General features: G+C 45.4%; 2 protein-coding genes and 2 pseudogenes across 10 annotated transcripts; 3 read left to right on the top strand and 1 right to left on the bottom strand.

Annotated features, from left to right (window-relative positions):
• Positions 1–13,456: 13,456 nt before the first annotated feature.
• Positions 13,457–16,008, top strand: LOC130272584 (uncharacterized). Its single transcript, XM_056518425.1, has 2 exons — positions 13,457–14,324; positions 14,983–16,008. Exons 1-2 carry the CDS (start codon positions 13,922–13,924, stop codon positions 15,294–15,296), a joined length of 717 nt encoding a protein of 238 aa, XP_056374400.1. The 5' UTR covers positions 13,457–13,921; the 3' UTR covers positions 15,297–16,008.
• A 17,735-nt stretch (positions 16,009–33,743) lies between these two features.
• LOC130274720 (U2 spliceosomal RNA) lies at positions 33,744–33,909 on the top strand (annotated as a pseudogene).
• An 18,427-nt stretch (positions 33,910–52,336) lies between these two features.
• Positions 52,337–52,445, top strand: LOC130274612 (U2 spliceosomal RNA; annotated as a pseudogene).
• A 53,934-nt stretch (positions 52,446–106,379) lies between these two features.
• VWC2 (von Willebrand factor C domain containing 2) lies at positions 106,380–971,648 on the bottom strand. 9 transcript variants are annotated; one of them, XM_056520236.1, is made up of 8 exons: positions 971,584–971,648; positions 970,520–970,582; positions 598,338–598,396; positions 538,279–538,515; positions 476,153–476,918; positions 249,608–249,700; positions 227,100–227,229; positions 106,380–107,378 (listed from the first exon to the last, which is right to left on the bottom strand). In XM_056520236.1, exons 5-8 carry the CDS (start codon positions 476,849–476,851, stop codon positions 107,227–107,229), a joined length of 1,074 nt encoding a protein of 357 aa, XP_056376211.1. In that variant the 5' UTR covers positions 476,852–476,918; positions 538,279–538,515; positions 598,338–598,396; positions 970,520–970,582; positions 971,584–971,648; the 3' UTR covers positions 106,380–107,226. The 9 variants fall into 9 exon arrangements, with proteins under 9 accessions (XP_056376211.1, XP_056376213.1, XP_056376209.1 ...); XM_056520238.1 differs by lacking the exons at positions 970,520–970,582; positions 971,584–971,648 and adding exons at positions 668,600–668,675; positions 764,065–765,318; XM_056520234.1 differs by lacking the exon at positions 538,279–538,515.
• Between the last annotated feature and the right edge of the window lie 110,852 nt (positions 971,649–1,082,500).

The raw sequence follows: 1,082,500 nt of genomic DNA on the forward strand, positions 1-1,082,500 counted from the left end.
CGTTCTCTAACGTCCCCGCTACCTGGGCTTTAATGCCCAAGGACGTTAGAGAACTTCCTGTTGTATTTCCGGTCTCTGCCGCTAGCCGGGCAGAGATCGGAAGCTGATGCCTGCTGAAATCCTTCAGCAGGCATCCAGGGCAAACGCCGAGGGGGGGCCATGTGATCTTGCGCTCTGCGACGATACAGGGCTGATCGGGTCTCTGGGACCCGACCGCCCGTTAATTTTGCATGATCCCGGTTGTCACAGACAGCCAGGACCATGCTGGAGGCTAGGAGCGAGGTGGCAAGCCTGCCACCTCCTCCTATCCCCTGCGATCCGTCGATTAGCTAACCGACCAATCGCAGAGCCCCTTGAAGTCCGGAGAGGATGGGAGAAAGACCGGAGGACGCGGCGGGGACTGGGGGAGTGCTGGGGCCCTGGAGACACCCTGGTTGGGAAACACTGTTTTAGGCCAGTGTTTCCCAACCAGGGTGCCTCCAGATGTTGCAAAACTACAAGCCCCAGCATGCCTGGACAGTCAAAGGCTGTCCAGGCATGCTGGGAGTTGTAGTCTTGTAACATCTGTAGGCAACCTGGTTGGGAAACAGTGTTTCCCAACCAAGGTGCCTCCAGATGTTGCAAAACTACAAGCCCCAGCATGCCTGGACAGTCAAAGGCTGTCCAGGCATGCTGGGAGTTGTAGTCTTGCAACATCTGTAGGCAACCTGGTTGGGAAACACTGACCTAAAACAGTGTTTCCCAACCAAGGTGCCTCCAGATGTTGCAAAACTACAAGTCCCAGCATGCCTGGACAGTCAAAGGCTGTCTAGGCATGCTGGGAGTTGTAGTTTTGCAACATCTGGAGGCAACCTGGCTGGGAAACACTGACCTTTGACTGTCCAGACATGCTGGGGCTTGTAGTTTTGCAACATCTGGAGGCACCCTGGTTGGGAAACACTGTTTTAGGCCAGTGTTTCCCAGCCAGGTTGCCTCCAGATGTTGCAAAACTACAACTCCCAGCATGCCTAGACAGCCTTTGACTGTCCAGGCATGCTGGGACTTATAGTTTTGCAACATCTGGAGGCACCCTGGTTGGGAAACACGGTTTTAGGCCAGTGTTTCCCAACCAGGGTGCCTCCAGATGTTGCAAAACTACAACTCCCAGCATGCCTGGACAGCCAAAGGCTGTCCAGGCATGCTGGGAGTTGTAGTCTTGCAACATCTGGAGGCACCCTGGTTGGGAAGCTTGCGCAACTTACCGGCTTCCGTTGGATCCAGCGCTGCACGACACTGCCGCGCAACGATCTCTAAAAGCGATCGTCGCTGGAGCCTCGGAAGGGTAAGTGAACGTCTTCGCCGGTCCCCTTCAGCTGTTTAGTTTTGCAACAGCTGGAGGACTACAGTTTACAGACCACAAACCAGTGGTCTGCAAACTGTGGCCCTCCAGCTGTTGCAAAACTACAACTCCCAGCATGCCTGGACAGCCAATGGCTGTCCAGGCATGCTGGGAGTTGTAGTCTTGCAACATCTGGAGGCACCCTGGTTGGGAAACACTGTTTTAGGCCAGTGTTTCCCAACAAGGGTGCCTCCAGCTGTTGCAAAACTACAACTCCCAGCATGCCTGGACAGCCAAAGGGTGTCCAGGCATGCTGGGATTTGTAGTCTTGCAACATTTGGAGGCACCCTGGTTGGGAAGCTTGCGCAACTTACCGGCTTCCGTAGGATCCAGCGCTGCACGACACTGCCGCGCGACGATCTCCGTCAGGGATCGTCGCTGGAGCCTCGGAAGGGTAAGTGAACGTTTTCGCCGGTCCCCTTCAGCTGTTTAGTTTTGCAACAGCTGGAGGACTACAGTTTACAGACCACACACCAGTGGTCTGCAAACTGTGGCCCTCCAGCTGTTGCAAAACTACAACACCCAGCATGCCCTGACAGCCAAAGCCTATGGCTCTCAGGGCAGGAGCCCGGGCTGACATTACAGTGCAGCCGCCCGGGCTCCTCATACGGTCTCCCCGCTACCCCCCCCCCCTTGTCTCCTGCCCGGGCTCCTCATACGGTCTCCCCGCTACACCCCCCCCCCCCCCTTGTCTCCCGCCCGGGCTCCTCATACGGCCTCCCCGCTACCCCCCCTCCTTGTCTCCCGCCCGCGCCGCTCAGCTCCCGCTGCTACAAGACTACAACTCCCAGCGTGTCCTCACTGTAAGGGCATGCTGGGACTTGTAGTCTTGCAACAGCAGACAGATGGGAGTTGTGTGGCGCTGGCAGGTGAGAGGGGTGCGATGTAAATCACTGTAGTGTCCCGGAGCGCAGTGAGGGTAGCAGGGAGAAAGTATGTCGGAGCCCGGGCGGCAGTAGCTTTTCTTGCTCCATGTTGGAGCTGGAGTAAATTTAGTCAATTTTTACGGCCGTTGCGACAGTTTATTGCGCAACTGCGACTGTCTCAGTTAATAAATTCCTGACCACTGCAAGTAAAAACTGAAAACTTGCGTAAATTAAGCGGGAATTTTTTTTTTGACTTTCTAGCTCTTGCTAGGGAAAGTCGCACAATTTATAGGGTAGGCGCAATTGCGACAATTTTGCGCCAAAAATAGTCAGAAAAAAATGACTAAACCCCTTAGTAAATGCCCCTCCATGTGAATCTGCAAGGAAATACTGCTGGGAGTGATCTTATATACTGGTCGTGCCAGCAAGTTTCCACTAGTTGCTAGGGAGGTTGCTAACCTCTGACAACTGTGGTTGCAGAACTATCATTGGCTCAGAGGCATAAGAAGGGCGTGGAAAATATTCACGAATATTCGCAATACGAATATTCGCATACACAAACTTATCGCCTTAGATTCTCCCCCCATGGTCTCTAATCATACCAGCAATGCAATTATCCATCAATGGAGATCACTATAATGTGATCTGTGTTTAAACAAGTTTGGGGAAAAAAAACGAATATTCGTAATCGCGAATATTATTCGCAATATTCTAAATATTCGCAAATTTGCGAATATGCTATTCGTGAGCAACACTAGCTGGGAGTTGCAGTTTTGCAACATCTGGAGGTCCTCAGTTTGGAGACCACTGTGCCCCTCCAGATGTTGCAAAACTACACATCCTCAGCATGCCCTTACTGTCCAGGCATGCTGGGAGTTGTAGTTCTGTAACATCTGGCCCTTCAGATGTTGCAGAACTACAACTCCCAGCATGCCTGGACAGTTTTGGGATACTGGGAGTTGTAGTTTTGCAACATCTGGAAGGGCACAGATTGGGAACCACTATATTAGTGTTCTGCAAACTGTAGTCCTCCAGATGTTGCAAAACTACTAGTTGTAGTTCGGCAACAGCTGGCTCTAAAGATGTTGCCGAACTACTACTTCCAGCATGCCTGAGAAGTTTGGAAGTAGTGGTTTTGCAACAACTGGAGGCACACTGGTTGGGAAACATTGTCTGTTTCCTAACTCAGTGTTTCCCAACCCGTGTGCCTCCAGCTGTTGCAAAACTATAACTACCAGCATGCTCTGATAGACTGTGCATGCTGGGAGTTGTAGTTTTGCAACACCTGGAGGTTCCCCCCCCCCTGTGAATGTACAGGGTACATTCACATGGGCAGGGGGCTTACAGTGAGTATCAGGCTTGCAAGTTTGCGATGCAGCAAACTTTGCGCGGCAGCTCAAACTCGCAGCGGGAAACTCGCTGTAATCCCCCGCCTGTGTGACTGTACCCTAAAAACACTACACTACACTAACACAAAATAAAATAAAAAGTAAAAAATACTACATATACACATACCCCTACACAGCCCCCCTCCCCTCCCCAATAAAAATGAAAAACATCTGGTACGCCACTGTTTCCAAAATGGAGCCTCCAGCTGTTGCAAAACAACAACTCCCAGTATTGCCGGACAGCCGTTGACTGTCCAAGCATGCTGGAAGTTTTGCAACAGCTGGAGGCACCCTGTTAAGGGTATTCTACGCCAGTGATTCCCAATGTCCAACCCTATGCAAATCCCTAATTCAGGCCTCAAATGCACATGGCGCTCTCACTTTGGAGCCCTGTCGTATTTCAAGGCAGTTTAGGGTCACATATGGGGTATCGCCATACTCGGGAGAAATTGTGTTACAAATTTTGGGGGGCTTTTTCTCCTTTAACCCCTTATGAAAAGGTGAAATTGGGGTCTACAACAGCATGTTAGTGTAAAAAAAAAATTTGTAATGCAACTTCTCCTGACTACGGAGATACCCCATATGTGGGCGCAAAGTGCTCTGGGGGTGCACAACAAGGCCCAGAAGGGAGAGTGCACCATCTACATTTGACGTGATTTGCACAGGAGTGGCTGACAAACGCAAAAAAAAAAGAAAAACACATGTGACCCCATTTTGGAAACTACACCCCTCACAGAATATAATGAAAAATGTTGTACAGCCCACTGTTCCAAAGATCTGACAAGTACCAGTGGGGGGTAAATGCTCACTGTACCACTTGTTACGTTCCTCAAGGGGTCTAGTTTCCAAAATGGTACGCCATGTGGGGGTTATTTTGCTGTCCTGGCACCATAGTGGCTTCCTAAATGTGACATGCCCCCCGAGCAAAATTTGCTCTTCAAAAGCCAAATATGACTCCTTCTCTTCTGAGCATTGTAGTTCGCCCATAGTGCACTTCAGGTCCACTTATGGGATACCTTCATACTCAGAAGAGATGGGGTTACACATTTTGGGGGTCTTTTCTGCTATTAACCCTTACAAAAATGTGAAATTTGGGGGGGAAACACACATTTTAGTGAAATATTTATTTATTTATTTTTTACATATGAAAAAGTCGTGAAACCCCTGTGGGGTATTAAGGCTTACTTTATTCCTTGTTAAGTTCTTCAAGGGGTCTAGTTTCCAAAATGGTATACCGTGTGTTTTTTTTTTGCTGTTCTGGCACCATAGGGGCTTCCTAAATGAGACATGCCCCCCGACCAAAATTTGCTCTCAAAAAGCCAAATATGACTCCTTCTCTTCTGAGCATTGTAGTTCGCCCGTAGTGCACTTCAGGTCAACTTATAGGGTACCTTCATACTCAGAAGAGATGGGGTTACAAAGTTTGGAGGTTATTTTCTGCTATTAACCCTTGCAAAAATGTGAAATTTGGGGGGAAACACACATTTTAGTGAAATCTTATTTTATTTTTTTACATATGCAAAAGTCGTGAAACACCTGTGGGGTATTAAGCTTCACTTTACCCCTTGTTACGTTCCCCAAGGGGTCTAGTTTCCAAAATGGTATGCCATGTGGGGATTTTTTGCTTTTCTGGTACCATAGGGGCTTCCTAAATGCAACATGCCCCCCAAAAACCATTTCAGAAAAACATACTCTCCAAAATCCCCTTGTCGCTCCTTCGCTTCTAAGCCCTCTACTCCACCCGCCAAACAATTTACATAGGCATATGAGAAATGTGCTTACTCGAGAGAAATTGGTCTACAAATACAAGTATAAATTTTCTCCTTCTACCCCTTGTAAAAATAAAAAAAATTGGGTCTACAAGAACATGCGAGTGCAAAAAATGAAGATTATGAATTTTCTCTTTCACTTTGCTGCTAGTGAGTTTGAAAATTTTGTGAAATATTGGAAAATTGCTGCTGAACTTTGAAGCCCTCTGGTGTCTTCCAAAAGTAAAATCACGTCCATTTTATGATGCAAACATAAAGTATACATATTGTATATGTGAATACAATTTTTTTTTATTTGGAATATCCATTTTGCTTACAAGCAGAGAGCTTCAAAGTTATACAAATTCAAAATTTTAAATTTTTTCATCAAATTTTGAAATTTTTAACTAAGAAACGATGTAAGTATCGACAAAATTTTACCAATAACATAAAGTAGAATATGTCACGAAAAAACGATCTCGGAATCAGAATGATAGGTAAAAGCTTCCCAGAGTTATTAATGTTTAAAGTGACAGTGGTCAGATGTTCAAAAAACGCTCTGGTCCTAAGGTGTAAAATGGCCTGGTCCTTAAGAGGTTAAAGAGCCGAGGCAAGTGCTCTCTATCACCCAAAGTGCAAGAAAAAGTGCAAACGTGTCACACAAAGGATGCGGTCTATCACTAAGCCCTTCTCCAACAGGAGAGAGGCCCCCCCAACAAACCTATCCTTCACCTCCTGGCCAAAAGGCACCTGCAAGGATCCAGGTTCGATGCCCCTTTTTGCTGAAGATACTAAGGGGCCGAAAATGCACCTGGCTTCAACCTAGGCATTAGCAAAGGTATCTGCTGAGGAGCCGTATACTGATGGCCTCTTGTCCTAAGCCAAGATGCCCAGGGGTTGCAGGGAGGTGAGGAACCTAATTGCCACACACAACTCCCCTAGACCGCCAGGAGGGACACCCAGAAGGGCTACCGCATCCTGCCAATCCTATGTACAAAACATCACGTAAAAGTGGCACAGTGACAAAACACAAAAAATAAATAAGTGAATAAGTGAAGATATACTGTGATAAGTGAAGATATCCAGTTGGATCTATAAAAATTTCCCAAATCCTAGCCAGTAGGCCGGGATACCAAGGGTGAGTGCCAAAGGTGAAGAGTAATGGTGCAGTGCTTTCACTCATTGAGTTATAACACCCAGTGAGTTTTGGCACCTCAGGGTCCCCACTCCCCGAGGCACAGAAGTACCTCGGCTCTACACCCCCCAACCTCATGGCGAGACCCGGAGGAAACAGGTCACATCCGAGCAGCTGTCGAGCTGATTCCTCAGAACCAGCACTGGAACGCCCCGGTACCCCTGCCCCCTCCATGCCCTCTTTATGCCCCTTTCATGCCCCCTCCATGCCGCACCCATCCCCACTAGCATCATTCGGGCACCGGCATGAAACTGATAAGAACAGATACTACACTTGATCTTAGCCAAAAGGTCAAGGTGCTTCCTTTTTTTTTTTTTTAGAGCCAAGGCAAGTGCTCTCTATCACCCAAAGTGCAAGAAAAAGTGCAAACGTGTCACATACACAAAGGATGCGGTCTATCGCTAAGCCCTTCTCCAACAGGAGAGAGGCCCCCCAACAAACCTACCCTTCACCTCCGGGTCAGAAGGCACCTGCAAGGATCCAGGTTCGATGCCCCTTTTCGATGAAGCTACTAAGGGGCCGAAAATGCACCTGGCTTCAACCTAGGCGTTAACCGAGGTATCAGCCTTGGAGCCGTATAATAATGGCATCTTGACCAAAGCCAAGATGCCCAGGGGTTGCAGGGAGGTGAAGAACCAAAAGGCCACACACACACACACACACACACACACACACACACACACACACACACCTCCCCTAGACCGCCAGGAGGGACACCCAGAAGAGCTACGGCATCCTGACAATCCTGTGTACAAATAAAGACACAAACATGGCACAGTGACAAAACATAAAAATAATAAATAAGTGGACGAGTGCAGATACACTGCCCGGTCATCCGGCCGGATCTATAAAAATTCTAGCCAGAAGGCCGGAATACAAAGGGTGAGTGCCAAAGGTGAAGAGTATGGTGCAGTGCGTTCATTCAGTGAGTTAACGCACCTCAGGGTCACCACTCCGCGAGGCACAGAAGTACCTCGGCTCTACATTCCTCTACCTCATGGCGAGACCCGGAGGAAGCAGGTCACATTGGGGCAGTCGTCAAGCTGATTCCTCAGAACCAGCCCTGGTACACCCATTCCCACCAGCTCCATACTGGTGTCAAGGCGCTTGCCCCCTCATTAGTGCAGAGCAGGGTGTTCTGGCTTGGCTGAGGATGAGAAACTTGTAGTGACTAGGGAGAGGCACCGCTTCAGGTGTAAAACGGAGATTCAAAAAGGCCATTAGCACTCCGCAGGCTTTCTGGGTAAGAAGTATGCAAAGTAAGTGTCTCATCACACCACCATATAAGGTATTGTGCCCTCTGATCAGCACTGGCTCTGGTTACAAAGTCTCAGAAGCTGATTGGGATTAATGCCAAGTCAGAGATCTCCCTGCTCTGTACTGACGAGGGGCAAGCACCCCGAAACAGCTGTCTGCAGATGGGTTCTCTTCGCTTCTCGTACTTTTGGCTAAGATCAAGTGTAGTATCTGTTCTTATTAGTTTCATGCTGGTGGCAGGCGACGCCAGTGTGGGGCTGGTGGGGATGGGTGCTGCATGGTAGGGAGCAGGTGTACCGGGGCGTTTCGGGGCTGGTTCTGAGGAATCAGCTCGACAGCTGCCCTGATGTGACTTGCTTCCTCCGGGTCTCGCCTTGAGGCTGAGAGTGTCTAGAGCCGAGGTACTTTAGTGCCTCAGGGAGTGGTGACCCTGAGGTGCCGAAACTCACTGGGAGGATAGACTCACTGAGTTGAAGCACGGGCACCATGATCTTTGTGGCACTCACCTCTTCATTCCCAGCCTTCTGGCTAGGATCAGATAGATTTTTATAGATCCAGCCGGATGTCCGGGCAGTATATCTGCAAACATTCTTTTATTTATTTATTTTAGTCTCACTGTGTCACTTTTTGCATGTTGTGTGTCCACAGGATTTGTCAGGATGCGGTAGCCCTCCTGGTGGTCTAGGGGAGGTGTGTGTGGCCATTAGGTTCCACACCTCCCTGCAAACACCCCGGGTACTCGGCTCTGCGAGCAGATACCTTGGCTTACGACTAGGTGGATGCCGGGAGCATTTGTGGTCCCTTAGTAGCTTCGGCGAAAAGGGACATTGAACCTGGAACCTCGCAGGTACCTTTTGGTCCGAAGGCGAAGGGTAAGGTTTGTTGGGGGGCCTCTCTCCTATTGGAGAAGGGCTTGTGATAGACCGCATCCTCTGTGCATGTTTTTATTTAGTGTAACACGTTTGCACTTTGGGTGATTCGAGAGCACGTTCCTCGGCTCTTAGATATAAAAAAAAAAAAAAAAAAAAAAACATGCACTGCACCATACTCTTCACCTTTAGCACTCACCCTTGGTATCACGGCCTTCTGGCTAGGATCCAGGAAATTTTTATAGAACCGGCTGGATGACCGAACAGTATATCTGCACTTATCCACTTCTTTATTTTTTGTGTTTTGTCACTGTGCCACTTTTACGTGTTGTTTTGTACACAGGATTGGCAGGATGCGGTAGGCCTTCTGGGTGTCCCTCCTGGCAGTCTAGGGGAGGTGTGTGTGTGTGTCCATTAGGTTCCTCACCTCCCTGCAACCCTTGTGCATCTTGGCTTTGGTCAAGATGCCATCAGTATACGGCTCCTCGGCTGATACCTTGGTTAACTCCTAGGTTGAAGCCAGGTGCATTTTTGGCCCCTTAGTAGCTTCGGTGAAAAGGGGCACTGAACCGGGATCCTTGCAGGTGCCTTTTGGCCCGGAGCTGAAGGGTAGGTTTGTTGGGGGGCCTCTCTCCTGTTGGAGAAGGGCTTAGCGATAGACCGCATCCTTTATGCACGTTTTTTTAGTGTGACACGTTTGCACTTTGGGTGACAGAGAGCACTTGCCTCGGCTCTCAAAAAAAAAAAAAAAAAAATCTTACCTGGCAGGGGAGATACCATGATCACCAAGGCGATCTGAAAAACTTCCAGCATTGTGGTAGAGATTTTGCATAGTACGATGGCAGTACTTTTCGTTCTTATTAGAACCGCAATTCTCGAGAGCATACCAAGATAATTTCCTGCCTACCTTGGAACATCTGAAGAAGGAGAAGATCTTGAAGACTGCAGCCCCGGAAGAAGCCGACGAAGAAGTTGGAAGAAGGGAATCGGCGGTGAATTCCGGAACTTCGTCAAAGACGAAGGCGGCGCAGAATCTTTACAAAGAAACTCGCTGCCTCTGGAGAAGATTTGCATAGCTCCTCCCACTGGGTCCAGATCTACATAGCTCCTCCCACCCGGGAAAGAAGACTTTGCGACGACTCTCCACAAGCAAGGAAGCGGAAAAGAGCATGCTGGAAGAAGCCATGGCCTCAACAAGCAAGTCAACCCAGGAGGCTGCAGGGCAAGGCCTGGAGTTCCAGCCCCAACCACAGCAAGGCAGGGCTTTGCGCAGGCTAGGTCTGGGGAAGATGTTTTGCTCTTTTGTTAACGTCATGTATTTTCATATTTACAGCACGGTGTTGGGGAACGGCTGGAAGACTAACCCCTTTTCCATCTTTTCAGGGGTTAGACAAGGCTGCCCTCTTTCACCTCTTCTTTTTGTTTGTGTTATAGAGCTCTTCGCTGAGACTATCCGACAGAATGGAGAGATCAGATGGATCACCACACCAGGACCAGATTGCTACGAGGTCAAGTGCTCGCTCTACATGGATGACGTGACCGTCTTCTGCGCTGACCAGCGTTCAGTGACTGCACTCGTCCAGACCTGCGAGGACTTCGGCAGAGCTTCGGGGGCAAAAGTCAATTGCAGGAAGTCGGAAGCCATGCTCTTCGGGGAATGGCACCTGGCTTCTTCCGCCCCCTTCCCCTTTACTGTTAAAGACAGTCTGGAGACAGTTGGGCTGGGACAGGTGGGACAGCTCCATCCCTTACAACTGGAACGCTCCCTGGTTCTATGGAGATGTTGTCCGGTTTGTGAGAGAGCACCAGCTGGAAGTACAGAAACCTGACCTATGGAAGCCGAAGACAATCCACAAGCACATCCGAGCTAAGGACTTGACTGAGCTGGTTCCGGGACTCCCCACAGCCACTGCAGAGACAGTTTAGACTAATGTTGCCTCAAAGCGGCTAACCAATGGACACAAGGACTTGTCGTGGATGGCCGTCAAGGGAGGACTCTCTCTCAGGTCGTTCATGCATGCCTGCGACCTGTGCAGAACCCAGTACTGCCCCCGGTGCCCCTATGTGGAGGAAACATCTTTGCATGTGTTTTGGCAGTGCCCCTTTGCACAGGGTCTGTTGGATGCCCTGGAACAAGAACTCAGAGACTCTGTACCCAGGAACTGCCTATTGTACCATTGGGTGCTTTACGGTCTGTTCGCTGGGACCCACAACATGGAGGCCATCCAGGAGGCTTGGCACCTTATGAACTGTTTTATGGACACAGTGTGGCTTGCCAGGAACCGCCTCGTGATCAACAGGGAGAAGATGTCTGTCCGGGTCTGCCGCAGGTTCATCAAGAGCCTGCTTAGAGACTATTCCATCTTTGACAGCCTGGCCGTCGATGAGGAAGAAAAGGAGTGAAGACCCCTCTCCTTCTCCAATGTCTCCTTGAAGATACAGCCCAGCAGTTTGGCCCTGTGATCCGCCCCCCTCCCCACCCCCACATAGTTGCCCATACCCCCCATGCCCCCGCCTCGTGATCAACAGGGAGAAAATGTCCGTCCGGGACTGCCGCATGTTCATCAAGAGCCTGCTTAGAGACTATTCCATCTTTGACAGCCTGGCCGTCGATGAGAAAGAAAAGGAGTGAAGACCCCTCTCCTTCTCCCATGTCTCCTTGAAGATACAGCCCAGCAGTTTGGCCCTGTGATCCGCCCCCGCCCCGATCACAGATTGTGTTGTTTTGTTATTCCATCTCTTGTGCTTTTCTATTACAGGATTGAGCGGAGTGTTAGAGTAGCATGATGTGCGATGTATAGCTTAAGGAACCTTTGCTGTGTATTGTACTGTCATGCTTTGTGTGATTGTAATTTATTGTATGACTTGTAATGACTGAACAGACAATAAAGCTATTTCAATAAACCCAACCACAGCAAGGCAGAAGGGCGTCAGAATCCCCAACCTAGAAGCTCGAGCCCTGGATGAGGCAGACTGTTGCCTTGAAGCTAAAGCCTGTGGATGGAAGGGTGCCAGACATGTCCCACGATGTGTTCTGCAAGAAGATGCTGGTGGATCAAGGCTTCTCCTTGGCTGACACCCTCGGAATTGCAACATTCATGTCTGGAATCCTCTACATCACCTTTGCCACCATTGGAGCCTGTAGAAGATACTGGGTGGTGGTAAAAGCGGTGAGTCCCTAATCCCCTTTCTCTCACTTTGTGGGCAACTGCCCTATTCAAAGAGATGAGAGGCCGGTGACGGTCTCAATGCGGAACCCACAAACCCCAGGCAAGGACATCTCGACCTTCCTGAAGCGCTTCTGCACCGTGGCGAGGGAGCCCACCCGAATCCTGAACTCTCTCGGATACTGGACCTGCAAGTGGTCTGTGGTCGTCAGACTGAACAAGAACCTTGCCTCTCCAGATGGATTACAGCACCTGCCACCGACATTCTCCTTGGGCAACTGCACAGGACTTATCTTGTACCCAGACATGCTACAGACCTGCAGGAGATGTGGCAAGATGGGCCACGAGGGCAAGGACTGTAAGGAAGATGCCTGCAGGTTTTTCTGAGTGACAAGTCACACGACCAAGGATTGCCCCAAGAGCAAGACCTGCAACCTCTGCGGACTGGTGGCCCACAGCTACAAGGACTGCCCCCAGAGGGAGAGAACATGGGCATCTGTGGCAGCGAAAGCACCGAAGCCAGCCCCAGCTCTGGAGCCAGCAGCAAAGATGACTAAGCCGACCAAGGAGGGTAAGAAGGCGAAAGCCACCACCCCTGCCCCTTCCCGTCCCTCCCATGTCCCTCCCACCTGATTCGGCCCCATCCCGGCCCACTGCTGCCCCGTCCTCTCCTACCCGGCCACCGTTTCCCGCCCCCTGCCCCACCCAGCCTCCTTTCTCTCCTGGCCCAGCAGCACCTAACCCCCATCCAGCTGCTGGTGCCCGCTCTTCGGAGGATTTTCCTGTGCTTCCTCCCCCAGGTACCATACAAAGGAAGAGAAAAGGAAGGGACAATGCATTAGCTGAGTCCTACAAGAGAAAGATCATTCAGACCAGCGAGACCCCTCAAGCTTCAGATGAAGAAGAGGAGATGGAGCAGGTCTGCGAGAGCCTTCAAGCTTCAGATGGAGAGGAGGAGATAGAGCAGGCCCAAGTGGAGCAGGTCCCAGTGGAGCAAATCCAAGCACAGTCTATGGACGAGCTGCTGCAGGACCCAGAGGTCAAGGAAATCTTGAACACACCAGCCAATCCGGTCTACTACATGTTCTTGGAAGGGGGCTATGAGAAGCCACAGGAGCTGACAGTCGCCAGAGAAGAGGACCCGCCCGACTGGAGTGGTAACTAGTATCTGAACTAACCTCTCTTTTTATTTCCATGGCTGATCTTAACATCTTTCGTATTAATGTGAGGAGTATAAGAGATAGGTTTAGATTTCAGACTGTTCTTACGTTCTTAGATTCTCCGAGGTGTGATGTTTACATGCTGCAGGAATGTGCTTGGTCTTCTTCTAGGTCTCACAACCATTTGGCCAGGTGGTGGTCTCACGGCCCTTCCTACTGGTCTGCTGGGGGTGACTGTAGGTCTGCGGGGATGGCCATCCTGATCAGGGGAGGTAACTTTGCACTAGATTCTGTCCGGGAGCTCGACCGTGGCAGACTTCTCGTCGCAGACGCTTCCTTGGCGGGTGAGCCCGTGCGGCTCATCAACGTGTATGCCTCCCCTGAGAAGAATGTCCAACTGAAGGTTCTCCAGGCCTTGTGGGCTCAGCTCACCACCACTAGGGCAGTCATGTTGGGTTGTGACTTCAACTGCCCCATTGAGGTGGACGGACGCAGTTCTGGCACATCCGCCAATCTTGACGTAATGTCTAAGCTGCTGATTGAGATAGTGACAGAGGCATCCTTGCAGGACGTTGTTGGGTCCATCGGGAATGGATCCGTAAACTATACGTGGAGCCGCCCCGATGGCTCGCTCCGTTCTCGGATAGACTTCATCTTCACTTCGAGGGCAGTCAGTAAGGTGTCGTACTCTATGGTCCCCTGCTTCTTCTCTGACCACAGGGCCATTCGATTCCGGGGGACTCTGGGCCATGGTTTCCCTCCTGCCCCAAGCTCCTGGAAGTTGAATTGTGTCCTGTTGGAGCAGAGGGAGGTCATGGAGGAACTTAGGGATGCGTACCTTGTATGGCATAATGACAAATGTATGTATAACTGCATGAGCGATTGGTGGAAATATGTTAAAGTTGAGTTTCGTTGTTTCTTTCAGGCAAAAGGCAGACAACAGGCGTGTGCGAAGAAGTGGGACTTCAGGAAGCTGCAGCGACCTGCTCCAGTGCAGTTGGGACGTCAGGGAGGAGCTGAAGGAGACCAAAAAGAGCTTGAAAAGGCACTTTGAGGAGGAATCCAAGCAAATAGTCTTTCGTTCCAAGGTGGAGAACCTGGAGAAGGGTGATAAGTGTAACTCTTTCTTTTTCAGGAAGCTCCATGCTGGCCACACGCCCCTGACTGAGCTACGAGATGAGACAGGACACATGAGGAGGGGCAAGGAGGAGGTGATGGGGGTCAACTCCGACTTCTACAGTAACCTCTATGCCCCCAAGTCATCCGACCCCGAAGCCGCCGAGAGATTCCTGTCAGGTATCACTAACATTGTTGATCCCGCAGGTGTGGTGGCTATGGACGATCCCTTGACGGTGGGGGAGCTGCTCTCTGCCGCTAAATCCTTTAAGCCCTGCAGGACCTCGGGCAGTGACGGTCTCCCGGCCGAGCTCTATGTAGCACTGGGTGACCTGATCTGTCCGGACCTGTTGGAGGTGTACGAGGAGATGGTGGTGGGGGGGCAGAATGCCTCAGTCGTTGAGGGAAGGGATGATCACGATCTTGTATAAGCGGAAGGGGGAGAGATGTGACCAGAAAAATTGGTGTCCCATCTCTCTCCTGAACGTGGACTACAAGATTCTTGCCACGGTGCTGGCCAACAGGCTGAAATCTGTCATCGGGCAGATCGTCTATCCAGACCAGACCTGCGGCATTCCTGGTCGCAGGATTCCTGACAGCCTTGCCCTTGTGAGAGACATGGTCTATTACATCCAGGACCATCGTGCCCGCGCCGCCCTTGTCAGTTTGGATCAGGTGAAGGCATTTGACCATGTCTCCCACGCATTCATGGATAGGGCTTTGCGCAGGCTAGGTCTGGGGAAGATGTTTTGCTCTTTTGTTAACATCATGTACTTTGATATTTACAGCACGGTGTTGGTGAACAGCTGGTAGACTAACCCCCTTTCTATCTTTTCAGGGGTTAGACAAGGCTGCCCTCTTTCATCTCTTCAGCTCTTCGCTAAGACTATCCGGCAGAATGGAGAGATCAGAGGGATCACCGCACCAGGACCAGATCACTACGAGGTCAAGTGCTCGCTCTACATGAACGACGAGACCGTCTTCTGCGCTGACCAGCGTTCGGTGACTGCACTCGTCCAGACCTGCGAGGACTTCGGCAGAGCTTCGGGGGAAAAAGTCAACTGCGGGAAGTCAGAGGCTATGCTCTTCGGGGAATGGCACCTGGCTTCTTCCGCCCCCTTCCCCTTTACAGTTAAACCAGATTTCATCTAAATCCTTGGAGTCTGGTTCGGGAAGGAAGGAGCGACCCTTAAGTCTTGGCAAGACCAACTAGGAAAGATGAACTCTATGATCGGACTGTGGAGCTCCAGAAAGCTCTTGTTTGAGGGCAAAACACTTGTCCTGCGGAGTGAAGTTTTGCCTGTGCTCCAATATACCGCAAAGGACTGGCCTCCCCATACCACCGTTTGAAAGGACATTACCCGGACATTGTTTCGCTTCATCTGGGGCAAAATGGAGTCAAGTGGATTGTGATGTATAAGGAGCCCCGCAACGGAGGGAAGGGAATACTTGATATCCCCACTCAGCGGGCAGGTTCGTGTCTCGCTTGTTCCTTATGCCCCCCTGGAGACAATTGGGCTGGGACAGGTGGGACAGCTCCATCCCTTACAACTGGAACACTTCCTGGTTCTATGGGGATGTTGTCCGGTTTGTGAGGGAGCACCAGCTGGAAGGACTGAAACCTGACCTATGGAAGCCGAAGACAATCCACAAGCACATCCGAGCTAAGGACTTGTACAAACAAGTAGAGCGCTCCTAGTGTGATACCGTAATGCAAAGAGAACATGAACAAACAAGAAAACTTGCTCACCAAGTATAGTTGTACTGCGACCAAGTACAACTATGGTGAAGGAGTGAAATGACCATGCAACGGGCGAAGAACGGCAGCTGCTCCTGGACAAACAGGTGAAGCACTTCAACGGATCCCTCCAAGGAACAGCCCAAGATAGAGGCAGCGCACAAGACTTCAAAGGTAAAATGGTTTATTTACCCGGACATGCCGGGTAAATAAACCATTTTACCTTTGAAGTCTTGTGCGCTGCCTCTATCCTGGGCTGTTCCTTGGAGGGATCCGTTTAAGAGCTAAGGACTTGTTAGAGACTATTCCGGGGCTCCCCAGAGCCACGGCAGAGACAGTTTGGACAAATGGGGCTTCAAAGTGGCTTACAAGGACACAAGGACTTGCCGTGGATGGCCATCAAGGGAGGATTGTCTCTCAGGTCATTCATGCATGCCTGTGACCTGTGCAGAACCCTGTACTGCCCCCGGTGCCCCAACAAGGAGGAAGCATCTTTGCACGTGTTTTGGCAGTGCCCCTTTGCACAGGGTCTGTTGGACACCCTGGAACATGGACTCCGAGACTCTGTACCCAGGAACTGCCTATTGTGCCATTGGGTGCTTTACGGTCTGTTCCTTGGGACCCACGACATGGAGGCTATCCAGGAGGCTTGGCGCCTTATGAACTGTTTTAAGGACGCAGTGTGGCTTGCCAGGAACCGCCTCGTGATCAACAGGGAGAACATGTCCGTCCGGAACTGCCGCAGGTTTATCAAGAGCCTGCTCATAGACTATTCCATCTTGGACAGCCCGGCCCTGTGATCCGTTCCCTCCCTACCCCCACATAGTCGCCCATGCCTCCACCCCGATTACAGATTGTATTGTTTTGTTATTCGATTTATTTTGCTTTTCTATTACAGAATTGAGCGAAGTGTTAGAGTAGCATGATGTGCGATGTATAGCTTAGGGAACCATTGCTGTGTATTGTACTGTCATGCTTTGTTACATAGTTATATAGTTAGTACGGTTGAAAAAAGACAGACGTTCATCAAGTTCAACCAGGGAATTGAAGTCTAGGGGTGTGGCGCGATATTGGGGAAGGGATGGGATTTTATATTTCTTCATAAGCATTCATGTTATTTTGTTCCAGGAATGTATCTAACCCTGTTTTAAAGCTGCAAATTTTTCCTGCTGTGACCAGTTCCTGAGGTAGACTGTTCCATAAGTTCACAGTTCTGATGGTAAAGAAGGCGTGTCGCCCCTTGAGACTAAACCTTTTCTTCTCCAGACGGAGGGAGTGCCCCCTCGTCCTTTGGGGGGGTTTAACCTGGAACAGTTTTTCTCTATATTTTTTGTGTGGCCATGAATATACTTATATACATGTATCATATCCCCCCTTATTTAAACATCTCTTCTCAAGACTAAACAATTGTAACTCCTTTAATCGCTCCTCATAGCTAAGATGTTCCATGCCCCATATTAGTTTAGACACGCGTCTCTGCACCCTTTCCAGCTCCACAGTGTCCCTTTTATGGACTGGTGCCCAAAACTAAACAGCATATTCCAGGTGAGGCCGTACCAATGCTTTATAAAGGGGGAGTATTATGTCCCTGTCCCTCGAGTCCATGCCTCTTTTTATTCATGACTATATCCTGCCGGCCTTGGAGGCAGCAGCCTGACATTGCATGCTATTCTGTAGTCTGTGATCTACAAGTAAACCCAGATCCTTCTCTACCAGTGACTCTGCCAGTTTAATCCCCCCTAAGGCATACGATGCATGCATGTTATTAGTACCCAGATGCATAACTTTTCATTTATCCACATTGAACCTCATTTGCCAAGTGGATGCCCAAACACTTAGTCTATCCAAGTCATCTTGTAACCTATACTCATCCTCTATAGTATGTACAATGTTACAAAGCTTGGTGTCATCTGCAAAGATAGAAACAGAGCTGTTAATGCCATCCTCTATATCATTGATAAATAAATTAAACAACAGCGGGCCCAGTACTGAACCTTGGGGTACACCACTAATAACCGGGGACCAATCAGAGTACGAATCATTGACCATCACTCTCTGGGTACGATCCATGAGCCAGTGTTCAATCCAGTTACAAACTAAAGTTTCCAAACCCAAAGACCTTAACTTACCTGTCAGACGTCTTTGAGGGACAGTATGAAACGCTTTAGCAAAATCCAGAAACACTATATCCACAGTGAATAATGCAGAGAAATAATAGATGTCAGCAAACGTGGAGGGATTTATTGGAGGACAAAAGTGCAGTACATCACACGGGGGGAACGAAAAGACACAGCTCCATGAGCTGCGGGAGGATCGGCGACGGCTCCGTTTCGCAGTCAAACACACCGCTTGGTCACGCCTCATGAGGCGTGACCAAGCGGTGTGTTTGACTGCGAAACGGAGCCGTCGACGCTCCTCCCGCAGCTCAAGGAGCTGTGTCTTTGCGTTCCCCCGTGTGATGTACTGCACTTTTGTCCTCCAATAAATCCTTCCACGTTTACTGACATCGAAGGGTGAGTGCGTCTCTATTATTTCTCTGCATTATTCATGTTGGACTTTTTCTTTGATGACTTCACCTCCTGCATCAGCTCCATACAAACGCCCACATCGCATCTGCTCCTAGCGACCCCATGCTCCGGTGCCGAGTCTTTGTTTTCTACAATTTAAGTCAAAAGTAACTATATTGTTGTTGCTATTACCAAGGTTTTCCCGCACAGTTACATTACCAACCACCTCTACGTTGTTGGAAATGATCAGATACAACAAGGCATCACTTCTTGTTGGGTCCTCCACAAACTGGCCCATAAAATTATCCTGCAATAAATTTAGGAATTGTCGCCCCTTTGTAGTTTTAGCCAACCCCGGACCCCAATCTATATCTGGATAGTTAACATCTCCCATTATTACCACTGTACCTGCCCGGGCAGCCCTCTCTATTTGTTTATGCAGCCGACCTTCTATCTCTTCAGTGATATTAGGGGGTCTGTAGATTACACCAAATATAATTTTTTGAGTATTTCCCTCCTTTTGTAATTCTACCCACAATGATTCCACCTCCTCAGAATCATCACACACTATGGCATCGTTCACACTGACTTTCATACCACTTCTTACATACAGACATACTCCACCACCTTTTCTGTTCATTCTATCTTTGCGAAACAATGTAAACCCCTGCAGATTGACAGCCCAGTCATGCGAGGAGTTCAGCCATGTCTCAGTGACCCCAACTATATCAATATGTTCCTCCAGTATCAAGGCCTCAAGCTCCCCAATTTTATTTGTTAGGCTTCTGGCATTTGGGAAAATACACTTTACTTTTCCATCTTTTATGTTATTGGGCTTAATGGAATTCAAGGGTGTAAGTTTTATTTTCCTATGAAGCCTATTTCTATTAACTATTCTAACCCCTCCCTCTGCTCCAGGTACTTTATTAAGTCTCTATCTACACTATCTTCCCCCTCTTTGCTGTAGGTTCCCTCCCCCCAAGTCCCTACTTTAAACACTCCTCTACCCTTCTAGCCATCTTCGCTCCAAGCACAACTGCACCCTCCCCATTGAGGTTCAGCCCATCGGTAGAGCCGGTAGCCAACAGTGAAGTCGGCCCAGTTCTCCATGAACCCAAACCCTCCTTCCTACACCAGCTTCTGAGCCACTTGTTTACCTCCCTAATCTCCCGCTGCCTCTCTGGTGTGGCTCCTGGTACTGGCAGTATTTCAGAAAATACTACCTTGGAGGTCCTTGCCTTAAGTTTGCGGCCTAAGTCCCTGAAAAAATTTTTAAGGACACTCCACCTACCTCTTACTTTGTCATTGGTGCCAATATGTACCATGACTGCTGGGTCCTCTCCAGCCCCGCGTGTCATTGAAATTTATCGTATGATTTGTAATAACTAAACGGACAATAAAGCTCTTTCAATAAAAAAAAAAAAGCACCCCGAAACAGCTGTCTGCAGATGGGTTCTCTTCCCTTCTAGGGAGATCTCTGACTTGGCATGAATTCCAATCAGCTTCTGAGACTTTTTAACCAGAGCCAATGCTGATCAGAGGGCACTCTATCTTATATGGTGGTGTGATGAGACACTTATTTTCCATACTTCTTACCCAGAAAGCTTGTGGAGTGCTAATGGCCTTTTTGAATCTCCGTTTTAAACCGGAAGCGGTGCCTCTCCCTGAGGAAAATACTCGTCCCTTTTAGCTATATGTGTATCTCTATCATCTCTATCTCTATCTATGTAGATATATATATATATATATATATATATATATGTATATGTATATGTATATCTATGTATGTATGTGTGTGTGTGTGTGTATATATATATATATATATATATATATATACACACCGTATTTATCGGCGTATAACACGCACCCCCCATTTTAACAGGGAAATTTAAGTAAAAAAAATAAAATGTAAAATAAATGACTTGGACTAAATGCCACATCATCCCCCCAACTTTGTTTTCTTCTGCACCTCAGTTTGGTCCTGTCCCCTCCAGTGCCACATCATTCCTTCCCTTTTATCAGTCCCTGTGCCACATTTACCCCTCTCATCACCACCCCCCATGTCTCATCATCCCTCCATGTCTCATCATTTCCCCCTGTCATACACCCCCACTAGCCATACAGACATTAAGCATTTAGTGCCTCCCCCACCATCATTTCCCCCTGTCTCATCATGCCCCCCATCATTCCCCCTCATCATTTCCCCCTGTCTCATCATCCCCCACCCTGTCTCATCATGTCCCCCCATCATTCCCCCCTCATCATGTCCCCCCCTCATTATCCCCCATCCTGTCTCATCATGTCCCACCCCATCATTCCCCCCTCATTATCCCCCATCCTGTCTCATCATCCCCCACCCTGTCTCATCATGTCCCCCATCATCCCCCCTCATCATCCCCCCACTTGTCTCATCATGTCCCCCATCATTCCCCCCTCATCATCCCCCACCCTGTCTCATCATGTGCCCCCCATAATTCCCCCCTCATCATCCCCCCCATCCTGTCTGATCATGTCCCCCCATCATTCTCCCCCATCATCATCCCCCCAACCTGTCTCATCATGTCCCCCATCATTCTCCCCTCATCATCCCCCCACCCTGTCTCATCCTGTCCCCCATCATTCCCCCCTCATTATCCTCCCACCCTGTCTCCTCATGTCCCCCATCATTCCCCCCTCATCATCCCCCCACCCTTTCTCATCATGTCCGCCCATCATTCACCCCTCATCATCCCACCAACCTGTCTCATCATGTCCCCCCATCATTCACCCCTCATCATCCCCCCCAACCTGTCTCATCATGTCCCCCATCATTTCCCCCTCATCATCCCCCGACCCTGTCCCCCATATTTCCCCCCTCATCATCCCCCACCCTGTCTCATCATGGCCCCCCATCATTCCCCCCTCATCATCCTCCCAACCTGTCTCATCATGTCCCCCATCATTCCCCCCTCATCATCCCCCCACCCTGTCTCATTATTGCCCCCCATCATTCCCCCCTCATCATCCTCCCAACCTGTCTCATCATGTCCCCCATCATTCCCCCCTCATCATCCCCCCACCCGGTCTCATCATGCCCCCCCATCATTCCCCTACCCCCTCATCATTTCCCCCTGTCTCATCATCCCAATCATGTTCCAGTGGTCTTCAACCTGCGGACCTCCAGATGTTGCAAAACTACAACTCCCAGCATGCCCGGACAGCCAACAGCTGTCCAGGCATGCTGGGAGTTGTAGTTTTGCAACATCTTGGGGTCCACAGGTTGAAGACCACTGTATGCTATTCTTCCCCTCCCTAATCATTCCCCCTTTTCCCTGCTCTTCATAGTCTTTTTTATTTTCCTTACCTGGCTGCGCTTTGGCTGTCTTGTGGGCTGCGGTCAGTGAAGCAGATGAGTGACGTCCTCTGCCGGCTTCTCTGCGTGGCATCAGGGATGTCACTTTTCGGCGGCGACTACAGGAAATGAAAAGGGACGTCACTGATGCCGCGCAAAGTAGCCAGCAATGGACGTCACTCATCTATTTCACTGACCGCAGCCCGCATGATCTGACCTGCCAAAGTGCAGCCAGGTAAGGAAAATAAAAAAACTATAAAAATCTGGGAAAAAAGGGAATGATGAGGGAGGGGGAGGTAGGGAAAATGAAAAGTAAAACTGTCACATGTTTTCTCCCGCACTATCCACAGGTACTGGTGGATAGTGCGGGAGACGCTGATTAAAACGTAGGGCAGATCCAGACAAGGTAGGGCTCATTTTAATCAGCATCTCCCGCACTATCCACCAGTACCTGTGGATAGTGTGGGAGAACAAAAGTGACAGTTTTCCAGAGCGGGGAGGAGACGCCGCTGGTCACTGATTTAAAGTGGGCGCGGCCGTGCTGCTAACACTTAACAAGCAGCCGCTGCTGCAGCCGCTTTAAATCAGTGACCAGAAGATTTATTGGCGTATAACAAACAGGCAGGCTTTTTGCCTTAAATGTAAGTTTTAAAAGTGCGTGTTATATGCCGATAAATATGGTATATGTATATATATATATGTATATGTGTATATGTATATATATATATATATATATATATGTAGAAACTAATCATGCAGAGGAAGGAGAGAACTTCCAAGGAAAAAAAGGGGGAACTTTAACCAGGGTGCAGGACTCATGTAAAATTTATTTTAAAGGTTTATTGGAAATGGATGCAATGCCAATTCAATAAAAGAAGCGTTTCCAGCCCGTATCGGGCTCCAGTACGGGCTGGAAATGCTCCTTTCATTGAATTGGCGTTGCATCCATTTCCAATAAATCTTTAAAATACATTTTGCATAAGTCCTGCGCCCTGGTTAAAGTTCCCCCTTTTTTTCTTTCCTTCCTCCATGATTAGTTTCTACACACCGGCTTCAAGATCTAGGAATCCCGGAGGGACACAGTGGCAGCATTCTCAAACCTATTCATACACGCTTTCAGATATTATGCTCTCATCCTCACGGACACCGCCCGATTTGTTTTCACTCATCCTCTTGTAAATTGGTAATCTGCACACCTTTTCTCTCCTTTTTGCTTTCTATATATATATATATATATATATATATATATATATATATATATATATATATGTAGGAAATTTGTTCCTTACCTGAAATTTCCTTTTCCTGCAGTCCATAGGCGGCACACCATGGGTTAACTCTCCTTCTAACCCCAGAACAGAAGAGTTAGTAAGCAGTATGCTAATACAGAAACAAGGTAATTAGACATAATTAGTAATTAGACAACTCCTAGCTAGGGTACAAAAGACCCCACAAAACAGGGAACACTCGTATAGTATGCAGCAATAAAGACATTTATTTATGGAGGGATAAAGTTGTGCCGCCTATGGACTCCAGGAAAAGGAAATTTAAGGTAAGGAACAAATTTCCTACTTCCTGATCGTCCTACAGCGGCACACCATGGGACTTGTAAAGCAGTCCAGGTAACAAAAACATAACAGAGGGGGACTAAATACTACCAGCTCCTTGAATCACACTTGCACCAAAAGCTGACCCCTCAGAGGCAGAGATGTTCAGCCGATAGTGCTTGACGAAGGTTGTCGGTGACGCCCAGGTTGCCGCCCGGCAAATTTGGTCTAAGGGAATGTGGAACTTCTCCACCCAGGAGGTTGCCGTTAAGCGTGTTGAGTGAGCTCTTAGACAAAGAGGTGACATTGACCCTTCAAACTCGTAGCAACACCGAATCGTGTCTTTGACCCATCTGGCCAAGGAGGCTTTGCTAGCTTTCCTTCCTTTCTTCTCACCTTGATATAGGACAAAGAAGGCTTCGGATGATCTAAATGACAAGGTCCTTTCTAGGTACATCAGAACCGCTCTTCTCACATCTAGGCGGCATAGATCTTCACCATCCTTCTCCAACAATGCTGGTAGGACCAATTCCTGGTTCAGGTTTTGGACTGATGGAACTTTGGGAAGAAACCCTGGCATTGTTCTGAGGATTACCGCATTGGGTAGGACTCTCAAGTATGGCTCTTTACACGATAAGCCTTGTAGTTCGCCAATCCGCCTGGCTGAGGTGATTGCAATCAAAAAAAGTGTTTTCAGGGTAAGCCATTTCAGGGATGTGGAATGTAGTGGTTCAAACGGATCTTTACACAGTCTTCACCCAAGATGGTAATGGGTGACAATATGGTGGTTGTAATTTCCTCAGAGCCCTGAAGAATCTGGAGACGATGCTGGAGCTTGAGAAGAGACCATTCAGATACGCATTGATCGCTGTTACCTGCACCTTTAGGGTGTTGGGCTTCAGACCTTTTTCAAATCCTTCAGGAAGGAAGAGTAAAAGAGTGGTCGTTTCGGAAGGATTCAGCTCTTTCATAGAACACCAACCTGAATAGAGGTGCCATATTCTTGCATAGATTTTAACCGTAGACGGTTTTCTGGAAGCCATCAATGTATCGATCACACTGGAGGCAAAGCCTTGTTCTTCTAACCCAAGCCGTTCAAATTCCATGCCGTCAGGTCTAAGCTGTCTGGGTCTGGGTGAAGGAGGCCTCCTTGCAGGAGGAGATCTTCTATTGGAGGGAGCTTGAGGAAGTCTCCTTTCAATGTTTCCCAGGCGAGTTGAAACCATGCCCGCCATGGCCAGAAGGGCATGATCACTATTGTATGGACTTGCTCGTCGAGGATTTTCCTTTACACCCGAGGGATTAACGGAAGGGGAGGGAAGGCATAGATGAACATCCCCCTCCACGGGCCGTCTACTGCGAAGGGGTGAACCGCTGGAGAGGGAGCAGAACTGCGGCAGTTTCCTGTTCTCTTGAGAGGCAAAGACATCCATCATCAGTAGTCTCCATTTCTTCACCTGCGTTCGGAAAACTTTCGGGATGAGACCCCATTCTCCTGGGAAGATATTCTTCCTGCTCAGCCAATCGGCCCTGGAGTTCTGTACACCTCTTATGTGGACCGCTGAGATGGAGAGCAGATTCTTCTCTGCCCAGCTCATTATTCGTGCAAATAAATTCTGAAGTTCTCTGCTCCTGGTGCCACCTTGCTTGTTTATATAGAAAACAGCTGGAAGATTGTCTGACTGAACTTGCACATGGTGGTTCTTCATGGTGTCTTTGAAGTGTTTCAGTGCCCTGAAGACTGCTTTCATCTCCTTGAAATTGGAGGATTTCGCTGCTTCTTTCCTTCTTCAGACTTTTTGCACCGACAGGCTTCTGACATGGGCACCCCAACCATAGGCGGAGGCATCTGTAGTGAGGACTATCGGTTGGGGACATATCAGACTTCTGCCCTGGAGGAAACGGAGAGGATTCAGCCACCACAGAAGATCTTTCTTGAGTCTCCTCGGAAGATGAATAGTAGAATCCAGGGACGATTGAGACTTGTCCCACTTGGACAGGATGTGTGACTGGAGACTCCTGATGTGTGACTTCGCCCACAAGACAGCCTCTATTAATGATGTTAAGAGTCCCACTATCTTCATGGCATGACGAATTGTACATGTCCGGAGACTTAACAGAGCTTGGAGATTCTGGAAAATGTTGGTCGACCTCTCTTCCGATAAAAACAACCTCATCCGGCTGGAGTCCACTAAAAATCCCAGAAAGGTAATTGTCTGAGTTGGCATTAAGTGTGACTTGTTGTAGTTTATGAGAAACCCATGGTTGTTCAGGACTTTTATCACTTCTTGGAGATGGCTGATGAGGAGTGGTTTCGACCGGGCTTTGATAAGCCAGTCGTCCAGGTACGGTGTCAATGAATGCACAATAGCCTTAGATGGGCTACCAGGACCACAACAACTTTCGTGAAGAATCTGGGTGCTGACGTTATCCCAAAGGGAATACAGGTAAACTGGAGGTGCCTGATGTGACCTTGACTCTTCACTGCTATGCGAAGAAACCTGCGGTGAGATGGTCGGACTGGAATATGCAGGTATGCATCCTGGAGGTCCAGTGATGCCATATAGTCCCCTTTTTGGATGTCTAGGACCGCCGACTTTATCGATTCCATTTTGAACCGCTTCTTCACAATGAATTTGTTGAGATCTGACAAGTCTATGACTAATCTCCAGTCGCGGCTGGACTTGGGTACCGCAAACATGGGGGAGTAGAACCCCGTTCCTTGCTCTGCTACTGGAACATCTTCTAATGCTCTTTTGAGAAAAAATTGATGGATTAAATCTGAGACTATTGGAGGAGCTCGATTTACCATAAACTTGTCTGGAGGGATTGACTGAAGTTCTAGGGTATATCCGTTTGCAACTGTATCTGACACCCAGGCATCTGAGGAGGTTTGGGACCAGGTATTCGCAGGCTTGAAGTCTGCCTCCCACTGGATGCAGTTGTATCCTGGCGTCATTGGTCCTTGTCTTTCCGCAGAAATGGCTTCTTCTTTGAAGCTGCGGACTCCTGTTTATTGGGGTACTGACGTCTTGCACCAGTCTGGCGAAAATTCCCCCTTTTCCTAAATGGACTCGAGTACCGACTCCTTCTACCTGGATTACCATATTTACCAGATCTTTTATCTTCATCTGGAAAATATTCTCCCTTTTCTTTTCTCAGGGACTTTAATATGCCCTTTAATTGGGGACCAAATAAAGAGCAAGGGTGAAAAGGAAGCTTCACAAAGCGGTTTTTGAAAGACATGTCTCCCCCCCAGTTCTTGATCCAGAGGGCTCTTCTTGTCGCGTTGGACAATGCTAAGGTCCTAGAAGAGAACTTCATGACGTCCAGCGGGGCGTCACATAGAAACTCCATCGCAGACTTAATCAGTGGGAAGCTTTTCAGGAGGTCTTTTCGGGACACCCCATCCTTAATAACCTGGGCCAGATCTGACACCCAGATTCGTAGGGCTCTGGTGACTGGTAGTGATGACGCTGCTACCTAGCTGCTGCGGCTGCTGATCCATATGATTTCTTGCATAGGAGGTCTGCCTTTCTCTTCATTGGATCCGACAGTAAGGTCGATTCCTCGGATGGAAAGATGGCTTTCTTTGTCAAGCGGGCTGCCGCTAGGTCCACTTTGGGTGGATTTTCCCATTCTTCATAAGCCGCTGGAGAGAGTCTATAAGTGGTGCGTAGTCTTGAACCATGATCAGTATGTTTTTCTGGTTTTGACCAGTCTTTCTGAAACCAGTCTTTAATAATGGGGTGTGATGGTAACAACCTATCATAAGACGGAGGAAAAGAATATAGCTGGTTTCTCTGTAATTTTTGAGAGACATCCTCACTGCTTTCAAGGACCTCTTTGGTCGCCGCTATCAGTGTGTGCACCTTATCCTTGTCCAACAGGTAAAGGTCTCCTGGAATCTCAACCTCCTTGACTTCTATCAGCTCAGAGCTGCTTGAATCATTGGAGTCAGATGATGATGATGATGATGATGATGATGAGGATGAGGAGGGAGACAGCTCCTTATGAGATGCTTTGTGCTTTTTTACACCCATAGACGCTTTAACTTCCGAAAAGGTGGAGAACAACTCTGTTCTAAACCACCCAAGAAAGGCTTTAGGATCCACTGGGGCTGAAGTGTGCGGGGGTGTAGCGCACAATGAACAGATGTCATCCTGCCACTCATCAGGTAAGGGCTGTTTGCACTTTGTACATTCTCCATGGCGGGATTTTCTGGACCTTTTCTTCCTAGATTGGGACACCTAAGGGAGGAAATACGTTTATTAGATATAAGAACACTGTATGGGGCACTCAGGGAGCTTTTGGGGAAAGCTTTGAAGTGTCCTTACCTCTGCCAACTGAGAAGTCTGCTGCTTAGGTTAAGCGCAGCTTCTCAGTGGCAGGGTTACTCTTTTATGCACTGATGAGACCGCGCATGCGCACTGCGCACCGCCGCCATGAGCTGCGGCTGTGCACTGACAGCATCTCGGCAACTGCAGCCGGAAGTTCCCCCTGCGTGCGCACGTCCCACATAGAAGACTAGCAGGGAAGACACGTGGGACGCGCTGCTGGCATGAATCTTTCAGCAGGTGAGAATGGCGGCACTTACTTGTGAATCACTGGGTGACCGGAGACCACAGACTCAACCCCACCGGCGGGCAACGGTCCTGGAACGTCCAGCGCTGGCCTGCTTCATCACAACCAAGGAGGCAGGTACCGGTGGAGGGGGGAGGTAGTCGGAGATCTAGGGAAGCCCCTAGTGCACCACCCTAATTCACCCCAGGGACCCCAGAAGCCTGAGGGTTTGGGGCCTTGCTTCTGTAGGCTCTTTTGTCTTCTTTCAGAAGAAAATTAAATACCAGTGTTCCCTGTTTTGTGGGGTCTTTTGTACCCTAGCTAGGAGTTGTCTAATTACTAATTATATCTAATTACCTTGTTTCTGTATTAGCATACTGCTTACTAACTCTTCTGTTCTGGGGTTAGAAGGAGAGTTAACCCATGGTGTGCCGTATATAAATATATGTTGGCATGGCTGATTAAGTCTGCCTGCATTTGTGGGAGGAGCGGAGGCTCGGCTTAAAAGCTGTCAGCCAGCCTCTGCTACCTCTCGGGAATTTTTTGTGTGTACCTGGGCGTCATTTCCGGCACACTCTACACCGTCTCGTGCAGCTAGCAGGCTTCGGTCCGCACGTGAATATCTGGAAGGCTTGAAGGCGGCAGTACGGCGTTCCCGGTGCCAGCCTCGCCTCCCCTCCTTTACTCCTTCAATGCTAAAAGTCCGGCGGCGTCTCACTAATGCTCCCCGGAGGTAGTTTAATTCCCTCACTCAGCAGCGCACGCCAGCGTTCTGGTGGCTTACCATTCATTCCGGCCTGCTCTGTCTTCCCCATGCCTTTCTCCACCTCCCCCCTCCTCCCTTATCTCTCTCAATCTGTTCGGCACATGCTGCAAGTTACTTCCTGGCCGCACGCCAGGAGCTTGCACACACATGCATGATTTCTGGTATGCTTGCTCAGGACAGGGTTTAGACAGCGCTGCACTGTTTTTCCCCTTTGTACTAGTCAAGTGCTCTTTTGTTCATTGCTTAGATAAGGTACCATTATTGTCATTAACATTCACTATATCGGTGTCCGGGCACATGTTTCCCCTCCCCCTCTTTCATCATGAACGCACCTCACCCCCCCCCCCCCCCCCCCACTTAAAAAAAAAAAAAAAAAAAAAACACAAATATATATAGATGTGTATATGTATGTATATAGATATGCAATATATGAATATATAGGGTTGTGTGTGTATATGGGTTTACATGGGTATATGTGTGTGCACGCACAGGCATACGTGTATATTTATGTATATATGCTCATAAAAAAATAAAAATAAAAAAAGAGGTGATTTTCTTTGGCGTGCAGGCTCGTGTGTGCATGTGTAGGGGTGCGCGCGCGCCTATGTACGTACACACACACACACATATATATATATATATATATAGATATATATATTTAAAAAAAAATCCCCTCTCCCAAACAACCGCTGGTCATCCTGCAGGGTTAGGGGTGCCAGCAGCCGGTTGCGTTACTGCAGCCCGTCTTGCCAGGACAAGGTCATACATCTAATACTTTCCTTCATGCCTCTCACAGGTAAAAAAAAAAAAAAAAAGAGGGGGCTTTAAATATGTTCCTTTATTTTTCTTTATTTATTTTTTCATAGTTTTCTCAAAACTGGTTAAAACTACCTGTGATCCCATCTTCCCAGGATTGATCCAGCATTTACGCACCATCAGTGGTTTCAGTACAATCAATACCAGTTTCTTTTTCCTGAAAGCCTTTAAGGGTAAGTAGTTGCCTTCATACGGTTGTCATTCTTCAATCTAGGCACTGGTTTGATCACCTTGTGGTCGGACCCTCACACTCAAACCTTCCGCACCTATCGAGGTCAGGACATCCACATAACAGGCACGTGGTGAACAGGGGTTCGATTTCACCAAGCTCCTCCCGCTATTGGAGTCTATTAATTCAGCGTTTTTTCTTCAAACTACAGCAAGTGTTTTTTTGCATTGCCATTTTTCTTCCCTCTTTTTTCAGCTACTTTATCGCAACTCAATATCTCTTTCCTCCAGGACCACGGTACTTCCGTCTTTCAGTCCACAAGCATTGCTCTTTAGTAGGAGCTTTCCATGGTCAGTTAATTTACATCATGACAGCTCAGCTAAAAAAAAAAAAGAAAAGAAAAAGGAGCATTAACATGTTCTTCTTAGTTTTCCTCCATAAAAGTTGCTAGCAATCTCATCCTCACAAGGATTGATCCAGCATCAAGCACCACCGGTTGTAGCAGTACATCAACATCAGTTCTTGTTACGAAAGCATTTAGGGGTAAGTACTTGCCTGAATATGGTTGTCACCTTTCAATCTAGGCAAGGCTTGGTCACTGTTCAGTCGGACCCTCACTCTCAAACCTTCCGCACCTTTCGAGGTTAGAACATCTACATAATGGTCACACTTGGTGCACGGCGCACTCTCGTTTAGTCGGTCACTACGTAGGCGGGCCCTCATGCGCTTGCATCAGCCACGGGTCGGTGCCACTGTCTCAGTTTTTGGGTGTTGGCTTCTCAGCTTTTCGTGCTTGGTCACTCAAATAAGTCGGACCCACTCATGCACACCTTCTTTTTTCTGTGAAGTTCTCACTCCGGTGTCAGTCGCTCGCTAAGCACCTGGCACTCCCATTAATTGGCCACTATGTTAGTCGGACCCTCACCTCCTTCAGTTTTTTTTTCTCGTCTTATGGAAACACGCCACATGGCTACCCTCACGTTCCCTTCTCGGCTTCTTAGTTTCACTCTTACGTAGACGCCTCTTTTTCTCTCTTCAAACCGTCGTATAATTAATCTTTTCATCGACAGCACCTAATCCACGTGCCTCGAACGTCAAGTCAATTGGTCGTCTTCAGAGCTTCAGAACAGGTACTTATACGTCTCTACCTCAGCTCGGCCCAAAGCATTAGGCCCGTTTCTTATCACATTATCTGCACATGGCCCCGCCACATTGATGTTGGTTTTCTTCTCCCACAGTTAAAACATGTCACACGTTTCCGACATTCAGGATGATCTGTCCGTCCCAGAATCCTTACCTTCTCTCAGAAATTGGACCATCCCCAAATTAATAGCCGAATTGACCAAAAGGGGAATCCATTACCCAGCATCTCCAAGAAAAGCGGAGCGTTATAGACTCTTAATGTCCGATCCCGCGGGTTCATCTTCTTATCAAGTTCCGATGTCTACTATTCAACTATCACTGTCCCAGTTGCATGTCATGATGAATAGTATCTCATCCTCCATACTAGATGTACAAACCAGACTCCAAACACTTGAAGCCAGGGGTCCTGCAAATGTCCCACCCGTACCAGTGGCTACGGCAGTCTCCGGCCCCACGGTTACCACAGGTAGGGGCCTAGTCACACCCGACATTGCATCCGCCCATTTCATTCTCCTCAATATCAGGAAGGACATATTAGAGGGAAAAGATGTGAATTTGGCTGCACTTCTTATAGCCACGCATGACACCGTAGAAAAAAAACCCATAGCCTGCAGAGATGTATCCGTAGTGCTAAAAACCAAAGACAGCCTCCTAAACAAAAAACTTTCCATCGCAGAATTTGTACTAGCTTTCAGTTTATACAGAGATGTAATCTGTTCCGCACACCCTGAGAGGAGAGAAGAGCTGGATACTTATCTATACCACGTCACAGACCTAGGGCTCAAGTACGGCGGATCCGCCTTCTACGACTATCACAGGTCTCTTCCCGGCAGCGGAAGCCTTTATGCAGCTCCAGCATGTCACTCACTGGGCCGCTCTACATATGGAACTGTTCTGCCGCCATTTCGCGGGTCTCAGGTCACCAGGCTGCACCTCCTGCCAGTCAATGTTACACACTACTGAATGGTGTCCCAATCTCAGCTCCTCCTTCTCCTCTCAGGATAAAGCGTCAACTTACAGCACGCCCCCTCAAAAAAACGGTCAAATCAATGATAAGCTGGGTCGCCCAATCACCTTTCTAGGGAAAAATCAGGTATGCAATAACTTTAACCTGGCCACATGCCACTACAACAAATGTAGAGCTCTGCACGTTTGCTCCATTTGTTTTAGGGCGCACCCCTGATGTCCTCAAAAAACAAAATCAGCATGACTAGACGTGGTCAACATCAAAACACTGTCCTTCCTTCTCCGTAGGCATCACAATCCCCAGTTTGTCCAGTTTCTGGTGTATGGTTTCACGGATGGTCTGGTGTATGGTTTCACGGATGGTTTCTGGTGTATGGTTTCACGGATGGTCACCCTGCCTCAGCACACCTGGGACGGATCTAACCTTCTCTCCGCGAACAGCGACCCAGAGGCGGTCAGCACTCTCTTACATTCAGAGTAACATAAAGGGTTTCTATTAGGTCCATTCAAGTCTTCACCTTTTTCCATCTGGAGAGTCAATCCCATAGGTATTGTTACCAAAAAAATTTCAAATAAAAAACATCTCATCTACGACTTGTCCGCACCTCATGATTCCACCACCCCAAGCCTCAGTTCGCTAATTCCCTCTGAGGAGTTCTCAATGAGGTACTCCTCAGTAGAAGAAGCGACTCAATTGATCTTGCAGGTCGGCCGAGGCGCATGGTTATCAAAGGTTGACATAGCAGATGCGTTCAAACTACTTCCCATTCATCCAGGTTTGTGGAAATTTTAAGGTACAAAGTGGCAGGATCTCTACTATTTCACCAACCGCATGAAGTTCGGGTCGAAGAGCAGTCCTTGGCTTTTCAATCAGTTCGCTCAAGCACTCCGTTGGATTATTACCAATCATTGTCACTGTCCCGTGGATCATTTTAGATTCAAGCAGGATGGAAGCTAATCTTCCTCAGGATAAGTTACTCAAAATTAGAGAGGTCCTCCGCCAAGTGGCCGATTTGTTCTAAGGTGGAGCTGCAGTCACTTCTGGGGATGCTAAACTTCGCCACCAGAATCATGCCTCAAGGCAAAACCTTTACTTCAAGGTTACTACAGCTGTTATCCTCGGCTCCAGCACAGGACAGTCCCATTCATCTAGATGCCCAGGCCATGTCTGACTTGTCCATGTGGTATCTGTTCCTTTCCAGCTGGAACGGAATTTCCCTATTCGTCCCCCGGGCTTCAGCTTCTTCCCCCATGGTCCATTCAGAAGCAGCCGCTTCAGTAGGCTATGCAGCAATATTTAGGAACCAATGGTTCGCAAGTGCATGGCCTACTCACTGTCCATTGATAGAGGATAATTTGTCGTCATCCCCTCTGTTAGAGATTTATCCCATAGTAGCTGCAGCTCAAATCTGGGGGCCTTCATGGGCAAATTCATCAGTCCTGTTCATCATGGACAATCTAGCAGTGGTAGATATAATTAATAAGGGCCGTTCCAAATCCCCTCGTGTCATGTCCTTCCTCCGTAGATTGGTATGGCTGTCTCTGGTAAACAATTTTCACTTCACCTGCAAACACATTCAGGGTTCTTTAAACACAGCAGCAGACGCTCTGTCACGTTTTTATTTCCGTCTTTTCTTTCAGATAATGCCAGAGGCAGAACCCGCAGTACTAACTCCCCCACCATTCCAAACCCTAGTCTTGGATTAAAGGCACACATATTCACAGCCAACATCCTAATCAAGGAATCTTTGTCACCAAACACCTCCAGGAACTATACCACTGCATGGAAAATATTCACTAAGTTTCAGCTATGTTATCCCCAAGGTACTACCCACGTACATAATGGCTTTCATTGCTTACTGTAGCTCCACTCTTCATCTTTCCTATAATACTATTAGATTATATCTGGCGGGGGTCCAACATTTTCTCATGCTCAAAAATCCAGATAACGTTTCAGTTATCTCCTCTCAAGCAGTCAAAGCGGTACTCCATGGGATACAGAAGGGTCACCCGAGTCAGACTCCCAGCAGACAGCCTGTGTTGGGTGAGCTTTTCAGAGTCTTGGCCTTTTGGCTCAGATCAAGTGTAGTATCTGTTCATATCAATTTAATGCTGGTGGAGAGCAGGTGTACTGGGGCGTTCCAGGGCTGGTTCTGAGGAATCAGCTTGATGGCTGCCCCGATGTGAAGCTGAGAGGGTCTAGAGCCGAGGTACTTTAGTGCCTCGGGAAGTGGTGACCCTGAGGTGCTGAAACTCACTGGGTGTATTGGCTCACAGGAAGCACGGGCACCATGATCTCTTCACCTTTGTGGCACTCACCTCTTGATTTCTGCGGCCTTCTGGCTAGGATCAGAGAAAATTTTATAGATCCGGCTGGATGTCCGGGCAGTATATCTGCACACATTCACTTACTTATTTATTTTTGTCTCACTGTGTCACTCTTTGCGTGTTGTGTGTCCACAGGATTTGTCAGGATGCAGTAGCCCTTCTGGGTGTCCCTCCTGGCGGTCTAGGGGAGGTGTGTGTGGCCATTAGGTTCCGCACCTCCCTGCAAACACCCTGGGTACTCCTGCTTTGGCAGGGTACCAACCGTTATCGGCTCTGAGGGAGATACCTTGGCTAACGCCAAGGGGGATGCCGGGAGCATTTGTGGTCCCTTAGTAGCTTTGACGAAAAGGAACCACGAACCTGGAACCTCGCAGGTGCCTTTTGGTCAATTGGTAAGGTTTGTTGGGAGCCCTCTCTCCTATCGGAGAAGGGCTTGCGATAGACCGCATCCTTTGTGCACGTTTTTTTTTAGTGTAACACGTTTGCACTTTTTCTTGCACTCTGGGTGATTCGAGAACACGTTCCTCGGCTCTCTGAGTCTTTGGATCTTTTTCCTTTGGGCTACCATCTCAGTCTTATCATCAACGCTCCCATGTAAGTTTCTACAGCTTCCTAAGTCCGAGTGAGTTTTCTAGAAGTTCACCCCTAGACAAAGAGTTAACAAAAGGTCAGTTGGTCTGGTACAGGGATCATTTCAAACGACATCTGCACGTGTCCAATACTTCTCAGGTTGGGCCTCCTGTCGAAGTTAGGCATTTCTGTACCTGCAAGGAGTGGTGTCCAGTGAGGGTCTTGGACAACCTTATTTCCCTGCTAAGAAATGCACCTGATGCCAGCCCTCTGCTTCCTTTTCCTGTAAAGGCTATGACCTCTGCTCAGTTTATCAGTCACGTACGTTCATTGGTCACGGGCATGGGTATTAACCCTGTGTCTATTACAGATTATTCATTTCGGATTGGCGCCGCTTCAGCTGCTTCAAAGCACAAAGCCATATCATAAGGAAGCTGGGGCGCTGGCGGTCATCATGTTTTTCTCGATACATACCCAAACCCTTTTTCGAAATGTCAAAAGCCTTTTGTAAACTGGTAATGTAAATAAAATGCGTTGTTATCATTTTAGATTTCTTCCTTTGCCTCTTTATAGCTTTTACCCTCGACGATGGTTTGGGCACATCTTCTGCCATCTTTAAGTAGGTTATCAGTATTCATGGTCAGCTAGGTTCATCCGTTCATCCTCTGTTTTAGCCTTAGCCTGACCACAAGTTGGCATGGCTGATTAAGTCAGCCTGCATTTATGGGAGGAGCGGAGGCTCGGCTTATAAGCTGTCAGCCAGCCTCTGCTACCTCTCGGGACTTTTTTCGTGTCCCACCCTTCTTCCCTCCCTTATTTTTCATTTAATCCTCTACTAGGGTATGCCTCCTTATAGCTTTTACCCACGACGATGGTTTCTTCAGCCATCTTTAAGTAGGTTATCAGTATTCACTGTCAGCTAGGTTCATCCGTTCATCCTCTGTTTTAGCCTTAGCCTGACCACAAATATATATGTATATGTATATATGTGTATATATATGTGTATATATATATATATATATATATATATGTGTGTGTGTATATATGTGTATATATTTGTGTGTATATATATAGATGCAAATATATATGCAAATGAGGAAAGTACTGACCCCGTATATATAAATATATATAAATATATATACATACATATATACACACACACATGTGTTAGGCTAATTTATTAGCCGTATTTGTGGGAGGAGCGGGAGGTACATAAGGACCCGCGGCTCACCTCCCCTGCACGCCGTGGATTCTTCGCTTCCGATCAGCTGACCAGGCGTGTCAGCTGACTGTCTTCGCGGGCTTCGGCGCACACGGAGTACGAGCAGGTTAGTGGCTAGTGGAGGTAAGCTAGAGGCATGAGGGATCCCCCGTCCAGCCCAGCCAGGGCTCTTGTCAAGTTGTTACATGCTGGCCGGCTCGGTCCACGCTACAAGGGGGAGTTTATTGCAGGTCAGCTCGGTCACGCTACACACAGGTCTGTGGAGCAGTTAGCAGGTTCAGTCATGCATCATGTGGTGCCTGCGCCTTAGCAGCACGGCTCGATCTTTGCTTTATTAGGAGAGTTGTGGCGCATTCCGTACACAGTCCAGAGCCATGCTGCAGGTCAGCTTGGTCCACGCCACCCCAGGGTTTATACGCTTGTCAATGTTTTCATTCAGCCTTTCACCTAGTAGCTTACACGTCTTATTTAATGCCGGGGGGTGGGGAGAGGGGGTAGGGGGGTTGCCAGAGGCAGGGGGGTTCTCAGCGAGTCCATCTTGACTTCAGCTGGTCGTGCCCCCCCTCCCCTCACACTTACTTCTTTGAGATAGATATGTCAATTTTAAGGGTTCAATTATGTGTATAGATATGTATTGTGCTTCCTATTTAGCATATGTGTATACACGTGTGATCTATACATGAGTTTTGTGGGGAAGGAGGGATAGTAAAAGAGGTTTAATTTAGTCATGTTTTTACAGGTTCAAGCTCATTTTTCACTATCTACGTCTGGGGTCATCCTTAGATAACATTCGGTACGTTTTATAATTTAGCATAGTTGATTAAGTCGTCTGGCATGTGTTGTTAATATATGTTTTAATAGGTATAGCCTGTCGGGGTTAATCGATCAGCGACCAGTTGTAGTCCTTGTTTAGCACACGCTCACCATTTAATTCGGTACGTGCAGCTCGATCGTATACTGTACCGCGTAAGTCAGCGCAAAAGTTTTTCATCGTGTCTGTCCTTGTTGTGTAGGTACTCTTATCCTTACAAGTGTTAAGCTATTGGTTGGTCACTGGTGGGTGCACTGTAGGTAGTAAAAATGGCTTGTTTGGTATGTGGAATGAATACCTGGTTTGTTTTTCAGAGATCTATGGTTTCGGCACTTGGCTGTTTCAGTTCTGCTATCGATACTAGTGTTATTTTGCCTTAGGTAGGTATTATGTTGGTGGTCCTCTAAAAAAAAAAAAAAATATGTATATAGATATGAAGTTTATATATATATATATACATACATATTTTGTTTGCTTTCTTATCCTCAGGATTACAGTTTGGTTATCTGCACAAGGATCTATTTTCCGCTTCTTATGGTTGGCTCCTGTTGCTGGTACGTGGGGAGGTCTGCCCTTGTAATCGCCTCATGAACCTGACACGCCTTCAGGTTGCGGTTACCTCAGGGATTTCGGTTCTCGATTTTTACAGTCATAGATTCGGGGTTTCTTGTCTTTCAGGTTGTTCAGTTAAATTAGTTAGGGGTCAGTAACGTCTGGAGCTGGTGGGGTCATCATATTTCTACAGTCGACTCGTCTTTAATTGGTCTGTGTCATCGGTCATGTTTTCTTTCTGATCACCTTTATGTAATTTTGTGGTTCGGGTTGTATTTCTAATATCAAGCCTGTTGTTGTCTTGTCCTCAGGAAGCTCTACTCCATCTATTTCAGGTAAGATTCTTGTTTGTCTTGGTAATCGCCTCATGAACCCAACACGCCTTTGGGTTGCGGTTACTTCGGTGTATTTCTCCCACGGTTACAGTCACCACTGATTATAAGGTATGGCCTGGGGGCGTTCACAAGCATGCGTGGTTACCAGCGACACTCAGTTACTTCACGGGTTGTGTTATAGTATTTTTTTGGTAGTCGCCTTGTCTTAGGTGGGTCGGCAGGTGAGTACTTCAGATAAGGGTAGCGTTTTTTATGGTGATGGTCACTAATCTGCGTAAATTTGTCTAGGAATAGTTTTCTTACAGTTTCGGGGGTTATTTTACAGTATGTCACATGCTTCTGACATAGAGGAATCAGCGTCGATCATGGAGAAAGTGGCTAGATCTTCTGGGCATGCTAGTGTGTCATCTCTGCGTAATTGGACTATTCCGAAGATCACAGCCGAACTTGTCAAGAGGGGGATCCCCTTCCCAGCGACTGCCAGAAAGGCAGAACTTTACAGACTGATGATGGCTGACACTGCTGGCCCCTCTAATGAAGAGGTCTCCATGAACAAGCTTCATACGTCATTAACACAGCTTCATGTGCTTATTAACAATATGTCCAACAACATGTCTGATATGCAAACTAGAGTCGAGGCGTTAGAAAGCAGGAATGTTTCGAATCCTACAATTCCTCCCACTTCTCAGGTGTCAGCGCAGCAAGTTAACCGTCCAGGTACAGTGGCTGTCATTCCTAATATAGCTCCAGCCCATTTTATACCGGCACATATCAAGAAAGATATTATTGAGGGTAAAGATGTAAACCTTGCTTCCCTGCTGATCTGCCACACATGATTTGTCTGAGAACAAAACTATAGCCTGTGGTGAGGTCTCGGTGATTCTAAAATCCAAGGATGTGAGGCTCAACAGGAAGCTAACGTTGTCTGAGTTTATAATGTCTTTCAGTATTTATAGAGACATTATCTGCACTGTTAAACCGGGTAGGAGGGAGGAGCTAGACCAGTATCTGTACAAGATTACAGAATTCTATCATAAGTACGGGGGTCACACGTTCTATGATTATCATAAATCTTTTTCTGCCAAAGCGGCAGCTGCCTTGAATGAGTTTAATTATGAAGTCAATTGGGCGGTGGTAGATACTGAGATCTATTGCAACCATTTTGCGTGTCTTAAAGCCCCGGCATGCGCCAGATGCCAATCTACCACCCATTCCTCCGAATGGTGTCATCTGGCGAATTCCGATGCTACAGAAAATAAGCCTGGTACTTCAGGTTCCTACTCTAAGGGTAATAGAGTGTCAGGTTTGACTGATAAACTGGGAAGGCCTATCTGTTTTTTGGGTAAGTCACAAATATGTAATAACTTTAATTACACATCATGTAACTTCGGTCAGTGCAGGTTATTACATATTTGTACAATCTGTTTTCGTGCTCATCCTAAGATATCTTGCTCCCAAAAATCGGAGAAGTCCTGACTAGGCGTGGTGAACACTGAGTTTCTTGGTTTGTTCTTAGCAGATCACCCCGACCAGCGCTTTGTCCAATTCCTGCTCAATGGGTTCCGTGCTGGATTCCATGTAGGGTTCGTGACGCTTCCCCAGGCTACTTATGAGTGTGATAATCTGTTATCAACTTTAGCGGATCCAGACACTGTTTCGCTTCTCATACAGGCAGAATTGGACAAAGGATTTATCATAGGCCCCTTTTCCCAACCTCCTTTTGACATGTGAAGAGTGAGTCCCATTGGTTTGGTTACGGGTAAATTTTCCAATAAAAAAAGGTTGATTTATGATTTGTCCGCGCCATATTCTAAGTCTACTCCTAGTCTTAACTCCCTCATACCGGCAGAGAAATTTCGTTGAAACATGCCTCCGTTGATTGCCATCATCCTCAACATGGGTCGGGGGCTTGGCTTGCTAAAGCGGACATATCCGATGCATTCAAGCTCCTGCCCATCCAGCCTCAGTTGTGGAAATGGCATGGTATCAAATGGATGAGCAATTATTATTTTGCAGTCAAGCTGACTTTTGGTGCGAGGAGTAGCCCATGGTTATTTAACATGGTTTGCAGATGCGCTTCATTGGAATCTAGAGAATAGATTTTCGTGTGGTCATGTAATACATTATTTAGACGACTTTTTGCTTGTTGAGCCTCCGCATAGAACGCCACAAGATTTAGACATATTGTTAGCGGTTTTTGAACAGTTAGCAGTCCCAGTTTCCCCTAAGAAAGTAGAGGGCCCATTGAAGGTTATCACCTTTTTGGGGATTGTACTCGATTCTCAAAATATGGAAGCCAGGTTACCTCAGGAGAAGTTGCAGAGAGTCAAAGCAGTTATTTCCAGATTCAAAGAAAGTCCCCACATTTCAAAGGTAGAGTTACAGTCACTTTTAGGAATGTTAAATTTTGCTATGCGGATTATTCCGCAAGGCCGCACTTTCATTTCCCATCTCTTAGAACTTTTGCCTTAAGTCCCAGAACAACACAGCATTATCCAGCTAGACCAGCAAGCGATATCTGATTTATGCATGTGGGAATTATTTTTACGTGACTGGAATGGTGTGTCTTTTTTAATTCTAAAAGTCAGCGATCAGTCACCCATAGTTTTTTCCGATGCTGCTGCCATCTCAGGTTCTGCTGCTATCTGCGGTAAAAAATGGTTGGCGAGCTCTTGGCCTCCTGAAGTCAGCATGCTGCCTGGGTTTCAGCGCAATTCCGCACTCTTTGAGTTATATCCTATAGTGGCAGCAGCGCAAGCTTGGGGTCAGTATTGGAGGAAGACCACGGTGTTGTTCGTATCTGACAATTCAGCAATAGTAGAAGTGCTTCTGAAAGGCAGGTCAAACTGTTCTTTAATTATGTCTTTTGCTAGAAGGTTAGTGTGGTTATCGTTACAGCATGGATTCAATTATACTTGCGCTCACATAAGTGGTATTCAGAATGTGGCTGCCGATGCTCTCTCTAGAAGAAATTTCTCACTTTTCTTTCAGGTGATGCCAGAGGCAGAGAAAACGGGGGCTCAGATCCCACCGCTACATACACCGATGTTCGATTAGAGGGACACTGGCAAGTAGCCAAGCAACTTATCATTAATTCGCTGTCTGCCAATACTCGTAGGGTTTATGACATTGCCTGGAGAGCATTCTCCAAATTTCATGCTGATTTTCCAGAAGGGGGCGTTAGATCAGTGTCTTTTATTTTAGCTTTCATTGGGTTTTGCCACACTGACCTACACTTAATCCATAATACTATTAAGCTGTATCTGTCAGGTATTCAACACCATCTGTCCTTGACTGACCCAGACAGGGCGTCATTGTTTTCCTCCCGTTTAGTTAAGGCAGCGTTGAAGGGCGTTGCTAAAAGAGAGGCGCCTATTGCACCCATTAGGCAGCCCATTTCTGGTGATGTTTTTAGGAAACTTTCGGACATGTTAGATAATGCCCCTTTGGTTTAGTTAATAGTCTATCTTTGAAAGCAGCCATGTATCTGGGGTATTATGGATTTCTTAGACCAGAGGAATTTACTAGCCGCAATTCAGTTAGTGCTTATCTTAAGTTTAGTCAGCTAGTACGAGAGGGGGAGCATTTTGTATTGTCTTTGACGATGACTAAGACGTCTCTTCCAGGCCAAGTGATAGAGGTCCGGTATTTCCCAACCACTCATAAATGGTGCCCGGTGAAAGTTCTTGACACGCTGTTGAGTCTATGTCTTTTTAGAAGGCCCGACACTCCTTTGTTGTTGTTTAATAATGATTCCTTAACCACTTCTATTTTTATTAAATATTTACGTGTTTTGATCAAGTCTATGGGAGGTGATCCTTCCTCTCTATCGGGTCATTCATTTCGTATTGGAGCAGCTACCGCTGCGTCTCGTAACGAAGTTCCGGCGCATGTCATTAACCCCTTAAGGACTCAGGGTTTTTCCGTTTTTGCACTTTCGTTTTTTCCTCCTTACCTTTTAAAAATCATAACCCTTTCAATTTTCCACCTAAAAATCCATATTATGGCTTATTTTTTGCGTCGCCAATTCTACTTTGCAGTGACATTAGTCATTTTACCCAAAAATGCACGGCGAAACGGAAAAAAAAATCATTGTGCGACAAAATCGAAAAAAAAACGCCATTTTGTAACTTTTGGGGGCTTTCGTTTCTACGCAGTGCATATTTCGGTAAAAATTACACCTTATCTTTATTTTGTAGGTCCATACGGTTAAAATGATACCCTACTTATATAGGTTTGATTTTGTCATACTTCTGGAAAAAATCATAACTACATGCAGGAAAATTTATACGTTTAAAAATGTCATCTTCCGACCCCTATAACTTTTTTATTTTTCCACGTACAGGGCGGTATGAGGACTCATTTTTTGCGCCGTGATCTGAAGTTTTTATCGGTATGATTTTTGTTTTGATCGGACTTTTTGATCACTTTTTATTCATTTTTTAATGATATAAAAAGTGACCAAAATACGCTTTTTTGGACTTTGGAATTTTTTTGCGCGTACGCCATTGACCGTACGGCTTAATTAATGATATATTTTTATAGTTCGGACATTTACGCACGCGGCGATACCACATATGTTTATTTTTTATTTTTTTTTACACTGTTTTATTTTTTTTATGGGAAAAGGGGGGTGATTCAAACTTTTATTAGGGAAGGGGTTAAATGACCTTTATTAACACTTTTTTTTTTACATTTTATTTGCAGTGTTATAGTTCCCATAGGGACCTATAACACTGCACACACTGATCTCTAATGCTGATCACTGGCGTGCATTAACACGCCTGTGATCAGCATTATCGGCGCTTGACTGCTCCTGCCTGGATCTCAGGCACGGAGCAGTCATTCGTCGATCGGACACCGGGGAGGCAGGTAAGGGCCCTCCCGGTGTCCGATCAGCTGTTCGGGACGCCGCGATTTCACCGCGGCGGTCCCGAACAGCCCGACTGAGCAGCCGGGTCACTTTCACTTTCACTTTAGAAGCGGCGGTCAGCTTTGACCGCCGCTTCTAAAGGGTTAATACCGCACATCGCCGCGATCGGCGATGTGTGGTATTAGCCACGGGTCCCGGCCGTTGATTAGCGCCGGGACCGACGCGATATGATGCGGGATCGCGGCGCGATCCCGCTTCATATCGCGGGAGCCGGCGCAGGACGTAAATATACGTCCTGCGTCGTTAAGGGGTTAAACAACTTGGTCGCTGGAAATCCGCTAGCTACATGAGATACATACCTTATCCTCGCAAGGAGATGGTGTCCGCTTTTCAGTCTCTTGTCATGTAATTGTTATGTAAATAAAGTTTTGTGATTGCATTTCCTGAGTTTTGCCCTCTTATTCAGGCCTACTCTATACGCTGCAGTATGGGCACATTTCAGACTGCTTAGGTTCCAGTTAGGTAGGGGTTGTTATCTAGGTACCTAAGTACGTTCACGGTTTCGGTGAGCTCTGACCACAAGTGTTAGGCTAATTTATTAGCCATATTTGTGGGAGCAGCAGGAGGTACATAAGGACCCGTGGCTCACCTCCCCTGCACGCCGTGGATTCTTCGCTCCCACCCTCCCTCCCTTAGTTACACACATTTACTACAGGGTATGCCCTCTTATTCAGGCCTACTCTATACGCTGCAGTATGGGCACATTTCAGACTGCTTAGGTTCCAGTTAGGTAGGGGTTGTTATCTAGGTACCTAAGTACGTTCACGGTTTCGGGGAGATCTGACCACAAATATATTTATAAATGTTTTTAAGAGCTGAGGAACGTGCTCACAAATCACCCAAAGTGCAAGAAAAAGTGCACAGAGGGTGTGGTCTATCGCAAGCCCTTCTCCGATAGGAGAGAGGCCCCCCAACAAACCTCACCCTTCGCCTCCAGACCGAAAGGTACCTGCGAGGTTCCAGGTTTGATGTCCCTTTTCGCTCCCGGCATCCCCCTTGGCGTTAGCCAAGGTATCTGCCCACAGATATGAGATTAAGAGGTATAGTAAAAGATACGGTAGATAAGGGGAAGAAAGTAGAAATAGTAAAAGGTAGTTTTTTTGATAAGATGGTGAATACAGAGATGGGAAAAAAAGAGGACTTAATAAATTTTCTATATTAAAGAGAAATCATCACAGTAGAAAAATATGGCAAAAAGAATTGGGTGAGATAGAAGAAGCACAGTAGCAAAGGTATCTGCCCGCAGAGCTGATAACAGTCGGTACCCTGCCAAAGCAGAAGTACCCGGGGTGTTTGCAGGGAGGTGCGGAACCTAATGACCACACACACACACCTCCCCTAGACTGCCAGGAGGGACATCCAGAAAGGCTACCGCATCCTGACAAATCCTGTGGACACTCAACATGCAAAAAGTGACACAGTGAGACAAAAATAAATAAATAAGTGAATGTGTGCATATATACTGCCCGGATCTATAAAAATTCAGTACTTTCTTCAGGGAGAGGACACCCTGGATCCATATATACATGGATCAGTATTTTCCTCAGGGAGAGGATGCCACTTCTGGCGTAGGAAGGAGATTTAAGTAGGCCATTTAGCACTCCACGGGCTCCTGGGTAAAAAAAAAATATATGCAAATTAGCTCACCCCACCACCTACACAGGTATTGTATCCTGCAAAACAGTTCAGGCTTCTCTTAAGAAGCCTCAGAACTGATTGGGATTTATGCCAAGCCAGAACTCTCTCTCCAGAAGAAAACAGGACCCATCTGCAGACAGCTGTTTCTTTTTTTTTCAGAGCTGAGGCAAGTGCTCTCTATCACCCAAAGTGCAAGAAAAAGTGCAAACGTGTCACACTAAAAAAACATGCACAAAGGATGCGGTCTATCGCTAAGCCCTTCTCCAACAGGAGAGAGGCCCCCCAACAAACCTACCCTTCACCTCCGGGCCAGAAGGCACCTACAAGGATCCAGGTTCGATGCCCCTTTTTCGCCAAAGCTACTAAGGGGCCAAAAATGCTCCTGGCTTCAACCTAGGCGTTAACCAAGGTATCAGCCAAGGAACCGTATACTGATGGCATCTTGACCGAAGCCAAGATGCCCATTGGTTGCAGGGAGGTGGGGAACCAAAAGGCCACACACACACACACCTCCCCTAGACCGCCAGGTGGGACACCCAGACAGGCTAGCACATCCTGACAATCCTGTGTACAAATAAAGACACAAACGTGGCACAATGACAAGACATAAAAATAATAAATAAGTGGACGAGTGCAGATATACTGCCCCGATCTATAATAATTTCCCCGATCCTAGCCAGAAGGCCAGGATACAAAGGGTGAGAGCCAAAGGTGAAGAGTATGGTGCAGTGCGTTCACTCAGTGAGTTAACACCCAGTGAGTTTCGGCACCTCAGGGTCATCACTCCCCGAGGCACAGAAGTACCTCGGCTCTACACCCCTCTACCTCATGTCGAGACCCGGAGGAAACAGGTCACATCAGGGCAGCCGTTGAGCTGATTCCTCAGAACCAGCCCCGGAATACCTGCCCCTCCATGCAGCACCCATCCCCACACCGGTGGGACTTCTCCATCAGTATGAAACTGATAAGAACAGATTTTTATTTTATTTTTTTAAACCTTCAGGCTTGGACATTAAAACATCAAAATTCAACTCCATACTTCGTCATTTAGACTTTCTGAAGTAAAGTCCATCTCCTCATTAGGTCTTTCGTTTTAATTTCAATTTCAAACAAACATAAATACCATCACCAATTACAAACTTACAACATGTCTCCATTTCAAAAACTTCCATATCCCCTCAGCATCCTTCTCCCCCAAATTCTTCCTATCACACAAATAAACAACATATAACCTATCTAGAATCATCCTCATACAACCCTCCACCGACACGTTTTTTCTTTTGAATACACATAAATTCCTAACATTTCAAAGTACTTAATAATGGCAAGCAACACAAAAAAAAACCCTTTCCTTATCTCTCCCTACCATACTAAGTCCAAACATAACCACATCATACGACATATACCTTATACCAGTCAATTCTTTAAACAGCAAACTCATCTCTTTCCACACACCTTGCGCCATTTCACAATTCCAAAATACATGCATCACACTCTCAATCCCATCACACCCGTCTCTTGGACACCTCTCATACCTCAAAATCCCTCTATTTCTTTGAAATTCTCTTACCGGTAACGCACCATGCAAACTCTGCCATACAATCTCACATTGTCTATTTGTTACTCCAACAGTCATTATACTCTTCCACACTCTCCCCACATCTACAGCTCTCACCATATTAATTGAACATTCAACTTCGTCTTTTTTTAATGTACCCAATCATACTCTTTTTACTCACAAACACTTCTGGACCCACACCAATTAACCTATAATTCTCCAAAAATTTCACCACATATACATACCAACCAGGACACACAAAAGCATAAGGCACTCTCAAATCTCATTCCAACCAACCCAATTTACATAACACACTGCCACCCAAATATCTCACCATAATGCACAACTCTTTTCACCTCCCATCATCCTTTTCAAAGCAAAAACAATATTCACACCCAGATACACATCAACATTCGGAAAGTCCATTCCTCCATTTTTACCATCTTTCATTACAATCTCTCTCTTAACTCTTTTCATCTTTGTACCCCACAAAAACACAAATAACATTCTTTTCACCTTTCGCAAAACCATATAACTTGGCGGAAACACAACAGCAACGTATAACAGTATTGGCAAAATCACACTCTTCACTATCATAACCTTACCAACCATTGACAACTCTCTCAACCTCCAAAAATTCAATTTCTTTTTCACTCTCTTCCCCACATCCTCCCAACTATCTCTACCATCCAACCGTTCATCCATCTTCACCCCCAACACCTGAATAGGCCCTTCCACCCCTTCCATACCAACATCCTCACTCTGAGTCACACCACCAAAACGTTTATATTCACTCTTTCCCCAACTGACCTTAAAACCACAAAACACAATAACTTGGATCTTCTTACAGCCGCAACCGATTTACATACCATACATACATCATCCATATAAGCCAACACTTTAACCTCTTTACCACGACCCCCCGGAACTCTCACACCTCTCACACATTTATCCTTATGCAATAATTCTAATAATGGTTCCATAGCACAAATAAAAGCAATAGGTGACAAGGGACATCCCTGTCTCACCCCTGAACATACTTTAATCTCCTCAGTCATCCATCCATTAATCAGAATCTTACTATACACTTCCTTATACAACATTCTCACAATATTCACAAAATCACCCGGAAACCCCATTTTAACTAGCACCTTAAACAAAAACCCATGCGACAAACGGTCAAAAGCTTTTTCAAAATCAATTGACAACACACAAACCACCTGCTTCCTACACATACCATCCCACAATATATCTCTCAACAAACACAAATTCTCACTAATTCTTCTTCCTGGCACACCACACACTTGCTCCTCCCCAATCACTTGCTCTATCACGTCTCTCATTCTATTTGTAATCACCTTTGCAAATATTTTATAATCCACATTCAACAAAGTTATCGGCCTCCAATTCCTTACATCATTCACATCCCCTTTCTTATAAATCAAAACCACTATCCCACTCTTCATACTTTCCACCAATCTTCCATTAGCCCACATATACTTAAAGATACTCTCCATATCATCCTTCAGTACATCCCACAATTTCACATAAAACTCAGCCGGCAACCCATCCTCTCCAGGAGTCTTATTTTTAGCCATACTATCAACCGTCCTTTTAATTTCTGTCATTCCAATCTCTCTCATTAAACTCTCATACTCATTACAATCTACCTTCTTATCAATCACTTCCAGCACTTCCTCAGCCAAACCCCTATCACACTGTTTGACTGCATATAAGTCCTCATAAAACTCTTTTACCACATTCAGTACAGCTTTACCTCTGACCAAACCACCATCCTTATCATACACACTCACTAAATCATCCTTTCTCCCAATCACTTTCTTAAAAAAATATATTGAACACTTTTCATCCTTCTCCAATTTGTCCACTTTTGCTCAGTACATTAACTCTTTTACTCTTTCATTCAACCAATCCTTTATATCTCTTTTCACAGCATCAATCTTACCATCCACTCTCCATCCCTTCTTTTTCAACTTATTGAGAAACCCCAACCTTTTTATTCAGCCATTCATACTTCTTTCTTTCCCTAGCTTTCCTTTTATAACCTTCCCTCTTGAAAAAAACCTTAGTTCTTTCTTTAACCCACTCCCACCAACACAATAAATCCACAAATTCTTTTTTCTTCTCACACCATAACTTATACTTCTTAATATACCTATCATATGCCTTCTTTTCATCCAACAGTTTCACATTAAAGGGTACCTCTCATCAAAAAAACTTTTGATATATTATAGAATAATGTATGCAGAATAACTTTACAATTGCATGTTATTAAAAAATATGCTTCTTTCTATTTAATTTTCCACTTTGAAGAAATGACCACTAGGGGTCTCCCTACCAGTCCTGGCAGCAAGCATTTCAGACTCATGCTGGAGTCCTAAACACTACGAGCTGCCAGTCTGCTTTGTTCACAAAGGAGAACACTCAGAGCTGCCAGCCTGCTTTGTTCACAGCCTGTTTGGCTGTGAACAAAGCAGGCTGGCAGCTCTGAGTGTTTAGGACTTCAGCATGAGTCAGAAATGCTTGCTGACAGGACTGATCGGGAAAAATACAATAGAAAGAAGCATATTTTTCATTAACATGCTATTGGAAAGTTATTCAACATTCATTAATCTAAAATATATCAAAAGTTTATTTGATGAGAGGTACCCTTTAAGCTTCCAGTAACCCCTCCCACTTATACAATTCTCATCCAACACCAAATTACAACTCACACGCTCATGATCAGAATAAATCACTCTCTCTTGCTTATACCACATACATCCTATCATTTTGGACACAAAACACATCTCTAATCTAGACTCACTCCTTCCACTCTCAGCATGATATGTTGCTAACACAGGATTCACACCACACACTTCCACCACATCTCTTAACTTGAAATCATTCACCATACTCTTAAGCATATTCCCAGAAACATCCGCATCCCTCCCAATATCACAGTTGAAATCACCTACTAACAACACTGGTTCCTTCCCAGACAAAACCCCTTAATTATTTCAAACAAACCCACCCTCTCCTCCTTATGCACAGGTGCATAAACATGAATTAACTTAATGTATCCTAACCTCCACCAACACACACCTTCCTTCCCTTAACACCATTTGACTACAAACTTTAAACTTATTATTCCTAAACAAAATCCCAACACCATCATTTCTATTTACATTAGAACAAGACCACACTGCTGGTCCATATCTCCACTCCTCCTTTTTTGGAGGGAAATCCAATCCACATTCCTGTAGACAAATTATGTCATTATTAGTTCCCGCCAATTCCTCCAGAATGGCCGCTCTTCTATTCTTATTTTTAAAGACTCTAACATTTGACAAACTAAATGAAAAAGACATATCAAACGAAATAACAACCCATAGGAAGAAGAAAAACTTAGAAGAGAGTGTTACGCCGAGCGCTCCGAGTCCCTGCTCCTCCCCGGAGCGCTCGCGGCGTTCACCTTCTTGCAGCGCCCCGGTCAGACCCGCTGACCAGGAGCGCTGCATTGATGTTACCGGCGGGGATGCGACCCGCGTAGCGGGACGCGCCGGCTCGCGGCTCGCATCCCGGTCTCCTCACCCGTCCTGTTCCCCGACGGCTCAGTTCCGGCGCGCGGCCCCGCTCCCTAGGGCGCATGCGCGACGGCTCTCTGCGATTTAAAGGGCCAGTGCGCCACTGATTGGCGCCTGGCCCAATTAGTGCTCACACCTGTGCCCTCTCTATATTACCTCACTTCCCCTTCCCTGCATTGCCGGATCTTGTTGCCTTGTGCCAGTGAAAGCGTTTCCTTGCATGTCCCAAGCCAGTGTTCCAGACCCTCTGCCGTTGCCCCTGACTACGATTCTTGCTGCCTGCCCTGACCTTCTGCTACGTCCGACCTTGCTCTTGCCTAATCCCTTGTACCATGCCTGTCTCAGCCGTCAGTTGGGGTTGAGTCGCTATCGGGTGGAACGACCTGGGGTTACCTGCCGCTGCAAGTCCATCCCGCTTTGCGGCGGGCTCTGGTGAAAACCAGTAACCCCTTAGACTCCATTCCCCTGGTACGGCCCACGTCATCACCCCACTGACACAGAGGATCCACCACCAGTATCCTCACAGTATCCGGATCCTGACAGTAGATCCGGCCATGGATCCCGCTGAGGTCCCGCTGCCAGTTGTCGCTGACCTTACCATGGTGGTCGCCCAGCAATCTCAACAGATAGACCCAACTGACTGTCATGCTGCAACAACTCCTGCCACAGCTTCAGCAACCACCTCCTCCGCAGCGAGTGGCCGCTCCCAGCCTCTGCTTGTCCCTGCCGGACAAATTTGATGGGGACTCTAAACTATGCCATGGTTTCCTGTCTCAATGTTCCCTACACTTGGAGATGATGTCGGACCAATTTCCCACAGAACGGTCTAAGGTGGCTTTCCTGGTTAGTCTCCTGTCTGGAAAGGCCTTGTCATGGGCCACACCGCTTTGGGACCGCAATGATCCTGTCACTGCCACTGTCCAGTCCTTCTTCGCTGAGGTTCGTAGTGTCTTCGAGGAACCAGCCCGGGCCTCTTCTGCCGAGACTGCTTTGTTGAATCTTTACCAAGGAAGTTCTTCTGTAGGCGAATACACCATCCAATTTCGTACTCTCGCTTCTGAATTATCCTGAAACAATGAGGCCCTCTGCACGACCTTCAAGAAAGGCCTAGCCAGCAACATCAAGGATTTACTGGCCGCATGAGAAATTATCCATTTGGCCACCCGCATTGACATGCGTTTTTCTGAAAGACGCCAGGAGCTCCGACAAGAGAAGGACTTTGTTCGCACCAGGCGATTTCTCTCCCCGGCTCCTCTCTTCTCAAGTCCACTGCAATCTGTTCCTGTGCCTTCTGCCCTGGAGGCTATGCAAGTGGACCGGTCCCGCCTGACCCTACAAGAGAGGACTCGCCGCCGTAACGAGAATCTATGCCTGTACTGTGCTAGTACCGAACACTTCCTAAAAGACTGTCCTATCCGCCCTCCGCGTCAGGAAAAACGCACTCCAATTCTGCACAAAGGTGAGACAGCTCTTGGTGTGAATTCTGCTTCTCCACGTCTTACTGTGCCTGTGCGGATTTCTCCTTCTGCTAATTCCTCCTTCTCAGCTGTGGCCTTCTTGGATTCCGGATCTGCAGGAAATTTTATTTTGGCCTCTTTCGTTAATAGGTTCAACATCCCAGTGACCAGTCTCGTCAGACCACTCTACATCTCTTCAGTTAATGGAGAAAAATTGAACTGCACTGTGCGTTACCACACAGAACCCCTGTTAATGTGCATTGGACTGCATCACAAAAAAATTGAATTTCTTGTCCTACCCAACTGCACCTCTGAAATTCTCCTCGGCTTGCCATGGCTCCAACGTCACTCTCCTACCCTTGACTGCACCACCGGGGAGATCAAGAGCTGGGATTCTTCCTGTCTCAAGCAATGCCTCACGTCTGCTCCCGTCAGTCAAACCCCTGTGGCTCCACCTATACCAGGTCTTCCCAAGGCCTACCAGGACTATGCCGATGTTTTCTGTAAAAAACAAGCAGAGACTTTGCCACCTCATAGGCCTTATGGCTGCCCTATTGACCTCCTTCCTAGTACTATTCCACCCCGGGGCAGGATCTATCCTCTGTCCGCCCCTGAGACTCAAGCCATGTCAGACTGCATCCAGGAAAATTTAAAGATGGGATTCATTCTCAAGTCCTCATCCCCTGCCAGAGCGGGGTTCTTCTTTGTTTCGAAAAAAGATGGTACCCTACGGCCATGTATTGACTACCGGGGTTTAAATAAAATCACCATCAAAAACCGCTATCCCCTGCCTCTAATCTCGGAACTCTTTGACCACCTTCGTGGCGCCAACATCTTCACTAAATTGGATTTAAGAGGCGCATATAATCTCATTCGCATCAGAAAAGGGGATGAGTGGAAAACCGCATTTAATACCAGAGACGGACATTTTGAATATCTTGTTATGCCCTTTGGGCTCTGCAACGCCCCTGCAGTCTTCCAGGACTTCGTTAATGAAATATTTCGGGACTTGTTATATACCTGTGTTGTGGTTTACCTGGACGACATCTTGATTTTCTCCTCTAGTCTAGAGGAACACCGTCATCATGTCCGCCTAGTGCTCCAGAGACTCCGCGAAAATCAACTATATGCCAAAATGGAGAAATGTCTCTTTGAATGCCAATCTCTTCCCTTCCTAGGTTACCTAGTCTCTCGCCAGGGACTTCAAATGGACCCAGACAAACTGTCAGCGGTTTTAGATTGGCCTCGCCCTTCTGGACTCTGTGCTATCCAACGCTTCTTAGGATTTGCCAACTACTACCGACAGTTTATTCCCCATTTTTCCACCATTGTGGCTCCGTACAGTCTTCTCAATCGCAGGGAGGCATTCCTTTCCAGCCATTGTTCTTCTCTTGTCTGTCGATTCCACAGTAAGATCACCACTCCGGATTCCTGCTCAGCAGAACACCCGCACCCCTGACCCAGACCAAGTTTACACTTGATCGGAGCCAAAAGGCTGAAAAGCAGACAGCTGTTTTGGGGTGCTTGCCCCTCGTCAGTACAGAGCACGGTTATCTGGCTTGGCTGAGGAAGAGGCCTCTGACTAGTTAAACGGGATCAGTATTTTCCTCAGGGAGAGGACACCCCTTTTGGTGTAAAAATGGAGATCTACTTGAATCGCTTCTTGGCCTTTTGGCTAAGATCAAGTGTAGTATCTGTTCTTATCAGTTTTATGCCGGTGCCTGAATGACGCCGGTTTTGGACTGGTGGGGATGGGTGCTGCATGGAGAGGGCAGGGGTACTGGGGCGTTCCGGGGCTTGTTCTGAGGGATCAGCTTCGACGGCTGCTCTGATGTGACCTGTTTCCTCCGGGTCTCGCGCCGAGGTACTTCTGTGCCTCGGGGAGTAGTGACCCTGAGGTGCTGAAACTCACTGTGTGTTATAACTCACTGAGTGAAAGCACTGCACCATTATTTTTTTACCTTTGGCACTCACCCTTGGTATCCCGGCCTTCTGGCTAGGATCCGGGAATTTTTTATAGCTCCGGCTGGATGACTGGGCAGTATATCTGCACTTATTTATTTTTTTGTGTTTTGTCACTGTGCCACTTTTACGTGTTGTTTTGCTCACAGGATTGGCAGGATGTGGTACCCCTTCTGGGTGTTCCTCCTGGCAGTCTAGGGGAGCTGTGTGTGGCTATTAGGTTCCTCACCTCTCTGCAACCCCTGGGCATGTTTGCTTAGGTCAAGATGCCATCAGTATACGGCTCCTCGGCTGATACCTTGGCTAATGCCTAGGTTGAAGCCAGGAGCATTTTCGGCCCATTAGTAGCTTCGGCGAAAAGGGGCATCGCACCTGGATCCATGCAGGTGCCTTTTGGCCTGAAGGTGAAATCTAGGTTTGTTGGGGGGGCTCTCTCCTGGTGGAGAAGGGCTTAGTGACAGACCGCATCCTTTGTGCACGTTTTTTAGTGTGACACGTTTGCACTATGGGTGATAGAGAGCACTTGCCTCGGCTCTTAAAAAAAAAAAAAAAACAGCTGTCTGCAGAGAAGAGGAATGGAAGGAACAATGCATCAGCTGAGTCCTACAAGAGAAAGATCATTGAGACCTGCGAGACCCCTCAAGCTTCAGATGATGAAGAGGAGATGGAGCAGGGCTGCGAGAGACTCCCGGCTTCAGACAGAGAGGAGGAGATGGAGCAAGTCCAAGCACGGTCTATGAAGGAGCTGCTGCAGGACTCAAAGGTCAAGGAAATCTTGGACACACCCGGCCAATCTGGTCTACGACGAGTTCTTGAAAGGGCGCTATGAGAAGTCACAGGAGCTGACAGGTGCCAGAGAAGAGGACCCGCCTGACTGAAGTGGTAACTAGTATCTGAACCAACCTCTCTTTCCATTCCCATGGCTGATCTTAACATCTTTAGCATTAATGTGAGGAGTATTAGAGATAGGTTTAGATTTCAGACTGTTCTTGCTTTCTTACATTCTCAGAGGTGTGATGTTTAGATGCTGCAGGAATGTGCTTTGTCCTCTTCTAGGTCTTATAACCATCTGGCCAGGCGGTGGTCTCATGGCCCTTCCTACTGGTCTGGTAGGGGTGACAGTAGATCTGCGGGGGTGGCCATCCTGATCAGGGGAGGAAACTTTGCACTTGATTCCGTCCAGGAACTCATCTGTGGCAGACTTCTTGTCGCAGACGGTTCCTGGGCGGGTGAGCCTGTGTGGCTCATCAACGTGTATGCCTCCCCTTAGAAGGGTGCCCGACTGGAGGTTCTCCAGGCCCTGCTGGCTCAGCTCGCCACCACTAGGGCAGTGGTGCTGGGTTGTGACTTCAACTGCCCAACCTTGACATGACGTCCAAGCTGCTGATCGAGATGGTGACAGACGCATCCTTGCAGGACATTGTTGGGTCCATTGGGAACGGCTCTGTAAACTATATGTGGAGCCGCCCCGATGGCTCGCTCCATTCTCGGATAGACTTCATCTTTACTTCGAGAGCAGTTAGAAAGGTGTCGTACTCTATGGTCCCCTGCTTCTTCTCTGACCACAGGGCCATTCGATTTTGAGGAACTCTGGGCCATGGATTTCCACCTGGCCCAGGATCCTGGAAGTTGAATTGAGCCCTGTTGGAGCAGAAAGGTCATGGAGTAACTTTGGGAATGCGTACTTTGTATGGTGTAATTACAAATGTCTGTTTAACTGCATCACCGATTGGTGGGAATGAGAGATGAGCGAATAGAAGTTGACAAACCCAAATTCGTTACGAATTTCATGAAAAATTCGATTTGCAATGATTACGAATATCGCCGTGATTCTATCGCACAAATCGCTTCATTAAACTCAATTTTACAGCGTTCCAGGCTATTGGAGAGCTAAGATGGCAGATCCACATGTGAGTACATGGGGCAGGGGATTATGGGAGGGCGGTAAACAGCGGGGGGAATGAAGGTAGGCAGGCTGACCCTGAACCACATGTGAGATGCAGCTTATCACGTGTTCACAGACCCCTGTGATGTCACAGCCCCTATATAATCGGCGGCCATCTTGCCTCTCTTCATTTCATCTATGCACTCCGATGGAGAGGACGGGACTGCGTGTGTGTGAATAGCTCATACTGCTAGTCACATCAGCATTAGGGAAAGACAGGAGTGCAGAGTACTTTGCTGTAACACTGAGAAGGATCATTGATAGCTAAACCTCCTATTCAAGTTTTTGAGCATTGCAACAGAGAGTGGCAGATAGCTGTCAGCTGCCTCATACAGATCTCCAAGTTGCCTGAACTTTCTGAAGCATCTTATCTCCTCATTTTTCAGCCCAATTGAGTTTTTTTGCTCCACAAATCTTCTGCTGCTCAGAATTGTGTGACAGAGTGCAATTTAGGGTTTAATCCCTGGATTTTTTTTTTGTGGTGCTGCACTGTTGGGTCTTGCTGCTGTTCAGAAATAAGTCATATTAGTGTGGACTTTAGTGCCGTTTTAATATTTTCACCTGTTACTCTGTCTCTGTGCTAAATTCAGTGTTATACCACACGTTATACACATGCCGGTGTATTAAAGAAAAAAAAGTTTTTCCTGAGTACAAATACACTTTTTAAGTGGCCTTATCATTGCAAAGGGCCTACATACAAGCAAATAGCGTATCATATACCACCTTTTTTTCTGTCTCTGTGCTAAATTCAGTGTTATACCACACGTTATATCATAGGGACTTGGGGGGAGGGAACCTACAGCAAAGAGGGGGAAGATAGTGTAGATAGAGAGGTGGGAATTATAAATGTACCTGGGGGTGGAGCGGAGGGAGGGGTTAGAATAGTTAATAGGAATAGGCTTCATAGGAAAATAAAACTTACACCCTTGAATCCCATTGACCCCAATAACATAAAGGATGGAAATGTAAAGTGTATGTTCACAAATGCCAGAAGCCTAGCAAATAAAATTGGGGAGCTTGAGGCCTTGATACTGGAGGAACATATTGATATAGTTGGGGTCACTGAGACATGGCTGGACTCCTCGCATGACTGGGTTGTCAATCTGCAGGGGTTTACATTGTTTTGCAAGGATAGAATGAACAGAAAAGGTGGTGGAGTCTGTCTGTATGTAAGAAGTGGTATGAAAGTCAGTGTGAACGATGCCATAGTGTGTGATGATTCTGAGGAGGTGGAATCACTGTGGGTAGAATTATAAAAGGAGGGAAATACTGAAAAAATAATTCTTGGTGTAATCTACAGACCCCCTAATATCACTGAAGAGATAGAAGGTCGGCTTCATAAACAAATAGAGAGGGCCACCCAGGCAGGTACAGTGGTAATAATGGGAGATTTTAACTATCCAGATATAGATTGGGGTCCGGGGTTGGCTAAAACTACAAAGGGGCGACAATTCCTAAATTTATTGGAGGATAATTTTATGGGCCAGTTTGTGGAGGACCCAACAAGAAGTGATGCCTTGTTGGTTCTGATCATTTCCAACAACGCAGAGCTGGTTGGTAATGTAACTGTGCGGGAAAACCTTGGTAATAGTGACCACAATATAGTTACTTTTGACTTAAAATGTAGAAAACAAAGACAGACGGGGAAGGCAAAAACATATAACTTTAAAAAGGCAAACTTCCCTGGGCTGAGGGCTGCACTACAGGACATAGACTGGGGGGAGGTGTTCTCAAATACTGATACAGAAGGTAAATGGGACATCTTTAAATCAACTCTAAATAACTATACAGCTAAATATATACCAAAGGGGAACAAATATAAACGATTAAAACTAAATCCTACATGGTTGACAAATGATGTTAAAAGAGCAACAAACAACAAAAAAATTTGCCTTAAAAAAATTCAGTACAAAGAGCTTAATAAAATCTGTAAAAATGTAATAAAAACAGCAAAAATTCAAAACGAGAGACAGGTGGCCAAAGAAAGCAAAACTAATCCTAAATATTTTTTTAGATATATAAATGCAAAAAAACCAAGGACAGAGCATGTAGGACCCCTAAATAATGATAATGGGGAGGTTGTCACGGGCGATCAAGAGAAGGCGGAGCTACTGAATGGGTTCTTTAGTTCTGTGTACACTATGGAAGAAGGAGCTGACATTGGCCAGGTCAGTGCTGGTAACACATCATGTAATGTACTGAACTGGCTTAATGTAGAGATGGTACAAGGTAAGTTAAGTAATATAAATGTAAGCAAATCTCCAGGGCCAGATGGATTGCACCCAAGAGTTCTTAGAGAGGTAAGTTCAGTAATATCTGTACCGCTGTTCATGATATTTAGAGATTCACTGGTGTCTGGTATTGTGCCAAGGGACTGGCGTAAGGCGAATGTGGTGCCAATCTTCAAAAAGGGCTCTAGGTCTTCCCCAGGAAACTATAGACCGGTAAGTTTAACGTGCATTGTGGGTAAATTGTTTGAAGGACTTATAAGGGATTACATACAGGAATACATAGGGGATAATTGTATTATAAGTGATAGCCAGCATGGGTTTACTAAGGATAGAAGTTGTCAAACCAATCTAATTTGCTTTCATGAAGAGGTGAGTAGAAGCCTTGACAGAGGAATGGCTGTGGATATAGTGTTTCTGGATTTTGCTAAAGCATTTGATACTGTCCCTCATAGACGTCTGACAGGTAAGTTAAGGTCTTTGGGTTTGGAAATTTTAGTTTGTAACTGGATTGAACACTGGCTCATGGATCATACCCAGAGAGTGGTGGTCAATGATTCGTACTCTGATTGGTCCCCAGTAATTAGTGGTGTACCCCAAGGTTCAGTACTGGGCCCGCTGTTGTTTAATTTATTTATCAATGATATAGAGGATGGTATTAACAGCTCTGTTTCTATCTTTGCAGATGACACCAAGCTTTGTAGCACGGTACAGTCTATAGAGGATGTGCATAAGTTACAAGATGACTTGGATAGACTAAGTGTCTGGGCATCCACTTGGCAAATGAGGTTCAATGTGGATAAATGTAAAGTTATGCATCTGGGTACTAATAACCTGCATGCATCGTATGTCATAGGGGGGATTAAACTGGCAGAGTCACTGGTAGAGAAGGATCTGGGTGTACTTGTAGATCACAGACTACAGAATAGCATGCAATGTCAGGCTGCCGCTTCCAAAGCCAGCAGGATATTGTCATGTATCAAAAGAGGCATGGACTCAAGGGACAGGACATAATACTCCCCATTGGTACGGCCTCACCTGGAATATGCTGTTCAGTTTTGGTCGCCTGTACATAAAAGGGACACTGTGGAGCTGGAAAGGGTGCAGAGACGAGCGACTAAACTAATACGGGGCATGGAACATCTTAGCTATGAGGAGCGATTAAAGGAGTTACAATTGTTTAGTATTGAGAAGAGACGTTTAAGGGGGGATATGATAAATGTATATAAGTATATTAATGGCCCATACAAAAAATATGGAGAAAAACTGTTCCAGGTTAAACCCCCCCAAAGGACGAGGGGGCACTCCCTCCGTCTGGAGAAGAAAAAGTTTAGTCTCAAGGGGCGACACGCCTTCTTTACCATGAGAACTGTGAACTTATGGAACAGTCTACCTCAGGACCTGGTCACAGCAGGAAAAATTAACAGCTTTAAAAGAGGATTAGATACATTCCTGGAACAAAATAACATTAATGCTTATGAAGAAATATAAAATCCCATCCCTTCCCCAATATCGCGCCACACCCCTACCCCTTAATTCCCTGGTTGATGTCTTTTTTCGACCGTACTAACTATGTAACTATGTTATGCACCTGCAGGTGTATTAAAGAAAAAAAAAAAAGGTTTTCCTGCATAAAAATACACTTAACAGTGGTCTTATCATTGCAAAGGGCCTAAATTCAAGCAAATAGCATACCATATACCACCTTTTTTTCTGTCTCTGTGCTAAATTAAATGTTATACCACACGTTATACACCTGCCGGTGTATTAAAGAAAAAAAAAGGATTTCCTGCGTAAAAATACGCTTAACAGTGGACTTATCATTGCAAAGGGCCTAAATTCAAGCAAATAGCGTACCATATACCACCTTTTTTTCTGTCTCTGTGCTAAATTAAGTGTTATACCACACGTTATACACCTGCGGGTGTCTTAAAGAAAAAAAAAGTTTTTTTCTGCGTATAAATACGCTTAACAGTGCGCTCATCATTGCAAAGGGCATACATGGAACCAAATAGTGTACTATTTACTACCTTTTATTCTGTCTCTGTGCTAAATTCAGTACTATTCCACACATTAGTATACACCTGCTGGTGTATTTTTAAAAAAAGTGTTTTTTCTGCGTAGAAATATGCATACCAGTGCGCTCATCATTGCAAAGGGCATACATACAACAAAGGAGTGTATTATTTAGTAACTGTTATTCTGTCTAGGGCCTATATACTTTGAAAGGACAGCCGTAAGAAATCGACTGCTGCTATTCTATACCCTCATAAACGCACTAAGTATGTCAGGCAGGGAAGTGCCAGGACGTGCACAGAGAAGGGGCAGAGGCCTACATACGTCAGTCAGAGTTGGCAGCAGACTTGGGGCGAGTGGCAGCAGGAGTCGCAGCAATAGGCCTGAGCTCCCGTTAACACCCAGCGGTCGTGTCTTTGACCCATCTCTCCTCGTCAATTGGTTTGCACACTCATCCCCATCATCACAAGCGACATCTGACAACCCCATTCAAGAGTCGGTCTCCTCAGACACAACCCTCAGTTGGCATGGCCCGGGAGCAGTCCCCGTAATCCCATTGCCTTTGTCCTATGCTGTTCCCTCTCCCAAAGAAGTATCTCATGCTTTGGGTTCAGCTCCACTATTCAGTGAGGACGATGTAATAGAGGACAGTCAGCATCTAATGGGCAGCCAAGAATGTGAGGAGATATGCGTTCCTTGCTCCGCAAGGCGGCCAAGTAGTGATGCGGAGAGTGACGTGGGAGGCGGTGTTTGAATAGTTCAGGGTCCTGAGGCAGACACTGTTGTGGAACACGAGGAGGACATCAGTGACGTGCACACATCTTTTGATGATGATGAAGCCGATTGCAATTGGGAGCCGGGTGCAGAAGCCGGGGCTTCATGATTAGACACACATGTATAGGGCGCAACTCCAGCTGACACGCCGGCAACAGGATTTTAGGTGAGTATACACATGAATGTTCTGACTCACGGTTTAGTGGAAAGTTTCTTTCAGGTTTATTCAAGTATATTCAGGTATTGTCTCGCAGGACATCAGGTTAGCAGCATGATATGCAAGCAGCAAAGGTGGATACAAGCTCCGTGCTCCCTTCAGTCATGGCCCAACGTTTCAGGGGCAAGCCGCTCTACACATTGAGATAACTCGGTTATTATTGTGTATACTAGAAGCCGGGGCTTCATCATCATCAGGAGAAGAGATTTGCTCTTTGTCTATGAGGCGGTAGCACGGTTGGCAATCAGCGTGGTGGTGGCAGTAGTGGAAATTCAGGAGCCAAACGTGCCAGGGGGAGACCACCTGCTTCGCGGCAAGCTACCATTCAGGGAGGTAGTGGAACAGGGGTTCCTGGAGACGACGCCAATAGCAGTGAAATAGTGCGAACTGCGGGTGGTAAAATCAGCTAATCTGCGGTGTGGTTATTCTTCATAAAGAATCCGGAGGACCTTAGCGTAGTCACATGCAAAATCTGTGTGCAGAAAGTGAAGCGTGGCCAGGGTTCCAATCTCGGCACCACGGCCATGCGTCAACACATGATTCGCCACCATAAAGCGGCCTGGGATAACCATGGCTCCGAGGTAGTGGTCCAGCCTGCCGCATCACCCAGTGGCCATCCGCTCCCTCCGTCATCCAGCCAAGGCTCCACCACCTCAGCCAAAGGGAGCATTGTGTCAAACCCTCCTTCTTGCACTCCTGCTTCTTCCGCTCGTAGTCAGTCATTCCGCCAACAATCGATCGGCGAAGCCATGTTCAAGAGACAACAGTATGCGCCCACTCATCCAACGGCGCAGAAGTTGAATGTGCTCCTGTCCAAGTTGCTGGTGTTGCAGTCCCTCCCTTTCCAACTGGTGGACTCTGCAGCTTTCAGGGAATTGATGGCTTTTGCCGAGCCGAGGTGGAGAGTCCCAAGCCGTCATTTCTTTGCGAAGAAGGCAGTAACAGCCCTGCATAAGTTTGTACAAGAGAAGGTGGGCCAGTCCTTGAGCCTGTCGGTGTTTTCAAAAGTACACGGCAGCGCAGGGACAATACATGTCTTTCACGGCCCACTGGGTAAATGTTGTTCCTGCACAGCAACAACAGCAACTTGGACAGGTCAAACCACTTCCTCCTCCACGCTCTGGCTCCCAGGCAGTTGGTCCTTTTACAGTGTGCGCCTCCTCCTCCTCCCCCGTTTCCTCGGCCTCCACTGCACGTCCAAATCTCGGTGGCCCTTCATCGTACCACGTGTGTAGGGTACAGCAGTGTCAAGCCGTCCTTCACATGATTTGCATTGGCGAATGGAGTCACACAGGGGAGGAACTTCTAAAGTTCATTAGGGTAGAAATCCGAGTATGGCTTACTCCACGAAATCTGGAAATGGGAACCATGGTGACCGACAATGGGAATAACATTGTGGCCGCGCTGCAACAAGGAAGTGTGAACCATTCGCCCTGCATGGCACACGTGTTAAATCTGGTTGTCAAGAAGTTCATCAAGTCTTCACCCCATTTGCAAGACATCCTGACAATGGCAAGGAAACTGTGCATGCACTTCAGCCACTCGTACACCGCCAAGCACACTTTGCTTCAGCTGCATCGTCAGAACGGTATCCCACAACATAGTCTCATTTGTGACGTTGCCACACTTTGGAATTCCACCCTCCATATGTTGGACAGACTATACGAACAAAGAAAAGCCATCACAGATTTTTTGATGATACAAGCAGATAGGAGTACTCCCCTGTGTAACTTCAATGTGAACGAGTGGCAGCTCATACGTGACACCTGCCGTTTGCTGAGGCCCTTTGAGGAAGCCAGATTTTTTGTTAATCGCTCGAATTACGCCATGAACGACGTAATTCCACTCCTACATTTACTCCAAAAAAGGGGGAGGGGAGGGGTGGCAGGAGCAGTACCGGCTCAATCAGCAGCAGCCTGAGTCTACAGTCGCTGATGAGTAGCTTCCTTCAACCGCATAGTGAAGCTACTCACATCAGCAGCAGGTGGACATGGAGCAGGACCTGAACCAGCAGGTGGTGGCTTACCTCGACATGACCCTGCCAACAACCGTTGAAGATCCGCTGGACTTCTGGGCAGCCAAACTCGATTTTTGGGCGCAACTAGTGGAGTTTGCCCTGGAAAAGCTGTCCTGCCCGGCCAGTAGTGTGCCATCAGAGCGGGTGTTTAGTGCGGCCGGGGCCATAGTCACCCCAAAGCGAACTCGTCTGTCCACTAAAAATGTGGAGAGACTGACGTTTGTCAAGATGAATCAGGGATGGATCAGCCAGGATTTCCAGCCACCAATGACAAATGGGTCTAAGTAGATTGACCATGCTCCTACAACAAAATTTTCTCTATTGTGATTGGTTATGAAACCCTCTGGGGCAGACCTGGGCATTGTACGGCCTGCTTGCCACATACAGCCTCAGATGATTGGCTCTGACCGGTCCGCGCTGATTGGGGGACAACTATGCTGCCTAATCTGGGGGACATCTATGCTGCCTAATCTGGGGGACAACTATGCTCCTTATCTGGGGGACAACTATACTCCTAATCTGGGGGACAACTATGCTCCTAATCTGGTGGACAACTATGCTCCTAATCTGGTGGACATCTATGATGCCTAATCTGGGGGACAAGTATGCTCCTAATCTGGGGGACATCTATGCTGCCTAATCTGGGTGACATCTATGCTGCCTAATCTGGGGGACAACTATGCTCCTAATCTTGGGGACATCTATGCTGCCTAATCTGGGGGACAAGTATGCTCCTAATCTGGGGGACATCTATGCTGCCTAATCTGGGTGATATCTATGCTGCCTAATCTGGGGGACAACTATGCTCCTAATCTGGTGGACATCTATGCTGCCTAATCTGGGTGACATCTATGCTGCCTAATTTGGGGGACAAGTATGCTCCTAATCTTGGGGACATCTATGCTGCCTAATCTGGGTAACATCTATGCTGTCTAATCTGGGGGACAAGTATGCTCCTAATCTGGGGGACATCTATGCTGCCTAATCTGGGGGACAAGTATGCTCCTAATCTGGGGGACATCTATGCTGCCTATTCTGGGGGACAAGTATGCTCCTAATCTGGGGGACAACTAAACTCCTAATCTGGTGGACATCTATGCTGCCTAATCTGGGGGACATCTATGCTGCCTTATCTGGATGACATCTATGCTGCCTACTCTTGGGGACAAGTATGCTCCTAATCTGGGGGACATCTATGTTGCCTAATCTGGGTGACATCTATGCTGCCTAATCTGGGGGACAAGTATGCTCCTAATCTGGGGGACATCTATGCTGCCTAATTTGGGGGACAAGTATGCTCCTAATCTGGGTGACATCTATGCTGCCTACTCTGGGGGACAAGTATGCTCCTAATCTGGGGGACATCTATGCTGCCTAATCTGGGTGACATCTATGCTGCCTAATCTGGGGGACAACTATGCTCCTAATCTTGGGGACATCTATGCTGCCTAATCTGGGGGACAAGTATGCTCCTAATCTGGGGGACATCTATGCTGCCTAATCTGGGTGATATCTATGCTGCCTAATATGGGGGACAACTATGCTCCTAATCTGGGGAACATCTATGCTGCCTAATCTGGGTGACATCTATGATGCCTAATCTGGGGGACAACTATGCTCCTAATCTTGGGGACATCTATGCTGCCTAATCTGGGGGACAAGTATGCTCCTAATCTGGGGGACATCTATGCTGCCTAATCTGGGTGACAGCTATGCTGCCTAATCTGGGGGACAACTATGCTCCTAATCTTGGGGACATCTATGCTGCCTAATCTGGGTGACATCTATGCTGTCTAATCTGGGGGAAAACTATGCTCCTAATCTGGGGGACATCTATGCTGCCTAATCTGGGGGACAAGTATGCTCCTAATCTGGGGGACATCTTTGCTGCCTACTCTGGGGGACAAGTATGCTCCTAATCTGGGGGACAACTAAACTCCTAATCTGGTGGACATCTATGCTGCCTAATCTGGGGGACATCTATGCTGCCTAATCTGGGGGACATCTATGCTGCCTACTCTGGGGGACAAGTATGATCCTAATCTGGGGGACATCTATGCTGCCTAATCTGGGTGACATCTATGCTGCCTAATCTGGGGGACAAGTATGCTCATAATCTGGGGTGCATCTATGCTGCCTAATTTGGGGGACAAGTATGCTCCTAATCTGGGTGACATCTATGCTGCCTACTCTGGGGGACAAGTATGCTCCTGATCTGGTGGACATCTTTGCTGCCTAATCTGGGTGACATCTATGCTGCCTAATCTGGAGGAAAACTATGCTCCTAATCTTGGGGACATCTATGCTACCTAATCTGGGTGACATCTATGCTGTCTAATCTGGGGGACAACTATGCTCCTAATCTGGGGGACATCTATGCTGCCTAATCTGGGGGACAAGTATGCTCCTAATCTGGGGGACATCTATGCTGCCTAATCTTGGTGACATCTATGCTGCCTACTCTGGGGTACAAGTATGATCCTGATCTGGGGGACATCTATGCTGCCTAATCTGGGGGACAAGTATGCTCATAATCTGGGGTGCATCTATGCTGCCTAATTTGGGGGACAAGTATGCTCCTAATCTGGGTGACATCTATGCTGCCTACTCTGGGGGACAAGTATGCTCCTAATCTGGGGGACATCTTTGCTGCCTACTCTGGGGGACAAGTATGCTCCTAATCTGGGGGACAACTAAACTCCTAATCTGGTGGACATCTATGCTGCCTAATCTGGGGGACATCTATGCTGCCTAATCTGGGTGACATCTATGCTGCCTACTCTGGGGGACAAGTGTGATCCTAATCTGGGGGACATCTATGCTGCCTAATCTGGGTGACATCTATGCTGCCTAATCTGGGGGACAAGTATGCTCATAATCTGGGGTGCATCTATGCTGCCTAATTTGGGGGACAAGTATGCTCCTAATCTGGGTGACATCTATGCTGCCTACTCTGGGGGACAAGTATGCTCCTAATCTGGGGGACATCTATGCTGCCTAATCTGGGGGACAACTATGCTGCCTAATCTGGTGGACATCTATGCTGCCTAATCTGGGGGACATCTATGCTGGCTAATCTGGGGGACATCTATGCTGTCTAATCTGGGGGACATCTATGCTGCCTAATCTGGGGGACAACTATGATCCTAATATGAGCAAAACTGATGCTTCTGGCCTCGGGCCTATAATTTTTTGAAGTTTAGCAGTAGCTAAATACATACTTAATGCAAATGTCAACATTGATCTTCAATTGTAAGGGGTTATGAAACCCTCTTGGGTACTGCGAATGACTGCTCCAGACTCATTCTGTGTCTTTCACAAACTACTTGCCTCCCTGGTGCCTCAGGTCTATAATTTTTTTAAGTTTAGCAGTAGCTAAATACATGCTTAATTCAAATGTAAACATTGATCTTTAAATGTAAGGTGTTATGAAAACCTCTTGGGTACTGCAAATGCTTGCTCCAGACTCATTCTGTGTCTTTCAGGAAATACTTGCCCCTCTGGTGCCTCTGGCCTTGGGCCTTAAATTTTTGGATGTTTAGCAGTAGCTAAATACATGCTTAATGCCAATTTCAACAATGATCGTTAAATTCTCGGCGCTCTGCCACGGCCTTCTCCTACCCCGCCTGGGCCGATCCGAGGACCTCACTAACTAACTCACTAACTAATCCAATCGCGTATAGCGACGGGCGGTGTGTACAAAGGGCAGGGACTTAATCAACGCCAGCTTATGACCCTCACTTATTGGTAATTCCACGTTTTAAGGTTAAATAATTGCAATCACAGATCCCTATCACGAACTGGTTTCAGCGTGCAACACTCACCTGTCCTTGAAAAATAGAGACACGCTAATCCATTCAGTGGAGCGCTAGTGCGGCCCAGGACACCTGAGGCCATAACACACCTGTTATTGCTCGATCTCGCAATTGATCGGGCAAGGTAAGGGGTTACCTTGCACCTCCTGGTGCAATGTATGGGGTAATTAAACACTCTTGGGTAGTGTTATTGTTAAATTTACTGGTAATTTTATCAGTAATAAAATAGAATTTTGCAGAATGCTAACCGTTACACAACAGAACGCTTGTTGCGTGTGATTTTTTTATGAAAAAAAATAAATAAATAGATGGAGAGGGATTAACTCTTCCTAATCATTTTTGGTGATTAGAATCCTTTTGTCATCTGATTTTTTGGAGACAGATGCGCTTACACACATGTAATTATTTTTTTAACCAAATTTCAAACATTGTGTGGTTTATTATTTTTGAGAAGAATGTCTTTTGGTGGTCCACCATCCTGCATTATAGAGTCTTCTGAACTGCTGTATCTGCACTTGTTTCTAAAAAAAATGGTAGTTTGTCAGACAATTTCAATAAAATTTTGTGGTTTTTTGGGGTGGATTGTGAAGCCCGGGTGACGAATGTGTAGTGTGCACTCGTGCATCAGTCAACTCCAGTCTGTGTCCGTTAGGCAATATATGGGTTACTGATGCAGCAGAGGTGGGGTCAACAATTTTGTGGTTCATTATTTTTGAGAAGAAAATCTTTGGGTGTTCCACCATCCTGCCTTATAGAGTCTTCTGAAATGTTGCATATGCGCTTGTGCTTACACAAAGTTGTAAATGAAAAAAAAAAATTATACAATTTTGTTGCTTTTGGGGCAGATTGTGAAGCCCTGTGTGTACTGGTGCATCAGCCAACTCCAGGCTGTGTCCTTCAGGCAATAAATGGGTTCCTGATGCCGCAGAGGTGGGGCCTGGGTCTGGGAATTAAACATTTTTGGATTGCGGGTGCTACAAAAAAAGATGAACACACCCTAAGCCGTTCAGTGGAGCGCGCCTGCGGCCCCGGACATCTGAGGGCATAACACACCTGTTATTGCTCGATCTAAGGAGAAGGGGGATTCATCATCGGGAGAAGAGAGTTGCAGGTTGCCCTTGAGTCAGCAAGGCAGTAGCATGGTTGGCAGTCAGCGTGGTGTGGCAGTAGTGTTAATTCTGGAGCCAAACGTGCCCGGGGGGAGACCACCTGCTTCGCGGCAGCTTACCTTTCTGGGAGTTAGCGGGTTACCAGCAACGGTCGATGAAAGATAGAGACATGCTAATCCGTTCAGTGGAGCGCGCCTGCGGCCCCGGAAATAAGAGGGCATAACACAACTGGTATTGCTCGATCTCGCAATTGATCATGCAAAGGTAGGGGGTTATTAAAGCCTCTTGGGTACTGCTGAGGCCTACTCTTGACTGCTCCTGGTGCAATGTATGGGGTAATTAAACACTCTTGGGTAGTGTTTTTTTTTTTATTTACTGATAATTTTATCAGTAATAAAATTGAATTTTCCAGAATGCTAATCGTTACACAACGGAACGCTTGTTGAGTGTGATTTTTTTATGAAAAGTAAAAAAAAAAAAAAAAAAAACGGCCAGGGATTAACTCTGCTTCATCATTTCGGGTGAAAAAAGTCCTTTGGTGATCTGATCTTTTGGAGACAGATGCGCTTACACACATATTGAATTTGTTTTTGTAAAAAAATTTCAAACATTGTGTGGTTTATTATTTTTGAGAAGAATGTCTTTGGGTGGTCCACCGTCCTGCATTATAGAGTCTTGTGAACTGTTGGATATGCGCTTGTTCTTACACAAAGGTATTTCTTTAAAAAAAATTCTAAAATGTTGTTGTTTTTTGGAGGGGATTGTGAAGCCCGGTTGTGTACTGGTGCATCAGCCAACTCCAGGCTGTGTCCTTCAGGCAATATATGGGTTCCTGATGCCGCAGAGGTGGGGCCTGGGTCTGGAAATTTCTAATTTTTGGCTAGCGGGTGCTACCTATGAGAAATCTTTGTCAAAAATTTCATATATTGTGTTGTTTTTTGGGGGGATTGTGAAGCCCTGGTGTGTACTCTTGCATCAGCCAACTCCAGGCTGTGTCATGCAGGCAATATATGGGTTACTGATGCCGCAGGGGTGGGGCCTGGTTCTGGAAATTTCAAATTTTTGGAAAGCGGGTGCTACCAATGAGAAATCTTTGACAAAAATTTCTCAGTGTGTCGATTTTGGAGGGGGGATTGTGAAGCCCTGGTGTGTACTGGTGCATCAGCCAACTACAGGCTGTGTCCTTCAGGCAATATATGGGTTACTGATGCCGCAGAGGTGGGGCCTGGGTCTGTTAATTTCAAATTTTTGGATGGCGGGTGCTACCAATGAGAAATCTTTGTCAAAAATGTCATATATTGTGTTGTTTTTTTGGGGGGGATTGTGAAGCCCTGGTGTGTAGTGTACTAGTGCATCAGCCAACTCCATGCTATGTCATTCAGTCACTATATGGTCTCCTGACACGGATGCCACCACCAGGCTCTGCCATTGTGCTGCTGTGCGGCAGTGATTCTAAGAGCGATGCCGGTAATCTGCATGCTATTCTGAATAACAGTATTATTTCACTACCCCAGCACACTCCATATGCGTTTTAGGACACAGCAAAGTGTTCTATACCCCTATAGAGGCTGTATGTAGGCTAGAAATAGCCTTTTTTAATATCGATTCGCGGCGAACAAATTCGGATCGAAACAAACTTTTCGGGAAAATTAGGCGAATCGGCCGAATCAAATTTTTGAAAAGTTCGCTTTTCTCTAGTGGGAATATGTTAAAGTCGAGTTTCGTTGTTTCTTTCAGGCAAATGGCAGAAGACAGGCGTGTTAGAAGAAGTGGGACTTCAGGAAGCTGCAGCGTGAGCTACAGTCACTGCAAGACCTGCTCCAGTGCGGCTGGGACGTCAGGGAGGAGCTGAGGGAGACCAAAAAGAGCTTGAAAAGGCACTTTGAGGAGGAATCCAAGCGAATCGTCTTTCGTTCCAAGGTGGAGAACCTGGAAAAGGGTGAGAAGTGTAACGCTTTCTTTTTCAGGAAGCTCCATGCTGGCCACACGCCCCTGACTGAGCTACGAGATGAGACCGGACACATGAGGAGGGGCAAGGAGGAGGTGATGGGGGCATCTCAGATTTCTACAGCAACCTCTACGCCCCCAAGTCATCCGACCCCAAAGCCGCCGAGAGGTTTCTGTCAGGTATCACTAACTTTGTTGATCCCGCAGGTGCGGCGGCTATGGACGACCCCTTGACGGTGGGGGAGCTGCTCTCTGCCGCTACATCCTTTAAGCCCGGCAGGACCCCGGGCAGTGACGGTCTCCCGGCCGAGCTATATGTAGCGCTGGGCGATCTGATCTGTCCGGACCTGTTGGAGGTGTACGAGGAGATGGTGGGGGGGGGGGCAGAATGCCTCTGTCGTTGAGGGAAGGGATGATCACGATCTTGTACAAGCGGAAGAGATGTGACTTGAAAAATTGACGTCCCATCTCTTTCCTGAACGTGGACTACAAGATCCTCGCAAAGGTGCCAGCCAACAGGCTGAAATCTGTCATCAGGCAGATCATCCATCCGGACAAGACCTGCGGCATTCCTGGTCGCAGGATCGCCGACAGCCTTGCCCTAGTGAGAGACACGATATGTTACATCCAGGACCGTCGTGCCCGCGCCGCCCTGGTCAGTCAGGATGAGGAGAAGGCATTTGACCATGTCTCCCACGCATTTATGGGCAGGGCTTTGCGCAGGCTGGGTCTGGGGAAGATGTTTTGCTCTTTTGTTAACGTCATGTACTTTGATATTTGCAGCACAGTGTTGGTGAACGGCTGGAGGACTAACCCCTTCCATATTCTTTGAGGGGTTAGACAAGGCTGCCCTCTTTCACTTCTTTTTGTTTGTGTTATAGAGCTCTTTGCTGAGACTATCCGGCAGAATGGAGAGATCAGAGGGATCCCCGCAACAGGACCAGATTGCTATGAGGTCAAGTGCTTGCTCTACATGGACGACGTGACCGTCTTCTGCGTTGACCAGCGTTCGGTGACTGCACTCGTCTAGACCTGTGAGGACTTCGGCAAAGCTTCAAGGGCAAAAGTCAACTGCGGGAAGTCGGAAGCCATGCTCTTCGGGAAATGGCACCTGGTTTCTTCCGCCCCCTTCCCCTTTACTATTAAGCTGGACTTCATTCGCATTCTGGGAGTCTGATTTGGCAAGGAAGGATCGGCCCTCAAGTCTTGGCAAGACAGACTAGGAAAGATGAACTCTAAGATTGGACTGTGGAGCTCCAGAAAGCTCTCGATTGAGGGCAAAACACTTGTCTTGCGGAGTGAAGTTTTGCCTGTGCTTCAACATACCGCACAGGCCTGGCCTCCCCATACCACCGTTTGCAAGGCCATCACCCGGACAGTGTTTTGCTTCATCTGGGGCAAAATGGACAGAGTCAAGCGGACTGTGATGTATAAGGAGCCCCGCAAAGGTGGGAAGGGAATACCCAATATCCCCACTCTGCTGAGGGCCTCCTTTGCATGTGTCAGCGTACAGTGGACTCTTGTTGAGAAGACTGGCTCAGCGGGCAGGTCCATGTCTCGCTTGTTTCTCATGACCCTCTGGAGACAGCTGGGCTGGGACAAGTGGGACACTCCCTGGTTCTGTGGGGATGTTGTCCGGTTTGTGAGGGAGCACCAACTAGAAGGACTGAAACCTGACCTATGGAAGCCGAAGACAATCTACAAGCTCATGCGAGCTAAGGACTTGGCTGAGCTCGTTCCGGGACTCCCCACAGCCACTGCAGAGACAGTTTGGACTAATGTGGCCTCAAAGCGGCTTACCAATGGACACAAAGTCTTGTCGTGGATGGCCGTCAAGGAAGGACTCTCTCTCAGGTCGTTCATGCATACCCGCAACCTGTGCACAACCCGGTACTGCCCCCGGTGCCTCTATGTGGAGGAAACATCTTTGCACGTGTTTTGGCAGTGCCCCTTTGCACAGGGTCTGTTGGACGCCCTGGAACATGAACTCAGAGACTCTGTACCCAGGAACTGCCTATCGTACCATTCGGTGCTTTACGGTCTGTTGCCTGGGACCCACGACATGGAGGCTATCCAGGAGGCCTGGCGCCTTATGAACTGTTTTCAGGACGCAGTGTGGATTGCCAGGAACCACCTCGTGATCAACAGGGAGAACATGTCTGTCCGGGACTGCCGCAGGTTCATCAAGAGCCTGCTTAGAGAATATTCCATCTTGGACAGCCCGGCCGTCGAGGTGGAAGAAGAGGAGTGAAGAACCCTCTCCTTCTCCCAATGTTCCTTGAAGATACAGTCCAGCAGTTTGGCCCTGTGATCCGCCCCCTCCCCACCCCCACATAGTCGCCCATACCCCCCACGCCCCCACCCCACAGCCCACGCCCCTACCCCGATCACAGATTGTGATGTTTTGTTAATTGATCACTTGTGCTTTTCTATTACAGGATTGAGCGGAGTGTTAGAGTAGCATGATGTGCGATGTATAGCTTAAGGAACCTTTGCTGTGTATTGTACTGTCATGCTTTGTGTGATTGTAATTTATTGTATGACTTGTAATGACTGAACGGACAATAAAGCTCTTTCAATAAACACCCTGAAACAGCTGTCTGCAGATGGGTCCTCTTTCCTTCTGTAGAGAGAGTTCTGGCTTGGCATAAATCCCAATTAGTTCTGAGACTTCTTAAGTGGAGCCTGAGCTGTTTTGCAGGATGCACTACCTGTGTAGGTGGTGTGGTGAGCTAATTTGCATATATACATATATATATATATATATATATATATATATATATATATATATAACATTTATTGATCTGTAAGGATGAATAGCTACATATAATATTTAGTGTAGTTAAGTCATTACCGTGAAAAACACACATTTCTTCAGACAATTCTATAGATAAATTTTTTTTCCAAAACAATATCTTACATTTTATGAAAAAGAAATACAATAGAAGGAATAATTCTTTGTAATTTTGCTTTTTGTCATGTGTTGCTTCCAAAGAATAACAATAAATGGGTGCAGCTCACTAAACCCTCATATAACTAGTACTGTAGGGGTTCTCCTATACACCACAAGATAGATCAAAATACCAGAATAAAAGTCCTTAGGACACAGATATTCATTTATTAGTTGATAAAACCGGAGTATCAGATGAGACCTTTTGTCTAACTTAGGTACGTTTAGTATTATACAATTATAAAATAAAATAATAAATAGAACGATAGTATAAATGGATAATATAAGAGAATGAAATATAAAATATAATGGTTGCTACCCATATATGAAAGTCCCTAAATACACCACAGTATGATTAATGTACTGTAATGAAAAAATGATAGGATTTTTATCCATGAAAACTAATACTAGAAAATCGTCCCCCTGCACTCACTGCACAAAAGGCGACTTGAACCGCCCATCTGGAAAAGCCAGGACCCAGGTCTATCTTACATTTTATGAGGCACTCAGAGGTGACTGCCGGCAGTCTCGCACAGAGGTATGCGCTTCCAGGACTACTACAACTCCCATCATGGAACAGATTTTTTCCATGATGGGAGTAGTAGTTCCCTGGCTGCGGCAGTCAGCGGGTGGCTGGAGAGACTACATTAGTGCTTGTACTACTACCCCCATTATGGAACAGAGTCTGTTCCATGAAAAGGGTTGTAGTACAGGGGCTGAGGGATTGATCGGACCGGGTTTCACATGTGAGGCCTGATGCAATCAGAAGTTAAGCAGGGGAGCGGGCATCAAGCTCCACAACCCTGCAATGTATGGTGTGTTTTAACTTTCATTTTTAAATCCCCCATGGGGAACCCCGAATGGTCGGTGCTGAGGAGCCATTCAGAGCTCTCAGCAGGGTTTTTAAAATGAACATTGTGAGTGGCAGCTGAGGCTATATGTGTATTAAAAGCGCTGTTGGGGCAAGATATATAGCGCTGCAGGGGGGGCAGACATATAGCCTATATATCTAGCCCCCCAGTGCATTTGTAATATGCCCCCCACAGCGCATTAATAAAGATATGACCCCTGCCAGTGCATTACATATATACCCCACCAGCGCATTAATAAAGACATGCCCCCGCCAGTGCATTATATATATATATATATATATATATATATATATATATATATATATACACACCCCGCCGGCGCATTTATCATAAAATGCCACCGCAGCGTTATATGTGAAAAGTGTATCTATCAGCAGCGCATAGTGCCTGCAGCCAGGGACCCGATGCTGCTGCCAGATATACTTTTCATACATACGGTGCAGCATCATATGTATATAGATGCGCTGGGAGGGCAAATAACACTATGTGTCTACCGCAGCGCATCTATGTTGAAAGCCTAATTGGCTGCATTTGTGGGAGTGGCGTGGGGTATAAAACCACACCTCTCCCACAGGTAGGGGCGTGTTTATCGTTGGCAGTAGTTCTCTTGTAGGCTACTGTATTAGGTCTCACGTTCCTGGAGAGTTAGTTGGTGGTTTCTGTGTCGGTCCTATTCCCCGTCCTCTAGGAGGTTTTTCAAGGTAAGCGCCGATTCCCGGCCTCTATGTGTCCTTTTTATCCCCAACCCACTGCTCCCGGTCTACATTGTCCTGGGGCCGGGTACGGCTCTCCTCGCCAGGGCCGCCCTCCCCCCACGTTCCCGGGCCCTCCCGCCGGATTTGCTGCCGCTCCCGGGAGTCCGGGTTTCCCCGGTCAACAGCAGGGCTCCGCCCCTGCCTGGTTCTCCTTCGGCCTGGTGGCGCCTCCGGCCCGGGGCGGGGAGGCGTCCTCGTGCTGGTCCCGCTGCTCCGTTCCCTCACGCCGCTCGCTGGCCCCGGTCAGCGGCGTGGCTGGGGGGGGGGGGGGTTTCGCGGCGCCGGCGGATGGCGTCACTCCCCTGGCGCCGCCCCGCGTCACTCACCGAGGGGAGGCCGGCACGGGCGCCGATCGGTGTCTCCGTCCCGCCGGGCCTCGCGCTCCTTCCCCTCTCCGGTCTCCCGGCGTGTCCTGGACATGGGAGATGGGCGGGTCTCCGGGGTCACGGTGGGCGCCGTCGGCGCCGCCGCGGGCCGTTTCTCCCCTTAAACCTCCATGCCTGACCCCCCCCCCCCGCGGCTACACACTGCACGGGGGAGGGGGAGTCAGGGAGCAGCCCGGTCTTCAAGCCTGGCGGTGGCAGGTGTTCGTCGCCGGGCCCAGGGAAAAAATATATATATGTATATTGTACATAAAGGGGAGGAGTTTTTGTTTTGTTTTAGGTTATCGCTGCATATGGGGGTCTCCTCTGGGAGACAGGGTTTGTAAAAGACTATAAAACAAGAGGGTAAAAGGCATGCACGCGCTCTCCTGGGGCAACACATAAAAAATCCAGGGTGCCACTTCTCGCCTGGGCCACCTGCACAGGGCCTCAGTGAGTTCACGCCCACTCAAAACACTGGTCTCCATTGTCTCCGTAGCAACGGGCCCACAACTCATGCATTTTCCACGTTGTTGCTCGGTTCCCATGGCTACCAGACCTCACCAGTGGCTCCCTTCAGCTCAAGGCAGGGAGAGAATTGCATACTCACACTGTACCACTCGTAATTTTCACGGTCGCTACTGGAGACCGCACTATCTACTATGCTTCCAAAATGTCATTTCTGTGATTTCTTTCCCCCCCCCCTCAGGTTTGTCTAGTTGGTGGTCGGTGATTAGGTTCCCTTCTAAACCTTTCCTCTCAGCTTGCAGCTCGAGGTACAAAAAAAAAAAAATATATATATATAAAGGGGGGGGGGGGGAAATACATATTATATACACATACACACGTGCTAACCCACAAACTCACGTCCCGTGAACCACGTTTCTGACATCCACGGGTATACCCCCCGATGTCACGCATGACGCTGCTACTGACATTCCGTCACAGCCACGCACGTCCTCACACACACCTGCCACTCGGCTCTCGATCTGACTCTGCTTCAGTCGGGGCATGGCACTCATGTTGTACCTGACTCATTCAGCGCAACATGTCATTAAACTAGGCGGAGGATCACCTTTTGTCTGACACGTCTTCAGCGGGGTCCTCTGCGTGTGCCGTTTCTGACTCTTCTTCAGCGCAAACGGCATACACATAGTCACTACAGTAATTACTCTCTTCGTCACCCACACCCTCTAGTCTTTACTCAGTACACCACGCTAATTGTCTCATATAATATTCACAGCTGTATCAGGTCGTGCCGCCAAGGCTCTCGCGTTGTCCCTACAGCTCAGGACAGCAGCAGGTCAGTTCCCGTGTCTAGTAGCTAGGTGAAGTTGAGTTAGTTGCAAATTCATCAGTCATTTTTCTTTTCCCCACCGGCACCCTTCACTGGCCCGGATAGGTTCGGCTAGAGGCATGTCCCATCGCTCGGACATTGAGGATGCCCTCTCCGTTCCGGAGACCCCCGCCAGGGCTTCGGACCGAGGCAGCATACCGTCATACCGAGTATGGACCATTCCCAGGTTGATGGAGGAGTTAAGGAGAAGGGACATCCCCTTCCCAGCCTCTGCCAGGAAGGGCGAACTGTATAACCTGTTCACTGCCGACCAAGCCCCCAGGGGCAGTCAGGAAGCTGTCCAGGCTCAGGCGTCAAGCGCCTCGCTGTCCCAGCTTCATACTATGATGGCAGACGTCCTAGCGTCAGTCGCTGGCTTCCAGGCCAGACTGGACCGTATGGACACCTCCAAGAGTAGCGAATCTGCTCCCACTACGGCAGCTCCCACGGCTTCTACCTCACAGGCTACGCCTACAGGTACGCCACAACTCCCACCCAATATCACCCCGGCGCATCTCATCCCAGTGCCCATTAAAAAAGAGATCCTAGAGGGCAAGGATGTCAACCTTGCGTCCCTCCTGATCGCTACGACAGACATCAAGGACACCAAGACTGTCGCCTGTGGTGAGCTGGCGGTGACTTTCAAAAGCAAGGACGCCAGGCTCAACAGGTCCTTTAACGTCACTGAATTCGTCCTTGCATTCGGCCTCTTTAGGGACGTCATCTGCTCGGTCAGTCCTAGCCGCAGGGTTGAGTTAGACCTGTATCTGCACAGAGTTATCCAGATGGCTCATAAATACGGGGGCACTACTTTTTATGATTACCACAAATCCTTCTCGGCCAAAGCAGCGGCAGCTTATGCCGAATTCAACTACACAACTAACTGGGGGGTTGTTGATACGGAGCTCTATTGCGATCACTTCGCAGGCATGAAAGCTCCGTCCTGCGCTGTGTGCGGACTCACCTCCCACTCAGCCAACGGGTGTCCTAGGAGCAGCGACCCAGGGGAGCCTAGCTCCAGCAGGGGCCCCAGCCCCCACGCCTCTGCTCCTCAGAGGAACTCAGGCGCTCTAGACAGGCTGGGCAGGCCGGTGAGGTTCCTGGGCAAATCCCCGATCCGCAACAACTTCAATCACTCCTCCTGTCAATACAGCAACTGCAGACTCCTACACATATGTCTCACCTGTCACAGAGCTCATCCAAGCTCAATCTGCTCCCAGAGGGGCTCTCAGGCGTGACTAGGCGTGGTCCAGGTGCAGGTCCTGGCCGGGGTCCTCGCCTGTCACCCTGATCCCAACTGGGTCAGTTGGTTGGTGGCTGGGTTCTGTGACGGATTCCACACAGGCTTGGTCGCCCTCCCACAGTGTACTTATGAATGTCACAATTTGGTGTCAGCCCTCGCTGACTCAGAGGCGGTGTCCAGTCTGATCATGTCAGAGCTAGAAAAAGGATTCATGATCGGTCCTTTTGACACACCTCCTTTCCGCACTTGGAGAGTCAGCCCGCTGGGGCTCGCTACCGGGAAGTTCAATAATAAAAAGAGGTTAATATACGATCTCTCCGCTCCTTATTCGTCTGTCATACCCAGCATCAATGCTTTAATTCCGTCAGAGGAATTCTCAATGAAGTATTCATCCATTGACCAGGCCATACAAATCATCCTGCAGTTAGGGAGGAACACCTGGTTGTCAAAAGCAGACATAACCGATGCTTTTAAATTACTCCCTATTAGGCCAGACCTCTGGCAGTGGCATGGCGTTAAATGGCTAAACAAATATTACTTCACCACCAAACTCACTTTTGGCGCAAAGAGTAGCCCGTGGCTTTTCGATCAGTTGGCCACAGCCCTTCACTGGGCACTCCAAAACGTCACCAACTGCCAACACACCATACATTACTTGGACGATTTCTTGCTGCTTGAACACCCCAAACATACTCCAAGTAACCTTTCCTCACTGTTGGCTTTGTTCAAAGAGATTGGCGTCCCTGTCGCTCCACACAAAACAGAGGGTCCCTCCACCCAGCTTGTCTTCTTGGGTATCATCCTGGATACCGGGAACATGCAAGTGAGACTACCACAGGACAAACTGGCCAGAATCCGGGAGCGACTACACAGCCTCTCCAGGTGTCGTATGGTCTCCAGGGTCGAGCTTCAAAGCCTCCTGGGAATGATGGCTTTCGCCATGAGGATTATCCCTCAGGGGAGAGCATTCATTTCCAGGCTCCTGGACCTTCTCCCCTCAGTCTCTGGCCAGAGGCAGACTATCCACATTGACAATGAAGCCATGGCAGATCTACTTATGTGGGACCAGTTTTTAGACAAATGGAATGGGGTGTCTTTCTTTACTCCTCGAGCATCAGAACTATCCCCCACTGTGCGGTCCGATGCTTCTGCACTCGGGTTCGCAGCTATACACGAGAATCAGTGGCTGGCAGGTCCTTGGCCTCCAGAGATCGGCAACATTCCTGGTTTCAAAGAAACCTCTGCACTGTTCGAGATATATCCCATTGTAGCGGCCGCTGCAGTGTGGGGACGGTCTTGGAGTAACACGACTGTTCGTTTCATATGCGACAACACGGCCACGGTCGATATACTAAACAAAGGGCGCTCTAAGTCCCCCCACATCATGCGCTTCGTCAGGAAGTTCGTGTTGCTAGCCCTTGAGCACAACTTCCACTTCTCAGTCGAACATATTGAGGGCAGGTTAAATGTTGCAGCTGATGCATTGTCCCGAGCTAACCTGAGGCTGTTCTTTCAGGTACTACCAGGAGCAGATCAAACCGGAATCACGGTCCCCCCGCTCCAGCAACTGACGGCTTAGCCACCTACTCAGCAGTGGCTATCACTCTAATCCGAGGTTCCTTAGCACCCAGCACGATTCGGGCTTACGATTCTGCTCTGGCGTCTTTCACTACCTTCATGCACAACTTAGGTCTGCCTGCCACAATCTCGGTGCATTCTTCCCTAGCGTTCATTGGTTTTTGCCACTCCTCCTTACACTTGTCCCACAATACCATCAAACTGCACCTCACGGGTCTTCAGCACCACAGGTCCTTGTTGCACCCTAACGCACCGTCACTGCTTTCCGCACGTCCCATCAAGGCTGCTCTCAGAGGTGTGTCACTTTCTTCACTTCACAGGTCACCTTCCCGCGCACCGGTCACCGGGGACCTCTTCAGGGCCATGTGTACCCTGCTAGACACTCACCCTTTCGGTTACCACCTAAGTACGGTCATCAAAGCGGCCATTCACCTCGCTTTCTATGGCTTTCTCAGGCCCGGTGAGTTCACGCGTCACGGGCACAGATCACCGGGCCTGACCCTGGGCCAGCTGTCGCCTAGTGGCTCAGGTTTCACCCTCTCTCTGCTGGCCACCAAGACCTGCAGGTGGGGAGCGTCCGTCCGCTACTTTCCCACGTCACATCGTTGGTGCCCGGTAGCTGCCCTATCGGCCTTACTGGCCATGTTGTCGGGGCGAGCGGCGGACGGTCCTCTTCTACCTCTTGGTGGCCAGGCTTTAACGTCATCACAGTTCATCAAACACGTCCAGTCACTCATCACCATGTTGGGTAAAGACTCTGCAGGTATCACAAGGCACTCATTCAGAATTGGCGCGGCCTCGGCTGCTTCTAGACACAACGTTCCAGCTCACGTGATCAAGAAGCTGGGTCGTTGGAGTTCTGCTTGCTTTGACCGTTATGTGCCCGACCCGTCAATGGAAATGGCAAATGTATTTAAGATACTGGCTCTGTAAACGAAATAAAATCAAGTTGCACCCTATTTCTGACTTTTTGCCCTCTATAGGCGTACCCACGGTCGCGGTACTTTGGGCACACTTCAACCGCTGTTTCCTTACGTCTTCTTATGTTCCAGGTTCCATAGGAATTCAAGGTTAGGTCGGTAAGTCATCCTAATCATGTTTTCTCCTTAGGTTATTCATTCACGGCTCTTCGAGCCACGACCACAAATACATATACCCCTGCAGCACTATGAATGAAAGGTATATCTATCAGCAGCGCATAATGCCAGCAGCCGGCGGCCCGATGCTGCTGATAGATATACTTTTCATTCATAGCGCTGTAGTGGCATATGTGTGTATATATATATATATATATATATATATATATATATATATAAAAAATGCGCTGGCGGGGGTCATATCTTTATTAATGCACTGTGGGGGGTATATTATATATGCGCTGGGAGGCTAGATATATAGGCCACTAGCTGAGTACCTGGCGTTGCCCGGTTTTTCCTTCCAAATCCTTGTTGGTGAGGAAAATCAACAAAGGAAGAAGCTTTTGACTTCACATCCCATCCCCATATATTGTTGTCATGTCTCAACCCCATATCCCTTCCCCATATCCCGACCTCATATCCCGTCCTCATATCCCGTCCTCATATCCTGACCTCATATCCCGTCCTCATATCTCGGCCTCATATCCCGGCCTCATAGCCCGACCTCCTATCCTGTCCTCATATCCGTCCTCATATCCCGACCTCATATCCTGACCTTCTATCCCGTCCTCATACCTCAACCTCCGATCCCGTCCTCATATCCCATTCTTATATCCCATCCTCATATGCCATCCTCCTATCCCGACCTCCTATCCCATCCTCCTATCATGACCTCCTATCCCGACCTCCTATCCCGTCCTCATATTCCGTCCTCATATCTCAACCTCATATCCCGTCCTCATATCTCAACCTTATATCCCGTCCTTCTATCCCATCCTCATATCTCGTTCTCATATCCCATTCTCATATCCCGACCTCATATCCCGTCATCATATCCCGACCTCCTATCTCGACCTCATATCCGGTCCATATATGCGTCATCATATCCTGACCTCCTATCCCATCCTCCTATCCCGTCCTCATATCCTGACCTCCTATCCCGTCCTCCAAACTTGACCTCATATCCCGTCCTCATATCTCGACCTCCTATCCCGACCTCCTCTCTTTGTGAGATGGGGTGTGGCTTGCAAGCCAGATTGACACATTCACCAGGAGATACAGAGCGGGGCTTGTGGAGTAAGGTACTGGAAGTCCCATATACTCGCATGGGACTTAAAACAAAAACCCATCTTTTATATAATGGTGTAGGTAAGGGTTAATTTAACTATCATATCTTTTTGTTTGACATATAAGTAATAAGTGTACCAGGTATTATCGAAATATCTCAAGCCGTACGGAAGTTATGTGGGAACATACATTTCACTCAGTCATTCACTGCTATCGAAAAAGGGAACACGGCTCCCTGAAACGCGTCTAGCCCAAGAAGTCACCTACCATCACCCCCACTGTGGACACACGGACTTATACCCTAAGAGCCTCTGATTAGAGAAACACGCTCCATCAGGAACTCTTTCTGCTCCGCTGGCCAGCTGCAGCTAGGACGACTGCATCCAGCCCACGATCGGCATAGCCGGTAAGAGGCACACAGTGCCAAACTCACATTGCCCACTGAAGCGGAGGATTACAATAACTGAGGACAATCAGCTACAACCCACGCTGAGTTTGAAGCCACTCATACTGTAGCCCTGGGCAGTCAGGTTAGACTAGGCTCCAAACAGGGGGCATCCAGCGCTGCCAAACGCTGCGACAAAATATTATCTACGGCTAACTAACTTATTTTGGCACGGTGTTGTCCCTGCGAAGCTATTGACTATACACAATCCATCTCCAGTTGCGGAGGAAATATCCATATTTGCAGCACTTGTAGTGCTTAATATAGCGCAAAGACTTTCCTATTTCCGTGTCCAGTTCTAATTATATTTAATAGGGGTATTATTATCCAGTGTTGCTTTATATATATACCTTCAGTACAGTTTTCATAGTATATCCATATGTTATATTTTATATCCCGTGAATAGTCCGAAGCAAGGGCCCTGCTAAGGACCTCACTCCACTAAGTTTATTTAAATAAATGCTATTTTAATTTGGAAACTCTCTCTCTCTCTCTCATTCTCTTAGTTTTTTATTTATTTTATTACTCTTTGCATTTTTTTCTTCTGTTCTTTCTCCTATCTCTCACCCCTAGCCTAGTAGGACTGTTACCCATTTTTTGTCTCCACTTGCATTTTTTGGCACATTGGGTTTTTTGTGCAACACAGTATCCTGTTGAGCTCCCATTTATTTTTAACTAACATACATTTACTATTGATTTGCATGGTACTTTAAACAAAAACCCTGACCCTCACAAATGAGGGTTAAATTAACTATATTTTAAGTGGAAATATAAGTAACATGTGACCAAGTATTATCAAAATATCTCAGCCGCTTGGAAGTTATGCAGTAACATATATTTCCCATAGACTTTTATGGGACTTTAAACAAAAACCCAGACCCTAGCAAATGGGGGTGGGTAAGGGTTAAATCACCTATCCTATGTTTGTTGTTGACATATAAGTAACATGTGTGCCAAGTTTCATGGTAATATCTTCAGCCATTTGGATGTGATGCTGGAACATACACACACACACATACACACATTGGGACTCAAGAGTGTCGGTTTGTGTTTCTTTTTTTTAATGGTTTATACATTTTATTTAACTTGGTATTTGCTAATCTGTCGCACTTTTCCCGATATCTTTTGTCGCAGGGAAAAATTTTGTCGCACAGTAAATTCTGGCGCATGGTTCTGTCGCACAGTAATTTCTGTCGCATGATAAAATCTGTTGCATCCATGATGCTAAGTTTGGAGATACCTTTTTAAATAAAAATTTCATAGGGTACTATTAAAAAACTAAAATAAAAAAGATACAGTAGTGAAGGAAAAAATTGTATCTAATGAAATTTATAACAAAATTTTCATTAATTTTTAAAACAGGGATCAATTTTAGTGGGCGGGTGGGGACCTAAAAATGTAACCAACAATAATAAAAATGTAGTGTGTGTGTGTTTTTTCACTTTTTTTCTTTATTCTTTACATTTTTTTAGGTAGTCCTACTACTCCCAGTATGGAACACACTGCTCCATGATGGGAGTAGTTGTATTCTTGTCTGCCAGAGTCTTTGCATTTTTGCAGTGCTGGAGACCCTCTAGATCTGGCCCACCTTGCTGCGCATGGAGATTCCAATGCGCAGCAAGGTGGGACAGATCTAGAGGGTCTCCAGCACTGCAAAAAGGCAAAGACTCCGGCAGACAAGAATCAACAAACCAAGCAAACCGCAATACTCAAGCTAACCTGTAAGGTTTCCTCATATACCTACACCATGATCTAGGGAGACCCCATCGGAATGTATCTGAACTGGAGCTGTCTTCTCTTTTTTCAGACTTTAAGAGATCGCAATCCCCAATATACACAAGACAGGGATCGCGTTCCTCATTGTGCACAAATGTATCTGCAAACAGCTTGTTACAATGAAACAAAACTCCAGCACTTCTCTCAATTTGATTTGAACTAAATATAGATCTGGTACAGCAGAGTGGGCTCCAGAAGGAAGGACTCCAGAGCTGCAAAAGACCGAAGCATCCCCATACAACAAATTCACATCACTCATTCATATTTTCCACCCACAGTGGTGATTGGCCGGATGGTTGCAGCCAATCACAGCTCTGAGGGAAATATGAGTGAATGAGTGGCCGGCCGGAGTATAGTGCAGATAGGCAAGCGCTGTATACAGCCGCTCCACATTATACATTATACAGGACGATCGCAGTGGGTGTCCGGAGTGACATCCACTGTGATCTTTACTTAACTGCAAGTACTACTACACACTCTGCTCCATGCTGGGAGCTGTAGTACCTGCATTAATAGACAGATCGCAGCTAGTGTAACTTCTGACACCTGTTACGATCTGTCAATTAATGCAGATGTACATTTTTTTTAACAAAGCAAGAAGAAGAGAACACGGGGGCACTCACGGCACTTCGGTCAAAGCAAGCTTCTTTATTCAGGTAGCGACTGAACACAGTAGCGACTGTTCTGGTGGGGCACCAGGAGCGAGCGTGTGAGACGATAAATTAAAATAATTCCTCAGGTCACGCCTACCTGTGTGTGAGGGGTCAGTACGTCAGAAGGAAAGCGTATTTCCACAACTCACAAAATTAATCACATAACACCTTTAGTTAGAAACATTAAAAAATAAGTAAATACAATTCTTCACATACATATTCAATGAGCACAACCTTTGAGATGAAGGAAACACATAAGGCAAACATAAAAAAGGAAAAATATATTATTCTTATCAGAAAACGCTCATATCAGGCGATCGTTCAGACCGAGGTTGCCCTCTCCATCAGTCTGAATGATCCAGCTAGCTTCGCACTGGAGGAGCTGTTTACGGTTATCTATTACTGGGACAGAAAAGACTTTTTCAAGGACCAAGCATTTTAAACTTTTTGCTTCTCCCATACATGCAAGATTAATCTTGGGGAACCTTTCTTCGGGGTGATAGAGCGTGCATGTTCTCTAAACCTCACATTTACCGCTCTAATGGTGCAACCAATATAGAACCGCATCCACGGACAAAAAATGGCATAAATAACGCTGCTGGTTCTACACCAAACTGCGTTTTTTGGGGTACTATTTATACCTCCTAAAGACACATTTTGTCTATGCATGCCTGGTTGCACCAGTTACTTGTATTGCATCTATACATTCCTGGGCTTAACAATTTTTTTCAACCAATCCTCCTTTTTAATATTGTTTTTAAGTTCACTACTTACTAATATCCATATGGGGGGTTACATAGGCAACAAAGCTCCGTTTCGTGCAGCAGGTGCACTTCGTCTGGCTGGTTGCCTATGTAACCCCCCACGTCTGTTCCCTACCCCCCTCATATGTGAGTATAATAAAGAAGAATTTTAAGAAGACTGGTGAGTGCCGGCTATCATTTCATCTTTTACTTTGTTGGATATTCATGAACGCTTTCAACTAGCCAGAGCACCACTGTCACCACAGCACTATAAATGCGAGCGTTTGCCCAGAGAGACTGCACTAATTCTCCATATACACAGTGCTGTATGCATATCTATTACATGAACTTACTACTTACTAAGACGTCTTTTACATTTTTACTTTTTCTGAACGCAATAATTGTTTTTTGTCTTATGTCTTCAGCCAAATCGGCATCATTTTGTACCAAGAACCAGTTATTGTATATAGACTTTTTAATATGTTTCGCCATCGGAGTAAAGGAAAATGAAAAAGAAAAACGAAAGGTAGATTCAGGGGACGAGTGATTTTGATGGGTTATCCATTTATGCTGGACTGTACTGACCTGTCATTTGTGGCTACTTGAAGTGATGGGTAACATTCTTTTCTTTGTTTTTTTCTTTCAGTTTTTTTTTGTTTGTATTGCCTTTTAAGAGTGCCTTACTAGCTTGTTTTTTGGCCCTTTCTAGTGATTTACTTAGAACTGTTTTAGGGTAACCACTTGCCGATAGGTGTTTAAAGAGATCCTGTGCCTGAGAAAGAAAGTCTTCTTCTTTACTATTTATCCACTTCAGTCTTAACCCCTTGGGGATGGAGCCCATTATGACCCTAAGGAAGGGAGCATTTTTTGCAAATCTGACCACTGTCACTTTAAGCATTAATAACTCTGGGATGTGTTTACTTATAAATTTGATTCTGAGATTGTTTTTTCATGACATATTCTACTTTATGTTAGTGGTACATTTTCGTCGATACTTGCATCATTTCTTGGTGAAAAATTAAAAATTTAGCATTTTTCTAACTTTGAAGCTTTCTGCTTGTAAGGAAAATAGACATTACAAATAAATTATATATTGATTCCCATATACAATATGTCTACTTTATGTTTCCATCATAAAGTTGACATGTTTTTACTTTTTGAGGACATCATAGGGCTTCAAAGTTCAGCAGTAATTTTTTTATTTTTTGCAAAATTTTCAAAATCTGAATTTTTCAGGGACCAGTTCAGGTTTGAAGTAGATTTGAAGTGTCTTCTGGTTAGAAATACCCCACAAATGACCCCATTATAAAAACTGCACCCCTCAAAGTATTCAAAATGACATTCAGTAAGTGTGTTAACCCTTTAAGTGTTTCACAGGAATAGCAGTAAAGTGAAGGAGAAAATTCAAAATCTTTTACACTCGCATGTTCTTGTAGACCCAGTTTTAGATTTTTTACAAGGGGTAAAAGGAAAAAAATCCTCTCAAAATTTGTAACCCAATTTCTCTTGAGTAAGAAAATACCTCATATGTGTATGTCAAGTGTTCGGCGGGCGCAGTAGAGGGCTCAGAAGGGAAGGAGCAACAATGGTATTTTAGAGAGTGAGATTTTCTGAAATGGTTTTTGGGGGGCATGTCCCATTTAGGAAGCCCCTATGCAGGCCTGTCACTACAGGACAGGCAAACCAAGCAATTGCTTGGGGCTCCGAGCTGGCTGAGGGGCCCCGAGCAGAGCCAGTGCTTGCCCGTCCTGTAGCGACGGGGTAATTCTACCCATCACCAGGGCCGGACAAATGCCTGACATTTTTTTTAAAATAAACTCACTTGCAGCTTTGGCGTTCTTCTCACCTCACCACAATCACGCTCCCCCACCCCCGCTGCACTTGGTATCTTCCCTCAGCCCCGGACTCTTCTCTCAGCCTTCAGCCGTCTGAGCAGGAGGAGGGGGAGGGGGAGGAGGGAGGGGAGCACAGAGCTGTGAGGAAAAGAGACTGCAGAGGCTGTACAACATGGGGCCTGACTATAGTAGGTGTCACGGCTGTATATATAGATGTGTGTATAAGCGTGTGTGTGTGTGTTGATATATAGATATATATGTGTAGAAGCAGGTTTATGGATATATATATATATATGTGTGTGTGTGTGTACATATGTGTATGTCTATGTACAGTGCCTGTGTGTGTGTTACTTCTGTGGATGACTATATGTAAAGTGCATGTGTGTATCTATATCAGTGTTTCCCAACCAGGGGGCCTCCAGTTGCAAAACTACAACTCCCAGCATGCCCGGACAGCCAAAGGCTGTAGTTTTGCAACCTCTGTAGGCATCCTGGTTGGGAAATACTGATCTATTCAATCTGTGTGTGTATGAAGCATGTACAGTATGTAATGTGTACAGTATGTGTGTGTATGAAGCATGTACAGTATGCAATGTGTACAGTATGTGTGTGTATGAAGCATGCATGTACAGTATGTAATGTGTACAGTATGTGTGTGTGTTTGTTTGTGTGTGATGCATGTACAGTATGTAATGTGTACAGTGTGTTGTGTGTGTGATGCATGTACAGTATGTATTGTGTACAGTATGAGTTTGTGTGTGTGTGTGATGCATGTACAGTATGTAATGTGTACAGTATGTGTGTATGTTGTGTGTGTATGATGCATGTACAGTATGTAATATGTACAGTGTGTGTGATGCATTTACAGTATGTAATGTGTGCAGTGTGTTGTGTGTGTGTGTGTGATGCATGTACAGTATGTAATGTGAACAGTATGTGTGTGTGTGATGCCTGTACAGTATGTAATGTGAATAGTATGTGTGTGTGATGCCTGTACAGTATGTAATGTGTACAGTATGTGTGTGTATGAAGCATGTACAGTATGTAATGTGTACAGTATGTTGTGTGTGTATGATGCATGTACGGTATGTAATATGTACAGTGTGCGTGTGTGTATATGCATGTATAGTATGTAATGTGTACAGTATGTTGTGTGTGTATGATGCATGTACATTATGTAATATGTACAGTGTGTGTGTGTATGATGCATGTATACTATGTAATGTGTACAGTATGTGTGTGTGTGTGTGATGCATGTACAGTATGTAATGTGTACAGTATGTGTGTGTGTGTGTATGAAGCATGCATGTAGTAAGTAATATGTACAGTATCTGTGTGTGTGTGATGCATGTACAGTATGTAATGTATACAGTATATGCATGTACAGTATGTAATGTGTACAGTATGTGTGTGTATGAAGCATGCATGTACAGTATGTAATGTGTACAGTATGTGTATGATGCATGCATGTACAGTATGTAATATGTACAGTATGTTGTGTGTGTGTATGATGCATGTACAGTATGTAATATGTACAGTGTGTGTGTGTGTATAATGCAGGTACAGTATGTAATGTGTACAGTATGTGTGTGTATGATGCATGTACAGTATGTAATATGTACAGTGTGTGTACGATGCATGTACAATATGTAATGTGTACAGTATGTGGGTGTATGAAGCATGCATGTAGTAAGTAATGTGTACAGTATATGTGTGTGTGATGCATGTACAGTATGTATTGTGTACAGTATGTGTTTATATGTGTGTGTGTGTGTGTGTGTGATGCATGTACAGTATGTAATGTGTACAGTATGTGTGTATGTTGTGTGTGTATGATGCATGTACAGTATGTAATATGTACAGTGTGTGTGATGCATGTACAGTATGTAATGTGTGCAGTGTGTTGTGTGTGTGTGTGATGCATGTACAGTATGTAATGTGAACAGTATGTGTGTGTGATGCCTGTACAGTATGTAATGTGAACAGTATGTGTGTGTGATGCCTGTACAGTATGTAATGTGTACAGTATGTGTGCGTATGAAGCATGTACAGTATGTAATGTGTACAGTATGTTGTGTGTGTATGATGCATGTACGGTATGTAATATGTACAGTGTGTGTGTGTGTATGATGCATGTATAGTATGTTATGGGTACAGTATGTTGTGTGTGTATGATGCATGTACAGTATGTAATATGTACAGTGTGTGTGTATGATGTATGTATAGTATGTAATGTGTACAGTATGTGTGTGTGTGTGATGCATGTACAGTATGTAATGTGAACAGTATGTGTGTGTGATGCCTGTACAGTATGTAATGTGAACAGTATGTGTGTGTGATGCCTGTACAGTATGTAATGTGTACAGTATGTGTGTGTATGAAGCATGTACAGTATGTAATGTGTACAGTATGTTGTGTGTGTATGATGCATGTACGGTATGTAATGTGTACAGTATGTTGTGTGTGTATGATGCATGTACAGTATGTAATATGTACAGTGTGTGTGTGTATGATGTATGTATAGTATGTAATGTGTACAGTATGTGTGTGTGTGTGTGATGCATGTACAGTATGTAATGTGTACAGTATGTGTGTGTGTATGAAGCATGCATGTAGTAAGTAATGTGTACAGTATCTGTATGTGTGTGATGCATGTACAGTATGTAATGTATACAGTATATGTGTGTATGAAGCATGCATGTACAGTATGTAATGTGTACAGTATGTGTGTGTATGAAGCATGCATGTACAGTATGTAATGTGTACAGTATGTGTATGATGCATGCATGTACAGTATGTAATGTGTACAGTATGTTGTGTGTATGATGCATGTACAGTATGTAATATGTACCGTGTGTGTGTGTATAATGCATGTACAGTATGTAATGTGTACAGTATGTGTGTATGATGCATGTACAGTATGTAATATGTACAGCGTGTGTATGATGCATGTACAATATGTAATGTGTACAGTATGTGGGTGTATGAAGCATGCATGTAGTAAGTAATGTGTACAGTATATGTGTGTATATGATTCATGTACAGTATGTAATGTGTACAGTATATGTGTGTATGAAGCATGCATGTACAGTATGTAATGTGTACAGTATGTGTGTATGAAGCATGCATGTACAGTATGTAATGTGTACAGTATGTTGTGTGTGTGAAGCATGCATGTAGTAAGTAATGTGTACAGTATCTGTGTATATAATGCATGTACTGTATGTAATGTGTACAGCATATGTGTGTATGAAGCATGCATGTACAGTATGTAATGTGTACAGTATGTGTGTATGAAGCATGCATGTACAGTATGTAATATGTACAGTGTGTGTGTATGATGCATGTACAGTATGTAATGTGTACAGTATGTGTGTGTATTATACATGTACAGTATGTAATGTGTACAGTATGTGTGTGTGTATGAAGCATGCATGTACAGTATGTAATGTGTACAGTGTGTCGTGTGTATGATGCATGTACAGTATGTATTGTGCACAGTATGTGTGTGTGCATGAAGCATGCATGTACAGTATGTAATGTGTACAGTGTGTTGTGTGTGTATATAATGCAATTGCCCCCCCCCCCCAAATAAATTTCCAGATCACTATTAAGAACATCCCTATTAAGGACATACCATGCCCCTGTTAACCCTTTCGGCCCTCGCAGGGACCGCCACGAGGTAGCGCACGCCGGGACGTCACTGACGTCACGTCACTGGGTGCGCGCGCCCATTGGAAAGCAACGCGGGGGTGCGGGGGAGCGGAGCAGCGAACAGGACATGCGCTGGCCAGCATGGTAAGTGACCAGCGGCACATCAGCTTCAGTGCTCCGACCACCGCTCCTCCAGTCCCGGGACCTACTGCTATAGTGGCCGGACCAGAGGAGCAGTGGTCGGAGCACTGAAGTAGGGCAGTAATCAGGCATACAGCCTCCAGCCATACACTGTATGGCTGGAGGCTGTATGTCTGTGGGGGAACATACTACGCCTAATGTTGGGGAACTATATTGCACCTAATGTGGGGTAAACTATACTGCCAACCTAATGTGGAGAACTATACTGCACCTAATGTGGAGAACTAGATCCTGCATCTAGAGGGGCGACTGGCAACAATGAGAAGCATTAACAACATGGAGAGGAGTCTCCTGCTCACTGAGCAGGCACTCTCGGGAGTAGAGGTGGGGGAGGACAGTGGGACGGAGTTGCAGGACAGTCAGGCAGTTAGCTGGGTTACAGTTAGAAAGCGAGGTAGGGGAAAAAGTGTCAGGGAGGCTAGTCCTGAACTGGCAAACCCCAACAAGTTTGCCTGCTTGGCAGATGAGGGGGATGCCATTACAAAGCTTGCAGAACTGCAGCAGGATACTGCCTCTGACCGCAGGGGAGATGAGGGGGATGCCATTACAGAGCTTGCAGAACTGCAGCAGGATACTGCCTCTGACCGCCAGGGGGGTGTCTGCTCCAGTAAGGAGGGAGGGAGGAGTATAGGGCAGGCCAGGCAGGTACTAGTGGTGGGGGACTCAATTATTAGGGAGACAGACAGGGCGATCTGTCACAAAGACTGGGATCGCTGAACAGTGTGTTGTCTGCCTGGCGCACGAGTTCGGCACATCGCGGATCGGGTTGACAGGTTGCTGGGCGGGGCTGGAGAGGACCCAGCAGTCATGGTACATATTGGCACCAATGACAAAGTAAGAGGTAGGTGGAGTGTTCTTAAAAAGGATTTCAGGGACTTAGGCCGCAAGCTTAAGACAAGGACCTCCAAGGTAGTATTTTCTGAAATACTACCAGTACCACGAGCCGCACCAGAGAGGCAGCGGGAGATCAGGGAGGTAAACAAGTGGCTCAGAACTGGGCTGACTTCGCTGTCGGTTACCGGCTCTACCGTAGGGACGGGCTGCACCTCAATGGGGAGGGTGCAGCTGTGCTTGGGGAGAAGATGGCTAGCAGGGTGGAGGAGTGTTTAAACTAGGGACTTGGGGGGAGGGAACCTACAGCAAAGAGGGGGAAGATAGTGTAGATAGAGAGGTGGGAATTATAAATGTACCTGGGGGTGGAGCGGAGGGAGGGGTTAGAATAGTTAATAGGAATAGGCTTCATAGGAAAATAAAACTTACACCCTTGAATCCCATTAACCCCAATAACATAAAGGATGGAAATGTAAAGTGTATGTTCACAAATGCCAGAAGCCTAGCAAATAAAATTGGGGAGCTTGAGGCCTTGATACTGGAGGAACATATTGATATAGTTGGGGTCACTGAGACATGGCTGAACTCCTCGCATGACTGGGATGTTAATCTGCAGGGGTTTACATTGTTTCGCAAAGATAGAATGAACAGAAAAGGTGGTGGAGTCTGTCTGTATGTTAGAAGTGGTATGAAAGTCAGTGTGAACGATGCCATAGTGTGTGATGATTCTGAGGATGTGGAATCACTGTGGGTAGAATTACAAAAGGAGGGAAATACTGAAAAAATAATACTTGGTGTAATCTACAGACCCCCTAATATCACTGAAGAGATAGAAGGTCGGCTGCATAAACAAATAGAGAGGGCTGCCCGGGCAGGTACAGTGGTAATAATGGGAGATTTTAACTATCCAGATATAGATTGGGGTCCGGGGTTGGCTAAAACTACAAAGGGGCGACAATTCCTAAATTTATTGCAGGATAATTTTATGGGCCAGTTTGTGGAGGACCCAACAAGAAGTGATGCCTTGTTGGATCTGATCATTTCCAACAACGCAGAGCTGGTTGGTAATGTAACTGTGCGGGAAAACCTTGGTAATAGCGACCACAATATAGTTACTTTTGATTTAAAATGTAGAAAACAAAGACAGGCGGGGAAGGCAAAAACATATAACTTTAAAAAAGCAAATTTCCCTGGGCTGAGAGCTGCACTACAGGACATAGACTGGGGGGAGGTGTTGTCAAATACTGATACAGAAGGTAAATGGGACATCTTTAAATCAACTCTAAATAACTATACAGCTAAATATATACCAAAGGGGAACAAATATAAACGATTAAAACTAAATCCTACATGGCTGACAAATTATGTTAAAAGAGCAATAAACAACAAAAAAATAGCCTTCAAAAAATACAAATCTGATGGGTCAGCTATAACATTTAAACAGTACAAGGAGCTTAATAAAATCTGTAAAATGTAATAAAAACAGCAAAAATTCTAAATGAGAGACAGGTGGCCAAAGAAAGCAAAACTAATCCTAAATATTTTTTTAGATATATAAATGCAAAAAAAACAAGGACAGAGCATGTAGGACCCCTTAATAATGATAATAGGGAGGTTGTCACAGGCGATAAAGAGAAGGCGGAGCTACTGAATGGGTTCTTTTGTTCTGTATACACTATGGAAAAAGGAGCTGACTTTGGCCAGGTCAGTGCTGGTAACACATCATGTAATGTATTGAACTGGCTTAATGTAGAGATGGTACAAGGTAAGTTAAGTAATATAAATGTAAGCAAATCTCCAGGGCCAGATGGACTACACCCAAGAGTTCTTAGAGAGGTAAGTTCAGTGATATTTAGAGATTCACTGGTGTCTGGTATTGTGCCAAGGGACTGGCGCAAGGCGAATGTGGTGCAAATCTTCAAAAACGGCTCTAGGTCTTCCCCAGGAAACTATAGACCGGTAAGTTTAACGTGCATTGTGAGTAAATTGTTTGAAGGACTTATAAGGGATTACATACAGGAATACATAGGGGATAGTATTACTATAAGTGATAGGCAGCATGGATTTACTAAGGATAGAAGTTGTCAAACCAATCTAATTTGCTTTTATGAAGAGGTGAGTAGAAGCCTTGACAGAGGAATGGCTGTGGATATAGTGTTTCTGGATTTTGCTAAAGCATTTGATACTGTCCCTCATATACGTCTGACAGGTAAGTTAAGGTCTTTGGGTTTGGAAATTTTAGATTGCAACTGGATTGAACACTGGCTCATGGATCGTACCCAGAGAGTGGTGGTCAATGATTCGTACTCTGATTGGTCCCCGTTTATTAGTGGTGTACCCCAAGGTTCTGTACTGGGCCCGCTGTTGTTTAATTTATTTATCAATGATATAGAGGATGGCATTAACAGCTCTGTTTCTATCTTTGCAGATGACACCAAGCTTTGTAGCACGGTACAGTCTATAGAGGATGTGCATAAGTTACAAGATGACTTGGATAGACTAAGTGTCTGGGCATCCACTTGGCAAATGAGGTTCAATGTGGATTAATGTAAAGTTATGCATCTGGGTACTAATAACCTGCATGCGTCGTATGTCTTAGGGGGGGATTAAACCGGCAGAGTCACTGGTAGAGAAGGATCAGGGTGTACTTGTAAATCACAGACTACAGAATAGCATGCAATGTCAGGCTGCTGCTTCCAAAGCCGGCAGGATATTGTCATGTATAAAAAGAGGCATGGACTCACGGGACAGGGACATAATACTCCCCCTTTATAAAGCATTGATACGGCCTCACCTGGAATATGCTGTTCAGTTTTGGTCACCTGTCCATTGATGGTTCCTCTCTGCGCCAGACAAACTCCTGACTCCCTGGTCATTCGCCTTTGATTCTGTCCATAAAAGGGACACTGTGGAGCTGGAAAGGGCGCACGACTAAACTAATATGGGGCATGGAACATCTTAGCTATGAGGAGCGATTAAAGGAGTTACAATTGTTTAGTCTTGAGAAGAGATGTTTAAGGGGGGATATGATAAACGTATATAAGTAAATTAATGGCCCATACAAAAAATATGGAGAAAAACTGTTCCAGGTTAAACCCCCCCAAAGGACGAGGGGGCACTGTGAACTTATGGAACAGTCTACCTCAGGAACTGGTCACAGCAGGAAAAATTTACAGCTTTAAAACAGGATTAGATACATTCCTGGAACAAAATAACATTAATGCTTATGAAGAAATATAAAATCCCATCCCTTCCCCAATATCGCGCCACACCCCTACCCTTCAATTCCCTGGTTGAACTTGATGGACATATGTCTTTTTTCGACCGTACTAACTATGTAACTATACTGCACCTAATGTGGGGGAACTATAGCCTAATGTGGGGAGAACTATACTGCACCTAATGTGGGGGAACTATAGCCTAATGTGGGGAGAACTATACTGCACCTAATGTGGAGAACTATACTTCACCTAATGTGGGGAACTATACTGCACCTAATGTTGGGGGACTGTACTGCACCTAATGTGGGGGAACTACAGCCTAATGTGGGGGAAATGTACAGCACCTAATGTGGGGAACTATACTGCCTAATGTTGGGTGAACTATACTGCACCTAATGTGGAGAACTATACTGCACCTAATGTTGAGGGACTATACTGCACCTAATGTGGGGGTACTATAGCCTAATGTGGGGGAACTATACTGCACCTAATGTGGGGGAACTATAGCCTAATGTGGGGAGAACTATACTGCATCTAATGTGGAGAACTATACTGTACCTAATGTGGGGAACTATACTGCAACCTAATGTGGGGAGAACTATACTGCACCTAATGTGGAGAACTATACTGCACCTAATGTAGGGAACTATACTGCATCTAATGTGGAGAACTATACTGCACCTAATGTTGGGGGACTGTACTGCACCTACTGTGGGGGAACTACAGCCTAATTTGGGGAGCTATACTGCACCTAATGTGGGGAATTATACTGCACCTAATGTGGGGGTACTATACTGCAGTTAATGTGGGGGAACTATACTGCACCTAATGTGGGGGAACACTGCTAGCCTAATGTGGGGAGAACTCTGCTGCACCTAATTTGGGGGGGGGGACTCTGCTGCACCTAATGTGGGGGGAACTCTGCTGCACCAAACGTGGGGGGAACTGTGCCGCACCAAACGTGGGGGGAACTGTGCCGCACCTAACGTGGGGGGAACTGTGCCGCACGTAACGTGGGGGGAACTGTGCTGCACCTAATGTGGGGGCCTCGTATCAACATTTGCTCACGTCACACTCCCACGTTACTACGTCCTGATGCCGGCCCTAGAGCGTGACGTGCGTGAACATCAGGGGGGGGGGGGGCCTCCATGTCCATTTTGCTTGGGGCCCCCAAATTCCTTCAAACGGCCCTGCCCCTATGGTGCCAGGACAGCAAACCCTCCCCCACATCACACACTATTATGGAAACTACACCCCTCAAGGAGTACGGTGAGCCTTAACACCCCACAGGTGTTTGACAACTTTTTGTTAAAGTCGGATGTGTAAATGAAAAAAAAAAAAATTTCACTAAAATGCTGGTTTTTCCCCAAATTTTACTTTTTTTTACAAGGGGTAATAGGAGAAAATGCCCCCCAAAATTTGTAACCCCATTTCTTCTGAGTATGGAAATAACCCATGTTTGGACGTCAAGTGCACTGCGGGCGCACTACAATGCTCAGAAGAGAAGGAGCTTTTAGAGAGACAATTTGTTTGGAATGAAAAGTGGTGGATAAAATCCAGGAAAACAGGAATTACCATACGGCGCTTTTACTCCTTGGACAGATGCAGGCAACAGTCCATATGACAGGTTAGTTCTTTATTGTGCAACTTCAAGTTTCGAGCTCGCGCTGAGCTCTTCGTCAGGCATATGATCAATAACATTAAAAACAGGTGATTTAAAAGCCCGGGGAAGGAACATCTTCCGGGTCACCAGGTCATTACAATCAATTAATTCAATTCAATACCATGTTTAAACTTAATAGAATTTCACAAATATCAATGTACATGTGAAACATAGGTTAAACTTGATTACATGTGTACGGCAGATCTTAAAAAAGGGGGCTTTAAAAACACTATATAGCGCTGCTACCTCCGTATGTTGCCCACGCCAGCCACCTCTGGATGAATGAATTCCAGAGCGAGGCTGGGTAAACAAACTAGAGTAATGTTCCATTCGCTAGATTGTGGCTGCCGGCGGATGTAACAACTCTCATACTGTGTAGGTGTGAGATGAAAGACACGTGCAAACCTGTCAGGCAGCGCTAATACTGAAGGCAATAAGTATTGTAGTGTCTGATCAATGGTGTGCTCTGATTGACAAACATATTGTACGGGGATCACTGCTATTTGGCTGACACCTTTATAGTGTATCATAAAAAATATAATTAAAAAAAAAATATATATATATATATTATAATTTCCCTTTAAAAAATAGGTGTGTTATGCACCAATCAGCCGCCCTAAAGTCTGTAAGCTGTTTCTTCTGGCAGTCAAAACAAACAAGATGTGACGCTCACATCTAATACAGTAAAATGAATGGATGCAATTAAATCACATTACAAAATGTATTACAAAATGTACAGTGGCAAGGAATTGTATGACAGTTTCAAAAACTGGAACAATTAATGGACACAAAATATTGAACCATGATAGACTCTAATATTGTCAGGAACAATATATTACATTTAAAAAAAAAAAAAATATATATATATATATAAAAAAATATATATATAATATAATTAATAAGGGTTGAGGATATGGACCATGAATTATTCATTGTCACTCATGTTCTATCCAGAACTCAAATAATAGTTTCCACTACTTCATTCAGCCCTTTAGGAGAGATTGTGGACAACTTATACATCCAGTAGACCTCTTTCTTTTTTAAGGTTTCAAAACGGTTAACAATATGGCACAACACATGATCTATCGGTGTCACTGAAATTAAGTTTTGTCCTCCGGTATGTAGATTGGCACAATGTCTAGAAACACTTTGTAGCATGAAGCTGTTTCTAATGTTCTGTCTATGCTTATTTAGACGGTTCCTGAGCGGCTGAATGGTCCGACCTACGTATTGTAACCCGCAGACACAATCAAGCAAATAAATAACGAAGGAAGACTGACAGGTAAGCCTATGTTTTAATTTAAATTCTTCACCAGTACTATTAGAGTGGAATGTTTTGATCCCATTTCTTATCTCTTTGCAACACAGACATCTAACATGGTTGCATCGAAATGAACCTGGAGATGTTGTGGAAGGGGTGTTCAAGGTTTTATGTTGTTGTATAATACTGGGAGCAAGAATACTTTTCAGTGTAGGAGCCCACCTATATGTGACCTGTGGTGCACTCGGTAGCTTTGTGCACAGCAAGTCATCATTTTGCAGGATGTGCCAATGTTTTACCAAAATACTCTTAATTTCCGTAGCAGAGTTACAGTATGTGGTAATGAAATTTAATTTGCGTTTGTCATCCTGATCTTTGATGGTATTTTCACTCTGTTATATGCGTCTCTAATAATGGGCACAGGATAATTCTTCTCTTTAAACCGTTTGGACAATATTCCTGCTTGCTTCCTGAAGGTGTCATCATCAGTGCAATTCTTCCTGATTCTTTTATATTGCCCATACGGGACATTTTTGAGCCACTGTCTGTAGTGGGCACTATGGTAGTCTAGGTAGCTATTCACATCCACCTGTTTGAAAAAGGTGGATGTGATGTACATTTCTTCATTACGTGTGATAGTGAGATCCAGGAAGTGTACCTGTTGTTCACTTGCTTCCAAGGTGAAGCTGATACCCAATTGATTGCTGTTAAGTACCCCCAGGAATCTATCAATAGATTCTCTAGGTCCCTTCCACAGAAAGAAAAGGTCGTCAATGTAGCGACAAAATAGCTTAATGTGGGGTGAGAATTCTGTGTTATTAATAATGTGTTCCTTCTCAAACGCCCCCATAAAAAGGTTTGCATAAGCTGGGGCCACCTTGGACCCCATTGCGGTCCCTTTCCGTTGATGGTAGATTGTGCCATTGTATAAAAAATAATTATTTTCAAGAATAAACTGTAAACCCTTGAGTATGAATTCTCTGTGGGGTTGCGTAATAGTTAGGTCGGCTGCAAGAAATTCTTGGATGCATTTAAGCCCAATCTTGTGACCAATGTTGGTATATAAAGATGTTACGTCACAAGTGATGAGGAAAGTTCCTGGTTCCCATTTCATTGTCCTAAGTGTTTCTATTAATTGCGTAGAGTCACGTAAATAGCTGGATAACCGAATGACGTGCTCCTGGAGAAATAGATCGATATAATGTGAGAGATGGCAAGCAAGACAATTCGTATTTGAAATGATAGGATGACCAGGTGGGTTATGGATGGACTTGTGGATTTTTGGAAGGAAATAAAAATATGGTTTATTAGTGTGTTGAAATTGCAGATACTTCTGTTCGTTTTTGTCCAGAAGATTGTTTTGCATAGCTGATTCTATAATGATTTGGTATTTTAGTTGGATGTCTTTAAAAGGATCCTTGCCGCTTTTTTCATAAAAGGTTTCGTCCGTTAATATGTTCATGGCTTCTTGTTCATAATATTCGAGATCCATGACAACTACACCCCCTCCTTTATCCGCTGACCTCAATACAATATTTTTGTTCCTTTTCAGAGTCTGTAGAGCAAGTTTCTCTTTCTGTGTGAGATTACTTTTTTCACTTTTTTTGCCTTTATGTCTGGTTCTATTGAGGATTTTAAAGTCCTGAAAGACCAAATCTTGAAAAACTTTAATATGCGCTCCCTGTGCGTGTATTGGATAAAACGTGGAGGCAAGCTTAACTGGTTGGTGCTTTGATAAATCCGAAGAATCCTGAGAGATGTTTGTCAGGTCTATTGTTCCAGCTTGTTCTGGTTTCGTCAAAAAGAAACGTTGAAGGGTCAGTTTTCTTATAAACCGATTAAAATCAAGAAAGAGTTGGAAGTCGTCCACATTATTGGAGGGGCAAAACGAAAGTCCCTTTCCCAACAAGGTCATCTCATATGGGGTTAACTGATATTTTGAAATGTTAAATATTTTTATACGGTTACTTTTGTCTTCCAATGGTTGAGTGGTTCCATCTTTCAAACCTTCTGCATGCAGGCTAGTTTTGCTTTTTCTTTTCTTGCCGCCCCTGCATCCTCTACTTCCGTAATTTTTCTTTTTGTTCTGTGCGGGGTAAACATCTCTGGTATTTTGTGTAGTATCTTGGGGGGTGCCCCTAAAAAAACCTCAGAGGGGCTGGTATTACTTGCTATTTCTCCCAGTCTTCTGGGTGACAGGGGCGCATTAGCCGACCTCGGGCCACTGATCCCCGAGGGACCCTCGAAGGGGTCGCAGGGCAATTCTTCATGTGTAATGGACTGTACAGTCTCATTTTGAAATGAGACCAAGGTTATATTTTTCAAGTAGGGGGCTAGACATCCTTTATTATTAATATTATCCACAACAAGAACCTCTGATGCTGTAGTCTGTGACATTGTCAAATTATCTGGAGGTGTGATTGCCTCATGTATTGATAGATCAAAGTTGATAAGTTGTGTTAGTGAACTATCATCTGAAGCTTCATCACTTTTTCGGGCCAGTGGAGAGAACACTGGTTTATTAATGCTTTCATGAGATTTCTTATATTTATTAAATAAACTCTTGCTGGCTTGCAAGAACAACGAATTCGGTGTAATCGGAGGTTTCTTTTCTGCTGATGACATGTTCGTTTTTATAGGTGTAACAAGATTCCGTGGATCTACCGTCCTAATCTCCTTGTTCAGCCGACCAGGGGTTGCTATATCCGGCATTCCAGGAGTTGCTATATCCGGCATGCCAGGATTGATTGTCGTGTCCTTAATATTGATATTATCTGTTATGTTATTAGAGACCTTAGGTGTCTTATTAGTGGAGCCATGTCTTTTCTTATGGGTCCCTGGTTTGTATTTGCTATTAATGTATTGTCTCCCACTGTTCTTATCTTGGTTATCATTCCGTGGAGGCTGTGATACCTGATTCACCATGTCCACCTTAGCTCCTTTTTTCTGGTTGTTCCATGCCCACGGGTTTCCGGATGCATAATCTAGGCGATCTCTTGTCAGTTTGGAGGCTTTTTTCTCTATGAGTTCCCTTTCAATTTTTCTCAACCGATTATTGATGTTGCTATTAATTTTCTGATATTCAGGGTTACACATGAATTGCTTAAGTTGTTCAAGAATGTTAGTGATATTTTCATTCAACCAAAGACATAAACCATCACGTTTTTTGCATACAAATAACAACATCTTAAATGTACAAGAATCTATGAGGTCATACCACTCTCTGGTATACAAATTGTCATTTTTAAAGGTGGACCCAAATGGTATCCTGAGACCCCTAGGAGTAATGTTCTCTTTGATGTATATATTCAGAAACCTAATGTCTATCTGATGTTGCATTTCATCTTTGAGGTAATCTTCCAGTGATTTGAACAAATCGGTCATTTTTGTAAAATCCTCTTTGTTGATAGTCAATTGTTCATCTTTGTTATATACAGTACCTTGTATTGACACTGCCGTGTCAGTGGTGAGCTGATTAATCAAGTCATCACGTAATGACAGTCGGTTATGATAATATTCCATCGTGATACAGTAATGGTGTCCACACTAGATGCAGCAACCTCACGGATCTCCGATCCTTCTAAATGTACCAGATAAAGCTGAATGTGAAAAAGACAAAAAACAACAAGGTGCGCTCCTAGTGTGGACGGTATAGCAGAGTGGCTTCAATGTGCACAAAAATTGAAGGCTTACCACATCGTGTTGTGCTAAGAGCAACATACGGAGGTAGCAGCGCTATATAGCGTTTTTAAAGCCCCCTTTTTTAAGATCTGCCGTACACATGTAATCAAGTTTAACCTATGTTTCACATGTACATTGATATTTGTGAAATTCTATTAAGTTTAAACATGGTATTGAATTGAATTAATTGATTGTAATGACCTGGTGACCCGGAAGATGTTCCTTCCCCGGGCTTTTAAATCACCTGTTTTTAATGTTATTGATCATATGCCTGACGAAGAGCTCAGCGCGAGCTCGAAACTTGAAGTTGCACAATAAAGAACTAACCTGTCATATGGACTGTTGCCTGCATCTGTCCAAGGAGTAAAAGCGCCGTATGGTAATTCCTGTTTTCCTGGATTTTATCCACCACTTTTCATTGCCCATCCAAGACCGAGAGGAACCTGGAAAGGAAACCGTGGCTGCTGACCTCCATTTCTTCCTGCAAGTCTATATGCCTGCTGAGGTGTTGTGCTCTTAGCACAACACGATGTGGTAAGCCTTCAATTTTTGTGCACATTGAAGCCACTCTGCTATACCGTCCACACTAGGAGCGCACCTTGTTGTTTTTTGTCTTTTTCACATTCAATTTGTTTGGAATGGAAGTCGGGGGCCATGTGCATTTACAAAGCCCCCCGTGGTGCCAGAACAGTGGACCCCCCCACATGTGACCCCATTTTGGAAACTACACCCCTCACGGAATTTAATAAGGGGTACAGTCAGTATTTACAGCCCACTGGCGTTTGATAGATCTTTGGAACAGTGGGCTGTTCAAATGAAGAATTACATTTTTCATTTTCACTGACCACTGTTCCAAAAATCTGTCAGACACCTGTGGGGCGTAAATGCTCACTGTACCCCTTACATTCCGTGAGGGGTATAGTTTACAAAATGGGGGTCACATGTGGGTATTTATTTTTTTGGGTTTATGTCAGAACCACTGTAAAATCGGCCACCACTGTGCAAATCACCAATTTAGGCCTCAAATGTACATAGTGCGCTCTCACTCCTGAACCTTGTTGTGCGCTCGCAGAGCATTTTACGTCCACATATGGGTATTTCCATACTCAGGAGAAATTGCGTTACAAATTTTTGGGGTCTTTTTTTCCTTTTACCTCTTGTGAAAATAAAAAGTAAAGGGCAACACCAGCATGTTAGTGTAAAAAATTTTTTTTTACACTAACAGGCTGGTGTAGACCCCAACTTTTCCTTTTCATAAGGGGTAAAAGGAGAAAAAGCCCCCCAAAATTTGTAACGCAATTTCTCATACGAGATACCCCATATGTGGCCCTAAACTGTTTCCTTGAAATACGACAGGGCTCCGAAGTGAGAGAGCGCCATGCACATTTGAGGACTAAATTAGGGATTGCATAGGGGTATTCTACGACAGTGATTCCCAAACAGGGTGCCTCCAGCTGTTGCCAAAATCCCAGCATGCCTGGACAGTCAGTGACTGTCCAGAAATGCGTGGAGTTGTTGTTTTGCAACAGCTGGAGGCTCCGTTTTGAAAACACTGCCGTACAATACGTTTTTCATTTTTATTGGGGGGACAGTGTAAGGGGTTGTATATGTAGTGTTTTACTCTTTATTAGGTGTTAGTGTAGTGTAGCGTAGTGTTTTTAGAGTACATTCACACTGGCGGGTTACGGTGAATTTCCGCAGCTCATACTTGAAGCAGGAAACTTACTGTAAACCCGCCTTTGTGAATGTACCCTGTATGTTCACATGGGGGGCAAACCTCCAGCTGTTTCAAAACTGCAACTCCCAGCATGTACTGACAGACCGTGCATGCTGGGAGTTGTAGTTTTGCAACAGCTGGAGGCACACTGGTTGGAAAACCTTCAGTTAGGTTCTGTTACCTAACTCAGTATTGTCCAACCAGTGTGCCTCAAGCTGTTGCAAAAATACAATTCCCAGCATGTACTGATCACAGAAGGGCATTCTGGGAGATGTAGTTATGCAACAGCTGGAGGTACGCAACTGCAACTCCCAGCATGCCGAGACAGCTGTTTGCTGTTTGGGCATGCTGTGAATTGCAGTTTTGCAACATCTGGAGTGCTACAATTTAGAGACCACTGAACAGTAATCTCCCAACTGTGGACCTCCAAATGTTGCAAAACAGCAAACAGCTGTGTGGGCATGCTAGAAGTTGTAGTTTTGCAAGATCTAGAGGGCAGTATTGAAATCACTGTGCAGTGGTCTCTAAACTGTAGACCTCCAGCTGTTGCAAAACTACAAATTCCAGCATGCCCACACAGCAAACAGCTGTCTGGGCATGCTGGGAGTTGTAGTTTTGCAACATCTGGAGGGCTACAGTCTAGAGACCACTATGGACAACCGCGATCCCCCTTATATTCTGGGTTACCGGGTCACCATAGACCCGTAATGACCCGGAATCGGCGCAAATCGCAAGTGTGAATTCACTTGCGATTTGCGCCGATTGCCGACATGGGGGGGTCTAATGACCCCCCTGGGCATTTGCACGGGGTGCCTGCTGATAGACCTAAATTCCCACGGGCGTATGGGTACGCCCTTTGTCCCTAAGTACCAGGACGCAAGGGCATATGCATACGCCCTTCTTCCCCAACAGGTTAAAAATTGTCCGTACGGGACTGCTTTCTTGACGTGCCAGGGGGGGTAACTATGATAATGTAAAAGGGAATTACACTCTGTCGGTTTGCGGTAACCCTTAGTAACAATGTTATCATTTTCTACCACCACAAGCACGTCAAGAAATTCAAGACTATTGATCCCTATCTTAGATGTAAAATAAAGGTTCATTTCATTGGTTTTGTTTAATGTAAATACAAATTTTTAAAACTCTTCTATTGAGCCCGTCCAAACTATAAAAATATTGTCTACAAAACGAAAATAACTTGCAAAAAATTTCAAGTAGGGGTTCATGGCACGATCTGTACCTTCAATGTTCATTTTTCTTAGTTGCTAGGGGTAACAAATTATATTTATCTCCTATAGATGCACCTTATTTGCACATACTACCTCCTCCACGATTTTATCAGGGGAATTCCCCACATACAAACCAGCATAGCAGAAATAGGAGCGTATAGCCATCGGCTGTCCAGGCATGCTGGGAGTTGTAGTTTTGAAATCTCTGGAGCACCGCAGGTTGAATACCACTGTGGCCTTCGTCATCATCCAGCCCCCCCCCCCCCCCCTTTTGTTTTGTACTCACCTCCCCTCGGCGGGAAGTTAGGGTGAGCTGGTCCGGGCCATCTATGCTGCAGGGACCGTCCGGTGGGGATGGTTAGTCCGGTGGGGATGGTTAGTCCGGTGGGGATGCGGGCTGTCCATTTTCACTGGGGGGACCTCTTCTCGGCGCTTCGGGCCCGGACTAGTGACGTTGCCTTGATGATGACGCACAGGGACGTTGCGCATGAATGTCCCTGTGCGGCGCCAGCAAGGCAACGTCACTACTCCGGGGCCGGGCCCGAAGTGCGGAGAAGAGGCCCCCTGGAGAAAATGGACAGCCCGCAACGACTAACCATCCCCCCGGACGGTCCCTGCAGCATAGATGGCCTGGACCAGCTCACCCTGAGGTACAAAACAAAGTAGTGACGTTGCCTTGTTGACGCCGTACAGGGATGTTCATGCGTAACATCAAGGCAACATCACTAGTCCGGGCGCGAAGCGCGGTGACAGCCCACAACGACTAACCATCCCACCGGACGGTCCCTGCAGCATAGACTTGGGCTTGAGGAGTTGTAGTTTTGCAACATCTGGAGGTCCGCAGGTTGAAGACCACTGATGGGATTGACAGGCGGAGAGTTCACTCGAGTATAAGCTGAGGGGGGCGTTTTCGGCACGAAAAATCTTGCTGTAAAACTCGGCTTATACTCGAGTATATATGGTATATAACTTTCTTGGCTACACAGGAACTGTGGCAAAAGAATACAACATCCAGTTACTCACAGAGGGAAGATCCAATACCTGGGCTGTGTGCAATATTTTGTGTCATTTTTAAACAAGTAACCAAATAAATTCTAATAATTATTTTAACTATATCTGTTGAGCCAGTATATGTATTTATTTATTAAGTTTTTACTATTATATGGAAAACAGGGACCATTTATTATACAAGGTGGCAATCAGAATCATAGTTACGGATATATATTAATCTTTTCCCCTCACCATTTGAGCGCTAGTACAGTATATATAAACCTATTCATATATTTTGTTAAATACAATTTTTCCATCACTACTGTATCTTTTTTATTTTAATTTTTTTATTTTAATCAAAAAGGTTTCCCTAACACTTTTTTGGATCGCTAAAGTCCCCCCCCCCCCCCAAAAAAAAAAATGTTGAAAAGACTCGCTAAAGCTAAAACGTTGTTAATAATTTTATTGTGCAAAAAAGTAAGAATTGCTTCAAAAAGACGAGGCAGGCAAAGGAACAAACAGCCAGAGAATTTACTCCACTTTCTGAAACTTTATACATTCTTTAAAGTGTCGGGCTTTATTCCCAGAAAATTCCCATGATTTTCAGAGTGGTTTTCAGAAAAGACGAGTGATTATGGATGAAATGAAGGGAACACTCCCCTTTTCCAGAAAAAAACGCCCATTTTGTAATTTTTTTTTCCCACTCAGAGTGATTCAGATTCTGTCGGGTTTTTTTGTTGCACATTCTGTCGCATGGTCCCTGCGACAGAATTTAGGCGCAATACCCCGCAAAAAGAGTCGGAATCATGTTAGTAAATGAGGCCCAATGATGCCCCCCCACCGCAGCACTATATATCTTGCCCCCCACAGCGCTTTCAATATAGATATGGCCCCCGCTGCCACTCACAATGTTCATTTTAAAAACCCCGCTGAGAGCCCTGAATGGCTCCTCGGTACCAGCCATTCAGGGCTCCCCATGGGGATTTAAAAATGAAAGTTAAAACACACCATACATTGCAGGGTTGCGGAGCTTGCCACCCATTCCCCTGCTTAATAACTTCTGATTGCATCGGGTCTAAGAAGTGAGACCCGATTGCGATCAATCCCTCAGACCCTGAACAGACTCTGTTCCATGATGGGGGTAGTAGTACAAGCACTAATGTAGTCTCCCCAGCCACCCACAGACTCCTGCAGCCAGGAAACTACTACTCCAAACAAGGAAACAAGTCTGTTCCATGATGGGAGTAGTAGTAGTCCCTCAGCACTGCAGGACTCTGCTGATTTCACAATTTCACCTCTTCTGAGCATGCTCAGAAGAAATAACTGTTAGTATAAACCGAGGGCAAACGGATGACATTAAAGGTTCATCCATTTGCCATAGACTTCAATGTTAAATAAAAAAAAACGTTTTTCACCCGTTATTTTTGACAGCCAAATAAATTAAGCATGGAACGTCTTTTGGCCGTCAAAAATAACAGGTTATAAACAGAACGCGTGCAAACGGCTGATAAAGGACTGTAAAAAAATCTTATTGAGATCAATGGGATACGTTTACAGCCCTTTGCAACCCGTTTGCAAAATTAGTAAACGGGTTGTATAATGGGAATTTTTTTATGGGAGCAGGCAGCTGTGTGAACAAGCCCAAAGCTGCTGAGGGAATGACAGTATTCCTGAAAAGTGTCCAGATTCCTTTTATGATACATATTGCTATTGTTGTATAGAATGGTTGCTTTAGAAGAGAAAAAATACTTGCCCGTTTAATACCTGTCAATCAATTGCTGCCAGGCCGCCTCTGATCAACTGGATTCCTCCGTTTTCTGCCGCTAATCATTGCAGGCTAAACCCCTGCAAGCAGTCCTCTAGACTGTGAGGCTAACTATAGCAGCCGCTGGTTATTTTCTGCACATCGCAGCAAGGAGATCTCTGCATTCTGACAATACTATATCTTGAGAGGATCGTATGTTTTATATATAGAGATCTGGTGCATAACATCAACATCTATGATCTGGGGACAAACTTGATTAATTGTGGCTCCAGTATCAGAACAGTATGGGTGAGTGATCTGGAACACTGACCTAACTATTTATCATTTTAGTATGAAATACCCACCAATGAATGAACGTATACTGTACCAAGTGTCTATTTAATACTATTAATTTAAGCAAGCACTGTCTAAGAGTGGATGTATTGCTGAATCAAACATAGACATATGCATGTAACGCTGAACCAAATAGGAACATTGGTGCATAAATGAAACAATACACGATCTTGATCATTGGAAACATTGGAACCATATCCAGTGACTTGCATGTTTGGCTTTGATTCCCTCTTTTGACACCAATCTATAACAGCATCCACCACGCGGAGGTGGCCTCATATCGGATGGGACCCTAACATGATAACTCACTTCTGCTGTGCATATAGCCTCTGACTGCGTGACACAGTCAGAGGCTATATGCACAGCAGAAGTGAGTTATAATGTTAGGGTCCCATCCGATTTGAGGCCATCTCTGCGTGGTGGATGGGGGGAAACATTTTGATCAAAAAGTGCGCTAAGAGCCACAATTTTTTGACCTAGAGTGCTGCTGCAACTTTCTTTTTTGTACATTTTGTATTTGCCACAGCAGCGGGCACCTGTGTATTAGGTTGTTGTGCTGGCTATTTTTCCTTTTGCTTTTACTTTGTAAGTTGGGGGGTGTGGCACCCTCTTTAGCTGTGCACCCCACCGCTCTCAGACTGGAGGTGGTTTAGTCAATGGCTGATCCAACATGTCACACAGTCAGAGGCTATATGCACAGCAGAGGTGAGTTATCATGATAGGGTCCCATCCGATATGAGGCCACCTCCGCGTGGTGGATGAGGGACACATTTTGATCAAAAAGTGCGCTAAGAGCCTCCATTTTTTGACCTAGAGTGCTGTTGCAACAACATTTTTTGTACATTTTGCATTTGCCACAGCAGCGGGCACCTGTATATTAGGTTGTTGTGCTGGCTATTTTTCCTTTTGTTTTTACTTTAGACTTTATTCTCTTATACCTTTTATACTATCGTTCTATTTATAATTTTATTTTATAATTGTAATAAAATTATAAATAAAAGAATAGTATAATTGTATACCACTAAACGGAACTGAGTGAGACACAAGGTCCCTGTGTCTCACCTGATACACTGGTTTTATCAACTACTAAATGGATATCTGTATGCTAAATTTCATATAACCTTGAGGACTGTCATTCTGGTATTATGGCAACGAACAATCTGTAAGCAACACATAAGTCCATTGATACCATTGAGTTTTATCCTGTTTTTATACATTTATATCTGTTTGCATTCATGTCTAATGCATAATGCTTGTCTTTCAATTCTCCAGGTGCCTTCTTCATAAGTACAGTGGCATATCGTGCATTCATCAGTTTTTATTTCTCTTCCAGCAGGGATAACAACAGTCTCTACAAAGCAGTTTGGTCCTACAACAAAAGTAAAAATATGAAATTTGGTTATTTCTTTATTCTGTTACAAAATATAGTTTTCTTTAACATTGATTCATCAAATAAATAATTGGTTAGTTTAACTTATTAGATGCAATACTTTTTTTTAATTATTATACTGAATCCAATTACATGTTGCATTTTGGCAGTTTCCTCTATGGTTATTAGTCAATACTAATTACCATATAATAAAAAAAAAAAAAAGAAAATGAAATATAGCTGCAAGCAGCAATACAGGTGTCCAAGCAGCAGAGCCAGGCTATAACACACAATAACTTTGACCTCTTATGGTGGAGAAGGTGATCATGAACATGGGTGCTAATTTTCACATTGTTCTGAGCAGCAATTTCAGAGAAAACTATGTATGAAAATATTGCACAATCCAAGATGGCGGCCAATTGACTTGTAATAAACAAATAATAATCTTTCATAGTTCATAAGGTTGAAAGAAGTGGTTGCAGAGAAGCAGATATATGAAATAGGCGACACCTGTCAAAATGTAGCAAAGAATTAAAGGGGTATTCCAGGCCAAAACTTTTTTTTATATATATCAACTGGCTCTGGAAAGTTAAACAGATTTGTAAATTACTTCTGTTAAAAAATCTTAATCCTTCCAATAGTTATTAGCTTCTGAAGTTGAGTTGTTGTTTTCTGTCTAACTACTTTCTGATGACTCACGTCCCAGGAGCTGTGCAGCTCCTATGGGGATATTTTCCCATCATGCACAGCTCCCGGGACGTGACATCATCATTGAGCAGTCAGACAGAAAACTTCAGAAGCTAATAATTATTGGAAGGATTAAGATTTCTTAATAGAAGTAATTTGTTTAACTTTCCGGAGCCAGTTGATATATAAAAAAAAGTTTTTGCCTGGAATACCCCTTTAAAGTAAGGACAGCATATATAATGTGAATTCAAATAGAGAAAAAAAAACAGACATGGTCGCACATCAACAACATGCACAACGATCTTAGGCTTCTCAGAAACATCTATTAAACTAACAGGTCGATAGTGTACTTTCTGATCATGAAGTGCAAGATCGCTAGCCACGTCACGGCTACCTGTAAGTACCGGGTCCCTAACATCCCTAGCATAAAATGGCGCAGCACTCAGCGGCGACCACTACTGCTGAAACACCAGTCCCCCCAAGGGGGAACGATCCACTGGCAGAGCAGCCCCAATGCCACTCAAACCAGTCCATGGGCCACGCCTCCTCACAGACACGGCACTGTGGCAGCAATGGACGCCACACAGCACTGCACCAGTGTGAACAGGACTAAAAGCCCAGTTACCATGTGCTCCCAGTCAAAGACTGGTAGACTGCCAGAACGAATAGGGCCCTAAGCAGCTTCTGCCAATTTATATAGGCCTGGGCTGAGGGGGAGGGGCAGAATGCTGACCAAGTAAATACTAAAAAATAGGGAGATAGAAAACACAATGTGAATTCAAACAGAGAAAAAACAGACATGGTCACACATCCACAACATGCACAATGATCTAAGGCTTCTCAGCAACATCTATTAAACTAACAGGTCATTAGTGTACTTTATGATCAGGAAGTACAAGTCTGCATGTTGTGGATATGCGACCATGTCATTAAGCCAGTTCAGTACATTACATGATGTGTTGCCAGCACTGACCTGTCCAATGTCAGCTCCTTCTTCCTTAGTATATACAGAACTAAAGAACCCATTCAGTAGCTCTGCTTTCTCTATATCACCTGTGATGCAAGGGCGAAAGCTTCAGGGGTGCAGGAATACAGGCGCTGACCAAGAAGGGGACCAGTGAAGCCAGGTAGGTAACAAACAGCTTTAATCCAATGCGACACGTTTCACCGCGCTTGCGCGGTTTCATCAGACACAGCAAACACTTCGCCAGAAGGGGTTTATATACACACAGGTATTAACCCCTGCCTGACTTGGTGAGATTAACAGAATACAAAAAATTTTCATAATAAAAGACAACAAAAAATATATACATATAATAAAAATATACAACATTACAACATTAACAAATGTGCGGCCTTAAAAACAAGACAAAACATTCAATGAAAAAAACTAATTTATGACCAATTGGAATCACAGACTGCAAGCCATCGTATTACATGAGTCACCTGCGGCTGTAAAAGTAAAGTGCAACTGAGCCTAAGAAATGCCATATCGCATAATGTATATTGTGCCCAGGGGCAAACAAGTCCTATAAATACGGACCGTATCGATCCTGCACATCTCCCGTCTCACCTTAGTGAGAGGTGAGAGGCGCAAAACTGCACCTCCCCCGTCCTACCTTAGTGAGAGGTACAAAGCCGCACGGTGTGTATCTACACCTGTGATTATAAAAAATTCCCATCAAAACAGGGAAGAGATATATTATAGAAAATAAAATAAATAAAAAGTATGTATAGTAATGTATATAATAAAAAACCACATACTAAAATCTACCTAAAAAGGAGACTGATGATATAGATATATATCCAGGAGTAACTAATTAATCTCAGCAGTCTGAACGGGCACTATCCGAGAAATATATCCCGGAGAGGGGCAGAAAACGGGAAGTTATGTTATCAGGGAGATGGAAAAAAGAAAACTTATATATTTTTATATTATATATTTTTCTACAAAAATATATATATGTAACTAATGGACCAATATATGAAGAGTGAAGATAAATTTTCATAATTAATAAAGTGGTGGAGTCGCTAGCTGGAAAAATAGAAAAGTATATATATATAAAAAAGAGGGGGGAGGAAAAAAAATAATTATTTGACATTCTCTATGGTCTCATTAAGGCCATTCGGGACTAATGTAACGAGTTTGTGGATCCAATAGGATTCACGATTGATGAGACGTTGGTATCTATTAACACAATCTGGTAGATTGAATTATTAATTTAAAAAAATCTAAATTGTTATTATGCTTGAAAGTTAAATGTTTTAAAACACTATGTAGTAGATATTTGTGTTTAATATTCCAACGGTGTTTATTCATACGGGACCGCACTGTTTGTACAGTGCGGCCCACGTATTGGAGATCACAGCTACATGTTAATAGATATATTGCAAATGTCGTATTACATGTAACTTTCTCTTTAATCTTATATGATACTTGAGTAATAGAAGAAAGGAAAGAAGTAGTGGATTCTTTAATTAAACCACAACATAAACAACGAGGGCCTCCACAGGGAGCGCAAAAGCCATCATTATATGACCGCAATTGCGGTTTCCCTTTGAATCTACCTGGGGCCACCATATTTTGTAAGTTGCTTGCCCGTCTAAAAGTAATTCTACGGGTAGGGGGAATTAATTCCCCAAGAATAGGATCTCCAAGTATAATTGGCCAATGTTTATGTAATATTTGTTTAATTTTTAGTGCTTCTTTGTCATAATTGGTCACAAAATTAGTTTTAAATTCAAAGGAGTTATCAGTTTTACTAGTAATTTGTGCTTTTGGAATGACTAAATCAAATTGAAACGCGTCGCATTGGATTAAAGCTGTTTCTTACCTACCTGGCTTCACTGGTCCCCTCCTTGGTCAGCGCCTGTATTCCTGCACCCCTGAAGCTTTCGCCCATACATCTCTGCCGATTCCAGGAAGGCTGCAGACCTAGTTCATTATACCACAAACGTAGATCCTTGTTGTGTGGGAATTTGCACAACTTGGCAGGGTGAGCCTTCATTTTTACCCTCCCTTCTCACGCACCTGTGATCCCGTTGATTCTCCACAAGGGAGCGCCTGTTCTTCTTTTGTTTTACAGATTCTTTGGTCTATGCTTCGACCCTGATTTCCTGAGGAATCCCGATAAAACAGTGCTGCTCCCTAAAGGATTGGTAAGTACTTTTCCACATTAATTTTTTCAGAAGTATTGTGTCTGTGCAGAGACTGTATAATTTCCACTATGGAATTTTTACAGAACCGTGATTCCAAACTGGACATTCTTATCAATCAACTTATTGGAGTCTCTAACCAAATATTGATATCGGACACTACTATGCCATCTGATAATATCTCTGAAAGTGATTTTAAAACTATGTCTGATCTGTTTTATGAATATGAAAAACACTGTAAGATAGAGTTGCAGCATAGTATTGATGTATTATTTCTTTCACGGTATCTTTCTGACAAATTCACCCCTCGGGGGCTAAGGTTACCGTTCGAGTCCTCCTTTCCAGAGGACTCTGCGTTCTCCACATATTGGGATGAATACTGTGAGAAATCCTCTCAAGGTCTCATGGAATTACTTATTGTTAAACACAGATCTGCAGCAATGGAAGCCAAAAAATTGGCATGTGATATTAAGAATAATCTATTGGCATTTTCCATCTACCCTGAATATCAGAGAACCGATGGGATTATTCTTAATAGATTACAAAAATTAGAAATAGAAACTATAAATAAAAAGTTCACAAATTTAATCGTGACAGGAACGACTATGCTTGTGGCCAAATACATAAATGGCCCAAGCCAAATTTTCAAAAGAATTTATATGGTGAGACCAATTTTTCTTCTCCCAATCCTAATAATCAAAGAAATTCTAATGAAAATCGCTTCCACACCAAAAATTCCAATATGCCTCAAAATGTAACTAAATTCACGTCTGAACACAACCCTGAACACACACGGAAATTTGAACGCACTATCACCAATTCTGTATTTCACAAACCTAAAGATATCTCTTTAAAAAATTCTCCTATAGAGGTAAAAAGAAAGACCACAGTTAATACTCACAGAATTTTGGAAAAACCTTTGATTGCAAAAAAATCTATAAAAACGCATAATGTTTCTGGTCTTAGTTCAGACGGATCAGTTTTACATACTATGGACCGTCCGTCTCCAGATATGGTCTGTCCCCTCCTTCCCCCTCTAATACCATTGAGTCCAGCACATCACATGGATATTGAGGAACTTTTGAATTCTTCTATCATTACTGTACACGAAGGTTCTGAAATTGGGAATACTTCTGTTCTAACATCAATTTCAGTGAATCCAGATCACCTCCCAATCACACATTACTTTCCGATAGCACCTGTATTACCACAGAACAACAAAAAATCTGTAAAAAAGAAAAATAGATACAGAGGCTGCAGAGGTGGCCGGTCCACCTAAAAAAAAAAAACGACCTTGCTGCACAAAAAAAATCAATGATAATCAAATAAAGATCTTTAATTTATCTCAATATATCTTGACACAGGGAGAGATTGACCTGTTATCAATGGGTCTCTCCTTTTGTCCTGTTACCTGTCCCAGTGATTTTCAATTATTTTTAGATCTGAATAGTTATATACGTAAATTAACACTTAACCGACATTTTTCTATGATTGATAGAGTTAAAAATAATCAAGGGGACGGTTTGAATCCAGATAATGTATTTACAGAAAATATCTCTGATCCTCATCAGGACAATTCTATAATTAGACATGTAACTGTAAAACCACATTCCAACTTTTATCCTCTACATCATAGAGGCAATTTTTTAGATACCTTCTATTCTTTAGTCAATAAAGATTTTAATAAATTATGTGAAGAATCCTTTATAGGACAAGATGTAGATAATCTCAGCAAGTCTGAACGGGCGGCTATAAAAACCCTAAAAAATAATGAGAATATCATCATTCGTCCTGCAGATAAGGGGGGGGGGGGGGGGGGGGGGTATGGTTATTTTAGACCGTACTGCATATGTGGAGGAGTCGCTTCATATTCTATCAGATAAAAACTATTACGAAGTTTTGTCCACTAATCCATCCACTAGTTATTTTGAATCTTATTGCACTCTGATTAAAAATGCCACTGATCATTCTCTGTTAAATAAAAAAGAATTACATTTTTTGTCTATTAAGAATTATAACACACCACATTTTTATTATTTACCCAAACTACACAAAAATTCCATAAACCCCCCCGGACGTCCTATCATATCAGGGGTGGGATCTATAACAGCTAACCTCTCTCATTTTATAGATCTGTTTTTTGCAGCCATATGTAATTCATTTGCCATCTTATTTGAGAGATTCTACTCAACTTATACACGAGCTTAGTATAGCATCTTTACCATCAAATTTCTCTTTTCTAACATTAGACGTTTGTTCTCTTTATTCAAATATAGATACTGAACTTGGACTTGCCGCCATTCATGATACCTTCAGTAGTGACCCCCTTTTATCTAAAGATCAAGCCACAATTCTATTAAACTCCATTCGGTTTATTTTAGAACACAACATTTTTTCCTTTGATGACAATTTATATAGACAGACCCGGGGCTGTGCCATGGGGACTCGTTTCGCCCCAAGTTATGCAAATTTGTTCATGGGGCGATTCGAGTCGCTAATTATGGCACAGTCTCGGGCTTTTTCTAAGTTTGTATATTTTTTTCGGAGATTTATAGATGACCTTTTTTTCATTTGGGGGGCACTCTTTTGGAGGCAGAAAAGTTTGTTCAAGAGTTAAATCAGAATTCTTGGGGCATATAATTCACAATGCATTATTCTTCTGACTCCATCCAATTTTTGGATTTGGAGCTGTCTAAATCTAATACAGGTCAAATCATCACTAAAACACATTTTAAAAAAGTTGATATTAATAGTTTTCTCAACTTTGGCAGCACACATTATCCAGCATGGTTAAGGGGCGTCCCCTATGGACAGTACCTGCGCATCCGGAAGAACTGCACCTCTAACGAGGACTTTGTTGCTCAGGCTGCTGTCCTTAGGGGACGGTTCCTTGAAAAAGGCTATCCATAGAAACTTCTAACTAACTCTTATAACAAAATAAGAAATAAAAAACAATCTGATTTAGTAATTCCAAAAGCACAAATTACTAGTAAACCTGATAACTCATTTGAATTTAAAACTAATTTTGTGACCAATTATAACAAAGAAGCACTAAAAATTAAACAAATATTACATAAACATTGGCCAATTATACTTGGAGATCCTATTCTCGGGGAATTAATTCCCCCTACCCCTAGAATTACTTTTAGACGGGCAAGCAACTTACAAAATATGGGGGCCCCAGGTAGATTCAAAGGGAAACCGCAATTGCGGTCATATAATGATGGCTTTTGCGCTCCCTGTGGAGGCCCTCGTTGTTTATGTTGTGGTTTAATTAAAGAATCCACTACTTCTTTCCTTTCTTCTATTACTCAAGTATCATATAAGATTAAAGAGAAAGTTACATGTAATACGACATTTGCAATATATCTATTAACATGTAGCTGTGATCTCCAATACGTGGGCCGCACTGTGCAAACAGTGAGGTCCCGTATGAATAAACACCGTTGGAATATTAAACACAATTATCTACTACATAGTGTTTTAAAACATTTTACTTTCAAGCATAATAACAATTTAGATTTTTTTAAATGAATAATTCTTGAAACTATTCCACCAGATTGTGTTAATAGATACCAACGTCTCATCAATCGTGAATCCTATTGGATCCACAAACTCGTTACATTAGTCCCGAATGGCCTTAATGAGACCATAGAGAATGTCAAATAATTATTTTTCCCCCCTCTTTTTTTATATATATATACTTTTCTATTTTCCAGCTAGCGACTCCACCACTTTATTAATTATGAAAATTTATCTTCACTCTTCATATATTGGTCCATTAGTTACATATACAGTGGTCCCTCAACATACGATGGTGTTGAGGGATTCGTGCAATGTAAAGTATAGGAAGCTGTACTCACCTGTCCCCACCGCTCCGGATTGCGTCCTTGCCGCTCCCGATGGTGATCCCGGGCCTCCGCTGGGCTCTCCTGGTCTTCTCCGGTCCTCCACTGTCTTCTCCAGTCCTCTTCTGTCTTCCGCAAGGCCTTACTGGGCCTGCGTAGTGACGTCATTACGCCGCTGCGTACGCCATTCCTATTGGATGGCGTGCGCAGCAGCGTATTGACGTCATCGGAGAGGGCCGAGAAGACACCGGAAGACAGGTGCTGGACCCGGAGGGCACCCCGGAGCATCGTGGAGGGGTAAGTAATACTTACCGCACCACACGGGGAACATTAAGCTGCTATCCGGCAGCAGCTTAAGCATTTGGCGCTGCCGGATAGCACTTAATGCTATGGCCCCGACATAAAAAAGCATCGTATGTGGATGCTGACATCGACATGCGATGGCCTCGGAGAGGCCATCGTATGTCGATTTCATCATATGTCGGGGCCATCGTAGGTCGGGGGGTCACTGTATATATTTTTGTAGAAAAATATGTAATATAAAAATATATAAGTTTTCTTTTTTCCCTCTCCCTGATAACATAACTTCCCGTTTTCTGCCCTTCTCCGGGATATATTTCTCGGATAGTGCCCGTTCAGACTGCTGAGATTAATTAGTTACTCCTGGATATATATCTACATCATCAGTCTCCTTTTTAGGTAGATTTTAGTATGTGTTTTTTTTATTATATACATTACTATACATACTTTTTATTTATTTTCTATAATATATCTCTTCCCTGTTTTGATGGGAATTTTTTATAATCACAGGTGTAGATACACACCGTGCGGCTTTGTACCTCTCACTAAGGTGGGACGGGGGAGGTGCAGTTCTACGCCTCTCACCTCTCACTAAGGTGAGACGGGAGATGTGCAGGATCGATACGGTCCGTATTTATAGGACTTGTTTGCCCCTGGGCACAATATACATTATGCGATATGGCATTTCTTAGGCTCAGTTGCACTTTACTTTTACAGCCGCAGGTGACTCATGTAATACGATGGCTTGCAGTCTGTGATTCCAATTGGTCATAAATTAGTTTTTTTCATTGAATGTTTTGCCTTGTTTTTAAGGCCGCACATTTGTTAATGTTGTAATATTGTAATGTTGTATATTTTTATTATATGTATATATTTTTTGTTGTCTTTTATTATGAAAAAATGTTGCATTCTGTTAATCTCACCAAGTCAGGCAGGGGTTAATACCTGTGTGTATATAAACCCCTTCCGGCGAAGTGTTTGCTATGCCTGATGAAACCGCGCAAGCGCGGTGAAACGCGTCGTATTGGATTAAAGCTGTTTGTTACCTACCTGGCTTCACTGGTCCCCCTCTTGGTCAGCGCCTGTATTCCTGCACCCCTGAAGCTTTCGCCCTTGCATCTCTGCCGATTCCAGGAAGGCTGCAGACCTAGTTCATTATACCACAAACGCAGATCCTTGTTGTGTGGGAATTTGCACAACTTGGCAGGGTGAGCCTTCATTTTTACCCTCCCTTCTCACGCACCTGTGATCCCGTTGATTCTCCACAAGGGAGCGCCTGTTCTTCTTTTGTTTTACTATATCACCTGTGACAACATCCCCATTATCATTATTAAGGGGTCCTACATGCTCTGTCCTTTTTTTTTTTTGCATTTACCGGTATATATCTAAAAAAATATTTAGGGTTAGTTTTGCTTCCTTTGGCCACCTGTCTCTCATTTTGAATTTTTGTTGTTTTTATTACATTTTTACAGATTTTATTAAGCTCCTTGTACTGTTTAAATGTTATAGCTGACCCATCAGATTTGTATTTTTTGAAAGCTATTTTTTTTGTTGTTTATTGCTCTTTTAACATCATTTGTCAGCCATGTAGGATTTAGTTTTAATCGTTTGTATTTGTTCCCCTTTGGTATGTATTTAGCTGTATAGTTATTTAGAGTTGATTTAAAGATGTCCCATTTACCTTTTGTATCAGTATTTGGCAACACCTCCCCCCAGTCTATGTCCTGTAGTGCAGCTCTCAGCCCAGGGAAGTTTGTCTTTTTAAAGTTATATGTTTTTGCCTTCCCCGTCTGACATTTTAAGTCAAAAGTAACTATATTGTGGTCGCTATTAAAAAGGTTTTCCCGCACAGTTACATTACCAACCAGCTCTGCGTTGTTGGAAATAATCAGATCCAATAAGGCATCACTTCTTGTTGGGTCCTCCACAAACTGGCCCATAAAATTATCCTGCAATAAATTTAGGAATTGTTGCCCCTTTGTAGTTTTAGCCAACCCCGGACGCCAATCTATATCTGGATAGGTGTGTCCAATAAAACTGACGAACTGGAGTGGTTGATGTCTGAGGAAAATTATGACATAGCGGGTATAACTGAGACTTGGTTGGATGATGGCTGTGACTGGGCGGTCAACATACAGGGTTATAGTCTATTCAGGAAGGATCAGACAAAATGGAAAGGGGGAGGAGTTTGTCTGTATGTAAAATCAAGTCTGAAGGCTGCACTGCAGGAGACGATAATTTGGAGGCATTATGGGTAGAAATATTTGGATATAAAAATAAAAAAATTCTGATAGGGGTTTTTTATAAGCCACCGAACATAATGGAAGAGGCAGAAGATCAATTACTGAGGCAAATAAACCAAGCAGCAAATCAAAATGACGTGATAATAATGGGGGACTTTAACTATCCACATATAAACTGGGAGTCTGAGACCTGGGAATCTCATAAAGGAAACAGGTTTCTGACTATAACTAAAGACAATTATCTATCCCAAATTGTGCAGAGCCCGATCTGAGGGGGCGCCCTACTAGATTTAATATTAACCAACAGACCTGACAGAGTAACTAATGTGCAGGTAAAAGGACACCTGGGAAATAGTGATCATAATATAACACATTATAACTTATTCTTCAATAAGGGAATCTCTCGAGGGGCCACAAAAACAATGAACTTCAGGAAGGCAAAGTTTAATCAGCTCAGAGAAGCCCTTAACAATATAAAATGGAATGATGTCCTCAAAAATATGAATACTGACACTAAATGGGAGACTTTTAAAGATATCTTAAATATTAATTAATATTAATTAAATATATACCTTATGGGAATAAAAGGGTCAGAAATAAAAGAAAACCAATATGGATGAATAAAAACATTAAAGGGGCAATAAAGGACAAAAATAAAGCATGTAAAATACTGAAACAGGACAACAGTGAAGAAGCATTAAAAAGCTATAGAGAAAAATGTAAAATATGTAAAAAAAAAAAAAACAGATAAAAGCCGCAAAAATAGAGACAGAATGACTCATTGCCAAAGAGAGTAAAACTAACCCCAAAATCTTCTTTAAAGGACATCTGCAGTGCTGGGCAAAAAAAAACTTTTTTTTACCTCATTTAATAGGTCTTTGAAAGACCTTTCCAACGATGTCCCCCCATCAAAATTGTCCCAGTCTTTCTCCCGTTATCAGCACACAAATTACGGAGGAGAAGTGAAAATAAAACTACATCTCCCATCATGCCTTGTGCTTACTTCCTGTAAGCTGCTGCCCTCCCCCTGTTCTATCCCCCCGAGCAAATTATTATATTGTAACGCCCACATCTCCCTTCCCTATGCATACACCCTCCCCTTCTGCTCATCTCCCCCTCCCCATGCTGCTCCTGTCCAGTGATGAAGCCGCTGCCTCCGTGCTCACTGTAGTGTGGGCACTGGAGAGTGGAGAGTGAAAGGAAAAATGGTAAAAAAAAACAAAACATAATTGTTTGTCTATAAAACTGTCCTGATATTGGTCCCTCCATCTTTTTCACAACTACAACTCCAAGCATGCCCAGTTATTTTATATGCTGTTCGGGCATGCTGGGAATTCCAGTGGTGCCTCCAGCTGTTGCAAGACTACAAATCCCAGCATGCCCTGTCAGCTTTCTGCTGTATGTGCATGCTTGGAGTTGCAGAGGTGACTCCAGCTGTTGTAAGACTATACATCCAAGCATGCCGTGTCAGCTTTCTGCTGTTTGAGTGTATAAAGGAGTTGTAGTTCACCAACACGTCTCCCGGGAGTTGTAGTTCACCAACACCTATATTGTATCTCTGTAGTCTCCTGGGGGTTGTAGTTCACCAACACCTATATTGTATCTCTGTAGTCTCCTGGGGGTTGTAGTTCACCAACACCTATATTGTATCTCTGTAGTCTCCTGGGAGTTGTAGTTCACCAACACCTATATTGTATCTCTGTAGTCTCCTGGGAGTTGTAGTTCACCAACACCTATATTGTATCTCTGTAGTCTCCTGGGAGTTGTAGTTCACCAACACCTATATTGTATCTCTCCAGTCTCCTGGCTGGGAGTTGTAGTTCACCAACACCTGTATTGTATCTCTGTAGTCTCCTGGGAGTTGTAGTTCACAAACACCTCTATTGTATCTCTGTAGTCTCCTGGGAGTTGTAGTTCATACACCAGTGTTTCCCAACCAGGGTGCCTCCAGATGTTGCAAAACTACTACTCCCAGCATTCCCTGGTTGGGAAACACTGGCATACACACACATAACAGGGACTACAACTCCCAGCATGTGTCATTCAGTAGTCCCCCCCCCTCTCACACACAGAATCAGTATGATATTTATTCCTTGTAGTCTATACACCACCAGCCCGTGCAGTGTAATATGTCTCCTCCACACACACGTCCTCCCCCCTCCCTGCTCTGTGGTTTGCTCTGTGTTTTCCCCCATGAAAACTTGAATCCTCCCGGTGATAAGTGAGGTCCTATGTAGACAGAGCAGGGGAGGGGGGAGGAGCTGTGGACGTCCTCATTCTCCCCCTGCTTCAATCTTACAGATAGGGGCGTTTCTGAGGATGAGCCTATGGCTGCCTCAGAAAGCACCCGCTCATGCATATGCATAAGCAGGGAGGACCTGACAGAGGCTAGGGGGAGCACAAACACTGCTGGGAGGAAGAGATCTCCGTCCCCAAGATGGCGGCTGCAATGTAATGAATAGGGGACGGACGCAGGACTACTGGGCTATGCTGGCAACTCTAATATCTCAGAAATGGCTGCATATAGGTAAATAGAACTAATTTACTGAATTGTATAACTTTTGTTTGGGGAACATTTGGGCAGGGATTTTTGACCACTACAGTTGTCCTTTAACTATATAAATAGCAAAAAGGTCAAAAATGAAAGTGTGGGCCCCTTAAAAAATGATGAAGAAGAAATTATAAATGGGGAGCAGGAAAAAACAAATATATTAAACAAATTTATCTCCACTGTGTTCACCGAGGAAAATGAAATGCCAGGTGAAATACAGTGTGATAAGGTAAACTCCCCAGTACAGGTCACCTGTCTAGCCCAGGAAGAAGTACAGTGCCGCCTACAAAAAATCAAAACAGACAAATCACCAGGTCCAGATGGCATTCACCCCCTTGTTCTAAAGGAATTAAGTAATGTTATAGACAGACCCCTATTTTTAATATTCCGGGACTCTATAGTAACAGGGACTGTTCCCCAGGACTGGCACATAGCAAATGTGGTACCAATATTTAAAAAGGGAACAAAAGGTGACCCAGGGAATGATAGGCCTGTTAGTTTAACCTCCGTTGTATGTAAATTGTTTGAGGGTTTTCTAAGAGATGCTATTTTGGAGTACATTGATACAAATAAATGTATGACTCCATATCAGCATGGCTTTATGAGGGATCGGTCCTGTCAAACTAACCTGATCAGCTTTTATGAGGAGGTGAGCTCCAGACTGGACCAGGGGCAATCGCTGGATGTTGTATATCTGGATTTTTCCAAAGCATTTGATATGGTGCCTCATAAAAGGTTGGTGCATAAAATGAGAAGGATGGGGCTAGGGGAGAATGTGTGTAAGTGGATAAGTAACTGGCTCAGTGATAGGAAACAGAGGGTGGTTATTAATGGTACTTATTCTGATTGGGTGACTGTTACTAGTGGGGTATGCCAGGGGTCTGTCTTGGGTCCTGCTCTGTTTAATAAATGTATTAATGACCTTGTAGAGGGGTTGAATAGTAAAGTAACAATCTTTTCAAATGATACTAAACTCTGTAAAGTGGTAAACACTATAGAAGACCACTGTTACAAATGGATCTGGATAGGTTGGAGGTTTGGGCTGGGAAGTGGCAAATGAGGATCAACACCTCAGGAAAAATCCGGGCTGGGGTTACGCATTAAATGGGAGAACACTTGGGACAACTGACATGGAAAAGGACTTCGGAGTCTTAGTTAACAGTAAATTTAGCTGTAGTGACCAGTGTCAGGCAGCTGCTACCAAGGCTAATAAAATCAGGTACGCCCTGGGTCCTTAACAGGTTAAGATTTTGAAATGGAACTTTTAACTCACAAGTTTTAGTGTCCCGGGCCCCGGCGTGTGGGTACAAAGGACCAAATCTAACAAGGAGTCATATGTTACATGGCAGCACAATGACAGAGCCTGGAGGTTGCATCAGTAGGAGGAGACCATATAGTGGCTGAATGGCCCTAAGAAAAAAGGAAATTTGAACTGAAGATTTTGCGTAGCTAGTGCTACCATAACAAAAATTTTTATTCTCAGGCCCAGGCCCAGCAGCATCAGAAAACCATTTATTGGCTGAATGACACTGCCTGGAGTTGGCGGCAGATGAGGAGACAACAGGGCCTCACAATCTATAGATGAAGAATAACAGATGAATTTTGAAATTTCCATTGAAGATGTATGGTACCTAGTGCTCCCATAAACATATATAGGTAATGTCCTAGGCCCAGCAGCATCACTAAACCATGTAGTTGCTGAATGACAGAGACAGGAGCAGGCAGCAGCATGAGTACACAAGAGGGGTTCACAACCCCTAACATTAAAAGGTGAATGTTGAAATCTCTATTGGAGATGCATGATAACTAGTGCTACCATCCAAAAATGTAAGGCCCAAGCCCAGCAGCATCAGTAAGCCATGTAGTTGCTGAATGACACAGACAGGAGCAGTAACATAGTAACATAGTTCATAAGGTTGAAAAAAGACCAAAGTCCGTCAAGTTCAACCTATATCCCTAATGAGTCCCTACTGAGTTGATTTAGAGGAAGGCAAAAAACCCTTATACTAGAGGTAAAAATTCCTTCACAACTCCAATATGACAGTCAGAATAAATACCTGGATCAACGTTCTATCCCTATAGATCTAAAATCCATAACCCGTAATGTTATTACTATCCAAAAATGCATCCAGACCCCTTTTGAACTCTTTCACAGAGTTCCCCATGACCACCTCCTCAGGCAGAGAATTCTACAGTCTCACTGCTCTTACAGTAAAGATCCCCAGTCTGTGCTGGTGTAGAAACCTTCTTTCCTCTAAACCTAGAGGATGCCCCCTTGTTATAGATACAGTCCTGAGTATAAATAGATCATGGGAAAGATCCCTGTACGGTCCCCTGATATATGTATACATAGTTATTAGGTCTCCCCTAAGCCTTCTTTTTTCTAAACTAAATAACCCTAAATCTTTCTGGGTACTGTAGTCCTCCCATTCCCCGTATTACTCTGGTTGCCCGTCTTTGAACCCTCTCCAGCTCCACTATATCTTTCTTGTACACTGGTGCCCAGTACTGTACACAGTATTTCATGTGTGGTCTGACTAGTGATTTGTACAGCGGTAGAATTATTTCCATGTCGTTGGCGTCTATGCCCCTATTGATGCACCCCATGATTTTATTTGCCTTGGCAGCAGCTGCCCGGCACTGGTCACTACAGCTAAATTTACTATTAACTAAGACTCCCAAGTCCTTTTCCATGTGAGTTGTCCCAAGCGTTCTCCCATTTAATACATAATCCCAGCCCAGATTTTTCTTCCCCATGTGCATTACCTTACATTTATTAGTGTTGAACCTCATCTGCCAGCCCAAACCTCCAACCTATCCAGATCCATTTGTAACAGTGCACTGTCCTCTATAGTGTTTACCGCTTTACAGAGTTTAGTATTATCTGCAAAGATTGCTACTTTACTATTCAACCCCTCTACAAGGTCATTAATTAATATATTAAATAGAACAGGACCCAAGACGGACCCCTGTGGTACCCCACTAGTAACAGTCACCCAATCAGAATAAGTAACATTAATAACCGCCCTCTGTTTCCTATCACTGAGCCAGTTACTTACCCACTTACACACATTCTCCCCCAGCCCCATCCTTCTCATTTTATGCACCAACCTTTTATGTGGAACTGTATCAAATGCTTTGGAGGTCAAAATAACAGGTCTATAATTCCCAGGGTCACCTTTTGCTCTCTTTTTAAATATTGGTACCACATTTGCCATGCGCCAGTCCTGGGGAACAGTCCCTGTTACTATAGAGTCCCCGAATATTAAAAATAGGAGTTTGTCTATCACATTACTTAATTCCTTTAGAACACGGGGGTGAATGCCATCTGGACCTGGTGATTTGTCAATTTTGATATTTTGTAGGCGGAACTGTACTTCTTCCTGGATTAGACAGGTGACCTGTACTGGGGAGTTTACCTTATCTCTCTGTATTTCACCTGGCATTTCATCTTCCTCGGTGAACAGAGTGGAGAAGAATTTGTTTAATATATTTGCTTTTTCCTGATCCCCGTTTATAATTTCTTCTTCATCATTTTTTAAGTGGCCCACACATTCATTTTTGATCTTTTTGCTATTTATATAGTTAAAGAAGATTATTGGGTTAGTTTTACTCTCTTTGGCAATGAGTCTTTCAGTCAGCAGCAGGAGTACACAAGAGGGTTTCATAACCCCTAAGATTGAAAGATCAATGTTGAAATCTCAATTAAGCATGTATGTAAGCGAGTGCTAACATCCAAAAATTTAGTGCCCAAGCCCAGCAGCATCAGTAAGCCAGGTAGTTCCTGAAAGACACAGTCAGGAGCAGGCAGCAGCAGTACTCAAGAGGGTTTCATAACCCCCGAGATTGAAAGATCAATATTGAAATCTCTATTGGAGAGGTATGTTACCTTGTGCTATGATCAAAGAATTTAAGGTCCAAGTCCAGCAGCATCATTAAGCACAGTAGTTCCTGAAACACACAGCCTGGAGAAGGCATCAGCACAAGTTTACAACCCCTAACATTAAAATGTTAATGTTGAAATCTGCATAGAAGATGTATGTATGTATGTCAAAAATTTTTAGGCACAGGCCCAGCAGCATCACTAAACCATATAGTTACATAGTTACATAGTTAGTACGGTTGAAAAAAGACATACGTCCATCAAGTTCAACCAGGAAATTGAAGGGTAGGGGTGTGGCGCGATATTGGGGAAGGGATGGGATTTTATATTTCTTCATAAGCATTAATGTTATTTTGTTCCAGGAATGTATCTAATCCTGTTTTAAAGCTGTTAATTTTTCCTGCTGTGACCAGTCCCTGAGGTAGACTGTTCTATAAGTTCACAGTTCTGATGGTAAAGAAGGCGTGTCGCCCCTTGAGACTAAACCTTTTCTTCTCCAGATGGAGGGAGTGCACCCTCGTCCTTTGGGGGGGTTTAACCTGGAACAGTTTTTCTCCATATTTTTTGTATGGGCCATTAATATACTTATATACATTTGTCATATCCCCCCTTAAACGTCTCTTCTCAAGACTAAACAATTGAAACTCCTTTAATCGCTCCTCATAGCTAAGATGTTCCATGCCCCATATTAGTTTAGTTGCGCGTCTCTGCACCCTTTCCAGCTCCACAGTGTCCCTTTTATGGACAGGTGCCCAAAACTGAACAGCATATTCCAGGTGAGGCCGCACCAATGCTTTATAAAGGCGGAGTATTATGTCCCTGTCCCTTGCGTCCATGCCTCTTTTGATACATGACAATATCCTGCCGGCCTTGGAAGCAGCAGCCTTACATTGCATGCTATTCTGTAGTCTGTGATTTACAAGTACACCCAGATCCTTCTCTACCAGTGACTCTGCCAGTTTAATCCCCCCTAAGACATACGACGCACACATGTTATTAGTACCCAGATGCATAACTTTACATTTATCCACATTGAACCTCATTTGCCAAGTGGATGCCCAGACACTTATTCTATTATTATAAGTCATCTTGTAACCTATACACATCCTCTATAGACTGTACCATGCTACAAAGTGTCAGGGTCCGGGCTGGTGGCTGGTGAGGATACTGGAGGTTGATCCTCTATGCCAGAGAGGTGATGACGTGGGCTGTACCGGGGGATCGGTTCTAAGGAGTTACTGGTTTTCACCAGAGCCCGCCGCAAAGCGGGATGGACTTGCTGCGGCGGTAACTCCCAGGTCGTATCCCCTGAAAGCGACTCGACCTCTCTGGCAGCTGAGACTGGTACACGGTACACAAGGACAAGGCTAAAGCAAGGTCAGACGAAGCAGAAGGTCAGGGCAGGCGGCAATGGTTCGTAGTCAGGGGCAACAGCAAAGGGTCTGGATACAAAGGCTAGGGATTCACACAAAATGCTTTCTCAGGGCACTAGGGCAACAAGATCCGGCAAGGACAGGAAGGGGGAGTGGGTTTTTATAAGTTTTACACAGATTGGACCAGGCACCAATTAGTGGTGCACTGGCCCCTTAAATCGTGGTAAGCCGGCACGCGCGCGCCCTAGGGAGCGGGGCCGTGCGTGCCGGGAAGAAGCAGCAGCAGGCATGCGGTAAGTGACATGGGACGCGATCCGTGAGCGGGCACAGAGGAGCAGTGCTTGCGGTCAGTGGCGCTGACCGAAGTGCTGCATACAGAGGGACCTGGAGCGCTCGGCGTTACAGTAACCCCCCCCCCCCCCCCCCCACCTTGGGTCTCCCCCTCTTTTTGGAACCCAGAAATTTATGAATGAGTTCCTTGTCAAGGATATTGGCCTCGGGTTCCCAAGACCTTTCGTCGGGGCCACAACTCTCCCAATCAATAAGAAAAAATCTTTTACCTTGGATAAACTTGGAGGCGAGGATCTCTTTCACAGAGAAGACATCAGAGGATCCAGAGACAGGAGCAGAAACAGTGACCTTGGGAGATTAGCAGTTAAGTATGAGAGGTTTGAGAAGAGAAACATGGAAAGAGGTGGGAATACAAAGAGAAGAAGGAAGATGGAGCTTGTAGGAGACAGAATTGATTTGATTTTTGATTTTAAATGGCCCGAGGACTGAGGACCAAGCTTGTAGCTAGGGACACGGAAACAGATGTATTTGGCAGAGAACCACACTTTGTCACTGGGGGCAAAGACAGGAGGAATTCATCTCTTTTTATCAGCATGTCTCTTCATGCGAGATGAGGCCAGTGAGAGCGACTTTTGAGTTTCCTTCCAGATAGAGGAGAAGTCTTGTGTCAATTCATCTACGGTAGAAACTACAGATGAAGTGGGAATGGGGAGGGGGGGGGAAGCGGATGACGGCCGTACACCACAAAAAATTGAGATTTGGAGGAAGACTCAGAATTTTTGAAATTTGTACGAGAATTCCACCCAGGGCAGAAGGTCGACCCAATTATCTTGACGGGAGGAGACAAATTGTCGCAGGTAGTCACCAAGAATCTGATTCACTCTTTCCACTTGTCCATTGGATTGAGGATGATAAGCAGAAGAAAAATGTAATTTGATTTTTAATTGACTGCAGAGTGCTCTCCAAAATTTTGAGACAAATTGAACACCTCTATCAGAGACGATATGCGTGGGAAACCTGTGGAGACGAAAAATTTACAGAAAAAATTGTTTCGCCAATTGTGGCGCAGAAGGAAGACCTGGAAGCAGGACAAAATTAGCCATTTTGGAAAAACGATCAACGACCACCAAAATGACAGTGTTGCCATGAGATGAAGGTAGGTCAGTGATGAAGTCCATAGCTATATGGGACCATGGCTGTTCAGGCACAGGCAGAGGAAGGAGAAGACCAGCAGGCTTCTGGCATGGAGTTTTGTCACGTGCAAACACTGTATAGGCCTGTATGAAATCGGTCACATCTTTCTCCAGGGAAGACCACCAATAGTGTCTGGCAATTAACTATGGACTTTTTGATTCCAGCATGACCAGCCAGATGGGAGGAATGAACCCATTTGAGAGTCTGGAGACAAATACGTGGAGGAACATAAGTTTTTCCCGGAGGAATTGGCACCAGAGAAGCAAGAGCAGAGGAGATCAGACACTCTGGAGGTATGATGTGCTGAGGAAGAGCTTTGGATTCTGAGGCATCAGTGGAACGTGAGAGAGCATCAGCCCTGACATTCTTGTCCGCAAGATGAAAATTTATTTGAAAATTGAAACGGGCAAAAAACAACGACCATCTAGCCTGGCGGGGATTTAACCGCTGGGCGGATTTAAGATAAGACAAATTTTTATGGTCTGTGTAGATCGTGAAGGGATGAAGGGATCCTTCCAGAAGATGTCTCCACTCCTCAAGTGCCAACTTAATGGCCAATAGTTCACGGTCTCCTATAGAATAGTTTTTTTCAGGAGGAGAAAAAGTTTTGGAGAAAAATCCGCAAGTGACGTTTTTTCCCTTACGTTTTTTTTAAGAAGGACAGCTCCGGCTCCAACTGAGGAGGCGTCAACCTCAAGTAAAAAAGGCTTCAGAGGATCTGGCCTGGACAAGACTGGTGCAGAGGGGAAGGCGGAATTAAGGCGATTCAAAGCTTCATCCGCTTGGGGAGGCCAGGACCTCGGATTCGCGTTTTTCTTAGTCAGTGCCACAATAGGAGCAACGATGGTGGAGAAGTGAGGAATGAACTGACGATAGTAGTTGGCGAATCCGAGGAAGCGCTGGATAGCACGAAGTCCAGAAGGGCGAGGCCAATCCAACACCACGGAGAGTTTGTCAGGATCCATTTGAAGACCTTGACCGGAGACTAGGTATCCCAGGAAAGGAAGACAGCTGCGTTCAAAAAGACACTTTTCAAATTTGGCGTATAGATGATGTTCAATAAGGCGCTGGAGCACTTGACGGACATGGAGCCGGTGTTCCTCTAGGTTGGAGGAAAAAATTAGGATTTCATCTAAATAGACAACAACGCAGGTATACAGTAAGTCCCGAAAAATTTCATTAACAAAATCTTGAAAGACTGCAGGGGCGTTACAAAGTCCAAACGGCATGACAAGATATTCGAAGTGGCCATCTCTGGTGTTAAAAGCGGTTTTCCATTCATCACCTTCACAAATTCTGAAGCGCCCCTAAGGTCAAGTTTAGTAAAAATTTTTGCTCCACGCAGACGGTCAAAGAGTTCCGAGATGAGAGGCAGAGGATAGCGTTTTTTTTACTGTGATTTTATTAAGGCCACGATAGTCTATGCAAGGGCGTAGATATCTGTCTTTTTTGGCAGCGAAGAAGAATCCAGCTCTGGCTGGAGAAGATTTCCTGATGACACCTCTCTTTAGATTCTCCTGAATGTATTCGGTCATGGCCTGAGTCTCTGGAGCGGAGAGAGGATAGATTCTGCCACGGGGCAGTGTGGTACCAGGGAGCAAGTCAATAGGGCAGTTGTAGGGTCTGTGCAGTGATAAGACCTCCGCCTGCTTCTTACAAAAGACGTCAGAATAGTCCTGATAGACCTTTGGAAGGCCAGGCAATGGTGTAGTGATGGGGACTTGGCTGGTAGGTACAAACTTAAGACAGCATTTGTGGCAGGAAGAGCCCCAAGTTTTAATGTCACCAGTGGTCCAGTCGAGGGTAGGAGTGTGTCACTGGAGCCAGGGCAAGCCAAGAAGAATTTCAGAGGTACAGTTAGGCAATACAAAGAATTCAATTTTTTCTTGATGGAGAGCACCAACGGTCATGAGCAGGGGTTCAGTGCGGTAACGCACGGTGCAGGCCAGATTTTGTCAGTTTACAGACGAAATGAAGAAAGGTTTGATGAGATGGGTAACAGGAATATTGAATCTGTTGATGAGTGAGGCTTCGATAAAGTTTCCTGATGAACCTGAGTCCAGGAAGGCCACTTCAGAGAAGGAAGAATTAGCGGATAGAGAAATCCGCACTGGTATAGTCAGACGGGGAGAGAATGAATTCACACCTAGTAACGCCTCTCCCACGTTAACTAGGTGCGTGCGTTTCCCTGAAGCGGAGGACGAATAGGGCAGTCCTTTAGGAAATGTTCGGTACTAGCACAGTACAGGCACAAATTTTCATTTCTGCGGTGAATCCTCTCTTCTTGGGTCAGGCGAGACCGATCCACTTGCATAGCCTCCTTGGCGGGAGGCACAGGAATAGGTTGCAGAGGACTCTGGAAGAGAGGTGCCAAGCGATGAAACCACCTGGTGCGAACAAGATCCTTTTCCTGGTGGAGCTCCTGGCGTCTCTCAGAGAAACGCATATCAATGCGGGTGGCCAACTGGATAAGTTCAGACAAGGTAGCAGGAATTTCTCGTGCGGCCAGAACATCTTTGATGTGGCTTGATAAACCTTTCTTGAAGGTCGCGCAGAGGGCCTCATTGTTCCAGGCGAGCTCAGAGGCGAGGGTGCAGAACTGTATGGCATTTTCGCCCACTGAAGAGTTCCCTTGAACGAGATTCAGAAGAGCCGTCTCGGCTGAGGAAGCCCGGGCTGGCTCCTCAAAGACACTGCGTACTTTGGAGAAGAAGGACTGGATGGAAGCAGTGGCAGGATCGTTGTGGTCCCAAAGCGGTGTGGCCCAGGACAAGGCCTTTCCAGATAACAAACTGACCACCTTAGACCGTTCTGTGGGGAACTGGTCTGACATCATCTCAAGGTGCAGGGAACATTGGGACAGGAACCCACGGCACAGCTTAGAGTCCCCATCAATTTTCTCAGGAGGAGACAGGCGGACTCTAGAGATAGAAGTGGCAGCTCGCAGTGGAGGAGATGCTGGTGCTGGTGGAGGAGATGGTAGATGCTGTGGAGGCAGAAGCTGCTGGAGCATGGAAGCCAACTGGTGAGGATACTGGAGGTGGATCCTCTGTGCCAGAGAGGTGATGACGTTGGCCGTACCGGGGGATCGGTTCTAAGGAGTTACTGGTTTTCACCAGAGCCCGCCGCAAAGCGGGATGGACTTGCTGCGGCGGTAACTCCCAGGTCGTATCCCCTGATATCGACTCGACCTCTTTGGCAGCTGAGACTGGAGCGGTACACAAGGACAAGGCTAAGGCAAGGTCAGCCGAAGCAGAAGGTCAGGGCAGGCGGCAATGGTTCGTAGTCAGGGGCAACAGCAAAGGGTCTGGATACAAAGGCTAGGGATTCACACAAAACGCTTTCTCAGGGCACTAGGGCAACAAGATCCGGCAAGGACAGGAAGGGGAGTGGGTTTTTATATGTTTTAAACAGATTGGACCAGGCACCAATTAGTGGTGCACTGGCCCTTTAAATATTAGTAAGCCGGCGCGCGCGTGCCCTAGGGAGCAGGGCCGCGCATGCCGGGAAGAAGCAGCAGGCGTGCGGTAAGTGACATGGGATGCGATCCGTGAGCGGGCACGTCCCGTCCCGCGGATCGCGTCCCCTCCGGTGACAGAGGAGTCGCGCTGCATACAGAGGGACGCCGCGAGCGCTCCGGGGAGGCAGCGGAACCCGGAGCGCTCGACGTTACACAAAGCTTGGTGTCATCTGCAAAGATAGAAACAGAGCTGTTAATGCCATTCTCTATATCATTGATAAATAAATTAAACAACAGCGGGCCCAGTACTGAACCTTGGGGTACACCACTAATAACCGGGGACCAATCAGAGTACGAATCATTGACCACCACTCTCTGGGTACGATCCATGAGCCAGTGTTCAATCCAGTTACAAACTAAAGTTTCCAAACCCAAAGACCTTAACTTACCTGTCAGACGTCTATGAGGGACAGTATCAAACGCTTTAGAAAAATCCAGAAACACTATATCCACAGCCATTCCTCTGTCAAGGCTTCGACTCACATCTTCATAAAAGCAAATTAGATTGGTTTGACAACTTCTATCCTTAGTAAACCCATGCTGGCTATCACTTATAATACAATTATCCCCTATGTATTCCTGTATGCAATCCCTTATAAGTCCTTCAAACAATTTACCCACAATGCACATTAAACTTACCGGTCTATAGTTTCCTGGGTAAGACCTAGACCCCTTTTTGAAGATCGGCACCACATTGGCCTTGCGTCAGTCCCTTTGCACAATACCAGACACCAGTGAATCTCTAAATATCATGAACAGGGGTACAGATATTACTGAACTTAGTTCTCTATGAACTCTAGGGTGCAATCCATCTGGCCCTGGAGATTTGCTTACATTTATATTACTTAACTTACCTTGTACCATCTCTACGTTAAGCCAGTTCAGTAGATTACATGATGTGTTACCTGTCCAATGTCAGCTCCTCCTTCTTCCTTAGTATATACAGAACTAAAGAACCCATTCAGTAGCTCTGCTTTCTCTTTATCGCCTGTGACAACCTCCCCAATATTATTATTAAGGGGTCCTACATGCTCAGTCCTTGTTTTTTTTTGCATTTATATATCTAAAAAAATATTTAGGATTAGTTTTGCTTTCTTTGGCCACCTGTCTCTCATTTTGAATTTTTGCTGATTTTATTACATTTTTACAGATTTTATTAAGCTCCTTGTACTGTTTAAATGTTATAGCTGACCCATCAGATTTGTATTTTTTAAAGCAATTTTTTTGTTGTTTATTGCTCTTTTAACATAATTTGTCAGCCATGTAGGATTTAGTTTTAATCGTTTATATTTGTTCCCCTTTGGTATATATTTAGCTGTATAGTTATTTAGAGTGGATTTAAAGATGTCCCATTTACCTTCTGTATCAGTATTTGACAACACCTCCCCCCAGTCTATGTCCTGTAGTGCAACTCTCAGCCCAGGGAAATTTGCCTTTTTAAAGTTATATGTTTTTGCCTTCCCTGCCTGTCTTTGTTTTCTACATTTTAAGTTAAAAGCAACTATATTGTGGTCGCTATTACCAAGGTTTTCCCACACAGTTACATTACCAATCAGCTCTGCGTTGTTGGTAGTGTTGCTCTCGAATATTCGCAATTCGAAATTTATTCGCGAATATTGCATATTCGCGAATTTGTGAATATTTGCGAATATAGCACTATATATTCGAAATTACGAATATTTGCTTTTTTTTTCACAGTAACCATCACAGTGATCATCCCTCTCTGTTTCCAGCTTGTGTGGTCTAAAGAAAGCTCTAATACTACTGTGTGAGACCTCCGGGCGAATACTCGCATATGCGAATAGTCGCGAATATTGATCCCTCCCTTCTTTTAGCTTGTGGGCCAATAAGAATGATGCAAATACAGTTGTCGGAGATTAGCAACATACATATAAAGTTCATAAATTTTCACATATGCGAATTTTCGCCTATGCGGAAAAAAAAATGGTAATATTACGAACATGCGAATTTAGCGAATACATGTCGAATATTCGTCCATATATTCGCGAAATATCGCGATTTCGAGTATGGCCTATGCCGCTCAACACTAGTTGTTGGATATGATCAGATCCAACAAAGCATCACTTCTTGTTGGGTCCTCCACAAACTGGCCCATAAAATTATCCTGCAATAAATTTAGGAATTTTCTCCTCTTTGTAGTTTTAGCCAACCCCTGACCCCAATCTATATCTGGATAGTTAAAATCTCGCATTATTACCACTGTACCTGCCCGGGCAGCCCTCTCTATGGGGGGGGATTCATCAATCTATATAGAGTAATTTTAAGTGTATTCTTAAAATCTTGGGCAATGATATTTTCTGCATTCTTTTTGTGCGTCTTTTTTGGTGGAACTTTTTCTAAAGATTTCACCCTTCGGGTGTACCGTAGAACCATTTTTCCTGTAGACATCGATTTACTAACTGCGTTTTTTTTGTGGACGCACAAAGAGAATGCAAGTCTCATTTTTTTGCACAAATATACACCACCTCGGAGGACGAGTACCGAAGTGTGTATTTTCACATAGTAAGGACTGCAACTCCCATCATAAACAGACTCTGCCCATGATCGGAGTTTTAGTCCAGGGGCTGAGGTGCAGATCGTTCCGGATCATTATCCAGAGACTGGCTGGGATTCCGCATTTATTAACTGTAAAAGCCGGCGGTACATGCGACTACACTGCGCTGCCACCGGCTTCTATATACAGCTGTCATAATTCCCGCCGCCGGGAGAGGGGAGCTCTGATTGGTCAATAGCTATTCTCCAATCAGAGCTCCCCTCTCCCAGCAGGGATTATGAATCATTACAGTCTATATAGAAGCCGGTGGCAGCGCGATGTAGCTGCATGTACCACCGGCTTTTTAATTTAAATAGCAGTCATTCATGTCATAGAGTATACCCATGGGCTCTTCTGATCCCTTGTGACTGCTGCTTCTGGCAATGCTTAGGCTCTGTTCAGACAAGCAGCACACAGCCTGGTAGCAGCTGGCCATAGATCTCACGGGGCTGATGGCTTTCATGGTTGCTGTAATAGTAGTAGCTTCTCCGGGGAAGATAGTGAAGCTCAGGTGCTTAGGAGAGCTCCAAAGTAAAGCGCTGCTTTTGGGATTAAGAAAGTGTAGTGTCCAAGGTCCGTCCTCTAGCTGGGAGTGTGTGTTTGTTAATTTAAATGCGGATCGCAGCAGATCATTTTGGAGATCTGCTGCGATCCGCATTACATCAGTGGCCCCCCAATTTAACCCGTTCCCGCAGAATGACATATATAAATGTTATGATGTGCAGATAGGTCGCGCATCATGACATTTATATATGTCATGCAGTTAACCCAGCCATGCGTGGCATCGCACGGGTTAACTGGCAGAAGTCCCGCTGTTATCAGCGGGGGACAACTTCTGCAAGACCCCAGAACCATCTGTGGATGGTCCTGGTCAGCGATCATTATGGTTGGTCCGTGTGGACCAATCACAGTGATCGCTGACTGTGGGGGGTTAAAGTTCAGATCCCCCACTCTTCCCACCCCTAGAAGTCAGGCAGAGCGGGGGAAGAGGATCCCGGGAGCTGCGGGGGGCCGCGGCACATACCTGCTGTGGGACCGGCGGGGACGGCAAGGACCGAGGACCGTCTAGAAGGCAGCTGCACCTGTAAGTGGAAGCAGCAGTGAAGATCGCCGTAATGTGATCTTCACTGCTGCTTCTAGGAGCCTTCGGCTGTCTGGGCATGCTGGGAGTTGTAGCTTTGCAACATCTGGAGGGCCGCAGTTTGGACACCACTGTGCAGTGGTCTCCAATCTCTGGTCTTCCAGATGTTGCAAAACTACAACTCTCAGCATGCCCAGACAGTCCAGGCATGCTGGGAGCTGTAGTTCTGTAACATCTGGCCCTTCAGATGTTGCCGAACTACAACTTTCAGCATGCCTGGGCAGTCTGGGCATGCTTGAAGCTGAAGTTTTGCAACAGCTGGAGGCACATAGGTTGGGAAACACTGAGTTTCCCAACCAGTGTGCCTCCAGTGGTTGCAAAACTACAACTCCCAGCATGCTCAGACAGCCGAAGGGCATGCTGGGAGTTGTAGTTTTGCAACAACTGGAGGAGAACAGTTGGGAGACCGCTAAGTAGTGGTGTCCAAACTGCAGCCCTCCAGATGTTGCAAAACTTCAACTCCAAGCATGCCCAGACTGCCCAGGCATGGTGGGAGTTGTAGTTAGGCAACATCTGAAGGGCCAGATGTTACAAAACTACAACTCCCAGCATGTCTGGACTGCCTGGGCATGCCGGGAGTTGTAGTTTTGCAACAACTGGAGGCGCACTGGTTGGGAAACATTGTCTGTTTCCTAACTCAGTGTTTCCCTACCTGTGTGCCTCCAGCTGTTGCAAAACTATAACTCCCAGGCCAGCATGCACTGACAATCCGTACATGCTGGGAGTTGTAGTTTGGCAACAACTGGAGGCGCACGGGTTGGGAAACACTGAGTTAAGTAACAAACTCTCAGTGTTTTGCAACCAGTGTGCTTCCATCTGTTGCTTAACTACAGCCCCCTATGATGGGAGTTGTAGTTTAGCAACAATTGGAGGCTCCCTGTTTAGGAACACGCTGCATTATGTGCGCTCTTCCCAGGGGAGAGTAAAAAAAAATGACTAACCCATATTTCTTGGTTAAAGAGGGCTGTGGGGGAGTGATTTTTTTTAATACATTTTTTTTTCAATGTGTCCGTGTTTTTTATAATTAAATTTTCAGGGTTAGTAGTGGAAGCTGTCTTATAGACGGAATCCATTACTAGGCTGGGGCTTATCGTTAAGCCATAAAAACAGCTAGCGCTAACCCACAATTATTACCCCGGTACCCACCGCCACAGGGGTGCCGGGAAGAGCCAATACCAACAGGCCCGGAGCATCAAAAATGGCGCTTCTGGGCCTAGGCGGTAACAGGCTGGGGAGGGCGAGTAACAATGGTCATCGCCCACCCTGGTAACATCAGGCTGTTGCTGCTTGGTTGGTATCTGGCTGATACTGAAAATAGGGGGAACCCTATGCGTTTTTTTTTAATATATATATTTATATATATATATATATATAAAAAAAAGTGTGTGGTTCCCTAATTTTTTCAGTATGAGCCAGATACCAACCAAGCAGCAACAGCCTGACGTTACAGGGTGGGCGAGGATCATTGTGACTGACCCTCCCCAGCCTAAATAACACCAGCCTGTAACCGCCTAGGCCTAGGAGCGCCATTTTTGACGCTCCGGGCCTGTTGGTAGCGGCTCTTCCTGGAAACCCTGTGGCGGTGGGTACCGGGGTAATAATTGGGGGTTAGCGTTAGCTGTTTTGGGGGCCAACGCTAAGCCCCAGCTTAGTAATGGATTCTTTCTACAAGATGGCTTCCACTACTAAGCCTGAAAATTCAATTATAAAAAAACACACCACAATGAAAAAATAATTTTATTTAAATAAACACTCCACCACAGCCCTTGTTAACCCTTTTATTGACATTTAAAAAAATGTACATTTTGTTCATTTTTTTGTTTCCACACACCAAAAATGCAATAAAAAAACACAAGAAAAACTGACAAGGCGCAGGAAAAAGCTGGGACAGTTTTTCTGGCGTTTTTATGATGCATAAAAAACCTCAATGGGATCCTGGCGTCAAAGCAATAGAACAGAATCCCTGTGCCCACTTTTCCTGTGAGGTAAAGAAGGAGTGCACGGTAGAGCGAGGGGGGAGTTTCTATATTTGCACAAGATTTATCAAAGGAGTGCAACAGCCTTAGTAATTTCTGAGCTAGAGTGTAAAATAGACAAGAAGTGTAAAGGGGCAGAACTGTGTCTACAATAGACGCCTAATGATGAATCCCCCCTATTTGTTTATGCAGCCGACCTAGTCTTCAGTGATATTAGGGGGTCTGTAGATTACACCAAATATAATTTTTTCAGTATTTCCCTCCTTTTTGTAATTCTACCCACAGTGATTCCACATTCTCAGAATCATCACACACTATGGTATCTTTCACACTGACTTTCATACCACTTCTTACATACAGACAGACTCCACCACCTTTTCTGTTCATTCTATCTTTGCGAAACAATGTAAACCCCTGCAGATTGACAGCCCAGTCATGCGAGGAGCCCAGCCATGTCTCAGTGACCCCAACTATATCAATATGTTCCTCCAGTATCAAGGCCTCAAGCTCTGCAATTTTATTTTCTAGGCTTCTGGCATTTGTGAACATACACTTTACATTTCCATCCTTTATGTTATTGGGGTTAATGGGATTCAAGGGTGTAAGTTTTATTTTCCTATGAAGCCTATTCCTATTAACTATTCTAACCCCTCCCTCCGATCCACCCCCAGGTGTATTTATAATTCCCACCTCTCTATCTACACTATCTTCCCCTTCTTTACTGTAGGTTCCCTACCCCCAAGTCCCTAGTTGCTGAAACACACAGCCTGGATCAGGCAGCAGCAGAAGTACACAAGAGGGAATAATAACCCCTAACATTAAAAGGTGAATATTAGAATCTGTATAAAAGATGTATGTTAGCTAGTGCTAGCATCAGTAATCCAAGTAGTTCCTGAAACACACAGCCTTGATCAGGCAGCAGGATGCATACATAAGAGGGCTTCGACCCCCTAACATTAAAAGATCAATGTTGAAATCTCTATTGAGCCTGTATGTTTGCTAGTGCTACCATAAAAAAATTGTAGGTAATATCCAAGACAGTCTCATCAGAAAGCAATATAATGGCTGAATGACACAGCCTGGAGGTGGGGAAAGAATAAGGAGCCCATATAGTGACTGAATGGTAAAGCCTGGAGGTGGCTGAAGCATGTGGAGACCATATAGTGGATGAATGGCACAGCCTGAAGTTGGCAGAAGCATAAGAAGACAAAATAGTGGCTGAATGAAACAGCCTGGAGGTGGCAGTAGCAGCATCAGGAGTCCTGAAAGTGACCCGTTGACAGAATTGTGTGGTGGGTGGCAATACCAGTACCCAGTGATGAAGGTGGCTGGAATGTTTGTAACTGGGGAGCAGTGCCTTAAATCTGTTTGGCACTATCCATATTTTTGAAGTGTTGGTAGCACCATGGTTAATCTACTCTGATGCATCTGGCATTGGTGGATGAAAATCATGGCTGATCCGTGCCTGATTCATCTTCACAAAGGTCAGTCTCTCCACATTTTTCATGGACAGACGAGTTCTCCATGGGGTGACTATGGCCCCCGCTGCACTAAACACCCGCTCTGATGAAACACTACTGGCTGGGCAGGATAGCTTTTCCAGGGCAAACTCTGCTAGTTGTGGCTATAAATCAAGTTTGGCTGCCCAGAAGTCCAGCGGATCTTCAAGGTTTGTTGGCATGGCCATGTCAAGGTATGCCACTGTCAAGAATGCCTTAATGTGCGGCCTTAATCTGTGAGTGACTACCGCTATACTAATTTCCGACGTAAGAGAATTCACACCAGACCAGGTTGGTATGGGTTCCCTCCTCGGTACCCCGGGGAGTTCTGTTTATTAAAGGAAGTAGATTTGGTTTTTACATTGTACAAAGAAGGAGGGTGAATTATGACATCACAATTAGCATATTACATTCTGATTGGTTGTTTGAGCTTGGGGTAGCATAAATCATTATCTTGCAAGTCCTCTTAGCTTAAGATTTCAGCATCTTTCCACAAAGTTCAATGTTTAGACGTCTTGTATCCATAGCCTCCATCTCAAGGCTCTAGTCTTAGTTACAGGCAAAGCGAAAAGATTAAATGTTTTGCATTTAGCATTCTGATGTATCTGGGTTAAAGGGTAAGGGAACAGATATTTTTCCAGCAGCAATGGCATTTTAATATTAATATATTGATCAGTCATTAGAAACATAAGGGTCATCCCTGTCACCACCACCTGCTGGTTCAGGTCCTGCTCTATGTCTACCTGCTGCTGATGAGTTGCTTCACTATGCAGGTGATGAAAGGTACTCATCAACGACTGTAGACTCAGGCTGCTGCTGATGGAGCTGGTACTGCTCCTGCCACCCCACTCCTCCCCAGGAACCATGGCAGTGGAAGGTGAGTGCAGCGAGCCCCCCGAGTAAGACCTGAGAGTGGATGGACGATGGTGGCGATAGGCATCGGCCAACTGAATACGTAGGATCTCTCTGTAGTAGGTCAGTTTGTCCTCCCTCTCAGTGGGTGTAAAAAAGGCCCCCATTTTTTGCTGGTTGCAAAGGTCCAATAAGGTGGGGAACCAGAAGTCATCCCGCTGCCGAATGTTGACAATTGGGCAGTCACTACGCAAGCAACTGAGCATGCATTGTGCCATTTGTGCAAGTGACTCGGAGGAACTCCCTGCCTCCATCTCCACTGCATCCAGCCACGGTGTGTCTGGGTCCTCCTCATAACCCTCTAGCTCCTCTAGTACATCATGCTCCTCCTGTCAGATTACTAGAAACACCGCCCATCTCATCAAACCTAAACTGTGCTCCACTGTGCCCCACATTCTCCTCCATTTCAGCCCAGAGGGCTCATGTCGCTGTGAGGTGTAGGTGCCCCATCTCCATTGCCCTGACCAGCCATCGTTTCCAACACTTGTAGAAAATTAAGCTATGGAATGACATCATTCATCCTGTATTCCTGGCGACTAACTAATAATGTGGCTTCCTCAAAGGGCCTGAGCAAACGGCAGGTGTCACAAATGAGCTGCCACTGGTTTACATTGAAGTTACACAGGGGAGTACTCCTATCTGCTTGGATCATCAAGAAATCGGTGATGGCTTTTCTCTGTTCATACAGTCAGTCCAACATATGGAGGGGGGAATTCCAACGTTTGGCAATGTCTCAAATCAGACTATGTTGTGGGATACTGTTCCGATGCTGCAGCTCAAGGAGGTTGTGCTTTGCAGTGTACGAGTGGCTGAAGTGCATGCAAAGTTTCCTTTCCATTGTTAGGATGTTTTTCAAATGGGGGGAACACTTCAGGAACTGCATCACAACCAGATTGAACATGGGTGCCATGCAGGGCGCATTGCTCAGCCTTCCCAGTCACGGCGCATGCAAGATGTTTTTCCCGTTGTCAGTCACCATGGTTCCCATTTCCCGTTTTCGTGGAGTAAGTCATGATCCGATTTGTTTACAAATTACTTTTAGCAGTTCCTCCCCTGTGCAACTCTTTTTGCCAAGGCAAACCATACATACTGGGCATCATAGTTACATAGTTACATAGTTACATAGTTACATAGTTAGTACGGTCGAAAAAAGACATATGTCCATCAAGTTCAACCAGGGAATTAAGGGGTAGGGGTGTGGCGCGATATTGGGGAAGGGATGAGATTTTATATTTCTTCATAAGCATTAATCTTATTTTGTTCCAGGAATGTATCTAATCCTGTTTTAAAGCTGTTAATTGTTCCTGCTGTGACCAGTTCCTGAGGTAGACCGTTCCATAAATTCACAGTCCTCACGGTAAAGAAGGCGTGTCGCCCCTTGAGACTAAACTTTTTTTTCTCCAGACGGAGGGAGTGCCCCCTCGTCCTTTGGGGGGGTTTAACCTGGAACAGTTTTTCTCCATATTTTTTGTATGGGCCATTAATATACTTATATACGTTTATCATATCCCCCCTTAAACGTCTCTTCTCAAGACTAAACAATTGTAACTCCTTTAATCGCTCCTCATAGCTAAGATGTTCCATGCCCCATATTAGTTTAGTCGCGCGTCTCTGCACCCTTTCCAACTCCGCAGTGTCCCTTTTATGGACAGGTGACCAAAACTGAACAGCATATTCCAGGTGAGGCCGTACCAATGCTTTATAAAGGGGGAGTATTATGTCCCTGTCCCTTGAGTCCATGCCTCTTTTGATACATGACAATATCCTGCCGGCTTTGGAAGCAGCAGCCTGACATTGCATGCTATTCTGTAGTCTGTGATCCACTTGGCAAATGAGGTTCAATGTGGATAAAGGTAAAGTTATGCATCTGGGTACTAATAACATGCATGCGCCGTATGTCTTAGGGGTATTAAACTGGCAGAGTCACTGGTAGAGAAGGATCTGGGTGTACTTGTAGATCACAGACTTCAGAACAGCATGCAATTTCAGGCTGCTGCTTCCAAGGCCGGCAGGATATGGTCATGTATAAAAAGAGGCATGGACTCGAGGGACAGGGACATAATACTCCGCCTTTATAAAGCATTGGTACGGCCTAACCTGGAATATGCTGTTCAGTTTTGGGCACCAGTCCATAAAAGGGACACTGTGGAGCTGGAAAGGGTGCAGAGACGCGTGACTAAACTAATATGGGGCATGGAACATCTTAGCTATGAGGAGCGATTAAAGGAGTTACAATTGTTTACATAGTTACATAGTTACATAGTTAGTACGGTCGAAAAAAGACATATGTCCATCAAGTTCAACCAGGTAATTAAGGGGTAGGGGTGTGATTAAGGGGTAGGGGTGTGTTTAGTCTTGAGAAGAGAAGTTTAAGGGGGGATATGATAAATGTATATTAATGGCCCATACAAAAAATATGGAAAAAAACTGTTCCAGGTTAAACCACCCCAAAAGATGAGGGGGCACTCCCTCCGTCTGGAGAAGAAAAGGTTTAGTCTAAAGGGGTGACACGCCTTCTTTACCATAAGAACTGTGAACTTAAGGAACAGTCTACCTCAGGAACTTGTCACAGCAGGAAAAATTAATAGCTTTAAAACAAGGTTAGATACATTATACATGAACTTGATGGACGTATGTCTTTTTTCAACCGTACGAACTATGTAACTATGAAGAACAGCGCGACACCGCAGTGCCCTGCACACATGGAATGCTGAAGGGCCACTGAGACTTGTCTGGGCAGTGGAGACTGAGGACACGGTGGAGGATGAGGAGGCGGCGTCGCACACTGTCACAGGCTGAGAGCGTGAAGGAGGAAGCGGCGTGACCTGTCCAAGTTGGGGTTGTGGCTTTGCAGGAACCACATTCAGCCAGTGAGCCGTAAAGGACATGTATTGTCCCTGACCGTAGTTACAGCTCCAGATATTGGTGCTGCAGTGTACTTTGGTACACACCGACAGGCTCAAGGACTGGACCACCTTCTCTTCTACAAAATTGTGCAGGGCTGGTACTGCCTTCTTGCAAAGAAATGAGGGCTCTGCACTCTCAACCTCGGCTCGGCACAAGCCATCAGTTCTCTGAAAGGTGCAGAGCCCACCACTTGAAATGGGGGGGGGGGGGGGGGGGACTGCAGCACCAGCAACTTAGACAGGAACACATTCAGCTTCTGCGCCATTGGATGAGTGGGCGCATACAGTTGTCTCTTGGACATGGCTTTGCAGATGGATTATTAGCGGAATGGATGACTAAAAGTGGGAGGAGCAGGAGCATCTGGAGCGACAGAAGGAGGGTATGACACACAGCTCCCTTCGGCGGAGGTGGTGGATCCTTGGCTGGCTGAAAGAGGGAGCGGCGTGCCACTGAGTGATGCAGCAGGCTGGACCACTACCTCGGAGCCACGGTTCTCCCAGGCCGCTTTATGGTGGCGAAGCATATGTTGATGCAGGGCATTTTGCCAACATTGAGACCCTGGCCATGCTTCACCTTCTGCCAGCATATCTTTCATGTGGCTATGTGAACCTCCTCCAGATGCTTGATGAAAAACTGCCACACCGCCGAGTAGCTGATTTTCCCACCAACAGTCCGCACTAATTGACTGCTACTGCCGCTGTCTCCAAGAACACCTGTTCCACTCCCTCCTGGGAAGGTGGGCTGCCGCGAAACAGGTTGTCTCCCCCGGGCACGTTTGGCTCCAGAATTTCCACTTCTGCCACCACGCTAACTGCCAACCATGCTACCGCCTTGCTGGCTCAGCTGCTGCCTCAAGGGCAACCTGCAACTCTCTTCTCCTGATGATGATGATTAGGGATGAGCGAATCGAACTTGACGAACCCGAATTCGTTACGAATTTCATTAAAAATATGATTCGCAACGAATATGAATATCGCCGCGATTATATCGCACAAATCGCTTCATTAAACTCCATTTTACAGCGTTCCAGGCTATTGTAGAGCTAAGATGGCAGATGCACATCTGACCACTGTCCTTTTAAGCATTAATAACCCTGGGATGCTTTTACTTTTCATTCTGATTCCGAGATTGTTTTTTCATGACATATTCTACTTTATGTTAGTGGTAAATTTTTGTCAATACTTGCATCATTTCTTGGTGAAAAATTCCCCCCAAAATTTGAAAAAATTTAAAATGTTGCATTTTTCTAACTTTGAAGCTCTCTGCTTGTAAGGGAAATAGACATTCCAAATACATTATATATTGATTCACATATGCAATATGTCTACTTTATGTTTGCATCATAAAGTTGACATGTTTTTACTTTTGGAAGACATCAGAGGGCTTCAAAGTTCAGCATTAGAGATGAGCGAATCGAAGTTGACGAACCCGAATTCGTTACGAATTTCATGAAAAACCAATGAAAATGAAATGAATACGAATATCACCACGATTCTATCACGCGAATCGCTTCATTAAACTCCATTTTACAGCATTCCAGGCTATTGGGGACCTAAGATGGCAGATCCACATGTGAGTACATGGGGCAGGGAATTATGGGAGGGCGGGAAACAGCGGTGGGAATAAAGGTAGGTGGGCTGACCCTGAACCACATGTGAGATGCAGCCTATCAGTGTTCACTGACCCCTGTGATGTCACAGCCCCTATATAATCGGCGGCCATCTTGCCTCTCTTCATTTAGTTACATAGTTAGTATGGTCGAAAAAAGACATATGTCCATCAAGTTCAACCAGGGAATTAAGGGGTAGGGGTGTGGCGCGATATTGGGGAAGGGATGGGATTTTATATTTCTTCATAAGCATTAATGTTATTTTGTTCCAGGAATGTATCTAATCCTGTTTTAAAGCTGTTAATTTTTCCTGCTGTGACCAGTTCCTGAGGTAGACTGTTCCATAAGTAAACAGTTCTCATGGTAAAGAAGGCGTGTCGCCCCTTGAGACTAAACTTTTTCTTCTCCAGATGAAGGGAGTGCCCCCTCGTCCTTTGAGGAGGTTTAACCTGGAACAGTTTTTCTCCATATTTTTTGTATGGGCCATTAATATACTTATATACGTTTATCATATCCCCCCTTAAACGTCTCTTCTCAAGACTAAACAATTGTAACTCCTTTAATCGCTCCTCATAGCTAAGATGTTCCATGCCCCATATTAGTTTAGTCGCGCGTCTCTGCACCCTTTCCAGCTCCACAGTGTCCCTTTTATGTACAGGCGACCAAAACTGAACAGCATATTCCAGGTGAGGCCGTACCAATGCTTTATAAAGGGGGAGTTTTATGTCCCGGTCCCTCGAGTCCATGCCTCTTTTTATACATGACAATATCCTGCCGGCTTTGGAAGCAGCAGCCTGACATTGCATTCTAATTCTGTAGTCTGTGATCTACAAGTACACCCAGATCCTTCTCTACCAGTGACTCTGCCAGTTTAATCCCCCCTAAGACATACGACGCATGCAGGTTATTAGTACCCAGATGCATAACTTTACATTTATCCACATTGAACCTCATTTGCCAAGTGGATGCCCAGACACTTAGTCTATCCAAGTTATCTTGTAACTTATGCACATCCTCTATAGACTGTACCATGCTACAAAGCTTGGTGTCATCTGCAAAGATAGAAACAGAGCTGTTAATACCATCCTCTATATCAGTGATTCCCAACCGCGGTGCCGCGGCACACGTGTGTGATGTTCAGCACTGCCCGTGGTGCCGCGGGATTTTTTTATTTTTTACTATTATTATTTTTTTAAATGTCCCGCCCCGGCCTGATGGCGGAGGGGGGGGGGAGTCTGCGTGCGCACTGCGTGCACAGCGTCCCCCTGCATCTCCTGTGTTCCCCTCCTTACCCCTCTGTTCCCTGGGTCCCCCGCGTCCCCCTCCTTCACTCTCCGTCTCCTGCGTCCCCCTCTGTCCCCCTCTCCTTTGCGGCGCAGTGAGCCGGAAATGGTGCCCTGGGGCGGAACGAGCTGCACCTGCGCCGGACTCCAGTGCCTCCTGTGGAACTGCAAGCTGCGCGGGCCGGCTTGCTTAAGGTACCGTACCCTTTCCACCCCTCTGTTCACCTTCTCAACCCTGTCTAAATCCCCCCACCGTCACCCAAGTACACCCTCTACCCCTCCCCCCCGTCACTCATGTTCACCCCCCCCCCGTCAGCCATGTCTGCCTTGCCTACCTCCCTGTCCATCTCTATCACCCATGTCCACCCCCCCCTGTCACCCATGTAATCCCTCCGTCACCCATGTAATCCCTCCGTCACTCATGTCCACCCCCCCAGTCACCCATGTCCACCCCCCCCAGTCACCCATGTCCACCCCCCCCCTGTCACCCATGTCCACCCCCCCTGTCACCCATGTCCACCCCCCCTGTCAGCCATGTCCGCCTGGTCCACCTCCCTGTCACCCATGTCCACCCCCCCGTCACCCATGTAATCCCTCCCTGTCACCCATGTAATCCCTCCCCAGTCACCCATGTCCACTCCCCAGTCACCCATGTCCACCCCCCCAGTCACCCATGTCCACCCCCCAGTCACCCATGTCCACCCCCCTGTCAGCCATGTCCGCCTTTTCCACCTCGCTGTCCATCTCTATCACCCATGTCACCCCCCCCCGTTACCCATGTAATCCCTCCCTGTCACCCATGTAATCCCTCCCTGTCACCCATGTCCACCCTCCCTGTCACCCATGTCCACCCCCCCGTCAGCCATGTCCGCCTTGTCCACCTCCCTGTCCATCTCTATCACTCATGTCCACCCCCCCTGTCACCCATGTCAACCCCCCCCTGTCACCCATGTCCACCCTCCCTGTCACCCATGTCCACCCCCTCAGTCACCCATGTCCACCCCCCCTGTCAGCCATGTCCACCCTCCCTGTCACCCATGTCCACCTCCTCAGTCACCCATGTCCACCCCCCTCTGTCACCCATGTACACTCCTCTACACCCCTCTGTCACCCATGTACACTCCTCTACACCCCTCTGTCACCCATGTACACTCCTCTGTACCCCTCTGTCACCCATGTACACTCCTCTGTACCCCTCTGCCACCCATGTACACTCCTCTACACCCCTCTGTCGCCCATGTACACTCCTCTACACACCTCTGTCTCCCATGTACACCCATCTGTCACCCATGTAATCTCACTATACCCCTCTGTCACCCATGTAATCTCCCTATACCCCTCTGTCACCCATGTACACCCCTCTACACCCCTCTGTCACCCATGTACACCCATCTGTCACCCATGTACACTCCTCTACACCCCTCTGTCACTCATGTACACTCCTCTACTCCCCTGTCACCCAAGTACACTCCTCTCTACCCCTCTGTCACCCATGTACACTCCTCTCTACCCCTCTGTCACCCATGTACACTCCTCTACACCCCTCTGTCACCCATGTACACCCATCTATCACCCATGTACACTCCTCTACACCCCTCTGTCACCCATGTACACTCCTCTACACCCCTGTCACCCATGTACACTCCTCTACACCCCTGTCACCCATGTACACCCATCTATCACCCATGTACACTCCTCTACACCCCTTTGTCACCCATGTACACTCCTCTACACCCCTCTGTCACCCATGTACACCCATGTACACTCCTCTACACCCCTCTGTCACCCATGTACACTCCTCTGTACCCCTCTGTCACCCATGTACACTCCTCTGTACCCCTCTGCCACCCATGTACACTCCTCTACACCCCTCTGTCACCCATGTACACTCCTCTACACCCCTCTGTCACCCATGTACACTCCTCTACACCCCTCTGTCACCCATGTACACTCCTCTGTACCCCTCTGTCACCCATGTACACTCCTCTGTACCCCTCTGCCACCCATGTACACTCCTCTACACCTCTCTGTCACCCATGTACACTCCTCTACACCCCTCTGTCACCCATGCACACTCCTCTACTCCCCTGTCACCCAAGTACACTCCTCTCTACCCCTCTGTCACCCATGTACACTCCTCTCTACCCCTCTGTCACCCATGTACACTCCTCTACACCCCTCTGTCACCCATGTACACTCCTCTACACCCCTCTGTCACCCATGTACACCCATCTATCACCCATGTACACTCCTCTACACCCCTCTGTCACCCATATACACTCCTCTACACCCCTGTTACCCATGTACACTCCTCTACACCCTGTCACCCATGTACACCCATCTATCACCCATGTACACTCCTCTACACCCCTTTGTCACCCATGTACACTCCTCTACACCCCTCTGTCACCCATGTACACCCATCTATCACACATGTACACCCCTCTGTCACCCATGTACACTCCTCAATACCCCTCTGTCACCCATGTACACTCCTCTCTACCCCTCTGTCACCCATGTACACTCCTCTCTACCCCTCTGTCACCCATGTGCACTCCTCTACACCCCTGTCACCCATGTACACCCATCTATCACCCATGTACACTCCTCTACACCCCTCTGTCACCCATGTACACTCCTCTACACCCCTCTGTCACCCATGTACACTCCTCTACACCCCTCTGTCACCCATGTACACCCATCTATCACCCATGTACACTCCTCTACACCCCTTTGTCACCCATGTACACTCCTCTCTACCCCTCTGTCACCCATGTACACTCCTCTCTACCCCTCTGTCACACATGTACACCCATCTATTACCCATGTACACTCCTCTACACCCTTTTGTCACCCATGTACACTCCTCTACACCCCTTTGTCACCCATGTACACTCCTCTACACCCCTGTCACCCATGTATACTCCTCTACACCCCTGTCACCCATGTACGCTCCTATACACCCCTTTGTACATTCCTCTACACCCCTTTCACCCATGTACGATCCTCTACACCCCTGTCACCCATGTACACTCCTCTACACCCCTCTGTCACCCATGTACACTCCTCTACACCCCTGTCACCCATGTACACTCCTCTACACCCCTCTGTTACCCATGTACACCCATCTATCACCCATGTACACTCCTCTACACCCCTCTGTCACCCATGTACACTCCTCTACACCCCTCTGTCACCCATGTACACTCCTCTACACCCCTCTGTCACCCATGTACACCCATCTATCACCCATGTACACTCCTCTACACCCCTTTGTCACCCATGTACACTCCTCTGTACCCCTCTGCCACCCATGTACACTCCTCTACACCCCTCTGTCACCCATGTACACCCATCTATCACCCATGTACACTCCTCTACACCCCTCTGTCACCCATGTACACTCCTCTACACCCCTCTGTCACCCATGTACACTCCTCTACACCCCTCTGTCACCCATGTACACCCATCTATCACCCATGTACACTCCTCTACACCCCTTTGTCACCCATGTACACTCCTCTGTACCCCTCTGCCACCCATGTACACTCCTCTACACCCCTCTGTCACCCATGTACACTCCTCTACACCCCTCTGTCACCCATGTACACTCCTCTACACCCCTCTGTCACCCATGTACACTCCTCTGTACCCCTCTGTCACCCATGTACACTCCTCTGTACCCCTCTGCCACCCATGTACACTCCTCTACACCCCTCTGTCACCCATCTACTCCCCTGTCACCCAAGTACACTCCTCTCTACCCCTCTGTCACCCATGTACACTCCTCTCTACCCCTCTGTCACCCATGTACACTCCTCTACACCCCTCTGTCTCCCATGAACACGCCTCTACACCCCTCTGTCACCCATGTACACCCATCTATCACCCATGTACACTCCTCTACAGCCCTCTGTCACCCATGTACACTCCTCTACACCCCTGTCACCCATGTACACTCCTCTACACCCCTGTCACCCATGTACACCCATCTATCTCCCATGTACACTCCTCTACACCCCTTTGTCACCCATGTACACTCCTCTACACCCCTCTGTCATCCATGTACACCCATCTATCACACATGTACACCCCTCTGTCACCCATGTACACTCCTCAATACCCCTCTGTCACCCATGTACACTCCTCTCTACCCCTCTGTCATCCATGTACACTCCTCTCTACCCCTCTGTCACCCATGTACACTCCTCTACACCCCTCTGTCACCCATGTACACTTCTCTGTACCTCTCTGTCACCCATGTACACTCCTCTGTACCCCTCTGCCACCCATGTACACTCCTCTACATCCCTCTTTCACCCAAGTACACTCCTCTACACCCCTCTGTCACCCATGTACACTCCTCTGTACCCCTCTGCCACCCATGTACACTCCTCTACACCCCTCTGTCACCCATGTACACTCCTCAACACACCACTGTCACCCATGTACACCCATCTGTCACCCATGTAATCTCCTCTACACCCCTCTGTCACCCATGTACACCCTCTGTCACCCAGTTACACTCCTCTACACCCCTCTGTCACCCAGGTACACTCCTCTCTACCCCTCTGTCACCCATGTACACTCCTCTACACCCCTCTGTCACCCATGTACACTCCTCTATACCCCTCTGTCACCCATGTACACTCCTCTATACCCCTCTGTCACCCATGTACACTCCTCTACACCCCTCTGTCACCCATGTACACCCATCTATCACCCATGTACACTCCTCTACACCCCTCTGTCACCCATGTACACTCCTCTACACCCCTCTGTCACCCATGTACACTCCTCTCTACCCCTCTGTCACCCATGTACACTCCTCTCTACCCCTCTGTCACCCATGTACACTCCTCTACACCCCTCTGTCACCCATGTACACTTCTCTGTACCTCTCTGTCACCCATGTACACTCCTCTGTACCCCTCTGCCACCCATGTACACTCCTCTACACCCCTCTGTCACCCAAGTACACTCCTCTACACCCCTCTGTCACCCATGTACACTCCTCTGTACCCCTCTGCCACCCAGGTACACTCCTCTACACCCCTCTGTCACCCATGTACACTCCTCAACACACCACTGTCACTCATGTACACCCATCTGTCACCCATGTAATCTCCTCTACACCCCTCTGTCACCCATGTACACCCATCTGTCACCCATGTACACTCCTCTACACCCCTCTGTCACCCAGGTACACTCCTCTCTACCCCTCTGTCACCCATGTACACTCCTCTACACCCCTCTGTCACCCATGTACACTCCTCTACACCCCTCTGTCACCCATGTACACTCCTCTACACCCCTCTGTCACCCATGTACACCCATCTATCACCTATGTACACTCCTCTACACCCCTCTGTCACCCATGTACACTCCTCTACACCCCTCTGTCACCCATGTACACTCCTCTCTACCCCTCTGTCACCCATGTACACTCCTCTCTACCCCTCTGTCACCCATGTACACTCCTCTACACCCCTGTCACCCATGTACACCCATCTATCACCCATGTACACTCCTCTACACCCCTCTGTCACCCATGTACACTCCTCTACACCCCTCTGTCACCCATGTACACTCCTCTACACCCCTCTGTCACCCATGTACACCCATCTATCACCCATGTACACTCCTCTACACCCCTTTGTCACCCATGTACACTCCTCTCTACCCCTCTGTCACCCATGTACACTCCTCTCTACCCCTCTGTCACACATGTACACCCATCTATCACCCATGTACACTCCTCTACACCCCTTTGTCACCCATGTACACTCCTCTACACCCCTTTGTCACCCATGTACACTCCTCTACACCCCTGTCACCCATGTACACTCCTCTACACCCCTGTCACCCATGTACGCTCCTATACACCCCTTTGTACATTCCTCTACACCCCTTTCACCCATGTACGCTCCTCTACACCCCTGTCACCCATGTACACTCCTCTACACCCCTCTGTCACCCATGTACACTCCTCTCTACCCCTCTGTCACCCATGTACACTCCTCTACACCCCTGTCACCCATGTACACTCCTCTACACCCCTCTGTCACCCATGTACACCCATCTATCACCCATGTACACTCCTCTACACCCCTCTGTCACCCATGTACACTCCTCTACACCCCTCTGTCACCCATGTACACTCCTCTACACCCCTCTGTCACCCATGTACACCCATCTATCACCCATGTACACTCCTCTACACCCCTTTGTCACCCATGTACACTCCTCTGTACCCCTCTGTCACCCATGTACACTCCTCTGTACCCCTCTGCCACCCATGTACACTCCTCTACACCCCTCTGTCACCCATGTACACTCCTCTACACCCCTCTGTCACCCATGTACACTCCTCTACACCCCTCTGTCACCCATGTACACCCATCTATCACCCATGTACACTCCTCTACACCCCTTTGTCACCCATGTACACTCCTCTGTACCCCTCTGTCACCCATGTACACTCCTCTGTACCCCTCTGCCACCCATGTACACTCCTCTACACCCCTCTGTCACCCATGTACACTCCTCTACTCCCCTGTCACCCAAGTACACTCCTCTCTACCCCTCTGTCACCCATGTACACTCCTCTCTACCCCTCTGTCACCCATGTACACTCCTCTACACCCCTCTGTCACCCATGTACACGCCTCTACACCCCTCTGTCACCCATGTACACCCATCTATCACCCATGTTCACTCCTCTACACCCCTTTGTCACCCATGTACACTCCTCTGTACCCCTCTGTCACCCATGTACACTCCTCTGTACCCCTCTGCCACCCATGTACACTCCTCTACACCCCTCTGTCACCCATGTACACTCCTCTACACCCCTCTGTCACCCATGTACACTCCTCTACACCCCTCTGTCACCCATGTACACCCATCTATCACCCATGTACACTCCTCTACACCCCTTTGTCACCCATGTACACTCCTCTGTACCCCTCTGTCACCCATGTACACTCCTCTGTACCCCTCTGCCACCCATGTACACTCCTCTACACCCCTCTGTCACCCATGTACACTCCTCTACTCCCCTGTCACCCAAGTACACTCCTCTCTACCCCTCTGTCACCCATGTACACTCCTCTCTACCCCTCTGTCACCCATGTACACTCCTCTACACCCCTCTGTCACCCATGTACACTCCTCTACACCCCTCTGTCACCCATGTACACCCATCTGTCACCCATGTACACTCCTCTACACCCCTCTGTCACCCATGTACACTCCTCTACACCCCTGTCACCCATGTACACTCCTCTACACCCCTGTCACCCATGTACACCCATCTATCACCCATGTACACTCCTCTACACCCCTTTGTCACCCATGTACACTCCTCTACACCCCTCTGTCACCCATGTACACCCATCTATCACACATGTACACCCCTCTGTCACCCATGTACACTCCTCAATACCCCTCTGTCACCCATGTACACTCCTCTCTACCCCTCTGTCACCCATGTACACTCCTCTCTACCCCTCTGTCACCCATGTACACTCCTCTACACCCGTCTGTCACCCATGTACACTTCTCTGTACCTCTCTGTCACCCATGTACACTCCTCTGTACCCCTCTGCCACCCATGTACACTCCTCTACACCCCTCTGTCACCCAAGTACACTCCTCTACACCCCTCTGTCACCCATGTACACTCCTCTGTACCCCTCTGCCACCCATGTACACTCCTCTACACCCCTCTGTCACCCATGTACACTCCTCAACACACCACTGTCACCCATGTATACCCATCTGTCACCCATGTAATCTCCTCTACACCCCTCTGTCACCCATGTACACCCATCTGTCACCCATGTACACTCCTCTACACCCCTCTGTCACCCAGGTACACTCCTCTCTACCCCTCTGTCACCCATGTACACTCCTCTACACCCCTCTGTCACCCATGTACACTCCTCTACACCCCTCTGTCACCCATGTACACTCCTCTACACCCCTCTGTCACCCATGTACACCCATCTATCACCCATGTACACTCCTTTACACCCCTCTGTCACCCATGTACACTCCTCTACACCCCTCTGTCACCCATGTACACTCCTCTCTACCCCTCTGTCACCCATGTACACTCCTCTCTACCCCTCTGTCACCCATGTACACTCCTCTCTACCCCTCTGTCACCCATGTACACTCCTCTACACCCCTCTGTCACCCATGTACACCCATCTATCACCCATGTACACTCCTCTACACCCCTCTGTCACCCATGTACACTCCTCTACACCCCTCTGTCACCCATGTACACTCCTCTACACCCCTCTGTCACCCATGTACACCCATCTATCACCCATGTACACTCCTCTACACCCCTTTGTCACCCATGTACACTCCTCAACTCCCCTCTGTCACCCATGTACACCCATCTATCACACATGTACACCCCTCTGTCACCCATGTACACTCCTCAATACCCCTCTGTCACCCATGTACACTCCTCTCTACCCCTCTGTCACCCATGTACACTCCTCTACACCCCTCTGTCACCCATGTACACCCATCTATCACCCATGTACACTCCTCTACACCCCTTTGTCACCCATGTACACTCCTCTACACCCCTTTGTCACCCATGTACACTCCTCTACACCCCTGTCACCCATGTACACTCCTCTACACCCCTGTCACCCATGTACGCTCCTATACACCCCTTTGTACATTCCTCTACACCCCTTTCACCCATGTACGCTCCTCTACACCCCTGCCACCCATGTACACTCCTCTACACCCCTGTCACCCATGTACACTCTTCTGCACCCCTCTGTCACCCATGTACACTCCTCTATACCCCTCTGTCACCCATGTACACTCCTCTACACCCCTCTGTCACCCATGTACACCCATCTGTCACCCATGTACACTCCTCTACACCCATCTTTCACCCATGTACACCCATCTGTCACCCATGTACACTCCTCTACACCCTTCTTTTTTTTTTAACATGAGAATTTTATTAAGAAAGTTGTACAAATGAAAAGAAATCGTTCATAAAATTATAATAACAATCGTAAATTACATCAAGTCACAGTTGTTAAATAGACTAGGGAAAAGCCGAATCCAGGCTAATTGTATATAAAAGTTAGGTACACAACTCTGTACAATAGAATCGATATATTTTAAACATGAACAAAGAATAAAAAGAAAAAGAACTGGATATGAACCATATCAGGGTACTCATCACCACGGTAAGTAAAGGATATATTTGAAGAAAAGTACGGCATTGTACGGGATTGGTAATGGTCATAGCTGCACTGTGTTATGGGAACTATTCAACCATATATCCCATCTGGACAGGAAGATGCGGTCATTTCCCAAGGAACACGCTGTTTTATATTCATGCCAGCAGTTCGAGTTTATACTAAATATGATTTCCTTGACCGTGGGTATCTTTGCTGTTTTCCATTTCCTAGTGATATTATGTCTTGCTGCTATGAGTGCGTGAGCAACGATGGTCTTTTGAAAAAATGAGTAAGCATCAATGCCTATGTTGAGTAAAGCTAGGGCGGGGTTTAATATTATCGGCAGACCACAGATCTGAGAGAGGAATCTCCCCAATTTTCTCCAAAATATAATCAGTCGTTTGCAGTCCCACCAAACATGCAAGAAAGAGCCTGAGTTTGGGCATCTCCAGCATGTATCAGGGGAAGGGGTGAATTGGGCAAGGCGAGAAGGGGTTAAATACCACCTATATAGTAATTTTTTTGTATTTTCTAGGTGGCTAGCGCACTTGGAGAATTTAGGGACAATAGAGTGAGCCCTATTCCATTGATGATCTGTGAACTCACATTTTAGATCGGATTCCCGCTTACTCTTATAGGAGGTGGGAACTTCCAAAGTAGATCTCAAAAGGAAGGCATAGCCCCAAGAAATGTTGTGTCTCACTAGGGATGCATCCATCAACCAATTAATGAGCGTGGAATTATTGTTTTCTAAGGGCAGTGACACAGATCGCAGTGCATGCCGAATCTGGAGGAATTTGTAAAACTCCTTATAGGGAATATGAAATCTATCATGCAGCGAATCAAATGTCGCACAACCATCACTATCCCAGACCTCAGCAATAGAATGCACACCCTTCGAAATCCAGCTCCGGATGTCGAGATCAGGTATGTGAGCCATAAAAGTATACATGGATGATTGGAGTACATCAACAGCGCACAACTTGTGTTTAGTAATATAACAATTCCAACTATGAAGAGTGGCTCCTAAAGTGGGGTGTGTGTAGGAAAAACTAGTTTTAAATATGTGTGCCGCAACAAGAAAATGGTTAACAGGGACACCCCCAAGTAGTGATGTTTCCATCGTTACCCACAGTTTTGATGTGTCATGTATCCACAGACTTTTGAGTTGATCTAGGTGGACCGCCCTGTAGTAGTGAGAGATTGAGGGACAACCAACACCACCCTCTGTTACAGGGGGAAGAAGTGAGCTAATCTTTATCCTAGATTTTCTCCCAGCCCACACAAATCGCATTATGATAGATTGGATCTTTCTCAAATGGTGGGGAGGAAGGTAAATAGGAACATTTCTAAACGTATATAAAATTTTGGGTAAGATTATCATTTTAATGGCCGCTATTCTACCCAACCACGAGATGCCCATAGTTGGAAAATTCACTACCGTGTTATTCAGGTTTTTCAGCAAAGAAGAATAGTTGGCCTCAAATAGTTTACTACATGGGAATGTCAATTGGATACCTAGATAGGTAATAGAGTCTTTAGCCCAGGGGAACGAAAAGCGGGATTTAATAATTTGGGTTACCTTAGAGGGAATACCCAGGTTAAGAATCTGGAACTTGTTAGTATTTATTTTATAATAGGAAATATCCCCAAAATTTTTTAGGTCCTGTACTATATTAGGTAGGGAAGTTAAAGGATCCCTGCAGATGATGATGACATCGTCCGCAAAGAGACCAATGCGGTGTTCTCGGTTGCCCAATTCCACACCCGAAATCGAGGGATTCATTCTAATTGTTTAAGCCAAAGGTTCCATCACTAAGGCAAATATTAGTGGGGAGAGTGGGCACCCCTGGCGGGTTCCATTAGTAGTTTTGAAGGGATGTGAGAGAAAGCCAGAGGTGAACACCGAAGCAGAGGGTTGGGAGTATAAAGCCAATATGGCAGACTTAATATGGTTAGTAAGCCCAAATTTAGAGAGGACAGAGCCCAAATATCCCCAGTTCACCCTGTCGAACGCCTTTTCCGCGTCAAGTGTCAGCAGTAAGGAAGGCGTCCGACAGGTCTCCACATGGTGGATCAAATCAATAAAGCGTCTCGTACCGTCCACTGTTTGTCTCTGTTTAATGAATCCAACTTGATCATTTTTAACCAGGGAAGGAAGTATGTCGTTAAGTCTATTTGCAATAATTTTGGCGTAAATTTTTAAATCCACATTTAATAGTGATATGGGGCGGAAATTTTCTGGTTTGTCTGGGGACTTTCCTGGTTTGGGTAATGTGACTATTATGGCCTTTAGCATTTTGGGGGGAATATGGCCTGTGATAAACATTTCATTATACAGGGGGAGAAGGTGGATAGAGAGAATTGTTTGGAATCTTTTATAGTATTCTCCTGTGAATCCGTCGGGCCCAGGGGATTTATTTGGCTTTAAGGAGGAGATTACCGACGAAAGTTCAAGAAGGGTTATAGGACTATTAAGATCTGCTAAAGTTTCCGCCTCCACTGACGGAAGGTGAATAGCGTCTAGAAAAGATTTTATGGAGGGTATGTTGGGTTGAGGCGTATCTCCATCAGATTGTAGATTATATAATTTTTCGTAATATGCGGCCAAAGTGTCAGCTATTTTCTGCGGGTTAACCACCTTCTCCCCGTCGGAAGAGTAAATATATGGGATTTTAGTTTTAGCAGCCTTAGATTTAAAGCGATTCGCCATCAACCTTCCTGCCTTATTGCCCTGCCAGTAGTAATGGGTGTTTAGTCTTTTAAGATAGAAATCGAATTTATAGTGTAATAACTGGTATAATTGAAACCGGAGGGAAGATAACTCTTTTAATATATTGGGGTCTCTAGATATTTTATGGTTGTCTTCAAGGTTTTTAATAGCGTTAGTAAGATCTAGCGTCTTGGATAACCTAGATTTTTTCTGGTCAGAGGCCAGTTTGAGACAGATTCCCCTCAAGACTGCTTTATGTGCTCACCAATTGGTAAAGATCGAGGTGTCTGCTGGGTCATTAAGTTGGAAGAACTCATTAAGCTCTTTTTCAATCAGGCTGGAAGAGGCTACGTCTGATAGTAGGGAGTTATTAAGTCTCCACAGCGAGACAGTTGGTTAATTAAAATCCTCACTAATAGATATCGATATCGTAATACCTATAGCTGAAGAGGACACTTTTTGAAGGAGCCACTTACTAACTATTATTAGATCAATGCGTGAATATACATTGTGTGAGTGGGAGAAAAAGGTATAGTCCCGTTCGTTCGCATGTAAGGTCCTCCAGGAGTCGTAAAGATCCTCTTTAAATAGTAGGTTATTAATGTCTGTATTCCTTTCAGCGGGTTTTTGAGGATTTTTATCCAATTGCGGGGTTAAGACTTTGTTGAAATCCCCCACTATCAGGAGCGACCCATATTTGTTTTTATTAATAATATTTAAGACGTGGGCTAGAAATTTGCCTTGCTTTGTATTGGGGGCATATATCGTGACCAGGGTATATTTGGAGTTATTAATTTCACAATTCAACAGACTGTATCTACAATGTGGGTCAAGGATGACATTAATGAGCTTGAAGGCGACAGACTCCTTAATGGCTATTAGTACGCCTTTTTTTTGGTAGTGTTGGGGGGAAAAAAGATATGCGGAAATCTTTTATTTTTGAGTCTGTGTATATCAGATTCCAATAAATGGGTTTCTTGGGCACACATTATGTCACATTTTAATCTACGGCACTCTGACCAAAACAAGCTGCGTTTAAATGGGCTGTTAAGACCCTTGACATTTAAAGTGGAGACTTTAAGAACCATTAAGACATGTGTGTGAGTTTGCTGTAATATAGTCGCTTATGAATAATATATAGGTAATTCGGGATGATAAAAAGGCATTCCCTAGGTGTACAAAGTGACCTCACGCGTGGTGAAGAGTAGAAAGGATTATCCCTGAAAACAAATACATTCGAAACATAGAAAGAAAATAACAGTAGTAACCAATTAAAATCAAATTGACGTTCGACAAGAACTAGCCATAGCCTTGTGGCAACACTTGGCTTGGGGGGGGAGGTGAGTAATATAGTGAGGGGAAAGGAGTCCGACCCTGAAATACCACAAATACCACTAACCGCTTGCATCACATTATAGAAGTCGGGTTCAGGCTCCCCCCCCCCCCTCCCCACAGTCTCAAAATGTGGAGTCATTATCCATCAGCATGCTGTCTCTTGGTGCGTCATACCTGTAGGGGTAAAAAAAATAAGAGAGAACAGACTGACCAGAAGGAGCAGCAAAATAAGAGAGAAAAAGAGACCAGATAAGGAAGTAACAGTAGGGTTAGAGAGTCACAAATTAGTAGTGGAAAAGGTCAACTACCGCAGTGGATGGTCCACCACAATAGAAACAGCCATCTACAAAGGAAAAGGTCCGCGCACACATAGTGGACCCCCTAAGGTGGAGGATGATGGTTGTCTCGGGATCTTGGAGAGTCTCTGGATGAAGTCCCAGGGGAGATGTGCCCCACCACAGTCCATTCTTGGTGAAGTGGAGGAGGCTTCCTTGTTGGTGATTCTGTCATAGATTTTTTAACCAAGTCCGGGAACCATTTGCCAACTATTACAAGAGCTTCTTTCGGAGTGAGGAAGGAGTAAGTGGCCCCATTTCTACTGACCAAGAGTTTCATGGGGAACCCCCAACGATAGGGGATCCCCTCCTCCCTCAGGATCATGGTGGAGGTGGAGAAAGCCCTGCTGCGTTTAAGGGTGGCTGCAGAGAGATCAGCGTAAAGGGAGATCTTAGAGAAATGTTCTGGAATCGTTTTCGTTTTTTTGCCAGCATTCATGACCTCCTCCTTGTAATGGTAGAAATGGATCCTAGCTAGGACATCCCTTGGTATGTCTCGAGGCAGCTGCGGTGGTTTTGGGAGTCTATGCACCCTGTCTATAATCATGTCTCGTGCATCAGCACTCGGAGTCAGGATGCTAAAATAGTCCATGAAGAACTCTCTTAGTTCCGAGTTAGACACTTCCTCTGATATTCCTCTAAAGCGGATGTTATTCCGTCTTGACCTGTCCTCCAGGTCTGAGATTTTGAGTTGTAAGGCTTGCATATCATCAGTAGTTTCATTCTGTATATCGACTAAAGCATTGTGCGCGTCTGTAAATTTTTCCATTTTGTCTTCAAGATGGGCTGTGCGGTCACCCAGTTGGGACACTTTTTTGGTTAATGAGCTCAATGAGGACATAAAGTCTTTTTGCAAGGATTCCCTGAATTCCTGGAACAGGGAACGGATGGTATTTTCAATCCCCAGGGGAAGAACCGGATTATCCTTATTGTCCTTCGCTAATGTGTTGCCAGATGCCATTATGGGAGAAGGCAGGGATTTGATTTGCAGCGGTGCAGGTGAATGTTCAGAAGTAATCTTTAAGCACTCTGAGTAGGAGGAAAATTTAGATGGAGGTGTATTATTGAGCTGGGAGTCTGGTGTAACAAATGATGTCAAAGGTGACTCAAGTAGTTCAATAGCAGATGAAGCTGGAGTGGATGGTTTATTCCGAAGTGAATAGAATTCCATCAGCTTGAGAGGGGTTTGTTTCTTTGCCATTTTATTAGGCATACTTTGAAGTGCAAATATTAATAAGTGCTAATCCAGTATATAAATGAGGCATTTAGGGTCCACAGAGAGTAGATAAACTTCTTGCTGATAATGCAGGAGACAATATCATGGTGAACAGAACTGGTGTCACAGACTGGACAATGAGAAGTAATACAGTCAAGTATATAGCAAGATATCAGTGGCAGATACTGATGCACTAAGTGGGTAGTGGAGCATTGAATTTGAATAGCTCATAAACCATACAATACAGTTCAGGGGGTACAGATAGAAGACCAGGAGTATATATTTTCCCTGGCAATGCTGGCGGAGAGTTCTCTCAGTAAATGTAGAGGTGAAATGTCATAGCATGGAGTTTAGGCTCCCCCCGCTGGTGAGTTGTAAGTACTGCAGAAGAGTAGGAAGATTATATTCACAAGAGTCTGTGTGTAACTTAGAGATATGATACCTGCTGCGGGGAGTTTTCCCAACCGTGTGCAAGGTCAGCTCTGTTGGAGCAGGTAAGATATAGCAGAGTTAAGTTAGTGATCAGCTTCCTTAGGTTTATAGTTCCAAAATATAGATAGCTCTCAAGTGTAGGGAGATGGCTATTTAAATAACTGCTAGTAGTTAGAGTTCCTGCCTCACACCCCTCAGGGCAACGGCCGAGGGAGCTCAATTATATGTTGAAGGTGTCTGAGTTTGTGTTTCAGCTGCAGTCAGACATGAGCCCCTTACATGGGTCAGTGGGAGCGGGGAGTCTGTAATGGCGCCCAGTGTCTTTGTATGAGCGCCTCTCTGCAGGGGAGATTGCAGGTATGTGGCAGTGTAGTGCTGACGCCCTCCGGGAGTGTTATTAAGCCTCGGGGCCTCAGGAGCAGAGCGGGAGATCACTGGTGTCTGAGACACTGTTAGACAGGGCAGCAGCAGTTGTGGTGGGGTTAACTGACCTCCGTTTATGCACTCCTTTATGTTGCTGGATCTGCACGTGGGGAGGGGAGGCCCTCCACTCCCGCAGGTCTCGCCAGAATCCGGGGCTCCGCTCGCTGTCTCCTCCGATGGGTCAGGAACAGGTAGGTGCTCCTGGACGTCCTCCGGTTATGCTTGTGCGCCTGGCCCTCGGTGCGTGCCGCCAGGAGTCTTCCCTCTCAGTCACTGACCGGAGTGGCGCAGGGCAGGATGTAAGATGGCGTCCGTCCCCGCCTCAGGGTTCCACAGCAGCTCAGCGCCTGGATATCTTTGCGGACGTAGCACTTCTCCAGCTGGAAATTGGCAGCGGAGGTCAGGGAGACCAGGGAAGGGGTTCAGCCCCTCGATTATTGCGGTTGTCCGCCGATTTGAGCCGCTTTATACAGGGTACAGAGGAGAGAGACTAAGAGCACATCTTCTCTCTTCAGCGATTAGCTCCGTCCCCTACACCCTTCTGTCACTCCTCTACACCCATCTGTCACCCATGTACACTCCTCTACACCCATCTGTCACCCATGTACGCTCCTCTACACCCCTGTCACCCATGTATGCTCCTCTATACCCCTGTCACCTATGTATGCTCCTCTATACCCCTGTCACCCATGTATGCTCCTCTATACCCCTGTCACCCATGTATGCTCCTCTATACCCCTGTCACCCATGTACGCTCCTCTATACCCCTGTCACCCATGTACGCTCCTCTACACCCCTGTCACCCATGTACGCTCCTCTACACCCCTGTCACCCATGTACGCTCCTCTACACCACTCACCCATGTACGCTCCTCTACACCCCTCTGTATACTCCTCTACACCCCTCTGTCACCCATGTCCACTCTTCTATACCCCTCTGTCACCCATGTAAAAAAAAAAGAAAAAAAAAGTTTGGCGCCTAATAGGTTTGTTTTGCAGGTTTAACGGTGAAGAATTGTGTGTGGAAGAAATCGTGATGATGGCCCAGACCAGATGGAGAAGAGAAGGCAACGATGCAAATTAGAGAAGACGTCATTGGTGAGTTGCTGTATAAAGCAGCACTTTAAACTACATACCCACTGGTAAATAGATATAGTGCATTGCGTTTTTTACCATCTTTTCCTTATTTATTTATTTTATTTTACTTTTTCTTGCTCGTTAACCTCGGTAGCGGTGCCCCGTGGAAAAAAAAAATTCTGAGGTGTGCCCCGACCCGAAAAAGGTTGGGAAACACTGCTCTATATCATTGATAAATAAATTAAACAACAGCGGGCCCAGTACTGAACCTTGCGGTACACCACTAATTACCGGGGACCAATCAGAGTACGAATCATTGACCACCACTCTCTGGGTACGATCCATGAGCCAGTGTTCAATCCAGTTACAAACTAAAATTTCCAAACCCAAAGACCTTAACTTACCTGTCAGACGTCTATGAGGGACAGTATCAAATGCTTTAGCAAAATCCAGAAACACTATGAGGGGCATTTACTAATCTTTTACTATGTAGTCTGGTTTTTACCCTGTTTTTTTCTACCTCATTTTTGACTATGTGCGACAAATTTACTAAATTGTTGCACGGCATTAATAAATTTGGCACACATAGGCAAAAGTGGGAAATTTACTTCATGTAGTAGAAAAGATAGTCTGTTCCTTTTTCCTGCTGTCTGAATAGGTTTGGCTGCTAGGGTTCCTTCTGGATCTTTTGTTTTTGAGTTTTTTTTTAGCTTTTTCTCCACATCTAAATAATTCAATAACTACAGTGGTCCCTCAAGTTACAATATTAATTGGTTCCAGGACAACCATTGTAAGTTGAAACCATTGTATGTTGAGATCATAACTCTATGGAAACCTGGTAATTGGTTCTAAAGGCACCAAAATGTCATCCAAAATAGGAAAAAGTGACAAAGAAAAATAAGTAGATAACTAATATAGATAAAGCAAATCCTTACATATAAAAGTAATAAAGATCTGCTGGGAGATGTAAATCACTGTCTATGTCAGTGTTTCCCAAGCAGGGAGCCTCCAGCTGTTGCAAAACTATAACTCCCAGCATGCCTGGACAGCCAAAGGCTTCTTCAGGGGTCCTGTACAGTACAGGCAATGTCCCAAACAAGTAATGGAGTCGCCCTCACCTGGTGTCCAAAAGAGCAGCTAACCCTGATACAGGTAAAGTGTACAGAACATGTAATACCAGACACCAGTCAGTGCATACACTTCAGTAATACAGGGGTTTTACCAGTGAATGCCCATTTTGATTGGTTGGTTCTTCCGTCCATTGACACGTTTCACAGATCTGGACTGTCTGTAGCATTGTATGTTGAGTCTGGTTTCAACTTACGATGGTCCAGAAAAGACCATTGTATGTTGAAACTATTGTATGTTGAGGCCATTGTAAGTTGAGGGTTCACTGTAAATTGTAGTCATGGCTCAGAAGTGGTAAACGGCGTTTAGTGTGTCTGTGTGTGTGTGTTTATTACATTTTTTTAACACAGTTTTTTTCTCCCTAAATGTACTTACACTTTTTTTTTTTGGTTACTTCTTCTACAGATCTGTGTATCCTGTGGACTCCTTCGGATTCGGTGGACTACTTCGACGACCAGAGTTTTTCTTTGCTTGATGTTAATAAAATGGTTAACGAGGGCTTGTGGGGGAGTGTTTTTTTGTAATAAATTTTTTTTTAAACCTGTTGTGTTTTTTTTAATTTTACTTTACTAGACAGGCTTAGTAGTGGAAGCTGTCTTATAGACTGAATCCATTACTAAGCCGGGCTTAGCGTTAGCCAAAAAAACAGCTAGCGCTAACCCCCAATTATTACCCCGGTACCCAACACCACAGGGGTGCCGGGAAGAGCCGATACCAACAGGCCCGGAGCGTCAAAAATGGCGCTCCTGGGCCTAGGCGGTAACAGGCTGGCGTTATTTAGGTTGGGGAGGGCCAGTAACAATGGTCCTAGCCCACCCTGGTAACGTCAGGCTGTTACTGTTTGGTTTGTATTTGGCTGAGAATAAAAATAGGGGGACCCTATGTGTTTTTTTTAATATATTTAATTATTTATTTAAAAAAAAACCGCATAGGGTCCCCCCTATTTTCATTCTCAGCCAAATACCAACCAAACAGTAACAGCCAAGGGTGGGCGAGGACCATTGTTACTGGCCCTCCCCAGCCTAAATAACGCAAGCCTGTTACCGCCTAGGCCCAGGAGCGCCATTTTTGATGCTCCAGGCCTGTTGGTACCGGCTCTTCCCGGCACCCCTGTGGCGTTGGGTACCGGGGTAATAATAGGGGGTTAGCGCTAGCTGTTTTTGTGGCTAAGGCTAAGCCCAGGATAGTAATGGACTCTGTCTGTAAGACAGCTTCCACTACTAAGCCTGTCTAGTAAAGTAAGAAAAAAAACACTACAGGTTTTAAAAATTTTTTATTACAAAAAACACTCCCCCACAAGCCCTCGTTAACCATTTTATTAAAATCAAACAAAGAAAAACGCTGGTCATCGAAGTAGTCCACCGAATCCGAAGGAGTCCACAGGATACACGGATCTGAAATGAGAAGAAAACAAAAAAAATTGGTTAGTACATTTATTATCACCTGCTCACACATCTCCCGCCCCGCACGACTACAACTGCCAGCATGCCCTTACAGTAAGGACATGCTGGGAGTTGTAGTTGTGTGGTGCAGGAGATGTGTGGGCAAGTGACAAGCTTGTCCCCTGCCCCCAGCTGCAGGACTACAACTCCCAGCATGCCCTTACAGTAAGGTGGGGCGGAGGCCGGGCACAGTGTTTCCCAACCTGGGACTTGTAGTTTTGCAACATCTGGAGGCACCCTGGTTGGGAAACACTGTTTTAGGCCAGTGTTTACCAACCAGGGTGCCTCCAGATGTTGCAAAACTACAACTCCCAGCATGCCTGGACAGCCAAAGGCTGTCCAGGCATGCTGGGAGTTGTAGTCTTGCAACATCTGGAGGCACCCTGGTTGCGAAGCTTGGGCAACTTACTGGCTTCCGTAGGATCAAGCGCTGCACGACACTGCCGCGCGACAGTGCCGCACGACGATCTCCGACAGCGATCGTTGCTGGAGCCTCGGAAGGGTAAGTGAACGTCTTCGCCGGTCCCCTTCAGCTGTTTAGTTTTGCAACAGCTGGAGGACTACAGTTTACAGACCACAAACCAGTGGTCTGCAAACTGTGGCCCTCCAGCTGTTGCAAAACTACAACTCCCAGCGTGCCTGGACAGCCAATGGCTGTCCAGGCATGCTGGGAGTTGTAGTCTTGCAACATCTGGAGGCCAGACTGTTTTAGGCCAGTGTTTCCCAACAAGGGTGCCTCCAGCTGTTGCAAAACTACAACTCCCAGCATGCCTGGACAGCCAAAGGGTGTCCAGGCATGCTGGGAGTTGTAGTCTTGCAACATTTGGAGGCACCCTGGTTGGGAAGCTTGGGCAACTTACCGGCTTCCGTAGGATCCAGCGCTGCACGACACTGCCGCGCGACGATCTCCGTCAGCGATCGTCGCTGGAGCCTTGGAAGGGTAAGTGAACGTTTTCGCCGGTCCCCTTCAGCTGTTTAGTTTTGCAACAGCTGGAGGACTACAGTTTACAGACCACACACCAGTGGTCTGCAAACTGTGGCCCTCCAGCTGTTGCAAAACTACAACACCCAGCATGCCCTGACAGCCAAAGCCTATGGCTCTCAGGGCAGGAGCCCGGGCTCCTCATACGGCCTCCCCGCTACCCCCCCCCCCCCCTTGTCTCCCGCCCGCGCCGCTCAGCTCCCGCTGCTACAAGACTACAACTTCCAGCGTGTCCTCACTGTAAGGGCATGCTGGGACTTGTAGTCTTGCAACAGCAGACAGATGGGAGTTGTGTGGCACTGGCAGGTGAGAGGGGGGGGGGGGGATGTAAATCACTGCAGTGTCCCAGTAGCGCAGTGAGGGTAGCAGGGAGAAAGTATGTCGGAGCCCGGGCGGCAGTAGCTTTTCCTGCTCCATGTTGGAGCTGGAGTAAATTTAGTCAATTTTTACGGCCGTTGCGACAGTTTATTGCGCAACTGCGACTATCTCAGTTAATAAATTCCTGACCACTGCAAGTGAAAACTGAAAACTTGCGTAAATTAAGCGGGAATTTTTTTTTTTACTTTCTAGCTCTTGCTAGGGAAAGTCGCACAATTTAGGGTAGGCGCAATTGCGACAATTTTGCGCTAAAAATAGTCAGAAAAAAATGACTAAACCCCTTAGTAAATGCCCCTCTATATCCACAGCCATTCCTCTGTCAAGGCTTCTACTCACCTCTTCATAAAAGCAAATTAGATTGGTTTGACAACTTCTATCCTTAGTAAACCCATGCTGGTTATCACTTATAATACAGTTATCCCCTATGTATTCCTGTATGTAATCCCTTATAAGTCCTTCAAACAATTTACCCACAATGCACGTTAAACTTACCGGTCTATATTTTCCTGGGGAAGACCTTTTTGAAGATTGGCACCACATTCGCCTTGCGCCAGTCCCTTGGCACAATACCAGACACCAGAGAATCTCTAAATATCATGAACAGGGGTACAGATATTACTGAACTTACCTCTCTAAGAACTCTTGGGTGCAATCCATCTGGCCCTGGAGATTTGCTTACATTTATATTACTTAACTTACCTTGTACCATCTCTACATTAAGCCAGTTCAGTACATTACATGATGTGTTACCAGCACTGACCTGTCCAATGTCAGCTCCTTCTTCCTTAGTATATACAGAACTAAAGAACCCATTCAGTAGCTCCGCCTTCTCTTGATCGCCTGTGACAACCTCCCCATTATCATTATTAAGGGGTCCTACATGCTCTGTCCTTGTTTTTTTTGCATTTATATATCTAAAAAAATATTTAGGATTAGTTTTGCTTTCTTTGGCCACCTGTCTCTCGTTTTGAATTTTTGCTGTTTTTATTAAGTTTTTACAGATTTTATTAAGCTCCTTGTACTGTGTAAATGTACCTGACCCATCAGATTTGAATTTTTTGAAGGCTATTTTTTTGTTGTTTCTTGCTCTTTTAACATCATTTGTCAGCCATGTAGGATTTAGTTTTAGTCATTTATATTTGTTCCCCTTTGATATATATTTAGCTGTATAGTTATTTAGAGTTGATGTAAAGATGTCCCATTTACCTTCTGTATCAGTTTTTGAGAACACCTCCCCCAGTCTATGTCCTGTAGTGCAGCCCTCAGCCCAGGGAAGTTTGCCTTTTTAAAGTTATATGTTTTTGCCTTCCCCGCCTGTCTTTGTTTTCTACATTTTAAGTCAAAAGTAACTATATTGTGGTCGCTATTACCAAGGTTTTCCCGCACAGTTACATTACCAACCAGCTCTGCGTTGTTGGAAATGATCAGATCCAACAAGGCATCACTTCTTGATGGGTCCTCCACAAACTGGCCCATAAAATTATCCTGCAATAAATTTAGGAATTGTCGCCCCTTTGTAGTTTTAGCCAACCCCGGACCCCAATTTATATCTGGATAGTTAAAATCTCCCATTATTACCACTGTACCTGCCCGGGCGGCCCTCTCTATTTGTTTATGAAGCCGACCTTCTATCTCTTCAGTGATATTAGGGGGTCTGTAGATTACACCAAGTATTATTTTTTCAGTATTTCCCTCCTTTTGTAATTCTACCCACAGTGATTCCACCTCCTCAGAATCATCACACACTATGGCATCGTTCACACTGACTTTCATACCACTTCTTACATACAGACAGACTCCACCACCTTTTCTGTTCATTCTATCCTTGCGAAACAATGTAAACCCCTGCAGATTGACAGCCCAGTCATGCGAGGAGTCCAGCCATGTCTCAGTGACCCCAACTATATCAATATGTTCCTCCAGTATCAAGGCCTCAAGCTCCCCAATTTTATTTGCTAGGCTTCTGGCATTTGTGAACATACACTTTACATTTCCACCCTTTATGTTATTGGGGTTAATGGGATTCAAGGGTGTAAGTTTTATTTTCCTATGAAGCCTATTCCTATTAACTATTCTAACCCCTCCCTCCGCTCCACCCCCAGGTACATTTATAATTCCCACCTCTCTATCTACACTATCTTCCCCCTCTTTGCTGTAGGTTCCCTCCCCCCCAAGTCCCTAGTTTAAACACTCCTCCACCCTTCTAGCCATCTTCTCCCCAAGCAAAGCTGCACCCTCCCCATTGAGGTGCAGCCCGTCCCTACGGTAGAGCCGGTAACCGACAGCGAAGTCAGCCCAGTTCTCCATGAACCCAAACCCTTCCTTCCTACACCAGCTTCTGAGCCACTTGTTTACCTTCCTGATCTCCTGCTGCCTCTCTGGTGCGGCTCGTGGTACTGGTAGTATTTCAGAAAATACTACCTTGGAGGTCCTTGCCTTAAGCTTGCGGCCTAAGTCCCTGAAATAATTTTTAAGGACACTCCACCTACCTCTTACTTTGTCATTGGTGCCAATGTGTACCATGACTGCTGGGTCCTCTCCAGCCCCGCCCAGCAACCTGTCAACCCGATCCGCGATGTGCCGAACTCGTGCGCCAGGCAGACAACACACTGTTCGGCGATCCCGGTCTTTGTGACAGATTGCCCTGTCTGTCCCCCTAATAATTGAGTCCCCCACCACTAGTACCTGTCTGGCCTGCCCTGTACTCCTCCCTCCCTCCTTACTGGAGCAGACACCCCCCTGGCGGTCAGAGGCGGTATCCTGCTGCAGTTCTGCTAGCTCTGTAATGGCATCCCCCTCATCTGCCAAGAGGGCAAACTTGTTGGGGTGTGCCAGTTCAGGACTGACACTTTTTCCCCTACCCCTCTTTCTAACTGTAACCCAGCTAACTGCCTGACTGTCCTGCAACTCCGTCCCACTGTCCTCCCCCACCTCTATTCCCGAGAGTGCCTGCTCAGTGAGCAGGAGACTCCTCTCCATGTTGTTAATGCTTCTCATTGTTGCCAGTCGCCCCTCTAGATGCAGGATCTGGGCTTCCAAACGGACAACTAGCACACATCTCGCACAACAATATGCACCCTCAAACTGTTGTTCAAGGATTGCATACATTGAACAGGATGTACATTGGACTGCATTTTCCAACATGGAGGCCATCTAGTTATGGGGATTTCACAAATGTATAGGCAAAAACAGACAGTCAAAATTACACTTAAAATTTTTTGTAGACCTTGTGGGTTCAGAAATTAACACTCACAGCGATCTCAACCTCCTGCTTTCAAACTCCTGTTTTTGTAACTCCTCTTTCACGCCCCCTCTTACACAACAACACTCAGAAGAGCAAGCTCTCAATAAGAGTCCCAAGCTAAGATTTATACACCTGTGCCCAATCTACTCCTCCTCCCCCTAGAGGTGGAACAGAGAAAAAAAAATGAAAAAAGGTGTTTAAACTCTAACAGTTATCCCACTATGTGCAAGAGAGAAAGACTTACCCAAAATATGAATCTGGACTATAGGCAGTCGCACCCACTCCACAGATTCACTCCGCACAACAGATAATCACAGTTTTTGAAACTCCTCTTTCACGCCCCCTCTTACACAGCAACACTCAGAAGAGCAAGCTCGACACTCAGAAGAGCACTCAGATGGAGAGGACGGGACTGTGTGTGTGAATAGCTCATACCACAGCGTTACACTACAACTGCTAGTCACATCAGCATTAGGGAAAGGCAGGAGTGCAGAGTACTTTGCTGTTACACTGAGAAGGATCATTGATTGCTAAAACTCCTATTCACGTTATTGAGCATTGCAGCAGAGAGGGGCAGATAGCTGTCAGCTGCCTCATACAGATCTCCAAGCTGCCTGAACTTTCTGAAGCATCTTATCTGCTCATTTTTCAGCCAAATTGAGTTTTTTTTCTCCACAAATCTTCTGCTGCTCAGAATTGAGTGCAATTTAGGGTTTAATCCCTGGATTTTTTTTTTTGGTGGTGCTGCACTGTTGGGTCCTGCTGCTGTTCAGAAATAAGTCATATTAGTGTGGACTTTAGTGCCTTTTTACCATTTTTCCCCTGTTACTCTGTCTCTGTGCTAAATTCAGTGTTATACCACACGTTATACACCTACCGATGTATTAAAGAAAAAAAAGGTTTTCCTGAGTACAAATACGCTTTTTCAGTGGCCTTATCATTGCAAAGGGCCTAAATACAAGCAAATAGCATACCATATACCACCTTTTTTTCTGTCTCTGTGCAATTAAGTGTTATACCACACGTTATACACCTGCCAATGTATTAAAGAAAAAAAAAGTTTTCCTGCGTAAAAATACGCTTAACAGTGGCCTTATCATTGCAAAGGGCCTACATACAAGCAAATAGCGCACCATATACTACCTTTTTTTCTGTCTCTGTGCTAAATTAAGTGTTATACCACACGTTATACACCTGCCGATGTATTAAAGAAAAAAAAGTTTTACTGCGTAAAAACACACTTAACAGTGGCCTTATCATTGCAAAGGGCCTAAATTCAAGCAAATAGCGTACCATATACCACCTTTTTTTCTGTCTCTGTGCTAAATTAAGTGTTAAAATGAAATGAAATGAATACGAATATCACCACGATTCCATTGCGCAAATTGCTTCATTAATGAATCGCTTCATTCATTCAGCCCACCTAGCTGCCGGTGTATTAAAGAAATCTTTTTTTTCCTGAGTACAAATACGCTTTACAGTGGCCTTATCACTGCAAAGGGCCTAAATACAAGCAAATAGCATACCATATACTACCTTTTTTTCTGTCTCTATGCTAAATTAAGTGTAATACCATATGCTATACACCTGCCGGTGTATTAAAGAGAAAAAAGTTTTTCCTGAGTACAAATACGTTTTTTCAGTGGCCTTATCAAAGGACCTACATACAAGCAAATTGCGTACCATATACCACCTTTTTTTCTGTCTCTGTGCTAAATTAAGTGTTATACCACACGTTATACACCTGCTGGTGTATTAAAGAGAAAAAAGTTTTTCCTGAGTACAAATACGTTTTTTCAGTGGCCTTATCAAAGGGCCTACATACAAGCAAATAGCGTACCATATACCACCTTTTTTTCTGTCTCTGTGCTAAATTAAGTGTTATACCACACATTATACACCTGCCGGTGTATTAAAGAATTTTTTTTTTCCTGAGTACAAATACGCTTAACAGTGGCCTTATAATAGCAAAGGGCCTAAATACAAGCAAATAGCATACCATATACTATCTTTTTTTCTGTCTCTGTGCTAAAATCAGTGTTATACCACACGTTATACACCTGCCGGTGTATTAAAGAGAAAAGAGGTTTTCCTGCGTAAAAATACGCTTTTTCAGTGGCCTTATCATTGCAAAGGGCTTAAATTCAAGCAAATAGTGTACCATATACCACCTTTTTTTCTGTCTCTGTGCTAAATTAAGTGTTATACCACACGTTATACACCTGCCGGGGTATTAAAGAAAAAAAAAGTTTTTCCTGCGTACAAATACGCTTAACAGTGCGCTCATCATTGCAAAGGGCATACATACAACCAAGTAGTGTACTATTTAGTACCTGTATTTCTGTCTCGGTGCTAAATTCTGTGCTATTCCACACACTGGCTGGTGTATACAACAAAAAAAGATTTTTTTTTTCTGCGTATAAATACGCTTAACAGCTCATCATTGCAAAGGGCATACATACAACAAAGGAGTGTACTATTTAGTAACTGTTATTCTGTCTAGGGCCTATATACTTTGAAAGGACAGCCGTAAGTAATCGCCTGCTGCTGTTCTATACCCTCATAAACGCACTAAGTATGTCAGGCAGGGAAGTGCCAGGACGTGCACAGAGAAGGGGCAGAGGCCTACATACGTCAGGCAGAGTTGGCAGCAGACTTGGGGCGAGTGGCAGCAGGAGTCGCAGCAATAGGCCGGAGCTCCCATTAACACCCAGCGGTTGTGTCGTCGACCAATCTCTCCTCGTCAATTGGTTTGCACACTCATCCCCATCATCACAAGCGACATCTGCCAACCCCAGTCAAGAGTCAGTGGGTTCCTCAGACACAACCCTCAGTTGGCATGGCCCGGGAGCAGTCCCCGTAATCCCATTGCCTTTGTCCTATGCTGTTCCCTCTCCCAAAGTAGTATCTCATGCTTTGGGTTCAGCTCCACTATTTAGTAAGAACGATGTAATAGAGGACAGTCAGCAGCTAATGGGCAGCCAAGAAAGTGAGGAGACATGTGTCGCTTGCTCCGCAAGGCGGGCAAGTAGTGATGCGGAGAGTGACGTGGGAGGCGGTGTTTCAATTGTTCAGGGTCCTGAGGCAGACACTGTTGTGGAACACAAGGAGGACATCAGTGACGTGCACACATCTTTTGATGATGATGAAGCCGATCGCAATTGGGAGCCTTGTGCAGAAGCCGAGGCTTCATCATCATCAAGAGAAGAGATTTGCTCTTTGTCTATGAGGCAGCAAGGTGGTAGCACTGTTGGCAATCAGCGTGGCGGTGGCAGTAGTGGAAATTCAGGAGCCAAACGTGCCAGGGGGAGACCACCTGCTTCGCGGCAAGCTACCATTCAGGGAGGTAGTAGAACAGGGGTTCCTGGAGACGGCGCCAATAGCAGTGAAATAGTGCAGACTGCGGGTGGGAAAATCAGCTACTCTGCGGTGTGGTTGTTCTTCATAAAGAATCCGCAGGACCTTAGCGTAGTCACATGAAAAATCTGTCGGCAGAAAGTGAAGCATGGCCAGGGTCCCAATCTCGGCACCACGGCCCTGCGTCAACACATGATTCGCCACCATAAAGCGGCCTGGGATATCCGTGGCTGCGATGTAGTGATCCAGCCTGCCACATCACAAAGTGGCCATCCGCTCCCTCCGTCATCCAGCCAAGGCTCTACCACCTCAGCCAAAGGGAGCATTGTGTCAAACCCTCCTTCTGGCACTCTTGCTTCTTCCGCTTTTTGTCAGCCATTCCGCCAACAATCGATCGGCGAAGCCATGTCCAAGTGACAACAGTATGCGCCCACTCATCCAACAGCACAGAAGTTGAATGTGCTCCTTTCCAAGTTGCTGGTGTTGCAGTCTCTCCCTTTCCAACTGGTGGACTCTGCAGCTTTCAGGGAATTGATGGCTTGTACCAAGCCGAGGTGGAGAGTCCCAAGCCGTCATTTCTTTGCGAAGAAGGCAGTACCAGCCCTGCATAAGTTTGTACAAGAGAAGGTGGGTTAGTCCTTGAGCCTGGCGGTGTGTTCAAAAGTGCACGGCAGCGCCGACGTGTGGAGCTGTAACTACGGGCAGGGCAGGGACAATACATGTCTTTTACGGCCCACTGGGTAAATGTTGTTCCTGCACAGCCACAACAGCAACTTGGACATGTCACACCGCTTCCTAATCCACGCTCTGGCTGCGAGGCAGTTGGTCCTTTTACAGTGTGCGCCTCATCCTCCTCCCCCATGTCCTCAGCCTCGACTGCACGTCCAAATCTCGGTGGCCGTTCATCGTCCCACGTGTGTAGGGCACAGCGGTGTCAAGCTGTCCTTCACATGGTTTGCCTTGGCGAACGGAGTCACACAGGGGAGGAACTGCTAAAGTTCATTAGGGAAGAAATCCGAGTATGGCTTACTCCACGAAATCTGGAAATGGGAACCATGGTGACCGACAATGGGAAGAACATTGTGTCCGCGCTGCGACAAGGATGTGTGAACCATTCGCCCTGCATGGCACACGTGTTGAATCTGGTTGTCAAGAAGTTCATCAAGTCTTCACCCCATTTGCAAGACGTCCTGACAATGGCAAGAAAAGAAAGGTAGTACCCCCAGATTAACACCCTCCCCCCCAGTAGGAAGGTAGCACCCCCAGATTAACCCCCTCCTGGGGTACAGGGGGTACTACCTGCCTACTGGGGGGGGTTAATCTGGGGGTACTACCTGCCTACTGGGGGGAGGGGGTAATCTGGGGCCCCCCAGTAGATAGGTAGTAACCCCCAGATTAACCCCCTCCCAACCAGTAGGAAGGTAGTACCCCCAGATTAACCCCCACTCCCCCACCCTGTAGGAAGGTAGTAGCCCCAGATTAACCCCCTCTTCCCCCCAGTAGGAAGGTAGCACCTCCAGATGAACCCCCACCTGGGGTGCGGGGGGTACTACCTGCCTACTGGGGGGAGGGGGTTAATGTGGGGGTGCTACATGCATACAGGGGTTAATCTGGGGGTACTACCTGCCTGCTGGGGGGAGGGGGTTAATCTAGGGGTACTACCTTCCTACTGTGGGGAGGGGGTTAATCTGGGGGTACTATATTGTATCGAATATACATTAAACATTTGCAAAAAACACCACTGTACCACACAATTTGCATGGTACAGTGGTGTTTTTCTCAAATGTTCATTTATTGAAAATGTTCAAATTTCATGCACATTAAATGCAACAGCAGTATTTGCACAGTGCAAATACTGCTATTGCATTTAATGTGCATGGAAATTGCAATGTTAATCTCCTTTTTTATTTATATAAATTGTGGGTAAACTTAAACTGTATGGCTATGCTGTGGTTCCTGTAGGCTTTGCGTGGGGGGGAGGGCCTCCATGTCTATTTTGCTTGGGGCCCCCAAATTCCTTCAAACGGCCCTGGGGACAAGTATGCTCCTAATCTGGGGGACATCTATGCTGCCTAATCTGGGGAAAATAATGCTTGTAATCTGGGGGACAACTAAACTCCTAATCTGGTGGACATCTATGCTGCCTAATCTGGGTGACATCTATGCTGCCTAATCTGGGGGACAACTATGCTCCTAATCTGGGTGACATCTATGCTGCGTAATCTGGGGGACAACTATGCTCCTAATCTAGGGGACATCTATGCTGCCTAATCTGGGGGACAAGTATGCTCCTAATCTGGGGGACATCTATGCTGCCTACTCTGGGGGACAAGTATGCTCCTAATCTGGGGGACATCTATGCTGCCTAATCTGGGGGACAACTTTGCTTCTAATCTGGGGGACAACTAAACTCCTAATCTGGTGGACATCTATGCTGCCTAATCTGGGGGACATCTATGGTGCCTAATCTGGGTGACATCTATGCTGTCTAATCTGGGGGACAAGTATGTTCCCAATCTGGGGGACATCTATGCTGCCTAATCTGGGTGACATCTATGCTGCCTAATCTGGGGGGCAACTATGCTCCTAATCTGGGGGACATCTATGCTGCCTAATCTGGGTAACATCTATGCTGCCTAATCTGGGGGACAACTATGCTTCTAATCTGGGGGACAAGTATGTTCCCAATCTGGGGGACATCTATGCTGCCTAATCTGGGTGACATCTATGCTGCCTAATCTGGGGGGCAACTATGCTCCTAATCTGGGGGACATCTATGCTGCCTAATCTGGGTAACATCTATGCTGCCTAATCTGGGGGACAACTATGCTTCTAATCTGGGGGACATCTATGCTGCCTAATCTGGGGGACAAGTATGCTCCAAATCTGGGGGACATCTATGCTGCCTACTCTGGGGAACAAGTATGCTCCTAATCTGGGGGACAACTATGATCCTAATCTCGGGGACAACTAAACTCCTAATCTGGTGAACATCTATGCTGCCTAATCTGGGTGACATCTATGCTGCCTAATCTGGGGGACATCTATGCTGCCTAATCTGGGGGACATCTATGCTGCCTAATCTGGGGGACAAGTATGCTCCTAATATGGGGAAAACTGATGCTTCTGGCCTTGGGCCTATAATTTTTTGAAGTTTAGCAGTAGCTAAATACATGCTTAATGCAAATGTCAACATTGATCTTTAAATGTAAGGGGTTATGAAACCCTCTTGGGTACTGCGAATGACTGCTCCAGACTCATTCTGTGTCTTTCAGGAACTACTTGCCTCCTTAGCTCCTCTGGCCTTGGGCCTTAAATTTTTGTATGTTTAGCGGTAGCTAAATACATGCTTAATGCAAATTTCAACAATGATTGTTAAATTCTCGGCGCTCTGCCAGGGCTTTCTCCTACCCCTCCTGGGCCGATCCGAGGACCTCACTAATCAACTCACTAACTAATCCAATCGCTTATAGCGACGGGCGGTGTGTACAAAGGGCAGGGACTTAATCAATGCCAGTTTATGACCCTCACTTTCTGGTAATTCCTCGTTTTAAGGTTAAATAATTTCAATGCCAGATCCCTATCACGAACTGGTTTCAGTGTGCAACACGCACCTATCCTTGAAAGATAGACACGCTAATCCGTTCAGTGGAACGCTAGTGCGGCCCAGGACATCTGAGGCCATAACACACCTGTTACTGCTCGATCTCGCAATTGATCGGGCAAGGTAAGGGGTTATTAAAGCCTCTTGGGTACTGCTGAGGCCTACTCCTGACTGCTCCTGGGGCAATGTATGGGGTAATTAAACACTCTTGTGATAATCAGTAATAAAATTTATTACTAATAAAATGTATCAGTAATAAAATTGAATTTTGCAGAATGCTAACCGTTACACAACGGAACGCTTGTTGCGTGTGATTTTTTTATGAAAAAAAAAATAGATGGAGAGGGATTAACTCTGCTTTATAATTTTTGGCGATTAGAATCCTTTTGTCATCTGATTTTTTGGAGACAGATGCGCTTACACACATGTAATGATTTTTTTAACCAAATTTCAAACATTGTGTGGTTCCTTATTTTTAGAAGCATAGTTGTCCCCCAGATTAGGCAGCAAAACCCATATTTAAAATACCCCAGCACACTCCATATGCCTTTTAGGACACAGCAAAGTGTTCTATACCCCTCTAGAGGCTGTATGTAGGCTAGAAATAGCCTTTTTTAATATCGATTCGCCACGAACAAATTCGGATCAAAACAACATTTTCGGGAAAATTCGGCGAATCGGCCGAATCGAATTTTTGAAAAGTTCGCTCATCTCTAACTATAACGAATGGACTAGTATAACCAGCAGACCAGTTGTTGTGGAACAAAGACACAGATTTGCCCTAAAAAAAGATTTCTCCCTCCTCTGAAAACCTTTCTGCAGCTGAGGCAACACACTGCTTTCTGCCCCTCTCTGTCATACAATGCTGTTCACAGTGACTGAGGGGTTATTTGCTAACCGTTACACCGTTACACAACGGAACGCTTGTTGCGTGTGATTTTTTTATGAAAAAAAAAATAGATGGAGAGGGATTAACTCTGCTTTATAATTTTTGGCGATTAGAATCCTTTTGTCATCTGATTTTTTGGAGACAGATGCGCTTACACACATGTAATGATTTTTTTAACCAAATTTCAAACATTGTGTGGTTCCTTATTTTTAGAAGCATAGTTGTCCCCCAGATTAGGCAGCAAAACCCATATTTAAAATACCCCAGCACACTCCATATGCCTTTTAGGACACAGCAAAGTGTTCTATACCCCTCTAGAGGCTGTATGTAGGCTAGAAATAGCCTTTTTTAATATCGATTCGCCACGAACAAATTCGGATCAAAACAACATTTTCGGGAAAATTCGGCGAATCGGCCGAATCGAATTTTTGAAAAGTTCGCTCATCTCTAACTATAACGAATGGACTAGTATAACCAGCAGACCAGTTGTTGTGGAACAAAGACACAGATTTGCCCTAAAAAAAGATTTCTCCCTCCTCTGAAAACCTTTCTGCAGCTGAGGCAACACACTGCTTTCTGCCCCTCTCTGTCATACAATGCTGTTCACAGTGACTGAGGGGTTATTTGCTGCAGTAAGAATTAATATCCTTGCAAAAACGCTGTGTTCTTTGTCCAACAGAAGGCTGAGGTGACTAGGAGGTGAAACGCTGCTACAAAAAGCTTTTCTGTTTAACACACAAACACGAAAATATGCATATGCAAAAATTAGCATATGCAAAATGTGCATAAACAAAAATTTGCATGTGCGAAAATTAGCATATGCGGACATTAGCATAAGCAAAAATTCGCATATGCGAGAATTAGCATATGCAAATTTCCCCATATGCGAAAATTCGTACACAGTAGTATTAAAACCTTCTATAGACCACACAAGCTGGAAGCAGAGAGGGATGATCACTGTGATGTGTACTGTGGAAAAAAATATATATATTCGTAATTACGAATATATAGTGCTATACAAGAACTTTTTATATGATGTAGATAATATATATATATATATATATATATATATATATATATATATATATATAGGTATTATCTAAGGTATGTCCAAAGGTATGCCTAGATGTCTGGCTATACATTTTAATTAGTTATTTTCATGTCCAGATGTCCAGGTGAAGTATTCTGGCATTTCTGATATCCAGGTGGATAACTCCAGCAAAGAGTAATGATTTTTTTTTTTTAGGATACAGGATATATAAGGATTATAGTGGTGTGGTGATGTTATTATATATCTAGTAATCTTATGGTATCTGTAATACCCTGATAAATTGATCCAGTGGTCTTCTGTGAGATTTCCTGGTTGGAAACTGATATTTTTACTTCTAGATGGAAGCATTGATGTATTCCATATATATCACTTGATGGTATTTCATATGAAGAGTATGGATCCAAATACACAGGAACTATGGATCAGTGGGAGATATTACAGATACCCGAAAATTACTGGATACTGTATATAATAACATCACCATACCACTATAATCCTTATATATCCTGTATCTTAAAAAATGTGGTTACTCTCTGCTGGAGTTATCCACCTTGATATTAAAAAATGCCAGAAAGGACATCTGGACATTGAAGAAAAATGGCCAGAACAACTACCTAATACACGGGTGCACGCTGATGTGGCAAATACAAAGTATACAAAAAAGAAGGTTGCAGCAGCACTCTTGGTCAAAAAATTGAGGCTATTAGCGCACTTTTTGATCAAAACGTGTCTCCCATCCACCACGCGGTGGGGGCCTCTTGTCAGATGGGACACTAATATGCTTAATCCACTCACCTCTGCTGGGCATATGGCCTCTGACTGGGTGACATGCAGGATCCACTATCAATTTAAAAACCTCCTGTGAAACAGGGAGGGGTGCCACTCCCCCTAACTTGCATGGCAAAAAAAAATAAAAAATAGCTAGCACAACTACCTAATACACGGGTGCACGTTGCTGTGGCAAATACATAGTATATAAAAAAGAAGGTTGAAGCTCTTAGCGCACTTTTTGATCAAAACATGTCCCCCATCCACAACGTGGAGGTGGCCTCTTGTCGGATGGGACCCTAACATGCACCCTACATCTGGACATTGGGACACCAATATAACTAATTAAAATGTATAGCCAGACATCTAGGCATACCTTTTGGACATGGATAAGAATGTGTCCATAAATACAGAGTCCTCCGTTTAACCCCTTAAGGACCAAGGGCGTACAGGTACGCCTTTGCTCCCTGGTACTTAAGGACCAAGGGCGTACCTGTACGCCCGTGGGAATTTCGGTCCCCGCCGGGCGGGGATCGCGCCGGGGTGACTGCTGATATCTATCAGCAGGCACCCCGCGCAAATGCCCAGGGGGGTCATTAGACCCCCCCATGTCGGCGATCGGCGCAAATCGCAAGTGAATTCACACTTGCGATTTGCGCCGATTCCGGGTCATACGGGTCTATGGTGACCCGGTGACCCGGAATAGAAGGGGGATCGCGGGTGTCCTAGACACCCACGATCCCCCTGTAGCGATAGGAGTGAGGTGGCAGAGTTGCCACCCCTCCTATCTCTGCTATTGGTGGTCTAGACGCGACCACCAATAGCAGATCGGGGGAGGAGGGGTTTACTTTCGGTTTCCCCGTCCTGCCCACCCACAATAGGCGGGGCAGAACTGGGAAACCGACAGGGACCGGCGCCGAAGATCCACTTATCCATCGGCAACGGTAGCGGCGACGATCAGCGGCGGCAGCGGGCGACGATCGGCGGAAGAAGAGGACCGCGACGCAGCTCCCTGGATCCGACGGAAGCCGGTGAGTTACTTAGCAACATCTGGAGGGCTACAGTCTAAGACCACTATAGTGGTCTCTAAACTGTAACCCTCCAGATGTTGCAAAACTACAACTCCCAGCATGCCCAGAGAGCTGTTTAGGCTTGCTGGGAGTTGCAGTTTTGCAACAGCTGGAGGTCTACAGTTTGAGACCACTGCAAAGTGATCTCTATACTGTGCACCTCCAGATCTTGCAAAACTACAACTCCCAGCATGCCCAGACAGCAGTTTGCTGTCTGGGCATGCTGGGAGTTGTAGTTTTGCAACATCTGGAGGTCCACAGTTTGGAGATCACTTTGCAGTGGTCTCTAAACTATGGCTCTACAGATGTTGCAAAACTGCAACTCCCAGCAAGCCTAAACAGCTCTCTGGGTATGCTGGGAGTTGTAGTTGCGATCCCTCCAGCTGTTGCATAACTACATCTCCCAGCATGCCTTTTGGCGATCAGTACATGCTGGGAGTTGAAGTTTTGCAACAGCTGGAGGCACACTGGTTGGAAAATACTGAGTTAGGTAACAGAACCTAACTGAAGGTTTTCCAACCAGTGTGCCTCCAGCTGTTGCAAAAGTACAACTCCCAGCATGCACGGTCTGTCAGTACATGCTGGGAGTTGTAGTTTTGAAACAGCTGGAGGTTTGCCCCCCCATGTGAACGTACAGGGTACATTCACACTGGCGGGTTTACAGTAAGTTTTCTGCTTCAAGTTTGGGCTGTGGCAAATTTTTCACCGCAACGCAAACTCCTAGCGGTAAATTCACTGTAAACCCGCCAGTGTGAATGTACCCTAAAAACACTACACTTACACATAATAAAGGGTAAAACACAACATATACACCCCCTTACACTGTCCCCCTAATAAAAAATAAAAAACGTATTGTACGGCAGTGTTTCCAAAACAGAGCCTCCAGCTGCTGCAAAACAACAACTCCCAGCATTTCCGGACAGCCACTGACTGTCCAGGCATGCTGGGAGTTTAGCAACAGCTGGAGGCACCCTGTTTGGGAATCACTGGCGTAGAATACCCCTATGTCCACCCCTGTGCAATCCCTGATTTAGCCCTCAAATGCGCATGGCGCTCTCACTTCGGAGCCCTGTCGTATTTCAAGGAAACAGTTTAGGGCCACATATGGGGTATTTCCGTACTCGGGAGAAATTGCGTTACTAATTTTGGGGGCTTTTTTTCCTTTTACCCCTTATGAAAAAGAAAAGTTGGGTCTACACCAGCCTGTTAGTGTAAAAAAAAATTTTTTTTACATTAACATGCTGGCGTTGTCCTTTACTTTTTATTTTCACGGGAGGTAAAAAGGAAAAAAAGACCCCCAAAATTTGTAACGCAATTTCTCCTGAGTACGGAGATACCCCATATGTGGGCGTAAAATGCTCTGCGGACGCACAACAAGGCTCAGGAGTGAGAGCGCACCATGTACATTTGAGGCCTAAATTGGTGATTTGCACAGGGGTGGCTGATTTTACAGCGGTTCTGACATAAGCGCAAAACAATAAATACAGACATGTGACCCCATTTTGGAAACGACACCCCTCACGGAACGTAACAAGGGGTATAGTGAGCGTGAACACCCCACAGGTGTTTGACAAATTTTCATTAAAGTTGGATGGGAAAATGAAAAAAAAAATTTGTTTTCACTAAAATGCTGGTGTCACCCTAAATTTTTCATTTTCACAAGGGGAAATAAAAAAAAGCCCCCCAAAATTTGTAACCCAATTTCTTCTGAGTAAGAGCATACCCCATATGTGGATGTAGAGTGCTCTATGGGTGCACTACAATGCTCAGAAGAGAGGGAGCGCCATTGGGATTTTGAAGATAAAATTTGTCCGGAATTGAAGGCCACTTGTGTTTACAAAGCCCCCATGGTACCAGAACAATGGACCCCCCCCCATATGTGACCCCATTTTGGAAACTACACCCCTCATGTAATGTAATAAGGGGCGCAGTGAGCATTTACGCCCCACAGGTGTCTGACATATTTTTGGAACAGTGATCCGTGAAAATGAAAAATGTAATTTTCCATTTGCACAGCCCACTGTCCCAAAGATCTGTCAAACACCAGTGGGGTGTAAATGCTCACTGCTCCACTTATTAAATTCTGTGAGGGGTGTAGTTTCCAAAATGGGGTCACATGTGGGGGGGGGTCCACTGTTCTGGCACCACGGGGGGCTTTGTAAATGCACATGGCCCCTGACTACCATTCCAAACGAATTCTCTTTCCAAAAGCTCAATGGTGCTCCTCCTCTTCTGAGCATTGTAGTTCGCCCGTAGTACACTTCAGGTCCACTTATGGGGTACCTCCATACTCAGAAGAGATGGGGTTACAAATTTTGGGGGGTATTTTCTGCTATTAACCCTTGCAAAAATGTGAAATTTGGGGGGAAACACACATCTTAGTGAAAAAAAAATATTTTTTTTTACATATGCAAAAGTCGTGAAACCCGTGTGGGGTATTAAGGCTCACTTTATTCCTTGTTACGCTCCTCAAGGGGTCTAGTTTCCAAAATGGTATGCCATGTGTTTTTTTTTGCTTTTCTGGCACCATAGGGGCTTCCTAAATGCGACATGCCCCCCGAGCAAAATTTGCTCTCAAAAAGTCAAATATCACTCCTTCTCTTCGGAGCATTGTAGTTCGCCCGTAATGCACTTCATGCCAACTTATGGGGTGCCTCCATACTCAGAAGAGATGGGGTTACAAATTTTGGGGGTATTTTCTGCTATTAACCCTTGCAAAAATGCGAAATTTGGGGGGAAACAATTTTAGTGAAAAAAAAAATAATTTTTTTTACATATGCAAAAGTCGTGAAACACCTGTGGGGTATTAAGGCTCACTTTATTCCTTGTTACGTTCCCCAAGGGGTCTAGTTTCCAAAATGGTATGCCATGTGGGTTATTTTTGCTGTTCTGGCACCATAGGGGCCTCATAAATGCAACATGCCCCCCAAAAACCATTTCTGAAAAACGTACTCTCCAAAATCCCCTTGTCGCTCCTTCGCTTCTGAGCCCTCTACTGCGCCCGCCGAACACTTTACATAGACATATGTGGTATGTGCTTACTCGAGAGAAATTGGGCTACAAATACAAGTATACATTTTCTCCTTTTACCCCTTGTAAAAATTCAAAAATTGGGTTTACAAGAACATGCGAGTGTAAAAAATAAAGATTGTGAATTTTCTCCTTCACTTTGCTGCTATTCCTGTGAAACACCTAAATGGTTAAAACACTTACTGATTGTAATTTTGAATACTTTGGGGGGTGTAGTTTTTATAATGGGGTCATTTGTGGGGTATTTCTAATGGGAAGACCCTTTAAATCCACTGCAAACCTGAACTGGTCTCTGAAAAAAAGCGAGGTTCAAAATTTTGTGAAAAATTGGAAAAGTGCTGCTGAACTTTGAAGCCCTCTGGTGTCTTCCAAAAGTAAAAACACGTCAATTTTATGATGCAAACATAAAGTAGACATATTGGAAATGTGAATAAAATAAAAAAATATTTTGAATATCCATTTTCCTTACAAGCAGAGAGCTTCAAAGTTAGAAAAATGCAAAATTTTCAAATTTTTCATCAAATTTTGGGATTTTTCACCAAGAAAGGATGCAAGTTACCACAAAATGTTACCACTATCTTAAAGTAGAATATGTCACGAAAAAACAATCTCGGAATCAGATTGATAACTAAAAGCATTCCAGAGTTATTAATGTTTAAAGTGACAATGGTCAGATGTGCAAAAAACGCTCTGGTCCTAAGGTGTAAAATGGCCTGGTCCTTAAGGGGTTAAACAACCTACATTGACATTGTCATAATAACATTTTATATCGGTCTATGTGCATTGTGAGTAGATATATGACCTAGAATACCACCGAATTACTTCACACACATCTTCATCAGCAACCGAAATTTGCCATGTACAAGAGTAGGAATACTTGTGTGAAAATCAGCTCCCCTCCCCCAGCTCTCTGGACGGATCCGCCCAGACCAGGTGCGCAATGAATCAGAAAAATTGAAATGATCCAACAGAGTCTTGCGATTCCGGTTTATTAAATGTGAAATCACTACATCAAATAGGTGGTAGACCAATACTGGACACGTTTTGGATGGAGATCTGTCCTTTGTCACAGCTAACACATACACTTCACAGGGTCTATATAAATAGACAATCCAAATGGCAGAAACACAATACCCAGGTGAAATAAAACCAATTGATTAACACCATGTGAACAATGTAGGTGGTACAAATTATCAGAAACCAGAACCCACAGTGCAAGCGAGGAATCAATGATAACATAGACTGAAGTCTAGAAGAAAATATATACATACTCGTTCACACTGGGTTACTGGTTAACAAAAACAAAAAATAACAGAAAATAATCCGTAATAAATCAAAGGGACTCAAATGACATGGTAACCTGATAAATGTCATGATGACATGTATATTTATGATACATAAGGGCATCAATAAAAGTATTTAAATTGTTCACATGGTCTTAATCAATTGGTTTTATTTCACCTGTGTATTGTATTTCTGCCATTCGGATTGTCTATTTATATAGACCGTGTGCAGTGTATGTGTTAGCTGTGATAAAGGACGGATCTCCGTCCGAAACGTGTCCAGTATTTGTCTACCACCTATTTGATGTAGTGATTTTAAATTTAATAAACCGGAATCGCAAGACTCTGCTGGATCATTTCCATATTTGTAATTGTTCCTCGACCTGAACAAAGAAATCAACCACCCGCTGTACATTTTCTGCATCATTAAGGAATATCACATTATGCCGAAACATCTGCAGTCCGCCCGTATAATAATTCCTGCAGACGATTTTTCATTTAAAGAAATAAGTCACCCAAAACTTTTACGTTTTTCCCAGGAAATGCAGCATTTGGCATATTAATCTGTTAATCACTGTTTACTTTTTATAAAGGTTTTTAGAAATTGTCATTATTTATTATCTACTTGTACATTGCATATCTCACTTACGTGAATCATGTCACCATTCACTTATGTATATGTTTATATATACATTTTAACTCCTTAAGGACCACAGGTGTATGGGTACGCCCTTGGTTGCTAGCACTTAAAGGGGTACTCCACCCCAGGACATCTTTTCCCCTATCAAAAGGATAGGGGATAAGATGTCAGATCGCGTGGGTCCCGCCGCTGGGGACTCGCTCTGTGCGTAATGACGGGCAACACAGGGGCCGAAGCATAGTGACATCAAGGCCCTGTCCCCTCAATACAAGTCTATGGGAGGGGGCATGACAGCTGACATGCCCCCTCCCTTAGACTTGCATTAAGGGAGCGGGCCGTGATGTTGTGGTAGAACGACGATAGATATAGCATTAGAATATATTTAAAACATAATCATATATAATGTATAGAAATAGGAAAAGGAAAGATGCAGGCACTGCATGCTATTACTTATTAACAGTCTTAATATGGGAGTGCAGACGGCAGAAATACCAGCTTATCGGGTGGTGCTCATTCGTGGAAAATCGTAGTGTATGGGGGGAGGGGGGGGGAGGGGGGAGGAGAGAGCACAAAGCTGTGAGGAGAAGAGACCGCAGAGGCTGTACAACATGGGGCCTGACTATAGTAGGTGTCCCTGCTGTATATATATATGTGTATAAGCGTGTGTGTGTGTGTGGATATATAGATATATATGTGTACAAGCAGGTGTGTGGATATATAGATATATATATATGTGTATAAGCGTGTGTGTGGATATATATATGTGTGTACATATGTGTATGTCTATGTACTGTGCCTGTGTGTGTGTTACTACTGTGGATGACTATATGTAAAGTGCATGTGTGTATCTATACCAATGTTTCCCAACCAGGGTACCTCCAGTTGTTGCAAAACTACAACTCCCAGCCTGCCCGGACATCCAAAGGCTGTAGTTTTGCAACCTCTGTAGGCATCCGGGTTGGGAAACACTGATCTATTCTATTTGTGTGAATACCAGTAGCAACTTAGAACCGGTCCGCCGGCATGGTCCACGCCAATCCCTCTCTGACACAGAGGATCCACCTCCAGCTTGCCGAATCCTAACAGTGTACAGTATGTGTGTGTTTGAAGCATGCATGTACAGTATGTAATGCGTACAGTGTGTGTGTTGTGGGTGTACATGATGCATGCATAGTTAGTACGGTTGAAAAAAGACATATGTCCATCAAGTTCAACCAGGGAATTGAAGGGTAGGGGTGTGGCGCGATATTGGGGAAGGGTGGGGATTTTATATTTCTTCATTAGCATAAGTGTTTATTTTTTTTCACAGGAATGTATCTAATCCTGTTTTAAAGCTGTTAATTGTTCCTGCTGTGACCAGTTCCTGAGGTAGACTGTTCTATAAGTTCACAGTTCTCATGGTAAAGAAGGCGTGTCGCCCCTTGAGACTAAACTTTTTCTTCTCCAGACGGGGGGGTTTAACCTGGAACAGTTTTTCTCCATATTTTTTGTATGGGCCATTAATATACTTATTTACATTTATGATATCCCCCCTTAAACGTCTCTTCTCTAAACAATTGTAACTCCTTTAATCGCTCCTCATAGCTAAGATGTTCCATGCCATATTAGTTTAGTCGCGTGTCTCTGCACCCTTTCCAGCTCCACAGTGTCCCTTTTGTGGACTGGTTCCCAAAACTGAACAGCATATTTCAGGTGAGGCCGTACCAATGCTTTATTAAGGGGGAGTATTATGTCCCTGTCCCTCGAGTCCATGCCTCTTTTTATACATGACAATATCCTGCCAGCCTTGGAAGCAGCAGCCTGACATTGCATGCTATTCTGTAGTCTGTGATCTACAAGTACACCCAGATCCTTCTCTACCAGTGACTCTGCCAGTTTTATCCCCCTAAGACATACGATGCATGCAGGTACCCAGATGCATAACTTTACATTTATCCACATTGAACCTCATTTGCCAAGTGGATGCCCAGACACTTAGTCTATCCAAGTCATCTTGTAACCTATACACATCCTCTATAGACTGTACCGTGCTACAAAGCTTGGTGTCATCTGCAAAGATAGAAACAGAGCTGTTAATGCCATCCTCTATATCATTGATAAATAAATTAAACAACAGTGGTCTCAGTATAGAACCTTGGGGTACACCACTAATTACCGGGGACTAATCAGAGTACGAATCATTGACCACCACTCTCTGGCAAAATCCAGAAACACTGTATCCACAGCCATTCCTCTGTCAAGGCTTCTACTCACCTCTTCATAAAAGCAAATTAGATTGGTTTGACAACTTCTATCCTTAGTTAACCCATGCTGGCTATCACTTATAATACAATTATCCCCTATGTATTCCTGTATGTAATCCTTCAAACAATTTACCCACAATGCAAGTTAAACTTACCGGTCTATAGTTTCCTGGGGAAGACCTAGAGCCCTTCTTGAAGATTGGCACCACATTCGCCTTGCGCCAGCCCCTTGGCACAATACCAGACACCAGTGAATCTCTAAATATCATGAACAGGGGTACAGATATTACCGAACTTAGTTCTCTAAGAACTCTTGGGTGCAGTCCATCTGGCCCTGGAGATTTTCTTACATTTAAATTACTTAACTTACCTTGTACCATCTCTACATTAAGCCAGTTCAGTACATTACATGATGTGTTACCAGCACTGACCTGTCCAATGTCAGCGCCTTCTTCCATAGTATATACAGAACTAAAGAACCCATTCAGTAGCTCCGCTTTCTCTTTATCGCCTGTGACAACTCCCCATTATCATTATTAAGGGGTCCTACATGCTCTGTCCTTGGTTTTTTTGCATTTATATATCTAAAAAAATATTTAGGATTAGTTTTTCTTTCTTTGGCCACCTGTACAGTATGTACACATGTACAGTATATAATGTGTACAGTGTGTGTGTGTGTATGAAGCATTCATGTAGAGTATTTAATGTGCACAGTATGTGTGTGTGTTTGTGTGTGTGATGCATGTATAGTATGTAATGTGTACAGTATGTGTGTGTATGAAGCATGCATGTAGAGTATGTAATGTGTACAGTATGTGTGTGTGTTTGTGTGCGTGTGATGCATGTACAGTATGTAATGTGTACAGTGTGTGTGTGTATGATGCATGCGTGTACAGTATGTAATGTGTACAGTGTGTGTTGTGGGTGTATATAGTTACATAGTTAGTATGGTTGAAAAAAGACATACGTCCATCAAGTCCAACCAGAGAGTTGAAGGGAAGGGTGTAAGGGGATAAGGGAAAGGGATGTAGTTTTATAATTCTGCATAAGCAGGAATGTATCTAACCCTGTTTTAAAGCTGTTAACTGTTCCTGCTGTGACCAGTTCCTGAAGTAGACCGTTCCATAAATTCACAGTCCTCACGGTAAAGAAGGCGTGTCGCCCCTTTAGACTAAACCTTTTCTTCTCCAGACGGAGGGAATGCCCCCTCGTCCTTTGGGGGGATTTAACCTGGAACAGTTTTTCTCCATATTTTTTGTATGGGCCATTTATATACTTATATACATTTATCATATCCCCCCTTAAACGTCTCTTCTCAAGACTAAACAATTGTAACTCCTTTAATTGCTCCTCATAGCTAAGATGTTCCATGCCCCGTATTAGTTTAGTAGCACGTCTCTGCACCCTCTCCAGCTCCACAGTGTCCCTTTTATGAACAGGCGACCAAAACTGAACAGCATATTCCAGGTGAGACCGTACCAATGCTTTATAAAGGGGGAGTATTATGTCCCTGTCCCTTGAGTCCATGCCTTTTTTTATACATGACAATATCCTGCTGGCTTTGGAAGCAGCAGCCTGACATTGCATGCTATTCTGTAGTCTGTGATCTACAAGTACACCCAGATCCTTCTCTACCAGTGACTCTGCCAGTTTAATCCCCCCTAAGACATACGATGCATGCATGTTATTAGTACCCAGATGCATAACTTTACATTTATCCACATTGAACCTCATTTGCCAAGTGGATGCCCAGACACTTAGTCTATCCAAGTCATCTTGTAACTTATACACATCCTCTATAGACTGAACTGTGCTACAAAGCTTGGGGTCATCTGGAAAGATAGAAACAGAGCTGTTAATACCATCCTCTATATCATTGATAAATAAATTAAACAACAGCGGGCCCAGTACTGAACCTTGGGGTACACCACTAATAACCGGGGACCAGAGTATGAATCACTGACCACCACTCTCTGGGTATGATCCATGAGCCAGTGTTCAATCCAGCTACAAACTAAACTTTCCAAGCCCAAAGACCTTAACTTACCTGTCAGACGTCTATTAGGGACAGTATCAAATGCTTTTGCAAAATCCAGAAACACTATAGGGGAGATTTATCAAAACCTGTGCAAAGGAAAATTTGCCCAGTTGCCCATAGCAACCAGTCATATCTCTTCTTTCATTTGCAGAGGCCTTGTTTTCAATGAAAGAAGCGATCTGGTTGCTATGGAAAACTGGGCAAATTTTCCTTTGCACAGGTTTTGATAAATCTCCCCCTATATCCACAGCCATTCCTCTGTCAAGGCTTCTACTCACCTCTTCATAAAAGCAATCTAATATTGGTTTGACAACTTCTATCCTTAGTAAACCCATGCTGGCTTACACTTATAATACAATTATCCCCCATGTATTCCTGTATGTAATCCCGTATAAGTCCTTCAAACAATTTACCCACAATGCACGTTAAACTTACCGGTCTATAATTGACTGGCGAAGACCTAGAGCTCTTCTTGAAGATTGGTACCACATTCGCCTTGCGCCAGTCCCTTGGCACAATACCAGACACCAGAGAATCTCTAAATATCATGAACAAGGGTACAGATATTACTGAACTTACTTCTCTAAGAACTCTTGGGTGTAGTCCATCCGGTCGTGGAGATTTGCTTACATTTACTTTACTTAACTTACCTTGTACCATTTCTACATTAAGCCAGTTCAGTACATTACATGATGTGTTACCAGCACTGACATGTCCAATTTCAGCTCCTTCTTCCATAGTATAAACAGAACTAAAGAACCCATTCAGTAGCTCCGCCTTCTCTTGATCGCCCGTGACAACCTCCCCATTATCATTATCAAGGGGTCCTACATGCTCTGTCCTTTTTTTTTTTGTGTTTATATATCTAAAAAAAATATTTAGGATTAGTTTTGCTTTCTTTGGCCACCTGTCTCTCATTTAGAATTTTTGCTGTTTTTATTACATTTTTACAGATTTTATTAAGCTCCTTGTACTGTTTAAATGTTATAGCTGACTCATCAGATTTGTATTTTTTGAAGGCAATTTTTTTGTGGTTTATTGCTCTTTTAACATCATTTGTCAGCCATGTAGGATTTAGTTTTAATCGTTTATATTTGTTCCCCTTTGGTATATATTTAGCTGTATAGTTATTTAGAGTTGATTTAAAGATGTCCCATTTACCTTCTGTATCAGTATTTGAGAACACCTCCCCCCAGTCTATGTCCTGTAGTGCAGCTCTCAGCCCAGGGAAATTTGCCTTTTTAAAGTTATATGTTTTTGCCTTCCCCGTCTGTCTTTGTTTTCTACATTTTAAGTCAAAAGTAACTATATTGTGGTCGTTATTACTAGTGTTGAGCGGCATAGGCCATATTCGAATTCGCGATATTTCGCGAATATATGGACGAATATTCGTCATATATTCGCTAAATTCGCATATTCGCAATATTGGCGGCTTATTTTGGCATATGCGAAAAAATTTGCGTATGCGAAAATTTTCATATGCGGAAATTAGCATAAACCAAAATTAGCATAACCGAAAATTCGCAAATGCGAAAATTAGCATATGCACATTTTCGCATATGCGAAAAATCGCACGCCAGTCTCACACAGTAGTATTAGAGCCTTCTTTACACCACACAAGCTGGAAGCAGAGAGGGATGATCACTGATGTTTACTGTGAAAAAAAAAAATTAAAAAAAAATAAAAAAAAACAATATTCGTAATTACGAATATATAGTGCTATATTCGCGAATATTCGCGAATTCGCAAATATGCGATATTCGCGAATAAAATTCGCATTGCGAATATTCGCGAGCAACACTAGTTATTACCAAGGTTTTCCCCTCACAGTTACATTACCAACCAGCTCTGCGTTGTTGGAAATGATCAAATACAACAAGACATACCTTCTTGTTGGGTCCTCCACAAACTGGCCCATAAAATAATCCTGCAATAAATCTTAGGAATTGTCGCCCCTTTGTAGTTTTAGCCAACCCCGGATCCCAATCTATATCTGGATAGTTAAAATCTCCCATTATTACCACTGTACCTGCCCGGGCGGCCCTCTCTATTTGTTTATGCAGCCGACCTTCTATCTCTTCAGTGATATTAGGGGGTCTGTAGATTACACCAAGTATAATTTTTTCAGTATTTCCCTCCTTTTGTAATTATACCCACAATGATTCCACATCCTCAGAATCATCAAACACTATGGCATTGTTCACACTGACTTTCATACCACTTCTAACATACAGACAGACTCCACCACCTTTCCTGTTCATTCTATCCTTGCGAAACAATGTAAACCCCTGCAGATTAACAGCCCAGTCATGCGAGGAGTCCAGCCATGTCTCAGTGACCCCAACTATATCAATATGTTCCTCCAGTATCAAGGCCTCAAGCTCCCCCATTTTATTTGCTAGGCTTCTGGCATTTGTGAACATACACTTTACATTTCCATTAAGTTTTACACATATAGTCTCACTAATGGGATTTTCTGAGTTATTGGGGTTAATGTTATTAGTTGAGTTATAAGGGCTAATTGTACTATTTAAGTTATTGGGGATAATGGGATTTTTTGAGTTATTGGGTCTAACGTTATTATTTAAGTTATTGGGGCTAATGGGATTTTTTGAGTTAATGGGGCTTTATTGTAGTTATTGAGTTAGTGGGGCTAATGGAATTTTTGGAATTATTGGGATTACAATTTTTCGGGCTACATTTATTTTTACGGCTGGCTTGTAACCCTTCTTATCCACTGCTCTTAACCTCCCCCCACAGGACTCCTCTCCACTCACCATTATGTCCTGACCCCTCTCTAACCTATCCATCCCACTGTCTGCTTTCTTTGCTTTATTATCCTCCCCCCACTCACCTAGTTTAATTACTCTGCCACCTCTTCCAGGATTCTCTGCCCCAGCACAGCGGACCCCCATCCATTCAGGTGCAAATTATCCGTAGAATAGAGTTTGTACCCCAATGAAAAGTCAGCCCAGTGCTCTAAAAACCCAAACCCTTCCCCCTTACACCACGACTTAAGCCATGCATTTAACTCCCTAAGCTCCCGCTGTCTTTCCTGCGAAGCGCATGGCACAGGAAGTATTCCAGAGAACACAACCTTAGAGGTCCTTCCCTTCAGCGTGGCACCTAGTTCCTTATAAGTATTCTTCAAGGATCTCCACCTACCATGTATTCTGTCGTTGGTTCCCACATGGACCACGACAGCTGGGTCATCCCCAGCCCCCCCTAGTAATTTGTCCACCCTTTTCACCACATGCCGAACCCTGGCACCAGGGAGACAGCAAACCATTCGGTTGAGGTGGTCTTGGCGACAAATTATTCTATTCGTCTTCCTAATTATAGAATCCCCTACCACAGCTAAATGTCTTGGCCTACCTGCGTTACCATCCCCCACACTACTAGTTGAGCTGTTCACCCGGCTGTTAGGGAGACCAGTATCCACTAGGGTTTCCATCTCTGATACTGAGGCCCTCGCATCATCGCCCAACTTGGCAATTTTACTTGGGAGATCAGAAGCAGAAGTGGCCTTCCTTTTCCTTGCCCCCTTTCCAGTCCCTCTAACTACATTAACCCAGCTCCCTACTTGGGCCTCCTGGCTAGTTTCTCCAACCTCCATTTCTACCCCACTAACTGCTTGCTCTGTAAGATTGTCAATCGGCCTCAATGTTGCATTTTGCTCCTCTAGATCTCTAATACGAGCTTCCAGGTGGGCAACATGCTCACATTTGTCACAGCGGTATTCACCCTGAAGCTGCTGCTCCAGAGATGTATGCATGTGGCACGGCACAATGTGCACTGAAGAAAACCTCCAATCTTGCTGTCCATATCCTTGGTGACAAACAGCTGTTATTCACTATTAAGAAAAACTACTTTTATAAAGGGAGTGTAATACTTACAGTTACAAGTGGGTCCTGCTTACAACTCCTGCTTTTTAAACTTCTGTGTATAAAACTTCTCAGATGATAACACTTAAGAATACAAACCAAAGCTTCAGTGAGACTCAGCCAGAGCAAGGCTCACAGAGTATCCCAGTTAGTTTTAAACACCTGAGAGTAGTTAATCAATTAACCCCTCCCCCAGGTGTGCTACAGACCAGAGGGGAAAAATGCAAGGGTTATGCAACTGCTGGAGACACCCTGGTTGGAAAACAATGATCCACAGTATCTGCACCAACCCAAACTTGTTTTAGACTAAATTCAAACACTCCAAGCTTACAGACTTACACTCAGCACATGTACTTCTGCGTATAAAATGTCTCAGATGTTAACACTTAAGAATACAACACTTTAGAATACAAACCAAAGCTTCAGTGAGACTCAGCCTGAGCAAGGCTCACAGAGTATCCCAGTTAGTTTTAAACACCTGAGAGTAGTTAATCAATTAACCCCTCCCCCAGGTGTGCTACAGACCAGAGGGGGAAAAAATGCAAGGGTTATGCAACTGCTGGAGACACCCTGGTTGGAAAACAATGATCCATAGTATCTGCACCAACCCAAACTTGTTTTAGACTAAATTCAAACACTCCAAGCTTACAGACTTACACTCAGCACATGTACTTCTGCGTATAAAACTTCTCAGATGTTAACACTTAAGAATACAACACTTTAGAATACAAACCAAAGCTTCAGTGAGACTCAGCCAGAGCAAGGCTCACAGAGTATATGATGCATGCATGTACAGTATGTAATGTGTACAGTGTGTGTGTGTGTGTGTGTATGAAGCATGCATGTAGAGTATGTAATGTGTACAGTATGTGTTTGTGTGTGTGTGTGATGCATGTATAGTATGTAATGTGTACAGTGTGTGTGTGTATGAAGCATGTACAGTATGTAATGTGTACAGTGTGTTGTGTGTGTATGATGCATGTACACTATGTAATGTGTACAGTATGTGTGTGCGTGTGTGTGTGATGAATGTATAGTATGTAATGTGTACAGTATGTGTGTGTGTGTATGAAGCATGTACAGTATGTAATGTGTACAGTGTGTTGTGTGTATGATGCATGTACATTATTTAATGTGTACAGTATGTGTGTATGATGCATGTACAGTATGTAATGTGTACAGTGTGTTGTGTGTATGATGCATGTACAGTATGTAATGTGTACAGTATGTGTGTGTATGATGCATGTACAGTATTAATGTGTACAGTGTGTTGTGTGTGTATGATGCATGTACAGTATGTAATGTGTAGTGTATTGTGTGTATATGATACGTGTACAGTATGTAATATGTACAGTATGTGTGTGCGTTTGTGTGTGATGCATGTATAGTATGCAATGTGTACAGTATGTGTGTGTATGAAGCATGTACAGTATGTAATGTGTACAGTGTGTTGTGTGTGTATGATGCATGTACAGTATGTAATGTGTAGTGTATTGTGTGTATATGATATGTGTACAGTATGTAATGTGTACAGTATGTGTGTGCGTTTGTGTGTGATGCATGTATAGTATGTAATGTGTACAGTATGTGTGTGTGTATGAAGCATGTACAGTATGTAATGTGTACAGTGTGTTGTGTGTATGATGCATGTACATTATTTAATGTGTACAGTATGTGTGTGTATGAAGCATGTACAGTATGTAATGTGTACAATGTGTTGTGTGTGTATGATGCATGTACATTATTTAATGTGTACAGTATTTGTGTGTATGATACATGTACAGTATGTAATGTGTACAGTGTGTTGTGTGTGTATGATGCATGTACAGTATGTAATGTGTACAGTATGTTTGTGTATATGGTGCATGTACAGTATGTAATATGTACAGTGTGTTGTGTGTGTATGATGCATGTACAGTATGTAATGTGTACAGTGTGTGTGTGTATGATGCATGCATGTACAGAATGTAATGTGTACAGTGTGTGTGTGTTGTGGGTGTATATAATGCATGCATATACAGTATGTAATGTGTACAGTGTGTGTGTATGAAGCATGCATGTAGAGTATGTAATGTGTACAGTACGTGTGTGTGTGTTTGTGTGTGTGATGCATGTATAGTATGTAATGTGTACAGTATGTGTGTATGAAGCATGTACAGTATGTACAGTACCTCAGGAACTGGTCACAGCAGGAACAATTAACAGCTTTAAAACAGGATTAGATACATTCCTGGAACAAAATAAGATTAATGCTTATGAAGAAATGTAAAATCTCATCCCTTCCCCAATATCGCGCCACATCCCTACCCCTTAATTCCCTGGTTGAACTTGATGGACATATGTCTTTTTTCGACCGTACTAACTATGTAACTATGTAACTATGTGTGTATGATGCATGTACAGTATGTAATGTGTACAGTATGTGTGTGTATGATGCATGTACAGTATGTAATGTGTACAATGTGTTACAGTGTGTTGTGCGTGTATATAATGCATGCAGTGGCGGATCCGGGGGAGGGGGGGGGGGGACGGGGCAATTGCCACCCCCCAGATAAATTTCCCCATCACTATTAAATACATCCCTATTTAGGACATCCCATGCCCCTGTTACAATTAAAACCCTCTCGGCCCTCGCAGGGACCGCCGGGAGGTAGCGCACTGACGTCCCGTGCGTGCGCCCATTGGAAAGCAACGCGGAGGAGCGGAGCAGCGAACAGGACATGCACTGAAATTAACAGACCCAGGCCCCACCTCTGCGGCATCAGTAACCCATATATTGCCTGAAGGACACAGCCTGGAGTTGGCTGATGCACCAGTACACACCAGGGCTTCACAATCCCCCCTCCAAAAACAACACAATGAGAAATTTTTGTCAAAGATTTCTCATTGATAGCACCTGCTATCCAAAAATTTGAAATTTCCAGAACCAGGCCCCACCCCTGCGGCATCAGTAACCCATATATTGCCTGCATGACACAGCCTGGAGTTGGCTGACGCAAGAGTACACACCAGGGCTTCACAATCCCCCCCAAAAAATCAACACAATATATGACATTTTTGAAAGAAATACCTTTGTGTAAGAACAAGCGCATATCCAACAGTTCACAAGACTCTATAATGCAGGACGGTGGACCACCCAAAGACATTCTTCTCAAAAATAATAAACCACACAATGTTTGAATTTATTTTTACAAAAACTAATTCAATATGTGTGTAAGGGCATCTGTCTCCAAAAGATCAGCTCACCAAAGAACTTTTTTCTCACAAAATGATAAAGCAGAGTTAATCCCTGTTCCGTTGTTTAACGATTAGCATTCTGGAAAATTCAATTTTATTACTGATAAAATTATCAGTAAATAAAAAAAAAAACACTACCCAAGAGTGTTTAATTACCCCATACATTACACCAGGAGCAGTCAAGAGTAGGCCTCAGAAGTACCCAAGAGGCTTTAATAACCCCCTACCTTTGCACGATCAATTGCGAGATCGAGCAATACCAGGTGTGTTATGCCCTCTGATTTCCGGGGCCGCAGGCGCGATCCCCTGATCGGATTCGCGTGTCTCTATCTTTCATCGACCGGTGCTGGTAACCCGCTAACTCCCGGAAAGGTAAGCTGCCGTGAATCAGGTGGTCTCCCCCGGGCATGTTTGGCTCCAGAATTTCCACTACAGCCACACCACGCTGACTGCCAACCGTGCTACCGCCTTGCTGACTCAAGGGCAACCTGCAACTCTCTTCTCCTGATGATGAACCCCCCTTCTCCTGAGATCGAGCAATAACAGGTGTGTTAAGCCCTCAGAGGCCCGGGGCCGCAGGCGCGCTCCATTGAACGGATTAGGGTGTGTCCATCTTTTTTTGTAGCACCCGCAATCCAAAAATTTTAAATTCCGCGACCCAGGCCCCACCTCTGCGGCATCAGGAACCCATTGATTGCCTGAAGGACACAGCCTGGAGTTGGCTGATGCACCAGTACACACAGGGCTTCACAATCCGCCCCAAAATCAACAAAATTGTATAATTTTTTTTTTTTTTAATTTACAAATTTACAACTTTGTGTAAGCACAAGCGCAAATCCAACATTTCAGAAGACACTATAAGGCAGGACGGTGGACCACCCAAAGACTGATTTCTCAAAAATAATAAACCACACAATTGTTGAATTTAAAAAAAAAAATTGAAATTCCTAGACCCAGGCCCCACCTCAGCTGCATCAGTAACCCAGAGATTGCCTGAAAGACACAGCCTGGAGTTGGCTGATGCACGAGTACACACCCGGGCTTCACAATCCACCCCAAAAAAACACAATTTTTTTAAAAATTGTCTAACAAAATACCTTTTGCAAAATACGGAGTTGGAAAGGGTGCAGAGACGCGCGACTAAACTAATATGGGGAATGGAACATCTTAGCTATGAGGAGCGATTAAAGGAGTTACAATTGTTTAGTCTTGAGAAGAGACGTTTAAGGGGGGATATGATAAACGTATATAAGTATATTAATGGCCCATACAAAAAATATGGAGAAAAACTGTTCCAGGTTAAACCCCCCCAAAGGACGAGGGGGCACTCCCTCCGTCTGGAGAAGAAAAAGTTTAGTCTCAAGGGGCGACACGCCTTCTTTGCCATGAGAACTGTGAACTTATGGAACAGTCTACCTCAGGAACTGGTCACAGCAGGAACAATTAACAGCTTTAAAACAGGATTAGATACATTCCTGGAACAAAATAAGATTAATGCTTATGAAGAAATATAAAATCTCATCCCTTCCCCAATATCGCGCCACACCCCTACCCCTTAATTCCCTGGTTGAACTTGATGGACATATGTCTTTTTTCGACCGTACTAACTATGTAACTATGTAACTATGTAACCTTTTTGTTAAAACAAGCGCATATACAGCAGTTCAGAAAACTCTATGATGCAGGACGGTGGACCACCCAAAGACATTCTTCTATAATATAATAAACAACACAATATGTTCAATTTTTTAAAATAATTGAAATTCCAAGACCAAGGCCCCACCTCTGCTGCATCAGTAACCCATATATTGCCTAACGGACACAGACTGGAGTTGACAGATGCACGAGTACACACTACACACCTGTCACCCGGGCTTCACAATCCACCCCAAAAAAATGCAAAATTTTATCGAAATTGTCTGACAAAATACCTTTTTTTTTTTTTTTTTTTTAAACTAGCGCATATACAGCAGTTCAGAAGACTCTATAATGCAGGACGGTGGACCACCCAAAGATATTCTTCTATAATATAATAAACCACACAATATGTTCAATTTAAGCGCATCTGTCTCCAAAAAATCAGATGACAAAAGGATTCTAATCACCAAAAATGATTAAGCAGAGTTAATCCCTCTCTATCTATTTTTTTTTTTCATTAAAAAATCACACGCAACAAGCGTTCCGTTGTGTAATGGTTAGCATTCTGCAAAATTCAATTTTATTGCTGATAAAATTATCAGTAAATTTAACAATAACACTACCCAAGAGTGTTTAATTACCCCATACATTGCACCAGGAGCAGTCAGGAGTAGGCCTCAGCAGTACCCAAGAGACTTTAATAACCCCTTACCTTGCCCGATCAATTGCGAGATCAAGCAATGACAGGTGTGTTATGGCCTCAGATGTCCTGGGCCGCACTAGCGCTCCACTGAACGGATTAGCGTGTCTATATTTCAAGTACAGGTGCGTGTTGCACGCTGAAACCAGTTCGTGATAGGGATCTGTGATTGCAATTATTTAACCTTAAAACAAGGAATTACCAGTAAGTGAGGGTCATAAGCTGGCGTTTATTAAGTCCCTGCCCTTTGTACACACCGCCCATCGCTATGAGCGATTGGATTAGTTAGTGAGTTGGTTAGTGAGCTCCTCGGATCGGCCCAGGCAGGGTAGGAGAAGGCCCTGGCAGAGCGCCGAGAATTTAACGATCATTGTTGAAATTTGCATTAAGTATGTATTTAGCTACTGCTAAACATCCAAAAATTTAAGGCCCAAGGCCAGAGGCACCAGGGAAGCAAGTAGTTCCTTAAAGACACAGAGTGAGTCTGGAGCATGCATTTGCAGTACCCAAGAGGTTTTCATAACCCCTTACATTTAAAGATCAATGTTTACATTTGCATTAAGCATGTATTTAGCTACTGCTTAACTTCAAAAAATTATAGGCCCAAGGCCTGAGGCACCAGGGAAGCAAGTAGTTTGTGAAAGACACAGAATGAGTCTGGAGCAGTCATTCGCAGTACCCAAGAGGGTTTCATAACCCATTACATTTAAAGATCAATGTTGATATTTGCGTTAAGCATGTATTTAGCTACTGCTAAACTTCAAAAAATTATAGGCCCAAGGCCAGAAGCATCAGTTTTCCCCATATTAGAAACATAGTTGTCCCCCAGATTAGGCAGCATAGATGTCCCCCAGATTAGGAGCATACTTGTCCCCCAGAGTAGGCAGCATAGATGTCACCCAGATTAGGCAGCATAGATGTCCCCCAGATTAGGAGAATACTTGTCCCTCAGAGTAGGCAGCATAGATGTCACCCAGATTAGGAGCATACTTGTCCCCCAGATTAGGCAGCATAGATGTCCCCCAGATTAGGAGCATACTTGACCCCAGAGTAGGCAACATAGATGTCCCCCAGATTAGGCAGCATAGATGTCCACCAGATTAGGAGTTTAGTTGTCCCCCAGATTAGGAGCATAGTTGTCCCCCAGATTAGGCAGCATAGATGTCACCTAGATTAGGCAGCATAGATGTCTCCCAGATTACGAGCATACTTGTCCCCCAGAGTAGGCAGCATAGATGTCCCCCAGATTAGGAGCATACTTGTCCCCCAGATTAGGCAGCATAGATGTCCCCCAGATTAGGAGAATAGTTGTTCCCCAGATTAGGCAACATTGATGTCACCCAGATTAGGCAGCATAGATGTCCCCCAGATTAGGAGCATAGTTGTCCCCCAGATTAGGCAGCATATATGTCACCCAGATTAGGCAGCGTAGATGTCCCCCAGATTAGGAGCATACTTGTCCCCCAGAGTAGGCAGCATAGATGTCCCCAGATTAGGAGCATACTTGTCCCCCAGATTAGGCAGCATAGATGTCCACCAGATTAGGAGCATAGTTGTCCCCCAGATTCAGCAGCATAGATGTCACCCAGATTAGGCAGCATAGATGTCCCCCAGAGTAGGCAGCATAGATGTCCCCCAGAGTAGGCAGCATAGATGTCCCCCATATTAGGAGCTTAGTTGTCCCCCAGATTAGGAGCATAGTTGTCCCCCAAATTAAGCAGCATAGATGTCACCCAGATTAGGCAGCATAAATGTCCCCCAGATTAGGAGCATACTTGTCCCCCAGAGTAGGCAGCATAGATGTCACCCAGATTAGGAGCATACTTGTCCCCCAGATTAGGCAGCATAGATGTCCCCCATGTTAGGAGCATACTTGACCCCAGAGTAGGCAGCTTAGTTGTCCCCCAGATTAGGAGCATAGTTGTCCCCCAGATTAGGCAGCATAGATGTCACCTAGATTATGCAGCATAGATGTCTCCCAGATTAGGAGCATACTTGTCCCCCAGAGTAGGCAGCATAGATGTCCCCCAGATTAGGAGCATACTTGTCCCCCAGATTAGGCAGCATAGATGTCCCCCAGATTAGGAGAATAGTTGTTCCCCAGATTAGGCAACATTGATGTCACCCAGATTAGGCAGCATAGATGTCCCCCAGATTAGGAGAATACTTGTCCCCCAGATTAGGCAGCATATATGTCACCCAGATTAGGCAGCATAGATGTCCCCCAGATTAGGAGCATACTTGTCCCCCAGAGTAGGCAGCACAGATGTCACCCAGATTAGGCAGCATAGATGTCACCCAGATTAGGCAGCATAGATGTCCTCCAGATTAGGAGCATACTTGTCCCCTAGAGTAGGCAGCATAGATGTCCCCCAGATTAGGAGCATACTTGTCCCCCTGATTAGGAAGCATAGATGTCCACCAGATTAGGAGCATAGTTGTCCCCCAGCTTCAGCAGCATAGATGTCACCCAGATTAGGCAGCATAGATGTCTACCAGAGTAGGCAGCATAGATGTCCCCCAAAGTAGGCAGCATAGATGTCCACCAGATTAGGAGCTTAGTTGTCCCCCAGATTAGGAGCATAGTTGTCCCCCAGATTAAGCAGCATAGATGTACCCCAGATTAGGAGCATACTTGTCCCCCAGATAAGGCAGCATAGATGTCCCTCAGATTAGGCAGCATAGATGTCACCCAGATTAGGCAGCATAGAAGTCCCCCAGATTCGTTCACATTGAAGTAACACAGGGGAGTACTCCTATCTGCTTGTATCATCAAAAAATCTGTGATGGCTTTTCTTTGTTCATATAGTCTGCCCAACATATGGAGGGACTATGTTGTGGGATACCGTTCTGACTCAAGCAAAGTGTGCTTGGCGGTGTACGAGTGGCTGAAGTGCATGCACAGTTTCCTTGCCATTGTCAGGACGTCTTGCAAATTGGGTGAAGACTTGATGAACTTCTTGACAACCAGATTCAACACGTGTGCCATGCAGGGCGAAGGGTTCACACTTCCTTGTCGCAGCGCGGCCACAATGTTCTTCCCCTATGTCGGTCACCATGGTTCCCATTTCCAGATTTCATGGAGTAAGCCATACTTGGATTTGTTCCCTAATGAACTTTAGCAGTTCCTCCCCTATGTGACTCCGTTCGCCAAGGCAAACCATGTGAAGGACGGCTTGACACCGCTGTGCCCTACACACGTGGTACGATGAAGGGCCACCGAGATTTGGACGTGAAGTGGAGGCCGAGGACACGGGGGAGGAGGAGGAGGAGGTGCACACTGTAAAAGGACCAACTGCCTGGGAGCCAGAGCGTGGAGGAAGAAGCGGTGTGACATGTCCAAGTTGCTGTTGTGGCTGTGCAGGAACAACATTTACTCAGTGGGCCATAAAAGACATGTATTGTCCCTGCCCGTAGTTACAGCTCCACACGTCGGCGCTGTCGTGCTCTTTTGAACACACCGACAGGCTCAAGGACTGGCCCACCTTCTCTTGTATAAACTTATGCAGGGCTGGTACTGCCTTCTTCGCAAAGAAATTACGGCTTGGGACTCTCCACTTTAGCTCGGCACAAGCCATCAATTTCCTGAAAGCTGCAGAGTCCACCAGTTGGAAAGGGAGGGACTGCAACACCAGCAACTTGGACAGGAGCACATTCAACTTCTGCACCGTTGGATGAGTGGGCGCATACTGTTGCCTCTTGGACATGGCTTCGCCGATCGATTGTTGGCGGAATGGCTGACTACGAGCGGAAGAAGCAGGAGCGCACAATGCTCCCTTCGGTGGTGGAGCCTTGGATGGATGACGGAGGGAGCGGATGGCCAATGGGTGATGCAGCAGGCTGGACCACTACCTCGGAGCCACGGTTATCCCAGGCCGCTTTATGGTGGCGAATCATATGTTGACGCAGGGCCGTGGTGCCGAGATTGAGACCCTGGCCATGCTTCACTTTCTGCTCACAGATTTTGCATGTGACTACGCTAAGGTCCTCCGGATTCTTTATGAAGAACAACCACACCGCAGAGTAGCTGATTTTCCCACCCGCAGTCTGCACTATTTCACTGCTATTGGTGCCATCTCCAGGAACCGCTGTTCCACTACTTCCCTGAATGGTAGCTTGCCGCGAAGCAGGTGGTCTCCCCCTGGCACGTTTGGCTCCTGAATTTACATTACTGCCACCCCCACGCTGATTGCCAACCGTGCTACCGCCTTGTTGCCTCATAGACAAAGAGTAAATCTCTTCTCCTGATGATGATGAAGCCCCGGCTTCTGTACCCGGCTCCCAATTGCGATCGGCTTCATCATCATCAAAAGATGTGTGCACGTCACTGATGTCCTCCTCGTGTTCCACAACATTGTCTGCCTCAGGACCCTGAACTATTGAAACACCGCCTCCCACGTCACTCTCTGCATCAATACTTGCCCTATTTGCGGAGCAAGGGACGCATGTCTCCTCACATTCTTGGCTGCCCTCTATTACATCGTCCTCACTAAATAGTGGAGCTGAACCCGAAGCATGAGATACTTCTTTGGCAGAGGGAACAGTATAGGACAAAGGCAATGGGATTACGGGGACTGCTCCCGGGCCATGCCAATTGAGGGTTGTGTCTGAGGAACCCCAGACTCTTGACTGGGGTTGTCAGATGTCGCTTGTGATGATGGGGATGAGTGTGCAAACCAATTGACGAGGAGAGATGGGTCGACGACACGACCGCTGGGTGTTAACGGGAGCTCAGGCCTATTGCTGCGACTCCTGCAGCCACTCGACCCAAGTCTGCTGTCAACTCTGCCTGACGTATGTAGGCCTCTGCCCCTTCTCTGTGCACGTCCTGGCACTTCTCTGCCTGACATAGTTAGTGCGTTTATGAGGGTATAGAACAGCAGCAGGCGATTACTTACGGCTGTCCTTTCAAAGTATGTAGGCCCTAGACAGAATAACAGTTACTAAATAGTATACTCCTTTGTTGTATGTATGCCCTTTGCAATGATGAGCGCACTGTTAAGCGTATTTATACGCAGAAAAAAACTCTTTTTTTGTTGTATACACCGGTAGGTGTATAACGTGTGGTATAAAACTTAATTTAGCACAGAGACAGAAAAAAGGGTGGTATATGGTACGCTATTTGCTTGAATTTAGGCCCTTTGCAATGATAAGGCCACTGCTAAGCGTATTTTTACGCAGGAAAACCTTTTTTTTCTTTAATACACTGGCAGGTGTATAACGTGTGGTATAACACTTACTTTAGCACAGAGACAGAAAAAAAGGTGGTATATGGTACGCTATTTGCTTGAATTTAGGCCCTTTGCAATGATAAGGCCACTGAAAAAGCATATTTGTACTAAGGACAACCTTTTTTTTCTTTAATACACCGGCAGGTGTATAATGTGTGGCATAACACTTAATTTAGCACAGAGACAGAAAAAAAGGTAGTTTATGGTACGCTATTTGCTTGTATGTAGGCCCTTTGCAATGATAAGGCCACTGAAAAAGCATATTTGTACTCAGGAAAAACTTTTTTTCTTTAATACACCAGCAGGTGTATAACGTGTGGTATTACACTTAATTTAGCACAGAGACAGAAAAAAGGAGGTATATGGTACGCTATTTGCTTGAATTTAGGCCCTTTGCAATGCTAAGCGCATTTTTACGCAGGAAAACCTTTTTTTTCTTTAATACACTGGCAGGTGTATAACGTGTGGTATAACACTTAATTTAGCACAGAGACAGAAAAAAAGGTGGTATATGGTACGCTATGTGCTTGTATGTAGGCCCTTTGGAATGATAAGGCCACTGAAAAAGCGTATTTGTACTCAGGAAACAAAAAACATTTCTTTAATACACCGACAGGTGTATAACATGTGGTATAACACTGAATTTAGCACAGAGACAGAAAAAAAGGTGGTGTATATGGTACGCTATTTGCTTGAATTTAGGCCCTTTGCAATGATAAGGCCAATGTTAAGCGTATTTTTACGCAGGAAACCCTTTTTTTTCTTTAATACACCAGCAGGTGTATAACGTGTGGTATAACACTTAATTTAGCACAGAGACAGAAAAAAGGTGGTATATGGTACGCTATTTGCTTGAATTTAGGCCCTTTGCAATGATAAGGCCTCTGAAAAAGCGTATTTGTACTCAGGAAAACCTTTTTTTTCTTTAATACACCGGCAGGTGTATAACGTGTGGTATAACACTTAATTTGGCACAGTGACAGAAAAAAGGTAGTATATGGTACGCTATTTGCTTGTATGTAGACCCTTTGCAATGATAAAGCCACTGAAAAAGCGTATTTGTACTCAGGAAAAACTTTTTTTCTTTAATACACCAGCAGGTGTATAACGTGTGGTATTACACTTAATTTAGCACAGAGACAGAAAAAAAGGAGGTATATGGTACGCTATTTGCTTGAATTTAGGCCCTTTGCAATGATAAGCGCATTTTTATGCAGGAAAACCTTTTTTTTCTTTAATACACCGGCAGGTGTATAACGTGTGGTATAACACTGAATTTATCACAGAGACAGAAAAAAAGGTGGTATATGGTACGCTATTTGCTTGTATGTAGGCCCTTTGCAATGATAAGGCCACTGAAAAAGCGTATTTGTACTCAGGAAAACCTTTTTTTTCTTTAATACATCGGTAGGTGTATAACGTGTGGTATAACACTTAATTTAGCATAGAGACAGAAAAAAAGGTGGTATATGGTACGCTATTTGCTTGTATTTAGGCCCTTTGCAATGATAAGGCCACTGTTAAGCATATTTTTACACAGGAAAACCTTTTTTTTCTTTAATACACCGGCAGGTGTATAACGTGTGGTATAACACTGAATTTAGCACAGAGACAGTAAAAAAGGTGTTATATGGTACGCTATTTGCTTGTATGTAGGCCCTTTGCAATGATAATGTCACTGAAAAAGCGTATTTGTACTCAGGAAAAACTTTTTTTTCTTTAATACACCGGCAGGTGTATAACGTGTGGTATAACACTTATTTTAGCACAGAGACAGAAAAAAAGGTAGTATATGGTACTCTATTTGCTTGTATTTAGGCCCTTTGCAATGATGAGGCCACTGTTAAGCGTATTTGTACTCAGAAAAAAAAACATTTCTTTAATACACCGGCAGGTGTATAACGTGTGGTATAACACTGAATTTAGCACAGAGACAGAGTAACAGGTGAAAAATGGTAAGAAGGCACTAAAGTCCACACAAATATGACTTATTTCTGAACAGCAGCAGGACCCAATAGTGCAGCACCACCAAAAAAAAAAATCCAGGGATTAAACCCTAAATTGCACTCTGTCACACAATTCTGAGCAGCAGATTTGTGGAGAAAAAAAAACTCAATAGAGCTGAAAAATGAGGAGATAAGATGCTTCAGAAAGTTCAGGCAGCTTGGAGATCTGTATGAGGCAGCTGACAGCTATCTGCCCCTCTCTACTGCAATGCTCAATAACGTGAATAGGAGTTTTATCAATCAATGATCCTTCTCAGTGTAACAGCACAGCACTCTGCACTCCTGCCTTTCCCTAATGCTGATGTGACTAGCAGTTGCAGTGTAACGCTGTGGTATGGGCTATTCACACACACAGTCCCGTCCTCTCCATCTGAGTGCATAGATGAAATGAAGTGTGGCAAGATGGCCGCCGATTATATAGGGGCTATGACATCAAAGGGGTCAGTGAACACTGATAGGCTGCATCTCACATGTGGTTCTGGCTCAGCTCGCCTACCTTCATTCCCGCCGCTGTTTCCCGCCCTCCCATAATCCCCTGCCCCATGTACCCACATGTGGATCCACCATCTTAGCTCTACAATAGCCTGGAACGCTGAAAAATGGAGTTTAATGAAGCGATTCGTGCGATAGAATCTCGGCGATATTCGTATTCGTTGCAAATCGAATTTTTCATGAAATTCGTAATGAATTCGGGTTCGTCAAGTTCGATTCGCTCATCTCTAGAACTTACCTCTCTAAGAACTCTTGGGTGCAATCCATCTGGCCCTGGAGATTTGCTTACATTCAAATTACTTAACTTACCTTGTACCATCTCTACATTAAGCCAGTTCAGTACATTACATGATGTGTTACCAACACTGACCTGTCCAATGTCAGCTCCTCCTTCTTCCATAGTATATACAGAACTAAAGAGCCCATTCAGTAGCTCTGCTTTCTCTTTATCGCCTGTGACAACCTCCCCATTATCATTATTAAGGGGTCGTACATGCTCTGTCCTTGTTTTTTTTGCATTTATATATCTAAAAAAATATTTAGGATTAGTTTGGCTTGCTTTCTTTCTTTGGCCACCTGTCTCTCATTTAGAATTTTTGCTGTTTTTATTACATTTTTACAGATTTTATTAAGCACTTTGTACTGTTTAAAGGTTATAGCTGACCCATCAGATTTGAATTTTTTGAAGGCAATTTTTTTGTTGTTTATTGCTCTTTTAACATAATTTGTCAGCCATGTAGGATTTAGTTTTAATCGTTTATATTTGTTCCCCTTTGGTATATATTTAGCTGTATAGTTATTTAGTGTTGATTTAAAGATGTCCCATTTACCTTCTGTATCAGTATTTGACAACACCTCCCCCCAGTCTATGTCCTGTAGTGCAGCTCTCAGCCAAGGGAAGTTTGCCTTTTTAAAGTTATATGTTTTTGCCTTCCCCGCCTGTCTTTGTTTTCTACATTTAAAGTCAAAAGTAACTATATTGTGGTCGCTATTACCAAGGTTTTTCCGCACATTTACATTACCAGCCAGCTCTGCGTTGTTGGAAATGATCAGATCCAACAAGGCATCACTTCTTGATGGGTCCTCCACAAACTGGCCCATAAAATTATCCTGAAATAAATTTAAGAATTGTCGCCCCTTTGTAGTTTTAGCCAACCCCGGACCCCAATCTATATCTGGATAGTTAAAACCTCCCATTATTACCACTGTACCTGCCCTCTCTATTTGTTTATGCAGCCGACCTTCTATCTCTTCAGTGATATTAGGGGGTCTGTAGATTACACCAAGTATAATTTTTTCAGTATTTCCCCAGTTAGGGACAGGCACACATCACATTCCCAAAATGATGATTCAGAGCACAGGGTTTGGGGTGGGCATATTTTTTAATTTTGGCTATGCTCTGGGTCATCATTCTGGGAACATAACCTGTTTTATGATTTTACGTCCCACTGTACCCCATTTCAGTAATTGACCCCATGTAACGCTCCTTGAGGGGGGGTCCTGCTGTTCTGGCTCCATAGACAGCTATGTAAAAGCTCAAGGCCCCTGACTGCACTCCTGCTCTTCCAAGACCGGTGTGCACCCACAGGGCTGTTTACGCAAAGATTTGAGGTATGTCCTTACTCCAAATAAATGTATTTACAAATTTACAGTGACAATTTCTCCTGTTACCACTTGTGAAAATGAAAAATTTGGGGTAACCCCAGCATTTTAATGTAAAAAAATCAACTTTTCAAATCCCACTTTAATGAACATTTATCAAACACATGTGAAGTGTTAAGGCTCACTTTACCCCTTGTTACATTCCTTGAGGGGTATATTTTAATTTCCTAAATGGAACATGCCCCCCAAAAACCATTTCAGCAAAATTTGCTTTCCAACAGCCAGATGTGACTCCTTTTCTTCTGAGCATTGTAGTGTGCCCGCAGTGCACTTGACGTCCACACATGGGGTATTTTTATACTCAGATGAGACAGGGTTACAAATTTTGGGGGGCATTTTCTCCTATTAGCCCTTGTAAAAATTAAAAATTTTTGGGACAGCCAACATTTTAGTAAAAAAAAAAAAAAATTCATTTACACATCCAAAGTCGTCAAACACCTGTAGGGTATTAAGGCTCACTGTACCCCTTGTTATGTTCCTCGAGGGGAGTAGTTTCCAAAATAGTATGCCATGTGGTTTTTTTTTTTTCGCTCTCCTGGCACCATAGGGGCGTCTTAAATGGGACATGCCCCCCAAAAACCATTTCAGCAAAGTTTGCTTTCCAAAAGCCAGATGTGACTCCTTTTCTTCTGAGCATTGTAGTGTGCCCGCAGTGCACTTGATGTCCACACATGGGGTATTTTTATACTCAGATGAGACAGAGTTACAAATTTTGGGTGGCATTTTCCACTATTACCCCTTGTAAAAATGTAAAATTTTGGGGAAAACCAGCAGTTTAGTGAAAAAAAAAATTTATTTACACATCCAACTTTAACGAAAAGTCATTCAAACACCTGTGGGGTGTTCAGGCTCACTGTACCCCTTGTTATGTTTCTTTATGGGTGTAGTTTCCAAAATAGTATGCCATGTTTTTTTTTTGCTGTTCTGGCACCATAGAGGCTTCCTAAATGTGACATCCCCCCCAAAACCCATTTCAGAAAAACTCACTCTCCAAAATCCCATTGTCGCTTCTTGCCTTCTGAGCATTGTAGTGCACCTACAGAGCACTTGACATACACATATGTGGTATTGGCTCAAAGAAAGATAGATATATCAGCTCACCCATAAATCCACATAGACAGATATCGTTCCTCTCAGTACATCTCAGATTGGAAGCTTAATTATAGGCATGACTTTAGTTATATATATTGAGTAATATTCTCATATTTTGTATATTTATATTTATATATACAATTTATATGTATTTAAAATATATCCTGTTTCCTATTTGATTATCTAAGTATGCCCACACCTGAATAGTCACCTCCCCTCTGAATGGGGCTGGGCGTGCCCCGGCTCTCTCCATAGAACAGGTCATTTGTTATCCAGGTATAAAAGGTGCAACATGTATCATAATACTTATCTCCATGACTAAGACTTGTTAAGTCGAAACGCGTCGGATGTGTTTCCTTCTGTGCATATGTACTTTTAATCCATTTGTGTTTTTTGGATTTTAATATGGATCAATAAAAATATATTTTTTACTCCCATGGGAGCCGGACTTTTTCACCTTACCTTTTTCACATATGTGGTATTACCTTACTCGAGAGAAATTGGGTTACAAATTTTAGGAAGATTTCTTTCCTTTTACCCCTTGTAAAAATTCAAAAACGGGGTCAACAAGAACATGCAAGTTTAAAAAAATTTAGATTTTGAATTTTCTCCTTCACTTTGCTGCTATTCCTGTAAAACACCTAAAGGGTTAATACACTTACTGAATGTCATTTTGAATACTTTTAAGGGTGTAGTTTTTAAAATAGGGTCATTTGTGGGGCATTTCTAATATGAAGGCCCTTCAAATCCACTTCAAAACTGAACTGGTCCCTGAAAAATTCCGATTTTGAAAATTTTTGGAAAAATTGGAAAATTGATGCTGAATAGAGATGAGCCAACTTTCCAAAAATTCGATTCGGCCGATTCACTGCATTTTCTGAAAAAGTTTGTTTCGATCCTAATTGGTTCGCGGCGAATCAATATTAAATAAGGCTATTTCTAGCCTACATACAGCCTCTATAGGGGTATAGAACACTTTGCTGTGTCCTAAAACGCATATGGAGTGTGCTGGGGTAGTGAAATAATATTGTTATTCAGAATAGCATGCAGATTACCGGCATCGCCCTTCGAATCACTGCCGCACAGCAGCACAATGACAGAGCCTGGTGGTGGTATCACTGTCAGGAGACCACATAGTGACTGAATGACATAGCGTGGAGGTGTTGGCAGCATGAGGACACCATATAGTGGCAGAATGACACAGCGTGCAGGTGTTGGCAGCATGAGGAGACAATCTAGTGACTGAATGGCACAGCGTGGAGGTGTTGGCAGCATGAGGACACCATATAGTGGCTGAATGGCACAGCGAGGAGGTGTTGGCAGCATGAGGACACCATATAGTGGGTGAATGGCACAGCGTGGAGGTGTTGGCAGCATGAGGACATCATATAGTGGCAGAATGACACAGCGTGGAGGTGTTGGCAGCATGAGGACACCATATAGTGGCTGAATGGCACAGCGTAGAGGTGTTGGCAGCATGAGGAGACCATATAATGGCTGAATGACACAGCGTGGACATGTTGGCAGCAAGAGGAGACCATTTAGTGGCTGAATGGCACAGCGTGGAGTTGGCTGATGCACTAGTACAGTACACACCAGGGCTTCACAATCCCCCCCCCCCCCCAAAAAATAAAACACAATATGAGAAGTTTTTGACAAAGATTTCTCATAGGTAGCACCCGCTATCCAAAATTTTGAAATCCACAGACCCAGGCCCCACCTCTGCGGCATCAGTAACCCATATATTGCCTGAAGGACACAGCCTGGAATTGGCTGATGCACCAGTACACACCAGGAATTCACAATCCCCCCTCCAAAAAGAACACAATGAGAAATTTTTTCCCAAGATTTATCAATGGTAGCACCTGCTATCCAAAAATTTGAAATTTCCAGAACCAGGCCCCACCCCTGCGGCATCAGTAACCCATATATTGCCTGAATGACACAGCCTGGAGTTGGCTAATGCAAGAGTACACACCAGGGATTCACAATCCGCACCAAAAAACAACACAATTAGAAATTTATACCCAAGATTTCTTATAGGTAGCACCCGCTATCCCAAAAAATTTGAAATTCACAGACCCAGGCCCCACCACAGTGGCATCAGTAACCCATATATTGGCTCAAGGACACAACCTGGAGTTGGCTGATGCACCAGTACACACCAGGGCTTCACAACCCCCCCAAAAAAACAAGACCTTGAGAAATATTTCACAAAGATTTCTCATAGGTTGCATCCGCTATCCAAAATTTTGAAATTCACAGACCCAGTCCCCACCTCTGCGGCATCAGTAACCCATATATTGCATGAAGGACACAGCCTGGAGTTGGCTGATTCAAGAGTACCCACCAAGGCTTCACAACTCCCCCCCCAAGAAAAACATAATGAAAAAATAATCTCAAATGAATGAGTTGATGAGGCCCCAAAATTGAGGACGGTGGACCACCAAAAATCATAATTTTCACCAAAAAGGATGAAGAAGCAGAATTAATCCCTCTTTGTATTTTTTTAGTAAAATTTTACGTAATAACTCACACACAACAAGCGTTCCGTTGTGTATTGGTTATCCTTCTGGAAATTTCAAATTTATTACCCTGTTTCCTCAAATGTAGGACATCCTCGGAAGATAAAACTTACTATACCATACTAGGACAAGCTGGCTTGCAATGGCATCTTGCACGTTACCCTTTATTCTGAAACGTGCATCCCTGCAAAAAAGTTTCCAGAGAACGTTTGATGCCCGTCAGAAGATTGGCGTGAAGCTAGGCATGAAGGATGCCCGCGAGAAAATGGTCGCCAAAGATGCACGTTTCAGAATAAAGTGTAACGTGCAAGATGCCCGAGAGATGTTGAATTCTAAAAAGCAGCAGGTGGGTTTTGCAGTAAAACCGCCAAAATTGATGGACGCCCGGGAAAATATCAGCCTGAAGAGGAGCGCACCGGCCATCACTATGAACTCAGCCATGGCTCAATGGTCCCCATCCATAAACATTACCAAGACCATCCAGATTTCACAGCAGAAAACCATTACCCCAGGTCTTAGTATGAGTACACTACACCCCTGGGCTTCACAATCCCCCCCAAAAAACAACACAAAATGAGAAATGTTTGACAAAGATTTCTCATAGGTAGCACCCGCTATCCAAAAATTTTCAATTCCCAGACCCAGGCCCCACCTCTGCGGAATCAGGAACCCATATATTGCCTGAAGGATACAGCCTGGAGTTGGCTGATGCACCAGTACACACAGGGCTTCACAATCTGCCCCAAAATCAACAAAATTGTATTAATTTTTAAAAAAAATGTATACCTTTGTGTAAGAACAAGCGCATATCCAACATTTCAGAAGACTCTATAATGCAGGACGGTGGACCACCCAAAGACTTTCTTCTCAAAAATAATAAACCACACAATGTTTGAAATTACTTTTAAAAAATTATTACATATGTGTGTAAGCGCATCTGTCTCCAAAAGATCAGATCACCAAAGGATTTTTTTTGCCAAAAATGATTAAGCAGAGTTAATCCATCCCGTGTTTTTTTTTTTCATTAAAAAATCACACACAACAAGCGTTCCGTTGTGTAACGGTTAGCATTCTGCAAATTTCAATTTTATTACTGATAATATTATCAGTAAATTTAACAATAACACTACCCAAGAGTGTTTAATTACCCCATACATTGCACCAGGAACAGTTAGGAGTAGGCCTCAGCAGTACCCAAGAGGCTTTAATAACCCCTTACCTTGCCTGATCAATTGCGAGATCGAGCATTGACAGGTGTGTTATGGCCTCAGATGTCCTGGGCCGCACTAGCGCTCCACTGAATGGATTAGCGTCTCTCTATCTTTCAAGGACAGGTGCGTGTTACACGCTGAAACCAGTTTGTGATATAGATCTGGGATTGCAATTATTTACCCTTAAAACAAGGAATTACCAGTAAGTGAGGGTCATAAGCTCGCGTTGATTAAGTCCCTGCCCTTTGTACACACCGCCCCTCGCTAAAACCGATTGGATTGGTTAGTGAGGTCCTCGGATCGGCCCAGGCGGGGTAGGAGAAGGCAATGGCAGAGCGCCGAGAATTTAACGATCATTGTTGAAATTTGCATTAAGCATGTATTTAGCTACTGCTAAACATCCAAAAATTGAAGGCCCAAGACCAGAGGCACCAGGGAGGCAAGTAGTTTGTGAAAGACACAGAATGAGTCTGGAGCAGTCATTCGCAGTACCCAAGAGGGTTTCATAACCCCTTACATTTAAAGATCAATGTTTACATTTGCATTAAGCATGTATTTAGCTACTGCTAAACTTCAAAAAATTATAGGCCCAAGGCCTGAGGCACCAGTGAGGCAAGTACCGTATTTATCGGGGTATACCACGCACCGGCCTATAACACGCACCCTCATTTTACCAAGGATATTTGGGTAAAAAAAGTTTTTTACCCAAATATCCATGGTAAAATGAGGGTGCGTGTGTGCGCTTGTATACCCCGATACATCCCCAGGAAAGGCAGGGGGAGAGAGGCCGTCGCTGCCCGCTTCTCTCCCCCTGCCTTTCCTGGGGTCTAGAGCGCCGCTGCCAGCCCTTCTCTCCCCCTGGCTATCGGCGCCGCTGCCCGTTCTGTCCCCCTGACTATTGGCTAACGGCGCCCCATTGCCGGCACCGATAGCCAGTGGGAGAGAAGCGGCGCCGACAGACAGGGGGAGAGAAGGGGCAGCAGCCCCATTGCCGGCGCTGCTGCCCCGTTGCCTCCCCCCATTCCCGGTGGCATAATTACCTGGGTCGGGTCCGCGCTGCTGCAGGCCTCCGGCGTGCGTCCCCTGCGTCGTTGCTATGCGCGGCGCACTGACGTCATGCGCCGTGCCGTGCAGTGCATAGCAACGACGAAGGGGACGCACGCCGGAGGCCTGCAGCAGCGCGGACCCGACCCAGGTAATTATGCCAATGGGGATGGGGGGAGGCAATGGGTACCGCTGCCCCTTCTCTCCCCATGGCTATCGGCGCCGGTACCGATAGTCAGGGGGACAGAACGGGCAGCGGCGCCGATAGCCAGGGGGTGAGAAGGGCCGGCAGCAGGGCTCTAGACCCCAGGGAAGGCAGGGGGAGAGAAGCGGGCAGCGACGGCCTCTCTCCCCCTGTCTTTCCTGGGGCGGTATCAGCGTATAACACGCACATAGACTTTAGGCTAAAAATTTTTGCCTAAAAAGTGCGTGTTATACGCCGATAAATATGGTAGTTTGTGAAAGACACAGAATGAGTCTGGAGCAGTCATTCGCAGTACCCAAGAGGGTTTCATAACCCGTTACATTTAAAGATGAATGTTTACATTTGCATTAACCTCTTCAGGACATAGGGCGTATGGATACGCCCTGCATCCCGAGTCCTTAAGGACCGAGGGCGTATCCAAACGCCCGTACGAATTCCGGCCCCCACCGCTAGCCGGTTGGGGACCAGAGCCGGATGCCTGCTGAAATCGTTCAGCAGGCATCCCGGCATATCCCCCAGGGAGGTCATTATGCCCCCCCATGTCGGCGATCGCCGCAGATCGCTGGACAATTCAGTCCAGCGATCTGCGGCGATTCCGGGTCAATCGGGTCTCCAGTGACCCGGTGACCCGGAATTACTGGCTGTTCGGGGCCGTCTCTGACGGCCCCGAACAGCCAGAGCCTGCAGGGGTGAGGTGGCACTGGTGCCACCTCACGATCGCCCTGATTCGGGGCGCCTGCTGCGGGTGTCACTCCAACACCCGCACTGCCCCTCTTCCGGAGGGCGTGAGCGGGTGCGGGACGTGCACCCCGGTTGCTGGGGACCCCGATCCCCGGCGTCAATGTTGGGATCGGGGCCCCAGGAGCAGCAGCAGCGGCAGTGACGACGAGGGACTGACTCTCCGGCGAGGATCGTTGGAGGTGAGTGACAGCCTCCTGCTGTTGCTTAGCAACAGCTCCCAGCATGCAAAAAGGGCATGCTGGGAGCTGTAGTTATGCAACAGCAGGAGGCAGACCACCACAACTCCCAGCATTCCCTTATGGGCATGCTGGGACTTATGGTTTTGCAACAGCTGGAGGCACATTTTTTCTATGGAAAAGTGTACCTTCAGCTGTTGTATAACTACAACTCCCAGCTTGCACAAACAGCTAAAGTGCATGCTGGGAGTTGAAGTGGTGCATCTGCTGGTTGCATAACTACAACTCCCAGCATGCCCGTTGGCTGTCGGTGACTGCTGAGAGTTGTAGTTTTGCAACAGCTGAAGGCACACTGGTTGTGAAACTCAGAGTTTTTTTTTACCTAACTCAGTGTTTCACGACCGGTGTGCCTCCAGCTGTTGCAAACTACAACTCTCAGCAGTCACCGTACACCATGCACCGTACATGCTGGGAGTTGTAGTTTTGCAACAGCTGGAGGCACACTGGTTGTGAAACACTGAGTTAGGTCACAAACTCAGTGATACATAACCAGTGTGCCTACAGTTGTTGCAGAACTACAACTCTCAGCAGTCACCGACAGCCAACGGGCATGCTGGGAGTTGTAGTTATGCAACAGCTGGATGTCCCCCCCAATGTAAACGTACAGGGTACACTCACATGGGCGGAGGATTACAGTAAGTATCTGGCTGCAAGTTTGAGCTGCCGCAAACTTTCTGCTGCAGCTCAAACTGCCAGCGAGAAACTACTGTGAACCCCCGCCTGTGCGACTGTACCCTAAAAACACTACACTACACTAACACAAAAAATAAAATAAAAAGTAAAAAAACACTACGTATACACATACCCCTACACAGCTCCCCTCCCCTTCCCAATAAAAATGAAAAATGCCTGGTACGCCACCGTTTCCAGAACGGAGCCTCCCCCAGTATTGTCGGACAGCCGTTGACTGTCCAGGCATGCTGGGAGTTTTGCAACAGCTGGAGGCACCCTATTTAGGAATCACTGGCGTAGAATACCCCTATGTCCACCCCTATGCAAGTCCCTAATTTAGGCCTCAAATGCGCATGGCGCTCTCACTTTGGAGCCCTGTTGTATTTCAAGGCAACAGTTTAGGGCCACATATGGGGTATCGCCGTACTCGGGAGAAATTGTGTTACAAATTTTGGGGGGTATTTTCTGCTTTTACCCTTTTTAAAAATGTAAAATTTTTGGGAAAACAAGCATTTTAGGTAAAAAAAATAATTTTTTTTTACATATGCAAAAGTCGTGAAACACCGGTGGGGTATAAAGGTTCACTTAACCCCTTGTTACGTTCTCCGAGGGGTCTAGTTTCCAAAATGATATGCCATGTGGGGGGGGGGGGGTTTGCTGTCCTAAATGCGGCATGCCCCCAGAGCAAAATTTGCTTTCAAAAAGCCAAATGTGACTCCTTCTCTTCCGAGACCTGTAGTGCGCCAGCAGAGCACTTTTCACCCCCATATGGGGTGTTTTCTGAATCGGGAGAAATTGGGCTTCAAATTTTTAGGGGTATTTTCTGCTATGACCCTTTTTAAAAATTAAAAATTTTTGGGAAAACAAGCATTTTAGGTAAAAATATATATATTTTTTTAACATTTGCAAAAGTCGTGAAACACCTGTGGGGTATTAAGGTTCACTTTATCCCATGTTACATTCCCTGAGGGGTCTAGTTTCCAAAATGGTATGCCATGTGTTTTTTTTTTGCTGTTCTGGCACCATAAGGGCTTCCTAAAGGTGACATGCCCCCTCAAAAACCAGTTCAGAAAAACGTACTCTCCAAAATCCCCTTGTCACTCCTTCCCTTCTGAGCCCTCTACTGCGCCCGCCGAACACTTAACATAGACATATGAGGTATGTGCTTACTCGAGAGAAATTGGGCTACAAATACAAGTAAAAATTTTGTCCTTTTACCCCTTGTAAAAATTCAAAAATTGGGTCTACAAGAACATGTAAGTGTAAAAAATGAAGATTGTGAATTTTCTCCTTCACTTTGCTGCTATTCGTGTGAAACACCTAAAGGGTTAAAATGCTGACTGAATGTCATTTTGAATACTTTGGGGGGTGTAGTTTTCATAATGGGGTCATTTATGGGGTATTTCTAATATGAAGACCCTTCAAATCCACTTCAGACCTGAACTGGTCCCTGAAAAATACTGAGTTTGAAAATTTTGTGAAAAATCGGAAAATTGCTGCTGACCGTTGAAGCCCTCTGGTGTCTTCCAAAAGTAAAAACTCATCAATTTTATGATGCAAACATAAAGTAGACATATTTTATATGTGAACCAAAAATAAATTTTTATTCGTAATATCCATTTTCCTTACAAGCAGAGAGCTTCAAAGTTAGAAAAATGCAAAATTTTCAAATTTTTCATCAAATTTACGGATTTTTCATCAAGAAAGGATGCAAGTATCGACAAAAATTTACATAGTTACATAGTTACATAGTTAGTAAGGTCGAAAAAAGACATATGTCCATCAAGTTCAACCAGGGAATTAAGGGGTAGGGGTGTGGCGCGATATTGGGGAAGGGATGAGATTTTATATTTCTTCATAAGCATTAATCTTATTTTGTTCCAGGAATGTATCTAATCCTGTTTTAAAGCTGTTAATTGTTCCTGCTGTGACCAGTTCCTGAGGTAGACCGTTCCATAAATTCACAGTCCTCACGGTAAAGAAGGCGTGTCGCCCCTTGAGACTAAACTTTTTCTTCTCCAGATGGAGGGAGTGCCCCCTCGTCCTTTGGGGGGGTTTAACCTGGAACAGTTTTTCTCCATATTTTTTGTATGGGCCATTAATATACTTATATACGTTTATCATATCCCCCCTTAAACGTCTCTTCTCAAGACTAAACAATTGTAACTCCTTTAATCGCTCCTCGTAGCTAAAATGTTCCATGCCCCATATTAGTTTAGTCGCGCGTCTCTGCACCCTTTCCAACTCCGCAGTGTCCCTTTTATGGACAGGTGACCAAAACTGAACAGCATATTCCAGGTGATGCTTTAAAAAGGGGGAGTATTATGTCCCTGTCCCTTGAGTCCATGCCTCTTTTGATACATGACAATATCCTGCCGGCTTTGGAAGCAGCAGCCTGACATTGCATGCTATTCTGTAGTCTGTGATCTACAAGTACACCCAGATCCTTCTCTACCAGTGACTCTGCCAGTTTAATCCCCCCTAAGACATACGATGCATGCAGGTTATTAGTACCCAGATGCATAACTTTACATTTATCCACATTGAACCTCATTTGCCAAGTGGATGCCCAGACACTTAGTCTATCCAAGTCATCTTGTAACTTATGCACATCCTCTATAGACTGTACTGTGCTACAAAGCTTGGTGTCATCTGCAAAGATAGAAACAGAGCTGTTAAGGCCATCCTCTATATCATTGATAAATAAATTAAACAACAGCGGTCCCAGTACTGAACCTTGGGGTACACCACTAATAACCGGGGACCAATCAGAGTACGAATCATTGACCACCACTCTCTGGGTACGATCCATGAGCCAGTGTTCAATCCAGTTACAAACTAAAATTTCCAAACCCAAAGACCTTAACTTATCTGTCAGACGTCTATGAGGGACAGTATCAAATGCTTTAGCAAAATCCAGAAACACTATATCCACAGCCATTCCTCTGTCAAGGCTTCTACTCACCTCTTCATAAAAGCAAATTAGATTGGTTTGACAACTTCTATCCTTAGTAAACCCATGCTGGCTATCACTTATAATACAATTATCCCCTATGTATTCCTGTATGTAATCCCTTATAAGTCCTTCAAACAATTTACCCACAATGCACGTTAAACTTACCGGTCTATAGTTTCCTGGGGAAGACCTAGAGCCCTTTTTGAAGATTGGCACCACATTCGCCTTGCGCCAGTCCCTTGGCACAATACCAGACACCAGAGAATCTCTAAATATCATGAACAGGGGTACAGATATTACTAAACTTACCTCTCTAAGAACTCTTGGGTGTAGTCCATCCGGTCCTGGGGATTTGCTTACATTTATATCACTTAACTTACCTTGTACCATCTCTACATTAAGCCAGTTCAGTACATTACATGATGTGTTACCAGCACTGACCTGGCCAATGTCAGCTCCTTCTTCCATATTATATACAGAACTAAAGAACCCATTCAGTAGCTCCGCCTTCTCTTGATCGCCCACTATGTTAAAGTAGAATATGTCACGAAAAAACAATCTCGGAATCAGAATGATAACTAAAAGCATCCCAGAGTTATTAATGTTTAAAGTGACAGTGGTCAGATGTGCAAAAAACGCTCCGGTCCTTAAGGCCAAAATGGGCTCCGTCCTGAAGGGGTTAAGCATGTATTTAGCTACTGCTAAACTTCAAAAAATTATAGGCCCAAGGCCTGAGGCACCAGTGAGGCAAGTAGTTTGTGAAAGACACAGAATGAGTATGGAGCAGTCATTCGCAGTACACAAGAGCATTTCATAACCCCTTACATTTAAAGATCAATGTTTACATTTGCATTTAGCATGTATTTAGCTACTGCTAAACATCCAAAAATATAAGGCCTAAGGCCAGAGGCACCGGGGAGGCAAGATGTTCGTGAAAGACACAGAATGAGTCTGTAGCAGTCATTCGCAGTACCCAAGAGGGTTTCATAACCCCTTACATTTAAAGATGAATGTTTACATTTGCATTAAGCATGTATTTAGCTACTGCTAAACTTCAAAAAATTACAGGCCCAAGGCCAGAAGCATCGGTTTCCCCCATATTAGGAGCATAGTTGTCCCCCAGATTAGGAGCATAGATGTCCCCCAGATTAGGAGCATAGATGTCCCCCAGATTAGGCAGCATAGATGTCTCCCAGATTAGGAGCATACTTGTCCCCCAGATTAGGAGCATAATTGTCCCCCAGATTAGGCAGCATAGATGGCCCCCAGATTAGGCAGCATAGATGTCCCCCAGATTAGGAGCATAGTTGTCCCCCAGATTAGGAGCATAGTTGTACCCCAGATTAGGAGCATAGTTGTCCCCCAGATTAGGAGCGTAGTTGTCCCCCAGATTAGGAGCATAGTTGTCCCCCAGATTAGGTGGCATAGTTGTCCCCCAGTCAGCGCGGGCCGGTCAGAGCCAATCAAAGGGCTGTATGTGGCAAGAGGGCCGTACAATGCCCAGGTCTGCACCGGAGGGTTTCATAACCAACCATAATAGAGAAAATTTTGTTGTAGGAGCATGGTCAATCTACTCCCAAAGGCCCATCTGTCATTGGTGACTGGAAATCCTGGCTGATCCATACCTGATTCATCTTGACAAACGACAGTCTCTCCACATTTTTAGTGGACAGACGAGTTCGCCTTGGGGTGACTATGGCCCCGGCCGCACTAAACACCCGCTCTGATGGCACACTACTGGCCGGTCTGGACAGCTTTTCCAGGGCAAACTCTGCTAGTTGTGGCCTTAAATCAAGTTTGGCTGCCCAGAAGTCCAGCGAAACTTCAATGGTTGTTGGCATGGCCATGTCAAGGTATGCCACCAATTGCTGGTTCAGGTCCTGCTCCATGTCTACCTGCTGCTGATGAGTTGCTTCACTATGCGGGTAAAGAAAGCTACTCATCAGCGACTGTAGACTCAGGCTGCTGCTGATTAAGCTGGTACTGCTCCTCCCACCCCTCCCCTCCCCAGCAGCCATGGCAGTGGAAGGTGAGCGCAGAGGGCCCCCCGAGTCAGACCTGCGAGTGGATGGACCACGTGGCCGATAGGCATAGAATCTCTCTGTAGTAGGTCAGTTTGTCCTCCCTCTCAGTGGGTGTAAAAAAGGCCCCCATTTTGGGACGGTAGCGAGGGTCTAATAAGGTGGAGATCCAGAAGTCATCCTGCTGACGAATTTTGACAATTCGGGGGTCACTACGCAAGCAACTGAGCATGCATCGTGCCATTTGCGCCAGTGACTCGGAGGGACTACCTGCCTCCATCTCCACTGCATACTGCCACGGTGTGTCTGGGTCCTCTGTCTCAACTTCCTCATAACCCTCTAGCTCCTCTTGCTGCTCCTGCTTCTCCTCTCCTGTCCGAAGACTAGAAACACCGGCCATCTCATCCAACCTAAACTGTGCTCCGCTCTGCCCCTCATCATCCTCCTCCAGTTCAGCCCCCACAGGGCTCATGTAGCCTTGAGATGTAGGCACAACGTCTCCATTGCCGTGACCAGCCATGGTTTCAATCATTTGTTGTAGGAAATGTAGGAGTGGAATTACGTTGCTCATGGTGAAATCCAGGCGACTCACAAATAATGTGGCTTCCTCAAAGGGCCTCAGCAAACAGCAGGTGTCACGTATGAGCTGCCACTAGTTCACATTGAAGTTACACAAGGGAGTACTTCTATCTGCTTGGATCATCAAGAAATCGGTGATGGCTTTTCTTTGTTCGTATAGTCTGTCCAACATATGGAGGGTGAAATTCCAACGTGTGGCAACGTCAACAATAAGACTATGTTGTGGGATACCGTTCTGATGCTGCAGCTCAAGGAAGGTGTGCTTGGCGGTGTACGAGTGGCTGAAGTGCATGCACAGTTTCCTTGCCATTTTCCGGATGTTTTGCAAATGGGGTGAAGACTTGAGGAAGTGCTTGACAACCAGATTCAACACGTGTGCCATACAGGGCGCATGTTTCACACTTCCTTGTCGCAGCGCGGACACAATGTTCTTCCCGTTGTCTGTCACCATGGTTCCCATTTCCAGATTTCGTGGAGTAAGCCATACTCGGATTTCTTTACGAATGAACTTTAGCAGTTCCTCCCCTGTGTGACTTCGTTCGCCAAGGCAAACCATGTGAAGAACAGCTTGACACTGCCGTGCCCTACACACATGGTACAATGAATGGCCACCGAGATTTGGAAGTGCAGTGGAGGCCGAGGACACGGTGGAGCATGAGGAGGCGGCGTCGCACACTGTAACAGGACCAACTGCCTGGGAGCGAGAGCGTGGAGGAGGAAGCGGTGTGACCTGTCCAAGTTGCTGTTGTGGCTGTGCAGGAACCACATTCACCCAGTGAGCCGTAAAAGACAAGTATTGTCCCTGCCCGTAGTTACAGCCCCACACGTCGTGGCTGCGACGTGTGGGGCTGGGTGATGCAGCAGGCTGGACCACTACATCGGAGCAACGATTCTCCGAGGCTGTGTTGTGTTGACACAGGGCCGTGGTGCCGACATTGGGACCCTGGCCACGCTTCACCTTCTGCCGACAGATCTTGCATGTGGCTACGTGAACCTCCTCCGGATGCCTTACAAAAAACTTCCACAGCGGCGAGTAGCTGATTTTCCCACCCGCAATCCAGGAACCCCTGTTCCATTACCTCCCGGAAAGGTAGGCTGCCGCGAAGCAGGTGGTCTCCCCCGGGCACGTTTGGCTCCTGAATTTCCACTACTGCCACCACGCTGACTGCCAACCATGCTACCGCCTTGCTGCCTCAAGGGCAACTTGGAACTCTCTTCTCCTGATGATGATGAAGCCCCTTCTGCACCCGGCTCCCAATTGCGATCGGCTTCATCATCATCAACAGCCGGTGAATAGTATTGTTTGGACTTGCACAGTATGTAGCCAGCCCCTTGACAGATTAACAGGTACAAAATGGTACAAATGCACTACAGTCCACTGAACAATCACGTATTTCTGAACAACAGCAGGACCCAACAGTGCAGCACCACCACACAAAAAAAAATCCAGGGATTAAACCCTAAATTGCACTCTGTCACACAATTCTGAGCAGCAGAAGTTTTGTGGAGCAAATAAAAATAAACTCAATTGGGCTGAACAATGAGGAGATGAGATGCTTCAGAAAGTTCAGGCAGCTTGGAGATCTGTATGAGGCAGCTGACAGCTATCTGCCCCTCTCTGTTGCAATGCTCAATAACGTGAATAGGAGGTTTAGCAATCAATGATCCTTCTCAGTGTAACAGCACAGCACTCTGCACTCCTGTCTTTCCCTAATGCTGATGTGACTAGCAGTTGCAGTGTAATGCTGTGGTATGTGCTATTCACACACACGCAGTTCCGTCCTCTCCATCTGAGTGCATAGATTAAATGAAGAGAGGCAAGATGGCCGCCAATTATATAGGGGCTGTGACATCACAGGGGTAAGTGAACACTGATAGGCTGCATCTCACATGGGATTCAGGGTCAGCCCGCCTATCTTCATTCCCGCCACTGTTTCCCGCCCTCCCATAATCCCCTGCCCCATGTACTCACATGTGGATCTGCCATCTTAGGTCCCTAATAGCCTGGAACGCTGTAAAATGGAGTTTAATGAAGCGATTTGCACAATATAATCACGGCGCTATTCATATTCGTTGCGAATCAAATTTTTCATGAAATTCGTAACGATTTCGGGTTCGTCAACTTCGAATCGCTCATCTCTAATGCTGAACTTTGAAGCCCTCTGATGTCTCCCAAAAGTAAAAACATGTCAACTTTATGATGCAAACATAAAGTAGACATATTGCATATGTGAATCAATATATAATGTATTTGGAATGTCTATTTCCTTTACAAGCAGAGAGCTTCAAAGTTAGAAAAATGCAACATTTTAAATTTTTTCAAATTTTGGGGGGAATTTTTCACCAAGAAATGATGCAAGTATTGACGAAAATTTACCACGAACATAAAGTAGAATATGTCACGAAAAAAACATTCTCGGAATCAGAATGAAAAGTAAAAGCATCCCAGAGTTATTAATGCTTAAAGGGACAGTGGTCAGATGTGCAAAAAATGCTCTGGTCCTTAAGGTGAAAATAGGCTTGGTCATATCTAATCTCTGCTATGAGATTTAGTCATAACTCCACTCTTAATGCGCAGGTATTATGCATCCCGATCTGACAGCTACTGCGCAAGCATCAAGTATCCTGATCTGGCAGATACCTTATCTCTGTGCGTCTTTGAGAACCATGGCCAACCACGGAATGCACTTATGGACATATCACTTCCATCATGAAGTGATGTAACTATGACACGGAGTTCTCCAGCGCAGATTTGAAGCTGAAAACATTCCTCTGTCTATATAAACACAAGGGGGGAGATTTATCAAAACCTGTCCAGAGGAAAAGTAGCCCAGTTGCACTTAGCAACCAATCAGATAACTTCTTTCATTTTGCACAGGCCTTGTTAAAAATGAAAGAAGCGAGCTGATTGGTTGCTATGGGCAACTGGGCTACTTTTCTTTTGGACAGGTTTTGATAAATCTACCTCAAGATGTGCATGTTTTAACTATACAAACCTGACGAAGCGAGGGTCCCCTCATGAAATGCTTTGTTTTATCTGTTTCTAATTCTAAATAAACAAGTATCTGATATCCCGATATCCTCAGGCGCCGCAGAAGCAACCTGTTTTTCACCCTGGAAGATGCAGGAGCTGTCAATTCTGGGAATATCTAACCTATTGCAAGACCGACATTGCTGATGATCGGGTTTGGATGTTGGGCTGCCACAGGATCATATGAGAGTGCATTATCACTCAACAGACATGCTTATCAGTGTTGCGCCTGAAGCGAAACACTAATAGGTGAGTGCAATACCATCCCCCACCTCCTGCATTCAACATATGTATATCTTCTACTGTGCAGAAAGTTTTGAATTATTATCATCATTTTAAAACATTGCATATTTTTAAATCTTTATATAAAAAATAATTTATGGCACTTAGCGCCATTCTTTCTGTTCCTGCCTTTTTCTGCAGTGTGATGGCTAGTACACAGCCATCACACCTCCTTCCATAGACATGATTGGAGGTGGCGTGGCAGCTGTGATCACCAGTCATCTGGCATGGAGCAAAGTTCACTCTGTGCACTGGATGACTAGGGTACCACGGCGGAGATCACGAGGGTCCCCAGCGGCCGGACCCCCACAATCAGACATGTTATCCCCTATCAAGCAGTGGAGTACCCTTTTAAGTAAATCCTTGTATTACCTATAACAATTATGGAACACCTTTATATATATATATATATATATATATATATATATATATATATATATACAGTACAGACCAAAAGTTTGGACACAGCTTCTCATTCAAAGTTTTCTTTATTTTCATAACTTTGAAAATTGTAGATTCACACTGAAGGCATCAAAACTATGAATTAACACATGTGGAATTATATACATAACAAAAAAGTGTGAAGCAACTGAAAACATGTCATATTTTAGGTTCTTCAAAGTAGCCACCTTTTGCTTTGATTACTGCTTTGCACACTCATTCTCTTGATGAGCTTCAAGAGGTAGTCACCTGAAATAGTCTTCCAACAGTCTTGAAGGAGTTCCCAGAGATGCTTAGCACCTGTTGGCCCTTTTTGCCTTCACTCTGTGGTCCACCTCACCCCAAACCATCTCGATTGGGTTCAGGTCCGGTGACTGTGGAGGCCAGGTCATCTGGTGCAGCACCCCATCACTCTCCTTCTTGGTCAAATAGCCCTTACACAGCCTGGAGGTGTGTTTGGGGTCATTGAGGGAGATTTATCAAAACCTGTGCAGAGGAAAAGTTGCCCAGTTGCCCATAGCAACCAATCAGCTTGCTTCTTTCATTATTAACAAGGCCTCTGAAAAATGACAGAAGCAATCTGATTGGTTGCTATGGGTAACTGGGCAACTTTTCCTCTGCACAGGTTTTGTAAATCTCCTCCATTGTCTTGTTGAAAAATAAATGATGGTCCAACTAAACGCAAACCGGATGGAATAGCATGCCGCTGCAAGATGCTGTGGTAGCCATGCTGGTTCAGTATGCCTTAAATTTTGAATAAACCCCCAACAGTGTCACCAGCAAAGCACCCCCACACCATCACACCTCCTCCTCCACACCAGCACACCTGTGAAGTGAAAACCATTTCAGGTGACTACCTCATGAAGCTCAACAAGAGAATGCAGTGTGCAAAGCAGTAATCAAAGCAAAAAGGTGTCTACTTTGAAGAACCTAGAATATGACATATTTTCAGTTGTTTCACACTTTTTTGCTATGTATATAATTCCACATGTGTTAATTCATAGTTTTGATGCCTTCAGTGTGAATCTACAATTTTCATAGTCATGAAAATAAAGAAAACTTTGAATGAGAAGGTGTGTCCAAACTTTTGGTCTGTACTGTATATAACTAAATGTTACCAGTGGGGAAAGAGGGGAACATCCCTACTGTGACTGATTCTACCCAATAAAAGCGAACAGTCTGATACATTGTCGGGTCATACCCCCAACTGGTAATGCCTTATTGGTTATTAAGTTCTTTTTAGCAAAAATTAAAATACAGATAACAAAATGAGAATAATGTAAAACATTGTCAACTTTTTCACAGCTTTATAGTTCCTATTGTTTTAGAGGATTCACTTCAGATGGATAATTTCATAGTAGCATAGTAAGGGTTACAAACTCATCTTTTTTTCTGAATAGCCTTAATTTTGGCAATCTTTCTGGGCACTGCAGTCTACCATGTTCAGTTACTGCTTTGGTTGCCTTCCTTCGAATCTTTGTACAAAAATTGTACACAATATTTGTAATACAGCATTTTCTGATTCATTATTGGCACTTTAAATCAGCATTCTTATACAATAGCAGTCTTTGTATTGCTTGTATATATATATGAGAAATTAAGCATTTAAAGTATTACCGTATATACTCGAGTATAAGCCGACCTGAATATAAGCCGAGGCCTCTAATTTCACCCCAAAAACCTGGGAAAAACTCATTGACTCAAGTATAAGCCTAGGTTGGAAAATACATCCCCCCCCCTCATCCCCCCTGTCCTCATCTAGACCTTCGTCATCATATATACCCCCCTCTCTTGTTCTCTACTCACTTCCCCAGTTGTGTCCATCGTCGCCCATCTAAGCTGCGGGGACCGTTCGAATTCCAAGGGGAGAGTTGAGCCGGTCCGGGCTGTCCATCTTGACCGGGAGGCCCTCTTATTCTCTCTGGGCCTGCCCGTACTAGTGACACTGCATTGATGCACAGGGACACCCCTGACGTCACGGACGTCTGCTGCGCACCGACGTCCCTGTGAGGCTGCGACAATGCAGCATCACTAGTCCGGGGCTGGCTGGAGCGGTGAAGAGGGCCTTCCAGTCAAGATGGATGGCCCGGACTGGCTCACCCTCCCCACTGGAATTTGGTTGGTCCCTGCAGCATAGTTGGGTGCGATGGACGGCCTGGCCCATCCTCCTCGCCACCCCCACCAGTATGCCTGTGATTTTTTTTCTTCACTTGAGTATAAGCTGTGGGGGACGTTTTCAGCATGAAAAATTGTGCTGAAAAACTCAGCTTATACTCGAGTATATATGGTACTTATCATATTGGTTTATAAGTGATGGCAGTTTTATGGCTGATCCATAGATGTAATCCATAGATTTTCTATTGCACCTATCTTCTGAAAATAGTGTGGAAGAAGTAAATAAAATGCATGGCTAAAAATAAATAGAAAAAAAATTGTTCATAAATCTAAGTAAGATATAATAACCTTGACTTCCTAACAAATTACAGTTCAATGCAATGACTTTGTGGGGTACGGCAGGATCAAAACTGCGCTGACCAGGACAGGCATGAGAGATGGAGTAAGGAACGGTTTCTGGAAGTAAAACGCGATGTGTTTCACTCCGATGCGATCACTGATGAAACCGCATAAGCGTGCGGTGAAACGCGTCACATTTTACTTCAATAAATTCCTTACTCCGTCTCTCGTTCCTGTCCTGGTCAGCGTTGCTTTGATCCTGCCCTACCCCACAAAGTTTTCATTGAATTGTTCATTCGGTCATGAAGGCTCTAGACTGGACCTTGTTCTCAACTGGACCATTGTTGTGTGTGAGCTCACACAACCACCTGCAGTAAGAGCCCATACCACTTATCTTGTGGATTCCTCACTGGTGGTATTATGCTATGGAGTGCTCTTCCATTCAGTTTTAGATAAATTACAGGAGTTAACGTGCACAGAACATATCAAGTTATTTTTATATATAAATCAAGGGGCTGTCATAACCAATATAAAAGAATAACATTTTTACCATTTTTGCAGATGGGACAGCATTGATCTGGCTCATAGACTGGGTCGACACATTCTGTCTGAGGACATGCTGACACAGCGCACATGACTTCACCATTAGCTTCACAGCGACATTTCTCACAAGGAGAAACCTATATAAGATATAATTAAAGCATGATGTTACTGACAAAAATTTCAATATATACCGTAGCATCATCTATACAAGTCTGTAAAATATACACTACTCTATTATTCGCTAGCACCATTTTGCTCAGCTGATTATACAATTATACACATAATTATAAAATTTTTAACATACTGCAGTATATACCAATTAGTAAGATATAGGTCTCCATTAAAGTGCAATTATCTTCACGGGGTTTCTAAACACATGAGGGATATTGAGGGAGACTGAGGTAGGCAGTAAGAAAGATATTTGCTGGAGTACTCAAACTTAATTCAGAATATTACAAATAAGAAGTGTGTTATTATCATGTGGCCTCAAAACAAACACACACACACACACACACACAATATATCATATCATTGTGCTATATATACTTTATAACATTGTTTTCTCTCCTTGCATCTGTAAGATGAAGGTAGACTAAATCCCAAGGTTGTTTTATGTATAAAATCACATTCCCTTATATTATATGAAAAGGGGAGCTGGTATAATCGGAACTAGTGTTGAGCGGCATAGGACATATACGAATTTGCAATATTTCATGAATATATGGATGAATATTCTTCATATATTTGCTAAATTTGCATATTCGTAATATTTGCGTTTTATTTCCGCATCAGCGAAAATTTGCATATGCGAAAATTAGCATATGCAAAAATTTGCATAAACAAAAATCCGCATATGCGAAAATTAGCATAAGCAAAAATTTGCATATGCAAACATTTGCATATGCAAATTTTAACATATGCGAAAATTCGTACGCCAGTTTCACACAGTAGTATTAGAGCCTTCTTTACACCACACAAGCTGGAAGCAGAGAGGGATGATCACTGTTATGTGTACTGTGAAAAAAAATAAAAAATGAATATTCGTAATTGCGAATATATAGTGCTATATTCGCGAATAAAATTTGCATTGCGAATATTTGCGAGCAACACGTTTTGGAACTAGTGTTCGCATAATTACTAGTTTTACCAATTTAAAGTATATTGGTGTATTTCTTATCTGTTTAAGCAGCAATGTCCTTGATAAAAAAAACATGGCCAGTCTTTTGTCCCAAGGTGTTTTTAACATCTGCCAAGGATGGGCAGATTTCTTGTCATGTTTTCTAGCTACTTAGTGCATAAGTTTAGTATGTAACTACATACTAAACTTATCACTAAGTTAGTAACCCTCTGCTTTCCAATAAAGCTAAAATTGGTAACAAGCCTAATAACTTTTGTGTGCAATCTAGTGCATAGGTGAATGGTCATTAACCCCTTAAGGACCCAGCCATTTTACACCTTAGGACCCGGCCATTTTTTGCACATCTGACCACTGTCACTTTAACCCCTTAAGGACCAAGGACGTACCGGTACGTCCTTGGTCCTGCTCTCCTGATATAACGCGGGGTTACACAGTAACCCCGCGTCATATCACGGCGGGCCCAGCGTCATAGTGAAGCTGGGACCCGCCTCTAATAGCCTCTAATAGCGCTCAGAGCTTAGCCGTGCGGCTAAAAGTGAAAGTGAAAGTTGCCGGCTAGCTCAGTCGGGCTGTTCGGGATAGTCGCGGCTAATCGCGGCATCCCGAACAGCTGACAGGACAGCGGGAGGGCCCCTACCTGCCTCCTCGCTGTCCGATCGCCGAATGACTGCTCAGTGCCTGAGCTCCAGGCATGAGCAGTCATGCGGCAGAATCGTTGATCACTGTTTTTTTATGAGAAACCAGTGATCAATGATGAAGATCAGTGTGTGCAGTGTTATAGGACCCTATGGGACCTATAACACTGCAAAAAAAAATTGGAAAAAAAAGTGAATAAAGATCATTTAACTCCTCCCCTATTAAAAGTTTGAATCACCCCCCTTTTCCAATAAAAAAAAAACACAGTGTAAATAAAAATAAAAATAAACATATATGGTATCACCGCGTACGGAAATGTCCGAATTATAAAAATTTATCATTAATTAAACCGCTCGGTCAATGGCGTGCGCGCAAAAAAATTCCAAAGTCCAAAATAGTGCATTTTTGGTCACTTTTTATATCATTTAAAAATGAATAAAAAGCGATCAATAAGTCCTATCAATGCAAAACTTCAGATCACGGCACAAAAAATGAGCCCTCATACCGCCCCATACACGGAAAAATAAAAAAGTTATAGGGGTCAGAAGATGACAACTTTAAACGTATAAATTTTCCTGCATGTAGTTATGATTTTTTCCAGAAGTCCGACAAAATCAAACCTATATAAGTAGGGTATCATTTTAATTGTATGGACCTACAGAATAAAGAAAAGATGTCATTTTTACCGAAAAATGTACTACGTAGAAACGGAAGCCCCCAAAAGTTACAAAATGGCGTTTTTTTTCAAATTTTTGGCAAAATGCCTGAGGTCATTACAAAGTAGAATTGGTGGCGCAAAAAATAAGCTATCATATGGATTTTTAGGTGCAAAAGTGAAAGAGTTATGATTTTTTTATGGCAAGGAGCAAAAACCGAAAATGCAAAAACGGAAAAAACCCCGGTCCTTAAGGGGTTAAACATTAATAACTCTGGAATGCTCTTAGTTATAATTCTGATTCCGAGATAGTTTTTTCGTGACATATTCTACTTTAACACAGTGGTAACATTTTGTGGTAACTTGCATCCTTTCTTGGTGAAAAAGCCCAAAATTTGATGAAAAATTTGAAAATTTAGCATTTTTCTAACTTTGAAGCTCTCTGCTTGTAAGGAAAATGGATATTCCAAATAAATTTTTTTTATTCACATATACAATATGTCTACTTTATGTTTGCATCATAAAATTGACGAGTTTTTACTTTTGGAAGACACCAGAGGGCTTCAAAGTTCAGCAGCAATTTTCCAATTTTTCACAAAATTTCCAAAATCACAATTTTTCAGGGACCAGTTCAGGTTTGAAGTAAATTTGAAGGGTCTTCATCTTAGAAATATCCCACAAATGACCCCATTATAAAAACTGCACCCCCCAAAGTATTCAAAATTACATTCAGTCAGCATTTTAACCCTTTAGGTGTGTCACAGGAATAGCAGCAAAGTGGAGGAGAAAATTCACAATCTTCATTTTTTGCATTTTTTCGCATGTTCTTGTAGACCAAATTTTTGAATTTTTACAAGGGGTAAAAGGAGAAAATAGTTATATTTGTAGCCCAATTTCTCTCTAGTAAGCACATACCTCATATGTCTATGTAAAGTGTTCGGCGGGCGCAGTAGAGGGCTCAGAAGCGAAGGAGCGACAAGGGGATTTTGGAGAGTACGTTTTTCTGAAATGGTTTTTGGGGGGCATGTTGCATTTAGGAAGCCCCTATGGTGCCAGAACAGCAAAAAAAAAAACACATGGCATACCATTTTGGAAACTAGACCCCTTGAGGAACGTAACAAGGAATAAAGTGAGCCTTAATACCCCACAGGTGTTTCACGACTTTTGCATATGTAAAAAAAAAAAAAAAAAAATGTGTGTTTCCCCCCAAATTTCACATTTTTGCAAGGGTTAATAGCAGAAAATACTTGCCAAAATTTGTAAACCCATCTCTTCTGAGTATGGAGGTACCCCATAAGTTGACCTGAAGTGCACTACGGGTGAACTACAATGCGCAGAAGAGAAGGAGTCATATTTGGCTTTTTGAGAGCAAATTTTGCTCGGGGGGCATGTCGGATTTAGGAAGCCCCTATGGTGCCAGGACAGCAAAAAAAAAACCACATGGCATACCATTTTGGAAACTATACCCCTTGAGGAACGTAACAAGGAATAAAGTGAGCCTTAATACCCCACAGGGGTTTCACGACTTTTGCATATGTAAAAAAAAAAATTTTTCACTAAAATGTGAGTTTCCCCCCAAATTTCAAATTTTTGCAAGGGTTAATAGCAGAAAATACCCCCCAAAATGTGTAACCCCCATCTCTTCTGAGTTTGGAGGTACCCCATAAGTTGACCTGAAGTGCACTACGGCCGAACTACAATGCTCAGAAGAGAAGGAGTCATATTTGGCTTTTGGAGAGCAAATTTTGCTCGGGGGGCATGTCGCATTTAGGAAGCCCCTATGGTGCCAGGACAGCAAAATAACCGCCACATGGCATACCATTTTGGAAACTAGACCCCTTGAGGAACGTAACAAGGGGTACGGTGAGCATTTACCCCCCACTGGTGTCTGTCAGATCTTTGGAACAGTGGGCTGTACAAAAATGTTTATTTGCACAGCCCACTGTTCCAAAGCTCTGTCAGACACCAGTGGGGTGTAAATTCTCACTGCACCCCTCATTGCATTCCGTGAGGGGTGTAGTTTCCGAAATGGAGTCACATGTGTTTTTTTTCTTTGCGTTTGTCAAAACCGCTGTAACAATCAGCCACCCCTGTGCAAATCACCTCAAATGTACATGGTGCACTCATCCTTCTGGGCCTTGTTGTGCGCCCCCAGAGCACTTTGCGCCCACATATGGGGTATCTCCGTACTGGGGAGAAATTGCATAAAAAATTTGGGGGGGCTTTATTCCCCTTTTACTTCTTGTCAAAATGAAAAGTATAGGGCAATATTTTTTTACACTAACATGCTGGTGTAGACCCCAATTTCACCTTTTCATAAGGGGTGAAAGGAGAAAAAGCCCCCCAAAATTTGTTAGGCAATTTCTCCCGAGTACGGCGATACCCCATATGTGGCCCTAAACTGTTGCCTTGAAATACGACAGGGCTCCAAAGTGAGAGCGCCATGTGCATTTGAGGCCTGAATTAGGGATTTGCATAGGGGTGGACATAGGGGTATTCTACGCCAGTGATTCCCAAACAGGGTCCCTCCAGCTGTTGCAAAACTCCCAGCATGCTTGGACAGTCAACGACTGTCCGGCAATACTGTGAGCTGTTGTTTTGCAACAGCTGGAGGCTCCATTTTGGAAACAGTGGCATACCAGACGTTTTTCATTTTTATTGGGGAGGGGAGGGGGGCTGTGTAGGGGTATGTGTATATGTAGTGTTTTTTACTTTTTATTTTATTTTGTGTAAGTGTAGTGTAGTGCTTTTAGGGTACAGTCACACAGGCGGGGGATTACAGTGAGTTTCCTGCTGCGAGTTTGAGCTGCCACGCAAAATTTGCTGCATTGCAAACCTGCAGCCTGATACTCACTGTAAGCCCCCTGCCCATGTGAATGTACCCTGTACATTCACAGGGGGGGGGGGGTAACCTCCAGCTGTTGCAAAACTACAACTCCCAGCATGCACAGTCTATCAGTGCATGCTGGTAGTTATAGTTTTGCAACAGCTGGAGGCACACGGGTTGGGAAACACTGAGTTAGGAAACATACAATGTTTCCCAACCAGTGTGCCTCCAGTTGTTGCAAAACCACTACTCCCAAACATTCTCAGGCATGCTGGAAGTAGTAGTTCGGCAACATCTTTAGAGCCAGATGTTGCCGAACTACAACTCCCAGCATGCTTGGAGTTGTAGTTTTGCAACATCTGGAGGACTACAGTTTGCAGACCACTAATACAGTGGTTCCCAATCTGTGCCCTTCCAGATGTAGCAAAACTACACATCCTCAGCATTCCAAAACTGTAGCATCTGGCCCTTCAGACTCACCTGTCGCCGCCGCCGTCTTCATCGCCGGGATCCGTGTCTTCAGGGACGAGGTAAGTACCGGGGCTGGTCCCCAGCACTCCCCCGTCCCCCGCCGCGTCCTCCGGTCTTCCTCCCGTCCTCTCCGGACTTCAAGGGGCCGGGCAGGACGGGAGGAAGTAACCGCCCCCCCCTGGATTGGTCGGTTAACTAACCGACTGATCGCAGGGGATAGGAGGAGGTGGCAGGCTTGCCACCTCACTCTTATACTTCAGCATGGTCCTGGCTGTCTGTGACAACCGGGATCATGCAAATTTACCGGGCGGTCGTGACCCAGAGACCCGATCAGCCCAGTATCGCCGCAGATCGCAAGGGCGATTTCCCTTGCGATTTGCGGCGATCGCCGACATGGGGGGCCTACATGGCCCCCCTCGGTGTTTGCCCTGGATGCCTGCTGAAGCATTTCAGCAGGCATCCGCTTCTGATCCCCGCCTGGTGCGCGGCAGGGACCGGAAAATGCCAGGGCGTAAGTTTACGCCCTGGGTCCTGAACAGGTTAAAGGGGTACTCCGGTGAAAACCTTTTTTCTTTTAAATCAACTGGTGGCAGAAAGTTAAACATATTTGTAAATTACTTCTATTAAAAAATCTTAATCCTCCCTGTACTTATTAGCTGCTGAATACTACAGAGGAAATTATTTCCTTTTTGGGATGCTCTCTGATGACATCAAGAGCACAGTTCTCTCTGCTGAGGTTATTATAATAATAATAACGCTTTATTTATTGTTGTCCTTAGTGGGATTTGAACCCAAGTCCCCAGCACTGCAAGGCAGCAGTGCTAACCACTGAGCCACCATGCTGCTCTTAGCATACATCTGCTATCCACGGTTGCTAAAATGGACAGAGATGTCAGCAGAGAGCATTGTGCTCGTGATGTCATCAGTGTAGCATTCAGAAGCTAATAAGTACTGGAATGATTAAGATTTTTTAATAGAAGTAATTTACAAATATGTTTAACTTTCTGCCACCAGTTGATTTAAAAGAAAAAAGGTTTACACCGGAGTACCCCTTTAAACCAGAAGGTATATATGGGCAATGATAACTACAGATACCTATTTGCATCTGTACACACCTAGTATATGTTCATTAGTGTCGAGCGGTAATAACTCAATTATGAATTATGAATTCAACTATTTCACCTGAGTTCGACTATTTCCTCAGATATAAACAAATTATTTTATGATGGGATGACATTAATGCTAAGGATGTAGTTTTGCAATATACAATAATACACAATATTATAAAAGTATACAGGTTTATTGGTTATAAGTAGAGATGAGCGAATCGAAGCAGACGAACCTGAATTAGTTTAAAATTTCAGGATTTATTTGAATAGCTTCATTGAACTCCATTTTACAGGGTTCCAGCCTCCAGGACACTTATAATTGTGGATCCACATGTCAGTACATGGGGCAGGGGATGCTGGGAAGGCAAGGCGGGAAGGGAGGTAGGTGGGATGACCCTGAATAACATGCAGGATGCAGCCTATCAGCATTCATTGACCCCTGTGATGTCACAGCCCTAAATAATCGGCAGCCATTCTGCTCATTTCATGCCATACTCTGCAGAGGGATAGGACAGACTGTGTGTCTCTGTGTGTTACACAGACACGCTGAATTGATCATAGCGCAGCGTTCCACTTCCAACTGCTAGTCACATAAGCATAGTGGATAGAGAGCAGTGCTTGTTCTCACTGAGAAGGATTTTTTACGCCAGCCTTTAATCTCCCAGTCACTTTATTCAGCATTTTATCAGAGAGGGGCAGATGGCTTTTCGTTGCCTCATACATTTCAACAAGCTGCCTCAACTTCATGAACCTTATTACAGGAGGCAGGAATGATTTTTCAGGGCAATTCTGTGTATTTTTACACAAGAAATCATCTGCTGCTTATACAAGTCTGTAGATGGTATAATAACCAGCAGTTCACACCATTCTTAATACTCTGTGACAGAGTGCAATTTTGGGTTTAATACACATTTTTTTCTGCATTTTTCTGCCCTCATACATGCATACCACATACCTATATCAAAGCAGTGTACTATTTTGTATCTGTAAATCTGTAACAAGTCTGAATACTGGGAAAATCCAAGCAATAGTACTCACCGGCTGGTGTTTTACAAAAATACAGAGTTTTTTGGCGTATTGTAGTGCATTTTTCTGCCCCCATCAGTGCCTATGGCATATGTAAATCTAAGTAGTGTACCATTCTGTACCTGTTAATCTGTCAAGGGCCTACATACTGTGAAAGTCCAAGCAAAAGTAATCACCGGCTGGTGTTTTATGAAAATACGTTTTCCAAGTGTACTGTAGTGCATTTATTTGCCCTCATACATACATACCACATACCTACATCTAAGTAGTGCCCTTTTTTAATCTGTAACAAGCCTACATACAGTGAAAGGCCAGGGAAAACTAATCACTGGCTGTTGTTTCATGAAAATATATTTTCCAAGTGTACTGTAGTGCATTTTTTTTGCCCTCATATGTGCATACCACATACCTACATCTAAGTAGTGTACCATATTGTACCTGTTAATCTGTCAAGGGCCTACATAATGTGAAAGGACAGCCAAAAAGTACTCATCGGCTGGTGTTGTACTCAGATACTTTTTTAAGTGTACTGTAGAGCATTTTTCTGCCCTCATCAGTGCGTACCATGTGCCTACATCTAAGTAGTTATATGAACAAAAGATTGTCGTCCTAGAGTATAGTTACATAGTTACATAGTTAGTACGGTCGAAAAAAGACATATGTCCATCAAGTTCAACCAGGGAATTAAGGGGTAGGGGTATGGCGCTATATTGGGGAAGGGATGGGATTTTATATTTCTTCATAAGCATTAATGTTATTTTGTTCCAGGAATGTATCTAATCCTGTTTTAAAGCTGTTAATTTTTCCTGCTCTGACCAGTTCCTGAGGTAGACTGTTCCATAAGTTCACAGTTCTCATGGTAAAGAAGGCATGTCGCCCCTTGAGACTAAATCTTTTCTTCTCCAGACAGAGGGAGTACCCCCTCGTCCTTTGGGGGGGGGGGGGGGGGGTTTAACCTGGAACAGTTTTTCTCCATATTTTTTGTATGGGCCATTAATATACTTATATACGTTTATCATATCCCCCCTTAAACGTCTCTTCTCAAGACTAAACAATTGTAACTCCTTTAATCGCTCCTCATAGCTAAGATGTTCCATGCCCCATATTAGTTTAGTCGCGCGTCTCTGCACCCTTTCCAGCTTTGCAGTGTCCCTTTTATGTACAGGCGACCAAAACTGAACAGCATATTCCAGGTGAGGCCGTACCAATGCTTTATAAAGGGGGAGTATTATGTCCCTGTCCCTTGAGTCCATGCCTCTTTTGATACATGACAATATCCTGCTGGCTTTGGAAGCAGCAGCCTGACATTGCATGCTATTCTGTAGTCTGTGATCTACAAGTACACCCAGATCCTTCTCTACCAGTGACTCTGCCAGTTTAATCCCCCCTGAGACATACGACGCATGCAGGTTATTAGTACCCAGATGCATAACTTTACATTTATCCACATTGAACCTCATTTGCCAAGTGGATGCCCAGACACTTAGTCTATCCAAGTCATCTTGTAACTTATGCACATCCTCTATAGACTGTACCGTGCTACAAAGCTTAGTGTCATCTGCAAAGATAGAAACAGAGCTGTTAATGCCATCCTCTATATCATTGATAAATAAATTAAAGTCTACGATTAAGCACGTTCTGTGCGAAACGCGTCAGACGCGTCTATCTCTGTGTGTGTAACCTGTCTGATGGTCCTTGAATAAAGAAAGCTTCTTTTAACCGCACCTCGAGAGCTGGATGACAATCTTTTGTTCATATATCCATGTTTGGCCGAAGGCGGGACCAGCACGTCCGTGCTCAGGTGAAACGTGTTTCCCATTAAGTGGTGAGCGGAGCTAAACCTTTCACAATACATCTAAGTAGTGTACTATTTTGTTCCTGTTAATCTGTCCAGGGCCTACATACTGTGAAAGGCCAGCCAAAAGTGCACACCTGCTGCTGTTCTAGACAAAAACTGTTTTAAGAGTAGTGAACCGTATTGTACGCACTAAGTATGTAAGGCAGAGGAGATCCAGGACGTGCACAGAGGAGTAGAGATGTAAGGTGAACTTCAGAAACGATGGGAATATCGGCGCTGACCAAGGAGAGGACAATAAAGCCAGGTGTTTAGCGAACAGATTTAATCCAATGCGACGCGTTTCACCGCGCTTGCGCGGTTTCATCAGGCATAACAAACACTTCTCAGGGAGGGATTTATATACACGCAGGTATTAACCCCTACCTGACAAAGTAGATTTTCACAAAAAGTATATATATATATACACTCATAAACTACATTTAAATACTTAAGATAAGCATATATGCTCATAAAATGCATCAAGGAAATATAATAATGAATAAACAATTAGTAAGACAAAACAATAATAAAACCAAGAATTATAATAAAGAAGAGGGGATAATGAAAAATAGGGAAAGGACCAGGCACACATAATGCGTGGGACATAAACCATACATATACATAAAATATATATGTATATATACACATATGCGCACACACCCGCATGTGTGCCAACCCTACTGTATATGGTCAAGATATGACAATTAACAGACATATATACACACATGTATACATACACATACATATACATACACATGTACATGGACACATGCGCGCAAAGACGCATATGCACATGAATGCACCCACATGTATACATATTGAAACATAAGTAAAATAAAATTAAAATTAAAACAGAGATAATATTACTAATAATAATGATAATAATAACAACAATTGATAGAGGATCAGAAAAAATAAAATAAAAAACTTTTTTACATAAATATATATCTATGAAAGTATAACACATGGAACAAAATAATACATGACAGCAATCTTATACTGAAAAAAATCAGAACTACCCCAGTAGTCCGAACTGGCGTTACAGGATCTCTAATTATTGGAATAAAAAACGCTCAATGTGTACTACTACTTACTGATATTAAGCACTTAGTTAAAGTGCTACGGTGAAAAAGAGGGGGAGAAAGGGGGGGGGGGGGGGGAGAGAGAGGGGGGTGTAGGGGAAAACGATCGTTGGTATACAGTTGTAGAGGTGACCACATGGGAATAAGTGACCACAGAGTGTGTGGACTCTGTGGTCACTTATTCCCATGTGGTCACCTCTACAACTGTATACCAACGATCCTTTTCCCCTCCCCCCCCCCCTCTCTCCCCCCCCTTTCCCCCCCTCTTTTTCACCGTAGCACTTTAACTAAGTGCTTAATATCAGTAAGTAGTAGTAGACATTGAGCCTTTTTTATTCCAATAATTAGAGATCCTGTAACGCCAGTTCGGACTACTGGGGTAGTTCTGATTGTTTTCAGTATAAGATTGCTGTCATGTATTATTTTGTTCCATGTGTTATACTTTCATAGATATATATTTATGTAAAAAAGTTTTTTATTTTATTTTTTCTGATCCTCTATCAATTGTTGTTATTATTATCATTATTATTAGTAATATTATCTCTGTTTTAATTTTAATTTTATTTTACTTATGTTTCAATATGTATACATGTGGGTGCATTCATGTGCATATGCGTCTTTGCGCGCATGTGTCCATGTACATGTGTATGTATATGTATGTTTATGTATACATGTGTGTATATATGTCTGTTAATTGTCATATCTTGACCATATACAGTAGGGTTGGCACACATGCGGGTGTGTGCGCATATGTGTATATATACATATATATTTTATGTATATGTATGGTTTATGTCCCACTCATTATGTGTGCCTGGTCCTTTCCCTATTTTTCATTATCCCCTCTTCTTTATTATAATTCTTGGTTTTATTATTGTTTTGTCTTACTAATTGTTTATTCATTATTATATTTCCTTGATGCATTTTATGAGCATATATGCTTATCTTAAGTATTTAAATGTAGTTTATGAGTATATATATATACTTTTTGTGAAAATCTACTTTGTCAGGTAGGGGTTAATACCTGCGTGTATATAAATCCCTCCCTGAGAAGTGTTTGTTATGCCTGATGAAACCGCGCAAGCGCGGTGAAACGCGTCGCATTGGATTAAATCTGTTCGCTACACACCTGGCTTTATTGTCCTCTCCTTGGTCAGCGCCGATATTCCCATCGTTTCTGAAGTTCACCTTACATCTCTACGCCATCTCTGGGAAGGCTGCAGACCGAGATCATCATACTAAACGCACATCTTGGTTGTGTGGGAGTACGCACAACCTGGCAGGGTGAGCCTTACTTTTCCCTCCCCCTCCCACACACCTGTGATCCCGTTGGTTCTTCACAAGGGAGCGCCTGTTTTTCTCTTTGCTTTATAGTGCACAGAGGAGTGGCAGAGGCCTAAATCCTTCAGGCAGAGGTCGCAGCAGACTAGGGGCAAGTGGCAGCAGGAGTAGCAGCGAGAGGCCTGAGCTCCCATTGTCAGCTAGCGGTTTTGTCTTGACCAGTAACCCATCTGCCGTCGTTCATAGGTTAACACGGTCATCAACTTCATCACAAGGGACATCTGACTAGTGTTGAGCGGCATAGGCCATATTCGAATTCGCGAATATTCGCGAATATATGGATGAATATTCGTCATATATTCGCGAATATTCGCATATTCTTGGTTTATTTTCGCATATGCGAACATTTGCGCGTGCGAAAATTAACATATGCGAGAATGAGCAAATACAAAATTGGCATAAGCGCGTAAATTCGCACGCCAGTCTCACACAGTAGTATTAGAGCCTTCTTTACACCACACAAGCTGGAAGCAGAGAGGGGTGATCACTGTGATGTGTACTGTGAAAAAAAAAACAAAAAAAAAAAAAAACGAATATTCGTAATTACGAATATATAACGCTATATTCGCGAATATTCACGAATTCGCGAATATGCGATATTCGCAAATAAAATTCGCATTGCGAATATTCGCGAGCAACACTACATCTGACACCCCCAGTCAAAAGTCGGTGGGTTCCTCAGACACAACCCTCAGTTGGCATGGCCTGGGAGCAGTCCCTGTCCTTCCATTGCCTCTGTCCAATGCTGTTCCCTCTCCTTTTTTTTTTCTTCTGTTAAAGGGGTATTCCGGTGAAAACCTTTTTTCTTTTAAATCAACTGGTGGCAGAAAGTTAAACATATTTGTAAGTTACTTCTATTAAAACATCTTAATCATTCCAGTACTTATGAGCTGCTGAATGCTACAGAGGAAATTCCTTTCTTTTTGGAACACTGATGACATCACAAGCACAGTGCTCTCTGCTGACATCTCTGTCCATTTTAGCAACCGTGCATAGCAGATGTATGCTAAGGGCAGCATGGTGGCTCAGTGGTTAGCACTGCCGCCTTGTGCTGGGGACTTGGGTTCAAATCCCACTAAGGACAACAATAAATAAAGCGTTATTATTATTAGCAGAGAGAACTGTGCTCGTGATGACATCAGAGAGCATTCCAAAAAGAAAATAATTTCCTCTGTAGTATTCAGTACAGGAAGGATTAAGATTTTTTAATAGAAGTAATTTACAAATATGTTTAACTTTCTGCCACCAGTTGATTTAAAAGAAAAAAAGTTTTCACTGGAGTACCCCTTTAACCATAAAAGGTTTTTCATTAACTCTTTTATTAACTTTGATACTACTCATTTCAAATGTTGCAACCTGCAAAACATGTGATATCCAATACATCGGGTGTACTAACCGTAAGTTGAAAAGACGGATCTACGTGCACTTGCATCATTCAGACATTTGTGTCTTCTCGCTCTGTTTCCGGCTTGATAAGACACATTAAGGAGGTACACAATAGTGATTCCTCTAACATTGAAGTAGTTGGGATTGAACTTGTCCATCCCCCACTAAGAGGAGTGGATTGGTCTCTTACCCTCTTTTTGAGAGAGGCATTTTGTATTTTGTCTCGACACCCGCTATAAGGCGGGCATGAATTATTGAAGCGACCTATCATTTATTTGAGTGAATATTGTATATTTATACCTTATATATGTTAATATAGATCGCTCCCCAACAGATGTTATTTTTAGCATAGGCTATATTCGAATTCGCGATATTTCGAATATTCGTCATATATTAGCTAAATTTGCATATTCGTAATATTCGCGGTTATTTTCGCATAGGCGAAAATTCACACATGCGAAAATTAGCATAAATAAAAATTTGTATATGCGAATATTTGCACATGCAAATTTTCGTATATATGTGAAAATTTGTACGCCACTCTCACACAGTAGTATTAGAGCCTTCTTTACATCACACAAGCTGGAAGCAGAGAGGGATGATCACTGTGATGTGTACTGTGAAAAAATAGATATTAAAAAAATACGAATATTCGTAATTACAAATATATAGTGCTATATTCGCGAATATTCGTGAAATCGCGAATATGCGATATTCGCGAGCAACATTAGTTATTTTGTGTATACATCATTGTTTCACCATATGAGTGTGTTCAGATTACTTTTCTTGATATGTCCAGGTTTTCAGACAACACCCATTGCATTAGCCATTGCATTGGAAGTTCATTTCCCCTCCTCCATGATTTTGTTTCCGGTGTGAGGGGTTGGCGTTAAGTTTTTTACTGCACTTGTCACCATTTTTGTTTTCCATGTTTGAATTTTAAGATGAAACCTAAATAAAAAAATTTACATTTTAACCTGAGTTTTGTGGAGCTGGAGTACTCTGCATCGTTAACTGCTGGTAGTGCATGATACTTGCAGATAACAAGAAAAACAAAAAACAAAACAAATGTTACATGGCGAGCTTTCAACTTTGGGTTCTTTTTCTGGAGGCAGCTGCTCGAAACATTATCGGCGTCCATCACTGTTATGGTAGGTAAGAGTAGGTTCTAGTTCCCCAGTTGCTCAAGGGTGTTCCCCCACTTTGGACAACTCCTACTTGTAAGAAGGGTCCTGTAACAATAAGCTGATTACACACGGTCCCCAGTAATCTTCCATAATCTGTGAGAGAATGTGCCAGTAATTTATGTGTCCCTGCAGCTCCTCCACAGGGGAAATGAAGCATTACACAGTGCCCATTCAGACCAATGAGTTGTCGGGTAATATAGAAAAGGGACATATCCTCCACAGTAAGATACATTTTGTAACTTGTCTCCACTCCAGCCAAGAGATTAGGATCCTGAACAAAGGCCCCATCTATTAATTTAGAATACACTAATAGAATAAATGAAAATGTTTTTTTTTTTTCTTTTTAATTGAAGGACCCCTTAAAATGACTTGACGGCTATACATACTTATGCTTATTGCAGTTGCTCCTTGCTTCTAACTGACCAGCAGAGTACCAGGCATTGTCTGGTCTTCCTACCTTATTTATTTATTTTTTTTCTTTTTAAACTTTATTTGTTCATATTTGTCAATACATGATATCCAGCGTGATATAATACATGCTAAACAGAAGAAAAGAAAAAATATACTTGGTATACCAAATCAAATATAGTACATAAATATTAGTGATAGGGTATCTATCTATACGCACCCCTGACTTACTTACCGCACTTACTGATAAAAACATACCAAAAAAAAAACACCCTCTCCTGTATCAAGTCTTAAATTATAATCTATCCAGCCACATCTGCCATATAAGGTTAAACTTATTTCCCTGTCCTCTTTTGCAGTATATCGACTTTTCCCAGGACACTATCTTCTCCATTTTTCGAATAAATTGCTCCATTGTAGGAGCCCTTGGGTCTTTCCATAGCTGGGCTATCAATTTTCTAGCATTATACAATAATCTACCTAAAGCCAATTTACCTGTAGCAGAGAGATGTACATTATCCACATAGCCAAGTATACAAGTTTTAAATTTCCATAGGAAGCGCTACCTTCCAGATCTTCCCAATATATTCTAGAATACCTTCCCAGTATTCCTGAACCTGCGTGCACGTCCAGAACATATGAATTAAGTCCGCCCCCTCCCTTAAACATCGGGGGCACTTATCATCAGTACGATATCCATTTTTGTGCAAGAAGGATGGCGTTCTATAAGACCTAAATAATATGTATAGTTGGGTTAGTCTTGCTCCCTCTCCTAGAGCTTGCATTGGTACGTTTCCAAGAATAATCTTCCACTGTTCCCCAGAGGTCCCTCCCTCCCGTTGCCATTTAACAAAAGCTGGTATTACTTGGCTCGTCCATCACTTGATAGCTAAGAGACAATATAACTGAGAAATAAACCCTTTTTGCTTTTTTTGTTTTAGTATAAAATCTAGGGCTACATCCTTAGATATAGTGAGTGAACAATATCACCGCTGAGACATAATAGCATGTGATAACTGGAGGTACTGAAAAATACTTCTCGGGGTAGGTGAAAATCATTCTGGAGCTCTGCAAAAGTGCGGAGAGAGTCATTTAATGGAATATCCTTTGACCGGACTATGCCAAGTTTACTCCAGTTACCAAACCATTGCAGTTTTAATAATTCAGGTAAGGTATGATTCCCCCATATTGGGGTATATTCATTACACTTACCCACCCCTCTAATTTGTTTTACTTTGTTCCAGGATTTATGAATTAAGTTAAATGTTGGGAGATATAAATGTTTTTCCGTTTTAAATTCCCTTTTTCCCCTAATGCCGTTATTAAGTTGTTTGTTTCAAGGGCACTCATCATTATACGCATATTATCGGTGTGAGATTCCTCAAGATCCCAGCCCCTGATATGTTGGCATTGTGATCCAAGGAAATATATCCATGGACTCGACAATGCCAATCCTTCATCTGTCTTCTCCCTTTTTTAGATATTCTAATTAAATTTTTGGCTTTCTCCCGTTCCAAATCATATCACGTAGTTGAACATTTATCCTATGAAACAGGGAGAAAGGCAGCCAGATTGGGGAATTATGCAGGAAATACACGAGTTGCGGCATAACAATCATTTTAATTAAATTTACTCTACCAATTGGAGAGAGATTTATTTTACTCCAGGCTGACTTTTTCTTTTTAATACGGTTAAGCAACGGAAGGAGGTTTAGTTTTTCATATTCTTGTATCGAGGGGGAGAGTTCTGTACCTAAATATTTTATCTGTTTGGCGCATTCAATTGTGAGATCCTCATTGACCTGTATATTTGTAATGTGTCTCTCTAATGGAAGTAAGTATGATTTCTCCCAGTTTATAGTAATTCCGGAAAAACTGCCAAAGCGTCTAAACGCCTCGACGGTAGTAAGGAGCCCGGAGTGAAGAGCCCATGTCATTCAGAAAAAGTAAAGTATCGTCAGCATATAATTAAATCTTGTTGAAGTAATCCCCATACTGGAAGCCCACTATCTCTGATGAGGTATGAATATATTCCGCCAGTGGCTCCATTATAATAGCAAACAACAAAGGAGACAGTGGGCATCCTTGTCTTGTCCCCCGATATAATGGAAAACTTTCTGACTTTCATCCATTCTAATACGTGCTATCGGGTTCTTGTACAGCATCCTGATCCACTAAATAAATTTTGGCTCAAACCTCATGGCCTCCAGAGTCGCCCAAAGACAGGGCCACTCCACCGAATCAAAGGCTTTCTGCGCATCTAATGAAAAAATGGCCCTGTCTTCGGGGATGTCCGGAGGAACCTGAAGGCTCAAAAACACCCTCCTAATATTCATAGATGCTGATCTGGTTGGGATGAATCCAGTTATATCTGGATGGATCAGTTTTGCTATAACTTTATTTAGACGTAATGCCGGAACTTTTGCCAAAAGCTTTACATCACTAGACAATAACGATAAGAAGTGGGATTAAGCAGGTTTTTATCTTTTTTTAATATGACCACAATTATAGTTTCCTTCATTGAGGATGGTAAAAAACCATCTCCCAGTGAGTGATTGAAAACATCCAAAAGTTTTGGTAGAACATCCCCATACTTTTTCTATATCTCGACAGGTAGCCCATCACTACCAGATGATTTGTTATTTGCAGAAGCATTAACCGCTTGCTCTAATTCTCCCAGGGTTAATTCTCCCTCAAATAGATCATACTCCGCATCCGACAACTGAGGGAGATTAACCTGTCTGAGAAAATCCACCATATCTTTATCTGTACATGGGCTTTTATTAGTTGATTGATACAGCGTGGAATAAAAATCCACAAAGATCTTTAATATTTCAGCACTATCTGTAACCTGGGAACCATTTCTATCCTGAATAACTGATATGTGTGAAGGGGGATCCTGAGCCTTCACAATATTGGCCAGTATATGACCCGCCCCCTCCCCTTCAGCATAATCAGTTTGCTGTTAAAGCATTCCGCTATTGTTTGCCACTTCCAGGAGGTTTAATCTCAGCTCCATTTGAGCTTTCCTCAAACGTCCCCGCACCCTGGACCTTAAGGACCAAGGACGTTCCAGAACGTCCTGGTGTTTCTCCGGTCCCTGCCACGCGCCAGGCAGAGATCGGAAGCGGATCCCTGCTGAAATCCTTCAGCAGGGATCCAGGGCAAACGACGAGGTGGGCCATGTCGGCGATCGATTTGCGCCAGCGATTTGCGGCGATACCGGGCTGATCGGGTCTCTGGGACCCAACCACCCAGTAATTTTGTATGATCCCGGTTGTCACAGACAGCCAGGATCATGCTGGAGTATAGGAGCGAGGTGGCAAGCCTGCCACCTCCTCCTATCCCCTGCGATCCGTCGGTTAGCTAACCGACCAATTGCAGACGGGGGGGCCGTTACTTCCTCCCGCTCTGCCCGGCCCCTGAAAGTCCAGAGAGAACGAGAGGAAGACCTAGAGGACATGGCGGGGGACAGGTGAGTGCTGGGAACCGGCCTCGGTACTTACCTCGTCCCTGTAGACCCGGATCCCGGCGATGAAGATGGCGGCGGCGGCGACAGGGGAGTTCCTCTTCAGCCGCAGTCGGGCCCTTTACAGCAATGCATGTCCACAGTTTGGAGACCACTGTGCCCTTCCAGATGTTGCAAAACTACACATCCTCAGCATGCCCTTACTGTCCAGGCAATCTGGCCCTTCAGATGTTGCAGAACTACAACTCCCAGCATGCCTGGACAGTTTTGGCATACTGGGAGTTGTAGTTTTGCAACATCTGGAGGGCTACAGCTTGGACACCACTACACAGTGGTCCCCAAACTTTTTTCCTCCAGCTGTTGCGTAACCAATACTCTCAATATGCCCTTCGGCTGTCTGGGCATGCTGGGAGTTGTGGTTTTGCAACAACTGGAGGCACACTGGTTGGGAAACATTGTCTGTTTCCTAACTCAGTGTTTCCCAACCCGTGTGCCTCCAGCTGTTGCAAAACTATAACTACCAGCATGCACTGATAGACCGTGCATGCTGGGAGTTGTAGTTTTGCAACAGCTGGAGGTCCCGTCCCCCCTGTGAATGTACAGGGTACATTCACATGGACAGGGGCTTACAGTGAGTACCAGGCTGCAGGTTTGCGATGCAGCAAATTTTGCGCGGCAGCTCAAACTCGCAGCGGGAAACTCGCTGTAATCCCCCGCCCGTGTGACTGTACCCTAAAAACACTACACTACACTAACACAAAATAAAATAAAAAGTAAAAAACACTACATATACACATACCCCTACACAGCCCCCCTCCCCTCCCCAATAAAAATGAAAAACGTCTGGTACGCCACTGTTTCCAAAATGGAGCCTCCAGCTGTTGCAAAACAACAACTCCCAGTATTGCCAGACAGCGGTTGGCTGTCCAAGCATGCTGGGAGTTTTGCAACAGCTGGAGGCTCCCTGTTTGGGAATCACTGGCGTAGAATACCCCTATGTCCACCCCTATGCAAATCCCTAATTTAGGCCTCAAATGCACATGGTGCTCTCACTTCGGAGCCCTGTCGTATTTCATGGCAACAGTTTAGGGCCACATATGGGGTATCGCCGTACTCGGGAGAAATTGGCTAAAAAAATTTGGGGGGCTTTTTCTCCTTTCACCCCTTATGAAAAGGTGAAGTTGGGGTCTACATCAGCATGTTAGTGTAAAAAAAATTTTTTTTTACACTAACATGCTGGTGTTGCCCTATACTTTTCATTTTGACAAGAGGTAAAAGGGGAAAAAGCCCCCCAAAATTTGTAATTCAATTTCTCCTGAGTACGGAGATACCCCATATGTGGGCGCAAAGTGCTCTGGGGGCGCACAACAAGGCCCAGAAGTGAGAGTGCACCATGTACATTTGAGGTGATTTGCACAGGGGTGGCTGATTGTTACAGCGGTTTTGACAAACGCAAAAAAAAAAACCACATGTGACCCCATTTCGGAAACTACACCCCTCACGGAATGTAATGAGGGGTGCAGTGAGAATTTACACCCCACTGGTGTCTGACAGATCTTTGGAACAGTGGGCTGTGCAAATTAAAAATGTTGTACAGCCCACTGATCCAAAGATCTGACAGACACCAGTGGGGGGTAAATGCTCACTGTACCCCTTGTTACGTTCCTCAAGGGGTCTAGTTTCCAAAATGGTATGCCATGTGGGGGTTATTTTGCTGTCCTGGCACCATAGGGGCTTCCTAAATGCGACATGTCCCCCCATTTCAGCTAAGTTTGCAAATGTGACTCCTTCTCTTCTGAGCATTGTAGTTTGCTCGTAGTGCACTTGACGTCCACTTATGGGGTACCTCCATACTCAGAAGAGATGGGGTTACAAATTTTAGGGGGTCTTTTATGCTATTAACCCTTGCAAAAATGTGAAATTTGGGAGGGAAACACACATTTTAGTTACATTTTTTTTTTTACATATGCCAAAGTAGTGAAACCCCTGTGGGGTATTAAGGTTCACTTTACCCCTTGTTATGTTCCCAAAGGGGTCTAGTTTCCAAAATGGTATGCCATGTGTTTTTTTTGCTGTTCTGGCACCATAGGCGCTTCCTAAATGCGGCATGCCCCCATAGCAAAATTTGCTTCCAAAAAGCCAAAATGTGACTCCTTCTCTTCTGAGACCTGTAGTGTGCCAGCAGAGCACTTTTCACCCCCATATGGGGTGTTTTCTGAATCGGGAGAAATTTGGCTTTAAATTTTGGGGGGTAATTTCTACTTTAACCCTTTGTAAAAAAAAAATATTTTTTTAATCATATGCAAAAGTCGTGAAACCCCTGTGGGGTATTAAGGTTCACTTTACCCCTTGTTACATTCCCGAAGGGGTCTAGTTTCCAAAATATAATGCCATGTGGGGGGGGGGGGTTCTGTCCAGGCACCATAGGGGCTTCCTAAATGCGGCATGCCCCCAGAGCAAAATTTGCTTCCGAAAAGCCAAATGTGACTACTCCTCTTCTGAGACCTGTAGTGCGCCAGTAGAGCACTTTTGACCATCATATGGGGTGTTTTCTGAATCGGGAGAAATTGGGCTTCAAATTTTGGGGGGTATTTTCTGCTATTACCCTTTTTAAAAATGGAACATTTTGGGGAAAACAAGCAATTTTTGTAAAAAATATTTTTTTTTTTATACATTTGCAAAAGTCATGAAACACCTGTGGGGTATTAAGGCTGACTTAATTCCTTGTTACATTCCCCAAGGGGTCTAGTTTCCAAAATGGTATGCCATGTGTTTTCTTTTTTGCTGTTTTGGCACTCTAGGGGCTTCCTAAAGGTGACATACCACCCAAAAACCATTTCAGAAAAATGTTCTCTCCAAAATCCCCTTGTAGCTCCTTCTCTTCTGAGCCCTCTACTGCACCCGCCAAAAAATTTACATAGACATATGGGGTATGCAAAATTTTCATTTTTTTCATCAAATTTTGGGATTTTTCACCATGAAAGGATGCAAGTTACCATAGCATTTTACCACCATGTCAAAGTAGAATATGTCACAAAAAAACAGGAATCAGAATGATAACTAAAAGCATTCCAGAGTTATTAATGTTTAAAGTGACAGTTGTCAGATGTGCAAAAAACGCTCTGGTCCTAAGGTGTAAAATGGTCTGGTCCTTAAGGGGTTAAAGCTCCCGTGTCCGCACTAAATCCCTGCTCCACAGCTCGTGCAGCATCATATAAAGCGTCTGTCTTTCTAGCATTTCTACGTTTCTCGTTTATAATAGATTTTATAAGAATCCCTCTAAGAAATGCTTTCATGGCGTCCCACATTATTTGTATAGATGACCTATTAACATTAATGGTAAAATACTCTGCAATTAATCCCTTTATACTCTGAGTAGCATTAATAATACCCAGCCAATATGGATTTAATTTCCACAAATATTTTCCTCCACAATTCTTCGTCCATTCCATATCGACCTGCACTGGGGAATGGTCCGACAAAGTGTGTGTTGCATATATCACATCCTTTACATATGGTATAATCAGAGCATTCCCCAGTGCCAGGTCGATCCTCGACAGAGACGTGTAAGTAGATGAGCAGCACGAATACTGTCTACTCACAGGATATCTGAGCCGCCATAAATCGGACAACCCTGCTTCACTAAGCAGAGTCCCAAAAGGAGTTATTTTGCCTTCCCCTAGATTATCTGGGGAGGGGCATCTGTCCACTGCATTAACATTGTTATAGTCCTCAACCAGCAACACAGGGATATCTAAGTGTAAAAAAAAGATAGACAATATCTTCCGTAAAATATTGGATGAATATGGTGGCGGGATATATATATTTATACATGAAAACTTTTGCATAATAGTTTCACACACAATAGCCACAAATCTACCCCGGGCGTCTATATATTCTTTGATTACACTAAGCATCAATTTATGATGTATTAGTATACTCACTCCCCGTGAGAGGTTGGTGTAAGTAGAATGATATGCCATTCTTATCCATGGTTTCTTTACAATATGCAGGCGCTCCGGGGTAAGATGTGTCTCCTGCAAACAAAAGATTGACGCCTTTGATTTTAGTAGAGCCTGGAAGATTGCTTCCCTCTTATTATGGTCTAGCAATCCTCTTACATTCCAACTAAATACTGACACAGACATATCTATCTCTGAATATTCGCTAAATTCGCATATTCGTAATATTCGTGTTTTATTTTTGCAAATGTGAAAATTAGAACATGCGAAAATTAGTATATGCGAAAATTCGCATGCCAGTCTCACACAGTAGTATTAGAGCCTTCTTTACACCACACAAGCTGGAAGCAGAGATGTGTACTATGTAAAAAAAAAAAATGAATATTCGTAATTACGAATATATAGTGCTATATTCGCGAATATTCGTGAATTCGCGAATATGCGATATTCGCGAATAAAATTTGCATTGCGAATATTCACGAGCAACACTAATAAATAAATGAATCAATGAACTAATAAATAAATAAATTCATCCATGAATACAAAAAATAAATAAATTCATAGATATTTACAAATTTATAAATAAAAAGATAAATAAATAAATAAAATAGTTAAAAAACAACGGTATTATTGGAGGGAGAGCCAAGGAGAGGAATTGACAAAGGACCCATCAGCATCCAGGGGTCCAAGAAGTCATCACCGATCCAGGACTCTGTGGACAGACAGGTCGGTTGTCTGTGACCACCACACCTGCTGTGCTGATTGTCTGCTCAGACAGTACGCCGACAGTACGCAGACAGTAACTCCATTGCATACTGAGCGAGCTCGCGGCAGGTGTCCAGCCTGGCAACCCAGTACTCCATGGGGTCATTGGGGCTCAACGGACCCCATGTAGTCTACCACCATGCGGGCCAGCCGCTGGTGGTGACTGCTGCTGATGCTGCTACTGGGATGTACAGGCTGGTTGTTCTACCTCATCTCACCCAGAAGGTCACCTGCTCGTCTGGTGCTGCTGGGTCCAGCCACCTGCTGGGTGAGATGGGCGGGGAGAACTAGAGGCCAGGGAGTTGCCTACTCCAACCGGCTGATGAGACAGGACTGCAGTTCATGCATCCGGTCCTGCCTCTGGCTGGCTGGCATGAACTGCTCCAGTTTCCCCTTACAGCGAGGGTCTAAAAGGGTGGCCAACCAATAATCCTCCCTCTCCTTAATGTCAATGATCCGGGGGTCCCTCCTGAGCCATCGCAGCATGTGGGCAGCCATGGGGAAGAGGACAGCCCGCTGTGACTCTTCATGACTGCCCAGAACCATGACCTCTTGGTCCTCGTGCTGCTGTCACTGCTGCTCCCGGTGGGAGCTGTCCCAACCCTGGAATAACAGTGCCCACATCACCGGCTCTCCCTCCTGACAAAGCCCAGACTCCTGGATGTCCACAGACTTTTCCTCCTCTTTCTCCTCATCCCAGGCCTTGTCTTGGTGGAGCAGTGTTGCCTCCTCTTGCTCCACCAAGGCACTCTCTCCAGCCTCAAGCAGGCGATCTAGTGCCCTGTCCAGCAGGAACACTATAAGGGAGCACATCATTAAGGCCGACATGCTCCCCGCTGACCATCTTGGTCGCCTGCTCGAATGGGGCCAACATGTGGCAGACCTGCTGTATCAGCCCCCACTCGGCATTAGTGATGTAGGGAAGTTAGTGTGATGGACAACTACATTGACGTGGTCTGAAATGGCAGGAGGTGCTCAACCCCAAGTGCAGTTGTGCACCTACGCTGGGATAGAGGTCCTGCACTTGTGGTCCGTTGCTATGGGCGATCCCCAGCACAATGTGCATACAATGGAGGATGCCTGCAGACGGTCACAAGTACCACAATATAGGTTCACTGCTGTGGTAGATGTAAACAATGACATTAGCTAACCCTCAAAACTGATGTAAAATTTAGACATTAGCCAGTATATCCTTATATGAAGGACATCCCTGAGCCTGCACACCAATGCCAAGGAACTATATTAGCCACCCATGATGGGGCTTGTAGCCTGTTTCCCCCTCCCATTGTATGTGTGCTCAGCCAAACTGGAGGTAACCGGGGAACAGTCTGCAAGTAGGACCTAATGATGCTGTAATTTGGTTCCTGGTTTTGCTTATCCGGCACAGGTCGGTAAGTGTTAGGTCCCATACCACTTGAGAAACCTTGGCGCTGGTGTGTGGGCTCAGGTATGTCCTTCATATAAGGATATACTGGCTAATGTCTCAATTTTACATCAGTTTTGAGGGTTAGCTAATGTCATTGTTTATATCTAGCACAGCAGTTTCCCCAGGGTGCCTACCTTCCTTGTCACTGCTGCTGTGAACTGACAAGGGAAGTGGCACCCATTCTTGGTCAACCTCCTCTTCGCCCCTAGATCTGAGGATGTGGAATCACTGTGGGTAGAATTACAAAAGGAGGGAAATACTGAAAAAATAATATTTGATGTAATCTACAGACCCCCTAATATCACTGGAGAGATAGAAGGTCGGCTGCATAAACAAATAGAGAGGGCCGCCCGGGCAGGTACAGTGGTAATAATGGGAGATTTTAACTATCCAGATATAGATTGGGGTCCGGGGTTGGCTAAAACTACAAAGGGGCGACAATTCCTAAATTTATTGCAGGGTAATTTTATGGGCCAGTTTGTGGAGGACCCAACAAGAAGTGATGCCTTGTTGGATCTGATCATTTACAACAATGCAGAGCTGGTTGGTAATGTAACTGTGAGGGAAAACCTTGGTAATAGCGACCACAATATAGTTACATTTGACTTAAAATGTAGAAAACAAAGACAGGCGGGGAAGGCAAAAACATATAACTTTAAAAAGGCAAACTTCTCTGGGCTGAGAGCTGCACTACAGGACATAGACTGGGGGGAGGTGTTGTCAAATACTGATACAGAAGGTAAATGGGACATCTTTAAATCAACTCTAAATAACTATACAGCTAAATATATACCAAAGGGGAACAAATATAAACGATTAAAACTAAATCCTACATGGCTGACAAATGATGTTAAAAGAGCAATAAACAACAACAAAAAATAGCTTTCAAAAAATACAAATCTGATGGGTCAGCTATAACATTTAAACAGTACAAGGAGCTTAATAAAATCTGTAAAAATGTAATAAAAACAGCAAAAATTCAAAATGAGAGACAGGTGGCCAAAGAAAGCAAAACTAATCCTAAATATTTTTTTAGATATATAAATGCAAAAAAAACAAGGACAGAGCATGTAGGACCCCTTAATAATGATAATGGGGAGTTTGTCACAGGCGATAAAGAGAAAGCAGAGCAACTGAATAGGTTCTTTAGTTCTGTCTATACTAAGGAAGAAGGAGCTGACATTGGACAGGTTAGTGCTGGTAACACATCATGTAATGTACTGAACTGGCTTAATGTAGAAATGGTAAAAGTAATAAAAATGTAAGCAAATCTACAGGGCCAGATGGATTGCACCCAAGAGTTCTTAAAGAACTAAGTTCAGTAATATCTGTACCCCTGTTCATGATATTTAGAGATTCACTGGTGTCTGGTATTGTGCCAAGGGACTGGCGCAATCTTCAAAAAGGGCTCTAGGTCTTCCCCAGGAAACTATAGACCGGTAAGTTTAACGTGCATTTTGGGTAAATTGTTTGAAGGACTTATGCGGGATTACATACAGGAATACATAGGGGATAATTGTATTATAAGTGATAGTCAGCATGGGTTTACTAAGGATAGAAGTTGTCAAACCAATCTAATTTGCTTTTATGAAGATGTGAGTAGAAGCCTTGACAGAGGAATGGCTGTGGATATAGTGTTTCTGGATTTTGCTAAAGCGTTTGATACTGTCCCTCATAGACGTCTGACAGGTGAGTTAAGGTCTTTGGGTTTGGAAACTTTAGTTTGTAACTGGATTGAACACTGGCTCATGGATCGTACCCAGAGAGTGGTGGTCAATGATTCGTACTCTGATTGGTCCCCGGTTATTAGTGGTGTACCCCAAGGTTCAGTACTGGGCCCGCTGTTGTTTAATTTATTTATCAATGATATAGAGGATGGCATTAACAGCTCTGTTTCTGTCTTTGCAGATGACACCAAGCTTTGTAGCACGGTACAGTCTATAAAGGAGGTGTAAAGGTTAGAAGATGACTTGGATAGACTAAGTGTCTGGGCATCCACTTGGCAAATGAGGTTCAATGTGGATAAATGTAAAGTTATGCATCTGGGTACTAATATAATGCATGTGTCGTATGTCTTAGGGAGGATTAGACTGGCAGAGTCACTGGTAGAGAAGGATCTGGGTGTACTTGTAGATCACAGACTTCAGAATAGCATGCAATGTCAGGCTGCTGCTTCCAAGGCCGGCAGGATATTGTCATGTATAAAAAGAGGCATGGACTCAAGGGACAGGGACATAATACTCCCCCTTTCTAAAGCATTGGTACGGCCTCAAATGGAATATGCTGTTCAGTTTTGGGCACCAGTCCATAAAAGGGACACTGTGGAGCTGGAAAGGGTGCAGAGATGCGCGACTAAACTAATGTGGGGCATGGAACATCTTAGCTATGAAGAGCGATTAAAGGAGTTACAATTGTTTAGTCTTGAGAAGAGACGTTTTAGGGGGGATATGATAAATGTATATAAGTATATTAATGGCCCATACAAAAAATATGTAGAAAAACTGTTCAAGGTCAAGCCAGGTAAAATCCCATCCCTTCCCCAATATTGCGCCACACCCCTACCCTTCAATTCCCTGGTTGAACTTGATGGACGTATGTCTTTTTTCAACCATATTAACTAACTATATGTGTCAGATCCAGGGGCAAACTGTGGTGGACTGAGGGGAACAGCAGATGTGGAGCCCCTGACCTGGCTTCGCTGTCCCCTCGCTGATGCCTGGGTGTGACTAGGTGCGGGGGGATGTTGGCTAAAACCCCCCACACCAGTTGGAAGGGATGTCACTGGGGTACTGACAGCCATTACCCCCGCCTCCACCTCCATCATCCCTTCCAAAAGGTCCTGACCATCAGCACCGAGATGGAGATCAGCCTGATGCAGGAACTCCCCCAAGAGGTCCCTCTCACTGTGGCTGTCAAACAAGAGAAGGCTAGATTCTTGGGGGCTGGTCCTACAGGAACCGGAGTGCTCGGAGCCGGGGCAGAAGAATTTGTGGCACTGGCTTGTTCCATAAGATCCACTACTACCTCGGCATCCTGTGAGGAAATGGGGAAGCTGCCACCAACAAAAAAGTATTTTATGAGATGGACGCCTCTGCCACCTGACCCTCCAGAGGAGCTGCCCTGTGCTGGCAGTGGTCCAGCACTGGAAACAACTCCCTTACCCCTGCTGCCTGAACGGCCACGAGAACTACTCATTGTATCAGGGAAAAACTTTATTGGGATGGGAACTCTGGGGCAAAAATTACTTTACCTAACAAAAGACACAGACAGACACTGACGAAGAGACTAACACTTAAACCTAACTTTTTTTTTTTTTTACACACCAAAGACAAAGACAATCACGCAGACACGGACACAGACAGTACTAACTACACCAACTAAACAATAAAAAACTAACTAAAAACTGAAGCTAATAATCAAATGTTTTTGTTTTTTTTACACACCAAAGACAATCATGCAGACACTACTAACTACCCAAACCAAACAATAAAAAACTTACTAAAAACTATAGCTAATAAACTTTTAATTTTCTTTTTTTTACACACCAAAGATAGCAGACACTACTAACTACACAAACTAAACAATAAAAAAAAAACTAAAAACTAAAGCTAATAAACTTTTTTTTTTGTTTTTTTTACACACCAAAGACGATCACGCAGACACAGACACTGCTAAATACACAAATTGAACAATAAAAAAACTAAAGCTAATAAACTCTTTTTTTTAAACAGACACTAAGCTAAAACAATAAAGCACACCTAAATCCTACACTATACTATACCTAAACTAACTAACTCTACACTCTACACTAAAACTTATCTGCTAAACTAACCCACTCTAGATGATTTGATTTGCTTTTAAAAAAGCAAAGCACTAACTCTATACCCTACACTAGAAACTATCTGCTAAGATAACTTTATCTAACACTATAAATTCCCTAGATGAGTTGCTTATATATATACAGTGACCCCCCGACCTACGATGGCCCCGATGGCCTCTCAGAGGCCATCGCATGTCGATGTCAGCATCGACATACAATGCTTTTTTATGTCGGGGCCATCGCATTAAGTGCTATCCGGCAGCGCAAAATGCTTAAGCTGCTGCCGGATAGCAGCTTAATGTTCCCCGTGTGGTGCGGTAAGTATCACTTACCCCTCCACGATGCTCCGGGGTGCCCTCCGGGTCCAGCGCTGGTCTTCCGGTGTCTTCTTGGCCCTCTCCGATGACGTCAATACGCTGCTGTGCATGTCATCCAATAGGAATGGCGTACGCAGCAGCGTAATGACGTTGCTACGCAGGCCCAGCAGAGGACCGGAGAAGACAGTGGAGGACCGGAGAAGACCAGGAGAGCCCAGCGGAGGCCCGGGGTCACCATCGGGAGCGGCGGGGACACCATGCCGAGTGGCGGGGACAGATGAGTACAGCTTCCTATACTTTACATTGCACAAATCCCTCAACATTCGATGGATTCGAAAACGATGGCTTGTTTGGAACGAATTACCATCGTATGTTGAGGGACCACTGTATATGTTATAGTAATGTATAGTACTCACATTGTTCAGTGTCGCAGGATCTTCGGTCATGTTCTAATTCTAATAACTAGAGATGAGCGAATCGAAGTTGACGAACCCGAATTCGTTACGGATTTCATGAAAAATTTGATTTGCAACTAATGCAAATATCGCCGCGATTCTATCGCGCAAATCGCTTAATTAAACTCCATTTTACAGTGTTCCAGGCTATTGGAGAGCTAAGATGGCGGATCCACATGTAAGTACATGGGGCAGGGGATTATGGGAGGGTGGGAAACAGCGGCGGAAATGAAGGTAGACGGGCTGACCCTGAATCACATGTGAGATGCAGCCTATCAGTGTTCACTGACCCCTGTGATGTCACGGGCCCTATATAATCGGCGGCCATCTTACCTCTCTTCATTTCATCTATGCAGTCAGATAGAGAGGACGGGACTGCGTGTGTGTGAATAGCGTTACACTGCAACTGCTAGTCAGTGGTCACATCAGCATTAGGGAAAGGCAGGAGTGCAGAGTGCTTTCCTGTTACACTGAGAAGGATCATTGATAGCTAAACCTTCTATTCACGTTATTGAGCATTGTAGCAGAGCGGGGCAGATAGCTGTCAGCTGCCTCATACAGATCTCCTGCCTAAACTTTCTGAAGCATCTTATCTCCTCATTTTTCAGCCCAATTAAGTTTAATTTTATTTGCTCCACAAATCTTCTGCTGCTCAGAACTGTGTGACAGAGTGCAATTTAGGGTTTAATCCCAGGATTTTTTTTTGTGGTGCTGCACTGTTGGGTCCTGCTGCTGTTCAGAAATTTGTGATTATTCAGTGGACTGTAGTGCATTTGTACCATTTTGTACATGTTCATCTGTCAAGGGGCTGGCTACATACTGTGCAAGTCAAAACAATACTATTCACAGTTTTTTTTTTTTTTTTAATAGTTTTTTCTGCGTATAGTTTTGCATATATAACTGCCCTCATCAGTGCATAGCGCATAGGTACATCCAAGTATTGTACCATTTAGTACCTGTTAAGCTGTCAAGGTGCTCCATACCGTCAAAGTCCATACCATAATATCCACCGGCTGGTGTTTTTCAAAAATACAGAGTTTTTTCTGCTAATAGTTACGCATATTAGTGCCCTCATCAGTGCATACCGCATAGGTACATCCAAGTATTGTACCATCTAGTACCTGTTAATCTGTCAGGGGCCTACATACTGTTCAAGGACAGCCGTAAGTAATCACCTGCTGCTGTTCTAGACAAATACTGTTTAAAGAGTAGTGTAGCATATTGTAATACCCTCATAAACGCACTAAGTATGTCAGGCAGAGAAGTGCCAGGACGTGCACAGAGGAGTGGCAGAGGCCTAAATACTTACATAGTTACATAGTTAGTACGGTCGAAAAAAGACATATGTCCATCAAGTTCAACCAGGGAATTAAGGGGTAGGGGTGTGGCGCGATATTGGGGAAGGGATGAGATTTTATATTTCTTCATAAGCATTAATCTTATTTTGTTCCAGGAATGTATCTAATCCTGTTTTAAAGCTGTTAATTGTTCCTGCTGTGACCAGTTCCTGAGGTAGACCGTTCCATAAATTCACAGTCCTCACGGTAAAGAAGGCGTGTCGCCCCTTGAGACTAAACTTTTTTTTCTCCAGACGGAGGGAGTGCCCCCTCGTCCTTTGGGGGGGTTTAACCTGGAACAGTTTTTCTCCATATTTTTTGTATGGGCCATTAATATACTTATATACGTTTATCATATCCCCCCTTAAACGTCTCTTCTCAAGACTAAACAATTGTAACTCCTTTAATCGCTCCTCATAGCTAAGATGTTCCATGCCCCATATTAGTTTAGTCGCGCGTCTCTGCACCCTTTCCAACTCCGCAGTGTCCCTTTTATGGACAGGTGACCAAAACTGAACAGCATATTCCAGGTGAGGCCGTACCAATGCTTTATAAAGGGGGAGTATTATGTCCCTGTCCCTTGAGTCCATGCCTCTTTTGATACATGACAATATCCTGCCGGCTTTGGAAGCAGCAGCCTGACATTGCATGCTATTCTGTAGTCTGTGATCTACAAGTACACCCAGATCCTTCTCTACCAGTGACTCTGCCAGTTTAATCCCCCCTAAGACATACGATGCATGCAGGTTATTAGTACCCAGATGCATAACTTTACATTTATCCACATTGAACCTCATTTGCCAAGTGGATGCCCAGACACTTAGTCTATCCAAGTCATCTTGTAACTTATGCACATCCTCTATAGACTGTACCGTGCTACAAAGCTTGGTGCCATCTGCAAAGATAGAAACAGAGCTGTTAATACCATCCTCTATATCATTGATAAATAAATTAAACAACAGCGGTCCCAGTACTGAACCTTGGGGTACACCACTAATAACCGGGGACCAATCAGAGTACGAATCATTGACCACCACTCTCTGGGTACGATCCATGAGCCAGTGTTCAATCCAGTTACAAACTAAAATTTCCAAACCCAAAGACCTTAACTTACCTGTCAGACGTCTATGAGGGACAGTATCAAATGCTTTAGCAAAATCCAGAAACACTATATCCACAGCCATTCCTCTGTCAAGGCTTCTACTCACCTCTTCATAAAAGCAAATTAGATTGGTTTGACAACTTCTATCCTTAGTAAACCCATGCTGGCTATCACTTATAATACAATTATCCCCTATGTATTCCTGTATGTAATCCCTTATAAGTCCTTCAAACAATTTACCCAATTTACTTCAGGCTGAGTTGGCAGCAGACTTGGGGCGAATGGCAGCAGGAGTCGCAGCGAGAGGCCTGAGCTCCCTTTATCAGCCAGCGGTCGTGTCTCCACCAGCAACCCATCTGCTGTCGTGGATTGGTTAACACGCTCATCCACATCATCACAAGTGACATCTGACACCTCCAGTCAACAGTCGGTGGGTTCCTCAGACACAACCCTCAGTTGGCATGGCCTGGGAGCAGTCCCTGTCCTCCCATTGCCTTTGTCCTATGCTGTTCCCTCTCCTAAAGAAGTATCTTATGCTGTGGGTTCAGCTCCCCTATTTACTGAGGACGATCTAATAGAGCACAGTCAGCAGCTACTGGACAGCCAAGATGGGAAGGAGACATGCGCTGCTTGCTCCGCTAGGCGGCCAAGTAGTGATGCAGAGAGTGACGTGGGAGGCGTTGTTGCAAGTGTTCAGGGTCCTGAAGCAAACACTGTTGGGGAACTTGAGGAGGACATCAGTGACGTGCACACAACTGTTGATGATGATGAAGCCGATCACAATTGGGAGCCGGGTGCAGAAGGGGCTTCATCATCATCAGGAGAAGAGAGTTGCAGGTTGCCCTTAAGGCGGTAGGATGGTTGGCAGTCAGTGTGGTGGCAGTATTCAGGAGCCAAACGTGCCCGGGGGAGACAACCTGATTTGCGGAAGCCTACCTTTCTGGGAGGTAGTGGAACAGGGGTTCCTGGAGACGGCGCCAGTAGCAGTCCATTAGTGCGGACTGCGGGTGGGAAAATCAGCTACTCGGCGGTGTGGAAGTTTTTCATAAGGCATCCGGAGGAGATTCACGTAGCCACATGCAAGATCTGTCGGCAGAAGGTGAAGCGTGGCCAGGGTCCCAATGTCGGCACCACAGCCCTGTGTCAACACATGCTTCGCCACTAGCGATGAGCAAACTTTTCAAAAATTCGATTCGGCCGATTTGCCAAATTTTCCCGAAAAGTTTGTTTCGATCTGAATTTGTTCGCGGCGAATCGATATTAAAAAAGGCTATTTCTAGCCTACATACAGCCTCTATAGGGGTATAGAACACTTTGCTGTGTCATAAAACGCATATGGAGTGTGCTGGGGTAGTGAAATAATACTGTTATTCAGAATAGCATGCAGATTACTGGCATCGCTCTTAGAATCACTGCCGCACAGCAGCACAATGACAGAGCCTGGTGGTGGCATCAGTGTCAGGAGACCATATAGTAACTGAATGACATAGCGTGGACATGTTGGCAGCAAGAGGAGACCATTTAGTGGCTGAATGGCACAGCGTGGAGTTGGCTGATGCACTAGTACACTACACACCAGGGCTTCACAATCCCCCCCAAAAAACAACACAATATATGAAATTTTTGACAACAATTTCTCATTGGTAGCACCCGCTATCCAAAAACTAGAAATTTCCAGACCCAGGCCCCACCTCTGCGGCATCAGGAACCCATATATTGCCTGAAGGACACAGCCTGGAGTTGGCTGATGCACCAGTACACACCCGGGCTTCACAATCCCCTCCAAAAACAACAGAATTTTAGAAATTTTTTAAAGAAATACCTTTGTGTAAGAACAAGCGCATATCCAACAGTTGACAAGACTCTATAATGCAGGAAGGTGGACCACCCAAAGACATTCTTCTCAAAAATAATAAGCCACACAATGTTTGAAATTTTTTGACAAAAAATAATTCAATATGTGTGTAAGCGCATCTGTCTCCAAAAGATCAGATCACCAAAGGACTTTTTTCGCCCAAAATGATGAAGCAGAGTTAATCCCTGTCCGTATTTTTTATATTTTTTTTAATTTTCATAAAAAAATCACACGCAACAAGCGTTCCATTGTGTAACGATTAGCATTCTGGAAAATTCAATTTTATTACTGATAAAATTATCAGTAAATAAAAATAAAAAAACACTACCCAAGACTGTTTAATTACCCCATACATTGCACCAGGAGCAGTCAAGAGTAGGCCTCAGCAGTACCCAAGAGGCTTTAATAACCCCCTACCTTTGCACGATCAATTGCGAGATCGAGCAATACCCTCTGATTTCCGGGGCCACTGAACGGATTAGCGTGTCTCTATCTTTCATCGACCGGTGCTGGTAATCTGCTAAATCCCGGAAAAGTAAGCTGCCAAGAAGCAGGTGGTCTCCCCAGGCACGTTTGGCTCCAGAATTTCCATTACTGCCACGCCACGCTGACTGCCAACCGTGCTACCGCCTTGCTGACTCAAGGGCAACCTGCAACTCTCTTCTCCCGATGATGAACCCCCCTTCTCCTGAGATCGAACAATAACAGGTGTGTTATGCCCTCAGATGTTCGGGGCAGCAGGCACGCTCCACTGAACGGATTAGGGTGTGTCCATCTTTTTTTGTAGCACCCGCAATCCAAAAATATTAAATTCCGCGACCCAGGCCACACCTCTGCGGCATCAGGAACCCATTTATTGCCTGATGGACACAGCCTGGAGTTGGCTGATGCACCTGTACACACAGGGCTTCACAATCCGCCCCGAAATCAACAACATTGTATAATTTTTTTTTTTTTTACTATTTTGTTTAAGCACAAGTGAATATCCAACATTTCAGAAGACTCTATAAGGCAGGACGGTGGACCACCCAAAGACTTACTTCTCAAAAATAATGAACCACACAATTGTTGAATTTTTTTTTTTTTTAATTGAAATTCCTAGACCCAGGCCCCACCTCAGCTGCATCAGTAACCCATAGATTGCCTGAAAGACACAGCCTGGAGTTGGCTGATGCACGAGTACACACCCGGGCTTCACAATCCACCCATTAAAAATTCAATTTTTTTTTAAATTGTCTGACAAAATACCTTTTTGTTAAAACAAGCGCATATACCGCAGTTCAGAAGACTCTATAATGCAGGACGGTGGACCACCCAAAGACATTCTTCTCTAATATAATAAACCACACAATATGTTCAATTTTTTTAAATAATTGAAATTCCAAGACCAAGGCCCCACCTCTGCTGCATCAGTAACCCATATATTGCCTAACGGACACAGACTGGAGTTGACTGATGCACGAGTACACACTACACACCCGTCACCCGGGCTTCACAATAAACCCAAAAAAAACGCAAAATTTTATCAAAATTGTCTGACAAAATCCTTTTTTTTTTAAAATAAGCGCAAATACAGCAGTTCAGAAGACTCTATAATGCAGGATGGTGGACCACCAAAAGACATTTTTCTCAAAGATAATAAACCACGCAATGTTTGAAATTTGGTTAAAAAAAATTATTACATGTGTGTAAGTGCATCTGTCTCCAAAAGATCAGATCACAAAAGGATTCTAATCACCAAAAATGATTAAGCAGAGTTAATCCCTCTCCATATATATTTTTTTTCGTTAAAAAATCACACGCAACAAGCGTTCCGTTGTGTAACGGTTAGCATTCTGCAAAATTCAATTTTATTACTGATAAAATTACCAGTAAATTTAACAATAACACTACCCAAGAGTGTTTAATTACCCCACACATTGCACCAGGAACAGTCAGGAGTAGGCCTCAGCAGTACCCAAGAGGCTTTAATAACCCCTTACCTTGCCCGATCAATTGCAAGATGGAGTAATAACAGGTGTGTTATGACCTCAGATGTTCTGGGCCGCACTAGCGCTCCACTGAACGGATTAGCGTGTCTCTATCTTTCAAGGAAAAGTGCGTGTTGCATGCTGAAACCAGTTCGTGATAGGGATCTGTGATTGCAATTATTTAACCTTAAAACGAGGAATTACCAGTAAGTGAGGGTCATAAGATGGAGTTTATTAAGTCCCTGCCCTTTGTACACACCGCCCGTCGCTATAAGCGATTGGATTAGTTAGTGAGTTGGTTAGTGAGGTCCTCGGATCAGCCCTGGCGGGGTAGGAGAAGGCCCTGGCAGAGCGCTGAGAATTTAACGATTATTGTTGAAATTTGCATTAAGCATGTATTTAGCTACTGCTAAACATCCAAAAATTTAAGGCCCAAGGCAAGAGGCACCAGGGAGGCAAGTAGTTCCTGAAAGACACAGAATGAGTCTGGAGCATGCATTTGCAGTACCCAAGAGGTTTTCAGAACCCCTTACATTTAAAGATCAATGTTTACATTTGCATTAAGCATGTATTTAGCTACTGCTAAACTTCAAAAAATTATAGGCCCAAGGCCTGAGGCACCAGGGAGGCAAGTAGTTTGTGAAAGACACAGAATGAGTCTGGAGCAGTCATTCGCAGTACCCAAGAGGGTTTCATAATCCCTTACATCTAAATATCAATGTTGACATTTGCATTAAGCATGTATTTAGCTACTGTTAAACTTCAAAAAATTATAGGCCCAAGGCCAGAAGCATCAGTTTTCCCCATATTAGGAGCGTAGTTGTCCCCCAGATCAGGCAGCATAGATGTCCCCCAGATTAGGCAGCATAGATGTCCACCAGATTAGGCAGCATAGATGTCCCCCAGATTAGGCAGCATAGATGTCCCCCAGATTAGGAGCATACTTGTCCCCCAGAGTAGGCAGCATAGATGTCACCCAGATTAGGCAGCATAGATGTCACCCAGATTAGGAGCATACTTGTCCCCCAGAGTAGGCAGCATAGATGTCACCCAGATTAGGCAGCATAGATGTCCCCCAGATTAGGCAGCATAGATGTCCACCAGATTAGGAGTTTAGTTGTCCCCCAGATTAGGAGCATAGTTGTTCCCCAGATAAGGCAGCATAGATGTCACCCAGATTAGGCAGCATAGATGTCCCCCAGATTAGGAGCATAGTTGTCCCCCAGATTAGGCAGCATAGATGTCACCCAGATTAGGCAGCATAGATGTCCCCCAGATTAGGAGCATAGTTGTCCCCCAGATTAGGCAGCATAGATGTCACCCAGATTAGGCAGCATAAATGTCCCCCAGATTAGGAGCATACTTGTCCCCCAGAGTAGGCAGCATAGATGTCCCCCAGATTAGGAGCATACTTGTCCCCCAGATTAGGCATCATAGATGTCCACCAGATTAGGAGCATAGTTGTCCCCCAGATTAGGAGCATAGTTGTCCCCCAGATAAGGAGCATAGTTGTCCCCCAGATTAGGCAGCATAGATGTCACCCAGATTAGGCAGCATAGATGTCACCCAGATTAGGCAGCATAGATTTCCCCCAGATTAGGCAGCATAGATGTCCCCCAGATTAAGCAGCATAGTTGTCCCCCAATCAGCGCGGGCCGGTCAGAGCCAATCAAAGGGCCGTATGTGGCAAGCGGGCCATACAATTCCCAGGTCTGCCCCAGAGGGTTTCATAACCAACCACAATAGAGAAAATTTTGTTGTAGGAGCATGGTCAATCTACTAAGACCCATCTGTCATTGGTGGCTGGAAATCCTGGCTGATCCATCCCTGATTCATCTTGACAAACGTCAGTCTCTCCACATTTTTAGTGGACAGACGAGTTCGCCTTGAGGTGACTATGGCCCCGGCCGCACTAAACACCCGCTCTGATGGCACACTACTGGCCGGGCAGGACAGCTTTTCCAGGGCAAACTCCGCTAGTTGCGGCCATAAATCGAGTTTGGCTGCCCAGAAGTCCAGCGGATCTTCAACGGTTGTTGGCAGGGTCATGTCGAGGTAAGCCACCACCTGCTGGTTCAGGTCCTGCTCCATGTCCACCTGCTGCTGATGAGTAGCTTCACTATGCGGCTGAAGGAAGCTACTCATCACTGTATACTCAGGCTGCTGCTGATTGAGACGGTGCTGCTCCTGCCACCCCTCCCCTCCCCAGCAGCCGTGGCAGTGGAAGGTGAGCGCAGAGGGCCCCCCGAGTCAGACCTGCGAGTGGATGGACCATGTGGCCGATAGGCATCGGTCAACCGACTACGTAGAAGTTCCCTGAAGTAGGTCAGTTTGTCCTCCCTCTCAGTGGGTGTAAAAAAGGCCCCCATCCTGGGCCGGTAGCGAGGGTCTAATAAAGGTGGAGATCCAGAAGTCATCGCGCTGATGAATTTTGACAATTCGGGGGTCACTTCGCAAGCAACTCAGCATGCATCGTGCCATTTGTGACAGTGACTCGCTGGGACTACCTACCTCCATCTCCACTGCATACTGCCGCGGTGTGTCTGGGTCCTCTGTCTCGCCTCCCTCGTAATAACCCTCCAGCTCCTCTGGCTGCTCCTGCTCCTACTCTCCTGTCCAATGACCAGAAACACCGGCCATCTCATCCACTGTAAACTGTGCTCCGCTCTGCCCCTCATCATCCTCCTCCAGTTCATCTCCCACAGGACTCATGTAGCCTTCTGATGTAGGCGCAACATCTCCATTGCCGTGACCAGCCATGTTTTCAATCATTTTTTTGAGTAAATGTAGGAGTGAAATTATGTCGTTCATGGCGTAATTCGAGCGACAAAAAATGTGGCTTCCTCAAAGGGCCTCAGCAAATGGCAGATGTCACGTATGAGCTGCCACTCGTTCACATTGAAGTTAAACAGGGGAGTACTCCAATCTGCTTGTATCATCAAAAAATCTGTGATGGCTTTTCTTTGTTCATATAGTCTGTCCAACATATGGAGGGTGGATTTCCAACGTGTGGCAACGTCACAAATGAGACTATGTTGTGGGATACCGTTCTGACGCTGCAGCTCAAGCAAAGTGTGCTTGGCGGTGTACGAGTGGCTGAAGTGCATGCACAGTTTCCTTGCCATTGTCAGGACGTCTTGCGAATGGGGTGAAGACTTGATGAACTTCTTGACAACCAGATTCAACACGTGTGCCATGTAGGGCGAATGGTTCACACTTCCTTGTCGCAGCGCGGCCACAATGTTCTTCCCATTGTCGGTCACCATGGTTCCCATTTCCAGATTTCGTGGAGTAAGCCATACTCTGATTTCTTCCTTAATGAACTTTAGCAGTTCCTCCCCTGTGTGACTCCGTTAGCCAAGGCAAACCATGTGAAGGATGGCTTGACACCGCTGTGCCCTACACACGTGGTACGATGAAGGGCCACCGAGATTTGGACGTGCAGTGGAGGCCGAGGACACGGGGGAGGAGGAGGAGGCGCACACTGTAAAAGGACCAACTGCCTGGGAGCCAGAGCGTGGATGAGGAAGCGGTGTGACCTGTCCAAGTTGCTGTTGTGGCTGTCCAGGAACAACATTTACCCAGTGGGCCGTAAAAGACTAGTATTGTCCCTGCCCGTAGTTACAGCTCCCCACGTCAGCGCTGCCGTGCACTTTTGAACACACCGACAGGCTCAAGGACTGGCCCACCTTCTCTTGTACAAACTTATGCAGGGCTGGTACTGCCTTCTTCGCAAAGAAATGACGGCTTGGGACTCTCCACCTTGCCTCGGCACCAGCCATCAATTCCCTGAAAGCTGCAGAGTCCACCAGTTGGAAAGGGAGGGACTGCAACACCAGCAACTTGGACAGGAGCACATTCAACTTCTGCGCCGTTGGATGAATGGGCGCATACTGTTGTCTCTTGGACATGGCTTCGTTGATCGATTGTTGGCGGAATGGCTGACTACGAGCGGAAGAAGCAGGAGCGCACGAAGGAGGGTTTGACACAATGCTCCCTTGGGCTGAGGTGGTGGAGCCTTGGCTGGATGACGGAGGGAGCGGATGGCCACTGGGTGATGCGGCAGGCTGGACCACTACCTCGGAGCCACGGTTATCCCAGGCCGCTTTATGGTGGTGAATCATGTGTTGACACAGGGCCATGGTGCTGAGATTGGGACCCTGGCCATGCTTCACTTTCTGCCCACAGATTTTGCATGTGACTACGCTAAGGTCCTCCGGATTCTTTATGAAAAACAACCACACCACAGAGTAGCTGATTTTCTCACCCGCAGTTCGCCCTATTTCACTGCTATTGGCGCCGTCTCCAGGAACCCCTGTTCCACCACCTCCCTGAATGGTAGCTTGCCGCAAAGCAGGTGGTCTCCCCCTGGCACGTTTGGCTCCTGAATTTCCACTACTGCCACCATCACGCTGATTGCCAACAGTGCTACCGCCTTGCTGCCTCATAGACAAAGAGCAAATCTCTTCTCCTGATGATGATGAAGCCCCGGCTTCTGCACCCGGCTCCCAATTGCGATCGACTTCATCATCATCAAAAGATGTGTGCACGTCACTGATGTCCTCCTCGTGTTCCACAACAACGTCTGCCTGAGGACCCTGAACAATTGAAATACCGCCTCCCACGTCACTCTCCGCATCAATACTTGCCCGCCTTGCGGAGCAAGGGACGCATGTCTCCTCACATTCTTGGCTGCCCATTAGATGCTGACTGTCCTCTATTACATCGTCCTCACTAAATAGTGGAGCTGAAACCAAAGCATGAGATACTTCTTTGGGAGAGGGAACAGCATAGGACAAAGGCAATGGGATTACGGGGACTGCTCCCGGGCCATGCCAACTGAGGGTTGTGTCTGAGGAACCCACCGACTTTTGACTGGGGTTGTCAGATGTCGCTTGTGATGATGGGGATGAGTGTGCAAACCAATTGACGAGGAGAGATGGGTCGACGACACGACCGCTGGGTGTTAACGAGAGCTCAGGCCTATTGCTGCGACTCCTGCTGCCACTCGCCCCAAGTCTGCTGCCAACTCTGCCTGACGTATGTAGGCCTCTGCCCCTTCTCTGTGCATGTCCTGGCACTTCCCTGCCTGACATACTTAGTGCGTTTATAAGGGTATAGAACAGCAGCAGGCAATTACTTACGGCTGTCCTTTCAAAGTATATAGGCCCTAGACAGAATAACAGTTACTAAACAGTACACTCCTTTGTTGTATGTATCCCCTTTGCAATGATGAGCATTGTTAAGTTAAGTTAAGCGTATTTATACGCAGAAAAAAACTCTTTTTTTGTTGTATACACCAGCCAGTGTATACTAATGTGTGGAATAGCACTGAATTTAGCACCGAGACAGAAATACAGGTACTAAATAGCACACTACTTGGTTGTATGTATGCCCTTTGCAATGATGAGCGCATTGTTAAGCATATTTATACGCAGGAAAAACTTTTTATTTTCTTTAATACACCGGCAGGTGTATAACGTGTGGTATAACACTTAATTTAGCACAGAGACAGAAAAAAAGGTGGTATATGGTACGCTATTTGCTTGAATTTAGGCCCTTTGCAATGGTAAGGCCACTGTTAAGCGTATTTTTACGCAGGAAAACCTTTTTTTTCTTTAATACACTGTCAGGTGTATAACGTGTGGTATAACACTGAATTTAGCACAGAGACAGAAAAAAAGGTAGTATATGGTACGCTATTTGCTTGTATTTAGGCCCTTTGTAATGATAAGGCCACTGTTAAGCCTATTTGTACTCAGGAAAAAAATATGTTTTCTTTAATACACCGGCAGGTATATAACGTGTGGTATAACACTGAATTTAGCACAGAGACAGAAAAAAGTTGGTATATGGTACGCTATTTGCTTGTATGTAGGCCCTTTGCAATGATAAGGCCCCTGAAAAAGCGTATTTTTAGTTAGGAAAAACTTTATTTTCTTTAATACGCCGGCAGGTGTATAACGTGTGGTATAACACTGAATTTAGCACAGAGACAGAGTAACAGGTGACAAATGGTCAAAAGGAACTAAAGTCCACACTAATATGACTTATTTCTGAACAGCAGCAGGACCCAACAGTGCAGCACCACCAAAGAAAAATCCAGGGATTAAACCCTAAATTGCCCTCTGTCACACAATTCTGAGCAGCAGAAGATTTGTGGAGCAAAAAAAAACTCAATTGGGCTGAAAAATGAGGAGATAAGATGCTTCAGAAAGTTCAGGCAGCTTGGAGATCTGTATGAGGCAGCTGACAGCTATCTGCCACTCTCTGCTGCAATGTTCAATAACGTGAATAGGAGGTTTAGCTATCAATGATCCTTCTCAGTGTAACAGCACAGCACTCTGCACTCCTGTCTTTCCCTAATGCTGATGTGACTAGCACTTGCAGTGTAACGCTGTGGTATGAGCTATTCACACACACGCAGTCCTGTCCTCTCCATCTGAGTACATAGATGAAATGAAGAGAGGCAAGATGGCCGCCGATTATATAGGGGCTGTGACATCACAGGGGTCAGTGAACACTGATAGGCTGCATCTCACATGTGGTTCAGGGTCAGCCGCCTACCTTCATTCCCGCCGTTGTTTCCCGCCCTCCCATAATCCCCTGCCCCATGTACTCACATGTGGATCCGCCATTTTAGCTCTCCAATAGCCTGGAACGCTGTAAAATGGAGTTTAATGAAGCGATTCGTGCGATAGAATCGCGGTGATATTCATATTCATTGCAAATCAAATTTTTCATGAAATTCGTAACAAATTCGGGTTCGTCAACTTCGATTCGCTCATCTCTAGTAATCACCTTACTACTGGGGTGACACACTGTAAAAAACCTCCTCTTCATGCAATCAGCTTACTACTGGGGTGACACACAGTAACAAACCTCCTCCTCATGTAATCTCCTTACTACTGGGGTGACACACTGTAACAAACCTCCTCATCATGTAATCTCCTTACTACTGGGGTGACACACTGTAACAAACCCCCTCCTCATGTAATCTCCTCATGACTGGGGTGACAAACTGTAACAAATCTCCTCCTCATGTAATCTCCTTACTACTGGGTTTACACACTTTAGCAAACCCCCTTCTCACCAGACAATATCACACATAGAGGGATTAGATCAGTGTTTCCCAAACAGGGTGCCTCCAGCTGTTGCAAAACTACAACTCCCAGCATGGTCGGAGAGCCAAAGGCTGTCTGGGCATGCTGGGAGTTATAGTTTTGAAACATCTGGAGGCACCCTGGTTGGGAAAAACTAATATAGAGGTATATACCAGCTGTATACTGATCTGTATACCATATAAGTGATTAAAATTATATTTAGGGACTCACAATCTTTTCTGATCAGCGTCGTCCTCTTTCATTTTCTTCTCCATCTGGCTCAGACCGCCATGATGTCTTCTTCCAGCCAAAACTTCCTTTCTTCCGCATCTGTGGGACAAACATGTTAGACCCTGTATTTTTTCCCCTCCTCCCCCAGTGGCATTTCATTAACCCCCCCCACCACCACCTCCTCCCCCTGTACCATTTCATTAACCCATCCATCCCCCTCCCCTTGCAATTTCATTAACCTCCCCCCACCCCTCTCCTCTTTCCCCCCCATGCAATTTCATTAACCACCCCCCCATCCCCCCTGGGCAATTTCATTAACCCTCCACTCCCCTCCTCCCCCCTGTGCAATTTAATTCCCCCCTCCCACATCTCCTCTCCCCCCTATGCAATTTCATTAACCCTTCCCCCCTCCTCTCCTCCCCCCCCCCCTGTGCGATTCCCCCCACCCCCTCCCTGTACGATTAGCCCTCCCACCCCCCTAAGCTGTCGTCTCACCTGTCAGATTCCTCCGGGCAGGGCAGTCTTCTTTTCCCCAGCAGCTCCGGTGAGGACAAGTGGCGCGCGCTCCAGTGATGACGAGTGACGTCCCCCTGCGCAGCGTCAGGGGCATCACTCGTCATCCAGTGCCGGCCCGAGGCAGGCTGTTTTTGGTTGGAAGTCACTGCGGGTGGGCGATTAGAATGGTGAGCGCAGCCGCGCGGAGAAGTTGGATGCGGTCGGGGGTTGCGGGGTATGCGGGGAGGGGGGGGGGGCGGCCCTGCTGCTCTATCAACATGCTGACTGGGCAGGGGATATAATTAGATGGGGGGGTGTGGCTTTTCGCTTGTCGCGCTCCCCGGTGCTGGGCGGTTGCGACAACAGGCAGAGCGGCGCCCACCTCAAGAGGGCGCTATAGGCGGCCGCCTACTTTGTCTATAGGCAAAGCCGGCCCTAAGCAGATCTGGACATGTGGCAGCATTTTCTTGAATGGGAATGGGGTTTCATTTTTTTGTGCCAGTTGTCTTCCCGGAATCTCCCCATGTGTTTACCAATTGTTGGTTTTGCAGCCATTTTTGTCTCGCAATGGTTAGCAAGTAGGTTGACAGCATCCCCGGGTTTGTTGATAACTCTGCTACTTTTGAAATATGATGTTTTCTTTCAGGTAATGCCTGGGGCAGACAGGGTCGGCACTCCAGTTCCGCAATTCCACTTGCTAATGATGGATTAGGACAGTACAAGCAACTGGCACGTACATTTATGATGAATTCATTAGCACCCAGTACTGCCCGTTAATATAAATTAGCTCCGAGTATTTACAATTACTTTCTAGCAGCGTTTTACAATCCATCTGAAGATAACATATCTAACTTAATTTGTTTTGTGACTTTTTGCCATCATACGAAGAAATTATCTTATAACACGATTAAGGTATATCTGGTAGGCATACATTTCTTGTCTATGGAGCATCTGAGCCAACCTTCACTGTTCTCGGTTCATGCAGTTAAAATGATGCTGCGTGGTATACATAGTACATCAACTAGGTTAGGTTGCCGGTTTCGGGTGACACCTTTAGGAAACTATCTGCTCTGCTTGATTCGGCACTTTTGGTTATTTATGTAGTTTAACCCCTTAACCCCTTAAGGACACATGACGTTCTCATACGTCTCCATTTCCGAGTCCTTAAGGACACATGACGTATGAGAACGTCATGTGTTTTACCGGCCCCCCGCAACCATCTGGAGCGGAGCCGGTCCCCGATGCCTGCTGAAATCGTTCAGCAGGCATCAGGGCATATCGCCCAGGGGGGTCATTATGACCCCCCATGTCGGCGATGGCCACAGATCGCTGGACAATTCAGTCCAGCGATCTGCGGCGGATTCCGGGTCAATCGGGTCTCCAGTGACCCGGTGACCCGGAATTATTGGCTGATCGGGGCCGTCAGAGACGGCCCCGATCAGCCAGAGCCAGCAGGGGTGAGGTGGCACTGGTGCCACCTCACGATCGCCCTGATTCGTCGGCCGGATTACCGGCCGACCAATCAGGGCGCCTGCTGCGGGTGTCACTCCCGTAACCCGCTCCGCCCCTCTTCCGGAGGACGTGAGCGGGTGCGGGACGTGCACCCCGGGTGCTGGGGACCCCGATCCCCGGCGCCCCTGTTGGGATCGGGGCCCCAGGAGCAGCGGCGGCGGCGGAGACGACGAGGGACTGACCTGTGCGGCTGGATCGTTGGAGGTGAGTGACAGCCTCCTGCTGTTGCTTAGCAACAGCTCCCAGCATGCAACAAGGGCATGCTGGGAGCTGTAGTTATGCAACAGCAGGAGGCAGACCACCACAACTCCCAGCATGCCCTTATGGGCATGCTGGGACTTGTAGTTTTGCAACAGCTGGAGGCACATTCTTTCTATGGAAAAGTGTACCTTCAGCTGTTGTGTAACTACAACTCCCAGCTTGCACAATCAGCTAAAGTGCATGCTGGGAGTTGTAGTGGTGCATCTGCTGGTTGCATAACTACAACTCCCAGCATGCCCGTTGGCTGTCGGTGACTGCTGAGAGTTGTAGTTTTGCAACAGCTGAAGGCACACTGAGTTAAGTAGCAAACCAGTGTGTCTCCAGCTGTTGCATAACTACAATCTCCAGCATCCCCAGCCAAAGTAGTATGCCTCCAGCTGTTGCATAACTACAACACCCAGCATGCCATTCCGCTGTCCGTACATGCTGGGGGTTGTAGCTTTTGCACCAGCTGAAGGCACACTGGTTGCAAAACACTGAGTTTGTTACCAAACTCGGTGTTTCACAACCAGTGTGCCTCCAGCTGTTGCAAAACTACAACTCCCAGCATGCACTGATAGACCGTACATGCTGGGAATTGTAGTTTTGCAACAGCTGGATGTTCCCCCCCCCCCCCCAATGTGAACGTACAGGGTACACTCACATGGGCGGAGGATTACAGTAAGTATCCGGCTGCAAGTTTGAGGTGCGGCAAAATTTCTGCCGCAGCTCAAACTGCCAGCGAGAAACTACTGTGAACCCCCCGCCCGTGTGACTGTACCCTAAAAACACTACACTACACTAACACACAATAAAATAAAAAGTAAAAAACACTACATATACACATACCCCTACACAGCCCCCCTCCCCTCCCCAATAAAAATGAAAAACGTCTGGTACGCCACTGTTTCCAAAACGGAGCCTCCAGCGGTTGCAAAACTACAACTCCCAGCATGCACTGATAGACCGTACATGCTGGGAGTTGTAGTTTTGCAACAGCTGGATGTTCCCCCCCCCCAATGTGAACGTACAGGGTACACTCACATGGGCGGAGGATTACAGTAAGTATCCGGCTGCAAGTTTGAGCTGCGTCAAATTTTCTGCCGTAGCTCAAACTGCCAGCGAGAAACTACTGTGAACCCCCGCCCGTGCGACTGTACCCTAAAAACACTACACTACACTAACACAAAATAAAATAAAAAGTAAAAAACACTACATATACACATACCCCTATACAACCCCCCTCCCCAATAAAAATGAAAAACGTCTGGTACGCCACTGTTTCCAAAACGGAGCCTCCAGCTGTTGCAAAACAACTACTCCCAGTATTGCCAGATAGCCGTTGACTGTCCAGGCATGCTGGGAGTTTTACAACAGCTGGAGGCACCCTGTTTGGAAATCACTGGCGTAGAATACCCCTATGTCCACCCCTATGCAAGTCCCTAATTTAGGCCTCAAATGCGCATGGCGCTCTCACTTTGGAGCCCTGTCGTATTTCAAGGCAACAGTTTAGGGCCACATATGGGGTATCGCCGTACTCGGGAGAAATTGGGCTTCAAATTTTGGGGGGGTATTTTCTGCTATTACCCTTTTAAAAAATGTAAAATTTTTGGGAAAACAAGCATTTTAGGTAAAAAAAATATATATTTTTTTACATATGCAAAAGTCGTGAAACACCTGTAGGGTATTAAGGTTCAAATTACCCCTTGTTACGTTCCCCGAGGGGTCTAGTTTCCAAAATGGTATGCCATGTGTTTTTTTTTTGCTGTCCTGGCACCATATGGGCTTCCTAAATGCGGCATGCCCCCAGAGCAAAATTCGCTTTCAAAAAGCCAAATGTAACTCCTTCTCTTCTGAGACCTGTAGTGCGCCAGCAGAGCACTTTTCACACCCATATGGGGTGTTTTCTGAATCGGGAGAAATTGGGCTTCAAATTTTGGGGGGTATTTTCTGCTATTACCCTTTTTAAAATTGTAAAAATTTTGGGAAACCAAGCATTTTAGGTAAAAAAAATATATAATTTTTTACATATGCAAAAGTCGTGAAACACCTGTAGGGTATTAAGGTTCACATTACCCCTTGTTACGTTCCCCGAGGGGTCTAGTTTCCAAAATGGTATGCCATGTGTTTTTTTTTTGCTGTTCTGGCACCATAGGGGCTTCCTAAATGCGGCATGCCCCCAGAGCAAAATTTGCTTTCAAAAAGCCAAATGTTACTCCTTCTCTTCTGAGACCTGTAGTGCGCCAGCAGAGCACTTTTCACCCCCATATGGGGTGTTTTCTGAATCGGTAGAAATTGGGCTTCAAATTTTGGGGGGGATTTTCCGCTATTACCCTTTTTAAAAATGTAAACATTTTGGGAAAACAAGCATTTTAGGTAAAAATTTTTTTTTTTTTTACATATGCAAAAGTCGTGAAACACCTGTAGGGCATTAAGGTTCACGTTACCCCTTGTTACGTTCCCCGAGGGGTCTAGTTTCCAAAATGGTATGCCATGTGTTTTTTTTTTGCTGTTCTGGCACCATAGGGGCTTCCTAAATGCGGCATGCCCCCAGAGCAAAATTTGCTTTCAAAAAGCCAAATGTGACTCCTTCTCTTCTGAGACCTGTAGTGCACCAGCAGAGCACTTTTCACCCCCATGCGAGGTGTTTTCTGTATCGGGAGAAATTGGGCTTCAAATTTTTGGGGGTATTTTCTGCTATTACCCTTTTTAAAAATGTAAAATTTTTGGGAAACCAAGCATTTTAGGTAAAAAAAATATATATTTTTTTTACATATGCAAAAGTCGTGAATCACCTGTAAGGTATTAAGGTTCACTTTACCCCTTGTTACGTTCCCTGAGGGGTCTAGTTTCCAAAATGGTATGCCATGTGTTTTTTTTTGCTGTCCTGGCACCATAGGGGCTTCCTAAATGCGGCATGCCCCCCAAAAACCATTTGTCGCTCCTTCCCTTCTGAGCCCTCTACTGCGCCCGCCGAACAATTAACATAGACATATGAGGTATGTGCTTACTCGAGAGAAATTGGGTTTCAAATACAAGTAAAAATTTTTATCCCTTGCAAAAATTCAAAAATTGGGTCTACAAGAACATGCGAGTGTAAAAAATGAAGATTTTGAATTTTCTCCTTCACTTTGCTGCTATTCCTGTGAAACACCTAAAGGGTTAATACACTTACTGAATGTTTTTTTTGAATACTTTAGGGGGTGTAGTTTTTATAATGGGGTCTTTTATGGGGTATTTCTAATATGAAGACCCTTCAAATCCACTTCAAAACTGAACTGGTCCCTGAAAAATAGTGAGTTTGAAAATTTTGTGAAAAATTTCAAAATTGCTACTGAACTTTGAAGCCCTATGGTGTCTTCCAAAAGTAAAAACTCATACATTTTATGATGCAAACATAAAGTAGACATATTGTATATGTGAACCCAAAAAAAATATATTTTGAATATCCATTTTCCTTACAAGCAGAGAGCTTCAAATTTAGAAAAATGCAAAATTTTCATTTTTTTCATCAAATTTTGGGATTTTTCACCAAGAAAGGATGCAAGTTACCATAAAATTTTACCACTAAGTTAAAGTAGAATATGTCACGAAAAAACAATCTCGGAATCAGAATGATAACTAAAAGTATTCCAGAGTTATTAATGTTTAAAGTGACAGTGGTCAGAATTGCAAAAAACGCTCCGGTCCTTAAGGTATAAAATGGCCTGGTCCTTAAGGGGTTAAGGACCCTTGACGTACGCGTACGTCATGACACCCTGGTACTTAAGGACCCATGACGTACGCGTACGTCATGGAGAATTCCGGCCCCTGCCGCGCACCGGGTGGGGATCGGACTGGGATGCCTGCTGAAATCGTTCAGCAGGCATCCCGTGCAAACGCCCAGGGGGGTCATCAGACCCCCCCCATGTCGGCGATCGCGGCAAATCGCAAGTGAATTCACACTTGCAATTTGCGCGATTCCGGGTCATTACGGGTCTATGGTGACCCGGAATATAAGGGGGATCGTGGTTGTCTAAGACACCCAGGATCCCTCCTATCTCTGCTATTGGTGGTCTAGACGCGACCACCAATAGCAGATCGGGGGCGGGAGGGTTTAACTTTCGTTTTCCCCCTCCTGCCCACCCACAATATTGAATTCTGTCTATTGAATTCTGTGAAGGGTGTAGTTTCCAAAATAGGGTCACATGTGGGTATTTATTTTTTTGCGTTTATGTCAGCACCGCTGTAAAATCGACCACCCCTGTGCTAATCACCAATTTAGGCCTCAAATGTACATGGTGCGCTCTCACTCCTGTTCTGGCACCACGGGGGGCTTTGTAAACGCACATGGCCCCTGACTTCCATTCCAAAAAATTTTTTCCCAAAAGCTCAATGGCGCTCCTTCTCTTCTGAGCATTGTAGTGCAGAGCACTTGACGTCCACACATGGGGTATTTCCATACTCAGAAGAGATGGGGTTTCAAATTTTATGGGGCATTTTGTCCTATTACCCCTTGTAAAAATTTTAAATTCGAGGGAAAACTAGCATTTTAGTGGAAAAAAAAATGTAATTTACACATTCAACTTTCACGAAAAGTCGTCAAACACCTGTGGGGTGTTAAGGCTCACTGGACCCCTTGTTACTTGCCTTGAGAGGTGTAGTTTCCAAAATAGTATGCCATGTGTTTTTTTTTTTTGCTGTCCTGGTACCATAGTGGCTTCCTAAACGGGACATGCCCCCCAAAAATCATTTCAGCAAATTTTGCTTTTCAAAAGCTAAATGGGACTCCTTCCCTTCTGAGCATTGTAGTTTGCCCACAAAGCATTTTACATCCTAACATGTGGTATTTCCATACTCAGAAGAGATGGGGTTACAAATTTTGGGGGTCATTTTTTTCCTATTATCCCTTGTAAAAAAATTTTATTTGAGGGAAACCAGCATTTTAGTGAAAAAAATATATAATAATTTTCACATCCAACTTTAACTAAAAATGGTCAAACACCTGTGGGATGTTAAGGCTCACTGGACCCCTTGTTACGTGCCTTGAGGGGCGCAGTTTAAAAAATAGTTTGCCATGTTTTTTTTTTTTGCAATTCTGGCACCATAGGGGCTTCCTAAATGAGACATGTCCCCCATAAACCATTTCAGAAAAACTCACTCTCCAAAATCCCACTGTCGCTCCTTCCCTTTTGAGCCCTGTAGTGCGCCCGCCGAACACTTGACATACACATATGAGGTATTTTCTTACTCGAGAGAAATTGGGTTACACATTTTAGGAAGATTTCTCTCCTTTTAACCCTTGTAAAAATGCAATAACTGGGTCTACAAGAACATGCCAGGGTAAAAAATGAAGATTTTGAATTTTCTCCTTCAATTTGCTGCTATTCCTGTGAAACACCTAAAGGGTTAACAAACCTTTTGAATGTCATTTTGAATACTTTGAGGGGTGAAGTTTTTATAATGGGGTCATTTGTGGGATATTTCTAATAAGAAGGCCCTTCAAATCCACTTCAAAACAGAACTGGTCCCTGAAAAATTTCGATTTTGAAAATTTGGTGAAAAATTGGAAAATTGCTGCTATACTTTGAAGCCCTCTGATGTCTTCCAAAAGTAAAAACATGCCAACCTTATGATGCAAACATAAAGTAGACATATTGTATATGTGAATAAATATATAATTTATTTGGAATATTCATTTTCCTTATAAGCAGAGAGCTTCAAAGTTAAAAAAAAAAAATCTAAATTTGAAATTTTTTTCATCAAATTTTGGATTTTTTCACCAAGAAATTTTACCACTAACATAAAGTAGAATATGTCACGAAAAAACTGTCTCAGAATCAGAATGAAAGGTAAAAGCATCCCAGAGTTATTAATGTTTAAAGTGAAAGTGGTCAGATGTGCAAAAAATGGCCGTGTCCTACAGTGAAAATTGGCTGGGTCCTTAAGGGGTTAATAATTAAATCAGCTATATACTTAGCTCTTCATGGTTTTTTGAGGCCTGGGGAAATTTCTACCAATTCAGTTAAAGATAAAGCTGTGCTCATGTAGCAGTTGGCACGACTCGTGATAGATATGTTTTGACCCTTTTGGCTACTAAGATATCGAAATCTGAAGTGTTCCCACGGGACATAAGTGGTGTCCTGTCTGGCTATTTGATGAATTACTGATTAGTGTTGTTCGCGAATTTTCACTATTCGAATATTGCGAATAAAGTAGTATATATTCATAATTACAAAAATTCATAATTACGAATATTGAGCCCTCCCTTCTTTAATGGTATAGGGAACTATGACTAGTGCATTAACTCTGTGATTTTTTGCCCATTGAAACCAATAGGCCCATTGTGGTCTATGGGGATCTCATGGCATGTAAAACAGTAAGATAAGCAGGACCGTCTCAGCAGCACAGTGGAATGGGAGACCACCACTGGTTCGAATCCTTGCATGTGATACCACATGGTATTCCACATTTTAATTTTGCAATGTGCCACACATTACCATACACGCCTATGTTTCCAAGCATTTATCACGCATACGGCTCATACAGGATAACACGTATTCATTTCATCCAGGGTACTGACCTCATTTAGCTTCCTGAGTCACGGCTACATTCTACACAATTGCACCATGATTGTGTTTCCACTCAGTTGCAATAGCAGTTAACAAGCAAAACTGTGTACTGCCATATGTTCCCACACAGTATACCACGCTTATCGTCCACATTGTGTTCCGTGCTTACGTCCACACGGCATACCACGCTTATCTTCCACATAATGTTCTGTGCTCAGGTTCACACAGTATACCAAGCTTACCTTCCACATAGTGTTCCATGCTATGCCCCACAGTATACCACGCTTATCTTCCACATAGTGTTCTGTGCTCAGGTCCACACAGTATACCACACTTACCTTCCACATAGTGTTCCATGCTATGTCCCACAGAATACCACGCTAACCTTCTACATAGTGTTCCATGCTATGTCCCATAGAGTATACTATGCTTTACCTTCTGCACAGTGTTCCATGCTTATGTCCACACAGTATACCACGCTTGTGTGCAACACAGCATTACTCCAGGTTCCTACTCAGTGTACGTGCATATGCTTCCCTAGTGGTTTAACATGTACATCTTCCTTCAATATAACCCACATATGTTTCTTACAGTATTGTTTACATGGCTTGTGGTCATGTTTTTCATGATCAGCGCTGTTGTTTTTACTCTTATGTTTCTTATGTTTACTCTTATGAGTCATTTCACTCCCTAACGTTCACACTACGCAAATATTCCTATAGCAGGCACATTACATAAAATTATGTATACCTTTCTGGAGCTGTCACATGGTGCATACGTCACTGACATTTATGTTACATTGGTTCCCATGGCATGCGTTACCTGAGCTGATGCCGTGATTCACATTATTATATCGATATTCAGTACCAGGCATTGATACCATAGCATATATACTGTTCTCGTTTTGGTATTATTGATATACTGGGCTTTGTGTTAATATAATCGATACCGTGTTACATTCCATAGCTGTGATGTGGTGCATTTTTGTCCCTATAGTGCTCATACAGTGCTTATGTTACTGAAGCTGATAATTTGCATTACATAACTAGTAACTATATGCTATGTGTGGTTAATAACTGATATACGGTACACTAATGTTACTTGGGGCTCATGTTACTGTAGCAGACGTACTGGGCATTTAAAATTATTTTAGCTGACATTTGGGCCTATGTTTCTACTACTGGTAATTTGTGTTTGTTACTCTGGCTTACATATTCTGTGTATTAGTGGTTAAAGGACAACTGTAGTGGTCAAAAATCCCTGCCCAAATGTTCCCCAAACAAAAGTTATACAATTCAGTCAATTAGTCCTATTTACCTATATGCAGCAGTTTCTGAGATATTAGAGTTGCCAGCATAGCCCAGTAGTCCTGCGTCCGTCCCCTATTCATTACATTGCAGCCGCCATCTTGGGGACGGAGATCTCTTCCTCCCAGCAGTGTTTGTGCTCCCCCTAGCCTCTGTCAGGTCCTCCCTGCTTATGCATATTCATGAGCGGGTGCTTTCTGAGGCAGCCATAGGCTCATCCTCAGAAACGCCCCTATCTGTAAGATTCAAGCAGGGGGAGAATGAGGACGTCCACAGCTCCTCCCCCCTCCCCTGCTCTGTCTACATAGGACCTCACTTATCATGGGGAGGATTCAAGTTTTCATGGGGGAAACACAGAGCAAACCACAGAGCAGGGAGGGGAGGACGTGTGTGTGTGAAGGAGACATATTACACTGCACGGGCTGGTGGTGTATAGACTACAGGGAATAAATATCACACTGGGGGGGGGGACTACTGAATGACACATGCTGGGAGTTGTAGTCCCTGTTATGTGTGTGTGTATGCCAGTGTTTCCCAACCAGGGAATGCTGGGAGTAGTAGTTTTGCAACATCTGGAGGCACCCTGGTTGGGAAACACTGGTGTATGAACTACAACTCCCAGGATATTACAGAGATACAATAGAGGTGTTGGTGAACTACAACCCCCAGGAAACTACAGAGATACAATAGAGGTGTTGGTGAACTACAACCCCCAGGAAACTACAGAGATACAATAGAGGTGTTGGTGACATACAACTCCCAGGAGACTACAGAGATACAATACAGGTGTTGGTGAACTACAACTCCCAGCCAGGAGACTACAGAGATACAATATAGGTGTTGGTGAACTACAACCCCCAGGAGACTACAGAGATACAATAGAGGTGTTGATGAACTACAACTCCCAGGAGACTACAGAGATACAATATAGGTGTTGGTGAACTACAACTCCCAGGAGACTACAGAGATACAATATAGGTGTTGGTGAACTACAACCCCCAGGAGACTACAGAGATACAATATAGGTGTTGGTGAACTACAATACCCAGGAGACTACAGAGATACAATATAGGTGTTGGTGAACTACAACTCCCAGGAGACTACAGAGGTACAATAGAGGTGTTGGTGAACTACAACTCCCAGGAGACTACAGAGATACAATAGAGGTGTTGATGAACTACAACTCCCAGGAGACTACAGAGATACAATAGAGGTGTTGGTGAACTACAACTCCCAGGAGACTACAGAGGTACAATAGAGGTGTTGGTGAACTACAACTCCCAGGAGACTACAGAGATACAATAGAGGTGTTGATGAACTACAACTCCCAGGAGACTCCTGATACAGTAGAGGTGTTGGTGAACTACAACTCCTTTATACACTCAAACAGCAGAAAGCTGTCACGGCATGCTGGGATTTGTAGTCTTGCAACAGCTGGAGGCACCACTGGAATTCCCAGCATGCCCGAACAGCATATAAAATAACTGGGCATGCTTGGAGTTGTAGTTGTGAAAAAGATGGAGGGACCCCTATCAGGACAGTTTTATAGACAAGCAATTATGTTTTTTTTTTTTACCATTTTTACTTTCACTCTCCACTCTCCAGTGTCCACACTACAGTGAGCACGGAGGCAGCTGCTTCATCACTGGACAGGAGCAGCATGGGGAGGAGGAGATGAGCAGAAGGGGAGGGTGTATGCATAGGGAAGGGAGATGTGGGCATTACAATATAATAATTTGCTCGGGGGGGGGGATAGAACAGGGGGAGGGCAGCAGCTTACAGGAAGTAAGCACAAGGCATGATGGGAGATGTAGTTTTATTTTCACTTCTCCTCCGTAATTCGTGTGCTGATAACGGGAGAAAGACTGGGCCAATTTTGATGGGGGAGACATCGTTGGAAAGGTCTTTCAAAGACCTATTAAATGAGGTAAAAAAAAGTTTTTTTGCCCAGCACTGCAGATGTCCTTTAATTAGCTGTTATGTTGAACATTAATGTTGTTCAGGGCCTACGTCACTATAAGCTCATATACAGAGATTCCAGAGATGTTTTACGGTGCTTACGTTACTTGTAGTGATATACCATGCTTCAACGTTAATGGTTCCATACAGTATCATATACATACTGGTCCCTACAGGGTACTATGCATACGGTTCCCTACAGTGTGACATACATACCGCTCCCTACAGGGTACTATGCATACAGTTTCTTACAGTGTGACATACGTACGGTTACGATAGAGAAACAACAGTGCTTCAGCTCACCCCAGGTGCGCACGGACAGGGCGTGAACCTCACCCAAATGAACGACAGAAGAAAGATTTACATATGTGAGTGTATCGCGGAATTATGCTATCGCACTATAGATATAACAGCTAGAACCATAATAATCATTGGAGAACATCTAGACAAAAGGGGCAGTGACCCGGAGAAGAGGAAAAAAGAAGAAGAAAAAAACTCAAAAAATATATCAATAATGTAAAATCGTATCCATTCTTTTGTTCAAACCTCGTGGATATCTAGTCCCCAACTTCAGGATCCAAAAGATCTCACGGTCCAGAATCTTGTGTCTGAGATTACCGCCTCTAGCTGGAACCGTGACCCTTTCGATCCCCTGAAGCCGGAGACTAGAGGTATCCCCAGCATGTGCCTCCGCACAGTGCTTAGATACCATTGAAACGTTCCTAGATAGGAAATGTGGTACATCGGAAATATGCTTCCGAATCCTCATTTTCAGAGAACTCGGCCGAACTCGGAGAATGACCCGGCCGATTTCTCTGTCACTCCACAGACGCAAATCCAAAAAGTTGATCACTTCTTTCTCCACAGTCACAGTGAATTTTAAATTCAACTCATTCTGATTGAGATATTCCAAAAATTCCTGTATGGCCGCTACATCGGACCTCCAAATAAAGGGGAGATCGTCAATGTAGCGGCCATACCACACCAAGACGTGACTGTGGGGATTACTGGGGGCGAAGAGAATCCCCCTCTCCCACCAACACATATAAATGTTGGCGAGAGAGGGGGAGAACTTCGCCCCCATCGAAGCACCGGTGGTCTGCAGGAAGAACACGCCATTGAACATAAAAAAGTTATGTTTTAACAAATAATCTACTACCAATAGCATGTATTCCCGGAGACCACCGGGGTATTGAGAATAGGTTTCCAGAAACCAGGATAAGGCTGATAAGGCAAGATGATGTGGTATGACAGAGTACAGTGAGGTGACATCAGCTGTCACCCACTTATACTCATCATGCCATTGTATCAAGTCCAACATTTCTAACACGTGTTTTGTGTCCCTAATGTAGCCTGGGATAGTGGGAATGAGTGGCTGTAAAAGTGAATCAATCCACTCACACAACCGTTCATTGAGAGAAGATATCCCCGCCACAATTGGCCTAAGTGGAGGGGGAAATACCCCCTTGTGCACTTTGGGCAGCGAGTGGAATATCGGTATAAAAGGGCTATCAATGACTAAATATTTAGCAATGCTTTCTGTAATATGTCCATTCACTGCCCCCAGATGCACAAGGGACTCTAGGATCTTCTTGAATTTCGGAGTCGGGTCACTTGGAAGGGGTCTATATGTGTCAAGGTCATTTAACATCTCCATATTTAATTTGCTATAGAGCCCCCTATCCAATATGACCACCACTCCTCCTTTATCTGCTTGTCTTATGACTATGTTGTCCATGTTTTCCAATTCTTTAAGAGCATTCCTTTGTTTAAATGATAAATTATATTTAACAGAATGGTTTTGCATGGACAGCATAGTCAGATCAAACTCCACAGCATCTTGAAAATTATCCAGTGCTGGGGTACGGGACATAATAGGGTAAAAGTCCCTATTAGAAGTGGCAAAGTCAGGGATATCAGTTATAAAAACTGGTATCACACTGATCCTGTAAATTGGACGCCAAGGCAAGCTCAGAAAAGCTGAAACTAGCCGTGGAGCTCAATGGGGGTGTATGTGAGAACCCAGAGACATGAGATGAATGCAAAGAGATATTTATGTTGGACATATCCGATACAGCAGCATCACTAGTATGAGTATTAATAACATCAGATACAATGTTCTTCTCAATATTAACAAAATGCTTATGTAAAGTGATGTTACGAACAAAACGGTTTAAATCAAGTAAAATCCGGAATAAATCAAATCTACATGTGGGGGCAAAAGAAAGTCCATGGGACAAAACTTCCAATTGTGTGCAAGAAAGAATGGTGGCAGATAAATTAAAGATAGGAATGGAAGTCTTTACCTCTTCTGATTGTGCTTCATTAGCCTGGTTTGAACGATGTTTTCTGCCGACACTGCGTTTTTTGACGCTTTATTTTGGATCTTCATCCTATGCGGTGTCGGCAGAGGCGAAGAAGCAGCATTTGGGGTCACAGTCCCAGTTTGGGATCCCAAATCACTGGTATCATCCATTCCACTTGATTCAACAGAGGAAAAGCTGACTCTCAAGTCCTTTTTATTCGGTGATTTGTTTTGTTTTTTATATGCGTTTTTCTTCCATTGTTTCTTCAGGATGGACCTGGGAGTGGTGTTATTCCCAGTGTTGGGCCAGATGAAAACGGAGTTGGTTTTGTAGTCCTTCAAATCCTGCAGGAATTTTCTTTGTAATTTTAGTGTTATATTCCACATAAATAGGGTTCTGTTCATGCTGTTCCACGGAGGATTTAATGGTGGAGATTTTTTCATTCACCTCTGCAAGTGCTTTTTCTTTGTACTGTATTATCAGTTTAATAAACTTCAATGACGAATCAGCTAGCAGAAGTTCCCACTCTTGCTTAAACTGCTGGCAAAAGACGGTAGTGGGGAACTTTTTGATTCTTAGTCCCCTGGGAATCATTGTTTGATCCACATAATTTTTTAGCGTGGTCATATCCCACCAAATCTTGGTTTCAAACAGCATAGCTTCCTCCAGTTCTCGGAGTGCGATATTGAGGTCAAGTGTTTCCTCAGTGTCCGTACAGGTGGCATTGAAAATGCAATGCATGCGTTCCTCACGAGTTAAGTTCCCGTTTTGAAGAGCTTCACCTCCACCCGTGGCCATATTGAACAATGCAAGTCCAGTGCCGTATATCACCGGGGGATAGGTAAATCAAGCTTCGGGAGCTGGGGGAGCGCGACGCTGGTCCACACAGGTAAGATAGAGAAACAACAGTGCTTCAGCTCACCCCAGGTGCGCACGGACAGGGCGTGAACCTCACCCAAATGAACGACAGAAGAAAGAGGAGTCCAGCGTCCAGTAACTCGGAGGATAATATTTATTTCACCAGATGGTCATGGCAGGAACACAGGGTACAGTGACGCGTTTCGGCCTTACAACAAAGCCTTAGTCATACACAACATGTAGTACAAAAAGACCGGTTTTTATACATGTGGGTGGGCGGACATGACGCAGCGGCACACCTGCAATAACAGGTGGACGCGACGTCATAACCACACCTACACATGAAGGTATATCCACCCACATGTAGAAACTAATGGCAACCGCCACTGCAAAACATGCAAAACATTAATTAGAAATCTATAAAATTGTATATAATTTACCAAATATAGACGCTTTACATGAAAACAGTATTAAAAAATACATACATAGACATAGCAGTTTCTTTATTACAAAATATATTAAATATAAAAAGGGAGAAAGATGTCAGCATCATGTATAAGTTGCAGAAATCTGTCTCTCATAATAATAAAAGAAAGAAAAACTGCATTTCTTAGAAGCATTCACACTCATGATTTACATATGTGAGTGTATCGTGGAATTATGCTATCGCACTATAGATATAACAGCTAGAACCATAATAATCATTGGAGAACATCTAGACAAAAAGGGGCAGTGACCCGGAGAAGAGGAAAAAAGAAAAAAACTCAAAAAATATATCAATAATGTAAAATCGTATCCATTCTTTTGTTCAAACCTCGTGGATATCTAGTCCCCAACTTCATGATCCAAAAGAACTCACGGTCTTACCTGTGTGGACCAGCCTCGCGCTCCCCCAGCTCCCGAAGCTTGATTTACCTATTCCCCGGTGATATACGGCACTGGACTTGCATTGTTCAATATGGCCACAGGTGGAGCTGAAGCTCTTCAAAACGGGAACTTAACTCATGAGGAACGCATGCACTGCATTTTCAATGCCACCAGTACGGACACTCAGGAAACACTTGACCTCAATATTGCACTCCGAGAACTGGAGGAAGCTATGCTGTTTGAAACCAAGATTTGGTGGGATATGACCACGCTAAAAAATTATGTGGATCAAACAATGATTCCCAGGGGACTAAGAATCAAAAAGTTCCCCACTACCGTCTTTTGCCAGCAGTTTAAGCAAGAGTGGGAACTTCTGCTAGCTGATTCGTCATTGAAGTTTATTAAACTGATAATACAGTACGAAGAAAAAGCACTTGCAGAGGTGAATGATAAAATCTCCACCATTAAATCCTCCTTGGAACAGCATGAACAGAACCCTATTTATGTGGAATATAACACTAAAATGACAGAACAGATAAAGAAAGTGGAATCCTCAATTGCAGATGTAAAACAAAGAAAATTCCTGCGGGATTTGGAGGACTACAAAACCAACTCTGTTTTCATCTGGCCCAACACTGGGAATAACACCACTCCCAGGTCCATCCTGAAGAAACAATGGAAGAAAAACGCATATAAAAAACAAAACAAATCACCGAATAAAAAGGACTTGAGAGTCAGCTTTTCCTCTGTTGAATCAAGTGGAATGGATGATACCAGTGATTTGGGATCCCAAACTGGGACTGTGACCCCAAATGCTGCTTCTTCGCCTCTGCCGACACCGCATAGGATGAAGATCCAAAAGAAAGCGTCAAAAAACGCTGTGTCGGCAGAAAACATCGTTCAAACCAGGCTAATGAAGCACAATCAGAAGAGGTAAAGACTTCCATTCCTATCTTTAATTTATCTGCCACCATTCTTTCTTGCACACAATTGGAAGTTTTGTCCCATGGACTTTCTTTTGCCCCCACATGTAGATTTGATTTATTCCGGACTTTACTTGATTTAAACCGTTTTGTTCGTAACATCACTTTACGTAAGCATTTTGTTAATATTGAGAAGAATATTGTATCTGATGTTATTAATACTCATACTAGTGATGCTGCTGTATCGGATATGTCCAACATAAATATCTCTTTGCATTCATCTCATGTCTCTGGGTTCTCACATACACCCCCATTGAGCTCCACGGCTAGTTTCAGCTTTTCTGAGCTTGCCTTGGCGTCCAATTTACAGGATCAGTGTGATACCAGTTTTTATAACTGATATCCCTGACTTTGCCACTTCTAATAGGGACTTTTACCCTATTATGTCCCGTACCCCAGCACTGGATAATTTTCAAGATGCTGTGGAGTTAGATCTGACTATGCTGTCCATGCAAAACCATTCTGTTAAATATAATTTATCATTTAAACAAAGGAATGCTCTTAAAGAATTGGAAAACATGGACAACATAGTCATAAGACAAGCAGATAAAGGAGGAGTGGTGGTCATATTGGATAGGGGGCTCTATAGCAAATTAAATATGGAGATGTTAAATGACCTTGACACATATAGACCCCTTCCAAGTGACCCGACTCCGAAATTCAAGAAGATCCTAGAGTCCCTTGTGCATCTGGGGGCAGTGAATGGACATATTACAGAAAGCATTGCTAAATATTTAGTCATTGATAGCCCTGTTATACCGATATTCCACTCGCTGCCCAAAGTGCACAAGGGGGTATTTCCCCCTCCGCTTAGGCCAATTGTGGCGGGGATATCTTCTCTCAATGAACGGTTGTGTGAGTGGATTGATTCACTTTTACAGCCACTCATTCCCACTGTCCCAGGCTACATTAGGGACACAAAACACGAGTTAGAAATGTTGGACTTGATACAATGGCATGATGAGTATAAGTGGGTGACAGCTGATGTCACCTCACTGTACTCTGTCATACCACATCATCTTGCCTTATCAGCCTTATCCTGGTTTCTGGAAACCTATTCTCGATACCCCGGTGGTCTCCGGGAATACATGCTATTGGTAGTAGATTATTTGTTAAAACATAACTTTTTTATGTTCAATGGCGTGTTCTTCCTGCAGACCACCGGTGCTTCGATGGGGGCGAAGTTCTCCCCCTCTCTCGCCAACATTTATATGTGTTGGTGGGAGAGGGGGATTCTCTTCGCCCCCAGTAATCCCCACAGTCACGCCTTGGTGTGGTATGGCCGCTACATTGACGATCTCCTCTTTATTTGGAGGTCCGATGTAGCGGCCATACAGGATTTTTTGGAATATCTCAATCAGAATGAGTTGAATTTAAAATTCACTGTGACTGTGGAGAAAGAAGTGATCAACTTTTGGGATTTGCGTCTGTGGGGTGACAGAGAAATCGGCCGGGTCATAACATCTACCTATAGGAAAAATATTGCAGTGAATTCTATCCTGCATGCCGATTCCTGTCACCCCAGACACGTTATAGAGAACCTCCCAACTGGTGAGCTTAGTAGAGCTCGGCGTAATTGTACCCGAGAGGTTGATTTTAGTGGGGAGGCAGTCTCCATAGGCAACCGCCTTAGAGCAAGGAATTATCCACAGTGGACCATTGATAAAACTCTTGCGGTTGTCAATGGTAAAGACCCCAAGTCCTTAATGGGCATTACTTCTGACATGCATGGTGAAACACACAATGGTGATGATAGACATGTTACTCATAGTTATAGTGATAATAAAAATATTAAGTTGGATAATAGAAGTAATTCACCGGTAGTGTTTTCCACCCAGTATAGTATAGAGTTTCATAAAATCAAGAAGGTTATTAACAAGTATATGCCCATCTTAACTAGTGATATAGATTTTAAACAGGCTTTGATAGGGGGCCACAAATGTGTGTCTAAGAAAGCACCCACTATTGGCCAGCGTCTCTTTCTTAGCCTGTTCCAGGATAAGGCATCTACCAAACCCACTTGGCTGACGTACATTGGATCATTCAAGTGTGGGGCTAAAAGGTGCATTTGCTGTAGTTATATTTCTAATTCTACTACATTTGCTTCTACAGTTAACCATACTAGTTTTCCAATTAAACAGTATGTAAACTGTAATACTACTGGTGTCGTGTACTTGTTTACATGCACTAGCTGTCAGGTACAATACGTTGGGTGCACTACGAGTTCTCTGAAAATGAGGATTCGGAAGCATATTTCCGATGTACCACATTTCCTATCTAGGAACGTTTCAATGGTATCTAAGCACTGTGCAGAGGCACATGCTGGGGATACCTCTAGTCTCCGGCTTCAGGGGATCGAAAGGGTCACGGTTCCAGCTAGAGGCGGTAATCTCAGACACAAGATTCTGGACCGTGAGATCTTTTGGATCCTGAAGTTGGGGACTAGATATCCACGAGGTTTGAACAAAAGAATGGATACGATTTTACATTATTGATATATTTTTTGAGTTTTTTTCTTCTTCTTTTTTCCTCTTCTCTGGGTCACTGCCCCTTTTTGTCTAGATGTTCTCCAATGATTATTATGGTTCTAGCTGTTATATCTATAGTGTGATAGCATAATTCCGCGATACACTCACATATGTAAATCATGAGTGTGAATGCTTCTAAGATATGCGGTTTTTCTTTCTTTTATTATTATGAGAGACAGATTTCTGCAACATATACATGATGCTGACATCTTTCTCCCTTTTTATATTTAATATATTTTGTAATAAAGAAACTGCTATGTCTATGTATGTATTTTTTAATACTGTTTTCATGTAAAGCGTCTATATTTGGTAAATTATATACAATTTTATAGATTTCTAATTAATGTTTTGCAGTGGCGGTTGCCATTAGTTTCTACATGTGGGTGGATATACCTTCATGTGTAGGTGTGGTTATGACGTCGCGTCCACCTGTTAGTGCAGGTGTGCCGCTGCGTCATGTCCGCCCACCCACATGTATAAAAAACAGTCTTTTTGTACTACATGTTGTGTATGACTAAGGCTTTGTTGTGAGGCCGAAACGCGTCACTGCACCCTGCGTTCCTGCCATGACCATCTGGTGAAATAAATATTATCCTCCGAGTTACTGGACACTGGACTCCTCTTTCTTCATACGTACGGTTACATACAGTGTGATATACATGAATTTCCCTACAGGGTAATACGCATACAGTTCCTTACAGTGTATGTTTCATAGATATTGTCCCGGTTTTTAGTTCAGCTCTGTCATGTTATGCTTACGTCATGTACGCTAGGTTGTTTTACCTCTTAGCTATTTATGTTCGGTGTGGTTGGAGGCTGATTGCTGTTGTTAATCCTATAACTTCATCTTTATAGTTTCCTTTCTGGTCATTATACATGCCTTGTTACAGCCAGTTTGATCTCACCATTCCAGGTAAGCTTTAAGTCCTCACTTACATGCCTTTTGTACATCACACGCTCCCGTGAGAGAGAGGCTGCTCGACAATACTCGAGCCTTCATATTGTTGTCATTCCTTTGTACATTACAAACGGTCTTGTCTGGGGCAGATTGTATCGTCAATCTACGAGCCTCTTGTCGTCTTTTGTTTTGTTCGTCACATACGCCCCTGTTAGAGGCATTTCGCTTATGTTATACGGCATTACATTACTTCAAGTGATATACCATGCTTCAACATTAACGGTTCCCTATAGTAGGACATACATATGGTTCCCTACAGTGACACATACAATACATACGGTTACCTAGAGTGACATTGATACTGTTCCCTACAGGGTACTATGCATACAGTTCCTTGCAGTGTGACATACATACAATACATACAGTACCATACAGTGTGACATACGTATGATTCCTACAGTGTGACATACTTACATTTCCCTACAGGGTAATATGCATACAGTTCCTTACAGTGTATGTTCCAAAGTTATTGTCCCATTCTTTGATTTCAGCTCTGTCACTTTATGCTTACGTTATATGCGCTAGTCAAGTATATAAGGCTATGGTCATAGTATTACACTCACGTTTTCATGTGCTTAAGTCAGGCATATTAGGCTGTTATAGCGTCACATTGTTCTTGTAGGCAGGTCAGGTATGGTAAACATCACTATAGATGGCAACATTCCTAGGATACCCAAGCAGGTATGACCAGATTGGTTTTACCTCTTAGCCCTACACGTTCAGTGTGGTCGGAGGCTGATTGCTGTCGTCAATCCGTAAAGTCCCATCTTTATAGTTTCCTTTTTGGTCATTGGTCATTTTATACACCTTGTTACAGTCAGTTTGACCTCGCCATTCCAGGTAAGCTTTAAGTTGTCACTTTACATGCTTTCGTACGCCACATGCTCCCGGGAGAGATAGGCTACCCGACAATCCTCAAGCCTTCATATTGTTGTCATTCCTTTGTACATTACAAACTTTCTTGTTTCTTGTCTTTTGTTTTTTGTACGTCACATACGCCCCTGTTAGAGGCAGATTGCACTGTCAATCAACGAGCCTCATGTTGTTTCCGTTCCTGCGTTACATACGATTCTGTCTGAGGCAGATTGCACTGTCAGTCCACGAGCCTCATGTTGTTTCCGTTTCTGCATTACATACGATTCTGTCTGAGGCAGATTGCACTGTCAGTCCACAAGCCTCATGTCGTCGACATCTCTATCTTCCTCTTATATTTGTTACTATGCCTCTGATTGTGGTCTTAGCTGTACACGTCTTAGTGTTAAGTTCTTTGGTGTTGATGTAGCTTCTGGGCCTTTTGATGTATGTTTGTCATGTCAAACGTGTACATGTTGGAAGATTTGCCCATATTGGTCTTTGTAACCTGCTGGTCATGTATATTTTCTTTTGCGATAAGCCTCAGGGTGTAGCAGTAATTATCTTCTTTACGCCTGCAAGTATGAGGATACTGCCTTACTGGTACACAAAACCTCAGGTTAAGTATGTTATATTCTTTTATGTTTTGTCTATGGGGTCTTTCTTTTGTTGTCACTTATGTATAGCATGGTTCAATAGAAATACTTATATGTGTAGCAAGGGACACATGCAAATTATTATATTTTTTTTTCCTTTCTCTCCACGCACCACCTATCTAAATACCTACTGACGTCTGTGTTTTGGCCACTTCTCAATCTAACCGACTCATTGTACCTTCTGTCTATCTAGCAATTCTCCAACATTTCCTATCTCTTTCACTTGGGTCACCTTTATCCATGTGCACTCTGGTACTACCATTCTGGTAGGCGCTATGTGTCCAGTAGTGCCAAGAGGTATATTCAGAATTTCTTCTTGGTTTCGGCTCCATATCAGCTGAGCCAGCTTCTGGGTAGGGGCTTCTCTTTGTCAGTTATCACTTAGATGTTAAGTAAGTTAGGGCACTTTTATCGCTCTGTTCCATTGACACGTTCCAACCAACGGCTGTTAACTGGAGCATGTTGTCTATTTCGGGTTCATATGAAGTAGGTTATACTTAGCCATTAATTCATGCATTACCTAACTGATGTATTTTTGCCCCCTTTCTATAGGATACCCTTCACGGCCAGCCAGGCACACCCCAGGCTGAATTATCCATGCAAATGGTACCCTACTTACGGTACATATAAGAATCCGACCACAATTCAAAACATGGCATCATCGCACAGAAAATGAACTAATTTTACCACCCCCCGAAGAGAGGATGGCTGTTCGGATACTCGATGACCTCTTGCTAAAACAAGAAATACCATCTGATCATCAGGTACCTATGTGAATACGTAAGAAATCTAATAGATTCCCCCCTCTAGCAGCATGTCCATCGGTGGACTTATTTGTAAAACTAGTTACTAACAAATTTGAAACCTTTCCTGAGTACATCTATAATGACAACCTTTCTAAGGAAGAACAAAAAAGTCTTCATAAATTACAACATATTCCAGATATACTATTCAAGCCCACCGACAAAGGCGGCAATATTGTTGTCTGGCCGAAACACCTTTCTGAAGCTGAAGCATATCGACGTTTGAAAGATTCCATGTGCTACTGTAAGCTGACATTTAATCCTTTAACCCCTTAAGGACCAGGCCAATTTTATTTTTGCTGTCAGGATCCGGACTGGTATGCGGAGAGGAAACTGGAGGTGGATCCTCTGTGTCAGTGAGGTGATGGCGTGGGCTGTACCAGGGGAACGGAATCAAAGGGGTTACTGGTTTTCTCCAGAGCCCGCCGCAAAGCGGGATGGACTTGCAGCGGCAGGTAACCCCCAGGTCGTTCCACCCGATAGCGACTCAACCTCACTGGCAGCTGAGACAGGCACGGTACACAAGGACAAGGCAAAAGCAAGGTCAGACGAAGCAGAAGGTCTGGGCAGGCAGCAATGGTTCGTAGTCAGGGGCAATGGCAAGGGTCTGGATACACAGGCTAGGGATACACAAAATGCTTTCTCAGGGCACTAGGGCAACAAGATCCGGCAAGGACAGGAAGGGGAAGTGGGTTTTATATGTTTTTAACTGATTAACTTTAAACTTCATAGAGCCGGCGCGCGTGCGCCGGGAGGGCAGTGAAGGAGGATGTGGTGGGTGAGAGACACGGGGCGCGATTCGAGAGCGGGCACGTCCCACACCTCGGATCGCGTCTCCTCCGAGAACAAGGAAGCAGCGCTAGCGGTCAGCGGTGTCGGCCGGAGCGCTGCAAACAGAAGCACGCTGCGAGCGCTCAGGGGAAGCAGCGGGACCCGGAGCACTCGGCATGACAGTACCCCCCCCCTTGGGTCTCCCCCTCCTTTTGAAGCCCAGGAACCTATGGATGAGTGCTTTGTCGAGGATATTGTCCTCGGGCTCCCAAGACCTCTCTTCGGGGCCACAATTCTCCCAGTCAACAAGAATTTTTTTTTTTTTTACCTTGGAGGCGAGGATTTCTTTTACCGAGAAGACGTCAGAGGACCCAGTGACAGGAGCAGGAACGGTGACCTTGGGGGAAAAGCAGTTAAGAGTGAGAGGTTTGAGAAGGGATACATGAAAGGAGTTAGGAATACAAAGAGAAGGAGCAAGATGGAGCTTGTAGGAGACAGGGTTAATTTGACTTTTGACTCTGAATGGCCCGAGGTAACGAGGACCCAGCTTGTAGCTAGGGACACGAAACCGAATATATTTGGCAGAGAGCCACACTTTGTCACCAGGGGCAAAGACATGAGGAGTTCTTCTCTTCTTATTCGCATGTTTCTTCATGCGAGAAGAGGCCAGTGAGAGTGATTTTTGAGTCTCCTTCCAGGTAGTGGAGAAGTCCCGGGTCAATTCGTCTACAGCAGGAACTCCAGAAGAAGTGGGGATGGGGAGGGGGGAAGTGGGTGACGGCCGTACACCACAAAGAACAGAGACTTGGCAGAGGACTCAGAGTTTTTGAAATTGTACAAGAATTCAGCCCAGGGTAACAGGTGGACCCAATCATCTTGGCGGGAGGAGACAAAATGTAGCAGGTAGTCACCAAGGATCTGGTTCACTCTCTCCACTTGTCCATTGGACTGTGGGTGGTAGGAGGACGAGAAATTTAATTTGATCTTTAATTGATGACAGAGAACTCTCCAAAATTTTGACACAAATTGAACGCCTCTATCCAAGACGATATGCGTGGGAAGCCCGTGAAGACGAAAAATCTGCAGAAAAAATTGCTTCGCCAACTGTGGCGCAGAAGGAAGGCCTGGAAGCGGAATAAAGTGAGCCATTTTGGAAAAACGATCAACGACCACCCAGATGACAGTGTTGCCATGGGATACAGGAAGATCAGTGAAGAAGTCCATGGCTATGTGGGACCAAGGCTGTTCAGGCACCGGCAGCGGAAGACCTGAAGGTTTCTGACGAGGGGTCTTGTCACGTGCACATATTGTACAGGCTCGTACGAAATCGGTCACATCCTTTTCCAAGGAGGACCACCAATAGTGTTTGGCAATCAACTGTAAAGTCTTTTTTATTCCAGCGTGACCAGCCAGAAGGGAGGAATGGCCACATTTGAGGATCCGGAGGCGAAGAGGGGGAGGCACATAAGTCTTTCCTGGAGGGACAGGTACCAGAGAAGCATGAGCAGAAGAGATCAGGCACTCGGGGGAAATGATGTTCTGAGGAAGGGTCTCGGCTTCAGAGGCATCGATGGTACGACATAGAGCATCAGCTCTGACATTCTTGTCTGCGGGACGAAAATAGATCTGGAAGTTAAAACGGGCAAAAAACAACAACCACCTGGCCTGGCGAGGATTTAGCTGCTGGGCGGATTGGAGACAAGACAAGTTTTTGTGATCTGTAAAAATGGTGATGGGGTGAAGGGATCCTTCCAAAAAATGTTTCCATTCCTCAAGGGCCAACTTAATCGCCAACAGTTCACGGTCTCCGATGGAATAATTTTTTTTCTGGAGTTGAAAAGGTTTTGGAGAAAAATCCGCAGGTGACATTTTTTCCTTTGGCAGATTTTTGTAGGAGAACAGCTTCGGCTCCAACAGAGGAGGCGTCAACCTCGAGGAAGAAGGGCATCTGAGGATCAGGTCTGGACAAGACTGGAGCAGAGGAGAAGGCGGCTTTGAGGTGGTTAAAGTCTTCCTCCGCCTGTGGCGGCCAGGATTTCGGATTAGCATTTTTCTTAGTCAGTGCTACAATAGGAGCAACGATGGTGAAGAAGTGGGGAATGAATTGGCGGTAGTAATTTGCAAATCCGAGAAATCTTTGGATTGCTCGCATGCCAGTAGGACGAGGCCAATCCATTACCGCAGAAAGTTTAACATGGTCCATTTGAAGACCTTGTCCGGACACAATGTAACCCAAGAAGGGAAGACTGCTGCTTTCGAAAAGACACTTCTTGATTTTGTCGTAAAGTTGATTTTGGCGTAGTCGCTGGAGCACTTGACGAACATGAAGGCGATGTTCCTCTAGGTCGGAGGAAAAAATGAGGATGTCGTCAAGATAGACTACCACACAAGGGTACAGCATATCCCGAAAAATGTCATTAACAAAGTCCTGAAAGACTGCTGGGGCGTTGCATAGACCAATTGGCATAACTAGGTATTCAAAGTGACCATCTCTGGTATTGAAGGCGGTCTTCCATTCATCACCTGCTCGAATACAGATGAGGTTATATGCGCCCTTTAGATCTAGTTGGGTGAAAATCTTAGCACCTCACAGTCGGTCGAAGAGTTCGGAGATGAGAGGCAGAGGATAGCGATTTTTTACGATAATTTTATTGAGACCGCGGTAATCAATACAAGGGCAGAGAGATCCATCTTTTTTAGCGACAAAGAAAAATCCAGCTCCAGCCGGGGAAGATTTCCGGATAAAACCTCTTTTGAGGTTTTCTTGTATGTACTCAGACATAGCTTGGGTTTCCGGGGCAGAAAGTGGGTAAATCCTACCACAGGGCGGTGTGGTACCAGGTAGCAGGTCGATAGGACAGTCATAGGGTCTATGTGGTGGTAAGACCTCTGCCTGCTTTTTACAAAAGACGTCTGAAAAGTCCTGATAGGCCTTAGGAAGACCTGGCAAAGGAGTAGCCATGGAGACTTGGCAGGAAGAAACTGGGTGAAGACAACGCTTGTGGCAAGAAGATCCCAAGCTCTTAATGTCCCCGGTGACCCAGTCGAGGCTAGGCGAATTACGTTGGAGCCAGGGCAAGCCCAGAAGAATTTCAGGAGTGCACAAAAAATGTGAATATGTTCATGATGGTGAACTCCTACAGTCATGAGTAGCGGTTGAGTGCGGTAACGCACGGTACAGACCAGTCTCTCTCCATTGACGGATGAAATTAAGAGAGGCTTGATGAGACGGGTAACTGGAATGTTGAATCTGTTTACTAGGGAGGCTTCAATGAAATTTCCTGCTGAACCCGAGTCCAAGAAGGCCACAGCGGAGAAGGAAGTAGTATTAGCTGGTACAGCAATCCGCACAGGTAAAGTCAATCGTGGAGAGGTAGAATTCACTCCTAGCAACGACTCTCCTACATTGACTAGGTGAGTGGGTGCGTCTCTCAGACGCGGAGGACGAATAGGACAGTCCTTAAGCAAATGTTCGGTGCTTGCACAGTATAGGCACAGGTTTTCATTCCTACAGCGTAATCCTCTCTTGAAGGGTCAGGCGAGACCGATCCACTTGCATAGCCTCCTCGGCAGGAGGCACAGGAACAGATTGCAGAGGACGTTGGAGGAGAGGAGCCTGGGAGGAAAACCGCCTGATGTGAACAAGATCCTTTTTCTGACGAAGCTCCTAGCGTCTTTCCGAGAAACGCATGTCGATGCGGGTGGCCAAATGGAGTTCAGACAGGTTAGCAGGAATTTCTCGTGCGGCCAGGACATCTTTGATGTGACTGGATAAGCCTTTCTTGAAGGTCGCGCAGAGGGCCTCATTATTCCAGGAAAGCTCAGAGGCGAGGGTGCGGAACAGGATGGCGTATTCGCCCACTGAAGAACTCCCTTGGACAAGATTCAGCAAAGCAGTCTCGACTGAGGAAGCCCGGGCTGGCTCCTCAAAGACACTACGTACTTCTGAGAAGGAGGACTGGATTGTAGCTGTGGCAGGATCGTTGTGGTCCCAAAGCGTTGTGGCCCATGACAAGACCTTTCCAGACAGGAGGCTGACCACGAACGCCACCTTAGACCGTTCTGTAGGAAATTGGTCCGACATCATCTCCAGGTGTAGGGAACACTGGGACAGGAATCCACGGCATAGTTTAGAGTCCCCATCAAACTTGTCTGGAAGAGACAGGCGGAAACTGGGAGCAGCCACCCGCTGCGGAGGAGATGCAGGAGCTGGCGGAGGAGATGGTAGCTGTTGTTGCGGCAGTAGCTGTTGCAGCATAGCGGTCAACTGAGTCAGCTGTTTTCCTTGTTGCGCGATCTGCTGAGATTGCTGGGCGACCACGGAGGTTAGGTCAGCGACACTGGGCAGCGGGACCTCAGCGGGATCCATGGCCAGATCTACTGTCAGGATCCGGACTGGTATGCGGAGAGGACACTGGAGGTGGATCCTCTGTGTCAGTGAGGTGATGGCGTGGGCCGTACCAGGGGAACAGAATCTAAGGGGTTACTGGTTTTCACCAGAGCCCGCCGTAAAGGGGGATGGACTTGCAGCGGCAGGTAACCCCCAGGTTGTTCCACCCGATAGCGACTCAACCTCACTGACAGCTGAGACAGGCGCGGTACACAAGGACAAGGCAAGAGCAAAGTCAGACGTAGCAAAAGGTCTGGGCAGGCAGCAATGGTTCGTAGTCAGGGGCAATGGCAAGAGTCTGGATACACAGGTTAGGGATGCACAAAACGCTTTCTCAGGGCACTAGGGCAACAAGATCCGGCAAGGACAGGAAGGGGAAGTGGGTTTTATATGTTTTGAACTGATTGGGCCAGGCAACAATTAGTGGTGCACTGGCCCTTTAAATTTCATAGAGCTGGCACGCGCGCCCTAGAGAGCGGGGCCGCACGCGCCGGGAGAGCAGTGAAGGAGGACGTGGTGGGTGAGACACGGGGCACGATTCGAGAGCAGGCACGTCCCGCACCTCGGATCGCGTCCCCACCGAGAACAAGGAAGCAGCGCTCGCAGTCAGCGGTGCCAACCGGAGCGCTGCAAACAGAAGCACACCGCGAGCGCTCCGGGGAAGCAGCGGGACCCGGAGCGCTTGGCGTGACATTTGCATTTCCATGTTTTCCTCCTCGCCTTCTAAACTCTTTCATATTTCCATCTACAGACCCATATAAGGGCTTGTTTTTTGCGTGACCAATTGTACTTTGTAATGAAACCTCTGATTTTACCATAAAATCTACGGCGAACCCCAAAAAAATCTTTTTTTAATTAGGAAATGTAAATGAAAACCACAATTTTGCACATTTTGGAGGGTTTCGTTTTCACACTGTACAATTTACGGTAAAAATGACGTGTTCTTTTTTCTGTGGGTCAATACGATTAAAATGATAACCATGGCTAGATACTTTTATATTTTTGTACCGCTTAAAAAAGCTTTAATCTAAATCTTTTTGTGCAAAATCAGAACTGTAAAATCGCCCTATTTTGACCACCTATAACTTTTTCATTTTTCCGTATATAGGGCGGTATGAGGGCTCCTTTTTGTACCATCATCTAAATTTTTTATCGATACCCCATTTGCATATATAAAACTTTTATATCATTTTTTATTAATTGTTTTTAATAAAATGTGACAAAAAAGCTGCATTTTTGGACTTTTTTTTTCATTTTTTTCATTTACACCATTCACTGTACGGGATCATTAACATTATATTTTGAAAGTTTGGACATTTACGCACGTGGCAATACCAAATATGTTTATAAAAAAAAATTACGCTTTTTGGGGGTAAAATGGGAAAAACTGAAAATTTTTGTTTTTATTGGGGGAGGGGATTTTTCTTTTTTTTTTTTTTTACTTTTTTTTTAAATTTTTCAACTTTTTTTTAATACACTTTTTATGTCCCCATAGGGGACTATCTATAGCAATCCTTTGATTGCTAATACTGTTTAGTGCTATGTATAGGACATAGCAATGATCAGTATTATCGGCTATCTCCTGCTCTGGTCTGCTCGATCTCAGACCAGAGCAGGAGACAGATGGAGCAAGGTGAGGGGACCTCCGGTCGCCATGCTGGATGATCGGATCACCGTGGGCGATCCGATCATCCATTCAAAGTACCGCACTGCCACAGATGCTTTGATACAGATCACGGCATCTGTGGGGTTAATGGCAGACATCTGGACGATCACGGATGTTGGCCATTATGGTGGGTCCCCGGCTGCTGATAGCAGCTGGAACCTGCCGTGTATGACGCGAGCACCGCTTCGATGCTTGCGATCATACACAGGACGTAAATGTACGTCCTAGTGCGGGAAGTCCCACCCAACCAGGTCCTACATTTACGTCTGTGGTCGATAAGGGGTTATTTGCATTTCAGGCTGAACTGAAATCTCTTCTGGATTCTGCGGAGGCAACCTCAACTATCGATAAAGATTTGGCTGACGCCCTGTACATCCCAAATCCTACCATCTCTAGACTTTACTTATTACCTAAAGTGCACAAGCATCCGACACGTCCACCCGGAAGACCGATTATTTCCAGAACAGGTAACTTCTCTCAATCTCTTGCCAAATTTGTCGACTCAAAATTACAACCACTTGTTGAAAGTTTACCATCTTTCATCCAGGATACAACTAATTTGTTGAGACGTGTGAGATGTTGAATCGCTGTATACCAACATCAAACATGCAGATGGCCTGGCAGCATCTAAATTCTTTCTAGATACCAGTAATTACTCCCCGGAAATGTCTCAATTCATATTACACATTTTGCAATTCACCTTGTCTCATAACTTTATAACTGTATGATATCTTAGCTACTGAAGAAAATGTCCGTGACATTGAAACGAGTTTAGCTTGCCATGTATACGCTATTGCACATCAACCATAAAGACTATTATAAATAGCCATTTGAGATTTACCATTTGAAACTGCTGGATGCCCTTTATTTGGAGACCACTGCAGCCCGCTCGCACTTAGTGCCGTGTTCACACACGTGGAACGCTCTCTCACAGCCCCGGCTTATCTACGTGAGTCCCGGACATCATCTCCATAGGCCGGACGCCTGCCGTGCAAGCCTGGGACCTACGAACCGCCGGAGAACCACTCACCCATCACACAGACGGGCTCACACAGGACGCAGCCGTCCCCAGCACAGGATGCAGTCGTGACAGCCGTACCAGCCGTGCCAGCCTAAGCAGAAGTATATCCTGCGGAGGGTGAGTGGTGCTGTGCACCGATCTTCATTACAAGCGTTACACTAACAATACGCTTCCAAGACATACCAGCATCTACCACTACTACTATTACGCTTTTAAGATATCCCAACATCTAATAATTGTATCTATAAACTGCACCATCAATGAATTCAACATAGGAAGTATACAAAAGTATACAATCATATGAACTGTATCATTTATGGATCCAATGCATTATATACACTGAATGGACTAAGCGCAATAAGCGAATGAGATAGAGGACTTTTTGATTATTGATATTTTTATCTTTATTTTTTAACATTTTTAATACATTTTAATACCATTTTATATTCTACTGTTATCTACTAGTATTGCCGTCCACCCCACGCAAGGGCCCTGCTAAAGGTGACGACATACATTAATTGTAATAAATAATAAACTGTACATTCACATTCATCTATACTATCTGTTCTATTATTTACTTTTCTTCTACCCTATATCTGCAGTACTTTAGAGGACTGGTACTTATAAATATTTTTTATTTATTCTATCTATAGGCTTTTTTTTGGGTGAAGTAGTTAACCTCAAGTACTATCTCTATCCTAGGTGAGCTACACATACTACACAAGACTCAAAACCAGTCAAGGTTACAACTCCTGCAACCATCTCAGGTACGAACTGGGGATGATAGTGTCAGATTTGTTGCTAATTTTCACTCCCATTGGGCAAAAATGCGCGATTGTCTTGAAAAATATGGAATGGAAATACCCCATGTTAGGGCGTAAAATGCTCTGTAGGCGAACTACAATGCTCAGAAGAGAAGGAGTCACATTAGGCTTTTTGAAAGCAAATTTTGCTGAAATGGTTTTTGGGGGGCATGTCGCATTTAGGAAGCCCCTATAACCCCACATGGCATACTATTTTGGAAACTACACCCCTCAAGGCATGTAACAAGGGGTACAGAGAGCCTTAACACCCCACAGGTGATTGACGAACTTTCGTAAAGTGGGATGTGAAAATGAAAAATTTGATTTTTAGAACTAAAATGCTGGTGTTACCCCATACTTTTCATTTTCACAAGGAGTATGGTAATAGGAGAAAATGCCCCACAAAATTTGTAACCCCATTTCTCTTGAGTAAGGAAATACCTCATATGTGGATTAATTTTCATGTCTAACTTTAACGAAAATTTGTCAAAGACCTGTGGGATGTTAAGGCTCAATATACCCCTTGTTACATTCCGTGAGGGATGTAGTTTTCAAAATGGGGTCACATGTGGGTGTTCTTTTTTTTGCGTTCATGTCAGAACCGCTGTAATGTTCAGCCACCCCTGTGCAAATCACCAATTTAGGCCTCAAATGTACATGGCGCTCTCTCACTCCTGAGTCATGTAGTTCGATTGCAGAGCATTTTGGGGGTCTTTTTCTTCTTTTACCTCTTGTGAAAATGAAAAATGTTAATCTTTTTACACTAACAGGCTGGTGTAGGCCCCAACTTTACCTTTTCATAAGGGGTAAAAAGAGAAAAATCCCCCCAAAATTTGTAACACAATTGTTCCCAAGTACGGAAATACCCCATATGTGGCCCTAAACTGTTGACTTGAAATACGACAGGGCTCTGAAGTGAGAGAGCGCCATGCGCATTTGAGGCCTAAATAAGGAATTTGCAATAAGGATGGGGCTTGTCTCCACCAAAACCCTACAGTAGTGTTTCCCAAACAGGGTGCCTCCAGTGGTTGCAAGACTCCCAGCCTGCCAGGACAGTCTATGGCTGTCTGGCAATACTGGGAGTTGTGGTTTTGCAACAGCTGGAGGCTCTGTTTAGGAGACACTGCCGCATGAGACGTTTTTCATTTTTATTTGGGGGGGACGTGTAAGGGGGTGTATATGTAGTGTTTTACTTTTTATTATTTGTTAGTGCAGTGTAGTGTTTTTAGGGTACACTCACACAAGTGGGGGTTCAAAGTAAGTTTTCCGCTGGGAGTTTGAGCTGCGGTGGAAAATTTGTCGAAACTTGTAGAAGGAAACCCACTGTAAACCCCCGCCCATGTGAATGTACCCTGTACATTTACGTGTCTGTGTGTGTGTGTGTGGGGGGGGGGGGGAAACCTTCAGTTGTGGCAAAATGACAACTCCCAGAATGCACTGACAGACCGTACATGCTGGGAGTTTTACAACAGCTGTAGGCACACTGGTGGGGAACCACTGAGTTAGAAAAAGACTATAGTTCAGTGATTCTAACCAGTGTGCCTCCAGCTGTTGCAAAACTACAACTCCTGACGAAGCCCATACGCGAAACGTGCGTTGGGGTGTTGGTGCTTGGTGTTCCTGGCTTGTGGGTATATGACAGGTAGTCTCTTTAGGTATTACTCATCTTGGGTCCCTATTCATGTCTGTTATACTGCATTGCTGCTCCCCATGTTATACTGATGTATGTTAGATGTTATATCTATATTATACTATATTACGAGTTTGCAGCCGTGCCAGTTTTACATTGTGTATGCTCTTGACTGAATACCTACATCGCCCATACCAGGTTCACTGGAACTTGTTGTCTCCTGCCTAAGGGCATCCTCTGCCTTTTAATTATTTTTAATTGTTTGTTTTATATTGTCTAATAAAGATTGTTATACTTTTTGAAATAATATTAGTATTGTGGGTCTCTTTGTTTTTGGCTATATATTGGTACCCCCGGGACCTACATACGGCGCTTAATGTTTGCCGTGTTGTTGTTTGTCTAAATTAAAACTACAACTCCCAGCATGTACGGTCTGTCCGTGCATTCTGGGAGTTGTAGTTTTGCAACAGCTGGAGGCACACGGGTTGGAAACACGGAGTTAGGAAACAGACTCTAGCTCAGTGTTTCCCAACCAGTGTGCCTACAGCTGTTACAAAACTTCAATTCCCAGCATGGCCAGACAGTCAGGGATGCTGGGCATGTAGTTCTGCAATATCTGGCCCTTAATATGTTGCAGAACTACAACTCTCAGCCTGGACAGTCAGTGCATGCTAGGAGTTGTAGTTATGCAACATATGAAGGGCCAGATATTGCATAACTACATGCCCAGCATCCCTGATTGTCTGGCAATGCTGGGAATTGTACTTTTGCAACATCTGGAGGGCTACAGTTTGGAGACCACCGTATAGTGGTCTCCAAACTGTGTCACTACAGATGTTGCAAAACTACAACTCCCAGCATGCCCAGACAGCCTTTGGCTGTCTGGGCATGCTGGGAGTTGTAGTTTTGGAGCTTTTAGAAGGCCACAGTGAAGATCACTTACCGCGATCTTCGCTGCAGCCTTCTCCACGCCGCACTTTCCGGCCTGCGTCCTCCTGCTGCCGCAGCTCCTCCGTAATGCCGCCTCCGTCGGTCCGGTAAGCCAGGCCTAATAATAACTATTCTCTATATGTATTGACCATTTGGATATCTATATATATGTTTATATATATAGAGAAAATCTTTTTATTTAATCATGGTGGCTGATTCTACACATTATATATCTCTGCTCTTCACTCACTTTTCCCATATCACTGATTTCTGTTTTCTCTTTTCCTTTTTTTCACTTTGTGTCAGTGGCGGATCCAGGGGGGGGGGGGGGGGCAACGAGGCAATTGCCCCCCCGAGATTGCTGCCCCTCCCGATACTATATTAGTGATGAGCGGGAGCTGTCAGCCCCGGCTGCACTGTCCCCTCACCTGCAGCATTTGCAGCGTGTGAACCATTCTCTGCAGGACAGCATTCTCTGCAGGCAGGCCCGTCGCTACCGGACTGGCAAACCAAGCAATTGCTTGGGGCCCCGAGCTGGCTGGGGGCCCCGAGCACAGCCGGTGCACATCCAGTAGTGACGGGGCACTTTGGGGGGCCCGCACATTTCAATTAAATTACCTTTGTAGGGCGTGGGCCCCTTAAGAAACAAAGCGCAGGGCCGGCACCGGACAGGTCAGGGGCTGATGGGAGTAGAGACGTCACGTGCCCCGCGCAGGCACGCACGTCCACTCCGATCACCTGACCTGTCCTTGCTTACGTCCCTACGCGAACCTCCAGCATCCTCCTCATGCAGTGACAGGAGCAGCAGAAGACTCACGATCCACGGCAGGGTAAGTAAACTGGCCCGGAGGGGCGGGGGGGGGGGGGGGGTCGGGGGATTGTATGGTGGTTAGGGGAATACATTGGTGATGAGAGGTGTGTGTGTGTGTGGGGGGGGGGTTGTTATGGGAGTGATAAGAGGTGCAGGGGGGGTGTTATGGGGGTGATGAGAGGTGCAGGGGGGGTGTTATGGGGGTGATAAGAGGTGCAGGGAGGGTGTTATGAGGGTGATAAGAGGTGCAGGGGGGGTGTTAGGGGGGTGATAAGAGGTGCAGTAGGGGTGTTCTGGGGGTGATAAGAAGTACAGTAGGGGTGTTATGGGGGTGATAAGAGGTGCAGGGGGGGTGTTATGAGGGTGATAAGAGGTGCAGGGGGGTGCTATGGGGGTGATAAGAGGTGCAGTAGGGGTGTTATGGGGGTGATAAGAGGTGCAGTAGGGGTGTTATGGGGGTGATAAGAGGTGCAGTAGGGGTGTTATGGGGGTGATAAGAGGTGCAGTGAGGGTGTTATGAGGGTGATAAGAGGTGCAGGGGGGGTGTTAGGGGGGTGATAAGAGGTGCAGTAGGGGTGTTCTGGGGGTGATAAGAAGTACAGTAGGGGTGTTATGGGGGTGATAAGAGGTGCAGGGGGGGTGTTATGAGGGTGATAAGAGGTGCAGGGGGGTGCTATGGGGGTGATAAGAGGTGCAGTAGGGGTGTTATGGGGGTGATAAGAGGTGCAGTAGGGGTGTTATGGGGGTGATAAGAGGTGCAGTAGGGGTGTTATGGGGGTGATAAGAGGTGCAGTAGGGGTGTTATGGGGGTGATAAGAGGTGCAAGGGGGTGTTATGGGGGTGATAAGAGGTTCAGTAGGGGTGTTATGGGGGTGATAAGAGGTGCATTAGGGGTGTTATGAGGGTGATAAGAGGTGCAGGGGGTGTTATGGGGGTGATAAGAGGTGCAGGGGTGTTATGGGGGTGATGAGAGGTGCAGGGGGGAGTGTTATGGGGGTGATGAGAGGTGCAGGGGTGTTATGGGGGTCATGAGAGGTGCAGGGGGGTATTATGGGGGTCATGAGAGGTGCCCCCCTGCACCTCTCCTCATCACCCCTCCATAACCCCCCCTGGTTATAGTAGTATTTTATTCAGGGTACAGTGTATGGCAGTATTATATTCAGGGTACAGTGTGGGGCAGTATTTTATTTAGGGCACAGTGTGGGGCAGTATTTTATTTAGTGGGTACAGTGAATAGCAGTATTATATTCAGGGTACAGTGTGTGGCAGTATTATATTCAGGGTACAGTGTGGGGCAGTATTATATTTAGTGGGTACAGTGTATAGCAGTATCATATTCAGGGTACAGTGTATGGAAGTATTATATTCAGGGTACAGTGTATGGCAGTATTATATTCAGGGTACAGTGTGTGGCAGTATTATATTCAGGGTACAGTGTGTGGCAGTATTATATTCAGGGTACAGTGTGGGGCAGGATTATATTTAGTGGGTACAGTGTGTAGCAGTATTATATTCAAGGTACAGTGTATAGCAGTTTTATATTCAGGGTACAGTGTGTGGCAGTATTATGTTCAGGGTACAGTGTATGGCAGGATTATATTTAGTGGGTTAAGTGTATAGCAGTATTATATTCAGGGTACAGTGTGGGGCAGTATTTTATTTAGGGTACAGTGTGGGGCAGTATTATATTCAAGGTACAGTGTGGGGCAGTATTATATTCAGGGTACAGTGTGGGGCAGTATTATATTCAGGGTACAGTGTGGGGCAGTATTATATTCAGGGTACAGTGTGAGGCAGTATTATATTTAGTTGGTACAGTGTGTGGCAGTATTATATTCAGGGTACAGTATGTGGCAGTATTAATTTTATTTGGTACAGTGTGTGGCAGTATTATATTCAGGGTACAGTGTATAGCAGTATTATGTTCAGGGTACAGTGTGTGGCAGGATTATATTTAGTGGGTACAGTGTATGGCAGTATTGTATTCAGGGGTACAGTGTGTGGCAGTATTATATTCAGGGTACAGTGTATAGCAGTATTATGTTCAGGGTACATTGTGTGGCAGGATTATATTTAGTGGGTACAGTGTATAGCAGTATTATATTCAGGGTACAGTGTGGGGCAGGATTATATTTAGGGTTCACTTTCTGGCAAGGTTATGATTACTGTCTTCATGCAGAGGATGAGGATCTGCTGACATTGAGGAGCCAATGATGTCGGGATGCCAGACTCTGCAGAGAAGATGGAGCTGGGGGAAGACCTGGTCTCTGGACCCAATGAAGAAGAAAAGATAACAGAAAAGATGTCACTCAAGGCAGAAGACGTCACTCAGGTCACTGATATCATTGTGTATTCTCCTGACTGTCCCATCAGAGCTGTAGTCACTTGTAAGTTCTGCAGTGATGATGGGTAAAACTGTGTCCAATCTGTGTCTCTCCAGCTGTTACAAAACTTCAACTCCCATTGCCAGAGGCTCTCCAGACATGATGGGAGTTTTAGCTTTCCAACAGCTGGAGAACCACTTCAGCCGAGGTGATCGATGGGGGTCTCAGCAGTCAGACACTCACCCAAAAAAAAATGGCCCTGGGGGGGGTGGACAGGGGGTATGGGTAGGGAACACTGCTGCACCTAATGTGGGGGAACACTGCCTGCCTAATGTGGGGGGAACACTGCCTACCTACTAAGGGGGAACACTGCCTGCCTAATGTGGGGAACACTGCCAACCTAATGTGGGGAGAACTATGCTGCACCTAATGTGGGGGGAACTCTGCTGCACCTAATGTGCATAGTATCGACGTTTGCTCACATTGCGCTCCCAGAATTCAAGGGCCGACGTTACTATGTCCTGACGCCAGCCCTAGAGCGTGATGTGCGTGAACATCAAAGGGGGGGGGGGGGGGCCTCCATGTCCATTTTGCTTGGGGCCCCCAAATTCCTTCAAACGGCCCTGTCTGCAGGACACCATTCTCTGCAGGCCGCGCGGGCTGCCTGTCAGTGCTGAGAATGCTTCGGTCTCAGCATCATTCAGTCTGCAGGCATTACACTGTGCAGGGGCAGGGAAGAGATAAGCTCCTCCCCCTCTCACCCCTTTGTGTTTCCAGCAGGCCGGGCCCAGCTTACTGCCCTCCACCAAAGGCCCGGACACCCAACCAATGCCTCCAGACCCCCCTGCCCACCCTGATGCTGCCCTTCATGGTAAGTAACTTTGGGGGAGGAGGAGGAAGGGGGGAGGGGGGTTAGGCTCGGGAGACAGGTAAAGGGGAACTCTTATGAGTGTTTCCCAGCAGAAGCCTCTAACTATAGTAAAACTACAACTCCCAGCATGTATTTGGCTTTGTGGGCATACTGGGAGTTGTAGTTTTACAACAGCTGGAGGCACCCTGGTTGGGGAACACTGATCTATCTGTCTTTCTATCTCCTATCTATCGCTCACATCTATCTATCATCCATCTATCTCATATCTATCTATCATCTATCTATCTCATATCAATCTATCTATCTATCTCAAATCAATCTATCTATCTCATATCTATCTATCTATCTCATAACTATATATCATCTATCTATCTATCTATCTATCTCCTATATCTATCTATCTCTCATATCTATCTATATCATATCTATATATCATCTATCTATCTATCTCATATCTATCTATCTATCTATCTATCTATCTCATATCAATCTATCTATCTATCTATCTATCTATCTCCTATCTATCTATCTCAAATCAATCTATCTCCTATCTATCTATCTATCTATCTATCTATCTCATATCTATCTATCTATCTATCTATCTCATATCTATCTATGTCATATCTATCTATCTATCTAGACAAAGAATAAGTCAACCAGCACTTTAGTTGATACCAAACTCTTGTATGGACCTGGTCGCAGGTGCACGCTACTAGGCTAAATATACAGCAACAGAAGAATAGTTTGGTATCAACTAAAGTGCTGGCTGACTTATTCTTTGTCTGTATTACACATATGGGGGAGTGGCTACCTCCATGTTGGCCTTGCACCCCACCCACCTCTAAGTGCCTCACTATCTCATAGTTTCACATTTGCATCTATTACACCATAGCTGTATAGCTCTCCATGTTTTATCTGCATGTTCATGTTTCACCTATATCCTTGTGCTGGCAGTGTGCTGCTGCATTCTTCTGTTGCTGTATATTTAGCCGAGTAGCGTGCACCTGCAGGCCAGGTCCATATAATAGTTTGGTATCAACTAAAGTGCTGGCTGACTTATTCTTTGTCTGTATTACACATATGGGGGAGTGGCTACCTCCATGTTGGCCTTGCACCCCACCCACCTCTAAGTGCCTCACTATCTCATAGTTTCACATTTGCCTCTATTACACTATAGCTGTATAGCTCTCCATGTTTTATCAGCATCTATTTTTCATTTACTTACAGCCTATTTAGACGCCGAGACAGGGGATAAGTTATAGATTGTGGGGGATCCGAGCGCTAGAACCCCCTACAATCTCCTGAACAGGGCCCCTGCAGTCTGCTGGAAGGGGGTGCTGAACCCTGCACGGAGCTTCCTGCAGGGGACATTGGAATGGCCACTTCCGGCAGACTGACAGGACCCCGTTATGTGCCCCTCACTTATAATGCCCCCCTATCATGTGCCCCTCACTTATAATGGGGTGTTAAGGCTCTCTGTACCCCTTGTTACGTGCCTTGAGGAGTGTAGTTTCCAAAATAGTATGCCATGTGGGGTTATAGGGGCTTCCTAAATGCGACATGCCCCCCAAAAACCATTTCAGCAAAATTTGATTTCAAAAAGCCTAATGTGACTCCTTCTCTTCTGAGCATTGTAGTTCGCCTACAGAGCATTTTACGCCCTAACATGGGGTATTTTCATTCCATATTTTTCAAGACAATCGCGCATTTTTGCCCAATGGGAGTGAAAATTAGCAACAAATCTGACACTATCATCCCCAGTTCGTACCTGAGATGGTTGTAGGAGTTGTAACCTTGACTGGTTTTGAGTCGCTACCTCCATGTTGGCCTTGCATCCCACCCACCTCTATCAGGTGTGTATATAAGGTGTCTTGGATGTTCCAGATCCTGCCATGCTTACTGAACTGTTCACACAGAGGCATATTCACAGTGTAGGGTCCGTCCCAATGAGGCCACCTTATCGCGGTGGGACGGTCCAAGCTATTTGACCGCCGGCGGAGACAAATTTGCGAGCTAAGTGCCACACTATCTCATAGTTTCACATTTGCATCTATTACACCATAGCTGTATAGCTCTCCATGTTTTATCTGCATGTTCATGTTTCACCTATATCCTTGTGCTGGCAGTGTTCTGCTGCATTCTTCTGTTGCTATCTATATATCTATCTCATATCTATCTATCTCATATCTATCTATATATCTATATCATATCTATCCCACTGCTGCCAGCATCTATTTTTCATTTACTTACAGCCTATTTAGATGCCTTGACAGGGGATAAGTTATAGATTGTGGGGGATCCGAGCGCTAGAACCCCCTACAATCTCCTGAACAGGGCCCCTGCAGTCTGCTGGAAGGGGGTGCTGAACCTTGCACGGAGCTTCCTGCGGGGGACATTGGAATGGCCACTTCCAGCAGACTGACAGGACCCCGTTATGTGCCCCTCACTTATAATGCCCCCCTGTCATGTGCCCCTCACTTATAATGCCCCCCTGTCATGTGCCGATAACAAATAATGTGCTCTGATTTATAATGCCCTCCGTTTATATGCTCCTTACTTAAAATGCCCCCTGAGGGTGCAGGACAGGGGGCATTATATGTGAGGGGAACATAACGGGGCATTTTAAGTCGAAGCACATTATATATTAGCGGCCCAAGACAGGGGGGCATTATAAGTGAGGGGCACATGACAGGGGGCATTAAAAGTGAGGGGCACATGACAGGGGGACATTATAAGTGAGGGGCACATGACAGGGGGGCATTATAAGTGAGGGGCACATGACAGGGGGGCTCCTCACGTATAATGCCCCCCTGTCATGTGCCCCTCACATTTAATGCCCCCTGTCATGTGCCCCTCACATTTAATGTCCCCTGGCATGTGCCCCTTACTTAAAATGCCCCCTGAGGGTGCAGGACAGGGGGCATTATATGTGAGGGGAACATAACGGGGCCTTAAATGTGAGGGGCACATGAAGGGGGCATTATAAGTTAGGGGCACATAACAGGGGCATTAAATGTGAGGGGCACATGACAGGGGGCATTAAATGTGAGGGGCACATGACAGGCCCTCACTAATAATGCCCCCCCTGTTTTGGGCCCCTCACTTATAATGCCCCCTTCTTATAATGCCCCCCGCTAACAAATAATGTATTTCCACTTATAATGCCCCCTGTTATGTGCCCCTTACTTATAATGCACCCTGAAGGGTCAGGACAGGGGGCATTATATGTGAGGGGAACATTACAGGGGCATTATATGTGAGGGGCACACTATAGGGGGCATTATACGTGAGGAACTCCCTGTCATGTGCCCCTCACATATAATGTGCCCTGTCTTATAATGCCCCCCCTGTTATGTTCCCCTCACTTATAATGCCCCCTGAGGGAGCAGGATTGGGGGGCATTATATGTGAGGGGCACAGCACAGGGGGCATTATATGGTAGGGGCACAGGACAGAGGACATTATTATTATGAGGGGAACAGGACAGGTCATAGTTATATGTGGGGGCACAGGATGGGGCATTACTACCATATATGAGGGGCACAGAGTATAAGGAATTTCTGGGGTAGTACGCTTTTCATTAGCCACAATACATCACGGTATTGTATTCAGAGGGATAGTTAGAGCGTACAGTGTGTGGTAGTATTATATTCAGAGGGTACAGTGTGTGGCAGTATTATATTCTGAGGGTACAGTGTGTGGGCAGTATTTTATTCAGGGGTACAGTGTGTGGCAGTATTATATTCTGGGGTACAGTGTGTGGCAGTATTATATTCTGAGGGTACAGTGTGTGGTAGTATTATATTCAGAGGGTACAGTGTGTGGCAGTATTATATTCTGAGGGTACAGTGTGTGGGCAGTATTTTATTCAGGGGTACAGTGTGTGGCAGTATTATATTCTGGGGTACAGTGTGTGGCAGTATTATATTCTGAGGGTACAGTGTTTGGCATTATTATATTCTGAGGGTACAGTGTGTGGCAGTATTATTCAGTGGGTACAGTATGTGGGCAGTATTATATTCATTGGGTACAGTGTGTGGCAGTATTATTCAGTGGGTACAGTGTGTGGCAGTATTATATTCATTGGGTACAGTGTGTGGGCTGTATTATATTCAGTTGGTACAGTGTGTGGCAGTATTATATTCAGAGGGTACAGTGTGTGGCAGTATTATATTCAGTGGGTACAGTGTGTGGCAGTATTATATTCAGAGGGTACAGTGTGCTGCAGTATTATATTCAGTGGGTACAATGTGTGGCAGTATTATATTCAGTTGGTACAGTGTGTGGCAGTATTATATTCAGAGGGTACAGTGCGCGGCAATATTGTATTCAGTGGGTACAGTGTGTGGCAGTATTATATTCAGTGGGTACAGTGTGTGGCAGTATTATATTCAGTTGGTACAGTGTGTGGCAGTATTATAGTCAGTGGGTACAGTGTGTGGCAGTATTATATTCAGTGGGTACAATGTGTGGCAGTATTATATTCTGGGGTACAGTGTGTGGCAGTATTATATTCTGAGGGTACAGTGTGTGGTAGTATTATATTCAGAGGGTACAGTGTGTGGCAGTATTATATTCTGAGGGTACAGTGTGTGGGCAGTATTTTATTCAGGGGTACAGTGTGTGGCAGTATTATATTCTGGGGTACAGTGTGTGGCAGTATTATATTCTGAGGGTACAGTGTTTGGCATTATTATATTCTGAGGGTACAGTGTGTGGCAGTATTATTCAGTGGGTACAGTATGTGGGCAGTATTATATTCATTGGGTACAGTGTGTGGCAGTATTATTCAGTGGGTACAGTGTGTGGCAGTATTATATTCATTGGGTACAGTGTGTGGGCAGTATTATATTCAGTTGGTACAGTGTGTGGCAGTATTATATTCAGAGGGTACAGTGTGTGGCAGTATTATATTCAGTGGGTACAGTGTGTGGCAGTATTATATTCAGAGGGTACAGTGTGCTGCAGTATTATATTCAGTGGGTACAATGTGTGGCAGTATTATATTCAGTTGGTACAGTGTGTGGCAGTATTATATTCAGAGGGTACAGTGCGTGGCAATATTGTATTCAGTGGGTACAGTGTGTGGCAGTATTATATTCAGTGGGTACAGTGTGTGGCAGTATTATATTCAGTTGGTACAGTGTGTGGCAGTATTATAGTCAGTGGGTACAGTGTATGGCAGTATTATATTCAGTTGGTACAATGTGTGGCAGTATTATATTCAGTGGGTACAGTGTGTGGCAGTATTATACTCAAAGGGTAAAGTGAGTTGTAGTATATTCGGAGGGTACAGTGTGTCAGAATTATATTCAAAGGATATGGTGTTTGGCACTATTATAATAATACTTTTTTCATATAGAGGATCAGAATCCGCTGATACAGTGAGGAGCCGTCTGGACGTCAAGTTATGCAGCGAGAATATTTAGCTGGACCCGGTGGTATGTACCATCTGAATTAGATAAGTAAAGCCTATAGAGAAGACGTCACCTGTAGTCACTGATATCATTGTGTATCATCCTCACTATGTCCCATCAAAGCGGTAGTCACTTGTAAGTTTTGCAGTAATGATGGGTGAAACAACAACTCCCAGCATCTCCTCACCACTACTGGGAGCTGTAGTTTTAAATGGTAAAAACTTCTTTAGCGCTTTCCCATTCTGTGGCAATTGGTGTATTTGATTATTATACTGGATACATTTAATAATATTGTAAGTTCTTTAAGCAACACCTTTTTTTTTCGTTCCACCAACGCAAAATTCTCTATTAGTGCCCCTCCCGAGACTAGACTCTGCATCCCCCCTCTGCTTTGTGTGTCACTTTTTATTATGTTTGCATGCGACACTCTTTCACTTTTTTTGTGGTACTTGAGTGTACCTCTTATTATAATATTTCTTCATACACTTCTATTTGCACTTTAATATGCACTTTATTGCACGCTTTTACCTTGGTTGTAGATCAGCCCCCATATATATAATCATTGTTCAATATATATGTTACCACATTCAATGATTTTTACCCTAGTCATATATATTTTTTCTTTTCATCTTTGTTCTCATATGCACATGCATATGTCCCCATGAATTATTTAAAATTATTCAATTATTTATTGATTATTTTATGTTATTTATATTATTTATTATGCATAGTGTCTAATTTATTTTCCTATATATTAATTAGTGGAGTATCACTTCTACATATATATATTTTGTCACACATATTTATTTACACTTAATTATTTATTAATTAATTATTAATCATTATTTGCTGTATATGTTTGTTTCACCTCTATATATAAGCTACTAATATGTATAGCCAGTTGTCCCACATATGCTCCGTTTGGTTGCTGTTATTATATACCTTGTTATTTGTATGGCATTCTTTCAGTCTGCAGTATTCATTTTTACCACTAGATGTCACTCTTCTACACTTGTCGCTGGTGCGCGCACGGCTGCGGCCTCTCGCGAGCGTTCTGGGGTCGCGTCTTGGTGATTGCGGTCATGTGATGTTATCGTGTGTCCTGATCATGTGATGCGGCCCTTCCGAATGCCGTGGATGGTGTCGGCGGCTTGGCGAGCGCCATATATGGCCACTTGACAACTGACACAGGTGTGCAGTATATGTAATTGCGTTTGTGACGCTCCCATTGTGTCACCATTGATTTATAAGGTTTATAAGGAGTGGTGGCATCCCGGACCCTGCACTGTCATACTGACCACGTTGGTCTTCTTGTGGGTATTTGATTTGCTTACATGCACTTTATGGTTGATATGACCTAGTCATATATGCACATGGCACCTTATATCTACCTTGCACCTTATCTACATTTGCCCCTTACTTTTTGCAATGCTGTTTACATGTATTAATGTAGATTGATGTTTATATGTGCATTTACTGATTGCCTGTATATATTTTGACTACCATCTTGGGTGCAGGATGTCCGGAGTTGCCGCTTTCTTTTGATGTTCAGTCTTTCCTTAATGTTTGTTGTTATTTTAATAGAATATCAATAAAATACATTTTTATGCCTTTTCTAAGACTCCTTGTGGCTTTTGATTTTGGAGTCTATTATTAAACTGTGGGCATACCAGATAATACAGGGGGTGTTACAGTGGTATTATATTCACTTTTTACTACACACCTACTTTCCCTGATGTATTTGTCTGATTTATGTTTGTATCTCCCAGGATCTAGAAAAAATTACAAAAAATAATTCCTCCTACACGAATAATCTATCCTAACAAGAACAGCAGAGCATAAAAACACTGGCTAATAATAGTGAGATAATAATTCGACCAGCTGACAAGGGGTGTGGTTGTTTTAAATCCAAACGACTATATCACTAAAGCAAATAGGCTGTTATCTGACTTGAAATTCTATAGTATTTTACCATCTAACCCCACGAGAAAATATGTCAATAAACTAAAACACCTAATAACAGAGGGTGTCCAACTTGGTATACTGACCAAATCCGAGAGAGATTTTATACTTGTTAATGAACCAGCCCATATTTTATTACCTGCCAAAGGTACACAAAAATAGCATAATATCTGGGATAAATTTTGCATCCTCTAATCTGTCACACTACCTTGATTTTTTATTGCATAAGTATGTTTTTAACCTAGAGTCTTATTTTGACCCCTTAAGGATGCAGGGTTTTTCAGTTTTTGCATTTTCGTTTTTTCCTCCTTACCTTTTAAAAATCATAACTCTTTAAATTTTCCACCTAAAAATCCATATTATGGCTTATTTTTTGAGTAACCAATTCTACTTTGCAGTGACATGAGTCAATTTACCCAAAAATCCACAGCAAAACAGAAAAAAAAACTCATTGTGCAATAAAATCGAAGAAAAAAATGCCATTTTGTAAATATTGGGGGCTTCCGTTTCTATGCAGTGCATATTTCGCTAAAAATGACAACATTATCATTATTCTGGCGGTCCATACGGTTAAAATGATACCCTACTGATACAGGTTTAATTTTGTCGTACTTCTGGAAAAAAATCATAACTACATGCAGAAAAATTTATATGTTTAAAAATGTCCTCTTCTGACCCCTATAACTTTTTTATTTTTCCACGTACAGGATGGTATGGGGGCTCATTTTTGCGCCATGATCTGAAGTTTTTATTGGTACCATTTAAGTGACCAAAAATACGCTTTTTTGGACTTTGGAATTTGTTTACGTGTACGCCATTGACCGTGCGTTTTAATTAATGATATATTTTTATAGTTCGGACATTTACGCACGTGGCGATACCACATGTTTATTTTTATTTACACTGTTTTATTTTTTGAATGGGAAAAGGGGGGTGATTCAAACTTTTATTAGGGAAGGAGTTAAATGATCTTTATTAAAACTTTTTTCCCACTTTTTTTGCAGTGTTATAACTCCCATAGGGACCTATAACACTGCACACACTGATCTTTTACCCATCTTTTAACACGCCTGTGATCAGTGTTATTGGTGCTTGACTGCTCCTGCCTGGATCTCAGGCACGGAGCAGTCATTCGCCGATCGGACACCAAGGAGGCAGGTAAGGGCCCTCCCGGTGTCCTGTAAGCTGTTCAGGACGCCACGATTTCACTGTGGTGGTCCCGAACAGCCCGACTGAGCAGCCGGGATACTTTCCCTTTCGCTTCAGACCCGGCGGTCAGCTTTGATCGCCGCGTCTGAAGGGATAATACAGGGTATCACCCCGATTGGTGATGTCCTGCATTAGCCACGGTTCCCGGCCGCTGAGCGCCATCGGGACCCAACCGATATGAAGCAGGGTCATCGTGTGACCCCGCGGCATATCGCGGGACCCGACGGAGGACGTAAATATACGTCCTTCGTCGTTAAGGGGTTGAAGATACGTCCAATTTTATATCCTCTATTTTAAATGTGGACTGGAATGATGAATGCTTTTTAGTGACTATGAACATTACGTACCTCTACACTGTAATTAATCATGACCTAGGTATTAATGCTGTTGCCCATTTTTTTAAAGAATGACCCCGACATACCTGACATCCAGTGTGATTTTATCCTGAAGGGTCTGCGATTCATTTTAACACACAGTTACTTTCAATTTCAAAACAGAATCTATGCACAGCACACAGGCACCTCTATGGGGTCTCGTGTAGCACCGAGTTTTGCCAATCTCTTTGTAGGCTTATTTGAAGAAACCATCATCTACCCCATTCTCTATTCCAGAATTGTATATTTTTTAAGCGTTTTATGGATGATATATATTTTTTTCTTGAAGGGCACCTAGGTTCTACTCGATGAATTTTTATCCTTTCTTGATGATAATACATGGGGTCTTCATTTTATACAGAATGTCTGTAAAGACGACGTTGAGTTCCTGGATGTGATAGTCTTACACAATGGCCTGGGCAAACTTTTAACCAAAACTTTCTTTTTTTAAAGTTGATAGCAATAGCTATCTTGGTTTTAACAGCTGACACTACAAGAAGTGGCTCACAAATGTCCCGTATGGACAGTTTAAGCAGATCAGACACAACTATACATCTGATTAAGATTTTATAACCCTGAGCTAGATTTTAAAACATCGTTTTAAGGCTAAGAAATATCCCAGATCCATTGTGGAGGCCTCCTTTAAGAGAGCCAGAAGTGTATCCCAGGGTGACTGTTTAAGTATGGTAAGAAGACCGTCCACAGTTCTGATAATAGATGGACCACTAAATTTTATTACTACTTACACCCGGTAACACAGGCACATCCAGGAGATTTAACAGAAGCATTGGCCCATTGTTCTTAGTGACCCTTTCCTGCGGGATTCACTCCCTGCCAAACCTGGTATCACCTATAGGAGTGTGAGAACATTTTGCATTTAGAAATGAGCGAACTTTTCAAAAATGCGATTTGGCCGATTCGTAGAATTTTCCCCCCAAATTTTTTTGATCCGAATTTATTCGCGGTGAATCTATATAAAAAAATTGCTATTTCTGGCCTACAGAGAGCCTCAATGGAAAGACCATTGAAATACAAGTATAGAACACTTTGCTGTGTTCTAACACGAATATGGAGTGTGATGGGGTAGTGAAATAATACAGTTATTCAGAATAACATGCAGATTACCGGCATTGCTTTTAGAATCACTGTCACAGAGCGGCACAATGATACAGCCTGGAGGTGGCATCAGTATGAGGAGACCATATAGTGGCTGAATGACACAGCAGGGAGGTGTTGGCAGCATGAGTAGACCATATAGTGGCTGGATGACACAGTGTGGAGGTGTTGGCAGCATGAAGAGACCATATAGTGGCTGAATGACACAGCGTGGAGGTGTTGGCAGCATGAGAAGACCATATAGTGGCTTAATGACACAGCGTGGAAGTGGTGACAGCATGAGGAGACCATATAGTGGCTTAATGACACAGCATGGAAGTGGTGACAGCATGAGGAGACCATATAGTTGCTTGATGACACAGCTTGGATGAGGCTGAAGCATGAGGAGACCATATAGTGTCTGAGTGGCGGCAGATGAGGCGACAATAGGGCATCACAATCTCTAATAATAAAAGATGAATTTTGGGGGGCGTGGCCTGGCACGGCATGTGAGCCGCTGCAAGTTACCTGAGCTCTGCTGAGGATCCTTTATTTTATCCTATATTTGGCCACTTTTCACTTCTTATTCGCCTCCTGCTGCTGCATTACGGGTCCTGGAGCTGGTAGCTTCCCTCATAGCCTGGCGCAAAAGAAATAAGAAAACGCAGGGGCCGCCGGAGGACGGAGAGGCCGAGATACAGAGGGACTCGGCGCCATCTTGTGAGGAGACTGTCGGGATCGCGAGTGTCACTGAGCATCTGGCCAGGGCTCCGGTGCCGGCGTGGAGTGAGGGAGATCCGGAGGGAGCTAACTGGGCGGCCGCTGCTATGGGCTTCCCTGCTGCTGCGGACACCTCCTCTGTGAGTACTGGGCCTGGGAACTGTACTGCTGCTAGACAGTCTGTGCTGAAGTGTCCTCTGATCACTGTGGGGACTCCTGTACCATGTCTATACCCCTGTCCACTGGCTCTGCTGGGTCCCCCCTGCCACTGTCTTCTGCTACACTTATGTCTGCTGCTGCTACCCAATTAACCCCTCAAGTGCTGCCTGTTGACCCTTCCAGTGCTGGTTTGGTAGCTATATCTGTAGCTGTTCCTTCTCCACTTGCTGAGCCCACATTAAAGGATGTGTCCAAGGGCAACACTGATGTTAAGTTGTTGCTGGGCGGAATGCAACAAATAAATTTAAAAGAAACTTTCAGTGTCCCGGACCCCAGCGTGTGGGTACGAAGGACCAAATCCAACAAGCCCCCACAGGGCTCATGTGGCCATGAGATGTAGGCGCAAGGTCTCCATTGCCCTGACCGGCCATTGTTTCCAAGACTTTTCGCCAAGGCAAACCATGTGAAGAACAGCGTTACACCGCCAAACCCGGCACACATGGTATGCTGAAGGGCCACTGAGACTTGTCCAGGCAGTGGAGGCTTAAGACACAGTGGAGGCGGAGTAGCACACTGTCACAGGACAAATGGGCTGACAGAGTGTAGCAGGAAGCAGCATTGAGTAAACACCAGGGCTTCAATATCCCAAAAAAAAAACAACCATTTTTAAAGTTTTTGAAGAAGATTTAGGACAGCAGGTGCTACCTATTCATTGCCTTAATGACACAGCCTGGAGTTGGCTGATGCATGAGTACACAACAGGGCTTCACAATCCCCCCCAAAAAACACAACAATTGTAGAAATTTATGAAGAAGACTTTTGGATAGAGGGTGCTACCTATGAGAAAATTTGAAATGAACAGACCCAGGCCCAGCAGCACCATCAGTAAACCATATATTGCCTGAATGGCACAGCCTCGAGTTGTCTGATGCATGAGTAAGCACCAAAGCTTCACAATCCCTAATAAAAAAGATAAACAATTTTTTGATGAAAATTTTGACGAAAATTTAGGACAGCGGGTGCTCTCTATATATTACCTGAATGACGCAGCCTGGAGTTGGCTGCAGCATGAGGAGACCATTAAAATGTCTGATTTTTTTATTTGAAATTTAAATCAAAATTTTTGTCCTGGACCACGCCGTGAGGGTACAAAGGACCAAATCTCACAAGCACCCACAGGGCTCATGTGGCCGTGAGATGTAGGCGCAACGTCTCAATAGCCCTGACTGGCCTTTTTGGTTTTTGTACCTTGGTTTAAGAACAAGCGCATATCCAAGAGTCCAGAAGACTCTATAATGCAGGACGGTGGACATTCTTCTCTAAAATATTTTTTACGAAATAAAGAAGCAGAGTTCATCCCTCTCCGTATTTCTTTTGAAAATTTTAATAAAAAAATCCCACGCAACAAGCATTCAATGGAGTAATGGTTATTATTCTGGAAAATTAAAGTTTATTACTATAAAAATTATCTGAAAATTTGAAAAAAACACTACCCGAGTTTTTAATAACCCTATACATTGCACCATTAATGTTGAAATTTTAATTAAGCATGTATGTATGTATTTCAAAAATCCTAAAATTAAAGGCCCAAGCCCAGAAGCATCATGAAGTCAAGTAGTTCCTGAAAGACACAGGAGCAGTCAGGAGAAGGCATCAGCAGTACCCAAGAGGCTTTCATAACCCCTTACATTTCACGATCAATCGTGAGATCGAGCAATAACAGGTGTGTTATGCCCTCAGATGTCCGGGGCTGCACGCGCGCTACACTGAACGGACCAGCGTGTGTCTATCCTTCACCAACAGGTGCGGGTAACCTGCTGAACCCCGTTCGTGATAGGGAACAGGGTTTGCAATTATTTTCCAGAAAAGAAGAATCCTACCTAAGTGCGGGTCATAAGCTCGGGTTCATTACGTCCCTGCCCTTTGTACACACCGCATGTCTTTACTACCAATTGGATAGTTTAGTGAGGTCCTCGGATCTGCCCCGGCGGTGTAGGAGAAGGTCCTGGCAGAGCGCCGAGAATTTAAAGATCATTGTTGAAATTTGCATTAAGCATGTATTAGCTACTGCTAAACTTCCAAAAATTAAAGGCCCAAGGCCCGAGGCATCAGGGAGGCAAGTAGTTCTTGAAAGACACAGGATGAGTCAGGAGAAGTCATTCGCAGTACCCAAGAGTGTTTCATAACCCCTTACATTTAAAGATCAATGATGAAATTTGCATTAAGCATGTATTTAGCTACTGCTAAACATCCAAAAATGAAAGGCCCAAGGCCCGAGGCATCAGGGAGGCAAGTAGTTCCTGAAAGACACAGGATGAGTCAGGAGCAGTTATTCGCAGTACCCAAGAGGGTTTCATAAGATTTAAAGATCAATGTTGAAATTTGCATTAAAGGGGTTCTCCGGTGCTTAGACATCTTATCCCCTATCCTTTGGATAAGATGCCTGATCGCGGGAGTCCCGCCGCTGGGGACCCCCGGGATCTTGCATGCGGCACCCCGTTTGTAATCAGTCCCTGGAGCGTGTTCGCTCCGGGTCTGATTACCGACGAACACAAGGCCGTCGACGTGTGACGTCATGCCTCCGCCCCCGTGTGACGTCACGCTCCGCCCCTCAATGCAAGCCTACGGGAGGGGGCATGACAGCTGTCACACGTGACGTCATGCCTCCGCCCCCGTGTGACATCACGCTCCGCCCCTCAATGCAAGCCTACGGGAGGGGGCATGATAGCTGTCACGCCCCCTCCCATAGGCTTGCATAGAGGGGCGGAGCGTGACGTCACACGGGGGCGGAGGCGTGACGGCACACGCCGCCGGCCTTGTGGTCGTCGGTAATCAGACCCGGAGCGAACACGCTCCAGGACTGATTACAAACGGGGTGCAGCGTGCAAGATCCCGGGGGACCCCAGCGGCGGGACTCCCGCGATAAGGCATCTTATCCCCTATCCTTTGGATAGGGGATAAGATGTCTAAGCACCGGAGAACCCCTTTAAGCATGTATTTAGCTACTGCTAAACTTCCAAAAATTAAAGGCCCAAGGCCAGAAGCATCAGTGAGGTAAGTAGTTCCTGAAAGACACAGGATGAGCAAGAAGCAGGCATTCGCAGTACAAAAGAGGGTTTCATAACCCTAATTGATAACCCAAGAGGGTTTCATAACCAACCATAATTGGGAAGTGTTGGTGTAGCAGCATGGTCAATCTACTCTGAGACATCTGGCATTGGTGGCTGGAAATCCTGGCTGATCCATCCCTGATTCATCTTGACAAATGTCAGTCTCTCCACATTTTTAGCGGACAGACGAGTTCGCCTTGGGGTGACTATGGCCCCGGCCGCACTAAACACCCGCTCTGATGGCACACTACTGGCCGAGCAGGACAGCTTTTCCAGGGCAAACTCTGCTAGTTGCGGCCATAAATCAAGTTTGGCTGCCCAGAAGTCCAGCGGATCTTCAATGGTTGTTGGCATGGTCATGTCAAGGTATGCCACCACCTGCTGGTTCAGGTCCTGCTCCATGTCTACCTGCTGCTGATGAGTTGCTTCACTATGCAGGTGAAGAAAGCTATTCATCAGTGACTGTAGACTAAGGCTGCTGATTGAGCAGGTACTGCTCCTGCCACCCCTCCCCTCCCCAGCAGCCATGGCAGTGGAAGGTGAGCGCAGTAGGGCCCCCCAAGTCAGACCTGCGAGTGGACGGACCATGTGGCCGATAGCATCGTAGCAAGGGTCTAATAAGGTGGAGATCCAGAAGTCATCTCACTGAAGAACTATGACAATTCGGGGGTCACTACGCAAGCTACTGAGCATGCATCGTGCCATTTGCGCCAGTGATTTGGAGGGACTACCTGCCTCCATCTCCACTTCATATTGCCACGGTGTGTCTGGGTCCTCTATCTCACCTTCCTCGTAATAACACTCCAGCTCCTCTGGCTGCTCCTGCTCCTCCTCCTCCTCTCCTGTCCGATGACTAGAAACACAGGCCATCTTATCCAACCTAAACTGTGCTCCGCTCTGCCTCTCATCCTCCAGTTCAGCCCCCACAGGGCTCATGTAGCCTTGAGATGTAGGCGCAACGTCTCCATTGCCATGACCAGCCTTGGTTTCAATCATTTGTTGTAGGAAATGTAGGAGTGGAATTACAACGTTCATGGCGTAATCCAGGCGACTTACAAATAATGTGGCTTCCTCAAAGGGCCTCAGCAAACGGCAGGTGTCACGTATGAGCTGCCGCTGGTTCACATTGAATTTACACAGGGGAGTACTCCTATCTGCTTGGATCATCAAGAAATTGGTGATGGCTTTTCTTTGTTCATATAGTCTGTCCAACATATGGAGGGTGAAATTCCAACGTGTGTCAACGTAAAAAATAAGACTATGTTGTGGGATACCATTCTGACGCTGCAGCTCAAGGAAGGTGTGCTTGGCGGTGTACGAGTGGCTGAAGTGCCTGCACAGTTTCCTTGCAGGTTTCAGGATGTTTTGCAAATGGGGTGAAGACTTGAGGAAGTGCTTGACAACCAGATTCAACACGTGTGCCATGCAGGGCGCATGTTTCACACTTCCTTGTCGCAGCGCGGACACGATGTTCTTCCCATTGTCGGTCACCATGGTTCCCATTTCCTGATTTCGTGGAGTAAGCCATACTCGTATTTCTTTACAAATGAACTTTAGCAGTTCCTCCCCTGTGTGACTTTGTTCGCTAAGGCAAACCATGTGAAGAACAAACAGCTTGACACCGCTGTGCCCTACACACATGGTACGATGAAGGGCCACCGAGATTTGGACATGCAGTGGAGGCCGAGGACACGGTGGAGGATGAGGAGGTGGCGTCGCACACTGTAACAGGACAAACTGCCTGAGATCGAGAGCGTGGAGGAGGAAGAGGTGTGACCTGTCCAAGTTGCTGTTGTTGCTGTGCGGGAACCACATTTACCCAGTGGGCCGTAAAAGACAAGTATTGTCCCTCCCCGTAGTTACAGCTCCACAGGTCGGCTCTGCCGTGCACTTTTGAACACACCGAAAGGCTCAAGGACTGGCCCACCTTCTCTTGTACAAACTTATGCAGGGCTGGTACTGCCTTCTTCGCAAAGAAATGACGGCTTGGGACTCTACACCTCGGCTCGGCACAAGCCATTAATTCTCTGAAAGGTGCAGAGTCCACCACTTGAAAAGGGAGGGACTGCAACACCAGCAACTTAGACAGGAACACATTCAACTTCTGTGCCGTTGGATATACTGTTGTCTCTTGGACATGGCTTTGCTGATGGATTCTTGGCTGGATGAAGGAGGGAGCGGATGGCCACTGGGTGATGCAGCAGGCTGGACCACTACATCGGAGCCACGGTTCTCCCAGGCCGCTTTATGGTGGCGAAGCATGTGTTGACGCAGGGCTGTGGTGCCAACATTGAGACCCTGGCCACGCTTCACCTTCTGCCGACAGATCTTGCATGTGGCTACGTGAACCTCCTCCGGATGCTTTATGAAAAACTTCCACACCGCTGAGTAGCTGATTTTCCCACCTGCAGTTTGCACTAATTGACTGCTACTGGCGCCATCTCCAGGATCCCCTGTTCCACTACCTCCCGGAAAGTTAGGCTGCCGTGAAACAGGTGGTCTCCCCCGGGCATGTTTGGCTCCTGAATTTCCACTCCTGCCACCACGCTGACTGCCAACCGTGCTACCGCCTTGCTGCCTCAATGGCAACCTGCAACTCTCTTCTCCTGATGATGATGAAGCCCCTTCTGCACCCAGCTCCCAATTGCAATCGGCTTCATCATCATCAATAGGTGTGTGCACGTCACTGATGTCCTCCTCAGGTTCCCCAACAGTGTCTGCTTCAGGACCCTGAACCCTTGCAACACCGCCTTCCACGTCACTCTCCGCATCACTACTTGCCCTCCTAGCGGAGCAAGCGGCGCATGTCTCCTCCCCTTCTTGGCAGGGCAGTATCTGCTGACTGTCTTCTATTAGATCGTCCTCAGTAAATAGTGGAGCTGAACCCACAGCATAAGATACTTCTCTAGGAGAGGGAACAGCATAGGACAAAGGCAATGGGAGGACAGGGACTGCTCACGGGCCATGCCAACTGAGGGTTGTGTCTGAGGAACCCACCGACTGTTGACTGGGGGTGTCAGATGTCACTTGTGATGATGAGGATGAGAGTGTTAACCAATCGACGACGGCAGATGGGTTGCTGGTCGAGACACGACCGCTGGCTGATAACGGGAGCTAAGGCCTCTCGCTGCGACTCCTGCTGCCACTCGCCCCTAGTCTGCTGTCAACTCTGCCTGAAGTATTTAGGCCTCTGCCACTCCTCTGTGCACGTCGTGGCACTTCTCTGCTTGACATACTTAGTGCGTATATGAGGGTATTACAATACGCTACACTACTCTTTAAACAGTATTTGTCTAGAACAGCAGCAGGTGATTACTTATGGCTGTCCTTTCACAGTATGTAGGCCCTTTATAGATTAACCCCTTAAGGACAATGGACGTACTCCTACGCCCCCGTTTCCGAGTCCTTAAGGACCTAGGACGTAGGAGTACGTCCTGTCCATTCCCGGTCCCCCGCCGCTAGCCGGAGGGGAGCTGGTGCCCGATGCCTGCTGAAATCGTTCAGCAGGCATCGCGGCATATCGCCCAGGGGGGTCATTATGCCCCCCCATGTCGGCGATGGCCGCAGATCGCTGGACAATTCAGTCCAGCTATCTGCGGCGATTCCGGGTCAATCGGGTCTCCAGTGACCCGGTGACCCGGAATTACTGGCTGATCGGGGCCGTCAGAGACGGCCCCGAACAGCCAGAGCCTGCAGGAGTGAGGTGGCACTGGTGCCATCTCACGATCGCCCAGATTCGTCGGCCGGATTCCCGGCCGACCAATCAGGGCGCCTGCTGCGGGTATCACTCCCGCACCTGCTCCGCCCCTCTTCCGGAGGACGTGAGCGGGTGCGGGACGTGCACCCCGGGTGTTTGGGACCCCGATCCCCGGCGTTAATGTTGGGATCGGGGCCCCAGGAGCGACGACGGCGGCGGCGGCGGGACTGACCTGCAGCGTCGATCAGCAGCAGCAGGAGGTGAGTGACAGCCTCCTGCTGTTGCTTAGCAACAGCTCCCAGCATGCAAAAAGGGCATGCTGGGAGCTGTAGTTATGCAACAGGAGGAGGCAGAGCACCACAACTCCCTGCATTCCCTTATGGGCATGCTGGGACTTATGGTTCTGCAACAGCTGGAGGCACATTCTTTCTATGGAAAAGTGTACCTTCAGCTGTTGTGTAACTACAACTCCCAGCTTGCACAAACAGCTAAAGTGCATGCTGGGAGTTGTAGTGTTGCATCTGCTGGTTGCATAACTACAACTCCCAGCATGCCCGTTGGCTGTCGGTGACTGCTGAGAGTTGTAGTTTTGCAACAGCTGAAGGCACACTGAGTTAAGTAGCAAACCAGTGTGTCTCCAGCTGTTGCTTAACTACAATCCCCAGCATCCTCAGCCAAAGTAGTATGCCTCCCGCTGTTGCATAACTACAACACCCAGCATGCCCTTCCGCTGTCCGTACATGCTGGGGGTTGTAGCTTTTGCAACAGCTGAAGGCACACTGGTTGCAAAACACTGAGTTTGTTGCCAAACTCTGTGTTTCACAACCAGTGTGCCTCCAGCTGTTGCAAAGCTACAACTCCCAGCATGCACCGATAGACCGTACATGCTGGGAGTTGTAGTTTTGCAACAGCTGGATGTTCCCCCCCCCCCCCCCCCCCAATGTGAATGTACAGGGTACACTCACATGGGCAGAGGATTACAGTAAGTATCCGGCTGCAAGTTTGAGCTGCGGCAAATTTTCTGCTGCAGCTCAAACTGCCAGCGAGAAACTACTGTGAACCCCACGCCCGTGCGACTGTACCCTAAAAACACTACACTAACACAAAATAAAAAGAAAAAAACACTACATATACACATTCCCCTACACAGCCCCGCTCCCCAATAAAAATGAAAAATGTCTGGTACACCACTGTTTCCAAAACGGAGCCTCCAGCTGTTGCAAAACAACTACTCCCAGTATTACCAGACAGCCACTGACTGTCCAGGCATACTGGGACTTTTACAACAGCTGGAGGCACCCTATTTGGGAATCACTGGCGTAGAATACCCCTATGTCCACCCCTATGCAAGTCCCTAATTTAGGCCTCAAATGCGCATGGCGCTCTCACTTTGGAGCCCTGTCGTATTTCAAGGCAACAGTTTAGGGCCACATATGGGGTATCGCCGTACTCGGGAGAAATTGTGTTACAAATTTTGGGGGGTATTTTCTGCTATTACCCTTTTTAAAAATGTAAAATTTTTGGGAAACCAAGCATTTTAGGTAAAAAAAATATTTTTTTTTTTACATATGCAAAAGTTGTGAATCACCTGTGGGGTATTAAGGTTCACATTACCCCTTGTTACGTTCCCCGAGGGCTCTAGTTTCCAAAATGGTATGACATGTGTTTTTTTTTTTGCTGTTCTGGCACCATACTGGTTTCCTAAATGCGGCATGCCCCCAGAGCAAAATTTGCTTTCAAAAAGCCAAATGTGACTCCTTCTCTTCTGAGACCTCTAGTGCGCCAGCAGAGCACTTTTCACCCCCATATGGGGTGTTTTCTGAATCGGATGAAATTGGGCTTCAAATTTTGGGGGGTATTTTCTGCTATTATCCTTTTTAAAAATGTAAAATTTTTGGGAAACCAAGCATTTTAGGTAAAACATTTTTTTTTTTTACATATGCAAAAGTCGTGAATCACCTGTGGGGTATTGAGGTTCACTTTTCCCCTTGTTACGTTCCCCGAGGGGTCTAGTTTCCAAAATGGTATGCTATGTGGTTTTTTTTGTTGCTGTCCTGGCACCATAGGGGCTTCCTAAAGGTGACATGCCCCCCAAAAACCATTTGTCGCTCCTTCCCTTCTGAGCCCTCTACTGCACCCGCCGAACAATTAACATAGACATATGAGGTATGTGCTTACTCGAGAGTAATTGGGTTTCAAATACAAGTAAAAATTTTCTCCTTTCTACCAATTGCAAAAATTCAAAAATTGGGTCTACAAGAACATGCGAGTGTAAAAAATGAAGATTGTGAATTTTCTCCTTCACTTTTCTGCTATTCCTGTGAAACACCTAAAGGGTTAATACACTTATTGAATGTCATTTTGAATACTTTGGGGGGTGTAGTTTTTATAATGGGGTCATTTATGGGGTATTTCTAATATGAAGACCCTTCAAATCCACTTCAAACCTGAACTGGTCCATGAAAAATAGCGAGTTTGAAAATTTTGCGAAAAATTTCCAAATTGCTGCTGAACTTTGAAGCCCTCTGGTGTCTTCCAAAAGTAAAAACTCATTAATTTTATGATGCAAACATAAAGTAGACATATTGTATATGTGAACCCAAAAATGTTTTATTTTGAATATCCATTTTCCTTACAAGCAGAGAGCTTTAAAGTTAGAAAAATGCAAAATTTTAATTTTTTTCATCAAATTTTGGGATTTTTCACCAAGAAAGGATGCAAGTTACCATAAAATTTTACCACTAAGTTAAAGTAGAATATGTCACGAAAAAACAATCTCAGAATCAGAATGATAACTAAAAGCATTCCAGAGTTAATAATGTTTAAAGTGACAGTGGTCAGAATTGCAAAAAACGCTCCGGTCCTTAAGGTGTAAAATGGCCTGGTCCTTAAGGGGTTAACAGGTACAAGATGGTACACTACTTGGATGTACATATGCAGTATGCACTGATGAGGGCAGTAATATATGCAACTATACGCAGAAAAAAATCAGTATTTTTGTAAAACACCAGCCGTGAATACTATTGTTTGGACTTTGAAAGTATGGAGCACCTTGACAGATTAACAGGTACTAAATGGTACAATACTTGGATGTACCTATGCGGTATGCACTGATGAGGGCAGTAATACGAGCAACTATACGCAGAAAAAACTCTGTATTTTTTAAAAACACCAGCCGGTGAATACTATTGTTTGGAATTTCACAGTATGTAGGCCCTTTACAGATTAACAGGTACAAGATGGTACACTACTTGGATGTACGTATGCGGTATGCACTGATGAGGGCAGTAATATTCGCAACTATACGCAGAAAAAACTCTGTATTTTTTCAATACACCAGCCGGTGAATACTATTGTTTGGACTTTGACAGTATGTAGCCACTTGACAGATTAACAGGTAAAAAATGGTACAATACTTGGATTTACCTATGCGGTATGCACTGATGAGGGCAATAATGTACGCAACAATATGCAGAAAAAATAAGTATTTTTTAAAAACACCAGCAGGTGATTACTTTTGCCAGCAGTCAGGACTTTCTCTGTATCTAGACTTGTTACAGATACAGAATAGTAGACTGCTTTCATGTAGGCATGTGTTATGCACGTACATAGGCGTGCGCAGCCTATTGCATTAGGGTGGGCACCCTAAAGCCCAAACTCACGCCGTGCATGCGTGTGTGTTGTATGTATATATATATATATATATATATATATATATATACACACATATACATACATATACACACACACACACTCTTGCTTGCATGAACAGACCTACACTCATATAAATATCAATACAAACAAAATGAAAAACTTTATTAAAACTTAATTTTGGATTGGAGGCTTTTTTTTGATTGGAGGCTCCATTATACATACACTGTACAGCAATCATACCTCCATTATACATACACTGTGACTGTACAGCAATCATACATCCAATCCATTAATAATGGATTGGATGTATGATTGCTGTACAGTCACAGACACAGTGTATGTATAATGGAGGTATGATTGCTGTACCGTGTATGTATAATGAAGGTATGCTTGCTGTACAGTGTATGTATAATGGCGGTATGCTTGCTGTACAGTGTATGTATAATGGCGGTATGATTGCTGTACAGTGTATGTATAATGGCGGTATGCTTGCTGTACAGTGTATGTATAATGCTGGTATGTTTGCTGTACAGTGTATGTATAATGGCGGTATGATTGCTGTACAGTGTATGTATAATGGCGGTATGATTGCTGTACAGTGTATGTATAATGGAGGTATGCTTGCTGTACAGTGTATGTATAATGGATGTATGCTTGCTGTACAGTGTATGTATAATGGATGTATGCTTGCTGTACAGTGTATGTATAATGGATGTATGCTTGCTGTACAGTGTATGTATAATGGAGGTATGCTTGCTGTACAGTGTATGTATAATGGAGGTATGATTGCTGTACAGTGTATGTATAATGGAGGTATGATTGCTGTACAGTGTATGTATAATGGAGATATGATTGCTGTACAGTGTATGTATAATGGAGATATGATTGCTGTACAGTGTATGTATAATGGAGGTATGATTGCTGTACAGTGTATGTATAATGGTGGTATGCTTGCTGTAGAGTGCATGTATAATGGATGTATGATTGCTGTAGAGTGTATGTATAATGGATGTATGATTGCTGTACAGTGTATGTATAATGGATGTATGGTTGCTGTACAGTGTATGTATAATGGAGGTATGATTGCTGTACAGTGTATGTATAATGGAGGTATGTTTGTACAGTGTATGTATAATGGATGTATGATTGCTGTACAGTGTATGTATAATGGATGTATGATTGCTGTACAGTGTATGTATAATGGAGGTATGTTTGCTGTACAGTGTATGTATAATGGATGTATGATTGCTGTACAGTGTATGTATAATGGATGTATGATTGCTGTACAGTGTATGTATAATGGAGGTATGATTGCTGTACAGTGTATGTATAATGGAGGTATGTTTGCTGTACAGTGTATGTATAATGGATGTATGATTGCTGTACAGTGTATGTATAATGGAGGTATGATTGCTGTACAGTGTATGTATAATGGTGGTATGCTTGCTGTACAGTGTATGTATAATGGATGTATGATTGCTGTACAGTGTATGTATAATGGAGGTATGTTTGCTGTACAGTGTATGTATAATGGATGTATGATTGCTGTACAGTGTATGTATAATGGATGTATGATTGCTGTACAGTGTATGTATAATGGACAGGGCCATCTTGAATTTTGATTGGACCCTGGGCAAGCAAGTGATCAGTACAGGATCAGTAATGTAATGTATGTACACAGTGACCTCACCAGCAGAATAGTGAGTGCAGCTTTGGAGTATAATACAGGATATAACTCAGGATCAGTCCAGGATAAGTAATGTAATGTATGTACACAGTGACCCCACCAGCAGAATAGTGAGTGCAGCTCTGGGGTATAAAACAGGATATAACTCAGGTTCAGTACAGGATAAGTAATGTAATGTATGTACACAGTGACCTCACCAGCAGAATAGTGAGTACAGTTCTGGAGTATAATACAGGATATAACTCAGGATCAGTACAGGAGAAGTATTGTAATGTATGTACACAGTGATCTCACCAGCAGAATAGTGAGTACAGCTCTGGAGTATAATACAGGATATAACTCAGTACATAAGTAATGTAAAGTGACCCTACAATCATCGCAATAGTGACATCTTGTACAATGTGTGGCACCCATTGTGCAAAATCTAACTATTGCAATAAATGAAGGCTCACGTTACATTACTTATGGTGGAAGCAGCAGGTCACTCACCTCGTCTCCTAAGGAAACTTTTAGATTCGACTGTTGTGAGGCTCCTCAGGTTCTGTTATATGAATGGCGGCTCTGGAGTATAATAACTCAGGATCAGTACATGATAAGTAATGTAATGTATGTACACAGTGACCTCACCAGCAGAATAGTGAGTACAGCTCTGGAGTATAATACAGGATATAACTCAGGATCAGTACAGGATAAGTAATGTAATGTATGTACACAGTGACCTAACCAGCAGAATAGTGAGTGCAGCTCTGGAGTATAATACAGGATATAACTCAGGATCAGTACAGGATAAGTAATGTAATATATGTACATAGTGATCTCACCAGCAGAATAGTGAGTACAGCTCTGGAGTATAATACAGGATATAACTCAGGATCAGTACAGGATAAGTAATGTAATGTATGTACACAGTGACCTCACCAGCAGAATAGTGAGTACAGCTCTGGAGTGCTGACCAATTAGTTGCGGGTGTGGTCGTGCTTCAGCTGTGCTGTGTGTGTCTGCTGTGTCTCCTGAGCTCCAGGGAATTACCATCTGTTCCACCTGGGGCCTGCTTCCTCCTCCCCAGGGAGGGAGTGGGTTTCCAGGCATGAGTGAGGGAGGGGAGACCCAGGCTTCTGCTCCTCGGACTAGGCCGCAGGGGAGCAGTAGAAGCCAGCAAGCGGCCTGTACATCGGAGGATTTGGGGGTGAGGCGTTTTACTAGGAGTCGCAGCAATGCTGCTCCAACTCCCCCCACAGAGGTGAGAAGCTGCAAGGCTGGATCCTCCTCGGAAAAGCTGGGTGCAGCCAGCGGAAAGCTGGGTTTGTCTGGAAGAAGGCAGAGTGCTCACGGAGGTGAAGCCGACCTCATTGAGGAAGGCTGGGGAGTGCTGAGGACCCGGGAGTCTATTTCCACCTATACCTCCCGGGTAAAAAGTCACCTCCGTGAGTATGAAGACGCCTGTAAGGCCATCAGGAGGCTCCGAGAGGAACTGCGCTGTACCCGTGCCAGGGCTAAGGTAACTCCAAAAAAGAAAAAGACGGAGATCCAGGGGCAGATAAAGAGACTTATGGCTGAAATACAAGCTTTGGAGGAGAGGAGAGCCGAATTATTGGAGAAGAGTGGTCCATTTAAAGAGAAACTGGAAAATGAGGAGCGCTTCAGGGTGAAAGAAGAAGATAAAAATAAAAGGTTGATGGGGCTGCAACCTGAGAGCCAGGTGGATGATGTGGAGGAGATGGAGGAAGAACTACAGCCAGATCCACCTGGTGGCCTGCGGCAACAGCAGCAGGCCCCGTACAGTGGGCCCCCTGCACAGCAACCAGCAGTATCACCTGCCGACTCAGGGGAGGACAGTGACAGCAGCTACCAGGGAGGGGCGCTAATTGCCCAGATCCGCATGCTGGAATCCCCAGTGTGTCCTCAGAACCTGGTGTTTGGAGATGAGCTTCCAAATGAGGCACCTGGGGGTAAGAAGAAAAAGAAGATCAAGCCAAAGCAGCAAGAAGTGGTGAGTTACATCTACACCCCCCTCCCTGTAAATCCTGAGTCGGCCGCAGGGTCAGCTCATTGTGCAAGCCCCGTTACCCAGCCCAGCCCGTGTTCTGTGGTGGACTCGGTGCAAAGGTGCGGGGAGAGTACAGATACTAAAAGGGCGCAGAGCTCCCTGCCTGTTTGCAATAGCAGGGATGGAGCAGAGAAGGCATCGGCCGAAAGGCCGTACAGTGAGGGCGGCCCAGCGGTGGGCAGAGAGGCAGACTCCGGTGCTGTAGTTCGCTCCCCTGTGGGAGAGGGGGGTGACTCAGTGCCGGAGGTAGTAAAGGGCATAACGGACACTCCCAAAAGTGAAGAAAAACGTTTGTTTTGTATTGGTGCCGCTGATCCCATTGATCAGCGGCGCCATGAAAAGACTGGAGATGATGCTGATGAGGCGGAGGGCACTAATAAGAACAGGGCTAGGGCCTCCTCTAGACCGTGCAAGCATGCTGCCCGGTCCCTTAAAGGGCCAGCGGAGGTTGTCCCAGCCCTAGTGCCCCGTGATGCTGAGGCAAAACGGGAAAAAATGTCATCATCGTCATCGTTTACCGGATTATCTGTTTCTGGTCCAGCCAGTGTGAATGAGAAGGTAAATGGGGGTACGGGGTGTATGACTGGGGAGCGGATGGAGGTTAATGTTATTGGAGAAGGTGATTTTGCTGTTGCTGAAATTAGGGGTGGTGATGGGACTACAGATGATGTTATTGGAAACAATGTTGTTGGGGGAAGTGCTAATGTTGTTATTGAGGGTGGTGGGGATGTTGTCATTAGAAGTGGTGTAGGTGTAGGGTCTGGTCCGGTTGCCCCCCCCCCAGTGGTGACAGATCATAGGAGTTATGCCAATGTCACTGCTGGGGGAAGTAGAATACTTTCCTCGTCTCCTGACTCTAGGGACGGTTTATTGCAGCGACGTCTCCTGGAAGCTCTGAAAAAGGGGGAAAGGTCGATTAATGTAGAGGGTAGAGCAGTTGATCTGTCCTTCTGGATAGAGAGACACGGTCTCTCTGCCTTCCGAGAGGAAAGAGGGGGCGATACTGTGTGGTCCCTCCCAACAGCCGGGGCAGGTAGTAACCGTAGGAATGTGGTCCGTCTTCGGTGGCAGGGCGAAGATATGTGTCCTTCAAGGACCAAAGTGGTTGAGCTCTTGCTAAAGATGGGCTTCAAGGCAGTTGATATCTTTGCCTTGATACATCCCTACGGTGCTCCTGAATTCGATATCAGTTTTGTTCGGCCAGAGGGGCTTGAGCTTTTCTGGTCGAATTATGAATTGGTAAAGAATGAGCCAGGCTGGCGAGACTTTGCCGTACAGGCATTGTCTCGTCAAAACGAAATCAAGAGAGTGACCGTTTCGACCCGTAACGAATCACTCTCTTGTGTTGACATCATCACCTGGTTAGGACGGTATGGCGAGGTAATGGGGGTCCCGCAGAAGAACAGGGACGAGTTTGGCATCTGGTCAGGAGCCTGGACGTTTTTGGTAAAACTTAAACGTTCAGGAAATACAGTTACCCATATTCCATCCTCTGCCTTTCTCGGCAGGGATCGTATCCAGATTTTCTACCGGGGTCAGCCGAAGCTCTGTCACAGATGTGGTGACCCCACACACTTCAGTGCAAACTGTACGGTGCAGAAATGTGCCTTGTGTGGGGGTGTAGGCCATCTTGCCGCATCTTGTGCAGAGATTAGGTGTCACCTGTGTGGTGACTTAGGTCACCCATTCAGTCGTTGCCCTCGTTCTTTCGCTAATGCAGTCTTGTCCCCAGCGGGTGAAGATCACGAGCCGGAATCTGCTGGGGAGGGGACTAGCAGGGGTGGAGGAACTGAGGGGTCAGTGAGGAACAGCAAGAGAAAGACACCAGCCCAACTAAGACGTCTTGATAAACGCCAAAGGGATAGGGTGATGGGGAAAGCCCGGGTTACTGGGACGACCTCTCATTCTGTCCCAGAGGCCAACCTTGCTGCTGAGACCCTGAGGGATGGCGAGCTGAATGAGGAGGTCAGGAGGATCCAGAATGAGGAAGGTGCCATCTCCTCAAATAGCGTGGAGGAGGAGGATGTGGGATGGCAGAAGGAGACACGAAAGCGGGGTACAAGTAAAAAAAAAAGGGAGATTTGAGATCTTCTCCCACCCTGGTCCAGGTGCCAAAGGAAGGCAAAACTGACTCCCCTCTGGTTGGCCTTTCCAATCGATTCCGACCCCTCAGGGACATCTCCTCCTCTTCTTCGGAAGGGGAGGATGAGGGGGAGGTGGCAGAGGGGCTTCCAGGGGGTGCCGAGTCCTCTTCCCCTGGGGAGGTTATGTCCTCGGGGGAAGGGACTGGCCTAGAATCCGGAGACGGGGAAAGTAAAACGACGTCTGGTGAGATGGACACTTCCATTTCTCTAAAGAGGGTGAAGAGTTCTTCTGATGTGGAGGGTGAGAAGGGGAGTGGGAAAAAGAAAGCTGTCTAACTCAATCACCCTCGATGGCGGCACCCTCTCCGTTGACTCTGGCATCCATTAATGTTGCCAGCATTAAGTCAGATACAGCTCGATTTGCGGCCTATGATTTTTTTGCCCATATTAATGCTGATATTTTATTTTTGCAGGAGACCAGGCTAACAGATATGTCATCTATCTACAAGGCTAAAAGAGAGTGGAGGAATGGGCCCTCCTACTGGTCTCTTGGGGCCGAGCCGTATAGCGGAGTGGCGGTCCTTTTTACCGCAGCGGTAGAATGCCGACGGGTTATCGAGTTAGAAATGGGGAGGTGCCTGATCTTAGATGTCCTCATGAGGGGACAAGAACTTCGCCTTATTAACATCTACGGCCCACAGTCTAAGTGGGACCGGAAGTGCCTCTTTATGAGGATCAAGCCCTATCTTTTTACAAGTCGGCAGGTGGTCTTTGGAGGGGACTTTAATGCTGTCACGAGGCCCCAAGACAGGGGAGGTGCCAGAGACAAGCTGACTTATGATAGCGTTGCCCTTAATAGCATAGCGAGTGAGGCTCGCCTGGTGGATGTCCACATCCGGCACACCCCAGGCCACGCGGGATTCACCTATCATAGGGGTAGTTGTAGGTCTAGGATAGACAGGTTTTATTTAAAGGAGGAAGCCGTCTCTTCAGCAGTGTCTGTTGTTGAGGTGGAGTTCTCTGATCACTGTTTAATTTTGTTTTCTCTGAATGTCACAGAGACCCCCCGGATGGGCAGAGGCTATTGGAAGCTGAATTCGTCTCTCTTGGAAGAAGCGGAGATAAGACAGTCCTTTGAGGATTTTCTTCAGAGCCAGGTACCATTGCTGGGCCTTTGTAACAGTAAGTCAGAGTGGTGGGAGATCTTCAAGGAAAGGGTTGCGAGATTCTTCCGCCAGCTCTCGGGCCTCAGAAGCCTAAATAGGTACCGCTTGTACCAGGGCCTGAGGAAGAAATTTGAGAACCTTGTCTCGACTGGAGGTAGCCGAGAGGATATCTCCAGAGTGAAGTCCTTGCTGATGAAGTGCCAGTACGATAGGCATGCATCTTTGGTTTTTGAGAGGGATTACGGGAAGTACCGCTCGCCCGACCCTTACAGAAACTGCAAGATGTCAGTGAATAGTAAAATAGTCTCAGGACTGATTGATAGTACGGGATCCTTGAAAAGGTCCAGATCAGGGATCCTGGAGGTCGTCAGATCCTTCTACTCGCACCTCTTGGGAAGGAAGGATCTAGATCGAGATAAGGTATCAGCTTTCTTGGCTGAAACCATCCCTGAACCAGGAGTAGACCCCTCTCTTGACGTTTTGACAGAGATGATCCGGGAAGAGGAAGTCAGGATGGCTATTGATGGGCTTGCCCTCAAGAAGTCACCCGGTCCGGATGGCTTAACATCTGAGTTCTATAAGACCTTTAAGGACACTTTGGTTCCCCTCTTGACTGCGGTTATTAATGAGTGTCTATCCTCGGGCACTCTGCCAAAGTCAATGAGGAGGTCAGCGCTGATCATCCTGTCAAAGGGTAAAGACCCGTCCCACATTGAGAATTGGCGTCCCATAGCACTTCTCAATGCGGACAGAAAGATTCTGGCAAAAGTGCTGTTTAACCGGCTGGTGGAGTTTGCACCCCGGCTCCCTTCGGGGGCTCAGCATTGCTCTGTTCCGGGCCGCAGTACATTTAGTGCTGTGCTCAGTGTCCGAGAGGCTGTGGAGCAGGGTAGGGCTGGCCACTGGAAGGGGTACTTGCTGTCCTTGGATCAGGCAAAAGCGTTTGATCGGGTTAACCATGAGAACCTCTGGTCTGTCCTTCTGAGATATGGCCTGCCAGGGGGTTTTGTTGATTGGCTTAAGACCTTGTATGTAGGGGCAGAGAGTTTCCCGCTTGTGAATGGTTGGATTGGCCGCTCTTTTGAGGTTGGGTCTGGTGTCCGTCAGGGTTGTCCTTTGAGCCCTTTGCTGTACGTGTTTGCAATCGATCCTTTCCTTAGAAGGATTGGTTATGGACCGTTGGCGGGGGTGAGAATGGACCTGGCGGTGCCGGATTCGGCTCTGAGGGTGGTAGCGTACGCTGATGATATCACCGTGTTTGTCTCCTCACAAGAGGAGGGCAGATGGGTGGTGTCAGAGGTGGACCGCTACTCGGAGGTATCCGGGTCCAAGATCAATCAGGATAAGTGTGAGAGTCTCTGGCTGGGAGGGGGAGATCCTGATTTTAATCTCCCGGACGCCCTTCCAGAGCCCCAGGAATCCGCAAAAGTCCTCGGCATCGAATTTGGTCAAGGGGATTACCCCAAACAAAACTGGGACAGCAGGCTTAAGATCGCCGCTCAGAAGGTGGATCAGTGGAAGGGTTGGTCTTTGACCCTCCGGGAAAGGGTTAACCTGATGAAAACTTTCCTGCTCCCTTTGCTGATATATCTGGGCAGTGTATGCATGTTGCCAGAACCTCTTTGGACCCGGGTCTACAGTGTGTTCTTCCAAATGTTATGGGGGAATAGACTGAACCTAGTGAAGAGGGAGGTTACTTACCGTACGAGGAGACTAGGGGGGTTGTGTATGGTCAACCCTGTGGTGTTCCTAGTGAATACCTTTCTTAAGACCAATATAGCAAACCTCTGGTCAGAGAGGGCTCCTCCGTGGGTATCCTCCTGTAGGGGATGGTTTCGGCCTTTCTTCCAGGAATGGGAGACAGGAGGGCAAGTGAAGGATCTTCGCACACCACACGGGCATCTCCCGGCTTACGCTACCCCGGCTCTGAAGGTTATTCGTCGGTGGGGTCTGGGGATGTGGGAGATTAGGACTCTGTCGAGAAAATTCCTTGACAAGAGGGTCCTGTCTTCTCATTTCCAGAGGCCATTGGCGCTCAAGGACTGCCAAAGTCGGGATCTGGAGGTGGGTTTAGAGCTTTTGAATTCTATCAGGATCCCCTTGAAGTTTTGGGACTTGACTTGGCGCTGCTTCCATGGGAAACTGTGTGTGAGGGACAATCTGAAGTGCAGGAGCTCTGATGACCGGGGATGTCCCCACGAAGAGTGTGGAGGCATGCTGAAAAGCATGGAGCATTTTCTGCTTCATTGTCCCTTTAACACAGAGGTTTACAACAGGGTGGGCGCTTCCATTGGTTGGCCTCGGCTGGCCAGTCTCTCCTATGCGGAATGGGCCTATGGGGCATTCAGAAACCTTGGAGGCTGGGACCAGTGCACTTTATTCCTAGTCAGCTCAGTGGTCAGGTATTACACGTGGAACGCACAGTGTTTAGTGTCGACGCAGCGTAAAATCCTCCCTTTGGGTGAGGTGGTTAGGAACATTCTTGGTGACCTGGTGAAGGTGCGTTCTCTGGAGTACGAGAGGCTGGGTGCTGGCAGGGCCTCTCGTCTGTGGAGGGGCTCTGCCTTTAAAGTGCCTTAGCCTGTTGTCTCCCCCTGGTGGTGGGCTGATGCTGGCACATTAGTCTTTTTGTTTTGTGCTGTAGATATATGGTGATATAGGGCTTGCAGGCACTGAACTTGAGCTTTAGGGGTTTGTGTGATTGAAAAGCCTTATTGTTGTTTGTTGTTTGGTTTGTATAGTTTGTATTATTTTGTATATATTTGTTTTGTTTGTACATTTATGTATATGTGTATATATGTATATATATTGTTTTTTTTCTAGGGGTTGTGTTGTGTTGGGGTTTAGTGTTAGGTTGGGTGGTGGGTAGATGGGGGGAGGGGGGTTTCTATGTGGGACCTTTTTATTAAAAAAAAAAAAATCCTGGACTGGTTCATGGACGTCTGTTATCATGTACTGGGGGCATGGGATGCGGGACCAGCTCAGGGCCAAAAAATAAAATAAAAAATAAAAAACTTTGTATATTCTGTTTTTCTGTTTGCGGTGTTTGTTGGTGGTTTGACACATATTTATTATATTTATTATTTTGGGTGGGGAAATGCAACCGGACCATTTTTTAGTTATTATTGTTGTTATTATTATTACTGTAAGTATTATTATTATTGTAGAGTGTTTAGTAGTTGTTGTTATTATAGCGGTGTGTTTGGTGAGAATGAGGCTGGACCAGAAGATACTTGGTTGGACATTTTTGGACTAATATGGACTCATTTTTGTATATATTATACAGGTGTATGTTGTTTGTATTATTGTTATGGTGATGTTCGTTCTTTTTGTAATGTTTTATATTTTTTAATAAAAGATCTACAGTATATAACTCATGATCAGTACAGGATAAGTAATGTAATGTATGTACACAGTGACCTCACCAGCAGAATAGTGAGTACAGCTCTGGAGTCTGGCCACTAGAGGGAGCATCTTCCTGTTTGAGCTTCCTGTGAGCGTTTGGTGTGCTCGACCTTGAGAGTGATCCACCTCTCTCCCAGGGGCGACCTTCCTTTCCCCAGAGGGGGGGTTCGTTTCCTGGTATGAGCGAGGAGCGGAGAACCCCAACACCTGCCCCCCGAAGTAGGTCCGCGGGGGGCAGGGGGAGCCAGCGACCAGTTGCAGAGGGACCAGCATCAGGAACTGCACCAGAGGTCTCTGGGTTAAGGCGCTCTGCCAGGAGATGCAGCGATGTATCTCCAGCACCGCCTGAGCCCATGGAGACGAAGAGTAGCCGCAAGGCTGCTCCAACAAAAGGTACTACAGGTACTATGGACTGTGATACTCCTCCTGGAGCAAAGCCAAATGCCCATGGAGGTGTGGAGGAGGATTGGGCAATGCCCAGGGCCCAGGAGCCTGGAACCACCTATGGATCCCTTGTTGCAGAGATACTTCAGGGATATAAAGAAGCAAGGAGCAGCTTGTATAGGCTCCAGGAGGAGGTACAGGAGGCAAAAGCCTTAATGGAAACTGCGTCAAAACACCAGAAGGCTGAGCTGTCAGCAAGGATTAAACAGCTTAAAACCAGCATCAGCAATCTAAAGAAAAGGAAAACTTTTATTTTGGAGAACAGCGGGCCATTTAAAGAAAAGCTTCAGAATGAAGATCGCTTTGCAGAAAAGGAGAGGGAGAAGCAAAGAAAGCTGAGGGGGCTTCAGCCACGGGTGGAGGAGGAAGGAGACGTTGCGGAGGCCGATAATGTTGAGCCAAATCCACCCGGGGGTCTGCAACATCTCACCCCATACAGTGGGCTCCCTGCAGGGCAAGTGGCAATGTCATCTGGCTGCGGCCCTGGTGGTTCGGGGGATGAGAGTAGCACCAGTCACCAGGGAGGGGCGCTGATGGCCCAGATCCAGCTCCTGGAGTCCCCAGGTCACCTCCAGGACTTCACGTTTGGACATGAGTTACCAGAGGAGGCACCTGGGGGAAGGAAAAAGAAGAAGTCAAAGAAGACCAAGCTCCAGGAGCAGGTAACATTTGTATATACCCCCCTCCCTGAGCCCCCCGGACTGGCCGCAGGGTCAGCTCACTGTGTGAACCCCATTTCTCAGCCCAGCCTGAGTTCTGCTGTGGACTCAGTGCAGGAGAGTGGGGAGAGTATGGAGTCTAGTGTGGCGGTGAGCTCCATAGCTGTTTGCAGTAACAGTGGTGGAGCAGACAGTGTATCGGCTGTGAGGTCGGACAGTGATATTTGCCCAGCGATGGGCAGTAAGGGCTCTGGCACATTGGGTTGCTCCCTAACGGGAGGGGGGGGCGATTTTGTGCCAGAGTCGGCTGCGGGAGCTCCGGTGGCTCTGAGCGTTGGCACTGCTGTTCCTTTGGAGCAGCGGTGTCGTCGTGGAGGAGCTGCCGGGGCTAAGATGTCTTCGCCTCCCAGAAAGACTGGACTTAAACCCCTATTTTGTATTGGCGCCGCTGATCCAGATCAGCGGCGCCCAGGAGCAGGAAACTCCAGTACTGATGAGGCGGAGGGTACCAATAAAAACAGGGCTGGGGCCGCTAATAAGCAGGCTAGGCAGGCTTCCCGATCCTTGTATAAGGGACCGGTGACCTGTCCTGTGGTGGTGGCTCCAGCTCTGGTACCCAGTGATGCTGATGGTACAAAATCTGCACCAGAACACACCGGTCCAGCCAGTATGAGTGAGAAAGTTAATGTAAAAGTGAATGAAGGAGTGAATGTATCTGTTAATAATCTGTCTGGGGCTTTGAATGGTGGTTTGGGCTGTAGCACGGGTGGAGGTATGGGGGGCACATTAGCTAAAACATGTGACAATGGTTTGGGTATGGATTATGTGGAGGAGGGTGGTGAAGGGGCGCAGATTAGTGGTGGGGATGGAGGGCCTGGTCCAGTTGCACCCCCAGCGGTGGCAGCACCGGTACGCAGCTACGCAAATGTCACCGCTGGGGGGAGGGGGGCACCTTCCTCGTCCTCTGGCTCTGGGGAGAGCAGTTTGCAGCAGCGTCTCCTGGGGGCCTTAAGGAGAGGGGAGAGATCGATCAATGTAGAGGGTAGGGAGGTTGATCTATCCTTCTGGATAGAGAGACATGGTCTTTCAGCCTTCCGAGAGGAAAGAGGGGGGGATAATGTGTGGTCCCTCCCTACAGCCGGGCCAGGTGGTCTCCGTAGGAATGTGGTCCGGCTGAGATGGAGAGGCAGTGATACATGTCCTCCAAGATCTAAAGTTGTTGAGCTTCTGCTGAAGTTGGGCTTTAAGGCAGCTGACATCTACGCCTTAATACATCCTTATGGTACCCCTGAGTTCGATATCAGCTTTGTTCGGCCGGAGGGGCTTGAGCTCTTCTGGTCGAATTATGAGCTGATAAAGAACGAACCCGGCTGGCGAGACTTTGCCATTCAGGCGGTGTCTCGCCAAAATAATGTCAAGAAAGTGACCGTTTTAACCCGTAACGAATCACTCTCTTGTATTGACATCATGACGTGGCTAGGTCGGTATGGAGAGGTGGTGGAGGTCCCAAAAAAGAACAGGGATGAATATGGCATCTGGTCAGGGGCCTGGACGTTTATGGTCAAACTGAGGCGTTCAGGAAACACAGTTACCCATATACCATCTGCAACCTTCCTCGGAAGAGATCGTATCCAGATCTTCTACCAGGGTCAGCCGAAGCTCTGTCACAGATGTGGTGACCCCACACATTTTAGTGCCAATTGCACTGTGCAGAAGTGCACTCTGTGTGGGGAAATAGGTCATCTCGCTGCATCTTGTGCGGAGATTAGGTGTCACCTGTGTGGTGACTTAGGTCACCCATTTAGTCGCTGCCCTCGTTCCTTTGTCAACGCGGTTGTTGCCCCGGTGGGAGTAAGCCTTGAAGTGGATTCTGCTGGGGCGATGACCGTCGGGGATGAAGGGGTGCAGGGGCCAGGGAAGAAAAGTAAGCAGAAGACGCCTGCCCAACTGAGGCGTCTCAAGAAGCGCCAAAGGGATAGGGAGATTCAGGACTCACAGGAGCATCAACCAACTGGGGTGACTCCTGATCCTGTCCCTGCGGCCAGTCTTACTGCTGAGGCCCTGGGGGATAGTGAACTGGATGAGGAGATTGGGAGGATCCACAAAGAGGGGGATGCCGTCTCCTCACTGTCCTCCCATGGTGAGAGCGCGGATGAGGACAGTGGGGGATGGGCAGAAACAAAGCGGGGTACTCGGAGGAATAAAAAAAGAGGAGATGTAATATCTTCTCCCACCCGCCAGATGCCAAAGGAAGGTACAACTGATCTCCCTCTGATTGGTCTCTCCAACCGGTTCCGAGCCCTCCGCGACATTTCCTCTTCGGAGGGGGAGGAGGCGGGGGGGGAGGTTCCGGATGTTGCGGTGGGGCTCACAGGAGACGCTGAGTCCTCTCTCCCTGGGGAATCTTTGTCTTCAGGGGGGGAGACTGGCCCAGAGTCAGGGGACGAGGAAAATGTATATAATGGGAAAATGGACACATCCATCTCACTAAAAAGGGGTAAACCATCATCTGATGAGGAGGGTGGTGGGGTGGATGGGAAGGATGGTGGGAAAAAGAAAGCTGTCTAACTCAATCACCCTCGATGGCGGCACCCTCTCCGTTGACTCTGGCATCCATTAATGTTGCCAGCATTAAGTCAGATACAGCTCGATTTGCGGCCTATGATTTTTTTGCCCACATTAATGCTGATATTTTATTTTTGCAGGAGACCAGGCTAACAGATATGTCATCTATCTACAAGGCTAAAAGAGAGTGGAGGAATGGGCCCTCCTACTGGTCTCTTGGGGCCGAGCCGTATAGCGGAGTGGCGGTCCTTTTTACTTCAGCGGTAGAATGCCGACGGGTTATCGAGTTAGAAATGGGGAGGTGCCTGATCTTAGATGTCCTCATGAAGGGACAAGAACTTCGCCTTATTAACATCTACGGCCCACAGTCTAAGTGGGACCGGAAGTGTCTCTTTATGAGGATCAAGCCCTATCTTTTTACAAGTCGGCAGGTGGTCTTTGGAGGGGACTTCAATGCTGTCACGAGGCCCCAAGATAGGGGAGGTTCCAGAGACAAGCTGACTTATGATAGCGTCGCCCTTAATAGCATAGCAAGTGAGGCTCGCCTGGTGGATGTCCACATCCGGTACACCCCAGGCCACGCGGGATTCACCTATCATAGGGGTAGTTGTAGGTCTAGGATAGACAGGTTTTATTTGAAGGAGGAAGCCGTCTCTTCAGCAGTATCTGTTGTTGAGGTGGAGTTCTCCGATCACTGTTTAATTTTGTTTTCTCTGAATGTCACAGAGACCCCCCGGATGGGCAGAGGCTATTGGAAGCTGAATTCGTCTCTCTTGGAAGAAGCGGAGATAAGACAGTCCTTTGAGGATTTTCTTCAGAGCCAGGTACCATTGCTGGGCCTTTGTAGCAGTAAGTCAGAGTGGTGGGAGATCTTCAAGAAAAGGGTTGCGAGATTCTTCCGCCAGCTCTCGGGCCTCAGAAGCCTAAACAAGTACCGTTTGTACCAGGGCCTGAGGAAGAAACTTGAGAACCTTGTCTCGACTGGAGGTAGCCGAGAGGATATCTCCAGAGTGAAGTCCTTGCTGATGAAGTGCCAGTACGACAGACACGCATCTTTGGTTTTTGAGAGGGATTACGGGAAGTACCGCTCGCCCGACCCTTACAGAAACTGCAAGATGTCAGTGAATAGTAAAATAGTCTCAGGACTGATTGATAGTACGGGATCCTTGAAAAGGTCCAGATCAGGGATCCTGGAGGTCGTCAGATCCTTCTACTCGCACCTCTTGGGAAGGAAGGATCTAGATCGAGATAAGGTATCAGCTTTCTTGGCTGAAACCATCCCTGAACCAGGAGTAGACCCCTCTCTTGACGTTTTGACAGAGATGATCCGGGAAGAGGAAGTCAGGATGGCGATTGATGGGCTTGCCCTCAAGAAGTCACCCGGTCCGGATGGCTTAACATCTGAGTTCTACAAGACCTTTAAGGACACTTTGGTTCCCCTCTTGACTGCGGTTTTTAATGAGTGTCTATCCTCGGGCACTCTGCCAAAGACAATGAGGAGGTCAGCGCTGATCATCTTGTCAAAGGGTAAAGACCCGTCCCACATTGAGAATTGGCGTCCCATAGCTCTTCTCAATGCGGACAGAAAGATTCTGGCAAAAGTGCTGTTTAACCGGCTGGTGGAGTTTGCACCCCGGCTCCTTTCGGGGGCTCAGCATTGCTCTGTTCCGGGCCGCAGTACATTTAGTGCTGTGCTCGGTGTCCGGGAGGCTGTGGAGCAGGGTAGGGCTGGCCACTGGAAGGGGTACTTGCTGTCCTTGGATCAGGCAAAAGCGTTTGATCGGGTTAACCATGAGTACCTCTGGTCTGTTCTTCTGAGATATGGCCTGCCGGGGGGGTTTGTTGATTGGCTTAAGACCTTGTATGCAGGGGCAGAGAGTTTCCCGCTTGTGAATGGTTGGATTGGTCGCTCCTTTGAGGTTGGGTCTGGTGTCCGTCAGGGTTGTCCTTTAAGCCCTTTGCTGTACGTGTCTGCAATTGATCCTTTCCTTAGGAGGATTGATTGTGGACCGTTGGCGGGGGTGAGAATGGACCTGGCGGTGCCGGATTCGGCTCTGAGGGCGGTAGCATATGCTGATGATGTCACTGTGTTTGTCTCCTCACAAGAGGAGGTCAGATGGGTGATGTCAGAGGTGGACCGCTACTCGGAGGCATCCGGGTCCAAGATCAACCAGGATAAGTGTGAGAGTCTCTGGCTGGGAGGGGGAGATCCTAGTTTTGATCTCCCGGACGCCCTTCCAGAGCCCCAGGAATCTTCAAAAGTTCTCGGCATTGAATTTGGCCAAGGGGATTACCCCAAACAAAACTGGGACAGCAGGCTTAAGATCGCCGCTCAGAAAGTGGATCAGTGGAAGGGTTGGTCTTTGACCCTCCGGGAAAGGGTTAACCTGATCAAAACATTCCTGCTCCCTTTGTTGATATATCTGGGCAGTGTATGTATGTTGCCAGAACCTCTCTGGACCCGGGTCTACAGTGTGTTCTTCCAGATGTTATGGGGGAATAGACTGAACCTAGTGAAGAGGGAGGTTACTTACCGTACAAGGAGACTAGGGGGGTTGTGTATGGTCAACCCTGTGGTGTTCCTAGTGAATACCTTTCTTAAGACCAATATAGCAAACCTCTGGTCAGAGAGGGCTCCTCCGTGGGTATCCTCCTGTAGGGGATGGTTTCGGCCTTTCTTCCAGGAATGGGAGACAGGAGGGCAAGTGAAGGATCTTCGCACACCACACGGGCATCTCCCGGCTTACGCTACCCCGGTTCTGAAGATTATTCGTCGGTGGGGTCTGGGGATGGGGGAGATTAGGACTCTGTCGAGGAAATTCCTTGACAAGAGGGTCCTGTCTTCTCATTTCCAGAGGCCATTGGCGCTCAAGGACTGCCCAAGTCGGGATCTGGAGGTGGGTTTAGAGCTTTTGAATTCTATCAGGATCCCCTTGAAGTTTTGGGACTTGACTTGGCGCTGCTTCCATGGGAAACTGTGTGTGAGGGACAATCTGAAGTGCAGGAGCTCTGATGACCGGGGATGTCCCCGCGAAGAGTGTGGAAGCATGCTGGAAAGCATGGAGCATTTTCTGCTTCACTGTCCCTTTAACACAGAGGTTTACACCAGGGTGGGCGCTTCCATTGGTTGGCCTCGGCTGGCCAGTCTCTCCTATGCGGAATGGGCCTATGGGGCATTCAGAAACCTTGGAGGCTGGGACCAGTGCACTTTATTCCTAGTCAGCTCAGTGGTCAGGTACTACACGTGGAACGCACGGTGTTTAGTGTCGACGCAGCGTAAAATCCTCCCTGTGGATGTGGTGGTTAGGAACATTCTCGGTGACCTGGTGAAGGTGCGTTCTCTGGAGTACGAGAGGCTGGGTGCTGGCAGGGCCTCTCGTCTATGGAGAGGCTCTGCCTTTAAAGTGCCTTAGCCTGTTGTCTCCCCCTGGTGGTGGGCTGATGCTGGCACATTAGTCTTTTTGTTTTGAGCAGTTGGTTTATGGTAATATAGGGCTTGCAGGCGCTGAACTTGAGCTTTAGGGGTTTGTTGTTTGGCTTATATTGTTATATGTATTTGTTATTGTATTTATTGTTGTAGTCTATTTGTATACTTATGTATTGTATATATTGTTAGTCTGTGTATATTTTATGTAATGTATATATTGTATATATTGTGTGATGCCACCTGGGGTTTGGGTTTAGTTTAGGTTGGGTGGTGGGTTAAAAAGGGGGGAGGGGGTTTGTATGGGACTTTTATATATACAGAAAATCCTGGACTGGTTCATGGACGTCTGGTAACATGTACTGGGGGCATGGGATGCGGGACCAGCTCAGGGCCCAAAAAAAAAAAAAATGTGGTGTTATTTTGTTATTAGTGTATATAGTTTATTAGTATGGTATGGGTATTATGGGTATTATAGGAATATGTCTTTTGTAAATATTGTATATATTTATTTGTGTGCAGGAATGAGTGTGGAGTGGACCGGTGTTGTATTTTATGCTATGGTGATGGATTTATGATCGTTATATTGATTATGTTCTGTCGGATATGATATGTTTATGTTTTGTAATTTTTTTATTGTTATGTTTGAAATTTTAATAAAAGATCTACAGTATATAACTCAGGATCAGTACAGGATAAGTACGGGGGAGGGAATTATCAGATTATACATGTGAGGGGAGGATAATAATGATTATTATAATCCTCCCCTCACATATATGTAACATCTCCCCCTCACATGTATAATCTGATAATCCCCTCCTCACATTGATTATCCCTTCACATATATAATATCATACTCAGATTATATGTGAAGGGATAATCAATGTGAGGAGGGGGTTATCAGATTATTCATGTGAGGGGGAGATGTTACATATATGTGAGGGGAGGATTATAATAATCATTATTATCCTCCCCTCACATGTATAATTTCCTCCCTTCTCACATTATATAATAAATCCCCCCTCACATTACATAATAAATACCCCCTCACATTATATAATAAATCCCCCCACCCCCCACACTATATAATAAATACCCCCCAACACACACACACACACGCACACACACTATATAATAAATACCCCCCACCACACACACACTATATAATAAATACCCCCCCACACACACACACACACTATATAATAAATACCCCCCCCCTCACACACACACACTATATAATAAATACCCCCCCACACACACACACAATATAATAAATACCCCCCCCCACACACACACACTATATAATAAATACCCCCCCTCCACACACACACACAATATAATAAATACCCCCCACACACACACACACTATATAATAAATACCCCCCCTCACACACACACTATATAATAAATACCCCCCCACACACACACACTATATAATAAATATCCCCCCCCCCCACACACACACACACACTATATAATAAATACCCCCCCACACACACACACACTATATAATAAATATCCCCCCCACACACACACACTATATAATAAATATCCCCCCCCCCCACACACACACACACTATATAATAAATACCCCCCCACACACACACACACTATATAATAAATACCCCCCCCTCACACACACACACACACACACTATATAATAAATACCCCCCCCCCACACACACACACACACACGCACACTATATAATAAATACCCCCCCTCACACACTATATAATAAATACCCCCCCTCACACACACACACCCACACACTATATAATAAATACCCCACACACACACACTATATAATAATAAATACCCCCCCACACACACACTATATAATAAATACCCCCCACACACACACTATATAATAAATACCCCCCCCCTCACACACACACTATATAATAAATACCCCCCCCTCACACACACACTATATAATAAATACCCCCCCCCCCTCACACACTATATAATAAATACCCCCCCCACACACACTATATAATAAATACCCCCCCCCCACACACACACACACTATATAATAAATACCACCCCCCCTCACACACACACACACACACACTATATAATAAATACCCCCCACACACACACTATATAATAAATACCCCCCCCTCACACACACACACACACACACACTATATAATAAATACCACCCCCCCTCACACACACTATATAATAAATACCACCCCCCCTCACACACACACACACACACACACACTATATAATAAATACCCCCCACACACACACACACTATATAATAAATACCCCCCCCCCCTCACACACACACACACACACTATATAATAAATACCCCCCCCCACACACACTATATAATAAATACCCCCCCACACACACACACTATATAATAAATACCACCCCCCCTCACACACACACACACACACACACACTATATAATAAATACCCCCCCACACACACACTATATAATAAATACCCCCCCCTCACACACACACACACACACACACACACTATATAATAAATACCCCCCCACACACACACACTATATAATAAATACCACCCCCCCTCACACACACACACACACACACTATATAATAAATACCCCCCCACACACACACACTATATAATAAATACCCCCCCCCCTCACACACACACACACACTATATAATAAATACCCTCCCCCCCACACACACTATATAATAAATACCCCCCCCTCACACACACACACACACACACACTATATAATAAATACCACCCCCCCTCACACACACACACACACACTATATGATAAATACCCCCCCCCCCACACACACACACACTATATAATAAATACCCCCCCCCCCACACACACACACACACACTATATAATAAATACCCCCCCCCCACACACACACTATATAATAAATACCCCCCCCCACACACACACACACTATATAATAAATACCCAACCCCCCACCCCCCCACACACACACGCACACACGCACGCACACTATATAATAAATACCCACCACACACACATTATACATACTCACATATCCGGCGGTGGGTCCCCTGCTGCGGCCTGGATCCCGGAAGCGGCCGTGTGGGGACTGAGAGGAGCGGGAGACTCTCTCTGCTCCGCTCCTCTCTATGATGCCGCCCGTGACATCGCACGTCACGTCACGTGACCATCTCCCAGACAGCCATTGCGGTACTGGCTGCCTGGGGATGAGTGACGGCGGCGGCGAACATAAAAAGGTAGCGTGCGGCGCAAAACGCCCCCGGGCCCCCTCCCACTAACATGTTGGCCGGGCCCCTGATGCCTAGCCCGCCAGGCTTTATCAGGGCCCATGGGGCAAAAGGGGCGAGCTGCTTTTGGGCCCCCAGGAATTACAGGGCCCGGGGCAGCAGCCCCTTTTGCTCCGCGGCCGCGGTGATTAGCATGTGTCTGGGCACACCCGGCACACCCTGTGCGCACGCCTATGTGCACGTATGAGGGCAGACAAATGCACTACAGTCTGCTGAAAAAGAACGTATTTGTGAACAGCAGCAGGACCCAACAGTGCAGCACCACAATAAAAAAAAATACAGGCATTAAACCCTAAATTGGACTCTGTCACACAATTCTGAGCAGCAGATGATTTGTGGAGCAAAAAAAAATACTGAATTGCGCTGAAAAATGAGGTGGTAAGATGGTTGATAAAGTTCAGGCAGCTTGTTATTCTGTATGAGGCAGCTAACAGCTATCTGCCCCTCTCTTCTGCAATGCTCAATAACGTGAATAGGAGGTTTAGCTATCAATGATCCTTCTTAGTGTGAACAGCAAAGCACTGCACTCCTGTCTTTCTTTCCCCAATGCTGATGTGACTAGCAGTTGCAGTGTAACGCTGTGGTATAACCTAGTCAGACACACGCAGTCCCGTCCTCTCTATCTGAGGGCATAGACGAAATGAAGAGAGGAAAGATGGCTGCCGATTATATAGGGCTTTGACATTACAGGGGTCAATGAATGCTGTTAGGCTGCATCTCACATGTGATTCAGGGTCATGCCGCCTACCTTCATTCCCGCCGCTGTTTCCCGCCCTCCCATAATCCCCTGCCTCATGTACTCACACGTGGATCTGCCATTTTAGGTCTCCAATAGCCTGGAACGCTGTAAAATGAAGTTTAATGAATCGATTCGCGCAATCGAATCATGGCGATATTCGCATTAGTTGCGAATTGAATTTTTCATGAAATTCGTATTGAAATCGGGTTCGTCAACTTCGATTCGCTCATCTCTAATGTCGATGTTAAACGACGTCTGCGTGCTCTAAATGGGATGTACTCCCTGCTCTACCCTACATGCCTCCGTGTGGTTGCTTTTGGATTTACACACATGTTTGATACCTCTGTGGCGGCTGCGGAGTGGTTGGATATCCAAGAGGCGCAGATCAGACGTGCTGGACTTTGAGGGGTTCTCCTTGGACTTTTATATGTCTATGGGTAGTGCTGAAGTGTCCGGGTCTCTCAAAACTAGTACTTTCTGCGCCTTTTGGGCACTGCTGGCATTGTATCTCTACCCATGCTGGGCCTGTACTACTATTTGATATGTGCCTTCATTTTTTTGATTGCATTGGGTTGTTATTTTCTAGGTACCCATTCTTGCGGCCAAATGCCTTTTCTATATTGTATGTTGATTGACTCAGCTACGAGCTCGGTCTGTTGGTATTTTACCTCTTGATTTCATATGTTAACTGCTCACGCTACTTGGGCTGTTCATCTGCCTGTAGTGTCGCAAGTTGCGACTGTTTGGTTTTTTATTTGTCTGGGGTGTGTTTGTTCCGTGTCTTTCCGCCCATTTTTTCCTTCAGTGTTGTGTTCAATGTGTCTCTGTCTGGCGTATGTGTATGCCCTTCCATGCTGTCCTTTTCTGCAGGTCCCTTGACTATAGGGCTGGAGTCTTGCAAGTGGGATTTTCCTGATTTCAAGTGTCCAACTGCCTTCCGTGTATTTATACCGTGTTTTTTGTTCTCCTGTCGTTTGTGTGGTAGCTGTTCCTGACATCTGCTTTTCTATGTCACAATTTATCTTTTTCCGTTTATACTATGGGTAATACTCTGACCGTGGTGGCGTGGAATGTACATGGCCTCAATGGTCCCACTAAACGTCTAGCTGTCTTTCAGGAGCTCAAGCCCTATCAGCCAGTTATACTGTGTCTGTCTGAAACGCACTTAACTGATGATACTAAGCATGTGCTGAACAAACCGTGGTTTGGCCGCAACCTCCATGACACCTTTTCTTCCCATGCTAGAGGTGTCAGTATACTCATTCATAGAAGTATTTTGTTTTCTTGTACAGTGGTCCCTCAACATACGATGGTAATTCGTTCCAAACGACCCATCGTTTGTCAAATCCATCGTATGTTGAGGGATTCGTGCGATGTAAAAAGTGCATTTAATAATCACCTGTCCCCGCCGCTCCGGATTGCGTCCTTGCCGCTCCCGATGCTGTCCCAGGGGCTCCCGATGCTGTCCCGCTGCTCCGGCGTCATCTTCGGGATCCTCCGACTTCTTTCGCATCTTCTCCGGTGTCCAGTCCTCGCTTTCTGGTGATGTTATTACGTTGCTGCGCCATTCCTGTGCAGCGACGTAATAACGACGCCGGAAAGCGAGGCCCGGACCCCTGAGGAGATGCAGAAGACGCCGGAGGATCGCGAAGTGGACCCGGAGCAGCGGGGATAGGTAAGTGAACCTGTCCGGGATGCTTAAACTGCTATCCGACAACAGCTTAAGCATTTTGCGCTGTCGGATAGCAGTTAATGCGATGGCCCCGACATAGAAAAGCATCGTATGTCGATGCTGACATCGTATGTCGATTTGATCATATGTCGGAGCCATCGCATGTCGGGGGGGGGGGGGGGGGTTACTGTATTTCTAGCCTTATTGATTTGGAGGGTAGATTTGTGTGCCTTTATGGCCCCTTTAACCGTGTCCAGTGTCTCTTAGTGGCGCTCTATATTCCTCCCCCATACTCAGGTGATGCTTTGCGCAGAGTGTTATCATTTCTTTCCTCTCTGCCCGATGCTCAGCTCCTGGTGATCGGGGACCTTAATAATTTACTGAACCCAGCCCTTGATAGGTTTCCTACTAGGGGACAGTCTGGGGTTCTGGGTCCCACGGGTTTGGCTAGATTTGTAGAGGAGGTGGGATGGACCCTACCGAGTTACGCCAGTCCTGTTACTCTAGTTCTCACGGCACACTCTCCCGCATTGATCTTGCGTTGGGCAATGATTTAATTTTCTCCCTGATTGGGTCGGTGGAGTATCTCCCCCGTAATCTTTCTGATCATTCCCCCCTACTTGTACGTCTTACATTTGCCTCCCACCCTGGGATACGGGGTTCCTTGTGGCATCTGAATCCCTTTTGGCTTCAGGTCTCCTCAGTGTGCCGTACACTTTCATCTGATATTTCCGCCTTCCTTGAGATCAATGTGGGGACTGCCTCAATGGGAGTGGTTTGGGACTCCTTAAAAGCATATATCCGGGGCATTTTTATGAGGAATATTACTACCTGCAAATCTAAAAACAGGGCTATTCAAACATCATTGCAACAGAAAGTGCTATTGGCGGAGGGCCGGTTTCTTTGGGACCCCTCTGATTTGCACAGAAGTGATTGGCAATCACTGCAGGCCTTATTGGACTCCCATTTGTCAAAAATGGCAGACAATAAGCGCTTCTTTCAACAGCAGCGCTACTTTGAGAGCAGTGAGAGCATGAGACGCCTATTGGCTCGCACTATTAGGGCTCAGCAGGGTTTCACCTGCATTCCTTGTCTTTGTGACGATGCCGGGATGCTGGTTCAGGATGACAAGGCTAGTCTGGATGTTTTGGTGTCCTTTTAGAAGGAGACATATTCTTTTAAATATGACCAATTTGTTTTTGGCATCCCGCTCCCGACATTGTTGAAAGCTCAAAGAGACATTTTAGATGAACCTAATACCCTGGAGGAATTGGAGGACGCCCTAGGGGACTTACCCTCAGAGAAATTGCCGGGGGTTGATGGGCTCCCTCATGAATACCTTAAACAATTTAAGGACGTTCTCTTACCCAGGTTGTTAGAGGTTATGCGAGCTGCGACAGAGGGTGGGGACCTGCCAGGATCTATGCTAGAAGCTATTATAGTGCTACTGTTGAAGCCTGGTAAGGACCCGCGTTCTGCAGGCTCATGCAGGCCAATATCCCTGTTGTGCTCTGATGTAAAACTGTTGGCAAAAGTCTTGGCAAACCATCTCTTGAGGGTCATTACCACCTTAATCCACAGGGATCAGACGGGGTTTATGCCAGGGAAGTCGACAACTGATAATATTAGGAGGCTATATTTGAATCTACAGTGGCAGCCTGAGCATGCTGCTTGTAGGGCTGTGCTCTCCCTCGACGCTGCAAAGGCCTTTGACAGCGTTGAGTGGACTTTTCTTTGGAGTGTAATGAGACGCATGGGGTTTGGACCTATGTTTCTTAAATGGGTTAAATTATTATATACTGCTCCCTGAGTTTGGATCGGGCTAATGGCTTACTCTCCCATTCTTTCCTTCTAGGGCGTGGAACCCGCCAGGGGTGACCCCTCTCTCCCTTTCTGTTTGCTATCCCAATAGAACCCCTGGCGGTGCTGATTAGGACTTCTACAGATATCAAAGGCTTTTGTTATGGAATTTTAGAGGAACGCATTGCCCTTTATGCTGATGATATGCTCCTCTTTCTGGGGGATGCACCGCACTTTTTAGCGCCCATTATAGCTCTTATTGAATCCTACGGTAGTTACTCCGGCCTTGCTATTAATTGAGATAAGTCCACGCTTCTTCCTCTAGATCCCCTCCCACAGATGCCAGTGCTTGCTGGGTTGGCCTCCCATAGTATCTAGATTTAAGTACCTGGCTGTATTTGTTACTGCTCTCCCTTCAGAATATGTTACCCTTAATCTTATTTCGTTACTGGATCGCAGCTCTCAGAAGGTGGCTACGTGGCGGAAGCTCCCCCTCTCTATGGTAAGTAGGTCTAACCTAGTGAAAATGGTTCTTATGCCTCAGTTTTTGTATATTTTGCATGACTCCCAAAGAAATATTTTCTTAGGATTCAGGCCCTGTATAGAGAGCTTATTTGGAATGGTAGATCTGCTAGAATTTGTCTTGAAACGCTACAGCGTAGTAAGGCGGAGGGTGGTTTATATGTTCCGAACCCATGGTAATATTTTCTGGCGTCTCAGGTTCAGCAGTTGAAGGGTTGGGCGCAGTTTAACACTATGGGGCGTGCAGGTGATTTAGTTTCAAAACGCATTGGTAACGTGACTCCCATTTATCTGTTAGAACTGACTGCACAGACTTTTTCCCCTGACCTTCCTCCCACCTTCATCCTTATTCATAAGGTTTGGATGAAGTTTAAAGAACTTATGAGGTACCCTGTTTTTGTAACGTACTCACCATTGTGGCATAATCCTAATGTTCCTGAATTGTGCTCCCTGACAGATTCTACCCTTCGGGTGTCCTATGGAATACTTTCTTTCCCAGGTATATGATGGCCCGACGGTGAAGTCATTTGCCCAACTGCAGGAGGATTTTAATTTACCGTTACCTGCAGTTGAGACATGCTCTGGATGCGCAGTCCCGGGCATGTGACTTGACCGTCGGCGTATCTACAGTGGTAAATGATCTGTTTGCCCAGATCTCCACTAGGGGAGTGCTCTCAGCACTGTACAGGGAATTGTTGTCTACATATCACGAGGCCTACCCTTTGACAGTCAAAGTTAAGTGGGAAGTAGATGTGGGTCCCTTATCAGATGAGCAATGGCTTCAGATCCTGACCACGAACCCGCGGCTTGCCATATCGGAGGCTCAACTGGTGTCCCAAATTTTTGTACTGCATCGAGTGTTTCGTACTCCTGCATTCCTGCATAAGATTGGGGTACGGCCAGACTACTGCTGTCCCCGATGCTCCTTGCCCGACGCCCATTTGTTCCATGTGATGTGGGACTGTGCTACACTTACACGGTTTTGGGTAGATGTGGGGCAACTGATTAGGAAAGTGTATGGCTGCCCGTTTGAATTATCAGCCTTGACATGTATTTTAGGTTATCTAGAGGGGTTGGATGAAGATGGTGGAATATATATAGGTATTAGTAAAATCTTATACCAGGCTCGTAAGTTAATCACACAACACTGGCTGAGGGCCTCCCCTCCTACTATTTCTGAGCTTATCACTAAATTAAATCACGTCATCAGACTAGAGAAAGGGGTGTACATGAAGCGAAAAGCCATGCGTAAATTTGAACTTATCTGGGGCCCTTGGATTGATACTCCTGGTTTGCCATCCACATAGTTAAACAGGACTTCTTTAGAAGTGTTGCTGGGGCGCTCGGTCTACTAATGTAGTTTGCTGTCTCACCTCTGCGTTTTCTGTCTCTTGTCCCTCTCTCTGTGTTGCTGTGTTCTACGGTTTGACAGGTGATCCTTTGTATGAGAGATATTTCTGTACCTGATTTTTGTACTGCTTCTAGGCAAATGCCCTTTCTCTGCAGGTATTTGTTTATGTGGATCTTGTTTTTGGAATGTATTGCTTGTTTGTTAATGAGGTTGTATTCTCTGTCATTTATACATTTCGTGTATGCGGATGTTACGCCAAGCGCTCCGGGTCCCTGCTTCTCCCCGGAGCGCTCGCGGTGTTCTCCCCTCTGCAGCGCCCCGGTCAGACCCGATGACCGGGAGCTCTGCACTGTCTCATCCCAATCCACTCACCTGTCCCGTTCCCTGGCTGCCCTCTAGGGCACGCGCACGCCAGCTCTCTGGGATTTAAAGGGCCAGTGCACCACTAATTGGTGCCTGGCCCAATCAGTGTCTATCACTTCCATTGTTATAAAAACCCACTTCTCCTTCCTGTCCCTTGTTGATCTTGTTGCCTTAGTGCCCTGAGAAAGCGTTTTAGTGTGTTCCCAAGCCTGTGTACCCAGACCTTCTGCTGTTGCCCCAGACTACGACTCTTGCTGCCTGCCCTGACCTTCTGCTACGTCCGACCTTGCTCTTGCCTTGTCCCTGTGTACCGCGCCTGTCTCAACTGTCAGTGGGGTTGAGTCGCTATCAGGTGGAACGACCTGGGGGTTACCTGCCGCTGCCAGTCCATCCCGCTTTGCGGCGGGCTCTGGTGAAAACCAGTAAACCCTTCGATTCTGTTCCCCTGGTACGGCCCACGCCATCACCCCACTGACACAGAGGATCCACCTCCAGTGTCCTCGCTGCATACCAGTCCGGATCCTGACAGTAGATCCGGCCATGGATCCCGCTGCCTAGTGTCGCTGACCTAACCACGGTGGTCGCCCAGCAATCACAACAGATCGCGCAACAAGGATAGCAGCTGACTCAAATGACCGTTATGCTGCAACAGCTTCTGCCGCAACTACAGCAATCATCTCCTCCGCCAGCTCCTGCATCTCCTCCGCAGCGAGTGGCTGCTCCCAGCTTCCGCCTGTCTCTACCGGACAAGTTTGATGGGGACTCTAAACAGTGCTGTGGATTCCTGTCCCAGTGTTCCCTACACCTGGAGAGGATGTCGGACCAATTCCCTACTGAAAGGTCTAAGGTGGCTTTCGTGGTCAGCCTCCTGTCTGGAAAGGCCTTGTCATGGGCCACACCGCTCTGGGACCGCAACGATCCCGCCACCGCTACTATCCAGTCCTTCTTCTCAGAAGTACGTTGTGTTTTTGTGGAGCCAGCCCGGAACTCCTCAGCCGAGACTGCTTTGCTGAACCTCGTCCAAGGGAGTTCTTCTGTGGGCGAATATGCCATCCAGATCCGTACCCACGCCTCTGAGCTAACCTGGAACAATAAGGCCCTCTGCGCGACCTTCAAGAAAGGCTTATCCAGTAACATCAAAGATGTCCTGGCCGCACGAGAAATTCCTGCAAATCTGTCTGAACTAATCCATTTGGCCACCCGCATCGACATGCGTTTCTCGTAAAGACGCCAGGAACTTCGACAGGAAAAGGATCTTGTTCGCACCAGGCAGTTTCTCTCCCCGGCTCCTCTCTTCCAACGTCCTTTGCAATCTGTCCCTGTGCCTTCCGCCGAGGAGGCTATGCAAGTGGATCGTTCTCGCCTGACCCTACAAGAGAGGACTCGCCGCCGTAATGAGAATTTGTGCCTGTACTGTGCTAGTACCGAACACTTCCTAAAAGACTGTCCTATCCGCCCTCCGCGTCAGGAGAAACCCACGTACTTCACAAGGGTGAAACGACTCTTGGTGTGAATTCTGCCTATCCACAACTGACTGTACCTGTGTAGATTTCTCCTTCCGCCAACTCCTCCTTCTCAGCAGTGGCCTTCTTGGACTCTGGTTCTGTAAGAAACTTTATCTTGGCCTCTTTCGTTAATAGGTTCAGTATCCCAGTAACCCGTCTCGTCAAACCGCTCTTTATCTCTTCTGTTAACGGAGAGAAATTGGACTGTACTGTGCGCTACCGCACTGAACCCCATTGGACTTCACCATGGAAAAATTTCATTTTTCGTTCTGCCTAACTGCACCTCTGAAGTTCTTCTCAGCCTGCCGTGGCTCCAACGTCATGCTCCTACCCTCAACTGGACCACCGGGGAGATGAAAAGTTGGGGTCCTTCTTGTCACAAGCGATGCCTCACATCTGCTCCCACTTGTCAAACCCCTGAGGCTTCACCTTTACCGGGCCTTCCCAAGGCTTACCAGGACTTTTCAGATGTTTTCTGAAAAAAGCAAGCAGAGATCTTACCTCCTCATAGACCTTATGATTGTCCCATTGTCCTCCTTCCTGGTACCACTCCGCCCCGTGGCAGGATTTACCCTCTGTCAGCCCCAGAGACTAAAGCCATGTCAGAGTATATCCAGGAGAACCTAAAGAGAGGTTTTATTCAGAATTCCTCATCCCCTGCTGGAGCGGGGTTCTTCTTTGTTTCAAAAAAGGATGGATCCTTACGACCATGTATTGACTACAGCGGTTTAAATAAAATTACCATCAAAAACCGCTATTCCCTGCCTTTGATCTCCGAACTCTTTGACCGTCTACGCGGAGCAAGTATCTTCACCAAACTGGACTTAAGGGGCGCTTATTATCTTATTCGCATCCGGAAAGGTGATGAGTGGAAGACCGCTTTCAATACCAGAGATGGACATTTTGAATATCTAGTTATGCCCTTTGGGCTCTGCAACGCCCCTGCAGTCTTCCAGGACTTCGTTAATGAGATCTTTCGGGACTTATTGTATACCTGTGTTGTGGTTTACTTGGATGACATCTTGATTTTTTCCTCTAACTTAGAGGAACACCGTCGTCATGTCCGTCAAGTGCTCCAAAGACTTTGTGAAAACCACCTGTACGCTAAATTTGAAAAATGTCTCTTTGAATACAACAGTCTTCCTTTCCTAGGTTACCTAGTCTCTGGCCAAGGGCTTCAAATGGATCCAGATAAACTGTCGGCGGTTTTGGATTGGCCACGCCCTTCTGGACTCTGCGCTATCCAACGCTTCCTGGGATTTGCCAACTATTACCGACAGTTTATTCCCCACTTCTCCATCATAGTGGCCCCTATTGTGGCTCTGACCAGGAAGAATGCTAATCCTAAATCATGGCCTCCACAAGCGGATGAGGCCTTCAATCGTCTCAAAGCTGCCTTCGCCTCTGCACCAGTTCTGTCCAGAAATGATCCGTTGAAGCCATTCTTCCCGGAAGTTGGCGCTTCCTCAGTCGGAGCCGGAGCCATACTTCTTCAAAAAAACGCTACCGGACGTAACATTACTTGTGTTTTTTTCTCAAAAACTTTCTTTCCGGCAGAAAAGAATTACTCCATTGGAGATCGTGAACTTCTGGCATCAAGTTAGCACTCGAGGAGTGGAAACATCTATTGGAGGGTTCCAAACACCCCATTGTCATTTACACTGATCACAAGAATCTCTCGTATCTCCAGTCCGCTCAGCATCTGAATCCTCGCCAGGCTAGATGGTCGTTGTTTTTTGCCCGCTTAAACTTCGAGATACACTTCCGTCCCGCTGACAAGAATGTCAGAGCTGACGCCCTTTCTCGTTCCTCTGATGCCTCCGAATCTGAAGCCCCTCTGCAGCATATCATACCGCCTGAGTGCCTGGTCTCCTCTGCTCCAGCCTCATTGGGGCAAACCCTCCCCTGGAAAGACCTTTGTTCCACCACGCCTTCCCATCTGTATTGGTGGCCTACACTAGAGGGTGACGTTACTGATTTTGTTCGGGCCTGTACTATTTGTGCCCGGGATAAAACCCCTCGCCAGAAGCCTGCTGGACTCCTCCTTGCTTTGCCCATCCCTGAGCAACCATGGTCCCAAATTGCCATGGATTTCATTACTGATCTTCCCGTATCCCATGGCAATACCGTCATCTGGGTGGTCGTTGATCGTTTTTCCAAAATGGCTCACTTCATTCCGATACCAGGCCTTCCTTCTGCGCCACAGTTGGCGAAGCAATTTTTTCTGCACATTTTTCGTCTTCACGGGCTTCCCACGCATATCGTCTCGGATAGAGGCGTTCAATTTGTGTCAACATTTTGGAGAGCTCTCTGTAATCAATTAAAGATCAAATTAAATTTATCGTCCTCCTATCACCCCCAATCCAATGGATAAGTAGAGAGAGTAAACCAGATTCTTGGTGACTACTTGCGACATTTTGTCTCCTCCCACCCTGGGCTGAATTTTCGTCCAATTTCAAAAATTCTGAATCCTCCGCCAAATCCCCATTCTTTGTGGTGTACGGCCGTCACCCGCTGCCCCCTCCCCATTCCCACTTCTTCTGGAGTTCCTGCCATAGATGAAGTGACCCGGGACTTCTCTGTTATCTGGAAGGAGACTCAAAAGTCGCTCCTACTGGCCTCGTCTCGTATGAAGAGACATGCAGATAGAAAGAGAAGAACTCCTCCTGTCTTCGCTCCTGGTGACAAAGTGTGGCTCTCTGTCAAATATATCCGGTTTCGTGTTCCTAGCTACAAGCTGGGTCCACGTTACTTTGGACCATTTAAAGTCAAAAGTCAAATCAACTCTGTCTCCTACAAGCTTCATCTTCCTCCTTCTCTTCATATTCCTAACTCCTTTCATGCTTCCCTTCTCAAACCTCTCGTTCTTAACCGCTTTTCCCCCCAAGGTCACTGTTCCTACTCCTGTCTCTGGCTCCTCTGATGTCTTTGCGGTAAAAGAAATCCTCGCCTCCAAGTTTGTCAGAGGTAAAAAAAAAAAATTTCTTGTTGACTGGGAGAATTGTTGCCCCGAAGAGAGGTCTTGGGAGCCCGAGGACAATATCCTTGACAAGGAGCTCATCCATAGGTTCCTGGGCTCCAAAAAGAGGGGGAGACCAAAGGGGGGGTACTGTTTCGCCGAGCGCTCCGGGTCCCTGCTCCTCCTCCGGAGCGCTTGCGGCGTTCTCCTCTCTGAAGCTCCCCGGTCAGACCCGCTGACCGGGAGCGCTGCCCTGTCTCTGACGGCGGGGATGCGATCCGCGTAGCGGGACGCGCCCGCGGGTCGCATCCCAATCCACTCACCTGTCCCGTTCCCCGGCTGTCACGTCCCGGCACGCACGCGCCGGCTCTCTGAGATTGAAAGGGCCAGTGCACCATTAATTGGTGCCTGGCCCAATCAGTGTCTATCACTTCCATTGTTATAAAAACCCACTTCCCCTTCCTGTCCCTGCCGGATCTTGATGCCTTAGTGCCCTGAGAAAGCGTTTTAGTGTGTTCCCAAGCCTGTGTACCCAGACCTTCTGCTGTTTCCCCTGACTACGACTCTTGCTGCCTGCCCTGACCTTCTGCTATGTCCGACCTTACTCTTGACTTGTCCCTGTGTACCGCGCCTGTCTCAGCTGTCAGTGGGGTTGAGTCGCTATCGGGTGGAACGACCTGGGGGTTACCTGCCACTGCCAGTCCATTCCGCTTTGTGGCGGGCTCTGGTGAAAACCAGTAACCCCTTAGATTCCGTTCCCCTGGTACGGCCCACGCCATCACCTCACTGACACAGAGGATCCACCTCCAGTGTCCTCGCTGCATACCAGTCCGGATCCTGACAGCGGATAGGGGCCAGAGACTGTACTATTATTTTATCTATATTGCAGTCTTGGATTTGTTACGGGGGAAAGACATGGGGCGCGGGGTTGGGAGGTTGTTTTTGTGTGGGAGGGTCGGGAGGGGATTTATTGTTTCTTGTTTTTGTATGTTTTTTGTTTTAACGGAAAAAAAATGTGTTTAATGAAAAATTTCTGATTTAAAAAAAAAAGATGAATTTTGAAATTACAATTGAAGATGTATGGTACCAGAAGCATCAGTAAGCCAAGTAATTCTTGAAAGACACGGGAGCAGTCAGGAGCAGGCATCAGCAGTACACCCGAGGGTTTCAAAACCCCTTACATTGAAAGATGAATGTTGAAATTTCTATTAAGCATGCATTAAGCTTGTGCTAAACAACCAAACATTTAAGGCCCAAGTCAAGAAGCATCAATATGTCAAGTAGTTCCTGAAACACACAGTCAGGAGCAGGCATCAGCAGTACACCAGAGGGTTTCATCAATGTTGAAATTTCTATTATGCATGTATTTAGCTTGTGCTAAACATCCAAAAATTTAAGGTCCACGCCCAGAAGCAAGTAATTCCTGAAAGACACATGAACAGTCAGGCACAGGGATCAGCATAACCCCTTAAATTGAAAGATCAATGTTGAAATCTCAATTAAAATTAAGCATTTATGTTAGCTAGTGCTATCATAAAATATATTAAGTTAACATCCCAGTCCCAGCAGCATCAGAAAATGATATATTGGCTGAATAACACAGCCTGGAGGTGGAGAAAGCATAAGGAGCCCATATAGTGTCTGAATGGTACAACCTGAAGGTGGCTGAAGCATGAGGAAACCATATAGTGGCTGAATGACACAGCGTGGAGGTGTTGGCAGCATGAGGAGACCATATAGTGGCCGAATGGCAAAGCAAGGAGTTGGCAGCAGCATGAGTAGACCCTAGGATTTCACAATCCATAAGAATAAGCTATTTGATAGCTAGTGCTACCTGCCATAAAAAAAAATTATTCCCAGGCCCAGCAGCGTTATCAGTAAACCATATATTGCCTGAATGACACAGCCTGGAGTTGGCTGAGGCATGAGTACACACCAGGGCTTCACAATCCCCAAGAAAAAACACAAAGACATTTTTAAATTTTAAATGAAGATTTCGGATAGCTAGTGCTACCTACCATAACAACATTTTTATTCCTAGACACAGGCCCAGCAGCAGTTTCAGTATACATTGCCTGAATGACACAGCCTGGAGTTGGCTGAAACATGAGGAGACATTGAAATGTATGATTTTTTTTAATTTAAATTTAAGATTTTGAAATTTAAGTTAATGATTTTGAAATGTAACTTTTAAGTCCCAGGTTTTTGTGTCCTGGACCCCGGCGTGTGGGTACAAAGGGCCAAATCTAACAAGCCCCCACAGGGCTCATGTGGCCATGAGATGTAGGCGCCACATCTCCATTGCCCTGACCAGCCATTGTTTCCAACACTTATCGCCAGGCAAACCATGTGAAGAACAGCGCGACACCGCCGTGTCCTGCACACAAGGTATGCTGATGGGCCACTGAGACTTGTCCGAGGCTGAGATCAGGGTGGAGGATGAGGAGGCAGAGTTGCACACAATCATAGGACCAACGGGCTGATAGAGTGGAGCAGGAAGAAGCATGAGTACACAAGAGGGTTTCACAACTCCTAAAATTAAAAAGGTGAATGTTGAAATCTCTATTGAAGATGCATGTTAGGTAATGCTACCATCCAAAAATGTAAGGCCCAAGCCCAGAAGAATCAGTAAGCCAAGTAGTTCCTGAAAGTAACAGTCAGGAGCAGGCATCAGCAGTACCCAAGAGGGTTTCATAACCCCTTACATTGAAAGATCAATGTTGAAATTTCTAATAAGCATGTATTTAGCTAGTGCTAAACATCCACAAATTTAAGGCCCAAGCCCAGAAGCATCAATAAGCCAAGTAGTTCCTGAAACAAGTACATCAGAGGGTTTCATTGAAAGATCAATGTTGAAATTTCTATTAAGCATGTATATAACTCGTGCTAAACATCCAAAAATGTAAGGCCCAAGCCCAGAAGCATCAGCAAGCCAAGTAATTTCTGAAAGACACAGGAGCAGTCAGGAGCAGGCATCAGCGGTACACCAGAGGGTTTCATAACCCCTTACATTGAAAGATCAATCTTGAGATCTCAATTAAGTATTTATGTTAGCTAGTGCTACCAGAACATATTTGGAGTTAATATCCCAGTCCCAGTAGCATCAGAAAACTATATATATTGGCTGAATTTCAGCCTGGAGGTGGGGAAAGCATAAGGAGTCCATGTACTGTCTGAATATTACAGCCTGAACGTGGCTGAAGCATGAGGAGACCATTGAAATGCAAGAATTTTAAATAGAAATCTAAGATTTTGAAATTTAAATTGAGAATTTTGAAATGGAACTTTATTGGAGATTTATTGGCCCGGGCCCCGGCATGTGGGTACAAAGGACCTAATCTAACAAGGAGTCCAATGTCACATGTCAGCACAATGACAGAGCTTCGAGGTGGCATCATTAGGAGGAGACCATATAGTGTCTGAATGGCACAGCCTGGAGTTGGCTGGTTATCAGAATACCACCTGACATTCAAAATAATAAAATGATAGATATGTTGTCTGAAGAAAAGAATCCTTCATTAGTTGACAATGTGAGTATTGTGTGTTCCAGTGACATTAGCTCATCGGAGGAACAGGAAAACATGATACAACTTAATTCTGCAACTGATGACCCACAAAGAATGAATGACTTAAATCCTACTGGAACTGAGGAACTTCAAAATGGTAAATTTACCACCTGAGATAGTCAGTCAATTCCAACAGCCGGTGGTCAGTAGTGCCTGTCATTGGTATACTGCAGCACCATATATTCTATACATAAAACAGACAGGGGGCTCCTTGCTGTTACACTGAACATATTTATCTTGCACTACTGTGGCATTATTTTAAAGCACATTTGGGGTTTTGTTCTTTTTATTTTACTACAGACCAATAAAAGTTGATTTTTAGGGGGTTTATAAAGAAGGGCAGTTAGTGACTCCGGGCCATGGCCCAGGGATTATTGATTCACACACAAGACCATATGGTGACACAATGACAAAGCATGGAGGTGGTAGCATTAGCATGAGGAGACCATAGAGCAGCAGAATTAGAGAGTCTGGAGGTGGCAGCATCAGCATGAGGAGACCATATTGCGGCACAATGACAGATCCTGGAGGTGGTAGCAATAGCATGAGGGCCATGCCAACTGAGGGTTGAGTGTGAGGAACCCAGTGACTGTTGACTGGGGCTGTCGAATGCCACTTGAGATGAAGTGAACCGATCAATCACGGCTGTGGGTTGCTGGTGGGCACATGACTTCTTGCTGACACTGGGAGCTCAGACCTCTTGCTGCAACTCCAGCTGGCACACACCCCTACTCTGCTGCGACCTCTGCCTGTGCCTGAAGAATTTAGGACTCTGCCACTCCTCTGTGCATGTCCTGGTAATACTCTTCCTGACATACTTATTGCGTATATGAGGGGAGTACAATACGCTTCACTACACTTAAAACAGCATTTGTTGAGAACAGCAGCAGGTCTGTACTATTGGTTGTCCTTTCACATTATCTAGGCCCTTGGCAGATTAACAAGTACAAAATAGTACACTACTTAGATGTAGGTATGCAGTATGCACTGATTGTATGTCAGGAAGAGTATTGCCAGGACATGGAGGAGTGGCAGAGGCCTAAATTCATCAGGCGCAGGCAGAAAAATGCGCTAGAATACACCTAAAAACTGTGTATTTTTGTAAAACACCAGCCGGTGAGTGCTATTGCTTGGACTTTCACAGTCTGTAGGGCCTTGACAGATTAACAGGTACAAAATGTTACACTACTTAGATGTATGTGTTATGATTCGGCTAGCTGGATGTGGATCCATTGTGTCAGCGAGGGATTGGCGTGGACCGTGTCGGTGGACCGGTTCTAGGGATGCTACTGGTTTTCACCAGAGCCCGCCGCAAAGCGGGATGGTCTTGCTGCGGCGGTAGCAACCAGGTCGTATCCACCGGCAACGGCTCAACCTCGCTGACTGCTGAGAAGACGTGGGACAGAAGGACTAGACAGAGGCAAGGTCAGACGTAGCAGAAGGTCGGGGCAGGCGGCAAGGTTCGTAGTCAAAGTGGATAGCAGAAGATCTAGAACACAGGCTTTGGACAACACTAACGCTTTCTCTGGCACAAGGCAACAAGATCCGGCAAGGAAGTGCAGGGGAAGTGAGGTAGCAGGGAGCAGGTGGAAGCTAATTAGACTGATTGGGCAGGCACCAATCACTGGTGCACTGGCCCTTTAAATCTTAGAGCGCTGGCGCGCGCGCCCTGGAGAGCGGAGCCGCGCGCGCCAGAACATGACAGCCGGGGACCGGGTTGGGTAAGTGGCTTGGGATGCGATTCGCAAGCGGGCGCGTCCCGCTATGGAATCGCATCCCCATCGTGAATGTCAGTGCAGCGCTCCCAGTGCAGCGGGTCTGACCGGGGCGCTGCAGAGAGGAGAACGCCGCGAGCACTCCGGGGAGGAGCAGGGACCCGGAGCACTCGGCGTAACAGTACCCCCCCCCCTTAGGTCTCCCCCTCTCTTTGTCTCCTTGTCCCTTTAACTGAGAAGAGAACATAGGGGGCGTCTCTTGAGTTTCCTTCCGGAACAAAAAACAGTCCTGGGTAGCTACATCAACGGCCGGTAATCCGGAAGAAGTGGGAATGGGGAGGGGGGGCAGAGGGTGAAGCTTGTCACGGGGCAGAGTGTCACCAGGACGGGGGCTATGAGGAGGCACTGCACAGTCCTGATAGGCCTTGGGGAGACCAGGCACAGGAGTAGACACTGAGGCCCGACAGACAGGACTGGGAGCAGACGTGAGGCATTTCTTGCGGCAAGCAGGTCCCCAATTCTTGATCTCCCCGGTGGTCCAGTCAAGGGTGGGAGAATGATGCTGGAGCCATGGCAGACCGAGGAGGACTTCAGAGGTGCAGTTGGGAAGGACGAAAAATTCAATTTTCTCGTGATGCAGTCCAATGCTCATAAGCAAGGGCTCTGTGCAGTAACGCACAGTGCAGTCCAACTTCACTCCGTTGACCGAAGAAATGTAGAGCAGCTTGACGAGACGGGTCACCGGGATGCAGAACCTATTAACCAAAGAGGCCAGAATAAAATTTCCAGAAGAACCAGAGTCCAAGCAGGCCATAGCTGAGAAGGAGGAGTTGGCGGAAGGAGAAATCCGCCCGGGCACAGTGAGACGTGGAGAAGCAGACTTTGTACCAAGAGACGCCACACCCACGTGAGCTGGGTGCGTACGTGCGTTTCCCAGACGTGGAGGACGAATAGGGCAATCCACCAAGAAATGTTCGGTACTGGCGCAGTACAGTCATTTTTATCCCTACGGCGAGTCCTCTCTTCATGGGTCAGGCGAGACCGATCCACTTGCATAGCCTCCTCGGCGGGAGGCACAGGGGTAGATTGCAAAGGATACTGTGAGAGAGGTGCCCAGAGCGGTGTGGCCCAAGACAAGGCCTTTCCAGACAGAAGACTCACTACGAACGCCACCTTAGACCGTTCTGTAGGAAATTGGTCCGACAACATCTCCATATGTAGGGAACATTGAGACAAGAAGCCACGGCAGAGTCTAGAGTCCCCATCAAATTCGTCCGGCAGGGACAAGCGGAGGCTAGGAGCGGCCACTCGCTGCGGAGGAGGTGCAGGAGCTGGCGGAGGAGATGGTTGCTGTTGTAGCAGTGGCAGAAGTTGCTGTAACGTGGCGGTCAACTGCGACAGCTGCTGTCCTTGTTGGGCAATTTGCTGCGATTGCTGGGCGACCACCGTGGATAGGTCAGCGAGACTTGGCAGCGGCACCTCAGCGGGATCCATGGCCGGATCTACTGTTATGATTCGGCTGGCTGGATGTGGATCCACTGTGTCAGCGAGGGATTGGCGTGGACCGTGTCGGTGGACCGGTTCTAGAGATGCTGCTGGTTTTCACCAGAGCCCGCCGCAAAGCGGGATGGTCTTGCTGCGGCAGTAGCAACCAGGTCGTATCCACCGGCAGCGACTCAACTTCGCTGACTGCTGAGAAGACGTGGGACAGAAGGACTAGACAGAGGCAAGGTCAGACGTAGCAGAAGGTCGGGGCAGGTGGCAAGGTTCGTAGTCAAAGTGGATAGCATAAGATCTAGAACACAGGCTTTGGACAACACTAACGCTTTCTCTGGCACAAGGCAACAAGGTCCGGCAAGGAAGTGCATGGGAAGTGAGGTAATATACACAGGGAGCAGGTGGAAGCTAATTAGACTGATTGGGCCAGGCACCAATCACTGGTGCACTGGCCCTTGAAATCTAAGAGCGCTGGCGCGCGCGCCCTGGGGAGCGGAGCCGCGCGTGCCAGAACATGACAGCCGGGGACCGGGACGGGTAAGTGGCTTAGGATGCGATTCGCAAGCAGGCGCGTCCCGCTATGCGAATCGCATCCCCATCGTGAATGTCAGTGCAGCGCTCCCGGTCAGCGGGTCTGACGAGGGCGCTGCAGAGAGGAGAACGCTGCGAGCGCTCCGGGGAGGAGCAGGGACCCGGAGCGCTCGGCGTAACAGTATGTATGCGGTATGCACTGATGAGGGCAGAAAAATGCGCTACAATACACATTAAAAACTGTATTTTTGTAAAACACCAGCCGGTGAGTGCTAGTGCTTGAACTTTCACAGTATGTAGGCCCTTGACAGATTAACAGTACAAAATCGTGCACTACTTAGATTTAGGTATGCGGTATGGTACACCTGGAAGGAGTGTACTGGGTAGGAAAAATCCGGCCTGGGGTTATGTATTAAATGGGAGAACACTAAGGACCACTGACATGGAAAAGGACTTAGGAGTCTTAGTTAACAGTAAATTTAGCTTTAAAGACCAGTGTCGGGCAGCTGCTGCCAAGGCTAATAAAATCATGGGGTGCATCAATAGGGGCATAGATGTCCAGGACAAGGAAATAATTCTACCGCTGTACATATCACTAGTCAGACCACACATGGAATACTGTGTACAGTACTGGGTACCAGTGTACAAGAAAGATGTAGTGGAGCTGGAGAGGGTTCAAAGACGGCCAACCAGAGTAATACGGGGAATGGGAGGACTACAGTACCCAGAAAGATTATCAGAATTAGGGTTATTTAGTTTAGAAAAAAGAAGGCTTAGGGGAGACCTAATAACTATGTATAAATATATCAGGGGACAGTACAGAGATCTCTCCCATGATCTATTTATACCCAGGACTGTATCTATAACAAGGGGGCATCCTCTACGTTTAGAGGAAAGAAGGTTTCTACACCAGCACAGACGGGGGTTCTTTACTGTAAGAGCAGTGAGACTGTGGAATTCTCTGCCTGAGGAGGTGGTCTTGGTGAACTCTGTAAAAGAGATCAAAATGGGTCTGGATGCATTCTTGGAGAATAATAACATAGCTGGTTATGTATACTAGATTTATAGGGACAGAACATTGATCCAGGGATTTATCTGACTGACATATTAGAAGTCAGGAAGGAATTTTTACCTCTAGTATGAGGGTTTTTTGCCTTCCTCTGGATCAATTCAGTAGGGACTCATTAGGGATATCGGTTGAACTTGATGGACTCTGGTCATTTTTTCAACCTCATGAACTATGTATTTTCGTGAAAACACCAGCCGGTGATTACTTTTGCCTGGATTTTTCCAGTATCTAGGCTTGTTACAGATTTACAGATACAAATAGTAGACTGCTTTGATGTAGGTATGTGGTATGCACTTATGAGGGCAGAAAAATGCGCTACAATGAGCCTAAAATTGGAAACACACTGAAATGGCATCAGCACACCAACACACAAATGTAAAAGATCGGTGAGCCCTGCTTGGAACCACCTCGATGAAGATATCGGATGACAAGTTGAAGTTCATATCAACATACAATAATCAATGGAACCAAATACGCGACATACTGGAAAGCAATTGGGACATCCTCAGGGCGGATCCTAAAATACGCATAGCGATTCCGGACAGACCGGCTTTGGTCTCTAGACGGGCCCCCAATTTAAGGGAAATACTAACTCAAAGCCATTTCCAGAGACCAAGGTGGAACACTGGCAGAGGAACCAAATACTTAGGATCCTTTCCTTGTGGAAACTGCACAGTGTGTCAATTTATGAGCCCGACTCGTGTCTTCGTGAATCCTAAAAATGATAAAGAATACAGTCTCAAAAAATATGTGAACTGTAGGACTACACAAGTAATCTATGCCATTGTATGCCCTTGTTGAAAAGTGTATGTGGGCCAGACAGGCCCACAATTAAAGAAGAGAATGCAGAAACATATCTCGACTATTGCACTAGCCAAGAGGGACAAAGGCTGTGAAAAAATGCTTACCTCAATAGCAAGTCATTTCTTAGAACACTATCATGGACGTCCCAATGGCTTTAAAGTGATTGGATTGGGTAGGGTTCATAACAACATAAGAGTGGGCCCAATAACAAGCCATTTATTACGGGCAGAATCCAAGTGGATATATGAACTAGGTACAGTTTCACCAGATGGACTAAATGAAGGATTTCAGGATTTTTGGGTGAGTAAGATGGACTCTTGATTGAATGAGGATATGTAAGATTGCGTTTCCAAACCCTGTTGTATTTTTCAGAAACTGAAATAGTACATTAGTGGGATCTACAGAAACGGACCTCGTTTCCTGAACCTGATGACACATGGTAGGTTTTTCTGTTTTTTTTTTTTTACACATAATTGTTTTTTTTTTGGGGGGGGGGGGGCGCAACTTTTCATTGGTGCGTTGCAACACATTGCACACACACTCACATTTAATCATCTAGACTCACTCTTTGCCATGACACATGGTTTGTCCTGGATATATACGACCTTTAGGGCACATTCATTAACGTATGGAGTAGAGTCCCCGCCTTTTTATATCACGGTGGCCCCACACACCACGCAAATTCTAAATACACATGACCAACCACTGCAATACGGACAGTGAGGTACACATCTTCCGCCGTGGTTTATTTCGTGGAATAATGGGGGCAACTAATCAGGATATATGGGGACAAATGCAAGACGGTATATACACAAATTATAATTTTTTTTTTAGCTACACAGAGTTATCACTATTCATTATTTCACAAGTATCTCACTGACACACATTGACACCTACACACAGATTAACACGCACATTAGGGTGGGACGAGGGTTCTGGATGACCAGGCCAGTCGATAACTAGTATTCCTTAATGTGGCTCAATCAAAGTATTATAATATGTTTCTTTCTCTTCCTGAAAAGTACACATAGGTGATTTTACATCATAGTTACATAGTTAGTACGGTTGAAAAAAGACATACGTCCATCAAGTTCAACTACGTCCATCAAGTTCAACATCGACAAAGTTCCTCTGGCTACTGATGTTGCATATTGTGCCATCAGTAAAGATCGAGAAGGATTGAAACCATAGATGAGATTGCTCTACATCCCTTACTTGAAAAGACTATGGACATAATCTAATTGGTAACAAGATGAACTTTTTCATATGGTCCAATTCATGGACCCTTGCACACCAAATTAGGTGGGGCAACATGATGACAGGACATTATTTTCTGTTTGCTGGCCTATACTTACCCTTTGATGTTTGGTCATATATAGAGGAGTGGACGTAGATTGAAACCTGCCTGGTCTTGAACAGTGGTGACAATATCTGCACCTATACTTATTGTAGCAACATGCATTTAGTGTCACTACTCATATATAGGATTAATTGGAGTATTTATAAATTATTAAATTCTGATATATAACTTTGTTTTGCCAAAATTAAGTATCTTTTCTAGATGTTGTTTGCCTTGCGGATGGTGTGCGCCATGCTCAGACATTCCACCTTGAGGGATTGTGTGTTGTGGGTTGGGGTGACAATATGACTAGGAGACAACAACTTTTTATGCAAATACCGATATGTTTGTAATTGCCCCCCCTGGAATCATTCCGCTGCAACTTTGTGTGCGTTAATTATGCGCACACTGTGGATACTGAAGTGTTTGTAAATGTTCCTTGATATATTTTTCCTAACAGTGTGTGTCATATATGTGTGCCCCCGCATTACACATTGTACTGACCATGCAAACACTTCAGTGTCCACAATTGCCCCCACTGGATATTTTGTCGCAAATTTATGTGTGGGACATATATGCCATGGTGCTGTAATTGATGACTATCGTACTGGGAACCTAAATAAATCCCCTCACTTCCCCCCCCCCCCCTTCCAAGCCCCCTCCCCCCCCCTCTTTTTTAGTGATCAATAATTTTGTAGTAACCAAGAGTAACATGGTATTTAATCACTAGTATTTGGAGCATGCTATTGACAAATCAGATTAATAAAGATATATGTATGATATGTATTTAATCCTTTTCTATACAATTATTTATTTTTTACTAGTATGGGAATAATTATACTATATAGGATACAAAATTAATAATACAGCGGATGTGCATGAACGATATGTATGTGAGGCCATAATTATGTGTTGTGCCGGAGATGTGCTATTCTCTTATTCCACCTTAGTCACTCAGTATATGTTTTTCATCACCTATCTTTACACCTTTACTCACCTTAGTCACCCAGTATGTATATGTTTCTTACTACTTATGGAATAGTTTTCTTCCTTTTTTTCTCTCCATTCTCAGTATAATATTAGCTCATTGAAGATGCTGCATGATGCAGTGGTGAATGATGGTTGTATGTATGATGTGGTGGAAAAAATGGATAATGGGTTGGCATGTCATTTTAGTATGTCAATATATATATATATATATATATATATATATATATATTTATCATACAAATATGTAACACAGCATTTAGACTGAGAGAGTATTAAAATACCAAAAAGCAGGATTAGCCCACGTATGATGTACCGTTCTCATATGAAATGCAAATGCGGCTACAAACTGACTCTGGAGGTGTGCACGCGCGATATGTATACTTCACACGGTGCGCGCTCCAGAGCTGGATACCTGATGTTTGTATAGCGCATGCGCTAAATACGGAGGTCATGTGACACGTGCTCCCGATCATTAGCGTAGATCTGGAGGGACAAAAACGGCAGAGCTTCCTCATGGGACAAGTATCGTCTGATACATAAAATGTGTGTCAAGCAGATAGTGTGTGGTGAGTGTAGTTGTACCACTCACCTTGCTTAGTTGTGTATAATGACACAACTGCAATAGCGCTTTGGACAATCAAATGGGTGATGCAGCCTCCTGGTTCCGGGTTTTGGAGTACTCCAGGCCAGTCAATGGGATGAAAGATTGAGGAAAGAAGATTCCTGGTTCTTGGCGCAAATCACCGGCAATGGATACAAGTTTCTTCAAAAGGAATTTTATTGCCAAGAAAAACAACGCGTTTCAGAGCTTTGGAGCTCCTTCATCAGGTAAGTATGGCAGCATAACAATACAAGATACAAAGACGCTCTTTATGCTCAAAATTGGCGCCAGATTATGGCGGACCCCTCCCTGTGGGCGTGGCCGCCAACTCAGGGCCAATGGTGATCAAAAGAGTTAAACAGAGAGTGACATCTTAAATATGGATAAAATTACACATAACATTTATAAAATCGATGTAGTTACACATGTTAGATAGATGTCTTGCATTATATGTGTGTTTTGGATAGTAATAATGGGACGCTGGACACCGGCGACTTGAAGGGCACGCGTCCGTAGTGTGATGCGGGCACAGGTTGTGTGTATCCGCTGCTATGGTGACAAGCATATTAGGAAGTGGTGTGCATGTTCACATGCGTATACAATGGGGAGATCGCAATGAATGGATTTCAGAGGAAAACCCAGGCTGAGTATTTGCGCGTGCGTGTTGGTGAATGACAGGATAGTTCTAATTGCGCATGCGTTAGTGGCGCTTGTATGAATGATTCCATGGACGTTTTTTAAGTGGTGGGTATCTTTTTGCATACATATTGTTAGCGTTATGTAGATAAATAAATAGATACTGCCTCCCCTATCAATTATCTAAGGATGTAGTTAGAAAGAAGAAATGAGATTCTGAACGGAATGACACCCGTTCCCATGGATAATAATGAATATTGTAGTGTACACTTATAGGGCATCATTAGTGTGGTACTGTGTAGACTATATTGGTTTGGCAATAGGCAATGATGTAAATATTATTTTAAAATACGTGAAATAGATAGAAACAAACATACATTTTCATATACATATAAAATACATAAAATACATATTTGGACCATATTAGATCTGCTATGTAATAAATTGAACTTAAAAATATGAACACATGGGTACTTAACAGTTGCTACATGGCAACAATGGCATTTGACAGGTAATCAGCTTGTGTGCCTATATACTGCTTATGTAAAAACAAAGACCTGGAACTGATAGTAGGTGTTTGTAGGGATGTATCCTATGTACTGCTGATTTTATTAGTGATGTGAATGCTCATTGATTGGTATGGCATGGATGTATTATCGGATGATATCAATTGCCTCATTAAGGCCTGCCGGATATAGGCTGTTGAGCTTATTGATCCAGTATGACTCACGGCATTGGAGTCTCTCAAATCTGTTATGTACATCACTGGAAATATGTTCAATTGCTAGAAGGGAAAACACTGTGAAGTCTCTGTTGTGATGGGATGCCGCATGTCTAGAGACACTATGTTGGAGAAAACCTCTGGTGACATTGTACCTGTGGCTGTTCATGCGGGTTCTAAGTTGTTGGGAGGTTCTGCCCACGTATTGAAGTTTGCATGGGCATTCCAACAGATAAATGACATATGGTGTTGAGCAATCAATTTTATTCTTAATAGGGAAGGTTTCTCCTGTTACATTGCTCTTATAATCCACCTTCCCATGTGAGATGTTGATACAACATTTGCATGTCTTAATACCGCATTTATAGACTCCTTGGGTGGTTGTTTGTATTGGTAAAGGCGGGCCTCTTTTTTTGAGGCGGCTTGGTGCTAGAGCATTTTTGAGAGTTCTAGCTCTCCTATATGTGATGGCGGGTTTGTCTGGAAGATGTTCTTTCAGGAAAATATCTTGAGTAAGGATGTTCCAGTGTTTTTTTAGGATAGATAATACTTCTTTATGAGTATCGGAATATGTTGTAATGAAGTTATATTTGAAATTTTTCTCTGGTGGATCTGATATCTTTTTTCCATTTATTTCAAGGGGTGTAGCCTGTTTTGAACTTCTTTGGTTCTGTAAAGCTCTCTGATAAGCTGATTTGATTATATGGGATGGATAGCCTTTCTCTTTTAGTCTCCGCGAGATGATCTTGCTCTGTTGTTTGTAGTCTTGTATTTTGGTGCAGTTCCGACGGAGACGATGGAACTGACCATACGGTAGATTGACTTTCCACTTTTTATAGTGGCAACTGTCAAAGGATAGTAGGCTGTTGCAATCTACTGTTTTGAAGTAGGTTTTAGTGATCACTGTCTCTTGTTTGTTAGTTAGAAGTAAATCCAGGTACTCCATGCCCGCTTCTTTACATTGGCCACTGAGGCAGATGTTGTATGAATTGTTGTTCAAATATGTAGTGAAAGCTATGAACTCCGTCTCCGTGCCATTCCATACAAACAGCAGGTCATCGATATAGCGTTTGTACATAACTATATTTTGGGACCATTGGTGGTGGCTATAAATATATTTTTTCTCATAGGCACCCATATAAATATTTGCGAAAGCTGGCGCGAATCGAGTACCCATAGCGGTCCCCTGGGTCTGCAAATAAATCGTATTGTCAAAGCAAAAATAATTGTGCTTCAGGATGTGATCTATGCATTCACATATGAAGGACTTCTGTGCCGGGGGCATGGTGTCATCTAAGTCCAAAGTCTCTTTTACTGTTTCTAAGCCTTTTTTGTGGGGGATATTTGAATATAAAGATGAGACATCTAAAGTAGCCCATGGAGTTGATGCCTGAAATTATTGGCCTGCCCGGTGGGTTGATTGTGCATTTATGTACCTTAGGAAGGTGATAAAAAAGTGCATTCTGTGGGTTCTTTATTATCATAAATTCCTTTTCATTTTTGTGTATAATGCCCTCTTCGAAGGCTTTAGAGATCAAATTGTGGCATATTTTGGAAAATTCTTCTGTTGGAATGTGGGGAAGGATGATATAGTAATGTTCATCACTTAGGATTTTTTGTGCTTCTTCAATATATTTGTCATAGTCCTGGATGACAATACCCCCACCTTTGTCCGCATTATGGATGATGATGTCCCGATTTGAGGATAAAGTCTTTAGGGCTACTTTCTCCCGTCTAGTGAGGTTGGTTTTAGTAGTTGGTATACTATTGAGTTTTCTGAAATCTGCTGATACCATTTCGAAGAATGTCTCCACAAAGTGTCCCCTATGGTGAAGGGGATAGAAATTGGAGGCTGGTTTCAGAGAGGTGGTGATTGGAAGAGGATCTAGCGTGATGATTGGAGCTTCTGATGGTGTCCAATTATTGGTTTGTTTATCTTTCATTGCGAAATATCTTGTGAGTTTCCTTGCAAATCTGTTGAGGTCAACATAAAGGTCAAAATCATTGGCCCCACTTGATGGACAAAAAGACAATCCCCTACTGAGGAGGCTTCTTTCGGCCTCGTCCAAGGTATGTTTGGAGAGGTTAAATATTTTAATATTCTCTTGTTTGTCGTTGGGATGCGTTACTGTCGTTGTGATTTGTTCTTTTTCATTCTCGGAAGGAGTGAATCCTTTCTTCCTGCCCCTTCCTCCCCGACAGCCCCTCTTTGTTTTTCTTCTTCTAAGTTTTTCCTTTTCAGGGATTTCGGACTGAAATAGTTGGTTATGTAGTTTGACATCGGATCGATTTTTACTGAGTATGTCGGGGTTGGTGTCAGTGTAGTTGGTAGCTCTAAAAAAAAACATGGAGTGGTTGGATAGTCGCTCCGGTCGTGGGGTTGATGGAGGGTTTCCTTCATCCAAAAGAAATGTTCCGTTCTCATTAGAACATGGAGTGGGGCAAATCGTGATTAGAGAATCATTGAGTGATACCTCCTTAGATGGGTCTCTAGATGGAGCTTTGGATGGAGAAAGTAACTCCAATGGTAAGGTGTCTTTAAAAAAAGTGGGCGGGAGAGCAAGCGATGATCGGACTGACGCTAGTTGGAATAGTGGGGGACATTTAATAATCTAGTCTATTCTGGGTATGCTTATAGACCAGCGTATTTGGTAGTCTTCGGTCTATTGGGCTCCTAATTTATCAAAGGTCTCACAGCCCTTTCGACTTTCAGTGCGACAAATTTAGACTGGAAAAACCAGTCTAAATCCTTTGATAAATCTCCCCCAGTGTGTCTAGCTCTTCAGTGTCTAAAGTTCCCAGATTGTGTTGAACTGGATTGGGAATGACATCTATGGTGCTCATTTCTATATTTGTTGGTGGATTGTGAGTGTTCTCCTCTTCAGCAAGGTTGGTAATGGTTTCCAAGTTGTCCATAGTTGGTAATGAACTTTTGATGTTATTCAATTCATGTAGGATGCACGCCTGGTCGGATAATCTCTTTGATAGTAAAGGAAAATCTAGAAGTCCTCTTGGAGACACTGTGGTCTTTTGGTGGTTTTTAGAACGTATTGGACTGCACTCTTTTTTGTCCGTGGTAGATCTCTGTTCACGGTTGGATTTGTTTTGTGGGGCTTTGTTCTTATGGGTTTTTTTTTGGTGGAGTTTGCTGTTGGTAAAATGTCTTGTCCATTGTTCCCCGTGTGGTCCTTTCTGTTTTTCTGGAAAGTTCGAAGTTCGTAAGGGCTCACAAAATCTTCTATGATCTTCTTTGGAGGATTTCTGGTTGGTAGTATCACTCTTCTGTACTGTTGTGTTCTTGTCTTTTAACCAGTATTTGATATTGCCTGGGGAATAATCCTGCCTGTCTCTATTGAGTTTGTTCGATTTTTTTCTCCAGCATGTCTTTTTCAATGTTGAGAATCCTAAGTGTTAGGACTCTGTCTAGTCGTGCAAAGTCTTTATGGTGTTTGTGTGTTTTTAGAGTGTCTGTGAGGTTAGTGATGTCGTTGTTCAGTGATACACATAATTCCTCCCTTTTCTTACACAAACTATGCATGATGGATGATCAGGTGGATAATACACGTACGTATTATGTTCCTACTTCTTATTCTAATCTTTAACCGGAAGTTACACACATACCGGAACAGTACGCGGCGTGGAAACCGCACGAGGGGTCTTAGTATGGAGCACTTTACCACCTGCAAGGTATTTTCTAATCTCTCTGTAATATTGTTGTATATATAATGGGGAGGAAGCTGACAAGCACTTAAACCCTGAGGAAGTTGCCTTTTGGGAGCGACGGAATGGCTCCGTCCACAAACTGATCATTACATCTGGTCTAGTCCTCCATCTTCTGCACGCTTGTTTCATACATAGTGCACATTGCACGTATTACAGGCTTTGTTAGTGGTTATTATAGCTGCTTACTGTTGTTATAAATTATTGACTATGCTGCTATACAGCCTGTACATTAATTATCTATGACAGTCTTACATGTATGGTGTGACTAACTATTCAGGATAGTTGTACAGGTGCCTGATACTGGGAGAGGGGGTTCATGGCCCCTCCCTAAATGAGTGCTTGGGCTTACATCTTAGCCCATTATTTTAAATGGTTTTAATACTGTTTTCTTCTTCCTCTGTTTTGTATAGACATTAAGTTGGTATTATAATAATAAAATTGGTATATATTTTCTACATTTGTGTGTTGGTGTGCTGATGCCATTTCAGTGTGTTTCCCCTTTGCTTTTTTCTAATTGCATGTTCCTTGGTACACTTATCAGCACCCACAATAGATATGCACTGTTAGATTGAGCCCCCATTCTTTTGTATATTACAATCAGCCTAAAAACTCTGTATTTTTGTAAAACACCAGCCGGTGAGTACTATTGCTTGGACTTTCACAGTATTTAGGCCCTTGACAGATTAACATGAACAATATGGTACACTACTTAGATGTAGGTATGTGGTATGCACGTATGAGGGCAAAAAAATGCTCTACAGTACACTTGGAAAATGCTTTTTCATAAAACAGCAGCCAGTGTTTAGTTTTCACTAAATTACTTGTTACGCCGAGCGCTCCGGGTCCCCGCTCCTCCCTGGAGCGCTCGCAGCGTTCACCTTCTCGCACCTGGGAGCGCTGCATTAATGTCACCGGCGGGGACGCGACCCATGTAGCGTGACGCACCCGCTCGCAGCTCGCGTCCCAGTCACCTCACCTGTCCTGTTCCCGTTGGCTCAGTCCCGGCGTGCGCGGCCCCTCACCCTAGGGTGCGCGCGCGCCGGCTCTCTGCGATTTACCTCTCACCTGTGCCCTCATTATAAAACCTCACTTCCCCTTCCCAGAATTGCCGGATCTTGTTGCCCTTGTGCCAGTGAAAGCGTTTCCTGTGTATGTCCCAAGGCAGTGTTCCAGACCCTCTGCCGTTGCCCCTGACTACGATCCTTGCTGCCTGCCCTGACGTTCTGCTATGTCCGACCTTGCTCTTGCCTAATCCCTTGTACCGTGCCTATCTCAGCTGTCAGTTGGGGTTGAGTCGCTATCGGGTGGAACGACCTGGGGGTTACCTGCCGCTGCAAGTCCATCCCGCTTTGCGGCGGGCTCTAGTGAAAACCAGTAACCCCTTAGACTCCGTTCCCCTGGTACGGCCCACGTCATCACCCCACTGACACAGAGGATCCACCACCAGTATCCTCACAGTATCCGGATCCTGACAGTAGATCCGGCCATGGATCCCGCTGAGGTCCCGCTGCCAGTTGTCGCTAACCTTACCACGGTGGTCGCCCAGCAATCTCAACAGATAGCGCAACAGGGACATCAGCTGTTCCAACTGACTGTCATGCTGCAACAACTTCTGCCACAGCTTCAGCAACCATCTCCTCCGCCAGCTCCTGCACCTCTTCCGCAGCGAGTGGCCGCTTCCAGTCTCCGCTTGTCCCTGCCGGACAAATTTGATGGGGATTCTAAACAATGCCATGGTTTCCTGTCTCAATGTTCACTACACTTGGAGATGATGTCAGACCAGTTTCCCACAGAACGGTCTAAGGTGGCTTTCATGGTTAGTCTCCTGTCTGGAAAGGCCTTGTTATGGGCCACACTGCTCTGGGACCGCAATGATCCTGTCACTGCCACTGTCCAGTCCTTCTTCGCTGAGGTTCGTGGTGTCTTCGAGGAACCAGCCCGAGCCTCTTCTGCCGAGACTGCTTTGCTGAACTTTGTTCAAGGAAATTCTTCTGTGGGTGAATACGTCATCCAATTTCGTACTCTCGCTTCTGAATTATCCTGGAACAATGAGGCCCTCTGCGCGACCTTCAAGAAAGGCCTATCCAGCAAAATCAAGGATGTACTGGCCGCACGAGAAATTCCTGCTAACCTGCATGAACTTATCCATTTGGCCACCCGCATTGACATGCGTTTTTCTGAAAGACGCCAGGAGCTCCGTCAAGATATGGACTTTGTTCGCACCTGGCGATTTCTCTCCCCGGCTCCTCTCTTCTCAAGTCCACTGCAATCCGTTCCTGTGCCTTCTGCCATGGAGGCTATGCAAGTGGACCGGTCCTGCCTGACCCTACAAGAGAGGACTCGCCGCCGCAACGAGAATCTATGCCTGTACTGTACTAGTACCGAACACTTCCTAAAAGTTTGTCCTATCTGTCCTCCGCGTCAGGAAAGACGCACTCCGATTCCGCACAAAGGTGAGACAGCTCTAGGTGTGAACTCTGCTTCTCCACATCTTACTGTGCCTGTGCGGATTTCTTCTTCTGCTAACTCCTCCTTCTCAGCTGTGGCCTTCTTGGATTCCGGTTCTGCAGGAAATTTTATTTTGGCCTCTTTCGTTAATAGGTTCAACATCCCAGTGACCAGTCTCGTCAGACCACTGTACATCTCTTCAGTTAATGGAGAAAAATTGGACTGCACTGTGCGTTACCGCACAGAACCCCTGTTAATGTGCATTGGACTACATCACGAAAAAATTTAATTTCTTGTCCTACCCAACTGCACTTCTGAAATTCTCCTCGGCTTGCCATGGCTCCAACGTCACTCTCCTACCCTTGACTGGACCACCGGGGAGATCAAGAGCTGGGGTTCTCCTGGTCACAAAAAATGCCTCCCGTCTGCTCCCGTCAGTCAAACCCCTGTGGCTCCACCTATACCAGGCCTTCCCAAGGCCTACCAGGACTATGCCGATATTTTCTGTAAAAAACAAGCAGAGACTTTGCCACCTCATAGGCCTTATGACTGCCCTATTGACCTCCTTCCTGGTACTACTCCACCCCGGGGCAAGATCTATCCTTTACCGCCCCTGAGACTCAAGCCATGTCTGACTACATCCAGGAAAATTTAAAGAGGGGATTCATTCGCAAGTCCTCATCCCCTGCCGGAGCGGGGTTCTTCTTTGTTTCAAAAAAAGACGATACCCTACGGCCATGTATTGACTACCGCGGTTTAAATAAAATCACTATCAAAAACCGCTATCCCCTGCATCTAATCTCGGAACTCTTTGACCGCCTTTGTGGTGCCAACATCTTCACTAAATTGGACTTAAGAGGCGCATATAATCTCATTCGCATCAGGAAAGGGGATGAGTGGAAAACCGCATTTAATACCAGAGACTGACATTTTGAATATCTCGTTATGCCCTTTGGGCTCTGCAACGCCCCTGCAGTCTTCCAGGACTTCCTTAATGAAATATTTCGGGACTTGTTATATACCTGTGTTGTGGTTTACCTGGACGACATCTTGATTTTTTCCTCTAGTCTAGAGGAACACCGTCGTCATGTCCGCCTAGTGCTCCAGAGACTCTGCGAAAATCAACTATATGCCAAGATGGAGAAATGTCTCTTTGAATGCCAATCTCTTCCCTTCTTAGGTTACCTAGTCTCTGGCCAGGGACTTCAAATGGACCCAGACAAACTGTCAGCGGTTCTAGATTGGCCACGCCCTTCTGGACTCCGAGCTATCCAACGCTTTTTAGGATTTGCCAATTACTACCGACAGTTTATTCCTCATTTTTCCACCATTGTGGCTCCGATTGTGGCCCTAACCAGGAAGAATGCCAACCCTAAGTCCTGGCCTCCCCAAGCGGATGAGGCCTTCAATCGCCTCAAAACTGCCTTCACTTCTGCTCCAGTAGTGTCCAGACCTGACCCATCGAAACCCTTCTTGCTGGAAGTGGACGCCTCCTGAGTCGGAGCCGGAGCCATACTCCTTAAAAAAAAAAACTCTACCGGACATAATATTACTTGTGGTTTCTTTTCTAAAACCTTCTCTCCGGCGGAGAAAAATTACTCCATTGGTGATCATGAACTTCTGGCCATCAAACTAGCTCTCGAAGAATGGAGGCATCTACTGGAAGGTTCCAAACACCCCATTGTCATCTACACAGATCACAAGAATCTCTCGTATCTCCAGTCTGCCCAACGTCTGAACCCTCACCAGGCTAGGTGGTCGTTGTTTTTTGCCCGCTTTAAATTCGAGATTCACTTTCGTCCTGCTGACAAAAACGTCAGGGCTGACACGCTTTCACGTTCCTCTGATGCTACCGAATCTGAAGGCCCTCCTGCAACACATTGTACCTCCTGAATGCCTGGTCTCCTCTGCTCCAGCTTCTATTAGACAAACTCCTCCTGGAAAGACCTTTGTCCCTCCACGCCAGCGCCTCAATATTCTCAAATGGGGACACTCCTCGCACCTCGCTGGCCACGCTGGCGTCAAGAAGTCCATCCAACTCATCTCTCATTTATATTGGTGGCCTACCCTGGAGGGTGATGTCGCTGATTTCATTCGGGCCTGTACAGTTTGTGCCCGGGACAAGACGCCTCGCCAGAAGCCTGCTGGATTCCTCCTTCCTTTACCTGTTCCTGAGAAACCATGGTCTCAAATTGCCATGGATTTTATTACGGATCTGCCTTTATTCCATGCTAACACAGTCATCTGGGTGTTCGTTGATCGTTTCTCCAAGATGGCATATTTTATTCCGCTTCCAGGTCTTCCTTCTGCGCCACAGTTGGCGAAGCAATTTTTTATGCATATTTTTCGCCTTCACAGGCATCCCACGCATATCGTCTCGAATAGAGGCGTCCAGTTTGTATCGAAATTTTGGAGAGCTCTCTGTAATCAATTAAAAATAAAATAAAATTTCTCGTCCTCCTATCATCCCCAATCTAATGGGCAAGTAGAGAGAGTTAACCAGATCCTTGGTGACTAATTGCGACATTTTGTTTCCTCCCGCCAAGACGATTGGGTCGACCTTCTACCCTGGGCTGAATTCTCGTACAATTTCAAAAACTCTGAACCCTCCGCCAAATCCCCGTTCTTTGTGGTGTACGGCCGTCACCCTCTGCCCCCCCTCCCCATTCCCACTTCTTCTGGATTGCCTGCCGTTGATGAAGTTACCCGGGACTTCTCTATCATCTGGAAGGAAACTCAAAAGTCCCTCCTACTGGCCTCGTCTCGTATGAAGAAGCATGCCGATAAAAAGAGAACTCCTCCTGTCTTCGCTCCTGGGGACAAAGTGTGGCTCTCTGCCAAGTATATCCGCTTCCGTGTCCCCAGCTATAAGCTGGGACCACGTTATCTTGGACCTTTTAAAATCAAGAGTCAAATCAATCCTGTCTCCTACAAACTTCTTCCCCCTTTCGCCGTATTCCTAACTTTTTTCATGTTTCCCTTCTCAAACCTCGTCCTTAACCGCTTCTCTCCCAAGGTTGTCGCTCCAGCTCCTGTCTCTGGCTCCTCCGATGTCTTCGCTGTTAAAGAAATTCTCGCATCCAAAACAGTTAGAGGTAAAAAAAATATTTCTCATAGATTGGGAGAATTGGGGACCTGAAGAGAGGTCTTGGGAACCCGAGGATAACATCCTCGACAAGGAGCTCATTTGCAAGTTTTCAGGTTCCAAAAAGAGGGGGAGACCAAAGGGGGGGGTACTGTTACGCCGAGCGCTCCGGGTCCCCGCTCCTCCGCTCGCGGCGTTCACCTTCTCGCAGTGCCCCGGTTAGACCCGCTGACCGGGAGCGCTGCATTAATGTCACCGGCGGGGACGCGACCCGCATAGCGGAACGCGCCCGCTTGCGGCTCGCGTCCCAGCCACCTCACCTGTCCTGTTCCCCGTCGGCTCAGTCCCGGCCCGCGCGGCCCCACTCCCTAGGGCGCGCGCGCCGGCTCTCTGCGATTTAAAGGGCCAGTGCGCCACTGATTGGCGCCTGGCTCAATCAGTGCTCTCACCTGTGCCCTCATTATAAAACCTCACTTCCCCTTCCCAGCATTGCCGGATCTTGTTGCCCTTGTGCCAGTGAAAGCGTTTCCTGTGTATGTCCCAAGCCAGTCTTCCAGACCATCTGCCGTTGCCCCTGACTACGATCCTTGCTAACTGCCCTGACCTTCTGCTATGTCCGACCTTGCTCTTGCCTAATCCCTTATACCACGCCTATCTCAGCCATCAGTTGGGGTTGAGTCACTATTGGGTGGAATGACCTGGGGGTTACCTGCCGCTGCAAGTCCATCCCGCTTTGGGGCGGGCTCTGGTGAAAACCAGTAACCCTTTAGACTCCGTTCCCCTGGTACGGCCCACGTCATCACCCCACTGACACAGAGGATCCACCACCAGTATCCTCACAGTATCTGGATCCTGACACTACTTTTACACTACAGTCCGCTGAAAAAACTTATTTTTGCACAGCAGCAGGACACAACAGTGCAGCTACACACAAAAAAACAAAACTGTCTCAGAATATTAAGAATGGTGTGAACTGCTGGTTATTATACAGTCCACAGACTAGTATTAGCAGCTGATGATTTCTTGTGAAAAAAATACACAGAATTGTGCTGAAAAAAATCACTGATGCCTCCTGTGATATGGTTCATGAAGTTAAAGGGGTATTCCAGGGAAAAAAAATATTTTTTTATATCAACTGGCTCCAGAAAGTTAAACAGATTTGTAAATTAGTAGAATGAAGATAGAAATATGTCCGCACTCACCATGCCATTTCAAGTAGTTTGCTTTATTGGATTCTTCAAATTTCCATTAAAAAGCATGTAGCAAAAACACCAGAGTGCAGGGAGTAGGAGCTGCTCCGGGCAAGGAGACTAGGAGCATCTGTCAGTTGAATTATCCACCTGGCTTCACTTTGAATGAGCTTTAGGTGTCTGTCTACACCCTGCGGTTGTATCGGAATATGTTCTATACCCGCAAACTTCATACATTCAGATTTACCTTAGTGTACTTCATCTATGTGAGCAATTAAGCGTGTTGCTCCTATTTTAGATTCAAGTGAATAGATATGTTCCCTGAATCTTGTATTTAAATTTCTTTTAGTCTGACCTATATAGTAATGTCCGCAAGGACACACTATACAGTAGACTATAAATTGCGATTTACAAGAAATGAACTGGTTAACATTAATAATATGTCCACCTAACTGAAAGGACTTCTTTTTTAACATAAATGTGCAGAATTTGCAATGTCCACATGGAAAATTTCCATTAGGTGCTTGTTTATTTAGCCAGTTTGATTTATTTTCAGTCTCTTTTTTACCTTTTTTGATTGCATCTGATATTGTTTTATTTTTACGTAAAGTAACAATTGGTTTATTTTTTGCTATTTCTGCAATGAGTGGATCTTGTTCTAGCATGTACCAATTTGACCATATTGATTTTTTTATCGCAGTATTCATGGGACTATTTTGAAAAGAAAAAATGAATTTTTTTTGAATTGGGGTCACCATGCTTTTTCTTTTTTAATTTATTTGGGATCAGTAATTCTTTTCTATCTCTTGTTTCTGCTTTCATAAATGCTTTATTAATTATAGTTTCTGGATAGTTTCTTTCTATTAGTCTTTTTTTTTTTAGATCTTCTGCTTGTTGATAATATGTTATTGAACTATTGTTTATTCTTTTTAGTCTAATAAATTGGGAGTATGGAATATTGTTCTTAATGTAATGTGGATGTGAACTCTGATAGTCTAGCAATGAATTTTGACCACGACGCTGAAGCCCTTAGCCAGCTCAACAACAAAGATGTGTATGAAAAATTACAAGATAATCCTACCAACAAAATCATTAATAAATTACACTCTCTACTGAGAACAACTGTATAAAAAAATTTACTCAAAGAACATACTGCTGCCAAACTCCTACCCGATAATCCAAAACCGGCTGCATGGTACATACTCCCCAAAATTCACAAGTCACTGACCCGACCACCTGGCAGACCAATTGTGGAAGGGATTGGGTCAGCGACCTAGTACCTATCCAGCTATGTTGAATGGCTCATATCAACTCTGCTTCCCAGTATTCCTTCATATGTCAGAGATACCAGTGACCTACTTAGCATATTGGAAATATACACTTGGCAAGATTCATATAAACTAGTTTCGTTAGATGTCGAAAGTCTGTATACTAGAATTCCATGGGAAGCAGGGGTGAGAGCCATGACACATTTTCTATCTGACTCAGGCGAGTCACAAGACTTTATTGAATTTATAGCAGAATCCTTGAATTTTATATTGAGCAATAATAATAAAAAAGAAAAAGCATGGTGACCCCAATTCAAAAAAAATCATTTTTTTCTTTTGAAAATAGTCCCATGAATACTGCGATTAAAAAATCAATATGGTCGAATTGGTACATGCTAGAACAAGATCCACTTGTAGCAGAAATAGCAAAAAATAAACCAATTGTTACTTTCCGTAAAAATAAAACAATATCAGATGCAATCAAAAAAGGTAAAAAAGAGTCTGGAAATGAATCAAACTGGCTAAATAAACCAGCACCTAATGGAAATGTTCCATGTGGACATAGCAAATTCTGCACATTTATGTTACATAGTTAGTATGGTTGAAAAAAGACATACGTCCATCAAGTCCATCCAGGGAATTGAAGTGAAGGGTGTAAGGGGATAAGGGAAAGGGATGTAGTTTTATAATTCTGCATAAGCATTAATGTTATTTTGTTCCAGGAATGTATCTAACCCTGTTTTAAAGCTGTTAATTGTTCCTGCTGTGACCAGTTCCTGAGGTAGACCATTTCATAAATTCACAGTCCTCACGGTAAAGAAGGCGTGTCGCCCCTTTAGACTAAACCTTTTCTTCTCCAGACGAAGGGAGTGCCCCCTCGTCCTTTGGGGGGGGGGGGGGGGGTTTAACCTGAAACAGTTTTTCTCCATATTTTTTGTATGGGCCATTTATATACGTTTATCATATCCCCCCCTTAAACGTCTCTTCTCAAGACTAAACAATTGTAACTCCTTTAATCGCTCCTCATAGTTAAGATGTTCCATGCCCCATATTAGTTTAGTCGCGCGTCTCTGCACCCTTTCCAACTCTGCAGTGTCCCTTTTATGAACAGGCGACCAAAACTGAACAGCATATTCCAGGTGAGGCCGTACCAATGCTTTATAAAGGGGGAGTGTTATGTCCCTGTCCCTTGAGTCCATGCCTCTTTTTATACATGACAATATCCTGCCGGCTTTGGAAGCAGCAGCCTGACATTGCATGCTATTCTGTAGTCTGTGATCTACAAGTACATCCAGATCCCTCTCTACCAGTGACTCTGCCAGTTTAATCCCCCCTAAGACATACGATGCATGCATGTTATTAGTACCCAGATGCATAACTTTACATTTATCCACATTGAACCTCATTTGCCAAGTGGATGCCCAGACACTTAGTCTATCCAAGTCATTTTGTAACTTATGCACATCCTCTATAGACTGTACCGTGCTACAAAGCTTGGTGTCATCTGCAAAGATAGAAACAGAGCTGTTAATACCATCCTCTATATCATTGATAAATAAATTAAACAACAGCGGGCCCCGTACTGAACCTTGGGGTACACCACTAATTACCGGGGACCAATCAGAGTACGAATCATTGACCACCACTCTCTGGGTACGATCCATGAGCCAGTGTTCAATCCAGTTACAAACTAAAGTTTCCAAGCCCAAAGACCTTAACTTACCTGTCAGACGTCTGTGAGGGACAGTATCAAACGCTTTGGCAAAATCCAGAAACACTATATCCACAGCCATTCCTCTGTCAAGGCTTCTACTCACCTCTTCATAAAAGCAAATTAGATTGGTTTGACAACTTCTATCCTCAGTAAACCCATGCTGGCTATCACTTATAATACTATTAACCCCTATGTTTTCCTGTATGTAATCCCTTATAAGGCCTTCAAACAATTTACCCACAATGCACATTAGACTTACCGGTCTATAATTGCCTGGCGAAGACCTAGAGCCCTTCTTGAAGTTTGGTACCACATTAGCCTTGCGCCAGTCCCTTGGCACAATACCAGACACCAGAGAATCTCTAAATATCATGAACAAGGGTACAGATATTACTGAATTTACCTCTCTAAGAACTCTTGGGTGTAGTCCATCCGGCCCTGGAGATTTGCTTACATTTACTTTACTTAACTTACCTTTACCATCTCTACATTAAGCCAGTTCAGTACATTACATGATGTGTTACCAGCACTGACCTGTCCAATGTCAGCTCCTCCTTCCTTAGTATATACAGAACTAAAGAACCCATTCAGTAGCTCCGCCTTCTCTTGATCGCCCGTGACAACCTCCCCATTATCATTATTAAGGGGTCCTACATGCTCTGTCCTTGGTTTTTTTGTATTTATATATCTAAAAAAAATATTTAGGATTAGTTTTGCTTTCTTTGGCCACCTGTCTCTCATTTTGAATTTTTGCTGTTTTTATTACATTTTCACAGATTTTATTAAGCTCCTTGTACTGTTTAAATGTTATAGCTGACCCATCAGATTAGAATTTTTTGAAGGCAATTTTTTTGTTGTTTATTGCTCTTTTAACATCATTTGTCAGCCATGTAGGATTTAGTTTTAATTGTTTATATTTGTTCCCCTTTGGTATATATTTGTTAAAAGAATTCCTTTCAGTTAGGGGACATATTATTAATGTTAACCAGTTCATTTCTTGTAAATCGCAATTTATAGTCTACTGTATAGTGTGTCCTTGCTGACATTACTATATAGGTCAGACTAAAAGAAATTTAAATACAAGATTCAGGGAACATATCTATTCACTTAAATCTAAAATAGGAGCAACACGCTTAATTGCTCACATAGATGAAGTACACGAAGGTAACTCTGAATGTATGAAGTTTGCGGGTATAGAACATATTCCGATACAACCGCATGGTGTAGACAGACACCTAAAGCTCATTTAAAGTGAAGCCAGTGGATAATTAAACTAAAAGCTCTAGGGCCAATGGGCTTAAACGATCGAAATGACTTGAGTTCATTTTTATAAAATAAATCAAAAATTTCTAGATTATAGGTATCCTTGTATACAAGATATAATGCTGTCATCTCTGTTTTTACCTTTAGTGGATTATTTTCACTTTCATAGGATTTTATCATATTGGTGACGGGTGCACTTTTCCCCTCCCCCTTTCCAATATATACCTGTGAGGTATTCCAGAGAACCAGGAACCGGAAGATGCGTGAATAACGTGAAACGGTGCTGTTGTTCCTGACAGCCGCTCTTAGTCTCCTTGCCCGGAGCAGCTCCCCCTCCCTGCACTCGGGTGTTTTTTGCTACATGCTTTTTAATGGAAATTTGAAGAATCCAATAAAGCGAACTACTTGAAATGGCATGGTGAGTGCGGACATATTTCTATCTTCATTCTACTGCATCTGAAAGACTGTCTCTTTAATTGTCCAGCACCATATACCAGCCATACATCCGAACACATTGATTGCTACACCTGCATAGTGATTCTCTAGCAGTGCCCACCCATTTTTCTACCTCTACTCATATAGATTTGTAAATTACTTCTATTAAAAAATCTTAATCCTTCCAATAATTATCAGCTGCTCAAGTTGAATTGTTCTTTTCTGTCTGGAAACAGTGCTCTCTGCTGACATCTCTGCTTGTCTGGGGAACTGCACAGAGCAGAAGAGGTTTGCTATGGGGATTTGCTTCTACTCTGGACAGTTCCCGAGACAGGTGTCATCAGAGAGCACTTAGACAGAAAAGAAAAACTCAACTTCAGCAACTCATAAGTACTGAAAGGATTAAGATTTTTTAATAGAAGTAATTTACAAATCTCAAAGGAACAATTAAACTTGTGTATCAGCGCACATAAAAGGAACACCCATATGGGAATACACTTATTTAGTACAGTTGGCTTATTAGTTTCTGTGTAAGATCGGAAAATTCTGATGAGTGTGCTGATATTAGTTTCGTTCATTAGGTGTCTGGTTAAAGTTTGTCTATGGTGAAGGTTGATGCCGTCTCCCCACCGCACTGGACAGTGTTCACGGAGTAGTTCTATCTTCGTCACTGTAATTTTGATGCCGGTTTGCGCGATGTAGTCCACAGAGCGCTGTTTGTCCTGGGATACGGTGTAGGATGCCGGTTTACACGATGTAGTCCACACTGTTTGTTTGTGTTAGGATGCGGTGTGGGTACTAACCGGATCCCTCCAGGAGTTCCCAGGGAGAGGGTGAGAGACAGTCCGGATGCACAGTGGGTGTATGCTCCGGGAGATCTGCTCCGGCTGTGAGTGTCTCACCGGTGCGACCGTACTGTGATAGTTCGCACAGAGATCTGATTACTGAATGTGACGGTTACAGCAAGGCAAGGCACAGGAGCCAAAAATCATCTAACGCATTTCGGTCAGTACGCTGACCTTCGTCAGAGCTCTGAAGTTTTTAGCGGTACTTTTTTTGTATTGATCGGACTTGTTGATCACTTTTCATTCATTTTTTCATAATATAAATAGTGACCAAAATACACTATTTTGGACTTTGGAATTTTTTTGCGCGCACGCCATTGACCGTCCGGTTTAAATAATGATATATTTTTTAAATTCGGACATTTCCGCACTCGGCGATACCACATATCTTTATTTTTATTTACACAGTTTTATTTTGTTACTAGGAAATGCCGGGTGATTTAAACTTTTAATTCAGAAGGGAATACCTGAAAGGGTTAACTTTTTTTTTTATTTTTTACACTTTTTTTTGCGAGCTCATAGCTCCTATATTGACCTATGAGCTTGCAATGGCTGATTGCATACACAGATTGTTGCCTTGCCGTTGCATGGCAACAAGCTGTGTAATCGGCGGTTGATTGCTCCAGCCTGTAACTCAGGCATGGAGCAATCAATCAGAGCCCAGACGCCACCGAAAGAAGGTAGGGACCTTCTTCTCTCCGGGTAGCTGATTGGGGCATCGCGATTTTATCGCAATGACCCCGATCAGCCTGACTGAGCAGCCGGGAAGAATTTACTTTCACTTTCGATGCGGCGCTCAGCTTTGAGCGCCGCATCGGAAGGGTTAATAGCGCGTGGCCAAACGATCACGGCCGGGCGCTATCAGCCACGGGTCCAGACTTTGTATAGGCGCCGGGACAATCTCGCTATGATGCGGGGTCCCGCCAGGACCCCGCGTTATAGACAGGGACCGGACTTAGGACGTACTCATACGTCCTAAGTCCTTAAGGGGTTAAGGACCCAGCCCATTTATACCTTAAGGACCCGGACATTTTTTGAACATCTGACCACTGTCACTTTAACCCCTTAAGGACCAGGCCATTTTACACCTTAGGACCAGAGCGTTTTTTGCACATGTGACCACTGTCACTTTAAACATTAATAACTCTGGAATGCTTTTAGTTATCATTCTGATTCCGAGATTATTTTTTCGTGATATATTCTACTTTAACATAGTGGTAAAATTTTGTGGTAACTTGCATACTTTCTTGGTGAAAAATCCCATAATGTGATAAAAAAAATTGAAAATTTAGCATTTTTCTAACTTTGAAGCTCTCTGCTTGTAAGGAAAATGGATATTCCAAATAAAAAAAATTTTGATTCACATATACATTATGTCTACTTTATGTTTGCATCATAAAATTGACGTGTTTTTACTTTTGGAACACACCAGAGGGCTTCAAAGTTCAGAAGCAGTTTTCCAATTTTTCACAACATGTTCAAACTCACTATTTTTCAGGGACCAGTTCAGGTTTGAAGTGGATTTGAAGGGTCTTCATATTAGAAATACCCCACAAATGACCCCATTATAAAAACTGCACCCCCAAAGTACTCAAAATGACATTCAGTCAGTGTTTTAACCCTTTAGGTGTTTCACAGGAATAGCAGCAAAGTGAAGGAGAAAATTCACAATCTTAATTTTTTACACTCGCATGCTCTTGTAGACCCAATTTTTTAATTTTTACAAGGGGTAAAAGGAGAAAACGTATACTTATATTTGTAGCCCAATTTCTCTCGAGTAAGCACATACCTCATATGTCTATGTAAAGTGTTTGGCGGGCGCAGTAGAGGGCTCAGAAGCGAAGGAGCGACAACACAAAAAAACACATGCCATACCATTGTGGAAACTAGACCCCTTGAGGAACGTAACAAGGAATTAAGTGAGCCTTAATACCCCACAGGTGTTTCACGACTTTTGCATTTGTAAAAAAATATTTTTTTTCACTAAAATGTGTGTTTCCCCCCAAATTTCAAATTTTTGCAAGGGTTAATAGCAGAAAATACCCCCCAAAATTTGTAACCCCATCTCTTATGAGTATGAAGGTACCCCATAAGTTGACCTGAAGTGCACTACGGGCGAACTACAATGCTCAGAAGAGAAGGAGTCATATTTGGCTTTTTGAGAGCAAATTTTGCTCGGGGGGCATGTCGCATTTAGGAAGCTCCTATGGTGCCAGAACAGCAAAAAAAAAAAACCACATGGCATACCATTTTGGAAACTAGACCCCTTGAGGAACGTAACAAGGAATACAGCGAGCCTTAATACCCCACAGGGGTTTCACGACTTTTGCATATGTTAAAAAAATATATATTTTTTCACTAAAATGTGTGTTTCCCCCCAAATTTCACATTTTTGCAAGGGTTAATAGCAGACAAGACCCCCCAACATTTGTAACCCTATCTCTTCTGAGCATGGAAATACCCCATGTGTGGAATGGAAGTCAGGGGCCATGTGCGTTTACAAAGCCCCCCGTGGTGCCAGAACAGTGGACCCCCCACATGTGACCCTATTTTGGAAACTACACCCTTCACAGAATTTAATAATGGGTGCAGTGAGTATTTACACCCCACTGGCGTTTGACAGATCTTTGGAACAGTGGGCTGTGCAAATGAAAAATAAAATTTTTCATTTTCACGGACCACTGTTCCAAAAATCTATCAGACACCTGTGGGGCATAAATGCTCACTGTACCCCTTTATTACATTACGTGAGGGGTGTAGTTTCCAAAATGTGGTCACATGTGGGTATTTATTTTTTTGCATTTATGTCAGAACCGCTGTAAAATCAGCCACCCCTGTGCAAAGCACCAATTTAGGCCTCAAATGTACATGGTGCGCTCTCACTCCTGAGCCTTGTTGTGCGCCCGCAAGGCATTTTACGCCCACATATGGGGTATTCTTGTACTCAGTAGAAATCGCGTTACAAATTTTGGGGGTCTTTTTTTCCTTTTAATGCTTGTGAAAATAAAAAGTATAGGGCAACACCAGCATGTTAGTGTACATTTTTTTTTTTTTTTACACTAACAAGCTGGTGTAGCCCCAACTTTTCCTTTTCATAAGTGGTAAAAGGAGAAAAAGCCTCCCAAAATTTGTAGTGCAATTTCTCCCGAGTACAGAGATACCCCATATGTGGCCCTAAACTGTTTCCTTGAAGTACGACAGGGCTCCGAAGTGAGAGAGCTCCATGCATATTTGAGGACTAAATTAGGGATTGCATAGGGGTGGACATAGGGGTATTATCATACAATACGGTTTTCATTTTTATTGGGGGAGGGGACAGTGTAAGGGGTATATATGTAGTGTTTTACTCTTTATTATGTGTTAGTGTAGTGTTTTTAGGGTATATTCGCACTGACGTTTTACGGTGAGTTTCTCGCTAGGAGTTTGAGCTGCGGCAAAAAATTTGCCACAGCCCAAACTTGAAGCAGGAAACTTACTGTAAACCTGCCTGTGTGAATGTACCCTGTACGTTCACATGGGTGGGCAAACCTCCAGCTGTTTCAAAACTACAACTCCCAGCATGTACTGACAGACCGTGCATGCTGGGAGTTGTACTTTTGCAACAGCTGGAGACACACTGGTTGGAAAACCTTCAGTTAGGTTCTGTTACCTAACTCAGTATTTTCTAACCAGTGTGCCTCCAGCTGTTTCAAAACTACAACTCCCACCATGTACTGATCGCCGAAGGGCATGCTGGGAGATATAGTTATGCAATAGCTGGAGGTACGCAACTACAACTCCCAGCATGCCAAGACAGCTGATTGCTGTTTGGACCTGCTGGGATTTGCAGTTTTGCAACATCTGGAGGGCTACAGTTTTAGAGAACACTGCAAAGTGATTTCCAAACTGTGGTTCTCCAGCTGTTGCAAAACTACAATTACCAGCATGCCCTGACAGCAAACAGTTGTTTGGGCATGCTAGGAGTTGTAGTTTTGCAAGCTCTGGAGGGCTACAGTTTAGGGACCACTATATAGTGGTATCGAACTGTAGCACTCCAGCTGTTGCAAAACTACATATTCCAGCATGCCCAAACAGCTGTCTGGGCATGCTGGGATTTGTAGTTTTGCAACATCTGGAGGGCTACAGTTAGACACCACTGTATAATGGTCTCAAACTGTACCCTCCAGATGTTGCTAAGCAACTCACCTGCTTCCGTCGGATCCAGCCGCACGTCATCGCCGCCCGCCGATCTCCGTCGCCCGCCCGGATCGGTAAGTGGATCGTCGGCGCCGGTCCCCGTCGTTTCCCCGCCTATTGTGGGAGGACAGGACAGGGAAAACGAAAGTAAACCCCCCCGATCTGCTATTGGTGGTCGCGTCTAGACCACCAATAGCAGGGATAGGAGGGGTGGCACCCGTGCCCCCTCACTCCTATTGCTTCAGGGGGATCCTGGGTGTCTTAGACACCCGCGATCCCCCTTACATTCCGGGTCACTATAGACCCGTAATGACCCGGAATCGCGCAAATCGCAAGTGTGAATTCACTTGCGATTTGCCACGATCGCTGACATGATGGGGTCTGATGACCCCCCTGGGCATTTGCACGGGATGCCTGCTGAATGATTTCAGCAGGCATCCCGCTCCGATCCCTGCACGGCGGGGACCAGAACTGCCCATGACGTAACTGTACGTCCTTGGTCCTGAAGACCCAGGGTGTCGGGATGTACTGTTATGTCATGGGTTCTGTAGGGGCCAAACACTGATAACTGTGGGATGCTTTTACTTTTCATTCTGATTCCGAGATTGTTTTTTCCTAACATATTCTACTTTATGTTAGTTGTAAAATTTTGTCGATACTTGAATCATTTCTTGGTGAAAAATTCCAAAATTTTATGATAACATTGAAAATTTTGCATCTCTGCTTCACACATACAATATGTCTACTTTATGTTTGCATCATAAAGTTTACATGTTTTTACTTTTGGAAGACATCAGAGGGCAGCAATTTTCCAATTTTTCACAAAATATTAAAAATCAAAATTTCTATCGCGTCAGTCCCGGCACTTATCAACGGCCGGGACCCGCGGCTAATACCACACATCGCCGATCACGGCGATGTGCGGTATTAACCCTTTAGAAGCGGCGGTCAAAGCTGACCGCCGCTTCTAAAGTGAAAGTGACCCGGCTGCTCAGTCGGGCTGTTTGGGACCGCCGTGTTGAAATTGCGGCGTCCCGAACAGCTTGCAGGACCTCGGGAGGGCCCTTACCTGCCTCCTCGGTGTCCGATCGGCGAATGACTGCTCCGTGCCTGAGATCCAGGCAGGAGCATTCAAGCGCCGATAACGCTGATCACAGGCGTGTTAATACACGCCTGTGATCAGGATGAGAGATCAGTGTGTGCAGTGTTATAGGTCCCTATGGGACCTATAACACTGCAAAATAAAAGTTAAAAAAAGTGTTAATAAAGGTCATTTAACCCCTTCCCTAATAAAAGTTTGAATCACCCCCCTTTTCCCATAAAAAAAATAAAACAGTGTAAAAAAAATAAATAAATAAACATATGTGGTATCGCCACGTGCGTAAATGTCCAAACTATAAAAATATATAACTAATTAAACCACACGGTCAATGGCGTATGCACAAAAAAATTCCAAAGTAAAAAAAAGCTAATTTTTGGTCACTTTTTATACCATTAAAAATGAATAAAAAGTGATCAAAAAGTCCGATTAAAACAAAAATCATACCGATAAAAACTTCAGATCACGGCGCAAAAAATGAGTCCTCATACCACCCTGTATGTGGAAAAATAAAAAAGTTATAGGGGTCAGAAAATGACATTTTTAAACATATAAATTTTCCTGCATGTAATTATGATTTTTTCCAGAAGTGCGACAAAATCAAACCTATATAAGTAGGGTATCATTTTAACCATATGGACCTACAGAATAATGATAAGGTGTAATTTTTACCAAAATATGCACTGCGTAGAAACGGAAGCCCCCAAAAGTTACAAAATGGCGTTTTCTTCGATTTTGTCCACAATGATTTTTTTTTCCGTTTCGCCGTGCATTTTTGGGTAAAATTACTAATGTCACTGCAAAGTAGAATTGGCGACGCAAAAAATAAGCCATAATATGGATTTCTAGGTGGAAAATTTAAAGGGTTATGATTTTTAAAAGGTAAGGAGGAAAAAACGAAAGTGCAAAAACTGAAAAACTGAGTCCTTAAGGGGTTAAGAAGCCCCTATGGTGCCAGAACAGCAAAAAAAAAAAAAAAAAAAAAAAACACATGGCATGCTATTTTGGAAATGACACCCCTCAAAGAACTTAACAAGGGGTTCAGTGAGTCTTAGCACCTCACAGGTGTTTGACGACTTTATGTTAAATTTGGATGTGTACATTTTTTTTCCACTAAAATGCTAGTTTTCCCCCAAATTTTACATTTTTACAAGGGGTAATAGGAGAAAATTCCCCCCAAAATTTGTAACCCCATCTCTTCTGAGTATGGAAATACTCCATGTGTGGACGTCATGTGCACTACGGGTGAACTACAATGCTCAGAAGAGGAGGAGTCACATTTGGCTTTTGGAAAGCACTGTTTGATGAAATGGTTTTTGGGGGGCATGTCGCATTTAGGAAGCCCCTATGGTGCCAGAACAGCAAAAAATAAAAATAAAAAAAAACACATGGCCTACTATTTTTGGAAACTAGACCCCTCTAGGAATGTAATAAGGGGTCCAGTGAGCCTTACCACCCCACAGGTGCTTGCCGACTTTGGATGTGTAAATTATTTTTTTTTATTTTTTTTTACTAAAATGCAGTTTTTTCCCCAAATTTTACATTTTTACAAGGGGAAATAGGAGAAAATGCCCCCCAAAATGTGTAACCCCATCTCTTCTGAGTATGGAAATACCCCATGTGTGGACGTCAAGTGCACTGCGGGCGCACTACAATGCTCAGAAGAGAAGTCATATTTGCAAATTTTGCTGAAATGGGGGGCATGTCGCATTTAGTGCTAGAACAGCAAAAAAAAATTCATTTGTAAATACATTTCTTTGGAATAAGGACATACCTCATATCTGGACCTGTCACAGAAGAACAGGAGTGCAGTCAGGGGCCTTGAGCTTCGACATCGCTGCCTGTGGAGTCAGAACAGTGGGACCCCCCCCCCTCAAGGAGCGTTACATGGGGTAATTAATAAATGTTACATGGGGTTAGTTACTAAAATGGGGTACAGTGGGACGTAAAGTAATAAAATAGGTTATGTTCCCAGAATGATGACCCAGAGCATAGCCAAAAATAAAAAATATGCCCGTCCCAAACCCTATGCTCTTAATCATCATTCTGGGAATGTGATGTGTATGGCCGTCCCTAACCTGTTACCTCAAATGCGCACCCCGCTCAGGTGGAGAGAGCGCTGCGCATTTGAGGCAACATAAAAAGTCCCTGATGATAGTGACTCAGTGACCCATGACCCATTTTTTTGGAAAAATACCCCAAGAGGTCTTATCAGTTTTTTTTTTTTCATGAAAACTTTTTTTGCTAATTTTGTGGTTTTATGGGGTTAAAATTTGGAATGTACTCTGGACTTGGTACATTGGGGTCAAATTATGGAAAATTTAAAGGAAAAGGGAAAATTTAGTACCACATGGATGTGTGATACTCCCTGAAACTGTTTTTAATGCAGAGGCCCGGATGATCGGGGCAAGTGTCACATTGATAGGTGGTGTCCTTCCGAATCCCCCTCCTGTGACACACTCAGCAATTTTTCTGGGTTCATCCCCTCTTTCCAGTGTGGGGGACTTCACCTGGAAAGTGTTGGCCTGGGACGATCCTGGCACCCATATTTCCAGTTTCTTGGGAAGTCCGGCCTGCTCTTTTCCGGTCAGCAAAGAACAGGGCCTTTAGGACTTCTTGGAACTGGAGGAATGTCCATGTGCTGCCAGCGTTCTGGTACAGTACAAAAGAGTTGTACATGGCAACCTGTACCAAGTAGACCGCAACTTTCTTGTACCATACACGTGTTTTCCGCATGGCGTTATATGGCTTCAGGATTTGATCAGAAAGATGAAGTCCCCCCATATACTGATTGTAGTCCAGAATACAATCAGGCTTGAGGACCGTTGTTGTGGTACCTCGCACAGGGACATGTAAGCTGCCTTTGCCATGAATAGTGGTCAGCATAAGGACATCTCTCTTATGCGCAATGGCATGGGACTCACCCTTGGGCATAGGTGTCTGGAGGCCTCTCTGATTCTTCCGCACGGTCCCACAAGCGGACGTGGATCTGACGGCAAGGGATGTGATCAGGATGCTGGTATAAAAGGTGGAGAAAAAAAATGCAGACAAAAAAAAAAATGTGGGGGGGACAAATGCAGTATGAAATATTGAACAGCACCGTATACGATAATCTAATGCACGATCTAATCAGATCTATGTATGTACGATATTGCACTGTTATGGCACTTTATTTTTTATGACTATGTATAATAATTATGCAGTTGTGAAGTTATGATTATGTATATTGGATAATTTCCTATTGATATGTTACACTCTATATAATGTCACGCTGTACACCTGTTCACTATGCTTGATAAAGTTGGTGTGATACTATTGAAATGTTGCACTAACATGGGCCAATAAAGCTCTGTTTATTTCAACATATGCCGCCTGGGAGTGCTGCGGTTTCTCATATATATTATATATATATATAGATTGCATCTTGTGAATTTCCTTAATATTATTTTTAATTTTATTTTAGACATTACAATATTTTAAAACAATAAATGAACTTTGTACCAGCGATGTAATTCTCACAGTGACATATGAATGAATGAATAAGTGAAGAAGTTGAACAGGCAGGAAATCCCCTTAATTGAATAACTGAATAATGAGACTACAAACTATTAAGGTCAATGAGATACAATTGAACTTCAAAGAAACTAGGTCAGCGTGTCAATTGTTTCTCATTGACCAAATTAGATTGTGGTCTCATTATTCAATTAAGAGGATTGAAAAATTTTAGAGATAGGGAAACCTTATAGGTGATTGATGTCCTTAATTAAAACTATTCAGGCAATAGGGTATAAAAAAAAGAGGGAAATTTGTAATAAAGTAGAAGATATAGTATAGTAAAATTATACAAATCAGAATATTTTCTTGGGGGAGAGGGGCTCAGGAATTATATTAGTAAAATAGAATTCCCTAAAGTACCAGGAGAGGAATTAGAAGAATTAAATGGTCTGATAACAGTAAATGAATTAAACTTAGCTCTTGAGGTAATAAAGGGGAATACTTCTCCAGAAGGGTGGAGGATGGATTCCCCTTTGAATTATACCGCAGATACGGAGAACTCCTTCTACCAGCTCTGGTCAGAGTAGTGGATAGTTCATTGCAGGCAGGGGTATTACCGAATTCAATGTGCGAGGCCAATATTATATTATTGTTAAAACCAGAAAAAGAAAAAGAGGAAATAGAGTCATATAGACTGATATCACTTTTGAACACAGATACTAAAATTTTGGCCAAAGCATTAGCAAATAGAATACAGAGGGTCATAACCGGGTTGTTAAATGAAGATCAGTGCGGATTCATCCCTGAGAGAACAACAAAACACAATCTACAAAGAGTATGGTCTAACATACAAATAAGTGGAGGTAGGGGGCCCGTTCCATCCTGTCGCTAGATGCTGTTAATGCATTCGACAGGGTGGAATGTGACTTTCTTTGGGAGGTATTGAATAGGTATGGGATAGGGGGAGTCCTGATTAGATCAAATTATTGTATAAAGATGTATTTGCCAGGATAGTGGTGGATCGTAATAGATCCAGGGGATTTAATATGTCAAGAGGCACCAGGGTTGTCCCCTCTCCCCCCTACTGTAACAATCCTACAGGCTCACCTGAGTCAGAGGACCGCTGGCTGGAGGTAGGAGTGGAGCCCAGTGGCAAGGACCACAGGCAGGTAATAAGTGCAGGAAGTCTGGCAGAGGCGTAGTCAGTAGGCAGGCGGTGGGTCAGGGCAGGCAGCAGTAAGCGTGGTCAGACAATCCAGATGGCAACGGTGGTAGCAGTTCAGTAAGTAGGGACAAAGCAGAAAAGTATTCGGTAGGCAATTCCTGGTCAGCAGTGGACTTCAGTAGTAGCAAGAGCAGCAGATGAGGAGAAGCTTGATCAAGGCTCAGGAGCTCAATAATCAGCAAGCTAGAGTGCAAGGGGCTGGACTTATATAGGTAAGTACCAGGTGTGGGGAATCAAGGGTGATGAGCAAGGCTTGGCAAGACTAAGGTTACATGATAGGTTTCAGGAAGGAATATCCAGAGAAGACGGTAGCCTAGTAAGCAGGGCTACTGCCTGGGATGTGGCTGGTCACGGGTTCGAATCCCGACAGCACTCCCCCCCCCCCTTCCAAGGTGACCTCCGGGCACTGCTGGGGCAGGCTAACCGGGGTGCTGTTGGTGGAACTCTTTTACCAGTCTGGAGGCGTGGACATTTTCTTCTGGCTTCCAGGAGTTATTCTCGGGAGGGTAACCCTCCCACCCAATTAGGTATTGTAGTCTTCCCCAGTGAATCCTGGAGTCGGAGACCTTTGCAACCACGTATTCTTCACCCTGTACCCTCACGGGTGGTGGAGGGGGCGAGTGGCGGCCTGTGAAGGTGTTCTCCACGTATGGCTTGAGAAGTGAGCAATGGAAGACAGGGTGCACCCTAATGGAGTCCGGAAGGTCAATCCGGAACGTGACCTCGTTGATTTGTGCGGTGATCCGGAACAGACCCATGTATCTTTGGGCCAACTTTTTGGAGGGGATCTTCAATCTGAGGTTCCTGGTGGACAGCCACACCTTGTCTCCCACATGGAAGCCCGGGGTGGGTTTGCGACGTCTGTCTGCTCCCTGTTTAAAATGCCTCTGGGCGAGCTGGAGGTTGTCTATAATGTTCTTTTGTGCCTCCTGTAGGGTTGTTAGGCATTCGGCCAATGCTGGGAGGGTGGAGGCGACGGGCAGGTGGGGAATGAATACCGGGTGCAAGCCTGTGTTAGCAAAGAAGGGTCTGTGCTTGGTTGAGCTGTGCTCAGCATTGTTGTAGGCGAACTCGGCCGTGGGGAGATGGTCAAGCCAGTCGTCCTGCAGGTGGGAGCTGAAACAGCGTAGGTACTGCTCTAGGGTCTGATTAGTTCTCTCAGTCTGCCCGTTTGACTGAGGGTGGAAAGCGGAGGACAGGTTTACTTTAACCCCGAGCGCCAGGCAGAAGTTCTTCCAGAACTTTGAGGCAAATTGTACGCCTCGGTCGGAGACCACTTCGTCCGGGATCCCATGCAGCCTGAAGACCTCTCTGAGAATTAGATCGTCCGTCTGTTTGGCGGTGGGTATGCCTTTTTAGGGGATGAAATGGGCCATCTTGGTGAGACGGTCGACCACGACCAGGATGGTGTTCATCCCTTTTGAAGGAGGAAGGTCTACCACAAAGTCCATGGAGATCGAGCCCCAGGGGCGGGAGGGAATAGGGAGGGGTTGTAACAGACCCACGGGAGAGGAACGAGGAGTCTTATTGCGGGCACAAACCGCGCACGATGAGATGTACCTCTTGATGTCCTCCTTGTATGTTGGCCACCAGAAGGAGCGGGAGAGAAGCTCCTGGGTCTTTCTTGTGCCAAAATGGCCGGCCAGCTTGGAGTCATGGTTGAGTTTGAGCACTTCGAGCCGTGAGATTTCTGGTACATATAGTCGTAGGTCCTGATGAAACCAATGGCCGTTCTTAAACGTAAGGCTGATATTCCCTGTGGGGTGGGCAAGGAAGGGGTCATTTTCATATCCTTCTTTGATTGTGCCCAGGAGTTCTTTAGAATAGATGGCCCCTACGACCCTTCTCTCGGGTAAGATGTTATCTTGGCCCTTGTTACTCTGTGAGGGCTCGGAAAACATTCTGGAGAGGGCGTCAGCCTTGCCGTTTTTTGATCCGGGGCGATAGGTGATGAGAAAGTTGAAGCGGGAAAAGAATAGGCTCCATCTGGCCTGTCTGGCTGAGAGTCTCTTAGCGCTGCGGATGAACTTGAGGTTCTTGTGGTCAGTTAGTACGATTATGGGGTTGGTGGCCCCCTCCAGCAGGTGTCTCCACTCTGAGAAGGAATCCTTGATCACCAGTAGTTCTTTGTTCCCGATGTCATAGTTCTTCTCGGAGGGGGACATCTGGCGGGAGAAAAATGCACACGGGTGTAATAGCATCCTCTCCCCTGTCCGTTGTGACAAAACTGCCCCCACCGCAGAGTCTGATGCATCCACTTTGACTGTAAATGGGAGCTCGGGGTTCTGGTGGATTAGGATTGGGGCAGAAGTGAAGAGGAGTTTCAGCTTGGTGAAGGTCTCCTGGGCCTCGGGTGTCCAGGAGAAGGGGATTGCCTTCTTGGTGAGTTGGGTGATTGGTGCTATGACCTTGGAGAAGTTCCAGATAAACTTCCGATAGAAGTTGGCGAAGCCAATGAATCTTTGTATCTCCTTCTCGTTTTTCGGAACGGGCCAGTTCATCACAGCTTGGACCTTCCCAGGGTCCATACTTATGTCCTCTGGGGAGATGATGTATCCGAGGAACTGAGTGGTGGTTCGCTCAAACTCGCATTTCTCTAGCTTGATGTAGAGAGAGTTCTGTCGGAGTCTCTGCAGTACCCTGCAGACATGTTCTCGGTGCTGCTCGAGGTCTTCAGAGAAGATCAAGATGTCGTCCAGGTAAACGACTACAAACAGATCCAGCAGGTCCCTGAGGACGTCGTTAATGAAGTGCTGGAATGTGGCGGGAGCATTGCAGAGTCCGAAAGGCATGACCAGGTACACGAAATTACCATAGCGTGTCCGGAAAGCTGTCTTCCATTCGTCCCCAGGGCGGATTCGGACGAGGTTGTAGGCCCCTCGAAGGTCGAGTTTAGTGAAGATCTTCGCTGCCCGGAGTCTCTCAAGGAGTTCTGAAATCAGTGGGAGCGGGTACCGGTTTTTTACGGTTATGTCGTTAAGCTTTCTGTAGTCTATGCAGGGACGCAGGGAGGAGTCATTTTTCTCTACGAAGAAAAAGGGGGCTCCGGCAGGGGAGTTGGAGGGCCGGATGAACCCCTTCCTCAGGTCCTCGTCCAGGTACTCTTTCAGAGCCTTGAGTTCAGGCTCTGAGAGGGAGTAGATACTGCAAAAGGATATTTCGGCCCCGGGCAACAGTTCTATAGGGCAGTCGTAGGGTCGGTGTGGTGGCAGCTTGTCTGCGTTTTTTCTTTTCGCAGACATCCTGGAACTCGCGGTATTGAGGGGGTAGCAGATCCTTGACCGATAGTTTTGAGATGTTGGTGTCTTCGGGTGGAAGGACGGGTTTGTGGGAGCAATTTAGCGAGCAGAACTCGGACGGGAATCGTATGCAGCGGGTTTCCCAGTCCACCGAGGGGTTGTGGGTGGCCAACCATGGGATGCCCAAGATCACTGGGAACTTCAGGGAGGCGATCAGAGAGAAGTGGATCTTTTCACATTGATCTGGTTCTAAGAGGAGTTGTAGTTCGGTGGTCTCGTGAGTGGCCGACCCCGAGGAGAGTGGGGATCCGTCAACAGTTTCCAGGTCAACGGGGGCTGCCTTGATTGTCAGTGGAATGTTTTTTTCGCGGGCGAAGGTTAAATCCATGAAGTTGCCTCCCGCCCCGGAGTCTAACATTGCTGAACAGGGAAGTTGTCGCCCCTCAATGTCGATGAGGATGGGGACGATGAAGTGGGATCCATGAGCCGCCGTGTTGTTATTTTCGTGGGCTGCAGACTAAGTTGGAGTCTGTAGTTGCTCCTTTAGCTCCGTGACGGCAATAGTCTTTCGGATCTTATGAGGACATTTGATGGCAAAATGACCTGGCTCCCCACAGTAGAGGCAGAGGTTTTCGGCCAGCCTTCTCTCCTTCTCAGCTGTGGATAGAGACCTACGTAGAGCGTCGACCTGCATAGGTTCAGTTACTGACTGGGGGTCGCGCTGGGAGGTGGAAGAGAAGGAGTAAGTGGGTCTGTGGTCCGAGGACCAGAGTCTCTTTTTTCCTCTCGGAGAGTCTTTGATCTATCCGGATGCATAACTGAATGAAGTATCCAGATCGTCCGGGGCCTCAACTCTGGCAAGTTCGTCCTTTATTAATTCAGACAGGCCTCGCCGGAATTGGCTTCTCTGTGCTGCTGGGTTCCAGGTGGTGTCCGTGACCCAACGGCGAAACTCGGCGGTGTATTCGGCGACGGTGCGTTTCCCTTGCTGCAGACCATGTAGTCGCGCCTCGGCTGTCGCACAGCGGTTGGGGTCATCAAAGACTTGGCTCATGGCAGTGATGAAGTTGTTAAGGTTGTCCAGGAGGTGACTGTTAGTCTCTACGTATGGTGACGCCCATGCTAATGCTTCATCCGTCAGGAGATTGACCACAAATAGCACCTTCTTTTTCTCGGTGGTGAAGGGGTACATTTGAAAATAGATGCGGCATTGGTTTAGAAACCCCCGATACTGGCGTCTGTCGCCGCTGAATCTTGATGGGAGTGGCATGCGGATGTCTGCGGATGAGCCGCGGACGTCCAGGAGTTGCCTCTGTAGTTCAATAATCTCCCTCTGTTGGCTTTGGACTACGCCTTGGAGGTGGGCAAATTTCTCCTGATATGTAGTGCCAAATTCTTGAAGTTCGGAGACCTGCTTACGCAGAGTGGCCATTGCAGACTCCATAGTGTGGCTGATTATTCTGTAACAATCCTACAGGCTCACCTGAGTCAGAGAACCGCTGGCTGGAGGTAGGAGTGGAGCCCAGTTGCAAGGACCACAGGCAGGTAGTAAGTGCAGGAAGTCTGGCAGAGGCGTAGTCAGTAGGCAGGCGGTGGGTCAGGGCAGGCAGCAGTAAGCGTGGTCATACAATCCAGATGGCAACGGTGGTAGCAGTTCAGTAAGTAGGGACAAAGCAGAAGAGTAGTCGGTAGGCAATTCCTGGTCAGCAGTGGACTTCAGTAGTAGCAAGAGCAGCAGATGAGGAGACGCTTGATCAAGGCTCAGGAGCTCAATAATCAGCAAGCTAGAGTGCAAGGGGCTGGACTTATATAGGGAAGTACCAGGTGTGGGGAATCAAGGGTGATGAGCAAGGCTTGGCAAGACTAAGGTTACATGATAGGTTTCCGGAGGAAATGTCCGGAGAAGACGGTAGCCTAATAAGCAGGGCTACTGCCTGGGATGTGGCTGGTCACGGGTTCGAATCCCGACACCTACTATTTGCAATGGTCATAGAACCATAAGCAATGAAAATAAGAGCAGATCCAGTTATATCTGGGTTTGGATTTAGGGAGTAGAGGGGACAAAATATCCCTGTACACAGACGATAGTTTGATGTTTTTGGAAGAAAGAAAAAAAATCCCTCAATAGAGTTATGGAGACAATTGAGGAGTATGGGAAGTTTTCCGGCCTAGTGATAAATTCGACTAAGTCAGTTATCCTTTCGTTAGGAAAGGAAAGTATAGGACAAACCTATAGGCTGAGGGTTTTGAAAAAGGGGGAGAATTTTTGATATTTGGGAATTCAATTGGCAGGAGAAATAGGGGACTATCATCAATTAAATACCATGAAAGTATAGGGGACATAGAAAGAAAAGCTCAAATTTGGAATGATCTCAATTTCTCAAAGGCAGAGAAAGTGACACTGATTAAATCAGTGATGTTTCCAAAAATAATGTAGGTGCTTGAATCGGCACCAATTTGGTATGAAAAGAAGTTATTTAAAAAAAAAATAGCAATTTTTAATGCACTGCTATGGGGAAGATCAAGAATATGTATAACATTAAATTATTTCTGCCAACAAAGGTAAAATGGAAAAATGCAATTCCCAGATGTTAGTAAATACTTTTTGGCAGGTCAAATTAATTTTTTGAGTGAATGGAGAAAATTTGCTTTCTTTGGGTATCTACTGTCTAACAGCATTGGTGGTTTTGAAGACATATTCAATTTGTTGGAATCAGGGCATCTGGAGGAAGGAAAAAAAAATAATGGTGAAAAATCTGGTTAAAATTCGGAGGGTGTTTAAAGAAGAGATGAATGTAAAAGGGATAATAGAAATATCACTCCTGTGGAACAATTTAGACTTAAAGGGGTACTCCGCCACTAGACATCTTATCCCCTATCCAAAGGATAGGGAAGTAGATGTCGGATCGCGGGGGTCCCGCCTTCACGCTCCCTCCCATAGACTTGCATTGAGGGGGCGTGGTCATGATGTCACAAGCCTCTGGCGCTGCACTCGATACTCTAAGCAAACGCCAAGTGCAGCAGGGAGATCGGTCTCCAGCGGCGAGACCCCCGCGATCAGACATCTATTTTTACAGCATTCCAGGCTAAAGGAGACCTAAAATGGCGGATCCACATGTCACTATATGGGGCAGGGGATTATGGGAGGGCGGGAAAGTACGACGGGAAGGGAGGTAGGCTGGATTACCCTGAATCATATGCGAGCTGTAGCCTATCAGCATTCATTGACCCCTGTGATGTCACAGCCCTTTATAATCGGCAGCCATCTTGTGGATGCTTATTTCATGCCATATACACTGCAGAGATAGGATGGACTGCGTGTCTGTGTGTGTTACACAGACATGCTGAATTGCTTATACCACAGCGTTCCACTGCCAACTGCTAGTCACATCAGCATTGTGGACAGAGAGAAGTGCAGTGCTTTGTTTGTTCTGACTGAGAAGGATTTTACACGATAAACCTCCTATTCCCTTTATTGAACATTTCATCAGAGAAGGGCAGATAGCTTTTTGTTGCCTCATACATATCAACAAGCTGCTTGAACTTTACGAACCACATTATCACAGGAGGCAAGAAAGATTTTTCAGCGCAATTCATCTGCTGCTTATAATTGTGTGTAGATGGTATAAAAACCACTTCACAGCATTCTTAACACTCTGTGACAGAGTGAAATTTAGGGTTTAATCCCTGTTTTTTTTTTGGTGCTGCACTGTTGTGTGCTGCTGCTGTGCAAAAATACGTTTTTTCAGCCGATTATAGTGCATTTGTCTGCCCTCATACATGCATACCACATACCTACATCAAAGCAGTCTACTATTTTGTATCTGTAACAAGTCTAGATACAGGGAAAGTCCTGGCAAAAGTAATCACCAGCTGGTGTTTTACAGAAAGAGTTTTTTTGTGCATTGTTGCACATTTTTTTTGCCCTCATATGTGCATACCACATACGTACATCTAATAAGTGTACCATTTTGTACCTGTTAATCTGTCAAGGGCCTACATACTGTGAAGGTCCAAGCAAAATTACTCACCGGCTGGTGTTTTAAAAAAATACTGAGTTTTTAGGCATATTGTAGCGCATTTTTTTGCCCTGATACGTGCATACCACATACCTACATCTAAGTAGTGTACCATATTGTACCTATTAATCTGTTAAGGGCCTACATACTGTGAAAGTCCAAACAAGAGTACTCACCGGCTGGTGTTTTACAAAAATTACAGAGTTTTTAGGCTCATTGTAGCGCATTTTTCTGCCCTCATAATTGCATACCACATACCTACATCAAAGCAGTCTACTATTTTGTATCTGTAAATCTGTAACAAGTCTAGATAGTGGGAAAGTCCAGGCAAAAGTATTAATTGGCTGGTGTTTTACGAAAATACGTTATCCAAGTGTACTGTAGCGCATTTTTTCCCCCTCATACGTGCATACCACATACTTACATCTAAGTAGTGTACCATTTTGTACCTTTTATTCTGTCAAGGGTCTACATACTGTGAAAGGACAGCCAAAAGTAATCACCTGCTGCTGTTCTAGACAAATACTGTTTAAAGAGTAGTGAAGCGTATTGTAATATCCTCATATTCGCACTAAGTATGTCAGGCAGAGAAGCGCCAGGACATGCACAGAGGAGTGGCAGAGGCCTAAATACTTCAGGCAGAGGTCGCAGCAGACTAGGGGCGAGTGGTAGCAGGAGTCGCAGCGAGAGGCCTGAGCTCTGGTTATCAGCTAGCAGACGTGTCTCGTCCAGCAACCCATCTGCCGCTGTCGATTGGTTAATACGGTTATCCACTTCATCAAAAGTGACATCTGACGCCCCCAGTCAACAGTCGGTGGGTTCCTCAGACATAACCTTCAGTTGGCATGGCCCGGGAGCAGTACCTGTCCTCCCATTGCCTCTATCCTATGCTGTTCCCTCCTCTAAAGAAGTATCTTATGCTGTGGGTTCAGCTCCACTATTCACTGAGGACGATCTAATAGAGGACAGTCAGCAGCTACTGCCCAGCCAAGAAGGGGAGGAGACATGCGCCGCTTGCTCCGCTAGGTGGCCAAGTAGTGATGAGGAGAGTGACGTGGGAGGCAGTGTTGCTAGGGTTCAGGACCTGAACCAGACACTGTTGAGGAAACTGAGGAGGACATCAGTGACATGCAGACACTTCTTGATGATGATGAAGCAGATTGCAATTGGGAGCCGGGTGCAGAAGGGGCTTCATCATCATCAGGAGAAGAGAGTTGCAGGCTGCCCTTGAGGCAGCAGCTGAGCCAGCAAGGCGGTAACATGGTTGGCAGTCAGCATGGTGGCAGGAGTTGAAATTCTGGGGCCAAACGTGCCCGGGGGAGACCACCTGCTTCGCGGCAGCCTACCTTTCCGAGAGATAGTGGAACAGGGGTTCATGGAGATGGCGCCAGTAGCATTCAATTCGTGTGGACTGCAGGTGGGAAAATCAGCTACTCGGCGGTGTGGCAGTTTTCCATCAGGCATCTGGAGGAGGTTCACGTAGCCACATGCAAGATATGTCGGCAGAAGGTGAAGCATGGCCAGGGTCCTAATGTCAGCACCACGGCCCTGTGTCAACACATGCTTCGCCACCATAAAGCGGCCTGGGAGAACCGTGGCTCCGATGTAGTTGTCTAGCCTGCTGCCTCACCCAGTGGCCAGCTGCTCCCTCCTTCAGCAGGCCAAGGCTCCACCACCTCAGCCAAAGGGAACTGTGTGTCATACCCTCCTTCTGTTGCTGCAGATGCTCCTGCTTCTCACACTTTTAGTAAGCCATTCCCCCAACAATCCATTGGCGAAGCCATGTCCAAGAGACAACAGTATGCGCCCACTCATCCAACAGCGCGGAAATTGAATGTGCTCCTGTCTAAGTTGCTGGTGCTGCAGTCCCTCCCTTTTCAGGTGGTGGACTCTACACCTTTCAGAGAATTGATGGCTTGTGCCGAGCCGAGGTGGAGAGTCCCAAGCCGTCATTTCTTTGCGAAGAAGGCAGTACCAGCCCTGCATAAGTTTGTGCAAGAGAAGGTGGGCCAGTCCTTGAGCCTGTCGGTGTGTTCAAAAGTGCATGGCAACGCCGACGGGTGGAGCTTTAGCTACGGGCAGGGACAATACATGTCTTTTACGGCCCACTGGGTAAATGTGGTTCCTGCACAGCCACAACAGCAACTTGGACAGGTCACACCGCTTCCTCCTCCATGCTCTCGCTCTCAGGCAGTCGGTCCTGTGACAGTGTGCAACTCCGCCTCCTTATCCTCCATTGTGTTCTCGGCCTCCACTGTACGTACAAATCCCAGTGGCCCTTCATCGTACCATGTGTGTAGCGCACGTCAGTGTCACGCTGTTCTTCACATGGTTTGCCTTAGCGAACGGAGTAACACAGGGGATTAACTTCTAAAATTCATTCGTCAAGAAATCGGAGTATAGCTTACTTCGCAAAATCTGGAAATGGGAACCATTGTGAACGACAACGGGAAGAACATTGTGTCTGCACTGCGACAAGGAAGTGCGAAACATGTGCCCTGCATGGCACACGTGTTCAATCTGGTTGTCAAGCACTTCCTGAAGTCTTCACCCCATTTGCAAGACATCCTAACAATGGGAAGGAAACTGTGCCACTTGTACACCGCAAAGCATACCCTCCTTGATTTCCAGCGTCAGAACGGTATCCCACAATACAGTCTTATTTGTGACGTTGCCACACATTGGAATTCCACCCTCCATATGTTGAACAGAATATCCGAACAATGAAAAGCCATCACCGATTTCTGGATGATCCAAGCAGATAGGGGTACTCCCCTGTGTAACTTCAATGTGAACCAGTGGCAGCTCATACATGACACCTGCCGTTTGCTGAGGCCCTTTGAGGAAGCCACATTATTTGCAAATCGCCTGGATTACGGGATGAACTACGTAATTCCACTCCTACATTTCCTACAACAAATGATTGAAACAATGGCGGGTCACGGTAATGGAGACATTGCGCCTGCATCTCATGGCTACATGAGCCCTGTGGGGGCTGAAAAGGAGGAAGAAGATGAGGGGCAGAGTGGAGCACAGTTTAGGTTGGATGAGATGGGCAGTGTTTCTAGTCATTGGAAAGGAGAGGAGGAGCATGATCAGCGAGACAGAGGACCCAGACACACCGTGGCAATATGTAGTGGAGCTGGAGGCAAGGAGTCCCTCCGAGTCACTGGCACAAATGGCACGATGCATGCTCAGTTGCTTGCGAAGTTAGTGACTTCTCAAAAATTCGATTCGACCGATTCGCTGAATTTTCTGAAAAAGTTCATTTCAATCCGAATTTTTCAGCGGCGAATCTATATAAAAAATGGCTATTTCTAGCCTACAGACATCCTCAATAGGGGTATAGAAAACTTTGCTGTGTTCTAACATGCATATGGAGTGTGCTGGGGTAGTGATATAATACTATTATTCAGACTAACATGCAGATTACCGGCATCGCTTTTAGAATCACTGCCGCAGAGCGGCACAATGACAGAGCCTGGAGGTGGCATCAGTGATAGGAGACCATATAGTGGCTGAATGACACAGCGTGGAGGTGGTGGCAGCATGAAGAGACCATATAGTGGCTGACTGTCACAGCTTGGATGAGGTTGAAGCATGAGGACACCATATAGTGGCTGAATGACAAAGCATGGAGGCAGTGGCGTTGCGACCCGGGTGCGGGGGGGTGCGGCCCACACCGGGTGACACCAACCTAATGGGGTGACACCAAGACACTCCGCAGCACCCACCCCCATCTGTGCCCTACCGGCCTCCCATCCGTCAGCACCCCCCTACCCCCCCACCTGCGCTGTGTGTGCGGTGCGCCCCTCCGTCAGCAACCCCCCCTTTCACCTGCACTGTGCGCCCGTCCGTCATCACACCCCCCTCCCTCCCCTTCACCAGCACTGTGCCCGGCCTCCGCTCCCACGTTTGCGCCGGCCTGACGTCACACCGCATGGCCGCACAGGAGGACGTCAGTTACGTCACTCACAGGGCGCCCGGTGAGAAGGAGCGCTGCGCTGGATGGGTGAGTTTGTGTGTGTCTGTCTGTCTGTCTCTATCTATGTTTGTGTGTGTGACTCTCTGTGTGTGTGTGTGACTGTGTGTGTATGTGTGTGACTGTGTGTATGTGACTGTGTATGTATGTGACTGTGTGTGTGTGACTGTGTGTGTTTGTGTGACTCTCTGAGTGTGTGTGTGATGTGTGTGACTCTGTGCGTATGTGTTTGTGCGACTCTGTGTTTGTGTGACTGTGTGTGTGTGACTGTGTGACTGTGTTTTTTTGTGTGTGTGTGGGGGGGGGGGGGGGGGGAGACTTTGACCCATTGTGGGGAACCTGCAAGGGAACCTGCGGTCTAATGTGGGGAAACTACTACCAAATGTGCGGAGTCTATGCTACCTAATGTGGGGAGTCTATACTACCTAATGTGGGGAATCTGTGCTACCAAATGTGGGGAGTCTATGCTACCTTATGTGGGGAGTCTATGCTACCTTATGTGGGGAATCTGTGCTACCGAATGTGGGGAATCTATGCTACCCAATGTGGGGAATCTGTGCTACCTAAAGTGGGGAAATTGCTACCTAATGTGGGGAATCTGTGCTACCTAATGTGGGGAAATTGCTACCTAATGTGGGGGAACTGGTACCAAATGTGGGGAATCTGTGCTGCCTAATGTGGGGAAAAGATGTACCTAATGTGGGGAAACTGCTACCTACCTAATGTGGGGGAACTGCTGCCTACCTAATGCTCCCCCCTGGTAGTAGCACCCTCATTATCCACCAGCAACACCCCCCCCCCCCCCAGCAACAGTACCTCCATCAGCAGATCCTGATGGTGGATGATGGCGGTGCTCCTGCCAGGGGGATGATCCTGCCAATGGATGATGGGGTTGATACTGCCAGGGGGGATGGCCAGTAGCACCCTCATCATCCTCCAGCAACACCCCCCCAGTAGTAGCACCCCCATCATCCACTAGCAACACCACCAATACCCCCCTCCCGTGGTAATAGCATCAGCTAATGGATGTTGAGGGGTGTTACTGCGGTTGTGGTATTATATTCAGAGGGTGCACTGTATGGCAACGTTACATTCAGAGAGCGCAGTTTGTGGTAGTATTATATTCAGAGGGCGCAGTTTGTGGTAGTATTATATTCAGAGGGCGCAGTGGGTGGTAGTATTATATTCAGAGGGCGCAGTTTGTGGTAGTAATTTTAGAGATGAGCGAACTTACAGTAAATTTGATTTGTCACGAACTTCTCGGCTCGGCAGTTGATGACTTATCCTGCGTAAATTAGTTCAGCCTTCAGGTGCTCCGGTGGGCAGGAAAAGGTGGAGACAGTCCTAGGAAATAGTCTCCTAGGACTGTATCCACCTTTTCCAGCCCACGGGAGCACCTGAAAGCTGAACTCATTTATGCAGTAAAAGTCATCAACTGCCGAGCCGAGAAGTTTGTGATGAGTTGAATTTACTGTAGTTCGCTCATCTCTAAGTATTATATTCAGAGGGCGCAGTGGGTGGTAGTATTATATTCAGAGGCTACAGTATGTGTCGGTATTATATTCAGGGGTACAGTATGTGGCAGATTTATATTCAGGGGTACAGTATGTGGCAGATTTATATTCAGAGGGTACAGTAGTACAGTATGTGGCAGATTTATATTCAGAGGGTGCAGTTTGTGGTAGTATTATATTCAGAGGGTGCAGTGGGTGGTAGTATTATATTCAGAGGGTACAGTATGTGGTAGTATTATATTCAGTGGGTACAGTGTGTGGGGGTATTATATTCAGGGGTACAGTATGTTGCAGATTTATATTCAGGGGTACAGTATGTGGCAGATTTATATTCAGGTGTACAGTATGTGGCAGATTTATATTCAGAGGGTACAGTATGTGGCAGATTTATGTTCAGAGGGCACAGTGTGTGGTAGTGTTATATTCAGAGGGCACAGTGGGTGGTAGTATTATATTCAGTGGGTACAGTGTGTGGCGGTATTATATTCAGGGGTACAGTATGTGGCAGATTTATATTCAGAGTGTACAGTATGTGTTGGTATTATATTCAGAATGTACAGTGTGTGGTAGTATTATATTCAGTGGGTACGGTATGGAAGGTTTATAATCAAAGAGTATAGTGTATAGTAGTATTATATTTAGAGGATACAGTGTCTGGCAGGTTTATAATAATAATTGTTTTCATATACAGGATGAGAATGCGCTGACATACTGAGGAGTCATCTGGGCATGATGCGCTCACCGGTATCTGATGTTTAGGCAGTCCACGTTAATGTCCAAACAGGGGCAAGGGCTGTTTGCCGGTTCTCTGATGCACTCCAGTAGTCGGCCTCGTGGAGTTGGCGTGTGACGTCACTGGGAGCTCTGCTGGAACAACGGCCTCACCGGAGTGGAGATGGAAGAAAGGGTCGACATTTCAGTACCCTGAAACGCGTCTAGGAAGTAGATGCCATCCTTATGTGCGACCTTATACCTGGCAGTTGCAGTCTTATCTAAAACACCTTGCAGAGGATCTTTGCGGTCAACATCTACGGCTCCTATCCCATTTCCATCTCCACTCCGGTGAGGCCGTTGTTCCAGCAGAGCTCCCAGTGACATCACACGCCAACTCCACGAGACGGACTACTGGAGTGCATCAGAGAACCGGCAAACAGCCCTTGCCCCTCATCGGACATTAACGTGGACTGCCTAAACATCAGATACCGGTAAGCGCATCATTTCTACCCCTAAAGCGTTTTTACAATCCTTTGCATACAGACGGGCAGTTTAACATAACGGGTCCGGTGCTGTCCGGACCAGCTGCCACTACCACCGGGAATACCTCTAGTCAGCGCCTGCCAGCGCAGACTAATACGGGCATTCTAGTCCACAGACTTTTTACCACATCTAACTCTGCTGGAACTTTTAACATCTGAACTTTTAACATCTCTGCTTGGTGAATACCGCAATCCTGATATATTTTTATACCAGAAGGATAATATTGCAACATTGTTCCATAATAACTGCCATTCATACTAATTACCATTCATCCTCTTTGAAAGTACAGTTTTTTGTGATTTATTACACTCACACCCTTACAAGGAATCATATATTGCTAAGATATATTTTATCTGCTATATGAACGCACATTAGAGGCCTCAGGAATTATTTTAGTATATTTTATTTTATGGTTCGATCCCCCCATAGGGCCCTGTGAGGGGATCATCTTAATCTTTTTTTATATAATTGATGTGATATTATAATAAATATTACTGTTAATTGAAGCACGGTCTATTCCATTCATTATAATTTTATATACACTTTCCTTGAGGTTTTGGGTAAATATTTTTGCTATAGAAACTTTTCCTTTTGCACCTAGGGTATAGGTGCCTACCCAATCTAACCTCGGATTAGTGTATTAATTTGAGCTGCACTTATTCTTTTTCTTTAGATTTGTAAATTACTTCTATTTAAAAATCTTAATCCTTCCAGTACTTATTAGCTGCTGTATAAGCGATTCACAGGAAGTTATTTTCTTTTTTAATTTCTTTTCTGTCTGACCACAGTGCTCTGTGCTGACACCTCTGTCCATGTCAAGAACTGTCCATAGTAGGAGCAAATCCCCATAGCAAACCTTTCCTGCTCTGGACAGTTCCTGACATGGACAGAGGTGTCAGCAAATAGCACTGTGGTCAGACTGAAAAGAACTACACAACTTCCTGTGGAGCATACACCAGCTTATAAGTACTGTAAGGATTAAGATTTTAGATAGAAGTAATTTAAAAATCTGTTTAACTTTCTGGCACCAGTTGATATAAAAGTAAATGTTTTCCAGTGGAGTACCCCTATAAGTAATTTTGGGAGCTGTATATTTAAATGGTGAAAACTTCTTTAACACTTTCCCATTCTGTGGCAACTGGTATATCTGATTATTATACTGGAATTTCTCACAATGCGCTACAACAGTGGTGTCTGTCACAACAGGCTAAAAACTTACTGGGGGTAGGGGGTAGGTATGGAGGTGACACCATTTTCTACCGCACCGGGTGACACCAACCCTAGCAACGCCACTGCGTGGAGGTGTTGGCAGCATGAGGACACCATATAGTGGATGAATGGCACAGCCCGGAGTTGCCAGCAGCATGAGAAGGCACTAGGCATTCACAATCCCTAAGATTAAAAGATGAATTTAGAAATGTAAACCGAAGATTTTGGATAGCTGGTGCTACCTGCCATAACATAATTTTATTCCCAGACTCAGGCACAGCAGTGGCATCAGTAAACCATATATTGGCTGAATGACACAGCCTGGATTTGACTGAAGCATGAGTACACACCAGGGCTTCACAATCCCCAAGAAAAAAACACAAGAATTTTTGAAATTTAAAATGAAGATTTTGGATAGCTGGTGCTACCTATCATAACATTTTTATTCCCAGACCCATGGCCAGCAGCAGCATCAGTAAACCATATATTGCCTGACTGACACAGCCTGGAGATGGCTGATGCATGAGTACACACCAGGGCTTCACAATCCCTAAAAAAAAACACAACAATTTTTGACATTTCTGAAGAAGATTTTGGATAGCGGGTGCTACCTATGATAACTTTTTAATTTCCCACACCCAGGCCCAGCAGCGGCATCAGTAAACCATGTATTGCCTGAATGACACAGCCTGGAGTTGGCTGATGCATGAGTACACACCAGGGCTTCACGATCCCTAAGAAAAAACACAACAATTTTTGAAATTTTAGAAGAAGATTTTGGATAGCGGGTGCTACTTACATAGTTACATAGTTAGTACGGTTGAAAAAAAAACATACGTCCATCAAGTTCAACAAGGGAGACATACGTCCATCAAGTTCAACTTATCATAACATTTTAATTCCCAGACCCAGGGCCAGCAGCGGCATCAGTAAACCATATATTGCCTGAATGACACAGCCTGGAGTTGACTGAAGCATGAGGAGACAATTGAAATGTCAGATTTTTTTAATTTGAAATTTAAATCAAAGTTTGAGAGTCCCGGACCCTGGCGTGTGGGTACAAAGTACCAAATCTAACAAGCCCCCACAGGGCTCATGTGGCCGGGAGATGTAGGTGCAACGTCTCCATTGCCCTGACCGGCCATTGTTTCCAAGACTAACAATGTGAAGAAGGCAAACAATGAAGAACAGTGTGACACCGCCGTGCCCTGCACACATGGTATGCTTAAGGGCCACTGAGACTTGTCTGGGCAGTGAAGGCTTAGGACACAGTGGAGGATGTGGAGGCGGAGTCGCACACTGTCACAGGACCAACGGGCTGACAGAGTGGAGCAGGAACCTGCATGAGTACACAAGCCCTAAAATTAAAAGGTGAACATTGAAATCTTTATTGAAGATGCATGTTATGTAGTGCTACCATCCAAAAATTTAAGGCCCAAGCCCAGAAGCATGAGTAAGCCAAGTGATTCCTGAGACAAGACACAGGAGCAGTCAGGAGCAGTTATCAGCAGTACACCCGAGGGTTTCATAACCCCTTATATTTAAAGATCAATGTTGAAATTTGCATTAAGCATGTATTTAGCTACTGCTAAACATCGAAAAATGAAAGGCCCTAGGCCCGAATCATCAGTGAGGCAAGTAGTTCCAAAAAGACACAGGATAAGTCAGGAGCAGGCATTCGCAGTACCCAAGAGGGTTTCATAACCCAAGAGGGCTTCATAACCATAATTGTGAAGTGTTGGTGCAGCAGCATGGTCAATCTACTCTGAGGCATCTGGCATTGGTGGCTGGAAATGCTGGCTGATCCATCCCTGATTCATCTTCCCAAAGGTCAGTCTCTCCACATTTTTCGTGGACAGACGAGTTCACTTTGGGGTGACTATACCCCCTGCCGCACTAAACACCCGCTCTGATGGCACACTACTGGCAGGGCAGGACAGCTTTTCCAGGGGCAAACTCTGCTAGTTGCGGCCATATATCAAGTTTGGCTGCCCAAAACTCCAGTGGATCTTCAAGGTTTGTTGGCATGGCCATGTCAAGGTATGCCACCACCTGCTGGTTCAGGTCCTGCTCCATGTCTAACTGCTGCTGATGAGTTGCTTCACTATGCGGGTGAAGTAAGCTACTCATCACCGACTGTAGACTTAGGCTGTTGATAATGGAGCTGCTACTGCTCCTGCCACCCCTCCAGCAGCCATGGCAGTGGAAGGTGAGCACAGAGAACCCCCCGAGTCAGACCTGTGAGTGGATGGACCGTGTCGCCGATAGGCATCGGCCAACTGACTACGTAAGATCTCTCTGTAGTAGTTCAGTTTGTCCTCCCTCTCAGTTGGTGTAAAAAAGGCCCCCATTCTGGGACGGTAGCAAGGGTCCAATAAGGTGGAGAGCCAGAAGTCATCCCATTGACGAATTTTGACAATTCGGGGGTCACTACGCAAGCAACTGAGCATGAATCGTGCCATTTGCGCATGTGACTCGGAGGGACTACCTGCCTCCATCTAAACTGCATACTGCCATGGTGTGTCTTGGTCCTCTGTCTCGTCTTCTTCATAACCCTCTAGCTCCTCTGGCTGCTCCTCCTCTCCTGTCCGATGACTAGAAACACTGTCCATCTCATCCAACCTAAACTGTGCTCCACTCTGCCCCTAATCCTCCTCCTCCAGTTCAGCCCCCACAGGGCTCATGTAGCCACTACGTCTCCATTGCCGTGACCAGCCATCATTTCAATCATTTGTAGTTGGAAAATTAGGAGTGGAATTACGTTGTTCATCCAATAATCAAGGCCACTTACAAATAATGTGGCCCTACTCAAAGGGCCTCAGCAAACGGCAGGTGTCATGTATGAGCTGCAACTGGTTCACATTGAAGTTACACAGGGGGGTACTCCTATCTGCTTGGATTATCAAGAAATCGGTGAAGGCTTTTCTTTGTTAGTATAGTCTGTCCAACATATGGAGGATGGAATTCCAACATGTGGCAACGTCACAAATAAGACTATGTTGTGGGATACCATTCTGACGCTGCAGCTCAAGGAGGGTGTGCTTTGCGGTGTACGAGTGGCTGATGTGCATGCACAGTTTCCTTGCCATTGTCAGGATGTCTTGCAAATGGGGTGAAGACTTCAGAAAGTGCTTGACAACCAGATTCAACACTTGTGCCATGCAGGGCGCATGTTTCACACTTCCTTGTCGGATGTTTCAAACTTTCTTGTTCTTCCCGTTGTCGGTCACCATGGTTACCATTTCCAGATTTCGTGGAGTAAGCCATACTCCAATTTCTTGACAAATTAATTTTAGCAGTTCCACCCCTGTGTGACTCTGTTCGCCAAGGCAAACCATGTAAAGAACAGCGTGACACCTCCGTGCCCTACACTCATGGTACGATGAAGGGCCACTAAGATTTGTACGTGCAGTGGAGGACGAGGACACGGTGGAGGATGAGGAGGCGGAGTCTCACACTGTCACAGGGCCAACTGCCTGAGAGCGAGAACGTGGAGGAGGAAGCAGTGTGACTTGTCCAAGTTGCTGTTGTGGCTGTGCAGGAACCACATTTACCCAGTGGGCCGTAAAAGACATGTATTGTCCCTGCCCGTAGTTACAGCTCCACACAACTGCGCTGCCGTGCACTCTTGAACACACCGACAGGCTCAAGGACTGGCCTACCTTCTCTTGAACAAACTTATGCAGGGCGGGTACTGACTTCTTCACAAAGAAATGACGGCTTGGGACTCTCCACTTAGGCTCGGCACAAGCTATCAATTCTCTGAAAGGTGCAGAGTCCACCACTTGAAAAGGGTGGGACTGCAGCACCAGCAACTTAGACAGGAGCACATTCAACTTCTGCCCCATTGGATAAGTGGGCGCATACTGTTGTCTCTTGGACATGGCTTTGCCAATGGATTGTTGGCGGAAGGGCTGACTAAAAGCGGGAAAAGCAGGAGCATCTGGAGCGACAGAAGGAGGCTTTGACACACAGCTCCCTTCGGCTGAGTTGGTGAAGCCTTGGCTGGATGAAGGAGGGAGCAGCTGGCCACTGGGTGATGCAGCAGGTTGGACCACTACATCGGAGCCACAGTTCTCCCAGGCCACTTTATGGTGGCGAAGCATGTGTTGATACAGGGCCGTGGTGCCGACATTGGGACCCTGGCCACGCTTCACCTTCTGCCGACATATCTTGCATGTGGCTACGTGAACCTCCTCCGGATGCCTGAGGGTAAACTGCCACACCGCCGAGTAGCTGATTTTCCCATCTACAGTCTGTACTAATTGACTGCTACTGGCGCCGTCTCCAGGAACCCCTGTTCCACTATCTCTCGGAAAGGTAGGCTGCCGCGAAGCAGGTGGTCTCCTCCGGGCACGTTTGGCTCCAAAATTTTCACTCCTGCCACCATGCTGACTGCCAACCATGCTACCGCCTTGCTCGCTCAGCTGCTGCCTCAAGGGCAACCTGCAACTCTCTTCTGCTGATGATGATGAAGCCCCTTCTGCACCCGGCTCCTAATTGCGATCGGCTTCATCATCATCAAGAAGTGTCTGCATGTCACTGATGTCCTTCTCAGGTTCCTCAACAGTGTCTGGTTCAGGACCCTGAACCCTAGAAACACTGCCTCCCACGTCACTCTTCTCATCACTACTTGGTCGCCTAGCGGAGCAAGCGGCGCATGTCTCCTCCCCTTCTTGGCTGGGCAGTAGCTGCTGACTGTCTTCTATTAGATAGTGCTCAGTGAATAGTGGAGCTGAACCCACAGCATAAGATACTTCTTTAGAGGAGGGAACAGCATAGGACAGAGGTAATGGGAGGACAGGTACTGCTCCCGGGCCATGCCAACTGAAGGTTGTGTCTGAGGAACCCACCGACTGTTGACTGGGGGTGTCAGATGTCACTTGTGATGAAGTGGATAAGCATGTTAACCAATCGACGACGGCAGATGGGTTGCTGGTCGAGACACGACTGCTGGCTGATAACGGGAGCTCAGGCCTCTAGCTGCGACTCCTGCTACCACTCGCCCCTAGTCTGCTGCGACCTCTGCCTGAAGTATTTAGGCCTCTGCCACTCCTCTGTGCATGTCCTGGCACTTCTCTGCCTGACATACTTAGTGTGTATATGGGGGTATTACAATACGCTTCACTACTCTTTAACAGTATTTGTCTAGAACAGCAGCCGGTGATTACTTTTGACTTTCTTTTCACAGTATGTAGGCCCTTGACAGATTAACAGGTACAAAATGGTACACTAATTAGATGTACAAATGCGGTATGCACTGATGAGGGCAGAAAACTGTGCTACAATGAGCATAAAAAATCTGTAATTTTTGTAAAACACCAGCCGGTGAGTACTATTGTTTGGACTTTCACAGTATATAGGCCCCTGACAGATTAACAAGTACAAAATGGTACACTGCTTAGGTGTAAGTATGCGGTATGCACTGATGAGTGCAGAAAAATGAGGTACAATGAGCCTAAAAACTCTGTAATTTTTGTAAAACACCAGTGGGTGAGTACTATTGTTTGGACTTTCACAGTATGTAGGCCCTTGAAAGATTAACAGGTACAAAATGGTACACTCTTTGGATGTACGTATGCTGAATTGCCAGGATCCGGACTGGCAGGAGTTAGCAGGAGGTGGATCCGCTGTGCCAGAGAGGACATGACGTGGGCCGTACCAGGGGAACGGAGTCTAAGGAGTTACTGGTTTTCACCAGAGCCCGCCGCAAAGCGGGATGGTCTTGCTGCGGCAGGTAACCCCCAGGTCGTTCCATCCAGTAGCGACTCAACCTCTCTGGCTGCTGAGATGAGGCAAGGTACAAGAGGATCAGGCAGAGGTGAGGGCAGATGTAGCAAAAGGTCAGGGCAGGCAGCAACGGTTCTCAGGCAGTGGTCAATAGCAACAGGTTCAGCAACAGGCAGGGAATACACACAAACACTTTCTCTAGGGCACTAAGGCAACAAAGATCCGGCAGGAAGTTGTGGGAGGAGATGGTACTTATAGGCAGTGCACAGGTGCAGGCCTAATTAAGTCAAAGCAGAACCTTTAACCCTAGATTAACCACTTTGGATCAGGCACCAATCACTGGTGCACTGGCCCTTTAAATTTAAGAGTTCCGGCACGCGCGCCCTATAGAACGGGGACGCGTACGCCGAGACCTGGTGACCGGAGCGCTGCCTTGGGACACACGCTGTGAGCACCGAGGTAAGCAGGGTGCCCGGAGCGCTCAGCGTAACAGTACCCCCCCTTAGGTCTCCCCCTCTTTTTGGTACCCAAGAACTTGAAGATGAGACTGCGGTCCAGGTCCAGATGTTCTCCTCTGGCTCCCAAGATCTCTCCACAGGACCGCAGCCCTCCCAGTCAACCAGAAAAAATGTATTTCCCCTGACTGATCTAATGGCCAAGATTTCTTTAACGGAAAATACATTTGAGGTACCAGAGACTGGGGTAGGAGGAAGATCCTTGGGGGAGTAGCCATTAAATGTGGCAGGTTTCAGAAGAAACACATGGAAGCTGTTGGAAATCCGGAGAGATGGAGGGAGATGGAGTTGATAGGACACAGGATTGATCCTTTTCTTGACCTTGTAAGGACCCAAGTAGCAGGGGCCCAATTTATAACTTGGGATCTTAAAACGTACAAATTTGGCAGACAACCACACCTTGTCTCCTGGGAAGAAAACTGGAGGGGCCCGACATTCCTTGTCGGCGTGGATTTTCATGCGGGCGGAGGCCAGAAGAAGAGAGAGACGCGTCTCTCGCCAAATGGCAGAAAAGTCCCTTACTAATTCGTCCACAGCTGGAACTCCGGAGGAAGTAGACAGAGGCAAAGGCGGCAAAGGGTGGTGGCCATACACCACAAAGAAAGGAGACTTAGAAGTGGCAGAAGATTCTTTGGGGTTGTAGGAGAACTCTGCCCAAGGAAAGAAGATCCACCAAATCATCCTGGCGGGAAGAGACAAAGTGCCGTAGATAGTCTCCCAAAATCTGATTGATGCGTTCCACTTGTCCGTTGGACTGAGGATGGTAAGAAGATGGGAAGTCCAGCTTTATCTTTAGTTGTCCACAGAGGGCTCTCCAGAATTTTGAGATGAACTGAACACCTCTGTCAGATACAATATGAGTTGGTTGTCCATGGAGGCGAAAGATGTGGCTAAGGAACTGTCTTGCCAGCTTAGGCGCAGAAGGGAGAGACAAGGGAACAAAGTGTGCCATTTTGGAGAAACGGTCCACCACCACCCAAACAACAGTCTTGCCATGAGAGGGTGGCAGATCGGTGACAAAGTCCATGGCGATATGAGACCATGGAGTCTCAGGAACTGGGAGATGGTGGAGCAAACCGGCTGGTTTCAGGCGAGGAGTCTTATCCTGGGCGCAGACCGCACAAGCTTGGAGAAACTCAGTTGCGTCCCTCTCCATGGACGGCCACCAATACTGTTTGGAGATGAGAAGAAGGGTCTTCTGGATACCAGGATGTCCAGCTAGCAAGGAAGAATGTCCCCACTTTAGTACTTTCAGGCAACGATGGGGAGATATGTAGGTTTTCCCAGGAGGAAGGCAGCGTAGATCCACAGGAGCCACGGTGACCAAACGCTCAGGCGGGATGATGTGTTGTGGTGTGACCTTGACCCCCCGCGACATCAGAGGAATGGGAAAGGGCATCGGCACGGACGTTCTTACTTGCAGGCCTGAAGTGAATCTGGTAGTTAAACCGGGCAAAAAACAAAGACGTGCAAGCTTGGCGGGGGTTGAATCTCTGAGCAGATTGAAGATAGGAGAGGTTCTTGTGATCTCTGTAGATATTAATGGGGTGAGGAGCACCTTCCAGTAGGTGACTCCACTCCTCCAGAGCCAGCTTGATGGCCAAAAGTTCCCTGTCTCCAATGGAGTAATTCCTCTCTGCCGGGGAGAAGGTATTGGAGAAAAAAAAGCAGGAAATTGTTTTACCTTTAGAGATTTTCTGTGTGAGCACGGCTCCTGCTCCCACGAAGGAGGCGTCTACCTCCAAGTAGAAAAGTTTTGAGGGATCGGGTATGGATAGGACTAGAGCAGAGACAAAGGCAGATTTGAGAGCGCAGAAGGCCTGCTCGGCCTGTGGAGGCCACGACTTGGGATTAGCCCCCTTTTTGGTCAAGGCCACGATAGGGATGAGGCCAGTCCAGGACTGCAGAAAGCTTGTCAGGATCCATTTGAAGAACCTTGGAAGAAATGATGTACCCCAGAAAGGGAAGGCTGGTACGATCAAACTGGCACTTTTCAAATTTAGCATACAGATGATTCTTCCTCAGACAGGATAGTACAAGACGGACATGCGCATGGTGTTGATCCAGATTAGAGGAAAATATGAGGATGTCGTCCAAGTAAACTACCACACAGGTGTAGAGCAGGTCTCTGAAAAGGTAATTAACGAAGTCTTGGAAGACGGCAGGTGCATTGCAGAGTACGAAGGGCATGACCAGATACTCAAAATGACCATCTCTGGTATTAAAAGTGGTCTTCCATTCGTCACCTTCTCAAATCCGAATAAGATTGTAGGCCCATCTAAGATCCAACTTAGTGAAGAACTTGGCGCCTTGTAGACGGTCAAAGAGTTAAGCAATCAGGGGAAGAGGGTAACGGTTCTTGATGGTAATGCTGTTAAGTCCCCGATAATCAATGCACGGCGAAGAGTGCCGTCTTTCCTGGTAACAAAAAAGAATCCAGCTCCGGTTGGAGAGGAGGATATCCTGATAAACCCTCTATGTAAATTCTCCTGAATGTACTCAGACATGGCGAGAGTCTCTGGAGGAGAAAGAGGGTAGATCCTTCCCCTAAGCGGAGTGGTACCAGGCTGCAAGTCAATGGGGCAGTCATATGGCCTGTGTGGAGGCAACACCTCTGCTTGTTTCTTACAGAAAACATCCGAAAAGTCCATATTTGGTTCAGGCAGGCCTGGAGGAGGAGAGACAACTGGTGCAAACTTGGCTTCAACCGGCTTGAAACATATGCCGAAACAAGAAGAGCCCAACCTTCGGACCTCTCCGGAGTACCAATCCAGAATGGGACAATGGTGCTGGAACCAAGGCAGTCTTAAAATGGTTCAGAGGTGCAGTGAGGTAACACAATTTCTCTGAATGCAGGACTCCAATATCCATCTGGAGGGGCTCAGTACGAAACTGCACAGTGCCGTCAAGTCTCTCTCCATTGACAGTAGAGATGAAGAAGGACTTTTGCAGGCGAACCACAGGGATGTTGAACTTGCTGACCAGCGAGGCGTCTATGAAGTTACCAGCGGAGCCGGAATCCAGAAAGGCGGTGGCAGCAAAGGATGTCTTGGAAGATACTGAAATCCGCACGGATACAGTAAGCCATGGAGAGGTGGTATTCACACCTAGCAACGCCTCTCCAACGTTAACTAGGGTGTGCGCGTTTCCCTGGCGCAGTGGATGGAGAGAACAGTCTTTTAGGAAGTGCTCTGTACTAGCACAGTACAAACAGAGGTTCTCGTTTCTGCGGCGGTTCCTCTCTTGAGTGGTCAGGCGAGACCGATCCACCTGCATGTTTTCCTTGGCAGGAGGTCCAGTAGAGGGTTGCGGTGGATGCAGGAGGACAGGAGCCAAACGAGAATAGCGTCTGGGGCGAACCCTTTTCCTGAAGAAGTTCCTCACATCTCTCAGCGAAACGCAAATCAATCCTGGTGGCCAAGTGGATGAGGTCACCCAGGGAGGTAGGCATTTCTCGTGTGGCTAAGACATCCTTTATATCGCTGGATAAGCCTTTCTTGAACATGGCACAGAGCGCCTCATTATTCCAGGAGAGTTCAGAAGCAAGGGAACGGAAACGGATGGCGTAATCGCCCACTGAAGAACTCCCCTGGGTCAAGTTCAGTAATGCAGTCTCTGCAGAGGAAACCCGGGCTGGCTCCTCAAAGACACTCCGGATTTCCAGGAAGAAACCCTGGACACTTGCAGTGGCAGGATCGTTGCGGTCCCAAAGCGGTTTAGCCCAGGCCAGGGCCTTCCCAGAAAGCAGGCTGACTACAAACGCCACCTTGGCACGATCAGAGGAAAACTGGTCGTCCAACATCTCAAGATGGAGGGAGCATTGCGACAAAAATCTGCGGCACAGCTTGGGATCACCGTCAGACTTGGCTGGCATGGACAAGCGGACTCTTGAACTGGAGATGGCAGCTGGCAGTAGTGGTGAAGCAGGTGCAGGCGGAGGTGACAGTTGTTGCTGAGCTTGCAGGAGTTGCTGAAACATGGCGGTCAACTGAGCCAGCTGTTGACCTTGCTGGGTAATCTCCTGCGACTGCTGGGCCACAATGGATGTGAGATCTGAGAGGCTAGGTAGAGGCACCTCAGCGGGATCCATGGCCGGATCTTACTGGCAGGATCCAGACTGGCAGGAGCTAGCAGGAGCTGGAGGTGGATCCGCTGTGCCAGAGAGGAGATGACGTGGGCCGTACCAGGGGAACGGAGTCTAAGGAGTTACTGGTTTTCCACAGAGCCTGCCACAAAGTGGGATGGTCTTGCTGCGGCAGGTAACCCCCAGGTTGTTCCACCCAGTAGCGACTCAACCTCTCTGGCTGCTGAGACGAGGCAAGGTACAAGAGGATTAGGCAGAGGCGAGGTCAGACGTAGCAAAAGGTCAGGGCAGGCAGCAACGGTTCTCAGGCGGTAGTCAATAGCAACAGGTTCAGCAACAGGCAGGGAATACACACAAACGCTTTCTCTAGGGCACAAAGGCAACAAAGATCCGGCAGGAAGCTGTGGGAGGAGATGGTACTTATAGGCAGTGCACAGGTGCAGGCCTAATTAAGTCAAAGCAGAACCTATAACCCTAGATTACACACTTTGGACCAGGCACCAGTCACTGGTGCACTGGCCCTTTAAATTTAAGAGTCCCGGTACGCGCGCGCCCTATAGAGCGGGGACGTGTACGCCGAGACCGGGTGACTGAAGCGCTGCCTGGGGACACACGCTGTGAGCGCAGCGAGGTAAGCAGGGTGCCCGGAGCGCTCAGCGTAACAGGTATTCACTGATGAGGGCAGAAAAATGCGCTACAATGAGCTTAAAAACGCTGCAATTTTTGTATAACACCAGCCGGTGAGTACTATTGTTTGGACTTTCACAGTATGTAGGCCCTTGACAGATTAACAGGTACAAAATGGTACACTACTTGGATGTACGTATGTGGTATGCACGTATGAGGGCAAAAAAATGCGCAACAATAAGCAGAATAACTCTGTATTTTTGTAAAACACCAGCCAGTGAGTACTGTTGCTTGGACTTTCACATCATGTAGGCCCTTGACAGATTAACAGGTACAAAATGGTACACTAATTAGATGTATGTATGCGGTATGCACTGATGAGGGCAGAAAACAGGACAACAAGAAAAACTCAGTATTTTTGTAAAACACCAGCAGGTGATTACTTTTGCCAGGACTTTCCCTGTATCTAGACTTGTTACAGATACAAAATAGTAGAATGCTTTGATTTAGGTATGTGGTATGCAGGTATGAGGGTAGACAAATGCACTACAGTCGGCTGAAAAAACATATTTTTGAACAGCAGCAGGACACAATAGTGCAGCACCACCAAAAATAAAACAGGGATTAAACTCTAAATTGCACTCTGTCACAGATTGTTAAGAATGGTGTGCACTGGTTTTTATACAGTCTACACACAATTATAAGCAGCAGATGATTTCTGGAGGAAAAAAAAGCACAGAATTACGCTGAAAAATAAGGTGATAAGGTGGTTCATAAAGTTCAGGCAGCTTGTTGATATGTATGAGGCAACAAAAAGCTATCTGCCCTCTCTGATGAAATGCTCAATAACGTGAATAGGAGGTTTATATATCGTAAGATCCTTCTCAGTGAGAACACCAAAGCACTGCACTTCTGTCTATCCACGATGCTGATGTGACTAGCAGTTGCCAGTGGTACGCTGTGGTATAAGCAATTCACACACACACGCAGTCCGTCCTCTCTCTCTGTGCATGGATGAAATGAGCAGCAGCAAGATGGCTGCCAATTATATAGGGCTGTGACATCACAGGGGTCAATGAATGCTGGTAGGCTGCATCTCGCATGTGATTCAGGGTCATCCCACCTACCTCCCTTCCCACTGTACTTTCCCTCCCTCCCATAATCCCCTGCCCCATGTACTCACATGTGGGTCCGCCATTTTAGGTCTCCTTTAGCTGGGAATGCTGTAAAATGGAATTTAATGAAGTGATTCACGCAATAGAATCGTGGCGATATTCGCCTTCATTGCGAATCGAATATTTAATGAAATTCGTAACAAATTCGGGTTTGTCAGCTTCGATTAGCTCATCTCTAGTAGTGATCCCCGAATTGTAAAAATTAGTCAGTGGGATGACTTCTGGCTCTCCACCTTATTGGACCCTCGCTACAGGCACAGAATGGGGGCCTTTTTTACACCCACTCAGAGGGAGGACCAACTGAACTACTACAGAGAGATCCTACGTAGTCAGTTGGCCGATGCCTATCAGCGACATGGTCCATCCATTCACAGGTCTGACTCGGGGGGCCCTCTGCTCTCACTTTCCACTGCCATGGCTGCTAGGGAGGGGAGGGGTGGCAGGAGCAGTAGCAGCACCATTATCAACAGCCTAAGTCTACAGTCGGTGATGTGTACCTTTCTTCACCTGTATAGTGAAGCAACTCATATGCAGCAGGTAGACATGGAGCAGGACCTGAACCAGCAGATGGTGGCATACCTTGACATGGCCATGCCAACAAACCTTGAAGATCAGCTGGACTTCTGGGCAGCCAAACTTGATTTATGGCCTCAACTAGCAGAGTTTGCCCCTGAAAAGCTGTCCTGCCTGGCCAGTAGTGTGCCATCAGAGCGGGTGTTTAGTGCATCCGGGGCCATAGTCACCCCAAGGCGAACTCGTCTGTCCATGAAAAATGTGGAGAGACTGACCTTTGTGAAGATGAATAAGGCATGGATCAGCCAGGATTTCCAGCCACCAATGCCAGATGCCTCAGAGTAGATTGACCATGCTGCTACACCAACACTTCACAATTATGGTTATGAAACCCTCTTGGGTTATCAATTAGGGTTATCAAACCCTCTTGGGTACTGCAAATGCCTGCTCCTGACTCATCCTGTGTCTTTCATGAACTACTTGCCTCACTGATGCTTCTGGCCTTCGGCCTTTAACCCCTTAAGGACTTAGCCCTTTTTCACCTTAAGGACTCGGCCATTTTTTTCAATTCTGACCACTGTCACTTTAAACATTAATAACTCTGGGATGCTTTTAGTTATCATTCTGATTCCGAGAATGTTTTTTTGTGACATATTCTACTTTAACATAGTGGTCATTTTTTGTGGTAGCTTGCATCTTTTCATGGTGAAAAATCCCAATATTTGATGAAAAAATTGAAAATTTAGCATTTTTCTAACTTTGAAGCTCTCTGCTTGTAAGGAAAATGGATATTCAAAATAATTTATTTTTCTTGGTTCACATATGCAATATGTCTACTTTATGTTTGCATCATAAAATTTATGAGTTTTTACTTTTGGAAGACACCAGAGGGCTTCAAAGTTCAGCAGCAATTTTCAAATTTTTCACAAAATTTTCAAACTCACTATTTTTCAGTGACCAGTTCAGTTTTGAAGTGGATTTGAAGGGTCTTCATATTAGAAATACCCCACAAATCACCCCATAAAAACTGCACCCCCTAAAGTATTCAAAATGACATTCAGTCAGCGTAGTAATAGCAGAAAACACCCCCCAAAATTTGAAACCAAATTTCTCCCGATTCAGAAAACACCCCATATGGGGGTGAAAAGTGCTCTACTGGCGCACTACAGGTCTCAGAAGAGAAGGAGTCACATTTGGCTTTTTGAAAGCAAATTTTGCTCTGGGGGCATGCCGCATTTAGGAAGCCCCTATGGTACCAGAACAGCAAAAAAAAAAAACACATGGAATACTATTTTGAAAACTAGACCCCTCGGGGAACGTAATAAGGGGTAAAGTGAACCTTAATACCCCACAGGTGTTTCACGACCTTTGCATATGTAAAAAAAAAAAAATTCCTTAAATGCTTGTTTTCCCAAAAATGTTACATTTTAAAAAAGGGTAATAGCAGAAAATACCCTCCAAAATTTGTAACACAATTTCTCCCGAGTACGGCGATATCCCATATGTGACCCTAAACTGTTGCCTTGAAATACGACAGGGCTCCAAAGTGTAGCGCCATGCGCATTTGAGGCCTAAATTAGGGACTTGCATAGGGGTGAACATAGGGGTATTGTACGCCAGTGATTCCCAAACAGGGTGCCTCCAGCTGTTGTAAAACTCCCAGCATGCCTGGACAGTCAGTGGCTGTCTGGTAATACTGGGAGTAGTTGTTTTACAACAGCTGAAGGCTCCGCTTTGGAAACAGTGGCGTACCTGACATTTTTCATTTTTATTGGGGAGAGGAGGGGGGCTGTGTAGGGGTATGTGTATATGTAGTGTTTTTTACTTTTTATTTTATTTTGTGTTAGTGTAGTGTAGTGTAGTGTTTTTAGGGTACAGTCGCACGGGCAGGGGTTCACAGTAGTTTCTCGCTGGCAGTTTGAGCTGCGGCAGAAAATTAGCTGCAGCTCGAATTTGCAGCCGGATACTTACTGTAAACCTCCGCCCATGTGAGTGTACCCTGTACATTCACATTGGGGGGGGGGGGACATCCAGCTGTTGCAAAACTACAACTCCCAGCATGTGCTGACAGACTGTACATGCTGAGAGTTTTAGTTTTGCAACAGCTGTAGGCACACTGGTTATGTATCACTGAGTTTGTGACCTAACTCAGTGTTTCACAACCAGTGTGCCTTCAGCTGTTGCAAAACTACAGCTCCAAGCATGTACGGTCTATCAGTGCATGCTGGGAGTTGTAGTTTTGCAACAGCTGGAGGCACACTGGTTGTGAAACACCAGGTTTGGTAACAAACTCAGTGTTTTGCAACCAGTGTGCCTTCAGCTGTTGCAAAAGCTACAACCTCTAGCATGTATGGACAGCGGAAGGGCATGCTGGGACTTGTAATTATGCAACAGCTCGAGGCATACTTCTTTGGCTGGGGATGCTGGGGATTGTAGTTATGCAACAGCTGGAGACACACTAGTTTGCTACTTAACTCAGTGTTTCACAACCAGTGTGCCTCCAGTTGTTGCAAAACTACAACTCCCAGCATGTACAGTGCATGCTGGGAGTTGTAGTTTGCAACAGCTGGAGGCACAACGATCGTGAAACACTGAGTTAGGTAAAAAAAACTCTTTTGAGTTTCACAACCAGTGTGCCTTCAGCTGTTGCAAAACTACAACTCTCCGCAGTCACCGACAGCCAACAGGCATGCTGGGAGTTGTAGTTATGCAACCAGCAGATGCACCACTACAACTCCCAGCATGCACTTTGGCTGTTTGTGCAAGCTGGGAGTTGTAGTTATACAACAGCTGAAGGTACACTTTTCCATAGAAAAAATGTGCCTCCAGCTGTTACAAAACTATAAGTCCCAGCATGCCTATAAGGGAATGCTGGGAGTTGTGGTGGTCTGCATCCTGCTGTTGCATAACTACAGCTCCCAACATGCCCTTTTTGCATGCTGGGAGCTGTTGCTAAACAACAGCAGAAGGCTTTCACTCACCTCCTACTGCTGCAAGCCGCCGCTTCAGGTCAGTCTCTCGCCGCTGCCGCCGCAACTCCTGTGGCCCCGATCCCAACAGGGACGCCGGGGATCGGAGTCCCAAGCTGCCGGGGTCCACTTCCCGCACCCACTCACGTTCTCCGGAAGAGGGGTGGAGCGGGTTGTGGGAGTGACACCCGCAGCATGTGCCCTGATTAGCACGAATCAGGGTGATAGTGAGGTGGCACCAGTGCCACCTCACCCCTGCTGGCTATGGCTGTTCGGGTCCGTCAGAGGCAGCCTGTAATTCCGGGTCACCGGGTCACTGGAGACATGATTTACCCAGAATCCGCCGCAGATCGCTGGGCTGAATTGTCCAGCGATCTGCGGCCATCGCTGACATGGGGGGTCATCATGACCCCCTGGGTGATATGCCGCGATGCCTGCTGAGCGATTTCTGAACGTATCCATATGCCCTCAGTCCTTAAAGGAGTAGTCCAGTGGTGATTCAGTGGTGAGCAACTTATCCCCAATCCTAAGGATAGGGGATAAGTTGCAGATCGCGGGGGGTCCGACCGCTGGGGCCCCCTGCGATCTCCTGTACGGAGCCCCGACAGCCCGCGGGAAGGGGGCGTGTTGACCTCCGCATGAGGCGGCGGCCGACACGCCCCCTCAATACAACTCTATGGCAGAGCCGAAGCGCTGCCTTCGGCAATCTCCGGCTCTGCCATAGAGCTGTATTGAGGGGGCGTGTCGGCCGCCGCCTTGTGCGGGGGTCGACACCCGCTATCTCGGTGGAGAGCCGGGGCCCCGTACAGAGAGATCGCGGGGGGCCCCAGCGGTCGGACCCCCCGCGATCTCAAACTTATCCCCTATCCTTAGGATAGGGGATAAGTTTTTCACCACTGGACTACCCCTTTAAGGACTCGGGATGCAGGGCGTATGCATACGCCCTGCATCCTTAACAGGTAAATTTTTGGATGTTTAGAAGTAGCTAAATACATGCTTAATGCAAATTTCAATATTGATCTTTAAATGTAAGGGTGTATGAAACCCTCTTGGGTACTGCGAATGCCTGCTCCTGGCTGATCCTGTTTCTTTCAAGAACTACTTGCCTCACTGATGCTTCTGGCCTTGGGCCTTTAATTTTTGGATATTTGCACTAGCTATATACATGCTTAATTGAAATTTCTAAATTGATCGTGCAATGTAAGGGGTTATGAAAGCCTTTTGGGTACTGCTGATGCCTACTCCTGACTGTGTGTTTCAGGAACTACTTGGCTAATTGATGCTTCTGGGCTTGGGCCTTACATTTTTGGATGTTTAGCACGAGCTAAATATATGCTTGATAGAAACTTCAACATTGATATTTCAATGTAAGGGGTTATGAAACCCTCTTAGGTACTTCTGATGCCTGCTCCTGACTGCTCCTGTGTCTTTCAGGAACTACTTGGCTTACTGATGCTTCAGGGCTTGGGCCTTAAATTTATGGATATTTTGCACAAGCTTACATACATGCTTAATTGAGATTTCAACATTGATCTTTCAAGCTTAGGGGTTATGAAATCCTCTTGTGTTCTGCTGATGCCTTTTCCTGACTATCTTTCAGGAACTACTAGGCTTACTGATGCTTCTAGACTTGGGCCTTACAATTTGGATGGTAGCCCTACCTAACATGCATCTTCAATAGAGATTTCAGCGTTCACCTTTTACTTTTAGGGGTTGTGAACCCCTCTTGTGTACTCATGCTGCTTCCTGCTCCACTCTGTCAGCCCGTTGGTCCTGTGACAGTGTTCGACTCCACCTCCTCATCCTCCACCATGTCCTCAGCCTCCACTGGCCGGACAAGTCTCAGTCTCATGGCTGTGTCTCGTTGTTCTTCACATGGTTTGCCTTGGCGAAAAGTGTTGGAAACAATGGCTGGTCAGGGTAATGGTGAAATTGCGCCTACATCTACCGGCCACATGATAGATTTGGCCCTTTGTACCCACATGCCGGGGCCACATGTTAGATTTGGCCCTTTGTACCCACATGCCGGGGTCCGAGACACTAAACTTGGGAGTTAAAAGTTAAATTTCAGAATCATTAAATTTCAAATCATTAAATTAAATTTAAATAAACAAATCATACATTTCAATGGTCTCCTCATGCTTCAGCCAACTCCAGGCTGTGTCATTCAGGCAATATATGGTTTACTGATACCGCTGCTGGGCCTGGTTCTGGGAATAAAAATTTTGTTATGGTAGGTAGCACTAGCTATCCAAATTCTTCATTTAAAATTTCAAAAATTCTTGTGTTTTTTGCTGGGGATTGTGAAGCCCTGGGGTCTCCTCATGCTTCAGCCAACTCCAAGCTGTGTCATTCAGGCAATATATGGTTTACAAAAAAGATTGTATAAAGATTAATGTATAAAGATAAAAATATCACATCCATAAAAAAAAAGGTGAAAAGATTAAAAAAATATATAGAACGAAAAAATATATATATTGTGAAAAGTATATATATATATATATATATTAAAATTTATATATTTTACTTTGGGCCATCAAAAAATGTATTCCACACAATTGTCTTCACTGAGATGTTTCAGAAGAAACAACAGTTCCTAGAGGATGCAATAACCGCAGGTTGAAAACTCAGTAGCAAATCACACTTCAAGCATGTGATAATATTCCTTCAAAAATCCACAACACTTTTACCGGACAGTTCATATCCTGAGTTGACCATCAAACATCATTATCTTCATTCAGTAGCTGTAAGTGTAGCTGCAGGCAACAACCGCATAGAAAAGGTTCATAAAAAAAAACACAGCTCGGTAACTGAAAAATTCAGAACACCAGTATTGTCTCCTGCACCTAGTCCATGGATTTGTACATTAGCCATGTACCAAACTTCTCAATAATTAACGTAGTTAGTTACATAGTTACATAGTACGTACAGTCGAAAAAAGACATATGTCCATCAAGTTCAACCAGGGAATTAAGGGGTAGGGGTGTGGCGCGATATTGGGGAAGGGATGGGATTTTATATTTCTTCATAAGCATTAATGTTATTTTGTTCCAGGAATGTATCTAATCCTGTTTTAAAGCTGTTAATTGTTCCTGCTGTGACCAGTTCCTGAGGTAGACCGTTACATAAATTCACATTCCTCACGGTAAAGAAGGCGTGTCGCCCCTTGAGACTAAACTTTTTCTTCTCCAGACGGAGGGAGTGCCCCCTCGTCCTTTGGGGGGGTTTAACCTGGAACAGTTTTTCTCCCTATTTTTTGTATGGGCCATTAATATACTTATATACGTTTATCATATCCCCCCTTAAATGTCTCTTCTCAAGACTAAACAATTGTAACTTTTTTAATCGCTCCTCATAGCTAAGATGATCCATGCCCCATATTAGTTTAGTCGCGCGTCTCTGCACCCTTTCCAACTCCGCAGTGTCCCTTTTATGGACAGGTGCCCAAAACTGAACAGCATATTCCAGGTGAGGCCGTACCAATGCTTTATAAAGGGGGAGTATTATGTCCCTGTCCCTTGAGTCCATGCCTCTTTTGATACATGACAATATCCTGCTGGCTTTGGAAGCAGCAGCCTGACATTGCATGCTATTCTGTAGTCTGTGATCTACAAGTACACCCAGATCCTTCTCTATCAGTGACTCTGACAGTTTAATCTCCCCTAAGACATACGATGCATGCAGGTTATTAGTACCCAGATGCATAACTTTACATTTATCCACATTGAACCTCATTTGCCAAGTGGATGCCCAGACACTTAGTCTATTCAAGTCATCTTGTAACTTATGCACATCCTCTATAGACTGTACCGTGCTACAAAGCTTGGTGTCATCTGCAAAGATAGAAACAGAGCTGTTAATACCATCCTCTATATCATTGATAAATAAATTAAACAACAGCGGGCCCATTACTGAACCTTGGGGTACACCACTAATTACTGGGGACCAATCAGAGTACGAATCATTGACCACCACTCTCTGGGTACGATCCATGAGCCAGTGTTCAATCCAGTTACAAACTAAAATTTCCAAACCCAAAGACCTTAACTTATCTGTCAGACGTCTATGAGGGACAGTATCAAATGCTTTAGCAAAATCCAGAAACACAATATCCACAGCCATTCCTCTGTCAAGGCTTCTACTCACCTCTTCATAAAAGCAAATTAGATTGGTTTGACAACTTCTATCCTTAGTAAACCCATGCTGGCTATCACTTATAATACTATTATCCCCTATGTATTCCTGTATGTAATCCCTTATAAGTCCTTCAAACAATTTACCCACAATGCACGTTAAACTTACCGGTCTATAGTTTCCTGGGGAAGACCTAGAGCCCTTTTTGAAGATTGGCACCACATTGGCCTTGCGCCAGTCCCTTGGCACAATACCAGACACCAGAGAATCTCTAAATATCATGAACAGGGGTACAGATATTACTGAACTTACCTCTCTAAGAACTCTCGGGTGCAATCCATCTGGCCCTGGAGATTTGCTTACATTTATATCACTTAACTTACCTTGTACCATCTCTACATTAAGCCAGTTCAGTACATTACATGATGTGTTACCAGCACTGACCTGGCCAATGTCAGCTCCTTTTTCCATAGTGTATACAGAACTAAAGAACCCATTCAGTAGCTCCGCTTTCTCTTGATCGCCTGTGACAACCTCCCCATTATCATTATTAAGGGGTCCTACATGCTCTGTCCTTGTTTTTTTTTTTTGCATTTATATATCTAAAAAAATATTTAGGATTAGTTTTGCTTTCTTTGGCCACCTGTCTCTCGTTTTGAATTTTTGCTGTTTTTATTACATTTTTACAGATTTTATTAAGCTCTTTGTACTGTTTAAATGTTATCGCTGACCCATCAGATTTGTATTTTTTGAAGGCTATTTTTTTGTTGTTTATTGCTCTTTTAACATCATTTGTCAGCCATGTAGGATTTAGTTTTAATCGTTTATATTTGTTCCCCTTTGGTATGTATTTAGCTGTATAGTTATTTAGAGTTGATTTAAAGATGTCCCATTTACCTTCTGTATCAGTATTTGAGAACACCTCCCCCCAGTCTATGTCCTGTAGTGCAGCTCTCAGCCCAGGGAAATTTGCCTTTTTAAAGTTATATGTTTTTTGCCTTCCCCGCCTGTCTTTGTTTTCTACATTTTAAGTCAAAAGTAACTATATTGTGGTCGCTATTACCAAGGTTTTCCCGCACAGTTACATTACCAACCAGCTCTGCGTTGTTGGAAATGATCAGATCCAACAAGGCATCACTTCTTGTTGGGTCCTCCACAAACTGGCCCAGAAAATTATCCTGCAATAAATGTAGGAATTGTCGGCCCTTTGTAGTTTTAGCCAACCCCGAACCCCAATCTATATCTGGATAGTTAAAATCTCCCATTATTACCACTGTACCTGCCCGGGCGGCCCTCTCTATTTGTTTATGAAGCCGAACTTCTATCTCTTCAGTGATATTAGGGGGTCTGTAGATTACCCCAAATATTATTTTTTCAGTATTTCCCTCCTTTTGTAATTCTACAGTGACTCCACCTCCTCAAAATCATCACACACTATGGCATCGTTCACACTGACTTTCATACCACTTCTTACATACAGACAGACTCCACCACCTTTTCTGTTCATTCTATCCTTGCGAAACAATGTAAACCCCTGCAGATTGAAAGCCCAGTCATGCGAGGAGTCCAGCCATGTCTCAGTGACCCCAACTATATCAATATGTTCCTCCAGTATCAAGGCCTCAAGCTCCCCAATTTTATTTGCTAGGCTTCTGGCATTTGTGAACATACACTTTACATTTCCATCCTTTATGTTATTGGGGTTAATGGAATTCAAGGGTGTAAGTTTTATTTTCCTATGAAGCCTATTCCTATTAACTATTCTAACCCCTCCCTCCGCTCCACCCCCAGGTACATTTATAATTCCCATTTATAATTAAAGGGGTTCTCCCTTGTTTATAATGTTTTTTGTTATTATGTTTGTGTGTTATATGTGTATAAGTATGTGTTTTTTTATGTGTGTTGTGATTATGTATATATGTATTTTCTTACCTTTTGTGAAGATTCAGAAGCTGGCCCCTTTTTCTTCCAGTGGCTTGCTGTGTGTTCGGTAAGTGGGATGTCGGGGTGTGTGTTCTTGCTTCTGTCCTTCCTATCTTCTGACGTCCGAGGTGAATCTTTTCTTCCTGTTTCTTCCGTGGCTCAGCGACGAATCTTCAGCCGCTTCCGGCGCATGCGCACGTAGTTTTTTATTTTAAATTTTTTTTTACCAATAAAGATTTTTTTGTCTAATTTACAAACTGTCTGCGCTTGCGCGAAGCTACGCTATAAGCGTAGACCTGACGTACGCTACGCTGTTAGCGTAGCACTTGCGTACTCGCGCATGCGCAGACAGTTTGTCAATTAGACAAAAAAAACTTTATTGGTAAAAAAAAAAAACTACCTGCGCATGCGCCGGAAGAGGCCGCAGATTAGTCGCTGAGCCACGGAAGAAACAGGAAGAAAATATTTGCCTCGGACGTCAGATAGGAAGATAGGAAGGACAGAAGCAAGAACACACCCCCCGACATCCCACTTACCGAACACAACATGATGGAGGCCGAGGTGCACAGTAAGCCACTGGAAGAGAAAGGGGCCAGCTTCCGGATCTTCAAAAAAGGTAAGAAAATACATATATACATAATCACAACACACATAAAAAAACACATACTTATACACACATAACACACAAACATAATAACAAAAAAACAGTATAAACAAGGGAGAACCCCTTTAAAGGGGTACTCCGCCCTTAGACATCTTATCCCCTATCTAAAGGATAGGGGATAAGATGTCAGATCGCCACGGTGCTGCTGCTGGGGAGCCCCGGGATCCCCGCTGCGGCACTGCGCTATCATTACAGCACAGAGCGAGTTCGCTCTGCACGTAATGACGCGTAATACAGGGGCCGGAGCATCGTTACGTCATGGCTCCGCCCCTCGTGACATCACGGCCCGCCCCTTTCAATACAAGTCTATGGGAGGGGGCGCGGTGGTCATCACGCCACCTGCCATAGACTTGCATTAAGGGGACGGGCCGTGATGTCACGAGGGGCGGAGCCATGACGTCACGCGGCTCCGTCCCCTGTATGGCCCGTCATTACGCACAGAGCGAACTCGCTCTGTGCTGTAATGATAGCGCAGTGCCGCATCGGGGATCCCGGGGCTCCCCAGCAGCGGCACCGCGACGATCTGACATCTTATCCCCTATCCTTTGGATAGGGGATAAGATGTCTAGGGGCGGAGTACCCCTTTAAGTTTTCACTGTCCATTCTACTCCATATCACAGTTTCTATGCAGGAAAACATACTTCAACAAACTGCACACATATGTCAAAGCAACTGCTATTTGCGTTAGTACAATTGTCCACCATCCACTTGTAGCGGTAAGTGTGCAGACGGCTGCCAAATATACTAGAATGATTAGGCTTTGTCCACAAAATGCAGTAATGTTGCAGATAGTATTAAAATAAAGCTATACAGCAAATTAATTGCATTATAACACACAGCATACGGTTAGCTGCCGTTAGCATCTCAAGTTAGTGTAAAGATATAGTTTATAACTTGCAGCTTATCTATATATTATGATTGTAGATACTATATAGATGGAAGTGTTGCAACTTAAATATATATTGTGCTGTTGAATAATGGACAAGTGGTCAAGAATGTTGAGGGACATTTATCAATGTTTGCTTATGTATTCTTTTTCTTTGTAATTTTTTCCTTACTTTTTTTTTGCTTATGTGTGACTTATTTATCAACTGCTTTCAGCCTGTTGATAATTTTCTTTCACGTAAGCAATTTTTCCTTTTTTACTTTGGTAGTAGCTTTTTCTGCTCCATGTTTGAGCTGGAGTAAATTTAGTGAATTTATAACCCTGTTTTTTTGCGCAGTTGCGACTGTCGCAGTTTATAAATACCTGACTACCCGTAGTCCATTTTAAAATTATTACTACGTAGTTAATTTTTGGAAAACTTGCTTTTCTCGCTTTCCAGTCAAAATGTCGCACGAAAAATCGCGTAGTCGCAGTTGCGACAATTTTGCGACAATTATAGTAAAGAAAACATGACTAAACCCGTTGATAAATGTCCATAATAGTTTCCTTGATTGCTTAAATCCAGATATGTGTTGTGGAAACTCATTCAATGCTCTTTATAAATGTAGTATGCATACTAGTTAAATTAGATATATATCCACATCAATTGTATTGTGCTGTGGTCACACTTATCTGTTTTTTTTCTCTCCTTGCGGTTATCTCCTGTCTGTGTTTCCGGCTCTTCAGGCTTGACAGCTGTGGGCACTCAGCTTATAAGTGGATACTGCGCAGTCAACGGTGATAATTCCATTTTTAAAGAATGCAGTATGATGACTCTTTCATGCGGGGTCCATAACTCGACTCCGTCTCAACAGGGGTCCAACGCATTTCTTTAGCCATAAATCTTCAGGGACCTGTTAGGCTTGGTCTCCTTTGGTACAGAAAGCAGTGCATTTGCACTATGCGTGCGGTTCTGATGACGACCGTACTATAACTGAATACCTTGCTTTGTGATATACCTGTGGGCCCTGTTCCACATGACTCAGGGTATCCAATCACCACTGTTTACGTCACACAGGTGACGTATACTGCACTGTGATGACCAGGTGTAACCCGAGCCATGCGCATAACGGGCCAGGTAAATAATTCAGGAGGTGTGTATTACAAACCTCGTACTGGACTTTGCTGGCATCGGCTGGGTGAGCAGATCTATTATATCACATCAGCAGTCTCATGTGGGCTGCTATGGATGTGTTGAAGAGAGAAGTATTGAATGGAGTAAAAGATAGTCCACATAGAGGTTATACTATGAATAACTCCTATTACCATTCTACATGTATACAGAAAATAATACCAGGTATAGTAGAGATGAGCGAACTTTTCAAAAATTCGATTTGGCCGATTCGCCCTGATTTTTCCCAAAAAGTTTGTTTCGATCTGAATTTTTTTGCGGCGAATCTATATTAAAAAATTCTATTTCTAGCCTACATACAGCCTCTATAGGGGTATAGAACACTTTGCGGTCTTCTAAAACGCATATGGAGTGTGCTGGGGTAGTGAAATAATACTGTTATTCAGGATAACATGCAGATTACCGGCATCACTTTTAGAATCACTGCCGCACAGCAGCACAATGACAGAGCCTGGTGGTGGCATCAGTGTCAGGAGACCATATAGTGGCTGAATGGCACAGCGTGGAGGCGTTGGCAGCATGAGGACACCATATAGTGGCTGAATGACACAGCATGGAGGTGTTGGCAGCATGAGGAGACCATATAGTGGATGAATGGCACAGCCCAGAGTTGCCAGCAGCATGAGTAGGCACTAGGCCTTCACAATCCCTAAGATTAAAAGATGAATTAAGAAATTTAAACTGAAGATTTTGGATAGCGGGTGCTACCTATGAGAAAATTTAAAATTCCCAGACCCAGGCCCCACGGCGGCATCAGTAACCCATATATTGCCTGAATGACACAGTCTGGAGTTGGCTGATGCACGAGTACACAGCAGGGCTTCACAATCCCCCCCAAAGAACAACACAATTTTAGAAAAATTTTTAAAAGATTTTGGATAGCGGGTGATACCTCTGAGAAAATGTGAAATTACCACACCCCAGCAGCCCCTTCATTTTTTTATTTGAAAATTAAAACAAACTTTCAGTGTCCCAGGCCCCATCGTGTGGGTACGAAGGACCAAATCCAACAAGCCCCCACAGCAACATCAGTAAAGCATATATTGCCTGAAAGACACAGCCTGGAGTTGGCTGATTCACGAGTACACAGCAGGGCTTCACAATTCCCCGCAATAAACTACACAATTTTAGGAATTTTTGAAAGATTTTGGATAGTGGGTGCTACCTATGAGAAAATTTTAAATTCCCAGACTCAGGCCCCACAGCAACATCAGTAAAGCATATATTGCCCGAATGACACAGCCTGGAGTTGGCTGATTCACGAGTACACAGCATGGCTTCACAATTCCCCCCAAAAAACACCACAATTTTAGAAATTTTTGAAAAAGATTTTGGATAGCGGGTGCTACCTATGAGAAAATTTGAAATCCCCAGACCCAGGCCCAGCAGCGCCATCATTTTTAGATTTGAAATTTAAAACAACCTTTGCATGTCCCGGACCCCAGCGTGTGGGTACGAAGGACCAAATCCAATAAGCCCCCACAGGGCTCATGTGAGATGTAGGCGCAACGTCTCCATTGCCCTGACCAGCCATTGTTTCCAAGACTTCTCGCCAAGGCAAACCATGTGAAGAACAGCGTGACACCGCCGCGCCCTGCACACATGGTATGCTGAAGGGCCACTGATACTTGTCCAGGCAGTGGAGGCTTACGACACAGTGGAGGATGTGAAGGCGGAGTAGCACACTGTCACAGGACCAACGGGCTGACAGAGTGTAGCAGGAAGCAGCATTGAGTACACACCAGGGCTTCAGAATCCCAAATAAAAAACAACCATTTAAAAAAAAACATTAAGAATATTTAGGACAGCGGGTGCTACCTATATACAGTGGTCCTTCAACATACTATGGTAATTTGTTCCAAACGACCCATCGTTTGTCGAATCCATCGTATGTTGAGGGATTCGTGCAATGTAAAAAGTGCATTTAATACTCACCTGTCCCCGCTGCTCCGGACCGCGTCCTCACCGCTGCCGATGCTGTCCCAGGGGCTCCCGATGCTGTCCCGCTGTCTTCTTCGGGATCCTCTGGCTTCTTCCGCATCTTTTCCGGGGTCCGGGCCTCACTTTCTGGTGACGTTATTACGCACGGCGTGCGCAGCGACGTGATAACGACGCCGGAAAGCGAGGCCCAGACCCCAGAGAAGATACAGAAGACACCGGGGGATTGCGAAGAAGCAGAGTTCATCCCTCTCCGTATTTTGTTTTTATTTTTTTATTTTACTTAAAAAATCACACGCAACAAGCGTTCAATGGTGTAATGGTTATTATTCTGGAAAATTCAAGTTTATTTCTGTGATAATTATCAGAAAATTTGAAAAAAAACACTACCCAAGAGTGTTTAATAACCCCATACATTGCACCATAAATGTTGACATTTTAATTAAGCATGTATGTATGTATTTCAAAAATCCTAAAATTAAAGGCCCAAGCCCAGAAGCATCATGAACTCAAGTAGTTCCAGAAAGACACAGGAGCAGTCAGGAGTAGGCATCAGCAGTACCCAAGAGGCTTCAATAACCCCTTACATTGCCCGATCAATTGCGAGATCTAGCAATAACAGATGTGTTATGCCCTCAGATGTCCTGGGCTGCACGCGCAAAACACTGAACGGACCAGCGTGTGTCTATCTTTCACCGACAGGTGCTGGTAACCTGCTGAACCACGTTCGCAATAGGGATCAGTGATTGCAATTATTTGCCAGGAAAGAAGAATCACAACTAAGTGCGGGTCATAAGCTCGGGTTCATTAAGTCCCTGTCCTTTGTACACACCGCATGTCTCTACTACCGTTTGGATGGTTTAGTGAGGTCCTCGGATCGACCCCGGTGGGGTAGGAGAAGGCCCTGGCAGAGCGCAGAGAATTTAAAGATCATTGTTGAAATTTGCATTAAGCATGTATCAGCTACTGCTAAACTTCCAAAAATTAAAGGCCCAAGGTCAGAAGCGTCAGTGAGGTAAGTAGTTCCTGAAAGACACAGGATGAGTCAGGAGCAGGCATTTGCAGTACCCAAGAGGGTTTCATAACCCCTTACATTTAAAGATCAATGTTGAAATTTGCATTAAGCATGTATTTAGTTACTGCTAAACTTCCAAAAATTAAAGGCCCAAGGCCTGAAGCATCAGGGAGGCAATTAGTTCCTGAAAGACACAGGATGAGCCAGGAGCAGGCAAAGGCAGTACCAAAGAGGGTTTCATAACCCTAATTGATAACTCAAGAGGGTTTCATAACCAACCATAATTGGGAAATGTTGGTGTAGCAGCATGGTCAATCTACTCTGAGGCATCTGGCATTGGTGGCTGGGAATCCTGGCTGATCCATCCCTGATTCATCTTGACAAACGTCAGTCTCTCCACATTTTTAGTGGACAGACGAGTTCGCCTTGGGGTGACTATGGCCCCGGCCGCACTAAACACCCGCTCTGATGGCACACTACTGGCCGGGAAGGACAGCTTTTCCAGGGCAAACTCCGCTAGTTGCGGCCATAAATCAAGTTTGGCTGCCCAGAAGTCCAGCAGATCTTCAATGGCTGTTGGCATGGTCATGTCAAGGTATGCCACCACCTGCTGGTTCAGGTCCTGCTCCATGTCTACCTGCTACTGATGAGTTGCTTCACTATGCAGGTGAAGAAAGCTACTCATCAGCGACTGTAGACTCAGGCTGCTGACGATTGAGCTGGCACTGCTCCTGCCACCCCTCCCCTCCTCAGCAGCCATGGCAGTGGAAGGTGAGCACAGAGGGCCCCCCCGAGTCAGACCTGCGAGTGGATGGACCATGTGGCCGATAGGCATCAGCCAACTGAATATGTAGAATCTCTCTGTAGTATGTCAGTTTGTCCTCCCTCTCAGTGGGTGTAAAAAAGGCCCCCATTCTGGGACAGTAGCGAGGGTCTAATAAAGGTGGAGATCCAGAAGTCATCCCGCTGACGAATTTTGACAATTCGGGGGTCACTACGCAAGCAACTGAGCATGCATCGTACCATTTGTGTTTCTGGGTCCTCTGTCTCGCCTTCCTTATAACCCTCCAGCTCCTCCTGCTGCTTCTGCTCCTTCTCTCCTGTCCGATGACTAGAAACACCGGCCAACTGTGCTCCGCTCTGCCCCTCATCCTCCTCCTCCTCCAGTTCAGCCCCCACAGTGCTCATCTAGCCTTGAGATGTAGGTTCAACGTCTCCATTGCCGTGACCAGCCATGGCTTCAATCATTTGTTGTAGGAAATGTAGGAGTGGAATTATGTCGTTCATGGCGTAATCCAAGCTACTTACAAATAATGTGGCTTCCTCAAAGGGCCTCAGCAAATGGCAGGTGTCACGTATGAGCTGCCACTGGTTCACATTAAAGTTACACAGGGGAGTACTCCTATCTGCTTGAATCATCAAGAAATCGGTGATGGCTTTTCTTTGTTCGTATAGTTTGTCCAACATATGGAGGGTGAAAATCCAACGTGTGGCCACGTCACAAATAAGACTATGTTGTGGGATACCGTTTTGACGCTGCAGCTCAAGGAAGGTGTGCTTGGCGGTGTACGAGTGGCTGAAGTGCATACAAAGTTTCCTTGCCATTTTCAGGATGTTTTGCAAATGGGGTGAAGACTTGAGGAAGTGCTTGACAACCAGATTCAACACGTGTGCCATGCAGGGCGCATGTTTCACACTTCCTTGTCGCAGCGCGGACACAATGTTCTTCCCATTGACATCGCCGTGCTCTACACACATGATACGATGAAGGGCCACCGAGATTTGGACGTGCAGTGGAGGCCGAGGACACGGTGGAGGATGAGGAGGCGGTGTCGCACACTGTAACAGGACCAACTGCCTGGGAGCAAGAGCGGGGAGGAGGAAGCGGTGTGACCTGTCCAAGTTGCTGTTGTGACTGTACGGGAACCACATTTACCCAGTGGGCCTTAAAAGACAAGTATTGTCCCTGCCCGTAGTTACAGCTCCACACGTCGGCGCTGCCGTGCACTTTTGAACACACCGACAGGCTCAAGGACTGGCCCACCTTCTATTGTACAAACGTATGCAGGGCTGGTACTGCCTTCTTTGCAAAGAAATGACGGCTTGGGACTCTCTACCTCGGCTCGGCACAAGCCATCAATTCTCTGAAAGGTGCAGAGTCCACCACTTGAAAAGGGAGGGACTGCAACACCAGCAACTTGGACAGGAACACATTCAACTTCTGTGCCTTTGGATGAGTGGGCACATACTGTTGTCTCTTGGACATGGCTTCGCCGATGGATTGTTGGCGGAATGACTGACTAAAAGCGGGAGAAGCAGAAGCAACAGAAAGAGGGTTTGACACACAGCTACCTTCGGCTGAGGTGTTGGAGCCTTGGCTGGATGAAGGAGGGAGCGGATGGCCACTGGGGTGATGCAGCAGGCTGGACCACTACATCGGAGCCACGGTTCTCCCAGGCCGCTTTATGGTGGCGAAGCATGTGTTGACGCAGGGCCGTGGTGCCGACATTGGGACCCTGGCCACGCTTCACCTTCTGCCGACAGATCTTGCATGTGGCTACGTGAACCTCCTCCGGATACCTTATGAAAAACTTCCACACCGCTGAGTAGCTGATTTTCCCACCCGCAGTCCGCACTAATTGACTGCTACTGGCGCCGTCTCCAAGAACCCCTGTTCCACTACCTCCGTAAAGGTAGGCTGCCGCGAAGCAGGTGGTCTTCCCCGGGCACGTTTGGCTCCTGAATTTCCACTCCTGCCACCACGGTGACTGCCAACCGTGCTACCGCCTTGCTGCCTCAAGGGCAACCTGCAACTCTCTTCTCCTGATGATGATGAAGTCCCTTCTACACCCGTCTCCCAATTGCGATCGGCTTCATCATCATCAACAGGTGTGTGCACGTCTCTGATGTCCTCCTCAGGTTCCCCAACAGTGTCTGCTTCAGGACCCTGAACCCTTGCAACACCGCCTCCCACGTCACTCTCCGCATCACTACTTGGCCACCTAGCGGAGCAAGCGGCGCATGTCTCCTCCCCTTCTTGGCTGTCCAGTATCTGCTGACTGTCCTCTATTAGATCGTCCTTAGTAAATAGTGGAGTTGAACCCACAGCATAAGATGCTTCTTTAGGAGAGGGAATAGCATAGGACAAAGGCAATGGGAGGACAGGGACTGCTCCCGGGTCATGCCAACTGTGGGTTGTGTCTGAGGAACCCACCAACTGTTGACTGGGGGTGTCAGAGGTTAACCAATCGACGACGGCAGATGGGTTGCTGGTCGAGACACAACCGCTGGCTGATAACAGGAGATCAGGCCTCTCGCTGCGACTCCTGCTGCCACTCGCTGCTAGTCTGCTGCCAACTCTGCCTGAAGTATTTAGGCCTCTGCCACTCCTCTGTGCACGTCCTGGCACTTCTCTGCCTGACATAATTAGTGCGTTTATGAGGGTATTACAATACGCTACACTACTCTTTAAAAAGTATATGTCTAGAGCAGCAGCAGGTGATTACTTATGGCTGTCCTTTCACAGTATGTAGGCCCTTTACAGATTAACAGGAACAAGATGGTACACTACTTGGATGTACCTGTATGCGGTATGCACTGATGAGGGCAGTAATATGCGTAACTATACGCAGAAAAAACTCTGTATTTTTGTAAAACACCAGCCGGGGAATACTATTGTTTGGACTTGCACAGTATGAAGCCCCTTGACAGATTAACAGGTACAAAATGGTACAAATGCACTACAGTCCACTGAACAATCACGTATTTCTGAACAGCAGCAGGACCCAACAGTGCAGCACCACAAAAAAATAAAATAAAATACAGGGATTAAACCCTAAATTGCACTCTGTCACACAATTCTGAGCAGCAGAAGATTTGTGGAGCAAAAACAAAAAACTCAATTGGGCTGAAAAATGAGGAGATAAGATGCTTCAGAAAGTTCAGGCATCTTGGAGATCTGTATGAGGCAGCTGACAGCTATCTGCCGCTCTCTGCTGCAATGCTCAATAACGTGAATAGGAGGTTTAGCTATCACAGTGTGAACAGCAAAGCACTCTGCACTCCTGTCTTTCCCTAATGCTGATGTGACTAGCAGTTGCAGTGTAACGCTGTGGTATGAGCTATTCACACACACACACACACAGTCCCGTCCTCTCTATCTCAGTGCATAAATGAAAAGAAGAGAGGCAAGATGACCGCCGATTATATAGGGGCTCTGACGTCACAAATAGAAACACGCTACTCTAGGACAATCTAGAAACACGCTACTCTAGAAACTCTAGAAACACTCTACTCTAGGACTATCTGGTTTAAGACATTCAAATTCAGTTTTGCCTATCAATTTGCTGGATAGTGCCATGTTTAGAATGTCTGATAACTCATCACTAAATTTAATTGTGGGATCTGTGTTCATCAAGGAATAACACTGCCTGTCATTAAGAATTTTTAAGCACTTTGATCTATATTCCTCCCTGGTCATCAGAACAATATTTCCCCCTTTATCAGCGGGCTTGATGACCAGGGAGGAATCTTTTTCTAGACCCACAAGTGCCTTTCTTTCATCTAGGATCAGATTTTGACATGTCACTGGTCTGGAGTCTAGTGCTCTAAAAGCTTGCATCACGACATCTACAAACATATCAATGTTAGCATAATCCCCTAAAGGGGGAGTTTTTGTACTTTTTTTTTAACTTAGATTAGTGAAGGGTCCCAGCCCTTCCATCCTAGAACTCTCTCTCTCTCTCAAGATTTTGGAGATTTCTCAATAAGGACACATCCTCAGACTCAACCCCTTGTTTCATATCAAGCAGATGAAAATACTTCCTCCATTTTAATGTCCGAGCAAATAAATGTATGTCTTTAATCCATGTGAATGGATTGAATTTAGCAGTCGGAACATATGATAAACCTTTTGAAAGTAGATTCATTTCTGCTTGACTGAGTCTTTTATAGACTCAAATTTCAGTAATATTTTCGGTTTAATTTTTCGGATACATTCGGTATTCGGATTTTTATTTTCTTTTGGATACATTTGATATTTGGGTACATTCGGGTAAATCTTTTTATTCTTTTTTGGACTTTAGCGATCCTAAAAAATTATGGAGATACCTTTTTTTAATTCAAATTTCAAAAAAAGATACAGTAGTGATGGAAAAAATTGTATCTAACAAAATGTATCTTTTTTATTATGAAATGTTTATTAATTTTTTATTTATGTGAGCAGGTAAAGCACTAAAATTATGGCCGACAATAATAAAAATGTAGTATTTTAATTTTTTTAGGTAGTACTACTACTCCCAGCATGGAACACACTGTTTCATGATGGGAGTAGTAGTACCTGTACTAATTGACAGATCGCTGGGGTCCCTTGCGATCCTCTTGTATAATGTATAGATGCGGCGGCCGCTCTTCTATGGTCCCCTTCACTGACGTATATATACACATATTCATATTTCCCGCAGAGATGTGATTGGCCAGATGGTTCCAGCCAATCACAGCTCTCTGTGAGAAATCGGAATATGTGTATATAAAAGGCAGTGCAGCGGACCATAGGAGAGTGGCCGCTGCATCCATACATTATACAGGAGGATCACAGTGGGTGTCAGGAGTGTTACCCACAGTGATCTTTCCTTAACTACAAGTACTACTACTCCCAACATGGAGTACACTCTGCTCCATGCTGGCAGCTGTAGTACCTGCATTAATAGACAGATCGCAGCGGGTGTCAGAAGTTACACTCGCTACGATATGTCTATTAATGCAGGTACTACAGCTCCCAGCATGGAGCAGAGTGTACTCCATGTTGGGAGTAGTAGTACCTGCAGTAAGGGACAGATCCCAGCGGATGTCACTCCTCCGGACACCCGCTGCGATTCTCCTGATCGTATATCTACTGCCCAGCAAGAACCTACAGTGAGCCTGCAATGTATATACAGTATACACATTGCTGGCTCACTTAACCCCTTGCTGAGCTGTGCGCTATGTGCAAGCCCAGCAAATAAAGGGTTAACTTACAATGCTGGACAGTGTAGGTTAACCCTTTGGGCGGTATACACTATATACAGCTATCTATAGAAAGCTGTATATAGTGTATACAGAAGACGAAGTCCGCTTACTTCCCTCGAGTCCCGGGCAGGTCCGTGTAGCTCCGCCCCCTAGTGATGACATCATGAGGGGCGGAGCTACAGACAGGATTCAGGCTAGTCTAAAGCTCTGTTCACATTGTCCGTTTTGGATAATGGGAACAGACCCTTCTGCCAGTGTCTACCCAGACAGGGACACTCCAGCTGTTGCTAAACTACAACTCCCAGCATGCCCAAACACCAATTGGTGGCTCCCTGTTTGGGTAGACATTGCATCATGGGTGCTCTCCCCAACGGACAGTGCCAAAAATGTCATAACCAATTTTTTGTGTTTTTTTTCTTCTCATTTCAGATCCGTGTATGCAGAGGATTATGGCAGATTCAATGGATTACGGCGTATTAATGTTTTCTCTTTTAATAAAATTGTTAACGAGGGCTGTGGGGGAGTGTTTTTCAAAATAAAATAATTTTTCCAATGTGTTTTTTTTTTATTGAATTTTCAGGCTTAGTAGTGGAAGCCGGTCTTATTGACGGAATCCATTATTAAGCCAGGGCTTAGCGCTAACTCCCAATTATTACCCCGGTACCCACCGCCACAGGGGTGCGGGGAAGAGCCAGTACCAACAGGCCCAGAGGGTCAAAAATGGCGCTCCTGGGCCTAGGTGGTAACAGGCTGGCATTATTAAAGGCTGGGGAGGGCCAGTAACAATGGTTCTCGCCCACCCTGGTAATGTCAGGCTGTTGCTGTTTGGTTGGTATTGTGCTGAGAATGAAAATACGGGGAACCCTATAAATTTTTTTATTTAAATAAATAAAAATAAAAAATGCATAGGGTCCCCCGGATCTGATGAATGACGTCATCACTAGGGGGCGGAGCTACACGGACCTGCCCGGGACTCGAGGGAAGTAAGCGGACTTCGTCTTCTGTATACACTATATATAGCTATCTATAGATAGCTGTATATAGTGTTTACCACCCAAAGGGTTAACCTACACTGTCAAGCAGTGTAAGTTAACTCTTTCCTTGCTGGGCTTGCGCCTAGCGCACAGCTCAGCAAGGGGTTAAGTGAGCCAGCAATGTGTATACTGTATACACATTGCAGGCTCATTGTAAGTTCTTGCTGGGTAGATATACGATGTATACCTACGGCTCAGCGTCAGCTGATCTCCCGGCTCTGTAGCCTTGAGAACAGCTGATCCAGACATTCACATCAGGAGGATCGCAGCGGGTGTCAGGAGGAGTGACATCCGCTGTAATCTGTCCCTTACTGCAGGTACTACTACTCCCAACATGGAGCACACTCTGCTCCATGCTGAGAGCTGTAGTACCTGCATTAATAGACATATCGCAGCGAGTGTAACTTCTGACACATGATGCGATCTGTCTATTAATTCAGGTACTACAGCTCCCAGCATGGAGCAGAGTGTACTCCATGTTGGGAGTAGTAGTGCTTGTAGTTAAGGAAAGATCACTGCGGGTATCACTCCTGACACCTGCTGTGATGCTCCTGTATAATGTATGGATGCGGCGGCCGCTCTCCTATGGTCATAGGCGTGCGCACGGGGTGTGCCGGGTGTGCCTGGGCACACCCTAATCAAGCCCAGGCTCCCGTAACATTCGGGACATCAAGGGAGCGTAGGAACTGGGGGGGGGGGGGGGGGGGGGGGGACACATCCCACCCAGAAAATCATACAGGGGGACAGATCATGGGGGAAATCCCCCCCCCCCATTTCTGCCCGCAGACTTTGCTGTATTATATGCTCCCTGGGTTTATTTAACCCAGGGAGGCATTCATAGCTGGTCACTCACGGCCGGAGGTTCTGGAATGCGTGCGCACACAGTTCAGAGAAGGCCGTGACCTCTTCCCAGACGCAGGCGCCACACTGTGGAGAAGAGAGAACGTGGCCCGGCTCTTCTGGAGATCGCTGCGTGGGGGACTAGGTGAGATTTTTTGTTATTTTCTTCGGTACTCTCGGGGATGGGGAATCGCGTGGGGTGGTGACCGAGGGGGAGGGGGGGTGGTTTACGGCAAATGTGGCTTTTAATCACAATACACAGTGTTACTTCACACTTACTCTACTGGACCCTTTTCACATAGACACACTATAGTTACATAGTTACATAGTTAGTACGGTTGAAAAAAGACATATGTCCATCAAGTTCAACCAGGGAATTAAGGGGTAGGGGTGTGGCGCGATATTGGGGAAGGGATGGGATTTTATATTTCTTTATAAGCATTAATGTTATTTTGTTCCAGATGTTATTTTGTTCCAGCTCCATGTTATTTTGTTCCAGCTCCATGTTATTTTGTTCCAGCTATAATGCAGTTACTTCTGTGAATGTTTATTACTGCTCTTTATTTTGCAGTCCAATTATATGTTAATGTCCTTTGTATGTTTAGTTCACAAATAGAGCAACTGATGGAGTGCACTTCATACAATCATAGATCCATAGCCTCTAGTGCAGTGGTCTCCAACCTGCGGACCTTCAGATGTTGCAAAACTTCAACTCCCATCATGCCCTGACAGCCAACGGCTGTCCGGGCATGCTGGGAGTTATAGTTTTGCAACATCTGGAGGTCCATAGGTTGAAGACCACTGCTGTAGTGTTATTCAAATTGCATATTTAATTACGTTTTACTGTTTCACATTTTGTGTAAACTGCACATTCATAAACATAAGGTGCATAACTTTGCCTTGATGTCAGGACCCTTGTATAATTGCACAAAGTCCTGTGTATTACATCAGGTCCCTATATTAGCACCAGGTAATGTATTCACTGTTCACTTTATTGCAAATGTCCCAACACTGCGCTATTGCATTAGTGCCCGTCACTGGTGGCCCGTGAAGGGATATTAGAAGAATACAAGCTACAACGTGATCCCTGATTTATTGAAGCGGATGAAACACGTAGGATCGCCTATGGCAATGTGAACGGAGCCCAAATACTTGAAACCAGCTTCCACTACCTAGGAAACAGCGAAGTGCAATCGCATAGTATTATACAATCTGCAGCCAATGCATAACAAAGGAAGCTGTGTACATATGTGGATTAGGAAATGGAGTGACGGGCACTAGTGCAATAGCGCAGTGTTGGAACATTTGCAATAAAGTGAACAGTGAATACATTACCTGGTGCTAATATAGGGACCCGATGTAATACACAGGACTTTGTGCAATTATACAAGAAGGGTCCTGACATCAAGGCAAAGTTATGCATCTTATGTTTATGAATGCGCAGTTTAAAACAGTAACACCTAATTATATATGCACTTTGAATAACACTAGAGGCTCTGCATCTATGATTGTATGAAATGACTCTATCAATTGTTCTATTTGTGAACTAAACATACAAAGGACATTAATTCACATATAATTGGACTGCAAAATAAAAAGCAGTAATAAACATTCACAGAAGTAACTGCATAATAGCGTGTCTATGTGAAAAGGGTATAACACAACAAATACAACTTTTCTATAAGTATAGGGCATGTCTATCTGAGATCTAAACCTATGTACCTTACTGTGGTGTGTTGCTCTGATTTCTATCTGACTTATGAGGCGATATAAATGTTACCATCTGACATCTGAGTCGCTATGCTGTATATACCCCCTATTTACTATCATTAATATATATCATCTGTTATACCAGGGTTCTCTATCTATATATATATATATATATATATATATATATATATATAACCCTCATATGGTGATCCCCTATCTATATCTATATTTATATCTATCTGTATTGCGTTAAGTGAACAATTTGTCACTATATGATATACTTTGGGATCCATGCTTGATGAACCATCTTGGTTGCAGCAATGGCATACTAGACAATTAGGACTTATACTGTTATAACAATGTGTACCTAGTTATATTCCATTTAACTGACCTTGTATAGTGGAATTTTTATATCTGTAAGGGACATCAATCCCTCTGTAATTATTCATGATAATAGGTCTGACTGGTTCCCAGATGATGCCATGAGTAACGGATGGCTGAAACGCGTTGGACTAATTTACTGATATTAAAGATAATAATCTTAGAACCTATTTTTTTATGTAACACTAGATGTGTTGGTGTTATTTGGTTGTGATTTATTGCACGTTAATTTGGTATCAAAGTGGTTGTCTGGACAGCTGTGGACCGCCGAGCACATTCTCTCATCTTTGATGCATTGTTTGTTATTTTTGTCCCTCACTTATCTAAGTTAGGGAATGACACCGTGGTTGAGGACACCCTGTTAAGGAGGTGGGTCCCTCAAAAGGCAGGGACAGAGGGTCGGGTCATCTAGCATAGCATACACTTACCCCTGTTTTATCCATCTTCTAAGTAGTCCTTAGTCACTACACCCAACAGTGGCTACTATTATCTGACATTTCTAATTGGGAGAATCTTATTACATACTTACCCACCTTGCCCTGCCAAGTACTATATCTCTATATCTATTTTATTTCGTGCTCCGCGTTCCATGCCTGCCACCAGCCATTGTTACGCCGAGCACTCCGGGTCCCTGCTCCTCCCCGGAGCACTCGCGGCGTTCCTCTCTCTGCAGTGCCCCGGTCAGACCCGCTGACTGGGAGCGCTGCACTGACACTGCCGGCGGGGATGCGATTTGCATAGCGGGACGCGCCCGCTCGCGAATCGCATCCCAAGTCACTCACCTGTCCCGGTCCCCGGCTCTCACGTTCTGGCATGCGCGGCTCCGCTCCTTAGGCCGCGCGCGCGCCAGCTCTCTAAGATTTAAAGGGCCAGTGCACCAATGATTGGTGCCTGGCCCAATAAGTCTGATTAGCGTCCACTTGTGCACCTGTCTATATAACCTCAATTCCCCTTCCCCTCCTTGCCGGATCTTGTTGCCTTGTGCCAGAGAAAGCGTTTACAGTGTTTGCCTTACCAGTGTACCTGACCTCTTGCTATCTCCATTGACTACGAACCTTGCCGCCTGCCCCGACCTTCTGCTACGTCCGACCTTGCTCTTGCCTAATCCCTTGTACCGCGCCTATCTCAGCAGTCAGAGAAGTTGAGCCGTTGCCGGTGGATACGACCTGGTTGCTACCGCCGCTGCAAGACCATCCCGCTTTGCGGCGGGCTCTGGTGAATACCAGTAGCAACTTAGAACCGGTCCGCCGGCACGGTCCAAGCCAATCCCTCTCTGACACAGGATCCACCTCCAGCCTGCCGAATCCTAACAGTAGATCCGGCCATGGATCCCGCTGAGGTCCCGCTGCCAGTTGTCGCTGACCTTACCACGGTGGTCGCCCAGCAGTCTCATCAGATAGAGCAACTAGGACAACAGTTCGCCCAACAAGGACAGCAGCTGTCGCAGTTGACCGCCATGCTACAGCAACTTCTGCCACAGCTACAGCAGCAACCATCTCCTCCGCCAGCTCCTGCACCTCCTCCGCAGAGAGTGGCTGCTCCTAGCCTCCGCTTGGCCCTGATGGACAAATTTGATGAGGACTCTAGACTTTGCCGTGGTTTCCTGTCACAATGTTCCCTACATTTGGAGATGTTGTCGGACCAATTTCCTACAGAACGGTCGAAGGTGGCTTTCGTGGTTAGTCTCCTGTCTGGGAAGGCCTTGTCATGGGCCACACCGCTCTGAGACCGCAATGATCCTTTCACTGCCACTGTACAGTCCTTCGCTGAGGTTCGTAGTGTCTTCGAGGAACCAGCCCGAGCTTCTTCTGCCAAAACTGCCTTGCTGAACCTGGTCCAGGGAAATTCTTCTGTAGGCGAATACGCCATCCAATTTCGTACCCTCGCCTCTGAATTATCTTGGAACAACGAGGCCCTCTGCGCGACCTTTAAAAAAGGCCTATCCAGTAACATCAAGGATGTGCTGGCCGCACGAGAGATTCCTGCCAACCTGCATGAACTTATCCATTTGGCCACCTGCATTGACATGCGTTTTTCTGAAAGACACCAGGAGCTCCGCCAGGAAAAAGACCTTAATCTCTGGGCACCTCTCTCACAGTATCCTTTGCAATCTACCCCTGTGCCTCCTGCCAAGGAGGCTATGCAAGTGGATCGGTCTCGCCTGACCCATGAAGAGAGGACTCGCCGCAGAGATAAAAATTTATGTCTGTACTGCGCTAGTATCGAACATTTCTTGGTGGATTGCCCTATTCGTCCTCCACGTCTGGGAAACGCACGCACCCAGCTCTCTTGGTATGAAGTCTGCTTCTCCACGTCTCACTGTGCCCGTGCGGATTTCTCCTTCTGCCAACTACTCCTTCTCAGCTGTGGCCTTCTTGGACTCTGGTTCTGCGGGAAATTTCATTTTGGCCTCTTTTGTTAATAAGTTCAACATCCCTGTGACCCGTCTCATCAAGCCGCTCTACATTTCCTCGTTCAACGGAGTAAAATTGGACTGCACTGTGCGTTACCGCACAGAACCCCTGCTCATGAGCATTGGGCGGCATCACGAAAAAATAGAATTTTTTGTTTTGCACAACTGCACATCTGTAGTCCTCCTCGGCCTGCCATGGCTCCAACGCCACTCTCCTACCCTTGACTGGACCACCGGGGAGATCAAGAGCTGGGTTGCTTCTAAAAAATGCCTCACGTCTGCTCCCAGTCCCGTCAGTCAAACCTCAGTGTCTCCTCCTCATAGCCCCCGTCCTGGTAACACTCTGCCCCGTGCCAAGCTTCACTCTCTGCCCCCCCTCCCCATTCCCACTCCTTCTGAACTGCCAGCCGTTGATGAGTATACCCAGGATTTCTCTGTCTTCCAGAACTTAACTGCAAACATCCCTGTCTCTCTGAATTCTATCTTTAAGGACCTAAATAACCACTACAAAGACAACATTAAATAGTGGTGGGAGGTAAGATCTCTTGAAAGTTATATATCTAACAACATTGTACCACGTGGCCTTCGCATTAATACTGTTCCAGCAGAAAGGTCACGGACCCAGGAGTTAATGCAAAAGTGGGAACAGGAGGCCACCATTAGCTCCCTTCGTTTCATGAACCTCCTATTGGAGGAGGAGAAACACACCTTAGAAAACACCACTAAAAAACTACAAGAGACTATTGACCTGGCCCTGACTTTCAAGGGACAACAAGAGTTCATTAAGGAGGAACAGGAGCTCCAGGGTAAAATTGAAAAGTTCAAAGCGGTCCTTAAAGATAGAAAACACAGACAATATATAAAGGATTTATCAGAATTCAGAGAAAAGAGAGCATACTCTTTTCTTGACTCCAGACCACAACAAGGTGGGGACACTGATATTTCTACATCCGATACTGATACATCTGACCAAGAATATCTGGCGAGATCTAAGACACGATCACCATACGGTACCCGATATAGGGGACGAGGGGGATGGAACAATCAAGACAGATACAGATCACGGGGTCTAGGTGGCAGAGGGTATACAAGAACATACTCATCACAACAATATGGCTCCTCCTCCTCGTTACCACAGCATCAAAACAGTGTAACATCCCCCCCCCCCCCCCACCTCCTCGGGTTTTTTGGAGAGAGGTCCCGCCATGACTCAGAACCAAGGCTAAATGAAAGGGCGGGAGCCAAAACATCAGACACCGAGGGAGATAATCAAATTATTAATCTATCTACACGCCCCCTCTCAATGTCCGAGATCTCTCTTCTGAGGAAGGGACTATCCTATATCCCTACAAATCGTCCGGACACTTTCGGATGGATCAAAGATCTAAATTTGTTTGCCCGCTCTATGAGATGAAAATTTTTTTTCCAATCTCGTGACTTGAGAAAGTGCAACGAATTGGGCATTACTTCAGATGAATTGGGTGACACTCGCCTGTTGGCATCTCTTTTGGATGACAATGAAAGAACTTTGGGCCATGGTCCTTTCTCCACATGCCATCTTCGGAGTACAAAAATGCCCCCAATTGATGACGATGACAACATTGGTACGTTTGTCCGTGTGGTCACAAAAGCCATTGAGGACATAACATCTACCTGTAACGATCCTGTTGCAAATCTAAATTATGACGAGCTTATGGCCTTAAAGAAACTAGAAACGGACAAAACCATCGTAATAAAGTCATCAGATAAAGTGAGTAACCTGGTGGTGATGGACAGTGAGAAATACAGCTCCATGTGCCTTACAACTCTGAATGATCGGACATGCTATCGGATCTTGGATCGCATTCCTACATCTATTTTCCAAGACCAATTGAAAACCATACTAACAAGGGCCCAACAGGAGAGTGTCATAGATGAAAAAGAGTATAATTTTTTGTTCCCCCCTCACTCTACCATAGCCACATTATGTGGATTACCTAAAATCCACAAAGGGCTATCACCACTCAGATGTCGCCCTATTGTGTCCGGAATCAATAATCTAACGCAAAACCTAGGAGTGTACCTTGATCACATATTACGCCCCTTCGTTTTAGCCTTACCTTCATACATTCGTGACACCCGTGATTTATTGCTAAAATTAGAAGATGTTGTTCTGGATGAGTCATCATGGCTCTGTTCAATAGATGTCGAGGCACTGTACAGCTCCATCCCGCGCGATAAAGGGATGGAGGCTGTACGGTCGTTCCTCAGGAGTCGAAGCATCCACTTTGAATGTCATAGTGAGTTCATACTGCAGCTTCTTGAATTCAGGGGGACTGCCATGGGCAGTCCAGCGGCACCATCCTATGCCAATCTTTACCTGGGTTGGTGGGAGGAGTCCGTAGTATTTAGTGATGAGTTGTCTATGTATCAAGATTATATCTCCTTCTGGGGTAGATACATAGACAATGTCATCATCATTTGGACAGGCCAAAAGAACGAGTTTGAATGATTTATTGACATCCTTAATGTGAACCAACTTGGACTAAAGTTCATGCATGAAATACACCAGGAGGCTATAAATTTTCTTGATGTAACACTGAGAAGGGACACGACTGGACACATCACTACATGTGTGTATCGCAAATCCACGACAGGGAATAGTTTACTCCGATGGGAGAGCCATCACCTCGAACCCTTAAAATGAGGAATCCCCAAAGCACAATTTCTAAGGGTCAAAAGAAATTGCTCTGACATCACTAGCTTCCGCACGGAAGCAAGAAAACTAAGGGGGAGATTTCAGGATAGGGGTTATCCAGATAAAATTCTGCGCGAGGCCTATAAGGGGGCTATTAAACGACAAGTGTTGAGCGGCATAGGCCATATTCGAATTCGCGAATATTCGCGAATATATGGACGAATATTCGTCATATATTCGCGAATATTCGCATATTCGTTATATTCTCGTTTTATTTTCGCATATGCGTAAATTTGCGTATGCGAAAATTAACGTATGTGAATATTAGCATATACAAAATTAGCATACGCGAAAATGCGCATATGCGAAAATTAGCATATGCGAATTTTCGCACGCCAGTCTCACACATTAGTATTAAAGCCTTCTTTACACCACACAAGCTGGAAGCAGAGAGGGATGATCACTGTGATGTGTACTGTGAAAAAAATAAATAAATAAATAAATAAATAAAAAAACGAATATTCGTAATTACGAATATATAGCACTATATTCGCGAAATTCGCGAATTCGCGAATATGCGATATTCGCGAATAATATTCGAATTGCGAATATTCGTGAGCAACACTATAAACGACATCGTACCTCATTATTACCACCACAAACACACAAGGAGACTAATGACAAATTGAGAATCATAGGGACCTATGACACAGCCGCCAGGCAGATAAGAGGCATTCTCACGAAATTCTGGCCCATTCTAACTACTGACCCTAAAGTGGCAGTATTGGTAGGCGATCGACCTGCAATCACGTACAGATGAGGGAAAAATCTGGGTGATCGCCTTGTCAATAGCCACCCGCCTCGTGGCTCCCTCAAAAAACCAAGGGCACGTATCACTGTGGAGCATGCAAGGCATGTAATTTTATTGACACTTCAAAACATTTCGTGGGACCCAAAGAAGACAAAATCTATGAGTGTTGGCATTTTGCAAATTGTAGAACATCTAACCTGGTGTATTTGTGCACTTGTCCCTGCGGTAAAACAAAACGTGAATTTCGTCGCCGCATACTGGAACATCTTGGTGATATTAATCACCAACGGGACAAACCTCTAGCGAACCACATGAGACGGGTACACAGTGACAGCCCCACCAAAATATTGTTCCAAGGCATAGAAGTGGTATAATTGGGTATTCGAGGAGGAGATGTGGACCGACGTCTCCTTCAAAAAGAGACGCAGTGGATATACCGTTTGGGCACCCTCTCCCCGAGGGGCCTTAACGATTATATATCATTTACATCGTTTATATAAATCCCCTGGTTAAAATTAAACAAATAAAAGTATCTCTGTATTACTAAACATAAAATTATGGCCTAACTTTGGTTAAAAATAATTGGAACTTAATATTAAGTATAGAGTTAACATTGTTCAACCTCATAGTCTGACATCATTTTCCCATCGCTTGTTTTAAAGTATATCATGCACACAGTTGGGTATTTTTTCAAAATACTGTGTGCATTAACATGGATATACCTGGCCACACAGTATCACTATACACTTTTAACATCGAGTTTGTAATTGTCTAGTGCAGCTGTTCTACCTTTGAATTCATATTTTTTACTGGTGGCATATGTTTATCCTAACAGCCGAACACCATATTCTAAAAAAAAAATTTTTGCAAGCTTGGGCATATCTAGCCCTTTTTAGAGCTTTATTGTAGGGTGGAACACATTGTGACACGCACGCATTAGCACGCATGCCTCCAGGTTGCCTCCACCTACATATGCATAACTATGTAACTTCCGGCGTTTGACACGCACGCTATCTGACGAGCGATCCGATACCGGAAGCCAACCACACGTGGGACTATATACATCAATACCTGGGATTGGTATTTCCGGGGCCTGGCATTCACAATGGATCTAGGGGGCGTGCCGGGACCGGGAGCATGATATTTAAACAGACCAGGCATTATGGTAAGTTGCAGCTGCAACCAACCGTCCAGAGGGGGATACCTTCCATCACGGTTCCATCCCAGAATGACGCCAGCCACTTGGGGAGAAAAGTAGTGGAAGTTCTTCACCATCTTTTATGCTGTATCAACAGCTGCAGCCCACTCGGTAGTGCTCCTTTCTATAAGTATAGGGCATGTCTATCTGAGATCTAAATGTATGTATCTTACTGTGGTGTGTTGCTCTGACTTCTATCAGACTTATGAGGCGATATATATGTTACCATCTGACATCTGAGTCACTATGCTGTATATACCCCCTATTTACTATCATTAATATATATCATCTGTTATACCAGGGTTCTCTATCTATCTATCTATCTATCTATATATATATATATATATATATATATATATATATATAACCATCATATTGTGATCCCCTATCTATATCTATATTTATATCTATCTGTATTGCGTTAAGTGAACAATTTGTCACTATATGATATACTTTGGGATCCATGCTTGATGAACCATCTTGGTTGCTGCAATAGCATACTAGACAATTAGGACTTATACTGTTATAACAATGTGTACCTGTTGTATTCTATTTAACTGACCTTGTATAGTGGAATTTTTATATCTGTAAAGGACATCAATCCCTCTGTAATTATTCATGATAATAGGACTGGTTCCCTGATGATGCCATGAGTAACGGATGGCTGAAACGCGTTGGACTAATTTACTGATATTAAAGATAATAATCTTGGAACCTATTTTTTTTATGTAACACTACATGTGTTGGTGTTATTTGGTTGTGATTTATTGCACGTTAATTTGGTATCACAGTGGTTGTCTGGACAGCTGCTGACCGCCGAGCACATTCTCTCATCTTTGCTGCATTGTTTGTTATTTTTGTCCCTCACTTATCTAAGTTAGGGAACGACACCGTGGTTGAGGCCACCCTGTTAAGGAGGTGGGTCCCTCAAAAGGCAAGGACAGAGGGTCGGGTCATCTAGCATAGCATGCACTTACCCCTGTTTTATCTATCTTCTAAGTAGTCCTTAGTCACTACACCCAACAGTGACTACTATTATCTGACATTTCTAACAACTGTGGGAGAATCTATCTTATTACATACTTACCCACCTTGCCCTGCCAAGTACTATATCTATTTTATTTTGTGCTCCGCGTTCCGTGCCTGCCACCAGCCATCCACACACTTTGGTTGTATTTGTTGTGTTATACACTTTATTCATTTTTGGCGTATATTATTTTTGAAAAATAACTAGGACCAATTTTTTAATTGCCAATATTAAAGGCTATGTTTTATTACATAAAAACTTACAAAAAAGAGGCTTGTCTTAATCGGTGATTTCTACTTCTAAATACCTCTTTTGTAGTATCGTATGGGATTGGCATTCCCTCAGCATATACCAGCCTTTCGGTGATATGTATGTGAAAAGGGTCCAGTAGAGTAAGTGTGAAGTGACACTGTGTATTGTGATCTGACTTTGCCTACATGCTATCTACCTAGCTATCAACTACCAATCCACCTAGCTATCAACTGACCTACCTAGCTAGCTAAAAACCAACCTACATATCTTATAGACACTGATTTGAATAGGGACCTTCCATATGATAAGATATACCTTTTATTAAGTTCCATTTAAATATTGACTTACACTACAAAATAAACAGGCTGTCACCTATGGTTTAGCATGCATTTATCATATTGCACTTGAGTATAAGTAGTCTCTCAGGATAAACTCTATATGAAGTGGAAAAAACTGTGTATAAAAACACACAAGATATATACACAAAGAATTCCAATGGGAGGTATGGTCCAGGTTTATCTACTGTTCTCACTATCGGTCAGAGCTGAGTTTTTTTTTTGTTACATGACATAAATTCCTTTTATGCATCAATGTTCTCATTTATGCCACTGTTCACATGTAACTCTGTTTATTTACTGTATCTGACTACATTTATTCTGGGGATAAAGGAATTGATGTCATGTACAGAACAGAAGATAAACCTGGACCATACTTCCTGTTGGAATTTTTTGTGTGTATATTTTGTGTGTTTTTATACACAGTTTTTGCACTTTATATGGAGTTTATCCTGAGAGACTACTTATACTCAAGTGCAATAAGATAAATGTGTGCTAATCCATAAGTGGCAGCCTGTATATTTTGTAGTGTAAGTCGATATTTTATTGGAACGTAATAAAAGGTATATTTTATTGTATGGAAGGTCCCTATTCAAATCAGTGTCTATATTATTAATGTACTGGAAGACCCATGATTTTAACCTGAAAAGTGTTAATTCCTACCTGCCAATCTAGCTAACAACCTACCTACCTGGTTTCCTACTTCCCTGGCTATCTAACTACCTGGCTACCTACATAGCAAGCTGGCTACCTGCCTACCTACCTGGCTATCTAGCAACCTGAATATCTACCTACCTATCCATCTACCTAACTACCTGGCTACCTACCTAGCTAGCAGCCTAACTACATGGCTACCTAGCTAGCTAACAACCTACCTAGCTAATTGCCTGCCTGGCTACCTAGCTAGCTACCCACCTATGTTGCTAATAACCAACCTTGCTACCTACCTAGCTATCTACATAGCAATGTAACTACCTACCTGTATGGCTATCTACTTAGGTAGCTAACAATCTGCCTAGACACTTAACAAGCTATCTAGCTAACAACCAACCTAGCTATGAACATACCTAGCTACTGACATAGTTGCAACCTACCCATGTAGCTAGCTACCTACCTACCTACCTACCTATCTAGCTAGCTAACAACCTACCTACTTTCAGATGTATTTATCTAATGAGGGGGTCTATGGTGGGGGATAGGCCTATTTAATGGGGTACCTACTATTCCTCATTATGAGAGGGCATTGCACTGGAAAAATGCAGAGTCAAACATGTTTTTCCTACAGATGCTAAAGAGACGGTTTTTACCTGGAAGAAGTTGACATGTCAGTCTGATCCAGATGCACAAGAAAAGGAAAGAGGACATCGCTGATCAGAAATGATGCTACCTGTGAGTCCCTAGATGTAACTATAATCCCCTATATGGTATACAGATCCTTTGTACAGCTGGTATCTACCTTTATATGATCCTGGATACAATTACTTATATGGTATACAGGTCCTGCAACAAAGTCCAAGACCACAGCACCAAAAAATATAAACTGATACGTGCAAAAGAGCTGTAGTTTATTGGTTCCCCAAAAGTTTTTTTTTGAGGAACCAATAATAGCTCTTTTTTTTTCAATTTGGGTGCTGTGGTCTTGGACTTTCTTGCATGTTTGGTATCCGGATTGGCTATCTGGATGACTACGGGGACAATGGATTTATCTAGTGCTGTCTTATCTGTTTATGTATGTGTGCATGCAAGCAAGAGTGTATTTGTGTGTTTGTATATGTGTGTGTATGTATATATGTATATATATATATATATATATATATATATATATATATATATATATATATATATATATATATATACAAGAATATGGGTGCACTACTGTGGTAGATGTAAACAATACATTGGCTATCCCTCAACACTGATGTTAAAATTGAGACATTCGCCAGTGTATCCTTATATGAAGGACACACCAGAGCCCGCACACCAACGCCAAGGTTTCTCAATTTGGTGCGAGACCTAACGCTAGTCCTACCTGTGCTTGATAAACAGAACAGGGGCCAGTGGGCAATTACGGCAGCATTCGGCTGGCTCACAACTTCCTTCCAGATACCCTCCAGTGTTACTACGCACACATGCAATGGGAGGAGGGAGGCAAGCTGCAAGCCCCACCTGAGTTGGCTATTATGGGTGCCTGGCCTCACAGGTGCTACCTTAATGCTGCCTGGTAGATATTCAAGGCGCATTAATGTTGGAGTTTACACACCTCCAAATTTAAAATTTGTGTGCGTAGTAACACTGGAGGGTATCTGGAAGGAAGTTGTGAGCCAGCCGAATGCTGCCGTAATTGCCCACTGGCCCCTGTTCTGTTTATCAAGCACAGGTAGGACTAGCGTTAGGTCTCGCACCAAATTGAGAAACCTTGGCGTTGGTGTGCGGGCTCTGGTGTGTCCTTCATATAAGGATACACTGGCGAATGTCTCAATTTTAACATCAGTGTTGAGGGATAGCCAATGTATTGTTTACATCTACCACAGTAGTGCACCCATATTCTTGTATTGTATTCTAATTGTTACATATCCACACCGTTTATCTGGTGTAGGATTCTATTGTGGCACTTGTAGTCCGCTGCAGGCATCCTCCATTGTATGCATTTTTATGCTGGGGATCGCCCCTAGCAACGGACTACAAGGGCAGGATCTGCTCCCCCAGTATAAATGCACAACCGCATTTGGGGTTGAGCACTTCCAGCCATTTGAGACCACGTTTTTTGTTGTTTGTTTAAATTTTAAATTTGGAGGTGTGTAAACTCCAACATTAATGCGCCTTGAATATCTACCAGGCAGCATTAAGGTAGCACCTGTGAGGCCAGGCACCCATAATAGCCAACTCAGGTGGGGCTTGCAGCTTGCCTCCCTCCTCCCATTGCATGTGTGCGTAGTAACACTGGAGGGTATCTGGAAGGAAGTTGTGAGCCAGCCGAATGCTGCCGTAATTGCCCACTGGCCCCTGTTCTGTTTATCAAGCACAGGTAGGACTAGCGTTAGGTCTCGCACCAAATTGAGAAACCTTGGCGTTGGTGTGCGGGCTCTGGTGTGTCCTTCATATAAGGATACACTGGCGAATGTCTCAATTTTAACATCAGTGTTGAGGGATAGCCAATGTATTGTTTACATCTACCACAGTAGTGCACCCATATTCTTGTATTGTATTCTAATTGTTACATATCCACACCGTTTATCTGGTGTAGGATTCTATTGTGGCACTTGTAGTCCGCTGCAGGCATCCTCCATTGTATGCATTTTTATGCTGGGGATCGCCCCTAGCAACGGACTACAAGGGCAGGATCTGCTCCCCCAGTATAAACGCACAACCGCATTTGGGGTTGAGCACTTCCAGCCATTTGAGACCACGTTTTTTGTTGATATTATATATATATATATATATATATATATATATATATATATATATATATAATCAAGTAGAAGCGGCACACCAGTATACCAATGAAAGCGTGGGTTTATTCACACATCTGTGCAGAAAAGCTACGTTTCGGCTCAACAATAGAGCCTTTCTCAAGCATACTTGAGAAAGGCTCTATTGTTGAGCCGAAACGTAGCTTTTCTGCACAGATGTGTGAATAAACCCACGCTTTCATTGGTATACTGGTGTGCCACTTCTACTTGATTCTACATATTATTTGGGAGTTGGTCGGTTCCCGAAGCTTGGCACCCGGGCGGATCTGGAATCCTGGTGCACGGTGCTCCCCTTGATCTATTATTTCTACTATATATAAATATATATATATATATATATATATATATATATATATGCATGCGTGCGGCATGAGTTTGTGCTTTAGGGTGCACACCCTAATGCAATAGGCTGCGCACGCCTATGCCTATGGTCCCCTGCACGGCCGTATATATACACACATTCCTATTTCTCACAGAGAGCTGGGATTGGCTGGAACCATCTGGCCAATCACAGCTCTGCGGGAAATAAGAATAGGTGTATATATACATCAGTGCAGGGGACCATAGAAGAGCGGCCACCGCATCTATACATTATACAAGAGGATCGCAAGGGACCCCGGCGATCTCTCAATTAGTACAGGTAACTACTACTCCCATCATGGAACAGTGTGTTCCATGTTGGGAGTAGTAGTACTACCTAAAAAATGTACAAAAAAAAAAGTGAAAAACACGCACACACTACATTTTTATTATTGTCGGCTACATTTTTAGTGCTTTACCCGCTCACATAAATTGATCCCTGTTTAAAAATTAATAAACATTTCATAATAAAAAAAGATACATTTTGTTAGATACAATTTTTTTCCATCACTACTGTATCTTTTTTATTATAGTATAGTTCCCCACATTAGGTGCAGTATAGTTCCCCACATTAGGTGCAGTATAGTTCTCCACATTAGGTGCAGTATAGTTCTCCACATTAGGTGCAGTATAGTTCCCCACATTAGGTGCAGTATAGTTCTCCACATTAGGTGCAGTATAGTTCTCCACATTAGGTGCAGTATAGTTCTCCACATTAGGTGCAGTATAGTTCTCCACATTAGGTGCAGTATAGTTCCCCCACATTAAGTGCAGTATAGTTCCCCCACATTAGGTGCCATATAGTTCCCCCACATTAGGTGCCATATAGTTCTCCACATTAAGTGCAGTATAGTTCCCCACATTAGGTGCAGTATAATTCCCCACATTAGGTGCAGTATAATTCCCCACATTAGGTGCAGTATAATTCCCCACATTAGGTGCAGTATAATTCCCCACATTAGGTGCAGTATAATTCCCCACATTAGATGCAGTATAATTCCCCACATTAGATGCAGTATAGTTCCCCCACATTAGGTGCCATATAGTTCCCCACATTAGGTGCAGTATAGTTCTCCACATTAGGTGCAGTATAGTTCCCCACATTAGGTGCAGTATAGTTCCCCACATTAGGTGCAGTATAGTTCTCCACATTAGGTGCAGTATAGTTCCCCCACATTAGGTGCCATATAGTTCCCCACATTAAGTGCAGTATAGTTCCCCCACATTAGGTGCCATATAGTTCTCCACATTAGGTGCCATATAGTTCTCCACATTAGGTGCAGTATAGTTCCCCCACATTAGGTGCCATATAGTTCCCCCACATTAGGTGCCATATAGTTCCCCACATTAGGTGCAGTATAGTTCTCCACATTAGGTGCAGTATAGCTCTCCACATTAGGTGCAGTTTAGCTCTCCACGTTAGGTTGGCAGTATAGTTCTCCCCATTAGGTGCAGTATAGTTCTCCCCATTAGGTGCAGTATAGTTCTCCACACTAGGTGCAGTATAGTTCCCCACATTAGGTGCAGTATAGTTCTCCACATTAGGTGCAGTATAGTTCTCCACATTAGGTGCAGTATAGCTCTCCACATTAGGTGCAGTATAGCTCTCCACATTAGGTGCAGTATAGCTCTCCACATTAGGTTGGCAGTATAGCCCCCCCCCACATTAGGTGCAGAATAGTTCTCCCCATTAGGTGCAGTATAGTTCTCCACATTAGGTTGGAAGTATAGCTCTCCACATTAGGTTGGCAGTATAGTTCCCCACATTAGGTGCAGTATAGTTCCCCCACATTAGGTGCAGTACAGTTCCCCCACATTAGGTGCAGTACAGTTCCCCCACATTAGGTGCAGTACAGTTCCCCCACATTAGGTGCAGTACAGTTCCCCCACATTAGGTGCAGTACAGTTCCCCCACATTAGGTGCAGTACAGTTCCCCCACATTAGGTGCAGTATAGTTCCGCACATTAGGTGCAGTATAGTTCCCCACATTAGGTGCAGTATAGTTCCCCACATTAGGTGCAGTATAGTTCCCCACATTAGGTGCAGTATAGCTCCCCCACATTAGGTGCAGTATAGTTCCCCACATTAGGTGCGGTATAGCTTCCCACATTAGGTGCAGTATAGTCCCACATTAGGAAGAAGCAGGTTCCCCACATCAGGTAGTAGCAGGTTCCCCACATCAGGTAGTAGCAGGTTCCTCAAATTAGCTAGCATTGTCCTTCCCCCATCCCCCCCCCCCGACTCACACACACACACACACACACAAACAGGCAACCACACATGCATGCACACACACACACACACACACACACACATACACATAGACAACCTTCAGTCCCATGTCCCCCTTCACGAGTCCCCTGCCCCCTTAATCAGATGCAGTATAGTTTCCCCACATTAGGTGCAGTATAGCTCCCCCACATTAGGTGCAGTATAGTTCCCAACATTAGGTGCAGTATAGTTCCCCCACATTAGGTGCCATATAGTTCCCCACATTAGGTGCAGTATAGTTCTCCACATTAGGTGCAGTATAGCTCTCCACATTAGGTTGGCAGTACAGTTCCCCCACATTAGGTGCAGTATAGCTCTCCACATTAGGTTGGCAGTATAGTTCCCCACATTAGGTGCAGTATAGTTCTCCACATTAGGTGCAGTATAGCTCTCCACATTAGGTTGGCAGTACAGTTCCCCCACATTAGGTGCAGTATAGCTCTCCACATTAGGTTGGCAGTATAGTTCCCCACATTAGGTGCAGTATAGTTCCCCACATTAGGTGCAGTATAGTTCCCCACATTAGGTGCAGTATAGTTCCCCACATTAGGTGCAGTATAGTTCCCCACATTAGGTGCAGTATAGTTCCCCACATTCGGTGCAGTCTAGTTACCCACATTAAGTTGGCAGTACAGTTCCCCCACATTAGGTGCAGTATAGTTCTCCACATTAGGTGCAGTATAGTTCCCCCACATTAGGTGCCATATAGTTCCCCACATTAGGTGCAGTATAGTTCTCCACATTAAGTGCAGTATAGTTCTCCACATTAAGTGCAGTATAGTTCCCCACATTAGGTGCAGTATAGCTCCCCACATTAGGTGCAGTATAATTCCCCACATTAGGTGCAGTATAATTCCCCACATTAGATGCAGTATAGTTCCCCCACATTAGGTGCCATATAGTTCCCCCACATTAGGTGCCATATAGTTCCCCACATTAGGTGCAGTATAGTTCTCCACATTAAGTGCAGTATAGTTCCCCACATAAGGTGCAGTATAGTTCCCCACATTAGGTGCAGTATAGCTCCCCACATTAGGTGCAGTATAATTCCCCACATTAGATGCAGTATAATTCCCCACATTAGATGCAGTATAGTTCCCCCACACTAGGTGCCATATAGTTCCCCACATTAGGTGCAGTATAGTTCTCCACATTAGGTGCAGTATAGTTCTCCACATTAGGTGCAGTATATTTCACCACATTTGGTGCAGTATAGTTCCCCACATTAGGTGCAATATAGTTCCTCCACATTAGGTGCCATATAGTTCCCCCACATTAGGTGCCATATAGTTCCCCCACATTAGGTGCAGTATAGTTCTCCACATTAGGTGCAGTATAGCTCTCCACATTAGGTGCAGTTTAGCTCTCCACGTTAGGTTGGCAGTATAGTTCTCCCCATTAGGTGCAGTATAGTTCTCCCCATTAGGTGCAGTATAGTTCTCCACACTAGGTGCAGTATAGTTCCCCACATTAGGTGCAGTATGGTTCCCCACATTAGGTGCAGTATAGTTCTCCACATTAGGTGCAATATAGCTGTCCACATTAGGTTGGCAGTACTGTATAGCTCTCCACATTAGGTTGGCAGTACAGTTCCCCCACATTAAGTGCAGTATAGCTGTCCACATTAGGTGCAGTATAGCTCTCCACATTAGGTGCCATATAGTTCCCCACATTAGGTGCAGTATAGTTCTCCACATTAGGTGCAGTATAGCTCTCCACATTAGGTGCAGTATAGCTCTCCACATTAGGTTGGCAGTATAGCTCCCCCCCACATTAGGTGCAGAATAGTTCTCCCCATTAGGTGCAGTATAGTTCTCCACATTAGGTGCAGTATAGTTCCCCCACATTAGGTGCAGTATAGTTCCCCCACATTAGGTGCAGTATAGTTCTCCACATTAGGTGCAGTATAGCTCTCCACATTAGGTTGGAAGTATAGCTCTCCACATTAGGTTGGCAGTATAGTTCCCCACATTAGGTGAAGTACAGTTCCCCACATTAGGTGCAGTATAGTTCCCCACATTAGGTGCAGTATAGTTCCCCACATTAGGTGCAGTATAGTTCCCCACATTAGGTGCAGTATAGTTCCCCACATTAGTTGCAGTATAGCTCCCCCACATTAGTTGCAGCATAGCTCCCCCACATTAGGTGCAGTATAGTTCCCCACATTAGGTGCAGTATAGTTCCCCACATTAGGTGCAGTATAGTTCCCCACATTAGGTGCAGTATAGCTTCCCACATTAGGTGCAGTATAGTCCCACATTAGGAAGAAGCAGGTTCCCCACATCAGGTAGTAGCAGGTTCCCCACATCAGGTAGTAGCAGGTTCCTCAAATTAGCTAGCATTGTCCTTCCCCCATCCCCCCCCCCCCCCCCGACTCACACACACACACACACACACACACAAACAGGCAACCACACATGCACACACACACACACACACAGACAGACAGCCACACATGCACACACACCCACAGACAGACAGGCACACATACACATAGACAACCTTCAGTCCCATGTCCCCCTTCACGAGTCCCCTGCCCCCTTAATCAGATGCAGTATAGTTTCCCCACATTAGGTGCAGTATAGCTCCCCCACATTAGGTGCAGTATAGTTCCCAACATTAGGTGCAGTATAGTTCCCCCACATTAGGTGCCATATAGTTCCCCACATTAGGTGCAGTATAGTTCTCCACATTAGGTGCAGTATAGCTCTCCACATTAGGTTGGCAGTACAGTTCCCCCACATTAGGTGCAGTATAGCTCTCCACATTAGGTTGGCAGTATAGTTCCCCACATTAGGTGCAGTATAGTTCCCCACATTAGGTGCAGTATAGTTCTCCACATTAGGTGCAGTATAGTTCTCCACATTAGGTGCAGTATAGTTCCCCACATTCGGTGCAGTCTAGTTACCCACATTAAGTTGGCAGTACAGTTCCCCCACATTAGGTGCAGTATGGTTCCCCACATTAGGTGCAGTATAGTTCTCCACATTAGGTGCAATATAGCTGTCCACATTAGGTTGGCAGTACTGTATAGCTCTCCACATTAGGTTGGCAGTACAGTTCCCCCACATTAAGTGCAGTATAGCTGTCCACATTAGGTGCAGTATAGCTCTCCACATTAGGTGCCATATAGTTCCCCACATTAGGTGCAGTATAGTTCTCCACATTAGGTGCAGTATAGCTCTCCACATTAGGTGCAGTATAGCTCTCCACATTAGGTTGGCAGTATAGCTCCCCCCCACATTAGGTGCAGAATAGTTCTCCCCATTAGGTGCAGTATAGTTCTCCACATTAGGTGCAGTATAGTTCCCCCACATTAGGTGCAGTATAGTTCCCCCACATTAGGTGCAGTATAGTTCTCCACATTAGGTGCAGTATAGCTCTCCACATTAGGTTGGAAGTATAGCTCTCCACATTAGGTTGGCAGTATAGTTCCCCACATTAGGTGAAGTACAGTTCCCCCACATTAGGTGCAGTATAGTCCCCACATTAGGTGCAGTATAGTTCCCCACATTAGGTGCAGTATAGTTCCCCACATTAGGTGCAGTATAGTTCCCCACATTAGGTGCAGTATAGTTCCCCACATTAGTTGCAGTATAGCTCCCCCACATTAGTTGCAGTATAGCTCCCCCACATTAGGTGCAGTATAGTTCCCCACATTAGGTGCAGTATAGTTCCCCACATTAGGTGCAGTATAGCTTCCCACATTAGGTGCAGTATAGTCCCACATTAGGAAGAAGCAGGTTCCCCACATCAGGTAGTAGCAGGTTCCCCACATCAGGTAGTAGCAGGTTCCTCAAATTAGCTAGCATTGTCCTTCCCCCATCCCCCCCCCCCCCCCCGACTCACACACACACACACACACACACACACAAACAGGCAACCACACATGCACACACACACACACACAGACAGACAACCACACATGCACACACACCCACAGACAGACAGGCACACATACACATAGACAACCTTCAGTCCCATGTCCCCCTTCACGAGTCCCCTGCCCCCTTAATCAGATGCAGTATAGTTCCCCACATTAGGTGCAGTATAGCTCCCCCACATTAGGTGCAGTATAGTTCCCAACATTAGGTGCAGTATAGTTCCCCCACATTAGGTGCCATATAGTTCCCCACATTAGGTGCAGTATAGTTCTCCACATTAGGTGCAGTATAGCTCTCCACATTAGGTTGGCAGTACAGTTCCCCCACATTAGGTGCAGTATAGCTCTCCACATTAGGTTGGCAGTATAGTTCCCCACATTAGGTGCAGTATAGTTCCCCACATTAGGTGCAGTATAGTTCTCCACATTAGGTGCAGTATAGTTCTCCACATTAGGTGCAGTATAGTTCCCCACATTCGGTGCAGTCTAGTTACCCACATTAAGTTGGCAGTACAGTTCCCCCACATTAGGTGCAGTATAGTTCTCCACATTAGGTGCAGTATAGTTCCCCCACATTAGGTGCCATATAGTTCCCCACATTAGGTGCAGTATAGTTCCCCACATTAGGTGCAGTATAGCTCCCCACATTAGGTGCAGTATAATTCCCCACATTAGGTGCAGTATAATTCCCCACATTAGGTGCAGTATAGTTCCCCCACATTAGGTGCCATATAGTTCCCCACATTAGGTGCAGTGTAGTTCCCCACATTAGGTGCAGTATAGTTCTCCACATTAAGTGCAGTATAGTTCCCCACATTAGGTGCAGTATAGCTCCCCACATTAGGTGCAGTATAATTCCCCACATTAGATGCAGTATAATTCCCCACATTAGATGCAGTATAGTTCCCCCACACTAGGTGCCATATAGTTCCCCACATTAGGTGCAGTATAGTTCTCCACATTAGGTGCAGTATATTTCACCACATTTGGTGCAGTATAGTTCCCCACATTAGGTGCAATATAGTTCCTCCACATTAGGTGCCATATAGTTCCCGCACATTAGGTGCCATATAGTTCCCCACATTAGGTGCAGTATAGTTCTCCACATTAGGTGCAGTATAGCTCTCCACATTAGGTGCAGTTTAGCTCTCCACGTTAGGTTGGCAGTATAGTTCTCCCCATTAGGTGCAGTATAGTTCTCCCCATTAGGTGCAGTATAGTTCTCCACACTAGGTGCAGTATAGTTCCCCACATTAGGTGCAGTATGGTTCCCCACATTAGGTGCAGTATAGTTCTCCACATTAGGTGCAATATAGCTGTCCACATTAGGTTGGCAGTACTGTATAGCTGTCCACATTAGGTTGGCAGTACAGTTCCCCCACATTAAGTGCAGTATAGCTGTCCACATTAGGTGCAGTATAGCTCTCCACATTAGGTGCCATATAGTTCCCCACATTAGGTGCAGTATAGTTCTCCACATTAGGTGCAGTATAGCTCTCCACATTAGGTTGGCAGTATAGCTCCCCCCCACATTAGGTGCAGAATAGTTCTCCCCATTAGGTGCAGTATAGTTCTCCACATTAGGTGCAGTATAGTTCCCCCACATTAGGTGCAGTATAGTTCCCCCACATTAGGTGCAGTATAGTTCTCCACATTAGGTGCAGTATAGCTCTCCACATTAGGTTGGAAGTATAGCTCTCCACATTAGGTTGGCAGTATAGTTCCCCACATTAGGTGCAGTACAGTTCCCCCACATTAGGTGCAGTATAGTTCCCCACATTAGGTGCAGTATAGTTCCCCACATTAGGTGCAGTATAGTTCCCCACATTAGGTGCAGTATAATTCCCCACATTAGGTGCAGTATAATTCCCCACATTAGTTGCAGTATAGCTCCCCCACATTAGGTGCAGTATAGTTCCCCACATTAGGTGCAGTATAGTCCCACATTAGGAAGAAGCAGGTTCCCCACATCAGGTAGTAGCAGGTTCCCCACATTAGGTAGTAGCAGGTTCCTCAAATTAGCTAGCATTGTCCTTCCCCCATCCCTCCCCCCGACTCACACACACACACACACACACACACACCCAAACAGGCAACCACACATGCACACACACACACACACACAGACAACCACACATGCACACACACCCACAGACGGACAGGCACACATGCACACATACACATAGACAACCTTACCTGTCATGCGCTTATCTTCGGCGGCGGCCTGACGAGTGACGTCACTGACGTCCTGTGCGGGTCTGCGGAGGGACGTCACATGCGCGACGTCCCTCTTCAGACTCGACCCGGCCAGCCAACCAGAGACGCGGAGGAGGGCGGGGTAAGTGAAGCCTTCCGGGGTAATGAAGAAAACTGTGCCCTGAAGTGGAATGTGACCCTCTGCATAGGGACACAGTTGAGGGAGGGTAGTGGGAATGTAATGAGGGGGAGCGGCCTGCAAAGCAGAAAACTGTGTCCCTGTGCGGAGGGTCACATTCCGCATACAGTGCACAGTTTTCTTCATTACACCAGCATTTAGCGCTGCTTGCCCGAAGCAGGGCTAAATCCTGGGCGTAAGGCAATACAAATTATATATACTTGGTGCGAGCTGTGTCGGCCGCCCGACACCCCTGTTGCCGCACAGCTCGCACACCCCTAAGGCCGGCCCTGACGCTGTGTCATTCAGCCACTATATGGTCTCCTCATGCTTCAGCCTCATTCAAGCTGTGTCATTCAGCCATTATATGGTCTCCTCATGCTGCCAACACCTCCACGCTGTGTCATTCAGCCACTATACGATCTCCTCATGCTGCCAACACCTCCACGCTGTGTCATTCAGCCACTATGTGGTCTCCTCAAGCTGCCAACACCTCCACGCTGTGTCATTCAGCCACTATATGGTCTCCTCATACTGATGCCACCTCCAGGCTCAGTCATTGTGCCGCTCTGCGGCAGTGATTCTAAAAGCGATGCTGGTAATCTGCATGTTAGTCTGAATAACAGTATTATTTCACTACCCCAGCACACTCCATATGCGTTTTAGAACACAGCAAAGTGTTCTATACCCCTATTGAGGCTCTCTGTAGGCTAGAAATAGCATTTTTTTTATATAGATTCACCGCAAATAAATTTGGATCGAAACAAACTTTTTCGGAAAATTCAGGTCGAATCGGCCGAATCAAATTTTTGAAAAGTTCGCTCATCTTTACTCCTGACCTTCCTGAGGACTCCAGCGATGGGTGCGATTCAGGCAGCACCCCAGCTATTCACCCAGGAATTGGGTATTCAAGCTTCAATAGGTGTTTTGCTCTTAACATAACACCATCAGGTTAGCATAACCTTATCGTTGCTAGTGGCAACCCCTTATTTAAAGGAATAACGGCATGATTGCGCTTTTGTGTATTTTTTCTTTTGTTTCATATATTACAAGTATCAGAACAAAAATGGTACTGATAAAAACGACATACCATGGTGGAAAAAATAACCTCACATAGCCTCATACGCGGAAAAAATAAAAGTCATAGAGATCAGAAGATGACAATTTTAAACAGAGTAATTTTGGTGCATGTAGTGATAATTTTTTTAAAGTAGTAAAATAAATAAAACCTGGGTATCAAAACAAAAATTGGGTATCCTTGTAATCGTATGGACCTACAGAATATAGATAAGGAGTGATTTTTACCAAAAAGTGCACTGCATTGAAACAGAAGCCCTAAAAATTAGCAAAATTTAGTTTTTTTTCATTTCACGCCACAAATATTTTTTTTTGTTTTGCCGCAGATTATGTTATAAAATAAGTAATGTCATTACAAAGTACAATTGGTGACCCAAAAAAACAAGCCCTTATGTGGGTCCATAGGTGCAAAATTGAATGTGTTATGATTTTTAGAAGATGAGGAGGAAAAAATGAAAGTGCAAAAACGAAGATTGTTTTGAGTACTTAAGTTGAAAATGGTCTGAGTCCTTCAGGGGTTAAAGTAGTAAAATAAAATAAAAACCTAGAGTTTTTTATTGTATCACAGATTATGTTATAAAATAAGTGCTGTTATTACAAAGAAGAATTGGTGATGTAAAAAAAACAAGCCCTTATATGGGTCTGTAGCTGGAAAATTGAAAGCGTTATGATTTTTAGAAGGGGAGGAGGAAGAAATTAAAGTGCAAAAAAGGCTTCGTCCCCAGGGGGTTAAGGTATGATATTATAAGGCAACGTTAGAAATGAAAACAAACTTTATAAGAAGCTATATAACAGCCTATCCCTCAACAATACTATATCATGTAATTTAGTTATACAACTATAGCATTAAACTTTTTTAAGCAATATGACTTACCATAAATTCTTCTAAGGACTGATAGGTTTTTCCACGAAATTCACAATAATTCTTCTTTTCTTTACATTGAGGGCAGCACTGACTGTTGTCAACTTGAATACAACGTGGGTGCAGCCTTGGGCACTCTGGTTGAATGCAAAGAGGCCCCTCCTCTGTGCATCGACAAGGGCAAGCTGAAGGGCCAGGTGTAAACTTTTCCCCAATAGCATATACAAAACCACTTTCATCCACGCAACCTTTTCCCCGATAATCTGGGTAGGCATATTCCTCTGGAGTCTCTTGTTTTGTTTCTATATCAAGAAGGGATGTTTCCTCTAAGGTCTGGTCGTGCACAACATCTGATTTCATTTGTGTAACAGTCCTTGATTTGGTATTTATAGTTTGAGTAGTCAAAATCTGTTTTTGTCCAGTCAAAAAATCACTGTTTATAATAATTTTGTTAGCTGTATTTTTCCAGTCTTTCATAAATTCATCTTTTACTATTCTGTTCTCAAAAATTGAACCCCAATTTGTTTGGTTCTGATTATTCTGAGTTGTATGGTCCCTTTTTTCTTGACTTTTTGTCACTTGTTCATGACTTGGTACTTGTGTAAGATTTTGGACACGTAAAGTAGGGTTGCAAAGGGCAACCATCAGGCAACATGTTACAAGAAGTGAGCTTGAAAGAGCTCCTATTGCCATTACAGTGGAACTGGGCATTTCCTAGCACATCACCACGTCTGAGCTCCTTCCTTCAATGTTGATCAGTAGCTTCACATTCAAGCCTCTGCATGATATAAAAGTTTATGTTAGATCATTATTTTATTTTATATATATATATATATATATATATATATATATATATATCATTGGGAACAAATTCTGAAATTGTTAACAGTACTTTAAAACAAAGAAACTGTGCTATAACATGTCCATAACACACTCTAATAGCACTTCCATTCAACATGCATAATTGCCTTCTTTAATACAAAGCATTTTATAGATACTTCTCTGGGTCATTATGATATCTATTCATACCCTTTTTATTACATCAGTTCGGTAAATGCAAAATCTAAGTTAGTGAAGTAATACAATAAAATCTCGCTTAGCAGACACCTCCCAATAGGGGACAGTTTTTTTTAATTCCCTGGCAGAGAGCCATAGGATTTAATGTATTTGCACCCTTCGAATAGGAGATACTCCCAATAGGGGACATGGACACACCCAACAGGGGACAAAACACTCCCAATAGAGGACAACCAGGCTTATGTGCCAGTGCTACCTTGTACACAGGGCCACCATCGGGGGGTACAACTAATATCCCAGTAAGGGGCCCTGGCCCCCACTGCACCCCCCTGAAGCAGCAACAGCACAGAAACAGAAGACCACTGTTTAAAATTGATCTCCTGCTTTTGTACATCCACCCGCCACATCATTCATCCCCTTCCCCCCTGTGCTACTTTATTCCCCCTTATTACCCACTGTGACACATCATTTCCCCTGTGCCATTGCCTCTTTATTACCTTATGTGCAAATTCATCACCCCCTCTTTACCACTCCCTGTGCCATTTCTTTCCCCCCTTTATCCCACCTGTTCCATTTCATTCCCCCCTTTATCCCCCTGTGCGACTTCATTCCCCCTGGGCCCTGTGCCAAATCATCTCACCATACCCCTTGTGCCACATCACTTTTCCCATTCCCTCCTCCCCTTGTTGTTCTTACAAGACATTTTCCTGATTCAGAAGATGAGTACATGGCACAGGGGGAATACAGGGACACAGGAGAATTAAATGGCACAAGACATAAAGGGGGGAATGAAATGGTATACAGAGGGGGTGATGAATTTGTTCAGAGGGTTATAAAGGGGTAATGAAATGGCATGGATGATCAAGAGGAAATTATGTGGCTCATTGGGTAAGGGGGATGATTTGGCACAGGGGCAATAAGGTGGCACAGGGGCTTCAATTGGGGGAGAAATGAAGTGGCATTGAAGGGATCAAGAAGGTGAATAAAATGGCCGGGGCAGGGTGAAATGGTACAGGGGGGTGATGGGGGTGACTAAACTGCACTGGGAGATTCTACTGTAATATTGCTGTTTATCATGTTTTAGGGGTTATTACACTCTGGAGTGAGTACAGTGCAGCCTTTGTTCATTTAGAAAAAATGTTGAGCCTTTCTTTCCCCCAATAGGGGACATATCTCAATAGTAGACAGTTTTTTTATCCTCTTTAGTGTCCGCCATTGGAAGATTCTACAAAAATACTACATAAAAACTTAAAGCCCAGCTCAGGTAGTAAATTTATGATATAGAGTGCATGAGACATTAGGGTATAATCAAAGATGGCAAGTTTCTACTGCAGAACATTTTCAGTTGGCTAAATCCATTTCACTTAAATAGGGATTGCAGAAAAAAACACATTCAAATGTAAGGGAATAATTTCTGAATTTTTTTTTTTGAAGTAATATGTTTCATGTAAACTTACCCACTGATGCAGAAAGTATAGAGACGAGAAGTAAAAAAAGAAAAGCCATATACTGTACATTTTATTAAGATTCAGTATTATCTGGAATTTTTTTTCTCCCTCCACCTGGGGCATGTGAATGAGTGTAATAATTATATAGGAATCTATGTATTGCTGTTAAGACATTTAAACTTTTGATATGGGTGGTTTATGTTCTTCTGAGTACATGGATTACATTAACAGATATTTTATTGCTTAACTTATTCCTAAACTCAATATATTTTAGTTGCAAAATAGCGTTTTTTTCTTCAATTTTGTCACACAATGATTTTCCTTTTTGTTTTGCCATAGATTTTTGGGTAAAATGACTAATGTCATTACAAATTAGAATTGGTGGTGCAAAAAATAAGCCATCATATGGATTTTTAGGTGGAAAATTGGAAGGGTTATGATTTTTAAAAGGTAAGGAGGAAAAACGAAAATGTAAAAACTGAAAAACGCTGAGTCCTTAAGGGGTTAGATAAATATGAGAACAGCACAGAGAACAGCATACCTCCCGTCTGAAATTCCCTGTGAGAATTTCACTATGACTAGTGTCCAAAAAATATATAGAACAAACCTGTAACAAAAAGACATGTTAGAATGTAATAAGAAACACTACAACATTGTCTTGTTTTTAAACTTGGAATGGAGAAGATCCAGGAAATTCAAGTTCAGTCCTGTTCATCCTGCAGGAATGTTCTTGATGGGTAGTATCAGAATGAGTTTGTTATTGGCCTTGCGAACGTTTTAGGCTCACCCTTTCTGAAAATCTTCAACTCCACCTTCTGGACACTGCCACCTTTTCTAGGAAAAACCTTTGTAATTAGTCCCATAGACCAGTCAATGCGTTAGGTTTGTTGCTCCTTCATCAACATGAGGTCTCCTTCCTTCAAGTTTGGTTTGTGGGTTTGCCATTTTCTTCTTCCCTGAAGATACTCCTTTCGCCACCTGTTCCAGAAGTAATCCGCTATGTATTGTACACGTTTCCAGTGTTCCTGGTAGATGTTTGCATAAGTAAATTCTCCACTAGGTATTAGCATATTCTCAGTTTTTTTGGTAAGGAGAATAGCCAGAGTGAGTATGGCTGGTGTTTCAGGATGCATAGGCACTGACACAAAAGGTCTTGAATTGACTATGGCTGAAACTTCAGCCAGAAGGGTGACTGGAGTCTCATGTGTGAGTCTTGAAGAATTGACATCCATTAACATAGAATTAAAGATGCTGCGTGAGATCCTGATCAATCGATCTATGCGGTTACTGACGTACACATAAAATGGTTTAGTCCGATTATAGATTTAACCTAAAACATCCTTACTGTCCGTGTAATACTGAACCTCTCCTATGTCGACAGCCAGTTCTTGTTTTATGAAGTCTGTAATCTCCACTGCTAACACAGTCCCACAGAGTTCACGTCTGGGAATAACATGATCAGGCTTGGGGGCTAACTTAGCCCTACCAAAGACAAATCCAACTTGACTTTGATTGTTGGGTTCTGTCACCTTCAGAGCAGCAGCAACTGCGGCGTTGGCTTCAGTGGAGGTGTCTGAGAACATGTGAAGTTCCTTCTTTATGCTAGAGGTAAATGAGGTTGTGACATAGCATCTCGGGATGTGGATCTCATCCAAAGCACACAAACATTGTTTTCAGGCTTCCCATTTTTGCTCTTTATCAGAAGAAAATGGGGTATCCCAATCCTTGACAGTTTCAGAAAGCTGTCTCAGTAGGGATCTACCTTGTATGGTGATGGGCGGTACAAATGCCAGCGGATCAAAAGGGTGTTCACCACTGATAGGATACCGCATTTTGTAAATGGCTTGTCTACACAACTCATTTGAAAACCGAAGGAGTCGCATGAGATTTCTCACCTGAGGCACAAGCTCCTCTGCACAGGTGGACTGTCCAGTCCCAGGTTAATGTCCTTGAATCCAGGTGCATGATCATCTGACTCGAAGGCTCTCATTACGGCCAGGCTGTTTGAAGCAATTTTGTGAAGTCTAAGTTTAGCTTGTGAGATAAGGTGAAAGGGATGGTGATTAAAGGATGATATAAGGCTCCTGGTCTTGGTGGTGTAAAGCCGAATAGTTTTCCAGTGTTAGTGCTGTGGTGCAGCGTGATGATGTGATTTTAGTATAACTGGAAGGCTAACATGGGACGGCTTTACTGGGAATAACCAAGAGTAGAGTAAGGATCATTCCCCACAATCCAGGCCGACTTTTGCTGGCCTTATAGTGAGGCTGTTTTACCAGCTGGAGATTTGCAGTTTATTGGAGTGTGAATCAAACACTGGACTTTGCTTTAAAAACGCTGTCTCCGTACCTCTATACTGATAACTGCACCTCAATGCAAGAGCAAGTCATCACATTTGGTGGAGGATGCGGGCATCGATCCCGCTACCTCTCGCATTTTCTAGTAAAACTCCTCCGTTGTGGCAAGACTTGATGGCAGGACCATTGCCCCTAGCAACTTCTCCAACGGGTTATCCCAGGCTTAGTCCTTAATCAACAGTGTGCTGCACCTAGCTGCATTGCCCCTAGCAACCACTCCAGCAGCACTTGGCAACAGCATGGCAACTCCAAAGCAACTTATGGTGTTGCCCCTAGCAAAGACTCCAGTGGCTCTTAGCAACAGCACGGCAACTCCAATGCTGACCTCACGGCATTGCCGCTAGTACCGACTCCAGCGACTCTTGCCAGCAGCATACTGCATCTCCAATGCTGACCTCACGGCGTGGCCTCTAGCAACTACTCCAGCAGCTCTTGGGAGCAGCGTACTGTAGCTCCAATGCTGATTTCACTGTGCTGCCCCTAGCAACCACTCCAGCACTCTTGGAACAGTTACAGAAGCTTTTCAAGCCCAGCAACAAGCACAACAGTAGACCATGGCACAACACCAGGAGGCCATGGCGCACCAGCGGGAAACCAACAGAATCCAGCAGGACAATAAGCAGGAAAGGAAGGAATGCCGGCACATACGTAACTAAGCCACAATGAAAGCGGAGGATGACACACAGGACGAGATACATTGAAAAGCCTGTAGTGGAGGTGCATTGCTGAACAAGAAGCACAATGCAGGAACAAAGAATCCAGCAGGATTTCCCCAAGAGCGAGCAGGAGACCAACCAGCTACTTCTGCAGCAGTAGTCACGACCCGCACTACCCCTGATGCCTGGAAGTCTGTACGGATGGCAATGCCAAAGATGACAGCTGCAGACGATGTTGAGACCTATTTGGCAGTCTTCGAGAGAATGGGAGAGGTTACACCGCGACCAGTGGGCTGAGGTAGTGTCCCCCTTCCTGATGTCTGAATCCCAGCAGGCCTACTTTGATTTGCCGGATGACCAAGCGGCAGACTATGATACGGTGAAGGGTGAGATACTGGCTAGTCTGGGGGTTACTGTGTGGGTCTGGGCCTAGCCTGTGAGGGAGTGGGGATATAAGCCAGCTGAGCCGGCCCTGCCTCAATATTATGACTTGTTGCAGCAGCTCCAGAAGTGGCTACAGCCAAAGGTTCTGTCCCCCTCTGCCATGCTTGATCGACTCATGGCCGACATGTTCTGGAGGGCTTTGCCTACCCCCCTTCAGAGCTGGGTCAGTCAGGCGTCCCCTAGCAATGCCCACGATATGGTGGACATGGTAGAGAGGTATGACGACACTACCAGGTTGAGAGAGGAGGTACTGAAACCCTGGAGGTCCCCACCCTTACCAAAGAGGTCGCTGGTCCCAAGGGTTCCCCAGGAAGTGTACCCTAAAGTCCCCACCCTGTTGCTGTGTTGGGGTGTCAGGAGCAGGGAAATATCAGGGTCAATTGTCCCCATCTGGGGGAAGCTATGGATTTAAGCTATGCCTGGAGACTATGTGCCGCAGGCATTCCAAAAGCAGGAGATTCGGGACACCTGCACAGGGTGGTATTGGGAGGGCGAGAAGTGAAGGCATTGCTGGATTCGGGGAGCATGGTGAACCTGGTGAGGTCAGAGCTGGTATTCCACATAGACTACACAGGATAGCAAGTGGGGGTGTTATGCATACATGGGGGACCTAAGAGACCGCCCCACTGCCCTGGTGACTGTGACGACCCCAACCGGACAATGGATACATGAGATGGCCATGGCTACAAAACTCCCCTATATTATTCGGAGAGACATTCCAAGATTTGTGTCCTTGTGGTCCCAGTCAAGAGTTCCCCAGTCCTGTGAGGCAGGGGTGTCCCCAATGATGGTAGATATGGAGGAGCAATGGAGGGAAACAATGTTGCCCTTGGTTAGAGAACATGTGGAGGCAGCTCAGAGCAGAGTTTGTAATCGCCAGGCCTGGGTACGGAATTTTTACCTGGGAGATCGGGTTCTGGTACCAACAGGTGGTAGTAAGTTCCTTGCTAGGTGGCAGGATCCCTACGAAGTGATTGAAAAGGGAGGGGAAGTGACATACAGGGTACACCAGCCCGGGCGAAGAAAGCTGAAGCAAGTGTACTGTCACAAGTGGCACTTCGGCCGGACATTCCGGCCGTGAGCGCATCTTCCCCCCGTGACCTAGCCCCCGGCGGGGCTGGGATTCGTATGGCGGGAATTTCCCGCATGCGAGTCCCAGCACGTCACTCACCTCCGTCCCTGGCCTCTGTCCCTCAGCTCCGACGCGCACGCCCCCGCCGGAGCTGTGAAATTTAAAGGGCCAGTGCACCTGTAATTAGCAATTGCACCTGCACCTTTTTTTTATAAGTTCTAGCTCCTCCTTATCACCCCTGCCAGATCTTTGTTTACCCTGCGCCTTAGAGAAAGCACTTCTAGTTATTTCCTTGCCGTGTACCAGCCTATTGACCTTCTGCTACCCTACTGACTACCCTCCTGTGCTGCCTGCCCTGACCTCTTGTCTGCCCGCCAACATCTTGCCTATTCCTTTGGTAGCACGCTTCACCTCAGCCACCTGTGTAGTTGAGTCGTGCCAGGGGTAGCGACCAGGGTGTCGCCTGCCGCAGCAAGTCCAGCCTGCCTTGTGGCGGACTCAGCGGCACCTTAGACTAGCGTGGTATTATGGGTCATCTACTCCCTGGGTACCTGCCGTCTGCGGTGAGTCTTACAGTAAGATCTGGCCATGGATTCCGCTGAGGTACCCCTGCCTGAGGATTCGGATCTCTCCTCTGGAGTGGTCCGTCAGTCGCAGCAATTAAATCAACTATCCGCCATGGCGCAGTTACTTCTGTCTATGCAGCAGCAGTCTCTACCGGTCCCTTCAGTTCCTTCAGCTTCAAAGCTTAGTCTTCCCCTTCCCACGAAGTTTGACGGAGATTCTAAGCAATGTAGAGGCTTTGTGATGCAGTGCTCCTTGCACTTGGAGCTCATGGCGGATCAGTTTCCTATGGAGCGTGCTATGGTGGCCTTTGTGATCAGTCTCTTGTCTGGGAAGGGCCTGGGCAACTCCGCTCTGGGATCGTAGCAATCCAATTACCTTAAACCTCACGGCTTTCCTGGCTGAATTCCACAGTGTTAAGAAGCGAGTCTGCGCTTCTTAACCTGAGTCAAGGGACTTCTTCTGTGGCAGACTATGCAGTCCAGTTTCGTATCCTTGCTTCTGAATTGGCATGGAACAACGAGGCCTTGTGTGCTATATTTAAAAGAAGACTTTCTGGTAGCATAAAGGACGCTCTTACTGCTCGAGATCTTCCGTCTAACCTGTGTGAGCTGATCAATTTGGCTGCACAAATTGATGTACGTTTGTCCAAAAGACAGGAGGAGCTCCAAAAAGAAAGTGGATTTTCTGAAAAGGCTATGCCAGAGGATCATACTCGCCTCACCCAGGAGGAAAGATTCCGACGTCGCAGCAAGAATTTGTGCCTATACTGTGCCAGTCCGGAGCATTTCCTCAAAGACTGCCCTGCCGTTCTCAGAATCCAGGAAAATGTCCAAACTCAGGATGTGTAGGAGGGACTTCTTTGGGTGTGTGCACCGTCTCTTTCCATAAAAGTACACACTTCTGCTCAGACTTCTTTCATCGTTATTGCATTTTTGGACTCTGGTTCTGCTGGCAATTTTATTGATGCCTCACTCGTGCATGAACATCGCCTTCCAGTGAGTCACCTTGCCAAGCCTCTGTTCATCTCTTCTGTCACAGGACAAAATCTGGACTGTAGAGTACTATATTGCACGGAGTCTCTCCTTCTGCAAGTGGGGGTCTCACATAAGGAGATAATTGAATTATTTGTGCTACCACATTGTACTTCCCAGATACTTCTCGGTCTTCCTTGGCTCCAACTCCAGGAGAGGTAACTCGCTGGGGACAATGCTGCCATAATCGTTGTCTAGAGTCAGTCCAGCCTAAAATTCTTTCTGCAATTTCTCCCATGCCAAGTCTGCTTATGCCTTATCAAGATTTCTCTGATGTCTTCTGTGAAAGACAGGCAGAGACTTTGCCTCCACATCGTCCTTACGACTGCCCGATTGATTCACTGCCTGGGACTATGCCACCTCTGGGTACAATCTATCCTTTATCTGTCCCAGAGACTCAAGCCATGCAGGAGGTCTGAACAAGATCACGGTCAAGAATCGTTATCCTCTTCCTCTGATCTCAGAACTTTTTGATCGTCTTGAGGGGGCCAAAGTCTTCTCCAAACTGGATTTACGTGGTGCCTACAACCTGATTCGAATTCGAGAGGGAGACGAATGGAAAACGGCTTTCAACACCCGCGATGGACATTTTGAGTACCTAGTGATGCCTTTTGGCCTTTGCAATGCTGCAGCTGTTTTCCAAGAATTCGCCAATGATATCTTCCGTGACCTTCTCTATACCTGTGTAGTCGTTTATCTGGATGACATACTGATTTATTCTTCCAACTTGGAAGAGCATCGTATATGGTCCTACGATGCCTACGGAGGAATCTTCTCTATGCCAAACTGGAGAAATGCCTTTTTGAAAAATCCAGTCTTCCTTTTCTAGGATACATTGTCTCTCATGAAGGACTACAAATGGATCCAATAAAATTGTCTGCGGTTTTGGATTGGCCTCGCCCTACCGGTCTGCGGGCTATTCAACGTTTCCTGGGATTTGCAAACTACTACCACCAGTTCATCCCACTTTTTTCTTCTGTGGTTGCTCCAATCGTAGCTCTCACCAAGAAGGGCGTTATCCCTCCTGATCATCTGATTTCTGCAGCCCCAGTCGATCTTCTACAGCAACCTGCTGGTAAATCTTTTGTACCAGTCAGATTGAGACGCAAAGTTCTGGGTTATTCTTCCTTATTGGCTGGCCATCCTGGAATACGCAAGACACTTATCTCCCGACACGATGTCTCTGCATTTGTGTGTTCCTGTACCACTTGTGCTCGAGACAAGACCTCCCGCGGGACTTTTGCAGCCGTTGTCCATCCCTGAGATTCCATGGACTCACATTGCTATGGATTTTATTACCTACCTTCCATCATCACACAATAACACAGTCACCTGGGTTGTGGTAGACTGGTTTTCTAAAATGGCTCATTTCATTCCTCTTCCCGGACTCCCATCTGCTCCACAACTGGCCAAGCACTTCTTACTTCATATCTTCCGTCTTCATGGTCTTCCAGAAAACATCGTCTCGGACCGCGGAGTGCAGTTTGTGTCCAAATTCTGGCGAGCCCTCTGTTCCTATCTTGGCATCAGTTTGGATTTCTCCTCTGCCTACCACCCCCAGTCCAATGGTCAGGTGGGAAGGATAAATCAAATTTTGGAGACTTATTTACACCATTTTGTGTCTGCCCGTCAGGACGACTGGGTAGATCTTCTTCCCTCGGCCAAATTTTCCTACAATCAGAAGTCCACAAAGACATCTCCATTTTTTATTGTTTTTGGTCATCATCCTAGGTCTCCTCTTCCGGTCCCAGTCTCTTCCAGTCTCCCTGCTGTAGATGAACTTGTCAGAGATTTCTCCTCCATTTGGCAACAGACTCGGCAATCTTTATCTCTGGCATCCTCCCGAATGAAGACTCAGGCAGACAAAAAAAAGATCTCCTCCATCCTTCTCTCCTGGTGATAAACTTTGGTTATCTTCTAAATTCATCCGGTTTAAAATCCCAAGTTACAAACTTGGTCCTCGTTTCCTGGGTCCATTCGAGGTATTACAAAAAATCAATCCAGTTTCATACAAACTCCCCTTGCCACCTTCTTTACGCATTCCTAACTCATTTCATGTTTCTCTCCTCAAACCTCTGGTTATCAACCTTTATTCTCAAAGAAAAAATTCTGCTCCAACTCCTGTCTCCGGTTCCTCTGATATTTTCCAAGTTGAAGAAATCCTGGCCTCTAAAATTGTACGTAGCAAAACAATTTTTTTTTGTTGACTGGAGGGGTTTTGGTCCTGGGAACCTGAGGAAAACATCTTGGACCACATTCTCCTCAAAAATTTTTTGTCCCACAAGAAGAGGGGGGAGACCAAAGGGGGGGGTTTACTGTAACAAGCGGTGCTCCGGCCAGACATTCCGTCCGTGAGCGCATCTTCCCCCGTGTCCCGGCCCCCGGCGGGGCTGGGATTCGCATCGCGGGACGTGCCCGCATGTGGGTCCCAGCCTGTCACTCACCTCCGTTCCCGGCCTCTGTTCCTCAGCTCTGACGTGCCCACCCCGGCCTTCTAGCACGCGTCGGAGCTGTGAAATTTAAAGGGCCAGTGCGGCCGTACTTAGTAATTAGTAATTGCACCTGCACCTTTTTTATAAGTTCTAGCTCCTCCTTAGCACCCCTGCCGGATCTTTGTTTGCCCTGTGCCTTAGAGAAAGTACTTCTAGTTCCTTGCTGTGTACCAGACCTCTGTATTCCGTGACCCGACCGTGTTTCTAGCCGCCAGCCTATTGACCTTCTGCTACCCTACTGACTACGCTCCTGTGCCACCTGCCCTGACCACTAGCCTGCCCGACTACGTCTTGCCTATTACTTTGGTACCACGCTTCCTTAGCCACCTGTGTGGTCAATTCGTGCCAGGGGTAGTGACCTGGGTGTCGCCTGCCGCAGCAAGTACGACCCGCCTTGCGGCGGGCTCTGGTGAAAACCAGCGGCACCTTAGACTCCGCTCCCTGGCACGGCCCGCGTCATCTGCCACACAGGTCCAGTGGATCTACTACTTCACCTGCTCTTGACCACCGTGGTATTACAGGTCACCTACTCCCTGGGTACCTGCCGTCTGCGGTGAGTCTTACATGTACCATGTAAATCTTGGAAAGATAGGAAGACTGGTGGGAATGACAGCCCCCGGCCAGGTTTGTTAGGGGTGAAGAGTCCCATCTCTCAGACTAGTGCAAGGGAAACAGCAGCCACAGTAAAGATTGCTGACAGCCTTTCTACTGCACAGACTAAGGAGACTAGGGAATTAGTAGGAACACCCATGTTTCTCAGATCTCCCAGGACGTACTTCTATCATCTGCCATGACATTGTCACTGACCCCCAGGTAAAAAATACGGTTGAAACCGTCCTGAGTACCTGAGCCGTGGCGACAAGCCATTTTGGAAGGAGTGCAACAAAACTTTAAGGTTATAGTTGTCATAGGGATGACCCTTATGTTTCTGATGACTGATCAATATATTAATACTAATATGCCATTGCTGATAGAAAAATATATTTACCTACCCCTTAACCCATAAACCAGCTTGCAATCTGCTCGTGACTATGATGGAGGCCTTGTCATGACACTGGCACGGCCAAGATAAGAAGTGAAAGACAAAACATAAGACTGACAGAGAACTCTGGAAATTCCCTGTAGAGGAACTTTGGCAATGAAATTAATGGACACTAGATATGCTAATATATATGGATGCAATTGTCAAGTTGATTAAAATGATTCTGACTGTCGATCAATATATATATTAATACTTATATATTTATATGTCATTTCTAATGCTGAAAAAAAATATATCTGTTACCTACTCTTAAACAATGCACCATGTTCCTGAGTTTGCAAGTAACCTTGGAACAACACCAGAAGGCCCAAGATGAGACATTGGAAGTAAAAACATTTGAGGAAGATGCAGATTGTATGAGAAGGGCAAAGAACTGGAATTTTCCAGTATTAGAGAGAGAGGGCTGCATAAATGAACTTTGGCCAAGAAAAAACTTAATGGACATTAGATATGCTAATAAATACGGACAATAATCGAACAACCAATCAAAATGCAACATGCTAATTTTGATGTCATAATTAAACTTCCTTCTTTGTACAATGTAAAAACCAACTGTACTTCCTGGATTAAATCAGAACTCCTTGGGGCAGTTCCTTAGGGAGTATGCTGAGAGAAAGGAGATATTATACCAACATCCTGTCTGGTGTGATTCTCTTGCTGCAGCCATATGCAGCAGTGGTCACTCACATTTTAATGCCTCTCCTCGGTCAATCCTTGACACAATAATCAAACAACCAATCAAAATGTAACATGCTGATTTTGACGTAATAACTAAACCTCCTTCTTTGTCAAATGCAAAAACTAAATGTACTTCCTGGATTAAACAGAACTCCTTTGGGGCAGCTGCGAGTATGCTGAGAAAGAGTTTATACCAACAGGCCTGTTTGGTGTATAATTCTTGTGTCGACACTTAGCAGTACATACCAGCACAGTCAAACACACTTGAGAGCCTCTCCTCGAGCCTTCCTTGATAGTTGGTGCCGTGACTCGGATGGTGATGAGGATCAGATCTGTTCCCTGGACCACACTCAAGAGAAGAGCCAAGTCTGGGGGAGCAACAGCTTTAACCATCTAGAGGAATTTGGAGCCGCTCAAACAGAGAGCTTGATCAACCCTACAGAACGCGGTAAGTCTGCTGATTTCTTTATAAATCTGTAGCTTATCAAGAGCGGCTCTGGGAAGCCCAACAAATGGTCTTATCGAACCTCTAAGACAAACTCTAGCGGGCAGTTCTCCTTGCTCTGTTGACTAATCTTAGATTTTACCAACTACAATCAATCACTTTCGGCTAGAACTCCCCTGCAAATTAGACCACACAGCGGAAAGATACCCTGCAAATCTTTCCACTGTGTGATCTAATTTGCAGGGGAGTTCTAGCTGAAAGTAATTGATTGTAGTTGGTTAAATCTAAGATTAGTCGACAGAGCAAGGAGAACTGCCTGTCATTTTTTTGCAGCCACGTGTAAAACAAAACCCCCCTTTTTCTCCGGTCAATGTGAAGCTTATTAGCTCACAAAGCTGGCAATCTAAAGCAATGTGAAATACACTGTTTAATAAGATTCCTTTTTATTGAACTGCAGGGAAACCCTAACAAGACATTCTAGACTACAGAGAATGTTTTGCTAGAATTTTAATTTTAGATTTGTGACATTTTTAGATCTACTCAGTGGATATGGTCAAGGAAGTTAAGAATGCCATAGATTTTTGTGTTCTAGGTCCCTGATAACTTTGGTTGATTTTGATTGATTGTACAGCAGATGTCTTTTTGTGTATAAGAGTTTAATCTGATAGCTTGATCAGCCTATTGTCTTTTTCTGAATTAGGATTGCTTACTGATATCTTGGGTTGTACTTGAGCAAAAATTGTCTCTCGTGTCTTTTGTGGTGTATCAGTAATGTATCAGAGTAGAAGATAATAGTGGTATCATAGACACTTTGGTTGACACTAAATGCACACTCTTTTTGTTTAGTGCTGAACACCAATTTTTGTACAGCCAGTCCACTGAGAGATCTTGCTAATATGGTAATTTGCAACCCTCGCTCTACTTGACAATTTAAATGCTTTGAAACTGTTCAATTCCTGCACTGGTTAACTTTTAAGAGTAAAATATGAACCGTTTGCCCTCTGCATGTAAAAGTTCAACTTCCTACCTCCCTGGGTGTGAAGAGCCACGTGACATTGTGATGCACCGTGAGGGAAAGAAGTGTCTTGACAAAATGAAAAGATTCATTTCTATATACAATTTGCCTGAAAGGGGCAGGTTACACCCAGATTTATGGTCTGAGGCTCTTAAGCAACATAAAGGGATTTTAGAAGATAGTGATTTGTTGGCTTCTGCCCAAGCATGGCACAGTACATCATGCGCTATTGCTAAGGAAAGATAAGGGGAGGAGGAATTAAGAGATAAGAAGAGGAATGTGATTATGTATCTGTATTACAAAGTTGTATCACTGCTCGATAATGATGATGATGATCCTAGCTGTTGGTTGTGTCCCCATTGTGGTCAGCAAAACCTGCTTTCAGCCTGACCTGTAAATGCTCCACCATGTACTGCCACAGAATCTCCATATACTGCTAAAATGGCCCCCCCCCCAAAAAAAATGCACCCACCCCTCTATATGCAATTCTGCCTTCTTCTAGTAGTGTCCATGTTGCTGCATCCACTTCCTATGCTGTAAGCCATCTTGGAGTACCATGAAGTACTGCCATACCAACTTCCTGTGCTGTCAGCCATCTTGGTGTACCAGGAAGTACTGCCTCACCCATTTCCTCTGCTGTTAGCCATCTTGGCTTACCCAATCTAATTACTCCCTTTAATGGGCCATCATGCAGTACAGCCAAACAGGCCTTGCCAGTTGCTGGAAGGTTTCCAAACGGAACTTCCTCTAGCAGTCATCCTAGTGCTGAAGCACTTGATCTCGTTCCAGTTATGACTAAGGATGGGGGTTACTTTGTACCTAATGCCCAGATCACTGGCCTATACCCAAATCAAACCCACACACTCCCAGATAAGCCCTCACCAGAAAGCTCTGTATTTCATTCTGCTGATAATTGCTGTGCCTCACCAAGAAGTCATACCTCTCTACCCAGTGAAGACAGTCCTCCAGCCCAAGATGAACCCCATGCACAGTTTCAGTCTCCTATCAATGATCATCATCATCAGTCTCCTACCAATGATCATCATCATCAGTCCCCAGGAAAGATACCCCTTTCACCTGTTAATACAATCACACCTACTGTGTTGCAATTTCATGTGCCTCCTATACCTCTAACAGTAACATGTACCAAACCATTAGATCAAGTATGGTGTCTGAAAATTTTCAACCGGCCCTTGAAACAAAAATCTGGAGCAACACCCTACTCCGGGTTGACATGGGTTCCATGGAAACCAAGCGAGCGCAAGCTATAGTTAACCCTGCAATTTCACATCTTCAGCATAATGATGGCCTTGCTGATGCCTTAGTTCATGCAGGGGCGACTAATATGTAACATGACTGATCTGTTGGTACTCCAACAAGGGCCCATTTCAACCTCCCAACTGGCCATTTCAGGCTCTGGGAAATTGCCTTGCAACATGATAATACATGTTGCCCAACATGATGCAGCAATAAGGCAGCTTCAGTCTGCAATACACTGCATTCTTGATTTTGCTGGAAAGAAAGAAATTTCCACCCTGGCCATTCCATCCATCAGTTCTGGACTCTTTGGATTTCTTCCTGATATCTGTGCAAATGCAATAGTGTCCAGTATTAAGAATCACAAGCCAGTAACAAAATTGCAAGAAATCAGGCTTATATATATATGAAAGAGTCCAAGCTCTGGTGAATGCTGTCAACTTGTTCAAGAAACCTAACCTCTTGGGTAAACACCCCATGCCACATGATGATTCAGATAACCTACAACATAGATTACTCAGATCCATGCCATCTAAACTCTTGCCCATACAGCCTGATAATTCCAGAGATATCCTGCATAGTTTCAGTGAATCCAGTCCACTGCAAACTATGCCAATGCCACTTACTCATAGTGGTGGAAATAAAGGGTCTTAAAAACCTCTTTCAGAAACTCTTCTTAAAAATGTTCCACTTAGCCCGGGGCAAATAAATAATCTTGTAACCCAACTCCCTGACCCAGAGAAACAGACAATGCCTTTCTACAGAAGAATCAAGCAAATTCAACAAACCTATTCATCCTATTCAACCTATTTCTGGCCTATCATTTCCACCAGACTTGATAGTTCTCCTATTGTGGATGAGGAGACATACTCTTCTGGAATAGAATTCTGCTGACAACTGCAAGACTGGGCCAAAGACAGACTAGCTTCAAGCTCCACCAATTTCTCTGATGCCTCTTAGGATCAAGTAGTCTGAAGATAAACTTTTCAGCTGATTCCGTAATCAGCTGAAAAGTTTATCTTCAGGCTACTTGATCTGTTCCAGGATCAAGGTTATGACCTAGGAAGCAAATTCCATAAGAAACTGTTCATTAGCACCTTTGTTACTGGCCTCCATGATGCTACCAAGAAAAGCCTTACAGACACTAGGCCTGAATATGTGGCACTTGAACCAAAACAGCTTTTACTCATTGTCAAAGCTTTTAAAATACAAACTGGAGTTGCACCAACTAAGAAGAGCTCTGATGTGTCAATCTGTCAAGATGCACCGAGGATACTTAATGTTACAGCACAATACCCGGTTCAGAATTATGTCCCTCAGTTCCAAACCGTCCCTGCTCGGAACCGTGCTTTCAATTATGCCCCTCGAAGACCACCCGTCAGAACGATCATCTGCTATAGATTTGGTAAACTCGGACATGTGAAGCGAAACTGCAGAACCAGACTTCCTCCTACCAGCTACCGAATGGATTCGGCCACTGCAAGGCAAATTATGTCACAAAACCATCATAATATGGACTAACAACAATCTGGACCTCTCTCTGGACACCCAAACCATTCCAGGATGAATCAACATTGAAGCCCCGACAACAGAAAGACTCGAGAGACTCCAGCTAATCATGTCTCACATAGAAATTATCAAAAATCTGGATCTGAGATTTACTCCTGAAACTCAAAGCCACCAATAAATATGAGGATAATGGGATGCACCTTGAATTAGCCCAACCACTTAGACCTGAAGAACTTTGTGTCCTCCACTGATGGGCATGGACATCCCAACAAAGACTATACCCGATGTCTACCTGCCAGAAATTCCTGATCATGTCTGGTCCAAAGGCCCAGATGATATTGGACTCTTGCCTGTTCCACCTGTTAGACCCTTAAGGATGCCGGGCGTATCCATGCGCCCCCGTTTTAAAGTCCTTAAGGACTGAGGGCGTATGAATATGCCCATGGGAATTCCAGTTCCCGCCGATTGCCAGGCTTAGACTGGACCGGGGTGACTGCCCATATATATCAGCAGGCACCCCGTGCAAACCCCTGGGGTTTTCCGGGTCAATCGGGTCTCTGGTGACCCGGTGACCTGGAAAAAAAGGGTGAATGGGGCTGTCCGAGACAGCCCCATTCACCCTTACCCAGCAGGAGTGAGGTGGCACGGGTGCCGCCTCACGATCACGTGATTGATCGGTCGGAACGACTGACCGATCACGACCCTGCTGGGCGGCGATCAGGACGGCGAAGATGGCGGAGATTGGTGCCGGTGGGGGTCTCCTACCCTGCCCTTGTCCGGCAGGGGTCCACTTGGGATCGGTGGCGGTGACAGGAGCAGCAGGATCGGCGGCAGCAGCGGCAGTGGTCCAGGCGGCAGGATCCAGCAGGAGGTGAGGCCTGTTCACCTCCTGCTGTTGCTAAGCAACAACTCGCAGCATGCACAGCCAACGGGCATGCTGGGAGTCGTAGTTTTGCAACAGCTGGAGTTCCAACTAAAACTCCCAGCATGCCCTTTGGTAGTCTGTGCATGCTGGGGGTTGTAGTTATGCAACAGCTGTAGGCACATTTTTTCTATGAAAAAGTGTGCAGCCAGTTGTTGCATAACTAAAACTCCCAGCATGTACAGACTACCAAAGGGCATGCTGGGAGTTGTAGCGGTGTGCCTCCAGCTGTTGCAAAACTAAAACTCCCAGCATGCTCTTCGACTGTCAATGCATGCAGATTGTTGCAGTTTTACAACAGCTGGAGACACATTGGTTGTGAAACCGAGTTTGTTACCTAATTCAGTGTTTTGCAACCAGTGTGCTTCCAGCTGTTGCAAAAATACAACTCCCAACAAGCACTGAGAGGCTGAACGTGCTGAGAGTTCTAGTTTTGCAACAGCTGGAGGCACACTGGTTGCGAAACACTGAGTTAAGTAACAAACTCTGTGTTTCGCAACCAATGTGCCTCCAGTTGTTGCATAACTACAACTCCCAGCATGTATGGTCTGTCAGTGCCTGCTGGGAGTTGTAGTTTTGCAACAGCTGGAGGTTTCCCCCTCCCCCCATGTGAATGTACAGGGTACATTCACACGGGTGGGTTTACATCGAGTTCTGCTGCAATTTTGAGTTGCGGCAAATTTTCCGTCGCAGCTCAAACTCCCAGCGAGAAACTCCTTGTAAACCTCCGCCCATGTGAATGTACCCTAAAAACACTACACTACACTACCACATAATAAAGGGTAAAACACTACATATACACATACCCCTACACAGCCCCCCCCCCCCCAATAGAAAAAAACAAACGTATTGTACGGCAGTGTTTACAAAATGGAGCCTCCAGCTGTTGAAAAACAACAACTCACAGTATTGCCGGAAAGCCACTGACTGTCAAGACATGCTGGGTGTTTTGCAACAGCTGGAGACACCCTGTTTGGGAAACACTGCCGTAAGGTATTTTTGTGGCGGATTCAAATCCCAAATTTAGTCCTCAAATGCGCCTGGTGCTCTCACTTCTGAGCCCTGTCGTATTTCAAGGAAACAGTTTAGGGCCACATATGGGGTATCTCTGTAATCGGGAGAAATTGTGTTACAAATTTTGGGGGTCTTTTTCTTCTTTTACACCTTATGAAAAGGTAAAGTTGGGGTCTACACCAGCATGTTAGTGTAATAAAAATACATTTTTACACTAACATGCTGGTGTTGCCCCATACTTTTAATTTTCACAAGCGGTAAAAGGAAACAAAGACCCATGCCATGTACCTTTGAGGTCTAAATTGGTGATTTGCACAGGGGAGGCTGATTTTACAGCGGTTCTGACTTAAACAATAAATACCCAGATGTGACCCCATTTTGGAAACTACACCCCTCACGGAATGTAACAAGGGATATAGTGAGCCTTAACATTCCACAAGTGTTTGACAAATTTCCATTAAAGTTGGATGTGAAAATGAAAAAAAAGCCCCCCAAAATGTGTAACCCCATACCCCATATGTGGATATAAAGTGCTCTGCAGGTGCACTACAATGCTCAGAAGAGAAGGAGCGCCATCGGGCTTCTGGAGAAAGAATGTGTCCGAAATTGAAGGTGTGTTTACAAAGCCCCCATAGTGCCAGAACAGTGGACCCCCCCCCACATGTGACCCCATTTTGGAAACTACACCCCTCTCATATTGTTATAAGGCGTACAGTGAGAGCATGTACACCTCACAGGTGTCTGACAGATTTTTGGAACAGTGGTCCATGAAAATGAAAAATTAAATTTTTCATTTGCACAGCCCACTGTTCCAAAGATCTATCAAATGCCAGTGGGGTGTAAATGTTCACTGCACCCCTTATTAAATTCTGTGAGGGGAATAGTTTCCAAAATGGGGTCACAATTGGGGGGGGGGGTCCACTGTTCTGGCACCATGGGGGGCTTTGTAAACGCACATGTCCTCCCACTTCTATTCCAAGCAAATTCTCTCACCAGAAGCTCAATGGCGCTCCTTCCCTTCTGAGCATTGTAGTTCACCCGCAGAACACTTTAAATCCATTTGTGTTTGGGGCTCCATACGTGTACTAATAACAGGAAAGATTGCCTACATACCTATACAAGATCTTACCCTAGCATAGCGGTCTGAGTTGTGCCATAAACGCGCAATGAGGGCACGCCTATAGAGGGCATACCCTATAGTGAATGAATAAAATAAGGGAGGGTGTGGAAGGTTCCACAAACGACACGTGCTCCGCCCCTGTAGGAGAGGGGAGAGTTATATACACACGCCCCCACCTGTTCCCAATAAGTCCCACCTGGAAGTGCAGGGAGCGATAATTATTTCCGCCCCCTCGCACAAATACAGCCCTGCGGGCTTTATACTTGTGTTCGGGGCTCCATACGTGTACTAGTGACAGGAAAGATTGCCTACATACCTATACAAGATCTTACCCTAGCATAGCGGTCTGAGTTGTGCCATAACCGTGCAATGAGGACACGCCTATAGAGGGCAAAAAGAAACCATGCTAGGATAAATACAATTCCTGAAATAACACATCCTACAGCCAGCATCAATCTTCACATACCCGAAGTAGACTATACCTAGTGTGCTGAAACAGTAGCCTCGACCAACTAGTGACTACTAGAGGTGGTAACCATACCTTGGAAACTGTGGTAGTAACGTCCATCTGTAAAGAAACGACCTGAGAATCATAACATTATCTGCCAAATACTAACTGAACTATACCTATTACCATCCCTACTTGTGACATTAATTCAAATGGACACGGAAAGTCTAACTTCATGGCAGGTCTGAAAAGCACCAATCCCCTGCTATTTAACCCCTTAAGGATCGAGGGTTTTTCCATTTTCGTTTTTTCCTCCTTGCCTTTAAAAAATCATAACTCTTTCCATTTTGCACCTAAAAATCCATATGATGGCTTATTTTTTGCGCCACCAATTCTACTTTGTAATGATGTCAGTCATTTTGCCCAAAAATCTACGGCGAAACAGAAAAAAAATCATCGTGAGACAAAATTGAAGAAAAAAAACCCTGTTTTGTAACTTTTGGGGGCTTCCGTTTCTACGTAGTACATTTTTCGGTTAAAATGACACCTTATCTTTATTCTGTAGGTCCATAAGATTAAAATGATACCCTACTTATATAGGTTTGATTTTGTCGTACTTCTGGAAAAAATTGTAACTACATGCAGGAAAATTAATACGTTTAAAATTGTCATCTTCTGACCCCTATAACTTTTTTATTTTTGCGCGTATGGGGTGTTATGAGGGCTCATTTTTTGCGCCGTGACCTGAAGGACTGCATTGATAGGACTTATTGATCGCTTTTTATTCATTTTTTCATGATAAAAAAAGTGACCAAAAATGCACTATTTTGGACTTTTGAATTTTTTTGCGCGTACGCCATTGACCGTGCGGTTTAATTAACGACATATTTTTATAATTTGGACATTTCCGCACAAGGCGATACCATATATGTTTATTTTTATTGTTATTTACACTGTTTTTTTTTTTTATGGGAAAAGGGGGGTGATTCAAACTTTTAATAGGGAAGGGGTTAAATGATCTCTATTCACTTTTTTTTTTCCACTTTTTTTTTGCAGTGTTATAGCTCCCATAGGGACCTATAACTTTGAACGCCGCGTCTAAAGGGTTAATAGCGCGCGGCACCGCGATCAATGCCACGCGCTATTAGCCACGGTTCCCGGCCATTGTTAGAGGCCGGGTCCGACCCGCTATGACGCGTGGCCATGCGTTATAGATCGGGAGCGGACACATGACATTCAAGTACGTCATGTGTCCTTAAGGGGTTAAAAGGCAAAAACTAAACTGACAGGTAAATGACAAGAATCTACCTGATAGACTGTGTGGGTCATGTCGCCTGACAAGGTTCACAAAGGCACCTTACCTGATTGAGACTGTAACAGACATACCTAACTAGCCAATGTACTGACCCAACTGGACTTGGGAGTGATGACCCATTGCAGATGACAGCTCCCTGCGTGAGCAACGTACCTGTAGATGTGATCAGTGTTTAGGTGAACCATCATGCCTGTAGGCCTGACAGGTCTTTGTGACACCGTCGTGCCTGAACCCGTCACAGGTCCTGCGAAACCATCGAGCCTGTAGACATCACAGGTCTTTGTGAAATCATCATGCCTGTAAACGTAACAGGTCTTTGTAAACCACCTTTTTTTTTTCAAATACGTAAGTGTGAAATGCCATAGTGAGATTGTATGCAATCTGAAACGTGTCAGATTACCTACACAACCATGTCAAAATCAATTGCTCTGAAATGAGACAGCAGCAATCACGATTCAATCCCCGATCCTAAAGAAATGAGTCATGTAACTGCGCATTAAATACACAATATATCTGCAACTAAATGCCGGCCCTCATTAAAAGAGAACGTGCAACTATGCCGGATAGTTGAATCTGTGTACTATAACGAAATGATAACGTAATCGAGAAATATAACAGACAAGGTTGTATCTGACCTAAAAACGTGTCAGGTCATAACAAACGACAAAATTGCTCTGAAAACGAGTCAGTAGCAACTGACATTACCCCTTTAACCTAAAGAGGAGTCAGGCAACAGGGTAACATCATGAGTATTCCTGACAAGAAACCTGTATGAAACTGGCGTGTTGCTCTGAAGGAGTGTCAGTAACAAAAATAACCAGTTGTGTCCAATACCCTAACCAGATGACCTACATCCACTGTATGCACCAAACATGTTAACCGTATGTATGGCATAACCTGCTAACAGTATACCCAACTACATTCGCTACTCAATATGTTATGCTCTGAGACATGTCTGTAACAATAACCTATGTGGGGCATCCCCCCTGCAGATGGGGGAGGTTTAAGAATATGTGCTCGATATATCTGCTATGAATGTAAGCACAATATGAATACTATAATCGTGTATTGTAAATATATGTACAGCCAGAGGTGCAACTGCTATTCAACACTAGGAACGAATGCACATAAAAACCTACCCGCATACAACTTTGGTAGTATGCAACAAATGCTGTGTACTGGTGCATGTATCATACACAAGCTGGGAGCGTAAGTACCGTGAAAATGTAAGGAACGTTATGAATTTATGTACTATAACGAAATGATAACGTAATCGAGAAATATAACAGACGAGGTTGTATCTGACCTAAAAACTTGTCAGGTCATAACAAATATAACAAACGACAAAATTGCTCTGAAAACGAGTCAGTAGAAACAGACATTACCCCTTAACCTGAAGAGGAGTCAGGCAACAGGGTAACATTGTGATTATTCCTGAAATTGGTTGTTCTGAATGTGAGTCAGTAACAACCGCGATTCATCCTCTAATTCTGAAGGAACGAGTCAGGTGACAGGGTATTGAACAGCCGATTAGTGCCACTAAAATGATGACCACCCTTTGAACGAGTACCTATGCCGGATAGTTGAATATGTGTACTATAACTAACTGATAACATAGTCGTGAAATACAACCGAGGGGGTTGTATCTGACCTGAGAACGTGTCAGGTCATGACAATAAACAACAATGCGATTGCTCTGAACAAGTCAGTAGCAACCAACATTGAAGCCTTAACCTGAAGAGGAATCAGGCAATAGGGCAACATCCTGACAAACCTGAGTGAACTTTCTGTATAAAGACTATGCGCGAATACACAGAATGAATGCTATGAACATGTGCGTAGTGTAGAGCATGTGTGGAGCATGTGTGTAATGTAGAGGCTACGGATGATCATGCAGAATAAATACCATTACCCATGTGCAGTAAACGCTATGGATGTACATGAATAATGGTAGTACAGAGAACATATCAGAATGAATGCTACATGTACGCAGAATAAGTACTACAACTTGTCAGCATAATAATTACTACCATCGTATGTACAGAATGAATGCTATAATTGTCCGTGTAGTGTATTGCTACAATTATTTGTGCAATATACATGACGTGAACATGTCTGTGGTATGAATACAACGATTATGTGGTATAAATGCTATGAGCGTATAGTGGTATGATACTATGAGCAGTATAATGCTATTAGTATACTTGCGGTATCAATGCTAAGAGCGTATGTGCCTGATGTAGGCCATGTGTATGTGCAGTATAAACGCTACAAGTACATGTGCAGTATAACTGTAAAGCATATGTGCTATGAATTAATATGTGGTATGACGCTATGAGGTATGAGTAGTATGAGCAGTATAATGCTGTAAACATGCTAATGAGCACGTGGCCACAACCGCACTAAACAGCATGACATTATGTGTGAGAACCGTATGAAACCTGCGTGTATGAATGCGGTGAATGTGTGAACCTCAAAACAATGACCGTATAGACCAATATAACTGCCATGAGCGTATGAACCCTGTGTGTATGAATGCGGTGAACATGTGAACAACTTAAGAACTGTGAGCGTGTGACCACTATAACTGCCATGAGTGTATGAACCGTATAATTGCCATAGGCAGTATACTGCCGTAACCAGCATGAAATACCATTAACATATGAACCGAATGACACTTTGAACATATGAACCAGTGATAAGTACGGGGTGTTTGACTGCCATGAACGTAACATGGATAGAAAGAACGTAAGACCATGAACATGCCAAGAATATATGAACAGCATAAATGCCAAGTTTGTGGACCGTGTAAGACACCAGCGAGTAAGAGAATAACCATGAGGTGAACAGCATAAACGAGTTTGCACAGTATAAATGCTGTGAATATATCGTCAGTGAGTATATGTACCATATAATGATATTAGCACATGAAACTGCATACATACTATGCGCGTACGAGCAGTGTGCCATAAGCGTATGAATTAACCATGAGAGTACGGACGATAAGAAACTCATGGAGTTATCAAACCGTGAAGATGCTCTACTCGTGTGCACCTTGTACCAGTAATGCGTGTATGTCCATTATAAACCAAGCGCGTGAACCGTATGGATACCATGATTGTGCAAATAACGAGTATTACACTGTGCATACTATGATTTAATTAGATGTAGCCTATGTTATATGTCTACAGAGCACTGCACCCTACTGTATACAGTATGCCGTTTTGAAACAAGACACTCTGCAGAGCATTGCACCACCATACACAGCATATGCTACCCTGCAACGAGATCCACTGCAGAGTATTGCACCACACCAAACACAGTACATGCCACCCTGTGTTGCAACGAGACCCTTCGCAGAGTACTGCACATGCTAACTTTAACGACCCTCTGCAAAGCATTGAACTATACCCTATATAGTATGTTATATTGAAACCATCCCACCTGCAGAGCATTGCACTAACTGTATAAAGTTTGTTTGTAATGAGACCATCTGCAGAGTATTGCACTATACTGTATATAGTATATATTATATTGTAACAAGACCATCTGCAGAGCATAGCACCATAGCTGTATATCATGTATACTATATTGTAACGAGACCATCTGCAGAGCATTGCACCATAACTGTATATCATGTATACTATATTGTAACGAGACCATCTGCAGAGCATTGCACCATAACTGTATATCATGTATACTATATTGTAACAAGACCATCTGCAGAGCATTGCACCATAACTGTATATCATGTATACTATATTATAACGAGACCATCTGCAGAGCACTGCACTAAACAGTACATGTTATATTGTAACAAGACCCTTTGCAGAGCATTACACTGTACCGTATACTGCAAGGGCACCGTATACCCCGCAGAGCACCGCAGCACACAGCAAAAGTTATATTGAAACAACTCTTTGCAGAGCATTGCAACACACTGTATACAGTAAATGTTATATTGAAACAACCCTTCGCAGAGCATTGCACTACACTTAAGATTAACGATTGCAGACAAGCTGACAGGACCGCCTAATGAGCGGCCATGCAGAGAACTGGGCAGCTGCCGCAACCTGTCCCAAAGGCATAGACAATTGAAGCTGTGCGGGTGGCGGGCGGTCCACATGCCGCCATGAGGCAGCTAGCGGGTTGCGCGAGATGCTGAGGCCGCGCCACCCCCAGCACCAATTTAACTGACCTGCTTGCCGCTCCTGGACCCCACTACCGCTGCGAGCAGAGCCAGCCAGAACCATACCTGCCCTATATTACCTTATAATCAGAGTGAGACACAGCATCCCAAGATAAGACAGCCAGCGAAGCTGCCAGGGATGCCACGCCTGCACCCCCCAAGCCAGACTCATGAATAGCGAGGCCTCGGCACCGTGAGCAGCAGCTCTGAAGATTTTTGCGGGAGATTCAAACACCAGACTGCCACAGGCAGCAGAGGCTTCCACAAACGACAAGTGCTCCGCCCCTGTAGGAGAGGGGAGAGTTATATACACACGCCCCCACCTGTTCCCAATAAACCCCACCTGGAAGTGCAGGGAGCGATATTTACTTCCACCCCTCGCACAAATACAGCCCTGCGGGCTTTATACATATGGTGTATTCCCATACTCAGAAGAAATGGGGTTGCAAATTTTGGGAGGCTTTTTCTCCAATTATCCCTTTTGAAAAGGAAAAATTTGGGGTAAAACCAGCATTTTAGTGATAAAAAATCTAATTTTTCATTTTCACGTCCAACTTTAGAGGAAATTTGTCAAGCACCTGTAGAGTGTTAAGGCTCACTGTACCCCTTGTTACATTCCTTGAGGGGTGTAGTTTCCAAAATAGCATGCCATGTGTTTTTTTTTTTTGCTGTTCTGGCACCATAGGGGCTTCCTAAATGCGACATACCCCCCCAAAAATAATTTCAGCTAAATTTGCTTTCCAAAAGCCAAATGTGACTTCTTTTCTCAGCATTGTAGTTCACCCACAGAGCACTTGATGTCCACACATGTGGTATTTCCATACTCTAAAGAGATGGGGTTACAAATTTTGAGGGGCATTTCTCCTATAACCCCTTGTAAAAATGTAAAATTTGGGGGAAAACCAGTATTTTAGTGAAAAAAAAACAATAAATTCATTTACACATCCAACTTTAACGAAAAGTCATCAAACACCTGTGGGGTGTTGAGGCTCAGTGGACCCCTTGTTACATTCCTCGAGGGGTGTAGTTTCCAAAATGGTATGCCATTTTTTTTTGTTTTTTTTTGCTTTTCTGGCACCATAGGGGCTTCCTAAATGGGACATGCCCCCCAAAAAGCCATTTCAGAAAAACTCACTCTCCAAAATCCCATTGTCGCTCCTTCCCTTCCGAGGCCTCTAGTGCACCTACAGAGCACTTGACATACACATATGAGTGTCAGGATCCGGACTGGTATGCAGCGAGGACACTGGTGGTGGATCCTCTGTGTCAGTAGGGTGATGACGTGGGCCGTACCAGGGGAACGGAGTCTAAGGGGTTACTGGTTTTCACCAGAGCCCGCCGCAAAGCGGGGTGGACTTGCAGCGGCAGGTAACCCCCAGGTCGTTCCACCCGATAGCGACTCAACCCCAGCTGACAGCTGAGACAGGCGCGGTACACAGGGACAAGGCAAGAGCAAGGTCGGACGTAGCAGAAGGTCAGGGCAGGCAGCAAGAGTCATAGTCAGGGGCAACAGCAGAAGGTCTGGGTACACAGGCTTGGGAACACACTAAACGCTTACACAGGGCACAAGGCAACAAGATCCGGCAAGGACAGGAAGGGGAAGTGGGTTTTTATAAGCAAGGCACAGGTGCAGGTACTGATTGGGCCAGGCACCAATCAATGGCGCACTGGCCCTTTAAACCTCAGAGAGCCGGCATGCGGGCGCCCTAGAGAGCGGGGCCGCGTGCGCCGGGACTGAACTGACAGAGAACGGGGCAGGTGAGGAGATTGGGATGCGACCCGCGGGCGCGTCCCGCTACACGGATCGCATCCCCGCCGGCAATACTAGTGCAGTGCTCCCAGTCAGCGGGTCTGACCAGGGCGCTGCACAGAGACAAACGCCGTGAGCACTCCGGTGAGGAGCAGGGACCCGGAGCGCTCAGCGTAACAGTACCCCCCCCCCTTTGGTCTCCCCCTCTTTTTGGAGCCCAGGAACCTATAGATGAGTTCCTTGTAGAGGATATTATCCTCGGGTTCCCAAGACCTCTCTTCGGGGCCACAATTCTCCCAGTCAACGAGAATTTTTTTTTTTTACCTCTGACTACCTTGGAGGCGAGGATTTCCTTTACCGTGAAGACATCAGAGGAGCCAGAGACCGGAGCAGGAGCGGTGACCTTGGGGGAAAAGCGGTTAAGAACGAGAGGTTTGAGAAGGGAAACATGAAAGGAGTTAGGAATACGAAGAGAAGGAGGAAGAAAAAGTTTGTAGGAGACAGGATTGATTTGACTCTTGATTTTAAATGGTTCAAGGTAACGTGGACCCAGCTTGCAGCTAGGAACACGAAAGCGGATATAGTTAGCAGAGAGCCACACTTTGTCCCCAGGAGCGAAGACAGGAGGAGTTCTTCTCTTCTTATCTGCATGTCTCTTCATATGAGACGAGGCCAGTAGAAGCGACTTTTGAGTCTCCTTCCAAACAACAGAGAAGTCCCGGGCAACTTCATCCACAGCAGGCAGTCCAGAAGAAGTGGGAATGGGGAGGGGGGGCAGAGGGTGACGGCCGTACACCACAAAGAATGGGGATTTGGCAGAGGATTCCGAATTTTTGAAATTGTATGAGAATTCAGCCCAGGGCAGAAGGTCGACCCAATCGTCTTGGCAGGAGGAGACAAAATGTCGCAAATAGTCACCAAGAATCTGGTTTACTCTCTCTACTTGTCCATTGGATTGGGGGTGACAGGAGGACGAGAAATGTAATTTGAATTTTAATTGGTTACAGAGAGCTCTCCAAAATTTCGACACAAATTGAACGCCTCTATCCGAGACGATATGCGTGGGAAGCCCGTAAAGGCGAAAAATATGCAGAAAAAATTATTTCGCCAATTGTGGCGCTGAAGGAAGACTTGGAAGTGGAATGAAGTGTGCCATTTTGGAGAAACGATCAACGACCACCCAGATGACGGTGTTGCCATGGGATACGGGCAGATCTGTAATAAAATCCATGGCAATTTGGGACCATGGTTTGCTTGGGGATGGGTAAAGGAAGGAGGAGTCCAGCAGGCTTCTGGCGAGGGGTTTTATCCCGGGCACAAATAGTACAGGCCCGAACGAAATCAGTAACGTCACCCTCTATTGTAGGCCACCAATACAAACGGGAAATGAGCTGGATGGACTTTTTAATGCCAGCATGGCAAGCAAGGTGAGAGGAATGTCCCCATTTGAGGATCTTGAGGCAAAGGCATGGAGGAACAAAAGTCTTTCCAGGGGGAGTTTGTCCCAGTGAAGCTGGAGCAGAAGAGACCAGGCACTCAGGGGGTACGATATGCTGCAGAGGGGCTTCAGATTCGTGGCATCAGAGGAACGAGAAAGGGCATCAGCTCTGACATTTTTGTCTGCGGGACGGAAGTGTATCTCAAAGTTAAAGCGGGCAAAAAACAACGACCATCTAGCCTGGCAAAGATTCAGACGCTGAGCAGACTGGAGGTATGAGAGATTCTTGTGGTCAGTGTAAATGACTATGAGATGTTTGGAACCATCCAATAGATGCCTCCACTCTTCGAGTGCTAACTTGATGGCCAGAAGTTCACGATCTCCAATGGAGTAATTCTTTTCTGCCGGAGAGAAAGTTTTATAGAAGAAACCACATGTAAAGTTACGTCCGGTAGAGTTTTTTTGGAGAAGTATGGCTCCGGCTCCGACTGAGGAGGCGTCAACTTCCAGAAAGAAAGGTTTCGATGGATCAGGTCTGGACAGCACTGGTGCAGAAGCGAAGGCAGTTTTGAGACAATTGAAGGCCTCATCAGCTTGTGGAGGCCATAACTTAGGATTGGCATTCTTCCTGGTCAGGGCCACAATAGGGGCCACAATGGTGGAGAAATGGGAAATAAACTGTCGGTAATAGTTGGCAAATGCCAGAAAGCGTTGGATAGCATGGAGTCCAGAAGGGCGTGGCCAATCCAAAACCGCTGACAGTTTATCTGGATCCATTTGAAGCCCTTGGCCAGAGACTAGGTAACCTAGGAAAGGAAGACTGTTGCATTCAAAGAGACATTTTTCCATTTTAGCATACAGGTGGTTTTCACAAAGTCTTTGGAGCACTAGATGGACATGACGACGGTGTTCCTCCAAGTTAGAGGAGAAAATCAAGATGTCGTCCAGGTAAACCACAACACAGGTATATAGTAAGTCCCGAAATATCTCATTAACGTAGTCCTGGAAGACTGCAGGGGCGTTGCAGAGCCCAAAGGGCATAACTAGATATTCGAAATGTCCATCTCTAGTATTGAACGCGGTCTTCCACTCATCAGCTTTCCTGATGCAAATAAGATTATATGCGCCTCTTAAGTCCAATTTAGTGAAAATATTAGTGCCACGAAGACGGTCAAAGAGTTCAGAGATCAAAGGCAGGGGATAGTGGTTTTTGATGGTGATTTTATTTAAAACGCGGTAGTCAATGCATGGTCGTAAGGATCCATCCTTTTTAGAGACAAAGAAGAACCCCGCTCCAGCAGGGGATGAGGACTTCCAAATAAAACCTCTCTTTAGGTTCTCCTGGATATAGTCAGACATGGCTTGAGTCTCTGGGGCAGACAGAGGGTAAATCCTGCCCCGGGGTGGAGTGGTACCAGGAAGGAGGTCAATGGGGCAGTCATAAGGCCTATGAGTTGGTAAGATCTCAGCTTGCTTTTTGCAGAAAACATCAGCAAAATCCTGGTAGGCCTTGGGATGACCCGGTATAGGTGGAGCCACAGGGGTTTGACAAGTGGAAGCAGACGTGAGGCATCGTTTGAGACAAGAAGGACCCCAACTTTTGATCTCCCTGGTGGTCCAGTCAAGGGTAGGAGCATGACGTTGCAGCCATGGCAGACCGAGAAGAACTTCAGAGGTGCAGTTGGGCAGAACAAGAAATTCAATTTTTTCATGATGCAGTCCAATGCTCATAAGCAGGGGTTCTGTGCGGTAGCGCACAGTGCAGTCCAACTTTTCTCCGTTGACAGAAGAAATATAGAGCGGTTTGACGAGACTGGTCACTGGGATGCTGAACCTATTAACAAAAGAGGCCAACTCTGCAGAACCAGAGTCCATGAAGGCCACAGCTGAGAAGGAGGAGTTGGCGGAGGAAGAAATCCGCACAGGCACAGTGAGACGTGGAGAAGCAGAATTCACACCAAGAGTCGTCTCACCTTTGTGAGGTAACGGAGTGCGTCTCTCCTGACGCGGAGGGCGGATAAGACAGTCTTTTAGGAAATGTTCGGTACTAGCAAAGTACAGGCACAGATTCTCGTTACGGCGGCGAGCCCTCGCTTGTAGGGTCAGGCGGGACCAATCCACTTGCATAGCCTCCTCGGCGGAAGGCACAGGAACAGATTGGAAAGGACTTTGGAAGAGAGGAGCCGGGGAGAGAAATTGCCTGGTGCGAACAAGATCCTTTTCCTGTCGAAGTTCCTGGCGTCTTTCAGAGAAACGCATGTCGATGCGGGTGGCCAAATGGATAAGTTCAGACAGGTTAGCAGGAATTTCTCGTGCGGCCAGGACATCTTTGATGTTACTGGATAAGCCTTTCTTGAAGGTCGCGCAGAGGGCCTCATTGTTCCAGGATAGCTCTGAGGCGAGGGTACGAAACTGGATGGCGTATTCGCCTACGGATGAACTCCCTTGGACGAGGTTCAGCAAAGCAGTCTCGGCTGAGGAGGCCCGGGCTGGCTCCTCAAAGACACTACGAACTTCCGCGAAGAAGGACTGGATAGTAGCAGTGGCAGGATCGTTGCGGTCCCAGAGCGGTGTGGCCCATGACAATGCCTTTCCAGACAGGAGACTGACCACAAAAGCCACCTTAGACCCTTCAGTGGGGAATTGGTCCGACATCATCTCCAAGTGTAGGGAACACTGGGACAGGAATCCACAGCACTGTTTAGAGTCCCCATCAAACTTGTCCGGTAGAGACAGGCGGAGGCTGGGAGCGGCCACTCGCTGCGGAGGAGATGCAGGAGCTGGCGGAGGATATAATTGCTGAAACTGTGGCAAAAGTTGTTGCAGCATGACGGTCAGTTGAGTCAGCTGCTGTCCTTGTTGGGCGATCTGTTGGGATTGCTGGGCGACCACCGTGGTTAGGTCAGCGACACTAGGCAGCGGGACCTCAGCGGGATCCATGGCCGGATCTACTGTCAGGATCCGGACTGGTATGCAGCGAGGACACTGGTGGTGGATCCTCTGTGTCAGTAGGGTGATGACGTGGGCCGAACCAGGGGAACGGAGTCTAAGGGGTTACTGGTTTTCACCAGAGCCCACCGCAAAGCGGGATGGACTTGCAGCGGCAAGTAACCCCCAGGTCGTTCCATCCGATAGCGACTCAACCCCAGCTGACAGCTGAGACAGGCACGGTACACAGAGACAAGGCAAGCGAAGGTTGGACGTAGAAGAAGGTCAGGGCAGGCAGCAAGAGTCGTAGTCAGGGGCAACAGCAGGTCTGGGTACACAGGCTTGGGAACACACTAAACGCTTTCACAGGGCACAAGGCAACAAGATCCGTCAAGGACAGGAAGGTGAAGTGGGTTTTTATAAGCAAGGCACAGGTGCAGGTACTGATTGGGCCAGGCACCAATCAATGGCGCACTGGCCCTTTAAATCTCAGAGAGCCGGCGCGCGCGCCTTAGAGAGCAGGGCCACGTGCGCCGGGACTGAGCCAACAGAGAATGGGGCAGGTGAGGGGATTGGGATGCGACCCGCGGGCGGGTGCATCCAGCTACGCGGATCGCATCCCCGCTGGCGATACTAGTGCAGTGCTCCCAGTCAGCAGGTCTGACCGGGGTGCTGCACAGAGACGAACGCCGTGAGCGCTCCGGGGAGGAGCAGGGACCCGGAGCGCTCAGCGTAACAATGAGGTATTTCCTTACTCGAGAGAAATTGGGTTACAAATTGGGGGCCTTTTTCTCCTTTTACCCCTTGTAAATTTTCAAAAACTGGGTCTACAAGAACATGTGAGTGTAAAAAATGAAGATTTAGAATTTTCTCCTTTTACCTTACTGCTATTCCTGTGAAACACCTAAAGGGTTAACACACTTTCTGAATGTAATTTTGAATACTTGGGGGGTTGCAGTTTTTATAATGGAGTCATTTATGGGGTATTTCTAATATGAAGACCCCTCAAATTCACTTCAAAACTGAACTGGTCCCTGAAAAATTCAGATTTTGAAAATTTTTTGAAAAATTGGAAAATTGCTGCTGAACTTTAAAACCCTCTGATGACTTCCAAAAGTAAAAACATGTCAACTTTATGATGCACATATAAAGAAGACATATTGCATATGTGAATCAATATATAATTTATTTGGAATATCCATTTTCCTTACAAGCAGAGAGTTTCAGTTAGAAAAATGCTAAATTTTCAAAATTTTCATGACATTTTGGGATATTTCACCAAGAAAGGATGCAAGTAACACCAAAAATTTTCCACTAACATAAAGTAGAAAATGTCACGAAAAAACTAATCTCGGAATCAAAATAATTGGTAAAGTGGTCAGAATTGCAAAAAAGGGCTCAATTCTTAAGGTGAAAAAGGGCTCAGTGCTTGAGGGGTTAAGGTCTTTTTGAAACCTGGTACCAAGATTCCAGAAGTCCCCCAATAATCTCTAAGAGCCAATCAAGAAGCTTCTCTATCTGAACAAAATAACAACTGTTCTCAAGAATGGAGCATTAATCAAATGTGTTTCACCGGCAAACATCCCTTTGTTTCCGGTAAAGAAAAAGACCTCCAAAAGGAAAACCTGAGAAGTTCTGCATGGTACATGATCTTCGTGCCATTAATGCTGCCACAATTCTAGGTATTGCTCCCAATCTGCATACTCTGCTTAGCTCTATACCACCAGAGGCCAAGTTCTATACTGTTCTGGACTTGGCCAATGCTTTCTTTAGCATTCCATTGCATCCAAACTGCCAAAATCTTTTTGCCTTTACTCACCAAGGTGGGCAGTACACCTGGACCCGCTTGCCTCAAGGAGCTCAGAACTCCCCCAATCACTTTTCTCAAGCCTTATCCACCTGTCTGGATACATGGGTAGGAACCCATCATAATGTGACTTTACTTCAATACGTGGATGACCTTCTACTCCGTACCACATCGCAAGATGAGTGTGCCACCACTTCAGTTGATCTACTATCTTTAGAAATACAGAATAGAGAGGCTCACACTGCTAAATAATAAATTTATATACCGAGGCATCCTGTATTGCACATACCCGTCATGCCAGAGAAAATTGCAAATTAGAGAGAGAGAGAAAAAGTCCTCTAGGTATATAAATTATGATGGTTATATGAAATATGACCAATATAAATAGATATGACCAGTATGGGATGAATAGGAATTTAATAATAAAATAAAATACATATAACAGGAATGCCGACAGGGCCCCTTGCCGGGAATACCAAATGATTATAGAATAAAACAAATTATAAGAGCAAAAATGTAATAAAAAATTTAAAAATGTAGACCTCAAAACCACTAGTGACTATATGACAGTCCAAAGTTGAATAAAACTTCAGAATGAATGTCCCAAATATAAATGGGTGATTATAGTATTAAGATCGCTGGTTAATAGTATATAATGATCGTTGGCATCACAGGTATTATTATAAAGATGGATATTGTGCCGTTTAGCATATAATATTAATGAACCGGTGCACTGCACCACTCACCACCCGTGAATTAGGGCTGCAACTAACGATTATTTTAATAATCGATTAGTTCAGCTGATTCTACTTGAAAAACTATGTACAATGGCCATATTACAAGTTTCTAGCATGTGATGTGACCAAACAGCAGCAATTTTGGATTTTTGTTTTTGTTTTTTTACGTTAATGCTGTTTGCTATACAGGGTCATTATTAATGATCCTGTACAGAAACCAGCGTAAATTTGATACTGCCGCATGGGTAACTGTCTGAACTATGAAAAAAAAATGTAATGATTCACTAATATTTTAATAGTTCAGACAGTTACCAATGCGGTAGTATCAAATATGTAAAAGAAAAAATAATTTTACTTTTTTTTTGTATAGCAATAGGAAAAGGGGGAGCTAATTTTTATTGGGGAGCAGTAAATTTACATTTTTTTTCTTTCTTTCTTTTTTTCTTATTATTTTTTTTTTAAATATAGCACTCCTATACACATGTGTATGTACAGACTGCAGTACATTGCTTTTACAGACCCCTTTAGACAGCAGCCCCCCCCCCTTTTAGACAGTGGGGGCCCCCCTTTAGACAGCAGGCCCCCCCCCCTTTAGACAGCAGGGCCCCCCTTTAGACAGCAGGGCCCCCCCCTTTAGACAGCAGGCCCCCCCTTTAGACATCAGGCCCCCCCTTTAGACAGCAGGGCCCCCCTTTAGACAGCAGGGCCCTCCTTTAGACAGCAGGGCCCTCCTTTAGACAGCAGTGCCCTCCTTAAGACAGCAGGGCCCTCCTTTAGACAGCAGCGCCCTCGTTTAGACAGCAGGGCCCTCCTTTAGACTGCTGGGTCCCCCTTTAGACCGCAGCCCCACCCTTATAGACAGCAGGGCCCCCCTTTAGACAGCAGGGCCCTCCTTTAGACAGCAGGGCCCTCCTTTAGACAGCAGGGTCCTCCTTTAGACCGGAGGGCCCCCCTTTAGACCGCAGCCCCCACCCTTATAGACAGCAGGGCCCCCTTTAGAGAGCAGGGCCCCCTTTAGACCGCAGCCCCAACCCTTATAGACAGCAGGGCCCCCCTTTTGAGAGCAGGGCCCCCCTTTAGACCGGAGGGCCCCCTTTAGACCGCAGCCCCCACCCTTATAGACAGCAGGGCCCCCCTTTAGAGAGAAGGGCCCCCCTTTTGACTACAGCCCCCACCCTTGTAGACAGCTCACATGCAGCTGTCCTCTGTTGGGGCTGCCACTCCGCTGCACAGTTCTAGTGTCCGCATCATGTAGTCCTATGGAGGAGCATGTGACATACACGTCACTCTGCTTCCTCTGTAACGTTACACCGGGCGCAGGGGAGGAGTGGAGTGACGTGTATGTCACATGCTCCTTCATAGGACTACATGATGCGGATGCTAGAACTGTGCAGCGGAACGGCAGCTCCGACAGAGGACAGCTGTAGGTGAGCTGTCTACAAGGGTGGGGTCTGCGGTCTAAAGGGGGGGGGCCCTGCTGCCACCCCACATGTCCCCGCCGCTGCCTTGCTCCTAGCGCCCCTCCGGGACATGCCTATTTTCTGCTGCTCATCTCTCTACCCGACGGAGATGAGCAGCACGTCCCGGCGCTGCACTGATTGCAATAGGAGCAGGGCAGCGGCGGGGACATGTCGGGCGGCGGTGAATAAACAAATGAATGTATATGCGGGACATGTCGGCTTCATTCATTCACTGCCACCACTGATGGCAGACAACGAATCGGGCGATTATTCGATAACGGGATTCATCGACAACGAATCCCGTTATCGATTTTAATCGATTAATCCTTGCAGCCCTACCGTGAATGACTCCATTCCGAGGGTCGCGCGATGTTCCGGCAGTCTGGCACGGACCAGCGGCCGGCCTAGTTGGAGGACTGCATAGATGACAGTAGTCGCGTCCTGACATCCTCAGTTGATGTTCCTACGGGGTGGCACAGGTAGCCAGCTTGCCGAAGGTGACGGGGTGGTGGGGTGAGTGTTTGGAGTGTGGCGTCCTCGTGGATGGAATTGAGGAAAACGCGCGCTGCTGGAGTGGTCCAGAAATGAGGGTATTGAAGCTGTTGATAATGGATATTAGAGGAGATAGTCGAAATAAAGTCTATTTGCAGAGTCGTATGAGGTCAGGTAATCCTTATCAAGCTAAATGCATTTTGGGGTGTCCCCTTCACTATCTGGAAATAGTCTAGACCACGCAACATAAAAGAAAGGATTTTTTTGTTGTAAGCGGACCACCCGCAAAGATTGGGATGGAAATGGATACCGCATCAGAAAACGCTGGAAGCGAACATGAGGCTGAATCAAGCATAACAGCAGGACAGCATGACGCAGAGAGCTTCTTCGCTCAATGCAATGAAGCTGAAAGCTTACACCTGATAAGCACTAAAAGCCTGGAAAATAAAATCCAGCAGCTTGCTGGAAGGGAAATGCGATTGTACTGGACCATTAGTTCCCTTAAATCATACAAAGACTGTAATCGCATTCCAAGAGGCCTTAGAAATTATAAAGAGCCCAAACAATATTTGGAAGACACACAGTTCATCCAAAAATGGGAAGAAATCCACTTGGAATACTCCATGAACATGCTGACCTTGATCTTAGCACGTAATGAGGAGGAATACATTAAAGTTACCGAAACACTGGGACGAGCAAAAGTGGAGCATAGAACTCGAGTATCTGAGACGCAAAGATAGAATTTTCTTAAAAAATTGGAGAATAAATTATTAAACTTGCAACGAGACATAAAAGAACAGAAGCATGACAAGTTTTTAAGAGATAAGACCGATTTTGATGAAGGAAATGTTTTTTTGAAAAGAACCAATAAAAAAGCAAGTGATAATACTCGCAATTGGAAACCAAGAAAATACAGACAGAAAAATAGAAACACAGAAAGGAAGAAAAAAACTAGTGATTTTTGGACAACAGAATTCGAGTCGAGCTGCTCTGAAGACATAAATGGAAGAAAAAACGCAAAAGTAAAAAACACAGCAAAAAACTCAGCAAAAAACTTTTTTTCACAGGAGGAGAGAATGCCAAAGCTAAAAGCAAAAGTATAGGAGAAAAAAGCTGCAGTGGCGCTCCCAAGGAAGCAACCCAATTCGTGGGTATTGATGCAAATTAATTTATTATTACAGCATAAGAAAACAAAGAAAATAATAAATAAATAAATAAATAAAAAGCAAGACGCGTTTCGGGAGTCACAGCTCCCTTTTTCAATTGCAGGTGGTTGCTGTATACATACAGCAACCACCTGCAATTGAAAAAGGGAGCTGTGACTCCCGAAACGCGTCTTGATTTATATTTATTTATTATCTTCTTTGTTTTCTTATGCTGTAAGAATAAATTAATTTGCATCAATACCCACGACTTGGGCTACTTCCTTGGGAGCGCCACCGCAGCTTTTTTCTCCTATACTTCTGCATTTCTCTACGGACTCTCCTCTGGGCTCCGTCCTCACGCTGCTGGCCTGCATACCAAGCTACCATCACTGGCAAGGAATACGCTACCCCCACCTTGGTACCCACCTATACCGGCTAAAGACCTACAATGCACCCGGCGCTACCTCCGCTTTTTTCCTCCATTTACTGCAAATATAAAATAAAAGCAAGACAAGACGAGGACGCAAGAATAAAAATAGATACCGACAAAGGAGGAACAGCGAAAAGGAAAAAAGTAACGTGGCACCAAGACTAACAACAAAACATGGACAGAACAAGATAGCGGTTTACAATAGCAACCATGAGACTTCCACAATCATTAACCTTACCGATGTCCAATTGGATGAAGCAGCTCAATCTGTGCTGCTGAAAGGACTTAATTTTTGTTTTACCAAAGAATTTGATCAAGTCGGATTTGAAATTGAATTATTCAAAGGGATTTGCAAATTGAATTTAAAGAGACATTTTTCCAACAAGCAACCAATGCGAAATAAAGTAGAGGGCGAAACACAAGCTACTATCAGCCCACTGGGATTCAGCCCTCACCTGGATCCCAGTGGTGCTAATGAAGCTTGTCTCTTTATTCACTTTGGTGGAGCTGCTAGGAGGGAAACCTAGTGAAATGAAGGAAATAAGTACCATATCTGATGATGATTTTTTCATAGGATGGGTGAAGTCAACCTTCAACCCTCAAGTAGCTCAGGGCAGCAATTTAGATTTATTCTATCACAATGTGTTGGAAGATGTCAAAGCATTAAAATACCCCACAGATAGTTTACATTTTCCAGTCAAAGAAAAATGTGCTTTAGAATGGCTTAAATTTTTGAAAGGAGTAGTCATAAAAAAATCTGACAAAGGAGGTAATATTGTTCTGATGACGGAACAAGATTACTTCCAGGAAGCCTCACGTCAATTAGGAGACACGAATAACTATCAAGTATTGAAGGAAAATCCTATCCCCAGACTGTCCTCTAAATTGCAAATCTTACTCAGAAAATATGTAGAAATAGGTACCATCTCTCAAAATACAGCCATTAAATTGTTCCCAAAAAATCCCAGTTTTCCTTGCTGGTATTTTGTACCGAAAGTACATAAGAATCTGGAGACCCCACCCGGACGCCCCATCGTGTCCGGTGTGGGGTCTATTACAGAACCCATATCTCAGTATGCGGACTGGCTGTTACGACCGGTCCTCAAGGAGATATCCACATTGGTACGAGACACAAATGAGTTTCTCACTATAGTAAATGAGATCAACTGGCACGAAGGATGCATGTTGGTATCATTGGATATAGAGAGTCTTTTCATAAGTATTATTCAACAAACTGCTATTGTGTTCTTAAATTGCTTGAGAAAACAGAGAAAAGTTCAAATTTCATTGCATTTGTCTGCGAGATACTGCACTTGATCCTGTCCAATAATTTTTTTCAGTTTAATAATGTATGGTAAAGCCAAAAAAGCGGCGTCGCAATGTGGACACCAGTGGCTTGTTCCCTTGCGAACACTTATGTAGCCGCATTTGAGCAAAATTATATTTTGTCATCCAAGAATACATTTTTGAAATATATTAAAAATTACGTTAGATTTGTGGATGACGTGCTGATGATATGGACAGGATCAAGTGCAGAATTCTCGGATTTAGTAGAATACATAAACAGTACTAATAACTTAAACCTTAAAGGACAACTGCAGCGTTATACAACTTATCCCCTAAGCACAGGATGGGGAATAAGTGTTTGATCACAGGGGGTCTGACCGCTTGGAACCCCCCATGATCTCCTCAACAGGGGCCTGCATTAGCGCTCAGTGAGGTCGACGGCTATGCCCCATCCCCATACAGTTCTATGGGAGAGGCAGGGAGGCACGAACACTGCCTTCCCGCCTCTCCCATAGAACTACATGGAGGAGGCGTGTCAGCCGCGGAGTCATGCTGCAGCAACACGCCTCCTGCACGGGAGAGCCATGACAGAGCCGTGGCCCCGTGCAGGAGATTGCAGGGGGTCCCAGCGTTCGGACCCCCCGCAATCAAACACCTATCCCCTATTCTGCGGATGAATAAAGAAAATACATCTAGAAGAGTGGTGAGTGCTTGCCTTATATTCTATCTACATACCTATGTTTGTGTCAGGGTCCGGACTAGCGGCTGGAGGTGGATCCTCTGTACCTGAGAGGCGATGATGCGGGTCGTACTGGGGAATCGGTTCTAAGCAGTTACTGGTGTTCACCAGAGCCCGTCGCAAAGCGGGATGGACTTGCTGCGGCGGTAACTACCAGGTCGTGTTCCCCAGTAGCGGCTCGACCTCTCAGGCAGCTGAGACTGGCGCGGTACACAAGTACTAGACAGAGGCGAGGTCAGATATAGCAGAAGGTCAGGGCAGGCAGCGAGGTTCGTAGTCAGGGGCAACAGCAGAAGGTCTGGGTTCACAGGCTTGGGAACACACTATAACGCTTTCTCAGGGCACAAGGCAACAAGATCTGGCAAGGAAGGGAAGGGGAAGTGAGTATTTATGAGTAGGGAGGTCATTTTGCAACATTGGTTTGAGAGAGTGTCTTGGTTGCGTGACTTGGTCTGCTGGAAGTGGGGGTTCTGCTTCCTGCTCTTCATAATGATCAGTATCAGGTTGCATTTGCTTTGCTTTATCACTGGGGAACTGAGCGAGGTCCTTTTTGGCCATTTTGATTTAAATTGCGTTGCCTCTTTAAGAAAATGAACTCTTGAATAGGGGGCTGAAAATCACTGCACAGCTCTGATAGAGCAGCTTGATAAGATTGCTAAGGGGTTTTGAGGAAATTCTGGCCGCTGAGTTGGATGGCCGCATAACCGCGCTGGTTTCCACAGCCTGAGCTCTAATCCGCGAACATCAACATTGATTCGCTCTGCAAAATGGGTAAACCGGAACGGAAAAAAGTGGGGGACACCCCAGGACCCTCAAAAAGCCAATGGAATCAGTCTGACATGTCTAACTTCCTGAAAAAGAAGAAGACTCAGAGCCCGGCCCGGCAAAACAAGATGGCACCGGCGGCCCAGACCAGCGACGCGGAGGGAGATGTAGATTCCGAGGCAGACAGCATCCCGTGCAGCCACATGGACTCGGGTGGAGAGGACGCCCGCCTCACCCTGACCCGCACGTTCATAAGAAAAGTCGTGCAACAAGCAATCACCAAGTCGCTCCAGTCGGCAATTGAATCCAGTCCTCCAGGAGCTAGCGGAAATCAAGGCCGACGTACGCCAGGTGGGTCACCGCACAGAACATCTAGAGTCAGCCCTGACAGAGACTGTGACCTATTGTGACTCTACCTCGCACCTCGTGCAGGCTCATGAAACACATGTCAATAGGGAGTTCCTCCTATTGACCTGAAACATACGCAGCTGAATCCCTGCTTGCTGTGTCCCTGCAGATATTCGCCTCTCTGTTGGGGAAAGAAAGGGCCGACCTGATAGTTATTGAGCGGGTCCACAGGGCCGTTCGCCCTAAGCCTACAGCAGCTGAACCCCTGAGAGACGTAATTTGCGGTCTGCTAAGATATGTCGATGCTGCTGCCATCTTGAAGGCGAACCGGGAGACGGAAATGCTGCTTTTTGAGAATATACCTGTGAAGCTCTTCCAGGACATAGGGCCATCAACGCTGGCGAAACGCAGGGTGCTGAATCCTCTATTGCAAAAATTGAGAGAGATGAATTTACCGTACACTTGGCTTTACCCCTTTGGCCTATCTGTCCTGAAGGAGGGCAAGTGGTACGCGATCAGGGATCCGGAGGACTTACCTAAGTTGTGGCGCTTCTTGGGAATAGAACCGATGGACATTCCCTCATGGCTACCTGTTCAATTGGGCCACTTACTGCCTCCCCATCCAAAGATGGCCCCCTGGTCGAGAGTTGAAAAAACCAAGTCGCCTAAACAACAACGAAGGGCTGCGCAAAAATCACAGAATAAAGAAGACTTTGAGATGACCTGAAACCCCCTCGGCTGACGGGGTACCAGCTTTTCCAACATTCACACGGTTCCTCAGGAACGGACTGACTTCCCGGAGTTTCTGTTGTTACTTGGACTATTTTCCAGTTTTATTTCAAATGGACCTCCAACGTTTTATCATCTTCTGGTCATACTTCTCATCTGGATTTATACGCTGAGGGATACTGAAGTTCATCGTGGACCTCAGACTTGGGACTCTAGAATTTCCTTGTAGTAATTGCCATGCCCTCTCCCATCTCCTTTCCCTCCGCCCTTCTTTCCCTTCTCCCTCTCCCTGCCCATCCATCCCTCCCCCCCCCCGACTCTTCCCCAATCCCTTACCATTTCCCTCCCCTCCTAGTGTTCCTGTCTGTTTCATCCCCGGCCTGCACTTATCCCCTCGAGAAGGCACCCTCCTTGTTACCTTGTTAACGCGTTGTTCATTGAACTCTGTATCGATATCCACACCGCAACCTGTCTCCTTGTGCTGCATCGTCTCGAAGGGACACTTACAATGGAGGGAGAGCCTTTGTTTCCAGCAAGGGGATGCTTGCATCCTCAGCATCCCTTCTACGTCCAAGATCTTCCTGACAGTGATATGTATCTGCTGTTACTTAATTGTTTCAACACCATGTTTCCAACTGGCTGCAATGTTTATCTGTACTCTTTTGTTATTATGCCCTAGTCCGAGGAGCTTGAGGGAAAAAAAAAATGTATCTATATTTACAGCACGTTATGCTCCTTACAGGGTTACTATACTGGTACCCGAATATATCCTTTTCATCCCCCTGACAATGTAGCCTTCTATGCCCCGATCTTCCCTGTCTACCCCCCCCCCCCCCCCGAATTCTTCTGACCCTATGTCAATTCTTCCATTTAAAAGCCCAGGTCCTCACTGTCTGTATAGTTTCCACCAACCCCACTACGTGGGAGTGCCACCAATTACCCCCCCCCCCACCCCCTTGTCAATAGTCCTTGCCTTTCTTCGGTTTAGTCGTTAACTTACCCATTTGCGCTTGTTGTAATCTTTTTTGATGCTTTCATATGTGCCGAATATTTGTATTATTATTCTAATTGCACCACCACTTGCGGATGTGAGCCGGCTGCCGGTTCAGGTTAACCTCCGTTTCCCCACCTCCTACTCCCCTCCTTCCTTGGTTTTCCTAGAAATCGACACATTGTGGGTCTAGGCCACTGGCCTTGACCTCTTACTCCTCTTACCTCCTACTTCTTCTCTTTATACTCTCTTTCTCTGTCTTTTCCTCCTCCTTGCTGCGGCCACTACCCCCCCTCCTCCTACCCCCCTTCCTCATTCCCTAGAAAAGACTGCGTGCCATGGCTTCTCTTAGATTTCTCACCTACAATGTGAAAGGTTTCTTTACTTTACTTAGGAGAGAGAAAGTATCGGTATTGTTTCTACAGGAAACTCATTTTAAAGCAGGTAGAATTCCTTCCTTGCCTTCTAACTATTTTCTACATTGGTTTCACAGTGGAAGTTCAACTCGTCTTCTAGGGGAGTTACCATAGCGCTTCACAGAGAGGTACTGTTTGTTTTTGATTACGTCTACGATAGCGGCAATGGCAGAGCTTTATTTGTTAATGGTAAGATTGGAGGTGTGACGCACACCTTGGCCACCTTCTACGCTCCAAACAAACGACAGGTCCCGTGGCTTCTATGAACATTGGAGAAGCTGCGCTCCTTCGCGGAGGGCCCCATTATTTTTGGAGCCGACCTGAATTTGGCTTTGGACCCGGAGCTTGATTCCTCCACTGGGAGGTCCACCACATCCCATCTTGCACTGCGGACTTTGCGCAACAATTTACAGGAATTGGGACTGATTGACATATGGCGCACCTTTAACCCTGGGGACAGGTCATATTCTTTCTACTCTACCCCACACCACTCACACCATTGCATAGATTACCTCTTCTGCCATAATAGCATGGTCCTGTCAATAAAGAAATCAGATATTGGTATTAAAACGCTGTCTGATCACGCTCCCGTACATGCTGACATTTCAATGTCTCAACTACCAAGGAGAGACTGGACATGGAGGCTTAATGAGTCTCTTCTAGCCAACGAAATGAACCTCAGCAACATATCTACTCACTTGTCCACCTATTTCTCTACGAACACCACCCCTGACGTACAGACACCACATCAGGGGCGACCTCATTGCACTGGGATCCAAAGTTAAAAAGGAACGAGCCGGGGGGGGCGTCGCTAGCCATGTGAGGAAGCAGTTGCAGGGTCATAGAGCTCCGTCCTCACGGCCAGCAATTTAGGGGATTTCATTAGGTTTCATGGGATCCAGGTGCTCCAAAAAGAGGAGAAAGTCGGCGGGTACCTCGCAGCTTGCGGAGACCCCGATTTATAACTTTTTTAGCCCTCTGCAGTCCCTCTCAGAGCCGCTGAACCCTATGCCCGGCCATTCCAAAATGGCGAGGGAGCCGCCGGTGAGGCAAACTCCCGCCCTCTCACCTCCAGCTACCAGACGCAGGACTGCCAGGGACTGAGCAACGCAGCAACTGACACCCGCTTCCCAGCACAGAGCGACGCACAAGACCTCACTGCCCTCGCTGCCGGCGGGTTCCTCTCCTCCTGAGCCGCCGCACCACCGCTCTGCGGCACCGGGGGTGAACGCCGGGTCCTCAGCAGCGTGGCAGGGAGTGAGAGAGGAGCCGGAAGCAGAGCGGCGCCACTGCACTGTACTGGGCCCCAGATGTGCCCCACAGGACACAGACATGGACGGCGCCCTTCATCCGGACACTGTGGAGGTTAGTGACTGGGGTGCCCCCGCTCTCCAACAACCCGGGGCCCCAGCACAGCCGCTGTCCCCTGGAGCCATGAGTGACAGGGCACATTCTCCCTCCCAGAGCCTGCCATCTATATTTGGGAGTCCCCGGAGCCCACCCTCGCCGCTCAGTTAGCCCTCCCCTGACCGTCCCTGACCTGGGTGATGCCCACCTGGCCAGACATGGCTCCGCTTCCCAGGGGCTGTCCGGCTCTACCCTGCACTCGAGACCATGCCTCCTGATGCAGGGGCAAGTTCTCCAACCGGAGGGTGACACCTCAGGCCCCCAATTGCCTTTGAGACTCTCTAATATAGGGCCTGCTATCCATCCTAGTGGGTACTCTGTTCAGATGACTGACCATTTGACCTCTACTTTGCCTGCGCCGGCGCAAGAAGTGGCCCTGTTAAGAGGCCACCATGAACTACAGGCCTTTTTGGCTTTGCTCCCTGCTAAATCTGACATGTCAGCTATGGCCTCGGAATTGAAATTTGCATGGCGCCAAGACTTACAGCCAGTTAAAAAAGATGTGACTGACCTGCAGGAGAGGGTGAAAGTTCTGGAGGACTTCCAGGGGACTGCTTTGATCACCCTCAGGGAAATGCAGACTGCTATTAATGCTCAGACCTCCACTCATCATGCCCTTGCTGACCATCTAGATGATGTGGAGAAAAGAAGCCGCAGAAACAATGTGCGTATACGCGGCTTACCGGAGGCAACCAGAGCCCAAGACCTTTTGCCCACTGTGACAGGGATTTTTAATATGATCTTGGGTCGCCCACCGGACACTGCTATAGAAATTGACAGGGTACATAGAGCACTGCGGGCGCCCAGCACTGACCCAGCTCGCCTCCGTGACATGATATGCTGAATTCACCGCTATACGCTAAAAGAACAGATTATGCAGCAAGTACGTCAGAGGGGGGACATGGACTTTGACGGTGCAACTTTACAACTGTATCCTGACTTGTCCAGACGCACCTTGTGACAACGGGCTCTCCTGCGCCCGCTTCTTGGACTACTCCAGGACCGTCATATCCCTTACAGATTTGGCTTCCCGTTTGCCCTGCATGTCACTATGGGAGATACCTTTGCGTCCCTGCGCCACCCTGGGGACCTTCCTTCCTTCCTCTCTGCTCTGGGACTCCCTCCTTTGGCGCTCCCTGATTGGGTAGCATACCTCAGAGACCCATATGCTGCTCCACCGGGCCCTAGGGCCTCTCAGAGATCTAATGCCGGCCAACTCCTGCAAGGAGGCCCCCTCCCACAGAGGCAGAGGCGACCTCCCCCTGGGTCGCTAGCTGGGGATGTGGAGTCTTAATATTATGTGGTGCCTTGTTGGATATTACTGTAGTTATATGCAGTTAGGAATTGACTGTAGTCTCCATGCTTATGAGTATGTTGAGGCGTTGGAGGCTCCATTCACGGAGGTGGAGCTGTCGGAAGCTATAGCTAAATTGCATTCGGGCAAGAGCCTGGGCCCTGATGGGTTTACCGCTAAATTCTTCAAAACACTTAAAAGTGGATTGTTGCCCCTACCCTGTGGTGCCTTCAACGCCATCTCCCCTAGTTCGGGTTTTCCTACTGAATCCCTGAGTGGGCACATCACTGTGATTCCCAAGGAGGGGACCACAACCTTTGCTCCAGCTACCGCCCGATTTCGTTACTGAACGTTGACACCAAACTCTTCGCAAAGTTGCTGGTGGATCGTTTAACACGTGTTCTTGGCCCCCTAGTCCACCCGGATCAGTCTGGTTTCATTAAATTTAGGGAGACACGCGACAACACTGTTCGAGCTTTCTCCATTATTCACTTAGCCAAATTGTACAAACAATCACTGATGCTCCTGTCCCTTGATGCCGAAAAGGCATTTGATCGGGTGGACTGGGGGTTTCTGAGAGCTTTGTTAGAGCAAATAGGCTTGGGTTCCACTATGCTGGGGAGGGTGATGGCGCTTTACAGAGACCCGCAGGCTAGGGTGTGTCAATGGATCCCTCTCCGCTCCAGTCCCGATCCGGAATGGCACGAGGCAGGGGTGCCCTCTCTCCCCCCTGCTTTATGTTCTCTGCATGGAACACTTGTTAATTGGTCTTAGATCGGACCCTGATATTTTGGGTTTCCGTCAGGGGGAGGAGAGCCGCCTTTGTTCGGCCTTTGCGGACGACCTGCTCCTCTATGTGTCCTCGACCACCACTTCCCTTCCGGCTATCTCGAGAGTCATCCAACAATACTCCTACTTTAGCAACCATAAGGTTAACCTCTCTAAAAGTGTGGCCCTTAATGTCACTCTCTCGAGTACGGAAGTTGATCAGCTTAAACGGGATCATCCTTTCCGCTGGAACCCTACATCCATTAAGAACCTAGGAGTTCAGGTCCCCTCCAACCTTGACGATTGTTTCCGGCTTAATTTTCAGCCCCTGCTGACAACAATTGACTCCGACCTCACGAGATGGGCTGCTGGTGCTTTCTCATGGTTGGGGAAGACGAACATCCTCAAAATGAACGTTTTACCCAGACTCTTGTATCTCTTTCAAACGGTTTCAATCACTCTCCCTGTTTCCTTTTTCAAGAGACTGGACAGAATGTTTAGGAAGTTTATATGGGCAGGCGGGCAGGCGAGGATTGCTAGTCAGATCATGACGAGGCGAAAGGGGGAGGGGGGCTTGGCGGTCCCAGACTGTAGAGCCTACTATGTCGCTGCCGCACTGACACGTTTTCTTGACCTTCTACATGGGGGAGTTTCTAAGAGATGGGTGGGTGTAGAGAGGCCTAATATGACCCTGATGACTGTCCAGCTTCCTTGGTTGGCCACGCCGGCCCCTCGGCCGACTTTACCATGGGTCTCTAAAGAACTGACAAATACGTTCAGAAGGTATGTTCAGAGTTCGGGACTGATTGAGCCTCATGGCCCCCTGACCCCTGTTCTGGATAACCCCCTCTTCCCACCTGGAGTGGGTGGGTCGTCCTTTCTCGGGAGAGTGGGCACCCCACTGCTCACTCTTGCTGACTTCCTGGATGGCACGCAGCTGAAACCTTACCATGACATTGTCCCTGCCCATTTGCACACACCTCTTTTACACATGCAATACATGCAGTTGACCCATTTTATTCGTTCCAAAGAGATCTCTCCTTGGCCAGACCCTTTCTGTCCTTCGAGAAGATGTGCACTTCCGATTCCCCCCTGATCAAGCCAGTTTCACAGATTTATGGCCTGCTTCATGATGTGGCAGCGCAAACCCCTCCTCGTTTTGTGGGGGCGTGGGAATCGGAACTGCAGATCACTATCTCACCGCCTGACTGGTCAGCCGCGTTCACCATGTGTCATCGGTTGTCAATATCCTGTAGAGCCCAAGAGACCAAGTTGTTGTCAAGGTAGTACCGAGTTCCCTCACTCTTGCACAAGATGTTCCCGACTGTCCCTGACCAATGCTTCCCTGGTTGGACTTGATGGACGTATGTCTTTTTTCAACCATACTAACTATGTAACTATGTAATGCTGGAGGTGTGGGAGTACTGCGGGCATGGTTTCACACATATGGTGGTCCTGCCCCGCCCTGACAGACTTTTGGACAGTGGTTATGGATCGTATATCCTCCATCTCTGCAGTCTCCCTGCAGAACGGCCCCAAGTCACTCCTGTTGTCAGTACTGCCGATTTCCAGATGATCTCCCTCCAGGGCTCTGGCAAATTTTCTCCTAATGGCGGCTAGGACAGTGATCCCCAGACACTGGAGGGACCCCACCCCACTGTCCATTTCAGAATGGTACAAAGAGGTCTTATTCCTTTGTCGTATGGAGGAACTCATGGCGGATTCCTCCGGTAGACAGGAGAAATATTTGAAGGTTTGGCAGCCCTGGCTGGATTTTGTTGACTCCCCTCTTTTTAGAACGACTGACATCTCCTCTTCTTAGTGGACCTCTTCTCTGTTTCCCCCTGTTCATTTGTTTGCCTAGCTGATTGGGTGATATTGGTGCGGACTCTGGAGGCTCTGTACTTCACTTTTGGAGGGGGCAGGGTCACCGGAATAGTAAGTACCTGTTCATTAGTTCACTATCTTCCCTCCTCCCTTTCTTTTTTTCTATGCTCCATCCCTCCCCCCGTATGCTCCTCCCTTCCCACCGCTTTCCTTTCTACTTTTCTGGAGTTCTTTTTCGTTATGTTTGTCCTTACTCCATAATTCTTCAATTGCCAGAATTCTCATTTAGTAACATTGCTATGGCTATTGATAGGTAGCGAACGGCCTCATTCAGATATATCTACCTTTCCCATATGATTGCATTGTGATATGAGTATTAATGCCTTGGTTTCTAGGATAATGCCATTTTTTCATTTCAATAGTTTTTATTAAATGTTTTATCAAACATACAAGTATCAAACCAAAATAAAAGGTTTCAAGGTTGTTTCCTTAAAGTAACACATCAGTATTACATCAAAAGAACATTGAACATTAAACATTAAACCTGTTGAACGCAGGTACATCACCTCAGTTTTGAAATGTAAGTATATACATGTAAAGCACATATGACATAAATGACATAATTGACATATTTATCCCTTATGTCTCCCGGGTCTCCTCCTTAACATTGAGACAACAGTAAGTCAGCCCACAGGACACTAGATAGATGTCAAAGATCGCAATGACCACCATTTCCACACATCTATAGTACGCGTATCTAAGTCCCCTCCATGTTGTACAAGTAATGTTTCGTACCCACACGCCAAGTCCACTGCTGCCACCATCTCTTTTATTTCTGGAGGGTCTATCTCCTTCCAGTGTCTTGTAATTATCAATTTATCTATTGTGAGGATCTTACAAGCTAAAGTCCGTATCTCCAGCTGTATCTCATGCACTCCTATTAATAGCAAAGCTAATTTGGGAGAAAGATTAGGAAATAATGGATATATGTTTTTAAGGATCAACTCAACATTACTCCAATATGTATGTAGCTTCGGACAGAACCATAAAATATGTGACAATGTCCCTCTATGGCCACAATTCCTCCAACACAATGGAGATGCATCATGGTACATGGCGTGTAGGCGCACAGGGGGAAAATACCAACATAGTCGCGTTTTAGTCACTGCTTCAACTTGTGATACGCTTTTTAATGACTTATAGATCCATTTGGATGACTGTTCCCATTCTATGTGTGAAATATCACATGCAAGTTCTCTAGACCATCTAAGGTATGGCTTATCTTGAAACGGTGCATTAACATAGTCTAATAATGCGTAGATTGGTTTAAGTCCTTTATATTGTACTTGGAACAGCCTAAATAAGTCAATAGAGTATATCCAACCAGCTTGGTTGTGGGATTGAAGCAAATGTCTGACCTGTAAATATTTATAGAAGTCCGCTTTGGGCAAGTTATATGTGGAGCTCAGGTAGCGAAATTGATGTAAATGATCACCTTGGAATATAGAGGATATAGCCACCAAGCTATTATTCACCCAATTTAAGAGATATAAATCAGGTACGGCATAAGAAACAATATGGATTGGGGAGTGTGGAGGCGGGGAGGTGTGTGTTTGGGACGGCCTCCCATGAGCCATCCACTAACATTCGAGCCCTGCAAATGTAAATGGAGACGCCCCCTGGGCCAGTTTCTGGTTCCATATGTGTAGATAAAGTAGGGTTTTCACATCTACCAATCCAATGAGGATTAATTCTATATTGACCCAAGGTATCTCCACAGCACCTGACCAATATAATTTTAAATGAGATATAAGTATAGCCACGTAGTATCTGTGTAGGTCAGGAAGGTCTAGTCCTCCTTTCTGTCTATCCCTCATTAATAATTTATTAGAAACTCTAGGCTTCTTATGTTTCCAGATGTAAGTGGAAAGGGTAGATTGTGCTTGTTGAAAAAATGACCCTGGAAGTTGTATGGGCAGTGTTCTATATAAATACAGCAATTTCGGAAGTAATAGCATCTTAAATGGTGCAATTCGTCCCATCCATGATGCTTCACATCTCCCTATTTTCTCTAGCTCATTCTTCAGAGAATGTAAAAATGGCACATAGTTACAAGAGTATAGTTTTGAAAAGGAGGTAGGTACTTTAAATCCTAGGTATGTAATATTGTCTGTTTGCCAGTCAAGAGGGTGTGTTCTAGCTAGAAGATTTTGCAATTGCAGGGTCATATGAATAGGCAATACCTGTGATTTTTGCATATTTAGTTTATAATATGAAAGTGATCCAAACTGCTGAATTAAGTATAAGGTTCTTGGTAAAGAAGTCTCTGGGTCTGTTATGGTGAGGATTACATTATTCGCATATATAGAAATCAAGTGTTCACTATTTCCAAGTTTAATGCATCTAACCTCTCCATCCTCCCTCAAGGACTGTGCCAGGGGCTCCATACATAGAACGAAAATTAACGGGGACAACGGACATCCCTGACGGGTGCCGTTGGTTATCAAGAATTCCCTCGAGAGAGAACCGTTAGTGAACACTCTCGCTTTCGGGAGAGTGTACAATGCTTTAATAGCCTGAAAGATCGTCCCCACCACACCCACTCTCTCCAGTACCGAGAAGGCGAACGACCAGTTAATTCGGTCGAACGCCTTCTCGGCATCAAGTGACTGGTTCCCCCCTGCCTTCGGCTACATGAAGAAGGTTCACTCTCCGAGTGTTGTCACATGCCTGACGTTATTGCACAAAACCCACTTGGTCTACATTAACTATTGAGGGCAGAATAGGGTCAAGTCTAGAGGCCAATAATTTGGCGTATAGCTTTACATCCACGTTTAATAGAGAGATAGGTCTAAAATTTTTAGGGGAAATTTTTTTCCAGGTTTAGGCAGCGTGACTATAATCGCTGCCTGATTCTTCTTAGGAAGGCATCCAGTCAGGAAAACCTCAATAATAAATTTATGTAAATGTGGCATTAGTATATGGGAGAAGCGTTTATAGTAAGAAGTCAACAGGCCATCTGGTCCTGGGGATTTACCCAATGGGAGGCAGTTAATAAGCTTTTTGATTTCTAGTGGGGTTACCTCAGCATTTAGTAAGGATAATTGAGAGTCTGAGATTTTTGGTATATTTATGTTTTGAAGAAATCTATTTATATCTATATCTGTGGGCGGGGAAATCTCTGGGTCTTGATCTAGATTGTATAAAGATTCATAATACTGCATAAATTTATTAGCAATATCATGTGGGCTATACAACTTAGAGTTTTCAGAGTCACCCAAGAGGAATGGAATTCTGCATTTAATATATTTATCTTTCAGTTTTGCAGCTAATAATTTACCGGATTTGTTATCAAAGGCATAATATTTAGCTTTAGATTTAACTGACATTTTGAGATACGTATCCAGCATTAGGTCCCTAATCTGCGTTTTAATCAGTTTTAATTCTAGTGCCAATTGTGGTGTTTTGCCTATTTTATTTTCTGTATCTAGTTGATTTTATCTAAGCAGGAGATCATTTAGGCGCTCTTCTTGTTTCTTTTTATATGTATGCCCTACTTTAATAAAGGATCCCCTAATATATGCTTTGTGGGCATTCCAAATCGTGGTAGCGGACACATCATCAGTCACATTGCTAGCAAAATATTCCTCTGGGTCTCTCTCCAGTTCACCCCCATATTGAACATGATGCATAAGAAAGTTGTTGCATCTCCATAGGTAATTCGGAGGGGGAGAGTTGTGTTCCTCCAGTTCTAGCAGTATAGGAGAGTGGTCTGACCATGACGGTTCTAAAATGGAAGACGACTTTAATATATCTAGGGTACTGCGGCCTATACCAAAAATATCAATACGTGAATATGTGTTATGTGTCGGAGAATAACAGGTATAATCACGTTCAGAAGAGTGTAAAAGTCTCCATGCATCGAAAATTTCTTCCCTATGAAAGAGAGAGGAGAGGGACACTGGAGCATGTCTACCGATGGAGGAAGAATCTATTTCAGGGTCCAGTACCGCATTCCAATCACCGCATATGACCAAGTGACCTTGTTTATGTTTGTTAATCAATTTAAGTAATCTGTTAAAAAATCTAAGCTGTCTTGTATTTGGCACGTATACCGAAACAATTGTATAAGGCACATTATTACAAGAACAAACCATAATGATGTATCTACCATTAGCATCAGTTATTAGTTTAATTTGTTGGAAGGCTACTGTACTATTTATTGCCACCAGCACCCCTCTAGATTTAGTGACATAATGAGTCTGATATATGTTAGGAAAGGCAGAGTTATGAAGTCTAAATGCATCTTTCTGTAGGAGATGCGTTTCCTGCACACACAAGATGTCGCACCTAGCTTTCCTAGCCTCTGACCACAGATAAGTATGTTTCTGGGGTACATTTAATCCATTAGTATTCAAAGACAAAACCTTTAAGACCATCTCAAAAGTCTATATGATTTGAAGTCGCAGTATCCACTTTCTTCATCCTAGCAGTGGAGGCGGGAAGCCATAGGACAGCAACTGTTGGGAGCGAGATGTGATCTACCTGAAAGAAAGCATAAACGAACAAGAACAAACAAAGAACAGAAAGGCTTGCATAGCCAGTAGTAGGTTTCCTCGCAACACCAGGTGTTGGAAAGAGAAAATGGTGTCTCTGATAGACGCCGCAGTTGGAGGGGGTTCAACAGTTCCTTGTAAGCCAATTAGATTAAACGGGGGGGTTAATGGACAGTCACAGAGTGTAGAGCCTTGTAAACCATAGTTCAACGGCGACTTTTAGAGCCAGAGTCCACCTTCCGCCTATCCGGGAGAACATGAGTTGTGTTGCGCCGAGCGCTCCGGGTCCCCGCTCCTCCCTGGAGCGCTCGCAGCGTCCTCTCATTCGCAGCGCCCCGGTCAGACCTGCTGACCGGGTGCGCTGCGATATTACTCCCAGGCGGGATGCGATTCGCGACGCGGGATGCGCCCGCTCGCGATGCGCATCCCGGCTCCCGTACCTGACCCGTTCCCAGTCTGTGTTGTCCCGGCGCGCGCGGCCCCGCTCCTTAGGGCGCGCGCGCGCCGGGTCTCTGCAATTTAAATGGCCACTGCGCCACTGATTGGCGCAGCAGGCCTAATCAGTGTCATCACTTGTGCACTCCCTACTTATACCTCACTTCCCCTGCACTCCCTCGCCGGATCTTGTTGCCATTGTGCCAGTGAAAGCGTTTCCTTGTGTGTTCCTAGCCTGTGTTCCAGACCTCCTGCCGTTGCCCCTGACTACGATCCTTGCTGCCTGACCTTCTGCTACGTCCGACCTTGCTCTTGTCTACTCCCTTGTACCGCGCTTATCTCAGCAGTCAGAGAGGTTGAGCCGTTGCCGGTGGATACGACCTGGTTGCTACCGCCGCTGCAAGACCATCCCGCTTTGCGGCGGGCTCTGGTGAATACCAGTAGCAACTTAGAACCGGTCCACCGACACGGTCCACGCCAATCCCTCTCTGGCACAGAGGATCCACCTCCAGCCAGCTGAATCGTGACAGTAGATCCGGCCATGGATCCCGCTGAGGTCCCACTGCCAGTTGTCGCCGACCTCACCACGGTGGTCGCCCAGCAGTCGCAACAGATAGCGCAACAAGGCCACCAGCTGTCTCAACTGACCGTGATGCTACAGCAGCTACTACCACAGCTTCAGCAATCATCTCCTCCGCCAGCTCCTGCACCTCCTCCGCAGCGAGTGGCCGCTTCCAGCCTCCGATTATCCTTGCCGGATAAATTTGATGGGGACTCTAAGTTTTGCCGTGGTTTTCTTTCGCAATGCTCCCTGCATTTGGAGATGATGTCGGACCAGTTTCCATCTGAAAGGTCTAAGGTGGCTTTCGTAGTCAGCCTTCTGTCTGGGAAAGCCCTGTCATGGGCCACACCGCTCTGGGACCGCAATGACCCTGTCACTGCCTCTGTACACTCCTTCTTCACGGAGATTCGAAGCGTCTTTGTGGAACCTGCCCGAGCCTCTTCTGCCGAGACTGCCCTGCTGAACCTGGTCCAGGGTAATTCTTCTGTTGGCGAGTACGCCATCCAATTCCGTACTCTTGCCTCCGAATTATCCTGGAATAACGAGGCCCTCTGCGCGACCTTTAAAAAAGGCCTATCCAGTAACATTAAAGATGTGCTGGCCGCACGAGAAATTCCTGCTAACCTGCATGAACTTATTCATCTTGCCACCCGCATTGACATGCGTTTTTCCGAAAGGCGTCTGGAGCTCCGCCAGGATATGGACTTTGTTCGCACGAGGCGGTTTCTCGCCCCGGCTCTTGATGTGAACTCTGCTTCTCCACGCCTTACTGTGCCTGTGCCGATGTCTTCTTCTACCTTCTCCTTCTCTGCTATGGCCTTCTTGGATTCCGGATCTGCAGGAAATTTTATTTTGGCCTCTCTCATCAACAGGTTCAACATCCCGGTGATCAGTCTCGCCAGACCCCTCTACATCAACTCTGTTAACAATGAAAGATTGGACTGTACCGTGCGTTACCGCACGGAACCTCTCCTAATGTGCATCAAACCCCATCACGAAAAAATTGAACTTTTGGTCCTCTCTAACTGCACTTCAGAAATTCTTCTTGGATTACCGTGGCTTCAACGCCATTCCCCAACCCTTGATTGGACCACAGGGGAAATCAAGAACTGGGGTACTTCTTGCCACAAGGACTGTCTTAAACCGGCTCCCAGTACTCACAGTCGTGACCCTGTTGTTCCCCCGGTATCTGGTCTTCCTAAGGCCTATCTGGACTAGGCTGATGTTTTTTTGCAAAAAACAAGCCGAGACTTTGCCCCCTCACAGGCCTTATGACTGTCCTATTGACCTCTTCCCGGGCACTACTCCACCCCGGGGCAGAATCTATCCTCTGTCTGCTCCGGAAACCCAAGCCATGTCGGAGTACATCCAGGAGAATTTAAAAAAGGGGTTTATCCGCAAGTCCTCCTCTCCTGCCGGAGCTGGATTTTTTTTGTCTCCAAAAAAGATGGCTCCCTACGCCCTTGCATTGATTACCGCGGACTTAATAAAATCACGGTAAAAAAACGCTACCCCTCTTTGCTAAACTCTTTGACCGCCTACGAGGCGCCCACATCTTTACCAAGCTGGACTTAAGAGGTGCTTATAATCTCATCCGCATCAGGGAGGGGGACGAATGGAAGACTGCATTTAACACCAGAGATGGACACTTTGAGTATCTGGTCATGCCCTTTGGCCTGTGCAACGCCCCTGTCGTCTTCCAAGACTTTGTTAATGAAATTTTTTGTGATCTTCTATATACCTATGTTGTGGTTTACCTGGGCGATATTCTGATTTTTTCTGCCAACTTAGAAGAACACCGCCAGCATGTCCGCATGGTTCTTCAGAGACTTCGGGACAATCAACTTTATGCCAAAATGGAAAAATGTCTCTTTGAATGTCAGTCTCTTCCTTTCCTAGGATACTTAGTCTCTGGCCAGGGACTACAAATGGACCCAGATAAACTATCTGTTAGATTGGCCACGCCCCTCCGGACTCCGTGCTATCCAACGTTTTTTGGGGTTCGCCAATTATTACAGACAATTTATTCCACACTTTTCCACTATTGTGGCTCCTATCGCGTGCGCGCCGGGTCTCTGCAATTTAAAGGGCCACAGCGCCACTGATTGGCGCAGCAGGCCTAATCAGTGTCATCACCTGTGCACTCCCTACTTATACCTCACTTCCCCTGCACTCCCTCGCCGGATCTTGTTGCCATAGTGCCAGTGAAAGCGTTTCCTTGTGTGTTCCTAGCCTGTGTTCCAGACCTCCTGCCGTTGCCCCTGACTACGATCCTTGCTGCCTGCCCTGACCTTCTGCTATGTCCGACCTTGCTCTTGTCTACTCCCTTGTACCGCGCTTATCTCAGCAGTCAGAGAGGTTGAGCCGTTGCCGGTGGATACGACCTGGTTGCTACCGCCGCTGCAAGACCATCCCGCTTTGCGGCGGGCTCTGGTGAATACCAGTAGCAACTTAGAACCGGTCCACCAACACGGTCCACGCCGATCCCTCTCATCATCAAAGCATCCTTTATGTGATAAAAGTGAATGCGGGCAAGAATATCACGGGGTATATTGTCTGCAAGATGTTGAGGCTTTGGGATTCTATGTGCCCTGTCTATTAGTAAATCACGGGGAGAGCAGTCAGGAATCACTGATTTAATGAGGTCTTGAATAAATGGGACCAAGTCTTTCGTGGCGACTTCCTCAGGTACCCCTCTCAGTTTTATGTTATTGCGCCTAGATCGGTCTTCAATATCGGCGACTTTAGATCTCAGTGCGCACACCTCACTTTCTAAATCATAGTGTTCATCAATAAGAGAGTTATGAGAGCCCACCATTTCTGCCATCTTCTCTTCTACATGTCCCACTCTGTTCTCTAATGCTATAACTGAGGACTGTAGTGGTTTCAGGGACAGTGAGAAGCTACTCTGTATGGAGGAATTTAGCAGATGCAGCATTTGCTTAAGAGTGTTTTCAGTCACTGTAGCTTCAGAGGTGGATAGTGAAGCGAAGATGTCTGGGTGTTCATGCACTATATCATTTTCTGCTGGCTGAAATAGAGCCTCTCCTGATAGGGACATGCAAGGCCTTTGTTTTGCTGGGCTGCCTGCTGTGGAGGAGGCCGGTGACACCGGAGCAGATGTAAAGGTAGGCTTCTAAACCCAAGGCCCTCTCCACCACCACATCAGGACCCTCCGGTGAGTTCACTGCATACCTCATTCCAGGTGATGGCAGGGAGCTGCTATGGGCTCGAGGTTCCTCATATTCCGCCGCCTGTGGAGACTGTGAGGTCCGTTGCTGCGCCTGGCACGAAGCGGGGGTCTGCTGTTTAGTGGCAGCAGCGCCATTTGGAGCGCCGCGGTCTGGGGGGAGCTGTAGAAGTCTGTCAGTTTCTTCATTCTGCCGTAGTTTCTGCCTCTTCTTCTGGAGGTCATCTCGTGCCCAAGAGTTTCCCCCGCTTATAGTTGGAAATTTAGAGGGTTAGCTGGACTCTTTGCGCCGTCTGACGCTTATAAAGTATCGCTGGCTCAGGAGCTGTGCAGCTATGCGTCCATACCAGTCGACTGCCAAGCCACCGATAATGCCATTTTTTCATTGACGCTGTAATGGCTTTCTTGTACCTGCTGTTGTCTTGTGGAGTGATTTCCTGTTCAATTTTTTTTTTCAATAAAATTCTTTCATGAGAAAAAAAAAAAAAAGGAATGAGCCACACAGATCACGGACCTATTGTCTAAGATCACTTCTCTTGAAAACAGACAGTTGCGGGAGGGGTGCGCCTTTGATAGTAGGGAACTGACTTCCCAAAGAGACCGCCTGAAAGACATCCTCAATACTAAATTTGCTGACAGTGTAATTAGATTCCAACAGAAGTTGTACCTCCATGGGGACAAAGGTGGGTGTCTGATGACAGCTATGATCAAACGACGTAGAACGAAATCATTCATCCGTAAAATTGTAGATGGTGGGGGCACAACACACATCCACACACCTGCTATAGCTGAGGCCTTTAGCGCATATTACTCCTCCCTCTACAATCTGGTCCCGGGCTCTCCCCCGTCTGGTACTCGTGAACAAGCAATGCATGACTTCCTTGGTTCATTGAACCTTCCGGGGGTCTCGTTGGACGAAGGGCAGGAGCTGATTAGACCCTGCACAGAGGAGGAGGTTCTCACAGTTCTCAAATCGTTTCCGATGGGGAAGAGCCCTGGTCCCGATGGACTCCCACTTTATTACTACAAGAAACTACAGGGTGTGCTCCTTCCCCAATTGACCAGGTGGTGTAACTCTCTCATGCATGGCTCTAGACTGCCACCCCAAGCCCTAGAAGCTCATATCACTATCCTCCCGAAGGAAGGAAAAGATCCTTCTTTGTGTCCTAGCTATAGGCCCATATCTATGTTGAATCTTGACTTAAAGATATCGGCCAAATTGCTATCTCTGCGTATGGGAGACTTGCTCCCCAAAATCATCCACCCCGATCAGACAGGATTTGTTAAAGGCAGGGAAGGGAAACACATTGCCCTCAGGTTTATGCATGCAATATACTATGCTCGAACGTAAAACACACCCCTATTCCTTCTCGGCACCGATGCCGAGAAGGCATTTGACCGGATTGCATGGGACTACATGACGTTGGTCCTGCACAAGTTCGGATTCCCCTCTAATTTCATAAATGCTATACTGACGCTGTACACTTGTCCCAGTGCCCGTATTAGAATAAACGGTACCCTATCCCGCTCGTTTGAAATCCAAAACGGTACACGGCAAGGTTGTCCCCTATCCCCCGCCCTTTACGTCATTGTGATGGAGACTTTGCTGCAAACACTGAGGCAGGACACACGCATTCGGGCCTCACTGTTTCGGGACACACTCACTTGACGGCAGATGGATGACCTATTATTGTTGCTTACGGATCCTGCAGGTTCCCTACACTTAATCCAGTCCCTGATTGATCACTATGGCCTCCTATCTAATTTTAAGGTGAACTACACTAAATCTGAAATTCTGAACATAAATGTGGCCCTGAGCCTGGCACGGAAGCTTCAACTGTCCTCCCCATTCCGTTGGCCTACTAAAAGTATCACTTACCTGGACATAACTATTCCCTCCTCTCTGTCTGACCTGTATAGATTGAACTATGTTCCATTGCTCGCCAGAATCAAAACTCAACTCTCTGAATACAAAATACCTTATCTGTCATGGTTTGGCAGGAGAAACTTGCTGCACACCTACATCATACCCTCCATACTGTATATATTGAGAATGGTCCCATTAAAACTAACCATCTCATACTTTACACAGTGGAGGCGGATGTTTTCCTCCTTCCTTTGGTTGGGGAGGAAACCCAGACTGCCATATAGCTTACTTGTCAGGGGGAGGAGGGAGGGGGCCATGGGGGTCCCAGATGTGGAACACCTTTATACGGCAATTCATTTGCAGAGGTGGACTGAAATGGCCACGCGCACTAGCCTTCTGCAGGGACACGCATTGGAGAGCCTGCAGCTAGGTTCGACACCATCCCTAGCTTCTAAGAAATTATGGCTCTTGGCCGGTTGCGATCTCTCCAATGTCACTAATCCCATTTTGAGGGGGACCCTGATGGTCAGGTCACATTACACAGCTACACGAACACCATGCAATGGCCAGACGAAAATCTTGCCTGTGACCCTGCCTCGGCCCTACCATACGTGACTCACGATTCGTACCTTGCTACTGAAGGTATCTGGGACAAACTGGACAACATCTCCTTGCTAGACCTGTGTCCGAGACGTAAGCCCCCAACTCCTGATCATATTCAAAACTTACTTCCCTCAACTAACATAAACTTCCTAAAATCACATCTTATTAGACAGACTTGCATCGAGGTGCTCAGGACGTGCGTCATAGTCCGATCCCGATTGGTTGGAACGGATTGTGCGGATGGGCCAATCTGGGAAACCTAGACTTTTCACCTTTAGATCTCATATACGAGAGGAAGCAGCTCATGCCTCCCCGCTATACCTCCTCTCTTGGGAAAAAGAATTGGGGCTTCGCCTTTCGGATAGCGATAGATCCACCATTTTGCGCAAGTCTCATGGCTTTTCCAAATGTGTTAAGTTGCAGGAGGGTCATTACAAGTTGATAACCAGATGGCACAAAACACCGGAACTCCTACACCACTGGGGTCTTATTGAGAACCCAACTTGTTGGAGATGCGGTGTTGAGACAGGTTCTTTTCCCCACATATGGTGGCATTGTCCACTTATCCAGCCTTACTGGAAGAGCATTGAGAGACATATGAGTGCCATCCTGGGGAGCAATATTGTCCTGACCCCCACCCTTGTCCGACTAGGGATACCTAGCTCGGAAGTATCGTTAAACAAAAATTCCCTGACAGCGCAAATGATTTCAGCAGCTAAGGCACTAATTCCGCTGTACTGGATGAAACCTGATCCCTCCCTGGCTTCTCAATGGCTGCTTAAAGTTGCCCATATTTGCAGAATCGAGGAACTGTCCAGCTGGGGAGCTAGGGGGTATGACTCATTCTATAAGACATGGCAGCCCTGGCTGTCTTATAAACACAAAGACGCTAGTTTTCTGTGACCTTGTCACATCATGTGAGTAGCCCCGAGGCCATGCACCTTCCCGCTCACCCGCCCCTTCCCTGGTTTTCCCTGTACCCTGTTCCTCTTTCCCCGCCCCTCCTTATCCGTCTTTCCTCACACTTCAGTGTCCGCAGCACCTCCCACCCTCCCTTCACCCCGTTTCTCTCTCTAAATAACTATCTCTCCCCACTTTCTCTCCCTTATACCTTCATTTGACTCCCTCCACATCAACTCTGACTCCGCTTTCATTTGGAACTCTCTTTCACCCTCTCTCTCTTCCCTCTACCCTAACCTACCTTCTATTTTTGCCCATAAATTTCACGTCCCACCCTTCTCTTTCTTAATAGGGTGACGCGAAACAGGCCGCAAGCATTCCCTGCTCATACTGTTTAGTAGTTTTATGTTTTTCGACTGACGAATGCTTTGAAGTGCTAGATATGTTTGCCTTCTGGACTTTGATATATGCTGTAATTTGTATACTGGCTGACCTTGGTTTTCTGGGGTCCAAATGGCATTTCTTTGTTTGTTGTATGTTGTGAAATCTAAAATAAAGAATTGAGAAAAAAAATATATATTGGAACGTAGAGAATGGCTTGGGGAGTTGTGGAGGAGTTACATGTGAGGAAGTAGATACTACGGACACACAGTAATTCCCCTTAGGCTTGTTCGGACATGCTCTGTAGCCAGTCAGATTTTCTGCATGTGGGCCTGTTGCTAGGGAGATTTCAGAATGTGGTACTAGACTCTGAGCGAATCTCTAGCCGGGTTATTGGACTTTAAGGGTACGTTCACACGAACGGATCCCCAGCACGTAATACGCTGCAGATCTGCCTTTACAGGAGCCTGCTCAGAGCGGCAATATGCCGCTATGAGCAGATCCACTGCAATGTGCGAGTTGCAGCGCGCATGTGCAGTATACTCGCACATCGCAGCAGCTCTCGCCCTAGCTGATAGAACAATGGGGAGCAGCCGCGATGTGTGTGAGTACACCGCGCATGCACAGCGACTCGCACATTGCTTCAGTGTGTCTGCTTGTAGCGGCATATTGCCGCTCCGAGCAGGCACCTGTAAAGGCAGCATACAGCGGTCCTTCAGCGGCGGATCCGCAGCGTAATACGCGCTGGGGATCTGCTCATGAGAATGTACCCTAAGGTAGTTTTGGACTGTTCTGTCCCTACATGAAGGCAAATAAAGGTGAAACTGATAGTGGCTATGTGACTTTCCTACCTTTGTATCCAAGTCACTGTTGTGATCGACTGGATCATCAATTTCCTGTGGTGGGGAACAGACTGGATCAAGACCGTGGTTCAATGCTTGCTCAAGTAGTCTTACTTTGGCTAACGCAATTTCATCTTCCATCTCTGATTCAAGAATCTTTATCCAAGCCTCTGTGTCTGCCCTTACAAGAGCTTCTTTTTCAATGAAGCAACGTCTCTGGCTTCTCTGAATTGCCTCTGGATTGCTCTGCATTTATTGTTTTTAAATCAGAAATTTTTATTAAACAGTTTTGCATAAAACAAACAACATACAAATGCAAAAACTCCTGAACCCCCTCCCCTCCCACCCACACAAAACCACCCTCCCCCTTCCCCCAATCCCCGTGTCTTTCCCTCACAACAGATCCGAAACAATATTACAGAAAATAAGTCAATGCAGCACCAGACCTCAACCCGTGTACATGGAGCATAATTATGGCAGAAAAATAACCATGTTAAAAAACAAGCACTATAATCTAGAATCATGTTACATAAAGGCGAACATAACAATGAAAAGTACAGGGGCAATACAGGCAATCAGATGTAGATAACCCACATAAAAGAGATCAACTACAAAACAACATAGCACACCAACACAGACATGGAGCGACAAGACACCAAAAACATAAAATGTGCGTTCAAGACATCAGAGTGTATTAGAATGCAGACCTCCACGATACCCCCAATAGTAGCTCCATAGGAGTCCTCTGTAAGTACGTGGATTGTAAACCTGGGGTATCAATCCAGGGGCCCCAGATGGGTTCAAATTTACGCATGGCTTTTTGTTTGCAATATACACTTTTCTCCAATCTAATGATGTGATTTAATTTTGTAATCAGCTCAGAAATAGTAGGAGGGGAGGCTATCAACCAGTGCTGTGCAATTAGTTTACGAGCTTGATACAGAATTCTACTAATACCTATATATAAGCCACTCTCCTCATCTAATCCATCAAAGTAGCCTCGGATACACGTCAAAGCAGGTAATCCGAACGGGCAGCCATAAACTCTCCTAATCAAGTGCCCCACATCAGCCCAAAATGGTGCAAGACGAGTACAGTCCCACATCACATGGAGCAAATGGGCATCAGGCAAAGAGCATCGGGGACAGCAGGAATCCGGCCGTACCCCGATCCTATGCAGGAAGTGCGATACACTTGATGCAGTAGGAAAATTTGGGACACGTGGTGAGCCTCCGACACAGCAAGCCGCGGGGTCATAGCCAAAATCTGCGTTCACTGCCCATCTGATAAGGGACCCACATCCACTTCCCATTTATCCTTAACAGATAAGGGATAAGCCTCCTGATAAGAGCACAGCAGTTCCTTATACAGCACCGATATCACTCCCTTAGTGGAAACCTGAGTAAATAAATCATTCACCTACACAGATGAGCTGACAGTTAAGTCACCAGCCCGAGACTGCGCATCCAGGGCATGTAGCAGGTAATGGTAGAAAAAGGACTTCGGCAAATTAATGGCCTCCTGCAGTTGAGAAAATGACCTCAATGCCGGCCCATCATACACCTGGGAAAGATACAGAATCCCATGAGTGATCCAGAGGGCAACATCTGGCAAGGAACACAATTCAGAAAGACCAGGATTGTACCACAATGAAGAATACGTTACAAAATCAGGATAGTGCATAAGTGTCTTAAACTTCATCCACACCTTATGGATAAGGCTAAAGGTGGTGGGGGAGGTCCGGGAAACAAGTCTGTGCAGCCATTTCTAACAAATAGATAGGGGTCACATTACTGATGTGCTTTGAGATTAAATCACCCATACGCCCCATAGTAGCAAATTGCGCCCATCCCTTCAGTGGTTGAACCTGTGACCACAGGAAATATAACCACAGGTTCGGAACAGACAAACCACCCTCTTTCAAGTGTCTGTAGCGTTTCATTCTAGCCGACTTACCATTCCAAATGAACTCTCTATACAGGGCCCGAATCCTAAGAAAATATTTCATAGGAATCCATACGTGTTATGTAGAATAAACAAAAACTCGGGCATAAGAACCATTTTAACTAAGTTAGATCTCCCTACCATAGAGAGCTTACACCAAGTAGCCACGTTCTGAGAACTACGATCTAGTAACGGAACAAGATAGAGAATAACATCTTCAGATGGGAGGGCTATAACATATACACCCAAATATTTAAATCTAGAGGCTATGGGGAGACCAACCCTAGCTAAGACTGGCATCAGGGGGAGGGGATCAAAAGGAATAAGCATGGATTTGTCCCAATTAATGGCTAGGCCAAAGTAATTACCATAACATTCAATAAGGGTTATTAAAGGGGTTAGAGAGAGTGATGCATCACTCAAAAAGAGGACCATGTCATCTGCATAAAAGGCCAATATGTTCTTCTAAATTCCCATAACAGAAGCCTTTGCAATAGCAAATAGGAAGGGGGGCAGGGGACATCCCTGGCGTATACCACGCCCTAGAGGAAAGGAGTGTGACAGTAGGCCATTAGCTCGAATCCTAGCACAGGGAGCAGCATACAGTAATTGAACCCAGTTAAGAGCATGGGGCCAAAACCCATTAGTTGCATAACACTCCAAAGAAAATTCCACTCAACGCTGTCAAAAGCTTTGACAGCGTCGAGAGAAAGCACAGCCCTAAAAGCAGCATTCTCAGGCTGCAACTGCAGATTCAAAAAGAGCCTCCTAATATTGTCAGCTGTTGATTTCCCGGGAATGAATCCCGTCTGATCCTCGTGAATCAGGGTAGAAATAACCCTCAAGAGATGGTTGGTTAAGACCTTTGCTAACAATTTAACATCGAAATACAGGAGGGAGATTGGTCTATAAGAGCCCGCAGAGTGCGGTCTTTACCAGGCTTCAATAGCAACACTATGATAGCCTCTAACATAGACCTCAGTAGGCCCTCCCCCTCCACTGCAGCCCGCACAACCTCTAGCAACCTGGTCAATAAAACTTCCTGATATTATTTAACCCCTTAAGGACCCATGATGTAACGGTACGTCATGAGTCTGCTCCCGTTCTATAACGCGGGACCACGGTGCCATTAACCCTTTAGACGTGGCGTTCAAGGTTGAATGCCGCGCCTAAAGTGAAAGTAAAACCATGCCGGTTAGCTCAGGGAGGTACAAGACAGCCGGAGGATCCCTACCTGCCTCCATGCTGTCCGATCGCCGAATGACTGCTCAGTGCCTGAGATCCAGGCATGAGCAGTCAAGCGGCAGAATGATTGATCTCTTATGGGAAACCACTGATCAATGTAAAAGATCAGTGTGTGCAGTGTTATAGCTCCCTATGGGAGCTATAACATTGCAAAAAAAAGTGATAAAAAAGTGAATAAAGATCATTTAACCCCTCCCCTAATAAAAGTTTGAATCGCCCCCCTTTTCCCATAAAAAAAACTGTGTAAATAAAAATAAACATGTGTGGTATCGCCGCGTGCAGAAATGTCCAAATTATAAAAATATTGCATTAATTTAACCGCACTGTCAATGGCGTACACGCAAAAAAATTCCAAAGTCCAAAATAGTGCAATTGGAGGCGCAAAAAATAACCTATCATATGGATTCTTAGGTACAAAATTGAAAGAGTTATGATTTTTTTAAGGTAAGGAGGAAAAAAACGAAAATGCAAAAACAGAAAAACCCCGGGTTCTTAAGGGGTTAAGATATTCATTAGGGAGTCCATCAACTCCCGGTGTTTTCTCAGAGGGCAATGCCCCCAGCGCACATTCTAATTCCTCAATAGTAATAGGCTCATCTAAAATATCCCTTTGAGTCTGCGACAGGGTCGGGAGTGGGATGTCAGAAACAAATTGGTCAATAGCGGTAAGATCATGTGTCACTTTAGAAGAATAGGTCTCCTCGTAAAAGGAAACTAAGACATTCAGAATAGCCCTATCATGCTGGACCTGCATCCAAGCACCATCGCAGAGGCAAGGAATACTGGTCAATCCCTGCTGAGCCCTTACAGTAAGAGCCAAAAGGCGACCCGTGCTTTAACCACTTTCAAAGTAGCACTGCTGTTGAAAGAAGTGCATATTGTCTTCCATTTTTAACAGATGTGAGTCTAATAAGGTCTGCAGAGACTGCCAGCTATCTCTATTCAGGTCAGAGGGGTCCCCGAGGAACCGGTGTTCCACTAAGAGCACTTGTTGCTGCAATGAGGTTCGAATTGCCCTATTCTTAAATTTGCAGGTAGTAATATCCCTAATAAGAATGCTCTGCACATATGCTTTTAAAGAGTCCCAAACAGTACCCATCGAAGCAGTCCCCACATTGATCTCAAGAAATGTGTCTATGTCAGACTGAAGCGTATGGCCCACCGAGGAAATCTGAAGCCAAAAAGGATTCAGCTGCCACAGAGAACCCAGCAAACTAGGATGGAAATCAAATGTAAGACGTATAAGTATAGGGGAATGGTCAGAAAGATAACGGGGGAGATACTCCACCGACCCATATCCTCCACAGATCTGCACCACTCCACCTCCTCCACAAATCTAGCCAGACCTGTAGATCCCAAGACTCCAGACTGTCCCCGGGTAGGAAACTTATCAAGGGTTGGGTTCAGCATGTTATTGAGGTCCCCGACCACCAGGAGCGGCGCATCGGGCAGAGAGGAAAGGAAAGATTGTACTTTTAGAATTTATTTAAGTAATTGGGAAAATAGGTTTTTTTTTGGGTTGCCTAAGGGCAACCTATAAGTAAGTAGTTTAAATTTCCACCCTCCAATCACCAGTCTCTAATAGTTTTTGGCTCTGTACCTGAGGACAAGCGAGGTTCTGTACCTGAGGACAAGCGAGGTTCTGTACCTGAGGACAAGCAGGGCTTTGTACGAGAGAGAGAGCAGCCAGGGTGGCGAGTGCATTGATCGGTGGCACAGTGAACTCCGACGTTGCGCTGCTGCGTTTAGACGTGAGGTCACATCACGTCACACCCACGGTGACGTGACCTCACGTCTAAGCGCAACAACGCGCCAAGCCAGAGTTCAAAGCGCCTCTCCCAGGCAGCCGACCACCCAGGGCCCTAAGTAAGAAGTAGGGCCAGCCCTCTTTAACGTCTGCGCCAGGCGGCCTATGCGGGCTGCCTGTGCAGCCCGCTGGACCTATTTTCATGTAGGGGCCTGGAGCCCTACGCAGAGGCGGCTCTAGACTTTCTGAGGCCTTAGGCAAAAATAAATCTGAGGACCCCCAAGCGCAATAAAAAAAAGAAGAAAAAAATTTAAAAAAATGTAAAAATAAAATTTCCGCCAGGCTCCCCTACCGAGGTTGACGAGCAAAAATAAAGGATAAAATGGTAAAAAGAAAAAAAAATGCAATGCACTATATCTATTTATCAGTGGATATGTAGTTCAAAGTGCTGCTTTATACAGCTACTCACCAATGACGTCTTCTTTAATTTGCTTCGTTGCCTTCTCTCCATTTGGTCTGGGCCATCATCACGATTTCTTCCACACACAATTCTTCACCGTTAAACCTGCAAAACAAATCTATTAGGCTCCGCACTTTTTTTTTCATGGGTGACAGAGGGGGTGTAGAAGAGTGTACATGGGTAACAGAGGGGTGTACAGAGGGGTGTAGAGGAGTGTACATGGGTGACAGAGGGGTGTAGAAGAGTGTACATGGGTGACAGATGGGTTTAGAGGAGTGTACATGGGTGACAGAGGGGTGTAGAGGAGTGCACATGGGTGACAGAGGGGTGTAGAGGAGTGTACATGGGTGACAGAGGGGTGTAGAGGAGTGTACAAGGGTGACAGAGGGGTGTAGAGGAGTGTACAAGGGTGACAGAGGGGTGTAGAGGAGTGTACATGGGTGAGACAGAGGGGGTTTAAAAGAGTGTACATGGGTAACAGAGGGGTGTAGAGGAGTGTACATGGGTGACAGGGTTGTAGAGGAGTGTACATGGGTGACAGAGGGGTGTAGAGGAGTGTACATGGGTGACAGAGGGGTGTAGAGGAGTGTACATGGGTGACAGAGGGGTGTAGAGGAGTGTACAAGGGTGACAGAGGGGTGTACATGGGTGACAGGGGTGTAGAGGAGTGTACATGGGTGACAGAGGGGTGTAGAGGAGTGTACATGGGTGAAAGAGGGGTGTAGAGGAGTGTACATGGGTGACAGAGGGGTGTAGAAGAGTGAACATGGGTGACAGGGGCATAGGGGGTGACAGAGGGGTGGACAGGAGTGACAAGGTGGTAACAGAGGGGTGGACAGGAGTGACAGGGGTGTGAATAGGGGGTGGACATGGGTGACAAAGATGTGGTCAGGGGAGTGGACAATGGAGGGTGTACATGGGTGACAGAGATGGACAGGGGTGACAGAGGGTTGGATGGGGGGGTGGACATGGATGACAGGAGGGTGGACATGGGAGACAGGGGGTCAGAGGGTTGAACAAGGGGGTAAAAGAGGGACAGGAGTGACAGAGAGGGGTGGACTGGGGTAACAAAGGGACAGATGGGTGAACAGGAGGGTGGACATGGGTGACAGGGTAGACTACGTGGGTAGACAGGGTAAACATGGATGACAGGGATGGACAGGGGAGTGGACAAGGTGGACATGGATGACAGGAGGGTGGACATGAGTGACGGGATGATAGGAGGGTGGACATGGGTGACGGGGGGTGGACATGGGTGACGGGGGGTGGACATGGGTGACAGGGGGGAGGACATGGGTGACAGGGGGAGGACATGGGTGACAGGGGGGGAGGACATGGGTGACAGGGGGGGAGGACATGGGTGACATGGGTGACAGGGGGGAGGACAAGGGTGACAGGAGGGTGGACATGGGTGACAGGGGGGAGGACATGGGTGACAGGGGGGGAGGACATGGGTGACGGGGGGGAGGACATGGGTGACGGGGGGGAGGACATGGGTGACAGGGGGGGAGGACATGGGTGACAGGGGGGGAGGACATGGGTGACAGGGGGGAGGACATGGGTGACAGAGGGGTGAACAGGGGTGATGGGGGTGAACAGGGATGACAGGGAGGGTGAGCAGGGATGACAGGAAGGGTTGTCATGGGTGACAGGAGGGTGAACATGGGTGACAGGAGAGTGAACATGTTTTATAACATTATTACCGACAGTGTACACACCTGACATCCTAACTGACCATGGTGTGGGATGAGTATGGACTGGATCGGTGTTTCCCAACCAGGGTTCCTCCAGCTGTTGCAAAACTATAACTCCCAGCATGCCTGGACAGACTTAGGCTGAGGGTGGACCTGGGTGACAGTGGGGCGGTTTGGACAGGGTTGAGAAGGGGTAACGGAGGGGTGGAAAATGTACGGTACCTTAAGCAAGCCGTCCCGCGCAGCTTGCTGTTCCACGGCAGTCTGGCGCAAATGCAGCTCGCTCCGACGTCGGGCACCATTTTCGTCCCACTGCGCCACAAGGGGAGGGGGAGGGCGGGGTTTGGACGCAGAGGACGCAGGAGGACGCTGTATGCGCAGTGCGCACAAAGGCCGGGGCGGGACATTTGAAAAAAAAAAAATCTAGCCAAAATCACTGCCCTACGTCAATCCGGCCCCAAAAGCGGCCCATCGGGATAATTCCCGGTATCCCGGTAGGCCAGTCCAGGCCTGGTTATCGTTGATGGGGCTCAATATTAAGAGCTAGTATAACTTTATTTCTGTAAATGTTATTTAACTTTACAAATGTACTAAAGAAAACAGCTTATTCTATAAAATGTGTGTGACACAATATTAGGCAGTTATTAATTTTTGGATCATGGAATGCTATATTAGAAGTCTGTATTAATATTATGCACAGTGGTACCTCAACATACGATGGTAATCCATTCAAAATGGACCATCGTTTGTTGAAACCATCGTATGTTGAGGGATCTGTTCAATGTAAAGTATAGGACAGTGGTCTACAAGCTGCGGACCTCCAAATGTTGCAAAACTACAACACCCAGCATGCCCGGACAGCAAACGGCTGTCCGGGCATGCTGGGAGTTGTAGTTTTGCAACATCTGGAGGTCCGCAGCTTGAAGACCACTGGTATTGGAGGTTGTACTCACATGTGCCCGCTGCTCCGGACCGTCACTGCTCGTCACCGCTGCCCTGGATGTCGCCGTCCATCGCTATTGCCGCGTCCCTAGGGTGTCCCCGACGCTCCGGCAAGGCCTCTGCTTCCCCGGCATCCTCGCTCTCCGTCGCCGCCATCATGTTGCTACGCACGCCGCTCCTATTGGATGACGAGACAGTCTGTGCAGCGACGTGATGACGGCGATGGAGAGCGCCGACGATGCAGGGATCCCGAAGAGGACGCGCCGGAGCCCCGAGGACAGGTAAGTGATCGTCAGCGGACCACACGGGGCACCGTAAACGGCTAAAAGTGTTGTATGTTGATGCTGCCTTCAATATGCGATGGCCTCTGAGAGGCCATCGTATGTTGAAATTATTGTATGTCAGGGCCATCGTAGGTCGGGGGGTCACTGTAATGTGCGATACTATAAATGATAGGTTTTATATCCCACACTAAAATAATTCAAGATCCCTTACATAGAAGCGTCTCTATTCATTTATATAGACACATATTGTATAAACAAACTATGCAGCTGTGATGATGGCTTATCATATTATATCTACATGTGTGAATATACCATAAAAAGTAACTGTTTCTATATAATGTGATATAATTATTTATGTAACATTCTGTGCCGACCTCTGTTGAATAAACGTTTCTATATAATGTGAAATGAGTACCGTGACTACGATTCCTGTGTGAATATTGACAGAAGCGAGAACAGCTGTCATAGAAGCAGCCTGCTGATGGACATGTTCATATTACTATGCCTATTCACCCCCCCTAGGAGATTGTGAGAGAAAGGGGGGGGGGGTAAAGCTGTGCAGGGTGGAAGGTCGTAAGACATGTCCGAACATGTTTTTATATATATATATACAGTCACAGCCATTTACGAGATAACGGCAGTGACTGCGGCGGGGAAAGGGAGGGGTGCAGCTGTGCAGGGACGGTGCGTGGCATGATGTCACAGGGGGTGTAACATGACATCACAAAGGGGCGTGGCAACTGTCACTTTACTTTGGTGGGCGGGTTGATGAGAAGTTTCAGGGGGCAGGGCGCCTGTCACTTCACTTCCGGTGGGCAGTTTGACGAAAAGTATCCCCCCTCGCCACCTTTTCATTGCATGCTAGGCGAGTAAGTGTGCTAATTCATAGAGGTATTATGCTTTCTTGTATTCCTAGTCTAATCGATCCAGAGGGCAGATTTGTGTGCCTCTATGGCACTTTTAACTGCCCCTTATGTATCATGGTGGCACTGTATATCCCCCCCCCCCCATACTTGAGCGATGCTTTGCACAGAGTGATATCTTTATTGTTTTTTCTCTGCACATTCAACTGGTTTAAAAATCACATTCGCCATGTTGTCCTGATGTTAAAATCCTTTGAATTTATGACAACATAGGGTGCCTGCAGACACATCCGTTTGTCTTTCATAGCAGGACAATGGTGTCTGAGTAAAATCTAAACGGCCCCCCTCAACAAGTTTCACTACCGAAGTAGCGTTGTCAAGAGGCTAATGGGCAGCCTCTTGACAACGCTACTTCGGTAGTGAAACATGTTGAGGGGGGCCGTTTAGATTTTACTTAGACGCCATTGTCCTGCTATCAAAGACAAACGGGTGTGTCTGCAGGCACCCTATGTTGTCATAAATTCAAAGGATTTTCACATCAGGACAACATGGCGAATGTGATTTTTGAACCAGTTGAATGTGCAGAGAAAAAACAATAAAGATTGCACTTTTAGAATTTATTTAGGTAATTGGGAAAATAGTTTTTTTTTGGGTTGCCTAAGGGCAACCTATAAGTAACAGGTACAGAGCCCCGCTTGTCCTCAGGTACAGAGCCCCGCTTGTCCTCAGTGTACAGAGCCCCGCTTGTCCTTAGTGTACAGAGCCCCGCTTGTCCTCGGTGTACAGAGCCCCGCTTGTCCTCGGTGTACAGAGCCCCGCTTGTCCTCGGTGAACAGAGCCCCGCTTGTCCTCGGTGTACAGAGCCCTGCATGTCCTCGGTGTACAGAGCCCTGCTTGTCCTTGGTGTACAGGGCCCTGCATGTCCTCGGTGTACAGAGCCCTGCATGTCCTCAGTGTACAGAGCCCTTCATGTCCTCAGGTAAAGAGCCCTGCTTGTCCTCAGTGTACAGAGCCCTGCTTGTCCTTGGTGTACAGGGCCCTGCATGTCCTCGGTGTACAGAGCCCTGCATGTCCTCAGTGTACAGAGCCCTGCATGTCCTCGGGTACAGAGCCCTGCTTGTCCTCGGTGTACAGAGCCCTGCTTGTCCTCGGTGTACAGGGCCCTGCATGTCCTCGGTGTACAGAGCCCTGCATGTCCTCAGTGTACAGAGCCCTGCATGTCCTCAGGTACAGAGCCCTGCTTGTCCTCGGTGTACAGAGCCCTGCTTGTCCTCGGTGTACAGAGCCCTGCTTGTCCTCGGTGTATTAGTTTCCCCCCCATTAGGTGCAGTATAGTCCCCCCAACATTAGGTGCAGTATAGTCCCCCCCACATTAGGTGCAGTATAGTCCCCCCCCCACAATAGGTGCAGTATAGTCCCCCCCCCACATTAGGTGCAGTATAGTTCCCCCCACATTTAAATGCAGTATAGTTCCCCCCATATTAGGTGCAGTACAGTTCCCCCCACATTAGGTGCAGTACAGTTCCCCCCACATTAGGTGCAGTACAGTTCCCCCCACATTAGGTGCAGTACAGTTCCCCCCACATTAGGTGCAGTACAGTTCCCCCACATTAGGTGCAGTACAGTTCCCCCCACATTAGGTGCAGTACAGTTCCCCCCACATTAGGTGCAGTACAGTTCCCCCCACATTAGGTGCAGTACAGTTCCCCCCACATTAGGTGCAGTACAGTTCCCCCCACATTAGGTGCAGTACAGTTCCCCCCACATTAGGTGCAGTACAGTTCCCCCCCCATTAGGTGCTTGTCCTCAGTGTGCAGAGCCCTGCTTGTCCTCAGTGACTGCACCTAATGTGGGGGAACTATACTGCACCTAATGTGGGGGAACTATACTGCACCTAATTTGGGGAAACTATACTGCACCTAATGTGGTGAAACTGTACTGCACCTAATGTGGGGAAACTGTACTGCACCTAATGTGGGGGGAACTGTACTGCACTAATGTGGGGGGAACTGTACTGCACCTAATGGGGGGGAACTATACTGCACCTAATGTGGGGGGAACTGTACTGCACCTAATGTAGGGAAACTAATATGCTTTAAAATGCATGATTTTACCTTTTATGAACAAGAAAATGACGATGTGCTGGTATAAAGACGCAACACTATGGGGCTGGTATGTCATTTTTTCCAGGGCTGGTTTTCACACCCAGTCCGGCCCTGATGATAACATTCATACCACACCTAATATTGTGCCCCAACAGTCATAACATGAATACCAATGCCTAATATGTTTCAGCAGATATAATATTAATACCGTTTTCAAATATAGCGGGCCGTGACCCATACAATTAATAACACTGCCTAATATTGGGTCCAAGAAGCTACAATATTAATACCACGACCGATATTATGTCCCATCAACCATAATACTACATTTTCAACCTTACAAACTGTTACTATGTGTATTTTATATAGTCTTTGATATATATATCAAACACATTTCATAGAATAAGCTGTTTTCTTTAGTACATTTCTAAAGTTAAATAGCATTTACAGGAATAAAGTAATACTAACTCTTAATATTGTGCCCCATAACCCATAACATGAATACCAAACCTAATATTGTTCCCCAATCAGTTATAACATTAATACCACACCTAATACTGTGCCCCAGCAGTCATAATATTAATCCTAATATTAAAACTAACATTTTGTACATTTGTAACGTTAAATAACATTTACAGAAATAAAGTAATACTAACTCCTTAATATTGTGCCCCATCAACCATAACATTAATACCACACCTAATATTGTGCCCCAACAGTCATAACATGAATACCAACGCCTAATATGTTTCAGCAGCCATAATATTAATACCACCTTCTAATATAGCGGGCCGTGACCCATTAAATTCATAACTGCCTAATATTGGGTCCCAGCAGCTATAATATTAATACCACGTCCTGATATTATATCCCATCAACCATAATACTACATTTTCAACCTTAAAAACGGTTACTATGTGTCTTTTATATAGTTTTTGAAACATATATCAAACACATTTCATAGAATAAGATGTTTTCTTTTGTACATTTGTAAAGCTAAATACCATTTACAGGAATAAAGTAATACTAACTCTTAATATTGTGCCCCAGCACACATAACATGAAAACATAATATTGTGCCCCAATCAGTCGTACCATTAATACCACAGCTAATATTGTGCCCCAGCAGTCATTATATTAATACTAAAATTAATACTACACCTAACATTCCAAGAATATTCCTAGGTGCCATTTGAAGTTTGTCCCTAACTAGCTGATAGGAAAACTATACGAGAACAAAAAGGAATAAATGAATTTTAAAATGCAACACAACATTCCATGAGATCTTTGAGGCCTTACGGTATATGGTATATATACAGCTGAATAGTTTGTTTATACAATACGTGCATGGATTTAGCCATCACAAAGACAAACTCCGGCAACACATTTCAAATTTGTGCTCTTTAGACACACCCAAAGGTAAATACTTTCAAAGTGTACAATTTATAGTTACATTTATTATGCACCCAATCCATAAGTGTTTCAGGTACTATATACATAGCAAAGATTCATGAAAATATTGTGCTTTCCAAGTAATATCCAGGGGAAACGGGCACTGTGCCTATTGTAAGTAAAGAAATGGGGCCACTCGTAGAAGATTTAGTAACATATAAACTTAAAGAAAATACTATAATAAAATTAATAATAATTATATTTGTGGTCAGGACTTATTACTGTACGTAGTCTTACCTGTTACCTTCCACCAGGGAAACCTGATTAATATCACTCTAACTAACATCTACCTGCCCCTAGAACAGCGGTTGTGGTGTCCCTGAAAACCGGGCCGAGGGTCCGCCTTTAGAGGGCATCCCCTTATGTATATTGATGAAAGAAAGAAAGGGTGAGGCGGGTGGGTTTCGCCAACCCAGCATTCGCCCCGAGGGAGGGGTCAGCGGTGATTAAATATACTAGACCCCTCCCACAAATGCATCCTGATAGGCTTTCTACTTGTGGTCAGGACTTATTACTGTACGTAGTCTTACCTATAACCTGCCACCAGGGAAACCTGAAAGAAACATGCTTAATATCACTGTAACTAACATCTACCTGCCCCTAGAACAGCAGTTGTGGTGTGCCTGAAAACCGCGTCGTGGGTCCGCCTTTAGTGGACAAAAAGACAACACCATATAGGGTAATTTGAGTAATGTTTATAATAACGCCAAATAGTGAAACACATCTGCCATCTCCCTCGAGGGATCTGGGGCATAAGTGGTGTACGTGTCAGAGCGCCATGTGCCCAACTTCTGTATCACATGTGTTGGCTGACGCAGCTCCTATCCAAAATGAGTGTCCTGAATATTTCCTAGGGTTGTGGCCTAATGTACGAAGCAATGTGCGGACATGTGATATGAATAAAGAGGTGGTTAGAGCCCCCGCACCGAAAGGCAACAGTGGCGGCTCCGAAGGCTTGTCACGGAGAAAGTTTGCCAGTTGCGACAACACCGCCACCAGGCACCACTTGTTGTCTGAAGTGGAGAACCTGACCACAGCCCCCACCGGGAAGTTATGGTGACAGAAAGTGAAATCTCAAAGCAAGAACCCTGCCACCTTAAGTGAGCTTTCTGTAAGCGTGCCGTACCCCGCCTGGCACACGAGAATTCTCCCGGTCGGAAGAAACCCTAGTACGTTTAGGTACACTACCGAATTCAGTATCAGGCTGCTCTCGAACCGAACGGGTTACCGTCCAACATGTCAGGCAATGACCTAACAGTTCACCGCTGATAGGCATCCTGAGAGCCGGAATACTGGAGTTATGGGCCAAGACCCCTCTGAGCGCAGCCTTGACAGCCTGAGACGAAATAAAAGAAAGCCTGTCCGGGAGAGATGAAGAAATTAAGTGCTGGATACCTGAAAGATGAGATTTGATGGTACTATGAGACAAGTGCAGAGAAGAGTGTCAGAACCCGATGAAAGATAGAATGACATTAGTGTCAAGAAAGGACTATTGTGTTGAGTTAGATAAGACCTGAAAGTGTTGTATGCCGCGTGATATGCCTTCAGCGCAAGTTTAACGTATGCGAAGTACACTGGCACAGAGGTATGTGCGGTGTAACTACTGGTGATTGTAGTGTACCAGCTATGACCATCTGCACAGTATGAAAGCTACGAACGTATGTGTAGTGTACCCCGTCTGCAACCATGAGCGTATGACCAATGCGAGCTATGTGTAAAGTAAAACAGTACGAAGCTAGATACGACAACAGTTATGAGCATGTGTTCTGGATAGTGACCCGCGTATGTATGAAAAGACGGCACGCGTGAGTGCAATATGACCACGACAAGCACACGAACAGTGCTCCAGGCCTTAGTGTTTAACACTGTCTTTACCCCTTGCATATAACGCAACGAGCGTATGAACAGTGCAAGCTATGTGTATAGTAAGACAGTATGAAGCTAGATACGACAACAGTTATAAACATATGTTCTGGATAGCGACCCGCGTATGTATGGAAAGGACAACACACATGAGTGCAATATGACCACGACAAGCACACGAACAGTGCTCAAGGCTTTAGTGTCTAACACTGTCTGTACTGTTTGCAGCACTAACTGTGGCTCCTGCATGTGACACTTATGAGTGTACGTGCTGTAAACAAAACACTAACTGTACCTGCTGTATTTAATGCAAGCATTGTGTCCTGTACGCATGATCGGTGTCTGCTTGCCTATCGTACGTGTAGTTTAGACAGGTCCTGCGTATCCTCGTGCCTGTAGATGTTACAGGTATTTGCGTAATCATCTTGCCTGTAACAAAACAATTTAACTCAAACCTCGTACCTGTAGACGTGACATGTCTTTGAATAACGCTGTGGACGTGATGGATGCTCGCGTGATGTTGCCTGAATGGACTAAACAAATTAATGCTGACCACAAACTGCAAGGTACGCACCGTGGAATGCTACAAACGTATGTTCAGTGCTAGCTTAAATGTATGCAAAGTATACTGGCACCGAGGAATATTCAGTGTAACTATTAATGATTGTAGAGAACAATCTATGAGCATCTGTAAAGTATGAAGGTATGAACGTATGTATAGTATATTCCGTGTAACTCCATGGGCGTATGAACAGTGCAAGCTATGAGTGTGAGTATGGTAAGACAGTATAAAGCTAGATACGACAATGGTTATGAGCATATGTTCTGGACAGCGACCTGCGTATATGTATGGAAAGGACTGCACACGTAAGTGCAATATGACCACGACGAGTACACGAACAGTGCCCAAGGTTTGAGTGTATAACCCTATGTCTGTACACATAGTTACATAGTCAGTACGGAAAAAGACATATGTCCATCAAGTTCAACCAGGGAATTGAAGGGTAGGGGTATGGTGCGATATTGGGAAGGGATGGGATTTTATATTTCTTCATAAGCATTAATGTTATTATGTTCCAGGAATGTATCTAATCCTGTTTTAAAGCTGTTAATTTTTCCTGCTGTGACCAGTTCCTGAGGTAGACTGTTCCAAAAGTTCACAGTTCTCAAGGTAAAGAAGGCGTGTCGCCCCTTGAGACTAAACTTTTTTTTCTCCAGGCGGAGGGAGTGCCCCCTCGTCCTTTGGGGGGGTTTAACCTGGAACAGTTTTTCTCCATATTTTTGTATGGGTCATTTATATACTTATATACGTTTATCATATCCCCCCTTAAACGTCCCTTCTCAAAACTAAACAATTGTAACTCCTTTAATCGCTCCTCAAAGCTAAGATGTTCCATGCCCCATATTAGTTTAGTCGCGCGTCTCTGCACCCTTTCCAGCTCCACAGTGTCCCTTTTATGGACAGGTGACCAAAACTGAACAGCATATTCCAGGTGAGGCTGTACCAATGCTTTAAAAAGGGGGAGTATTATGTCCCTGTCCCTTGAGTCCATGCCTCTTTTGATACATGACAATATCCTGCTGGCTTTGGAAGCAGCAGCCTGACATTGCATACTATTCTGTAGTCTGTGATCTTCAAGTACACCCAGATCCTTCTCTACCAGTGACTCTGTCAGTTTAATCCCCCCTAAGACATACGACGCATGCAGGTTATTAGTACCCAGATGCATAACTTTACATTTATCCACATTGAACCTCATTTGTCAAGTGGATGCCCAGACACTTAGTCTATCCAAGTCATCTTGTAACCTATACACCTCCTCTATAGACTGTACCGTACTACAAAGCTTGGTGTCATCTGCAAAGATATAAACAGAGCTGTTAATGCCATCCTCTATATCATTGATAAATAAATTAAACAACAGCGGGCCCAATACAGAACCTTGGGGTACACCACTAATAACCGGGGACAAACCAGAGTACGAATCATTGACCACCACTCTCTGGGTACGATCAATGAGCCAGTGTTCAATCCAGTTACAAACTGAAATTTCCAAACCCAAAGACCTTAACTTACCTGTCAGACGTCTATGAGGGACAGTATCAAATGCTTTAGCAAAATCCAGAAACACTATATCCACAGCCATTCCTCTGTCAAGGCTTCTACTCACCTCTTCATAAAAGCAAATTAGATTGGTTTGACAACTTCTATCCTTAGTAAACCCATGCTGGTTATCACTTATAATACAATTATCCCCTATGTATTCCTGTATGTAATCCCTTATAAGTCCTTCAAACAATTTACCCACAATGCACGTTAAACTTACCGGTCTATAGTTTCCTGGGGAAGACCTAGAGCCCTTTTTGAAGATTGGTACCACATTCGCCTTGCGCCAGTCCCTTGGCACAATACCAGACACCAGTGAATCTCTAAATATCATGAACAGGGTACAAATATTACTGAACTTACCTCTCTAAGAACTCTTGGGTGTAGTCCATCTGGCCCTGGAGATTTGCTTACATTTATATTACTTAACTTACCTTGTACCATCTCTACATTAAGCCAGTTCAGTACATTGCATGATGTGTTACCAACACTGACCTGTCCAATGTCAGCTCCTCCTTCTTCCCTAGTATATACAGAACTAAAGAACCCATTCAGTAGCTCCGCCTTCTCTTTATCGCCTGTGACAACCTCCCCATTATGATTATTAAGGGGTCCTACATGCTCTGTCCTTGGTTTTTTTGCATTTATATATCTAAAAAAATATTTAGGATTAGTTTTGCTTTCTTTGGCCACCTGTCTCTCATTTTGAATTTTTGCTGTTTTTATTACATTTTTACAGATTTTATTAAGCTCTTTGTACTGATTAAATGTTATAGCTGACCCATCAGATTTGTATTTTTGAAGGCTATTTTTTTGTTGTTTATTGCTCTTTTAACATAATTTGTCAGCCATGTAGGATTTAGTTTTAATCGTTTATATTTGTTCCCCTTTGGTATATATTTTGCGGTATAGTTATTTAGAGTTGATTTAAAGATGTCCCATTTACCTTCTGTATCAGTATTTGACAACACCTCCCCCCAGTCTATGTCCTGTAGTGCAGCCCTCAGCCCAGGGAAGTTTGCCTTTTTAAAGTTATATGTTTTTGCCTTCCCCGCCTGTCTTTGTTTTCTACATTTCAAGTCAAAAGTAACTATATTGTGGTCGCTATTACCAAGGTTTTCCCGCACAGTTACATTACCAACCAGCTCTGCGTTGTTGGAAATGATCAGATCCAACAAGGCATCACTTCTTGTTGGGTCCTCCACAAACTGGCCCATAAAATTATCCTGCAATAAATTTAGGAATTGTCGCCCCTTTGTAGTTTTGGCCAACCCCGGACCCCAATCTATATCTGGATAGTTAAAATCTCCCATTATTACCACTGTACCTGCCCGGGTAGCCCTCTCTGTTTGTTTATACAGCCGACCTTCTATCTCTTCAGTGATATTAGGGGGTCTGTAGATTACACCAAGTATTATTTTTTCAGTATTTCCCTCCTTTTGTAATTCTACCCACAGTGATTCCACCTCCTCAGAATCATCACACACTATGGCATCGTTCACACTGACTTTCATACCACTTCTCAAACCACTTCTGCAAACTACCCTAACTGTACCTACTGCGTCTGACACTGAGCATAAGCACTGTGCCACCTAACTGTGCCTACCGCCTATAATACTATGAGCGTGTGTACTGTACACCTTACCAGTGTGACTGTACCCCTGCAAATGACACTGCGCATATGTACTGCAAACTATCCTGACTGTACCTACTGCATGCGATACTATGAGCGTATTTACTGTATACAGCAGCTATGACTGTGACCCTTACAAATAACACTATAGCATGTAGACTATACCCTAACTATACCCACTGCAACAACACTATGAGCGCATGGACTGTATACAATACTAACTACTCACTCCAATATAACACTGTGAGCGTATGTACTGTATATGATACTACAACGTACCCACTGCAAATATGCAACGAGCGTACCTAACCCTGTAACCTATTGCATACTACTATAACCTTGTGTACTGTATGCCGGGCTCTCCTCCTCCTGCACTGTAACTGCACCTCCTGCATATAATGCTACAACGCATGTAACTGCACCTCCTGCATATAATGCTACAACGCATGTATGTACTATATATATATACGCATTTTTAAATTTTTTATTTTAATTGAGTGACTGTACAGTATGAACGACTGCATGAAATGCTAAGAGTGACTGCACGGTATGAAACACTATGAGGGACTACGCGCACCGTGACCTACGTGCAGTATGGAAACTGCCATGTGTCGCGAAAGCAGTATGCAAATGAGTGTAGGTACCGTGTATGTGTTACGTGTGGAGCGAAGATATGAGCGTAGGCCGTGTAGCAACGTGCGACATGGATGCTACGAGTGACTGCACGGTATGGACGCTGTGAGTGACTGCACGGTATGGACGCTGTGAGTGACTGCACGGTACGAGCTAGAAGTGACTGCACAGTGAACAACAAGTGACTGCACGGCGTGAATGCTATAAGTGACTGCACGGTGTAAAAAGCTATGAGTGACTCTACGTGTGAAAACGCTATGAGTGACTGTACATGTGAAAACGCTATGAGTGACTGTACGGTGTGAATGCTATAAGTGACTACACGGTGTAAAAAGCTGTGAGTGACTGTACGTGTGAAAACGCTATGAGTGACTGTACGGTGTGAATGCTATAAGTGACTGCCCGGTATGAATGCTGTGAGCTTCTGTACGGTATGAATGCTGCAAGTGACTGCACGGGATGAGTGCTGTGCAACTGCACGGTATGATTGCTGAATGACTGTACGGTATGAATGTTACAAGTAACTACATGGCCCAAACGTTGTGACTGGCTGTGCGGCATGGATGCTATGTGAACGTTCACCACCACCGACGCGGTCCGTGGTGGCCCTGAGTCTGGCAGGGAAACCTGGGGTGAGAAAACTGGGGGGGGGGGGAGGAATTGCACGAGAAACTCTGCCTTCTTTTGCATACATGCGGCCCGGTGGCCGCGGGGAGCCAAGCCCCTGCATGTGTCGGGGGCCGTTGTTTAGAACCCGGCTGCTCTGGTATTTTATTTTTTTGGCTTTGCCCCTTGGCACGTCACGTGGCCCGGCGGCATCGCCCCGGCAACCGGGTATGACGCCGGATCCAGCCGTCCGGAACCACGGGGAGCGAGGAGGAGGAGAGCCCGGCACGCAGACCAGGTCGGCACTGTGAGCTCCGCCCCCCGCACCGTGCCGCCCGGAGCAACGGGGAGCAAGGAGGAGGAGACCCGACGCAGGAACCAGGTAAGAGACTGGTCGGGCACCGTGACAGCCGTGGGCCCCGTCCCCCACCCGGACTGGCGGCACCGCTACGATGAGCGGGGAGGAACTGATCACGCGGCTCGGCCACAGGGAGGGAGAGGCCAGGATTTCATCCGCCGCTCCAGCAGGCCGGCCGCGGCTGAGCACCCCCACCCCATGCATCGCTGGGCCCAGCAGAGATAACCACTGCAGGGGGGGGGGGCCGAAGGCCGCCACGGAGAGAGCAGAGGAAAGTCCGGGACAGTGGAAACCAGGGACCGGTCAGACCCCCGGGGGACCCAGAGCGTGGGTGGGAACATAGTAAAGACTGGAGGCCGGATAAACCGGGTTACCGTGGGAAGTCTGCACGCTGGCAACCGCCTTCCTCAAACGTCACATTCGCCAACCCAGCATTCGCCCCGAGGGAGGGGTCGGCGGTGATTAAATATACTAAGCCCCTCCCACAAGTGCAGCCTGATAGGCTTTCTACATATTTATAGCACATGATAATAATGGCATTAAGCATTGTCAGCGACAGTAATATTAACCTCTTAAGGACTCAGGGCGTACATGTACGCCCTGAGCATGGTCCCAGTGTTTCAAATGGGGTCCCGCCGTGACCCAGCATCACACCAGGTCAGTCCCGACTGCTATTCATAGCCGGGACCCTGGGCTAACAGCATGCGGCACCGATCGTTGTGCCGCACGCTATTAACCCTTCAGACCAAATTTGACCGCCGCATCGGAAAGTGAAAGTAAACGCTTCCCGGCAACTCAGTCGGGTTGATCGTGACATTGCGATAAAATCGCGATGTCCCGATCAGCTAGGGTGCGAGCAGAGGTCTCCTTACCTGTCTATCCTAAGTGTCATCCTAAGAAACGCGTCCATCCTCAGTGTCATCCACCAAAATCCCACAAGGATACAGCGATACACAAAGACCCACGGCACCTGCTAATCATCACAGGACATTACGTGCCACCCACATCAGGAGAACATTGGTGGCTTTCCATTTTCCTTGCTTGCAGGAGAACTGCTGCAGTACCCTCAGATCGATCCAACCGCTGCCGCTGTACGAACTGAGACGGCCAAGTCTCTAACAGTGCACCCTCTGCCCAGGGATTGCGACCGGCTGACGAATAGGACAACACAATAGAGGTACCAACTAAAAATTATTTATCATGTGAGAAGCGCTTCCACTACACCATCTCCACTGCATACCTGTGAGACATCCATGTCTCTAGCAGTGCTGTTACTGCTTGGGAAACCGGGACCCGTCTGGCGACCAACCCAGCATGCAACAAATGTACCAACTTTTACCATATTGCATTTCAAATACTGTAACCAGTAGCAACCAAAAAGAATTACCGCCGCTGCACATTTTTTGAGACCGCCAAGTCTCTAGTAGCGCGCGGTGCAGAGAACTAGAATCACAACTTCTTATAAGGTTACAAATTGTTTCATCTGTTGTCCAGTTACTATTGTATCAATTGCTCTATCCGTTAGAGACAATATCTACAGACACCATAATTGAAGTTAAATCATCTGGATTTATTGCGGCAACTGAGATATTTATTCACTGTCACGATTCGGCTGGCTGGAGGTGGATCCTCTGTGCCAGAGAGGGATTGGCGTGGACCGTGTCGGTGGACCGGTTCTAAGTTGCTACTGGTATTCACCAGAGCCCGCCGCAAAGCGGGATGGTCTTGCAGCGGCGGTAGCAACCAGGTCGTATCCACCGGCAACGGCTCAACCTCTCTGACTGCTGAGATAAGCGTGGTACAAGGGAGTAGACAAGAGCAGGGTTGGACGTAGCAGAAGGTCAGGGCAGGCAGCAAGGATCGTAGTCAGGGGCAACGGCAAGGAGGTCTGGAACACAGGCTAGGAACACACAAGGAATGCTTTCACTGGCACAATGGCAACAAGATCCGGCGAGGGAGTGCAGGGGAAGTGAGGTATAAGTAGGGAGTGCGATTAGGCCTGCTGCGCCAAACAGTGGCGCAGTGGCCCTTTAAATCGCAGAGACCCGGCGCGCGCCCTAAGGAGCGGGGCCGCGCGCGCCGGGACAACACAGACGGAGAACGGGTCAGGTACGGGAGTCGGGATGGGCATCGCGAGCGGGAGTAATATCGCAGCGCACCCGGTCAGCAGGTCTGACCGGGGCGCTGCGAATGAGAGGACGCTGCGAGCGCTCCGGGGAGGAGCGGGGACCCGGAGCGCTCGGCGTAACAGTACCCCCCCCTTGGGTCTCCCCCTCTTCTTGGAGCCTGAGAACCTGAGGATAAGACTTTTGTCTAGAATGTTGTCCTCAGGTTCCCAAGATCTCTCCTCTGGGCCACAATTTTCCCAGTCAACCAAGAAGAATCTTTTACCTCTGACTGTCTTGGATGCTAGAATCTCCTTCACCGAGAAGACGTCAGACGAACCGGAAACAGGAGTGGGAGAGACAACTTTGGGAGAGAAGCGGTTAAGGATGAGTGGTTTAAGGAAAGAGACATGGAAGGCATTGGGAATACGGAGAGAAGGAGGAAGAAGGAGTTTGTAAGAGACAGGGTTGATCTGGCACAAGATTTTGAAAGGACCAAGATCGCGTGGTCCCAGTTTATAACTGGGGACACGAAAGCGGACATATTTAGCGGAGAGCCATACCTTGTCTCCGGGAGCAAAAATGGGGGGAGTTCTTCTTTTTTCATCAGCACATTTTTTCATCCGGGATGAAGCCTGTAAAAGAGAATTTTGGGTTTCTTTCCATATGGTGGAAAGATCTCGAGTCACTTCATCAACAGCGGGCAAACCAGAGGGCATGGGAGTGGGGAGGGGAGGAAGAGGGTGACGGCCGTACACCATGAAAAATGGGGATTTAGCAGAAGATTCGGAGATTCTGAAGTTGTATGAGAATTCGGCCCATGGTAGAAGATCTGCCCAGTCATCCTGGCGGGAGGAAACAAAATGTCGTAAATAGTCACCCAGGACCTGATTAATTCTTTCTACTTGCCCATTGGATTGGGGATGATAAGAAGAAGAGAAGTTTAATTTGATCTTGAGCTGCTTACAGAGGGCCCTCCAGAATTTAGACACGAATTGAACGCCTCTATCCGAGACGATATGCGTGGGCAACCCGTGAAGGCGAAAAATGTGTGTAAAAAATTGCTTTGCCAACTGAGGCACTGACGGAAGGCCTGGAAGAGGGATAAAATTAGCCATCTTGGAAAATCGATCAACGACCACCCAAACAACTGTGTTGCCACGGGATAAGGGCAAGTCAGTAATAAAGTCCATACCAATCTGTGACCAAGGTTGTTCAGGAACAGGCAGAGGATGAAGCAGACCAGCAGGCTTCTGGCGAGGAGTCTTATCCCGGGCACAGATAGTACAAGCCCGCACGAAATCAACAACGTCAGTCTCCAGAGTAGGCCACCAATAAAATCGAGAGATGAGTTGAACAGATTTTTTAATGCCCACATGGCCTGCGAGGTGGGAGGAGTGTCCCCACTTGAGAATCCCGAGGCGCTGGCGTGGAGAAACGAAGGTCTTCCCTGGAGGAGTTTGTTTGATGGAAGCTGGAGAAGTGGAGATCAGACAGTCCGGAGGAATGATGTGTTGCGGAGAGGCTTCCACTTCAGAGGCATCTGAAGAACGAGAGAGGGCATCGGCCCTAATGTTCTTGTCAGCAGGGCGAAAATGGATTTCAAAGTTAAAACGGGCAAAGAACAACGACCACCTAGCCAGGCGAGGGTTCAGACGTTGGGCAGACTGGAGATAAGAGAGATTCTTGTGATCAGTGTAAATAATAACTGGATATTTGGATCCCTCCAGCAGGTGCCTCCACTCCTCAAGCGCCAATTTTATGGCCAGTAATTCTCGATCACCAATGGAGTAGTTTTTCTCCGCCGGAGAGAAGGTCCTAGAAAAAAACCCACAAGTAACAGCATGCCCGGAAGAATTTCTTTATAGAAGAACTGCACCAGCTCCCACTGAGGAGGCGTCTACCTCCAATAAGAAGGGTTTAGATGGGTCAGGTCTGGAGAGTACGGGAGCAGAAGAAAAGGCAGACTTGAGATGTTTAAATGTGTCTTCCGCTTGAGGAGACCAGGACTTAGGATTGGCATTTTTCTTTGTTAGAGCCACGATAGGAGCCACAATAGTAGAAAAGTGTGGAATAAATTGTCTGTAATAATTGGCGAACCCCAAAAAACGTTGGATAGCACGGAGTCCGGAGGGGCGTGGCCAATCTAATACGGCAGATAGTTTATCTGGGTCCATTTGTAGTCCCTGGCCAGAGACTAAGTATCCTAGGAAAGGAAGAGACTGACATTCAAAGAGACATTTTTCCCTTTTGGCATAAAGTTGATTGTCCCGAAGTCTCTGAAGAACCATGCGGACATGTTGGCAGTGTTCTTCCAAGTTGGCAGAAAAAATCAGAATATCGTCCAGGTAAACCACAACACAGGTATTTTGGAAGATCACGAAAAATTTCATTTACGAAGTCTTGGAAGACGGCAGGGGCGTTGCAAAGGCCAAAGGGCATGACCAGATACTCAAAGTGTCCATCTCTGGTGTTAAATGCAGTCTTCAATTTGTCCCCCTCCCTGATGCGGATGAGATTATAAGCACCTCTTAAGTCCAGCTTGGTAAAGATGTGGGCGCCTTGTAGGCGGTCAAAGAGTTCCGAGATAAGAGGTAGGGCGTAGCGGTTTTTTACCGTGATTTTATTAAGTCCGCGGTAATCAATGCAAGGGCGTAGGGAGCCATCTTTTTTGGAGACAAAAAAAAATCCAGCTCCGGCAGGAGAGGAGGACTTGCGGATAAACCCCTTTTTTAAGTTCTCCTGGATGTATTCCGACATGGCTTGGGTTTCTGGAGCAGACAGAGGATAGATTCTGCCCCGGGGTGGAGTAGTACCCGGGTGGAGGTCAATAGGACAGTCATAAGGCCTGTGAGGAGGCAAAGTCTCTGCTTGTTTCTTGCAAAAAACATCAGCATAGTCCAGATAGGCCTTAGGAAGACCAGATACCGGAGGAACAACAGGGTCAAGACTGTGAGTACTGGGAGCCGGTTTAAGACAGTCCTTGTGGCAAGAAGTACCCCAGTTCTTGATTTCCCCTGTTGTCCAATCAAGGGTTGGGGAATGGCGTTGAAGCCACGGTAATCCAAGAAGAATCTCAGAAGTGCAGTTAGAGAGGACCAAAAATTCTATTTTTTCGTGATGGGGTCCGATGCACATTAAGAGAGGTTCCGTGCGGTAAGGCACGGTACAGTCCAATCTTTCATTGTTAACAGAGTTGATGTAGAGGGGTCGGGCGAGACTGGTCACCGGGATGTTGAACCTGTTGATGAGAGAGGCCAAAATAAAATTTCCTGCAGATCCGGAATCCAAGAAGGCCGTAGCAGAGAAGGAGAAGGTAGAAGAAGACATCCGCACAGGAACGTAACAAGGAATAAAGTGAGCCTTACTACCCCACAGGTGTTTCACGACTTTTGCATACGTAAAAAAATAAATAAAAACATTTCACAAAAATGTGTTTCCGCCCAAATTTCACATTTTTGCAAGGGTTAATAGCAGAAAATACCCCCCAAAATTTGTAACCCAATCTCTTCTGAGTATGGAGGTACCCCATAAGTTGGCCTGAAGTTCACTACGGGCGAACTACAATGTTCAGAAGAGAAGGAGTCATATTTGGCTTTTTGAGACCAAATTTTGCTCGGGGGGGCATGTCGCATTTAGGAAGCCCCTATGGTGCCAGGACAGCAAAAAAAAAACACACACATGGCATACCATTTTGGAAACTAGACCCCTCGGTGAACGTAACAAGGGGTTAAGTGAACCTTTATACCCCACAGGTGTTTCACGACTTTTGCATATGTAAAAAAAAAAAAAGATTTTTTTTACCTAAAATGCTTGTTTTCCCATAAATTTTACATTTTTAGAAAGGGTAAAAGCAGAAAATACCCCCCAAAATTTGTAACACAATTTCTCCCGAGTACCCCATATGTGACCCTAAACTGTTGCCTTGAAATACGACAGGGCTCCAAAGTGAGAGCGCCATGCGCATTTGAGGCCTAAATTAGGGATTGCATAATGGTGGACATAGGGGTATTCTACGCCAGCGATTCCCAAACAGGGTGCCTCCAGCTGTTGTAAAACTCCCAGCATGCTTGGACAGTCAACGGCTGTCCGGCAATATTGGGAGTAGTTGTTTTGCAACAGCTGGAGGCTCCGTTTTGGAAACAGTGGCGTACCAGACGTTTTTCATTTTTATTGGGGAGGGGGGCTGTGTAGGGGTATGTGTATATGTAGTGTTTTTATCTTTTTATTTTATTTTGTGTTAGTGTAGTGTAGTGTTTTTAGGGTACAGTCGCACGGGCGGGGGTTCACAGTAGTTTCTCGCTGGCAGTTTGAGCTGCGGCAGAAAATTAGCCGCAGCTCAAACTTGCAGCCGGATACTTACTGTAAACCTCCGCCCATGTGAGTGTACCCTGTACATTGGCGCTGACAGACTGTACATGCTGAGAGTTTTAGTTTTGCAACAGCTGTAGGCACACTGGTTATGTATCACTGAGTTTGTGACCTTACTCAGTGTTTCACAACCAGTGTGCCTCCAGCTGTTGCAAAACTACAACTCCCAGCATATACAGTGCATGCTGGGAGTTGTAGTTTGCAACAGCTGGAGGCACACCGGTCGTGAAATACTGAGTTAGGTAAAAAAAAACTCTGAGTTTCACAACCAGTGTGCCTTCAGCTGTTGCAAAACTACAACTCTCAGCAGTCACTGACAGCCAATGGGCATGCTGGGAGTTGTAGTTATGCACTTTAGCTGTTTGTGCAAGCTGGGAGTTGTAGTTATACAACAGCTGAATGTACACTTTTCCATAGAAAAAATGTGCCTCCAGCTGTTGCAAAACTATAAGTCCCAGCATGCCCATAAGGGAATGCTGGGAGTTGTGGTGGTCTGCCTCCTGCTGTTGCATAACTACAGCTCCCAGCATGCCCTTTTTGCATGCTGGGAGCTGTTGCTATGCAACAGCAGGAGGCTGTCACTCACCTCCTGCTGCTGCTCCGCTGCAGGTCAGTACCTCGCCACGGCCGTCGCTCCTGGGGCCCCGATCCCAACAGGGACGCCGGGGATCGGGGTCCCCAGCACCCGGGGTCTTCTTCCCGCACCCGCTCACGTCCTCCGGAAGAGGGGCGGTGCGGGTTGCGGGAGTGACACCCGCAGCAGGTGCTCTGATTGGTCGGCCGGTTTAACCGGCCGACGATTCAGGGCGATTGTGAGGTGGCACCAGTTCCACCTCACCCCTGCTGGCTATGGCTGTTCGGGGCCGTCAGAGACCGGATTGACCCGGAATCGCCGCAGATCGCTGGACTGAATTGTCCAGCGATCTGCGGCCATCGCCGACATGGGGGGGGGGTCATAATGACCCCCCTAGGCGATATGCTGGGATGCCTGCTGAACGATTTCAGCAGGCATCCGGCTCCGGCCCCCAACCGGCTAGCGGTGGGGACCGGAATTCCCACGGGTATATGGATACGCCCTGCGTCCTTAAGGACTCGGAATGCTGAAGAGGTTAAATAATTATTTGCCATATTTTATGCTTTGAATATTTTATGTATAGACTATTTAATATATCGGTGTATTTCTGCTGACCCACAAGGGCTCTGTGGGTCAAAAGACACAAATATTACGAATATCTTATTATCAATAAATTAATTTGTATCTAATATTCATGACTCTGAGCCCCAATTTTTCTATATATTTTGTATAATTTTTGGCATCTTGGGTACAGGTGTTATTTGGGCAGCCCGAGTCACAGATTGTCTGGGAGATAAGAGCCTCTCTAATATTTCTCCATTTTTGTATTGATTGGACTTTTTGATCGCTTTTCATTCTTTTTTTTCATGATATAAAAAGTGACCAAAAATACACTATTTTGGACTTTGGAATTTTTGGCGCGTACGCCATTGACCGTGCGATTTAATTAACAATATATTTTTATAGAAAGTGAAAAAATTGTGTAGCTCACCTAGGATATAAGATGTAGTACTCTAGGTTAACGGTGTTGCCTTCACCCTAAAAAGGCCTGTAGCTGAATAGTATATGTATGTAAATTTATAATTACCTGTCCTCTAAAGTACTATAAGTATAGGTTATAGAATAAAAAATAGAGAAAAATAGAATAGAATAGAAAAATGATGGTATAAATATATATTGTTTATTAAATATTATTTATTAAATATTATATGCCTTCATCTCAGCAGGGCCCTTGCATAAGGTGAACGGCAATGTAAAACACTTAAAAAAATGTGGCAGTAAAATAACTGTCATTAATAAAAATTATTCCAAATATCTGTCAATAATAAAAAATCTAAAATATGCTTATTGCACTTAATCCGTTGGTGATATAGTTCGTATATGTGTATATTGCACTTATCCGTAGGTGATATAGTTCATATATGTGTACACTTGTTGCACTTAGTTCGTTGGTGATACAATTGTTGCAGATGCAGTTCTTTATAAATAGTGCAAATGAGTACAGATATGCCTTAGTAGTATCGCGCTGCATTAGAGGAGCGCTGTAATGATAATCGGTGCACAGCACCACTCACCACACGCAGGATATACTTCTGCTCGGGGCTGGTACGGCTGTCACGACTGTGTCCTGTGCTATCAGCGGCCTCGTCCTGGGTTGTGAAGGATGCCCGTCTGTGTGGGGGGTGAGTGGCACTCCGACAGTCTGTGGGTCCCAAACTGGCACGGCAGGCGTCCGGCCTTTTGCAGTAGTGTCCGGGACTCACGTAGGAAAGCTGGGGCTGTGGATGGTGGATGCAGCTGGATCGGAGAAGGCATTCCACGTGTCTGACCTAGGCGCTATGTGCGTGCGTGCTGTGGTGGTCTTCAAACAAGGGGCATCCAGCAGTTTCAAATGGCAAATGAGAAAATGATGATTTTGGATTGTTGTGCAAATAGCATATAAGTATATTGTTATTATGCTAAATGCGTTTCAATGCCTCGGGCATTTTCTTCAGTAGCAATATCGCATCTCAATACAGCAATATAGTATCTAAATCTGATACTATATTGCTACTGAAGAAAATGCCCAAGGCATTGAAACGCGTCTAGCATAATAACAATATACTTATATGCTATTTGCTCAACAAGTATATCCTGCGGGTGGTGAGTGGTGCTGTGCACCGATTATCATTACAGTGCTCCTCTAATACAGCGCGATACTACTAAGGCATCTCTATACTCATTTGCACTATTCATAAAGAACTGTATCTGCAACAATTGTATCACCAACGAACTAAGTGCAACAAGTGTACACATATATGAACTATATCACCTACGGATAAGTGCAATATACACATATACGAACTATATCACCAACGGATTAAGTGCAATAAGCATATTTTAGATTTTTTATTATTGACAGATATTTGGAATATTTTTATTAATGACAGTTATTTTACTGCCACATTTTTTAAAGTGTTTTACATTGCCGTTCACCTTATGCAAGGGCCCTGCTGAGGTGAAGGCATATAATATTTAATTAATAATATTTAATAAACAATATATACTTATACCATCATTTTTCTATTCTATTCTATTTTTCTCTATTTTTTATTCTATAACCTATACTTATAGTACTTTAGAGGACTGGTAATATATTTTTATAGTTCGGACATTTCCGCACGCGGCAATACGACATATGTTTATTTTTATTTACAGGTTTTTTTTTATGGGAAAAGGGGGGTGATTCAAACTTTTATTAGGGAAGGGGTTAAATTACCTTTGTTAACTTTTTTTCACTTTTTTTTTTGCAGTGCTATAGCTCCCATATTCATGACTCTGAGCCCCAATATTTCTATATATTTCAATACAAAAATGGTCTCGATAAAAACGTAAGAACACGGTGCAAAGAATGAGTCCTTACACTGGCCCGTATGCGGAAAAATAAAAAAAGTTATAGGGGTTGGAAAATGAGAATTATACATTTTTCTGCATGTAGTTATGATTTTTTCCGACGTACGACAATATCCAACCTATAAGTAGGGTATCATTTTAACCGTATGGACCTACAGAATAAAGATAAAATAAAGAGAAATGCACTGCGTAGAAACGGAAGCCCCCAAAAGTTACAAAATGAAATTTTTTCTTCAATTTTGTCGCACAAGGAATTTTTTTCCTGTTTTGCCGTGGATTTTTGGGTAAAATGACTAATGTCACTGCAAAGTAGAATTGGTGGTGCAAAAAATAAGCCATCATGTGGAATTTTATGTGCAAATTTGAAAGCGTTATGATTTTTAGAGAAGGTGATGAGGAAAAAATGAAAATGCAAAAACAGAAAAAATCTGAGACCTTAAGGGGTTAATAGGACATGTACGAACACATAATAAATACTAGAGTAAAAGTATTTCAGGTTTTGCCAATCATTCTCACATGAACGACCATCACAGGACCTGCCATGAATTGACTCTAAACACGGCACAATTCTATGGTATTCTCACAGAGGCCGGCCTTATACTTACTGCACTTTCACTAATAAACAACACGATGCATTCTCTAGAGGTGCGGAGACACCTGCCTGTAAGCTAGCGGCTTCTCCTACACATACGTAGCAGCCCTCAACTCTGTAGCAATGTGTAGGGCCATACCATGAAGAAACTGTAGGCAGTGTAAAAGTTTACAATAGTGGCTCTAAAGCATTCCATTCCTGAAATAACCAACACAAATCTGTTGCTTATCACATGAAAAATGTATTATTTTAATATTTAATATTTAATATGTATTTATTCAGCTTTTCTATTATTTGTTGTTGAATGATTTGTAAACACAACCAACTATTCAGGGTTATATTAAAAACTTTAACCACTTAAGGACAATGGACGTACTCCTACGCCCCCCTTTCCGAGTCCTTAAGGACCGAGGACGTAGGAGTACGTCCTGTCCATTCCCGGCCCCCCGCAGCTAGCCGGAGGCTGCAAGTTTGAGCTGCGGCAAATTTCTGCTGCAGCTCAAACTGCCAGCGAAAAACTACTGTGAACCCCCGCCCGTGCGACTGTACCTTAAAAACGCTACACTAACACAAAATAAAATAAAAAGTAAAAAACACTACATATACACATTCCCCTACACAGTCCCCCTCCCCAATAAAAATGAAAAACGTCTGGTACGCCACTGTTTCCAAAACGGAGCCTCCAGCTGTTGCAAAACTACTCCCAGTATTACCAGACAGCGACTGACTGTCTAGGCATGCTGGGACTTTAACAACAGCTGGAGGCACCCTGTTTGGGAATCACTGGCGTAGAATACCCCTATGTCCACCCCTATGCAAGTCCCTAATTTAGGCCTCAAATGCGCATGGCGCTCTCACTTTGGAGCCCTGTCGTATTTCAAGGCAACAGTTTAGGGTCACATATGGGGTATCGCCGTACTCGGGAGAAATTGTGTTACAAATTATGGGGGGTATTTTCTGCTATTACCCTTTTTAAAAATGTAAAATTTTTGGGAAACCAAGCATTTTAGGTAAAAAATGTTTTTGTTTTTTTTACATATGCAAAAGTTGTGAATCACCTGTGGGGTAGTAAGGTTCACATTACCCCTTGTTACGTTCCCCGAGGGGTCTAGTTTCCAAAATAGTATGCCATGTGTTTTTTTTTTGCTGTCCTGGCACCATAGGGGCTTCCTAAATGCGGCATGCCCCCAGAGCAAAATTTGCTTTCAAAAGCCAAATGTGACTCCTCCTCTTCTGAGACCTGTAGTGCGCCAGCAGAGCACTTCTCGCCCCCATATGGGGTGTTTTCTGAATCGGGAGAAATTGGGCTTCAAATTTTGGGGGGTATTTTCTGCTATTATCCTTTTAAAAAATGTTAAAATTTTGAGAAACCAAGCATTTTAGGTAAAAAAAAAATTTGTTTTACATATGCAAAAGTCATGAAACACCTGTAGGGTATTAAGGTTCACATTACCCCTTGTTACGTTCCCAGAGGGGTCTAGTTTCCAAAATGGTATGCCATGTGTTTTTTTTTTGCTGTTCTGGCACCATAGGGGCTTCCTAAATGCGGCATGCCCCCAGAGCAAAATTTGCTTTCAAAAAGCCAAATGTGACTCCTTCTCTTCTGAGACCTGTAGTGCGCCAGTGAAGCACTTCTCACACCCATATGGGGTGTTTTCTGAATCGGGAGAAATTGGGCTTCAAATTTTGGGGGGTATTTTCTGCTATTACCCTTTTTAAAAATGTAAACATTTTGGGAAACCAAGCATTTTAGGTAAATTTTTTTTTTTTTTTTTTTACATATGCAAAAGTCGTGAAACACCTGTAGGGTATTAAGGTTCACTTTACCCCTTTTTACGTTTCCCGAGGGATCTAGTTTCCAAAATGGTATGCCATGTGTTTTTTTTTTGCGGTTCTGGCACCATAGGGGCTTCCTAAATGCGGCATGCCCCCAGAGAAAAATTTGCTTTCAAAAAGCCAAATGTGACTCCTTCTCTTCTGAGACCTGTAGTGTGCCAGCAGAGCACTTTTCACCCCCATATGGGGTGTTTTCTGAATCGGGAGAAATTGGGCTTCAAATTTTGGGGGGTATTTTCTGCTATTATCCTTTTTAAAAATGTAAAATTTTTGGGAAACCAAGCATTTTAGGTAAAACATTTTTTTTTTTTTACATATGCAAAAGTCGTGAATCACCTGTGGGGTATTAAGGTTCACTTTACCCTTTGTTACATTCCCCGGGGGGTCTAGTCTCCAAAATGGTATGCCATGTGTTTTTTTTTTTTTGCTGTCCTGGCACCATAGGGGCTTCCTAAAGGTAACATGCCCCCAAAAACCATTTGTCGCTCCTTCCCTTCTGAGCCCTCTACTGCGCCCGCCGAACAATTAACATAGACATATGAGGTATGTGCTTACTCGAGAGAAATTGGGTTTCAAATACAAGTAAAAATTTTCTCCTTTCTACCAATTGCAAAAATTCAAAAATTGGGTCTACAAGAACATGAGAGTGTAAAAAATGAAGATTGTGAATTTTCTCCTTCACTTTTCTGCTATTCCTGTGAAACACCTAAAGGGTTAATACACTTATTGAATGTCATTTTGAATACTTTGGGGGGTGCAGTTTTTATAATGGGGTCATTTGTGAGGTATTTCTAATATGAAGACCGTTCAAATCCACTTCAAACCTTAACTGGTCCATGAAAAATAGCGAGTTTGAAAATTTTGTGAAAAATTTCCAAATTGCTGCTGAACTTTGAAGCCCTCTGGTGTCTTCCAAAAGTAAAAACTCATAAATTTTATGATGCAAACATAAAGTAGACATATTGTATATGTGAACCCAAAAATGTTTTATTTTGAATATCCATTTTCCTTACAAGCATTTTTTTCATCAAATTTGGGGATTTTTCACCAAGAAAGGATGTAAGTTACCATAAAATTTTACCACTAAGTTAAAGTAGAATATGTCACGAAAAAACAATCTCAGAATCAGAATGATAACTAAAAGCATTCCAGAGTTATTAATGTTTAAAGTGACAGTGGTCAGAATTGCAAAAAACGCTCTGGTCCTTAAGGTGTAAAATGGCCTGGTCCTTAAGGGGTTAAAGTAACAATCAATTTCCTAGATTAAGCAAAAATGTTCCTAGATTAGAGAAGAGCGGATCGAAGCTCTTCTGAGTGTTGCTGTGTAAGAGGGGGCGTGAAAGAGGAGTCACAAAAACTGTGATTATCTGTTGTGCGGAGTGAATCTGTGGAGTGGGTGCGACTGCCTATAGTCCACATTCATATTTTGTGTAAGTCTTTCTCTCTTGCACATAGTGGGATAACTGTTAAGAGTTTAAACACCCTTTTTCATTTTTTTTTTTTTCTGTTCCACCTCTAGGGGGAGGAGAAGTAGATTGGGCACAGGTGTATAAATCTTAGCTTGGGACTCTTATTGAGAGCTTGCTCTTCTGAGTGTTGCTGTGTAAGAGGGGGCGTGAAAGAGGAGTTACAAAAACTGTGATTATCTGTTGTGCGGAGTGAATCTGTGGAGTGGGTGCGACTGCCTATAGTCCACATTCATATTTTGGGTAAGTCTTTCTCTCTTGCACATAGTGGGATAACTGTTAAGAGTTTAAACACCCTTTTTCATTTATTAATTTTTTTCTGTTCCACCTCTAGGGGGAGGAGGAGTAGATTGGGCACAGGTGTATAAATCTTAGCTTGGGACTCTTATTGAGAGCTTGCTCTTCTGAGTGTTGCTGTGTAAGAGGGGGCGTGAAAGAGGAGTTACAAAAACTGTGATTATCTGTTGTGCGGAGTGAAACTGTGGAGTGGGTGCGACTGCCTATAGTCCACATTCATTTTTTGGAAGAGGAGTTACAAAAACAGGAGTTTGAAAGCAGGAGGTTGAGATCGCTGTGAGTGTTAATTTCTGAACCCACAAGGTCTACAAAAAATTTGAAGTGTAATTTTGACTGTCTGTTTTTGCCTATACATTTGTGAAATCCCCATAACTAGATGGCCTCCATGTTGGAAAATGCAGTCCAATGTACATCCTGTTCAATGTATGCAATCCTTGAACAACAGTTTGAGGGTGCATATTGTTGTGCGAGATGTGTGCTAGTTGTCCGTTTGGAAGCCCAGATCCTGCGTCTAGAGGGGCGACTGGCAACAATGAGAAGCATTAACAACAGAGAGGAGTCTCCTGCTCACTGAGCAGGCACTCTCGGGAGTAGAGGTGGGGGAGGACAGTGGGACGGAGTTGCAGGACAGTCAGGCAGTTAGCTGGGTTACAGTTAGAAAGCGGGATAGGGGAAAAAGTGTTAGGGAGGCTAGTCCTGAACTGGCACACCCCAACAAGTTTGCCCGCTTGGCAGATGAGGGGGATGCCATTTCAGAGCTAGCAGAACTGCAGCAGGATACTGCCTCTGACCGCCAGGGGGGTGTCTGCTCCAGTAAGGAGGGAGGGAGGAGTACAGGGCAGGCCAGACAGGTACTAGTGTGGGGGACTCAATTATTAGGGGGACATACAGGGCGATCTGTCACAAAGACCGGGATCGCCGAACAGTGTGTTGTCTGCCTGGCGCACGAGTTCGGCACATCGCGGATTGGGTTGACAGGTTGCTGGGCGGGGCTGGAGAGGACCCAGCAGTCATGGTACATATTGGCACCAATGACAAAGTAAGAGGTAGGTGGAGTGTCCTTAAAAATGATTTCAGGGACTTAGGCCGCAAGCTTAAGGCAAGGACCTACAAGGTAGTATTTTCTGAAATACTACCAGTACCACGAGCCGCACCAGAGAGGCAGCGGGAGATCAGGGAGGTAAACAAGTGGCTCAGAAGCTGGTGTAGGAAAGAAGGGTTTGGGTTCATGGAGAACTGGGCTGACTTCGCTGTCGGTTACCGGCTCTACCGTAGGGACGGGCTACACCTCAATGGGGAGGGTGCAGCTGTGCTTGGGGAGAAGATGGCTAGAAGGGTGGAGGAGTGTTTAAACTAGGGACTTGGGGGGAGGGAACCTACAGCAAAGAGGGGGAAGATAGTGTAGATAGAGAGTTGGGAATTATAAATGTACCTGGGGGTGGAGCGGAGGGAGGGGTTAAAATAGTTAATAGGAATAGGCTTCATAGGAAAATAAAACTTATACCCTTGAATCCCATTAACCCCAATAACATAAAGGATGGAAATGTAAAGTGTATGTTCACAGGCGGGGAAGGCAAAAACATATAACTTTAAAAAGGCAAACTTCCCTGGGCTGAGGGCTGCACTACAGGACATAGACTGGGGGGAGGTGTTCTCAAATACTGATACAGAAGGTAAATGGGACATCTTTAAATCAACTCTAAATAACTATACAGCTAAATATATACCAAAGAGGAACAAATATAAACGATTAAAACTAAATCCTACATGGCTGACAAATGATGTTAAAAGAGCAATAAACAACAAAAAAATAGCCTTCAAAAAATTCAAATCTGATGGGTCAGCTATAACATTTAAACAGTACAAAGAGCTTAATAAAATCTGTAAAAATCTAATAAAAACAGCAAAAATTCAAAATGAGAGACAGGTGGCCAAAGAAAGCAAAACTAATCCTAAATATTTTTTTAGATATATAAATGCAAAAAAACAAAGGACAGAGCATGTAGGACCCCTTAATAATGATAATGGGGAGGTTGTCACAGGCGATAAAGAGAATGCGGAGATACTGAATGGGTTCTTTAGTTCTGTATATACTAGGGAAGAAGGAGGTGCTGACATTGGCCAGGTCAGTGCTGGTAACACATCATGCAATGTACTGAACTGGCTTAATGTAGAGATGGTACAAGGTAAGTTAAGTAATATAAATGTAAGCAAATCTTCAGGGCCAGATGGATTGCACCCAAGAGTTCTTAGAGAGGTAAGTTCAGTAATATCTGTACCACTGTTCATGATATTTAGAGATTCTATGGTGTCTGGTATTGTACCAAGGGACTGGCGCAAGGCGAATGTGGTACCAATCTTCAAGAAGGGCACTAGGTCTTCTCCAGGAAACTATAGACCGGTAAGTTTAACGTTCATTGTGGGTAAATTGTTTGAAGGACTTATAAGGGATTACATACAGGAATACATAGGGGATAATTGTATTATAAGTGATAGCCAGCATGGGTTTACTAAGGATAGAAGTTGTCAAACCAATCTAATTTGCTTTTATGAAGAGGTGAGTAGAAGCCTTGACAGAGGAAAGGCTGTGGATATAGTGTTTCTGGATTTTGCTAAAGCATTTGATACTGTCCCTCATAGACGTCTGACAGGTAAGTTAAGGTCTTTGGGTTTGGAAATTTTAGTTTGTAACTGGATTGAACACTGGTTCATGGATCGTACCCAGAGAGTGGTGGTCGATGATTCGTACTCTGATTGGTCCCCGGTTATTAGTGGTGTACCCCAAGGTTCAGTACTGGGCCCGATGTTGTTTAATTTATTTATCAATGATATAGAGGATGGTATTAACAGCTCTGTTTCTATCTTTGCAGATGACACCAAGCTTTGTAGCAGGGTACAGTCTATAGAGGATGTGCATAAGTTACAAGATAACTTGGATAGACTAAGTGTCTGGGCATCCACTTGGCAAATGAGGTTCAATGTGGATAAATGTAAAGTTATGCATCTGGGTCCTAATAACATGCATGCATTGTATGTCTTAGGGGGGGATTAAACTGGCAGAGTCACTGGTAGAGAAGGATCTGGGTGTACTTGTAGATCACAGACTACAGAATAGCATGCAATTTCAGGCTGCGGCTTCCAAAGCCGGCAGGATATTGTCATGTATAAAAAGAGACATGGACTCAAGGGACAGGGACATAATACTCCCCCTTTATAAAGCATTGGTACGGCCTCACCTGGAATATGCTGTTCAGTTTTGGTCGCCTGTTCATAAAAGGGACACTGTGGAGCTGGAAAGGGTGCAGAGACGCGCGACTAAACTAATATTGGGCATGGAAAATCTTAGCTACGAGGAGCGATTAAAGGAGTTACAATTGTTTAGTCTTGAGAAGAGACGTTTAAGGGGGGATATGATAAACGTATAGATAAAGTATATTAATGGCCCATACAAAAAATATGGAGAAAAACTGTTCCAGGTTAAACCCCCCCAAAGGACGAGGGGGCACTCCCTCCGTCTGGAGAAGAAAAAGTTTAGTCTCAAGGGGCGACAAGCCTTCTTTACCATGAGAACTGTGAACTTATGGAACAGTCTAACTCAGGAACTGGTCACAGCAGGAAAAATTAACAGCTTTAAAACAGGATTAGATACATTCCTGAAACAAAATAACATTAATGCTTATGAAGAAATATAAAATCCCATCCCTTCCCCAATATCGCGCCACACCCCTACCCTTCAATTCCCTGGTTGAACTTGATGGACATATGTCTTTTTTCGACCGTACTAACTATATGAAGCTGACGAACCAAAATTCGTTACGAATCTCATGAAACATTCGATTTGCAACGAATGCGAATATCGTCGCGATTCTATTGCACAAATAGCTTCATTAATTCCATTTTACAGCGTTCCCAGCTAAAGGAAACCAAAAATGGCGGATCCACATGTAAGTACATGGGGCAGGGGATTATGGGAGGGCGGGAAAGTACGGGGGGAAGGGAAGGGTAGGCGGGATGACCCTGAATCACATGCAATATGCAGCCTATCAGCATTCATTGACCCCTGTGATGTCACAGCCCTATATAATCGGCAGCCATCTATGCACTCAGAGAGAGAGGATGGACTGCGTGTGTGTGAATTGCTTATACCACAGCGTACCACTGGCAACTGCTAGTCACATCAGCATTGTGGATAGACAGAAGTGCAGTGCTTTGGTGTTCTCACTGAGAAGGATCTTATGATATATAAACCTCCTATTCACGTTATTAACCCCTTCATGACCCAGCCCATTTTCACCTTCATGACCTGGGCATTTTTAGAAAATCTGACCACTGTCACTTTAAACATTAATAACTTTGGAATGCTTTTACTTATCATTCTGATTCCGAGATTGTTTTTTCGTGACATATTCTACTTTATGTTATTGGTAAAATTTCACTGATATTTGTATCCTTTCTTGGTAAAAAATCTAAAAATTTCATGAAAATTTTGAAAATTTAGCATTTTTCTAACTTTGAAAGTCTCTGCTTGAAAGGAAAATAGATATTCCAAATAAATTACATATTGATTCACATATACAATATGTCTACTTTGTGTTTGCATAAAAAAATTGACAAGTTTTTACTTTTGGAAGACACCAGAGGGCTTCAAATTTCCGCAGCAATTTTCCAATTTTTCTCAAGATTTTCAAAATCGTAATTTTTCAGGGCCCAGTTCAGGTTGGAAGTGGATTTTAAGGGTCTTCATATTAGAAATACCCCATAAATTACCCCATTATAAAAACTGCACCCCCCAAAGTATTCAAAATGACATTCAGTAAGTGTTTTAACCCTTTAGGTGTTTCACAGGAATAGCAGCAAAGTGAAGGAGAAAATTCTAAATCTTAATTTTTTACACTCGCATTTTCTTGTAGACCCAATTTTTGGATTTTTACAAGGGGTAAAAGGAGAGAAATCACCCTAAAATTTGTAACCCAATTTCTCTCGAGTAAGGAAATACCTCATATGCGTATGTAAAGTGTTCGGCGTGCGCAGTAGAGGGCTCAGAAGGGAAGGAGCGACAATGGGATTTTGGAGAGTGAGTTTTTCTGAAAGGGTTTTTGGGGGGCATGTCCCATTTAGGAAGCCCCTATGGTGCCAGAACAGTGGACCCCCCCACATGTGACCCTATTTTGGAAACTATACCCCTCATGGAATTTAATAAGGGGTGCAGTGAGCATTTACACCCCACTGGCGTTTGACAGATATTTGAAACAGTGGACTGTGCAAATCAAAAATTTTATTTTTCATTTTCACAGACCACTGTTCCAAAAATCTGTCATACACCAGTGGGGTGTAAATGCTCACTGCACCCCTTATTAAATTCCGTGAGGGGTGTAGTTTCCAAAATGGGGTCACATATGGATATTTATTGTTTTGCGTTTGTCAGAACTGCTGTAACAATCAGCCACCCCTGTGCAAATCGCCTCAAATGTACATGGCGCACTCTCCCTTCTGGGCCTTGTTGTGCGCCCCCAGAGCACTTTGCGCCCACATATGGGGTATCTCCGTAGTCGGGAGAAATTGCGTTACAAATTTTGGGGGTCTTTTTTCCCTTTTACCTCTTGTGAAAATGAAAAGTATAGGGCAACACCAGCATGTCAGTGTAAAAAATTTATTTTTTTACACTAACATGCTGGTGTAGACCCCAACTTCACCTTTTCATAAGGGGTTAAAGAAAAAAAAAATAATAATTTGTAAGGCAATTTCTCCCGAGTACGGCGATACCCCATATGTGTCCCAAAACTGTTGCCCTGAAATACGACAGGGCTCCAAAGTGAGAGAGCGCCATGCGCATTTGAGGCCTGAATTAGGGATTTGCATAGGGGTATTCTATGCCAATGATTCCCAAACAGGGTGCCTCCAGCTGTTGCAAAACTCCCAGCATGCCTGGAGAGTCAATGGCTGTCCGGCAATACTGGGAGTTATTATTTTGCAACAGCTGGAGGCTCCGTTTTGGAAACAGTAGCGTACCAGACGTTTTTCATTTTTTGGTGGGAGGGGGGCTGTGTAGGGGTATGTGTATATGTAGTGTTTTTTACTTTTTATTTTAGGTTAGTGTAGTGTAGTGTTTTTAGGGTACAGTCACATGGGCAGAGGTTCACAGCAAGTTTGACGCTAGAAGTTTGAGCTGCAGCGCAAAATTTGCGCCATCTCAAACTTGCAGCACTCACTGTAAACCTCCGCCCATGTGAGTGTACCCTGTACATTCACATTAGGGGGGGGGGGGGGGGGGGCAAACATCCAGCTGTTGCAAACTCCGAGCATGCCCTTTGGCTGTCCGTGCATGCTGGGAGTTGTAGTTTTGCAACAGCTGGAGGAACGCTGGTTTGGAAACACTAAGTTAAGTAATAAACTTTCAAGTGTTTTGCAACCAAACTTAGTGTTTCCAAACCAGTGTGCCTCCAGCTGTTGCAAAACTACAACTCCCAGCATGCATGGTCTGCCAGTGCATGCTGGGAGTTATAGTTTTGCAACAATTGCAACAGCTGGAGGCACTGAGGTAGGAAACGGACAATGTTTCCCAACTAGTGTGCCTCCAGTTGTTGCAAAACTACAACTCCCAGCATGCCCAGACTGCCCAGGAATGCTGGAAGTTGTAGTTCGGCAATATCTGAAGGATCAGATGTTGCCGAACTACAACTTCCAGCATGCTTGGGCAGTCTGGGCATGCTGGGAGTTGTAGTTTTGCAACATCTGGAGGTCCACAGTTTGGAGACCACTGTATAATGGTCTCCAATCTGTGCTCTTCCAGATGTTAGAGAACTACAACTCCCAGCATGCCTGGACAGACTGAGCATGCTGAGATTTGTAGTTTTGCAACATCTGGAACAGCACAGATTGGAGACCATTATACAGTGGTCTCCAAACTGTGGACCTCCAGATGTTGCAAAACTACAACTCCCAGCATGCCCAGAAAGCCAAAGGCTGTCTGGGCATGCTGGGAGTTGCAGTTTTGAAACTCTCAGAGGCAGCAGTGAGATCGCTTTACGGCGATCTCACTGCTGCCAATGAAGATGCCGCACTGCTGCCGGAAACTCACCTCCGGGATGCAGCGCAGCCAGGACCGCATGGAGGACGCCGGGACCGCTCGGGACACCGCTCGGACGGGTAAGTGACGCAGGGGGACGGGTCAGGGATACTTAGCAGAGCGGTGTGTGTCCCGATCCCCGTGATCGGGACTCACACACCGCGCTGCTAAGTATTTTCATAGCGAAACGCTGCTATCAGCTAGTCAGATTTGACCAGCTGATAGCAGCGATCGCTGGGGTGGGGTGGGGGATGAAACCCCCCGTGGTCGCACGGTAAGATGGCTGGCTATCAGTGATAGCCACCATCTTACCGGGCACTGCGGGATGCCGCGAGTAGCGGCAGTAATGTTCATGACGTACCTGTATGTCATGGGTCGGGAACACCTTGCCACACATGACGTACAGGTATGCCATAGGTCGGGAAGGGGTTAAGCATTTCATCAGAGAGGGGCAGATAGCTTTTCGTTGCCTCATACGTATCAACAAGCTGCCTGAACTTTATGAACCATCTTATCACCTTATTTTTCAGCGCAATTCTGTGCTTTTTTTTGCTCCACAAATCATCTGCTGCTTAGAATTGTGTGTAGACTGTAAAAAAACAAACACCATTGCCCACCATTCTTAACACTCTGTGACAGAGGGCAATTTAGGTTTTTTTTTGTGGCGCTGCACTGTTGTGTCCTGCTGCTGTTCACAAATAAGTTTTTTCAGTGGACTGTAGTGCATTTGTCTGCCCTCATACGTGCATACCACATACCTACATCAAAGCAGTCTACTATTTTGTATTTGTAACAAGACTAGATACAGGGAAAGTCCTGGCAAAAGTAATCACCTGTTGGTGTTTTACAAAAATACAGATTTTTTTCTGTGTATTGCCCATTTTTCTACCCTCATCAGTGCATACTGCATACGTACATCCAAGTAGTGTACCATTTTGTACCTGTTAATCTGTCAAGGGCATACATACTGTGAAAATCCAAACAATAGTATTCACCGGCTGGTGTTTTACAAAAATACCGATTTTTTTCTGCGTATTGTTGCACATTTTTCGGCCCTCATCAGTGCATACCGCATAAGTACATCCAAGTAATGTACCATTTTGTACCTGTTAATCGGTCAAGGGCGTACATACTGTGAAAGTCCAAACAATAGTACTCACTGGCTGCTGTTTTACAAAAATACAGATTTTTTTTCTGGGTATTGTTGCACATTTTTCTGCCCTCATCAGTTCATACCACATACGTACATTCAAGTAGTGTACCATTTTGTACCTGTTAATCTGTCAAGGGCTACATACTGTGAAAGTCCAAACAATAGTACTCACCGGCTGGTGTTTTACAAAAATTACAGAGTTTTTAGGCTCATAGTGCATTTTTCTGCCCTCATCAGTGCATACCGCATACGTACATTCAAGTAGTGTACCATTTTGTACCTGTTAATCTGTCAAGGGCCTACATACTGTGAAAGTCCAAACAATAGTACTCACCGTCTGGTGTTTTACAAAAATACCGATTTTTTTCTGCGTATTGTTGCACATTTTTCTGCCCTCATCAGTGCATACCGCATACGTACATCTAATTAGGGTACCATTTTGTACCTGTTAATCTGTCAAGGGCCTACATACTGTGAAAGGACAGCCAAAAGTAATCACCTGCTGATGTTCTAGACAAATACTGTTTAAAGAGTAGTGAAGCGTATTGTAATACTCTCACATACGCACTAAGTATGACAGGCAGAGAAGTGAAAAGACGTGCACAGAGGAGTGACAGAGGCCTAAATACTTCAGGCAGAGTTGGCAGCAGACTAGGGGCAAGTGGCAGCAGGAGTCGCAGCGAGAGGCCTGAGCTCCCGTTATCAGCCAGCGGTCGTGTCTCGACCAGCAACCCATCTGCCGTCATCGATTGGTTAACACGCTCATCCACTTCCTCACAAGTGACATCTGACACCCCCAGTCCAGTCAACAGTCGGTGGGTTCCTTAGACACAACCCTCAGTTGGCATGGCCCGGGATCAGTCCCTGTCCTCCCATTGCCTTTGTCCAATGCTGTTCCCTCTCCTAGAGAAGTATCTTATGCTGTGGGTTCAGCTCCACTATTTACTGAGGACGATCTAATAGAGGACAGTCAGCAGCTACTGCCCAGCCAAGAAGGGGTGGAGACATGCTCCGCTAGGCGGCCAAGTAGTGATGCGGAGAGTGACGTGGGAGGCGGTGTTGCCAGGGTTCAGGGTCCTGAAGCCGACACTGTTGGGGAACCTGAGGAGGACATCAGTGACATGCAGACACCTGTTGATGATGATGATGAAGCCGATCGCAATTGGGAGACGGGTGCAGAAGGGGCTTCATCATCATCAGGAGAAGAGAGTTGCAGGTTGCCCTTGAAGCAGCAGCTGAGCCAGCAAGGTGGTGGCACGGTTGCAGGAGTGGAAATTCTGGAGCCAAACGTGCCCGGGGGTGACCACCTGCTTCACGGCAGCCTACCTTTCTGGGAGTTAGTGAAACAGGGGTTCCTGGAGACGGCGCAAGTAGCAGTCAATTAGTGCGGGCAGTAGGTGGGAAAATCAGCTACTCGGCGGTGTGGCAGTTTTTAATCAGGCATCCGGAGGAGGTTCACGTAGCCACATGCAAGATAAGTCATCAGAAGGTGAATCGTGGCCAGGGTCCCAATGTCGGCACCACGGCCCTCCGTCAACACATGCTTCGCCACCATAAAGCGGCCTGGAAGAATCATGGCTCCGATGTAGTGGTCCAGCCTGCTTCTGCCATCTTCTCCCTCCTTCATCCAGCCAAGGCTCCACCACCTCAGACAAAGGGAGCTGTGTGTCAAACCATCCTTCTGTCGCTCCAGATGCTCCTGCTTCTCCCACTTTTAGTCAGCCATTCCACCAACAATTCATCGGCAAAGCCATGTCCAAGAGACAACAGTATGCGCCCACTCATCCAACGGTGCAAAAGTTGAATGTGCTCCTGTCCAAGTTGTTGGTACTGCAGTCCCTCCCTTTTCAAGTGGTGGACTTTGCACCTTTTAGAGAATTGATGGCTTGAGCCGAGCCAAAGTGGAGAGTCCCAAGCAGGTCATTTCTTTGCGAATAAGGCAGTACCAGCCCTGCATAAGTTTGTACAAGAGAAGGTGGGCCAGTCCTTGAGCCTGTCGGTGTGTTCAAAAGTGCACGGCAGCGCCGACGTGTGGAGCTGTAACTACTGGCAAGGACAATACTTGTCTTTTACGGCCCACTGGGTAAATGTGGTTCCTGTACAGCCACAACAGCAACTTGGACAGGTCCCACTGCTTCTTCCTCCACGCTCTTGCTCTCAGGCAGTTGGTCTTGTGGCAGTGTGTGACTCCGCCTCCTCATCCTCCATCGTGCCCTCAGCCTCCACTGCACGTACAAATCTCGGTGGCCCTTCATCGTACCATGTGTGTAGGGCACGGCGGTGTCAAGCTGCTCTTCACATGGTTTGCCTTGGCGAACCAGGAGTACTCCCCTGTGTAACTTCAATGTGAACCAGTGGCAGTTCATACGTAACACCTGCCGTTTGCTGTAGCCCTTTGATGAAGCCACAATATTTGTAAGTCGCCTGGATTACGGCATGAACGACATAATTCCACTCCTACATTTCCTACAACAAATGATCTCAAGGCTACATGAGGGCTGAACTGGAGGAGGAGGATGAGAGGCAGAGTGGAGCACAGTTTAGGTTGGATGAGATGGCCGGTGTTTCTAGTCATCAGACAGGAGAGGAGGAGCAAAGCAGCCAGAGGAGCTAGAGGGTTATGAGGAAGGCAAGACAGAGGACCCAGACACACCGTGGCAGTATGCAGTGGAGATGGAGGCAGTTAGTCCCTCCGAGTCACTGGCGCAAATGGCACGATGCTTGCGTAGTGACCCCCGAATTGTCAAAATTCATCAGCAGGATGACTTCTGGCTCTCCATCCTATTGGACCCTCGCTACCGTCCCAGAATGGGGGCCTTTTTTACACCCACTGAGAGGGAGGACAAACTGACCTACTACAGTCAGTTGGCCGATGACTATCGGCGACATGGTCCATCCACTCGCAGGTCTAACTCAGGGGGCTCTCTGCGCTCACCTTCCACTGCCATGGCTGCTTGGGAGGGGAGGGGTGGCAGGAGCAGTACCAGCTCCATCAGCAGCAGCCTGAGTCTACAGTCGCTGATGAGTAGCTTTCTTCCCCCGCATAGGGAAGCAACTCTTCAGCAGCAGGTAGACATGGAGCAGGACCTGAACCAGCAGGGTGTGGCATACCTTGACATGGCCATGCCAACAAACATTGAAGATCCGCTGGACTTCTGGGCAGCCAAACTTGATTTATGGCCGCAACTAGCAGAGTTTGCCCTGGAAAAGCTGTCCTGGCCGTCCAGTAGTGTGCCATCAGAGCGGGTGTTTAGTGCGGCAGGGGCCATAGTCACCCCAAAGCGAACTCGGCTGTCCACAAAAAATGTGAAGAGACTGACCTTTGAGAAGATGAATCAGGGATGGATCAGCCAGGATTTCCAGCCACCAATGCCAGATGCCTCAGAGTAGATTGACCATGCTGCTACACCAACACTTCACAATTATGGTTATGAAACCCTCTTGGGTACTGCGAATGACTGCTCCTGACACATCCTGTGTCTTTCATGAACTACTTGCCTCACGGATGCTTCAGGCCTTGGGCCTTAAATTTTTGGATGTTTAGCAGTAGCTAAATAAATGCTTAATGCAAATTTCAACATTGATCTTTAAATGAAAGGGGTTATGAAACCCTCTTGGGTACTGCGACTGCCTGCTCCTGACTCATCCTGTGTCTCTTTCAGGAACTACTTGCCTCACTGATGCTTCTGGCCTTGTGCCTTTAATTTTTTGAAGTTTAGCAGTAGCTAAATACAGGCTTAATGCAAATTTCAACATTAATCTTTAAATGTAAGGGGTTATGAAACTCTCTTGGGTACTGCGAATGCCTGCTCCTGACTCATCCTGTGTCTCTTTCAGGAACTACTTGCCTCACTGATGCTTCGGGCCTTGGGCCTTTAATTTTTGGATGTTTAGCAGTAGCTAAATACATGCTTAAGGCAAATTTCAACATTGATCTTGCAATGTAAGGGATTATAAAACCCTCTTGTGTACTGCTGATGCCTTCTTCTGACTATGTGTTTCAGGAACTACTTGGCTTATTGATGCTTCTGGGCTTGGGCCTTGAATTTGAATGTTTTGCTCTAGATTAAATACATGCTTCCCTTATGTCCTAACCAGTAGCACAGATGGGGTATTCCACCCCCCGCGAACTGGTAGGACAGATGGAAGTTTTATTGAACCTAATTAAACAATCAGTAAAGACACACCCACAACACCCTGTATAAGTAAGAGGGTCATCCTCTGCTCCATTGTGTTTTTTTCTGTCCTCCCGGACAGTGGGACAGATGGTGACCCCCTTACTCCTGTTATATAGGAGGGGGGGTTTTTTCTTACTTGCAAATTTGGGCATAGTTTGCGCCCATCTGCTTCTATTCCTCGGAGCCGCGACTCCAATCGCGGCCCCGGCCGGAAGTGCGTCAGCGGCGTCTGACGTCACTTCCTGTTTCTCTCTTCGCTCCCGGCTCGGTTTTTTGCGCCGTTTTTTGCTAATAATGCGGCGAAACCGAGCGAGGAGCCTCTTTCCATAACCCTCTAACTAATAGGGTTCCTTTTTTTCCTGTTTTTCTCCTGTTTTTTAAGACAGGATTTCTTTATCTCTGTAACTCCGCCTTGTGGGCGGAGTCTTGTTTTGGCGCCAGCCAGGAGGATATTTAAATTCCCCCAGAGCAAGCACTAGTGTCGGGGGACACTCACAGCTGCCCAAATCTTCAAATGTTCAACCTGACAGCCTGGAGGTTGACCAGTCCCTTCCACATCTAGAAGGGCTTTCTAGTGCGGTCTTGAATACCCTCTCGCATTCCAGAGCGGAGTCCACTAACAGAGCCTATAAAAGAATTTGGACAACTTTTCAGTCTTGGTGCTCCAAGAAACAACTACCTGGACAGAATCCAGCTGTTGCCACAATCCTCAACTTTCTCCAGGAGGGATTAGACAAGAATCTATCTCCTTCCACACTCAGAGTTCAGGTATCAGCCATCTCTGCCTTCCTCAATAAACCATTGTCTCAAGACCCACTAGTCAAAATATTCTTGAGGGGATCCTCAAGGTTAAAACCTACAATTATACAACCTGTCCCAGCATGGGACTTATCGATGGTGCTCAAGGGGTTAGCATCTCCCCCCTTTGAGCCCTTGGAGGAGGTGGACATGAAGTTTGTTACCATTAAAATAACTTTTTTACTGGCAATCACTTCAGCCAAAAGGATTGGGGAACTTCAAGCGCTCTCGGCACTTGAACCATATACGAATTTTTTGTCAGATCGAGTGTTACTCAGATTCATGCCATCCTTTATACCTAAAGTTCCATCATTCCAAAATATTAATCAAGTTATATCCCTGCCAGTATTTTCTCCTCCTCCATCCTCCAATGAAGATAGTGCTCTTCATTGCCTAGATATCTTGAGATGTCTCCAGATCTATATAAGAAGATCTTTGGAGTTTCGGAAGGATGAAAATCTGCTAATTCTTTTTTCAGGACCCAAGAGAGGTCTTAAAGCTTCAAAGCCCTCCATCAGTAGATGGGTAAAAGATGCCATTCGTATTGCCATGGTATCCCAAGGTAAGGAGCCTCCTGAGTTTGTAAAAGCTCATTCCACCAGGTCTGTATCTACCTCCTTTGCGGAAAGGAGTCTTGTTCCCTTGGAACATATATGCAAAGCTGCTTCCTGGAGTTCACTCTCCACATTTATCACCCACTACAGACTTGACAGTAGATTGGCCGATTTCTCCTCATTTGGACGGACAGTATTATCTGCCGTCAGGCATGAGAGCCCTCCCTCATAGGGTTTCTGCTTGCCATTTCCCCATCTGTGCTACTGGTTAGGACGTAAGGGAATCGTTAATTTCTAACGATAATTTGTTTTCCCTTAGTCCTAACAGTAGCACAACTTTCCCTCCCTAGTTAAGTTATTTTCTTCTATTATTTGCCTTTAGTTCTTCTTGTTACTACACAATGGAGCAGAGGATGACCCTCTTACTTATACAGGGTGTTGTGGGTGTGTCTTTACTGATTGTTTAATTAGGTTCAATAAAACTTCCATCTGTCCTACCAGTTCGCGGGGGGTGGAATACCCCATCTGTGCTACTGTTAGGACTAAGGGAAAACAAATTATCGTTAGAAATTAACAATTAATTGAGATTTTAACATTGATCTTTCAATCTTAGGTGTAATGAAATCTTCTTGTGTACTGCTGGTGCCTTTTCCTGACTTTGTCTTTCAGGAACTACTTGGATTACTGATGCTTCTGGGCTTGGGCCTTACATTTTTGGATTTTTGGAATAGATACATACATGCTTAATTTCAATTTCAAAATTTATGGAGCAATGTATGGGGTTTTTAAACCCTCTTGTGTTCAGTTTTTTTTCAAATTTTCTGATAATTTTCTCAGAAGTAAACTTGAATTTTCCAGAGTACTAACCATTACACCATGGAACGCTTGTTTTTTGTAATTTTTAATTAATATTTTCCCAAAATAACACGGTGAGGGATTAACTCTGCTTCTTTATGTCAGAACACACTATTTTAGAGAAGAATGTCTTTTTGTGGACCACCGTCATGCATTATAGAGTCTGCTGGACTCTTGGATATGCACTTGTTCTAACACAAAGGTATTTCGTCAGACAACATACCTAAAACAACTTTAATATTTTCTGACTGAGAGAACTATTGAATTCTTCTAGTATACCTTTTAATAAACACTGAAGTTAGCCTTTTTTTATTCAGTCTATTCTTTATTGTGGGAATCTCAATTTTGTGCAAGCCTTTATTTGATGGAACTGGGCTACAGTTGACTGCTGTATCATGTGACTCAACACTGTTATCCACTTTTATGAGAGAGTCTAAAGGTTGTCATTTTTACTTTCTATTAAAATTGGAGTGTCTGTCTGAATTTCTGAGATAGAACCTGCTATCTGGTGATCTTGAGTAAAATAATTAAAATCCTCGAAGGATTTGCCTTTTGCTTCTTTGGATGGACCTATATCCTATGTGTGTGAGCCATAGTGGCTTCCCATTGCTTCAGCCACCTCAATGATGTGGCATTCAGACACCATATAGCCTAGAATCTGCTATCAGGTGATCTTGAGTTAAATAATAAAAATCCTCAAATTAATTGATATTTCAATCTTATTGCTTATTAAATCCCCCGGTGTACTGCAGATGCCTTTTCCTGACTGTTTTTTCCCGGAACTAATTTACTCAATGCTGCTTCTTGCCTTGGCCCTCAAATTAAGTTTATCTTGAGTTACATAATTAAAATCCTCAAATTAATTACTTGTTGCTTCTTTGGATGTATCAATTTCCTATGTGTGTGTGCCATAATGGCTTCCCATTGCTTCAGCCACCTCAAGGATGTGGCATTCAGACACCGTATAGTCTAGAATCTGCTATCAGGTGATCTTGAGTTAAATAATAAAAATCCTCAAATTAATTGATATTTCAATCTTATTGCTTATTAAATCCCCCAGTGTACTGCAGATGCCTTTTCCTGACTGTTTTTGCCGGAACTAATTTACTCAATGCTGCTTCTGGCCTTGGCCCTCAAATTTTGTGATATTTAGCACTAGCTTAATTGAAATTTCAACATTGATCTTGCAATGTAAAGGGGTTATGAAACCCTCGGGTGTACTGCTGATGCCTACGCCTTTATCTTTCAGGAATTACTTGGCTTACTGATGCTTCTGGGCTTGGGCCTTACATTTTTGGATGGTAGCACTCCATAACATGCATCTTCAACAGAGATTTCAAAGTTCACATTTTAATTTTAGGGGTTGTGAACCCCTCTTGTTTACTCATGCAGGTTCCTGATCCACTCTGTCAGCCCATTGGTCCTGTGACAGTGTGCGACTCCGCCTCCACATCCTCCACTGTGTCCTAAGCCTCCACTGCCCGGACAATTCTTAGTGGCCCTTCAGCATACAATGTGTGAAGAGCATGGCGGTGTGACGCTGTTCTTAACATGGTTTGCCTTGGCAAAAAGTCTTGGAAACAATGGCCGGTCAGGGCAATGGAGACATTGCGCCTACATCTCATGGCCACATGAGCCCTGTGGGGGCTTGTTGGATTTGGTCCTTGGTACCCACACGCTGGGGTCCGGGACAGTCAAACTTTAATTTAAATTTCAAATAAAAAAAACAGATATTTCAATGTTCTCCTCATGCATCAGTCAACTCCAGGCTGTGTCATTCAGGCAATATATGGTTTACTGATGCCGCTGCTGGGCCTGGGTCTGGGAAATTCAAATTTTATCACAGGTAGCACCCGCTATCCAAAATCTTCTTCAAAACTTGTTGCGTTTTATTTTAGGGATTGTGAAGACCTGGTGTGTGCTAGTGTTGAGCGGCATAGGCCATATTCGAATTTGCGATATTTCGCAAATATATGGACATATATTCGCTAAATTTGCATATTCGTAATATTCATTTTTTTCGCATATGCGTAAATGTAAAAATGTATGAGCTTTATAGCAAGTATACCAGTGTAACTTGAAGCAGCAGAAGGGAGGGATCAATATTCGCGAATATTCGCATATGCGAATTTTCGCAAATGAGAATATTCGCCCGGCGGTCTCACACTGTAGTATTAGAGCCTTCTTTAGACCACACAAGCTGGAAGCAGAGAGGGATGATCACTTTGATGTGCACTGTGAAAAAAAAGCGAATATTCGTAATTTTCGAATATATAGTGCTATATTCGCGAATATGCGATATTCGCGAATAAAATTTGAATTGCGAATATTCGTGAGCAACACTAGTGTGTACTCATGCATCAGCAAACTCCAGGCTGTGTCATTCAGGCAATATATGGTTTACTGATGCCGCTGCTGGGCCTGGGTCTGGGAAATTCAAATGTTATCATAGGTAGCACCCGCTATCCAAAATCTTCTTCAAAAATTGTTGTGTTTTTTGGGGCGGATTGTGAAGCCCTGGTGTGTACTCGTGCATCAGTCAACTTCAGGCTGTGTCGTTCAAGAAATATGTGGTTTACTGATGCCGCTGCTGGGCCTGGGAAATTCTAATTTTATCATAGGTAGCACCCGCTATCCAAAATCTTCTTAAAAAATTGTTGTGTTTTTTGGGGGGGATTGTGAAGCCCTGGTGTGTACTTGTGCATCAGCCAACTCCAGGCTGTGTCATTCAGGCAATATATGGTTTACTGATGCCGCTGCTGTGCCTGGGTTCGGGAAATTCAAATTTTATCATAGGTAGCACCCACTATCCAAAATCTTCTTAAAAAATTGTTGTGTTTTTTGAGGCGGATTGTGAAGCCCTGGTGTGTACTCGTGCATCAGCCAACTCCAAGCTGTGTCGTTCAAGAAATATGTGGTTTACTGATGCCGCTGCTGGGCCTGGGAAATTCTAACTTTATCATAGGTAGCACCCGCTATCCAAAATCTTCTTAAAAAATTGTTGTGTTTTTTTGGGGGGGATTGTGAAGCCCTGGTGTGTACTCATGCATCAGCCAACTCCAGGCTGTGTCATTCAGGCAATATATGGTTTACTGATGCCGCTGCTGGGCCTGGGTCTGGGAAATTCTAATTTTATCACAGGTAGCACTTGCTATCCAAAATCTTCTTCAAAAATTTCAAAAATTGGTGTTTTTTTTGGGGGGGGGATTGTGAAGCTCTGGTGTGCATCAGCCAACTCCAGGCTGTGTCATTTAGGCAATATATGGTTTACTGATGCCGCTGCTGGGCCTGGGTGTGGGAAATTCAAATTTTACCATAGGTAGCATCCACTAACCAAAATCTTCAAAAATTTCTAAAATTGTTGTGTTTTACTTCAGGGATTGTGAAGACCTGGTGTATCCTCGTCCATCAGCCAACTCCAGGCTGTGTCATTCAGGCAATATATGGTTTACTGATGCCGCTGCTGGGCCTGGGTCTTGGAAATTCAAATGTTATCATAGGTAGCACCCGCTATCCAAAATCCTCTTAAAAAATTTCAAATTTTTTTTTTTTTGGGGGGGGATTGTGAAGCCCTAGTGTGTACTCGTGCATCAGCCAACTCCAGGCTGTGTCATTCAGGAAATATGTGGTTTACTGATGCCGCTGCTGGGCCTGGGTCTGGGAAATTCAAATTTTATCATAGGTAGCACCCGCTATCCAAAATCTTAGGTTTAAATTTCTAAATTCATCTTTTAATCTTAGGGATTGTGAAGGCCTAGTGCCTACTCATGCTGCCAACACCTCCACGGTGTGTCATTCAGCTACTATATGGTCTCCTCATGCTGCCAAAACCTCCACGCTGTGCCATTCAGCCACTATATGGTCTCCTCATGCTGCCAACACCTCCACGCTGTGTCATTCAGCCACTATATGGTTTCCTCATACTGCCAACACCTCCAAGCTGCGTCATTCAGCCACTATATGGTGTCCTCATGCTGCCAACACCTCCACGCTTTGACATTCAGCCACTATATGGTCTCATCATGCTGCCAACACCTCCATGCTGTGTCATTCAGCCACTATATGGTCTCATCATGCTGCCAACACCTCCACGCTGTGCCATTCAGCCACTATATGGTCTCCTCATGCTGCCAACACCTCCACGCTGTGTCATTCAGCCACTATATGGTCTCCTCATGCTGCCAACACCTCCACGCTGTGTCATTCAGCCACTATATGGTCTCATCATGCTGCCAACACCTCCACGCTGTGCCATTCAGCCACTATATGGTGTCCTCATGCTGCCAACTCCTCCATGCTTTGTCTTTCAGCCACTATATGGTGTCCTCATGCTTCAGCCTCATCCAAGCTGTGTCATCCCGCCACTATATGGTGTCCTCATGCTGCCAACACCTCCACGCTTTGTCATTCAGCCACTATATGGTCTCCTCATGCTGCCAACACCTCCACGCTGTGTCATTCAGCCACTATATGGGCTCATCATGCTGCCAACACCTCCACACTGTGCCATTCAGCCACTATATGGTGTCCTCATGCTGCCAACTCCTCCATGCTTTGTCTTTCAGCCACTATATGGTGTCCTCATGCTTCAGCCTCATCCAAGCTGTGTCATCCAGCCACTATATGGTGTCCTCATGCTGCCAACACCTCCACGCTGTGCCATTATGCCACTATATGGTCTCCTCATGCTGCCAACACCTCCACACTGTGTCATTCAGCCACTATATCAGGTCTCCTCACACTGATGCCACCACCAGGCTCTGTCATTGTGCTGCTCTGTGGCAGTGATTCTAAAAGTGATGCCGGAAATCTGCATGTTATTCTGAATAACAGTATTATTTCACTACCCTAGCAGACTCCATATGCGTTTTAGAACACAGCAAAGTGTTTTATAGCCCTATTGAGGCTGTATGTAGGCTAGAAATAGCATTTTTTTTTATATAAATTTGCCACGAAAAAATTTGGATCGAAGCAAACTTTTTCGGAAAATTCGGCGAATTGGCCAAATCAAATTTTTATAAGTTCGCTCATCTCTATCCTAGATCTGTTTTATGTTAAAAATATCAGTGTGATAACAGTGTTTCCTGTCTAGTTCCGCTGTGTGGAAAGTGTTATGGTAACAGTTTTGGGGTGCCAGGGAAACAACCACATCAGACTGCATTTTTTTTCCCCTGTGAACTCTAATAGCATTTGCCTGCTTGGTAACGTGTGTGGCAGGCTCGCTCACAGTGTATATTGTGCCCACTTGCCCAGTGGCACCACTCATATCTGCTGTCACAATAGCTTGCAATATAGCAGTAATATAGTAGTCAGTTTCTTTCACACATGTGTTTTGCAACAGCTGGAGGCACCCTGGTTGGGAACCACTGGTTTAAAGGGGTACTCCGGTGGAAAACTTGTTTTCTTTCAATCAACTACAGTATTCAGTGTCCACTAAAGTCCTGAAGGACTAATCTTACTCTGCTGTAAGGACAGCACCCAAAAATGCCCTTTTTAGGGCTCAAACATCAGTCTGCATTTTTTCCCCACTGTGTAATCTAAAAGCATTTGCCTGCCTGGCAGCATGTGTGGCACGCTCGCTCACAGCGTATAATGTGCCCACTTGCCCAGTGTCACCACTGATATCTGGTGTCACAATAGCTTGCATTAAAAAAACAAAACACTTTTTTTTACTATGAAATAATATCAGTCACTTTCCATCACACAAGTGCGTTTCAGGGCCTGCAAGGGCACAGTGTTACACCAGTGCTACTCATATCTGGTGTAACAGTAGTGAACAATTAACAAAAAAAAAAACTTCTTTGACTGTGAAATAATATCAGTCAGTTTACTTCACACTTGGGAGTTTTTTGGCCTGCCAGGGCTCAGTGTCACACAAATGCAAGTCATATTTGGTGTAACAGTAATGTACATTTAACAAAAAAAAAACTTTTCTGGCTGTGAAATAATATCAGTCAGTTTACTTCACACTTGGGAGTTTTTTGGCCTGCCAGGACTCAGTGTCACACCAGTGCAAGTCATATTTGGTATAACAGTAGTGTACATTTAACAAAAAAATCATTTTTTGACTGTGAAATAATATCAGTCAGTTTACTTCACACTTGGGAGTTTTTGGGCCTGCCAGGGCTCAGTGTCACACTAGTGCAATTCATATCTGGTGTAACAGTAGTGTACATTTAAAAAATATATACAATTTTGACTGTAATAGATTGAATAGCAGTTAGTTGTCTGCAAGCATGTGTGTCAGGCCTACAGCGTCTACTCTGCCAACTTCTGCCAGTGCACAGTGCCAGTTGTCACAGTAGCTTGCATGCATAGTACCACTAATTGAAAAACAATGACAGGCAGAGGCAGGCCACCCCACAGGGGCCATCATTGTCTTGGTGCTGTGATTCCCTTTGGCCCTAGAATAATGGCCAGTGTTCAGAGGCCACATACCCTGAACTCGCAAAGTTCTGAGTACATAGTTGACTGGCTAACACAGGACACCCAATCTTCTACAGCTTCCGCTCGGAACCCTGATGCACCATCTTCTTCCTCTAGCTTAGCTTCGTGCTTCTCTCAAGTTACTACTCACCCACCTGCCGCCACCACCAACACTAGCACCACAGCCGATTTACTTGATTCGTCAGAGGAGTTATTTACACATCAGTTTGAAGACATGAGTGATGCGCAACCATTATTGCCAAATGATGTAGATAAGAGATATGTCTCTGTCAGGCAGCGTTACACACATGGACGTACGGTGTGATGATGATGATGATGTTGTACCCGCTGATGTTGTACCCGCTGCTGTCAGATACAAGTGAAGTGGTTGATGATGACGATGCGTCCGTGGATGTCACGTGGGTGCCCGCTAGAAGAGAAGAAGAACAGGGGGAAAGTTCAGATGGGGAGACAGAGAGGAGGAAGAGTCTAGTTGGAAGCAGCGGGAGGTCGTTGCAAGGAGCTAGTGGCACAGTCAGACAGCATGCATCGGCACCCGGGGTAAGACAGACAGAACGCCAATCAATGGATGCTGTTGCCACCACCAGAATGCCATCATTGCTGAGCTCAGCAGTTGGCCCTGTGGTCGCCGGTAATCAGACCCGGAGAGAACACGCTCCGGGGACTGATTATAAATGGGATGCCGCATGCAAGATCACGGGGGTCCCCAGCGGCGGGACTCCCGCGATCAGGCATCTTATCCCCTATCCTTTAGATAGGGGATAAGATGTCTAAGCACCGGAGAACCCCTTTAATATCCACAGTGAGTCCGAACTAACTGGTCTGATCCGGGATCGGTCAAAATCTCTAATTAGTATGGGCGGGGAGCAACGTATCCGGGTATGGAAGCTCCAGTAAGGAAAGAAGAGGAAAGGAGGAAAAGCAGAAAAGGAAAGTGGAGGTAATAGGGAGGTGAAGAGGGGGATAGGGGGGAAGGGAAGAGAAACAGGCAAGTCGAACATCCACCAGCGATCCCCGTCACTCCATTCCCGAACACAACCAACTGTATGCAGTCGATGGCTGTCTGAGTGCTATTAACTATGGGTGGTGTGCATTAAAAGGAAGTCGGAGGATGCTACAAACTGTAACCAAGGGCTCCATGTACGATGAAACTTATCGATTTCGTGCTTGGAGTCTGCTGAGAGTTCTTCCATCCTGCAGATGTGTGACACTTCCCGAAGCCAGGAGGGTTGGGGGTGAGGGTGACTTCCAGAGGCGCTAAATTACCATCCTTGCCGCTATTAAGAGGAAGTGCTGGAGTTTGGACAAATGTTTAGGTAGTGAGGGGGGGGGGAGGATGGAGAGGAGAATTAACTCTGGTGTCTTGGGGATGTTTCTGGCCACAAGATGCGACATAATATCCAGCACCTGTGTCCAGAACTCATCGAGGATCGGGCAAGAAAACCATATGTGTGTCATGGTACCAGTACCACATCTCCAGCAGGAGTCTGAGACTGTCAGATATAACCATGAAAGCAGGGCAGGGACTCTGTTCCATCTGGTGAGAATCTTGTAATTTGTTTCTTGTGCTTTGCAAGACATTGTCATCCGATGACACAGAGTGAGAGCTGTTCTCCAGTCTTCATCAGGAATGGAGCGGCCTAGTTCCAACTCCCAAGAGGAGCGGAAAGGTAGTGGATGTGAGGAGGAATAGTCCAGTAAAAGGGAGTATAGGGTGCTTTTTGTACGTGAAGGTGGAGAGGAGGAAATACAGACACTTTCAAATTGGGTGGGGGGGGGGTGCATCAAAGCCTTCTGTTTATAAGTGTGGTAAAAGTGATGAAGTTGTGAGTATTGAAAGGAGTGAGTTGGGGTAAGGGGGTTCCCATCTAGTAAGTCTGTTAAGGGCTTCAACCCAGAGGCGGTCAGTACTGTACGGAATGTAGTGCCTTCAGATCAGGAGTACCTGAGGAAAGAGGTGACGTGTAGGGCAGGGGGAAAGGCAGGGTTACCAAAGAGGGGGGTGAGAGGACCTGTAGTGGAAGTAAGTGTGTATCGCCTGAGGTATGTGTAACGAGTGTGGGCTATTGACCCGACAATCGGTGGGAGAACACCAACGTTTTTTGCGGTAGGGGAGCGGAGAGGGGTCCACAATATCGATCTCGGGTCTAAGTCAGCCATGACACTATCCAGGAGTACCCACTGCTTGTCCTTAATGTGATGGAAACAGTCTAGGACCCTGGATAAAACAGCTGCGAGATAGTAGTTGAGGGGGTCATGGAACGCTAGACCACCGTCACTTTTCCTCCTCATTAAAACGTGCTTGGCCAGGCGAGGTTTCTTATTGGCCAAGACGAAGTCAGACTGGAGCGTCGAGAGTTCTCGGAATAAGGAGCGTGGCAGATGTAATGGGACACCCGCAAAAAGGTAGAGGAGGCGTGGGAGGACATTCATCTTAAAGATGGTAATCCTTCCCAGCCGCGAGAAATATTTCCGCTCCCATCTGGCCAAGTCCGTTTTTAGCACGTTAAACAAAGGTGGAAAGTTGACTCTATAGGATAAGGCCGGGTCTGTTGGGACCTGGATCCCTAAGTATTTCAAGGACCGTTTCTGCCATTTAAAAGGATAAGAAGTTTGCAGAGTCTGGACTAGCTGATCCGGAAGGGTTATGTTGAGGGCTTCGCTTTTAGAGGAATTAATTTTATAATTACTGTATCTAGCATATCGTCGTTGTGGAGAGGAGGGAGGGGAAGGAGATAATTGGGGAGGAGATGTAAAGGAGGAGGTTATCCGCATACGCCGAGCATTTATGTTGGCACGAGGGGAGTGAGAGCCACTTGATGTCGGGGTTCTGGCGGATGTCTACTAATAGATGCTCCATGCAAAGTATGTAGAGCAATGGGGAAAGGGGACACCCCCCTGTCTCTTGCCGTTGCCAATACTAAATGGGGGACAGAGTTGACCGTTAATTCGGATTTGGGCCTGGGGGTGGGAATAGAGAGCCAGGATGCGAGATCTCATCCTGGACCCCAAACCGATTTGGGCGAGGGTGGCCGCTAGGAATCCCCAGTCCACCTGGTCGAATGCCTTCTCTGCGTCTATGGACAACAAGAAAAGGGGCAGTTTGCGTTGTCGTGCACAGTGTACGACAGAAAAGGTTCGCAGAGTGTTGACTTTAGCCTCTCGGCCCCTTATGAAACCGACCTGGTCCGGGTGGACTAGGGAACCCATGTGCGACACCAGCCTGTTCGCAATTAACTTAGCAAACAGTTTGGCGTCATTATTAATTAGGGAGAAGGGGCGGTAGCTGGAGCATAACAATGGATCCTTTCCTTCCTTAGGAATAACCGTAATGTAAGCTGTCAAAAAAGCAGGAGGAGGGGGAGAGTCAGAGGAGATGGAGTTGAATGCAGAGAGTAGAATTGTGGATATGTCTTGGCGTAGGGTTTTGTAGAACCCAGCCGAGTAACCATCTGGTCCCGGGCTCCTACCCGCGGGCATGGAAGCAACAGCCAGTTCGAATTCCTCCAAGGTGAACGGAGCTTCTAAGTGGTGAACGGTTTCTCCAGAGAGAGTGGGAAGTGCTGTATTAGCAAGATATTGCTCCAATGACGGCGGGGCAGGGCCCCTAGGGGAGTGTGACTGAGAGTGAGGAAGGTTGTAGAGATTTGAGTAGTATTGGCAGAATACTGATAGGATATCTGGTATTAGGTGTGAGATCTGAGGACCTAATCTGAGGAATAAAGAGAGGGGAGGACCTAATCTGAGGAATAAAGAGAGTGGATTTTTTGTTCCTGAGTGCGTTTGCTAATAGACGCCCTGACTTGTTGCTCCACTCATAGAACAGACATCCCGTCACTTGCTTATAGTGGCGGTGGCTTTTGTTCAGTAGTTCCAGCAGATCATGTTGCACCCTAAGCAGCTCTCGATATGTTGTCTCCAGTTGTGTATCTTTGTGCAGTAGTTCCAGTGTTTTAAGATCTAGGAGAAAAGAATGCATTTTAGCTGAAGCCGCCCTCTTCAGCCGAGCCCCATGTTTCATGAAAACTCCCCTGAGTACACATTTGAGAGTCTTCCATTTGATCATCGGGGTTGAGGGATCAGAAGCATGGTCATGCGTGAAATTGCGGATGGAGTCCTTCAGATCTTGGAGGCAAAGCGAGTCCAAGAGGAGTAATTCGTTTAGTTTCCAGGAGGAGTGGGGCTTGGCAAAAGAGGGGAGCGAAAAGGTGCAGAACACCGGCGAATGATCCGAGAGGGTCAGTACGCCAATGCTGGTCGAGGAGATCGAGGGCAGTAGGTGATGTGGACAAAAAATACAATCAAGGCGGCTATATGTTTGGTGGGGGTTAGAATAGAGCATGTAGTCTTTTTCTTGTGGGTGAAGGGTTCTCCAGACGTCACTGAGCTTGAGATCGTGCAGTTTAGTTCTAAGCGCTCGGAGTTTCTGATGAGATAAATAGGATCGGCCAGTGGAAGAGTCAATAGAGGGGAAGAGTGGGAGGTTAAAATCTCCACATAGGAATACTGGGCCCTCCGCAAAAGCGGATAGGTTGTCTAGAGTTTTTAAGAGAAAGGGGATCTGTCTGTGATTAGGGGCATATAGTGAGGCCACAGTAATTTTTTGGCCTTAGAGTTCGCAGTTTGCGAAGATATACCTAGCATTAGTGTCTATGGCGGAGGAGAGTAGTTTAATAGGCAGGGAGCGGTGGAATGCAAGAGGAGACACCCCTTTCGTTCTGGCTTCGGGGTTAACACTAAGTATCCATTGTGTGTAATATCTATTATTTAGCTTAGGAAGGTGTCCTGCTTTAAAGTGAGTTTCCTGGAGTGCCAGGATGTGCACTTTCTGCCTATGGAAAGTATACAAGGTCTGCGCCCGTTTTTCGGGAGTATTGAAGCCCTTTGTGTTCAATGAGGCTAATTTGATGTCAGCCGCCATCGTGCAAATGCAAGCAAAGCCACTTACCATGGAGCCGAGGGGTCAAGGTGATGATCAGTCCACGAGGCAAGGATGAGCAAGGAAGCCTGGAGAAAAAAGGAAGAAAAGCAAAAAGGTGAGGTTGAGAAGGAGAAAAAAAGAAAAATAAAGTAAGAAGCTGTCGCGTAGGCGCGACAGCATAGGGACTATAGGAAAAAGCCGTAAGGGCTAGGAGAAAAGCCGGAACCCGTCCGACCACTAACCTAATGGAGGTAACACAGTAGAAACGCAGACGGTCAGCCGGCACGTCATGAACACAAACCATCTACAAATAGTTGTATACAGGGATGGCCTAGGTCGGGTCAATGAACACTATGTGGTCTCTCCAGGAGGGGGAGACATAAGAATAGAACAGGCTATTCAATATCTGGGCGGGTACCAAACCCTGTGGAAAAATCGGGTGGGAGGCATGTAAATCAGGAAGGGAATGAAGACTGTTGTGGGAAGGGGGTCAGGGAGTTAAATGATGTAAGATAAAGTCCATAGGGGATGGGAACAGGGCTGTACAGGGGGGGGTACCTTAATAAGGTGTGAATGACATTTGAGGTGACACCTCTGTAGAACAGAAACAAAGAGAAGAGAAAAAAAAAGCAATTCTATGCGCATCTAGTACGTCAGAAGTATAGCAATAAGTCTTAATCGGGGAGAACAGAACAAGTTAGAGTATATACATATTCTCACGGGGAGTGCCCTGAGCACAGCGCCCCACTTGAGCCCTCCCTGTGGAACCGTCAATGTAAATTCAGGACAATAAGGCAATACTTAGCAACGTCTCAAGTCTTTCTCTTTTGGCGCTGTGGTAGAGGATCAGACGTCGGACCCCTCTCCAGTCCCCCAGAATAGTGGGGGGGGGGGGGAAGGAGGAAGTAGAGGTCGGTGGTGAATGCAGTCGGAAGAGGGGTTCCCAGTCCGGCAATGGTACATTTGGTAGTCAAAAGGTCGCTAGGAATCCAGGCAGATCTTCTGGTGGCGACGGAGGGCCGCTGCAGTAGTCCCATGTTTTGCCGTGAGGGAGAATGGGAAGCCCCATTGGTAGGCTATTTGGGCATTGAGTAGGACTTGTAGAAGAGGTCGCAGAGATGCCTTCAGCTTGAGTGTGCGGAGCGAGAGGTCTGCAAATAGATGAATCTCAGTCCCATTGTAAGTCAGAGTTTTGTGGGTGCGTACCTTACACATGATCTCGTCTTTTTGGACGAAGTGATGGATGCGGCATATCACGTCTCTCGGTTTTTTAGGATCTGGGTTTTTCACCTTTAGGGCCCTATGAGCTCTGTACAGTTCAATGGGGTGGTCAGGTGGTTTCTTAAGAATCTCATTAAGGATCCTCTGGAGAGTGGTCGACAGCTCCTGAGGGGGGACCGACTCAGGGAGTCCTTTGATACGGATATTGAGGGAGATTTATCAAAATCTGTGCAGAGTCAAAGTTGCCCAGTTGCCCATAGCAACCAATCAGCTTGCTTCTTACATTCCTAACAAGGCCTGTGAAAAATGAAAGAAGCAAGCTGATTGGTTGCTATGGGCAACTGGGCAACTTTGACTCTGCACAGGTTTTGATAAATCTCCCCCATTTTTTCTACGATTGCAGGTGTCCATGTCATCCATGTGTTCAATAGTAGCAATTTGTTGCAAAGTGAGTTTTGTGTGGTTTCTTGTAAATCTTGTATTTGAGAGCTGATTGTAGTTCGGAAAGATTCCAAATCTTGGACTTTAGTTTTGACTCTAGCGAGTTCCGTTTTAACGGGTTGCAGGTCCTGCTGCCAAGCTGCTTTCAGGTCAGACACCACTGAGAGGATGTCTGATTTGGTTGGAAGTAATACAAGTAGTGCCTGAAGTTCCGGGTGGTTTTTAAGTGTGTTAGCAGCCATTTCAGGAGAAGGCAGAGGAGGGTATGTGGGCGGCAGCTCTGTTGATCTGGTACAGTTGTTATGAGTGCGGTGTGATCTGGAGGATTGACGTGTGAGTCACGTAGCCATATGAGTCGTCAAAGGATGAACAATCGTGAGCCGCAGCTTTGTCTAGGGTGTGTTTCATGGGCGTTTTAAACAGTTTCTTTTTAGCTGGCGGGCTGTCACCCCAAAATTCTGGGGGTCACTGTCTTCGGAGGAAGTCTGTAAGTCTGTTGAGAGAGGACGGTTCTGTGGATCATCGGGTGGGATCCAGTCTGTGACATCCTGGGCAGGTGGACCCGATACTGGGGGAGGATGAGTAGATGGGTCTGTATAGGTGGTATTAGAAGCACCTAGACAGGAGTGAGATTTAGCATGCACTGCAGTATAATGCAGGGGAGAGGGCTAATGCAATTCTTGCTGAGATGAGGCGAGACTCGAGTGTATGGAGTCAGCCCCTTTTGCATTGAGGGCACCTCTTTCCCTAGAGTCCATCAGTGTGGGAGCCGGAGCTGAGTCCTGTGCTTCCATATATTCTGTAGGGGAAGCATGGGCAGCATTAGTATGAGGTGCGGTCATTGCGGGTAGAGCCTGCCTAGTGCAGGGGTCACACTTATCAACAATGGCAACTTGTGGCCTGTGGTACGTTGCCCTAGGGTCGGGTGGGAAGGGGCCAGGTAGGAGAGTAGGAAAATCCCTCTCAGTCAGCTGCCACTCTGTGGAGGAGCAGGAGCGCTCCCGGGTATTATGGTTCCCCTCAGTGACCGGAGCGTGAAGCGGGCCGATAGATGCGGCAGTCCCTGGCAGCGGTGAGGATAGCAGATCTTCCGGTTCCCGCCGGCAGTGGACCGGAGCGGTCGGAGCTGCAGGAGAGCTCAGAGAAGCATAAGACTCCAGCTCCCGGTCTTTCTGTGGGCCTGAGGCCGCGGAATGCAGCGCTGCAGGAGGGGCGTGGATCTCGGCTTGTAGCGGCACCAGGTAATTCGTTATGGAGCCCACTGGATCTTTGGAGGTGCTGGAGGTAGGGTGATGTTTTCTAGGCTTATGTTTGCCTTCAATAGCCTAGTTTCAGCCTATTTTAGACCCAGGCCTGAGCAGGAGCTCACTCTATGCGCGTCTTTAAGCCAGCGCGCCTAGCCACGCCCAGTGTGGCATTTTTTTTGTGTGTCTGACAACAGCGATGCCATTTGCAACCTGTGCCAAAAGAAACTGAGTCGTGGGAAGTCCAACACCCACCTAGGTACTAGTGTTGCTCGCGAATATTCGCAATGCGAATTTTATTTGCGAATATCGCATATTCGCGAATTCGTGAATATAGCACTATATATTCGCAATTACGAATATTAGTTTTTTTTTTTTTTTTTCCCACAGTACACATCATAGTAATCATCCCTCTCTGCTTCCAGCTTGTGTGGTGTAAAGAAGGCTCAAATACTACTGTGTGAGACTGGCGTGCAAATTTTTGCACGTGCAAATTTTCACATATGCAAATTTCCGTATATGCAAATTTTGTATATGCTAATTTCTGCATATGCAAATTTTAGCATATGCGAAAATAATATGCGAATTTAGCGAATATATGACAAATATTCGTCCATATATTCGCAAAATATCGCAAATTCGAATATGGCCTATCCGCTCAACAATACTAGGTACAACTGCTTTGCGAAGGCACATGATCTCACATCTATGGGACGCCTATGGGATCAACACATGAGTGCAAGCAGCACACAAACTCGCCATCCTCCTCCTGGTCCAGCATCTTCAGTCACGTCAACCACTGCTGTCCTCCTTGCCCCCTTCCAACCATCCGCTACTCCGTCTCTCGCCTTTAGCAGTTCCTGTTCATCTGCCCACAGTCAGGTGTCTGTCAAGGACATGTTTGAGCGTAAGAAGCCAATGTCACAAAGTCCCCGGCATCTAAAAGATGGCTTGCCTGCACTCTTAGCCCATCAGCTTTTACCATTCAAGCTGGGGGAGTCTGAGGCATTCAAAAAATTTTTTTGCTATTGGGACTCCGCAGTGGAAGGTACCCGTCCGAAATTACTTTGCACAAAAGGCAATCCCCAACCTGTACTCGATTGTGCAAAAGGAAGTAATGGCATGTCTGGCACACAGTGTTGGGGCAAGGGTCCATCTGACCACTGATACCTGGTCTGCAAAGCATGGTCAGGGCAGGTATATCACTTACACTGCGCATTGGGTAAACCTGGTGACGGCTGCCAAGCATGGAATGCGTGGCTCTGCAGAGGAGTTGGTGACACCGCCACGACTTGCAGGCAGGCCTGCTGCCACCTCCTCTACTCCTCCTACTCCATCCTCTTCCATAACTTCCTCGGCTGAGTCCTCTTCTACTGCTGCGTCTTGCTCCACATCAACGGCACGCCCCAGCTCCCCAGGTGCTATTCCACATCCTGGATACGGCAGTGTCACGCCGTCTTGGGGTTGACTTCCCTGAAAGCAGAGAGTCACACCGCACCAGCACTCCTGTCCGCCCTGAACGCACAGGTGGATCAGTGACTGACTCCGCACCAACTGGAGATCGGCAAAGTGGTTTGTGACAAAGGAACAAATTTGTTGGCGGCATTGAATTTGGGCAAGTTGACACGTGCCGTGCATGGCACATGTGTGTAACCCGATCGTGCAACGCTTTGTGCATAAGTACCCAGGCTCACAGTACGTCCTGAAGCAGGCCAGAAAGGTGTGTGGCCATTTCAGGCATTTTCAGATATCCAGCCGCGAAACAACATGCCAGTGAGGCGCTTTATTTGTGACAGCCCGACACGTTGGAATACAACACTCCTAATGTTCGACCTCCTGCTCCAACAAGAAAAAGCGAGTATTTGTATGACCAGGGTGCTAGGACAACCTCTGCGGAGCTGGGAATTTTTTTGCCACATTACTGGACGCTCATGCGCAATGCCTGTAGGCGTCCTTTTGAGGAGGTGACAAACCTAGTCAGTTGCACCGAAGGCACCATCAGCGACATCATACCATTGTTTTCTTCCTGGAGCGTGCCCTGCGAAGAGTGCTGGATCAGGCCGTAGGTGAGCGTGAAGAGGAAGAGTTGTGGTCACCATCACCACCAGAAACAGCCTTATCTGCATCGCTTGCTGGACCTGCGGCAATGCTGGAAGAGGATTGTGAGGAAGAGGAGTCAGAGGAGCAATGTGGCTTTGAGGAGGAGGAGAAAGACCAACCACAACAGGCATCCCAGGGTACTCGTTGTCACCTATCTGGTACCCGTGGTGTTGTACGTGGCTGGGGGGAAGAACATACCTTCATTGAGATCACTGAGGACGAGGAACAGGACATGAGTAGCTCGGCATCCAACCTTGTGCAAATGGGGTCTTTCATGCTGTCGTGCCTGTTGAGGGACCCTCGTATAAAAAGGCTGAAGGAGAACGACCTGTACTGGGTGTCCATGCTACTAGACCCCCAGTATAAGCAGAAAGTGCCTGACATGTTACCGAATTACCGCAAGGCGGAAAGGATGCAGCAGGTCCAAAATAAATTAAAAAGTATGCTTTACACAGCGTATAAGGGTGATGTCACAGCACAACGGGAATCTAACAGGGAAAGAGGTGAAAATAATCCTCCTCCTCCCATGACCACGCCGGCAAGGACAGGACGCTTTACAGACGTGTTGTTGATGGAGGACATGCAGAGCTTTTTAAGTCCTACGCATCGCCACAGCCCTTCAGGGTCCACCCTGAGAGAACAACTCGACTAACAGTTAGCAGACTAAATCGCCTTAACTGCAGATATCGACACTCTGAGGAGCGATGAACCCCTTGACTACTGGGTGTCCAGACTTGACCTGTGGCCTGAGCTATCCCAATTTGCGATAGAACTTCCGGCCTGCCCCGCTTCAAGTGTCCTGTCAGAAAGGACCTTCAGTACAGCAGGAGTTATTGTCACTGAGAAGAGAAGTCACCTAGGTCAAAAAAGTCTAGATTACCTCACCTTTATTAAGATGAATGAGGGATGGATCCCGAAGGAACTGACAGTGGGCGATACATTCGAGTAAAAAAGGTCTGATGAGATGAGCTGCCTTGGGCTAAAAATGGTCCACACGCTGCTATATTTTACCTCTGAATGCCGGATGACTTGCGTGACTTATCCGTCACCAACTGGGGTTCAAGCCGCAATGTTTTAGGGCACTTTCTGCCTGGGAAACAAACATCAATTTTTCTGGCCCCTGCTACTATCTGGTGGCACATTAGATTCCACGTGCAGTGCCCCACACTGCCCGGAACACTCTACCTCCCACATAGAAAAACCCTCCCCCACTTTCCCCCAAAATAACGACAAACAACTTGTATTCTTTTTACTGGGATGGGTGGTGGTCACAGCTCAATTTATTAAATAAACATAATAAATAACCTCTAAACCGCTGCATTGCAGCAATCTTTATCAAACCGACTTCAGTCGAAGCGGTTTGCCAGCCGCCGGACTCCCGGCGGGCAACTGTGCCTACGGCCATCACACCACCACTCTCCACTTATCAGGCCACCGAGGAGCCTGTGTACACCTACACGATGCTCCGACCCCCACCAAGTAGGAACAAGGCCTGCTCCAAACCGTCCTGTAGGCCCGACAAAAAGATGTCCAGGCCTATGTCATTAAGGTGTACTCCATCCGGAATCATGAACCGTCTGTTATCTCCCTCCAACTCCCTATGACGGACCACCACACCACCCTTCTGTCGTACAAACCGAGCCATGCGAGAGTTCACCAAACGCCGGGAACGCTCAATGGCATCGGCATTACGAGCACCCTGCCAGGACACTCTAGGCACTATCTCTGACCATACTAGAACTAAATCAGAAAAGAAGCCAGAAAGCCGTTCAACATCGGCCTTCATCAACGTGATCAAATCAGGGACCTGGGAATAACAGAGATCATTCCCGCCCGCCCGCATGTACCACTAGAATGACACCAGAACGGACAGATCTAGCAATGTCAACTACCTCCGTCAGGACTTGCGTCCACCGCATACCAGGGATACCCCTCCAGTGGGGCTCGACATTATCATAACCCAAAGATCTCCCACCTGACCGACAATCGGCCCTCTGCACAGCCCGGTGGAAGTAGGAGTGGCCAATAAAATACACCATAGTCCTCTGCACATCTAGAAAAGAAAACAGGTTATAATAGCAACTCGGGACGTACATACCCAGCATAGCAACCAGACCGCCAACGGCCGATACGCTGTATAGCCTCCACCAAGAGGCCGCCCTGGACGCCTACGTCCCAGCGCCGATCCGAAAGGAGTTGATCCGCAGACACAAGCGTCCACAGATCCACATACTGATTTGCCCAAATCTTCTCCTTCATTGCAATATCCACATACACTCCAAGAGGGCTAACACCACAGAAAAATGAATCTTTATGAACCCCTACCTGTACCGGAGACACCTTCCGCCCCACCGCCGGAACAGGACGTTCCGCCGGCCTACTACCTCCTAAACTCACCAAAACAGATTTTAACGTAACTAACAAATCACCAAACCCCCCTGCCTTGACCGCACGCCCCACCCGCAAAGTTAAACTAACCAGTCTGCGCAGGAACAGCAGGAGGAGGCACCAGATCAGAAGGGGCCACAGGACCTGGATCAGAAACCTCAACAGCAACCGGAGCAGCAATCGCATGGGACTGACTGCCCCCACGGGAAGCGCGCCTGGATGACCTGGAGCGATGTCTCCGCCACTCGTGCCTGCGATAGCGGCGCTCCCGGCTGACAGAATAAGAGGAACTGTCACCCGAAGATGACGGCGACCGCCAGCTGGAGGAGCGGGACATACAAGAACGCTCCCTGTTCCTGGACACCCGGCGGTGATACCTGTGGTGTCTCCTGCAGGAGCTAACGGATCTGCTCCACCTGGAGCAGCCAGAGCCCCGCAAGGACGACCGTGACCGCCTGCCACGTGCACGGCTCTCTGGCCTATGAGATACTCGGTCACGCGGTGGCTGACTGACCGGCCGCACTTCGTCGCCAAACAGTAAAGGAGAGGCAGCATCTACAGTGGGGAAATCCCTGGCCTGAGCATCCCCACAATGGTCCACTGCGTCCTCATAAGGAGGATCCACAGTGGCCTCAGCCTGGACAGGAGGGGGCAATATGGGCCCAGAAGGCAACACACTAACCTGGGGCCTAGTAGCCATACTGGAGGGCACGGGGGGGGGGGGGGAGTCTGGAATCGCCTCCTCTGAGGAGGAGGCATGAGAAGGCGCAGGAGCAACAGCGCCCATAGCTAAAGGAGGGGGAGAGAAGAAAGGAACCTGTACAGATGAAGTAGGTGCAGAAGCAGCAGGAGTACTAACAGTGTATGAAAAGGAAGGATTGTCCAGCACAATGGTGTGTTGGGGATCTGCCTCCGAAGGTGAGCGGACACTGTTGCATTTGGACGAGTACTAACAGTGGGCCGCATCAGGACAAGGAACGGGACATGGCTAGCTTGGTATCCAACCTTGTGCAAATGGGGAGTTTGCGGTTGTGCAAATGGACTGTTTGCGGTTGTTTGCGGTGAGTTAAACAGGGAGTTTGGTCTGTCACTGCGAAGCGTGTGTAACCCTTACACTACCTGATTGATACAACATCATACCTGATGTTTTAAAGCACATTATTCCAAACAATTTAGGAATATTTGGTTTTAATCCATAAAGGGCATAAATCACCTGACTTATGGATCCCCTTCCGGCATGCCACAGTCCAGGTGTTAGTCACCTTGAAACAACTTTTCCATAATTATTGTGGCCAGAAAGAGTCCCTGTGGGTTTTAAATTTTGCCTGCCTTTTGAAGTCTATGGCAGTTCGCCCAGTTCGCAAACATTTGCGGAAATTCGAGTTCGCGAACGGAAAATTTTATGTTTGCGACATCACTACTGGGGACCCCTCTCAAGCTCATCTTTTAGAACACTGCAGCCGGGGCAGATTTTAGACCCTGTGCAAACCTAAAAAATATTAAATGGTGAAATATTGTACCAAAATACTGTAATGTGTTATATAGCAGGACTTCTATGTTTCACCATCACATGAACAAATAACAAATAATACCACACAACACTAAATAAACACTATAGCGACCATCCTTGTTATACCCATCAATACCAACTAAATAGCACCAAGTAACACACATAATATCCCCCGCACCAAATACCACTGTGCAGTACAAAATATTACCCCCTAAGTGGTAAATAAACACAATAATACAACACATAGTACAACACATACAGAACGAAGTATTACAGTGCATCACAAAATAAGTTTCAGCTACACAAAACAAATCCCACAATGCACAAAATTCCTATCCAGCAACGCAAAACAAATACTAAGACCGCATTTAAGCATACTTCTACAACAGAAGTAAACAAACGCCAAAGTGCGGCACAAAATAACGGAGGTCCAGACATGATCGCACATCCACAACATAGTTCATAAGGTTGAAAAAAGACCAGAGTCCATCAAGTTCAACCTATATCCCTAATGAGTCCCTACTGAGTTGATAAAGAGAAAGCAAAAAACCCTCATACTAGAGGTAAAAATTCCCTCCCGACTCCAAATATGGCATCAGAATAAATCCCTGGATCAACGTTCTGTCCCTATAAATCTAGTATACATAACCAGCGATGTTCTTACTCTCCAAAAATGCATCCAGACCCCTTTTGAACTCTTTCACAGAGTTCACCATGACCAACTCCTCAGGCAGAGAATTCCACAGTCTCACTGTTCTTACAGTAAAGAACCCCCGTCTGTGCTGGTGTAGAAACCTTCTTTTCACTAGATGTAGAGGATGCCCCCTTGTTATAGATACAGTCCTGCTATATATATATATATATATATATATATATATATATATATATATATATATATATATATATATATTATTAGATCACCTCCTTGTTATATATACAGTCCTGGGTATAAATAGATCATGGAGAGATCTCTGTATGGCCCCCTGATATATTTCTGCATGTACTATGATCTAAGGTTTCTCAGCAACATTTATTAACCCCTTAAGGACCCGTGGGTTTTCCGTTTTTGCATTTTCGTTTTTTCCTCCTTACCTTTAAAAAAATCATAACTCTTTCAATCTTTCACCTAAAAATCCATATGATGGCTTATTTTTTGTGCCACCAATTTTACTTTGTAATGACGTCAGTCATTTTACCCAAAAATCTACGGCGAAACGGAAAAAACAATCAACGCCATTTTGTAACTTTTGGGGGCTTCCGTTTCTGCATAGTACATTTATCGGTAAAAATGACACCTTCTTTTTATTCTGTAGGTCCATACGGTTAAAATGATACCCTACTTATGTAGGTTTGATTTTGTCGTACTTCTGGAAAAAATCTAAACTACATGCAGGAAAATTAATAAGTTTAAAATTTGAATCTTCTGACCCCTATAACTTTTCTATTTTTCCACGTATGGGGCGGTATGAGGGCTCATTTTTTTGCGCCGTGATCTGAAGTTTTTAGCGGTACCAATATTGCATTGATAGGACTTATTGATCGCTTTTTATTCATTTTTTCTTGATATAAAAAGTGACCAAAAATGCACAATTTTGGACTTTGGAATTTTTTTGCGCGCACGCCATTGACCGTGCAGTTTAATTAATTATATATTTTTATAATTCTGACATTTCCGCACGCGGCGATACCACATATGTTTATTTTTATTTACACTGGGTTTTTTTTTATGGGAAAAGGGGGGTGATTCAAATTTTTAATAGGGGAGGGGTTAAATGATCTTTATTCACTTTTTTTTTTGCAGTGTTATAGCTCCCATAAGGACCTATAACACTGCACACACTGATCTTTCACATTGATCACTGGTTTCTCATAAGAAACCAGTGATCGATGATTCTGCCGCTTGACTGCTCATGCCTGGATCTCAGGCACTGAGCAGTCATTCAGCGATCGGACAGCGAGGAGGCAGGTAGGGACCCTCCAGCTGTCCTGTAAGCTGTACGGGATGACGCGATTTCACCGCAGCTATCCCGAACAGCTCCCTGAGCTAACCGGCATGGTTTCACTTTCATTTTAGACGCAGCGTTCAACTTTGAACGCCACGTCTAAATGGTTAATAGCGCGCGGCTGCGCGATCAATGCCGCATGCTATTAGCCACGGGTCCCGGTTGTTGTTAGAGGCCGAGCCCGACCCGCTATGACGCGGGGCCACGCCGTGGCCCCGCGTTATAGATCGGGAGCGGACTCAGGGCGTACAGGTACGCTCTGGGTCCTTAACAGGTTAAACTAACAGGTCGGTAGTGTACTTTATGACTATGTAAGTAGTTGCTCCCTTACATCCTTAGTATAAAATGGGGTAGCACTGAGCGGTGCCCATTGCCGCCGCCGCAACAACAGTGCCCACAGGGGGAACGACCCGCTGGCAGAGCAGACCCAATGCCCCTCAAACCAGACCCAGGGCCGAGCCTTCCCACAGACACGGAGACACTTAGGGGGAAATATTTTGTACTGCACTGTGGTATTTGGTGCGGGGGATATTAATAGTGTTACTTGGTGCTATTTAGTTGCCATTGATGGGTATAACAAGGGTGGTCGCTATAGTGTTTATTTAGTGTCGTGTGGCATTATTTATTTGTTCTTGTGATGTGAAACATAGAAGTCCTGCTATGTAGTACATTACAGTATTTTGGTACAATATTTCACCATTTAGGCCATAGTTTTGCAGAGTCTAAAATCTGCCCCGGCTTCAGTGTTCTAAAAGATGAGCTTGAGAGGGGTCCCCAGAGATCCATGGTGCCTTGTAGAGGAGCAAACCTGAAACACATAAACTGTTTTTCTACCCCATTAGGGTTTTGGTGAGGGCAATCCATAGAGTCTTTAACGTGGTTGTTTCACTGGCACCCCAAAACTGTTACCATAACACTTTCAACACGGCGGCACTATACAGGAAACACCATAATCACACTGACATTTTTAACATAAAACAGATCTAGGAACATTTTCAAAGCAACAAATTAATTAAATATTAATAATAAGGGAATGTAATACATTTTTCATGTGATAAGCAACAGATTTGTGTTGGTTATTTCAGGAATGGAATGCTTTAGAGCCACTATTGTAAACTTTTACACCGCCTACAGTTTCTTCATGGTGTGGTCCCACACATTGTTACAGAGTTGAGCGCCGCTACGTATGTGTAGGAGAAGCCGCTAGCTTACAGGCAGGTGTCTCCGCACCTCTAGAGAATGCATCTTGTTGTTTATTAGTGAAAGTGCAGTAAGTATAAGGCCGACCTCTGTGAGAATACCATAGAATTGTGCCGTGTTTAGAGTCAAGTCATGGCAGGTCCTGTGATGTTCGTTCATGTGAGAATGATTGGCAAAACCTGAAATACTTTTACTCTAGTATTTATTATGTGTTCATACATGTCCTATTAACCCCCTAAGGACTGAGCCCTTTTTCACCTTAAGGATGCAGCCTTTTTTTGCAATTCTGACCATTGTCACTTTATGCATTAACCCCTTCATGACCCAGCCCATTTTCACCTTCATGACCTGGGCATTTTTTGAAAATCTGACCACTGTCACTTTAAACATTAATAACTTTGGAATGCTTTTACTTATCATTCTAATTCCGAGATTGTTTTTTCGTGACATATTCTACTTTATGTTATTGGTAAAATTTCACTGATATTTGCATCCTTTCTTGGTAAAAAATCTAAAAATTTCATGAAAATTTTGAAAATTAAGCATTTTTCTAACTTTGAAAGTCTCTGCTTGAAAGGAAAATGGATATTCCAAATAAATGACATATTGATTCACATATACAATATGTCTTCTTTGTGTTTGCATAAAAAAATTGACAAGTTTTTACTTTTGGAAGACACCAGAGGGCTTCAAAGTTCCGCAGCAATTTTCCAATTTTTCTCAAGATTTTCAAAATCGTAATTTTTCAGGGCCCAGTTCAGGTTGGAAGTGGATTTTAAGGGTCTTCATATTAGAAATACTCCATAAATGACCCCATTATAAAAACTGCACCCCCCAAAGTATTCAAAATTACATTCAGTAAGTGTTTTAACCCTTTAGGTGTTTCACAGGAATAGCAGCAAAGTGAAGGAGAAAATTCGAAATCTTAATTTTTTACACTCGCATTTTCTTGTAGACCCAATTTTTGAATTTTACAAGGGGTAAAAGGAGAGAAATCACCATAAAATTTGTAACCCAATTTCTCTCGAGTAAGGAAATACCTCATATGCGTATGTAAAGTGTTCGGCGGGTGCAGTAGAGGGATTCGGCGGGCGCAGTAGAGGGATTTTGGAGAGTGAGTTTTTCTGAAAGGGTTTTGGGGGGGCATGTCCCATTTAGGAAGCCCCTATGGTGCCAGAACAGTGGACCCCCCCCACATGTAACCCCATTTTGGAAACTATACCCCTCATGGAATTTAATAAGGGGTGCAGTGAGCATTTACACCCCACTGGCGTTTGACAGATATTTGAAACAGTGGACTGTGCAAATCAAAAATTTTATTTTTCATTTTCACAGACCACTGTTCCAAAAATCTGTCATACACCAGTGGGGTGTAAATGCTCACTGCACCCCTTATTAAATTCCGTGAGGGGTGTAGTTTCCAAAATGGGGTCACATATGGATATTTATTGTTTTGCGTTTGTCAGAACTGCTGTAACAATCAGCCACCCCTGTGCAAATCGCCTCAAATGTACATGGTGCACTCTCCCTTCTGGGCCTTGTTGTGCGCCCCCAGAGCAGTTTACGCCCACATATGGGGTATCTCCGTAGTCGGGAGAAATTGCATTACAAATTTAGAGGGTCTTTTTTCCCTTTTACCTCTTGTGAAAATGAAAAGTAGAGGGCAACACCAGCATGTCAGTGTAAAAATTTTATTTTTTTACACTAACATGCTGTTGTAGACCCCAACTTCACCTTTTCATAAGGGGTTAAAGAAGAAAAAGCCCCCCAAAATTTGTAAGGCAATTTCTCTCGAGTACGGCGATACCCCATATGTGTCCCAAAACTGTTGCCCTGAAATACGACAGGGCTCCAAAGTGAGAGAGCACCATGCGCATTTGAGGCCTGAATTAGGGATTTGCATAGGGGTATTCTATTCCAATGATTCCCAAACAGGGTGCCTCCAGCTGTTGCAAAACTCCCAGCATGCCTGGACAGTCAATGGCTGTCCGGCAATACTGGGAGTTATTATTTTGCAACAGCTGGAGGCTCCGTTTTGGAAACAGTAGCGCACCAGACGTTTTTCATTTTTTGGGGGGAGGGGGGCTGTGTAGGGGTATGTGTATATGTAGTGTTTTTTACTTTTTATTTTAGGTTAGTGTCAGTGTAGTGTAGTGTTTTTAGGGTACAGTCACATGGGCAGAGGTTCACAGCAAGTTTGCCGCTGGAAGTTTGAGCTGCAGCGCAAAATTTGCGCCATCTCAAACTTGCAGCACTCACTGTAAACCTCCGCCCATGTGAGTGTACCCTGTACATTCACATTGGGGGGGGGGGGCAAACATCCAGCTGTTGCAAACTCCGAGCATGCCCTTTGGCTGTCCGTGCATGCTTGGAGTTGTAGTTTTGCAACAGCTGGAGGAACGCTGGTTTGGAAACACTAAGTTAAGTAATAAACTTTCAAGTGTTTTGCAACCAAACTTAGTGTTTCCAAACCAGTGTGCCTCCAGCTGTTGCAAAACTACAACTCCCAGCATGCATGGTCTGTCAGTGCATGCTGGGAGTTATAGTTTTGCAACAATTGCAACAGCTGGAGGCACTGAGGTAGGAAACGGACAATGTTTCCCAACTAGTGTGCCTCCAGTTGTTGCAAAACTACAACTCCCAGCATGCCCAGACTGCCCAGGCATGCTGGAAGTTGTAGTTCGGCAATATTTGAAGGATCAGATGTTGACGAACTACATGCTTGGGCAGTCTGGGCATGCTGGGAGTTGTAGTTTTGCAACATCTGGAGGTCCACAGTTTGGAGACCACTGTATAATGGTCTCCAATCTGTGCTCTTCCAGATGTTAGAGAACTACAACTCCCAGCATGCCTGGACAGACTGAGCATGCTGAGATTTGTAGTTTTGCAACATCTGGAAGAGCACAGATTGGAGACCATTGTACAGTGGTCTCCAAACTGTGGACCTCCAGATGTTGCAAAACTACAACTCCCAACATGCCCAGAAAGCCAAAGGCTGTCTGGGCATGCTGGGAGTTGCAGTTTTGAAACTCTCAGAGGCAGCAGTGAGATCGCTTTACGGCGATCTCACTGCTGCCAATGAAGATGTCGCACTGCTGCCGGAAACTCACCTCCGGGACGCAGCGCAGCAGGACCGCATGGAGGACGCCGGGACCGCTCGGGACACCGCCCGGACGGGTAAGTGAAGCCGGGGGACGGTTCAGGGACACTTAGCAGAGCGGTGTGTGTCCCGATCCCCGTGATCGGGACTCACACACCGCGCTGCTAAGTATTTTCATAGCGAAACACTGCTATCAGCTAGTCAGATTTGACCAGCTGATAGCAGCGATCGCTGGTGATAGCCACCATCTTTCCGGGCGCTGCGGGGTGCCGCGAGTAGCGGCAGTAATGTTCATGACGTACCTGTATGCCATGGGTCGGGAACACCTTGCCACCCATGACGTACAGGTATGTCATAGGTCGGGAAGGGGTTAATAACTTTGGGATGCTTTTACCAATTATTCTAATTCCGAGAAAGGTTTTTCGGGACATATTCTACTTTAACACAGTGGTACATTTTTGTTGTTACTTGCATCCTTTCTTGGTGAAAAATCCCAAAATTTCATGAAAATTGTAAAAATTTTGCATTTTTCTAACTTTGAAACTCTCTGCTTGTAAGGAAAACTGATGTTACAAATAAATTATATATTGATTTCCAAATACAATATGTCTACTTTATATTTGCATCATAAAGTTGACATGTTTTTACTTTTGGAAGACATCAGAGGGCTTAAAAGTTCAGCAGCAATTTTCCAATTTTTCACAACATTTTCAAAATCGGAATTTTTCAGGGACCAGTTCAGTTTTGAAGTGGATTTGAGGGGTCTTCATATTAGAAATACCCCATAAATGACCCCATTATAAAAACTGGACCCCCCAAAGTATTCAAAATGACATTCAGAAAGTGTGTTAACCCTTTAGGTGTTTCATAGGAATAGCAGCAAAATGAAGGAGAAAATTCAAAATCTTCATTTTTTTACACTCTCATGTTCTCGTAGACCCAGTTTTTGAAATTTTACAAGCTGTAAAAAGAGAAAAGCCCCCCAAAATTTGTAGACCAATTTCTCTCGAGTAAGAAAATACCTCATAGGTGGATGTCAAGTTCTCTGTGGGTGCACTACAAGGCTCAGAAGGGAAGGAGCGACAATGGGATTTTGGAGAGTAAGTTTTTCTGAAATGATTTTTGGGGGGCATTTCACATTTAGGAAGCCCCTATGGTGCCAGAACAGCAAAAAAATCCCAACATGGCATACTATTTTGGAAACTATACCCCTCAAGGAATGTAACAAGGGGTCCAGTGAGCCTCAACACACCACAGGTGGTTTACGACTTTTCGTTAAAGTCGGATGTGTAAATAAATTTTCATTTTTTTTCACTAAAATGCTGGTTTTCCCCCAAATTTTACATTTTTGCAAGGGGTTTTAAGAGAAAATGCCACCCAAAATTTGTAACCCCATCTCTTCTGAGTATGGAAATACCCCATGTGTGGACAACAAGTGATCTGCTGGTGCACTACAATGCTCAGGAGAGAAGGAGGCACATTTGGCTTTTGGAAAGCAAATTTAGCTGAAATGGTTTTTGGAGGGCATGTCGCATTTAGGAAGCCCCTGTGGTGCCAGAACAGCAAAAAAAAAAAAAAAAAAAAACACATGGCATACTATTTTGGAAACTACACCCCTCAAGGAAGGTAACAAGGGGTACAATGAGCCTTAACACCCCACAGGTGTTTGACAAATTTCCGCTGAAGTTGGACAGGAAAATAAAAAAATTGATTTTTTTCACTAAAATGCTGATGTTACCCCAAATTTTTCATTTTCCCAAGGGGTAATTCGAGAAAAAGCCTCCCAAAATGTGTAACCAAATTTCTTCTGAATATGAAAATACCCCATATGTGGATGTAAAGTGCTGTGCAGGCGAACTACAATGCTCAGAAGAGAAGGAGCGACATTGGGCATTTGGTATGAGAATTTGGTTGGAATAGAAGTCAGGGGCCATGTGCGTTTACAATGCCCCCCCGTGGTGCCAGAACAGTGGACCCCCACACATGTGACCCCATTTTGGAAACTATACCCCTCACAGAATTTAATAAGGGGTGCAGTTAACATTTACACCCCAATGGCATTTGACAGATCTTTGGAACAGTGGGCTGTGCAAATGAAAACTTTAATTTTCCATTTTCACGGACCACTGTTCCAAAAATCTGTCAGACACCTGTGGGGAATAAATGCTTACTGTACCCCTTATTACATTACATGAGGGGTGTAGTTTCCAAAATGTGGTCACATGTGGGGGGGGGGGTCCACTGTTCTGGCACTATGGGGGCTTTGTAAACCCTCATGGCCTTCAATTTTGGACACATTCTCTCTCCAAAATCCCAATGGTGCTCCTTCTCTTCTGAGCATTGTAGTGCACCTGCAGAGCACTTTACATCACCATATGTGGTATGTTCTTATTCAGAAGTAATGGGGCAAAAAATTTTGGGGGGCTTTTTTCCTATTCTCCCTTGTGAAAATGAAAAATGTAGGGTAACCAGCATTTTAGTGAAAACTATTTTTTTTTCTTCATTTTCACATCCAACTTTAATGAAAATTTGTCAAACACCTGTGGGGTGTTAAGGCTCACTATACCCATTGTTACATTCCGTGAGGGGTGTAGTTTCCAAAATGTGGTCACATCTGGGTATTTATTGTTTTGCGTTTATGTCAGAACCGCTGTAAAATCAGCCACCCCTGTGCAAATCACCAATTTAGACCTCAAATATACATAGTGCGCTCTCACTCCTGAGCCTTGTTGTGCGTCCGCAGAGCATTTTATGCCCACATATGGGGTATTTCCCTACTCAGGAGAAATTTTGTTACAAATTTTGGGGGTCCTTTTTTCCCTTTTACCGCTTGTGAAAATTAAAAGTATGGGGCAACACCAGCATGTTAGTGTAAAAATAAATTTTTATTACACTAACTTGCTGGTATAGACCCCAACTTTACCTTTTCATAAGGTGTAAAAGGAGAAAAAGACCTCCAAAATTTGTAACACAATTTCTCCCGAGTACGGAGGTACCCCATTTGTGGCCCTAAACTGTTTCCTTGAAATACGATAGGGCTCCGAAGTGAGAGAGCTTCATGCGCATTTGAGGCCTAAATTGGGGACTTGAATCCGCCACAAAAATACCCCACAGCAGTGTTTCCCAAACAGGTGTCTCCAGCTGCTGCAAAACTCCCAGCATGTGTTGGTATGGACAGTCAGTGGCTGTCCGGCAATACTGAGAGTTGTTGTTTTTCAACAGCTGGAGGCTCTATTTTGGAAACACTGCCATACAAGCCTTTTTTTTTTATTGGGGGGGGGGGGGGGGACTGTGTAGGGGTATGTGTATGTGTAGTGTTTTACTTTTTATTATGTGTAGTGTAGTGTTTTTAGGATACATTTACATGGTTGGGTTTACAGTGAGTTTGAACTGTATCCTGTACATTCACATGGGGGGGGGGGGGGGGGGGCAAATCTCCAGCTGTTGCAAAACTACAACTCCTAGCATGCACTGACATACCATACATGCTGGGAGTTGTAGTTATGCAACAGCCGGAGGCACATTGGTTGTGAAACACTGAACGTTTGTTACTTAGTGTTTCGCAACCAGTGTGCCTCCAGCTGTTGCAAAACTACAACTCCCAGCATGTACAGTCTCTCAGTGCATGCTGGGAGTTGTATTTTTGCAACAGCTGGAGGCACACTGGTTGCGAAACACTGAGTTAGGTAACCAACTCGGTTTCACAAACAATGTGTCTCCAGTTGTTGCAAAACTGCAACAATCAGCATGCATTGACAGTTGAAGGGCATGCTGGGAGTTGTAGTTATGCAACAGTGAATGCACAATTTTTCATAGAAAAAATGTGCCTCCAGGTGTTGCAAAACTACAACCCCCAGCATGCACAGACTACCAAAGGGTATGCTGGGACTTGTAGTTGGAATGCCAGCTGTTGCAAAACTATACTCCCAGCATGCCCTTTGGCTTTGCATGCTGTGAGTTGTTGCTAAGCAACAGTAGGAGGTGAACAGGACTCACCACCTGCTGTATAATGCTGCCACTGTATCCTGCCGCAGGGACCGATCCTGCTGTTCCTGTCGTCGCCACCGATCCTGAGGGGACCCCAGCCGGACCAGGACAAGGTAAGAGACCCCCGCCGGCGCCGTTCTCCACTCCAATCGCTGTCCTGATCACCGCCCAGCAAGTCCGTAATTGATCGGTCGTTGCGACCGATCAGTCACGTGATCATGAGGTGGCACCCATGCCACCTCACTCCTGATGGGTATGGGTGAATGGGGCAGCCCCATTCATACTTTTTTTCCGGGTCACCAGAGACCCGATTGACCCGGAATAGCGGAAAATCGCAGGTCTGAATTGCTGCGCGATTTGCCGCGATCGCCAACATGGGGGGGGGGGGGGAGGGGGCGATATACCGGGATGGCTGCTGATAGATATCAGCAGTCATCCAGTTTCGATCACCGTGTCCGGAGACGCGGTGTTCCAGGAAAGCTGCGCCGTAAATGTTCGGTGCTGTGCGCTAAGTACTTCTTAGCAGTGCCGTACATTTACGGCGCATGTCCTTAAGGGGTTAATATTACTGTCACTGACAATGCTTAATGCCATTATTTATCATGTGCTATAAATATATATCATTATTATTAATTTTATTTAAGTTTATATGTTACTAAATCTTCTACGAGTGGCCCCATTTCTCTTACTTACAATAGACACAGTGCCCGTTTCCCCTGGTTATTACTTGGATAGCACAATATTTTCATGAATCTTTGTTATGTATATAGTACCTGAAACACTTATGGAGTGGGAGCATAATAAATGTAACTATAAATTGTGCACTTTGAAAGTATTTACCTTTGGGTATGTCGAAAGAGCGCAAATTTAAAATGTGTTGCAGGAGTTTGTCTTTGCGATGGCTAAATTCATGCACGTATTGTATAAATAAACTATTCAGCTGTGTATATACCATATACCGTAAGGCCTCAAAGATCTCATGGAATGTTGTGTTGCATTTTTCAATTAATTTATTCCTTTTTGTTCTCTTATTGTTTTCCTATCAGCTAGTTAGGGACAAACTTCAAATGGCACCTAGGAATATTCTTGGAATTTTGGTCATTATTTAGCCAAAATTAGGAGCAGTATTAACCTGCCTGTCATTTACAAATGAAGCAAAGAAAACACAAAAATGCTCAAAATAATAAACTCATTTGTACATCCACCGCAAATGTGTGTGATATTTATTTTATAAATGAAACTCTACTATTGGATTTTAAAACTACAGCAGTAAAATGTAGTAATGTAGTAATAACCACTTGGTCTACCACTAAAACCTACGCTCTCAGGCCTTGTATGTTTGAATTGACCCCTCCTGACATAGATGACTACATTGAACCTGTATAACCTTACAGTTCATCAGAACATTACATGTTACCAGGATCCTAAGAATATACCATGATTTTGAGCACTGCCCGGCAATTACAATGGCAGTGCCTTCATTATAGAATGTGAGATTGTATAATTCTTAGAGATGAGATCCTTGCCACAGATTTATTTTGTCTATGTTACTTACTTGCGTTCTCCAGCAACCCTTTTATTGTATAAAATTAAGCTTTATATTAAATGAATGGGACCTGTTCATGTAAATACTTTGACTTAGAAGCCTAAAATACCCCAACTCTAGTATTTACTATGTGTTCATACATGTCCTGTTATTATTATTACAGTAACTGATAATAATAAATGGAATTATTTACGTATTATTATATAACATCATCAATATAGTATTTTCTTTAAGTTTATATGTTAGTAATATTTATATGATTCGGTATATTTTTTTCCTTACATTTGGAACAATACCTGTTTGCAATGTATATTATTGGGGATAATATTTCCCGAATCTTTGTCATGTATACAGTACCTAAAGCACTTATATAGCGGTGTAAAATACCTAACTGTAAATTGTGAACTTTGAGAATATCATTGTTTTCAAAGAAAGAAAATAAAACCCAAAATGCTCCAAAGGGAAACATTGTAACAGTTTGTAATGTTGCAAAAAGACTTCAACCTAGAGACACAATATTAAGCAGTTGTATTAATATTAAAATGATTCAAGATCTCTTACATAGAGGAGTCTCTATTCATTGATATAGCCCCTACATACACATCTATGTTACTTTTAGGGGTGTCTACTGTGATAAATAGGGGGATTAACTGTTGCAAAATGCTTTGTTTATACAGCTGTTCTGGGATGCTGCTATGTACACTGGTTTTGCACCGTTTTTAAGGGTGTAATAAAAAACCTGCCTGTACCCCATTTTCACTACTCTGCAGAATGTGTGGCATCTGTACAGAAAAAAATGTGCTTCTGCTGGAAAAACACTGTTTATACAGCTTGATTTGGATATATTTCTTTTCCTTATATTTGGAACAATACCTGGTTGCGCTGTATATTATTGGAAATAATATTTTCCCGAATATTTGTCATGTATACAGTACCTAAAGCGCTTATAGAATGGTGTAAAATAATTGTAACTCTAAGTTGTGAACTTTGAGAATATCTTGGCTTACAAAGAAGGAAAACAAAACCTAGAATGCTCCAAAGGGAAACATTGTAACAGTTTGTAAGGCTGAAAAAAGACTTCAACCTAGAGACACAATATTATGCAGTGGTATTAATATTATGGTTGATGGGGCATAATATCAGACCGTGGTATTAATATTAGAGTTGTTGGGACCCAATATTAGGCGGTGTTATAAATTTTATGGTTCATGGAACACTATATTAGTAGGCGTATTAATATTATGGCTGCTGAAACATTAGGCGGTGGTATTCATGTTATGACTGTTGGGAAACAATATTAGGTTTGTTATTCATGTTATGGGTGCTGGGGCACAATATTAAGAGTTAGTATTACTTTATTCCTGTAAATGTTATTTAACTTTACAAATGTACAAAATGTTAGGTGTAGTATTAAAAGGGTACTCCGGTGTTTAGATATCTTATCCCCTATCCAAAGGATAGGGGATAAGATGCCTGACCGCAGGAGTCCCGCCGCTGTGGACCCCCGTGATCTTGCACGTGGCACCCCGTTTGTAATCAGTCCCCGGAGCGTGTTCGCTCCGGGTCTGATTACGGGCGATCACAGGGCGGGCGGCGTGTGATGTCACGCCTGCGCCCCCGTGTGACTTCAGGCTCCGCCCCTCAATGCAAGCCTATGGGAGGGGGCGTGGCGTCACACGCCGCCCACTCTGTGATCACCCGTAATCAGACCTGGAGCGAACACGCTCCGGGGACTGATTACAAATGGGGTGCCGCGTGCAAGATCACGGGGGTCCCCAACGGCGGGACTCCCGCGGTCAGGCATCTTATCCCTTATCCTTTGGATAGGGGATAAGATGTCTAAGCACCGGAGTACCCCTTTAATATTATTATGAATATTATTACTGCTGGGGCACAATATTAGGTGTAGTATTAATGTTATGACTGATTAGGGCACAATATTAGGTTTGGTATTCATGTTATGTGTGCTGGGGCACAATATTAAGAGTTAGTATTACTTTATTCCTGTAAATGGTATTTAACTTTACAAATGTACAAAAGAAAACATCTTATTCTATGAAATGTGTTTGATATATGTATCAAAAACTATACAAAAGACACATAGTAACCGTTTGTAAGGTTGAAAATGTAGTATTATGGTTGATGGGACATAATATCAGGGCGTGGTATTAATATTATAGCTGCTGGGACCCAATATTAGGCAGTGTTATTAATTTTATGGGTCATTGCCCGCTATATTAGAAGGCGGTATTAATATTATGGCTGCTGAAACATATTAGGCATAGGTATTCATGTCATGTCTGTTGAGGCACAATATTAGGTGTGGTATTAATGTTATGGTTGATGGGGCACAATATTAAGAGTTAGTATTACTTTATTTCGGTAAATGTTATTTAACTTTACAAATGTACAAAATGTTCGGTGTAGTATTAATATTAGGATTAATATTATGACTGCTGGGGCACAATATTAGGTGTGGTATTAATGTTATGACTGATTGGTGCACAATATTAGATTTGGTGTTCTGGGGCACTATATTAAGTGTTAATATTACTTTATTCCTGTAAATGTTATTTAACTTTAGAAATGTACTAAAGAAAACAGCTTATTCTATGAAATGTGTTTGATATATGTAACAAAAGCTATTTAAAAGACACATAGTAACAGTTTGTAAGGTTGAAAATGTAGTATTATGGTTGATGGGACCCAATATTAGGCAGTGTTATTAATTTTATGGGTAACGTCCCGCTATATTAGAAGGCGGTATTAATATTATGCAATGTGCGATACTATAAATGATAGGTTTAATGATAATGATGATAATTCAAGATCCTTTACATAGAGGCATCTCTATTCATTGATATAGACACATATTGTATAGATAAACTATTCAGCTGTGATGATGGATTATCAGATTATATCTACAAGTGTGAATATACCATAAAAAGTAGCTGTTTCTATATAATGTGATATAATTATTTATATAACATTCTGTGCCGACCTATGTTGAAAACCTGATATAAAATGTATATATATTCACACGTTCTATGAAACATACTAACATACTGAGCAAATGTTTCTATATAATGTGAAATGAATAACTATGATTCCTGTGTGAATATTGACAGAAGCGAGAACAGCTGCCGTAGAAGCAGTCTGCTGCTGGACATGTTCATATTACTATGCCCATTCACCCCCCCTTAGGAGATTACATCACTGGCTGTGGGAGAAAGGGGGGGGACGGGTAAAGCTGTGCAGGGAGGAGACATGTCGGAACATGTTTACACATATAAACAGTCACAGCCATTTAGGAGATTACGGCAATGACTGCGGGGGGAAAGGGAGGGGTGCCACTGTGCAGGGACGGTGCGTGGCATGATGTCACAGGGGGTGTGACATGACATCACAAAAGGGCGTGGCAACTGTCACTTTACTTCCGGTGGGCGGGTTGACGAGAAGTTTCAAGGGGAGGGGCACCTGTCACTTCACTTCCGGTGGGCGTTGTGATGGAAAGTATCCCCCCCCTTACTACTGTCATAGTATAAACGGAAAAACAGAAGTGACAACAAGGAATGGCGGATGCCAACACCATCCGTTAGGCGAGTTTCAGAAGAACACAATATAGTAGGTTGATCGGGGTTAAGCGCTTGACAAGCAGCAAGATGCTTAGTGGGATCATGAAAGCCCCATGTAAGGCGTTAGCCATAGTTCTAAGGAAGAAAAATAAATGACAATGTGGGCAGACATAGAAACTGGACATAGACATACAAGATACAGTACTCCATTGAAAACCGGAAGGAAAAACACAGAACAACCCAAACAACTCAGAAAAACAACAAACTGAACAGTCACAACTTGCGACGCTAGACGCAAACAAATAGCCCAGGTAGGGTGAGCAGGAAACATATGGAACAAAAGAGTCAGATGACCAACATGCTGTGCTCAAAGCTGAGCCAAAAAACATGAAATATTTGAAGAATGATGGGTACCCAGAAAACAATTACCCAGTGCAACTAGCAAAATGATGCATAGATCAATTAACAGTAAGGCCCGGCATAAGTAATAACACACTCCTGAAAGTGTAGGGTGAGCGCCTTGAGAGTCACAGACATGTCCTCGTGAACTGTAGATACGTAAAAAGTTCAAGAAAAAACGTCAAGGTCTTCAAGGTCATGCATATCCAGCCACTCCGCAGCCGCCACAGAAGCATCAAACATATGAGTAGCTCCCAAGGCAACCACACGGAGGCGAGGCATGCGGGCTAAAGCATAGAGTATGTCCAAACATACTAGAGAATGTATGTCTGGCACCGCTAATATGGGAGACCGCAATGGGCAGCGTCAGTACGGCAAAAGGTGCACCAATGGGGCTTGCATGTGACGATTCTCCGAGTGGAGGTGCAGAATTCCCAAAGATAGTAGTAAACAAATGTGGCACAATAGAGATTTGATGGAAAACACACTCATCACTTGCTTGATCGGATGAAAAAGTCTTTATTGCAGCATGTAGGTCATAAAATCTTCTGACACTAGTTTCAGGTACAAACGTGCACAGGGAGCTGGAGATGGACACAGACAGGGGGCGGCAACTTGTTTCGCACACGTGGGCGCTTCCTCTGGCTCGCATTGACACACTAGGCGTCTAGAGGAGGTACTTATGGATCAAGAGAATCAAGTTGCCATAACAACACAAACAGGTGAGTAAAAAATAAAACAACGTGTTTAAAAACATTAACATATGTATATATCCATAAGAGAACTCAATTTACACAGTCATAAGAGGCATAATTTTGAGAGAAAGGCACCCATTTTGTTTTTTTCGTTAAGCCCCAGTGGTCCAATCGCATTCAAGCGAATTATCCACCGGGCTTCTTTCTTAAGTAAAACCTGGTGCCTATCTTCTCCATTGGATGGGATATTGATTCTTTCCAATCCTACAAATTTCACACTGGTGGGATCCGCTCCGTGACAGGTGCGGATATGGGAAATTAACTACGTGGCTCCTACACCAGTGCGAATAGAGCGCAAATGTTCTTTAATGCGCATCTGTAATTTTCCTATTGTCTTGCTTACATAATAGTATCCGCATGGACAAATTAAATAGTAGACTACGTAATTCGTTTGACATGTTATCAACTAGTTAACTATTATTTGAATATCTCCTAATCTGAACATGGACTTAGCTAAATTTTGCCTGCAAATGTTACAAATGAGACATCTGTAACTGCCTGTAGGTGACATGTCAGTTAACCAGTTAGAGGGGTTTGATTTGTTCTTAGGCTTGGTTTTGAAGGTTTTTAAAAGGTTATCTAGTGTTTTGTTTCATTTGTAAGTGATTATAGGGTTTTGATCTGTTAAATTGGTATGATGGTATTAATAGTGTTATTCATGTTGGAATTTTTGAATGCAAAGGTGAATCGAGGGATTTTATCATTCTAACTAGATGGATGTAATTTATTTTTACCTAGTAGTTCCTCTCTTGTTTTAGTTTGAATTTTATTAAAAGCTTTATTAATTATTTTGTCTGGATAGCCTCGTCTCAGTAGTCTCCCTGACAGTTCCTGAGCCTCTTTTTGAAATAAATCTGGTCTGCTATTAATTCGTTTCAACCGGACAAACTGGCTGTATGGAATACTTTGTTTAATATGTGGAGGGTCGGAGCTGTCATAATGGAGAAGTGCGTTACGTGAGATGTTTTTACGGAATGATGTAGTTATACATGTATTATCCTGGATCATGATCTTTACATCTAGGAATTCCAATTGTTGATCCCCAAATTGGGATGTAAAAAACATGTTTTTGTCATTCACCGTATTGAGATAGTGAACAAATGCAGAGAATTCGTCTTCACCTCGATCCCAAATGATGAATATATCGTCTACAAATCTTAGAAAGCATGCTATATGACGAACAAAGGGATTTTTGGAGGGGAAGATGAATTCTCGCTCAAACATTGCTAAAAATACATTAGCATAAATGCATGAAACAGGAGTCCCCATTGCGGTCCCCTGTTTTTGGATATACCAATCCTTATCAAATCTGAATGCGTTGTTTGAAAGTAGTGCTGGGTGGTATGACCTAAAACTTATATCACAGTATTTTTTCAGGTTATGGCGGTATCACGGTATTGCCGTGGTACCATGTGGGAAACAGTGTAGAAGTGCAGCGGCTACAGTTAACCCCTTCACAGCCATGGGGACCAAGCGCACGGCCTCTATAGCGGGGAAGGGGTTAACTGTCAGCCGCAGCGCTATCGTGATTCCCCCCATGGGCGCACTATCAGCTATTTACATACATTGTCCGCCGCTGCAGTTTATAATCCCAGTCCCCAGCCGCTAAAGAGCCTTCTCCCCCTGTGACAGGCAGGCACAGGACATCTTATCTTCATCCCTGCTCTGTTCTCTGATCCCAGAGCAGGGATGGGAATGTAAGAATCAGCAGAACCTTCTCCTCCTGCAAGCGCTGAATGTACAGGCGGGGCAGAGCTTCTTATCACCGTCCCTCCTCGGGGATCAGAGAACAGAGCGGGGATGAAGATAAGATGTCCTGTGCCTGCCTGTCACATTAAGTGATTGCAGGGGGAAGGAGGTCCTGCAGAGCCTGCGCCTGGGGACTGGTATGATAAACAAATAGCCTGTGGGAAGGGGAGAGGGGGGCTGAGCAGGTAGCAGGCACGGGGCTGAGGGAAACATCAGAGCCAGGGGATGAAATTTCTGTGCTTTCCCCTGGCTCTGATCACTGAGAACAAGCGGCAGCTGCAGGGGGAGCGGGGATGGGCACGTGAGCTCAGCGGCTCACGCTCCAGCACATCCCGCGGCTCCGTCACAAGTAATTAATTTGGGGGTGGTGGGAGGGGCCTGACCGGTATGCCGGTATGGGCAAAAATGTATATCGTGCGACAAAAAAAAAACGGTATCCGGTGTGAACTGGTATACCGCCCAGCCCTATTTGAGAGCACAAATTTCAGAGCTTCACAAAAAAGTTTATGAAGTCGGCCGACTTATTGGTAGATTGGAGGCATTCCTGCATAGCCTGTATACCCGCATCGTGGGGGATGTGGGTATACAGGCTTTCAACGTCTATAGACGTAAGAGACAGACCCTCTCTCGACTCAAATTTCTCCAATTGGGTGATGAGGTCGCCCGTGTCTCGCAAGAAGGTAGGGAGCTCTTTGAAGAATGGTTACATTAGCCAATCCAGATATCCTGACAAAGATTCAGTGACCGAGCCGATCCCTGCTACAATCGGTCGCCGGGGGGTCGGCTCAGCGATTTATGGATCTTTGGCAGGACATACCAATAGGGAAATTTAGGAGCTGGTGGGATTAGTTTCTCTGCAATTTTTTCTGTATGTCGGTGTAGTAGTGATCTCAATCTTTCTTTGATTTTATGAGTAGGGTTTGTATTCAGTTTTTCATACACTGTCTGGTTATTCAATAGTTTTAGGGCTTCTGCGTCGTGGTCTGTTTGGTACTAGATGACGACGGCACCTCTTGTCCGCCCCTGACACCAGGATATCATTATTGTTCATGAGTTTCTTGAGTGCTGCATATTCACTCTTAGATAAATGAAATTGAGGTTAAGGATAGATAACCGCTTTGATATCTCTCAAGACACTTTTATGAAAAATGTCTAGAGGGCTGCCTGGTGTCAATGGTGGGTTAAAGGTGGATTTATTGCTCTTGGTAAAAGGTTTCTGGATAAAATCCTCACTGGGTGTTTCATTACAGATCGGTCCTGCTAACTCAGCTAGTGTCCGGGTAATATCTACTTCCTTTTGGGTGAATTCTTTAACTATAGAGAATCCAAGTGGTCCTATCTTACATGGAGTATCACTTTCACATACTGCTGACTTAGGTTTATTATCGGTACAACCTGAATTTTTTTTTTAAGGTTAAGCCTCCTAATAGCTCCAAAAAGATCAATCTCGAACTCCTCATAGTTAAATTTTTCAGCAAGTCCGAAATTTAGTTCTTTTTCTAGGGCTGATTTACAGGTACTTGACAATGGTATCTCAGTAAGATTTACTACGAGAGAGTTCAGATCTTCTATTATTGGTTCCAAGTTACCGATCTCTTTCTTTTCACTCTTCATGGTGGATTGTATGGTTTATTTTGTTCTTTTAAAGTTCCTTTTTCGACCTCCTCATCTGGTCTTGCGTCTAAAAAATGAGCTCCTGAAGTTGTAGTAGTGTTACTTGTCGTTGGACCCTCTGATCCACTAGAATCAGATTCTGTGGTCAGAAAATCAGTCACGTTCTTCTTCCTATGTGATTGGCCTTGGTTCTTGTTCACATTGTGTTTTTTCAGATTTTTTCTGATAGGCACCAAGTTTTACTTAAGAAAGAAGCCCGGTGGATAATTCGCTTGAATGTGATTGGACCACTGGGGCCTAATGAAAAAAATGAAATGGGTGCCTTCCTCTCATAATTATGCCTCTTATAACTGTGTAAATTGAGTTCTCTTATGGATATATACATATGTTAATGTTTTTAAACATGGTGTTTTATTTTTTACTCACCTGTTTGTGTTGTTATGGCAACTTGACTCTCTTGATCCATAAGTACCTCCTCTAGACGCCTAGTGCGTCAGTGCGAGCCAGAGGAAGTGCCCACGTGCGCGAAACTAGTTGCCGCCCCCCGCACGCCCCCTGCCTGTGTCCATATCCAGCTCCATGTGCATGTTTGTACCTGAAGCTAGTGTCAGAAGATTTTATGACCTACACGCAGCAATAAATACTTTTTCATCCGATCAAGCAAGTGATGAGTGCGTTTTCCATCAAATCTCTATTGTGCCACATTTGTTTAATACTATCTATGGGAATTCTGCACCTCCACTCGGAGAATTGTCACATGCACGCCCCATTGATACACCTCTTGCCATATTGACGACGCCCATTGCGGTCTCCCATATTAGCGGTGCCAGACATACATTCTCTAGTATGTTTGGATATTATCTTATCTTGACCTTCATTATATCCCAGGCATGCAATACAGAGACTGTTACTACTATAGATATGGAATCGCAACAGGTGTCTACTGATACGGCAATCAGCACAGGTAGAGCTCAGGCAGGGGCGTTTTTCTCAGCCTGTGAGGCACAGGACAAGTTACAAGTGCTTAGCACGAAAACCCTGCAATATCGGGTTCAAGCACTTGCAGATAAAGAGACCAGATATTTCTGGACAATCCAATCCTTATCAGCCTACAAAGAATGCCAACGTACCCCTCGAGGTCTTAGAGTTTATAAGTCTCCTTCCCAGTTTGGGAATGATTTGGAGTTCGTAGCGGCTTGCGATCAAGCTCACATTGAACACTCTTTGAAATTGCAAGACCTAATCCTATTAAAAAATCAAAAGGAATATGAAAAGATTTCTATGGAATTATGCAAAGCTAAAATCGAGCTTAGAACCCGATTGTCTGAAAAATCTTACAATTACAAATCTCTCTAAGAGAACTGAAACGCGACAAATACATGAGAGACAAAAAAGATTTTGAGGAAAAAAACATCTTTAACTAGACTAGAAATAATGTAGGGAATGATTTTTGCAACTTTCAACAAAAAATGCAATCAGAAAAAACACAATGTGAACAAGAACCAGGGCCAATCACATAGGAAGAAGAACGTGACTGATTTTCTGACCACAGAATCTGATTCTAGTGGGTCAGAGGGTCCAACGACAAGTAACACTACTACAACTACAGGAGCTAATTTTTTAGACGCAAGACCAGACGAGGAGGTCGAAAAAGGAACTTTAAAAGAACAAACGAAACCATACAATCCAACATGGAGAGTGAAAAGAAAGAAATCGGTAACATGGAACCAATAATAGAAGATCTGAACTCTCTCGTAGTAAATCTTACTGAGATACCGTTGTCAAGTACCTGTAAATCAGCCCTAGAAAAGGGACTAAATTTCGGGACTTGCTGAAAATTTTAACTATGAGGAATTCGAGATTGATCTTTTTGGAGCTATTAGGAGGCTTAACCTTAAAAAAAAAATTTCAGGTTGTACCGATAATAAACCTATGTCAGCAGTATGTGAAAGTGATACTCCATGTAAGATAAGACCAATTGGATTCTCTATAGTTAAAGAATTCACCCAAGAGGAAGTAGATATTACCCGAACACTAGCTAGAGTTAGCAGGACCGATCTGTAATGAAACATCCATTGAGGATTTTACCCAGAAACCTTTTACCAAGGGCAATAAATCCACCTTTAACCCACCATTGACACCAGGCAGCCCTCTAGACATTTTTCATAAAAGTGTCTTGAGAGATATCAAAGCGGTTATCTATCCTGAACCTCAATTTAGTTTATCTAAGAGTGAATATGCAGCACTCAAGAAACTCATGAACAATAATGATATCCTGGTGTCAAGGGCGGGCAAAGGAGGTGCCGTCGTCTAGTAACAAACAGACCACGATGTAGAAGCCCTAAAACAATTGAATAACCAGTGTATGAAAAACTGAATACAAACCCTACTCATAAAATCAAAGAAAGATTGAGATCACTACTACACAGACATACAGAAAAAGGTACCCTATCAGAAAAAATAGCAGAGAAACTAATCCCACCGGCTCCTAAATTTCCCTATTGGTATATCCTGCCAAAGATCCATAAATCGCTGAGCCGACCCCCCGGGCGACCGATTGTAGCGGGGATCGGCTCGGTGACTGAATCTTTGTCAGGATATCTGGATTGGCTAATGTCACCAATCTTTAACCTCCCTGGCGGTATGATTCTGTCTGGAAATGTGTACCAAAAGCGGTACAATTTTTTTAACTGAATTTCACATCTCCCTCCGCCCATTTCACATCTCCCCCGTCACATTCCCCTCTCCCTTGTCACATCCCCCGTCACATTCTCCCCCCTCCTTGTCACATTCTCCCCCCTCCTTGTCACATTCTTCCCTCCTTGTCACATTCCCCCCCTTGTCACATTCTCCCCCTTCATGTTACATTCCCCTCCCCCTGTCACATCTCCCCCCTTCATGTCACATTCCCCTCCCCCCTGTCACATCCCCCCTTCATGTCACATTCCCCTCCCCCCCTGTCACATCCCCCCTTCATGTCACATTCCCCCCTTGTCACATTCCCCCCTTGTCACATCCCCCCTTCATGTCACATTCCCCTCCCCCCCACTGTCACATCCCCCCTGTCACATCCCCCCTGTCACATTCCCCCCTTGTCACATCCCCCCCTCTGTCACATTCCCCCCTTTGTCACATCCCCCCCCTTGTCACCTTGTCCTGCAGCAGCATACACTGGGTTTGCCGGCAGATTTCAAACCTAGTGTATTTGCTGCAGAACAAGCCCTTTCCCCTTCAGCCAATCACAGGCTTTACACCACTGCGGCCTGTGATTGGCTGAAAAGTGAAAGGTCCTAGAAGATGAATAGTGAAGAGAGGACACCCCGGACCGCACGGAGGGGAACGGCATCTGCAGGGACCGGGACTAGGTGAGCAAAAGTTTTTTTTTATTTTACTACTTCTTCCTTTTACACTTAGCTCAGTGTTTTTCTACCAGGGGGCCTCCAGCTGTTGTGAAACTACTACTCCCAGCATGCCCGGACAGCCTTTGGCTGTTCGGGCATGCTGAGAGTTGTAGTTTTGCAACAGCTGGAGGCCCCCTGGTAGGGAAACACTGACTTTTAGTATTTTTCTTTACCTGCTCTGGCCGGCCCCGCAACGGGAGCCGACCAGAGCAGATAATCGCATGTTTTCCCGGGGGCCGCATCGCTATATCGCATTGCTTTTGCGATATATCGTGCAGCCCGGCCGGGAACTCTGCAATTCTACCCCGAGCGTGACTCGGGGTTACCGATCCTGGCAGGGAAAATTAACCCCGAGTCACGCTCGGGATTACCGCTCAGGAGGTTAAAGAGTTCCCTACCTTCTTGCGAGACACGGGCGACCTCATCACACAATTGGAGACATTTGAATGGTGAGAGGGTCTGTCTCTTGTGTCTATGGACGTTGAAAGCCTGTATACCCGCATCCCCCACGATGCGGGTATACAGGCTATGGAGGAATGCCTCCAATCTACCAATGAGTCGGTCGACTTTAACTTTTTTTGTGAAGCTCTGAAATTTGTGCTCTCAAACAACGCATTCAGATTTGATAAGGATTGGTATATCCAAAAACAGGGGACCGCAATGGGGACCCCTGTTTCATGCGTTTATGCTAATGTATTTTTAGCAATGTTTGAGCGAGAATTCGTCTTCGCCTCCAAAAATCCCTTTGTTCGTCATATAGCATGTTTTTTAAGATTTGTAGACGATATATTCGTCATTTGGGATCGAGGTGAAGACGAACTATCTCAATACGGTGAATGACAAAAACATGTTTTTTTACCTCCCAATTTGGGGATCAACAATTGGAATTCCTAGATGTAAAGATCATGATCCAGGATAATACATTAATAACTACGTCATTCCATAAAAACATCTCACGTAATGAACTTCTCCATTATGACAGCTCCCATCCTGCACATATTAAACAAAGTATTCCATGCAGCCAGTTTGTCCGGTTGAAACGAATTAATAACAGACCAGATTTATTTTAAAAAGAGGTGCAGGAACTGTCAGGGAGACTACTGAGACGAGGCTATCCAGATAAAATAATTAATAAAGCTTTTAATAAAATTCAAACTAAAACAAAAGAGGAAAAAAATTAAATCCATCTAGTGAGAGCGATAAAAATCCATCGATTTACCTTTGCATTCAAAAATTCCAACATGAATAACACTATTAATACCATCATAAGAAAGAATTGGTATATACTGCAAGAAGACGAAGAACTTAAAAACTTAACAGATCAAAACCCTATAATCACAAACGAAACAAAACACTAGGTAACCTTTTAAAAACCTTCAAAACCCAGGCTAAGAACAAATCAAACCCCTCTAACTGGTTAACTGACATGTCACCTACAGGCAATTACAGATGTCACAATTGTAACATTTGCCGGCAAAATTTAGCTAAGTCCATGTTCAGATTAGGAGATACTCAAATAGTTAACCAGTTGATAACGTGTCAAACAAATACCCTTGTCTACTGTTTAATTTGTCCATGCGGATACTATTATGTAGGCAAGACAATAAGAAAATTACAGATGCGCGTTAAAGAACATTTGCGCTCTATTTGCACTGGTGTGGGAGCCACACGGTTTATTTCCCATATCTGCACCTGTCATGGAGCGGATCCCACCAGGTTGAAATTTGCAGGATTGGAAAGAATCAATATCCCGTCCAATGGAGAAGATAAGCACCAGGTTTTACTTAAGAAAGAAGCCCGGTGGATAATTCGCTTGAATGCGATTGGACCACTGGGGCTTAACGAAAAAACCAAATGGGTGCCTTTCTCTCATAATTATGCCTCTTATGACTGTGTAAATTGAGTTCTCTCATGGATATATACATATGTTAATGTTTTTAAACATGTTTTATTTTTTACTCACCTGTTTGTGTTGTTATGGCAACTTGATTCTCTTGATCCATAAGTACCTCCTCTAGACGCCTAGTGCGTCAGTGCAAGCCAGAGGAAGCGCCCACGTGCGCAAAATTAGTTGCCGCCCCCCCCGCACACCGCCTGCCAGTGTCCATCTCCAGCTCCCAGTGCACGTTTGTACCTGAAGCTAGTGTCAGAAGATTTTATGACCTACACGCTGCAATAAAGACTTTTTCATCCGATCAAGCAAGTGGTGAGTGTGTTTTCCATCAAATCTCTATTGTGCCACTTAAAGAATAGAGTACATTACATTCAGGGTACGCAGTCGGTGGTTAACATACGTAAATTTATCACATTTCTTATGGACTTCGGCTGAAAAATCTGGAAATATTCAAGACACAACTTCCATTGATGGTGAGAGAGTCTATTTCCCTGTCTTTATAATGAGGAATCCTGATAAGGACAGCTCTTTGTGGGGCTATAGGCAGAAGGGGACAGGGAGATTCCCTATGGGCGTGCTCTACTGCAAACAGAGGTGTCAGTCTTTCTTCCGAATGTATTAAGCTAATTTTCAAAATATTCCCCAGAGTCACGACCATTAGCCTTTTTGGGGACATCCACCAGGCGTACATTATTCCGCCACAATCGGTTTTCCATATCATCAGATTTAGCGGCAAGAGCAGTCAGCTGGTTAATCACACGGTGCACATCTCTCTTAAGTGGAGGGACCTGACAGCACTGACCCGCTCGGACACTTTTTGCATATCATGGCGGATAAGGTTAATGTCCTCATGTAGGCCGCCCAAGAGCATTTTAACAATAGTGTTACCCTTAGATACGGCCAGGAATATTTCAAAATGGGCTCAGTAGGTGGAGATGAGGATGAAGGGAAAGCCGAGGGCTCACTTTCCACACCAGCACTTGAGGGGTTAACAAGTAGAGAGGACTATGCAGCAGCAGCATGGACAGTCTCAATGGGAGATAGTAACAGGAGAGACTCAGCAGGGCCAGTAGAGAGTGTAGCAGATATGGTAGAGGAGGCCCCATTTGAAGCACTCCAGCACGGGGGGGTTAAATGAAAATTAACCTGCAGCAGCATGGTGCACAGACCTTGTGCACATAGATGGATCCGCAGCTGCAGAGGAACCTGAGTACTCAGCCGGCCAGCCAGCTCCCTCCTGGTCCTCTCCTCACACCAGGTAGTCACTGAAGCCCCGGCCGCCGACTCCGTGACAAGTGCGAAGCGCTGCAGGCGCTCTGCTACCCGAGAGATCTCTGGGTAAGATGGCGCAGGGTCCCCATGCAGCTCGGCCTCACCATCCTCCGGCGGCCCCTGGGTCTTTCTATTACGCTTGCGCCCGGCCATCCCAGTGTATACCGGCTCCAGGCACCCTCACAAGCCGGTAGGGATATGAATCACAAATTTTACAGCAAAATAGCCAGGATAAATGGAGGATTCCCCGAGGAGCTCAGGACACTCGCAGCCGCTCACATGCCGTGCTAAGCCACGCCCCCATTGCTTTGCATTTATGCAGGCGTCTAATATTCTGTCACTCAGCGCTAAGCTTCTAGAGCATGATGATATGTATGACTGAGAAGAATGTTTAGATTAATTTGATCTGTGTGATCTAGATTCTTGCAAAAGAGAGATAAGGAGTTACGCTTTATCTTTAACCCCTTAAGGACACAGCCCTTTTTCACCTTAAGGACACAGCCCTTTTTCACCTTAAGGACTGAGCCCTTTTTCGCAATTCTGACCACCATCGCTTTACGAATTAATAACTCGAAAACGCTTTTACCGAATATTCTGATTCTGAGATTGTTTTTTCGTGACATATTCTACTTTATTTTGGTGGTAAATTTTCGGCGTTACTTGCATCCTTTTTTGGTGAAAAATCCCAAAATGTCATGAAAATGTTGCATTTTTCTAACTTTGAAGCTCTCTCTCACTTGTAAGGAAAATGGATATTCCAAAAACATTTTATTTTTATTCACAAATACAATATGTCCACTTTATGTTGGCATCATAAAAATGACATATTTTTGCTTCTTGAAAAAATTTGAGGGCTTCAAAGTAGAGCAGCAATTTTAAAAAATTTCATAAAAATTGCTAAATTTGAAGGGACATATGTTACAGAACTACAACTCCCAGCATGCCTGTGCAGTCTAGGCATGTTGAGAGTTGTAGTTTGGCAACATCTGGAGGGCTACCGTTTGGGCACCACTGTAACAGTGGTCTCCAAACTGTGACCCTCCAGATGTTGCAAAACTACAACTCCCAGCATGCCCAGACAGCCTTTGGCTGTCTGGGCATGCTGGGAGTTGCAGTTTGGCCTTCCTAGTGGTTTCCACAGTAAAGATCACTTTACTTTCAATCCCCAACCCCCCCACCCCACCATCGCTTCCCTACCTGAGCCGGGATCCAGCAGTCTCCAGCGACGATCCGGGGTCCCCAGGCATCTTCTTTGCAGGTACCCGGCCTCCATCTTCTCCCCATGTTCCCCTCGACATCCAGGGGTGGGCAGGACGGGCCAATGGCAGGGGATAGGAGGAGATCTCAGCACTGCGACCTCACTCCTAGCCCTCATGATGATCAGGGCTGTCACTGACAGGGGAAAGGGGATAAGATGCCTGATCACGGGGGTCCCGCCGCTGGGGACCCCCGTGATATTCCACGCCGCACCCCGTTAGAATCAGTCCCCGGAGCGCATTTGCTCCGGGTCTGATTACTGGCAACCACATGGACGGAGCATAGTGACGTCACGGCTCCGCCCCGTGTGACATCACGCTCCGCCCCCTCAATGCAAGCCTATAGGAGGGGGCGTGACAGCTGCCACACCCCTCCAATTGACTTGCATTGAGGGGGCGGAGTGTGACATCACACGGGGGCGGAACCGTGGTGTCACTATGCTCCGTCCCCTATCCTTTTGCACATCTGACCACTGTCACTTTAAGCATTAATAACTCTGGGATGCTTTACTTTTCATTCTGATTTTGAGATAGTTTTTTCGTGACATATTCTACTTCATGTTAGTGGTAAATTTTTGTTGATACTTGCACAATTTCTTGGTGAAAAATTCCAAAATTTGATGAAAAAAATTGAAAATTTAGCATTTTTCTAACTTTGAAGCCTTCTGCCTGTAAGGCTTAGTTTCTACTTGTTTTTTTGTCGTGCATTTTTTGGGTTGAAAAAAACGCATGGAAAAAACACCTGAAAATATGCCAGTGCAATTTCCTGCATCTGGTGTTTTTTATGCCGTTTTTTCACTTGTATGAAAATTGCACCTTGGCATTTTTTTTTTTTGGTATCCAAAAAAGGATGCAGTAGTGATGGAAAAAATGCATTGTAACAAAATTTACCGTATATATTTTATAACAATTTTTTTATTATTTTTTAATAAAGTGTGTGTTTCACTTTTTTTCTAAATTTTTTACATTTTTTAGGTAGTACTACTACTCCCAGCATGGAACAGACTGTCCATAATAAAGCAGAGATGTGGAGCGGCTCTATACATCGTTCGCATCTCTGCACTATGCTCCAGCCAGTAATGTGAATAGAACATCACTCATTCTCATTGATTTACATCATATGTACATATGTACATCATATGGTTTGCATCATAAAGTTGACATGTTTTTTCTTTTGGAAGACATCAGAGGGCTTCAAAGTTCAGCAGCAAACTTTTCTAAATCGGAATTTTTCAGGGACCAGTTCAGGTTTGAAGTGTATTTGAAGGACCTTCATATTAGAAAAACCCCACAAATTACCCCATTATAAAAACTGCACCCCCTCAAAGTATCCAAAATGACATTTAGGTGTTTCACAGGAATAGCAGCAAAGTGAAGGAGAAAATTCAAAATCTTCATTTTTTACACTCGCATGTTCTTGTAGACCTAGTTTTTGAATTTTTACAAGGGGTAATAAGAGAAAAAGCCCCCAAAATTTGTAACCCAATTTCAAGTGTTCGGCGGGCGCAGTAGAGGGCTCAGAAGGGAAGGAGCAACAATGGGATTTTGAAGAGCGAATTTTGCTGAAATGTTTTTTGGGGGGCATTTCACATTTAGGAAAACTCTATGGTGCCAGAACAGCAAAAAAATACTATTTTGGAAACGACAACCCTTAACCCCTTAAGGACGCAGGACGTAAATATACGTGCTGGTGCGGTGGTACTTAACGCACCAGGACGTACATTTATGTCCTGTGCATAACCGCAGGCATCGGAGCGATGCCCGTGTCATGCGCGGCTGATCCTGGTTGCTGATCGCTGCCAGGGACCCGCCGGCAATGGCCGACGCCCGCGATCTCGCGGGCGTTCGCCATTAACCCCTCAGGTGCCGGGATCAATACAGATCCCGGCATCTGCGGCAGTGCACGATTTAAATGAACGATCGGATCGCCCGCAGCGCTGCTGCGGGGATCCGATCATTCAGAACGCCGCACCGAGGTCCCCTCACCTTCCTCCTTCCGGCTTCCGGCGTCTTCTGCTCTGGTCTGAGATCAAACAGACCAGAACAGAAGATAGCCGATAACACTGATCTGTTCTATGTCCTATACATAGAACAGATCAGTATTAGCAATCATGGTATTGCTATGAATAGTCCCCTATGGGGACTATTCAATTGTAAAAAAAAAAAATTTTTTATGTAAAAGTAAAAAAAAGTGAAAAATCCCCTCCCCCAATAAAAAAGTTAAACGTCCGTTTTTTCCTATTTTACCCCCAAAAAGTGTAAAAAATAAATTTTATAGACATATTTGGTATCGCCGCGTGCGTAAATGTCCGAACTATTACAATAAAATGTTAATGATCCCGTACGGTGAACAGAGTGAACGTAAAAAAAAAAAAAAAGGCCAAAATTGCTACTTTTTTAATACATTTTATAAAAAAAAATTATAAAAAATGTATTAAAAGTTTTTTATATGCAAATGTGGTATAAAAAAAAGTACAGATCATGGCGCAAAAAATGAGCCCTCATACCGCCGCTTAAAAATACGGAAAAATAAAAAAGTTAGAGGTCATCAAAAGAAAGGGATTATAAACGTACTAATTTGGTTAAAAAGTTTGTCATTTTTTTTAAGCACAACAATAATATAAAAGTATGTAATAATGGGTATCATTTTAATCGTATTGACCCTCAGAATAAAGAACATACGTCATTTTTACCGTAAATTGTACGGCGTTAAAACAAAACCTTCCAAAATCAGCAAAATTGCGTTTTTCTTTTTAATTTCCCCACAAAAATAGTGTTTTTTGGTTGTGTGATGTCATTACAAAGGACAACTGGTCGCGCAAAAAACAAGCCCTCATACTAGTCTGTGGATGAAAATATAAAAGAGTTATGATTTTTAGAAGGCGAGGAGGAAAAAATGAAAACGTAAAAATTTAATTGTCTGAGTCCTTAAGGGGTTAAGGAACGTAACAAGGGGTACAGTGAGCCTTAACACCTCACAGGTGTTTGATGACTTTTTGTTAAAGTCTGATATGTAAATGAAAAAAAAATACATTTTCACTAAAATGCTATTTTCCCCCCAAATTTTACAAGGGGTAATTGGAGAAAATGATCCCCAAAATTTGTAACCCCATTTCTTCTCAGTATGGACATACCCCATGTGTGGACGTCAAGTGCTCAGAAGAGAAGGAGCGCCATTGAGCTTCTGGAGAGAGAATTTGTTTGGAATGGAAGTCAGGGGGTATGTGCGTTTACAAAGCCCCCCGTTGTGCCAGAACAGTGGACTCCACACATGTGACCCCATTTTGGAAACTACAACCCTCACAGAATGTAATAAGGGGTGCAGGGAGTATTTACACCCCACTAGCGTTTGACGGATCTTTGGAACAGTGGGATTTGCAAATGAAAAATTACATTTTTCATTTTCACGGACCACTGTTCCAAAAATCTGTCAGACACCTGTGGGGCGTAAATGCTCACTGTACCCCTTATTACATTACGTAAGGAGTGTAGTATCCAATATGGGGTCACTTGTTTTGGCACTCTGGGGACTTTGTAAACACACATGGCCTTCAATTTCGGACATCATTTCTCTTCAAAAGCCCAACAGCGCTCCCTCTCTTCTGAGCATTTTAGTGCCCCCGCAGAGCACTTTACATCCACTTATGGGATATTTATATACTCAGAAGAAATGGGGTTACACATTTTGGGGGCTTTTTTCCTATTTTTCCTTGTGAAAATGAAAAATTGAAGGTAACACCAGCATTTTAGTGAAAATATATATATTTAATTTTTTTTCCCAATTAACTTTAATGAAAATTCTTCAAACACCTGTGTGGTGTTAAGGCTCACTATACCCCTTGTTAGATTCCGTGGGGGGTGTAGTTTCCAAAATGGGGACACATGTGGGTATTTATGTTTTTGCGTTTATGTCAGAACCGCTGTAAAATCAGCCACCCCTTTGCAAATCATCAATTTAGGCCTCAAATGTACAAAGTGCACTCTCACTCCTGAGCCCTGTTGTGTGCCCGCAGAATATTTTACGCCCACATATGGGGTATTTCTGGGCTCAGGAGAAATTGCAAATTTTGGATGTCTTTTTTTCCTTTTACCGCTTGTGACCCCTCAGGGGTTAATGGTGTGTAAGCGCATCTGTCTCCAAAAGATCAGATCACCAAAGGACTTTTTTCGCCCAAAATGATGAAGCAGAGTTAATCCCTGTCCGTATTTTTCATTTTTTTTTAAAGACACAGCAGCAAACAGCATAGATGTTCCCCAGATTAGTCAGCATAGTTGTCCCCCAATCAGCGCGGGCCGGTCAGAGCCAATCAAAGGGCCGTATGTGGCAAGCGGGCCGTACAATGCCCAGGTCTGCCCCAGAGGGTTTCATAACAAACCACAATAGAGAAAATTTTGTTGTAGGAGCATGGTCAATAGACTCAGGCTGCTGCTGATTGAGCCGGTACTGCTCCTGCCAACCCACCCCTCCCCAGCAGCCATGGCAGTTGAAGGTGAGTGCAGAGGGCCCCCCGAGTCAGACCTTCGAGTGGATGGACCATGTGGCCGATAGGAATCGGCCAACCGACTACGTAGAAGCTCCCTGAAGTAGGTCAGTTTGTCCCCCCTCTCAGTGGGTGTATAAAAGGCCCCCATTCTGGGCCGGTAGCGAGGGTCTAATAAGGTGGAGATCCAGAAGTCATCGCACTGACGAATTTTGACAATTCGGGGGTCACTACGCAAGCAACTCAGCATGCATCGTGCCATTTGTGACAGTGACTCGCTGGGACTACCTGCCTCCATCTCCACTGCATACTGCCGCGGTGTGTCTGGGTCCTCTGTCTCGCCTCCCTCGTAATAACCCTCCAGCTCCTCTGGCTGCTCCTGCTCCTCCTCTCCTGTCCAATGACCAGAAACCGTAAACTGTGCTCCGCTCGGCCCCTCATCATCCTCCTCCAGTTCATCCCCCACAGGACTCATGTAGCCTTCTGATGTAGGCGCAACATCTCCATTGCCCTGACCAGCCATGTTTTCAATCATTTTTTGGAGTAAATGTAGGAGTGGAATTACGTCGTTCATGGCGTAATTCGAGCGACTAACAAAAAATGTGGCTTCCTCAAAGGGCCTCAGCAAACGGCAGGTGTCACGTATGAGCTGCCACTCGTTCACATTGAAGTTACACGGGGAGTACTCCTATCTGCTTGTATCATCAAAAAATCCGTGATGGCTTTTCTTTGTTTGTACAGTCTGTCCAACATATGGAGGGTGGAATTGAAACGTGTGGCAACGTCACAAATGAGACTATGTTGTGGGATACCGTTCTGACGCTGAAGCTCAAGCAAAGTGTGCTTGGCGGTGTACGAGTGGCTGAAGAGCATGCACAGTTTCCTTGCCATTGTCAGGACCACTTGCAAATGGGGTGAAGACTTGATGAACTTCTTGAAAACCAGATTCAACACGTGTGCCATGCAGGGCGAATGGTTCACACTTCCTTGTCGCAGCGCGGCCACAATGTTCTTCCCATTGTCGGTCACCATGGTTCCCATTTCCAGATTTCGTGGAGTAAGCCATACTCGGATTTCTTCCCTAATGAACTTCAGCAGTTCCTCCCCTGTGTGACTCCGTTCCCCAAAGCAAACCATGTGAAGGACGGCTTGACACCGCTGTGCCCTACACACGTGGTACGATGAAGGGCCACCGAAATTTGGATGTGCAGTGGAGGCCGAGGACACAGGGAGGAGGAGGAGGAGGCGCACACTGTAAAAGGACCAACTGCCTGGTACCGAGAGCGTGGAGGAGGAAGCGGTGTGACCTGTCCAAGTTGCTGCATGTGGCTGTGTAGGAACAACATTTACCCAGTGGGCCGTAAAAGACATGTATTGTCTCTGCCCGTAGTTACAGCTCCACACATCGGTGCTGCCGTGCACTTTTGAACACACAGACAGGCTCAAGGACTGGCTCACCTTCTCTTGTACAAACTTATGCAGGGCTGGTACTGCCTTCTTCGCAAAGAAATGACGGCTTGGGACTCTCCACCTCGGCTCGGCACAAGCCATCAATTCCCTGAAAGCTGCAGAGTCCACCAGTTGGAAAGGGAGGGACTGCAACACCAGCAACTTGGACAGGAGCACATTCAACTTCTGCACCGTTGGATGAGTGGGCGCATACTGTTGTCTCTTGGACATTGCTTCGCCGATCGATTGTTGGCGGAATGGCTGACTACGAGCGGAGGAAGGATGCGCAAGAAGGATAGTTTGACACAATGCTCCCTTCGGCTGAGGTGGTGGAGCCTTGGCTGGATGACGGAGGGAGCGGATGGCCACTGGGTGATGTGGCAGGCTGGACCACTACCTCGGAGCCACGGTTATCCCAGGTCGCTTTATGGTGGCGAATCATGTGTTGACGCAGGGCCGTGGTGCCGAGATTGGGACCCTGGCCATGCTTCACTTTCTGCCCACAGATTTTGCATGTGACTATGCTAAGGTCCTCCGGATTCTTTATGAAGAACAACCACACCGCAGAGTAGCTGATTTTCCCACCTGTAGTTCGCACTATTTCACTGCTATTGGCGCCGTCTCCAGGAACCCTAGTTCCACTACCTCCCTGAATGGTAGCTTGCCGCGAAGCAGGTGGTCTCCCCCTGGCACGTTTGGCTCCTGAATTTCCACTACTGCCACCACCACGCTGATTGCCAACCATGCTACCGCCTTGCTGCCTCATAGACAAAGAGCAAATCTCTTCTCCTGATGATGATGAAGCCCCGGCTTCTGCACCCGGCTCCCAATTGCGATCGGCTTCATCATCATCAAAAGATGTGTGCACGTCACTGATGTCCTCCTCGTGTTCCACAACAGTGTCTGCCTCAGGACCCTGAGCAGTTGAAACACCGCCTCCCACGTCACTCTCCGCATCACTACTTGGCCGCCTTGTGGAGCAAGGGACGCATGTCTCCTCACACTCTTGGCTGCCCATTAGATGCTGATTGTCCTCTATTACATCGTCCTCGCTAAATAGTGGAGCTGAACCCAAAGCAAGAGATACTTCTTTGGGAGAGGGAACAGCATAGGACAAAGGCAATGGGATTACAGGGACTGCTCCCGGGCCATGCCAACTGAGGGTTGTGTCTGAGGAACCCACCGACTCTTGACTGGGGTTGTCAGATGTCGCTTGTGATGATGGGGATGAGTGTGCAAACCAATTGATGAGGAGAGATGGGTCGACGACACGACCGCTGGGTGTTAACGGGAGCTCAAGCCTATTGCTGCGACTCCTGCTACCACTCGCCCCAAGTATGCTGCCAACTCTGCCTGACGTATGTAGGCCTCTGCCCCTTCTCTGTGCACGTCCTGGCACTTCCCTGCCTGAAATACTTAGTGCATTTATGAGGGTATAGAACAGCAGCAGGCGATTACTTATGGCTGTCCTTTCAACGTATATAGGCCCTAGACAGAATAACAGTTACTAAATAGTACACTCCTTTGTTGTATGTATGCCCTTTGCAATGATGAGCGCACTGTTAAGCGTATTTATACACAGAAAAAAAACTTTTTTTGTATACACCAGCCAGTGTATACTAATATGTGGAATAGCACTGAATTTAGCACCGAGACAGAAATACAGGTACTAAATAGTACAATACTTGGTTGTATGTATGCCCTTTGCAATGATGAGCGCATTTTTCTTTAATACACCGGCAGGTGTATAACGTGTGGTATAACACTTAATTTAGCACAGAGACAGAAAAAAAGGTGGTATATGGTACACTATTTGCTTGAATTTAGGCCCTTTGCAATGATAAGGCCACTGAAAAAGCGTATTTTTACGCAGGAAACCCTTTTTTTTCTTTAATACACCGGCAGATGTATAACGTGTGGTATAAAACATAAATACAGGTACTACATAGTACGCTATTTGCTTGTATGTAGGCCCTTTGCAATGATAAGGCCACTGTTAAGCATATTTTTACGCAGGAAAATCTTTTTTTTCTTTAATACACCAGCAGGTATATAACGTGTGGTATAACACTTAATTTAGCACAGAGACAGAAAAAAAGGTAGTATATGTTATGCTATTTGCTTGTATTTAGGCCCTTTGCAATGATAATGCCACTGAAAAAGCGTATTTGTACTAAGGAAAAACCTTTTTTTCTTTAATACACCGTCAGGTGTATAACGTGTGGTATAACACTGAATTTAGCACAGAGACAGAAAAAAAGGTAGTATATGGTACGCTATTTGCTTGTATTTAGGCCCTTTGCAATGATAAGGCCACTGTTAAGCGTATTTTTACTCAGGAAAAAAAAAATTTCTTTCATACACCGGCAGGTGTATAACGTGTGCTATAACACTGAATTTAGCACAGAGATAGAAAAAAAGGTAGTATATGGTACGCTATTTGCTTGTATTTAGGCCCTTTGCAATGATAAGGCCACTGTAAAGCGTATTTGTACTCAGAAAAAAAAATGTCTTTAATACACCGGCAGGTGTATAACGTGTGGTATAACACTGAATTTAGCACAGAGACAGAAAAAAATGTAGTATATGGTACTCTATTTGCTTGTATTTAGGCCCTTTGCAATGATAAGGCCACTGTTAAGCGTATTTTTACTCAGGAAAAACGTTTTTTTTTTCTTTAATACACCTGCAGGTGTATAACGTGAGGTATAACACTGAATTTAGCACAGAGACAGAAAAAAAGGTAGTATACGGTACGCTATTTGCTTGTATTTAGGCCCTTTGCAATGATAATGCCACTGAAAAAGCGTATTTGTACTCAGGAAAAACTTTTTTTTCTTTAATACACCGGCAGGTGTATAACGTGTGGTATAACACTGAATTTAGCACAGAGACAGAAAAAAAGGTAGTATATTGTACGCTATTTGCTTGTATTTAGGCCCTTTGCAATGATAAGGCCACTGTTAAGCGTATTTTTACTCAGGAAAAAAAAAATTCTTTAATACACCGGCAGGTGTATAACGTGTGGTATAACACTGAATTTAGCACAGAGACAGAAAAAAATGTAGTATATGGTACGCTATTTGCTTGTATTTAGGCCCTTTGCAATCATAATGCCACTGAAAAAGCGTATTTGTACTCAGGAAAAACTTTTTTTCTTTAATGACTTATTTCTGAACAGCAGCAGGACCCAACAGTGCAGCACCACCAAAAAAAAAAAATCCAGGGATTAAACCCCAAATTGCACTCTGTCATACAGTTCTGAGCAGCAGAAGATCTGTGGAGAAAAAAAAATTCAATAGAGCTGAACAATGAGGAGATAAGATGCTTCAAAGAGTTCAGGCAGCTTGGATATCTGTATGAGGCAGCTGACAGCTATCTGCCCCTCTCTGCTGCAATGCTCAATAACGTGAATAGGAGGTTTAGCTATCAATGATCCTTCTCAGAGTAACAGCACTCTGCACTCCTGCCTTTCCCTAATGCTGATGTGACTAGCAGTTGCATTGTAACGCTGTGGTATGAGCTATTCACACACACACAGTCCCGTCCTCTCCATCTGAGTGCATAGATGAAATGAAGAGAGGCAAGATGGCCGCCGATAATATAGGGGCTGTGACATCACAGGGGTCAGTGAACACTGATAGGCTGCATCTCACATGTAATTCAGGGTCAGCCCGCCTACCTTCATTCCCGACGCTGTTTCCCGCCCTCCCATAATCCCCTGCCCCATGTACTCACATGTGGATCCGCCATCTTAGCTCTACAATAGCCTGGAACGCTGTAAAATGGAGTTTAATGAAGCGATTCGTGCGATAGAATCGCGGCGATATTCGTTTTCGTTGCAAATCAAATTTTTCATGAAATTCTAACGAATTCGGGTTCGTCAAGTTCGATTCGCTCATCTCTAGTCCTGATCTTTGCTGACCGGGAAAGAGCAGGCCGGACTTCCCAAGGAACTGAAGTTATAGGTGCCAGGATCGTCCCAGGCCAACACTTTCCAGGTGAAGTCCCCCACACTGGAAATAAGGGACGATCCCAGAAAAAATGTGTGTAACAGGAGGGGGATTCGGAAGGACACCACCTATCAATGTGACACTTGCCCTGATCATCCGGGCCTCTGCATTAAAAACTGCTTCAGGGAGTATCACACTTCCATGCAGTACTAAATTCTCCCTTTTCATTTTTAATTTTCCATAATTTGACTCCTATGTACCAAGTCCAGAGTACATTCCAAGTTTTAACCCCATAAAACCACTAAATTGCCCAAAAAACTCTCATAAAAAAAAACAAAAAAACTGATAAGACCTCTCTGGGTCATGGGTCACTGAGTCACTATCATCGGGGACTTTTTATGTTGCCTCAAATGCGCAGAGCTCTCTCTCTCTCTCCACCTGAGCGGGGTGCGCATTTGAGGCAACAGGTTAGGGACGGCCACACACATCACATTCCCAGAATGATGATTCAGAGCATAGGGTTTGGGGAGGGCATATTTTTTAGTTTTGGCTATGCTCTGGGTCATCATTCTGGGAACATAACCTGTTTTATCCTTTTATGTCCCACTGTACCCGTTGTTAGTTATTAGTGTACCCCATATAATGCCCCTTGAGGGGGGGGGGGCGGTCCCACTGTTCTGGCTCCATAGGCAGAAGCTCAAGGCCCCTGACTGCCCTCTTGTTCCTCCGTGACCAGTGTGCACCCGGAGATCCGTTTCACGCCCAGATATGAGGTATGTCCTTTTTCCAAAGAAATGTATTTACAAATGTAATTTTTTTTGCTTTTCTGGCAGTAAATGCGAAATTTGACGTCCACTTATGGGGTACCTCCATACTCAGAAGAGATGGGGTTACAAATATTGGGGGGTATTTTCTGCTATTAACCCTTGCAAAAATGTGAAATTTGGGGGGAAACACACATTTTAGTGAAAAAAAAATATATTTTTTCTACATATGCAAAAGTCGTGAAACCTCGGTGGGGTATTAAGGCTCACTTTATTCCTTGTTACGTTCCTCAAGGGGTCTAGTTTCCAAAATGGTATGCCATGTGTTTTTTTTTGCTGTTCTGGCACCATAGGGGCTTCCTAAATGCGACATGCTCCCCGAGGAAAATTTGCTCTCAAAAAGCCAAATATGACTCCTTCTCTTCTGAGCATTGTAGTTCGCCCGTAGTGCACTTCAGGCCAACTTATGGGGTACCTCCATACTCAGAAGAGATGGGGTTACAAATTTTATATATTTTTTTTACATATGCAAAAGTCGTAAAACCCCTGTAGGGTATTAAGGCTCACTTTATTCCTTGCTATGTTCCTCAAGGGGTCTAGTTTCCAAAATGGTATGCCATGTGTTTTTTTTTTTTGCTGTTCTGGCAAAAAACCAAAACCAAAAACCATTTCAGAAAAACTCACTCTCCAAAATCCCACTGTCGCTCCTTCCCTTATGAGCCCTCTACTGCGCCCGCCGAACACTTCACATACACATACACATATGAGGTATTTCCTTACTCAAGAGAAATTGGGTTACACATTTTAAGAAAATTTCTATCTTTTTACCCTTTATAAAAATGCAAAAACTGGGTTTACAAGAACATGCGAGTGTAAAAAAATGAAGATTTTGAATTTTCTCCTTCAACTTGCGGCTATTCCTGTGAAACACCAAAATGGTTAACAAACCTTTTGAATGTCATTTTGAATACTTTGAGGGGTGCAGTTTTTATAATGGTGTCATTTATGGGGTATTTCTAATAAGAAGGCCCCTCAAATCCACTTCTAAACAGAACTGGTCCCTGAAAAAATCAGGTTTTGAAAATTTTGTGAAAAATTGGAAAATTGCTGCTGAACTTTGAAGCCCTCTGATGTCTTTCAAAAGTAAAAACATGTCAACTTTATGATGCAAACATAAAGTAGACATATTGTATATGTGAATCAATATATAATTTATTTGGAATATTCATTTTCCTTATAAGCAGAGAGCTTCAAAATTAAAAAAAATGCAACATTTTCAATTTTTTCATCAAATTTTGGAATTTTTCACCAAGAAATGATACAAGTATCGACAAAATTTTACCGCTAACATAAAGTAGAATATGTCATGAAAAAACAATCTCGGAATCAGAATGAAAGGTAAAAGCATCCCAGAGTTACTAATGCTTGAAGTGACAGTGGTCAGATGTTAAAAAAATGGCCGGGTCCTTAAGGTATATTTGGGCTGGGTCCCTAAGGGGTTAATGGGCACCAGGTGATCGGGCAGACAGGGCAGTCAAAGATGGTGGCGGCTCCCATGATGGCGCGAGCTCCCGCTCGGCCCCCGGCTTCCTCGCGGGGACGCAACTCGGGGCCGGGAGCGGGTCCACAGAAAACCCACCTGCCGGAGCTTCTCAACTTGCCGACGAGAGACCGAAGAGTTTCCCTCGCTTCGCCCACACCGGCGGAGGAGTCGTTGCCGCAGCCGGTGAAGAGATCGCGGGAACACGTGACCGCCCCGGCGCCTGCACTCTCGGAAGGAGCTACTGAGCTGTCCTATACTGCAGATCCCCAGCGGTCGCGGTTCTCCCCCTCTGCAGCCATGGAGGACGGGATTGAGCTGCGGAGAGCTGTGAACCTCTCCATTGGTTCACAGGTCAGTTCCAGTGGGGCCCCTCTGAGCCGGGCCACCGGGGCACACGGCGGGATCTGACGAAAGACGCCTCCACGTGGGGACAGGGCCCCCTCCCCGTCACAGAGCATCCTCTCCATTTTCAGAAGCCCTGCCAGCTCTCCAGACCTGCACCTGTCATCCTTGGATGGGGAGCTGGCAGTGGAGGGGGCCATGGACTCTCCAGCACCTGTGTTGAACCCCTTGGTCCCTAAAGCTGCCTCTGTCACTGGGGTCCTGTCTGAGAGGCGCTTGTCCCCAGATTGCTCTGGACTCTCCACAAGGCACCCGGACACTGTGATCACAGCTCAGGCTGCTCCTCATGACCCCACCATGCAGCTGATCCCTCTTGTGGGGTTTCCAGAAGAGGACTTGGGGCACCTGTCCTCCACTCTTCCCCCGCCAGCTCAAGCGGTGGCCCTACTCAGGGGCCACCCAGAATTACAGGCACTCCTAGCTCTGTTACCCACAAAGGCTGATGTGTCTGCGCTTGCTCAGGATCTAAAATCGACTTGGTGCAGTGAATAAGTGATAAGGTCGGTAACGTGGTAATAATGAATAAAAAAGACTATGTGGATATGGTTATGACTCTTTTATCAGATCCCTCAAGATATGAGAGACTTTCCTCCGATCCTACAAGTGAATATCTGTGTGAATACAAAAAGATTATGAATTCAGCAAAAGAGAAGGGGCTTATTACAGAGGATGAATACAAAGCAATCTATAATCCCCGTCCCACAATAGCCACTTTTTATGCACTTCCCAAAACGCACAAAAACACTATCCCGGTTAGAGGTCGCCCCATAGTTTCTGGAAATAACTGTCTGACACAGGGTGGTAGTATCTATCTTGACCACGTTCTTTCTTCATTTGTCACTCCACTAGCTTCTTACTTGAGAGACACTAAAGACACCGTAACCAAATTATCAGGCATCACTGTCACTGACAATACGATTCTAACCAGCCTGGATGTTGAGAGTTTATACTCCAACATCAGACATGAATTGGGAATTCGTCTCCAAGTTTCTTAACACTAAGAGTACATTATTTCACGAGCACAATCAATTTGTTTTGGCACTATTAGAATTTGTCCTTACACATAATTATTTCCTTTTTGATGGCACTTTCTTTCAGCAGACACAGGGCACAGCTATGGGGGCTTCCTGCGCACCGAATTATGCAAATATTTTTTTAGGGTGGTGGGAGAGCACGTTTGTTTTTTCTGATAAGTTGAATTTTTTCACTGAGCACATTTATTTTTTTTTTGGACGATATATAGATGACGTCCTGATTTTGTGGGAACTCCTAGTCTCTTTGAGGAATTCTTGAAGAGATTAAATCAAAATGAAATAGGAATGGTGTTCACTTTAGAGATCGGAGGGAGATCTATTAACTTTTTGGATCTTAACATCTACATTGATGGGGATAACCATGTCCAGACAGACATTTATCAGAAGCCCACGTCCACCAATTCCCTCTTGCACTGGGGTAGCTGGCATCTGGGGTCCCTTATAAAGAGTATACCAGTTGGCCAGTACCTCAGGGCAAGGAGGAATTGCTCTGAAGAGAGTAGATTCATACGGGAAAGTGACAACCTATATCATAGGTTTAGACAGAGAGGATATCCCCGCCAACATCTTAAAGGGTAGCTCCCACCATCCTATTTTTTTTTTTTTGCTAGCCCGTTCTCCCCCCCCCCTGCTACCGCACTAGCCCGTTCCCTCCTCCCACCCCCCGCCCTGCTTACCCCGTTCCCTCATTACAATTGCAGTTACTGCATAGTCCGGCAGCGGGCGTGCAGGGACAGCAGCGGCAACGAGGCGGTGGCGGCGATGTGCGGGAGGAGTGGCCTCCCAGCCAGTGGCCGGGGAGCCAATGCGCTCGCTCCCACCTGTCTAATTGACAGGCAGGGAGCGAGTGCAGCCTAACTGAAAAAGGACTGATTGCCACTTCAAAATCAGTCCTTTTTCAGTAGCCGGTTTTTAAATGTAAATTAAACCTTTTTAATGAAAAAAAAAATAATAAAAGTATATTAGAGATATGTTGTAGTACATAAGTACATATAAGTACTACAACATATCAAAAAATAAAGTTGGTGACAGTGCCCATTTAAGCGAGCATGTCAATCTGACAGGAACATGCTCTTGTCCTCTACACCTAAACCTACTGCCTCTAAACAAGTGAGATGTATAGGGACATTTGATGGGCACTGTGAGAGATTATGGCCATTCTTAGGAAGCACTGGCACCTTTTGACAAGAGACCAAGATCTATTACCAGTAATTGGCACAAGGCCGAGTGTCACGTACCGGAAAGGGCCCAGCCTGAGAAACCAACTGGTCCATTCGCACTTTCAAGATAAGGAGAAGAGTGGCACATGGCTGCAAAGCCGTAGCTTGGGCTCGTATCCATGTGGCCATTGTAGCTTTTGTCAGTATGTATCAAAGACTAAGGAGATAACCAACCCTGTTGATGATCGGAGGTATGAAATAAGGGAATTCATTAATTGTAGTACGCATAACATCTTTTACCTCATTATATGTTCTTACCCTAAAATTTACGTAGGTAAAACTACACAGGAGTTTCGGAGGAGAATGTGCCAGCACCTCAGTAATATAAGGAGACATGTGGATACACCTGTGGCTATACATTTTAATGCCATACATGGTGGTAGAACACAAGAGTTGAGATTTATTGGGTTTAACCAAATTAAATTAGGGCAGAGGAAGGGAGATATCGATGCCTGCCTCCTCAGGGAGAAGGCCAAATGGATATTTAGGCTACAAAGTCAGGCACCAAAGGGCCTGAATGAGGGCTTCTCTTTTGCTGCATTTTTGTGATTATGTAAACTGTTAGTATTGCTATAGAGTAATTATCCCCACTTATGTTTATTACCAGCCCCAGGCGGTAAACAGATAACGGTAGAAAACTGGATATAGTTAACTGGATTATAATTACTAGGGTGGCAATATTATATATTGGTAAACGGTAATTGTGGTCATCCATATCTTTCTATCCAACATACTTGCTTGATGGGCATGATATTATGTATATTTATTTCCATCTTTCATATATATTGATAAGCGGACTTAAAAGTCCTATACTAATAAGACCCTGTACACTTACCTGTTTTTTTGTTATTAATTTTTATATGGTAGAATGAGAAAACAAACAAACATTTGTATAACATGTATGGACACATGATATTCTCTTTATTTATTTATTTATTTATTTATTTATTTATCACTTTTTATTAATTATTATTCTGTATCACTAATGGTTCCGTAGGGTACTTTTTGATTAATATCTACCAGTATTCCTTTTATCGGAACTTGTAGATTTAGGTGTCTTCACTATTTTTATAATTCCCCTATTTTTTTTAATAATCATGTATAGATGATTTATTAATTACTTATTTATTCATTACTATTTTGGATTGTGTTGTAGGCTATTTATTTATTAATTAATATTTACTAGCATTCCTTTATAGGAACTTAGGGATTTATGTGTATTCACCAATTTTATAATTTTTTAATAATCATGTATAGATTAAGGTATGATGTCAGAAGGCAATTGATATTGCTTCCTATTATCAACATATTACAAGCGCCATGTATAGTATCCTAATTGAAATGGGTTTATACTATCAACATACCATCAGCAACATGCTTAGTGTCCTTATAGTTGACAGACAGAATACGTTTAGTTTTCTAAGTCCGGACGCATGCGCGATACTTAGAGAGGTTCGGAGATTATTCTAAGTTCTGGCACATGCGCAGCTGGCGGTCTGTCTGTAAGCCGCGAGTACGCGTGTGCAATATGAAAGCGAGGTAATAGGTGAGACGGTGAATCAAACACGCCACTGCACGCCATACAGAGAAGGCACCACGGTACTCGGATTGGACAGGAGGACTGGCGCTAACCTGGAAGTTAATACCAGGTGAGTATTGTGATTGGATAGAGACCACAATAGGTATGAGAGAACAGACCTTATTGGATTATATTACGATGTCCACCAATGATGATGTCATAGGAGTAAGCTATAAATACTCCTTGCCGCCATTTTGGGGCCATAGTTGCCACATATAACTCTTGAGAACGTCGCGGTGCAGCGAAAAATGTAGGGGTGGGCATACTGTTTGAGTTTTAACTAACTCTCTGACAAGTCAAGTGTGAGTGTCTGCAGCACCGCACAGAATATTGCAAGGGAACTTTCCCTCATTAACTGTTTACTCACTTGTCAGGAGTTTATTTTTAACTTCACACTGGGGAGTTTTCAATACATACCAATAAAGGTTATATTTTAGGGGTTGAGTAACAAGGGTTTTTTTTTTACCCCGGGCTTCGGCCTTGGGGTTAGGATAGTTGTCTATTGACCCGCAACCAACCTGGGTCATTTTCTTTAGTAACTGATAGGGTTAAAAGCAGAGTTGATTTGATTATAGTCTCAACTATTTTGTTAAGGCCACAAAGGGAGATGGTACTGAGTTTTTACATCCAGTAACCTTACGTTTCTTTAAGAGTTCGAACTGGTTCAAATTCAGTGATGTGGTAAATGGGAGTTACTTTAATAGGGTCTGCGTCAGTAGGATGGTTCGAAGAACAATGCCTGAATAATTCATGGAGTAAGAATAGTTTTTTTAATATTTTGTCTGTGTTTATTGATCCTGCTGTGTAGTGGTTGGATCGTCCTGCCTATGTATTGTAGGCCGCATAAACAATCAATTAGATAAATCATAAAAGATGATTGACAGGTAAGTCTATGTTTAAGTTGGAATTTTTCTTTTGTAGTATTTGATGAAATTTAATTCACGTTGTGTTTTATTTCCTTGCAGCATCTGCACCGTTTTGCTCCGCATCTATAGCTCCCTACAGGTAAGCTATCTTTTTGTTTGTTTGCTTAAATTGACAGATCTGGCTTGGAGACAGCAGATTCTTGAGGGTGGGAGCTCTCCGAAATGTGATTTGTGGATGGTTCGGTATTTTCCCTTTTGAGATGTGTGTCGTTCAACAGAATGTACCAGTTTTTCTTTAGGGCTTCACGTATTCTACTTGCAGAGTTACTGTAGGTTGTAATGAAATAGTTTTTTTGTTTCTGTACGTGCTTCTCGAAGTTTTCTTTGTTGGTTGTTTTGGTTGAATTAAGGCATTCCTTTTGTATTTTTTTTTCTTAGCTTGCTGGAATGCTTATTTAATAATCAACTTGGGGTACTTCTCCTTAAAGGGGTACTCCCGTGGAAAACTTTTTTTTTTAACCCCTTAAGGACACATGACGTTCTCATACGTCTCCATTTCCGAGTCCTTAAGGACACATGACGTATGAGAACGTCATGTGTTTTACCGGCCCCCCGGAGCCATCTGGAGCGGAGCCGGTGCATGCTGAAATCGTTCAGCAGGCAACGGGGCATATCGCCCAGGGGGGTCATAATGACCCCCCATGTCGGCGATGGCCGCAGATCGCTGGACAATTCAGTCCAGCGATCTGCGGCGGATTCCGGGTCATTCGGGTCTCCAGTGACCCGGTGACCCGGAATTACTGGCTGATCGGGGCCGTCAGAGACGGCCCCGAACAGCCAGAGCCAGCAGGGGTGAGGTGGCACTGGTGCCACCTCACGATCGCCCTGATACGTTGGCCGGCCAATCAGGGCGCCTGCTGCGGGTGTCACTCCCGCAACCCGCTCCGCCCCTCTTCCGGAGGACGTGAGCGGGTGCGGGAAGAAGACCCCGGGTGCTGGGGACCCCGATCCCCGGCGTCCCTGTTGGGATCGGGGCCCCAGGAGCGGCGGTAGCGGCGGGACTGACCTGCGCGGCGTGGAGCAGCAGCAGCAGTAGGAGGTGAGTGACAGCCTCCTGCTGTTGCTTAGCAACAGCTCCCAGCATGCAAAAAGGGCATGCTGGGAGCTGTAGTTATGCAACAGCAGGAGGCAGACCACCACAACTCCCAGCATTCTCTTATGGGCATGCTGGGACGTATAATGTTGCAACAGCTGGAGGCACATTTTTTCTATGGAAAAGTGTACCTTCTGCTGTTATATAACTACAACTCCCAGCTTGCACAATCAGCTAAAGTGCATGCTGGGAGTTGTAGTGGTGCATCTGCTGGTTGCATAACTACAACTCCCAGAATGCCCGTTAGCTGTCGGTGACTGCTGAGAGTTGTAGTTTTGCAACAGCTGAAGGCACACTGAGTTAAGTAGCAAACCAGTGTGTCTCCAGCTGTTGCATAACTACAATCCCCAGCATCCCCAGCCAAAGTAGAATTCCTCCAGCTGTTGCATAACTACAAGACCCAGCATGCCCTTCCACTGTCCGTACATGCTGGGGGTTGTAGATTTTGCAACAGCTGGAGGCACACTGGTTGCAAAACACTGAGTTTGTTACCAAACTCTCTGTTTTACAACCAGTGTGCCTCCAGCTGTTGCAAAACTTCAACTCCCATCATGCACTGATAGACCGTACATGCTGGGAGTTGTAGTTTTGCAACAGCTGGATGTTTCTCCCGCCCAATGTGAACGTACAGGGTACACTCACATGGGCGGAGGATTACAGTAAGTATCCGGCTGCAAGTTTGAGCTGCGGCAAATTTTCTGCCGCAGCTCAAACTGCCAGCGAGAAACTACTGTGAACCCCCGCCCGTATGACTGTACCCTAAAACACTACACTACACTAACACACAATAAAATAAAAAGTAAAAAACACTACATATACACATACCCCTATACAACCCCCCTCCCCTCCCCAATAAAAATGAAAAACGTCTGGTACACCACTGTTTCCAAAACGGAGCCTCCAGCTGTTGCAAAACAACTACTCCCAGTATTGCCAGATAGCCACTGACTGTTTAGGCATGCTGGGAGTTTTACAACAGCTGGAGGCACCCTGTTTGGGAATCACTGGCGTAGAATACCCCTATGTCCACCCCTATGCAAGTCCCTAATTTAGACCTCAAATGCGCATGGAGCTCTCACTTTGGAGCTGTGTCGTATTTCAAGGCAACAGTTTAGGGTCACATATGGGGTATCGCCGTACTCGGGAGAAATTGTGTTACAAATTTTGGGGGGTATTTTCTGCTATTACCCTTTTTAAAAATGTAAATTTTTGGGGAAAACAAGCATTTTAGGTAAAACATTTTTTTTTTTTTTTACATATGCAAAAGTCGTGAAACACCTGTAGGGTATTAAGGTTCACATTACCCCTTGTTACGTTCCCCAAGGGGTCTAGTTTCCAAAATGGTATGCCATGTGTTTTTTTTTGCTGTTCTGGCACCATAGGGGCTTCCTAAATGCGGCATGCCCCCAGAGCAAAATTTGCTTTCAAAAAGCCAAATGTGACTCCTTCTCTTCTGAGACCTGTAGTGCGCCAGCAGAGCACTTTTCACCCCCATATGGGGTGTTTTCTGAATCGGGAGAAATTGGGCTTCAAATTTTGTTTTGTTTTTTCTGCTATTACCCTTTTTAAAATTGAAAACATTTTGGGAAACCGAGCATTTTAGGTAAAAAATATATATATATTTTTTTACATATGCAAAAGTCGTGAAACACCTGTAGGGTATTAAGGTTCACATTACCCCTTGTTACATTCCCCGAGGGGTCTAGTTTCCAAAATGGTATGCCATGTGTTTTTTTTTTTTGCTGTTCTGGCACCCCTATGGTGCCAGAACAGCAAAAAAAAAAAAAACACATGGCATACCATTTTGGAAACTAGCCCCCAGAGCAAAATTTGCTTTCAAAAAGCCAAATGTGACTCCTTCTCTTCTGAGACCTGTAGTGCGCCAGCAGAGCAATTTTCAACCCCATATGGGGTGTTTTCTGAATCGGGAGAAATTGGGTTTCAAATTTTGGGGGGTATTTTCTGCTATTACCCTTTTTAAAAATGTAAAATTTTTGGGAAACCAAGCATTTTAGGTAAAAAAAAAAATCTTTTTTTTTTACATATGCAAAAGTCGTGAATCACCTGTGGGGTATTAAGGTTCACTTTACCCCTTGTTACGTTCCCTGAGGGGTCTAGTTTCCAAAATGGTATGCCATGTGTTTTTTTTGCTGTCCTGGCACCATAGGGGCTTCCTAAAGATGACATGCCCCCCAAAAACCATTTGTCGCTCCTTCCCTTCTGAGCCCTCTACTGCGCCCGCCGAACAATTAACATAGACATATGACGTATGTGCTTACTCGAGAGAAATTGGGTTTCAAATACAAGTCAAAATGTTCTCCTTTTTACCCCTTGCAAAAATTCAAAAATTGGGTCTACAAGAACATGCGAGTGTAAAAAATGAAGATTTTGAATTTTCACCTTCACTTTGCTGCTATTCCTGTGAAACACCTAAAGGGTTAATACACTTACTGAATGCCATTTTGAATACTTTGGGGGTGTAGTTTTTATAATGGGGTCTTTTATGGGGTATTTCTAATATGAAGACCCTTCAAATCCACTTCAAACCTGAACTGGTCCCTGAAAAATAGTGAGTTTGAAAATTTTGTGAAAAATTTCAAAATTGCTGCTGAACTTTGAAGCCCTCTGGTGTCTTCCAAAAGTAAAAACTCATACATTTTATGATGCAAACATAAAGTGGACATATTGTATATGTGAACCCAAAAAAAAAATATTTTGAATATCCATTTTCCTTACAAGCAGAGAGCTTCAAAGTTAGAAAAATGCTACATTTTCATTTTTTTCATCAAATTTGGGGATTTTTCACCAAGAAAGGATGCAAGTTACCATAAAATTTTACCACTAAGTTAAAGTAGAATATGCCACGAAAAAACAATCTCGGAATCAGAATGATAACTAAAAGCATTCCAGAGTTATTAATGTTTAAAGTGACAGTGGTCAGATTTGCAAAAAACGCTCTGGTCCTTAAGGTGTAAAATGGCCTGGTCCTTAAGGGGTTAATCAACTGGTGCCAGAAAGTTAAACACATTTGTAAATTACTTCTATTAAAATATCTTAATCCTTCCAGTACTTTTTAGGGGCTATATACTACAGAGGAAATGCTTTACATTTTAGATTTCTCTGATGTCATGACCACAGTGCTCTCTGCTGTCCATTTTAGGAACTGTCCAGAGCAGCATATGTTTTCTATGGGGATTTCTCCTGCTCTGGATAGTTCCTAAAATAGACAGCAGAGGTCAGCAGAGAGCACTGTGGTCATGACATCAGAGAAATCTAAAAGGTAAAGCATTTCCTCTGTAGTATATAGCCCCTAAAAAGTACTGGAAGGATTAAAGGGTACCTTTCATCAAAAAAAACTTTTGATATATTATAGATTAATGTATGCAGGATAACTTTCCAATAGCATGTTATTAAAAAATATGCTTCTTACTATTTAATTTTCCACTTTGAAAAAAATGACCAAGCCCATCGTGGTCCCTTTACATGGTTGATAAACCTTTTTATGATAGATGAAGAAGTTATTGTATAATATGAATTCCAAACCATTCAACAAGAAATTATTTTGTACCAGTGGAAGTTGGTCATCTTTTTCCAGGTAATTTTGTATGCATTTAAATCGAGACCATGTGAAATATTGGTGTACATATATACATGTACATCACATGCATGCACCTCCAGCGCTGCAGAAATATATTAGCCCACCATAGAATGCATCTTAATCATGGCCCATTTGCCACAAAAAAAAACTTAGTAAAGTTTCATATTATTATCTAGTAATGCACTATGGATCCCAAGTGAATACTGTAACAAGACTGTACTTCACACACAGGATACGAAGTACAATAAGAGCATATGAAATATAAAAAAAGAACTGGACGTATAGAAATTCACCCAAGTTAAACGTCATTGATCCCTTCAAACATAGTGGGCAAAAAAGTTTGAGTCTCCAGCGCTGCAGAATAATCACTACTTAATTGGTCACAAGCCACCATCTCCCATACCAAGCTTATCATTTTTACCATGCTAAATACACTGAATTTCCACTATTATTTATTATTATTATTTTATTTATTTATATAGCGCCTACAGATTCTGCAGCGCTTAATTTTGTACAAGAAAGCTGGGCCACAAGCTGACAAGACCATCCTAAGAACAGCTGAAACTCACTCTATTGGAACTGCTATACCATCATGCTGTAAGAACTTCATCTTTTGTTTTCTGAACTTGCCTTGCAAAACTCTTTTATATATTGTTATACCTGTATGTCATTTGTTTCTGTATTTTTATATAGTCAGCACTGTGATACCTTTTATCAGATTAAATGTTTAATTAATCAGCTCTGGTCTTTGATCTCTAAATATATGAGCTCACCTTTCTGAAGAAGGCTCTGGTAAAACACGATTATCTAAAGGTTAATTTGGTGACTTGCTGGGACTTGTAGTGGATACCCAGAGGTCTGGCGGCTTTAACCCTTGCACCATCACACTCTCTCTAGCGTCTTAGCTGGACCTATAGGGTGTGATCGTGTACATGAAAAATGTGCTTTTGTTTCCCTGTAAAATGCCTGTTTGCATGACCTTGACCCTGTGACCCAGCAGTAATCCAATGTCTGTATATTTAAGTTGGCAAGCTCCCATTACTGTAACACACATTGCCTGACCAAGAACCTAGTCAGGGTTCAATGCTTTTAAGTTTCACCTGAATTACCAATAAAAGATTGCCATTTTAACCTACTGTGGCAGATTTTTCTTCCTGGGAAGGCGCCATCCGAGAAGTCCTAATTTACTACTTTATTCCTGGCAATTAAGTGGGCACTCGAGTCTTCGCAATTATCTGTTGAGCAGGAAGCGACTATGGTGTGAGGAATAATATACAATGGGATGGGGGGGGGGGGCATATGAGGGGAATAATGTACAATGGGGGCAAATATGATGGGAAATAATGTACAATGGGGGCCAATATGAGGGGAAAAATGTATAATGGGGGCCAATATGAGGGGAATAATCTACAATGAGCACCAATATGAGGGAAATTATCTACATTGGCCGCCAATATGAGGGGAATAATCTACAATGGCCGCCAATATGAGGGGAATAATCTACAATGGGGGCCAAAATAAGGGTAATAACTTACAATTGCGGGGGCAATAGGAGGGGAATAACATACTATGGGGGCATGATATACAATGGGGGAAATAATATACTAATGGGACAATTTAAGGGGCATTATATACTATGGGGGCAATGTTTGGGGCATAATATACTATGGGGAAATGTGACGGGCATAATATACTATGGGGCAATGTGACGGGTATAATATACTATGGGGCAATGAGACGATGAGACGGGCATAATATACTATGGGGTGATGTGATGGGCATAAAATACTATAGTGGGCAAGGGGAGGGGGCAAAATATTCTATGGGGACACAATGAGGGATATAATATACTATGGGAGTAATGTTTCTGGCATAATACTCTATGGGGGCAATGTTGAGGCCTAATACTATATGGGGCAGTGTAATACATATAGGGGGTTTGTATTGTGGGATGACAAACTGCCTAATATGTTTGTCTGGCAGTTTGGGTGGAGACGGGTTGTGGTAGGGAGACGTCTTCATGATTATCCAGGAGAGATGTTGAAGAAAGAGAAAAGTGAGTGACTCTGATCAGAGATGATGCCCCCATGAGTATGTAACTATAATGATTGGAATCACTTATACAGTCTACAGCACCTGTGTACAGATGGTATCTATTTTATGTGGTCCCTCCTATGAGGGGATATTGGTCTCTGTATAGTGGTTTTTATTCAATAACAATAAAGCAGTATTATTCAGTGGTAAAGTTAGTGGTCATAGTGAGGCGTAATTATTTGTCCCTTGTATAGTGGTGTGGTGATACTGGTCTGTGTATAGTGTTTTTTATTTCCTTACAGTATGATTGTATTATAAAGTCACTGCAGAAGTAATATGTTGTCCCGTGGTGGAGGTATTGTTTTATACCCAATACTCCGATAAAATTCACTGCGTGCCACAGGGAGGGAGCGGGGGGGGGGGGGGGGGGCTGTCGGGTAAGGGGCCCCTAAATTTCTGATGGCAGCCCTGGATGTGGGAGAGACTTGAGGAGTATTACAGATCACCAGAAATTATAGAAAATGCACTCTTCAAAACAGTTGAGGATTTCCCTAAGATTCAAAACAAACGTTTCCAGAAGCTGAGAGGGCTAAGCGATTTGCTGACAGAGCTCCAAGTGGCCAAAACTGAAGGATACTTACAAGGTTTGGCATTCTTAGATACAGCGTGTGGTGTAAACCCCATAGTACAAAAACTACCTTTATAACCTGCCACAATGTCCAATTTCCTCAATTCTCATTATTTGTGGACTTTGTGCACCATCAAGCAAAGACTAGAAATTATCCCAGCTTTAACTTCTAAATGTTTGACACCACTTACCCCAAATCAGGTAAACCTGTCTCACTTTGCAACCTGAAAAGTACACCTGTTGCAGTACACAAAGCCAGTGTATCTTCTAAAGACCCCTCAAACAAAACATAGCACTGAAGAGACTGAGAATGTCCTTTACATAATAAACCACATTCATTGTTGAAATGCAGATGATTTAAATAAACGCTTCTCAAGGATCACAAAACTTTCCTCAAGGAAAACCATATTTGCTTCATGTGTTGTGCATAAACCTCTCAACTTTAGTGTTGCTCGCGAATATTCACAATGCAAATTTTATTCGCGAATATCACATATTCGCAAATTTGCGAATATTCGCGAATATAGCACTATATATTCGCAATTACGAATATTCGTTTTTTTGACACTGTGAGACAGGCGTGGAATTTTCGCATATGCGACAATTTGCAAATGCAAATTTTCGCGTATGCGAATTTCTGCATATGCAAATTTTTGTATATGCTAATTTTTGCATATGCGAAAATAAAACGCGAATATTACGAATATAGCGAATATGACAAATATTCGTCCATATATTCGCGAAATATCGCGAATTCGAATACTGCCTATGCCGCTCAACACTACTCATCTTGCAAAATACTGTGCAGCAAACATCAAATGCTCAGAATGTGACAGCTTTACACCCTAAGCCAGCTCCTTGGACTCTCAAACCCTCAGACCAGTCTGCAGAGCACTGAGAGGAGGACAGAGACACAGCGCCTCCTGAAGTGTGTGGAAAAGGTCTTAGTAACAAATTCTGCTCCAAGATATGTCTTGTTACAGTCTACTCCATTGGTCACAAAGAGAAAGTGGTAAGGTTGTATGCTATACTTGATGACAAAAGCAATAGATCTCTAGCTAAAATAGCTTTCTTTGATAGCTTCAGTATTTAAGGACACATATTCACTTAAAACTTGCACAGGTGTGAGTGAAGAAAAAGGGAGAAGAGCTACCAATTTCCAAATCAAATCCATAAATGGTGAAGCATCCCTGCCTCTGCCTAGCCTAATCGAATGCAACCAGATTCCAAACAATTAAAAAAAGAGATTCCTACACCTGAGACAGCATTACATCATGGACATCTGAGAAAACAATAGCACATCTCATCCCTGGACTCAACCCATAGGCTCAGACAGTACTTCGGCTTGGAAGATACATCATAAGAGTCCACAAGGTGAGAAAACATATAAACGGTCTTCACAGTTCTTCATATGCTCAGAAGCTTGACCTAGGGTGGGACATTATAGATGATGAGATGATGTCTGCCTAGGAAATGTTCACATGCCAACCACTGTGAATTACGAACACACAAATACATTGGAGAATGGACGCCCATCCCTCTTTCAGCCTTTTACTAACAGATACCTTGTATGAGAGAAGCCTGCAAGTGTGCTTTATCCTGACTTTACAGAAATCAAGAACCATTCTTGTGGCAAAAAACAAAATCACTTGGGGTGCACAATGTTCCAGAGACAAAGGAAGACCACAAGATAGCCCCCTCTATTGAATGAGGCCTTCTTAACCCCTTAAGGACGCAGGGTGTATCCATACGCCCCCGTTTCCAAGTCCTTAAGGACTCGGGGCGTATGGGTGCGTTCTTCCGGCCCTTGCCGCTCGCCAGGCAGGGACCGGACTGGGATGCCTGCTGATATCGCCCAGGGGGGTCCTGAGGTTCAATCGGGTCTCTGGTGACCCAGAAAAAAAAGGGTGAACCGGGTTGTCCGAGACAGCCCCATTCACCCTTAATTTGCTTTTATGAAGAGGTGAGTAGAAGCCTTGACAGAGGAATGGCTGTGGATATAGTGTTTCTGGATTTTGCTAAAGCATTTGATACTGTCCCTCATAGACGTCTGACAGGTAAGTTAAGGTCTTTGGGTTTGGAAATTTTAGTTTGTAACTGGATTGAACACTGGCTCATGGATCGTACCCAGAGAGTGGTGGTCAATGATTCGTACTCTGATTGGTCCCCGGTAATTAGTGGTGTACCCCAAGGTTCAGTACTGGGCCCGCTGTTGTTTAATTTATTTATCAATCATATAGAGGATGGTATTAACAGCTCTGTTTCTATCTTTGCAGATGACACCAAGCTTTGTAGCACGGTACAGTCTATAGAGGATGTGCATAAGTTACAAGATGACTTGGATAGACTAAGTGTCTGGGCATCCACTTGGCAAATGAGGTTCAATGTGGATAAATGTAAAGTTATGCATCTGGGTACTAATAACCTGCATGCGTCGTATGTCTTAGGGGGGATTAAACTGGCAGAGTCACTGGTAGAGAAGGATCTGGGTGTACTTGTAGATCACAGACTACAGAATAGCATGCAATGTCAGGCTGCTGCTTCCAAAGCCGGCAGGATATTGTCATGTATAAAAAGAGGCATGGACTCGAGGGACCGGGACATAATACTCCCCCTTTATAAAGCATTGGTACGGCCTCACCTGGAATATGCTGTTCAGTTTTGGTCGCCTGTACATAAAAGGGACACTGAGGAGCTGGAAAGGGTGCAGAGACGCGCGACTAAACTAATATGGGGCATGGAACATCTTAGCTATGAGGAGCGATTAAAGGAGTTACAATTGTTTAGTTTTGAGAAGAGACGTTTAAGGGGGGATATGATAAACGTATATAAGTATATTAATGGCTCATACAAAAAATATGGAGAAAAACTGTTCCAGGACTGGTCACAGCAGGAAAAATTAACAGCTTTAAAACAGGATTAGATACATTCCTGGAACAAAATAACATTAATGCTTATGAAGAAATATAAAATCCCATCCCTTCCCCAATATCGCGCCACACCCCTACCCCTTAATTCCCTGGTTGAACTTGATGGACATATGTCTTTTTTCGACCTAACTAACTATGTAACTATGTAACTACCCAGCAGGAGTGAGGTGGCATGGGTGCCGCCTCACGATCATGTGATTGATCGGTCGGAACGACCGACCAATCACAGACCTGCTGGGCGGTGATCGGGACGGTGAACGGAGCGGAAATAGGCACCAGCGGGGGTCTCCTACCTTGCCCTGGTCCGGTGGGGGTCCCCTTAGGATCAGTGGCGGCGACAGGAGCAGGAGGACCGGTGGTGGCAGCGGCAGCAGTCCCGGCGGTAGGATACAGCAGGAGGTGAGGCCTGTTCACCTTCTGCTGTTGCTTAGCAACAAGTCGCAGCATGCAAAGCCAAAGGGCATGCTGGGAGTTGTAGTTGTGCAACAGTTGGAGGCACATTTTTTTCTATAAAAAGTGTGCATCCAGCTGTTGCATAACTACAACTCCCAACATGCACAGACTACCAGAGGGTATGCTGATAGTTGTAGCAGTGTGCCTCCAGCTGTTACAAAACTACAACTCTCAGCATGCCCTTCGGCTGTCAATGCATGCTGATTGTTGCAGTTTTGCAACAGCTGGAAACACAATGGTTGCGAAACAGAGTTTGTTACCTAGCTCAGTGTTTTGCAACCAGTGTGCCTACAGCTGTTGCGTAACTACAACTCCCAGCATGGATGGTCTGTTAGTGCATGCTGGGAGTTGTCATTTTGCAACAGCTGCAGGTTTGCAACCCCCCCCCCCATGTGAATGTACAGGGTACATTCACACAGGCGGGTTTACAGTGAGTTCTGCTGCAAGTTTGATTGAGATGCGGCTAACTCCCAGCGAGAAACTCACTGTAAACCTCCGCCCGTGTGAATGTACCCTAAAAACACTACACAAAATAAAAAGTAAAACACTACATGCCCCTACACAGTCCCCCCCCCCCCAATAATGATTTTAAAAAAATGTCTTTTACGGCACTGTTTCCAAAACAGAGCCTCCAGCTGTTGAAAAAAAACAACTTACAGTATTGCCAGACAGCCAATGACTGTCAAGGCATGCTGGGAGTTTTGCAACAACTGGATACACCCTGTAGGGTATTTTTGTGGCGGATTCAAATCCCCAATTTAGGCCTCAAATGCACATGGTGCTCTCTCTTGCTTCAGAGCCCTGTCGTATTTCAAGGAAACAGTTTAGGGCCACATATGGGGTATCTCCGTACTCGGGAGAAATTGCGTTACAAATTTTGGGTGGCTTTTTCTCCTTTTACCCCTTATGAAAAGGTAAAGTTGGGGGCTACACCAGCATGTTAGTGTTAAAAAATAATAAATAAATAAAATCTACACTAACATGCTGGTGTTGCCCCATACTTTTAATTTTCACAAGCGGTAAAAGGAAAAAAAGACCCCCAAAGTCTGTAACGCAATTTCGCCTGAGTACAAAAGCGTAAAGTGCTCTGTGGGCACACAACATGGCTCAGAAGTGAGAGCGCACCATGTACATTTGAGGCCTAAATTGGTGATTTGTATAGGGGTGATTGATTTTACAGCAGTTCTGACATAAACGCAAAACAATAAATACCCACACGTGACCCCATTTTGGAAGCTACACCCCTCACAGAATGTAACAAGGGGTATAGTGAACTGTAACATCCCACAGGTGTTAGACAGATTTTCGTTGAAGTTGGATGGAAAAAAATGAAGAAAAATTATTTTTCCACTAAAATGCCCCCCCCCCCCACATGTGATCCCATTTTGGAAATTATACCCCTCACATAATGTAATAAGGGGTAAAGTGAGCATTTACGCCCAACAGGTGTCTGACAGATTTTTGGAACAGTGGTCCGTGAAAATGAAAAAATGTTTTTTTTCATTTGCACAGCCCACTGTTCTAAAGGTATGTCAAACACCAGTGGGGTGTAAATGTTCACTGCACCCCTTAATAAATTCTGTGAGGGGTGTAGTTTCCAAAATGGGGTCACATAGGGGCTTCCTAAATGCCCCCCAAAAATCATTTCCGCAAAATTTGCTTTCCAAAAGCCAAATGTGACTTCTTCTCTTTTGAGCATTGTAGTGCGCCAGCAGAGCACTTGACGTCCACACACGGGTTATTTCCATACTCAGAAGAGTTGGGGTTACAAATTTTGGGGGGGCATTTTCTCCTATAACCCCTTGTAAAAATGTAAAATTTGGAGGAAAACCAGCATTTTTGTAAAAAAAAAATGTATTTATACATCCGACTTTAACGAAAAGTCGTCAAACACCTGTGGGGTGTTAAGGCTCAGCGGATCCCTTGTTACTTTCCTTGAGGGGTGTAGTTTCCAAAATAGTATGCCATGTGTTTTTTTTTGCTGTTCTGGCACCATAAATGTGACATGCCCCCCAAAAGCCATTTTAGAAAAACTCACTCTCCCAAATCCCATTATTGCTCCTTCCCTTCTGAACCTTGTAGTTAACCCACAGAGCACTTGACATCCACATATGAGGTATTTCCTTACTTGAGAGAAATTGGGCTACAAATTTTGAAGGGCTTTTTCTCCTTTTATCCCTTGTAAAATTTCAAAAACTGGGTCTACAAGAACATGCGAGTGTAAAAAAAATGAAAATTTTGTGGAAAATTGGAAAATTGCTGCTGACATTTGAAGCCCTCTGATGTCTTCCAAAAGTAAAAACATGTAAACTTCATAGTGCAAATATAAAGTAGACATATTGTATATGTGAATCAATATATAATTTATTTGAAATATCCATTTTCCTTACAAGCAGAGAGTTTCAAATTTCGAAAAATGCTAAATTTTCATGAAATTTGGGGATTTTTCACCAAGAAAGCATGCAAGTAACAATGAAAATTTACCACTTTGTTAAAGTAGAGTATGTCGCGAAAAAACAATCTCGGAATCAGAATAATCGGTAAAAGCATCCCAGAGTTATTAATGCATAAAGTGACAGTGGTCAGAATTGCAAAAAAGGGCTGAGTCCTTAAGGTGAAAAAGGGCTCAGTCCTTAAGGGGTTAAACATAATGGAACAAGGATTTTTCAAGAATAAACAAACACCTGGATTCCACCAATACCTTTCAAAACACAGATGCCATCTTCCCAACAACAGGGATCAGGCCTTAAAGAGTAGCTATCACTAGCTTAAATTTTCTAATCCCCCTCCCCATCTGTCCCTGACACTAACTAACTACATCTATCTCGGTGTAAATTTTTATCAAAATCCCCATAAAAATACCTTTTTTAGATCAGCTTCGGTAGCTCAGAGTTGAGGAAGTGGCCGGCCCCGGCAGGCGCGACATCATCTGAAGCCTGGCCAGGGCTTGCTTCTGTCCGTCTTCCTGTATGCTGCGCTCCCTCTCGGGAGCGTGCATACAGGCGTAATTACAGAGCAGCGACGGCAGCCTCTCAGTTTCCTCCTCTCTGTTTTGGCTATACACGTGCCATACAGAGAGGAGGAACTTCGGAGGACTGAGCTGACGTGCCCTATATTTTTATCAACAAACTAGTAAAAATAACACCATACCCTCCCCCCAATGGAATACATTTTATTTTTTTGCTCACCATCTATACTGGAGTGATCCGGTTTTAAACTTAATAAAACCACAGCACTACAATATAGATGGTCAAAAGTCCAAAATCAGTCCAAAATCAGGCAATTACCACACATACCATGCACACTCATTACCAGATATTGAGTGTGCATAGCATGATATTGAGCATGCATATTTGGGCCTGCATAGCATGCAGGCTCAATACATGATATTGAGCATGCATAGCATGCACAGTCAATACAGGATAATGAGCATGCATAGCATGCAGGCTCAATACATGATAATGGGAGTGCATAGCATGCATGCTCAATACATGATATTTAGCATACATAGCATGCACACTCAATACATAATAATGAGCATACATAGCATGCAGGCTCAATACATGATATTGAGCGTGCATAGCATGCACAGTCAATACATGATAATGAGCATGCACATATATATTTCCACTATTAGTACATAGTGATCATAGATGGAAAATATTTTATATACACACACATTATATACATTACATACACACACACACATATATATATATATATATATATATATATATATATTGTGACAGTGTGTCTGGAGAAGTAGTGGACAGGGTCTATGTGTGCCCTAGGTTTCTCACTTCTGTAATTTAAAGCAACCAGGGAAATGTTCAGCAGAGGTCTCTGCAATTTGGGTTTGTATAAAACCTGTGTGTTTTTAGGGCCTGTGTTGCTGGAGTGGGGAGAAAAGGGTGGGCCCCCACCCCCCACCCCATCCGGACAGTCCGGGTTTTGGGCTGTCAGGTAATCAATCACTCCTCAGGTGTGCTGGCCTGATATAAGGCTGAGAGTGCAGACACATCTCTCTCAGCCTGGGAACAGGTTATCTGCATGGAGCCTGTGAGAGCCCTCTAAGTGGTATGGACTTTGCTATATTGTTTGGTGCCCGGTATTAGGCTGGCACTTGGTTAGTGTGGTTTCCTGTTGTTAGTTAGAGACAGACAGGCTTAGTATTTTGTTTTTATATTTTATGTTCTGTACCTCAACCTGACAATAAAACTGGCTGAGGTCATTTAAACGAATCCCCTGCTGTTTGGACTGCAATTTCTACAGTGTGCCTGCTCAACTGTGCCTGTCTACCCAGGAGACGTCATCCCTGTTACCTAATCCCTTACACTATATATATATATATATATATATATATATATATATATATAGAAATAGTAAGTCAAGGGGAGCACCGTGCACCAGGATTCCAGATCCGCCCAGATGCCAAGCTTCGGGAACCGACCAACTCCCAAGTAATATGTAGAATCAAGTAGAAGCGGCACACCAGTATACCAGTGAAAGCGTTGGGTTTATTCACACATCTGTGCAGAAAAGCTACGTTTCGGCTCAACAATAGAGCCTTTCTCAAGCATATCAAACATTATACAAGCATGTGTATATATAGGCCCTTCAATTGAATACACAAATGAGGGGGGTGTGCCCAAACCAAAATCAAAACAAACTAGAAAAGTACTCCAATAGACCATCATCGGTCTCATATACATGTGTTATAAATACAGCGGTATACAATCATATATAGTGCTTACATATTATTCATATAATACAGTGATTCAATAGTGTACCGTGCATATAAACTCTAATAAATTCATCTGAGGTCCGGTTCAGGAGGCGGCGTTCACCTGTTGACAGCAGCGTGGATGTCCAATCGGTATCAACTTCCGTTGAGAGCAGGGTGTTTGTACACAAACCCAGTACGCAGGTGCCGATTCGTTACTTCCGGTCGTCGCCGGAAGTCGTCACCAGCTGCCGGGTAAGGTGTCCATATCTCCACAGCGCATGTGCCAATATTCTGTGCGCACGCGCACATCAACAACTAAAGTACGGGCGCCATGTTGAGTACTGGCAAGTTTAAGGGCAGGATAAAGTACTAAGGATGACCATACTAACCTATAATTATGGGCAAGAATCATTTTTAAATAATGTATCATATATTCAGCTCAAAAGGTATAGCACACTACATTGTATATGGTTTGCGGCCATGGCTCATTTTACAGGGGTCTGTCCTATGGACAGAAACCAGTGGTATCGGCAGCCTAATCTGACCACTTTCATATCAGGTCTACAGCCTGTTCTCAAGGAACCATCTCCGTGTTCTGGTCCCACAGCTAGGACTCCTTCACTATGTGGTTCCATATATAGTTCGGCAGAGCTGCCCACTGGGACATGCATAACCCCCATTCTGCGCTCCCTAATACAATGTGATTAAATAAATAAATATCTTAAGCCCTTTTCTAAACTAGGTCATCCCCCATACTATGTCCAAGATCCCATAAAGCTGCAATCAAAAATTGGTGTGGGATGTTTGACATCCTAAATTACCCTGTATATTCAGCAGAATCCTTATGGTGGTCACAGGTGTAACGCCAACTCGTCTCCGGACCCAGATGGTGAGTATCTAGAAACATAGAGAGGCATAGTGTAAGTGACAAATATAAAAAATCGTAAAAAAGTTACAGCACCATTACTACGGAGTAGCTAACAAAACCTATAGAAATAGGGGAACATCGCTGGCTCTGCAATTTCAAAGTTCCTAAAGAATCACGGAGACGTAGAAATGCCTAATTAAAGGCACGAACAGGAAAATCTATATTAAGGCCGTTTGGATGTAATGAATTTAATTTATCAATCCACATCACCTCTTTTTGTTTAAGAATTCTTTGTCTATTCCCTCCTCTTTTGGGCATGGGGACATGTTCAATAATAGTGAATCTAAGTTGATTCACATTGTGACCAAATTCTAGGAAGTGTCTTGGGATGGGTAGTTCCGTTTTTTTAGTCCTGATGGAAGATTTGTGATTATTGAGTCTAGTCTTGCATGAATTGCTGGTTTCCCCTGCATAGATTAAATTGCAGGGGCAAATAATCACATAAATCACATAATCTGTCTTACATGTAACATGATGCCTAATGTTGTATTTGTATTTGGTTTGAGGATGGGTGAAACAATCACCCTTGATCATCAGACTACAGTTTTCACAAATGAGACAGGGGTAACATCCAGGTCTCAGTTGTGTGGCCAAATCATGTTTGACTGGAAAAATGTCTGATTTCACAACCTTGTCTCTTAAACTGACTGATCGTCTATATGAGAGCAAAGGAGGAGTCTGAAGTTCCGGTACATTTGTATATGAGTGTGATATCACTGACCAATGTTTGTGAATAATCTGTGCCACCTCTTTGCTATATCCATTGTAAGTGGAGATGAAGGGTATCCTATTTTGGTGTTCTACCCTGGGTGTTGTCTGTAGTAGTGTGGACCTATTTAATCCTCTTGCTTTTTCTTGTTGTTCCCTAATAAGTTTTTTAGGGTACCCTCTAGACATGAACTTATCTTCCATGTCACCTAATCTTTGTTCAAGCTGTATTGGGTCATCCACTATCCTTTTGACTCTTAAAAACTGACTGTATGGCAAGGAGCGGACCATCCTTTTCGGATGTAGGCTACTGTAATGGAGTAAGTTGTTTCTGTCCGTATCCTTCACATACAAGTCCGTTTTGAGTCTCCTTCCTGCTATATAGACCCAGGTATCTAAGAACTGTATGCCTACCTTAGAATACACCATAGTAAATTTAATGTCCTGATCAATACAGTTAAGGAAATTAAAAAACTCACCCAACTGTGTCTCATTGCCACTCCAAATGGCAAAGATGTCATCTATGTATCTCCACCACTTCAGCACAAGGCTGAAGAGGTGGGACACATAGACCGACATCTCCTCCAACTCTGCCATAACCATGTTGGCATAGGTGGGGGCCATATTGGACCCCATGGCCGTCCCTTTTAGTTGGATATAGAACCGGTCGTCACATAAGAAGTAATTACAAGTCAGAATGATTTCCACGAGTCCCAAAATGAACTCCCTACACTCATCCGAGTATCGGGAGCTCATCAGGGCCCTCCTCACACACTCCAGACCCCTATCATGGTTAATGCTAGTATACAGACTAGTAACATCAAAGGAGACCAGAATCACATTTTCAGGTAAAGTTACATCAGCTATCTTGTTCAAAAAATCTGTTGTGTCCTGTAGATACGACCGTGCTGTAATTGCATATTCCCTTAGGACCCGATCCACAAAAATTGCTGCTGGACTCAAGATAGACTCACGTCCTGAAACAATTGGACGTCCTGGAGGTCGTTGCAGATTCTTGTGGATCTTGGGCAGGATATATATGACCGGGGTCACCGGGTGGGACGGTAATAAAAATCTGTGTAATTCACTATCAATCACATCCAACGCGAATGCATGATCCACCAATGTCTTCAATCTATTGGTAATCATAATTTTGGGATCTACCATCGTACATTTGTATACAGATGTATCCTCAAGCTGTCTATAGAGTTCTTCTAAATATAGACTCCGGTCCATAATGACGACTGCCCCTCCCTTATCTGCAGGTTTTATGACTAAGTCGTCATTATGGACCAGGGACTCTAGGGCATCTCTTTCTGTTCTAGACAAATTAGGTCGTCCCCACCACACTATTCCTCTGCGTTTCTGCTTTAAACCATCTATGTCTTTGTTCACAAGCTCAGAAAACGTGTCCACAGTCTGGGAATTGAGCTGGGGAACAAATTCACTTTTGTTGGACAACCCCCAATATTTTAAAGAGAGTTCACTCATGGTCTGTGGCTGCGGATCAAAAACATTAGTGTTAAACCATATTTTTAGTTTGATGTTCCTATACAGAGCTGCTAAATCAGCATATAATTGTACCCAGTCCATCCCTGCTGTGGGGCAAAAAGACAATCCCTTGTTCAAGACAGTCATTTCAGTGGGTGTAAGTGTGTGGGAAGAGATATTTACCACTAGGTTCTTATGCCCTTTATCCCCCGATTGCTTCTCGTGGATGTCGTTCTTTTGTTGTTGCTGCCGTCCTCTGCGGCCACCCCGTCTGATTCTTCTCCTCCTCCCTCCGTGGGAAGGTTCTGGCCCACATCTAAAAAACGTTGTGACTGAAGTTTGGGTCCTGGTTGCCTTTGTTGTCTCTGCCTCTTCTTGGTTGATTGAGCTGGTTTCATGCCCCAGCCTATTTTCTCCTGTTTATCCAGGTATTGCCAGTTATAGACTTGTCCTGATTTGTAGTCCTCTTGATCCCTGTGCCATTTCTGGCGTTTATTATCCTCTTGTTCAGCTTTGAACCTGTCCAACACATTCTTGGATTTCAACATATAGGCAGTGAACTCCTCTGTATCAAGGAGTTCTTTCAATTTCTCCTCACACTCCAAGACACGTCCTTTAATCAAGATAAAACTATAATGATCCAAAGGATGTAGGTCTCCCAACTCGTATAAATATATCAAAAATGAAAAAAATAGGGAACCTTTAAAATGTTAATATTTATTGTACCCATTAAAATATGAAAAAACTTTTTGGAAAAAATCACACCACGTGAAAAAACTAAGAATGTATTGCCACCGCCATATGTTGGTATCTTTCTTGGTGCTCACCTCTCCACATTAATTCATACAGATGAGAGCCCCAACATTGTATTCTTATATTCTTATATTAACGCCACAGTCTTTTGATCACTGTTCACACTTCTAGTAATGACACAGTCTTTTGATCACTATTCATACTTGGTTTTTAGAGCCAAGAGAAAATAATCATGCAATTTCCGCAATTTAAATCCATAAAACTGTAATTTGCTGCATCCAGTGCCATATACTTTAGATCACTGGAACAGTGCATGTAGTAAATCATCCATTTCAAACGTATGGCACTGGATGCAGTAAATCACTAACAGCTTTACGGATTCAAATTGTGGAATTTGCATGAATATTTGTTCTTGGCTCTACAAACCAAGTGTGAATAGTGATCGAAAGACTGTGTAGTTACTAAAAGACTGTGTCGTTACTAGAAGTGTGAACAGTGATCTAAAGTATATGGCACTGGATGCAGTAAATTACTAACAGTTTTATGGATTTAAATTGCGAAAATTGCATGATTATTTTCTCTTGGCTCTAAAAACCAAGTATGAATAGTGATCAAAAGACTGTGGCGTTAATATAAGAATATAAGAATACAATGTTGGGGCTCTCATCTGTATGAATTAATGTGGAGAGGTGAGCACCAAGAAAGATACCAACATATGGCGGTGGCAATACATTCTTTCACGTGGTGTGATTTTTTTCCAAAAAGTTTTTTCATATTTTAATGGATACAATAAATATTAACATTTTAAAGGTTCCCTATTTTTTTCATTTTTGAGAGAGAGAGAGAGAGTGTTGCTGCAGCACACAAGGCGCAGTGACAAGTGGTTTCCATTCCAATTGCTACGTTTCAGCCGCCCATGCAGCCTTTTTCAAGCACAAACCAGTAGTGACCATAGGGCAGTACATATACAATGTTCAATAAAATATCAATTACAAGTGATTAAATACAAACAAGTATCAATATGTAAAAATACAATGTGCAAAAGATGCAATACAAATCATATTGCAATCTAATGGATTCACTAAGTGTGAGACCATAAAGTGCATGACAATAAGTGTAAAGATATACATATAAAGTGCAAAACTTGTTAAATTGTGCACAAGTGTAGAATAATTAAACAGCCTTGCAGGAGGAGAGTAGGCGGTACCTCAGAGACACTCACCCAATAGGAGGCAATGTACATATAGGAATACTGTATCCATCGCTCCACGCATGCACCATCCAGTGTGTTGTAATGTAAACATGACGGCGACGCAGTGCGCATACAGCGCACGCTCGCCGTCACGCTTCCGGGAGTAGAGCAGGAGCCAATCGAGAGACGCCACGTAGGAGCACATGATTAGTGATAGTAACGCCCAGACATGTCACATGATCGGAAAATGGTCACGTGACATGCACAGATATGGCCAAAGGTAAATTAGAGGCGTCATGGCGTCACGGGCGCCATCTTAACTAAGGGTAAAGCTATGGGCAAATGAACCGACAGCATAATCTAAAGGTACCAGCTTAGATATAGGTGGAAAGAGGTACCAAAATAGTGTGGAGAGGATAACCACATGCATATACCATGGATAGATAGACATTATAGGGTCAACACACGAAAAAAGTCATAGAGCAGCAGTTGTGCCTGCAAATCAACCCGGGCATCCTGTAGGACAACAACCCCCAGCACACTACGTCATCTGTCTCATGGGCGAAGATGTGTCGCCCATTGGACCCCACCAGGTCAACTGAATGTACCTTTGGACAGTCCAACAGGTGGGAGAGGGCCCCACACCTGGGACGGAAGGCATTCTACAGGGTTGTGCAGCAAAGTCACTAACAGACACATTCATGCGTAAAAAGACCCAGCTAAAGAGCATAAGCGAACTCATTATAAGGTATCTTTATTAGGCTTCCTCTCCTCCACATGGTAACATGCATATAAAAGAAAAAAGAAAAAAAGTCAATCCTGTGACTCCAGTTGAGGGTAATCTCTCGTGGCTACCATCAGTGCTCCAGGAACTCATGGACAAGAACTGTAATAATAAACATGATGAAATAAAATAAGGGGGTGTCATCCCTGTACGCCGACTCTCCGATTCTGCAAAGAAAGAAAAGAAAAAATTAATATCAATCAGTCAGAAGCAGAAAAAGGTCACAATGTACTGCTCATTAGGACGTAGCCATAAAAAATCATGACAGGACAAGTTTATCTAGCATTATAAATTTAATTGGGAACAGTGTAGTCCACATTTAATCCGGTAGGGCACAAGGAATTTAACTTGAAAATCCATTCTAGCTCTCTACGTTTCAGTCTGCTTTGTCGGTCACCCCCTCTTTTGAGGGGATGGATGTGATCGAGCAGAGCAAACTTAAGGTCTCTCTCAGTATGGTTAGCCTCTGTAAAATGTCTGGAGACCGGGAGGTCCAGTTTCTTTTTACGCACTGTGTATCGATGGTGATTAAATCGCGTCTTTTTACGCATTAATGTGTCTGTTAGTGACTTTGCTGCACAACCCTGTAGAATGCCTTCCGTCCCAGGTGTGGGGCCCTCTCCCACCTGTTGGACTGTCCATTCAGTTGACCTGGTGGGGTCCAATGGGCGACACATTTTTGCCATGAGACAGATGACGAAGTGTGCTGAGGGTTGTTGTCCTACGGGATGCCCGGGTTGATTTGCAGGCACAACTGCTGCTCTAAGACATTATAGGGTCAACACACGAAAAAAGTCAATCTATCCATGGTATATGCATGTGGTTATCCTCTCCACACTATTTTGGTACCTCTTTCCACCTATATCTAAGCTGGTACCTTTAGATTATGCTGTCGATCATTTGCCCATAGCTTTACCCTTAGTTAAGATGGCGCCCGTGACGCCATGACGCCTCTTATTTACCTTTGGCCATATCCGTGCATGTCACGTGACCATTTTCCGATCATGTGACATGTCCAGGCGTTACTATCACTAATCATGTGCTCCTACGTGGCGTCTCTCGGTTGGCTCCAGCTCTACTCCCGGAAGCGTGACGGCGAGCGCGCGCTGTATGCGTGCTGCGTCGCCGACATGTTTACATTACAACATGCTGGATGGTGCATGCATGGAGCGATGGATACAGTATTCCTATATGTACATTGCCTCCTATTGGGTGAGTGTCTCTGAGGTACCGCCTACTCTCCTCCTGCAAGGCTGTTTAGTTATTCTACACTTGTGCACAATTTAGCAAGTTTTGCACTTTATATGTATATCTTTACACTTATTGTCATGCACTTTATGCTCTCACACTTAGTGAATCCATTAAATTGCAATATGATTTGTATTGCATCTTTTGCACATTGTATTTTTACATATTTATACTTATTTGTATTTAATCACTCTCTCTCTCTCTCTCTCTCTCTCTCTCTCTCTCTCTCTCGTTTATCCTTGTTTCGGTCACCTATGTTACTTTATGTAGGTTATTTCTTGCTTGTGCACTGTTCACATTGATGCTTCGTTGCTTATACAAGGAGGTCCATTTCAACAGTGTCCAATCGTTGGTGCACAATATCCAATCGTTGATACACAATATATCAAACAGTATCCTTATACCAATGTCCAATATATCCTGGTCATCAAAGTTGCTGTAATAAATTTCCACCTGAGTATATTGTCTAGCCGATTCCAGTACTAGTATGTTGTTGATATTTTTATACTGGTAATTCTGGAATTCAAGATATTATTTCACTCGCCTATTTCCACATGCAATGTATAATGATCTTTCCTCACATGAGGTGATATCAAAATTGGGATAAATAAGTCCGTAGATAGTATTTTATTCCAGGAGATTGACACTGCTTTAAGTCTTTATTCAGACCTTAATACTCGGGTGATGTGTTTTTTTTTCCTTTTATTTCGCCCACTAGTTTACAACATATAATAAGGACTCCTAAGTTCATTCTATGCGGTCTCTACATCACCGTACACATTGATGTGCATTATTCAAGTCGGACCGTCATTACTGCAGCTAAATTAAACTGTTAGAGCCTTACAACCAGTATACACACATACATTCGTTCATTCATGTAGTGGAGTCAGAGCAGTCTACAGTGATATCGATTGTAGTATTACTATAAAGTTATACCAGATCTACTGATTTACATCACCGTAGCGCAATCCACATAGTATTTGCCTGTAGTGTAATTTACAACACTGTCACACTGGCAGTTTTATTTTGGCATGTGCCACAGTGTTGCAATGGAGAGTTGTGTTTACTCACATTTATATCACACACTTACATGCCTTAATTCACACACTTATATCTGCACCTGTTCGGTAAGCTTTTTGTTATTATTTTAGCTTATTTTGCAGTTACTCAATTTAGCCACTATTTTGTTATACCTTTAGTTCAGGGGTAGGCAACCTTTTGGTAGTGCTGTGCCCAAATTTTTTTCGAAGACTCTTGGGGTGCTGGCAACATGGGTGTGGCTTGTTGTTGGGGTGAAGCTTGTCACAGGGTGTTTTTTTTTTTTACAGAACTGTCCCTATATATTATTCTCGCTGTAAGGACCTTACAGAGAGAACAACGATTTTAACTCAGAACTGTAAAATACAAACCCTTGAATCAGTCCACACCATAATACAGACCCCAGAATCACCGCCTGCCATAATACAGACCCCAGAATCACCGCCTGCCATAATACAGACCCCAGAATCACCGCCTGCCATAATACAGACCCCAGAATCACCACCCACCATAATACAGACCCCAGAATCACCACCCACCATAATACAGACCTCAGAATCACCACTAACCATAATACAGACCTTTGAATCACCACCCACCATAATACAGACCTCAGAATCACCACCCACCATAATACAGACCCCAGAATCACCACCTGTCATAATACAGACCCCATAGACCCCACCATTATACAAGCACCAGAATCAGACCCCACCATTATACAAGCTCCAGAATCACCATCCACCATAATACAGACCCCAGAATCACCATACACCATAATACAGACCCCAGAATCACCACCCACCATAATACAGACCCCAGAATCACCAACCACCATAATAGAGACCCAGAATCAGACCCCACCATAATACAGACCCCAGAATCAATCAGACCCCAACATAACAGACCCCAGAATCAGACCCCAACATAAAAGACACCAGAATCATACCCCACCATAATACAGACCCCAGAATCACCACCCACCATAATATAAACCCAGAATCACCACCCACCATAATATAAACCCAGAATCACCACCCACCATAATACAGACCCCAGTATTACCGCTCACCATAATACAGACCCCAGAATCACCACACACCATAATACAGACCCCCAGAATCACCACCCACCATGATACAGAACCCAGAATCACCATCCACCATAATATAAACCCAGAATCACCACCCACCATAATACAGACCCCAGTATTACCGCTCACCATAATGCAGACCCCAGAATCACCACCCACCATAATACAGACCCCAGAATCACCACCCACCATAATACAGACCTCAGAATCACCACCCACCATAATACAGACCCCAGAATCACCACCCACCATAATACAGACCCCAGAATCACCACCCACCATAATACAGACCCCAGAATCACCACCCACCATAATACAGAACCCAGAATCACCATGCACCATAATATAAACCCAGAATCACCACCCACCATAATACAGACCCCAGTATTACCGCTCACCATATCAGACCTCAGAATCACCACTCACCATAATACAGACCCCAGAATCACCACCTACCATAATACAGACCCCAGAATCACCACCCACCATAATACAGACCCCAGAATCACCAACCACCATAATACAGACCCCAGAATCAGACCCCAACATAACAGATCCCAGAATCAGACCCCAACATAACAGACCCCAGAATCACCACCCACCATAATACAGACCCCAGAATCACCACCCACCATATTACAGACCCCAGAATCACCACCTACCATAATACAGACCCCAGAATCACCAACCACCATAATACAGACATCAGAATCAGACCACACCATTATACAAACTCCAGAATCACCCCCCCCATAATACAGACCCCAGAATCAGTCCACATCATAATACAGATCCCAGAATCATCATCCACTATATACAGACCCCAGAATCAGACCCCAACATAATACAGACCCCAGAATCACCACCCACCATAATACAGACCCCAGAATCACCACCCACCATAATACAGACCCCACAATTACCACCCACCATAATACAGACCCCAGAATCACCACCCACCATAATACAGACCCCAGAATCACCACCACCCACCATAATACAGACCCCAGATTCACCACCCACCATAATACAGTCCAAAGAATCACCACTCACCATAATACAGACCCCAAAATCAGACCCCACCATAATACAGACCCCAGAATCAGACCCCACGATAATTCAGACCCCACAATCAGACCCCACCATAATACAGACCCCAGAATCAGACCTCAACATAATACAGACCCCAGAATCAGACCCCAACATAATACAGACCCCAGAATCAGACCCCAGAATCACCACCCACCACAAAACAGACCCCAGGATCAGACCACACCATAATACAGACCCCACCATAATAAAGACCCCGGAATCACCACCCACCATAATACAGGTATAAGCCAGGTAGGTAATTAGGTAGGTTTAAGGTAGGGAAATAGCCTGGCAGGTAACTAGGTAGGTTGCCAGGTAGGGACGTAGACTGGCAGGTAACTAGGTAGGTTGCAAGGTATGGAAGTGGTCAAGCAGGTAATTGGCTAGGTAGTCAGGTAGGGAAGTAACCAGTGTTCCTCCACATCGTCACCCCCCCTCACCTGCACACACACACCACATTTCCTCTACATCATCACCCCCCCTCTCATCTACACCCCCTTCACATCATTACACCCCCCTCTCACCTGCACACCCACCATCAACCCCCCTCTCACCTCTTCCACATCATCAACCCCCCCTCTCACCTCCTCCACATTATGACCCCCCTGTCACCTCCTCCACATCATTACACCCCCTCTCACCTCTTCCACATCATCAACCCCCCCTCTCACCTCTTCCACATCATCACCCCCCCTCTCACCTCTTCCACATCATCACCCCCCCTCTCACCTCTTCCACATCATCACCCCCCCTCTCACCTCTTCCACATCATCACCCCCCCTCACCTCTTCCACATCATCACCCCCCCTCACCTCTTCCACATCATCACCCCCCCTCACCTCTTCCACATCATCACCCCCCTCTCAACTCTTCCACATAATCAACCCCCCCTCTCACCTCCTCCACATCATCACCCCCTTGTCACCTCCTCCACATCATCACCCCCCCTGTCACCTCCTCCACATCATCACCCCCTGTCACCACCTCCACACCATCAACCCCTCTCTCACCTCCTCCACATCATCACCCCCTCTCTCACCTCCTCCACATCGTCACCCCCCCTCACCTGCACACACACACCACATTTCCTCTACATCATCACCCCCCCCTCTCATCTACACCCCCTTCACCTCCTTCACATCATTACACCCCCCTCTCACCTGCACACCCACCATCAACCCCCCTCTCACCTCCTCCACATTATGACCCCCCCTGTCACCTCCTCCACATCATTACACCCCCTCTCACCTCTTCCACATCATCAACCCCCCCTCTCACCTCTTCCACATCATCACCCCCTCTCTCACCTCCTCCACATCATCACCCCCCCTCACCTCCTCCCCATCATCACCCCCCCTCTCACCTCCTCCCCATCATCACCCCCCCTCCCCATCATCACCCCCCCTCTCACCTCCTCCCCATCATCACCCCCCTTCTCACCTAATCCCCATTATCACCCCCTCTCACCTCCTCCCCATCATCACCCCCCTCTCCCCTCCTGCACATCATCACCCCCCCTCTCACCTCCTCCCCATCATCAACCCCCCCCCCTCACCTCCTGCACATCCTCACCCCCCCTCTCACCTCCTTCCCATCATCACCCCCCCTCTCACCTCTTCCACATCATCAACCCCCCCTCTCACCTATTCCACATCATTACACCCCCTCTCACCTCTTCCACATCATTACCCCCCTCTCACCTCTTCCACATCATTACACCCCCTCTAACCTCTTCCACATCACTCCCCTCTCTTCCACATCACTCCCCCCCCTCTCACCTCTTCCACATCACTCCCCACTCTTCTACATCACTCCCCCTCTCACCTCTTCCACATCACTCCCCCTCTCACCTCTTCCACATCACTCCCCCTCTCACCTCTTCCACATCACTCCCCCTCTCACCTCTTCCACATCACTCCCCCCTCTCACCTCTTCCACATCACTCCCACCTCTTCCACATCACACCCCCCCTCTCACCTCTTCCACATCACCCCCCCCTCTTCCACATCACTTCCCCCCCTCATCCACATCACTTCCCGCCACCCCCCCCCCCCATCCACACAACCCCCCCCCCTCTCACCTGCACACCGTTTCATCACCTCCCCTCTCCAGCTGATCCCAGGGTGATTAAAATAAAAAACACTTTTACTCACCTATACGCAGGCAGGGATCTCCTCAGCAGCACAGGCTGGCTGCGTTCTTCTCCCGCTATAGTGCAGGCGGGTCTCCTCTCAGTGAAGCTGCAGGTCCTGCGGCTCACACTAAGAGGAGGCTTTAGCTGTGTGCGCGTGTGCACACACAGCTTAAAGCGGCGCTCGCTCGCCTGGGGATCCGAGACAAGTGTCCTGGATCCACATTAGTGGAGTGAGCGCCTCTCCGCCCGGAGCTCCGCGTGCCGCTTGAAAGTACCCCGTGTGCCATGAGTGGCACGCGTGCCAGGGGTTGCCGACCCCCGCCTTAGTTTATAGGTTTTATCTTCGATTTGAATTATTAGTATCTAGTGAGGGCTTGCCTCTAATTCATTAGGGCTGTGTTCTGACTTTTCTGCTTTATTTCTGTCACAAGTGCATTTAGTTATTGCTAAGCGATTTATAGGTATGAAACAAGGCAATTATTTATACAACCATAATCTTTAACAATGTTGCATGCTGACCCGCACTTATTTGTTATAACTTATGGCCATAGAGATTGTTATGCGCTTATGCAGTGTATACTGCTGTTAATAGGCAGGTGGATGTTAGGCTGGGTTCACACTATGATTTGTAACTACGGGAACCGTATTTAATGCATGTCTATGAGCCGACCGGAGTGAACCGCAGCCTCCGGTCGGCTGCTTTTTCGGCTGTATGTGGTTTCCCGACCACAGGCAAAAACGTGGTCGAACATGCTTTTGCCTATGGTCGGAAAACCGCATACGGACGAAAAAGCAGCCGACCGGAGGCTGCGGTTCACTCCGGTCGGCTCATAGACATGCATTAAATACGGTTCCCGAATACGGTTGAGTGCAGGCACCGCAATTAAGCCCCGCCCCCTCCTCCCAGCCGTATACGGGAACCGTAGTTACAAATCGTAGTGTGAACCCAGCCTTACCTTTTGATATGGAACAAAGTTGGAAAGTGATTTAAATGTTGACACAATATGGGTCTTTATAAAATCTGAAGATAGTACCTCTACACGTGTACAGGACTTTGGATTTAAAATTAAACATTATTCCCTTAAACATATAGAGGACGATGAACAAAAATCCACCTGCCTATTAACAGTATACACTGCATAATCACATAACAATCTCTATGGCCATAATTTATAACAAATAAGTGCGGGTCAGCATGCAACATTGTTAAAGATTATGGTTGTATGAATAATTGCCTTGTTTCATACCTGTAAATCGTGGGCGAAATAAAGGAAAAAAATGCATCACTCGAGTAATAAAGTGTGAATAAAGACTTAAAGCAGTGTCAATCTCCTGGAATAACAAATACTATCTACGGATTTATTTACCCCAATTTTGATATTACTTCATATCAGGAAAGATCATTATACATTGGATGTTGAAATAGGCGAGTGAAATAATATCTTGAACTCCAGAATTACCAGTATAAAAATATCAACGACAGTACTGGAATCGGCCTGTGTACTAGACAATATACTCAGGTGGACATTTATTACAGCAACTTTGATGACCAGGATATATTGGACATTGTATAAGGATACTGTTTGATATAGTGTGCACCAATGATTGGACACTGTTTAAATGGACCTCCATGTATAAGCAACGAAGCATCAATGTGAACAGTGCGCAAGCAAGAAAGAATCTACATAAACAAGGATAAACTTGAAATTTTTGTGTTAAATGAACTTTGAAGTATTGAAGTTTTCAACTGAATGATGCGATTACGGAGTACGTTACTCCATGACACTGGTGGCGGTCATTGTTTGTTTACATATTAATAATTTTTTCTACGATATATTTTAGAAGGATGGAATAAAAGTTAAATGTTTTAAAGGTTCCCTATATATACTCCATTATCTATCTATCTATCTATCTATATATATATATATATATATATATATATATAATGTTATTAGTGCATAATTATCATATCAAACTATATATTACATTCACTAACCTACTTTAAATATGAAGATCCTCTGCGCTGAAAAACCTCCATGTGCCCATCTCCTCTCTCCCCTCTCTCTCTCTCCTGAGATAGACTGCAGCTCACGTGCTGCAATGAATGAGTAGAGGGCGATGCAGGGAGGCGGGGATATTTAAATTTCACGGGCCGTGCACGCACTAGCGCTGTGCTCGCTCTCTGCCTGTTTCCTATACAGGCAGAGAGCGTGCCGTGCAGGTGCATTCCGGACCACTCTGTGCCACGCTGCCAGGCCAGCATTGGTCTGAACGTGATCAACGTGGGGGGGGGGGTCGAAGTAATCCTGAGCTATATAGGGTGACACCTAGTGGCCAGGTTTTCAAATGTAAAAAAAAAAACAAGTATAACATGTTTTTATAAAATATATTACAAACATTTTTATTTTTACATAATCTATTTAATTTTAAAAACGTTTTAAGGAGAGTGCCCATTTAAAATGTTTCTGTTCACTGAGGGGCAACTTTCAGAAAAAAACAGGAACGATGGAATGAACAAGATATTTGAAAACAATCATGCTCCACCTCTAAAAAAAAGAAGAAACATGCTTGTATCTGCCAATCTTCGGTGTTTGCCACCCTAAGAAGCCAGGACAAATCCGAGTAGTATTTGACTCCAGCTCACAATATGAGGGAGTCTTTCTCAATGATGTTCTTTTGACAGGACCAGACCTCAATAACACACTCCTTGGTGTCCTCATCAGATTCCGTAAAGAATCCATCGCCATAGTTGCCGACATACAACATATGTTCTATTTTCCTAGTTAAAGAAGAACACACAAACTTTTTGAGATTCTTCTGGTTCAGAGACAAAAGGGGAGATTTATCAAAACCTGTCCAGAGGAAAATTTGCTGAGTTGCCCATAGCAACCAATCAGAGTGTCAGGGGCCTTTTCAAAAATGAAGGAAGTGATCTGATTGGTTGCTATGGGCAAATTAGCAACTTTTCCTCTGGACAGGTTTTGATAAATCTCCCCCAATGACATCATAGAATACTGCATAAACACGATACATGTTTTTGGCAACAGCCCATCTCCTGCAGTCACTAATTATGGACTGAGACATTCTGCCCAAGAAGGTGAAAAAGACTATGAGCAGGACATTAAGAAGTTTGTTGAAAGAGACTTTTATGTAGATGATGGCCTAAAGTCGCTTCCCTCATCAGAGGCTGCAATCAGCCTACTCAAAAGGACTCAAAGTATGCTTTCCTGTTAAAACCTGAGACTGCATAAGATAGTTGCAAACAGCAAAGTTGTTATGGAGACTTTCCCTACTCAAGATCATGCTAGCTATTTAAAAGATCTAGGCTTGGCTACAGATACAATACCCATGCAGTGCAGCCTAGGACTCAGATGGGATCTGAAGACTGACACCTTTAGCTTTCAGGTTGACCAAGCAAAAGCTTTTCACATGATGTGATGTCTTATCTGCCATCAACAGTCTATATGATCCACATGGATTCGCATCACCTGTGATCATCCAAGATGAGACTCTGCTCAGAGAGTTAACCCCAGATACATGTGAATGGGATTCGCCACTTTCTCCAGAGAAGGAGGCACTATGGATAACATGGATATACTCTCGAAAGACATAATATATCTTACATATATATATATATATATATATATATATATATATATATATATATATAGGTCATATGCCCACATCTCTTCTGCAGAGGTTCAGTCTAGGCAGCTGTGTATATTTTGTTATGCTTCAGTAAAAGCAACAGCTGAAGTCGCTTATTTTAAAACTATAGACATTAACCCCTTAAGGATTCACAGAAAAGGACCTAAAATCATACTTTATTACGTGCCCCTAAAAAGAAATCATTCAGATTTCAAAAGGTGCTTCAAGAGCCACAATTGATACAATGATACAATTGTTGGTATTTATGGCAGGATTTTTGGATCGTGTGGACACGGAAGCCTGGTTGAAACAGGCCAGGGAAGTTTTCTCAGAGCGTGAGACCCTTACTCTATCTACACTTTCTCCATCCCTGAAAAACACATTTAGGGAGCTATCAGACTGTTACAAATCTAATGTCAAATCGTGGTGGGAGGCGCGTTCGCTTGAGAACTATTTTTTGCCTAAGATTATGCCTTTGGGCTAAGAATTTATATTCTACCAGCCCAACGATCACGCACTCCCCAACTGCTAGAGAAGTGGGAACAAAAAGCAACTGAAAGTTCCCTAGAATTCATGAAACTCCTCTTGGAGGAGGAGCAGAAGACATTAGAGACCACCACTAAAAGGTTGAACGAACTGATTCTACAGGCCAAAACTTTATAGGGTGATCCTGATTTTAATAAACAGGAAACATCCCTTCAAACGACGGTTGAGCACTATCAGGCGCATATTAAGGAACGGAAGCACACACAATTTTTGAAGGATTTATCTGAATTTAAAAACAAGAAGGCGTACAATTTTTCCTCATCTACTAATATCGGTGTCTCTAGTTCAGACGCATCATCTTCTGAGTACGAGACATCCGATACAGAGAGAGGTAATAATAGACATCAAGATTTTCAGAGGGGTAGAGGAGGAAGAGGTAGGAGACAGAATAAGAATAGGAGATGGCAATACCCTCCCCAGCAACAATTTGGGAGGACAAGAGGAGGCCAAATCCCAAATCACCAGACGGGAGGCCCAACCCCTGGTCAACAAAGACCAATAACAGGGTTGGATACCGGCCTAAATATGGAACAATATCCCTCTTTACCTTCCTCCTCCTCCTCAGCTGGTTTTTTAGGGAACTGTCTCCTTCCCCAGCAAGCCCCACCTCAATACCAACTGAGAGAATGAACCAAACATCAACGGCAGTAATAGAAAATGATCAGCTTCAGATTATCAATCTATCCTCTAGAATCTTCAATACACATGAACTATCTGTATTGAGGAAGGGCTTATCATTTGTTCCGGTCACTAGATATAAATCATTTGACTGGATTAAGGACATTAATCTTTTCTGCCACAAGCTGAAATGGCATCGCTTCTTTAGGTTGCATGATAGAAGACAGTGCATGGATCTAGGGATCACGGAAGATGAATTGCCTGATGTCCAGTTACTTCAGGGTCTTCTCTCTGAAGGATCAAGGGATCTCGGCCAAGGACCCTTTACAGATCTTAAACTGCCGAGTACTGCCTTTCCGCCGATGTCAGATACGACTAGTATTGACATCTTCCTTGAACTGGTCACACAAGAACTTGAATCAGTTCCTAGGAGCGGAGGGCATAGGCAAAATCTATATGAGGAGGAATTGCACGCTTTGTTGGATTTGGAGAAAGACGACCATCGGATAAAGGTGGCAATCTGGTCGTCATGGATCATGCACCCTATCGTAAGATGTGTTTAGATTTGCTTTTATGCCCTGATAATTGAGATTCTATCTAGTGATCCCTCAGAGGGGTATCTATCACAACTTAATAGTTTACTAGCGGAGGCAAGGGATAATCAACTTCTACTGCCTCCCGAAGGTAAATGAGGGCACAAACCCTCTTAAAGGAAGGCTAATAGTTGCGGGTATTAATTCCTTGACACAGGGCATTAGCCTGTATGTAAATAGAATTCTCAGGGGATTTGTAACGGCCTTACCGTCCTATGTCAGGGATACAATGGACTTTCTGAGGAGGTTAAAGAATGTCCCAGTGGATGATTCCATGTATCTAGCCAGTATCAATGTTGAATCTCTCTATAGCTCGATCCCTCATGATAATGGGATCGAAGCTGTGGGATTTTTTTCTGCAATCAAGAGGCAATTTCTTTAGATCTCATAATGCATTTATCATCAGTTTGATACAATTTATCCATAATTTCTTTTTGTTTGACTGTCGCTTCTTCCACCAACTCAGGGGTACTGTGATGGGGAGCCCCTGCGCCCCCACGTATGTGAATCTACTCCTGGGTTAGTGGGAGGACACGACAGTGTTTCCCCCAGAGGAGACGGTCTGGTCCTCCCACATCCATCTATGGATGAGGTATATAGTTGACATTTTGGGGTGGAAGTATTAGTGAATTCCAAGACTTGAATACTCTGAACAATAATCAGATCGGCCTTTTCTTTACATCTGAGATCCATCTGCAGGAATTATCATTCCTGGATGTAAAGGTTTTTAAGAACAACCAAGGAAGTATTTCTACTACTCTATATATAGAAAAGCGACATCAACGAATTCCTTACTTCATTGGACTAGTCACCACCCTACAGCTCTTAAAAAAGGTATTCCTAAAGGGCAGTACATGAGACTGTGAAGAAACTGTTCCTCCGATGAGGACTTTAGGCTTAAAGCTAATACATTACACCAACGGTTTGAGGAGAGGGGATATCCAATGGAAACCTTGAGACCGGCATTTTCGCATGCTATACAAACTAATCGGGAGTCACATTTATCCCCGAAGCCTGAAAAAACATCTGATGGCCTGACCCGAATTATTGGCACGTATGATGATAAGTCACATATGGTGTATAATATCATTGCCAAGCATTGGAAGGTCTTACAGGCAGATCCTTTATTAGACAGGGTGATCTCAGAGAGACCCCTGATAACATATCGGAAGGGCCGTAGCATCCGCGATAGGCTAGTCCATAGTCACTACACTAGACCTAAACCTGCAGGGACATGGCTTACGTCTAAACCCTCTGGGACGTTCCTGTGCGGTGCATGTATTGCGTGTCCACATGTGGCTAAACGGAATGGGGTCATTAGTTCCAACACAGTACAGCTCTTCACTTCTAGAGAATTTGCTCATTGCAGATCTAAAGGTCTGATCTACATATGCCAGTGTCCTTGTCCTAAGGACTATGTGGAGAAGACCCTGAGGGAGCTCAGACGGCGAGTGGGTGAGCACCTGGGCGACATTCGCCATAACAGGAATACTTCCATATCTAAACATATGCATGAACATCATGGGGGCGAGTACACTGGTCTTAAGTTTTTTGTTTTGGAAATTGTCCCCTCGAAAGGGGAATTTTGATAAGATTCTGCTGCAGAAAGAACTACAATGGATATTTCGGGTGAGGTCATTTGCCCCACACGGTCTTAATGAGGCATTGGCCTTTAACTGTTTTATTTGAGCTCCTAGGATTGACTTTATAGGAAATTTTCTATTGTAGTGGTGCCTTATATTGTCATCTATCCTTGGGAGCTGTATTTTGTTAGATGGAGTGATAAGGGTCTCCGATCACTTTTACGTTTTTCCTGTCTATGAGTACGGTCCAGTCCTGGTTTTATCTGCACATGATAGTGCATTATCTGTGTCATATCAGGGATGTGGAAATTCTATCGCCCGACGCCCGGGACAAGTAGTTTTAGGCGCCGGGCAGGTGAATTGTTTATAGATTTAGACCTGTATCGGGCTAGCAGGGACAGACAGACTTCCCCCTTATTTTTCTTTAATGTCGGTGTGAGGCGCAGGAGCAGATGGAAGTCTGCACCTCACACCGGCGCTCAGAGTGTATGGAGGGGGCGGCGGCCTCCAGCTGACTGCAGAGCCCCCTTATCTCCCCTCCCGGAGGATGGAGGACGCAGCTCAGAAGACACAGCAGGGTGAGAGAAAGGATGTAGACAGCTCCGTACACAGCTCCATCCCCCACACACAGCTCTATCCCTCCCCCTCCCCCTGATCTGTCTCCACAGGACCTAATCCACCACGGGGCGGTTGCTTGTTTGCACGGGGACAACACAGAGCAGTGGGGGTGAGGGGAAGGACGGAAATCTCACCTCACACTGTCCGGGACTACAGCTCTGATGTCCACTCATGGCGGCTCAGGTGAGGAGGCCAAGAATGCAGGCGGCAGGAAGGGTGGTTGTATATGTAGGGTGTGAGTGTGTGTAACGTATGATGGGGGGGCAGCGGCAGGTGTATGTATGATGTGTGCATATGTATGGTGTATATCAGTGTTTCCCAACCAGGGTGCCTCCAGCTGTTGCAAAACTACAACTCCCAGCATGCCCTGGGCATGCTGGGAGTTGTAGTTTTGCAACAGCTGGAGGCACCCTGGTTGGGAAACACTGGTGTATATGTATGGTGTGAGTGTATATGTGATGTGTGTATGATGTCTGTCTATGTGTGATGTGTATGTAATGGATAATGTGTGTATGATGTCTGTCTATGTGTGATGTGTATGTAATGTATAATGTGTGTATAATGTGTGTGTGATGTGTTTGTAATGTATAATGTGTGTATGAGGTCTGTGTGTGATGTGTATGTAATGTATAATGTGTGTATGATGTCTGTGTGTGATGTGTATGTAATGTATAATGTGTGTATGATGTCTGTGTGATGTGTATGTAATGTATAATGTGTGTAATGTGTGTGTGATGTGTATGTAATGTATAATGTGTGTATGATGTGTATGTAATGTATAATGTGTGTATGATGTCTGTGTGATGTGTATGTAATGTATAATGTGTGTGTGATGTCTGTCTGTGATGTGTATGTAATGTATAATGTGTGTATGATGTCTGTGTGTGATGTGTATGTAATGTATAATGTGTGTGTGATGTGTATGTAATGTATAATGTGTGTATGATGTCTGTGTGATGTGTATGTTATGGATAATGTGTGTATGATGTCTGTCTATGTGTGATGTGTATGTAATGTATAATGTGTGTGTGATGTGTATGTAATGTATAATGTGTGTATAATGTGTGTGTGATGTGTTTGTAATGTATAATGTGTGTATGAGGTCTGTGTGTGATGTGTATGTAATGTATAATGTGTGTATGATGTCTGTGTGATGTGTATGTAATGTATAATGTGTGTATGATGTCTGTGTGTGAGGTGTATGTAATGTATAATGTGTGTATGATGTCTGTGTGATGTGTATGTAATGTATAATGTGTGTAATGTGTGTGTGATGTGTATGTAATGTATAATGTGTGTATGATGTGTATGTAATGTATAATGTGTGTGTGATGTGTATGTAATGTATAATGTGTGTGTGATGTCTGTCTGTGTGATGTGTATGTAATGTATAATGTGTGTATGATGTCTGTGTGTGATGTGTATGTAATGTATAATGTGTGTGTGATGTGTATGTAATGTATAATGTGTGTATGATGTCTGTGTGATGTGTATGTAATGTATAATGTGTGTATGATGTCTGTCTATGTGTGATGTGTATGTAATGTATAATGTGTGTATGATGTCTGTGTGTGATGTGTATGTAATGGATAATGTGTGTATGATGTCTGTGTGTGATAGATGTCTGACAGGTAAGTTAAGGTCTTTGGGTTTGGAAAATTTAGTTTGTAACTGGATTGAACACTGGCTCATGGATCGTACCCAGAGAGCTGCTCTGACTGAGTCTAGCTGAAGCTGGGTCTGTATTCTAAAGTGTTGTATTATTAAGTGTTACATTTGAGAAGTTTTATAAGCAGAAGTTTAAAAAGCAGGAGTTGTAAGCAGGACCCACTGTAACTGTAAGTATTACACTCCCTTGATAAAAGTAGTTTTTCTTAATAGTTAATAACAGCTGTTTGTCACCAAGGATATGGACAGCAGGATTGGAGGTTTTCTTCAGTGCACATTGTGCCACATGTATACATCTCTGGAGCAGCAGCTTCAGGGTGAATACCGCTGTGACAAATGTGAGCATGTTGCCCACCTGGAAGCTCGTATTAGAGATCTAGAGGAGCAAAATGCAACATTGAGGGCGATTGACAATCTTACAGAGCAAGCAGTTAGTGGGGTAGAAATGGAGGTTGGAGAAACCAGCCAGGAGGCCCAAGTAGGGAGCTGGGTTAATGTAGTTAGAGGGACTGGAAAGGGGGCAAGGAAAAGGAAGGTCACTTCTGCTTCTGATCTCCCAAGTAAAATTGCCAAGTTGGGCGATGATGCGAGGGCCTCAGTATCAGAGATGGCAACCCTAGTGGATACTGTTCTCCCTAACAGCCGGGGGAACAGCTCAACTAGTAGTGTGGGGGATGGTAACGCAGGTAGGCCAAGACAGTTAGTTGTGGTAGGGGACTCTATAATCAGGAAGACGGATAGAATAATTTGTCGCCAAGACCACCTCAACCGAATGGTTTGCTGTCTCCCTGGTGCCAGGGTTCGGCATGTGGTGGAAAGGGTGGACAAATTACTAGGGGGGGCTGGGGATGACCCAGCTGTCGTGGTCCATGTGGGAACCAACGACAGAATACATGGTAGGTGGAGGTCCTTGAAGAATAATTACAAGGAACTAGGTGCCAAGCTGAAGGGAAGGACCTCTAAGGTTGTGTTCTCTGGAATACTTCCTGTGCCATGCGCATCGCAGGAAAGACAGCGGGAGCTTAGGGAGTTAAATGCATGGCTTAAGTCGTGGTGTGAGGGGGAAGGGTTTGGGTTTTTAGAGCACTGGGCTGACTTTTCATTGGGGTACAAACTCTATTCTACGGATAATTTGCACCTGAATGGAAGGGGGTCTGCTGTGCTGGGGGAGAGAATCCTGGAAGGGGTGGCTGAGTATTTAAACTAGGTGAGTGGGGGGAGGATAATAAAGCAAAGAAAGCAGACAGTGGGATGGATAGGTTAGAGAGGGGTCAGGACATAATGGCGGGTGGAGAGGAGTCCTGTGGGGGAGGTTAAGAGCAGTGGATAAGGAGATTCATGTGTTACAAACTAGCTGTAAAAATAAATGTAGCCCGAAAAATTGTAATCCCAATAATTCAAAAAATTCCATTAGCCCCAATAACTCGATAACTACAATAAGCCCCATTAACTCAAAAAATACCGTTAGCCCCAATAACTTAAATAACAACGTTAGACGCAATAACGCAAAAAATCCCATTAGCCCCAATAACTTAAATAGTACAATTAGCCCTTATAACTCAAAAAATGACATTAACCCCAATAACTCTGAAAATCTCATTAGTGAGACTATATGTGTAAAACTTAATGGAAATGTAAAGTGTATGTTCACAAATGCCAGAAGCCTAGCAAATAAAATGGGGGAGCTTGAGGCCTTGATACTGGAGGAACATATTGATATAGTTGGGGTCACTGAGACATGGCTGGACTCCTCGCATGACTGGGCTGTTAATCTGCAGGGGTTTACATTGTTTCGCAAGGATAGAATGAACAGAAAAGGTGGTGGAGTCTGTTTGTATGTAAGAAGTGGTATGAAAGTCAGTGTGAACGATGCCATAGTGTGTGATGATTCTGAGGAGGTGGAATCACTGTGGGTAGAATTACAAAAGGAGGGAAATACTGAAAAAATAATATTTGGTGTAATCTACAGACCCCCTAATATCACTGAAGAGATAGAAGGTCGGCTGTATAAACAAATAGAGAGGGCCGCCTGGGCAGGTACAGTGGTAATTACGGGAGATTTTAACTATCCAGATATAGATTGGGGCCGGGGGTTGGCTAAAACTACAAAGGGGAGAAAATTCCTAAATTTATTGCAGGATAATTTTATGGGCCAGTTTGTGGAGGACCCAACAAGAAGTGATGCCTTGTTGGATCTGATCATTTCCAACAACACAGAGCTGGTTGGTAATGTAACTGTGAGGGAAAACCTTGGTAATAGCGACCACAATATAGTTACTTTTGACTTAAAATTTAGAAAACAAAGACAGACGGGGAAAGCAAAAACATATAACTTTAAAAAGGCAAACTTCCCTGGGTTGAGGGCTGCACTACAGGACATAGACTGGGGGGAGGTGTTCTCAAATGCTGATACAGAAGGTAAATGGGACATCTTTAAATCAACTCTAAATAACTATACAGCTAAATATATACCAAAGGGGAACAAATATAAACGATTAAAACTAAATCCTACATGGCTGACAAATGAGGTTAAAAGAGCAATAAACAACAAAAAAATAGCCTTCAAAAAATACAAATCTGATGGGTCAGCTATAACATTTAAACAGTACAAGGAGCTTAATAAAATCTGTAAAAATGTAATAAAAACAGCAAAAATTCAAAATGAGAGACAGGTGGCCGAAGAAAGCAAAACTAATCCTAAATATTTTTTTAGATATATAAATACAAAAAAAACAAGGACCGAGCATGTAGGACCCCTTAATAATGATAATGGGGAGGTTGTCACGGGCGATCAAGAGAAGGCGGAGCTACTGAATGGGTTCTTTAGTTCTGTATATACTATGGAAGAAGGAGCTGACATTGGCCAGGTCAGTGCTGGTAACACATCATATAATGTATTGAACTGGCTTAATGTAGAGATGGTACAAGGTAAGTTAAGTAAAGTAAATGTAAGCAAATCTCCAGGGCCGGATGGACTACACCCAAGAGTTCTTAGAGAGGTAAGTTCAGTAATATCTGTACCCTTGTTCATGATATTTAGAGATTCTCTGGTGTCTGGTATTGTGCCAAGGGACTGGCGCAAGGCTAATGTGGTACCAATCTTCAAGAAGGGCTCTAGGTCTTCGCCAGGCAATTATAGACCGGTAAGTCTAACGTGCATTGTGGGTAAATTGTTTGAAGGACTTATAAGGGATTACATACAGGAATACATAGGGGATAATAGTATTATAAGTGATAGCCAGCATGGGTTTACTAAGGATAGAAGTTGTCAAACCAATCTAATTTGCTTTTATGAAGAGGTGAGTAGAAGCCTTGACAGAGGAATGGCTGTGGATATATTGTTTCTGGATTTTGCCAAAGCGTTTGATACTGTCCCTCACAGACGTCTGACAGGTAAGTTAAGGTCCTTGGGCTTGGAAACTTTAGTTTGTAACTGGATTGAACACTGGCTCATGGATCGTACCCAGAGAGTGGTGGTAAATGATTCGTACTCTGATTGGTCCCCGGTTATTAGTGGTGTACCCCAAGGTTCAGTACTGGGCCCGCTGCTGTTTAATTTATTTATCAATGATATAGAGGATGGTATTAACAGCTCTGTTTCTATCTTTGCAGATGACACCAAGCTTTGTAGCACGGTACAGTCTATAGAGGATGTGCATAAGTTACAAGATGACTTGGATAGACTAAGTGTCTGGGCATCCACTTGGCAAATGAGGTTCAATGTGGATAAATGTAAAGTTATGCATCTGGGTACTAATAACCTGCATGCGTCGTATGTCTTAGGGGGGATTAAACTGGCAGAGTCACTGGTAGAGAAGGATCTGGGTGTACTTGTAGATCACAGACTACAGAATAGCATGCAATGTCAGGCTGCTGCTTCCAAAGCCAGCAGGATATTGTCATGTATCAAAAGAGGCATGGACTCAAGGGACAGGGACATAATACTCCCCCTTTATAAAGCATTGGTACGGCCTCACCTGGAATATGCTGTTCAGTTTTGGTCGCCTGTACATAAAAGGGACACTGCGGAGTTGGAAAGGGTGCAGAGACGCGCGACTAAACTAATATGGGGCATGGAACATCTTAGCTATGAGGAGCGATTAAAGGAGTTACAATTGTTTAGTCTTGAGAAGAGACGTTTAAGGGGGGATATGATAAACGTATATAAGTATATAAATGGCCCATACAAAAAATATGGAGAAAAACTGTTCCAGGTTAACCCCCCCCCAAAGGACGAGGGGGCACTCCCTCCGTCTGGAGAAGAAAAGGTTTAGTCTAAAGGGGCGGCACGCCTTCTTTACCGTGAGGACTGTGAATTTATGGAACGGTCTACCTCAGGAACTGGTCACAGCAGGAACAATTAACAGCTTTAAAGCAGGGTTAGATACATTCCTGGAACAAAATAACATTAATGCTTATGCAGAATTATAAAACTACATCCCTTTCCCTTATCCCCTTACATCCTTCCCTTCAATCCCCCGGTTGGACTTGATGGACGTATGTCTTTTTTCAACCATACTAACTATGTAACTATGTAAGTGGTGGTCAATGATTCGTACTCTGATTGGTCCCCGGTTATTAGTGGTGTACCCCAAGGTTCAGTACTGGGCCCGCTGTTGTTTAATTTATTCATCAATGATATAGAGGATGGTATTAACAGCTCTGTTTCTATCTTTGCAGATGACACCAAGCTTTGTAGCACGGTACAGTCTATAGAGGATGTGCATAAGTTACAAGATGACTTGGATAGACTAAGTGTCTGGGCATCCACTTGGCAAATGAGGTTCAATGTGGATAAATGTAAAGTTATGCATCTGGGTACTAATAACCTGCATGCATCGTATGTCTTAGGGGGGATTAAACTGTCAGAGTCACTGGTAGAGAAGGTTCTGGGTGTATTTGTAGATCAAAGACTACAGAATAGCATGCAATGTCAGGCTGCTGCTTCCAAAGCCGGCAGGATATTGTCATGTATCAAAAGAGGCATGGACTCAAGGGACAGGGACATAATACTCCCCCTTTATAAAGCATTGGTACGGCCTCACCTGGAATATGCTGTTCAGTTTTGGGCACCTGTCCATAAAAGGGACACTGCGGAGTTGGAAAGGGTGCAGAGACGCGCGACTAAACTAATATGGGGCATGGAACATCTTAGCTATGAGGAGCGATTAAAGGAGTTACAATTGTTTAGTCTTGAGAAGAGACGTTTAAGGGGGGGATATGATAAACGTATATAAGTATATTAATGGCCCATACAAAAAATATGGAGAAAAACTGTTCCAGGTTAAACCCCCCCAAAGGACGAGGGGGCACTCCCTCCGTCTGTAGAAGAAAAAGTTTAGTCTCAAGGGGCGACACGCCTTCTTTACCGTGAGGACTGTGAATTTATGGAACGGTCTACCTCAGGAACTGGTCACAGCAGGAACAATTAACAGCTTTAAAACAGGATTAGATACATTCATGGAACAAAATAACATTAATGCTTATGAAGAAATATAAAATCCCATCCCTTCCCCAATATCGCGCCACACCCCTACCCCTTAATTCCCTGGTTGAACTTGATGGACATATGTCTTTTTTCGACCGTACTAACTATGTAACTATGTGTGTGTAATGTATGATGTGTGTATGATGTCTGTGTGTGATGTGTATGTAATGTATAATGTGTGTATGATGTCTATGTGATGTGTATGTAATGTATGATGTGTGTATGATGTCTATGTGTGATGTGAATGTAATGTATAATGTGTGTATGATGTCTGTCTATGTGTGATGTGTATGTAACGTATAATGTGTTTATGATGTCTGTCTATGTGTGATGTGTATGTAATGTATAATGTGTGTATGATGTCTGTCTGTGTGATGTGTATGTAATGTATACTGTGTGTATGATGTGTGTGATGTGTATGTAATGTATACTGTGTTTATGATGTCTGTCTATGTGTGATGTGTATGTAATGGATAATGTGTGTATGATGTCTGTCTATGTGTGATGTGTATGTAATGTATGATGTGTGTATGATGTCTATGTGTGATGTGTATGTAATGTATAATGTGTGTATGATGTCTGTCTGTGTGATGTGTATGTAATGTATAATGTATGTATGATGTCTGTCTATGTGTGATGTGTATGTAATGTATACTGTGTGTATGATGTGTGTGATGTGTATGTAATGTATAATGAGTGTATGATGTCTGTCTATGTGTGATGTGTATGTAATGTATAATGTGTGTATGATGTCTGTCTATGTGATGTGTATGTAATGTATAATGTGTGTATGATGTCTGTGTGTGATGTGTATGTAATGTATGATGTGTGTATGATGTCTGTGTGTGATGTGTATGTAATGGATAATGTGTGTATGATGTCTGTCTATGTGTGATGTGTATGTAATGTATAATGTGTGTATGATGTCTGTCTATGTGTGATGTGTATGTAATGTATGATGTGTATATGATGTCTGTCTGTGATGTGTATGTAATGTATGATGTGTGTATGATGTCTGTCTGTGATGTGTATGTAATGTATGATGTGTGTATGATGTCTGTGTGATGTGTATGTAATGTATGATGTGTGTATGATGTCTGTGTGATGTGTATGTAATGTATGTATGATGTCTGTGTGTGTGATGTGTATGTAATGTATACTGTGTGTATGATGTCTATGTGTGATGTGTATGTAATGTATGATGTGTGTATGATGTCTATGTGTGATGTGTATGTAATGTATGTATGATGTCTGTGTGTGTGATGTGTATGTAATGTATGATGTTTGTATGATGTCTGTCTGTGTGATGTGTATGTAATGTATGATGTGTTTATGATGTCTGTGTGTGATGTGTATGTAATGTATGATGTGTATGATGTCTATGTGTGATGTGTATGTAATGTATGATGTGTGTATGATGTCTATGTGTGATGTGTATGTAATGTATGTATGATGTCTGTGTGTGTGATGTGTATGTAATGTATGATGTGTATGATGTCTATGTGTGATGTGTATGTAATGTATGATGTATGTATGATGTCTGTGTGTGATGTGTATGTAATGGATAATGTGTATGATGTCTGTCTGTGTGATGTGTATGTAATGTATGATGTGTGTATGATGTCTGTGTGTGATGTGTATGTAATGTATGATGTGTGTGTGATGTGTATGTAATGTATGATGTGTATATGATGTCTATGTGTGATGTGTATGTAATGTGTGATGTGTGTGTGATGTGTATGTAATGGATGATGTGTGTATGATGTCTAAGTGTGATGTGTGTATGTATGTAATGTATGATGTGGGGTTGGCAGCAGCGGGTGTATGTATGATGTGTGCATATGTTTGGTGTATATGTATGGTGTGAGTGTATGTGTGTATGTAATGTATGATGTGGGGGGGGGCAGTGGCGGGGGTGGGGGGTGGGTGTGTATGTATGATATGGGGCAGTGGCTGGTGCATGTGTGATATGTGTATGCATGAATGTTTTGTATAGGAGCGGACTGTCACGTCGGGCATTAGGGCAGTTGTGCCATCTAATTTTATTTATCTTTAGTGGCACCCGCAGTAAATTGCACCCCCAGAATCCTCCCCTTCATACTCACCCGCCAACCAAGAGCCCCAAGGATGCACGCAAACACGCCTGAACCAAAACTACAAGCATGTTACACCATAACCTAAACTGTAGAACTATAAAGTGTAACATGCTGGGAGTTGTAGTTTTGGTTCGGGTCAGCTGCAGAGCCATAGGCTGCATCAGGGCATGCTGGGTGTTGTAGTTACTAACTGCAATTCCCAGTATTCCTTGACACAGCCTATGGCTCTGCAGCTGACACAAACCAAAACTAGAACTCCCAGCATGTTACACAATAACCTTAACTGTACTACTATACAGTGCAATATGCTGCAACACCCACACAACCATTGGCTTTATCAGGGCATGCTGGGAGTTGTAGTTATCTAGTAACTAAATGCAACTTCCAGCATTTTCTGACACAAAATGCAGCACATAAACTGGAGAAGCAGACCCCCCCCCCCCCCCCAGTAACACATAAGTCCCTATTGAGACTGAAAAATAGTGATTAAAATATTTTAAAAAGTGCGTATACATGTGAATAAGCCCCTTTCCTAATAAAAGTTTCCAATTTTCTTTAAATAAAAATAATGTACAAAAATAAACATAAGTTTTATAAACATAGCTCATTTTTGGTCACTTCATATGAGAAATTTTTTATAAGGTGATCAAAAAGTTATATCTAGACTTTTCTGGGCTTGGCTCAAACGTAAGAGGAGCTACAGTTCTCCCTCCGCTAATTGTCTGACATGTTGCGATCACCTATTAACCCATTAGATCACCGCTGTCTAAGTTGTCAGCAGTGTCTAAAGGATCTTATATCCATCCCTGGTGGTCTAGTGGGGGGGGGGGGGGGGTTTGATCAGACTATTTTGGTTGAAATTATTTCATCTACCAGGACAAGTGGATTTTCTTGAGGGACAAGTAGATTGTGTTCCGCTTTAGTCCCTTGGACAAGTAGTTTTTTTTTTAATTTTCACACCCCTGCATATATATGGTAGCAATATAGTTTCATCGATTGCTGACCATATTTATCATTATATATAATTTTTGCCCCATGTATTATGTTCTCCGTGCGTTGGAATCAATATATATTTATTTATCTTCAGCTAAAAAATCTTCATGACCAGCCCTATAATGAGTTTGGAATTCGGGATCGGTGTTATTATAGCCCCGCGGTTTATCTATTTTACCGTTATGGGGCGCCGCTATGAGTAAATACCAATCCATCTATCACTGGCCTGACACCAGTGAGGATTGTGCGCCGCACTGATTGACTATAATATAAGCCTATTATAAGTCTGCGTACCTGGTTTCCCTAGTTACCCGCAGCAGAGAAAAATCGGCGATTACGGGAAGTGATGTAGGGGTCACTTCCGGCAGTTGACACGCACGCTGAAGGATGCTTTCTGTATGCGGTCCAGCTACTACATATGGGGAAGGAGGCGTGTCATTAGACCGGTGCGCGAACATCCAGGTATGTTCATAAAGAACGCTGAATAGCGTTGTATCGCCGCCACCCCCATCTGGACCATGAGTACAGGAGCTCCGGTGGATCGAGCCTGATGGGTTATATCTCTCTCCTGATGATCCGTAACCGGGAGAAACACGTTGAGAGCGATTGAATATCCAGATGCATCCTTTGCTCACTTGAGTATCCACCTTATTTATTATACTATTCGCTACTGCTAATGATTGCATTATTAACTCAGAATGAGATGGTATGTGTATCTTTAAGTTGACTAATATTTCGCGGCACGGCTGTCCCTTGTATGTACCATTATTGTGCCCTGATTGGGGGAACTCTGGAGATCACAGCGTGGTTTGCAGTATCAGCATATCTAAGAATCATAATAATTTTTAGCTGTTTGGTTCCTGATGAATATTGACGAAGATATCATCTAGGTTATATTGAACTGTTTCATTGGAAAGGCATTATATGCTGGTACTATCTCTATAGTAGCAATATATGACAGGGTCATTGATATTATCTAAAGTATCTGTGATTGAATAGTGGGATATATGGTATACACTGCACACATATATATCTTCCCATACTTAGTGACAACTGCCTACTATTTTCTTACTAAACCTAGGACATCCCTCTGTGTATATATATTGCATCATTAGCAATAGGGATATGTCTGGGTAGAGAGCTAGTAATTTATTATTAGCAAGTGCGGTAGTGTCTACTTAAGGGAAGAGTAGCAGTGTAGGGGAGGTTCCAGAGCAGGACCGTCCTTATTAGGACGACAATTCCGCCTAGGCCTAGGTAGTAATGTAGACCTAGGAATAGGGATTATCAGGTCCCTGCCCCCCTCCCACCCTGTTGTCCCGCCCCGAGCCACTACCTGAGCCATGGGAGATAGGGTGCAATAGAATACTCTATTGTGGTACTCTTGTATGTAATTATTATTCTATTATTTAACTATTTTGGTCTGTTCATCATTCAGCACGCACTGTGTTATATGCTTTATCAGTCGTACTGTATCTGGGAGCTGGCTGCTTTAGAGTGTCGTTTGCTGTATTTTTTGTTTGTGTGGCTCTTGGAGCACCTTTTGAAATCTGAATGATTTCTTTTTAGGGGCACGTAATAAAGTATGATTTAAGGTCCTTTTGTGTGAATTATTGATTTCCGGACTAAGTATTCCCTCTCTGTGATACAATTAACTCCTTAAGGTCCAAGCCCATTTTAACCTTAAGGACCAGGCCAATTTTATTTTAGCATTTTCATTTTTTCCTCCTCGCCTTCTAAAATCCATAACTCTTTTATATTTCCATCTACAGACCCATATAAGGGCTTGTTTTTTGCAGGAAAAATTGTACTTTGTAATGAATCCTCTCATTTTACCATAAATTGTACGGCAAACCTCAAAAATTATTTTTTTAGGGAGTAAATTTAAATGAAAGCCACCATTTTGCACATTTTGGAGGGTGTTGACGTGTTCTTTACTCTGTGGGTCAATACGATTAAAATGATACCCATGGCTAGATACTTTTCTATTTTTGTACCGCTTAAAAAGAATCTAAAACTTTTTGTACAAAATCAGTAATCTAAAGTCGCCCTATTTTGACCTATAACTTTTTCATTTTTCTGTATATAGGGTGGTGCACCGTCATCTGTACTTTTTATCGATACCACATTTGCAAATATAAAAAACTTTTAGAAAATGTTTTATTAATTTGTTTTTAGAATAAAATGTGACTAAAAAGCAGCATTTTTGGACTTTTAAAAAAATTTTAAGTTTACGCTGTTCACCGTACGGGATCATTAACATTATATTTTGATAGTTTGGACATTTACACACGCGGCAATACCAAATATGTTTTTTTTTTTTAAGTTTACGCTTTTTGGGGGTAAAATGGGAAAAACAAACAATTTTCATTTTTATTGGGGGAGGGAATTTTTAACTTTTTTTTTTACTTTTTATTTTTACATTTTTCACCTTTTTTTTTTCTTACACTTTTTATGTCCCCATATGGGACTATCTATAGCAATCATTTGATTGCAAATACTGTTCAGTGTTATGCATAGGGCAGAGCACTGATCAGTATTATCGGCTAGCTTCTGCTCGATCTCAGACCAGAGCAGGAGACGCCGGGAGACGGACGGAGGCAGGTGCGGTGACCTTCTTCCACCATTACAGATGATCGGATCCCCGCGGCAGCGCTGTGTGCGATCCGATCATCTATTTTAACATGCACACTGCAGCAGATGCCGTGATCTGTACTGATCACAGCAACTGAGGGGTTAATGGCGGACATCTGCACGATCGCAGATGTCGGCCATTACCGACGGGTCCCAAGCTGTAACCTGCCATGTATGACTGCTCTGAAGATTGCGATCATACACAGGACGTAAATGTACGTCCTGGTGCGCTAAGTACCGCTGCATCAGGATGTACATTTACATCCGTGGTCGTTAAGGGGTTAAAGGTCAAGTACAAATTGGCTTTGCAATGGACAAGGCAAAGCTGGCGCCAAGTCCTGAGCTTACCATACCAAGACTAGAACTTTCTGCTGCAGTTCTGGCAGTAGAGCTAGCAGATCTTATTGTGTCAGAAATAGACATAAAACTTGATAATACAGTGTTTCATACAGACAGCAAAGAAGTGTTGGACTACATTTAGGCTAGGTTCAGACTACGGAATTTCCGACTGTCTGCCTGCCAAATTTTCCGCCTCCAAAGGCGTTTTTCAGTTTCATGCGTGATTTTGTCATTTCTGCGAGTAACCCGCCGCTATTCCGAACGGAAATGACGCCACCAAATCCGCCTTAAATTTCCGCTTAAATTCGACGGCGAAAACAGTGGGAGTGCACTGAGAGCCAAGTTCAGCCCCTTTTGGACCATGTGATCACATGACCCGACCCAGGTGTAAGGAAGAATGTGGGCTAGTCCAAGAACCAGTGGGCTGATCATATTTAAATTTCTGACTCAAATCCGTACGGATTTTCCGCATGTAATTCGTTTGCAATCTGCCTATGTTCCGCGTTCGAAAAAAAATCCGCCGGGAAGTCAATGGGATTCTGCGGCGGAAATCTGTCTGAAGAAAGAGCACCTCCTTTCTTCATGCGGAAATTTTCTAGCGGGAATTACGCACGCAAATTCCGAGTGAAAAAATCTGAAGTATGAACAGGTGCACGGAAATCCCATTGACTCGAATGTACTTTTTAACAAGCGGAATTTCGAACAGAAATTTAAAAACGGAATTTCTGTCAGAAATTCCGTAGTCTGAACCTGACCTTAGAATGAAACTAGGAGATTCTATGTCTACATACAAAACAGAGTTCAAAGAATTAGGAGGTCAACACAGCCTACCCAGTGTTGCTATGAACCAACTGACCACAACCCAGAATATCATGCAACAAGAGTTGCAAGAGTTGTTCCAGCAGTCTACCGTAACCCCTTAAAAACCCATGACGTATGCACGTCATCACACCCTGGGTCTTAAGGACCCATGACATATGCATACGTCATGGTCTTTTCCTGGTCTCACCCGGCGGAGATCGGAAGCGGATCCCTGCTGAAATCCTTCAGCAGGGATCCAGGGCAAACGCCGAGGGGGGCCATGTAGGCCCCCCATGTCGGCGATCGTCGCAAATCGCGAGGGAAATCGCCCCTGCGATCTGCGGCGATACCAGGCTGATCGGGTCTCTGGGACCCAACCGCACGGTAATTTTGCATGATCCCGGTTGTGACACACAGCCAGGACCATGCTGGAGGCTAGGAGCGAGGTGGCAAGCCTGCCACCTACTCCTATCCCCTGCGATCCGTCGGTTAGCTAACCGACCAATCGCAGGGGGGGGGGGGGGCGGTTACTTCCTCCCGCCCTGCACGGCCCCTGGAAGTCCGGAGAGGACGGGAGGAAGACCGGAGGACGCGGCGGGGGACGGGGGAGTGCTGGGGCCCGGCCCCGGTACTTACCTCGTCCCTGAAGACCCGGACCCCGGCGATGAAGACAGCGGCAGCGACAGGTGAGTGGATCTTCAGCCGCGGTCGGGCCCTTTACAGCAATGCACGTCACCATAAAGCGACATGCATTGCTGTAATGGGACCCTGTATACTACAACTCCCAGCATGCCCAGACAGCCCTTGGCATCTGGGCATGCTGGGAGTTGCAGTTTTGCAACATCTGGAGGTCCGCAGTTTTGGGACCACTGTGCCCTTCCAGATGTTGCAAAACTACACATCCTCAGCATGCCCTTACTGTCCAGGCATACTGGGAGTTGTAGTTCTGTAACATCTGGCCCTTCAGATGTTGCAGAACTACAACTCCCAGCATGCCTGGACAGTTTTGGCGTACTGGGGGTTGTAGTTTTGCAACATCTGGAAGGGCACAGATTGGGAACCAATGTATTAGTGGTCTGCAAACTGTGGTCCTCCAGATGTTGAAAAACTACAACTCCAAGCATGCTGGAAGTTGTAGTTTGGCAACATCTGGCTCTAAAGATGTTGCCGAACTACTACTTCCAGCATGCCTGAGAATGTTTGGGAGTTGTGGTTTTGCAACAACTGGAGGCACACTGGTTGGGAAACATTGTCTGTTTCCTAACTCAGTGTTTCCCAACCCGTGTGCCTCCAGCTGTTGCAAAACTATAACTACCAGAATGCACTGACAGACTGTGGAGTTGTAGTTTTGCAACAGCTGGTGATTCCGCCCCCGTGTGAATGTACAGGGTACATTCACATGGGCAGGGGCTTACAGTGAGTATCAGGCTGCAAGTTTGCGATGCAGCAAATTTTGCACGGCAGCTCAAACTCACAGCGGGAAACTCGCTGTAATCCCCCGCCCGTGTGACTGTACCCTAAAAACACTACACTACACTAACGCAAAATAAAATAAAAAGTAAAAAACACTACATATACACATACCCCTTCACAGCCCCCCTCCCCTCCCCAATAAAAATGAAAAACGTCTGGTACGCCACTGTTTTCAAAATGGAGCCTCCAGCTGTTACATAGTTACATAGTTAGTACGGTCGAAAAAAGACATATGTCCATCAAGTTCAACCAGGGAATAAAGGGGTAGGGGTGTGGCGCGATATTGGGGAAGGGATGGGATTTTATATTTCTTCATAAGCATTAATGTTATTTTGTTCCATGAATGTATCTAATCCTGTTTTAAAGCTGTTAATTGTTCCTGCTGTGACCAGTTCCTGAGGTAGACCGTTCCATAAATTCACAGTCCTCACGGTAAAGAAGGCGTGTCGCCCCTTGAGACTAAACTTTTTCTTCTACAGACGGAGGGAGTGCCCCCTCGTCCTTTGGGGGGGTTTAACCTGGAACAGTTTTTCTCCATATTTTTTGTATGGGCCATTAATATACTTATATACGTTTATCATATCCCCCCTTAAACGTCTCTTCTCAAGACTAAACAATTGTAACTCCTTTAATCGCTCCTCATAGCTAAGATGATCCATGCCCCATATTAGTTTAGTCGCGCGTCTCTGCACCCTTTCCAACTCCGCAGTGTCCCTTTTATGGACAGGTGCCCAAAACTGAACAGCATATTCCAGGTGAGGCCATACCAATGCTTTATAAAGGGGGAGTATTATGTCCCTGTCCCTTGAGTCCATGCCTCTTTTAATACATGACAATATCCTGCCGGCTTTGGAAGCAGCAGCCTGACATTGCATGCTATTATGTAGTCTGTGATCTACAAGTACACCCAGATCCTTCTCTACCAGTGACTCTGTCAGTTTAATCCCCCCTAAGACTCACGACGCATGCAGGTTATTAGTACCCAGATGCATAACTTTACATTTATCCACATTGAACCTCATTTGCCAAGTGGATGCCCAGACACTTAGTCTATCCAAGTCATCTTGTAACTTATGCACAACCTCTATAGACTGTACCGTGCTACAAAGCTTGGTGTCATCTGCAAAGATAGAAACAGAGCTGTTAATACTATCCTCTATATCATTGATAAATAAATTAAACAACAGCGGGCCAAGTACTGAACCTTGGGGTACACCACTAATAACCGGGGACCAATCAGAGTACGAATCATTGACCACCACTCTCTGGGTACGATCCATGAGCCAGTGTTCAATCCAGTTACAAACTAAAATTTCCAAACCCAAAGACCTTAACTTATCTGTCAGACGTCTATGAGGGACAGTATCAAATGCTTTAGCAAAATCCAGAAACAATATATCCACAGCCATTCCTCTGTCAAGGCTTCTACTCACCTCTTCATAAAAGCAAATTAGATTGGTTTGACAACTTCTATCCTTAGTAAACCCATGCTGGCTATAACTTATACTACAATTATCCCCTATGTATTCCTGTATGTAATCCCTTATAAGTCCTTCAAACAATTTAGCCACAATGCACGTTAAACTTACCGGTCTATAGTTTCCTGGGGAAGACCTAGAGCCCTTTTTGAAGATTGGCACCACATTCGCCTTGCGCCAGTCCCTTGGCACAATACCAGACACCAGAGAATCTCTAAATATCATGAACAGGGGTACATATATTACTGAACTTACCTCTCTAAGAACTCTTGGGTGCAATCCATCTGGCCCTGGAGATTTACTTACATTTATATCACTTAACTTACCTTGTACCATCTCTACATTAAGCCAGTTCAGTACATTACATGATGTGTTACCAGCACTGACCTGGCCAATGTCAGCTCCTTTTTCCATAGTGTATACAGAACTAAAGAACCCATTCAGTAGCTCCGCTTTCTCTTGATCGCCTGTGACAACCTCCCCATTATCATTATTAAGGGGTCCTACATGCTCTGTCCTTGGTTTTTTTGCATTTATATATCTAAAAAACATATTTAGGATTAGTTTTGCTTTCTTTGGCCACCTGTCTCTCGCTTTGAATTTTTGCTGTTTTTATTACATTTTTACAGATTTTATTAAGCTCTTTGTACTGTGTAAATGTTATCACTGCCCCATCAGATTTGTATTTTTTGAAGGCTATTTTTTTGTTGTTTATTGCTCTTTTAACATCATTTGTCAGCCATGTAGGATTTAGTTTTAATCGTTTATATTTGTTCCCCTTTGGTATATATTTAGCTGTATAGTTATTTAGAGTTGATTTAAAGATGTCCCATTTTCCTTCTGTATCAGTATTTGAGAACACCTCCCCTCAGTCTATGTCCTGTAGTGCAGCTCTCAGCCCAGGGAAATTTGCCTTTTTAAAGTTATATGTTTTTGCCTTCCCCGCTTGTCTTTGTTTTCTACATTTTAAGTCAAAAGTAACTATATTGTGGTCGCTATTACCAAGGTTTTCCTGCACAGTTACATTACCAACCAGCTCTGCATTGTTGGAAATGATCAGATCCAACAAGGCATCACTTCTTGTTGGGTCCTCCACAAACTGGCCCAGAAAATTATCCTGCAATAAATTTAGGAATTGTCGCCCCTTTGTAGTTTTAGCCAACCCCGGACCCCAATCTATATCTGGATAGTTAAAATCTCCCATTATTACCACTGTACCTGCCCGGGCGGCCCTCTCTATTTGTTTATGAAGCCGAACTTCTACCTCTTCAGTGATATTAGGGGGTCTGTAGATTACCCCAAATATAATTTTTTCAGTATTTCCCTCCTTTTGTAATTCTACCCACAGTGACTCCACCTCCTCAAAATCGTCACACACTATGGCATCCTTCATACTGACTTTCATACTACTTCTTACATACAGACAGACTCCACCACCTTTTCTGTTCATTCTATCCTTGCGAAACAATGTAAACCCCTGCAGATTAACAGCCCAGTCATGCGAGGAGTCCAGCCATGTCTCAGTGACCCCAACTATATCAATATGTTCCTTCAGTATCAAGGCCTCAAGCTCCCCCATTTTATTTGCTAGGCTTCTGGCATTTGTGAACATACACTTTACATTTCCATCCTTTATGTTATTGGGGTTAATGGGATTCAAGGGTGTAAGTTTTATTTTCCTATGAAGCCTATTCCTATTAACTATTCTAACCCCTCCCTCCGCTCCGCCCCCAGGTACATTTATAATTCCCACCTCTCTATCTACACTATCTTCCCCCTCTTTGCTGTAGGTTCCCTCCCCCCAAGTCCCTAGTTTAAACACTCCTCCACCCTTCTAGCCATCTTCTCCCCAAGCAAAGCTGCACCCTCCCCATTGAGGTGCAGCCCGTCCCTACGGTAGAGCCGGTAACCGACAGCGAAGTCAGCCCAGTTCTCCATGAACCCAAACCCTTCCTTCCTACACCAGCTTCTGAGCCACTTGTTTACCTCCCTGATCTCCCGCTGCCTCTCTGGTGTGGCTCGTGGTACTGGTAGTATTTCAGAAAATATTACCTTGGAGGTCCTTGCCTTAAGCTTGCGGCCTAAGTCCCTGAAATCATTTTTTAGGACACTCCACCTACCTCTTACTTTGTCATTGGTGCCAATATGTACCATGACTGCTGGGTCCTCTCCAGCCCCGCCCAGCAACCTGTCAACCCGATCCGCGATATGCCGAACTCATGCGCCAGGCAGACAACACACTGTTCGGCGATCCCGGTCTTTGTGACAGATTGCCCTGTCTGTCCCCCTAATAATTGAGTCCCCTACCACTAGTACCTGTCTGGCCTGCCCTGTACTCCTCCCTCCTTCCTTACTGGAGCAGACACCCCCCTGGCGGTCAGAGGCGGTATCCTGCTGCAGTTCTGCTAGCTCTGTAATGGCATCCCCCCTCATCTGCCAAGCGGGCAAACTTGTTGGGGTGTGCCAGTTCAGGACTAGCCTCCCTGACACTTTTCCCCTACCCCTCTTTCTAACTGTAACCCAGCCAACTGCCTGACTGTCCTGCAACTTTGCCCCACTGTCCTCCCCCACCTCTATTCCCGAGAGTGCCTGCTCAGTGAGTACGAGACTCCTCTCCATGTTGTTAATGCTTCTCATTGTTGCCAGTCGCCCCTCTAGATGCAGGATCTGGGCTTCCAAACGGACAACTAGCACACATCTCGCACAACAATATGCACCCTCAAACTGTTGTTCAAGGATTGCATACATTGAACAGGATGTACATTGGACTGCATTTTCCAACATGGAGGCCATCTAGTTATGGGGATTTCACAAATGTATAGGAAAAAACAGACAGTCAAAATTACACTTAACATTTTTTGTAGACCTTGTGGGTTCAGAAATTAACACTCACAGCGATCTCAACCTCCTGCTTTCAAACTCCTGTTTTTGTAACTCCTCTTTCACGCCCCCTCTTACACAACAACACTCAGAAGAGCAAGCTCTCAGTAAGAGTCCCAAGCTAAAATTTATACACCTGTGCCCAATCTACTCCTCCTCCCCCTAGAGGTGGAACAGAGAAAAAAAAAAATGAAAAAGGGTGTTTAAACTCTAACAGTTATCCCACTATGTGCAAAAGAGAAAGACTTACCAAAAATATGAATGTGGACTATAGGCAGTCGCACTCACTCCACAGATTCACTCCGCACAACAGATAATCACAGTTTTTGTAACTCCTCTTTCACGCCCCCTCTTACACAGCAACACTCAGAAGAGCAAGCTCTCAGTAAGAGTCCCAAGCTAAAATTTATACACCTGTGCCCAATCCACTCCTCCTCCCCCTAGAGGTGGAACAGAGAAAAAAAAAAAAGAAAAAGGGTGTTTAAACTCTAACAGTTATCCCACTATGTGCAAAAGAGAAAGACTTACCAAAAATATGAATGTGGACTATAGGCAGTCGCACTCACTCCACAGATTCACTCCGCACAACAGATAATCACAGTTTTTGTAACTCCTCTTTCACGCCCCCTCTTACACAGCAACACTCAGAAGAGCAAAACAACTCCCAGTATTGCCGGACAGCCGTTGACTGACCAAGCATGCTGGAAGTTTTGCAACAGCTGGAGGCGCCCTGTTTGGGAATCACTGGCGTAGAATACCCCTATGTCCACCCCTATGCAAATCCCTAATTCAGGCCTCAAATGCACATGGCGCTCTCACTTTGGAGCCCTGTCGTATTTCAAGGCAACAGTTTAGGGCCACATATGGGGTATCGCCGTACTCTTGAGAAATTGCCTAACAAATTTTGGGGGGCTTTTTCTCCTTTAATCCCTTATGAAAAGGTGAAGTTGGGGTCTACACCAGCATGTTAGTGTAAAAAAATAAATTTTTTACACTAACATGCTGGTGTTGCCCTATACTTTTCATTTTGACAAGAGGTAAAAGGGAAAAAAGCCCCCCAAAATTTGTAATGCAGTTTCTCCTGACTACAGAGATCAGGAAAGTCCTCTGGGGGCGCACAACAAGGCCCAGAAGGGAGAGTGCACCATGTACGTTTGAGGTGATTTGCACAGAGGGTGGCTGATTGTTCCAGCGGTTTTGACAAACGCAAAAAAAAACCACATGTGACCCCATTTCGGAAACTACACCCCTCACGGAATGTAATGAGGGGTGCAGTGAGAATTTACACCCCACTGGTGTCTGACAGATCTTTGGAACGGTGGGCTGTGCAAATTAAAAATTTTGTACAGCCCACTGTTCCAAAGATCTGACAGACACCAGTGGGGGGTAAGTGCTCACTGTACCCCTTGTTACGTTCCTCAAGGGGTCTAGTTTAAAAAATGGTATGCCCTGTGGGGGTTATTTTGCTGTCCTGGCACCATAGGGGCTTCCTAAATGCGACATGCCCCCCCGAGCAAAATTTGCTCTCAAAAAGCCAAATATGACTCCTTCTCTTCTGAGCATTGTAGTTCGCTCATAGTGCGCTTCAGGTCAACTTATGGGGTACCTTCATACTCAGAAGAGATGGGGTTACAAATTTTTGGGGGTATTTTCTGCTATTAACTATTGCAAAAATGTGAAATTTGGGGGGGAAACACACATTTTAGTGAATTTTTTTTTTTTTTTACGTATGCAAAAGTCGTGAAACCCCTGTGGGGTATTAAGGCTCACTTTATTCCTTGTTACGTTCCTCAAGGGGTCTAGTTTCCAAAATGGTAGGCCATGTGGGTATTTTTTGCTGTCCTTGCACCATAGGGGCTTCCTAAATGCGACATGCCCCCGAGTAAAATTTGCTCTCAAAAAGCCAAATATGACTCCTTCTCTTCTGAGCATTGTAGTTCGCCCGTAGTGCACTTCAGGTCAACTTATGGGGTACCTCCATACTCAGAAGAGATGAGGTTACAAATTTTGGGGGGTATTTTCTGCTACCCTTGCAAAAATGTGAAATTTGGGGGGAAACACACATTTTAGTGAAATATTTTTTTTAATTTTTTACATATGCAAAAGTCGTGAAACACCTGTGGGGTATTAAGGCTCACTTTATTCCTTGTTACGTTCCTCAAGGGGGGGGGTGTCTAGTTTCCAAAATGGTATGCCATGTGTTTTTTTTTCCTGTTCTGGCACCATAGGGGCTTCCTAAATGGAACATGCCCCCCAAAAACCACTTCACAAAAACGTACTCTCCAAAATCCCCTTGTCGCTCCTTCGCTTCTGAGCCCTCTACTGCGCCCGACAAACACTTTACATAGACATATGAGGTATGTGCAGGGGCGTGGTTTGGCCGCTGCTGAGTATGGCCGCATGTTAGAACTGCTCTGCTAACAGCACCTACTAAGCAACGCATATCTCCTGCTAGCGACGGATTTTTTGACTCTAGAAGTCACTCCAGCATTTATGGCGACCTCCAGCAGGAAACGGAACAGCAATTTAGGAGATCGACCGGCATTTAAGGACTTTTTTGGCCGGGGGAAGCAAAGCGACCGCGCGAGCCAAGATGGCGCCAGAAGGAAGAGGACCGCTGCAAGGCTCAATCCCTTATACCGCTGCCAAAACGCTCCGGGACACGGCGCCTGCCCGACAGCAACCGCAATGCTCCCACCACTCGGGCTGCGGCGGGGTGTGAATTCCCCCGACACTGGATCGCGCAGAGGACCGGAGACGCCATATGCATGGAGGACTCCCAGACAGGTGACGACACCCTCCCTCTCTCCCAGGGGGACCACAGAGACTTACCATTTGCTGATGATGACTCCTCCGGCCTGAATTCCTCCTCACCCCGGGTAAGCCCAGTTAACCCCTTAAGGACGCAGGACGTAAATGTACGTCCTGGTGAGGTGGTACTTAACGCACCAGGACGTACATTTACGTCCTAAGCATAACCGCGGGCATCGGAGCGATGCCCGTGTCATGCGCGGCTGATCCCGGCTGCTGATAGCAGCCAGGGACCCGCCGGCAATGGCCGACGCCCGCGATCTCGCGGGCGTCCGCCATTAACCCCTCAGGTGCCGGGATCAATACAGATCCCGGCATCTGCGGCAGTTCGCGATTTAAATGAATGATCGGATCGCCCGCAGCGCTGCTGCGGGGATCCGATCATTCATAACGCCGCACGGAGGTCTCCTCTCCTTCCTCCGTGCGGCTCCCAGCGTCTCCTGCTCTGGTCTGTGATCGAGCAGACCAGAGCAGGAGATGACCGACAATACTGATCTGTTCTATGTCCTATACATAGAACAGATCAGTATTAGCAATCATGGTTGTTACGCCTAGCGCTCCGGGTCCCCGCTCCTCCCCGGAGCGCTCACGGCGTCTTTCTCCCAGCAGCTCCCCGGTCGGTCCCGCTGACCGGGAGCGCTGCACTGTCATGGCCGTCGGGGATGCGATTCGCACAGCGGGACGCGCCCGCTCGCGAATCGCATCCCAGGTCACTTACCCGTCCCGGTCCCCTGCTGTCATGTGCTGGCGCGCGCGGCTCCGCTCTCTAGGGCGCGCGCGCGCCAGCTCTCTGAGACTTAAAGGGCCAGTGCACCAATGATTGGTGCCTGGCCCAATTAGCTTAATTGGCTTCCACCTGCTCCCTGGCTATATCTGATCTCATCCCTTGCACTCCCTTGCCGGATCTTGTTGCCTTGTGCCAGTGAAAGCGTTTAGTGTGTCCAAAGCCTGTGTACCTGAACTTCTGCTATCCATCCTGACTACGAACCTTGCCGCCTGCCCCCGACCTTCTGCTACGTCTGACCTTGCCTCTGTCTTGTCCTTCTGTCCCACGCCTTCTCAGCAGTCAGTGAGGTTGAGCCGTTGCTAGTGGATACGACCTGGTTGCCTCTGCTACAGCAGCAACCATCTCCTCCGCCAGCTCCTGCACCTCCTCCGCAGCGAGTGGCCGCTCCTAACCTCCGCCTGTCCCTGCCGGACAAATTTGATGGGGACTCTAAACTCTGCCGTGGATTTTTGTCTCAGTGTTCCCTGCATATGGAGATGTTGTCGGACTTGTTTTCTTCAGAACGGTCTAAGGTGGCGTTCGTAGTAAGCCTTCTTTCAGGAAAGGCCTTGTCTTGGGCCACACCGCTCTGGGACCGCAATGATCCTGCCACAGCCACAGTCCAGGCCTTCTTCGCTGAACTCCGGAGTGTCTTCGAGGAGCCAGCCCGAGCTTCTTCTGCCGAGACTGCCCTGTTGAACCTGGTCCAGGGTAATTCTTCAGTGGGCGAGTACGCCATCCAATTTCGTACTCTTGCTTCCGAGTTATCATGGAATAACGAGGCTCTCTGCGCGACCTTTAAAAAAGGCCTATCCAGTCGCATCAAGGATGTGCTGGCCGCACGAGAGATTCCTGCCAACCTCCAAGAACTCATCCATTTGGCTACCCGCATTGACATGCGTTTTTCTGAGCGACACCAAGAGCTCCGCCAGGAAAAAGACTTAGATCTCTGGGCACCTCTCCCACAGCATCCTTTGCAGTCTACGCCTGGGCCTCCCGCCGAGGAGGCCATGCAAGTGGATCGGTCTCGCCTGACCCAGGAAGAAAGGAATCGCCGTAGAGAAGAAAATCTCTGTCTGTACTGTGCCAGTACCGAGCATTTCTTGGTGGATTGCCCTATCCGTCCTCCACGCCTGGGAAACCCACGCACCCAGCTCACGTGGGTGTGGCGTCTCTTGGCTCTAAGTCTGCTTCTCCACGTCTCACGGTGCCCGTGCGGATCTCTTCTTCAGCCAACTCCTCCCTCTCAGCCGTGGCCTGCTTGGACTCTGGTGCCTCTGGAAATTTTATATTGGAGTCCTTTGTGAATAAATTCAGCATCCCGGTGACCCGTCTCGTCAAGCCGCTCTACATTTCCGCGGTCAACGGAGCCAGATTGGACTGCACCGTGCGTTACCGCACAGAACCCCTCCTCATGTCTATTGGACCCCATCTCGAGAGGATTGAGCTCTTCGTTCTCCCCGGCTGTACCTCTGAGGTCCTCCTCGGTCTGCCATGGCTCCGGCTTCATTCGCCCACCCTTGATTGGACCACCGGGGAGATCAAGTACTGGGACTCTGCCTGCCACAGGAAGTGCCTCTCCCCCCCTCCCAGTCCCGTCAGGCAAGCCTCTGTGCCTCCTCATGGCTCCCGTCCTTGTGTCTCCCTGCCCCTTGCCAAGCTTCACCCTCTGCCCTCCCTCCCCATTCCTACTCCTGCTGTACTGCCTGCCATTGAGGAAACCATCCATTCTTTCCCGGTGTCCTCATCCCAGGGGAGGCAGTCACCGGACAAAAAAAAGGGGAGACCTAAGGGGGGGGGTACTGTTACGCCTAGCGCTCCGGGTCCCCGCTCCTCCCCGGAGCGCTCACGGCGTCTTTCTCCCTGCAGCTCCCCGGTCGGTCCCGCTGACCGGGAGCGCTGCACTGTCATGGCCGTCGGGGATGCGATTCGCACAGCGGGACGCGCCCGCTCGCGAATCGCATCCCAGGTCACTTACCCGTCCCGGTCCCCTGCTGTCATGTGCTGGCACGCGCGGCTCCGCTCTCTAGGGCGCGCGCGCGCCAGCTCTCTGAGACTTAAAGGGCCAGTGCACCAATGATTGGTGCCTGGCCCAATTAGCTTAATTGGCTTCCACCTGCTCCCTGGCTATATCTGATCTCCTCCCTTGCACTCCCTTGCCGGATCTTGTTGCCTTGTGCCAGTGAAAGCGTTTAGTGTGTCCAAAGCCTGTGTACCTGAACTTCTGCTATCCATCCTGACTACGAACCTTGCCGCCTGCCCCCGACCTTCTGCTACGTCTGACCTTGCCTCTGCCTTGTCCTTCTGTCCCACGCCTTCTCAGCAGTCAGTGAGGTTGAGCCGTTGCTAGTGGATACGACCTGGTTGCTACTGCCGCAGCAAGACCATCCCGCTTTGCGGCGGGCTCTGGTGAAAACCAGTAGCCTCTTAGAACCGGTCCACTAGCACGGTCCACGCCAATCCCTCGCTGACACAGCGGATCCACAACCCGCAAGCCGAATCGTGACAATGGTATTGCTATGAATAGTCCCCTATGGGGACTATTCAAGTGTAAAAAAAAATGTAAAAAAATGTAAAAGTAAAAGTAAAAAAAAAGTGAAAAATCCCCTCCCCCAATAAAAAAGTAAAACGTCCGTTTTTTCCTATTTTACCCCCAAAAAGCGTAAAAAACATTTTTTATAGACATATGTGGTATCGCCGCGTGCGTAAATGTCCGAACTATTAAAATAAAATGTTAATGGGGCGTGGCTAGCCATGCACGGAGAAGGTCACTAGCTCGCTGAGCTCCGTCTCCACGGCCCGAACAACGGGGGTAATAATCGCTCCACATGCGCCAAAAGAGGTCTGGACAGAACCAGAGGTTAGGGGGACCTACCCTGCAACCACCGATCCCGATTTCTAACTTCTTCGGCCCACTCCGGAGTCTTCGAGATCCCGGGAACCAGATGATGGTGCTTTCCAAGATGGCGCCGACCCCTTCTCCTAAGACCACGCTGCTGCATTCCCCACCCGTCACTCGCAGAAGCGCGGCCGGAGCCGCTGCACGGGGCGGACAACTGAAGGCGTTACTCGACTTACCGGCGAGGACCCCGACTGTGCAAGACAAGGTTCCTGCGGTCGCACGCCATTGCACGGGCGCTCCGACCGGACGCGGCAGGCCGCAGCCTGCGGCCTGCGCCGGACTGGAAGAAGACACCACGAGACTCCCCTTGCGCACGGGAACTCAGTGCACCTCATCACAGCCCACCCTCTCAGACCACCACGAGGGATGGATGGACCACGGCTCCCGTCCTCCTAGGGGTGAGCCCCAGCAACCAGAAGCGGGTTCGCCTTCCGACACGGGGAACCCGACCCCTGAGAGTCTCCGGCGGCCCTCCTTGCTCCCCGGCTTGGGAGGTGAACTTAGAGGACAGAGACTCGGCCCCTCCATGGCCACTGAAGACGAGGTAGGACCAGAGGGAGAGATTGATCCCACACCTCCCCCCTACCGTTCCCCTCCACGTGCCCTTGATCCTCCAGGGGAGGCGGCTGCTTCCCCTTCCCAAAGCATCCCCTCCATTCTTCGTAGCCCTAGAGACTCCCTGTGCTCCCAGCTGTCCCGCTCGGATGCTGATGAGGGTGAAGCTCTGCGCCCCGCTACCTTGACAGCCGGCCCATACCCCTCGGGGTCTGCCCCTGGGACTGCTTGGGATCTTGCTGGCCCGATACTGGCTCACAACCCTGCACCAGGCACCCCAGGGCCCCACGATGTGCATCCTGTGACGACTATAGGCCTTCCACCAACTGGGCCCCCTGCAGTTCACCCACAGTTCCAGCATCGCCTCGCCCCACTTCAAAACCTTGGGGACCCACTTTCCTCAACGCTGCCACCCCCGGCCCAAGCGGTCGCCTTGTTAAAGGGGCACCCCGAACTGCAAGCGCTCCTGGCTCTCCTGCCTACCAAAAGCGATCTGTCAGCCTTGGCACTCGACTTGAAACACGCCTGGCGCCAGGACCTACACCCTGTCCAGCAAGATGTCTCTGACCTACAGGAAAGGGTGAAAGCCCTAGAGACCTTCCAGGCCACGGCGTTGGACACTATAAGAGGCATGCAGTCCTCCTTATCTACTCAATCTTCTACACAGCTGGCGATGGCAGACCATCTCGACGACGTAGAGAACAGAAGTCGCCGGAACAACATTCGTATCCGGGGCCTCCCCGAGGCTACAAGAAACCAAGAATTATTCCCCACTGTCACTGGGATCTTCAACTTACTACTGGGGCGCCCCCCGGATACTCACATTGAACTCGACAGAGTACACAGAGCACTCCGAGCGCCAAGTACAGACCCCACGCGCCCACGAGATGTAATATGCAGAGTCCACGAATATGCCCTGAAGGAACAGATCATGACAAAAGTAAGACTGCGGGGAGATGTGGACTTTGACGGAGCAACCTTACAGCTGTACCCTGACCTGTCCAGACGCACCTTGCGTCAGAGAGCGATTCTACGACCACTACTGCGAGAACTTCAGAATCGAAATTTACCCTACAGATGGGGCTTCCCTTTTGCCCTACACGTTACAGCCGGGGAGGTATCGGCCTCCCTGCGGGAACCAAGGGACTTACCGATCTTCCTTTCCTCGTTGGGCTTACCGCCCTTGACCCTGCCGGATTGGGACAATTTCCTGAGGGATCCGTATTCTGTGCCTCCGGTTTCCAGACCCTCCCAGAGACCCCCAGCGAGACGTCCCAACCCAGGCTGGCCGCAGCCACAGCGACAGAGGAGATCCAGACGTTCCTCCTTGGGACCCGCCCCAGAGGACTGATTGACTAGCTTACCTGTTTGTTGCTGGTCTCTGACCTGCTCGTCTGGATTAGCAAGTGGAGTAATGTGAAATACCTGGCTGTCCCCCTCCCCACCCTTGTATACCCCCCCCCTACCACAGGTCCCTCCCTTTTTCTCCTCGCTCTCTTCCCTCCTCCCCTATACCCCCCGCTACACCGTCCCACCACCCCTGCTGCCTACCGACTCCCTCCTCTGTACCTTTGCCCCAACTGCCCTGCCCGTGCTCCCTCCCCCTCCCCCCCCTCGCCCACCGGGATACTAATCGCCCTCCCCATTGACGATCTTACAGAGTCCCCCCCCCCCCACCCAATCCTCCTCTTCAGGTCCTGATCTCATACCCCCCCTCTCCTTCCACTTCCCTCTCTTTCCCCGCCCACCTTGATCAAATTCCCCCTTCCTCTCCCTCCCCTTTACATGCTCGCCCCTCTCCCCCCCCCTCCCCCCGTCCTCCGACCCTCCTGTGCATTCCCGTCATGTGACCATCTACGCTTACTCCTCCTTTTTTGCTCTATACCCAGACCTTTGGTGACCTACACTTACCCCTATCTAATGCCTACCGTGGCCCTCCTGAGGGTCGCTTTCATCGTCCCACCATGGCCGTGGACGGACGCTTTCCATATACTTTGATTTTGACACGCCTCAGAGTAGCTGAGCTGAGGGCCCTCCCACTGCTAGCTTAGCACTACCCCACATAGGGTCGGTGTAGGTACTCTACACCCGTTTGGCAGACGATTTTTTCTGCCACTAGTTTTACCTTGCAGGCGCTTGGGCTTGCTTTTTTGGTTGGTTGTTCTCTTTTTATTTTATTTTTGAGTGTTCTGTTTCACTGATCCTATTCCTTGTCCCCTTCTTTTTTTCCTTCTTATTTTCAGATTGTCTGGTGTGACTCGCCTCCCATCGGGGTCCCTCCACGGTGTCCCATTATTCTACGTTCTGCGGCAGACAGTCATAACGCTCCATGGCGGAGGTGAAGATGGCCACCCTGAACGTTCAGGGATTCAACATTCCGGAGAAGAGGTCACAAATTCTCTACCATATGCACAAAAATAAGGTCAGACTTTTATGCTTGCAGGAGACCCACTTTAAATCAGGCCATATCCCGGATAGGTTAGGCAGATACTTCACCACCTGGTTCCATAGCTCCAACCCGGACTCCCGCTCGAAGGGAGTGTCCATTGGTATACACCGTTCACTTCCATTCAGTGTACAGGCTGTCCGGGTAGATCCAAACGCTCGCTATCTTTTTGTCCGTGGAGCCTTGCTGGACCAGGTGGTGACGGTAGCGACGGTTTATGCCCCTAATAGTGGCCAAGTGCCCTTTTTAATAGCGACTCTGGAAGAACTCTCCCACTTTGCCCAGGGTATGATACTGCTAGGGGGAGACTTTAATATCCCACTACACCCACTGCTCGATGCGTCCACACGTCGATCGGCTATCTCCTACCACCAACTGAGTAGACTTAAGAGGCAATTGCACTCTCTTTAGCTGTGTGACGTGTGGCGCCTCCAGCATCCGAGTGACCGGGACTATACGCACTTCTCTTCCCCTCATAGCTCATATAGCAGGCTAGATTACGTCTTTCTTTCACACTTCCACCTCCCTAGATTATCCTCCTCACAAATTGGCCACGTGTACTTATCCGACCACGCACCGGTGTACTGTACTGTGACGATTCCTTCCTTGACCACCCCGCGGTTTTCGTGGCGGCTTAATGAGTCCCTCCTACTGGACACCCTTTGCCTGTCAGACTTGAGGACTGCAATCGCACACTTTCAGTCTGATCATGCAAACGATCAGACATCTCAGCCGATCCAATGGGAGGCTCTCAAGAGTGTACTGAGAGGAATCCTGATCAGCCACGGCTCCCGGCTTAAGAAGGAGAAGGCGGCCAGGCTGAAGCGCCTCCTTGAGACGCTCCGTAGTTTGGAAGCCTTGCACAAACAGACCTTACTTGAGTCCACGCTGAGGGAACTCACCAAAACTCGCCATGAAATCCGCTCCCTCCTAGACGCCTCCCTGAGACAGTATAGTCAGAAATGCGCCTCGACATTTTATGAATGGGGTAATAAGCCAGGCAGACAGTTGGCAAGAGCTCTCCGTGAGAAGAGGTCAGCGCTATTCATCCCATCCATAAACACATCGTCAGGTAGCAAATCGTTCATCACGGCCGACATACTTAAGGCTTTTGAGAAATACTACCATGACCTTTACAATATCCCCACCCCGTCAACACCCCCTCCTTCTCCGCTTCCCCCATTATCCCTGCATGACTACATTCAGAGTACGTCCCTCCCTCGTCTATCTGAGGAGGACATAGAGGCCCTTGAGTCCCCTTTTTGGAAGAGGAGATCGCCCAGGCAATATCACATCTTCCTACTGGCAAAAGCCCGGGACCGGACGGGTACACGGCAAGGTTTTTCAAAACCCTAAAAGATAGCCTGCTCCCCATTCTTTGCAAGACATTTAATAGCATCGCCCCGAACCTGGGTTTTCCCACTGCATCGCTCAGTGCCTATATTACAGTAATTCCCAAAGAGGGACGCGACCCGGGTCTTTGCTCCAGCTACCGACCCATATCTCTTCTGAATGTAGACCTTAAACTGTTCGCCAAATTGCTGGCAGACCGTCTAGCGTTGGTCCTCGGCCCCCTAGTCCACCCTGACCAGTCCGGGTTCATGCGCTCCCGAGAGGCGAGAGATAAAACTGTTCGAGCCTTCTCGGTAATTAATAGAGCTGCTACACTCAAAAAGCCATTACTGCTCCTCTCTCTCGACGCCGAGAAGGCGTTCGACAGGGTGGACTGGGGATTCCTTAGAGCAACCCTGGAGCAGATAGGCCTGGGTCCTGCCATGATGGGACGTGTGATGGCCCTGTATCGAGACCCCCAGGCACGGGTGAGAGTCAACGGGTCCCTGTCTTCCCCATTTCCCATCCGAAACGGAACGCGCCAGGGGTGCCCGCTCTCCCCCCTCCTCTACATCTTATGCATGGAGCATTTATTGACTGCCCTGAGATCTGATCCGGACGTTCAGGGATTTACCCTGGGGGGGGAGCGGGCACCTCTGCTCTGCTTTCGCAGATGACCTCCTACTCTACTTAGCCTCTCCATGCACCTCCCTACCGGCAGCATTGTCGGTCATACGGCAGTACTCCCACTATAGCAACCATAGGATCAACATGTCCAAAAGTGTGGCCTTGCCAATAGCCCTCCCGATAGACACCGTAGAGGGTCTCAAGAGAGAACACCCTTTTCAATGGACTACTGAGTCCTTTAAATACTTGGGCGTACACATTCCTTTAAACCCGGGAGCTACCTTTGCCCTTAACTTCCAGACTCTGTCGACGACACTAGACAGGGACCTGCGTAAATGGACAACTGGCACCTTCTCTTGGCTGGGGCGAGCTAATATAATTAAAATGAACTTCCTACCCCGACTGCTATACCTATTCCAGGCGATCCCACTGGCGCTCCCGCGCTCTTACTTCCAAAAACTAGACAGAATGATACGCTCCTTCATATGGGCGGGACGACCGTCTAGGATATCTGGCAGGGTTCTGGTCAGGAGGAAGTGGGCAGGTGGTCTGGCGGTACCGGACTGTCAGGCTTACTATGTAGCAGCTACCTTGACCCGACTCCTAGATTTCATCCACGGTCGAGGTTCTAAACAATGGGTGGCGCTGGAAGAGTATGGGACTGCCACAGATATAGCCCTGTACCCTTGGCTACCACCGAACACATACTCCCCTCGGGTGCTGGAGTCTCTACCCTGGGTGTCCAGGGAACTGATCGTTTCCCTGGACAGATACTCGAAGAGGTCCCGGATCATGGCGGCCGATGGCCCTCTGACCCCGATCCTTGGTAACCCTAGTTTCCCACCGGGCATGATGACTGAATCCTTCCTAGGTCATAACTCGCCTCTGCCCATCAGATGTTTCCTCAGCGGTACTCAACTGAAACCCTACACGGAACTGGTACCGTCACACCTCAGGACGCCTCTAAGTCAGATGCAGTACCTTCAGCTGAGACACTTCATTAACACTACAGGACATTCCTTAAGGCTTGCCCGACCCCTCCTGCCCTTTGAAGAGCTGTGTGTTTCTTCCTCCCCGATTTATAAAGCAGTTTCTCAAATGTCCAGCCTTCTCATGGAAGAAGCGGCTCGTGAACCCCCCAAATTCGAAGCGGCCTGGGAGGAGGAACTACACACCACCATCGCTCGCTCTGATTGGATGACAGCCTATGTAATGTGCCACAAGATGTCTATATCATGTAGGGCGCAAGAAACTAACTACAAGATCTTAGCTAGGTGGTATAGGGTTCCGGCCTTGTTACACAAATTCTACCCTACAGTGTCTGACCTTTGTTGGCGTTGCGGCACAGAGACGGGGACCATGTCCCATATCTGGTGGTCCTGCCCCTCCCTCACGACCTTTTGGTCTACGGTGATCGACCGAATCGCCCTAGTGACAGGGGTGACATACCCCAACGACCCGAAGGGACTCCTCCTGTCTATCATACCCACCTCTAGGAAATCGCCTGCTAGACTCTTAGCCAACATGATGCTCATGGCTGCCAGGTCAGTGATACCCAAGAAATGGAAGAACTGTGCTCCCCCAACGATAACTGACTGGTACACAGAGATTCTATTTGTGAGCCGCATGGAGGAACTCTTGGCCGACTCGAGTGACCGCTCCGCTAGATACACATCGATATGGGGCCCATGGTTGCACTTCCTTAATTCCCGGCTCTATAGAGAGGCCTAGAGAACCAGATTCCACCCCTCCCCCTCCCCCCCCCTCTTACTTAGAGAGGCCTCTCCCCTGGAATTGACTGTCGTGTCGCAGGACTGTGAGGACATTCCGAGATTGGGGACCCTGGCGGCGACCGCGACTCCAACCTCAAGTAAGTGCTCCTACTGCAGTCTTGAAGTATCCTTCTCATACCGACCACAGCTATGCTGATCCTGACCCTTTTCTTTTTTCTTTTCTCTTTTATTCCTATTCTCAGCATTCCCCACTTTTTTCTCCCCCTCCCCCTACTTTTATACTTACGTGTTCTTCCTCCAGTTATTACCTGGTTTCCTTATTATTGATGCAATGTTGTGTCTTGCTGTTCAGATTCATCTAACTAGCCGCGGCATCCCTATTCCGATGACAAATTGTTGTAGGAGCGATGGTGATGACTTGAGCTCTACGCTTTTATACTGCTATTATTGCCTTAATTACCGTGGCTTGTCTATCTATGTTTTTCTTAATAAAGCATTGCTTTGATTATAAAAAAAAAAAAAAAAATGTTAATGATCCCGTACGGTGAACGGCGTGAACGAAAAAAATAAAAAAAGTCCAAAATTCCTACTTTTTTAATACATTTTATTAAAAAAAAATTATAAAAAATATATTAAAAGTTTTTTATATGCAAATGTGGTATAAAAAAAAAGTACAGATCATGGCGCAAAAAATGAGCCCCCATACCGCCACTTATACGGAAAAATAAAAAAGTTAGAGGTCATCAAAATAAAGGGATTATAAACGTACTAATTTGGTTAAAAAGTTTGTGATTTTTTTTAAGCGCAACAATAATATAAAAGTATGTAATAATGGGTATCATTTTAATCGTATTGACCCTCAGAATAAAGAACACACGTCATTTTTACCATAAATTGTACGGCGTGAAAACAAAACCTTCCAAAATTAGCAAAATTGCGTTTTTCGTTTTAATTTCCCCACAAAAATAGTGTTTTTTGGTTGCGCCATACATTTTATGATATAATGAGTGATGTCATTACAAAGGAAAACTGGTCGCGCAAAAAACAAGCCCTCATACTAGTCTGTGGATGAAAATATAAAAGAGTTATGATTTTTAGAAGGCGAGGAGGAAAAAATGAAAACGTAAAAATTAAATTGTCTGAGTCCTTAAGGCCAAAATGGGCTGAGTCCTTAAGGGGTTAAGCAAAAACCGAGGCTCGAGACTACATCAGAGGAGGGCTGGGGAGAAGGAGGGCGGGATACCCCGGGACAGCAGCAACAACAGCGGGATGAGCAGGACTTGTTTGCTAGCTACCAGGCCACAGATAAACCTGTCTCAGAGTCAGCGCTTTAAGACATGCTACTACTGCTGCGGTCCTCTATAACCAAAGACTTCTCTGCTCTGCTCACCCCTATCAACTCCTCAGTCCTGGGCTTAGAAAAGAAGGTTGTGCTCATCGAGACTAAAATGGCATCCTTTACAGAGGTGCATAATAATCTAGTGGATGCACACAATGCCCTTGACGATAAAGTGGGGACTATATATGATAAAGCAGTTGATGCCGAATACCGCAGCAGGCGCAACAACATTAAATTTCGTGGCATTTCCGAGTCTATACCCAACTCACAACTCCCCAAGTATGTGAAGGAGCTGACAAAGTTTCTCCTCCCGGACCTAGAGCTGTTTGAGTACAGTATCGATAGGGCCCATCGAGTAGCCAGGCCGAAATCTATCCCTGAGGAGAACCCCCGGGACGTCTTGGCCCGGTTCACTTTCTTCCGCACCAAGGACCTGCTCTTGCAATTTTCCAGGAGACACAAAACTCTCCCGGATCCCTATGCTGGGATACAAATGTTTGTGGACTTGTCTGCTGCGACCCTTCAGGAGAGGAGAAACCTGCACCCGCTGACATTGGAGCTGAGGGGGTTTCCCCACTAAGCTGCTGGTTATGAGACACAACAAGATGCATGTCTTCACCTCTGTTGACGACGGCTTTGACGCTTTATCTGACTGGGGGACCCGGGCTCCAGAACCTAATGTCTGCTCGCCGACAAGCCGCCCAGCTAAGAGTCCTACAGATGCGACCTGATTGAACTTTGCCAGAAGACCTCCTTCGGATGCTGATAAGTAGTAGTGTTGTTACCTTAGTGAATTTCTAGCTACTACCACCATTTTTCTTTTTTTTTGTGTGTTTATACACGACCCCAAGACCTGGTTGAGTGACGAATCACGCTAGTTTCCAGGCTGTATAGTCCCTTTAGAGTCGACCAACTCTTACTCTATTGTTGTAGTTGACTTTCTATTTGGTGTTAAATTTTACTCTGTATAGTTTCCCTTAGAGTTCCACACTGAACGTATAGGGATAGCTTGAGCCGCTTCTCGAGCCGCTTCTGATAGTGGCAAAGCCAGTTCATTCCCCTGCAGTGCACTCTTGCAATCCCCATCTTCTCCCCTTCTTTTTCTCCCCTCATCTCTGGTTAACTCCCTGGCGATCTCTCTCCCCAACCCTTTCCTAGCCTCCTAGTATCCTCCTTTGTAGAAGGTGCTTTAGCCTGCAACCTTGACACAACACTATGGGTATTACCTTATTATCCCTGAATGTGAATGGACTTAATAGTCCGTACAAGAGGAATTTCCTGTGGCGCAAGGTTAGGTGTGATCCAGCAGACATACTTTGTCTGCAAGAAACTCATATGCCCTCTAAGAACCCGCCTACCTTGCGCCACAGTAGGTACCCCACTATCATCGCTTCTGCCTTTGTTAAGAAGAAGAGAGGAGTGATGATAGCTTTTAGAGACACCTTAGCGGTTAACATTCTCACACAAATAGTGGACCCACAGAGCAGGTTCATCATACTAGTGTGTATGCTCGACAATATAGAATATACTATAGTTAATGTGTATGCCCCCCACTTACGCCAACGCAGATTCCTAAACTCAGTTATGAAGAAGGTGGTGCCGGTGCGTAGGGGTGCATTGATCTTGTGTGGAGACTTCAACTCTGTAGTATCGGCTACACTGGATCAATCCGCTCCCACGACCAGGAGATCATTTTTATTACTTTTTACAGACAAACGGCCTATATGACATTTGGCGACTGCAACACGCGACTGAACGCGATTATTCATATCTCTCACCAAGGTTCCACACATTCTCCAGAATTGACAATATACTAGTCGATAGGGGTCTGATTGAAAAAGTGTCTAGGTCTGATGTGGGAATTAGGACGTGGTCGGACCATGCTGCATTGAGCATTGTCATTGACAATACCTTGCGCACCCGCAATGACTTCGTTTGGAGAGCAAACACACATTTGATAGCGCACTCGGACCATTCTGCATGTCTGGAGGGCGCGCTCTCGGAGTATTTTTCCATAAACAACACTCCTGATGTCTCTCAATTGTCTGGCTGGCTGGCGCACAAGGCGGTTATCCGCGGCTCTTTTATTCAATTAGGCACTTCCCTTAAGAAACAGCGCCACCTTCTTACCAATGAATCTATTCATAAAATAGCCGCACTTGAAATTCTCTTGAAACGTAACTTCACGGAGGATGGTAATTCCCAGTTGACCACTGAGCGCCTCCGTCTCCGGAGGTTACTGCTGACGGATTATGACCACACCTTGCAGAAATCCAAAATGAAATTCTATACTCAGGATAACAGAGCGGGCTCGCTCCTGGCCAGGAAGCTTAAACCCGCTCATTATAAGCAACGTATTTCTTCCCTCCATCACCCCAAAACTAGACTGGGGTGTCAATCTCATAGAGATATTGCTAATGCCTTCAAAGACTACTACGAACAACTTTATAACCTCAGAGACGACCCGTCTTGTGCCCAGCTGGACCAGACAAAAATCGACTCCTTCTTGACATCTCTAAACCTTCCTAAACTGTCTCCTTCATCTCTGTCCTCTCTTAATGTTCCCATCTCCTCTCAGGAGGTGATCGATGCTGTCAAATCTATACCTTCCAAAAAAGCCCCCGGACCCAACGGACTACCTAACGAGTACTACAAGAGGTTCCTACCTATCCTTCTCCCATTCCTCCTCCCCGTCTTCAACTCCGCTATGACCACAGGCTCTTTGCCCCCTGACATGTTGGATGCTCTGATAACGACGATACCCAAACCTGGTAAACCCCCTGACGAGACTGGAAACTATCGACCGATATCGGTAACGCTAAGATTTATGCCAAAATACTTGCGACTTGCCTGAAACCCATATTGCCGAGTTTATTAAGCAGGGATCAAGTGGGCTTCACGTTTGGTCATCAGGCTCCTGATAATACTCGCAGAATCCTGACACTACTGCAACATTGTGAAAACTCGAAAACCCCTGCCGTGTTCTTAACCTTGGATGCAGAAAAAGCGTTCGACAGAGTGAGCTGGAGTTTCGTATTTTCGGCCTTGCGTGTTTTTTGGCTTTGAGGGTAAAATTCTTACGGCTATTCAGGCGTTGTACTCGAATCCTGTAGCCAGAGTCTTCTATAATGGAGCTCTATCACACCGATTCACTCTGTCGAACGGAACACGGCAGGGATGCCCTCTGTCACCCCTAGTGTTTTTGGTGGCAATTGAGCCTTTAGCTCAGGCTATCAGACTACATCAAGACATAAAAGGAATTACAGTGGGAACCGTTACCCACAAACTTGCGCTGTTTGCGGATGATATCATTTTGACTCTGACTGACCCTTCTTGCTCCTTGACAGCTCTATTTGAGACCATTAGACACTTCGGTGACATTTCTTACTATAAGTTAAATGTTAGTAAATCACAAATACTGCCAATAGGACTGACTGTGGACCAAACAGACGACCTCAAACGACGTTTCCCTTTGGACTGGCAGCATCGATCGATCTCCTACCTTGGCATCTATCTGACTAACCCTTCCTCTTCTCGGCTAATTTCCTACCTATCATCTCCTCTATTTCTGCCTCCATTAAGGAATACGGAAAGCATATTATATCTTGGAAGGGCTGCATAGCGGCTTTCAAGATGCTGCTGCTGCCCAAACTCCTTTACCTGTTCCGTACGCTCCCGATCACCATACCAGAATCTTTCTTTGCATCAGCGAATAAGTTGCTAGATAACTTTCTTTGGCAATCGAGACGCCCGAGAGTCCCAAGACTGGTGCTGAATTATAAAAAGGGTCATGGAAGTCTGGGTAGACCCCATCTGGAGGACTACTATAAAGCCTGCATTCTTAACCAAACTAGATTTTGGTGGTCGGGATCGTCGGATAAGAAATGGGTAGCCCTAGAACAGCACTTTAGCCCTGCATGCTCACTCAAGTCTAGGCTAGTCGCTCCACATCCCTGTAAATTACTACACCCTACGGTGATCACTGCTATTGATGTGACTGACAGGATTTGGAGGACCTGTGTGCGACAGCAGCCCGGTGGCTTACCTTGCCCACCTGCTACGCTACCACTGGGTGTCCTACATCTGTGCATACCTGACCTTGACCTGACTAGTTGGGGTGAGCGGGGGGTGTACACTGTTAAAGACATCTTGGATGCTGATGGTTCAGTGCACTTTCCCACTCTTAGAGACAGATACTGCATACCACACAAAGACTTTTATAAAAGCCTACAGATCAGGAGCTTCCTAGCAACTGATCAATTACGGACAATAATACTGCCACCTAGATTGTTGGGATTTCTCAATGTCTCTGACAAAAATACAAGGGGTATTACCTTTTTTTATGATCTCCTGGGGCGTAAATCAGAAATGGTTAAGGCACCTTACATGTCTAGATGGGATAGAGACCTTGGTGAGGAAGTATCACTTGAGCAATGGCAGGATGCATTCCGATTCATAGACACCTCTTTTAAATGTACAAACCATCAGGAGACACTGTACAAGACGATATACAGGTGGTATTTTACCCCTGACAGGTTACATAAAATTGACCCACGATGCTCGCCTGTCTGCTGGAGAGGCTGTGGGGAGAGGGGGACATTGATTCATATTTTGTGTGAATGTCCAAAGGCTCAGCGACTGTGGACCGCTGTCTCTATGGTGATTGAGAGGCTCCTAGGCTTTCCAATACCCTTGACCCACAAAACGGCCCTACTGCTGATCGATCTTGATGACTACCCGTCTGATGCCAGATTTATTGTTGCCCACCTACTGATGTCCACCCAATTGCTGATTTCCCGGAAATGGAAGTCCCCCGACTTACCTTCCCTGTTGGAGATTCTCTCGTATGTTGACTTTTCCTGTGCATGCGAGAGAACCTTCGCATTGGCCAACTCAAATGACAGGCGATTCCTTAAGAACTGGGACAGGTGGTTGAGTAGTCCCCATCATTGCCAGTAACCCCCATCCGTGCTCCTTCTCTGTTTTCGCCCCCGCTTCCCTCCCCCTTAATCCCCTTTCCTTGTCCAACTTTCCTTCTTCTTCTTTCTGTCCCCGCACTGCAGGTACATCAGTTCATACCTATACTGTCTGTTAGCGCATATAGAACCAACTTTGCTACTGCACATTAGATAGTGGATTAGATCCCAATAATCATACTAGTTTGCTGTGGAAATACTATGTTTGCTCCTTGACACTGTCCAGAAGCGCTAAACAGACGGTGGTACTCCTACTTTACCCGATCCTCATTTATTTGTATTACTGTTCTTATACCCTGAGTTTGTTATGGTATATTGTTATTTTACTATTGTCTCTCCTTCGATCCATTCTACTGGACCGGAGACAAACCTAATTCTCTTTTTACAGTGTTTACTTAACAATTACTTTCCATACCTTGCATGTACACTGTCATTTGTTCTTATTCACTTGTATATGTGCTTACTAATATGGAAAATAAAAATTGTTAAAATTAAAAAAAAATATGAGGTATGTGCTTACTCGAGAGAAATTGGGCTACAAATATAAGTATACATTCTCCTTTTACCCCTTGTAAAAATAAAAAAATTGGGTCTACAAGAACATGCGAGTGTAAAAAAAGGGTTAAAATTCTGACTGAATGTCATTTTGAATACTTTGGGGGTGCAGTTTTTATAATGGGGTCATTTGTGGGGTATTTCTAAGATGAAGACCCTTCAAATCCACTTCAAACCTGAACTGGTTCCTGATTTTGGAAATTTTGTGAAAAATTGGAAAATTGCTGCTGAACTTTGAAGCCCTCTGGTGTCTTCCAAAAGTAAACATTTTATGATGCAAACATAAAGTGGACATATTGTATATGTGAATTAAAAAAATAAGCTTCAAAGTTAGAAAAATGCTAAATTTTCTAATTTTTCATCAAATTTTGGGATTTTTCACCAAGAAAGGATGCAAGTTACCAAAATGTTTTACCCCTTATGTTAAAGCAGAATATGTCACGAAAAAACAATCTCGGAATCAGAATGATAACTAAAAGCATTCCAGAGTTATTAATGTTCAAAATGACAGTGGTCAGATGTGCAAAAAATGGCCGAGTCCTAAGGTGTAAAATGGCTGGGTACTTAAGGGGTTAAAGACACTACGTGGCTCACAGGGCCAACATGCCTCTACAAACCTGTACTCAACACTCTTGAGAAAGACATATTTTAGCTGTTAGAACCAGATTCTGATGCAAAGATTTGTCCTTCCGTTTCTGTACTCGCCATAACAGTTTCTAACAGAAAGCTACATGGAAATCACTGGCTTAATTCACCTACTGTAAACAATAATCCAGAAAAACAAATTCCAGCTCCCAAATGATTTGGAAAAAACTTAAAACTTAAGGCTTTCTTGGTCCGTCTTAAATTTTTGAAAAAACAACACCCAAAGTGATTGTAAAATCACAGAAATGATGACCTGTTTTGAACCATTCTTAGTCATGGCATCAAATGAGAGGACTTACGGTAACTTATAGCACAGGAAAAACTCACCCTCCAATCAATCATAATCTCATTTCCTGGGAGGACACTTTAGCAATCCTGGGCATTGACCCATTATGAACATTCCCATATAATCACTTTGTCCAAAAAGTTGTGACTTTCAAAATCACAATTAGAGATGAAAAAGCGTAGTTGGAGGTACTCAATCTGCTTAGTATGTATTGTCCGAGATCTCTTTCCTGGTGGAATCCTCACACCACCTTGAAATTGAAGGAAAAGTAGTGATAGTAGTGGATGAGATCTCAAGGACTGGGGAATAAAGGGTGTGAAGTGGCTGGAATGAAAGAAGATGTAGGGAGTTGAATGGATGAATAGATACAAAGTAAGAGAATGACTCAATGACTCAAATTAGAGAATGACTCAAAGGAACAACACATTTATTAATCAAATAAAAACAAAATAATTGTTAAGTCAATTTAAACAGTTAGGTAGAAATGTGGAGGAAGAGTGCAGGGCCCTTGCACTCTTTCCCACCTGTTATATTTAAAAGGTACAGATGAATATATAAAAAGATGTAAAATAAAACACAGTATATGTGATTGGATGACAACACAATCTCAGTTTGAAAGTTCATTGGTGGTTAGAGGCAAATCCACTTATGTGTACTTGCAACCTCTGGAGACCGGTCGCCTAGTCCGTGCGCTGGATTTGTCGGTCTCTGTCTCTGAAGGGGTCTCGGTCTTTGTGGTAATGATGGTAATGCTCCGTGCTCCTTGGTGATAGCCGTGGAGCGCTCTGCGATAGCTGTAGGTGGTGACTTGAGATTGTGTACGTGGGGTATCTGGTGGTGGTCTCTAGAGAGGTGTGTCAGGCAGTGTGAGAGTGATCAGACGCATTTTGGACTATCGTAGTCCTTCCTCAGTGACAATTAGAGATGAGCGAACTTTTCAAAAATTCGATTCGGTCTATTCGCCGAATTTTTCAAAAACGTTTGTTTCGATCCAAATTTTTTTGCGGTGAATCTATATTTAAAAAGGCTATTTCTAGCCTACAGACAGCCTCAATAGGGGTATAGAACACTTTGCTGTGTTCTAAAACGCATATGGAGTGTGCTGGGGTAGTGAAATAATACTGTTATTCAGAAAAACATGCAGATTACCGGCATCGCTTTTAGAATCACTGCCGCAGAGCAGCACAATGACAGAGCCTGGAGGTGGCATCAGTGTGAGGAGACCATATAGTGGCTGAATGACACAGCATGGAGGTGTTGGCAGCATGAGGAGACCATATAGTGGATGAATGGCACAGCCCGGAGTTGCCAGCAGCATGAGTAGGCACTAGGCCTTTACAATACCTAAGATTAAAAGATGAATTTAGAAAATTAAACCGAAGATTTTGGATAGCTGGTGCTTCCTACCATAACAAAACTTTTATTCCCAGACCCAGGCACAGCAGCAGCATCAGTAAACCATATATTGCCTGAATGACACAGCCTGGAGTTAGCTGAAGCATGACTACACACCAGGGCTTCACAATCCCTAAAAAAAACACCACCATTTTTGAAATTTTAGAAGAAGATTTTGGATAGTGGGTGCTACCTATGATAGAATTTCCCAGACCCAGGCCAAGCAGCGGCATCAGTAAACCATATAGTGCCTGAATGACACAGCCTGGAGTTGGCTGATGCAACATTTTTATTCCCAGACCCAGGTCCTGCTCCATGTCTAACTGCTGCTGATGAGTTGCTTTACTATGCGGGTGAAGAAAGCTACTCATCACCGACTGTAGACTTAGGCTGTTGATAATGGAGCTGCTACTGCTCCTGCCACCCCTACCCAGCAGCCATGGCAGTGTAAGCTGAGTGCAGAGGGCCCCCAGAGTCAGACCTGCGAGTGGATGGACCATGTTGCCGATAGGCATCGGCCAACTGACTACGTAGGATCTCTCTGTAGTAGTTTAGTTTGTCCTCCCTCTCAGTGGGTGTAAAAAAGGCCCCCATTCTGGGACGGTAGCGAGGGTCCAATAAGGGGGAGAGCCAGAAATCATCCGCTGATGAATTTTGACAATCCGGGGGTCACTACGCAAGCAACTGAACATGCATTGTGCCATTTGCGCCAGTGACTCGGAGGGACTACCTGCCTCCATCTCCACTGCATACTGCCACGGTGTGTCTGGATCCTCTGTCTCGCCTTTCTCATAACCCTCTAGCTCCTCTGGCTGCTCCTGCTCCTCCTCTCCTGTCCGATGACTAGAAACACCGGCCATCTCATCCAACCTAAACTGTGCTACACTCTGCCCCTCATCCTCCTCCTCCAGTTCAGCCCCCACAGGGCTCATGTAGCCGTGAGATGTAGGCGCAACGTCTTCATTGCAGTGACCAGCCATCGTTTCAATTATTTGTTGTAGGAAATGTAGGAGTGGAATTAGGTCCTTCACGCCGTAATCCAGGCGACTTACAAATAATGTGGCTTCCTCAAAGGGCCTCAGCAAACGGCAGGTGTCACGTAGGAGCTGCCACTGGTTCACATTGAAGTTTCACAGGGGAGTACTCCTCGCTGCTTGGATCATCAAGAAATCGGTGATGGCTTTTCTTTGTTCATATAGTCTGTCCAACATATGGAGGGTGGAATTCCAACATGTGGCAACGTCACAAATAAGAAAACTATGTTGTGAGATACCGTTCTGACGTTGTAGCTCAAGGAGGGTGTGCTTTGTGGTGTACAAGTGGCTGAAGTGCATGCACAGTTTCCTTGCCATTGTCAGGATGTCTTGCAAATGGGATGAAGACTTCAGGAAGTGCTTGACAACAAGATTCAACACGTGTGCCATGCAGGGCGCATGTTTCATACTTCCTTGTCGCAGAGCGACACAATGTTCTTCCCGTTGTCGGTCACCATGGTTTCCGTCTCCAGATTTCGTGGAGTACGCCATACTCGGATTTCTTGACGAATGAATTTTAGCAGTTCCTCCCATGCGTGACTCCGTTCGACAATGCAAACCATGTGAAGAACAGCGTGACACCGCCGTGCCCTAGACACATGGTACGATGAAGGGCCACCAAGATTTGTACGTGCAGTGGAGGCCGAGAACACGGTGGAGGATGAGTAGGCAGAGTTGCACACTGTCACAGGACCAACTGCCTGAGAGCGGGAGCATGGAGGAGGAAGCGGTGTGATCTGTCCAAGTTGCTGTTGTGGCTGTGCAGGAACCACATTTACCCAGTGGGCCGTAAAAGACAAGTATTCTCCCTGCCCGTAGTTACACCTCCACACGTCGGCGCTGCCATGCACTTTTGAACACACCGACAGGCTCAAGGACTGGCCCACCTTCTTTTGTACAAACTTATGCAGGGCTGGTACTGCCTTCTTCGCAAAGAAATGACTGCTTGGGACTCTCCACCTCCGCTCGGCACAGGCCATCAATTCTCTGAAAGGTGCAGAGTCAACCACTTGAAAAGGGAGGGACTGCAGCACCAGCAACTTAGACAGGAGCACATTCAACTTCTGCACCATTGGATGAGTGGGCGCATACTGTTGTCTCTTGAAGATGGCTTCGCCGTTGGATTATTGGCGGAATTGCTGACTAAAAGCGAGAGAAGCAGGAGCATCTGGAGCGACAGAAAGAGGGTTTGACACACAGCTCCCTTCGGCTGAGGTGGTGGAGCCTTGGCAGGATGAAGGAGGGAGCGGATGGCCACTGGGTGATGCAGCAGGCTGGACCACTACATTGGAGCCACGGTTCTCCCAGGCCACTTTATGGTGGCGAAGCATGTGTTGACGCAGGGCCGTGGTGCCGACATTGGGACCCTGGCCACGCTTCACCTTCTGCCGACATATCTTGCATGTGGCTACATGAACCTCCTCCGGATGCCTGATGAAAAACCACCACACCACCGAGTAGCTGATTTTCCCACCTACAGTCCGCACTAATTGACTGCTACTGGTGCCGTCTCCAGGAACCCCTTTTCCACTACCTCCCGGAAAGGTAGGCTGCCGCGAAGCAGGTGGTCTCCCCCGGGCATGTTTGGCTCCAGAATTTCCACTCCTGCCACCATGCTGACTGCCAACCATGCTACCGCCTTGCTGGCTCAGCTGCTGCCTCAAGGGCAACCTGCAACTCTCTTCTCCTGATGATGATGATGAAGCCCCTTCTGCACCCGGCTCCCAATTGCGATCGGCTTCATCAACAGGTGTCTGCACGTCACTGATGTCCTCCTCAGGTTCCCCAACAGTGTCTGCTTCAGGACCCTGAACCCTGGCAACACCGCCTCCCACGTCACTCTCTGCATCACTACTTGGCCGCCTAGCGGAGCAAGCGGCGCATGTCTCCTCCCCTTCTTGGCTGGGCAGTAGCTGCTGACTGTCCTCTATTAGATCGTCCTCAGTGAATAGTGAAGCTGAACCCACAGCATAAGATACTTCTCTAGGAGAGTGAACAGTATAGGACAAAGGCAATGGGAGAACTGGGACTGCTCCCGGGCCATGTTAACTGAGGGTTGTGTCGAGGAACCCACCGACTGTTGACTGCGTGGTGTCAGATGTCGCTTGTGATGAAGTGGATGAGCGTGTTAACCAATCGACGACGGCAGATGGGTTGCTGGTCGAGACATGACCGCTAGCTGATACCGGGAGCTCAGGCCTCTCGCTGTGATTCCTGCTGCCACTCGCCCCTAGTCTGCTGCGACCTCTGCCTGAAGTATTTAGGCCTCTGCCACTCCTCTGTGCACGTTCTGGCACTTCTCTGCGTATATGAGGGTATTACAATACGCTTCACTTCTCTTTAAACAGCATTTGTCTAGAACAACAGCAGGTAATTAGAAACACAAGGAGAAGAGATTGACCGCTCACCCAGTATTCCCGCAGCTGTGCGCGGATCCACCAGCCCCGCCTCCGGCTCCACTCACGGAATATAGAGATATTTCCAGCACCAGGATGCGGTATAAAAACGGGTATATTTATTGATTCAAAGTCAAGCTACAACACACGGATAACTCTGACGCGTTTCACGCTTTCGCGCTTAGTCATAGAGTAATTAAAAATACAAAAAGACATACATTTATACTAAAAAGCTTTACCACCCATTGGTGATGTCACAGATTGGAACAAAAAATCTGGACTGGATTCGGGAAATAAAATATGACCCAAATCCCGTAACAGATTCACACTGGTGCTGGCAAACAAAAGCATAAGTAATAAAAAAAAACACACTTTTTTATATACAACAGAATTATATCGTGCATGAACCATGTTAACACATATGGATATTACATTCGTGTGATCCAAAAAGAGAAAAACCACATATAAAGTTAGACCCAAAAACATGTGTAATATAGGAATCCAATTCAAATCGGGAATCGCAGGATGATGCCACCCGAGTCTGAATTGGGCTATATTTACAAAGAAGAAAAAATTCTGCTAATAGTAAAGTAACGTCCTAATAACTACCCATAATCAATGCCCTGCATTGTTGAATATGATACTGACTCCAAAATATGTATGTTCCTAGTTTAATTTTATATTTATTTTTATTATATTTTTATTATTTTTTGTGTTTTTTTGTATATATTATTTTATATCCACCTTATTTTGGTGTTCAATATATTGTATGTTTATTATTCTAATTAGATAGTACTAATGAACATATCTTAACACCATATTAATACAATTATAAACCATGTTCCCTATGAGTTGTATTATCGTACTGTATTATTATAATTATGAGTTATGTTAATTATGAATAAGGTTATCATGAATATAACCAACAGTAAATGATAGTGTTATTACTATATGATTACCTATAAGCTGTATTATTTATTACAAATTATTATTTCAAACTCCTAAAGTGCATAAACGCATAAAAAAACCACTGGTGTCTGAACTAAGTCATATATATACATATAGCAGGGCCAGCCATATGCTAAATTGTCCTTTAGTATTTGTGGTTACCCAAATTGGGATGCCCTTCACTACTGTAAATATCTACCACATCAATATTAATTTTTGTTGTTTAATTCTAGTTTTTATGTATTAATTATGATTAGAATAAATATATATATGGTTATTGTAACTATGTATGAACAGATTATTCTAGTATTAATTGTTTAGTTATATTATCTTTTTATCATTATTTTAATTTTATTTATCATTGTTATTAAAGGAGTCAATAACATGTGATATTCAATATCACACTCCCATTAATGAATTAATAAGTTACTATAAGGTCCATTCTATGGTTAAGACCCAATGGGTAGCGGGTGTTAAGTACAAACATCCAATAGGATTCCCTATGTAGCAGTTTTCTGCGTAGGTCACCACCTCTAGCATCATTTTTAACTTTCTCGATGCCCATGACTGACAGGTAATTAACCTCTCCCCCATGTGCATCTCTAAAGTGTTTACTAAGTGCAGAAATATTGAATTTTTCAAATGATTGCCTGTTCAGCCTACATATTGTTTTCTGCAGGCGATGCAGGCAGCCAGGTAAACCACCGAAGGTGTATTACAGTTCACAAACATTTTTATTGCGTATTTTTTACCAGTGCTATACGACTCAAATTCTTTCTCCACCTTCATATGTGAACAGGTAACACACCTTCGTTGGCCGCATTTCCAATTGCCTACACTGTCTAACCATGTGTTGGTTACGGCACAGTCTGGTTTACTCTTAAAAAAAACTCTGGGACAATTTTGTTCCCAGAGATGGGCCCCGCCTTTATACTACATCCATACCTTCACTTAGAGTATTCCTCAAGAGGGGATCCATCTCAAGGACCGGCAAATATTTATTTATTATTTGCCTAATACCTGCGAATTGTCTGCTGTAAGCTGTTAAGAATATGGGTTTACGTTTTGCATGTTTTTTGTTGTTTTTCTTCTCACGATTTCTCCTACTTTCCATAATCAAATTGCTTCTATCAATATTTTCAACTTTAGTTTTTGCTGTCTCTATATCCTTCAAATTATACCCTCGATCCAAAAAACTATTTTTCCCACTCTTGTTCTTCTATTTTGAATCTATCGGGGTCTGAACAATTACGTTTAATTGGACATAATTCCCCATAAGGGATATTTTTCACAACATGCCGGGGGTGGCAGGACGAAGCAAGAAGTACTGCATTACTTGCCGTTTCTTTTCTGTACGGACTGACTTCAAAGCTGTCTCCCCGGCATGTTATGGTGATGTCTAGGAAATTGACTGAAGATCCACCAAAATGTGAGGTGAATTTTAAATTAAAATTGTTAGCATTGATATAATCCATAAACTAAGAAAATTGATTTTCTGTTCCCCTCCATACAAGTAGCAGGTCGTCTATGAAACGACCTGCCCACTGTATGGGTGTGGAGAATGGGTTTAACGATGAAAACAAAAAACTCATTTCCCAAAAAATCATATAAATATTCGCCAAAGATGGCGAGTATTTAGCCCCCATCGGGGCTCCCCTGGATTGAAGGTAATACTGGCCATCAAACATAAAAAAATTGTTATGTAACAAAAAATCTAGTGCCATATAAATGTATTCCTTCAATCCAGGGGAGTAATTACTGAATTGGTTGAGGCAGTATATAATAGCCTCCATTCCCTTATCACATGGTATTGAGGGATATAAAGCTATGACATCACACGTGGCAAGATGTAAACCTGGCTCACAAGTGATGTCATTCAACATGTTGATAATATGTTTCGTATCCCTTATATACCTGGGGGTCATTTTAGTTATGGGTTGTAGATAATGATCCACCCACTCACCCAAACGTTCCACAAGGGAGCCTATACCAGCCACTATAGGTCTTAAAGGTGCCGGGAAGACCCCCTTGTGGACCTTGGGGAGTGAGTGGAATATTGGCATCACAGGATTCTTTATAAACAAATATTCCTCTAGTTTTTTGTCTAGAATACCAAGAGTTACACCTTCACTCAAGACCTTTTTCAGTTTCACTTGGCATATAGATGTGGGATTGTTTTGTCATTTTTTTTTATATATGTTAGGATCATCCAACATTTCTAAGTTCAATTTCTTATACAATCCCGCATCTAATACCACCGTATTGCCGCCTTTGTCGGCGTTCCTAATTACAATATAGTCATTATCCATTAACTCCTTTAGTGCTGTTATTTCAATTTTATTTAAGTTACCAACATATCCTTTGCATTAATTACGCAATTTCACTAGGTCGCGTTCAAACAACTCCTGGAATCTATCCAGGGCCTCCCAACGGGAGGCCACAGGATAGAATCCAGGGTTGGTTGTGCGAAATTTATCCCCCGTGCTATTACATATTTCAGCAGATTCATTCTCTAATGTACGTAAATTAAGCAAATTTCTTTGGTCAATAAAGTCCCGGCAACCCGTTGAAGAGACATGATTCTCCACTGATTCTAGTGAAATCTCCCGTTCAGTCTCTTCAATCTGTGCAAAGTGTCTCTGTAGTGTGAGATCACGTGCAAATGTATTCACATCAAATATTGTATTGAAGAGATTGAAATCATTTGATGGAACGAAATTAAGTCCTTTGCTTAATAGCTGTAAATGAGAAATGGATAGAGTGCAAGCTGATAGGTTCAATACTGGGGTTATTTCTGTGTTAGAGTAGACCGAAGTGGGTACCTGTTTGCGGCCAGCTCTCCGGCATCTGTGCATATGCGGTTTTTTGAAATCGCACCACCACTTGCATCTAGGCGATGGCATGTATTTATGGACTCCATGGATGAAGAGGAGATAGGTCTCCCAATGCTGTCATCTTGTGAGCTATCGGAAAAACTCACTCTCCTCCCAGATTTCACATTTTTGTTTTTATTTTTGTATTTTTTTATTTGATTTCTTTTTGCTGTTATTCCATTTCTTATTTGGGTTGGTTTGTGGATTGGGGGTTCATAAGATGGATTTAGGCGTATCCATTGTATTGTTATTGTCCTTTTGCAAGAACCACGTAAATACTTTGGTAATCATTAGTATCCCTCTGGAACTTAGATTTTTTGATATCCATAATTTTTTCTTCAACCCCCTCCAACTTTTCCAACACAGTATTCTCCATGGTTTTATAGTCCTTGTGCTCCTTATATACTCCTAGCTCACCTTTAACCTTGGATATTTCTTCTTGTAGCATGGATAGTTCAACTTGCTCCTCCTCTATGATGTATAGCATTAGTTTTTTGGAGCAATCCAATAATGCCGCATCCCACTTGGCCTCAAATTTTGGGGAATATCTCTTTATCGGTCTTTTCTTTAGGCGCAGACCTCTTGGTACAATGTCCTTTTGCAGGTAAGTGGACAAGGTCTTGTGGTCCCACCATACTTTCATTTTCTTAGCCAGTGAAGTTTCAATCTGTTTGAATAAAAACATCATGTCCTCGGGAGCTGTGTTTCCAGGAGTTGCCGATTTGCATTCAAATACAGAGCAGGCTTTAGAATCACGCCTCATGCTCATTTCTTGTATATTCAGCTCGGCTAAACCACCTACAGCTCCCGCTGTGTTTGGAGTGGCGTCCTCCATAGTAGCCATGCGTCTTCTGATTCACACCCGTAACTCTGGGGAGCTAGTCTCGCGGCATTAATTTGAAACACAAGGAGAAGAGATTGACCGCTCACCCAGTATTCCCGCAGCTGTGCACGGATCCACCAGCCCCGCCTCCGGTTCCACTCACGGAATATAGACATACTTCCAGCACCAGGATGCGGTATAAAAACGGGTATATTTATTGATTCAAAGACAAGCTACAACACACGGATAACCCTGACGCGTTTCACGCTTAGTCATAGAGTAATTAAAAATACAAAAAGACATACATTTATACTAAAAAGCTTTACCACCCATTGGTGATGTCACAGATTGGAACAAAAAATCTGGACTGGATTCGGGAAATAGAATATGACCCAAATCCCGTAACAGATTCACACTGGTGCTGGCAAACAAAAGCATAAGGAATAAAAAAAACACTTTTTTATATCCAACTATTGGATTATATCGTGCATGAACCATGTTAACACATATGAATATTACATTCGTGTGATCCAAAAAGAGAAAAAGCACATATAAAGTTAGACCCAAAAACATGTGTAATATAGGAATCCAATTCAAATCCGGAATCACAGGATGATGCCACCCGAGTCTGAATTGGGCAATATTTACAAAGAAGAAAAAATTCTGCTAATAGTAAAGTAACGTCCTAATAACTACCCATAATCAATGCCCTGCATTGTTGAATATGATACCGACTCCAAAATATGTATGTTCCTAGTGAACAGTATAGGACAAAGGCAATGGGAGGACAGGGACTGCTCCTGGGCCATGTTAACTGAGGGTTGTGTCTGAGGAACCCACCGATTGTTGACTGGGGGTGTCAGATGTCGCTTGTGATGAAGTGGATGAGTGTGTTAACCAATCGACGACGGCAGATTGGTTGCTGGTCGAGACATGACCGCTAGCTGATAACGGGAGCTCAGGCCTCTCGCTGTGATTCCTGCTGCCACTCGCCCCTAGTCTGCTGAGACCTCTGCCTGAAGTATTTAGGCCTCTGCCACTCCTCTGTGGACATTCTGGCACTTCTCTGTCTGACATACTTAGCGCGTATATGAGGGTATTACAATATGCTTCCCTTCTCTTTAAACAGCATTTGTCTAGCACAACAGCAGGTAATTACTTTTGGCTGTCCTTTCACAGTATGTAGGCCCTTGACAGATTAACAGGTACAAAATGGTACACTAATTCGATGTACGTATGCGGTATGCACTGATGAGGGCAGAAAAATGCACAACAATACGCAGAAAAACTCTGTATTTTTGTAAAACACCAGCCGGTCAGTACTGTTGCTTGGACTTTCACAGTATGTAGGCCGTTGACAGATTAACAGATACAAAATGGTACACTAATTAGATGTACGTATGCAGTATGCACTGATGAATGCAGAAAAATACGCTACAATGAGCGCTACAATGAGCGCAGAAAAACTATATTTTTGTAAAACACCAGCCGGCGTATCTAGACTTGTTACAGATACAAAATAGTAGACTGCTTTGATGTAGGTATGTGGTATGCACGTATGAGGGCAGACAAATGCACTACAGTCCGCTGAAAAAACATATTTTTGAACAACAGCAGGACACAACAGTGCAGCACCATAAAAAAAAAAAAAAAAAAAAAAAATAAAACAGGGATTAAACCCTAAATTAAGAATGGTGTGCGCTGGTTTTCATACAGTCTACACACAATTATAAGCAGCAGATAATTTCTGGAGGAAAAAAGCACAGAATTGAACTGAAAAATAAAGTGATAAGGTGGTTCATAAAGTTCAGGCAGCTTGTTGATATTTACGAGGCCACGAAAAGCTATCTGTCCCTTTCTAATGAAATGCTCTATAACGTGAATAGGAGGTTTAAGTCGTAAGATTCTTGTCAGTAAGAACAACCAAAGCACTGCACTTCTGTCTGTCCACAATGCTGATGTGACTAGCAGTTGCCAGTGATACACTGCAATGCACACACAAACATGCAGTCCATCCTCTCTCTCTGAGTGCATGGATGAAATGAGCAGCAGCAAGATGGCTGTTGATTATATAGGGCTGCGACATCACAGGGGTCAATGAATGCTGATAGGCTGCATCTCGCATGTGATTCAGGGTCATCCCGCCTACCTCCCTTCCTGACGTACTTTCCCACCCTCCCATAATCCTGGATCTGGATAGGTTAGAGGTTTGGGCTGGGAAGTGGCAGATGAGGTTTAACACTGATAAATGTAAGGTAATGCACATGGGGAAGAAAAATCCGGGCTCGGATTATGTATTAAATGGGAGAACACTTGGGACGACTGACATGGAAAAGGACTTAGGAGTCTTAGTTAACAGTAAATTTAGGTGTAGTGACCAGTGTCGGGCAGCTGCTGCCAAGGCTAATAAAATCATGGGGTGCATCAATAGGGGCATAGATGCCCACGACAAGGAAATAATTCTACCGCTCAACAAATCACTAGTCAGACCACACATAGAATACTGTGTACAGTACTGGGTACCAGTGTACAAGAAAGATATAGTGGAGCTGGAGAGGGTTCAAAGACGGGCAACCAGAGTAATACCGGGAATGGGAGGACTAAAGTACCCAGAAAGATTATCAGAATTAGGGTTATATAGTTTAGAAAAAAGAAGGCTTAGGGGGGACCTAATAACTTTGAATAAATATATCAGGGGACAGTACAGACGGGGATTCTTTACTGTAAGAGCAGTGAGACTGTGGAATTCTCTCCCGGAGGAGGTGGTCATGGTGAACTCTGTAATAGAGTTCAAAAAGGGTCTGGATGCATTTTTGGAGAATAATAACATTGCTGGTTATGTATACTTGATTTATAGGGACAGAAGGTTGATCCAGGGATTTATTCTGACTGCCATATTTGGAGTCGGAAAAGAATTTTTACCTCTAGTATGAGGGTTTTTTGCTTTCCTCTGGATCAACTCAACTCAATAGGGACTTATTAGGGTTATAGGTTGAACTTGATGGACTCTGGTCTTTTTTCAATCTTATGAACTATGTTACTATGTAAGGGGTTATGAAAGCATCTTGGGTACTGCTGATGCCTACTCCTGACTGTGTGTTTCAGGAACTACTAGGATTATTGATGCTTCTGGGCTTGAGCCTTACATTTTTGGATGTTTAGCACAAGCTAAATACATGCTTAATAGAAATGTCAACATTGATCTTTCAATGTAAGGGGTTATGAAACCCTCTATGGTACTTCTGATGCCTGCTCCTGACTGCTCCTGTGTCTTTCAGGAACTAATTGGCTTACTGATGCTTCAGGGCTTGGGCCTTAAAGGGGTATTCCAGGCCAAAACTTTTTTTATATATATCAACTGGCTCCGGAAAGTTAAACAGATTAGTAAATTACTTCTATTAAAAAATCTTTGGACTTCAGGTTCCGGCGCCATGCTGTGAGGACGCGCGGACACTCGGCTCCTCTCCCGCTCTCGTGGAATCGCCCTTCTTACCCACAATAAAACACCCGACATCACCGTGTGGAGGGAGCAGGCCCTGCATGGAACGTTATTTAATGCCGATGGGCCGCCGCGACAAGGACAAACCAAGTGGCAGACCTACAAGGGCTGGAAGCGACAGGTCCAGTATGGCGTCCTCCCCTGCCTCTATGGCGCAGAGAGGATCTAATTATTGAGGGAGCCAGGGTCTTACTATTTGGTGACTTTTCGGCAGAAGTAACTAAGAAGCGCAAGGCTATGGTCCCGATCTATACGGCGTTGCACACAAAAAATATTCGCTTCGCCCTGGTGTATCCAGCAATCCTGAGAGTATTTTTCTCGGAGGGAGGAAATGCGACCTATGACTCCCCAGAAGCGGCTACTGCAGGATTATCTAACGTTCTTCATCTACCACAACGGGTGGGCTCACCCCGGCGTTCTATGGCCTCACCTAGGCCATCATCTGGAATGGACTCCCCAAGACCGACGACTCCTGCTTTGAACCCGGGAGCGCTGCCGTTCCCCGAGACCGAGAAGGTGGACTTATCTAGGCCGCCTTCGCCTAAGGAACAGAGGATGAGATCATAGCTTGGCAGCAGCCCCTGATGTACAGTTATGATGTCCTCGAGAGATGGCATTGCGGAGGTCAAAGAGGCAATTAGGAACACAAGATGGAGGAATGCGGTGTGTTTCTTGCCTGGAGGGGTTGAAGATTGTGTTTTGCAGGTAGCTCTAACGTTTGGGGAGGGGGGTTTGGTGGGTTCACAGGGGACTCTTGTACTATATTTCTCCAAAGAGGGGTGCAAAGGGGATATCCTTTCTATACAATGCAGCTGTCATTTCCTATGTTGAGTGATACAAGCGATTAGTTTCCTGGAACGTGAAGGGGTTGAGGTCCCCGCAGAAGCGTAGTCGTGTCCTTCGACACCTTAAAAGGTTGTCCCCTGACATAGCCTTCTTGCAAGAAACACACCTTGAAAAAGAGGACTTCCATAGAATGTGCAAGTGGTGGGTTGGCAGAGTGGAGGGATCTCCAGCTGTGGCACGGAAAGCAGGGGTACTGATACTCTTCCACAGGTCTTTTGCTTATGAGGTCTTTTCGGTTTCCCCTGACCTGATGGGTAGGAGATGTACGATTAGAATTAAAGTTGCAGCAGAGGAATTTGAGCTACACAATGTATATGGCCCGACTGACACTATATGTGACTGCTGAACTTGCCACTCACGCGACAGTCCACAAATTGGTAGCGGGCGACTTCAAAGCGGTTAGTGATGACAAAGAGGACCGCAGGAGCAACAGGTTCCCTCCCCCTTGCATAGAGCTCATGACGGGACCCTGATGAACTGGGCGACTTCGCAAGGGATGACAGACTCTTGGAGATTGCTCCACCCCGACGGTAGGGAATACAGTCACTACTCCCACGCCCATGACTCGTGGTCCAGACTGGACTACTGTTTTATATCTTGCTCGTTGCAGCACCGCATAGAGCGCTCGGAGTTTGAAGACATGGTGGTCTCGGATCATGCACCGTTGGTGGTACGGGACACGGAATCTTACCCCCGTGGCACGGGCTACTTGTGGCGTTTCCCGACTAACCTGGCCAGGGATGAATCCTTCCAATCGGTATTAAAGGGTTGGTGGGGGGAATTTGTGGTCGACAATGCGGAGCATGTTTCGAACCCCCAATTATACTGGGATACCGCTAAGGCTGTCCTTAGGGGCCGGATCCTCAGCTACACGTCCTCCCTGAAAAGACGCATTGAACGACAGTTGACTACTCTGAGTGACTCCTTAAGACAGGCCTACACAGAGTTCCTCTTGTCACCGACAGCTCAGAAAAAACATTCCTGGACTTCTGCGAAGTCTGAGTATGACTTATGGATTGACAAACGAGATAGTCTTAGGAGGTCTCTTTTTGAGGCCTCTCTATTTAAATTTGGCAACAAGCCAGGCAGATTGCTCGCCAGGTTTGCCAAAGGGAAACAACCGACTACACACATAACTACCATGAAGGACAGGACCGGAACCCCTCATAGCGACCCGAAACACATTAGTGAGATTGTTATGCAATACTACGCTGACTTGTACTCACACCCGGAGGGACCGACACCCGATCCAACTGGGTGGCTGGGGCAGCTTTCCCTACCGACCTTGACGGCGAAGGAGACTGACATGTTAGGCAGGCAGATAAGATAGGTGGGGAGGAGCTATCTATGGCTATAAAGGGCCTTCAGTCCCAAAAGGCTCCGGGTCCTGACGGCTTCTCCAAGGACTTTTATAAACTGTTGGCCAAGGAGGTCTTGCCTACCTTGTTATCCCTCTACAATTCATACCTGACTGGGGGGGGGGGGGGGATACCGACGGACTCTAACATGGCATACATCAAGGTACTCCCCAAATCGGGGAAGGATGGCTCGACGCCAGGGGGATATAGACCGATTTCCCTCATTAATGTCGATCTGAAACTAGTATCGAAAATATTGGCGGATAGACTGGCAGGCATTTTGCCGAGATTATTACTAACGAATCAGGTCGGCTTTACTAAAAGACGGTCCTCGGTCACTCATATTCGCACAGTTTTAACGTTACTAGATGACTTGCAGTAATGTCCTGAGAAGCATCCCACCGTTGCATTGTTATCTATAGACGCCGAGAAGGCTTTTGACAATGTCCGGTGGGACTGGCTATGGGCGGTCTTACAACACATGGGGTTTAGCGGACCCTTCCTACATTATTTGCAAGCTCTCTACTCTACACCAAGAGCGAGGATAACACTACTGGCTTCCTTTCACCCACTTTCACACCACAAAAGGGAACAAGACAGGGTTGTCCTCTCTCCCCCCTGCTTTTCAATCTGGCTATAGAACCCTTGTCGTGCATGCTACACTCCCTCAGAGACCGGTTTGGGGTGGAGCTGGGGGGACAGAGGATTAGCCATATGATGTTTGCAGACGACCTACTGTTGTTCCTAGAAAATCCAAGGGAGGGCATGGAGAGAGTCTTCGCTACACTGGAGGCCTTCGGGGAGCTTTCTGGCTTTCAAGTCAACACTGACAAAAGTGTGCTCTTAGATTTATCCCCACCTCATGCTGCACTTTATAGTTCGGAATTATCAAGGAGGGTACATTTGAGTCGTACGTCATTCAAATACCTAGGCATTTGGGTGGGTCGAACACCGTCATCTTTATACGCGTTAAACTATCCCCCGTTGATACGTAAAATAGAGGGTGAACTTAGCAGATGGATGACGCTCCCTCTACCCCTTTTAGCGAGATGTCATCTAGTTAAGATGCTGAGTTTTTCTAAATTATTATATCCCATGCAAACGATCCCAATCTTACTTAGCCAAGCTGACCTTCATTCCCTAACTTCCTCTTTTACTAGGTTTATTTGGGCTGGTTAGAGGCCTAGGATTGCACTGACTAAACTAATGCTACCAAGAGAGAAGGGGGGGGGGTTTGGGTTCCCCGACATTAGGCACTATAACTTGGCGTGCCTCTTTCGGCACTGTATTGACTGGTTAAGGGTGAGCTCCTGGTACTCGAATGTCCGTCTGGAGGGAGGGGTGGCGACTCCTTGGACTCTCTCAGCGTTGCTCCATGCAAAATTAGCTTCTTTACATGCTAATATCAAAAAGAGACTCCTTTTCAGAGATACAATAGGGGCTTGGAAGCGTTGCAGAGAGCTCATGGACCTGCCTTATTCCATTAGTAAACATATGCCGCTGTGGAACATGTCGGAATTCCCGATGGGCATATCCAACAATATATTTCAAAATTGGAAAAGTAGGGGCATAACTAGGGTGCAACATCTCCTACATGCAACCGAACCCTGTTATCTACTCTTCCCTGAACTTACTGAGAAGTATGGTTTGCGGGGAGGTCACTACTTGCCTTATTGCCAGGTGATGGCCTTTCTACGACCACGCTTAAACAATCTGTCCAGGGAACACGCCCATACCTCTTTTGATAGCTTCATTACCTCCGATGAGCCATATCATACTGTCGGGTCTCTATAGAGATTTGACGAGGAGTGGGAGTGGGACAGGGATGTCGGCCCTCTTTCCGTACTGGGAGAGGAAGTTGGCAGAGACAGGCTTAGTGGTCCCTATCTTGGAAGGTTGGGCGAGGTTATGCAAGGCGGTTACGAACGAGGGGTGGAGGGGGACTGACACAAGGCGCTCTAGAGGTGCATGTTGAGTGGGTTAGAGTCGGACCCTCAGTTCACAGGGAATAACTCTCGCATTGGTATGGGACCTCACGTATTCCTCTTCTCACTAGAAATGTAATCACTCGAGATTTAGGATGTATTGTTGTATGTTCCCTCGGCTGCTTCTCTCTTGTCTTCTGCAATTCTCCTTTGCATTATCCCATTGGGGGGAGGGGGGGGGGGAAAGGGTGGTGCTGAGTCTGATGGGGGGGGGGGGTTGTTTATTCTGCATATTTCCCTTGCTACTGTATGTACTGTTATATGATATCATATTCATCTCTGACACACTGATGCCAGATTCGGGGTATGCCCTGAGGCAAATGTTTGTAACTTTTATTTAAAAAAAAAAGGAAGGAAAAAGCACAATAAAAATATGTTTAAAAAAAAAAAAAATCTTAATCCTTCCAACAGTTATTAGCTTCTGAAGTTGAGTTGCTGTTTTCTGTCTAACTGCTTTCTGATGACTCACCCCATCATGCACAGCTCCCGGGACGTGACATCATCATTGAGCAGTTAGACAGAAAACTTCAGAAGCTAATAACTATTGGAAGGATTAATATTTTTTTAACAGAAGTAATTTACAAATCTGTTGGAGCCAGTTGATATATAAAAAAAAGTTTTTGCCTGGAATACCCCTTTAAATTTATGGATGTTTTGCACTAGCTTACATACATGCTTAATTGAGATTTCAACATTGATCTTTCAATCTTAGGGGTTATGAAATCCTCTTGTGTTCTGCTGATGCCTTTTCCTGACTGTGTCTTTCAGTAAATACTTGGCTTACTGATGCTTCTGGGCTTGGGCCTTAAATTTTTGGCTGGTAGCACTACCTAACATGCATCTTCAATAGAGATTTCAACATTCACCTTTTGCTTTTAGGGGTTGTGAACCCCTCTTGTGTACTCATGCTGCTTCCTGCTCCACTCTGTCAGCCCGTTGGCCCTGTGACAATGTTCGACTCCACCTCCTCATCCTCCACCATGTCCTTAGCCTCCACTGCCCGGACAAGTCTCAGTGGCCCTTCAGCATACCATGTATACAGGGCATGGCGGTGTCATGCTGTTCTTCACATGGTTTGCCTTGGCGAAAAGTGTTTGGAAACAATGGCTGGTCAGGGCAATGGAGACATTGTGCCTACATCTCATGGCCACATGAGCCCTGTGGGGGCATGTTAGATTTGGCCCTTTGTACTCACACGCCGGGTCTGGGACACTAAAGCTTGGGAGTTAAAAGTTCAATTTCAAAATCATTAATTTAAATTTCAAAATCTGAAATTTAAATAAACAATCATACATTTCAATGGTCTCCTTATGTTTCATCCAACTACAGGCTGTCATTCAGTCAATATATGGTTTACTGATACTGCTGCTGGGCCTGGGTCTGGAAATAAAAATTTTGTTATGCTAGGTAGCACTAGCTATCCAAAATCTTCATCTTAAATTTCAAAAATTCTTGTGTTTTTTCTTGGGGTCCTCATTCTTCAGCCAACTCCAGGCTGTGTCATTCAAGCAATATATGGTTTACTGATACTGCTGCTGGGCCTGGGAATAAAAATGTTGTTACGGTAGGTAGCACTAGCAATCCCAAATCTTCTGTTTAAATTTCTGAATTCATCTTTTAATCTTAGCGATTGTGAAGGCCTAGTATCTACTCATGCTGCTGCCAACTCTTGGCTGTGTCATTCAGCCACTATATGGTCTCCTCATGCTGCCATCACCTCCACGCTGTGTCATTCAGCCCCTACATGGTCTCCTCATGCTGCAAACACCTCCACTGTGTCATTCAGCCACTATATGGTCTCCTCATGCTGCCAACACCTCCACGCTGTGTCATTCAGCCACTATATGGTCTTCTCATGCTTCAGCCTCATTTAAGCTGTCTCATTCAGCCACTATATGGTCTCCACATGCTGCCAACACCTCCACCCTGTGTCATTCAGCCCCTATATGGTCTCCTCATGCTGCCAACACCTCCACACTGTGTCATTCAGCCACTATATGGTCTCCTCATGCTGCCAACACCTCCACGCTGTGTCATTCAGCCACTATATGGTCTTCTCATGCGCCAACATCTCCACGCTGTATAATTCAGCCACTATATGGTCTCTTCATGCTGCCAACACCTCCACGCTGTGTCATTCAGCCACGTTATGGTCTCCTCATGCTTTAGCCTCATCCAAGCTGTGTCATTCAGCCACTATATGGTCTCCTCATGCTGCCAACACCTCCATGCTGTGTCATTCAGCCACTATATGGCCTCCTCATGCTGCCAACACATCCATGCTGTGTCATTCAGCCACTATATGGTCTCCTTATGCTGCCAACACCTCCACGCTGTGTCATTCAGCAACTATATGGTCTCATCATGCTGCCAACACTTCCACGCTGTGTCGTTCTGCCACTATATGGTCTACTCATGCTTCAGCCTCATCCATGCTGTGTCATTGAGCCACTATATGCTCTCCTCATGCTGCCACCACCTCAGTGCTGTGTCATTCAGCCACTAAATGGTCTCCTCATGCTTCAGCCTCATCCACGCTGTGTCATTCAGCCACTATATGGTCTCCTCCTTCTGCCAACACCTCCACGCTGTGTCATTCAGCCACTATATGGTCTTCTCATGCGGCCAACACCTCCACGCTGTGTCATTCAGCCACTATATGGTCTCCTCATGCTGCCAACACTTCTATGCTGTGTCATTCAGCCACTATATGGTCTTCTCATGCTGCCAACACCTCCACGCTGTGTCATTCAGCCACTATATGGTCTCCTCATGCTGCCAAAACCTCCACGCTGTGTCATTCAGCCACTATATGGTCTCCTCATACTGATGCCACCTCCAGGCTCTGTCATTGTGCCGCTCTGCTGCAGTGATTCTAAAAGCGATGCCGGTAATGTGCATGTTATTCTGAATAACAGCATTATTTCACTACCCCAGCACACTCCATATGCCTGTTAGAACACAACAAAGTGTTATACACCCCTGAGGCTGAGGCTTTCTGTAGGCCAGAAATAGCCTTTTTTAATATAGATTCGCCACAAATAAATTCGGATCTAAACAATTTTTTGGGAAAAATTTGGCCAATCGCATGAATCAAATTTTTCAGAAGTTCGCTCATCTCTAGTTGGTGGGTTCCTCAGACACAACCCTCAGTTGGCATGGCCCTTGAGCAGTCCCTGTCCTCCAATTGCCTTTGTCCTCTGCTGTTCCCTCTCCTACAGAAATATCTTATGCTGTGGGTTCAGCTCCACTATTCACGGAGTACAATCTAATAGAGGACAGCTACTGCCCAGCCCAGCCCCGCTAGGCGGGCAAGTAGTGATGAAGAGAGTGACATGGGAGGCGGTGTTGCCAGGGTTCAGGGTCCTGAAGCAGACACTGTTGAGGAACCTGAGGAGGACATCAGTGACGTCAGGTGCAGAAGGGGCTTCATCATCATCAGGAGAAGAGAGTTGCAGGTTGCCCTAGAGGCAGCAGCTGTGCCAGCAAGGTGGTAGCATGGTTGGCAGTCAGCGTGGTTGCAGGAGTGGAAATTCTGGAGCCAAACGTGCCCGGGGGAGACCACCTGCTTCGTGGCAGCCTACCTTCCCTGGAGGTAGTGTAACAGGGGTTCCTGGAGACGGTGGCAGTAGCAGTCATTTAGTGCAGATTGTTGGTGGGAAAATCAGCTACTCGGCAGTGTGGGAGTTTTTCCAGCATCCGTAGGAGGTTCACATAGCTACATGCAAGATATGACATGCAGAAGGTAAAGCGTGGCCAGGGTCCCAATGTTGGCACCATGGCCCTGCTTCATCACATGCTTCGCCACCATAAAGCGGCATAGGAGAACCGTGGCTCCGATGTAGTGGTCCAGCCTGCTGCATCACCCAGTGGCACGCCAATATCTCCATCAGCCAGCCAAGGCTCCGCCACCTCCGCCGAAGGGAGCTGTGTGTCATACCCTCCTTCTGTAGCTCCAGATGCTCCTGCTTTCCCACTTTTAGTCAGCCATTCCGCCAACAATCCATCCGCGAAGTCATGTCCAAGAGACAGCAGTATGCGCCCACTCATCCAACGGCGCAGAAGCTGAATGTGCTCCTGTTTAAGTTGCTGGTGCTGCAGTCCCACCCTTTTCAAGTGGTGGACTCTGCACCTTTCAGAGAACTGATGGCTTGTGCCGAGCCATAGTGGAGAGTGCCAAGCCGTTATTTCTTTGCGAAGAAGGCAGTACCAGCCCTGCACAATTTTGTGGAAGACAAGGTGGGCCACTCCTTGACCCTGTTGGTGTGTACCAAAGTGCACGGCAGTGCCGACATCTGGAGCTGTAACTACAGTCAGGGACAATACATGTCCTTTACGGCTCACTGGGTGAATGTGGTTCCTGCACAGCCACATCCTAACTTGGACAGGTCTCCTCCATGCTGTTAGCTCTTTGGTCCTGTGACAGTGTGCGACTCCGCCTCCTCATCCTCCACCGTGTCCTCAGCCTCCACTGCGAGGACAAGTCTCAGTGGCCCTTCAGAATACCACGTGTGCAGAGCACGGCGGTGTCACACTGTTCTTCACATGGTTTGCCTTGGTGAAAAGAGTCACACAGTGGATGAACTGCTAAAAGTCATTTGTAAAGAAATCGAAGCATGGCTTACTCCACGAAAACTGGAAATGGGAACCATGTTGACGGACAACGGGAATAACAGCTTGGCCGTGCTGCAACAAGGAAGAACGACCCATGCGCCCTGCATGGCACATGTGTTAAATCTGGTTGTTAAGCAGTTCCTGAAGTGTTCCCCCATTTGCGAGACATCCAAAGAATGGGAAGGAAACTTTGCATGCACTTCAGCCATTCGTACAACACAAAGCACACCCTCCTTGAGCTGTACATAGTCTGATTCGTGATGTTGCCACATGTTGGAATTCCACCTTCCATATGTTGGACCGACTGTACGAACAGAGAAAAGCCATCAGCGATTTCTTGATGAACCAAGGGGATAGGGGTACTCTTGTGTGTAACATCAATGTGAACCAGTGGCAGCTCATACATGCCCTTTGAGGAAGCCACATTATACGTAAGTCGCCAGGATTACGGGATGAACGACGTCATTCCACTGCTTCAGGGCAATGGCGACGTTGCATCCAACACCTCATGGCCACATGAGCCCTGGGGGGACTAAACTGGAGGAGGAGTTTAGAGATGTGCAGTGTTTCTAGTCATCTGACAGGAGAGGAGAAGCATGATGAACTTTAGGAGCTAGTGTATTATGAGGAAGGCGAGACAGAGGACAGAGACACACCGTGGCAGTATGCAGGGGAGATTGAGGCAGGGAGTCACTCCAAGTCACTTGCACAAATGGCACGATGCATGCTCACTTGCTTGCGTAGTGACAGCCAAATTGTCACCATTCGGCAGCGGGATGACTTCTGGCTCTCCACCTTATTGAACACTCACTACCGGCACAAAATGGGGGCCTTTTTTACACCCACTGAGAGGGAGGACAAACTGACCTACTACAGAGAGATCCTACGTAGTCAGTTGGCTGATGCCTATCGGCGACATCGTCCATCCACTAGCAGGTCTCACGGGTGGGACACTCTTCGCTCACCTTCTACTGCCATGGCTGCTGGGGAGGGGTGGGGTGGCAGGAGCCTGTGTCTACAGTCGCTGATGAGTAGCTTCTTCACCCACATAGTGAAGCAACTCATCAGCAGCAGGTAGACATGGAGCAGGACCTGAACCAGCAGGTGGTGGCATACCTTGACATGCCCATGCCAACACACCTTGAAGATCCGCTGGACTTCTGGGCAGCCAAACTTGATTTGTGGCCGCAACTACCAGAGTTTGCCCTGTGCTGCCCGGCCAGTAGTGTGGCATCAGAGCGGGTGTTCAGTGTGGCGGGGGCCATACTCACCCCAAGGAGAACTCGTCTGTCCATGAAAAATGTGGAGAGACTGACCTTTGTGAAGATGAATCACGCATGGATCAGGCAGGATTTCCACCCACCAATGCCAGATGCATCAGAGTAGATTGACCATGGTGCTACACCAATACTTCACAAATAGTGCCAAACAGATTTAAGGCACTGCTCCCCAGTTACAAACATTCAAGCTACCTTCATCACCGGGTACTGGTATTGTCACCGACCGCACGACTTTGTCACCGGGTCACTTTCAGGACTCCTGATGCTGCTGCCACCTCCAGGCTGTTTCATTCAGCCACTATTTTGTCTCCTTATGCTTCTGCCAACTCCAGGCTGTGCCATTCAGCCACTATATGGTCTCCTCATGCTTCGGCCAACTCCAGGCTGCACCATTCAGACACTATATGAGATCCTTATGCTTTCCCCACCTCCAAGCTGTGTCATTCAGCCAATAGATTGTTTTCGGATGCTGCTGGGACTGTCTTGGATATAATTTATTTTTATTTTTGCACTAGCAAACATACATGCTCAATCGAAATTTCAACATTGATCTTTTAATGTTAGGTGTTGTGAAGTCCTGTTATGTACGCATCCTGCTACCTGCTCCAGGTTGTGTGTTTCAGCAACTATATGGTTTTTTTGAGGTTAGCACTAGCTAACATACATCTTGTATACAGATTTCCACATTAACATTTTAATGTTAGGGGTTGTGAAGCCCTCTTGTAAACTCATGCTGATGCCACCTCCAGGCTCTGTCATTGTGCTTCCATATGACATGTGACTCCTTGTTAGATTTGTCTCTTTGCACCCACATGCCGGGGCACGGGACACTAAAACTTGGGAGTTAAAAGTTCAATTTCAAAATCCTTAATTTAAAAATCTTAAATTAAAAAATCATACATTTCAATGGTCTCCTCATACTTCTGCAGACTCCCGACTTTTTGAAGTGGATTTGAAGGGTCTTCATATTAGAAATACCCCACAAATGACCCCATTATAAAAATTGCACCCCCCAAAGTATTCAAAATGACATTCAGTCAGCGTTTTAACCCTTTAGGTGTTTCACAGGAATAACAGCAAAGTGAAGGAGAAAATTCACAATCTTCATTTTTTACACTCACATGTTCTTGTAGACCCAAGTTTTGAATTTTTACAAGGGGTAGAAGGAGAAAATGTATACTTATATTTGTGGCCCAATTTCTCTCGAGTAAGCACATACCTCATATGTCTATGTAAATTGTTCGGCGGGCGCAGTAGAGGGCTCAGAAGCGACAAGGGGATTTTGGAGAGTACGTTTTTTTAAAATGGTTTTTGGGGGGCATGTTGCATTTCGGAAGCCCCTATGGTGCCAGAACAGCAAAAATCCCCCACATGGCATACCATTTTGGAAACTAGACCCCTTGAGGTACGTAACAAGGAATAAAGTGAGCCTTAATAACCCACAGGGGTTTCACGACTTTTGCATATGTAAAAAAATAAAATTTCACTAAAATGTGTGTTTCCCCCCAAATTTCACATTTTTGCAAGGGTTAATAGCAGAAAATACCCCCCAAACATTGTAACCCCATCTCTTCTGAGTATGAAGGTACCCCATAAGTTGACCTGAAGTGTACTATGGGTGAACTACAATGCTCAGAATAGAAGGAGTCATATTTGGCTTTTTGAGAGCAAATTTTGCTCGGGGGCATGTCACATTTAGGAAGCCCCTATGGTGCCAGGACAGCAAAAAAAAAACACATGGCATACCATTTTGGAAACTAGACCCCTTGTGGAACGTAACAAGAAATAAAGTGAGCCTTAATACCCCACAGAGGTTTCACGACTTTTGCATACGTAGAAAAAAAAAATTCACTAAAAGGTGTGTTTCCCCCCCCCAAAGTTCACATTTTTGCAAGGGTTAATAGCAGAAAATACCCCCCAAAATTTGTAACCCCATCTCTTCTGAGTATGGAGGTACCCCATAAGTTGACCTGAAGTGTACTATGGGTGAACTACAATGCTCAGAAGAGAAGGAGTCATATTTGGCTTTTTGAGAGCAAATTTTGCTCGGGGGGCATGTCGCATTTAGGAACCCATATGGTTCCAGGACAGCAAAATAACCCCCACATGGCATACCATTTTGGAAACTAGACCCCTTGAGGAATGTAACAAGGCATAAAGTGAGCATTTACCCCCCACTGGTGTCTGTCATATCTTTGGAACAGTGGGCTGTACAAAATTTTTAATTTGCACAGCCCACTGTTCCAAAGATCTGTCAGACACCTGTGGGGTGTAAATTCTCACTACACCCCTCATTACATTCTGTGAAGGGTGTAGTTTCCGAAATGTCACATGTGGTTTTTTTTTTTTTTTTTTGCATTTGTCAAAACCGCTGTAACAATCAGCCACCCCTGTGCAAATCACCTCAAATGTACATGGCGCACTCTCCCTTCTGGGCCTTGTTGTGCGCCCCCAGAGCACTTTGCGCCCACATATGGGTTATCTCCGTACTCGGGAGAATTTGCGTTACAAATGTTTTGGGGGGCTTTTTTCCCCTTTACCTCTTGTCAAAATGAAAAGTATAGGGCAACACCTGCCTGTTAGTGTAAAAAGTTTATTTTTTACACTAACATGCTGGTGTAGACCCCAACTTCACCTTTTCATAAGGGGTGAAGGAGAAAAAGACCCCCAAGATTTGTTAGGCAATTTCTCCCGAGTACGGCGATACCCCATATGTGACCCTATACTGTTGCCTTGAAATACGACAGGGCTCCGAATTAAGAGCGCCATGTGCATTTGAGGCCTGAATTAGGGATTTGCATAGGGGTGGACATAGGGGTATTCTACGCCAGTGATTCCCAAACAGGGTGCCTCCAGCTGTTGCAAAACTCCCAGCATGCCTGGACAGTCAACGGCTGTCCGGCAATACTGGGAGTTGTTGTTTTGCAACAGCTGGAGGCTCCATTTTGGAAACAGTGGTGTACCAGACGTTTTTCATTTTTATTGGGGAGGGAGGGGGGCTGTGTAGGGGTATGTGTATATGTAGTGTTTTTTACTTTTTATTTTATTTTGTGTTAGTGTAGTGTAGTGTAGTGTTTTTAGGGTACAGTCACACGGGCGGGGGATTACAGCGAGTTTCCCGCTGCGAGTTTGAGCTGCCGTGCAAAATTTGCTGCATTGCAAACTTGCAGCCTGATACTCACTGTAAGCCCCCTGCCCATGTGAATGTATCCTGTACATTCACAGGGGGGGGGGACCTCCAGCTGTTGCATAACTACAACTCCCAGCATGCACAGTCTCAGTGCATGCTGGTAGTTATAGTTTTGCAACAGCTGGAGGCACACGGGTTGGGAAACACTGAGTTAGGAAACAGACAATGTTTCCCAATCAGTGTGCCTCCAGCTGTTGCAAAACCACAACTCCCAAACATTCTCAGGCATGCTGGGAGTAGTAGTTCGGCAACATCTTTAGAGCCAGATGTTGACGAACTACAACTCCCAGCATGCTTGGAGTTGTAGTTTTGCAACATCTGGAGGACTACAGTTTGCAGACCACTAATACAGTGGTTCCCAATCTGTGCCCTTCCAGATGTTGCAAAACTACAACTCCCAGTATGCCAAAACTGCCCAGGCATGCTGGGAGTTGTAGTTCTGCAACATCTGAAGGGCCAGATGTTACAGAACTACAACTCCCAGCATGCCTGGACAGTAAGGGCATGCTGAGGATGTGTAGTTTTGCAACATCTGGAAGGGCACAGTGGTCCAAAAACTGTGGACCTCCAGAAGTTGCAAAACTGCAACTCCCAGCATGCCCAGACACCAAGGGCTGTCTGGGCATGCTGGGAGTTGTAGTATACAGGGTCCCAATACAGCAATGCATGTCGCTTTACGGCGACGTGCATTGCTGTAAAGGGCCCAACCGCGGCTGAAGATCTACTCACCTGTCGCCGCTGCCGCCGTCTCCGTCGCTGGGATCCGGGTCTTCAGGGACGAGGTAAGTATCGGGGCCGGGCCCCAGAACTCCCCTGTCCCCCGCCGTGTCCTCCGGTCTTCCTCCTGTCCTCTCCGGACTTCAAGGGGCCGGGCCGGGCAGGGCGGGAGGAAGTAACCGCCACCCCCCCTGCGATTGGTCGGTTAACTAACCGACGGATCGCAGGGAATAGGAGGAGGTGGCAGGCTTGCCACCTCGCTCCTATTCTTTAGCATGGTCCTGGCTGTCTGTGACAACTGGGATCATGCAAAATTACCGGGCTGTCGGCTCCCAGAGACCCGATCAGCCCGGTATCGCCGCAGATCGCAAGGGCGATTTCCCTTGCGATTTGCGGCGATCGCCGACATGGGGGGCCTACATGGCCCCCCTCAGCGTTTGCCCTGGATGCCTGCTGAAGCATTTCAGCAGGCATCCGGTTCCGATCTCTGCCCGGCGCGCGGCAGGGACTGGAAAATGCCAGGACGTACGGGGACGTCCTGGGTCCTTAAAGCCCAGGGTGCGGGGACGTCCCTGTACGTCCTGGGTCCTTAAGAGGTTAAAACAAAAGAAAAATTACCCAAGTTTGGGATCATTGGAATTGTACTGAACAATACAATAAAGATAACATATCAGATTTACCATTTTGTTAACCTTAAAAAATAATTCCCCCACAAAATTGTGCAATTCCTTATTTTAAAAAAATAAATAAAAAAAAAGCCTTACATTTATTGTTTTCTGGCTCCACAATGCATTATATGATCAAATAAAGTGCACCAATGAAAATTAAAACTTTCCCCACAAAAAGATAAGCTGTAATACAACTTTGTCAGTGGGAAAAAAAAACAAAAAAAAAACTTATGGGTCTCAGAATGAAAGAAGCAAAAAAAAAAAATGTGAGCCCAGAAAAAATTATAATTGTTGGGTCATGAAGGGGTTAAAAAAGTACTGTGGACAAAATTAACTTATCTCCTATCCACATGATAGGGGATAAGTAGCTGATCTTCTGAACGGGACCCCGTCCAGCACAGTCAGGAATGCTTGTCGTCTACCTCTAGATGGCACACACTCTGTTGAAATGAAAGAAGCGTGTCCCGTCTACAGGTAGACAAAACGTGCTCCTGACTTAGCAGGAAGGGGTCCTGTAGAAGTCCCGTAGACTGTCCAGAGTAGAAGCAAATCCACAGAGCAAACCTGCTCTGGACAGTTCCTGACACAAACAGAGGAGCACTGTGGTCAGGCAGAAAATAATTATAGATCTTCCTGCGGAGAGCAGCTGATAAGTACTGGAAGGATTAATATTTTTAAATAGAAGTAATTTACAAACTTGTTTACCTTTCTGCCACCAGTTGATTTTAAAAAATAATAATAATTTCCACCGTATTAAGGCCAAAACAGGCTGCATCCTTAAGGGAGTAATACTACTTCATACTCAGTCTTTTACCATTTGGCCTTGTTGATGCATAGTATTTTGGCACTTTTTTGGGGGGGATTCGACACATGCCAAAATAAATGGTAACAATTCTGTAATGCACCCCCCTTTGTTTTTAATAGGAATATGCACCCCAGTTAACACTTTCAAGGCTACCCTTGGAATTTCGGGCAATTCTGGAAATTTTAACCCTAAAGGGAAAATACACTGAAGGGAATTTACTATTTTGGATGAGTCGCATTTTAGTCCTTTTGTACACCAAAGTTTGTTGCACTGCAGTTATATCTTTTTATTATTATTATTATTAATAATATTCACTTTTTTTATTATTACATTTCATTATTAGTCTATGCTTTTACTCAGGGATGACAACAGGGATGTATGTAACAAATTAGTGGCACAATTTTGGCGTAAGCTACACAAAGAAAGCAGAGGCATAAAATTACCATGCATTTTGCATCTCAACAGTGTAGTGCATGAGGATAGGCCCAAATTAATCAACAAACTTATGTCAAAATAAAAATAAATACCACATAAAGATACACCTTACACTATAGTAAATGCCCCCCACTGTAAACATAGCATCTCTCTAACATTATCCTTTAGCTATTATATATATTTTAAATTATTTAAAAAAAATAAGACTCAATTTACACAGCATGCAAGGCCTTTACTATGTACTGCGCTATCCCAGAAAAAGGAAACTCATAGACAAAACAGCATATACATTGCATACGCTGATCAGCCATAGCATGAAAATCACTGACAGTTTACTAACACAGATTTTCTGGTGATGATGTCCACAGGCAGAATTTGGAATATATTATACAGCAAATAAACAGTACGGTTTAAAGATGATGTCAGAAGCAGGAATAGTTGGCAAATGAAAGGATATGAGAGGGCTAAGGTGTAATAGATGACTTGGTCAGAGCATTTCAAAAAGGACAAGCAGTAAACCAGCAATAGGGTTAGGCTGGTTTCACACTACCAAATCTCCGGACGGACAAAATCCATGCGGAGATTCTGAGTGCGGGCAGTGCCAATTGAATCAGTCTCCTCTAGGACCACACAGACATTTCCGTCCTTATGGAAGGTTAAATGTTCTGGCAGAGTTTTTTTAGGAAATTCCACAAAGGATCCACAATTATAAATCTCACACAAAAATCCTTCAGTACAACAGAACTATCATTGATTAAAAAAGGACTCAGCTTTGTACCTACTACTCGCTTCGACCGATTTAACTGGGTTAAGGATCTGAATCTGTTTTGCCATAAACTACGTTGGCACAAATTCTTTAAACACGCGGACCGTAGAACCTGTGCAGAACTAGGCCTGGAAATGGAAGACCTGGCTGGCACACGTACCTCCTTACTATCAGGGAATGAAAGGGACAATACAACTGGCCCTTTCACCAATCTGAAACCAGTCAACCGAAGATTCCCACCAGAAGGGAACACTACAAATATCGATATCTTTTATCAACTTATATCACATGATCTAAGAAAACTAGAAGCGAATGATAAAAGAAGAAGACACCATAACTACACTAAAGGTGAAATGGAAGCACTGGTCAGCTTGGAAAAAAACAAGGAGATTGTATTTAAACCTGCCGATAAAGGGGGAAACATTGTTATACTTACATCAGTCCAATACAAAAATATGTGTCTGACTATCCTGAAGGACACAAAAAACTATGAAAGACTGAAAGGAGATCCCACCATAACGTACCAACGAGAACTCCACAGAATACTTCAGGAGGCAAAAAGTAAACATCTTATTGATGAAAATTTATATTTATTTTTGTATCCTAAAGATCCGAGGGTAGCCACTTTCTATGGCCTACCAAAAATACACAAGGGTCTGCATCCATTAAAATGTAGACCCATTGTCTCAGGTATTAACTCAATATGCCAAAACATAGGCATATATGTGGATCATATCCTTAGACCCTTTGTGACAGCTTTACCATCGTATCTGCGAGATACCACAGACCTCCTTCTGAAGCTGGAAGGAGTGACACTGGAAGAGCCTTGGTATATGGCGTCTATAGATGTAGAGGCCTATACTCTTCTATTCCGCACAATGTGGGCCTTGATGCATCACCCACTTTCTAGCAACAAGAAGCAGACATCTCCAAGAACACAATAAATTTGTAACAGACCTTACAGAATACATTCTTACTCACAACTTCTTCATCTTTGATTCGATCTACTACCACCAGCTCAGGGGCACGGCCATGGGGAGCCCCTGTGCCCCCAGCTATGCCAACCTTACCCTGGGCTGGTGGGAGGACTGCATAGTCTTCACCGAGGAATACAGCAAATGGACCCAATCAATCATCATATGGGTACGATTTATCGACGATATTTTTATCGTGTGGGCTGACTCGGAAAGAAAGTTTGGCGAGTTTGTATCTGCCTTGAACACAAACAGAATTGGTCTATTCTTTACCTCAGACATCCAAAAAAAATTTCTCCCCTTCTTGGATGTAACTTTCAAAAGAGGCATTGATGGGAAAATAGAGACATCTCTGTACCGAAAACCTACAGCAGGTAATACCCTGCTAAGATGGGAGAGTGCACACCCTATGTCCCTACGGAAGGGGATCCCCAAAGGCCAATTTCTTCGAAGAAATTGTTCGACTATGGAAGAATACCAGAGAGAGGCTATGACCCTCTCGGATCGATTCTCTGATCGTGGCTACCCACAAAATTGTCTGTTGGAAGCCATGCAAACAGCACTTCAAACTCCGAGAAGTACTCTGCTCACCCTCAAAAAACGCGAGAATGATAACAAAATAACCCGACTTATAGGGACATTCGATGACGCATCAGCAGAAATTAGAAACATTGTGTCACAACATTGGAATATTCTCCTAATGGACCCAGATCTTGCTGATACACTCTCCAGTACTCCATCTATCACATATAGGAGAGGACGCAATCTAAAAGACCGACTAGTGAAAAGTCACTATGAACAACCTACTGTGTCAACATGGCTTGATCAAAGAAAAACGGGGACGTTTAAATGCGGAAAATGCCGAGCCTGTCGGTTCATCAACCCAGGCCCGGGTTACACAGATACACACTTAAACCAAACTTTTCCCGCCAGGACCTTTGCCAACTGCCGTACAAGATTTGTGATATACATCTGTATATGCACATGCGGTGCTAGATATGTAGGCAAAACAATAAGGGAATTTAAAGTACGTATACTGGAACATATAGGAGACATAAATAATCGAAGAGACAAACCAGTGGCCAGACATGTAAATGAAATACATGACGGAGACCTTACATGCATCTCCTTTAAAATACTGGAGACTTTGAAAATAGGAATCAGGAAAGGAGATATCGACCAAATTGTGACACAAAAAGAGACAAGATGGATATTTACCCTTGGAACGGTACATCCAAATGGACTAAATGAACAGCTAAACTTTGCTAGCTTTATTTAAAAATTTATTTACATATATAATGTGTCTAACCAGTGCATCATTGGAGTCTTTCCTTTATATTAAGTGACATTCTCCATATCACTGTTGTTACTACACTGTAGGTGATGGCCTAAATATTGTCCCTCCCTCTTTCCCCCCCTTCCCCCCCCCCCCCTCCTGTCGGGTTCCATCTTCGCACCCCGTATATTTATAGAGAACCTTATCAGTTTTATTAATGAGTGCCTATTAACATTACATAACCTACTATCTTTAAAATATCCTAAATATCCGGCTGGACACACGCCCCATACTTTGCGCCCGAGTTAGCCCTATCGGCGGCTATCATGTTCCCCTTTGTTTGCGCTCCACCTTTGGAACGCAACCGCCCCCTGGATAATAAGCGCATTCGCTTGCACACGAGCGCTGACCTTATGTGCCCTTTATCTGCGCTCCACTTTTTAGGCGCGGGCTGCTAATGGGGCCACGCACGGATGCGCAGCAATTTGCGCCTTTGCGTGGTCCCCTTGAGCCACCTGCGCTCCAGAGTGATACGCAGGTCATATTCGGCTGCACGGGATCAGATGGGCGCATGAACTATACGCTCCGTCGTGACGTGGAAGCTGGATGTGATGTCACGTCCGGTCCCAGCGCGCCATACACCCACGCCAGGGATATATAAACCCAGGGATGTCGGCAATTAACAGATGCCGCACCACAGTGGATCCCTGCGTATGCTGCCCATCCATTCAGCTAACTGTAAGTCCTGCTATGTGTATCTTTCTGTTTAACCCTACCTTCCCCACCCTCTGGGAAATACTAGCATATGAGGTAACCATACCTATATAATTTTTGTTAGGCAGGACATGTGACATCTCCATGGCTCCTTCACCTACTCTTCGGATACCATCTGGTAGGCCTTGTTTGTATATCTATTTACCCTATATTTCTCTATAACATTATAGATATAGATTTTCTAGTATACACAATAGATACTTTGTCTGGCATGTATTATCCCCTGATTAAGACCCAACCATTTACTCACAGGCATAGCCCTAACCAATTGGTAAGGATCATCTCCTTGTGGGTGACCATATGAGAATAACCCTCACATCAAAAGTAAATTTATGTACCATACTTTCTACCTTCACTCATATATATATTTTTTGTAGTTTCTCACCGCTTCATCAAATACTTCTAATACAACAACTATTTTCAGGTAGACCTATTCATATCAGCCTTATACAAGTTTTTATCTGTTGGCCTTAACAGTCTGTGCTGCACTTACATACCTGCCATATCAGCGAGAGGTAGGTCTTGTACATTATCCACGCACTCACATGCATATATCTAAGCAAATTACTAGTTTCATTTTTTTCATCCACCCACAGGACGGCAATATACCTACTCTAAAGAGGGAATATTTTCACCAAACCATCACCTACCTATCCTACCTGGGCTTATTTATCCTAGCACATCTACATATTATTATTTATACCTCTGTTCGTCGTATCACGACTATATATATGTATTCAGTGAGATAAGTGACAGGAAATACTACGTTCCTGCCTAAATACACTTGTCCCTGAAGAGTTGTGCCGCCATAAAAAATGCGTCACAACGAAACGCGTTGGAAAATGTGGCTTGATTTGTATCAATATTGTATGCAAGTGTTTTACTGATACCTATGTACTTGCAAACTATATACTCACCGAATTAATTGCGGAGGCTTTACAAACCAGCTAGTTTGTTACTGGTGGTTTGCTGTATACACTGTACTCGGTGCCTCCATTGCCTCCAGCATCAGGGAGAGATAGGAGGTTCCTGTTGCAGGTTGGCACTCTCTAGGAGGACCTCCCCGCAGTAACAGGTAGGGGGTCCTATTGGACTAGAAGGGCCAGTGCAGCCCAACCCTGGTGACCTACCTAACACCTAGGAATAGCTGTGATTGATTAAACTGTATAATTTTTGTATCTCGTTTATAATTACTAAATATGTGCTAACTTTCTTTGAAATTATATACTAATAAAATTATGCTTTTATGACCAAGTGTTTCTTCCTTTACGCAGTAGGAAATTTTGTGAGCGGAAAGTGCCTCAAAAACACTGCAATGTGTGTACTTTGTAGCAGAATCCCATTGCCAGCTCCACCGCTATTTCCGATTTTCTAAACAGAATTCAGTAGTGTGAACCCGGCCTTATAGGTACTCAAAGGTGGACTAGGAAGGTGGATTACTTTTACTGCTGACCTAACAGTGGCTAAAATAATTTTCTAAACACATAAGATGAACTGAAAGCATACCCTTCAGATCCCACAAAAATAAAAATTAATATACTTAATCCTGACCATGCACATCTCATTTTTATGCCTCTATCACCTATATTTATTGTAAAAAAAATACCTCTTTTCTTAGCTCACATTGTTAGAAATCCTCTCAGGGGAAGGGGACGTGTCCCTCCCTTGTGGTGGTGGGAGGTGATTGGTGTGACTGCTCATGCAGCCATGTCCATGACTCAAGGACATGTCTGATGCTGCTGCAGGACTGGTTAGTGTCCCAGTAGGTATAGGGACACCTAGTGGTGGGATATTCCGAAGCCGTTTACTTTATTAAATATTCCAAACATTTTAAACAATCATATTCCAAAAGGTCTTTAATTTTCATCAGTAGCAAAATATAAAATGTTTTTGTATCTGACAGTTCTCATTGAAGCTCTGACATAATTTCTTAGTAGATTTACTATTTGTGATAACCCAATCCATGTATGCACAAAGCTCTGTCCAGTTGCAATGTGTGTTTATTTGATTAGGGGCTCCTTCAGTTTTGCTCCTTTATCTTTTGCTCAACAGAAAAAAGGGCTAAAAATTACCCTTTTCTTTTCCAGTAACAGAATAAAAAATACAGTGGAATGCCTGCAACACTGTAGGTAGTAAATGTATTGGCCTCATACTATCAGCTGATAAATACATAATTTTAGTCAACAAGTGTTACAGCTCTTTATAAAAGAATGACTGTTAATGTTACACACAACAAAATGTAACAAGGAAAAAAATACAACAAAAATTTTAAGAAAAAATAATACAACAAATCTTCAGATTAAAGTAGATTAGTTATTTTCACTGTCCAGCAATATTTAATTTACTAATAATAAAGCCCTTAGTAAAATATTACAGCATAATTAACATTATTATAAATTCTATTGATCCTAAGCCAGAAAATGAGAAGAATCTTTTCATCACTAATCCTAGATCTGCAGTGTATAAAATTCCTTCTTGCCCAGAATACACACTTTTATGTATGATAGATGAGATGTCCCCTGCATCCTCCCATCAATTCTCTGTTGTTAGATTCAGCATTGTATTACAATCAGTAACAGGGGGTCAAGGCACCAGCATAGCTGTGATCAACCTGTTGTATGCACACTGGTATCCCCACAATACAGCATATCCATCGCTCTAAGAATGCAGAACACACTGACGCCATGTCCCTGAAATAATGTGTATGATAGAAGAAAGCCTGAAAACACAAGTTACTAACCAGTATAATAATGAAGGTCCCAGCTCGGCTAATACACGTGGGTCTTGCAGTGGGTGTGATCAATGTGAATTCAGAAATTAAACTTCTCTTTTCTGCAGGTTCTATAGGTGACGATTTATGAGAAAGAGAAAGTTTCTGAGGTCATCCTTTTTCACCATCAACTCAAGATGAGATCCTTATTGACTGAGCAGATAAGAAGACTGTAATAAGCTTTAAAGCTGCAGCTGGATATGTCACCTTATCAGTGAGGGTGGGTAACTACAAGAACCCTGGTGCCATAATCTCTTTTTGTAGAATGGTCAGTAGAGTCATATTACTGACAGCATCACCATCATTTCTGGGTCAATCAGGAAAGCTGGTCTGATCCCTGGATCCCTTGTTCGGCTTGCAGTAGCTCATGATTTATGGTATCTTTCCTGGGATAAGAAAGGAGCTCGATATTCCGTAGGTTCCGATGCCTGGTGTTATTCTGGGTGACTGGAAGAATCAGTGACCCAAGATGTAAAGTCCAGTTTATGATTAAAAGAGCAGTAGGTTGTGGCTGGCACTGCCAGAGAAGCTGTTAAGAGCTCAGCTGCCAACTCACTTCATCCTGCAGAAGAAAAATCGTGTAGCAGGGATTTTCCTTGTTGACTAAATCTACCTTCTGTATCTGCTGGAATATGTACTGGGAAGCATCCAAGTGTCTTCAGTACAGTCCTTTAATACATTTGACAGAATGAATTACAATTGAGAAATGCAGGCAATGAAAGTGTTTTGCATGTTATTGAAATGCATGAGCACAAGTGAATGTATGCAGGGCGCAGAACATAAGATCCATCTGTCTCTATTGAACTCTTGTGAATGTGGATCCCCGGCTGGGGAAGAATCAAGAGGAGGAAGATGGGAGGTGCTGCCAGGGGATTCTCTCTTCCTGTGAATACAATAAGGCAGGAGACATCTTCTCTTAATAGGGATTTCTAAGCCTTTTTTCGATCTCAAATTGTCTGATTTCACAGGCTGAGGCCTGAAGGGGAGGATGCTACTGCTGCTGGATACACTGAGTTAGGTCACTACTTCCCCTGCATTCAGGCTCCTGGCTATTTCCTTATTCAGACAGCGTTACCTATTTTTCACAGGTTGCACGTCACACTCCATTCACAAACAAATCCATATCAACTAGGAGTTGAAGTTGCCCTGTCCTTGTGTTTTGCCGTTTTCAGTATATGTCATATTGTATATTTATTTTCTATTATCTAGTATGAACCATGCCTATGCAAGAATAGATTCTTATGGCATTGTATTGTGACAGTGTAAACAAGATTCTATATTATTAAACAATTGAATATAATAATTTTTTACTATTATTTGCAATATACATATATATATATATATATATATGTGTGTGTATGTGTGAAGGCTAACTATGTTAGCCTGTTTTTGTGAAAGGGGGCGGGGTTATCACTATAAGAACCCGCGGCATCACTAGCACTGTACGCCGCAAGTTCTTCACGTTACGTTCCAGTCAGCTGACCGGAAATTGTGGGCGGCATCATTGCGGCCGGTGAGTATGCTGTCTTGGTCCCGGTTCCTGTAGCCTCGTGAAGCGGGGCTCTGAGGCTTGGTAAGTAAAGCAGACAGGAACGGCCTCTGTTTGATCAAACTGCCTCTGATGTCGGGAGGCAGCGGAGCATCACGGGCGGTATATGGTGCGGTGCCGTAGAAGAGGAGGGTAGCGCTGTCTCCCCCTGTTTCACATGGGCTATGCCGCTCTAGGTATTGATCTGCAGGACGGCTGGAACGGAGGTGGCGATACCTCCTGTGTCATGGCGCCGGTCAGTTCGGGTAATCTGCAGCATTTCAGCAGGGTATGTTACACATAAGGTCCGTCATGTCCTGTGGGCAGCACGGTCACCTAGAAGTGTATTGTTCAGCTGCTTGTACCATGGCTCAATATGTGTTCATATAGGGTTGATCCCTGCATCCTCAATATGTTTCAAGATCAGGCTATGTATAAGCTTGACAGTGGTAGGCACTGCTTTCACAGTGGTTTTATGTGCTGTTATGTAATGTTTCAACATTTTTAGCTATATTGTGAGGAGGTCCACAGTCCTGGCATTCTTTGTTTCCGTCAGGCATTTATTTGCAACCACCGTGGACATCATCACAATCAAAAAATAAATAAATGATGAAGTGTTTGAGGAGTGTTCATTTGTAATATTGCAGCAGTAGTACAATTATTGCTTAGCCCTGGTTTCTACATTAGGGGTGTGCTCACAGTTTGCAACATACGCACATATATACACAGCAGGTCACACTTCAGTACATACAGTTATTTTGTTTCACTTGTGCAGCGGTTAGGGGGTTAATCACATAAATGTTGGTTGCTTAACACACATTTCATCCTGTATTGTGAAGTAGCTTCAGCTCAGGGATAGAGGTTTGTGATTTAGTTAAATGTTCAGTTAACACTATGTTTCTGTTGTATAGGTATTGCTGTTTAGCAGAGACTTGGCTCAGGAGTGTTGTCTTTATAACCTCAGGTACAAGATAAGCATAATTGAGTCAGATAGTAAGCAGGGCTTCATGTGATTGTGTTGGTTTCCGTATACATTCAGGGTGAAAATTTGTGCTCTACTGGAATCTTTAGTTTCACAGTGATATTGTTCTTGAGCTGGTCGGGGTCCCCCCATAATTTTGAGGGCAGGGCATTCTTCATAGTACTATGCTATAGTAATTCTTCTGTTTTGGTAAGTGTCTGGGGTATGGTTTCATGGTGTGGTATGTGTTCATCTGTCAGGTTACAGGCTTTAGGTAACTCTATCCTGTTTTCATATTGTCATTAGGCTAATATTGGTGTCAGACTTCATTACCAGGCTGGAAGTTGGCTCGCTGTAAGGTTCATCACGACAAGTCTTCGGTGACATGTATTAACAATCTATGTTTCTGGGTTACCCATCAGGTTTTTGGGTTCTCGTCCGAAACTATCGCTTGCTCTGTCTAGTTTTAGTGGTTTATGTTACCCCGTGTGCATTTGTTGTCCAGGTTCAGCACTGGTACTTTCAGTTCTCCTGTGTCTAGCAGTTTAGTTAGCAGTAAGTGCTTCATATCTTCAAATTTTTTGGGTAAGTACGTTTTTGGTAGAGGGTCGGTGTCAAGTATTAAAGAGCTCCTGTCCGACTGGTTTCTGGCTTACATTTCAGGTTAGGTTCCAGTTTCCAGTGGGTTGGTTCACGTTTGGAACACTCTTTCTTTGCTTTCTATACAAGTCACTTTGTTTCTTATGTAGGTGAAGTACCTGTGTTGGAGTTATTGTTTTGGTATACAATAATATTTGCAAACAGTGCATTGTTTCATCTCCGTATCTCACTTATCACTGTTTAGAAGTATGGTTCCACTTATAACACTAAGTCACGGTCATGGAGGTCTGACATGTCTTCAGACCTCATTGTTTTTCTGACAGGTTTGGCTCAGAGGGAAGTTTAGGGTAAGTCATACAATTTTGTTGGTTTGCATGATTGGTGTAGCTAGGTATGTTAAGGCGTTGCTTACGGACATTTTATGTAGGCTCGCGGTAATTATCTATTTTTGTTATTAGGGATGTCACATGCTTTGGACATCGAGGACTCTGGCTCCATTTTGGATAACACCGCCAGAACCTCCCTGCGCAGTTGGACCATTCCCAAACTGACGGCCGAGCTGGTGTGAAGAGGCATACCATTGCCAGCTCCTGCCCGAAAAGCTGAACTTTATCGCTTGCTGATTTTCAAGCAGGCTGGTCCTAGTGATCAAACGGGGTCTAGCTCTGGTGTAGTTTCTATGAAAACGTTGCATATTTCTATCACGCAACTGCATACCTTAGTGAATTCCTTATCCTCCAGGATTGAAAGCTTGCAGAATAGGGCTAGCTCCTCTTCGGCTCCGGTAGCCCCGTCAGTTCAACATCCAACTTCAATAATGTCTTTGGGACTTAATGCAGTTATTCCTAACGTAGCTCCGGCCCACTTCAACCCGGCCAATTTAAAGAAAGACATTATCGATGGTAAAGATGTTAACTTAACGTCCCTACTCATTGCCACCCACGACATCACAGAAAACAAGACCATAGCTTGCGGCGAGGTGTCAGTACTGTTAACCCCTTAAGGACTGTGCCCTTTTTCACCTTAAAGACTGAGCCCTTTTTTGCAATTCTGACCACCGTCACTTTAAGCGTTAATAACTCTAAAACACTTTTACCGAATATTCTGATTCTGACATTGTTTTTTCGTGACATATTCTACTTTATTTTGTTGGTAAATTTTCGGTGTTACTTCCATCCTTTCTTGGTGAAAAATTCCATAATTTCATGAAAATTTAGAAAATTTAGCATTTTTCTAACTTTGAAGCTCTCTGCTTGTAAGGAAAATGGATATTCCAAATACATTTAATTTTTATTCACAAATACAATATGTCCACTTTATGTTGGCATCATAAAATGGACATATTTTTACTTTTTGAAAAAATTAAAGGGCTTCAAAGTAGAGCAGCAATTTTCAAAAATGTCATGAAAATTGCAAAATCTGAAGGGACAGATGTTACAGAACTACAACTCCCAGCATGCCTGGGCAGTCTAGGCATGCTGAGAGTTGTAGTTTGGCAACATCTGGAGGGCTACCGTTTGGGCACCACTGTGACCCTCCAGATGTTGCAAAACTACAACTCCCAGCATGCCCAGACAGCCTTTGCCTGTCTGGGCATGCTGGAAGTTGCAGTCCGGCCTTCCTAGTGGTTGCCACAGTAAAGATCACATTACTTTCACTTTCATTTCTCCCCCCCCCCCCCCCCCCACCGTTGATTCCCTACCTGAGCCGTGATCTCCGCTGGATGTCTGCGATGATCGCCGGGCCCTACGCATCTGGTCCTCAGGTAAAGGCCTCCATCTTCTCCCCCCCCCCCCCCTCCGTTCTGCCCGACATCCAGGGGTGGGCAGAACGGGGGTTTCCATGGCAGCCCACTGTCCTGCGCTGCCATTGGTCAGAACTCTGACTAATGACAGGGGATAGGAGGAGATCGCAGCACAGCAACCTCACTCCTATCCCTTAAGATGATTGGGGCTGTCACTGACAACTCCGATCATCCCTATTTTCCGGGTGATCGGGTCACCAGAGACCCGATCAGCCCGGAATTGGAGAAAATCGCATGTCTGAATTGACATGCGATTTTCTCCGATCGCCGACATGGGGGGGAGTCTCAGGACTCCCCTGGGCGATGTGCCGGGGTGCCTGCTGAATGATTTCAGCAGGCATCCTGATCCGGTCCCCAACCGGCTAGCAGCGGGGACCGGAATTCCCACGGGCGTATCCATACGCCCTCAGTCCTTAAGGACTTTAAAACGGGGGCGTATGGATACGCCCGCCGTCCTTAACAGGTTAAAGCTAAGGATGTTAGGCTCAGCAGGAAACTGTCCCTCACCGAGTTTAGCATGGCCTTCGCCATTTACAGAGATATCCTATGTTCAGTAAAACCCGAGAGGCGTTGGATATGTATCTGTATTAAGTGACTGAACTATCACATAAATACGGTGGCAACACGTTTTATGATTACCATAAATCGTTCTCTGTCAAGGCAGCAGCAGCGCTAGTACAGTTTAATTATATGATGAACTGGGCCTTGATTGGCACAGACATTTTTTGCAATCATTTTGCAGGATTAAAAGCCCCCGTATGTACCAGATGTCAATCAATAGCGCAAACCAATGAATGGTGTAGTAGCGTCAATAGCACAGATGACGAGGCAACTCCAGGGACGTACTCCTCCACTGTATCAGCCAAAGGTCCCAAGACATCAGGTTTACCTGATAAACTTGGCAGACCCATTAAGTATTTGGGCAAATCACAGATTTGCAACAACTTTAACTTTGCTGTGTGCAATTACCATCAGTGCAGACTCTTGCACGTCTGTGCAGTCTGCTTCCGAGCACATCCAAAGACAGCTTGCCCTCAAAAAAGTCAGAACAGATCAGTGGTGGATATCTCGTCCTTGCAGATGTTTCTTCAAGGACACCCAGACGGTCAATTAGTGTCATTTTAGGTGCACGTGCTTCAGGAAGGCTTTCACACTGGTTTTGTGGCACTCCCGGGTGCCACTTTCGAGTGCGAAAACTTGAGATCTGCCTTGAGAGATCCGGTTGTGGTCGACGGAATAACCCCTTAACGACAGCGGGCGTATGCATACGCTCCCGTTTTAAAGTCCTAAAGGACTGAGGGCGCATGGATACGCCCATGGGAATTACGGTCCCCGCCGCTCGCCGGGCAGGGGCCGGACCGGGGTGACTTCTGATGTCTATCAACAGGTACCCCGTGCAAACTCTTGGGGGGGGGACCCCCCATGTCAGCGATCGCCGCAAATCGTCGGTCAATTCAGACCAACCATTTGCGGCTTATCCAGGTCCCCCAAAAAAAGGGTTAATGGGGCCGCCTCACGATCACGTGATTGATCGGTCGGAACGACTATGCTGCTTGGCGGCGAAGATGGCGGAGATCGGCGCTAGCTGGGGTCTCCTACCTTGCCCTGGTCTGGCGGGGGTCCCCTCGGGATTGGTGGCAGCGACAGGAGCAGCAGGATTGGCGGCAGGATTGGCGGCGGTCCCAGCGGAAGGATACAGCCGGAGGTGAGGCCTGTTCACTTCCTGCAGTTGCTTAGCCACAACTTGCAGCATGCACAGCCAAAGGGCATGCTGGGAGTTGTAGTTTTGCAACAGCTGGAGTTCCAAATACAACTCCCAGCATGCCCTTTGGTAGTTTGTGCATGCTGGGGATTGTAGTTTTGCAACAGCTGGAGGCACTTTTTTCTATGAAAAAGTGTGCAGCCAGCTGTTGCATAACTATAACTCCCAGCATGCACAGATTACCAAAGGGCAAGCTGGGAGTTGTAGCAGTGTGCCTCCAGCTGTTGCAAAACTACAACTCCCAACATGCCCTTCGACTGTCAATGCATGCTGATTGTTGCAGTTTTGCAACAGCTGGAGAAACATTGGTTGTGAAACTGAGTTTGTTACCTAACTCAGTGTTTTGCAACCAGTGTGCCTCCTGCTGTTGCAAAAATACAACTCCAAGCATGCACTGAGAGACTTTACATTCTGGGAGTTCTAGCTTTGCAACAGCTGGAGGCACACTGTTTGCGAAACACTGAGTTAATAACAAACTCTGTGTTTTGCAACAAATGTGCCTCCAGCTGTTGCATAACTACAACTCCCAGCATATATGGTCTATCAGTCAACAGCTGGAGGTTTGCCCGCCCCCCCCCCCCCCCATGTGAATGTACAGGGTACATCAACACAGGCGGCTTTACAGCGAGTCCTGCTGCAAGTTTGAGATGCGGCAAATTTTCCGCCGCAGCTCAAACTCCCAGCGAGTAACTCATTGTAAACCTCCGCCTGTGTGAATGTATCCTAAAAACACTACACTAACACATAATAAAAGGTAAAACACTACATATACACATACCACTACACAAAAAAAAAAAAAAAAAAAACAGGATTGTACGGCAGTGTTTCCAAAACGGAGCCTCCAGCTGTTGAAAAACAACAACTCCCAAAATTGCCGGACAGCCACTGACTGTCAAGGCCGGGAGTTTTGCAACAGCTGGAGACACCCTGTTTGGGAAACACTGCTGTAGGGTATTTTTGTGGCGGATTCAAATCCCCAATTTAGTTCTCAGATGCGCATGGTGCTCTCTCACTTCGGAGCCCTGTCGTATTTCAAGGAAACAGTTTACGGCCACATATGGGGTATTTCCGTATTCGGGAGAAATTGCATTACAAATTTTGGGGGGCTTTTTCGCCTTTTACCCCTTATGTTAGCGTAAAAAAAATGATTTTTAGACTAACAGGCTGGTGTTGCCCCATACTTTTAATTTTCACAAGCGGTAAAAGGAACTACCCCATATGTGGTTGTTAAGTGCTCTGTGAGCGCACAAAATGGCTCAGAAGTGAGAGTGCTCCATGTACATTTGAGATCTAAATTGGTGATTTGCACAGGGGTGGCTGATTTTAGAGCGGTTCTGACCTAAACACAAAACAATAAATACCCAGATGTGACCCCATTTTGGAACACGGAATGTAACAAGGGGTATATTGAGCCATAACACCCCCCAGGTGTTTGACAAAGTTCCGTTGGATGTGAAAATGAAAAAAAAAATGCTGGTGTTACCGTACATTTTCACAAGGGAGAATAGGAAAAAGCCCCCGAAAATGTGTAGCCCCATTTCTTCTGAGTAAGAACATACCCCATATGTGGATGTAAAGTGCTCTGCGGGCGAACTACAATGCTCAGAAGAGAAGGAGCACCATTGGGCTTCTTGAGAGAGAATGTGTCCGAAATTGAAGGCCATGTGTGTTAACAAAGCCCCCATAGTGCCAGAACAGTGGACCCCCCCCCCCCACATGTGACCCCATTTTGGAAACTACACCCCTCACGTATTGTAATAAAGGGTACAGCAAGCATTTACACCTCACAGGTGTCTGACAGATTTTTGGAACAGTGGTCCGTGAAAATGAAAAATTTAATTAATTAAGGGGTGTAAATGTTCACTACACCCCTTATTAAATTCTGTGAGGGGTGTAGTTTCTAAAATAGGGTCACATGTGGGGGGGTCCACTGTTCTGGCACCACGGGGGGCTTTGTAAACGCACATGGCCCCTGACTTCCATTCCAAACAAATTATCTCGCAATAAGCTCAATGGCGCACCTTCTCTTCAGAGCATTGTAGTTCGCCCGCAGAACACTTTACATCCATATATGGGGTATTTCCATACTCAGAAAAAATGATGTTACAAATTTTGGGAGGCTTTTTCTCCAATTACCCCTGAAAATTTGGAGTAAAACCAGCATTTTAGTGAAAAAAACTAGTTTGGCTATCTTTACAGCACCACTTTCTTTTCACCAGCACATATTCAGGGGGTCAGAAACACTGCTGTGGATGCCTTGTCTTGTCTTAATTTTCAACTTTTTTCCCCGGTGATGCCAGAGGCAGACCTAGAGGGGTTCCCAGTTCCCACATTGCAAGAACTGATCCTGGATTAAAAGTTTATTTGGAGGCTGCTGTCAGATTTATCCATAATGTGTATACCGTATTTATCGGGGTATACCACGCACCAGCCTATAACACGCACCCTCATTTTACCAAGGATATTTGGGTAAAAAAAGTTTTTTACCCAAATATCCATGGTAAAATGAGGTTGCGTGTGTGCGCGTGTATACCCCAATACACCCCCAGGAAAGGCAGGGGGAGAGAGGCCGTCGCTGCCCGCTTCTCTCCCCCTGCCTTTCCTGGGGTCTAGAGCCCTGCTGCCGGCCCTTCTCTCCCCCTGGTTATCGGCGCCGCTGCCCGTTCTGTCCCCCTGACTATCGTTGCCGGCGCCGATAGCCAGGGGGAGAGAAGGGGCAGCGGCACCCATTGCCAGCACCGCTGCCCCGTTGCCTCCCCCCATCCCCGGTGGCATAATTACCTGGGTCGGGTCCGCGCTGCTGCAGGCCTCCGTCGTGCGTCCCCTGCGTCGTTGCTATGCAACTGACGTCATGCGCCGCGCCGTGCAGCGCATAGCAACGACGCCGGGGACGCACGCCGGAGGCCTGCAGAAGCGCGGACCCGACGCAGGTAATTATGCCACCGGGGATGGGGGGAGGCAACGGGGCAGCGCACCGGCAATGGGTGCCGCTGCCCCTTCTCTCCCCCTGGCTGTCGGCGCCGCTTCTCTCCTCCTGGCTATCGGCGCTGGCAATGGGGCGCCGACACCGATAGTCAGGGGGACAGAACGGGCAGCGGCGCCGATAGCCAGGGGGGAGAGAAGGGCCGGCAGCAGCGCTCTAGACCCCAGGAAAGGCAGGGGGAGAGAAGCGGGCAGCGACGGCCTCTCTCCCCCTGCCTTTCCTGGGGGTGTATCGGCGTATAACACGCACATAGATTTTAGGCTAAAAATTTTAGCCTAAAAAGTGCGTGTTATACGCTGATAAATACGGTAATTATAAATCAAGAATATTGCATCTTGCTTATAGAATTCATAGATCATGGCTCTAAAAACCAGAATTTTCCTATTTTCTATCAGACTGCTGACTTCAACTTTTTGCCCTCTGTTCCAATGTAGACAGATAATAAAACCTGTTTACCAGAAGACTAAGAACAATGAAAGTCTTAGTCCAGATGTCTGGAGACCCAATATAAGAACTTACAAATAAGCCACTTTTTTTTTTAAAAGCTAATTGGTGTGGATTTTAACATGTTATTTAAAGTGCATGTTTGATCTGAAACAACACTTATCCTATGGTCTCTGAACTTTGGTTGGCGAGACAAGTCTGTCAGGGAATTTATATTGTGTCTTCCCAAACTACCAGTAAAATGTATGAAGTCAGCAAGACGTTAAATTAAAAATCTTAGGCTGTAATCAATGTAATATTAATATGATTAGCAGAGTTTTGTCTACCGTATATACAAATGATAGATAGTACCTTATATTTCATATAATTTCTCATAATGGCATCTAGAGATGAGCGAACTTACAGTAAATTCGATTCGTCACGAACTTCTCGGCTCGGCAGTTGATGACTTTTCCTGCATAAATTAGGTCATCTTTCAGGTGCTCCGGTGGGCTGGAAAAGGTGCATACAGTCCTAGGAGACTCTTTCCTAGGAAGGTATCCACCTTTTCCAGCCCACCGGAGCACCTGAAGGCTGAACTAATTTACACAGGATAAGTCATCAACTGCCGAATCGAATTTACTGTAAGTTCGCTCATCTCTAATGGCATCCAATAAGATATTGTCCATGTAGATTAACCCCTTAAGGACTCAGCCCATTTTGGCCTTAAGGACTCAGACAATTTAATTTTTACGTTTTCATTTTTTCCTCCTTGCCTTCTAAAAATCATAACTCTTTTATATTTTCATCCACAGACTAGTATGAGGGCTTGTTTTTTGCGCGACCAGTTGTCCTTTGTAATGACATCACTCATTATATCATAAAATGTATGGCGCAACCAAAAAACACTATTTTTGTGGGGAAATTAAAACGATAAAAACGCAATTTTGCTAATTTTGGAAGGTTTCGTTTTCACGCCGTACAATTTATGGTAAAAATGACGTGTGTTCTTTATTCTGAGGGTCAATACGATTAAAATGATATCCATTATTACATACTTTTATATTATTGTTGCGCTTAAAAAAAATCACAAACTTTTTAACCAAATTAGTACGTTTATAATCCCTTTATTTTGATGACCTCTAACTTTTTTATTTTTCCGTATAAGTGGCGGTATGGGGGCTAATTTTTTGCGCCATGATCTGTACTTTTTTTTGATACCACATTTGCATATAAAAAACTTTTAATACATTTTTTATAATTTTTTTTAAATAAAATGTATTAAAAAAGTAGGAATTTTGGACTTTTTTTTTTCTTTTCGTTCACGCCGTTAACCGTACGGCATCATTAACATTTTATTTTAATAGTTCGGACATTTACGCACGCGGCGATACCAAATATGTCTATAAAAAATTTTTTTTACGCTTTTTGGGGGTAAAATTGGAAAAAACGGACGTTTTACTTTTTTATTGGGGGAGGGGATTTTTCACTTTTTTTTTACTTTTACATTTTTTTAAATTTTTTTTTTACACTTGAATAGTCCCCATAGGGGACTATTCATAGCAATACCATGATTGCTAATACTGATCTGTTCTATGTATAGGACATAGAACAGATCAGTGTAATCGGCGATCTTCTGCTCTGGTCTGCTCGATCTCAGACCAGAGCAGGAGACGCCGGGAGCCGCACGGAGGAAGGAGAGGGGACCTCCGTGCGGCGTTATGAATGATCGGATCCCCGCAGCAGCGCTGCGGGTGATCAGATCATTCATTCAAATCGCGCACTGCCGCAGATGCCGGGATCTGTATTGATCCCGGCACCTGAGGGGTTAATGGCGGACACCCGCGATCTCGCGGGCGTCGGCCATTGCCGGCGGGTCCCTGGCTGCGATCAGCAGCCGGGATCAGCCGCGCATGACACGGGCATCGCTCCGATGCCCGCGGTTATGCTTAGGACGTAAATGTACGTCCTGGTGCGTTAAGTACCACCGCACCAGGACGTACATTTACGTCCTGCGTCCTTAAGGGGTTAAACACACATGTGGATACAACTTTTATATTTTGATACATCATTTTAGAAAACTTCCAGTCATCTATTTAAGATGACTAGGAAAGGATATAATCTAATTGGACAATGAAATTAAACAAATGTATAAATAATATAGTCACATGGTATATATATATATATATATATATATATATATATATATATCTCAATTGTCCATTTCTTATCCTAGAATGCCATCTGTGGTTAACCTAGGAATAACTAGGTCCTACTCTACATAGGCACACCCACCAAATGACATCATATTTGTTATGGGTGGATAACTCAGATAAGAAATAAGTTAAAAAGCTGTGTCCAAGTGAAGGGGGGGGATCTCTGAAAAAAAATCTCTGATCGATCTCTGAGGGAACCTATCAGAAAATCTCATCACAAGACACAGGGCTTATCATAAAGAAAAACTTCCTAGCAACCCTTTACCTTCGAGGCTGAAAACATAGATATCTGGTAATGTATAGATTTCATTATCCGAAATATTAATAAATTAACTGGCTTGAAATGTAGTCGTGCCCTGCTTTATTGCGGAGGTGTACTGTTAGAGTTGTTAAGTCAATATATATAGTACTATTCGATAAAAATGCATCTTACCGACTATTGTTACTAAATTGACTCAGAGGAAAATCTCTGCCCTAGAATCCATATTCTAGGGAGTTAATAACAAGCCAAGTAATATGGGGATACTATATTACCTGATATCTAAAAATTGGTTATAATCTGTGCAGAGCAAATAGTTGTGTGCATAAAATTACTATTGTCTCCTTGGGTGCAATTGATTGAAGTTATAAACATTTCTTGCCGTATTCAGGGTGATTCTGCTGCCCTCTAGTGTTGTTTAGTTGATAAGGTACTTGGTGTTTAGTATAGAGCAATCTTGTGGCCAAATCTACATATTGCATACTTATAGATAATTATATTGTTTTGTGTCAATAATTTCAACTGTTTTAAAATTGTGAATCTAATAAATTATTGTTATATTTTATCTAACCGTTAGTAGTGGGTTTTACTATTGCACAACATAAATTACCTACAAATGTACTCTTTTTGAGGTGTTTTTTTTATGTCCACCTCATAGGATCAACCCTGTTAATATTTTTATTTGATCCTTCTTTTTCCATATAAAGCGCGTTTGCTGACATAATTTGGAGGCCCTAGCGAGATTTGTAGCTGTACTTAGTCCTGCATAAATAAAACGTACTATCCTCTTGGTGTACTACTTGTATTGGTATATCTGTATGATAATTGTCTAAAAAAAAAAAATAAATGAGCGCAGCCAATAGTGAGGCGGGTTATGAGGATGCTGTAGTAGATAATCCATCCACCCCAGAACAGTTGATTCATGGTATAATGGAATATGTGCATGCCCGGTTAAGTATGGACCATAATATGAGTGAATGGATATGTCAGTTGCGGGAAGATGCCAAAAGAGAATGCATGGACGTGTGGTCACCACTTGGTACGGTTAGAAGACACTTAACATATTACTTCAGAATAGCTCAGGTAAAGACCAACATATATTAAAGATGTTGCCAGCAGTTCTTTATGCAGTATTGGAAGTTAGCACCCTCTTAAAAAAGAAAAACATGTATTTAGCCCAAATGCAGGCCCATGCAACTAAACTAGAAGCAGATCTAGAATCTGAAAAAGCAGCGGTTAAAGAGTTAAAATGTGAAATTGACCATTGCAGGGATGCATATCAGAGGTTAAAACAGGAGTCAGATGAGTTGGACAGCCATTATTGTAGACTTCAGCAAGCAGACAGGCAAAGCCACATTGTAGTCACTGTTTATAGTGAGGATGACAGAGAGAGACTCCCAGATTCACCTAGTCCTCATCCCCACGATATAGTCACATCACCATCACATGCTCTTAAAGCTAAATCTTTCCCAGACCCCACTGGTAAGGCACCAGAAGGTGATGGTTTAGGTGCACAGGCAATATGGGCCCAATTAAACCAGGTGTGTCAAGCTCTCTTAGCGTTACAAGGTTCTAATAACACAAAGGGCCAAAAGGAGGCAGTACCACACATTCCTATAGACAGAAGTGTTAGGATTAGATCACCCGTGCCAAGTGAATATGTGGGAAGTGATTGGAGTGTGAGTGATTCTGACAGTGACATATTCCTTACCCCACAGAGATAAGACTTCCAGTCGACATTATGAGATGTCCTCTAGAAAGAGATATGATCAGTCTTCAAAGGGGGATCAGAGCTCCTCTGGGATCATTAAGTTTTTAAACGACACAGTTCCTAAATTTGCCAAGAAAGGATCTGCTGAGATTGCTGACCATTTAGAACTGTACCAGTCTACCATGGATTTGCTTAAATTGTATTCTGATGCTAATAGAATCAGGTTCCTCCCATGGGCCATTGAAAATAGGTATCGTTATTATTTTACTTCCTTTAGAGAAAGGGGGATTCGGAATTGGCAGGATGTTTTGCATGAAGTTAAATTAGAATTTGGCCCTTATCGGACTATTAATGCAGCAAAACGTGATATCTATAAACTTAGATGTAAATCTAACCAAAGTCCCCGAGAATTCCTCTCTATCCTTAACCTCTTAAGGACCAATGACGTTGTGGAACGTCATGGCACCCTGGGCTTTAAGGACCAATGACGTTCCACAACGTCATGGCATTTTCCGGTCTCTGCCGCTCGCCGGGCAGAGACCGGAACTGGATGCCTGCTGAAATCCTTCAGCAGGCATCCAGGGCATACGCCGAGGGGGGCCATGTAGGCCCCCCATGTCGGCGATCGCCGCAAATCGCAAGGGAAATCGCCCTTGCGATTTGCGGCGATACCGGGCTGATCGGGTCTCTGGGACCCGACCGCCCGGTAATTTTGCATGATCCCGGCTGTCACAGACAGCCAGGACCATGCTGGAGTATCGGAGCGAGGTGGAAAGCCTGCCACCTCCTCCGATCCCCTGCGATCTGTCGGTTAGTTAACCGACCAATCGCAGGAGGGGGGGCGGTTACTTCCTCCCGCCCTGCCCGGCCCCTGAAAGTCCGGAGAGGACGGGAGGAAGACCGGAGGACGCGGCGGGGGACGGGGGAGTGCTGGGGACCGGCCCCGGTACTTACCTCGTCCCTGAAGACCCGGATCCCTGCGATGAAGACGGCGGCGGAGGAGACAGGTGAGTAGATCTTCAGCCGCGGTCGGGCCCTTTACAGCAATGCACGTCGCCGTAAAGCGACATGCATTGCTGTAAAGGGACCCTGTAAACTACAACTCCCAGCATGCCCAGACAGCCCTTGGCGTCTGGGCATGCTGGGAGTTGCAGTTTTGCAACATCTGGAGGTCCACAGTTTGGAGACCACTGTACCCTTCCAGATGTTGCAAAACTACACATCCTCAGCATGCCCTTACTGTCCAGGCATGCTGGGATTTGTAGTTCTGTAACATCTGGCCCTTCAGATGTTGCAGAACTACAACTCCCAGCATGCCTGGACAGTTTTGGCATACTGGGAGTTCTAGTTTTGCAACATCTGGAAGGGCACAGATTGGGAACCACTGTATTAGTGGTCTGCAAACTGTAGTCCTCCAGATGTTGCAAAACTACAACTCCAAGCATGCTGGGAGTTGTAGTTCGGCAACATCTAGCTCTAAAGATGTTGCCGAACTACTACTCCCAGCATGCCTGAGAATGCTGGGAGTTGTGGTTTTGCAACAACAGGAGGCACACTGGTTGGGAAACATTGTCTGTTTCCTAACTCAGTGTTTCCCAACCCCTGTGCCTCCAGCTGTTGCAAAACTATAACTACCAGCATGCACTGATGGACTGTGCATGCTGGGAGTTGTAGTTTTGCAACAGCTGGAGGTCCCCCCCCCACTGTGAATGTACAGGATACATTCACACGGGCAGGGGGCTTACAGTGAGTATCAGGCTGCAAGTTTGCGATGCAGCAAATTTTGCGCGGCAGCTCAAACTCGCTGTAACCCCCCCCCCCCCCGCCCGTGTGACTGTACCCTAAAAACACTACACTAACACAAAATAAAATAAAAAGTAAAAAACACTACATATACACAGCCCCCTACACAGCCCCCCTCCCCCAATAAAAATGAAAAACGTCTGGTACGCCACTGTTTCCAAAATGGAGCCTCCAGCTGTTGCAAAACAACAACTCCCAGTATTGCCGGACAGCCGTTGACTGTCCAGGCATGCTGGGAGTTTTGCAACAGCTGGAGGCACCCTGTTTGGGAATCACTGGCGTAGAATACCCCTATGTCCACCCCTATGCAAGTCCCTAATTTAGGCCTCAAATGCGCATGGCGCTCTCACTTTGGAGCCCTGTCGTATTTCAAGGCAACAGTTTAGGGTCACATATGGGGTATCGCCGTACTTGGGAGAAATTTCTTAACAAATTTTGGGGGGCTTTTTCTCCTTTCACCCCTCATGAAAAGGTGAAGTTGGGGTCTACACCAGCATGTTAGTGTAAAAAAAAAATTTTTTTACACTAACATGCTGGTGTTGCCCCATACTTTTCATTTTGACAAGAGGTAAAAGGGAAAAACGCCCCCCAAAATTTGTAATGCAATTTCTCCCGACTACAGAGATACCCCATATGTGGGCGCAAAGTGCTCTGGGGGCGCACAACAAGGCCCAGAAGGGAGAGTGCACCATGTACATTTGAGGTGATTTGCACAGGGGTGGCTGATTGTTACAGCGGTTTTGACAAACGCAAAAAAAACAAAACCTCACATGTGACCCCATTTCGGAAACTACACCCCTCACGGAATGTAATGAGGGGTGCAGTGAGAATTTACCCCCCACTGGTGTCTGACAGATCTTTGGAACAGTGGGCTGCGCAAATTAAAAATTTTGTACAGCCCACTGTTCCAAAGATCTGACAGACACCAGTGGGGGGTAAATGCTCACTGTACCCCTTGTTACGTTCCTCAAGGGGTTTAGTTTCCAAAATGGTATGCCATGTGGGGGTTATTTTGCTGTCCTGGCACCATAGGGGCTTCCTAAATGCGACATGCCCCCCGAGCAAAATTTGCTCTCAAAAAGCCAAATATGACTCCCTCTCTTATGAGCATTGTAGTTTGCCCGTAGTGCGCTTCAGGTCAATTTATGGGGTACCTTCATACTCATAAGAGATGGGGTTACAAATTTTGGGGGGTATTTTCTGCTATTAACCCTTGCAAAAATGTGAAATTTGGGGGGGGGAAACACATTTTAGTGAAATTTTTTTTTTTTTTTACGTATGCAAAAGTCGTGAAACCCCTGTGGGGTATTAAGGCTCACTTTATTTCTTGTTACGTTCCTCAAGGGGTCTAGTTTCCAAAATGGTATGCCATGTGGGTATTTTTTGCTGTCCTGGCACCATAGGGGCTTCCTAAATGCGACATGCCCCCGAGCAAAATTTGCTCTCAAAAAGCCAAATATGACTCCTTCTCTTCTGAGCATTGTAGTTCGCCCGTAGTACACTTCAGGTCAACTTATGGGGTACCTCCATACTCAGAAGAGATGGGGTTACAAATTTTGGGGGGTATTTTCTGCTATTAACCCTTGCATACATGTGAAATTTGGGTGGAAACACACATTTTAGTGACATTTTTAAAACATTTTTTTACATATGCAAAAGTCGTGAAACACCTGTGGGGTATTAAGGCTCACTTTATTCCTTGTTACGTTCCTCAAGGGGTCTAGTTTCCAAAACGGTATGCCATGTGGGTATTTTTTCCTGTTCTGGCACCATAGGGGCTTCCTAAATGCAACATGCCCCCCAAAAACCATTTCAGAAAAACGTACTCTCCAAAATCCCCTCGTCGCTCCTTCGCTTCTGAGCCCTCTACTGTGCCCGCCGAACACTTTACATAGACATATGAGGTATGTGCTTACTCGAGAGAAATTGGGCTACAAATATAAGTATACATTTTCTCCTTTTACCCCTTGTAAAAATTCAAAAATTGGGTCTACAAGAACATGCAAGTGTAAAAAATGAAGATTGTGAATTTTCTCCTTCACTTTGCTGCTATTCCTGTGAAACACCTAAAGGGTTAAAACGCTGACTGAATGTCATTTTGAATACTTTGGGGGTGCAGTTTTTATAATGGGGTCATTTATGGGGTATTTCTAATATGAAGACCCTTCAAATCCACTTCAAACCTGAACTGGTCCCTGAAAAATTGTGATTTTGGAAATTTTGTGAAAAATTGGAAAATTGCTGCTGAACTTTGAAGCCCTCTGGTGTCTTCCAAAAGTAAAAAATCGTAAATTTTATGATGCAAACATAAAGTGGACATATTGTATATGTGAATTAAAAAAATAATTATTTGGAATATCCATTTTCCTTACAAGCAGAGAGCTTCAAAGTTAGAAAAATGCTAAATTTTCAATTTTTTCATCAAATTTTGGAATTTTTCACTAAGAAACGATGCAAGTATCGACAAAATTTTACCAATAACATAAAGTAGAATATGTCACGAAAAAACAATCTTGGAATCAGAATGATAGGTAAAAGCGTCTTAGAGTTATTAATGCTTAAAGTGACAGTGGTCAGATGTTCAAAAAACGCTCTGGTCCTAAGGTGTAAAATGGCCTGGTCCTTAAGGGGTTAAAAATGCTTATGGGTTAGCGTATCGGTCCCCAAATTGGGAATCTGGGGAGTTTAAACAACTGTTTTATGATGCAATGCCTATACAAATTAAATTCAGCCTAGCTAGAGATCTTGATCTTGATGCTCCCTTGGACAGGTTAGTGACAGCCGCTACTTCATTGTATAATATCAGTGAATGCAATGCCACAGGTGAGAGAAGGTACAGATGAGGCCCAGAACAGAGCGTAGCGGAAACAAGGTTAGAACACAAATTGGGGTTTGAAACTCAGCCACGCAGGTATCCTCAGTCTGCAGAACCTGTTAACCGATCCCAGCAAAATCAGGTAGTATCGAAGAAAGCCAAACCTCATAGTCCCAATGGATCAGAGGGATATGGTAATAAAAGGTATCCCTACTGTCCCCAGTATAACAATAGGGGTCCCCCAAGATACAGGCGCTGGGAAAACAGGCCCAGACAACAAAAGGCGGGTAGGCCTGAACCCTCAACTTCACCTAAAGGTCAGTCACCCACTGATAGCAAGGGAAGGCCTCAAAACCAAAACAGGCCCAAATCAAATGATCGGTTTGATAAGTTGGCAGATCAGGTGGCCAAATTAACTGAGATGGTTAATAAAATGTCCCAGGTGTCAACTGAAAACAAGCAAAATCCTTTTTTAGCAGCAGCTGCGAGCCCCAGCTCAGCTTTATAAAGTTGGTGGGGCAGGGTCAGAGCCCAGGTCTTTGCAAGGTAACGGAATTGGTTGTAGAAGAATCTAATAATGTGGTTTCTACTTTTGTGTTGCCTTGCAGTGCTAATACCCTAAAAGTAAGGCCAAAGAAGGGGTTTCTCAATTAATTGCCCCCTTACCTCAGAGGGAGGGGGATGTGTCTAATGATGTTTCTCTCGTGCAGTTTAACCATGTAAATTCATGTGCTGATGAGCCTTCTCCAGAGAATGAAACACTGTCAGCATCAACCTGCGAGCTGCTATCTGTGAGCTGTGATGTGATCCAGACTTCCCCAAAGGTGGGAGCTGCTGTGTGCAGTAGGAAAGTCCAAGCTTTTCCAGAGGTCGTGACTCTGCAGAGGAATCAAATCCTGAAAAGCGTCAGATGGGTAAACACCCTAATTTCTTATGAAACTTGTTTCATGATGATGGCCGATATTATATTAATTCACTTCTCCAGGATGAATGTATAGGGCCAATTAGAGGGTTACTTGATACAGGATCACAAGCCACCATACTGTCATTTAGTTACTTCCAACAAATTATTATGGATTTGACAGTGAAGAAGCCAAAATTTAAAGCATTCGATGGCTATCTGATAAGTGTAGGTAGAGACGCTTTGCAGGTAAAAGGAACAGCATGGTTAAAGTTTACAATAGGCACGAAAGTAATTAGACATCCTACAATTATCGTAGATCTTCCCTATGATCGGCTGATCATAGGAATTGATATTCTGAAAAGATTGAGTTCCGTAGTAGACTATTGCCTATGAGTATTCTTGCAATGCAAAAACCCAACGTAACTGTCATGTGGTTGAAAAGAGGCTTAACTCTGTTGAAGTTCATTTCAGGAACAATCAGATAACGGACATCACGATCCTGAAAAATGGTGATCCTGTGGAAGCTGTTAATGGTACCAGTCACACCATAACCATCCAGAAGGACAGAATTGAAAAGTAACCCTGGATGGGGATGTGTTACTCTTTCACTTCAGGGGAAATGTTCCGAAGTTGCAGACCTGACCAGACATACTCAATCCATGGTCCGGATTGAAAAGGTAGGAGATAAATTATTGATTCCCATACAGGTGAACAGTATGGCCCGGATGAAATATGCCAAATTGGATCTGAAGTCTGAAGCTAGTTACATTAGTCTAACTCTTTTAAAACAGATCTCCAGCCCTAAAAAGATTAGACATTCCTCTCCACAGGACCAGTGGGTTCATGATCTGGATGGTGTTTCCCAGAGTCATAATGCAATTGCAAGATGTTTACTTTCTATAGCCATAGGAGATAAGACTGCCGAACATTCATTCATCGTGTTGAAGGAGCCACGGTACCAGATGTATGTGGGTAATGACCTTTTACATCGGTTTGCAGTGCAGATTGATCTGGTTAACAGTAACCTGTGGTCCAGACTACCTGGGGATCCAGAGAGGTTCCAGGATGAAGAACAAACCTTAAGATGGGGACAACAGATGCCCTATGCCGTAAGTATTGTGGTTGCTGAGGAGGTTAAAATCCCAGAAGGGTGCAAGTCCTTTCTTCTTCCCATACAGGTCAAGAAGGGACAGAAGTTAAAGAACACAGATGCTTTGATCTGCCTATCTAACCGGATACAGCAATTCGGTCTTAACCTCTTAAGGACCCAGGGCGTATGGATACGCCCTCACACCCTGGGCCTTAAGGACCCAGGGCGTATCCATACGCCCTGGCGTTTTCCGGTCTCTGCCGCGCGCCGGGCAGAGATCGGAACTGGATGCCTGCTGAAATCCTTCAGCAGGCATCCAGGGCAAACGCCGAGGGGGGCCATGTAGGCCCCCCATGTCGGCGATCGCCGCAAATTGCAAGGGAAATCGCCCTTGCGATCTGCGGCGATACCGGGCTGATCGGGTCTCTGGGACCTGACCGCCCGGTAATTTCGCATGATCCCGGCTGTCACAGACAGCCAGGACCATGCTGAAGTATAGGAGCGAGGTGGCAAGCCGGCCACCTCCTCCTATACCCTGCGATCTGTCGGTTAGTTAACCGACCAATCGCAGGAGGGGGGGCGGTTACTTCCTCCCGTCCTGCCCGGCCCCTGAAAGTCCGGAGAGGACGGGAGGAAGACCAGAGGACGCGGCGGGGGACGGGGGAGTGCTGGGGACCGGCCCCGGTACTTACCTCGTCCCTGAAGACCCGGATCCTGGCGGCGGAGACGGCGGCGGCGGCGACAGGTGAGTAGATCTTCAGCCGCGGTCGGGCCCTTTACAGCAATGCACGTCGCCGTAAAGCGACATGCATTGCTGTAATGGGACCCTGTAAACTACAACTCCCAGCATGCCCAGACAGCCCTTGGCGTCTGGGCATGCTGGGAGTTGCAGTTTTGCAACATCTGGAGGTCCACAGTTTGGAGACCACTGTGCCCTTCCAGATGTTGCAAAACTACACATCCTCAGCATGCCCTTACTGTCCAGGCATGCTGGGAGATGTAGTTCTGTAACATCTGGCCCTTCAGATGTTGCAGAACTACAACTCCCAGCATGCCTGGACAGTTTTGGCATACTGGGAGTTGTAGTTTTGCAACATCTGGAAGGGCACAGATTGGGAACCACTGTATTAGTGGTCTGCAAACAGTAGTCCCTCAGATGTTGCAAAACTACAACTCCAAGCATGCTGGGAGTTGTAGTTCGGCAACATCTGGCTCTAAAGATGTTGCCGAACTACTACTCCCAGCATGCTTGATAATGTTTGGGAGTTGTGGTTTTGCAACAACTGGAGGCACACTGGTTGGGAAACATTGTTTCCTAACTCAGTGTTTCCCAACCCGTGTGCCTCCAGCTGTTGCAAAACTATAACTACCAGCATGCACTGATAGACTGTGCATGCTGGGAGTTGTAGTTTTGCAACAGCTGGAGGTCCCCCCTGTGAATGTACAGGATACATTCACATGGGCAGGGGCTTACAGTGAGTATCAGGCTGCAAGTTTGCGATGGAGCAAATTTTGGGCGGCAGCTCAAACTCGCTGTAATCCCCTGCCCGTGTTACTGTACCCTAAAAACACTACACTACACTAACACAAAATAAAATAAAAAGTAAAAAACACTACATATATACATACCCCTACACAGCCCCCTCCCCTCCCCAATAAAAATGAAAAACGTCTGGTACGCCACTGTTTTCAAAATGGAGCCTCCAGCTGTTGCAAAACAACAACTCCCAGAATTGCTGGACAGCCGTTGACTGTCCAAGCATGCTAGGAGTTTTGCAACAGCTGGAGGCACCCTGTTTGGGAATCACTGGTGTAGAATACCCCTATGTCCACCCCTATGCAATCCCTAATTCAGGCCTCAAATGCGCATGGCACTCTCACTTCGGAGCCCTGTTGTATTTCAAGGCAACAGTTTAGGGTCACATATGGGGTATCCCCGTACTTGGGAGAAATTGCCTTACAAATTTTGGGGGGCTTTTTCTCCTTTCAAGTTGGGGTCTACACCAGCATGTTAGTGTAAAAAAATACATTTTTTCCACTAACATGCTGGTGTTGCCCTATACTTTTCATTTTGACAAGAGGTAAAAAGGGAAAAAAGCCCCCCAAAATTTGTAATGCAATTTCTCCCGAGTACGGAGATACCCCATATGTAGGCGTAAAGTGCTCTGGGGGCGCACAACAAGACCCAGAAGGGAGAGTGCACCATGTACATTTGAGGTGATTTGCACAGGGGTGGCTGATTGTTACAGCGGTTTTGACAAACGCAAAAAAAACAAAACCCCACATGTGACCCCATTTTGAAAACTACACCCCTCACGGAATGTAATGAGGGGTGCAGTGAGTATTAACTGGGCTGTGCAAATTAAAAATGTTGTACAGCCCACTGTTCCAAAGATCTGACAGACACCAGTGGGGGTAAATGCTCATTGTACCCCTTGTTACGTTCCTCAAGGGGTCTAGTTTCCAAAATGGTATGCCATGTGGGGGGTTATTTTGCTGTCCTGGCACCATAGGGGCTTCCTAAATGCGACATCCCCCCCCCCCCCCCCCCGAGCAAAATTTGCTCTCAAAAAGCCAAATATGACTCCTTCTCTTCTGAGCATTGTAGTTCGCTCGTAGTGCACTTCAGGTCAACTTATGGGGTACCTCCATACTCAGAAGAGATGGGGTTTCAAATTTTGGGGGGTATTTTTTGCAATTAACCCTTGCAAAAATGTGAAATTTGGGGGGGAAACACCCATTTTAATGAATTTTTTTTTTTTTTACGTATGCAAAAGTCGTGAAACCCGTGTGGGGTATTAAGGCTCACTTAATTCCTTGTTACGTTCCTCAAGGGGTCTAGTTTCCAAAATGGTATGCCATGTGGGTATTTTTTGCTGTCCTGGCACCATAGGGGATTCCTATATGGGACATGCCCCCGAGCAAAATTTGCTCTCAAAAAGCCAAATATGACTCCTTCTCTTCTGAGCATTGTAGTTCGCCTGTAGTGCACTTCAGGTCAACTTATGGGGTACCTCCATACTCAGAAGAGATGGGGTTACAAATTTGGGGGGGTATTTTCTGCTATTAACCCTTGCAAAAATGTGAAATTTGGGGGGAAACACACATTTTAGTGAAATTTTATTTTATTTTTTTACATATGCAAAAGTCGTGAAACACATGTGGGGTATTAAGGCTCACTTAAATCCTTGTTACGTTCCTCAAGGGGTCTTGTTTCCAAAATGGTATGGCATGTGTTTTTTTTTGCTGTTCTGGCACCATAGGGGCTTCCTAAATGCAACATGCCCCCCAAAAACCATTTCAGAATAACGTACTCTCCAAAATCCCCTTGTCACTCCTTCGGTTCTGAGCCCTCTACTGCGCCCGCCGAACACTTTACATAGACATATGTGCTTACTCGAGAGAAATTGGGCTACAAATATAAGTATACATTTTCTCCTTTTACCCCTCGTAAAAATTCAAAAATTGGGTCTACAAGAACATGCTAGTGTAAAAAATGAAGATTGTGAATTTTCTCCTTCACTTTCCTGCTATTCCTGTGAAACCCCTAAAGGGTTAAAAGGCTGACCGAATATCATTTTATATACTTTGGGGGGTGCAGTTTTTATAATGGGGTCATTTGTGGGGTATTTCTAAGATGAAGACCCTTCAAATCCACTTCAAACCTGAACTGGTCCCTGAAAAATAGTGAGTTTGGAAATTTTGTGAAAAATTGGAAAATTGCTGCTGAACTTTGAAGCCCTCTGGTGTCTTCCAAAAGTAAAAACTTGTCAATTTTATGATGCAAACATAAAGTAGACATATTGTATATGTGAAAAAAATTTTTTAATATTTTGAATATCCATTTCAAGAGCTTCAAAGTTAGAAAAATGCAAAATTTTCAAATTTTTCCTAAAATTTTCACATTTTACACCAAGAAAGGATGCAAGTTACAATTTTTTTTTTACCACTATGTTAAAGTAGAATATGTCACGAAAAAACAATCTCGGAATCAGAATGATAACTAAAAGCATTCCAGAGTTATTAATGTTTAAAGTGACAGTGGTCAGATGTTCAAAAAATGGCCGGGTCCTAAGGTGTAAAATGGCTGGGTCCTTAAGAGGTTAAGGTAAAACATACCCCTATGGTGAATACCCAACAGAATCCATTGCATATGGTAATCCACAACATGGCCCCCCATAGCGTATCTTTACAAAAAGGCACCATAATTGGTCTAGCTACGGATTCAGAATATTACACTTTTGGATTCCAGAATGATGTAATTGGACTTATTCCGGATGAATATCTGACAGAGGAAGAAATAGTGGAGCTACGTTTTTCCTCAACGCCTGAAGGGTTATTTAATATTCAATCTGTTTATGCTTTCAGTTCCGAAGAAGGTACATGCCATATTGAAGAAGCGTCGTTGGTTTTCAACCACGAAAGCAATGAGCAGGAGTATGAATCATATTAACAGCAAAAGGTAAGCGAGCCTAAAGGCGACTTAACAACTGAGCTTGAAGAAACTTATGAGTTAAGTCAACCTGAAATTTATCCTGAATTTCAGGAACGGGTGGAAGAGCAAATCTCTATAGCTGTTGCATGTTCCAGTGGATCAAAATGTCAACAGTTAAAAGAGCTCTTCACAGATTTCCAGAACATGTTTGCCAAGGATTCCTATGACTGTGGGCTAACCGACCTACATGTTGCAAGAATCCAGACAGATCCCAATGCACCGAATGTATATGTCAAACAATATCAACTTCCAAATATATAAATATAAAGTGCTGGCGCTCAATAAAAAAGTGACAGAGTAAAAATGTGAAATAAATAGTATTTATTGACTAAAAATATAACATATAAAGTGTGGTGTGTCTCATACAGTGGAGCTTGTCTGGTGAATTCTCAGTGTCACAGATGATCTGAAAAAGATGTAATTAAATGGTTGGTATATACTTGTTTCTGAAAAAAGGGGGTGTAAGAGTATGAGTGTGTTTCTATATGTCACCCACCTGTAAAGTGCTGAGTGCTATGAGTATGATTGTCGATTGCAATTGTGATTCCTACAAGTTGGGGAGTAACTGGTGTCAATATATCCTGCTGTATCAGTCATCCACTTTGATTCTAGATAGAATGCTACAAGAATACAATAAAGTAGTGGTCTCTTAGTTAGAGCATTCAATATGGGTATTAACTACTAGCACTGTGATTGCGATATGTATCCGAAAATGCCTACCGCATTGGATGTAGTTATCCAGGGGGTTCCGTCCGGTGTTGTCTTGGAGTCCTCACTGTGCTGAGATCAGATGTGGTTTTTGGGTGCAGGCAGGGAATTGGAGAACAGCCCCGGCCGGTGGCGTCTCTACCTTTCTCGCTGCCTGAAGGAGTTAATCAAACTGTTTGTTCCCGCGTGACGTCACTACGGATAGTTGTGGAATCCAAAAAGGACCTTCCGACTAGTTTCAGAGACGTGCTGTCTCCTTCCTCTGGGATGGCCTCCCACTTGGATTCCACGCAGCTTATGCTCGTCTCCCATTAACCACTTCAATGCCGGTGAGTAATTCTATTATTCTTCCAAGAACCCGAACATTTCAAAGTCTATATTTAAACCATGCGGTGCTCCTGTGTTTAGGTCAAAAATCCATTTTGTCTCTGTTCTTGACATTTGGGCAATGAAGTTACCCCCTCTACAGTCTCTAAACCAAAAAATGTAGCTTTTTTTTTATTTCACAACTGTTTTTCTTTAACCCCTTCACGACGAGTGACGTACATGTACGGCGCCGCGAAGTGTCACTTGGCGCGCGGCAAAGTACATGTACGTCGCGGGGTTCCGGGAGCGCCGCGTCACCGGTAGCGGTGATCGGGCCGGGATGACTGCTGTTATCTAATAGCAGGCATCCCAGCACATCGCCGAGGGGGGTCCTGAGACCCCCCCATGACCGCGATGGGCGCAAATCGCAGGTCAATTCAGACCTGCGATCTGTGCGATTCCGGGTCATACGGGTCACTGGTGACCCGGAAAATAAGAGGGATCGGGGGTGTCCGAGACACCCTCGATCCCCCTGAAGGGATAGGAGTTTGGTGGCAGGGGTGCCACCCTTCCTATCCCTGCTAGTGGTCGGCTGAGCGACCGACCGATAGCAGACCGGGGGAGGGGGGGTTAAAGTTCGGTTCCCCCGCTTTGCCCACCTATCGGTGTCCGGCCAAAACGGGGGAACTGTCCAGGGAAGGTCGGCGCCGAAGGTCCCTTACCTGGATCTCGGATCCCCGAGCGCGATCCTCCCCCACGTGTGGCGGCGGCAGCAATACTTCCGGGTCCTGCTAGCAACATCCGGAGGGCCAAAGTGTACAGTGGTCTCTAAACCGTGGCCCTCCAAATGTTGCAAAACTACAATGCCCAGCATGCCCAGACAGCTGTTTGCTGTCTGGGCATGCTGCGAGTTGTAGTTTTGCAACATCTTGAGGGCCACAGTTTTGAGACCACTAGACAGTGATTTACAACCTGAACAACCTGGGAGTTGTACTTGTGTGCCTCCAGCCATTGCATAACTACATCTCCCAGCATGCCCTTCCGCAATCAGTACATGCTGGGAGTTGTAGTTTTGCAACAGCTGGAGGCACACTGGTTGGAAAATACTGAGTTAGGTCATAGAACCTAACTCAAGGTTTTCCAACCAGTGTGCCTCCAGCTGTTGCAAAACTACAACTCCCAGCATGCATGGTCTGTCAGTGCATGCTGGGAGTTGTAGTTTTGACCCCCCTCCCATGTGAATGTACAGGCTACATTCACACTGGCGGCAGATTACAGTGAGTTCCCCGCTTCAAATTTGAGCTGCGGCAAATTTTCCGCCGCAGCTCAAACTCCTAGCGGGAGTGTAATCTGCCTCCAGTGTGAATGTAACCTAAAAACACTACACTACACTAACATAAAATAAAGAGTAAAATACTACGTATACATATACACATACACTGCCCCCCCTACCACCCCCCTTCCCCAATAAATATGAAAAACGTATTGTACGGCAGTGTTTCTAAGATGGAGATCCAGCTGTTGCAAAACAAAAACTCCCAGCATTTCTGGACAGCAATTGACAGTCCAAGCATGCTGGGAGTTTTACAACAGCTGGAGGCACCCTGTTTGGGAATCACTGGCATAGAATAGCCCTATGTTCACCCCTATGCAAGTCCCTAATTCAGGCCTCAAATGCGCATGGCGCTCTCACTTTGGAGCCCTGTCGTATTTCAAGGCAACAGAATAGGGTCACATATGGGGTATCGCCGTACTCGGGAGAAATTGCCTTACAAATTTCGGGGGGCTTTTTCTCCTTTTACCCCTTATGAAAAGGAACAGTTGGGGTCTACACCAGCATGTTAGTGTAAAAAAATAAACATTTTTACACTAACATGCTGGTGTTGCCCTATACTTTTCATTTTCAAAAGAGGTAAAAGGGAAAAACTCCCCCCAAAATTTGTAACGCAATTTCTCCCGAGTATGGAGATACCCCATATGTGGGCGCAAAATGCTCTGGGGGCGCACAACAAGGCCCAGAAGGGAGAGTGCGCCATGTACATTTGAGGTGATTTGCACAGGGGTGGCTGATTGTTACAGCGGTTCTGACAAACGCCAAAAAAAAAAAAAAAACACACCCACATGTGACCCCATTTTGGAAACTACACCCCTCACAGAATGTAATAAGGGGTGCAGTGAGAATTTACACCCCACAGGTGTCTGACGGATCTTTGGAACAGTGGTCCGTGAAAATGAAAAATTTTGCACAGCCCACTGTTCCAAAGATCTGTCAGACATCAGTGGGGGGTAAATGCTGTACCCCTCATTACATTCTGTGAGGGGTCTAGTTTCCAAAATGGTATGCCATGTGTTTTTTTTTTGCTGTCCTGGCACCATAGGGGCTTCCTAAATGCGACATGCCCCCCGAGCAAAATTTGCTCTCAAAAAGCCAAATATGACGCCTTCTCTTCTGAGCATTGTAGTTCACCCGCAGTGCACTTCAGGTCCACTTATGGGGTACCTCCATACTCAGAAGGGATGGGGTTACAAATTTTGGGGGGTCTTTTCTGCTATTAACTCTTGCAAAAATTTGAAATTTGGGGGGAAACCCACATTTTAGTGAAAAAATATATATTTTTTTTACATATGCAAAAGTCGTGAAACACCTGTGGGGTATTAAGGCTCGCTTTATCCCTTGTTACGTTCCTCAAGGGGGTCTAGTTTCCAAAATGGTATGACATGTGTTTTTTTTTTTTTTGCTGTCCTGGCACCATAGGGGCTTCCTAAATGCAACATGCCCCCCCGAGCAAAATTTGCTCTCAAAAAGCCAAATATGACTCCTTCTATTCTGAGCATTGTAGTTTGTCCACAGTGCACTTCAGGTCCACTTATGGGGTACCTCCATACTCAGAAGAGATGGGGTTACAAATTTTGGGGGGTCTTTTCTGCTATTAACCCTTTAAAAAATGTGAAATTTGGGGGAAAACCAACATTTTAGTGAAAATTTTTATTTTTTATTTTTTTACATATGCAAAAGTCGTGAAACACCTGTGGGGTATTAAGGCTCACTTTATTCCTTGTTATGTTCCTCAAGGGGTCTAGTTTCCAAAATGGTATGCCATGTGTTTTTTTTTTTTTTTGCTGTTCTGGCACCATAGGGGCTTCCTAAATGCGACATGCCCCCCAAAAACCATTTCAGAAAAACGTACTCTCCAAAATCCCCTTGTCGCTCCTTCACTTCTGAGCCCTCTACTGTGCCTGCCAAACACTTTACATAGACATATGAGGTATGTGCTCACTCGAGAGAAATTGGGTTACACATACAAGTATACATTTTCTCCTTTTACCCCTTGTAAAAATTCAAAAATTGGGTCTAAAAGAACATGCGAGCGTAAAAAAATGAAGATTTTGAATTTTCTCCTTCACTTTGAAAATGTTGTGAAAAATTGGAAAATTGCTGCTGAACTTTGAAGCCCTCTGGTGTCTTCCAAAAGTAAAAACTCGTCAATTTTATGATGCAATCATAAAGTAGACATATTGTATATGTGAATCCCAAAAAAATTTTTTTGGGAATATCCATTTTCCTCACAAGCAGAGAGCTTCAAAGTTAGAAAAATGCAAAATTTTAAATTTTTTCATCAAATTTGGGTATTTTTCACCAAGAAAGGATGCAAGTTACCACAAAAATTTACCACTATGTTAAAGTAGATTATGTCACGAAAAAAACAATCTCAGAATCAGAATGATAAGTAAAAGCATTCCAGAGTTATTATTGTTTAAAGTTACAGTGGTCAGATTTGCAAAAAAGGGCTTCGTCCTAGAGGTGAAAATGAGCTCTGTCCTTAAGGGGTTAAAATGGTTGGAAAGGGGATGTCCCTCAAATCCCCTTTTTACATGATAAATATGTTCTTTTAAACGTTGAATTAAGGATATTTTAGTGCAGCCTATGTATAGCTTGTCACAGGGGCATCGGATGCCATAAATTATCCCTCTGGTTTTGCAGTGTATATGTTGAAGGATTTTTTTTACTCGTTCCAAAATTATTAATGCTCTGTATAGGTTGGGCTATCATACTTTTGCATGCATTGCAATTTTTACATGGAAAAAAGACATTAGGTAGGGGATTAAATTTTATACCTTCCGCTAAATGCATTTGTGTGGGAGCTTTCCTATATTTCTGTTTTATTGTTGGTGCAATAAAATTGCCCACTTTTTTTAGCTTTTTTGAAATTGAATTTTGGTTTGGATGTAAATTTTTCCCCTTTCACTTTGTCATCTTTTAGTAGATCCCAGTGTTTTTTGATTATCTTTTTAATTTTATAGCTCTGATTTGAATAGGTGGTTATTACTGGTATATCTATAATTTATTTTTCTGTTTGATTCACATCCATTTTGTCTGTATTTTTCTTTTTATCCTTTTTCTCCAATATCTGTTTTCTCTCCATTTTTCCTATATCTTCTGCAATTTTATTAAATTTTTCCTCTTCATAGCCTCTTCTCAGGAATTTGTCTTTTAGTTGAATCACTTCTTGTCTATATTCCTCCATTTTACTGCAATTGCGTCTGATGTATTGACTTCGAGGGATATTTTCCAGCCAAATTGGAAAGTGGCAACTAGATTTCCATATGTAACTGTTAGAATCTGTGGGTTTGTGATATGTTTTTGTTTGAATCTGATTATTTTCTATATATATTGTTAAATCTAAAAAATGTATTTGCTTTGTACTGTATTCGGCAGTGAAATTTAAAAAATGCTTATTTTTAATAATGTCCTCTAAAAACCTGTTTAAAAGATGCTCTCCTCCACTCCATATAAAAAGCACGTCGTCTATGAAACGCTTCCAGAGGACCAAATTCGCACCCAGCTCCCTCCTGGATAAATTTTAATGGTCTCCCAACTCCCCACATATAAATTAGAATAGCTGGGTGCGAATTTGGTCCCCATCGCTGTGCCCCAGCTATGCACATAAAAATCAGCTTCATATTTAAAAAAATTGTGTTTTAAAATGAATGAAATGAAATCTCCAATAAAATCAATTGTGATCTGCCATGAGGTTTTTTTCCTGTTTTAAAAAGAATTCTGCCGCCTCCCTTCCTTTCTCATATTGGATAACTGTGTACAGCGATGAGACATCTAAAGTTCCAAGCATATAGTGTTCTTCCCATTTTACTTGGTTCAATATTTCCAGTACATGGGATGTGTCCTTTAAATAAGCCGGGAGTTTGGTGACACTCTTTTGTAAGAACAAATCCACATAATGTGATAAATTCGCCGTTAGGCAGTCGATCCCGGATACTATGGGTCTACTGGGTGAGTTCTTCTGATCCTTGTGAATTTTTGGGATCTGGTAGAATAATGGTATTTTGGGTTTTTCCACCAATAGATACTTTTTCCTTTTTGGTAAGATTTTTAGGTATATATTCATTATTATTATTTATTTTGCTTAAATCTTTTGTAACTATTTGTTCAAAAGTATGAAATGCTTTAGAGTTTTCTTGCTGAGGGAAAAATTTTGAACGTTTTTTTTAAGTGGTTTGTTGGTATGTTCCGGGGTATCCACATATGTAATGGGATTTTAAAAAATATATATTTTTTAACATTAGGTTGGGCATGAACTTTTTTATCCCTATAAAAACGTCAAATTTATTTAATTGATTAGTGTGAGCAAATTTAAACCCTTTTCTGAGGAGGTTTTCCCCATCTTGCGTGAACGTATATGAACTTAAATTAAAAATCTTTTGGTTCTTTTGGCGCGTTTCCCACCTCTTTTCCCTCTTTTGGGGTGTCTATCCCTTTTCTCTGAAAAAAATTTGGATTAATGGTTTTCCTCTTTGGTAGTAGTTAATACCCATATTGAATGCTATAACTAAGATACCACTACTTTGTTGTATTCTTGTAGCATTCTATCTAGAATCAAAGTGGATGACTGATACAGCAGGATATATTGACATCAGTTACTTCCCAACTTGTAGGAATCGCAATTGCAATCGACAATCATACTCATAGCACTCGGCACTTTACAGGTGGGTGAAATGTAGAAACACAGTCATACACTTACACCCCCTTTTTTCAGAAACAAGTATATACCAACCAATTAATTACATATTTTTCCGATCATCTGTGACACTGAGAATTCACCAGACAAGCTCCACTGTATGAGACACACCACACGTTATATGTTATATTTTTAGTCAATAAATACTATTTTTTTCACATTTTTACTCTGTCACTTTTTTATTGAGCGCCAGCACTTTATATTTATATTTATAATTTTATACAGGTGGGTAAGACCACTGATTATATAGGTATACAGGACCCTATATTGTGCAAGGCAGCTCCCCTACACTAGACCCGATATATTGTGCTTGCATTAAAGTTATGTACCTAATATCGACTTCCGTTGGCAGCTTTCAAGTCACTATCGGAAAGCATCAAGAACTTGGAGGAGCGGGGTGTTAAACGTCCAGTGCACAGTTCGTTTAACAGCCCCATTCTTGCAATTTTGAAACCAAATGGTCAATTCCGTTTATGTACTGACTTAAGGCAGTTAAATAAAGGTGTATATATGTCCGGCTGGCCCGTGCCATTTATAGACTAGTGTTTGGCACAGATACAGGGGTCCAAAATTTTCACTGCTCTAGATTGTGCGAAGGGATATTGGGCAATTAAGGTGGATGAGCGGGACCAATACAAATTGGCCTTCACATTTGGGAAACAGCAATATGCCTGGACCCGTTTGCCTTTTGGGTACATTAACGCAGGCCATGAGTTCGCTGTCTTCATGCATAAGGCAATGCCTGATGCCGCTGAACGAGGTACCTTAACCTATGTGGATGACATCCTGATCAAAAGCACGACTTTTGAGGAACATATTGTGGAACTGAGGCATGTACTGACCCAACTGAGAAAAGCTGGTGTGAAACTTTCTTTACAGAAGGCTCAATGGTGTCATACCAAAGTTAATTTCTTAGGTCACGAGGTCACCGCTGACAGAATCAACCCACAGAAGAAGAAGGTGGAAGCAGTGACCAATACAAAGTCACCAACCAACCTGAGAGAACTGGGGTCCTTCCTGGGTATGAGGAACTATTCACGTAAGTTCATGGACAACTATGCCGAGAATACAAAACCTCTCGTAGCGTTGTTGAAGAAAGGCGTAAAATGGGAATGGAGCGAATGTCATGAGCAAGCAGTAAAGGAGCTCAAAACTAGACTCATCCAGGCCCCATGCCTTGCCTACCCAGAAGGAGGAAAACCTTTCTTTATCGAAACAGGCTTCACCGACAAGAGCATGAGCGCGGTCCTTTTCCAGAAACAGGAGAACCTGAATAAGATCATTGCCTATGCCAGCAAGTCCTTATCCCCGGTTGAGGTAAAATTTTATGACTGTGAAAAAGCATTACTGTCAACCGTGTGGGCATTGCAATATTTCAGGAGTTTTATCCAAGGCGAGAAAATCATTGTGGAAACTGCTCACCAACCCCTGCAATACTTGCAAAGTAGTAAAATCAGGGATGGCAATCTTTCCAACAGCAGGATAACCGCATGGACAATGTCCCTCATGGGATGGCCACTGGAGATCAGGTACAAACAAAATAATAAGAATCCAGTTGCCCAAGGGTCAGCTGAACTGCCTGATTGTACCACTACAGGGCCTAGGGATGAACCAGTGGGAAAGGATTTCCTAGAGGAACAATCTTTATCTCCATACAAGACATTTGAAGAGGAGTGCTGCAAATCCTTACCCTGTGTGTTTGTAGACGGTTGTTCTTTCCATACCATTGTAGGAACAGAACACAAATTGGTTGCAGGTATTAGGATTGCTTGGAATAATAACTTTCCAGATGTATCTGTAGGGTACAGTATTGGTCCTAAACGTAGCCAAGTCGCAGAGCTCACCGCTGTGTATAAAGCCGTACAGATGGCTATTGAATATGGTGTTAAAGAGTTTGTGATAATAACAGATTCTAATTATATTCGCAACAGCTTTGTGGAATACTTCCCTGGATGGAAAAGGTCCAACATGTCTAGAAGCAACAACAAGCCCGTCAAATATGATAAGATGTTTTCTAGGATTGACGAGTTGGTTATCGCTCATGGTCTCACCATCTACTGGAAGAAGACGAGAGGTCATTCAAAATATCCAGGTATTGATAAAGAAGGTAATGATTTGGCCGATTCCCTAGCCAAGCAAGGAGCCATTGATGGAGAAGTCCTGGAAATTGATGACCTCATGGGACCGATCCAGGTAGAGGCATTGACCAGGGGGCAGGCCCGAAAGGAAGCCGAAGCCAATGTGGCGCAGTGGAGCCAGGATTCCCCAAGTGAGGATCTCATCGTGAGTCAAAAGGGGGATCCAGTCATTGGTACATTCTACAAACATATTGAAGATCCACAGAATTATCCCATTACTGTGAAAGACTGTGTGAATAAAGAAGAATTATAGGATTTTGGTGAAGGGTAAGTCACAATTCTCCATACAGGATGGATTATTGGTGAGAACCTCGAAAAATGGTATATCACAATGGGTAGTCCCCATTTCATTCCGAGGTTTGATGCTACAGCATGCCCATGATGCTCCAACTGCAGGTCATCGAGGTGAGAAGTTGACTTATGAATTGTTACGGGATTATTCTTATTGGCCTCATATGTTGCAAGATGTTCGCACATATTGTCAAGGATGCTTAATCTGTCCTCAATTCCAGCCACAAGGACCCACCCATCGGGCACCGCTGATGAAAAGGGGGCTGTCCATGCCATGGTTGGACATCCAAATCGACTTTATTGGACCAGTAATCACTTCCTCCAAGGGAAACAGATACATGTTAACCGTGACTTGTCTATTCACGAAATGGATGGAATGTTTGCCTTGCAGAACATGCAGTTCAAGTGTATGTGCATCTTTACTCATTTATCATGTGTTTTCCAGGTTTGGTCTTCCCCAACGCATCGAATCAGATCGCGGAAGTCACTTCACCAGTGAGGTAATGACAAAAATGTTCGAGATATTGGGTGTAAAGAGAAAGCTGCATATAGCTAATCGGCCAGCATTCAGTGGTGGAGTAGAGCGTTACAATCAATCCATTGTGAACATTCTAAAGAAATTTGTCAATGAATCTGGTAAGAACTGCGATGTGAAGTTGCCTTTGGTCCTAATGGCGATCAGGGCCACCCCAAGCGCAGCAACCAAACTTTCTCCATTCAAAATAATCACAAGTAGGAAGATGGTTTTACCTCAACATTTACTCTACCGAACAACTGATCATAATCTGAATAATGCTTCTACAGGACATCAATATGTGGAAAATCTTTGCAAGCACCTTCAGCATGCTTTTGCGTTTGCCCAGAGGAATTTGGAGAAAGCCGCCATAAGCACCAAAACTTACTATGATCTGAAAACTACTCAGAAGGAGTATCGAGTTTCTGATCAGGTTTATCTGTGCAACTTTGCCCGGGATCAGGTGAAGGAAAGGAAATTTTTGCCTTCATGGAAGGGACCGTATGCCATCACAGACAAACTATTACCTGTGGTCTATAAGATCAAAATTCCAAAGGGGGATGAGTTTGTAGATAAATGGATGCATGTTAACCAACTGCGTGCTTGTCATCCTAGGTCACAACTTCAGAGAATGGAAGGAATACCAGATGATGGAGAGTAAAGAGATATCAAGGTTCCAGCTAAAGACAGAATTTCGGGATTTGTATTGTATACATGAATAACCATACTAACCTATCCTCATGCATTTCCTCTGTAACTAAATATCTTTTAATTAAATTTTATACTGAGAACTTGCTCTGTTACAAGCTATTCCAATGAAAGATTTGTGGTAATATAGCATCATATTTGTAGCATGATTGAAGAGGTGGAGACATTCAAATATGCCATCTAAAACTGCCATCTAAAGTGCTTCTTAAGTGTGATATCAAGAATTATACCAGAATTCATTCACTTCATCTTCTCACCAGCCTATTCTTTCATTTACAGGTATGTCCTCATTCATCTCTTGAACAACTACCACCATCATTTGTTTTCACCACTGCAAATGTGTTTAGCTGTATTTAAATAATCAACCTGGTATGTCACTCATCCTGTGAATGTGTACTCCCATTCCCCCATCATTGCATTGTCATGTATATTTAATACTGTTATCTGGCAAGTGTTTCTATTTTGTTTGATCACAATTTATTTCCCCTGAGTGATCCCAAACTGTTTATTTTTTTCTTAACTTTCTTCCCAAAATGTTATTGTTCCCCACCCTTTTTCACACCTGATTGCACTCCTCTGCCAATCTTCTGGCTTAGCCTAGCACTGTATATTAGAGGCTATAGGTCTTGTAGACCTTAGGTCTGGAGACATTCAAATATGCCATCTAAAGTGCTTCTTAAGTGTGATATCAAGAATTATACCAGAATCGAACCAGAAGGGAACAAAAGGGAACTAACTCAGCATTATAACTACAAAAGTAAGTCACTCTTTTCAGAAAAAAAAAAAAAACAAGCATGCACTCACTTATTACTTACATCATTGCGATACATTTTCTCTTCTATCCCCCACCGATTTCTCCAGTGGACTCTATATACATCTGTCCATGCCTCCTTCCCTCACCTATGTATTGCTCGCATGCACTGCTCACCATCATAAACCAAACAAAGTCACCTCATTCCATGGTACAGCACAGAAGTCGCTCCATCACTTCACCCAGCCATCTGCTCTCCCTCTTCTTTCTTCTGCTTTTAGCTGCTGGGAACATTGCTCCTAACCCTGGCCCGCCTTTCACGAATACCGTATACCCCGGCGTATAAGACGACTTTTTAACCCCGAATTTCACAACAGCTGGAGGCACCCTTGATTTTTAATATACAGTATTAGTTTTTACCTGCTCTGGCTGGCCCCCGCCTGCAGCCACACACGAGAGCCAGCCCGGGCAGATAATCATAGGTATTCCTATGCCGGACATCCCTGTGTCCCGAAAAATCTTTTCGGGACATAAGGATGTCCACCGGTCACTTACCATTCCCCGGCGTACTCCTGCGATCCTCCTTCGGTCCTCCTGCCGTCTGGTCCTCCGTCTCTATGGTTGTACGCATGGGACGTCAATGACTTCCTGTGCGTACAACCATAGAGGCAGAGGAGCACAGGACCAGGAGGACGTGCGCCGACCGGGGCCTGGTGAGTGACCGGCCGTGCTATTGTAAGTGATCCGGTCACCGCTCCCCGGTCCCGGCACCTACTGCTATGGTCCATATGCCACTGCAGTAGATGGTGACCCGGGCCGGAGAAGTGGTGATCGGAACACTGTGGGGGCAGTACAGACATACAGCCTCCAGCCATACACTGTATATGGCTGGAAGCTGTATGTCTGTTGGGGGGAGCTGCCAATCTAATGTGGGGGAACTGCCTACAAATGTGGGGGGAGCTGCCTACAAATGTGGGGGAAATGCTGACCTAATGTGGGGAAATGCTGACCTAATGTGGGGGAATTGCCTACTAATGTGGGGGAGCTGCCTACTAATGTGGGGGAGCTGCCTACTAATGTGGGGGGAACTCCCGACCTAATGTGGGGGAGCTGCCTTCTATTGTGGGGGAACTGCCGACCTAATGTGGGGGAGCTGCCGACCTAATGTGGGGTAACTCCCGACCTAATGTGGGGGAGCTGCCTACTAATGTGGGGGAGCTGCCTACTAATGTGGGGGGAACTCCCGACCTAATGTGGGGGAGCTGCCTTCTATTGTGGGGGAACTGCCGACCTAATGTGGGGGAGCTGCCGACCTAATGTGGGGTAACTCCCGACCTAATGTGGGGGAGCTGCCTACTATTGTGGGGGAACTGCCGACCTAATATGGGGGAGTTGCCGACCTAATGTGGGGGAGCTGGCAACCTAATGTGGGGGAGCTGGCAACCTAATGTGGGGGAGCTGGCAACCTAATGTGGGGGGGACTATACTTCCTACCTAAAGTGGGGGAACATGCTGCCTACCTAATGTGGGGGGAAATACAAGGTACCGTACATCGCGGTAGGAGGGGTAGTCTTATATGGCGAGTATATCCCAAACTCTATATTTTAACTGTAAAAGTTGGGGGTCGTCTTATACGCCCAGTCGTCTTATACGCCTGCATATACGGTATTTGCTCTACACTACCTGCCTCTTGCGGAACCACTACAAACTTTAACTGCGCTCTTCTAAACTCTCGATCTGTGTGCAATAAGCTCACCCAGATTCATGACTTATTTCTCACTAATTCTCTTAATCTGCTGGCTCTCACAGAAACATGGATACAACCTTCTGACACTGCTTCTCTTGCTGCTTTATCTTATGGTGACCTTCACTTTTCCCATACCCCTAGATCTGATACCAGGCATGGTGGAGGAGTTGGGGTGCTTCTAGCCCCACAATGCACTTTTCAAGTCATCCCCCCATTACCCTCACTCACATTTCCCTCTTTTGAGGTCCACACCCTCAGGCTTTTCCGCCCATTGTCTCTCAGAGTGGCGGTCATCTATCGTCCTCCTGGTCCTCCCCAAATGTTCCTGGATCATTTTGCCACCTGGCTCCCTCACTTTCTTTCCTCACAAACACCTACACTCATCATGGGTGATTTTAATATCCCCATTGATACCCCAATCTCCTCTTCTGCCTCTCGGCTTCTGTCTCTAACCTCCTCCTTTGCCCTTTCACAGCTTACTGACTCTCCCACACACAAGGATGGGAATACACTGGACTTGATCTTCTCTAGACTTTGCTCTGTCTCTAAATTCACTAAATCTCCTTTTGAGCTCTCTGACCACAACCTTCTCTCTTTCTCTATCAGTAACTCCTATCCTCTTCCAGACACTCCAACCTTGTACACTGACAGAAACCTGCGTGCCATAAACACCAGTCAATTTATAGACATTCTACAATCTTCACTATCACCAATCTCTTTTCTCTCCTGCCCTAATCTAGCAGCTAAACATTACCATGACACCCTAAAGTCTACCCTGGATCAAATGGTACCCTCTAAAACACGAACCTCCCGACACAGACGGCAGCAACCCTGGCACACGCTAACAACCCGCTTTCTCAGGCGATGCTCTAGGTGTGCTGAACGTCTGTGGAGGAAAACTAAGACTTCTTCCGACTGTCTGCACTATAAATTCATGCTTAAATCCTATTACTCCACTCTTCATCTCGCCAAACAAACATATTTTACCTCCCTCATTTCCTCTCTGTCTAACAACCCAAAACGTCTTTTTGACACGTTCAACTCTCTCATTCGGCCTAAAGTACAGACCCCAATCACTGCTCTCTGTGCTGAAGACCTGGCCAAATACTTCAAAACTAAAATCGATGACATTCGTGATAAATCCTCTCCCAGTCCCGTAAAAGTTCTGATCCAATTCCCAGCCACGTCTCCTCTTCATCACTCTCAGTTTTTGAGCCTGTAACGGAGAATGAGGTTTCCAGGCTCCTCTCCTCCGCCCGCCCCACTACCTGCTCTAGTGACCCCATGCCTTCACACCTCATCCAGTCTCTCTCTCCTGCTATCAGCTGTCACCTAACTAAAATCTTTAACCTCTCCCTCTCTTCTGGGGTCTTTCCCTCCTCCTTCAAACACTCTATCATAACCCCACTATTGAAAAAACCATCTCTGGACCCATCCTGTGCAGCTAACTATCCAACTATCGACCCGTCGCAAATCTCCCCTTTATCTCCAAACTCCTGGAGCGCTCGGTCTACTCCCGCCTTATCTGCTATTTCTCCGAGAACTCTCTCCTTGACCCCTTACAGTCTGGTTTCCGCTCCATTCACTCCACAGAAATGGCCCTAACCAAAGTCACTAACGATCTTCTGACGGCCAAATCAAATGGCAATTTCTCTTTACTGATTCTCTTGGACCTGTCTGCGGCTTTTGACGCTGTGGATCACCAACTTCTCCTCAGTAGTCTCCGCTCCATCGGTCTCAAGGACTCTGCTCTCGCCTGGTTTTCCTCCTATCTCTCTGGCTGCTCCTTTAGCGTCTCATTTCCTGGCTCTACTTCTTCTACTCTTCCCCTTGCTGTCGGGGTTCCCCAGGGATTGGTTCTGGGTCCTCTACTCCATTCACTCTACACATCCCCCATTGGAAAAACAATCAGTAGATTTGGTTTCCAGTACCACCTCTATGCTGATGACACCCAACTCTATACCTCTTCCTCCAACATCACCCCTGCACTCCTACAGAATACCAGTGACTGTCTCTCTGCCGTCTCAGACATGTCCTCTTTATATCTGAAACTAAATCTTTCTAAAACAGAATTTCTTGTTTTTTCTCCATCAACTGATACTGTACCTAACCCTGACATTTCCATCTCGGTATGTGGTACTACCATAACTCCCGGGCAGCAGGCTCGCTGTCTTGGAGTTATACTTGACTCTGATCTGTCTTTCACTCCCCATATTCAGTCTCTTTCACGTTCTTGTCACATGCATCTCAAAAACATTTCCAGAATCCGCCCGTTTCTCACTACTGAAACTGCTAAAACTCTCATTATTGCTTTGATTCACTCCCGCCTCGACTACTGTAACTTTTTACTAATAGGCCTTCCTTTCTCCAAACTCTTTCCTCTCCAGTCCATCCTTAATGCCGCAGCCAGACTCATCTTCCTCTCCAGCCGCTACACCAATGCCTCCTCCCTTTGCCAGTCATTACACTGGTTACCAATTCAGTCCAGAATACAGTACAAAATCCTCAGTCTCACACACAAAGCTCTCCACAATGCTGCACCTCCCTACATCTCTTCTCTCATCTCTGTCTACCATCCTACACGTTCTCTCCGATCTGCTAATGATCTCACACTAACATCTTCTATAATCCGAACTTCTCACTCCCATCTCCAAGACTTCACTCGTGCTGCACCAGTTCTCTGGAATGCTATCCCTCAATCTCTCAGACTCAACAACAACATCCATAGTTTCAAACGTGGCCTAAAAACACATCTTTTCAGACAGGCCTATAACATTCTCTAATTGGCCTCAACATATCCCCACACCTCTTGTTTGAATAGTTATTGTGTAATATTATGTCTGATACTTGTCTTTGTTTGTACCCCATAATTGTAAGCGCTGCGGAATCTGTAGGCGTTATATAAAATAAATAAATGAATAAAGAAGGAAAAATGGAAAGATGTATGTACTCATGTTTGTCATACAATGTTTTAATAATAGGCGGAGCCAAGAAGACGTCAAAAGTTGTCGCCATCCTTTACATCATCCTGATTCTGGGGAAAGAGTGCCACACCGAGCCAATCGCTGTACCAGGACCATCATCTGGGATCATGTTGCAAAATACCACCGGATTCATCCTGACCAACAAAAGAATTCTTTCCCTGAAAGTCTACATCAGTTTGGATCCACGTATCAGCATTGAAAAACGGCTCAACATTTCTGCGATCCAGTCTCCCGAGATACAGATGTGGTATCAAATGCATGTCAATTACTCCCAAGAACGAGTTACCCAGATCCTGGAACAGACGAGAAAGACCTTGACCAGACAACAATTTTCTACTAATCAGCGACCAAAAAGGTTCATTTCAGCAATTGTTGCTGCCATAATCTTTGGAGTGGTAGGCGTATCAATCTGTTGTATCTACCGGCGTATCAGCCGCCAATTCTATCTCCATTAAAACACTAGAATCTGAAATCGGATCACTAAAGATTAATCTGATGTCTATTCATGCAGAGATGGAGAACCAAAAACAACACCTATCAGATTTATACTCTGTTGTGGAAGATACAATTGTTACCACAAACTTACATTCACAGTTGTTGACCCACTCAATATATCTTCATGGAAGTACCGAAAAATGTAAACAATAACTAATTTTTATTAAAGAACTCATTGATTCTCATACCCAAGTTTATCATGATGAGGTCCAAAGTGGAATGCAAGATTTAAGGGAAGGACGCATTCCCCTCTACTTTGTGTCATATGATGTCATACGCAAAATGTTACAGAAAGTCAGTGATGACAAAGTAGAAGGCATTCAATTGAACTTAGCCTTCAATATGGGGATTGCCATTCCATTTTATATTGACCCTGGAAAAATGGAAATTTGTTTTCTTCTTTCAAACCCCTTTGTTACCGCGAACAATGTATTCCAAATGAAAAGGGTTCATAATGTGGGGACCTGGAAGGACAATATCCATATCAGGATCTAAACCCCTGACATTGTGGCTTATCAACCTTGGAAACCAGACTGGCTTTCTGTCCCGATTCTGGACAATTGTGTAACATTCCGGGACAACAATTACCAGTGGGACGGCGATCCTTTCAATTATGATGCCACCAATGCTCTATGCGGACTAGAATACGAAAAACATGGGTCAGAAAAGTGCCAGGTGGCCATGTCCAAAGTCCAGGAAGACAATACAGTAAACTACATTTTGATACAGGACAAGTGACTTGTTAGCACACGTTTACCAAATATGACCATTTTTTCAAAGGACGATGTGATGATGAAGGTCATTGGACTGCCTTCTCCTGTCTCTATTATAAAAGTACCTCGTAACTCTAGGATTACGATTGAAAATCAGACTTTATATTCTGTCGAGTTAGAGGACATAGAGGGAGAAGTGGAGTGCATTGATGCCTTCCAAAACAGGGAGATTGACATTAATCCTGATTTGAAATTTCTTTTAGATCACAAACCTAGTCATACGGTCCGAATGGTCATTCGAAAAGACAATGTTACCATGGAAACCCTGCAGTATTCTATGTTGGACAATGCCATACTAAACCCTTCTATTTGGGTATGGCGACTTGATTATGTTTGGGGGCATATTGATGGTTATTATTCTTGGATGGTTGAGTTTCCTAACTGTCAAGATGATAAGATGGATGCAATTTTTTAGAAAGACATTAGCAAGGTTCTGGCTTGAACATCATAAAATAAGTCCAGATGCCATGATTCTTGATGAACTGGTATAAGAGCCCTTTGTAAAGCATTCCACTATAATACATTTTTATATTTCAATGTTTATATCGTAACGAAGGGGGATTTTGTCGGGTTTATCCATAATGTGTATAATTATAAATCAAGAATATTGCATTTTGCTTATAGAATTCATAGATCATGGCTCTAAAAACCAGAATTTTTCTGTTTTCTATCATACTGCTGACTTCAACTTTTTGCCCTCTGTTCCAATGTAGACAGATAATAAAACCTGTTTACCAGGAGACTAAGAACAATGAAAGTCTTAGTCCAGATGTCTGGAGGCCCAATATAGAAACTTATAAATAAGCCACTTTTGTTTAACCCCCTTAAGGACACAGCCCATTTTCACCTCTAGGACGCAGCCCTTTTTTGCACATCTGACCACTGTCATTTTAAACATTAATAACTCTGGAATGCTTTTACTTATCAATCTGATTCCGAGATTGTTTTTTCGTGACATATTCTACTTTAACATAGTGGTAAATTTTTGTGGTAACTTGCATCCTTTCTTGGTGAAAAATCCCCAAATTTGATGAAAAAATTGTAAATTTTGCATTTTTCTAACTTTGACGCTCTCTGCTTGTAAGGAAAATGGATATTCCAAATATTTTTTTTTGGGATTCACATATACAAGATGTCTACTTTATATTTTCATCATAAAATTGACATGTTTTTACTATTGGAAGACATCAGAGGGCTTCAAAGTTCAGCAGCAATTTTACAATTTTTCACAAAATTTTCAAACTCGCTATTTTTCATGGACCAGTTCAGGTTTGAAGTGGATTTGAAGGGTCTTCATATTAGAAATACCCCATAAATGACCCCATTACAAAAACTGCACCCCCCAAAGTATTCAAAATGACATTCAGTAAGTGTTTTAACCCTTTAGGTGTTTCACAGGAAAAGCAGCAAAGTGAAAGAGAAAATTCAAAATCTTCATTTTTTACACCTGCATGTTCTTGTAGACCCAATTTTTTAATTTCTACAAGGGGTAAAAGGATAAAATGTATACTTGAATTTGTAGTCCAATTTCTCTCGAGTAAGCACATACCTCATATGTCTATGTAAATTGTTCGGTGGGCGCAGTAGAGGGCTCAGAAGCGAAGGAGCGACAAGGGGATTTTGGAGAGTACGTTTTTCTGAAATGGTTTTTGGGGGGCATGTTGCATTTAGGAAGCCCCTATGGTGCCAAAACAGCAAAAAAAAAAAAACACATGGCATACCATTTTGGGAACTAGACCCCTTGAGGAACGTAACAAGGAATTAAGTGAGCCTTAATACCCCACAGGTGTTTCATGACTTTTGCATTTGTAAAAAAAAATATTTTTTTCCACTAAAATGTGTGTTTACCCCCAAATTTCACATTTTTGCAAGGGTTAATAGCAGAAAATACCCCCCAAAATTTGTAACCCCATCTCTTCTGAGTATGGAGGTACCCCATAAGTTGACCTGAAGTGCACTACGGGCGAACTACAATGCTCAGAAGAGAAGGAGTCCCATTTGGCTTTTTGGAAGCAAATTTTGCTCTGGGGGCATGCCGCATTTAGGAAGCCCCTATGGTGCCAGGACAGAAAAAAAAACACATGGCATACCATTTTGGAAACTAGACCCCTTGGGGAATGTAACAAGGGGTAAAGTGAACCTTAATACCCCACAGGTGTTTCACGACTTTTGCATATGTAAAAAAAAAATATTTTTTTTTACACTAAAATGCTTGTTTTCCCCCAAATTTTACATTTTTACAAGGGATAATAGCAGAAAATACCCCCCAAAATTTGTAACTCCATCTCTTCTGAGTATGGAAATACCCCATAAGTGGATGTGAAGTGCACTGGGGGCGAACTACAATGCTCAGAAGAGAAGGAGCATCATTGAGCTTTTGGAGAGAGAATTTGGCCAAAGCCCCCCGTGGTGCCAGAACAGTGGACCCCCCCACATGTGACCCCATTTTTAAAACTACACCCCTCACGGAAGGTAATAAGGGATCCAGGGAGAATTTACACCCCACTGGCATTTGACGGATCTTTGGAACAGTGGGCTATGCAAATTAACCCCTGTTTCAAAGAACTGTCAGACACCTGTGGGTTGTAAATGCTCACTGTACCCCTTATTACATTTCGTGAGGGGTGTAGTTTCCAAAATGGGGTCACATGTGGGTATTTATTGTTTTGCACTTATGTCAGAACCGCTGTAAAATTAGCCACCCCTGTGCAAATCACCAATTTAGACCTCAAATTTACATGGTGCACTCTCCCTTCTGAGCCTTGTTGTGCGTTCCCAGAACACTTTGCGCCCACATATGGGGTATCTCCGTACTCAGGAGAAATTGCGTTACAAATTTTGGAGGCTTTTTTTCTTTTACCGCTTGTGAAATTTTAAAGTATGGGGCAACACCAGTATGTTAGTGTCCAAAAATGTTTTTTTTTACACTAACATGCTGGTGTAGACCCCAACTTTACCTTTTCATAAGGGGTAAAAGGAGAAAAAGCCCCCCAAAATTTGTTAGGCAATTTCTCTCGAGTACGGCGATACCCCATATGTGGCCCTAAACTGTTGCCTTGAAATACGACAGGGCTCCAAAGTGAGAGCGCCATGCGCATTTGATGCCTAAATTAGGGGTTTACATAGGGGTGGACATAGGGGTATTCTACACCAGTGATTCCCAAACAGGGTGCCTCCAGCTGTTGCTAAACTCCCAGCATGCTTGGACAGTCAATGGCTGTCCGGAAATGCTGGGAGTTTTTGTTTTGCAACAGCTGGAGGCTCCGTTTTGGAAACACTGCTGTAGGATACGTTTTTCATTTTTATTGGGGGGGAAGGGGGGTGGTAGGGGGGGGCAGTGTACGTGTGTATATGTAGTGTTTTACTCTTTATTTTATGTTAGTGTAGTGTAGTGTTTTTAGGTTACATTCACACTGACGGCGGATTACACTGAGTCTCCCGCTAGGAGTTTGAGCTGCGGCTGCAGCTCAAACTTGGAGCAGGGAACTCACTGTAATCCGCCGCCAGTGTGAATGTAACCTGTACATTCACATGGGAGGGGGGGGGGGGCAAAATTACAACTCCCAGCATGCACTGACAGAACGTGCATGCTGGGAGTTGTAGTTTTGCAACAGCTGGAGGCACACTGGTTGGAAAATACTGAGTTAGGTAATAGAACCTATTACCTAACTTGGTATTTCCCAACCAGTGTGTCTCCAGCTGTTGCAGAACTACAACTCTCAGCATGTACTGATTGCCAAAGGGAATGCTGGGAGATGTAGTTATGCAACAGCTGGAGGCACGCAAGTACAACTCCCAGCATGCCGAGAAAGCCATTTGCTGTTCCTGAATGCTGGGAGTTGTAGTTTTGCAAGATTTAGAGGGGTTCAGGCTGGAGATCACTGACAGTGGTCTCTAAACTGTGGCCCTCCAGATGTTGCAAAACTACAAATCTCAGCATGCTAAGACAGCAAACTGCTGTCTGGGCATGCTGGGAGTTGTAGTTTTGTAACATCTGGAGGGCTACAGTTTAGAGACCACTGTCAGTGATCTCTAGCCTGAACCCCTCTAAATCTTGCAAAACTACAACTCCCAGTATGCCAACACAGCAATCAGCTGTCAAGGCATGGTGGGAGTTGTAGTTTTGCAACATCTGGAGGGCCACAGTTTAGAGACCACTCTCCAAACTGTCGCCCTGCAGATGTTGCTAGGCAACAGACTCCCGGACACCTGGCGCCATACTCACCTCCAACGCCGCCATGATCACAGCCGCCGCCGGGTAAGTGACCGCCGCCGCTACTACACGGTTCCCCCCGCTGTGCCCAGACACAGATGGGTGGGCATAGCGGGGGGAACCGAACTTTAACCCCCCCACCCCCAGTCTGCTATTGGTCGGTCGCTCCGCCGATCAATAGCAGGGATAGGAGGGGTGGCACCCCTGCCACCTCACTCCTATCTCTTCAAGGGGGATCGAGGGTGTCTTGGACACCCTCGATCCCCCTTATTTTATCGCGGCGCCGCTCCCCCTGCAAACACCATAGATGCCGTGATCAGAACTGATCACAGCATCTATGGGGTTAATGCTGCCGGGACCGGCGCGATCGCGGTGAGTCCCACCCGCGATCTCCTGCGCTGCCCGCGGCAGAGCAGGAGATCGCTTGGACGTATGCATACGTCCATTTGCGCGAACGTGTAGTTCGCCTGGACGTATGCATACGTCCAATAGCGGGAAGGGGTTAAAAAGCTCATTAGTGTGGTTTTTAACATGTTATTTAAAGTGCATGTTTGATCTGAAACAACACTTATCCTATGGTCTCTGAACTTTGGTTGGCAAAACAAGTCTGTCAGGGAATTTATATTGTGTCTTCCCAAACTACCAGTAAAATGTATGAAGTCAGTAAGACGTTAAATTAAAAATCTAAGGCTGTAATCAATGTAATATTTATATGATTAGCAGAATGTTGTCTATATACAAATGATAGATAGTACCTTATATTTCATATAATTTCTCATAATAGCATCCAATAAGATATTGTCCATGTAGATTAAACACACATGTGGATACAACTTTTATATTTTGATACATAATTTTAGAAAACTTCCAGTCATCTATTTACGATGACTAGGAAATGAATCTGTGGAAGGATATAATCTAATTGGACAATGACATTAAACCAATGTATAAATAATATAGTCACATGGTATATATATATATATATATATATATATATATATCCCAATTGCGGTTATTTTAGGTAGTTGTACAGTCCATTTCTTATCCTAGACTGCCATCTGCGGTTAACCTAGGAATAACTAGGTCCCACTCTACATAGGCACACCCACCGAATGACATCATTTTTGTTATGGGTGGAGAACTCAGAGAAGAAATAAGTTAAAAAGCTGTGTCCAAGTGAAGGGCGGGGGATCTCTGAAAAAAATCTCTGATCGATCTCTGACGGAACCTATCAGAAAATCTCATCACAAGACACAGGGCTCATCATAAAGAAAAACTTCCTAGCAACCCTTTACCTTGGAGGCTGAAAACATAGATATCTGGTAATGTATAGATTTCATTATCCGAAATATTAATAAATTAACTGGCTTGAAATTTTAGCCAGTTAAACAGTGTACTGTTAGAGTTGTTAAATCAATATATATAGTACTATTCGGTAAAAATGCATCTTACCGACTATTGTTACTAAATTGACTCAGAGGAAAATCTCTGCCCTAGAATCCATATACTGGGGAGTTAATATTAAGCCAGGTAATATGGGGATACTATATTACCTGATTTCTAAAAATTGGTTATAATCTGTGCAGAGCAAATAGTTGTGTGCATAAAATTACTATTGTCTCCTTGGGTGCAATTAATTGAAGTTATAAATATTTATTGCCGTATTCAGGGTGATTCTGCTGCCTTCTAGTGTTGCTTAGTTGATAAGGTACTTGGTGTTTAGTATAGAGCAATCTTGTGGCCAAATCTACATATTGCATACTTATAGATAATTATATTGTATTGTGTCAATAATTTCAACTGTTTTAAAATTGTGAATCTAATAAATTATTGTTATATTTTATCTAACCATTAGCAGTGGGTTTTACTATTGCACAACATAAATTACCTACAAATGTACTCTTTTTGAGGTGTTTTTTTTATGTCCACCTCATAGGATCAACCCTGTTGATATTTTTATTTGATCCTTCTTTTTCTGTATAAAGCGTGTTTGCTTTATACCCTGACACTGCCAATCTTATTAGGAAATCGTTGTCTCCTAACACTCAGAGGGTGTACAACACGGCATGGAACACTTACACCACATTTTGTAGGAAATACCCAGAGGAGACCCCACACACTGTTACTTTCCTACTAAGTTTTATTAGTCTTTGCAACTCTTCTCTTCACCTAGCACGTACCATGAGTAAATTATACCTGTCGGGGGGTGCAGCACCACATCACATTGGAACATCCCCACTTATCTTCCCTGTTTTCATCTCATGCTGTCAAAGCTGCTCTGAAAGGTGTGCTAAGGAGTGAAGGATCCAAGCCTTCTTCCCATCAGCCTTTATCGGCTGACTTATTCAGACATTTAGCCGACGCTCTTGACAGGTCCCCGTTCAGCTTCAAAGATAGTCTGTGTCTGAAAGCAGCTTTGTTTCTGGGTTACTATGGCTTCCTCAGACCCGGGGAGTTCACTTGTAGAAAAATAAATGGTACCTGTTTGAAGCTGAGTCAACTGAAATGGAATTCTGATCATTATGAGCTAGAGTTGAGCACTACCAAAACATCCTTACCCAGGCAAGTCGTTACTATCCGCTATTTTTCCACATCTCATAGGTGGTGCCCGGTTTGTGTTCTTCATGACCTGTTGGCCACACGTCAGGGGGTGCCAGCTCATGTGATTTGGAAATTAGGTCGCTGGAAATCTAGCTCCATCCCCAATCCAAAGTCTGAAATGTCCCATGCTTTCCAGTCTCTGGTTCTGTAATTTAATCTTGTCATCTTTTGTTTCAAATATTGGAGTTTTGCCCTCTATTTTATTCAGTTATACCTACATTCGGCAGTATATGGCACAACTCAGACTGCCTGTTGGCTAGTTATTATGTGGTTAGGTTTCAGGTAGGTACACTACGCATTTGAGCCCCGAACACAAGTGTGAAGGCTAACTATGTTAGCCTGTATTTGTGAGAGGGGGCGGGGTTATCACTATAAGAACCTGCGGCGTCACTTGCACTGTACGCTGCAGGTTCTTTACGTCCCACCTGACCCCCCCCCTTATGAAACTCATTTCAATCTCTCAGAAACCTTTTTTAACAAGGTATGCCCTCTATTTTATTCAGGTGTACCTACACATGGCAGTATATGGCACAACTCAGACTGCCTGTTAGCTTGTTATCATGTGGTTAGGTTTCAGGTAGGTATGCTATGCATTTGAGCCCTGAACACAAATATATGTTAAAATTTAAGAAGTTAATTTGTTTTCCCTTAGTCTGTCAGTAGCACAATGATGAGGGGTGAATATCTGCCCCTTTGAGCTGCAGGGCCTAGGAATTTTTAATAGTAAACTCAAAACACATGCCCACCAGGGCATAAAACACCCCTCAGAGAGAGGCACTGTGAGTTATATATAGCAAGAAAAAAATAATTACATACCTAAAAGGGTGGGAACCTCGTGCTGCTGACAGACTAAGGGAAAACAAATTAACTTCTTAAATTTTAACTTCCTTGTCGTCTGCTCAGCAGCACAATAATGGGGATTTACATCGCATAACAAGGGTGGGATTATACTTTAGCAGAATCAATAACAGATACATTATCTAAGATACATTATCTAATTTATAATGTTTAAAGAAAGGTAAAGGAGTGCTCCAAGAGGCACTCTGGCAAATATGCTCTAAAGGTACTGAGCCTCGCTCAGCTCTAGAAGTGGATAAAGCTCTAGTTGAGTGTGCAGTAAACTCAGGAGGCTCCAAATTGGCCATATGATAAGCATCCTGGATGCAAAATAAAAAATCCAATGCGCTATAGTAGGCTTGGAGGATTTCTTACCCCTATTTGAGCCCTGAAACAGGATGAAAAGATTTTCATCTTTCCTAAAATAACTGGTTCTGTCAATGTAGATCTGGAGAGCTCTGACAAGATCTAGATTCTTCAGATGGTTCTCTTCTCCAGCAGAAGTATCCCGAATATACGTAGGTAAGCAGATTAACTGATTACAGTTAGTAAAAGAAGGAACCTTAGGAGAGAAGTTAGGTAAGTATCTTAGTAATACTCTGTCTGACAAAAACACAGTGTAAGGCTCAGATGAAGCAAAGGACTGGAGCTCTCCAACTCTTTTTGCTGTTTGTAATTCCCAAAATAAAACAAACTTTCATTGAAAGACATTTTAGGTCTACTTCCTGTAGAGGCTCAAAGGGAGAAAAACTAAGATGTTTGAGGACTAGGCTTAGATCCCACGTAGAGATAGGTTTGACAACCTTAAGACGAAGTCTGGTGATGGCTCTTACAAAATTCTTGACTTCAAAAATCTGAAACAGTCTCTGTCCTAAAAAGGCAGACATGGCAGAAATCTGTACTTTAAGAGAATTAGGAGATAGTCCTTTGTCAAAGCCATCCTGCAAGAATTCTAAAATTCGAGCAGTTGTAGTAGTAGCGTCAATTTGCTTGGCAGCACACCAACTGAGGAAGAAATTTCTGACTCTGGCATATGATTTATTGGTAGCTTCACTCCTAGAGTGAGAGTGTATTTAATATGCGGTCCGAGAAGCCCCTGGCTTTTAGTATAGACCTATCAACCTCCAAGTTGTCAGGTTGAGAGATGCCAGATTGTGGCAGAGCTGAGTTCCCTGGGATACCAGGTTCTGCCTTAGAGTAAGTTTCCAGAACACACCCTTGCTCATCATCATGAGCTGGGAGAACAAGGATCTCTTGGGCCAAAACGGGATTATCGCTATCACAGAGGCCTGATCCTGTTTGACTTTTATTAATACCCTCGGTATCATTACAGTCGGTGGAAAGAGATAGGCTAGATTGAAGTTCCAGGGGATAGACATTGCATCCACCACCCACTGCTGATCCTCCGAGTAAAGGGAGCAAAAGTGAGTAAGCTTGGTGTTGTATGTGCTCGCCATCAAGTCGATCTCTGGAAGTCCCCAATGGCGTCAGAGTTGTTGGAAAATCTCTGGACATAGAGACCATTCCCTGGGAACTGTGATCTGTCTGCTCAGGTGATCTGCCAACGTGTTCTGGACTCCTCTGATGTGGACAGCGGATAACCTAGTTATCCTAGATTCCGCCCAGTTGAAGATCTTTTCCACTTCCTGAAGAAGTTAACTGGATCTGGTACCTCCCTGTTTGTTGATATAGAACACTGAGGCCATGTTGTCCGACTTCATTCGGATGGCCTTCCTCCAAAGGAGAGGTTTGAAATGCTTCAGAGCATAAAATATGGCTCTCAACTCCTTGGTATTGGAAGAAAGAGCTAGTTCCTTCTGATTCCAGTCCCCCGAAATCGTGGCATCCAACATGTTGGTGCCCCAACCTGAGCCGGAGGCATCTGTAGTAACAATTGTCCAGGTTGGGTCGATTAGAGGCATCCCATCTCTTATTTCGGCCCACCAATGAAGAGACTGTCTGGTGTTGGATGAGAGAATGTAGAGAGAGTCCAATTCCAAAAGAGACTGGTTCCAGAGGTGCAGGATTTCCAACTGAAGGGGCCACATATGCCATAGGGCCCAAGGTACAGCTTCTAAAGCGGAGGACAGAAGACCCAGGAAACTCATAAGGGTCCTGAGAGAGACTTTGTGAGGTGCTCTCAGAAAGCGGTATCCTCTTAGGATACGATCCTTCCTGGCCACAGAGAGGTACAGCTTCATCTCTGTTGAATTGATGATGAAGCCTAGAAATTGCTTGGTTGTTGTGGGGGTCAAATCTGATTTCTCCCAGTTGACCAACCAACCCAAGCTCTGGAGTAAGTCTAGAGTTAGTCTGACCTGGTCCAGAAGAATCGGCTTTGAGCTGGCTATTAACAGCCAGTCGTCCATATATGGAATAACTCTTATTCCTGACAATCTGAGAACCGCCATTATAGAGGATGCCACCATGGTGAACACAAAGGAAGTCAAAGGGACTTTGAACTGAAGATGAAAGAGAATCCCTCGGATTCTGACTGCAATTCTCAGAAATCTTCTGTGTTCTGGATGAATAGGGATGTGAAAGTATGGGTCTTTCAGATCTAGAGATGCCATAAACTCTCACTTGGAAAGTAGAGGCTTGATGGATCTTATGGTTTCCATCTTGAACTTTCTTTTTAGAAAGTGGCGGTTCAAATACCTTAAGTCGATTATAAGACGATGTTTCCCTGAAGGCTTGGGTTCAAGGTAACCAGGCGAGTATACACATTTTGCCTTCTTCTGAAGGGGGAACAGGCTCCAGCACGGCCAAAGAAATTAGCTCTAGAATCGAGCTTTCTAACAAAACCTGCTTTGGTTCCTGCAAAATGGCGGACACAAGAAATTTTTCTTGAGGAACAACATAAAGGGGAAGAGAATAACCTTTCTGTTACGCCGAGCGCTCCGGGTCCCTGCTCCTCCCCGGAGCGCTCACGGTGTTCTCCTCTCTGCAGCGCCCCAGTCAGACCTGCTGACCGGGAGCGCTGCACTGACACTGCCGGCGGGGATGCCATTCGCATAGCGGGACGCGCCCGCTCGCTGATCGCATCCCAATCTACTTGCCGGCCCCCCGCTGTCACGTCCTGGTGCGCGCGGCTCCGTTCTCTAGGGCGCGCGCGCGCCAGCTCTCTAAGATTTAAAGGGCCAGTGCACCACTAATTGGTGCCTGGCCCAATCAGTGTAATTAGCTCCCATCTGCTCCACGCCTTTATAACCTCACTTCCCCTTCCCAGCATTGCTGGATCTTGTTGCCTTGTGCCTAGTGAAAGCGTTTTGTGTATGTCCCAAGCCTGTGTTCCAGACCTTCTGCTGTTGCCCCTGACTACGATCCTTGCTGCCTGCCCTGACCTTCTGCTACGTCCGACCTTGCTCTTGCCTAATCCCTTGTACCGCGCCCGTCTCAGCAGTCAGAGAGGTTGAGCCGTTAGCGGTGGATACGACCTGGTTGCTACCACCGCAGCAAGACCATCCCGCTTTGCGGCGGGCTCTGGTGAATACCAGTAGCAACTTAGAACCGGTCCACCGGTACAGTCCACGCCAATCCCTCTCTGACACAGAGGATACCCCTCCAGCCTGCCGAATCCTAACAGTAGATCCGGCCATGGATCCCGATGAGGTGCCGCTGCCAAGTCTCGCTGACCTATCCACGGTGGTCGCCCAGCAATCCCAACAATCGCAGTTGACCGCCATGCTACAGGAACTTCTGCCACAGCTACAGCAACCATCTCCTCCGCCAGCTCCTGCACCTCCTCCGCAGCGAGTGGCCGCTCCTAGCCTCCGCTTGTCTCTGCCGGACAAATTTGATGGGGACTCTAAACTCTGCCGTGGTTTCCTGTCTCAATGTTCCCTACACTTGGAGATGTTGTCGGACCAATTTTCCACAGAACGGTCTAAGGTGGCTTTCGTAGTTAGTTTTCTGTCTGGAAAGGCCTTGTCATGGGCCACACCGCTCTGGGACAGCAATGATCCTGCCACAGCCACTGTCCAGTCCTTCTTCGCTGAACTCCGTAGTGTCTTCGAGGAGCCAGCCCGGGCCTCCTCTGCTTTGCTGAACCTAGTCCAAGGAAGCTCTTCTGTAGGCGAATACGCCATCCAGTTTCGTACCCTCGCCTCTGAGCTAGCCTGGAACAACGAGGCCCTCTGCGCGAACTTCAAGAAAGGCTTATCCAGCAAAATCAAAGATGTACTGGCCGCACGAGAAATTCCTGCTAACCTGTCTGAACTTATCCTTTTGGCCACCCGCATCGACAAGCGTTTTTCTGAAAGACACCAGGAGCTCCGCCAGGAAAAGGACCTTGATCTCTGGGCACCTCTCTCCTGTAATCCTTTGCAATCTACCCCTGTGCCTCCCGCCGAGGAGGCTATGCAAGTGGATCGGTCTCGCCTGACCCATGAAGAGAGGTCTCGTCGCAGAGATAAAAATTTATGCCTGTACTGCGCTAGTACCGAAAATTTCCTAGTGGACTGCCCTATTCGTCCTCCACGTCTGGGAAACGCACGCACGCACCCAGCTCACGTGGGAGTGGCGTCTCTTGGTGTGAAGTCTGCTTCTCCACGTCTCACTGTGCCCGAGCGGATTTCTCCTTCTGCCATCTCTTCCTTCTCAGCTGTGGCCTTCTTGGACTCTGGTTCTGCAGGAAATTTTATTTTGGCCTCCTTCGTTAATAGGTTCAGCATCCCAGTGACCCGTCTCGTCAAGCCGCTCTACATTTCTTCCTTCAACGGAGTAAAATTGGACTGCACTGTGCGTTACCGCACAGAACCCCTGCTTATGAGCATTGGACTGCATCACGAAAAAATTTTATTTTTTGTTCTGCCCAACTGCACCTCTGAAGTCCTCCTCGGTCTGCCATGGCTCCAACGTCATTCTCCCACCCTTGATTGGACCACCGGGGAGATCAAAAATTGGGGTCCTTCTTGTCACAAACGATGTCTCACATCTGCTCCCACTTGTCTAACTCCTGAGATTCCACCCATACCGGTCCCTCCCAAGGCTTACCAGGATATTTTTGGCAAAAAGCAAGCTGAGATTTTGCCTCCTCATAGCCCCCTTCCTGGTAACACTCTGCCCCCCCTCCCCATTCTCACTTCTTCTGGATTGCCTGCCGTTGATGAAATTACCCAGGACTTCTCTATCATCCGGAAGGAAACTCAAGAATCGCTCCCGATGGTCTCGTCTCATATGAAGGGACAAACTGACAAAAAGAGGGGGAGACCTAAGTGGGGGGGGGGGGGTACTGTTACGCCGAGCGCTCTGGGTCCCTGCTCCTCCCCGGAGCGCTCGCGGCGTTCTCCTCTCTGCAGCGTCCCGGTCAGACCCGCTGACCGGGAGCGCTGCACTGACACTGCCGGAGGGGATGCGATTTGCATAGCGGGACGCGCCCGCTCGCGGATCGCATCCCAATCTACTTGCCTGTCCCGGTCCCCGGCTGTCACGGCCTGGCGGGCGCGCGCCAGCTCTCTGAGATTTAAAGGGCCAGTGCACCACTAATTGGTGCCTGGCCCAATCAGTGTAATTAGCTCCCACCTGCTCCACGCCTTTATAACCTCATTTCCCCTTCCCAGCATTGCCGGATCTTGTGCGTAGTGAAAGCGTTTTGTGTATGTCCCAAGCCTGTGTTCCAGACCTTCTGCTGTTGCCCCTGACTACTATCCTTGCTGCCTGCCCTGACCTTCTGCTACGTCCGACCTTGCTCTTGCCTAATCCCTTGTACCGCGCCTGTCTCAGCAATCAGAGAGGTTGAGCCGTTACCGGTGGATACGACCTGGTTGCTACCGCCACAGCAAGACCATCTCGCTTTGTGGCGGGCTCTGGTGAATACCAGTAGCAACTTAGAACCGGTCCACCGGTACGGTCCACGCCAATCCCTCTCTGACACAGAGGATTCACCTCCAGCCTGCCGAATCCTAACACTTTCTCTATTATTTGTAGAACCCAGGGATCCTTTATCCTCTGTGTCCAAGCAGGAAAAAACAAAAATAGGCAGCCGCCAACTGGAGTATCAACCCTGTCAAAAACTCTGCTTCTTTTGTTCAGAAGCATTTTTAGACTGATTTCCTCTTCTGGAGGTCCTAAAACCCCTACCACGAGTAGAGTAGCGATTCTGTCTATTTCTCCTATTTGGAGAAGAGTTTCTCCCAACATATCTCTTAGAGGAGGAGGGAGTTAAGGGTAAGGATTTTCCCTTCCTGTCAGAAAGCTCTTCCATGATAGAGTCCAGTTCCGGGCCAAAAAGCTTGCCGGATAAGTATTTGATATTACAGAGTTGAAACTTAGAAGAGCTGTCACCTGGCCAGGGTCGAAGCCAAAGTGCTCTTCTGCCCGCTGTAGATAGGCCCATGGTTTTGGCACCAAACTTCAACTGTTGCGCAGAGGAGTCGACTAGAAAATCTATTCCCAGATTGATCTTCCCAAAGGAAGACAAAAGATCATCTCTAGCAACCCCGGAACTGATATCCTCTTCTAGGTTATTTAGCCATGTCCTCAAGGATAAAGCCACATTTCTAGAGGCAATGGCTACAGAGCTGACTAGAGACAGAAATATAGGTACGCTTAAAAGCCACCTCCATCCGACGATCCATTGATCACAGAGATTAGAACCATCTTCTGAAGGAATAATGGTACGTTTAGACATTTTTGCGATAGCCATATTCCCCCTAGGTGGATTTGCCCAAGGTTTGGTCTGAGACTCCTCAATGGGAAACATCATCTTGTATCTTTTAGAAATAACAGGAGCTTTCTCCGGTCTCTCCCACTCTGCTGACATTAATGCAGAGAGTAGATCATCCATCTGAAAGGCTCTAAGCACTTTAGATGTGGAGGGAGTATCAGGCTTAGGACTTGGCTGGCTCTCAGCCTGCACAAATATAATTAGCTTTTGGGATTTTTCCTGAGGAAAATAGTATCTGGAGACATCCACCACCTCTTTTTCAGAAGAACGAGAACTGGAATCTTTCTCCTCACAACTATCCACCTCCATAGGAGCAGGAGAGGGATCACTATAGCGTGAACGCTTCCTGGGAATACTAAGAGAATCTTTAAGATCCTTAATTGATCCCGTGACGAAGTTCTTAACCCAGACATACATGTCCCTAATATTGGGTTCACCCGAGGATGGCAGAGGAGGTGGTGGGCAACGTGCTCCACAGGTAGTGAAATCACTATCATCAGGAAGGGGAATATTACACTTCCTACAAGAGAGGTGCCGATTATTTTTCCAAAGATTTGTGTGGAGCTCTGCTGGATTCTCTGGAAGACATCTAGGAGAAAAAGATTTTTACAAAAAAAATACTTAAAAAAAAAAAAGAAGAAAAAATGTGTGTGTGCAAAAGCACAGGCTAATAGCAAGGAACAGAAAGGTACAGCAAGGCAAACCCTGAAGCTGCAGGCTCAAAGAGACAGACTGAAGGGAAAGCTTGCCTTATATAGGAGGTAAGATCCCGCCCCCAGGAAGTTAGAGTGGAATTCCAAGAAAACACAAAAAAAAGACATCTAAAAAAGGTATGGATAGCATATTAAACAAATAAGAATCCTAATAGTATGGATTCAATACAGATAATATTCATCTATAAGAAGATAAGAAGTAATGCGATCACATGATCGCCAGCTCCGCCTTCCAAGCAGGGACCAACGTGCTCTATACACAGCAGACTGCCAAAATGAAAGTAAAGCTTTGCATGGAACTTGTACAGCAGAACGCCGCACCATGCGAATGCTCGCAACTTGCACACGGACGCAGCAAGCCTATGAATATAGACGCAGAACCTGCGGACTTCAAGGGTGCAGAGTAGGTCCATGCCACAGGTAACAAAATGCAATAATAGCGGAGGTGGAACGAAAATGGGAACCCCTCCAGTAACCCAGGTCCTGCTCACAGGACAGAAAAAACTCATAGAGCTTCTCTCTAAGGGGTGTTTTATGCCCTGATGGGCATGTGTTTTGAGTTTACTATTAAGCAAAATCATCGGTAGTTGCAGTATCTTGCAATACCTTTTTTATTGGACTAACAAGATTTTGTAGCGATAAGCTTTCGGGATTCCTCCCTTTATCAAGTCATAAGCATTTCTGAGCTCAAAAGGGGAAAACACACGTTCTATCTCACAAAATATGCAGGGGTTAAAACAACATATGTGGAGAATGGACATTAAGTTGGGCCATAAATTGTATAGCTATAGGACGATAGACTACAGATAAGGATGAGGGGGGGGGGGGGCTGGAGAGCAGAGGTGAGAATGGTGAATACGCTGGACAGAGGAGAAAGGACAATTTTACTACAGAGCCATAGACTGAAGATAAGACTTAGACAGGGGAGGGGGAGCAGGGGTGTAATGGTGTTAGAGCAGGGAGAGGGAAGACAGGTTAGCATAGGTTATAGGAAATTTTGATAATGGGATAAGAAGCTTAAATCCACATTAAGTCCTCTTGTTACGCCGAGCGCTCCGGAACCCTGCTCCTCCCTGGAGCGCTCGCGGCGTTCACCTTCTTGCAGACCCGCTGACCGGGAGCTCTGCATCAGTGTTACCGGCGGGGATGCGACCCACGTAGCGGGATGCGCCCGCTCGCGGCTCGCATCCCAGTCATCTCACCTGTCCTGTTTCCCGACGGCTCAGTCCCGGTGCGCGCGGCCTCGCTCCCTAGGGCGCGCCGGCTCTCTGCGATTTAAAGGTCCAGTGCACCACTGATTGGCGCCTGGCTCAATCAGCGCTCACACCTGTGCCCTCACTATAAAACCTCACTTCCCCTTCCCAGCATTGCCGGATCTTGTTGCCTCAGTGCCAGTGAAAGCGTTCCTGTGTATGTCCCAAGCCTGTGTTCCAGACCCTCTGCCGTTGCCCCTGACTACGATCCTTGCTGCCCTGACCTTCTGCTTCGTCCGACCTTGCTCTTGCCTAATCCCTTGTACCGCGCCTGTCTCAGCCGTCAGTTGGGGTTCAGTAGCTATCGGGTGGAACGACCTGGGGGTTACCTGCCGCTGCAAGTCCATCCCGCTTTGCGGCGGGCTCTGGTGAAAACCAATAACCCCTTAGACTCCGTTCCCCTGGTACGGCCCACGTCATCACCCCACTGACACAGAGGATCCACCACCAGTATCCTCACAGTATACCCATGCGGATCCTGACACCTCTGTTCTTGGAGTCATAAAAAACTATCATTTTGGCTTCAAATGTCTTTCTTTCCTGGGTGTTCTTGAAGTTTCCTTTCAGGATCTTGATTTTGAGGTCCTGTAGGGAGTGACCTGTTTGGGTGAAATGGTGTCCAACTGGGGTGCAATAGTCCTTTTCTCTATGGTTGTTGATGGACAATCTGTGGAGGTTCATCCTTTTATTGAGTGGCTGACTGGTCTCACCAATGTAACATCCCAGGTCACACTTGGTGCATTGTATCATGTAGACTACATTCTCTGTGGTGCAGTAGTATTGTCCCTTGATGTTGTATGTCTTGTTGTTGTGGGAGGCATCAGAATTTGTGCAGATGTGTTGACAGAGTTTACAGCGCGGTTTGGTGCAGGGTTTGGTCCCATTGTCTGTATCTGATGTTTCTGTGGGTAGTTTCCTATTGACCAGCTTTTGTTTTAAGTTGGGTGGTTGTCTGAAGGCCAAGATAGGTGGTTCAGGAAAGATTTGCTTTAACACCTTATCTTCTGCTAGGATTGGCTGCAGGTCCTTGATGATTTTGCGTATTTCCTCAAGGGTGGGATTGTATGTGGTTACCAGTGGTACGAGTTTACTATTAAAAATTCCTAGGTCCTGCAGCTCACAGGGGCAGAGATTCACTCCTCATCATTGTGCTGCTGAGCAGACAACAGGGAAATATATATATGTTTGTTCGTTTGTGTGTGATTACAATACAATGGTAACAATAGTTTACAATACAATAGTAACAAATAGCATACAAGGATAATGGTTCAGGATACTTGTCATCTGTGATCACAGAACTATCATAGGATGGGAATTTTATGTGCCACCACCACCATCTCGCCTACAGAATTTGTGGGTACTTCTAGAGGTCAGGTTCAGCCCTATTGGGCTTCTTAAATAGATGTTTAAGGAAACTTCCTAATGTGCATTTAAGTCGATCTGTTGTACTCGCTTGGGTCAATAATGTGTCTGCTAGCAACCTTGCGCTTCTTTTAAAATGCCAGTCCTGCCTTAAGGATCCAAACATGCTATATGGGTACCTAATTTAGGTTCAACCCATTAGAGTTTTAATGTACTCATTTATTTTTTTAAACTGACTCTCTACCTAATAAATCAGAACACACCTTTATAAAGCATCTACAATTTGTAATTGTTAGGGAAATAGAACAATCCTCTGTAACGTAATGTTTAGGGGCAGTTTTAGACTAACTGTGGCCCTGGACAAAATTAAAAGTGGGGCTCCAAATGCTAAAATATCACACCAACAACACAGTCGCATACTATAGTCCGTCAAAGGTATGTCCTCTTATCAGGTTGGTATGTCCCCCCCAGTAGATACGCAGGAGGGGCTTCCCAGATAGGGCCCCAGGTAGATATGTTCCTCAGTAAGTAGACAGGTTGGGCTCCCCAGTAAGTAAAAAGGGCCCATGGTAGGTGGGCAGGTGGGGCCCCAGGTAGATATGTTCCCCCCATAAGGTAGGGCTTTCCTTTAAGCAATTATAACCCCTATAAGTGAGCTCCCTGTGGTAGGCAGGTTCCTTCATTAAGTATATAACTAGCCCCCATGTCTGACCACATTTGTAAAAATAAAATAGGGAAGATGTACTCTGATGAGTGGCATCATCGCACGCACCTACTCCAGGACTCTGAAGTCCTGCACGTGCACGGCTTCCGGATTCCTAAAGGCCGCAACATACAGCTATGCTAAGCTTCAGCTGTATATGCGGAAAGCCGAGCATTCAGCTGAGAGCAGTTTATCTAGGTCCATGAACTGGGAAACCAGATCTAAAGTGCCCCGGACTCCCAGGGGGCCCCATTGTGGATGGGTTGCCTTGCCCTAGTTATGTTTACATATTTACTTTTTTTTTCCGTTTTTGCACTTTTTTTCTTTATCATCTTCTAAAAATCATAACCCTTTCAATTTTGAACCTACAGACTGATATGAGGGCTTATTTTTTGCGCCACCAATTGTACTTTGTAATGACATCAATCATTTCACCATAGAATTTACGGCTAAACCAGAAAAAAATATTTGTGGGGAAAAAATTGGAAAAAAAAACACCATTTTGTAAATTTTGGGGGCTTCCAATTCTACGCAGTGCACTTTTCGGGAAAAATGACACCATATTTTTATTGTGTAGGTCCATATGGTTACAATGATACCCAATTTATATAGGTTTTCTATATTTTACGACTTAAAAAAATTATAACTACATGCATCAAAACTTTTTTTTTCCGTATACAGGGTGGTATGAGGGCTCATTTCTGAAGTTTTTATTGGTACCATGATTGTTTTAATCAGACTTTTTGATCACTTTTTATTAAAAATTTTTAGGGTATACTGGGTTTGGAAATTTTAGTTTGTAACTGGATTGAACACTGGCTCATGGATCGTACCCAGAGAGTGGTGGTCAATGATTCGTACTCTGATTGGTCCCCGGTTATTAGTGGTGTACCCCAAGGTTCAGTACTGGGCCCGCTGTTGTTTAATTTATTTATCAATGATATAGAGAATGGTATTAACAGCCTGTTTCTATCTTTGCAGATGACACCAAGCTTTGTAGCACGGTACAGTCTATAGAGGATGTCCATAAGTTACAGGATGACTTGGATAGACTAAGTGTCTGGGCATCCACTTGGCAAATGAGGTTCAATGTGGATAAATGTAAAGTTATGCATCTGGGTACTAATAACCTGCATGCATCGTATGTCTTAGGGGGTATTAAACTGTCAGAGTCACTGGTAGAGAAGGATCTGGGTGTACTTGTAGATCACAGACTACAGAATAGCATGCAATGTCAGGCTGCTGCTTCCAAAGCTGGCAGGATATTGTCATGTATACAAAGAGGCATGGACTCAAGGGACAGGGACATAATACTCCCCCTTTATAAAGCATTGGTACGGCCTCACCTGGAATATGCTGTTCAGTTTTGGGCACCTGTCCATAAAAGGGACACTGTGGAGTTGGAAAGGGTGCAGAGACGCGCGACTAAACTAATATGGGGCATGGATCATCTTAGCTATGAGGAGCGATTAAAGGAGTTACAATTGTTTAGTCTTGAGAAGAGACGTTTAAGGGGGGATATGATAAACGTATATAAGTATATTAATGGCCCATACAAAAAATATGGAGAAAAACTGTTCCAGGTTAAACCCCCCCCAAAGGACGAGGGGGCACTCCCTCCGTCTGGAGAAGAAAAAGTTTAGTCTCAAGGGGCGACACGCCTTCTTTACCGTGAGGACTGTGAATTTATGGAACGGTCTACCTCAGGAACTGGTCACAGCAGGAACAATTAACAGCTTTAAAACAGGATTAGATACATTCCTGGAACAAAATAACATTAATGCTTATGAAGAAATATAAAATCCCATCCCTTCCCCAATATCGCGCCACACCCCTACCCCTTAATTCCCTGGTTGAACTTGATGGACATATGTCTTTTTTCGACCGTACTAACTATGTAACTATGTAACTATACAAAGTGACCCAAAATATGCAATTTTGGACTTTGGAATTTTTTTTACATGTACACCATTGAACGTGTGGTTTAATTAACCTTATATCTTTATAGTTCAGACATTTTTGCACGCGGCGATACCACATATGTTTATTTTTATTATGTTTACATTTTTTTATATGGAATTTTGGAAAAGGGGGGTGATTTAAACTTTTAATAAAATGGGTTAATGTGTGTTTTTAAACAATTTTTAATTATATATATATTTTTTTTACACTTTTAGTCCCCTTAGGGGACTTTTAGAAGGGATCATTTGATTCCTCATACAGATCAATGTGGTTCCATAGAACCATATTGATCTGTGTGCTCTGCCTCTGCCCTCCGGCTACCTCAGAAGTGGATCGTCCGTCCCCCCCCCCCATGATCGCGCTGTAGGGGAGGGGGGGGGGGGCGATCCACCACACTGGACCACCAGGGAGCAGTTAAATATACCTTTAGATGCCGCTGTTAGCTTTGACAGCGGCGATCTAAAGGGTTAATAGCCAGCCTTGGCGATCTCCATATGTCGGCTATTAACTCCATCCCGCAGCAATAGGAATCAGCTGGGGGACAGCCGGTATGGCACGGGCTCAAGTCGGGAGCCCGCACCATACCTGCTTAATGCCACATGGACGTGTATACACGTCCATGGTTGTTAAAGGGTACCTATCATCTAAAAAAAAAAAATTTTGATATATTATAGATTAATATATGCAGAATAACTTTTCAATTGCATGTTATTATAAAAATATGCTTCCATTAAATTTTCCACTTTGAAAAAATGACCACTAGAGGTCTCCCTACCAGTCCTGGCCGCAAGCCCTTTTTTTTTTTATAGATTTCAGACTCATGCTGGAGTCCTAAATTTCAGACTGCAGCCAGGACAAAGACAAGCTCAGCTGGCAGCTCTGAATTTTCTCCTCTCTGTTTACAACTGCATGTGCAGAGAGAAGAAAGATCGGAGCTCGGATAGTAAAATAAATGAGGGCATGCAGTAAGGAGTTTGCTCTGCTGTGCTATGAGCACAGTGCTGGCTCCTGCCTGTCTGACAGGCAGGGAGCAGCACTGAGCTTGTCTGTTTCCCAGCTGCAGTCTGAGATTTAGGACTTCAGCATGAGTCTGAAATCTATAAAAAGGGCCTGTGGCCAGGACTGGTCATTTTCTCAAAGTGGAAAATTAAATAGAAAGAAGCATATTTTATATGGATACACCTTAATAACATGGGAATGGTTGGTGATATTAACTTCCCGTTTGTGGCACATTAGTATATGTGAGGGGGGAAACTTTTCAAGATGGGTGGTGACCATGGCGGCCATTTTGAAGTCAGCCATTTTGAATCCAACTTTTGTTTTTTCAATAGGAAGAGGGTCATGTGACACATCAAACTTAGAAACACTGGAGTGCTTGGTTTTAAAGTAACTTTATTGTTTCAAGAGTTATTTACAAGTTTATCTCTGTTTACAGCCATTGACATGTTGTCAAGGTTAACACGTGAGGAGCAGATAGAAATTGTGTTTATGTCTGGTGAACGCAGTAACCGGGTCATTGCAGCAGATTTCAATGCAAGACACCCTACGAGACCACCCATCTCCCATGCTACAGTTAGCAAACTGCTTACTAAGTTTCGTGAAACTGGTTCAGTGTTGGATTTGCCAAAATGTGGAAGCATGACATCTGTCACTAATGAAGAAACATCAGTGTCTGTCCTAGCTTCATTCAGCAAGAGCCCACAGCGTAGCACTCGCCGCATGTCACTGGAGAGTGGCATTAGTCGAACATCCCTTTGGCGGATATTAGCTACTCACAAATGGCACTCCAGCTACTGCAGCAGCTCAACGAGGATGACCCAGATCGGCGCACTGAATTTGTAGAATGGGCAAAACAAAAATTGGAACAGGACCCTCAGTTTACACAGAAGATTTTGTTCAGTGATGAGGCAAACTTTTATATGAATGGTGAAGTTAACAAACAAAACCACCGCTATTGGTCTGACACTAACCCACATTGGATAGATCCCTCCAAGACTGTTGGAACACAAAAATTTATGGTATGGTGTGGTATATGGGGTACAAAGATAGTGGGGCCATTCTTCATCAATGGAAACCTCAAGGCCACTGGATATGCGAAATTGCTACATGATGATGTGTTTCCCTCTTTTACGTTTTTCCAGCAAGATGGTGCACCACCACTTTATGGGTGTCAGGTCCGAGCATTCCTAGATGAACAGTTTCCTGGAAAGTGGATTGATCGTCATGGGCCAGTTGAATGGCCCCCAAGGTCTCCTGATCTGACCCCCTTAGACTTTTATCTTTGGGGTCATCTGAAGGCAATTGTCTATGCTGTGAAGATACGAGATGTGCAGCACCTGAAACTACGGATACTGGAAGCCTGTGCTAGCATTTCTCCTGTGGTGTTGCTATCAGTGTGTGAAGAGTGGGAGAAGAGGGTTGCATTGACAATCCAACACAATGGGCAGCACATTGAACACATTTTATAAGTGGTCAGAAACTTGTAAATAACTCATAAAAGAACAAAGTTATGTTAAAACCAAGCACATCATTGTTTTTCTTGTGAAATTCCCAATAAGTTTGATGTGTCACATGACCCTCTCCCTATTGAAAAAACAAAAGTTGGATTCAAAATGGCCGACTTCAAAATGGCCACCATGGTCACCACCCATCTTGAAAAGTTTCCCCCCTCACATATAATAATGTGCCACAAACAGGAAGTTAATATCACCAACCATTCCCATTTTATTAAGGTGTATCCACATAAATGGCCCACCCTGTACATAAAACAGGTCGTTAGTGTATGTGTGCAAGCCTGCTAGCCAAATCACGGCCACCTGTATGTAGTCAGTCCATAACATAAAATGCACAGTGCTGAGGAGAATGCTGCTTAATCTAACTCCAGTCTGTAGGCCGCACCACCCCACAGACATTGTGCCACAACAGCAACAATTGGCGCACAGCACCACAACAGTGCAAACAAATGACAAAGTCCGTCCCCCCCCAAACATGCTCCCAGTTAGATTACTCCAAGACTGCCTGGAACAGACCCCTTTGCAGTTTACTGCCAATTAAACCATAAGAAGAAAGCCAGCGGTAAAATAATTCTTCACTTAATTGTATCAAACCGATAAAAACAGCTTCTTAGCACAGAACATCATATACGGAAGTAGCAAAGGTAACAGCACAGGACGTCAGCGAGCATGAAATGTTTCAGGTCATGTGACCTTTTTTTCAAATGCATGCCATACTCACTGACATCCAGTGCTGTTACCTTTGATACTTTCATTTATGATGTTTTGTGCTAAGAACCTGTTTTTATCAGTTTGATACAGTAAAGTGAAGAATTATTTTACCACTGGCTTTCTTCTTTTGGTTTGATTGCTACGGAGCCTAGAGCCGTGTGGTGAAGCTTGGTGAGCAGAGTCTTCAGTACTGCCAATTAACCCCTTAAGGACGAGCGCCGTAAATGTACGGCGCTGCTAAGAAGTACATTTAGAGCGCAGCTTTCCTGGATCACTGCGTCTCCAGACGCGGTGATCGGAACGGGATGACTGCTGATATCAGCAGCCATCCCGGGATATCGCCCAGGGGGGGTCCCCATGTCAGCGATCACAGCAAATCGCCGGTCAATTCAGACCGGCGATTTGCCGCTATTCCAGGTCAATCGGGTCTCTGGTGACCCGGAAAAAAAGGGTGAATGGGGCTGGGAGTTGTAGTTTTGCAACAGTTGAAGTTCCAACTACAACTCCCAGCATGCCCTTTGTTAGTCTGTGCATGCTTGAGGCACAGCTGGAGGCACATTTTTTCTATGAAAAAGTGTGCATTCATCTGTTGCATAACTACAAACCCCGGCATGCAGACTACCAAAGGGCATGCTGGGAGTTGTAGCAGTGTGCCTACTGCTATTGCAAAACTAAAACTCTCAGCATGCCCTTGGACTGTCAATGCATGCTGATTGTGCAAAAAAATGCACAATAAAGTGCATGATGTGTGAAAAAAAATATATGATGTGTAACAAAACATGAAAAATAGGAAGAGCAAAAAGTGGGGAAAACCAAGAGGGAGAGAAAGGGAATAGAAGGGGAGAGAACAAGAGTGACAGAAAAGAATAAGAAAAAGAAAAAAAAAGTGAAGAGGAGGATGAGAAAAAAGGGAAGAAGGAAGAAAAAAGAAAAAAATGGGGGGGGGGGGGAGGAAAAAGAAGGATTAAGTGGGGAAAGAAGAGCAACAGGTTCATAAAGTGCTAATAGTATATTGCACTTAACCGTTAAAATTGATTAAAATATATATAACAGAGATATTATATAATAGGGTATATGGCCGGACCACTACTACTAAGGACGGTACAAACAGGAAAGTGCATACAGTGCATATGGACTGGATAGATGATTATACATATTAGCCCTCATTTACTAATGTCAACCCGACTTTTTTTGTCGGGTTGTGCGACCAAATTTGTGTCGCATAGCCCATGTGACACAAATTTGGTCAAACAACCAACAAAAGATATCATCACTCCGAGTGTTTTTTAAACCCGTCAAAATGGGCATGGTTATAACAAAAAGGGGCGTGTTCCCGACAAAAAAGAAAAAACACTCGGAGTATGAGGAAAAACTCACAGGAAAACTGTGAATTTTTCTTCACTAAAACCCGACAGCTCTGAGCTGTCTGAAAATTACTGAAAACCGAGTGAATCCTACCCCCATCATAGAACAGGGTCTGTTCCATGTTGGGGGTAGTAGTACAGGGGCTAAGGGGTTGATCGCATCGAGTCTCACTTCTGAGACCCGATCCGATCAAAAGTTATTAAGCAGGGGAGCGGGCGGCATGGTGCGCTCCCCAGCGATGTACGATGTGTTTTACTTTCATTTTCAAATTCCCCGCTGGGATCCCTGAATGGCCCGTACTGAAGAGCCATTTAGGGATCCCTGCGAGCTGCGGAGGGGAAAGATATATAGAATGTACCTCCCGCACAGTGCTATTATATACCCCCCGCAGCGCATGTGTACATATATATATATATATATATATATATATATATCCCCCCGCATAGCACTATTATATACCCCCCGCAGCGCATGTAGATATATATTATATATGCCCCGCACAGCGCATCTATATACATATGCCTCTGAAGCGCTATTAATGACTAATGCAGTGGTCTCCAACTTGCGGACCTCCAGAAGTTTCAAAACTGCAACTCCCAGCATGCCCGGACAGCCGTTGGCTGTCCGGGCATTCTGGGAGTTGTAGTTTTGCAACATCTGGAGGTCGGCAGGTTGGAGACCACTGCGCTTCAGAGGCATATGTATATAGAAGCGACATATAGCGTTATCTGGTCCCCACTTCGCTACAATACATAATCCTCAGCAAACACCAGAGCTGCCCCATCGACTCCCCCATCCCCGCTGTTATAATAACCTGTTGTCGGGGCTCGGGGTCCGCGATCATGCTGGCTTCGGCGCTGTTGCTGTGCGCTGTCACTGTGCGCACTGACGAGTGGGGTCCCCAACGCAGGTTGTGGCGTCACCGTCAGTACGCATGGTGACAGCGCACAGCAACAGCGCCGAAGCCAGCATGATCGCGGACCCCGGACCCCGGCAACAGTTAATTATAACACCGGGGATGGGGGAGGCGATGGGGCAGCTCTGGTGTTTGCTGAGGATTATGTATTGTAGCGAAGTGGGGACCAGATAATGCTATATGTCTGGTCCCCACTTCGCTTCTATATACATATGCCTCTGAAGCGCAGTGGTCTCCAACCTGCGGACCTCCAGATGTTGCAAAACTACAACTCCCAGAATGCCCGGACAGCCAACGGCTGTCCGTGCATGATGGGAGTTGTAGTTTAGAAACATCTGGAGGTCTGCAAGTTGGAGATCACTGCATTAGTCATTAATAGCGCTTCAGAGGCATATGTATATAGATGCACTGTGCGGGGCATATATAATATATATCTATATGCGCTGCTGGGGGGTATATAATAGCGCTATGCGGGGGTATATATATATATATGTACACATGCGCTGCGGTGGGTATATAATAGCACTGTTTCGGGGGGGGATATATGTACACATGCGCTGTGGGGGGCATATGATAGAGCTGTGCGGGGGGCATATATATACAAATTACCCTGCGACACAATTTCCAACCCGTGCAACACAATTTCCAACCCATGAGACACATTAGTAAATCAGGGAGAAAAATACACGGAGTAAATCAAGAAACACTCAGAGACAAACCCGACAATCTTAGTAAACGAGGGCCATTGTGTCGGGTTCATCTCTGAGTGTTTCTTGATTTACTCTGTGTATTTTTCTCCCTGATTTACTAATGTGTCGCACGGGGAAAAAAAATTGTATCGCACGGGTTAGAAATTGTGTCGCAGGGTAATTTGTATATATGTCCCCCACACAGCGCAATCACATGCCCCCAGCAGCGCATGTGTATATATATATATATATATATGCCCCCAGCACAGCTCTATCATATACCCCCCGCAGCGCATGTGTACATATATATATCCCCCCCCGCATAGCGCTATTATATACCCCCCGCAGCACATGTGTACATATATATATATCCCCCCCCCCCGCATAGCGCTATTATGTGCCCCCCGCAGCGCATGTGTACATATATATATATATCCCCCCCGGCATAGCGCTATTATATACCCCTCGCAGCGCATGTAGACATATATTATATATGCCCTGCAAAGCACATCTATATAGATATGCCTCTGAAGCACTATTAATGACTAATGCAGTGGTCTCCAACTTGCAGACCTCCAGATGTTTCAAAACTACAACTCGCATCATGCACGGACAGCTGTTGGCTGTCCGGGCATTCTGGGAGTTGTAGTTTTGCTACATCTGGAGGTCCGCAGGTTGGAGACCACTGCGCTTCAGAGGCATATATATATAGAAGCGAAGTGGGGACCAGACATATAGCGTTATCTGGTCCCCACTTCGCTACAATACACAATCCTCAGCAAACACCAGAGCTGCCCCATCGCCTCCCCCATCCCCAGTGTTATAATTACCTGTTGCCGGGGTCCATGATCATTCTGGCTTCGGCGCTGTTGCTGTGCGCTGTCCCGGAGCGCACTGACGGTGACGTCACGACGTGCGTTGGGGACGTCACTTGTCAGTGTGCACAGTGACAGCGCACAGCAACAGCGCCGAAGCCAGCATGATCGCGGACCTCGGGCCCCAGCAACAGGTAATTATAACATCGGGGATGGGGGGAGGCGATGGGGCAGCTCTGGTGTTTGCTGAGGATTATGTATTGTAGCGAAGTGGGGACCAGAAAATGCTATATGTCTGGTCCCCACTTTGCTTCTATATACATATGCCTCTGAAGCGCAGTGGTCTCCAACCTGCGGACCTCCAGATGTTGCAAAACTACAACTCCCAGAATGCCCGGACAGCCAACGGCTGTTCAGAGGCTTAAGTATATAGATGCGCTGTGCAGGGCATATTTAACATATATCTACATGCGCTGAGGGGGGGTATATAATAGCGCTATGCGGGGGGGATATATATATGTATACATGCGCTGCGGGGGTATATAATAGCGCTATGCGTGGGGGATACATATATATGTACACATGCGCTGCGGGGGGGTATATAATAGCGCTATGCGGGGGGGCATATATATATATATATATATATATATATATACACATGCGCTGCGGGGGGTATATGACAAGACATATAGCGCAGCAGGGGGCAACATATATAGAAGCTGTGGGGACATATACAAAACCCCCAGCAATTCTATATATCTTTCTCCACCGAAGCTCGCAAGGATCCCTGAATGGCTCTTCAGTACAGGCCCTTCAAGGATCCCGGCGGGGAATGAAAGTAAAATACATCGTACATCGCTGGGGTGCGGACAATGCCGCCCGCTCCTCTGCTTAATAACTTTTGATCGGATCGGGTCTCAGAAGTGAGACCCGATGCAATCAACCCCTTAGCCCCTTTACTACTACCCCCAACATGGAACAGACCCTGTTCCATGATGGGGGTAGGATTCACTTGGTTTTCAGTAATTTCCAGACAGCTCAGAGCTGTCGGGTTTTAGTGAAGAAAAATTCACAGTTTTCCTGTGAGTTTTTCATCATACTCCGAGTGTTTTTTCTTTTTTGTCGGGAACACGCCCCTTTTTGTTATAACCACGCCTATTTTGACGGGTTTAAAAAACACTTGGAGTGATGACATCTTTTGTCGGGTTGTGCAACCAAATTTGTGTCGCATGGGCTATGGTCGCACAACCCGACAAAAAAAGTCAGGTTGACATTAGTAAATGAGGGCTATTGCGTACATATGGCATGAAGCTCCAAAAGAACACACAACTAGAAGAGAAAAGAGATACACAGATTAGACATATAAAACTGATAGACACAGTGAATTTAAAACCATGTAAAATCCAAAACTCATAGTAAAACTAGGGATGAGACACTAGACCAAGTGAACGACTATACAAGAATACTAGAAAATATTTAAAATAAAATAAAAATAAATATTTGTTTATATATAAACACATTCGGAATTATAAAAATGGTACAAAACTGGCATGATCGTTAAGGCCATATGGATGTAGCGTTTTTTTTTTTTTTTTTTCAACTGTGAATGTTTATTGAAGTTTTACAATCTGTCAAACAAAAGTACAGATAACCTAGACAAAAGGCACAGTAGACAGGGCAAAATCAGGATAGTTCAACAATCAGGAAGCCTCTGACTAAAAAATTAGATAACGCCTGGACGTTCCAGGAGAGCTAAAGTCGGATACATCCGTATCACCAAAGACAACACAATTAGACAGGGGAAGACAAACAAACACATGTTAGACAAAGGACCGCAAAACAGAAAAAAGGGGAGGGGGGAGAGTGGGGGAGGGCGAAAGGGAGGAAGAAGGAAAGAAAACAGCCTAGGGAGGTTGCCGGTCCATGAACCTGTCCCAGGGTTCCCAAACTGATAGGAAAAGAGGTTGAGTGTTATTAAGGGAAGCTGTGAGGGACTCGAGGGAACGGATCTCACAAATTCTGGCTATCAATTCAGATTCTGATGGGGGCAAGGGAGATTTCCAGTGCTTAGCAATTAGGGTTTTAGCAGCTAGGACCATGTGCATGAAGAGCTTAAATGGTTACTTGGGAAGGGATCTACAGGAGAGAAATAAAAGGTATACCATAGGGTCCAGAGGTACCTCAGTCACCATGGAAAGTCGTACCTAACCCTACACCACACCGCCAGCATTGGGGCGGGATACTAGGATTCAATTTGTTTAGAAGCTCAGGGGTGTGATACCAGCCCATCAATAGCTTATATTGCGTTTCCCTATATGTGGTACAGATGGACGCTCGGGAAGCCCGCTCCCAAATAGATCGCCACTGAGGAAGGGTGATAGTGGTATTCAGAACCTCCTCCCAACGGCTCATATAACGGTGGGTTGGGGCATCTCCCTCCGGAGGTGCTATAAGAATAGAGTAAATAACAGAGAGTAAGCCTTTCGTTTGTGGCCCAGACCGGCATGGTCGCTCAAAGGCCGAAGGCCGGGAGACCTCGTAAGTCCCCAAGTCCGACATAATAAAATGCCTGAGCTGGAGATAATGGAGCCGTTCAGAGGAGGGAAGACCAAAGCGGGAGACCAAATCTTCAAAGGGTAACAGTATACGGGTGTGAGGATTGACCAAGTCCGCCCAACAGAAAAGCCCCCTACCCCCCCACTCCCTGACCACAGGGGAAGTAAGACCCGGGGGGAGAGATGGATGGTAAAGGAAAGATTGCAAAGTGGAGACACGAGAGAAGAGTTGGTATTTCCTAGAGCAGTAACCCCAGACATATCGGGAGAAGGCGATAGGACCCAGCAGAGAGAGAGAGAAGGCGGGGGGAAGCGACTCCAGAGAAACGTGTTGGGATGAATTGGGGCTAGCCACAGTTTCTCCAACTCCATCCAGCGACTATGGGCTCGATACGAGGTCCACGCAGCAAGGTGACGTAGGTGAGCAGCCCAATAGTATTTAGTGACATCTGGAACTGAAAGGCCCCCCCTACTCTACTGGCGAGCATGACTGACATCGGGAGGCGATGTCTCCTACCATCCCATATGAAATGAAAGACAGCGGACTGAAAGGCTTTCAACACGGCTAATGGGACCCTGACCGGTAGTGTCTCGAAAAAATAAAGTAACTTCACCGCCGCTATACGCCCGAAAAAAAGAAATGTATTGCGTGCGCCATTTATCCATGAGTGCGCGCAGCTGCTGGAAGAGGGGAAGGAAGTTAGTAGAATAGAAAGAGGAATAACTAGAGGTGAGGCGGACGCCAAGATAGGTGATAGCAGAAGGGGACCACCGGAAGGAGTAGGAAGCCCGCAACTGTACAGACAGAAGTGAAGGAAGGTTCAGAGGTAGGACTTCAGTTTTGGAGAGATTGACCTTATAGCCAGAAACATCTCCATAGGAACGTAAGACCCTATACAGGTTAGGCAAGGAGAGCAGAGGCTTAGTGAGAGTGAGGAGGACATCATCAGCAAAAAGGGAAATTTTAAATTCCCTGTCATGGAGAGAAACCCCTGAGATGTCCGCAGATCCCCGGATCATGGCAGCAAGCGGTTTGATGCACAGAGCAGAGATCAAAGGGGAGAGCGGACAACCTTGCCTAGTACCGTTATGGATATGTTATGGATAGGGAATGAGGGGGAGGAGGCATGGGGGAGTTTGAGAGAAGAGTACAGGCCCCGCAATGCTGTAAGGCACCCGTGATCCCGAATTTTTGGAGGGTGGCAAAAAGGAAATGCCAGCCCAGTCTATCAAAGGCCTTTTCAGCATCCAAGCTAAGGACCACTGCCTGCTCAGCCCGTCGGTTCACCAAGTCAATTAAATTGACCACCCGTCTCGTGTTGTCTCCCCCCTGTCTGCAGGGGATAAAACCCACCAGGTCTTTGTGGATGAGGGATGGGAGGAGACAACCGAGGCGGGCCGCCAAGACTTTGGAAAACAGCTTAAGATCCGTATTAAGCAGCGCGATGGGCCTACAGCTAGAACAGTCATGTGGGTCCTTCCCTGGTTTGGGGATCAGGGTTAGTATAGAGTGTAAAAAAGACTGCGGGATCCCCTCGCCCCCCCCAGGAAAGAATTAAAGAGAGAAACCAGATGGGGAGAAGGGAGGCAGAAAAAGTTTTATAATAGAGATAAGTAAACCCATCAGGACCCGGGGAACGCCCCGAGGGTAAGGACTTGAGCAATTCCGTCAACTCCTCCAATGAAACCGGCACATTGAGCGCGTCACGGTCCACGGATGTGAGTGAGGGGAGATGGCATTCTGAAAGAAACGAGTCCAGAAGTGCAGTACGTTCAACGGGGTCTGAGGGCAGTTGAGAGGGGAGAGAATAGAATTTAGAGAAATAGTCAGTAAATAGGCGAGAGATAGCATCCGGGTGATAGTGGAGAGTACCCGAAGAGTCCTTTATGGCTGAAGGCATCTGGGCGACAGCCCGGTCCCTCAAACGCCTAGCTAGGTGTGTATGGGCTTTATTACCCTTTTCATAAAACCGCTGTTTGGCATACATAAGCTGCCGCTCCACCTTATGGAGGGCCAACTCGCCCAGCTGGGCATGAGCCACCACCAAACGCCTCAGGACCGAAAGAGAAGGGGAAGCAAGAAGGTCAGCCTCCAAGGAACGAATCTGCTCCTGCGACTCCCGGGACCGAGCCAAGCCATCACGTTTAAGACGGGAGCCTAAGGCAATACAATGTCCTTGGATGACCGACTTGTGGGCCCCCCAAAGGACCGCCTGGGAAGAGACCGATCCCTGGTTAAGGGAAAAGTACTCAGTTATGGAGGCCTGGATCAACTCCCGGGAGGGCAGAGATTTGAGTAAAGAGTCATTGAGACACCAATGACAGCGCCGAGGGAAAGAAGAGAAGGGAGAGAAAGACAGAAGCAAAGGACTATGGTCCGACCAAGAGATAAGATCCAGGGAAGCAGAGGAAAGCATGCGCACCATGGGTAAATTGCCAAAAAAGTAGTCAATGCGAGTATGTAGTTTGTGGGGGTGTGAATAAAACGAAAAAGATCTGTCAGTAGGGTGGTTAATCTGCCATAAATCATAGAGGGAGGAGGAACGTATGGCCCGGCGGAACAATGTAGCGAGGCACAATTTTGCTGGGGGCACAGGAGTGCCTAGAGCGGAATGGCGATCCCTTATGGGGGAAAAAATCAGGTTAAAATCACCCCCAAGGAGCCAGGCCGACGGGGGGTATTTATGCAGTCGCGTGAGAACCCGACGTAAAAATGGTATTTGAGACACATTAGGAGCATACACATTGCATAAAAGAAGGGGTTTCCCACCCAGAGAGCCCTCAACCACCACGTATCTCCCATTAGGGTCAAGAAAAGCAGAGGTGACCTGAAGAGGACAAGATCGTGAGATGAGGATTGCTACCCCGGCCGTTTTCCTCCCAGAGGAGGCCGAGAAAGCAGGCGGATAGAGGTGTTGCAGGAACTGGAAGGTGCCAGAGTGGTCAAAATGTGTCTCCTGAAGAAAGACAATATCAGCCCTCTGCGTCAACAACTCCCGTTGCAAGAGGCGTCGTTTGGGGGGGGGAAGTTGAGGCCCTTAACATTCAGTGAGACACATATAGAGGATATGGAAGAGTACAAGGGTCAGAGTATAAAGCGAGCTTACCCATAGGCAGTGTAGGAGAGGCCAGGACTGCAAGCTCCCATCTTCAGTCTGAAGCGGAAAGAAAGGTACATAAGTCTCCAAAGACCTGAAAGAGAAGTAGGGATGGGGAGGGAGAAAGAGGAGGGACAAAAGGGGACACGAAGACAGGACAAACAACGGAAAACAGGATGGAGAGTACAAGCATACAGTAGAACTACAAAAACAAGAAATCAAGGAAGGAACCAATGACCAAAAGGCCATAGAGGAGGCATAACTCAAAAACAACATGAGAACAATCAGGTGCCTGAAGGGCACCGTCGCATTTGGGAAGGCCTCAGTGGGGAGATAAGCAACCACCATGTAGGAAGAAAAACCCAGCACAGAGAGGACCAGCCCACGAGGTCATGTCAAAGGCCACAAAAAAGAAAGAAATAGGCAATAAAAGCACCACTACAACAAAAAAATGCAGGAACATAGGAGAACCACAGCCACCCAATAAGTCAGCAAGGAAAACAACATTAAGGGGGTATTCCATAAGGCACAGCAAGAGGCAGCAAAGTGCACAATCAGGAACCGGACAGTAGTCGATATCTCAGAATCAGGTCTCAGAAGCTGCAGGAGAAGTGCCAGGCTTGCCAGGGGCAGGTGCTTTCCTACTCCCTCCAGACCGTCTACGGTGGACCGGTTGCCACACAGGGGGTAGAGGTGGAGGGGGAGGGGAGAGTCCCCAGTCCATCACGGTAGGCACAGGGATGTCCAGGGTAGAGCAGAAGGTAGGAAAATCCGAGTAGGTCCGCAGCACAGCAGAGCGTCCGTCCCTGCGAGCCTACAGGGCAAAGGGAAAGCTCCAGCGGTACGGAATTTGGTGTTGTCGAAGGAGAGCCAAAACTGGTTGAAGCATGCGTCTCTTTCTGAGAGTGATCCAAGAGAGATCCTGATACAAGTGGATGGGGGCCCCATCAAAGTCAAAGTTCCTCTGGGCACGCGCCTTTGCCATAATAGTCTCTTTGAGGCGAAAGTCATTTATGTAGCAGATGACATCCCTAGGAGCGCCATTAACAGGTCTGGGGCGGAGTGCACCGTGGGCCCTATCCATCTCAATCCGCTTGGGGGGGGACTCACCAAGGAGAAGGTTAAAGATAGCTTCCAGAGTGTCCTGGAGATCCTCATCCTGGGTGGCCTCAGGCAGACCCCTGACACAGATGTTGTGGCGCCGGCCCCTATTGTCCAGGTCCTCCAGATGGTTGTGCATATCACTGAGGAAGTCCGACTGGGCCGCCACTGTGGACTGAAGTTGCGCAACATAGTCCCTGGTAGAATCATGGGTCTCCTCTAGCGAATCAACCCGGTCAGCAACATGTTGTAGATCTTTGCGCAGAACAGCAATTTCTGCCCTGCAAGCTTCTTTCACTTCAGTAACAATTGAGCGGAATTCCTCTTTAGAGGGGAGAAGGGACAACAGCTGAGAAAAATCAATAGGAGTTGAGGTGGGAGCCGGCTGGCCAGAGGGCTCCAGATCCGAGCCAGGTGAGCCGACCCAGGCTGGGGATCCCCCCCCGCAGGGTGGGAGCGAGTGCCAGGCATTGGAGCAGGAGGCAATGCAGGATCCAAGGTGGCAAGAGCAGTAGAGACCTGCAGTGAGGTGTGCAGGTGGAGCACCCCAGGTGAGTCGAGGGTAAGGGGATCAGCCGGGCCCCTCAGGTCTTGGAAGGACAGGGGCGCAGTCAAGTCTGGGGTGGCCTGCAGGGCCTCCGATAAAGGAGGCAGGGAGGATGCAGAGGCAGCGGAGTCAGGGGAGTCTGAGGACAGGGGGGGGGGTGGGATGGAGGTCCCCCTCACAACTGTAGCCTAGGTGGTCAAAGGGGCAGCCTGCAGCCCTTTATATGAAGGGCACTGCAGAGGTGACAGGCGGCTGGCTGAGCAGGAGGAGGCCCATATAGGAGGACTAGCCCCGGGGAGAGGAGAGCACAGCTGTGTATTACCGGGGTCCGCAGCTCTCACCTCTACTGCCCGGGGGACCTGCAGAGAGACCAGGACATCGGGAGCTGTTGCGGCAGGCTCCGGAGGGGAAGAAGGCTCTCCTACCGTGGGACCGGAGGAACGGGGTGTAGGTAAGCTGGAGACACCGCTGGTAGGGAGCGCTGGCTGGAGGACACAGGCTGCGGGAGCAGAGGAAGGCGCCGGAAGTTCCGGCCGGGAGCGAAGACTGTAGGCAGGGCTTCCCCCCGAGTGCAGGGCCGTGGGTCCCGGAGTGACGGCCGGTCCCAGGAACTTCCTGATGTCCCCGGCGGCTGAGGGAGGGTGGGTAGCAGTGGGGGGTCTTCTGGGGGTCCTCCGTGAGGATTTCCCCATATAGCAGGCAGCGGTGCAGGCAAATGTAGCTGGAAGAGGACCTCGTGGTGGTGGAGCACTAACACCGTGCGGCCATCTTCCTCAGCGTCACGGCACTGGATGTAGCGTTTTTAAACGGTAAATCCATCGGGATTCCAATTGCAACAATTTGATTTTCAGGTCCCCGCCTCTGGTACAGTTAAAAACCCTATCAATGCCTCTTACCAAAAAATTACTTGGATCACAATTGTGATGGAGTTTAAAGAGACGTGGTGTTGTGGTTAGCCTCGCAAGATCAGATTCCTCCCTTGCCGCACAGATGCCCAGTACATGTTCTCTCATTCATCTTTTAAATTCCCTTGAGGTCAACCCGATGTAAATCGGGCCACAGGGACACGTGGCATAATATATGACACCTGTGGTGTGACAAGATATAGTGTGAGTTATCTTAAAGGTTCTAGACCAATCGGAATCGATAAACTGAGTGGTGTTTTCAAGGTTCGAACATGCAACACATTTGTTGCATGGATGGCACCCCCATTTGGGTTTCTTAACTGGGAAGGGTGGTTGTGGAGGGATACCCTTGTAGTGGCTCTTAACCAATAAATCCTTTAGGTTGGGTGCTCTGCGGTAAGTCACAGCAGGGTTTTTGGGTAAGTATAATTTCAAAACAGGATCCGCTATCAGTATTTTCCAGTGTCTTTCCAGACACTGACCACAGTATGGAAGAATAAGCCATGCTGATCATCCATGCTCTTCTTAAGCTGAGGTTTCAAAAGGTCTTCACGTTTAGCATGTTTTGCTCGCAGATAGGCTCTTCAAATCCATTTCTCTGAGTATCCCCGTTCTTGAAATCTTTCCCATAGCTCCATTGCTCGTGCTTCAAGAAGTTCACCTGTAGAGCAGATTCGCCTTAATCTCAAAATTTGGCCCATGGGTATCCCCCTAATGAGATTATGTGGGTGCGACGATTGGGCATGTAGCACTGAATTAGTAGCTGCTGGTTTTCTAAATAAATCCGATTGAACATAACCTTTCTCATCAACAGAGAAGGAAATATCTAGGAAGTCCATTTGTTGTCGACTCACCTTGTATGTTAGCTTGATATTACGCTCTTTGGGGTTGAGATGATTCATAAAGATGGTAAGCTCGTCAAGTGATCCCTTCCACACGAATAGCACATCATCTATATAGCGTACCCACATTTCAACCCTGTCAATGAGAGGGGGAGGATTTATGAGAAAAATTTCTCTTTCCCAGGCACCAAGAAAAATATTTGCATAAGCGGGTGCACATGCCGCGCCCATGGTGGTGCCCTGTAATTGCAGGTAGTATTTATCCTTGAAGATAAATAAGTTATCGGTTAGAGTAACTCTCAGGAGTTTAAGCAAAAGCTCACCTTTGTCCTCATCCATATTGGACATGGATAGAAAAGCTTTCACCGCATCTAGTCCATCAGCATGTCGGATTGACATATATAATGATTCGACGTCACAAGTGACTATCCACATATCAGCATCCAAATGTAGAGACTCAAGTCTACAAAGGGAATCAGTCGTATCTTTAAGAAAAGAAGTAATTGTTTCAACAATACCTTTGAGACTGTGATCCAATAATTTACAAATAGGTTCACATAGGCTATTATTGTCCAAGACTATTGGCCTACCCGGAGTTGTTGCCGCTTGCTTGTGAACCTTTGGCAATAAGTAAAAGGTTGATATGGTGGAATTTTCAATAAGGCAATTTTTCTGTTTAGTGGTCAGTGTCCTGTTAGATACAGCCTGTGACAGAAGAACAGATAGTTCCCCCTTAAATTTAGACAATGGGTTGAATATCAACCGTTGGTAACATTTTGTATCCCTCAATTGCCTAAATGCCTCTTTATCATACTGCTTGGAAGGCCAAATAACAATATTGCCCCCCTTATCTGAGGGCTTGATGATCACTCACTTTAGGTTCTTCAATTGTTCGATGGCCTCCCTCTCAGGTCCCGAACAATTATTGAAGAAACCCATGCGGGGTATAGTCTCAAGATCGTTAGCCACTAGCTGTGCAAAGACATCAACATAAGGAGTCATAGAGGTGGGGGGAAACTTACGAGATTTCGGTAGAAAAGATTTGGGGAACCATGTTTCCTCATTAACTTCGTTCGTCTGCGAATTCCTCCAACGCCTGTAATGCCACCAGTTCCTCTCGTGAAGTACAAAACGAAGCATTTGTGCAATTATGAAAACATTTTTTTAACTCCTTAAGGACCAATGACGTCCTGGGACATCATGGCACCCTGGCCCTTAAGGACCAATGACGTCCCAGGACGTCATGGCGTTTTCCGGTCCCTGCCGTGTCGGGCAGAGATCGGAAGCGGATGCCTGCTGAAATGCTTCAGCAGGCATACAAGGCAAATGCCGAGGGGGGCCATGTAGGCCCCCATGTCGGCGATCGTCGCAAATCACGAGGGAAATCGCCCCTGCGATCTGCGGCGATACCGGGCTGATCGGGTCTCTGGGACCCGACCGCCCGGTAATCTTGCATGATCCCGGTTGTCACAGACAGCCAGGACCATGCTGGAGTATGTTACTTCCTCCCGCCCTGCCCGACCCCTGGAAGTCCGGAGAGAACATGAGGAAGACCGGAGGACGCGGCGGGGGACGGGGGAGGGCTAAAGGCCCGGAAGACCCGGATCCCGGCGGCGGAGACGGCGGCAGCGGCGACAGGTGAATGGATCTTCGGAGGCGTTGCGGGACCTTTGCAGCAGTCCAGACCGCCGTAAAGCGATCTGGACTGCTCCATCTGTTTTGCAACATCTGGAGGTCCATAGTTTGGAGACCACTGTGCCCTTCCAGATGTTGCAAAACTACACATCCTCAGCATGCCCTTACTGTCCAGGCATGCTGGGAGTTGTAGTTCTGTAACATCTGGCACTTCAGATGTTGCAGAACTACAACTCCCATCATGCCTGGACAGTTTTGGCATACTGGGAGTTGTAGTTTTGCAACATCTGGAAGGGCACAGATTGGGAACCACTGTATTAGTGGTCTGCAAAATGTAGTCCTCCAGATGTTGCAAAACTACAACTCCAAGCATGCTGGGAGTTGTAGTTCGGCAACATCTTGCTCTAAAGATGTTGCCCCCCCGCTCCTGTGAATGTAGAGGGTACATTCACATGGGCAGGGGGCTTACAGTGAGTATCAGGCTGCAAGTTTGCGATGCAGCAAATTTTGCACGGCAGCTCAAACTCGCAGCGGGAAACTCGCTGTAATCGCCCGCTCGTGTGACTGTACCCTAAAAACACTACACTACCACAAAATAAAAAGTAAAAAACACTACATATACACATACCCCTACACAGCCCCCCTCCCTTCCCCAATAAAAATGAAAAACATCTGGTACGCCATTGTTTCCAAAACGGAGCCTCCAGCTGTTGCAAAACAACAACTCCCAGTATTGCCGGACAGCCATTGACTGTCCAAGCATACTGGGAGTTTTGCAACAGCTGGAGGCACCCTGTATGGGAATCACTGGCGTAGAATACCCCTATGTCCACCCCTATGCAAATCCCTAATTCAGGTCTCAAATGCACATGGCGCTCTCACTTTGGAGCCCTGTCGTATTTTAAGGCAACAGTTTAGGGCCACAGATGGGGTATCGCCATACTCGGGAGAAATTGCCTAACAAATTTTGTGGGGCTTTTTCTCCTTTAACCCCTTATGAAAAGGTGAAGTTGGGGTCTACAACAGCATGTTAGTGTAAAAAAATTAATTTTTTACACTAACACGCTGGTGTTGCCCTATACTGTTCATTTTGACAAGAGGTAAAAGGGAAAAAAGCCCCCCAAAATTTGTAATGCAATTTCTCCCGACTACGAAGATACCCCATATGTGGGAGCAACGTGCTCTGGGGGTGCACAACAAGGCCCAGAAGGGAGAGTGCACCATGTACATTTGAGGTGATTTGCACAGGGGTGGCTGATTGTTACAGCGGTTTTGACAAACGGCAAAAAAAAAAAATAAATGTGACCCCATTTTGGAAACTACACCCCTCACGGAATGTAATGAGGGGTATAGTGATAATTTACACCCCACTGGTGTCTGACAGATCTTTGGAACAGTGGGCTGTGCAAATTAAAAATTTTGTACAGCCCACTGTTCCAAAGATCTGACAGACACCAGTGGGGGGTAAATGCTCACTGTACCCCTCATTACATTCTGTGAGAGGTCTAGTTTCCAAAATGGTATGCCATGTGGGGGTTATTTTGCTGTCCTGGCACCATAGGGGCTTCCTAAATGCGACATGCCCCCCGAGCAAAATTTGCTCTCCAAAAGCCAAATATGACTCCTTCTCTTCTGAGCATTGTAGTTCGCCCGTAGTGCACTTCAGGTCAACTTATGGGGTACCTCCATACTCAGAAGAGATGGGGTTACAAATTTTGGGGGGTATTTTCTGCTATTAACCCTTGCAAAAATGTGAAATTTGGGGGGAAACACACATTTTAGTGAAAAAAAATATATATTTTTTTACATATGCAAAAGTCGTGAAACACCTGTGGGGTATTAAGGCTCACTTTATTCCTTGTTACGTTCCTCAAGGGGTCTAGTTTCCAAAATGGTATGCCATGTGTTTTTTTTTTTTTTTTGCTGTTCTGGCACCATAGGGGCTTCCTAAATGCAACATGCCCCCCAAAAACCATTTCAGAAAAACCTACTCTCCAAAATCCCCTTGTCGCTCCTTTGCTTCTGAGCCCTCTACTGCGCCCGCCGAAAAATTTACATAGGCATATGAGGTATGTGCTTACTCAAGAGAAATTGGGCTACAAATATAAGTATAAATTTTCTCCTTTTACCCTTGTAAAAATAAAAGAACATGCGAGTGTAAAAAATGAAGATAGTGAATTTTCTCCTTCACTTTGCTGCTATTCCTGTGAAACACCTAAAGGGTTAAAACGCTGACTGAATGTAATTTTGAATACTTTGGGGGATGCAGTTTTTATAATGGGGTCTTTTATGGGGTATTTCTAATATGAAGACCCTTCAAATCAACTTCAAACCTGAACTGGTCCCTGAAAAATAGTGAGTTTGAAAATTTTTAAAAAAATTGGAAAATTGCTGCTGAACTTTGAAGCCCTCTGATGTCTTCCAAAAGTAAAAACATGTCAATTTTATGATGCAGTCATAAAGTAGACATATTGTATATGTGAATCAAAAAAAATTTTTCTTTGGAATATCCATTTTCCTTACAAGCAGAGAGCTTAAAAGTTAGAAAAATGCTAAATTTTAAATTTTTTCATCAAATTTTGGAAACAATGCAAGTATCCACAAAATTTTACCAATAACATAAAGTAGAATATGTCACGAAAAAACATTTTCGGAATCAGAATGATAGGTAAAAGCATCTCAGAGTTATTAATGTTTAAAGTGACAGTGGTCAGATGTTCAAAAAACGCTCTGGTCCTAAGGTGTAAAATGGCCTGGTCCTTAAGGGGTTAAATTCAGTTTCCTGGCAAAAAGCTGGATGTCCTTAAAGACATCAAATTGATCAATGCTGTGAGTGGGTGAAAAGGATAAACCACGACTTAGTACACTCAGTTGTATTTCAGAAAGATAGACATCAGAAAGGTTAATTACCTTGAGAGATTTACGTTGGTTATCATGTGTTTGAGATCTGTCACCTCTTCTCCTAGTAGTTGGTCTGCCGTTGAATTCTTGTGCTCGCCGCTGTGTGTATTTCCTTGAGGACCCTGACCGGATAGAAGAGCTATCTGACATAGCGTCCTGAGACATATGGGAGGAGATTGAAGCACTTCTTGATCTTGCATTCTGATCCATAGTGTCTTGAGCATAAAATTTCCATTTATATACCCGCTGATTCTGGTAATCAGATAGGTCACACTGAAATTTTTTAGTTTTCAAGTCCTTAATCTGTTTCTCCCAAATGGAGAATGATTCATTCATTTCCTTAAGGAATACCTCATTCTCCTGTGGTGTGAGTGTATCCTGCAGCTGTTTGGATTGCGTGTCAATTTTGATTGATATACTTGACAGGCAACGTGTATTGTAATCAATGATTAGTTGAATGAATTGAGAAGAACTTTGATGGCATACCTCTTCCCATTTCTGGGAGAATGTTTGATCCTATCCATACGAGGGGAACGTCTGGATGCGAAGTCCTCGAGGGACAAACGCTTTTGCTTTATATTGTTCCAAGGAGGCACGATTCCACCAATAAATTTTTATGTTTTCTATGTATGTATTATTACATATTTTCTATGTAATAAATTCCGAATAGACGATTTAAAATTTCATACAGTCCTTGGTCCGAGCTACCAGTATGTGCAACCGAAGTACCGAAAAGGTTCTCCACCTGGGATTGCCAGGTGGCTTCTCGTGCCATGTACATTTACAAATGGAAAGGAATACGTGCGTCACATGATCATGCGCACGTCTCTGAAAATACCCAATCACATCCAGCATTAGACTGTGATGTGCGGGGGTCTCTCACATCGTGATACTCGTCTAGTGACATGCGCATCACATGACCATGTGCACGTCACCATGTTAGTGCCGGACATCCGACAGCATCTACGGACAGTATGTAGATATCACATGACAGACGCTTATTGTTTTCATTGGCTGGCTCTGTGTATTTAAACTGCCTATTTCCTTTCTGAGACACGCCCCTTGACAAAGCCTTAGCGAAAACGCGTTCGGGTGAGGTGAGGTATTGTATATAGGGTATAAGGTGTGGCCGGTCTTTATACATTTATTTGTGACCTGATTCTTTTCCAGCCTTAACCCTTGTATTACATAAATACCATTGCTCTAGTTGTTGTTGCGCCATCTCCTTTATTATCAGACACATTACTTACCTGTAATTGTATCCTAGTCCTCTTCCTATTATTATGTAGGTTGATAACTGTTAGTAGGTGCCTTATGCGATATCCTCATCTCTCTTTTCTTCTGTATGTGTAACCATTTTCTCACTTATGTCATTGTTTTAACTTGTTGGATTGTTTTAAGCAATTTTTGTAATAAAGATTAAAGAGTACCTGTCATCAACAAAACCTTTTAATATGTTGTTCATAATCATTAATGAAGACATATTGTAATATATCTTCATAAAAAAATATTAATATTTATACCAGTTTTTTCATTTTATACTTTTGGCCACTAGGGGTTTCTCTTCTATGCCTGGTTTGCAGGCAGCTTCCTATGCTTTTCATAGTAAGTGTACAGCTTTTAGGACTAATGCTGGAAGGGCTCTGGTCCTTCCACAGGAAGTTCAGTACTCTCAGCTCAGGACTCGCTCCCAGCCTGGAGCAGCACTGTGAACTACAAGCCTGCACATGCCTCTCATATAACAGAGGCCAGTCACCTCCCCCTCCCCCCTGCTCTGTGTGCTCCCTTCACCTCACCACACGTTATCTTATACATTGTATTATCTCACTGCACTCCCTGCTCTGTGCCCCCCCCCCCCCCCGACATTCGTCTTAATCACTGCCTCAGTAATTGCTCCCACCGCCCCTGGTTCTCAGCATTGACTTTTTAGTGCAGAGAGACACAGGAGAGAGAGAGAGACAGAGGCTGCCGTCCATCCCCTGTACTTAGTCTGTATGCACACTGCAGAGCAGTGTTTACCAACCAGGGTGCCTCCAGCTGTTGCAAAACTACAACTCCCAGCATGCCCGGACAGCTGTTGGCTGTCTGGGCATGCTGGGAGTTGTAGTTTTGCAACAGCTGGAGGTACCCTGGTTGGGAAACACTGCTGCAGAGGGAGAGCAGCATACAGGAGGACTGGCAGAAGCAGAGTGCCGGCCAGGCTTCATGTGACATCATGCCTGCCGGGACCCGCCTCCTTCCACCCCTCAGAAAGACAGTGCTCCTGAGCTAATGAAGAGGGATAAAAAAAAAAAAGGTATTTCCACAGCGTTTTAAACCTCAATAAACACAGGGATAGGCATAGTTAGAGTAAGGGACAGATGGGGAGGGGGATCAGGGAAAGTTTAGTTGATGACAGGTATTCTAACAATTTTATGACCATTATTTCTGGCCTCTATTTTGGTGTATATGAGTTGTAGTTTTGCAACAGCTGGAGGCACATTGGTTGCTAAATACTGAGTTAAGTAACAAACGCTCAGTGTTTCGCAACCAATGTGCCTCCATCTGTTGCATAACTACAACTCCCAGCATGTATGGTCTGTCAGAGCATGCTGGGAGCTGTAGTTGTGCAACAGCTGGAGCTTCCCCCCATTCACAAGGGTGGGTTTACAGCAAGTTTTCTGCTGCAAGTTTGAGATTTTAAGCCGCAGCTCAAACTCCCAGCTCAAACTCTTTGTAAACCGGCCCGTGTGAATGTACCCTAAAAACACTACACTACACCAAATAAAAAGTAAAACACTACATATACCCCTACACAGCCCCCCCCCCCCCCCCCCAATAAAAAAAAATGTATTGTACGGCACTGTTTCCAAAACAGAGCCTCCAGCTGTTGAAAAACAACAACTCCCAGTATTGCCGGACAGCCACTGACTGTCCAGGCATGCTGGGAGTTTTGCAACAGCTGGAAACATCCTGTTTGGGAAACACTGCCGTGGGGTATTTTTGTGGCGGATTCAAATCCCCAATTTAGGCCTCAAATGAGCATGGTTCTCTCTCGCTTTGGAGTCCTGTCGTATTTCAAGGAAACAGTTTAGGGCCACATGGTATCTCTGCACTCGGGAGAAATTGCATTACAAATTTTGGGGGTCTCTTTCTCCTTTTACCCCTTATGAAAAGAAAAGAGAAAAGAAGAAAGGCGCTCCCTGTGGAGTAAAGCCAGCACGAGTGCGGGGAAAAAGAAAAGGAAACATTTCCGTGCTCACCCTGCTAAGTTGAGTAGTGGCATACACAACAATGCTGATCGCATGTGATTTTAGGATCACAATCCTGTAGTCTTCAGCCCTCCCGAGCGATGTGAAATAAATACAGGACTTCAAAAGACCAGGATTTTTGGCGCTGACCACGGAGAAATGAACAAAGCCCAGGTAAAGGAATGGAGGTTTAATAGCAACTCGTTTCACCGCATGCGCGGCTTCATCAGGCTTCAGTGAAACACGTTGCTATTAAACTTACGTTTTGGTCGTCCAGATGTGGCTGAATCAGGGTACCTTGGAGTGACATCTATAGTACACATGGATTTATTACCTGCGTTCTTTTCCTTTGCACCAAAAATTTTGACGCAAGTGCGTCTTTTTCCCCATAAATATAAGCCAACTTTAACTGCACGTAGCAATCCTTTCTATTCCTGAAGGAAAGTTCTACTAAGGAACCACCAGAATGTTTTTACTTTCCGATCTCAATTCCTCATTTGGTTTGCTTTATATTGCTTTTTACTCCTTGGTTATTCCAAAGCACTTTTAAAATAATTTGCATATAGAATATTTTTTTACAGTTCAGTTATTCATTAGATCACTTGTATATTGGTATTGTTATTTTATGATCCAACAATTTAATACATTTACATAGGAAATGTTTGATAGCTTACTTATCATTGAACAAGCTCCGTCACATTAAAATAGCTTTGTAATCCACTTAACACTGTAGATCATTCTCCTTTTATTTTTACAGTTTACTGCTTTCCGTTATACTTTTCCCCAGCGTCCGGTAAGATGGTGGCTATCACTGATAGCCAGCCATCTTACCATGTGACCACGGGGGGTTTCATCCCCCACCCCCCCCCCAGCGATCGCTGCTATCAGCTGGTCAAATCTGACTAGCTGATAGCAGCGTTTCGCTATCAGAATACTTAGCAGCGCGGTGTGTGAGTCCGGATCACGGGGATCGGGACACACCGCTCTGCTAAGTGTCCCTTACCCATCCCCCGGCGTCACTTACCTGGCCATGCGGTGTCCTGAGCAGTCCCAGTGCAAGTGGCGTCCTCCAGGCCGTCCCGGGGGTAGTGCGTCCCCGCGGTGAGTTTGCAGCAGCAGGGCGGCATCTTCATTGGCAGCAGTGAGATCGCCGTAAAGCGATCTCACTGCTGCCTCTGGGAGTTTCAAAACTGCAACTCCCAGCATGCCCAGACAGCCTTTGGCTTTCTGGGCATTCTGGGAGTTGTAGTTTTGCAACATCTGGAGGGCCACAGTTTGGAGACCACTGTATAATGGTCTCCAATCTGTGCTCTTCCAGATGTTCCAAAATTACAAATCTCAGCATGCCCACTCTGTCGAGGCATGCTGGGAGTTGTAGTTCTGTAACATCTGGAAGACCACAGATTGGAGACCATTATACAGTGGTCTACAAACTGTGGACCTCCAGCTGTTGCAAAACTACAACTCCCAGCATGCCCAGACTGCCCAAGCATGCTGGGAGTTGTAGTTCGTCAACATCTGACCCTTCAGATATTGCCGAAATACAACTTCCAGCATGTCTGGCCATGCTGGGAATTATAGTTTTGCAACAGCTGGAGGCACACTAGTTGGGAAACATTGTTCGTTTCCTAACTCTTTTTCCCAACCCGTGTGCCTCCAGCTGTGCCTCCAAACTATAACGCCCAGCATGCACTGGCAGACCATGCATGTTGGGAATTGAAGTTGTGCAACAGCTGGAGGCACACTGGTTTGGAAACACTAAGTTAAGTAAAAAACTTTCAAGTGTTTTGCAACCAGTGTGCCTTCAGCTGTTGCATAACTACAACCCTCAGCATGCACGGACTGCCAAAGGGCATGCTGGGAGTTGTAGCAGTATGCCTTCAGCTGTTGCATAACTACAAGTTCCAGCATGTCCTTCTGCTGTCACTGCTGGCACTGAGATTAGAAGTTTTTGCAACAGCTGAAGGCACACTGGTTGCGAAACACTGAGTCTGTTTCCGTGTTTCGCAACCAGTGTGCCTACAGCTGTTGCAAAACTACAACTCCCAGCATGCACGGACAGCCAAAGGGCATGCTCGGAGTTGTAGTTTTGCAACAGCTGGATGTTTCCCCAACCCCCCTCCCCCCAATGTGAATGGACAGGGTACACTCACATGGGCAGAGGTTTACAGGGAGTGCTGCAAGATTGAGATGCAGCAAACTTGCTGTCAACCCCCGCCCGTGTGACTGTACCCTAAAAACACTACACTACACTTAAATAAAATAAGTAAAAAAAACACTATATATACACATACCGCTACACAGCCCCCTTCCCCTCCCCAATAAATATGAACAACGTCTGGTACGGCACTGTTTCCAAAATGGAGCCTCCAGCTGTGGCAAAACAACAACTCCCAGTATTGCCGGACAGCCATTGACTTATAAGGGATTACATACAGGAATACATAGGGGATAATAGTATTATAAGTGATAGCCAGCATGGGTTTACTAAGGATAGAAGTTGTCAAACCAATCTAATTTGCTTTTATGAAGAGGTGAGTAGAAGCCTTGACAGAGGAATGGCTGTGGATATAGTGTTTCTGGATTTTGCTAAAGCATTTGATACTGTCCCTCATAGACGTCTGACAGGTAAGTTAAGGTCTTTGGGTTTGGAAATTTTAGTTTGTAACTGGATTGAACACTGGCTCATGGATCGTACCCAGAGAGTGGTGGTCAATGATTCGTACTCTGATTGGTCCCCGGTTATTAGTGGTGTACCCCAAGGATCAGTACTGGGACCGCTGTTGTTTAATTTATTTATCAATGATATAGAGGATGGTATTAACAGCTCTGTTTCTATCTTTGCAGATGACACCAAGCTTTGTAGCACGGTACAGTCTATAGAGGATGTGCATAAGTTACAAGATGACTTGGATAGACTAAGTGTCTGGGCATCCACTTGGCAAATGAGGTTCAATGTGGATAAATGTAAAGTTATGCATCTGGGTACTAATAACCTGCATGCATCGTATGTCTTAGGGGGGATTAAACTGGCAGAGTCACTGGTAGAGAAGGATCTGGGTGTACTTGTAGATCACAGACTACAGAATAGCATGCAATGTCAGGCTGCTGCTTCCAAAGCCGGCAGGATATTGTCATGTATCAAAAGAGGCATGGACTCAAGGGACAGGGACATAATACTCCCCCTTTATAAAGCATTGGTACAGCCTCACCTGGAATATGCTGTTCAGTTTTGGTCACCTGTCCATAAAAGGGACACTGCGGAGTTGGAAAGGGTGCAGAGACGCGCGACTAAACTAATATGGGGCATGGAACATCTTAGGTATGAGGAGCGATTAAAGGAGTTACAATTGTTTAGTCTTGAGAAGAGACGTTTAAGGGGGGATATGATAAACGTATATAAGTATATTAATGGCCCATACAAAAAATATGGAGAAAAACTGTTCCAGGTTAAACCCCCCCAAAGGATGAGGGGGCACTCCCTCCATCTGGAGAAGAAAAAGTTTAGTCTCAAGGGGCGACACGCCTTCTTTACCGTGAGGACTGTGAATTTATGGAACGGTCTACCTCAGGAACTGGTCACAGCAGGAACAATTAACAGCTTTAAAACAGGATTAGATACATTCCTGGAACAAAATAAGATTAATGCTTATGAAGAAATATAAAATCTCATCCCTTCCCCAATATCGCGCCACACCCCTACCCCTTAATTCCCTGGTTGAACTTGATGGACATATGTCTTTTTTCGACCGTACTAACTATGTAACTATGTATGTAACTATGTTGGGAGTTTTGCAACAGCTGGAGGCACCCTGTTTGGGAAACACTGGCATAGAATACCCCTATGTCCCCCCCTATGCAAAACCCTAATTTAGGCCTCAAATGCACATGGCGCTCTCACTTTGGAGCCCTGTCGTATTTCAAGGCAACATTTTAGGGTCACATATGGGGTATCGCCGTACTTGGGAGAAATTGTCTTACAGATTTTGGGGGGCTTTTTCTCCTTTTACCCATTATGAAAAGGAACAGTTGGAGTCTACACCAGTATGTTAGTGTATAAAAATAAAATGATTTACACTGACATGCAGGTGTTGCCGCATACTTTACATTTTCACAAGAGGTAAATGGGAAAAAAGATCCCCATTTTTTGGGACACAATTTAGCCAGAGTACGGAGATACCACATATGTGGGCGCAAAGTGCTCTGCGGGCGCACAACAAGGCCCATAAGGTAGAGTGCACCATGTACATTTGAGGTGATTTGCACAGGGGTGTCACAGATGTTAAATGAAGAATAAGGACATTGGTATACTTGATGTGTTATAATTGGGTGCAAAAAGTGGTATTATTGTGAGATTAAAACTCTAAATAATGAAGAAAAAAAATTCTAAAACTAATAACGAGGACACACTTACTGTTTAGGTGCAGATACGCTGCAGACAAAGCTCCTACTAAATAGAGCTGCAGTGTAAATTTATGCTCTGAGGAGAATTCTAAATTTAAACGCAATTCAAGAAAGTAGCTGCACAAGAATGATAAATTTAACGCAGCTGCGCCAAATTTAGACAACAGGCAGAGGGGTAAAAAACTTCTATTATACACTGGAAATGATACATGTCCCCCATTGTACCCCTTATTACGGTCCTTGAGGGGTGTAGTTTCTAAAATAGTATGCCATGTACATTTTTTTTTGCTGTTCTGGCACCATAGGGGCTTTCTAAATGCGACATGCCCCCCAAAAACCATTTCAGCAAAATTTGCTTTCCAAAAGCCAAAGGTGACTTCTCTTCTGAGCATTGTAGTGCACCAGCACATGGAGTATTTCCATACTCAAAAGAGATGGGGTTACAAATTTTGGGGGGCATTTTCTCCTATAACCCCTTGCAAAAATTTTACTTTGGGGAAAACCCAGCATTTTAGTGAAAAAAAAAATTCATTTACGCATCCGCCTTTAACGAAAAGTCGGGTGTTAAGGCTCACTAGACCCCTTGTTACATTCCTTGAGGGGTGTAGTTTCCAAAATAGTATGCCACGTTTTTTTTTTTTTTTTGCAGTTCGGGCACCATAGGGGCTTCCTAAATGGGACATGCCCACCAAAAACCATTTCAGAAAAACTTACTCTCCAAAATCCCATTGTCGCTCCTTCCCTTCTGAGTCTTGTAGTGCACCCACAGAGCACTTGACATCCACCTATGAGGTATTTCCTTACTCGAGAGAAATTGGGTTACAAATTCTGGGGGGGCTTTTTCTCCTTTTACCCCTTGTAAAATTTTAAAAACTGGGTCTACAAGAAGATGAGAGTGTAAAAAATGCAGATTTTGAATTTTCTTCTTCATTTTGCTGCTATTCCTATGAAACACCTAAAGGGTTAACACACTTTCTCAATGTCATTTTGAATACTTTGGGGGTGCAGTTTTTTTTATAATGGGGTCATTTATGGGGTATTTCTAAGATGAAGACCCCTCAAATGCACATCAAAACTGAACTGGTCCCTGAAAAATTCAGATTTTGAAAATTTTGTGAAAAATTAGAAAATTGATGCTGAACTTTGAAGCCCTCTGATGTCTTCCAAAAGTAAAAACATGTCAACTTTATGATCCAAATATAAAGTAGACATATTGTATATGTTAATCAACATATAATTTATTTGGAATATCCATTTTCCTTACAAGCAGAGAGTTTCAAAGTTAGAAAAATGCAAAAGTTTCAAAATTTTCATGAAATTTGGGGATTTTTCACCAAGAAGGGATGCAAGTAATGACGAAAATTTACCACTGTGTTAAAGTAGAATATGTCACGAAAAAACTATCTCGGAATCAAAACAATCGGTAAAAGCATTCCAGAGTTATTAATGCTTAAAGTGACAGTGGTCAGAATTGCAAAAAAGTGCTCAGTCCTTAAGATGAAAAAGAGCTCAGTTCTTAAGGGGTTAAGGACCCATGAGGTACCGGTACATCATGAGTCCGCTGCCGTTCTATAACCAATGGCAAATAGCGCGCATCACTGACCGCAGTGCCGTGAGCTATTTACACTTTAGATGCGGCATTCAAAGTTGAACGCCGCATCTAAAGTGAAAGTAAAACAATGCCGGTTAGCTCAAGGAGCTGTTCGGGATCGCCGTGGCGAAATCGCGGCATCCCGAACAGCTTGCATGACAGCCGGATGGTCCCTACCTGCCTCCATGCTGTCCGATCGCCGAATGACTGCTCAGTGCCTGAGATCCAGACATGAGCAGTCAAGCGGCACAATCATCCATCAGTGGTTTCCTATGAGAAACCACTGATCAATATAAAAGATCAGTGTGTTTAGTGTTATAGCCACCTATAGGAGTGAAAAAGTGAATAAAGATTATTTAACACCTTCCCTAATAAAAGTTTGAATCACCCCCCTTTTCCCATTTAAAAAAAAAAACTGTGTAAATAAAAATAAACATATGTGGTATCGCCGCATGCGGAAATGTCCGAATTATAAAAATATCTCGTTAGTTAAACCACAAGGTCAATGGCGTACGTGCAAAAAAAATTCCAAAATAGTACATTTTTGTTCACTTTTTATATCACGAAAAAAACGATCAATAAGTCCTATCAATGTAAAAATTGTACCGCTAAAACCTTCAGATCACAGCAAAAAAGTGAGCCCTCATAGCGCCCCATACGTGGAAAAATAAAAAAAAGTTATAGGGGTCAGAAAATGACATTTTTAAATGTATTAATTTTCCTGCATGTAGTTATGATTTTTTCCAGAAGTACGACAAAATCAAACCTACATAAGTAGGGTATCATTTTAATCATATGGACCTACAGAATACAGGTAAGGTGTCATTTTTACCGAAAAATGCACTGCGTAGAAACAGAAGCCCCCAAAAGTTACAAACTGGTGTGTTTTTTTTCTATTTTGTCTCACAATGATTTTTTTTTCCATTTCGCCATACATTTTTGGGTAAAATGACTGACGTCATTACAAAGTAGAATTGGTTTCGCAAAAAATAACTTTCTCCCGCCCTGCCCGGGCCCTGGAAATCCGGAGAGGACGGGAGGAAGATCGTAGGATGCGGTGGGGGACGGTGGAGTGCTGGGGCCCGGCCCGGTACTTACCTCGTCCCTGAAGACCCGGATCCCGGCAATGAAGACGGCAGCGGCGACAGGTGAGTTCCTCTTCAGCCGCGGTCGGGCCCTTTACAGCAATGCACGTCGCCGTAAAGCGACATGCATTGCTGTAATGGGACCCTGTATACTACAACTCCCAGCATGCCCAGACAGCCCTTGGTGTCTGGGCATGCTGGGAGTTGCAGTTTTGCAGCATCTGGAGGTCCAAAGTTTGGAGACCACTGTGCCCTTCCAGATGTTGAAAAAACTACACATCCTCAGCATGCCCTTACTGTCCAGGCATGCTGGGAGTTGTAGTTCTGTAACATCTGGCCCTTAAGATGTTGCAGAACTACAACTCCCAGCATGCCTGGACAGTTTTGGCATACTGGGAGTTGTAGTTGTGCAACATCTGGAAGGGCACAGATTGGGAACCACTGTATTAGTGGTCTGCAAACTTTAGTCCTCCAGATGCTGAAAATCTACAACTCCAAGCATGCTGGAAGTTGTAGTTCGGCAACATCTGGCTCTAAAGATGTTGCCAAACTACTACTTCCAGCATGCCTGAGAATGTTTGGGAGTTGTGATTTTGCAACAACTGGAGGCACACTGGTTGGGAAACATTGTCTGTTTCCTAACTCAGTGTTTCCCAACCCGTGTGCCTCCAGTTGTTGCAAAACTATAACTACCAGCATGCACTGATAGACTGTGCATGCTGGGAGTTGTAGTTTTGCAACAGCTGGAGGTCTCCCCCCCTCACATGGGCAGGGGGCTTACAGTGAGTATCAGGCTGCAAGTTTGCGATGCAGCAAATTTTGCGCGGCAGCTCAAACTTGCAGCGGGAAACTCGCTGTAATCCCCCGTCCATGTGACTGTACCCTAAAAACATTACACTACACTAACACAAAATAAAATAAAAAGTAAAAAACACTACATATACACATACCCCTACACAGCCCCCCTCCCCAATAAAAATGAAAACGTCTGGTACGCCACTGTTTCCAAAATGGAGCCTCCAGCTGTTCCAAAACAACAACTCCCAGTATTGCTGGACAGCCGTTGACTGCCCAAGCATGCTGGGAGTTTTGCAACAGCTTGAGGCACCCTGTTTGGGAATCACTGGCATAGAATACCCCTATGTCCACCCCTATGCAAATTACTAATTCAGGCCTCAAATGCACATGGCGCTCTCACTTTGGAGCCCTGTCGTATTTCAAGGCAACAGTTTAGGGATGCATATGGGGTATCGCCGTAATCGGGAGAAATTTCCTAACAAATTTTGGGGGGCTTTTTCTCCTTTAACCCCTTATGAAAAAGTGAAGTTGGGGTCTACACCAGCATGTTAGTGTAAAAAATAAAAAATTTTACACTAACATGCTGGTGTTGCCCTATACTTTTCAATTTGACAAGAGGTAAAAGGAGATACCCCATATGTGGGCGCAAAGTGCTCTGGGGGCACACAACAAGGCCCAGAAGGGAGAGTATGCCATGTACATTTGAGGTGATTTGCACAGGGGTGGCTGATTGTTACAGCAGTTTTGACAAACACAAAAAAAGGGGTGCAGTAAGAATTTACCCCCACTAGTGTCTGACAGATCTTTGGAACAGTGGGCTGTGCAAATTAAAAATTTCGCACAGCCCACTGTTCCAAAGATCTGACAAACACCAGTGGGGGTAAATTCTTACTGCACCCCTTTTTTTTGTGTTTGTCAAAACTGCTGTAACAATCAGCCACCCCTGTGCAAATCACCTCAAATGTACATGGCACACTCTCCCTTCTGGGCCTTGTTTACGTATGCAAAAGTCGTGAACCCCCTGTGGGGTATTAAGGCTCACTTTATTCCTTGTTACGTTCCTCAAGGAGTCAGTTTCCAAAATGGTATGCCATGTGGGTATTTTTTGCTGTCCTGGCACCATAGGGGCTTCCTAAATGCGACATGCCCCTGAGCAAAATTTGCTCTCAAAAAGCCAACTATGACTCCTTCTATTCTGAGCATTGTAGTTCGCCCATAATGCTCTTCAGGTCAACTTATGGGGTACCTCCATACTCAGAAGAGATGGGGTTACAAATTTTGGGGGGTATTTTCTGCTATTAACCCTTGCAAAAATGTGAAATTTGGGGGGAAACACACATTTTAGTGAAAATATATATATATTTTTTTTACATATGCAAAAGTCGTGAAACACCTGTGGGGTATTAAGGCTCACTTTATTCCTTGTTACGTTCCTCAAGGGGTCTAGTTTCCAAAATGGTATGCCATGTGTTTTTTTTTTTTTGCTGTTCTGGCACCATAGGGGCTTCCTAAATGCAACATGCCCCCCAAAAACCATTTCAGAAAAACATACTATCCAAAATCCACTTGTCGCTCTTTCGCTTCTGAGCCCTCTACTGCGCCCGCCGAACACTTTACATAGACATATGAGGTATGTGCTTACTCGAGAGAAATTGGGCTACAAATATAAGTATAAATTTTCTCCTTTTACACCTTGTAAAAAATAAAAAAATTGGGTCTACAGGAACATGCGAGTGTAAAAAATTAAGATTGTGAATTTTCTCCTTCACTTTGCTGCTATTCCTGTAAAACACCTAAAGGGTTAAAACACTTACTGAATGTCATTTTGAATACTTTGGGGGTGCAGTTTTTATAATGGGGTCATTTGTGGGGTATTTCTAAGATGAAGACCCTTCAAATCCACTTCAAACCTAAACTGGAGTTTGAAAAATTGTGAGTTTGGAAATTTTGTGAAAAATTGGAAAATTGCTGCTGAACTTTGAAGCCCTCTGGTGTCTTCCAAAAGTAAAAACACGTCAATTTTATGATGCAAACATAACGTGGACATATTGTATATGTGAATAAAAAAAATTTATTTGGAATATCCATTTTCCTTACAAGCAGAGAGCTTCAAAGTAAGAAAAATGCAAAATTTACAATTTTTGGGATTTTTCACCAAGAAAGCATGCAAGTATCGACAAAATGTTACCACTATGTTAAAGTAGAATATGTCACGAAAAAAAAATCTCGGAATCAGAATGATAAGTAAAAGCATTCCAGAGTTATTAATGTTTTAAGTGACAGTGGTCAGATGTGCAAAAAATGGCCGGGTCCTAAGGTGTAAAATGGCTGGGTCCTTAAGGGGTTAAGGGGTTCATTGCATGTGAGGTTGACAAGTGATTTGTAATTGGTCCCTTGTCACTGTGTTAAAGTAGAATATTTCCCAGAGTTATTAATGCATAAAGTGAAAGTGGTCAGAATTGCTAAAAAGGGCGGCGTCCTTAAGGTGAAAAAAGGCTCAGTCCTTAAGGGGTTAAATAGGCCTGGGCTGACTGTGTGGGGCAGAGTGTTGACCAAGTAAAACAAAACAACAACAACAAATAAAATAAAGGGGATAGAACTCACTATAAGGGTACAATCATACTGCGTTCCTGCCCCTGTTAATTGTATTCATAAGCATCCTGCCAAAAACCGGATGCAAAATATATTGGAAATGGTAGCAGCAGACCCCATTCATTTTTATGGTCATTATGAGTCCTTTCCAGACCTATGGGCTATTTCAAAAGCGCTCCTGTTTTGAGTCTGCTTAAAATAGTCTATACTTTCTGAACAAAGTCACTAGGAGTGACTCAGTTTGTCCTAAGAAGTGAATGGGGTCCCATTAACATTATACATTGGAATCCCATTTTTTGTTGAGATGCCAATTTGATGAATAAGGCAGGAACGCAGTTTGACATCAATGAAGAAAAACAGACATGGTCACACATCTACATCTTGTACAGAGATTATCTGCTTCTCAGCATATTCATAAAATTAACAGTTCTGTAGTGTACGTTATGAGCATAATGGGAGAGATTTATCAAAACCTGTGTGGAGGAAGAGAGGTGCAGTTGCCCAGATCGCTTCTTTATTTTTTTAAAAGGCCTCTGAAAAATGAAAGAAGCGACCTGATTGGTTGCTACAGGCAACTGCACCACTCTTCCTCCACACAGGTTTTGATAAATCTCTCCCAATGTGCGAGCCCGCTAGCCACATCAAGGCCACCTTTCTGTAGCAGTCCTTAATATAAAATGATGCGACGTGGAGAGGTGACCACCACCATCACAATTAGAGGATGAGCGAATCAAGGCTGACAAACCTGAATTCTTTACGAAATTCATGAAATATTCAAATCGCAACGAATGCGAATATCGCCATGATTCTATTGCACAAATCGCTTAATTAAACTCCATTTCCTGCGGTCCAGGCTCCAGGGCATCTAAACTGGCGGATCCACATGTCAGTACAAGGGGCAAGGAACGCTAGGAAGGCAGGAAGGGAAGTAGGCGGGATGACCCTGAATCACATGCAGGATGCAGTTTATCAGCAGCCTGTTACTCCTGTGATATCACAGCCCTATATAATCGGCAGCCATTTTACGGCTCGTCATATCATTCATTACAATGCATACAGAAAGGATGGACATCACTGTGTTTCAGATCCTAGTCACATGTTCCAGCAGCGTTTCACATCCTAGTCACATCAGCATTCTGGTGGACAGAGAGCAGTGTTTTTTTTTTACTAAGTATGCGTTCCCACACGGCGTATACGCAGCGTATTTCACGCTGCACAAAATGTATGGCAGCAGTGGGAAATACGCTGCGTATTCCTTGCTCACTAAACACACAGGGCTTTCCGGCGGCAGCCCTATTTGTGCAGTGAGTTTTGGAGGCGGAGCCGTGCTTCACAGTCAAGCCGACACACGGCCCTGCCTCTAAAACTCACTACACACATAGGGCTGCCATGGGAAAGCCCTGTGTGTATAGTGAGCAAGGAAAATGCTGCGTATTTCCCGCTGCTGCCATAAATTTTGCGCAGCGTGAAATACGCTGCATATACGCCGTGTGGGAACGCACCCTAAAAAGGATTTTTACTGCAGCCATTAACCTCCCAGTTACTTTCTTCAGCACTGTATTACAGAGAGGGGCAGATAGCTGTGTGTTGCCTCATACATTTCAACAAGCTGCCTCAACTTCATAAACCTTAGCCGAGGAGGCAGGAAGAATGTTTCAGCGCAATTCTATGTCTTTGTTCCACAACAAATCATCTGCTGGTTATACTAGTCTGTAGACGGTATAATACCCAGCAGTCCATTCCTAATAGTCTTTGACAGAGTGAAATTTTAGTCCTCATAAGTGCATACTACATACCTACATCTAAGTAGTGTACTATTTTAAACCTGTTAATCTGTCAAGGGACTAGATACTGTGAAAGTCCAGGCCAAAGTAATCACCAGACTGTGTTTTTACTCAGATACTTTTTTAAGTGTACTGTAGCGCATTTTTCTGCCCTCATAAGTGTATACCACATACGTACATCTAAGTGGTGTACTATTTTGTGCCTGTTAATCTATCAAGGGCCAGCCAAAAGTAATCACCGGCTGGCGTTTTACTACAATACATTTATTAAGCGTACAGTAGCACATTTTTCTGCCCTAATACCTACATTTAAGTAGTGTACTACTTTAAACCTGTTAATCTTTCAAGGGACTAGATACTGTAAAAATCCAGGCAAAACTTCTCACTGGCTTGTGCTTTTTTAAGTGTATTGTAGCGCATTTTCTGCTTTCATAAGTGCATACCACATACGTACATCTAAGTAGTGTAATATTTTGTACCTGGTAATCGGTCAAGGGCCTAGATACTGTGAAAGTCCAGGCAAAAGTACACACCTGCTACTGTTCTAGACAAATACTGTTTTAATCATAGTGAAGCGTATTGTATTCCCCTCATATACACACTAAGTATGTCAGGCAGAAAAGTGCCAGGTTGTGCACAGAGGAGTGGCAGAGGCCTAGATTTATCAGGCAGAGGTCACAGCAGACTAGGTGCGAGTGAGAGCAAGAGTCGCAGCAAGAGGCCTGAGCTCCCAATATCAGCTAGCGGTCGTGTCTCAACCAGTAACCCATCTACCGTAATCGATTGGGTGGCCGTACAGCCTGTGCTGATTCTTTCTGTCCGGGAGTCCCTGCCTGCAAGTTCTCTGCTGCTCTCCCCGGACCCTGACCTCGTGAATCTGCCCTGCTGTTGCCATGCGTTCCCCTCCTCCTCCTCTGCTGGAGCCTCCGGCCATAGCGTGGGTGCAACAGCTGGAGACCTCCGCTCTGGATCCCACTACCTCCAGTGAAGCTGAAAGTTGCAGCTCTCTCCCTGCTCCACCACGAGATTGCGTTAACAGCTACAGGTCAGTGGCTGCTGGGGACCCCCCTCCTATAATCAGGGACCCCCTTCCTGCAGTACAAGGTTCCTCTGCCACTGGGACCCCCTCCACCCCACGTGTGCTCCCTTCATCTCATAACCAGCAGTGGGGACCTCCCCTGCCCTATCTGTGGCCCTTGAATTTTACTCGGCTGTGGATGGTGATTGGGCCCCTGGACTCTTAGCATACTCCTTCAGTGCCCCCTCTAAGCCGCAGAGGATTATGTTATCTCACAAGTCTTTGGGGGACCCCCTGGGGTGGTGCCCCTCAGGGGCCTCCCTCTGGGCTGGAGTCTCCGAGCGCTTCCCAGTCGGGGACCAGCCAGCCTGGATGGAGTGATGGCCTGGGCTTGGATCTGACATGTTCGGGGATCCCTGCTTCTGCTCTGCCTCCCATGGACTTTAGCCAGCTACTCTATCATCTGCCTTCTAAGGAGGACTTTAAAGCACTTATTGCGGAGGTTAGGGAGGCCTGCAGAGCTGAAATAGCTACTATGCGCAAAGATCTTCAGCATGTCTCTCAGCGGGTGGATGATTTGGAGGAGGCCCATGATGCTACAAGATCTTACATCGGGAGGGTGCAGGGTACCATGTCTGCTCAAACGGACATTCTTTTTTTTTTTTTTTTTATATATTTTTATTAAACATTTTCACAATAAACAAAAACATAAAGACATTTGAGTAAGCAGAAATGCAAAATTTGGTGCATCGGCAGAAACATTCAATCTGTTGATAACGTCCCCCCACAAGTGCATATCAGCTCCCGGAAACAAAACTCCCTATCCCACCCTCCTCCCCTGTCCTCCAAGTATCCTTGGTTGCAGGAGGACACCTAGTAGAATCCCTGGATGGCCTCCCTGGGCCGGCTAGTCGGTTACACAGAAAATGCTCACACCCCTGAGAAACAAGCCGACAACATGGAGCAAGATAAGGTAAGGGCAGGACAGGGACACCCTGTGACTCCCAAGGGATCCAGGACAGGAGCAACCATGCTCTTAAGCATCAGGATCGGCACATAAGGAATCCGGTAAGCGTAACGTTCCCAGAGAACCTCTCAGGGATTCCACACTGTACCAAGTAGTGTATCTGAAAGGTTTAACTATATTTATGATCCCCTGAGAGTCGAAGTGGGTTACAATAAAGGATTTCCACTTTTGGAAGAAGCGCTTGGTGCCAGAATCCATGTGCCTCTCTGCATCCAAGCGGTCTACCTCCAAGAACAATTTCAGCTGAGCGATCAGAAAGGGCAAGTCTGGAGTGTTCGCCTCCAGCCATTTAGAAAAAAGACATCTTAAGGCTACTAGAAGAACCACATGAATAAACTTGGGATACCGTCCTATCCCCTCCCCCCCTCCCCTCAGGAGGACGTGCCTGGTGGAAAATCAGCGTTTGAGGTGTGAAAGGAAGTCGTATGCCCCAGTTATCCCAAATGTAAGATTGTATAAGACGCCAGTAATCAGCAGTATGAGGGCAGTCCCATATCCCGTGATACATGTTGGTGAGCGGTAGCTTACACTTAGGGTAATGGGTGATCCTATCCGGAAATGTGGGGGATGGCAGGATGTTGAAACCATATAAGGCTGCATGTGCTACTTTAAAATACGTCTCCCTCCATCTTTCATTAATGACATTCTTCCGCACCGCTTCCCACCCTTGTAATATTAAGTCAGTAATGTCAGTGTCACCTGTTCACCTCTCCCAAGTGCTAAAAACATGTTTGGGATCAAGTTTAAGGAATCGATTGCGGAAAGCAGCATACAAGTCCGAGATCGACCGTCTTTGGGGTTCAGTGCCTATAATCCCATCTAAAGTATGATTCGTAGCCTCCCTCGAGAGATCACGCAGTCTGGCGGTACAAAAAGTGTTGGCTTGAATGGCATAAAAAGAGTGAGAATGGGGCAGGTCATACTGGTGGAGAATCTCGCTTGGTGTAAGCCATCTACGGTTAGCCTCATGCATCAAATGTCCCACCGTGTGTATCCCTTTATCATGCTATATGCGCAACCAAGAGCAGGACCCGCCTTGGGGAAATTCCGGGTGATTACGCAAAGGCATTCGTTTGGACAGGAGAAATGGAAGACCAAAGATCTTTCGCACCTCCTTCCATGACATTATAGTGTCCCGTAATAGTAGTGAACCCTTAATGTCCCTCGGTAGGTTAGCATACCTGGTGTGTAAGAGTGCTGGTAGCGACCATGGAGAGGCGAGTGCCTTTTCTACCACTAAATTTGAAAAATAAGTGGAGGAGTGCAACCAGTCAAGCGCATGTCGGAAGAGGCATGCTATATTATACCCTCTTATATTAGGGAAATTGACCCCCCCCATGAAATTGACATGAGTTTCTGTAAAGATATCCGAGGAGAGAAATCGTTGGAAGACCGAATTTAAACGCCTGACATCAGTGTGTTTTAGAAGGAGTGGGAGTGTTTGCAGGGGATATAACAAGCGAGGAAAGCTGATCATCTTTACTAGATGGCATCTGCCTAAAAAAGCCAAGGGCAACGATTCCCATCTCTTTAGTTCTGTAAGTATGCGTTGGAAGAGCGGTGTGTAGTTAAGGGAATACAAGGTATCCGGAGTCCTCCCTATTCGGATGCCCAAGTAAGTTATGGGGGAAGTTGTTGCATTCACTCCCAGATCCAGGCCCTCCGCAGCCCACCGAGGAGGGGATGTATCCAGCGGTAATAACATGCTTTTAGTGGCATTAACCCTATATCTGGAAAACCCTCCCACAAGAGAAAGAAAATGTAGTATCTTTGGGACAGCTACTTTGGCATCATGTAGATAGAGAAGCACATCGTCCGCGAACATGGACAGCTTCACCTCCTGATCCCCCGCCCTGAATGCCCTTGTAAAGATTAGAGGTCAGTAAATGGTGAGCCAGTGGTTCGATCGCCAGGTCAAACAGTAGGGGTGACAGGGGGCAACCCTGTCGCGTACCTTTGGACAATGCGATAGGTGCTGATAGAATACCCGGGGTGTGAACTCTTGCTGTCATACCGTTGTAAAGACCTCCTATGAAAGCGCTGAAACGACCCTCTATTCCAAATTTAGTTAAGACCAGTCCCAGCCAGTCCCAGTGAACATTATCAAAAGCCTTTTCAGCATCCAGGGCAAGGAGAGCGCACCAGGCAGCTGACCGGGACTGGCCCCGAACACTATCCATCACCGCCAACACCCTCCTTATGTTCGTGACCGCTGAGCGTTTTTTGACAAATCCCACCTGATGATCACCCACTAGAAGCGGCAAAAATGTGGCTAGTCTATCTGCCAGGATTTTAGACAACAACTTCACATCCTGATTAATGAGAGAGATAGGATGGTAGGAGCTCGGATCCAAAGGGTCCTTGCCCTCCTTGTGTAAGACTTTGATATAGGCCAACTTCGCCGCTGGAGAGATCGTGCCATGTGCAAAATGTCATTAAAGTATGCAGTTAGGGGGGGTGACACCTGATCTACAAGGGTTTTGTAAAATTCCCCGGAGTAACCTTCCGGCCCTGGAGCCTTCCCGTTCTCTAAAGTTCTAATGCCGGCTTCCACTTCTTCCCTAGAAACATCAGCATTGAGTTCCTGACGCTGTTCGTCTGATAAAGAGGGGAGAGTCAGCCCTTCCAAGAAGCGCGCCCCCTCATCAGTCGGGACTGGCTGAGTGGAGTAAAGAGCTGCGTAGTAGGAACCCAGGGCTGCATTGAGTGTGTGGGGGTCATGGATAATCCGTCCCGCCGAGTCACGGAGCGCTATCACATGCGCCTGTCCCCGTGATCCCTTCGCTACACGCGCCACGCGACCTGCTTTGTTACCCTGTTTGAATAAGTCTGCCTCAAAGTAAGATCTGTAAATCCTTTCTTTCCTGTCAAGCCATAATTCGTATGAGGACTTCGCTACCTGCCATTGGTGTTTGTGTTCTGAAGTGGGATTGTCTAGGAAGCGGGTATAAGCCTCTGCCAATGTAGCACTTGCTTTCGCATGACCCTCCAAGGTATTACGTTTGATCGAATGACTATAAGACAGTATTCTGCCCCTGACCACTACCTTCGCCGTTTCCCAGTACAGGGAAGGGTTGTCTAAGTGTGTTGCATTGTCTGTCTGAAACTCCAGCCACCAGCCACTGAGAAGCCTCTGGAAGAATTCATCCTTCACTAAATAAGAAGGAAAACGCCACAGGAAGTCCGAGCCTTTGGGGCAGGATGGCAGAAGCTCTAGCGAGACTGGTGCATGGTCTGATATAACCATATCCTGTATAGCTACCTCCGCAGTCGGGAGCTCAATAATGGGCTGACCAGGACATAATCAATGCGAGACCAGGAGTCATGTGCGTACGAGAAGTGTGAGTACTCACGACCATCAGGGTGCAAGTGTCGCCAAGAGTCAATCAGGTCCGTCTGCGTCAGGAAAGGGGGGAGAACTTTATCACTCTGGCGAGGAGTGGCAGGTGTTGCACTCGAACGCCTGCGGTCCAGCAGCGGGTCAGCAACTGTGTTCAAGTCACCTCCTAGTATCGCCAATGGTCCACTAGTACTATTGACAGTGTCTGCTAAAGAGCGGAAGAAGGAGGAATTGTCACCATTAGGGGCATACACATTGTATACGTGATAGGGAGAGCCATTGTGTACTAATTGCAAATGAGAGAGACGCCCTTCGCTATCATTAACATGTGAGAGGACCTGATGTGCAAATGACTTGTTAAGCAGAGTAATCACCCCAGACCTGCCCTCCACCGCCGTGCTGCCCACCACGTGGGCCACCCACAATTTTTTCATTCACTGGAAATCCTGTTCCCGCAAGTGAGTTTCCTGTAGCAGGACTATGTCGGGACGCAGGCGTTTCAGAAAATGAAGGACTTTCATACCTTTCTGAGGGGAACGCAAACCCTTCACATTCCAGGAAACAACCTTACACATTACCAATCAGAGAACCCCTGGGAGTCAGGGGAGAGGATACCCAGCCTGGCCAGATTGTACGCAAGGAGGGGACAGCAAGGAGGTAACATTTAGAAGAGAAATCAGAGCACGTACTGGAGGGGAGGGAGAAGAGTCGAGAAATGGCATCGTCGGTGGTCCAGAACCCACCGCAAATGGAGATCCCATGTAGGGAGAGCAACAGGGAAAAGGTGCAGAGGACACCAAAAACAACAAAACAGAGCGAAGGAAAAAAAACAACAAAAACCAAAACATCCCCAAATGGCTCAAATCCCTCGATGGAAATGGAAAGGCCAAACAATGGGTAATGGACTTCACTTTTTTCAGGCATGCGGTCAGCCAGAACTCCCACCCCGGAACCCGCTAGATGGCTGAGACCAGACTAAGACCGTCAGCAACACAAAAGACTGGAACGGAAAAGACAAAAGAAAAGAAGCATTTTAGGATAATATCATGGAGCAACACAACATTAGAGAGGGAAGAACCAGGGCTGTCAGCAATATCATAACGTGTGAGCAAATAGTAACATCAGTATCAAAGAATGCAAATGAGAAACACCTCTGAAATGTTAAGGCACATCTATAACCCCTGAGAGCCCCCCCCCCCCCCCCCGCCACAGACTGAGAGGGAGAACAATAATAGCAAAACAACCAGTATACTTAGTCTGGGGAAGAGGAACGACCGCTCCTGCTTCTGCTACGTCTTCCTGTAGATGGGCGACGTCTCTTAGAGTTGCCTGGGGAGCTAGTGCGACTACGCCTCCTCCTGGGCGGAGGGTGAGAGGGATCTCCACGATCTCTGGAGGGCGGAGATTGATGAGCTGGTAAGCTAGTAACCCCAGTTGACTCACGAAGGATTTCCGGCAGGGCAGCTTCTGCTGCAGCTGGGGTTAGGTAAGTGGAGAAAGAGCCATCTGACCGGAGAACTCTCAAGGTGGCAGAATAGTGTAGTTGAAAGCGTCTTTTAGCCTTGAAGAGTTCCGAGCATATCTTGCCGTAGGCTCTTCGGTGCTTGGCAACATCTGCAGAAAAGTCCTCAAACAATAAAATTTTATTATTCCTGAAAGAAAGCGGTGTAGAGCGTTTCCTATAAGCCTTCAGCAACCCCACTTTATCATTGTAATCCAGAAGTTTAAATATGATCTGCCGAGAACGGGTGGAGTCCACGTGCCGTGATTGAGAAGAAGTCGATTGTGGTCTTCCCACACGATGAGCTCTTTCCACTCTACATTTATGTGACAACCCCAGAGCCTTAGGTAAGTCACTCTCACAAAAGTCTTGCAGTTCTGTGGGAAGGATAGACTCGCTGACCCCGACTATGCGTAAATTGTTACGGCGGGATCTATTCTCTAGGTCTTCAAGTTTTGCGCTGACATAACAGAGATCCGTCTCCGCTCTGCGAAGTCTTGTAGCCAACCCACTGTTTTCATCTTCTAGGGTCACAATACGTTGTTCTGCTTCACTCAAGCGCCCCGACTGAGCACCTAGATCAGACTGTATTTGTGTTAACGTGGAGCGCATAGTATTTTCCAGAGTTGATTGTATGGTCGGTGTAATTAACTTGACCAATTCATCTGCCAATGTTTGTAGGCCCATGGGGGAGGCAAAGGATACCTCTGAGTTTCCAACGACAACATGCGGCTGTACAGGCGCGGAAGGCAATTGGATTCCTTCTTCCGGAGTGAAAAGAGGCTGACTGCAAGTGGTCTCCATGGCTACCAAGGGATCCCGTCCCCCCTGGGCAGATGCAGAGCAAGGCACTGGAGCCAAGGCTGGAACAGGCCCCAGCTGTGTAGGGGCTCCTGTAGAATGACCAGTGCGTTGGGAACCTTTAGATAAAAATGTCTCCATGAGGATAGGAGCCAAGGGAGTAGGGGCGATGACTGAGAGTTGAGGACTCCCCATTGTACCAAGTGTTCCAGATATGAATAGCAGTTCCTAGAACAGGAGGAATGGTAGGTATAAAAGCAGTCCGAGACTGTGCCTCTGTTCCGTTGGTGCGGTGAGTAACGTTTGCTGTTCAACGAGCAGGAAAATGTGGGGGTGAATGACAGACTGATGCTGGTCCACTGCTGTGTCAGGTATAGAGAGGAACGCTTACTTTCCACCACTCAGGAGAAAGGTGAGAGTCAATGACAGGCTGAAGCTGATGTGCTGTTTTTTCAGGTATAGAGAGTAACGAATGCAGATCACAGAGCCGGAGTGCAGGGGTTAATAACAGGCCGAGGCTGGTGTACTGCTTCACCAGGTGTAGAGAGTGGCAGCCACTGTTCCCAGCGCAGGAAAGATGGAAGGGTTAATGACAGGCTGAAGCTGGGTCACTGTTGCGTCAGGCACAGAGAGTAATCGTGGCAGGTCACAGAGTCGGAGGCATGCAGGGGTTAATGACAGGCTAGAGGCGATGCACTATTTTTGCAGAAACATGGAGTGATGATGCAGTTCACAGAGCCAAAGGAATGCAGGGGATGATGACAGGTAGAAACTGATTCACTGCAGTGGCCTGTATAGGGAATGATGGTGGGATTCACAAAGCACAGAGTAGGGGGAGTGCAGGGGTTAATGTCCGCCCGCAGCCGAGTCACTGCTCCGGCAGGCACAGGGGCGGATGGTGCGGTGAGCAATGTAGAAGCTGTCCTGTAGCGTGGCCGAGGAAATGAGCTGTATGGAGGCAGCCTCTTATCAGTAGCGAGGCTGCCTGGCTTCTCCGCTATCCCCGCCGCTCCCCCGCTCACTGTATAGAGAGCCTTGGCTGCTGCCCTGTCAGCTCACTGAAGCTGCGCTCCCACAGTACCTCCACCAGGCCGGGGAAGATGGCGGCCGTCCCTGAGTGGCCGCGCGCTCCTCCGGGCACCCAATCCTTCTCGCCGGCTGCGCAACAGGGGGACTCACAGCCTCCCCACGACCTCCGGGACCTCAGATGACAAGGTGAGCAGGGCTATGCCCCTTCTAGCTGTCGGTTCTGTGCGGGTAGACGGTCCGTGGTGTGGAAGCTCCGGCTCTGCGATCCTCACATGCCCGCTCCGGAACCGGAAGTCTCAAACAGACATTCTTAATGACCTTCATTCTCATGTAGAGGACTTGGATAACCGAGGCAAGCGTAATAACATCCGGGTACGTGGTCTTCCAGAGGCTACTCAAGCTGAAAACTTGCATGTCACCTTGGAGGCTATTTTCAACATGCTCCTGGGGGAACCCCCGTCCCATAAAATCAAGTTGGACCATGCTCATCGGGCCCTGCGCCCTGGCCACACTAATGGTCCTCCTCGGGAAGGGATTTGCTGTGTTGCGGACTTTCAGCTGAAGGAGCGGATAATGGCGAAATCCCGCTCCATGAAGAATTTTGATGGTGCTCCTATCCAGCTTTATCAAGACCTCTCCTGGATCACTTTGCACAAAAGGCAGTTGCTACAACCACTCCTATCTACTCTGCGATCTGCACAGATACCTTACAGATGGTCCTTTCCGTTTGCTTTGCAAGCTTGGAGAGATGGACACTTTGCTGTACTCCGGACCTTCATGGACTTGCCAGACTTTGGTGCTACCTAGGATATCCCTGTTCCTCGGATTCAGGACTGGGGACTGATCCCTCCTCCTCCCTCTTTGCCTCCGGTGTGGCAGCCAGTGCGTGGGAAGCGCGCCGGTCGTGGTAGAGCTTCCCCTCCATCCAACTCCTCTGGTCAAGACCCTCATCTGCCGTAAGAACTCTGCCAGGGTTCCTTGTTACACAATGTTGTTTCTTTGCTAGATTGATGTCTCACCGTCTCTCTTCATGGTTACCTACTTGTTGCCTTCCCATCTTTAGGTTACTTTTGGTGGATATGTTTTAGCACTACGGGAAGTCTCTTTGGGCCTGCTCCTTAGCATGGCCACTGAGTGGACTCTGTTCTCCTTCTTGTGTGGGTGAGCCTCTTGGATGCGTGCTTCCACTTCCCCTTCTGAGGCCTTTATTATTGTTCTTGTGAAGCATTTTCTTGTTTTATATTGTTATTTTTTTCTGCATTGGTCTCTACTTTGGCCCACGGGCCAATGGTTTGTTTACAGTACTATTTGTCCTCCGTCCCTCTCCTCTTGTTCCTGTTCGTTTTCTCCTTGTGTTTCTCCCTTGTCTTATGTAGTGTTGTTTTTTGTGGATGTTTGTCTTTCTCTTTCTTTGTTTTCTCTCCTCTCTGGTCCAGCGGAGTATTGTTGATGTCCTTGGGTGTTGTCAGGTCTACAAGTGCTGACCCTGACGCTTTACGTGAGTACTTTCCATTATCTTTGCTCTACACTTCCCAGACCTCTCATGGCTAAGTGTGTCTTCTTGAATGTTAAGGGGCTGAACACCCCCGCTAAGAGGCGATTGCTGCAGCGGGAACTGGTAGCCCTGAAAGCGGACATTGTTTATATTCAGGAGACGCACTTTGACAGGACAGGCACTTTCCAATTTCTTCAACACCTCTACCCCCAGGCCTACATTGCCTCCACTGATAGGAAAGTTGCTGGAGTTGCGATTTTAATTTCGCAGAATTGCCCTTTGCAAGTCTCCTCCTCTTACACTGATCCAATGGGTGTTACACCGAGCGCTCCGGGTCCCCGCTCCATCCCGGAGCGCTCGCGGTGTTCACCTTCTCGCAGCGCCCCGGTCAGACCTGCTGACCGGGAGCGCTGCATTAATGTCACCGTCAGGGATGCGACCCGCGTAGCGGGACGCGCCCGCTCGCGGCTCGCATCCCAGTCTCCTTACCCGTCCTGTTCCCCGACGGCTCTGTCCCGTCAGAAGCGCGCGTCGGCACTCTGCGATTGAAAGGGCCAGTGCGCCTGGCCCAATTAGTGCTCACACCTGTGTCCATGCCTATATTACCTCAGTTCCCCTTCCCAGCATCGCCGGATCTTGTTGCCCTTGTGCCAGTGAAAGCGTTCCTTGTATGTCCCAAGCCAGTGTTCCAGACCCTCTGCCATTGCCCCTGACTACGATCCTTGCTGCCTGCCCTGACCTTCTGCTACGTCCGACCTTGCTCTTGCCTAATCCCTTGTACCGCGCCTATCTCAGCCGTCAGTTGGAGTTGAGTCGCTATCGGGTGGAACGACCGGGTTACCTGCCACTGCAAGTCCATCCCGCTTTGCGGCGGGCTCTGTTGAAAACCAGTAACCCCTTAGACTCTGTTCCCCTGCTACGGCCCACGTCATCACCCCACTGACACAGAGGATCCACCACCAGTATACTCACAGTATCCGGATCCTGACAATGGGTAGATTTGTTATTCTACAGGGATCCCTGGGGGGACAACAACTGCTCTTATGTAATGTTTACGCTCCCAATACTGCTCAAATCCCCTTCCTTCGTCGGGTGGTGGCGCGTCTCCAAAAATACCCTCCTTCCGCGTGGCTTTTGGGGGGCGATTTTAACTTAGTATTCTCACCATCTACTGATCGCCACTCCCTGAGGGGGTTACAACCCCCTTCCTCCCAGTTGTGCCGGTCTACGCTTTTTCGGAGACTGATTCGCTCGGCCATACTTTATGACCTATGATGTATTAACCATCCGATGGACCGTTCGTTTTCCTTTTACTCCCACCCCCACAAACTCCACACTCGTATTGATTATTTTTTGGGCAACCTTCCCATGGTGCACATGTTCACTTCTGCTTCTATGGAACTATTCTCCTGGTCTGATCATAGTCCTGTTCTTCTGTCCTCTCCATTCACCTCTTCCCCTCGCCGCTGCCACTGGTGGCTTAATGATTCCGGTCCCGCTGCTCAGGCCCCCTCAGCCCTGATTCTACCACCCTGATTCTATCTCCCGCCTCTTCTGTGATTACTATTCCAGGTTGTACTCCCTTCCCTCACAACTCCCTTCGGAGCCTGGAGAGCGTGCTGTGGCTCTGGACTCGTTCCTTTCCAGATGTAGCCTTCTGGCTCTCTCTGTCCCTGAATGCCCCTGTTACGCTTGAAGAGCTCTCTGAACTTATTAAGACCCTCCCATCTGGGCACTCTCCGGGTCCTGGCGGGTTTACAAGACTTGTACTACAAGACCTATTCGTTCGCTCTTTTACCTAAACTAGTACCTTTATTTAACTCCTTCTTGGGGGGCGAGGGTATCCCACAGTCATTCCTACATTCCCTGCTTACTAAGCCTGATAAAGACCCTCACTAGCATTAGGCCTAATGCTCTGCTAAATTCTGACCTGAAATTTTTTCCAAACTCTTGGCTACGCGCCTCTGTATGTTTCTTCCCACCCTGATTCACAAAGATCAGGTCGGCTTCATCCCCTATCATCAGGGTGGTAATAACACAAGAAGGGTTGTGGATCTCATTGATCTTGTTAATAGAAGATCTGAGCATGCTTTAATTCTAAGCTTAGATGCCGAGAAGGCCTTTGATAGGCTGGGTTTGCCATTTATGTTTGCTACCCTGCAGAAATTTTGAGTCATTGGTAACTTTCTTACATCACTGCCTGGTCTTTACTCCTCCCCTACAGCTTCTCTTAAACTCCCGTCCGACTCTACTCCACCCTTTACCCTCCAAAATGGGACTCACCAGGGTTGCCCGTTGTCCCCCCTGATCTTTGCTCTTTGCATAGAGCCGCTTGCAGCTCTGATCCGGGGAGACAGGGACATCTTTTAAGATTTGCCTCTTTGCAGACAATGTTTTACTTACCATTACTAACCCTCTTCTGTCCTTGCCCTCATTATATAAACTCCTACATGAATATGGGCAGGTTTCTGGTTATAAGATTAATCTGTCCACGTCTGAGGCCATGCCTCTTAATCTTCCCTCTCCCCTGATAACTCAATTGAAAAGTAGCTAGTTTTTTCGTTTGTCCCATACTGCCATTAGATACCTAGGTGTGTCCTTCTCTCCTTCCTATTCTTCCTTATACTCTGTGAACTTTCCCTCCTTGTTTCGTGAGCTTCGTTCCCTGATGAAGAAGTGGAGGTCTCACTGTATTTCCTTTTTTGGGCGCATTGCAGCGGTCAAAATGACTATCCTTCCCAAACTGCTCTATTTTTTCAAGACGTTGCCGTTGCAAGTCCCTTTAGCTGCGCTGCATTCCTTCCAATCGGCAATTTTTAGCTTCATTTGGGATGCTAAAAGGTATAGACTCCCCATGTCTGTCATGATGGCCATCCGTTTTTCTGGGGGGTTGGGAGTGCCTGACGTTGTGAAATATTACGTCACCTTGCTGCATGGTCGACCTACCGGGCCTACAGTAAGTGGATGGAGTTGGAAAAACTATGGCAAGCGCCTACTCATCCCAACTCTCTCCTGTGGACCTTCCCGCTCCCCTCCCCTACACACTCACTTCTGGGCCCCATATCCTTCTTCCGATATGTTTGGATTTACTGCTCTAGGCGGTTCCAACTTCCCTCTCCCTCTTCCCCCTTGCTGTCTTTTCTGTACCGCCCAGACTTTCCCCCAGGTAGCGCTTCTTATATGGTTTGGGAGTGGGGCTCACAGGGTTTGTTTTGTTGCGCTGCCATTGTGGACCCGATTACGCGTACTTTACTGCCCTTTGATAGTTTGCAGTCTCGCTGACACCTCCCCGCTTCTGAATTGACTCATTATATGCAGCTTCGGCATTTCCTGCTGTCGCAGCGGGGCTCACTGACTGTGTCTCTCCCCACGAGCTTTGAGAGGCTGTGTAGGAGTGGGCCATAGACGCGGGGACTTCTCTCGAGTATATATTCCCTCCTACTATATTAACTTGACCAATTCATCTGCCAATGTTTGTAGGCCCATGGGGGAGGCAAAGGATACCTCTGAGTTTCCAACGACAACATGCGGCTGTACAGGCGCGGAAGGCAATTGGATTCCTTCTTCCGGAGTGAAAAGAGGCTGACTGCAAGTGGTCTCCATGGCTACCAAGGGATCCCGTCCCCCCTGGGCAGATGCAGAGCAAGGCACTGGAGCCAAGGCTGGAACAGGCCCCAGCTGTGTAGGGGCTCCTGTAGAATGACCAGTGCGTTGGGAACCTTTAGATAAAAATGTCTCCATGAGGATAGGAGCCAAGGGAGTAGGGGCGATGACTGAGAGTTGAGGACTCCCCATTGTACCAAGTGTTCCAGATATGAATAGCAGTTCCTAGAACAGGAGGAATGGTAGGTATAAAAGCAGTCGGAGACTGTGCCTCTGTTCCGTTGGTGCGGTGAGTAACGTTTGCTGTTCAACGAGCAGGAAAATGTGGGGGTGAATGACAGACTGATGCTGGTCCACTGCTGTGTCAGGTATAGAGAGGAACGCTTACTTTCCACCACTCAGGAGAAAGGTGAGAGTCAATGACAGGCTGAAGCTGATGTGCTGTTTTTTCAGGTATAGAGAGTAACGAATGCAGATCACAGAGCCGGTGGAGTGCAGGGGTTAATAACAGGCCGAGGCTGGTGTACTGCTTCACCAGGTGTAGAGAGTGGCAGCCACTGTTCCCAGCGCAGGAAAGATGGAAGGGTTAATGACAGGCTGAAGCTGGGTCACTGTTGCGTCAGGCACAGAGAGTAATCGTGGCAGGTCACAGAGTCGGAGGCATGCAGGGGTTAATGACAGGCTAGAGGCGATGCACTATTTTTGCAGAAACATGGAGTGATGATGCAGTTCACAGAGCCAAAGGAATGCAGGGGATGATGACAGGTAGAAACTGATTCACTGCAGTGGCCTGTATAGGGAATGATGGTGGGATTCACAAAGCACAGAGTAGGGGGAGTGCAGGGGTTAATGTCCGCCCGCAGCCGAGTCACTGCTCCGGCAGGCACAGGGGCGGATGGTGCGGTGAGCAATGTAGAAGCTGTCCTGTAGCGTGGCCAAGGAAATGAGCTGTATGGAGGCAGCCTCTTATCAGTAGCGAGGCTGCCTGGCTTCTCCGCTATCCCCGCCGCTCCCCCGCTCACTGTATAGAGAGCCTTGGCTGCTGCCCTGTCAGCTCACTGAAGCTGCGCTCCCACAGTACCTCCACCAGGCCGGGAAAGATGGCGGCCGTCCCAGAGTGGCCGCGCGCTCCTCCGGGCACCCAATCCTTCTCACCGGCTGCGCAACAGGGGGACTCACAGCCTCCCCACGACCTCCGGGACCTCAGATGACAAGGTGAGCAGGGCTATGCCCCTTCTAGCTGTCGGTTCTGTGCGGGTAGACGGTCCGTGGTGTGGAAGCTCCGGCTCTGCGATCCTCACATGCCCGCTCCGGAACCGGAAGTCTCAAACAGACATTCTTAATGACCTTCATTCTCATGTAGAGGACTTGGATAACCGAGGCAAGCGTAATAACATCCGGGTACGTGGTCTTCCAGAGGCTACTCAAGCTGAAAACTTGCATGTCACCTTGGAGGCTATTTTCAACATGCTCCTGGGGGAACCCCCGTCCCATAAAATCAAGTTGAACCATGCTCATCGGGCCCTGCGCCCTGGCCACACTAATGGTCCTCCTCGGGAAGGGATTTGCTGTGTTGCGGACTTTCAGCTGAAGGAGCGGATAATGGCGAAATCCCGCTCCATGAAGAATTTTGATGGTGCTCCTATCCAGCTTTATCAAGACCTCTCCTGGATCACTTTGCACAAAAGGCAGTTGCTGCAACCACTCCTATCTACTCTGCGATCTGCACAGATACCTTACAGATGGTCCTTTCCGTTTGCTTTGCAAGCTTGGAGAGATGGACACTTTGCTGTACTCCGGACCTTCATGGACTTGCCAGACTTTGGTGCTACCTAGGATATCCCTGTTCCTCGGATTCAGGACTGGGGACTGATCCCTCCTCCTCCCTCTTTGCCTCCGGTGTGGCAGCCAGTGCGTGGGAAGCGCGCCGGTCGTGGTAGAGCTTCCCCTCCATCCAACTCCTCTGGTCAAGACCCTCATCTGCCGTAAGAACTCTGCCAGGGTTCCTTGTTACACAATGTTGTTTCTTTGCTAGATTGATGTCTCACCGTCTCTCTTCATGGTTACCTACTTGTTGCCTTCCCATCTTTAGGTTACTTTTGGTGGATATGTTTTAGCACTACGGGAAGTCTCTTTGGGCCTGCTCCTTAGCATGGCCACTGAGTGGACTCTGTTCTCCTTCTTGTGTGGGTGAGCCTCTTGGATGCGTGCTTCCACTTCCCCTTCTGAGGCCTTTATTATTGTTCTTGTGAAGCATTTTCTTGTTTTATATTGTTATTTTTTTCTGCATTGGTCTCTACTTTGGCCCACGGGCCAATGGTTTGTTTACAGTACTATTTGTCCTCCGTCCCTCTCCACTTGTTCCTGTTCGTTTTCTCCTTGTGTTTCTCCCTTGTCTTATGTAGTGTTGTTTTTTGTGGATGTTTGTCTTTCTCTTTCTTTGTTTTCTCTCCTCTCTGGTCCAGCGGAGTATTGTTGATGTCCTTGGGTGTTGTCAGGTCTACAAGTGCTGACCCTGACGCTTTACGTGAGTACTTTCCATTATCTTTGCTCTACACTTCCCAGACCTCTCATGGCTAAGTGTGTCTTCTTGAATGTTAAGGGGCTGAACACCCCCGCTAAGAGGCGATTGCTGCAGCGGGAACTGGTAGCCCTGAAAGCGGACATTGTTTATATTCAGGAGACGCACTTTGACAGGACAGGCACTTTCCAATTTCTTCAACACCTCTACCCCCAGGCCTACATTGCCTCCACTGATAGGAAAGTTGCTGGAGTTGCGATTTTAATTTCGCAGAATTGCCCTTTGCAAGTCTCCTCCTCTTACACTGATCCAATGGGTGTTACACCGAGCGCTCCGGGTCCCCGCTCCATCCCGGAGCGCTCGCGGTGTTCACCTTCTCGCAGCGCTCCGGTCAGACCTGCTGACCGGGAGCGCTGCATTAATGTCACCGTCGGGGATGCGACCCGCGTAGCGGGACGCGCCCGCTCGCGGCTCGCATCCCAGTCTCCTTACCCGTCCTGTTCCCCGACGGCTCTGTCCCGTCAGAAGCGCGCGTCGGCACTCTGCGATTGAAAGGGCCAGTGCGCCACTGATTGGCGCCTGGCCCAATTAGTGCTCACACCTGTGTCCATGCCTATATTACCTCAGTTCCCCTTCCCAGCATCGCCGGATCTTGTTGCCCTTGTGCCAGTGAAAGCGTTCCTTGTATGTCCCAAGCCAGTGTTCCAGACCCTCTGCCATTGCCCCTGACTACGATCCTTGCTGCCTGCCCTGACCTTCTGCTACGTCCGACCTTGCTCTTGCCTAATCCCTTGTACCGCGCCTATCTCAGCCGTCAGTTGGAGTTGAGTCGCTATCGGGTGGAACGACCGGGTTACCTGCCGCTGCAAGTCCATCCCGCTTTGCGGCGGAGTCTGTTGAAAACCAGTAACCCCTTAGACTCTGTTCCCCTGCTACGGCCCACGTCATCACCCCACTGACACAGAGGATCCACCACCAGTATACTCACAGTATCCGGATCCTGACAATGGGTAGATTTGTTATTCTACAGGGATCCCTGGGGGGACAACAACTGCTCTTATGTAATGTTTACGCCCCCAATACTGCTCAAATCCCCTTCCTTCGTCGGGTGGTGGCGCGTCTCCAAAAATACCCTCCTTCCGCGTGGCTTTTGGGGGGCGATTTTAACTCAGTATTCTCACCATCTACTGATCGCCACTCCCTGAGGGGGTTACAACCCCCTTCCTCCCAGTTGTGCCGGTCTACGCTTTTTCGGAGACTGATTCGCTCGGCCATACTTTATGACCTATGATGTATTAACCATCCGATGGACCGTTCGTTTTCCTTTTACTCCCACCCCCACAAACTCCACACTCGTATTGATTATTTTTTGGGCAACCTTCCCATGGTGCACATGTTCACTTCTGCTTCTATGGAACTATTCTCCTGGTCTGACCATAGTCCTGTTCTTCTGTCCTTCTCTCCATTCACCTCTTCCCCTCGCCGCTGCCACTGGTGGGTTAATGATTCCTAACTCAAAAACCCTTCTTCCCAGGATACGATCTTATCTCATATTAATGAATATTTTGCAACCAATGAAGGCTCTGTGTCCTCCCTTGCAGTCCTTTGGGAGGCTCACAAGGCTGTTGTCAAAGGCCACTGCATTGCTCTGGGCTCTAATCTCTACTTTGAAAGCTCTTTTGTTGACTAACACTTCCCTAACAGTTTTAAGGTGCTTGGTCGCCGCGCGGTCTAGACTGGGTGAACTGGCCCTTCATAAGGTCGAACGGCAATTGCTTTATGCTAAACAGAGGTTCTAGGAGAAGGGAAATAAGGCCCCACTCTGCTGGCTAGGCGTTTGCGGGACCGTGCCGCTGCTCAGGCCCCCTCAGCCCTGATTCTACCACCCTGATTCTATCTCCCGCCTCTTCTGTGATTACTATTCCAGGTTGTACTCCCTTCCCTCACAACTCCCTTCGGAGCCTGGAGAGCGTGCTGTGGCTCTGGACTCGTTCCTTTCCAGATGTAGCCTTCTGGCTCTCTCTGTCCCTGAATGCCCCTGTTACGCTTGAAGAGCTCTCTGAACTTATTAAGACCCTCCCATCTGGGCACTCTCCGGCTCCTGGCGGGTTTACAAGACTTGTACTACAAGACCTATTCGTTCGCTCCTTTACCTAAACTAGTACCTTTATTTAACTCCTTCTTGGGGGGCGAGGGTATCCCACAGTCATTCCTACATTCCCTGCTTACTAAGCCTGATAAAGACCCTCACTAGCATTAGGCCTAATGCTCTGCTAAATTCTGACCTGAAATTTTTTCCAAACTCTTGGCTACGCGCCTCTGTATGTTTCTTCCCACCCTGATTCACAAAGATCAGGTCGGCTTCATCCCCTATCATCAGGGTGGTAATAACACAAGAAGGGTTGTGGATCTCATTGATCTTGTTAATAGAAGATCTGAGCATGCTTTAATTCTAAGCTTAGATGCAGAGAAGGCCTTTGATAGGCTGGGTTTGCCATTTATGTTTGCTACCCTGCAGAAATTTTGAGTCATTGGTAACTTTCTTACATCACTGCCTGGTCTTTACTCCTCCCCTACAGCTTCTCTTAAACTCCCGTCCGACTCTACTCCACCCTTTACCCTCCAAAATGGGACTCACCAGGGTTGCCCGTTGTCCCCCCTGATCTTTGCTCTTTGCATAGAGCCGCTTGCAGCTCTGATCCGGGGAGACAGGGACATCTTTTAAGATTTGCCTCTTTGCAGACAATGTTTTACTTACCATTACTAACCCTCTTCTGTCCTTGCCCTCATTATATAAACTCCTACATGAATATGGGCAGGTTTCTGGTTATAAGATTAATCTGTCCACGTCTGAGGCCATGCCTCTTAATCTTCCCTCTCCCCTGATAACTCAATTGAAAAGTAGCTAGTTTTTTCGTTTGTCCCATACTGCCATTAGATACCTAGGTGTGTCCTTCTCTCCTTCCTATTCTTCCTTATACTCTGTGAACTTTCCCTCCTTGTTTCGTGAGCTTCGTTCCCTGATGAAGAAGTGGAGGTCTCACTGTATTTCCTTTTTTGGGCGCATTTCAGCGGTCAAAATGACTATCCTTCCCAAACTGCTCTATTTTTTCAAGACGTTGCCGTTGCAAGTCCCTTTAGCTGCGCTGCATTCCTTCCAATCGGCAATTTTTAGCTTCATTTGGGATGCTAAAAGGTATAGACTCCCCATGTCTGTCATGATGGCCATCCGTTTTTCTGGGGGGTTGGGAGTGCCTGACGTTGTGAAATATTACGTCACCTTGCTGCATGGTCGACCTACCGGGCCTACAGTAAGTGGATGGAGTTGGAAAAACTATGGCAAGCGCCTACTCATCCCAACTCTCTCCTGTGGACCTTCCCGCTCCCCTCCCCTACACACTCACTTCTGGGCCCCATATCCTTCTTCCGATATGTTTGGATTTACTGCTCTAGGCGGTTCCAACTTCCCTCTCCCTCTTCCCCCTTGCTGTCTTTTCTGTACCGCCCAGACTTTCCCCCAGGTAGCGCTTCTTATATGGTTTGGGAGTGGGGCTCACAGGGTTTGTTTTGTTGCGCTGCCATTGTGGACCCGATTACGCGTACTTTACTGCCCTTTGATAGTTTGCAGTCTCGCTGACACCTCCCCGCTTCTGAATTGACTCATTATATGCAGCTTCGGCATTTCCTGCTGTCGCAGCGGGGCTCACTGACTGTGTCTCTCCCCACGAGCTTTGAGAGGCTGTGTAGGAGTGGGCCATAGACGCGGGGACTTCTCTCGAGTATATATTCCCTCCTACTATCTCCCCAGAATGATGCTGCCCCCTCTCACCGTTACATGGGACGCTGGGAGGAAGCTCTCAACACTGGGAGAGCTTGGTAAGTGTGCTGTTACACCTTGTTCACATTGGTGTGGTGCTGTGCGGCGTCCGTTGCTGCCGTGTCTGTGGGAGGTGCGACCCCTAGACTGGTTTGAGTGGCATTGGGGCCGCTCTGCCAGTGGGTCGTTCCCCCCGTGGGCACTGGTATCGCGGTGGTGGTGGTCGCCGCTCAGTGCTACGCCATTTTATGCTAGGGACGTTAGGGACCCACTCTAAATAGGTGGCCTTGACGTGGCGAGTGGGCTTGTACTTTTTGATCAAAAATGTATACTAACAACCTGTTAGTTTTTGATATTATGCTGAGAAGCAATCAGATCATTATACAAGATTGTAGATGTGCGACCATGCCTGTTTCTTCTACCCGAATTCTCAACACTACTATTACGCTCCCTCAGTGGCGGGTGGTCTGGGACAGGGCCTCTTGGGCCTCTATCTGTACGACATATAGGGAAACGCAATATAAATTACTTATGGGTTGGTACCACACTCCGGTTCTGCTAAATAGATTAAACCCTGACATTCCCCCACAGTGTTGGAGATGTGGAGTGGGTTTAGGGGATGTATTCCACATATTTTGGTCCTGTCCCCTGATCACTTCCTTCTGGCAGTTGGTCCAGTGATTGCTACAGGATGTCCTAGAAGTGATGGTACCCTTAGACCCATTGGTGTTCCTGTTACATTTATCTACTCTGGTCTTGGCCAAACGACCGTTTAAACTCTTTATGCATGTAGCATTAGCGGCCAAGACTCTGATTGCTAAGCACTGGAAACAGACATCCCCCCGTATGAGGGTGAACTGATTGCTATAATCCGGGACATCCGCTCTTACCGCCTCCCTGAATAATACTTTTCCGCAGTTTCTCTCGGTGTGGGACCCATGGGACAGGTTTACTGATAGACAACCTCCCTGACCTGTGTCCTCTTTCTTGATCTCTTTTCTTCTTTCTTTCTTTTTCCCTCTCTTTTTGTGACTGTGTCTCTCCGTCTCTCTCTTCCTTGATGTTGCTTGTTGTCGTTCTCTTCCCTCCCCCCCTCCCCTCCCCTCCTCCCTATCCTTTCCCTCTACCTTGCATATGTATTTGAAGACCCAGAGGCTATGGGTTTTGTGTTTCTGGTATGTCTCAGCATTGATAATGTATATCATTTTTTGTTGTTAACATGAATCCTTGCCTTGTGAGGTATTCTCCCCTCCCCCCTCGATTGTGCTATTTCATTGTATTCCTTTGTTGTTAAACCTATTGAAAAACCTGCTTCGAAGCAGCCTACCTTCCCAGGAGGTAGTGGAACAAGGGATACCTGGAGACGGCGGCAGTAGCAGTCAATTAGTGGTGGGAAAATCAGCTACTCGGCGGTGTGGTCGTTTTTTGTCAAGCATCCGGAGGAGGTTAACATAGCCACATGCAAGATATGTCGGCAGAAGGTGAAGCGTGACTAGGGTCCCAATGTTGGCTCCACGGCCCTGCGTCAACATATGCTTTGCCAACATAAAGCGGCCTGGGAGAACCGTGGCTCCGATGCAGTGGTCCAGCCTGCTTCATCACCTAGTGGCATGCCGCTCCCTCTTTCAGCCAGCCAAGGTTCCACCACCTCAGCTGAAGGGAGCTGTGTGTTATACCCTCCTTCTGTCGCTCCAGATGCTCCTCCTACTTTTAGTCAGCCATTCCGCCAACAATCCATCATTGAAGCCATGTCCAAGAGACAACAGTATGCGCCCACTCATCCAACGGCCCAGAAGCTGACTGTCTAAGTTGCTGGTGCTACAGTCCCTCCCTTTGCAAGTGGTGGACTCTACACCTTTCAGAGAACTGATGGCTTGTGCCGAGCTAGGGTGGACAGTGCCAAGCCGTCATTTCTTTGCAAAGAAGCCAGTACCAGACATGCACAATTTTGTGGAAGAGAACGTGGGCCAGTCCTTGAGCCTGTCGGTGTGTACCAAAGTGCACAGCTGCGCCGACGTCTGGAGCTGTTACTATGGCCAGGGACCATACATGTCCTTTACGGCTCACGGGGTGAATGTAGTTCCTGCACAGCCACAATCCCAACTTCAAATATGAAAGAGAGCACCCCATAGTGTAAAACCGTCTGGGTAGGTATTGGTAGAAGGATTCTTTTTGAAGCCTCTTACCCCAGGTGGTTGTGTGGACTGCGTGTAAGGATTGTTAGAGCCTGGCCTGCAGCCTCCCAACCAAGTAGATAGAGACAAATGGACTTTAAAGGTGCGTTGGGTCTTTTGCAGCGCTGGCTCAGAACAGGCACATCAGGAGAGTATAAAAGGTTTATTAAAATACAACGTGTTTCCCCACACATGGAAATTATATACAGAGAAAAAGTTAACTCTTTAACAACTTTTGTATCAGGAATAAAAGATCATAAAGTTACAAAAAATACAAGTTACACATAACAACTTTCAGCATAGCATGCAAACTCACTGTGGGATTTAAGCAAATCTGTGCATAATATTTGTTTTATTTTGCATTGTGTTTTTTGGTGTGTGAACACGCCCTAATTTCCAGGGGTGTATCCACTCTGTCCCTTAGTGTGTGAACATGCTCCGATCTCCAGGAGTGTATCCACTTCTATACAGGACTCATTAAAGAGAACGGCTATATCTTGTCATAATAGATGCCAGCATCAAATGTGTTCTTTGGTGTGTGAACACGCTCTAATTTTAAGGGGTGCATCCATGCTGTCTCTTGGTGTGTGCACACGCCCCGACATCCAAGGGTGCGTCTATTTTTTATATACCAGACTCATTAAAGAGAACGGCTATATTATAATAGATGTCCGGGTCAAATGTGTTTTTTGGTGTGTGGACACACTCCGATCTCCAGGGATGTATCCACTCTGTCCTCTGGTGTGTGAACACGCCCCGATCTCCAAGGGTGTGTCTTTTTTTTATATACCAGACTCATTAAAGAGAATGGCCATATCATAATAGATGTCAGGATCAAATGTGTTTTTTGGTGTGTGAACACGTCCCCACCTCCAGGGGTGCATCCATTCTGTCCCTTGGTGCGGGAACACGCTCCGACCTCCAGGGATGCATCTACTCTGTCCCCTGGTGCGTGAACACACTCTGATTTCCAAGGGTGTGTCTATTCTTTATATACCAGACTCATTAAAGAGAACAGCTATATCACAGTGTCTACCATAGGGACGGGCTGCACCTCAATGGGGAGGGTGCAGCTGTGCTTGGGGAGAAGATGGCTAGAAGGGTGGAGGAGTGTTTAAACTAGGGACTTGGGGGGAGGGAACCTACAGCAAAGAGGGGGAAGAAAGTGTAGATAGAGAGGTGAGAATTATAAATGTACCTGGGGGTGGAGCGGAGGGAGGGGTTAGGATAGTTAATAGGAATAGGCTTAATAGGAAAATAAAACTTACACCCTTGAATCCCATTAACCCCAATAACTTAAAAGGATGGAAATGTAAAGTACATGTTAACAAATGCCAGAAGCCTGGCAAATAAAATTGGGGAGCTTGAGGCCTTGATACTGGAGGAACATATTGATATAGTTGGGGTCACTGAGACATGGCTGGACTCCTCGCATGACTGGGCTGTCAATCTGCAGGGGTTAACATTGTTTCGCAAGGATAGAATGAACAGAAAAGGTGGTGGAGTCTGTCTGTATGTTAGAAGTGGTATGAAAGTCAGTGTGAACGATGCCATAGTGTGTGATGATTCTGAGGATGTGGAATCACTGTGGGTAGAATTACAAAAGGAGGGAAATACTGAAAAAATAATACTTGGTGTAATCTACAGACCACCTAATATCACTGAAGAGATAGAAGGTCGGCTGCATAAAACAATAGAGAGGGCTGCCCGGGCAGGTACAGTGGTAATAATGGGAGATTTTAACTATCCAGATATAGATTGGGGTCCGGGGTTGGCTAAAACTACAAAGGGGCGACAATTCCTAAATTTATTGCAGGATAATTTTATGGGCCAGTTTGTGGAGGACCCAACAAGAAGTGATGCCTTGTTGGATCTGATCATTTCCAACAACGTAGAGCTGGTTGGTAATGTAACTTTGCGGGAAAACCTTGGTAATAGCGACCACAATATAGTTACTTTTGACTTAAAATGTAGAAAATAAAGACAGGCGGGGAAGGCAAAAACATATAACTTTAAAAAGGCAAACTTCCCTGGGCTGAGGGCTGCACTACAGGACATAGACTGGGGGGAGGTGTTCTCAAATACTGATACAGAAGGTAAATGGGACATTTTTAAATCAACTCTAAATAAACATACAGCTAAATATATACCAAAGGGGAACAAATATAAACGATTAAAACTAAATCCTACATGGCTGACAAATGATGTTAAAAGAGCAATAAACAACAAAAAAATAGCCTTCAAAAAATACAAATCTGATGGGTTAGCTATAACATTTAAACAGTACAAAGAGCTTAATAAAATCTGTAAAAATGTAATAAAAACAGCAAAAATTCTAAATGAGAGACAGGTGGCCAAAGAAAGCAAAACTAATCCTAAATATTTTTTTAGATATATAAATGCAAAAAAACCAAGGACAGAGCATGTAAGACCACTTAATAATGATAATGGGGAGGTTGTCACAGGCGATAAAGAGAAAGCGGAGCTACTGAATGGGTTCTTTAGTTCTGTATATACTAAGGAAGAAGGAGCTGACATTGGACAGGTCAGTGCTGGTAACACATCATGTAATGCACTGAACTGGCTTAATGTAGAGATGGTACAAGGTAAGTTAAGTAATATAAATGTAAGCAAATCTCCAGGGCCAGGTGGATTGCACCCAAGAGTTCTTAGAGAGGTAAGTTCAGTAATATCTGTACCCCTGTTCATGATATTTAGAGATTCATGGTGTCTGGTATTGTGCCAAGGGACTGGCGCAAGGCGAATGTGGTGCCAATCTTCAAAAAGGGCTCTAGGTCTTCCCCAGGAAACTATAGCCCGGAATGTTTAACGTGCATTGTGGATAAATTGTTTGAAGGACTTATAAGGGATTACATACAGGAATACATAGGGGATAATTGTATTATAAGTGATAGCCAGCATGGGTTTACTAAGGATAGAAGTTGTCAAACCAATCTAATTTGCTTTTATGAAGAGGTGAGTAGAAGCCTTGACAGAGGAATGGCTGTGGATATAGTGTTTCTGGATTTTGCTAAATCATTTGATACTGTCCCTCATAGATGTCTGACAGGTAAGTTAAGGTCTTTGGGTTTGGAAACTTTAGTTTGTAACTGGATTGAACACTGGCTCATGGATTGTACCCAGAGAGTGGTGGTCAAATATTCATACTCTGATTGGTCCCCGGTAATTAGTGGTGTACCCCAAGGTTCTGTACTGGGACCGCTGTTGTTTAATTTATTTATCAATGATATAGAGGATGGCATTAACAGCTCTGTTTCTATCTTTGCAGATGACACCAAGCTTTGTAGCACGGTACAGTCTATAGAGGATGTGTATAGGTTACAAGATGGCTTGGATAGACTAAGTGTCTGGGCATCCACTTGGCAAATGAGGTTTAATGTGGATAAATGTAAAGTTATGCATCTGGGTACTAATAACCTGCATGCGTCGTATGTCTTAGGGGGGGATTAAACTGGCAGAGTCACTGGTAGAGAAGGATCTGGGTGTACTTGTAGATCACAGACTACAGAATAGCATGCAATGTCAGGCTGCTGCTTCAAAAGCCAGCAGGATATTGTCATGTATCAAAAGAGGCATGGACTCGAGGAACAGAGACATAATACTCCCCCTTTATAAAGCATTGGTACGGCCTCACCTGGAATATGCTGTTCAGTTTTGGTCACCTGTCCATAAAAGGGACACTGTGGAGCTGGAAAGGGTGCAGAGACGTGCGACTAAACTAATATAGGGCATGGAACATCTTCGCTATGAGGAGCGATTAAAGGAGTTACAAATGTTTAGTCTTGAGAAGAGACGTTTAAGGGGGGATATAATGGCCCATACAAAAAATATGGAGAAAAACTGTTCCAGGTTAAACCCCCCCAAAGGACGAGGGGGCACTCCCTCCGTCTGGAGAAGAAAAAGTTTAGTCTCAAGGGGCGACACGCCTTCTTTACCATGAGAACTGTGAACTTATGGAACAGTCTACCTCAGGAACTGGTCACAGCAGGAAAAATTAACAGCTTTAAAACAGGATTAGATACATTCCTGGAACAAAATAACATTAATGCTTATGAAGAAATATAAAATCCCATCACTTCCCCAATATCGCGCCACACCCCTACCCTTCAATTCCCTGGTTGAACTTGATGGACATATGTCTTTTTTCGACCGTACTAACTATGTAACTATGTAACAATAGATGTCAGGATCAAATGTGTCTTTTGGTGTGTGAACACACTCTGATCTCCAGGGATGTATATATTCTGTCCCCTGGTTTGTGAACACGCTCCGCTCTCCAGGGATGCATCCACTCTGTCTCCTGGTGTGCGGACACGCTCCGATTTCCAAGGGCGCGTCCATTTTTCATATACCAGATTCATTAAAGAGAACGGCTATATCATAATAGATGTCAGGATCAAATGTGTCTTTCGGTGTATGAACACGCTCTGATCTCCAGGGGTGCATCCACTCTGTCTTTTGGTGTGTGAACACGCTCCGATCTCCAGGCATGCATCCACTCTGTCCCTTGGTGTGTGTATTTTTATACCGGACTCATTAAAGAGAACGGCTATATATTGTCACAATAGATGTCAGGATCAAATATGAAAGATCCTCAATATATCTCAAATAAAAGAAATTTTTTATTTTTAGTTTATAATTATAAATAGTTTATAATTATATTCAGTTGTCCTTACGTATTATTATTACTTCATGTTTTAGTTTATATTTTGGTTTATATGATAAATTATTGATACTTCATGTTTTTTATTTTACACACCAGCATACCAGCCCACACAAATTAATTCATCTGAGCATTATTGTAATTGTAACGCCGAGCGCTCCGGGTCCCACATCCATCCCGGAGCGTGTCCTCCTGCAGCTCCCCGGTCTGTCCCTCTGACCGGGAGCGCTGCTACAGTGCTGCCAGCTGGGATGCGATCCGCGTGGTGGCACAAGTCTGCCCGCGGGTCGCATCCTGTTCTACTTACCTCCCCGTGTCTGCTGTGTCCTCCCTCTCTAGGGCGAGCTCTCTAGGGCGCACGCGCACCGGCTCTCTTGAATTTAAACGCCCCCAGATGAAGCGAATAGCGAAAACGCGTTCGGGGAAGGTGAGATGTTCCTCTATAGGGTGCATGACTGGTACTGTTGATTATATATGTAGACAGAGAGAGAGCTCCAGCTCACCCAGCCAGCACCCAGAGGGAGCAGCGGATCCACGACACCGGACTGAGTCGGCCACAAGCAAATAGACAAGAAGAGATGATCCAGCTCTTGCAGGTAAAAACTAGGTTTTATTGGCACCCAACCACAGGATACATGAACAGAAGTAACGCGTTTCAAGCGCCAAACACTGTGCTCTTAGTCATACAACTTGTTGCAAATATTCACAGGATTTTATAGGTGGGGCAATCCCAGGCTTACACAAATCATGTGAGAGCGTGGGAATTAACCCCTTACGAGGTGATTAAATCTGAGACACATGAAGAGATATATAATAGCTCCATTCTATATAAATAAGAATAAATATCATATCAAAAATATATAAAAATATAGGAGCACATAAATACAGGAATGACGGAAAAGAGAGAGACACTCTCCTAAGATGCAATTGGTAAAAAGAAGAAAAAGAACATGAATGAAGAATGCTGACAATGATAAAAAAAACACACATGGTGCGAACAGACGCCAGGGAAATACCAAGTAAAGTCAAATTAAATAAATCAATAATGTAAAATAACATCCTGACGTCTGTTCATGCCATGTTGAACCCGGGTTGCTAGCTTTAAGATCCAAAAGACCTCTCGGTTCAAACGTTTTTGTTTATGGTTACCACCTCGCCTAGGTACGTGGACTCGTTCTATAGCAGTACATCTCAGGGATGAAAAACTCCCTGAGTGAAAATCTGCACAGTGTTTCGATACAGCTGAGACATTCCGCGAATTAAAATGTGGAATATCTGATAAATGTTTACGGAGTCTGGTTTTTAACAAATTGGTCGTACAACCGACATATTGTATGTGGCAGGTCGTGCAGGACACCAAGTATACCACAAATGTGGTATTACAATAAATGTATTGTTTAATCTCAAAAGTGTTGTTGTTAGTATATGATGTAAAATACTTGGTGACCTGCATAACCGAACACCATATGCAGCGTGTATGCCCACATTTGTAGAAGCCAGTGTGTGTAAGCCAAGAGGGCACCTAGGGGCGAGTGGACAAAAATAAACTGGGTGAAACAATTTGGCCCACTGTAGGGGCCCTCCTGGCAACACACCTGTATCCCACTTCATCTATACATTTAAAATGAGGGTCATTTAGGATCATAGGCATATGTTTTCGTACAATATTGCAGATACTCCTGAATTCTGCTCTATAAGCCGTAGAAAAGACGGTCCCTGTCTGAATTTAGGTTTACAGAAGCTATTCAAGAGGTCAGTGCGGTTCTTGGAAAGAGCAATACCAACAGCCCTGTCCAATGACCACTTAGGATAACCACGAGTCGAGAATGAACAGTCTCAGCTTCCTGAAGGAAATCTTCCTTAGTAGTGCAATTCCTGCGTGCCCGGATCATCTCACCCACCAGCAGGTTCCGAATGACATGTGGTGGGTGACATGACCGGGCATGCAGGATGGAGTTGACAGCCGTGCTTTTGCGGAATGTATTGGTAAATACCTTGTGGTTCGAGACGTCACCCCGAATATTCAAGTCAAGAAAAGAAACAGAGGGAGAGTGATGAGTAACAGTGAAACAAAGATTGCACGCATTAGTGTTGAGGTAAGTTGTGAAGTCTGGCACGGTCGCTACCCCCGACCTCCAGATGAAGATGAGATCGTCAATGTAGCGACCGTACCAGATGAGTTGTGAAGAAAAAGTGTTGTCACAAGTGAATAAGTAGTTAGCCTCCCACCAAGACATATAAATGTTAGCTAAAGAAGGGGAGAATTTAGCCCCCATAGAAGCACCAGTAGTCTGTAGAAAAAAAGCCCCATCGAACATTAAATAATTGTGATGAAGAAGATATGTGACAGCAAGTTCCAAAAACCGACAAAGAGAAGAACATTAAGAAGAATAGACAAAAATAAACCACCTGAGTGCTAGAAAAGCAAGATCGTGAGGGATAACTGAATATAACGAAGTGACGTCTGCTGAGATCCAAGAGTAATTACCCTCCCAAGTGAATGAATTTAAGTTGGATAATAAATGTTTAGTATCCTGGATATAGCCAGGTATGGAGGGGACCAGGGGTTGAAGCAGAGTGTCAACCCAGGAGCACAGGTTTTCATTTAAAGATCCTATGCCGGCCACAATGGGTCGGCAGGGTAGAGGGAACATGAGCTTGTGTACTTTGGGAAGGGAATGAAATATAGGAATGATGGGATGTTCAACTAAAATAAAATCTGCTTCCTTAGATTTAAAATTAATAGTTGGATCGGATTTTAACATAATATAAGTATTTATATCTGATAACATATCAAGGTAAATTTTTCTCTATAGTCCTTTATCCAAAATAACAACTGCACCACCCTTGTCAGCCTGTCTCACCACCAGGTCATCGGCTGTGGACAGGCTGTCAAGGGCAAGTTTCTCCGGACGTGTCACATGTAGATCGTGACTGTATGTGTGACTGTGATAAAATGTCAAGATCATGTTCCACAACATGCTGGAATAGATCAAGGACAGATGTCCTAGATGCAATAGGATAGAAATTAGTATTTCTAGTAGGAAATTTAGGTAAATCGCCGGGAACTGTGGAACCGTGATCATATAATTGATTAAGTGCTGAGACAGATGTTAAATCCTGAATAGAAAAACCTGTACTAGGAACGATTTGCTGGGATGAGTGAGAGGGCAAAACATAAGATGCTGGTAATGTATCTGAACTATTATGCATTTTAATATAATCATTATCATCGGATAAATAATCAATATTAGACACAACTTCAGTATCAGAAATCATATGAAAATGGTGGCATATTGTAATGCCCCTCACAAATCTATTAATATCCACCAGTGTCCGAAATAAATCAAAAAGTGCAGTCGGAGAAAAAGAAAGTCCACGTGATAGAACTGAAATTTGTGAATCGGTAAGAATCTTAGCTGACAAATTGTAAATAGGTAAAGTCATTAATTCTTCTTTTCGTTGCAATGTCGTGGCCTGCGTCTTGCGTTTCCTATGCTTGCGGCCCGCACGTCGTTTTTTTAATTTGCTGGACGCATTGGAGCCGCAGCATGTGAACTTGGAATATTACCACCGGCAGGTGGATTGGAATTTCCATTAGCCTCACCCTGTTCAGATGCTGAGTCCGATGATTCGAACTCCGTAGAGCTAAAATTAACCCGTTGTTGACCACGTTTTTTGTTGTTATAATATCTGTTAGAACGTCCTTTATTATAGTTTTTCTTCAAAATTGAGCGTGGAGTGCCAGATTTTTGACTCAGTTGTGGCCAATTAAACACATTATCAGATTTATAGTCTTGTACATCCCTCATGTACTTTGCCTGTTTGGTGTCTGCCACAGATTTTTCCAACTGGGTTAATTTTTTAATTAATTTTAGCATCAAGTTCAGCAAAAAGTTCATGTTCGACATATTTAACAACTGTAGTTTGAAGTACAGAAATTTTAGCTCTCACCTCCTCCAGGGCAAGTTGTTCATGTCGTATGATCAGCTTGACAAAGAACATGGATGAATCACTAAGGAGTTCCTGCCATTCTGATTTAAATAAATCCGAGTATATGGTCTTAGGAAACTTCTTTATCCTGAGGCCCCTGGGGATCATATTTTGGGAGAGGTACCTCTGTAAAGATGAGAGGTCTAGCCAAATCCTGGATTCCTGTAATAGTGCAGATTCAAGATCTGACATGTGGATTCGTAAGTCCACTGTTTCCTGGGTATCGGGATTATGCACATCAAGAGTTTGTAACAACTGTCCGTACGTGCTTGCCTGTCTTCCATGGATTTAAGGCATGTGCTGATGGAAGACATCTCTGGTTGCTCGCTGAATCATTGGAGGCGTATTCCAGAGGCAAGCTGGCGTGGGGAGCACGGAAAGCATTTATTATCCAACTTAAATTCACTCACTTGGGAGGGTAATTACTCTTGGATCTCAGCAGACGTCACTTCGTTATATTCAGTCATCCCTCACGATCTTGCTATTTTAGCACTCAGGTGGTTTCTTTCTGTCTATTCTTCTTACTCTTCTTCTCTTTGTCAGTTTTTGGAACTTGCTGTCACATATCTTCTTCATCACAATTATTTCATATTCGATGGGGCTTTTTTCTACAGACTACTGGTGCTTCTATGGGGACTAAATTCTCCCCTTCTTTAGCTAACATTTATATGTCTTGGTGGGAGGCTAGCTACTTATTCACTCGTGACAACACTTTTTCTTCACAACTCATCTGGTACGGTCGCTACATTGATGATCTCATCTTCATCTGGAGGTCGGGGGTAGCGACCGTGCCAGACTTCACAACTTACCTCAACACTAATGCATGCAATCTTTGTTTCACTGTTACTCACCACTCTCACTCTGTTTCTTTTCTTGACTTGAATATTCGGGGTGACGTCTCGATCCACAAGGTACTTACCAATACATTCCGCAAAAGCACGGCTGTCAACTCCATCCTGCATGCCCGGTCATGTCACCCACCGCATGTCATTCCGAACCTGCTGGTGGTGATCCGGGCACGCAGGAATTGTACTACTAAGGAAGATTTCCTTCGGGAAGTTGAGACTGTTCATTCTCGACTCAGTGCTCGTGGTTATCCTAAGTGGTCATTGGACAGGGCCGTTGGTATTGCCCTTTCCAAGAACCGCACTAACCTCTTGAACAGCTCCCGTAAACCTAAATTCAGACAGGGACCCTCACCAGTTGTCTTTTCTACGGCTTATAGTGCAGAATTTAGGAGTATCTGCAATATTGTACGAAAACATATGCCTATGATCCTAAATGACCCTCATTTTAAATGTATAGACAAAGTGGGATACAGGTGTGTTGCCAGGAGGGCCCCTACAGTGGGTCAAATTGTTTCACCCAGTTTATTTTTATCCACTCGCCCCCAGGTGCCCTCTTGGCTTACACACACTGGCTCCTTTTTATGTTAGAACCGCTGTAACCAGCAGCCAACCCTGTGCAAATCACTAGTTAGGGCCTCAAATGTACATGGCGCCTTCTCACTCCTGAGCCATGTTGTGTGCCTGTAGAGCATTTTACTTCCATATATGGGGCATTTCTGTATTTGGGAGAAATTGCATTACAAATTTTGGGGGTCTTTATTTATTTTTACCTTTCATGAAAATGAAAAGAATAGGGCAACACCAGCATGTTAGAGTAAAAAAAAATATATATATTTTTTTTTTACACTAACATGCTGGTGTAGACAAATTTCTCCCGAGCGCAATTTCTCCCGAGTACGGAGATACCCCATGTGTGGCCCTAAACTGTTGCCTTGAAATATGACAGTGCTCTGAAGTGAGAGAGCGCCATACGCATTTGAAGCCTAAATTAGGGATTTTTATAGGGGTGTACCCGGATGCAAGCGTTACACTTGCCTCCTCCACCAAAAATACTGTACGTCAGTTTTCCCCAAAGAGGGTGCCTCCAGCTGTTGCAAAACTCCCAACATGCCTGGACAGTAAATGGCTGTCTGGCAATACTGGGAGTTATTTTGCAACAGCTAGAGGCTCCTTTTGGAAACACTGACGTACATTTTTTTTTTATTTATTGGGGGTGGGGGGTGTAGTGTATATGTAGTGTTTTACTCTTTATTTAGGGTTAGTGTAGTGTAGTGTTTTTAGGGTACATTTATAAGGGCAGAGATTTACAGTGAGTTTCCAGCGGAAAATTTGCTGCATCCCAAACTTGAAGCGGGAAACTTGCTGTAAACCCCCGCCCGTGTGAATGTACCCTGTACATTTACGTGGGGGAGGGGGTGGGGGGAAACTACAACTCCCAGCATGCTGAGACTGTCCAAGCATGCTAGGAGTTGTAGTTTGGCTGTCTGGGCATGCTGAGAGATGTAGTTTTGAAACTCCTAAATACAGCAGTGAAGATCACCTTATGGCGATCTTCACAGCTGTATCTGGGAATTGATGAAAAATTCAGGGATAAGTGACCCCTGCGATCAATATTTCTCATGGTTAGGAGACTAGAAAAAATGATTTCTCCAAATAGTTATCACATTGTGTTTTTAATTGCAATAATAACAATTGGATGTTGCATAGTCCCCTGTGTAAAGAACACAATAACCTCCACTGAAGAGGCCACAATTCCAACAGGGGCAATGTATGTGGAACCTACTATTTCAGCTTATCTGAACCTAATTGGTACATCAGACCCAAGCATGACTGAGAGAATTCCCCCCGTGAGAACAACTATGCCAATGGCGCAAGGGCAAACCCAGCAGAGTAGGGCTAATATAGGAGTCTCAGGTGAAGGATCAGTCTGGGTACAAAGGGGGGTGGTTCATAAGGAGCCACTCGTCTCAAACCAGTGAAGCATTTCATACCCATTTTTTTCCCAACTGAACCTGACTATTAGGCGGAATATATTATAGGGAAAGATGACGTCAAATAATGTTTTTTTTTGGGGGGGGGGGGGAATTGATAAGGGTGACTAATACGATTTAACTACTGCAAAAATAACAAAATAAACTTTAACTCACCTTCCGACGTTTCCCATTACCGGCCCCACGGTCCCTCCGCTTTGGTCCCGGGAATGGGAACGTCACAGAGCCGTCAGCCTATCACCAGCCGCAGCGATGTCCCGCCTTGGCTGGTGATAGGTAGAGCGCTGGGCTGATAAACCGGGGGGGGGGGGGGAGAAGCAGTGCAGCGCCTGCGGGTGACATATCATTAGTTCCCCGACGGCTGATAATTCATTCATTCATTCATTCATTCATTTGAGGGGCGGAGGGGGCAACTGATATTGCGGTATGGGAAAAATTTATATGTTGCAGGAAAAAAAAATTCTCTATCTATCTTTTTCTATATATATACACACATGTATTAAAAATATGCAAATCAGCTCATCACACCACCTTCACAGGTAGTGTGTCCTTCAAGCAGCTCAGGACACTGCTTGCAGGATACACTATCTGTGAAGGTGGTGTGATGAGCTGATTTGTATATTTTTGTACCCAGGAGCCCGCGGAGTGCTATATGGCCTACTTAAATCTCTGTTACACCAGAAGCGGTGTCCTCTCCCTGAGGAAAGTACTGACCCCGTTTATATTAAAAATAGATATATATGCTAACTTTCTGCAGAAAAACATTATTTTCCTTATGAGACATATCAGCTTGCCATTTGCCTGTAACTAAGATGAAGACCTTGGGATAAGGCCAGAAGAAGTGAGATAAGAAGAGGTTGGAAATTGGAAGACAAAATATTTGAAGAAATATAGACTGTGCAGAAGTGCAGAGAAATCTGGAATTTTCCAGTAGAATAGTGAGAGGGCCAAGAAAGAAATGAATGCTTAAATATGCTAATATATACAGACGCAATACTCAAATAACCAATCAAAATATAACATGATGATTTTGACGTAATAACTAACCTCCCCTTTTTGTCAAATGTAAAAACTAACGTACTTCCGTGTAATAAACAGAACTCTCAGAACTCTTTGGGACAGCTCCTGAGCTTCCTGCTGAGAAAGACTCAGCAGTATACAGCGGCAGTCACGCACATTTTAAGGCCTAAACCGCAGTCAACCTTGACATCCCTTTATTGTCTTTGTTTTTCCCAGGGTGTGGCCATGGAGGAGGACTCGGATTCTCGTCGCGGGGAGAAGTGGCACCGGATCGGTTGCAAAATGATAGCCTACGGCAGTGCCGGCCCGCCTTTAGGAGTTCCCTTGGAGTTGTACTGCTGCAAACCATGGTGTACTGCAAAGTCTTGTTATGTGTTTGTTTTACTGAATGCAGTTACTACGACAATTAACTCTACCACAATTATCACACATACCTAATTGGCACAAGGTACAAAAGCATTTGGTTTTCAACTTGGGCACCAACTGTATCCACATCAGGAAAATACTTTATTTGCACTTTCTCCTTCCTCAGGACTACCTTTCGCCACCCCTTAACCGCCGGGAGTTGGCGCCGAGGGTGGCTGTGTTCTAGAGGGGGAGTTTGTGGTGTCCTGGCAGAGTTGGCTGTCCCGTGGTTGAGGACTGACTCGGGCAGCCAGGTAGCACAAAGTTTTGGACCCACTGACGTTGTTTATTATGTAAATGGGGAAATATAAAAGTAATATTCCTTGCAATGCTTTTGTTATTGTTCTGTGTATGTACTTTAATGCGTTGCTGTGCCTTTAAAATGTGTGAACAGCAAACCCTATGTGCCCATGTGAGCCACTGAGACCCCAAAAGCTCCCTCTGTATAGTGAGGTACAGGTGAGAAGTTAGTCAGTACGCAGTTAGTTCACCTAGTGTGTGCTCCTGAGCAACAGCTAAGCTCAGGTGTGCTGAGTTGTGTGTCCTAAGCAGAGGCCTACTTTAGTTTACTCCTGGTCATCCTACTAGTGTCAATCGCAGGAGAAATAAATGTCCCTGCAGAATTGTCTACAGTGCCTTAGAAGGACCCTAGCTACCAGAACCTCAAATTCTACCATCCAACACGCTACCTGACAGACCTGGTGATGATAACCTTGTGGAACCATGTCTCCTGTAATCAAACTACCCTCGAGTACGCAACTTGCCCGACCAAACCATACCTTCAAGTGACAAGCTACCCACTCAGTGATCTCAGGAGTGAGGTCCTGCTGTGACTTACATCTGCTTTCATCTGCATCATGCCTGTAGACATGATCGGACCATGCGCAACCAACACACCCATAGACACGAGAGTTCTGAACGCGTACCATCATACCTGTAGGCTAAACACATCCTGCGTACCATCGTGACCATGGACATGTGAGATCCTGCGCAACCTTTGTGGCTACGGACCTGAGGCTCTTTTATATTATTTTACATATGAAGTATGTTCCCCTTCTCTCCACCACCTGTGTGTCCTGAAAACCCTGTGGAAAAAGTGTCCGTGACAATAACTTTGCAGAGTATCCTCCTGCAGGCATGGCAGGAATGAAGCGTATACAAGCGCCTACATGTCGTGATATAGTTGTATTTGTCAGTGATACCAATTACGCAGTGCCTTCCCCTGCAACATGGCAGGTATAATGGGTATACCACAACCCGTGAAGCGTGATATTGTTGCTCTGAAGAAGTGTCAGTAGCAACGATTACGTGGTGCGCCCCCTGCAGACGTGGCAGGTATGACGGGTGTGTAACAGCCTATGAATCGAGATGTTATTGTTCTGAAGATGTGTTAGTAATAATAGCTGGCGTGCCACTTCCCCCTGTAGAAGTGGCAGGCATATCAGGTAAACAGGCCAACTATGTGTCGTATCGCTATCGCTCTGAAGACGTGTCAGTAACCATAACCTGCGTGGTGTCTCCCCCTGCGGACGTAGCAGGCATACTGGGTAAAACCACCACCTATGTGTCGTAATGTTACCGCTCTGAAGACGTGTCAGTAAAAACAACCAGCGCAGAGCCTCCCCCTGCCGACGTGGCAGGTATAACGGGTGTGTAACAGCCTATGAATCGAGATGTTATTGTTCTGAAGATGTGTCAGTAACAATAATCTGTGTGTCGCCTCCCCCTGCAGGCGTGACAGGCATAACGGATAAACAGGCCACCTTTGTGTCGTAGCGTATCGCTCTGAAGACGTGTCAGTAACCATAACCTGCGTGGTGTCTCCCCTGCGAACGTGGCAGGCATACTGGTTAAACCACTGTAATAGATGTTTCTATGGTTTCGTTCCATGTAAAAAACTGATTCATTTAGGAGGCCCCTTCCCCATCTGTTTTCCCCCTCTGCTCCTTCCGGTATCTTGGCCCCCACCATCTTGGCCCCCACCATCGTGTGAAGACTGAACAAAAGAAACTTGTGAAACAGTTACAGGAAGTGGAGTGCCATGAGGACAAGACACATTCCTCATGATATTTGCACACTCCCTAAATACTAGAACATCCCCTAGCAGGGGGTGGGAACTTATGTTAATGACAAAGGTGATATAAGCTTGAACGATTTGAAATAAAGCCCAGTGGACAGCACACAGGGAACGCTAAAGCACAATGGCTCTGTCTGATTTATTTCTCTATGCTTCGGTATATACATTCTGTATACGGATTTGGCCGAGAGTGAGATAGTTACAAGAACGCTGAATTAATCCAGAACACCACCACCTATGTGTCGTAATGTTACTGACCTGTGAACAGTGCCTATGATTGTATGCCGTATAAACACTATGAGTGTACGTGCAAGGTAAGCTGTGAACGTACTTGCAGTATGCATGTTATGAGTGTACGTGTGGAGCGTACGTGCAGTGAAAGCGTTGTGAGCGTGGGTGTAGCGAGGTAGTTATGAGCCTAAAGCTATGAGTGAGCGTGCTGTACACTTGCTGTGAAACGTGTAAAATGCTAAGAGTATGCGTGCATTTTTTTTTATTTATTCATTTATTTATATTATTAAAATTTTTTTATATATATTATATTATATATTATAATTTTTTATATATATATGTGTAGAATATACGATTAGCAAACAAGGGATTCCCCTCACACTAATAACAACCCCACGCTGAAAATGGGAATACTATAACATGAAAGAAGAAAGCGTTTACCAGGGTTCACAAAATATTAACCTTTATTGAAGAAAGATAAAATCTACTTAAAAATACAACATAATTCCTGGGAACAGGAATAAAGAGATTAAACCAGCATGACACTGGACCATTAGTAAAGGCTCATATAATAACAAAATTTTACATAATACAAGTGCACATACTAGTTACATATATAGTGGAAAAACAATGTAATAATACATATAAATACCCTGTGGTTTACAAAAGTAGTGAAGAGTGAGCCCTTACAGCCCGACATTTCGCCAGGGGGTTGCTCTGGTAAGAGCAATGTTAAAATGGGCACTGTCATTAACTTTTTTTATATGTTGTAGTACATCTTAGCTATGAGGAGCGATTAAAGGAGTTACAATTGTTTAGTCTTGAGAAGAGACGTTTAAGGGGGGATATGATAAACGTATATAAGTATATAAATGGCCCATACAAACAATATGGAGAAAAACTGTTCCGGGTTAAACCCCCCCAAAGGACGAGGGGGCACTCCCTCCGTCTAGAGAAGAAAAGGTTTAGTCTAAAGGGGCGACATGCCTTCTTTACTGTGAGGACTGTGAATTTATGGAATGGTCTACCTCAGGAACAATTAACACGTTTAAAACAGGGTTAGATACATTCCTGGAACAAAATAACATTAATGCTTATGCAGAATTATAAAACTACATCCCTTTCCCTTATCCCCTTACACCCTTCCCTTCAATCCCCTGGTTGGACTTGATGGACGTATGTCTTTTTTCAACCATACTAACTATGTAACTATGTAACATATCTCTAATATACATCAATAATTTTTTTTCTGTTTAAAATATTGTATTTTCTATTTAAAATCTGGCCACTAGGGGTCTCCCTCCTAGTGGCTGGTTGCAGCCTACTATGGCGTCACAGCTGAATTCGGACTTATCCTGGACGGGCAATCGGTCCGAATTCAGTCAGCCTGCGCTCGCTCCCTGCCTGTCAGACAGGCGGGAGCGAATGCTGTGAATGCCGGGGTTCACTGTGAATGCATTGGCTCACTGGCCTCAGGCGCAGCCTGTCCCCGCGCCCGGCAGGAATATCTTGCACGGCAGGTCAGCGATGCTCCTATACTCCTCCTCCCTGGGTAGTACATGAACTGCTAAACAGGGAAGAGGATACCCCAGAGCAGTCTGATGTGCTATTGGCCTCTCATCTATGCGCTCTCCCGACAGGAGCGCAGCATAGATGAGGTGAGGGCGTAAGTCAGCGCCCAGCAGGCATCAGTGAGGTGGTGCCTGCTGGGGAATTCGGCTTCCTGCTCAGCAAGAGTGCGAAGTATAAGTGTAGCTGTTTAAAAAAAATTAAAGGCAGGGAGGGGGTTAGGGATAGATTAGCAATAGGTAGGGACAGAAAAAGTAGAAAGTAACCACGCCCCCCTCATCTCCCCTTCCTGGAGGACGCAGGTCTGCATGGGAGAAAGAAGGCAAATCAGGGGAGAGAGGATGTATATGGCTCCTCATCTCCCCTCCCCCTGCTCTGCCTTCGGAGGACGCAGGTCTGCACAGGAGAAAGAAGACAGAGCAGAGGGAGGATGACAAAGTGCACAGGCTGGGGATGTATAGACTGCAGGGGCTGGGGAATAAACCGCAGACTGGAGGTGGGGGACAGGACTCCTGAATGACACATGCTGGGAGTTGTAGTTCCTGTTATGTGTGTGTATGCTATTGTTTCCCAACCAGGGAATGCTGGGATTTGTAGTTTTGGAACACCTGGAGGTACCCTGGTTGGGAAACACTGGTGTACGTATGCCCTGTAGAGGGGTGTTGAACTACAACTCCCAGGAGACTACCGAGACAAAAAAGGTGTTGTAAACTACAACCCCCAGGAGACTACAGAGGCAGCATGTTGGTGGTATACCACAGACTGAAGACTCCTGAATGACATGCTGGGAGTTGCAGTCCCATTTGTGTATGCCCTGTAGAGGTGTGGTTAACTACAACCCCCAGGAGACTATAGAGGCAGCATTCTGGTGTTATACCACAGACTGAAGACTCCAGATGACACATGCTGGGAGTTGTAGTGCCTGTTATGTGTGTGTATGCTACTGGGAAACACTGATGCATGCCCTGTAGAGGTGGGGTGAACTACAATCCCCAGGAGACTACAGAGGCAGCATGCTGGTGTTATACCACAGACTGAGGACTCCTGAATGACCCATGCTGGGTGTTGTAGTCCCTTTTATGTGTGTATGCCAGTATATCTCAACCAGGGCTGGGGAGACAGAGGTCTGCGCTCCTTCAGATGTTCCACTTTTTTGTGATCGGATCATCCGCTCCACCTTTCTAACCAGGGCTGAGTTATATTAGTGTGCTGTGTATAATGCAGGTTTCCTCGGGCTGCAAGGGGGAGGATGAACTGCACGGGCTGGTTTCTGCTTTTTCATGGGCCCCATAAAGAGGACAGAAATGCATGGTGTTTGTACAGGACATGAACATCACTGTATGAACCCTGTACATTTCTATGTCAGTGTTCATACAGTGACGTAGAAATGCACGGGGTTCATATAAGGACGTAGAAATGCACGGAGTTCATACAGGGACGTAGATATGCACATGAATCATACAGGGGAGCAGAAATGCATGGGTTCATAAAGGAAAGCAGAAATGCACGCGGTTCATAAAGGAACATAGAAAGGCATGGGGTTCATACAGGGAAGCAGAAATGCACAGGGTCCATATAGGGATGTAGAAATGCACAGGGTTCATACAGGGAAGGAGAAATGCACGGGGTCCATATAGGGATGTAGAAATGCATGGGGTTCATACAGGGAAGCAGAAATGCACGGGGTCCATATAGGGATGTAGAAATGCATGGGGTTCATACAGGGAAGCAGAAATGCACGGGGTCCATATAGGGATGTAGAAATGCATGGGGTTCATACAAGGAAGCAGAAATGCACGGGGTCCATATAGGGATGTAGAAATGCACAGGGTTCATACAGGGAAGCAGAAATGCACGGGGTCCATATAGGGATGTAGAAATGCACAGGGTTCATACAGGGAAGGAGAAATGCACGGGGTCCATATAGGGATGTAGAAATGCACAGGGTTCATATAGGGATGTAGAAATGCACGGGGTCCATATAGGGATGTAGAAATGCACAGGGTTCATATAGGGATGTAGAAATGCACGGGGTTCATACATAGAAGCAGAAATGCAAGGGGTCCATATAGGGATGTAGAACTGCATGGTGTTCATACAGGGGAGCAGATCTATACAGGTGAGCAGAGATGCACGGGGTTCATACAGGGAATTCATACGCTGGGATTTTTGGGAAATAATTTATCTGCCATCTTTTTTGAAAGAATGGGTGATTTTGCAGGGGGCTTTTTGATAGTATACTGTAGAACCTCTTATTTCCTAACTGCCGATTGGCTTCACTCATATAAAACTCTTTTTTCATAATGACGATGTTCCCCCTTTGTCACTTTTTTATCACGATATCATCCCTTTTCTTAAATTTCTCTAGTGCTATTTTTTCTGCTGTTTAAATATTTTCTTGATCTTTTGGGTACACTAGCGCTTTTACTTGTTCCAGTACTACCGCCCGGGACCAAAAGCTGGGCAGAACGTGGATCGGTTATCACCAGTGAACTAGTGAACTCCGGAACAAAAATGACATCGATGGGGGAACAGGGTCATTGTCACATAACAGGTCTGTTAGAGCTTCTAAGCCCTCTAACTCGGCTTGTGAAGCTTCCCTGAAAACACTGAAGCCCAAAGGGCCAATACTGACGGGGACTTCTCCCTCCATTCTACGTTGCTCATAGAAATTTTTATTTTGTAAAAAAAAAATAATAATAATTTTTAAATATATTTTTCTAACAGCCTTGAAGAGGTCAATCTCGAATGTTATGGGATCAAACTCTTCAGTCAGGCAATATGTTAAGCCCTTTTTAAAAAGTCGATTGAAAGGTAAGTCAGCACTCCTCTACTGAGTGGAAAAGGATATGTCCTGTGCAGTCGTTGACTCACGCCCGGATCCGCTGTCACTCGTGGTGCTCAATCTTGTTCAAGAAGGTCCAATATATAGTGAAATAGAATAGATGAGATGGCACTAACGATCTTGCAGCAATGTGTAGAATTTATTGCAGTCAGGTCAGGTTACAGGTTGGCTGACGGGCCGGTTTCTCGCTATCAAACAGCGCTTTCTCAAGAACTTTTTCAAACGCGTTTCCATGTCCTTATCAAGATTGAAGTCTGACAAGTTGATAATAGTCAGGTTATCTTCCAAAACAGTGTTGCTACTGGTTACTTCCACGACACCTTCTTGCGCTTGAAGTTTCCTCCTTTGCTTGGCCCGCCGTGTGGGTGCCCTTATTGTTCTCCACCTAAAGGGACAGCAGTCACTACAGACTCAGATCGAATTGCAAACATCCTCGCTTTGCCTATGACAACAGACTTTTTTCCAGATCGATTGCTTTAATTTTGCTCATCTGTACCACTGGACTCTGAGTCCATTTTCCAATAATCATTTTTTTGCTGGGATTATGACGTCTTCTTGGTTCATAGTTTTGTTTCTTTTTTTGAGTGGAGAAGTTAAAAATCCTATTTTCATCATAATCTATCTTGTCTCTAATAAACCTATCTTTTTTAGCGTCCTAGATTATCGTCTGGATATGGGTGAGCTTTTTTTTCCAGCTTTTGGCTATGTGATAGCCTGGGGGAGTAGGGTATATGGGGTGTAGCTGTGTGGTGAATAAAGGGTGTCAGGTTAACCCTTTCTATTCGTGACACCAGGGTGAGGGCTCCTCTGTAATGCTTGTCCTACCGCCACCCTTCCCAAGAGCGATAGGGAGGTATAGAATAATGGAATGTCCACAACCGGAGAGTTTGCTGAAAACAGTTGGAACTTTTACTGAAGATTTTATGCAAGCTTCACAACAGGAAAAGTCTCTACAAGTGCAAATTCTCTTTGACAAAGGATTGACAAAGGTTGGGACCTTAACCCCTTAAGGACCGGGGGGGTTTTCCGTTTTTGCATTTTCGTTTTTTGCTCCTTGCCTTTAAAAAATCATAACTCTTTCAATTTTGCACCTAAAAATCCATATGATGGCTTATTTTTTGCACCACCAATTCTACTTTGTAGTGACGTCAGTCATTGTTCCCAAAAATCTACGGTGAAACGGAAAAAAAATCATTGTGAGACAAAATTGAAAAAAAAACCTGCAGTTTTGTAACTTTTGGGGGCTTCAGTTTCTACGTAGTACATTTTTCAGTAAAAATGACACCTGATATTTATTCTGTAGGTCCATACGGTTAAAATGATACCCTACTTATATAGGTTTGATTTTGTCGTACTTCTGGAAAAAATCATAACTTCATGCAGGAAAATTAATACATTTAAAATTGTCATTTCTGACCCCTATAACTTTTTTATTTTTCCGTGTATGGGGCGGTATGAGGGCTCATTTTTTGTGCCGTGAACTGAAGTTTTTAACGGTACCATTTTTGAATTGATAGGACTTATTGATCGTTTTTTCATGATATAAAAAGTGACCAAAAATGCACTATTTTGGAATTTGGAATTTGGAACGCCATTGACCGTGCGGTTTAATTAACGATATATTTTTATAATTCGGACATTTCCGCACACGGCGATACCATATATGTTTATTTTTATTTACACTGTGTTTTTTTTTTTTATGGGAAAAGGGGGGTGATTCAAACTTTTAATAGGGAAGGGGTTAAATGATATTTATTCACTTTTTTTTGCAGTGTTATAGGTATAACACTGCACACACTGATCTTTCACATTGATCACTGGTTTCTCATAAGAAACCAGTGATCGATGATTCTGCCGCTTGACTGCTCATGCCTGGATCTCAGGCACTGAGCAGTCATTCGGCGATCGGACAGCGAGGAGGCAGGTAGGGATCCTCCTGTTGTCCTGTAAGCTGTTCGGGATGCCGCGAAATATTTTGCCGCGGCTATCCCGAACAGCCCACTGAGCTAACCGGCATGGTTTCAGTTTCCCTTTAGACGCGGCGTTCAACTTTAGCGATCAATGCCGCGCGCTATTAGCCACGGGTCCCGGCCGTTGTTAGAGGCCGGGCCCGACGCCATGGCCCCGCGTTATAGATCAAGAGCGGACACATGACGTTCCAGTACGTCATGTGTCCTTAAGGGGTTAAGCACTTTTGATTCCTTAGACTGATAGGTGCTATTCCACTGGATTTAGGGGATTTAGTTGCAGTCCAGTAGTCACGCTAGCTTTAGCGGGGATTAGCTTAGAACTCACGGTTTAGTTTAGCCTGAGGCCGGTAGTTTTTCAGGCCTAGCTTGTCTTTGAAAGTTGTGCAGAGCCGTCCTGCTAGTCCGGCATACACGAGAGCAGCAACCCAAGAGAGCAATAATTGGCTACAGCTCCCTTATATGGGCAGGGGCTGGACTAGAGCTAATTGGTCCAATACTGCTGTCAATCACCTTTACATAGCATTATGGGTAACATGTGACCCAAGGACCTCCAAAGGCTCTCTAACATACCATAGAGGAATTAACATGGTCACATGACCGAAGGTCCTGCGACGCTAACAAGGTAAGCATACTATACATTATATTAAATATACACTATTATTATTAAATATGTACATATATAAACATCACATAATTAGAATAGAAGAGAGGCGACTAGGGGCTGTGCCACCTGGGGGACCCTACCTGAGCATAGTTGCTCTGACTTTGGGGACCACCATACAAGGTACGGTATGCAATACGGTGCCGGGACACCACAAACCCCCTTACTTAAAATAAGTCGGCCTCAACGTCTGTCCCCTAAGACAGAGGGATGAAGTGAAGGTTGATTTATAACAGTCCTGAGCATAACTTCTCAAATGTCCATCGATCAGGCAGTCTAACACTGTAAAGCTATTTAACTTTTTGAGGTACATACATATAAAAGAGTAAACTCATGAACAGGATTACTTGGTTCATGAATTTAGTAACAGGATATTATTTACATGAGATACTTCCTACTTGACATTTTTGAATCTCACTAGACATTTTTGCCATATTAGTTACCTGTTTAGTACACTGAGGGTTTTACTGGATTGCCTGAGGCTATCTACCAATAAACTAGCTATTAGGGTCCATTGGCTACACGCTCTTATCCCTAGAACACAACACATAAACCTTACCTAGGTTATCTTTGATTAAGTGTATTATTTTTAGCTCACAAGAGCACCTACTGGCCGGGCAGGGCATCTCGCACACGTAGGAGAAAGAAGAGAACAGTTAGTGTACATAACAGTGGCAGGAATTGGAAAATGACATAGGCTACAATTCCTAGCGCATTTGTTTAAGTGTGAGATTTTTTGTTGTTGTTTGGTGTACTAAGTTTAAGTAAGGTAAGTACACTTAAGTGATTAGTTTGAGGTACTATGTGTACAATAATACATGAAAGATCAGTCTTGGCACCTATCCCTCAGAAACACCACATCTTGACTCTCAGGAACCTCATCAAAAGACAATTCTCTAGAAACTTCAGTCCCCGAGGGACCAACTTGAGGGCTGGAAACAGGAGTCATATCTTCTACAGGACTGGTGGGACCCATGAGGCTTGGCGAAGAGAGTCCTGGAGTACTTGGAGCTGTCACTGGAGTACTTGGAACTGTCACTGGAGTACTTGGAGCTTTCCCTGGAGTGCTACTTTTGCTGGGCGAGGAGATCAAGGACGGTTGGGCTAAATCTGAACACGGTACACCATAGATCATTGCAGGCTGATGAGGGGAGGACAGTGGAATGTCCATTGTAGGATGAATGCCCTCTCCCCGAACATATTCTCTCATTGGCCTTGCTTCTGGGGAAGCAGGAGGAGGCGGCTCTGGCAAGTCGTCCTTCACACACAGTTTTATCCTATTTCGGTGGACTACTTGTGGTTGAAACCCCTCCTTCTGTACTTCGTAAACATCCGTGTCGGGATATGGCATTGCCGTAACAGTGTAAGGCTCTGTCTCCCACAGAGAATCCAGCTTATGTGACCGAGGGAATTTTCTGAGCTGTCTCCAAGTTGCAGTGGCTGAGCGGAGGCATGTCGATTGTGATCCTTTTGCTGCCTGTACTAAGCCTCACCCATTTTCTTTTCTACAATATCCTTGGCTTCTTCAATCCTCCTTCCATGCTCAGAAACCCAATCTTGAGAGGTTTGAGGGTAATTGTTAAAGGGTGCTTGTAACCCAAAGGCTCTATCCTTGGACAGTTGGCCATGTCGGCCCATCATAAGGAAGAAAGGAGTGTATCCTGTGGAGCAGCGGATAGTATTGTTGTAGATCTCCAACAGTTCAGGTAGAAGTCGGGGCTACTCCGTGTTTTGATAGAGATGCTGCCCTTAGCATGTGGATGAATACCTGATAAATCCTTTATCACAACCCATTCCCTTGAGGGTTATAGGCGGTGGTCCGAAGCTTCTTGCAATCATGGAATTGGCAGAGTTCTTGAAATAACTGAGCCTCGAGCGCAGTTCCTCTATCAGTGAGGACTGATTCAGGACATCCCAAGGGTTGGACCCACTGGCTGTAGAAGACCTAAGCAGATGTTCTGGCAGTAAGATCCTTGACGGGTACAACGACCACCCACTTAGAATAATGATCCACCATGGTCAGGGCATAGGTATATCCTGCTCGGGTAGGGGATAACTTCACATGGTCCAGAGAAACCAGTTGATTAGGCCTCTCGGTATGGATGGGGTGTAGAGGTGCTCTGGCGTCCTTGCGGGGATTCTTAGTGACGTTGCAGATGGTGCATTCGGCACACCACTTCTCAATATCTCCACGCATTCCCACCCAGTAGAACCTTCTTCTGACTGTAGCCTCAGTCTTGTGGACCCCAAAGTGTCCCGACTGGTCGTGATAGGCATTAAGAACAATGGCTGCGTTCCTTCGAGGGACTAAGATCTGATGCAAGCGTTCTGAGATCGGATCCAAGGAATTTCTGCATAGCAGTCCCTTGTGGAAGAACAGGTGATTCCTCTGTCGTCACAACCGCTTCAACTCCAGGTCCCCTTGCGCCTTGCGGAGTCTAGTCGGAACTCTATTCTGCAATAGATAGTCCAAGAGATCCTCCATGATCCGACTCTCATCTTGCAAGGTCTTCCAGGTATACAGATCTTCGGGAACCTTAGGAGGCCCAGGGTCATCACCTTCTTGAGCTGTTAGCCGTCGTGAGTCAGGTGACTCACGAATCGCTGGTATAAGGGCAGCATCTCTACATCTTCCCACACATCTTCCATGGGTGGTTCCTCACCGGGAGCCATACGAGAGAGCACATCCGCGTTGACATTGGTCTTCCCACTTCGATACTTGATGTTGAAGTAGCAGTTGGCCAATCTAGAGGCCCAGCATTGTTCAATGGCTCCCAGCTTGGCAGTGTTCAGGTGGGCCAACGGATTGTTATCGGTGTAGACCGTAAAGGGAGTATCCGTGAAATAGTCCTTAAATTTCTCAGTTATCGCCCAGAACAAAGCAAGAAGTTCTAGCTTGAAGGAGCTATAGTTAGCATAATTTCTTTCTGCGCCCTGTAGGTGCCTACTGGCATAGGCTATAACCCTCTCTTTACCATCCTGTATCTGCGATAGAATGGCCCCCAAACCTTCAAAGCTGGCATCAGTCTACAGTCGAAATGGCTAGCTGTAGTCAGGGTATGCTAGAATGGGGGGTTCAGTAAGGAAGCGCTTCAGGGCCTGGAAGGCAATTTCTTGATCTTCATCCCACTGTATCAGGAGTCTTCCATTGTAGTTTTCTTTGGCAACTCCCCGTAACAGAGCAGTCAGATGCCCAGCAATTTGAGCGGGATGAACCGTCTGCAATAGCCCTCAAATCCCAAGAAACTCCGTATGTCACGTACGTTTTAGGCGTGGGCCACTCTTTCACAGCACTCACTTTATCAGGATCAGGTTGTACTCCTTTGGCACTGATGACATGTCCTAGGTAGTGGACTTTGGGCTTCAATAAATGGCACTTGGAGGGCTTGACTTTCAGTCCATGTTGTATAAGGACTTGGAAGACTTCTCTGAGATGGTATGTCCAAGAGTAGACAATGACATCATCCAGGTAAAGAACACTTTGGAAGTTCAGGTGTCCAAGGCATCTTTCCATCAAACTTTTAAAGGTAGCCGGTGCATTGCAGAGTCCAAAGGGCATGCTTTTAAATTCAAAGAGCCCCATCGGGGTCACAAACGCCGTCTTCTCCTGATCTTCCTCGGCCATGGGTAACTGCCAGTATCCACTGGTCAGGTCTAGTGTAGAAAAATAGGCTGTCGATCGAAAGGCAGTGAGGAACTCTTCTATCCTAGGAAGAGGGTATGCATCTTTATGGGTTACATCATTCAACTTCCTGTAGTCCACACAAAATCTAATGGTTCCATCCTTCTTTTTAACAAGCACCAAAAGGAGCAGCCCAGGGGCTCTGGCTCTCCTGATTGAAATCATCCTCCCTCCTGCATTATTTTCTTCACCGTCTAGTACATCCAAGGTACGACTGGCCGATGCCTCTCTTTGATGGGCGGACTATTTCCGGTTAGGATCCAATGCTGGATCATCGTGGTCCGGCCAAAGTCGGTTGGGTGCTTACTGAAAGCTTCCTGAAATTGGCTATCCACTTGAAAAACCCCTGCAACCTGGTCCCGGGGAGTATCTTCGGCCCGATCTGCAACTGAGTCCACTGAGTTCCACTGGACCCTTGTCGGCCCCTTGGGCAGCCTGAGCAGTCCACTGTCTAGCAACTTGTGGCTTCGACATCACGTCTCGGGAATCCAGGTGATTTAGCTGAGCTATGGGAGTATACTTGGTTAGTCTGGTAGCGCCTTGGGAGAGGTTAACCACTTGAACCGAAACTCTTCCGTTTTTCACAGTCACAAGACTTCTAGCTGCGCTTACCAAAGGGTAGTCCTCCAGTTACATTGGTTCCAAAAGTGCTTGGTAATCTTGGTTCTTCACCCCTGGTCGGCACGGCACCAAATAATATTCTCCGTCTGTGGCTGCAGGGTAACAGCCCGTATATGTCTTGGATTCTCACCCGGCAGATCTCCCCTTGAGGGTTGACAAACTTTTGTTCAGCTTGGAGTGTCCTGAGGTGGTGTTGCGCAGCTCGCCGGCCAGAGGGTGACATGTAGGGAAGAGATGTATGCAATGAGTTAACTATGTCATCAAAACAGTGTCTCATGATGTTCATCCCTAAGATAAACTCAGCTGCATGTTCATCACCAACACTAGTAACAATAACACCTTGCCCTATAAGGACATGATTTCCTACTTGCACTGTGGGCTCCCAGTAACCATGCCTGGGTACTGGTTTCCTATTCCCCATAATCATACAAAAGTCTGCATTGTTAGGCTCACATAACATTTCAGGACCCCAATATTTATAAAACACAGAATGGTGGACACTTGGGACCCCGTGTAGATCAGGGCCTGCAGTTTAATCCCTTCTACCACAATTTGCACATAGGGGCAGGGGGCAACATACATTGATAGTCCTATTTTAGTGCTGGTTGATCCTGGACCTTCACTGGTTACTCCTGGGGTGCGGTCCTCGACCCCAGGGGATGCCCGTTTAAAGCACAACATTGGCTCTTCCAGTGTCCAGTCTTATTGAAATGACTACAGACAGGTCATTGAGTCCCAGGTGGCCTCACAGGAAGAGTACTAGGGGGTCTGGCAGGGCGAGGGGTAGGTTCTTTAAGTGAAGGTGAGTTAGTCCTGCCTACCATCTCTTTATAAGCTTTGGTCAACTGATCAATGTCCTGCCGCACATGTTGTAAGTCCAGGGACTAGAGGGAGTTGAGACAGCTGTAGGCTGAGACGTGGTTACGGTCGGAGCCGGGGCTCCCAATGAGTCTGCAGGGGGGGGGGGGCTAACTTCTTCCGCCTCGGGCCCTGACTCAATGACTTTGATGGCTAACTTGAAGGCAGGGAAAGCCATGTCAGGGTTCTGTGCTGCCAGCATACAGTCTTAGACGTACCTCAGAGGGGGAATGAGACTCGAACACTTGATAGAGCCCCTCAAAAGATTCTCTCTACTGTAGCCTTGTCGGCCGGTGGCCAGGTGCATAGCTCCTCCCCTCCACCAATGCAGGCCCTTGCAACTGCCCTGTAAGTAACTGCACCTGTTGATGAGGGGGAAAAGCATAAAACCTGAAGAGGCTGTATATCTTCTCCTTGAAGTCCCTCACTGTTAAAGGGTCACCGTTGTAGTTTGGAAGGACGGGATTTCCAAGGAAGACAGGTGCGGCGGCAGATGTTCTTGAGATGAGTGCAGCAGCTGGAGATGAATCAGGTTGAACTTGGCTTGCTGACTGGGCTGGTTCTGCGGAGGAAACCACCGGAGCACCACCATCTTGCTGAATAGGGGGTGCAGGTGCTGGAACAGGCATTTGGGCAGGTTCTTGAGGTGGAGCAGGTCCCGGAAGCGGTATTGGCGCTGACGGATCCGACATTTTGATAAACGGAGCTGGCCCTTTAAATGAAGCTCGGGAACATCAGTCCCTTTAAGAGACGCAGCTGTTCTCTAATCTGGAACTTGAGTGCGTAGATCTCGAACTTGAGAGCGCTGATCTGGAAATTGAATGCGACTATTGGGAGTTGAAATGAGTCCAGCCAAGATCTTAACTTAGCGATCTGGTACTTCAGGGTTTTATACTACGCTGGCTTTGTAAAGCTTTCGTTCCTCTGAAACATTCTGCGTTTCTTTACTGTTCTGATTGTGCTTTTCTGTAGGTCTTCTGTTTGAGGCTCCACCAAGATGGCCGCCGCGGCTCCAGAGGCCTAGGTGGGCAGAGTTTCAGGATCGCGCGCGCGGGAAGGACCAGCGCGGTCTTTAACCCCTTGCGCTGCGAATTGCGGCTCAGCTGTGCTTTTCACCTCCCCCTTACTTTTCGTGCGCTTTTTTGCACACAGCGCCAGAAACACAGTCCCGTTGCCTTGAATGAGATTCACAATACATAAATAAAGTCCTTTACATAGGGGGGAGTCACTTTGATTGGTGGCAATAGCTGGAGGCACACAACCGTATCCTGTTCGTGGGACGCCAAAAAGCTATGTGATAGCCTGGGGGAGTAGGGTATATGGGGTGTAGCTGTGTGGTGACTAAAGGGTGTCTGGTTAACCCTTTCTATTTGTGACGCCATGGTGAGGGCTTCTCTGTAATGCTTCTCCTACCGCCACCCTTCCCAAGAGCGATAGGGAGGTATAGAATAATGGAATGTCCACAACTGGAGAGTTTGCTGAAAACAGTTGGAACTTTTGCTGAAGATTTTATGCAAGCTTCACAACAGGAACAGTCTCTACAAGTGCAAATTCTCTTGGAGATTGACAAAGGTTGGGACCTTAAGCAATTTTGATTCCTTAGATTGATAGGCGCTATTCCACTGGATTTAGGGGATTTAGTTGCGGTCCAGTAGTCACGCTAGCTTTAGCTGGGATTAGTTTAGAAATCACGGTTTAGTTTAGGCTGAGGCCGGTAGGTTTTCAGGCCTAGCTTGTCTTTGAAAGTTGCGCAGAGCCGTCCTGCTAGTCCGGCATACACGAGAGCAGCAACCCAAGAGAGATAATTGGCTACAGCTCCCTTATATGGGCAGGGGCTGGACTAGAGCTAATTGTTCCAATACTGCTGTCAATCACCTTTACATAGCATTATGGGTAACATGTGACCCAAGAACCTCCAAAGGTCCTCTAACATACCATAGAGGAATTAACAAGGTAAGCATACTATACATTATATTAAATATACACTAATAATAATTTTATTTATATAGCGCCTACAGATTCCGCAGCGCTTGCAATTATGGGGTACAAACAAAGACAATTATCAGACATAATATTACACAATAACTATTCAAACAAGAGGTGTGGGGATATACTGAGGATATGTTGAGGCCAATTAAAGAATGTTATAGGCCTGTCTGAAGAGATGTGTTTTCAGGCCACGTTACACTATTATTATTAAATATGTACATAAATAAACATCACATAATTAGAATAGAAGAGAGGCAACAAGGGGTTGTCCCACCTGGGGGACCCTACCTGAGCGTAGTTACTCTGACTTTGGGGACCACCATACAAGGTACGGTATGCAATACGGTACTGGGACACCGCATATAAAGCTGGAGTAGCACTCGTCATTTAGGGCTTGTTCACACAGCCGTCTGTCCCCGTTCTTTTTTTCCCCGTTTCAGTTCCGTTTTTGCAGACTGTAAACGGATTAAAAACGGTTTAAAAAAAAAACCATTCACGTCAATGGGATTTTTTACAATCCGTTTACATCCCTGTGCACCCGTCTGCACATGCAGTATTTTTTCTTCCGTGAAAAAAACGGAAGAAAACAAGGACATCATAATTTTAACATTGATGTCTATGGCAAACGGATGAACCTTTAATGTAATTACATCTGAGCATGCTCAGAAGAGGTGACATCAGCAGACTTCTACAGTGTTGGGGGACTACTACTACTCCCATCATGGAAACAAGTCTGTTCCATTGTTACAGCGAGCGCTCCGATCCCCGCCTCCGGATCGGAGCGCCCGCTGCCTACCTCCGTTGCCCCCGGTCCCCGGCGTCTCCCGGTCAGAGACACCGACCGGGAGCGCGGGTCCTATTGTCCTGGAAACGCGGCTCGCGTGACGGCTGGCCACCGCTCACACGCCGCCTCTCCCTCCTTCTCACCTGCGCTCCGGCGCGCTGCGGCCCCGTCCTCATCTTTCTGGCTCGCGCGGCCCCGCTCCCCAGGACGCGCACGCACCGTCTATGGTAAATTTAAAGGGCCAGCGCACCAATAATTGATGCGCTGGTTCCTGATTCCCCCACTGTGTCCCTGCCTATTTAAGAGCTCTTCCCCTTCTTGCCCTTGCCGGATCTTTGTGCCTAGTGCCATTTTGAAAGCGTTCCCTACAGTTGTGTTTTGCCTTGCCCGTTGCCGTACCCGTTGCTATTGTCCTCTCGCCTGTGAACCTTGCCGCCTGCCCTGACCTTTGCTACGTCCGACCACGCTTCTGCCTTCTCCTTTGTACTACGCCTGTTTCAGCAGTAAGTGAGGTTGAGCCGCTACCGGAGGACACGACCTGGTTGCTACCGCCGCAGCAAGACCATCCCGCTTTGCGGCGGGCTCTGGTGAAAACCAGTAGCAACTTAGAACTGATCCTCCAGTGCGGTCCACGCCAATCCCTCACTGACACAGAGGATCCACCACCAGCCTGCCGAATCCTGACATCCATGATGGGAGTAGTAATTCCCAAGTAATACAAACACGCTGCAGGGGCATATTCTATAGAAGTGCTGTGGGGGCCAGATATATAGTATTATCTTGCCCCCACAGCAATTCTATATAATATGCCCCTGCAGCTCTATGTATGAATAGTATTCTATCAGCAGCATTGCGGCGGCGGCAGCTGGTGCGATGCTCTGCGAGTAAAATACTATTCACAGATAGCGCTGCATTAATGACATATGCGCCAGCGTGGGGTCACATAAATGCGCTGGCGGGGAGTATATATTGATAATTGCGCCGGCGGGGGGGGGGGGTATATAATTATAAATGCGCTGGCGGAGGGTCACATATACATACTGCGGGGTATAGGTTTTTTTGCTGGCAGGGGTTATATCTTTATGAATGCGCTGGGGGGCTAGATATATAGCGCTATATATCTTGCACCCTACAGAGCTTTTAATATACATTGTCCATTTTTAAAATCCCACAGGGAGCCCTGATTGGCTCTTCAGTACGCGCCATTCAGAGCTCCCTGCGGGAAATTTTAAAATGAAAGTAAAATACATTGTGTACATCGCAGGGTTGCGGATCATGCCGCCTGCTCCCCTGCTAAATACAGAGGTTTTTTTTGTGTTTTGTTGCATATTTTTTTGCCCTCACACGTGCATATTACATACATACATCTAATAATGTACCATTTCATACCTGCTAATCTATCAAGGGCCTACATACTGTGAAAATCCAAGCAACAGTACTCACCGGCTGGTGTTTTACAAAAATACTGAGTTTTTAGGCTCAGTGTAGCGCATTTTTCTGCCCTCATAAGTGCATACCACATACCTACATCAAAGCAGTCTACTATTTTGTATCTGTAAATCAGTAACAAGCATAGATACTGGGAAAGTCCAGCAAAAGTAATCACCGGCTGGTGTTTTACGAAAATATGTTATACAAGTGTACTGTAGCACTCTTTTTTCCCTCATACGTGCATACCACATAGGTACATCTAAGTAGTGTACCATTTTGTACCTGTTAATCTGTCAAGGGCCTACATACTGTGAAAGGACAGCCAAAAGTAATCACCTGCAGCTGTTCTAGATAAATACTGTTTAAGGAGTAGTGAAGTGTATTGTAATACCCTCATATACGCACTAAGTATGTAAGGCAGAGAAGTGCCAGGACGTGCACAGAGGAGTGGCAGAGGCCTAAATACTTAAGGCAGAGGTTGGAGCAGACTAGGGGCGAGTGGCAGCAGGTTTCGCAGCGGGAGGCCTGAGCTCCTGTTATCAGCTAGGTGTCGTGTCTCGACCAGCAACCCATCTGCCGTCATCGATTAGTTAAAACGCTCATCCACTTCATCACAAGTGACATCCGACACCCCCAGTCAACAGTCGGTGGGTTCCTCTGACAACCCTCAGTTGGCATGGCCCGGGAGCAGTCCCTGTCCTCCCATTGCCTCTATCCTATGCTGTTCCCTCCCCTAAAGAAGTATCTTATGCTGTGGGTTCAGCTCCACTATTCACTGAGGACAATCTAATAGAGGACAGTCAGCAGCTACTGCCCAGCCAAGAAGGGGAGGAGACATGCACCACTTGCTCCGCTAGGTGGCCAAGTAGTGATGAGGAGAGTGACGTGGGAGGCGGTGTTGCCATGGTTCAGGGTCCTGAAGCAGACACTGTTGGGGAATCTGAGGAGAACATCAGTGACATGCATACACTTGTTAATGATGATGATGAAGCCGATCGCAATTGAGAGTCGGGTGCAGAAGGGGCTTCATCATCATCAGGAGAAGAGAGTTGAAGGTTACCCTTGAGGCAGCAGCTGAGCCAGCAAGGCGGTAGCACGGTTGGCAGTCAGCATGGTGGCAGAAGTGGAAATTCTGGAGCCAAACGTGGGAGACCACCTGCTTCGTGGCAGCCTACCTTTCCAGGAGGTAGTGGAACAGGGGTTCATGGAGACGGCACCAGTAGCAGTCAATTAGTGCGGACTGTAGGTGGTAAAATCAGCTACTCAGCAGTGTGGCAGTTTTTCAGCAGGCATCCGGAGGAGGTTCACGTAGCCACATGCAATATATGTCGGCAGAAGGTGAAGTGTGGCCAGGGTCCCAATGTTGGCACCACAGCCCTGTGTCAATACATGCTTCGCCACCATAAAGCGGCCTGGGAGAACCGTGGCTCCGATGTAGTGGTCCAGCCTGCTGCATCACCCAGTGGCCAGCCGCTCCTCTTCCAGCTAGCCAAGGCTCCACCACCTCAGCCGAAGGGAGCGGTATGTCAAACCCTCCTTCTGTCGCTCCAGATGCTCCTGCTTCTCCTACTTTTAGTCAGCCATTCCGCCAACAATCCACTGGTGAAGCCATGTCCAAGAGACAACAGTATGCGCCCACTCATCCAATGGCGCAGAAGTTGAATGTGCTCCTGTCTAAGTTGCTGGTGCTGCAGTCCCTCCCTTTTCAAGTGGTGGACTCTGCACCTTTCAGAGAATTTTATGGCTTGTGCCGAGCCAAGGTGGAGAGTCCCAAGCACTAGTTTCTTTGAGAAGAAGGCAGTACCAGCCCTGCATAGTGTCAGGATCTGGACTGGTATGCGGAGAGGACACTGGTGGTGGATCCTCTGTGTCAGTGAGGTGATGGCGTGGGCCGTACCAGGGGAACAGAGTCTAAGAGGTTACTGGTTTTCACCAGAGCCCACCACAAAGCGGGATGGACTTGCAGCGGCAGGTAACCCCCAGGTCGTTCCACCCGATAGCGACTCAACCTCACTGACAGCTGAGACAGGCGCGGTACACAAGGACTAGACGGAGGCGAGGTTAGACATAGCAGAAGGTCAGGGCAGGCAGCAAGGTTCATAGTCAGGGGCAACAGCAGACGGTCTGGGTACACAGGCTTGGGAACACACTATAACGCTTTCACAGGGCACAAGGCAACAAGATCCGGCAAGGACAGGAAGGGGAAGTGGGTTTATATATGTTTGGGAGTGATTACCACTGATTGGGCCAGGCACCAATTAGTGGTGCACTGGCCCTTTAAATTTCAGAGAGCCGATGCAGTGCCGTGGATTGTAATTTGCCATAGATTGTGATGGAGTGACTCAGCAGTTTTCCCTGCTCGAGCGCTCCGCCTCCATCACATTCTATAGGCTGACACTCGCACACCACCCCCCTCAACCATTGGTTACTGCGGGGGCTGGAGGGGGGGGGTGCGAGTGTCACGTGACATATTTAATACTCACACATCGCAGCTCACGGCAGTCTCACTTGGGCTATCACAGTAAGAGGATCTCTCCTTGTGATAACCCGAAGCTGCACGGAGCTCTCATAGCCTCTGTGGCCCGTTTTATTGTCACCTGCCAGCGCTTTCGATAGCCAGAGCTATCGATATCCCTATGTCCGATAGCGCTGTCATCCACTTGACTCCCGCCAGCACGATCGGTCGCCAGCGGGATCGGGATCCCTATGCCTGATAGCGCTGACAACCGCTTGACTCCCGCCAGCGCGATCGGTTGCCAGCGCGATCGGGATCCCTATGCCCAATAGCTCTGACAACCGCTTGACTCCCGCCGGCGCGATCGGTTGCCAGAGAGATCGGGATCGCTATGCCCGATAGCGCTGACAACCGCTTGCCTCGCCGCCCGCTGCTCTACTCCCCATCCCCTGTTTACTCTCAGGGAACGGGGAACAGAAAGTAGAGCAGCGGGCGCAGCTAAAGTAGTGCTGCGCATGCGTGCGCAGCTAAAGTAGTACTGTGCATGCGCAGCACTACGCAAATAGCGTAGGTAGGTTGTAATTTAGCATAGTTTAGGCACCACAACTCCCAGCATGGGAGTTGGAGTTTAGGACAACAACTCCCAGCATGCCCAGACAGCTAAAGGCTGCCCAGGCATGCTGGGAGTTGTAGTTTAGCTTAGATTAGACAGTGAAGGGACCACAACTCCCAGCATGCCCACACAGCTGAAGGCTGCCCAGGCATTCTGGGAGTTGTAATTTAGCTGATGGGACCACAACTCCCAGCATGCCCAGACAGCTGAAGGCTGCTCTGGTATGCTGAGAGTTGTAGTGCAGTGAAGGGACCACAACTCCCAGCATGCCCAGACAGCTGAAAGCTGCCCGGGCATGCTGGGAGTTGTAGTTTAGCTTAGATTAGACAACAAAGGGATTACAACTCCCAGCATGCTCAGACAGCTAAAGGCAGCCCAGGCATGCTGGGAGTTGTAGTTTAGGACTACAGCACCCAGCATGCCCAGACAGCTAAATGATGCCCAGGCATGCTGGGAGTTGTAGTTTAGGGCTACAACTCCCAGCATGCCCATACAGCTAAAGGCTGCCCAGGCATGCTGGGAGTTGTAGTTTAGGACTACAACACCCAGCATGCCCAGACAGCTAAAGGCTGCCCAGGCATGCTAGGAGTTGTAGATTAGCTTAGATTAGACAGCGAAGGGACTACAACTCCCAGCATGCCCACACAGCTAAAGGCTGCCCAGGCCTGCTAGGAGTTGTAGATTAGCTTAGATTAGACAGCGAAGGGACTACAACTCCCAGCATGCCCAGACAGCTAAAGGCAGCCCAGGCATGCTGGGAGTTGTAGATTAGCTTAGATTAGACAGCGAAGGGACCACAACTCCCAGCATGCCCAGACAGCTGAAGGCTGCCGGGGAATGCTGAGAGTTGTAGTGCAGTGAAGGGACCACAACTCCCAGCATGCCCAGACAGCTGAAAGCTGCCCGGGCATGCTGGGAGTTGTAGTGCAGTGAAGTCACCACAACTCCCAGCATGCCCAGACAGCTAAAGGCTGCCCAGGCATGCTGGGAGTTGTAGTTTTACACAGGTATAAAGTAGTTAGCTTAGTGTTAGCGCGATGTTAGCGTAGCGTTAGCTCAATTTTAGCGTAGCTTTAGTGTTAGCGCGGTTTTACAATTTTTTGCGTAGCATAGTGTAAGCTGTTGTAGCTGTTAGTGTTAGTTGTAGCGTATTTAGCATAGCGTAGTGTTAGCGCAGTTGTAGCGTAGCTTAGTGTTAGCGCAGTTTTAGTGTATGTAACGTAGCTTAGTGTTAGCGCAGTTTTAGTGTATTTAGCGTAGCATAGTGTTAGCACAGTTGTAGCGTATTTATCATAGCGTAGTGTTAGCGCAGTTTTAGTGTATTTAACGTAGTGTTAGCGCAGTTTTTGTGTATTTAGCGTAGTGTAAACGCAATTTTAGCGTAGCTTAGTTTTAACACAGTTTTAATATATTTAGTGTACTGTAGCATTAGCACAGTTTTAACGTATTTAGCGTAGCCTATTGTTAGCGTAGTCTTAGAGTAGTGAGCGCAGCATAGTCTCAGAGTAGTTAGCGTAGTGTTGTGTTAGTCCAGTTCTAGCATAGTTGGCGTAGTTGTACACGGGTGTAGTGTAGCTAACTTAGTTTTATAGGCAGATGAAGTGTAGTTTAGAGAGTTTAGCGTGGGGTGTAGCTTAGCTTAGTCATAAAGTGAAGGGGCTACAACTCCCAGCATGCCCAGACAGCCAAAGCTGTCCGGGCAGGTTGGAAGTTGTAGTTTTGCAAAAGTAGCAGAGGCAGTTGCGCTCTGCTACATTAATGTAGTATACAGCCACCTGTATAGATGGCTGGATACGATGATCACAAGGCCACTTACCCACCTCCGTTCCTGCTCCGTCACTGGACTATTAGCAATGCAGGAAGATGACAGAGCTCGAACAGGGGTGGTAAGTTAGGCTCTCCAGGTACTAACCCATTTTTTTTGTGTTTGTCTTCTCGTTTCAGATACGTGAATGCGGAGGACTACATCGGAATCGGTGGACTACAACGATGACCTGCATTTTTTTCTTTTCTTTTAATAAAATGGTTAATGAGGGCTGTGGGGGAGTGTTTTTCCTAATAAGAATGTTTTAACTTGTGTGTGCATTTTTTTCTTTATTATTACTTTACAGGCTTAGTTGGCGCTCTGGGCCTGTTGGTATCGGCTCTGCCCTGTACCCCTGTGGCGTTGGGTACCGGGGTAATAATTCGGGGTTAGCGCTAGCTGTTTTTGGGGCTAACGCTAAGCCCCAACTTAGTAATGGACTCCGTCTACAAGACGGCTTCCAGTACTAAGCCTGTAAAGTAATAACAAAGAAAAAAAGCACACACAAGTTAAAACATTTTTATTAGGAAAAACACTCCCCCACAGCCCTCGTTAACCATTTTATTAAAAGACAAGAAAAAAATGCAGGTCATCGTTGTAGTCCACCGATTCCGATGTAGTCCTCACCATTCACGTATCTGTAACGAGAAGACAAACACAAAAAAAATGGGTTAGTACCTGGAGAGCCTAACTTACCACCCCCGTTCGAGCTCCATCATCTTCCTGCATTGCTAATAGTCCAGTGACGGAGCAGGAACGGAGGTGGGTAAGTGGCCTTGTGATCACCATATCCAGCCATCTATACAGGTGGCTGTATACTACATTAATGTAGCAGAGCGCAACTGCCTATGCTACTTTTACAAAACTACAACTTCCATCCTGCCCGGACAGCCTTTGGCTGTCTGGGCATGCTGGGAGTTGTTGCCCCTTCAATTATGACTAAGCTAAGCTACACCCCACGCTAAACTCTCTAAGCTACACTTCATCTGCCTGTAAAACTAAGTTAGCTACACTACACCCGTGTACAACTACGCCAACTATGCTAGAACTGGACTAACACTACACTACGCTAACTACTCTGAGACTATGCTGCGCTCACTACTCTAAGACTACGCTAACAATACGCAACGCTAAATACGCTAAAACTGTGCTAATGCTACACTACACTAAATACATTAAAACTGCGTTAAAACTAAGCTACGCTAAAAATGCGTTTACACTACGCTAAATACACGAAAACTGCGCTAACACTAGGTTAAATACACTAAAACTGCGCTAACACTACGCTATGCTAAATACGCTACAACTGCGCTAACACTACGCTACGCTAAATATACTAAAACTGCGCTAACACTAAGCTACGTTAAATGCACTAGAAATGCGCTAACACTAAGCTACGCTGCAACTGCGATAACACTACGCTATGCTTAATACGCTACAACTGCGCTAACACTATGCTACGCTAAAAACTGTAAAACCGCGCTAACACTAAACTAAAGCTACGCTAAAATTGAGCTAACGCTACGCTAACTACGCTAAAATCGCGCTAACACTACGCTAACTACTTTATACCTGTGTAAAACTACAACTCCCAGCATGCCTGGGCAGCCTTTAGCTGTATGGGCATGCTGGGAGTTGTGGTGACTTCACTGCACAACTCCCAGCATGCCCGGGCAGTTTCAGCTGTCTGGGCATGCTGGGAGTTGTGGTCCCTTCACTGCACTACAACTCTCAGCATACCCGGGCAGCCTTCAGCTGTCTGGGCATGCTGGGAGTTGTGGTCCCTCCGTTGTCTAATCTAAGCTAAACTACAACTCCCAGCATTCCTGGGCTGCCTTTAGGTGTCTGGGCATGCTGGGGGTTGTAGTCCCTTCGCTGTCTAATCTAAGCTAAACTACAACTCCTAGCATGCCTGGGCAGCCGTTAACTGTCTGGGCATGCTGGGTGTTGTAGTCCTAAACTACAACTCCCAGCTTGCCTGGGCAGGCTTTAGCTGTCTGGGCATGCTAGGAGTTGTAGTCCCTTCGCTGTCTAATCTACGCTAAACTACAACTCCCAGCATGCCCGGGCAGCTTTCAGCTGTCTGGGCATTCTGGGAGTTGTAGTCCCTTCACTGCACTAAAACTCTCAGCATAACCGGGCAGCCTTCAGCTGTCTGGGCATGCTGGGAGTTGTGGTCCCATCAGCTAAATTACAACTCCCAGCATGCCTGGGCAGCCTTCAGCTGTCTGGGCATGCTGGGAGTTGTAGTCCTAAATTATAACTCCCAGCATGCCAGGGCAGCCTTTAGCTGTCTGGGCATGCTGGAAGTTGTAGTCCTAAACTACAACTCCCAGCATGCATGGGCAGCCTTTAGCTGTCTGGGCATGCTGGGAGTTGTAGTACTAAACTACAACTCCCAGAATGCCTGGGCAGACTTTAGCTGTCTGGGCATGCTAGAAGTTGTTGTCCCTTCACTGTCTAATCTAAGCTAAACTAAAACTCCCAGCATGCCTGGACAGCCTTAAGCTGTCTGGGCATGCTGGGAGTTGCTGTCCTAAACTACAACTCCCATGCTGGGAGTTGTGGTGCCTAAACTATGCTAAATTACAACCTACCTACGCTATTTGCGTAGTGCTGCACATGCGCAGTACTACTTTAGCTGCGCACGCATGCGCAGCACTACTTTAGCTGCGCCCGCTGCTCTACTTTCTGTTCCCCGTTCCCTGAGAGTTAACAGGGGATGGGGAGTAGAGCAGCGGGCAGCGAGGCAAGCGGTTGTCAGCGATATCGAGCATAGGGATCCCGATCGCGCTGGCAGCCGATCGCGCTGGCGGGAGTCAATCGGTTGTCAGCGATTTCGGGCATAAGGATCCTGATCGTGCTGGCGACCGATCGCGCTGGCGGGAGTCAAGTGGATGACAGCGCTATCGGGCATAGGGATCCTGATAGCGCTGGCGATCGAGCGCGCTGGCGGGTGACAATAAAACGGGCCACAGAGGCTATGAGAGCTCCGTGCAGCTTCGGGCTATCACAGGGAGAGATCCTCTCCCTGTGATAGCCCAAGTGAGACTGCCGTGAGCTGCGATGTGTGAGTATTAAATATGCCACGTGATACTCGCACACCCCCCCCCCCCCCAGCCCCCGCAGTAAACCAATGGTTGGGGGGGTGGTGTGCGAGTGTCAGCCTATAGAATGTGATGGAGGCGGAGCGCTCGAGCAGGGAAAACTGCTGAGTCACTCCATCACAATCTATGGCAAATTACAATCCACGGCACTGCACCGGCGCGCGCGCCGGGACATGACAGCAGGGGAACGGGACAGGTGAGATGATTGGGATGCGACCCGCGGGCGGGCGCGTCCCGCTACGCGTATCGCATCCCCACCGGCGATAACAGTGCAGCGCTCTCGGTCAGTGGGTCTGACCGGAGCGCTGCACACAGAAGAACGCCGCGAGTGCTCCGGGGAGGAGCAGGGACCCGGAGCGCTCAGCGTAACACAGTTTTGTACAAGAGAAAGTGGGCCAGTCCTTGAGCCTGTTGGTGTGCTCAAAAGTGCATGGAAGCGCCGACGTGTGGAGCTGTAGCTACAGGCAGCGACAATACATGTCTTTAACGGCCCACTGGGTAAATGTGGTTCCTGCACAGCCACAACAGCAACTTGGACAGGTCACACTGCTTCCTTCTCCACGCTCTAACTCTCAGGCAGTTGGTCCTGTGACAGTGTCCGACTCCACCTCCTCATCCTCCACTGCATGTACAAATTTCAGTGGCCCTTCATCGTACCATGTGTGTAGGGCACAGCGGTGTTACGCTATTCTTCACATGGTTTGCTTTGGCGAACGGAGTCACACAGGAGGAACTGCCAAAATTAATTTGTCAAGAAATCTGAGTATGGCTTACTCCACGAAATCTGCAAAGTAGGAGGAGTAAAAATGGGGGGTATTTTGAGAGCGCTACTGTCAGATGGCGATGGTTGAAGTCAAGAAACGGTGTGAGCCAGCACTTATGCAGGACTAACTTTTATTGAAAAAAGTCAAGAAAGTAAAAACAGGACAGCGCGTTTCGGCGCTCGCTGGCGCCTTCCTCAGGTCCACAATCATAAATTTGTGCAGTCCTAGCCGGAGATCCTGTGGGCAGGCTTGCAGGAACTCCGGCTAGGACTACACACATTTATAATTGTGGACCTGAGGAAGGCGCCAGCGAGCGCCGAAACGCGTTGTCCTGTTTTTACTTTATTGACTTCTTTTTTCAATAAAAGTTAGTCCTGCATAAGTGCTGGCTCACACCGTTTCTTGACTTCAATCATCGCCATCTGACAGTAGTGCTCTCAAAATACCCCCCATTTTTACTCCTCCTACTTTGCATTCTTGTCCGTCCCCCTCGGGAAGACGGAATAATAAGGGGTGAGAGCAGCAAACTGTCGCCATTCCTTCTCATCACCATTGTGTACTATCGACTCAAGGTCAGTACGCCACCATAGGTGTTGGTGGCGGGTATTTTCATTTTCACTTTTCCATAAAATACCACACAGGGAGCGCCCCATTGTTTTTTCTCCTCCTTTCCATCCACGAAATCTGGAAATGGGAACCATGGTGACAGACAACGGGAAGAACATTGTGTCTGCGCTGCGACAAGGAAGTGTTAAACATGCGCCCTGCAAGGCACACGTGTTCAATCTGGTTGTCAAGCACTTCCTCAAGTCTTCACCCCATTTGTAAGACATCCTAACAATGGGAAGGAAACTGTGCATGCACTTCATCCACTCGTACACTGCAAAGTACACCCTCCTTGAGCTGCAGCGTCAGAACGGTATCCCACAACATAGTCTTATTTGTGACGTTGCCAAACGTTGGAATTCCACCCTCCATATGTTGGACAGACTATACGAACCAAGAAAAGCCATCACCGATTTCTTGATGATCCAAGCAAATAGGGGTACTCCCCTGTGTAACTTCAATGTGAACCAGTGGCAGCTCATACATAACACCTGCCGATTGTTGAGGTCCTTTGAGGAAGCCACATTTGTAAATCGCCTGGATTACGGGATGAACGACATAATTACAGTCCTACATTGCCCACAACAAATGATTGAAACGATGGCTGGTCACGGCAATGGAGAAGTTGCGTCTAAATCTTAAGTCTTCATGAGCCCTGTGGGGGCTGAACTGGAGGAGGAGGATGAGGGGCAGAGTGGAGCATGGCAGTATGCAGTGGAGATGGAGGCAGGGAGTCCCTCTGAGCCACTGGCCCAAATGGCACGATGCATGCTCAGTTGCTTGCGTAATGACACCTGAATTGTCAAAATTAGTCAGCGGGATGACTTCTGGCTCTCCACCTTATTGGACCCTCGCTACTGTTACAGAATGGGGGCTTTTTTACACCCACTGAGAGGGAGGACAAACTGAACTACTACAGAGAGATCCTACGTAGTCAGTTGGCCAATGCCTATCGGTGACATGGTCCATCCACTCACAGGTCTGACTCGGGGGGCCCTCTTCGCTCACCTTCCACTGCCATGGCTGCTGGGGAGTGGTGTCAGGAGCTGTAGCAGCTCCATTATTAACAGCCTAAGTCTACAGTCGGTGATGAGTAGCTTTCTTCACCCGCATAGTGAAGCAACTCAGCTGCTGCAGGTAGACATGGAGCAGGACATGAACCAGTAGGTGGTGGCATACCTTGACATAGCCATGCCAACAAACCTTGAAGATCCACTGGACTTCTGGGCAGCCAAACTTGATTTATAGCCGCAACTAGCAGAGTTTGCCCTGGAAAAGCTGTCCTGCCCGGCCAGTAGTGTACCATCAGAGCGGGTGTTTAGTGCTGGCGGGGCCATAGTCACCCCAAGTTGAACTTGTCTGTCCACGAAAAATGTGGAGAGACTGACCTTTGGGAAGATGAATCAGGGATGGATCAGCCAGGATTTCCAGCCACCAATGCCAGATGCCTCAGAGTAGATTGACCATGCTGCTACACCAACACTTCACAATTATGGTTATGAAACCCTCTTGGGTTATCAATTAGGGTTATGAAACCCTCTTGGGTACTGCGAATGCCTTCTCCTAACTCATCCTGTGTCTTTCAGGAACTACTTGCCTCACTGATGCTTCTGGCCTTGTGCCTTTAATTTTTGGATCTTTAGCAGTACCTAAATACATGCTTAATGCAAATTTCAACATTGATCTTTAAATGTAAGGGGTTATGAAACCCTCTTGGGTACTGCGAATGCCTGCTCCTGACTGATCCTGTGTCTTTCAGGAACTACTTGCCTCACTGATGCTTCGGGCCTTGGGACTTTAATTTTTGGATGTTTAGCAGTAGCTAAATACATGCTTAATGCAAATTTCAAAATTGATCTTTAAATGTAAGGGGTTATGTAACCCTCGGGTGTACTGCTGATGCCTGCATATCATTTGTACAGGGTACGGCGGAGTCACGCTGTTCTTCACATGATTTGCCTTGGTAAAAAGTCTTGGAAACAATGGCCGGTCAGGGCAATGGAGACGTTGCGCCTACATCTCACAGCCACATGAGCCCTGTGGTTCGGGACACTCAAACTTTGATTTAAATTTCAAACAAAAAAATCTGACATTTCAATGGTCTCCTCATGCTTTAGCCAACTCCAGGCTGTGTCATTCAGGCAATATATGGTTTATTGATGCCGCTGTTGGGCCTGGGTATTACAATTGTATGATAGGTAGCACCAGCTATCCAACTCTTCATTTAGAAGAGAATTTCAAAAATTATTGTGTTTTTTCTTAGGGATTGTGAAGCCCTGGTGTGTACTCATGCTTCAGCCAACTCCAGGATGTGTCATTCAGGCAATATATGGTTTACTGATGCCACTGCTGGGCCTGGGTATTACAATTGTATGATAGGTAGCACCAGCTATCCAAACTCTTCATTTAGAAGAGAATTTCAAAAATTATTGTATTTTTTTCTTAGGGATTGTGAAGCCCTGGTGTGTACTTCTGCTTCAGCCAACTCCAGGCTGTGTCATTCAGGCAATTTATGGTTTACTGATGCCGCTGCTGTGCCTGAGTCTGGGAATGAAAGTTTTGTGATAGGTAGCACCAGCTATCAAAAACCTTCATTTAAAATTTCTAAAATTCTTGTGTTTTTTTCTTGGGGATTGTGAAGCCCTTTTGTGTGTACTCCTCCTTCAGCAAACTCCAGGCTGTGTCATTCAGGCAATATATGGTTTACTGATGCCGCTGCTGTGCCTGGGTCTGGGAATAAAAAATGTCTTATGGTAGGTAGCACCAGCTATCCAAAATCTTCGGTTTAAATTTCTAAATTCATCTTTTAATCTTAGGGATTGTGAAGGCCTAGTGCCTACTCATGCTGCTGGCAACTCCTGGCTGTGCCATTCAGCCACTATATGGTCTCCTCATGCTGCCAACACATCCACGCTGTGTCATTCAGCCACTATATGGTCTCCTCATGCTGCCAACACCTCTACGCTGTGTCATTCAGCCACTATATGGTCTCCTCATGCTGCCAAAACCTCCACGCTGTGTCATTCAACCACTATATGGTCTCCTCACACTGATGCCACCTCCAGGCTCTGTCATTGTGCCGATCTGCGGCAGTGATTCTAAAAGTGATGCCGGTAATCTGCATGTTATTCAGAGTAACAGTATTATTTCACTACCCCAGCACACTCCATATGCGTGATAGAACACAGCAAAGTGTTCTATACCCCTATTGAGGCTCTCTGTAGGCTCGAAATAGCCTTTTTTAATATAGATTGACGGCAAATAAATTCGGATCGAAACAAACTTTTTCGGAAAATTCGGCGAATCGGCCGAACTGAATTTTTGAAAAGTTCGCTCATCTCTAGAGATGAGCGAATCGAAGCTGACGAACCCGAATTCGTTAAGAATTTCATGAAATATTCGATTCGCAATGAATGCGAACATCGCCGCGATTCGATCGCGCAAATCGCTTCATTAAATTTCATTTTACAGCGTTCCAGGCTATTGGAGACCTAAAATGGCGGATCCACGTGTGAGTACATGGGGCAGGGGATTATGGGAGGGCAGGAAACAGCGGCGGGAATGAAGGTAGGCGGGATGATCCTAAATCACATGTGAGATGCAGCCTATCAGCATTCATTGACCCCTGTGATGTCAAAACCCTATATAATCGACAGCCAAAACCCTATATAATCTCTTCATTTCGTCTATGCACTCAGAGATAGAGAGAACGGGACTGTGTGTCTGACTAGCTTATACCACAGCGTTACACTGCAACTGCTAGTCACATCAGCATTGGGGAAAGACAGGAGTGCAGAGTGTTTTGCTGTTCACACTGAGAAGGATCATTGATAGCTAAACCTCCTTTTCACGTTATTAAGCATTGCAGTAGAGAGGGGCAGTTAGCTGTTAGCTGCCTGAACTTTATCAACCATCTTACTACCTCATTTTTCAGCGCAATTCAGTATTTTTTTTTGCTGCACAAATCATCTGCTGCTCAGAATTGTGTCACAGGGTGCAATTTAAGGTTTAATCCCTGTATTATTTTTTATTGTGGTGCTGCACTGTTGGGTCCTGCTGCTGTTCACAAATACATTATTTTTCAGCGGACTGTAGTGCATTTGTCTGCCCTCATACGTGCATAACACATGCCTACATCAAAGCAGTCTACTATTCTGTATCTGTAACAAGTCAAGATACAGGCGCCCAAGTAGTGAAGCGGAGAGTGACGTGGGAGGCTGTGTTGCAAGTGTTCAGGGTCCTGAAGTAGACACTGTTGTTGTTACAGAGCAAGCAGTTAGTGGGGTAAAAATGGAGGTTGGAGAAACTAGCCAGGAGGCCCAAGTACGGAGCTGGGTTAATGTAGTTAGAGGGACTGGAAAGGGGGCAAGGAAAAGGAAGGTCACTTCTGCTTCTGATCTCCCAAGTAAAATTGCCAAGTTGGGCGATGATGCGAGGGCCTCAGTTTCAGAGATGGTAACCCTAGTGGATACTGGTCTCCCTAACAGCCGGGGGAACAGCTCAACTAGTAGTGTGGGGGATGGTAACGAAGGGAGGCCAAGACAGTTAGTTGTGGTAGGGGATTCTATAATCAGGAAGACGGATAGAATAATTTGTTGCCAAGACCACCTCAACCGAATGGTTTGCTGTCTCCCTGGTGCCAGGGTTCGGCATGTGGTGGAAAGGGTGGACAAATTACTAGGGGGGGCTGGGGATGACCCAGCTGTCGTGGTCCATGTGGGAACCAACGACAGAATACATGGTAGGTGGAGGTCCTTGAAGAATAATTACAAGGAACTAGGTGCCAAGCTGAAGGGAAGGACCTCTAAGGTTATGTTCTCTGGAATACTTCCTGTGCCATGCGCATCGCAGGAAAGAAAGCGGGAGCTTAGGGAGTTAAATGCATGGCTTAAGTCGTGGTGTGAGGGGGAAGAGTTTGGGTTTTTAGAGCACTGGGCTGACTTTTCATTGGGGTACAAACTCTATTCTACGGATAATTTGCACCTGAATGGAAGGGGGTCTGCTGTGCTGGGGGAGAGAATCCTGGAAGGGGTGGCTGAGTATTTAAACTAGGTGAGTGGGGGGGAGGATAATGAAGCAAAGAAAGCAGACAGTGGGATGCATAGGTTAGAGAGGGGTCAGGACATAATGGTGGGTGGAGAGGAGTCCTGTGGGGGGAGGTTAAGAGCAGTGGATAAGGAGATCCATGGGTTACAAACCAGCCGTAAAAATAAATGTAGCCCGAAAAATTGTAATCCCAATAATTCAAAAAATTCCATTAGCCCCAATAACTCAATAACTACAATAAGCCCCATTAACTCAAAAAATACCATTAGCCCCAATAACTTAAATAGTACAATTAGCCCTTATAACTCAAATAATAACATTAACCCCAAGAACTCTGAAAATCCCATTAGTGAGACTAAATGTGTAAAACTTAATGGAAAGGTAAAGTGTATGTTCACAAATGCCAGAAGCCTAGCAAATAAAATGGGGGAGCTTGAGGCCTTGATACTGGAGGAACATATTGATATAGTTGGGGGTCACTGAGACATGGCTGGACTCCTCGCATGACTGGGCCGTTAATCTGCAGGGGTTTACATTGTTTCGCAAGGATAGAATGAACAGAAAAGGTGGTGGAGTCTGTCTGTATGTAAGTGGTATGAAAGTCAGTGTGAACGATGCCATAGTGTGTGATGATTCTGAGGATGTGGAATCACTGTGGGTAGAATTACAAAAGGAGGGAAATACTGAAAAAATAGTATTTCGTGTAATCTACAGACCCCTAATATCACCGAAGAGATAGAAGGTCGGCTGTATAAACAAATAGAGAGGGACGACCGGGCAGGTACAGTGGTAATAATGGGAGATTTTAACTGTCCAGATATAGATTGGGGCCGGGGGCTGGCTAAAACTACAAAGGGGAGAAAATTCCTAAATTTATTGCCGGATAATTTTATGGGCCAGTTTGTGGAGGACCCAACAAGAAGTGATGCCTTGTTGGATCTGATCATTTCCAACAACGCAGAGCTGGTTGGTAATGTAACTGTGCGGGGAAAACCTTGGTAATAGCGACCACAATATAGTTACTTTTGACTTAAAAAGTAAAAAAAACAAAGACAGACGGGGAAGGCAAAAAACATATAACTTTAAAAAGGCAAATTTCCCTGGGCTGAGAGCTGCACTACAGGACATAGACTGGGGGAGGTGTTCTCAAATACTGATACAGAAGGTAAATGGGACATCTTTAAATCAACTCTAAATAACTATACAGCTAAATATATACCAAAGGGGAACAAATATAAACGATTAAAACTAAATCCTACATGGCTGACAAATGATGTTAAAAGAGCAATAAACAACAAAAAAATAGCCTTCAAAAAATTCAAATCTGATGGGTCAGCTATAACATTTAAACAGTACAAGGAGCTTAATAAAATCTGTAAAAATGTAATAAAAACAGCAAAAATTCAAAATGAGAGACAGGTGGCCAAAGAAAGCAAAACTGATCCTAAATAATTTTTTAGATATATAAATACAAAAAAACCAAGGTCAGAGCATGTAGGACCCCTTAATAATGATAATGGGGAGGTTGTCACGGGCGATCAAGAGAAGGCGGAGCTACTGAATGGGTTCTTTAGTTTTCTATACAATATGGAAGAAGGAGCTGACATTGGCCAGGTCAGTGCTGGTAACACATCATGTAATGTACTGAACTGGCTTAATGTAGATATGGTACAAGATAAGTTAGGTAAAGTAAATGTAAGCAAATCTCCACGGCCGGATGGACTACACCCAAGAGTTCTTAGAGAGGTAAGTTCAGTAATATCTGTACCCTTGTTCATGATATTTAGAGATTCTCTGGTGTCTGGTATTGTGCCAAGGGACTGGCGCAAGGCTAATGTGGTACCAATCTTCAAGAAGGGCTCTAGGTCTTCACCAGGCAATTATAGACCGGTAAGTCTAACGTGCATTGTGGGTAAATTGTTTGAAGGACTTATAAGGGATTACATACAGGAATACATAGGGGATAATAGTATTATAAGTGATAGCCAGCATGGGTTTACTAAGGATAGAAGTTGTCAAACCAATCTAATTTGCTCTTATGAAGAGGTGAGTAGAAGCCTTGACAGAGGAATGGCTGTGGATATAGTGTTTCTGGATTTTGCCAAAGCGTTTGATACTGTCCCTCACAGACATCTGACAGGTGAGTTAAGGTCCTTGGGCTTGGAAACTTTAGTTTGTAACTGGATTGAACACTGGCTCATGGATCGTACCCAGAGAGTGGTGGTCAATGATTCGTACTTTGATTGGTCCCCGGTAATTAGTGGTGTACCCCAAGGTTCAGTACTGGGACCGCTGTTGTTTAATTTATTTATCAGTGATATAGAGGATGGTATTAACAGCTCTGTTTCTATCTTTGCAGATGACACCAAGCTTTGTAGCACGGTACAGTCTATAGAGGATGTGCATAAGTTACAAGATGACTTGGATAGACTAAGTATCTGGGCATCCACTTGGCAAATGAGGTTCAATGTAGATAAATGTAAAGTTATGCATCTGGGTACTAATAACCTGCATGCGTCGTATGTCTTAGGGGGGATTAAACTGGCAGAGTCACTGGTAAAGAAGGATCTGGGTGTACTTGTAGATCACAGACTACAGAATAGCATGCAATGTCAGGCTGCTGCTTCTAAGGCCGGCAGGATATTGTCATGTATAAAAAGAGGCATGGAGTCAAGGGACAGGGACATAATACTCCCCCTTTATAGAGCATTGGTACGGCCTCACCTGGAATATGCTGTTCAGTTTTGGTCGCCTGTTCATAAAAGGGACACTGCAGAGTTGGAAAGGGTGCAGAGACGCGCGACTAAACTAATATGGGGCATGGAACATCTTAGCTATGAGGAGCGATTAAAGGAGTTACAATTGTTTAGTCTTGAGAAGAGACGTTTAAGGGGGGATATGATAAACGTATATAAGTATATAAATGACCCATACAAAACATATGGAGAAAAACTGTTCCAGGTTAAACCCCCCCAAAGGACGAGGGGGCACTCCCTCCGTCTGGAGAAGAAAAGGTTTAGTCTAAAGGGGCGACACATCTTTACCGTGAGGACTGAGAATTTATGTAACGGTCTACCTCAGGAACTGGTCACAGCAGGAACAATTAACAGCTTTAAAACAGGGTTAGATACATTCCTGGAACAAAATAACATTAATGCTTATGCAGAATTATAAAACTACATCTCTTTCCCTTATCCCCTTACACCCTTCACTTCAATTCCCTGGTTGGACTTGATGGACGTATGTCTTTTTTCAACCATACTAACTATGTAACTAACTATGTAACCGTGGCTCGGATGTAGTGGTCCAGCCTGCTGCATCACCCAGTGGCCATCCGCTCCCTCCTTCATCCAGCCAAGACTCCACCACCTCAGCCGAAGGGAGCTGTGTGTCAAACCCTCCTTCTGTCGCTCCTGCTTTTCCCGCTTTTAGTCAGCCATTCCGCCAACAATCCATCAGCAAAGCCATGTCCAAGAGACAACAGTATGCGCCCACTCATCCAACGGCACAGATGTTGAATGTGCTCCTGTCCAAGTTGCTGGTGTTGCAGTCCCTCCCTTTTCAAGTGGTGGACTCTGCACCTTTCAGAGAATTGATGGCTTGTGCCAAGCCGAGGTGGAGAGTCCCAAGCCGTACCAGCCCTGCATAAGTTTGTACAAGAGAAGGTGGGCCAGTCCTTGAGCTTGTCGGTGTGTTCAAAAGTGCATGGCAGCGCCGACGTGTGGAGGTGTAACTACGGGCAGGGAGAATACTTGTCTTTTACGGCCCACTGGGTAAATGTGGTTCCTGCACAGCCGCAACAGCAACTTGGACAGGTCACACCGCTTCCTCCTCCATGCTCTCGCTCCCAGGCAGTCAGTCCTGTTACAGTGTGCAACGCCGCCTCCTCATCCTCCACCGTGTCCTCGGCCTCCACTGCACGTCCAAATCTCGGTGGCCCTTCATCGTACCATGTGTGTAGGGCGTTGTCAAGCTGTTCTTCACATGGTTTGCCTTGGCGAATGGAGTCACACAGGGGAGGAACTGCTAAAGTTAATTCGTAAAGAAATCAGAGTATGCTTACTCCACGAAATCTGGAAATGGGAACCATGGTGAATGACAACGGGAAGAATATCGTGTCCGCGCTGCGACAAGCAAGTGTGAAACATGCGCCCTGCATGGCACACGTGTTGAATCTGGTTGTCAAGCACTTCCTCAAGTCTTCACCCCATTTGCAAAACATCCTGAAAATGGTAAGGAAACTGTGCATGCACTTCAGCCACGCGTACACCGCCAAGCACACCTTCCTTGAGCTGCAGCATCAGAACAGTATCCCACAGCATAGTCTTATTTGTGACGTTGCCACATGTTGGAATTTCACCCTCCATATGTTGGACAGACTATACAAACAAAGAAAAGCCATCACCGATTTCTTGATGATCCAAGCAGATAGGAGTACACCCCTGTGTAACTTCAATGTGAACCAGTGGCAGCTCATACGTGACACCTGTCGTTTGCTGAGGCCCTTTGAAGAAGCCACATTATTTGTAAGTCGCCTGGATTACGCCATGAACATCGTAATTCCACTCCTACAACAAATGATTGAAACCATGGCTGGTCACGGAAATGGAGATGTTGCGCCTACATCACAAGGCTACATGAGCCCTGTGGGAGCTGAACTAGAGGAGGAGGATGATGAGGGGCAGAGCGGAGCACACCATAGGTTGGATGAGATGGCCGGTGTTTCTAGTCATCGGACAGGAGAGGAGGAGCAGGAGCAGCCAGAGGAGCTGGAGGTTTATGAGGAAGGCAAGACAGAGGACCCAGACACACCGTGGCAATATGCAGTGGATATGGACACAGGTAGTCCCTCCGAGTCACTGGCAAAAATGGCACGATGCATGCTCAGTTGCTTGCGTAGTGACCCTCGAATTGTCAAAATTGGTCAGCGGGATGATTTCTGGATCTCCACCTTATTAGATCCATGCTACCGTCCCAGATTGGGGGCCTTTTTTACACCCACTGAGAGGGAGGACAAACTGACCTACTACAGAGAGATTCTTCGTAGTCAGTTGGCCGATGCCTATCGGCCACATGGTCCGTCCACTCGCAGGTCTGACTCGGGGGGCCCTCTCCGCTCACCTTCCACTGCCATGGCTGCTGGGGAGGGGTGGCAGGAGCAGTACCAGCTCAATCAGCAGCAGCCTGAGTCCAGTTCTAGCATAGTTGGCGTAGTTGTACACGGGTGTAGTGTAGCTAACTTAGTTTTACAGGCAGATGAAGTGTAGTTTAGAAAGTTTAGCGTGGGGTGTAGCTTAGCTTAGTCATAAAGTGAACGGGCTACAACTCCCAGCATGCCCAAACAGCCAAAGGTTGTCCGGGCATGATGGAAGTTGTAGTTTTGCAAAAGTAGCAGAGGCAGTTGCGCTCTGCTACGTTAATGTAGTATACGGCCACCTGTATAGATGGCTGGATACGGTGATCACAAGGCCACTTACCCACCTCCGTTCCTGCTCCGTCATTGGACTTTTAACAATGCAGGAAGATGACGGAGCTGGAACGGGGGTGGTAAGTTAGGCTCTCCAGGTACTAACCTATTCCCTTACGTCCTAACCAGTAGCACAGATGGGGTATTCCACCCCCCGCGAACTGGTAGGACAGATGGAAGTTTTATTGAACCTAATTAAACAATCAGTAAAGACACACCCACAACACCCTGTATAAGTAAGAGGGTCATCCTCTGCTCCATTGTGTTTTTTTCTGTCCTCCCGGACAGTGGGACAGATGGTGACCCCCTTACTCCTGTTATATGAGGAGGGGGGGGTTTTCTTACTTGCAAATTTGGGCATAGTTTGCGCCCATCTGCTTCTATTCCTCGGAGCCGCGACTCCAATCGCGGCCCCGGCCGGAAGTGCGTCAGCGGCGTCTGACGTCACTTCCTGTTTCTCTCTTCGCTCCCGGCTCGGTTTTTTGCGCCGTTTTTTGCTAATAATGCGGCGAAACCGAGCGAGGAGCCTCTTTCCATAACCCTCTAACTAATAGGGTTCCTTTTTTTCCTGTTTTTCTCCTGTTTTTTTAAGACAGGATTTCTTTATCTCTGTAACTCCGCCTTGTGGGCGGAGTCTTGTTTTGGCGCCAGCCAGGAGGATATTTAAACTCCCCCTAGGCTGTCATTCAGCCTCCTAGAGCGCAGAGCTGTTGGTACTTCCACAGTCCTGTCTTTTTGAGTCTAGTAGTGCATCCTTGCGGATACTACTGTTTCCCTATCTCTATATCTTACCTAGTCTCTTGCTGAGAACTTTGGGTATTTTAAATTATTTTTTAGCTAGCCGCAATTTTTTTCTTGCCGCTACATTATCTAATCCTCCTCTCATATTTATCTAGATATGTCGACCGAGGGCTCAGGGGATCGTGAAGGCTTGGCAAAAAGATCCGCCAAGCGCAAGCACCTCTCTTGCCATGACTGCAATACTCCCCTTGAGGATAATTATGAATTTTCCAGGTGCCCTCCTTGTAGGGCTAAGTCTCTACCTTCCCACCAGACTGAACCTACAGTCCAAGATATGTATGTGTGGGTCTCCTCTAACATGTCGGCTATGCAAGCCTCTATTGAGGAGCTGAAACACGTTGTCTCTCAGAAACGCGCCAGACCTTCTTCACCTCCCAGAATGGAGACGTCTGTGGATCAGGAGAGAGAAGATTCCAAGTCCTCCTCTTCGGATGAGGAGGTCACTGCATCCTATTTCTTTCCGCTGGAAAAGACCCAGCGTCTTCTGAGATCCATCCGGTCGGGGGACCAGGATGTTGATCCCGGGGAAGCCTCTACCTCCGCCTCTAAGGGACCTAGGGTCTTTAAAGCGGATGATACCCTTCTGTCCGTGCTTAGAACGGAATGGAAAAAAACAGAAAAGGGTCCGGTCTTAACTAAAAGATTTAAGACCATGTTTCCTATACAAGAATCTCAGCTTTCCTCCTGGGGCCCTGTCCCTAAGGTTGACATGGCAGTTGCCAAACTGTCCAAGAGGACAGTGGTCCCTGCTGAGGATGGGTCTTCCTTGCAGGATCCAATGGATCGGAAGGCTGACTGTGCCATGAGGCGCTCCTACTCCACTGCTTCTGCGTCTGCATCAGTGGCGATAGCTTGCTCTGAGGTAGCAAACTTTTTGAAGACCCGCCTTTCTAACATCCAGTCGGATTTGGACCAGGGGGTTCCTAGAGATGAAATTCTTTCATCCTTCAAGACGTCCAATCTGGCCGTTGATTTTTTGTGCGATGCTTCCACCCAGCATCTTAAATTGGCCTCCAAGTCTATGGCCCTGGCTTCCGCTGGACGACGTCCTCTGTGGTTAAAACCTTGGAAGGTTGACAACTCTTCCAAGAACACCTTATGTGCTATGCCTTACGAACCCGGCATTCTTTTCGGAGCTGAGCTGGACCGCATTATGGAGGGACTTTCTGACAAGAAAGGCAAGTCCCTTCCTTATTCCTCCTTTCGCGGTCGAGGGTGGCGTTCTGGGGGCGGATCAGCCCCCCCAGCCTAAGCCTCAGAGAGACTGGGGTAATCAACGCAGGGGCGGAAAACGCTCCCGTGGCCCCAAAGACAACAGAAAGCTCTGACTGCGGGCTTCTACGAAGCTCTGGGTTCCTTGCCGAGGTGACCTTTCCAGTTTCCCATCCTGCCCCCCAGATTCCAGTTGGTGGTCGTCTTCACCATTTTTCAAGCGCCTGGTCCCTCCACATTCAGGACCCTTGGGTCCTGAGATTAATCTCGGATGGTTATTCGATAGACCTCGAATCAATTCCCCCATCCAATTATGTGGAGACAAGAGTTCTTTCACCAATCAAACAGGGGGCGCTAGAAACCTACATTCTGGAATACATCCAGAAGAATGCCTTAGAGGAAGTTCCTCTTGCAGAGCGGGGGTCAGGAATTTATTCTCCAGTCTTCCTAGTTCCCAAGGTAACAGGAGACTGGCGGATGATTATAGATCTGAGATATCTCAATCAGTATGTAAAGCACAAACGCTTTCGTATGGAAACTATTCAATCTGTGGTCAACCTCATCTCGCCAGGGGATTACCTGGCTACTCTGGATCTAAAGGATGCTTACCTTCATATTCCTATTCATCCGGTATCCAGAAAGTATCTAAGGATCGCAGTTCAGGTAGGGGGAGTTCTAAAACACCTCCAGTTTGTAGCCCTCCCGTTTGGAATTTCTTCGGCCCCACACACATTTACCAAAGTGGTGGTAGCGGTAGTTGCTGCTCTAAGGCTCCAGGGGCTCAGCATCGTTCCCTACCTAGACGATTGGCTCCTCAGAGCTCCTTCTTCTGCGATCCTGTCCCAACATCTGCAACTAGCAGTATCCTTCCTTCACCAGTTAGGGTGGATAGTCAATTGGGCCAAATCCAATTTCCTCCCAACGACCTCAGTGAGGTTCCTCGGCTTCATAGTCGACTCAATCTCCATGACACTTTACCTCTCTCCCGAGAGGAAATCTCGGGTTCAGGAATCGGCCCTTTTTCTCTCTGTACCCCGGAGAGTTTCCATTCGCACTCTCATGCGGATGTTGGGACTTATGTCCGCTACCGTGGATGCGGTTCCTTGGGCTCTTTGGCATCTACGCCCTCTTCAATCAGAGGTGCTCGCCACTTGGAATCTCGAGCCCTCGGGCCTAAACAAGTGCCACTCCCTGTCTTATCGAGTCCGGTCCTCTCTCAGATGGTGGTCTCACCTCGAGGACGGCAAGTCAATGATCCAACCCCCTTGGATCATACTTACTACCGACGCGTCCCTTGTAGGTTGGGGAGCGCATCTCTTGGATCTGTTAGTGCGGGGATCTTGGTCTCCACAGGAGAGAGGGTTAACCTCCAATCTCCTCGAGATTCGAGCCATCAGATTAGCACTCCTCCACTTTGCTTCTCTTCTTCAAGGGAAAGCAGTAAAGATCCAATCCGACAGCATGACGGCTGTATTGTACATCAACAAGCAGGGAGGCACTCGATCACAAAGCCTCCTCAGAGAGGTGGGTCTGATCTTGGATTGGGCAGAGAGGAACCTAACCCACCTGTCGGCAGTTCACATTCGGGGATCTCTCAATGTGATCGCCGACCGCCTGAGCAGAGGACTTTCAACTGGAGAATGGTCTCTCCATCCAGAGATGTTCAAACAAATAACACTCAGGTGGGGTATGCCAGAAATAGATCTTATGGCAACAAGGTTCAACACCAAAGTGGTGAGATTTTGTTCCCTGTACAGGGAAGACAACCCAGTAGCAATCGATGCTCTCTCAATCCCATGGAGGTTCAGGCTGGCCTACATCTTCCCTCCAATTTCCTTGATCCCAAGGGTATTGATGAAAATCAGACAGGACCAAGCCTCTGTCATAGCCATAATTCCATTTTGGCCCAAGAGAGCTTGGTTTACCCAACTCTTGCAAATGAGTTGGGGACAATTCTGGAGGCTTCCCCCAGAGCAGGCACTAGTGTCGGGGGACACTCACAGCTGCCCAAATCTTCAAATGTTCAACCTGACAGCCTGGAGGTTGACCAGTCCCTTCCACATCTAGAAGGGCTTTCTAGTGCGGTCTTGAATACCCTCTCGCATTCCAGAGCGGAGTCCACTAACAGAGCCTATAAAAGAATTTGGACAACTTTTCAGTCTTGGTGCTCCAAGAAACAACTACCTGGAGAGAATCCAGCTGTTGCCACAATCCTCAACTTTCTCCAGGAGGGATTAGACAAGAATCTATCTCCTTCCACACTCAGAGTTCAGGTATCAGCCATCTCTGCCTTCCTCAATAAACCATTGTCTCAAGACCCACTAGTCAAAATATTCTTGAGGGGATCCTCAAGGTTAAAACCTACAATTATACAACCTGTCCCAGCATGGGACTTATCGATGGTGCTCAAGGGGTTAGCATCTCCCCCCTTTGAGCCCTTGGAGGAGGTGGACATGAAGTTTGTTACCATTAAAATAACTTTTTTACTGGCAATCACTTCAGCCAAAAGGATTGGGGAACTTCAAGCGCTCTCGGCACTTGAACCATATACGAAATTTTTGCCGGATCGAGTGTTACTCAGATTCATGCCATCCTTTATACCTAAAGTTCCATCATTCCAAAATATTAATCAAGTTATATCCCTGCCAGTATTTTCTCCTCCTCCATCCTCCAATGAAGATAGTGCTCTTCATTGCCTAGATATCTCGAGATGTCTCCAGATCTATATAAGAAGATCTTTGGAGTTTCGGAAGGATGAAAATCTGCTAATTCTCTTTTCAGGACCCCAGAGAGGTCTTAAAGCTTCAAAGCCCTCCATCAGTAGATGGGTAAAAGATGCCATTCGTATTGCCATGGTATCCCAAGGTAAGGAGCCTCCTGAGTTTGTAAAAGCTCATTCCACCAGGTCTGTATCTACCTCCTTTGCGGAAAGGAGTCTTGTTCCCTTGGAACATATATGCAAAGCTGCTTCCTGGAGTTCACTCTCCACATTTATCACCCACTACAGACTTGACAGTAGATTGGCCGATTTCTCCTCATTTGGACGGACAGTATTATCTGCCGTCAGGCATGAGAGCCCTCCCTCATAGGGTTTCTGCTTGCCATTTCCCCATCTGTGCTACTGGTTAGGACGTAAGGGAATCGTTAATTTCTAACGATAATTTGTTTTCCCTTAGTCCTAACAGTAGCACAACTTTCCCTCCCTAGTTAAGTTATTTTCTTCTATTATTTGCCTTTAGTTCTTCTTGTTACTACACAATGGAGCAGAGGATGACCCTCTTACTTATACAGGGTGTTGTGGGTGTGTCTTTACTGATTGTTTAATTAGGTTCAATAAAACTTCCATCTGTCCTACCAGTTCGCGGGGGGTGGAATACCCCATCTGTGCTACTGTTAGGACTAAGGGAAAACAAATTATCGTTAGAAATTAACGATTTTTTTTTGTGTTTTTCTTCTCGTTTCAGATACGTGAATGGTGAGGACTACGACGATGACCTGCATTTTTTTCTTTTCTTTTAATAAAATGGTTAACGAGGGCTGTGGGGGAGTGTTTTTCCTAATAAAAATGTTTTAACTTGTGTGTGCTTTTTTTATTATTCTACAGGCTTAGTAGTGTAAGCCGTCGTGTAAACGGAGTAAATTACTAAGTCGGGGCTTAGCGTTAGCCCCAAAAACAGATAGCACTAACCGCAAATTAATACCTCGGTACCCAATGCCACAGGGGTACCGGGAAGAGCCGATACCAACAGGCCCAGAGCACCAAATATGGCGCTCCTGGGCCTAGGCAGTAACAGGCTGGCGTTATTTAGGCTGGGGAGGGCCAGTAACGATGGTCCTCGCCCACCCTGGTAACGTCAGGCTGTTGCTGTTTGTTTGGTATTTGGCTGAAAATGAAAAGACGGGGAACCACACGTTTTTTTGTTATTTTAAAAAAAACAAAAAAAAAAAAAAGTGTGGTTCCCCGTTTTTACCAAACAAACAGCAACAGCCTGACGTTACCAGGGTGGGCGGGGACCATTGTTACTGGCCCTCCCCAGCCTAAATAACGCCAGCCTGTTACTGCCTAGGCCCAAGAGCACCATATTTGGCGCTCTGGGCCTGTTGGTATCAGCTCTTCCCGGTACCCCTGTGGCATTGGGTACCGGGGTATTAATTTGGGGTTAGCGCTAGCTGTTTTTGGGGCCAACGCTAAGCCTCGACTTAGTAATGGATGTCTACACGACGGCTAACACTACTAAGCCTGTTTAGCAATAAAAAAAAAAAGCACACACAAGTTAAAACATTTTTATTAGGAAAAACACTGCCCCACAGCCCTCGTTAACCATTTTATTAAAAGAAAAGAAAAAATGCAGGTCATTGTCGTAGACCACCGATTCCGATGTAGTCCTCCGCATTCACGTATCTAAAATGAGAAGAAAAACACAAAAAAAAGGGATTAGTACCTGGAGAGCCTAACTTACCACCAGCTCCGCCATCTTCCTGCGTTGCTACACTTCCAGTGACAGAGCAGCAACGGAGGTTAGTGGCCTTGTGATCACCGTATCCAGCCATCTATACAGATGGCTGTATACTGCATTAACGTAGCAGAGCGCAACTGCCTCTGCTACTTTTGCAAAACTACAACTTCCATCCGGCCCGGACGTCCTTTGGCTGGCTGGGCATGCTGGGAGTTGTAGCCACTTTACTTTATTACTAAGCTAAGCTACACCCCACGCCGAACTATCTAAACTACACTTTATCTGCCTGTAAAACTAAGTTAGCTACATTACACCCATGTACAACTACGCCAACTATGCTAGAACTGGACTAACACTATGCTGCGCTAACTACTCTAAGACTACGCTAACAATACGCTACGCTAAATATGCTAAAACTGCGCTAATACTACACTAAATACACTTAAACTGCACTAACACTACACTACGCTAAATACACTAAAACTGCGCTTAAACTGAGCTACGCTAAATCTGCGCTAACACTAAGCTATGCTAACACTACACTACGCTAAAAGTACGCTACGCTAAAAAATGTAAAACTGCGCTAACACTAAACTAAAGCTACGCTAAAATTGAGCTAACACTACGCTACGCTAACTACGCTAAAATCGCGCTAACACTACGCTAACTACTTTATACCTGTGTAAAACTACAACTCCCAGCATGCCTGGGCAGCCTTTAGCTGTCTGGGCATGCTGGGAGTTGTGGTCCTTTCCCTGCACTACAACTCCCAGCATCACCGCGCAGCCTTCAGCTGTCTGGGCATGCTGGGAGTTGTGGTCCCATCAGCTAAACTACAACTCCCAGCATGCCCGTGCAGCCTTCAGCTGTCTGGGCATGCTGGGAGTTGTGGTGCCTTCACTGCACTACAACTCCCAGCATCACAACGCAGCCTTCAGCTGTCTGGGCATGCTAGGAGTTGTGGTCCCATCAGCTAAACTACAACTCCCAGCATGCCCGGGCAGCCTTCAGCTGTCTGGGCATGCTGGGAGTTGTGGAGCCTTCACTGCACTACAACTCCCAGCATCACCACGTAGCCTTCAGCTGTCTGGGCATGCTGGAAGTTGTGGTCCCATCAGCTAAACTACAACTCCCAGCATGCCCGGGCAGCCTTCAGCTGTCTGGGCACGCTGGGAGTTGTGGTGCCTTCACTGCACTACAACTATTAGCATCACCACGCAGCCTTCAGCTGTCTGGGCATGCTGGGAGTTGTGGTCCCATCAGCTAAACTACAACTCCCAGCATGCCCGGGCAACCTTCAGCTGTCTGGGCATGCTGGGAGTTGTGGGCCCTTCCCTGCACTACCACTTCCGGGCATGCTGGGAGTTGTAGTCTTTTTCAATCTAATTCTAAACTACGCTACACTAAAAGTAAATCTATGCTACCTACCTACGCATGCGCAATGGCTAGTGCATGCAGTCCCTACACATGCGCAGTACTCGCTGTGCCCGAAGCCCTTTAAATCTGTTTCCCGTTCCCTGAGCTAACAGGGAGCGGGGAACAGAGCCGCGGGCAGGGTGGATGGCTCGTAACACTGCTCGCGGGCACAGGGGTCCCGTTAGCAGTGAATAGTGATCGCGCTGGCGGGTGACACTGACTGTCAGCTTGAGCGAGGGGCACACAAGCTGACAGGCACAGCGGGGAGGACACAGTAAATGGATTGGCTTTTGTGTCTCCATTCCGCTCTCGGAATCGGGCCACAGAGGCTATGAGAGCTCCGTGCAGCTTCGGGCTATCACAGGGAGAGATCCTCTCCCTGTGATAGCCCAAGTGAGACTGCCGTGAGCTGCGATGCCTGATGATTAACCCCTTAACGACGCAGGACGTATATTTACGTCCTGCGCCGGCTCCCGCGATATGAAGCGGGATCGCGCCGCGATCCCGCATCATATCGCGTCGGTCCCGGCGCTAATCAACGGCCGGGACCCGCAGCTAATACCACACATCGCCGATCGCGGCGATGTGCGGTATTAACCCTTTAGAAGCGGCGGTCAAAGCTGACCGCCGCTTCTAAAGTGAAAGTGAAAGTGACCCGGCTGCTCAGTCGGGCTGTTCGGGACCGTCGCGGTGAAATCGCGGCGTCCCGAACAGCTGATCGAACACCGGGAGGGCTCTTACCTGCCTCCCCGGTGTCCGATCGACGAATGACTGCTCCGTGCCTGAGATCCAGGCAGGAGCAGTCAAGCGCCGATAATGCTGATCACAGGCGTGTTAATGCACGCCAGTGATCAGCATTAGAGATCAGTGTGTGCAGTGTTATAGGTCCCTATGGGACCTATAACACTGCAAAAAAAATGTAAAAAAAAAGTGTTAATAAAGGTCATTTAACCCCTTCCCTAATAAAAGTTTGAATCACCCCCCTTTTCCCATAAAAAAAATAAAACAGTGTAAAAAAAATAAAAAATAAACATATGTGGTATCGCCGCGTGCGTAAATGTCCGAACTATAAAAATATATCATTAATTAAGCCGTACGGTCAATGGCGTACGCGCAAAAAAATTCCAAAGTCCAAAAAAGCGTATTTTGGTCACTTTTTATATCATTAAAAAATGAATAAAAAGTGATCAAAAAGTCCGATCAAAACAAAAATCATACCGATAAAAACTTCAGATCACGGCGCAAAAAATGAGTCCTCATACCACCCCATACGTGGAAAAATAAAAAAGTTATAGGGGTCAGAAGATGACATTTTTAAACGTATAAATTTTCCTGCATGTAGTTATGATTTTTTCCAGAAGTGCGACAAAATCAAACCTATATAAGTAGGGTATCATTTTAACCGTATGGACCTACAGAATAATGATAAGGTGTAATTTTTACCGAAATATGCACTGCGTAGAAACGAAAGCCCCCAAAAGTTACAAAATGGCGTTTTTTTTTCGATTTTGTCGCACAATGATTTTTTTTTCCGTTTCGCCGTGCAATTTTGGGTAAAATGACTAATGTCACTGCAAAGTAGAATTGGCGACGCAAAAAATAAGCCATAATATGGATTTTTAGGTGGAAAATTGAAAGGGTTATGATTTTTAAAAGGTAAGGAGGAAAAAACGAAAGTGCAAAAACGGAAAAACCGTGAGTCCTTAAGGGGTTAAACATGTCACGTGACACTCGCAGCGCGAGTTTTGTTTAAACTCCCATGCAAATCAATGGGAAATGTATGTTCCCATAGGGCTGGGCGGTATACCGGTTCATACCGAATACTGAAATTTTTGTGCTGCACGATATGAATTTTTCCCATGCCGCAATACCGGTTGGGTCCCTCCCCATTGGGAATGAATGAATTATCAGCCGCAGCACGCTGTCCCCACATCGGGGAATTAATCATATGTGACCCGCCAGCGCTGTTCTGCTCCCCCCCCCCCAAATCATGTTATCTGCGAGCGCTGTTCTGCTCCCCCCCCCCCAAATCATGTTACCTGCGAGCGCTGTTCTGCTCCCCCCAAATCATGTTACCCGCAGCGCTGTTCTGCTCCCCCCAAATCATGTTACCTGCGAGCGCTGTTCTGCTCCCCCCCAAATCATGTTACCCGCCAGCGCTGTTATGCTCCCCCCCCAATTAATTATCAGCCAAGCGGGGTACTACTCACATATTTCACCCGCAATCACTGGCCTCCTCTTTGTTGGGGGCCGCTGGCGCTGGAACTCTATACTGTACACCAGTGGTCTCCAACCTGCAGACCTCCAGATGTTGCAAAACTACAACTCCCAGCATGTCCAGACAGCCAACGGCTGTCCTGGCATACTGGGAGTTGTAGTTTTGCAACAGCTGGAGGTCCACAGGTTGGAGACCACTGCTGTACGCTGTATCCCAATGCCCGTGCTGCAAAAGATAAACAAAATAAACTTTAACTTACCTAAGTCGGCCTCACGCTGTTCCTGGGGACTGGAACGTCTGAGAGCCGTCAGCCTATCACCGGCCGCAGCGATGTCCCACCCCGGCCAGTGATAGGCTGAGCCCACTGTCATGTAAGAAGCCGGCTTCTTGGGGGGGGGGGGGGGGGGGGGGGCAGAACAGCGCTGGCGGGTAACATGATTTGGGGGGGGAGCAGAACAGCGCTGGCAGGTAACATGATTTGGGGGGGGAGCAGAACAGCGCTGGCAGGTAACATGATTGGGGGGGGAGCAGAACAGCGCTGGCGGGTAACATGATTTGGGGGGGGGGGGGTGAAAGAAATACCGTTATATACCGTGGAACCACGTAAGGCCTACGTAGGTAAGTTAAAGTTTATTTTGTTTATCTTTTGCAGCCCGGGATACAGTACAGTATAGAGTTCCAGCGCCAGCGGCCGAAACAAAGAGGAGGATGGCAGTGCTTGCGGTTGACATATGTGCTTGCTGATATGATAATTAATTGGGGGGGGGGAGCAGAACAGCGCTGTGGGTAACATGATTTGGGGGGGGAGCAGAACAGCGTTGGTGGGTAACATGATTTGGGGGGTGTGTGAAAGAAATACCGTTATATACCGTGGAACCACCATAAGTTACAAAAATACTGTGATACACATATTTGGCCGCACATAACTTCCATACGGCTGAAGATATTTCAATACTTGGTACACATTTTACGGGCCGGGATATGAGGTCAGTATAGGAGGTCGGGATAGGAGGTCGAGATAGGAGGTTGGGATATGAGGACAGGATATAAGGTCAGGGTAGGAGGTTAGGATATGAGGAAGGGATAGGAGGTCGAGATAGGAGGACGGGATAGGAGGTCAGAATAGGAATAAGGCATAGGAGGTCGGCATAGGAGGTCGGGATAGGAGGTCGGGATAGGAGGTCGGGATAGGAGGCCGAGATAGAAGGATTTGTTTATTTTCCACCCCTACAAGGATTAGGAAGGAAAAAACGGGCAACGTCGGGTATCCAGCTAGTGTGTGTATATACTAGCTGAGTACCTGCCATTGCCCGGTTTTTCCTTCCTAATCCTTTTTGGGGAGGAAAATAAACAAAGGAGAAAGCTTTTGACTTCATATCCCGTCCTCATATATTGTTGTCATATCCCGACCTCCTATCCCGTCATCGTATCCCGACCTCCTATCCCGTCCGCCTATCCCGGTCCTCCTATCCTGACCCGTAATATGTGTACCAGTTATTGAAATATCTCCAGCCGTACGGAAGTTGTGTGGGAACTTACATTTCCCATTGATTTGCATGGGACTTTAAACAAAAACCCCGACCCTCACAAATGGGCGTAGTTAAGGGTTAAATTAACTATCCTATATTTTAAGTGGATATATAAGTAACATGTGACCAAGTATTATCGAAATATCTCAAGCCGTTTGGAAGTTATGCAGTAACATATTTCCCATTGACTTGTATGGGACTTTAAACATAAACCCCGCCCCTGGCAAAACGAGGTGGGTAAGGGCTAAATCACCTATACTATGTTTGTTGTTGACATATAAGTAACATGTGTGCCAAGTTTCATATTTATATCTTTAGCTGTTTGGACGTGATGCTGGAACATACACACATACATACATACACACACGTTGAGTTTTATATACCGTATTTATCGGGGTATACCACGCACCGGCCTATAACACGCACCCTCATTTTACCAAGGATATTTGGGTAAAAAAAAGTTTTTTACCCAAATATCCATGGTAAAATGAGGGTGCGTGTGTGCGCGTGTATACCCCGATACACCCCCAGGAAAGGCAGGGGGAGAGAGGCCGTCGCTGCCCGCTTCTCTCCCCCTGCCTTTTCTGGGGTCTAGAGCCCTGCTGCCGGCCCTTCTCTCCCCCTGGTTATCGGCGCCGCTGCCCGTTCTGTCCCCCTGACTATCGGTGCCGGCGCCCCATTGCCGGCACCGATAGCCAGGGGGAGAGAAGCGGCGCCGACAGCCAGGGGGAGAGAAGGGGCAGCAGCACCCATTGCCGGCGCCGCTGCCCCGTTGCCTCCCCCCATCCCCGGTGGCATAATTACCTGTTGCCGGGGTCGGGTCCGCGCTGCTGCAGGCCTCCGGCGTGCGTCCCCTGTGTCTTTGCTATGCGGTGCACGGCACGGCGCATGACGTCAGTGCGCCGCGCCATGCATAGCAACGACGCAGGGGACGCACGCCGGAGGCCTGCAGCAGCGTGGACCCGACCCAGGTAATTATGCCACCGGGGATGGGGGGAGGCAACGGGGCAGCGGCGCCGGCAATGGGTGCCGCTGCCCCTTCTCTCCCCCTGGCTGTCGGCGCCGCTTCTCTCCCCCTGGCTATCGGCGCCGGCACCGATAGTCAGGGGGACAGAACGGTCAGCGGCTCCGATAGCCAGGGGGAGAGAATTGCCGGCAGCAGGGCTCTAGACCCCAGGAAAGGCAGGGGGAGAGAAGCGGGCAGCGACGGCCTCTCTCCCCCTGCCTTTCCTGGGGGTGTATCGGCGTATAACACGCACATAGACTTTAGCCTAAAAATTTTAGCCTAAAAAGTGCGTGTTATACGCCGATAAATACGGTATATAGATAAAACTCAATGTGTGCGTGTGTGTGTGTGTTCCAGCAACACGTCCAAAGGGCTAAAGATATTAACATGAAACTTGGCATACATGTTACTTATATGTCAACAACAAACATAGGATGGGTAATTTAACCCTGACTCACCCCCATTTGCCAGGGTCTGGGTTTCTGTTTAAAGTCCCATACAAGTCTATGGGAAATGTATGTTACTGCATAACTTGAAAACGGCTGGAGATATTTTGATAATACTTGGTCACGTTACTTATATGTCCACTTAAAATATAGGATAGTTAATTTAACCCTTAACTACCCCCCTTTGTGAGGGTCGGGGTTTTTGTTTAAACTCCCATGCAAATCAATGGGAATTGTATGTTCCCACATAACTTTGATACGGCTGAAGATATTTCAATACCTGGTACACATATTACTGGTCGAGATAGGAGGTCGGGATATGAGGTCGGGGTATGAGGACGGGATATGAGGACGGGATAGGAGGTCGGGATAGGAGGTCGGGATAGGAAGTCGGGATAGGAGGTCGGGATAGGAGGTCGGGATAGGAGGTCGGGATAGGAGGTCGGGATAGGAGGTCGGGATAGGAATTCGAGATATGAGGACGGGAAATGTGGATGGGATAGGAGGTCGACATAGGAGGACGGTACAGGAGGTCGGGACAGGTCGTGATAGGAGGTCGGGTAGGAGGTCGAGATAGAACGAGATAGGAGGACGGGATATGAGGACGGGATAGAAGGTCGGGAAAGGAGGACGGGAAAGGAGGATGGGATAGGTCGGGGTAGGAGGTCATGATAGGAGGACGAGATAGGAGGACGGGATAGAAGGACGGGATACGAGTACGGAATAGGAGGACAGGATAGAAGGTCGGGATAAGAAGACAGGATATGAGTACGGGATAGGAGGTCGGGATAGGAGGTCGAGATATGAAGACGGGATAGTAGGTTGCGATAAATCTTGTGCAAATATAGAAACGCCCCCCTCGCTCGCTCTACTGTACACTCCTTCTCTACCTCACAGGAAAAATGGACGTAGGGATTTTGTTCTATTGTTTTGAGGTCGGTTTCCATTGAGGTTTTTTGTCAATCAGCAAAAATGCCAGAAAAACTGTCCCAGCTTTTTCCTGCATTTAGTCAATCTTTCTTGCATTTTTTCTAGCGTTTTTGCTCATGTTTGGAAATAAAAAAAATTTACTTTTTGTTTTTTTTTTCCTTCAAAATTTAGATACGTGAATGCGGAGGACTATGTCGGATTTGGTGGATTGCGACGATGAACAGCGTTTTAAATGGCAATAAAAGGGTTAATGAGGGCTGTGGGGGAGTGGTTTTTTAAATAATTTTTTTTTTCAATGTGTTGTGTTTTTATAATTGAATTTTCAGGTTTAGTAGTGGAAGGAGTCTTGTAGACAGGATCCCTTACTAAGCTGGGGTTTAGCTAGCTAGTGCTAATCCCCAATTATTACCCGGGTACTCACTGCCACAGGGGTTCCAGGAAGAGCCGGTACCAAAAGGCCCGGAGCGTCAAAAATGGCCCTCCTGGGCCTAGGCGGTAACAGGCTGGTGTTATTTTGGCTGGACAGGGCCAGTAACAATGGTCCTCGCCCACCCTGGTAACGTCAGGCTGTTGCTGCTTGGTTGGTATCTGGTCGATACTGAAAAAATGAGGGCACCACACACTTTTTTTAAATCTATTTATTTATTTAAAAAAAAAAAAAAAACGCATAGGGTTCCCCTATTTTCAGTATCAGCCAGATACCAACCAAACAGCAACAGCCTGACGTTACCAGGGTGGGCGAGGACCATTGTTACTGGCCTTCCCCAGCCTAAATAACACCAGCCTGTTACCGCCTAGTCTCCGGGCCTGTTGGTACCGGCTCTTCCCGGCACTCCTGTGGCAGTAGGTACCGGGGTAATAATTGGAGGTTAGCGCTAGCTGATTTTGGGGCTAACGCTAAGCCCAGACATAGTAATGGATTCCGTCTGTAAGACGGCTTCCACTACTAACCCTAAAAATTCAATTATAAAAAACGTAGACACATTGAAATTTTATTTTTTTAAAACACCCCCCCACACACACACAGCCCTTGTTAACCCTTTTATTTAAATAAAAAATAAAAAAATGCTGGTCATCATCACAGTCCACCGAATCTGACATAGTCCTCCGTATCTGAGATGAGAAGAAAAGAAAAACAAGAAATATGGGTTAGTAAATTTTTTTGTGTTCTCCCCTGGGAAGAGCACACATAATGCAGCGTGTTCCTAAACAGGGAGCCTCCAATTGTTGCTAAACTACCACTCCCATCATGGGGGGCTGTAGTTAAGCAACAGCTGGAGGCACACTGGTAGCAAAACACTGAGAGTTTGTTGAAAAACTGTAGAAAAGCCAGCAAGTAGAAGTAAAATGTAAGTCTTTATTCAGGATTCTTCCTTAAAAAAACCTTCACGGTGGAAACAACGGACATATCAAAAATATAAAACACTGCACAAAAAGATAGGGGTCCCAAGCAAAACTGAGAGTTTGTTAATTAACTCAGTGTTTCCCAACACGTGCGCCTCCAGCTGTTGCAAAACTACAACTCCCAGCATGTACGGTTTGTCAGTGCATGTTGGGAGTTATAGTTTTGAAACAGCTGGAGGCACACAGGTAGGGAAACACTGAGCTAGGAAACAGACAATGTTTCCCAACCAGTGTGCCTCCAGTTGTTGCAAAACTACAACTCCCAGCATGCCCAGGCAGCCGAAGGGCATGCTGAGAGTTGTAGTTTTGCAACAACTGGAGGAGAACAGTATGGAGACCACTGTGTAGTGGTGTCCAAACTGTAGCCCTCCAGATGTTTCAAAACTACAACTCTCAGCATGCCCAGACTGCAAAGGCATGCTGGGAATTGCAGTTCCTCAACATCTGAAGGGCCAGATGTTACAGAACTACAACTCCCAGCATGCCTGGACTGTCTGGGCATGCTAGGAGTTGTAGTTTTGCAACATCTGGAAGAGCACAGATTGGGGACCACTGCACAGTGGTCTCAAAACTGCGGCCCTCCAGATGTTGCAAAACTACAACTCCCAGAATGCCTTTGGCTGTCTGGGCATGCTGGGAGTTGTAGTTTTGAAACTACCAGAAGCAGCAGTGACAAGCTTCACTGTTGTCTCTGATGCAGATGCCGCCGCCTCCTCCACTTACCCGCCACAGCCGCCAACCCGTGTGCCTCCAGCTGTTGAGGGCCTGAGGCAGAGCAGGGGAAATGAACTTTACCCCCCAGTCAGCTCATTCACTGTGATTGGTCCACAGGGACCAATCACAGTGATCACTGACCAGGACCATCGACAGATGGTCCTGGGGGGTGTTGTAGAAGTTGTCCCCTGCTGGAAAAAGTGGGACTTCTGACAGTTAACCCATGCGATGCCGCGCATCGCCGGGTTAACTGAATGCCGTTTATAAACGGCGGAATGCGCAAAGGACTTGCGCAATCCGCCGTCAACGGCATTATGCAATGCGGATCGCAGCAGATCTCCAGATGCTAATCTGCTGCGATCTGCATTTAAATTAAAAAGCCGGTGGTACATGCGCCTACATCGCGCTGCCACTGGCTCCTATATACATTGTCATAATTCATAATCCCCGCCGGGAGACGGGAGCTCTGATTGGTGAATAGCTATTGACCAATCAGAACTCCCCTCTCCCGGCGGCGGGGATTATGAAATATGACAGTGTATGTAGAAGCCGGTGACAGCGCGATGTAGCCGCATGTACCGCCGACTTTTACAGTTAATAAATGCGGATCGCAGCGGGTTTCTGGAGAATGACCTGGTGTGATCTGCACCTCAGCCCCTGGACTACAACTCCCATCATGGACAGAGTCTGTCCATGATGGGAGTAGTAGTTCTAAATGTCCCGCAGCCGGGGGATGTGCAAGTGCCATCCCTCAGCAGCACCGCTGTACTACAACTACTCCCATCAAGAGGACAGACTCTGTCCCATGATGGGAGTAGTAGTCAAAGGGTAGAGGGGCAGATCGCAGCAGATCATTCTCCAGAGACCTGCTGCGATCCGCATTTATTAACTATACAAGCCAGCGGTACATGAGTCTACACTGCGCTGCACGCCGACTCCTATATACAGTTCTTATAATTCATAATCCCCGCCGAGAGACTGGAGCTCCTATTGGTTAATAGCTTTTCACCAATCAGAGCTCCCCTCTCCCAGCGGCAGGGATTATGAATTATGACAGCTGTATATAGAAGCCAGTGGCATCGCAGTGGAGCCGCATGTACCGCCGACTTTTACAGTTAATAAATGCGGATCGCAGCGGGTTTCTGGAGAATGACCTGCTGCGATCTGCCCCTCAGCCACTGGACTACAACTCCCATCATGGGCAGAGTCTGTCCCATGATGGGAGTAGCAGTCCTTACTGTGCCAAAATTAGACACTTTGGTACGTGTCCTCCGAGGTAGTGTATATTTGCGCAAGAAAATGCAGTTTGCATATTTTTTTGTCGCAAAAAAAAAAAAGCAGTTAGTAAATTGATTCTACAGTAGAAAATGCTCTATGGTAAACTTAACCGTAGAAAAGGTGATGAAGAATTAGATCAAAATTTGCGCTAAAAAAAGACGCAAAAAAACACTTGCTTTATATCTATATATATAAAACTCAACGTGTGTGTGTGTGTATGTATGTTCCACAAAAACTTCCAAACGGCTAAAGATATTAACATGAAACTTGGCACACATGTTACTTATATGTCAACAACAAACATAGGATAGGTGATTTAACCCTTACTCACCCTCATTTGCCAGGGGCGGGGTTTATGTTTGACGTCCCATACAAGTCTATGGGAAATATATGTTACTGCATAACTTCCAAACGACTGGAGATATTTCGATAATACTTGGTCACATGTTACTTATATATCCACTTAAAATACAGGATAGTTAATTTAACCCTTAACTACGCCCATTTGTGAGGGTTAGGGTTTTTGTTTAAAGTCCCATGCAAATCAATGGAAAATGTATGTACGGCTGGAGATATTTCAATACCTGGTACACATATTACGGGTCGGGATATGAGGATGGGATAGGAGGTCGGTATAGGAGGTCGAGATAGGAGGACGGGATGGTCGGGATAGGAGGTCGGGATAGGAGGTCGAGATAGGAGGACGGGATGGTCGGGAAAGGAGGACGGGATAGGAGGTCGGGATAGGAGGTCGAGATAGGAGGTCAGGATAAGAGGTCGGGATAGGAGGACGTGATAGGAAGTCTAGATAGGAGGTCGGGATAGGAGGTCGGGATAGGAGGTCGGGATAGGAGGTCGGGATAGGAGGACGGGATAGGAGGACGGGATAGGAGGACAGGATATGGGGTTGGGATATAACAATATATGAGGACGGGATATGAAGTCAAAAGCTTCCTCCTTTGTTTATTTTCCTCCCCAACAAGGATTGGGAAGGAAAAACCGGGCAATGCCGGGTATTCAGCTAGTACAATGATAAATTCCCCCCAATGTGTGTATGTTCCAGCATCACGTCCAAGCGGCTAAAGATATTAACATGAAACTTGGCACACATGTCACTTATATGTCAACAACAAACATAGGATAGGAAATGTAACCCTTACTCACCCTCATTTGGGTTCATTCAAGTCTATGGGAAATGTATGTTCCCACACTTCCAAACAGCTGGAGATATTTCGATAATACTTGGTCACATGTTTCTTATATGTCCACTTAAATATAGGATAGTTAATTTAACCCTTAACTACCCCCATTTGTGAGGGTCGGGGTTGTTGTTTAAAGTCCCATGCAAATCAATGGGAAATGTATGTTCCCACATAACTTCCGTACGGCTGGAGATATTTCAATACCTGGTACACATTATTTGTCGGGATATGAGGTCGGGCTAGGAGGTCGAGATAGGAGAACAGGGCTAGGAGGACGGGCTAGGAGGACGGGCTAGGGGGACAGGATAATGGGTTGGGATATGACAACAATATATGAGGAAGGGATATGAAGTCAAAAGCGTCCTCCTTTGTTTATTTTCCTCCCCAACAAGGATTAGGTTAGCCGGGTACTCAGCTAGTTATCCATGAAAACAGTGTCGTCGTTATACAGTGCTGGCTCTTTAAAGTTTCTTAACCCCCTCAGGACTCTGTTTTCTGCAAGGGTTGACACTTAATGCTCTAAATTCTTAGCACTCATAACTTAATATTCATCTTTTTCATTCCATTCCATAAAAAAATGTGTCTGCATTGTGGCGTCCAACATTGAATGCACCATCCAATACTGCTTGCAGCGCTGCTTAGAGAATCATCAGACTCCAATGCTATGTGTGCACAGTGAGCCGAGAGAATGAATCCAGAAGGCGTGCTCAGGTAATGCAATAGCAGCAAACACACAGGTAAAGAGACAAAGACCGGCACTGATGTCTCAGGTATAGGCAATCTCTAACAGGCTCTGGCAATCAGCCACAAAACACAGCGCTACAGGGAAGCAGCTTTGAAAGAAAATCATGTCTGGAGGGACGTACAGGAGAAATAACACAGTAGCATATACATCTTCATCCAGAAGAAATTGAAAAGGAGGAGAAAATGGATTTTGGCGGCGGCCACCACATGAAATCTTCACTTGCAGAATTCTGCGAGTGGATTTTTCGATTAAATCATTTACCTGTCTAGGACCAAGAGGGTACCTGTACGCCCACATTGTTTCTGATCACCACTGGTAACTGGGCGGTGAAAGGAACGGGATACCTGCTGAAATCCTTCAGCAGGTATTCCGTGCCAATGCCTGAAAGGCTCCTGAGACCCCCCCCCCCCCATGTTGGTCAATTCAGACGGGAAATTTACAGCGATTCCAGGTCATATGGGTCTCTGGTGACCCGGTAAATAAGGGTGTTCAGGGCTGTCCAAGACAGCTTTGATCACCCTGAAGTGATAGGAGTGAGGTGGCAGGGATGCCACCCCACCTATCTCTGCTATTGGTCGGTCAGAAGCGACCGACCAATAGCAGATCGGGGAGGTGGCTCAAGGGTTAAAGTTCAGTTCCCCCGCTCTGCACGCCCACGATAGTGCGGGCAGAGCGGGGGAACTGTGATGCGAGCAGTGGTGGAGGTCCCTTACCGAGTGTGGGCAGCGATCATGCTGTTGATGGGAGCCAAGTGGTGAGTAGTTACCTGGCAACATCTGGTGGGCCTCAGTTTGAAGATCACTGTGCAGTGGTCTCTGAAATGTAGCCATCAAGATCTTGCATAACTACAACTCCCAGCATGCACCAGCAAATGGCTGTCTAGGCATGCTGAGCATTGTATTTGCGTGCCTCCAGCTGTTGCATATCTACAACTCCCAGCATGTTCTTCGGCTATCAGTGCATGCTGGGAGTTGTAGTTTTGCCACAGCTGGAGGCACACTGGTGAGGAAAAACTCAGTTAGGTAACAGAATCTAACTCAGTGCTTCCCCACCAGTGTGCCTCCAGCTGTGGCAAAACTACAACTCCCAGCATGTATGGTCTGTCAGTGCATGCTGGGAGTTGTAGTTATGCAAGATCTGGATGGCCACAATTTAGAGGCAGTGATCTCCAAACTGTTGTCCTCCAGATTTTGCTAGGTAACTACTCACCTCCTGGCTCCATTAACAGCACGATCGCCGCCCGCCACACCTAGACGAGGATCGCCGACGTCGCCCACATCACAGTTCCCCCGCTCTGCCTGGACTACTGTGGGTGGGCAGAGCGGGGGAACTGAACTGAACCCTCACGCCACCTCCCCGATCGGCTATTGGTTAGCCGCTTCAGACCTACCAATAGCAGAGATAGGAGGGGTGGCACCCCTGCTACCTCACTTCTATTACTTCATGGTGATCAAAGCGGTCATGGACAGCCCTGAACACCCTTATTTACCGGGTCACCCATATGACCCGGAATCGCCGCAAATCTCTGGTCTGAATTGACCAACATGACAGGGGGGGCCAGGTGCTCAGGAGCCCCCCCCCCCCCCCCCGGCATAGGCACGGGATGCCTGCTGAACAATTTCTGCAGGCATCCCATTCCATTCACCGTCCGGGTACCAGTGGTGAACAGAAACAATGGGCGTACAGGTACGTGCTTGGTACTAGACAGGAAAATGATTTAATCTAAACCTCCACTTGCAGAATTCTGCAAGTGTAGATTTCAATATGGGGACACTGCCAAAATCAATTTCCCCCTCCTTTTCAATTTCCCCTGGATAAGGATGAACATACTAGAGTGTTATTTCTCCTGTACATCCCTCCTGACATGATTTTCTCTCAAAGCTGCTGCGTAATGAATGCTGACATGAAGGCCTCTGAAAAAACCCTGTGCATTTCTGCTTCCCTGTATAAACCCCGTGCATCTCTGCTTCCCTGTATGAACCTTGTGCATCTCTACTTTCCTGTATGGACCCCGTGCATTTCTGCTTCCCTGTATGAACCCCGTGCATTTCTGCTCCCCCGTTTAAACCCTGTGCATTTCTACATCCCTATATGGACCCCGTGCATTTCTGCTTTCCTGTATGAACCCCGTGCATTTCTACATCCCTATATGGACCCCGTGCATTTCTGCTTCCCTGTATGAGCCCCATGCATCTCTGCTTCCCTGTATGGACCCTGTGCATTTCTACATCCCTATATGGACCCCTTGCATCTCTGCTTCCTTGTATGAACCCCGTGCATCTCTGCTTCCCTGTAGAGACCCCGTGCATTTCTGCTCCCCTGTATGAACCTTGTGCATTTCTACTTCCGTATATGAACCCCATGCATTTCTCCTTCCCTGTAGGAACCCCGTGCCTTTCTATGTTCCTATATCAGTGATGGCGAACCTCTGTGGGCACGCGGCCAAAGCCCATTCAGGACATCCCTGTGTCACAAGGATGTCCAGGTTACCTTTTTGCGGCCCAGCGTTGACTTTAAAATGCAGGGGCCGCTGGGAGGTAGCACATGCAGGGACGTCACTGACGTCCCGTGCATGCGCCCATAGGAACGTAGGAGCGGAGCATCGAGGAGGAGGACGCGTGCGGGCACTATACTGCACCTAATGTGGAGGAACTATACTGCACCTAATGTGGGGGGGGGGGGACTATACTGACAACCTATTGTGGGGGAACTATACTGACAACCTATTGTGGGGGAACTATACTGACAACCTAATGTGGGGGAACTATATTGCACCTAATGTGAGGGAACCATACTGCACCTAATGTGAGGGAACTATACTGACAACCTATTGTGGGGGAACTATACTGCACCTAATGTGGGGGAACTATACTGACAACCTAATGTGGGGGACCTAACCTGCCAACGCAATGTGGGGGAACTATAATGCACCTAATGTGGGGAACTATACAGCACCTAATGTGGGGGAACTGTACTGCAGCTAATAGGGAACTATACTGCCGACCTAAAGTGGTGGAACTATACTGCCAACCTAATGTGGGGGAACTTTAGGTGCAGTATAGTTCCCCACTGTGACGGATCCTAGAGTCACCCTACCTACTTGGATGGACTTTAGGACATCACTATTTGTACCCCTCAGTTGATGTTGTCCAGTGACAAAGCTCAGAGTTAAAAATACTTTTATTTACTGTTTTCATACACTTTCTGCACACGGTACACTTTCTGTGCACAATACACCTTTTTGCACATGGTCTACCTTTTGCACACTGTCGACCTTTTGCACACTGCCCACCTCCCTTAGACAATACACCTTTTGCACATGGTTCACACGGTCCACTTTTTGCACAATACACTAATTCTACTTCTCACTGTCACCTGTATTGTCTTTACTGACCTTTCCCCTGTGATGTCCTTCCTATAAAAGAAGACACTTGTTCCACAATAAAGAGTTCTGATTTTATACCTGAAGACTGGTGATGCCTGGTTCTTTGGGTACAAGGATGCAATAACCTCTAGTTCTGCCTGGGGATATTGCCTGTGATATGCTGGGGCTTGTCATTCGGAAGGAGAAATCACTTTTGGCGGAGTCAGTCCGTCACAATTGGTGGCAACGGTGGGATCTGACTTCTCCAGGATCGACACTGAGACCAGCCCAGCTGGGGGAGATACAGCCGCTGGCTTGACCCCGGTCTCAGCAACTTACCCTGGCGAGGAAGAGCCTGTAAGGATGGAGGATTTCCGAAGAGAGGTGCAATGGTTCCTGGGTCTCTTCAAAGATCCTCCACGAGAGAGTGTGAACAGGGTCCTTACACAGCTGACACAACTCCGTATAGCAAAGCTGCAGTATGCCATGGAAGAGATGTCCATGCAAGAGAGAGCCTTAATTCCCTTGCAGATTTGGGACGTTGTTCTTGAGGAGTCGGTGAGAAGCCGAGCACAAGTCCTGCCCACCCCAGAACAGTGCTTCAGGGAACAGGTCCACTTGCGGCTTTGCTACCTCAGAGAGCAACCCACGGGCAGCAAAATGGTTGAGTTGCACAGATTGGTGCAGAAAGAAATGGAGCTCGAGGCTCATTACCGTGCCCTGTACTGGTGGGCAAGCTGCAGGCAGTTGGAGCCAAACACAGCCTGTTCTCCGCAAGGGACAGACTTCGGCTGGCCTGGTCTATTGTGGGATGCATTCGAGGAGAGGTACGACTTTGGCCGTAGCGAGGCATACAGACTCTGGGACATCCAGGACAAGCGGAGAGAGATGCTGCCGCAGTTGGAGGTGCCAGACCTGGAACCGGATCTATCTTGGCTGACGTATCAGGAATGGTACCTCGAGGAAGACTACCTGTCCTTGTTTGAGGGGGATTTCTACGGTCACGAGCCATGTACAGCTGAGGAAACCAGCACAGATGAGATGGCTGGTCTCTGTCTTCCCCTTCCCCTGGATTGCACACCAGACCGCGACGCTCTAGCAGTATCCGGTCAGGACACCAGGGTGGAAGCGCCGGCATTAGGGCTGAGTTCTGCTACACTCTGTCCAGCATCAGACACCAGTGCCAGCTCTACAGCTACAGAGGGGTCAGTGATCCCTGTACCAGTCCACCCTGGATCGCAGGCAGTTGGTCTGGATCAACAGAGACTGTTTAACAGCACAAGAGCAAACACAGATGGTGCAGCTCCCCAAATGGAGAATTTTACGCCAGGAGATCGAGCTGTCGGCTCAACTCCCCAGCGCAAGAGGTTGCAACCGGATGAGGAGGCAGTTGACCTCCCTCTCCATCTACTGAGCACAGCCCCGGCTGAAGCGCCTGCTTCAGGGCAGAGTCCTACTATACTCTGCTCAACAATGAATACTGCAGCTACAGAGGGAGCCGTGATCCCTACACTGGTACAGCCGGGATCGCAGGCAGTCGGCCTGGATCCCCAGCGGCTGTTTAACGGTACTGGTGAAAGCACAGTTGGTGCAGCTCCCCCGCTGCAGAATTCCATATTGGGAGATGGAGTGGTCGGTTTGCCTCCCCAGCGCCAGCCATTGCAAATAGGTGAGAAGGTAGTTGACCTTCCTCTCCACCTAGTGATCACTTCTCCGGCTGAAGTGCCGGCATCAGTGCAGAGTTTTGCTACAATTTGCCTAGCACTGAAGACTGCCGGGAGGTCTGTAGTTACAGATGGGACTGTGGTCCCTGCATCGGTCCAGTCAGGATCCCAGACGGCTGTGGAACCTTACAGGGGTTGGCACAGTCGGTGCGGCTCCTCAGTGGCAGATATTGCAACCGAGTGAAGAAGCCCCCTGCCCCTTCAACTGGTGACAGATGGAGTTTTCCTTTGGGAAAGGTTGCTTGGGAGGGGCTCGGAAGCTAGCCTCCTTCCCACAGACTATGGGCCAGGCCTTCCACCTCCCCTGGCCGGGGAGGGGTGGGAAGCAGAAACATTTTCTGAGGGGAGCCCCAGTAAGCTTCATACAGGGTTTGCTGGTGTTAGATTACATTGTTGCCGCACACCCCAACCAAGAGGAGGACCAGGACAACTGCGTCTGGTGGTTGAAGCCCGGACAGCCCCAAGTGGATCTGCCGTGAAAAAAGGGGGAGCACTGTGATGGATCCTAGAGTCACCCTACTTACTTGGATGGACTTTAGGACATCACTATTTGTACCCCTCAGTTGATGTTGTCCAGTGACATAAAGCTCAGAGTTAAAATACTTTTATTTACTGTTTTCATACACTTTCTGCACACGGTCCACTTTCTGTGCACAATACACCTTTTTGCACATGGTCTACCTTTTGCACACTGTTGACCTTTTGCACACTGTCCACCTCCCTTACACAATACACCTTTTTCACATGGTTCACATTTTGCACACAATTCACCTTTTGTGCAATACACTAATTCTACACATGCTTCTCCTTTTTGCACACAGTCCGACTTCTGCACACCTCCACCTTTTGCACTCAAGGCACTGTATAGGGAGAGCTATTTTTATTGGATTATCTCCCAGACTCACTGTCACCTGTATTGTCTTTACTGACCCTTCCCCCTGTGATGTCCTTCCTATAAAAGAAGACACTTGTTCCACAATAAAGAGGTCTGATTTTATACCTGAAGACTGGTGTTGCCTGGTTCTTTGGGTACAAGGATGCAATAATCTTTAGTTCTGCCTGGGGATATTGCCTGTGATACGCTGGGGCTTGTCATCCGGAAGGAGAAGTCACTTTTGGCGGAGTCAGTCCGTCACACCCACATTAGGTTGGCAGTATAGTTCCCTATTAGGTGCAGTACAGTTCCCCACATTAGGTGCTGTATAGTTCCCCACATTAGGTGCAGTATAGTTCCCCCACATTAGGTTGTCAGTATAGTTCCCCCATATTAGGTGCAGTATAGTTCCCCCACATTAGGTGCAGTATAGTTCCCCACATTAGGTGCAGTATAGTTCCCCAACATTAGGTTGTCAGTATGGTTCCCTCACATTAGTTTGGCAAAATAGTTCCCCTGCATTAGGTTGTCAGTATAGTTCCCTCACATTACTGCACCTAATGTGGGGAACTATACTGCACCTAATGTGAGGGAACTATACTGACAACCTAATGCGGGGGAACTATATTGCCAAACTAATGTGAGGGAACTATACTGCACCTAATGTGGGGAACCATACTGCACCTAGTGTGGGGGAACTATACTGCACCTAATGTGGGGGAACTATACTGACAACCTAATGTGGGGGAACTATACTGCACCTAATGTGGGGGAACTATACTGCACCTAATGTGGGGGAACTGTATTGCACCTAATGTGGGGGAACTGTATTGCACCTAATGTGGGGGAACTGTATTGCACCTAATGTGGAGGAACTGTATTGCACCTAATGTGGGGGAACTGTATTGCACCTAATGTGGGGGAACTGTACTGACAACCTAATGTGGGGGAACTGTACTGACAACCTAATGTGGGGGAACAATACTGCCAACTATACTGCACCTAATGTGAAGGAACTATATTGCACCTTATGTTGGGAACTATACTGCACCTATTGTGGGGGAACTATACTGCACCTAATGTGGGGGAACTATATTGCACCTAATGCGGGGGAACTATACTGCACCTAATGTGGGGGAACCATACTGACAACCTAAAGTGGGGGACCTAAACTGCAAACGTAATGTGGGGGAACTATACTGCACCTAATGTGGGGGAACTATACTGACAATCTAAAGCGGGGGACCTAAACTGCAGACGTAATGTGGGGGACCTATATTGCACCTAATGCGGGGAAACTATATTGCCAAACCAATGTGAGGGAACTATACTGCACCTGATGTGGGGAATTATACTGCACCTAATGTGGGGGCATTATATTGCCTAATGCAGGGAAATTATATGTTATATTATGTTACTATACTGCAACCAATGTGGGGGAACTATACTGCACCTAATGTGGGGGAACTATACTGCACCTAATGTGGGGGAACTATACTGCACCTAATGTGGGGGAACTATACTGCACCTAATGTGGGGGAACTATACTGCACCTAATGTGGGGGAACTATATTGCACCTAATGTGGGGGAACTATATTGCACCTAATGAGGGGGAATTATACTGCCCACCTTATGCATTTTTGCTTCCCTGTATGAACCCCGTGCCTTTCTATGTCCCTATATCAGTGATGTCAAACCTACGGCACGCGTGGCACGGCGAGCCCCCTCTGTGGGCACGAGGCCATTGTTCCCCATCAGCCCATTCAGGACATCCCTGTGTCACACATGTTGCACCTAATGCGGGGAAACTATATTGCCAAACCAATGTGAGGGAACTATACTGCACCTAATGGGGGGGAACTATACTGCACCTAATGGGGGAAAACTATACTGCACCTAATGGGGGGGAACTATACTGCACCTAATGGGGGGAACTATACTGCACCTAATGTGGGGGAAATATACTTACAACCTAATGTGGGGGAACTATACTGCACCTAATGGGGGGAAACTATACTGCAACTAATGTGGGGGAACTATACTGCACCTAATGTGGGGGAACTATACTGACAACCTAATGTGGGGGAACTATACTGCACCTAAATTGGGGAACTATAATGCACCTAATGTCGGGAACTATACTGCACCTAATGTGGGGGAACTATACTGACAACCCAATGTGGGGGACCTTAACTGCCAACGTAATGTGGGGGGAACTATACTGCACCTAAAATGGGGAACTATATTGCACCAAATGTAGGGGAACTATACTGCACCTAATGTGGGGGAACTATACTGACAACCTAATGTGGGGGAACTATACTGACAACCTAATGTGGAGGAACTATACTGACAACCTAATGTGGGGGAAGTATCCTGACAACCTAATGTGGGGGAACTATACTGCACCTAATGTGCGGGAACTATACTGACAACCTAATGTGGGGGAACTATACTGACAACCTAATGTGGGGGAACTATACTGACAACGTAATGTGGGGGACCTAAACTGCACCTAATGTGGGGGAACTATAATGCACCTAATGTGGGGAACCATACTGCACCTAATGTGGGGGAACTATACTGCACCTAATGTGGGGGAACTATAATGCACCTAATGTGGGGGAACTATACTGCCAACCTAATGTGGGGGAACTATACTACACCTAATGTGGGGGACTATACTGCACATAATATGGGGGAAATATACTGCACCTAATGTCGGGAACTATACTGCACCTAACGTGGGGGAACTATACTGCACCTAACGTGGGGGAACTATACTGCACCTAATGTGGGGGCACTATAGGTGCAGTATAGTTCCCCTTACATTAGGTGCAGTATAGTTCCCCCACGTTAGGTGCAGTATAGTTCCCCCACATGAGGTGCAGTATAGTTCCCGACATTAGGTGCAGTATATTTCCCCCAAATTAGGTGTAGTATAGTTCCCCCACATTAGGTTGGCAGTATAGTTCCCCCACATTAGGTGCAATATAGTGCCCCACATTAGGTGCATTATAGTTCCCCCACATTAGGTGCAGTATAGTTCCCCCACATTAGGTGCAGTATGGTTCCCCACATTAGGTGCATTATAGTTCCCCCACATTAGGTGCAGTTTAAGTCCCCCACATTACGTTGGCAGTTTAGGTCCCCCACATTAGGTTGTCAGTATAGTTCCCCCACATTAGGTTGTCAGTATAGTTCCCGCACATTAGGTTGTCAGTATAGTTCCCCCACATTAGGTTGTCAGGATACTTCCCCCACATTAGGTGCAGTATAGTTCCCCCACATTAGGTGCAGTATAGTTCCCCCACATTAGGTTGTCAGGATACTTCCCCCACATTAGGTGCAGTATAGTTCCCCTTACGTTAGGTGCAGTATAGTTCCCCTTACATTAGGTGCAGTAATGTAAGGGGAACTATACTGCACCTAATGTAGGGGAACTATACTGCACCTAATGTGGGGAACTATACTGCACCTAATGTGGGGGAACTATACTGCCAACCTTATGCATTTTTGCTTCCCTGTATAAACTCCGTGCCTTTCTATGTCCCTATATCAGTGATGTCAAACCTACGGCATGCGTGCCACTGGTGGCACGGCGAGCCCTCTCTGTGGGCACGCGGCCATAGTTCCCCATCAGCCCATTCAGGACATCCCTGTGTCACAAGGATGTCCCGGTTGCCTTTTTGCGGCCCAGACTTTAAGAATGCAAGGGCCGCCGGGAGGTAGCACACGCAGGGATGTCACTGACGTCCGGTGCGTGCACCCATAGGAAAGGAGGAGCGGAGCATCGAGAAGAGGAAACGTGTGCATGGTAAGTTACCTGCATGTCATCTTAAGTACTTTGACCACCGCTCCTCCGGTCCCTGGGCCTACTGCTATAGCCTGTAGGCCATAGCAGTAGTTTGCGACCCCTGGCCGGAGGAGCGGAGGATGGAGAACTGAAGTGGGGCAGTACACAGGCATACAGCCTGCAACCACACACTGTATATGGCTGAAGGCTGTATGTCTGTGGGGGAGCTATACTGCACCTAATGTGGGGAACTGTACTGCACCCAATGTGGGGAACTATACTGTACCTAAATTTGGGAACTATACTGCCAACCTAATGTGGGGGAACTATACTGCACCTAATGTGGGGGAACTATATTGCCAACCTAATGTGGGGGAATTATACTGACAACCTAATGTGGGGGAACTTTACTGCACCTAATGTGGGGAAACTATACTGCACCTGATGTGAGGGAACTATAATGCACCTAATGTGGGGGAACTATACTGCACCTAATGTGGGAGAACTATACTGACAACCTAATGTGGGAGAACTATACTGACAACCTAATGTGGGAGAACTATACTGACAACCTAATGTGGGGGGAACCATACTGCACCTAATGTAAGGAACTATAATGCATCTAATGTGGGGAACTATACAGCACCTAATATGGGGAACTATACTGCCAAACTAATGTGGGGGAACTATACTGCACCTAATGTGGAGGAATTATATTGCCAACCTAATGTGGGGGAAATATACTGCCAACCTAATTGTGGGGGACTATACTGCACCTAATGTGAAGGAATTATATTGCCAACCTAATGTGGGGGAAATATACTGCCAACCTAATTGTGGGGGACTATACTGCACCTAATGTGGGGGTACCTATACTGCCAACCTAATGTGGGGGTACCTATACTGCCAAACTAATGTGGAGGGAACTATACTGCCAACCTAATGTGGGGGGAACTATTAACTATCAATAAAAAAAATTAAAAAAAAGTTTGGATCATTGAACTCTTGTTGTGTTCCTCTTTTAACCCCTTAATGATACAGGGTATTTTCCGTTTTTGCGTTTTCATTTTTTCCTCATCACCTTCTAAAAATCTTAATGCTTTTAATTTTACACCTAAAAATCCATATTATGGCTTATTTTTGCGCCACCAATTCTGCTTTGCTTTGACAGTCATTTTACCCAAAAATCCCAGACGAAACGTCAAAAAAATAATTGTGCGACAAAAGGCTATTTTTTTTATTTTGATGGCTTCTGTTTCTACGCAGTGCATTTTTCCAGTAAAATTTCCACCTTCTCTTTATTCTGTAGGTCCTTACGGTTAAAATGATACCCTACTTATATAGGTTTGATTTTATCGTACTTCTGAAAAAAAATCATAACCACATGCAGGAAAATGTATTTGTCTTCGGGGGCTCCATACATGTACTACATGTAATACATGTTTTTGAGTAAGGCATAGCACGTCTTTTCGGCTAAAAAATTACCTCTAAATCTGATTGACATAAATGCTGCATTTAAGAACTTGCAAAAAACGTACAAACAATATCTGAGATCGTGGTGGGAGATAGCCAGTTTGGAGACATACTGCCAGGAAAAAAATAGTGTACAGAGGATTGAGAATCAATATAACACCTAATTCACACCAAGAAGACCTTGAGCTTATCAGAGGCTGGCAGGAATTATGTACAGCTAATTCCTTACGGATGTTAGAATACCTACTAAGATATGAGAAACAAGCGTTCACAAAACTAACTACTCAATTAGAGGGTCAAATTGAACAAATCCAAACTTTTAAGTCTCAAACCGAGTTTAGCAACCTTGAACAAAAATTACAGAAACATATTGAGAGTTTTCAATCTGACATCAAAGAGCGAAAACATCGCAAATACGTGAGAGATAAAAAGGATTTTGAGACAGGTCTAATATATACAAAGAGAGGCACAGATTATTATAAATCAAAACAACCAATATTCTGACATTTCTGAGTCAGAAATTTCTGAATCTGAGGACCAAAGTAGTAGTAAGAACCAGTATTCAAATGAGGATAAGTTTAAAAATAAAAAGAAGCGCAGACCCCAGTATAATAGAGGAGGAGGACAGGGAGGAAACCCTAATTATCCACACAGAGGTGAAGTGCATCAATACAATCAGAGTGGTTCCAATTAAAAGGGACAAGCTACATCTCAACAGGCTAGAGGAGCACAGCAGGGTGCCATAGCCAGTTACAATCAACAACAACAGATATGGCCACAAAATATGACATCTCAACCCTCAGGGGTTATTGGTACAACTACATCAGTGTGCTCAATTGCGCCCTTCTCTTGCTCATCAACACAGCCCCTACCTCCAACGCAGCAAGCCATGACAGTCACTCCCACATCCATGACCACTATGATAGCTGGCAATCAAGATCCCTCTCTCCATTTTTTAGGAGGAGGGATACAACTCAGGGACAGGGAGAAGTGGGGTTATTTACAGAACCCAGTACATCCACGACAATAGCAAGAGACCAGGAAATGCAGATTTGTAATCTGACAAATGTAGTCCTAACAACTGAACAATCAAACATATTGAAGAGGGGATTGTCATTTACCCCCACCCCAAGGTATAATTCCTTCGATTGGGTGAAGGACATTAATTTATTCGTGAGGAAGCTCGCTTTACACAAGATGCACAAAAGTAGAGCTCGTGATGGAAGCTCTATACAGAGACAGGACGAACAAGTGGTATCAGATCTGGTGGACCTCCTTGATGAAAAGGTATGAGAACTCCTGTGTCCCCACCCTTCACGTCCCTAAAACCTAGATCTAAACTTACACCACCTTTCAGTCAATATAACCACATAGACACGTTTGTGAAGGTGATCAGTGTAGAAGTAGAGAAACTAACACCTAAGTCTCATATTAACAACTTAAACAGGGAAAGAGATGCGCTAAAACAGCTGCAAGACAATGACAACATAGTGATCAAGCCCTCCGATAAGGGGGGCAATATTGTCATTATGACAAAAGATGACTATAAAAGTATGGTCCTCAGACTATTAAAAGACAAAGTTACATACATACGCCTGGACTCAAATCCTACAAAACAATATGTTGTAGAGCTTAAAAATCTTTTGATGGAAGCTAAACAGCGACACATGATCTCTGACGATGAATTTAAAGCTTTGATGAACAATAAACCAACTCTGGCCATTTTTTATGCGCTTCCAAAGCTGCATAAACAGAAAATTCCCATGCCCGGACGACCAATAGTTTCGGGCAATGATAACTTAACGGAAGGTGTTAGCCTGTACGTAGACCAAATATTGGCTCCATTCGTTACCACCTTGCCCTCTTATATCAAGGATACAAGAGACGCTGTCTCCAGACTCGAAGAGATCCCTTTCCCGCCTAATACACATATAGCAAGTTTGGATGTAGAAGCACTCTACACTAACATACAACACCATTTGGGTATTAAGGCGGTGGAATATTATCTGTGCACTAGGGGGCCACAATTCACTAGTCACAATCAGTTTGTCACTTCACTTCTATCATTTTTACTAACACACACTTCTATCATTTTTACTAACACATAACTATTTTGTTTTTGATGGGAATTTTTATTTACAGCGAAGAGGCACAGCTATGGGTACGACATGTGCACCAAATTTTGCAAACTTATTTTTAGGGTGGTTGGAAGACACAGTAGTTTTTTCTGACACTCACAGCGAATTTACACAGCACATATTATTTTGGGGTCGTTATATTGACAACATTTTAATTTTATGGGGGAGCATGGCCATGCACTTTAATAAGTTTGTTAGGGCACTTAACAATGAAATTGGCATGCACTTCACCTCAGAAATCCACACAGAGACACTCAATTTTCTCGATTTAGAGATCTCTCTCGGACCTGGAAGCAGCGTACAGACAAAAATTTACAGAAAAGAGACTTCTACTAACAGTTTTCTGCAGTGGGGGAAGCTACCATCCCCGACCACTCAAGAATGGTATTCCCACAGGGCAGTACCTGAGAGCAGAATCCAAACTTTTATACCAACGATTTGTGGCGAGAGGATATCCCAAGAAGACCCTACATAGGGCCTTTGCCAGGGCTAGGTCTACTCCAAGGTCCGAACTCTTAAGATCAAAGGTATCAGCACCAGACCAAAAGCTGATCCGTTGTATAGGTACGTTTGGTCAGAACAACAGACAGGTAATGACGATATTGAAAAAATACTGGCCAATATTGTTGGCTGATACAGATTTAAAAGAGGTACTTACTCCATATCCCAGCGTCACTTATCGTCGAGGACGTAATATTAGAGAACATCTCGTGAGAAGTCACTATTCAGAAAAGCGAGAGGCAACATGGTTAGAAAATAGAACAAAGGGAACATACCCATGTGGATCTTGCTCATTCTGCAAATTTATATCCAAGAAAAAGGATTTCATCAATCCAATAGATGGACGTAAATTCGAAATTAGAGAATTTATCAACTGCCGAACGGAGGGAGTCATTTATATGGCAGAATGTGGATACCCTAAAATTTATGTTGGCAAGACAAGCCAACAATTGAGAAGAAGAATTGCACAGCATCTGAGTACAATAAGAACGGGCACAGATACCCCTTTGTCAAGACATATGAGAGAAACACATCAAGGAAACGTTGCAAGCCTGAAATTCTGGGGAATTCAAAAACCCAAGATTGGCCCAAGAGGAGGCAATATTGATAAAATATTATTAAAAACTGAAGCAAAATGGATTTACAGGCTTAAAGCCTTGAGCCCACAGGGATTGAATGAGGGCTTTACATTCTCAGCTTTTTTATAAAGCAGCCTCCTTTTAAACCAGCCTTAAGTAAAGTAATAATAACCAACAAAAAACAACTAATAACATGATTCACCAATAGGATCCATGGAAAATGGACATAATGATGGAACTCACAAAGAGAACAAGAAATATACTCCTTTCTATTAGGATTTAAAAGACAAGAGATAAACAGACGATAAACCCCAGATCTAAACAATTATCTAGATGTCCCTAATCCTCACCAAGAAATATCAAACACTTTCCCCCTCCCTCCCCTCATCCCCTTCTCTCTTCCCCCCCCTTTCCGTCTTTTCTTTCCCTTCTTATATATACATTTTTATCTACATTCTGATCTCATAAACTCCCCCAAAAATGTCGTCGTCCCCACACCCTTCCCATAATGGGTACAACCAGCATAAGATGTTTGCAGATGTAGTAACATCTGCATGGATAGATAAAACTAATATAAAACAAAAGAACAACAAAAAATAAGATAAAAATAAAAACAACAACCAAGAAAACTTGAGATACTTACCATGGGAGGCGTGAGGTGTCCATCTGGTGGGCAGATTTGTGAGGAATCCGGAGGTCAACGCGGATCTTAAAGGGGAATCCGAATATATAACGAGAAAAAGAAAAATATTAACAATGACACAATCAGATATTAGTCAGATGTACAAATAAGTAAGGAACATCATAAATTAGAATTATTGGAATGTTATACCCCCTTCATGTCCCCCCCCCCCCCGCTTCTTCCCCTCCCCCTTTTCTCTTTCTTTCTTCTTTTTTACTCTCTTCTTTCCCCCTTTCTTCTCCCCCCATTTCCCCCTCCCCCTTCCCTTTTCTCCCCTCCCCTCCCCATTAAATTCCTCCCCCTAATCTTTGTATTCAGAGAATAAGAATACTCAATTATAGGAAATAGTGGTGGCTCTCTTTTTTTCAAAACTATAACAAGGGATATAAATTATAGTATATAAAGATTGAATAGTATGAGCACACCTAGTACAAGCATTTCAGGGGGGTACAAGTGCTCTGGAGTTCAACTCCCTGCACGTTGAAGTCGGCGCTGATGTTGTCAAGCTCGTGAGCATAAGTTATATGAAAGAGTAGAGGCGCTTTAGAATCTAAGTCCCCGCGCATGGAAGTCGGCGCAGATGACGTTCACGATCCGGGAGGAGTGAATGATAGAGGATACGAAGTGGAACCGTGACTATTAGACAGCGCAAACGATACTGCGCATGTCTATAGTCTCGCGAGAGAATTACAAAAAAAAAGTAAAAGTCACCGCGCAGATGAGATCGCGCAAGTGACGTAGAGCGATCATTAACCAATTAGAAGAAGAGGGGAAAATAAAAAACCAATGGATGAGGTGACCGGACATTAGGATTGGTCAGTAAGAATGTTCATCAAGGCCGCATCCAATTCTGATATGGATGTCATCGGAGGCCTTCTCAGATTGGACCGCAGGACATCAAATCCTAGAAAGGGAGTCTATAAATATGACAAACGGAACGCCCGTGCTCATATGCCCGCCACCTCTTGACAAAGCTGCGGGGGCAGCGAAACATGTTGAGGGGGGCAGAGCAGGGAAGATTTTAGCTTACAGCTCAGCAGCAACTCAGTTTGCAAGACGTGCACTGCAGGCACGCCTGGCAAAATAGGCAGCGAATATCAGTCAGTAGAGGACTAATCAAATGACCCAATAGATCGAATCAACATTTACAGCAAAAAGACTGAGCTGCTGCAGAGCTATACTTTTAACGGTGTAAAGTTCTATATTGTTTAATGCACACATTTTCATAATTTAATAAAGCTTGTGGGATAAACCATAAAGATAAACAAGTATACTTGGGAAAATAGGGGATTTTTGGATTCCTCTAGGGGAATCTATAGGTAATGATTAAAGTTTAACCCTACATATATACAGGTCTATATATATACGGTGTACCACACCAAACACAGTACATGCCACCCTGTGTTGCAACGAGACCCTTCACAGAGCACTGCACCACACTGCACATGCTAACTGTAACGACCCTCTGCAGAGCATTGCACTATAACCTATATAGTATGTTATATTGAAACCATCCCATCTGCAGAGCATTGCACTAACTGTATAAAGTTTGTTTATAATGAGACCATCTGCAGAGTATTGCACTATACTGTATATAGTATATATTATATTGTAACAAGACCATCTGCAGAGCATAGCACCATAGCTGTATATCATGTATACTATATTGTAACGAGACCATCTGCAGAGCACTGCCCTATACCGTTATACAGTACATGTTATATTGTAACGAGACCCTTTGCAGAGCATTACACTGTACCGTATACTGCAAGGGCACCGTATACCCCGCAGAGCACTGCAGCACACAGCAAAAGTTATATTGAAATGACTCTTTGCAGAGCATTGCACCACACTGTATACAGCAAACGTTATATTGAAACAACCCTCCGCAGAGCATTGCACTATACTTTAGATTAATGATAGCAGACAAGCTAACAGGACCGCCTAACGAGCACTGAGCAGCTGCCGCAACCTGTCGTAAGGGCATAGACATTTGTAGCTGTGCGGGTGGCGGGCGGTCCGCATGCCGCCATGAGGCAGCTAGCGGGCTGGGCGAGATGCTAAGGCCGCGCCACCCCCAGCACCGATTTAACTCACCTGCTTGCCGCTCCTGGACCCCACTACCGCTGCGGGCAGAGCCAGCCAGAACCATACCTGCCTTATATTACCTTATAATCAGAGTGAGACACAGCATCCCCAGATAAGACAGCCAGCGAAGCTGCCAGGGATGCCGCGCCTGCACCCCCAAAGCCAGACTCATGATTAGCGAGGCCTCGGCACCGTGAGCAGTAGCTCTGAAGATTTTTGTGGGGGATTCAAACACCAGACTGCCACAGGCAGCAGAGATTCCACAAACGACATGTGCTACGCCCCTGTAGGAGAGGGGAGAGTTATATACAGATGCCCCAACCTGTTCCCAATAAGCCCCACCTGGAAGTGCAGGGAGCGATAATCACTTCCGCCCCTCGCACAAATGCAGCCCTGCCGGCTTTATACATATTTAAAAATGTCCTCTTCTGACCCCAATAACTTTTTTATTTTTCTAATTTTCCCTGTGTGAACTCTGTGCATTTCTGCTCCCCTGTATGAACCCCGTGCATTTCTGCTCCCCTGTATGAACCCCGTGAATTTCTGCTCCCCTGTATGAACCCCATGCATTTATACATCCCTATATGGACCCCGTGCATTTCTGCTCCCCTGTATGAACCCTGTGTATTTCTACATCCCTATATGGACCCCATGCATTTCTGCTTCCCTGTGTGAACCCTGTGCATTTCTGCTCCCCTGTATGAACCCCGTGCATTTCTGCTCCCCTGTATGAACCCCGTGCATTTCTACATCCCTATATGGACCCCGTGCATTTCTGCTCCCCTGTATGAACCCTGTGTATTTCTACATCCCTATACGGCCCCCGTGCATTTCTTCCCTGTGTGAACCCTGACCATTTCTGCTCCCCTGTATGATTACCGTGCATTTCTATGTCCCTGTATGAACCCTGTGCATTTTTACGTCCCTGTATGAACCCTGTGCATTTCTACGTGCATCTACTGTGCATTTCTTTCTCCTGTATGAATGCTGACATAGAAATGCACAGGGTTCATACAGTGATGGTCATGTCCTGTACAAATCCCATGCATTTCTATGACCTCTTTATGGGGCTAATGAACACCCCATGAAAAAGCTGAAATCAGCCCATGCAGTTCGTCCTCCCCCTTGCAGCCCTTGGAAATCTGCGTTATACACAGCACACTAATATAACTCAGCCCTGGTTGGGATATACTGGTATACACACATAAAAGGGACTACAACACCCAGCATGGGTCATTCAGGAGTCCTCAGTCTGTGGTATAACACCAGCATGCTGCCTCTGTAGTCCCCTGGGGATTGTAGTTCACCACACCTCTACAGGGCATACACAAATGGGACTACAACTCCCAGCATGTGTCATTCAGGAGTCTTCAGTCTGTGGTATATCAACAGCATGCTGCCTCTGTAGTCTCCTGGGGGTTGTAGTTTACAACACCTCTATTGTCTCAGTAGTCTCCTGGGAGTTGTAGTTCACCACACCTCTACAATGGAATACACTAGTGTTTCCCAATCAGGATGCCTACAGGTGTTGCAAAACTACAACTCCCAGCATTCCTTGGTTGGGAAACACTAGAATACACACACATAACAGGGACTACAACTCCCAGCATGTGTCATTCAGGAGTCTTCAGTATGTGGTATAACACCAGCATGCTGCCTCTATAGTCTCCTGGGGGTTGAAATTCACCACACCTCTATAGGGCATACACAAATGGGACTACAGCTCCCAGCATGTGTCATTCAGCGAGTCCCGTCCCCCAACCACCTCCTTCACACATAGAAATCCTCCCCAGTCCACGATTTATTCCCCAGCCCCTGCAGTCTATAGATCCCCAGCCTGTGCACTTTGTCATCCTCCCCCTGCTCTGTCTTCTTTCTCTCATGCAGACTTGCGTCCTCAGGGAGGGGGAGATGAGGGGGACGTGGCTTCTTTCTCTCATGCAGACCTGCGTCCTCTGCTCTGCCTTCACTCCACCCTGCTCTACCTTCCTAGCTGAGGGGAGGAGCTGTCACAAGCCTGCTCGGGTCGCAAATTTCCACCGTACACCGGAGCGCTGCTTACGCAATCTCCATAGCCCTGTATTGAGGGAGCTAGTCGGCCGCTGCTTCGTCATATCCCCCGTGATCTGAAACTTATCCCCTATCCTTATGATAGGGGATAAGTTTTCCAATACTGGACTACTCCTTTACTTGTTTTTAATTGTACTGTGTGGTTTTTTGTATCCATGTATTTTTGTATATTATTTGCGAATAAAGATTAATATTTTACACAGAATATTGTTGCTAGGAGTACACTGCACTTTAGCGTACCCACTTTTTTTTCTTTTATGTCACTAAGCTCCGCACATGCTCAAAGTCGGGCCCGGAGCAGAAAATATGGCGAAGAACCACAGCACAGAATGGAATCAGGTAAGTATTGGTGTCATCAATGTCATCTTAACTATGTGTCTGTACCGACACTTTAGTGCAGGTGACACTGATGACTGATTTCCTTTAACCCGTTAAGGACTGAGGGTTTTTCGGTTTTTGCACTTTTGTTTTTTCCTCCTCACGTTTTAAAAATCATAACCCTTTCAATTTTGCACCTAAAAATCCATATGATGGCTTATTTTTTGTGCAACCAATTCTACTTTGCAGTGACATCAGTCATTTTACCCAAAAATCTAAAGCGAAATGGGAAAAAAATCATTGTGCGACGAAATTGAAGAAAAACGCCATTTTGTAACTTTTGGGGGCTTCCGTTTCTATGCAGTACATTTTTCAGTAAAAATACACCTGATCTTTATTCTGTAGGTCCATACGGTTAAAATGATACCCTACCTATGTTGGTTTGATTTTGTAGTACTTCTGGAACAAATCATAACTACATGCACGGAAATTTATACGTTTAAAATTGTCATCTTCTGACCCCTATAAGTTTTTTATTTTTCTGCGTATGGGGTGGTATGAGGGCTCACTTTTTGCGCCGTGATCTGACGTTTTTAGCGGTACCATTTTTGTATTGATCGGACTTTTTGATCGCTTTTTATTCATTTTTTCATTATATAAAAAGCGACCAAAAATACGTTATTTTGGACTTTTGAATTTTTTTGCGCGTACGCCATTGACCGTGCAGTTTAATTAATGATATGTTTTTATAGTTCGGACATTTACGCACGCGGCGATACCACATATGTTTATATTTATTTTTATTTACATGGTGTTTTTTTTATGGGGAAAAGGGGGGTGATTTTAACTTTCATTAAGGAAAGGGTTAAATCACATTTATTAACTTATTTTTACACTTTCTTTTGCAGTGTTATAGCTCCCATAGGGACCTATAGCACTGCACACACTTACTGCCAGCACTGTTCACTGCAAAGCCATAGCTTTGAAGTGATCAGCGTTGTCGGCGGTCAATTGCTCAAGCCTGCATCTCAGGCTTGGAGCAATCAATCGCAGAAGGTACACGCCGGAGGCAGGTAAGAGGGCCTCCGCTCGTGTCCCAGCTGATCAGGACACCGCATTTTCACTGCGGTGGTCCCGATCAGTCCCACTGAGCAGCCGGGCAGCTTTCACTTTTGTTTTGTTTTAAAGGGTTAATAGCACACAGCACCGCGATCGCTGCCGCACGGTATTACCCTCGGGTCCCGGCTTCAGATACATGCCGGGACCAACCCGATATGACGCGGGGTCACCGTGTGACCGCGCCTTATATCGCGGGAGCTGGCCAAGGACGTAAATATACATCCTTGGTCGTTAATGGGTTAAATAAATAAATAAATAAATGACCTTTCCTTTACAGCCCCGATAGGTAATTAAGAACTAGCTGTTCTTTATAAGGCTGCTTTCACACTATGAGGTTCTCCCGTTATTACACGTACGTTTGAAACATAATTATTAACACATGTTAAACAACCCCATTAAAGTCAATGTTTTTTTTCGTTTACCCTTTGTCACACGTTACAGCCCGTCATGACTAACGTACGTTAGTTGTGACGGGAGAAATAACATGACATGCACTAATTTTTCGAACGTCACAAGAAACGGGTATATTAACATATGTTATTTTTAACATTGAAGTCTATGGCCGACATAGGTTAGAAAATATACCCGTTAATGCCCGTTATTATAACGGACATTATTTTTTCTGAGCATGCTCAGAAGAGGTGACATCAATAGACTCCTGCAGTGCTGAGGGACTACAACTACTCATATCATGGAACAGACTTGTTTCCATGCTGGGAGTAGTAATTCCCCACTGCAGGAGTCTGCCGGTGGCTGGGGAGGTTACATTAGTGTTTGTACTACTACCCCCATCATGGAACAGACTCTGGTGCATGATGAGGGTTGTAGTAAAGGGGCTGAGGGATTGATCGCATCGGGCCTCACTTCTGACACCCGATGCGATCAGAAGTTATTAAGCAGGGGAGCGGGCGGCATGGTCCACAACCCTGCTATCACCGATGTATTTTTTACTTTCATTTTCAAATTCCCCGCGGGGATCCCTGAATGGCCGGTACTGAGGAGCCAATCAGGGATCCCCCTGGGGTTTTAAAAATGGTCAATGTGAGGGGACATATGTATATTAAAAGTGTTTATTGGGGGGGGGGGGGGCATAGAGCGCTATATATCTAGCCCCCGCCAGCGCATTAATTAATAAAAATATGACCCCCGCCAGCCCATATATAAGTATATATCTATACCCCCCGCCAGCGCATACTGTGACCCTGCCAGCGCATTTATAAGTATATATCTATACCCCCGCCAGCGCATACTGTGACCCCGCCAGCGCATTTATCCTAATTTTCTATTGCAGCGCTACAAGTGACAACCATACCTATCAGAACGTATTCAGCAGCCGCCCCGCCAGATGATCCTGACAGATATACTACCGCATTTATCGGGGTATACCACGCACAGGCCTATAACACGCACCCCCATTTTACCAAGGATATTTGGGTAAAAAAAGTATATTTACCCAAATATCCATGGTAAAATGAGGGTGCGTGTGTGTGCGCGTGTATACCCCGATACACCCACAGGAAAGGCAGGGGGAGAGAGGCCGTCGCTGCCCGCTTCTCTCCCCCTGCCTTTCCCTGCTGCCGCCGCTTCTCTCCCGCTGGCTATCTGCGCCGCTGCCCGTTCTCTCCCCCTGACTATCGGTGCTAGCACCCCATTGCCGGCGCAGCGCATAGCAACGACGCAGGGGACGCACACCGGAGGCCTGAAGCAGCGCGGACCCGACCCCGGCAACAGGTAATTATGCAACCGGGGATGGGGGGAGGCAACGGGGCAGCGGCGCCGGCAATGGGTGCCGCTGCCCCTTCTCTCCCCCTGTCTGTCGGTGCCGCTGCCCCATTGCCGGCGCCGCTTCTCTCCCCCTGGCTATCGGCGCCGGCAATGGGGCGTCGGCACCGATAGTCAGGGGGAGAGAACGGGCAGCGGCGCCGATAGCCAGGGGGAGAGAAGGGCCGGCAGCAGGGCTCTAGACCCCAGGGCAGGCAGGGGCAGAGAAGCCGGCAGCGCTGGCTGTCTCTGCACCTGCAAAGCCGCTGCAGTTCATTGATTTAAAGCGCCCGCTTTAAATCATTGAACTGCAGCGGCTTATTGGCGTATAACACGCACATAGACTTTAGGCTAAAAATTTTAGCCTAAAAAGTGCGTGTTATACGCCGATAAATACGGTATTCATTCATAGCGCCGGCAGCTGTATATGTATATAGATGTGCTGGGGGGGCAGACATATAGCGTTATCTGCCCCCCACATCGCTTCTGTATACATATGCAGCTGCCGCGATATGAATGAATTGTATACCTGTCAGGATCATCGGCCGGGCGGCTGCTGGATGCGCTCCTGACATATATACTTGTCATATATAGCACATTTGTACAGCGTTATATATGACAAGTATATATGTCAGGAGCGCCTCCAGCAGCCGCTCGGCCGATGATCCTGACAGGTATAACATTCATTCATATCGCGGCAGCTGCATATGTATATAGAAGCGCTGTGGGGGCAGATAACGCTATATGTCTGCCCCCCAGCACATCTATATACATATACAGCTGCCGGCGCTATGAATGAATAGTATATCTGTCAGGATCATCTGGCGGGGCGGCTGCTGAATACGTTCTGATAGGTATGGTTGTCACATATAGCGCTGCAATAGAAAATTAGGACACATGCGCTGGCAGGGTCACAGTATGCGCTGGCGGGGGGTATAAATATATACTTAAATGCGCTGGCGGGGTCACAGTATGCGCTGGCGGGGGCTAGATATATACTTCTATGCGCTGGCGGGGTCACAGTATGCGCTGGCGGGGGGTATAGATGTATACTTATAAACGCGCTGGCGGGGTCACAGTATGCGCTAGTGGGGGCTAGATATATACTTATAAATGGGCTGGCGGGGGTCATATTTTAATTAAACCGCTGGCGGGGGCTAGATATATAGCGCTCTATGCCCCCCCCAATAAACACTTTTATTATACATATTTCCCCTCACATTGTCCATTTTTAAAACCCCAGGGGGATCCCTGATTGGCTCCTCAGTACCGGCCATTCAGGGATCCCCGCGGGGAATTTAAAAATGAAAGTAAAAAATACATCGTGATCGCAGGGTTGCGGAGCATGCCACCTGCTCCCCTGCTTAATAACTTCTGATCGCATCAGGTGTCAGAAGTGAGCCCATTGCGATCAATCCCTCAACCCCTGTACTACAACCCCCATCATGGAACAGACTCTGTTCAATGATGGGAGTAGTAGTACAAACGCTAATGTAGCCTCCCCAGCTGTCTGCAGACTCCTGCTGCTAGGGATTTACTACTCCCATCATGGAAACAAGTCTGTTCCATCATGATGGGAGTAGTAGTAGTCCTGGCTGTGGGAGTCTGTAGGCATAGGTGTAAAAATGTCCAGTACATGACAGATGTTTTGTAGCATCCCTTAATTCACCCGTTATTAAACGTCTGTTAATAATACATAATAACATACGTTTATTAACAGGTGAACTTCATAGTGTGAAAGCAGCCTAAGAGAGCTAGATGTTCTTGCCTGCTATATCACTCCTAGATCAGCCTGATGTATAAATGTACCCAATGAGTGGATACATCATAGATATATAGCCTTTATTACTGTGTTTCTAAATGTCTCCATTCCTTAGCTGTTGCCATGGCACCAGTCAGTTGCTTTTCCTGCCTACCCCTTGACCCAGCTCTGTATTGTATAACGTTCTATAATTTAAAACAGGTTAAATTAGAATGGTATACAGTACGTGTGTGCGTGTTTATTCTGCAAATGGGTGTGATTAACCCCTTAAGGACCAAGCCCATTTTGACCTTAACCCCTTAAGGACGGAGCCCATTTTCACCTCTAGGACGAAGTCCTTTATTGCAAATCTGACCACTGTCACTTTAAACATTAATAGCTCTGGAATGCTTTTACTTATCATTCTGATTCTGAGAATGTTTTTTCCTGACATAATCTACTTTAACATAGTGGTAAATTTTTGTGGTAACTTGCATCCTCTCTTGACGAGTTTTTACTTTTGGAAGACACCAGAGGACTTCAAAGTTCCGCAGCAATTTTTCAATTTTTCACAAAATTTTCAAACTCACAATTTTTCAGGGACCAGTTCAGGTTTGAAGTGGATTTGAAGGGTCTTCATAGTAGAAATACCCCATAAATGACCCCATTATAAAAACAACAGCCCCCAAAGTATTCAAAATGACATTCAGTAAATGTTTTAACCCTTTAGGTGTTTCACAGGAAAAGCAGCAAAGTGAAGGAGAAAATTCAAAATCTTCATTTTTTACACTCGCATATTTTGTAGACACAATTTTTGAATTTTTACAAGGGGTAAAAGGAGAAAATGTATACTTGTATGTGTAACCCAATTTCTCTTGAGTAAGCACATACCTCATATGTCTATGTAAAGTGTTCGGCGGGCGCAGTAGAGGGCTCAGAAGCGAAGGAACGACAAGGGGATTTTAGAGAGTACGTTTTTCTGAAATGGTTTTGGGGGGGGCATGTCGCATTTAGGAAGCCCCGATGGTGCCAGAACAGCAAAAAAAAAAACACATGGCATACCATTTTGGAAACTAGACGCCTTGAGGAACATAACAAGGAATAAAGTGAGCCTTAATACCCCACAGGTGTTTCACGACTTTTGCATATGTAAAAAAAAAAAAATTTTTTTTGCACTAAAATGTTGGTTTTCCCCCAAATTTCACATTTTTTAAAGGGTTAATAGCAGAAAAGACCCCCCAAAATTTGTAACCCCATCTCTTCTGAGTATGGAGGTACCCAATAAGTGGACCTGAAGTGCACTGTGGACGAACTACAATGCTCAGAAGAGAAGGAGTCATATTTGGCTTTTTGAGAGCAAATTTTGCTCTGGGGGGCATGTCGCATTTAGGAAGCCCCTATGGTGCCGGGACAGCAAAAAAAAAAACACATGGCATACCATTTTGGAAACTAGACCTCTCACAGAATGTAATGAGGGGTACAGTGAGCATTTACCCCCCACTGGTGTCTGACAGATCTTTGGAACAGACTACTGTTCCAAAGATCCGTCAGACACCTGTGGGGTGTAAATTCTCACTGCACCCCTTATTACATTCCGTGAGGGGTGTAGTTTCCAAAATGGGGTCACATGTGGGTGTGTTTTTTTTTTTGCGTTTGTCAGAACCGCTGTAACAATCAGCCAGCCCTCAAATGTACATGGCGCACTCTCCCTTCTGGGCCCCAGAATCACCACCAACCATAATACAGACCCCAGAATCACCACCCACCATAATACAGACCTCAGAATCACCACCCACCATAATACAGACCCCAGAATCACCACCCACCATAATACAGACCCCAGAATCACCACCCAACATAATATAGACCCCAGAATCACATCCCGCCATAATACAGACCCCAGGATCACCACCCACGCTAATACAGACCCCAGAATCACCACCCAACATAATACAGACCCCAGAATCACACCCCACCATAATACAGACCCCAGGATCACCACCCACCATAATACAGACCCCAGAATCACCACACACTATAATACAGATCCCAGAATCAACACCCACCATAATACAGACCCCAGAATCACCACTCACCATAATACAGACCACAGGATCACCACCCACCATAATACAGATACCAGAATCACCACTCACCATAATACAGATCCCAGAATCAACACCCACCATAATACAGACCCCAGAATCACCACACACCACAATACAGACCCAGAATCAGACCCCACCATAATACAGACCTCAGAATCACCACCCACCATAATACAGACCCCAGGATCAGACCCCACCATAATACAGACCCCAGAATCACCACACACCACAATACAGACCCCAGAATCAGACCCCGACATAATACAGACCCCAGAATCACACCCCACCATAATACAGACCCCAGAATCACCACCCATCATAATACAGAACCCAGAATCACCATCCACCATAATATAAACCCAGAATCACCACCCACCATAATACAGACCCCAGTATTACCGCTCACCATATCAGACCTCAGAATCACCACTTACCATAATACAGACCCCAGAATCACCACCTACCATAATACAGACCCCAGAATCACCATTCACCATAATATAAACCCAGAAGCACCACCCACCATAATACAGAACCCAGAATCACCATCCACCATAATATAAACCCAGAATCACCACCCGCCATAATACAGACCCCAGTATTACCGCTCACCATATCAGACCTCAGAATCACCACCCACCATAATACAGACCTTAGAATCGCCACACACCATAATACAGACCCCAGAATCAGACCCCACCATTATACAAACTCCAGAATCACCATCCACCATAATACAGACCCCAGAATCACCACCCACCATAATACAGACCACATAATCACCACCCACCATAATATAGACCCCAGAATCACCACCCACCATAATACAGACCCCATAATCACCACCCACCATAATACAGACCCCAGAATCACCACCCACCATAATACAGACCCCAGAATCACCATCCACCATAATATAAACCCAGAATCACCACCCACCATAATACAGACCCCAGTATTACCGCTCACCATATCAGACCTCAGAATCACCACCCACCATAATACAGACCTCAGAATCACCACCCACCATAATACAGACCTCAGAATCGCCACCCACCATAATACAGACCCCAGAATCAGACCCCACCATTATACAAACTCCAGAATCACCATCCACCATAATACAGACCCCAGAATCACCACCCACCATAATACAGACCCCATAATCACCACCCACCATAATACAGACCCCAGAATCACCACTCACCATAATACAGACCCCAGAATCACCACCCACCACAATACAGACCCCAACATAATACAGACCCCAGAATCACACCCCACCATAATACAGACCCCAGGATCACCACCCACCATAATACAGACCCCAGAATCACCACCCACCATAATACAGACCCCATAATCACCACCCACCATAATACAGACCCCAGAATCACCACCCACCATAATACAGACCCCAGAATCACCACCCACCATAATACAGACCCCAGAATCACCACCCACCATAATACAGACCCCAGAATCACCAACCACCATAATACAGACCTCAGAATCACCACCCACCATAATACAGACCCCAGAATCACCAATCACCATAATACAGACCTCATAATCACCACCCACCATAATACAGACCCCAACATAATACAGACCCCAGAATCACACCCCACCATAATATAGACCCCAGAATCACCACCCACCATAATACAGAACCCAGAATCACCATCCACCATAATATAAACCCAGAATCACCACCCACCATAATACAGACCCCAGTATTACCACTCACCATATCAGACCTCAGAATCACCAATCACTTTAATACAGACCCCAGAATCACCACCCACCATAATACAGACCCCAGAATCACCACCCACAATACAGACCTCAGAATCAGACCCCACCATTATACAAACTCCAGAATCACCACCCACCATAACACAGACCCCAGAATCAGTCCACACCATAATACAGATCCCAGAATCATCACCCACTATAATACAGACGCCAGAATCACCACCCACCATAATATAGATCCCAGAATCACCACCCACCATAATACAGACCCCAGAATCACCACCCACCATAATACAGACCCCAGAATCACCACCCACCATAATACAGACCCAAGGGTCAGACCCCAGTCTTGTTGCACAATAACATAAATACAGTTACATTAACTGACTCACAATTTACATCTTTTACGGTCAGCGTCGTCCTCTTTCCTTCTGTTCTCCATCTGGCTCAGACCGATGATGACTTCTTCTAGCCAAAACCCATCACTGCAGCATCTGCAAGACAAACATCTAAGTTTCTCCATTTTTCCAGTGCAGTCCACAGAAGTGCAGAATTCAGTGGAGTTTATTCCATTCCAAACAGTGTTACAGAGCAGGCTGCATTTCAGCAACCTGTCTTCGCCTTTGTCAAGCACTAGAAGCGACGAATCGTAGCCTGCTCTGTAACACTGTTAGGAATGCAATAAACTCCACTGAATTGCAGTTTATACTTTGGTGTGCTGCGGTTTTCCTTGAATATAGGTAGCTAGCTAGGTTGGTAGGCAGCCAATTAGGAAGGTAGCTATGTAGATATGGAGGTTCATAAGTAGGTAGCAAGGTAGCTAAGTAGGTAACCAAGTAGGTAAGTGGTAAGGGTGGAAGCCAGGTAGGGAAGTAGCCAGGCAGGTAATTAGGTAGGTTTAAGGTAGGGAAATAGCCTGGCAGGTAACTAGGTAGGTTGCCAGGTAGGGAAATAGCCTGGCAGGTGACTAGGTAGGTTGCCAGGTAGGGAAGTAGCCAGGCAGGTAACTAGGTAGGTTGCCAGGTAGGGGAGTAGCCAGGCAGGTAACTAGGTAGGTTGCCAGGTAGGGAAATAGCCAAACAGCTAACTAGGTAGGTTGAAAGGTATGTAAGTGGCCATGCAGGTAATTGGCTAGGTAGCCATGTAGGGAAGTAACCAGTGCTCCTCCACATGATCACCCCCCCCCCCCCTCACCTGCACACACACCCCACATTTCCTCCACATCATCACTCCCCCTCTCATCTACACCCCCTTCACCTCCTTCACATCCTCACCCCCCTCTCACCTCCTCCACATTATTACACCCCCCTCTCACCTGCACACACACACCATCAACCCCCCTCTCACCTCCTCCACATCATCACCCCCCTCTTACCTCCTCCACATCATCACCCTCCCTCTCACCTCCTACACATCATCACCCCCCCCTCACCTCACCATCATCACCCCACCTCTCACCTCTTCCACCTCATTACACACCCCTCTCACCTCCTCCACATCATCACCCCCCTCTCACCTCATCCACATCATCACCCCCTCTCTCACCTCCTCCCCATCATCACCCCCCTCTCACCTCCTCCCCATCATCACCCCCCCTCTCACCTCTTCCACATCCTTACTCCCCCCTCTCCCCTCTTCCACATCACACCCCCCCTCACCTCTTCCACATCATCACCCCCCTCTCACCTCCTTCACATCATCACCACCCCTCTCACCTTCTCCACATCATCACCCCCCTCTCACCTCTTCCACATCACCGCCCCCCTCTCACCTCCTCCCCATCATCACCCCCCCACCTCTTCCACATCATTACACCCCCCTCACCTCCTCCACATCATTACACCCCCCTCACCTCCTCCACATCATCCCCCCCTCTCACCTCCTCCCCATCATCACCCCCCTCACCTCTTCCACATCATTACACCCCCCTCTCACCTCTACCACATCATCACCCCCTCTCACCTCTTCCACATCATCAACCCCCCCTCTCACCTCCTCCACATCATCACCCCCCCCCTGTCCCCTCCTCCACATCATCATCCCCCTCTCACCTCCTCCACATCATCAACCCCCTCTCACCTCTTCCACATCATCACCCCACCTCACCTCCTCCACATCATCACTCCCCTCTCACCACCTCCCCATCATCATCCCCCCACCTCTTCCACATCATTACACCCCCCTTCTCACCTCTTCCACATCATTACACCCCCCTTCTCACCTCTTCCACATCATCACCCCCCCTCTCACCTCTTCCACATCACCACCACCCCTCTCACCTCCTCCACATCATCACCCCCCCTCTCACCTCCTCCACATCATCACCCCCCCCCCTCTCACCTCCTCCACATCATCACCCCCCCTCTCACCTCCTCCACATCATCACTCCCCCTCTCACCTCCTCCACATCATAACCCCCCCCTCTCACCTGCACACACACCATCACCCCCCTCTCACCTCCTCCACATCATCACCCCCCTCTCACCTCCACACACACCATCACCCCCCCTCTCACCTCCTCCACACCATCACCCCCCCTCTCACCTCCTCCACACCATCACCCCCCCATCTCAACTCCTCCACACCATCAGCCACCCATCTCACCTCCTCCCCATCATCACCCCCAGTCTCACCTCCTCCCCATCATCACCCCCCTCTCACCTCCTCCCCATCATCACCACCCTCTCACCTCTTCTACATCATTACACCCCCCTCTCACCTCTTCCACATCATCACCCCCCTCTCACCTCCTCCCCATCATCACCCCCCTCTCACCTCCTTCACATCCTCACCCCCCTCTCACCTCCTCCACATTATTACACCCCCCTCTCACCTGCACACACACACCATCAACCCCCCTCTCACCTCCTCCACATCATCACCCCCCTCTCACCTCCTTCACATCCTCACCCCCCTCTCACCTCCTCCACATTATTACACCCCCCTCTCACCTGCACACACACACCATCAACCCCCCTCTCACCTCCTCCACATCATCACCCCCCTCTCACCTCCTCCACATCATCACCCCCCCTCTCACCTCCTACACATCATCACCCCCCCTCACCTCCTCACCATCATCACCCCACCTCTCACCTCTTCCACCTCATTACACACCCCTCTCACCTCCTCCACATCATCACCCCCCTCTCACCTCATCCACATCATCACCCCCTCTCTCACCTCCTCCCCATCATCACCCCCCTCTCACCTCCTCCACATCATCACCCCCCCTCTCACCTCTTCCAGATCCTTACACCCCCCTCTCCCCTATCACACCCCCCCTCACCTCTTCCACATCATCACCCCCCTCTCACCTCCTCCACATCATCACCACCCCTCTCACCTTCTCCACATCATCACCCCCCTCTCACCTCCTCCACATATCCGCCCCCCTCTCACCTCCTCCCCATCATCACCCCCCCACCTCTTCCACATCATTACACCTCCCTCTCACCTCTTCCACATCATCACCCCCTCTCACCTCTTCCACATCATCAACCCCCCCTCTCACCTCCTCCACATCATCACCCCCCCGTCACCTCCTCCACATCATCATCCCCCTCTCACCTCCTCCACATCATCAACCCCCTCTCACCTCCTCCACATCATCACCCCCCTCACCTCCTCCACATCATCATCCCCCCACCTCTTCCACATCATTATACCCCCCTTTTCACCTCTTCCACATCATTACACCCCCCGTCTCACCTCTTCCACATCATCACCCCCCCCCCCTCTCACCTCTTCCACATCACCACCACCCCTCTCACCTCCTTCACATCATCACCCCCCCTCTCACCTCCTCCACATGATGATGTGGAGGAGGTGAGAGGGGGGGTGATGATGTGGAGGAGGTGAGAGGGGTGGTGGTGATGTGGAAGAGGTGAGAGCGGGGGGGTGATGATGTGGAAGAGGTGAGACGGGGGGTGTAATGATGTGGAAGAGGTGAGAAGGGGGGTGTAATGATGTGGAATCATCACCCCCCCTCTCACCTCCTCCACATCATCACTCCCCCTCTCACCTCCTCCACATCATCACCCCCCCTCTCACCTGCACACACACCATCACCCCCCTCTCACCTCCTCCACATCATTACACCCCCCTCACCTCCTCCCCATCATCACCCCCCCTCACCTCTTCCACATCATTACACCCTCCTCTCACCTCTTCCACATCATCACGCCCCCTCACCTCTTCCACATCATCACTCCCCCTCACCTCTTCCACATGATTACCCCCCTCTCACCTCCTCCACATCATCACCCCCCCTCACCTCTTCCACATCATTACACCCTCCTCTCACCTCTTCCACATCATCACGCCCTCTCACCTCTTCCACATCATCACCCCCCCTGTCACCTCCTCCACATCATCACCCCCCTCTCACCTCCTCCACATCATCACCCCCTCTCACCTCTTCCACATTATCACCCCCCCTCACCTCTGCCACATCATTGTACACCCTCTCACCTCTTCCACATCATAACCCCCCCTCTCACCTCTTCCACATCATCACCCCCCTGTCACCTCCTCCACATCATCACCCCCCTCTCACTTCCTCCACATCATCACCCCCCCTCACCTCCTCCACATCATCACCCCCTCTCACCTCCTCCACATCATCACCCCACCTCACCTCTTCCACATCATTATACCCCCCTCTCACCTCTTCCACATCATAACCCCCCCTCTCACCTCTTCCACATCATCACCCCCCTGTCACCTCCTCCACATCATCACCCCCCTCTCACCTCCTCCACATCATCACCCCCCCCCCACCTCTTCCACATCATTACACCCCCCTCACCTCCTCCCCATCATCACCCCCCCTCACCTCTTCCACATCATTACACCCTCCTCTCACCTCTTCCACATCATCACGCCCCCTCACCTCTTCCACATCATCACTCCCCCTCACCTCTTCCACATCATTACCCCCCTCTCACCTCCTCCACATCATCACCCCCCCTCACCTCTTCCACATCATTACACCCTCCTCTCACCTCTTCCACATCATCACGCCCTCTCACCTCTTCCACATCATCACCCCCCCTGTCACCTCCTCCACATCATCACCCCCCTCTCACCTCCTCCACATCATCACCCCCCCTCACCTCCTCCACATCATCACCCCCCTCACCTCAACCACATCATCACCCCCCCTCACCTCCTCCACATCATGACCCCCTCTCACCTCCTCCACATCATCACCCCCCCTCTCACCTCCTCCCCATCATCACCCCCCTCTCACCTCCTCCCCATCATCACCCCCTCTCACCTCCTCCCCATCATCACCCCCCCCCTCACCTCTTCCACATCATTACACCCTCCTCTCACCTCTTCCACATCATCACGCCCCCTCACCTCTTCCACATCATCTTCCCCCTCTCACCTTCTCCACATCATCACCCCCCCTCACCTCTTCCACATCATTACACCCTCCTCTCACCTCATCCACATCATCACGCCCTCTCACCTCTTCAACATCATCACCCCCCCTGTCACCTCCTCCACATCATCACCCCCCTCTCACCTCCTCCACATCATCACCCCCCCTCACCTCCTCCACATCATCACCCCCTCTCACCTCCTCCACATCATCACCCCCCCTCACCTCTTCCACATCATTATACCCCCCTCTCACCTCTTCCACATCATCACCCCCCCTGTCACCTCCTCCACATCATCACCCCCCTCTCACCTCCTCCACATCATCACCCCCCTCACCTCCTCCACATCATCACCCCCCTCACCTCCTCCACATCATCACCCCCTCTCACCTCCTCCACATCATCACCCCCCCTCTCACCTCCTCCCCATCATCACCCCCCTCTCACCTCCTCCCCATCATCACCCCCTCTCACCTCCTCCCCATCATCACCCCCCCTCACCTCTTCCACATCATTACACCCTCCTCTCACCTCTTCCACATCATCACGCCCCCTCACCTCTTCCACATCATCTTCCCCCCTCTCACCTTCTCCACATCATCACCCCCCCTCACCTCTTCCACATCATTACACCCTCCTCTCACCTCCTCCACATCATCACCCCCTCTCACCTCCTCCACATCATCACCCCCCCTCACCGCCTCCACATCATCACCCCCTCTCACCTCCTCCACATCATCACCCCCCCCTCACCTCTTCCACATCATTATACCCCCCTCTCACCTCTTCCACATCATAACCCCCCCTCTCACCTCTTCCACATCATCATCACCCCCCTGTCACCTCCTCCACATCATCACCCCCCTCTCACCTCTTCCACATCATCACTCCCCCTCACCTCTTCCACATCATTACCCCCCTCTCACCTCCTCCACATCATCACCCCCCCTAACCTCTTCAACATCATTACACCCTCCTCTCACCTCTTCCACATCATCACGCCCTCTCACCTCCTCCACATCATCACCCCCCCTCACCTCCTCCACATCATCACCCCCCCTCACCTCCTCCACATCATCACCCCCCCTCACCTCCTCCACATCATGACCCCCTCTCACCTCCTCCACATCATCACCCCCCCTCTCACCTCCTCCCCATCATCACCCCCCTCTCACCTCCTCCCCATCATCACCCCCTCTCACCTCCTCCCCATCATCACCCCCCCCCTCACCTCTTCCACATCATTACACCCTCCTCTCACCTCTTCCACATCATCACGCCCCCTCACCTCTTCCACATCATCTTCCCCCTCTCACCTTCTCCACATCATCACCCCCCCTCACCTCTTCCACATCATTACACCCTCCTCTCACCTCATCCACATCATCACGCCCTCTCACCTCTTCAACATCATCACCCCCCCTGTCACCTCCTCCACATCATCACCCCCCTCTCACCTCCTCCACATCATCACCCCCCCTCACCTCCTCCACATCATCACCCCCTCTCACCTCCTCCACATCATCACCCCCCCTCACCTCTTCCACATCATTATACCCCCCTCTCACCTCTTCCACATCATCACCCCCCCTGTCACCTCCTCCACATCATCACCCCCCTCTCACCTCCTCCACATCATCACCCCCCTCACCTCCTCCACATCATCACCCCCCTCACCTCCTCCACATCATCACCCCCTCTCACCTCCTCCACATCATCACCCCCCCTCTCACCTCCTCCCCATCATCACCCCCCTCTCACCTCCTCCCCATCATCACCCCCTCTCACCTCCTCCCCATCATCACCCCCCCCTCACCTCTTCCACATCATTACACCCTCCTCTCACCTCTTCCACATCATCACGCCCCCTCACCTCTTCCACATCATCTTCCCCCCTCTCACCTTCTCCACATCATCACCCCCCCTCACCTCTTCCACATCATTACACCCTCCTCTCACCTCTTCCACATCATCACGCCCTCTCACCTCTTCAACATCATCACCCCCCCTGTCACCTCCTCCACATCATCACCCCCTCTCACCTCCTCCACATCATCACCCCCCCCTAACCTCCTCCACATCATCACCCCCTCTCACCTCCTCCACATCATCACCCCCCCCTCACCTCTTCCACATCATTATACCCCCCTCTCACCTCTTCCACATCATAACCCCCCCTCTCACCTCTTCCACATCATCATCACCCCCCTGTCACCTCCTCCACATCATCACCCCCCTCTCACCTCCTCCACATCATCACCCCCCCCACCTCCTCCACATCATCACCCCCCCCCACCTCTTCCACATCATTACACCCCCCTCTCACCTCCTCCCCATCATCCCCCCTCACCTCTTCCACATCATTACACCCTCCTCTCACCTCTTCCTCATCATCACGCCCCCTCACCTCTTCCACATCATCACCCCCCCCCCTCACCTCTTCCACATCATCAACCCCCTCTCACCTCCTCCACATCATCACCCCCCTGTCACCTCCTCCACATCATCACCCCCCTCTCACCTCCTCCACATCATCACCCCCCCCACCTCTTCCACATCATTACACCCCCCTCTCACCTCCTCCCCATCATCCCCCCCCTCACCTCTTCCACATCATTACACCCTCCTCTCACCTCTTCCACATCATCACGCCCCCTCACCTCTTCCACATCATCACGCCCCCTCACCTCTTCCACATCATCACCCCCCCTCACCTCTTCCACATCATTACACCCTCCTCTCACCTCTTCCACATCATCACGCCCCCTCACCTCTTCCACATCATCACCCCCCCCCTCACCTCTTCCACATCATCACCCCCCCTCACCTCTTCCACACCATTACCCCCCCCCCCCTCTCACCTCCTCCACATCATCACCCCCCCCTCTCACCTCCACACACACCATTACCCCCCCTCTCACCTCCTCCACATCATCACCCCCCCCTCTCACCTCTACACACACCATCACCCCCCCCTCTCACCTCCTTCACATCACTTCCCCCTCTACCACATCACTCCCCCCTCACCTCTTCCACATCACTCCCCCTCTCACCTCTTCCACATCACTCCCCCCCCCCTCTCACCTGCACACCGTTTCATCACTTCCCCTCTCCAGCTGATCCCAGGGTGATTAAAATAAAAAATAAAAAACACTTTTACTCACCTATACGCAGGCAGGGATCTCCTCAAGCTGGCTGCGTTCTTCTCCCGCTATAGTGCAGGTGCCGATGAGTGACGTCATCGGCGCCTGCACTGCGTGGGGGCAGAGTTCACAGGTCTCCTCTCAGTGAAGCCGCAGATCCTGTGGCTCACACTGAGAGGAGGCTGTAGCTGTGTTCGCGTGTGCACACACAGCTTAAAGCGGCGGTCGCTCGCCTGGGGATCCGAGACAAGTATCCTGGATCCCCATCAGCGGAGTGAGCGCCTCTCCGCCCGGAGCTCCGCGTGCAGCTTGGAAGCACCCCGCGTGCCATGGGTTGCCGACCCCTGGTCTAAACTGTCACAGAAGGTTTAATTCCCTGGGCTCCTGAAGAGGAGACATGGCCGACAGAAATAACATCCCCCCCACACACACACACACCCACACACACACCCTTCCATCAGCTTTGGCACTAGGAATGGGACCTGATTTTGAGGTGGAGGATACATGGGGCAACTATTGGTCCATTCTCACTACTAAACTTCCAAGCTGAGAAATTCCACTCGGAAATTCCAAAAGTGGCCTGCGCTGACTGAATTAGGGTGGATTCACACTACGTTTTGTCCCATACGGGAGCGCATACGGCAGGGGGGAGCTAAAAGCTCGCGCTCCCGTATGTCACCGTATGCGCTCCCGTATGTCATTCATTTCAATGAGCCGACCGGAGTGAAACGTTCGGTCCGGTCGGCTCATTTTTGCGCCGTATGCGCTTTTACAACCGGACCTAAAACCGTGGTTGACCACAGTTTTAGGTCCGGTTGTAAAAGCGCATACGGCGCAAAAATGAGCCGACCGGACCGAACATTTCACTCCAATCGGCTCATTGAAATGAATGACATACGGGAGCGCATACGGTGACATACGGGAGCGCGAGCTTTTAGCTCCCCCCTGCCGTATGCGCTCCCGTATGGGACAAAACGTAGCCAGCAATACATTCTGCTCAATATTCTGCTGAAATAAATAACATGTTCATTCTTTTGTCAGAAAAAATTCCAGAGGAGGAAAGCTCCGCTACTGAAATTCTGTAGTGTGCGCTGTGCAGCGGAATCGCATTGATTGAATAGGACACTTCTGCATTTTACTTCTTATTACACTCTATGGGCAATTCCATTGTGTCATTCACTTTTGCTATTTTATAGAAACCAATTATATTCCCACTTACTCTTTAAGTGAGGTGGGATTGTTTTTAGTTGAGATTATGTCTAATAGGTTAAATGGTTCAGAGTCCAAGTAACATCTTGCTTCCTATTATACTCTATGGGCATTCCAGTCTGTCATTATCCTTTGCATTCTAAATAAAACATCTTTAATCCCAGGTAATTTTCATTTTACAATGTGCCACCCTAAGGGGAAACACTTGTGGTAAAGGTTCATTACCTCCAAATGGGCTCATATTTTACATTCCATTTGGTCACCCCCTAGTTATTTCATAGAAATAAATGATAATCCTACTCAATCACAATTTTAAATAATCCTCCTAGTTTGAAGAGTATGCCTGCTAAAGCTTTACTTGATGTGTTAAATGATTCAGACTCCACATCAAAATGTGTTTCCCATTATAGTCTATGGGCATTCCATTTTGTCATTCACCTTTGTATTCTATAGAAAACAGCTGTAATCCCAGGTAATTTTCATTTTACAACGTGCTACTCTACCTGGAGTACACTTGTGATAAAGGTTCATTTCCTACATAACACAAATTTATGTGCAAATGAGCTCATATTTTACTTCCCATTATACTCTATGGGCATTCCATTCTGTCATCCCCTTTGTCATTTCATAGAAACCAATTATAATCCTACTTAAAGAAGATATCCTGTGGTGAACAATTTATCCCCTATCCTAAGGATAGGGGATAAATTGTAGATCGCGGGGGTCCGACCGCTGGGGCCCCCAACGATCTCCTGTACGGGGCCCCGACAGTCCGTGGGAAGGGGACGTGTCGACCCCTGCACGAAGTGGCGGCCGACACACCCACTCAATACAACTCTATGGCAGAGCCGGAGCACTGCCTTTGGCAATCTCCGGCTCTGCCATAGCGATGTATTGAGGGGGCGTGTCGGCCGCCGCTTCATGCGGTGGTCGACACCCGCTATCTGGCCAGAGAATCTGGCCCCCGTACAGAGAGATCGCAGTGGGCCCCAGCGGTTGGACCCCCCGCGATATCAAACTTATCCCCTATCCTTAGGATAGGGGATACGTTTTTCACCACTGGACTACCCCTTTAATCTCAATTATAAATAACCATACTGAATTTGAAAAGTATGTTTCTAAAGATTTACTTGATTGGTTTAGACTCCAAATCAAATTTTGTCTCCCATTATGGTCCATGGGCATTCCATTCTGTCATTCTCCTGTTATTCCATAGAAAACAGCTATAATCCCAAGTAATTTTCATTTTACAATGTGCTACTCTACCTGAGTAAATTAAAGCATACCTGTCAGATCCAACAAAAAAAAAACAGTTTTTAAATATATTACTCAGTACTTAATCCTGACCATGTACATCTAATTTTTATGTGTCTAGCACCTTTATTTATTTTTTAATTACACTTTTAATTTAGCTCACTAGTCTGAATTCCTCTCAAATGGAGGGGGCGTGGCCTCACTGTGCAGGTCTCCGCCCCCTCCCTCAGTATGCTGTCTGCTGACATCTCCCCTAGCATTAGCAAAACTACAACTCCCAGCTTGTCCTCACTGACAGTAGCGGGACACAAGCTGACAGTGGGAGGATTTTTCCTCCAGCTTTGAGCCCTGCGCTCACAGCTGTCAATCAAGGAAGTGTATCCATGACATAGGTGATGATGCATGGACACAACAGGACTAGTATGTGTCCAAGCAGGCAGGGGGGGACACAGATATACGTGCAAATGAGCTCATATTTTACTTCCCATTATAGTCTATGGCTATTCCATTTTATCATTCCCCTTTGCATTCTATAATAAACAGCTAATTTCATATTATTTTCATTTTACAATGTGTTTCTCTACCCAGGGAACACTTGTGGTAAAGGTTAATTTGATATGTTAAATGGTTCAGACTCCACATCACATTTTACTTCCCTTTATACTCTGTGGGCATTCCATTGTGTCATCCCCTCTTGTCATTTCATAGAAACCAATTATAATCCCACTTAATCTCAATTTTAAGTAATCCCTGAACTACTGAATATATACTGAATTTGCAGAGTAAATCTGCTAAAGATTTATTTGCTATGTTAAATGGTTTGGCCTCCAAATCACATTTTGCTTCCAATTATAGTCTATGGGCATTCCATTTTGTAATTCTCCTGTTACTCCATAGAAAACAGCTATAAACACAGATAATTCAGATAATTTGCTTATTACAATGTGCTACTCTACCTGAGGAACTATCGAAGAATCTTGGGTACAATTAGTGTCAACCAAAATTTACTAATCCAAAAATGAAACACTAAAATTTAACTTTTATTATACCTAAATTAAAGCAAAAAGAAAATAGGATCCTCTCAGACCAACATGTATAAAAATCAAAGGTCCTGATATATATTCACATTGGCATGATGAAGGCCATAATTGATATATTATCAGAAAACCAGTTGCTCCCACCAATCAGGAGACTTACCGTTAGTGGTCCGTTGTATGGTTACTAAAGGAAAGGATGGGGGGTAGGATGGGGTAGGGAGGGAAAGGGCCTAGGGATATATTGGCCTATGGATGACGGCCACTACCTACTTGCCCTTTATGCTGGGTCCCTTAATTTCCGCTGAGCCTAGACGGAGTGATCACCCTAGAAAGGGCGGCCCCGTGCTGGAACCTACCCCTGTGTTTACTAGCCTCGCCCTGTACTATAGACCACAAGGAGGCTCTCTGTCTCACTTGTATAGGCTATCTATCTCTTTGGATGGGAGAAGGATAGAAATGACCTATTGTCACCACTGTCATGAGGGTACCACAATGACAACAATCGTCCGTTGTCACTACTGTCATAAAAGTATCACTGGTACTGTAGATCCTACTGAGTAACTCTATATATGCGGTTATAGTGCTGTTGAGGTTTTGTACTATCTCACCCAGCTAGTTAGTATCACACAGATATAGCATACATATGATGAGGAAGATCATAATAGTATAGATAGACTGTGATAGATATCAAGGCGACAGTAGGTTCATACACAAGCACATATTAATGAGACAGAGCAATTAATGAAACCATGTAACTTATCTGGACCAAACGTGAAGAAATTGGTAGTGGGGTGAAACCCAAGCTGTGTCCCGACGCGTTTCTTGCCCTAATCGTCAGGGGACAATAAAGGGTATTAGATGAAATTAGGACCAGGGTTGTCCACCATGATGGTCAGTTGGGGGTAGGGATGAGATGACCCCGCTGCCATGTTGTAATATGGTGTCAGCCACACCTATATACCACATCCCAATCAGTCCTGGCCAATCATTAATCACCGGGCGATAGACTGACTGGGGGTACCAGCCAACCAGTGTCTCTCAGTCAGACTCCGGACCGCCCTATACCTGTAAGGAGGAAGTCCTTACCTTGTTGGTATACTCCTCGGCGTTCACGCGTGTAAAGCGTTTACTTCCGGATATTGGTCATGTGACCGATCTGGGCCACATGACCATGGATGACGGAAATACGCTTGCGCATGTCATCTAATGTGCTTCCTGCTCTCGGACTAAGCCGCGCAGACGCACAGGAATGATTGTGATAAATTAATACCCGCGCATACGCCCGGCAATAATTGCCGATAATCCCACAGCGTCTAAGTGTTGAGACATGCGCATTAAGGCAAAAGTGACACTTAGAAGAATTTCTTGCTTATTTGGGAAATGAAAATAAGAGAGACCGTGTGTACATGGGGGAAACCGATGTAAGTATATTAAATCCTGTGTAGGATTAAATGCTTATTCTTCAGGATGGTAATTGCCTATGTTATGAATAAACCATAAGGCTATGCATATAAGGTCAGATGATATTATAAAAAAAAAAAAATTTCCCTAATATGACAAATGATATAGCTGGATGCTATGTTCCAGAGGAACACATACATTTTTTTTAAATCAGAAATTTTTATTAAACGTTTTGTAAAACATACATCATACAAAAACAAAGAGTATATAAACCCAGAAAACCCATCCCACCCACACAGAAACCAGGACAAAACAACTGCACACCATGTATCGATGGGTCCTCTGCTTCTTCCTCTGCTTTGGCTCCTCCTTTTTTAAGACCTATGGGCAGGGACAACAGCAGGGAACCCTATCCAACACGCCAGAAAAACCAATAATGAATGCCAGTTCATCTAATACATTACAAGTGGTCAATCTTTCAGATACTGTACTTTCTGAACAAGTGCATCTCCTGAGTAGGGGTCTTTCTTTTGTACCTACAGTTACATATGACCCCTTTACTTGGATCAAGGATTTACACTTGTTTGCCAGAAAACTCAAGTGGCACAAATTTCATAAAATGAAAGAAAGACGTGAATGTAAGGAACTAGGTATCGACGTAAGTGACTTGTTCACGACTAGTGACCTTGCTGACCTACTGGACGAAAATAATAGACCTAGGGGGGAAGGACCATTCACCACCTGTGCACCCACTAATAAATCTTTTCCACCTATTGGGGAAACTTCCTGTGTTGACGTCTTACTAGACTTGGTACAGCGGGACTTAAAGTCATTTGATGTATCTACTGTACCAATTCAAAAGAATCTCTCTAGACAGGAACAACATGCAAGGAAAGCATTAAAGGATAATAAAGATCTTATAAATAAATCCTCTGATAAAGGGGGGGACATTGTAGTCCTAAAATGCACTGATTACATCCAAATGTGCCATAAATTACTTGATGACAGAACTACTTACGAAATTCTCTCAAGGGACCCTACCCCTGAGTATCTGCAGGAATTGAGAGGAATTATCTCTCAGGCGAAAACGAACAAACTCTTGAGTGAAAAGGAGTGCCAATTCCTTTTACCAACCAAACCAAACATTGCTACTTTTTATGCCCTTCCAAAAATACACAAGGGAGTCACCCCCCTAAAAGGGTGCCCAATTGTTTCTGGAATAGGGAGTCTGGGACAGAATATTGGGGTCTATCTGGATAAAGTATTAAGAGATTTTGTACTATCTCTCCCGTCATACACTAGGGATTCTATGGACCTTTTACACAAAACTGATGGATTGTCACTTGATAAAAACACATTGTTAACCAGTATAGACGTAGAAGCTTTGTATTCGTCTATCCTGCATGAGATTGGCTTCACAGCAGTTACCATCTTCTTATCATCAAGAGGGAACCAGTATGCAGTCCACAATAACTTGATAATAAAACTTTTAAACTTCGTCCTCACCCGTAATAATTTTTTGTTTAATGGCCAAATTTACCACCAGCTCAGGGGCACGGCTATGGGGAGCCCTTGTGCCCCCACATATGCCAACATGCTCCTGGGCTGGTGGGAGGCCAGCCTCGTTTTTGTGGACGAGAGGGAAAAATTTTGTCAATCTGCCCTATTATGGGCATGATTTATTGATGACATCCTGATCTTTTGGCAGGGAACTGAGGACGAGTTCAAATTGTTCTTGCAATCACTAAATCAAAACTCTATTGGTTTGTTATTTACTTTTGAAATTAGCCATACTAAATTGTCATTCTTGGATTTGAACATTGAAAAAGACACTAATGGCATGTTACGAACAACGGTACAGCACAAAAAAACATCGACGAACAGCCTCCTGAGGTGGGAGAGCTGGCACCTGACAGGGGGATCCCAAGGGGCCAGTATCTACTCCTCAGGAGGGACTGTTCGAAAAAGAGGATTTCATCTCTCAAGCACGGGACCTGAGATCCAGATTTAAGGACCGTGGTTATCCAGACTACATATTGAGGGATGCCTTCCAGCATGCCCAACATACCCCCAGAGAAACTTTACTTATGCCTGTCAGAAAGATAGAATCCGCCAACCCTATCAGAGTAATAGGCACCTATGATCTAGCTGCTAATCCAATCAGACACTCTGGGAAAATATTGGGGGATTCTACGAATGGATCAGGATTTACTTAATGTGCTACAAGAAAAACAACAGATTACATATAGGAGAGGCAAGAACTTAGGGGACTTACTTACACAAAGTCATCTGCTTCCTGACACAAGGTCTAGGGAGACATGGCTGGGTAGGATACCACATTCCAATGGCTGCTTTAAATGTGGGAAATGTAAGGCCTGTCGATTTGTACTAAAAACTCACACTCAGATTGCTGAAAGCAGCGCTCCGGCTCTCCCATAGAGCTGCATGGAGGGAGCGTGTCAGCCACAACTTCGTGCGGTGGTCAAAAATGCTAATTTCATGCAGAGAGCTGGGGCGCCGTTTGGGAGATTGCGGAGGGCCCCAGCGGTCGGACCCCCGCAATCTAACACTTATTCCCTATCCTTAGTTTTTACATTAGTTGTTACATCCCGGAGTTATCCTTTAATAAGGAAGAAAGAAAGAATATTACCCCCATACATATTACCACCATACTGTTACTGACCAAGCCCTGTATACTGACCAATATTACCAATAATAAAAGTTTACAAGGAGGAATATTACCGCCATACATATTACCATCATACTGTTACTGAACAAATCCTTTTTACTGAGACCAATATTACCAATAATTAGAGATGAGCTAATCGAAGTTGACGAACCCGAATTCGTTACGAATTTCATGAAAAATTCGATTTGCAATGAATACGAATATCGCCGCGATTCTATCGCACAAATCGCTTCATTAAACTCCATTTTACAGCGTTCCAGGCTATTGGAGACCTAAGATGGTGGATCCACATGTGAGTACATGGGGCAGGGGATTATGGGAGGGCGGGAAACAGCGGCGGGAATGAAGATAGGCGGGCTGACCCTGAACCACATGTGAGATGCAGCCTATCAGTGTTCACTGACCCCTGTGATGTCACAGCCCTATATAATCAGCGGCCATCTTGCCTCTCTTCATTTCATCTATGCACTCAGATAGAGAGGACGGGACTGCGTGTGTGTGAATAGCTCATACCACAGCGTTACACTGCAACTGCTAGTCATTAGGGAAAAACAGGAGTGCAGAGTACTTTGCTGTAACACTGAGAAGGATCATTGATAGCTAAACCTCCTATTCATGTTATTGAGCATTGCAGCAGAGAGGGGCAGATAGCTGTCAGCTGCCTGATACAGATCTCCAAGCTGCCTGAACTTTCTGAAGCATCTTATCTCCTCATTTTTCAGCCCAATTGAGGTTTTTTTGCTCCAGAAATCTTCTGCTGCTCAGAATTGTGTGACAGAGTGCAATTTAGGGTTTAATCCCTGGATTTTTTATTTTTTTTGTGGTGCTGCACTGTTGGGTCCTGCTGCTGTTCAGAAATATGTCATATTAGTGTGGACTTTAGTGCCTTTTTACCATTTTTCACCTGTTATTCTGTCTCTGTGCTAAATTCAGTGTTATACCACACGTTATACACCTGCCGGTGTATTAAAGAAAAGAACGTTTTTCCTGCGTACAAATATGCTTTTTCAGTAGCCTTATCATTGCAAAGGGCCTACATACAAGCAAATAGCGTACCATATACCACCTTTTTTTCTGCCTCTGTGCTAAATTCAGTGTTATACCACACGTTATACACCTGCCAGTGTATTAAAGAAAAAAAAGTTTTTCCTGCGTACAAATACGCTTTTTCAGTGGCCTTGTCATTTCAAAGGGCCTACATACAAGCAAATAGCGTACCATATACTACCTTTTTTTCTGTCTCTGTGCTAAATTCAGTGTTATACAACACGTTATATACCTGCCGGTGTATTAAAGAAAAAAAAAGGGTTTCCTGCGTACAAATACGCTTAACAGTGCGCTCATCATTGCAAAGGGCATACATACAACCAAGTAGTGTACTATTTAGTACCTGTATTTCTGTCTCGGTACTAAATTCAGTGCTATTCCACACATTAGTATACACCGGCTGGTGTATACAACAAAAAAAGAGTTTTTTTTCTGCGTATAAATACACTTAACAGTGCGCTCATCATTGCAAAGGGCATACATAGAACCAAGTAGTATACTATTTGTCACGATTCGGCTAGCTGATAGTGGATCCTCTGTGTCAGCGAGGGATTGGCGTGGACCGTGCCGGTGGACCGGTTCTAAGAAGCTACAGGTATTCACCAGAGCCCGCCGCAAAGCGGGATGGTCTTGCTGCAGAGGGTGAGGCTTGGCACGGGGCAGAGTGTCACTAGGACGGGAGCTATGAGGAGGCACGGCACAGTCCTCGTCCCAGGTGGAGCGACATCCCGACAAAAAAGGGGGAGACCTAAGGGGGGGGGTACTGTTACGCTGAACGCTCCGGGTCCCTGCTCCTCCCCGAAGCGCTCGCGCCGTTTCTCTCCCTGCAGCGCCCCGGTCAGACCCGCTGACCGGGAGTGCTGCACTGACATTGCCGGCGGGGATGCGATTCGCATAGCGGGACGCGCCCTCTCGCGAATCGCATCCCAAGTCACTTACCTGTCCCGGCCCCCGGCTGTCATGCTCTGGCGCGCGCGGCTCCGCTCTCTAGGGCGCACGCGCCAGCTCTCTGAGATTTAAAGGGCCAGTGCACCAATGATGGTGCCTGGCCCAATCTCCCTAATTAGTTTCCACCTGCTCCCTGGCTATATGATCTCACTTCCCCTGCACTTCCTGGCCGGATCTTGTTGTCACGATTCGGCTAGCTGATAGTGGATCCTCTGTGTCAGCGAGGGATTGGCGTGGACCGTGCCGGTGGACCGGTTCTAAGAAGCTACTGGTATTCACCAGAGCCCGCCGCAAAGCGGGATGGTCTTGCTGCGGCGGTAGCAACCAGGTCGTATCCACTGGCCAGAGCATGACAGCCGGGGGCCGGGACAGGTAAGTGACTTGGGATGCGATTCGCTAGCGGGCGCGTCCCGCTATGCGAATCGCATCCCCGCCGGCAATGTCAGTGCAGCGCTCCCGGTCAGCGGGTCTGACCGGGGCGCTGCAGGGAGAGAAACGCCGCGAGCGCTTCGGGGAGGAGCAGGGACCCGGAGCGCTCAGCGTAACACTATTTACTGCCTGTTATTCTGTCTCTGTGCTAAATTCAGTGCTATTCCACACATTAGTATACACCTGCTGGTGTATTTAAAAAAAAAAGTGTTTTTTCTGCGTAGAAATACGCATACCAGTGCGCTCATCATTGCAAAGGGCATACATACAACAAAGGAGTTTACTATTTAGTAACTGTTATTCTGTCTAGAGCCTATATGCTTTGAAAGGACAGCCGTAAGTAATTGCCTGCTGCTGTTCTATACCCTCATAAACGCACTAAGTATGTCAGGCAGGGAAGTGCCAGGACGTGCACAGAGAAGGGGCAGAGGCCTACATACGTCAGGCAGAGTTGGCAGCAGACTTGGGGCGAGTGGCAGCAGGAGTCGCAGCAATAGGCCTGAGCTCCCGTTAACACCCAGCGGTCGTGTCGTCGACCCATCTCTCCTCGTCAATTGGTTTGCACACTCATCCCCATCATCACAAGTGACATCTGACAACCCCAGTCAAGAGTCGGTGGGTTCCTCAGACACAACCCTCAGTTGGCATGGGCCGGAAGCAGTCCCCGTAATCCCATTGCCTTTGTCCTATGCTGTTCCCTCTCCCAAAGAAGTATCTCATGCTTTGGGTTCAGCTTCACTATTTAGTGAGGACAATGTAATAGAGGACAGTCAGCATCTAATGGGCAGCCAAGAATGTGAGGAGACATGCGCCCCTTGCTCCGCAAGGCGGGCAAGTATTGATGCGGAGAGTGACGTGGTAGGCGGTGTTTCAATTGTTCAGGGTCCAGAGGAAGACACTGTTGTGGAACACGAGGAGGACATCAGTGACGTGCACACATCTTTTGATGATGATGAAGCCAATCGCAATTGGGAGCCGGGTGCAGAAGCCGGGGCTTCATCATCATCAGGAGAAGAGATTTGCTCTTTGTCTATGAGGCAGCAAGGCGGTAGCACGGTTGGCAATCAGCGTGGTGGTGGCAGTAGTGGAAATTCAGGAGCCAAACGTGCCAGGGGGAGACCACCTGCTTCGCGGCAAGCTACCATTCAGGGAGGTAGTGGAACAGGGGTTCCTGGAGACGACACCAATAGCAGTTAAATAGTGCGAACTGCGGGTGGGAAAATCAGCTACTCTGCGGTGTGGTTGTTCTTCATAAAGAATCCGGAGGACCTTAGCGTAGTCACATGAAAAATCTGTCGGTAGAAAGTGAAGCGTGGCCAGGGTCCCAATCTTGGCACCACGGCCCTACGTCAACACATGATTCGCTGCCATAAAGCGGCCTGGGATAACCGTGGCTCCGAGGTAGTGGTCCAGCCAGCCGCATCACCCAGTGGCCATCCGCTCCCTCCGTCATCCAGCCAAGGCTCCACCACCTCAGCCGAAGGGAGCATTGTGTCAAACCCTCCTTCTTGCGCTCCTGCTTCTTCCGCTCGTAGTCAGCCATTCCGCCAACAATCTTTATAGTGGAATAGTGTACCACAACTCCGGTGTCTGCCAGATCTTTCTGGAGGGATTGCGCAGTCAAACATGGGTTTTGAATAGTTTTTCTCACAATCCTGCAAGCTGTTCTGTCTGATATTTTTCTTGGTCTTCCAGATCTTGCTTTAACTTCCACTGTTCCTGATGACTGCCATTTCTTAATTACTTTCCGAACAGAGGATATTGACATCTGAAAATGTTTTGCTATCTTCTTATAGCCTTCTCCAGCTTTGTGACCGTCAACTATTTTTAGTTTCAGATTTCTAGACAACTGCTTAGAAGAACCCATGGTGCTGATTGTTGGGGCAAGGTCAGATGAGTCTGGGTATTTAAAACCTTTGAGATTGACATCACCTAGTCTTCCCAGACGATGACTGAGAACAATCCATGACACTGGCAGGTCTCAGCTTTGCCAAGGGGGCAGGACAATATATTTTGCAGATGCTATTTTTTTGTTTTCTGTTATTTTGAAAGTGTAAATGATGGAAATAAAATCTAACTTTTGTTGACATATTATCAGAATGTCTAATCTGTAATTTGATGCCTTTTGGAGATTTTTTCCATCTTTCCTTGGCATCTTTTTGTACATTAATAAAAATTTTTACCTGGGGTGCCCAAACTTTTGATCCCGACTGTAATATATAGGGTTCATGGATTAACCCTTCAAGTTAAATAGCTTAAAGGGACCATGCTTCCCGCACATAAGTTTTTTTTTGAGATTTTAAAATACAGGGTGGACCATTTACATAGATACACCTTAATAAAATGGGAATGGTTGGTGATATTAACTTTCTGTTTGTGGCACATTAGCATATGTGAGGGGGGAAACATTTCAAGATAGGTGATGACCATGGTGGCCATTTTGAAGTCGGCCATTTTGAATCCAACTTTTGTTTTTTCAATACGAAGAGGGTCATGTGACACATCAAACTTATTGGGAATTTCACAAGAAAAACACTGGTGTGCTTGGTTTTAACGTAACTTTATTCTTTCATAAGTTTTTACAAGTTTCTCTTTGTTTACAGCCATTGACATGTCGTCGAGGTTAACACGTGAGGATAGAAATTGTATTGATGTCTGGTGAATGCAGTAATCGGGTCATTGCAGCAGATTTCAATGCAAGACGCCTTACGAGACCACCCATCTCCCATGCTACAGTTAGCAAACTGCTTGCTAAGTTTCATGAAACTGGTTCAGTGTTGGATTTGCCAAAATGTGGACTTAAGAAACATCAGTGGCTGTCCTAGCTTCATTCAGCAAGAGCCTACAGCGTAGCACTCGCCGCATGTCACTGGAGAGTGGTATTAGTCGAACATCCCTTCGGCGGATATTAGCTACTCACAAATGGCACCCTTACAAACTCCAACTACTGCAGCATCTCAACGATGATGACCCAGATCGGCGCCCTCAATTTGCAGAATGGGCAAAACAAAAATTGGAACAGGACCCTCAGTTTACGCAGAAGATTTTGTTCAGTGATGAGGCAAACTTTTATGTGAATGGTGAAGTTAACAAACAAAACCCCTGATATTGGTCTGACACTAACCCTCATTGGATAGATCCCCCCAAGACACAAAAATTGATGGTATGGTGTGGTATATGGGGTACAAGATAGTGGGGCCATTCTTCATCAATGGAAACCTCAAGGCCACTGGATATGCAAAATTTCTACATGATGATGTGTTTCCCTCTTTATGCACTAAAGTTGGCACGTTCCCTGAGTTTTTCCAGAAAGATGGTGCACCACCACATTATGGGTGTCAGGTCCGAGCATTCCTGGATGAACAGTTTCCTGGAAAGTGGATTGGTCGCCGTTGGCCAGTTGAATGGCCCCCAACGTCTCCCGATCTGACCCCTTTAGACTTTTATCTTTGGGGTCATCTGAAGTAAATTGTCTATGCTGTGAAGATACGAGATGTGCAGCACCTGTAACTACAGATACTGGAAGCCTGTGCTAGCATTTTTCCTGCAGTGTTGCTATCAGTGTGAGAAGAGTGGGAGAAGAGGGTTGCATTGACAATCCAACACAATGGGCAGCACATTGAACACATTTTATAAGTGGCCAGAAACTTGTAAATAACTCATGAAAGAATAAAGTTATGTTACAACCAAGCACATCATTGTTTTTCTTGTGAAATTCCCAATAAGTTTGACCCTCTTCCTATTGAAAAAAAAGTTGGATTCAAAATGGCCGACTTCAAAATGGCCACCATGGTCACCACCCATCTGGAAAAGTTTCCCTCCTCATATATACTAATGTGCCACAAACAGGAAGTTAATATCACCAACCATTCCCATTTTATTAAGGTGTATCCATATAAATGGCCCACCCTGCATAATTATTGCTAAAACTTAGAGTGATATATAAAGAAAGATCATGTTTTTTTTTGTTTTTTTTTACCTCAGTAGAGGAGTTAAATAAATGGCTTGAAAAAGAGGGGATTAAGTGAATGTAATAAGTGAATTTTTCCTTCAAACAAATATAGTAACATAGTAACATAGTTCATAAGGTTGAAAAAAGACCATCAAGTTCAACCTATAACCCTAATAAGTCCCTATTGAGTTGAGTTGATCCAGAGGAAGGCAAAAAAAAAACTCATACTAGAGGTAAAAATTCCTTCCTGACCTCAAATATGGCAGTCAGAATAAATCCCTGAATCAACCTTCTGTCCCTATAGATCTAGTATACATAACCGGTAATGTTATTACTCTCCAAAAATACATCCAGACCCTTTTTGAACTCTATTACAGAGTTCATCATGACCACCTACTCCGGGAGAGAATTCCACAGTCTCACTGCTCTTACAGTAAAGAACCCCCGTCTGTGCTGGTGTAGAAACCTTCTTTCCTCTAGACGTAGAGGATGCCCCCTTGTTATTGATACAGTCCTGGGTATAAATAGATCATGGGAGAGATCTCTGTACTCTCCCCTGATATATTTATACATAGTTATTAGGTCTCCCCTAAGCCTTCTTTTTTCTAAACTAAATAACCCTAATTCTGATAATCTTTCTGGCTGCTGTAGTCCTCCCATTCCCCGCATTACTCTGGTTGCCCGTCTTTGAACCCTCTCCAGCTCCACTATATCTTTTTTTGTACACTGGTGCCCAGTACTGTACACAGTATTCTATGTGTGGTCTGACTAGTGATTTGTACAGTGGTAGAATTATTTCCTTGTCGTGGGCATCTATACCCCTATTGATGCACCCCATGATTTTATTAGCCTTGGCAGCAGCTTCCTGACACTGGTCACTATAGCTAAATTTACTGTTAACTAAGACTCCTAAGTCCTTTTCCATGTCAGTCGTCCCAAGTGCTCTCCCATTTAATACATAATCCCAGCCCGGATTTTTCTATCCCATGTGCATTACCTTACATTTATCAGTGTTGAACCTCATCTGCCAGTTCTCAGCCCAAAACTTCAAACTATCCAGATCCATTTTGAAACAGTGCACTGACCTCTATAGTGTTTACTGCTTTACAGAGTTTAGTGTCATCTGCAAAGATTGCTACTTTACTATTCAACCCCTCTGCAAGGTCATTAATGAATATATTAAATAGGACAAGACCCAAGACGGACTCCTGTGGTACCCCACTAGTAACAGTCACCCAATCAGAATAAGTACCATTAATAACCACCCTCTGTTTCCTATCATTGAGACAGTTACTTACCCACTTGCACACATTTTCCCCCAGCCCAAACCTTCTAATTTTATGCACCAACCTTTTATGTAGAACTGTGTCAAATGCTTTGGAAAAATCCAGATATACGACATCCAGCGATTGCCCCTGGTCCAGTCTGGAGGTTACCTCCTCATTAAAGCTGATTAGGTTAGTTTGACAGGATCGATCCCTCATAAATCCATGCTGATACGGGGTCATTCATTTATTTTTATCAAGATATTCCAAAATAGCATCTCTTAGGAAACCCTCAAACAATTTACATACAACCGAGGTTAAACTAACAGGTCTATAATTCCCGGGGTCACCTTTTGACCCCTTCTTAAATATTGGCACCAAATTTGCCATGCGCCAGTCATGGGGAACAGTCCCTGTCACTATAGAGTCCCTGAATATTAAAAATAGGGGTCTGTCTATTAAATTACTTAATTCCTTTAGAACATGGGGGTGAATGCCATCTGGACCTGGTGATTTGTCTATTTTGATTTTTTGTAGGCGGCACTGTACTTCTTCCTGGGTTAGACAGGTGACCTGTACTGGGGAGTTTACCTTATCTCGCTGTATTTCACCTGGCATTTCATTTTCCTCAGTGAATGCAGTGGAGAAGAATTTGTTTAATATATTTGCTTTTTCTTGATCCCCGTTTATAATTTTTTCATCATCATTTTTTAAAGGGCCAACGCTTTCATTTTTGACCTTTTTGCTATTTATATAGTTAAAGAACATTTTGGGGTTAGTTTTACTCTCTTTGGCAATGAGTCTTTCTTTCTCTATTTTTGCGGCTTTTATCAGTTTTTTACATATTTTACATTTTTCTCTATAGCTTTTTAATGCTTCTTCACTGCTGTCCTGGTTTAGTAATTTAAATGCTTTATTTTTGTTATTTATTGCCCCCTTAACGTTATTATTCATCCATATTGGTTTTCTTTTATTTCTGACCCTTTTATTCCCATAAGGTATATACATCTTACAGTGAAAATTTAAGATATTTTTAAAAGTCTCTCATTTAGTGTCAGCATTGTTCTGTTTGAGGACATTATCCCATTTTATATTGTTAAAGGCTTCTCTGAGTTGATCGAACTTTGCCTTCCTAAAGTTCATTGTTCTTGTGGCCCCTCGAGAGATTCCCTTATTGAAGAACAAGTTATAATGTATTATATTATGATCACTATTTCCTAGGTGTCCCTCTACTTGCACATTAATCACTCTGTCAGGTACGTTGGTTAATATTAAGTCTAGTAGGGCACCCCCTCTGGTAGGGCCCTGCACCATTTGGGACAGATAATTGTCTTTAGCTATAGTCAGAAACCTGTTTCCTTTATGACATTCACAGGTCTCAGTCTCCCAGTTTATATCAGAATAGTTAAAGTCCCCCATTATTATCACATCATTTTGATTTGCTGCCTTGTTTATTTGTCTCAATAATTGATCTTCTGGCTCTTCCATTATGTTTGGTGGCTTATAGCAAACCCCTATCAGAATTATTATTATTATTTTTTTTATCTCCAGATATTTCTACCCATAATGACTCCACAATATCGTTTCCCTCCCAAATATCCTCCAGCAGTGCGGCCTTCAAATTGGACTTTACATAAAGACAGACTCCTCCCCCTTTCCGTTTTGTCCGATCCTTCCTGAATAGACTATAACCCTGTATGTTGACTGCCCAGTCACAGCTATCGTCCAACCAAGTCTCTGTTATACCCACCATGTCATAATCCTCCTCAGACATTTTCTCCAGTTCGTCAGTTTTATTGGACAGACTTATGGCATTAGTCAACATGCACTTCAATGGTGTATGTTTTTTTTCCCTATGATGCCTATCCCTATTAACTATTCTAACCCCTCCCTCTGCTCCACCCCCAGGTACATTATTAAGTCCCCCCCTCTATCTACACTATCTTCCCCCACTATGTTGTAGGTTCCCTCCCCCCAGTCCCTAGTTTAACACTCCTCCACCCTTCTAGCCATCTTCTCCCTAAGCACAGCTTCACCCTCCCCATTGAGGTGCCGCCCGTCGCTACGGTAGAGCCGGTAACCAACAGCAAAGTCGGCCCAGTTCTCCATGAACCCTTTATGATGGCAACCCTAGTGGATACTGGTCTCCCTAACAGCCGGAGGAACAGCTCAACTAGTAGTGTGTGGGATGGTAATGCAGGTAGGCCAAGACAGTTAGTTGTGGTAGGGGATTCTATACTCAGGAAGACGAATAGAATAATTTGTCGCCAAGACCACCTAAACCGAATGGTTTGCTGTCTCCCTGGTGCCAGGGTTCGGCATGTGGTGGAAAGGGTGGACAAATTACTAGGGGGGGCTGGGGATGACCCAGCTGTCGTGGTCCATGTGGGAACCAACGACGGAATACATGGTAGGTGGAGGTCCTTGAAGAATAATTACAAGGAACTAGGTGCCAAGCTGAAGGGAAGGACCTCTAAGGTTGTGTTCTCTGGAATACTTCCTGTGCCATGCGCATCGCTGGAAAGACAGCGGGAGCTTAGGGAGTTAAATGCATGGCTTAAGTCGTGGTGTAAGGGGGAAGGGTTTGGGTTTTTAGAGCACTGGGTTGACTTTTCATTGGGGTACAAACTCTATTCTACGGATAATTTGCACCTGAATGGAAGGGGGTCCGCTGTGCTGGGGGAGAGAATCCTGGAAGGGGTGGCTGAGTATTTAAACTAGGTGAGTGGGGGGAGGATAATAAAGCAAAGAAAGCAGACAGTGGGATGGATAGGTTAGAGAGGGGTCAGGACATAATGGTGGGTGGAGAGGAGTCCTGTGGGGGGAGGTTAAGAGCAGTGGATAAGGAGATCCATGGGTTACAAACCAGCCGTAAAAATAAATGTAGCCCGAAAAATTGTAATCCCAATAATTCAAAAAATTCCATTAGCCCCAATAACTCAATAACTACAATAAGCCCCATTAACTAAAAAAAATACCGTTAGCCCCAATAACTTAAATAACGTTAGACCCAATAACGCAAAAAATCCCATTAGCCCCAATAACTTAAATAATAACGTTAGACCCAATAACTCAAAAAATCCCATTAGCCCCAATAACTTAAATAGTACAATTAGCCCTTATAACTCAAATAATAACATTAACCCCAATAACTCTGAAAATCCCATTAGTGAGACTATATGGAAACTTAATGGAAATGTAAAGTGCATGTTCACAAATGCCAGAAGCCTAGCAAATAAAATGGGGGAGCTTGAGGCCTTGATACTGGAGGAACATATTGATATAGTTGGGGTCACTGAAACATGGCTGGACTCCTCGCATGACTGGGCTGTTAATCTGCAGGGGTTTGCATTGTTTCGCAAGGATAGAATGAACAGAAAAGGTGGTGGAGTCTGTCTGTATGTAAGAAGTGGTATGAAAGCCAGTGTGAACGATGCCATAGTGTGTGATGAGTCTGAGGATGTGGAATCACTGTGGGTAGAATTACAGAAGGAGGGAAATATTGAAAAAATAGTATTTGGTGTAATCTACAGACCCCCTAATATCACTGAAGAGATAGAAGGTCAGCTGTATAAACAAATAGAGAGGGCCGCCCGGGCAGGTACAGTGGTAATAATGGGAGATTTTAACTATCCAGATATAGATTGGGGTCGGGGGCTGGCTAAAACTACAAAGGGGAGAAAATTCCTAAATTTATTGCAGGATAATTTTATGTAGCACCCTCATCATACATAAGGAGGATCATCCTCCTGCCAGAGGCACCCCCATCATCCAGGAGGATGATCCTGCTGATGGATGATGGGGGTGCTACTCACAGGAGGATGATCCTGCTGATGGATGATGGGGGTGCTACTCACAGGAGGATGATCCTGCTGATGGATGATGGGGGTGCTACTCACAGGAGGATGATCCTGCTGATGGATAATGGGGGTACAGCACCCCCATCATTCATCAGTAGCACCCCCATCATACATAAGGAGGATCATCCTCCTGGCAATGGCACCCCCCAGAGCCTCTCAGCACCCCCTTTCTCTCTGTTACATTAAAACATGAAATCAGTGTTTCCCAACCTGGGTGCTTCCAGCTGTTGCAAAACTACAACTCCCAGCATGCCCGGACAGCCAAAGGCTGTTTGGGCATGCTGGGAGTAATAGTTTTGCAACAGCTGGAGGCACCCTGGTTGGGAAAAACTGCATTAAATACACCGTTTTGCAGAGAGGTCTCACCAGCTCACCAGTGTCTTGTCTTCACTTCCTCCTCTCCCCGGGTGGCTCCAGGTCCAGGAATGTCCGGGTTGGGGAGGAATTTATCAGCCATGAATCCTCAGAAGACACGGAGCACATGAGGCAGGGACACGTCGGGGGAGGGAGCAGACGTGCGCATGGCACTTCTGTTCCCAGAAAGCATTGCAGGTCTTAAAGAGGCAGCTTCCTGGGGCTGGGGGATAGGATTGTGTTGGGGGCTGAAACTGGAGTGCGGCATCCTGCAGGTCATGAAAGAAGCCTCTTCTGTCTGGGGATGCTGCAAATACCGGCTGAGTGGAGTGACGGTGTGCAGATGCGGGGGGTGCTGCCGGCCGTGGTGTCACCCCTCCAGGCTGGTGTCACCCGGTGCGCTCCGCACCCCCCGCACCCGGGTCGCAACGCCACTGCTGAGAGCTGCACTACAGGACATAGACTGGGGGGAGGTGTTCTCAAATACTGATACAGAAGGTAAATGGGACATCTTTAAATCAACTCTAAATAACTATACAGCTAAATATATACCAAAGGGGAACACATATAAACGATTAAAACTAAATCCTACATGGCTGACAAATGATGTTAAAAGAGCATTAAACAACAAAAAAATAGCCTTCAAAAAATTCAAATCTGATGGGTCAGCTATAACATTTAAACAGTACAAGGAGCTTAATAAAATCTGTAAAAATGTAATAAAAACAGCAAAAATTCAAAATGAGAGACAGGTGGCCAAAGAAAGCAAAACTAATCCTAAATATTTTTTTAGATATATAAATACAAAAAAAACAAGGACAGAGCATGTAGGACCCCTTAATAATGATAATGGGGAGGTTGTCACGGGCGATCAAGAGAAGGCGGAGCTACTGAATGGGTTCTTTAGTTCTGTATACACTATGGAAAAAGGAGCTGACATTGGCCAGGTCAGTGCTGGTAACACATCATGTAATGTACTGAACTGGCTTAATGTAGAGATGGTACAAGGTAAGTTAAGTAAAGTAAATGTAAGCAAATCTCCAGGGCCGGATGGACTACACCCAAGAGTTCTTAGAGAGGTAAGTTCAGTAATATCTGTACCCTTGTTCATGATATTTAGAGATTCTGTGGTGTCTGGTATTGTGCCAAGGGACTGGCGCAAGGCTAATGTGGTACCAATCTTCAAGAAGGACTCTAGGTCTTCGCCAGGCAATTATAGACCGGTAAGTCTAACGTGCATTGTGGGTAAATTGTTTGAAGGACTTATAAGGGATTACATACAGGAATACATAGGGGATAATAGTATTATAAGTGATAGCCAGCATGCGTTTACTAAGGATAGAAGTTGTCAAACCAATCTAATTTTCTTTTATGAAGAGGTGAGTAGAAGCCTTGACAGAGGAATGGCTGTGAATATAGTGTTTCTGGATTTTGGCAAAGCATTTGATACTGTCCCTCACAGACGTCTGACAGGTAAGTTAAGGTCTTTGGGCTTGGAAACTTTAGTTTGTAACTGGATTGAACACTGGCTCATGGATCGTACCCAGAGAGTGGTGGTCAATGATTCGTACTCTGATTGGTCCCCGGTAATTAGTGGTGTACCCCAAGGTTCAGTGCTGGGCCCGCTGTTGTTTAATTTATTTATCAATGATATAGAGGATGGTATTAACAGCTCTGTTTCTATCTTTGCAGATGACACCAAGCTTTGTAGCACGGTACAGTCTATAGAGGATGTGCATAAGTTACAAGATGACTTGGATAGACTAAGTGTCTGGTCATCCACTTGGCAAATGAGGTTCAATGTGGATAAATGTAAAGTTATGCATCTGGGTACTAATAACCTGCATGCGTCGTATGTCTTAGGGGGGATTAAACTGGCAGAGTCACTGGTAGAGAAGGATCTGGGTGTACTTGTAGATCACAGACTACAGAATTGCATGCAATGTCAGGCTGCTGCTTCCAAGGCCGGCAGGATATTGTCATGTATAAAAAGAGGCATGGACTCAAGGGACAGGGACATAACACTCCCCCTTTATAAAGCATTGGTACGGCCTCACCTGGAATATGCTGTTCAGTTTTGGTCGCCTGTTCATAAAAGGGACACTGCGGAGTTGGAAAGGGTGCAGAGACGTGCGACTAAACTAATATGGGGCATGGAACATCTTAGCTATGAGGAGCGATTAAAGGAGTTACAATTGTTTAGTCTTGAGAAGAGACGTTTAAGGGGGGATATGATAAACGTATGTAAGTATATAAATGGCCCATACAAAAAATATGGAGAAAAACTGTTCCAGGTTAAACCCCCCCCCCCAAAGGACGAGGGGGCACTCCCTCCGTCTAGAGAAGAAAAGGTTTAGTCTAAAGGGGCGACACGCCTTCTTTACCGTGAGGACTGTGAATTTATGGAACGGTCTACCTCAGGAACTTGTCACAGCAGGAACAATTAACAGCTTTAAAACAGGGTTAGATACATTCCTGGAACAAAATAACATCAATGCTTATGCAGAATTATAAAACTACATCCCTTTCCCTTATCCCCTTACACCCTTCACTTCAATTCCCTGGTTGGACTTGATGGACGTATGTCTTTTTTCAACCATACTAACTATGTAAACTATGTAACCCAAACCCCTCTTTCCTACACTAGCTTCTGAGCCACTTGTTTACCTCCCTAATCTCCCGCTGCCTCTCTGGTGTGGCTCTTGGTACAGGTAATATTTCAGAAAATACTACCATGGAGGTCCTTGCCTTAAGCTTGCAGCCTAAGTCCCTGAAATAATTTTTAAGGACACTCCACCTACCTCTTACTTTATCATTGGTGCCAATATGTACCATGACTGCTGGCTCTTCTCCAGCCCCACCCAGCAACCTGTCAACCCGATCCACGATGTGCCGAGCGCCAGGAAGACAACATATTGTTTGGCGATCCCGGTATTTGTGACAGATTGCCCTGTCCGTCCCCCTAATAATTGAGTCCCCCACCACCTGTCTGGCCTTCCCTGCACTCCTCCCTCCCTCCTTACTGGAGCAGACACCCCCCTGGCAGTCAGAGGCAGAGTCCTGCTGCAGTACCGCTAGCTCTGAAATGGCATCCCCCTCATCTGCCAACCGGGCAAACTTGTTGGGGTGTGCCAGTTCAGGACTAGCCTCACTGACACTTTTCCCTCTACCCCGTTTTCTAACTGTAACCCAGTTAACTGCCTGACTGTCCTGCACCTCCGTCCCACTATCCTCCCCCACCTCTACCCCAGAGAGTACTTGCTCAGTGAGCAGGAGACTCCTCTCCGGGTTGTCAATGCATCTCAGTGTTGCCAGTTGCTCCTCTAGATCCAGGATCTGGGCTTCCAAATGAACTACTCGCACACATCTCACACAACAATATGCACCCCACTGCTGTTCAAGGATTGTATACATTGTGCAAGATGCACACTGGACTGCAAAATTGCGAGAATGAAGAAAAAAGCAAAGACAGAAGAAGAACAGGGTTAGAAAGGAAGTAGAGAAAGCAGAACAGCATTTCATAGTAACAAGATTAGAAAAAGACAGAAGAGAGTGGGAGGAAGCAATAGGGAGGTATAAAGATTTGTTGGCAGCAAAGGCAAAAAAGGTTTTATTTCATTCAGAACAGAAAAGGGATCTTGAAGGAGGAAAGCTGGGAAGATGGTTAGCCAAGTTGACAAAATAAGTAAAAGATAAAACATTGATAGCAGCAGGTAAAGATAAAGAGGGACAGATAGTCTGGAGAAGAAAAAGTTTAGTCTCAAGGGGCGACACGCCTTCTTTACGATGAGAACTGTGAATTTATGGAACGGTCTACCTCAGGAACTGGTCACAGCAGGAACAATTAACAGCTTTAAAACAGGATTAGATACATTACTGGAACAAAATAACATTAAAGGGGTAGTCCAGTGGTGAAAAACTTATCCCCTATCCTAAGGATAGGGGATAAGTTTGAGATCGCGGGGGGTCCGACCGCTGGGGCCCCCTGCGATCTCTCTGTACGGGGCCCCGGCTCTCCGCCGAGATAGCGGGTGTCGACCCCCGCACGAGGCGGCGGCCGACACGCCCCCTCAATACATCTCTATGGCAGAGCCGGAGATTGCCGAAGGCAGCGCTTCGGCTCTGCCATAGAGTTGTATTGAGGGGGCGTGTCGGCGCCGCCTCGTGCGGAGGTCGACACGCCCCCTTCCAGCGGGCTGTCGGGGCTCCGTACAGGAGATCGCGGGGGGCCCCAGGGGTCGGACCCCCCGCGATCTGCAACGTATCCCCTATCCTTAGGATAGGGGATAAGTTGCTCACCACTGAATCACCACTGGACTACTCCTTTAATGCTTATGAAGAAATATAAAATCCCATCCCTTCCCCAATATCGCGCCACACCCCTACCCCTTAATTCCCTGATTGAACTTGATGGACATATGTCTTTTTTCGACCGTACTAACTATGTAACTATGTAACTATATAGTAAGAGAACAGGAAGAAATTATTATATTATTATTTTCTGATTTCTATAGAAATTTACATACCTCGCAATTGACAATAGAACAAGATGAAATGCAAAGATATGGGGATAAATGTGAATTACCAAAATTAACCAAGGAAGCTGTAGAGATATTGGATAGTGAAATTCTAGAAAGTGAGGTCTGGGAGGTGGTTAATGAAGCATCTAGATCGAGAGCCCCAGGCCCAGATGGGTTCCCATATGAACTGTGTAAAAAATACGGTGCTATTCTTGTCCCCAGATTAGTGAATTTGCTTAGAGCTATCTCTAGGACTGGAACTTTACCCCCTCAAAGAGAGAGGCAAGTAATAACGCTTATTCTTAAGCCTGGGAAAGATGAACATGAACCTGATGCGTTTAGGCCAATCTCGTTGCTAAATACAGATACAAAGATATTGGCAAAGATTTTGGCAGTAAGATTGGCAAAGGTAATGCCCCTACTAATGTTGGAGGATCAATGGTTTATGATCAATAGTACAATGGCGGATAATGTAAGGAGATTGTTCGGGAACCTGCAGTTTGAAGGGGGGGAGGGCGCTCCATCCTGTCATTGAACACATTTAAGGCCTTTGACAGGGTGAAGGGGTTCTTCCTTTGGACTGTTATAAGGGGATATAGGTTTGGAGAAGGATTTCTGAAGTGGATGGGAATCTTATATGATTCCCCAAGGGCAGCGGTCTTGGTGAATGGAGTCCAGCCAGAGGGATTCCTGTTAACAAGGGGAAAAGGCAGGGCTGCCCCCTGTCTCCCCACATCTTTGCCCCGTATGTCTGAATGACACAGCCTGGAGCTGACAGCAGCATGAGTAGAAATTAAGCGGATCCCTCCAGGGAACAAACCAGGATAGAGGCAGCGCACAGGACTTCAAAGGTAAAATGGTTTATTTACCCGGCATGCAACGCGTTTCGCTGAATAACCAGCTTCATCAGGCATGTTGAGGGTGGAGATACATAGGGTATTTATACACAACAGTTAACCCGCACATTGCTGGAATAAAAGCAATAGGCAGGAGCCCATAAAACACACATATAAAAAATTAGTAAAATACAAAAAAATATATATAAAAATAAATAAATAACAAAATTATATATATCTACATACCCAACTGGAAAAATTGGATATGTATAAAATATAAAATATAAAATATGTCAATAAATTTGTAATATATTTATAATATGTTATGATAATAGAAGGCAAGTCAAGTCACACAGCGTTCTCAATCATCTCATTTAAACCACCAGGGAAAAGGGAACCAAGTGAAAAAATCCAGTATGATTCTCTATTAATTAGCCTTTGGAAACGATTTTTTATAATAGATGGTATGACTTCAATGATTTTTAATTTAAGACAGTCAAAATTCCCAGAGTGTATTTGACATATGTGTCGTGAGACACTGTGTAGCATGAATTGTCTTCCCACATTAGAACGATGTTTGTTCATGCGGGACCGCACTGTCTGAACAGTGCGGCCCACATACTGCAAACCGCAAATACAAGATAAAAGGTAAACCGCATAGCTGCTTTCGCAATCATGCGTTCCCTTAATCCGAAATACATTTTTCGAAATATTACAAACAAAATTATCACCTTTTTCTATCATGATGCAGCATTTACATCTCATTTTACCACAGGGGATAGTGCCATTATCCTGTCCTACACGATTAGATACAACAAAACGATTATTCTTAAGACCGTCACTGGGGGCCACCAAATTACGCAGATTTTGTGATCTGCGGAATGTGACACCTGGGTGGTTAGGTAGTATATCTTTAAGTATCGGATCACCTTTTAATATATACCAATATTTATTGAATATTGTTTTTATCTTGGGTGCTGCGCAATTAAAATTGGTAACGAAATTATGACTATAATTCTTCTTGGATTTTTTATTATTTTTACAATCAATTTGACATTTATCGATTGTGAGATTTATAATTTCTTTCTTAATATAATTCGCATTAGTTTTATCAATTATCAAATCCTCTTGTCGTTGTCCCTTAGCCTGATTAAAAGCTTTATTTAGAATCGATTTTGGATAGTTTTTCTCTCTAAAGCGATTCTGTAAAATACATGATTGTTCCAAAAAGTCAGAATTAGATGTACAATTTTTTCTGATACGCAAATATTGCCCGTAGGGCACATTACGGATCCACTGGGGATAATGGGAACTATTGAAATCCAATAGACTATTTATGTCCACTGGTTTAAAAAATGTTTTTGTTTTTATACGGCCATCCGAATCCTTTCTGAGTTGAAGATCAAGAAAGTCAATAGAGGAAGAAGAGCAGTGAATGGTAAATTTTAGACCCCAGGTGTTAGAATTAAGAGTGTCAACAAAATCATGTGCTTGAGAGGAAGAGCCTGTCCAAATAATGAACAGGTCATCAATATATCGCCTATAAAAGGCGACATACCGATTAAAAACAGGGGACTGTGTGATATGTGAGGACTCGAAACGCCCCATGACCAAATTAGCATAACTGGGGGCGAATCGAGTCCCCATCGCACAGCCCCTGCATTGTCTGTAAATGATATCATTAAAACTAAAAATATTGTGTTCTAAAATAAAAAAAATTGATTCAATAATGAACAGTACTTGGGTGAGTGAGAAATTACCATCTGAGAGGAGAACCTCCTTTATGGCCGCTAGACCTATAGAGGTGGTAATATTAGAATAAAGTGCACAAACATCAAGAGTCAAAAACAAAAAATCAGCTGGAAAAATAATATTGCTAACCTCCCTAATTAGCTGTGTAGAATCTTTAAGATAGGAGGGAAGAGAGAGAACAAAAGGTTGTAGAAATAAATCTATATAATGTGATAAATTACAAGTGAGTGAACCAACACCAGATAAAATAGGACGTCCAGGGGGACAAAACAAGGATTTGTGCAACTTAGGTAAGTAGTAAAAGATAGGTAACGAATAATTTTTCACTGATAAAAAATCACATTCTTTTTTATTTAACAAATTGTTATCAGTAGCATTTTTTATAAGTTCTTTATATTCCGCAAAATATCTAGGGGAGGGATCATTCGTCAAAATTTCGTAGTATTCCTTGTCGGAAAGGATTCTGAGGGCCTCATCAATATACGCAGATCTATCCAGAACTGCAACACCACCCCCCTTATCAGCGGGGCGGATAATTATAGAGGAATTATCCTGTAAACTTTTTACAGCCTGTCGTTCAACAATACTTAGATTGTCTTGTATTTTGCCAAAATTATGGCTATCACGTAAGGAACAAAGTTCTTTTGAAACAATCTGATAAAAAGTATCCACATAAGGGCCTTTATTATGGATAGGATAGAAAGATGACGGGGGGGTTACTTTTACATGCTTAATTTCAGTATTCCTTATGGTGTCAAAGGATGATGAAACATTTGTATTAGATTGCCCCAACAATGGGTCCTCTACTGAGATGTTACGTTTATTCGAAAGGGAGAAATGTCTACTTAATGTAAGTTTACGTGTAAATCGATTCAAATCTAAAAATAGTTGGAAATTGTTTGGTAAGGAAACTGGACAAAAGGATAACCCTTTTGATAATAAATCACTCTCATTTTGGGCCAAGACGTAAGAAGATAAATTGAAAATTTTTATTTTACCATCACTATCTCTAACTATATTCTTAGGAAAACTTGATTCAGAATTTATTATAATAGATTTTTGTTCTTCTTGAAATCTGGACTGGAACCTTTTTGATTTATTTTTTCTACCTCCCCTGCAACCTCGATGCCGAATTTTCTTTTTATTGACTTTGTTGCAATTGGCTGAAAATATTGGGTGATACGGTTGGTGGTGACACACTCCTCCATATGTTGGAGTGTGACAGTGCTGGCAATTATAGGACGGGAGCCTAAAAAAAGGCTAGAATCAGAATTAGTGTCTACCGGACTATGAAGCAGAGTAGAGGAAGAAACATTATGTACCGTAAGTATAGAGCTATTGAAAATGGTATCTTCTGACATGGATTCATCACCACAGGGTTCGTCAACAGGTGGATCAATTAAATGGATCGGATTCACATGTTGCGGTAGTTTCTGAAAACGTTTTTCAAATTGCGAAATATTTGGAACATGGTTAGCATGTTGCAATGAAGGAGCAGCATGCAATACCATATTCATAGATCGATTAGTATTAATATATTTGTTCGGTGAAGGGGTAACTTGTTGTAATCCTTTTCCAAGTTGGTTTTCACATGGCATAACCAATAACTGAGGGTCTATGGATACCCTTGGCGTGTTCTGTTTTTTGTGAAATCTGGAGTTATAAATCAAACGACTCCCGTTGGGAGGGGACCTCGAATCATGATGGTTTTTTACATTATATTTCCCTTTATAATTATTCTTATTTGCGTAACCACTAGAATTCGTAAAAAATCTTTTCGGGACTGCACCCATATTCTGTGGTCTGGAATCTGAATTCAAAACCTTATTCGTATTATTAACGTTAGAGCCCATCTGGGTACTGGTAGATGTTTCTACTGAAGGTGTAACAGCTATAGTCGCATCGACTTTACCAGTAGTGTGAACACCTACTGACGATGGTAAGACAGAGGAATCGGCGGCAAAATCATGATTGGTTCCCATATGTTTGGGATTGTTATGGCTATATCTGGGCCATTTACGAACTTGGCCACAGGCATAGTCATTCAAATCCCTATTAAACTTATGTGCTTTTTTATTAATGATATCAAGTTCAAATTTTTTTAACCTATTTAAAACAGCAGCATCCATTTTTCTAAAGATACCATAATGACTATAAGGTGTCAAAGAAGTTCTAATATTACGTGCAGATTGTAGATAATTTTTTGATAAACTATTACGTTTAGCCCACAAGCGCTCAATCATGCCTTGTGAACAGGTTTCAAGAAAAGCTTCCCAATCACGGGAGAAAATAACATCATTTGGGAAAGAGGACTCAATCGAAGGACGGAGACCTCTAGGCGAAATGTGTTTAGCTGCATATCTAGACAGAAAAAGTACATCAATACTCTGCTGTATTTCTAGCTTACAAATATCTTCATATTGTTTAAAAAGTTCATTCATTGTCTTAATGTCCACATCAGACGGTGTGTCCTGATTTAACTCAGGTTCCAACAATTTCTGGACTGTAACGTTACCAATAAGTTGGGAAATAATCGTGTCTCGTGCAGACTCACGGTCCAATAGAAAATCCATATTGAAATATGACAACAGAAGTAATAAACGTCACCAGTAGACTAAATCAGATTCTTCAAGCAGGTGTCTGAACCAAAACAGACAAACCAGGATACCACGAGGCAAATGGCCGATATCACACTGAGTGCAGCTACATCCAACAACGATTCCTCAGGAATCCAAGGGGAGGGACCTTAAACAGCAATAGACAAACAAGGAGAGCGCTCCTAGTGTGATAGCGTAATGTAAAAGCAAAGATAATAGACAAGAAAACTTGCTCACCAAGTCTAGTTGTACTGCGACCAAGTACAACTATGGTGAAAGCGTGAAGTGACCCTGCAACGGGCGAAGAGCGGCAGCTGCTCCTGGACACACAGGCGAAGAAATTAAGCGGATCCCTCCAGGGAACAAACCAGGATAGAGGCAGCGCACAGGACTTCAAAGGTAAAATGGTTTATTTACCCGGCATGCAACGCGTTTCGCTGGATAACCAGCTTCATCAGGCATGTTGAGGGTGGAGATACATAGGGTATTTATACACAACAGTTAACCCGCACATTGCTGGAATAAAAGCAATAGGCAGGAGCCCATAAAACACACATATAAAAAACTATAAAAAACTTTTTTATATGTGTGTTTTATGGGCTCCTGCCTATTGCTTTTATTCCAGCAATGTGCGGGTTAACTGTTGTGTATAAATACCCTATGTATCTCCACCCTCAACATGCCTGATGAAGCTGGTTATCCAGCGAAACGCGTTGCATGCCGGGTAAATAAACCATTTTACCTTTGAAGTCCTGTGCGCTGCCTCTATCCTGGTTTGTTCCCTGGAGGGATCCGCTTAATTTCTTCGCCTGTGTGTCCAGGAGCAGCTGCCGCTCTTCGCCCGTTGCAGGGTCACTTCACGCTTTCACCATAGTTGTACTTGGTCGCAGTACAACTAGACTTGGTGAGCAAGTTTTCTTGTCTATTATCTTTGCTTTTACATTACGCTATCACACTAGGAGCGCTCTCCTTGTTTGTCTATAGCAGCATGAGTAGACACTAGGGCTTCACAATTCCTAAGATTAAAATATTAATTTTGAAATTTAAATTGAAGATTTATGATTCCATAACATTTTTTAGGCCCAGGCAAAGCAGCATCAGTAAACCATATATTGACTCAGCCTGGAGGTAGCTGAGGCATGAGGAGACCATGTGGTGGCTGAATGACACAGCCTGAAGTTGCAGCAAGCTTGAGGAGACCATATAGTGGCTGAATGACACAGCCTGGAGTTGCAGGAAGCATGAGGAGACCATTGAAATTTCAGATTTTGAAATAGAAATTTTAGATTTTGAAATTGAAATTGAGAATTGAAGTTTTACCGGCGTGTGGGTACAAAACACCAAATTTAACCAGGAATCACGTCACTTGGCGGCACAATGACAGAGCCTGGAGATGGCATCAGTATGAGGTGACCATATAGTGGCTGAATGATACATCCTGGAGGTGACTGAATCATGAGACCAAATAGTGGCTGAATTGCTCAGCCTGGAGGTGGCTGAAACATGAGGAGACCTTCGAAATTCAAGATTTTTACATTTAAATTTATGATTTTGAAATTGAGGATTTTTACATTGAAATGTTAACTCCCAAGTTTTAGTGTCCCACGCCTGGCGTGTGGGTACATACGACCAAATTGAACAAGTCACATGTCACATGGCAGCACAATGAGAAAGCCCTGAGGTGGCAGCAGCAGCATGAGGGCCATGCCAACTGAGGGTTAAGTCTGAGGAACCCACCAACTGTTGACTGGGGGTGTCGGATGTCACTTGGGAGGAAGTAGATGACCGAGTGAACCGATCAATCATTGCTGGTGGGTTGCTGGTCGAGACATGACTGCTAGCTGACACGGGAGCTCAGACCTCTAGCTGCGACTCCGGCTGCCACACGCCCCTACTCTGCTGCGATCTCTGCCTGTGCTTGATGAATTTAGGCCTCTGCCACTCCACTGTGCACGTCCTGGCACTACTCTGCCTGACATACTTATTGCGTATATGAGGGGAGTACAATACGCTTGAAACAGTATTTGTCTAGAACAGCAGCAGGTGTGTACTATTGACTGTCCTTTCACAGTATATAGTATAGACCATTGACAGATTAACAGGTACAAAATAGTACACTACTTAGATGTAGGTATGTGGTATGCACTTATGATGGCAGAAAAATGTGTTATATTACGCTTAAAAATACTTATTTTTACCTGTGTCCCAGATTTCAAAATTCCTTTATAATAAGAAAATGTCAGAATACCATCTGACATTCAAAATAAGAAAATTATACATACTGTTACGCCGAGCGCTCCGGGTCCCCGCTCCTCCCCGGAGCGCTCGCTACACTCTCGCTCCCGCAGCGCCCCGGTCAGATCCACTGACCGGGTGCGCTGCGATACCGCCTCCAGCCGGGATGCGATTCGCGATGCGGGTGGCGCCCGCTCGCGATGCGCACCCCGGCTCCCGTACCTGACTCGCTCTCCGTCGGTCCTGTCCCGGCGCGCGCGGCCCCGCTCCCTAGGGCACGCGCGCGCCGGGTCTCTGCGATTTAAAGGGCCACTGCGCCGCTGATTGGCGCAGTGGTTCTAATCAGTGTGTTCACCTGTGCACTCCCTATGTATACCTCACTTCCCCTGCACTCCCTCGCCGGATCTTGTTGCCATCGTGCCTAGTGAAAGCGTTCCCTTGTGTGTTCCTTGCCTGTGTTCCAGACCTCCTGCCGTTGCCCCTGACTACGATCCTTGCTGCCTGCCCCGACCTTCTGCTACGTCCGACCTTGCTTTTGTCTACTCCCTTGTACCGCGCCTATCTTCAGCAGTCAGAGAGGTTGAGCCGTTGCTAGTGGATACGACCTGGTCACTACCGCCGCAGCAAGACCATCCCGCTTTGCGGCGGGCTCTGGTGAACACCAGTAGTGACTTAGAACCGGTCCACTAGCACGGTCCACGCCAATCCCTCTCTGGCACAGAGGATCCACCTCCTGCCAGCCGGCATCGTGACAGTAGATCCGGCCATGGATCCCGCTGAAGTTCCTCTGCCAGTTGTCGCCGACCTCACCACAGTGGTCGCCCAGCAGTCACAACAGATAGCGCAACAAGGCCACCAGCTGTCTCAACTGACCGTGATGCTACAGCAGCTACTACCACAGCTTCAGCAATCATCTCCTCCGCCAGCTCCTGCACCTCCTCCGCAGCGAGTGGCCGCCTCAGGCCTACGACTATCCTTGCCGGATAAATTTGATGGGGACTCTAAGTTTTGCCGTGGCTTCCTTTCACAATGTTCCCTGCACTTGGAGATGATGTCGGACCAGTTTCCTACTGAAAGGTCTAAGGTGGCTTTCGTAGTCAGCCTTCTGTCTGGAAAAGCTCTGTCATGGGCCACACCGCTCTGGGACCGCAATGACCCCGTCACTGCCTCTGTACACTCCTTCTTCTCGGAAATTCGAAGTGTCTTTGAGGAACCTGCCCGAGCCTCTTCTGCTGAGACTGCCCTGCTGAACCTGGTCCAGGGTAATTCTTCCGTTGGCGAGTACGCCGTGCAATTCCGTACTCTTCCGTACTTAAAAAAGGCCTATCCAGCAACATTAAAGATGTTCTGGCCGCACGAGAAATTCCTGCTAACCTACATGAACTCATTCATCTAGCCACTCGCATTGACATGCGTTTTTCCGAAAGGCGTCAGGAGCTCCGCCAGGATATGGACTTTGTTCGCACGAGGCGTTTTTTCTCCCCGGCTCCTCTCTCCTCTGGTCCTCTGCAATCCGTTCCTGTGCCTCCCGCCGTGGAGGCTATGCAAGTTGACCGGTCTCGCCTGACACCTCAAGAGAGGACACGACGCCGCATGGAGAATCTCTGCCTGTACTGTGCCGGTACCGAACACTTCCTGAAGGATTGTCCTATCCGTCCTCCCCGCCTGGAAAGACGTACGCTGACTCCGCACAAAGGTGAAACAGTCCTTGATGTCAACTCTGCTTCTCCACGTCTTACTGTGCCTGTGCGGATATCTGCCTCTACCTTCTCCTTCTCCACTAAGGCCTTCTTGGATTCCGGATCTGCAGGAAACTTTATTTTGGCCTCTCTCATCAACAGGTTCAACATCCCAGTGACCAGTCTCGCCAGACCTCTCTACATCAATTGCGTTAACAATGAAAGATTGGACTGTGCCGTGCGTTACCGCACGGAACCCCTCCTAATGTGCATCGGACCTCATCACGAAAAAATTGAGTTTTTGGTCCTCTCCAATTGCACCTCCGAAATTCTCCTTGGACTACCCTGGCTTCAACACCATTCCCCAACCCTGGATTGGTCCACAGGGGAGATCAAGAGTTGGGGTACCTCTTGTTTCAAGGACTGCCTTAAACCGGTTACCAGTACTCCCTGCCGTGACCCTGTGATTCCCCCTGTAACCGGTCTCCCTAAGGCCTATATGGACTTTGCTGATGTGTTTTGCAAAAAACAAGCTGAGACTCTTCCTCCTCACAGGCCTTATGACTGTCCTATTGACCTCCTCCCGGGTACTACTCCACCCCGGGGCAGAATTTATCCTCTGTCTGCCCCAGAGACTCTTGCTATGTCTGAGTACATCCAGGAAAATTTAAAAAGAGGCTTTATCCGCAAATCCTCCTCTCCTGCCGGAGCTGGATTTTTCTTTGTGTCCAAAAAAGATGGCTCCCTATGTCCTTGCATTGACTACCGCGGTCTTAATAAAATCACGGTAAAGAACCGCTACCCTCTACCTCTTATCTCTGAACTCTTTGATCGCCTCCAAGGTGCCCACATCTTTACCAAACTGGATTTAAGAGGTGCTTATAATCTCATCCGCATCAGGGAGGGGGATGAATGGAAAACGGCATTTAACACTAGAGATGGACACTTTGAGTATCTGGTCATGCCCTTTGGCCTGTGCAACGCCCCTGCCGTCTTCCAAGACTTTGTTAATGAAATTTTTCGTGATCTCTTATATTCCTGTGTTGTTGTGTATCTGGACGATATTCTGATTTTTTCTGCCAACCTAGAAGAACACCGCCAGCATGTCCGCATGGTTCTTCAGAGACTTCGTGACAATCAACTTTATGCCAAAATGGAGAAATGTCTGTTTGAATGTCAATCTCTTCCTTTCCTAGGATACTTGGTCTCTGGCCAGGGACTACAAATGGATCCAGACAAACTCTCTGCCGTCTTAGATTGGCCACGCCCCTCCGGACTCCGTGCTATCCAACGTTTTTTGGGGTTCGCCAATTATTACAGACAATTTATTCCACATTTTTCCACCATTGTGGCTCCTTTCGTGGCTTTAACCAAGAAGAATGCCAATCCTAAGTCATGGCCTCCTCAAGCGGAAGACGCATTTAAATGGCTCAAGTCTGCCTTTTCTTCTGCTCCCGTGCTCTCCAGACCTGACCCATCTAAACCCTTCCTATTGGAGGTTGATGCCTCCTCAGTAGGAGCTGGAGCGGTCCTTCTACAAAAGAATTCTTCCGGGCATGCTGTTACTTGTGGGTTTTTTTCTAGGACCTTCTCTCCGGCGGAGAGGAACTACTCCATCGGGGATCGAGAGCTTCTGGCCATTAAATTAGCACTTGAGGAATGGAGGCATCTGCTGGAAGGATCAAAATTTCCAATTATTATTTACACCGATCACAAGAATCTCTCCTATCTCCAGTCTGCCCAACGGCTGAATCCTCGCCAGGCCAGGTGGTCTCTGTTCTTTGCCCGGTTTAATTTTGAAATTCACTTTCGCCCTGCCGATAAGAACATTAGGGCCGATGCTCTCTCTCGTTCCTCGGAGGCCTCGGAAGTAGAGCTCTCGCCGCAACACATTCCTCCGGATTGCCTGATCTCCACTTCTCCAGCCTCCATCAGGCAAACTCCTCCAGGGAAGACCTTCGTCTCTCCACGCCAACGCCTCGGAATCCTCAAATGGGGTCACTCCTCCCATCTCGCAGGCCATGCGGGCATCAAGAAATCCGTGCAACTCATCTCTCGTTTCTATTGGTGGCCGACTCTGGAGACGGATGTTGTTGATTTTGTGCGGGCCTGCACTGTCTGTGCCCGGGATAAGACTCCTCGCCAGAAGCCCACTGGTCTTCTTCATCCTCTGCCTGTTCCCGAACAGCCTTGGTCTCTGATTGGTATGGACTTTATTACAGACTTACCCCCATCCCGTGGCAACACTGTTGTTTGGGTGGTCGTTGATCGATTTTCCAAGATGGCACATTTTATTCCTCTTCCTGGTCTTCCTTCAGCGCCTCAGTTGGCAAAAAATTTTTTGTACACATTTTTCGTCTTCACGGGTTGCCCACGCAGATCGTCTCGGATAGAGGCGTCCAATTCGTGTCAAAATTCTGGAGGGCTCTCTGTAAACAACTCAAGATTAAATTGAACTTTTCTTCTGCTTATCATCCTCAATCCAATGGGCAAGTAGAAAGAATTAACCAAGTCCTGGGTGATTATTTACGTCATTTTGTTTCTTCCCGCCAGGATGACTGGGCAGACCTTCTACCATGGGCCGAATTCTCGTACAACTTCAGAGTCTCTGAATCTTCTTCCAAATCCCCATTTTTTGTGGTGTACGGCCGTCACCCTCTTCCCCCCCTCCCTACTCCCTTGCCCTCTGGTTTGCCCGCGGTGGATGAAATAACTCGTGATCTTTCCACCATATGGAAAGAGACCCAAAATTCTCTCTTACAGGCTTCATCACGCATGAAGAAGTTTGCTGATAAGAAAAGAAGAGCTCCCCCCATTTTTTCTCCCGGAGACAAGGTATGGCTCTCCGCTAAATATGTCCGCTTCCGTGTTCCCAGCTACAAATTGGGACCACGCTATCTTGGTCCTTTCAAAATTTTGTGCCAGATTAATCCTGTCTCTTATAAACTTCTTCTCCCTCCTTCTCTTCGTATTCCTAATGCCTTTCACGTTTCTCTTCTTAAACCACTCATCATCAACCGTTTCTCTCCTAAACTTATCTCTCCCACTCCTGTCTCCGGTTCTTCGGACATCTTTCCTGTAAAGGAGATACTGGCCTCCAAAAAGGTCAGAGGAAAAACCTTCTTTTTGGTTGACTGGGAGGGCTGTGGCCCTGAAGAGAGATCCTGGGAACCTGAGGACAATATCCTAGATAAAAGTCTGGTCCTCAGGTTCTCAGGCTCCAAGAAGAGGGGGAGACCCAAGGGGGGGGGGGGTACTGTTACGCCGAGCGCTCCGGGTCCCCGCTCCTCCCCGGAGCGCTCGCTACACTCTCGCTCCCGCAGCGCCCCGGTCAGATCCACTGACCGGGTGCGCTGCGATACCGCCTCCAGCCGGGATGCGATTCGCGATGCGGGTGTCGCCCGCTCGCGATGCGCGCCCAGGCTCCCGTACCTGACTCGCTCTCCGTCGGTCCTGTCCCGGTGCGCGCGGCCCCGCTCCCTAGGGCGCGCGCGCGCCGGGTCTCTGCGATTTAAAGGGCCACTGCGCCGCTGATTGGCGCAGTGGTTCTAATCAGTTTGTTCACCTGTGCACTCCCTATGTAACCCTCACTTCCCCTGCACTCCATCGCCGGATCTTGTTGCCATCGTGCCTAGTGAAAGCGTTCCCTTGTGTGTTCCTTGCCTGTGTTCCAGACCTCCTGCCGTTGCCCCTGACTACGATCCTTGCTGCCTGCCCCAACCTTCTGCTACGTCCGACCTTGCTTTTGTCTACTCCCTTGTACCGCGCCTATCTTCAGCAGTCAGAGAGGTTGAGCCGTTGCTAGTGGATACAACCTGGTCACTACCGCCGCAGCAAGACCATCCCGCTTTGCGGCGGGCTCTGGTGAACACCAGTAGTGACTTAGAACCGGTCCACTAGCACGGTCCACGCCAATCCCTCTCTGGCACAGAGGATCCACCTCCTGCCAGCCGGCATCGTGACACATACGTTCTCTGAAGAAAAGGATCCTTCATTAGATGACAATATGAGTATTGTGTGTTCCAGTGACATTAGCTCATCGGAGGAACAGAAAAACATGATACAACTTAATTCTGCAACTGAAGAACCACAACAAAGAATGAATGACTTAAAGCCTACTGGAACTGAGGAACTTCAAAATGGTAAATCTACCATCTGGGATAGTCAGTCAATTCCAACAGCCGGTGGTCAGTATCCACAGTTCCCTGTTACTTCTAGTCCTTGGCAATATTCCTTTTATTATTGGTATCAACATGGCAGTAATGCTGGGAGAGTAACTCATTATAGTCAGTCATCTGCATTTGCAGTGCCAAATTCCTATGATACAAACCAGCCTTACTGTCATGTCTGTAATGGTCTGTGTTCACAAACAGCTATTGCATTGCTTGTGTGTGAACAGTTTTATGTTTCCTGGCCAGGGAATGGTTAAATTGTTACTGGCCTTTTCAGCCCAGGCCTCTGTTAGCCAATAGCCTTTCTAGTGTGTCTTTTTATTGTCAGCCCAGCATAGCCTCTGTGCTGGTCATTATCCTCATTATATCCTGACTTGCTGCAATGCTGGACATGCTGCTAACTTGCTACTGCCATGCGACTAATGGAGGCTGGGTGAAACTCTTCTTATTTGAGCTTTTAATTTACTAAATCTGTTTTAGCAATCACTTTGTATTTTCTGGTTTTAGCCATGTTTTGGCATGCTCTTAGTAGATTTTAAACTGTGTTTGTTTAGTCAGTTTAGGATTTGTATATCCTTTCTGTTATGTGTCCGTTCACACTGTGTATTCTCTTGTATCCGTTTATGTGAAGTTCTTTGTTTTACATTTCTGTTTTCCTATTGGGCCAGCATCCTGACCACACTGCGGTGTGTGTGCCGCTGTTCAGTAGTCTATTTTGACTTATTATTAATGACTATTCCTATAGTGGAGTGTCCAGTTTGTGTGTCCAGTGGGAACAGTGTCCTATGTTAGGCATCCCGGTTTCTGCTCCATGGGGACAATCCTGTCTACTGGAGGTTTTCTGAGGAATTGCGATTCCTGTCTTGTTCAGTGTGAACTGTGTTCTATAATTATATCCTGTGTATCTAGATATTGTGTTACCTGTCCATGGGGAATCTGGGGAATTGAGAATTAGTACAAGCTATCTCCGTGCTCCAAGGTGGACACTGGGATATTGCGTTCTAGTATCAAGACATTCCTGTTTCTACTGGAGGTTATATGGGGGATTGTGATAATTCCTGTTTAGCTATAGATCCCTGTTTGTGGTCCAGTGGGACTTCGTGTCTATTGGACATTCTGAGGGATTATGCTATATTCCTGTTTGTTCCTATAGTATGTTGAGCTATCCGTTTTCCTGTCTGGTGTTTTGAACTCTATGTGTTATTTAGTTCTTTATTCAGATCTTTGGAGTTCTGTTCATGATCACTTATTCATAAGTCCTCTGTTCATGACTGCTGATCTATAGAGTCCTCTGTTCACGGCCACTGTGCCCCCTGTTCATGTCCACTGATCTATGGTGTCCTCTGTTCATGACCGCAGATTTATGTCCACTGTACATTTCTCTGATCTGTGTCCTCTGAACTTATATACTATAGAGTTGTATGTTCCTGTTAGTTTCCTGGTTGGTGACCGACTATTTATTAGTGTGTGTTTTTATTAGGCCCCAGTATTTTAGTTCAGGGAGGGACAAGCACCCAGTTGTTAATTCACTGTTTAGGGTGGATGGGCAAGTAGGCAGGGAGAGATGGTTTTAGGGTCAGTTTAGGGCTCGCTCTGAGCCTGTCCCCTGGTCGGTCCCTGACACTTACTCTGATTTTAATAAACAACAGAAATGACCTCCATTGAATGGACGGGATTAAAGGCACTGAACACACAAATAAGGGAGCTCACGTTTATTCACTCATGATGCAATGCGTTTCACAGTAGGACTACTTCATCAGGTGAGTACAAGCACGTAATACATGGGGTTCATAGATTAACCCTTCAAGCTAAAAAGCTTAACCCCTTCATGACCCAGCCCATTTTCACCTTCAGGACCTGGGCATTTTTTGAAAATCTGACCACTGTCACTGTAACATTAATAACTCTGGAATGCTTTTACTTATCATTCTGATTCCGAGATTGTTTTTTCGTGACATATTCTACTTTATGTTATTGGTAAAATTTCACTGATATTTGCATCCTTTCTTGGTAAAAAATCTAAAAATTTCATGAAAATTTAGAAAATTTAGCATTTTTCTAACTTTGAAAGTCTCTGCTTGAAAGGAAAATGGATATTCCAAATAAATTACATATTGATTCACATATGCAATATGTCTACTTTGTGTTTGCATAAAAAAATTGACAAGTTTTTACTTTTGGAAGACACCAGAGGGCTTCAAAGTTCCGCAGCAATTTTCCAATTTTTCTCAAGATTTTCAAAATCATAATTTTTCAGGGCCCAGTTCAGGTTGGAAGGGGATTTTAAGGGTCTTCATATTAGAAATACCCCATAAATGACCCCATTATAAAAACTGCACCCCCCAAAGTATTCAAAATGACATTCAGTAAGTGTTTTAACCCTTTAGGTGTTTCACAGGAATAGAAAAGGATAGGAAAGTGAAGGAGAAAATTCTAAATCTTCATTTTTTACACTCGCATTTGTAGACCCAATTTTTGAATTTTTACAAGGGGTAAAAGGAGAGAAATCACCCTAAATTTGGTAACCCAATTTCTCTCGAGTAAGGAAATACCTCATGTGCGTATGTAAAGTGTTTGGCGGGCGCAGTAGAGGGCTCAGAAGGGAAGGAGCGACAATGGGATTTTGGAGAGTGAGTTTTTCTGAAAGGGTTTTTGGGGGGCATGTCCCATTTAGGAAGCCCCTATGGTGCCAGAACAGTGGACCCCCCCACATGTGACCCCATTTTGGAAACTATACCCCTCATGGAATTTAATAAGGGGTGCAGTGAGCATTTACACCCCACTGGCGTTTGACAGATATTTGAAACAGTGGACTGTGCAAATCAAAAATTTTATTTTTCATTTTCACAGACCACTGTTCCAAAAATCTGTCATACACCAGTGGGGTGTAAATGCTCACTGCACCCCTTATTAATTCCGTGAGGGGTGTAGTTTCCAAAATGGGGTCACATATGGATATTTATTGTTTTGCGTTTGTCAGAACTTCTGTAACAATCAGCCACCCCTGTGCAAATCGCCTCAAATGTACATAGTGCACTCTCCCTTCTGGGCCTTGTTGTGCGCCCCCAGAGCACTTTGCGCCCACATATGGGGTATCTCCGTACTCGGGAGAAATTGCATTACAAATTTAGAGGGTCTTTTTTCCCTTTTACCTCTTGTGAAAATGAAAAGTATAGGGCAACACCAGCATGTCAGTGTAAAAAATTTATTTTTTACACTAACATGCTGGTGTAGACCCCAACTTCACCTTTTCATAAGGGGTTAAAGAAGAAAAAGCCCCCCAAAATTTGTAAGGCAATTTCTCCCGAGTACGGCGATACCTCATATGTGTCCCAAAACTGTTGCCCTGAAATACGACAGGGCTCCAAAGTGAGAGAGCGCCATGCGCATTTGAGGCCTGAATTAGGGATTTGCATAGGGGTGGACATATGGGTATTCTATGCCAATGATTCCCAAACAGGGTGCCTCCAGCTGTTGCAAAACTCCCAGCATGCCTGGACAGTCAATCGCTGTCCGGCAATACTGGGAGTTATTATTTTGCAACAGCTGGAGGCTCCGTTTTGGAAACAGTAGCGTACCAGACGTTTTTGATTTTTTTGGGGAGGGGGGGCTGTGTAGGGATATGTGTATATGTAGTGTTTTTTACTTTTTATTCTAGGTTAGTGTCAGTGTAGTGTAGTGTTTTTAGGGTACAGTCACATGGGCAGATGTTCACAGCAAGTTTGCCGCTGGAAGTTTGAGCTGCAGCGCAAAATTTGCGCCATCTCAAACTTGCAGCACCCACTGTAAACCTCCGCCCATGTGAGTGTACCCTGTACATTCACATTGGGGGGAGGGGGCAAACACCCAGCTGTTGCAAACTCTGAGCATGCCCTTTGGCTGTCCGTGCATGCTGGGAGTTGTAGTTTTGCAACAGCTGGAGGAACACTGGTTTGGAGACACTAAGTTAAGTAATAAACTTTCAAGTGTTTTGCAACCATACTTAGTGTTTCCAAACCAGTGTGCCTCCAGCTGTTGCAAAACTACAACTCCCAGCATGCATGGTCTGTCAGTGCATGCTGGGAGTTATAGTTTTGCAACAATTGCAACAGCTGGAGGCACTGAGGTAGGAAATGGACAATGTTTCCCAACTAGTGTGCCTCCAGTTGTTGCAAAACTACAACTCCCAGCATGCCCAGACTGCCCAGGCATGCTGGAAGTTGTAGTTCGGCAATATCTGAAGGATCAGATGTTGCCGAACTACAACTTCCAGCATGCTTGGGCAGTCTGGGCATGCTGGGAGTTGTAGTTTTGCAACATCTGGAGGTCCACAGTTTGGAGACCACTGTATAATTGTCTCCAATCTGTGCTCTTCCAGATGTTAGAGAACTACAACTCCCAGCATGCCTGGACAGACTGAGCATGCTGAGATTTGTAGTTTTGCAACATCTGGAAGAGCACAGATTGGAGACCATTATACAGTGGTCTCCAAACTGTGGACCTCCAGATGTTGCAAAACTACAACTCCCAGCATGCCCAGAAAGCCAAAGGCTGTCTGGGCATGCTGGGAGTTGCAGTTTTGAAACTCCCAGAGGAAGCAGTGAGATCGCTTTACGGCGATCTCACTGCTGCCAATGAAGATGCCGCACTGCTGCCGGAAACTCACCTCCAGGATGCATGGAGGACGTCGCTCGCGCCGGGACCGCTCGGGACACCGCTCGGACGGGTAAGTGACGCCGGGGGACAAGTCAGGGACACTTAGCAGAGCGGTGTGTGTCCCGATCCCCGTGAAGTATTCTGATAGCGAAACGCTGCTATCAGCTAGTCAGATTTGACTAGCTGATAGCAGTGATCGCTGGGCGGGGTGGGGGATGAAACCCCCCGCGGTCGCATGGTAAGATGGCTGGCTATCAGTGATAGCCACCATCTCTCCGGGCGCTGCGGGATGCCGCGAGTAGCGGCAAAAATGTTCATGACGTACCTGTATGTCATGGGTCGGGAACACCTTGCCACCCATGACGTACAGGTATGTCATAGGTCGGGAAGGGGTTAAAGGGACCATGCTTCCCGCACATAATTTTTTTTTGAGATTTTAATATAAGACAATGTTTACATAAAAAATGGCATACATAAAACCATGTACATATATAGATTACAACAATCATTATAACAATAAAAATTGTAAAAAATAATTTTCATTTTTATAATAAAGAGAGATCGTTGTCTGTGTGGAAAAAAGGAGAAACCCCTTAACAATAGGAGAAACCCCTCCCCTTACACACACAGAACAATCCCTCCTCACAAATTAGTGCTAAAAATTATATGTATCTATTTGACAAATCAAATATTGCATCACATAACATGAAAGAATTATGCAAGACACAAGAACAATTATTAATAATTAATAATATATACAATTGAACCAGATGTGTCACCTCGCATTCTCAATCGTCTCATTGAGCCCCCCTGGAAATGAAGTGCCCAAAGAAAAAAATCCAGAATGACTCTCTATTGATAAGTTTTTGGAATCTATTACTGTTATGTTTTAATGAAAGATGAAGTGACATGCTATGTAGCATAAAATTATGAATATTGAATCTGTGTTTGTTCATTCGGGACCGCAGAGCTTGAACCGTGCGGCCCACATATTGCAAACCACTTTAACAGATAAATGGCATATGAACTGTCACAATCATTGAATTGTTTTATTTCGTATTTTTTTGTTATTGTTTAAATGGTTAGAAAAAAAGACCTTGGAAACGGTACCTATCATCGGATCGATATCATACTTATCATACTATCGATATGACTGATAGATGTAAGTTTATCAGCACTGGGCAATGATTTTAACTTGCTTGGGGCTATCATATTACGAAGATTACTGGACCTATGGAATGTTAAGTTGGGTTGTGAAGATAATGCTTTTTTTTTTTAAATAAGGATGCTCCAATGTTTGACTAAAGTTTTCCTGATACTATCAGTGGCACAATTGTAATCTGTAATAAAGTTATATTTAAATGTTGTATGGAAAACTTTAGTCAAACATTGGAGCATCCTTATGGAAGACCTGATTTAAAAAAAAAAAGCATTACCTTTACAGCCCAACTTAACATTCCGTAAGTCCAGTAATCTTCGTAATATGATAGCCCCAAGCAAGTTAAAATCATTGCCCAGTGCTGATAAACTTACAACTACCAGTCATGTCGATAGCACTTATTCTTGTAACCGTAAAAGATGTCTGTGTTGTCCGATGAGAGGTACCATTTCCAAGGTCTTTTTTTCTAACCATTTAAACAATGACAAAAAATATGAAATAAAACAATAAAATGATTGTGACAGTTCATATGCCATTTATCTGTTAACATGCATCTGGGGTTTGCAATATGTGGGCCGCACTGTTCAAACCGTGCGGTCCCGCATGAACAAACTCAGATTCAATATTCAACATAATTTTATGCTACATAGCATATCACGTCATCTTTCATTAAAACATAACAGTAATATAAAAGTACTCAAACTCACCATTATTGAAACTATCCCACCCTACATTAGAAATAGATTCCAAAAACTTATCAATATAGAGTCATTCTGGATTTTTTCTTTAGGCACTTCATTTCCAGGGGGGCTCAATGAGATGATTGAGAATGGGAGGTGATATATCTGGTTCAATTTTATATATTATTAATTATTGCTCTTGTGTCTTGCATAATTCTTTCATGTTATGTGATGCAATATTTGATTTGTCAAATATATATGCATATATATATATATATATATATATATATATATATATATCTATATATATAATTTTTAGCACTAATTTGTGAGGAGGGATTGATCTCTGTGTGTGAGGGGAGGGGTTTCTCCTATTGTTAAGGGGTTTCTACTGTTTTCCACACAGACAACGATCTCTCTTTATTACAAAATTGAAAATTATTTTTACTATTTTTATTGTTATAATAATTGTTGTAATCCATATATGTGTATGGTTTTATGTCTGCCATTTTTGATGTACACATGTCTTATATTATACTGTACATTCTATATGAAATCACATTTCCATTTTTCTTTATCTATTATTAATAATTTCAAAAGAAAAAAAAAATGAAAAAATGTTACCCCCCCCCCTCTATACATTTCTCAAATCCGGTTCCATGGCCCTGTCCGACCCTCGTCATTAAATATTCTTTTTGCCTTATCTAGTATTACCTCACCTTCCCTTTCCCCCCCTAGGTAAACCTCCCTATCATTAAAACCCAAGAAGATAAGAAGAAAAACATTAGCTCCCCCCCCCTATCGGAGTCCAAGTTTCAATCCAGGCCCAACCACATCGCTCATTTTCCTTCCTCTCAACTATTTCCTCACTCTTTCTCTTCTAGTCTTTACCATACACATCATTCTTCAGTCTCCCTTCTTTCCCCTCCCCCCTACTAATTTAATGCTTACAAGTTTTCTCCCCTTGCCAGTGAGGAGCTCTGTGCCTTCACGCCCACTCCTCCCTGACTACTTGTGCTCCACTGCTGATGCATTTATTGCGTACCCTCCAGGATCATCAATTTCGGGAAGAACCTTTTATAAACCATTTTTTTTCGTTTTTAAAGGGAAGAATACTCATGTTTACTTCATTCACATAATCCAGTGCAAGGGCTCTCCATCACTCAATTTTCCTTCCATCCTGGAGGAGAGGGGAGTAGGGGAGGAAAGCAGAGAAACATGGCAAAGAAACCACACAAAAAAAAAAATGAAAATAGTCCCTACCCATCTTATAGTTGCTTCGGTCGGACAGAACACCTCCCCTTACTTACAAATATATATAATTACCCCACCCCATGGCAAAAGGGAGAGAGAAAAAACATTTTTTTCCCACCTTGTAACTTATCTGAGACTCTCCACCAAACACGATCTTTCTCTCTTCGCCATATCTTCAATCCACCTATCCAAAATTGCATGGAACTTAGCCAAGCATCCAGCCTTAGCTGGCTCCAATGAAACAGCTTGGAGTGATAACAATGAAACATTCACACTTTCACAGTCAGGTGAGAGGCAGGGGCTGGAAATGGTGGTTTCTCGCCTGGCGGGGGACCGCCAGCTCGATGCTTACCAGAATGAGTAATCAAAAAGTTAAAATTAATTCAAATTAAATTAAATTAAAATTTACATATAAAATCTGCCACATCCATATGCTCTGTGGCAGGAATTCTAATAGCGATGCGTGTAATCTGCATGTCATACTGAATAACAGTATTATTTCACTAACACAGCACACTCCCTATGCATGTTAGGACAAGACTAAGTGTTCTACACCCCTATTGAACCTCTCTGTAGGCCAGAAATAGACATTTTTAATAGCGATTCACCGCAAATCAATTTAGTCCGAATCAAAATTTTTCTGAAAATTCGGTGAATAGGCCGAATCAATTATTTCAGAAATTCGCTCATCTCTAATGCTTAGTAAATATTTTAGTTTTTTACACTTTTTGGGGATAAAATTGGAAAAAGGGACTTTTTAAATTTTTATTGGGAGAGGGGATTTTTTCAATTTTTTTTTTTACTTTTTCTTAAATTTTTTTGTACTTTTTTTTTTATTACACTTTAATCGTCCCCATAGGGGACTATTTATAGCAATCAATTGATTGCTAATACTGTTCAGTGCTATGAATAGGGATCTTAGAACAGAGCAGAAGAAGCCGGAAAGGTGGCGGACGCAGGTGAGGGGGCGATCAAATCAGCATAAAAAGTAGCCGCGCTGCCGCAGATGCCGGGATCTGTATTGATCACAGCATCTTAGGGGTTAATGGTAGACATCTGCACGAACACGGATGTCTGCCATTACCGGTGGGTCCCTGACTGCTATCAGCAACCGGGACCTGCCGCACATGACCCGATCATCGCTCTGATGCTCGTGGCCATGTACAGGACATAAATGTACATCCTGGTGCACTAAGTACCACCACACCATGAAGTACATTTACATCCGTGGTCGTTAAGGGGTTAAACTGCTAAAACAGGACAGCAGTGAAGAAGCATTAAAAAGCTAAAGAGAAAAATGTAGAATATGTAAAATACAGATAAAAGCTGCAAAAGTAGAGACAGGAAGAGTAACTAACCCCACAATGTTCTTTAACTGTATAAATAGCAAAAAGATTACAAATGTAAGTGTTGACCCTTTAAAAATGATGAGGAAGAAATTATAGACGGGCATCAGGAAAAAGCTAATATATTAAACACAGTCTTCTCACCTGTATTTACAGAGGAAAATTAAATGCCAGGTAAAATACAGCAAGATAAAGTAAACTCCCCAGTACAGGTCAGTACCCAGGAAGAAGTACAGTGCCGCCTACAAAAAATCTAAATAGACAAATCACCAGGTCCAGATGGCATACATCCTTGTGTTCTAAGGAAGTTAAAGGGGAACTCCAGTGGAATTTTTTTTTTTTACAAATCAACTGGTGCCAGAAAGTTAAACAGATTTGTAAATTACTTCTATTTAAAAATCTTAACCCTTCTAGTACTTATCAGCTGCTGTGTACTACAGATATACTACAGAGAAATTTGTGAATTTCTTTTCTCATAGAGCTTGCTATTAGAATGCAATGCCTGCAAGGGGCAAGAATAGACTCCCAACAATATATGAAATAATAAAGGGGATAAATCAAATAAAATCCCAGGGGAGGTGCATGTAATACTTAACTTTTAATTTTACAAAGTTGAAATCGTCACCAAAAAATTAATGCTCAAATAACCCAAACAAATAAATATAAATGTTCTTTTTACGATATGGATCTTACTCTAGAAACAATATCAAGCATACAGGGTGTCGCTCTCAACGCGTTTCTGCCACTAATGATATGGCGTCATCAGGAGAGACAAAAGACAAAGCTTGAAATACCTTAGAATTGTGGTACTAAGAGCACCCTATAAATAAATAAACCAATGTGACTAAGAGATCACGGCAAGGACTGTCTGTATCAGGCCACCTCCGAAGAAAGCACAACAGAAAGGTACCGGTGTCATTTATGTGCTCCAAGCATAATAAAACACATGAGCAATTCATGCGGAGCATACACTCACTGTGCCGTGGATATTTTCCAGAAAACCTAAAGAGGAAAGCACATAGAGAAAAGCCCCTATCAGTAACTGTCCAGCTGGTACCTGTAAAGAAGAAACACTCTTCCGCAGTATGCGGCTACTCACAGTTCCAGTCTGCCGATATCCGTGATCCCAGGACGGTGCGCTATTACCCGCAGTGGCGGGGAGCCTTGCAGTAAGTGCCGGCTGCTAATGCGCTTCCGTACCTGGGATCACGACGTGTGACGTCTTATGCGCTGGCCGAGCCGCGCGTCACTTCCGCCGCGCCCCTGATTGACGTCATGGGGGCCGGCGATTATCGTGCAGCGCGCGGTCAGGTGACGGCCGCAATGAAAACAAAAGAATCATGTGATTACGGCTATGGTAAACACTCTTATAACCTGGTATATTCATAATGGCTAGATGTTTGAAGAAAATTAAGGAGGAACTAGCGGGATAGAGGTTAAGTATGTAACCTAAAACTATTCATAAATATATATTTAATAAGCAATACTACGGAGATGCCTTATGCATATATAACAGGTGCATAGAAAAACCTGCCTATGCATAAATCAGACCATAGGAGTGTATACATACATAATGAGAAGTCTAGGTACCCTAAATGACTGGGCACTATTGCCATAATTCATTGGTAACTCCCATAATTATATTAATACAAACTGGTCCGAGGCAACATATCAGCATACATATAGAGTTTTAGCATAGCCAAAGGCAAAGGGTATGGGTATAGATACCCTGGATGCTCGGAAGAGGTTAGACTCCGCGGACGAGGCCTAAATCATTGAACCTTATATTAACTGAGGCTCAATTATAGTATAATATAATCTAATGGGGTACCCCCCGAAAGGGGGACACTAGATAGGCTACATGACAAGAGGATAGCGGGGGCCTAGGGAACCTACCTTCCCCTGCGCTAGTTCTATAACCCTAGTGCCTAGGCAGGGAATACCGCCCTAATAAGGGCGGGCCTGCTCCCGATCCTCCTACTTGCCTAATAGGTCCCTAGAAATTGGTGACACTGACTTTAGGCTTACTAAAGCCTCCACTAGCTGCCTATAGTCACCAAGAACGGGGGCTACCCCCAAGTCCATCTACAAAAAACTAGCATAATTTACCTGTTCATTCAGGCCAGATGGAGTACAGGTGTCCAATTTGTAAATCCACCTGCACTCCCTTTGTAGGAGTACACGGTCCAAATCCCCTCCTCTTGGTGATGGCCAAACTTTTTCTATACCCATGAATTTTAGATTATCTGTCCGGCCCTGGTGAGAGTCATTGATGTGCCTTGCAAGGGGCTTATCCCTCCTATGTCGGATATCCCCCAGATGTTCAAGTATCCTGGTCTTGAATGCTCTCCTGGTCTTGCCCACGTATTTTTTACCACATGGACAGGTAGCTAGATAGATCACCGATACTGTAGAGCACTTGATAAACTCTCTCAATCTGAACTGTTCTCCAGTGGATTCATTGACAAATATCTGAGACCTGCTGATGTTAATGCAGGCCTTACAGTGTCCACATGGAAAACACCCCGATTGTCTAGGTCTTTGTTCTAACCAGGTGTTTCCCAATGACCTCGGTGGTAGATGGCTTTGTGTAAGTATGTCACCTAAGTTGCGACCTCTCCTAAAAGTCAGTAGGGGTACCTCTGGGATTTTGTCACGTATATCAGGGTCCATTCTGAGTATATCCCAATGTCTATTAAGGATCTCACGCATTTTGGTGGACCCTTGATCAAATGTCGCTATTACTCTCATAGTCCCCCCTAACTGGTCTTCCCTCGGTCGGGGTATAAGTAATGATTCCCTGGGTGTAGCAAGTGCATGTTGGTATGCTGCTGAGAGAACGTGTGAGGGATAGCCTCTATTTTTGAACCGTGTACGAAGTTTACCAGCCTCCTCCACGAAGTCACACCTCTCCGAGCAATTCCTCCTGAGGCGGAGATACTGTCCCCGCGGGATACCCCGTTTAAGGGGTCCCGGGTGGCAGCTCTCCCACCTCAGGAGGCTATTGGTGGCAGTGGCTTTTCTATGCAAGGTGGTCCGCAAGGTACCACTATCCTGTTTGTAAATCATTATATCCAAGAAAGCTAGGCATTTCTCCTGTATCTCAAAAGTGAAGAAAAGCCCTAGTCCATTGTTATTTAGGGATTTGATAAAGTCCTGAAAGGCCTGGGCTGTACCCTGCCACATAATAAGGACATCATCTATGAATCTAGCCCATACCAGGGCAGATTCACTAAAATGTTCCCTTGTATCTGCAAAAACTACGGTGGCCTCCCATCAGCCCAGGGTCAGGTTTGCGTACGTTGGGGCGCATGGGCTCCCCATCGCCGTACCCCTGAGCTGGTGGAAATAAGTACCGTTAAATAGGAAGTAATTGTGCGTCAATACAAACCGCATCAATTTAAGCACCAGTTCGTTGTGGGCCTGCATATTGATGTCCCTAAAAGACAAATAATATGCTATAGCTGATAGGCCCACCTCATGTGGAATCGCTGAATCCAGAGATTCAACATCAATGCTGGTCAATAGCGTGTTTCTGTCTACAACAATTCCCTCCAATCGTTTAAGTAGGTCCGTAGTATCCTGTATATATGATGGTAACGCCATGACAAAGTGCCTTAGCACCTTGTCGATATAGATTCCTATATTTTGTCCCAGACCTCCTATGCCTGCCACAATAGGACGCCCTTTAAGAGGTGTAGTTCCCTTGTGGACTTTAGGCAAGGCATAGAAGGTCGGGACAATAGGATTCTGTGGTATCAAAAACTCACACTCCTGATCACTTAGCAGGCGATCCGTTTTGGCCAGGGCTACAATCTCCAATAATTCTTTTTTATACCTATTAGTGGGTCACCACTCAATATCTCATAAGTGGACCTGTCATCCAATAGTTTTTTTACACATGAGAATATATTTGTCACGATCCATGACTACAATGTTTCCCCCCTTGTCAGCAGACTTGATAACTAAGTTATCTTTACGCCGCAGCTGTTTAATGGCAACATGTTCCTTGTTGGAAAGATTCTTCCTGTTTGCTGACAAGGGGGGAAAGGATAAGGCTTTAATATCACGGGATACCAGTTCAAGGAAGACATCCAAGCAATTTGTTTCACTCACAGGTGGAAAGGTTTTATTTCTGTTTTTACAGTTGGTAAATGGACCCTCATACCGGGGTCTCTCGCCATCCTCCAACAGAGATGCTACATTTCTTACCATCGGGAGTTCATTTATCCCTATGCCTAGTTCTAGACATTCTCTTTTGTCGTGTAGCACATGATATTTATGCCATTTTAGCTTACGGATGAAGAGGTGAAGATCCTTAGTCCAAATGAAGGGGTCAAAACTAGTGGTTGGTACATATGAGAGCCCCCGGCCTAAGACCCTCACCTGTGCATCCGTAAGTCTCTCACTAGACAAATTAATCACCTGCAAGTCACCTGTGTCATTAGGGGTCATTGGCGATTCTCTTTGGTTCTGAGTGGCTAAGGGTCCCTGTTGTCCCGATTGGTATCCCCAGAAAAAGGAGCCATATGTAAGGCAGAGGATGATTCTCCAGACCATTCTGAGTTCTTATATTGGTTCCTCCCTGTGCCCATTTTTCCTCTAGTAGAGCCACTACCCCGGCGATTTCTGGGGTTACCCTTACCACGTTTGCCTGACTGAGTGTAGGTCCTATCTGTATCACCTTGATCAGTATCTGAGGATGACACCTCGGTTTCAGTGTCCCTTGTTGTTACAGATTTAGTTAGAACACTATAGGCACGGTTTTCCCTAAACTCTTGAAGATCACGGATAAATTGAGCGTGTTTGCGATCCTTTAGCTGATACTGGAATCGTTCTATAGTGTTTTTAGCTTGTGTCTCTTTAGCCTGAAAATCAGGGTCCTCCTTGAACTTAAGGACTATGTCCTTTTGTTCCTTCAATTTACTCTCGGCTATTTTTAGATTAGCTTTCTCTTCCTCGAGCAAAATCTGGATAAACTTTAGAGACGTATTCGTCGCTTCAGTCTCCAACTTTTTTAGAACCGCTGGAGTCCTCAGCCTACTTGCTGGGAGAACTGGGATTCGGAGCCCCCTAGGCACAATTTGATGTTTTAAATAACTCTCGAATCCCTGGATCTCCCAGAAAGAGACTGCGTATTGTTTGTAGCAGGTGATCAGATCATGGAGTGCAATTTTTAAGGAAGGCGTGAATTTAGTTTGTGTGAAAACTCGTTCCGAGAAAACCTCCCTAGCTTCACATAACCATTCAGCCAAATTCGGTGTACCAGATACAAAGCTAGCCATCACTGAAAATTACAAATACCATAGAGCTTGCTATTAGAATGCAATGCCTGCAAGGGGCAAGAATAGACTCCCAGCAATATATGAAATAATAAAGGGGATAAATCTTTATACACTCACTGTGCCGTGGATATTTTCCAGAAAACCTAAAGAGGAAAGCACATAGAGAAAAGCCCCTATCAGTAACTGTCCAGCTGGTAACTGTAAAGAAGAAACACTCTTCCGCAGTATGCGGCTACTCACAGTTCCAGTCTGCCGATATCCGTGATCCCAGGACGGTGCGCTATTACCCGCAGTGGCGGGGAGCCTTGCAGTAAGTGCCGGCTGCTAATGCTCTTCCGTACCTGGGATCACGGCGTGTGACGTCTTATGCGCTGGCCGAGCCGCACGTCACTTCCGCCGCGTCCCTGATTGACGTCATAGGGGCCGGCGATTATCGTGCAGTGCGCGGTCAGGTGACGGCCGCAATGAAAACAAAAGAATCATGTGATTACGGCTATGGTAAACACTCTTATAACCTGGTATATTCATAATGGCTAGCTGTTTGAAGGAAAGGAGGAACTAGTGGGATAGAGGTTAAGTATGTAACCTAAAACTATTCATAAATATATATTTAATAAGCAATACTACGGAGATGCCTTATGCATATATAACAGGTGCATAGAAAAACCTGCCTATGCATAAATCAGACCATAGGAGTGTATACATACATAATGAGAAGTCTAGGTACCCTAAATGACTGGGCACTATTGCCATAATTCATTGGTAACTCCCATAATTATATTAATACAAACTGATCCGAGGCAACATATCAGCATACATATAGAGTTTTAGCATAGCCAAAGGCAAAGGGCATGGGTATAGATACCCTGGATGCTCGGAAGAGGTTAGACTCCGCGGACGAGGCCTAAATAATTGAACCTTATATTAACTGAGGCTCAATTATAGTATAGTATAATCTAATGGGGTACCCCCCGAAAGGGGGACACTAGATAGGCTACATGACAAGAGGATAGCGGGGGCCTAGGGAACCTACCTTCCCCTGCGCTAGTTCTATAACCCTAGTGCTTAGGCAGGACTATAATTGAGCCTCAGTTAATATAAGGTTCAATGATTTAGGCCTCGTCCGCGGAGTCTAACCTCTTCCGAGCATCCAGGGTATCTATACCCATGCCCTTTGCCTTTGGCTATGCTAAAACTCTATAAGTATGCTGATATGTTGCCTCGGACCAGTTTATATTAATATAATTATGGGAGTTACCAATGAATTATGGCAATAGTGCCCAGCCATTTAGGGTACCTAGACTTCTCATTATGTATGTATACACTCCTATGGTCTGATTTATGCATAGGCAGGTTTTTCTATGCACCTGTTATATATGCATAAGGCATCTCCGTAGTATTGCTTATTAAATATATATTTATGAATAGTTTTAGGTTACATACTTAACCTCTATCCCGCTAGTTCCTCCTTAATTTGCTTCAAACATCTAGCCATTATGAATATACCAGGTTATAAGAGTGTTTACCATAGCCGTAATCACATGATTCTTTTGTTTTCATTGCGGCCGTCACCTGACCGCGCGCTGCACGATAATCGCCGGCCCCTATGACGTCAATCAGGGGTGCGGCGGAAATGACGCGCGGCTCGGCCAGCGCATAAGACGTCACACGCCGTGATCCCAGGTACGGAAGCGCATTAGCAGCCGGCACTTACTGCAAGGCTCCCCGCCACTGCGGGTAATAGCGCACCGTCCTGGGATCACGGATATCGGCAGACTGGAACTGTGAGTAGCCGCATACTGCGGAAGAGTGTTTCTTCTTTACAGGTACCAGCTGGACAGTTACTGATAGGGGCTTTTCTCTATGTGCTTTCCTCTTTAGGTTTTCTGGAAAATATCCACGGCACAGTGAGTGTATGCTCCGCATGAATTGCTCATGTGTTTTATTATGCTTGGAGCACATAAATGACACCGGTACCTTTCTGTTGTGCTTTCTTCGGAGGTGGCCTGATACAGACAGTCCTTGCCGTGATCTCTTAGTTACATTGGTTTATTTATTTATAGGGTGCTCTTAGTACCGCAATTCTAAGGTATTTCAAGCTTTGTCTTTTGTCTCTCCTGATGACGCCATATCATTAGTGGCAGAAACGCGTTGAGAGCGACACCCTGTATGCTTGATATTGTTTCTGGAGTAAGATCCATATCGTAACCAGAACATTTATATTTATTCGTTTGGGTTATTTGAGCACTAATTTTTTGGCGACGATTTTAACTTTGTAAAATTAAAAGTTAAGTATTACATGCACCTCCCCTGGGATTTTATTTGATTTATCCCCTTTATTATTTCATATATTTCTGGGAGTCTATTCTTGCCCCTTGCAGGCATTGCATTCTAATAGCAAGCTCTATGGTATTTGTAATTTTCAGTGATGGCTAGCTTTGTATCTGGTACACCGAATTTGGCTGAATGGTTATGTGAAGCTAGGGAGGTTTTCTCGGAACGAGTTTTCACACAAACTAAATTCACTCCTTCCTTAAAAATTGCACTCCGTGATCTGATCACCTGCTACAAACAATACGCAGTCTCTTTCTGGGAGATCCAGGGATTTGAGAGTTATTTAAAACATCAAATTGTGCCTAGGGGGCTCCGAATCCCAGTTCTCCCAGCAAGTAGGCTGAGGACTCCAGTGGTTCTAAAAAAGTGGGAGACTGAAGCGACGAATACGTCTCTAAAGTTTATCCAGATTTTGCTCGAGGAAGAGAAAGCTAATCTAACAATAGCCGAGAGCAAATTGAAGGAACAAAAGGACATAGTCCTTAAGTTCAAGGAGGACCCTGATTTTCAGGCTAAAGAGACACAAGCTAAAAACACTATAGAACGATTCCAGTATCAGCTAAAGGAGCGCAAACACGTGCAATTTATCCGTGATCTTCAAGAGTTTAGGGAAAACCGTGCCTATAGTGTTCTAACTAAATCTGTAACAACAAGGCACACTGAAACCGAGGTGTCATCCTCAGATACTGATCAAGGTGATACAGATAGGACCTACACTCAGTCAGGCAAACGTGGTAAGGGTAACCCCAGAAATCGCCGGGGTAGAGGCTCTACTAGAGGAAAAACGGGCACAGGGAGGAACCAATATAAGAACTCAGAATGGTCTGGAGAATCATCCTCTGCCTCACATATGGCTCCTTTTTCTAGGGATACCAATCGGGACAACAGGGACCCTTAGCCACTCAGAACCAAAGAGAATCGCCAATGACCCCTAATGACACAGGTGACTTGCAGGTGATTAATTTGTCTAGTGAGAGACTTACGGATGCACAGGTGAGGGTCTTAGGCCGGGGGCTCTCATATGTACCAACCACTAGTTTTGACCCCTTCATTTGGACTAAGGATCTTCACCTCTTCATCCGTAAGCTAAAATGGCATAAATATCATGTGCTACGCGACAAAAGAGAATGTCTAGAACTAGGCATAGGGATAAATGAACTCCCGATGGTAAGAAATGTAGCATCTCTGTTGGAGGATGGCGAGAGACCCCGGTATGAGGGTCCATTTACCAACTGTAAAAACAGAAATAAAACCTTTCCACCTGTGAGTGAAACAAATTGCTTGGATGTCTTCCTTGAACTGGTATCCCGTGATATTAAAGCCTTATCCTTTCCCCCCTTGTCAGCAAACAGGAAGAATCTTTCCAACAAGGAACATGTTGCCATTAAACAGCTGCGGCGTAAAGATAACTTAGTTATCAAGTCTGCTGACAAGGGGGGAAACATTGTAGTCATGGATCGTGACAAATATATTCTCATGTGTAAAAAACTATTGGATGACAGGTCCACTTATGAGATATTGAATGGTGACCCCACTAATAGGTATAAAAAAGAATTATTGGAGATTGTAGCCCTGGCCAAAACGGATCGCCTGCTAAGTGATCAGGAGTGTGAGTTTTTGATACCACAGAATCCTATTGTCCCGACCTTCTATGCCTTGCCTAAAGTCCGCAAGGGAACTACACCTCTTAAAGGGCCTCCTATTGTGGCAGGCATAGGAGGTCTGGGACAAAATATAGGAATCTATATCGACAAGGTGCTAAGGCACTTTGTCATGGCGTTACCATCATATATACAGGATACTACGGACCTACTTAAACGATTGGAGGGAATTGTTGTAGACAGAAACACGCTATTGACCAGCATTGATGTTGAATCTCTGTATTCAGCGATTCCACATGAGGTGGGCCTATCAGCTATAGCATATTATTTGTCTTTTAGGGACATCAATATGCAGGCCCACAACGAACTGGTGCTTAAATTGATGCGGTTTGTATTGACGCACAATTACTTCCTATTTAACGGTACTTATTTCCACCAGCTCAGGGGTACGGCGATGGGGAGCCCATGACCCTGGGCTGGTGGGAGACCACCGTAGTTTTTGCAGATACAAGGGAACATTTTAGTGAATCTGCCCTGGTATGGGCTAGATTCATAGATGATGTCCTTATTATGTGGCAGGGTACAGCCCAGGCCTTTCAGGACTTTATCAAATCCCTAAATAACAATGGACTAGGGCTTTTCTTCACTTTTGAGATAAAGGAGAAATGCCTAGCTTTCTTGGATATAATGATTTACAAACAGGATAGTGGTACCTTGCGGACCACCGTGCATAGAAAAGCCACTGCCACCAATAGCCTCCTGAGGTGGGAGAGCTGCCACCCGGGACCCCTTAAACGGGGTATCCCGCAGGGACAGTATCTCCGCCTCAGGAGGAATTGCTAAGAGAGGTGTGACTTCGTGGAGGAGGCTGGTAAACTTCGTACACGGTTCAAAAATAGAGGCTATCCCTCGCACGTTCTCTCAGCAGCATACCAACATGCACTTGCTACACCCAGGGAATCATTACTTATACCCCGACCGAGGGAAGACCAGTTAGGGGGGACTACGAGAGTAATAGCGACATTTGATCAAGGGTCCACCAAAATGCGTGAGATCCTTAATAGACATTGGGATATACTCAGAATGGACCCTGATATACGTGACAAAATCCCAGAGGTACCCCTACTGACTTTTAGGAGAGGTCGCAACTTAGGTGACATACTTACACAAAGCCATCTACCACCGAGGTCATTGGGAAACACCTGGTTAGAACAAAGACCTAGACAATCGGGGTGTTTTCCATGTGGACACTGTAAGGCCTGCATTAACATCAGCAGGTCTCAGATATTTGTCAATGAATCCACTGGAGAACAGTTCAGATTGAGAGAGTTTATCAAGTGCTCTACAGTATCGGTGATCTATCTAGCTACCTGTCCATGTGGTAAAAAATACGTGGGCAAGACCAGGAGAGCATTCGAGACCAGGATTCTTGAACATCTGGGGGATATCCGACATCGGAGGGATAAGCCCCTTGCAAGGCACATCAATGACTCTCACCAGGGCCGGACAGATAATCTAAAATTCATGGGTATAGAAAAAGTTTGGCCATCACCAAGAGGAGGGGATTTGGACCGTGTACTCCTACAAAGGGAGTGCAGGTGGATTTACAAATTGGACACCTGTACTCCATCTGGCCTGAATGAACAGGTCAATTATGCTAGTTTTTTGTAGATGGACTTGGGGGTAGCCCCCGTTCTTGGTGACTATAGGCAGCTAGTGGAGGCTTTAGTAAGCCTAAAGTCAGTGTCACCAATTTCTAGGGACCTATTAGGCAAGTAGGAGGATCGGGAGCAGGCCCGCCCTTATTAGGGCGGTATTCCCTGCCTAGGCACTAGGGTTATAGAACTAGCGCAGGGGAAGGTAGGTTCCCTAGGCCCCCGCTATCCTCTTGTCATGTAGCCTATCTAGTGTCCCCCTTTCGGGGGGTACCCCATTAGATTATACTATACTATAATTGAGCCTCAGTTAATATAAGGTTCAATGATTTAGGCCTCGTCCGCGGAGTCTAACCTCTTCCGAGCATCCAGGGTATCTATACCCATGCCCTTTGCCTTTGGCTATGCTAAAACTCTAAATGTATGCTGATATGTTGCCTCGGACCAGTTTGTATTAATATAATTATGGGAGTTACCAATGAATTATGGCAATAGTGCCCAGTCATTTAGGGTACCTAGACTTCTCATTATGTATGTATACACTCCTATGGTCTGATTTATGCATAGGCAGGTTTTTCTATGCACCTGTTATATATGCATAAGGCATCTCCGTAGTATTGCTTATTAAATATATATTTATGAATAGTTTTAGGTTACATACTTAACCTCTATCCCGCTAGTTCCTCCTTAATTTTCTTCAAACATCTAGCCATTATGAATATACCAGGTTATAAGATTGTTTACCATAGCCGTAATCACATGATTCTTTTGTTTTCATTGCGGCCGTCACCTGACCGCGCGCTGCACGATAATCGCCGGCCCCCATGACGTCAATCAGGGGCGCGGCGGAAGTGACGTCACACGCCGTGATCCCAGGTACGGAAGCGCATTAGCAGCCGGCACTTACTGCAAGGCTCCCCGCCACTGCGGGTAATAGCGCACCGCCCTGGGATCACGGATATCGGCAGACTGGAACTGTGAGTAGCCGCATACTGCGGAAGAGTGTTTCTTCTTTACAGGTACCAGCTGGACAGTTACTGATAGGGGCTTTTCTCTATTTGCTTTCCTCTTTAGGTTTTCTGGAAAATATCCACGGCACAGTGAGTGTATGCTCCGCATGAATTGCTCATGTGTTTTATTATGCTTGGAGCACATAAATGACACCGGTACCTTTCTGTTGTGCTTTCTTTGCAGGTGGCCTGATACAGACAGTCCTTGCCGTGATCTCTTAGTCACATTGGTTTATTTATTTATAGGGTGTCTTAGTACCACAACTCTAAGGTATTTCAAGCTTTGTCTTTTGTCTCTCCTGATGACGCCATATCATTAGTGGCAGAAACGCGTTGAGAGCGACACCCTGTATGCTAGATATTGTTTCTGGAGTAAGATCCATATCGTAACCAGAACATTTATATTTATTCGTTTGGGTTATTTGAGCACTAATTTTTTGGTGACGATTTTAACTTTGTAAAATTAAAAGTTAAGTATTACATGCACCTCCCCTGGGATTTTATTTGATTTATCAACTTTATTATTTGAATTTCTTTTCTGCCTGACAACAGTGCTCTCTGCTGACACCTCTGTACGTGTCAGGAACTGTCAGGTTAGAAGCAAATCCCCATAGAAAACCTCCTGTTCTGGACAGTCCTGACATGGACAGAGGTGTCAGCAGAGAGCACTGTTGTCAGGCAGAAAAGAAATTCACAAATGTCTCTATAGTATATCTGTAGTATACAGCAGCTGATGAGTACTAGAAGGGTTAAGATTTTTAAATAGAAGTAATTTACAAATCTGTTTAACTTTCTGGCACCAGTTGATTTGCTTCCACTGGAATTCCCCTTTAAGTAATGTAATAGACAGACCCCTAATATTCAAGGACTCTATAGGGACAGGGACGATTCCCCAGGACTGGCACATAGCAAATGTGGTGCTAATATTTAAAATGGAGTGAAAAAGTGACCCCGGGAATTATAGGCCTGTTGTCACGATTCGGCTAGCTGGATGTGGATCCTCTGTGTCAGCGAGGGATTGGCGTGGACCGTGTCGGTGGATCGGTTCTAAGATGCTACTGGTATTCACCAGAGCCCGCCGCAAAGCGGGATGGTCTTGCTGCGGCACCGGCAACGGCTCAACCTCGCTGACTGCTGAGAAGGCGTGGGACAGAAGGACTAGGCAGAGGCAAGGTCAGACGTAGCAGAAGGTCGGGGCAGGCGGCAAGGTTCGTAGTCAATGTGGATAGCAGAAGATCTGGAACACAGGCTTTGGACAACACTAAACGCTTTCACTGGCACAAGGCAACAAGATCCGGCAAGGAAGTACAGGGGAAGTGAGGTAATATAGCCAGGGAGCAGGTGGAAGCTAATTAGGCTGATTGGGCCAGGCACCAATCATTGGTGCACTGGCCCTTTAAATCTTAGAGAGCTGGCACGCGCGCGCCCTAAGGAGCGGAGCCGCGCGCGCCAGGACATGACAGCCGGGGGCCGGGACAGGTGAGTGACTTGGGATGCCATTCGCGAGCGGGCGCGCCCCGCTATGCGAATCGCATCCCCGCCGGCAGTGTCAGTGCAGCGCTCCCGGTCAGCGGGTCTGCGGGTCAGCGGGTCTCCTGGTCAGCGGCGTAACAGTACCCCCCCCCTTAGGTCTCCCCCTTTTTTTGTCCGACAATTGCTTCACGTGGGACGAGGACACTGGGAGCGGTTGTAGGGTTTCGTCATAAAATGCAGGTAGTTCAGCAGGAGTGGGAATGGGGAGGGAGGGCAGAGGGTGAAGCTTGGCACGAGGCAGAGTGTTACCAGGACAGGGGCTATGAGGAGGCAAAGCATAGTCCTGATAGGCTTTGGGGAGACCAGGTGTAGGAGGAGGCACCGAGGCTTGCCTGACGGGACTGGGAGGAGACGTGAGGCATTTCTTGCGGCAAGCAGGGCCCCAATTCTTGATCTCCCCGGTGGTCCAGTCAAGGGTGGGAGAATGATGCTGGAGCCATGGCAGACCGAGGAGGACTTCAGAGGTACAGTTGGGAAGGACAAACAATTCAATCTTTTCGTGATGGGGTCCAATGCACATTAAGAGGGGTTCTGTGCGGTAACGCACAGTGCAGTCCAATTTAACTCCGTTGACCGAGGAAATGTAGAGCGGCTTGATGAGACGGGTCACCAGGATGCAGAACTTATTCACCAAAGAGGCCAGAATAAAATTTCCAGAAGAACCAGAGTACAAGAAGGCCGCGGCAGAGAAGGAAGAGTTGGCAGAAGGAGAAATCCGCATGGGCACAGTGAGACATGGAGAAGCAGACTTCGTACCAAGAGACCCCACACCCACGTGAGCTGGGTGCGTGCGTGCGTTTCCCAGACGTGGAGGGCGAATAGGGCAATCCACCAAGAAGTGTTCGGTACTGGCGCAGTACAGACATAAATTGTTATCCCTACGGCGAGTCCTCTCTTCAAGGGTCAGGCGAGACCGATCCACTTGCATAGCCTCCTCGGCGGGAGGCACAGGGGTAGATTGCAAAGAATACTGTGAGAGAGGTGCCCAGAGATCAAGGTCTTTTTCCTGGCGGAGCTCCTGGTGTCTCTCAGAAAAACGCATGTCAATGCGGGTGGCCAAATAGATAAGTTCTTGCAGGTTGGCAGGAATCTCTTGTGCGGCCAGCACATCCTTGATGTTACTGAATAGGCCTTTTTTAAAGGTCGCGCAGAGAGCCTCTTTATTCCAAGATAATTCGGAAGCGAGAGTACGAAATTGGATGGCGTACTCGCCTACAGAAGAATTACCCTGGACCAGGTTCAGCAGGGCAGTCTCGGCAGAAGAAGCTCAGGCTGGTTCCTCGAAGACACTGCAGACTTCAGCGAAGAAGGACTGGACAGTGGCTGTGGCAGGATCATTGCGGTCCCAGAGCGGTGTGGCCCAAGACAAAGCCTTTCCAGATAGAAGACTCACTACGAACGCCACCTTAGACCGTTCTGAAGGAAATTGGTCCGACAACATCTCCATATGCAGGGAACATTGAGACAAGAAGCCACGGCAGAGTCAGGAGTCCCCATCAAACTTGTCCGGCAGGGACAAGCGGAGGCTAGGAGCGGCCAGCTGGCGGAGGAGATGGTTGCTGCTGTAGCAGTGGCAGAAGTTGCTGTAACGTGGCGGTCAACTGCGACAGCTGCTGTCCTTGTTGGGCAATTTGCTGCGATTGCTGGGCGACCACCGTGGGTAGATCAGCGAGACTTGACAGCGGCACCTCAGCGGGATCCATGGCCGGATCTACTGTCACGATTCGGCTAGCTGGATGTGGATCCTCTGTGTCTGCGAGGGATTGGCGTGGACCGTGTCGGTGGACCGGTTCTAAGATGCTACTGGTATTCACCAGAGCCCGCCGCAAAGCGGGATGGTCTTGCTGCGTCGGTAGCAACCAGGTCGTATCCACCGGCAACGGCTACACCTCGCTGACTGCTGAGAAGGCGTGGGACAGAAGGACTAGGCAGAGGCAAGGTAAGACGTAGCAGAAGGTCGGGGCAGGCGGCAAGGTTCGTAGTCAATGTGGATAGCAGAAGATCTGGAACACAGGCTTTGGACAACACTAAACGCTTTCACTGGCACAAGGCAACAAGATCCGGCAAGGAAGTGCAGGGGAAGTGAGGTAATATAGCCAGGGAGCAGGTGGAAGCTAATTAGGCTGATTGGGCCAGGCACCAATCATTGGTGCACTGGCCCTTTAAATCTTAGAGAGCTGGCGCGCGCGCGCCCTAAGGAGCGGAGCCGCGCGCGCCAGGACATGACAGCCGGGGGCCGGGACAGGTGAGTGACTTGGGATGCCATTCGCGAGCGGGCGCGTCCCGCTAAGCGAATCGCATCCCCGCCGGCAGTGTCAGTGCAGCGCTCCCGGTCAGCGGGTCTGACCGGGGCGCTGCAGAGAGAGAAACGCGAGCGCTCCGGGGAGGAGCAGGGACCCAGAGCGCTCGGCGTAACACCTGTCAGTTTAACCTCCATTGTATGAAAATTGTTCGAGGGTTATCTAAGAGATGCTATTTTGAAGTATCTTGATAAAAATAAATGTATGACTTCATATCAGCATGGGTTTATGAGGGATCGATCCTGTCAAACTAACCTGATCAGCTTTTATGAGGAGGTGAGCTCCAGACTGGACATGGGGGAATCGCTGGATGTTGTGTATCTGGATTTTTCTAAAGCATTTGACACAGTGCTGCCTAAAAGGTTGGTGCATAAAATGAGAAGGATTGGGCTGGGGGAAATGTGTGCAAGTGGGTAAGTAACTGGCTCAGTGAGAGGAAACAGGGTGGTTATTAATTTTACTTATTCTGATTTGGTGACTGTTACTAGTGGGGTACCACAGGGGTCAGTTTTGGGTCCTATTCTATTTAATATATTTATAAATGACCTTGTCGAGGGATTGTATAGTAAAATAACAATCTTTGCCGATGAGACTAAACTCTGCAAAGTGGTTAACACAATAGAGGACAGTGTACTGTTACAAATGGATCTGGATAGATTGGAGGTTTGGACTGGGAAGTGGCAGATGAGGTTCAGCACTGATAAATGTAAGGTTATGCACATGGAGAGGAAAAATCCAGGCTGGGATTATGTATTAAATGGGAGAACACTTGGGACGACTGACATGGAAAAGTATTTAGGAGTCTTAGTTAACAATAAATTTAACTATAGTGACCAGTGTCAGACATCTGCTGTCCGGAGAGTAATAACATTACATGTTATGGATACTAGATTTAAAGGGACTGAATGTTGATCCAGGGATTTATTACAATTGCCATATTTGGAGTCAGGATGGAATTTTTACCTCTAGTATGAGATTTTTTTTTGCCTTTCTCCGGATCAACTCAGTAGGGACTCATTAGGGATATAGGTTGAACTTGATGGACTCTGGTCTTTTTTCAACCTTATAAACTATGTAATAATAGAAAAACTGTATAAATTGGGTATCGTATTTATTGCATTGAGATACAGAATTAAATGAACATATCTTTTTTTACCATAAAGTACAATGTGTAAAAACGAACACACATCCCCCAAAAGTTGCTAAATTTTGGTTAACTCTTTCTCTAAAATAAATGGTGTCATTACAAAGTACAATTGGTCATGCAAAAAACAAGCCCTCATATGGGTCTGTAGGGGAGAAATAAAAAAGCTATGACTCTTAGAAGGCGAGGAGGAAAAGCAAAAACGCAACATTGGAAATTTCCTGTGTCCTTATAGCCAAAATGGGCCTTCAGGGGTCAACACTGGAGTGCCGAATGGGGGATCAGCACAGGAATGGAGGCAGAGGTAAATAAAACTTTTTTTTTTCAATGGACAGTCTGAATTGGAAAAGGGTTGACAAAAACCTGGGCTCCACCACAAACTTGTTAGTCGCTGTGGGGACCTGGCGCAGAGGAATTGACAAGCTTTGGTTTACAAGATTAATGAGGCATTGGGTTAAGAGATTAATTAGTAGGGTAGGGCCACACATTATTTGACACATGCACATATGCTGTAAACACTTCTTCTTTGTTCAGCAGTGTATTTAATGATCCATATTTTCTTCAAGCAACTCATCAGCTGTTCATGTGTTCTTTGTTTTAATAAAGACAGTCACTCCCGAAGCACACACTGATTGCTAAATTCAATAAAAACCATTTCAGGTATTAATCGGTATAGATTTTACTGGCACTGACATCTGCAGTGCGTTTAAAAGATGTACGCTGTTAAATACTGGATATGCCCTGTGTGAATCTACATTAAGTTCAATCTTATAATTACAGTTAAAAGTGACAAAATATTTAATGTCCACACAATATTTACAGCCAATTATTTCAGCTGTATAAAAAAAGTTTGCTTTTCTTGAAAAAAAAAAGAAAATAGCTGGAAATAAATTCTTTAGCTATTTTTGCAGAAAAACTGGTGCCAAAAAGTTAAACAGATTTGTAAATGACTTCTATTAAAAAATCTTAATCCTTCCAGTACTTATTAGCTGCGGAATACTACAGAGGAAATTCTTTTCTTTTTGGAACACAGTGCTCTCTGCTGACATCACGAGCACAGTTCTCTCTGCTGACATCTCTCTCCATTTTAGGGACTGTCCAGAGCAGCATATGTTTGCTATGGGGATTTCCAAAGGAAAATGAAAATGTAATAATATTCTCACTTTTTTAGCATGGTAAATTGCATCCAGCACACATATAGCTCATTTGATAATGCACAACTATGGCCAACATTTATCATTGTCTTTAGACCGTTTGTTGTGTCTAGAAAAGCCCAAAAAAAGGTGCAAGCAGGATTTCTTTGAGCCTTTTTTTTGCGCCTTTTGGTTTACACATTTCTGCTGATTTTGAGTTGTAATCCACTGTGAAGTGTAAAATTTCAGAGAATGTGACCTGCACAAAATTTATGAAATGCTCTGTGACAATTTAATAAATTTGGTGCTCCTACACATTACCAGCACACAAAAATAGGTGTAGAAAAATGCTTCACTTACACCTACAATGAGGAATGCCCCCCTATGTGTATAACATTTCCAGAAAACAAGTTAACCTTGTTAAGTTTGCACATGGTAACTGTTACGCCGAGCGCTCCGGGTCCCCGCTCCTCCCCGGAGCGCTCGCTACACTCTCGCTACTGCAGCGCTCCGGTCAGATCCACTGACCCGGTGCGCTGCGATACCGCCTCCAGACGGGATGAGATTCGCGATGCGGGTGGCGCCCGCTCGCGATGCGCACCCCGGCTCCCGTACCTGACTCGCTCTCCGTCGGTCCTGTCCCGGCGCGCGCGGCCCCGCTCCCTAGGGCGCGCGCGCGCCGGGTCTCTGCGATTTAAAGGGCCACTGCGCCGCTGATTGGTGCAGTGGTTCTAATTAGTGTGTTCACCTGTGCACTCCCTATGTATACCTCACTTCCCCTGCACTCCCTCGCCGGATCTTGTTGCCATTGTGCCAGTGAAAGCGTTTCCTTGTGTGTTCCTAGCCTGTGTTCCAGACCTCCTGCCGTTGCCCCTGACTACGATCCTTGCTGCCTGCCCCGACCTTCTGCTACGTCCGACCTTGCTTCTGTCTACTCCCTTGTACCGCGCCTATCTTCAGCAGTCAGAGAGGTTGAGCCGTTGCTAGTGGATACGACCTGGTCACTACCGCCGCAGCAAGACCATCCCGCTTTGCGGCAGGCTCTGGTGAACACCAGTAGTGACTTAGAACCGGTCCACTAGCACGGTCCACGCCAATCCCTCTCTGGCACAGAGGATCCACCTCCTGCCAGCCGGCATCGTGACAGTAGATCCGGCCATGGATCCCGCTGAAGTTCCTCTGCCAGTTGTCGCCGACCTCACCACGGTGGTTGCCCAGCAGTCACAACAGATAGCGCAACAAGGCCACCAGCTGTCTCAACTGACCGTGATGCTACAGCAACTACTACCACAGCTTCAGCAATCATCTCCTCCGCCAGCTCCTGCACCTCCTCCGCAGCGAGTGGCCGCTTCAGGCCTACGACTATCCTTGCCGGATAAATTTGATGGGGACTCTAAACTTTGCCGTGGCTTTCTTTCTCAATGTTCCCTGCACTTGGAGATGATGTCGGACCAGTTTCCTACTGAAAGGTCTAAGGTGGCTTTCGTAGTCAGCCTTCTGTCTGGAAAAGCTCTGTCATGGGCCACACCGCTCTGGGACCGCAATGACCCCGTCACTGCCTCTATACACTCCTTCTTCTCGGAAATTCGAAGTGTCTTTGAGGAACCTGCCCGAGCCTCTTCTGCTGAGACTGCCCTGCTGAACCTGGTCCAGGGTAATTCTTCCGTTGGCGAGTACGCCGTACAATTCCGTACTCTTGCTTCAGAACTATCCTGGAATAATGAGGCCCTCTGCGCGACCTTTAAAAAAGGCCTATCCAGCAACATTAAAGATGTTCTGGCCGCACGAGAAGTCCCTGCTAATCTACATGAACTCATTCATCTAGCCACTCGCATTGACATGCGTTTTTCCGAAAGGCGTCAGGAGCTCCGCCAGGATATGGACTTTGTTCGCACGAGGCGTTTTTTCTCCCCGGCTCCTCTCTCCTCTGGTCCCCTGCAATCCGTTCCTGTGCCTCCCGCCGTGCAGGCTATGCAAGTCGACCGGTCTCGCCTGACACCTCAAGAGAGGACACGACGCCGCATGGAGAATCTCTGCCTGTACTGTGCCGGTACCGAACACTTCCTGAAGGATTGTCCTATCCGTCCTCCCCGCCTGGAAAGACGTACGCTGACTCCGCACAAAGGTGAGACAGTCCTTGATGTCAACTCTGCTTCTCCACGTCTTACTGTGCCTGTGCGGATATCGGCCTCTACCTTCTCCTTCTCTACTATGGCCTTCTTGGATTCCGGATCTGCAGGAAATTTTATTTTGGCCTCTCTCATCAACAGGTTCAACATCCCGGTGACCAGTCTCACCAGACCCCTCTACATCAATTGTGTTAACAATGAAAGATTGGACTGTACCATACGTTTCCGCACGGAACCCCTCCTAATGTGCATCGGACCTCATCACGAAAAAATTTAGTTTTTGGTCCTCCCCAATTGCACTTCCGAAATTCTCCTTGGACTACCCTGGCTTCAACACCATTCCCCAACCCTGGATTGGTCCACAGGGGAGATCAAGAGTTGGGGTGCCTCTTGTTTCAAGAACTGCCTTAAACCGGTTCCCAGTACTCCTTGCCGTGACCCTGTGGTTCCCCCTGTAACCGGTCTCCCTAAGGCCTATATGGACTTTGCTGATGTATTTTGCAAAAAACAAGCTGAGACTCTACCTCCTCACAGGCCTTATGACTGTCCTATTGACCTCCTCCCGGGCACTACTCCACCCCGGGGGAGAATTTATCCTCTGTCCGCCCCAGAGACTCTTGCTATGTCTGAGTACATCCAGGAAAATTTAAAAAAGGGCTTTATCCGCAAATCCTCCTCTCCTGCCGGAGCTGGATTTTTCTTTGTGTCTAAAAAAGATGGCTCCCTACGTCCTTGCATTGACTACCGCGGTCTTAACAAAATCACGGTAAAGAACCGCTACCCTCTACCTCTTATCTCTGAACTCTTTGATCGCCTCCAGGGTGCCCACATCTTTACCAAACTGGACTTAAGAGGTGCTTATAATCTCATCCGCATCAGGGAGGGGGATGAATGGAAAACGGCATTTAACACTAGAGATGGACACTTTGAGTATCTGGTCATGCCCTTTGGCCTGTGCAACGCCCCTGCCGTCTTCCAAGACTTTGTTAATGAAATTTTTCGTGATCTCTTATATTCCTGTGTTGTTGTGTATCTGGACGATATCCTGATTTTTTCTGCCAACCTAGAAGAACACCGCCAGCATGTCCGCATGGTTCTTCAGAGACTTCGTGACAATCAACTTTATGCCAAAATGGAGAAATGTCTGTTTGAATGTCAATCTCTTCCTTTCCTAGGATACTTGGTCTCTGGCCAGGGACTACAAATGGATCCAGACAAACTCTCTGCCGTCTTAGATTGGCCACGCCCCTCCGGACTCCGTGCTATCCAACGTTTTTTGGGGTTCGCCAATTATTACAGACAATTTATTCCACATTTTTCCACCATTGTGGCTCCTATCGTGGCTTTAACCAAAAAGAATGCCAATCCTAAGTCATGGCCTCCTCAAGCGGAAGACGCCTTTAAACAGCTCAAGTCTGCCTTTTCTTCTGCTCCCGTGCTCTCCAGACCTGACCCATCTAAACCCTTCCTATTGGAGGTTGATGCCTCCTCAGTAGGAGCTGGAGCGGTTCTTCTACAAAAAAATTCTTCCGGGCATGCTGTTACTTGTGTTTTTTTTTCTAGGACCTTCTCTCCGGCGGAGAGGAACTACTCCATCGGGGATCGAGAGCTACTGGCCATTAAATTAGCACTTGAGGAATGGAGGCATCTGCTGGAGGGATCAAGATTTCCAGTTATTATTTACACCGATCACAAGAATCTCTCCTATCTCCAGTCTGCCCAACGGCTGAATCCTCGCCAGGCCAGGTGGTCTCTGTTCTTTGCCCGATTTAATTTTGAAATTCACTTTCGGCCTGCCGATAAGAACATTAGGGCCGATGCTCTCTCTCGTTCCTCGGATGCCTCGGAAGTAGAGCTCTCTCCGCAACACATCATTCCTCCTGACTGCCTGATCTCCACTTCTCCAGCCTCCATCAGGCAAACTCCTCCAGGGAAGACCTTCGTCTCTCCACGCCAACGCCTCGGAATCCTCAAATGGGGTCATTCCTCCCATCTCGCAGGCCATGCGGGCATCAAGAAATCCGTGCAACTCATCTCTCGTTTCTATTGGTGGCCGACTCTGGAGACGGATGTTGTTGATTTTGTGCGGGCCTGCACTGTCTGTGCCCGGGACAAGACTCCTTGCCAGAAGCCCGCTGGTCTTCTTCATCCTCTGCCTGTCCCCGAACAGCCTTGGTCTCTGATTGGTATGGACTTTATTACAGACTTACCCCCATCCCGTGGCAACACTGTTGTTTGGGTGGTCGTTGATCGATTTTCCAAGATGGCACATTTCATCCCTCTTCCTGGTCTTCCTTCAGCGCCTCAGTTGGCAAAACAATTTTTTGTACACATTTTTCGTCTTCACGGGTTGCCCACGCAGATCGTCTCGGATAGAGGCGTCCAATTCGTGTCAAAATTCTGGAGGGCTCTCTGTAAACAACTCAAGATTAAATTAAACTTTTCTTCTGCTTATCATCCTCAATCCAATGGGCAAGTAGAAAGAATTAACCAGGTCCTGGGTGATTATTTACGGCATTTTGTTTCCTCCCGCCAGGATGACTGGGCAGATCTTCTACCATGGGCCGAATTCTCGTATAACTTCAGAGTCTCTGAATCTTCTTCCAAATCCCCATTTTTCGTGGTGTACGGCCGTCACCCTCTTCCCCCCCTCCCTACTCCCTTGCCCTCTGGTTTGCCCGCTGTGGATGAAATAACTCGTGATCTTTCCACCATATGGAAAGAGACCCAAAATTCTCTCTTACAGGCTTCATCACGCATGAAGAAGTTTGCTGATAAGAAAAGAAGAGCTCCCCCCATTTTTTCTCCCGGAGACAAGGTATGGCTCTCCGCTAAATATGTCCGCTTCCGTGTTCCCAGCTACAAATTGGGACCACGCTATCTTGGTCCTTTCAAAATTTTGTGCCAGATTAATCCTGTCTCTTACAAACTTCTTCTTCCTCCTTCTCTTCGTATTCCTAATGCCTTTCATGTTTCTCTTCTTAAACCACTCATCATCAACCGTTTCTCTCCCAAATTTGTTTCTCCCACTCCTGTTTCCGGCTCCTCGGACATCTTCTCCGTAAAGGAGATACTGGCCTCCAAGAAGGTCAGAGGGAAAACCTTTTTTTTGGTCGATTGGGAGGGCTGTGGTCCTGAAGAGAGATCCTGGGAACCTGAGGACAATATCCTAGACAAAAGTCTGCTCCTCAGGTTCTCAGGTTCCAAGAAGAGGGGGAGACCCAAGGGGGGGGGGGGGGTACTGTTACGCCGAGCGCTCCGGGTCCCCGCTCCTCCCCGGAGCGCTCGCTACACTCTCGCTACTGCAGCGCTCCGGTCAGATCCACTGACCCGGTGCGCTGCGATACCGCCTCCAGCCGGGATGCGATTCGCGATGCGGGTGGCGCCCGCTCGCGATGCGCACCCCGGCTCCCGTACCTGACTCGCTCTCCGTCGGTCCTGTCCCGGCGCGCGCGGCCCCGCTCCCTAGGGCGCGCGCGTGCCGGGTCTCTGCGATTTAAAGGGCCACTGCGCCGCTGATTGGCGCAGTGGTTCTAATTAGTGTGTTCACCTGTGCACTCCCTATGTATACCTCACTTCCCCTGCACTCCCTCGCCGGATCTTGTTGCCATTGTGCCAGTGAAAGCGTTTCCTTGTGTGTTCCTAGCCTGTGTTCCAGACCTCCTGCCGTTGCCCCTGACTACGATCCTTGCTGCCTGCCCCGACCTTCTGCTACGTCCGACCTTGCTTCTGTCTACTCCCTTGTACCGCGCCTATCTTCAGCAGTCAGAGAGGTTGAGCCGTTGCTAGTGGATACGACCTGGTCACTACCGCCGCAGCAAGACCATCCCGCTTTGCGGCGGGCTCTGGTGAACACCAGTAGTGACTTAGAACCGGTCCACTAGCACGGTCCACGCCAATCCCTCTCTGGCACAGAGGATCCACCTCCTGCATCGTGACAGTAACACTGCAAACCAGTGATTTCCTTTTTACCTGACCTCATTCTGCTGTGTAATATTACTTTCAGTTTGTTAAACAGCTTTCTTTCAACTCACCTAGAAGCAATTTATTTAACATTTTACAACCCCACTAATTGACATTTACTTGGTTTTGGACAGTTAAAAAGAGGGAACGGCCATGAAGAAATCATAATGGTATATTCATTTATGCATTCATGTATTCATTAATATTTTTATTTTGAAAAGGGGTTTAATACCTCTACAATTTAGCTAAAATATAGGTACAATTTATTACAATTTTGTAGAGGGATTAACACCTTAAGGACCAATACAAGTAAACATGTATCCCCCTGAAAGACCAGGCCTGTTTTTTTCAAATCGGGGATGTCTGACTTTATTAGAAAATAACTCTGGTAACGTTTTGCCAATCACCATAATTCTGACTTAGTTTTTTTTGTCACAAGTTGTCCTTCATTTACATAGAAAAAGTAAGCCAATATCATTTGTAGGTTTTTTGTACAATGCAAAAAATCATGAAATAAAAAAAAAAAATTAATGTTTTTGCTATTTTAACACTAATAGGTTGCATATATTTATACTTTCTGACTAAATAGTTTATAAAATTTATACTTTTAGATGTCTACTTTATTTTGAAAGCATTTCTTTTGTTTTTAATTAACATTTTAAATGAATTAGAATTAGAAGCAAATTTTGAAAAATGTAAACGTACATCTTTTTTTATATGCTATATAAGATTTGCAGAAATTTAAAGGTGGCAGAACATAGGAAAAAATGACCCCATTTTAAAATCTAGACCCCTCAAGGTATTTGCTAGGGGGTACAGTGAGTATTTTAACACCATGGTTTTTTGGCAGAAATTATTACAAAGTCAGTGTTAAGAATTTGAAATTAGCTTTTTTTACATAAATGCATAATTTGTGGGACATATTTTTTGTACAATGCTTCTGATATTGAAAGAAATACACCCTATATTTTATTGAGGTGCTCGGCCCGTGTTTGGAAATACCCGCTTAGGCCATATTTGGTTCCTTGGTCGCGTGGTAGGACCCAGAAGGAGAGGAGCGCCATTTTGGCTTTCAGGGCATCATTTTAGGCCGAATGGATTATAGGGTGCACTTCATGTCTGCAAAGGGTTTTAACTGCCAGAACCATGCAGAACACCCAAAAGTGACCCCATTTTGGAATCTACACCCCCTAAAGTATTCACCTAGTGAGTACTTTTTGTGTGGCTGGAATGGTTACAAAGTCAGTGGAAAATTTTTAATTTTCTTTTTTCTTTTCACAAATGCATCTTTTGTGGGACATATTTTTTGTTTCAAATAAATTTTTATTGAATTTTCAAGAAATACAAAGAACTAATAAAAATGACATATAACTAAAACAAAAATAACATGTCTGTATATAAACAATAAGTCTCAGACAATCTGAAACATGTTCTAGAATTGAAACAAATGTGTCAAAATTAAGGCTTCAAACGTAAACTGTACCTATTTTGTTACTATCAAGAAGCTACGTATAGATTAGTGAAGCTCGGAAATTCTCTACATATACTACATACAAAATATATATAATGTAGTGGGTGTTAACATCTTAAATATATTGAGCATATTTCAGTTGAGTAGGGATAGAAAATGTGAACAATAAATTTTAAATAACAGTTTATACCATATAATCATACAATCTTACTTGATTTCCGCACTATGCTTCCCCAGGCTCCTCCGTCTCCCTTTATTTCAGAGCACTCGTCTCGTCCGTCCAGGTAAGTATAAACAGTTCGTAAAATATACCAATGTATGTAGTGTTTCATATGCCTTTATTGAAATGTGAGTTCCATTTTTGCCATGCCTCTCTACATGCAATGCCCTTACCTAATTGCCATGCAAAGGTACATTCATATATTCCTGCCGTGGAAACCATTTCCGTGATTTCATTGATATGTGGTATGGTAGCTGTTTTCCAGTTTTTTGCAATGCAACATTTTGTTGTAATCGCTACATGACATAATGGGGTTCTAACGTCGTTGGGAAGGGTGTCTGCACCTATATTTAATAAGAACAACTCAGGTGTCCACAATCTGTCGCTGTGTGTAAGGATTTGGAGTATTGAGTTAAGATCCCTGTGAAATTGTCCCAGTAGTGGACAGTCCCAAAAAATATGTTTGAGCGTACCAATTCCTCCACAACTGCGCCAACAACTGTTTGGGCAGCTAGGGTAGATTAGGTGTAGCTTGGAAGGAGTAAAGTACCATCTAGAAATAATTTTATAATATTGTTCCCTGTGAGAGGAGCAATTAGTATCTAATTTCATCATTTGCATCGCTTTTGACCAAGATTTAGGGGAAATGTTCAAATTTAAATCAGTTTCCCACTTGGTTCTATATGAAAGAGTAGAAGGATGGGAGTCTACATTATAAAAATCATATAAAGGTTTTGTTGGTAGGTCGTTAATCTGTTGCAAGGACAGATCCAACAAGTTGTGTAATATTGTTGGGAAATCATTTTGTTTAGTAGAAAATCTGCTGAAATGTGCTTTAAGATTATTATATATAGGTTTTTCTGTGTCTGGTATGTTGTATTTTCTAGATAGGTATTCAAAAGGTGCTATTGTGTCGCCTATCATAATGTCAGCTACATTTTCAATGTTGAATTTGGTCCATCTCTCTATGGTACCTTTCCTTAAGAACCATTGCAGGGAAGAAAATGGGATATTTTTTGATCTAATTTCAGTGTCTCGTGATATTAAGGATGCATCATGAGTCCAGGAGTGAAGAGTAGCTTGGACTATAGGGTTGGTTTTAATGTTAATATTTTTCATCCTACTCACATTTAAAATAATATCTCTCCAATCTGACACTCCATGAACACCTGATTCCAATTTGGCCCATTTTTTCCTATGTGTGTACGGTTTAAGCCATTCCGTTGATTGATGTAGGAGGATAGATTTGTGATATGCTATAAGGTTTGGAACTGCTAAGCCTCCATGAGATTGTTTTTTCGATAAGAGAAATCTAGACAATCTGGGTTTAGAGTTGCCCCACATGTACTTTCTCATTTGTAGTTGGAGTTTGTTCAAATACAGTTTCGGTATCTTAATTGGTATGTTTCTCAAAAGGTAATGAATTTTGGGGAGTAAGAACATTTTGTATAAGATTATCCTGCCAAACCAACCCCATGGTTGGGATTCTAAGTTCGATATCTCTTTACGGATTGTTTCCATCAAAGGCAAAAAATTAGCTTTAACAATAGTTGAGAGAGATTTGGTTATCTTTATGCCTAGATATGTAATTTCTGAATCTGTCCATTGATACGGGTAAAGTTTTTTTAATGGTGCACATCTACCTGCGGATATGTTTAAATTTAAAACGTGTGACTTGGAGTGGTTAACCTTATGTTGTGATACAAATCCATACTCATCTAGTTCCGCTTGTACTGCTATCAAAGTAGATTCTGGTTCGGTCAATAACAAGAGAATATCATCTGCGAATAGGCTTATCTTACTTTCTCCTCCTGGGTGTGACATGCCCTTAATTTGCTGGTTAAGTCTGATACGATTCGCTAACGGTTCAATAGCTAATACAAATAATAATGGTGAAAGTGGGCATCCTTGTCTAGTTCCGTTATTAATCTCAAATGGATCTGACATAAGGCCATTAACTTTAACTCTAGCCACCGGCTTGCTATACATTGAAAATATGGCATTAATAAAGGGTGTAGGGATCGCAAATGCATTTAGCGTTTCTTTTAAATAAGTCCAATTAACTCTATCAAATGCTTTTTCAGCATCTAATGATAGTAATAGGGAAGGGGTTCTGTTTTTTTCTGTCAGCGCTACCAAATTGAGTACACGTCGTGTTGCGTCAAATGTTTGTCGTCCACTCGTGAAACCTGTTTGGTCTGAGTCCGTGAGCAGTGGAATTATATGTTGGAGCCTGTTTGCTAAGATTTTGGCATAAATTTTGAGATCTTGATTAAGTAGGGAGATTGGTCTTAAATTAGCTGGATGGTCTGACAGCTTACCTGGTTTGGGTAAGGTTACAATGGTTGCAGTGAGCATGTCTTGAGGTAGGGTACCTGATATGAACGCTTTATTGAAAGTGTCCAGTAAATGTGGTGTTAGTATGTCTGTGAAGGTTTGATAATATTCAGCAGTGAATCCATCCGGACCTGGTGACTTGTTTGTGGGAAGTTTATGGATTGCTTGTTGGATTTCTTGTATTGAGATAGAGGTAGAGAGTAGCTCTATATTTGCCTGGCTAACTTTGGGTAAATTACAACTCTGTAGATATTTCCTAATATGTTCAATAGGAGGTTGTAAGATTTGTGGATCATCTTTAAGGTTGTATAAGTTTTTGTAAAAATTAGCTATACTGTCAGCTATTTCTTTCGGGTGGGTTATTGTAGTATTGGAGTTCGGGTTTTTCAAGTATGGGATCCTAATTGTGTTTTTATACCCTTTAGCTTTGCGTGCTGTATAGGAGGTAGGTTTGTCAATATTTGCGTAATGTGTAGTTCTCATTGTCCTAGTAGACTTATCAAATTCCCCTCTTAATAGGTTACAAAGTTTTAGTCGTGTTTCACGAAGTTTTTGGGTAACAGATAAGGCATTATTCTGTTTATGTTCTGTATCTAGTCGTTGAAGAAGTGTCAAGGTATCATTTACATCCTTTTTTTGTTGTTTACGAAATCTAGCATATTGTTGTATGAAGTGACCTCTTATAACTGATTTGTGAGCAGCCCATAAGGTTATGGGATTGTCTACTGAATTTTTATTTAGGGCAAAAAATTCCTTAATGTTTTGTTCAACGTTATTTTTGATATTTGAATTTGTTAATAGAAAGGAATTTAGTTTCCATTCATATATAGGGTTTGGAAATAAGGGAGTTGAGATTGTTAGTGAAATTGGAGCGTGATCGCTCCACGTAATCTTGCCGATATCACTAGATACAATTGCCGAGATATCCGCAGTGTTTGTGAGAAACATGTCTAGTCTGGAATATGTTTGAAATCTATGGGATATGCAAGTATAATCCTTTTCAGAAGCATGAAAGCATCTCCACACATCTACAAGATCATTTTCTATCAACCATGGGTATAATTCAAGTCGAGATTTTTTTAACTGTTGGCAAGAGGAATCCATTTTTGATTGGCTAACAACATTAAAATCTCCGCAGACAATAAGTAAACCTCTTTTTACTTTGTCAATCTTTTGCATGAGTTTGTTCAAGAAGTGAATTTGTTTGGAATTTGGAGCATATAGGTTAACTAAGGTCAACAGTCGGTTATTGATAGTACAGATTAAAATAATATATCTACCTTTTTCATCAATGATGGAGTTATGAAGCGTAAAAGTGGTAGAACGTCTAATTGCAATCATTACACCAGCCGTTTTGCTATTGGCATGTCTTAGAAAGATCTGAGGATACATTTTGTTTTTAAGAGTGGGTGGTTTTTGTGATGAGAAATGGGTTTCCTGAACGCAAAGTACATCAGCTTTGTGTGTTTTAGTCTCATTCCAAAGGAATGATCTTTTTTCCGGGACATTCAATCCCCTAGCGTTAATACTAAGGATTTTAAGCGACATCTCCAATCTCAGAGCTGTTAAGCACCCAGGTGGGAGATGATGAGATTTGACTGTAAATGGTGTAAAAATAAGAAAGGTTACCTGTAAATGGAGGACGAGATACAGCTGAGTAAATGGACGAGGATTGTTTGACGGGGAGCCTGAGGAGCGATGCAGACAATTAAAGCAGCTGCTATGGAAGGGGAAAAAAAAACAATTAATAAATAAAACAAAAACAATTACATTAACATGTGATAATAGCTAATAAAAGCTATACAGAGTGGAAACAATGAACCGTAGAGTAGAAGAGGAAATTCCTAAGGTGTAGCAAATTGCTACGTGAACCGGGGGTATAGTTCACATCTAACAATAAAGAGAAGAAATAATAAGTAATATAAACTCAAACCGGTAACTCCGGTGAAACAGCACCATGGTAAGTAGCAAGATCGTTTCTCTAATGTGTAAGGGGTAAAGTAGATCATACTAATAGTTTGGAAGTATGTTCCAAAATGTACGTTCCATTCAAGTATAAGCTGTGATTGGAAATATAAAGAGTAAGTCAAAGAGAAGAAGGAGTAAATATAGCAGGTATAGAGGAATAAATGAGCGATGAGGAAAGAATGAAGTAGAAAGTAGTAGGAAGTATATCAGTGAGGAATATAGAGGTGAAAAGAGGATTGACATAGTAAGGGAAGATGTTTATGTGAAGGGTAGTAGGATAGAAATAAGCTATATAGTTAAGAAAAAGAGTGAAAGGGAAGGGAAGAAGAGAGGAAAGGGGGAAGAAAAGAGGAATGAATTGGGAGGGCAGATAAGTAATAAGGGAAAAGTGAGTTCAAAAGAGAGTAATAGGCGACGAATGCAATAAAAAATTAAAAGAATAAAGAATTATTGAGAAGATATACACAGCTAAGGTGAGTATGCAAGTCTCATTAAGTTAAAAATAAAGAGAAATACTATACTTTGCAATCATAATAACCATATGGGTACATCAAGTCTAGATCTGTAGAGAGAAAATCAAGTAATAAGAATCCATTGGAGCAAAGATAAAAGGAAGTGTTCATCATTTAAATGCTAGGATCAAGGTCTTCCTGGTTCTGGTGAAATGTCCCATTTTTGAAGTAGGTCCAAACCTTGTTCAAGATTGACAATCCTAGTAGAGTGTCCGTCAGTAATTAGAAGCTTTACCGGAAATCCCCATTTGTATGGAATGTCATTCTTCCTTAAAGCCGCAGTAACAGGATAAAGTTTCCGCCTCATTTGAATGGTCGCTTGAGATAGATCAGTGAAAACCAGGATTTCTTTGTAGAGGTCTGGAACATCTTTGCGTGTTCTCATTGCTTGAAGAATCTGTTCTTTGGTTTTATAAAAATGGAATCTCGCTATAGTGTCTCTTGGAAGAGAGGGGTCAATGTTTTTGGGCCTAGGAAGTCGATGTGCTCTATCAATTTCCAATTCTAGCTTTGTACAATCAGGCAGCAGGGACACAGAAAAGTCTTTTAAATATTTCTCAAGATCTTTCTGGGGTACTGACTCAGGTATACCCCTGAATTTTAGATTGTTACGTTGATTTCTGTCCTCAATGTCAGCTAATTTTAACTTTAGCTCTTGTAATTCGTTTTTAGTAGTTTCGTGGTCGTCCGCCAAGTTGTTTTGTGCTTCCGCAAACTCGCCCATCTTTGTTTCCATGTGAGATACTTTGTTGTTGATAACTGTTATTTGTTTAACAGTGCTCTCTATGATTGACTGTACATCCTGAAGAAAAGTCTCTCTAAGCAGCAGCATGGAAGCCTTAATAAATTCCTCTGAGGCGGTGTTTCCAGTAGTTACCAGAGAAGATAGCGGGTCATCCGAATCTTTGGTAGTCGTGGCAGAAGGAGATGGACGAGTAGAGTCATCCACCATTATTTTCTGTTTTATTGGGCTGTCAGAGGATGAAGAGTTGTTAGAAGACATATTATCTCTGTCCTCCAAATTGGTATCCGATCGATATAAAACAGAGAATTTGTTTGCCTTGTGAGCGGTTTGATTCCCAGAGTATCCACCAGCTTTAGCTTGAGACGTTTTCAGTTTTTGCGAAGCAGTTATTGTGGACTTGTCTTTCTCAAAGTATTTTTGCTGACCACCCTGGTTGCGGGAGCTCTTCCTAGGCGTATCATAACTCATACTTGTCAAATATGTGAGCCAAATTCTGTCTGGTAAGGGCGTACTGGAAAAGTGTATTACAAATTATTATTCAAAATAAATGTACTAAAAATCCTTTTTTTTTTTTTTTTTTTTTACTGTTGGTTACTGTTCCTTTAAATGGGACGATTTCCCGTATACAGCAATTTAACTCAGTTGTAGTTGTATTCACAAAGATGTGCTTTATTGGCAGTAATGTCTTCAAATTTAAACTTGTAGCACTCAATTAGTCCAAATCTGCCAAATGGGTGTTATATAGGACTTTAATAAATCCGCATAGGTAAGAAACTCTGCAGCTCTGTATTAAGATGGCTCCTCTTTCATAACAGTGCTTTGATGCTGTAGATGTTATTGAGACTTGCTCTGTCAACCCACAGCCAGCAAGAGATATGAATTAACTTTAACTTGTCCGTATAGTCAATATATAATGTTAATAACAATGATGTGGTAGGGTTTGTTTCCTCAGGCAGATTCTAGTACGTGGGTATAGGTTTCAGTAAGACACTGTAAGGTCTGGCTAGACACTGTGTGGGGAAAGTCTGTGCTGTTAGAGCTGTGATAAAAAGGCTGCCCCTCCCCCAGCAGCGTCTCTGCACTGTAATTGCTATGATGACTCACTCTGGCTGTGAGCTCAGTTACAGCTTTATGATGTACTTAACTTTAGACTGCTCTTGCGTCTTTTAAATATTGGTAATAAATATAAATTTGGTACCGTTAGATTCCTTAGGCAGATTCCTAAATGATGATGTAGTTTTCAGACAGGTATTCTGCAGTGTCAGACTGTCGCAGCCGTTGATAGAGGGTGCCCCCAGGAGCTGTATAGCAGGGTCTGTGCTGAAGAAATCACGGATCTACCAGGGGGGTCTTTATGGACGGAATTAAGCCTCAAGATGATGCCTGACCCATATAAAACTTATATCTTCAGGTTCTCCTCCGCTTCCCCTTTCGTTTGGTACTTTATATGTTTAGATCCGATCAGTATAGTGTGAAGTCGCTTCAAATGCTGCCTCAGCCGGAGCTCACTCTCTGTGCTTCTTTACATGCGCTCAGGCCACCGTGGGACATATTTTTTGTACACTGCATCTGAAAAGTAGAAAATGTGCCCCATATTTTATTACACTGTTTGTCCCATGTTCGGTAATAACCCCGCTTAGGCCATAGTTGGTTGCATGGCCACATTGTGGGACCCAAAAGGAGAGAAGCACCATTTAGCATTCAGGATATCATTGTACAAATTATAGTCCACTACTTCATCTTGCAAAGCTTTTCGAAACTACACCCCCCTAAAGTATTTACGAAGGGCAAAAGTGAGTATGTTGAGCCCTTATGGTGTGGCTAGAATTATTTCAAAGTCAGTGGAAAAAAATAGCAATTAGCTTTTTTCCCCCCCCATATTCTTTATTTGTGAGACATCATTTTGGTTAGTCGCTTTTGAAATGGAGTAAATGCGCCCCATATTTTATCACGCTGTTCGTCCCGGGCTGGGCAGTACCCCTACTTAGACCATATCTGGTTTTCTGACCGCCTGGTAGAACCAAGAAGGAGAGGAGCCCCCTTTGGCTTTCAGGGCATTATTATATGAATTATAGACCCTACACCATGCCTGCAAAGGATTGGAGCTGTCAGAACAATACTGCACCCCTACAAGTGTATTGGCTGGACCAGGGACGGCTCTGATCGGTCCTTGGTCGGCTAGCAGTGATGCATGGCTGTCTGTGACAGTTAAAGTTCCTGATGGATATATCCGTCATGTTGTGGGAATAAGCACATGGCCAATATATCCATCACTGGGCATTAAAAAAAATCTTGAAAAAAATGATTTATTTTGTTGGAGAGAGGGGGTGGGTGATAGTACCCATTCATACTGCATTTCTGCAGTGTAGGTGTCCATTGTCATGTCAAAAAAGAGATGCCAATGTATACTGTAGCAGTCTCATTCCGAAATAAATAGAGCTGCTACAGTATACATCAGCATCACTTTTTTTGACATGATGCTCACAGATACCTCTAATATACTGCTGTAATGCAGTATGAACAGGATGCAGTGTAGGGTCACATAGAGCGCATCCGCAGCATATTTCACAGTGTGGGTGCCCCCTGGCAATCACAAGGGCGTGATCACTGCTGCGGATGGGTAGCTCCGTGTGTCTGCTCATGACTGCCAGCGAGAAATCTGCCGCTATGAGTGGACACACAAAGCTACCCAGCTGCAACAGGGAACTCATTATTTTCCATACTGTGGATGTGTTCTGTGTGATCCTACACATTATGCATTTTTATTTTTCACTATATTTATTTAACAAATGTCATTTTATTTTTTATTTTATTTTTTACACTTTTTTATATTTTTTTTACATTTTTTATACTTTTTTTCTACACTTACTGTTTTTACACTTTTATTTATTTTATAATTTTTTTTTACACTTTTTTTATATGCTTTGGAATACTTAGTATTCCAAAGCATTGCAGTTATATGCTGCCTGCTAGTTTTACACTGACAGGCAATAACCGGGGAAGACCTGGGAGTCCTTGTAAAGACCCCCGGCTGCCCAGGTAACTAGCAGCATCCCATGATCGTTGCAGAGTGCTACAGGAGAGAGACAGAGGGAGCCCCCTCCCTCTGTCAAAAGTCCTTACAGCTCGTGCTTGCTTCATACCGAGGCTGTAAGGGTTAAACTGCTGGAACCAAAGTTTACTTTGGTCCTGGCAGTGTGGCAGGGTCCCAGCTGTGTGTTACAGCCTAGTCCCTGCCGCGATCTCATGGGTGCACTGGGCAGCACCCATGAGAACCATATACTCGTCCTGGTGCGGGAGCATGCATCCTGCCTGGATGTGGATACACGTCCATGGTCATTAAGGTGTTAAAATTTTTAACAGCAGGTTCCATACTTGGCATGACGGACACCCACAGTGTAGCTCATTATTCAACTATAATAATTAAATATAAAAATTGTCAAGTAATGGAGAAACTGCTAAATATGTTTTTACCATGTAAAAATACTGCTCCCGGTATGATCTAAGCCAGGGCTTTACACATTTCCTATGAATCTACAGGCCAGCAAAAAAGAAAGTTAGGAGCCAAGATGCCACACATCACACACCATGTTATGTGAAGAAACTTGGAAGGTAAGAAACAATCCAGGTAGTCAATCCACCAGTCAGAAAACTTTAGGCAATCATTTTTATTAGCCTCAACATTGCGCATTACAAGGTATTGGAACCTCTTCCTCAGATGTGTTGGCATACATACAAGTAAAATGGCAATTAAATGTACAAACAAATGGCGCCAAGAACAAAAAGCCCCGCCCCCTGGGGGGCAGGATGGAACATCACAGATTAAAAACAAAATAAAAGCATTTAATTTAACACATAAAATCACTAAACAGCAATAAAAAGTGTAGGCACCTAGTAGGGAATAGGATGCACTGATGTAAAGTTTAGTTTTTGGACGTGAGAGGTTTATTGCGGAGCGCAGGGCAGCACGAGCGGTCCGCAAAGTGCAGGAAGACGCTCCCTGAACTGCGCATTGTCATGCTTTTTGTACACCCCAAAAATGAATCACTATGTTTAATATGTTTCATAGCATAATAGCATGATGTCGGACATTTTGTGTATGTTCTTTAGAGCACAAATGTATTCTAAGTTCTCCTATTCAAGTACCAGTCTGGGAGTAGAATACCTCTTATCTCTTAGATATATGGTTGTTTAGAGAAGACTCATAAGGTCTAATTACTCTCTCTAGACAACACTAATACAATTCACCCAAAGGTAAAGGGGGGGTTGAAATAAATAACTATGTCTCATCAGAATGAACATTAGTTCTTTATATATATATATATATATATATATATATATATATATATATATATATGGTAATTGTCATATACTGTTAGTATTGTAAAGGACATCAGTATATATTATAGACTTTGAGAATGAGTCTTTGTATAGGGCTAGTTAGCCAGTGAATGTTATTGTAACTAACAATCAATTACCAAGACTAGACAGAGAGATTCACACATCTGTGTGAAAGAGACCTATATGGTTATTGTTATCTCTCTAATGAATTTAAATGTCTAATTGGAGACTCTATGTCTATGAGAATCAAGGTTTTGATTATTTAAAAAATAATCCCTGTTTGTTAATTATGGTTCCATTCGTCAAGTGTGGAATGTGGGTTTAAGACCAGTTATTGACAGTTAACCCTTAATGGTAATGATGCTAATTGCTTATGCAATAGTACCCCGTAGTGTATGAGTAGTTGACACCTACAGGAAAGGCATTATGGGTGATATCCTCAATGCATTCTGGGTATTATAGTGATGTCATAGTCATTACCATATGTACATGCCCAACCTACATTCATTGGGGAGTTCCAATTTAGTAGGGTGCGTCTAAATAATTAAAAAGTCTGGTAAACCAGATGTGAGAGACTGAGGAGAGGCTGTAGACTCTCTGAACTGGACACTCTGATCTGAACTAGATCATGCTGAATTCTGTACTCTAGAGAACACAAAGACAAAGGAAAGAGATCCACAAGATGGAAGCCATGAAAGCCATGTGAGATCCCTGCAAGCCGGACTGATCACACGGTACCAACCCAATGGCTATCCATGACGATGAGATGGACCGTTCAGTGTTCCTAAGAGCCGAAGCGAGGTTCTTACATAAACTTGGTAAGAGACACAAAAATGGTATTCCATTTAATTAAGACTAATTGGGATAATGTGGATGGGATCATACCATTTAGATTGGCGAATAAATTAATAAAATAAAATAATTAATTATCTCTATATTGAGATTATAGTTTTAGAATATTGTGAGACTTCATTCTACCTGCAGAAGAATCAAGACTCATAATCTATCAAAGCATTACATAATTGCTTAGACATTGATAGAATTCCTACTCGCCAAGCTAAGTGTTATAAGTATATTCCCCACACAGGAAACTTGTTTCAAGTTCTTCCTCCTAAAATATAGAGCAAGATCATATATCTCTGCTATTTGTCTTAATGTCTTACCAAGATCATGTATAGAAAAATAGTCCAGAATTAGGTGGAAGTATATTATAGTTCTTTCATGTATATATCCTTAGATGGGTTTGCTCATTCTTGGAGTCATATGATTTGTAGTTGGTTAGAAGGGGGGGGGGGGAGTGTATTTAGCGTTCCATATTGATGTCTATGATTAGATATTGCCCACCTTGATATCATGAGGTTCCTATGAATAGAGTGATATGTAACCTTTTTCTCATATGATATTCATAACCCAGTAGTTTTTGTTTTATTTGAACAAGTTACTTACTACTCACATGTATTGTTCTACTTATATGTAGTCAATTAACAAACTTTTACTGTTTACTAATATATCTAATTGATATTCATTTGCATATATCATTGTGTTTATTAATCATTTATGTTTATAATCTTATAACCAATAAATCTGCATACTTTTATAATACCTGTGTATTATTGTATATTGCAAAATTACATCCTTAAGCGTTAATGTCATCCCGTCATAAAAAGAACTTGTTGATATCTGGGGAAATAATCGGACTCAGATGTGAATTGTATTGATTGGCTTTGTCTACAATTCACCAGGTCATAATTTTGATATTTTTCATAATTTTTTATTTTTTTATTTTTCATAATTAATATCAATATTGATATTTTTTAAGACCATAATTCATAATTTAGTTATTACCATAAGACAGCATGCGTGAGCATGAAAAAATACTAATATTTACTGTATGTAACAGCCCTGTAAGGAGCGTACTTGGGCAGCGGATAGGAGAATAGATATGAGACAGGAGAGGATCGCTGTATTCAGGTGCTGTCAGAGCTTCTCAAATGTTGAAAAATATGAAATAAAGAGAAAGATTTAATTGTGTGGCATGAATGAGGTTGGTATGATGTGATGAGAGGTAGCCCTGAGGGATAGAGGGGCCACGGAGTCCATTATATGGGGATGCCATTGGCTAAATAAGTAAGTGCATAATTTAAATGCACTTAGTGTATGCATATATTGATCAATTGTAATACATATGAAGTATGCATATATGTATTATTAACATAGGCAAGTGTAATAGATGACTGCACGTGAGATACATAATGTATAGATATATTAGCAAATGCATAACTAAGTGCACAAGAGGATATATATATCATGTCATAGAGTTTATACAATACACATTAGGCTCATATCCCAATATTGGCATGTAAATGGTACAATATATAATAAAATTACACAGCAAACAATTGCCTAGCAATAGATGAGTGCATATATTAATAATAAAACCATTAAAAATAATATATATATATAATATAATATGTAATAAACTATTAAAGCCTGGTGGTGGTATACACATAATACTCTCCTGAATAGAAGTGGGTGATAATGTAGTATAAGGGTTAAACAAGTATCAGTGATGGGGTTTAGCGGATAATATCCATCACTTCTTTGAGACCCGTTGGCATCAGGGAATTCATTTTAAATATCCAGAAGGATTCTCTGCATTGAGGTTTCTCAAATCGGTTATGTATATTTTCTGGGATATTTTCAAGAACTGTCAGGGTGAATACTGAGAAGTCATTATTATGGAAGGCCGCTGCGTGTCTGGAGACGTGTTAAGCCTATCAGTCTGTATTTGTGCGAGAGGCTGGAATATTATATGCAAGGCGGGTGCAGGACGACCCCCAACTTTTACAGTTAAAATATAGAGTTTGGGATATACTCACCATATAAGACTACCCCTCTACCATGATACGGTACCTTACCATTCTTCCCCCACACTAGGTTGTCAGCATAGTTCCCCCACACTAGGTAGGCAGCATAGTTCCTCCCACATTAGGTTGTCAGCATAGTTCCCCCACATTGGGGTTGTCAGCATAGTTCCCCCACATTAGGTTGCCAGCATAGTTCCCCCACATTAGGTTGTCAGCATAATTCCCTCACATTAGGTTGTCAGCATAGTTCCCCACATTAGGTTGTCAGCATAGTTCCCCCACATTAGGTTGTCAGCATAGTTCCCCACATTAGGTTGCCAGCATAGTTCCCCCCACATTAGGTTGTCAGCATAGTTTCCCCACATTAGGTTGTCAGCATAGTTCCCCCACATTAGATTGTCAGTAGAGATGAGCGAATCGAAGTTGACGAACCTGAATTCGTTACAAATGTCTTGAAAATTTCAATTCGCAACGAATGTGAATATCACCACGATTCGATCACGTGAATCGCTTCATTAAACTCCATTTTACAGCGTTCCAGGCTATTGGAGACCTAAGATGGCGGATCCACATGTGATCACTGACCCCTGTGATGTCACAGCCCCTATATAATCGGTGGCCATCTTGCCTCTATTCATTTCATCTATGCACTCAGATAGAGAGGACGGGACTGCGTGTGTGGGAATAGCTCATACCGCAGCGTTACACTGCAACTGCTAGTCACATCAGCATTAGGGAAAGACAGGAGTACAGAGTGCTTTGCCGTTCACATTGAGAAGGATCATTGATAGCTAAACCTCCTATTCACGTTATTGAGCATTGCAGCAGAGAGGGGCAGATTGCTGTCAGCTGCCTAATACAGATCTCCAAGCTGCCTGAACTTTCTGAAGCATCGTATCTCCTCATTTTACAGCCCAATTGAGTTTTTTTTGCAATTTAGGGTTTAATCCCTGGAATTTTTTTTTTTTTGGTGGTGCTGCACTGTTGGGTCCTGCTGCTGTTCAGAAATAAGTGATTGTTCAGTGGACTGTAGTGCATTTGTACCATTTAGTACCTGTTAAGCTGTCAAGTAGAGATGAGCGAATCGAACTTGACGAACCCGAATTCGTTATGAATTTCATGAAAAATTCGATTTGCAACGAATACGACAAATATCGCCGCGATTCTATCGCACAAATCGCTTCATTAAACTCCCTTTTACAGCATTCCAGGCTATTGTAGAGCTAAGAGGGCGGATCCACATGTGAGTACATGGGGCAGGGGATTATGGGAGGGCGGGAAACAGCGGCGGGAATGAAGGTAGGGGGCTGACCCAGAACCACATGTGAGATGCAGCTTATCAGTGTTCACTGACCCCTGTGATGTCACAGCCCCTATATAATCGGCGGCCATCTTGCCTCACTTCATTTCATCTATGCACTCAGATGGAGAGGACGGAACTGTGTGTGTGTGAATAGCTCATACCACAGCGTTACACTGCAACTGCTAGTCACATCAGCATTAGGGAAAGGCAGGAGTGCAGAGTGCTGTGCTGTTACACTGAGAAGTATCATTGATAGCTAAACCTCCTATTCATGTTATTGAGCATTGCAGCAGAGAGGGCCAGATAGCTGTCAGATGCCTCATACAGATCTCCAAGCTGCCTGAACTTTCTGAAGCATCTCATCTCCTCATTTTTCAGCTCTATTGAGTTTTTTTTTCTCCACAAATCTTCTGCTGCTCAGAATTGTGTGACAGAGTGCAATTTAGGGTTTAATCCCTGGATTTTTTTTTGGTGGTGCTGCACTGTTGGGTCCTGCTGCTGTTCAGAAATAAGTCATATTAGTGTGGACTTTAGTGCATTTTTACCATTTTTCACCTGTTACTCTGTCTCTGTGCTAAATTCAGTGTTATACCACACGTTAGTGTTGCTCGCGAATATTCGCAATTCGAATATTATTCGCGAATATCGCATATTCGCGAATTCGCGAATTTCGCGAATATAGCGCTATATAATCGTAATTACGAATATTCGTTTTTTGTTTTTTTTTCTTTTCTTCACAGTACACATCACAGTGATCACCCCTCTCTGCTTCCAGCTTGTGTGGTGTAAAGAAGGCTGTAATACTACTGTGTGAGACTGGCGTGCGAAAATTCGCATATGCGAAAATTCGCATATGCTATATTTCGCATATGCGAATTTACGTGCGTGTTAATTTTGTATATGCCAATATTCACTTATGTTAATTTTCGCATACGCGAAGTTTCGCATATGCGAAAATAAAACGAGAATATAACGAATATGCGAATATTCGCGAATATATGACGAATATTCGTCCATGGCCTATGCCGCTCAACACTACCACACGTTATACACCTGCCGATGTATTAAAGAATTTTTTTTTCCTGAGTACAAACAAATACGCTTAACAGTGTTATACCACAAGTTATATACCTGCCTGTGTATTAAAGAAAAAAAAGGTTTTCCTGCGCAAAAATACGCTTAACAGTGGCCTTATCATTGCAAAGGGCCTACATACAAGCATATAGTGTACTATTTAGTACCTGTATTTCTGTTTTATACCACACGTTATACAACTGCCGGTGTATTAAAGAAAAAAAAGGTTTTCCTGCGTAAAAATACGCTTTTTCAGTGGCCTTATCATTGCAAAGGGCCTAAATACAAGCAAATAGCGTAGCATATACTACCTTTTTTCTGTCTCTGTGCTAAATTCAGTGTTGTACCACACGTTATACACCTGCCGGTGTATTAAAGAAAAAAAAGTTTTTCCTGAGTACAAATGCGCTTAACAGTGGCCTTATCATTGCAAAGGGCCTAAATACAAGCAAATAGCGTACCATATACTACCTTTTTTTCTGTCTCTCTGCTAAAGTCAGTGTTATACCACACGTTATACACCTGCCGGTGTATTAAAGAAAAAAAAGTTTTTCCTGAGTACAAATACGCTTTTCAGTGGCATTATCATTGCAAAGGGCCTACATACAAGCAAATAGCATACCATATACCACCTTTTTTTCTGTCTCTGTGCTAAATTCAGTGTTATACCACACGTTATACACCTGCTGGTGTATTAAAGAAAATACATTTTTTCCTGAGTAAAAATACGCTTAACAGTGGCCTTGTCATTGCAAAGGGCCTAAATACAAGCAAATAGCGTACCATATACTACCTTTTTTTCTGTCTCTGTGCTAAATTAAGTGTTATACCACAAGTTATATACCTGCCTGTGTATTAAAGAAAAAAAAGTTTTTCCTGAGTACAAATACGCTTTTCAGTGGCATTATCATTGCAAAGGGCCTACATACAAGCAAATAGCGTACCATATACCACCTTTTTTTCTGTCTCTGCGCTAAATTCAGTGTTATACCACACGTTATACACCTGCTGGTGTATTAAAGAAAATAAAGTTTTTCCTGAGTACAAATACGCTTTTTCAGTGGCATTGTCATTGCAAAGGGCCTACATACAAGCAAATAGCGTACCATATACTAAATTTTTTTCTGTCTCTGTGCTAAATTCAGTGTTATACCACACGTTATACACCTGCCGATGTATTAAAGAAATTTTTTTTTTCCTGAGTAAAAATACGCTTAACAGTGGCCTTATCATTGCAAAGGGCCTAAATACAAGCAAATAGCGTACCATATATTACCTTTTTTTCTGTCTCTGTGCTAAATTCAGTGTTATACCACACGTTATACACCTGCCAGTGTATTAAAGACATTTTTTTTTCCTGAGTACAATTACGCTTTACAGTGGCCTTATCATTGCAAAGGGCCTAAATACAAGCAAATAGCGTAGCATATACTACCTTTTTTCTGTCTCTGTGCTAAATTCAGTGTTGTACCACACGTTATACACCTGCCGGTGTATTAAAGAAAAACACTTTTTTCCTGAGTAAAAATGCGCTTAACAGTGGCCTTATCATTGCAAAGGGCCTAAATACAAGCAAATAGCGTACCATATACTACCTTTTTTTCTGTCTCTCTGCTAAAGTCAGTGTTATACCACACGTTATACACCTGCCGGTGTATTAAAGAAAAAAAAGTTTTTCCTGAGTACAAATACGCTTTTCAGTGGCATTATCATTGCAAAGGGCCTACATACAAGCAAATAGCGTACCATATACCACCTTTTTTTCTGTCTCTGTGCTAAATTCAGTGTTATACCACACGTTATACACCTGCTGGTGTATTAAAGAAAATACATTTTTTTCCTGAGTAAAAATACGCTTAACAGTGGCCTTGTCATTGCAAAGGGCCTAAATACAAGCAAATAGCGTACCATATACTACCTTTTTTTCTGTCTCTGTGCTAAATTAAGTGTTATACCACAAGTTATATACCTGCCTGTGTATTAAAGAAAAAAAAGGTTTTCCTGCGCAAAAATACGCTTAACAGTGGCCTTATCATTGCAAAGGGCCTACATACAAGCATATAGTGTACTATTTAGTACCTGTATTTCTGTTTTATACCACACGTTATACACCTGCCGGTGTATTAAAGAAAAAAAAGGTTTTC

The sequence above is a fragment of the Hyla sarda genome, chromosome 5 (genome assembly GCF_029499605.1).
Source record: "Hyla sarda isolate aHylSar1 chromosome 5, aHylSar1.hap1, whole genome shotgun sequence".
Classification (NCBI taxonomy): domain Eukaryota; kingdom Metazoa; phylum Chordata; class Amphibia; order Anura; family Hylidae; genus Hyla; species Hyla sarda.

Bases quoted from the DNA above. Each gene is read 5' to 3' on its own strand.
- LOC130272584 (XM_056518425.1), top strand. From the start codon at position 13,922: ATGTTAAAGTTGAGTTTCGTTGTTTCTTTCAGGCAAAAGGCAGACAAC. The intron at 14,325-14,982 runs GTATCACTAACA...CTATCTTTTCAG, and splicing joins CGCCGAGAGATTCCTGTCAG to GGGTTAGACAAGGCTGCCCT.
- VWC2 (XM_056520240.1), bottom strand. From the start codon at position 476,851: ATGCCCAGTTCCACTGTAATGGCAATAGGAGCTCTTTCAAGCTCACTT. The intron at 249,701-476,152 runs GTAAGTCATATT...TTTTGTTTGCAG, and splicing joins AGTCCTTAGAAGAATTTATG to GAGACACATCTTACCCCGGA. The intron at 107,379-227,099 runs GTAAAAATGTTA...CTTTTGTTGTAG, and splicing joins CTGTCCCATCTGCAAAAATG to GACCAAACTGCTTTGTAGAG.